The 1,038,221-nt window shown below is 40.6% G+C and overlaps 22 protein-coding genes across 68 annotated transcripts; 11 read left to right on the top strand and 11 right to left on the bottom strand.

Annotated features, from left to right (window-relative positions):
* The first annotated feature begins 154,252 nt into the window (after positions 1-154,252).
* erlec1 (endoplasmic reticulum lectin 1) lies at positions 154,253-161,126 on the top strand. 2 transcript variants are annotated; one of them, XM_085800344.1, is made up of 14 exons: positions 154,253-154,576; positions 154,763-154,867; positions 155,535-155,615; positions 156,022-156,099; positions 156,179-156,239; positions 156,351-156,391; positions 156,499-156,722; positions 157,592-157,733; positions 157,825-157,986; positions 158,067-158,126; positions 158,446-158,570; positions 158,663-158,740; positions 158,864-158,939; positions 159,822-161,126. In XM_085800344.1, the coding sequence occupies exons 1-14, from the start codon at positions 154,436-154,438 to the stop codon at positions 159,891-159,893; spliced, it is 1,446 nt and encodes a 481-aa protein (XP_085656470.1). In that variant the 5' UTR covers positions 154,253-154,435; the 3' UTR covers positions 159,894-161,126. The 2 variants fall into 2 exon arrangements, with proteins under 2 accessions (XP_085656470.1, XP_085656469.1); XM_085800343.1 differs by having other exon boundaries at positions 156,176-156,239.
* A 608-nt stretch (positions 161,127-161,734) lies between these two features.
* Positions 161,735-163,750, bottom strand: gpr75 (G protein-coupled receptor 75). Its single transcript, XM_085800342.1, has one exon. The coding sequence runs from the start codon at positions 163,609-163,611 to the stop codon at positions 161,968-161,970; it is 1,644 nt and encodes a 547-aa protein (XP_085656468.1). The 5' UTR covers positions 163,612-163,750; the 3' UTR covers positions 161,735-161,967.
* Positions 163,751-165,122: 1,372 nt separating this feature from the next.
* psme4a (proteasome activator subunit 4a) lies at positions 165,123-190,911 on the bottom strand. Of its 3 annotated transcripts, XM_085800340.1 has the most exons (48): positions 190,228-190,911; positions 188,888-189,028; positions 188,544-188,660; positions 187,249-187,305; positions 185,682-185,726; positions 184,272-184,421; positions 183,086-183,149; positions 182,926-183,000; positions 182,384-182,506; positions 182,198-182,290; positions 181,033-181,298; positions 180,691-180,877; positions 180,501-180,590; positions 180,329-180,393; positions 179,840-179,990; positions 179,641-179,739; positions 179,470-179,539; positions 179,282-179,349; positions 178,975-179,190; positions 177,120-177,277; positions 176,884-176,979; positions 176,021-176,076; positions 175,852-175,908; positions 175,630-175,685; positions 175,238-175,336; positions 175,048-175,110; positions 174,861-174,956; positions 174,564-174,695; positions 174,239-174,448; positions 172,969-173,105; positions 172,594-172,647; positions 172,358-172,487; positions 172,175-172,256; positions 171,915-172,068; positions 171,711-171,780; positions 171,497-171,622; positions 171,259-171,411; positions 171,045-171,149; positions 170,401-170,492; positions 170,183-170,314; positions 169,873-170,081; positions 169,652-169,737; positions 169,403-169,531; positions 168,683-168,838; positions 166,835-166,997; positions 166,610-166,743; positions 166,369-166,509; positions 165,123-166,215 (listed from the first exon to the last, which is right to left on the bottom strand). In XM_085800340.1, exons 1-47 carry the CDS (start codon positions 190,422-190,424, stop codon positions 166,375-166,377), a joined length of 5,544 nt encoding a protein of 1,847 aa, XP_085656466.1. In that variant the 5' UTR covers positions 190,425-190,911; the 3' UTR covers positions 165,123-166,215; positions 166,369-166,374. The 3 variants fall into 3 exon arrangements, with proteins under 3 accessions (XP_085656466.1, XP_085656465.1, XP_085656467.1); XM_085800339.1 differs by having other exon boundaries at positions 165,123-166,509; XM_085800341.1 differs by lacking the exon at positions 187,249-187,305.
* A 1,050-nt stretch (positions 190,912-191,961) lies between these two features.
* On the top strand, positions 191,962-242,616 carry wdr27 (WD repeat domain 27). 3 transcript variants are annotated; one of them, XM_085800337.1, is made up of 24 exons: positions 191,962-192,124; positions 192,639-192,780; positions 193,036-193,160; positions 193,430-193,543; positions 193,695-193,746; positions 194,335-194,405; positions 194,493-194,607; positions 194,718-194,820; positions 196,236-196,327; positions 196,767-196,831; positions 197,454-197,566; positions 198,609-198,685; positions 202,159-202,228; positions 202,887-202,955; positions 203,047-203,150; positions 203,465-203,554; positions 203,868-203,989; positions 205,962-206,095; positions 207,184-207,281; positions 208,310-208,431; positions 210,630-210,727; positions 215,210-215,312; positions 218,200-218,298; positions 229,865-230,212. In XM_085800337.1, the coding sequence occupies exons 1-24, from the start codon at positions 191,990-191,992 to the stop codon at positions 229,976-229,978; spliced, it is 2,427 nt and encodes an 808-aa protein (XP_085656463.1). In that variant the 5' UTR covers positions 191,962-191,989; the 3' UTR covers positions 229,979-230,212. The 3 variants fall into 3 exon arrangements, with proteins under 3 accessions (XP_085656463.1, XP_085656464.1, XP_085656461.1); XM_085800338.1 differs by lacking the exon at positions 229,865-230,212 and adding an exon at positions 242,545-242,616 and having other exon boundaries at positions 191,990-192,124; XM_085800335.1 differs by lacking the exon at positions 229,865-230,212 and adding an exon at positions 221,501-221,639 and having other exon boundaries at positions 191,990-192,124.
* Positions 242,545-258,862, top strand: thbs2a (thrombospondin 2a). 3 transcript variants are annotated; one of them, XM_085800332.1, is made up of 22 exons: positions 242,545-242,616; positions 242,930-243,483; positions 243,993-244,077; positions 246,468-246,667; positions 247,999-248,136; positions 248,229-248,322; positions 248,760-248,930; positions 249,726-249,902; positions 250,239-250,412; positions 250,806-250,933; positions 251,042-251,194; positions 252,419-252,637; positions 252,726-252,833; positions 252,929-253,088; positions 253,178-253,296; positions 253,384-253,618; positions 254,837-255,064; positions 255,181-255,452; positions 255,537-255,634; positions 255,905-256,044; positions 256,753-256,783; positions 257,175-258,862. In XM_085800332.1, exons 1-22 carry the CDS (start codon positions 242,550-242,552, stop codon positions 257,176-257,178), a joined length of 3,555 nt encoding a protein of 1,184 aa, XP_085656458.1. In that variant the 5' UTR covers positions 242,545-242,549; the 3' UTR covers positions 257,179-258,862. The 3 variants fall into 3 exon arrangements, with proteins under 3 accessions (XP_085656458.1, XP_085656460.1, XP_085656459.1); XM_085800334.1 differs by lacking the exon at positions 256,753-256,783; XM_085800333.1 differs by lacking the exon at positions 257,175-258,862 and having other exon boundaries at positions 256,753-256,787.
* A 14,644-nt stretch (positions 258,863-273,506) lies between these two features.
* LOC146973619 (1-acyl-sn-glycerol-3-phosphate acyltransferase delta-like) lies at positions 273,507-278,633 on the top strand. The gene is made up of 8 exons (XM_085800331.1): positions 273,507-273,746; positions 273,849-274,018; positions 274,926-275,087; positions 275,195-275,348; positions 275,452-275,554; positions 275,657-275,732; positions 275,853-276,051; positions 277,088-278,633. The coding sequence occupies exons 1-8, from the start codon at positions 273,569-273,571 to the stop codon at positions 277,177-277,179; spliced, it is 1,134 nt and encodes a 377-aa protein (XP_085656457.1). The 5' UTR covers positions 273,507-273,568; the 3' UTR covers positions 277,180-278,633.
* A 1,156-nt stretch (positions 278,634-279,789) lies between these two features.
* On the top strand, positions 279,790-283,324 carry LOC146973618 (1-acyl-sn-glycerol-3-phosphate acyltransferase delta-like). The gene is made up of 8 exons (XM_085800330.1): positions 279,790-280,028; positions 280,551-280,720; positions 280,820-280,981; positions 281,089-281,242; positions 281,346-281,448; positions 281,551-281,626; positions 281,841-282,039; positions 283,020-283,324. The coding sequence occupies exons 1-8, from the start codon at positions 279,851-279,853 to the stop codon at positions 283,109-283,111; spliced, it is 1,134 nt and encodes a 377-aa protein (XP_085656456.1). The 5' UTR covers positions 279,790-279,850; the 3' UTR covers positions 283,112-283,324.
* Positions 283,325-283,367: 43 nt separating this feature from the next.
* Positions 283,368-304,669, bottom strand: map3k4 (mitogen-activated protein kinase kinase kinase 4). 5 transcript variants are annotated; one of them, XM_085800324.1, is made up of 27 exons: positions 304,426-304,669; positions 298,816-299,006; positions 297,284-298,713; positions 295,310-295,570; positions 294,746-294,898; positions 294,449-294,606; positions 294,161-294,277; positions 293,861-293,960; positions 293,615-293,698; positions 293,245-293,514; positions 293,008-293,157; positions 292,496-292,657; positions 292,167-292,300; positions 290,861-290,939; positions 290,686-290,764; positions 289,598-289,691; positions 289,190-289,312; positions 287,728-287,828; positions 287,536-287,616; positions 287,240-287,431; positions 287,081-287,151; positions 286,852-286,968; positions 286,601-286,760; positions 286,353-286,475; positions 285,966-286,072; positions 284,410-284,589; positions 283,368-284,310 (listed from the first exon to the last, which is right to left on the bottom strand). In XM_085800324.1, exons 1-27 carry the CDS (start codon positions 304,455-304,457, stop codon positions 284,290-284,292), a joined length of 4,770 nt encoding a protein of 1,589 aa, XP_085656450.1. In that variant the 5' UTR covers positions 304,458-304,669; the 3' UTR covers positions 283,368-284,289. The 5 variants fall into 5 exon arrangements, with proteins under 5 accessions (XP_085656450.1, XP_085656451.1, XP_085656455.1 ...); XM_085800325.1 differs by lacking the exon at positions 304,426-304,669 and adding an exon at positions 304,083-304,404; XM_085800329.1 differs by lacking the exon at positions 304,426-304,669 and adding an exon at positions 303,964-304,147.
* A 1,667-nt stretch (positions 304,670-306,336) lies between these two features.
* kcnk1b (potassium channel, subfamily K, member 1b) lies at positions 306,337-312,845 on the top strand. Its single transcript, XM_085800323.1, has 3 exons — positions 306,337-307,335; positions 309,316-309,711; positions 312,241-312,845. Exons 1-3 carry the CDS (start codon positions 306,981-306,983, stop codon positions 312,495-312,497), a joined length of 1,008 nt encoding a protein of 335 aa, XP_085656449.1. The 5' UTR covers positions 306,337-306,980; the 3' UTR covers positions 312,498-312,845.
* Positions 312,846-322,951: 10,106 nt separating this feature from the next.
* slc35f3b (solute carrier family 35 member F3b) lies at positions 322,952-375,144 on the top strand. 2 transcript variants are annotated; one of them, XM_085800321.1, is made up of 8 exons: positions 322,952-323,179; positions 324,219-324,433; positions 362,726-363,068; positions 367,050-367,269; positions 372,642-372,767; positions 373,694-373,886; positions 374,015-374,104; positions 374,512-375,144. In XM_085800321.1, the coding sequence occupies exons 1-8, from the start codon at positions 323,082-323,084 to the stop codon at positions 374,751-374,753; spliced, it is 1,527 nt and encodes a 508-aa protein (XP_085656447.1). In that variant the 5' UTR covers positions 322,952-323,081; the 3' UTR covers positions 374,754-375,144. The 2 variants fall into 2 exon arrangements, with proteins under 2 accessions (XP_085656447.1, XP_085656448.1); XM_085800322.1 differs by lacking the exons at positions 322,952-323,179; positions 324,219-324,433 and adding an exon at positions 351,394-351,663.
* Positions 375,145-376,504: 1,360 nt separating this feature from the next.
* On the bottom strand, positions 376,505-380,280 carry LOC146973614 (5-hydroxytryptamine receptor 1D). The gene is made up of 3 exons (XM_085800320.1): positions 380,056-380,280; positions 378,808-378,968; positions 376,505-378,707 (listed from the first exon to the last, which is right to left on the bottom strand). Exons 1-3 carry the CDS (start codon positions 380,231-380,233, stop codon positions 377,385-377,387), a joined length of 1,662 nt encoding a protein of 553 aa, XP_085656446.1. The 5' UTR covers positions 380,234-380,280; the 3' UTR covers positions 376,505-377,384.
* Positions 380,281-380,480: 200 nt separating this feature from the next.
* Positions 380,481-395,686, bottom strand: tarbp1 (TAR (HIV-1) RNA binding protein 1). Its single transcript, XM_085800319.1, has 29 exons — positions 394,656-395,686; positions 394,260-394,357; positions 394,097-394,166; positions 393,587-393,741; positions 393,445-393,497; positions 392,712-392,809; positions 392,487-392,622; positions 392,291-392,387; positions 391,158-391,247; positions 390,915-391,062; positions 390,540-390,806; positions 389,692-389,789; positions 389,437-389,595; positions 389,117-389,343; positions 388,765-388,999; positions 387,827-388,015; positions 387,505-387,707; positions 387,357-387,428; positions 387,104-387,224; positions 386,060-386,170; positions 385,830-385,979; positions 385,661-385,747; positions 385,374-385,579; positions 385,210-385,291; positions 384,949-385,120; positions 384,686-384,871; positions 383,497-383,621; positions 382,635-382,771; positions 380,481-381,192 (listed from the first exon to the last, which is right to left on the bottom strand). Exons 1-29 carry the CDS (start codon positions 395,581-395,583, stop codon positions 381,012-381,014), a joined length of 4,881 nt encoding a protein of 1,626 aa, XP_085656445.1. The 5' UTR covers positions 395,584-395,686; the 3' UTR covers positions 380,481-381,011.
* Positions 395,687-396,053: 367 nt separating this feature from the next.
* On the bottom strand, positions 396,054-405,755 carry LOC146973612 (FERM domain-containing protein 6). 3 transcript variants are annotated; one of them, XM_085800315.1, is made up of 14 exons: positions 405,598-405,755; positions 402,556-402,748; positions 402,297-402,387; positions 400,869-400,948; positions 400,600-400,676; positions 400,236-400,431; positions 399,949-400,104; positions 399,283-399,348; positions 398,763-398,831; positions 398,482-398,656; positions 397,993-398,271; positions 397,497-397,628; positions 397,285-397,346; positions 396,054-397,185 (listed from the first exon to the last, which is right to left on the bottom strand). In XM_085800315.1, the coding sequence occupies exons 2-14, from the start codon at positions 402,631-402,633 to the stop codon at positions 396,895-396,897; spliced, it is 1,752 nt and encodes a 583-aa protein (XP_085656441.1). In that variant the 5' UTR covers positions 402,634-402,748; positions 405,598-405,755; the 3' UTR covers positions 396,054-396,894. The 3 variants fall into 3 exon arrangements, with proteins under 3 accessions (XP_085656441.1, XP_085656442.1, XP_085656443.1); XM_085800316.1 differs by lacking the exon at positions 405,598-405,755 and adding an exon at positions 404,732-404,850; XM_085800317.1 differs by lacking the exon at positions 397,285-397,346.
* A 2,533-nt stretch (positions 405,756-408,288) lies between these two features.
* On the bottom strand, positions 408,289-425,121 carry fam135a (family with sequence similarity 135 member A). The gene is made up of 21 exons (XM_085800314.1): positions 424,761-425,121; positions 422,679-422,808; positions 421,590-421,669; positions 419,441-419,580; positions 418,920-418,990; positions 418,623-418,796; positions 418,238-418,364; positions 416,984-417,137; positions 416,328-416,405; positions 415,870-415,919; positions 414,491-414,649; positions 414,259-414,332; positions 413,946-414,100; positions 411,877-413,830; positions 411,616-411,776; positions 411,436-411,527; positions 411,166-411,263; positions 410,432-410,583; positions 410,162-410,272; positions 409,944-410,057; positions 408,289-409,418 (listed from the first exon to the last, which is right to left on the bottom strand). The coding sequence occupies exons 2-21, from the start codon at positions 422,753-422,755 to the stop codon at positions 409,213-409,215; spliced, it is 4,227 nt and encodes a 1,408-aa protein (XP_085656440.1). The 5' UTR covers positions 422,756-422,808; positions 424,761-425,121; the 3' UTR covers positions 408,289-409,212.
* A 407-nt stretch (positions 425,122-425,528) lies between these two features.
* col9a1b (collagen, type IX, alpha 1b) lies at positions 425,529-444,085 on the top strand. Its single transcript, XM_085800313.1, has 38 exons — positions 425,529-426,223; positions 426,343-426,416; positions 427,301-427,387; positions 427,736-427,868; positions 428,197-428,593; positions 429,634-429,717; positions 430,385-430,405; positions 430,810-430,872; positions 430,977-431,012; positions 431,116-431,178; positions 432,210-432,263; positions 432,634-432,669; positions 432,775-432,798; positions 432,912-432,965; positions 434,036-434,089; positions 434,311-434,343; positions 434,433-434,489; positions 434,600-434,653; positions 436,155-436,208; positions 436,328-436,381; positions 436,517-436,570; positions 436,662-436,715; positions 436,838-436,891; positions 436,982-437,035; positions 437,184-437,237; positions 437,878-437,922; positions 438,043-438,096; positions 438,182-438,235; positions 438,341-438,394; positions 438,979-439,050; positions 439,233-439,268; positions 439,371-439,415; positions 439,524-439,556; positions 439,662-439,808; positions 441,073-441,127; positions 442,021-442,209; positions 442,305-442,382; positions 443,064-444,085. Exons 1-38 carry the CDS (start codon positions 426,051-426,053, stop codon positions 443,258-443,260), a joined length of 2,934 nt encoding a protein of 977 aa, XP_085656439.1. The 5' UTR covers positions 425,529-426,050; the 3' UTR covers positions 443,261-444,085.
* A 636-nt stretch (positions 444,086-444,721) lies between these two features.
* LOC146973609 (uncharacterized) lies at positions 444,722-545,453 on the bottom strand. 6 transcript variants are annotated; one of them, XM_085800307.1, is made up of 54 exons: positions 545,311-545,453; positions 542,379-542,502; positions 541,597-541,671; positions 541,418-541,517; positions 535,277-535,400; positions 534,917-535,192; positions 534,183-534,263; positions 533,363-533,482; positions 532,595-532,648; positions 526,931-526,975; positions 522,000-522,044; positions 512,748-512,801; positions 510,761-510,796; positions 508,389-508,418; positions 508,240-508,266; positions 507,625-507,678; positions 490,886-490,930; positions 489,215-489,250; positions 483,925-483,969; positions 483,806-483,850; positions 481,579-481,611; positions 478,379-478,417; positions 478,041-478,085; positions 477,506-477,541; positions 476,653-476,697; positions 475,748-475,801; positions 475,278-475,331; positions 474,075-474,155; positions 472,405-472,446; positions 471,457-471,534; positions 471,026-471,061; positions 470,808-470,861; positions 470,516-470,569; positions 469,697-469,738; positions 467,508-467,612; positions 467,271-467,324; positions 466,746-466,799; positions 465,738-465,791; positions 465,533-465,586; positions 465,160-465,204; positions 462,945-462,977; positions 462,735-462,779; positions 461,725-461,751; positions 459,985-460,038; positions 459,202-459,246; positions 458,808-458,852; positions 458,648-458,710; positions 458,177-458,212; positions 456,573-456,617; positions 455,925-456,068; positions 454,674-454,740; positions 454,446-454,583; positions 451,032-451,109; positions 444,722-448,283 (listed from the first exon to the last, which is right to left on the bottom strand). In XM_085800307.1, the coding sequence occupies exons 2-54, from the start codon at positions 542,464-542,466 to the stop codon at positions 448,183-448,185; spliced, it is 3,360 nt and encodes a 1,119-aa protein (XP_085656433.1). In that variant the 5' UTR covers positions 542,467-542,502; positions 545,311-545,453; the 3' UTR covers positions 444,722-448,182. The 6 variants fall into 6 exon arrangements, 5 of the variants coding, with proteins under 5 accessions (XP_085656433.1, XP_085656434.1, XP_085656435.1 ...); XM_085800308.1 differs by lacking the exon at positions 489,215-489,250; XM_085800309.1 differs by lacking the exon at positions 512,748-512,801.
* A 16,722-nt stretch (positions 545,454-562,175) lies between these two features.
* On the top strand, positions 562,176-613,728 carry lmbrd1 (LMBR1 domain containing 1). Its single transcript, XM_085800306.1, has 16 exons — positions 562,176-562,260; positions 564,210-564,386; positions 565,499-565,562; positions 576,042-576,139; positions 577,930-577,997; positions 580,434-580,522; positions 584,889-584,962; positions 593,769-593,894; positions 594,485-594,637; positions 598,406-598,470; positions 598,568-598,670; positions 601,139-601,243; positions 601,332-601,481; positions 602,752-602,833; positions 611,722-611,813; positions 612,243-613,728. Exons 1-16 carry the CDS (start codon positions 562,195-562,197, stop codon positions 612,351-612,353), a joined length of 1,623 nt encoding a protein of 540 aa, XP_085656432.1. The 5' UTR covers positions 562,176-562,194; the 3' UTR covers positions 612,354-613,728.
* Positions 613,729-619,683: 5,955 nt separating this feature from the next.
* adgrb3 (adhesion G protein-coupled receptor B3) lies at positions 619,684-730,397 on the bottom strand. Of its 22 annotated transcripts, none has more exons than XM_085800281.1 (31): positions 729,639-730,397; positions 727,092-727,860; positions 685,548-685,658; positions 682,811-682,972; positions 676,093-676,257; positions 675,118-675,282; positions 673,073-673,237; positions 672,384-672,485; positions 667,177-667,283; positions 665,835-666,029; positions 663,840-663,908; positions 660,696-660,804; positions 654,856-655,002; positions 653,773-653,848; positions 652,067-652,169; positions 651,455-651,498; positions 640,825-640,951; positions 639,604-639,707; positions 639,399-639,501; positions 631,651-631,801; positions 629,680-629,749; positions 629,198-629,264; positions 627,546-627,649; positions 627,073-627,171; positions 626,647-626,818; positions 626,344-626,439; positions 625,440-625,479; positions 623,219-623,898; positions 623,061-623,096; positions 622,048-622,152; positions 619,684-620,779 (listed from the first exon to the last, which is right to left on the bottom strand). In XM_085800281.1, the coding sequence occupies exons 2-31, from the start codon at positions 727,843-727,845 to the stop codon at positions 620,534-620,536; spliced, it is 4,674 nt and encodes a 1,557-aa protein (XP_085656407.1). In that variant the 5' UTR covers positions 727,846-727,860; positions 729,639-730,397; the 3' UTR covers positions 619,684-620,533. The 22 variants fall into 22 exon arrangements, with proteins under 22 accessions (XP_085656407.1, XP_085656410.1, XP_085656409.1 ...); XM_085800284.1 differs by having other exon boundaries at positions 619,684-620,722; XM_085800283.1 differs by having other exon boundaries at positions 627,564-627,649.
* A 55,109-nt stretch (positions 730,398-785,506) lies between these two features.
* eys (EGF-like photoreceptor maintenance factor) lies at positions 785,507-944,199 on the top strand. The gene is made up of 51 exons (XM_085800277.1): positions 785,507-785,706; positions 792,890-793,774; positions 794,377-794,493; positions 805,087-805,283; positions 806,133-806,260; positions 807,510-807,624; positions 809,628-809,787; positions 816,780-816,884; positions 820,040-820,179; positions 821,954-822,117; positions 822,273-822,526; positions 823,831-823,935; positions 828,466-828,588; positions 830,680-830,793; positions 832,715-832,837; positions 833,568-833,681; positions 834,218-834,451; positions 835,787-835,909; positions 836,011-836,124; positions 839,445-839,558; positions 840,586-840,699; positions 843,523-843,720; positions 845,434-845,555; positions 849,253-849,374; positions 850,181-850,440; positions 863,334-863,430; positions 863,894-864,001; positions 865,529-865,674; positions 871,938-872,109; positions 872,466-872,544; positions 872,993-873,192; positions 877,506-877,630; positions 878,213-878,337; positions 878,851-879,064; positions 884,127-884,317; positions 884,451-884,542; positions 887,145-887,295; positions 887,423-887,535; positions 887,853-888,103; positions 896,003-896,164; positions 908,008-908,158; positions 917,374-917,482; positions 921,671-921,894; positions 931,241-931,413; positions 936,194-936,376; positions 937,507-937,673; positions 938,448-938,592; positions 940,580-940,754; positions 940,997-941,169; positions 941,279-941,440; positions 942,668-944,199. The coding sequence occupies exons 2-51, from the start codon at positions 793,030-793,032 to the stop codon at positions 943,858-943,860; spliced, it is 9,186 nt and encodes a 3,061-aa protein (XP_085656403.1). The 5' UTR covers positions 785,507-785,706; positions 792,890-793,029; the 3' UTR covers positions 943,861-944,199.
* A 105-nt stretch (positions 944,200-944,304) lies between these two features.
* phf3 (PHD finger protein 3) lies at positions 944,305-955,103 on the bottom strand. Of its 2 annotated transcripts, XM_085800279.1 has the most exons (16): positions 955,023-955,103; positions 953,639-953,889; positions 953,101-953,226; positions 951,668-952,997; positions 950,663-950,939; positions 950,212-950,263; positions 949,023-949,128; positions 948,742-948,898; positions 948,525-948,641; positions 948,149-948,271; positions 947,912-948,056; positions 947,610-947,796; positions 947,365-947,512; positions 947,177-947,266; positions 946,785-946,980; positions 944,305-946,685 (listed from the first exon to the last, which is right to left on the bottom strand). In XM_085800279.1, exons 2-16 carry the CDS (start codon positions 953,871-953,873, stop codon positions 944,950-944,952), a joined length of 5,025 nt encoding a protein of 1,674 aa, XP_085656405.1. In that variant the 5' UTR covers positions 953,874-953,889; positions 955,023-955,103; the 3' UTR covers positions 944,305-944,949. The 2 variants fall into 2 exon arrangements, with proteins under 2 accessions (XP_085656405.1, XP_085656406.1); XM_085800280.1 differs by lacking the exon at positions 953,639-953,889.
* Positions 955,104-957,026: 1,923 nt separating this feature from the next.
* Positions 957,027-963,060, bottom strand: LOC146973604 (isoaspartyl peptidase/L-asparaginase). Of its 2 annotated transcripts, XM_085800275.1 has the most exons (7): positions 962,918-963,060; positions 961,768-961,964; positions 960,153-960,295; positions 959,760-959,923; positions 959,332-959,450; positions 958,983-959,093; positions 957,028-958,410 (listed from the first exon to the last, which is right to left on the bottom strand). In XM_085800275.1, exons 2-7 carry the CDS (start codon positions 961,952-961,954, stop codon positions 958,202-958,204), a joined length of 933 nt encoding a protein of 310 aa, XP_085656401.1. In that variant the 5' UTR covers positions 961,955-961,964; positions 962,918-963,060; the 3' UTR covers positions 957,028-958,201. The 2 variants fall into 2 exon arrangements, with proteins under 2 accessions (XP_085656402.1, XP_085656401.1); XM_085800276.1 differs by lacking the exon at positions 962,918-963,060 and having other exon boundaries at positions 957,027-958,410; positions 961,768-961,963.
* A 4,204-nt stretch (positions 963,061-967,264) lies between these two features.
* Positions 967,265-1,030,228, top strand: khdrbs2 (KH domain containing, RNA binding, signal transduction associated 2). Of its 5 annotated transcripts, XR_015037764.1 has the most exons (13): positions 967,265-967,796; positions 978,905-979,032; positions 994,059-994,175; positions 1,000,168-1,000,314; positions 1,007,856-1,007,983; positions 1,010,488-1,010,677; positions 1,021,093-1,021,175; positions 1,021,895-1,021,953; positions 1,022,995-1,023,078; positions 1,025,318-1,025,370; positions 1,027,632-1,027,741; positions 1,028,845-1,028,900; positions 1,030,176-1,030,228. XR_015037764.1 is itself a non-coding variant. In XM_085800271.1 (11 exons), the coding sequence occupies exons 1-11, from the start codon at positions 967,706-967,708 to the stop codon at positions 1,027,727-1,027,729; spliced, it is 1,173 nt and encodes a 390-aa protein (XP_085656397.1). In that variant the 5' UTR covers positions 967,265-967,705; the 3' UTR covers positions 1,027,730-1,027,975. The 5 variants fall into 5 exon arrangements, 4 of the variants coding, with proteins under 4 accessions (XP_085656397.1, XP_085656398.1, XP_085656400.1 ...); XM_085800271.1 differs by lacking the exons at positions 1,028,845-1,028,900; positions 1,030,176-1,030,228 and having other exon boundaries at positions 1,027,637-1,027,975; XM_085800272.1 differs by lacking the exons at positions 1,028,845-1,028,900; positions 1,030,176-1,030,228 and having other exon boundaries at positions 1,027,632-1,027,975.
* The last annotated feature ends 7,993 nt before the right edge of the window (positions 1,030,229-1,038,221 follow it).

The following is a 1,038,221-nucleotide window of genomic DNA, read 5'->3' as shown; positions in this document are numbered from 1 at the left end:
AGGTTAGAGTAGCCTAATTAAAGTTCTTGAAATCGATTAATATACGGTAATTGCTCCATACTCAAATATTCTGACTGGTATTTACTGAAAATATTACGGATATCTTAAAATTATAATTTGTTTGTCAAATACTAATTTATTTTATGAAAATAGGCTAAATAATAGAAGTAATATAAGACAAAATTATCTGTTGAATTTTAAAACATTTATTTGAATATGTCTAACTCAAATAATCACTTTTGTGATTTTCAGAGATTTTATTAAGACTATATACTTTTTTATTATTGTGACATAAGACCCTGAATGTTTCAATTTTTTTAAATTAATTTAAAAAAAACAGCGGTCCAATACAGAACAATGTACAGTTAAATATATTCAAAACATGACCCCCTTGAATAAAATAAGGAAAAATAAAAAACCCAGCAAACTGATACCCTGAACTAGAGTGCACGACCCACTGCCATCCTCACCACCCCCTCAGCCAATCCCACCCAAGGGGGCAGTTGTCGGTCTGAGAAGTGAAGCTCACTTCCGCGTTCAAAAAACTGCAATCCCCTCGGATTCCTCTGGGGGCTGGTGTCAGAAGGGAGCATTCCCCATAGACCCCCATGTTAAAATCGCCGACTTTACATCCTCAGTAAACATGTTAAAAGCCTGGTGTCAGAACGTTTTTTCGTCTCAATCGATAGTTTCTACCCCCGCACACACTCTGAGGGGGGTGGATTTTTTTTTAACTCTACCGTTTTACTGTTATTAGGTTAAAACTCTGGCCAATTAGGGCGCAGAAACGTTGAGTGACAGGTCCGAGCAGCTCCGTGGACAGCTGCTTCGAGGCCAGTGGGCGGGTTCTCGGCCGGCCAATCCAACATGGCGCTGTTCAGGCCGCCATATTTGAGTCACAAAAACGACTCCCCAAAACCAATGGGTGACGTCACGGACGCTACGTCCATTCTTTTTACAGTCTATGATCCCACCCCCAAGCGCTGAGAGGATTCAGGAGGTCCTTTTCCAGGAAGGAAAGCAGTGGTCGCCTGATCTTTTCAAATAAGGCTGTGAATTACTTTTTAGTCTACCTCTCAGATTCACAATGATTTTTTGTGTGAAAATATTACCTATATTTGCATTATTTCATCAATCATGTTAAAAGTACAGCATAAACTTGTAAAGTGACGTACATATTTTTTTTGTATTTTTCAAAACAACTGACTAAAACTATAGTTTTTACAATATTTGCAAGCCAAATTAACAAAATTGTTTTGTTATGAGTATTACAGTATTTATCAGTTTTTGTTACCAATATTTGTAGTTTTCACAAATAAATTTGATTAAAATCACATGTTGTTGTTGTAAATATAACAAAACATTCTGTTTTAATAGTTTACAAATGTTCGCTGTGATTTAAACAAAAAGTAAATGTTTTGGGGTTTACAATACTTTTCTGTAGTGATTTTACATAGTTTCTATGTAAATTTCACAGTCATTTTTTACAGTGTACTTAAAAACAGGACTTCTGTCTAACATCAATTGGAGAGACAGCTTTGGAGAAATAGATATACTGTATAGATGGCTTCTATACCCTTCTATCTATTGACATTGGCTCATGGCTCCATCATGTTTCTTTCACAGCACTGATGCTCAACTCTGAGCAGCCAGTGTTCCTCAGCCTTGTGCAGTAGTTTGTGCTTCAAACTTATATTCCAGTCATAGAAGTTACTGACCAATCCTTGATCCTTTACACAGGGGTACTTTGTTATCAGAGCAACACCACCACACTCTGGACTTGAAGGACAAACTTTGTTATTTTACAGTTTCTAAAGCCAAACCATCTAGTATATCTGATTGAAGTTGGGTAGCCTACTTGGAGTTAGAAAAGTGCCACTGTTGAAGACAGCTCAGTTTGTCTTTTCTAACTGAATCTGTGGCTCATAACTGAACTGAGGTACTTTGAAGTTGGGGGGGCGGGGGGATTGATGTAGAACCTGAAAATAAAAATAAAATAAATACATTTGATAATGTAGATTGAGTGGAGGAAAGTACGTCTGCGTCTGATGCTCTGGACAAAGAACTCTCATCTAAGCCCTGTGGAGCTGCATCGTGGGTGGTTCTGTCTGACTCACTTATTGAGTAAATAACTTTAACAGTGCTCTTGTCTTTGATTTTTGAAGTCACTGTCAGGTTTCGAAACTAACTGTCAAATTCAGTGTCTCTATGCTGCAGTCTGAAATTTCCAGAAGGGCCAAACTGCCTTTTAATCTCTCCTTTAATGACGTCTACTGAATCGGGTATCCCAGTGGGCAGAGTTAACTTTGATGCATTGTCTAATCCAGACACCCGTGTTCATTCTAAAAAACAAGGCAAACAAGGAAACATCTGTAACTCCCTCACCTTTTAATGATTTATGTTAAATATAATTTATTGTATTATTTCTTAAACAAGAAAAGCCTACATTTTACAATTCACATGATTCTCACTTGGTCAAAAAATACTTTTTTCTCTTCCTCTTTTCTTCTCTCTGCTTCTTTTACCAGGTTTCTGCAGCTCTCTTTCTACATTACATCTGCCTGAGATAATGTGCATCAATAATCTAACTTTTTTTTTTTTTTTTTTTTATCATCATAATATAAACCCGACTGACTCTTATTCTCAGTAAGATGCATACAGGAAATGAGAGAGACAGCACCTTCACCTGTCAAATTATTGACATAACTAAAGCCTGGAACTATAATGAAAGGTGTCAGTTTCATGAAAGGTTGGTATGATATTGTTATGACTATCATCACATATTTTCCATGTCTGTTTTTGCTGCAAACCACTCACATCACCTGTGACAAACAGGCAGGACACGTAATCTCTAAATGATGTGCGGCGGCAAGTTGTGCGGCTGCTATGACCTGACATCAACATGTTTTTTTTGTCCACATAAAAAAATGTGCTTAGAATAGATGAACCATTCACCCAAAATACACACTACATATGAGACATCATTTGAAAGGAAACATCTTCTAATTTGTGAAAATGCCACGTTTGTTTTGCAGGGGACTGAAACATAACCTCAACTACATTAGTTCATGCAACATTATAATTATATAGTCTTGTTAAAATGTGAAGAAAAACATCATGGAAAACTACAAATAAATTATTAGCATCCCTTTTTGTCAGCAATTATACAGTACAATTAACAATAACAACACATTTTTGTCACAGACAAGGACAGTGGTCTAATATCAGTACTGTTGCATGCCCATTCTGTTAACAAGGGAATATCAAACATGTTATTATACAGTATTATCCTGTAATAAACTGTACTGTTTGAAAGTGAGATAGTTATGTTAGTTTGAATCTGCTGTATATTGTAGTGTTGACATTGTACTATAATTACAGTAGCTATAAAGCTAATTTGACTGTAAAAACTAAATAGTTGTAGTAATTCCATCTGCTTTCATTTCTTAATCTACAGTTATCTGCAAAGTTGAGCATCCTTCCTGCTGGACCTCTAGCAAATCCTCTGGTCCAACCGTTGTAGGATGCTGCATATTTATTCTACAAAATCAGCTATGACTTTTGTGAACTTTTGTGGTTTGCTAAACATTTGGCTCTTCTTCCAGCTGGGCTAAACACATCCTGGACTAGACTCCACTGAATGTACAGAGATGAAATTGCTATTGATCTTCTCATCTAACTCTAGGGGAGAAATCAAATATATTCCACAAATGTTGAAGCAGGCTATTATTTAACTCTGAAAAACAGGGGAAAGGAAGGACTGCATTTCTGAAATTTTTCATAGGTGTACCAAAACAGGCACATAAAGGACTCCTTCTATTAGACCAGACATGTGCCTTCAGACCACCACTAATTTACAAAGCAGCTCTTTACAAGTTTTATTCATTTAACCTGTTTGCATTACCTAAGACTCAGCTGCACAAATATCGCCACAATGTGCACTTAATATGAGATATTAGCATGATAAAAGAAAGCAGGTCTGCTGATCACAGCTGCTGTCAGGGAGGGGATCTCATGCCTGGCAATCTAAGATCTGCATCTGGTTACCATGGTAACGCAGTCAAAGGCAAGATTAAAAAATGTGCACCGTGTTTGTGTGTGAAAGTGTTTTGTCAGTTCCTCATTAAAAGTTAAGTAGTGGGCACACTCTTCAGACAGCTCCCAGCTCTACCATACAGCTCTTTCCTGCCCTCTGTTTCTAACCATCCGTCATTATTTCTGACAGATGCAGTCCATTCGCAGTCTTGACTGATGCTAGTGATCAATTATTTCTTCATGAGCTCTTTGTGACCACCAGAGAGGATAAATACAGCTTTGAAATCCAGCGTAGTGTAGTAGGACTTTCTCTCACTCACTAGAATAAACTTTAAAATCCCCCGCCACTTAAACCAGTGTCTCTTTTAATTGTCCCTTGGATGTTTGATTTTTACTGTGCAGAATGATGTATGTGCAGAGTTTAACACCAGAAGGCCATTTTCAAATTAATGTCTCTCTGAGTTCAACGTGTGTACATATGAGGATGAGTCAGTCTCATTTAGTCAGTCATAGCCCAAAATGCAACTTATATAAGTGTGATGTGGAAACTGGTAGCGCTCAGTACACATACGCAATTCAGTCAAGCAGAGACATCTTGTGCCCAGCAGTTAAACCAGCGTTTGCATATTTGTAGAGTCTTAACTTGGTAGTAGCAAAGTAAATGTCATTTGAAGAATTTTAATCAGCAACTTAAGTACTGCGTAATTATACAATAACTTTAAGTAGATTTTTTTATTTTTTTTATATGTCAATAACATTTTAGGGGAGAATATTTAATGTGTTTTTCTTGTGGCTCAGTAAAGGGCAGATTACAAAGGCAGGTCAACAGAACTGTCCACCATCAGGTGTTTGTAATTTGTATTTTACCAGACTGATATAAGACACTGTATGGCAATGGGCTCTATGCACAGCTCCAGCACTTGCTGAATTTAAGGCAGGACCTTCATTTCCTGTCTTACATTATTGGACACACTGATTAATCCAGGTGTGTCTGACCATTGTGACTACTCAGACACACCTGGATTAATCAGTGTGTCCAATAATGTAAGACAGGAAATGAAGGTCCTGCCTTAAATTCAGCAAGTGCTGGAGCTGTGCATAGAGCCCATTCTGAAACTCAGCAATTCGGGGGTTTAATTTTTTAAAGGTGTATCTGACTCTGGAATTAACATTTTTAAATGCACTGTAATGTTTACATGTATTTTCCTTTCCTTTCCCTTGAAGCCACAGCTGTATAAGGATCACAAAATAAGTCATTATATTGGTTTGCTCTCTTTGAAGTGAGGTTGTAGCAGAGGGGTGCGGTTTTACAACAGTATCTGGGCAGCAGACACCACTGCATGTCATCAGGCTGATTATCAGCCTGATAGGTCAGACACCATGGGCCTGCACTCTGTCTGTTTTCAGAATGTGGTAATAAAGTCACACATACAGACGATAAAGACAAGAGTAGCTGGCAAACATGGACTTACAGATGAATTGAGATGCATGTTTTCTGCTGCTGGCCTGTGCCAACATGGTCTGTCCTGAGATTTGAATTCATCTCAGTATCTCAGCAGAAGTAGTGCCAGGTACAGTAAAGATTAGATGTATTTAATCTGGTACAGTTGAAGGTAAAATGTGATGCAATCAAGAGCTATATATATGGCACACATTGATTTGTGAAGCTGTTCCAGACTATATCAGTACATACTCCTCCCCAGAGAAAAACAAAGAGCTCTCTGTAGAAATGAAGTAGATGAATAACTGCTTTTAAGGTGCCTGTGATCTCTAAGAATGTAGAGGTATTTTTGGTATTAGTGCTCATTGCTTGCCTCCACTGACAGAGTTTTGTTACTACTTCTCTCTCAGAGGAACAGACCTTCTGTTTAAATCCTCCTTAGTGATCAAAATTGTCTTTTTACTCACCTTGACAAAGGCCACATCACACAATGAGAAAAATTGGCTTCAAGACCCTGTAAACCCACATAAGAGTTTTCAATTAACCTGTCTCATTAGACCTTTAGCCAGTGGGTGGAGCTATGATGTAATCATGAGTGAAGACTGAATTTCATTCAGCAGCCTCAAATTTAGGGTCTGATACTGGGTCACTGTCACAGCTTAGTAAGACACTGGAACAGAGCCATCTAACATTATCAGTAACACCTGAGCTTTTCCTACTCTGACAAGTTCAGATGGCGGCTGTGAAAACGGTCCATGTTAACAGGGCCAACAAATCTACCAGGGGGAAGACCAAGGTGTCAATCAAGCCCAGTTTGTGCATGCCCACGCAGTTGTGAGAAGCAGTCTAATCAGACAATATACAGTCCAGACCCCATATTTGGACAGGTACAACATATTTTTCTTTTTAGGCTCTGTGATTCAGTATAAAATAAAATAATGGATATTACTTTTAAATGCCAAGTCTCAGTTTAATCTAAGTAGGTTTACAGCCAAAAAAACAGTCCTTCACAGTCAATGACTAAAAGTTTTTGAACCATAGATATGAGCAGGTACCTTGTACTGTAGCTTCCATGGTGATGCTGTCCAGGGTCACTGCAGCCATCTTCAGCCCTCGCTTTCATGATCCTTTCTTCCTTTGGTCTCATCTTCAGAATTGTTGCCCTGCTGAAAGATAAAAAGTCATCAGTGAGTTTTTGATGCACTTGGCTGAATCTGAGCACGTAATAACCTCTGCATTCATCCTGCTGCTTCTATAAGAAGTCATCAATAAATGCCAAAGTGCCAGTTCCACTGCAGCCAAACTTGTTCAAACCATAACAGAACATATTTGACAGATGAGGTGGTATGCTCTGGGTCATGAGCTGCACTTTAATGCAGTGTCCATTATTTTATTTCAAATTGAATGTGCTGAAGCCTGCACAAAAAATATGTAACTATCCAAATATGTACTGTGAAGATGAAACAATGAATAAACTCAGAATATGTTTGGAAAATAAAGTTAAATAAAGCCTTTATTATAGATCTAAATAATATGAGTTTCTGGATTGTCAGTTTCGACAATGACAGTGACAGTGAATTGCGGGTATGAAAACTCTTGATTTCTAAAATTATTTTTTTTAATATACAGGTCAAATCTGTGTTACTTAAGCGTAACTGGAGCAAGGGGAGGTTTACTCAGTTTCTTGAGCTGCATAAACCAAATAAACTGTGACATAACCATTATGTTTATGCACCGATCAAAATTCTCATAGAGAAGCAACAAGTGTTTGCATTTGTATTTTTGTTCCGTTCGGTTGGATAAACAATATCCAACTAAACTGTGTTCTCAGTTTTTTTTTTTTTTACCTCACACATAAAGCCATGAAACACTGTCCCATTTTATAACAATAGAGACACAGTGGGCAGGAACATGTTTACTACAAAGCCACAAATTGCTTATTTAATAAACACATCCACCATGTATGCACCCTCATCCTGTAGAGTCCTTATTCTTCTAAAGTAGCTACATTTTTTCCATAAGCGTTTCACAACTCGCCAGCTGGGACCATTTTTCTCTCCCTATTGAGAGCATCTGTATCCCCTAGATTAAAGCTGATTGAATTTAGAAATCTGTATCATTACAGTTATTAGATTAGGAGAGAGGGGAAAGGACATTGCAACTCTGAATTTCATTTCAGAGGAATTAATGAAACGTAGGAGTGTGGACCACAAAGAGCTGGCCACATGTCCAGCTTCAATGAGCTTACTGATTGTATTGACTCTTACATAATGACCCTACTGAAGATGCATGAGAAAAGCATTAACATGCCAAAAATCTGATTAAAACCTAGATTTCAAAGCCTCACCAAACAGCCTGGAACAAATTGCTTCAGTCCTTATTGACATAAGATCTAGGGATTATTGAATCAATTGATTTTCCACCCTTCGTGTTTTTTGTTTTGTTTTGTTTTTTCCACTGTTTTTTCATTTTCTGTTTTCCACAATAGTTTCCATCGTATATATGCATTACAACTGCTGTAGGCCTGCAAAGTACATAAATGGTTTGTTTTATCAATCCAACATTTTGATTCTCTCCACAGGTTATTTGGCTCCAGTGCAGCAGCATGTAGAAGAAACTGAACGATGCAGAATGTTTGCCACATTTCCTTGCATTCATATTCTACAGTTGTTACATAACCATTTATCTAAACTAAAATGTATTACATATACACTATGACATACATTACTTTTTCTGTGAACTCCCTGACTCTTTGGAATTGCCTATCTATGCCTTATCTATATCAGGCTGGATAGTACAGCAGGATGTAATTGAAGTGCTGCATGGATTTGTTGGTACTTATAATAAACATACATGATTAAAAAAGAGTAATGGGTTCTGTTCCATATAGCCTAGCTCTAGGCAGCAAAAGCTACCCATCACAAATTTAGACCTGTTCACAGTTTCAATGTTGTGCCAAGTTAACAAATGATAAAGCTTAGGGTATTTGTTCTTTGTGGTTTCAAACCTTATACTAATCAAGACTAATGCTACCCTTTGCCTTTTGCCTGGTAGTGGTTTTTTTTTTCTACCTGAGCTAGATGAGACAATGATAGTAAACTTAGTTAATTTAAAGTCCCTGTATGTGGGATTCTACCCTTTCTGACGTGTGGTAGTATCAGACAAATGTCAGCCATACATGATGCCCCTGTCCCAACCCATCAGACCAAAATAGCAGAAGGTGCTGCAGTGAGATTAATCTGTACATCTTTGTGTAACATTTGGTTAGCTAAGTTAGCTAATTTGGTATGTCAATAGTAGCTTCCTTCCTCTGCTATTTTCTTTGCATGGAACACAAATGTATTAAATTAATTTTCAATAGGGAAAATAAAGCTGTCCAAGTCATTGGTCTGTTAGCAAACTTCTAGCTCAAGTTGCTTGCTACAGTATAGTGGGATAAGGATGAATAAATTAGGGCTACCTCAATAAAACAAAGCAAAGGTCAGGTCTCCACATTTACACTGCAATGAATTGAACAGTGAAATTCTGTTTGTCTGGTGTGACAATCAGGATAAAGTCTGTCAGAAAAAAAACTGTCATTTCTCCAAATGAAAATAGAACCCCGTACATCGTTTCAAAGATGCTACACTGGTTTTCATGACGGTCTGTGACAGTCTTAGTCAACCATCACTTAGGACTGGTACGTTTTGTCTCATTATCCTTGCCGCTATGAGTAGTAGTCAGACTATGAATGACATTCACTCAATGACGTTTATGTCACTGCTGAAATGCTTTTTACACACTGGTGTCAAGGTGTCACATATCTCGTCTATGACTGATGTGAACGTGTGAGAAACCTGTCGTGATGGCTTCTGTGTGTTACAGCATGACTCTCCAAACACTGCAATTTATATCAACCATTCTTCTTCCATGCTGTTTTCCAATTCTTCCATTTGACCCTGTTTTCTAACCACAGTGAGTGTAGCATTATCCTTGTTTCCTTGTTTTTTTCTCTATTCTCCATGTCAGCCCACTGGGTCCAGCAGGTCCCGACGATCTGAGAAATTAATTCTGAAAGACTGGGTCAGTAGATCACTAGAGATCATCTCAGGGAGTACAATGTTCCTGCATTCATGAAAGATGAAAGATTGATTTTTCTCTCCCAGGTCTTCATCCACTCTTATCTGCACTATTCATGAGATCTTCAGCCTGCGTTACCTTGGGGACTCTCATGACTATGTACAAATAAACATGCAAGCTACCACTAACCCATAATATGATTGTGTGTGCACATGTGTGTGTGTAAGTCCTGTACTTATCTGATGAATAATGGATTTGGACAAGAATCCTCAGAGGTATTTGAGCAAACCTTGACCGGATCAGTGTATGGGCATCCTCCCTTTCTGAAGGAAATGGCATCATTCCTTAGTTTTCACGTCCTGCTCCATCAGGTACAGGCATTAAAGGATTAATTGCACACACCTCCAGTTGGAATTCCTAAAGTTGACTTCTTGATAATAAGTCTCACAAATGCTTTGTCAAGTCTAAAATTGACTGTTTCATTTTTGTGCAAAAATATATCATTATTGCTTTTTGTTCACCTGGTGTCATGTTTCCATGACTTTTACAAAGCCTTATCAAAATCCGTCCACACTAGATTAGCATCTACGATTCAATCTAAAATTTATTTCAGACTTTACTGAACTGTGAGTCTTACACAACAGCTAAACTTGGCAAAGTTCATGAGATCAGTGTGCGCTGCAAAGGGAGTTATAAAGGAGCAGCCGTATCATTGGCCAGTATCTGTAAAGCATATGATAATGTGGAATAATATTCACTGGAGTGCAAGCTGGTGTGAAATGGCCTGATAAGATGTGAATGTTGACACACCTGCTGATCACAAATAGTAATCCCAGCATTTTATGGCAGCTTCTTTGCCTTATCATTTGGGATTGTCAGTGACTTTGCAAGGAAAAGGCCTTTTACTGAATGCAGCCCCCCCTCCCAAAAAAAAAAAAAATATATATATATATAAATACATATATAGCAAATCAGTATATGAAAACACACTCACACTGGCAATATATTAGATATTTTTCATGGAACACTAAGAAGTGATTTTAAAATAAAATCCTAAAGTCTATTTGTGTGTGCTTACACAGGAGGACTGTCTCTAGTGAAAATGTATCTGCAATGCATGATGTATTTTTTTTTTTTTTAATTTCAGATTCACTTAGTGCATGCTTTGCCACAACAACATTAATTACAAAAGATTACACATGCAAGTGAAGTCCAGCTGTTTTGTATAACTCATCCGCCACCACAGCTCAAGCTCTCTTAGAAGACGAAGAGGAAAAACTGCTTGAAATACATTATTCAGAGATTCAATGAACACACAGAAATGACTATAAGAAAAAAAAAAAACTCTTTCTGAGCCACTATAGCCGTCACACAAGTTACCAGCATTTCTCATTTGCATTCAGCATGTGCAGTGGGATGTGCGTATGTGCCAATCATGACACCAACTATGGAAAAACGGATATACAGAGGAATTTTTCAGATGGGAATATACTGAAAAGCAACAGCTTTAAATAACTGAAGGTGATTTTTGTGGATGTAAACAAACAACATGCAACATTTTTGGATTCAGGTCTGAGCTCATCTGTGTGGGAGCCTGAATGCTTCACTGAGGGGTCCGGCTGGGGGCCCCTTTGTTACTGCGGAGTGGCGTCTACCACCTTTAGTCCACAATAATAGTAATGATTATCAAAGTGGTCAATAAATAAATAACATTTTTTATTATTACTTTATACCAAAGACTCTCTTTGACACACCTTACCATGTTAAGTATCAACAACATATCCTAACCCTATCAAATGCAATCTTCTTCCCAGTTGTATCAACTGTTTGTGTTTTCAATGTTTTTTCTATGTTTTCCACATGTCTTGTTATTTCACAAATAAAAAAGAATTTCTAGCATGGTCATATTATGCAGTCTCTGCTTGTACACTATAACTTCAAAGTTGGGCAAACATAAAGCCTTGTAAAGATAAGATAATATAATATTCATAATTAAAAACAAATATAAATCTATAATAATACAGCGTATTCAGATCACATCAGAGCTTTACGTGACTTTGTACATTTTAATGCTGGTTGTCAATATTATTCAAAATTTTACTTCCCAATTCTTATAAATGTGTGTCTCTCTCCGCCTGTCATGCTTCCAAACCTTTAGAGCTTAGAGGTTTTTAATACATTATTGATTGAATTTCTGAAAACAACAAGGCTCCCCAAGACTATCACATCCTAAAGATTTTCAAAACAATGTGTTAAAAGCAGCCTGTTCTCAGTGTGATTCAAAAATGGCTCAGCTGCAGTGGTGTGACTGGAGCGCAGTGATAAAGGGACAACCAGGCAGACAATGACTAAGTGATTAATGGCCACGGAGCTCTATTGTTCTTGTGCTTAAAGATTTCTTGTCTTTCACTTCATTAAACGGTTAGATCAAGTGGGTTTTCAACAGAGAGCTGTTTTGAAATGCACAGTGCTGGAGCGATGCCCGCTGTCTCGGTGTATATGACACTGTGGATGAGGACAAGAGATGAATACATAAATCTTTGAAGAAATTAAATGAGTGTATGAATGACAAAGTGTGATTCACTGAGTGAAGCCTAAAAGCTCTAGCGACAAATCATGTGAGGATGTCACAGGGAATGGTAAAGCTGTAAAGGATGAAGGTATTTATGAAATGTATTACATTCTCTAAGACATGTCACCAACATGTAGGCTGTGCTAGAATTCAAAAGCATTTTATCACTGCAGTTTGCATCACAGCCAGCTACCGGCCTTAATGTGAGACTACTGTAGCCAAGTAGATGAATGCAAGATGTCAAACCATCCATCTGTGGTCTTATACAGGGTCATCCCTATGTTCCCCGCTCACCCAAAAAGGGTTTGCTTACTAAAAAAAAGGTTCTGTTTCCCGCTTATCCAAAAAAGGCAGGAAACATAGCAGTAGCATTAGGGTTATAGGGTTAGGTTAGGGTTTATGTTCCATTGTGCGGTTTAGAGATGTTAAAACACTACTACTGCTATGTTTCCTGCCTTTTTTTGGATAAGCGAGGGACATAGAACCCTTTTTTGCAGGGGTAAGAGGGGAACATACCTGGGGAACATAGATACGCTCCCATCTATACCACTCTGTCTGTGCAGGGGGTCATGGGGGTGATGGAGCCAGTCCAGAAAATAGGCGAGCACCCTAGACAAGTCGCCAGTCTATTACAGGACCGACATATAGAGACGATCATGGAGAATCCATTCACACAGGTCCCGGGCCTGGAGTTTGAACCCAGAACCTTTTCGCTATGAGGTAACAGTGCACCACGTGCCCAATATCTCCATCGCTATCCATAACATGTCAAAATGCTCATGTTGCATGTCAAGTATAAGGTGTGCTTGAAAACTGATAAACCACTCTCAGTGTGACCCTGTTTTGTGTTTGTTTCACAATTGAAATAATATGGTATACCACTCCCCATAAAGAACAACTGACTGTCATCTGTGAGCCAAGGGGTTATAATGGTAATGTTTGGAGCAGTAAACATCCATTGCAGTAAGGGTGTGTATGATAAGGGTAGACACTACAGGGCAGCAGAGTGTTTGTCTCAGCTTAGAGTACTGTCACAGGCTGAGACAGGAAGCAGGTCGGTGGCTACCTGACAGAGCTGGAATGCTGTGGACTCTGAAAGTGCTTATACAAGTGATAGTACCTGGAGTGCTGGAGGCAGCTTGGTTACACTGTCAACTGGAAGCTTCTCAGCAGCCAGACTTTATGTTTGAATTTTGTTGCTGTCTATTTTCATTCTAAACAACAAGTCAAACAATAATGACTTTACATTATATACAAGACACTGATTTTGTAGTCAAGTATACTTTTGCATGTTTGTCATATACTCTAAGCATTGCTTACCACAATGTTCAGAGCATTTTGGAACATTTCTGGTACATCACTTTTTTATGCTGAAGTCAGGATTCCTCAGATCTCATTCTCTGGGCTCAAGATAATTTATTATTTGATAATTACATTGTATAATTTAAAGAGTATCGTGGGACCAAACATGCAGAGTTGACCATATGGTTAGCTGGGAACAAAAGTTGGAGCATGCATGGCTAATCCCCTGTCCTTCAAATGGATATGCAGATCTAGACTGGATATAGGCCTGCACGACATCAGCGATGTACAATAACATTGTTCAAGATTGCGACAACAACATTAATAAGCAAATATTCAGGTGTCATAGCGGAAATAATGAAAGTAATGGCAAACAAAAACTGCATATCTCCAAAATCAGGCAGGTATCCAGGATGCCAAGTAGCCTACTCATTTTAATGTAACAACTGCCGATGATCGAAGCTTCGTTCATTGCCATTTTTTTGGGTCAGCCCTAGTTATAATGGTTCCAAAATGATGTGAAGACTTGTTTAACCAGCCTTCAGTCACTAGTTATGTCCACTGTTCATATGTGCATGTGCTTGAGTGAGAGGCCTTTTGTGTTTTGCACCCTGAGTCAGCATGACAATGTTCCACTAAACAAACAAAATATAATAATTCAAATCTTGATAGCATGTTGGTGTGTGCAGATCAATTTAATGGCATCCCAAAAAGCCTCATAGAGTACCCATACCATAAAAAGGAGAGAGATAAATGTTCCAATATTGTTAACACGAGGTCAGCTGAGCTGTCTTGTCAGTGCTATTCTGAGGCAAACAGACTTTGTCACCCGTGGGCCAGTAGGATTGCTCCTTATCAGCCTAAATTCTTTTCTCTCTTGGATTAATGCAGAAATTACTTTTACATGCCTCAATAACCCAGTGCATTAACAGAAAGACTTAACTTTTTTTTTGTCTGTTGAAGATAGGCCAGTAAAACAGCAGCCAACGATGAAGTATGTAGAAACCATGACGCTCCTCTATTTATACCTCCCTAAGTATACCTCAGGAGAGAGGACATTCAAAGGGCAATCATTCGGAAATAGTCTAAGCAACATCACGGAAATGATTGTGCCTATCCAAAGAGAGGGCTCAACTAAAGCCTGTTAATGTATTCTAACACTGAATCCTCTTTTAACTTGGAAACAGATTTAAAGAACAGGTCAAATAGCTAAAAAAAAAACGCACAAAGTGGAGTCTTGAAATTGAAATAGCACAATAATTTGCTTCAAAGAGTAAAGTGAGAAGTAATTTTATAATTCCGAGCCCTCTTGTATTCCAAGAGCGACAATTAAAAACGTACAACAGCTGCATGGTAAAAGCCGGTTGCCTGCACGTCTGTTCCTGACAGGAAGACAAATTTTGCCGATTCACAACCATCTCACTCCCCTGTCCTTTCACCAGGGGAAGGGAGGAGGATCGCCCGTTCTGTGGTTTCGTCAAACTGCCAACCAGGGCCCAGGAACACACTTCATTAACCACTCCCACGGCAGAGGATGGTGGCTTTTCCAGACAGCAAGCACAAATCTGAAGTCCTAGGAAGACCACAATGCATTACACTGAATAGGCTTGTCACTCCTGTCCAGGTTCATTTCCTTTTAAGTGTGAGCTTGAGTCAATCAAAGGAAATGAGCTGAGAAACCCTGGCTATTATTTATCAGTTTATCCACGGAGGTTGTTTCATCACCGCCCCTCCACATGTCACACATCCGAGGAAAGGTATGAGAAAGAAAATATGTTTAGCCTTGGAGCCACGCATATTACACAGGCAGTTTGGAGTAAAATATGTTGTTCATTTGTGGACATGGAACCCGATACAGAGAGCACTGGCGCGAACTGAATCAGTCACGTTCACTAATTTTGTTGAGCTTCAGAGTTCTCCACTGGACAGGAATGAAACTCACAAGTGCTTCAGATCTGCCGTACAAATCACACGCATGGGTAGTAAACACTTGAGGATTATAATGCCTTGATCTGAATTTAGTTTAAAATACGTTACCAACATCAAGAAAAATATTTTTTTAAAGTAAACAAGCAAAGCATCACGTTTAAGTCACGGACCAGTGGAGAGGAAAGTCATACAGGCTCAGCTGTGGGGAAAGAAAAGGAACCATGTGTAAATCCATGCACACAGATGATCAACAATTCTCTTGGATTGGTAATGTGTGTGCACAGTCTACTAATCTGTGGGCATGGGTGGCAAAAGGGTGGGCACAGACTGGTAAACTGTGCGTACAGAACTCTGGATGAATGACTTTACTGATTCCTTCATGTCATTTGTAAGTGATTACATTACTATTCAAATGCACTTCAGTGTGCATACTTTACGTCAAGAGAACACATTTTCAGTAATATGTTAAGTTCAGTCTGGTGATGGCTCAAACTGTACAAGCAATATTAATGCAGTCAAAAGCTGAGCCGCCACCTGTCTTCAACATAGCACATATTCCTTTTAATATGCCTGTAATAAGCAAATAATACTGTGAATCATGCCTACAACTGGTAGCAACTGATTCAACATTTGACATTGGTGATTCAGTACTGTCAGTTAAACTTCAAGGGTTTGTTGTTAAAGACTGATTTATACAGTAAATGTACTCAATACTCTTTTTTTTTTTTTTGGCTCTTTGAGTGCCCTTCCAGTTTGATATCAAATGATTCTGTTTTTCTGACACTGTATGGTACTGACAATACACCACTAGCATTTAAGTTGTGAAATAATTTCTTTTTCCTAAGTTACCTTGACTACTGACACAGTTTAATTTATTATGTTTTCTCTGCTAATTTCTGCAACTGCAGGATTCAGCAGTATTCGGTTTTTTTCTTGACTCTTAATTTTTTAGCTGAGTGACTTTTGGCCCCTTTGGCCATATCTATTACATCTTCAGGGGTTGTTTAACAGTTTTCATTAATATACAATTTTTCCTCAAATATTCAACAAGGCTTTTATTTTTTATTCCCTCTGCTGTATGTGTAATTGGCCATAGTGTTGTTTTAGCATCATAGCCTGTGGGATTTGTCCGCCAATGTATTTTGGATTTTCCCCCATTGCTCCTGAACAGTCATATAGTCCAAACAATAAAACCTCAAATGGGCTATTAACACTGCTCCTGTGACATCACCCTAATTATTGTTATTGACAATACATTGTGAAATTGTATTTTAGTAGGGCTGTATTTTATTTTTTATTTTTTACAAGCAATTAATGCACGTACTATAATACATCCATGGAAGTGACACAGCAGTAACGTGTGGATGGCAAGTAGAAACAAACCTCAGACACTGATAAAGAAATGGGTCTTTTGAACAGCAAGTTCAGCTTCAAAGTCCTGCCAGATGGGTCTCTCGATAAGACCAAAGTTATTTGCATTTACTGTTGATGTGTGCCTTCACAGAGGCAGGGTTTACGATAGCCAAGTTGAACTTTGGCTGCAAGAGTATTAAACATTTGGAAAAATATCCCTCTTAAGGGCCATTTGGAACAGATAAAAAATGTTAACTACGCAAATCATGTGATTAATTGTGATTAAAAATTGTAATCAATTCAACTCAATTCATTCTTTATTTCAGACCCGGGGGGATCCATATCACAAAAAAAAACACAGTAAAAAAACAGCAGAATAAAAATGAGAAAGAAAATTTTTTTTTAGCTCATTTTATATTGAATCTTATGCTTTAGTGCTATCTATGAAGAGGACAATTCAGTTGTGTCCTGTTGAACTAGCATGTAGCCTTTTTGTGGAAAGGAAATGGCATGATTGGACCAAACAAGAAACTGTGCTTTTTTTTACATAAATCGCATCCTTTACACACCCAAACACACATACAGTACACTAGCGTTACACCTGGTCTTGTTTGAACAAAAATTGCCCATAAATGAACCAAAACAAGGAGTCTTAGTTTGAAGTCTTATCAGACTCTGAAACACTGCAGAGCTGTTTATTATACTCTGTGACAGAATTTCATTTCATTTAATCTTTTGTCGCAATGATCGCAGGTAAGAAGTAGAAAATAGAGCTGCACTCATGTTAAAAAGTAATCTACAAGCAACGTGATTGCATGCAGGATGCCACCATGCTGTATTGCTACTTTTTTGTTGGATAACCCTGCGTATAAATGTATATTGTTTTTGTTAAACCAGAGCTCTGTGCTACATCTTTGAACTGCCCTTAATAAAATGAATTAAGGGGCTGTGTGAGCTGAAGTAAGCCTGAACACAGGCATACAGCACTATAGTATCCATCACGCCACTGATTAAATCTCATGGAAGCACACTTTGCCTTGAACAGGTGGCATTCATAGAACTAAAGGAACAGTTTACAAAAAGTTTCTGAAGTTAAGAGTAAATTGGATGAATCCAACTCTGAAAACTCATTGAGGGTAAAGATAACAATACCAGAATGTTCTTGCATGTGGCCCACTGAGTATAACATGCAGACTACTGTATAAATAACTGCAGTGTTCTCCCATTTTCCCTTCTGTCAAGTGCAAAGAGGAGCTGAGCACTTGAATAATAATGGCATCATGTACACCAACTCATGTACACCAATTGGTCACACTGTCTCATTTGCTTGGTCATTATTCACAGTAATTTCATCGATCCTCCACTGCATCCTCAATTAACTGATTGTTCATTCATCTATTTTCAGTTGTTCACTGGCATTCTCTTCTTTCACTGCTCATCACGGTCACCCTATCTGGCAAAATGGCCACCGGGAGCTTAATGATTTCTGAAGAGACTCAGAGTGTGAATCCATTAAAAACATACATGTTTATAAATGTAAATGCAGACTCTTCACTCCATATGTTCCATCTCAGAGCATCAATGTTTAATGTAAACATGCGGTACAAAGAGTGGTAGTTCACAATTGCTCATTTAATGGCACAAATGTCTTTGCAATGCATGTAAATGGCTCTGTTGTTTAAAGTAAAGTTGTGAGGAATGGTCTCTAGACTGTACAGTCATGCCCAAGTAAGCATTTAAGTTAATGAGAGTATACAAACCATAGATTCTCTTTATTCATGCCAAGTACACATTATTCTCTTTGATTTCAGCCCCATACTTCACCAAACTGTTTCAGTGCCTCTCAGAGAAAGTGTTTGTTTGTTATTTTTTCTGGGGTTATATCCAATCTATCATTCCCTGACAGGTCATTCTCAAGTATATGGGAACATGGGCATTCTTAATACTACTGTTGACAATGATAGGTAAATCCTTAACCATCAAATTGTTTGTTTCAGCAGCTGCTACACATACAGCACCTGAAAACAGACACCTACTCAGCGTTTCAGCATACCAAGTGACAACCCAACTCGATAGGACACAGGCTGCATAAAATAAAGCGGAGCAGCATACAATCTGCACACTGCATGCAGTTTCTAGATGGAGGATATGCTTTTTGACCCCTCCATTATTTTATTTATTTTACAGAATGTAAAATGCAGGAGGATATGCAAAAGGAATTCCTCCTTTCTTACATTTTCTATTGGCTTGATTCACAGACTTGAAACTTGAAGTAATGCCCTGCTTCAGAGCAAAATGTATAATCTTAATGAAGACATTTCCATTGCAATGATTTCTCCTCTATTTGTGACTCTGTAGGCTCTCAGTGATTGAGTTGGGGGATGCTAATTTTATCTCTCATTTAATTCTCTGACAATATCTATAAAATTGATTAAGACCTTTAAAGAGTGGATATCCTTCCTCTTGAAATATTTAATTTCTAATTTTTCTAATCAAGACTTACTCCGGCAGTAATGAGTGTCTGCCAAGCAGCAGGCTGGAGGAGCTCACCCATGTGATGGACAGAGCCAGCAGTGGCATATAAAATATCTCCATGCAGAATGACAAGAAGAAGAATTGGCAGCCCAGCCAGATTCAAGATTACCCAGATGCATGTGTCAAATGGCGACTGATCAGTGATGGATATGGGTGACAAAGACACCCTCTGCACGTAAACATAGGCTAGAAACCAATACAAATGAGGTAAGCGTCTCATTATGTGGGGTGATAAGATGCGTGAGTGAGCATGAATCCAATAGTGGGAGTGTGAATGTCTCCTTGTGAAATAGTCAAGCTGTTGAGTACATTCTGCATCAGTGGATAAAACACAGAATTATAAAAGAACCAATTTTCTGAGGCAACATAAATGATAAATGTGATGACTTGATGTGAGTGTAGCTGAAGTCTGATCCGATACACGCTGCAGAGCTCCATTGTGATCCACAAACTATTCAAACACATCAAGTCACACTGTTGCACTCAGTTTTTCTACAGATATAATATATTGTCCAGCTACAGTGTGTATTCATGAAATTGGCATGGTACATTTTCAGATATTATATTTATTTGACTTCTTTGAAGTTTAATGAGGAAATTAATAACTCCAATTCCTCTAACATGAATACATGGGTAAAGCCAAGAGGTTAAGCCTAGCATAGAGATGTAGGAAAACAAAAGTTTAGAAAAACTGTATAATACAAACGACCAGTTCAACCTAAAGGTTCATCAACACATTCCTTGATTGTTTAAAACTGCAATGTGTAATTTTTGCTATTGCTAAATAATCAGTGTTTGCATTAACAGTATTTACTTCCAACCTAGAGGATACATAACATATCAAGTTCACCATCAAAACTCATCACTTTATTCAACAAGAGATGGTGTAAAGCAACACAAATGTTAACTTGTGTCATTTTTTTCTTCTAAAGTTAGCATGCTAATCAGCTAACCCTGGTCTGCCTCATTAGTTTAAAATTTACTGTAGCCTCTATTTGTTCCTTTAATGAAACAGATACACTACAAAAAAAATCATTTGTGCTGCACACAGCCAAAACACAGGTTACCAGCTTTTCCCCATGTCACGGTGTCCAAAAAGAGATGAATCATGATAGTAAAAATGTCTGACATCACATCTTATCCTGCATTCATGTTGCAGTTTATATAAATCTAGTCATAAACTATTCATAAGAAAATGCACTTTTTAGACCACCAAGTACATTTTGCTGAAAGTAAATTGTTGAAAATTATTCAACTGAAATGCATGTGATTTATATTTCATTTATGTGTATGTTTTGAGTGGAAATTAATGCTTTTAGTGCCACAGAAAGAGCAGCATCCCTACATGATGTTGGTTGACAATAACAAAAGTATTTGTTTTAGCCATATCCCTCATTGTATTTATCATTTATGAATTATTTTGCAATAAGCGTCTCATCACTCCACAGTGGACATAAAAATAACATTTCAGACTACAAACCATGAATGCAATAGCCCAAACAGTTTGACAATGAATCCATAGTCATTCATGGAGGTAGAAATGTCAAGCTGCCAAGGTTCCCCTTCATCTTTCCAGCTCAGCTGGGAGATATCCTCATTTAGCTAAATTAGCTCAAGTCAAGCCTGGCTTTAATGTGCAGACAGTAATGACATCCCAAGGTTAAACTGAGGAGTCAAGCATTGATTTGACTGTCTCTCCTCAACGTCTGAAATGAGAATGAAAAAACAGGCCGCTCCACAAGGCCACATCATGGAGAAAACAAGGCAGCTGTGGAAAAAAAAAGTCCTATAATTTGTTCATGATTTTAACAATAGAAATCAATCAATAGGTTGCTTGGTTTTTACACTGTGACAACTGAGGTTTAGTGTTGATGACATGTTTAAGTGGGGTGACATTTCGCAGAAGATGATAATAAATTAGTGGCAAACAGTGTAATGGCTTGTTAGTAATGAATGTTCTGTATGCACTGTGACATGCTGTGTGTGTAAATTTGCTAAACCATGTGTGCCAGAGAACTGAAAACAAAGGAAAGTGACAAGTGAAAGCAAAAGGGGAGAGGGTGAAAGAGGTTGGGGAGGTGGAGGGGTAGAGTTGGGGAAACTGTCTTCACCTGTAGCCCATCTTTTAGTATGAGGGGACACAGAGATTTGCTCTGGAGGTGGGATGGAGTGATGCACTAGGCTGAGATAAGGGCTGCAGAGGATTATTCAATCAATCACCTGTAGTCGTATCTATACACAAGCTTGTCTGTGGAGACACAGGAAATAGTCAGTACCTTAAGGGATAAAGGCAGAAAGAAATTATATGGGGTCTCTCCAGTTCACAAAGGCTCCCTGGCAGGCATTGTGTAAGAGAATGTAATAATGGGAGATTGTGACGGTGCATGCGTGTCATTTAGCTGATCAAGGACAGGGACTCTTTAAATTACTTCTTATATTTCTGTTATCTAATATTTACATTTGTTCCTAAGGGCTGGGAATCGAGAACCGGTTCCTCTTCAGAACCAACACACAAAACAACACACACTGTGTTCGGATCAAAATGAAGCAAACACGGCATCAAGGCAGAAGCGTCTAAAGTTTGGGGGTAGATTGGTAGTGTGTGTCACCTGTGTGTGTAACCCGACATACGTGTGGACACGTGGGCTGCTCTCACGTCAAGAGTCGATGTCGCTGTTTACTGGATTGTTATTTTTGCGAGCCTTTAAGTTATCAGCTCCAGGTGTTTTACAGTTGTTCTACCTGGAGGTGATGTGGCTACACACACACACAGTGGCCCGTTAAAACCAAACTGAACAAGAGATTAATGACATTACGTTAATTCAATCATCATTATAAGAGGGTGCTTAGTGTTTATATCCGACATGTCACTATTTACTAAATCAACATCTAGTTTGTTCTCGCAAAATAAAGTTTGTGGAGTGTGTGCGTGTAGCGGACCTGCTGACAGATGTGCAGGTTTTGCTCGTAGCCACGTGAAATCTGGTGCGCACCCTGTATCTTTTCTCTCGCGCTCGCTGTCTCTGTTTTGCTCACTCGCTCGCGAACTGCATATAAAAATGAACGTTATATGAAAACAATAACTAGTGAGAATAATACAGATGTGTGAAAACCACGAATGGAAACATTGTAATAACTCCTGTGAGCACAGCAGGCCCCACAGACCACAGAGGTCTATAGTGTTAACCTCTCCAGGCAGGTCGGTCCTACCTTTTTTTAATGTTAGAGCCACTAATGCAAACAAACCCATTTCTGTTTATTCCCCTCACCCATTGAGAATTGATAAAAGAATCGATAAGGAATCGGATCGGTGAGCAATATCGATAATGGAATCAGAATCGCTAAATTCTTATCTATTCCCACTCCTATTCCAAACTCAAGCATTATTTGTGTTTTACCTCACCTTTGATAATACACAGTAGCTCTTCTACCTTTGTGGAGAAAGGAACGAGGCAACCTGATATGTCATTCAAGATGGAAGACGATTAAAGGCATGCTTAGAGTACATCAGGGTAAAATAGATAAGGCCTGAGCTTGGTATCCACAGCATGAAAATCATCTTCCATCTTAAAAAGGCACAATGTGTGACTTAAATGTTCCCACATCAAAATTGAAAATGAAGCTGCTATTTCTGCCTAATTAATTTCACACAAAAAAAAAATCCTGCCAGTATTTTTCATGTATATGTCAAACTCTTCAATTATTTGAATATACCTGTCAAAGCATGATAGATTGAGGCAGCAAAGTGAGGGAAAATACTCTGCTATGGTAACGTTAAAAAAAAAAATCTAGCTCGTGAATAAATTAAAGGGATCATAACACTGCTGCCAGTAGAGTATGTATTGATGAATGAATGGACATAATGAAGGGATTTTAGTTTCTGTGTCTTCATTTACAGCTTCAGTCTGAGCATTATAGCATTACACTGCTTACGTGTTGTTTCTAGTTTATCATCTCGTTGATATAAATTGCTCCTCGACAGTATCTGCAATCGTTCTCCTTTCTTCTCTCTCATTCTAAATAAAGTCAGCTTTGACACAACACCATCTTTCATTGCATAACGGAGATAACAGTTACAAATGCTATGCCTGGTTACAATGGAGATAAAAGAGAGTGGGAGATAATATGAGAGAAAAGGTATGAATTTTGACCCGTGAAGGTTGAATCACACCAAGCAGATAATGTGTATTTTTAAGATACTCCACTGTGATATATTGGTAAGTAAAGAAGAAGAAAAAACTAAAGGGTTCTTTTTGACAAGCTTAAAGCATAAACCATATGATCCTCTTGGGCAGCTTGAAACAGAATTTTTTCTGACTCTGTCCTTTCAGGAGATCTCCTGCATGTCCTACACATCCACAAATTTATTCTGCATTTGGTTCTCTTATCACAGAGCATAAAGCCTTCTGGACAAAATGTCAGTAGGTTCAAGTTCCTCTTTGGGTGGAAGATTTGAAAAGTACGGTAAATTCAACTGAAGAACTGCAAAAAAAAGAAAAAGAAAATCCATTATTGCTGAATAGATTATAGTTTCAGATGAACACACTGTACTGTAGCTCCCAACAACAGCAGGTATTTAACAAGGTCCAATTTTATGGACTTTGAAAGGAAGTTTGCTCTTAATAAATTCCAACAACTGATGGAAAGAATTAACAACATACTGCAGATATTTTCACTACCAAACTTTACATCATCTTTTAAAAAAGGAGCAGATGAGCTTGGCAATGGAGGAGTCCTATTGATTCTTGGTTTCATTGATTTCCTCTCTTTTTTTTCCGTTAGTGGCAAAGCAAAGGGATGAGAGGCGCGGTAACTGTGAGAAGGTCTCTCTCTGAATAAGAATTGTGAAGCACTGGGCACCAGGGTGAGGTGCTGCATGAACAATAACGGCTGCTGCTGCTGCAGATTGTGCTGCACTCCAGACTTGGTGTGCTAAGGGGCTCTCACTGCAGATGTGCTCCTGACACGTTACACCAGGTAAATTGCCAACACTTAATGAGACCCCAGAATTATTGAATTCCTGTCGGCTTGATGTGAGACACAAAGAGACATGCTGGCTCTGTCTAAAAGCTCACTTAAAAGCTTCCTCAATTCCCGTCCTTACAGTATGGATGTAAAGTTAACAGGTAGCATCAGCTCCCAAGATGGAAGTATCAGCTGCTGACTTTTTTACATTTCACACGGACAGAAGGTTTCAAATTCAAACAAAAAGAAAAACTACAAGCCCCACTTACATTAGAGAAATGACATGGCTGTTAAAAGCAGTTGCCCGGGCCGAATGCATATTTATCCTCATAAGTTGTGATGGACATTGGCAAAGGCTTTAGGTCCTGTGGATAGAGATGCAAGGTAGCAATTTGTCTAAAGATGTCAAAACTCCAGAAGCAACTTGCATTACACCTCTAGTGTAAGTGTCACAGAAATTATTATACTATTATTACTAGTATTTACCAGCAAAATGGCTAGAAATATAGTTTTTACTTTATTTATTTATTTGTGTATTTTCTTTATTCTTTTTTCTTGCTTTTAATTGTATGTTTAATGTTTCAAATTACTTTTTGGTTTCATTTAAATTTTTTTAAATTGTATGTTTTTATGCTGTTTTTTGTTTTTGTTTTTCCATTTCCAATTCTCACTCTTATATTTTTTGTTTTTATGTAAAGCACATTGAGTTCACACCTTGGTATGAAATGTGCTTTATAATTGAAGAATGCCTTGCCTTGCCTTGAAGTGTCCCTGAACCCAACATGTGTCTGAATGTACCATTATGGATGTGTGTGTGTGTTATACAAAAAGTGCAATATAGGTAAGTGCTACTGTATATGAATGTGGATGAATGTGACTAGTAGTGTAAAGCGCTTTGAATGGTCGTTAAGGTAAACACTACTGTATATCAATGCAGTCCATTCAACATTTAAAGAATGATATGTGACTTCCCAAGCAGGATTTGAATTGCATTTCAGATGCTTGATATCTTGGAAAAATTAATTTCCCCTGCTTTTGTCTTTAATTTCTTTTTCTCACTGTAATTTCTCAGGTCAATGCCCTTACATTTGTGTTACAGTATGTAATTAAAATAGAGTTATGAAGCTTTTTCTTTCCGCATTTTATTTTAAATTTGTGTTTGATGCTGACAAGGCTAAGCCTAGTTTGCTTCAGCATGGGATGAAAGTCTTCTGCAGACTGGTGCTTTCACAACATATATCACATGTGAGTGTTAATTTCTTTCTGTGCTCTTTTATTTTGCTCTTTGCTTTGTTCATTGTGTCCATGGGAAACGTAAAAATCAATAAATATTTTAAATTAAAGTCAAGGCCTGTACGAGTTTGCCAGTCAGCTCCTAATAAAATATTTCTCGACCAAGAGATGCAGAGTCCCAAGACGCGAATAGCCCAGGTAGAACTGCAAGTGTGAGTAACCTCAAACAAGCTGTGTAAATATGTTGCCAAGGGCACATCATATTCCCGTGTGGTTGAATTAGCATGTGATAAGATGCATAAATCTCTATCATCATGTTTGCTGTACACCTACATAAGCTGATCCAAAGATGTTTCTTCAATTTTGGGGATTGTCACAAAGAAAAACAATTTTATAGAGACATGGGAAAGTAGCTACACACACAGTCTGGCAAATGAGGAGGCAGGAGAACTATAGCTGGAATCCTTTTGTGTAAAGTTTCTAAGCTCAGAGAGAATGACTCAAACAATGTGTTATGACAGTGTGAGTTATCTCCTCCCTATGGCTAATCTTCAGTGGTGGCTGGCTGAGGTCACAGCAGTGTCCAGGCCAAGGTGCTAAGGGACAAGAGCAGGTGAGAGGCTATGCTGTAATTCATTCCCTCAGCTGTCTCCATGAGCAGCAGCACGCTGTTTCCTCTCGTCAGGTTCTGCTCTCCTGGGGCCTTTTTTCCAATGCAATTTGACTGAAAAGTCAAAGCAGGAGTGAGTCATTTTATTGATATGTGTTTGTTTCACCAAAGTTGAAAATAACCCTGAACCTACACCCACTGTGCAGACTGTCAATGAAGTGTTCAGGTCTCTTGTGTTAAGTTTCTTTCTTTTTTCCCCCCCTAATTAGTATTCAAAATTCTGTAAAGGTTTAGCTGCAGTGTTTATTCCTTGGTGATCTGCTAATATGACCAGTTAAATTATAATGAAGTGATCGTTGTATCCTAAAAAAAAATTAAAAAAAGGGCATTTACAAACCAGTCAGTGCATAAAAATAGTTTTAGTTCTAATAACATATTTTTTAATTCATCAAAAAAAAAAAAAAGTCTAATTATAACCTTACTGTATCAGGGTGTGGGAATTCGGCATAATTTATGTTTCTACAATATTAATCACTGTGGCATGTTTCCACAGTTGTTATCCTCACAGAACGGATACGCTGGGTTTGAGCACAAACAGCGTCGTCTTGAACCCTTCTGTGTAGAATTTGCATGCTCTCTATGTTCATGTGCATTTCCTCTGGGTGCTCCTGTAACCTCCCGCAGTTCACTCATGCAGGTCAGGTGAATTGGATATTCAAAATTGCCCATAGGACTGTGTTTGTTTGTGTTTTTCTCTGCTGGAGGCTCAAGGCCCCCCACGATCCTGAAAAGGAGTAAGGATATAGAAAATGGGTGGATAATTACTTTACTACAACGAAGTCATGCAATATTCAACATCTAAATTGCGTTGAGTTTCCTTTTTCAAAAAGAAACACGCTGTAGCACTGTAACTTGCATAATTACGCTTACTGTTTAACTATATCTGAGGTGAGCAGCCAACAGAGTCAACAACTTCCAAAGCACATGAAAATATGATGGAACATGAAAAACCACTAATCTATTCTTAACCTTACTTGCCCTTAAAGAGAAACTACACCAAGGCTGCAAAGTGTACTTGTGCTGCCATAGGAGTTGCTGTTTTCTAGGTTTACGTTTCATATTTAGGTCAAAAAATGCTTTCATTAGTTGTGTTTGTTATTTGTTCATAGGAATGAATGGTACATCAGGTATGTATTAATAACACAAAGCAGGAAGGCCAATGCTGAACATGATCGTCCTTGTTGAGAAATGGGAAGGCTTCTCATTTTTGTGTGGAGTAGATAATGCTAAAATCCCAAATATTTAGTTTGCAGCAACTGTGTTTGACTCTTACAACACAGCTACATCTTTCAACAGCATGCTGAAACTCTTGTTGACATGTTTCCCAACTTAAGCACAGGATCAGTCACAGTGCAACATCTATCTATTTGTCGAGATGCTACATCGCAATCACAGAGATTTTGGCGCCAAGTACTACCAAATGACATTTTCAAAATTCATCAACTCGGCTCTGAAAATCTGTCATTTTGTTGGACGTGATTTTGTTGTTTGAATATTGAAAGGCGCCAACATCATGATCTCACCATCATCACAAGACATAGCAGGCATTTTGACTTGTGAAAGCAGGAAAAGCACAGGTGGAATTAATAGCATCAATAACAGCCCCCATCAATTCATTGGAGACATTGCAAGGTCATGGTATTACACATGCTCAATCACTGACCTTGTTTACTGGGGATAGGCCTACTTACTGGAACTCTGGCATCATTACCAAAATGTGGTTCACCTGTGCCTTTCCTGCTTAGACGGCACACGGCATCCCTACATTGTATGTAGTTGCTCAGAAACAATATGGTAGACAACCAAAACAGAACTCAGTGTTATCAGCTTCTGAGCTTCTCTTGTCCATAGAGCAGTTAAAGAGGAACTATGCAAGATTTTTGCATAATTAAACAGTTTCGGAATAATTATGATGGTTAAATGACTTGTTATGGTGAGAATGGAGGCTCTGTCTTCCACCTAGCGTCTCTTGGCCGAAAACCAACCTTGCAAGATTAGTACCTCCGACCCGGTGTCCCAAATCTCGTCACGTCGGCACCACGACACAAACCCGCCCTGTAATCTCTTGTTTATGACAGATAAGACTTAAGACTACACAAATCGTAAAACGTATGATATATAACGTTATCCACCGCTTCATGGATTGCCTTCTCGCCAGCTTCATTGCAAACAAATGCACATGACCAGGAGGAGGGTTAGCAAAACATCAAAAAAATTGACCAGAAATGCAAAGTTCCCCTTTAAATGAGTGAGAACAAGCCCCTTAGTGGTCTTATCTTTGTTTGTAAGGTCATCATCCCCACCTGTTCTTGGTTTTTGCTTTTCTGCCCACTCCCTTTCCCCACCAGTGACTGCTTAACTATCAGTGACCTTGTTCTTGAATAAAAACAACAACCAAAAAAACAAGAAACTCCTTTTAACCTTAAAACAACTTTGCCTTTGAGTTCTGCCTCCGAGACGTCACAGACATAACCAGCATCTGAAGTTTCTCACTAACTCTCTGTCAATAATCTAAGTCAAAATAGTATGACATCCTACAGTACAGTATATCTGTGTGCACTGACAGCAAAGAAATGCAAAAATGTAGAGGCCAAGTCAACTACGAAGGTCATACGATTAAGTATTTCAAACTGATTACTTTCAGTTGTTTTTAATCTAGTGATATTTGACTTGTAATTTATTGGCAACAGTGATGCTTCCATTAACCCATCCACAGTTTAAAATCCCAATGGGAGGGGGGGGTGTTGAATTGTTAAGCATCACAAGATTACTGGGGTGATAGGATGGTCTCTGTTGCAATCTAATGAGGCTGTGTTTGTTTACCTCTTCCCCTTCTCCGCTTTCAGTGCAATGTGCCAGCAGTTGCCCGACATGAATGCCAGTGTTTTGATAAAGGTCAATGAGAGTGAGACAAGGCCGCTGAAGTTTGCCTACTTTAATTAGCTCTGGCTTTGTGCTCTCTTCTCATCCTGTAGTGTCAGTACACCCATGTTCAGCCTTCAAGACATGGCCAGAACAAAGATGGAGCTGAGAGGGAGCCAAATGAGAAGGGTAAGGTTCACTATCAGCAGTGATTCAAGATGAGACACTTGAATCACTCTGGCTAAAAATAGACAAAAAAGAACATTAATGAATTTGGGATGATATGATCGAGGAGGCAACCTGCATTAACTGGATCATTTGTGATCATTGCTGTGCTGTTCCCCCCAGCAGCTAGATCACTCATTGAAACAATTTCATTTTTCATACCAAACTATAATTCCGTACAGACTGTGTCTGTATATGTGTGAATGTATCTTTCTGCGTATTACCAGTTCCAGGTTTGTGCAGTTGTGAAGTTTTTAATCAAATGTCCAATCCTCCTGATCAACAGATCCCCCGATGAGAGAGCTTTATTACCCACTCATTCTTCCCTCCCTCCTAAGGCTGCTAGTAACAAAGAGCAGGAAACAGTGGGAAAAGGTCAGAGATTTGTCACAGTCCTTTAGTGAGAGTGGGTTTCACCATGTTCAGGTGAGATACCTATACTGGTAAACTGAGGCTGATACGCTTTATCTGCTTTTAAATTTGAAATATTTCCTGAAAAACTAATGTTATCACATCCTTGTCCCCATGCCAAAACACTTTTTTATGTTTCGCATAATCAATGCCTTCACAAGGCTTAAACCACATTTTGAGGTCAATGACCTTTGACTACCAACATTTAAATAATTAATTCTTGAGTCCTAGTTAATGTTTGTGCCAAATTTGAAACTGTTCAATCATGGTGTTACTGAGATATCGTGCCCAGAAGAACTAGAAAACCGACAGAAAAACCCCAAACGATATGCCTCTGGCCACCGCCTGTGTGTAGGCATACAAATATTGTTCTGGCTCTTACAGGATTAATGATTTTTAAACCAGGTGGGTGGTGTGGCTCTAGCAAATGCAATGTATAGGTGGTTGCTTGGCCACATGGTCACTCAGTCCACCACTTTGGTCTGGACTGAAATTCTGCTATCTTACGTGCTTACCTATGTCTTTATTTGCATGTTAGCTATCAGCATTTGGCTGGAAGCATCACTTTGTCAAAGTACAGCCTTTCTGTTGTTGGTAAATCAAATCATTTAAATAATGAAACAACAAATCTGTGTGGCTGGTGTTACTATGGCAACATGCAAAGTAATAGAGGATTCCTTCAGTCCGTATTATGTAACCAACACGAAATTAATTCAACACAAGATCTTAAAATGAATCTCAAAGCGATGTCTGTAACTTAATATCAAAGTGTTATTTTGGTGATATCAACATCCACATCTACAGCTATAGCATTATATCCAGTTTACAAGTGGAAGAAGAAGACTGCTGCTAAGCTCCACAAAAATCCACTCAGTGCATGAGAAATATATATATATAAAAAAAATAGCAATTCTGACCTCCATGCTAACAAGATTTACTCAAGGCCACTAGGTCTTTCTGCCTTAGTAAAACGAATCAACAAGTTTTCCAACAGGCTTGTTTTCTCTTGAGAATTCATGACATCTCTACTGCCTAAATTCAGCAAATGACGCTCCTTCACTTTGTGAAGATGCATGTTTCAAGTGATGGTTATTGAAATCCTGTCTTACAGTAAAGGTCATCCTCAGCTAATTAGACATACACTTGTAAAGACAAGGTCAAGCTGCAGAATTGCAAACAAGCTCCAACATGCCAGTGGAAGCTATATAACAGCTCATTAACTGTAATTTATATTCTTTCTTTTAGGAAAAATACCATGCTGAAAACGGTTCTAATTTGTTGGACCACCAATACTGTCATCATTGTATAATTATCTCTTTTATTAATCACTGGGAAATGTTTCCCAATTAATTTAGCTTAATGAATTGCTTATTGTGAACTTTTAGTAATGTCAGTCAGACATTTCATGTATAAGGGAAAGAGGGAAAGTCAGATCACAAATTCAAAACAGAAACCTATCCAGACTCAGAGACTGAAATAGATGTAGATGGAAGCTGAGGACATCCATCCCCTCAATCCACAAAGTGATAGAATGAGTCAATTTGGTGAGAGCGTTTCACCACGGAAAAAGAACAGAATAAAAAGTCCATTATTTCTTTTTATTTTATTCTTTTTTTGGTTACTTAAGCTTAGCTTGCAAGGAATAATACTCATTCATACATATGCAAGCCTATAGTGATGATCTGACAATATCTGGAGGCTGCTGGCCAATACTGTTTTAAATGTTTTCTTTAAACTAATTTTCATGAAATGAATTTCTTGATCCTATTTTTGGTCGGATTTCCATTCCATTTCCATTTGATTTCCATGGAACCTCACTGCCAGAAGATTTAATCTCTGGACCTGGGTTCTTTCCATGTGTAGTTTGCATGTTCTCCCTACAGTATGCCTGCATGGGTTCCCTCCAGGTTCTCCGGCTTCTGGTTAATTGGCGTTTCCACAGTGCCCGTGGATGTGAATGTGATTGTGGCTAGTTCTTTGATGTCTCCGCCCAGTGATAGACTGGCATCCTGTCCAAGGTGTATCCACTCTCACTCAAGGCCAGCAGCCCCCTATGGCCCTATATGAATAAGCGGCATAGGCAATGGATAGATGACCCCAATTTCTAGTATTGCAAGTGTACCCGCTCACCGTGTTAAAAAAACACTAAATGCACATTTTAACAAAAAATATTTGTACTCCTTTAAACTCCATATTGTCATGCCATAAGTATGCACACTCTCGCTCTAACTACTGACAGGCTATGGGAACAATCCAACCCAATGTAGTAGGCCTAGGCTACATGTTAATTATCTTTACAATTTATCAACATATTGTGAAAAAACACAAACGATTGATTACATTAGCTTGAAACTTGTTTGAAACTACATGACATGAATGAGAGAATCCCACATATTACAATCAAGCCAGCATGAATGAATGGCTTGCAATGGGTTGCTGCAATAGGAAAATAAAGGGCGCTGGGTAATTGTAGTCAATTAAGTTTGTTTTTTTGTTTTCTCTGATTTATTTTTGACGGTGCACATTTTAGTTTGGCCTGTTCTTTAAGCATGCTTGCAGTAAGGTCAGCTGGCTGGGTTAGTTTACAGCAAAGCAAATGGACAAACAAACAGGCGAAGACTAAAGTTGAGTCCTACCCACCAGATCTGAGGAAGCACGAATCACTTTATAGGAGCCGCACCCTGTCCGATAGCACGTCGTCCTCAGCGTCAGGTAAATCCTCCGCCAGTTTTCTTGAAGCTCCTGAAGCAGCCTCCCTCTGGGACAGCTGAGTTGAAGAAAGCGGTTGTCTCTCCCACAATGGCGGCAGCGCGGCTAAAAACTATTTGCACAGGGAAAAAACATTCTTTTAGTTCAAAACTTACACACGGAGAAGCGCGTCAACACCGTTCAGCATAACGAAAGTAACTACGGTAAACTCTCATGACTACCGGTATAGTCTCCCACTCCTTGTCAAGTGATACGTCGCCATGACAACATTTCAGGAAGGACATGTTTTTTTCCCATGATCACCGGAAATCACCCAGATTAACTGTCAAAATTAAATTAGATTACAAACGAGTAAGCAAATCTTAGAATACCTTATGAAATATATATGAACTAAATATTAAATAATTTTCTAAAAAAAGGAATAATAAAAAAGGTGATATAAATGTGGTCATTACATTATCAGTGTTTTTATCTCACTGATATTAGGAACACCTACTATTATAAAATGGCTACACTTTTTTTTACATTCACTCAACAGTCAGATGGCAAGATAGTCTTTGACAGTGATTCACTAACTTTACATCAACACATGATTGGTTGAGTGAGCCAGCTAATATTTTCGCTGGCAACAGACAACATAAGAAAAGTCTAACTGAATAGCTTTATTCCCATCATTTTAGAACAGTAACATTTCCATCTCTGTTGAAGGGGAGAAATTAAAGATGTTAAATATAACCTTTAAAATGTTATGTTTGGCCTCCTTTTAAGGGATAAAAAAAGTGCTTACAGTTGCTAAGCACCGTATACCTACTTTTTACAAGAACCCTTTGGATAGTAGTATCTCACATATTTGGGAAAGATATGCATTGTTACTTGCAATCCCTCTCTTATTTTGGACATTTGGACACATTTAAACATTGAGGTTTATTTGTATAATTGTAAAGCACTAGGCCTTCAATAAATCTCTGTGATTACAAGTATATTCAACACTACATTAAAACAGCAATAGTATAAAATATTGTACTGCAATAAAGTTACAAGTGGCTGTCAGACAGTGAGAGAGTGGATAGTTAGTTACCAGAGAGGATGAGTTGCCTCATCACACATATTCAGCCAACATACACAAAATAGGCCCAACCATAAATACAAGGCCTTGGGGCATTTCAACAAACGATACACTAAACAAACACAATGAACTGAAGACAGACAAAATCAGATACAACAAAAACAAAAGATAACAAAAAAAACAGCTGGAGAGCTGCAAACATTTTGGCTGACACATGGAAGACTACACAAAGTTTTTGCAGCGTGTTACACAAAACAGAGCAGCGGCTAGCTTGGACGCAACCTCAAAGATCAGTGTTAAGTACAAGCTTTAATACAAAGGAAACAGCAGTCGCAGTGTGAGATCTGCTGAACATGTAGGGGGAGAGGACCTACCACACACACTGTACTGTATGCCCCAGGGAACTGCCTACACAGCAACCCATCAAGGAAAACCAGCCACAGTTGCCAAGTCTGTGACAAACCCTAGCACAATGTTCATGTTTAATCTAAATAAGCCTAAAAAACATCCCAGTAAGAGAACTCAAACTATGTCTACACCAAACCATAAACACTGCATTTAAAGTCCAACACTATTTTTCCTAAATATATTGTCATAGTATCAACAAAGTAGCACCATTAATGTTTAGTGTACCAGCATTAAAAGCTCTGTGGTGTCTTTTTATAGTCTGGGGAATCCTACTTGATATTCTTAATTATAAATGACAACTATTAAAGTATTAAACTATGAACTGTAATTTCCAGTGTCTTACAGTAGATGCTCTGAGATTCTTTGTCCCATTATCTATAGTTAATATTCAAGTTATTTGCATGTAAAGCATCAATTCCCAAACAGCACCTCCAAAGAGTGTAATTTTGATAAAACAGTGGACTAGCATGCACTGCTTATATGACCTGAGTGTACATTAGAAACCAGCATGTGTGATGTAGTAGAACAATTGTTATTTGTGATTACAGGCTCTCACATCACCTCAGGTATGTTATCTTGCATCTACTTTGCAATGCATCATTTGCAGCAAACTGATCTTAAAGGGCCACAACAAAAAGAAGTAAATACTTTGTCTGGAAGCCTGTGAAAAGTGAATTGCAACCAACTTGATAGCAATGTCAGTCTTTTTAATCAATTCTGCTCTACAATGTTGTTGCGACCTGGTGTGATATAATATTTCAGTAACAACATGGCCAACAAAACTACGGAGTATTTATACACATAACATCAAAAATAAATGTGGTCCATCATAATTCTTGTTGCATAGCCACAACATGGAGGCAATGTGCAGCTCTTCCCCACTTTTCTTTCTTTCTTTTTTTCCAGAGTTTTTTTATTTGCACTACCCTGTGGTAAAGTGTAATGCACTTCCTCTGTTTATGCAGCATGGAGTCTGCTATGGGAATAGCCGAGCCTGGGTCCAATGTCTGCAAAAAGTCAAGATGACTTACTAGTGGGCAAGTGTAAGTATGAGAAGGGCCGACTCAAGAGAGTTAAGAGGGTCCTCAAGCTGCCTGCTGGGGACTTTCACTCTCTCCTGTATCGATTACTCTGTCCACCATGTAATTAGGCCTCGGTGAAAGTAAGTGGAAGAGAAATAGAAAAGAGGAGGGGGAGTCTGCAACTCTGGCAGAGAAAGGCCATTTTTGTATGTTGTGTCAATAAAGGAAGAAAGGAAAATAAGGGTGGAGGAGATACCAGCCGGATCTGTCACAGAAACCTCAATATGCTCTGGCTCCTGGTCGTCTGTAGCCATGTGGGGTGATGGTGATTGAAGAACGAACAGATGAAGGTGAATAGGGCAGCGTGGGGACCGGAAAACAAAATGTCACTTTGTGTTGTTTATCGACTGCTCCGTTTAGTAATCCCTGGCCTATTGTTCCTGAAGTGTAAAAGGCTGCCAGGGTGAAGGTGTCAGTCGGAACTATTGATACATTTCCATGTATCAACATCCATCTGTTCATCTCCATGTTCTTCAAGGATAAACATGATTACCTTTTATCATAACTGGAGGACCCCCCCCTCCCTTAAAATAACAGATGAAATACACTGCCATCTCACCAAAAGCCTTTTCCATTGAGTAAAAACAGAAAAGATTAGTATAAAGATCAGAAACACCTCTCTGAAGAGATGAATACATAATTAAACAAAGAAGACATAACATGGTAATTAATTTGCTTTAGAAGTACTTGCCCCAATTTTCCCATCTGTGAAGATCTGAGTTTAGATTTATTAGTCACAGTATACTCAGCTACAGGTAAGTGTAACCTGCTGAGCCGCTGATATCGCTATGTATTTTGCTGTTCCAATTGAAAACAGTCCACAGCACTTTGGTTGAAGGCTTCGCTGACACGGCTGACGCTATCTATGTTTAGGATCTCTTTAAGAAGAGACTTTGCATGTATACTTTGTCCACTCCTCAGGGCGGACATGTTCAAAATGCATAAGAGCATCTGTGATTTCAGCCAGCCTCAAGCAGCAAGATGACTGCAAATACTCTATAAACTAATATAAATAGTAGGTTTTTGCATTTATTTTGTAAAGTATGACCTTGTTGTTGTTCGATTTCCTGTGAATGAGGAGACTTCACCCTGGTCTTGGTTGCTTGTTCCTGTTTTGTTTTTTCTCTCTACTCCCTTTGGAGCAGGACATTTTAAGTGTGAAAAGCTTTGCTGTTTCCCTTGACATACTACACTACATGAAATTGCTGGGGATATATCCCTGCAGAACAAATTCCACTTAGTGAATTCCTTGAGGTCATGAGACATGTTTCCCTTCACAGCTGTAATAGTTTGGGATGGGTGACACTGTTTCAAGACCTAAATATGGCACAATCATTTTCAAGACTGCGAGGGCACTGTTTTGTTAGTGTTGCAGATTGATGGACTAAAAGAAAAATATAATACCATTTAATTAATTCTCAGCTATCTGCTCATTCGATTTAATTAAATCTTACTTGTTTCCTTTTATTCTTCCCCTTGACCTCTGTTTCAACACCCGTACTGTACTACTGTGGTTCAGATTTTTCTTTTGAGCTCCTGCTTTACTTGTCCCCAATTGATCACTTTGAAGGTTGAGTTACACCACACCATTTGTTCATACTAAAGTACATGAACCTGCAACTACTGTCGTCAGCATCTTATTCAGGGTTTTGAAGATGTCTTTTCAAATATATGCATGTTTTTTTTTTTTTACATGTGTTTTATCAGTCCATAGGAAGTAAAAAAAAGAGGATTTAACAAAAGCAATAGGAAAACTTCACACACTTCACACTCAATGAGCATTTCTGTTTTTACTTTGCTGATTCAATACTGGAGGATTTTTTTTCCCCTTGTAAATGTTCCCTAGCAAGCACCTGAACCCATCATTCCATTTTCTGTCATCTTTGTCATGTATTTGTTCTGGTTTTCCTCAAAAGCCACAAAGGTCTCGGTGCAACTGACAAACAAGGCCAAAAAAAACACACTTAAATCTACTGAGAACTGACCTATCAAATCACAATTCCATGACAGTGGGAGATAATTATTACCATAGTAACCTTTTTTTTTACAGTAACAAGCACCAAGGTGTGGTCTGATACCAGCACTGACTGCATATTCAACAATGAAACTTACGCACCCCTTTAGTCACACAGCTTCTTTATTCATTCAGCGTAATTCTGCCTAACATTCAGTGATGCTGATTTGGTTAAAGTAATTATTACTGACACCTCAACCATGCAGTGTATGAAGAGGAGGCATGCAGGCAGATACAGAAATGTCATGTTTGAATAATCATCATCAAAGAGTCATTTCTTCCATATTCTAGGAGTGATGGTGGATGCATAACAATTATCAAATCATGTTTCGACTTATGTTATAATCAAGCAGTGGTGTATAGCATGCTCCATATTCATTTACCCATCATCCAAGATAAGACATGAGGGGGAGAAAAACACCCAAAAAATGAATTGTTATTACTAAAGTGTTAGCAAACATCCGTTCCCATCACTGTTTGGTGAATTTAAAGTGTTAATCTTGAGGATTTTCATTTTCTAAATATTAAATCATTGTACATTTGCACTATTACAACCTCAGTGTCTGGGAAAAACATTGTATAAATTGCAGCTATGATTAATGGCTGAAGGCTAATGGCTAATCAATGACATTGTCAGTTGGTTGTATGCAGTGGACACAAAGCCAGGTAACATAAATTACACATTCTTTACATGTTTTGTTTGTGGAATAAAAATCAAAAGGATAATATACTTTATCATAGCAACTTCAACATGTACGTAAATAGAAGATCAGCAATTTCAACTGTTCGATCTGCACTCTCCTGGCATGCTTCACCAGTGTCCTATAAGCTACAGTTAGCAAATTGTCACGACTTGATTATCTTTTTGTCATGAATTTTAACATGTGGCAGATTCTTGTAAACTGATACTGAGATGAACCAGCCTCTCTTCTCCTTTCTCTAGCAGCAGACCTGCAGGCAGTGAATCACAACAGCCGCAGAGGGAGGAGGACAGAGGACAGGGTGCCTGTGGTCTTCATTATTTCTAAACTTCTCTCGCTGTTTTGATGTCAGATATGTTATTTACTTAACTGGGAAAATGTGAACACTATACTGTAAAGAGCTAAATTGAATTAGCATCCTTGTGTTGGTTTTACTGACACTAGATTGATTTCACATTATTAAGTTTAATTTACAGCTGCATCATTATTGTGGTAGGTTTGTGTAACTCTACTGTAGAATAAATGTATACATTTATTTATCCCAAAGGAAATTCTTATGCCAGGTTTGCTCCAAAGGAAATGAATTAAAAAAAGAGGAAATATATGATCAAATATATCCTAAAAGTATACACTACTATTGCAAAGGACATATGTTAAAATTAAATACAATAAAATACATAATTGAAATATACTAAAATGGCCTAAGCATAATTTAAAACGGGGTATTTGTTGTGGTTTGGACATTGTGTTTGTGTTCATCTCCTACAGAAGGGGGAGGAGTTATATTCTGAAAATGTTTTTGAGAAAATGTTCAGGCCACAATCAGGGTTTATTCACTAATGGAACTGGTGCGTCAACTTTTTTTTTTTTTTTTTGGAACGAAAATTGATGATTTGGAATAATCATCACATTGGATAAATTGTTGAAAAATGAATGAATAAATAAATAAATATAGTATATAGATAGGTTTATATCAACATTTCCCTTTATGGGAGCCAAATATATGTTTTCTACTGCTCTATCTTCAAAATGAAAGCATTTAACTGGAAAAACATGATACAGTAATTATGATGAATCGAGTAGTCGCAATAAATGCAGAGAGCTCAGTTCTTCTTCCATCTTTCACTGAACATGAATCTGCACAAGAAGACCAAGGTCACTTTCTGTATTTATTCATCTATTGTTCTTTTTACAGTGGATCAGGTTGAAATATTACAGGAGGTGGCCTAATGAAACAAGAAAAAGCGGCCACTCTAACTGCAGGCTACAGGCTGAACACCTGCAACTTCTCAACCATAGTAACCAGGTTCTTTCATAGTGCCCTGTCGTCTGCAGCATAAAAATTGTGCTGGTCAGACAGAATGGTGGAAAAAGGCTGATAATTGCCTCTCTTCATTAATAAAATAACATGTTTGTTTTGATGCCCCTCCTGCGACCTAAACAACACTTGCTGTTACTACAGGTGTTGCCATAGGCCTCAAATCTTAGTGTCCATGTGCTCCCACTGAGGTTAACGCTCTGCACTCTACACCATACAGTACTGGTATCCCATTCACCTAAACATCACACCTACACAAGGAGCAGGATAATAATGAGTACAAAGATCCCCCACACCTTCCGGTTACGTGGTTCAGTTACGGTATTTTCTTTCTGTGAAACAGAAAGAAAATAGGCTATAATACAATAGGAAAAAAATTATATTTCGCACCACCTGTTGTCTTAATTGCCTACTGTCTCTTGTGGGCCAATTTATCCAGTTTCAAAAGGAGGATTTTAAAGCTACATTTGGTAAATACAATTTAAGCAACAGATCCTCCATAAAACTGAACTGGAGAGAAGTGAAAAATAGGAAGAACAAATATATGAAGCTAACTGGACAAACATTCTTCAAGCATGTTATTGCAATGTAATTTCCAATGACATGTATTCAAGATAGAGTTTACATCTCTCATCTTAAAGGAATGCAGTGCAAAAATTAATAATATATGATAAAAGCTCATGCAAAATAAGAATGTGGAAGCCTGTGTAATGCTAATCTGAGTCACTTTCTTTGATGAGACCAATTTCTCTTTCAATATTTTCAAAGAAAATGAGAAAAAAAAGCTTCAGTGCCAAACTTGTGTTTGATGAGCAAAGAGAAAGCAAATAAAGTGAAGTCCAGAGGTCCAAGGAGACGACATTAGAGGGGGGATTTTAGACTGCAATGTAATAAAGCATGTATATTAAGATACAGCAAAAAGATGCCAGCAGCTTGCACAGACTGATATGTACTGGGAGCATCAGAAGAGAAATTGATCAAGGCTAATTAACCGAAAATCTAAATACTGAGGAGGTACAAGGGCTCTTGAGACTCAAATGCTGGAATAAAAAAAAAAGCGCAGGCTGTACTGAGAAGAATCCCTGGATGCTACATGCTGCAAATCTGGGGCCAGCTTGGAGGTTGGACATCAGTCATTATGGAAGACCTAATTAGGTGTAAAGTGTGAATAAAAGGCAATTCATATTCAACCACTCAAGACAGACATCTGTAAAACTGGTGGTAAAAAAATGCTTTAAATGCTAAACTATTTCCGAGGATTAAAGTACCATGTAGAGAAACAGGAGGACTACAAGTTCTGCACTGCCTTCCCTTCACTCCCTTGTGATTCTGTTGCTCTTTTCACTGGTGCTTTCAGCTTCTCCATCTGTGTGCATAGACATGTTGGTGTGACCCTCTGCTTCCTTCTCACCACTTCTCCTTCACTCCTGTGCCTCCTCACCTTAACATGCTGCCGCTTGTTTGCTCTATCTACCCCGGATCTCCACCCGTCTCTTCCTCAGATCATCTGTTCACCTCATGTGGTAACAAGGCTGTGGCTACGAGTTACATTTCATTCAGGACCCTGACAACAGCTTCAGAAACGTATCTACCAGCCTTGACTACCTGTACGCGACCTGCCCAGTTGCCTCTGACCACCCTGGTGTGGTCCACCCCTCTGCTTTCTGTCCCACTCCCCTGCCACCCCAGCCCAATCCCCTCTGCCTGATGATGAATTATTCCTGTGAACTGTTTGAACTATCTCTGAGCTCTGCCTCTGGTCAAAAAAAAGACGTAACTGAACATAGCAGCCAGTTTTGTTGGCATCACACTCATTTCATTTTTCTCTAACTGCATTGTCTAAACAAGACATTAGTTACTTTAATTATGTCTCAAAAACATGTTTTAATGGAATACTGTTGTTGAGGTTATACATTATAATGTGTTAGACACAAAAATGACAACACTATATAAAGTTCAGTTGAACTTATTACAGGAGGTGGCCTAATGAAAACAAGAAAAAGCGGCCACTCTAACTGCAGGCTACAGGCTGAACACCTGCAACTTCTCAACCATAGTAACCAGGTTCTTTCATAGTGCCCTGTCGTCTGCAGCATAAAAATTGTGCTGGTCAGACAGAATGGTGGAAAAAGGCTGATAATTGCCTCTCTTCATTAATAAAATAACATGTTTGTTTTGATGCCCCTCCTGCGACCTAAACAACACTTGCTGTTACTACAGGTGTTGCCATAGGCCTCAAATCTTAGTGTCCATGTGCTCCCACTGAGGTTAACGCTCTGCACTCTACACCATACAGTACTGGTATCCCATTCACCTAAACATCACACCTACACAAGGAGCAGGATAATAATGAGTACAAAGATCCCCCACACCTTCCGGTTACGTGGTTCAGTTACGGTATTTTCTTTCTGTGAAACAGAAAGAAAATAGGCTATAATACAATAGGAAAAAAATTATATTTCGCACCACCTGTTGTCTTAATTGCCTACTGTCTCTTGTGGGCCAATTTATCCAGTTTCAAAAGGAGGATTTTAAAGCTACATTTGGTAAATACAATTTAAGCAACAGATCCTCCATAAAACTGAACTGGAGAGAAGTGAAAAATAGGAAGAACAAATATATGAAGCTAACTGGACAAACATTCTTCAAGCATGTTATTGCAATGTAATTTCCAATGACATGTATTCAAGATAGAGTTTACATCTCTCATCTTAAAGGAATGCAGTGCAAAAATTAATAATATATGATAAAAGCTCATGCAAAATAAGAATGTGGAAGCCTGTGTAATGCTAATCTGAGTCACTTTCTTTGATGAGACCAATTTCTCTTTCAATATTTTCAAAGAAAATGAGAAAAAAAAGCTTCAGTGCCAAACTTGTGTTTGATGAGCAAAGAGAAAGCAAATAAAGTGAAGTCCAGAGGTCCAAGGAGACGACATTAGAGGGGGGATTTTAGACTGCAATGTAATAAAGCATGTATATTAAGATACAGCAAAAAGATGCCAGCAGCTTGCACAGACTGATATGTACTGGGAGCATCAGAAGAGAAATTGATCAAGGCTAATTAACCGAAAATCTAAATACTGAGGAGGTACAAGGGCTCTTGAGACTCAAATGCTGGAATAAAAAAAAAGCGCAGGCTGTACTGAGAAGAATCCCTGGATGCTACATGCTGCAAATCTGGGGCCAGCTTGGAGGTTGGACATCAGTCATTATGGAAGACCTAATTAGGTGTAAAGTGTGAATAAAAGGCAATTCATATTCAACCACTCAAGACAGACATCTGTAAAACTGGTGGTAAAAAAATGCTTTAAATGCTAAACTATTTCCGAGGATTAAAGTACCATGTAGAGAAACAGGAGGACTACAAGTTCTGCACTGCCTTCCCTTCACTCCCTTGTGATTCTGTTGCTCTTTTCACTGGTGCTTTCAGCTTCTCCATCTGTGTGCGTAGACATGTTGGTGTGACCCTCTGCTTCCTTCTCACCACTTCTCCTTCACTCCTGTGCCTCCTCACCTTAACATGCTGCCGCTTGTTTGCTCTATCTACCCCGGATCTCCACCCGTCTCTTCCTCAGATCATCTGTTCACCTCATGTGGTAACAAGGCTGTGGCTACGAGTTACATTTCATTCAGGACCCTGACAACAGCTTCAGAAACGTATCTACCAGCCTTGACTACCTGTACGCGACCTGCCCAGTTGCCTCTGACCACCCTGGTGTGGTCCACCCCTCTGCTTTCTGTCCCACTCCCCTGCCACCCCAGCCCAATCCCCTCTGCCTGATGATGAATTATTCCTGTGAACTGTTTGAACTATCTCTGAGCTCTGCCTCTGGTCAAAAAAAAGACGTAACTGAACATAGCAGCCAGTTTTGTTGGCATCACACTCATTTCATTTTTCTCTAACTGCATTGTCTAAACAAGACATTAGTTACTTTAATTATGTCTCAAAAACATGTTTTAATGGAATACTGTTGTTGAGGTTATACATTATAATGTGTTAGACACAAAAATGACAACACTATATAAAGTTCAGTTGAACTGAAAAGAAATTAAAATGGCCATTAGCCTCACACCATAGTTTCCAAATCCCTTACATAACAAATTTTATATAAGACATTTGTGGCAAAAGTTCATTCCTCAGCCGTTGTCATCTGCATTTACGTCACAAAGGTCTTAATTCCCTGAAAATCTTATAGCAATTAAACAGTGTCATTATGAGGGCAAACTGTGGTGTCATGGTTGTTTTGTAATGCGACATCTCACTACACCATCACTTCAAAAAAAAAAAAAAAAATTAAAAAAAAACATGACTACTGTGCAGTCCTCAAATCTTTCTCCAGTTAGGAGCTATGGGACAGTAACAACAAGGTCTCCCTCTTTCTCAGTTGAACTCAGTCTTCCTCTCGCTGCAGTTACACAAGGGACATCGATGGGACTAATGATGCCACATGAGGATGAAAGGAATGCGCCTGAAGAAAACATACGGCTTTTCTCAAACAGGAGGATAACTACACTAAAACGATATCACAGGCAACACTCAATGCTAACTCTGAGAGATGAGTTATTTTTGGATGTACTTTTCCTGCTCTCTTGGATGATGGCAATGATTGACAGTCTGGCCGACACAAGATAGAGACAATCCTGATATGGATAAGAGGATGAAAATGTATCTGTATATAGCTCATATCTGATTTTTTTTTTTTTTTAAGCAGACACAGGACACTTAGTTTCCACTGTAGTGAATGTATCAATTTCAAAGACCAGTTATTTTTTTGCCATCAGTTGACTCTCCACAGTTTTCCCTCAGGTTGTAGTTTCTATTTTTGGGGCAGCAGGACAGCCCAGTGTTTGGTGACAGTGCCACTGAAACAGAGGACTCAAACATCTGCCCTGTGTGCCCTTGAGCTGAGTCTGAAGACCTACAGTAACAGCTTGAGAGACGCTGCTGTTGCTGGATACACAGACAAAGCTTGGCTCTCATTTCCTAAACGTCATCTTTATTAATGAAGTCTTTAAAAAAAAAAATGCTGTCGAGTTATCTTATTACACATATTATAGGTATTTAGAAACCACCAAACGTTATTATTGAACCTCAAAGGCCACAACTATATTCATGGGTATTTATAAAAGTGCGATTTTTCCAACTTTCCTCCTTTGTTTAGGTAAAAAAAAAAAAAAAAGGAGTCAGCAACCAAAAGCACAAAACAACTCAGAAAAACAGAAGCACCTACAAATGACTCACTGGGAAGGCAACACACTGGAGCACATGACACAAGGCAGAACGACAAGGAAAACACAAATGACAAGATTAACTGGAACAGAAGGGAAAAAGACCACGGCTCTTTTACACAAGGGAGAGGGGGTAACAAGACACAGGTGAAATGATAGGCTATCAGGGCGGGGCATGAAGCTGATGGCTTTTCTAACCAAAGTCCTCTATATGGCATAACGGGGGACTTGAAGACATGCATGACAATCACAGAGCCACCACTGCACTAATTCTGAAAGAATATAGCTGGCCCACAACGTGTAAAAACCATGTTTTTATGACCCAAACACAGCCCAAACACTACTCAAATAAACAACTAAACATCAAACTTCATGAAGCACCTCTGTGTGGACCCAGTCGCCACATTTCTGGCTCGTATAGCCTACTACTGTACATTGTGCAAAACACATCAGCTACCTCTCATCTGAAAGAGATTGGAACGATAGCCTACATACAGTCATATGCATACAGTAGCACCTGCGGCTAACACAGAAGCACAGCAGAGAGAGAAGACAAAAACCAGCAAAGTCAAGCTAACACAGACACTGTTTGGCCAAGACATGGTTGTAAAATTCCTCTTACCTTTGCTGTTTTGCAGTGAAAAATTTGTTTTATGGGTAAATCATTGTAGATCCATGAGGTAAATCCACAATATTTCCAGTTTGAACCCGTTTGAACTTTGACCGGTGTTACATCTAAATCGGTCCGGACGGGCTTTAGGAGGCGGGAAACCTTTACGAGCGCCGCACACAACAGCCTGCACGTCACGCATTTTACAGGCTGTATTCGAAACCGCATACTATACTGCTAGTACGTACTGATTTGGCCAAAATGTAGTATGTAGTATGCAGTATGCGAACAAAAGCAAAATCTGCAGTATGTGAAAAGTTCCCGGATGTCGTACTGATTCGGAAAATATCTCCAGTATGCATCTGACCAGTCTACATCGCCTACTGTATCCCACAATGCAATGCTCCCCTGACGTCTAACCGTAACCGAAGACGGTAGTGTAGCCGTGTACCGTAACTATAGTTTAATAAAATAAAACTTAATGCAGACTGATCGGTTCATTGTAAAATATTTATTTATTTTTTGTAAATGTGGTGATTTCTGTACATAACGTTAGGCTCCAGAGCCCCGAGGCAGCGCTGCTTACACACAAGAAGCTTCACTTTACATTCAAACAAACTAATGCTACTGCCACAATTGAGATTTCATCAATGAGACCGACATTTATCTCCTTAAAATAATTTAACCAGCCGGTGGTAAACCTTTAAAAACCTACGGGTAAGTTAATTAGCGACCGTTTTCTCCTCCGGAATGACGTCGTAGTGCTGGCCGGCCGAGCAGCTCTGCAGACCGGCTGCTGCCTCTGTGATGTCCCGGTCGCTGCGGAGCTTCACTTCTCCGAAAAACATCGGAGAAAACTTTTAAACAGCCGTCATTTGGATAAACTGGCCGTATATTTGGGGTCTTAACAGTTACTTTCTCGCATGAAAAAATATTAAAACTTAATAAAGTTACATAATTACAGCGCTAGAGCGAGAAATAAAACAGCTTTTAGCCTGTTTACAGCTACTGCTACCGGTTGCCGTGAAATGCATTCTGGGAAACTCGTATACTGCATACTGCGATGATAACGGCGTCGGTCTGCTGAAGTAGCAGACTGAATCCCACATTCAGTATGCAGTATACAGTACATATAACGCAGTATGTAGTAGGCAGTACGGTAGTATGCGGTTTCGAAAACAGCCACTGTCTATGGTCACGCATTTCAGGATTTGGCTGATTCTGATTGGCTGCCATAGGCCTACTGTCAATCACATCAACGTTCATTCTATTGGCTCTAACGGTTCGAATGAGCTGTCAATCACTCGAATCAACCAATCCGCTGCAGAGATAGAGCTCTGCACCCACATAGCTGCTCTGAGTGCAGTTTTATGCAGAGGGACACAGAGAGGGCCTAGAAAGTAGTTGTTATTTAGTCCTGGTTGATTATTTTTCAGTTAGTTTATGCAAATTGTGTGAAAATAAAGATTAAACAATGGTTTATAGTGGCAGGTGGTTCGAAGCTGTGCCAAAAATGGACATTGTGGAAAGCTCGCCTGAATATTTTGTAGTAAAATCTCAATAATTTTGTACTGCTTCACTTTATCAGAATCAACCACTGCAGAGATAATGTCCATACATTGTACAATCATTTGCTAGAGGTTTTGAGCTTCAGCAGCATCATTCTGAAGGACACTCATCCAAAATATGATTTTTTTATTTTTTTATTTTTTTGGGGGGGGGGGGCATTACATTTAATTTAATTTTTGCTGTGTGTCATCTTCATTTACTCTTCACCTGTAACACATACTGAAATTTACACATCTCAGCAATTTCTCTTTTTTTTTCCCCTTTACTGTACTATGACACCAAAATTATTCAAATAGACCTTGTGGTTGCAGAGATATACTCATTTCATGACGGATATGTAATTTTCGAGAGAAGGCCTAGAAAATAGGCTTGGTTTTTGGTGCTAACTGTGTCTTTACACTATTATTATTGAAACAAGTCCTCCTAAAAAACCAAAGAGGTCTTTTTTTTACTCTCAAACAAACCATATACGATTGTTTCCTGAAATACTGTCCTTACAATGCCATGTGTAAAGGACCTCAGATGTTTCCATAATAAACACAGGCGCAGTGAACCTCACCAAGGTTTGTCAAATCATGGTCCTGGCTTCATTAGGTTTTGGTGCTAAAAGTATTGGGTTAGGATTAAAAATAGAACATAATTTCGGTGAACACAAAAACATGTTTCATGCAAGAATTGGACCACACACCCATGAATGTCCTATATCGGAATGACCCATGCACCCACCCCAACAGACAGCCTCCCCTATCGGACTTTTGCGTCCTTTATACTCTTCTCCCTGTGTTCCTGTCATAATTACTCACCCACTAGATGTCACCTTTAAAAAATACCTTTTCTATAAGCTGCTGAACAAACAGCCTAGAGGCTTTTTTTTTTATTTCTTGAGGACAGTCTTGCGGTATGAGTGAAAGCGGCAGAGTCAAATTGGGTTTGTAGTAACTGAACAATCTCAACAGCCAGAGCACAGCGCTCAGGTAAACCAAGAGGGGAAAACCATCAGTCAGTCACTGCTTTCACCGATTAAAGCTAATTTTTTATCACACACGACTCAGATGAAATTGTAAAAAGGTTGTATGCGCTTTCATTGATGTGGCTGATAGTTTGGTAACACATAAAAGTCAAACAGGCAGGAGAGTGTGAAAGCCTGTGACATTGTCAGACCTTAGAGAACAACAGATGAAAAAAAACCAAACAGATAAAAAGCAGTGTGATAGACATGAAGGAATGAACCAGTCATCATGAAAATAGAATTAGAGTGGAGCTCAATTCAGCTTCCAGCAAAAGAAAAGGAGGATTAGATGCATTTCACTCATGACTCATCATGCCTCGGTGGTATTACCGATCATTATGACATTCTGAAATTGATTTCACCTGGCTTGATGCTTGTTAAAACACAAGTCAATGCCTGATGAGAGCTGCAAATGAATGATCAACTCATTGATTAATTAAGTGTTGTTCAAATAAAGCTTGCGATGTGCTTCTGGTTTTCCTGGTTGAATAATGAAATTAAACTTTTATTATTATCAACTGTTCTAAGTATTGTGAGCCTAAAACAATGTGGAATATGCAGAGAAAATGCATTTTACTGAGGACATCATTCATACACAGCAGAGCTCATGTATGTGTGACAGTTGAGGTCCCTGTCACTATGCCTCCAATTGATCATGTGCCCTGGCTACTTGGCCAAAGGGATGTCCCTTTGGGTGACTGGCAAGCGCGCATGACTCTCACCTGGGAGGTGTGGGTCAATCCCCGCCCAGGCCCTCTTCACCTTGCCACATATGCCATTTGTAGATTTACTAATTCCACTAAACTGTGTGATGCAGTAGATTTCAGTCCTCATACTGCTCTTTTTTTGTTTTTTAAAAAACCTGCCCCACCACGTTTATTAAATGTTTGGGGACAAAATATGTATGTGAGGTCTTTAAATAATCAAGTTCTCATACATGTCAAACATTTCATTACCAAAGAGAAAGGGAACATTTTGTTTCACCACTGCAAACAACCTACAGCTGTTTGATTTTTTTTCCCATCTGGCATGTAACAGCCTCTAAAACGCTGGACAAAAAAATACAAGAGTAAACGATATACAATCTGTGACTTTTTCCCTATCTGTATTGTTTTTTTGTTTTTTTTCCAGGCTTGATTATCATCCTTCCACCCCTCAAAAATAGGAAAACAATGAAATGTGAAAAATAATAGGACTCTGTCTGTGTTAATGCAACATGAGGTAATGCACTGGGAATCTACAGAAATGTTAAAACCCTGGTGGGTCATTATTCTTGAAAAGATCAGAGCGCAGTTACTTACACCGCTCAGGTCTATTAAAATGATTTATTAAAACGTTGTACGGCTGTTTGCAACACAGTGGAGTGAGGCGGGATTGTGACTGAAGTGTTTTCTCTGAAACAGTCAAATCACAGCAAACTTTATCTGATGTTTACAGGAGCTCTCCAGAGAACCTATTAGCAACCACAATCACATGCCAGAGGGCACGAAGCCGTGCATGAAAATAACATATCAGTGTGTTCAGCTCCCGACACCGTGAGCCTCAGAATTCATTGTTGAATATTTGCTCCATCTTCATATTCCCACGTCATAAATACCAGTTGTTTTCTATTTTACTTACAGATGCATCTGTTGTGAATATCTGATGTTACAACATGGACTATAATGTTAAAGGGATAGTTCACCCAAAATTCAACGGGGAGCTCACTTTTCTTCTTCGTCCAAAAAGACACACCAAAAAAACATCCAAATACCTGCATACTGCTCGTCTGTAATGTCCCTCTTGTATTGAAGCCCCAAAATGAGAAATTGTTCCGAAAAAAATTAAATAAGTATATGTTTTAAGCTTGTTTGTAGCGGAAGCTCCCAGCACTGCTCTTCCTGGTCCGTCCAAATCTCGCGCAATTTGCAGTTGCCAGTTCACGGCTACGCAAATCGCGCGAGATTCCGGCAGAGCAACACTGGGAGCTTCCGCTACAAACAAGCTTAAAACATATACTTATTTCATTTTTTTCAGAACAATTTCTCATGTTGGGGCTTCAATACAAGAGGGACATTACAGACGAGCACTATGGAGGTATTTGGATATTTTTTGGTGTGTCTTTTTGGACGAAGAAAAGTGAGCCCTGTTTGCTACCGTCATACAGTATGGACATGCAGTGCTGCACGGAGCCCCGCTGTAACTCAGAGAAGCCACGGATAACTCTGAAACTTCTCCCAGCCCTTAGTCGACATGAGGGTGAGTAGATAATGAGTGAATTTTGGGTGTACTATCCCTTTAAGTCTACTTTTTTTTTTCAATTTTGTTACAGCTCTGGTGCAATTTTTCTTTTGCACGTTTCCCAGTTACATACAGTAGAGTCTGGCATCTTGTTCCTGGCTCTTCTCCACACCTGCTGCTCATCACCTCATCAAGACTCATGTTCGAGTACCTCCACTCATCACCAGATTGTTCACTGCACACTCTCTAGTGATTCCAGTTGCTTGTCCCTGAATCAGTGCTTAACCTCCTCTCTTTTGTGTCCTCGCACCAGTCTACAGCCAGTGTCCGCAATTCACACCCGTCTTCACTGCCATCACCGCTGCTGCTGCCATTCATCCCTACTTCACTCAACCCCTCAATCAGCCGCCAGCCCATCTCCAGCCGTCAGGTTCACCTGCATCTAGTCTTTGTTTGCATTTTGATTAAAATTTGTTAATCAGAGTAGGCTACCTGTATATTGACATTTTCACCAAAGTAACATTTGAGCAAAATTTTACCTTAAGGAAGAATAGGTGTTTGCGCTCTTACTCACTGTCCAAAGAAGAAACTATCTTTCCAGGTGCGTAGGCCAACAAACATTTACTGTAAGACAACAGGAAAAAGCTTGCACACTGGTCAAAAAATGGGAATGTCCACTAAAGAGGTCGAGCAAAATTTAAGTTCATCTTTCAGTCCAAGTGGACTTTGGTGAGCAAGCTCCTTCAAGGTGATACCTTCTAAAGGTCACTGTGACCTTGACCTCTGATCATTAAAATCTACAGAAAAACGATTGGCTCTGGCTGTCAGGGGTATGGAGGCGTAAAATGTATTAAGAAATGTGTATGGCACCTCTATGTAGCTTTATCTACTCTGAAATGTAATTCATATTAAGTTTTTTAATAAAAAAGTGTATTGAATTCAGTGTTATAAAATGCATCAAATTAGGTAAGAAATCTGAAGATTTTGATTTTCCAATACAAATGTGTCCTCTCACAGGCTTTGAACATAATTCATATTTCCAGTGTACAAGTAGCATACAAATCTAAGAGGAGTTTCTTTCAATAATGCATGTACATACTCAAACTTTCATTCTTGGCCCATGGGATCAAATTACATACGAAGCACAGCAGTGCGAGGATGTGATGTTCACATGTCAGCTTCCACAGCTATTACATAAAGTGATACACTAATGCATCGAGATGAATTTTTGCAGAGTGATGGACGCGAAACAAAAGCTAATTAGACGTTCGCTTAGTAAAGCTTTTCTATAGCTTGATCTACTGTTTCGTCACATTATGTTTGCACTGAGGCACTGCAAAAAGAAATGTTCTGTGGTGTCTGAATTTCCTAAACAATCAGAATTGTGAGGACGCGGGACTAACAAACCTGGACCACGAACTGGGATGTTCCCTGAACATAAATGCATGAATCTACCAGAAGGGGCAGAGCTGGCTCTGTAATTTTACCAGTGTTTTTTTTTTCTTTTTCTGTGCAGCAGTCTGCAGGAGCAGCAGAATGTCCAACCAGCACACTATCAGACTTGACAAGCTGAGTCTGTGATTGGCAGAGGTCTGGACTTAATAAGAGCTGTTGTTGAGAGACACATGCGATGTAAGATGCAGCCATCTTGGACAATAACAACCACCCTCTCCACAACACTGTGGCAGGTCAGAGACATATACAACTGACTTCATTGTCTCATCTCACTGCGCTGCAGGAAATGGCTAATGAACTGGACTACTGAACTTAATATTTTTATTATTATTGTTAATTACTAACTATAATTATTACTACTAATTAGCTGCTGGGCAATTCCCCCCAGGACATGAATGAAGTATCTACATAAGTGTGTATCTCTCTAACTGTAACAAACTCACTGGTGATTTTGTTACCCAGCCTGGGAAGAATTTGCACATGGCTAACCAGACAGTAACAATGTGTGTTTACTTTGCCAAAATTATTTTCCAATGGACAGAGGAATGTGGAAAACACAAACGGTCCAGTGTGAGAGCAGGAAGAAGTGAAATGCTTCTCAGTCATTATAGCCCTTTGCAGCTGTCCACATCTGCTCAGTCAGATATGTACAGTGGTCGAAAATCACACTTTTTTTTAAAGGTGCTAGTTTTTGATATTAACTATTCATTTTATATTTATAATGTATGAATATATAATGATCTTTGTAAAAAAGGAAAGTGGATGATGGCACTATAGGTCATGGCTCACATCAAAGCAGGGACTGAGCTTCATAATTTTGTTTGTGACATTTTATCCCTCTAATAAATATCTCCTTACAGTTAGATGCATGCAACTATTTTGTATGCTCTTACATTCAATAGCAATGTTCAGTGCAAACAGTAGAAATTGTGTGAAATAACTGAATACACTACACACATTAAAATCTATCTAAGTCAAATGGGAATTGACAAACACAGACATTCTAATTCTACAGGAATTCTTAAGGACCTGAGCTATTTTTCACCTTACTTTTGGTGTTTGATGCTCTTTTTTTTTTTTTTGACCTGATGGTTTCACATTTAGCTACAGGCAGAGAATATTTAAGTCAGGAATGTGAATGATAAAATCCCTTTTCTCTATTCAAAACGACAGTTGCAGCACCTTCTAAGGTTGATTAAGTCATCAATAGTAAATACTGTGTCTCCACTGTACACATGTCCATGATCTAAAGTCTGTAGCATTAGTCGAAAAGTGTGTATGTGATATAATCACCCAAGGCAAAAATACTAGGAAACAGACTGCACAGTACATTTTTGTTTTGGCAAATGAATAATAGGTTGTATATGATACTGTATGATATGATGCGATGTGATACGATACAACTTTATTGTTCGTTCAGGCTGAAAATTTCAGAAGAGGACAAACATAACATGTAGAACAAATAACAAGAAATAACAAAGACCTACACAAGGACAGATAGAACATGTAACACCCCATATTGACATAACACATTGTACAAAAGTGCACAGATAGATATTTTGTTTTTTATTGTTTTTGTTAATGTCTGTTTGTCTGTGACCGATGAGACAAACAATTACTGCAGAGAGGCAGGTAGGGATCAGTCCAAGAGAGCGACTGAACAAATGTGGTTAAGTGATTTGCTAAATAAATGAGACATCACAGGTCAGACTTTGATCTATAGTAAATGTTATTAAACCAAAAGACAAAGACAGCTCAAAAACTTAACACTGGTCTGAACTTTAGTGTTGTATTGACTCAACAAAAAGAACGTCACCTCCACTGAATATTCAACATGTGTTTAAGGGCAATTATTAAGAGATACGAAAGAATATGCTGCAGGTTCCCTTCATTTTTACCCCCCCACAGCCTACTGTTATTTTATTTCCATTATTTATTTGACATGTTCATGGATTTAATGAAATACCATTCCCTCTCTGCTGATTTTGAAGTTCACCACTAATAATTTCTAGCACACTAATTACTATTCCTGTTATTGCGCTCCAATATGCAGCTGTGTATACTTAAGTGACACAAGTAATTATAATGAGGACCTGACCTCATCAGAAAAGGAGTTACAAATCCTCACCAGCATCACCAGAGGAGTACTGGTGATAGTAATTACTATGTAAGTGCCTCCATCTATCGCCCCTCCAAGCTGATCCTCTGATGCTTTCCTCTGGATGGTCTCTTAATAATTCCGGCTTAAATTATTTTTCAAAACGTTCTTGGCCCTTTGTGACCATATTTCTACTCTAATAACAGTCAAAATATTGTGGAAACATCAAGGCTGACACTACTTGAGGGCAACAGGATTTCCTTTTGTGTCCCAGTTGTCAGCAGCGAAGCCACAGAGCACGAGGAACTTTGGTTACTAAGGAGCTTAAGCGCCATTAGGTTAGTCTAAGTAGCATGAGTGAGACATCTCACAGAGGGATGTGTCCACTCATAAAGTTAAAATACAGGAGGTGCAAGATGATGACCATGGAACCGTTCTCAGGTTGAAACAAACACATTTATTGTAATTTCTTTTGCCCTGGTGCAGATAGAAACACAATGATGATGACTGATTGGTATTCGTTTTTTTTCCCCCATCTGATATGAGACAACACCAGCCGTAACCTCATAAAATAACAGTATAAATAAGAGTATACAGTAATATTGTGTAGGGTAATTTTGTGTAATTTCTGTTTGTCTGCATGCTGCTCCTCACATGCTGCTCCACAATCTTGAGGTTGGCGCCAGGTGTCTCCCTGTGACTGCAAATATCATTGACCTGTCCCCACAGGTGTGAGATATGACACATAGAAATATAAATCCAAATTGTAATTTTTATATGATTAATCTAGCCGGCGCACTTCAAAGGTGTCAGAGATTACGGTGAGTCATGCAACACATGGAGACCTTAATCTGTTTCAGGATAGGGAGAGCTTTATATGAATTAGAGTAGTTATAATTATTATTTCTGAGTCATTCTGGTGAGTTATTGGATGTGGCCTTTCGTGAATTTGCCAGGTAAAGCAGTCAAGAACTGTATATGGGCCGTGTATCAGGCTCAGTGTAAACCTTTGCCTTTATAATGATGGTACCTGTACCTGTAGGATACCATGCTCATAGGGTATGAGAGACAGGAACAAGGTGGGAGCATCCTCACACCTCCAAAAGAAGAGAGCATTCGCCCTTTACTTTCACCAAACCCTGCTACCTTTGAAGGATCAGAGGCTGTCATGCAAAAAAACAAAAAAGACAACAAAAAAACATCCATGAAGAGCAGCTGAGCTTTCACTCTCTGTATACAACAAACTGTCAAATGTTCTTTAAAAACACTCTTTTGAGGCTTGTCTATCCACTACAAAAGTACCAGAGAAAAAACAAAACACCAACACTGTTCAACTGTTTTTGGCATCACCAAAAAGGTGGAGTCAGTCAGTGCAGAAGACAGACACTTCTGAAAGGCAGCAGGAAAAAGATGAGGAAAAGCCTGATCCTCCGTCTCAGAGCTGTGGACCTGCAGGAACAACAAAAGATAACGGATGACACTGAAAAGAGAGAGAGAAGTCGGCTTCAGCCAGAAAGATGAGTTTAAAAAAAAAAGTATGACATATCTAAACCTTGACTCTCTTTTTTTCTTTTTTGGTAAAAGATTTCAATTTCAAATGTCCTGATGGACAAAATGGGGTAGGAAGAAGAAATTCAGAAACATGTTCCACAATTTGTTGCCAAATAGCGACCAAGTCATGTCTTCCTTTTTGATATCGACTTCTATCATTGCCTGTGAGGACGTGTCAACTCTGACTAAGTTTGTTTACTGGAGAACATGTCCCTCGACCCCAACAATATGAAATGACGCACGCTGCCGTCTTAGAAGAGTCTTTTTCTCTTCTGTTACTCTTCAAAAGTCCCACAGCGCGCAGAGAGAAAGGATATAGTTCAGGCAATGCAACGAGGAGAGGGTCACCTTCAGCGCTTTTCTAATCCTTTAGTTCATCTATCCCAAATTTAATTCACTTTAAAGTGAAGATAAGGAAATATTTCTCTCACTTCACTTCAAATCCGTGGATAATGGATGATGAAGTCAGAGCATCATTGTTAAATTTGGTCTAGGATCTGCACGGTTTCCCTGGTAGCTACCTTGACTGCTAATGAGATACAAGCCTTTACTGTGGCTACTAAAGCTGTTGAAAGTGAAATTGAAAAATCACTGCATATATATATATATTTAAAAAAAACAAAAAAAAACATTTTCAGTGAACATAGAGTCATGGCATCATGTGAAAGTGAAGTTTGTGTAGCCTGTCCGCTGCAGGAATGGTAGTAAAGGTGTTAGGAGTAGAGGATGTGAAATTGGAGAGGGGGGGGGGGGGCACAACTTGGAGTGGAAAGGGGTAATATTTCACGGTCCTGTTTTGTCTGGTGGCAGTTATCAGCAGCTGCCAGTCTGATAATTGCTGCTTGAGGCCCAGTGCTACTCCTTCAAGTCTGCACTGACAGCCCAATTCAAGCTTTCAGCCAAGGGAGCTGCTGCCTGCTGCTATGTAGCTGTTGGGGTAACACTGGTTTTTGTTTGATATCATGGCACAGTTGCTTGTGTCAAGTGCTTACTTCAAATATTCTCGCAAAGTTTGCCTTATTCCGAGGACTGAAAGTGAAGACCTGTATATACAGCGTGTCTGTACGTCTGTATGTGTGCATATACTCAGGGTGCAATATCTGCTGAATCCTGTGACTGGCGCAGCAGACATTACTCCACAGCTCGTGCAGAGATCGGTCATACATATTTTAAGTTAAAAAATGTACAGTGCAGAGGAGCTGGCCAGAGTTTTTGCCTGGTCATTTTTAAAGCATGAAACAAGCCAATGCAGTGCCAGGGCGTGTGGGTGCAAAGAAATATTAAGGAGAAATAGATTGCCAAGGAGGGCAAGAGAAAAACGACAGGAATTTTCTTTGATTTAAGACCTGGCGTTCCTCTTTGAAGAGTTGTGGCTGTGTTGTGTACAATCAACACGCTCTGTCACTTAGCCACCAGATAACTGATGTTCCACTCCCCTCATAACCAGAAGCTATCAGTCTGGGACTTCTGCTTGTATCTTTCCTGTCGTCTCCAGAGTAAATTACAGCTCAGCAGTTCCAGATAGCTTGATGTTCTTCCTCTGCCCTCCATCTCTCTTTCTCCTTTGTCTTCCATTTCTTCTTTTCTCTGTTGTTTTATTCAATCTGCGGATAGTTTTGCACAATTAGGACCTTAACTCACATTACAGTAGGCTACAGTAGGTGCAGTACATTACAACAGTCAGTATTGTCATTCAAATATTAACATTTATTTTTGCCTTCTATTCAGGTTGGTGGAGTTTTCTCACTTGCTTGAAATTTTAGTAAGCGATTTCATAAATTTGCATGAAGGGCAAGGTTGGAAAGTCCAGCAATGCAGGTATGAACTTATTTCCCATCACATTTACACTGTGTTATCAAACTATACAGTTGTGGGCTATGACTGTACCATCTCATTGCTTGTGCATAAAAGCAAGCAACACTTCCAAAATGAAGAACTGTTCCTTTAAAATGGTTTTGAGGGGTGTTAATACCTCCATTGATCGGACTCAGCGTGACAGTCTCTTCCTAAATAGGATATTTTATACTCAGAGAGAGGTTAGCATGATAATACACTTGCAAAACCCAGCTGGTCACAACTGCTGCGCAGTATAAGCGGGTAGGGCCCAAAAACACAGAGAAGCAGGCAAGCACAGAGGAGTCATTTCAGTGGTATAAATAGAGGGGAATATATATATATATACTGTATATATATGTGTGTGTATACAACACACATACAGACAGGTACAGACATGTACAGTACAGATACAGCCAGTAAGTTACTACACACTGGTAGCAAGACCTGGTGGTGACAGCAGGTTTAAAATACTGGATGGAGGGATGAAGAAACAAGACCTAGGTGTGTGAGTGGGTGGGGACGCTAGGAATAGATAAGGTCAGTGTGTTGATATGTTAAACCTGATATGAGAGAAAGTTAGGGACATCTTCTCTATAGGGCAGATGGAGTATGACTGGTGACTGTACTGGAGGGTACATGAGATAAATCGTGACACAGCTAGGAGTTTATTATAGCTTCTTAACTACTGTGAAAGTCTTGTTAGTGAGAAATCTTGGAATCTCAAAGTCTGAGCGGAGTGCATTAATAAAAAAACGAAACTATGTTGGCTGAAGTCCCATTTGCCCAACTGCCAACAGGCATACAGTAAATGTACCCGCTTCCTATTCTCCCTCAGTCTAGCAGCAGCTGACAAGTATAAAATTGTGGTAGGATTTGTTATGTAAGATTTCTGTTGATTTGTTGCATCTCATACAAAAAGATATTGGGCTACTTTATCATGTAAACGCCAGACCACAGTTAACTCTAGGTGGACTGAGCAGGACACAGACAAGTCAATTAAAAGCAAGGTTAAGGTCATCTGTTAGGCTCAAATTAAAGCTGATGTAAGCCACAAAGCATTAATACATCCTTAGCAAATGAGGCTAGATGTAGATGCGCAGTTTGTAAATGTGGAATATTAACATGAGCATCTTATTTATCTTGAGTTAAAATCCATTTCTAATTCCTAATTCAAGCACGGCCTTGGTCTGGTGGATTTTGGTGTTCTCTTCCAACCCGATTTGCCTTCCAAACAGGAGGTGTTAGTGAGAGGTGATAAAACTGCACCATCCTGCTTTCATTAGAGACAGCCAGGCCAGAAATAGAAGGCTCAACTGGAATTAATTACACCAAATGTCACATGGCTGAAGATTAGAATGAAGACAACTCATCTCGCAAGGTATAACGAGAAAATCTTAATAATTAGTCTCACGGGAAAAGATCCATCAAAATGAGAGAGCAGGGAACATACAGTACTTTGAGCTGTAAATGAAACTATATGGCTGCATGAGTCTAAATGGTGATGGGCATTTGTTTGGATTTTGTGAATCAATACTGGTTGGTTGCTACTTTATGTTGCAGCTGTCGCTGAATTACTTTGGATTAGATCTCTTCACAGGGAAGAAACCACACACTTAGTTGTCTCATTATAATTCACACTTAGATCAAAAGTCTTCCCTAAAATTATGTTAGAAATTATTTTTAACTGGATTTGGATATGGCCATTCTTTAACTTTGTTCATTTGTGATTTCATTTATTAAGTTATTTTGTATTTGCTAAGAAGAGAGAGACACACAAATGTCCTTTTATGCCAGAGTTTAAGCGCAAAGGTCATATGTTGCTCTGAGAAACTTTATCTCATAACTTTGTTACTAACATGAATTCCCACTGTATTTACAGTGCAGAGTGCCCATGATATTCACAGTGTTGCGTTACAGTTTATGTGAAACTGTAATCCGTTGACAAACACATTTGGTTTTAATTGAACAGTGTGACAAGAGAAAATCTAAATGTCAGTTAATTAGGATTATAAGCCTTCTCGCAGGAGAAAACTATATGAACACTGAAGCAGCTCACAGTCTGACAGGCGTGTTTTTATTGTTGTGGAGATGCACTTGGGTCGTAGCTGGAGTTTGCCATGATGCACCCTGTTGTTCGGAGTGCCAATTTAACCACTGTCCTAGACAGATATTGTGTCTGGTGTACAATAGCAGTACATTACAATCACTGCCCCCTGCTTCCATTTGTCAGTTTTTTTTGTGACATTTCACTTGCTCTGTTTTTCATTTTCTGCCTTTGTTTTACTAGAGGACCATGCTCCTTTATTTTTCAGTCGTTGATGAATTACTGTTGCCTGTAGAAACATGAAAATATCACCATTGCTATTCACTCAAACTAGCGCTGTTGCACGATTCATTTCATACTTCCCCGCCCAAGAGTCTACATAAGTTTGTTGGATGTAGACGCTGCTGTAGTGATATGGCACTTGTCCTTGCTGTGAAATGATCCATCTGCAGGTATGTCTGTCTCCATCACAGGCATCCTCTCACTCATTCTCTCCTCCACTCCCCAGATGAGCCAAAGCGCCTCATTTACTCTGGCTTCAAAGGCACTGCCTAACTTTTCTCCCATATGACTTCACTTCCCAGGGGGCTCTGCCTTTCCCTTTGAATCCCAACCAAACAGGCTTTGATGGTGTCTTTGTGTATTACATGAATCAACTACATTCCACTGTGAAAAAATATGCATGCTCTCATTGCTCTATAGTACCTGCTATGATGTAAAATGGGAAAGAACTGAATCTTGGCACTATTCAACTCATCATGAAAGAAACTGACATTGTTGCACATTTTTTCCCCTGAATTATGTGGAGCTGAGTTTTAAAAGCCATGTCAGACATCAGATCTTATTAATTAAACCACTTGATAGTTTTCCAAATCCATGAGCATACAGCTATTGACTACTTACTCATGCTTATTCATGCTCTCTTGAAGGTTATTGCATAATTTCCAACCAACAATGAGTACAATTAGTATTGTAACCTTACTAATAATTAAGGAATAATTTGCAGGAGAGCTGGTGATAGGTTGTCATTAATTTTTTTCTTTTGGAAGATTCCAGATTATTTAATGGCATATGAATGGATTTTGACTGGCTTGCAGGAACACAGCTGGTTACCCAAAACAACTTTTTAATAGTATTTTCAATAGATGGAGCGGTGATTGCACGTTATTGACCACTGGCACTGCAGCATTTTGTATTATTGATATGCAGTGACAAGCGGCACACTTGACTCTGATTGACTACCTGCAAGAGAGAAGGAGAATGGGTACACATTCAAAATGAAAACACAACAATGACACAGAATCAGTTTTGAACAACGATGTGAATGACCCATCAGAGAATTCATTTTAGATGACAAACAGCAACTCTGAATTGATGCAGAAATGAGCCCTTAAAAAATGATAATGCTGGTTTTTACATGTTTTCACATGAATTCTTGAGTTTACATAAAGCAGTCTGGATCAAGAATCTGCATCACTAGTTGTCAACAGGTATAATCATGTATCTATTTGCAAATACGCTGTATGTACAGTATATTAATGTATTATTCAAGGGATATGTCTGTGTTCCCAGAGACCATATACCTTTGGTGCCTTTATATACACACACGTGGTCTATTAAACAGAAAATTTGTTTTCTAAGGGACATGAAAAAAGTTGAACTCACTCAATTATACACAAGTGTTTTGCCTTTTATGCTCTGACAGTCACACAAGCGTCCTTTGTTTGAAATACTATCTCATTCAGTCAAGTCATGCTGTTGCCCCTGCATGCGGTGCTGTTTAGGCTTCTCATTCCTCAACAGCTGTAAGCAACATAATAATTATTATAACTGAGGTAGCTCACCTAAATGAGTCAAGCTCTGGCATTTAACAGCACCGACAGCTTGATCATTATGGTACATCAACCACTAATGCAATGGTGCACAACTTCTGCGCTAGGTAGGAAAATGATAGCTGGAAGAGAGGGACAGTTGTTGCCATGATTCAGCTGTCAAAAGAACAACATAGTTTGACACTTTTTCCTGTTCAGCTCCACAGATGCCTGTAGTAAATCATGTGAAGAAAATGAGGCAGTGCAACACCTGATCATGGGTAATTAGAAAGAATGGATTTAAGTATTGTGAAAATATTAGCTGTACAGATAATTAAAATAAAGCCTGACACCTTCTACTTAGTATATGGAACATGAAACGAACAATAACTTCTCACTTTCAAATTTTACCTATTATATACTGGTTTCACCTATTTTGCAAAACTTTCATTTTCTCTGGATTTACTGTCACGATATATCATGATGAAAGGATACTCGTCTCTTAACAGACCAGGGAATAAATGAATGAATGAATGAATGAACCTTTACTATTTCCTCCAGAATCAACATACAGTGTGTCACTTTGCAGCTGTTTGCATGCAAACACCAATACATCATCCCTGTCCCAGTCTCTCATCAGTGGGTCCCTTATGTACACATAATTGATCTATGTGCTATGTCTAACTTCCAAGGCATTAGATACAGTAGTGTTGTGCCACACTTTATTTGGTTTGTAAAAAAAACCCACAGAAATAAAGTAAAACAATAAAAAATATCCAATATTAGACTGTTTGATAGCTGTGTTTCATTTAGAGCCTTGAACTGAGGCGAAATCTGGTCAGAATTCTAAACATTTTTTGTCTTCCCCAACAACATCATGCTCTTAAACCACTGTAATGTTATGCCCAAATAAATCAACAAGGCAACTAGGACTAGATGTTATCCTGAAACGTAGCCTGTATAGCCCCAAATAGTATGAAATGAATCTTTCAAAACACAGTGATATAACTACAGCAGCACATTTTATCGGTCTGTAGTATCCTTTTCTGTGTTGCAACTTGCTGTCTAATGGGGTAGTCTCCAGGGGCAGGGGTAGTAGAAACATTCGGATAAAACATTAAACAAAAGAATGTTTCCTTGTAGAAATATTCAACAAACGTCAGTAGGGGTAGGTAGAAATAATAGACACATTCACACATTGTGTTATTTAGACTCACCCAAATTTCAATGAAACAGGTCGCAAATGGCTAAAAATCTGTTTAATGAGGTCACACTGTCCTTAAACCCTGACCGTTGACCTCTAAAATTGAACAAGGACATCCTTAGGTCGACATTTGTGCTAATGTAATAACCATAATTATTTAGTGAGTTGAATTAAGTTAGATATCCTCGATAAGACAAACAAAAGGCCATCAAAACACAAATTTGGGGAAGAAGAATTCGCTCTGGAGAAATGGGTGTCGATCAGCAAAAGGTAACATGAAATACAAGGCATCATTGATGTGATTTAAAAAAGTAAGTAGTAAAATTAAGTAAAATTTAATTTTTTTTATCAATTTTCTTTTTCTCGGTTCTCTTTTCTTTTCTCTTATCCCTTTTTCAGAATTACATTTAACACATATAACACCACATGTATGAAATAACAATAAATAAACATGAAAAAAGTAACATGAAAAAGAAAATGCCGTTAAGGTGATATCTTTGTCACACACATGAATAGCCACACAAGCTCATCCCTCTCCCTCTTAAGATAACAACCCACATTCTGGTCATGAGTATCTACAAAATTCAATATTCATACTTCTCATCTGCTCTGAGCCAGACTACTCAGGCTCACAGGCCAGTGCTAGAGCTTTTGTCAGCACCAAACCTGACTGGGGTGCAGTAATCAAAGTAGGATAAAATTAGTGTTGGTGTCACCAGCACCTTAATGGCATGATATTTCATTATCCTTTTTATTAGCTACCAATCAGATGTGACACCAAGCAAATTTACCCGTTTGCCCGTTTGCGAACCTGTTGAATATCTGAGCCTTTGAGTGTAAGGCAGGGCTAATTATCACCAATCCTGGCATGTCTGACCTGAAACACAATTCCTCTAGTTTTTGCTACATTCAAGAGAAGTCTGTTTTCAATAAATCCAGTCTACTATTAGTTGTAGTTCAGACTTGAATGTTGGAAAATTATGGTACAACAGATGTTGTACCATCTGTGAAAACACTAGCCCTATACAGTTAAGGCAATACCCTTGGGGCAGTCCACAATGTTAATATTTAGGGAATGAAAAACATACTTAATAAAACACAAACTGAATCGTATTGGCTAACCCCACTCAGACCCAAACCACCACAGGCTGTACTGAGACAATGGAGATCTCACTGAACATGCAAAGATTGTCATCTGAGCACAGAAGTCATGGCTTACCAGCCATATCTGAAAAGTCTCAGCTTACAAAAAGCCAGACTGAGTATAAACCACAGCCACCTCAGATCCGACTCACCACAGGATGTAGTGAGGCAAAGAAGAGCTTGCCAGACAAACAGAGATCAGCTAGCACAGTGAAACAGGTGTCTGAACAGAGGAAGTCATATCTGAAAAGTCTCAGCTTGCAAAAAGCCAGACTCAGTTTAAGCCACATCTCCCTCAGACCCAACTCTTTACGAGCTCGCTGAACATGCAGAGATCAGCTCTTACAGTCAAGCAGGCATCTGAACACACAAGAAGTCATTGATGCTTACCAGCCACATCTGAAAAGACTCAGCTTGTAAAAAGCCAAACACAGTTTGAGCTACATCCATTTTAGACCTCCATTACAAGCCGCACCTACAGTAATGGCATGAGTGAGATGCGAGGAAGAATTATCCAGGGTTTTCTCGAGGTGCTCTGGTTCTCCGACCAAATACTATCAAAAGAAATAAAATAAAATAGAAAATAAACAATTAAATCACACATACATTGTAAGCAAGTATTCATTAATTCAACAAGAATTAGATCAGAACTGAATTAGCCAATGTTTCTGCACGATACGGTTTGATATAATCATCTAATCAAGGTGATTAGATATCAATATCTATCTTAATTTGCTGTTGCTCAGGGAACATCTTGACTTAAGCCTGAACAAACTAGAGTGTCTTCAGTTTATGAGGAAAACACAAGTTATAAGGTATATATAGATATGTTGCAACGTTGACACAGAAACACACATGCCCTGCAACCCTGCATCTGTAGGGCCCTTAAGGCCACAGCGCTCAGACGGGACACTTGGGCCATTACCGCACACACTGGACAGCTGGTCCTTGGTGCATTTGGTCGAAGGCTTTAAACTTGGGGTAGCACATGAAATCCCAAACAGAAAACACCCCCGGTAGCTGGAATGACTCAGATGTGTGGAAATACAGAGGTACAATACCTTTTGGCGTGGCTGGTCACCTATCTCCTTTGGTGAAAAAAAAAGGTTTTTTTATGTACTCTATTGTTGAGCCTATGTCTCCTTATGCTGCAACAACAGCAGCCATTGTGCACAATGCTTACAGTAGCTGATTAGAGAAGAATATTATTCCTTAAACTGGATGACATTTGTTTGCAAATTGCAGACCTGTCAGAATGATGCAAAAAATAAATAGGTGCAAAATACAAGTAGCACTTGGTTCTAAAAGCTTGACTTTCACTTTCATGCAGACTTTCAATTTGTGTTTTTTCATTTCTTTTTTTCCTCCCGTTGCCAATTGACTTTGCAGTCTGATCAGTTCCCAGGGGAGTTTAGACTACTTTAGTGATTTAAAAGAAGGGGACTCCCTGCTTTCATACCCTTGAGCTGTGTTGTCTGTCAGCGGGCAAATCAGAACTGTCACTCACAGGGAGCACCAGAGCATGAACTGGTGAGGCATCTGAAATGTTGCTGTTCCCCCATTGACTACCAGAGAGGGGATGCCCCTCCTAAAACTGCCCTCATACTAAGGTCTGCTTATAATGCCTTTGCCTCTCAATCTTTTGTCCTTTATTGATGTTAAATCCCTCCACCATCATTTACAGGCCTAATCAATCTATATGTGCAGCAGATTTTTTTGTAGCCTTGCCCAGATCTGTGTCTTGCCACAATTCTGTCTCTGAGCTCTTTTTTTTGCAGTTCCTTTGACCTCATGGATCTCATTTTGCTCTATGAGGCAAATTAACTGTACGGTCTTTTTTAGACAGGTGTGTACCTTTCCAAATCATGTCCAAACTATTTAATTCAACACAACTGGACTCAGTTGAAGGTGTAGAACCATCTTGAAGATTAATAAAAGAAATTGATGGCACCTGAATGACCTACAGTTGTGTCACAGCAAAGGGTCTGAATACTTTTAGACTCTTCAGATGTTCAGGTGATATTTCAGTTTTTCTTTTTTAATTAATTTGTACAAAATGTGTGTTTTCATTAAAGGGATAGTTCAACATTGTGGTAAATTGGCCCATTGCCATAATCCCTATAGTCATAGGTTCGTTACTTTTCATTGTCGGTGTAAGCTGTTTTTAGAACCGTGGAGCCGAGCCGCGAGCTGCTCAGAGCTATGCTGGGATTTCTTGGTTTCCCTCATCAAACTCATCAAATACACAACTCCAAAACGCTCTCATGGACAAGTTGTGAAAAACTAAGTAAAGTAAAGTAATTAAGTATTTTTACTTCATTACATTACAACACTGACAAAAGCTTTGGCTTTTGGGCGTAGGTGCACTCCCTACGCACAGTTCAGGTCAGGTCAGAATTCATAGCTGTAACTTCAGCATTACGCATTTTGTGGGAACTTTGAGTGTTCTCTGTTGTTTGTCTGCTTCGCCTCTGTTCACGCATGAGCTCCAACTACCTGCTTTGGAATTATTTGTGAACATCACTCCCAGGCATAAAATCATTTTGTCCCCAAGTTGAACCCATACGACTAGTGCTACCAGTTGCATACACCAGCTGTTGTATATGTATTACTGGTGGAAAGGCACATCAAGCCAAACACAGGCTGTGTGATGGTTATTTATCGTGAAATATACCCATCTTCCACATGGACAATATTATCTCCATATACTTCATTACTGCAAGATTGAGCTGAATGTAGATGTGCTAATGTGTGTGTGGGAGACAGAGTACGAGTATGTGAAGTCCAACTTACCAGAAGGTCCCCTTGGTGTAATCCCTTCCAAAGGCAATTCTAGCATGCACACTGCGACTTCAATCTAGTTTCAGTGAAGCACTGATTTAAGTTTGATAACACAATCAGTTCTTTTCCCCTCACCATGCTGAGGAGACCATTTCATCCCTCTCCTCTTACTCTAATTCACTGCAAGTTTCAATTAAGAGTCATAATGACTTTTCTCCCTGCCTGGTAAAATGAGTCCGTTCATGTTGATAAAAGATGACACTGCTGGTTGTTTCAGAATTTCTATTAAATACACTCCAGAGCCCATTTAATGTTTGCAACACTTGCAACTGAAGGATTAAAATGTGAAGATTACGTTAAATAGTGTGTCATCCACATAGATGTATTTTCCCTTGTATGACACAGGGCTTTAATTACGTAGACCAGGCGGCAAGCAAAGCGCAGTGCAGGTGTGCCGTGTGGGGTGTGTCCAACCAAGTACTCCTCTTTCCCACCTCCGTCCCTCCTACTGGCGCACGTGGAAAAGAAGGAGGGGAGAAGGCGTAAGTGGGTTTAACACAGTCGAGTCAGATCTTCACCTATCAAATGAGCTTCTCTCCTCACCCTTAAATGTGCCGCGGGCGAGGTGCACTGCAATTTTGTCATTTGATATTTTGACATGGATGAAGGAGACAGCACTGCCAGACGGCCAAACATTTTCTTTGAGGAAACTGATGTTTTTGTCCGGGAAGTCCAAGCTCACAGTGACATGGGGGGTGGACCACTGACTGGCGTCTCAGGGCAGAAGTGGGCTGGACTTCCAGCTGGACACCAGCAACAGGAGTTGGACAGACCTCCGGCTGGACGTTGGAGACCTGACCACCGTCTGGACACTGGAAGCAGGTGTCAGACACACCACCGACTGGACCCTGGAGACAGGAGCCGGATGAAGCACCAGCCAGACACTAGAGACAGGAACTAGACACTTTGCTGCCTGGACACAGGCCGGGCACACGGGCGGCTGGACACAGGACACAGGAGTGGATGAGCCCCTTGGCAGGAGGCTGGGGACCTGGGACTGGCTGCAGGGCGGCTGCAGCTCAGCAGGTGTGGGACATGGAGAAGGGACTGAAGGGACTGAAGGGACTGCGGCCCAGCCGGAGGGGAACGTGAAGGCTGCAGCAGAGCAGGGACAGGCGATGGTCGCAGCAGAGCAACCCTGACCCTCTGCTGGGTAGGTGGGTTGCTGGGGACGAGGCTGGGGTTGCTGCTGAAGGCAAGAGGAGGCCTTCCTGCCTGGCCTTCCCGAGGGTGAGTCAGAGGCAGATGACGTCTTCCTGGCTGTTTTTTCCACCAGGTAAGCAAAGTATTTGAAGAGCCTCATCATGCGGGGAGGGGATTGGTCCACTGGGTCCATAATTGGTCCGATCGTACTGTCAGGGTTTGGTGAATATGGACCCAAATGCAGACGCCAAAGGTGAAGAGCAACAAAAAGTACTTATTAAAAAAACACAACACGGGGGTTCAAAGTCCAAAGGAAGAGGAAAAAAAACACAACGTATCAACTCAAAGGTCAACAGGCCTAAGTCCCAAGTTCAAGATCAAAGTTCAAAAGAAAATTAGAAAGTACAACACAAAAGACAGAAAACCAAGGACTCACTGGAAACACGGAGGACCGCAGGACAAAATGCAAGCAGGAAACAAATGCAGACGATTGGACAAAGACAAAGGGAGACAAGAAGTCCGACTTGACGCCAAAATCGAATTTTGAGCATAGCTCGATTAAGCTCTGCATGTAAACGTACTGACTGAGGCTAAATACACAAGGGAAGACACAGGTGGTGCAATCAGACACAGGTGAGACACATGAGGCAATCAAATGGCCGGGAAACTTAACAGGAAAACAAGACATCGACTTCAAAGTAAAACAGGACACATGAACACAACTGGGAATAAAAGACACCGACCATGACACAGGAAAACAGGACACAGAACTACAAAATAAAACAGGAACTAAAGACACAGACCATGACACATGTGCTTTTCTTCTCACTGTAGAGGAAAAAATAAAATGGAAACCTGCAGTTCTTTTAAGAAATGGTTTTCTGTGTCCCCATGGGTCTGTCTGTGACAGTTAAAAAGAAGTTCTCAAAACTCCCTAGCTCAAACTAAGGTCATTAAAAAGTGCTGCCTTTGCTCTAGGCTTAGAGGCAGAAAAAGGCAGCATTATTTTTGGAAAGATCACTGTTGAGGCAAAACAGATTTTTTTTTAATTTGCCACAAAAAGTTTGAAAGAAAAAACTGATGTACCAAATGTTTCCAATCTGGCTGCACTTTGTTAGAATGATTCCTGCTCTCACATCCTTGCTTCATGATCCCTTTTTCCCCCAAGGCATCAAACTTCAATGTGGCCTGATGTGAACCAGGAAATGAGAAGATCATAAATAACAGTTTGATAATCTTTACATATCTGCCTTTGAAAACTGGGAATATACATGATATAGAATAAGATGACAAGGTAATTATTGATATTATTAGTATTATTCTTATTATCATAGCTGCTGATACTAATTTCTCACTATTGTTTCTTATCAGAATGTAATATACTTGGAAGAGGAATGGTTCCTTACTTTTATTTCTCTGATGATACATTTGTAATTTGCCTGTTTCAGTGTTACCTCAAAGTGCTTTGGTCGCAATTTATTGTGTACCTAAACGGAGTGCGTGTGAATCGGTCAGTGACATAGGTAAAGCGCCACAAGCTATGCTTAAAGATTCTTGGCCAAACTCTAATATAAATTTGCCCTTTTCCAAACAGCCATTCACAGGCCATCTCATTGCATCTGCAGAATGACAGAGAAAGGTCTTTTTTATTGATATGGAGCCTCGTGTGTCCTCCTTTCCTTGGGACAGAGTTGGCATAGGACTATGTGACTCATTAATCTGTTAGATTGGAACAGTCAGAACATTCGAAAGCCGTGTCCCCTTCTCCCGCTGTGCGATTCCTTTGATGAAACAGCTTCTTGGGATCCAGAGGGGGCAAGAGAGGCTGTAACTTATGTTTTCAATTACGAGCATATTCCATTTCACAAGGTGCTCTATCTATCTGTGCTATTTGCATGAACATGATCATGTTTCATTTGTCCCAATCAGGCACAAAATCTAATGGGAGTATTGGCTACGTACCTACTTCTGGTTTTGCGGCCCATCCTCTGACTAAAAAGTGATGGATGAGCTGAGATTGTCCTTTTGTTTTATTTTGTGCTTGTCTATGGCTTACTTCTCATGTTTTCCCTCTAATTAACAGTGCCTAAGCCTCATGGTCATTGTATCTCCTAACCCATCTTTGACCTATGTAGATCTACTGCACAGTATGTTCACACTCTCACCGCCAAATCTCATCTCCTATGTCAATGTTGTCACAACTTAAAAAGGTGCAAGGGAATCAAGAACCTCCAAAGTTGTGTCACCACTGCCTTTTAAGAGTTCCTTGACCAAATAAGGTTATATAACAAAAACCCAATAACAAGAAATCACAGACACATTTGACTGTTGTGAAGTAAAACAGTCTCACAACAAACACAAGTTGGAGATAAGAGGGCGGTGACTCCAGCAAACAGGTCAGTGGGTTTAATCCTTCTCCAAAAGCCCAAACATCATGCATTATCCACGTCCGTCCGGTGTCCAATCCTAACTAATGATGTCAGGGCCCAGCCATCACTCATCTGTTGGCAGAACTGGTTTTATCATAGCATTGTTCCCCAAGTTGAAAACACAGCCTTGCAGAGTTAGAATGAGTGCAAACATTGTCATCCTACACCACAAAACTCATTTAGACTTGGATACAGTCATATATTTCGATGGCAGTGGGGTCAAGATTCACGGTAGGTTAGACTGACGCGCACATACAGCATGTACATTTCTGTGATACACTTGCGGAGGAGTCCACCTTGTAGAGTTTACCACAAGCCATACAGTAGGCTTTCTGAAAAAGAACTTATTGATTGTTCTTGGCTTTTGGCCATGTGGGCCAATCAGCTAAAAATGCACCCACAGCACAAACTGCAGCCATCTCATATTTCTCTCTAGTCTGCTGAGAGGCATAACCCCTATTTGCATTTTTTCCACTGTCATGGGGTAGAGATGCCGGCCAAGAGGGGCGTACATGAGGAAACTGGAAACTAATGACTGATGCCTGATAATGTGGAGCAGGCTGCTCTCTGGTCCTGTCCTGGAGTTGATTTTCTCCCTGGATGGTCAGTTTTGTGAGCTTCTCCAAGTTTTTATACTGTCTTTATACTTTACCCAAATCCTGGTGATACCCATGAATGATTTCAAATTCCCACTGCCTTCTGCCGCTAGTATGGAGAAGTCAGTGGGCCAGTGTGCTATTGCTCTGTGGAGTATTAAGTCCTCTGTTAGCTTCCCACATTGTCACAGGATGGTCGAAATCCCACTGGACCGCCTGACAAAGTGGGACATGATGTTCCCATATTGCAGTGGCTCATGTCAAAGCTCCTACAGACAGAAAAATGGCAAATCCACATGTTCTCAAAGAGTCATGATCACTGGTCTCTAAACCAGGAGTCCAAAGTGGGAGACTGGTATGACAAGTGGGACTGGAGTTGTTTTGACTTGCAGCCGCAAGAGATGGTGGTGCAGTGACCGGACTCTGACCCCTGGCTGGCACTCAGCTGCTGGGTAAAAGTGAGAAAGAGCGACAACCTGCTCACTCAGGTATCAGATGGGTGGCGGCAAAGAGCTGCTGAACCATGGTGGTAAATTTGTCCAATCTCTACTCCATAGGCCTAAATCTGTCTAAACAGTGTCACTCAGCTCTGAGCTTTATGTCTCTTCTAGGTACATTTATGACTGATTGCTGCTGTAAGAGTGTGACACTGTCTCTCAAATACAGAAAAAAAAGGCAGCGGCTGGTGACATTTAAAAAAAAAAAGTTAGCTGCTTAAAGAAATGAAAGGAAAACAACAAGCCATGACCATAAGTCCTGAGTGTTAGATTTTATACAAACAGACAACAAAACAAGCAAAGCAAGACAAGGCAGGTTATTCAGAGGGTACTAGACACCTTTCTGCTCCAGAGGTGTTGTATAGCAGGTTTTGAGACTCACTAGGGAAACACAACATGACAATGTGTATTTGGTAGAAGAAATAATTCAGTGATTATGTAATCCTACATTGGAGAAACATGTCAAATCACATAAGAAAGCAGTGTAAATATTTCTGCGCCTCTGCACAGCACAGCTGCAGTGTGTGCCTTTTTTTTCCCTTTTCTTTTTTTTTGCAGTGTCCAATATTGTTAATTTAAAACTGTTTGATGTTTGTTGTGGAGTGTGGCAGCGAGGTAGCTTTGACATCTTGCTTTTTGACAGTGGCTAGTCGTCAGACAGTGCAATGCCTGTATCTTGTACTCTTCTATCTAATTCATTTGATCTATTGCACAAGGGTGTAATGAATTCTTAGATGATCAAATAGGAATACACACTGGTCATGTCTCAATAGAGATGGGTTAGAGATGAATAGAGATGAGATTGGAGGGTGTGTTGAAATGCACAGTAGTATGCTGCGTGCAGACAGAGAAGACTCTGAGTTGTGCAGCTATGTATACTAATGCCACTGAGCTCTCCAAATAAAAGCATTGGAGGAAAAGCTTGGGTAAATCTGAAATCTCACTGCACGCTGCATTGACTTGTGTGCTCGAACTGACCACATGCATGAACGCTGGTGTCTTGGAGAGCAACAGCTGCCCTCCCTCAACACCTCACATGATCCTAGCGGTTGTTTTTCCGTGTCCCTATAAATAAAGAACAACAGCGTGTTGAAGATTTTTCTCCACGCCACAGGGTTGACTGCAAATAAATCATTAACTTATTTCACAGGGAGCAACAACAGATCCCTTGTATTTACAGAGAGGTGGTTTATCTAGTCGAACCTGAAAAGAGTAACAGCCTCTGTAAGCAACTAGCATCACAGTCATTATCCCCCTTTGATGTTCATTCATAACCCTGCTTAAGCATCAATTTCGAGCATCAAGTTCCCATAATTTGTCATTGGGCCGTTCCCAACCTTTTTTCCTTGAAGCCCCCCCGACAAGCCAGGTTTTCGTTCCTATTGTCTTTGTTTAATACATGATTTTGATTATCCCAAAATGTCAATATGCACAAATATAATTTTGATAACTTCACAACCTCCGAACAGACAAAGCTCTGTGGACCCCCTGAAATCTCTGACGTCCCGCTGAGGGGGACCCGGACCCCAGGTTGGCAACCAATGCTTTTGTGTTGTTGTTTTTTTCAAAACATACTAACAAGTATGTAACATATGCTGTTCTTATATGCTCTCTGTATTGTTTTGATGGAAGTGATGATGTGGAAGTAATTTGTTGTTGGAGAGGAGATTAGACTCTACTCTTTGACAGGTGAATCAATGTGGGCTCAGGACAACCCCCTACCCTCCTGCACCATCTTCCCACACCTAACCATCTTCATTTTTAGTATTTACCATTTATCTTCAGTCTGTCTATGGATTCCCGACAAGTCCATTAAGCAGGAGACACCTTAATGGCTCTCCGCTGATGATGGAGAATCCCTTGTCTGATGAGAAAGGTGAAAAAGACTAAAAGTGTAACATCATTTTGACCTTTGGGTCTATATTCAGTCACAGAGATGGGTGGGTGAGGTGGATTGGCATCATCATTCTCCCAGCTCCCTAAACTGTCAGAGATTAGCTGAATCAAGTATGAAAACACATCGGGTTGTTCCAATTTGTGTCTAAATAGTTCCATTAGAGAACAAAACTTCACAGTGTTATACCAGCAAACACAATCTCTCTCTAGACACGACTGTCAGGTGGAGTGGATTTCCTAAATATTTTTTCAAAGATTGTAATAAAAAGACGCCACAGGGAAAAAAGATGACAGTGTGAAAAACCTTGGACAAGTACCTGGGAGTAGAAGAGACAAAACGGAGAAAAGGAGGAAGGTTCATGTGAACAAAGGAGACCCATAGTAGCGCGACTGGCAGGAGCCAAGAGCCATGGCTGAGCACTCTCCACTAAAGATAACAACATCATCCCAGTTAGATCACAGACCGCAGTGATGGGCTGTAGGCCCAGGCAGAGATTAACACTGGCGTTCAGGTCTTTCTGGGACTTTGTCCCAGCGCTAACACTTACAGAATGAGATCTCTACAGGAGCACACAGTAGAAGCCAGGCCGCCTGTCCAACGAAGACTAAATGATCAGGTAATCTGGTTTACACGGCTGCTAAATGGCAAAGAGCTCCATTGTGGTTGATAGCTGCCAAAGGTTGCCCCTGCTGCGCCCTGTTATAATGTGAAACAGTGGAGATAAAAATGAATCAGTTAAGCTCAAATGCACAGGACTGAATACAAATACAAAACTGGAGGGGATGCGATTTTCCTCTGGTGTTGACGTTTTTTTTAAATATTGTGCCAGCACAGTTGTAATATCCCACCAAACTTTTTTTTAAGGAAGATACGCCTTCTTTACAGCATTGGGTCACCCTGGCTCATATGGAAGATACTGTACAGACAAAAGGCCATAGAGAAAGGAAATTTGTTAAAATACGGGTAAAAATGCGAATGAATCAACCCTGACAAGCAAGGAGCTCACTGAAGTGTAACCTCGGGAAGATGAAGCAGATGAGAGATTACCTTCTCCTCCATTACTATATCATACGTTTTCCAACACAAAAAACAGAGCACACACATTGTGTCGCGTGTTTTCAATCTGCCCTGTCATGAAAATGATCCATTTTAAATGTCAGCTAATATCTCCACATCCAGGTGAGTTAATTCCATGAAGCTGAAGTGGTATCAACTGCATTACACTCACCTCTCTCAACTCACTCCGTGAATGCAGAGCAAACGGCGGCTGAAGAGCTGACCTGAAACACATTACCTCAGTAATGGTACAGCTGTAACTGATGGCAGTGGTTGTTGGCAGGCTCTCCACATTCTGCAAACTCTGCACTCACCGGGACCCCGCCACCATTAAAGTTAAATATGCACTGTCTCACATGGTTCATGACTCAAATAAGATCCAATTCAAGTGGCCAACAGATAGCATTTAAGTTTAAGTGTGGGGGTCCTACAGTGAGATATATCCCATTATGTTATAGTTCATGTTATATACATGCAGGCATCCCAGAACAAGGTTACAAATAAATCCTGGTGACATGATTGTTAAACACAAACAAACTAACTCAACTGGTAATAACCAACATTGTCTCCTACAAAATAAAATCAAATACTGCTAATTTGGTTTGCTTAATGCAATCTGGTGGTAATACAGTTGCTGCCGAGACCACATTCACTGGTATCATTACCTCTAATTGAAAATATGTGATATTCTAAATAGTGCAGAAGTGAGAGTTGATTGTTTTGGATGGGGAGAGTTTCTATCCTGTGCTATGAGCTTTAGTTACTAAAACACCTTATTTTGGTTTAAGGGAAAAAATATGGTTTGAATGTTAACAAATTAACTCAACAACTATAAAACCGTGACTCATGATTTGTCAGGATAGTGTAAAAACTAGTGAAATACATCCTCCACAGTAAATGATTTGTGCAGCTCACATCCAGAATAAAAGTTTGTTATGGTGATACGTAACGTAATCCAAGCAGAGTCTTCCAATACTACACATTATGTTTACTTGGAAATTAAGTTTTAAGGTAAATTAGATGCATAATACTTTGGGGCAGAGCTGAAACAGATGGCCAGACTAAATCAGATAACAGCATACGTTGTATTTCTATCATTTAAAACATTGATACTTCAATTTCAATACAATACAATTTATGTCAGATTAATTTTAAGCGTCTGTTGTTTTTGCCCAGTTTAGCTTGTTACTGGGTATTTATGAGCTACTACCCGCATGAATTCACTTGTCTGCTTTAAGTGCTGTACATTTTTCTTTGCTGTGTGGTGGTAGGGAAGTGTGTTTCAGTACTGAGTACAGTATTGAGCTATCCCAGGCTAGGGTTCAAATGTTCAATACTACTGACACACAACATTTACAGATACCGGATGGAAACGCTAAATATTTAATGTGTTCAAATTGGAGGCGTGCATGGAAATGAAATCATGAATACACTTATCTTAAACTCAAATCTGGTTAGCCTTAGATCAACAAGCATGACCCACTGGGAGCGAACACTTATTCAGTTTGGATGAGACTTACTCATTTGGTTTAGTGCACAAACACACGGTTGAGTACTTGTTGTCTATTGCTTGCGATGATGGCTGCGGTGCTGCTGCTGCACCAGTGTCAGATGATGTGCTTTGCTCGGAGAATGGGTTCACATATTTTTGTGTGCATGTCACTGTCTTTGTATTGCCTCTGAGGAAAAGACTCAGCAGACAGTGACTGAAGCTCCTCTCCTCTGAGAATATAGTAGCTAATAGCAATCCTTGAGTTTTGAGGTTATCCCATTCAATCACTCATCTTCACTTCACCAGACATGTTACTGGGCTGCACAGAGACCCTCTTAGTGTGCTGCAGGTATAGGATCTGAAGGCGCAGAATAGACCTCCTGTTTTTGTTTTTGGGTTAAAATCTTTAAAAAATAATCATCATTCTCAATAGGATTAATAATTGAATATTTGTTTTATGGCTTCAAACGTTCACATCATTCATTCCAAAAAGGCAGAATGAGACAGCTATGTGGAAAGCAGCCTGTAATGCTGTGCCATCTGTGCTCTATGCCAAAGGGAGACTCCTCCTATTCACACTGCTGTGATTTCCTCTGCATCCCAGCCCAAGGTGACTGACACTTACACAGTGGCAGTGCAGCATGCTCAGAGAGCCATAGCTTAGTTTCTGACAGTAGGCACAAAGGTTTTGACAGGACATGACCCCACTGAGAATGTAACGTCACGCTCACACCGAGGAAAGTGTAAGTTTTATCTTCTGTACGAGGATTTTGATGCGTTCAAAGGCTAGAAATGAATCAACAAAATTATCTGCATTTGGGAAATGTCAAGCTAACAGGATTTTATTTTTTTTTATTTTAAAGTCTGGAATTTGGTATTTGAATCACTTGAATCCTCACTTTTTGTATTAAACAGAAACTGCAGTACAATAATGCTGCTTTTTTCTTCATAAAAACAAGGTATTTATAACATTTTGAAAAACATTGTGGAAGCACATTAAACACGTTTATACGATAAGCGCTTGATGTGTTTGTACCATTAGTAAAATTATCTGATCATTTTGAACTTTTATGTGAGACTCCCAGTGTGGAAGGTGGTTAGCCCCATATGCTAACATTACCATTCATTCTATCCAAGTATTTTGTTTTTATTTAACACTGCCGCCTAGCTAACATAAGATTTACATTGTTCTGTTTTTATAGGTCCATATGTTTTAAAACCAAATGGCCAGACACTCAACGCTCATAGCAACAGGTAGGCTAGCTGTTAGACTGGGACCTCACTCCAGATGTTACTTACCTATATGTCACATGGAGTTGTGCACTGAGTCATAGGAATATCTGTTTACTGCTCAGCTGCTCTTAATGGTCTTAGTAGATCCCTCCAATATGGTGGGACTAGCTGCAGTTATTGCAAGGTTTTATGAGCTTTGCATGACAGCTCTCCTCTATCCTCTCTCTATATATATATAACCTGCCTGATTCTAACAGTGCTTGACACTTCTGCTGATGCATAATTCAGTGAAGAACTAATTACCCTGGCAGCTGGTACAAAGAAATTTCCTCCCTGCCCTACTGTTGCGGCTGCTCCTCATACTTTGTCAACAGAGAATTTCCTGCTGCCGGGCAGAGTACCACACACTGCAAAGTAAACTACATCTCCTGTTAACTACCGGCTCTTTGAATGAAAGCAAAATTGAATTGCTTTCAGGATTATTTGGATGAACACTGTGACAAGCGGGAAATCTTAATGTGAGACACAGATGAATAAAATATTCATCGCTGTCTCCACCTACTGAGTGTGATCAAAATAAAGGATAGCTGCCCCAGTATTGATGGGTTTATCCTTGTCTGATTACACTCCATTCATAGAGGTTGATGTGTAGCTACAGCCTACAGATTGTAACAGACAACATTTCTGTATTGACCTGTTGGAGATGTTAGAATAAAATGTTTTTGAGTGCAGTTAAAACCTTAATTTGTGTTGCATCCGTTTCCTTTTTCTGTCTTTCTTTTTTTTTTTTTCCTGTGTAGATGAAACAGCTGTGATGCCACTTCAGGAGGATGCTGAAGCTCCATCAATGAAGAAACACATTGGAAGTGATTAGTACACCTTGTCTTCCAAAATAATTCAACCAGGAAGAAGAGGTTCCTGCAGCTGGCCTTTTCTTTCACAAAATACTGTAATTATATTCACAGTTTATATGAATACAATTCTTTGCTGCCTTTGAGGCTAGAATGTGGGGCAGTGATTTTAAAGTCTGAGTATTTCTTCCCAACTGCAACTCATCCTCGAGCCAGAAGACCCCCGGAGCTAATGCCACAGCAGTTATAACTGCAAGGTTCACGGTCTTTATAATCAGGCAGCTCATTTGGATATGCATCAGTCATGCTCCAGGCAGCTGTTTAGAAACACTTGTCTTCCTCTGTGAAAATGCATCTTCTTGGTTTAACATTCAAATTAGGTGGTTTATTCAAAACACAAACAGAACTGACAAAACATTTTAAAAAAAGATCTGTCTTTTTTATATCTAAAAGTAATAGGAATTTAATTTTTATCACATAGCTGCAATATTAATTATTGAATAATTAGTTCATATTGAAGCCAGACTATGCCACTTTAAATGATTAGTAAATAAATATACTGTATTTATGGATTACCCATGTGTCTCCAAAGAGAAAATGTGACATATATTGATTCTTAATGCACCATTAACTTAGTGCATAATGTGGTAAATAGCATTTGGGATATGCTGTGGGGGCGAATGTGCTGCAATGATTTGAGCTTGATAGATAACTTATTCAAATGTAGATATAATTAGAGTTCATATATTTCAAAACAGTATTGCCTCAAGATTCTTCATCAGCCCGCACCACAGAGACTGTGCAGCAGCACTGCCCTGTGTGAATTTAAACATTAATAACCCTGTCAGTTGATAAGCCAAAATCAAATGGAGAGCGTATTAGTCATTAGAAGTCACAGAAGTTATTTCCTATCTAGACATACCCAAATTTATTATGTGAAAATGAAATTGGTGAAAAGTGAGTCTGAGTCTGAGCTCGTCAGCTCTTTCTTTGCCTATTTTTACCCCAGTAAGTGTTACTTACATTTATTCTCTCTGGCTTTCACAGCTTTCACAGGACACCAAAATGTTGACTTCCCTTCACCCAGAATTGATTCTAATGACATAATAGAGACACGTGGATTTGAGGCTGAACTTGGAAACAACATATATAAACATAAACAGAATCATCACATTAGCAGGCTCACAGCAATGGTTACCATGTTAAACATTGTGTGGGTATTTGGTCATAATCCAAAATATAGGACAGATCTAAGATGATAATGATGCTAGATGAAGTAAAATGATGACCCATTAGGATTTATTATCTGTACACTTGCAACATGGACAGAGCAAAAAACTAGGCCTCATTCATGAACCGTTCGTGAGTTACACGTGTTGCTTGTTGTTGTGCGTGACATACAGCTGCCGATACAAGTTTTTTTCAAGTTCGTTTTTTTTTTTCAATTCCCGGTTGCGACAGTGCGCTTACTGTAAGTGCTAACTTCCCACACTATACACACAACTGTTTTTTTTCATCAACCGGACCATTTGCATGTCAGACGGATCACAGATCAACAGCGAGATTTCGTTAGAACATTTCAACTTTTTTGTTAATTAGGCTCACCTGGCACGCGCCCTCAACTTACGAGGAAATCAATTTACGCTGATGAATCTGATATAGAGTTTTCTAAAGAACGACTTAAGAAGAAGATTCTTAAGAAGATATTGGTGAATGAGCCCCAATGACCCTAAACATCAGGTAGTCCTGGCTCCAATCGTGGCCTTTGTGTCAGAAAATAAACACTGGTGTCACAATTACCCCACATCAACACTCCCAGCGTCCTACCATGTTGTTGTTTCTCCTGGGAAATTTGTGTAAATTGCATGACCCCTCAACCTCTATTACAAGTAATTATCATACATATATCCATTAGTTTCATCTTTGTCTGATGTGATTGAAGTTGCAAGATTGTGTTGGAAACATGAGCTAGATGCACAATCCACACATACAATTTCAACCCATCTATCACCACACTTGGCAATCCACAACCTGATTCAAGTGGCACACCTGCCCTCTGTACACATGGGCAGACATTTGACTGAAGGGATGAAGAAATTGAAGTCAACTTGTCAATTTTATGTTCATCATAATATTAATTATTATGACGGGATTAGATTTTTAATAATTCAGAAATAATAACATGGAGACAAGCTCCAGTATCACTGTTAAACTTGTTTTTTGCTTTGTCCAAATACGGTGTAGAAATTTGATTTGCCCATTGAGAGAATTCATCCTTGAAGCTGCAACTTTGCACACTTATGTTATTGGGCAATGAGACAAAAATAAGATGCACAGAAGGTCAAGAAGTGAGAGGGGATGATGAGTGTATGATAACAGTCTGAGAACAGATGGGAGTGCACGGGCTTGTGGTTGACTGTGGAGGTTAATTGTTTATTTGCTCCAGTGGCCGTGGTCTGTTTAGATTATTGTTATCAGGAGGGATTGAAAATTCAGCAGCCGGGGCCTTTAAGAGCCCGGCTATCTGCAGGCGGAGCATATTGCAATATCTTCAAATATAAAAGGATGGATGCTATTAGAGGCCCAGTGTGATGCTTTGAGACACCAGAGGCACTGGCAAGTCTGACATGGAAAGAGTGTGATGCTTTTATTTTTTGGCAAAGAGATTTTGACTGGGTGTAGACCTGCAGGCTCAAAGCAATGATGTGATGAGAGTGACAGTTGACAGTTTGTGGAGCATGTGGGTTTTGCTTGCCTTCACAAAGTGCAACAATGTCCAGTAAAGTTTATCACAGTATTGATGGAGGAAAATGATTTATAGCCAAATGGAAAAGCTTGGATAATAAACAAAAGGCTTGTTAGGTGCCTTGGAAATCAGGCTACGTATAAAATGAAGATGTAACCTGATATTATAAGACAATAATATGGCAGCAATAACATTGACTTTAATAACCTACCCTGTTGTTTTCCAGGGCTGTGATGATGGAATGTCTAAATGAATTTCATAAATATCTCAAGGAGCGCTGGTAAATATGTCAACAAAGTGTCATTCTGACAAAAGATGTTTACATCTGCCTGTTAATCCATGAGTTGTGGTGTTATTTCAACCCATACCTGCTAGTTGCATAAGATCGTGAAGACAGAGGCGTGTATGCTTGATAATAGAGTCATGGTAGTTCTGGCAGCTGAGCCCGGCTCATAACTCGGCACGACAGTGTCACATTTTGAGCTGATCACTAGAATCCAATTAATCTTGGTTATATCCACACAGAGCCCTCCTGCTATTTCATCTAATGAAGGCAAGCAGCTTCGTTGTTTCCTCCCCACCCTGCACTGTGTTCTCATGACAACAGGCTCCCCCGTCCAATACCGCCAACTGCTTTGTTGCTGTTAGCTGCAGTGCATTTCAGACTCTCACGGTTCCCTCAAGGGCTCACTATCGCAGGCGAGGAGATCAAAACAATCCACAGTTGTGGTATTCCTGCAGTTGCCACTTTATTACAATGGATGCTTTGAGCATATGGACGTAAATCTTGATTTTGTTAAAACAAATAAAAGGCCGGGTGAAGCCTCCCGACTATGAGCATTAATTGCTAATAATTGGAGTTGTCCTCGATACCATAAGTATTCCTAACCTCTCAATGTCTCATTGAAGATAAAAGGGTTTAAACCTACTTTATATACTCTCTTTCCTCTGGATGGTAGACGAGCTTAGTAAACAAAAGGACATTAAGCCCGTCTTGTGCTCTCCATGTGTCTGCTATGCCAGATTAGCCGGTCCCTGCCTCTCAGCAGAAGATGGGCCCAGATGCGGAGCTTCTTGTTCACACAGAGTGAGCTAAGAGGCAACACATGATTTGACGAGGACAAAAAGCCTTAAAGAGAACAAGGTCATTTCCAGTCAAAGTGAAGCACAGCGTTAAAGCAGGGACATGCAGAGTGGAAACTACCTTTTCAAATGAAGTTCTCCAGCTGCTACATCAATATTTCACCGGCAGAGGAGGACCCGCTGTTGTTTTGACATATACAGTCAGGAAAGTATCATATAGGACTGAGGCTACTCACTAATAAATCTTTAGCATTTGTGAGGCTTCCTGTAAAAAGTGTTCCTCCGGAGTGAAAGTGGGCATTTTTGTCAGCACCACTGACAGAATACTGACAGTTCTGCATGAGCTGTTTATGAAGCCCACTCTGCCTCTGTGGAATGAAAGCTTTTACAGGGATACATCCACTCCATTAAGGCATGACATCCTTGAAGGACATCCAAGGACACTCAAGTTGTTTCAACTCTTTCAGCCCCTTCTCTCGTCTGCTCCTCTGCAATGACACGTTTCTGTTTGATGGTGTGTGTTGTCACTTCCACCAAAGGACGCATCTGTTTGTGCCCTGAATGCTAAAAAAAAAAGAAAAAAAGAACACATCTCAGTTATTTAGCTTTTATGAAGCTGAACAATTAAAAAACATGTCTACACATCCTGTGTTGATGTCACTTTGCATCTCATCAGTATCAGTGTAGGGGAGCTGCAGCGCTCGCCATGCATGCAACCATCTCACATACATAATTCAAGATCACATCCACCATCCATCTGAATGTCCCTCAGTTGTACAATCCATTGCACTAATCCACCCTCATTCAAACCTCATCCTCTCTCATGGCCTTTTCCCTGTAGCCACACACACAAGCCTGAGCTTTGCACTGTCAGCTTAAAGTTGGATCACACAACGCTGTCATTGTGAAGATGTGATCAAAGCAGCTTGCACTAGGCCCAGATGCACCATGCCAATAGTATACCTTCAGTGTGACTTTACACTGAAAGACCTCAGAACAGCAGGGGAATGCCAAATCCTACTCATTCATAATACAGTAGACGGCCTCTCAACAGTTACCAGTTAGGCTGCAGCTCTTCTAGGACAGGCAGAGCAGGAGCACTGAGGTTAGGATGAGACACATCAATAATGCAACCCATGCCAATATTAACAAATTTTTCACCCTATATGTATATGTTCTCACTGAGACAGAGTATATAACACTGTAGTTTTACAACTTAAGGTTATAGAAAGTATCAATGACTGTGTTTAAACCCGCACTCTATGGGACTCACAAGAAGGCGGTTCTACCTTACTGCACCAGTGCTAATTTGAAAGGGAAAGCCTGAGCGCTGGCCCATATCGAACATATGGAGACCAGGAAATTATTTGTGCAAATCGCACCCTATAAAAAGAAAAACTAATAAAGGGGGCTTAGTGAAGCAAGCTCTATTTTACAGTACATTACACCTTGAGACAGTGACAGAGAGAGCACGAGAGATAGGGTAGGGTTAGGCAATTGTGTTGTCGATGAATGTACCCAACTTCCTCACTTCATCATTTATCTTGTTCCAAGTGGTGTACACAGACTCTACTCCAGCAGCCTGCAGGAGGAACTGATGAAGTCTCCACATGCAGTAAACTACACCTTACTTCTCCCTTTGATAATGGACAATGGCGGAAATAAACAGTGAAATCTCAATAATGTTACCTGTGGCAGTTTGTGCCTTGATTTTCCGTGTCATATTTACACTTAGCAGCATCTTTTTTTCTCTACTGTACCTGGGCATTGGTCAACCTTTACCCAAAGGTCATGTCATCAAACAGGAAACGTCCCTGCCGGTTGTAACTGGTTGCATTTCCACAGCAGCATTTGTTTCAGAGTCATCAGACACAGTGTCCAGACCTTGAAAACAAAGGAACGCTGAAATGTATGTGCATATGTTTACATGCAAACACAAACCTTGACTTGCCCATTCATGTGGAACTTTGCCTCTGTAACTAACACTGGTTGATTAATGGAGGTACCCAGTCTTGCCCGAGGAGGAGATAAGCAGCCTATCGCTGCTCTAAAGCCTTTCTACATGACCTTGAGAGAGCATTGTACATGGAAATAGACCTGGGGCTGCTATTAGCTCAGCCCTCTCTCATTTGGCCAAACTCCAATGTCAAAACTACTGTCTGCTCGGATTCACATTCTCAACCTCAAGAGCCAGCAGTCGAGGAATTACACTGTAGATCATAAATACATGAGCAGATGAATATTGTAGAGTCAGTTTACATGATAATAAAGATAACAAATGATATTTATTTCTTCTTACACAAAATGTTATCTCCTCATCCAGTTTCAGTGTGGCTTGGCAGGATTTGAGATTTCTTGGGATATTGGAAAAACAAATATACCAACTTAGTAATTGGATTGTTCTACTAAGTTGGTATATCCAGCACCAGAACCAGGCCTCACTAAAGTAAAAGGGCTCACTACCATGCCAAAAATGTGTTTGTTGTGACCAAAAGATTCTAGATACCAAATTCAATATCATAGCAGTAGTGTAACGCTTCCACATACAGAAACAAACGTAAACACCTTTGTATAGACAGTGTGCATGCTGCAGTTTAGATTGATTAACAAGGCAACAGTCCAATGGTGTGACTGTTGATTTAAAATTCAGCGTTATACTTTGAACAGTGATGACAGTAGCTGCTAATGTTGTGAGCATCCAGCTCATTTTACCAGCTGTTGCTTAACAAGCTAACATTAGCTATTGGGAATGTTAATGTGTCAAACTTTGCTACAGCAGATGACAGCTGTCGCAAAATCACAAACAATAACATGAACACGTTGATGACATGTTGTTAAAGTTAACAACTGAAACTCACTCACACTGAATTCTGTGTGTCTGGATGTTCGTCTTTGAGCTGCTTGGACACGTTTTGGTGTTTCTTTCTTTTATTTGCACTCATGATTTTGGATGGACTGTCATGAAATGGAGAAAAATTTCCATATAACAGTTCTGACATGATTATTTCCAGCAAGTTGCAGCGAACCAGTTGCTTCACAAGCACTTGCTGTTGCCATCACCAATTATTATTGTTTACTGTGCCTGCCTTCTTCTTCTCTTCAGGTTTGTTGGCACACTATAACACTTTGGTATTTCCATCTTTGGTCATCATGTAATGGTACTGTAGAAAAACTGGTACATTTTTTAAAGAATTTAGGCATCAACATGGTACCAAAGGGTCAATTATCACAACATCCCTATACAGCCTTATATACAGTATAACAGATAAGACAGGTATCGACCTTCTTGTCTGATGCTCTGCCAGAGACCAAATGATAGTGTTTGATATTAGAGTCAGAAAATGTTGAACTATTCCTTTAATCCCTACAGTACACGTGTTAAAAGTGTTGCTCACATTTCAAAACTGTTTGTTATTGATTTTGCAGCAGTGATTTTGAAGAATTTAACTGTAACCTTGAGGGTGCTATTTCAGGAAACTCTCCTATCGGCCATAGCGGATGATGGGGGCAAATGACTTACATGGTCGTTGAGGTTGGAGGTCAAGGCTGCATTAAAGCACAATGGGCCCCAAGGCTACAACCACGTCCAATCTGCACAAACATTAGCCACACTTAATTTGCATACAGTAATGCATCATCATGTCAAGCATGTCTGATCGTTCCCCTCTGATTTTAAATTCGTACCTGCTAGATTATTTTAGTTTCAGTGCATCTTTCTCTTTTACTGTTTTTCACTGCTGTCAACAACAATGTTATTACAAAACTGAAGTTGTGTTCTACACCCAAGTTGTGACTGGATCAACATGTCCTGCAGAAATTCATGTGGTTCCCAAACTTTATCTGCTGCTTTCTTTTTTTCTTTTTTTTTTACACACATTTGAAGTAGATTTACTCTTAAAGGGGAACTAGTTGCTTTTTCACATTTTGGTCGCTTTTCTTCTCTACAGAGCTCCCCCTACGTAAAAGCTCACCACTAACTCTCCTCCCTCCCTCCTGGCCATGCGCATTTGTTTTCAATGAAGCCGGCGAGAAGGCAATCCATGGAGCGATGTCTACCGAGTTGGATAACGTACAAGAGATTACGGATTACCGGGCGTGTTTGTGACGTGGTGCTGTGAAGCAGTCCATGCTTCTCGCAAGACGAGGCCTGGGACACCCGGTTGGAGACGCTGATCTTGCAAGGTTGGTTTTCGGCCAAGAGCCCTAGGTGGAAGGTGGAGAGCCTCCATTCTCCTTGTAATACGTTATTTAACCATCACAATTACTTCAAAGCTGTTTAATTAAGTCTACCAACTGTTCAGTGTATTTCTATGATGTAAACATAAAAACACATAGGAATTACTCATGAGATAAATGCAGAAAGATATTAACAGAAGAGATTAACTTTCATAGCTTGGTTGAACTCGACCTTTATGCTGCAAAGGTGCTCTGTACCTTATTATACTGTAGCTGGATATCAGGCTCCAGTGTATTCTGCCACAGCAGTTCACCTGTTTTCACAGATGTTATAGCAAACACGAATAAGACACTGCATTATGTGTTTTTCATGTAACTGTTAGGAGCTGCCTCAGCGGGAGAGCAGAGACTGTTTCACAGCATTATCAGTCCACTTTGAAAATTCAATTGAACTCATTTTCTATTAAACATTTAACTAGCCTAAATAGACAAAGCCTTATTTTACTCAGGGGGCTGTGAGTCTTTTTATGTCTGTTAATATTACTCATGAAAATGGCAAGGAAGGTCTGTTATCTTAACGTGGCTTGGATTTGATTTTTAATTGTTTTACAAAATATAAAAATTTAACAAACACATCCAGACTTTGTGGATTTATGCGGTATAATGGTTAAGGTGCACATCACGTAACTGCACCGCCCACAGTTCGATTTCCACCCAGGTGACCTGTGTTGCATATCATACCTCTCTTTCTCCCCTCTTGTATGTCCTCTCTCGCTACGATGTTAAAATATGACAAAATACAAATAAAAAAAGTCTTTAAAATGAACAAACAAACCAAAAGACAAACTTTGGAAATCTGTTATTATAGCTGTAGCAGTGCAGAATATTACACTATTATTCAGCTGTCGGTACAGAAAAGGTTTGCAATGCACCCTGGCAGTGGAATGACTGAAAGGTCAGCATGTCGGTTCATCTCACAGCATGAAACAACAGCAGCAGGGTAATGCCACGTGAACAAGCTGTGCTTCATACATTACACAATAGACACACACAATAGATCAAGAAAGGCCTTATCGTTCATCAGAAAATGAATAGATAAGACTAAAGTGTCCCTAAATGTTAGTGCAGATATCTGCATTTGCCATATTCGCATAATAGGATAAAATCTGACAATATTACTCCTGTGGCTGTGCTGCAGTAAAGATGGCAGATTCTTTTATTTGATAGGCGCTGTGTGATATTTGATTCTTTTTGACAGATAAGAATGGTATGGTATTAAGAAATGCACTGTTGCCTGGGATACACATGCATTTCTATTAAACTGTCAGCATGTAACCTTTAATTCAGAAAACCAGACATGTCTGTCTTTCCTGTGCTACAGACAAAGACTCCTTTGGTCATTGAAAGCTCCTCCGTTTGCTGCTGCTGCTGCTGCACATGGCAGAAATGACTTAAATAGAAGATTCTCACAGTATAGTAGCCTGTTCTGGGACACAGTAGGAATTTTGCTAAAAAGCTGACTACAACCAGTGTTGGCTACTTCTTGTCCCCAATTTAAGGGGATAAGAAGTTGTTTATAAAGAAAGAAAGACTGAAAGAAAGTAAAGACTTCAAATTCTTTTCGCAAACTTGGCCATAACAGGAGTCTTTCAACCACTGATATCTGAAATAACTGCAGAACTGCCCAGCAGCCACTGTCTTTTTTTAACTTGTTTCGTGAGATAATGCTCAGCCAATTAAAATCAGTTCATTGTTTATGGCATTTAATAGGTTACAGTTCCAACACAATCATCAATGTGATCACCCTCAAACCGCGTTGCTCAATTTCAAGTCCATTAGATGAAGTTGTTAGAAAATATAAATTGTTTCAATGAGATGTCATATGACTCATTAGTTCTGATGAGTCCATACTGTGTTTTAGCAATGGCTGCTCAGTAACTTCACTAAGTTTATTTCCACACACAAATGTCTAAGAGGAGGGATGATGAGCTATTAGAATTATTATTAGTTTTATATTTTATTATTAGTATTATATTACATTACAGTCCTACACGATAATCTGTGTTCAGTCAAAACCGTATCTGTATTGCATAATCAGGACTTTTGTCCACATGGAGACTTCAGCAACTTTATTCTAAAAATGCCAAAGGTGATTTAGAGCAATATTAAAAACTACCTTCTGAGTCAGAGATATCTGACAATATATTCCGCATATAATGAATAATAATAATAATAACAAACAGGCATTTAAGTTTGTCCAACCCACACAAAGAAACTAAGGGAGAGTATAAAAGAAGCACCAACTCTGGGAATAAATCATCCCTACATCTCCATCTACTCGACCAACTACAACAACAAAGAGCATCCATGGAGGCGACAGTGACCGTGACATCAGCGATAAACCGTTCACACTTCAAGTCTGAATGATTTCTTCTGACAGAATCGAATCACCAGGTGAACAGTCTCTGACTGTCATGCTCCTGTTACTCAGTTGAGGAGGTTCTCCCTGTTTCTTTCCCTTTTTTTTTCTTGCTCACACAAACAAATCCTCACTGGCACTGAGTCCATCCAGCCTGAACCTCCAGGGACAACCTATACTTTTAATTACAGCATATTGACATAGGCTATATATGAAGCTGTTCATCTTTAAAGTAGAAGTAGAGTAGGACAGAATTTAACACAGAGGACGGTTTAGGTTTACAAAATTGTCTGAGTGCCATCTCACAGCAGAAGAGTCTGACTGCAGTGTGTCTGTTTTACTTGGTTTGCTCAGTGGAAATGTGAGATTGGGCATTTATAATTATAAAGAAAATTATCTTGCTGTCCTGTGTGTTCATTAAAACATTAATTACACTAATGAGTCTGAATTCGCTCTCAAGCTTAAAATATAAAACATTAATTTTTTTTAAATTACTTCATTACAAAGGAGCGGGTTCCTTTCAGGACATTAATAAAGCCATTACAAGTATTTCCATCAGCACCTCGGTGCAGAGATGTTCTTATCAGAGCTTCACCCAGCTGGCAAAAGGAGGACAGAGATGTCTGTGTCTGTGGCATCGGCCATGGTGACGGAGGGAAGGAGATGAAACGAGGACTGAGAAGTCGATCAGAGATACCTCAGGTCTGCCTCGGGCTATGCCCTCAGCTCTGTTCTGATGGCCCCCTGCACTGTCAGACTCCTGCAACCATCACACACATTTCTAATTTCTACTTATCCCCTTTTGCATATTCCTTGTGAGGCAAAGTTTTTGTGTGACTCACGATCTATGATTCACTTGAAATGAGTCTTTCTTTCTTTTTTTGCTCCATCATTGGGTCGAGAGACATCTGGGATCTATTCATGTGTAGTTTTCACTGGTGTGTCAGACAGTTTGGGTAATCTAATTTTTGTTTGCCTTTCTTTGACTTTCTAGTTTCTTTGTATGGACACAGTAGCAACAGTTGAAACCAAGTTGTTAAGAAAAACACAATTTATTTTTTACATAAAGGTCCAGTTTGTCCATGTAAAAAAAAATCAAATTCTTATGATGAGCCTTACAGTAGATATCACAGATTCAAATTTAAAACAATTGCATGCCTAATATATCTAGTCAGTTAAGGACCTGTGGTTTTCCTACCCAGTCTGAAAAACTTTATTTTTTTATTTCGGAAGTATCGCTAACCTCTCGCTGAACCTGTCTTGTCCTGATTTGCTTTTGCTAATTCTGAATCAGCAACAGCCAGCCTCAGCCACAAGTAAATGTGTTCAGACATCAGCTGCAACAAACCTGACTAACAAGTCAAGAAAAAGTGTGAATGGACATGACGTTGATTCAGGCAACAGGCGGTCTGCTGAGCCGCTCTGTCGCGCTCTGTGGGAGAGGTGAGATTGTACCAGGTGCTTGATCGAGTTAATTAAGGCAGACAAATCATTTATATGAAATTACAGGGGGATGACATGTTGTCCTCTCTCCTCGCAAATCTACACCCACGCTCGTGGGGAATGATTTGTACCTTAAAAGCAAAAGTTGGTCAACAGAGGCTGACATTAACGGCTGCTGACAACACTTTTCCTCAACTTCCTGTCAATCTCATGTCAGCCTGTTGGCGAGCAGCAGTCCTCAGACCTCCGCTGCACATCAAGAGGAGTCACACTTGTTTGTGCTCATGCGTCTGTTGGTTCTGTCACAGGGCGCCGGATTTGGAATATTAACTAATATTTTGGTATCGTTCCAGACGTCAATTACAGATAATCTGTGCTAATGAGCTTCAGTTTTCCTTCTGCTGAGAGAGACAGGGAGCAGCGAGAAGGCTGCGATAAAGTAACATCGACATGCACAGCGGGTTGATTGTGTAATTGAACTTAGTGACCTGATCCAGCAAAATGAGTCACAGTGACCCAAATTTTGGGATGGTATCAATGGAAAGAGGAGAAAACAAGCTTTAAAATGACACCCTAGTCAAAGTCATACAGTGGATGGTTTTCAAGATATGGCCATTTGAATTATGCTCTTCCACTCTCTTTTTCCAATTGAAAACCTGAGAAAATTGCGTTTAAAGGCCAGCGGAGGAATATCTCACTTCTGTGACTCTGTCGTCTGTGCACCCTGTAGTGTAGACCCCTTCCCAGATTGTAAACATCCGGGTGGGCGGGGCTTAGCTGAGCCTGGAGGCTAAACGTCTCAAACGTGGTAGCTTGTAAATGCTGGTTAGCATGTTTTAACCGACTGTTTTTTCAAGAATGGACGAGGAAAACGCATATTTTAGTGAATATGTTAGTACACCCACCCCCCAAAACCATAAGTGTTATATTAAACAGACGTCCCGACCGGGTCTATTTCTATTTTCTGCTAGTTCTTGTGAATGTACCAAACCTCTCAAAGCCGACGATCGCCTGTTTGAGCAGTTTCTCAGCTGCTTCAGTCCTGCTACAGTTCTCAAAGACCCGACCTGGTCAGATCCAGACCCTATTATGTTCCATCTTTGCTGAGCATAACATTTGTTCAAAATTAATTTAAAACCTGTCCCGTACACAGTAGATGCCTGTCTAAACAGACGCCGGGGTCAGTTGTTTTGCCTCCAGCGAACGTTGTGACATCACACTGTGACAAGGCGGGGAATCACGCGATTCAGATGCAGTTTACAGCTCGTCTCTATCATAAACGGTTCAGAAGTTATTTAATGTTGTGCTTGTCTTTAGAGGGTTAAAAGTTGCACGTCAACTTTAATTGTCATTTACATGCCTTTTCTCAATTTTCTGGACTATGAAACTTTGGGAGATTGTTTTTGAATGTCATTTCTTTGAAATTAGCTAACAAAAATTTGATTTTTTTTATTGGTTTTCCACGTTACCAGCTGATTATCTAAAAAAAAAAACTTTGCAACTTCTGACTCATTTCACCAGAGCAGGTCACCTTAGGTATCTGTTTGTTTTCCCTACACGCTCACTGCAGAGGTCTAGGTGGGTAATTGCTGACTTACTTGCAAATGCAGCCTGTTTTCACACCTGCTCTTAAAGGATTCAACAGAATTAATAGTGTAAGCTGTGCACTGACATGCTTGTAGATATTATATTAGGAGGGCATGTTTATTCATTCAGGCTCGTATATATTTTGGCACTTAGGTTAGTATAACAAGTAGGACAGCAAGGTAAATTTCATTCTTTAATTTTTCTTTCACATTTCATCAAACATCAAACAAAAGCATTGTATATTATATTCCACTTGACAGAAGGCTGGAGTCTTTCCCATAGACTTAGTGTGTTGGCACTGCTTTCTCCCACATGTCATCTTCCCACGGCTTTGATGGATCGCTCCTCTTGGTAAACAACAAAATGTATCAAGGAGCAAAAAGAGGTGAGAGATTGAATACAGTGGGGGAAACTGATTACCTCTAATCTTTCTCCTTCTGTGGAGTGAGAGGGCACATTTCCCAGAGGCCCCTCAGACTCCTGTATACTAAATTCAACATTAAATTTGGCATGTCCGCAAAGACTGGCGAAGGTTGGGTACAAATGCAAGGGTATGGATCTCGAGACAGTGCGAGTGAAGATGTGTGCCTCCATGCCTGAAGGTGGAGTTTGCAAGTCACAAAGATGACGCCAAAAAAAAAAAATCCCTGATGGTAAGAGAAAAATCCCAGGCAAAGGCAACATGAGGTCTGGCAGTGTGCTAAGAAATACAGCTAATAAAACAACACAACCAAACAATGATACACAATGGAGTTGCTTTTAAACAGCAGATGAGGAGGGGGAGGAGGAGCGCCAGCTGGTTTGTTGATCTCCATCTTCAACATAAATTTTCACATTCAAAAAGCAATAAACATTACAACCGTTGTGTTGTCAATTTAACTCCATAAATGCTAAATTTGGAAGTGTTTTTCTCACGGTTTCAAGTCCACACGCATAATACTGTAAATGCAGGTTTCTGTACGTGTTGAGGTTGAACTGTTAAACCTAAACTGAACTCCAGTATTAATGACAGCAGCTACTCTGCATATTTCTCAATTTTCTAAAAGATGATAAGGCCATTGTTTAACATATTTAGGGAAACAGTGTGATGTGGGAATGTGTTGTCTTGGCAGTGACTAATCTCTGAAATGGCTTGAATAGAGAGCATAATAGGGGTGACTGATATATTTCGTCTTATGAACACTATATCCATAAGACATTGGAATTAGCTATTGTGTTATCTGATAATGTTGAATTGAAGGAGCTATTTGGAAATGTTTCTATTGCTCCAAAGTATTGGCACTAACAAGCCATTAATTAAAAGAAACCTTGACCATTATGCTACAGTAGGTTAGGTTAGGAAAAACTTGTCACGGAGAATATAGCTGCAGTACATTTTACACATAAAGAAAATTGTAGCAACCATCTGCAATGCTGGAATATTTTTGCAGCATTGTGAATGAAAACGAAGATGTGTAACACAAAGTGAAAGACATATAACAGTCAGTGTATCCAGAGACTGACTCACAGGATAGATTTCTTTCTACGCAGCCTGGAAATGATTCATACTGGTGTTACAATCAGACAATCTGCCCAAAGTGGAAATAATTGAAAACTACTGTTAAATTGGAAACATGCTCTACAGCACCATGTACAACCCACAAATGATCGTAATGTTTGTGATTCAGGCAAGCAAGATCAAGACATTTTAGAGATGTTGCTGTATGGCTGTGCATCATGGAGGTCAAACCCAGTTTCTGTTGTTGTTGTTGTTTGTTTGTTTTTTTCCTTATCAAAATTCAAACATATTGTCAGCAAGGACTCCTGTTTCTAATTCGTTGGTGGTATACGGCTGTCTTTAGGTGCCAGCAGCTACTCTTATACAGCAGTGATCTCCCATATCTGGGCCAGTCTGACAGACCTTAACCCCTGTGAGTCAAATACATGAACATTCAGCTGCCTCTTAGAAGTCTCTCATTTCACTCAAGATGGTGCTCAAATAGGCACCACTAAATAATCACATTGTACAGAGCAATGAATACATGTAAAAAAAAAAAAAAATAGTAGTGTAGTTGACACACGACATTTACATTACTGAAGACACGCCAATTCTACAGAACACCTGCAGTACAGTATATGCACTGCATGAAAACCTCTGGAGAGGGGACCAAGGATACATTTTGTCAGTGTTTTTGCAAAGACAACCTTGCTCCAATGCTATTCAAATGATGAGTACCAGTCCCTAGATCCGCACCATGGCAACAGCGCGAAGACGTGCAAGAAGAAATAATGACCACTCTTGTTTGCAGGTCTTATTCATACATCCTATCAGCTATTATCAAAGCCCCGTCAATACAGATTTCTACAGTATTTGGATACATGCTGTTACCAAGGGGCCTCCACACTGATACTGATAAGAACATCCATTGTTCCCCCCCTTGCAAAAGAAAAATGAAACAAGAGAGGGTGATGTAACATCAAGTCTTGACATACCCTGACAGTTTTGCCACTTTTCTTTCCTTCCGAAGATTCAATTAATCATGATTAGTGTAGGAGTGGACCATTAACTGCAGCTCTCTCATTTTGAGATGCCCATAAGGGTGCCACAGGTCTGACCTGTTTACTGCAGCTCTGTCTTCCGCGCCTAACAAAGTTATCCATCTCTCAGCCAGCATCCTGCACCCACTCTCCTACTTTCCTAATGATCACCTCCCCTCAAGCACTAACTCACCATGGGAGGACGAGGGTGTGTGAACCGCCTCTCTCATTTCAGTTTTTTTTTCCGCACCGTCTGACTTGCTCTGTTTATGTCTATTATCCACATGTGTAGTGCCAAATAAAAGATATTATGTTCAAAATTGTTGACAACAGAATTTGCATTGGTTCGATAATAATGTGCAAACACAATTTGTGTTTCTTTCCTCCGGCACTTCAGTGAACTGTCTGTGGCTCAGATTAGGCGAAAGCACGTCTTTTAAGTAGAGGATAAACATGGGAAGTTCTTCTCAGACAGGTTTGGTTGTTACAGGTCCTCTTTCCAGACTCCATAGATTTCCCTCATGCTCTGTTGCACAACTGCACAGATGTCTGTGAAAACCCCTTTGTTTGGCACTGTGTCATCCTATTGATTTTTGTGTGTGTCATTCTTGTTCATTGACTCTCTTCTTTTGCTTTTCCTTTGTGAATTTTGCCCTCCTTGGTGATGAGTGGATGTGACATGCGTGGTTTCTATGTGATGTCCTGTCTGTGCTGAGGTGAAGGGCACAGCTCTGTAAAAGCAAAGCGGCGCTGGTTGTCGAAGTTGTTTTACCTTTAAGCCTTTATCTGCATTAAGGCGAGTGGTTGTGAACTGAAAGTGCCGGCGCTGCTGCTACAGCCACAATGTAAATGAGCATTTCTGGCTCAAATCAATTTAATGTCCATTACACTCTCAATTACATAGAAGAAAATGTACAACTTAATGGACAAATTATCCATTAGAGGCTACAGCACTGTTACTGCCATGCTGGTATTTTCTCCTGCAAGTATACTGAACTTTAATCACAGTTAATTGCATATTATAATTACTTTCTGCTAGTGGTCCACAGTGTGTGAGGTGTGATTGGCTTTTGTTGGTGTACAGCTCAAATCAACTGTGTGTTTCTCTATTCGGATGCATGCAGTGTAACTTGGAGTTTAGGTACACTGATTTGCTCAATGTGAAGAAGCTGAGCATGCAAGAGGCCTGCCGTTATCTCACCACAGTCACCATGTTGGAAACAAGAAACGCATCACTGATCATTCGCTGTGATTTGGATAATTTTCCTCACTAAATAGTGCAATCAGCTCAGAGAAACACCGATACAGCAGCACTGGTGTGCAACATGAAGCAGAGTGAGAAGACTGTGGCAGCTTTTTGCTGCTTGGCTTGCTGAGGAGTTGGATATGAGTCACTCATTAAGCTGTTAATGCCTTTCAGACTTGGTGCTCTTAAGCTCAATATGCCCAGAAAGCCCCACCAAGACTCGTGTTTTCTCCCAATCTTCTGTCTGATTAGCAGCTTTGTAGCGGCGCTGATTCCTTTCTGGAGTGAAAAAGAATGATTCACATTTAATGTGGTAAAAAAAAACCATCAGCGCTGCAACAATAAATATATGTAAGAAGACAAACAATAAAACTGAAAATGATGTGTTCAACCTTTAGGGATTTCTGACCATTACATGAAATACACATGTGGTTCGAAGTGAGAAGCTGTGAGTGTTTATACGTCCATTCTAAGAAGTGAAGCTGGTGTGCAGCAGTAACGGTGGCGTTGATTTGTTCCCAACAGATGTTCAAGCTTCAAATGGTCCCTTGATTGTTCCTCCATCACACACACACACACACACACACACACACACACACACACACACACACACACACACACACACACATACACACTTTCATTCACCAGGGGCCACGTTACACAGGCTGGATTCCTACAAATAGCTGCAGCTAAGTAAACACCAGATGAATGTCAACCTGATTGTTTCTGAAACCTGTTTGCTCTTTAAATAGAATTTAACGCTCAGAGTGGCATTTACAGATTTTTTTAGTAAGTTATTACTGTCTTAATACTACACAAATACCTGAGGGAGGAAAAAAAGATTACGTTTTGCAAACAGTTACAAGCGTGATTATGATTCAGTCATTTACTGCTTCAGAACACCTAGATGTCCACACAGATAAATGATAGCGTTGGGATAATGTTACCTCACATTGAACTGGCCTCTTTCATTTAAACACTGATGCAATCACAGCAGGATCTGGCACACATGGAAGAAAAAAAGTCTATATGAACTGCATCCCATATTTGCAGATTTAGTGCTGTGTAATTGGGATCCGTCTTCAAAAAGGACCCGTTGGGAGCTCCAGACATAAAGAAGCACACAGTCTGCATTTTACCAGGGGTGGGGTGGTGGTGGGGGCGGAGGAGGGGGTGGCAGATCCCTTGATCAAACCCTCTTTTAACCTCAAAAAGGGGTTATGAAGGGTGACCACAGGGGTGTCCACACTGAGCTCTTGACTGCTGCCTTTGGAAGGTGGTTGTTATGGGATACAGGCCAGCGGACTGCAATCTGCTCCAACGGCACATCTCTCTCTTTCACACACACATTCACGCACAAACACACACGCACACACACGCTCTGCCTTGGTGATGACCTGATTTAAAGGCTGCCCTCCACTGTTTTTCAACCTGGTTGTATGTGTGTGTGTGTGTTTGCCTTAACCCAATTTAGCCTTGCGGTGTAAGACACAGAGAGGCTAATGACTAGTTTAAGCTGCAGGCAAAAGCGGCCATATTAATGCAGTCTTTACTTTTAAAGGCACAAACACAAACATTTCAAATGTGTCGTCTCATAAGGGAAGGAAAATACAATCTCAAGAATTAAGGCAGTTGGCAGACACCTGTAGCAGAAACAAAACAACAAAACAACACTGCTGTATCTCTTAAAGAAAGCAAAATTAAAAATGTAAATTACAATATCTACACCCGGGTGTAACATTTACAAAAATGGAAATGATTGTAAGATAATACAGTTTGAACCTACACAGAGGCAGTCAAGGCGTAGTCATCATGGTGTGGGTGGGCGGCGCTGAGGGCTGAGCGAGCCGGCTGGTCAGGAGCAACTGTTTTTGCCCTTGGGCTGCTTCTCAGGATCAGTAGCTAGCACAGATAAGTGCGAAAGTGCGAAAGTGCACAGGAAATACACTATGGGCCGGATTTACTAAAGGTTTGCGTGTATTAAAACGTGTGCAAACGTGATTGCACGCGCAAACACATGTGGAACCTGATCTACTAACCGGACGCACCGAGGATTGCGTCCCTCACACGGGCAGAAAAGCACGTGCGATCCATTTAGCGTGTTTGCCTTGATGAATATGTAAATATGGGCGTTTCAGCCAGAACGTGCAAAATACTGGGAGGAGTAGATGCAAATAGATTTATTTAGCGCGTGCAATGTGATTTACCAAACCAGGAAGAGATTGCGGTGGCTGTTTTTGCGTCTTTATTTACCACGTCTGAAACCATGTACTAACTGATACAACTTCGCCAAAACGTATGCGTTTATTGATTTGATACCTGTCAGAGCCCCGTGATCTTACATCTCTGCATTTCCTCACGTCTGGGTAATTCTGTAACAGTTTTTCAGCCGTGTTAAAGGTCTTTTACGCGCCGTTACGCACGGGGCACGTCTGTCCTGCAGTGCGCTCCTCTCCTCTCCTCTCCTCTCCTCTCCTCACCTCTGCTTTCCTCTCCTCTCACCTGGCTGCTCAGCTCCGTCTCTCAGTCCCGGTCCCGGACTGAGACACGTCACCGCTGCTTTCACCCGTCTTTAATCCCTCTGGTCTGTGGTCAGAGTGTTTAGATCCGTGTGTCCCACCTGAGCTCTCTGTTAATCCACTCGATCATGGGCGGCACACACATATTATAGGTGCGTGATTGTCGCTGCAGCTGCTGCCTGTTCGTCACTATATGACGAGTTGGGCCCTGTAGCGATTTGTGTTTATTTATCTAACCAGAGCGCGAGAGAGATGAACACACGTGCTGTCACTGTATGCATCGGATCAAATGTCATTCTGTCCCTTCGTCCATCCAGCTCTCTGTCCACTCTCTCCATGGCGGAAACGATTACACGCGCAAAACCCTCATTTACATATTGCGGTTTGCACGTGTTTTCATTTAGCGGGTTACTCTTAGTAGATCACCTGTTTTGCGTGCACTAACCAAACACGCAATATTATAGCGGGAGCAAACAATATAGCGCCCGCTATCTGGGATCTTAGTAAATCCGGCCCTAATTGCGCTGTGGGTGCATTCCAGAAAAAAGGTGGTCAACATCTTACTGAATGAATTAAACAATAAGGTAATTGGACCTCACAAGTTTTAGATATTTGCCATATTTTTGTCATCTTCAATTATTGATTGATTCATTCGGATCCCTATTACCTATATGGCAATGCCAAAGCTATTCTTCCTGGGGTCCATACAACATATTTACAGTGTATCAATGTAATTTATGTCCTATAAAATACAATCCATGTTCAATTACAACATAAAACACACACACACAAAAAATACAAACAGATACACAACACAGACAATACAAGACAGCTCCCTAGGTCAGCAGCGGCACATACTGTAGAATTTACACATCATAATGTCAATACATGTCCACATATACTAGGCTATATATATTGGTCACACAATAAGTTTCAATAGCCCATTAATATTACATCCAGCGCCATCGAAACTCAGTCTCAAAATCAGACCAGACAAAATTAAAGCAGATTTGAATCTATATCTAGAAATATCAAAGCGATGTGTCATCGCTTTTTAACAAGCAGTGAAAAACAGAACCTGGTGACTTCACAATCAACAAGTTAGCCTGGTTGCTTGTTATGTGTAGTTTTGCATTTAGTGCCACTTGGTCAATACACTTTTTCACCTTATTATCAAGAGTTAGAGTGAGACTTTCCAAGCAAACAAGCAAGCGGTCCTCTCATCTAACTCGCAACAAGAGAGTCAGGCAGCTGTTGTTGTTACTCCCTGTCGGTAATGCAGATCAATGCAGAACAAAATTACCGATCAATACAAAACCTGTAAGAACGTGGTTCTCACTTTCCTTAAAAACTCATCAATCATCCGACCGAAGCGAGTGACCTTGGCTGCGTTTAAAGTGATTTCTATTGATACAGGTCATTCATTTGGAGGATCAGACTTAGATAAGCAGGAGTTAAACATAAATAGTCTTTCCTTGTCCTTCCTCGGCGCACAGTGGGCCTCTGGAGAAGGTGATTGTCTGGTTGCTCTTTGTGTGCTGTCATGAGGAAAGCATCGCTGCTGCTGCTGCTGCTGCTGCTGCTACTGCCGCTGCTGCTGCTGCTGCTGCCTCCAGACTCCAGGCAGGGCACGCTGCCACCAAGTTGATAAAGTGAGCCATTTTGCACACAGGCAAGATTACTCTCAAGGACAGAGACTAAAGTGGCTTCTGTTTGAGTTTCAACCCCCCACCCCCTCATTCCCACACCAACACACCCACACACACATATATACAGAGAGAGAGAGAGAAAAGCACAGACTCATGCACTGAGACTGATATCACTTTGAAATTGTTAGTTGCACAGTGATCACAGCATCAAGGCATAAGAACATACAGTGTACATGCTGGTGAAAAAATCTTTGCTTTAGAAGGAGAAGCCTTTGTACATAAACCCTGTGGTTCAGTATTAGTGAGGTTACTACCATTTGGATTTGTTTTCATATCTCAGATTTTTCCTGTTGCTGCTTTTGGACACAGTTTTTCTATCACTGCTTCCAGTCTTCATGATAAGCTAAGCTAACTGGCTGCTGGCAACAGCTTTGTATTCAATGGGCAGATATTGTATCTTCTATCAGTCTTCTCATCTGATTCTCTGTAAGGGAGGCGAACAATGGTCAAAATGTTCATCTTTTCTGGTAAGGCTGTATAGCTGCAGTGTATGATACATCCCCTTCCTGCTGAAAGATTTAGTGTTGGCAGTAGCTAGTTACACTGTTTTCTCAGCCAAACCTTTTCAATTGAATGCTAAAATATTGCTCGTTGCTAATAATAGATAATGAACATTCAGCAAGCAAGAGCACTTTGGATGTGCACATTAGGTTGTCCTAAAATGGCCAGGCTACAGAGCAGTGATAGGAAGATTGTTGAGGCAGCCGAGCTTTAATAACACCACTGTGCAAGCCAGACGCTTTTGATAGGAGATATGTTATCCTGGACTTAGATGACCTTATACTGTAGTATTCACTGTTTCAACAGGAATTATTCAGTCTGAATAAACCAACAGGCAAAACAATCTGACTTCAATTACAAGTGTGAATTCCTAGAAATTAATTAATTTTTGTAACACTGTCTCTTGACTACAGTTTTTACATTCTTTATACTTGTAATCAATTTACATTCCAGATATGATAAAATTGACAATTCAGTACTTTCTGATCAGGCGTGATATAAATGCATACTTAAGTGATATAAACTGCAACATAGTTCGTAGGGGGAAATTGGTCAGATGTCATAGAAGACCTCAGATACCCCAGTTGTTACTGAAATGTGCACAATTCTATGTCAATGAGTTGCTAAAATTAAAGGATAGAACAAATAAATTGTTGTTGTTGTTGAAATCTTGAAATCTTTGGTTTGACTCATCCAGCAGCTGAACTCGCTTGTGACTGTCTCTACAATAGAAATGAAACATTTCTTATAGAATTTGTACCAACTTTGCTGCAGAAGTTCCCATGGATGTTTTGCTTTGTTTTCACCTTCAGCCTAGTTCATTCCTAACCATCTCTGTGGGGTTTAAAGTTTAGAGACTGCACGGCTCCTCCATCATGTAAAGCCACCGTCTGCTTCTTTTCTTCTAATGTTTTGGCTCATTATCTTGCTGCAGGAATGAACTCCTGACCAACCAGCCTGTTTTCCTTTGTTACTTGAGTTTTTCTGATAAAAAATATACAACACTACTTGTACAGGCACATTTGGTGCACATGTGGGAATTGTTTGCATTAACTTTAAAAGCTTTATTTACTTCCATAGCTGCAGAAAAGTTGTGAGTAACGAGTTTCTTAATCCCTGAGAAAAGCTTGTTTTCTATAAAAATTGACATGATTTTTCAGTTTTTAAAGATCTAACACTTTTTAAATCATAGACAGTTTACTTCTTACCTTTGTACCATTTAATCTTATTTACTGGACTTGAATTGCTAATATTTTGAGGGAAAATTGGAGAACCGTGGGCGTTGTAAAACTTTTGACCGGGAGTGCAAACTCTTCTAAAGCTCAACACAGCACCCTCTCATTTCTTGGCTGGTACTTATCAGAGCAGAAAGCCTTAATTAATTTATGGCTGGCTGATGTTCTTCACAGACTGGTTGAGTTTAAATTATTGTGCATTGTTGAATATGTAAACAGCTGGCAACCAGACACTGGGAATAAAATTTTAGACCCGCTGGACTTTTAAAAATAAATTAATTGTGGTGCTTCAGTCTGTGTGATTGTATATTTTAGATAGAGGTCAGAAAAATACATACAGTAGCTACATGTGAAATAAACATAATTATTTTATCTGGAATAAGAAAAGATGAGAATTAAATGCTGACCTTATAGTGCTTTTTAAGCACATCAGCCTCAGCACAGCAACACTGCTCACACCCACATAGCTCAGAGATTTGTGGAGAAGTGAGAATGAAATGCTCCACAAGACCTCAAGACTATTTCCATTTGATGGGTTTGAAAATTTAATTCATTGTAACATCATGTAACTCCAATGAAGAGCTGGAACAAGTTGATACAGAATAAATGTGTCATACTACATGGTGGAATAAAATGCATTTTTCAACATTATAGCTTGTTAATGGGAAAGAAAAGGGGAAAGTTATTTTAAGAGATCAAAATCTTGTCATTGCACTTGCCATGTGTTTCTTTTGGTATTGTGGTTTCTTTTTATATTTTTCCTGGAGTAATTAGGTTTCAGACAAGCGGCAACCTCTGGGACTGAAAAATAAAGCCAATAAGAAAGTGCCAAAAACTGCTGGTTTGTCCGTTTGAGTCTGGCTCCAAAAGCAGGTCAGTCCCCATAGACTCCCATGTTTAAATGCCCAGCTGCACAGCAGAAGTAAACATGTTTACAACCTCATATAAAAATAGAGTTTCGGTTATATTATTGGAATAAGTGTTTCAAAAATAAAACATTTTGTTTTTATAAAATAATCCCTTGTCAATAAAATTGTTATATTTTAAAAATTTGATTCACCTTTCCTGTGTTATTAACCCCCTTCTCCATTTCCAGTTAATATTTCAATGCATGTAATTCTGGTTTCCACAAGTAAAGTTGACTTGAATCTTGACATGTTCACCACATGTAACAACGGGTTACTCAGTACACTAATTATAGAGCTTTTGCTGTACCATCCTCCAACACTCTGGAGTATCTTTAAGCTTTTCAATACATTCTATTCAAATCTTAAACTGGATGAGTCTGGCACAAATTCCCTTGACATTACCGCAGAATTTCAAAGGACAACAGCCCACTCTTCATCTGCAAATTTGCAAGGAGACATTTAAATCAGTCAGTCTCACAGTAGGTATTTTCAAATGGTGATGCCACTGTGATTTAAAAAGAAAAAAAAAAAAAAAAAGCATCTACAAGGGGGTTGACGTCACGTGACCTTTGTCAAAACTAAAACATCTATGAGAGGGAAATCAAATTAGAGGCTCTCGCATTTATAGGCCAAAGTCTTCCTGATGCTCATCACTTTTATCACTGCCAAAGAGGTCACCTTATACCAAAATAACACTCTGTGCTCATTCCCTCTAAAAGAAGGAAGATCTGCCCATGCATAATTGAGGGCTGAACCATATGCTTCAGTGTGAGTTCAAGGCAGGGTCAGTCTGAAATGTCTGTGTGAACTGTGAGCTCTTTCAAATGTGAAGACAAGGTGTTGGAGCGTTACACACGACATGCGGAGATGAGAAAAAAAAAAGCACCTATACATACGTATGTAATGTTTTATTTGTGCAACCTAGCTGCCTATGTTGGGCTATTCACATCCATGCATTGTGTGCTCATTGTCAGTGTGAGCTAATCAAATCCGCTATCACAACGTTAACATTGTGAAAGTTAAACTTACAGTATGTATTGTCTACCCATTAAAATCAAATGAGAAGTTTGTTCAATAGTTGAATTTACTCCAAGTTTTAAGTTCTTTTTTTCTGCAGGGAAGATCATCCCTCATCCTCACTGCTCATTTTTCTGTAAACAGCTCTGTTTGAAACTTTATTATAAAGTGGAATAATTAACATGAACAACACAGCTCCAAGGCCTGGTGTGGGCATGTGTGTGTGTGTGTTGCTGAAATGAAACTGACCCACTGTTCTGACCTGCATGTCTGTAAGTTATCACATCCATTAGAAGTCAGAAGGCAGAAGTTCATCGCAAGAAAAGTTACTCCTAGTTAAATTATATATTATTATCTGAACACATCAGCAACCCTTGATTTTGCTCACATATTACCTGTGAACCATTGAGCCAGAACAAACTGTAAAATGGCCCTGCAGCATTTATCAGTATTCTGTGAGGGGTGGATTGATTTCAGTCACACCATGTCCAGTACCGAAAAAGAGGGTTACACTATTGCAATGATATGATTTTGATATTTGGTCGGCCGTTTGTTCAATATTTCTGTAAATATTAGAGAAACCATAATCATGATACTTGATATTATGTATCGTGTAGTGTTTAAATCAACACATAACCCACTCTACTTTTCCACAAACTCCATGTGAGCTCAACTCTTTTATTGTCAACTAGTTACCGCTGTGTCTTTGAGGCTTCTTTGCATTTGATACCAACCTAACCAAAAACAAGGTCTTTGAAAGTGTAGCAGCACAGGGGGTTGGGGGGTGGTGGGGGATGGGGGATTACCACAGTTTTTGTTCCTCCAGGACAAGTGTCTCTTGTGGAAACCTGTTATGTTCTGGGTAAATGATAGAAAAACATTTTGAGGCCTTTTTGGAATTTGAGTGTATATCTCATAGTTTGTTAGTTGCTCAGGGGGGATATTGCTTATTAAAAACATGAATATTTATGTGGTATATACATGTATATCTATCAACAACATTCAGGTTGTTTTGGGCTTCTGGAAAATTATTGGATTCGGTAATGAACCTCAGTAAATCCTCTCTGTTCTTGACATACACAGCAGTATGTGTCCTTTCGAGATAGTAGCGCCTAACTAATAGATCACCCTAACATTGGAGCGGGGGCGAGATAGACTGAGGGAAAAGGAGAGTGAGAGAGAGAGAGGGAGATGTTTTGTTTTTTTTTAAAAACACTGCAAACAGTTGGGATATATTTATATATGAGAGTCAAAGAGCATTAATTGTACATTTTTCATGTTGTCAACAAATTCTCTGAAACCACCACAACCTGTTCTCAATCTGTGTTTTTCTGTTGTTTCCAACAACTGCACCAATCTGTGGCACTCAACAGCAAGGCCATTCACTCCTATTAAAGATGTACATTAATGAAACATACAATGAATTAAACAGCATAAAAGTAAACACTAATCAGTTTGTATCAACATAGATCAGTGCTGTAAGTTTAACACACAACTCTAAACAGTGCTTCAGCCCTGGACTATTTTCAGCTGCAGATGAATACACACTGTAAGTAGTGCATTGTTAAACATCTACAGTCTCAGAACAGTGTTTATAGAGCTCAGTGTTTATCATAATGAAGGAACATATCAGCTCCTGCAGTAGTTTTGCTCACTGATGTGTTTTTAATAGTTTAACAGAGCACAGTGGCACAGAGGAAGAAACAACATCAGACTTTGGCCACAGAGACAGTTCTTGTTTGTAGGAACAGTCCATGATGATTTTGTTCCTCTTATGGGACGCGACCTTAAGGAGTGTGTCCTGTTTTCTTTCCATAACACATACAACATGTTCAATAACAAAAGAAAAAGAACAAAAAAAAAAAACACAGATGTCACCTTGTCTATATGACCTCAAGCTTCAGAGTATGATTTAGTGAATGTGCTGTGACGTGTTCCTTACACCTGAGCTGCGGTTACACAGATGACACAAACATTGAGGGCTGCACAGAATCAGAGAAAAAGGAAGTGTTGAGGTTGCACTTAAGGAGCAAAGGAAGAAGAAGAAGATTTCTACAGTCAGCCAGAGGCAGCAAATTGCACTGAGTGACACGGTGATGGTGAAATGAAACAGGAGCTCAGAGAGAGTTCATGATGAAGCGTGAGGGCCTGCAGAATAACAACACTCTTTAGACTTGTTCAAGTTACCTAAAACTGGTCTGTTCCTGCTCTTTGGGGCCAGTTTTATCTTAAACTGTCACTGTCAGATTAATGAGGATGATGCAGGTGCAGTGCAAGCGTTGGGATTGCAACAAAAACATTCAAGTGTGAGGCTGTTGACTGGAGAACAAAATGCTGCTAAATATACAGTGTGATCCGTAGATGAGTGTTTAAATGTTTAAATAACTCTATAAATGGCTTTTTAATGCTTTCAATCAGATTATAATTGTATCAGCGTCATACAGCTGCAACATGAGCCTCTTTTTTTTTTTTTAATCTTTCTTCCAGTATCACTGATGATTAAATGAACCCTCCTCCAGGTGGAAGACAGTGCATCAACAAAAAAACTTTAAATAGCAAGGTCATCTGGAGATGATTCTGGAGGAAAGTACCCTGCAAAGCAGTGTCACAAAGATGGATGTGGTTCATTTACTATTCAGTCAGGTCCATTTAAAATGCTATATCATAGAGAATACTTTTTCATTAGTAATACAGACATTAAAATTAGAGCGGGTTCAGGTGACCTGTACTGCTAAGTGAACTGTAGAATATATTAAAGTAATAATCCATTATCAGTGCTAAATAATTAATTACCTGATTATTTATAAACATAACCATCTCACGCTGAATATTTAGGCGATGCCTCAGAACAATCTGTGACAGTTGATTAGAAAATGTGCTGCAGCTTTAAATGTGAGCAAATGATGCACCTTTAATGAAGCTCTATATAAGGATGCTGTATTTATATTGCAAAAGTGGTACAAATATGCATAATAGCAAATGCAAAAGGTGGCAGGGGAGACAAAAAAACATGTTTTCTTTCACAGGAACAATTTACGAATATTTGGTGTTTGGTTGATAAGAATAGAAAAATTAAGCACTGACTTCATCTGTGACAAAATAGCTCCCTTTTGTTTACTGCTTTGTTCTTTACAAAACAGTAAGGAGATATATATAAAAAAAATGACTGGAGATGATTACAGAAGTAGCATTTGTATAACACTAAAATATCAACAGGAACAACAACTATTAAATGGTGCTTGAATACACAACAGTATCTTACATGTAGAGTAAATACTTTGAGTTGTCTCTACTTGACTTTTTCCATGCTCAGGTTATGCCACTATATTTCAATCTATTGATCGAACAACAGTTTATAAAAAAAACATAAATATATAAGCTCATAAAAGACAATTAACTGCAAAAGAAAGGGACGTGCAGTCAGGGGAGGCGCAGGAATAATGAAATCAGCCTATTTAGGTAATCTAAGGTTTAATTGGTGTTTGTTTGTTTTTTCAGATAACTTTACCACAGGTTTAAATGTGTCAGCATTTGGTGATTTAATAATAAACACGACTCAACTGAGTTTAGCTCCGGCCAGGCAGAGGTGAGGCACAGAGCCGCTCTGCCTCTTCTACCCATACCCGTATGTGGCTTGTGCGCATGCGCAGTTTGTTCCCCCCAGACGTACACCAAGGGAGGCTACGCTGCCTCTTTTAAGTGTGAGCGGCACATTCAAGTTGCTTTCGTGGATTGTAAACAAACAGAAGCCCCATCGGTTTTTACGTCCAGCAGTTTAGCGGCTAATTTAACTGCAGCAATGGATAACTGTACCGGAGAGGCTCAACAACTTTATAAACTACATTTGAGGAATAAACGGCAACATTTACCTGACGGGAGACCAACGCCTGAGCTACGGTAACGTTAGCTAACAGTTAGCATGTTTTACCAACTTTCTCTCTCTCTTCTTTGGTCTCATATGGTCTCATGTTCTAGGAGACTTAAATTAGACTTATTTTAGATATGGAGATCTCTTGTTTTGATCAAGCATGAGATTATATGTGCTTGTTTCTCCAGAGTTGAAGTTGAGAAGCAGGAGAAAAAACCTTTGGTCTCACCTTTGTATCAAATATAGCTCATTTGTGTCTAGGAGAAATGAAAGAGATCTCTTCTTGGATTTTGCTTTCCTCTGGGTGACCACTTACCACATTACATGTCTTTGTACTGTTTCAGGAACCAAAGAGATTAAAAATACTAACAATAACAAATAAAAAGGGACGCAGTTTACCGCAAAATGACTAGGTTTACTTTTCAGCATGATAATATTTTGATTTTGTGTTTGTGGGGAATTTGAATGTATTATATTGCGCTAGCCCAAATGATCTGGATCGTGCTTCCACCATTGGCTTCCTCAGAAAGTGACATAACACCAACGAAGCTCAAAAAAAATAAATGAAATCAAGTTAAACATTTTGCAAAGCAAATGGAAACCATCATATCAGATTATGTGATATGAGGAGCTTTCATATTGTCCCTCAGGCACACAGCAGCAGCAGCATTTTAGCTATTTCCTGACCGACACATCATCTCTGGAAATCCAAATGTGAAATTAGGTTACCAGCGTTTGGCTGCTATGGGCTGAATGCTCACCATCACACAAACAACAACCCATGCACACCGACAAACCTTCAAACTAGGACATATACAGCACAGTAGAGCATAGCCCAGCGTTCTGTATTTGAACTACTCCTTTTACCATGAGACACTCAAACATCCATACATTACAGTGCTGCAGGCATGTCATGACTGAAACGGTTGAGGTTTCTATCCAGCAGTGATCCCATCTTCAAAGCTGTCACCTCTGATTTTAATCCCCTGAATAGGCAAATCGGGCTACATCAACTTCTCTCTGCAAAAAAAGGACCTTGAAACTGTCCACGGTGCCTCCCATATACTCCTGTGCAGCCTCTCAATCAAAAGAAACTGTTTTTGCATTCAGGTCTCAGTGTACGAATAATCAAAGATCCCAAAGGACGTGTGGGGTCAGTACAAACCCAGGCACAGGCATGGAAAATAAAAGTTATGGAAATGTACCCAAGTTCTGAGGTGTCCACGTGGAATTGAGTGCAGTAGCCTCGACCAAAATCCATATGGACAAAAGTAATCCGTCTACTCCATCCACGTGTTCAAAAAGGAATATCTCTTATCACATCCAAGCTTAATCCACAATCAATCCTTCCATAGCACAGAACTAATTAGCAGCAGCGGTCCACTTCAATAGAGAATCAGCTTCTTTTTTGTTTATGTCAGAACAGCAGCGAGATGTTTTTACTCCCCGGGGTCATTCATCAAAGCCACATTCAGGAGATTGACATGAAAACTTGAAAAGCAGGGACATGATTTGATACAGTTTTCTTCCTTTAGATGTATAATAACTTTTTCACACATGGGTCATCACAGTGTTCCTGTGCCAATGTTATCGCCTAATTACATCACAATATCTTGAGGAAAATCTTCTCTGTCTCACATCCTTCTTTTTTTTGTTGTTGCTTTTTTATGTTTAAGCCGATCTGCATGGCCTACGTCTGGCATTTTAAGGAGAATCTCACCGGCTCAAGAGGGAGGGAGAGAAGGAGGAGATTAAAAAAAAGGTAGGAGGTATGCCTTTAGGAAAGAGAGCAAGCTCCAGTAAGTTCCAGTGTCTTACCTTTAACAGCATTTACATAACAATACTGATTATTCAGGGCTGGGTATTTTGGTGCTTGGCGAGGCAGCACTGCCTTGTGTTAACACCTGCCTGGTGTGACATCTAGTGGCAGCTGCTGACGGACAAAGAGAGGCTGTGGTCATTTCTGAATGGGCGGTTTGGCTGTGCGTGCGGCTACAACCTAGAAACTACTGACATGCGCACATGATCTGCTAATGAAGTGGTAAAAAAGAAAAATTCTCTTTTGCTCCTGATTGAGCAGCGTGTGTGTGCGTTTGTGTGTGTGTCCTTTGGAAAGAAGGATGGGAGGGGGGTATTTGTTGGAGATTAGCTGTGTGAAGGATAAGTGGATTATTACTGTCTTTGAATAGCCATCAAATTAACCATCCTCTAAACGAATTAAGAGAAAATTGCTGTCTATACACCTCCACCTGATGGAGCCCATATAATGTACACTAACTTAATCATTAGGCAATTAGAGCTCCCACAGGCTATAGCAAGTTTTATGACCACGTACAGCTCAGTTGTTGTGCAGTCTGTTTTATGTGGCCAATGATTGTTTGTTCACTCTTCTTGGGTACAAATGGACTTTAACACAACAACTCGTCTGCAGAGGATAGTGAAGAGTAAAAAAAAAATGGCAAAGATCCTCCAGGGATCGTTTTTATGAGAGTACCACCCATTTATTCACAATTCTTTAAAGGGCTTAAAGGATGCCAGTTCCCAGAGGAAATTCTCATGGAGATATTTTGTTTTAATCACAAAAGCTTGCAGTTAAAATTTATGAGGGAAGAAAAATTAATAATTAACACTTAAATGCACTGACGGGCCTGTGTTACGGCCTCAAAAATCTGCTCTTCTTCCATGGCATTTCCCCAGATTTATGAAGACATTTCTGTTCTTCGCCACAGCCAGACAGTGATGTCACACCACCTACTTCAAGTCAGATTTAAACTGTTCCCATAGTTCATCCTCTCTCTGCTCAGCTCTGCTTTCATCCAGACAGTGATGACAGGAAAGTCTACAGTTCAGACGCCCGTTTTAAAGAAATGGTGTAATGTTTTGGGAAATATGCTTATTAGCTTCCTCGCCCAGTGTCAGATAAGAGGATCACTCCCACTCTTTTGCAAAACAAGAAGCTACTGTTGCATAGTTTAGCAAGTAGGCTAGCCTGTCCAGCACGTCTAAAGCTAAAAAGATTTGTTTTGATTACATCTTGACAAACCACAAGGATTAGTTAGTACATGTAACTTCCCCTACAACCACTAACTATTTTTGTGTACAGTTTAGATGGCTTCAGAGGTGTTGCTAACCATATTTTTAGCTCACTTCTAGCTTGCTTTACAGACTAAATGCTAAGCTAGTATCATGCCATATCAGACTGAAATGAGCCTGACATGACATGTAGTACCTAGCAAATTAGAATATTTATCAAAATTCAGATTTTGTGGTATAGCTTACGTATCTACCTAACTTTGGGCGTGCTCTGGGAATCAATCCTGATTCAAGATGAAAAAGAATTGCCCCTCAACATCGTGCTCAATAATCATCACAATTTAGACTAGGCTACCTGTCAATCTGCTAAACTGATATGACCAATGTTTGAGAAAAAAAAAGCACCTGCTTCATCAACCGAGCCAGCCTGCGAACACAGTGTCAGGTCCTGTCTTAGCTTGAGTTCAGCAGAGCCACCTCATATTACCTCCACATCTCTCTGCATGGCATGCATTTGACATACACAGACATGTAAGGAATTCAGAGCCACGGGATTCGCACTTTGTTGAGTTTGGCAATAACACTTGTCCGTGTATACTCAGTGTAACACCCATTAGATAAGTGTGTGTGTGTGCCAGCAGGGACAACATTAAACCAGATCAGTGACGATCAGAGATGAGATCAGTGTTGCACTGAACGTTGTTGATGTGACACTTCATCTGTCTTCAAATCTGTGGTTCAAAACAAGTCAAATCATGGGGTGCCTCAGAAAAACATTGTGCTCCAGGGGAACCATGACTGATATTCCCTCATGTCCATCATGTTTGTAATTAAGAGATAGAAGACAGACAGACAGGCAGCAGAGAATAAAGGAGCCAAGCACTCTGATTGTGCTCAGTGTTCTGTACTAATGAAGCAACTGCACCAGTGCTAACCTTTTCACAAATTAGGCCAGACTTTTTAATTAATATCCTCAAATATAACAAAGAAAAACTAAGGACAATTAAACTGATGGTATTTCCACCTCTCTTGCTTATCAGTGAGGGGATAACCCTATTCCCGCCCCCTCCAGGCAGGGATCCAGGGACAACACCAGGCTGTTTTTTTTTTTAACCTTTATTTACCGAGGCAAGCAATTAAGAACAATTTCTTATTTACAAATGCCGCCTGAACCAAAGAGCAATGGCTCTTTGAGGGGGGAGGGGGAGGGGATGCTAAAAAAAAACAAAAAAAACAAGGGTATATAAAATACACAATAAACAATTCATAAATACAATACAGTACGAGTGAAAACAGAAGAACAGTTTAGTAACTTTACTGAACTTTCAGTAGCAGGGCACATCGTATATGACTTAAAGGGATAGTTCAACATTTTGGCAAATTGGCCCATTGCCATAATCCCTAGTCATAGCAGTAGGTTCGTTACCTTTAATTGTCGGTGTAAGCTATTTTTAGAACGGCAAACTCATCAAATACACAACCCAACAGCTCCAAAACGCTGTCGTGGACAAGTTGTGAGCTGCACAATCACCACGCTATGAGATAATAACGGAACGTTACCAGACAGAGTTGTTTTAGAGGTAAATTCATGCAAAACCGCTGATGCGCGTTGCGTTCAGGGACAGTTTTTCAGCAAGCAGACTCTGTATTTACCTCGAAAACGGCTCCGTTTCGTAACGTTCCATTATTGTCTCATAGCGTGGTGAATGTGCAGGTCACAACTTGTCCACAAAAGCGTTTTGGAGTTTTGGGATTTTGTATTTGATGAGGGAAACCAAGAAATTCCTTTAGCCTTCATAGCGTAGCTCTGAGCAGCCTGCTGCTTCGCTCCGCCATTCTAAAAATAGCTTACACCGACAAATAAAGGTAACAAACCTATACTGCTATGACTACAGGGATTATGGCAATGGGCCAATTTGCCAAAATGTTGAACTATCCCTTTAACATCGCTTCCTGATCACTTCTTTGTGCTTCTCTACACCGTTTTAATCTGCTATCACCATGTTACAGCGCCACTCACTGGCCATAGAGTGTAGTGCCTCAGTATTACCGTTATTGCCTGTGTTAATAACTCGGGTCAGGTTGGACATGGGCTTATTTTTTTTCTTCCTCACAGGTGTTTGTTCACCTCGCTTCTCTGGTCGTGATTGGTCTGCTGCCTTGAACCCTTTATACGTGCGCATTCACCGATTCACAATAAGACAAACCTGGGTTGAGTTACAGAGCTGATAACCAACGTCGTGATACCGCTTATCCAGCTTGTCATTGTTTGTTTTGTTTTGTTGTTGTTGTTTTTTTTGGGGGGGGGGGGTTATTAAGGCTTTTTACTGCCTTTAATCGATAGCGCAGTCAAGAGAGAGAGAGAGAGGAAATGGGGAGGAAGAGAGGGGGAATGACATGCAGGAAAGGGCTGCCCGATGCGGGATTCGAACCGGGGCCGCCTGCCCTGCCCCCAGATTGCCATTGTTGTGAATAGGTGCAGCTGGATAGGCTGGGGGTAACCCCGGGTAAGTTGAGCTCACTTCGTACAGTACAGGCCTCTGCTTGTTATGTCACAGGCCAATACGGGTTTAAGAAGTAGAGTAAGTCGCCAACTGATAAAAGTGTGTGCATAACTCAAATTATTATAACTTAAAGTGAATGCCACTATTTTATTAAATTTCAGTATATTTTTTTCTGCAAAAGTTACTTTACCCCATAATTATAACTTCTCTACTTAGGACTCATTATATTGAAATTAAGTTAGACACAGTGTTTAAACTTAACAAAAAAAAAAAAAGATAATATGTGCGTAGGCTATGAGTTATCAGTGTTTTGTACAAAAGTTAGCACTACTTTTATTAGAAACACTCTTCTGGTGGTGCCAAGGGAAGTGACAGGGAGAGGGTCTAGTTTAGACTCCCACAGGGGCAGTGGGATGGAAGAGATCATGTGGAGAGGGGGTGTCATCTGTGGATCCCCCAGAGGCAGGAGATGTATTGTACAATATGGGAATCTAAGGTGGTTAGGAGGGGCCAGCCACTGAGTGAGGACCTCCCCCCTTTGACGTGACAATCAGATCTGACGCCAACCAATGACACCAAGAGAAGAAGGAGGGAAATGATTGGAGATGTGAAAACATAAAATGTCCTTAAATGATCTCTGCAGTAAACATTCTTTTTAGACTCATGCCTCTAAATACATCTTGAATTTAATTGAAAGTTCTTGTGTTGAACTGATTTCCTAAATACTAGAAGATTGTAATCAGTCAATCACTGCATGTGTCAGTTTCAATTACTGATACAGGAAGAAGTGAATATACCAAAGCCATGAATTGAATTAGCATTGTGTCCTGTTTTCTTCAGCCACTTGTACAATCCACTCCAGCATCTCTGGTGAAAAGAACAGCAGCATTTCTATTCTACAGTATGGGCCTATTCCACTGTTGCCATCTGTGAGTCGTGGCAAATATAGTGGAAGTTTTGAATTGGTCACAGTTGAGTTGTCAGTGCAAACTAGTTTACAAAGCACTTTCTCCTGTATCGACAGAATTTTCATTACATCAAGATTCTGTCATTGCTTTATGCTTTTAGACGCTAAGAGCAGAACCTGGCTACTGTGAAGAAATCAAGACTGAGAGAGGAAAGCCACTCTCCTAGCTCTGCACCTCTACTTATCAGAGAGGAAAATTACCATGTGAAAAACAGCCCAGCAGCCTAAAACTCTGCAAGATAATACTTCTGAGAGTAACATCCATCACCTTCACTTGCCTCTGTTGGGTTGACAGGCTAGGAGTGCAGTGGTCATGGTGAAGAGGAGGGACAAAGCCGCTGCTTTACCGCTTCTCTGTTGTAGTATTCATCTTTGATTCCTTTCTACAGAAGACTCAAACGGCACGTACATTTTTAATTTCAATTATCATTTTCATTCTTCTGTCTTTAAAAACAGTGTCCTGAAAGCCAAGTTAAATATTTTTTGCAAGGATAATTATACGTTTTGTTTGTGAAAACAGCACAGTACATACAAATCATTTTCTCATGCATTTTTTCTTTATGTCTGTTTTAGGGGGCAGGAAGAAAAATCCTAGGAGAAAAAAACTGCAAAGGAAAAAAATATGTTTTTACTTGTCTTTTAGGGCGCTCCCTAATAAATGTGGCTGTCAGATTTTGCTCCCCCTGGATTTAGTGTGACAGGAAAATCACAAATCTTTCTAATTCACGCTCTTTCTGTAATGAATAAAACCTATTAATTTTAGCCTTCTTTCCCCCAAATTCACCATCATAATGGGTAGGAATATATCTTGACAGTTGGAAATGTGCCATCAGATACCAAATCTCCCTGGATTCAATGTGAGAGGAAGATTGCAAATCAGTTAAGTTGATATTGCTAACTTATAACAAGTAAGCCCCATTATTGCTAAATTCATCACGTAATTAAAGAGACCCCGAGGAGTTTACTTTTGGTTATATTACAGTAATGTGGATGAATCTACATTACCCACACTTGTTAATGGGTCCAGTGTCTATAAATATATCGTTTTGTCTTTATGGTTATTTTGATATATTATTTAGTGGTCGACTCGCCCAGCATTTCCGAGTTTCGGTTTCCGCTGCCGGGTCACCGTTTATGGTCGGAAGTACGACGGTATCTGATCGTGATAATTGAAAACATTCTTGGCAAATGTTTTCCTTTCGTCCGTCTTGCGCCGGTCCAAGAATAGTGTGAAAACACTTCACTTTCCGAAACTCCTCGTAGTCCCTTTAAGTGGAATGCATCCTGACAATTGGAAAAATACGGTTTCCCTGCGGTGAATATAACAGGACAATCATAAATCAATCAAATTCACACTGCTAACGTGTCTACCCGAAGTAGAATAATGAGAGGGGTCATATTGGTAAACTGTAATTGGCAAAGAGATGCTCTCAAATCTCATTTTAATATTAATGCATGAAGGCCACATAATAAATAACTCCTCCATGAATGAAAATCTACTGTGCAGCTTAAAATAGGTATAATGTGTGGTGTGTTTCTGCTGTTGACCAGAACAGGTATTTCTTATTTCATCATCTTTTGTTGGTTTTCCAGAAAGGGAAATACAGTAATCAAACTTGCTTGTGGTAAAAGCATACATTAATGTTTCAGTGTCCTCCTGTGAGAGAGACGTGGCTGCATTCTCATATTCCTGAGATTATAAAAGCATGTATAATGGTATTTCTAATGTTTGCTGTGAAGATTAAATCAAGGCTTAAAACACAAATCCCAAAACTGTAGCTTGAAACTGACCTTGGCCAGGGTTTACGTGAGTGGTCAACCATCCTTGCTTATACAATCAATCAATCAATCAATCAATCAATCAATCAATCAATCAATCAATCAATCAATCAATCAATCAATCAATCAATCAATCAATCAATCAATCCATGCGGCAGCACGGTGGTGCAGTGGTTAGCACTGTTACCTCACAGCAAGAAGGTCCTGGGTTTGAATCCCTGGCCAGCCAACCAGGTCCTTTCTGTGTGGAGTTTACATTTTCTCCTAGTTCAAGCTCATTGGGTAGAAACTTTCTGAACTTTCTTGTGTCATGTGATCCCTGGGGGATGATTTAGGACAGTGCGTCCTCACTCAATCCTTGATGTCTGATGAAGGGCTTGCCCCGAAACGTTACACAATAAATTGATGGGAGCCATCTCTGGTGTGCGCACTTCCCTTTCTTTTCATAGAAACTTTCTGAAGCCTCCAATCTATGAAAGTGCTCCTCTGATGGTGTATTTTCATGATGGCTAAAGCTCTTCCCTAGCGACAACCACAACAATCCACTCAGAGCAAAAAAACATATTCAGTGGCAGAAAAAACATACATAGCCCTAACTTAAATAGCCCCTTTTGAATACCTTATTTGCTAAAACACAGAGAGAAGTTAAGAGTCAAGCAAATAGGTGTTATTTCTTATTACTTTCATAATTTCTTAAGAACATCAAACTGCTGCATAGGTTCCTCAGGCAGTTATGCTAACAAACATCTTCCAAAAAGCTACTAAAATAATTTAGATTTTTGTTAGCTTGTGCACTTTGATGTGCTCTCTGTGCCAAAGACGTTGGTTAGTTGGTTGAAAGGAGAACATGAGATGAATTCTGATTATCAGTCACCCTTTGAAAAATAAGCTCATCAGGCTTGTCTGATAACTCGAACATGTCACACACGTTTCTCTCTCTTTAAACTCTCCTCAAACTCCTCTTCTCCTCTTTCCTCTTATGGAAATCACTGCATTACTGTGACTTGGTGGATTTCTTGAAAGAGTGCGCACTGCAGGTCAGACATGCTGCCCTGGGCCATCAGTGCAGCCAAACTACTTTCACATAAATCTATAGAGAAAGATTGCTGCCTGATAGGAAATGACATTTCTTATACCTCTCACTGTTACTCTATTATCTTTCCCCCCAAAAGAACTAAGGCTTTGTAAATATTAAAGACTTTGCAAAAGAAATTCATTGCTTTATATCCACAGAACCAGCCAGGCAGTGCAAATAATATGTGGATGTTCTCAAAACTATTACCAACCCGCTTGTCACTTTGTTTGATTTTGGTGACCTGGTCAACCTTTGTAAAGCTTTGCAGACAGAAAAATAGTGTTTTCACTCTGTTATCAGTTAGTCTGAAAGAAAATATGAGGAACAGGTCTAGTAATTTCCCCTCTAAATAATTTTCTCCTCCAAAAAGTGTCATCACTGACCTACAAAGCAGTCGCTGTGGGTCTGAAGATAAAGGAAACAGGGCCATTAGCAGTGATGTTATGTAGCAACGAACACAAACGTTCCTCAGTGACAATACAACATTCTTTTTCTAAAGGACATTACAGAAATTAGCCACCGGGCTGTTAATGAATTCAAAGAGACAAGATTATATCATTATTGTTCTTGCCTGGGATGACACTGATCTGTATTGCAGATTCACTTATCCCTGATAAGCTTCAGATCTTAAGGTAGGGGTTTGCAGATGACTCTGTTTTGGATTGAGTTGAATCGAGGTCCTGCCAGGAAATCAAATGTTTGCAGACTCATAAAGGAGTTTATATTAATGTTTGTTCTTTATGTTTCATGTGTTTATTTTCCTGTAACCCATAACTTATAATGATGATATTATGAAACCGCAATGAAAGACTGTTATTTGTACAGAGATGTAAACAAATGTCACAATAAAAACTCGCATTGAGGACAGCCAGTATAAAGACAACAAGAAATTGAAGCAGTGAGCAGCACTGACGTCAGGGACGTTCCTTTCCAACTAGAACCTCCCTGACCATGGCTTGCTGTTTGGAGGACATTGCAAACACTTTCACCTTGATGTAAATAAATAACTGACAATGGAAATAATGTGTGTTGGATTAAAAGTTATTTGAATCTTTATGGCAAATGATCGGAATTGCCGACACGGCCATGTCTATGGCCTTTGACAAAAAGTCAAGCTTTTAGTCACAAGGTTAAGGTTGATTGAATGAATTCCCTGTAAGGAATTTGTTGAAGTGTAATGCTTCTAATGGGGGCACCATGAAGGAGGCAAAAAGGCAAATCATTTGGTGTCATGATAATAAGAAACAGTACCCTCACACCCCCTGGTGCACTTGGCCTTAATTTATGGTACAAAGGGACATACACTGGAGTATGCAGAAAGAACATTGTCATGTGAAGTGAAGTTCATACAAACAAATTATACCCAGGGAATATTATGATGCATGAAAATAAATAGTGCGTACACATTAAAAACACCTCTACTGGATGTGAAGGACGTGTCCGGTGTGTGTTGGAGGGCCGGTCTCCTTTGCAAGAAACAGTACAGTAATCACAGCAATGACAATATCAGAATGGCTGTTTGTGAGGAAATCAATTTTAAACTCACGCCATGGTGCGCTGTGAAAGCAAGGACATTTAGAACAGATAAAAGATGTTGGTGCCTCTATCATAATAAAATAATAAAATGTGTTCTTTGTTGAACTCCATCAATTTTCCAGAAAACTTGAGACCCCCAGGTCAGGGTTTTTTTTTTGTTGGTTTAGTTTTTTTAGTTTTTTTTTTAAGTTAGATTATAAAAACGTCGGTGGACTTGCTTCATTTGACCGGGTGTGGAATAGAAGATTGGCTTAATGACTAACCTCATGTCCAGGTCATGAAAAATCAAAGCCATCCAACCTGCTGCCACCATGATTCATGTTGATGACAACAGGTCACACGTCAGTGCTAATTTGTTCAGTTAAAATTCTTAATGAACCCACTGAACGAATTAACCCAGGAAATTAGCATTGATGAATTATCCATCGGCCTGTGGAGTGGAATGACTGGAGGTTTTAAATACATCTTTAAGAAGAACCGAACTGCGAGTGAAACTATCCACATAGAGCACATACGAAATCAACAAAACTATAAAAATGCACAGATGAAGTGAGCAGCTTCTGTAAAAATGTGTTGCATAGTTAAACTGGTGTCCTCTTGTGACAAAACAAACATTTAAATAGCAGACATTAATCACAGTTATGTTCCCACAGAGAGAGCAAGCAAACTGGCCCTGCTCTCCAGTGGTTATATGTGCACCTTGAGGGAACTATTCTTCGCTGTTTCCAGATGTTTAGTTCTGCTCCATTTCACCTCTCCCCAAGTCTTTGATCAAGCCTTGACTTCATTACACTCTGGTGTAGGTTTTTTTTTTTTTGAAGAACCATGAAAAGTGAAGCTCCCATACTGTATTCAAAAACATTGCTTTTTTCCCACTGAATTAGCGCTATTAGCCATGGCTATTATTTCTTTTCCGGCTAGTCATATACAGTAAAGGACAGCAGGTCCTTCATGGTGTTTAGGGAGTGTGCGCATGTTCCTTTCTGTTTCAACAAAGCCACAAAGTGCTAGTCGGTATAGCTTTCTCTATCGTGTCTCTGATTGCATTTGAGATGTGGCAAGTGACAGAAGTATGGATTGCCTGGTTGCATGAGCAATTTCTCTGTAGCCCATAATTGCAGTATATTGATGCAAGAGAGAGGGGGGTTTCATTTCATATCTTACAATTCCACAGTTGGCTGATGAAAATGGGGCACTCTGCTCTTTTTGAGCCATGACATTCTCATTTTGTAGAACAGCCTGCCCTGCTTTGTGTTATGTGTGGCAAAGGCTGGATTTAGTATTATGCAGTGAAGATGCATGATGGCGTTCTTGATTAGGTGCTGCATGTGTCTCTTTATTTCCAGCACTGATGGAAACTGAGCTGTAGATGCTATAAAGGAACCTTCAGTTATATATATAAAAAAAAACACAGGAATACATCAGTTGTCACAGCATGATAGTACAGTAACAGCTGTTAACAGCTGCTCCCCTGCTACAAAAAGAAAAATCAGATGAAATTTGGGGGAAATGACAGGCACTTTAAGCTGCGCCATAAACAGAACAAGTGGGTCAGAAACACTGTAGAAATCCCAGAACTGCATGATAAGACTAAAACATCATGCTCCATCAATTATTAACACCTGCATTGTAAGTGTAGGGACTGATGAACATGTTTAATTGTATATTAGATTATTTAAAGAAGACCTGTGCAAGATTTGCATCTTAATTAAACCGTTTTGGAGTAATTGTGATGGTTAAATAGGTTGTCATGGGGAAAGTGGAGGCTCTCTGCCTTCCACCTAGCGTCTCTTGGCCAAAAACCAAGATTAGAGTCTCCGACCCGGTGTCCCAGATACAAACATGCCTAGTAATCTGTGATCTCTTGTTAAAGGGATACTTCACCCAAAATTGATAATTCACCAATCATCTACTCACCGTCATGCCAAGGAAGGGTTCGGAGAACTTCCGGAGTTATCAAAATGCTTTTGGAGTTCCTGTGGGGGGGTCCGGTGGATTTCATATAATGGCGGTGGATTGTGCTCACTTTTGAATCATCCAAAACACACTATGAAACATCCAAATACCTCCATACTGCTCGTCCGTACTGACCCAAGTGTCCTGAAGCCACAACATGAAAAAGTTATTAGGAAAAAATTGATTTGATCTCCGTAGTCTTGTTGTAGTAGCTCCCAGTGGCTGCGCGAGATGTGCGAGATTTGCTGTGAGATTCCGTGTTTGCATCATACATCCAATGGTTTACAATGACGAACGAACATCTTGCAGCAAATCTTGCGCATTCGCACAACCATCAACAGAGCCACAGGGAGCTACTGCTACATCAAGGCTAAAAACAGAGATCAAATAATTTTTTTTCTGAACAACTTCTTCATGTTGCGGCTTCAGGACACTTGGGTTAGTATGGAAGTATTTGGATGTTTCATAGTGTGTGTTTTGGACGATTCAAAAGTGAGCACATCCACCACCATTATATGAAAATCCGTTGCCAGCCGGACACCCCCCTGGAACTCCAAAAGCGTTTTGATGACTCTGAAAGTTCTCTGAACCCTTCCTTGGCATGACGGTGAGTAGAAAATAGGTGAATTATTGATTTTGGGTGAAGTATCCATTTAATGTTACCCACCTCGGTAGACATCTACGGATTGCCTTCTCACTGCCTTCATTGAAAACAAATGCACATGCATTGAGTTTTTATGACTGTGAAAATAGGTTCTCCGAAACTGTAGGGGGAGCTCTGTAGAGAAAAAAAGTGACCAAAACAGCGAAAAAGCATCTGACTTGCATAGTTCCCCTTTAAAACCTGCAGGGCAACTTTTTAAGAAAATTTTATTGAGATTATGGTGGAGACACTTGAAAGCACCTGACTCCCCCCCCCCCCCCCTAAAACCTTTTAATTGTCTTTTGCATAATGTCTCTGCTTTAATTCATATAGTCTCTGGTACCTATTGGCAGCACTCCAGCTCTGTTAATGGCTGCTGCCTTTAATGAAACAGGATGGCACAGTAATTACATTGTCACGTTACCTTTAGTGTTTAATGTCAATAATGACCAGCTCACAGAAATGAGAGCTCTGCGCCCTTTATGTACAATCACCATGATTCTAATAGCAGATTAACAGCGTATAGGACTTGGCGCCATGGTAATCCGTGTACGCACTGAAGCATGTCACTGTTTGAAGTGACTGTGACATAAAGCAGGAAATACAGCCTGGATCCCTTCAGACTGTCAAGTAAAGAGGGGGAAAGCAGCTAAAGAGTAAACTTTGATGATGCTCCAACTTTTCAATGTGAGTGTTTTGCATATTTTCAGAACACTTGCTTGTATAGCGACCATAAAGCGGTGCTATAGCTGCGACCACCCTGAGTTGTGAGCGCCACATGCGATCAGCAGTCATAGCGAGCAGCTGCTGTAAGCCATATGGCCCTTTGAGCTGTGGAGGGAGAATCCCCGAGTCCTCATTAAACAGCTCATGGACCATTGGCCCAAAGACTTGACTGCCTCTCTGATGGTCTGCATTATCCCTGATATATTCCTGCAGAGTGGCTGGTACAGTGCCACCCAGTTTTAAGGAAATGGCTGACAGTATTTTATTTTTTGTCATGTGTTTGCAACTAAAGTAAATCTGTGAATGCTTCTGCACTGTAATCCATGTGTGAAAGGCTTCAGCAAGCCAACCACATATCCCCCACAAGAAGGTTTAGCCCTGGGCTGGACTGGACTGGAGTGAGACATCCCGACTAACTGCCATCATCACCCAGGCAGGTTGCAATGTGATCCCCATATGTCAATGTTAGAAAACATTCACACAAACCTGTCAGGTTTACAACTCTTTCTACTGGATCTTAACTTCAAATGTTTGAAATGTTATAATAAGTTAAATCAAAGTGTTTAGCAGACAACTTATCATTTCTCTTGCTGGCTGTAGTGAAACAACCAGTACACAGATTGTTCGTCGAGCCGTGGTGAAATAAAATGCAAAAACAAGAAAGGCCAAAGAAGAAAGACATTAAACTGGACAATAACAGCTCAATTTAACTTAATTTGTCTAGAGCGAATTGTAACAAAACAATCTGCAGCCTCAATTTCCAACTATCTTCAGTGTTATTTTCATTTAGCAGATGTTAGAGTCTAATTCAGATTTTTGTGTCCTTGGAGCAACATTGGGCGATTGCCTCTTTCTTCCTCAGAGTGTTTAGCACAGACATGATTTATCAGGAGCTCATTGATATTCAGCAGCATGTTGACCAGCGAAGTGACAACGCATAACAATGAGTGCAATTAAGTTTCCATGTTTTCGGTAATCAAACTGAATGCACGGTGAAAGTGTTGCATTCTCACTTGAATGCTGAGGACCTGTTGACAGGACACTTCGACTGGGGCGTGTGTGGGAAGTCACCTTAAAGCAAATTAATGAACGGGACGACTCAGAGCTTCTAAAAACTGTTTTTTTAGTAAGTAAAATGAAACATCAAATATGAGTTTATGTATCAGCTAGTGACATATTGTTTATCACACTCTGTCGGTTCTGTTAATCAATTTCCAAGCAGTGAAAATGTTTACCCCTTATTGGACAAGTGACCACATTCAGTAACTTATTTAAAAATACGTTGTTTAAGTTTAAGATAAGGACTTAAGTTAAAATAAGTATTTTTTTTTTTTCTTTTTAAAACATTTTTTATGTATGAATATTCAGGTTTTTTGTTTGTTTGTTTAAATTTAAAATGATTATTTTCAACGGCTGAAGAACCATTATGTAGCCATTTCATTGAACTTGATTTGTATGAAGTACGAGTGCCCTGTAAAGGGGTAACACTAGAGGATGTTGCATTTTGAGAGGGAGAGCCCATATGCTCACTCAACCAAACCATTGTAAGATTATACCTAATGAACACTATTAATGATCATTACTGCTATTGATTAGCCATTATTCATAGCAGTGCAGCAGGTCTTGATAAATTGGATGAATTATGTAATGGCCGTGAAGGATAAATTTTCACTGTACAACAAATGAAAATGAGGAATTACCTGAATAAACGGTATTAGAAGAAGATTCAAATATAATGGCAAGAAGTTTGAAATAAAATGAAATGCATTACTCATCATAGAATGTCTGATGTTCTGATCTGACAAGTTTATTTGATGTGACTTGACATTTACATGTCTAATAAAACAAGATAGACCAGTACACAGTCCTGCATCTCCACTTGTTACTACAAATTCAACAGTATCACTACATGAAGTCCCCACTTTACATATTGCATGATACAACTGAGAAACCTAGACATATGTATCATTGTGTTTACCAGACAGGAAAAAGGAGGAAATTGGTTTTTCATCTAAATGCAGCAATCTGATCCAGATTGAGTCAGGAGCGAGAGAAGAATCAGACAATCAGTATCAACACAACCATCATTACTGAAGTTTGTTATGTTTCATCTCTGTATTTACACTTTAATGATATAATTAGGCTGTTATTATCTAATTACGTCTAATCATCTAATCAAGTGAGAAAACAACTGCCCTGAGACCAGAGTCTCTAATAGACACGTTCATTTTTTTTCCCCCTCCCCCCCTGAGCACACTGTCAATGACTGCGGTTGTTATATAATGCCTGATGTCAAACTTTGCAAGGCATACTTATATGTCAGCCTTGTCCATTAACAACATGTCTATGGAAATATTACTGCAAAGGTCATTGCCGCAAGGAACAGCGAGACAGAGGGGAGAGAAATGTGTGTGAAATAGCTGTGGCTAGTTGCGATGCTGGCAGAGCTCCTTGCCTTGCTTGCCATTTAAAAGCCAGTGAGCTTGGCTGATAATCCCTGTCAGAGGAGTGGGTCTGATCCCTGAGCATCAGCCGCTATTGATTCCCTGTTTTATTGTTCTTTGATTTCCATTTTAGTTATTTAACAAGCAGATGATGGATCGGTGACCTTCAGCTCTCCCCTGTCTGGCTTCGTTCCCACTTCCTAAACTTGTGTTTGTCTGGTCCTGACTAAGAGTATTGTTTGCTGACTACCATCCTTTTCTTCCTCCCCGCAGGGGCTTGAACTTGCCGTTCCTTTCTCTCCCTCTCTCTTTCTCTCTTTAAAGCGCTTATTTGAAATGTAAACATTGCTACCTTCCTCATGTGTCCGGCTGAAAAATCTCAAAACCGTGAGTCGTACACCCTCCATTTTAAAGAGCCTGAGCGAGAAAGGTTGGCATGAATAGCAGAAATGAAATGAAGGTGATAAGAGATGTTTCATGCACCAATAGTCTCCACTATGATAGTGAGCTCAGGGCTGCGGGGCCTAATCTATTGGATTTTAGGAGTGTGATGGAGAAGATTAGAGGGGAAAACGGGCTCTTTTTTTTTCTCAAGTCTTCCACATGCTTGTTATTCTTCTCTTGTTTTCTCTGAGCTCATTGTGATGTCAGAAAGATTGATTTGCTTTAATATAAAAGAGATGCCACGGGAGGCTACAAGAACAGGAACAGGCAATAAAAGTCATGCTTCTGGAGAAATTAACAGTGTTCGACACCAGCAACAGGAAGCACCTCTTTTTTTTTAAAGGTGCTCACTGAACATACAACAGAGGATATTGCACATGCAGGATGTTACAAACTGTAATTGGGTCATAATTAGCCTGATTTCACCTGATTCAGACTCTTGTTTACACATAGAGGCAGACAGAATTATACATGGCAAATACAAGTAGCGCATTAATGGCAGCTGAGGATTTTCACATGTATGGCGTATTCATTGAGGGGATCTCATGATTTATTCAAGGTGGCGTTTCAAAATAAAAGCCCTTCCTTCTCTGGAAGGCTGCGCTTCTTCCAACAGAAAGGTATTCTTACGGGGGTTACGTCTGACAGCTTAAAGGGGAAAGCTACGGGTGAAAATCTGGGGAACAGTTTGATAGGCATTTAGTGTGATGACATGTGTGTATCAACACAAATGCATCGCATCTGTTAGCTTTCAAAACCGCCTGCAGCGTTGCAGAGTCGGAATATCACATATTAAACGCCAAAAAATGTCAATTTTCTTCTTACATCCCGCGGGAATCTAGACATATTGTTGCCACACGTGTCACGTATCGCTCAAGCTCCACTGTATCCTGCCGACACCTAGCTAGACTTCGCCTGCAGACACTACCGTAATTTGGTTGCTGCCGCCACAGCAGGTGGTCACATATTTTTGCTACAGAAATGAAAACATGTAATAACTCTCCAGTCTTCCCCATGCAGCCCCCTCCCCAACCCCGACCACCCTCCTCCCTCATCAAAACCCTGCTGCCATACACCTCATTGCGTCCCTGTGGGAGCAGCAGTAGGGCAGTCAGTGTCACATTTGATTACGGCCTTGAAGACAAAGTGCAACAACATAATAACCTTATCAGTAACAGATGATTGAGATCTTCAAAGGGCCTGTTCTGCCTCGGTGCCTGTTCATCTGACTGGCCGGGCATGCAGGCTGATCAAAGGCCTCCAGAACATGGTGGCTCAGCAGCGTCGGCTCTCGCAGTCCACAGCCTCTAACCACTCAACTACTGACACACTGACAGGTGTCACATCATAACTTCCTGGGTGGTGCATTCTGCCTACTGATCAGGGAGAGTCATTGTTGTTTGATCTAAAATGCCCTTGGTGTCAGATAAAAGTGTAGACGTCCCGAGATGAATGTACAATCTGCATATCTAGAAACCAAGGTATAAGCGCTGATTTCACATTTTATGCGTTATTACATGAACAGCACCAAAGCTTTTAAGCATATGTGGATATTTTGTTCAGGGTCATAGTTTATTTACAGCACCAACACTGATTTGCTGCAGTGGACTGGCATCGTGTCAACAGAGGCCCTACTTCCCTCTGCCCATTACATACTGAGGATTGAGTCCATTCCTGCATGACCATTAATAACAAGTAAAGTAATCATCAGGTAAAGACAGCGAATACATGAATAAATGAATGAGTAATGAACTGAATCTGAGTAATTAAAATTATTCACACCACTGCAGTTTAAAACACTTTTTAAAGACATTTGAGGATTTTTCCCCCCTCTGTGTTATAATTAGAATGACATCCATTTACTGGAAGCTGAAGGATGAAAATGTTGAGCTTAGATTAAGACACGAGCCAGACAAGTCAATGCGGCGGTGGAGATGCAGACTTGTGTTAATTGATGGAATAATTATTTTTGCATTTAAGTTTTGAAATCACATTAAAAAAATGGAATAAATAAGTGCACTGAATGCACAGGGTCCATTTTACCGAGGGCTCTTCTTTCTCACATATCTTATAGTGATGTAAAATGTCACGAAATAATGGTCCTGAATCGGTTGTTTCTCAAAGCGATAAGATCACATGGCAGCCAATGTCACATCTGATGACTGGAGAAAGTCTCAGCGAGGCAGTGTTAAGTGGCTTTTAAGATCTTTTAGAGGAGGCTTTGTTGTACCATTATCCTCTTTACACTGTATGATAACGACATTACTTCTGACTTCAGCTTCTCTGTGATTTGCAGGTTTTCCTGTCATTCAACTCTGAAACATCAGAGGAGTTTTGACTTAAATCATTTTCATCTCATCTCATCTCATCTAAATCAGTTTTCACAGGGCATCCCTCGAAACACTGACAATTCACCATAGCATTAAAGGGATAGTTCACCCAAAATTCAAATTTCACTCATTTTCTACTCACCCTCATGTCGACTAAGGGCTGGGAGAAGTTTCAGAGTCATCCGTGCCTTCTTGGAGTTACACGGGGGGTCTGCGCAGCACTGCATTGCCATATGACGGTATGTCTTCTTCGTCCAAAAAGACACACCAAAAAACATCCAAATACCTCCATACTGCTCGTCTGTAATGTCCCTCTTGTATTGAAGCCCCGGCATGAGAAATTGTTCCAAAAAAAAAAAATCTATATTTTAAGCTTATTTGTAATGGAAGCTCCCAGTGTCTCAGTTCACTGCTCTGCCTGTGTCAGTGCAAATCGTGCAAGATTGCTGAGTGAAATTTGAATTTTGGGTGAACTATCCCTTTAACTTTTTTTTTTTTTCTTTTTTTTTGGAGTCCTTCTCTTCACAAAGCTATGCACAAGTGGCAGCCCAGGAACAGCTTTATTGCTCCTGGTTGCACATCAAAGAATACGTGTGTTTTAGGATGTGACTTCGACTTCCCTTTATAGATTCATTTTGACTTTGCATTATTTTCATATTACAAATAAAATTCCCTTTATTCAGAGCGTCTGTTACTTCATAGGTGTCAAAGGTTTTTGCTGTGGATTGTTGGCACGGTTCAGATGATTACAGATTATCTTGATAAGGCTGCTAGATTTGTCATTTGATTGCCTGCCTAGTGTACCCTGTAATCCCTGTAATCTGCAGAAAAGGAAATCCTTTTATATTTAATTAGGAAACGAGCATCAGTGTCAGAACCTAGTGATCACATGTAACATTTATTTTTTCTGACATGTCTTTATTACGCGTCACTGCACATGTAGCCTTGGTGTTTGCTCTCTGCAGCCCACACTCCAACAACTCTCTCCTTGTAAAAGCTGGTCTTTGCCAGTGGCTCCATCTCTCTGTGTCACTACACTTTAGAGACATAAAGGTTAGCAGTGCGCAAGTTTGCATCCGAAAAAGACAAACTCAGAGATGTTCTCTGTACTCTGTATGTTTGAACTTAACACTGTCTCTTTTGAAACAGCTGCACCGTGCATCTTTTTTTTTTTTTTTTACATATTTGAGGTTGCAAAGATTTACAAGAAATAGGTATTTGACTTTTGGGTCATACATAGGATGTCGGTGTTGGTATTCAGTTCATTTTTGGGTTAGCGCTACTCAGCAGTAGCACTATGAAACTCAAAGTGACAGGGTGAGGATGCATGAATATCTTCACACTGTATGGGTGTAGGGGTTCACGCAAGGTGCAATGTCTGTATTTGCACGAACATGTATCACAAGATATGTCTGCTGCATAAATTGTATTATTGAAGTGTATTAACAAATCTTCACTGAATGTCTTGTGAATTACACCACGATGTCAGATACTGCCAAGAAAAAGGTTCCTACACTGACAAGATAGAGGGAAAAAAGATTAACAGAATACAATTACAACATGTTGACTTTAGGTCCTCATCAGATAATGCTCATCATATGAATGAGACGAATAATATACAACTTCACCTGATTCAGCTAAGCTTTGAACGCCAGGTTGAACTCTGCCATCAGTTACATCAAAATAAATGGAGCACCATCCCATATGATGACAAGTCAAGATATGAGAAATGATGTTCAGTACAGATGTTTTGAATAAAGGTATACCTAATTTTGATGTACCATTATATTATTATTTGTACATGTAAAGATAATTTGAATGTATTCTTGATTTGACAATCTTACAGTCACAGCAATAGTCATGCTCATATCTTTAAAAAAAATATATATAGAAATTATATTAAGTAAGAACTGATATAAATATTCTCAAATTTTGTCTGTAGATAAATCATTAGTGTGTTATAAACCCAATCACTCACTTCTACTACATATTTTTCTAAAGGATGAAAAACAGAATGATGAGGCCATTAAACACCCTCACCGTCACTTTTCACAGACCGAGACAATCGTCGGTGTCGTAAACCAGACAAGCCTCACAAAGAGAGCCTCACATGCAGCAAAACATGCTTCTTAAAAGTCTCAGAAATTATTTACTGCTGTCTGGTTCTGCGATGGACCTTTAAGCACCCCCCCCCCCTCCACTTGCCATCGCTGGGCCCTCTCTGCCACAGTCATCTAACATGTCAGAGCTCCACTGATCTGAAGCTGCGAAAAGCACTTATTGCTCTTCCATTGCTTGTGCATCACTGGGGAATTTCCAAGTCTCAAATAACAAAATACACCAACAGATTCAGGCCCTTTGAGAGCCCATCGACAGTAAGCATTATCGTTATGCTAATTGCATCAAGCCAAGCCTTCCATTCAAATTTAATTAATCTTGATCTGTTGTTGTTGTTGCTATTGTTTACAATTGCTCTTTGCATTCACTACCATTACATTATTAATGTTTGATCTATTTAATTTTCCACACAACAAGAACAAGAATGAATGTTAATGTGTATCTGTGTCTCTGGGATACAAATATATATAGACAATCATACAGGAAACACATTGTATTATAGAATAAATTAAACATGCTACTATACTTCCTTTATTGTTATGTTTTGTATCAGTGGCTGTGAATGTGAACCTCCAACTGTATTTGGGTGTATGATGCTGTATTTCCTCTGTGTTTTTGTCAACGGTGCGTTGCTGGCTGCAGGGGACTGGCCCCATACAGTCATGTTACTGTACATAACTGGGAGTCTGCTGCCATCTCTGTCTGCTCCTGACACCTTGATCCTAACAGATATGCTACGGTTAAGTGTTTGCATTAGACAGATGTAGTCAGAGCCTGCGGACAGCATCAACCTGAACACTACGACCAACAGAAATGCGCAAAAACTAAGATCTAGATTTGATAATCAAGTTAATGATCCAGTGTGAGCGCTCCTGTCTGTCCGTGTGATAAATACTAATGCTTACTAATTTATCTTAGCACAAAACATGAAAACAGCAAGTAAATTTGGATACACTTTTGAAAATACTCATAAACATAAACATGTGGATACTAATAGCTCTGTTTTCATTATGTGAATATTTGGAAAATTTTTCATTTTGTGAATGATCAATTGAGTCTTGTTTTGTTTTTTTTTTGTTTTTTTACAATTTAAGTTTATAATATTTCATCAACACTTCAAAACTGCAAAGTTAGTTTCCTCTCAAGATACATTTTCTGTCACAGAGGAAGGAGCAGCCTACAAAGATTTGTGACAACATTCCTCTAATGAGAAAAAAAAACATCACACCAGCAGCAGCAGCTGGACTCTATATGCACCACTGAAATGATAACAAAACTTACGATTCATATAATTTAGAATTTCTTCTAGTTTTAATGGTATACCACTAAATCAGCAAGACTGGGTCAAAGGCTACGCCGCATATTGTCAGTGATTATGGAGGACGTAACTGAAAACTAATGTTTGAAGTTGGCAATGCTGCTTGATGGCACCAATTTTATACTGAAACAGCCAATGGGAAAACTTCAACACTTGGCTGCCTGACCAATGGTGTAACTAGTTCACTCAGTCTGTCAGTCAGTCACAGACAGGTTTACTGTATGGGACTCAATCCAAAATTGGTGTTGAGACAAAATAAATTTATTTAAAGTAAGCGATCCAGTGGTTTTGGCTAACTTCTTGTCAGCCGATGGAGTTAGCAGTCCCCGCCCTCGTCCCTACGTCACCACATTCACGCGCATCCCTTGGCTGCACACACAGAGAGGACCGCCCCTTTATGCCGTTCTCTCTCCTCATTGGATAAAGCTTGTAGGATACAAGGGCGTATACAAGAAGTTTTCTCCTCGGCTTACAGCAGAGCAAAGTGACTGACAGATATTAAAGCAGAAGTAAGCGGAATATTTGTGTTAATATAAGTCTTAAATAGTTATATCTAACGACGGAAATCACTTATATAGAGTGTTTGGTCCGAAACACGGGTCTGTCAGTCACTCTGCTCTGCTCTGCTCTCCACTCTGCTAGCTAGCCAATCTTTCTTCAAGCAAGTGTTTGTATATTAATTATCCACAGCTAATACACTGCTTCATGCAACTTATAAAAAAGCAACAGATGTCAGCCCATCTTCTTGTGATTAAGACCTCGTGAAATTGCATTGGTGATTGACATGTGGGCTATATGCTACATGTCTGTTGCACAGATCACGTTGCAGACCTCCATTTTACTGTAACCCTGGAAAAAGATCCAATTCATCTGGGTGTTGCATGTTGCATAAGGTGCGTGATGCGGCATTGTTCCTCATTAGTATCCAGCGTGTTAAGATGCCAACTGACAGCAGTCCTGGGGGATAGCTTTGTGCTGCTCCCTTATTTATGTGCCCAGTGCAACTCAGGAATGTCTCATACCTACATGCTCTCCACATCCCCCATCTTTATACATTAAGCTCAACCTCAGGAGCACCTCTGGCAATGCAGAGGTTGGGTATATTTGTCTACCCACTCAGAGAGGCGACGGCAAGGTCGGGGAAGGTTTTCAGACATTTCAGTTTCATGTAAATGTAATTCATGACATGCAAAAACATTCATTTGAAGTTGTCTTAAAATAACAGCAGATGCTTGCTATTTGAACAACGGGTAAATCTGCTTATGTCGATGTGAACAAATTAAAGGTACCTTTTATCGTAAAGCTTTGGTTTCCAATAAGTATGAGACGTTCCCAAACAGCCGGGTCGGTGCTGTTTCTGATTGCTGTGCGACTGGAGGCTGAATGTGATTGGTGCTGATCAGGTACAGAGGCTGGTAGGCTTCATGGAGAGGGTGAAAAAACAAGTTCAATTTATTCTTGGTTCTTGTCTGAGTTTCAGCTTCGTTTCATGTATCACACTTTTGACTGGGCCAAATTAAGCTATATATGGTCACAACAATCACATGGCATTGGCAACCATTGTTCCTGCGATTTCCCTTGACTTTAAAAAAAATAATTAAAAAAATCAAGTTTTCCTTGTAGCTTTTGTACCAGATACACAGCAGACAGGTGATAATACATGCTGCTTGTCAGCCTCAGGCCCATAGTATGGTAATTCAGATGTCATGCATATAGTTTACTTGTTCTGCTCTGCAAGCAACAGATGATACAAGAGATTTTTAGCTGCACTGGTCTGTCAGGGTCACCTCAAAATGACAGTTCTGCCAAAAACCACACAAATCCCAGGTGCTTTACATAAAATATGATAAGTAGCTATAGCTATCTGAGATTATATAAAGTTAGGTCTTGGTGGAAATGACTGCTTTGACTCCAAACTCATCAAAAGGCAGCATTGAAGCTCAGAAACCCAGCTGATCAATTGATTAGTGATCACAGAGCTGATCAAACATTTGCAATGTTCATTAAATATCCACAAACACAGAGCAACAGTGGAACCGCCGTTGTCTTTAAACAGGGGTTTCCTCCTCAACAATTTATGTGCAAATCTATCCACGTCCTTGAATTCACAGCCTCACAGCCATCAGATCACTAAATGCCAATAGCTAATTATACACTCTGAGCTGAAAGGGAGCTTTGCTTCTCGAGATACTGATAATTTTAAGCCATTATTTTTGAGACGTGCATTTTAAGGAATCGTCCCACTAGCTGTCAATCATCCTTGTTTGTTTAGTCATAAAGACCACAAAGAAGTGCTGATTGATACACAAGGTCCATGCTGCCTTTACCCACCGGGGCTAGTAACTTTCTCCTGGAGTTTTAGTCTGTTTCCACTTTTAAATTCATCAGATGTCAATTCCACATCACATTTTTTAAAGTCAGAATGGCTCCACCCAGAGAGTAAAGGAGCAAATGTTACAGAAACTGTCATGTATTTTGGTCCAGGGTTTCAGACAGACAGACAGACAGACAGACGGACAGTGCTTGACTGATCACTCTCTGTGAGACAGGTTAGGTTTCCGGTTGGTCGAGAGTGTTCGTTGATCATTCTGATGTGGTGTGACTGGCCGTCCAGATGCTCCATGTTGGGGCCGGGCACAGTCCACTGACACTGCTGATGCTGCAGTGAGGAGCTCAGAGGATGCTGCCAGTGCTGTCTGCAAGCCCTCTAACCACAGCAGATGATTGTGCTCGCTATGTAATTTGTTCAATTTAGCAACTATCGGAGGGTTCTCCACTCACCATTTGCTCATCCAGGACTAAACGTGACTACAATCTAAATGTCATTAAAGGGATAGTTCACCCAAAATTCAAATTTCACTCATTATCTACTCACCCTCATGTCGACTAAGAGCTGTGAGAATTTTCAGAGTCCTCCGTGCCTTCTCTGAGTTACGGGGGGGTCCGCGCAGCAGTATTTGTCCATATAATGGTTGTGAATGGATACCACTTTTCTTTGTCCAAAAAGACACACCAAAAACATCCAAATACCTCCATACTGCCGTCTGTAATGTCCGTCTTGTATTGAAGCCCCAACATGAGAAATTGTTCCGAAAAAATTAAATAAGTCAATATTTTAAGCTTGTTTGTAGCGGAAGCTCCCAGTGTCTCGGTTCACTGCTCTTCCTGTGTGACCGGTGGAACAATTTCTCATGTCGGGGTCAATACAAGAGGGACATTACAGACGAGCAGTATGGAGGTATTTGGATGTTTTTTGGTGTGTCTTTTTGGACAAAGAAAAGTGGTATCCATTCACAACCATTATATGGACAAATACTGCTGCGCGGACCCTCCCCCCCGTAACTCAGAGAAGGCACAGAGGACTCAGAAAATTCTCACAGCTCTTAGCTGACATGAAGGTGAGTAGATAATGAGTGAAATTTGAATTTTGGGTGAACTATCCCTTTAACGCAGCCTTTGTACATTGTATTTTAGAACATTACAGTACCAAATTGGAGCAACGCAGCGAAGCAGTGTTTAAATTATAGAGAAAAATGTTGGTTTTAATATTTCCTGGCATAGCATGTGTCCTAATTGTGACGCCCACGTGATAACAAATAAGCGTTTGGGTTGTTGAGTCTATTCTTTGCAGACTCCTCCTGTGTGTTGCCGTAGGCCCTGTGTCTGGATCTGACAGGGAGGTCCTAGGTTTATGTGGTGTGGCACCGGGGTAGACACACACCATTACTCTGAAGCCCCAGGTTCACGCATGAACATCACACACACAGCCCTCATCCCGCCTTCCCCCCACCGATAGCCTCCTGGCTTGCCAAAGAGAGGGGCTGTCCTGCTTTCCTAGCCTCATTGATTCTGGAGGGTCTCCATCAATTAAATCTGATGGACTTTCAACTCCACTGAGCCCGGTGTAGCAGCTAATCAGGAAAGCAGGAGAGACGGTCGCCCCAACCTGAGACTCTAACCCACCACAGGCTCCTTCACATGAATGTAGAGAGACACATCATTGGCTAGAACCAAATATAAACCACAGGCAGGAGCAAGGCCTACATTTGATCTCACATGAATCGCAAGCTTAAAAAAAACAAGTAGCTGCTTCCATAATCGCAAATAGTAATGAATTGTTATTTAAATTGCTGACAGCTATTTTTTCGAATGAACCGTGCTGCCTGGAGGCGAGACGAGTCAGAATTCAGCTCGCACTCTACCTCATTTGACATCAAAGGGAACGTACGGATCATGTTTGCTCCTCTTTTGTGTTGTTTTTCACAGCAGGTGCGTGTTTGCAAGATTCAACTGCCAAATAAAACTGGCAAGTTTTGTTTGTGTTGAGTGATTTAAGGGTTGACGTTCGCCATTGCTGACAGTAGCCTATACCCTGTTGCAGTTGCAGATGCAATGTAGCTTTTGAGACTTCTTCAAGCAATTACCCAAAACGCAGATTTATTATTTCTCATTCAGACACACAGTTTGTGTAAATTAATGACACAACATGGGACAGGATAATTCTTTGTAACATCGCTAATGAACTGGTGATTAGGTTATTAATTACCTAATGTTTATGGTTTAATGGGTAGTTGAGGATTACCTTCCATACTGTTCCTAATGTGATTGCACATGTGAATATTGAATTACTAATTTCTAACGTTAATAATGCACAGCATTCCTGCTGCTCTAAATATTCATCTGTGTATTAATCCACAGCTGAAAATAGTCCCCAGGAATAAAATGCCTTGTTTACTCATGTAATAATATATTTGCAGAGAGCTACAGTACTTAGTTGTTTTAGAAAACTTTTTAAAGATTTATATGTTGTTTTGGTCTTTATTATTTTGACAGTAGGAAAAATATAGAATAACAACAACCTCTTCTTTTAATGATGGCATGAAAAATCTTTTGTTTTTGTTTTTTTAAAAGTAAATATAGATAAGTAGGCATGGTTCAGCTGAATGGCAGCTTCAGTCTCGCATCAGTGATGCTTGAGCATCTCATAATCAAGAGTACACTTCACTTCAGACAAGAAAGAACATGATGGAAATAACAGCGAAAAAAACAACAGAGTGAGACAGAGGTGACACCAGACTCAGACTGAGGAAAGAAAGAAAAAAAAACATCAGCGAAGGAATTTGCACATCAGTGATTCATCGTATCTCATAAGATCTGAAACTTACACTGAATAACCTGAACAACAGAAATCACTGAACAATGCAGAGCAATAGACTTGGGGGGGGGGAAGATATATAACCTTTATGAAAGGTATCACTTATGACTGAGAGTGAAGTGTAAATTTAATTCCACTGGAATTTTGACACCCAACTTTTCTCAGCTCTGTAAAAATTATGAACTTGACAAACCATAAATTAGCTGCGTATATCAAGATCAGTGTATTTATGTCTGTGCCTTCCATTGAAAGTTAAAAGATCAGTAGCTTCAATGAATGAATGAATGAATGAATGAATTGTGACATGTAACAATCTGCCTCTTGAGATAATAAAGCGTATTGATAAACAGTCTTTCTTGTATGTACAGTGTAACCTGTACATGGTTCAACAGTTGGGGCTGTCGTCACTGGTGTAGTGAAATGACATGAGGAGTGATGGGTTATTCATGCGTAAACAAACATGGCATGTTTGCTCAGGGGCAATCTTTTGGAAGAAATGTCATTCTGAATTGCAGGGACTGTAGATGACACATGCATTCGCCTGGCAGCGGCAGACCACAACTACATTTTGGTGCACGTATATTTAAAGAGGTCTCTGTCATTCCGAGCGTCACGTCGGAGAGAAAGCAGTTATGGCCCAAAAGGATTGAAAAAGAAGGCTGAACCAGCAGCTTACTAACACCTCACCAAAGCCATTTCTGACTGTTACAATTCAGATGAAGGAGCCTGTTTCCCCCCCGGTGAGCTGAGGCAGGAGGAGAAAAAGAGCCAATGCAGGCGATCAAAGAGGCATCGATCGGGTCTACTGCTCTCGGATCCCAGCGGAACAGAGCCGCCTTCTTCTCCTGACCGCTCTCCAATGCTGAAGCCGAGGCCACAGCTCTCCCGGGAAAGAAAGAACTGCATTGGTTTCCAAATTTTCTCGTGCAGATTCATAAACCACCTGAAATTGATCTCTGGTTTTATTTCACCTTCCTTGTTGGTCTTCTTTTGTGAAAAGCGGCCTCAAAATGAGTAAATTGCCAAACCGCCACCAATCAATCCAACTGTGCAGTGGAAATGGAGGAACTTTACACAGCTAGAAAATGAACATAAATTAGTGCGTCCTTGGAAATACATTGTTTTCTGCAGTGTTTCCTGCTTGTAATGCTTTTTTAATCTTAAAATGATGATTGCATCTTGATGTCTGTAAGTGAATGGGGCTGTCACTGTGGGAAGAAAATGATAAACTGAATAGAATTAACACATGATTTGTTCAGATTAATTCAGAACCAACCCACGCGGCCTAATTGTAAACCACTTTAATGTTTCATTCAGTTGTGCTGTCTCCGCTGCCTGTATGCTGCAACAAGCTTGTGTTGCTGTAAAACCACAATTTTTCAATGATGCTGTGAGGCGTGATGGGATTATATAGCTGTCTAATTACTAATGGCAGCAACAGGCAGTGTTGCGCGGGTTCATGGTGAATGGTGATCTGGACAAACCAAGTGTTGCAAATAAAGAACGTCAACAGGAATATTAGCTCACACAAACCACAAAATGGCAGTTAGTTTGGCAACCACCATGAAAAAGCAAAAGAATAAGAGGATCTATGGCGTTGCTAATGCAGGGATGGGGCAGCACAAAGCAAAAAAGTAAAACGTTTTTGTGTTCAAACCTAGTTGTGTGTGGAGTTTGCATCTTCCTATGCCAGAGGTTTTGTCAGAGGGCTCCAGTTTCAACATGCACACAGACACTGAACTGCCCATACTGTAGGTGTGTTAACATGTGAGGTTGTTTGTCTCTATATGTCGGGCCTGTGATAGAGTTGCAACCTGTCCAGGGTTTACCGTACCTCCACCCTCACCCTATGTCAGCTCCAATTGGCTCCAGCTCCCCACGGACGATGAATGGATAGTGATGGTAATTCAAAGAACGCAGCTATTGTAGTGGCTGAAGCAAGTGTTTGTTTGACCAGTCAAGCAATGTATTGTAGTGCACCCAAATGATGTCACCACAATCATGTGAATTTAATTTAATGAATGGAAGAATAATTTCCTTTTTTTATTTTGAAGGATTGAGTTTATTCCCGAGTTAAATATGTTTTAATCACATTTTTATTTCTTTATATACATATCTTGTCAGATAGTGGAAAAAAGATGCAAGCATAACCTTGGTGGCCGGAGCTGTTGTGGTTCCGGTGGCCTTAGGTGTGGCCTTCAGCCCACATCTCAGATGCAACCTGTAGCCTACACATGAATGAGCACTCCGTGTCTTCATTGTCGCTGCATTGATACCAACAGGGTCTTGGGAGCTGCGTATTCCGGCCATTTGAGTGTATTTAATGATGTTTATGTAAAAAGTTGAAAGAACCACTCCACTTCGTGGGTGAGTCAGTGTGGCTTTGCCCTGTGTTTTGCCTAGCAGGTGGGTAGGCGGAGGTATTTTACACCACAGTTACACTACAGTAACATTTTCTCACATTTTTGATTACTTACCTTGCTATGGAATTTTGTGAACTGTTTGCCTGAAATTGAGAGATTGAGAGATTCAGATATATAATGTTTGATTGTGTTTTGAATTTGTGGAAATGAATACAGATGCAACCTGTAGGCCTACACAAGAATGAGCACTTCTTCATTGTCGCTGCATTATGTCTGTTCCAACAGAACTTTATTTGATACATGGTCAAACAATGTGGGAACCGTAACAGTATGCATCATTTTATTTTCCACCTCATGCAGAATCTTTATATCAAATATTTGCATCAATGAAACTTTGACCTGCAAAGTTTTCAAAGCAGTGACATTACAGCTCCTCTACATCTGTAAATCATTCTCACTAGAAAAGATGAAATAATGCACAAGTCGCCGTTCGAGGAGATTTTCTCTCTAAACCAATGTTAATCCTATGATCTGAATTATACTCCCTTCATTCAATATGACATCCTAATAGCACTGAGAGCCATATCTTGCATCAAGTGATAAGGCTGTTTTGCACCATACAGCCCCTGATTTTGTTCAGCGATCTCCATTTTGCATTCTTTGATAGAGATTAAATTGAGGAAGATTGCAATGTGACAAGAAAAGTCAGTCTCTCATCCTGTGCAGCTCACTACACATCAAATGGGAAGGCACACCATCAAATACATACATAAAGTTCATGAAAAAAGGACAGGGATTTAAATTCAACATCTTGGGGACTTGAAAGCTCTTTTTTTTATTTTACTCTTATGAACAGTGTGATTATTTATTATTCATGGTTTCTCTCCTCAGACCAGTTCTATTTAAATTAAAGTCCAAATTTGATACAAATGGAGTTAACATTTGTTGTATGTTAACATAAATACACAAGTCTTTAAAAGTGAGAGGAGTAGACATGGTAACAAGGTTATAACATAGAAAAACAATGATGAATTATTTATGAAACTGTAAGTTGTGTACAGAAGTGATTTCTGTTTAATGCAGCCAATCACACCAAGCAGCTCCATGGACCCTGTGGGTTTTTTCCCCCCTACAACACATTGGTTCATATTTTATTCTCTCCCCAATTCTGTTTTTTTTCTGAAGGCAAGTCATAACTTGAAGGATATGAAAAAAAATTGCCTTTTGACAGAAGAAGAACTTTTCAAAGTGAGGTTTAGTCCTTAAACGAACTTGTTCAGAAAGTTAGCTTCAGCTTCATCATGTATTCGTTGTGTATGCCAGCACGTTGACCAAACTCATCACCGCTGTCAAAGTGGTCAGACCCTTCATTGGAATATTACCATGTTTTTTCAAAGACGCTTGGGGATGAACATATATATTTGAAAAGAAAAATCTTCCAGGGGACCTCTTACTGTTGTACATGTCTTCTCCCTGCAGACATGCATGTGCCTAATTATGTTTTATCTATTTTATCTATTATCTTTTATGTGACATTTCTTTCCAGAAAGCACTGACCTTTGCAATACTTGTATTGGTGGCTTGACGTAGCTGTAAATCAATGAATATGATAAATCAACACAGTGCTGTTGTTCAGAGAAGAGATGCAATGAAGCAGATCATTGCCTGGCATGTGTATGTTCTTAAGTGGGACATGTTCCACTTTCCATGTATCACTTTCCCTGTTCATACTTGACTTCAAGAGGAAAAAAAAACATTTTGATTCATTATTCATATTTGTTATATGCAATTGGGAACTTAGGACCTCAATGGGCAAAAAATATTAGCATAATAAATGTCAAACCTAATCTCTTTGATTTGATAATTATTCTCTTCTACTCAGCCTCATGCATCTTGTCTTTCTTCAGGAATGGAAGGGTTACTGTCTTAAAGGGACAACGAGGAGTTTCTATTCGGTTATAAAAAAGTCTCACGTTAATGTGGATGAATCTCCGCTACCCACACTTGTTAATGGGCCCATTTTCGATAAATATATCGTTCTGTCTCTATCGTTATTTTGTTATTATTAGTGGTGGCGGAAATGCTGGTCGAGCCGACCAGCGTTTCCTTAATGAGAATAACGCAGCTGAATGGCCGTTTATGGTCGGAACTACGACGGTAACTGAACGTCTTTGAACCTCTGACTTTAATTATTGATGAATGAAAACATGAGTCCGTCTTGCGCCGGTCAAAGAATTTTACAGTGCGTGCGGAGGCTCATAAATGTAGTGTGAAAACGCTTCGCTTTTCTAAAACTCCTCGTTGTCCCTTTAAAAACCCTATAAATAGAGTTGTCCAATCAGATTTTTCTTAATTTTTTTCTATCGCTCATAGCCAGAGAAAAGGTTAGCTTTGGTAGCCCCCACTGGAAGTGGTTTAGAAATTGAAAGGTAAATGAACCAATCACATTTTCATTGTTGGTGGGTGGGACCAAAACTCACTGCTTTTAGGGCCAGACCTGCCTCATGTAGTTTAACCTTTTCTGTCCATGGGCTTTAAACAGATGAGTGACTTCGGCCAGTTGGTCAGACAGCAGTCACAGCACAGATGTCACAATAGGACAGTCTGCACATTGGATTTAAGATGATAAATTGGAATACTTTAATGAAAAGATAGACCTTTACAAACTAAGTGAATATCAATAATTGAGGATTAGACAGACAATTGGACTTGGCAAAGGCTTCAATCACCACTGCTATGCCGTCCTGCTGGTTTATGAGTATATAAATTCATTATGGCCTCTGTGAAACAAATTTAACAGTTGAATAGTGGAAATCTGTGAGTAAACAATAAAGGCAAAGTGCTAATAAGTCACCGGTTATCTGTTTCATCATGTCCTGATAAGAATGTGCTTCAAATATAATTTCAGATATTGAAGTTTCTATCTGTTGCTGTAGGTTGCCATTAGCAAGTGCATGCACAACGGAAATTACTCCAGTATTTCTAGTGCCTTTAATAAAGTCTGTTTGGAACAATATGAAGCTTTTATCATAAAAAACTGCGAATGTTTGACTGCTCAGACGGATCCCATATTCTCTCTGCTCACTGTCATGACCATGAAGTAAAGTTTCTACCAGCTGTCAAATTTTATTTCCACCAGCTTTGATAGAAGTGCAATTTGACAGTCAGTTCAAATGTCAAAAAAATTATTTACCTTGGGATTCAGATGCACTACTGAGGAGGGATGTGGAGCTTTTTGGGACATCTCAGTCAGATGCTGAATCACTACTGAGTCAGACTACCTTAGCTTCATTAAAAGGGGGGGAAAGGACACATTTAATTTCGTTTTAATTTAACTGATTGCCTGATTTAATACAAACAGGCACCACCCCTAGGAGCATATTAAGTCAGACCCTCGCCTACGTCTTGAATTTTGTATGATATTTAATTCTGCCTACTAACAGGGTTCATTTGTCACAAAGATCATTCTGTTCTTAGCTTGATGATACAGGTGTTGATACCATTGTGGCGAGACTGAAGAAGCAGGAAGCTGAGGGAACTTTTCCGTTTCATGTTAATATTTTTTTTAAGAGTCAATGCTGCACATGAAGAAAAATACATTCTGCATCCTATTGATATTTGCAAATCATATATCATGCATAAATTATAAACATTAGGTAGCGTCATTAATTCAGATGTTCTTCTAATGTTCTAAATTAAATCTTTGCCCTATACTTCATGCAAAAACTGAGGATGGTCAGATGCTGTTTAAGGCTGCAGAAAAGCATGTGGTTCTTGAATTAAGGTCATTATTCTTTGTTCATTTTTTTTCCCTTCTATTTCCAAGGTTAAAAAAAATACTGACTTTGTTAATCAGCATGCCTTTCACTCAGTCAACTATGATTTACTGTACCTTAAACTCCTACATTCTCGGTCTGAGGGAAGAACATGTGCACTGTAAGTGTGTTTATGAACTGCCAAGTTGTGCAGTAAAGCAATAAATCCAGTCATTCATTCACTCAAATGGTTAAATGGATGAGCGATTGATCGTACATCCTTTTTGATGTAGCACTTTCACATTTATCAAAGCAACCTGTTGCTGTGGTGTGAATTGTACCTGCTTTCCTCTCCACAGTAAAGCTGGATTTATAGAGCTGCATTGCAGATCACAGCTGTGAGGACTACACATGTTGGAGCTGTAGGCCAAAACCAACACGTGCCTCTTAAAAACACTCCCTTGAGCTATCACAGCCACAGATACACCACGTGTGGACTGGAGGACCTGTAGCCTATCCGCTCAGCTTGGGCAGCTTGTGCCTGTGGAAAGTGATGATAGTGAAGACAATGTAAAGCAAATAAAAAGACTTATTCTATGTAATTTACTTCAAAGCATCCCTACTGCTCACATCACAATAAGAGAAAGCGTTGAGCTCAGTGGCTGCTGTAGCAGTAGTAATCCTCATTCAGTAATGAGACAAAGAAAAGTAGAAGCTGCACCTATAAATCCAGGCCCATGAATACATGTGTAGCCCATTCTCATTATCTACCATAAAGGGAATGATAGAACGTAAGTGACTATGGCAGATATAATCAATACATAATACGGCCTGATACTGAACCATATGTATTGTGACAATGGGAGAAATCCAATGTTGAACTTGTGTTTAAATCCAAACCACATCAGGATGTTACAGCCAGAAAAACACAGAGAAAGTGAACAAACAGTCACATGGGTCGTTTTGGAACTGTCAAATTTTGTTCACACAAGTTCCGGTGCACACAATATAAAATGTTGTAAAGATGCCAGCAGTTGCTTCCAATTTCCTGTGTTAGTCTTGTGGGCTTTTGATAAAGATAATGATATTGAAAGCAGACCATAACAAGGTGCGAGAAGAGAGAAAATTCCTCAGATCTCAGACGAAAAGAGAGAGGGATTTTCCAACAAGAGGGATAAACAGTGCCAAGCTGGTAGAATTTACACTGCAGTTCAAACACGATGTATTATTTATTCTTCCTTTTAATGTCAGAGCTCAGTTCAATTTAAACGGAGAACCCATTTGTGACCGCAGCAACTGCACTGCTATATCTTATTCATTAAAGTTCCTCTTGTTTTGCTTTGATTTTAGGTGGCCAAAGCTCTTCAGCGAGAACTAGAGCTTTGTTTTCTCCTGGTGGGTCAGCTGAGGTGTTCGCTCTTAAAGCCTTTTGTAATGCACAGTGCTTAAGGGAATTACAGTGTGTGCTCTTTATACCTTGCACAGCTCTAAATACCCCGCACAGTGTGTGGTCGTGCAGCAGACAGTTTGGAAACGTTCACACAACAGGAAGTCATAACTCATTCATATGTTTTCCACGGCATTTTTCCCTCCTAAAATGATTAAGTGGAGTGGATAAACAGTATTTTCCAAGGTAATAAAACATACATATATTAATTCAGTAGTTTTTTTGTGTCATATGTACATTAATGAAATCACTACTTACAGATCATTTGGGCAGCTTGACTCAATGTTCTGCATAATTGCAGAGGATCAGGATGCCTGGAGCATCTGTGCTACATCTGACATTTATGTGCTTACAGGTGTTGTGGATATCCTCTCTTAACACGCTGAGCATGTTGCCAAGTGCGGCAGCTTCCATGTGCACAGATTTGATTTCATGCGGCTGACACTTGCTTAGGCTCCGTACAACCGTGATCAAATTAGCACATCTGAAACTTTCCTCAGGGTCTTGGAAAGCTTGTCGGCATCTTTAACAATTCTGCTATTGACTCTGCAGCTTCAATTCGAGGGATCTATTTCCACATGCAGATGCTCCTCGGGAGATAACTACTGAATCAAAGCATCGATATCCTATAAAACATGAATATAGAACGTAAACCATAAGCGTGGAGTAACTGTGATGCAGTTGCCAGCTGTAATTTATTGTATCCCATATATCAGTATGAATGCTATCTGTCTGCACACCTGAATAAAGCAGCCCAAATCCTGTGCTCACTGTTAGTCTGAATACATTTTTGCTATATAATCTGCTTTTGTAGATCTTCATCCTGTACAAGGCTTTTTGGGATACTCTGTCATAAGCTTATTAAGATAAGAAAAATACGATGTACAAAAAAGCAAGAGAAAAGCTGTTTTCTTTTGGGCTTAAGAAAGAATGGACATCGGAATTATTTCCCTGTTTATTTCATTTGTGCAATAATAACGATGCAGTAGGTAATTACTTCAGCATAGTATTATCTTTAAATTATAACAAGATTGCTCTGGATCTTTGTTTACTGGAGTGTAACAGGCCAGCTAAACAGAGAAAGATGTATCAAAGATGATATCACTCTGGCAGAGAATATTTTACTTTGTGGGCAACAGAAATGTTTGGGTTTTTCTTTTTGACATAAATATTTGAAACAAACAAATCAATAGAGCCAGCGTCAACACTGTACAAACTTTTTTTGAATTTTCTCATCTTATAAAGAGCCATAAAGAACCTTCACAATGTTCTGCGATTAAACTCTCGGCCTTCATGTCAAGATCAGATCTGTCACCCTCTTAGAAATGTACCTGTCCTCATCTACAAGTCATGTTTGCAGATTTTTTTGTCATAAATATGTCCCTTTTAGTCAAATGTAATAAATTTACTTTGCATCACTTGGAAACCAGCAGGCTATTACAAAGAGATTAAAGTCCTGGGTCAGTGCAGCCAGCAGCTGGACTGAACAGCTCCCTTCATCACCTTTTTGGCTTCAATTTGATGGCAGCCATTAAAGAGATTTGAAGGCAACTTCTTCCTCTTAAGACTGCCAACTGTGAGCTGACATCATTTAGCCAACCTCCAGCCATGTGGCATTGTGCCTTTCCCATCTTCCTCAGCCAGTAATTATCCTATTGACTACACTTGATGAGAGAAAAGTTGCCACCAGTGTCTCTTTGATGTGTTTTGGGGATTTCAATGCAACCAAAATGCCAAAAATAAGTGCACCTTGAAGAACGTAGTTTCAAATGCAAGGTAACAGGTGTAAGTGAGTGCTCTGCTCGCCCCATTGTTACCAACTTTAAGCTGCTTTCTGCAAAGTGTAAAGAAGACTTGTTCACTGGCTGAGGGGATGGCACAGCCACAGTGCCACATGGCCCACATTTGGCCGAGTGAAGAGAGTGTCAGACCACTGTTGGCAGCCACGGAGGAGGCAGCTGCCTTCTAGTCACTCAAGCAACAAAAGTTCCTTCCAGATGTTCAGGCCCCTTTAGAGCTCAGTTTGAATTAAAAAAACATTTGAATATCAATTGGGGAAATGAACTGTTATTGTTGATAAGTTGGTTAATTTGAAAAAAAAAAGAAAGAAAAAAGGCCTCATTCAATTTCAAGTATTTGCTTTCAAATTCAAATCGCTGTATTCGGGGAAATTTAAATTCAGCTGCTCAGTGTGTATAAGCTTGATAAATTCATATTTATGCAGTTTAAATTCTGCCTGTGTTCACACTGATCTCTGTTCACGGGGATAAAGCGTCAAATCACATCATATCATATAAACAGACAGCACATTATTTAAACAGACAGCAGTTTAATGCAGGAGGGGATTTTATGGCTACTGTGCACAGCTGAGATCCATCTGCACACAGCACCAAGCAGGATACACACAGTCTAACTGTATTTAATAACAACTTGAGAATTTTTAATGAATTACGTTTTGGTGGTAGAAAATATAATAAAATTCAATGAAGGTGTTCCATTAACTCTCTTTCACACTATGTGCCCATATACTGTACGTCAAGTGCTTTACGAATCAGTCCCATAACAAGTACTGTACTGTATTTGCTATTTTAGACTCGGTTTCTACAAGAATGGATAATCAGTCAGATGATGTCAGCAGCGCAAAAGCAAGTGCAAAAATATATGATTGTCCAATTTAACTCCTTTAATTAATATGCAATTGGTCTGCAATCTGCAGTGTGAAGGGCAAGTCTGCATTTTTAAACTCTCTGTTTTACAATTTGTTTCTCTGTTTCTTCCTCTTGTTTAGTGAGCCTCAGCCTGCATTGTCCCATACTGCCCTTCAGCCTTCAGAATCAGCAGAATCAGCCTTCAGAGTGGGCACAAACTATGCCAACCAGCCATAGGGTAGCTGTGTGGGCGGTAAGTTGTAACGGAGATAGCAAAACCATACTGCAAGGGAGCAAGAGATCACGACTGTTTTCACTAAAGGAAGTGAGAGTGTGCTCTAAAATAAAACACAGCATCACTTGTGGCTACGTTGCATTATGGGTTTATTGTTTGTGGCTATACTGCCTGAAGTTAGTATCTCTTCCTCTTCAGAGCTGTGCAACTCCATTGTCCACGGGCAGTATTTTTGAAAATATCCTATATGTTTGGCTATCCCTGCTCACAGTTCGACGGAACCAAATGTGTCCTCTAGTTCAAAGTGACGCTTTAACGTTGGCTAGATTTGCATAGGCTACACTTAGCTGGTGCTACTGTAATAAGAAGGCTTTGTTTCAGCACATTGTAAATTATACTGTATGTTTGTGTAATGACTGGTGAATCATGAGCTAAAAGTATCCGCTCAGCAGGTCATCTGTCAGGGTTGCTGACAGTACCAGCTGGCCCGTTCTGGCTGCCAGGGGTACAGGCAGGTTAGAGGGTGCACGGGCCTCCCACAATCATGGTTCTCCTTTTCTATATCGGGGATGAAAACACAGCCAAGCCTCAAGTGGTGGTGCACTCGTCCTCCAAAGCAAGGCGTAATTGATCCAAATAAACAACAGAAGGAAAGGAGGAGCAGATTGCCCACGCAGCCATTCATGTCTTGGACATTACTGCAGGTCCTGAGTTCAAACTAGGTCAAGGATGAAATATCAGAATCACAGAGAGGATACAAGATCAAAGGTGTGCAAGTGTGTGTGTATTGCCAGTAATGGTATTTTGTGGTTAGTAAAAATGATGAAAGTGTGGAGATGATAAAAAATTGAAAGCCTCCTGGACATTACTGGCAGGCAGAAGATGAGTGTGTTTATGGGTTTTACCTGATTGGTTATCTGTGAATATGTCCTCAAATATTCCCTGCTATCAGCTCCAGCGACACAGCAGAACCGGAGAAAAAGAGTGGGTGACTTTCTCCTCTTCTAAACAAAGTTCACTCCTGGAGAGAAACAGTTCAATAAGAAAAGAAGATTTAACAACATGAACACATAAACGCAAATATAGTTGGGTTAAGCTTAGCTTAGCTTTTTGACTAAAAGCCAGGGGACACACAACAAGCTAATAAAATATATCCTTTTTTATGTAACATACAGGAAGAAATGCATGCAAAATTCTCTACCCAAACCCTTTCTATCTATTGGCCCCTTGGCAACCTCCATGTAACTAGAAGACCATAGATGTAACCCCTTTAACCGGGTTGCGTTAACCTAATATTCTCTGTCATTAATGGGTTTAGTAAACCGGTAATAGAAAAATCTGAAGGCCATTGGTCATTTTGACTGATTGCAATCAACATCCCTGTCCAGTTGATGGCGAGTGGGCACAGCTTCGCTGGCTGCACAGGACAAATGTCATGGAAGCTCAGTGTCCTGCTGTGACTGTCACATTTATGCCTTTTAGATGACGTTATTTTGCAAAACTAACAGAGAAGAGTCGATAAAGCATCTTTGTGTTTATGGTGTTGTTAGCAGGACAACTAGCTAGCCGTCATGATAGCAGGCAGGCTGAGCTTTAGTAACATCACTGTGCTGGCTCCCTATTGTCCTCGCTACACGAGTAAAAGCAAGTACTCCTGTGGTCAAACTTGATGTCTTACATCCATGGTAAACACATGGACACAGTGTGGATGTCTCTGTTCATCTTAACTTTCATACCCTTACAAATGCACAATTTTATAGCTTCTTCAGATTAAATGTTAATTAAAAAGGAATTAATGAAAATTAAAGTATATTGAATAGGTCTTTATTATCATTTAAAAACAAAAATTAAAATGACGGACAAAAATTGATAATGATGGGATTTATATGACCCTGTCAGTCAAAATGACAGACAATGAAAAAGTCTGCCCACAACTCAACTATGAACAAAAATAAGATATGATAATCTCACAAGTATGGACAGATCTGGTCCCTTCTTTCTTGAAAATGCATTTTCAACCATTAATTTCAACAAAATCCCATCAACAATTCTTATCATAAATGTGCATGTTTGTCTGAACTCATGTATCTGTGTAACCTGGCCTATGGACAAGATATGAAAATCAGCCTATATAATGACTGGCACGCTGGAAAATCTAAATAATGTCTCAGTGATATCTGAAAGGACGGCTTTCTTCTCCTCAGATATTAAATCATTCATTTTAATGAAGCTTGGGGGTTAACCTAAAATCCCATGAAAGTCAAAATTACATCTTAAAAATCAGAAGTCATATCCAAATCCAACACCTTGAAGAAGGGCATGATTAAACGTGTCTAAAAGTAAAGCTCTAATTTTCCAAGATAATTACACTCTGTGAGATAGTTCCTGGCAGATTTAAGGGCTGACAATTAATTATGAGATATAACAACTCTTGTCGTTAGCTTCAGTGACTGAGGATTCGCGTATTAGATAATTTTAAGAAAGAGAACAATCATGTCGAGCACTTTCAGCACAAATCCAGTGGCCGGTGAAAGCGGTGAGTCAGTGGAAGAGGCTGGAGTTTATTTTGGCAGGATACCTCTGCATCCCAGCAGAGTCGAGGGTGAGAAGCCAAGCAGTCAGCTGTGAGGGGAGCCCAGGTAAAAATTGTGGATGCATCATTAATTTATCCCAGTTTACACAGTGGCAGAGAGTTCAAAGCATTGCCTTTTTGTTTCTCTGTGTGTGTCCTCTGTCTTCCCTCTGGCCCAGACCAGCCTGGCCTTTTGGACACTGGAGGCAGGTGGAGCTGCAGGTCAGAATAGGAGAGAAAGCAGCATGGATCCTGCCAGTCACACAGGGCCCAGAAGACTGAGTGGCCAGGCCCTTCAGGACCAACTGGCAGATGGCTGCCTCAGGATAATGACCAGGTGACATCTGCAGAGTGAACAAGCCATCAGGCTAACAGACTCACCTTGACCCACCAGGGAAGCCAAGCTGCCCGTTCTCAACCTCCTCCTCCTCTTCCTGCAATTCCCTCAGGTTACACCCACAAAGAACTATAACAGAAGTTTATTGATTTACTAAGTTTCTCAACTCCCCGAAAAAAAAAGAGGTGTGAGAATGTCCTGAAAAAACATTAACAGATTTTATGTGGGTGTTTGAATTGAATTTTTTTTTATACACCAGAGATTCAGTCACTGCCTTCGTCAATACCAAAAGACTGGGGGTAAATTTCTCTGTGAACCGTTCTCCTTTTTTCTTTTGTGATTCTAACCAAAACTCTATAAGACATCAAATTGTTATCTGACAATTCAGACAACTGGGGCCTTATTGCCTTCTGGTAGGAGGGATATGGTTAAGTCATAACATAATGCAAAATGAAATTGGTGTTTTTTTATTATCATTTTTCCTTTCTCTGTTGCTATTGACAAGTGATTTTGAAAAGGAAGGGCTTGTGCCTTGTCTAAAGACTCTGACTCATGCACACCGACTTCGTGATGCTGTACACAAAGGTCATCTTTTGACAGCGCTGAGATCATGAAAAGGTCAGACTCCTTGTGCCATTTGGAAAAGAGGCAGTGTGAAACAAACCTGCCAATATGATTCCAGCATGTCTTTTTCATCTGAGTGTTAACACAATACGCTGTTTACCTGCGTGACTACTCGCAAGTTAATTTTAGGGATTAAGTTAGCGAAAACTTTGCAGGCTGAGAGAAAGAGGTGCTGTTGAGTGAAAATGAACTGAATAAAGCAGCACAGCTGCAGCACTTGTGCTCACTAAGTGAAAATGAAACACATGGTTTCCATGTTTTCGTGTTCAAGTGTAGAACAAACACGATACTAAGGAAACACTGCATATGGTGATTCAAAAAGAAGATTAATTGAAGGGATTTTCAAGCTCCTGGGGGCAGACCTTGAATAACTTACATACAAACATGAACAGAACTTTTACGACCCAAAATACAACTGCATTTGGATAACTTACATGCCTAAAGAAATGACTGATTTCCTCTTATATTGGCAGAAGCTCAATTTAGAATCAGTCACTAAGTCCTGATCTGTACATTATACAGTTGCATTTATACCTGATAAGAACTTTAAAATATATATTACAAGGGTTTCGGAGGTTGTGCCTTTCTGGTTGTTTATTTAGGGTGTTGCTCTCATTAGTTGATTGGCTTCAGGCGTTTCATTCATTCTTTACAATGATTGGCTCATTAATCAGCTGTTTGACACCAGCTAACTGGTAATGTCCAATCATGCAGGAGTAGGAAGAGTGGGTTAGGTTAGGTTAGGTTAAGGTTAGTTTAGGTTAGGTAAGGGTTAGGTTAGATTAGGTTACGTTAGGCTAAGGTACAACATAGTTTAGGTTTGGCTGGGTTTGGTTTGGCGGGGTTAAGGTTAGCTTAGCTTAGGTTAGTTATGTGTGTTTAACTGTGTATCAGTGCTGCTTTGTATGAACATATTTTGTTGTGCCATATTTTTGTGATCTTAAAGTACCTCACTATTTCGTGTTTACACACATGAACGCTGAAGGTTGAATGGTCTGCATTAAAAGATTGCCTTTACTTGTCCTCTCCCAGTTGTCATCCATAAGCCTGGTGTGGTGGATGCTTTTACACATCAGCGAAGTGGTACACAGTGTATCCAGACATGAAATGGAAGAAGCCATCATCTCTCACATATCTCAGCCAATTAAACCATCTGCAGTCCAAATTGGTGCCAATGAGAACTTGCAACTGCATTCAAATGATGATGGATTGCATAGGGTTTCTTTGCATCTATAATGCCAGAGGAGGCAGTCAAAGATTATTGACTAGTAAATGCAGTACTGTACTTCTAATCTGCAAGAAGTCAAGAAAGTAATGCATTTATTTGCTCTGTAAATAGCTGCTGAAGGTTGTTGTGTACAGTCCTTAAGAGGAAACAGTGAACGCAACAGTATTTTGCGTCCAGTATTTCACAGGTGCTGTTTGTTTGGAGCCAACAAAGCATGGATCAGCATTATAGATGGTGTGAGAAACTGTAGAGCAGAGTACAGTAGTAGAGCAATAGTTGAACCTCAAGGAGGAGGATGTAGCATAACTGTTTTCACAGTTTTCTGCTTCTTCTTTCTAATCCTGTTTAGATTTTGCTGCATTTATCTGCTGAAGTTCAAATATTGATCAAATATCCACACAATCTCAGCTACTGTCCTCCGTCCAGCCAGTCAAGAGCTCAGTTCCTCACCTTGCAGTGTCTGTGCCATTCACTCTCAAACTGTGAAGAAACACTAAATGACTTTCACTCTCAAAGTCTCTCCCCAGCTTCCCTAAGCTCTTCTAGGCTATGCACACTGACTAGGATGCATTTTCAAGTAGTTAACCCACTTTCTGTTCTTGCTTATAGACAAAACGTACTTCTGGGGTTTCACTGACTTTTGTATTCAAGCGTAGCGAGCACTGAGACACTGAAAAAGCTTAAAGTCTCAGACAATGCAAACAGTATTTACATAAACATCCAAGGTCACCTTTGAGAGTGGTCATGGTCGAATGGGTTGCTAAAGCTTGTGATGAGGCTGTAACTGGAGGTTTCCTGAGGTAAAGCCATGGCTGAAAAAGAAAACATCCAAGCAAGTTTGTGTTCATGTAAGAGCTGAGTCGACCTATGCCCAAACCCAAACATGCATCCTAAATATATTACAACCTCAACATTTGATTGATAAATCTGCGGCCACAACTTTAAACTATAACTGTGATCATTTGCCTATATGATGCATTCAGGGCCTCAGGGATGTTTTGTTTTCCCTGACCTTCCTTTGCTAGGATAAGCCCCAGTCACAGGGAAATATAGCAAAGACCAGCTGTGTGAATATCTGGATCCTATCCAGATCCATCCAAACAAAAATACTCTCTCATTACCGTCTCTGTATGTGGAAAGCAGCACTCTTGATCCACTTGTATTTAAATCCATTTCTTCCTTGTTTTGCCAACTTGTTTTTTTTTTCTTCCTTCTTTGTAGCGTTTATTCATAAAGAAGCCGCTTACAAAATTTGTTTAGCCAATAACAGTGATTTTCTTTGAATAAAGCACAACAGGTACAGGATTAGGAGAGTTTGCACTTTAAAATGCAGGAATCAGGAAGACTGCCACATGTTCTGGTGCTTCAGAACTTAAGCTGCATCTTTTTGCTTAAGTACATTTAAAATGGTAAAATCAGTTCATCCCTTCAAAAAAAGAGAGGAAAAAGGTAGGCTACACAAACTGAGTCTGTGTGATTTATGCAGCAGGGGGGGAAAAGGATAAGACGTAAAGTTAATAAGTTTGATAAGTGAGCAGCATTAATGTAAATGCAACAAAAATGATAATTGATTAATCAGGCATTCTGTATGCACCCCGAGTCTGAGGGGAAGCACCAGAAAAAAACAAGTTTAATAAGGAGAGACCTGTATAAATTACAAAAGAAATACTTGTAGGAATATTTAATCCAAATCAATACTGAATGTAATTAAGAGAACTTAGCAGAAGAGACAATATTGATCTGACATTTGACATATTCTACGTATACTTTTGGGTGACAGCTCTGGAGACATCTTAATCTCACTCGAGACCTTCTGATGCCAAAATTCATTTCTCTCTGCTCCCTTTGGAATGACGTTATTATGGTTGGGAAGATGACAGATGTATCAATTATGCATAAGGTAAGAGTGTGCGGAAGGCGTCTATGCAAATCAAGTTCACCCAACGGATGACAGTGAAATAAATGAAAATGCTCATTTCAAAGTGGTGAGTTCAGGTTCCTGCCAGTCTAAAGGTCTGAACAGCCACAGAGGAAGAGACACTGACAAAGTCTGACCCTCTTCTTTGAATCACAAATGTTGATGGTTAATAGATTTAAGATCACTTATTTATAGTTTGCTGTATGTGATAAGAAAACTGGGAAGTAGCCTATACTTATTAAGTTTTTGCCACCAAAATTGATACCATTCCCATACATGGAGTTAGCTGCTGGTTAGCATAGCATAGCCTTAAAGGGGCAAAGAGCTACCTTGGTTTTGTCCAAAGGTAAGAAATCTACAAATTAACACAAGCTCACTTATCATGTCATGTCATACTTCATTTGTTTAATCTGTTTAACAACTCAAAGGTATCATACAAATGTTCTTGTATTAAAACTTTTTTGAATTGTGTAAAACTTTCCAGCAGTTTTCAAAGCGACAAAAACATGCAATTAAATGATTAACAGTTTATCCAATTTCAAGTCACATTCTTATATGATACACTTCTAACCTGGTCTTTTTTTTTTTTTTTGGTTTAAGGTGACATATTATGGAAATATAACTTTGAAGATTCTTTAAAGGAGCATTATCGCAAATACAGCAGTAATAGCATAAAATAAGCTGAAATATGCAAAAGATGGGTCGGGGGGAGCCATAACTAAATTTACCAAAAATATCACCAACAGTGTAGTGTCCGTGGGGCAAATGCAGCATTTGTCTTTGTTATGATCCAAGCCGGCCCGGCGCTTGCTGCGTTCAATTGCACTCGGAACTCGCAAATCCGACCTCCGAACCGGAAAAATGCAACAGTAAATTGTAATGTAGCAGTGTTAGGCTGCTCACAGTCACTGAATCGCTCGGTAGAACACTTTGTCTCCACGTCCCGTGTCTTTCTTCAGCTTTCCTCTCAGCGTTATTAAGGAGGAGGAAGTTGCAGTTGCTGTTGTTGTCGTTGTTGTGGTTGTGCGCGACGTAGAGCTGCCGCTTCCACTAGGGAGTTTTCTTTTTCCCGCGATTGCACGTTCATTCAGCCTGGTGAGGGAGGAGGAGGGACGAGGAGGGAGGAGGGACGAGGAGGAGGAGGGGGGGGGGGGGGGGGGGGGGGGGGGGACTAAACGGGGCTGCTCTCTCTCTCTGACAGCTGCCCACTTGTTTATATCTGATAAGCGCCGCCTGGCTCCATCTAGTGGCCGAATTAAGAATTTGGATTTGCGATAATGCTCCTTTAACATTTGGGTGTTTGTCTTGCCTTCCGACCCCCAAATTGTGAGATCTGACAAAAAAATCTGTAATGTGCAGGCTCCCTAAATTGAAATCCACATTGTTTTACGAGTCTTCCAGTGATGTAACTAGGTTTCGAATTTGCATAACCCCACCCCTACCTGGTACCGGTAAAAGGGGCGGGGCAAGCAGTGGTTTATTTGCATTTAAAGGAACAGGCACTGAAACCAGCCGTTCTGAACAGGGGTTAGTTTTCTGTTTTGAGAGTATGAAAAGTGATTCTTTGGGTATTTTGTCCAAATCATGTCACAGATATGTCTTTAAGACAACTATTCTAATTTGTGGAAGGGGGGCATAATATGGCTCCTTTAAGGATTTTTGTTTACCTAACGGGCAGCATTAGGTGTGGTGGTTAGTGGTTAGCACTCTCGCCTCACAGCAAGGTTCTGCATTTGATCTGCAGGCTTGCGACTCTATCTATCTATTATCTATCTATCTTTTGTCTGTCTGTCCAGCCATCCAGTCATACAATATACACAAACCTTCTTACATCCATACATCCACACACACAAAGCCTTCATAAATACTTTCATCCATATGTAGTGTGTACATAGAAGGCAGGTATGAGTAGCAGCTCCTATGTATGAGAGAAGGGAGTGGTCTAAGAGGATGGATGATGAAGTGGGGTGTTCTTTTGCTTGTATCCTTCCCTGTTCCTCCATATCCCCTTCTCTCCCTAATCCGCTCACTCTTTGCCTCAAAATCTCAGTTACAATCTCTCCTCTCTCCCTCTCGGCTGCCATCTCAGCACATTCTCACATCAACAGCTCCACCAACAGGTGGAAAAATGCCTCTCAAAGGGCGACACTCCATGCCTTCATCAGTCCTCAGTCCGAGGATCTCTCCACATTTCTCCCTGACAGTGAGATGCAACGCCACACATTTTCAAGGCCCACGTTTTAAATTTCCTGTTAACTGAGAGCTGTTTCCATGTGAACCATTCGGGTGGTGGTGGTGGGGGGTTATTTATTGTCATTCAGCACACAGCAATGCTGAATCAACAGGGTCACAGGATAAAGGAGTGAGGACACTCCATGCTGGCACAGAGCTGCTCTCGTCATCGCTTATAAATAAGTCAACCTCTCCTGGAAGTGCTCAGATCTGCCTTTCATCTGCAGTTCTGATGGAGTCTCAGTGTAAAAGATAATTGTGAGACACTATGAAACATCAGTTCTGTGCATTCAAGGAGGCATAAAACACAACTGAGACTTCCACATCCGTCCACTGGGAGGCAGAGATGAGGGGATCTATCTGACTTTGTCTTGTGCTCACATCATCTGGAAACCTTTCTCAAGCATTTAAACTCAACAGGAGTCAGCTGCCTCAGGCAAGCTGTGGTCTGCATTCAGTATCAGCTTTTTGAGTACTGTTCTCAGCATATGAGAGGGTACTACTTAAGTTTAAAGTGACAGAGGGGACATAGTGCTTCATCCATGAAAACAGTACACAACAGGAGAAAATTTGCTTCTAAAGAGATTCCAGATTCAGGACATAAGCTTTTCTGGACAACAGCCCATTACGGTAAGATCTGTTCACTTTCAGCAGATACTGATCAAACCACCAAAAAATAAATGGGATAAATAACACTTTAGTGCTCAATATATTTTCACTGGTTTGTAATTGATACATAGCCTACTTATTTGATATTGTGCTGTATTTCCATTTGTTTTTATACCATTTAGTGCCATGATTGAGAGACATTTTATTTCATAGGCTACATATAAATGATCATTTAGCCTGATATATTTGTGATCTTCGTATCTTTGGGGATTTTGACTAGAATTTAAAATAAAGTTCTCTGTATTTGACTGATGATTGGATATTAAAACTACAACAGCTTCAGCTACAACAACTGTAACAAACCAATGACAATGAAAATTCTGATATTATGTTCATGGCTTGAAGTTATTTTGTGTCTTTTCCACAGACTGTAAGCTATATAAAAAGGTCTTTACATGTGTGGCAGTAAACCTGTTTCGGTCCCTCTTGTCGCCACCAGGGGGCGGTGTTGTTATTTCAGCCCCGCGCGGAGGCGGAACACGACGTGGCAAGTGAGCGGTCCACTTCCTGTGTGTTGTGCGGTATTGACATCCGTCTCTCTCAGTCTTATCGCCTGTCAAACCCGGACTTCCTCGGCTCGGACTTTCTATCAGCCTTCAGTCCACCGCTCAGGCCGGGGTCGGTGTGAGGAGAGGAGGGGGCTGTCGTCTTACAAGAGGAGAGGCCTGAGCCGCGGAGCTCCGTAGCCGGACAGGAGGGATGACAGCCGGGCTTCTGGTGGTGTTGGTCGGGGGGCTGCTGGAGGTCTGCAGCGGCGTCTCGGCAAACAGAGGCGGATACCCCTCCTTCACAGACGAAGTCCCCTTTAAAATCACCTGGCCTGACGCTGAGTTCACGCTGGTAGGTCTCCTCCTGTCTCCTCCTGTGGTGTCACCGCTTTCTCAAACGGACAAGTAAACTGACTGTGATATAAGGGCTGTAGGTGTTACTGCACCTGTCTGGCTGCTCTGCTATCAGAGTGAGTTTCCTTGTTGTTTTGTACCAGCGGTTTCGTTTGAATAACAAACATTTGTCTGTGGTTTGCAGCCGACTTCAGGAGCACTCTACAGCAAAGATGATTTTGTCATAATGACAACAACAGAAAAGGAGAAGTACAAATGTCTCCTTCCATCCCTGACCACCGGAGAGGAGGTAGGAGATTAACTTGTTTCTCACACTGGTCTGTCAACCTCATATAATCTGAGCATGGTCTCATGAGGGACTGTGAAATGTCCCTACATAGTATGAACTACATATTTCAGTTGCAAAAGGTTAACATGTAAAATAAAGCAATTAAAACTTCCCAAATGTCTTAAAGCAAGCCCCTCCCAATTTATGTACTGATATATCCCATATAGCTACCCCCCAACCCTGATTTTGTGTAGATAAATATAAGTGGTTTGTTATGTTACTAAACATGCCAGGACACATCTCTCCTCCTTATATATATATATATATAATTATACAGGTTGATGTCCGCACTTATATAAAAGTACTGTATATCTATATCTACCACTGATTTGGCTTCAGGCTGTGCCATATTGTTGTACCTGGCTTTTTACTTATATGATGCAACAACAATGCTACCTACTGCTAGAGGATGAAATTGTTAAAAAAAAAAGAGAGAGGAAAAAAAGCCAGGTTTTAAACAGGTCTCCAGTTTGATTATAAATAAAGTACTGAAAAACAGTTTTCACATAAAAAAAGAAACTTAATCTTTAAAATCTTTAGAAAAGCAGCTGCATGATTCCACTCTGTGCAAATATGTCACTTAAATCTTGTGATGTCATTGTTTTAATAATTTCTTTTGTTGTCTCAGGACAATGAAAAGGAGTACAGTGGGCCAAGTCCGGGTGACCTGCTGGAGCCGCTGTTCAAACGGAGCAGCTGTTCCTACAGGGTGAGAGCCGCCATGTTTCCTTTCTGCTTTCGTTTCATTTCCCTACTTCTCTCGGTGGAGAGGCTGAAACCGTGTGCAGCTGGAGTTCATGCTATGTTAGTAGAGCGTAACGGGCTTTATGCACAGCTCCACTACTTCCTGAAATAAGCCAGCTGGTTTATTTCCTGTCTTACATTATTGGACCAACTGATTAATCCAGGTGTGCCTGACCTCACAACAATGGTCAGGCACACCTGGATTAATCAGTTGGTCCAATAATGTAAAACAGGAAATAAACCAGCTGGCTTATTTCAGGAAGTAGTGGAGCTGTGCATAAAGCCCACTGAGAACATGTTTTCCTGCCTTGGTGTTTGGTGAATTAAAAACTCACTCAGACAAACTTGCTCTTGATTTGCCAACCTTGCAGATTGAGTCATACTGGACATATGAAGTATGCCATGGAAAGCACATAAGACAGTATCATGAAGAGAAGGAGACCGGACAGGTCAGTGTTTGACTTGAGATATTAGGAATGGAAATCCTGCAATTTGTCCAGAAAGTGACCAAATGTGTTTCCATAGAAGATCAGCGTTCAGGAGTACTTCCTGGGGAACTTGGCAGAAAAGAGCCAGTCGACAGACACAGGTGAGGTTCTTTGTGAAGGAAGTTTTCTGATATTATGTTTATATGACTTCTCTAAATGATTTAAAATGTCTTTTACTTGTTTCACTAAAGATAGGAATTTATGTTTTTCAGAGAAAGTTGAAGAGCCAGTCAAATCAACAGCTGAAGCAGAAGTGAGTATAACTATGACACCAGGCAAGTTTGCCAGGACACTGTAGCTTTCAGTTCTCATGACTGTCGCCTCTTTCATGTTTCCATCTCTCTTTCCACTAATGTTCAGGTGCCCACTAAGAATATAGAGGGTCAGCTCACTCCCTACTACTCGCTGGAAATGGGAAATGGGACTCCCTGTGTGCTGAAACAGAATCAGCCCCGCTCCACGTCCGTGCTGTATGTCTGTCACCCAGAGGCCAAGCACGAGATCTTGTCTGTCGCCGAAGTCACAACCTGTGAATACGAGGTGGTGGTGTTGACACCGCTGCTTTGTGCTCACCCAGAATACAGGTAGAGCTCCCAGAATGAATATGTTGGAGTATTGTACTCAAAGGAATACACCTCAGGAGTAGAGATACGTTAGGTGTTTCTGTTTTGGAAATATAGAAATGCTGTTTTAAAGGGATAGTTCAACATTTTGGCAAATTTGCCCATTGCCATTATCCCTATAGAGTAGGTTCGTTACCTTTAATGGTCGGTGTAAACTACTTTTAGAACCGTGGAGCCGAGCTGCAAGCTGCTCAGAGCTACTGTACATTATGGAGGCTAATGGAATTTCTTGGTTTCCCTCATCAAACTCATCAAATACACAATCCAACAACTCCAAAACAGTCTTGTGGACAAGTTGTGACCTGCACATTCACTACGCTATGAGATAATAATGGAACATTACAAGACAGAGTTGTTTTCAAGGCAAATGCAGAGACTGCTTGCCGAAAAACTGGCCTCGATGGGAACGCGCATCAGCGGTATTGCGTGAATTTACCTAAAAAACAACTCCATCTCGTTCCGTTATTATTTCATAGCGTGGTGAATGTGCAGGTCACAACTTGTCCACGAGAGCCTGTTGGAGTTGTTGGATTGTGTATTTGATGAGTTTGATGAGGGAAACCAAGAAATTCCATGAGCCTTCGTAGTGTAGCTCTGAGCACCTTGCGGCTCTGCTCCGCCGTTCTAAAAATAGCTTGCACTGACAATTAAAGATAACGAACCTACTCCTAAGACTATAGGGATTATGGCAAGGGGCCAATTTGCCAAAATGTTGAACTACCCCTTTAAGATTAGCCATCCCTGTGGACTCCGATTCTACTGAAATGTATTTTCCCACTGGTGAGATTCCAGCTTCTTACTTACTGTTTCCCGACATGTATTCCTGCCAGGTTTAAGTCGTCCCCGGTGAACGCCATTTTCTGCCAAGCTCTGGCAGGCTCGCCTGTTCGGCCTCAGCGGCTCACCCAGCTGGACAAGGAGCAAGAGGAGCAGCTCAAACCACCGTTCAGCTCCACCTCCGAGACCAGAGAGGTGAGACGTGGGCAGAAAAAGATGACAAGGGGGGAAATTGGTACATGCTACCGATGACACTTGGCTCAGACAGATCTTTGACACGTTACAGGAGGAGGCGTCGCCGGTGAGAGAGGAGGCCTTCACCTCCACTCACAAACCCATCACCGTCGGAGGGCAGTCTCAGGTCACGGTCGGCACCACTCACATCTCTCGTTTGACAGATGACCAGCTAATCAAAGAGTTCCTCAGCGGCTCGTACTGTCTGCACGGGGTGAGGCACGTTCATCTGCAGCGCCTGAGTGGTTTGATTAACTATTCGGTGACTTATAATCGTTTTACTGTGTCCCTCAGGGAGTGGGCTGGTGGAAATATGAATTCTGTTACGGAAAGCATGTCCATCAATACCATGAGGTAAGAGTCTGTTACTGTGAGCCCATGTGTGTAAAAACTGTGTCATGTGGTTATGCGGACAAGGTGTTGCGATGCAAACAAATATTTTCACAATGAATCACTGCAGATTATTGCTTCAATTAAAATAACTCGCCCATAAAATGTTAGATGTTTCTTTGTGTCTTAACCCACTAAAAAGTTGCTTGTTGAATTTTCCACCAACCAATTGATACACTGTTTAATTGTAACACTTTGTAATTTCATAAAGTGGTGTCTTTGATGGGCATGGAAGATTGGTTGTTTTGGCATAGTGATGCAAATGTGACGCTCGTCCCTCCAGGATAAAGAGCAAGGAAAGAACATCGTGGTGGTGGGGAGCTGGAACGCGGAGGAGCACGTCGAATGGGCCAAGAAGAACGTCGCCAGATCCTACCAGCTCAAGGATGATGGAGTGCAGAAAGTCAAGTATGTCATTTCTCCATCTGGACCCTAACCTGGGTGTCATTTGAGATTATTGTTGATTTATTCTTGATCTTTTTTCCCCTGATCCACGACAGGCTGGTTTCCCACTTGTATGGCCACGGGGATGTTTGTGATCTGACAGGGAAGCCCAGACAGGTCATTGTCAAGCTCAAGTGAGTGAACAGTCATCGCAGCACCAGCTCGGTGTCCTGCTCTGAGTCAGTGTGCGTGAGTCAGAAAAATGCCCAAATGTTTCACTTTTGATTCACTCGTCTCATTTCTCTTGTCTCTGTCAGATGTAAAGAGTCTGAGTCTCCCCATGCTGTCACTGTCTATATGCTGGAGCCTCAGACTTGTCAGTACATCCTGGGGGTAAGTAAGCTCACTATGCACAGACACTGGGGGAAAGAAAAGGAATGTGGAGAATCATTGGGGAGCATATGAAAATTATGTAGTAGGCCATTTTCACACTTGACATATTCATTTATCAAACACTGGTGCAGTTATTTGCTTTGTTAACTGTTGCATCTCTTAATTGCTGGAACCGAGCCGTTGTTATTCAGTGTTAGTTCCACCTGTCCGGTAATATAATTTAATAATTTAATAAGCACTTAAAGGCTAGCAAAGTTATCAGGATTATGGAAACTACATGTACAATACAGTGTGGTGAGACATTTCCACAGGGATGAAAATATTTTGAATTTAACCAGCAAAATCATCTGAATATTTGGATACAATGGTAATTTCTATTTTTACTTGCCCACCAGACAGCGTGGGAACCATACAATAGAACAATGGATGGTGAGAAATGTTTCAAACATGACTGAAAGGGAGGGAGTGCTAATGTCTAACGCTACTGGTAAAATTGACATTGTTAAAGGAGAACTATGCAAGTCTGGCCGCTTTTCCGCTATTTTGCTAACCCTCCCCTCAGCCATGTGCATTTGTTTACAACGAAGCCGGCGAGAAATCAATCAATAGAGCGGTACATAACGTCATATATCATATATGATGTTACGACGTGTATGTTTGTGTAGTCTTATCTGTCATAAACAAGAGATTATGAGTTACGGGGCGTGTTTGTATCCCGGTGCCCAGAGAGGAGAACTGGGACAAGGTTGGTTTTTGGCAAAGAGACGCTGCATGGAAAGCAGAGAGCTTCCATTTATTGCTGTTTAATTAAAGTAAAAATGTAGCAGAGTTAAGATAAAAAGTTCCTCTTTAAAGTTGGCTGACATCTTTTTCCCCCTCTAGGTTGAGTCTCCAGTCATATGCAGGATTCTCGACACTGCAGATGAACACGGGCTTCTGTCACTCTCCGGATAAACTGTAAGAGATCGAGTGACAGCGACAGCGCATGAAGGACAAGGAGAGGACACAGAGAGAGAGAGAGAGAGACGTGAACTTCAAAAGAGGAGAGGATACTTGTGATAAAACAGAAGCCTGTTTGTTGGACGAAGAGAAATGCCCGTGACACTGCGCTAGAAGCCAAAATCAAGGTTAAACTTGATCCTGAGGCTGGACTTCACGTAGCTCAGGAGCACAGCCTCAGCCCGAAGCCCTGACCTGTGCAACGGGACAATGCTACATCACAGCCTAACCCAGCAGGCCAGCTCAGACTCATTGGTAACACAGTGAAACGGGGCTGACGCCGCACTCCACAAGGCAGTGGATTTGTTGCCTGTACTTAATATCTGTGCTTCACTTTGTGTTGATTAATTGCAAGTAAATGAGATACATATCAGGGGATTCATAATTATCAGGGGAATCAACAATATTCATGGTGGTTTTATTGTCTGTGTGTGAGGATGTGTGTCTGTGTGTGAGGTATGAAATGATTAGTTGTTTGATTGTGGCACTTTGTATATGTAGATATGAGAAAAGGAAGGTCTGATTTTTTTTTTTTTCTTTTTGCAAAAGCGTGAGTGTGCTGTGTTGATTTACTGGATGAATGAGTGTAAGTTATGCATCAGAAGGAGCCGTGGAGTAGCTTCAAAGTGAGTGATGTGGTAGGATGTACAGAATGTCTGTGGGTTTCCTAAAAAAGAGAGGTATTCTGTGGTTACATGATAATGTGCACTGGGATCCTGATCACTGCTGTATCACAAAGATATAAATTCAATGCATTTGCAGGAGAAAATAAAACTAAGACATGAAACCTCAATAACAGTGTTGGGTTACAACACGGGAAAATGTATTTGACTTGACCAAGACGAGTGATTAATAAGAGAATTTCAATTTATAATTTTTTTTTTTTTTTTAGTGTGTGTTTTTCTTCATGTTTTAAAAGAAATGTGGCATCTCACTGAAGGACATCTGCTACAGTAAGTTGCCATGGTAAAATAAAGGCCAACAGAGGGCGCTCATACTATGTGTGTGTTGTTTTGTCATATTTACACTGAAGTGTTGAACGGTAGCCACTGTAGAATTGATGTTCAGTTCAGAGGCCTTTGCGTTAAAGTCACAAAATATTAAATATAAAAACATGTGTAATATATAGAAGTTTCATGATTTATCAATTCATTGTTTTGCCTCAAAAAATCTGATCAGAAAAAGTGATTTGTGATGATTGTGTGACCAACATTAAAACCGAAATATGGTAAGTTGACAGAGATGAGCATGGTGGAGCTGGTCTAAGTTTGATAAACATGACTATAAAAAACAATTAAAATGGTTAAATCAATTATTTAAAATAAAAAAAAAAGATACTGATTCATTTCCTGTCAGTGGGTTTCCTGATTAATCATCAAAGCTGTGGTTTAAAAAAGATTTAAAAAAAAAAAAAAGTGAAAGATCCACTACACTTGCCAAACATTTATTGTTTTAAAAAGTGTATGAGGTTCACAAATACATTTTTCTTAAGAAGCAGAAGTCCATCAAAGTGTAACCACATGCCATTGACAGCCACGTGTGGGCCTGTGCAGGGTTTCACAGCAGCTGATGTCAGTGCTCAGCAACGTCAACCAGACAGGAGGCAGCAGTGAAACCGGTAAATGCAGTCCAGTCCGGCTGCAATGAAAAACTACAGTCTTGGGTTATAATGGCACATCTGTGCACAACACGGGGGTAAATTTATGTGAAAATGCTCTGTATCTGTAAAAAGAAAAAAAAAAAGGTTTATTCAGTTCAATGACAGTAAATAACTTTTTGGAACAGAAACCTCCGTTACAAATGTCTTGCTAATTTCAAGTGTCCATGGAAAGCTTATGACTGGTTCTTTAGTTTTACCACTCAAAAATAAAAATAAAAAATTAACATGTACTTCCACTGTAAAAGAGAACAAGCTTAATACCGATTCCAAATACATAAAATGGACTGTGTTCATGTTTCTCTTTTGATTCACATTTCATTTAAAGCCATGGTGAGATTGTCCAAACGTTCCTGTTTGGCAGCTCTTGGACTAAACCGAGGGAATGGGAATCTGGTGCACTGATGTGCTTTCAAAGTCTTGAAGAGCGTCTTGGTGAGTGTGGTAGTGCATGGCTACATATGACTTGGCAAAGGCAAATGTCTGGGAGCTGACAGGCTGCAGGCTAGTGGGGGAGCTGGGCCCCGCAGAGGGGCTGCTGTTGTATATACTGTAGTAGGGCTCAATGCGGGTGTTGATGGGCGTCGAGGTACTCGGCGGGCGAGGTTTACGCACACCTGTGGCCCTTGGACTCCCAGCACAATCCCGTGAGTGACTGGGACCACAAGCCTGGTCCACCAGCCTCCTCTGTGGCTTGGGCGACAGCACGTAGGCCGAGTTTGTTTCGTGATGGGAGGATTTATTGCGATTGACTTCCAGGCTGCCTTTCCCCATCGCGTGCAGACGAGTCTTTTGCTTGCAACATAAAAAGCCCAGCGCTGCCCACTGAATGCAGCACAGCACACGGCGGCGCAGGCCAGCGCTGTTGCGTGAGTACACAAAGGGATTGATGCCCGACTTGAGGAAAATGAGCACGAAGCCGCACAGTTCAAACTGGTAATGCGCAAAGCTACTTTCCGGTGTCAAAACATCCTGTGCCAGCGAAACTCCCATTGGCAGGCAGCAAAGCAGGACGGAGAACACTATCACGACACAGGTGACGACGGCCTTTGAGTCTTTGGCTGTGGCCAGGTTGACTGTGGACACCAGCTGGCAGCAGGTGGCTCCCTGTGCAGCACCTGGGACCAGGGGCTGGGCGGTCCTGTTGGCATAGGAGTGAGTCTGAACGTTCTGCAGTTTGTTGTAAGTCTGGTTCCGGTACAGAGAGGGACCTTGAACGGCACACTGCATGCTCTCAAAGCCCGCTGCGATGAGAGGCGGTGGGGGCGGAGGGCATGTGGCGTCCACCGTCATGATGGGACATTTCCTCACTTGTGCATTCTTCCTCAATGTCTGAGCAATCATCAGATAGGATACAGACACCACAGCTACGCAAAAGGCAAAGTCGGCCAGGTAGACGTACAACACCACCCTGGCCTGCCCGCCTCCTAGGCCGAAATGGGGCAAGCAGGGTCCGCCCGCATGTGGGTACGCCCGCAGGGTGAGGAGGGCGGCCATGGTGAAGCTGGACATCCACAGCAGGGCGGTGAGGGCCAGCGTGCGGGGGAAGGAGGCGGTGCGGTTGGGCTGCTGCCCCAAAACCATGCGCAGCCTGTGCAGAGCGATGACGGCCACCGTCTCCAGGGACATGATGATGAAGCCGGAGCTGGTCAGGTGGAAGGCGAAGCAGAAACTCTTGGACACGCCGTCCGCTCCGCCTGCGTCCAGGAAGAGCACCAGGGCAAACATGGGGGCGGTCACGCAGCAGATGAACAAGTCGCAGAAGGACAGGTTGAGGATCATGAAGTCGAAGTTGGTGCGGAACTTGCGAAACGCCGGGTCGAAGAAGGACAGGAACACCACGAGGTTGCCGTAGGAGCCCAGGCAGAAGATGAGGATGAGGAGCAGAGAGCAGAAGGTCAAGGTAGCGGCGTGGATCACAGCCCAGCCTGACGAGGTCTGCGTGCCCAGGGTGCCATTCAAGGTCTGATGTCTTGGCACATCCACCAGGTCCGATGGCGTGACAGTGGTGTTCATTGTATTGCCAACAATTTATGAGGATCCCCCAGTCATGGATTTCAACATTATTCCTCTGTATGGAGGGAGTGCATGATGATTACAGTATCTGCTGCCTCCGCCATTGCTGCCACCTTGGTAGAAAAGATACAAAGTCATTTATAAGCTATTATGGTGAACCCTAGATCACTCTGAATGCATTACAGCTGATAATGGAGAGCAACAGTTAACTTACAATTGAGTGTAAAAGGGTTATAAGACACAAGCTACTAGGCTATAGCTATGCACCACTGCATTTGGCCAATTATACCTTACCCCCGCCCCCCTCTCCCCCCCAACACACACACACACACACACACCGTCTGCTGATATCCAGAGGAAATATATGTATACATATAAACTAAGCTGTTAAATGGCGTTCATTTTCTATACCGGCGAAATGTAACCTACCTGCTGTAATCGACCGTGTGTCCATCTTCACCATCATCTTCATCATCTGATACAGCCAGTCTTCATTTTAAATCAGTATGATAGCAAGCAGTATGAACGCACAGCGGCTTTGGGAGAGAGAGAGAGGGGGAAAAAAAACGTATTTCAACGGCAGCGGATGCAAAACAGCGCAGTCCATTAACAAACCTCGACGTGAAACGAAACGTTGGCTCGCAGGTCTGTGTTTTTAAAGCCGATACAGCGCAGAGAGATGAGAGCATACTCCTTTTCTTGGCGATATGGATCCATTCTTACACAGGAGCGACGGCCACCGGACTTGCACTGAGAAATGAGTATGAAGTCACTGCCTACGTATGTGGGCATCAACATAACCCCTGCAGTCCATATAAAAAAATAAATTAAAAAAAACTAGTGTCACTTATGCCCCGTTTATGATAATTAAAGACAGTATGAACGGCCATTTTCCCAGTTTTTTTTTTTTTTTTTTACTGCTGGTTGCAAGATTTGAAAGAGACCTGCTGTGACGTCAGTTATTTTACCGCAGCAAACGATTTTTTTTTTCACCATGGCAACATACTTCAGCTTTTATGACAAGTGCCTCGGAGCATTTTAGCTTGATAGCATAGTAATAATTTATGATAGTTACTGTTAATGTGTAAATATGATATTCAAATTGGTTGACAAGTGTTTTGAATTCTAACTATAACAGCAAAAAAAGAAAAGAAAAAAAAGGACATTAGTCACAATGTAGAATGAGGTTTAAAGCAGGACAAGCATCAGATTGTGAAACTCTGGCTAACAGGTTTAGGAAATATTCAAGTCATTTAAACAAGAAGCTGCCACATGATTTGGGAAAAATACAAGATTTTCATCAATTTTATAGCAGCTGAGAGCCACTGTTAAGCATAATAAACTCACAAAACAAACTAAAAACATGCTAATTTTGTTTGTAACAGTTACAATAATGCATTTTTTAAAATGGGAAGAAAAAAAAATTAAGGCTAAATTTAAATTTTAGGTGGCCTGTGTTAGTCTAATATGACATTTATAACATTGAGGGGGAAAGAAAAACATAGAATGTATTTATTTTGTTAGAAACAATTTATTATCATCAGTCAATAAGCAAACAATACATCTAAAAAAGAAAGAAAGAAAAAAATCACTGCAGTTTTGGCACTACACTATACATAAGTGAGGTACTAAATGCTTCAATGCTTTGACCAATTTCAAGTCATCAGGGGAAAACATAAGCAAACAAAGGTAAATGATTCATCTCACTGGGTTTTAGAAAAAGGTAAATGATTGTGATAGTGATAGTGTAGAGGGAGGTCAACATTACGGACAGGCAGTTTGGTTATTTTTCTTGCACCCAGACACGTGAAATGGTGAACAAACTGTGCTCAGGTCCTCACAGCAAATGCATCACACAGCACAGCAGCGGGGAGCTTGTCCTCTCCCTTTCTTTGCAATAGTAAGTGAGAATATCGTATGCTCCATTGCTAAAAATTCAGTCATCTACTTAATCTCAGAAATACTTCTGAAAAAAAGGTTAGCACTTCAAAAAAAGTCAAATAAATAAATAAATATGTTTGTGCATATTTGCTATACCATGATATATACATGCATGATGCATATATTCATAGATAGATCAAACAGCCACACAAACATTGTGTGTTGCAGGTTTAGGTCTAATCTAAAGAGACCATTCTTCAATAGTCATTTCTCTGTGGCTTTCACTTCACTACTGGAAGATGGTAAAGACTATGTCCTACACTGGACATCGTGTTGGCTCAGAGTTGATTCTTGGGATATAATCCTGAGAAATGTGTGGGACACCAGTAGATGTCTTCAAGCATCCCATAAACGCGCACACACACATACATCCTGTGCACATGCACACAAACAAACTCAAAAAAAAGGAGAAGAAAAAAAAACTGTACAGTAATGTTACAAACTGCAGGTCATCCATCCCTGCTATGATTGATCCTTAAATATTAAGTATAGTAGAAATGTAAATGAGCTAAAGACATAAATACACAACTTTTCAATCCTGTGTGCCACATCTCAGTTGCTTTGTGTTGCACTCATCCCCAGGGTGATGCTGTCTTTCAGTCAAGAACTGGAGTCTTCTCCCCAATGCAGGCTGGTGTCTGTACAGTTTGGGGTCGCCCCAAACTGATACAAGTGAAACACAAACAAACATAATCTTATCCCTCTAAAATTATTCCTTCATCAGCTTCAGTGATGAATTAAATTAATGTTGAATGTCTTTCCGATGTGCTTGTGAACACATTCAGTAATAGTTTTGTCTGTGAGAATATCATTTACCAGGTTTTAGGCATAGTAACAGGGGGAGACCAGCAGGTCAGTCAGGACGAGCAGCTGGTCATCTGTAAACTGCTGTTTATGTTGCTGCCAGTTGTCATGGTGAGTCCGTCTGAAGTTTGACAGAGTTTTCTTCACAGTCATCTAGGAGGCCACAAACAACAAGTTAGAACAGGCTATTTTTTTCATTTCTTACACATCTCTCTGCATCAATATAAGGTCATTAGTGGGTGATTACACATACTTCAATGGGTTGTGTGTCATTGAGGTGAGCACTCAGGTCCATCAACAGCTGGGGCATCCAGGTGGGCACATCATAGGGGCTTGAGAGAATACAAGCGCTCAACCCGAGGACACCAGCGTGGCGCCGCACAAGGTCTACAAAAGCACAACAGGAGGGATTTCATTAAAATGAGAGAGAACAGTTAACGCTGGATGTATTGTCACATATTCTTGAGTGGTTCCTTACCAGCGGAGGGTATAGTGTCCACTACAGAGCCGAGCTCCCGCTTCCTCTTCTTAGGCAAGGATGTCTTGCAGAGCGCCTCAAAATGTGCCTGCATGGGTGCGTCCATGGACAGGAAATTGCATTGAAGGAAGCCACTGAGTGTTGTGGCGGCCATTTCTCGTACCTAGAAAGTAAATGCAACAGGTGGAGATGTTGAGTTAAAGTGCTGTGTCATGATTTTGCAGAATCAATTACAACAAACATGCAAGTCCAACAGATTAAAAAGCTTAGTATTTCATAACTATCTGACAGTACTAAACATGATAAATCCTAACAGGAACAGGAAAGTAATTGAAAAACCTACACTGACATTGCTCACAGATGATTGGAGTGCCACTTTATCCTTGCATTTTGAGGACTGTGCCTTTAACGGGATACTTCAAAAGGATTTTATGATACACTATAATTCCATACACTCTGAATGTAAAGTGCCACTTTTTGACAACATAAAAATTAGGGGGTAAGGCTGATATACACTTGAAGAATCATGTTGTTCAGGAGTCCTCGAAGGGGGTAAGGTTTTCTGAGTGACAATCATTTTTTGGGCTGCATAATTTATTTTCCTCTCCGGTAGTTTACTGTCCATATATGATGGCATCCATCCATGAAAGTAGATTTTGTAGGAGACAAACCTCATATGTTTCTTTAATAATAATAATATTCAGTCTTAATATAGATTCAGGGAGCTTGTGTATTTTACTTTGCTTTATTATTTTTTTCGATTGATTTTGGGTATTGTTATTATTCCTTTGTACATGGTATTACCATTTAATGTGGAAAAAAGGCCATATAATTTACTGCTTCTTATCTTGAAAAAGTTATTTTTTCCACATTATTTTTCACAATACATTATAACAGTTCACCCAATCTTTTTCTATTATCCGTTCGAACCAACAAGCCCCCAACCTCTGGCTGCACTGTAAGACATACATAAGACATACCACAGCAACAATGTCATCACGTAGGGTGTTCATCTAGTATGTACACTGGCTAGCTGGATGGAAATAGCAACCAGCTGGGGACTGGGGTGGACATGTTAGTGGGAAAGCTTTTCTATAATGCAATCTAAAATGATCATATCTGAAGGCTCCATTTTCAAAGAATTCTCAATTTTGAGCAAGAAAAGCTAATTTTTTTAACAGAATCATACAAATCTTTGAGTAGCAGATTAAATGACAATTAGGGAAAATCAGTTTGAGATCATGTTTAGTTTTTCTGAAAAGAAACATTCCCCATGAGTTGAAGTTGGTGTTTTGTGCACCATGTTACTTAGTTATAATAGAGAGTAGCCATTACATGCATAAAATGTGTTTTGGTGATAAATATGATTCTGAAAAGAAGAATCCAAGTGTCATATAGCCAAGACTTACAAATCAGGTTTAGGTTAATTCAAGAGACCAAACAAAAATGGCTATTTCCATCCATCCCCCACTTCTCCTTTGTCTCTACTCTATCCCTCTCCCTCATCCTCTTTCAATCTGAACATTATCTCCATAGCAACAGATTACTGCAGCCTGTGGTTTCCATAGCAACAGCTAGAGGACTGGTGGGGTGGTGGTGGTGGGGGTAGTGGAGAGCCAGGAGGAGAGTGCTGAATCACTACAGTGAAGCTAGAAGACAGTGCGAGTGCCTGCTAGCATAAACAAGCACGTATTGGCCAGTAGCTTGGCGATGATTATATAATCAGGGTGCCATATGTTTGTTCATCTTCTAACAATGTTCCACTTGCTGATTACATGTTTCAGCTATTGGCACTGCATTATTAATGCTCTTCATCTTACACTGCTGTGAATGCTTGTTTGCCTTTACCTCCAGCTGCTCGTCCTCCAGCAGTCGTATCACAAGTGCCCGCACGTCGTTCACTGCCTTCTGGTCACTCATGAAGGTGAACAGGTTGTAAAAAACCATGATCTGGAGGTATGTGAGCACAGTGTAGCGTGCATGCCAGGAACTGCTGCCAGCAATCTGCAGCACACAATAACAGACCCATCCCACATCAATAATAGACTCTGAGCATTTGTTTCACAAGAGGAACAGACCGTGCCCATGAGTACACCAACTCATTTGGAACATTTATACCATATAAACACAGGAGCACAAAGGCCAAGCACTCATTCTTAGTATGTGTGTCACATCAATCCACTGCTTGGATCTTTCCAATCATTAGTTAATTAACTTTGTAAATCATAATTTTATTTCTTTTCATCTTCATATAAAATGTAATTTGATATCATACTGCTACCAGTTGTGCACCACAAGATGTACCCAAATCATCCAGACTACTGTTACATATGCTCACATGTTTCACATGGAGCTGCACGCTCTGGGACAGAGGATATAGATAATGACACAATGTATTGTGTCATAATAATTCAAGAAGCAATAGTCAGCAAGGCAGAATTGATTCAGCTGTCGATTCCTTTGAACTGTTGGTGTTTTTTTTAGTTATATGTGAGAATCAGTAAAAAGCCCAGTCATGGGTGATGCAGGTGAGACGTTGAATAACAGCCGCAGTTGCCAATGACTCACCTCCTGCAGGGCACTGAGGACCATGGGGATTTGTTCTGTATAGAGGAGTCCCTGAGACATCAGTGACAGGCAGGTTTTTGCGTCCCTCTTCAGTTCATCGTAACTGTCATCATTTTCAACTGGAGCAATCTGAGATAGGTTAGCAGCCAGACAGAGATAGGTTAATGGGTGCGCTGGCATCAATTTAAACTGTGTATACATTAGGAGGAGAAAATGAAAGTTGGTAACTGGCAAAGCTGAAGGTTTCACCTTGAACAGCAGGGGAAGCAGCCGTAGCTGATCGGATACAGCAGTGGAGAAGGAGCGACCAGCACTTGCTATCAGCCACTTTAGCACTGTAAATGTATGAAAATGTGATAAACAAAAATAAATTATTTTTCTGCAAACATTGCCTCTTTCAATCATTCCCATAATGACCAGTTTTCAGTGGGACAGCTGAGTTCAAAGTTAACAGTGACATCACCACCTACCTGTTTTGAATAGCTTGATGGCTTGCGTCCTCTCATCCTGCTCTCCCACCTCATTCTCTTCAATAACGTGGTTCTGGATCTCCTCATCACCCTCCATTAGAGGCTTCAACTGCAACAAAATCCTCTCTGTGAAGTCTGAGATGCGCGGGGAGGTGGTTGGCTGGGTGTATGGCAAGTTGACATCAATCATGAAGATATAAGTGAGCACACTGGAAGAGAATTAGAAAAGATAAGATGAGATACATAAAAACTGAGGGTTAATACTCAATAGCAAATGATGCATTCACAGTCTAAAAAAAGAGGAGCTCACCTGCCAATTCTTTCCCGTACATTCTTGTAGACCTGTGTGAGTTTGGGCTCCAGGTACTGTAGCAACCTGTGGAGGAGCTCTGGCACACGCCACTCCTGCTGAGCAAGGCCTCCCTGTAGCACATATAGACGACTGAAACGGGGGAGAAAAAAAGGAGAAAAATCAGACTTAAGTCAGCCACCTTAACGTCTGCTTTGGGCGGCAACATTTCTACTCACCAGGCATCGACAAAGGAGCCTCCTTCTCCATTGACCGGGGACTCCATTAGCAGCTCAAACAGCCAGTAAAGCTTGCGTGGGTCTCTGCTCTCCTGTAAAAATTCAGCAACGACAGAGTCAGATAGAAGAAAGGACAAGAGTAGGGATGCGTGTTTTGAATTATTTTTCTGACCGATAACCAACACTTGTTAACTGATTATTAACCGTTAAACGATAAGATTAAAACGCTCACAGGGGCAATCGACTGCTTTTTTTTTTGCTGTTATAAAACGCTTCTTCTTTCCAGCGCTGTTGTTACAGGTGATGCACATCTATATCCGTGTAGGCTACATTTATTGTCTGACCTTCCTTCACGGGGACTGCGCTGCATAACTGGCACATACTGTTAGTCCTCCTGTGCAACTTTTTGCTGCAAAATATGACTGAAGGCACATGAAGTCTACAGTACCCGTGTCGACACGCCCCTATGAATTGACGACATAAGGAGCTAAAAAAAAAAAAACCCGATATATTATATAGTATTAATCGGTTAAAGTTCTTGTTATTGGCTAACGGTTAATCATGTGCATCCCTAGACAAGAGACATATATGTAGGGAAATGGAGAGATAAAGACACAATGAGTGTAATAGGACAAAAGGCTTACACAGGCTGTGGCGATGCAGGTGCCCCAGTCAGCGTAAGTTTCTATTGTGATGTTTGACAAGGCAGTGCGGAGCAGTGGACACAGCACCTCCCAGAGGCTTTCAACCTGTAAAGCAGAAGTGTATAAGGTAATGTGGTGCCACAAATGTTGAAAAAGCACCTTCAGAAGAAAGGAGTAGTAGTAGTTGCCACTTTACAGAGTTTCAAATCCATACCTTTGAGTAGCTCCAGTGCTTGCAGCCTCTGATCAGGCCAGACATGATCTCCGCAACACAACGCTGCTTGCTCTCGTGGGAGTCTGCCACTAGGCGCTCCATGTGTGGCTGCAGCACTGGTAGAAAGGCATCGCTGAAATTGCGGAACAATCCCTGAAATAGAAAAAGGGGAATTTGTTTAAACCGGTTTTATTTATTTTTTTTCCATAAATTGATTATATTCCCTAAATTATCTCACCTTGAACAAACAAAACCTGCGAGGACTGAACTTGTCCTTGCCTTTACGGTCCTCGAGGGAGAGAAACTCAATGAACTGGTTGATGAATACCGGGTCTGAGAAATGGTCGAAGATGATCTGCTCCCGCTGTTAGGACAAACACGAGAATTAATTCAACTGGATACAGCTATCATTACTTTCTGGAGCATGTGTGCATGATTTGTAATGGACAAACCTCCGTCATGTCATCTCTGGACAAGTCCTGCTTGGGTTGCTCCTCCAATGGTGCATACATCATCAGTTTCCTAAATAACAAAAATGAGTTAATGGTGAAGAAAAAAGTGAAATATGATATTATCAAGAGAAACTGATGAATTAAGACAATCAATAAGACAGAATGAGACAAAGCTGAGAAATACAATGATTATAAAATGCTAACTTTGGCCAGCTGTAGTATCCCCAGTGAGTCTTTTCCACAAACACACACTGGTCCCAGTCCTGCTGTGTGCGTGGCAGGCTGCTGCTGTTATACTGGAGCCAGAGGTTGTCTGGACGGTCCCCTGCTACAACATTGCTCATCTGCTTCACTCCACCTAGCAAACATATGTGAAAATATTTTTTCAGATGACTTTAAGAAACTAAACTTTAAATGAAATGAAATGCTAAAACACTACACACACAAATCCTTGTGATACTTACAAAGCTCATTGGGGCTGACAGGGACTTTCTTATGTGGTCTCTTTATCTGTTTCATGATTCCTGCTACGGCTGATATTGCCACCTAATGGAGAAAATAAGACATTTCAGGCAGGAAACATTGGAAGGGCAGTCTTTAAGAATCACAGCATTACTACTACATGTAATATTATGTGTATGGCACACCTTGCGGACATAGAGGGAGTCATGGTTGAGGCTTTTGACGAAGAACATGACAGCAGGTGGTGGGAGTTGGTGGTCGTCTCTCAGCAGCAGAGACATGAAACCAATGGAAATGTGTTCAAACTTCCAAGGCCTGGAATGTTAAACAAAGCAGCTGCTTAGAAGATAATATAAAATAACAAAAATAATACACACACACATGAACATATTTTGTAGATGTGAATATTAAATGAACTTACATGTTCCTGTTGCTGAGGCAGTCCAGCAGATCACCAATGAGGTGTTTGTATTTCCTACAAAAATGTAGCGCATTATTAGCATTTGCACGTCTTGTTGTCTGTTATATAACCAAACCTGTCTCGGTCACATTAAGCTTGTATGCAGAGTCAACATAACATCTTAACAGATGTGCTATGTGTCAATATTTTAATGTTTATCAGTAGTTTATTCTAGGAGGGCAAAAAGACTATGAAGGTAAACGTAAATTCCGCGTTAATTCATTGCAACTCAAGTCATCATTCTGGTTGCTCAAAGAGGAAGAAGCAATATTCAAGTGATCAGCAAGGTCTTTGGTATGCTAATGAGACTTCCTCTTGTTGCTGGTGTGAACTTACTCAACAGACTCTGAATTCTTGAGCTCCTGCCTCTTTACACCCTCTGCTACTTCTTCCTCTGAAGGGACTGGGTCCGCAGGAAAGGGATTTCCAGTGATCATCAGTTGTTTGGCTACAGCACAGCACTCAGCAGGGATCTAAAATGATAAAAGCACAAGATAAAACATTAACCATTTTCCACCCAAATGAGCAGTATAAGCAGCATTTTAAAATGTGGGTAAACTCTCCGACAGCAGCCAAAGAACTCCCTCCACTACTAGTCAAGTCTGTCCTTTCCTTCGGACTGAGGATATCATAACTGTAAAAAGTGATGTCATCGAGTGTAATTAAGAGTGCACATACACACGGAAACAGTGGGGTGAGCTGCTAACCACTGTGCAAACTGGTATGTGTCGCTGTTATTATTACACTGTGTTTTGGTAAATAAATTCAACCCGAGGCCCTGACTGGTTCCTGGCACTGACAAGTGTCCAATCAAAGGGTGTACAGTAGTCACAGGTGTTAGTTTACACCAGGCATTAAAAGTGCATCTCCACATGTGTCTCAAGTGACCACAAAGACTGGATGTGTTGTTGACTTTATCCTGTCTGACTGACAGGCAGGTCTATTGTCTGTGTGTATGTGTATGTGAGAGAGCGAGTAAGAGTCAGGGGCAGGGGTTTATTCACTCCTGTATAGGATTGGGCCACCTGAGAACCATGTCAATGCCAGGAGAGCCGACAGGGGAGAAGAGAGAGGGAGACTGAACAAATATTTGCTTTTCCTTGCATGGTTATGTTGGAGTGAAGCCCCAGGCTGAGAGCACAGAGGATGGGGGAAAAACATTTGTCTGAACCGTTTTGTAACTAGTTTTTCCACTAGATTTAATATACATGTGTGACAATCCAGAGAGTGAGGTCTGTATGATTATTTTCAGTCATACCTTTTGCTACACCACGGTAAAGAAAAAGAAAATTCTGATAGCAACAGTGAGCTTTTGTTGAGTGAATTGAACAGCAGAGAAACTGAGTGATATTAAAATTTAATCTACAGCAAATGGTGTGTTTATACTAGAATATAAATACATTTAATTTGTGTTGGATTAATGTGGAATCAATACAATTTCAGCTCATGTTTTCAAACCAAAACAAATGGAAATCATAAAGTACACTTTGTTATAGATTATACACTCACTGAAACCTTGCATCAAATTAATTTCAGGGCACTGTTGTTTGACTTCTTTTTCTAAGAAAGAAAGACAATATGTAGGTGTTTTTAGTGTTGTTCCTACCGAGAAGTCCATGCCGATGGTCTCATACTGGCGATGGATTTTGTCTGCAAGGTCATCAAACAGCCGCACGATGGAGGGCTTCTCCAGAGACATGGCTGAGCTGAGGCCAGAGCGCACGATGGCGGGCCACGTCAGAGCGATGCACTCCCAGTCGTGCAGATTGGCCAGGCACACCCCGCTGTGATTCCCCAGAAGACAGTACAAGGCACCCTGAAGACACACAGAGATGGGATGTCAGAAAATTGTACGTATAAACTCCCGAATATGTAAAGGTTAATATTGTTTTTGAGAGTTGTTATAATGGAGAGCTGGGGTACGGTCTTACTTTGAACTGCTGCTGCGTGACACTGCTGTTGTCTGGGTTGAGAAAGCCCAGCACATGGGGGATCAGATCTCTGCAGCAGAAGTTGTAGGTTCCCAGTGCAGTGAACAACACATTTTGAGCTCTGCTGCGTACCTGGAGAAGGAATATTAGGGTTACTCTTTTTGATTTATGGTGTGTAACAACTTCTTTTTGTGACAGGGTAAAAAAAAACAGAGAAGGCTAATAAATGGGAAAGATTAACCACTAATTGATAACAGGTGATCAATGCATCAATGTTGGATGTCCTGTAGAACTCACTTGACTGTAGGTGCTTGTGGAAACCCTCAACAGATCCTTCATCAGCTCCTGGTGAATGCTCCTGTACTGACATCCTTCCACTGTCAGCTTTCGCAGCTGATAACACAAACAGATCCAGAGTTTTAAAAAAGCAGTACATGCAATAAAATGACACCCAAAAAACATATTTTCTCTAAACGTGGCTTACTTCATGCTGGAGCATGACTCTGTCTATTAGCAGAGCTCTGATGTGTTGCTTTCTGCCGTGAAGCTGTAAAAAAACAACGACAAGGCAATGTATACTTTTAGTTGCCAGTCACTTCAAACATAAGAGGCAATATCACTGTAGAGTCATGGGACAAATGTAAAGAAAGAAAATCGAGTGCAACAGTTCTCACTCTGTTTTCCATTGATTTCTTCACAAGGTTGAAGCTTTTCCAGCGGGAGTCGAACTCGTGTTTGTGAGACCCTTTGAAGTGCAACAGGTCGCTGATGATCTGAAAGGTTATCACAGACAAAAATATTGATTAGTGCAGGGGGATAGGATCAATCTATCATGTATTGGCAATAGGCTGTGTTTTGACACTTTGGATAAGTCTATACAGCATGTACACACTGAATGTCCACAGTGGTTTTCCAAAAGATATGTTGTGAGTGCATGTTTTGTTTACAGCATGTGTAACAGAACAAATTTTCCTGAACCCTGATGATTGTTCTGTTTTTTTTTAACATAAACAATGCTGCATTAAGACTGAAAAGTAAACTGGCTATTCTATTATAGCCTGCCCACCTTGATGATGGAGAAGAGAGACTTGGTGTCATCCTCGGAGTGCTCCAGGATGTAATCTGAAAGAAGAGGAAAGGGAGCTCAGATGGCAGGTCAGAAAACCTTCAGTATACTGTGAGCTTGACTGTTAAGCCGTCTGTGACTAGAGCTTGCTTTGGGGGATGTGGCGGTGGATAAAAGGGAGATCACAAGCTTAAAACGGTGTGTAACCGAGTGAACACTTACGCAGCAGCTGTCTCATTACACCACAGATAGCATCTCTGTAGTTTTCTCTGGTCCGATCTGCAGTTGGAAATAATATGACAGTGGAAGATTATACTCCAACGAACCCTACAGTTGACATCTGTCGTGAGTCAAATTGTTGTCACCCTACAGCTCTGAAAAGGCAACGTACCGTACTCCATTCCTGTGTAGAGGGTGGTCTCGTCTAGATTCACCATACTACGGACCCTGGGGGAGAAAGCAGGTTCAACGGCAACTTAATGACTGAACATTTGAAAACAAACATTTTGGAAGTGCAAAACTCCTGTTCCATATCAAGTGCCTAAAATAGCTTCTCAGTTGTTGGATGTATTTAAAATGTTACTATGATATTCAGTAGACATTTCTCTGACTAAATGATAAAATGACAGAAAGCTCAGACAAGTGAAAACAATGCAAGGATTGATGTGTCTTTTCTATCATCAGTCCAAATGTGAAAATCTAGAGGGTCTTTGATTCATGTTGATTCAACTGAAGCTACTTTTCTATCATAGAAGAACTCTAACTGTTTTTTGTTAAAGGGCCCATATTATGCAAAATCCACTTTCTACTGGTTTTGTAGCGGTTATATGTGTTCCCGTGGCCTTTCTATGATGCCTAGAGGTGGAAAAAAGTCTGTCTGCTCCCTTAATTGATTGCTTCACTTTTTTGAGATCGTCTGCCCAAACGGGCCAGTTGGAATTGCAGCTGTTCTTGACATCAAGAGCAGCTAGCTCCACCTCTCAGTCTGCCTTGGTACTGCCCCCTGGGCTAGTCTATAAGAAGGTGAGCTCCGCCTACTGAGATTTTACCGGAACGATAAACAAGCATGGCGAGTGCATTGCTGTGATTTAGAACCGCAGATTGATTTGGGACAATACAGTCCAAATACAATGTGGTTGGACCACTTGGATATATGTGAAGTGGTTGAAAAACAGTATAATATGGAACCTTTAACCCAAGGTTACTCTCTGGTTAACTTGGTCAGGACAGAGGTTAGTCAAGCGAGGTGCTCACAGTTCAGGGATGGGCTGTCCTTTCAGTGGAGGCATCAGACTCCCAGCACCAAGGAGGCAGTGCTGAACGATGCTCAAGCTTTGTAGGACATCATCTCTGGAAAACACAAAACCAACAACCTTGTGACATCTACACCGAGCCAAAAATGGACAAAACACAGCTGGTGACATCAGTAGAGATTAAAATGTATATCCTAAAAGGAGCAGAGAGAGGCTCTTAGAGTCATTGCTCCTTACCTGATCATGTCCTGTTCTCCCTGTGCAAATCTCTGAAGGCGCTGAAGTTCTGGCTGGAGGATCAGATCCAGCAAATAAAAAGCAAAGGACGTCTCCTCAACACTGGGCACATGCCACCGAATGTCCAAATTCCACAGGTCCCCAGGTCGACCCCAATCCTGTATGGGTTAAAACCAGTGAGCATGTTACTTAATTTAGCACAGACACCAGGTTATACTAATCAGACCTAATAAAAATAACGTAATTGTTTCATGAGTTTCATGACTCATTAGTTGTTTCATCTGGTTTGAGAACATTTATATGTGTGGAAGATCACTCAAGAGGAACTTAATCTGCCACTGAAACTTCAGTCTAAACAATCTAAACAATCAGACAGAAGTCAGACTCAGCACTTTGACTATTGCTGCTAAAACAAAGCATGAAAGAAAACATTCCCTGCTCTTAGCGGAGAGCACTCAATATTATATATTATTCATTGTGATAATAGATAAAAGTCACTTGAGTACATTATGTTTTACAAAACTGTGTCTGTCTTTGCGTGTTTAGAGGCTAAAGAAAAATAATTGAGTTGTGAGACAGTTTATCACTGCATTGAGAAGGTATCAATATGCATTTATGACACCAATTACAGATCACTTCACTGACGCAACCCATAGTACACTCCCTCAGGCCTGCAATACGGCTGGCAACCACAAATGAAAGTCTCTTCTCATGGTGCGGCAGACGGTCATCCTGCCAAGTGAACCACTACCCACATGCCTCAACCGAGGAGACAATGGGATCAAAGTACAGACTGTCTTCAATGACTACCGTAACTGTCTAAAGAGAGGCCGGCAATTAATCAAACCAGGTCACAGGGAATGCCACAGTAAGTCATCTGACACAGTCATCTGACTGTCAGTGGCGAATGTTTGCGATTGCTGTAATTCTAAGTGCCTCTTTGTTTCAAAACAAATCTCTCAAGGAGTGGACTTTTGGTCGCAAAGTGTGTGAGCATTAATGCACCTGAACAGTCATGTGGGACATTCTCCCATAAGGAAAACAGCAGAACTTTGTTTGAGGTGATTAGGGATGTACTAAATCCAGGACTCCGTTACAGATTCGGCCCAATTTTGGGCCTTTTGATGGGGTTCAGTTTCTGCCGATCCTTAGGCTTGCACTACGCACATCGACATAATGACACCGCCAACAGTTACATGAAGGTTTACGATCGATATTCTGCCCTCCCTGAACGACAAAGTTCAAAGCACACTTAGCACAGCCAGTTTAACTGTCATTATCACAAATTAAATATTAAGTCTGCTAGCTTGATGCTATAATGGAAAACATCATAGATGGACTAACAGAAATTAGTATTGCTATCGCAGTAGTTTAAAACCAACAAACAGAGCGCTTGCTCGGTTAGTTTAACATTAACATGTTAACATGGCATAAGTAACATACAATAATACCGATAGATAATAATAATAATAATACAGACATTACATTTTCTCTGCTCTGTGGAAATAATTTAACTTTGTCATTTAATTTGTTGTTTTTAATGAGAAAAAATATGACAGCCTGTATCCTGAATGACTTGAAGCTTAAATGTTCTGTGATTTTCTCTGAGTGTGAGCATAATGCAAAATAATGGCGAAAGTTATTGCCCATTAGTTTTTACAGTTAGAATAAAACTAGAACTGTTTACTGCATTTATAATCTGTGTTTACTGTATGGGCCGATGATGGGAGTAGGATTCGGGATTTGATTCGGACAAATCTTAAAACAGCTGATTCAGTATTCTGCAGAAACGCCCAAATCAGGATTCGGTACACCCCTAAAAGTGAGTGAAATATACATAGAGTATGAGTAGTACCTTGATGGGCAGGTAGTCACTGATTGGTTTGTGGAAGCCTCCTGGCACACTGCAGTATTCTGTGGGGTAGATGAGGGCAGTAGAACGGAGGATGTGGTGGAGCAGGTTGCAGGCTAGCATGTAGCCCTGCTTACACTTGAGGCGCAGTGTCAACTGCAAGATCTGGACCAGGTCAGAACGATAGGGCAGGATCTTGTCACCGTCCACTCGACTCACCTGAAGTGCAAATGGACAGAGGCACTGTGTTATAGGTCAGCTGTGATGGTAAACAAAGGAGACTGCAGGTTAGGGGTTAGGTTTAAATCACCTCGGAGAGCAGCTGGAGATTCCACAACAACTCCTTGTCGAGTTCCTCCTCATTCAACACTTCCTCATCTGTTAGGGGGGAAATAAAGTCTGTCAGCAAATGACAAAGACACATGGAAGAAAAGACATGTCATGCGTTCAATCATCTCCTCTTTTAGAGCCGCTTATTCCTTTGCGGTGAGCACTTACTGACAGCTATATGGTTTATGGCATTGCAGCAGTGTGGCACAAACATCTTGAGTGACTCTGCAGGGTGACACTGAAATGAGAAGCACAGCAGAGATGAAGATAGTAAACTAACAAGCTACAACGGGTTAACTCTTTGAGCCTTGATTAAGAGTCAGAGTGGACAAAACTGACCTTTGATGCAGCTCTACACATGTCAGCCACCATTCTCCCCGAAACACGTGTCTCAAAGATGTTGGTGGTCGCAAAGTTGAACACCTTTACTAGAGCCACCTGTTGAAAAAAACGTGACAGATGTTCTCGTAAGTCTAGAGATATTTACAAATGAGAGAATATGAAAATATTGCATTCTGAGACAAGTGCTGGTCTCAACCTTGAAGATGTCCAACGAACACTGTGTGAGGATGGTGCTGAAGGTGGAGGAAAGGCCGAGCTCGACCAAACTCTCCAGGTGAGTCATCTTCTCCGTTTCTGTTTCCTCTCGAGTTTGCTCCAGGGTGCTGCTGTCTATCAGGGCAAAGCATCTGTGTAGATTAAAGAAGTGAAACACATCAGTTAAAATGTTCAGATTTTATCACTCCACCTCCAACAAATACTGTGTGTGATCTGAATAACTGAGAACCTTTGCAGACAATGTGTGACAGAGTTTTCTTCCGGTTGTTGTTTTGTTTTTTTAATCACACTGTTATCGGCTTCCTCTGCCATTAACCATAACTACAGGATGTGAACACAGATCTTCATATTAATAAAACCTCAAATAAATTTTGTTTTAGCCAATATATATGTGTGTTAATCCCTTAGACTGCTGCTGATGAGTGACTGACTCTTTTGATGCAGTGTTTTTAATCGAAACTCCACGCACCTGTCCATGAACTGAAGCACAAAGTCTTCAAACTCAGCCGAGGCAGAGCACATCTCTCTTTCCACCTGAAAGTTGTAACAAAAACAATATGAAAGCTCCATGTGCGAAGATGATAAAGGATCACATTGCATTCAACTGTGAAGAGGGGAGGGGAAAAAAAACAGCGGTTCACCTCTGTCAAGTCAGTTCTTTCATGTAGGGCAGACGAACAGTCCACCAAAGGCACGAGAGTCACAAATGTAGCAATGAACTGGAATGTGATCTGTAGGAAGAGGGATAATGTTTACAGTACGTCCAATTCATATTATTTAACTATGGTAGGGCCAAGAGAAATACAGTACAATGGTAACAGTGGAGCATACCATGCACTTGCTGAAGTCATTTGGGTCGACGCCTGGCAGGGCCCTCATAAGCAGGGGCAGCATGTGAGTGGGCCCCTCAGGAAAGCGCTGCCCACCTGACACTAAGCTCCGTGCCACACCAATCATGCAGCTCAGAGTGGCCGTCAGCTGGTGGGGCTCAGTCAGAGTCTCCAGAGCAGGGTATGTTCTATGGTAGAGGAGAAAAACACAATCAGCCCTTTGTGTTCAATTCAAAATGTGGCCTTGTCTCTTATCTAAAGCGGAAAAACCAGCAACAGCGCTCCAAATTCTTAAGAAGCAGAACATTTACGAAGGAGATTCTCTGGTTCGGTGCAAACTTACTTCTCCAGCACAGGGGGAATGACCAGCTCGGGCCTCATCAGAGCCAGGTTCTGCAGGGCCTGGGCTGCGTCCAGACTGCCCGTCTTGCTGAACATGGCCAGTAGGACGGGCTGCATCATACTCTGGACGAATTCTGTGATGTCCTCCTCTGTGAGCTTGTGACTGTCTGGTATGGGTGTCAACCACGTGGGCTTCCTGTAGCGCTCTCTGTGCAGCCGCCGCACCACGCTGGCCGGGAGACGCTGGAGCAGCTTCATGAGCTTCATCTGCACGTGAGGACAGAGGGACAGAAAGACTGATACGTGACAAAGGGGATGACACACAGGTGGTACAGTGCGCCTCTGGAGAAGCAGAGGGTGTCACACAGAGCATATGGAGACATGAATGGCATAACGGACGTACAAAGACAAACCGATTCACTGTGAACAGAACACTTTGTTCACCGGTAGTTGTCTTGTACGTGAAGGGATGGGATGGGATCACGTTTGCATGTTGTAATTTCATTTGACTGTCCAAAGAGGAACTTTTTTTTCTTGGCTACTCACAATATATCATAACCTGACTCCTGGGAACATTTTTGTTTACTCTTAGTGCATTGCCAAACACTGTTTACATGTCATAAAGCCACACCATGAGGGATGAACCTCTCACGTGTTTCCAAGCGACAGCCTAGAATACACACAAACTCATCCCCTCTTGCCAAAAATAAAGGTTTGTGTATGAGGACAGTTCGCCGCCTGTGGTTCTTCAAATCTAGTACAGGGGGTTCCTCAAAACAGAAAGGCATGTGGCTCTGCTCCCAGTGACATTTAATAGCATTACAGCCGCCTAACTCACATGGCTTCCCGTTATATCTGAACTAGATAGCCACGTCAAGCCCCGACAGCCCCCGAGATTCAGGAAGCTTCCTAGAAAATTGATGACGAGGGACTCCGACCTCTGTCACTGTGAGCGCTGCTGCCATGTGCCCTGTTAAGCCACGTTAACATGGGGTTGGAATTATACCTAGAACATTCTGGATGAGTGATGCACTGAAAGCTATGGTGACTCATGCTTCCCTTAGATTATAGTTATGATCATTCTCACACACAAAGGTTTTTCTAAACTTGTACTCCAGGCAGTCTGCATTTGACTCGTCGTCCACCTTAAGTAAAAAGTGACTCACCAACCAGCGGCCATGGTTTGATGGATGGAAGAAGGATGTGATGCTGTTGAAAAGGCCACTGAGTTGTGCTTGAGTTTGCTTGCTGGGTCCTCCCTGAACACAATACAACCAGAGTAAATTGAAGAAAAGTTTTTCAACAACTGCAGTTGTTTCTAAAAATGTACTGAAAAAAAAAAAAGAACTGACCAGGAGAGATGAGACCCAAAGAACCACATGGCTGATGTCATAGGCATTGGTGACATATCTTGGTACAATCATCTGACTGGTCCCCACAGGGAGATTCAAGCTCCTCAGAATCCTTGTGAAGATCTGAAATGTGAAAAAACAAAACAAAGTTATATACGTTATATGTCTTAACACTTAATTATTATGATGTGAAGTCAGTCGGTCATAAAAACTGATCAAAAAACTACAGCATGTGGGTGTTTACAGGTCAGTGGGGTTTATTATGACCTATATCTGGTGTTGTCAAAAGGCATAAACAGTCAGTGGGTTGAAGCACAAACATGATGCAAGTCACTTCCCTATTTGTGACTGTGGCTGCAAGATCAAGCAGGAAATCTGATAGTTTGTTTCTCTGACAAGCAGCCATGGCCATGAAATAAACACCGCCAGCCAAAATCACAAAGGTTAGGCAACACACGAGGCCATGTGCCACCAACCTCAAAACAACTTTACTGTGTAGCAGGCACTGGGAATGGGATGTTCAGAAAAAGAGGGCAACAAACCTTAGGGATATAGGGGTCCCAATCGATGTAGCCAATGTTGTCATTAGCCAAGCGAGCAAAGAGACTGACCAAATGCTGCAAAGATGGAGGACAACATGTTACACAGGAAACATGTTTCACTGTATATTCAAGCGTTTTCTTAATGAATGAATCTACTCACCACCTCCCAGCTTGGAAGATTTTGCACAGACACCCATAAGCTGATCATTTCTTCAAACCACAACCTGTCAACACAACACTTCAATTACTGAGAGTAGTTTCTTGACTGACTACCTTATTAGGTACATCTGTGTTTAACAAGTTAGAGCAACATTTTCCTTTGCATGTCCATAATTCAGTATCATTTCCTAATAGCACCAAATAATTATGTAAATTAGTGTTAATTAAAGGAAAATGATGCAATTAGTTGATTACTTGAGATTTTAGTGTTTTTTAGTGATTCGAATTTAAAGTTCAGTGGACAGTGAGTAAGATGAACAGGCTAAAAATGTTCAGTATGTCTATGGGCAAGCATACATCAATCAAGTGTAAATATTTTGTCAGAGGAAATGATTAGGAAATTACTATATACACCCCTAAAATTAAGAGTCGTCCTCTTCCATTTTCCAGCCCATGCACAATGCTACAAACATTTCTAAGTAATTCATGTCTATGCTAACTTCTAAGTGCTGCGCAGTGTGGACGCAGCATTCCTGCAGACAACTGACTCTCATCCCGAAGGGGCTCCGTCAGGGAAAAATCTTAAGAGCAATCACTTGCTTTGTTTCCAGGATGAGAGTGTACGCTCTAAAAAGTAGACAGTGGCTGTGAAGGTATGCATCTGGTCAACAGTCTGCATCATTGCTAAGACATTAGGTAGGCGGTGACATTTAGAGGATGCTCTGCCAGAATTAAGAGGCCGAACTCATCCCATCTCTACACAACTATTTAATAGTGTGGGAGGAAGGGAATGCCAGACAATATTCAAATGAAAAAAAAAAGGATATTTTACAAGCGGAAACAAAAATACTGAAATCACTAACAGAGTGTTTTTAATCTAACCGGTGAGGGAAAACATAGTAAAATGAGTCTTGGTTCTTTTTCAGAGCACTCATTGTGATGTCTCACTATGGTATGCAGCAGCACGCCACTGCATATTGGCACTGCTGGCACTGATTCCATCCTAGCAGACAAGGTGACCATGACCTCCAGGACCCTGAGCCTTTCTATACACATTTATCTGTTGTCATTTTCAAAGCCAAGCTGTATTTTACTGGATCTCAAGGCTAACTTACTGAACTACCTGCAGACTGGATGGATAGCTTTGATGACACCCAGACACAGGACAGGATGAAAAAGTGTCTTACTTGAACCCCTTGTGATGAAGCTCCGGAGGCAGAGTAGTGGGGAGGAAGAGTTCAAAGTAGCTGATTGCCCTTTGCATGGTGACATCAAAGGGACAGAGGAGTGGTCTCCACTCATCCAGCATCTCCTGAGTGCCAGACTCTGAAAAGTATCTATATGAACAGAGAGAGAATCGCTATTAGTGTGTAAAATGAAGCTGATGGGAGGTTACGAGAAGAATGCTATTTATATCATTCACCAGCTCGTGAGTGGATATATATTGACACTAGCAGAATTTGAACCACCAGCAGAGCAGCTTAGAGGATGTTGGCAAGATGGACAAGCCTCTTAGGTCCTTTACAAATCACACACACACACACCTGAACGACCTGATCAGGCACCTGGAGACTCATGACCTGATGTTACCGTGAGACTTAATGAAAAACATTACATCACGTTGCAAAACGTTACATTTACATTAATATATAATGAGACCTTCTGTAACACATTTAAAGCAACAGCAGGCAACCGTGAATCATCTAGTGCGTGTTTGAGTTTCCACTCCTCGTGACCATCCACATGTTTGTGTTATGTTCACATTACAAACAGAAGACGGGAATACACACAAACAAGCATCTAATGAAATTTTCGATGCCAAGAGCGCAATGTTCCAAAAAACGGGAGATTACAAGTCCTACACCTGGCACATTTTTAGCTGTTAGGGTAAATCCTGTGGTTCCACTGGGCTCATTGTCCCACGGGGGGATTTTCACGGTTCATTATGTGCTTGTGTAAACCCTGCAGGGTATTTCAGGTCACCTAGCCACCTCAGCAATTCCCCATCCACTAGAGGCGTAAAAAAAAAACCTGTTACTTCCAACCAAGGCTTCTTCCCTCTGCTTCACTGCTGATCCACGGTGTCTCAGCACCTGACCACAAATCACTCTCCCTTCTCACAGTAACAGGAAACTCTCACACAAGACCGAATTAGATGAGGTAATAGGATTATCTGCCTAAGTGCAAAGTGAGGGAAGAGTCCTACTGCTCACATAAGATATCTGCAAACGAACCACTAGAGTGAGCACAATTGGGCACCTGCGGGTGACAACAAAGCTAGGGAGTGAAAAGGCACCCTAGTGGCGCCTAACGCTGGCCTCGATAGGTTTCTTTTTCAACGGCAGCATTCAGCATTTACACAGAGTGTTTTCTTTCATATCAGTTCGGCTTTGCATAACTGTAATTTTCCCATATATGCACATTTGTGTTACTTAATATCCTGTCAAGTCGGGATGGGCAATATTTATACAAATAAATAAACTGTGTGACTAACACAACTTGACCTGGAAATGCATGAACTGAACCTTCCAGGAATCTAAATTCAAAGATAAGACAGGGTGGTGTATTTGCATACAATATTATCAAGGTGTACTTACGGTCTACAGCTTTTGATAAGTGTTTTCAACACACTTTCCACAGAGCTGAAATAAAATACAAGAAAGAATAAAATGTCATTAATACGTCCAAAAACTGCGATACTGATGTTAGAGTGACAGTTAAACAATCTTCACGCCAGTGCAACTTGACTTGGATTGCATGCAGACAGAAACGCCTTCATTAGACACCTGGCTGGTGTACAGTGACAGAGGAAAACTGAAAGGTTGGTGAAGTGAGGAAATTGTAATAGAATTTCATTAACAGACTATGATCGCCTTACTGAAAATAAACAAAGTGATTGCTGTCAATAGTGGGTGATCTTCCTGGCTAGCCTCGAGTTAACATACAGATTTAATATGTTCACAATCAAACTGACTGTTCATTCATAATAATTTATAATCTTAAAGTCCCGTCTATGATACTTTATAACAGGCTGGATTTACTTCTTATAATAAAATGTCTTACACCTCACAAACTCCTTACATGATTATATTCATTTATAGACTGCAAACACAGGAGTGTGGTCACATAAGAGTGTTGAAAGCTCAGGACCGATATAACCACAGCTTTTGAGCTTCCCCGCCCACAATCCCACCTATCTGCTCACATGCAAACTCAAGCCATGCCTTGTTGTAAAAGCCCTGCAAGTCCCACTCACCAACTGGTTTTTTATCTCCGTATCATTCAAGTCTTTTTGTAGCTCACATACTCCACGTGGAGCACTGTGACAACAGTTGAATTATGGGTGATGCACTCTGCAGCAGCTCAAACTGAAAATGTACTGTATGGTTTTATCTCTCTGTTTATAGCACTGTAAGCCCACAACACACAGGCCACAGACCAGGGTCAAACTCATGCACTGCAGGTCTAGCAACAACGGAACTAGCGAAACCGAGTGTCCCGTTACAAAGTGCTCAGACACTCGGGGAGAAGAAACCCCAGACTACACTGTATGACCTTTGTATCTGAGTTGAAGTGAACCCTCACGTTGACCTCGACACATACCAGGAGGGGGAGAAAACGTGGCAAGAGGTTGCACTCTTCCATGACTCCTCAAAATGCTGTACTGTAAAAGCAGGGATGTCTAACTTCAAAGCAAGCTAAGAGGATGGATATGTAAAAGCAACTTCCTTGAATATGGGCCAAAATATAGATAATTGTTGAGAGAGCATTTATGCACATACCAATGCCACCACTAAGCTCGTGGAGCAATAAACGTTACATAATGCATCTTAAATATCCTAAACTGCATCATCTGCTAATACGGCCGTTATGATTAGAAGGAACCCTAGAAAAAAATAAACACTGCCTATTATCACTCTCTGGTGGATAGAAGAAGGGTAAAAATAAATCTGTTAGCTGCAGTGCGACAGTCTCCGATATGAGTGAAATGTTAACATTGATTGAATAAGTCGTGATTTTTCTTCCGTCATAAGCTGTATATGGGGTGTCCAGTTTTTGTTTTGACATGCAATGTAAAAACAAAACAAAACAAAACAAAAAAAACAAGTAAGTGCCTCAAACGATGAATTCAAAGTAAAACACAAAGAGAAGTATTGTCCTTACCACCTCTGAACCAATTTTAGCATTATGAGTTTAGTGGATGAACGAGGCCGTGGAGAACTGAATGTGAAAGGAGACAAAGGCATAAAAGAACACATTCAGCACGTGACAAAGTGCCAATCAAAAAAATGAACATACTTTGCATCAACTTGTACAATTTTTTTTATCATGTTTTGAGTATTAGTATAGTTTTGACAGAGGTGAGCTGGCAATCAGCCAAAGCAGGTTGCTGTCATCAGCTGTAACATGAAAGTGATGTGCTGCTAGCAAGGCATTTGTGTGATTAATATACAATGTTCCCATAGCACCATAAAAGAGCACCTCGCACTGCTTGCTAAGACCCTCACAGAAAGTTTCCAAGAGTGTTGCATCGAGTAAACCAACATTCAACTCGCTCCCAAGCGTAAAGGTCATAGCTGACACTGCTCCATTCAAGAAGTGCAGTTATGAAGGGTATGTGTCAGGAAACATGTTCCACTTGTTCTCCAACAACTGGCCCATTAATACAAGAGAGACCCGAAACCCATAACCCAAGAGCAGCTGAAAGCGAAAAAGAAAGAAATTCTGCCTGTTAATTATTTACCTTGATGTGTAAATATATTGATCTATAGTAGCTACAATATTCTGTTCTAAGTTCATTGGAGTGAAGCAAAGTATAGTATATTAAATTACCAAATTAACCAATGTAAAGCTTGTTTTTTGTTTTAAATTAAAAGGCAGCTCTGCAGAGTTAATGTGTTTGGGCCTTTGTGTGTTACACCATGATCTGTCTGGACAGTTAGGGAATTAACAGCAACGTTTTGGTCAGTAGTGTAAGCACAATAAGGTGGGAATCCTTGGTTACACTCAATTCCATGAATACATTTTACCCACTATGATACCTTATTTTCAATGATTTTACCCTTACATTACATATAATCAACTTTCGCTTCTCCAAGAACGGGAATTCTGTTGTTTGATTAGTTCTGTTTTCACTGTGCAATTACATATACCACCATCACAACCTAAGGAATTGAATTTGCAGGAAAAGAAGAATATTATATGTGAGCACACTTCATAGATCTTTCTAGAGCTTGATGGTTAATCTAAGTGTTGAAAAATACAGTGTTAAAAAAAAATGTTAACACTTTCATCACAAAATGTGGCCACTAAATGTTATCTAATCTATGGAAAACTTCCAAATTAATTTTAATGTACCCAGAATGCCCTCCTCACTGGATATATCAAAAGCATATCCTAATTCCTATGATCAAGCATACTGACAGTATGAACAGCAGCTATGAAGAACAGAGGCATACTTGGGAAACCAGTTGAGGCCCAGATGCTCCGTCTTTGAAAACAGAATCCTGTCATGCAGCTCGTACAGTGGTCTCCACGGCAACTCAAGGTCGTCCCTTGACAGTAGTTCCCTTTTCCTGTTGGATGAATCAGACATAGAAATAGATGAGAATAAACACAGAGAAATTTTAGCTCACATCCATAAGCTCTCACAATTTATCATCAGTGGTGGATTTGCGGTATGTTTTTAAACAATCCAACTTGGAGACAATCTTGGGGAAGTAAGCACTCAAAATATCTCTCTGACTTGCATGTTTATCTTGTGTACAAACAGTAGCGGGAAACAGATGAGGCCCATTCTTACTTGAGGAGGTTGATAAGAAGCCGAGCAAGGCCCTGCATCATGCTGATCTCCAGTCCGGGGATCGTTACTAGCTCATAGAGCAATTTGATGAAGAGCACATGGTCTTCTTTGCTGAACTTCCGCCCATACAGTCTCATGTACCTAAAAAAGAAACACATTAGAGCTAATTGTTTGGTTCTCAACACGCATGATAAGTTATCAAAGCCCCTAGGAGATGTGTGAACAACATAACTTTAGGTGCTTATGTTCTCTCATGGATACCATAATTAATTTCATTACAGACTCAGACAAAACTTAAGAGAGTGGGAGCACAGGCAATTGTTTTGATAATAGCACAAGCAAAGTTGTCAAGGCTTGATTAAGAGATGTGAAATTAATCATTATGAAATGTCTGTATCACCATTAAAATGCCAAAATACCAGTGAACAGAATCTGGGTCAACCCCACAGTAAACTTTCCATCTCTCTGAGCCGGCAATGACTCACTCTTGGACAGGCCAATGCGCCAGCAGTAGGGACTGAAACGGATTAAAGACTGCCCAGCAACCAAGTGCAACAAAATGAAACAGCAATCTAAGTAATCCACTGTCATATTTGCTGGAGCAATCAGCCTCATTAATTAATAAATGTTAAAGGGGGCACAGTGCTACTACTGATTGTTGTTATTATTTCAAATGAACGAGTATAACATGTTTTCGCTGCTTGGGAGTTAAATATTACCTGATAACAAACACTAAAACTGTATGAAACACTGTGTACCTATAACACAAACTGGGCTTAAATGAAAAACTCATATTTTCCTAAAAGATTAAAATTGATTTTGAGGTAGGCTATCTCATGAGTTACCTCCTGACTCCCTGGAAATGTCAAAGCCAGAACACACGTGGGAAAAAAAATAATGACACTGACTTATTAATGCTGCACTGCCAGGGTCACGTTGTGTATTTGACACTTGCCCCAAATATTAAACCTATACCGTCACTAATCAGACACACAGGGTGGTTTGTAGTTTGTGGCCATAAATAACTAACTAAGCCTTAATAAACCATGAAAACATCCCAGGCAGTAATGGGTTTCAGAGGCTTTCAAAACATTCATTATCACAGAGGCACTGGCCGGTGTGAACAGGTACAACCTGGACAGACAGCCTTCAGTGTTACCCAACAACCAACATAAAAAAAGTAACGTTACACAAGGCGAAATGACGGCGTGCACTCCACATTATGACATTACGCATAAGTTTGTTTACGTCCTTTCAAAGGGCTCAAGGTTGAAAACATTACCCCGGTGATCAACAACTGTTACTGTTGCGTTAGGATGTCAGAGATTAGTGTTACTTACGTGGAAAGTTTCCTCGTCCAGAACAGCACCCCGGGCCATATCTCTCTAAGCTGAACAGCTCGGGCCAAATTTCCTTTTATTTTGCTCAAAATTTCACTGGACTCTTCGTCGAGTCTGTCCGCGTACGGCAGAAGTTTGTTGTAAACGATGTCTTTTTGAGGAACAAAACCCAATGTGTCGGACTGAGCCTCTTTCATATTAACAATTCCTACCGGCTAGCTTCACTGTGCTAGCAAAGAAAAAGAAAAAAAATTCACTGTTCAACTTCGCTGGGTTTCCCGGGTGCACGTTGTTATGCTACCCGGCTAATGTGAGGGCTAGCGACTTCCCAGCTAGCTTACCGACCCTGTCTGGTGAAGTCTAAGGTTGTTATGGCCCGCACACTTCACTGACTAAGTTATGAAATTCCCAAGTTGATAACAAGCTAGCTAGTCGCCTAGATTAAGTTAAGTTAGCTCCATTTGCCGGAAAATGGCGACATTATCAGTTTCATCTCAAGTGTACACAGGCTACCGAGAGACACGGGTTTGTCCAGACAAGAGACCGCGCTGGTTGGTGCTCGTACTCCTCTCTTTCTGCGGCTAACGTTATCCTACGGACCTGGCAATCGGGCTAACGGTCTAGCTAAAGTTAGCTCTCTACTACGAAATCACGGTCACATCCCATGAAGTATCAACGTCGACTGGCTCGTCCAACTACGGCACAGCACAGCAGACAGTAGAGGACGACGACACCCAGCTACACAACATAGACGTCATGTCCGTCGGCTTATGATGCGAACAACACTACATTTCCCAACACCCCTCCTCCTCCTCCTCTCACCCTCATTCATGCTTTTTATAAATGCTTATCCTTTGGCCACTCTCACAGGATGACTTGAAATCCACTTAGGACAAGTGTCCTCAGGTGTCTTTTTTACTCCTGTATTTTGCTCTTCCACGAGGCCAAATATAGCTGCACCATACACCAGAGGTTATTTTGTGAAGCTCGAACCCTTTTCCCTTTATTAACCATAGACGTAGTTAAATGCGGTAGATAAATAGAAAGATACACTTGTTTTAGTCTATAATGTATCTATCATCCAAATAATTCATTTTGGAGTGGGGGATATGATTAACCCTACCCTGGTCATATATGGTAACAGTGGATGGTGACTTCCCCTTGTCTACACATAATAGACAATACTGAACAGTGACCGCCACCCTGCGGTTAGAAGAGGTAAGGTACAAGAAGCAGGTAGGATATATCAAATAGAAAGAAGTCCCACTCTGGCCGAACTTTGAAGTACTATTCGGGTCACACATATCGTTGACTACCAAAAATGGCCAAATTCACCTCTTACATTAGGAAAAAAAAACAATATTTAGAGACTTTGAAAAGAGCACAGTTGTCAAAATGTCTAATGTTTATATTGAGTAGGGACACGTAGTTTTATGTTTGTTTGTTTGTTTGTTTGTTTGTTTGTTTGTTTGTTTCTTCAATTGAGTGTGACATCTTGCTCTAGTATAGACAATCTAACGTAGCGGAAATTGACCGGTGTCCTAGCAACCTGTAGCATTTGTTCACCTGAAACTTTAGCTTCGAGGAAATGTCACCTCGCTCCAAACGTTGGCTAGCCAGAAATACTATTCTGAATTTTCACACATTTTGAAAGAAAAGTAAATGAAGTACATGTTTAAGTTTGTTTAGGGTTAAGTTTGATTAAGCAGCAAACATCGAAGCGTGGTTTCTGGAGTCGTGGTGGTTTGTGGAGTAGCTAAAGATGCTTGAAAAGCTCAGTTTAGCTTGTGATAGACTCCTGCCACACAGGCAACTCGCATGTTGTCCCTCCTACTGCGGTATACCACAGCATAGCAAAGACATGTTGATTTACAGTAATGAGGATGTCGAGCAGAAGGTTTGTCAACAAAGTTTTGTTTACTGTGTGTTGCTTTGACTGGCGTTAATTAGCAATGTTTTCATTTTTTAGCAAGATGCCAACCCTTATGTAAGAATTTGTGTTATGTACATAAGAGCTGAACTTGCTATTTAAAACAGTTGTTGCCTCTCTAATAAATAGCCTACTATATTTTTATATAGTATATATATATATATATATATATATATATATATATATATATATATATATATATATATATATATATATATGCTCACTATACTTTGTATGTTAAATGAAACTTAAGTGAAAGCATTCATTCAAAATAACATGGTACAGATGAATGAAAAATGTTATAGATTTGAACGAATTGGCCACAATCTTAAAGGGAAAAAAAACAGCAGGATAAGGTGGAGAAAAGAAAGTGGGTAATGTAATGAGACTTCACTTTGTTTGTTATTAATTGTTGATACTAGGAGCCACTGTAAGACTGCAAAAACATATTGTGAATGTGAATCCACATGTTTGTCCATAGCCTCTTCTGCTTTCTGGCCACCATGGTGAGGTCACCGCCATGACCTTTGGAAAGAAAAGCAGACCCGTTCTCCTCTGCTCTGCCTCTGCTGATTATATCATTGTTTGGGACATTGAACTGTGCCAGAAGAGAGTGAAGGAGGGTAAGTAGCCTAAGTGTGCACAGTAAATAGCTGCTCATTTAATGCCTCATAATAACTTCATTATAAATACAACACCCTACCAATTAAATACTATTTTCAGTTATGGAGCTCTGAGTATGAGTATTTGTTAATGAGTGAAAATCTCAACAAGCCTGCCATCTAGTGAAATATATCCAAATAGGTCACTCCTAACTACTGTGGTTATGAACCTCTTGCTCTGAATGTAAACTGGAAGTGAAATGGATTTGTTTGCAGGTAAAGTAGCAGCTGGAATAGTTATTGGGACATTACTGGGTGAAGTCCTCCATCTTTCATTCTGTTTCTCTGATGAACGAGTGGCTGCATGCTCAGGAGCTACAGTACACATTCTCAGCTCAAAGGTACAAGATGACATAAATAGTTGTTTTGTTTTTTGGGGGGATACCTTTAAGTAAGTATGGGTCATTGGGTTTTTCTGTTGCCTATATTGATTAGAAATACTGTTCTTTAATAAATAAATAAACTTTTTAATACCTCACTTGAATTGGGCCTATTTGATGTAGATCAAAACACATCTCTATAACAAGATAATATTGTTTGTTTGTGATTCATGTAATAGTCATCAGAGTCATTGTTTTTTCTCATCAAAGATTGTTGTTTTTTACACTAGAGAAAAGAAGTTATTTGGTCTTTGACCGGCCACTTGGGACCTTTGACATCAGCAGAGTTTTGTCCCTGGAATAAAGACATTCTCATCACCACATCAGAAGACCGCACGTTTAAGGTCCTCGCTCAAGACTCACAAATGATACAGTCAAAAATGATCACACTTTTTGTAGTGTGTAGACAATCATGTATTTGCATACAAAACAAATATCAAATAGTCCATTATCTGAAACTGCGTAATAACCATGAAGAACTTTGTCTCTTCTCAGATTTGGGATTTAAAAACTGGAGCCGCGTGCTACCATTCCTTTGTGCTTGCAGGTATGTTGATAGTCTTTATTTTTTTATTTCTCATATGAGTATTGCACATATAGTAGGCAATAATCCTCTCATTTAGTTTGTACAGTGTGGGTGGGAGAATTACAAGCATTAGTGGGATCAGTCTTTTATACTGTATAAATTGAATTTGAGTGTCCAAATATAGGCCTCAGGGCTGAAATAGAATAACACTTGTACTGGCTTAAGACAAGTATTACAGTAATACAAGTATTTTTGACATTACATAAACATTGGAATACTTTTCTTTTTTTACCTCTTCTCATGAAATGATTCTGACAATGAGATTTATTCTTGATACATAAAGTGTATATCTATCCCAAAATTCTATTGATCAATCTCTTCCTAATGTCAATGTGAAAATTAAACCTCAATTAACCTGTATAATAGGAATAAAAAGAGTAATGTGTCTGAAAACAAAATTATTCAAATTGTATGGACAACCATATATATAATAGTATAAGCAACAACTTCAAATAGCATGTTTTTTTTACAGTGACTCCTGGAGAGGGTTTAGAGCTTTGCATAGCTTTTCTCCTCAGCTCAACTAAAACAAATTCTGCTCCTCTTTAGCCTCTCCATTGCTCAGTGCCCTCTTCTTGGAGGACACTAAGAACCTCATCACCGGCTCAACTGATGGGCAGGTAAGCGACTGGGACACACATCCTTTAGGAGCTTAACCCTAACCCTGAAACAGCAAGCTATATAACATGTGTATCTGTTGGATTCAGGTGTGGTGCTTTTCTCTCAATGATGACAACAAATGTCACTTGGTGACCAAAATGGACCTTCAGAAGATGGAAAAAAGACACCAAATGCACCAAGAGACTTCAAACCATCAAGCAGGTGATGTTACAAACTAACAATGACGAGTTTTTTAATACAGGCTGTTGATAATCGTTTACCTCTTTTCAGTCTTGAGTTATTTACACTACTTTTTGGATGTTTTCTTCTAGGGGGTGCAGAACAATCAGCTGTAGACAGTGTGGAGACCGCAAAGCCTGTTCTCAAAATGTTCTTTTGTTGCTTATTTACTGACACAACTAACGAGCAGATAAAGTAAGTTAACACTGTTTAAAATGTTAGACGTTAAAATTATTTACAACACTTGCTCAACCTGCTTGTTGTGGGTGCTTGATTTTCTTATGGATAAATAGATCTTATTGTTTTACTTAACAATGGTGGAGAACTGTTATTTGTACAAAGGAATCATAATATTGAAGCAGGACATGAAAATTAGGACAGTCCCAGGACAAATAGCACTGGCTCAATTTTTTTTACTTTCCACACAGTAAAAATGGTATTTAATTCAGGAAAATATAACTAGCATGGTTGTCATGAAAAAAACAACACTAGCAGGCAGCACATTTCTGCCATTAATGTTCCAGAGATACCATACCATACTGTCACTAAATCCTGGAAAAAAACGTCTTGAAATCAACATCTTTCTGGGCTAATTGCTGCACGTGTCCACACAGTCACAGAAAACATCAAAGGAAACATCACACATTACAGGAAACTTTGCAGGCTCAAAGCATAAACTGTTTCAGGCTGTTTAAACACTCGATGTTATTACAGGAAGCAGGCACTTAAAAGGCACAGGCATAACCCTGTGTGTATTTTGTGGACCACTGGGATGAAATGGACATTGATTCCTATTGCTCTTAGCAAAGCATATGATCTCAGAGCAGTATCTCATCTTTACTCTTGACTGCAAAAGACGCTTTAGTATAAAAATAAAAATGTAGTTCATCAACTGCGGTGCAACCACAGATGAAGTTGCTTCCATTTGAAAGGCTTTAACATATAAAACAATTTTTATTTGCAGCTAGAAAAGTTATTGACTTCCTATCCTATACCACGAGAGTTGCCTGTTTGTACTCTCACAGACTCTCTGTTGGTTTAACATTGCATGATATTTTGATATTTACACACAAAGACTAAGAAATATTCAGATTCTTCTCAAATTAGCCATTGTGTTTAAAAACTCATCATCATATTTGTCATCCAAAATATTTATCACACCCATATCTAAAATACCAACAGGTTTTTTGTTCCGAGATACAGAGGAATCAGCATAAAAACAATGATGCACGTGCATGAAACGACGATGCATGTGCATGAAAATGTGCATTAAATACATTCTCCTCAACCTCATAACCTCAGCATGTCGTTCAGTGCAGGAAGAGGATTAAAATCATCCATCACATTCAACTTCCTCTCCTTCCTACACTGTGAAGCAGTAGTTTCCATCTTACCGGGTGTGCTGTGCATAGTTTAGACTGCATGAAGTCAAAGGAAACCTATAGTCCTATGCTGTGCAAGTCTTGCCACTCCATCACATCAGTATGTTTTTCTTTAGTGTGCGGTTACGTTGTCTTTCCCCACATGATCTTAAAAAAAAAAAAAAAGGCTTTTTAGGGGGAAATCCTATAACACTGTTTTTCCATACGTTTCTGTGTGGGCCCCTGCAGGGACAACAGCTGGATATGTATTGGAAGCTCAGATGGCCTGTATGTGGTGGATCCGGCTACCTCAGAGCTACTAACAGCTCTGTATTTTAAAGGTAGGCCGCTCGTGGTCTGACTTCTCCGATTGCTGCTGTACTGCTGATACATGTTTGAGCATTTTTGCGTATTTTGTCCGCAATCACTACACTAGCAGAAATCATCTCATCATTTTACAACAGAAATATCTCAAGGTTGTCAGGGCAATTTTCAGATAGCTCTATTCTCATTGTCTTCCAGTGAGGTATGGTAAAGCATCTTCAATAATGTTGTTATTTCCCTCCTGCTGAGACATTTTAGAATAAATGGTTAGCTTGCAAAATAATAGCAACAGTATTACCATTTACCAGAATTAACGTATTGCACAAGGTGACTGAATTCATCTATTCATTCTTTGCAGTGTTTTTATTTGTATAATGACAGCATATGATTTTGAGTTGATTTTCTTGCACAATGAGCAGCATCTCATACATATGAACTGGAAATGTCTTCCTCTAGATTACCCCAACCTCAGCATCAAAATGGCAGGCTCTTGGTCAATCTCTCCAGGGCGAGACAACTCGGTGAGTAATTCCAGTAATGTCTTAATACTGTAACCAGATTCTCCCCTGTCGTCCCCCTCGGCCCGTGTCTTTTGGGTTGCAAATGATGATGATCCTTTGACCACTTGTTGAGCATTATACATGCTTGGTGTCTTTGGTCATTCCTGATTCTTGTCAGTTTATGATGATAAAAGTCACATAAAAATGACAAGTTTAACTGAATTTACAAGTGTTACTTTCTGTATAGACTCAACCACTGAAATCAATCCCTATAAAGTAACTGTATCTATGTTCCTTTTGTTTCCTGTATTAACTTTGCCTGTCTTAAGGCACTCCTGTGCATGAAGTTTGATATTTTTATAACACAGCTTTTTATGTTTTCACAACCCACTTACTGACATTTTTACAAGATTTGACTGTGATCTGCTTCCTGAAGGAAATTGATGTTTTTCTTTTCCTACAGAGAAGCAAATACATGCTATAGTGCAGTGTAAAAATACAACACTCTGACTTACTATTGTACTTAATCCCCTTAAGATTATTCATGAATACATTTTCTCTCTTTTTTTCAACAATTATGGACAAATGCAGTGGATTAAACATTTTTTTAAATGATTTAATTCCTTAATTCCTTGTCACACAGATGGTGCTTTTAGTGAGCTCTTTGTTTACTCCACACGTGGTGCTGTTGGAGTTACATCTTCATGAAGTAGAAAGGGTCTGGGCTCGTGATGAAGGCGTTTCAGTGTTCCCAAGGTAAACCTGGAGTTAATGGCAAATATTTTGCGATGTTACTGTGTAGTGACCACTTAGTCATAGTCAAAATAGTCATTTTTGCTCTTCCTTTCAAAAACAGAGATTGTACTAAAAAAAAAAATCTATCAATAATAAGTTCAAGAACCCCTCAACTTCACCTTGTGTACACAGTTGCTGGAAACCAGGTTTTATTTTGTAAGGACTATCTGCTTAATACAGTGTTATGTAATATTGCATTGTAAGTAATGTTCTGTTCTTCAGTCATTTGCTTATCCAGTGGGAGTTGTGCAGTCAATGTAATGAAATAGCTGCCAATAACAAAAAAAACAACCGCTTCTCTGTGGCTCATGTAATCATTTGTCTCCAGCCAGGAACTGCTCTGCTTAGTGCAGGACTTAACTCTGTGAACTTTTTTTTTTTTTCACATATCTAAACTATAAATCTGCATTAGTTTAAATAAAATTGGCCTTACTGGATGTGCTCCTTTGTCCAGAAAACTACTTGCATTTCTCTCACAATAGCAACACTGTATAAATGCCAAAAAATTAAAATTGTCCCCCAGGGAAGGAATGACATTCATTCAGGTATTAGCTGTACCTTCATAAATGATTATTTAGCAAAATTCCAACCGTAGCAATAAATAGTAATAATTTCATCAACATTATGTGTCTGCAATTTCACAAATGTGTAATTTATGAGCCAAAGCATAATCATGTCAGCCTGTTAACTTTTGCAGAAACCCTGCATTTATAGACTTTTGTTACCTTCCCTCATACAGTGGTCACCTGACCTCACCAGCAATAGGACACATGAGTGTGGCCTGTTTTCCAGTTGGCCTCTCGCCGATGACTCCTGACTCCGACATTTTCCATATTAACTTGGCCTATTATAGCCATTCTTGCCATCTGGTTTTTCATGAGTCAACAATATCATGGTACTGAGAAGAAGAGGAACTAAAAATCCATAACGGTGGAAAAGCTGCGAAGCTCCTTCATTTCCAGTAACCCCCCCCCTCCCCATTTCACCCCTCCCTTGTTTGCAGCTCTCCTCTGCTGCACGAATCTCCTCTGAATGCTGAGTTGAAGAAGAAGAAGGAACCCAGTCATCCCAAAAAGAAAGGTCAGCATCCCAGTCATCGTCTCAGTCTTCACTCACCTCTCACTTGTGCTCATGCACATAAAATAAAAAGGGAGCTACTGCTGTTTGACGGCTCTAGGTTTTAAAAGTATGACCCGTTTTATAGTTCACTCCAGGACTGGCTCGCTATCTGTTTTGTTTGGCCTCAGACAATTTTTTTAAATTGTACTTATTGTAGGTTTATATAAAGCCTCTTTGGGTATCACACAAGCTGCTGAGAACCTCTTCATTATCTGTAAATATAGTGGATGGAAAACATTCCATCCTTTTGCATTGTAGGGGTTGTTGATGTAGCCTTCATAATTAGATTCCCCTCGGCTTTCATTTGCCACATAGGCAGAAATTTGAAATTATGCAGAAGTCAGAGTACAAAACATTTGAGAGTGATAAATACTTAATAATTAGCCCAGTTTGCTGCATGGATGATTCTTGTGGTAGTGGATTCCAAGGTAAAATGAGTCCATTTGTGGGTCTTTAGTGAGTCATTAGGATCTGCCTGCTTAAAACTATTTCACTGGAGATCTACAGTTTACTCAGGTTTATGTGTTACTCTTAGTGCTGACAAAGCCAGCATTAGCCAACTCCCCACAGCTGGAGTGAAGGGAGCTGCCAGTGTCTGACTATGTAGGAGATCTTCACAGGAGTCTCGAAGTGCTGCTGCGTGACTACAATGTCGACCACAAAAACCACAAACATTCACAGACTTGTGTTACCCACCATGCTGCGCTCATGCATCTCTGCATTGTTACGGGTATGTGCAGAGTTGTATACAAATTACACCATAAACCTTTGAGACTCCTGGAAAGGAAAATGTTCTCCCACTATAAGTCTGAACTGTGAGTGCAGATCAGATAGCTCTGGTCATGTCACAATGCCATGTAACATAATCATAAAGTGAAACAGGACTGTTGGCTTTTCAATATGGTGATAATGAGGTGCTATTACTTTTTGCATGATGTCACCTGTCATAAGTGCCTGGATTAAGTTATTTTGGTATCATGGACTACTAAAACAGCAATCAGTGTTGAATGGCCTTGACTGCATGTTCAGGGCTCACTTACACAATACACAACAAAGTGACACTTTGATCAGTCCAGTTTGAATGAAAAATGTTTGCTGCTATTTACTATTGTTCAATTGTTTTATAGCAACTATAGTATCATATTGTTTAGTACTTCTAGTTTTGGTTTCAGATCAGATGCCATGTCCTTTCACTTACTTTTGCTCCTTTTTCCTCCTGTGTGTCCCACTTTTCACAGCTCAGTAAGGCAATAGTTCATACCACAGACTCTGGTTGCAGTCAAAATAATACCATAGAGTCATGTGCTATACCTGCTATGGTTTATACTTCTGTATTTTTAGAAGCTTGAATTATTTAGTCTTTTTCGTGGGCCACATTCCATCAACTCAGAGGGAGGTCTGACTTTTGCCATCTCCCATTTTTTGACTGAGTTAGTAGTTTGTTGTAGCATAAATCTATGAGTCTCATCCCTTCTAATACAGGCAGCCCAAACTGCTAAATAAATAATTTTCACCTCTTAAAAATTAACATACACTAACGTAGTAACGAACATCCTCCAAGTGTTGTCCTCTCAGACAGCCAAATAACCACTCAGGTTTTTTTAGCCATACTGTATGTCCTTGCTGTCAACATCACTCTTTGTACCTCTTTCACATCCTAATGTGGTGAGCTAGATTGAAGAATTTGAGTATTGTGAAACTTTATTTACTCTGGCAAATGGCTAAGACAGCTTAAGCTAAGTTTTACACAATGAGAGCTGTAAATGGAGCACTCAGCAAACGATTTTACGCAGATATGACTTGACTTGGAAATTTGTCTGAAACTCTCACTTTGCTTCAAAAAGCATCTAGTGTGAAGTCAGCGTAAATTATGAGATTTTTACAGCCCCATAAAAGTAAATGACCATTATATGTCAGCAGGGGGTCAATAGGGCTGTTGGGTAACGCCAAGTGATTGTATTACCAGGTAATTAGATTTCTGGCCTAAGATGCTGAGTATATTGCATATAATCTGTTCTGGCTCAAAAGCAGGTTTCATTGCTGCTACACTTCACACACAAAAGCCTAACCCTAAGGAGTGGTAGAAGGTGCTACATGGGACTGACCAGTGGCGCAGGGGCTGAACAGTTAATTGAAATATTATTGAAATTTCTTTTTCTTCTTTTTTCAGTCAAGGTAAAATGTGCACAATGCCTTTTATGAATGACTTCGATAGAGATGTTCCAACCTACAAAAAATATTCTGCAAACATAAGGGAGCATACTTGTTTGACACCCCCCTCCTGAGAAAATCGTATGGCAATCACAATACATGTGTGTCAAAAATAATTGCAATATGAAAGCTTATTCAGCCTTAAGTGGCACAAAGATTGGAACTATACCAATTTGATCCAAGTTAAATGCCAGTTTCATAAAACCTTGTAGATTTGCTTTGTAAACACCTGGTGCAGGTGTCCTCATGAAAAACAACAACATTGAAGTATGGAAGCAAATAATTAAATTACTTTTACAGAAACAACACAGTATAAATAGTACCAACAGTACTTTCCCTTGGAAATAACAGATAAACACATACAGATTAAGAAATAAGTAACATTTACCTACAGTAGGAAAGAACAACTGAACAGAGTAATATTTCTTGGATTTCAAATGTATTTTACAGGAAAATATCTTTAATGATATCAAATATCATTAAAGGCAGGCAACATCATTAAAGCCAGTCAACATTGGTACTCAACGAATATGAAAAACCATTCCAGATAAGACATTCATTGTTGTGTTGGGAGGGTTGGAACCAGACACTGATTTTAAATGTCAGGAGTTCAAATGTCATCTGCCACTCATTCTCACAGTTGCATTGTCCAGGTTTACTTGTTTTGTTGGTCTATCCATCGACAAATGAATGTAATGTTTTTCATTACATTTTTACAACTTACATGTAATAAACTAGTGTTAATACATGAGCTGTAAGCCAAATCAATATATTTTTCCTGATGCAACTTAAGTCCTAAATTGCCGCTTGTATTTGACAGAGGAGGCTTTTGGAAAGCCTCACACATTTTAATGACTGTGGAAAAAGTGAGCTCATTGTAATATAGTAAAGGCACTGACAGCGAGCAGAATGAACCATCCTACAGTTTGTGGCTGATGCACATAATCCTTACAACACTGTGGTCCCCCAATAATATTGTATCTTCCTTTCATAGTATAATTCATGAAATTCACTTCAGTATAATGAGTAGTTTTTATCCTGGTGGAAAATAACACACAAACTTTTACTTTAATATTTGACCCATATTGTAAAACTACTTTCTTATGACTGTTGATTTGTAAATGGGACTCTCTTACTTTAGTATCTTATATCTGTGTTTACATGCATGTCATTTATACTTGTGCAATGTGTATTAATTTGTCTTTGCCTTGATTGGCACAAAGGAGGAACAAAGGAGCAGCCTCTGGTTTTCCACACAAAAGTAAAATCATCTGGATACACCAGTGCCCCACGGTAGGTTAATGGAGTAACTTGTTTTCCCTAATAGGAAATCAAATTAGACTTTATTGAGTTGTCCAACACTGGGTGAGGGTCAAGAGCAACAGAAAGGTAAATCCAAGTGAGTGGAGGAATTGATCTCTGTTTTTCCTTTTCCTTGTATTTCTTTATTTTCTTAAAGTGACTACTTGAATGGTGCTAACTTTACACTTTCACCGTCTTCCGTCACAGCCCTTATTGCACTGTGCTGTGAAACACTCAGGATAGATCATACACACAAATTGATCTTCACCAAAGACCATGTCCTGTTTTAGTTAGTTTTACACTCATCCAGATGACGCTGGTGCAGACTGCAGGACAGTCAGAGCAGTTGATCTTTACAGAGGATGTTCTGACAGTCCAAGAAAGAGTCCTTAGAATTTAGATTTTGACTTCAGTGTCTCATCAATGGATCTGATTGGCCATCTCCCTCGCTGCCAGTTTTCACACATAGATGTTCAAGTTTTCAACATGACAAATCATCCACTCTGTCAGCAACAGGAGCCTCCAGCAGTCTCCAGGCTAACCTGGCAAACAACATATCGCTCTCCAGGATGAAATGAGGCTTTATAAATACGACGACCTGATACATGAGCCATCAGAAGAAGATTTTTGTTTTGTGTTTGCCTTTCAGAATGACGATGTTTTCACCTAAAACAAATATTCAGAAGAATCCCTCCTCTAACAAGGCTAACAAAACGAAGTAAGCTGTTTCATCATTTAAAATTCAGTTTTGGGTAAGTTTTAAAATGTTGTTTTTTTATATAAGTACTGAGGTTTTTTTTGTCATTTAGAGGTTTGCTGATCAGAGATTATCCAGCAGACGGTGCAGCTCCTACTGTTCCACATGTTAACCTCAGCGTTGCTAACAAACCAGTGAACTGCCTTCAGTATTCAGGTGAAACAATATTGCTGCTGCCACTCTGACCAAAAATTATAAAACATAATATAATGATTTATTTGAAAAACTGGACATTCAAAAAATCTTTATGTTATTATGTATATTCCTAAGTATTTTTCCTCTGCCTATATGTATGAATGTATATTATTATTGCAGAATCATATACATGGTAAATGGTTCAACACAAATTGCTTTTCTTCCTGCAAAGACACGCATTTCCATTTTTGGTAAAAAAAAAAAAAAAAGAAGAAGAAGAATCAACTGTTGACCAAAATATCCTTATAAAACTATTCTGTTTCCTTCTCTCCCAGGTGACGGAAAACAAATCCTGTGTGGTCTTGGCGACAGCTCAGTGCTATTGTACAAGTCCTCCCTTACTGGCAGTCCAGCTGTCTACACAGGTGCATGCGGCGAATATGAGTATCCATACCTTTAAATATATCTGGTTAGACAGTATGTGCACTGGGTACCCGCAGTGTTTTTGTCAGCCATGCGTTTGAATGGTGTGTCTTTCACCACCACATCAAGCATCTGTTTGCCACTTGAGGCATCAAGTACAGTGGAAATGCAGACTCCACAAGGGGGCAGCAGAGATAAGAGGACAGAAGTTGACCAGTGGGTCACTGAGAGCCTCTCCTCTTCCATCTGCCCCGACTCTAAGATCCATAAAAGTAAATGTTGCAGTCACACGCTTTATCTGTCCTCTGCACACAGGGCACAACAAGCCAGTGAGCAGTGTTAGCTGGAGCCTCAACAGACAGTGGTGGTTGAGTGCCTCAGAAGACCGGTCACTACGAGTGTGGACCCATGACGGCACAGAACCTGCCATTATCATGGTAAATGTCCCATGCATTCACTGGCTCACCCTTGTACTTGCGTGTTTTTTTCTTTACGAGTTATGTTTAGTCTCTGTCACCCTCATGCTAACCGTCACCACTACATGCCCTACCTTAAGCCTTAATCAAACCTTCACTCACTCATTATTCTAAGCCCAAGCCCTAACCATAAAAAAACAGCCAAATGAGGACCAGCCAGAGTGACCTCATATTGCAAAAATGTCCTCCCTCTGAAGGTCTAAAAACTCAAATTGGTTCACAAGTAAAACCAAACAACTACAGACATATGCTGTACACATTTTTCACTCTCTCTCCTGTCTTAAGACGGCTGTGATTACTTGAAGAATTATGTCTGTAATTGCAGTGTTGCAAATGAGGCAATGATACCACACTTGAATGACAGTAAAACAGTGGTTGCTACTGTATCCACAATGTTTTCCTTCATGTTCCCATTTGTTGTTCTTAGTGAGATGTAGTCAAAGTTTAATGTCTCAAGTTTGGATTCTGTAAGTTGCAAACTGTTGTGTGTCAAGGGTGATGTAAAGAGTAGTGGCGCAATGCAGGTAAGAGATGCTATGATGAAAATGATCCAATATGCTTTGTCTGTAACACATTAGGAACTCTTTTATAATTGATGCCCCGTAGGGGAATTTCTGTATTATTTTGATATACAGGTTGTTAAATTCATTTTTTCCTTTTCTAATGGAATAGCCTCATGGAATTAAATAGAGAAAGCCAAATTAATTGCAATGATAAATGGTGTATTTGTTGGCTCAGAGATAGCACCTTTGTCATTCAAAGCATCTGCTGGGCTCAGAGCATCCAAAACTCTGATCATACACAGGCCTTCCTTACTTTCACGAGGTATCATATCTAACAGGACAGTCAGAAGTGTGACTGCTTTTCCCATGCCAAGATGAAACAAAGGTCCGTCATCAAAATCCTGGGTGTCCCCTCTGCTGATGCTAACCATCCCAGCTCTGCTCCACACAGTGAGATCGATTTGAACTTGGCTGGGCCTGTAGCCTTTGACTGCTTGGTGTTCTTGTGAAACAATCTGGCAACAAGTGCAGGTCTTCTCGGGGACAAGAGCTCTGCCGGGCTGTGCCAGATTTACAAGTAGCTTTACGCTATTTCTACATGAAATAATCAAGAAACAACATGACCACATAGATTTCTCAGCACTGGAAGTCCTTAGGTATAAGGTAGTTGTGCCACAGCTATAAACCAGGTCAGAGTAAAACATCTGACAGGATGGTTCATATGCTTGCTTCTTTTACCTTGACAGACTCTAACTATGCCCTATTTGGGTTAAGGAAAGCCACACACTATGTTTCTTATGAGGATGCCTCTTCCTGAGTTAACTCCCACCTTTTTTGTAACAGATTTTCTTTTCCATTTTCCACATGGTATGAAAAACCCCTCTATCAACTGTGGGTAGACAAAAATGAGGAGCTGTTGGTTGCGAAATTGGGTCAGCGATATCTGACTTGAACAAACATTCAAGATTTAATGGTCTGCCATTTTTGCCCACAAGTTTATTGCTCTGCATTTGATGGGATTGCACTCTACAATGCAGGCTATGCAGATTACCCCATTTTAGCATGGCATCCATCATTAGGAGACACTAAAAACTATCGAGATTTACAGTTTTAACTATAACAGTTTTTCAATACTTTTGGAATGCAGCTGTGACTTTACTTTTAATCATTTTCAGCAACATGGACTGCATTGTTAAACAAAAGTATTCAGGATCATACTTTTTCAAAGTTGTTGTCTCCGTTAGTGTATGGGTTTGCATTAATTATAATCTCAGTTATTACGAAAAAGAAAATCAGATGCTGATAATATGTCTTCTTATTGTTTGGCCTCATTGAATTAAATGAACTGATATTTTGATAGCATATTTTCCCACAGCATTATTAATTAATTCAAAGAGTTTTATTATTGTCTGTCTTCTTTTCTCTTGCAGGGTGACAGTTTGTTCTCCAAACCCATAAGAGGTGCTCAGTTCTACTATCTTGACAAATTTCTGCTTTTTGCATCTGGGCCCTCTCTGTGCTTGTACCTGTATAATGTGGACACCACGCGTGACAGCATCAGGAGGTATGAAGTGATTACTATATATTCAATTTCTGAACTCTTTTAACACATACTGTAAAGCTGATGATGATACATGAACTAGCTATTGGTTGTGAGAGTAATTATTTTGATGATTATTACATTATGCTATGCTGAGAAAACATGTAGAATTAACGTAAATGTAGAGTTCCAGTTTCTCACACAACTGGGCAACCTCAGTTGTGGGTCTAACACAGCACACAATAGCAGACATGCCATGTTTTTGGAGAGTTTAAGATGGTCCTTTTCTATCAAGCCCCTAAATTATACATTAACCTGTGGTATTAACATATTAGTCACATTATATAACCCCAAATGAGCTCTTTGGCTGTAGAAACATTTTGCAAAAGAAGTAAGGATATCAGTGTACTAATCAATGCACTGCATTGTTGCTTTCTTATATTTCTTAGCTTTTCTTGCCTAGAGGTCACGGGATAATTGTTGAAAAGTAATGACAGCAGTGGTACTGACCTCTTTATTTGGGACTTTTGTATAAGAAGCTTCATACCATTCTGTGTTACACAATCACCATGGTGTACTGTAGACTTTCAAGTCTTTAAACCATCCCGTGGGGGAATACTTTGTACTAGTGCAGCAAAACTACAATGCAGGTAAAAGGGGAATTATAGAAGGATCAAAGGATTAGTCTGTTTTATGTAATCTATTAAGGAAGCTGGCTTTAATGGTGATTTGATGGGGGTCTGGCTTTATTTAGCTGCTACCACAGTCACTGCTGACACTCATTACCACCTCAACTGCTTACTGTGTACTGTAAGCTGTCAGGGTTTATAACTGAGGCCAGAACAATGACAATAAATGCCCCCCATACCCTTTTCTAGCAGTACATGTTGCTCGTTCATGTTTTTCTCCTTCGGTAGTAATTCATGTGATGCATCTCATGGATGGGAAATACTTCAACTGTCACCAGTCAGTAAAAACAAAATCATAAATCCATTGTAAAGGGTATTTCCTCCTTCTGAATTATTTCCCTCAGCTGTCTAGTTCAGACAGAGAGCAACAATGACGTGTCAGACTGACCTTGAAAACACAATGCAATTTCTTTCACTTCTTAGATATCAGCAACGGAGTGTCATCAAATTGGCAAGCTGCGGTATGACAACATCAACGACCGACATCACCGCCTTGTCTGCAGTCAATGATTTCTTCTCCTGTATCCTTTTCGCTTGTTGTTATTCATGAAACAGGAAGTGTTATTGTCTAGACTGCACTGATGCTGGGGAGGGCAAAGTAAGCCCATGCCTTCAGTGGGTTTACTCTGAGCATCTGGTTGGACCAGTTCCATGTCAACCACAGCAATCAGTGTGTGCTTCATAAAGTCTTCAGCTTTCGCCACAGGGCGGCTGATTTTACCTGTAACTCATTTAGGTGTCTTTAATTTTTCAGGAATGTCTGCATTCTAACCCCTTGTTAAGGTTTACAACATATTTACTTTCCAATAAATCCACTGAACTGAGCTGCATTTGGATGAGTGAGATCCTGTCGGAAATTATTTTGCACCTCTGTGCGCAGGCCAAATAGAAAATAGCTACACAGTGATTACAATGAGAAGAACTTGGCCAACTTGTATATCATTAAAGATCTAACTGAGAACTTCTTTACACCACACAAAAGAAATGATTTATTTTTTAAGTTCACAAAGACATACACACACATTTAAAGTTATAACTGAAAAATATAAATTACTTTACTCCTACTAATTATACATAATATATAATATTTCATTGTGGTTTTAACTGACTGTCTGTTCTTATTTTAGAGTAATTAAAAAAAAACCTGACTAGTAGAAAAGCAACTCTGCATAAACTAAAACTTGCTGACAACATTTAAAAACAAAATAGTTTTGCATCGCAGCATGGAATGATTGAAGCTGTCTGCAAGAAAGCAAACAGTGTGTTATATGTACGTGCGTTTTCTAATGACACAATAAAATCAAAATAATTTATTCAGCCATGCAACCAGCTCAGCGCCAGCTTCTATTGTTGGCCCATGAAGACAGAGGGAGAGCCACCATTAGTTATGGATCAAATATGTTGTATCTTACTTTGCAGTGCTGGCCCCCAGTGTCAACTGTCTCAGGAGAGTCATTTTGAACGCTTGAACTTGCATTGCATCTCATTAACAGCAGGCCTGTTGTTTCTAAAATATAGTTGCCATTATGTTTCTTGACAGCTGTGTCAGACATTGTTTTGCTGTGTGGTTCAGATCGATCCATTCAAGTGTTTGACATGAACAAGAGTGCAGTTGCCTCAAAGCTGCCCAATGCCCACAGCAGAGCCATTCACTGCATTACACAGAACAAGGTGAGGCCTTTAAATGTTCCTATGAATGTCCAAGTAGAAATTTAATATAATCAATCATAATTATATTCTCTTTATCGTATGTGTTCTATTAAGATTTAGTATCTTTATGAGATGATAACAAATGCATTCTGTATTTGGTCTCCATGCACAGATTATTTAGAAATAAGAAATTGTTGAAAATTAGAAAGAAAGAAAAACTTGATTTTTACTTCTAATGTGACTGGTACATGTAAGCAGTGCATGCTGCAACATCCTGACGATACCACTTTATTACAATCATGGAGCAAACACTTATTGTTATTTTTTTTTAAAGTCACAAATACAACTTTCTTATGCTCTTGAGCTTTTGTCAAATAAGTTTCAGACTTTTCCAGTTTGGACGAAAACTTGTGATAACTTCTGACCTTCGTGAAGGATCAAGGCAAAGACCTCTTATCTCTCCACAGGCAGACTGCGTGACGTATATAGTCTTAACCCACACAGAGAAGAATTTGCTTGACTTGGCATCAGTTGGTAGTGTGAGCCCCATCTTCCATCTTACTCTAGAAGGGTCTAGTATTTGGCAGATGTTGTGGAGTTACATAAGACATCTATGAGTGTTGTGCGAGTTACATAAGGCACAGATCGTCTTTGGGGGAATAAAAGTGTTAGTTTGCGGCGTGAATGAAAAAGGTCATGGTTTAAAAAAAAAAAAATGTCTTGGTTACCCAAATGTTTCCATGACAGACGGACAGGACATGCCATCATCGGTATCATTCATCTTACTGAGTGTTTGAATGTAAATCCCTGGTGCATCAGGATTAAGACTGCCATAGGAGATGGCAGGAGGAGATTCAATGCTGGATGAAAACTGTTCCATGATGCAGTTAGGGTTTATGTGGCCTTACTCCCACATCACTGTCTTGGACCAATATGGGGCCCAATTTGCTGGTGTCTAACAAGTAGACAGCTTGGGCCTGTATCCACGTCCATTATAGTGTTATGAGGAATGTAATACTGCATCACTCAAAATGAAATTGTAATATCAGTAATAAATCCATGCGTTCAAGTCTGGGGCTCTGCATATTCTTTACTTTTCCTTATAGCTATCGCATTACATTGAACTGAAGGTCCGGGGTTCTCTCCATATATACCAGTAGTCACATGAATGTATCACAACAAAACCATCCATTTTGATCATTAAAATGAAAGACGTTTTAACTAATTTGATGCTTATATAACCCTTTGGAAAGGTGTATTTATGCGAGACACAGGCTTGTACCTGGTGACCTTGAGGTTTTAACTTCTGCGTTGACCTGTGCATAGTTGATGCTCAGGCCAGTCTGGATTATCTGGACACACTGCAGCTAGTAGCATGGATTAAATGCATTAACTCATTCAACTGCGATGCACTCTGGCACACAGCTGACAACCCTCCTTCTGCCCAGAAGTGCCTGTTCTTTGTCACGCCAGCTATTGTGCTCCATGCATAGTGGAAAGCCTCGGAGTGTTGTTACAGCCTGGCTATTGCGTCAATGTGGGGTCCTCCGCCTGGGTGCCTGAGGGCTTTTGGTTGCTGTAGGGTTAATACCTGCGGATCAGAGGGATTGCCCCTGCTTGGAGGCTGCACACATAACATCACTCTTCTCTCCGTTCTTGCTTTCTCGTCCCGAGGCGTACCAAACATCAGGAACTTTAGCATACGAAGCAGCTTTTCCCACTTTAAATTTCCATCACCCCTTCTGCAAAATTCACCTGGAACTCATCAGAGCAGAGGACTTCATGGAAAATGGAACTGGAAATGCCCTCTCAGACTCCCATTCTCACACTCTTAATGGAAATCTAAACAAAAAACACCCCCACCGCTGCTCTCCCACTCTCTCACTCACACACACACTCTTGATTGTATCTTCTGGTAACCTGGCGTGATGTGTAGTGGGACCTCTATGTATTTACAGCTAGTGTCAATCTTAGTGTGGTTCATAAATGATGAAAGATGTAAAGAATATGACACACAAAAGCAAATGAACAATTCCAGTTTTATTCCCTGCCCAATGTGTTTGCTTTGTCAGATAAATAATATGAACACTATTTCCCAATGCAAGATACACAGCAACAGAATAGTCCAGCACTGGACGATAAGAGAAGCTGATTTACAACCCATTTCAGTAAAGAATCTGCTGACTAGACATTTATGTTTTCCTCTGTATACTTCACAGGGCTCCATGTTCAGCACTCAGGCACCAGAGTCATACAACCTCTTCCTCACCAGTGCAGTCACAGATGGTGTGAAGATTTGGGATCTCCGTACACTTAGGTTGGTATTGATTTTGTCGATTCTGCTGCAGTTGTCATTAGTTTGCATTTGTGAAATGTGAAAACATGGCAAGAAAGGTATGTTGGAACAGCAATGTCTGTATTTTCCTGTTTACTAAAGGAAAATCAGACTAAAAAAAAACATTTGTGGCATTACAGTACTGTAAGGACTGTTAACCACAGCAAAAAGTCATTGATATCTAATACATTTATCTTGATTTTGACATGAAATGACTGACACATAATTGTGAAACTACTTCCTCATTCAACTCAGAGTCAGGCATGGTAGAGCCTAAATGCAAACTCTATAACATATTGCCATTGTTGTTTTTGTGTAATATTTGTGTACTTTTTTATGTTCCCAACAGAAAGACAGACTTATTATGTCTGATGTGATGAGTAAAATCCATGATTCTATTAATTGCCAATAATAATAATGTATTCACTTGTAGTTTTGTTCCCACTATACTGTCACATAACTTAAAAAGATCCTACTAAGTCCTTGCTCTGGTTGAAGGGTTACTACATATATCAACTCTGTTATCCAGCAGCAATTTATGTTCAAGCACATTAAGGAAACAAACCATTACTTTTTTCTATTCCTCCACTATTCCAAGGAATGCAAAAAGTACCCTTTAATTACTGACACATTTTTTCTCAGAAAAACATTCCTAAGTTGATGAGTGAATCAGCAGTTGTTCAATTTCCAAAGTACGTAGCTTAGGATATTTTGCATTGGCCCTCAGTTGCAGATATCCTTATAAGGCAGATAATTCAAGTAGGCTCTGTTGGATTTCAGAATGTTCTTTTTGGCCTGGTAGAAGGCATTATTGAGTATTTCATTCTTTCATGTCTGTGATTGCTTCCATGTTTAACTCCTCATCCAAGACTCCATCAAAACCTTATTGCTATCTGATAAATATTTGTGCCTGGTTTCCAGGTCAACTTCTGTTTCTGAGAGCTGTCATCAAGCTTCCTCAGCAGATGCGGTTCCTCTGAGGTTAAACATATGGATGTATGAAAATATTACATTGGAGGATATTTCTCATTTTCTCAGCCCTTTTAATTTTGTTTCCCTCTTTGATAAACCTTGTGTGTCTTAGTACCAAACGTTTTTATATTGTGCTTTTTATATGAGACCTGAAGTTAATGGAAGCAATTAATGCAGTTCCCAGTTTTCTCTTCACGATGATGGAGGCAATATAAAAATTCTTGGAACAACGTGTGTTATTGGTAAAACTTACATAAGGTGTTCCTCATCATAATAAAATTATTTTAGTCCGTGAAGCTATTTCCTCTAAATGGAACATTTTCATATATTCATTGCTCAGAACTTGGCAACAGGAGCACGAAAAAAGTTTTATCAGTGGTGAAAAAGAAATTAATTCATGGCATTGAGTGGGTTTTTGTTTTGTTTTTTTTGTTTTGTTTTAAATCTACACAGCTAGAGCAATATCTGAATAAGCAGTGCAGAGTTACCAGAGCATAACCCTGAAACATCCTGTTTCCATCTCATATCTGTTGATATGTAGATAGTTTTTTGACACTTAAGTTACATTTTCCACATTTTGTTGAACTGAAAGCAGAGGTTATAGGACAAAATATCTCTGAATGTAAAAACCAAGCTTTTTGAATAGCAAGAGGAGTTGTATAGAATTTTCATTGCAGGCAAAGTGTAGTGATGTAAATCAGTAAGGATGATCACGTGGTTAAAACCTGACTGGTAATGTTAATTTGACATTCTAAAAAATGTAGTGTTTTGCAATCTGAGTTGTTTATCGAGTGACTTTATGATAACGTTTTTTTATACACAACTACACATACAGACGGCCTAAGTTCAGACCAAGTTGGGGTTAATACTGTATTTTGTCTCTGATCAAACTAGAGAGCTTCCAGAAAAACCACAATGGGAAATGTACATTTCACTGAGTGGAAACTTCTGAAACTCAATCTTAATTTTATTTTGCTTTGTCACCAGAGAATCCTCAGCACTTTTTGCTCTTTCCTCTTCAGACAGAAGCATAAACATGCATGATACCCGTGTGTATCCATCAAAGATTGAATGAGGGTAATGGTTTTCCACACGTTTATAAACTATGTAAACCACTGGATTGGTTACAGTTTATTGTTCAACCCCCCCACACTTCACTTACCCTTTACAATTCCAGATAAAAGTGTCTAAATGTGGTGCAATTGTAGAAAAGGTTCCAGTTTAGGGATCTACACACCAGCCCTTTGCATGGTTAAAGATCAGATCCACTCAGATACGGACTGTAAAGCTAGAGAGAACAGATGGTGATCTGTTTCTCTTTAGCCTGTTGATGTATCCCCCTTAAATCTCTTGGAATTTCCATCATGTGATAATTTCATGCTGAGCAATGCATTCTATGACTAGATTTATTTATATTTAATAACATCAAATAATACAATAAAAAGCAAGCGTTTACCTGATTTGCACTGACACAGGTAAATTGGGTGAAATATATTGGCTGCAAATAATGACCCATGATTAGCCTGCTGATTACCTTGATGACTGATACTGAATACCCAGGTGCATTCAGGAACCACATAGGATCCCACTCAAGAGAATCAGACCCTCTTTTGCAACCTGTGTTAGTCATCAGGCAAATGCCGAATAGTCATCACTCACAAAAAGCGAAGAATGTGTGTGGGATTCGGCCCAGCATCTCCGCTCCTTCAGTCAAAACATTAGATCCACTTTCTGACCTAGAAAACCAGATGAGTGTTTACTCAAACTTTTTAAACTGCTTCTCGTCAGTGTGGTAGTGACAGGTTGTGTCAGCTCTGCTGCAGACCCTCCAGATTTACTGATTGGGATTTAGAAACAGATATGTCTCATCCATCTTGTTATGCATCCAAATGATCAGAGGTCAGATTTGTTTCTATTTTTGTCATGAGCAGTTCAAACTGGAGATAATATAACGCTATTTGTTATACTTATAATTCAAGCTAACCTGGTCACATTCAGAAGTATTTACACAATGAAATATTCTAAACATCAAATTCAATGTTTTTGGTTCTTTGTCTTCTTGCAAATGGTTTAGCACTAATCCATCAGCTCCACAGTCATTAACAGGTGTTAACAGCCTGCAGTGTTGCCAAATTAGCACATTATGTCGCTACATTGAGAGACTTTTTTGACAAGGTGTAAATATGGTATGTGGCTGGACTGAACTGCAAGCAAAGTGAGTAGAGCTTCCAATTCACAGGGCCTTGCCTCTATTACAGCAAATAAAATATGCACCATTATTCTTAAAGGAGGGAGAAGAATAACTAAACGTGAAACATACCAAGCAGAGAGAGCAGAAAAGAGGAAGGAAACAGAGAGAATCAATTGGTAACTGCTAAGCTAAATTAAGTAGCAGATCTAAATAACATCTGAACAACAGGGACACTAGCAACTGGCAGTGAGACAATACACTTAAGCAGCACATCAGTGCAGTTATAAAAACCCCTGCTAAGAAATAAAGGGATTTTGTCCACTGAAACCTCAAAGGGGTTTTTAATTTGAAACAATTACAGGAAGCATTGAATTTGTTGAACTATTTCAAACTTATTGGAAATTGAACTGTATTAGAAAACTGTATGTGAGCACAGAGAGTAGGAGAGAAGCAAACAGATGAGTGAAAACAACAAAGAAGATGTTGATATCAGTTTTTTACAGGGTATTTTATGAGCATAATGCACTCATAGGTATTGGCCAAATCTTGTTTTCCCATTTTAGTGGCTGCATTAGCTGTCAGTCCTGGCCAAATTTACTTTGAGGGCTGCATGGGTAGATCCAGTGCAGCCATGACCCACTGAATACTGCACCACAAAATATGTTGACTCAGTCTTAATAACAGTTCAACATTGTAAGATTCATAAAGGTTGTGTTTATTGCTTAGCAATTAAATGAATGTGTTCCCATGTGTCCACCCTGTGTATATTTAAAGAACTCTCTCAGACTGGGTATATCAAATTTCTTCACATTCACCAGTGAATATGACCTACTTTTGCCTCAGCTTAATGACATTAGCATGTGAATGTGAATGACAAGCTCTCACCAGAGCCAGAATGCCAGCCCATATAGAAACCCTAGCTCAACTAGCTGTTAGTGGCATTGTAAAGACATTACATGCTGTTGCAAACCAAATGAAACAGTGCAGAAGTTGCACGTGGGGGCCATTCGTCATCTACTACGTCGTCTTTTCCTGTGTTTTACTTGAGTCATGCTAAACTCCTTGTCTTCAGCTGGTTTCAGATCTTTGTAAAATGCAAAGTCTGGGTAGGATATCTCACTTCTCATCTCACTTGACCCTCTCTATTTCACAGTCAGAGGTCTGAGTGAAATAAAAAAACAACAAAAAAAAACAAAACAAAGCCAACACTGAAATAAATGAAACTGAACCAAAATGTAGTTTCACCAGATAATGTCAACAGGTTCATAGAGTTTGTTAACCTGTGTGCATCACTTCCTCAGGTGTGCGCGACGTTATGACAACCATCTAAATCGCTGCCATGCATGCTCCTCTGCCATCTCACCATGCGGCCGGTTCATTGCCTCCGGCTCTGAGGATAACTGTGTAAGTTTTGATATGTTTATCCTTATAGAGTTTGTGTTTCATTCTCCCTTTCTTTCTACCTTTCTAGCCAAACTATCCCAGGCGGTCAGGATTTGTGTAAGCACTATTTGATCGATTATTATGATAATACATTTTTTTATTTATATGAAACTGAATGAGATGACAAAGCAGTTTAAGAGGCTGTCCATCAAATCCACCCACAGCATAAACACTGTGTATTATTCACAAAGATGCTAACAAATATGTCACTCTATTAGAGGCGAGTTCTTGTCAAGACTTTGATGAATCTGCCATTAAGAAAGCAACACAACATCTGGGACTGCAGATGTTTTCACAAAAGTTTACAATACCATAAGGTAAAGGGGCAGATGAGTTTATGCTGCCATGTGTGTTAAATTGGGGCAGAAATTCACATCAGCAGCAAAGTATTCTGATGAGTGATCGATGACAGTAAGTTACCATGTTTATTTATGCTTTAAACCTTTAGATCGCATTTGATTTTGTAAATGAGAAAGACAGCAACATATCTTTATCAGTTCCATCTCCATTTTAGGTGAGGCTTGTTTGTGCTTGACTCAGAGATTTTTATTTGGAATCAAGCCTTTTTCCATAGAGGTCAAATTCAGCATTCATGTTGAAGCAGAACTGTTTAATTGCTTTTCCAGACAGTGCCTTTTACTCCTTTCAAGACATTTTCAGAGGACTGCCTCCCTTTTCCTTAACCATCTCTCTTCTTTTCTGCCGTATGTGCTTGTTATTAATTATGGCTACCGCGCATAACGTGGACATTTGAGAGCATCTCTGTCGACATCGGACATTTCCAACGTTTCGCAGAAATCGGGAGAGTATAGTGTAGCGAGCTACACCGTATTTATTTGTAGCTGCCCAGAGACTTCTATAAGCCAGGCACATTTGTACTTGTCTTAATATATCAAAAAGCAATCATGGAGGAAAAAAAAACATGAATACTCGAAAAAGACTCCCTAGATCATGTTACACATTTTCCAAAAAACAGAAGGCCAAAAACAGTCGAAACTGAATGTGCTTTCTTTGTGGTCAGTTTTAACCTGTCGTATGTTTAGTCGAGATATGTGTTGCTTTCCTTTGCTTTGACCTTACCTCTTATCATCTGATTGTTTTAGAGGATGGCAGTGTCAAGATGTATGCCCACTCTCTCACTTTTCATACCTCAGGCTCTCTGCTTCAGTTACTGTTGATATACTGTGAAGTGATACATCTGGGGATCTCTGTTATATTTGAGCATACCAGAAACTTTTCCTTCCAAGTATCTAATGCCTTGCTAGGCACTACACACGTCATATGCCTCAGACAGGAGACACTCTACCCATGGACTTTTTGACAAAGCGTTTTTCAGGGAAACATAATATAAAACAGCTGCAGGGATCTGATGTGTTGCCGTCTGGTAACAAACATCCCCACAGCTATTTTTATCTGTGTTCATGGCAGTGAAGCAAACAAATGAGGCTTAAAAGTCACAGATTTTACTTAAATAGAAAAAAAACTGTGCTAACAAGGTGATGACACTTTTACATTTTCTAATATTACAGATCTAAGTGTTGTTTCAAGTATGCAAATGTTCTTTTGGGGTTTTTTTTTTGCAGTTGGTGCTAAGAGTCAAATCTACACCAACAAATAAAGGATCGGTTAACAAGGCTTTTACTGCCTCAAATCAGAAAATAACAGTAAACTATGTGAAAGGGTTCGTGTGGATTTTCAATTAGTCTCAATGGTGCTATTAGTTTGTGAAGAGGTTCAATAGCCAACACTTTTTTATTGCAATGCCTTCTGGATTTACTGCAGACAGGAAGTGTTGCAGCATGCAATGATGCTTCTATACACTTGCACATTCGGCTTATAAAGATTTTTTTTGCGTTTAAAGCACAACTTCATGTGTTGAACTTGATGTAGAATCACATGTTGGGCTAACCTACAGGTGCAACAGAGAACATTTCTGAACCCACGACCATCACTGATGCTCGTTGCTGGATACATCACATTTGAAACTTTCAGCCAGATGTGCAGTGAAACACCAGTTTTTGGAATCATGGTTTAAAGTTACCGTAACACAAGCAGTTTTACAAGCAGGGAAATCAGGAAATGTTACTAACTTTAGACCATTTTTTGTTAGCAAGGAAACTATTTGGTGACAGCTTCTGATACACAGTTTGTTTGTCAGTGAGAAAAATGTTGGATATTGTTTCGATATCCAGACTTAGTTCCTGAACTCCAGGCTCATTTGGGTCTCGTTCAGCAGCAGGGATAACTGATTCTGGCACAGATGTTGCATGATTTTATGTGTTTGATTACTGATATCATCATGCGCCAAGTCTCATTGTCTAGCCAATCTCTGAACATAGTCAAAAATGTCTGGTGATCATCAAGAAAACTGTAATCAGTGTGAGAATATTTACAGTAAGCTATTATGGTGTTCAGACTCGATACTCTATTATTGACCCCCCCCTTCGCCCCCCAAAAAAATTAAAAAAAAAAAAAAAAAAAAAATGGACATGGCATAGCTGTGTACACACACACAATTGACTGCACGTGCATAGAGCTTGGCTTTTACATCTGTGTGATGGAGTTCAAACTCAGAATGATTGCAAAACTTAAACAGGATCAGCCAAGGGTTTCCATCAAAGTTGAAACTATCCCTAAAGCAACATTTCTTTCAATGTGTTTGTGTTTTTGCATTTTGTATGGTATGTACTGTATTCCTGTATGAGTATGTAATATACACCTATAATGAGCTCACTAAGTGGGTCAATTTAACTCATTATGTAGGGTCATCATGTCCCACATCTGTACATCACTGTGTGGTACATTTCACTCCTGCTTTTGTTCATGTAGGCCATCTCATTCTTTTTAGGCCTATGTGTATGACATCCGAAGCAGCAGCTACCTCCACAAACTCCAAAAACAGTCCGACACAGTGCTCAGTGTGGCGTTCAACCCTGCCAAACCAGAGGTAAGAAGAACATTTCTCTATCTCGCATCATCTTGAATAGCGCATCACTCTCCACATCCCTGTAATTTTCCTTATCAGAGTAAATATTTTTGCTCAGATATAGTGAATGTCTTACTTTGACTTTCCCTTACTGACATCAGACAGCCAAAGTAAAACCAGAGATCGTTCTTACTCTCCAGATGTTGGCCTATGTTAACTCTGCATAAACACCCCAGGGGACACGCATACAGGCAACAGTGTTAATGTGTCTTTCGCTCTCGACTCTATCCTTTCATTATGCTGGCTCATCAATACTGCAGTTATAAAAGGCTTTGTTTATCCTTGTTTTCATTTGGCAAGGTGGATATTGTTATCTGCATCCCAAACAATAAGCTGACCTCAATAGAAAATAAAAAAAAATAGGGGGAATAATCCTCCCCTGCACATCCAAGCTATGACATCACTGGCTATGACTATGTGAAAGTTTTGTTTTTAATTGTTCTTAGGTATGAAGGGAAAAATGTTTGGAAGAGGTCAAGGTGATAAGTAGTGTCAGTCAGAGGTCATGTCATCCTCAGTCCACAGAAACTGCCTCACCTCTGACATCTTATTTAAAGGGATAGTTCAACATTTTGGCAAATTGGCCCATTGCCATAATCGCTATAGTCATAGCAGTAGGTTCATTACCTTTAATTGTAGGTGTAAGCTATTTTCAGTACGGCGGAGCGCAGCAGCTGGCTGCTCAGAGCTACGCTATGGAGGCTAATGGAATTTCTTGGTTTCCCTCATTAAACTCATCAAATTCAACATCCCAAAACTCCACAGCGCTTTTGTAGACAAGTTGTGACCTGCACAACCACCACGCTATGAGATAATGACGGAACGATACGAAACGGAGCCGTTTTCGAGGTAAATTCATACAAAACCGCTGATGCGCGTTTGCGTTCAGGGACAGTTTTTCAGCAAGCAGTCTCCGTATTTACCCTGTATTTACCTCGAAAACGGCTCCGTTTCGTATCGTTCCGTCATTACCTCATAGCGTGGTGGTTGTGCAGGTCACAACTTGTCTACAAAAGCGCTGTGGAGTTTTGGGATGTTGAATTTGATGAGTTTAATGAGGGAAACCAAGAAATTCCGTTAGCCTCCATAGCGTAGCTCTGAGCAGCCAGCTGCTGCGCTCCGCCGTACTGAAAATAGCTTACACCTACAATTAAAGGTAATGAACCTACTGCTATGACTATAGCGATTATGGCAATGGGCCAATTTGCCAAAATGTTGAACTATCCCTTTAAAGAGATATACCGTTAATTTTAACTGCACTAGGGAAATTAACAAATAGAAATGTTGGCATGTCATTAGCTGATGAAATATGAGGTGAGTTGAAAACAAAATTCACATTGCATGGTCTTAAAGTTATACTCTATTCACCACACAGAAATATTGTGAGTCAGGTGGTTGCACAGGCCTGCATCATCTCCACTTGCTGTGGACTGTGAGTGTTTGTAAAGGAGGAATGATATCCTCAGGCTGAGGTCACATAGCAGGGCTTATTGAGACCATCCCACAGTTTCAGGGTGGGTGGAATTTATGTCAGTGACTTCACAGGATCTCTACAGGTAGCCATAAAGGAATTCAATATAAGGACTGAGCTAGAAATAATAACAGGCTCTTTGTATCATTGCATGTGTGTGGGATGGGTGTATAACTGTAGTTCTATGTGCTAGTGTGTATGTGTTTCAGTGGGTGCATATTCCTTTCCTGTCCTTGTATACAGTATGTAGTGCATTATACAAAAATAGCTGACAAAACAAATTACTTGCATATAAAAATATGAATATAAATACCCAGCATTAACAAATATATACACCCTATACGGTACACTACTGAGACAACAATGTTAGCTTCCCAAACCAATACCATTTTAATTTAACATGAATATCCCCAAAATCACTCTGTGGGTTTAAGCAGTGGTAGCTAGTTTATAGTCCAATCAGATAATGATTACTGCTCTTCCGCACCATAATTCTGTGGGATCTAGTGACTCGCTGTGTGCCCTGTGCTGATCCACTTGAATGACTGACTGCCTGCCTGCAGGGCTGTTCCAGCCTGTCACTGGCTGCACAGTCAATACAGGGATGTGCTTGTTGACTTTCACTTTGTTTCATGACTGTTGGTCAATTTTCCTGAATCCTAGCTTACTGTTATGCCATTTTTTCACCTTCAACAGAGACAAGATTCAGTATTGAGCTTCAAATGTCAAAAATGCTCTGTTTGTCGCTGTCATCATTTTTTAGTTGAAAACAAAATGAAGTTGTTTTATATACGTTTCCTGTTTACTATAAAAACGTGAAGTAAAGCTACCACAGGACAAAGAAATTGGTTGATCTCAAATTGTCATAAGAATTCAGAGATCACAGTGCTACTTTATGCCAGCATCCTTCAGTCTCTTCAACAAAATCTCCAGAGTATTCCCAGGGTGTTTCATTGTTCAGTTAATGATTTCACTTTGTAACTGTTCAAAGCAAGTAACTTTACAGAGACAGTTTTTAAAATCTAACATCACAACCTCTTGAGACTTCTTGTTGACTGTCTTTAGACTCGAAGCACATGTTTTAAACCTGCTTGTCCATCTGTGGAACTCCATTCAATTGAACTTTGCAGCACAATGATATGTTCAGATTTCCAAGTTTGAAAGTGGAAAGTTTGATCCGTAGCCATTTACTGGCTGAATTGCAGTGATCTGCAGAATCTGAAGACACACTTCATCACTCAGAACATGCTCACTCCTCATCAGTACATTCTGTTTTGTTTGATAGGACATGCAGTCAAAGCAGAAAACCCCAGAAATCATTAAATGTTGGCACTTTAGACTGAAATGTGCATATTCTATTTGATGCTATAAAACTCAAATTTGTATATGTATTTATGATTAAAATACATAATCACATAAATCTAATTGCCATAGTGATATACCAGTAATACCTCAACAAACAATTTCCATACGGAAATCTAACTATTTCTTTACATATGTTCAGATTTGTGCAGCAGATATACTTACTTACTTACTTAGGCCTTTGTGTTCCTTTCGGAACATAGGCCATTGATGAATTGTTTCCACCCTCGTCCATATAGCAGCAGATATATTCATGTGTAATTTTTCATGAGGTCATTTCTGATTGATTTCTTTTCTCAGATTTATGTCACTGCCCATCTCATACTACAGGTACCTGCAAAATTTGACCAGATTGAAGTAATAAAATTCACAAATGTGTGAAAAACCTGGAGGGCTCCAGTGGGTCTGCAGCTAAATAAAGAGCCATGACAAGTCTTCCCACGTTGGAAATCAGGATGTCCGCATGGGAACGCCATGATTCAAAGTGAATAGCACGAGAGAGAGCTGTGGTATTTACTGGATTTATGGGCAGTACCTGGGTCTTATGAGTGGGTTTCGTGCCTGTTTTGTTGCATTTGGTGATGGTGCTTTGGTATAATTACCAATGACCAATAATACTGTGGTTTCAATAGCCTCTTATGGCACAAGCAATTCTGCTGACAAGCTTTTTGCAAGTTTTCTAAATGCAATAAGCGCATAGTTATCTTGTTCTTGCTGCTCTTCCACTGTGGCCTGTTTTATGTCTCTGTGGGCCTTATCCTTATTTCTTGAAAATTCACTTGAAGATTCACATCATGTGCCCCTTAATTTCTTCAAATTCATTTGTGGTTTGAAAAACCTGTTATAATAAGAGGTCCTCTTACCTTTTCACCCCTGTCGCAGTCTTCGGTACTGGACAGAGCTAGTTCAGTTTTTGTGGAAACTGATTGTTTGACATGAGCTCAGAAGATGTTGTGGTTTAGTCCGTTATTGCTAAAAGTGAAAAAAAAAAAGGAAGGTAATTCTTCATTCCTCAGTTCATCCATTCATTTTCTTCAGCTTGTCTGGGATGGGGTTGTGGTCAGAGCAGGCTAAGCAGGATATTCCATGAGTCTCTCTCCACAGCAACATTTTCAGGTTCTTCTTGAGGGATCCAAATGCATTCCTTGGCCAGATGGGGCATGTAATCCCTCCAGCGATCTCTGGGTCTACCCCACAGCCTTTTCTCTATTGGAAAACAGAGGCACCCAAGGGGCAGGCTAATCAGATGCCCACCTCAACTGGTTCCTTTTGACACAGAGCAGCAGCCTCTCCGAGCTCCCTTCAGATGTTTGAGTTCCACACCACAGGGCAGGGTAAATTTGATATGTTTCAGTTTGGGAATCTTAAAATGTAGGTTAAAATTCGCCACCAGTTGGAATTAGATGGCGAAAAAACTAGTTAAATGTTGATAATGCATCTTACAGTACTGAAGATTGATAATGCTCCTAAACTGAGATGAAACACGCTCTGTTTGAAGGCTTCTTATGCAACCCTTCATTCTTATGAGGTGGTGAGACATGGGAGACAACTTATCAGTCTGTGTCTGAGAAAATATTCACACATTATATGGGAAAACGTGAGGACTTATAATTATTTCAAGATGCTAAGGAGTTGACCTGTATAGAATCCAGAAAGTTACACCCACACTCTCACTTTAATGTACTTGTCATGAGCATTGTTCTATCTATTTCTAAGAGAGGAAGATGGATAGGAGAGTTACCGCTCAACAAATTCTTCTTCACATTAACTGAAAAGTGTTTCTTTCCGACTCCTCAGACATGTGATCTACTACTGATATATTAAATGCCTGGCTCTGCTCTGAGAGCCTGTTTCTAGTTAACTTTGAGTTGGTTGATCTAATGTCTCACTGGAATGGATGCATGAATATTTAACTTAAATTTTCTTTTGTTTGTGGCCAAAGGAGAGACGTGTTAATGAAAAACGAGTTGAAGTAAGAAGAATTCCTGGGCAACAGCCAGTCAGTTTTAACGGTTAACTGAGACCATGGTCTCGTGATATCATAATACTATCACTGATGTATTTCCTGAGCATGTGCTTTCTCCTTACCAAGACATAAAAAAAACATTGGCAAAAGGTGTTCCCAACCTGTGCTCACCTTGCTTTTTATCCACACTTGAGTGCCAGATGCTCTCCATATTTACTGCTGTGGGAACCTTCCGATGCGGGGAACAGACAGATAATGCAATGCATATTTTCCACTCATTTTTCACTCATGTTTTCCACCCTAATACTTAAAAGACCATCAAGCAGGCAGATCTAGCTCAAGGGTTCATTCCCTCAGGTTGACTTCAGTACTTTAGTCTGTAATGAGAGATCCCAACTTTTACTGTCACTTCACTTTCTTGTCTTGTAAAATGCTGTTGGGATTTCAAATGGCATACTGTAAAGTTTCATAAGCTCCCCTGTGTTGGACCTAAAAGTGCTAGTGTAAAAGTTGACTAGCTAATGTTAGGATATTTTCTCACTTTGGAGGCAAGCAAAGCTTTGTCCAATTTGAGAAGTGACTGAAAACAAAACAGTGTTGAAAATGTACCTCCAATGGTTTGAAGAGATGTAGTATCATATGTAAAGGTAAAGAAAAATGTTTTAGCCTGAGGCGAAACAACAGTGACTTCACAGAAGCGGGTTACTGGGTCACCCAATAGAAATAGACCATAGGACTTGCGCTGTATTTGGGTTACTCAGATTTCTACCATCTCATCCCAAACTGTCGATGGCTCCAATTACACTGTTCCACATCAGCAGTGGAAACCTCTGTGCAGTACGAGCCAAGGTCAGCCTCTTGTGAAGTGAAGATGTGTTGCTGGAAGGACAGTGGAGGACAGTGTTTTCCCCCTTAATTTTATTTTCAGTGGTCTGTTTTCAATGCTGATGTGACAAACCTCCTGTCTACTGCTACATCCATTTTGGCCCTTCATTCAGATCGGAGTTTTCATGGGTGGCCTTTTTACTGTGAAGTGCTTGTGAAAAGCTGAAATTGGATGTTTGTCTTCAAAACAATTTTTTCTTGATCAAAATGGTCTGTTTGTGCCTTTGTTCTTTGGACATTCTTATTGAATCTCATCACTGGTGTTGGTTGCAAATGCCCAAACCCCTGTTGGCCTCACCGTTTTTTTAAAGGTTACTGACCTATCCCTAGGTATGATAAACAAAAAGGAACCAAGTATCATTTGATTTGGAGACTCTAATTATTTGTTCTTTACAATCTGAGCATTAAAACAGATGAATATCAATTCACAAAGGTAAAGATTTTTTTTTTAAATCCACATTTCTATGGAAAAGTTCAAACTGATTCAAGAAAAAAGAGAAAAAAAAACTTTACTTCTGTGTAAAAGTCTCCATATGTTATGTTAGCCCTCATTAAATGTGACTCATATGAATTGGAACATTTGTAAAAGTTGTAACTTACCTGTGGGAGACTTTCTGGACGTGGACAGGATGATGCAGTGGAAGACATTTACTAGCCATGGCCATCAAATAAAAAACAGGGATTTTGCTTTGAATAACCGTAAACCAGGTGTGCTTGTTTCAGGCAGTTTTTTACACGTAGTGACTTGAAGTTTCAATGTTAGCTGAAGCCTACAGTATATATTAGAAATGGTACGTAAAAACATGAGACAAAAATGAGCTAGTCATTAGGGTTTCCTGTCTTTGAATAAATGTGTTTTTGTCTATGAAAATACCCCCGAGTAAGATACTAAACCCTTATCTGTTCCAGGACACCGCTGCACTCAGCAACTTACATATCTGTCAATTTTTTTGTTTTTGTTGGAAGGAGATGAGAAAAAAAATCCAAATTAGAGCTCTTTTTAAAAGGAAAGTACAGTTTTCATTGTCAGTGTTTTGATTATGTGAGAAGGTTCTGAACTCTTTCCCTCAAGTACTTTAGACCTCATTTGCACTTCATGTGTTGGAGTTAGTGCAGGACTCTGACCGCTTACTGACACAGGCAGCTGTCTCTGAAAGTTAACATGTTCTATTGTCCCAACAAGGAAGATGAACAATGAGTGAATCATCTCATTGGCTTTTAAGCTCAGTCCTACTCTTGTCTCCATGTCAGCATGGATCATCTTTGTTCTTTGCAGGCAGTCAGAAATGCAGCTGGTGTCCCACTGGACCTTTTCACTGTATCATATCATTTGTGGCTATTTGTCATTTGAAAAGCTGTTCACACTGGTTAGTCCTTTTTTTCATATCTCTTCGTTTCCTCTCTGCCTGACCCTAGAGAGCAAAACTCTCCCTTCTTACTGTAGTGGCCAGACAGCAAATAGAGAGGTGGACTCTGCTGTCTGGTCCAGAATGTCACATTAGAGTGAGACACAGACTGAGCTGAGACAGCCTTTCTGAACTGGCCTGGGTTCAGCACAGCTGGAACTGCAATGAACAGGAAGTGAGGAAATAAAAAGTTTGGATCTAGTTGCAAAGTTACAAGAAGTATCAAACCCGTTCACATTTGGAGGACAGCGTTTTTTCACTTGGCCATAGTAGATAGTCCTCTTCCCCTGTAGGGCACTGTTAACCTAAATGGCACACAACATTTGTTTCAATGCAAGACAAAATTACCTTAATATTTTGAATGCAGATATCAAACTGATGTGTCCTAATGCTGTAAAAACCGCAAACAAGCGTATTGTGATCCTCCTTTCTCATAACATACACCTATTCTTCACAAATAAACGTAGATAAGATAACATATGAGAGATGACCCATCATGCTGTCATTTTTGTGATGGCATTACATTTGCCTTTAAAATGGTTGAGTTATTAACAGAACTGGTCCTCTGATGCATGAAACTATGGAATGCTTTGAGTCTGATCGTATCTGTGTTTCTCTGCATTACGTCCACTCAGACCTCCACCTGCACAGACACTGACTAGAGGGGGGAGCGGGATGAACAGGCAGAAACAGACATTTATTAACCATTATAGATAGGCTACTTTCAGTATTTGGTTATAGTCATTAATATTATAAAAATAATATGTATGATTATAGCTGCCATTTAGATTAATGCTAACCTAATTGGTATTCAATAAAAAATAAAATAAAATACATATCACATGTCATCTCCAATATGATTTTTAATCTTTGATAGCTTTTATAGATATCAATTCCAAAAAATAAAACAAATGTATTTTATTCTTCTAGAAAGTAACTAGTTACAAACATTGTTCATCAATTTAACATTATTTGTGATACTAAGTTATTAATGAAAGGGCTTCTTTGTAAGTTTTGGTGTAGCTACATTGCCAATGTTAGCATAGCAGCTGTGTGTTTACCCGTTTCGAATAAATGTTTGTGAGTTCAGCATCAGTCTTCATTCCTTGACTCACCAAGAGCTGTGTCCAGTGGTGGGAAGCAGCTTCTGCTTCTTCTACTGAAGTTACCAGCTAGCTGTTGTCCAGACTCTCTTGTTACTTTGTGAAAGCACTTTCCACGATATGAGCCACAGAGGCTGAGTTATATTAAAGCCCCTATTGTCATGCATAAAGATTAATAGGCCGTTAAAATAAGATATAAAGGACTGTAGGCTACACCACTGACGAGAGACTATACATTTCTCTTACTGGTAGTCGATACAGAAATATGGTGACTGCCTGCTCTGCTCTTTCCCATCTTTCATATGGATTTCCCCTCAACATGTACATGAACATCCCACATGTTGGCATTTGTGAACCCTGTGTTCATATCAGTTTTTTACAGATGGATGTTTGGACGTATCAACCAAAATGCCAATATCGCCACTGGAAAATCTAACCCACATTGCTTTCTGAATCATTGTTTTTTATTTCTCCTTTGAACTATTGATTTGTGGTGTGTGTGTGTGATTTTTCCGTGGTAGTCAGCCAACATGCCAGACAATAACTTAGATTATGTAATATGCGTGAGACACCCGGCACATTCTCAACCTGATTTACGATCCAAGGATTCCTAAAAAGTTTTGAATGAGACTTTAATATGCTAAACGGAAAAACAAATAAACAAGCAGATAAAATAAGATGCAACTCATATTTGCGTGCATGACCTGTGTGTTGACATTATGAAAAATTACCCATAAAACAAATCCTAGCAAAACTGAAAAATGCTTGCCTGTGAATGATATTACCTTTGAAAACCTACCATATATACTACAGGTCAGAAGTTTAGAACACGTCAGGTTTTCCAGGTTCCATTTAAATGTACATAATTCAATGTCTGTGTTTCTGAGAAGAAACAGAACAAATAAACAACTGTAGATGTGAAACAACAAGGAATCGTCTAACCTTCTTGTTAAAGAAGCACTTCAGCTGAACACACTCAAGGCTCTTACTCTTAATGTTGTTCAGAAAGTTCATCTCAACATCATTTTAGAATTCCACCACTGTGTTGAACTTGTAGTTTGCTTTGCCTTCACCTTCTATCTAGTCCATCCCTGTGGGGTTTAAGTCTGGAGGCTGCTGCTAGTCCATTATCTAAAGCCATAGTTTGGTTCTTTTTTTTACCCAAATTTTTTGGCTCATCATCTTGCTTTAGAAATTTTTTTCTTTTTTTTTTTTTTACCTTCGGCTCTTTACCCTTGTACAGTTTAGGGTTATTCACTAGATTTGAACTGCTTAAATTTAAGTAAAAAAAGGAAAAAATTGGGGTCTTCAAACCTTTGATGGGTACTTTATGTCAGTGGTTACAGGATTGCATTAGGTCATCCCCTAATAAATCTTGGAAATCTATGCCCTAACTGTTTCTTAGAAGTGTGATGTTGAGGAAAACCCAATAACTCACTTGTGATAGCCCAGCACGACCCCTGCTATATTTCTACAATGAATTAGCGCTGACCCCGAGGGTCACCCGAAACATTCACTCAACGTTGGCTTAGCTCGCTTCAGCCTCAGTGAACAGAGGTGGATGGTTGGAGAAGTGGAATGCGTTGGAAACAGATGTTTGTTGCAAGTGTATGACTTCAAAACTCCAAATGTTGTTATCACCTTTTTAGACGACTCAACTGGGCTCGTCTTAGCTCAGCTTTGGTCTCCATGTTTTGCATGGAGGAGCGCGTAAAATCTTGACAATTACACAGTGTAATGGTTTTGCAGTTGATGGAGAGAGCTGTGGTTGCTAATGGAACTGCTCTCTGACCCCCTTTAAGTTTTAAATAGCTATTTTAGCAGCCTGGGGGCAGGACCCAGACAGCACGGCTATTGTTCTTCGAGGTCATTGAGTAGGAGGTCATGGTGAAAGAAGACTTCTCGAAGATAGAGAGGAGCTAGAGAAATGAGCTGTCACTGTTTGTTTCGTGGGGGTGTTATTCACTAAAAAAAACACAACCACAACAAATGCCAATGTGGGAGTAATGTATTTGTGCTTACTTGTCTTTGGCTCCACACACACACAAACACACACACCTGGAAATCCTCTGTGCGTCTGTCGGAGAAAGGCTGCAAGGATCGCCCATCAAAGGGAGATTAAATCCACCCCAGTTTAGTCATTGTATGTTTGAGTCATCCTCAGACCTCAGCTATTTTGACTCCCTTTCCCAGCACAGGCATCTGTGTGCTGGTAAAAGATGATTTCTCCTGCATAAAACAGCTTTAGTACATGGGAAAAAATGTTGGACTATTGTTGTACCAAATGTGTTTTTTATCACTGCTTGGCAAATGGTTTTCCAAGATTCCCACTGTTAGTGGACTCTAAAAAGATACTCTGTCTTTACAACGACCCAAACTCTCTGAAATCACCATAAACGACACTGATACCTCACAGCAGATCTGGACGTTCACCCATGCATTCCTGTTAAGTTTGCAATTTGTTGGATTGTTTTTCTCTTTCTTTTATCATCTATGATTTGTGCAGTCCTTTAGGACTTTAAATGGGATTAAGTGTTGTGCAAATAACCCTGACTTGGAGTGGTAGTGTATGACATAGATTTAAAACGGTTTGTTAGACACCCTGGTCTTACCCGTTTCAATAAAGAGAACATAGAGCCATTTGTGAACAACTGTCTTCAATCATGGTCTTCCTTCATATTTGTATACTCCATTTTTGCGCATCTGCAGGTTTGAATAGATATCATAAGCCTTATTCTGAACCTCTGCTGATTGATCGTCGAGATAAGTCTCCCTCACTCTCATCTGCTCGACTGGCTGATAAAAAGATGACTTAATCCCCGCTGCTTAAGAAGAAATATAGCAATGATGTGCTTGTGCAGATGTCTGCTTGTCTCCATCTGCATCCACATGTTAGTTTTAGTGTGCTTTGTTTGTGTGTGTGCGTTTGCAGATGTGTCTGCTTAAATGGTCGTGCAGGGTGTGGGGGTTGATGTTAGTTTATTGACGTGTGGGTCCCTTATTAATCTGTAAACAGTTGCCTCACCATGACTAGCACTGGCAGGAACCCCAAGCCCCATTTTTGATTAAACAAAGTTATATAACAGAGCTCTGGTCAGGCGGTTTCATGTTTTTAGTGATAAATGGCAGGTGTGGAAAATCAAGAATTTCAATGGGAATCACAGTGTGGATCTTGACCTTGGTGAAGGGAGCAGGTGTGCCGTTACGTAACTTGGTGCTTTAAACGGAGAGTCGGAAAAAAGGAGAGCGATGTGTGACACAGTTCCTTGGAAATATCATCCACAAGAGTGAAAGGCTGAACGTGATGTCATGTTTGTTTCTCTGTCTTTCCTAGCTGCTGACTGGGACCCTGGATGGGAAGCTGAGCCTGTTTCAGTCAAGCAGTGGGGCCTGCCTGTCTCATGACACCAGCACTGCTGTGCATAGCGTCCTCAGCACGATTGGGTAATTGCAGCAGGCTGCCGCGAAGACCATGCAGGTTTTGTTAAAGCAGTTCCAACCCCCTGGGTAGGATTTCACTGAGAGGAACACAAGGGTTTTTTTCTTTTTTTTGCTGTCTAATGAAGATCAAAAATAGGTACAGTACAAGTTGAAAAAGTTGCATATACTTGTACTTCAGTGCTTCCAGCTGTCAAAAGGAGCCACCCATGTGAACCCACTCATCCTCCAGGATGTGCATCATTAGACCACTTTTCTTTTGACTGGAATCCAAAGGGTTGTCGGCAATTTGATTGAATATCTTTCACCAAGTTCATTTAACCACTTTACCGTGATGCAACATTTACTAAATAACAACTAATCACAGCTAAGTTTGTGGAAAAGAGTTTTATTAGGAGTTATTCCCATCTGGTCATGCATGTGCAACACGATCAGGGATCAGATTTTGTTTGTACTGTACATGGAACAGATGTAGACTTCTATATTACTGGCTTTGACCACTACTTAGCAGATCAGGCACACAGAGCGATGAAATCAACTGGGTGTAACCATTTCAGCTGCCAGAGACACAGATGCCACTACTGTTCATACTGACACACCCGTCCACATTGTTTGTGCTTTACAGTTACTCTTTCCTGCCTCAGTCACAATAAAATGTTAGTTACACTGAACTGTAATAGAAGAGAATGAAATGAAGAAATGAAAAATGTATTGTAAAAGGGTTTCACTGTTGGTACTTTATAAACTTCTTTACTGTTTTTTACCGAGCTCTCATTAATTCTTTCTGAAAGTTGTGTTCAAATGTAGGCCGTTAATCACATTATATATGCATGTTGAAAACTTAATTCATCAGAAAATCAACGGCCTTTGCGGTCTGACTTTAACATTGCACAAACTGGATTGTCAAGTAACAAACTCAATATAATAAAGTCTTACACAATGGTCTTTGTTATGAGTCAGAACCACAAATCCAAATCCAGCTCTCTGGTTTTAGTTTGTAAGAACAGTCACTCTCTCCCACAAATTGACAAAATTAAAGCTGTGGATTCTGAATACCTCACACTGATCATATAATAAAGACAGTTAATTATGATAGTTTTGTTGTTGGTCCAGACATTGTTTCAAACAGACTCACTACACAACTAACATTCGTGAGGCTGACAATTATTCTTTTATGTAGTAATGATAATAGTTTCTGAAGATTTGAATTACGATGAACTGTTCTTTTTCTGTTTGTTTGTTTTTTACAATTCTTCAATGCTACAGTTGTTGATACACTATAATGTATCATCTTCTTTTCAAATGCATTCATTTTAATTATCCATACTGTTTGAACTTGAGCCACTATAGTTGGAATTACTCACAAAGGGCTATGTGAGATAATTTACCTGCACATCCTCCTCCTCTTCATCCGTCAAATTTAAATATGGCCTGTTCCACTGTTTTCAGTAATGCTCAAATGAGATGATGCATCAAAGTGGGTTTATCCTGATATGTGAGTTTTGAAGGTTATAATAGTCTACAATAAATTCACAGTAACTGCTTATGTTTTTTTTGGGATCACTTCTCGACAATCAAAAACGTTTTATACCAGAAGAACTAATGGAGACGTGGAGTATTCATCTTATTGTCCCAGTTTCACAAGTCTAATGCCAAAGTTAATGTTCCTGGGGAGTTTTCACAACCATTTAATTGGATCATAATTCTCTTTTTATGTTTTCTTGCGCAGAAAACCTCTTATTATCTTCTGCTATGCTGCCTCTACACTGCCGACGGTTAAGTCTTTAGAGAGGATGAAGGAAAACTCTGCCTATCTGGAATGGAATGAAATTTCAAGCATTGCTTACTCCCCGCATTAGGAAAAGATATTGTACTTGACATCTGTACGATATCTGACGTTGACGATGGAGTGGTATATCCTGATAGGCTGCCTCTTCTTAACTCCCTCAAGCGCACGTGAATTTCCAGGAGACTTGGGAGCTCATTTGTGCTTTGTCCTCTGTCGAACGCTCTGCCTTTGATTTACTCGCTCTTTTTTGGACCGTGTGCTTTAATTAATGCCAAGACAGACTGCTTGTCAAGATTGTTGTGTGTGCAGCATGAGCATCGGCAGGGTCGGATGAAATATAGGTTTTAAGATACACAATCAGCAGCCAGGTTTCCTATCACAAAAGCTGTATTTATACATTAAAGAAACCATGCGGGGCCGAGTGGTACCTATTCTTTTGTTATACGTCTTATAGTTCATGTGTGCGTGCGTGTGCGTGCACGTGCATGCTTTTTAGGTCGAGTCAGCCTTGTCATGGTGAGCTTTAGTGTTCCTTTAGTGAGACTTTCGGCTGGAACAAAACACAATAAATTGTCTTCGGCGCAAATTTATGTAGCCGTGTTCTTTCTCCATTTTATCGTGATGGAATGTGTGTGTGTGTGTGTGTGTGTTCAGGAATCACTATCTTCTCTTGAATGAATTAACTTGCTACTCTTAGGATTCGGTGAGCTTACGTTCACAAACCAAAGTGATATATTGTCGTACGCGCACATTCCTTGTCTGTGTGAGGTCGTTTTGGGAGCACTCCCTGCATTGATCTCACCAGAAAAGAATGACGTGTTTATACTTGCAAATAGAAGGATTTCATGAATAGCCACACCCGTACATCATAAAGCCTGCTGATCCGAAGCTTGGTCTCTCACCATGCCTTATCATTCAATTTGACAGAGAGATGATCATAGTCTGTCTGAACTTTCCATAGAGCTTTGGATCCTACATTATGACAGAACAGAACGGACTGTCCTGTCACTGTGGAAGAAGATAAAGTGCAGAGCTCACAATCTAGACGTTCATTTTGTATTCAACTATCATCTCCAACTCCAAAAATATGGTCCGTAGATATCTGCAACATTCCCTGTGAAGTGTTTTGTCGGTTGACTTCTTCTCTGGTCTCTGGCCCGGCCCGAGTTCTCAATGCAGGCCCTCGCTTTCCCTCATGAGTACTTTATATAAAGAAAACCAAGATATACATCACGAGACACGTGCAGTTTAATGATGCCTCAGAGAGCTCCGAGGATCTCTGCTCTTTTGTTTTCGTAAACTCAGCACGGCTCAAAGTCAAGGGAGGGGAATATTTGTGCACATGTCAAAAACTGCTGTCGTAGAGCTGTGAGTCATGCAGGTCTGATGCGTTTCTGGTTTTATAATGTTCTATGAATTATTTACAAGAAATAAGTAGCCAGGCTGATGGATATTAAAGTGATCATCTTTGACATGGGTAGTGCTAGTAATTGCTACACTGCTAGGATATAACAGTGGTTTAGCTCAGAGGCGAGCTACATGATGAGAGCTGTAAACGCTGCCTTAAAAACCTGCTGTGAACTAATGGTAGGATTAGGTATCAGCCCGATAACGGCTTTTCGCAAAACATACTGGGTATCAGGGTCAAACATCATCCTGTCCCATTGTTACAGTATATGTCACATGACAACACTCTTTACAACAGTCCTAAAGATGGGCATGGGACTGTCTCCTACTGTCTTCTGCCAAGTTTGGCAACTTTATTGTTTGCTGTGTCTATTTCCCATCTGATGGCAACTATTTATGACTGATCACTGACTCGTGTCCTGGACTTTCTTGCTTCTCTGCATTTTATGTGGTTGAATGTACTGTAACTGAGCTTCCAAGTACTTTACAACACTTGGGATACTGCACAGTTTCTTAGGTACATGTACTTACAGTCGATCATATTTCTTTTCAGAGGATAAGATTATTCTTTTTACATAGAATTAGCTGGCTCTACCAAATTCATTTTTGATATGTGTATTTGATTGTTAAAATACTGTATGTACTTTCACTTAAGTACATTTTTCACCTCTGGTCTATATTGTAGTTCCACCAGCAGCACCAGTAGTTTACTTGGAAACTTGGACTTAGCATGAAAGACTAAAGCTAAACAAAGAAAACAATTCCACCTGGATGAGGTGAGTCATTATCAATGGAAACTTCAGCACACTGATGAAATATTGTGTATCACTAATCTACATTAGAAATGGGGAGATGAAAGAACCATTTGACATAACACTGCGTCTGCATGTGGAACATTTTTCATGTTATAAACAGGATGATCCTTCTTATCCTTCCCACATATTTCTATGAGAATATGTTTTAAAAAGCCTTTTAACACAGAAGCTGTGTTACAGTAGTTGGCTGGTATTTCTCCTTATGTGGGTTACGCAGAGCGGCTTGAATGAATCAGCATATGTCCCACTGTTCAGTAACTCTTACTGTAACTCTCTTAGACTGCAATATACAGGTTAAGTGCAAAGGCTGAAGATGAATGGTAAACTGTAGAAGGGACTAGTAAATACTGGTGAAATATCCAGATGGAGCCGCACAGGAAGAGACAGATAGGGAAATCTGTGTCTTTGTACTTGACTCTGTCCCGAGCTGTTCTGGGCTGCTGTGTGCAGACAACGACGGAAATACAGATTAGTAGCAGATGGTGTCATCCAGGGTGCAAGGCATAAACATTCGAGTGCTTAACACTCCGATAAATCAACACAAGACCCTTGTGGAGTTAGCAGAACAAATGGGGAAAACAGGAGTGCGTAATGCAAGGTGCCAGATCTCTGAATGAGACTTGAAATCACTTCAGATAGTAACCCTTTCGATAACCATCGCAAGCTTTGCCGTTATCAGTTTGCTGCATTCATTTCTGACTCCTCGGTTTTTGCTGCAGAGAAAAAAATCTTCCAAGTTTTCATTTGCACCTTAAAAAGAAAAAGAAAAAGAGGAACCACAGTCTTTCCACATGCAGTGTCCTCGTAAAGTTACGACACTTGGTGCGCTCCATTAAGCTAAGGTGCAATGGTGAGATGAGATGATAGTTTGGCATCTGAGTATAAACCATCAAGTCTCTCCACATTTCTCAGGGTCATTAACTCACCCCCACCGACCTCAACTCCAACCTCTCACTGACAAAAAGATAGCATTTCGACATCAACCTCCACTATTAGCAAATTCCTTTGTTTTTATGACTGAATTTATTTCCTCAAAGTTTAATGTTTTTTCTCCCTAATCGTCTTTAAACAAGCTGGAGAATTAACAGCACATGTGGTTGAGCTTCACTTGGGTGCATGGATGTGATTGGTACGCCATGTCCATGTGTGCTGCCTGCTAATATTTCTGCTATCGATTTGTGATATTACTGTTGTTGCGTAAAACTTAGCTAATGTTCATCTGGTGCTTTTTCCATAAAATGAAGCAACAAAACAAAAACAAGCTTTCAAGAGAATGATGTGATCAGTCTGGGCACTAATGAAAACCCATCAAGAAGAAGAAGAGGCTCAAATATGTCATCTGTTATTCTGTACTTGAACTAAGTTTTCAGGTTGTGTGGTGGCCAACTAACCATGGCCATCACCTGCCTGACCAACTTAAATTTGAGGAAGAACTTCAGGTCCCAGTATATTGCTCGATTTCACACCGTGCCAGCTTTTCGTACCCTCGAATGAACTCCAACTCAGCAGCAAGAAAAATGTCTCCCAATCTAATTTTCTCCAGCACTGAACGCACGGGCTATCACAAGGACGTAAAATGTTATTCCTTCACCACGGCTGCGGCACGCTAATTTACCCTGAATGCCTAAAAACGTTTCGGTGTAGGCACATGCAGGATGCCAGCTATAAAAACCTGGACTCAATAATGAGCAGGAAATTCTCCTCTGGAACATTTGGTATTCTTCAACATATCATTCCTGCTGACTGCACCTATCTTCAATGTGTTTTCAATGATTGTGCTCTTGTATCAAAGTCTGACATGCAGCACATTCTCTTCCCAACGTGACAATACGAAGGCAAACTAGTAGACAGAGCTCATTTGGCGCCAACTTGTGTATCTGTCTGTGATGGATGTTAGTCCAATATTCACTCTGCTCTTAGCTTTGTTTGGTCTCCACCGGCTCCGGAGGGGAATGTCTGGGTCTTTGATGGCACTGTGTGCTCCACTGTGTTCATCATCTGGGCACTAACTTCATCTCTCTGTTCTTGGTGCTGGTCAGGTTGCACGGGTGCCTCCGAAAATAGCTGCTAGAAACTGGGTTGATAAGAGAGGTGAGAGTGAAACTTAGCAGTTAGGTTGGAAGCCATAAAAACTGAAAATATGTTCTGTGAGGCCGGAGTGATAATTCTCTGTGGTTTCGTCATGTGGTTCCCTTTTACGTAACACTAAGTGATTTGATCCACTCCGAACATAAACATCAATTAGTGTCATGTTTAGTAAAGCCAAAAGCAAAATGTTCTAAAACGCAGAAGTATTCTTCATAGAGGAGGAGCGAACACTATCACTATCATGCACTTGGATATACATATTCGATTGTGGTGTGTGCAGCATTTTAATGGTGTAGCTGATTTTTTAAACATAAATGTACCAAGTTACTCAAACACACATAATACTAAAGTGCCAAAAATTAAAATGTTCATGTGAGGCAACAAGGTAGCTTAAAATGATCCTTGATTGAATCAGCACTGCATTCGGAAAGTGTTCAGACTCACATTTTATGTAGCCACCTCATGCTAATATCATTTAAATTATTCATTCCTTCATTGATCAACACTCAGTGTAGCAAATAAATAAATAAATAAAAAAAACGTCATCATTGACATAATGACATGACATAATGATAATGACATAAAGTATTTATACCTTTTGCTATGACATTTTGAAATTTAGCTCAGATGCCTCCCAAAAACTGAGAGATGGGACCAAAAGTTTCCTCCATCTCCACACAGGATCTCTGGCCTCTTGGTTTCTTCTCTTACTTGGGCCTTTCTCCCCTGATCTGATCTCATGTCTTACACAGTGAGATCTTACATAGACACAGATGTGTCTTTACAAATCCTGTCCAGTCAGTTGAACTGACCACAGGTGGACTCCGAGAGGTGTAGTAATACAGTATCTCAAAGACCACTGAGAAAAAAGTGTATGAATACGCACGTTAATGACTCTTAGGTCAATGTTATATACAGTAGATGTGATGTTAAACATAATATCTTGAACATAAAGCTTTGTTTAGCTCGCCTCCAAGATCCTCCAGTAACGCAGGATGAGTTTCTGTAGTCAGTGGAGCTTCAGCTATGCTGCAGCACCTTCTGTGCCCAGGGACCCAAGGCCAGAGCTCCTCCTCTTCCTCCTCCTCCTCCTCCTCCTCCTCCTCTTCTTGGTTACACTGATGAGATCTCACTCTCACTTGTTCTCTTTCCCAGACAACACAGTCCATGGTGCTTTCTTTAACTGTCTATACGCATCAGTCTTTTTAGGTGGTGTGTTGTTATTCACACTGTTCTCACTCTCTTCATCATACAACCACTTGTCTGTATGATGAACCCAGGATTCTCCCATTTCTTCAGCACTTACACATTTTCACAGTATATCTCACTTGCCATGACTCTGCTCATCTCATCAGCACAAGGAGGAAAATGGGAATCTGGAAGTCATTACCAAATGATTGCATCTCAGAAATGAAAATGGAATTGTGAGAAAAGCGAGTGGAAGCAAAATTGTTCTTGTGTAATCCCCCACCCATTAACATAAATGTAGGTAAGTATGAGTCAAAGTAAATGCAGGGAAACACTGCTATTATTTTTTTTCATTTTATACAATAACTCACACACTAATTTGTAGTTCAGAGCTTAGCCTCGACTTTCTATCTCAGACCTGCAGTTTAGCCACATTTTGCTTCTGTTCATATCCAACAGTTCAAATACACATCTGGCAATAAGTCCCGGCCCAGTGGATTGACCAAAGCCTGATTGCGTCACTTTGACAAGCAATGTTGCATAAAGCTGGCAGTGTTTGACCCTCGCTAAACTTGAGCAACCAGGAGGCAATTAATGGGGTTTTCACAGCCTGCCATCCTTCAACAGTCCTGTGGGCAACAAAGGAAGTAAACAAGATTCCCCCTGTTCATCCTTCCGCTCAGAATATTGGCTACGCACTAACAAAGATCTGGCAGGTCGGTCTTTTGAGCCACGTCGTCTGATTTTGTGCCTTTTGTGATAATAAAATAGAAATGCTGCCCCTATCCTTTTATAATCCTAAGCATAATATCACCCAGGAAATATTCAGTTGTGTTGAATTTACAAATCGTGTATCAACAAATCCCACTCACGCAGGTCACATATAAACCTTTGAGAGGAGAACAAGTCAAACATTGGTTATCTCACTTTGATGCAATGCCTGGGCTAAGCCAAAATATGCGAGCCATTTTAATATGAAAACTGGAATTAGATGCTTTGAAAGCAAACACAGTATCATGGAAACAAGCACATTTTCATGCTTGGTCTTTGTGGTGGTAACACATTAGGCTCTGGACAATATGTGTCAAACATGATACCTTGGACATAGTTCTTGTGCAGTACAGTGCAGATGCTGGTGTTCGGATCACTGAAAAGTTCTTGATGACGATAACATTCAACTTCTGGTAACAAGAGTTTGTTGAAAGTGTGCAGTGACTAATGGGCAGCATCATTGTGTCAGCACACACAGTTAGCATTTCCTCCAAAACCCAGAGAGTCAAACTGGAAGTCCTGCCGTGTTGCGATTTAGTGATAAATGGTGTGTACAGATCAGCTTGAATGTTTTCCACAGTTTTCGCGGTCCCCTGTTGACTTCTCAATTGCCTCACAAAACCTATGAGAACAATCCATTGAGCTACTTTTCCGTAAAAAGATCCCCGTTGAGTGACTCAGATGTTGTTGTAAATTACTAACTGTAACAATCCATCTCAGTGTGAGGAAACACTGTATGTCCTGTTAGAGGATAGTTAGGCAGGACTTCAGAGAGCATGGATATGAATATTATCATAGTGTCGGTTTATACACAAGAAACCAAAACTACACAAGAACATCAGAATAAGTAATGAGATAGGAAATGCAACACATGTGGTGTGTTTGTAAAGAAATGTGTGAAACGGTCAAAGACTCATGCACAAAAAGCAAAAAAAAAAAAAAAAAAGTGTTCAGTGACTGTCTGCGTTTTCTATAGCTTTCTGCAGCCCAGTGGGTTTTAGTTGGTGGTTGCTGTGATGTGGCTCCATACATCAGCTATGCAACTAGAAACTGTCTCATCGGGTCACATGAACAAGCGTGGAAGGGAGATACATTTTGTCGACAGTTTGCAGACAGAAAATAAGTTTGCGGCGAACAGAAGTGTTTAAAACTGAGGGGACAGACAAAAACAAATGAAGTCAGTGACGGTGAGACTTCGCTGACCTGTGTCTGGCAAAGAAAACATTAAACTATTTTGACAGTGAAAATTACTATGATGAGATGTCTGCACCTCTGATCTCTCTTTACAAGCTCTCAGCCCTGTGCTCAGTGCTTGTTGCTAAATGCTAACATCCAGTAGTTCTGGAGACACTTTAAACCAAAATTGCTAAGCTCATGGGGGCACTCGGGGTATAGTCTGCCACCTCAAAACTGTGACTGTATCGGGCTAAAAACTAGCTTTACATCTTTACATTTACAATGCTAACTGGCTTTAATTTCAGCCATGTTTCAACCATTTGTCAAAGTGTGATATAGTTAGATTTGAGTGTGGAATTAGGATTGGATAAACATCAATACATACATGACCATTGACCTTAGTGAGGATGCCACAGCTGATAACAGTCAGTTCTGTACATCCCATATCACAACATTAGTCTGAGCTAACGCTACATTTGTTTTTTTGATGTCACTGTTTACATACATTCTGTACATCAGAGAGCAATTGTCATGCAAACGCAGCCGTCACTCCATCTGGGAGATTATACAAGGATATTTTACAATGCCAGCCATTCTGGCCAAATTTGTTTCATTGGAGTTACTCAACTGTTGGCATGATCGACTTAAAGAGACTATTTGAAGTAAATCTTTACGAAACAGACCATTTCTACCTAACATATTTATTTTCATCATTCCCAAAACTATTGTATTTTAAAGGATATGAGATTTGCATTATATGTGTCACTCTCTCCACTTCTCAGTTCTTTAAACATTTCAGGTGCCAGATTTCCTTTTTGGATTTGTGCTCCTGAGTCACACTGAACCAATTTTTTTGTTAAAAACATATAAACTTCCACGGTGAAGTCACGGCTTGGAGAAGAGAGCTGGAAACTATAATTGTTTATCAACCTAACTGACATCCATCACCTTCATTTCATGGCTCCTCCACCTCTCTGGTGTTTGTAGCCGTAATAGAGGAGTGCACGTTTATGTGTGGATCTCTGCTGCATACTGGGCATTACGCAGGAACGTGGTGAGGTCCAAGTGACCCAGAAAGTTTTTAACTATATCTTAAAAAAATGACAGGAGCCTGAACTTTGCAAAATTGTGTGTTCAGAGTAAGGTACCAGAGCAGAGTGTTCCTGACTTCTTCGTGGCTCAGTTTGGTGTAAACAAGTCTGACGTGAATTTGTCGGTAGGCTATCTTTTATTCTTCTCATCTCATTTTCTAAATATTACACGACTTTGCATGGATAAATCTCCATAACACTGTCACTTCCTCTCCTCAGAGGATTTATATCTGTGTTATTTTCCAATCCTGTGCCAAAGTGTGACTCAGCACTAGGCTATTGTTTATCATCAGACATTGAAGACACCTGCATGGTGACTATAACCACATTCTTACAGCTGTGGTTATGGTTTTAAAAAAGTATATTTTAAACATCTATATAAATCTTATTTAGGATCTATGTATATGTCCAACTAGAAAAGACCTTTGGGTCTAACTGCGTCATGAACAGCTACTGCAAACTCTTTTTCTTCCATAGCTGATAGTGTGACTTTGATGATTAATGATTTCTTCTCAGGATGACTGGCTTACTGAATGTAATCCATGCTGAGAAATTACAAGTGACAGTTTCACCACCACATGTCTTGAGAGTAAGTCTGTGGACTGTTTCAGCCCCCCCCCCCCCCGACAGTTTTAATCTGTTGCTCTCTGGTCACTGCAGAATGCTTTTATCATCAGCGAGCATCGTTATCCTCCCCTATGTCTGAGTAACTGCCTACTACTGTTTCTAATTTCTGTCAGGTTAGTAAATCTGTGTTGTTGAAAGGAAATCGCCTCATTTGGTATGAAACTGTCTGTTCTGCACCCTCTTTTCCTCCAAATGGAATGCACATTTCCAATTGACGCAAACCATCCCTGAGACGTATCCTATTGGTACACAACGGTCTACCCACATCCAGCTCGATGGTCCCTCTACAGGGCTCCAAGAATCAAACCTTGTATCAGCTTCTCTCCCCCTGACACCAAGCGGCAGGGAAGCCTTGGCAAACACCTGACAATCTCCACACTGCTTGCCAGTAAAGCGGAAGCATCCAAAGTATCTATTGTATTAGAGGTCATTTTCATGTGCTTTGTTTTAGTCTCACATTGCAGACATACCTGGAATGTTCACTTAAATATACAGATTTTAGTTTTAGTTCTAACACTATTTGGGTTAAAGTGCTGTTGCTTACACCTTCAGGATCTTAACTTGAGAGGTTTTTTTTCCCTTGAAAAGAAAGAAAATTGGGGGAAAAGCACAGCTACTTTGCCAGAAAGGACGGGAAACCGGTTTTATAGCCCACAACTTTCATAACTAATTACAATTCTGCTGTTATTAATTGCATAGCAAACACATTTATGACGTGCACCTACTGCTGCTCCAGCTATTTAAATTGTTTTTGGTTTATTTATCAGCATTAATTTAGCTCTTCCAGAGAAAAACACTCTCTCTCTCTCCCCCAGTGAGAGTGAATAGGCTCCAGACTCAGTGGGAAGGTGGGTTTGATGGGGAGGGGATGGTGGGCACCATGGTGAGGGAGAGACAGACAGCAGGGGAGGAGGGGTCAAGAATCCCACCACCACCTCCATCCACCCACTCATCCTACCACCCGCCTCTGTGTGTGTGTGCGTGTGTTTGTGTGTGCGCGCACGGATAAGAAAATTACGCCATCGGAAGATAATTATGTAACTCTGTGTCTTAACAACCGATCACAGACGGTTCATACCCAAACGACTTTGATTGACAGGCTCTGTGCGAGCCTCTATATAAGAGGCGGGAGGTGAGTGCCTCAGTCACTGTTGTGCCTCAACTCCTCCAGACTGTGGATGTAGTGAACCGGAGTGGACTTTACGCTTTTTACGCACCAGGTTTTATAGGAGATACCACTTATCATCCATTTATTCACCGACTCAGATCATCCAACTACGCGATCTCTCCCCCACCGATTTGTACTTTTTTTTTTCTTTTTTTAAATCCCTTCTTGTCGGATATTTGACTGATTTAACAATTAAGAACTGCATTCGTCAGGTAAGTTGCATGGGAGAGCACAACAGTCGTTTATTTATCGAGACTAATTCAACTTTTAATCTGACATTCCTAAACAGAGACTTTAAAAAAACAGTGTGTATGTGTGTGTGTGTGATGCTGTAGACGGTAACTTCTGTACTCTGTCATTATCTCGATTCATTTTTTCCTCTCGAAGAAGCTCAAGTGCAAACTCCACATTGTCGTGGAAAAAGAGAGTGAGCTGTGTTTGTGTTTTATTTTGAAGGAGATATGATACTCAGGAGAAGTCTCTTCTTGCTGCTCTTATCAGTTACGTTCCTCCACGCGTTACCTCAAGGTAAGTGGGAAACTTGTGAATGTGTAAATGCTTCTACTAATGCAAACGCATGACAATTATTAATTGGTGATATTAATAGTTATTCCTACAGTTATTTTTAATTCAGAAATTTACTCTACTAACCTGAGTTGCAAGATGAAATTGAAGACTAAACTCCCAAACGTTTTTCCATTTGATGCTAAATTTGATCAGTTTCTTAAAAGAATGATTTAAAAAAAAAAAAAAAAAGTTTTTGAGCTCTCCCTCTCCCCTCCCCCTGAAATATATATCTCTAATATATGTCCATTTGCATTTTCTCTTGTCTAACTTATAGATGGTGAGCAAGAGGATGAAACGTCATTTGACTTGTTTGAAATCAGCCACATCACACGCAAAACCCTGGGGGCCAAACAGTTCCGGGGCCAAAACTCAGACCTCCCTGCTTACCGCTTCATTCGCTTCGACCACATTCCCTCAGTGAGCCCCCCCATACTGAATCAAATCCTACGACAGATCCAAAACAATGAGGGCTTTGTGTTTGTGGCCAACATACGCCAGGACCGCGCCTCTCGGGGGACCCTGATTGGTTTGGAGGGCCCTGATGGCCGGCGGCAGTTTGAGATTGTGTCCAACGGCCGGGCCAACACTCTAGACATTTTCTACTCAGTGGACGGCTCCCAGAACGTGGTTTCCTTCGAGGATGTGGACCTGTCTGACTCACAGTGGAAGAATATCACTCTTCACATTCACGGGGAAAACGCAAACCTTTTCGTGGGCTGCAACCTGATAGACAGCTTCATCCTGGACGAGCCTTTCTACGAGCACTTGCAGGCTGAGGGAAACCGCATGTATGTGGCCAAGGGATCCATCCGGGAGAACCACTTCAGGGTAAGGCCAGCACTATACGGCTTTTTTTTTTTTGGTTACCTAGGCTGAGGATTTCCCAGGATCTAGGAGCTTTAAACGCCTCTCCACACCAGCTTTTACGATATTTTCTCACCTCTCAGAAGTCGCAAGACATAAAACTGTGGTCCACACTAAGCTTATAATAGAAGCTCATTTTAAACAACAGTTTCCAGAAGCAGAGACTTTACATACTCCTTCTTCAAAGAGTGGCTCGATGTTGCCCTGGTCCTGCTGCGGGTAAAGGACTCCAAATTTAGACTCTAAATTGCTCCTTGTGTGTAAACATGAGTGTGAATGTGTGTGTGACAAGTTCAGGAGTGAACTTCTATGCACAAGTGTCAATGTGTTTCCAAGGCCGAGTCCCTTTGCATCCTTGAGGAGGAATAAGTGGCTGTTGAAAATAGACATATTGTGTGCTTATATGCTTCTGAAATATGCCAAAATACATAACGGAGGCTGTAACTGCAGACGTGTCTTTTCTTACCACACAGGGCCTCCTGCAGAATGTGCGTTTCATCTTTGACACCCCAGTGGAAGACGTCCTCATAAGCAGAGACTGTGAGGTCACTAAGCTAGGTAAGAGGTGTTCAAAGCAGCATTTTGCCCTTAAAGTTCCTGCTCTGCTTGAGCGGTGGAAACCGTTTTTTTCTTTCGTGTGATTTTCATAATCCAAAAGCTGAGTCAAAATAATTATATTTGCAAAGCGTTTCAAGCTCGATACCTTGCAGATGTGATTGGGAAACTCATTCACATGCGATCCTCCAAAGCATGGTATCTGTTTTGTTAAGTGCCAACCCACAGCAACTTTCCAGACCAAACAGTTTAGCATTCTCAGTTGACTTCCCTTTGTATGAACTCAGCTCTTTCTTTTTTAAGTGGGTCAAAAAGGCTTGCAGATTTTGATATGTGGCAAGATCCCCCACCATTACTTCATATTTACAGAAACAGCAGTATGGATGCAGTGGCTTGAAGTCGAGCTGTGTGCGTGGTGAACAAAAGGAGATACAGATGCTTACATTTATTTCCTTTGGCAGTGGGCTCAGGATAATGCCCTGGGAAAGAAAATAGAAAAGAGAAAGTGAATGCTGTGCTGCAGAGCGGGGAGCTTCCACTTCCAGCTGCACACACACACATACACACACACACACACACACACACACAGTGAAGTCATGAATTGGCTGATTGGGTTGCTTTTCTCAGCTGAATCTTTGATCTCGTGAGGAATAGTACCTCGTGATTCGAAGTAGGGCTCACGCGAAGAGTGGCTGCAAGTAGACAAAAAAGAAAAGAAAAAATACTGATATCTGAGTAAGTATGTATGCAATCATCCAAGCTATAAGGTCACCAGATCTGGAAACGGTCCTTTTTTGCATCACTGTGACAAAGCAAATCCATATGCAGTGCGTGGGTTTGCGCCTGACAGAGCAGTTGTTGCTTTTCTTCTGCTGCTGCCACAAGTCGTGTTGAATTCCAGCTGAACGAGTTTATTTGTTTAACAAATGTCACCAGGACCTGGAGGTTTCCTGCACGCTGGCTGGTACCAGTCAAGGTTCTGCACTAGTTGCAGTTTTAATGCCAAGAGTCACTCATAAAGCCACACAACCCACACACTTATAAAAGCTGTCATGTTGGACATTAATGAGCAGAATCAAACCTACCCAGGCTTTTTTTTTTCTCTCTCTCTCTCTTTCTTTTTTCCTCTATCTCTTATGAAAAAACAAAAAAGAGAGCGTCCATCAGAGAGAAAAGAATGTGTAAATGCTTTCACAGACGAGCTAGCACGCGTTCACACGCACACACAGCGTGACGCCCTCCTGAGATTTGAATGAGTCCAGCAGACAAAAAAGTAAAGAAAACATAGCGCTGGCTACGGTGGGACATCATTGGGCAATTTGGATGGCTTCTTGATTTAGAGTCCCTGCTCTGCTATTAATCTTCACCAATTTACATAGCGAGATCCAAAGCGGTGGCAGATATGTTGTGTGATTTGGCCGAGCGACAGGCATTCCACGGAGCTGTGATACGCGTCTCGTGTTTGTTTTCAGTATCACGCGGTCATAAAGTTCACGACAATAGGTTCAAGTTATGTGAGATACCACCTGACGGAGTCATTGGCGGCGCAATGTAAAGAGATGCTCATAATTTCATATGTTTTAATGCGATCTTTAATGCTTGACTAAAGATGCCTCGTCCGGCTCTGTGATTTATGTTTTTGCCTGTCTGTTGTGCAAAGATCACAACTGGCAGACACATTACTCCTTGTTGCTTTAACTTTGCAGATTGAGCAAAGAAGACTCGACATTTAGCCTCATTACAGCAGATGACATTCCCTTTCCCATTATGCACTGATGGACGAGTTCCCTCAGTGGTAGCGATGATTGATAAATTCTGCGACTCGAGGGACTTTCACCCACTTTTTGTGTGATTAATGATTCTATACTGTTTTGACTAGACAAGGTCATCTCTGGTGCTTTTTGCTACTGGTCAGCTGCAAGGGCAAGAGCATGAGCTTCACGGGCTCCTTGTAAAATCCCCCTGTGTGGTCAGGTCCACTCTGTTGAGTTCAATTGAAAGTGTACACTTATCTGAAAGGTCACAGGGATTTATGACAACGGTGTGGTTTTCTCATCACACGAGGAACACCCAGATCTCTTCACGGTGCCATCCCCTTCCCGTTCGTCCCGACCCCGCCGCCGTCTTCGGTGGAAAGTTTCATACCGTCACCGATCCATTTTTCAAACTCAAACACCACTGAGCGAACATCTGTTTTTAGAGAACACAATAAACATCGTAATCACAGCAATTGTTGTGATCTCTTGGCTGACTAGAGAAAAACAGGAAATTGATTTGTTCCTTTAGAGTCCTTGAGTTTCAGTCATCGCATCTCTCCAATATGTTTTCCATCTCCAGTCTGTGTTTACTTATTCACCGCGATGTCCCCCCCCCCCCCCCTTCCTCCGTTCCAGATGATGCCAATATTGTGAGTGAGAGCACAGAAATTGTGGATGTGAGTCCGTCCATCACTACGAACATCATCGGCCAGAAGACAGACGACATGGGCGCAGAGATGTGCGAACGCTCCTGCGAGGAACTTAGCACCATGTTCCAAGAGCTCAAGGGCCTCCGTGTCGTCGTCAGCAACCTTATTGACGGCTTGCAGAAAGTGGTGAGTAGTAGACATGACGTATGAGGTAACCATACTGATGCTCGCTTACATAGTGTAAATCAACATAATCCTGACGTGTGTTTGTTTTACACAAGCTACTGCCGGCTCCACCGTGCTTTACAGGCCAGTTTTAGTGATGGATGTCAACTCACCACAAGTCTGTCTTTGTGCGAGGGAAGAAAATGAACATTTTAGAGAAAATTGACATTTTAGAAAAATAAATGTGTGGCAGTCGGGGGGTAAGAGGTTTGAATTAGGTTACTAGGTAACCTACATTGGTTTGAAAGCAAACATTAAGTATCCGCAGGACTGTTTATAGAGTCGCCTGTGATGGCTGAACCCGCTTGACTCCTGCTATCTGTGGCAGCGTGAGTCAGACAGATTTTATGACATGTTACATGTGGATATAGGAAGTGTTCCCCTGGCAGCGATAGGGTCCAGTCTAATGTCTGGTTGTGTTTAAACAGCCCATGTGTTTCCTCTGGGAGCCTCCCAGCAATAAGAGAGACTGGGCATGAACCTTGGGAAAAAAAAAAAAAAAAAAAAAACACGGCTAGGATGAGAAGGGTCCCTGAGGCTCTTCCAGACCGAGTGGTGTCTTAGATTCTAGTGCTGCACACTGCTGCCTCCCTTTTCCAAAAGGAGGACGAACACACACACACACACACACACACACAAACCTTTGGCACAAGTGACTGACAGTTCCCAAGTGTCGAGGAATCCAGCCAGAAATCCCCCGATCTCCAATTGGGTTGGAGGTTATAATGTGTGCGACACTTTTCCTAGAAAGATGAGAAAACTTTAGTGCTGCTGAGAGGCTCATTTTAAAAATAACATTTTACAAGTGTGCTTGGTAATCCAGTAGAGAAACTTTTTTTATGTGTAGATGAACCTGACTGAGTTCATTTCACTTTTGTTCTGAGGCTCCCTTTCTCTATGAGACCAAGAATCACTGAGCTGGAGATGGATGGATGTATGATGATAGGATAGATTCATTGAAAGGATGTTACTGTTAACCCTCAATCACTGTGATATGTACAGGAGCGGTTGTGTCTCAGTTACGCTTGTTTAATGTAAAGTTTTAATGTTTAACTTGTGTATAACGTGACTGAACAGAAGTCATTTTACTAATATATCACTAATATTTAAAGCAGGAGCAGGATATGCTGTTCCTAGTAACCTCACATGGGCTCTAATGAAAAAATCAGGCTGTCAGCAGGTGTGCACCTTCACATGTTTAATGGAGTGCAGCGTACCTGTACTGTATGATGAGCGTGTCCTAATCGTTTTTGACTGAGCTCTTTTCTCACTGTCTCTTGTTGTATGTTCAGACGGAGGAGAACACCATCATGAAGGAGGTCATCGGAAAGATGAACTCTAAAGAGAAAAACATGTGCTGGCAGGACGGCCGCCTGTTTGAGGATAAGGAAGACTGGGTGGTAGACAGCTGCACCAAATGTACTTGCCAGGTAGTGCCATGTTATAATATAGAGAGAGAGAGAGACAGATTCAATGCGGCTAGCAATGATCCTAAAGTATTTATAATATTCATTGATGGCAGGAGTCCAAGATCGTGTGTCACCAAATCACCTGCCCCCCAGTGGCCTGTGCCAGCCCCTCATTTGTGGACGGCGAGTGCTGCCCTGTGTGTATACGTAAGTAGTCTGAACCTCCCCTCCGCTCCTCTATAAGCCAATGCACCTAGAATATAGTAAATACAATTATAAACACACGTGTAGTTTTATGCTCACATGCTATTTTAAATTAGTGGTGCAATATGCCATAAAAACAATATTCCACGCATATTAAACTTTAATACTGTGGGATTGTTGCAGCCAGTTTGTCTTTGTGAGTGAACCACATACTTACTGGTCAAAAGTATAAGACAGTCAGAGTGACTATTGCGGGTTTTACAGATGAGGTCATGTGATAAACTGACTGACATGAAGAATAAAAATAGTGCAGACATGATGATTTTTTCCAGGGCTTTTATTATTCTGTTTTTACAATGCGTACTGTAGATATGGGAGTCTTCCTGATGCAAAAAAACAAAACAAAAATGAATTTTAGATTATGTTTTTAAATCCTTCAGCTATAGAGAGTGAGGATGGCTGGTCCCCCTGGTCAGAGTGGACAGAGTGCACAGTCACCTGTGGGACGGGAACTCAACAGAGGGGTCGGTCATGTGACGCAACCAGCAACCCCTGCACCGGACCTTCTATCCAGACCCGCAAGTGCAGTCTGAGCAAATGCGACAGCCGTGGTGAGGATACTTTTTATTCTGTCTCTCAGTTTTCATTTAAGTAGCTTGGTGATATATAATCATGATCTAAGTGTATATCTTTCACTACCACAATCGCACGGTAATTCAAAACATATATGACGTATTGGAGACAGGTGCGTGATGAATGGAACTGTGGAAAAACTGAGCTAAAGTAAAAAGATGAGATTCTCCGAAGTGCAAAAGAACGAGTTCACGCCTCCATAAATCTGTTGAAAATGCAGCAGTCTGAGTGAAACTGAGTGAAGAGCTGGATCGCTCGCTCAGGTTTCAGGGTGTGCCCAGTCAAAGTTAATTCCAAATACATCACTGTCTAAGAGGGTTTTTCACAGTGCAATGACTCACCAAGGCCCTGCTCTGCAAAAAAATATATATATTATTATATATTTTGATCTTTAAATGTACCAAATATGACATGAGGGGGGGCAGGAGATTTCACTAGATTTGTTCTGGATGCAGAAATGTTTGATAAATTGTGGGATTAGTATTTGTTATTGTTTGTCGCTAACATCGAGCTGTATCTGTCTGGATGACTGCATCGATTTAACCACCATAGGAAAGTTTACCCTCAGTGACATAAATACTGGCGCAAGCATCTCAGGAAATCTTTGAAAGTGAGCCATCGTCTCCATCATCACATCATGTTTATTTGTTGAAAATCTGGTGGTCATTTTTCTTTTTCTTTTTTTTTTTTGTATTTGCAGCTATTGTTGCGGATAATACATGACATGTGTTTTGGTGATCTCTGCCTGATATGTTATGACGTTTGATACCCAGTGCGCCAGGACGGAGGGTGGAGTTTGTGGTCTCCGTGGTCATCCTGCTCCGTGACCTGCGGGGAGGGACAGATCACCCGGATCCGACACTGCAATGCCCCCGTGCCCCAGCTGGGGGGCAAAGACTGCGAAGGGAGCGGGAGAGAGACTCAGGGCTGCACTGCCAAGCCGTGTCCCAGTGAGTATTTGAAGCCTGTGAAGGGAACATTCAGCAGCAGCATCTCCATTACGTCCGTGTCAAACAAGCAGACTTCCTCGTGCCTCACGGCTCCCTCGAGGCAACTCTCCCCATGTGTTTTGGCCTCCTGTCTGTCTGTCAGGAAATGTTGACCCAAATCAACTCAGCATGTTTCTCTCCTAGTATTAAGTTCCAGGCTTCTGACTCTGGTCACTTTTCAGTGTTGACACACTTTTGCATGTCGACGCAGAGGTCTGTGGAATGAAAGGCTTGACGTCATCGATTGACTTTTGAACTTCTGCCTCTGTGTTTTGTTTTTTTTTGTTTTTTTTTTAGTTGATGGCGGTTGGGGTCCTTGGTCTCCATGGGCAACCTGTTCGGCAACATGCGGAGGGGGGATCAAAAGTCGGGCTCGTGAGTGCAACAGCCCGCAACCTCAGTACGGCGGCAAGAAGTGTATGGGGGAGGCCAACGACAGCGACAGCTGTAACAAAGACGAATGTCCTATTGGTGAGCACCAGTCACTTATATGTTATAGTTTTATCCATTATAGAGGTGCAGCTCTGGAGACATCCCAGTGCAAACCTTTAGTAATATCTCGACACATGGTGGAGTTTTGCGAAATCACGTACTATATTCACGGTCCCAAGGGGATGCATCCTACTGACTGGTGTGGGCTTCCCAGTGAACCAAGCCTTTAAAAAGTCTGGATTTTATATGTCATACTGTAGCTGTTGTGTATTTTCAAGCTGTCAGGGTTTAATCTTGAAGCATCAAGTTGAGATAAAAACCGCAGCAAATTAAAGTTGAATCATTTGGAGGTACACAATACAGATTTGTCAAATAACGTTTGAATCGATTTCCTTTGTTTGTATCCATTCTTGTCGTCTAAATCTCTTGCAGATGGCTGTCTGTCCAACCCGTGCTTTGGGGGAGTGGACTGTAACAGCGCTCCAGATGGATCCTGGGAGTGCGGCCCATGCCCTGCTGGTTTCCGCGGAAATGGTACCCACTGTGAAGACATTAATGAGGTAAAGGTTCCTGTTTTTCTCGTGTGCATAAACAATACTTTTATTCGAGAGTTCACTCGTGTAATTATTTGTTTGCATTTTACTGAAGCTTCTCTTTCCCTCCTTCAGTGCGATATGGTGTCTGATGTTTGCTACAAAGTGAGTGGAACGCAACGCTGCGTCAACACCGATCCAGGTTTCCACTGTCTGCCGTGCCCCAAGCGCTACAAGGGCACCCAGCCCTTCGGTATGGGTGTGGAGGCCGCCAAGAAGAACAAACAGGTGAGTCTGAGCTTCCACTCACTCCGTGACAGGCTGTTTGATTTGATGCCATTTAAACACGAGTTACGTTTGAAGAAGCGAGAATCAAATGTGGTAAAGTGAAAGATCCAACATGCGCCTTAAGCTGCAGGCAGATTTTTCTAAAAGCTGTTGTGTGGATTTTTCTATGACAGATCCAAATTTATGAAAGATGGAAGCAGCAGCTCTGGTGATTTATACGCCTCATTCTTGTAAGTGAGAGTACACTGAGCTGCAGGGAAGGCCCTGGGCCACCTGCACGCTGCTCACCGTGACCCAATATCAATAAGCAGAAGGAGACGAGGGACGACTGGGCATCTTTGTTACTTTCAATGTAAAATCAGAGGTCAAACAGTTCTTCAGGCTGTTTTTTAACTGCTAATTCTAAATGGACCTGTGATTTTACTCAAGTGAAATGATGTTGAAACTTTTTTTTCTCAATTATGCCTCTACCCACTAGACCTTTAAAACAACTTTGTACTTAAACTTTCCACTCTTTTCCTATATTTTATCACCCTATCACAAGTAATCTGACACGTCATATATATGACATTAACTGCTTGAGTGGGAGACTCTGTTTTTTGCTCCCTTGTGGTCACTCAATCCACACATTTCCTGGAAAACCTAAAAAAAACTTGCCATGCCACTTGCATAACATCCCTCGTCAAGTGTTTTGTCGCTCTTCAGCCCTCTCCAGCTGCTTTTCTTTGATTCGATGCCCCAATTTCACTAATTGATTTGGGAAAAGGGGAATTGTCTCATCGCTGGCATTAAGGAGCTCCATTTCATTTCGTTTTGATCAAAGGCCTGTTTTCGCTGTCACTCTCTGCACTATGAGCTCATGGAGTGGCATCCGAACTGGAGTCGTTCTTCATCTACTGGTAATGAGTGGCAGCTGTGAGTACCTTGTGCTGCAATAGAGGGGTAACAGCGGGTCACAGTGGGATCTATGTACCCGATTTACCCCACATTTTGGTTTTTCTCCCTTAATACTTATATGGAGTCAGTATGACTCTTCAAAAAGAAGGCCACAAGAAATAGTGTTAAAATCAGGATTCTTGACAGTAGAACAAAATGGGCACCATGCAAAAAGACCAACGACATGGGCATGGACGTCCATCAGATTGCATCCAAGTGTCCTTGATGTTGCTGATGTTGGTCAATGACTCTTATAACCCAGTTCTACTTGTGCCTTTTTTTCTTTAGGTGTGTGAACCAGAGAACCCGTGCAAGGACAAGACCCACAACTGTCACAAGTATGCCGAGTGTATCTACATCAGCCACTTCAGTGACCCGATGTACAAGTGTGAGTGTAGGACCGGTTACGCCGGAGATGGCTTCATTTGTGGAGAGGACTCGGACTTGGATGGCTGGCCCAATCAGAACCTTGTGTGTGGTGCTAACGCCACTTATCACTGCAAGAAGGTAGGCTACTTAAGTCAGCTTCATTATCTTATTTGATGTATTTGAATCCTGCAGTCAATCTGAGCAACTGTATCTGAAAACCTCTCAGGACAACTGCCCCAGCCTTCCCAACTCTGGACAAGAAGACTTTGACAAAGACGGTCAAGGCGATGCTTGTGACAAAGATGACGACAACGATGGAATCCTAGATGAGAGGGTACAAAAGTCTTTATCAGATTGAGATATAATTTTCTGCTATCAGATTCATTTTAACAAAAGAATTCCCTAACAGTTGTTCGCTTTCCACCACAGGACAACTGCCCGCTCCTTTACAATCCTCGCCAGTTTGACTTTGACAAGGATGAAGTTGGTGACAGATGTGACAACTGTCCCTATGAACACAACCCAGCCCAAATAGACACCGATAACAATGGAGAAGGAGATGCTTGCGCAGTGGACATTGATGGAGATGGTAAAATAGTCAAATCTTAAACAGATGAGATATCAGCCCATCTATTAAAGATGATTATTAAATGAAAATGTGTTTTTTTTTTCCTTTAGACATTATGAATGAGAGCGACAACTGCCCCTATGTGTACAACACTGACCAGAAGGACACCGACATGGACGGAATTGGTGACCAGTGTGACAACTGTCCATTGCTGCACAATCCTGACCAGGTACCACACGACGCACATAATGACACATTTCAGTAAAAGAGTGTGCACAGGACGTGTTGACACTAAATGTGTGTATTTATCCAACAGACCGATGTAGACAATGACCTGGTTGGAGACCAGTGTGACAACAACCAGGACATCGATGAAGACGGACACCAGAACAACCTGGACAACTGTCCCTACGTGGCCAACGCCAACCAGGCCGACCACGACAAGGATGGCAAAGGAGACGCGTGCGACTATGACGATGACAATGATGGTATACCTGACGACAAGGACAACTGCAGACTGACACCCAACGCAGACCAGCTGGACTCTGATGGTGAGGACGGAACATTTCAAGGCTTTGAGGCTTACAGCGTCTGAGACAGTTTTTTAATCAACTGTGAATCCAGATGTTGTAAAATGTAAAAGGAGTCATGGGTAGCTACTAGCTAACTTCAAACCAACAGCATTTGAACTTTGTACTGGTGCGTTTAAAAATATCACAGATTTCCCTATTTTCTGAGCACTTAAAGACTCTTTGTTTGTGTTGGCTTAAAATTTGAGTTGTGAGTTCATAAAGCTCATCATTAACTAATGAATTACCATTTGATTGCTACCAGTTAATGATAGGCATTAATTTCACATTATGACATATTCTTACTCACATTAAGTTAAATGTAATCTGCATTTGTCAGACTAAGAATTGATAATCCATAGAAAGACATGTGGGTTGTGTAAAAACCCAGTATTTTCTGTCGGCTGTCACTTTGCACTTAGTAATTTTGTCACATTTTGTTAGCGACCGGCTTCACTGCAGCAGGTGTGAAATACAGTTGCCGTGGAAAGGGTCAACGACTGGATTGTCACGGGTGATGTCATTCTGCATGACTTCAGCGAACCGCCCAGGAGGGCACAAGCCAAGTTTTTCTTTCCTTTATGCTTTCGCTCGTGATGAATCCACGGTGCCAAATTTAAGCGGAGTTACCTTAAGTTTGTACAGCTGTCCGTAACTGGAAACAGACCACGAAGGAGAAAAGCCTTGGACACCGACGCCCTCGCGCTCTTCACAGCTCGTCAGATAGCGTTTATTTGATAGAATCGTTTTGGCCCCTCGTGCAAAATAACAAAGATGATGACAGAAAGCAGCGAGCTACCTCCGCACAGTGGCCTTCATTAGCCACTGGCATCCTTTCCACTGTGAGCTCCTGGCCTGCAGTCGGCCTCTAATAGACTTCAGGCCTCAGATAGTTACAAGTATCAGTGGAAGTTGTCACAGCATGAAAAGACGGTTGATTTGCCTTAGTAGACTTGGCAAAGGTATTAAAGCCAGTTTCCTGGGAGGAATTGCTATTTTTTCCATTCATTTTCAATATTAACTTGGACGAGCTCCTCCACACTTGCTGCAGTGGGAGTATTATGACACTCATATTAGCTGCCATAGAGATTTTTCCAACCTGTGGAAAAATGTACTTTATATCATGCATGTCTAATTGAAATCAGGTCAGGCCTACTTATTTGATGTGGGGTTTTTTTGTTTGTTGTTTTTTTTCAACAGGCGATGGAAGAGGAGACGCCTGCAAAGACGACTTTGACAATGACAGCATCCCAGATATTCTCGACGTGTGTCCGGAGAACAACGCCATCAGTGCCACAGACTTCAGGAAGTTCCAGATGGTCCACTTGGATCCAAAGGGAACCACTCAAATTGATCCCAACTGGGTGGTCAGGCACCAGGGCAAAGAGCTGGTCCAGACTGCCAACTCTGATCCAGGCATCGCCGTAGGTGAGCAGCCAGCAAACACGTGCTTCCTCTCCAGATTTTTTCTCCCTTGTGTTAATTTGCTGCTATTTAAAAGACCTGAGGAGCCTCATATAACAGCTTCTCTGACACCATCACAGGTTTCGATGAGTTCAATGCGGTGGACTTCAGTGGAACGATGTACGTGAACACCGACAGAGACGACGACTATGCAGGCTTTGTGTTCGGCTACCAGTCGAGTGGGCGCTTTTATGTAGTGATGTGGAAGCAGATCACACAGACGTACTGGGAGGACAAACCCTCCAAGGCCTTTGGCATCTCTGGCGTTTCGCTCAAAGTGGTCAACTCGACCACCGGCACTGGAGAAAACCTCAGGAATGCTTTGTGGCACACGGGCAACACTCCCGGACAGGTGGGCTGCACTCCGAATACCAGTGGTCTGTTTTAAAGTCTGTAGCAGTGATAATATTAAGTGGTTATTAACTTTTTTATGTAGGTACGTACTCTGTGGCATGACCCCAAAAACATTGGCTGGAAGGATTACACAGCCTACAGGTGGCACCTCATCCACAGACCAAAGACTGGTTTTATAAGGTAAGGTTTCACTATACACAACTCTGATTGTACGACTCCAAAAGGCAATAGTATGTATTTTAGTAATTATAGGTAACCCATCATATCTCTCTACTGCAGTTTTTCTGTCACGTGGCCTTTAACAAAACATGTGATATAGCAGGAACATTTTGGTGAATTGTTGGTTTCGCCAAAGACGCACATCTCTGTGTATGCTCTCTGCTGTAGATTTGTGGACACTGATCACATCTGACCACATTGTGAAGTGCGTGTTTGTCCTGTGTTTTGCAGGGTTGTGGTCTACGAGGGTAAACAGATCATGGCCGACTCAGGACCAATTTATGACAAGACCTTTGCGGGAGGAAGGTTAGGTTTGTTTGTCTTCTCGCAAGAGCTGGTGTTCTTCTCCGATCTCAAGTATGAGTGCAGAGGTTAGTACAAACACTTCCCTTACTTTAAAGTTAGAACCACTAGTGCGTCTGATGTGTGCATGTGTTAGCTATGATTACAGGATAACTTGTACCAAAAAGTTTAAGATGCACATGGAAATAGATGGGATTCATTTTTCCTCTTTCTGATCACAGTTTAAGCAGGCAACAGCAGCAGTCTCCATGTTTAAAATACAGTATGTCAGAATCAGTGTATGATTATTTTTTACTTCAGATTGAATTATTCAATAGACTTAAAGGAAGCAAAGGAAGTTTTTGTTACAACTTTCAGATGTCAAAGAAAGTATTTATAGTTAATAGCAGTTAAGTATTTAGAATTTAATTTCTATATTTGATCATGTGGTGGAGCTGCTCACGGCTCAATTACTTCATGATAATTTGATCTGATAAATCAATTATTTTAAATTATGAACTGAGACATTATGAACTTTTATGGGGTTTAAGAAAAGGGTCAAATCAGTTTCTGATGCCTTATATTTCTACAGATATCATCAATTGTATTGTATTGATATCAACACTGCAGAAAGCATGGGTGTGTGTTTGTGTATGTGAATTTGATGTGGTCATATGCGTGTGGTGTGGTGTGGGTCCGCATTTTGTATACGATTAGAAATGGGGAAGAAAACCTTTTCCATGTTTGGATAATGTGAGTAAAGTCTTCAAACCTTCATAATCTTTTTCAAACCTCAGATAAACCGGAGTTTCCAACAGTTTTCACGAGGTAATGATGATGATGATGATGACAATGATGATGAGTGGGTTTGCGTGCTGTGTGCTGGCTGAAGCAAGAGAAAGAGTCACGCTTGTTGTGTCTGTTGTTTGTTTGTGCCTGTCAGCTTGCCCACGTTACACTGCCACAGATGCGTTGTGAAAAGGCCTTGTGTGTTGGTCTCAAGGACTTCACATCTTCTGTCGAGTGCTAAACAGTGGAAATGAGCCTGCAGCTCTGTTTTCACCATCACAGCCGCGTTGCTGCCATCACGCTTTCTGATGCACAAAATGCACACGTTGTTGCACTCTGGCACTTTTTTTTTTTTTTAACTGCGTGAATCTCACTACTTTGATTCTAAAATGTGGCGGTAATGGAAGTTATTTTCTCAATCTTTCCGCAGATAACTGAATCAAGTCGGATAGAAAAACATCAGACGACGAAAGACAAGAATCTCTCAAAGTAAACATTACGTCACCGCTAAACCCATTCTGACGTAAATGAGACTTTCCGTACTCTTCCATGTTTTGCCTCGATCCATCCACTGGAGAGGAAACCATGGCCGATTTCAGTTTTCCTGGTGACTTATATACATTCCCCTCCAAGCTGGGAAAGAGAAACTGATGGGAGTGGACACAGTTTTTAAAAGAAAAAGGCTCTGCAGAATATCCAGTTATTACTTGTTTACCTATGTCTACATTTTTAAAGGATTCATTGTACAACCACTTACATGCTGTATACGTGCTTTCCAACGGTGTCTTAGTTCCTACAACGTGTAAGTGACTCAGTTCTTCTATTTTTAATATGTTTCGTTCTGTCTTTGGGGATGAGGAGGTTCACTCATGGCTTCTGTCCTGCAGAACAACTGACAAACATAAACTGTAACCAAAGCATAATCATTTAGCCGTCTCAAGTACATTACTATTTCTCTTCATTCTTTTCATCCTGAAGGTGTGTTTTGATTGTTTTTGTTTTAATTGAGAACATGAGTGAGCGATTTTATTAAGCCATTTTAGTAAGTGCCAAAGATGTTTATACTAAGTCTGTATAATAATTCCTTTTGTAAATTATTTATGCCCTGCTTGTTTTTTGTGTGTTTGCATTTTATTCTTGTAAATAATTATTTATTTGTTTACACTGACAAAACACGTAATTGACCATCACAAGCATCAAGATAACATACTCTAGCATTTCCAGTTTTTATCTCAACTTGTTAGTTTTTCAGATCTTTAGGACAAACTCTAGTGTAAGACTCTAGAAGAGGATAAACATCAGCTTTTTTTTTTTTTCCAATAATCACATATGTAAATGCAGCCTGTGTTTACAAATGTGATAGTAGCTGCCAGAGAACATTAATTCTGGTGGCATGTGTAAGTAAAAAAAACCAAAAAAAAAAACCACTGTGTTTTTTTCCATAGCTGTCCAGACAGGGCCTCATTGTCTTCAAAGTGATATATCACTTTGGTACACATGGAATATTTCTCAGTTCTCATACTCTGTGTCTTATAAATGGTCCATCACTAAAATTGGCAAGCATCCTTGTCTCACTTATGGTATTAAAATCTGTTTTATTTGTAATATAGCCATAAAAAAAATAGTAGATCAAGTTATTAACAGCAGTCTGAGAGATTTTACAGTTTAAGTGCCTAATTCCCAGTGAATCTAACATTATGTACCAATCACCAAACGATATATCACATCAACAGCTGAGAGTCTGAAGTGCAACAGTTATTATATGTGATGTAGTCATGAAGATCAAATGCAGTGAAAACAATTTATACAAATTACTTTTCATCCATACACTAGTCATATGTATAATTTATGGATGTTGTGAAACTGTCCAGTGTTGGCTACAAAGGAATCCAGATGAAGGTCTCTAGAAACCATGTGTGACTGTGTGGTGTGGGCCGAGGACGTGTTCGTGTACAACGTTGCTGTCTGGTTTCCATCTTGTTCATTTTGTTGAGAGTTTGCAATGCACAAAATGTAAATGTTTTTTGTTTTTTGTATACTTGTGTTGTTAGATATACATTTTTCTACAAGCATTAGTGTAAGATTGTTCTATTTCCTAAATAAATCACTTGTACACCATGCTGTTGATTATGTACCTGAGGATTGACAGGTATCTCAATGTAATTACTGTCATATAATGCATTTTAACCTACATTACTCATACAGAATGAAAGCATATGGCTGGTATTCATTGTTATTATTATAGTCCACAAAATTTGGTTTGCATTGCACAGCCTGCAAATCAAATGTTGCATTGCACAGCCTCTTAGTGCTTTGTGTACTTACCACATAAAGGCTTATTAATTCTTATAAACAACTGGGTGTAGCCTACTCTTTAGTAAATGTTACTCAAACACAAATAAATTGTACAGGGACTATTTTCAATGGTGGATTAATACGCAATCAAAAATGCTTGTTCCGAGTTTGCTTAAAATGTATTACTATTCAAATTGGCCACTTCCTGTCATTTAAAGGTTTGTCTAAAATAGGCCACCATGTTGGACTGATCCATGTTTGAGATGGCCTCCAGAACAGAAACGAGCAAACATCCTTTTCCTGTAAAATCCTCCCTCTTTAGAAGATCAGGTCCTAAAATACCCTTCATGGTAAAATATAATTAGAAAGATGTCTTACAGTATAATGCACAACTGAGTCTGCAGAATCCTATGGCTTCTTTGAGACGAAAAGTTTTTGTCTGTGGTTTTGCACCAGACCAATGCGTCTCACAGTGCAGAAACCCGGGAGGGAAGGGGTTAACAAAATGATGGTGAGGCCAGGAAAAAAATGCGCTATTAGGGAAAATGGGGAAGTCAAAACCTTGCTTGCTCTCGTAGCTCTGTGGCAGAGATATTTGGGTTGAGGCTCTTGGAATAGTCCACGTGGCACACACCAAAGATCGGCTATATGGGTCTGGCACCCGCGGCTGGGTTCGAGCCCAGAGCACGTTCCAGGGTTGGTTCGTACAGCTCTGCCAGAGGATGTCAATGTGTGACACAGTAAACCGGCATTTTCTGCTGAGGCGAGTATTTAGCAACCAGCAAGCATTTTAAAAGGATGAATAACCTCAAGTAAACTCGTTGCAATTAACCGAAAGAACATTAAGACAAGTTCGCTTTCACCAGAGGGGTTTTAAGGAGAGGTGTCAGGAGGTGAGCGGTTTTGGATTGACCCCAAGGATGAGAACATCTTCACTGGATGAGTTACAGATCAGACAGTTTGGTGTTGGCGTGTATTTATTTGGAGGTACAACTGTGGACTTTGGCACCAGATTGTCAGTTTTAGCAGCACAGAGAGACACACAGAGCTGAGGCTGGAGAGGGAGGGAAGCCTCTCATTCAAACAGCAGTTTAAAAGGAGACCTGCTCTGTGGGTGATGTTCCCCCTCGACCACACGGGTGTGAAATACCAGCCTGTGCAACGCATGGTCGACAGGAACAGACAACATCTCACCCACCGACTTTCTCCACGTTACCTCGACTTCCGCCCCTCTCTTCTCCCCGCGCACGTCTGCTCAAGTAACTGAATGAAAATTCAGTTTTCTAGAGAGACGCATCTGACTGTCTGTCTGGTGGGAGGAGGAGAGGAGAGGGAAATCTGCACACAATCATATCTGAATCGCATTGACAGCTTTTATAGAAAGATGGGAGCTTATTGACAAAAGTTCTCTGCTGAAAAACAGCCAAAAGATTCATCTGGTACAAAATAAAATCTTATTTTTCTTAGAACTTGGAAATAAAAAATATACCAGCAACTCAGAAACTTTCATCTGTTTCCACTGCAAATCATCTCCCTCTTAAAAAACATTTGTTGGGTTAATCGTCCATCTCTTATATGCATTAAAAAAAAGATGTTTATTTCCTTCGCTACAAATATATTGCCTGTTAAAGAAAGGTAGTTTAACATTCTGGGAAATACACTTCTTCATCTGTTCTGGTGTGAAGCCGCAGCCAGCGGCCGGTTAGGGACTGTTCGTTATTTATCATCAGTGCCACCGGAGGGATTCACAGGACTTTTTTTTTTTTTTACATGACCCCCCTGTCGGAGTCAGTAAATTTTAACATGACCCTGCATTAAGCCTTATCAAAAGATACATGACCCCCCCCCCCCCCCCCCCCCCCAGCCATCAAGTACGTGACATCGTATCACGTAGCGCGTGACACTACATTATTTCATTTTGACAACCATGTGTGCAACACCTCATCAATCCATGCCATTTATCAGCTGTTATTAAAACCCAACTCATCAATAACAGAATCGCGATTTTGGACCAGCTCACATTACACAACAAGCCATTACAATTAATCCACACTCAAACCGAAGCAACAATAATGTGAACCGTACTCAACAACAACGTATTATTACAAGGTTTACGACAGATATGACAGACAACCGTGTGTGTGTGTGTGTGTGTGTGTGTGTGTGTGTGTGTGTGTGTGTGTGTGTGTGTGTGTGTGTGTGTGTGTGTGTGTGTAAGAAAGAGAGGGAAAGAGAGAGAGAGAAAGTACGTAAAACCAGCTAACTGTTAGCTACCGTAGCTCAGGCGTCGGTCTCCCGTCAGGTAAAAGCTGCCGTTTATTCCTCAAATGTAGTTCATGAAGTTGTCTCTGGTACAGTTATCCATCACTGCAGTTGAATTAGCCGCTAAACTGCTGGACGCTAAACCGGGGGGGGGGGGGGGGCGTCTGTTTGTTTACAATTCACAAAAGCAACGTGAACGTACGTGCTGCTCAGACTATGTAGAGTTACGCAATGAGGCAGGCAGGCAGCGTAGCCTCTGTACGGTAACGGTACTGAAGTTAAACTCACTCACCCATAAAACACGTGCTAAGGCGTGGGCAGAACCCTTATTGAGTTCTTGGCGAAGCGGTTAGCATCGTCGCCTGCCGTGCGGGAGACCTGGGTTCGAAACCAACTCAGGGCAACATAAAATAACGCTGTGATTCGGGGGCCGTTGCTCTCATTGTCATCTGCTTGCAGCTTTGAAATGTCCCGTTTTTGTTTTGTTTTCTGCGGGCATTGCAGTGTCCTCCAGACAAAATGTTTAATGACCCCCCCTCACTGACCTTTTTTTTTTAGTGGACCCACCCCTCAACAAAGAATATTATGACATGACCCCCCCCCATTTTCCTCCGGTGGCCCATTCCATAAATAACGAACGGTCCCTTAGCTTTACTTAGCACAAAGACTGGAAACAGCTGGAAACATGGAAGCAGCAAGCTGCTCTCTGTCCAAAGTTATCAACATCCACCTTTCATATCAGACCTCAATAAAACCTCAACCTGTGCTTTAACTCCAGCCACCCAGTCCAGTGCATCAACGGAAATATATCTTTTGATCAAAGAGCAATTGTAGCTTTGACTCCTGAGAAACTTTTTTTTTTTTCTTTTTTCCCGGAATCCAAGAGAAATCAACATTTAGTGCTCCCACTTGCTCTTTAATGAGTCAACCTATGTTGTTGCTGAACAAAATGACTGAGCGGCCGCCAAGGGCAAGTGTGCAAGGAAAGAAGTGGGTCTGTCATTTGAAATAAAGTAAGCCATTTATTTCAGGGCATGAGCTTCTCTCATTGGGAAAATATCCATGGTCCTCCTGTCTGCCAACCATGGGGGCGCACACTCATTGCACCCAGAAAAACAGTGGTGCCAGAAGCTCTGTTGCTGCAGGCTTGAGCTCCTGCAGGCACAAGGGGCTCCAAGCTGTCTACAAGATCCCAGCTCTCTGATATTACTCATGGGTTTTTGAGAGACATGTTTTAAATGACTGACATCAGAGACTGGTGCAACAGTCAAGAGGCAAGAGCTTAAAAAGAAGTAGAGGAAATTTTCAAGTGGAAAGAGAAAAAAAAAAGAAAAAAGGGAGAAAGGAGTTTTCCCATGCGGCAGTAATTATATGTTTGGACATTTGCTCAAATCCAGGGCTGAGAGAGGCACTCATCTTTAGTCATGTATATATTCAAGAAAACCAAATGGAACTGTCCCTTGAAACATCCAGGGTGTCAGAGTCAGGCTTGTTTCCACTTAGGCCTTGATGGCATCGGTGTGAAACTGAGAACAGATGCATTGGGTCTCATTAAATCAGGTTGTGAAGTCTTGGCCTGGCAGTAACCTTACACAAAACAAAGCCAGACAGTGCAGAAAAGCTGCAGGCCCCCTTAAAACGTGGCTTTATCTGGCTTACAACAATAAACTCAGAACAATATCTTTCGCAGAGAGGAGACAAGACACCGCTTGCCTCCCCCTTTTGCTTTGAGATGAATCACATTTCATTTGTTTTTAATGGTATTATCCAGGAATGAAAATGTCCATGAAACTGTTTAATATTTGGAGAGCCGTGTTGGCTGGGCATCGTGATACTTGATCCACATCAACAGAGCACAAATCCTGTGTCACCAAAGAGGCTTTAATCTTCAGTTGGATGACTTTCAACTACTGTATTAACTTTTTAAAATAACTTGATAAGAGTTGATGAAATCCACAGTTTGCTTGACAAAATCTGAATGGTGAGTCAGTCTGAAACGGTGCCAGTGAAGTGTCCTTGGGCGAGATACAGCCTCCACCTGCTGCTGAAGGAAGTCAACAGTGCAGGTCGCACAAAGGTCAGAATTAAACTGAACCGCTCTAAAATGAGAAATACTGTAAATTCGCATTACTCACATGCTGAAAAAAATCAACACATTTTGCTAGATGTGCAGCTACACACTGGATCTGAATGAAGATGCACACACAAGAATTTGTGACTGACGAATAACTGCCAGCTGGAGGTCAGACATGTCGTTTTTTGCCATGATGGGTGTTGTAGTGTGTGTTGTCCACTAGAGGCATGTAGAGGAGTGTCAAAGCCTCTGACACATAAACACTTAACACAATCCAGACATCACGCACTAAACCTGCACCTGCAATAACAGTGAAGCCAAATAGGCATGTCACCGTACTGTCACAAGGCTTTGTCTGTTTGCTACGTGAAGTTGTAAACTAACAAGAAGAAAAAAATCAGTCGTCAGTGATCAGTGAAATAAAGCGATAACATTTAATATGAGTATATCAACACTAAATAAACAGGTTATAATAAACTACAGACTATTTTTGGTGTTGATGAATGTTCATTCAGGCAGAATAATTGTTATAAAACTTGATGGCATTAGTTTACCCATATGATAAAATCAACACACTGTAATGTGTTTTAGCAGCATACAAATCATTCCACAGTTATATATTCTTACAGGTCTTGGCCTTCATCCATGTCATGTATGGAGTATGGACGGCCAAGGATGTCACAGGACCTGGTGGGCACTCTCTAACGCTCAACAAATAAGCTATTTTTTAAAAATTTATTTATATATTCATGAATAAAAACTATTTAAAAATGCCCCAGGCAGGAAAAGAGAAATGGAAAAAGAAGAGGGAATTCAGGATTTTCAAATGTATTCATTTAATGTATATGTTGCTGTTTTCTAAAAAAAAAACAAAAAAAACTTCTTATTTGTTGATTGTGAAATCAGTAGATGATTTTTAAATTCGTATTTTTTCTTTATGCCAATTTTAATGGAATAAAGGAAATTATTTATTACTTTTCCTGGGACATCTCTGGTCCTCCATATTAAGGTGGGGAAATATTCATTTAAAAAAAAAAAATAAAAAAATAAAAGGTATGGATATGGACAGCGGGGTCCAAACATCTGATACAATTTCCAAATTCACTATCTGTTTACAACTGTCTTATAATGCATTTATTATTTTTTCATACAGCTCATTAAAGCTAAATAGGGTGGTAGTAAAACAAAATGTGGGTATTTTTGCTTTCAAGCATTTTTTATGGTTTTGCTAAGAAAACTCTATAAACTCTAAAACAGAGTTGTGTAAAGCGAACAGACTAGAGGCCTTTGTACATCATGTCAGTGTAAAAGCAGAAGAGACATTGTGGGCCGGGCTGGTGGATCAACATGACAGGGGGCCGAGGCAGCGCAGCGTCTGCGTTTTATGAGCGGGACTACAATGCTACAAACTCCCCTCCCTTTTTCACCAGTGGAAACAAGTGATCATACCATATCCTTTTACATCTCTGATGGGTTTTTCAGCCATGTTGCACTCTGCTGTAATGGAACAGCCACTCGTGAAAATACACATGGCAAGCTGTTTGAAGATATCAGCCATTCTCCCCTCTCCTGTCTCTCTCTCTCTCTTTTTTTTATCATTTCCCCATTACAGAACTGCTGGAAAATCTGCCAGTTTTCCATTCTTTGCACCAAAGCAGTTTTTTTTAAATAATATTTGAAGGTATGACCATGAAAACATGTTTATTTCATATTTCATAAATTTATTCGCTTAATAAATGAAATCTTTAACAGGTGTATTAAGAAACATGCTGGTTTACTTTAATTTAAATTCACAAAATGGAAGAAAACAAAAAACAAATGGAGTATTATTTATGCATATTATGACATTTGATATGATAATAGTTGTTATTTCATTGTAAGTAATTTTAAACTTACTTCTTAATAGAAATGCACAAAAACGTCTGGAAACTTCATCAAGCTTCAAGTGATAAGAGCACAGACAGCAGTTAAACTGACGTTAACATTTTCCATGTGTCCTCAGCAGACTGCACACTTCAGAGCCAACACTTGAGCTTACTGTGCGCTGACTGATTGAAGGTGACTTATCACCAAAATGGAGAAAACGAGAAATTGCAGGGTTAAGCTTTCAACCTAAATAATTCATCTTAAAGAAAATGTGGCGAAGTCTTTGACCACACGTCACTGTGCCAGCATGCACCACCTCCTAAGCTGATGATATAGCGGGATATAGATATAGATATATATATAGTCAAGCTGGTTGTAAAATCAAGTCAAGCTTTTTTACATGTCTTCCGACTTCTGCGAGGGGGTTGTTGGCTGCACACATGTCCAGAAGCACAGCTGTTGGCACTGTCTGAAACAAAGCAATGTCAAGACGTGTGTGTGTATGTGTGTGTGTGTGTGTGTGTGTGTGTGTGTGTGTGTGTGTGTGAGGGAGAGAAAGAGAGAGAGAAATCTTTCTAGGCAATCCTTTCGCTACCAAACAGTTGGAATATCCTCACAAGTTATTTGGAAAAAATGTGATGTGGCCTTTTTTATACTTGCAGTAAAAATGGCCACTATAACTTCAGTCGTTTGTAAGAATGCTGACACAGACGTACTGTAGGGGGGCTAACACTGCAAGTTTGATAGTCCTGCAGATTTTAATGGTGCTTGTGAGGTAATTAGCCTACTGAATTTTATTTTGGGGTGAACCCTCATCTAATAAACTAATCATCGAATGACACACAACACAAAAGCTGAGTAAAGTACTTTACTATTAATTGGATTTAAATGCCACTTGGTGTTTCACTTTTCCTCTCTTAGGTTTTAATGCAGGTTTTCCAGCTCCGCTTAATTGGAATTTTTTTCTTGATGTGTTTTGAAGTTGTGTTTATCGCCACCTGGAAAGTTTAAGTCCAACATTTACTGCCCTTTTAGCTTTGTTTTGGTCTCTACCAAGTCTTTAGGGAAATATCTAACTCTAACAGCTGCCCCAACATCTGGAAACAATGCTGGTGACAGCAGTGAGCATGAAAACCAAAACAGTAAAGTCGTTGACTGTAAAACCAAAACTATGAGTTGAAACGGGCTGTGGGGCTGAGGAGAACGACACAGTTTGTTTGACATTATGACGGACTACTTTCACATTATACGCATTTTATCCATTGATACTAAAATGTTGATTTGAATTCCTTTAAAAGGATCCATTGTTTTTCTATTGCTACATAGGCAACGTTAGCATTAGCTGCCATTTAGGCCTGCCTTACCTGTCTGGATAAATGGTGTAAGTTCAGCATCAAATTTGATACTCACGAGGAACTGTATTCATTGGAAAGCAACTGGATATTAACTCTGGTAATTCTACTATTTCTTTCTGTCTTTTCTTCTTCTTAAGTTAGCATGCCTGAAAAAGAGAGCTGCTCAGAATATTGTAACCTCTAAAAACGACAATGGCTGAAACTCCTGGCAGGATTGGCAAGTAAAACACTGCTCCTGGTATGTTGGCTATATGTAACAGCAACACTTACAGTACAAACAGCTTGGTGCTTTTAAAGTACAAGTACTTTAATCTGATGACCTTATCAATACCATAGTCAAAATAGAAATACTGTACTCAAAGTCTCAAATTATACAGTAGCCTATGTGTGTATTTAGATATGATTCAAAATTCACACATTATCAGTTAAAGGTCCAGTGTGTAATATCAAACTGTGATATCTAGCGCAGATTCTAGATTGCAGCACTCACTCACTCGCTGGCACTCACCCCTCCCATCGGCAAAGTGACGGTGGCCTCTGAACACAAAAAAACGTGTCTACAACGACTGGGACAACTGGGAGTATTTCAGGAGCATGGAGCATTGAGGTGAAGATCTAAACCATTTTACGGTATGTCTGCTGTTTCCTACTCCTTCTTCTTTCCTTCCGCGTCTTCTTCGTTGGTTTATTTATGCACGCGAAACTGCGGGCTGGATTTACCGTCCGGGCTGCCGTACAAACATGGCGGCGCAAGATGGCGACACCCTCTAAAGCAAGACCCTTGCTATATAAAAGAATAATTATAAGGCTACAAAAACCAAACAAACGTTATTTTATAGCGATTACACACTTATACAAATATATTCAAGGGTAGTAGTCTATATTCAGATTTTGCCAATAAATCTTGCCAATTATTACACACTGGACCTTTAACACTGAATTCCCTTTCCAGGCTTTGAGAAAATACTGATTGAAAGAAACCCCTCCCTCTTCTCCGTCGCTTTTTGTGCCACTAAAAGTATCACTTTGTGCACTGAGACCCACATTTCACTAACTCCACAAACTTTCCCTCACAGGTGCTGAGGCCAAACTCCAGCGTTTCACGTTTCATGTGACCTCAGGTTGAATCATTGTCCCGTTCCTGAGCATTCAAATCCCAACTCTGACATCTGTCAGAGAAGGCAGGAGTAGAAGTTGAAAAAGAGGACATGAAATTGCATAACCATGCAGTATTTTAATCTTTTTCACCTTGGTGGTGGCATTACATCAAATAATTTCACTCAGGCCCGGAGCTTTCTGGCGCTGGGTCCAGGCCTCATGTTTGGGCCCCCAAAGAGCAGCAGCGCAGGTGTCTCCAGAAAACCTCCCACGTGTATCGCTGACAGTCGGATGTGTCGTCGGGGGTTACTCCACCTGATGAACGACACTGCAGAGTCGAATCCTGGGTGAAACAGACTGCATACATCAGGATCTCATTACTGGCTTACTGCACATATACACTGTGTCAAATAAAGTTTAGGCTCCAGGCTATGTTGTCACTTTTTCTGATTTGTACTTTTTTCCTATATGTCCACAAGTCTAATGCATGCATACAGAAACTCTGAGCACGTTATCTCCTTTCATGACAGTCCAACATGCAGTCATTCAGAATTACTTAATCGGATTTATCGCCTTATTTACTGAAGCCTGCACAAAACCTGAATGAACGCAGCCTTTTCCAGGTCAGAGTTCCTCCTGATTTATTCAGACCATTTGCACAAATCTGTCGCACTTTTCCAGTAAGGATACCAAGTAATGACTGTGCTGCCTGGTTAAACCATTTGCATCAGGCTTGTCTTGCAGCTGCATTTTGTGTTTCAAACATGTTTTCCTCACCATTTCTAAGAGGTTTTTCTTTTTACAATCACCAGCATATGTGTTACTGAACCATACAGTGTATTATAATAAACACATTCACTGAGGAATATGAAGGCTGGATGTAAAGATGAGCATTGTCAGCTGATAAATCTGTTTCTACAAAGAGTTACACAGTTACAGTAAGGGTTAAATGAGTGTAAATTTGTTTCAGGTAAAAAGCAGTTAGAGCCGGTCACAATCTATGGACACAGAATGGCTCATAAATCACACGCATTCGGTGATTTCACTTAATCCTCTGTGCATACTTTATACGGCATGTTCGGCCAAATCACCCCTGTGTTGCTGAGCCAGAAGTATAGTTCCTCCTGGCTCAACACTGTTGGATTTGGCCAGTTGATTCAGCCTTGACTGAAAAAAGTCAGCTGTAGCCACTGGTTTTTATAAGACAGTAACTAATTAATTATACTAAGTAAGTAAAACAATACACATCAGCTATTAAATATTTGTTCTGCATTCCTAATAGTGTGATAACAGAGGAGGGATTTCGAGATTGAAGCGGATGTTTTGGCGCTGGCCAATTCTCCCACATGTCAAAAAAGCATGTAGTCCAGCTTCATTACATCTGGTCTTTAGTTTGATCTGGCAAGGAAGCTTTTTAAAATTATTTTTATAGCCTCCCTGCTTGATTTAACAGTGGACAATAAATAAGAGCACGGGAATGTCATGCAACAAATGTCAAGTGCTGCACTCAAACGCACGACACTGCTCTTATATGGTATCCAGTTGCCTGCTGTACCAAGCAAGGGCCCAAGAAGGGCAGCCCGAACAGTAATGCATTACTCATTTAATGAAAGCTGACATTTGTTGGAAAAGGGTAACTTCTTGTGGTGAGGTGTCCGTGCAACACATTTTTGAGTCCAGTAACCTCGTATCGACTGCACTTTTCCACCAAAGAGTCAGTGAAATGTGAGTGAGACACACTCCTTCCTGGCTACTTTTTATTTGGAGGCACCCAGATGGTTTGTCCAATTTCAACATGTATGTTTTCACAACTTTTTATATTTTCCATTGAACAGTTGTTTTCATGTACTTGCCTCTTGCATGGCTGGGCTTTGACTATGTACGGGAGTGTTTCAGCCAGGGCCACTCTCTTGAAGTACCTACAGCTATAAGGACAGCAGATAATTAATGATCACTTCATCTAAGTTTGGTATTGTGTATCTGTGAGCTGTGCAGAATGATGTGTGTGCACATTTTTGACACTTGAAGACTTGTTTTCACAATCATCTGCTGAGTAGGAGGTTTTTCTCTCTTTTCCCTTGAATTTGGGTTGAACATATGCATGTACAGCACAAGCGTGACTCTGAGGCATAACAAATAGCTCGGAAACCGGCCGTGGTCCAGTATGCAACGTGCACAAGTGCGGTGTGGAAACTTAAAGCCTCCAGCGCACTTATGGTGAGAACTGAGCTGTTTAATGAAGAGGAAAACATCTTGCATCCAGCAGTTCTGCTTCAAAATCTAATGTTTATTTGTCTCTTCATAGATTTGGGTTTCTAATGAGGGAAAATGAGTGGATTTGCTTTCAATAATTTATGAATAGTTTATTTGACTTTTGTGTTGATTCAAAACAGATTATTTTCATACAGTACGTGCCTCAAAATGTCTCAAGGGGATATTTCAATATTGTGCTTTTATGATAATCAAACTGGTACCAGTGCTACTTAATATTCTGTCTCTAAAGGCAGTAAGAGCATTACCACATAATAACGAAGGCCTGCACATAAGGCAGTGGGTTGTTACTTTAGAATGCATGTAACACCATGTATCCTCTCACCTACCAGCATGTGATGGCATTTTATTCCCATTTAAAAGGAGACTGGAACCAAAACCCAAATAAACTCAATGGGAATGGTTTCCTTCACTAAGGAGAAGGTTTTACTGTGTTATTTCCTTTTCTTGCCTCGACCTTCTCGTAAATCAGAGAAAACAAAGAAGAAAAACAGTCCTGTAAATGCTACATGTGCAAAGAGCACTGAACTTGAGTATGATTCATCTAACCAACCAAATGCAGGTATTTGGCTTCAGAGTGACTTGGATATACATTAGTGCCATTTTGTGAAGGTGCTTTAGGATTTAAAATTACTGAAATATTCATTCACAGCTTTCAGCTGACAGTGTAAAATGTGCTGTGCTCCATCGTCTGTAGCCACAAAGTGACTCTGCACATACTATACTTACTAAACATTATTCCCCTTGAGCCCCCTCACACTCTTTGCCTTTGGTATTTCAACATAAAGCGCTTCCTGAGCTACTTTACCGTATGGTTGGACCTCTTCAGACAGGCATGTCCTCTCTTCAAGGTTATTTGGTCGTAAAGGACATGAGGGCTCAAGCATTATGAGACCTGTAAAAAGAGAGCTTGGAAACACTTCTCAGCAACCCCTAAGTGGGACCCCATTAAGCTCCTGTTAGGGGTCTCCAGGTCACAGATAAAAAAAATAACCAGATACTGTTTAGGTTGGCATGGGGGTGAGGGGGTATATAGGTATCACAACATTTTTTTAATGCAGAGAAAAGAGAAAACGTGAGCTAATCTACTGTGCAGGCAACAGGGAAATGTATTAGTCAGAGTTTCTCCACAAAATACAGAAGCTGTGTTCTGTGCTTCTCTATTTCCCTCTAGTGTTGGCAAGAGGAAATTGCCTGAGCTATTATATCTCGTCAAGCTGAAGAGAGCATTTCAAGTGGATGCCTTTTGTTAGTCACTAGTCAGTGTATCTGTTTCCACTTCTACTCTGTTTTACTTTCAGCTGAGGAATGGCATTATTTTACTTTATTTTTTAAGAGAGGGTCTATTAAACTCAATGTTTCCATGAGCCAGCTCACACAGACCACACTCCGCCTTTCCTGTGACCTTTTAATTTTGGGAAGTGGATTATTTAGCCTGTTAAAGTTATTTGTGTTGAAAAGTCAGTGGAGGAATCTTACTTTTATAAAACCTGACTTTGTGTCCAGAAAATGAGTTTTATATAATAAACAAATTTAACAAGAGGGGGGAAAGCTTTGCTGGCTGAGCTATAAAATTCGAAGTCAAAGCAATTACCGGCAAACATTTTTACGGCAATGTGTAATGTCCATTTGATTCAGTCTTAAAAACATGGCATTTTGAATTACTCATTATGAATACTGGCAGTTATTCTAACCTTGCTTGAGGGGCAAGTCAAAGGGACAACCAGCAATGTAACCGGTTAATGAGTGGAGGGTAAAACTGTGCTATACATTTTGAAGCAGAGGATGGCACCTGTCTCGTATTAAAAGTTGCAAAAACGTGCAGTAGGGCCTATTTCTTTTCGGTCACTATCCCCTGCCTTACTGCTACTGCTGCCTGAGGCCCTGCTCCAGTGATGCTGCTGACCACATATTAGGAGTCATTTGGGGTCAAACTGTCCAAAATAGTTTTTCCTCTTACACACTTGCGACATGTTACCAGCAGGTGGTGCTGTCCACCAAGAAGCGGCACTGTTTACCAGTTTCCCGCTGAACCCCCGACACTGTGGCTTGCACACAGGCCGTCTGTAATGGCCAGTGGAGAATGTGAGACCGAGGTTGTTATTGTCTCTGGGGTTGTTGCGCAGATTAAATTGCAAAAAAGAAAAAGAAAAAAGAAAAAAGAAAAAAATTGTTTTGCTATTACGCCTGTTCCGTTCATCGTCTTGGTGATATTTGATTTCATTTATCGCCGAAGAGCACTGCGCATGCGTCTATCCCTCCCCACCTTTCCTATGACCAAATAAGGGCAGGGCAAAGAGTAGGGGAAACACAGAAAGACGTCTCACTCACTCGCATGTTAGTGGCGTCGAGAAATAGCGTGACGTTGTAGCACTTATCTTCAGATGATGGCGCGCTGTTTCAACGTTTTACACTTTTACTCGATAACTCACACGCCGAATAAATGTATCATAACAATACTGAGCTGAGAGGACTGATATTGAACCGATAACTTAATGGGACGCTTTATTTGCTATGAATGTCACCATGGTAACAGAGGGGCTCGGCTTGTTGACTCAGCCCTGAGCAGCGCGACCACGCCTCCCATCTCTGCAGCAGCCGCCCTGAGCCTGCACCGCCTGCACACATGTCTCCATCCTCCTCGGGTCCAGGCGTGGCCTACAGATGGGTGTGGCTCCTTGTTTGGGGGAAGTTTTCAGTGAGTATAACTGTAATCTGAAGAGCAGCACGAGCTCCAAGAGATATGGACACATGGTGAAGACAGCTGTTTTGTATTTTTGTATTTTTGTTTTTTTCTCATCTGGAAACTTTTGAAAGACTAAAGTTGGACAGCACTGACTGATCAAGGTAAATGTCACATGTCTCAAATGGGTGGTATATTTTTCCTGTTCCTTTTAGAATAGTAATAATTTGACAATTTAAGCATCTTTGCCTCTGATTGTATTTATTTTTTGATTATTTGCATAGTTGTGTTTCTACCTCACACTGACATATGATGTGTTTCTATTTTAAGTGGTATTTTATGTCATTGTTATTGCGTGGTAGCTGTTGCCACTGATTTTGCAGATAGGCCTGTCTGTGTTGTTCCATTAAAACTAGTTTGATGGTAAATAATAAGGTCAGACGTCTCCCAGAGCTGTGGAACAGCCATAAATGTGACTGCAAAACTCTAGCAAGATGGGTATGACCTTTCAGAGCACATTGAATCAATATACACATCTGATACATGTAAACCTATATCGCCTGCACTTTAAGAAAATGTCCTGCCAAAACTACTATTGTTATGAGCTTCATAATAATCCAGCAATCCTATACCCAAAAAGGAGTAGGCTACTGCTAGGAGCAAACATTTACCCTGTCAAATGCCATTTTATGCACAGACCAGTTTGTACTGAGTCCAGCACAGAGGCTCCATTCAGCAAATGACATCCAGTCAAAGAAAACCTTTATGTCAGAGTGGGATCAGTGCTGGGGGAACAGTCGCTGTCACGGCCCAGAGCCACTCCGGCTGGTTTGACAGAGCTGACTGATGAGGGGAGGTGTGTGTGACACGAGGAAGTAGTTGAGTCTTAATGCTTTAAGTTGTGCAACTTTTACAGAGCAATGGGCCTCCTGCAGCTGCTGAAATCCCACTTCTTGTGCCACCTGATCATCTGCTATGTGTTCCTGGTCAGCGGCCTCATCGTCAACCTGCTGCAGCTCTGCACTCTCCCTCTGTGGCTGGTCAGCAAACAGCTGGCCCGCAGGGTCAATGTCAGACTGGGCTACTGCATCAGCAGCCGTGAGTATTGTTTGTCTCTTGTTTATTTTGCTGCTGGAAGGAACTACACTTTTTTCACGAAACACAGAGGTGTCTTCATGACTGTGTCTTCATGATCCACAGAGATGGTAGTTGCTCTGGAGTGGTGGTCTGGGACTGAATGCACGCTCTACACGGACCCAGAGAGTTATCTGCTGTATGGAAATGAGAACGCAATTGTAGTTCTCAACCACAGTTTTGAGATTGACTTCTTGTGTGGCTGGACCTTCTGCGAAAGATTTGGAGTTCTTGGGGTAAGAGAAAAATACATGCTTTATATTACATTAATTTATATTAGAGAAGTAGAAGTAGAGGCTTTAATTATATTTGGTAGAAGTGAGGGACATCACTAACACTGAAGTGCATATTAATAACTATTCTGAGAGCTAAAGAAGTGCACCAAAGTACTGGTTAGGCATGCTAGTGATGTGAGGTGAGGAGATGCTCTAATGGCATCTGGTGCTTCCATTTAGCAATTCCATCAACTACTACAATGGAGCTAACATTACACATGGAGCACCTCAAGGTTCATTTCTGGGACCTCTTCTAATTAACCTCCATATTCTCCCACCAGGCTGCATTATGCATAAGAACAATATCATTAGTGGTCAACACTCAAATATACACACTTGCATCAACAAACTGTGATGCTCCTACTGACTTTCTTTGTCTGTGCTTTGCCCATGGGCAATGGGCCCAAGCAAGAGGAGGTCCACATGTCGATGTGTCCTTGGGCAAGATACTAAACCCAAACAATTATTTGGTATGTTATCGGTATGTGAATGTGTGTAAGATTAAAAAAAACACTATATGTACCACTGTAATAATGTGTGAGTCTAGAAAAGTGCTATATAGATGTAGTCCGTTCAGTTAATGAGTGGATCTGCAAAAATGCTTCCACATAAACAGAGATAAAACTGAGATTATTGTCCTTGGTGCATAAATAGAAAGGCTGAAAACAATTTGCACATCTCAATTCCCTGTCTTTGAAGTCTCACAACCGAGTCATAAATGTTTAATGTTCATGTTATTTTTGCATGTTAAATTTTTACTTCTACATCAAGTCTCTTACAAAACTGGCCTATTATCATCTTGTTGTATAAAAAATGTGCCTAGCCTGCCCTCCAGTTCCTCAATATACTTTCATTTCAACTTTTCCAGAGTTCAAAAGTTTTAGCCAAGAAAGAGCTGTCTTATGTTCCAATCATTGGTTGGATGTGGTACTTCCTGGAAATAGTTTTCTGCAAGAGGAAATGGGAAGAAGACCGAAGGACGGTGGCACAGAGTCTTCAGAACCTGCGGGATTATCCAGAAAACTACTGGGTAAATTTCACTCTGTGGAAATAGTGATGTCTTTTACAGTTAGAGTGGTGATACAGAGATATGTCTGAATAGTGTTATTCATGAACTGTCTCTTTTCTTGGAGCTAGTTCTTGCTTTACTGTGAAGGAACACGCCTCACACCAAAGAAGCACCAGGTCAGCATGCAGGTGGCTGAGAGCAAAGGTCTGCCTAAACTCAAGTATCACCTTCTGCCCAGGACCAAAGGATTCTGGGTAACTGTCCAAAACCTCAGAGGAACTGGTGCGTATCTACTTTAAATATTGCTGCCAGTAAGTGGAGAGAGAGATTTACAAATCAAATGAGCTGTACAGTTACCTGCTGCTTGTGTCTGGTTCTTTTGTAGTTGCAGCTGTTTACGATTCAACACTGAACTTCAGAAACAACGAGTCTCCGACTTTGCTTGGGATTCTTAATGGGAAGAAATATCATGCAGATTTATATGTGAGGTACAAAGAAATGTTTTGTAGTGAAGATCGGATCCTTTGTTTCCTGTTTACTGGTGTAAAAGGTTTTATCTCAGAGATCTGACTTCCCTCTTTTACTCACAGGAGAATCCCTCTGGAGACGATCCCAGAGGATGAAGCAGAGTGCGCTGCTTGGCTCCACAAACTCTACCAGGAGAAGGTGAGAGGATGTTGTAGGCGGAGAAACAAAGTTGTTATACTTTGGCTTATCCCACATTTTCATGGAACAAACTAAACAATGTTCTTCTGCTTCCTCGTGTCTGCACTGATATACCTGCAGGACAGCTTTCAGGAGCACTACACACAGACTGGGCGTTTCCCTGGTCCCACAATGAGCCCCCCACGACGACCCTGGGCCTTGATCAACTGGTTGTTCTGGTGCTGTTTGCTCCTCTACCCTCTGGGCCTGCTGCTGGTTCAACTCATCTGCTCTGGATCCGTGCTCACCATCTTAGTCTCTGTGGCTCTCTGCTCTGCAGGTTAGTTTTACACAGTGGAGCTCAAGGTGAAGTCACCCTGAACTGAGTGTAACAGTCCCTCCCTCAGGTTAACAGCTCCTTTTTGTTAAAATGTTTCACAAAGCAGCAGATCTGACGAGTAAAATGTAAGTTCCCTTTTTTGAAAAAACTATGATCAAATAGTTTTTGGGAGCATGTCCCCAACAGCATTCAGGCATGAGCTTACACAACAAAGCAGCTAAACATTGATCCATCTGAATAGTTTCACAGAGATGTTAAATGGAGACTTTTGATCTAATAGCATGGGATCAGGAGGAGCATGTTACAGTTTCTACAATAAATGAGAGGCCATGTTTGTGGTTGAGGTTAAGAAGACAACATGAGACATCTCCGATTCAAGCATTTACTAATGTCACATTGGAAATAAACTTTGGATTTTGGATTTAGCCGTATAACTGCACTCTGATTAGAGATGTTCCAGTACCAATACCAGCATCGAAAAGCCTTCAATACTGCCAAAAATACCAGACTGGGCTTCGGCAAGTGCACAAATCTATGCACTGATCCAATACCACGTCTTTAAAGGCAGTATTTCTCCCACCTGCCTTCAAAGGTGTGCACCCTTGGGTGACTGTTCCTTCCTAGATTGATTCATGTTCTTTTCCATTTATGCAGGCTGTCAAACTAGAAAATAAAGAAGCTCCATGACTGTTTGCATTCGTTTTCCAAAGGCTTTAACTTGAACTAGGCCATATAACAATAATATTATTTATTAGATGTAGTTTTTTTGAATTCACTGATATCTGATTGGTACTCGGTATTGACCAATACACAATGTATCAGGTATCAGAATCATTATCAAGAGGGAAAAATGGTATTGGAACATCTCTGATCCTGAAAACTCTTCATACTTTGAAGATAAATGTACAAAACAAATGAAGGAATTTACTGTTGAAATCACAGTGTCTCATGCAGGATCCCCAAACCCATCACCACTTCTTTGTGACTCATTCACATAATATTCTGACTGAACTCTTTCTGAATCTTTCTTTCACAGCTTCACTGGGAGTTCGCTGGATGATTGGCCAGACTGAGATTGACAGAGGCTCAAGCTATGGGAATAAGGAGGTTCCTGTAAACAGAAACTAAGAAATCCTGACCCTATCTCTGAGCTGCCTCTTTGCACAGCCCCTAATTTCCAAGCTGCTGGCTGCAGACTTTATAAACACCAGTCTGACAGGTTCCTGTTGGTCCAACAAGTGCAAACCTGCTTTCCAAGCACAATGCGGACAGGATAGTTGTGTCTTACTGCTCTGCTGCAAAGCTCAAGATCAAAGATCATGAACCTGGACTGTGGAGAGCAACTTGCTTTGAGAAACATATACTAAGGAACATGAGGCGAGACAAAGTTTGACTTCTGCATTCTCCTCATAGCAGAGTAAATATTTGAATACAGTCAAGACAAATATTCTCACTGATAAGTCAAACTGAAATTCTAACTTCAACCAAGTGCAAAATGGACTACCTCTGTGATTTTAATGTAGAATGTCATTTCATAGGGGAATAAAAATGCATATTTCAGGTTTGTTTTTAAATAGAAATTTCTTTATTTATATTATTTGTACAGAGAAAAGATTATAGAGCAGCATGGGACCAAAAGTTGTGTTGTGTGTCATCGTGTTTGGATGTTTTGTTTTCAACCACAGGGAGGGAGAACAGGGCCTGTTTGTCATAGTTGGATACACTAGAAAAACACTCTTCACAGCAACTAGAAATTGAAATCTTCTGAAGGCCTCAAACTTAACACTCAACTGCTCAGCTAAAAAAAAAAACAGTGTAGGAGTTGTATTTATGCTCATGTCTGTGCAAGCTGGGATAAAACGGGGAGACATTCACCATTTGTGTTAATCGTCACCTCCCTGTGGTTATGTGAAAGAACAAATAGATATACACTGTCACAACAAACAGGAGCCACAGCTAATCTCCAGTGCATATCGTATTGATAGTAAAAACAGAGGAAGAGCACATTCTGTGTGAGCCAGTCTCCTCCCTCAGTCGCTATCACTCTTCCTGTTGTCTCAGTGAGGAGACGGACTGAGCTTCAGATATCTGCTGCTTGTCCATGACCTCACTCTAATGTGCTACTATACACACATATGAAACAGTTGCATCACGTACTCATCACCAGGATTTCACAAGGCCACACTTTTAAAAATGGAGTGGGAAAAAAAAAAAAGTGTTAGTGACCCCTCGTGGTGGCATGCAGAACAAGCATGAGACATAATTTTCTTACCCGTTGTTCCCAGTCACCTCAATATGACTGAGATGAGATGAGATTACTAACAGCCAGTTCAACCAGTTCACTCAGGCCCGGTGATCCCTCACACGGAGTCGTTGGTTACTCATGTAGAAAAATGAGGAAATCACAAAGTTATGAGGAAGATGGTGATACTGATCCTTTACTCTTAAGTGAACAAAGTGGTTTGTTTAACGCTGATGTCATTTTTGCAGCCCAAGTTATTTTTGTCCAAGTTATCATCATACTACCCCCTCTGAGGATTCTCTGGTACCTGCACATGTCATGTTAATAGGCTTTATGCACAGCTCCACTACTTCCTGAACTTTAGCCAGCTCCTTTATTTCCTGTCTTACATTATTGGACAAACTGATTAATCCTCACAACAACAGCCAGACACACCTGGATTAATCAGTTTGTCCAATAATGTAAGACAGGAAATAAAGGAGCTGGCTAAAGTTCAGGAAGTAGTGGAGCTGTGCATTAAGCAATTGAAAATAAAAAAATTTTTCTTTAATCATATTTATCTTTCTCCTTTTCTAAGTCACTCAGAAAATTACCCACAATCCAGAGATACTGTATATTCCCTCAGCTTTCCTCCCATAACAGATTTTATAGGCCACTAAATCACTGCCATGAGTCATGATCCTGGATCAGTACTGAAGAATAAGTCATGAGGTTACTAAAGACAATGCAATAAGCTTAATAATTGTCCTTAAACCATGTGTGCCTTATGTAATTATGTCGCAATACATGCTTGAATTAAAAATAAATAAACATGATCTATCTATCTATTTCATTAAGCTCATTATTTATTCTTTTATCTGTAAGTAGAGTATGCATCATCTTGGCTAAAAGAAGGTGTAAAAGTTTGGTGAGTTGGTTCTTTTATCAGTAACTTTATGTTTTACACACTTGATTTTTTCCACTCAGGTTGCTTTGGTCTCATGAGCTGTGGCTTTACTCAGAAATGCAAAAGATCAGAACTAGGAAGGAAGCTAGGAAGCAGCAGGAACAACTACAGTCACCAATGATTATTTTCAAAATAATTGTCCCTATGTCAACCCATCTTTAAACCTTGATGTGGAAAGAGAAAAACACCCAGAAGTAACAGACACATTAATACAATAAATATACTATGTGTTTCCATGTGTAAAATCCCAAATTATGTTAGAAAAGGTTGTTTTTTTTTAAAGACTTTGCATAATCTCTGTTTAGAGTTCATATTGGATTTTAAAACACACACAAATGTGTCAAACAGAAAGAGGGAAGGGAGTGTTGATGTTAATCGAACTATAAAGCTCTTGCTCTTTATACTACTGGATTTTGACCTCTTGAAAGTGAATCATCACGTCACAGCAGGGTGAGCGCTGTCAGTTACTGGGCAGTTACCTTAGGTCAACACTAGACTTGTAGCTGATTGGTGCGTTTGACAGAGCGTGATCTTGTACTCTAACATCAGATGTGTGAGAATAAAAGGCAGTTTTCTTGTAATGCTTTAAGTTGCACAGCTCTAACAGAGCAATGGGCCTCCTGCAGCTGCTGAAATCCCACTTCTTGTGCCACCTGATCATCTGCTATGTGTTCCTGGTCAGCGGCCTCATCGTCAACCTGCTGCAGCTCTGCACTCTCCCTCTGTGGCTGGTCAGCAAACAGCTGGCCCGCAGGGTCAATGTCAGACTGAGCTACTGCATCAACAGCCGTGAGTATTGCTTTTATTCTCTGTTACATAGATGAGTGTTAAAGTCTGGTTTGCTGCTGGAAGGAAAAAAATCTATCACTTCAGTTGTAACTTTATTGTAATAATGAGCAAGATCAAAGGTTTAAAGCAGTGTTTTTCAACCTTGGGGTCGGTACCCCACGTGGGGTCGCCTGGAGTTCAAATGGGGTCGCCTGAAATGTCTAGTAATTGATAAAAATAAAAAATAAAAATAAAAAACTGATGGAAAATATTTTGTGACTAATTATTATTATTTTTAAAATTATTGTTAAAAACACCATGCACAATCTTAAACAACTGTACTTTCACTTTCTCGAATATAAATCAAGTTCAAATAAAATGCAGCATATAAAAATATCTGAGCTTGCTCTTGATTGACGGCCGCGATCATGTGACTGCACATGATAGCGGGGTCACCAGAAATTTGTGATACCACTGGTTTAAAGGCTTCTTTCCAAACAAAACACAGAGGGGCCTTCATGACTGTGTCTTCATGATCCACAGAGATGGTAGCTGCTCTGGAGTGGTGGTCTGGGACTGAATGCACGCTCTACACGGACCCCAAGAGTTATCCACTGTATGGAAATGAGAACGCAATTTCAGTTCTCAACCACACTTTTGAGATTGACTTCGTGTGTGGCTGGACCTTCTGTGACAGATTTGGAGTTCTTGGGGTAAGAGGAAGTCTCTCTCAGAGAAACCAAGTGCTCAGCTTTTTTGTGCATTGGATTGCATTTTAAATTTTAAAATACAATCTCTTTTTGCTTTTACAGAGCTCAAAAGCATTAGTCAAGAAAGAGCTGGCTTATGTTCCAATCATTGGTTGGATGTGGTACTTCCAGGAGACAGTTTTCTGTACGAGGAAATGGGAAGAAGACCGAAGGACGGTGGCACAGAGTCTTCAGAACCTGCGGGATTATCCAGAAAACTACTGGGTAAATTTCACTCTGTGGAAGTAGTGATGTCTTTTACAGTTAGAGTGGTGATACAGAGATATGTCTGAATAGTGTTATTCATGAACTGTCTCTTTTCTTGGAGCTAGTTCTTGCTTTACTGTGAAGGAACACGCTTCACACCAAAGAAGCACCAGATCAGCATGCAGGTGGCTGAGAGCAAAGGTCTGCCCAAACTCAAGTACCACCTTCTGCCCAGGACCAAAGGATTCTGGGTAACTGTCCAAAACCTCAGAGGAACTGGTGCGTATCTATTTTAAATATTGCTGCCAGTAATCACCAGACAGTTGAGCTGGAGAGAGAGATTTACAAATCAAATTGCTGCTTGTGTCTGGTTCTTTTGTAGTTGCAGCTGTTTACGATTCAACAATGAACTTCAGAAACAATGAGTCTCCGACTTTGCTTGGGATTCTTAATGGGAAGAAATATCATGCAGATTTATACATAAGGTACAAAGAAATGTTTTGTAGTGAAGATTGCACCCTTTGTTTCCTGTTTACTGGTGTAAAAGGTTTTATCTCAGAGATCTGACTTCCCTCTTTTACTCACAGGAGAATCCCTCTGGAGACGATCCCAGAAGATGAAGCAGAGTGCGCCGCTTGGCTCCACAAACTCTACCAGGAGAAGGTGAGAGGATGTTGTAGACAGAGGTTTATGCTGTAATGACTTTGTAAATTACTATTAAATGCCACATTGTCTTCAATTTTTAACCTAAACTGGGTAACACTGAACATTTTTAGCTTTTCACCATGTAATGACAAGGTCAACATGGCTTTCAAGGGGCTCACACGTGATGTGGACACTTTTGTATTGTCGTGTGTCTGCACTGATGTACCTGCAGGACAGCTTTCAGGAGCACTACACACAGACTGGGCGTTTCCCTGGTCCCACAATGAGCCCCCCACGACGACCCTGGGCCTTGATCAACTGGTTGTTCTGGTGCTGTTTGCTCCTCTACCCTCTGGGCCTGCTGCTGGTTCAACTCATCAGCTCTGGATCCGTGCTCACCATCTTAGTCTCTGTGGCTCTCTGCTCTGCAGGTAAGTTTCAGTACAGTGTGTCATTTTAAGGCTTAATTACTGATGTAACTTGTTTTTTTTCTTTTTGATGTATTAATGATAAATCAGGAAATATATGTCACGCCTCAATTCACACTCCACCTGTGCAAAGGAAAGTTCATTATTAGGTCAGTGTTGATGTTTTGGGGGCCTCCCCTATTATAATATGCACAGTGAGGGGGAAATAAAAGCATTAGACAGTTAAGGCAACTCTGATAGTACAAATGTGGCTGAGGGGGAGCACCTTCAGCCAGAGACTCTCTCCCCAGGTGCAGAACAGAGCGGTTTAGGTGCTCCTTTCTCCCCACAGCCATCAGACTGTTCAATAGTGCTTGAATGAAATGGAGCGTGAGCACACACGCACACATGCACGCACACACACACACACACACAGAGATCCGAGCACTTTACCAACTTATAAACCTTTATTTTTTATCTATTTATTTTATTAGTGAGGTTACCTTTTTTGTGTGCCTTATCTTTCTATCTATCTGTTGCTGCTGTGACACAAAAAATTTCCCCCTTGGGGGATTAATAAAGTTTTATTCGTTCATTCAAATCATAATTAGCATCAGAAAGCCTTTGACTCAAGTTTTATTTTTTTCTTTCTAATCATTTATTAAGCATTTCTGCAATAATCTGCAGCTATGTTTGAAATAATGATGAACAGATTATGGCACAAAATTGAGCTAAGAAACCAGAGAAAAACTAGGCTGTCATCCTAAATAATCTTGACCAGGAAATTAATTAGGGAAACAATGTCTGATGAAACCTCTCTCCACTTCTTTGTGACCTGTTTATTTATTTATCTTATTTATTTAAAAATGACAGTGTGCAGTGACATTAGTTATTGAAACAATAAAAAGATGGCTGCACCAGATTTAGCGGAGCCGCTAATTTCCATCTGTAGTCCTGTTCTAATGGTAATCTAAATGTACTCTTTCTGAATCTTTGCTTCACAGCTTCACTGGGAGTACGCTGGATGATTGGCCAGACTGAGATTGACAGAAGCTCCAACTATGGGAATAAGGAGGTTCCTGTAAACAAACACTGAATAATCCTGGCTTGAACTGATCTTAGCAGCTGCAGAGCAGCAATTACCAGTCTAAATATCAGTTTATTTTGTCTTACTGCTAATGTGTCTGGCAACTTGTACTAATGTTGCAGGTGAACATTTGACAAGTTAATATTACACCTCAAATAACACTGCAAATATTTAAGTTATACCTGTCAGCCTAAATTAAATGAACTACTTCTGTGATAGTAATGTCATAGTAATGATGAGTGGCTTAAGAAAATACACACTTCACTTTCTTTTTTTAAAAAAACAATTGGTTTATTAATATTGTTTGTACATAGCAAACACTATAAGAGCAGCAGAGGACCAGAAGTTGTGGTGTGTGTCAGTGTCTGTGTTTGGTTGTGTGGATGTTATGTGTTCAGCAGCAGGGAGGGAGAGCAGGCCCCGTTTCTCCTCTTTGTTGGCTACGCTCCAGTCACATGAACAGCTCTCCACTGGTGACCAGTAGACTTGAACATTGCTCCAACTTGACATTTACTCCTCAGCAAAAAGGCAAAGAAAAATACATTTTTTAAAAGAAAAAAATCCTTCCTAGTGCCTGCGCTTGCCGAACGACAAGTGATAAATTAACCTGACTATTTGGATGGTGCTCCTTTCATAACGTCTCCTTCCATTACGTGAGGTTTACCGCATCTTTGTGTGCCTCAAACGGCAACTGAAATAAGATCCCTCCCTCCTCTACTCAACTGCCCCCATGGGTAAACAGTTTAAAAGTGCCATAGATTTTTGTCCCACCCCGCCCCACCCATTTGTTTAAAAGAAAAAAAAAAACATAAGTATTCCTCGATGCCTTTTCAGAGGTCTCTTCACCAGTGAGAAGAACGAATGTGGCAATAGTTAACTTTAACTTTACAATATTGTTTATACAAGAATTAAAGCCAATCCTATTCTTACAGTATGTACAGTCCCCACCCCACCCCCCTCCCACTCCTCCCCCCCAGTTCATGGGTACATAAAGACACGACAACCCTATACTCCATAGGTCCAGTTGTCCTCTGAAATGATACTGTATTAGTTCCTCAGTTTAACTCCATGTGCCTTCAGCCATAACTTCCACTTCTCCGCATCCACAGTTCCATTTTCTTTTTGCCAACAGCATGTACAGTAGTGCTTTAATTTGTAAACTTGAAAGCCACAGAGGAGGTTTCCTTTCACTCTTCATCTGTACAGACCTGAAATGGACAAGAAACGGTAGCTGTCAAGTAACATAGTGCTCAGATGAGTCCTGACAGTTCAGTCGTGACAATGAGATTTTTTTTTTTTTTTCTCACCTTGACAAATGGGTGGTCCAGCAGCATGCTAGCGGTCCAGCGGCGTTTGGGTTCACTCTCCAGACAGTGACCAAGGTAGTCCTTCCCCTCTGTGCTCAGCTTCTCTGGGATGGGGGGTTTATGGCCCATGCCCACTTTGTACATGATCTGGAAGTTGTGCTCGTACTCATGCCAGGGTCTCTGCAGATGTAGATCAAAGTTAGAAAATTAGTCATTTCCTGCTTGTGGTTCCACTTGTTTGCATTGAAATGACAAATTTGACTTAAAGGACAATTCCAGGCGAATTCAACTCTGGGGTGTATTTTCATATCATTTTAGGTCTAAAAGAAGGAATCTGAAGATTTTCAGTTTAATCGCTCCTGTTTTGCGGTAGTTGCATCTGTCCCCGCATCGCCACGGCAGCAATGAATGGGAGTGGATGTAAGTTCCGCTGCTTAGGCTGTTTCCAGCCCTCAAAGCCGCAATTTTTTTCCACAGACAGCGTCAGATGGCTACTCAAACATGCACCGAGAAGTTTATTTACTTCAAGCAAGCCGGCATGTTTGTAAAACTAGATCTAATTCAAAGTCTCCCGGAGTCTCGCGCGAGCCCGAAGTTGCAGTGCTGGTGTATTCAGGCGCAGTAGGAGCTACCGCTTGTGTCATAAACACAGGAATATCAACTCTTTACTTGCTTGAAGTGTACATTTTTTTCCACAGACAGCGTCAGATGGCTACTCAAACATGCGCCGAGAAGTTTTTTTTACTTGAAGCAAGTAAAGAGTTGATATTCCTGTGTTTATGACACAAACGGTAGCTTTTCCCACTGCACCTGAACACACCGAGCACGGCAACTGGGTCTCGCGCGAGACTCCGGGAGACTTTGAATTAGATCTAGTTTTACAAACATGCCGGCTTGCTTGAAGTAAATAAACGTCTCGGTGCATGTTTGAGTCTCCATCTGATGCTGTCTGTGGAAAAAAATTGCGGCTTTGAGGGCTGGAAACAGCCTAAACAGCGGAACTTACATCCACTCCCATTCATTGCTGCCGTGGGGACGCGGGGACAGATGCAACTACCGCAAAACAGGAGCAATTAAACTGAAAATCTTCAGATTCATTCTTTTAGACCTAAAATGATATGAAAATACACCCCAGAGTTGAATTCGCCTGGAATTGTCCTTTAATGAGCTTTAGGTTTAGATCTCTTTTAAATAACTCAAGAATAGCAGACTTGCTGTCGCAACTCTGACTCCACAGCCTTTACTCAGTCTCACACAGCAGTTTGTTGTCACGTCTACTGAATCTATAATAAGAATGAATCAGCATGTCACACAAAGAACCTCAAAAATTTATGAGCATAAATGTGTAAATATGTCACATTAATATTTTAACTGAACTGAAACATTAAATATGCATGCTGGAGCTACAGCTGCTCTACAGTGGGTCCCTTGTTTACAATAATAACAAGAAGGCTACAAGTATCTGTCTTTTCCTCTGTGACAGCACAAAGAAAGACAACACCAAATGACATCATGCCTAGAAGCGTGTGTGAAACAGAAAAACAGAAAGTGCTCACCTTTCCTGTCACCATCTCAATGAGGACGCAGCCCAAACTCCAGATGTCCGCTGCTCGACCGTGACCTTCACCCTTTGCTCTGGTGATGACTTCTGGAGCCATGTATGCTGATGAGAAATATGACAAAACAACAAACAGTTTAAAAACTAGCAGTAACTAAGCAGTAATTTATTGAAATGACACAGTATTGCACTGGAATGACATACTAATGGGAAATTTGCAGTGCTTTCATCATAACCAGTACAAACATATATAAAAAACAAAGATTTGAAGAGTACATCATAGAATATCTCTATATTCATATTATAAACAGCAGATATCCATTGGAAAAAAGGGTTATAAAGCGCCCCCTGCTGGCTGCTTGCAACACAAGTCAGAAGCTTTTACCTGCTGTTCCCAGAGTGCTGTTCACCTCTCCGGGCATGGTGTGAGTATTGTTCCTCAGCTTGACCGAGCACCCAAAGTCTCCCAGTTTAATGAGACCAGACGACGTCAGGAAGATGTTGGCTCCTGATACAGACGGAATCAACAATGGGAAGAACGGGAGTGTGTTCAAAAAAAATGTCCTGTGCTTCATGAAAGGAAAACAAACAAAACATAAAAGAAAAAGAAAAAAAAGAGCGAATGAGACTGACCCTTGATATCGCGGTGGACAATGCCGTGTTCGTGGAGGACGTTGATGGCTGTGGTGATCTGTTTACTGTAGAGCCGGATGACGTGCTCCTGCAGCCCCAGTCTGGACACCTCCTCCAGGGTGCCCTCGTCACAGTACTCCATGAAGATGTACATCTCCTCCTGTGAGCGAGCACATGAAAAGTTTACGGCAAAGCGCTTCGGCGAGCAGCAGCGTGCGATGCCTGGGCCGACATGAACGGACGCCTCTTACCCGATGGAGCTCCACTCCAAAGTATCGCACCAGGTTTGGATGTTTAATGCCTTCAAATATTTTCAGTTCATCTGCAGTCTCTTTGATTGTTTTGTGATCATTCGGCTGGAATCGGATCTGGTGGACAAATGTATTATTATTATTATTATTATAATACATTATTATTAAAATAGTGTTAATTTCTTATTATTTTTTTAAACTACTGGATTATTCTTGCTAGAGTACATACCTCCTTCATGGCCATTAGTTCTCCAGTGTCAACATTGATGCAGGTGTACACCTTCCCATACTGGCCCTCACCTGTTTTCACACACAAACACAACATCACTGCCTGTTGGTGTGCTCAATAATGGAAATTATAGTAAATGCAGTAAGAAAGAAGCCGCACCTATCTTGTTGCCCCTCTGCCACTTGAAGGTCACTTTCCTGAGTCCGACTTGCATGACGTTGTCGTAGGACTTGGGCGTGTGACACACTTGTCCGATGATGTTGCGCTGCTTCATCATGGCGTAGTGTTTATCCTCGAACTTGCGAATGGAGCGACGGACGGCCTCCATGGGGCTTTGTCGTGCCGCTGTGTCTAATAGAGAGAAGGGGGCGGGAGGGGATTAGTTACAACTGAACTGTATGGATCAGGGTGTCCAACAGGCCTCAGTCAGTCAGTCGGTCGGTCAGTAATCTCACCCTTGGACTGGCTGATGAAGGTGCGGAGCTCCCAACTTCGCCGTGCAGTGCTGTTGGGATCTCCCTTCGGGTAGGAGGGTTCTGTGGAGAGAGGAATCGCAGGGAGTTTTTCACCTCATCAGGCAGATTAACATCCACTATGTGAATTAAACCAAACCTGATGAACCTGATGAGCACAGTGAGTGCACCCACCTTCTCTGTCCTCTGTGGGGCTGGAGTGGCGGCTCAGGGATTTGAAATGCAACTCTGCAGCGACTGACGACAGACGGTCATTCTCATGGTAACTGGATCCCCTGCAAGGACGTGGAAGAGGATGATGCACACTGAGGTCCAGACAAGAACCTCAGACTAGTATAATGCAGTCTGGATTTTTTTTTTTTTTCTTCTGTCCATGGCCAAATTAAAAATCAGCACAGAGGAAAGACTCATCTGCCAAGACTGCACTTAGTTTTTCTGCTCTGTTCTCCATACAGTTTCATACACTGAGAGGTTCCTTCCTGTTAAAGCTGTGCAAAAACAGTGGAGGTCACTGTTTCCTTAAAACGTCTTTACATTTGCAATGGGGTGGAGATAATAACATTGTCTTTACCTTCACCATCTGAAATGCCAAAATTAGGTTTTCAAAAAATATAAAACAAAGTCCCAAAATTGTCTGACCTTTTCCTGAGAAACAAAGAAGCCTCCTGACATCCATTAACAGTTAAGCATGCATCAGAGACATTCACACCTCAAGGTTAGATCTCTAGAGTGCATGTTCTGATTTCAAAAGCACACATAGATGCACAAGGAAATCTCAATGCAGTAAAGACCCAGCATCGAAGCAAAACTGGTGTTAATAGCACTAAAAAGCAGAATATCAGAGCCCACTCTGTCAATGAGGTAGTGCGTTTTCTCGTTTCCTCCATTTTCACACCATTCACAACCTCCTGAACAGGACTTGTGTGAGGCCATTTTTTTCTAACTTGGTGACAATATGTGAGGTGTTTCAAGACTCCACTATCACTTCACTCACTTCAATTGATGCTTAGTGTTTAGCAGTCAACATCAGTTCCATGCATATAATCAATTAGTGTTAATTGTTGCTGTAAATGCAGAATAAATGCAGAAAATGCAATTATTGAAGTGATAAATCAAATTAATTTCATTATACTACTAGATAAAATGGTTCATGTTGGCCAAAGGTCCAAACTAAAACTTTAGGACTATGGTCTGTGCCAGTGTGGAGCCTGGAAATGATCAATTAACGACGGATGGCAGGCTGATTTTGTGATTATAGAAGTTAATTCAATATCTCTCTTAACCTCAGCATTCATTGTTCATATAGATACAATCAGAAGGCTAAAAGCAGGAAATCTGCTATTTGCAAAGCTTTTAAATCAATCTACAAGTAATAGAAGAAAAAACATTTAAATCTAAATGATATCGCTCTGGAAACAGAAAGGTTTCATTCTTCCCATGGTTTGAAATTCACTGTTAAGGCTTTCTCTGTCCTCAGCTGATCCTCTCCAAATCAGAACAAAATTACATTTTAAATCATTGAACACGAACCAAAGCTTAATGATAATCAGTGGCAGTTTGTGGTTCTTTTTTGTGTGTGTGTCTGGGGCTGTGCTTTGACAACAGTTTCTACCAGGTGACTTGGGGGCAAGGCTACCTGACGTCACTGGGGTTGCTGCTTGGTGCTTTGGTGTGGCTGTGTTCCCCCGCGCCCTGAGGGACGGGGCGAGGGCCGTTGGGGAACAGCTGGTTCCGGAGATCGCAGGGGAGACTTCGAGAGCTGTGTGGTGAAAAAACAAACTGAGGAGCTCCGCCGTGGGAGGTGAGGTGGCTTGGCATGGGATATGTATGCATATATGTTTGTGCGTGGGACTGGGAGGCTGGTTGACGGACACATACTCTCACACTCAGACATGATGATCAAAAAAAAAGAAAGAAAGATAAAATGGCCACTTTACACGAAGCATCACACAACACACCAGCTCAACAACTACAGAGCATAAGAGCAAGGAAAATGAGCCATGCAGGAAAGACCTACTAATAAAATTCAACTGTCATCACATACCTGAAGCCCTCAGCATTAGGGATGAACAGATTTGGGTTTGGTGGGTCACTATGGCAGCGAGGAAACTTTACAGGACGAGGACTATTCCTGGGAGCTGAAAAGAAAAACACACAGAGCTTAATTTAGTCACATCACCCACCAAGGCAAACCTTTAACAGACTACGTATTGATGCAGTGGAGCTCCTAGCTATAGACTTAGCTTGCTACAGTGACGTGCATACATACTATATGTATATTTTTAATTGCAAAACACTTCACATAGGAGGAGGAAGGGAGGGAGAAAGGAAATGCACAACACAAAGGAAAGAAACTATCTAAAATCTAAGTCTTATGTTTGTATAACATTAAATATTCAATTCTCAGAATGCAGAATGAACAAACTGCACAGAAATAGCTCCTTTATGTGGCTATATACCGGCCACATTTTACCAACCACATACATCCAGCGGTTGGGTCATTACGCAATAAGATGAAAGCCACTGTAATGTGCCGACAAAGACACACCAGCTGCACCATCTTGTTGTGTGATGCTGCCAGTGTATCGTCTCTGTATCTTGGTTTGCACATTGAAGAAACAATGTTGGCTGGGTTGCGGTGGTCATTTTTGTAGCATTATTTTTCAATAAAAATAACTTTTGTGTTGCATCAATGGGCAGACACAAGTTTGTTTGACAGCCTGCAGTCAGCGTGGTTCGAAAGACATTGTTTAATCTTCTTTTTTTAAATCGGAAAATGTTTGTGGAGCAAACATGCTCTTTTTTCAGCAACACCCCACTTCACACTTTCCCTTTTTCCCAGAACCACCGCAGTTTTTTTTTTTTTTACTGGCAACCACAGAGCAGCAGCATGGTGTTACTCAAATAAGTCTGTGTAACCGGAGGGGTCAGTCAAACTAACAACACTCCAAGACAAACAAATAATTCTTTGCTATATGGACTGTTTCTTTGCCGCTGTGTCTGCTTTGTGTAACAGCCCATCCCCGTGACACTCAGGTTATAAACTCCCAACAGAATGTAAACACAGAAAACAGATCATGAACTCCAGACACACAAGTCGCTGACACTTTGTATCAAACGAGAGCATCTTACCTATGTAAAGGCCGGTGACTGGGCTGTGAGGTTTTCCAATCACGTGTCCGATACATTCATTCATCAAAGATTGTAAATTCTGCAGAGACATCAACAGGTGATAAATACATCATATTCCAGGTATGCTTGGGTGAATTCCCAGAAGACAATAAAAAGGGGGAAAACACAACGTTACCAGGAAGTCATCCTCCGGTAATGCCGATATGAAGGCAGGTTCAATGGCCTGAAGAAAATCAAAACCCTGAGTCGCCCACCTGCAAGTGCAACATGTCAGTCAGTCAGTCACTGTCTCAACACCTTTGGCTACTGTTTACTTTACTCTCTCCGTTTGCTTGCATTTGTCCTTTAACAGGATAAAATTACATGTAATGGTAAACGGACGTGCACTTATATCGCACTTTTCTAGTCTCTCGGACCACTCAAAGCGCTTTACACTGTAGGTCACTTTCACCCTTTCACACACACCCATTCATACAGTGCGGGAAAGCTAACAATTCACACAGCCAATGCACACATTGGGGGGTAAGTTTGGGTTCAGTGGACTTCCCCAAGGACACTGCGACATGCTGACTGGAAGAGCCTAGAATCAATCCTCTGACCTTCCGGTCAGGGAACGACACGCTTTACCTCCTGAGCCACGGCCGCCCACTACATGTGCATCAGCACCTTTCTGGAAATCACTGTGGTAACCTAAACTTTACAGTTGATGAACAAATGTGTTAAATGGCAGATTTTAGCATCTTTATCCTTGAGGACATGTGCCTTGTGTTTTCTGCTGTAGGAACAGGACGTACTCCAGTGGCACAGTTTTAAATCATCCAAATACAACGACAGACACGTGATCAGTGCTACATTTTTTGCAAATTCCTCTAAATACTTTCAGAGATTCCTCCATTATGCTCATACTGCAATTACAGTGTGTTCCATCAAATAACCTAAAGGTTTCACACTATCATCAGATTACAATGTTGCCATGGCAGCTGAAGCTTTTGACAAACAGCGACAATAAATGTATTTCAATTAAGACCATGGCTCTCACACATGAGCTGAATATATCTGGTTTTACAGTGATTAGTTTAAAAAAAGAGAGAGAGAGAGAACAGCAGGGCAAATTAAGAATTTAATCACAAAAACACAACCTCTTTAACTACTATTAACTATTAAGAATAAAAGGTTTTATCAATCTATTGTTTGTTAAAGGTGATGGGAACATTATATATTTATTTATCCAAGACTAATTGCACTGGCAGGATACTATGTAGCGTTATCTATTTCTGGATCTGACAGATCTGACAGGTCGGCCACGCCTGGTAACATCAGCTGATAAGACCAACAACACGTCACAGCCATCAGCTGACTTCTGAGGAAGACTGCTCGCTAGTCGAAACATGCCAAGGTAATTTCCTTGTGTCTGCGTTCATTATGCCTTCTACTTTTTTAACAATCACACTGGCAGGATAAACTCGAGGGTCTGGCCATACCTGGGCTTGGTGCCCCTGCCGCTCTCACATTTGGTGAGGACATAGGTCATCCATTTGCGGGCGAACGCAATGTAGCGCTCCCCAATCCTCTGCCTGAACTCTCCTGACATCAGGCGCACCACCTCCTTGTGGTACTGTGAATAACAAAAAAAAACAAAACAGCAAAGTATAAATCAAGTATTTCAACTTCAATTGAAACTTAAATGCTGGTGAAGAGGAAATTGACTTGTTAGGTCACACGCTCTGACCAGGAAAAATCAAAAAGAGAGGAAGCATGTGCTTCCCTATAAACATACTTTGTAACAGTTCACGCCTCTACAATCTCTTACCTCAAAGGCAAAATTGTAGCCCTGTATCATTGCCTCCCTGTAGTACTGATGCAGAGTGGCTGACTCAGACTCCTCCACCTCCGCCTCGAACTCTGAGGTGAACATGAACTCCACTCGGTCAATGGCAGTGCTGATCTTAATGCATAGCTGTAGTGCCTCATCCTGTAGTAGGAGAGACGAGGATAGGGAGAGGAAAGAGAAGAACTTTATTATTTTCATAAACAGGCTTCAAATCACAGCAATGAGCAAAACTGGACCCATACAGGATTTGGCCTGTTACAAGTTTAGTGACTTCCTCTTTAGAAAAATCTAGTAGTGGCCCAGACTAGTATTTTTCCAGGTGATGTTAATGGGGCAGACATTCAGGGTAAATTATTATTGCAGTTGTGGTGGAAAAAACAGGTTTGAAATTAGGGCACAAATGTGAACCTGTTTTTTTTTCAGCAACAGAAACTAAACCAGTGTTTAAACAGGTTCAAAATTATAGTGTGTGGTTATGCAAATGAGGGTACCTTCAGCTCCTCCAGAGCGCCGGCGATGAGAGGCTGGCTAGATGTTTGCTCTCGGCTGAGGGTGAGCACATCCTCCATGGACTGCTGGAAGGCCTTTCGCTGGGCCACCAGGTGAGCCGAGTGCATCACTATCAACAGCATGTTCTCCACCTGAGAGCACATTAGACCAGCGTAAGGCTTGTGAACGATGGACACACACACATGCACATACATAGACTCACACACACCTACGCCTACCTTCATGGCCCTTAAAGTGTCAACAGTTTCCATCTGGGGGACCAGTTTGAGCTGCTCTCCGCCCCACTGAGCCCAGTCAGAGTCAGGACTGGAGTCGCCGGCTCTGTGTTTACTCATGAGCAGGTAGGCCTCGTCATCGGTCATTTCCTCGGGCTCTTTGGAGCAGTCTTTCCCCGCGGCTGCGTTGAGAAGCTGTAGGATGAGGGGCCGCTGTTCCATCAAACCACAGGGGACAAAAACTTGCAGTTCTTCCAAGCCGAGAATCTGAACCTGGATAGAAGAGGAGGAAGTGGTTAAATAGTACAGGAATGACCTCAGGATGGAAAGGAGTGATCGGAAATGTGCAAAATTAAAAGAAGTGCAAACACACCTTGACATAGTTTCTCTTTTTAAGTGCCTCCAGGAGACAAGTCACCCCATTAGTGATACTGAAATCTGCAGCGACTTCCAAGTCCTGCAGAGGGGGAAGCAAACAAAGTGTGTGTCAGAACACACAGTCCCAGTTCTTCAGTGAGCTGAGAAAACAGGGTCACAGCTAAACTGCAAAGTCTGTGCTGTTGTGGCTTTCTGTTTCAGGGGAGGGAAAACCCTTCACTGCTGCTGCTGCTGCTCTCACCTTGCGAAGCATTTTGGCAAAGCCCAGAGCCTTGGACGCTCGCTCCCTGGCCTCGTGGAACAGCTCTTTAAGTGACCGACTGGTCTCAATGACTGACCGCCTGGAGGAGTCAAAGGGTTCAAGGTTTAACACAACTCCACTGGGATAAAAAAAAATCATAAGTGACTTAAAAAAAAACTGATTTTATTTTTATGTTTTAATGTAGTTTATTTTACTTTTTTATTTTACATTGTATTGCATTGTTATTATTCATGCATCTCCGCAATTCTGTGTTACTACTGTCTACTAATACTGACTTACCTGATCTCATCCGAGGCTGTGCTATCGTCGGCACTTTCCCAGAATTCATTGTCACTTTTTTGCAAGCCGGTATCAAGGAACTCTCCAGTGGATTTGAGCAGCATCCCAGCAATGTCACTGCCGAGAGCAAAACAGTCCTCAGTCTCATATAAATGATTCATAAACTCTTAACTTACGCTAAAAAGGTTTTATGTCACTTTGGTTCCAAGTAGGTGACATTACTGTGACAGGAGTTAAAAACTTGACTTTTAAACTGCCACGCATTAGATGAACCGCAGAGCCACTCACCAGAAAAGCTTCCCTGACTGGGCCTCTCCTCCGCGGATGTAAGGAGTGATGACCTTGGTGAAGTGCCACTCCTCCTCTAACAGGTTCTTTAAGCTGTGAGAGGCCTGAGGCAGCTGTTGCAACATCTGGATCCAACTGTGCATGTAGTCAAAGTAGACCTACCAAAACAGGGACAGATGTTACATTTGTCACATCTCAATAATGCACAAGGCCTTTCTTGACAACGGTTATACACTAAACATACTTTAAAACATTAACGTAGCGTAGAAGAGAGGAGGAGGAGATTAGGAGTCTTACCACCAGCATCTTGTGGAGGTCCTCCTCAAACTCATCGATATTGGCATTTGTCTGCAAGCCCTGAGCGTCAGTCACCACGCCGCGCAGCATGAACTGATAATACTGCTTCATCAGAAGGCCGCCTTTAAGAACCTCCTTACACTCGCGCACCAACTGCAGAGCACAATAAACAGATTAGCCTTCACATAAGACAAAACTGTTGCCTATCTTTAAGACGTTTAGTACACTTTTAACTAAACTTAATCATTTGTTCAATAATCAATACAGAGGAGTTACGCAGCTCTCTAAGAGGCTTGGGCAAGTGGCAACAGAAAATCAATTCAAACTGAAGGAGTAAACCTCCCGGCCCAGTCTGTGTCCATATAGAAAGTGCACATGCATAATACAGTCTGTTGGATCTGGCAGATATTACCACACAACTGGTTTCTTTATATAGGACCGCAAACAAACTGAGAGACACTGTATGTTAATGAGATGTAAAAAGAGTTCAGTCATTCAGCATGAGTGGCAGCGTGTGTGTGTAGAGGAGAGTCAGTAAAGCTGAGAGCTGCAGCAGCTGCTTGCCTGTTTGATGCTGAGCAGCGAGGGCTCTCCGGCCGGCCTCTGTTCAAGTCGCAGTTTAAGGCATTCGTGAATGACGTTGAGAAGGACTCTGCACAGCACGAGGAACGCCGGCCGGAAGGACGGGAGGTCCATGTCCAACAAATCCTCCCAGGACACTTGGTCGGCTCCGAGCTCGGGGTCCGCCGGACCGCTGCAGGACACGTGGCGCGACAGCTCTGGCAGGTAGTCACTGTAAAGCATGGGGTCTGGGAAGTCTGCAAACTGCAGGTAGGAGACATGTCCAGGTGCGTTATAGTCACAGACAACTGGCTTTGGAATAAATTCAACATTGTTTTTTGTTTTTACTAAATCTTATTCAAACTGTGTTTCACTGCATTTACATTACCATCGTCGACCTGATCCTGAATTTTGGAAAGACAATCCCCCTGTTATCAACATTATACAGCAAGTTGTGTCTCCTCCTTCCCTCCATAATCACATCAACAATCCAAGAAGTTTTCACATTCCTTGTTGTACATTCGGAGGAGGAGAACGATGTCTGAACTTCCTGAATATGCTGTGCTGAATTGTCACGGCTCATTTTCTCCGACACCCAGATGAGCTCATTGCTCATTATCCACTGTAGTCGAGTCAAAAACAATCCTCTTTTCTTTATTGCTGCTCTTTATTTCTTTCTGTAGCTTTCTAACTGTGTCAACACATCCGCTCTTGTTTACAGCCTGGGCTCAGACTTCTTGTAAGCTCCTATCTGTAGGAACACCTCCGACTGCTGTTTCCTCAAGTGTCGAGTTAAATTACTAACATTTGCAAAGAAAACTAGACAGCAGCGTAAATCAACGTTATCTCTGAAAAACAGATCTATGATAAAAAATGTATAATAGCATCCACCGTCTGAGGGAGCGCAACTATATCTTCAGATACATTTCTATTCACTGCCTATAAGCATCAAATGTTAGAGGATAACTTAGCAACTTGTCCCTTTGAATAAATTACGCTCTGACTTGCTTTATCCATCTTTATATCTTTTCTACCTACTATGTTTCTTGTTCTGCACCACAACACCACAGGAAACTCTTTGAATGTGAAAACACATTTGATAACAAACCTGTTTTTGATAAGAAACACCATGCAAAGTTCTTCCAAGAACTTTACGGTTCTTGGAAGAAACAGGTTTATGAGATAAATTCACTGAAAAAAGATTTAGACAAACAGCAGCATCAAAACAGCTGAGCCAAACCACAAAAAGGTGCCGGCAGCATACCAACATTTATAAAGAAATATGGCGATGCAACCATCACCTTCTGAAGATAAATCACTGAACAAGATCACAGTATTGGTCTTTTCCGGTGTGATATCTCCTCTCAAACCAAATCCAGACTGTGAGAACTATTTCAGTGAAGGAGTGAATGAGTCCAGCCTGTGAATGGCTCACTGCTCTGCAGGTAACAGTACAGGTGGCTGCCATAATGCTCGGTTAACAGGAACAATTGTACTAGACTATAGCATTAGTAGGCTGCTCTGTGCAAACAGCGTGTATTACTGCAGAGCAGGGTGACACCTTAAGCGAGACACCTGTAACCATGGTAACGTGTGATGTGTTGTAATATGCTGTGCACAAAGACGGTGACAGCTGGAGCTTCAAAATGCTTAGAAGACATAGTAATTGAAAATGTTTGACAAAAATGAGACAACATGTCGCTGACCAACACTTCATTGACCATTGACTAAAACTTAACCAATGCGTATTCTCCTCAAAACACTAAATCAAAATCATCAGTGATATGTTTGTGTTGAGACACCGGTCATGTTGTCTAAAACTCAAAGAAGCTGTTTCAGGCTCAAGGTGAAACTACACTTTACGAAGACACGTTTTTCTAACCCTAATAAATCTATAAAGTTCTGTTTAATTCAGTATTGTTTAGTTTAGGATGAAATGCTTATTAGATGTGCAGACTGCAGGTGTTATTCTCTCACCTCCAGTGCAGGAGTGTGGCGGAGCAGCGCCGCTCTGGACCGCTGGAGAGAGCGGTCCATCAGTTTGTGCAGTCTGAGGATCAGTTTACGCAGTCCCATCTGTTTCAGAGCTTTATCCACAAATGGTCTGTAGATGGCTGTGGGGCAGAACACTCCTCCTCCCGCCATTGCTTCTGCACTCACAATAGCGGTCGGGAGAAACTCGTCTCCTGACAACAATCGGGAAAATTTAGGCGTCAGTTGCGGAGACAACTCTCCATCTGCTACGTGTCCGAATCCCCCCTCCTCCCCCTCCTCCTCCTCCTCCTCCTCCTCCTCAGCATCCCTGTCCTCCCCTTCGCTTTCAGCTGTAAAAGTGGCTGTTGAGTCATTCTCCTCATCCTTTTCGTTCTCCTCCTCTTCATTGCCGCGAGAGCAGCGCGGTGAGGGGATCTCAAAGACGGGCCACCCGATACGCGATAGGTCGTGGAGGCCCAGCACGGTCGCCATGACGCGCAGCTTCTGGTTGAGGTCCTGGGTGATGTTGAGCCACAGACAGAGCGCCTGCACCCTGCCCTGGAAGTCCCGTGCTGCGTACTTTTCGTAGTCCTTCTGCAGGGCCTGCAAAGAGGGGTACAGAGCTTCCACAGACTCCAGCAGCTCAATAACCCGCTTGACCTGCTCAAACGCCAGCCGCTGGCGCTGAAGGTGTTCCCTGCAGCCGGCGCCAGAGCCCAGAGGCTCCGCTGCGTTCATCTCAGTAGAGGGGCAGGCACTGAAGCCCCAGGGATCGACTCCACAGTGGTTGGTCTCTGCTACGGTGGCTTCCCTCTCCTCGCCGCTGAGTAGATCTGGGATGTTCTCGTACCCTGAACACTGGGCCCCTCTCAAGCTGTCGTAGTTGACCTTAAAGTGCAGCACCTCGTTGATGATGTCGGGGATGGCCTGGCGGGCGGTGAAAAGAAAAAGGTCTTGATCGTTGGTGGTGCGCCGCGCGTGCCACGCCTGCAGCTCCAGCCATATGACCTCGTTGTTGTGGCCCATGAAGGCCATGTTCTCCAGGCCTCTCTGCTCTTTCTCCTTCCTCTTGGAGGACATAGACGTGAGTTTGAGCAGCAGCCGCAGAGTTTCAAAGAACTTGAGGCGGTCGGCCGGGCAGTCTGTCCTGGAGGTCTGGCGGTGGGGCCGGCCAATGTGGGGCATAGAGACGGGAAGTTTGCCGCTGCTGCAGCCCAAGCTCAAGTAATGCTTCCTGGGATCCATGCTGAGGGAACCGAAAGGGCTCGACTTGGAGAGTGGGTCCAGCATGAAGGAGCCTTCGAACGTCTTCTTGTGGTCTCTCTCGGTGGAGCGCAGTGTGGCCCTCTGCTTCTTCCCCTGCTTGTAGCTGTGCTCCTCCGGCGGCTCTGCGGGCCTGGGACTCTCTCTCAGAACAGACGGGCTAAGATCCACTGTGGTGGAGAGACACAAAATGTATCCCGGTCAGTGCAAAGTGTGTAAAACTGCATGTGTGACATCTTAAAAATTCCAATTGAATCGATTTAGAAACTCACCCTTGTTGGGAGACCGACCGGCGCTCTTTGCCTGGCTGTTCCTTTGATGTTTGCCAGACATGCGTTTCATCTGACGGGGGGTATAAGGAGGTGATGTGCCGTACAGAGCTTCCTCTTCCTCACTGGGAGAGTCATAGGATTCATCCACCTCCAACTTCTGCTGGGATGCATTTTCCACTGGTCGTGCCTGCCTGCAAACATTGACAGGAACACAGAATGAACAAACTAGCAAGGTGGGCTCGATTCGTGTTTTTAGAACAACCACAGCTGCAAGAAAGTGAAGGTAACCACATCAATGGCATTAGAAAACTGTTTCAGTCATATCTCACGGAAATGCAAGAGAAGAAGCATGTAGAAGGTCACAGAGTGCTCGTGTTTGTACCCAAAACACAGAGTGCAGCAAAACCTTCCTCTAATGCCTCAGCAAACAGGTCGCTAAACTGCAACCAGACTGAATGTCTGCTGCTACGTCCAGCAGACTGGTGAGTTGTCTGTCCTCTGGAGCCTGACTGGCTGCCTCCCAAATGTACAGCAGCGATGCTCTGTGCATGACCACAGCCGTGCAGACGCAGGATAATAAGCTGTGGGCACCCTCGCTCGGTCTAGGTAAACATAATGGCTCAACCAGAGGGAGAAATAGTAACCCTCATTAACTCTGTCTGCTAAGTCATCAACCATACTGCACAAGTCCAGTTTTCATTGAGCACACACTCAGCCGGTGCACGTAGAATTGTTGCACCACGTGCAAATACAGCTACTAGTGCAAAGCAGCGCATTGCTTTCATGTGATTAGAGTAAACCTTGAGCCACAAATAAAAAAGAAAAAGATGTGGACATCATGGTGGCTTAACCACATCCGGACTGAGAATTTCAAATAAGTAAAGTCCACGGCAGAATAGGTTGCATCAAAGGAAACACAGTTGACACTTGAATCATTTCCTTCAGGGAAAAAAAAAGGAAGAGAGGGTAAAAAAAAAAGCAGAGTGCAAGCAGCACGCTTTTCTAGATTACATTGTCACAGCTTTGTTCCCTAATGCCTTTCTGAGGGTTTTTTAATAGGATTAGAGACAAAGGTTGGAAGGTCTGACCCCCGCCAACAGAAACAAAAAGAGGAAAGAAAAAAAAGGAGGGGCATGAAAAAGGGCGTTCTATATGCTGGTCGCCATGTGTCCCACCATCCATCATCTGACTGAAAGGCATTCCCCAACACGCGCCTGTTAGTGAGTGTGCAGACGGAGTTGAAAGGGGCACAAGGCTGTATCACTTTCCCTGGGGGAGTTTGTGTGTGTGTGTGTGGGGGGGGGGGTAATCTGGAAATCACTTGCTTAAGCTTTTCAGGGAGCCACATAGAGAGAGAGTGAGAGTGCAGACTTGTATTGCCCATCTGCACACACACGCGCACACACACACACTCCCCTGGGATCAGCTGTGGAATTACATGCAAAGCAGACAGACAGACACCTGCTGCAAGTCCTGCAACTTTTAATGCGAGAAGACTCAAGCTGAGATCAATGCTGCATGACAGTAACACAGTGCTGGAATAATGTCAACAGCACACCAGTGTTAACCACCGCAGCCTTTACAGAATAACGCTTGCGTGACAGAACACTGGTGCCATTATGAGTGTATTGTATTGGAAATTGTGAATGGGCTTGTTCTGCAGAAGCAGCACACCACCACAGTGATCTTTTCAGTATGCAGGCACAAGAGGGGAACAGTAAGCAATCTTGTGTGTCACAATAAGGCTTTCTAGCTTCAACTGCAACAGTCTAATGTGTGCAGTGCAAATGCAATGCGCGGCACAGGTTATCAGGAAACTGCGTTCAGGGAAAGAACAGCAGATGGGAATGCCATCGACCTCCGACTGCGTCCTTAACAAGTATGATCAGATTGTGCACGCATTAGTAAACATTCCAAAGCATGCATGAGTGAGCAGGACAGGAATAGTAAATGCATGTGAGAGGGAGTGACACTGGTCACCGGTTCAAAAAAGACGCTTCCTTGCGCAGAACAGCATGACTGAATCACTCAGGAATGACAGCGGAACCAGTGACGCCATTGCCGGCTATTTGTTTGGTTGCCATGAGACTCTTCAAGCACAGATTGTGCCGCTGCAGTAAAAAGCTTGTGCAAATTCCTCTTCTGAATTCCTTGCTTTTTTTCCCCCCCCTGCTAAACCTTTACTCGCAGGCCGCCCAGAGAAAGTTAGTGGCCTGCGTGCCCTGCAGTTAACCATAGATGCTCTGTGGTCCTCAAGCTGTCCCTTGCCTGGCCGCCACCGGGTGAATTATCACTGCAGATGGTGTCTGGCTGCTCTCAATGGCTCATCTGATGGCTCATTGGGGGCTCCAATAAAGGCCTGAGGAATGCTAGAGCCCCTGGGCAGAAACACTGAGTGCATAATAAACAGCACAAAATCAGGACTCTTTTCTCTACAGCGACTGAAGCAGTGATACCAAGGGGCTGCCAGAGTCAGGGGGGCCCTGACCTTTGACACCGACCATCCACACCATTGTACCAGGAAGGGGCGCTCCATTGTATGGTCGTGACACGTGGCCCGTGAGGCCCACGGCTGAATAGCACACAGCTGGTTGGTGAGCACACTTGCTCACAATGTCCAAACTATGGGGGATTTTTTTCAGAGAGAGGAAAAGGAGGAGATGGAGGCTGGAGGGGGGAGGTGGGGAGGGGAGGGGGGGTCTCACAGCACACTTTCCAATTAATTAGGTCATGCTGACATAGCTGATGCTCGGTAGGCTATATCCAGATTTTGAATCCCACCTCCCATAAAACGGATGTGTCTGCTGCCCAGTGATATCACCCTAAGGTGAAGCGTGGAGAAGCCCTGAGAATATAAAAACCTGTTTGCCATCAGCCCAGATTTCAGCATGCACGTCTGACCGGCTGTAACACCCTGATAAACTGGCAGTGATCGCATGTTTTTGCCGTAGGCTGACAGAATTCAGAAACAATGAACATGACATACTTGACCACACCCTCCAATGGAACAGTGTGACACTGCCAGGAGTGGACTCCCCAGCCCTCTCCTACATGCAACTGTGCAGAGCATACACTCACTGTGCATGCACTTGAACATACACACAGACACTTTGACACAGAAGCAGAAAATGCAGTTGCATTTCTGCTAAGCTCACTATCTGGCCTTATTCAACAGCAGGGAACATCCTCTGTCTAAGACACAGGCCGTACTGTACCAGTGGAGGCTCATGCCATTAACCACAACAAGTCACATGACCTGAATGTATCTAAATGTAGACACTGCAGACAGCAGGCTCCAGCGCAATGCTATGCCTTATGTTTTTATGCCACTTGCATGAATGCACTGCAGGTAGCAGGCGGCCCCACCTTCATATTCAATCTGAAACTGCCAACAGTCATACACAACACCCCACGTTGCAGTCATCTGTGTCATAAATGCCAATCTAATCGATTAGCAAGTTATTCTGCAGCCCCATATTTCCTTTCCCTTTCTGTTTACTATCATCTGACACAATCTTACCCCTGCAGCGCGTCAAGTGCAGTCATTTCAGTAGTTACAGAGATGCCATTGTTAAAAAAAAAGGAGATAAACAGAGGAGGCGACAGAATGTGAAAGCAATGCAGCATTCATTTCTCTAAAGCAGGTGTGGGCAGAGACAGGATGCAGTTCGGAAATGCTAGAGGACGGTCCATCTGTATTCTACAGCCTGTGCTGCTGGCAAATGCAGGCATTAATGAGTTCTCCCCCCCATGAGCGTCGCCGGGGCTCCAGGCCGCCATCCTCTGTGCACATTACACCACATCCTGAAATCCCAGGAATGCTTGTCAGCCACAATGTCTTCAGACTGACTTTGAAAATGAGACATTATTGACAAAAGGGCCTCTGTTAGTTGCAACGATGGGGATAGCCTTCAATTGCCACGCAAGCCCATAACTACTCCTTCTCAAAATAGCTGTCGGTTTGAACTAAACTGGCATTTAGTGCTTAATCGATAAGACGCCTTTGTTGCAAAAATAAAAAGGAAGATGACTCGTTTTTGCATGTGACCCTTTCATTTCATTCTGACCTTTGAATTTAATTACACATCTGCCTGAATTGCTCCAGTATCCCTGCAGACACTGCCACACCAGTCATGTAAGCCTTATTGTGTACAGGTTTTGCATGTTTCTGATCCCCAGTACAAGAGAAAGGGCAACTCAACAACAAACAGCAACACTAGGCCACACACTACATACTTTGCCTTTCACCCCAAACTCTGCACGTACACCCATCAACAGTGCACTCAACGTGTGATTGCGGTCACAGTATGTTTAATAGCACAGTGTTTATCTTTATGAGACAGCAAGTACATTAACAGAGTCAGCATTCCGCAATCATGTGAGCTGTTTGCGTCCCCCACCTCGGACCTAAAGTGGCCCCAAGGGTGTGCAAGTGAAGTGAATAACAACTGGCTGGTGGCTCAATCATTGCTGGGAAGGGGGCGGGGGGATGAAAAAATAAATAAAAATCAAGCTACTAGCTCAAAAAGCAGGATTATCGCAGATGACAGAGCTGATCCGCTGTGATAAATACCCTCAAAGTCACTCCGCTCTGCAGACAAACAACTGCATGCGAGGAGCGAGAAGAGGGAGAGAGAGGGGAAGACACAACAGCAGATTCCTGAGGGTCTGTCGCCGGCGGTCAGGGGCAAACACTGCGGCATTTCGATTAAGAGATGTGCACATGTGAGGAAAAACATCTCACGGTTGTCTCTTTGTGTGCACCCCCCCTTGGGAGATTGCTGCTGGCATGTATCCTTCAGCAGCCTTGTCACCACGGTGAAACCCATGTCGTGCAACAGATTGCCAACTAAGTTGCACACCTCCAGGAAAAGGGAAACACGCAATAAAGTATTTAAATTAACACCAAATAGCCCAACAAACATGATTCAGCAGTGGCGTGCGAGTCGAGGACAACAACAACAGGAGCGCCAAGTCTAGCTGCTAGAGAGGATTAACAATAACAGTGAAGCGAAATGCTAGCTACAACCAGCGAAGTTTGTGCCTCGGTGTTTTGGGGGTGAAATGCATGCTCTTGCAACCTCAAATAAACAACAACACACACCCCAAGTTTCTCCTAACGAGCCCACATTGCAACAGTGAACTCACCCCAGCACCGCCAGTGTGTGTCGGTGAACTTGCGGCTGAACAATAAAGTGACAAGCGGCGGCTAACAGTCAGCTAGCCTGTTCCCTGTTACATCGGCTCACTGCTGTTCACTGCGTTACCTCAACATTTGGCCAACATTTTTTGCTCTCCCTCTCTCTCTGGCGAACCGAGAATCACACAGGGAGGGAAAATACCCGCAGTAAAGTGCGTCTAAAAAAACTGTTGGACCCCCCCTCACCCCCAGCCCCGCCGCCGCCGCTGCCTCCCCAAAAGAAAAAGTTTGCAACTCCAGTTGTTGCAAAATGCACTAGTAACTGCACGCGTACCACTATTTGACAGGAAGTCGATTTCCGAAGGATGCGCAAGCGCTGCCATAGAGCCGACTGCAGTGTCACGTTCAGCTCCCTATTTGGCAAGTGCGAGGTCCTGATGGTGTAGTGTCTGTTCAACAAATTCGCATACCTGCTGGGCTTGTTACGATCCGGAGGCTCCATAGCAAAGCAGTGGCTTCTTGTTTCTAGCCGTGCATGGACTAAACCATGTCTAGGCGATATCGCGCAGAGTTTGCACCGGTAGATATTTGCAAGAGAGGCGGATTTTTGTCTCTTTGGAGCACTTTCTATCCGCCGGCACAGTTGACTCTCGCTGGTGCGTATGCCGTCGCCATCTTTCCAACGTTCATTGAGGAGGAGTGCCACAGTCTTGCATTACTACGGCAACCCGGATAGGTCATCTGCGGTCATTTACTGTGTGCAGCGTGTTGTTACCCACAAAGAGCAGCCACCGTGAATAAAGTTTTCACACGGTCCTCATGATTTATCACACTTATAAAGCCAATGCAGTGACAAAATAATCTGATAATAGTTACATACCCGGGGGTGGTTGATATGAAATATTATTCTTGAAAAACTTTGTTGTTGTTGTTCATGGCCCCTTGCCATCAGTGTTGCAGTTGCCCAATTTAACACGACGTGATGATGCAGTTGGCATTTTCAGCAGCATATGGTTAGCAGAAAATGTAGGGGCACACACTGTAAATTGACTTGCAAAGCAAATATTCACATTTCTTTTTCATTCATGATCCTCAGACACATTGGTCTGCCACCTAAAATGACAGATTTCATATTCTTTGAGTCGCCCCTTCATGTTTCACCAAGTCTTGGTTGCACATGTGCAAGTAGATGAAAGATTTACTTGCACTGTCTCAAATTTTAGGGGTAAAGGGCCTCATTTAGGGACAGTCTGGAATGTAATTTTACAACTCTGAATTAAGTCTATACTTTAACATTACTTGAGTCTGGTTAGCAACATAGTAATTTGAATTAATTTAATTTAGGGATGCACAGATAAGATAGTCAAGTTGATTTTGACAATCGAATGCAAAACAACCTATGACTATTGTGCTTTCGTGCTACAAGTGTTCCTCCCTGTAGGACCTGTGACAGTGCTGTCACTTTGTTGTGCAACCTTGCTAATATCATGTTATTACATACAGGGAGCATAATACAAAAATTAACTTAATGCTCTTAAGTTATTAATCTAATACCAGAGTAATGTAGGAATCCTGAATGAGGTGATTATCTGTGGAGTATGAGCTGATGTTGAAAGTCGCCCAGCCACTGAAACAGAATATTGACATAGGTTCATCTGCCACTTTCCACTTATTCCTGCACCAATTAAAAGCATGGTGTCTTTTCGATTTATCAGCAGACATCCTGAAATAATGGGAAATGGTGTTGTGCTGTCTGCCTCAACATGTTATTTATTCTATGGTTTGTTGTAGTTTTCACATGGCAAGAAACAATAGAGAAACTATACATGTGTGATTCAAGGCATGAAGTGAACATGTACAGAAGTGACAGATTCAGGAAGTATCACATTAAAACACTACCAGAAAACTACTGGAAAAAGTACCTGTCAGGCCTGATCTAATTGTAGAAGCAGGAACAGCAGGGATGTGCTGTATCTTCTTTCTTCAGGGTCATGGAGTACAATGAGGACAGAACAATAACCTATGTAGCCTACAGTAACTTTCTGGACTAAATAAGCCACTGTAGAAATACATTTAAAAAAAGTTATAGTACGCTAAGGCTATATATAGCAATTAATGTTCATATTATATGCTTGGTTGCTGTATAATGCAATTAGCTAATTTTGTGGTGTGGTTTTATGTTTATGCATCAATTATTTTATAAGTTTTTTATAAGCTATTATAGCCTGAGGAGCCAGTTCTCCCTGAAGCCAGGTGTCTTTCATCGGCGTTGTGATCCTCCTCTTCTTTCCTTCTTTAGTGACAACATAAAAGGCGGAGGGACAGTAACAATAACTCTTGTGACGCCTTTCGACGCCTTTCAATAGAAACCGAAACGCATCTTAGCTGGGAGGAGAGGAGACCTTACGTCACACGGCCTTTGTCGCCGCCACATCACTTGTTTCCTTCACGTGTCAGTCGTAGCTCGGAATTTCGACAACTACGGATGTGAGAGTTTTTCGTCTTGTGATTTTTAGGAATTAAATCACAACTTTAAATGTTTTATTAACAGAATTTGTATAATTTTAAGGCAACAAACGAGAACTTATTTATTCTTTTTTTTTGGCCTAATACTTAGATAAGTAAAAGTGCACAAGGAAGGATTGCACGTCTGTCTGAGTTTAAAAGGATTTTTTTTTTTTTTTTTATGGCGTAGTCGTCTTGCATTAGCACTTGTCTGTTCAAAACCTTAATGTGTCGATCACACCTTAAAACGGAGGAGACTATCAGCCTTTCTAGTCAAAACCCAGCTCTTTTCGTTGGATAATTCTGAGATATCCGATTTGCACTTGAACGCCTCGGCCGCCACAGCAGGTTTTGAGCAGGTTTCTCGGAGGGAAGTGATCCTTCATTTGAGCTTTGTCTTCGTCGCTAGGAGACATTCCGGTAATATAACACGTGAAGGCGGCTAGATTAATAACATTAGTTTTTTAATTTATCACCAGAGACCCCTGCCGTAAACACGGAGGTGACAGACCTCTTAAAAATGCTCCAGTCTCTAGCTAGCAATTCTTGTGTGCGTTTGATACAGAGTCACAAATCGACGTGGTATTTCGTGTCTCTAGTCTTGGGGTATCTCCTTTATCTCGTATTCGGCGCTGTTGTCTTTTCCTCGGTGGAGCTGCCGTATGAGGACGCCCTGCGCCAGGACCTGAGGGCCGTCAAAAAGCAGTTCCTCCAGGACAACGAGTGTCTGTCCGAGGAGCGCCTGGAGCGGTTTTTAAAGAAAGCCCTGGATGCCAGCAACTATGGGGTTTCCATCCTCAACAACGCTTCTGCTAACTGGAACTGGGACTTCACCTCTGCCCTGTTTTTCGCCAGCACCGTGCTGTCCACCACAGGTGAGTGGCGATGGTCGGTGTTAGATCAGGCTCAGGTGATGCTGCAGCAGTGGACCAGGTGCGCAGCTGAAGATAGCAAACTGGGGCTCCTGTTATGGCCTTCATCTTCATTTTATCAACACATCAGTATTTCTGACTTGCCCTGCCACATCTAGGCCACGCAGACGTATTTCCTGCAGAATGCAAAAAAAGAAAAAGAAAGAAAAAAGGCGGCGATAACTGTAAAGAAAACTGATTTTACCAATTGCAAATGTAATTTAATAGTATAGCTTCATCTTCACTTAAAAACATGCTGATCATGCGTTTGGATACATTCACCCTTTATATTATATACTTGTTTAAGTATAGGAGCTAAAGGCAGGCCATGTGTTTTTCTATGATGTGTTTATGTTGGCAAAGTGAACACTGCTTCTCTCTCTCTCAGCTCAGCCTTTACCAAACATTTTGCTTTAAAGGAGCAGCCCTAAAGCTTTACCCACAATGTATCACTGTATGTAGGACAGAGGCAGACCTATGTCCAGTCTCTGGGCCAGAAGGGAACAAACTTGACAGGTTATATGTCAACACCACCTTCTTTTCCCCCCCTTCAGGAAAGTGTATAATTCAGGCAAATCCTTTAAACAAATTGTCTTGTATATTTTGTCCGTAGGCATTAGGACAGTTTTGCATGACACTGTGCGTGGTGTCTGGAGAATTGTCTGTTATCTGCTATTGCACAAAAGGACATGCCATGCAGATACCTGTCTTTCAGTATAGGAACTTTAGTCTGGCCACATGGCAGCAGTTATCTGTGAGGTTTCATCATAGGGCCTATGTGATTATGGAGATAGACTGTGTGCAGCAGCAGCAGCAGCAGCAGCTAAGCTGTCTGACTGCATTAAAGCTCTTTGTTTCTTGTTTTGTGTCTCAACAAAATGCTGTTGATGGCTAAACAGAAACTCGACAGACACCCAGACATCAAACTGAGCCAGGCATCTTTTGTAATTCGTATTTTTTGGTTTTCGTTTTGTTTCTCTTTGTCTGTTGTAACTGCTGCATAGCCCCTGAGATTACACAAAGCAAAGTAGATATGAAACAACATGATCAGACAGACACCATGATGGGCCATTTCCTTTTGCAGCCATATTCATTATTTTTAATGGAAGAGTAGTTGCCTTGTGTTGAAGCAGAAGCCCAAAGTGAGTGGTTTAGGATTTCAGCAGCATATACAGCACAAGCAAACACACACACTGCTGTTTACTCATTTGCACACTATTGTCAGTGAGCCTTGGTATTTTTAACCCTCCTGTTAGGGTCCACTTCATGAGAACATGCTGGTTGTTGTTTTTTACAGTAATGCCTCCTTTACATCAATATGACATAACTCAAAGACTGTTCTCAGTAATCAACCTTTACATGCCTGCAATTGCTCTTACTTACTGTTTATTATCCATTATTGAGTTTAATGACATTTATATTTAATAGGATTCTGTCAGTTCTTGTATTTTATTTCAGGGAACACTTCCAATGTATGCTCAGCCAACCCTCCCTGAATAAATAAAGCTCAAATAAGCTGCAGAAACGGGCTGGATTCCAAAACAGGGTGGAGGAGACAACATGCAAGCTCTTACATTACATATACTTCAACAGCAACACCATATGAATTTACAGTAATAATCATAAGTGCTTTATATTGTCCAACCACAGTCAAATATTAGGCTGCTTGATTATTAGCAAAGGCAGATCATTTGAGGATGTGATATTTGCCAGCAGGTACAGTGTGTTATGTAAAATGCAGATTCATTTCCATAAAAAACCCCACAGATGCAGCAGGTTTGTGCGCTTACAAATCCCCTTTGTGGGTTAATATTTACCTAAACACTTTCACACCTGACATTGTAGCACCACATGAGGAAATAAAGACTAACATCATGTGAGAGTTGACATTCCAGCAGCAGCCTTTATAATTATAACTGAAACGTTTTAACGTCACGTCCGCAGGTTATGGTCACACGGCGCCTCTGTCCGACGGCGGGAAGGCCTTCTGCATCATCTACTCTGTGATCGGCATCCCCTTCACCCTCCTCTTCCTCACCGCCGTGGTGCAGAGGATCATGGTGTTCAGCACGCGGAGGCCGATCATGTACATCCACACGCGCTGGGGCCTGTCCAAGCCGCTGGTGGCCATCGTTCACGCCACGCTGCTCGCCACCGTGGCCATCTCTTGCTTCTTCCTCATCCCCGCCGCCATCTTCTCGGCGCTGGAGGAGAACTGGAACTTCCTGGAGTCCTTCTACTTCTGCTTCATCTCCCTGAGCACCATCGGCCTGGGAGACTACGTACCTGGAGAAGCTGCTAACCAGAGGTTCAGGGAGCTCTACAAAGTGGGCATCACTGGTGAGTGCTGCTGATGAATCTCTGTATTTCCGCTCTGAGGGTTTTAACAGCTGTGAGGTCCAACATCAATCCCTCTTACATCCATTTTCATACTTACTGAGCTGCATTTAATGGAGCTAAGTGAGGCTTCCATATATCAGTGTCAAATTAAATGCAACATTTCCGTCTAGTTACTGTGACCAGAGGATGGATGTGTTTCAAATCAGTGCCAGATTTCTTCTAAACTAAGATGCATCCTGTTGGAAAGCGGATATCATTGCGTCGTGTGTTTGCGGTGGAGGAGCAGCACTTTCTTCCTTATTGGTCCATAAATCAACTCTGCAATAAAACCCTGTAAATCCTATAAAATAATTTGGGTCTCACTATTATAATGCTCTCTTCACAGTGCTGGTTTCTCAGAATTGACGCTGTAGTATTTTGCTGATGTTGGAATATTACGCACAGCGAGTTTTATGACAGTGAACTATCACCTACCTGGTTGTGACATAAGCAGCTGGGTCTATTTTCTGACCTGTTAAAGGTCAAGTGTGTAATATGGGGGTTAAACCGTGATATCTAGCGTTCAGATTCTAGATTGCAGTTCTCGCTCAAAAAAAGGTGTTTACCACGACTGGGACGCGAAACGTGGTCTCTGGCTGGCTGGATTTTTTTCGTTCGGGCTGCCGTACAAACATGGCGGCCCAAGATGGCAACACTCTCTAAGCAAGACCCTTGCTATATGTATATATAAAATAATAATTATAAGGCCATGAAAACCAAACAAATTTTATAGCCATTATACACTTATACAAATATTCATGGGTAGTATATTCAGATTTTGCCAATAAACCTTGCCGATTATTACACACTGAACCTTTAAGTGAAAGCTTACATAAAAAAACAACGTTTTATTCCATTTTCAGTGTGGTAAATTCAAATTGTATTTATCCCAGCTTGACTTAACAGATCAGAGAGCAGTTATCGCACTTTAATTTATAATCCACATTTATATGGTTTTATAAATCATGCCTTAATGTATAGTAGAGGGTTAAAATAGGCTGCGATTGCAAAATGAAATGAAAAGAATCAATACATTTGATCACTGCAGCCTTCAGTGTGCTATACTTCTCTTAACAATGCAGAGCTGATTTAAAGAGATTGGTTTTAATAGCTGTTTGGGTTTTTTTTCTACACAGTGAATGTTGTCAAGCTGCTGTGTTTAATGCCATTCAGATGAAACAAGACTGTGCAGGGAAAGCTACAAATGGCCTAAAGCAGAGTAGAGAGGCATTTACTACAGTTGTGTAGCTAGCTTGCTCCCAGCAGTACTCTCAGGCCTAAGAGTCACAAGAATTAAATAATAATTAAAAAAAAAAACACAAATGACTGAACTGAACCCACCAAGTCTTGACAGGCTACACCAGTGAACTGTCACCTGCCATGCACACTGTGGGTGTGTGGTACGCACCAGCCAGATAGACGTCATTCAGTAGGCACAATGTGTCGACACGTAGGAGGAGACAGAATGTGTTTGTTTGCACAAAAGGACACTGGACACATTTATACAACTTCCTCTATGCAAAAGCTACATGTCCATTTGGAAGTGACATCACCACTGCCTGTAATAAGAGCTGTTGAGGAGAAGAGCTAATAGTGAACAGTCTGCTGCGGTTAATGCTCAAGCCTTGATTTTGCCCCTGGTGATAAGCAGTCGTTGCTTTTATGATGTGCATTCAGGGTGTAGCCACATTCTCTATATATAGGTTACTGTATGCTCTAAATGCAAAGCCACGGTGAATTATTAGGTGCAAAATGGGGTTTTCACATGTACTTATGTGTAGGTCACACACCTGTCTAACCACACCTCGGCGCTTTCGTGGGGGTTTTTTCCGTGTTAATTCTGACATAGGTTTTGCGATTTCAGGTAGAAGTGAAAGATTTTACCTCTAACCCATCTGCATGTGCACGTGGGCGGGGAGGATTTTTAGCATTGTCTCAACCATTTCTCTGTTTCTCTTCCCATAAGACTGCACAACAACAAAGCAGCACACTGTTCTTGTGAACATGTGCTGCCTAACCACTGCCCTCTTGTGTCGATGCAAGTGAACAACCGGCTTTTGGACGATAGGGAAGAGATTCATCATAACGGCATGACCTACAGGAAATTCTACAGACAGACAAAAGACTGAAAAGTATAAACTGTGTCATTTAAAAAGTCACTTTTCAGTTCTACAAACATACTTCTTCAATTTTAATGTCATTTCAATTTCAATTCATTTGTTTAGGAAATGGGACAGTACATATTTATGGACATTTATAATGTAAATATGAATGAGATTATTGCCATATGGCTCATTTCTATCTCTTGTCCCATTGGCAGGTAGGTGTTAGGTAGAAAAACAAGACGGAGAATGACAAAGCTTTACCAATAAGAGAATAAAGAAAACAACACAGACTATGAGTTGGGGATCAGGGCTGTGGAAGAAACCTGAAACAAACTACGTTTTTAATATGCAGCACCTTTCTTTACCTGTGTGTCTGTCTTCTCAGTTTACCTGATCCTGGGTCTGATCATCATGCTGGTGGTGCTGGAGACCTTCTGCGAGCTGCAACAGCTGAAGCAGCTGAGGAAGATGTTCTACCTGAAGAAGGAGAAGCCACACGACCGCCTCGCCATTTTGGAGCACGACCAGCTGTCCTTCACTACGGTGTCCAACAGAGCCACGATGCACAATGAAGACAAGACCCAGCCGTTTGTTAGCGTCCCAACTCTGGTCTCCCCTAACGACGACCCCATGATTCAGTAAACAAAGACGAAGCAAACACCTATTTGAAGGACGAAAACACATAAGTGGGGGGTAATGCACGCAAGAGTATAGGTAGAATGAGTAGATCCTAAGTCTCAGCTCTAGACATCCTGCAAAGCTCAGCCCTGCAAAATTTAGTCATAAAACTAGTTGAGACTGTTGAGATCAAGCAAACAATCGTCCTTACCAAACACAATGCTGACATCACAGTGCTATGCAGCAGAAATTCACTTTATGCACATTAATTAGGGAGAAAATTAATATTTTAAAAGGGACTCTAGAGATAAAATCAGTGGTAAAAGAAAAGCCTTCTGCTGTATTTATGACTCACAGGAGCTAAGCTCCTTTATGAGCTGTTATTTACTGAATATTTAGCGACACTTTAGGAACTAATTGGTCTCTTTAATCTAGATGAAGTGTAAGACAATTAAGTGTAGTCTGTCACAAAATAGTACATATGTGGAACAATATGTATGTATCTTATTAATAGAGATGAGTGACGGGTATGTGGAATGTACATAATCAGGTTAAGGATGTAAAGTATAGTGTCATCTAGATTCTAGAATGAACACAACTCTTAACGATGAGCCAAAGTGAAGCCAAAACATACAAACAGGTCCAGTAATTAACGGTCATTTTGAGGTCAGAATCTTTTTTCTTACATAATCTTCAAAGTGCTGGTTGTCGACCGATCGAAGCTTGTTGATGGGTGAGCTGTGAAGTCCTTTCAGCTGGTCGACTCCCATCGATTTTTGAAGAGTTTTTGAAAGTTTCAGGGGCCCGATTTTTCCATTGCATAACACGGGTCACATGGTTCACTGAAAGAGAGGTTGCAGTTGATCCTGAACAAAAGCATCTGAACAGAAACAGACATTGTGTGTCACGAACAATAAGCAAAACCACTTTACTCCGTCAATGTTTTGCAGCACTTTTGGTTCATCTTTACAGAGTTGACCGTTCTATTTGCACTCCACGCCGTCGCATTTCATTGTGAGGAAAAGTGTTTTTGCAGATGTGTGTATTTTTTTCCCCAACATGTTGCAGTGCTGTTTCAGAGTTGTCCATATGTGGTGATAAGCACTATAATTTATTGATTTGTCTGAATTGCTTAATGTGTGCCAGACTGTGTGAAAAGGGAAACAAGGTTAGCCCAGCTTAAAAAGGGAACCACAGAGCGCCGGCTGCCCTGTTGCATTTTACTGTCGATAGAGAGAGAGCTCAGTTTGCACATGTACTGAAACCAGACAGTGGTACAGGAAAAAAAAAACTGTTTGGGATTTCTTTGAGGGAAAAAAAGGACACGGTTCTAAAGATTTCATCAGTGAAACAGGAAATATTTTTAAAGAAAAAGATGTTGTTACTTCTGATCTGTAAAGGCAAGACATTGAACAGAAACTATTTTACTGTATTGACATCCTTTTTGAATGTCGAAAAATATATTTTTAGATATGACACAAGGGAGGTTTACAAAATTTTGTTAGTAATTTATGAAAGTGATTCTGTACTAAAAAAATGGTACGAAAGGGAAACTTGAAACTAAATTCAAGCAGCTTAGATTGAACCATCCACGTTCTGGTTATCTACCACATCAGTTTTTAATCTCCCCCAACAAGGGAGAAGGCTTTCCATTATTTGAATTTAAACCAGTGGATTTGCACTTGCAGGATAGTGATACTGAACTCCTCTGTGTGTCTTAAAAACTACATTTCTAGCAGGAGGTAAAAAGCCTTGGCAGAAGTACTAATTTCATGTCATTATCCGTCCTTTAACATTCTGTTTGGTGCAGGCACCCACACATGCAGTCTAGCCTTTTACCTGTGATGCAGATACATTTGTCATTTTTACTTATTTAATGCATTCATTCGAACATGACGTGCATCTGTGTGAGTTTTAACAGTGTTTCAGTCTCTGTTGCTGAATTTCTGACCTCATCTTTTTCTGTGCTACATTCATGACACAGTCGCAGCCTTTTATAAAGTCTTGAATGTACAGTAATGAATGAATGCTGTTTGCTAAAGTGAGATTCGAGGCCTGACCAGCGCATAGCATTTTTCTCTTGCTAATGTGCCGGCTCTGTTTAGCTTAGTAGTAGTGACGTTTACTGTAAGTTCAGCTGCAGCAAGGCGCCGTGACCACTTGAAAAACGAGCTTTGATTGTGTCAGCATTTGAGTTCCCCCACTGATCTGACCGATATTGTACTTCATAGATCAGTGGTGGATTCTTCATGTTTTTGTTCACCAGTCTTGGCCTTCATGTAAACTGTGAAGCATTGATACTGCTCATATTGTCTGCTGAGAAAAAGGAGAACTTGAATTTTGGTAATGTTTGTCGGGAGGGGGTTCTCTCTTTTACTGTACGACGTTCCTCTGTTTTTGTAGATGCGTTGAATAGACTGATGTCACGGCTTTTACCCTTCAGCGTGAACTGTTGCTGGCAGTGTTTGTCATCATGCAGTTTGTCTTGAAGGTGAAGTAGCTCTAGCTTTGTTCAGGGAGTAAACATTGTGTCCAGGATTAACAAATGGAAGCACACTGACATTATGTATTTATGCTGACAATACCGACATGTTTGGAATATTTTGGACCCATGTAGTTTCTGTACATATCTGTCCAGCAGTTGTGACGCATACTGTAGATACATACATAATATGCACAGTTGAGTATTTCAGTGTTACAATACCGACATTGTAATGCTGCTTTGCCATCAAGGGTTTGTGTAAACTTCATTTTCAGCGTAAGAAGTGACTCCATGAACTGTAAAATATCAGTGTCTTAAATAAAGTGTTGGTTTATTATGACTGCACTTGAATTCTTTGCTAATTATTCCAGGTCACAGACAAAAAGCATGCAGCTGTTTGCCTCCAGCAACATGTGTTATTATATAACATGTATTCAAAGTGACAATATACTTGAATATTGAATGAATTTAAGGGCGAGAGCCATGGACAGTTGTACGCACACAAAACCACTCGGATGAATGGGAAAGAAGAAGGGAACAAATGGTAATGAAGGTGATTGAGGTCCTTTTTTTTAAGTAGGAATAAAATTGTTGGTTCTTGAATACACTCTCTTAGTTTTCCGTCTAATCCTCGAATATGAAATGGAGGTGGATGTTTAGCACATCTTTGTTTCCATCACAGAAGAGCAGTAATTGAAGTTGGGGGTGGTTGCACAAGAGCCTTACATCCCAGGCAGTGATGAGCAGAAAATGCTTTTCTTATTTGAGCATAAATGGAAATGATTTGCACATCAGACTCATCAAATGTGGCACTTCATAAAAAGACAGGACGTCGTTAGCTGCTGAAAGACACTCATTTATTATGAGAACATGCAAAGAACAAAGCTGTTGAATACACTGGTTTATAAACTCTCGCTATGATTTCAAAATATTAAGCACAAAGAAATAATGGCACCTAATAGATGAAATAAAACTTTAATCTGTAATAGTAATTTTATACCTTTTAACATCTGGATTCAGCCCAGCACTTGAAAACATGTAGAGAGCAAATGTAATTTTGTATGTTTATTGTGTTGGCCCCTAGCCGAACACATTATAGACTAGGGAAAAAATGCAATGCTTTGTTTTATTCAGCAGCTGTATTTCTTATTGAACACAAGTGTAATTACCTCTGACATGCAGGCACCTCATACTGCAGAGCAGCTGAGCCCGCATCCATGTTATCAAGTTTAACTGCCTGGGTGAAGATGAGGCGAAGGCAGCTCCTGGCAAAGTATTTATTGAGCGCACGTTGTGAGAACACAATTACCTGTGGGCGCACAGTAATTGGAAATAACTGTTGAGGATTGTCAGACAGTTTGATACAGTATACAAATCTGCCATGTTGTGACTCTGCACAGAATGGCAACTGTGTCTGTTTGCATAATGTGATTAGAACAAATTTGACTGTAATCAGATTTGAATCCCTGCTTTAAAGTAGGAAATCTATCAAAACACAACAACAGCAACCCAGAGCCACATGCAACTCACCTCTTGCTCTCATTCAATCCATACAGTGCAAATCAATATACAGAAGTATATTGACTCTGTAATAAAACTCCTTTATATACAGTACATTATTATAGTTTGGAAAAACTCAGCAAAAACACATCACTGTTGTGTTACTGTTAGCCCACACACACTTAATACAGTCACACTCTTATGATTTATTTATTCCCTGCCTTTGTGCATAAAAATATAAACTGTGCAGGTTTAAAATAGAAATTATGAACATGCATTGTCTGCATGTGGCAGTGCAACTTTTTAACACAATAATAACAGGGTTTCCTACCAGGTCTGTGTAATCTTCTGCTGTTCTAATTGTCTGTGGCGGCATTGGTGCATGCAGGGTGGCATTATAGAGGTCGACAAAGAGGCCAGTATCCAGATCCCTCTAAATGAGACTGAATGAGTTTTCATATTATTTGTGTTCATAAAAAAAGAAGTAAACAAGTATTGAATGAAAAGCAGGGAATTAAATGTTCTGTGTGCACCAGCGGGATCTGTGCTTGTACTGCAATATGAGATTGCTGACTCCAGAGAGTCCGACAGCAAAAGACTTTCTGTACCACTGGCACACAGCCAGTTAAAGTACACCTACACTTGTGGACATCACATCTTCGAGTGCGGCGCTGTGTCCCTCCGTTGTTTGCTTTTAATTCGTACCCCCACACAAACGTGTACATACAGTACAGTTGTCAGTAGCTGCAGCCGGGCTGTCAGTCAGAGGTGCAATGGGGCAGAACGGCACTATCCCCTGAAGGCCAAGCTCGACACACCAGGCTGAAATTTACCAGCCGCTTCTTGTCATTAATATTGCTATTTGATCTTTTTGCAAATCCACACAGGGAACTACCTGAGCCTGAGCTGCATGTGAAGATAAAAGAATTCCGCTTTATGTTTAAATCCTGCAAAGAGAAGAACTCTTTCTTTTTTTTTGTCTCGGTGCTGAGAACCGAGAGAAGCAGCAGCGCACTGAATCCGCAGCTATTCTTTAAGGATGCACAAATAATGCAACACTGCTGTGTTACAGCTAGTTGCAGATGCATTATATCCACAATACTCACTCCAGCAAAACCCAAGAGTAACACACAGTGGAGAATCGTCCAGGAGTGTATTGTGTAATGCTTGACATTTCATCAGTCAGTTTTGTTTTTTTTGTTTTTTTTACAAGTCTGTTGTTGCAACTTTGGCTCCTCATGCACCACTGGTCCAAGGACTCAGGGGTCATCCAGGGCAGAGGGTGGGTTGGATTGGACTGAGGCGACGACTGGCATCTACCCTATAGCACCGCTTTCTGATGGTGGAGCAACTCTATTTATATCCTGACACACACACTGGGACTATGGGAATGCAGGAGGCCTCAAGCGCAAACATTCCCCACTGCCAGCTCTGTAACTACTTTCATTTGGTATAGCAAACACCACAGTATCAAATTCCTATTGCAAAGCGAGCCTTGATTATGTTTACTGAATGATAATGAGGATTCACTTTTATTAACTTACCCATGCAGGAAATAACATAACTGAATCATGGGGTTGCACATTTGGGACTGCGGTAATATTTTTCGAAGCAGAAGAATCATATATGTTCAGATATGCGCACAGCGAACACTTAGCAGGATATTCACTGCCCCAGTTAACTGTGTCTTGAATGTATAAGAGGTGAGACAAACTGACAGGACCAGAAGAAAGGAGGAGAGAAGAGCGGAAGTGGCAAGTGGATGCTGCAGCCAGAGGCATTCTCTCTCTCTCTCTCTCTCTCTCTCTCTCTCTCTCTCTCTCTTGCAACCACTCTGCAGTGAAACCTCCATCTCTGCAGTGTGGACTCACACTTAGCTCCATACAAAGACTTTATACATTATGCACATTTATTAGCTGCTGGATAACAAAGCATGAATATGTTAAAGAGAGGAACAGTGGGGGGTATTGAGGGGGGGGGGTCTGCAGTTGTTTTCCCAGGAGTTGAGACTTCTGAAGAAAATCCATCGCAGGTGGAAACGTCGTCATCAGTCATGCTGAAACAGATGGAGCAACTCCTGGGAACCCGAACTGCACAGCCCACGTTTTTCTGTCTTTTCCACTTTGTCATCCCACCAAAGCTGACATCCAGGCGAATCAGACCTGCGTGTGATGTTCAGCTGAGTGAAAACGCTGGGGAAAAAATAGTTTGAAGGCCACCAATTAGATGAGGAAAGGCACTGGGCGGTGGGTCTTTGACCAACACAGCTTGTGTTAAATTCTAAACACATGGAGGACCAATGCTGGCTGATTTAATTGCTGTCTCAGTTATCCGGTTTTATCAGAATGCATTTACGGTAATCTGAGAAGAGCTCGCCAAGTCTTCACTCTCCAAAACTCACTGAAAATAATTGCTTATAAATATTCAGAGGAAGCAGTAACTTGTTCCAGGTGGGTAATATTTGACAATTTTCAGGATTTGGAGAAACAGAGCGGTGACTTTTTTTTCCTGTGCTACATGGGGTGACCAATTGCTACAAATCATATCTGGCAAATTGGGAAACAATTATGTAAAGCAGACATTTATTTGAGGAGAGGTACGTCTCATTTAAGAACAGAGAAGAAGTGGGATTTACACGTAGAGAGCAGTGGATGGATTTTCAGTCTAATAAAGTAAAATCACTTTAATATGAAGAGAAAAATGAAGATGCCAGTTCCATTTTATCTACATGATCCTAGTTCAGACAGAGCTCATCATCTATGCGATTTTCCTCAACATTTCCTTTGTGAATTGTTGTGAAACTGTCTGCTGAAGTCCTGTCATCTTTTAATATTAATAGTAGCAGGGAAATAGGCTACTTCCATGTATTTTTGTCTTCTTGTTGGCTGCCAACGAAACTTAAAAGGGAATATGTGAGAGTGGGAATCGGGGCAGATTATGCTGACCAGAGGAGAAGACAGATGTTGCTGGACTTTTTCTCCCCCACTGGAGCTGTTTGCCTGGGCAGCTAACTACTTCCTGACGTCAGTACACACACAATATCGTCAACAGCTCCTCTCATCCTCCGAGATTCTGATGGTTACTCCCCAGCTGTGTGTCAACCTTACAAATAATGGCAGCTGCATAACAAAGACAGCCTAAAGAAATCACCCAGGCCCTTCGGACTACAGGGTGCCGATTTCATAAAGGTTATGTTTCCTTCTGGCTGGAAGAACATATCAACAGATCTTTTTTTTCTCCAGCAATGAAGGAATAGATGTGTCTCTATGTCTCTTGCAAATTTCTCCACATGTTGGCATATACACAAATGTAAAAGCCAATGATCAGCCGCTGAATGATGAAGAATAACTTATGTTTACAAAACCTCTTAGGTATTTAAACACACTGTAATGAATGTGGCCTCTTTTACTGGCTAAGAGTTTGGTTTCCCAGCCTGTGTCGTCCAATCATCAGTGGCCTGGTACACTGTTTCCAGGCTGAGAGCTGTATATTAAATATTGATGGTGAGAAGAGAGAGGATTTACATCATACTTTTTTTTTCTAAATTGTATGCAACTGGACACAGGAGGATAAGAGACACAATGGAAACGACTGAGAGAGGAGCTCAAGGTTTCTAACATGCAGGCTCTTTGTTTCTGACTGAGCACTGAATTGCACACAGTTTTTGAGGGGAAAGAACTAAAAGGGATGTTTTAAGGAAGAAGAGCGAATCCCCACATGTAACATGGACGCTGTGCACTTTAAAATGTGTCAGAAATGTATGAATCATCATCATCATCATGGAATGAAGCTTGAAATAGGACATTAGCAGTCCTCCTGATTAAGTGAACTGAATGTGATGTCATGTAAGCTGTCTAAATAAAGGTAATGTTAAAATGCCAGCATTTACATGTAGGCCTTCTTCTTGGCAACCATTTTGACCTGTGATCGCCCATTAGAATTTAATGCAGCGTCATTATAGACACCACTGGTTACTCAGTGATTCTGCTGCGAGAAAGCTTAAAACACCTCTTTTCATGACTGATATTTTGACTTGTCATGGTGCAGGAAAGGCACAGTTATTAAATTATTATTATTAAAATTATTAAATTATTAAACAGCGTTAATCATGGCTTCATTTCATGGCACTGTGAACGCTGGCCCACTGTCATTTGATGGAATAGAGCCAGTGTTAATGTCATTAGCTGGCTCAATACTTCTATCCATCAGAAGTGCTTTGATGAAAATAATTGCATAGAAAACAAATACCTCATTAACAAGTGATTATGTTAGTGACTACTAGTGTCTATATCTATATCTATCTATCTATCTTGTGTGTGAACCAAGAGGATGGATCACCCTCATTGTTCATTTTATGTCTCTTGGCCTTGAGCTTGGCCCTCTTACTTTATCTCTGATCCATATTTAGAAAGGAGCGCAGTGCCCTGTAGATTGGGGCACCAATTAAATCTCTATTAGAAGACTGATGATGTGGAAGATGGTGTACTGGATGGCAGTGTATGACTTGAACGTATCAGCACGTCCTTCCACACAAACTATTTCACTATATGTGTGGACGGGTGTCCGCATTCTTCTTCAGTTTTGGCAAAGCGGAGGGTGGAACAGCGAGAATTGATTTGGCCTTGGCTGAGCTGTGAAGTTGAGAGGTGCATTATGCAAGATGAACCTGATCCTCTTCTCCCCAAGATTTTGTCGATGGGAGGTGTTGACCTGTTTATTGATGACTAGACTACACTTTTTTGCTTGAGTAAGCACAGGTCCCCCCCCCACCCCTTCCTTTTCCCAAACCATCCTCACCGCCACCCCAACCCACTGTGTGTGTGCAGGACATGTGAGGTGAAGCTTGTCACTGATCGATGCAAAAACCTGTCTTCAAAACACAGTTGGTGTGCCTGTGCTGCTCTGCGCAGTCAGGAGCCCACAGGATGCCGACGCAATGCAGCGAGTGGAGCACAGACCCGGGACCCTTGGGCAGCGCTACTCCATTCATGCAAGGTAGAGCACCACTACTTCCTGATTATAAAAACTGCTTGTGCTGCTTGGCTTTGTGTAGAGAAAGCAATAGAAAATAATGCATCTAACCTAAACATTGTCACACTTGGTAGATAAATCTAGAAAGAGCATGAAATTCAGATCATCTGTAGTGTAAACAGTGAGAAAGTTTAAGTAGAGGTAATCCAAATTCATTTACCTTGCTGTCAGTGTCAATCTTTAACAACAGATCTCACAGAGTGCACTGTGTACTCGCTGTGTGGCACTGTTCACACTTGAGAACACAAGAGACAAAAAACCTTCTTGATTTTAATTTCCAAGGAGAGATAATCACCACCAGTGAACGTAATTACTCCTGTTACTAGAAGCACATTGCTGATTGAATGTAATCAACAGCATCCCTGTAATTGTCTGATTCAGCTGAGCAGAGGCAACATTTCTGCCGTTCAATACCTCACACAGACATTTGAGATACAGGCCTTTGCCATCATCTTGAAAATGCTGGTGGGTTCCTGGACTATGAATAATGGACAAATGGGGAACCGGTGGCCTGTGAATTGCCGTGAAATCTATAGTATAGTAACTGAAAATGTTTGTCTGGTGACAGCAGACCAGCTGCAGTCAATATTATCTAGCATATTCCACACAATAAAGTGTGGCAACCCCCACACAACACAATAAATCAAACAAATTATAAAAGAAATGGAAAACTAGGCCGGAAAGGACATTTTGTGACTGATGTGCTGTTAGAAATGTTGTCAAATTTAATGGGGCAGTATTTATTTAAGACAAAAGCAGGGGTGTATGTTTGAAGGATATCACATCATCAAGATAATAGTGAAATTTACTGCGCCTCCGCACAATACTCCCATCCCCTCTTTTGTTTCTTTGGTCTTAGAAATAGAAAGAAAAGCTAAGAACACCCACTACACCTACTTCACACTTCAATATGCAATATATCTGTTTCTTCTTCTTTTTTTGTCATCTTGAGCCAGAGAGATTTGCTGTGCCTGTCTGAATGTGACAGTATGAGGACTTTTGGAGCCACAAAGCCACAGAGAAAAGTACTCAAACACTTCATAGACAGAGAGATGAGTCAGTTTAGTTGGGGATGTGCGATGACTGAGATCCAGGGGCCACTAGGGGTCCTTGTGGGGCCCTGAGAGGGGACAGCAGATTCAGTTTGATCTTATATCTCAGCAAAGAATGTGCCAGAATAGCCTGACCATTGGGATTTTAATACATCTCGATGGCTATGCAGGAAAATGGTTGGAGACTTTCTGATGGGTGTCAAAGTACCGAAGTGGTGGTTCGGATTGTTGAGGTTAAAAGGGGTTACAGCTGGTACAGTGTATGTATGCTTTTGTATTTCAGACTTTGGGGGGTGAGTGAATCCAGCAGATGGTGCTGTTGCAGTGTCTCCAGCGCGCAGCAGCATCCGGAGCAGCGCGCACAGTCTTTTAATGTTGAAACAGCGTTGTACTGTAGTGGCCAAGCAGGCAAAGCAAGCAGGCAGGCGGGCATATGTCTGTGGAAGGTGAGCAGGGAGCAGGATGATGGTTGTGGTCTCCGTCCGCCTCGATGAGGATTTAGATTCACAGTAGCTGCCCCTGCGTTGTTGTGGCCTTTTGAGGATGTATGGCGATGGAGAGGGCACAGTGTGGGACCGGGTCGGACGGCCCCACCGGGACTGCATGTGCTACCTTGGACCTCCTACTACTTTGATGCCGATGTAAGACATTTAAACTTTCACAAATGCTTTGCAGCCCAACGGCGGACGCACGTACAGGACGCACCTGTTGCGCACTATGATTTCCCAGGTGCATTGATAAAGTGAATTGACTTTTAAGTGTTAAAATAACCAATAACGCATGAGTATAATTTTCTGTAAATCTCAATCAGTGATGTTTTAAATGTTGGAGCTGTTGCTTTATTGTAATTGTTTGGAGGCAGGTTATATTTTCCTCTATAAAAAATAAATGATGGGAGCTATAATGGGAGAATTACGGCGGCACAAGGGGTAATTATACACAGATCTAGTGTGAATGGGTCAGTAAATAATGATTTGCTTTCAGATATTGACGGTTTCATAACAGCTGAGAGGATCTCGGGTCATCACTGTGCTACTTTGTGTGGTTCATCATCACACCACAGAGCTTCACTTGGTGCAAAATTACATCTTTTTTTTTTCTTTGTTTTGCTTTATGTCACCTGGTGGACACAGAATAACAACCCACCACCTCTGTGGTGTGTAGCTGTGTGGTGTTAAAGGGCTGCTGCTGCTGCTGCTGCTGCTGCTGCTGCTGCTTATGTTGCTGCCTCTGTTGTGCAGATAGTAGTATTCTGTGCGCAGATTTGTGCTCCAGTGCCCATCTACCATCATGCCCGGAGCTGTCACAAGTGTTGCTCCTCCATCTCTACAAATCACACACGATCGATTCATTAGTTTCAAATTCCTATAAACCCATAATAGGAGCTGTACGGTGCATAGTAGCCTATACAACAGTTGCAGGACCAGTCACTTTCGCTTTGTGTCTTTCACAGTGTTGTTGCGCGGACGCAGGGCCAGTGAAGGATGATGATTTCTGTACTGTACAAGAGAGGCGCTGCGGGGGGCCTAACAACACTGACTTTCCCCCTGCTTTGGCCAAGGAGAACTCTTATCTTATCAAGTCATAACACAGGGTTTCCAGGCTCCCTTCCCCTTTGCCAAGAGGTCCCAGTTTGTCTTGTATCCTAACACCGCCGTCCCCTTGCTCTTTTCTTCCCAGCGGGATGCGCAAGTCGCCCGACGTGAGCCCCAGAAGGCTTTCGGACATCAGCCCTCAGCTCAGACAGCTCAAGTACCTGGTGGTGGACGAGGCCATCAAAGAGGACCTCAAGTCCTCCCGCTCAGTTGAGGACATCAACAGCGCGTCCATAGAGGAGAGGATACTGCGCATCACCGGCTACTATGGATATCAGCCTTGGAGCGCGAGCTACAAGAGTGAGTCAGTTTACACACATGGAGAGATGTGAACTTCTGTAACATGCAGTGTGTTACATGTGGTGAGGTCAGGTAGGCCACACTGTGTATACACATTAATAACAGAGTGAGAGTGGTGTGTGCTATTAAACACTGCTCTTCAGTATCATTTAGTTTGGATGGAGTGCTTTTGAGTGGGTGGATGGAATAACTCCATGTGAGAGTATAAAGTGTAGGCTATTAATCCATACTAACCAATGGGAAAGCAGTTCTACATGGTTACCTAAGACTCAATTAGACATTGTAGATTCTCAGATTTACGTAAGGTGGAATGATGTGTCCTCATTTATATCCCAGCATTTCATCCTCATCCTTTAAGTCACATTACCCTGAATGTGGTGTTAAAGCATAGAACAAGGGTTGGCATTTCATCTACAGTGCGTGTGTGCTGCACAGAATAAAAAGCAGAGCTCATCTGAATGACACGATCATTATTCTCTCAGTCACCATGATGCTGTCCATCTTCAGCGCTATTATCACTGAATCTAAATGTCCCCTCACCCCGAGAGTTTGCTGCTGAAGCATCAGTGTTGCTTTATGGTTGTTGCAGGCAGAGGAGCTATAGTGTTTGCTTCACTGGAGCTGTGGAGTCAGACAGTGGGAACGTTGCTTGCAGCAGTTTGGTTCTTTGAAGAAAAAATAAAGTTGTCAACGCAGCTTTTATTTCTCTCTCTCACACATTCTCTCTCTGCGTCCCTTTAGTTGATTTGCATCTTTTTCTTTTTTTGCACACAGCAGTAAAGTCTGGGCTGTAACTGTTCCGGATGGTGTTGTATAGATTACAGTCTTGCTCCACTTGCTCTTCATCTGGCATCTCTCACTTTGTGTGTGATGGTTGCAAGGATTAGTCAGAGTCCTAACATCTGTCAGTCTGTTGTTTATAAGTTTGTTATCGCTGTTCTGATGTGAGCACATTCAGTAGTTTGCTTTTTGCTGGTGGACGACCTTCAGCTGATGGGCAAATTTTGTAAATTTCATATGAGAGACTGCAATATTAAACAGCTGCTGGGCTATTTCAAAATTCATGGGCCTATACCTCACATCTGAACGCTGCAGATGTAACAGGACAGACTGCTGTTCAGATCTCAGGTCATCTTAACTGCTTTTGTAACCGCTGGTGCTGTGGCGGAAATAGAGACAGCCATGTAAGGTGGAATATTTCACTATTAAATGGAAGGTACTGTGGGGACGTGGAGATGTTGCATGTTTATTTATTTTAATGCGATGAAAAGTGGCTGCACAAATAACTATATTTAAATATACCACACTACAAAGATTTTATTGCATTATGTCTTTTTATAGACATTTTAACTTTGATCTGTGTCTGGTTGCTTCACTCTCAATCAGAAATTACATTTGTTATGTGCAGGCGTTTTGTGCTCTTACCTCTAAAACTGTGTTCGAAACTAATTCCACCAACTCATTATCCTCCATGTAACTGCTGCATTTCATTTAATTGCCTAATTAAAATAGCTGTTGTGTAACAGACATAACGACAATTGCTGCTTGTTAGAGTGGGTTCTGTTTTTATTACACTGAAGGTGAGTTATGACATAAGCGCCCATTCTCCCAAAAGCACACAGGCATTTCACATCATACGAGAGAAATGAAGGGTTTAATTCCACAGCACGACGCTCATGTTCAGCAGAGAAGTATTCACCTGTCACTCGCTCAGTTGTATAGTGGAGTCTAACATGGTACTTTGCGGGTGACAATTATGTTGCAAATCAAGTATTTCATGACGAGCTGTACCGTTGCATCACATATTTTCCTGTGTGTGTGTGTGTTCGGTTCATTTTTGTGTTTTGCCTCCCAGGAAGTGTTGAGTTGGTCCAGATTGTTTCCGGGTTTTTGTTTTGTTTTGTTTTTCTTACCTAAAGTGATATTAAAATATGTCATATTCAAAATCAACACTGCCCTTAGCTCTTCCTGGCCCACCTATAGTTGCAGCTGTGTTTTATGGTTGCATGCTATGTGTTGAACACAATCAGCCCTCAGCACCCCACCAAAACACACACACACACACACACACACACAACCTGACTGCACAGGACACAGCGACAGAAAGCAGTGGCTGCTGGCTGAAGAGGGGGAGGGCTGTTGCTGAAGGCAGCCAGTTTCCATAGAGGTGGGAGGCTGAGTACTTCTCAGTAGGGTGCAAATAGATGGCTGTTTGTTTCATTTACCACCCACCTTTCCAAACTGGCACGTGTGCTCTCCCATACAGGAGTAAGCAGAGTGAAGAGGGAAAGTGGAGACAGAAGTAGGCTATGACTGAGGCTGAGGATGAAAGGTGGCTGTGAGACTTATAGCTTTTCTGTCTGACTTATAGCGGATCATCTTAATACCCTGAAAACGAAAGGTACGGGAAACATAAACACGCAGGATGCTGCCGTTGCTCTGACTGCAACTGCATTCATAACCAGGCTAAACACAGCAAGAGAACCTTTGTCATTTATCAGACCTGCATGTGAGTCACTTTCCAATGGGTGGTGGGCTGCACATTCAAACCCAAGGCCAAATAAAGACAGGGTTTTGCTGCTGCTGTTGTGGTAGATACAGTTCTGCATTCAAGCGGCTGGGCCCAGCTGTGTATGTACTCAGCTGGGTGCATTTCATGGACATGCAATGTCTCTCGTTTGTCTCTTTCTCTGACTTACATGGCGTCTCTTTCTCTGTCAACTGGAAAATATAGATAATCACAGGTATTACCAAAATCTCAGTAATGATTTCTCTTCTCAGTGAAGATCGACAAATTGTTGCAGACACCCAGCCTGCCTGAGAGAGGAAAAAAACAACTCTACTTTGAAAATGGCCATAGATGAAGGGATTGATGTGTACGTATATCAAAGAAAAGGTCACTGTTATCAGAGAAAGGTTACTGGAGAGAATGTGTTGAGCTCCTGTATATTTTTACGGTGAGGTTCAAAAGCCAAAAGATCACATTGAAAATCTCCAAATTTTTTAACAAGCCTGAAAATAATACAAAGGTTTGAGGATGTTATGTTAGGACAGGTAAAATGCAGGAGAAGTTTTTATGACTTTGCACTGGAAGAAATTTGAAAGTTGGAGCCTTGATTAACTCTACTGAAGCACATTTTCAGACGACACTCTGGTGGATTTGATCTACTCTAAGTGGAACTAACTTCAGACCAAAGTGAAAGAAACAGAAGTCAAATTGCTATTTGAAGTAAAGAGGAGCTTTCTCAGTGACGAATCAAAAGGTAAACAAGGGTTGTCTAAGGGGGCAGCGCATGGAACTCTAAAACACTTTGCAGAAACTGGATCAGTTGTATCCAAAGCACGATCCGGCACAACCAAAAAGCGACCACGCCCATCAGAGAATCAATACATCAAGGCATCAAACTCAGTTCCCTGAGAGATTAAAAAGCAACTTCATCACAGTCACGGGACTTTCTAAATAAAGCACACAAGACTAAGATCAGTAAAAGGATTGTCAAAAGAAGGACGTCTTGTAGCGGTCCCAGAGGACAGGTAGCAGCTTCTGAGCTACTTCCCAGGAGCGGAAACAGGGCCACACACCACTGCATGCATTTTACAAGATGACAAGAAAAAAAAAACTTCAAATTTTCTGATGAAGTTAGAGATTTATGGCAGTAACAAACAAGAAGTGGAAACCAGGGTGTCCAACCCTCAGTGAAACATGCTGGTGGGATTTTTCGAGGCTGAGGGTGTTTGGACACCTACACCGAACTGAGCACATCCGGAGTTCTGGACGGAGCAGAAGTAGCACTCCATTCTTCAGATGCATGCTACAACCCTCTGCATCTTTCATCCTGCAGCAGGAAAATGACTCAAACACACATCAAAGCTTAAACTGCTTGAAGAGTCCTGACTGTCATGGAGTTGGGCATTAGCTCACCCCCACTGAACATTTATGGTGGAGAAGGCCGTGCGTTACGTCACAGGAAGCTGTGTGGAACAACAGGGTCGTCAGGCTTCATACAAACTTAAGATGTGACAAGAATCCCAACATGTTCTCAGACCTTTGGATCCCACAGCATCTAAAGGCTTACAGTTGTTATTTTGATAATTAGATTCTTTCTGTATGGGAAAGATCATTCAATACTTAATTGCACATTAGAGTATAGAGAGATCCTTAGACTTTCACTGGTCAGCTGTGACATTTAGTAGTAGAGCACTGTCTGGTACCATCAGTGCAGCAGAAACTTAGACTTATTATCTATCTCATTACGTCTGTTCACAGTGGAGGCTTACTGCTGCTGAGTTCAAATGTTCTTCTTATAAAACATACCCACATCCTGATTAATAAAACTTTAATGAAGCTCTCTTTGTAGAATTGAGTCGGATGCTGCTGCAGGTTAACTCCTACCGTATGTGGGAGCTCCTACATGCTGGAGGACAAAATGGAAAATGAAAATGAAATTGAGTGTTATCACTTTTCCTTTTGCCTGAGGAATCCTATCGACATGCAACACAAGAAAACATTTTAGCTTAAAGGCCGCCCGACGCCTGCCTTAATACTGGAATTTAATGTTTTTAGTCACTAAGACTTGTGCTTAGAGCAGATAACAGTACCCTAAAAGGAGTGCTGGTTGCCAACTGCTGCCTTTGGCATTGTTTTAAAATGCATGTAATGAGCACTACAGTTGGCTCAGGTTGGTTTTCTCAACATGAGTTAATTCCATGGACAAGACCAGTCTGAAAAGCTTGTTTTGCCTCATAGAAAGAAATAGTGTTGGGTTGCCTTAAGGGCTGCCCTTTGTTTGTGAAATTGTCCCTTTAGGTTTGTTGAATTCCACTGAGAAGATCAACATTTGTCAGACAAACAGACTTTGTTCTTTCCCTAATTTACTTGTACTATATCTATCACAAATGTAGCATCCCCTCTGGTGCAAATTTAGAGCTTCACGAGGCATGAAATGAGATTGGATTCTATTTTGGGCACGGGGTTTTGGCATGGTGAGACGCAACAGTGGGGCAGGTTGGGGAGAGCCAGTGCGGCCGTGTACACTGCTGGCAGCAACAGCGCAGCTGGAAGGGATGGACAAGGTGTGGGTCCGCTGTGAGTGCCGATGAGAATGACTCCGGTCAGCTCAGCTGGAGCTGAGGAGTTGTGTTGATAGACACTCTCACTTGTTCAGCTCCTTAGAGATACATGGAGAAGGCACTCTTGGACACGTAGTCAATCACAAGCTGAAGCTAAGGGAAATGAGGGAGGTTGTGGGTCCATGATTGAATCCCCTGACTGGTGATCTATAACAATCTTTGAGTCAAACCCTTTAATTTACAGGCTGCAAATTACGTGATAATGCCAATAAATAGCAGAGAAATAACAATTACATGATAATGTCAATAAATAGCCTAAATAAGTAGTAATGTCATGTTTTTCATAAAGGCAAAAGATTACACATGAAAAATGCTTTGAATCTTTTGGGAAAGGCCAGATTTTTTCTCCAGCAAGTCTTTGCAATTGTCAATTACAATCAATTATTTCTGGGCTATTTCTACGCAATCAATCGTTATGTCCTGGCTATATTTCTCGATGTTACTATGGAATTGGCTGTTATTTTTAGGCTATTTCTAGATATTATGATGCAATTACTTGTTATTTCTTGGCATTATCACATAATTAGCGGTTTGTAATTAAAGGGCCATCCTTTAAATGTATAACCCTCCATTATGTGTAAATGATGCACAGTGAGACAACAGATCCAGAATTCATCACATCCACACAGATATAGATAGATTAATTGATCCTGTGGGTAGAAAAAACGTTCAATCATCTTGCTCTGTGTGATGCAGTTCTAAACCCCCTCAACCTTGATCCCTTTCCTCCACATCTGTAGCGCTATTCAAGCCAAGCAGCTTGAACGTCATGTTGGCTGATGCTCAGTCGAGGGGCAAGATCATGTTCGTATGTAAACACAGTCACTGTTACACTCAAATTTGTGCATGTTCTCATGCTCACATGCACCACCATCCACAAGGAGACAAAGCAAAGAGAGATAAAAGAGACAGCGACGACTGTACATCATTTAGGTAAACAATTGGTTCCCCCTGCAGAGTTTCATCTCTGCTCCGCTCCTCTTCCTATATCCATGCATATTTAAATGCTGCTACATGTTTTAGTGATATGCATAACATACTAAAAAAAAATCATACACCCAGAGGACTTCAACATCATGATATATTTAATATTTTATGCAAATGCGTTATATGGCAGTGGGACAGATATGTATGAGGTTATTCAGACATTCAGTCCTCATCCATTTGTGGGTGTTTATGTATCAATAACCATGGACTCATACCATTCACCAAAGGAGCTGAGGCATTGCCTCTGGAGGAGTACGAGTAGAGAGCAGCAAATTATCCTGCTTCAGCTCTCAGTCAAGCAAAGGGACTAGAAAATCAGCAACAAAAAGGATCAAGCTGACAGTTCAGTGGGGGAGACATTTCTGAAGGTTTCTTTTCTGCTTGTTTCTTTTAAACTATAAAATAAACTCTGAGTCTGTCCAGCATTGGCCCAGGAACAGGCCAACAATTTCAATTTGATTCAACATGTTTAAAGTGTCATTATGGTTACAAATTTGTAAGATTGCATGTCTTTGTAAAAAAAAAAAAAAAGGTTTTCATTGGTCAGATACCCCTCTCCCCTCATAATAATTTCCAGCTTCAACCAGCCTTTAAATCATTTTCCCACAAAACACACCATCAGAGCTGAATGTTTCTACTTACACGTTATACCCGAGCAGTGTATTTTTAGCTTTTATTTTTATTTTTAAACCATCTCTATTACAGTAGAGGCGGTTTCTGTTGCGTAACATTGCATCTATAATTGAGGAGGATGCATAGATCATCACACACCTGCTCCTCAAGTTCCTGCTTGTGCCCAGTGGACTGGAGAGGAGCTGCAAGATCAGCTGCCAGTCTGAAGACAAAAACCTCCTGTTTCTCCTCCTGCTCATCTTGGTGGAGAAGATGAGGAGCAAATGAGGCCGGTGATTCAGCGGGCTTGATACAGTACTGTGAAAATGATTCAGGCTCAGTCCAGAGCTGGATATTTCTTAGAGGACCAATATGATTCTCTGGCAGAGGGGCACTTTGTGTGATGGACAAGTAGAGTGAAAAATCTTCTGCATGCATGAATTTTGGGGAGCATGTATGTTACCGCTCGCATTTCTCAGAATTAATCCTGAAGACAGTCGCACTATCTGAGTAACAGCTGTAGTGCTTCGTTCTCAGTGCTCACTCTTCCTTGTAATGGAAATCCTGCCAGTTTAATGCCAAATCCTGTCCTGCTGTCATCCCTCGCTCCTTTTATCTGCTGTTAATTAGAACTTGTGAAGTGATGACTCCTACCTCTGCGTAATTAATCCAGGGTCTGCTGTGGGCATACACAGCACATCATTGTCTGTGTTAGCCACAGAAGAGCGCTGCTTGGGAACAGGAAGAGCAGAGTGTAAATGGGGTAGTGCAAGTAATTAGGAGGCTTATTTGGGTATCTTAAACGAGAGAGGATGTGTATTGATGGCAATTTGTTACACTGGTATAAACACTAACCTTCATTAACTGCTGTAAAGAAGAGACAGATGAAAATGATCCAGGAAAGCGATAATATTGCATTTTTGTCTTTTGCATCTGTGCCAGGTGCGAAGACTAAAACCATAAATGGAAAAAAAGAAAAAGAGATTAATGTCTTGGAGATTTAGAATTGGTTTTGGAGAATGTGTTAGATCAACTGACCTAGTTATAAAAAGTTGTCTCCTCTCCCATTTCCTAGAGCAATATTACCTCTTTCCATTCCAATTTTTCAATCGTATTAAACTGTCAGCAAAGAATTTCAGCTTCCTCTACCTTTTCTGACAGTTTTTCATATCAGATTTTCATATCCCATGACCACCACATTATCCTCCTGCATTAATATTGTCTTTCATATTCTGTATTGGTCAAGCTATATGAAGGTTGGTGTGAGTCCCACTGTGCGACCGACAGCTGACCTTCTCACTGAGATGCAAAAGTCCAACACTACAGGCGTGAGTCACACTTCCTCCATGTCACCTGATTAAGACGGTGCTCCAATTAGAGAACTATGGCTGCAGTTAGAAAATCGGATTCGGCTTACATTTTCTGTGTGATGTGAGAGGCATCGCAGGAGGAACCCAGAGGGGATTGTCTTCCCTTGTGCGCTACGATGTTTTAGCTCCTTCCTGATTTGGGTTTTGGTTTTTCAGCCCACAGCTTTACTGTTCACTGTCACTGTCCTTTCAGTTTTAAAACGTTTAAAAAAAACTGAATGTCTAAAATATCACTTATAACTTATCTAATCAAAAGAATATCAAATGCTAACAAAAACACCTACAGTACCTCACTTTGGTCGCAATGATTTCATTGCCACCATTAAGCTTCTCGTTTACCCACTTGTTAGCAACTAGAGTGTGTGTTTACCTGTTCAAAAAAAATAACAACCTCAACTTAGGGTAGAGGGAAAAGGAAGTGCAATGATTGAATCGTTACCATTTCTATAAATGGGAATTTATAAGGTTTTATTGATGGTAATGCCGTTAATAATGACCCATTATTAATGTTTGGCGATGCAATTCATTAGCTATTGCATCAGGTTAATTCAGAGGTCAACAGTGGTTCTTACAGCAGAAAGATATATTGTTTAATATTATGGTTTAGTTGAGTACACCACAGTTATCATATGTATCCACATTGCCCAGTATGCCCAACTAATCAGCACTTTAATGTAACCAGTCAATATAACCAATAGTCAACTGCAAAATGGTGTTTGAAATGGTGATACTGAATTCTTCATTTATAATGCATGAATACTCATTAGTATATAGTTTATAAATACAGTTAGTTCCTATCACAGATGAGTAAAACATTTTTAATTGTGTTTATAAACTACATACTAATGAGTATTCATGTGTTATAAATGATTAATTCAGTATTTAAAGCTTAACTAATGCTTAATAGTGTGTACTTATTATAAAGTGTTACCTGTAATATTTGCGTTGTGATATTTTGCATGCTTCAAATATTCATGGAGGTTCATAAATACTGTGTTTTTATTATTAAGAGTTAGTTGGGTAACAAAGTTGTAAACATTATATTTGTCAGTGCACTGTACGGCTTATTACTTGTGAAGGCCTGTGGTAAATTAAGTAGAACAACTGCCACAGTATTACAAAAACAATAAACAAATCTGCCTGATACCAGCTGGAGATCTCATTAGTAAACAGTAAGATCATAGTAGCATGCCTTGTGTGCTTTGAGCAGCATATAAAATACATGAACCGTTATATACAGACCTTCTGTTTCAATAAACAGAAATGTCAAAGCAATCATGACCAAAATGAGTCAGTTCGCAACCAACAAATCACAACACAAAGCAGTAAACATGTGTTTAATGTGAGCGAACCTACTGTACAGTACAGTCTACCTCCCCCAGGGTTACTCTCTCATCAGCATTAGTGACTCACAATGTCCAGAGGCCGAGGGTACAGACAGGATGACTATTCATCAAGTGTTAATTCATGTTTGTTCTGAACCTGATACTTTGTCCCTGAGGATAAATGAATAGAGAGAAAACTCTTCTAATGGGCTGATATGGACATTTATCTATTTTAATTATGGCTCATCATGTGTAATTTATGTTGATGCTTGAATTTATGTGCATGGAAGTTATTGTCAGTAAACTGTGCTGCTAAGGATTTCTGTCAGTTTTCCTACATAGATTATTACGGCTTTATCTGTGATTATTTACTCAGTGTGAAACTTTTCCATAGTCGTTCTTGAAGTAACTTTCATGGTCACCAGGACTATATATGCATTATGCAGTAAATTGCACAAATATAACCAAAAAAAAGTATTTCCCTCCCATGCATACACTTACTCATACACAATTTTTTTTCTTTGCTAATATATTGTATATAGATCTGTGTGAATTCACACAGTGGTTAGTTTAACATAGAAATAGAAAGTGCATCAACTTTAAACTACAAACACTGTAACCACTGACCCGTTAACACTGAAATGCTGCACTCGGCATCACTTTGCCACACCAGCAGGCATCACTCACTACAATTACATCCGGTCCAGATATAAGACTTTGCTTGTAGCAAAAATACACAAAGCCACAGTCACATTATAGTTTACCTTTCAACAAGTGTCCCTGATCTAGAACCATTTTCGGAGGTTTCCCTCTTTTGCACAGTTTATTGTTGTGTCAGTTATCATGGTATTGTTGAAAATGTATGTAATGTTATATGGTCTACATTGTCTATTGTTTGTATTGCTTCATATCTATGTCTATATTGTCCAGTGTGAATGTACTCTTTTATTGTCTCCGTGTATTTGACCCCAGGAAAAATAGCGGAAGCTAAGCAGATGCTAATGGGGATCATAAACAGTAGGCCTATAGAACATAGAATATGTTACCATTACAAATTTGGTTGTTGACGGTCCTCTTTGATGAATCTCTATTATTATCCTCTATTCATCCCTGGACAGTTATGCAACATCTGCTCATGCCACCTTTTTATTTCACACCTTCATGGCATTTCTTATGCATTGTGCGTGTGACTAAGCCTTTGCAGTGGGGTGAGAGCTGCAATCCCATCGATCAACCCATCTGCTACTTACTGCTGAACCCTAAATCTATACCACTCTCTTCTTCTCTGTCCTTGTTTACCCTTACTCTTTGTCTCAGTCGCTTTTCCTCTTCGAGATAAAAGCAGGCAGGGACGTGCAGAGGGGAAATGTGCGGCCATTTATGTCACCGCTGCAGTGGAAAATCAAGCAAGCTCAGCTTGTGACACTTGAGTTTAATTTGGAGGAGGTTTCTGAGCAGCCATGCGCAGCGTTTAGAGAGCAGATCGCTCTCATTTGCTCCAGTGTTTGTTTACTTATCAGGTTTCAAGAAAGTGTCATCCCGAGAGGTCTTGGTAATGAAATACCGTAGAAGAAGAAGTGGTAACTATTATCTTTAGAGAGGGAGAGGAGTTTGTGAGGGAGGAGGGTGGAGGTTGTGATGCAGCAGCCTGAGGCAAACCAGCAGGGAATAATGGTACAGTTAAGCTCCCAGGGCGCTGTGCTTGGTCCTACCATTGCGGATCAGATACTGTATATAACCAAGTGTCCATGCTGATAATATGAATAAGTCATGGAATGGAAAAGCTTTTTTTTCTCTCTTTATCATTGAATGAAACAGAAGATAAATACCACAAGCCTGTAAATTTGAGATTACAGTGATCGATTATCTTAGCATAAATACTGTTAGTAACAGACTAGCCTGATTCTGCGACTGGAGTGTAATGGTAGGAATAGGTTTCTGAGGTTATGCAACTGTATACTTAATTGATATCATATTGTGTGAACTTTATTCTGTACATTGCATTTTGACTTTATTCTCTCCATATTTTGACTTTGTTCTCCACATTTTGCCTTTTTTCTCAATATTTAGATTTTATTGTTGAAATGCATAATGAAAAAAACTGTTCGTCCTCTCTTTTTTTCATGAGTGGCCCTAATACTCTTCTATAGCAGATCATACCTATCTAAACTGGTTTCTTTAATATTGGTGTCCATCTACAGTGCCAGCATTAAAGGTGCTGCTGCTGCATGTATATGGTTACCTTTGGACAGAGTAGCTGTTTCTTTTCCAGTCTTTATGCTAAGCTAAGCTAATTGTCTGCTGATACAGTTTCATATCAGCTCTTCAGAAAGAAAATATTGCATTGCTCCTTCCAGTAATGGGTGTGTTTTCTGATAAGATGCTAACACACATGCACACTCTCTCTCACACACACACACTAACGCATGCACGCACCTAGAGTTGCTTAGAGAGAATAATAACAGAAGCTGCACAAACACAACACAAAGTCTGAACAGATCTGTCAAAGAAAAACAGATGAAGCTTAAAAGAAGAACACAGACTGCAGACTCCAACTGGATGAATCTGTTTCTACATGATAGAGACCTCCACACTTCCCCTGTAGTGTGGTGTGTAACAGGCTGTGATTGGCCAGCTAATTGGTGTTTGAGAAAAACATATTGGTGAATGTTTGACAGCAGATCCCTGGAGTCTGATGTTGTTCAGAGGAGAGTAATCCTGAGTTAACACTGTGTGTGCTCCAATATATATATATTTAAGTTAGGTTTTGTGTTAATTAGCATAGATATGAATTTGGACTGCAAAGAGCTTATTATTCAGCTTATATGCAGCAAGTTAAGGTTAATTGAAATAGACATGGTTATGCAGATGTACTGAAATTTACCTTGTAAGCAGTACAGTACATCGTTGTCTTGTCGTCTCTCAGTCTCTCATTCCATCTCATAGATTATTGGTGTGTTTGCAGGAGTATCACTAATGACTGTGAGAGTGTAAGCAGTTGATTTCCTGTGGAATCCAAAAGCCACGGACAAGTGCATCCGACCATCTCTCTCTGGTTCCTCACTGCATGGAGAGTTTCATAAATAGTGAACAATAGCAGCGTGTAAGCATGGAGAACTCCCCAGATGATGAGTTTTCACAAGCCCAGACTGCCGTAGATCCAAAGTGCTTTAAAGTCTGCATGCAGCAGATTACAAACTGTTCAAGATGTTGAGCAGGACAGAACTTAAAAGATATTTCATGTTCCCTTTTTTCATTTGCTCTTTCAAAGCTCACTTACTGCCAGGAATATATTTTTGAGCAAAATGTCACTTATTTTCTGGAAACCATTTTAGATTTTTATGGATTTATAAGTTACTCTAAAAGACTACAGACGAGAGATGGACAGTTGTGATCATTTTTATATTATATTTTATAATCTTCAAGTGCAATCATATCCGAATTTGATGATATTGGCAACCACAATTTGAAAATAGTATTGCTCATTAAGCTGTATTCAGTATGTGTCTGTAACTAGACTAAAAAGCTAATCTGCTCATTTTAGAGGCCAGTAAAATGGTCAGTCACATTTCCCCAAAGCCCATCTTTGAAAAACTTTTCCACTGTCCAGCTGGATGGACAGCTTGTCCGTGCAGCTGTCCAAAACCAAGAGGGACTCAGTTCATTATCACGTAACTCAAAGAAAAAAGAGGCACATTATCACATTACTGAAGCTGGGACAAGGAAATAGTCAGTGCTTTGATGATACAATGATGAATGAATTCAGTAATGAAAACTATTACAGATTAATTGTCCGCTGATTGACTGAATTGAGTATCTGTCCCACCTTTAGATAAAAAGTTATTGATTTTCTGTCTGTTAAGTAATTAATTGAAAATGTCAGCTTTTATTATTTAAGGTTGAGGTTATGGTTTCCAGATATCTGCATTAGAATAAAAAAGGGAATAAGGCCCACTTCATTTTGCACTTGTTTGATCTGAAAGTTTTATTGTCACATGGTCTTATGGGAGTTTTCCTAACCCCCAACCCAGAATATTGTTTTGGTGAGAAGCACTCTTCTACAGCTTAAAATGAGGATTTAATTTACGTATTAAATCAAGAGAGCTTGTGATGGGGCTATAGTCTGTTGGCGTGCCAAAGGAGCAAGTCTTCCCCATGCATGTCACTATAAGTCATTATTATAACCCCCAGCCTCCAGTGTACAAAGTATTCAACGTGGGTCAGGAAATCAGGCAATTAAGGGCGCAGTGGATATGGATGAGAGCCGACAGCCAATGGAGGAGTGCAGAAGGAGCCAGGAAGGCTTGAACCTCGTCTCCCCCCTCAGGGAGCTGACTGGTCCACATCCCTCAGCCCTTTACATGTACAGAACAACCACTTAATCACAATGCTTATTCAAATCAAGCCAATGCACAAGCCTCCATTTGCTTCCAAGTGCTTACTATGCACAATCACTCCACGCTTTAAGGACAGCACTCTTGACAGATCTGTTTATATCTGAAAATTGCTCTGAGAATTTAAAAGCTTTGATTACTGCGTGTTGTCACCGGTGGCTTCCGAGAAAAAAAAAAAAAAAGCACTTTAGAAGCTGCTTTTGCTGCCTGTTCACGCAGAATTTTGTTACATTAGATGTTAGTAAAATGAATCAGGGAAGAGCAGGTGTATTGAGTTCATTTTATCGTTGAGTTTGAATAAGAGCTGTACGTTTCTTTGTGCCTTCAGAGGCTTTTATATCTCAGCCAAATAGACTAAAAGACAAGAAGAGCCTCAGATGTAAAGCACCTCTCTTTTTTCCTCAGTGTGAATTCAGGGTAATTACTGCGGAGAATGGAGCATGATTTCAGGGGACATTTATCACCCATGTTGCTTAACGCTACTCTTATAATGAGTATCTTCCTCATAATGAAAACGGCACCCACTGGAGTGATGAATTGCCTCATTTTTGGCGATTCCATCACCAGATAATAAAGAAAGCAGAGGCTCCGTAAAAGTGTATACGAAGCTGTGCGTTTACAGCATTTGGGAACACAAGGGCGTCAAGTTCTATTTTTGTCCAACACTGACTGCTCACTATTTGCCTGGGTGCTCTCGCTGTTTGAGGTTGAGAAGTGGAGATGGAGGGGAGAAAGAGAGAGAGAGAGGGCATGAGTGTGAATTTTGCACTACTGACAGCGCGCACACACACCTGCCACTGGCCTTTTGAAGGGCCTCCAACCACCTGCTGTAGCGGATGGAGAGATAGGTTGTGCTATAGTGATCAGAAAGCAGTTTGATTAGTGTTGAAAGCGACCTGGGTGGACCCGGCGCACTTCAAAGACAAAAAACGAACATGTGAGGCGTAATGACGACATGATTGTACAGGTCAGAATTACCCTCGTGAGAGAGACTTTTACATTGTTGCCCCAGCTGCCAGCTGTGTTTAACTACAAAGTTGTTTCTTGGTGTTTGAACCTGCTTTGAATTATTTACCACAAAAGACAGAGTCCTTTGCCCAATTTTTGTCGGTCTGCCAACCTCGCTTATGTTTTAGGAAGATGATTCGTATTGTCAAATCTCTGCATAATTGAGGGGCAGTTTCTCAGGAGTATTACTTTTACCATTATTCGCTTTCTGAGGGAGCGTGTTCACAGTTCTGTCAGTCACAAAGATGGAAATACATGAATCCCTCATTAAAGGTCCCCATGTCACCGTCAGGGGGCCAGTTAGTTGGTTTCAGCTGAAGGTGAAAGTGGAAGGTGGCAACAGGTCCTCCATGTCCTCCCCCCAGCTGCAGGACTCCTGACCTGTTCAAGAGTTATGGGATTGGACTAGTTTTATTAGTGAGGGTGTCTCCAAACAAAGGTCAGAGGTTTGATCCCCTAACACGCTGAAGCATTTAGCAGAAACATAAATAACTCCTTACTCATTCTGTAACCCATTTACCCAGCAGGAACATATACTGACTTTTTAATGCCTCAACCCAAATACAGACGCAGAGAAGAAGAAGAAGAAGAAGAAGAAGAAGGTCTGCTGCTTGAGGGATCAATAAACGAGAATCAAAAATTCAGGGAAGAAAAGAAATTCAGTGGAGCCTCGTTGAAATTCATGGTGCCGATTGCTATTCATATTACTGTAATAATAAGCCTTCATTTAAATAACCTGCATTTCATCAGTAGCCTACATGAAAGCTGCCTTATATTCACACACGTGTTTATGTACATATATCTTCAGATATGGTACAGAGGCCTGACAAAATCGTGTTAATACTTGACAAATTGAATCACCAACTGCAAATACTGATATATTAGATCATAAACATGTAAATAACCTCAGTATTTGAACCTGTGATTTAAGGATTTGTGATATCGGGATTTTTCAGACAGTTTTTTAGGACAGAGCTGTAACTAAAATCAAAACCAACCAACAAAACTGTATTTTATCAGTGCATTAAAAGCCTAATGTAGCAGATTTCTCTGTGCCACACTCCCCTGTTGTTGTCCAAAAACATGAAAACCATTACAGTAAGTGCATTGTATCAGCCCTGCTGCTGTTAATGCTCTCCAGAGAAACAACGGTCTTTTCATCTCTGGCTGTTTACTAATATTTGTTTAACATTTTTTTTGGCCTCTCATAAAAATGAAAATGCCCATTTGACCAGTTTTTAAAGATCCACATTTTCAGTCAAAACCAAATAGGTAAGGACAGTTAAGTTTTTAATCTCCAATCACCCTGATACACACTGCTCTTTCACCAGCCGCTGAAATGTTTTCTGTACAGGTTAAAAGCATTAGCACAGCTGCTAACACAGTGGATTTTGTTGGTTTGTTTGTTTAATTTTTCACTTTTTTTCTTTTCTTTCTTTTGTTTTTACCACTCCACCTCCAGTTTTGCACATGATTTAGTTTTTTGTCTTTGATACTCTGTGTATCAATACAATTATTATACATTTTAAAAAAAAAAAATGAATACAAATGTTCACCACCTAATGTGGCCAACAACTGTATAGTGTGTTAATTAGCTGGGCGAATATTTTCATTGATGTATTTTCATCTTTAGAAATCCATTAGATAAAAGAGTTGTTGGAGCTTTTTCAGCTCACTCTGGACTTTGCTTTGCCCTTTGTCACTCACATTGAAGGATGTACCTTGAAATGATCAGAAATGTGACAGAGCTTTAATAATGTGCCCAGAAAGGACATGAAAGAGAGGAGAAGGTGAAAAGTGATCACAGAGAGCCACCATGCTGTTTGTGACTACTTTTCATCTGTGTGGTGTTTGTGTGCGTGTGTGTTTACTGTGTTCATCTGGGATCTCTGTGTGTGGCTGTGTGCCTCTGAATGTGTATGTCTGTTTGACGTACGGCTGCTACATCTGTTTGTCTGTGAACTGCACAGCATGGGCCTCTGTCTGTTTTCTCTGTATGTGGGTCACTTCATCACCTTTCATTACAGCTGTCCCACTTTCTGCTCCACTGCTGGGCTGCAGTTTGATTTCTTGGTCATTTTTTCCATGCACACTCAGAGCAGAGGTGTCTTGTCAAATTTTCATCCTTGTGTACATGTGGTCACAGTGCCCCCTACAGGCACAATGGGGGCTCTGCCAGTGCCAAAATATTGCCCCCTCAGGTTTTTCAATAGTGTCATGGCAAGGCACCATATGGTACATTACCACTTTATTTTTGATGATTCACTATGTCTACGTAGCATTATATATAAAATGAAGTAACATGTTTTGTGGCTGTATTTATTTAACCTTTATTTATAAATTACTTACTTATAGTACACAACTAGAGCTAAATCAGACATTCTTTTTAAATAACTTTATGATATAATGGGAAAAAAAATACATCATATAATAAGTTTGAGATCAATGCCCACACTTTTCAGACTTGGATAATAGCCTGATTTGAATGCAAGTGGTGAAGAGAAGCGTTTGGAAATGCTGCCCCATAATTACAGCAATCGAGAACAATTTGAATAATGTTAAGCGCAGTGAGCAAATAACACCTGTGAGGCTTTTTTCTGCTTCACAACCACAGACAGATCTGTATGTTAAAATGCATTCAATAGAAAATTTACCACTTGACAGAAAATCAGATTCTATATACAGTAATATGAACTTGAAACTCTTGAGGTTTTCCATTAAATGGAGAAGATTGAATAGTCTATACTCAGGCCTGACAACAGAGGGAGCAAGCGCCATTTATTAGAGAGAGAAGCACATATTATTTCCTTGGGGACATTTCTCTCTTTAACCACCAGTTGGGGTCCAAGGGTCAGTTTCTCTGTTGCTGAGGTGAGTAGGAGTTAACGTCCCTTGTTAATGTTAATGTGATGGATATACCCTCACTAGATAATCTAGCTCCTCTTGCTTAATAGCGGTTTTCAGCAGTAAAAAAGATATTAGTGAGTGAGGGTAGTTGACAGTTTGAGTCCAGGACCCACAGGATTTTAACTGGTTGTAGTGGAGGTCTTTCGGATTTGTAATTGTGTGATGAAGGTTTTCCTGCAGATGAGAGTCCCACTCCCAAACAGAACATACAACATTTGCTTGAAAATACTAAATGAACTAAAGTTAGGGTCTGTGCTATATTTGTATGGATGCTTGCATTCAATAATAATAAAAGATGAGTGATGCCAGTAAGGAAATAATCATAATACTATGCATATATACAGCAGTGTGTACTCTATCCTTGTCAGTCAGGGCATTAATGTCTTCATGTCCTACAGTGCAGTCCCCCTGCTGGGCCACAACCTGTGGGTCTGCCTGCAGGTCTGCACCACAAATCAAACTTTTCCATATCACATGTTGTACCTCTGAAACAACCTTAATTGGAAAAGAGAAATGTGTGTCTGGTGCAGATTCCTCTAAGGGGATGTAAATTTAATGGAGACTCACTCTTCCTGATTAAGCGTGGGCCGCGGGGATAGAGTGCGATTATAAGGGCTATCAGGAGGTATTGCAACTTGACAGCACTTAATAGATAGTGCTGGACTTTATTAGCTGTGGTTAATTTAGAGGAAGTCGCACCTTGCTTCAAAGTGGCAGCAAGTCTCGCTCTGTCTGTCTTTTTCCCTAATGACACTGGGAAGAGGTCGTAAACTCTCTCAGCAAAATAAGATTTTTTTAAATCTTATTTAATAACATCAATAACATTATTGTTTAATTTATTGGTATACTGATGTTTGAGAAGGAGCCAGCAGATGTTTTTAGCAAATTCAGTTTTCTGTTATTAAGTAGTGTCAACATTAATTTAGATTTACAGTAACATAGTTTATATCATCCTGGATGTTTTTGTCCCAGATGTAAAAGCTTAGACTTGAGCTGAATACATATGAAGCTCCTGGAGACTGAAGAGGGAACAGTATGTTGTTTATCTGCATAACTGCAAATCATTGCACACAGCGGCACCAGAGCTTAATTATAAGAAGGTCCTCGACTGACAGTGTTTACTCCATAATTTCATGCTGCTCTTTTCCTGTGGAGAAGATACATTACAATAATTCACAGAGGTATTGATTTTCCCAGACGAGGGATTGATTTGCAGACAGATTCATTAAAACATCACCTTGACGAGTATGCATTATGTGGAAATTCTCCTCTGATTATAAAAACACGCACACACGCGCTCCCTCTTTAAACAGTGTTGGACTTGTAGCACCAGTTCCAGCATGGCAGCGTTTGTGAGCATAAGGTTTTTCAAGCATGCATGAAAAATCAGCATGAGTGTGAGTCACCGTGTACCTCTGCAATGTAACTAAAATGGAGAAAGTGTTTTTGGCGACTATTTTCTCCCTCCCACTCCCCAGGGGACCCCACCGAGGCCATTAATCCAATAAACTGCTGTTGGTTGCAGTACCTTGACAGCCACTTGCCTCCACAGATGAGCTGTGTCTGCTCTGAAGATGTATCGGGTCCCTGGAAGAGGGAAAGTTAATTTGACTTGACCTTTCTAGTACTTGAAACAAGCTGTTATTTCAAACTCTCTGCCACAACAACTCCCCCACCCCTGTCTCTCTACCTATTTCACCCTGGGCATTGTTATTAAGTGTGAGCGCTGCTCTCATGTTTACAGCCCCACTACCTGTTTTCCATGCTAAACAGGTGCCAGGACGTGACCCGGAGCCAGAGATAGTTCAGAGATTAAAGATTCATTTACTTTTTTTTTCCTTTCAGAGAAGTAAACACTGAAATGCTCTCTTCGGGTTTATCTAAAGGAGATCACTGCCAATATCTTATATCAATATTAATCACTTTCCCATTAAGATTCATTGTATTATTAAAATGAATGGGCCTTTTTGTAGGTTTTCTCTCGTTTTGCAAAAACTCGATGCATACAATGCCTCCCAAGACCATAACTCAACCCTCTATTACTGCTTGAAGAAAAAGTCAGGGGATCGCCAAAATCAGGATATATTGTCTGGGAACTATGAAACCACAGTGTGACCTTTACAAAGCTTTGTGCCTTTTCTGAAATATATGACTGTATGATTAGACTAGAAGAGGAAATTTGGAAATATGGAGGAAATGTCAGAGGATCTCCAAAGTCCTTATCCTCTGGCAACCATGGATATTTCACAGCAGTCCATTCAGTGGAAACATCATGGTGGCATAAGATTAACAGTGCCCTCCACATCATCACTGCACTGTGCATGTCCATGAAATCAATCCATTCAAACAGCTGTTGAAATATTTCAGTGTGGACCAAACTAGTAGAGCAACCTTACTGTCAGGCAGGCACACCAATATAGCATTGCTAATGACACAGACGATTCTCTTTGTTAGAGGGATGATAGAAATCAAAGAGCTAAGAAGTGGTGTTTTGGAGTTCATTGTTATTCATCAACACAAACATAAAGATTATGTGTCCCTTTTGGCCAGATCATCTTTTGACTGTTCTAATCTTAACCTTTGTGATTGATTTTGTTTATGCCAGATTTGAAGTCAAATGGTAAGTGAATAAATCTGACCTTTACTGTGTCAAAGTCAAAGAAAGATTACACCACTTGCTTTCTGGTCAGATGCACTCAGTTCTCTTGCTTTTCTGGCCTGAGGCGCAACTGTCCAGGATCTCCTGGTTTCAGCTGAGTAAAGCTCACATTAAGTGGTTGTTATTGGTGTTTGACAAGGAATTGATTTGTCTTAGATCAGGATTAGCTGTGTCATTGGATTCATCGTAAATGCCAATAATGAGTCCGTTAATGCTTTGGCAAAGAGGCAACTACAACGGCTCTGACAGTACCAAACAGACACTGTACACTAATCAAGCCGGGCACATTTACTCACACTGGCACTATCGGTTCGTTTAGATCAGACGGCAAGAAATCATTTACTCTTACACAACATGTTTTAGCACTTCAGGTCAATCATCTCCCCCTATCAGGTGCTATGTGAGCACTTTTATGCATAATCAATACAGCAAATTTTCAGACTCATTTGTTTTCCATCTTCCCACCCTGGTCACATTACAGATTTGTAATTGTGAAATTGGTAAATGCAAGCTGTATTGGATTTAGATGAAGTTGGCGTTGACTCAGATTAGTTTAACTTTTCCATGAATTAATTATAGCACACATTTTTCTTCTTTACCCTTGTCTTGTTTTGTTTGTTATTATACAAGCAAACAGATGCCGATACCAGTTTTTACGTTCTGCCTGCCACTTTGTCAGTTCACCTGGTTGGCAGTTTGTTCAGTTATGTTTTTCTTGATCCCTTTAGTTTGTCTGGAGGGAAACATCAAGTCAAGATTTCAATGTTTCCAATGCTTATACCAGTAAAACTAATGACATGTCCATCAGCCAGTTGTATGTTGTTGTGTTTAGTGTTAATTACCTTACCAAGTCTTATAAAGATAACATACTGTACTGTAAGCCTGCTGAGCTCAAAGCTGAATCCACATTGTCATGTCAAGAAAGTTCATACTCACTGTTACGTTGATTCTGCTTCTCATCCCAATATCTATTTATTTTATTTCCTTTAGAGTTTCTCTTCAGAAATGTGTGTTGCAAAAAGACTTTTGTATTAGAGCCTCAGAGCCATTAGCAAATGCAGCCTTTTAGACCAGTAAGCATCTTTTACATTTTTATTGTTGTTTTTGGCTTGTTACTGGAAGTGATTGACACAGTGTTGGTGGTTGTGCAACTGTAAAGTCTTCCTCTCTGTAGCTGACTAAAGTTTCTGGTCTATTTTGCCACAGCAAGTTGACGGGATTGGTCCTTTAGGTATAGGGTGTATAAAACCCTGCCTGTCTTAATCCACTTATATGAGAGTGTCAGTGGTTCACTGCAGTCATAAGGTGGAAATACAGAGGCATGACAATGGTTGCTTATGGTGTGTCTTTTATCCCATAAAAAATACAATACAGACATCTTAACAAGGTCATTAACTCTCGAGGGACAGGTCAGCCTTTCCATGAAATAGAAGCAACTACTCTTTTCCTGGGAGATCGCCCTCACACTAATGTAGGTTGTTTTCTGGCTACAATAAAAATCTTTTGTCAGGTGTCTGTCCCATTGCCATCCCAACTTTTCCTTTTAGAACACTATAGAAAAAGCTGTGAATTTACAGCAGAATTCCAACAGTATTAACCTGTTATTTTTAAATACATCATTCTACTGTTAAAATAAACAAAAACTGTTAAATTTAGGTAATTTACTGTTCTTTTAACGGAACTATACTGTTTTCCTAATATACAGCACTTAACCGCTAATCTTTCATCTAAACCATCTAAGTCACGGTATCATGTTGTATTTTTTGCATTGTGGGAAATTTAACCGAAACTACACATGTGAAGCCGGATCTGTTCATCTCTTTGTCGACCCTTCATCCACCCCCATCTAGCAAATTATTTGGTGAGTAGCAGTTTTATTTCATTTGTAAATTGGTACAAAGTAAATTGGCAGTGTTTTCAGTTTGTTTTCATCAGCCTATTGCAAATGTGCATGTCATGACAGAATGATTCGGTAGCTAGCTAAATTTTCACAGATGATAGATGAAGTGAATTCAAGAAGCATTCATATAATGCCTTAATGGTGTAACACACCACAACATAAGAGGTCTGTTCATTCTGAGGTATTCCAGATTTTAAATTTTAGCTCAGAAATTTAGTGCTTTAGTACTTTTTCTAGTCAGTATAAGACCACTGTTGTTGCTGTTGTTGTTACCATGTTTGCCATTAATTAATGAATCTATGGGGGCTCATGATCCATAAGATGTTTGCTGAGTTCTTTGAGCGTCATTTACGGTACAGTTTTTGACATATTTCTTTGACATTACACATAGGCCTACTGAAGACTATTTGCTGCTGCGCTACTGATCACAGTAAGTATTTGTGAGCTGTTGTTCATATTGCACGGTGCTTCCTGTTTGTTGAATCATGGTCAAGTTTGCAATAATCTTTTCTTTGTCAGGTATATGCACCTCAGTTGCCTATGTGGGGTACATGAAAAGTCACAGCAATATTAGACCTGTAGTGTTGTCTGCCTGATTGCAAATTGCAAAAATGTGCAGGTGAAAGCAGTGAGCACATCTTAATTTACCAGGGCAATTCTTGGTCAAGTTTCAGGTAAACAACAGGAAACTTCAGCGCTGGATGGTCAGCATCGAGGGCCATGTCGTATGTGAGGGAATCCAACCCACCTTATTTTCCACCTTCTATCTTCAACCAGGAAGATGCCTCCTGTGCCCTTGAATTCACCCAAACGTCAGGTATTTTCACTATAACATGTGTTTTTTTCATCTTTTCAATAGCATGCTATTCTAAATTAACATTTGCTGCTTTTTATTGTGTTGTTAATGAATATGTGCAATGATTTTCCCACTGTCTGATGAGACACTATTAATTGCAGGTGCTTCATAAACCCTGAGAGGCACCAAAGGCTGGATGGGGCACCAGCACCACAAGCAAAAGGATGACAGCAGTCAAACCACATGTACTGTATCCACATGCTGAAAGACTCATGGAATTTCAGCAGGACTTCATTTAGGTGAGATTATTCAATCCCATAACACACACAGACCATCTTGTCTCATTGCTTTAATTCTTTCTCCCTCTCAATCTCACCCTCTTTCTCTCTCCTTTACAGAGTTGAAAGCCCCTTGCTGTTATTCTTGCCAAGTTATTTGTGTCTGTTTCTGAACATACAACTGTTTGAATGTTTCATTCTGGCATATTTTTGACTGTCTGAGGTCAGGACTTTGGATATTGTTTTCTGGACTTGTGGCTTTTCTTTGATTTTTATGTTCATAGACCACATTACAATAGCAGATTACAAGAGGATACAAAGGGCAGACACATCTGAGAGCTTTGTAAATTTATGACTTATCTATTGCTCAATTGTCTGTAACGTCTTTTTTTAAAGAAGGTGTCTGAATGTGGTCTGAATGTGGAGATTCTAAATTCATGTTGAAATAAAAGTCAAAGTGTATTAAGAAGCTGTGCATTTTCATATTGCAATTACATGCTGCTCTGTTTCTATTTTGTTGTAGTTTGTAGATTTTGTGAAGACTGATGATGTATTTTTAAACAAATCAGTTAACTGTAAAGTATTGTTAAAGTAATCTTAAAAAACAGTACACAGTGTAATTTTCAAATACAGTACAAAACTGTAGTTTTTAGTAACAGTAACAAATATGTAATTTTACAGTAGCATAATGGTAACCCAGCTGCCAGTTGTTTACTGTTTTTATAATAAAAAAACAGTCCCATACTGTTTTCTTCATTAACAGTAAAAAGCTGTAAATTTCCATGACAGTAAAAAACTGTAAATTTTACAGTATCATAATGGTAACCCAGCTGCCAGTTCTTTACTGTTATTTTACAGGAAAATTCTTAACATTTTTTTAGCACATCATATCTATTGATTTTACAGCTTTATATGAATCATTCCCACATGTGGTTGATAACATTATAGCAGCAGAGTGTTTTTCTGACCTGGAAAATAGCTGAAGCTTCCCTAATTATTCAGCATGAACAAACATTTAAGAAAAGTACAAGCCTCTTTCTCGCACTCGAACACTCTTACACTGTACATGCAGGAATAATCGCCTCCCGTCCCGGATCTGCTTCCATCAGTCTCTGGGTAGAAACGGGGATTCAGGAGGCTGCATCAACCTCAAAGGATTTGGCTCTTTGCTCTTCTTCATTGCTCATAGACGCTTATCCCTATTCTAATACAGCATGTGAATGTGTGTTAGAGAGAGAGAGTCGTCATGTGGTGTCTTAGAGCGTGGACTGGTTTGATCCTCCTCCGTGTTCACAGATAAAAGTCTATGAGTCACTGACTGGGATCTTTTAATGATCTCGCCCGCTCCACCTATTTCCACCTCCCTGTCTTTTCTATCAATAATAGCGGGTACTCCTCCGACTGAATCTTCATGTGCTTACCATACAACTGAAAATTGGCAGAATTAAGCCAGTTCGCAAACACAGCTGGCAGCTGCAGAGCCAGAGTGGGACACACACAAAAAAAGGAAGAAAAAAAAAGGATCTCTCATACAACAATATCATTCATAGGTGACGTGTTAATAATGTTTATCCATCAAACATCCTGTGCTGCCCTTTTAGTTCATTCACTCTGACTTCTCACGCTTCATCCATTAGCTCCCATCTGCTCCTCCTGAAATCTCCCATTTTCAAACCCAAACACAAGAGGAGTGGGAAGCGATGGAAAATAGTAAAGGACCAGTGGATTTTGTTGCTGGGGGAACATCAGGATGGGTCCGGGCAGAGTGTTTTTAGAGCTGCCTGTCCTAGTTAGGCAGGGCAGGGGATTCTTCCCTGAATGTGAGGTACAGTTAAAGCAGTGAATTATTCAGTGCAGCTTCCTTTACTCAGCACACACACATATGCAGAGCAGGTCACTGCAGACACACATAGTATTTATGTCTTGGAGGATGTTAAAGCGAGGTCACAGTGACAGTGGAGGCATTCTCAGATCAATACCCAGCACAGTTCAATTTGTACTATACCACTGACAGCAATCTGTTTTCCTCTGACGTATTATCTCTTTGTGTATAATGGTTTCTGTGACTCAGGGGATGACATGATAACAGAGAAGGGGGTTGATCGGGCACCGTGTCAGATGACCTGCTGGGTGCTGAACGGCTCTCAGTGGAGGAGAGCTGTATGAAACTTGATGTGAAGCTCTGAAATGTCACTTCAGCTTTCAAAACCAATTTCTGTTGCTGGCAGAGGGGAAGCGAACAGACACGAGCCATGGGAAACTCAACAATGTGCTCAGCACCTCTCATTCGCCTCGTAGATGGGCCTGAAAATGTTACCCATCGCACAGTATCGAGAACAATCTCAACTGAGATCACACTGTCAAAGTCAAACACAGGCTATGTATTAGGTCTATATACGCATTATTGCCACAGTTTTTAATAGTATTCCTGGTCAGCACTCAATATAATTACATTATAAATTTACCTCTACAAATTTGTTTTCATTGCTGGATGTGGAATCCATCATTCAGGCTGCATTCAATTACCAGGATGCAATGCAGCATGTAATGCAGAGCTGCTGTTTGTAACTTTATCTCATTCACATTAGCCTCACTGTTTACCATTCACCCTCTTTACTCTACGGCACTGCTGTTTTACATTACTCTCAGTGTAAAGTGAACATTTCAATATGTGAATTGGTTTGGCTGCACTGTAACAACAGATGCACTAGTTGCTCTTCTAAAAAAAAAACTAAAGTATCTGTTCAGGGAGTGTTTGCTGACCCTCCATAAACTGCACCTGCCTTTACCACCAAATGAACCAGAACTGAAATCACATGGATTATCTACAATCAATATCAATCAATATCAAACAGCATTGCCACAGAGGCAGGGATATAAAAGGAGGAAACTTACATAATCATCTTCCACAACCAACATTTTTGTAATCAGTCTCTGGGCTGATTTCTGATTAAATGGGAGTTTAAACAGGGATTGATTAGCACAAATGTGAAAAACAACAGTAAACAGCCATTTAATAGACTCGACATAGTGGAGTCTGGGGACTTTTTCCATGATGCCTTAATTGTGCGGATTGCACGTGGTCTGCCATTAACTTGTCTCATTACATTTTAATTTACTAGAGACAGACAGCACCATGTGTGTAAAAGGCTAAACACCCCGCCCTCCAATTTCATCTGCATTTGTCCCATCAGATCTGTCACAACGTCCATTTATAGCCCAGAGTTTGTCTGCACGGTGCCAGGTCAGAGCCTGCGTCCGGTCAGACCCACGCAGAGCTTCCTTAAGCCCGGGGGGGGGGGGCACAGCCACGGGGGGTCGGGGAAGACAACCAGGCACGATCGCTTCGGGACAGGGGGCGGTGGGTGGGTGGGTGGATGTGATGCTGTATGGGAGGGGGGACGGGGGCGACTGATGGATGCGTGAAGCCGGCGAATTGCAGCAACTGTCAAAGTGTACGTGAGGAGAGACCAACCAGGACGCACTGGCTGGATACAGCAGATTTGGGGAGGGAAGGCGAGTGGAGGAAGGGAGGGGGTGGGGGGATACGACAGAGGTAGAGAGGTAGAGAGAGAGAAAGAGAGAGAGAGAGAGAGAGAGAGAGAGAGAGAGAGAGAGAGAGAGAGAGAAGCACCAAGAGGGAGTTGGATGGATTCAAGGGGACAGAGAACAGGAGACCGGCTCCAGAAACATCAAGAGTCCCATCAAGAGGTCTGGTGTCTGCACCAAATCAGCTTCAGGGATGTAGTCGAAGCGGTCCAGAGCTCAGCCCACCCGAGCTCATCATCATGAAGAAACACTCCGCAAGGGTTGCCCCGCTGTCCGCCTGCAACAGCCCGGTGCTCACCCTCACCAAAGTGGAAGGTAGGGAAGGGGGGAGGGGAGGGGGAGAGTTCCCATCCATACAGCCCGCCTGCAACTGCGCAAACCGGGAAGAAGCTGATGGGCTTTTGGGGGGGTGGGGGTGGTGGGGGGATTGCCTGTTGTGTTTTTATCTCCTCTAAATTTAGCAGCATCCCTCTGTTGATCTCACATGGGGAGAGTATAGAGGATTTCAGCTTCTTATATCTCACTCAATGCCGCTCGCTCTTGGAGCCAAGGCGTCAACTTTAGGAAATCTTTCTTTTCTGCGGGCGAGGTGGTGGGGGGAAAAAAACACGGGAATCAGCCGAGCGCTCAACTTCACGTCAAAATCAATGATGCAACGTTTAATGCAAATCGGACATAATATCTCTGATCCATTTTTCTGTATCTGACACACTCAAAATTATAATTGCAATATCTAATTATCATTTTTCTGAAACGATGTTATTTTGCAGAGCAGCCCCCCTCCCCAAGAAGAAGCAGCCTGAAATAGACCTGCATGTTTTGTCCAAATTGCCACGTTATTGACGCACTGGTATTTTTCACTCATGCTGGTCAGATGAAGACTGTGCTAAATTCTACTGCTCCTTAGGGAGGGTCTTAAATTGTTATTGCAGCAGGGATTCCCCCCTCCCCACCACCATCCATCCATCCATCCATCCATCCTCCCTCCACCCTCCATCCCATCATCACAGGCAGCTAAAATACCAGAGCATCATCACGCCAGAGCAGCTGGGACATGAGCCCAGCAGCGAAGCATGTTAATGGTCCCTGTGACTGCTCTGTGGGACTGTACTTCAGCAGTGGCTTCATTACACGGGGGTCTCCCTGCTTTGTCTGCTGTGAGGAGCATGATTATTAGGTTTCCCACTGACATCATGAAGGGGACAGCTCCTCACTGTCTCCTTGCACGTGAGTTGTGTGTTGTATGTGTGTGTGTATTTCCATGCCTGTCCCGTGACTTCTTCAGCAAGTAGCCTATAATACACTGTCATGGCTCTCCTCCTGACTGTACAGTGTGTCTCTGCTGATGTTCTCCTCAGCCTTATGCTCGTGCAGGAGGAGGGATGTTGTGCATTTTTTAATCTACCCCACAGCGCATAGGACTGCTGAATGTTATCAGTGTTTTTTTGTTTTTGGCGTATAAGCACAGAACACTCAATTGGCTGCTGATTTCACAGCACACTCCAACAGAACAGCATCAGCACCTTCAATCTAATTATAAATAATTTGGATGTTCAAACTCTCAAATCTCCATAACTTCAATTTTCTGATAATAAAACACTCATTCTATGGCACAGGGAAATCCTTAGTCCTACAACCTAGTTATGGCTAATAAAATCAGATTGATTGATCAGATCATTGGTCATACAGGTGAATGTTGCAGATATATTGTGTCGTGCAGTAAAGTAGTCCTTGAAAAAACACTGATAGTGACTTGTGACACTAAAGCAAGTGTGAGTGCACTGCACCCTCTATAAAAAAGCCCGTTTTTAATTCATAAAATGTAAATTATGACAATAACGCAACTACCTGTTTAATGCTCACCCTCTGTTTTAGTAGTTTTGTGTTGTATCTGGAGTCACAGAGCCTGTTGTGCTGACTGAGACTGGTCGGTGACACTGCGTCTGTGCTCCAGGTGTTCATGAGAGCACGACAGTCTGGACTATTAACTGAAAATAACTGAAAATACTTCATTATTCATAATTTATGACGAGACCAGCTGCTAGAATATGGATGAGTGAATTTTCATGCTGTTTTATATGGACACCGCAGAAATCTATCATACTAATAAACAAGATGCTGTAGCCGTTTCAGGCATTCAGTGTAACCGTGGAATAATCACTGCTGCTGGATTACCAAAGGTTTTAAGCTTATTAGAGTGAATGTCAGCTCAAAATATTTTATTCTCAGAATAACTGAGATGGCGAGGGGCTTTCATTTGACAAGCCTCTCTGTGTGCAGAATTAACAAAAGCCATAGTGTGACACAAGACGGTGGATGGAGAAAGGAGAGTGTGTGTTTGTGTGTGTGTGTTTGTGTGAGACAGTGTATCGTAAATTGTTTAAGGGAGTCAAAGCTGTGGAGTTTATGATGTGAACGTTCAGCTCTGAGCTTTGAAGGAGAAGGGAATCACAGGGGGGCCACAGCGGATCAACACACAGCTTTTCAGAGACTGTGCTGCTTACGTAACAGCAGCTCCAAAAAACCTCTGTTCTCCTCACTAACAACCTGCACCGACTGTCAAAGAGGGGTTTTTTTTTTCTTTCTTCAGTTCGGGATCCTCTGTGGTCTTTCTTTTCTTTTTTTTTGTGTGTCCATTGACATTCTCAGTTCGACAGAGTATCAGAGTGGCAGTCACAGCAAGAACAAAACCGAACAGATGTAGCGACATATTCAGCTCTGCTTAAACCAAAGTCTAATTTTTCCCTCCCTTCGGAACCGTCTCCTACCTACATCATTAACACGTCTTCGGGGACTATCAAGTTAACAGCTTTGATTTGCTTTGAGAGAAAGGTGCAACCACCACAGATCAATTTTGGCACCAGACTTAGTGGTAAAGTTGTCGTCTGACTGGGGGCCAGAAACACAAAGATCCATCACCGGGCAACACATCGTCCTGGTCTTTTAATGTTGCCTGATATTATTTTGTAGCCGAGGTCTTTTCGTCTGGGTGTCTCCTTCTGTCTCCTACAGCTATAATTTTGATTCACTGTCTTTTCTCCAATGCGTCCTTGTGACAGATTTACCCAGCCAGCAGCCCATGGATGATAATTATTGATTTCTCTTTGCATTTTTTGTGAACATGTCTTTGGGGAGTGTCTGTGTTGTTTCTGTGTCGTCAGCGGCTGGGGTGAGAAGTTCATACAAGTCCCTTTAATCTCTGTAATTTCATTACACGCTTTGAAACGGAACAGGCTTTTTTTTTTTTTTTTTAGTTTTTTTCAGAGAAGTGATTCAGTGTACACAAGTCCCAAAGGAAGCTGGTCATATTTCACCAGCTGCTATCAGGGGCACACTAAACCCTTCCCCAGGCGCCAGCGCACCTAACCACATATTATAGTCACTGAGTGATAGGACAGTAGGCCATTTAAGTAGAGATTTAGGGCACTCATTTAACATAGAATTGGCTTCTTTTCCCCCCAGTGGGATGACAAATCTTGTTTTTCACGATTCTTTCAGTTTTCAGAAATGTATTAAAGGTGGTATTTTTCTCAGTTCCCTTTGTAGGTGTGGCTGTAAAGATGGTTAATTTGGCCTGTCCGCCCGCTGGTTTTGCAGTGTGCATGAGTCATCGTCATCATAATGAAATCTGTGCATTTAGCAAAAGAACAGCTGCATTTACTGTACCTCTGAGAGGATGAGTCAAAAAAGTAGCGAGATCTAAAACATTCATGATTCCGTCAAGTTCAGACAAAGGACACAAGAACCTCCTGAATTGTCGATGTACAACACAGACAGAACATGTTTACGCTTCAAGCACATTCGCAAACACAATCTTGCATCTTGTATAAATTTGCATGTGTCTTATCTGTATGTAAATGCACTCTCAGGCCGTGCGTGAATATCAACAACCTCAATATGGAGATGGGGAAACATCTGCCGACACAAAGGTCAGACATACAGCACATGTGTGTTTAACCTGCGTCAGCGCTGTTAAAAGATCAGCAGAGGCAGCGATCACACTCATGTGTGAGTGTTTTCTTCCCAAGCTCCATTAAAAGGTTACTTTCATCCTTTGGATGTAATTGGAATTGACTTTGAAGGTAGTCAGACGCTCCTTCCTCTTCTCCTGTCTTAATTCGTTTGAAAAGCAGACCTTTCCCACTTGATAAGTGCGTAATGAATCCACGGTGGCTGAGCTTTTGGAGTGCGTGTATGGAGGAGAACTATCAGTTTTATGAACAAGATCAGACGTTAAATAGATGGATGGATGTTGCTGAGGTGCTAATATGATTCATCGTGTGCAAGTTCATTTGAGGTTTGCTGCCTCAACTTCCTTTACTGCGTATCTTGTTTGTCGTTGGCACAGAGGAGGACTGTCTGGAACAGTGTAGTGCTGTTTTATCTTTGAGCAAAATCCTCTGCAAGAAAGTGTAAAGAAGTCGCTCTAAGCTTTAATCCTAAATTGAAGGAGTTGATCCGAAAGCTTTCCTCGGGGAACAGGACGGCTGCCTGTCTTTCTCAGAAATGTGTAGCACAGTGCAGCGGACCAGCTGTGTTGTACCTACAGTATAGGTAGACTAATTATTACAAAGCTGGAATCACAAGCCTACAAGCACTTGGAAGTAATTGTGCACTGCTCAGAAGTTGTGTCAGCAAAAAAGAAAAAAAGTGTGCTGTGTGCGTTGTTGCATTTCATCTGTGAAATTGACTGACTTGGCACTTCACTCAGTCAAAAGCTGATTTGATAAACTCTTTTTTACTCTCACATCATTAAAAAGCTAATTGATCATCAGACAGTATGGGCTGTTTTACATCAGTGTTGTGAAGATCCAGGTTTATGTGTGTGTGATAGATTCCCTGCATCATCAGTGGCCTTGGATGGAGGGAGGGAGGGAGGGAGGGAGGGAGGGAGGGAGGGAAAGCGCTGTTTGGGCAGACGCTCAGAGAGTCCACTTGTGATGGTTGCCTATCCATTACTTCAACTGAGACGCTGTAGCCAATCTTTTAAAAATTGATTTGACGCAGAAAGTGCTGGGACTCGTGCCAGCGTGTTAAACTGCAGGTCAGTCACAAAGTATTCACAGTAGTGGTGGGTGGGGGAGTGGGGGTGGCTGCAAGAGATGCTTCTAGACTGGGGGGGGGGGGTATACTGTGGGGCAGTGTAGCTACCTGCTGCCAAATATGAGTAATAGCTGCTGTAACGAACAGTGCACAGACACACACACACAAACACACTCTGCTTTGCTTGCTTGCTTGCATGCTGTGTTTTGTCGTGTCGCTGACCAATGAGGCATCGGTGGGGGCTGCAGCGTTGACCCAAATCATGAGCATCTGTTGAACCAGCTGGGCAGGTCAGGCCAGTGACAAACAACAAGTTTCATACCCTGGTGTGGAAGTTGCTCCGACGTCCTTTGAGGTTGAAGGAGAGAGCAGTCAGGTGTTAAGGAGAGCGGGATCAGTAACAGCCCTCCCGCCCTTGGCTGCCCTCCTGGGCCTCTGTCCTCTGTCCTCTGTCCTCTCAGCCCCGTGCCGTCCCACCTATCAGGTGGTTGACGCAAGAGGGTGTGTTTTCCACCTGTCTCTCTGCTGTGTTATTGGGAGGGACAGGGCTTGTCAGATGAGCCTGCTCTGGTGTGTTGAAAGGCCTCTGACTGACAGCGTGGCTTGACCAAGCTGTCACAGCCAAGTATCACAGACTCCCACTGTCTGTCAGAGATTACAGAGACAGTGACTGCTGACTGTCTGTGAACTACCTGTCCCTCTCTCCGTCTGTCTGCCACTGACGTGACTACCATCCTTCTGCGATATGACATTTGTAGTTTATTGTTCCTAATACAAGATCCTGTTGTACAAACAAATACAGACTAGCATCTTTTAAAGAGGCCAGCCCTTGACTTACATGTCAGAAATGACAAACCAAATAAGCCAACATGGGATTGAAGGATTTATTTTTAAGGTATTGATTCAGTGATTGATGCTGTGTGACAGCCAAAACAAGTTTAAAGATGAGCAAAGACTATGTATTTGTTGGCTTATTTTTCATCCAGATCCAAAAGGTTAAGTTAAAGGGTCATTTCACCCAAACTACAGTTAATATTTCCACTTGCCTGGTGCCTTCAGGCATATGAAGATAGTTTTTTTCCCCGCCAATCCACAGCACACATTATCAATCAGGATTATGTCTTTGGAAGACATTTATGCAAATTAAAATTTCTGACTTTAAGATGAACTGGCCCTTTAAGACACAGATTTATGTCTTTCAGATAATCTGTGTGTGAAGCCAAATGAGGACTTTGCACTGCAATCTTTGATTATGAGCTTGACAGAATAAGTAAGCTGCACCAGTTCATTCATATTCATCAATAAACACTGTCCCAGCAGACAGTATAAGACAAAAAGAAGAGTTCCTCTGAAGTATGTGCATCAGTGATTGATCTGTTTACCTCTTGAATCACCGAGGCAGGGCGCTGCAGTGCACTCTCACTCCCACAGAGGTGTCAGCGAACAGACAAACCTCCGTCTCTTACCTCAGCATCTCCCACTTACTATACGGCTGAGGTGCCAGGGAAACACTCCCCGACAGTTGCACGACCACCCTGACAAAACGACACGATGCCTGATGCTACCGTCGCTGCTGCTTCCTGAGAGGATCTTTGTTCCTGAGAGTGAGAGAAAGAAAGAGAAAGAGAAAGAGAAAGAGGGAGATAGAGAGGGTGCGTGAATGGTGTGGGCGGTGGCCCGTTCAGGGAGCTACAGGGGGAAACATAGCGGGGCTTTCTCGGCGTGTCACGGCCAGGTTCTGTGAAGTGTGAGAACAGGCAGGCAGGCAGGCAGGCCTCTGCTGGCACGTTTGGGATTTGCAGCTATCAGCAGGAGAGATCTGCACTGCAGAGTCTGCAGGGGGAGGGAGGAGAGCGGGAGAGGGAACGAGAGCTGGTCGGGAAAACGGGGGAAGGAAGCGTTGTGTTGAGATGGAAGAAAAACTGGAAAACTGGCTAGTTAATGGCCAGATAAGTCTCAACACCAGTCAGAGTGATTTGACCATACCGGTGGCAGGACGTTTATTCAATACCAAGCCTATGAGGTGCTCAGTGTACTAAAACACTGGAGGCAGATAAATGACCACATAAGATACAGATTGATTTACTGCCCCTTTGTGGTAAAGTCACTGATTTGTGCAAAGATTTTTTCCTCGTGGCTAAAATATAATCCTTTAACTATAAAACCACCTTCTCTTCTGTTGAGCTCACCTGCGCCTGTGCATGTTAAATCCCCTGGTGTTAACTCAGCAAGAGTGGCTGTGATTAATACACGTGAGGAGGCAACATGTAGGAGCCATACAGCGCTCAGCTGTCAGCGTGGATCCAAAGCTGAGCCTACGAGGGTGCCACACACTCTCCTCCTGTCTCCATTGATTTCACAGATTCCTGTTAGGTTCATTTAAGTCCATTTGGACACAGAGTGGGTTGAATAGAAGGAGATATTTTCATCTATGTGCTTAATTCTAAATTTAGCATCTTTGCGTATCTGCAACTAAACGTAATCCAAATCTCTTTTAGCATGTAAAATGATGAGATTACTTACAAAATGTTACATAACAAAATGAAAAGAAAAACAAAAAATACTATTACTAGACCTATTTACTGTAATGAAGTCGCTGTGGTGCCAAGGGCGTTGACCTTGACGGTTGACATTTGATCACAAACTGATAAGGTTAAGAGCTTTCACTTAATCATTTAGCCGTTACAGAGGGAGACTCTCTCTCTGGGTGATTCAGTCATGGTTATAATGGCCTCAAATGTCATTAGCCTATCTGAGGATCCTTTATTTCTCCCTATCAGCCACTCGACTGACCCAGCTCTCTCACGCTGATGAGTCCAGCAGCGCTCCGTGTTGCTCATCACCGGCAGTGAAGGTTGATCCGGCATCATTAGTCACCGTCAAGCTAAATGTGAAAGGAGTGCAGTGTCTTTAAATTATCGAGTCATTGCCTCATTGATGTCTCAGCATTTACTCACAGCAGCTTTGATTAATAATACATAATTCATTATGTGTTTCGTTTAATAAAGAGAGACTGGGGTCTGTGTAGTGCTGAGTGACAAGTGCCGGCTGTGCGACAAGGAAGATCACTAATGTAGTCATGACACTTCACATGTGCCAGAGCTGGAAGTGCTTTGCTGGACACCCAGTGCCTCTCTGGGGGCTGATTGGCTTGGCCCATCACTGCATTTGGAAGATTAAACTGTGCTGCAGTATGGAGCAGCGGCCAGGGCCACGGGATGTGGGATGGAGGCCCAGGAAGGACAAAAGCTGGGCAGCGTAAATAAGAGATGACCTTCAGGACGAGACAAAGAGGCTTGGAGCTCAGAATAGAGAAACTTAATTCTCACCCTTGTGCCCAAGACTTTGATAGACACCCCCACGTGTGTCTGTCTCTTTTTTTGGTCTTTGCTGATTCATCATTTCAAAGCAGATAACAGACAATGATCTTGAATCATCTTTCATTGCGGCCGAATGTGTCCCGGGGGCTGTCGGATGTGTCGAGTGCTTCTGCAGCAGGGAGCATTGTTCAATACAGTATAATTACATTTTAATTGCATCGCACCTTTGCTTGCTGTAGAGAAACAAAATAAGAATCTCTTGTGTATTCAGTGGGGAGCCCGGGGGAAGCCGGGGCATTAGCATTAGAGGCGATAGTCATCAGGGAAGTTAATCTGTGATATGATGAGACCACCTGGCAAGGTCAGAGGCAGCTCTTCCAGGAAGAAGGAGTCGCCTCATTGGGTTTGATGGATTCTCTCTTATACGGGTCTTTTGTAAAATATGCAGCAAGCAATGAATGTTAGACAATAGGTGTCGTCGTTTTGATCATGCAGGATGTATTAACATAAAGATCGACATCGTCATCATGCCGTATGGAAATAAACTGACACAGGGCATCTCAAGTAATACGACTTCAGCGTCTTATTGATGCTGTACAATCATAATTTCCACGGTGTAACTCCTGCCTAAGTTTTCGATTTATTCTTGTCTCACCGAGGCCTTTTGAAGTGCGCTCCATATTCCAGTCAGCAGTGTACAGTGCCGATGAATCGGCAAAAGGCTCCCCACAGCACATCATTACCTCTGGAAACACCATTAGGGAAATATCACATTTTTAACTTGTTGGAAGGCAGAAAGCTGCAGAGGATGCATAAAGATGCACGGTGCGTTTTATAAGAAGCCGATATTGGGTCGATGTTTTTTGTTTTGTCCTCTCGCTTTCCTGATTGTGGTGTTGCAGCTTCGTTCCCTGTGGTGAAATTATAACTACAAGGTCCATTTGGCTGAAAGACGGTGTAAAGTCTGATTCACTGGGGCTTTGCTGGTGTTACCTTGATGGGGCTAATGTATCATTCATGCAACATCACTGTGGGATAAAGGAAGCTGTATAACTGGTCTGAATGGATATCTGCTGTATGACTTTAACTGTTGTTCTCAGAGGAGAAAATTTCAACACAGACGACCTGCACTTCTAGAAGGTCGTCTTGATGGTTGTGTTTTCGCTTATTAATCCTTTAAAATTCACACATGACTAGGAAGCAGTACTTGTAGCAGTTTCTGGAGAGACAATGGCTAAGTTTAATGACTTGAGGACCAAAAGTGACCTTGGTGAGTGAATCAGGTTTGAAGAACAGAGTGGGTGTGAGTGGGACAGAAAACAGCTCTGCAACACATCAATTCACACGTAATTGGAGAAGTATGGAGCCTGTCAGGTTTTTTAGATGCGAGCAATAGAAAGCTAAGTGTTTCGATACGTGCCTTTGTGGGCTCGCCAAGCACACCTACACACACACGCTCTTGTTATTGTAACTCATGAGGTGGAGAGGAGGTCTTGGATTGGATAACAGATCTGTCCTCTTTTGTCCTCTGTTTGGCTGCTGCCTGTCACACTCGATCACCATATTTTTAACTCAGATGTCTGATTGATTACCCTCAAGTTCAATTAAACTGCAAAAGCAGCTATTTTTAGCCAGGGAGAGACGGCGAGATACGGGTGACCCAAAGTCACTGATACAGAAGAAAGGACTGCTGTGATTTACTGCAAAAGATCTTTCCAGGTTTATACAGTATATGCATGTAGAGAGCCGATCTATTTTCTAAACCAGTGGTTCCCTAACCCCTAAATGAGACTCCCACCCCTCCTCCATCTGATAAGATTGATGCTTTTAGATGTTTTATTACAGAAGTGTTTGACACCCATGTCCAAAATAGTCAGTAGAAATTAATTCCTCTTTTTGTTGGGGCCCACAGGAACCCTCTTAGAGACCCCTGGTGTCACATCCCAATATTATGTCTATTTATTTCACATTCAGCTCAAAAGACAGCAAAAACATCCATCCTCACTCTTCTGAACAACATCACAACTTACAGAAATGTAGGCTATTAAAGCAGAAGTAAGCGGAATATTTGTGTTAATATAAGTCTTAAATACTGTAGTTCTATCTTCTGACAGCAATCACTTATATAGAGTGTTTGGTCCGAAACACGGGTCTGTCAGTCACTCTGCTCTGCTGTAAGCTGAGGAGAAAACTTTCCTTGTATCCTACAACCTTTATCCAATGAGGAGAGAGAACGGCATAAAGGGGCGGTCCTCTCTGTGTGTGCAGCCAAGGGATGCGCGTGAATGTGGTGACGTAGGGACGAGGGCGGGGACTGCTAACTCCATCGGCTGACAAGAAGTTAGCCAAAACCACCGGATCGCTTCTGCTTTAAGTACAAACTTGAACAATATCAATAAAATTTATTTTTTTTAAAAACTGCACAAATGTTATATTTTATCTTAAAATGATATTTCTGGGGTGCCGTACAGCTCACTGGGTTGAGCAGGTGCCCCATATGCAGAGGCTACGGCCCCAGTTCGATTCCCATTGCTGGATGTCATTCCCCCTCTCTCTGTCTCCCTATTTCCCCAACTGTCCTATCGATTAAAAGCAAAAAGCCCCAAAAAATACTTTAAAAAAAGGAAGATATTTCTGATCATCATCTGATTATCTGACCATAGAGGTATGAGTGTATTTAGTTAGTCAAGTCAAGTCAAGTCAATTTTATTTCTAGAGCACATTTAAAAACAACAGTGTTGACCAAAGTGCTTCACATACAAGATTAATTCAAACAAAGACAGGACAGACACAAAGAGACATTAAAAACAACAAGTGAGTGGGAATGATGGATGGGCAGTTCTCATGAGACTGAACTAAAAGCTAAAGAGAAGAGATAAGTTTTTAGCTGAGTTTTAAAGATGTCTATGGAGGGTGAAGATCTGATTGTTTGTGGGAGACTATCCCATAGTTTGGGAGCAGTAACTGAGAAGTTGTTGTTGTTGTTGTTGTTGTTGTTGTGTGTCCGTCCACAGGAGAAGACCGCCCCAGGGAGAATGTGGTGGGCACAACAGATGCACAGACGGCCGGCGGTGCCGCAGGGGCAGAGTCCGGCTCCAGCAGGCGGAAGCTCCACTGCTGCATCAGAGTAACGACCGTACAGGTGCGGAAGGCCCTGTGGGGGGTCGCCATGGTGATGTGTGTGTGCTCCTCCTGGGCGGGCTCCACCCAGCTGGCCAAGCTGACGTTTAAGCAGTTTGACGCCCCCTTTACCCTCACCTGGTTCGCCACCAGCTGGAACTGCCTCTTCTTTCCCCTCTATTACATCGGCCACCTGTGCAAGAGTCCGGAGAAGCAGACGCCCAGACAGAGATTCAGGTGAGGAGACGAAGAAGGATTATTTACATGGCAGCTCCTTTCAGAAAAGAAAAAGGGGGTGGATAGAATAAACAGAGATGACAATGGTATATAAAACAGCCTACAAAGTAAGCCGATTAAGCTCCTCTAAGACCTTGTGGGAGGCTGCTCCGGAGTCAAGAAGCAGCAACAGTAAAAGCACAAGCACCATCTATGACCTTGAAACAGCCAGACGTCCTCGCTCTGAAGGCCAGAGGCTCCAGCCGCTGGTCACAGGTCACAACGACTGCTTTTAAATAAAAAAAGCTGCCTGATCTTATAATCCTCTGTGGGCTAGTTCAAAAGTTATATCTCAAAACCATTTCTACCCTCACAGGGAGAAACTAAGAATGCCGTAATGTGCTATCTAAGCTGTATTGTAAGTCTATATACCGGTAGATAACTAGCTGGAGGTTTTTTTGTAGAATGTGTTACAGCAGCTGATGCCTGAAAAAGTGTTGACATGTTCAAATCTTGATGTTTAAAAGTTTTTCGTTTTTAAGGAGCTGAGATTTTTAGTTGAGATCAAAAGCAATAAAATACAATTGATACAAGTGAATCTCTACACAGTGAACACTGTTGTATTGTAGAAACGGCTGGCAATGCATCAATGTAGCATTTTTAGGGCAGAGAATCCATCTTCAGTAGTCACAGCACCGTCCATCCACCCTAAAAGACTGTTCACACTTATTTAAAATAACCGATCGATGATGTGGCTCCAGTTCTTTGCTTTCTTTCTGTGGCGAAATTGTTTTTCTGATTGCCTCCTCTCATTGTTACGGCTAATGGGCCAAACACACCCACCGCGGCATGCAGGCAAAATAAAAGAGAACAATATCAACAGCATCAGCTGTCGTACAATTTCACATCATGGAAGAGGAAAGTCATTTTCCCGACGGCAACAGCCTCAGTGGAGTCGACCTGAATGCAACACAGATATTACCCACAGCTGAAATGCTCAGGAGTTTCATTCTGTGGTCATTGTTGAGAAAGCTCGAGGGGAATACATGAACACAGTGGTTACATCTGCTGAAAGACGAAGCTGAAGGGTCATCAAGGACAAAAAACAGAGTGAAACTACCAGTTTCTCATGTCAATTATTAGATGAGTGAATAGATAAATAAATTGATAAAATAGACAGGAAATTGGTCTGTGTTTGATGCGGTCCAAACCAATAACTACAGGTCAATAGCAGATTAGAGTAGCCAAGAGAATAAACCCATTAAAGCTAAGTACAATAAAACTGTCTGTTTAAAAGCAAAGCAACAATAAAGGCCAAGGATACATGATGTTTACTAGAGTATCAGTGTGTCCAGTGAGGTATTTTCTTTTATAAAGCTGAAATCTAAAATACCTCTCTAAAACCAGGCTCTGTATGAAGAACAAACTCATACATTGTTAAAAAACTGTTTTTCCAACTGACTATAATTAGATCTTAAATCAGCAGCATATTTGAATTCCAAATTAATCTATTAACTTTACAAAAACCTCTTCATTTTTTTGTATATGCGGTTCCCATGCTGTCTTTCGTTATCCTGCTGCGGCAAACAAAGTATTCCTGGGTGTGTTAGAGCTGCTTTCACAGATGAAACACAGCATTAATCATGGTCTTTAGACAAAAGTCTTATCTCTGCTCCCTGCTAAGCTACTTTAGTACAAAGAGAAAAAGGAGGCAGAGGGGTGGAAGGTGTCGCGGGGGGGTCAGGTGGGTGAAGCTGGGGAATCGAACATATATTTCTGATGTCACTCTTTCTTTTTTTGATGGCTTACACGAGGATCCAGAGGCAACATGCTCCAAATACCAAACACTTTGTTTCCCCTGTGTTTATTCACTTTGTGGTGAATCAGGCAGTGCAAAGAAATAGAGACCAGAAGTCGACATTTGTCTGTCCTGTATCTTTAAAGAAGCAGCCAAAGCAGAGGGAACGACCCGACACTGAATGCACACTGAGTGCATTGCTCTCTTTGCTTGTAGTTGGAGATCTGAGCTTATTATGAAGCTTTGAATGAATGCTGTTATAAGGGTGAAAGCTGGGAGGGGTTTTCACTTGACAGCAGCAATTTACTTTTGAAAAAATACCCCCATGAGTTAAGCTTTAGTTTTTATTTTTGACATTGGAAACAGCAGTTTGTCAAAATGAATGATAATAATAGTAATAGCACAAGCTCTACTGGCTTTCGATTACATCATATGAGCTCTGAGATTGCACAGTTGAGTAACTTAACTCCATGAGCTATGCTACTTACTTACTATCTTAAAAATATAAAGATATGTGTTTTTCTATCAAATCATCAATAACTTGCACAAAAAGACCATCAATTACAGTATAATTGTGAAATATTGTCATCATTTTTATTGATGCTTCTGATTTGCTCAGAAAGCAAATAAAAATGATCATAAAAAAATGAAAAAAAAATTCTCACGGGTGCAACAGCAAAACCGAAAACAAACCACAAAATTGCCATTGGTTTGGATGCCAAGACGATGTATCCAGTGTCTGTGATGAAATGGTGATAAACTTTAATGTGATTAAGTGTGAGAAGTCTTTTTTTCTTTAGTGTAAACTAAGTTGTCTGGAGCTGATTTATAACAGGAAGACACTGGGGCCAACGTGCAGCTACCTGCCGCTCCACGGTTGTTGCTGTTTCATCACTTTCACAGCCCCCAGATGCTTTCAGGGTAAACTGTGTAACTCAAGAGCACTGTAAACAGCAGCAGTCAAAATGCCAGCGTCTCGAAAATTCAATAATGTTATATTTTGATCCATGGGGGGATGGGGGAGTCGTGTAAAGTTTAGGAGGAGAATAAATATTTCTTGGCATCAGAGCAGCGGGACGCAACGTAAAAGCTCAGCAAGGAGAACATTTCAGAATAACTGAGTGGACGGGATCGCTATCAAGTATTTTGATACTGATACAGTACCTGCTGTCACTATTGGATTCATCACAGTGTGACACATTGACTGTCAGGACAATAGCTTTAGACTGTCAGCTTTTATTTTGGGGCAGTTCCATCCATTCATTTCAAATAGTTGAAAAGCTGCAGCCTCTCATGTGTCGTTCTCTATATTTTGGATCAAATCCAGATTTAAAACCTCCACAGAAAATCATCCATAGTGTATGACGATGACGCTTCATACTCTACTAGGAACACAGTCCTTTGAAGATGAGTTTGAATCAGTTCTCCAAGATAACAAAATGTCACCAGTGTGTTCATTGCTGATCACCAGATTTAGTTTTGTTTCCATCTCTCTGATTCATCACAGCCACAGATATAAACACAAACAGAGGAACCAGAAACAACTACTTCTGCTTGTCTAATGTGTATTCCTGTACACAGCTCACTGTCGGCAAATACACACTACAACATCCCACAGCTTTGATATCAACAATATTTCATTTTTGTTATGCTAAATGTTCTTTGTGGTGTGATATTTATTTTATTAACTGTTCATTTGTGGCAGTTTAACAATTTGGTGCTGAGCTGCTGCTGAAAATTGATTTCCAAATTTGGCCCAACTGAATTTGTAAATAGCCCTAGCTGCCTCGGTACTTGAATGAAAGTACAAAGGCAAAGAAAAATCACCTGAGAAGAAAAATAAAATGTCTAGTGTTATCAACATAGACGGCTGAATATTAGATCAGAAGTCTGTAACTTCAGTGCCTGGTGGCAGATCTTATTGTATTTGTAAATATTTGCCTATTTCTCTAAAGTAGGTCTCTCGTGCACTGTGGTGATGATCATTTAGATGTGGCTGTTACGGTGGGAATTACTTTAGACACTCATCACAGATTAGAGTGTCTAGTCTCAGAGGTGGCAGAGCTGTTTATAGCTGTAAATATTGATTATAGTCCCAGTACGGTAGTAATATGTTTCAACTCTGAGATTAGCTGTGCAACATTTTTCTATATCTGAACACTCTGCTCTTATGTCTTTGTGTGTATGTGTGTATGTGTGTGCAGGGAGTGCTGTAGGTTCTTCGGGGATGACGGGCTGACCCCCAAGGTGTTCTTCACCAAGGTGGCCCCCTTTGGCCTGCTGTGGATCCTCACCAACTACCTGTACCTGCAGGCCCTCAGGAAGATCAACACAACAGACGTGTCGGCGCTCTTCTGTTGTAACAAGGCCTTCGTCTTCCTGCTCTCCTGGATTGTACTCAGAGACCGCTTCATGGGAGTCAGGGTGAGGGAATCTGTAGATAAGAGTCTCAAGTCAAAGGTCAAAGGTCACAGGAACAATGTTTTCAGATTGTAGCCTCTAGCCTGCTGTTGCAACTTGAACCTGTTGTGAACAAGATTATAGCGAGCAAAATTTGTTTTGAATGTTAAAACTGCTTCAGTTTAAGGGAAAATATTACTGTAATACAGAAAGTTCCTGTTAATTAGATTTTACAACATCTGTGTCCATGTGTTATTACATCTGCTGTTCTTTTCTCGTACTTGACATTATCTTTTAATTGGATGTTTGACCGCCCCCGTTATCTTGAGCGCAGAATTTTTGCATGGACTAACTTTAGTTAACTGGACTTTTGATTCCAATATCTTAAAAAAAAAGACACACTCTGATGATCCATGAATGATTCCATCAAACTGTGATTTCTCTTTCCCGAATTGATTCAGTTTGATGAAAGTTGCAAAAGTAGCAAGCCAGTCAGATAAATGTATGGTGGCCCTGACGGCTCAATGGGCTGCGTTTTAAAGGGATAGTTCAACATTTTGGCAAATTGGCCCATTGCCATAATCGCTAGTCATAGCAGTAGGTTTGTTACCTTTAATTGTCGGTGTAAGCTATTTTTAGAACGACAAGCTGCTCAGAGCTATGCAGGCTAACGGGATTTCTTGGTTTCCCTCATCAAACTCATCAAATACACAATCCAGCGACTCCAAAACGTTCTCGTGGACAAGTTGTGACCTGCACATTCACCACGCTATGAGATAATAATGGAACGTTACAAAACGGAGCTGTTCTCGAGGTAAATACAGAGACTGCTTGCTGAAAAACTGTCCGCAACGCGCATCAGCGGTTTTGCATGAATTTACCTCTAAAACAACTGCGTCTCGTAACATTCCGTTATTATCTCATAGCGTGGTGAATGTGCAGGTCACAACTTGTCCACGACAGCGTTTTGGAGTTTTTGGATTGTGTATTTGATGAGTTTGATGAGGGAAACCAAGAAATTCCTTTAGTCTCCACAGCGTAGCTCTGAGCAGCTCGCCACTCTGCTCCGCCGTTCTAAAAATAGCTTGCATCGACAAATTAAGGTAACGAACCTACTGCTATGACTATAGGGATTATGGCAATGGGCCAATTTGACAAAATGTTGAACTATCCCTTTAAGGAAAACAAGCCAATTCCGAAAAACATTGTAATCAGTTTTGCAGCAAATGAAAGCACACAACACACACACAACAACAAATTACAGAGACATGCTTGATGATGTCCTCTGGATTTGCATGTGTTGTCTTAAGCTGCATCGCACTGAGCTCTCAGGGCCACCGTAGATACAGTAGGTCATTGTTCTTGAAGAAGTATGGTTTCTTTTCTTCCCTGTCTTGTAAATCTGATTTATTTTTGTGACCTCGTGGGAACTGACATAGACAAAGACAGAAATTGGCGTCCTGGGCTGTGTATATATCACTTCTATTGAGCATCCCTCTGTGTGCACGACACCCAAAGGAATTCCAATAACGTGTTGCAGCAGAATGTGTGAGCTAGCACACACAAACACAGTGCAGTCGAGTAGAAAGCATGTTATGTGTGTGACATTGCAACAATGATCACTGTGTCACTCAAATGTGCCTCCTGCTGTGTGTGTGTGTGTGTGTGTGTGTGTGTGTGTGTGTGTGTGTGTGTGTGTGTGTGTGTGTGTGTGTGTGTGTGTGTGTGTGTGTGTGTGTGTGTGTGTGTGTGTGTGTGTGTGTGTGTGTGTGTTTGTGTACTTGCGCTTGGCTCTGATTCCCCTGGATGAGGAGAGAGAGAGAGCAGGGGTTTAGGCTTTAGCTTTGTGTATTGAGGTATCTCCTGCTCTCTACCTCTGATGCTCTCACATCTGCAGCCATCCTGCACTCCCCACTCCACCACTCCGTCTCCTCTCCCTCGTGCATGCTCCTACTCCCCACCCCCATTATCTGCAATGAAAGGCCTTGGTAAGAGACAAATACTATAATAATCGTGCTGCTCTCTCTCTCTCTCTCTCTCTCTCTTGCTCGCTTGCTGGTGGGGATTGCAGTGTTTGGATGTCTGCAGCAATGCAGGGGATCTTGGACGAGTTTGTCATGAAAGTGTAGGAGGAGAGAGAGAGAGAGAGAGGGAGAAGCTAAATCATTCAAAAGGATGGTGGTCGTTCCAGTGATGTTGTGCACATATGGATGTCTCTGTCTTATGTGCAGCAGCAGAGGCAGAACTTAGTGTGCACATTAGAAGGTTATAAAATGTGACATGTCTCAATTCCTCACCTGTGAAGGGAGTTAGACGTTTTAATCCACATGCACACGCCGCCGTAGTAAGGCTGTGATCACATAATCTGCTCAATGTGCAGGCGTCGTGATCCTTTCTCCCTCCGCTCCTTCACATTGTGCTGAAACATCTCGAGAAGCTAAAAACATAAACTCATGCGGGGGGTCGCTGACCCTGTAAGCAAAGCGCCGCCGCACTAGAAATGAAAAGGTGCAGCTGTGACTGACGGGCAGCCTGCAGTGCAGAAAGAGACGTTTTGCCAAAGGCGCCCAAGGGCTTTGGCCAAGCAAAAACACACGGCTCATTTGTCTTCCTGACACCTCCTTAATGCAGAGCAAATCCACTCAGCTGGACTGCACCCGGTCTCTATCGCCTCTCCTCAGCCCCACTCGCTCCTCCATGCAGAGTCAGGACCGCATGCACTCAAACATGTGCGGCTGAGGTGCCAAACGCTGTAAAACACAAAACAACATAAGTGAAAGATTCGGTGCCAGGGTGAAGCGACGATAATCGCAGTGGCAGGGAGTGGGTGTGAGAAGTGGGGGCTGGCTGGATCCAGGGAGGGAGGGATGGAGGGGTTGGGGGGGGATATTTGCACTGCCGTCGTGTTAACGTGATGGCAGTGCAACGGAAATCAATGTCACAAGATCAAGTCGACACTGTAGAAGCTACCTGTCCACTGCTGGAAACACTTACTCTTACTTCATTACCATGCTCCTGTTTGCCTGCATACACTACCAGTTAAAAGTTTGGACACACGTTATCATTGAATTTTTATTACTATCTACACTGTAGATTCATATTGAAGACATCAAAACTATGAAGGAACACACATGAAATTACATAGTGAACAAAAAAAGTGTTAAACAAAGCAGAATATGTTTTGAATTTGTGAAGTAGCGACCGTTTGCTTTGATGGCAGCTTTGCACACTCTTGACATTCTGTCATCAGTTTCATGAGGTCGTCATCGGTAACAGTTTTCCAACAGTCTTGAAGGAGAGGTGAGCACTTTTTGGCTGTTTTGTATCCATTCTGCGGTCCAGCTCATCCCAAACCATCTCAATTGGGTTTAGGTCAGATGACAGATAACACTTTTGTTTTAAAGCAGAAGTAAGTGATATATTTGTGTTAATATAAGTCTTAAATAATATATCTTCCGACAGCAATCACTTACATAGAGTGTTTGGACCGAAACACGGGTCTGTCAGTCACTCTGCTCTGCTCAGAGCCGAGGAGAAAACATTTATCGTATCCTACAGTTTTTATCCAATGAGGAGAGAGAACGGCATGCAGGGCTGTGTGTGCAGCCAAGGGACGCCGTGAATGTGGCGACGTAGGGACGAGGACTGTTATGGTGCGTTCAAGGAAACTCGTATTTTTCTGACCGTGAAGTGGTACCAGTTCGATCTGGTACGAGTTCGCGGGTCGGAAGTTACGAGTGGCCGTTATAGTGACTTTCACCGGTAAAACAGGTCGGAAAAACACGAGTGGGTTGCCTGAAACGCTACAAAGTCGTAAGTTGTCACTTGAAGCTGTAATTTACGATTTCAAAAGCCTGCCTGGAACGCAGCATTAGCGAAAACGACCGGACCACTTACTTCTGCTTTAATTAACACTTTTGTTTTAATTAACACTTTTGTTTTTACAGTATACGACATAATTCTGTGTGTGTTTCCTCATAGTTTTGATGTCTTCAGTATGAATCTACGTACAATGTAGATCATTGAATGAGAAGGTGTGTTCAAACTTTAGTGTACTGCACAATTATGTAAATAGCAAGTGAGGGAGCATCCTCACCAGCTGCGAGGCCTGTCAGCATGTTGATGTTCCCACTCGCAGGGGTTGGACAACGCCCATCTTCAAACTCAGCTGTGACGCTATCACGCTGACAAAATCTGTCCACACACACATGAACACCTGCCAAAGCACTCAGAAGCAGCGCTGTGGTAGTTCCTGTGGCCGTAGGTGTCTCCAGCAACACATTTTGCCATGATGTCACACACATACACACACACACGCATACACACACACACACACACACACACACACACACACTCAAACACTCAAACTCACACACTCAGACTCACAAGGTGAAAACAATACCACCCACCCTGTCACCACTTGCTGCTTGTTTACCTGATGACTTTAAGTGCTCCCAATGGAAGACAAGCTGCTCTGTGGTAAATCCACTGATCTTAATCAAATGTGAAAACTACGAGATATTCGGGAGGATTAGAATATTAGAAACACATGAAGACCTAAATGGAGGCAAAGTGTTCATGTCACAGTGGGTTGCGCAGTGCTTGTGAACATACTGTAGGTGCTTGTCGGGTTGTGACAGTGTGGAAGTGGACCAATATCCTGCATGGACTTGTTTTGCACATAAAAGCTGAAATCATGGCCAAAATAGCAGCTTAAGAAAATAACTAAGCTCTGTGCACACACACAAATCCCTGAAGACAGTGTGTCAATACGATGATGAAGTTGCACTTATCTGAAACCAGTTTGCTCGCTGTGTTTTTCTCATGCTGCTTTCACAATGGCCTGTATGTGGGAGTTGCCTGGAGTTGACTCATTATGCACTAATTGACAGCTAATTAAAGGTGTGAGTGCACATCGGATCGACACTGAGGCCTTGACCGCAGGGGACGTGAGGGAGAGCGATTTATGAAATATTGAGACTTTCAAGCACCTCCTGCCATCAGAAGTGGCCCCAAACATATGGATGTATGTGTGAGTGTGTGTTTAAACAGGCTCATGCTGGACTGTAGAGTCAGGCTGAAATGCAGTCTGTAGTCAAATCTGCCTCTGTGGTAGTTTCTGCTACAGCAACCAGCCCTGCAGAAAGGACGCAGACTACAAAATAAACCTCACATATTAATTATGTCGCTACAGTCCTTGTCCTGCGAGGCTTGTGATTTCTGCAGTGAACAACAAAGTGGAGACCATGTGTGCCCGCTGTGTTTCTACACAGCAGTAACGGCTCCAGCGTCTTTATCACCACACTGTGAGCAGCATGTCGTCCATCCGTCTTTCGCTGATGTTCCTCCACCCCCCCCTCTCCTCTCTCTCTGTGTCTGTCTCTTTCTCCCTACAGATAGTAGCTGCTATCTTGGCCATAGCAGGCATTGTAATGATGACTTACGCTGATGGATTCCACAGCCACTCGGTCATTGGCATCACACTGGTCGTGGCCTCTGCGTCCATGTCAGCGCTCTACAAGGTATTTGTCTGTGTTCGATCAGTTGTAAAATAAAACATTATAAATAAGTCCATGCTGCACTCTCTCATTTGCAATGACATTTTTTTAAATTGTAAAAAAAAAAAAAAAAGCTTAAAGGAGACATGTTATGCCCCTTTTCCACAAATTAAAATAGTTCCCAGGTGTCTTGAAGACATGTCTGTGACATGCTTTGGTCAAAATACCCCAAGAATCAAACATCACAGCACTTTTTTCATCCGCTTAAAACAGCCCTGTTGGCTGGTTTCAGCAACTGTCCCTTTAAATGCAAATGAACCACTGCTTGCCCCACCCCCTGTACCGGTACCGGTACTCACAGGTAGGGGTGGGATTATGCAAATTCGAAAACTAATTACATCATTGTCAGACAACTGAGGGAACATCTCGTAAAACCACATTGATTTCAACCTAGGGAGCCTGAAAATTACATATTTTCTGTCAATTCTCACATTTTGGGGGCCGGAAGGCTGGAAGACAAACACCCAAATACTGTATATGTTAAAGAGCCTTCAAAAAGTGATATTTCCATAATATGTCCCCTTTAACATACGTATGAATTATCTTATGTAAGAAATCCTGGACTAGCTCCCTTCGTTATGTAACCAGGTGGCAGGAGACAGGAGGAGATTATGAAATGAAAGACTCAGCTGAGCATGGGACATGTGTGTGTTTGGTTGCTGGCTGTGATGTGCTCATCAGGGAGCTTATGGGACAGATAGCTATATTTTGATGGGGCCCTGGTCTCCTCTGCCCTGCTGTCTGTGCCGCCTAATGTGATAAACAGGCAGCAGCGGCCCTGTGCCAGTGACGTGGCGGGTGCTTGGCAGGAGCGTCCTCTGCAGTGGCCCTGTGCTCCTCAACGCTCCCGTTTTTTTTCCTTTTCCATCCTTTTCCTTTTCAATCCTCAGGTGCTCTTCAAGATGGTCCTGGGCAGTGCCAAATTCGGAGAGGCTGCGCTCTTTCTCAGCATCGTTGGAAGTGCCAACTTTGTTTTCATCAGCTTTGTGCCGGTCATCCTGTATTTTACGCACGTGGAGTACATCGGCTCACCTGCAGACATCCCCTGGGCCTACCTCTGTGGGGTTGCAGGCCTGCTTTTTGGTAGGGAAAAGAAGCAGCAGCAGAGTGCATATACACCCAATGCTGTAATGATTACATAATGTCTGAATATCATTTTTGTGGTTTGACATCGTCATTGTACGCTCCAATTCATCTTCTTTTTCTAACAGCTTTCAACGTTCTTGTGAACTTTGGCATCGCAATAACATACCCAACATTAATCTCTCTTGGCATAGTCCTAAGTGTTCCTGTAAATGCCAGTAAGTCTCTTGGCTTTCCTCTCACATCTAACTTTTTAGATCCACTCACCATTTAACATTTAATGTAATTGAAATCCCTCTAAAAGTATCCATCTAATATATATTCAAAGGATAATTTGTCTTTTCAATGTCTATGCACAGCTCCACTACTTCCTGAACTTAATGCTGCTCCTTTGTTTCCTGTCTTACATTATTGGACAAACTAATTAATCCAGATGTGTCTGAGTAGTCACAATGATCAGACACACCTGGATTAATCAGGTTGTCCAATAATTTAAGACAGGAAACAAAGGAGCTGCATTAAGTTCAGGAAGTAGTGGAGCTGTGCAAAGAGCCCATTGTTACCATTAATCCTATAAATCAGTCATATGCGCTGATTACTAATCTGTCCCCCTATGATTTTACAGTGGTGGACCTCTACACATGTGAAATTAATTTCAACACCGTGCGCCTCATCGCTGTGTTCATCATCTGCCTGGGCTTCCTCATGCTGCTGTTACCTGAGGACTGGGACCAGTGCATCATCCAGCTCAGCACCAGGCTGCGCAAACGGGACGATCCAGCAGAGGGCAGCGGGGAGGCGGGCGCCACCACGGGGCTCAACTGGAGAGGGAGAGCCAGGACCTCCATGTCAACATTTGCACACTAAAACAACCAATGCAAACACACGCACGCACACACACACACACACACAGGGAGGTAGATATACCTACACCTCAATGTCGGGACATTTGACCTTCCTGGTGTCCCGCCCTTTCATACATACAGCTCCCTTGGTGAAGAAAAAAAAAGAAAAAAGGACTGTCCTGAGATCAGTAACAGGATGGGAGATGCAGGATTTGCATCATTCATTTTTTTTGACGTCCAGTCCACTCAGAAGTTTTCCGAGTTGGTGCATGGACCCGTATCAATTGTAATCCCTCTCCTACCCCCCAAAAAATGATCAGGTATAACTGATTGATTCATGTAATACTTTTGCTGTACCTCTTACTCATTCTACTGGTTCACTCCATCATTGCGCCCCGGGAAGACTTGCCAACTTGGCTCCGAGAAGACAGAGACAATTTTATTCGAGGACGAGGGCCTGACACCTTGTGGTCTTTGCTGGCTCAAACATATACACATTTACACACATTTAAGATCCAAAGAAGAATGCCTAAAAATGCTGAATGCCTGAAATACAAAAAAAAAAAAGGGAGGCCTGCTGCGGTGTCCCTCAGGTGTAAACTTATGACAAATACCTGCCTTTCGTGCACTGTACATAGCTTGTATTTCACACCTTGGATGTCCTCGAGCTGTTGGAACCCCCTCCCGACGGGCTCATCTGGTGTGAAGGGACCTGTCTGGACATCTGAGGATCAATCTGAAGCTGAAGACGCTTTCACAATGCCTCACTCTTGTTTCGTCCTGAGAGAAGCGCTCGGGTCCTTTTTGACCGCACTTGATTGGGCCGGCTGTGGTTATGTGCTTTTTCCCTGGGGGGTTCGACTCCCCGCTCCGTCAATGCTGACACCCACTGCTCAGGCCCACGGTTTAGTCACGAGAGCTCTCACAGTGCATGAGATGGTTGAGATTTGTTTATCAAAAAGAGAGAGTGCTGTCAGTCCACCCAGAAAGCATTTGTCTCCCATCTCAACAGGTAATACAGTAATATTAAACTCACAATTAATGCTTCAGGTATCCCAATCCTTGGATGAACTTTAAAGCACCAATGGCTCAGAAGTCATTAAAAACTACTTGGAAATACCCCTTTAATAACTCTGAACATCAGTCACAGCTGTCACTGAGCCTCCCTTTGAATCCCTATCACATTTAACTTTCTAGACTCATTGTGCTCACAGGCTAATTTCGCAAAACAGCTCTCAGTTCGGTCGTTTAATTCTCGGAGAAAAGAACCAGACAGCAGATGAAAGCTGTCACTGTCTCACTGTGGCTTGAGGAGGAGAAGAGATGCGCGTCGACACACGAGGAATGGCTCACATTTGTCCAGCTCTGCTCTTCGTCCCAAGTCTCACTGTATCTGTTTTTACATTGATCACATTTCATGAGGCAAGTTAACAACCTGCTGGGTGAACCCATGGGAGCGAGTGAGGCACACACAACGCCTCGTAAAAAAAAAAAAAAAAAAAAAAAGACTGGTGGAAAACTCTTGCCTTGTTGTGAATGTATGAACATCACTCGACCACACACACGCACACACACGCTCGCTACGTGCTGTCAGTTTTCTACAGTGCCACCACAGACTGCTACAGAGAGACTCTTTACTACAACCCCTCTTCTATTCATCTGACTGAGTTGCTTTTTTTGTCTCCTTTTTAGACAAACTCTTAACGCGTTGATCTCACTGGACTTTTGTTGTTTTTTTTAATATATTTTTGCATTTGGTTGCTGACTAACCAGTGAGTGACACCTACAGGACGAGCATGCACATACTGTATGAGCCGACAAAGTCCACTCCACTGCCTTTTCTTTGTTTTGCAATAGAGTCCATTAGCACTGTTTCCCATTGTCATTCTCTATGACAATAAATAATAATATTGTATTCCTCTGGAATTATTGCTAGACATTAATGTAAACCTTTGTAAGGAATGATGATTTTTACACTGAGATGCAACATATGATTATCACATTTGAGGAAGAAATATTTAGAGCGTGAATAAATGACGGGTTTATTAGATCTACTGTTGGGTGTCTTCAAGTGTAATCACATGTACAATATAAAATATTTCTTTTCAATACATTGTCTCTCTTTATTATCTCCTCGGTGTTGTACATCTGTGCTGATCGCCACGAACAACCAGCAGCTGCTTAACAAACTGGAAAAATATAGTGATCTCAGCCAAACTGAAATTATTAATTCAATAATTTATCAATATAAAATCAGTCTGCACAGTATTTTAATTGTATTTCAAGCAAAAATACCAAAGTTTACAGGTCTCAGCTTTGACAAATGTGAGGAGTTACTGCTTATTTTAATTTCTTGCATGTTAGTCAGATTGAAGGACATGTCATGTTCAGCTTTGGGACATTCTAATGATATTTGTATTTCCTAACATTTTATAAAAAATAAATGATTCATTGATTGATCTGGAAAATAATTAGCATGGTAGTAGTAGTTTTGAATAAAATATCTTGGATTTCTCATGTGCCAGTCATGCCAATTTGGGCTTTGGGGTAATCTGATGGACTGTTCTCTGTCATTTAATGGACTAAAATGATAATTATTTAAATAGTAGATCAATCAATAAAGGGGGGGAGGAAGGCATCTGCAGAAGTACAGCTAACAAACATCATGCTCCACTTGCACTGTTATCTGGCCGTAGAAGAAAGTGGCCTGACGCTCCTTGGTCAGAGCAGAGAAAGGAAGTCTGCTGCCCTCCTGTGGCCGAGGGGGAACCTGCAGGCAGTTCATCCTCCTGTCAGCACCGGCGCCTGTCCTCACAGAGGATGAGGAGGTATTTTCAGTGTCACACATGTTGCATAGATGCTCCTCGGGGTGACTTTTGAGTGTTTCGGTGCTAATAGTAAAAATGGAGGAGGAATACTTGGAGTCACCACAGGTTGAACTCTCGGAGCTAGAAGGGAACCCAGGGTGGGCGGTGGCGTTCAGGGTGCAGGGGTCGCTGTTCTTGCATTCGTCTCCCTCTACCCTGACTTCGCCTACACTACCCACCGCACTCCCCAGCTGTGCTCTAATTTTTTGCCTCAGTCCCTGAAGAGCACCCTGGAAACGTTTGCTGAGCAGAGCGTACAGGAGAGGGTTGATGTCAGAGTTCAGCAACACCAGCCAGTAGGAAAAGGTCACGGCAAAGGGCGGGACCATGCTGGATTGACCTGAAATTGCAGTTTCTGTGGCCTGGACCAACGCCACACCGATGTAAGGTGTCCAGCAGAGGAAGAAGGCGGAGATGACCAGGAAGAGCCGCACTACTCCATGGTGGCTTTGGTGCTGCTGGGAGTTCTGCAGGGTCGGCTGGGAGGTGCTCTGAGCCAGGAAGGAGAGGAGACGTCTGGACGTAGGGTTGGTCTGCTCTGTAGGAGAATTAGGGAGAGAGGATCTGACATCATTTCCTCCTTCTCCACTGACCTCAGGGACAAACTGTCCACTGACATGATAGATGAGTCTGGAAGGACTGTGGAGTTTCTCACAGTGCTGCTGAGGTGGGTCACCAGGAGCAGAGGCAGAACTTGAATTCCTGCTTCTCTGGACAGAGTCCTCCAGTGTGTGAATCCGCCTCGCGTGACTGCGCGCCACCTTGACGATATTCACGTAGCAGAAGAGGATGACCACTGCAGGAAACAGGTAGCAGAGGGCAGCCATGAAGGCCGTGTAGCTGGGACTGCTGGCCCAGTTGACTGCACAGCTGTACATGGGAACCACATAGCTGACGGAGCTCCAGCCCAGCAGGGGAGGGCAGCTGGTGACCAGGGCCTGCAGCCAGATCCACAGGACCACAGCACAGGTCCTCCACAGGGTGCAGCGGGAGCTGTAGCGCAGGCAGTCCATGATGGAGTGGTAGCGGTCCAGAGCAATAGCAGCCAGTGTCAGCACCGAAGCCGTGCAATACACAGAGGAGGTGTAGCCCACGTACAAACAGAGGTCCTGTGAGACAGAGGAAAAGTAGATGTCAGCTTTAGTTCACGTCAGACACCGAGAGCCGGGATGTTTCATAACAGTGAGGTGTTTGAGAGGAGCGACGTACAGTGCAGTCCACCCATCCACGGTTCATGATGGACAGGGCAACAAAGGGCATGACTCCCACTCCCACCAGGAGGTCACTGACGGCCAGATTCATGATCAGCACTGACGTCACAGAGTGGAAAGTTTTGGTGGCAGCCACAATGATAATGACAAGAATGTTACCTACACACACAACAAAACACAAACACACACACACACACAGTGACATAGAAATCAGACAGGTTGGATTTTAAGACCATTGTTTTCATCTGTAACAAAGGCAAACATTCACTCAATCTCCTATTTAATATGAATAATTCTCAACAGTATAAGTGAATAAAAAAGAACAACAAAAACAAACAACTCTATTTTAAGATGCTGATATTATTTTTTAGTTTTTATTTAATCTCTATTTATCCAGGAAGGATCCATTGAGATTTAACAATCTGTTTTTCAAGGCTTCAAGGATCAGCAGTACAAAAAAAGACAAGCAAACATGCACAGCAAGGGCAAGATAACAAATAATGATTAGCTATAATCAACACAATGAAAGAGACACCAAACGTGCAACACACTTTCAAAGCTAAGAGTCACAGGTGCAACTAGAGTATGTTTAAAGCCAGAAAGAGGGATGAGAGATCCCATCCTCATCCTGACTTGCAGGTCATTTCAAGACCATTATTCTACACTGCACCAGCAGAGCCCTGATCCCATGGTTGTTCATTAATTTGAGCAGTCATGAGTAAGGACTCTGTGTATGCAGGTAAATATGGATCTATTCATCCAGGTTTTAAAATGCCACCAACAAAATACAACTACGATACAAAGGGGTTTTGCTCAGAGTCACACATTAAAATTTCAACAGCTGTCCTACCAGAAGCAATGACCTCATTACGATGATTTTAATCTTTGGCCTGAGATTTTCCCAACCTGGCAACCTGAATTATTCTTCTTATTAGGGTATTATTAGGCTACTGATTTATACAGCAGCATTACATCATTGCATTATCATCGGCTAAGATGCTTAAAGACCCCCCAGGACATAAATATTTCACGGTGAATTACAGAAAAAAAATGGATCTGAAATAGGAATAAGTGACTAAAATGTTCCATTTGTTATGGCGCTATTGAGGTGCTGGGACAAAGAAAGGAACAACAGAGAGACATTGTGTTGGGTATAATAAAAAGTAAGAATTTAGAAATGTTTTGCGGATGATCCATAAAATGATAAATAAAAATAATTTTTAAAAAAGCAGAACTAATCCTATACCTGCCACAGCGCCCAGACACATCAGCACCATGAGGACCTCCAGGACCAGCTGTGTCCGCCGGGACACCCCCAGCCCTGCCCGGCCGGTCCAGCTCCCGTTACCCGCCGCCGCCGCCGCTGCTGCTGCCGCCTCCAGAGGCGACCGAGGGTCCGACCAGGAGCCGGCCAGCTCCTCCATGTCCCCTCTCACAGCGGCTCCCCCCTCATGCTGAGCCCCCTACAGCCAAGACTTGACGGAGAAAGTAATGAGAGTGATCGACCGACACTGGCTCCACACCTGCTCTCCAGGTGAACCGACTCCTTTACTCTTCATGAGCAGGGAGGAGAGAGGACGCACGAGCACCTGCAGTACCTTGGTTTAACCCTTTCATTGCCCCCGTGTTGATGCAATCTCTAAGCATAATGAATAAAAACATCACAGATAATAATAATAAAACGTTTTATTTATTCAACTGTGTCACAAATTAAAATCACCACCTGTCATAAAAACTGAGAACACAAAAAGCTTGTGCCTCTTAACAAGAGCAGCATTAAAATCTTATGTAAACCTGTTTGTTTGCTGAGTGTGGATATTATGGATCAGCCCTGAAGCCCGCTCACATCTACAGGAAGAACATTTCCATTTATGTAACTGCTACAGAGGCATAGAGACTCCCTACATCAATGTAACAGCATGCCCAGTGGAGTATTTAGCTGTAATGGCCAGATCTGATCTCTATTCATGACTCTCATTAAGGCACAAGAACAGAACTGATGAACTGCTGACTGCGATTAAACCTCAAAGGACAGATCTGCTTCCAGAGAGACCATGAAAATCCTTTAGGTCCTCACTCTAACTGCAGCTTTTTCATGTCCAGAAGCTGAAGTTGGCATTTTCATTGAAAATGCTCCCCTGAAGACACTGGGCACAATCAAACGTGGTCAATATCTGGAGGACAGACGGTTGGTTTTCTTCTTCAGCTATGTTTTGAGTTGACTTGGGCTGAATCTGGGCTGAGATGTTGCCGCGTGTACTCCCAGATCAGCAGGGCAGCGCTCACATGAACGTTGAGGGAGCGGATGACCCCCTGCTGAGGAATCTCCACACAGACGTCCAACATTTGGAGCAAGTTGGCAGGAATGCCCTCTCGTTCATTTCTGGAAGAGGAAGAGAAGGGAAATCTGATGTCAAGTATGCGTTACTGTTTAGATTGGTTTTCTAACATTTAATGGAGTTATTTAGTGCTGATATTTAACATCTTTAATCAACAGTTTGACTTTTTCTTTTGAAAATACACCAGTAGTACAAAACTGGAGCAGACATGAGAGAAGTACCGACCTTTTCATCTTATTATAGAAAATCATCACTTTAAATTCAACCAGAACGGCCTCTCTAGAGAGGATTTAGTGTTTATCCTTTGGCATCAGGAGGAAAAGGCCATTGAAAAAGAACAATTTTGGAGGATTTACAGTGTATCCTGTTCAATGTGTCACACAGCGTATGACATTGAACCATGAGCAGACTGCAGACTGTCTCGGATGTGCATGATACAGCACAACACATTTTATATTTCAGTTTTCATTTGGCCTAATGATGCCATACTGTTGATTTAATTCAAGCGCCCTTACCATGAGCATCCACATTAGTCCTTTATTTTCTCAAGTCAATTATGAGGAATGAGCTTTTTTATTTTCATTTTATATGTATATACTGTATATGATTTCATGATCTCACGTCCCAGAGCAATTCAAACTGTAATCAGCTGAGCGTATACTGGGCTGCAGCAATATGGGCCATGCAAAGCAAACATAAAGCGGTAATGAGTTTGGCATTCAGCGAGTCCACAGAGGGTGGCACACAGTAAGAAAGCCTGATTTGATGAGCTACATTTATCTCGAGTGCAACTGGGTGAGATAATAGCCACCTGATGAGAGATTAGAGCCGGGCCATGCTGCGTGAGCACAGCTGTGGACGGCCGCAACATTCAGCTCACACATGAGGCCGTTTGAGGCGACAGCACTGCTCACACCTTTGCAGCCGAGCAGGGTGAAACAAAACAGGACACCTACACAGACAGTGATGAATATTACACTGCCTCTGTGCCGGGCCGGCGGCACCGGTACAGCGTGCATTTAGAAAATGGCATTGTTGGAAATTGCACAAACTTGGAGCTGCAGTTGTGAGGAGCTAGAAATTGTTTTTTTTTTTGGTGTGTGTGTGTGTGTCCACGGGGCAGCGAGATGAAGGTGAGGAGGTTTTCTGCTGCTGTCATCACACTGCTTGTATTGGTTTGTGTAATTTATTTCCCGTGCTCTTGTCCTCGGGGGAGAGCCAATTACAGCCGAGCGTGCCCCGACAGGTACACAACGGAGATGAGAGGCGCGGCTCCCTCAGGGGGAAACACAGTAAAACCGGTGAGATAACATTAAATGGCCGCGTCAGCTCACGCCTTTATCTACGAGAGAGTCACAAGGGCATGGGAAAAAACGCAGGCTTGTCTGCATGATGCAGGTACAGGTTGTGTGTAGGTGACTGTATTGGTGGACAAAGAGGACTTGCAGCCTTTTTTTTGCAAGGTAATGTTTTAGTGCCGCCATACCCCAGAAGTAACAGGGTCTTCTCAGGGAACTGATACTCCTGGAGGCTCTGACTGTTGGCCGTCTGCTCCACCCCAACAATACAGTAGCCTTCACTCTTCTTCACCTGCAGGAAGTCGGCGAGCTCCGCCGGCTTCACCTGATGATGGAAACACATACGGGTTGTGATTTCAGAGATGATTATGTAAACAAACTTGCCATTTTAAACAGTAATCAGTAATCACTAGGCTATGATACTACATAATAAGGTTAGACAGACCTTTTATTGTTTCCCCAGAGTTTAAATTGAAGGTTTCGATTCATTTTTTGAAAATTAGGTTTTGGTTTCAAGCCACAGCAGTTACTGCACTGGGACAAGAAATTTCACAACTGAGAGGGGAAAAAAAACAAAAGGAGCTCAAGTGCAACGAGTATTTTGCAAACTCATCTACTAAATGAGACTGAAGACTGAGGAGGCTTCTCTCAAACATGAACCTCTTTAAGTCTAATTAGGTTTAAAATGAACTGGAAACTGTCTCAATTGCCACTAAGCCTCACCAGAGAGTTATGTGTGTTTAGGTATTGAAACCATCACATGTAGAGAATTAATTTTCTTGTAATTGCATGAAGATGTTGACAGTTCTCTAGTGGCTGTTTTTGGTCACAGCTGAACAAAAAAAAACCCATTAGGAAAACTGCTGTGTACTGCTGCCTGTTCCTACTGCTGCTCCTCGTGTCGCTCCTGACTGAGCTCATTTTAACCAGGGTCAGATCACACATTTCCGAGGTCAGTAGCTCACTGGGGAAAGCTGCTATAAGGACAGTTATGGAGACATCATGATCACCTGGAGGGGGTGAAGTGTGACATGGTATAATGTGATTTACCTCTAACAGAGGGAGCCACAGCTCAGATGAGACGCTCAGGGACTGGAAGTGTTTGTCGTTGATGTGGCGGAGGCTGTCCAGGACCAGAGCGCTGGCACCGAATATCTCACAAGTCCTGCACAGACCTAGAACAAAAACAACAGCAACAATAAACAAATGGGGAGCAAGCCTGGAAGTGCCATCTATTAAAAATGTGATGTACAGCGGGTTTAAGAGGACCGTTTCTGTGGCAAAGATGACTTGGCATAAAATGGCAACCGGTCTGACCTCATGGGCACAGACAGATATAAAAAGCTACACCATTAATGATCGTTGAGGGGGGAAGTAAAACATTGACAGAGCGACCTAGGTAATGTTCCTGCTTATCTCATCCAGTATCAATATTGGTTTTGAAAATGGGTCTTTTCCTCTCTAAACAAATTCTTATCGATTCAGCTCCTTATCATCCCATACGACAGTGCTGGAGGACGCTCGTAGGGAACATAAAATAGTGTCTGTGATGAAAGCTGGACATTCTCTGTCTAAACTCTGATAACAGAGCTCAAGTCACTGGTTTTAATGGCAGCATTAGGCCCTTTTTGCCCAGACCAGCATTATGAAATCAAACGTAAAACTGGTTTGGGCCTGTGCAAGGTTTATTCAGAACTAGTGACTATATTTTGAAACTTCTTTTTGAGCTTGTACGCTCAGCTACTACAAGTGTGACAAATAAATATTTATTTGGAATACTGAGTTCAACTGCTAGAAAAGCAATTACAAAGAAATTGATTAAGCCAGACATCTCATCTGTTGAAGAATGGTATGATATCATTTACGATGTATTTGTAATGGAAAGAATCACTTTTTCAATGAGGTTTCAGCAATCTAAGTTTGAAGACACCTGGAAGCAATGGAAAAGGTAGATTTCCCTGAAACGCCCTTCTTTTGTTTACATGATGTACTTGATCAATTATTTATTTTATTGTCTTATTATAAAACAGAAAACACCCCATGTTCATGTGTTATTTTATAAAATGCTCTGTAAAAGGAATAAATAAATAAAGAAAATAAAGAAATCAAACGTAAACCTGCGATGTTAGGTCTTCACAACAATAAACAAGTGACGGAGAAACTGACCAACATTTTCAGGGCTATTTCAAAACATGTGACAGAAATGTGTAGGTAGGTCATTTGTTGTGCTGCTCCTCACCTCCTAAGTTGGTGGGTTTGTCTATGAGCGATGCCACCACCACCAAGGCGCCGTGCAGTTTCCCCACCCGAGCGGCTCTTTGTGCTGGAACCAGCTGAAGTTCGGGCTCCTGCTCCTGGATCCCCAGCTTCCAGGGAGTGATCTTCTTCTGCACCTCGGCCCAGCGCTCCTCCTTATCCTGCTCACCTGGGTGACACAACGCCATGATCTCTCACTAACACCGTATCAAGTGCTTCTTCTGCTTGTGATCGGTGCTACCGTACCTTTGTCTTGCTGGATCCAGTCTCCGGGCTGCAGCTGTCTCAGGTCAGGAGACGGATTTTTCAAAGGAACTGACGGACTGTCGGAGAAGCTCGACAGTTTCTCAAACTTCCATGGTGGCAGCCACTCATCGTCCGCCAACTCTGACAGACTGGGAAAGGTATAGAAGATGGTCTAGGAGAGCAAAAAAGAAAACAAAAATTGTTACAGTACATTGTTTGATCTTAGAAATCCTAAAATCTACTAAAAATATACCAGCACACCTCAACACTGTAATCTCTGACAGGATGAAAGGCACCGAAGAAAAAGTGCTCCTGAATCCTTATCCAGTTTTTGTTGGCATTTCTAGAGGTCGAGACAGAAATAAATACATTAGCATACTAAAATAACCATTTCAATTAAACGATCGGATGTGTCATGTGCTCACCCGGTGCTCTGCATGGCCTCGGCCTGATTCAAACAGGCCTGGATCACAGTGGAGAGCCCTCCAAAACCATCAGCCCCCTCCGCCGCCTGGATTTCTGCCAAGCTCCACACCCGTTTCAAAGCCAGTAAGGCGTAGAGGCGCACGCTGAAGTTATGGTTGAAACACCACTGCAGGATGACGTCCAACGCTTTACGCAACTGTGCTGCCTGAAACACACAAGGTGAGTGAGCTTGTTTATATTGAAAGGGGGTGATGTGAGAATAATGGTGCTTTTAGCTGGAGCTTACCTTGTCCTTAAGATTAGGCATGATGATGTTTAAATGCACTAGGACTGACAGGAAGGTGCAGACACTTGTCTTGGTCTTTTCGTGATCCTGTACATAAGACACAGATACTGGTCAGTAATTTAACTCCTTTGCTCATTGTACAGTGTTTTTTCTGAGTCTGGTAACACACCATACTGAAGCAGCTCCAAAAGCTGTCCATGTGTTGTGGATGGTGAATGAGGATCAGAATCATCGTCCATTCGATCAGGTACTTGACCGAGGCCTGGTTACTGCAGAATCCAGCTTCAAACACCCGAGTCACTAAAGTGGCAACAAACTCCTACACACACAGACACACACAGTTACTTTTCTGAATGGTTGTTTCCTGTGTGACTCCCTGTGTGAGTGTAACTGTCTTACCTCTCTGAGTTTGGGCAGCAACAGCAGCAGCGTCTGCCATACTCTGTTTTTGACACGATGTTGCAGGGAGTTGCTATAGTAACGCACTTTTGACTTTGATATTTCATTATCCTGAGGGGATGGAGTGGGAGAAGGAAAATTGTTTTAAATGTTGTTCAATTAGCTGCAACAGATGCTAAACTCATCTAAATGAAAAAACACACCAGAAATGTAAAACTACTAGGGCTGTCAAACGATTAATTTTTCTAATCGCGATTAATCGCATTTTTTCCATAGTTAACTCGCGATTAATCTCTATTAAAAATATTATATATGGCGCTTTGGACTTTCAACACTCCAAAGTGTTATAATCTCTAGACAAACAACTTTTAGACCAGACCTAGTAGGCCTACCTAATCATAACACATGATGCATGAAACTCACACAGAATTGAAACGAATTGCATCCAGTGGAAATTGCCCTTTACTTTGCTACACCTCTGCCTGGCCATGTGCATTTGTTGACAACAAAGCCGTCAAAAAATCAATGGATGGAGCTGTGGATATATGTTAGACTGTGTATATTTGTGTAGCAACCAACTTGAAGGTGGCTTACCGCCACCTACTGGACTGGAGGTCCCACACTCCAGTCCTCCAGTCCAGCAGACAGAGGACAAAATGGGCCGCGATTAACCGCGATTAAAAAATTTAATCGCGTTAATTTTTTTAATTAATCTCATCGCGATTAACGCGTTAACTCTGACAGCCCTAAAAACTACATATTATTTGAAAGGTCATCACCAAAGTTTCTCTCCACTAAAAACAACAATACAGAAGATACATGGGACACAGTTGAGTTTCTGTTAAACTGTGTCATTATAATATGATCATATTGGGATATCTGATCTGATTATTCAATTTTTGTTTGAACACAAATGACATTATATGTGATTTTCTATACATTTTCCAAATTAATTCTGTATTTGAACATTGGAAAAATATTGTTATTAAGATCATGACACTTATTTCTGCTGACTAAACCAGCCCCGACTCATATATAGCTTACTGTTTTCAACAAAGCCATGACAAGTTCTTCTATCAGTCTTTCATGCTGTGGATTGGAGGGATCCAGGCGACTGAGGAAACCCAGGACACATGCGCGGGGCAACTGCTCATCTCTGTTATCACTGGAAAATAAAAGCAGTTGTTCAATTGTGAAAACATCTGCACAGCAGGAGAGACCTCTAGTGGCCGTCTTTTATATCACAGCTGAACATAAGAGCTCTCATAATTACAAGGAGGACTGTACTGTAGCTCACCATGTGACAATGACACTGCTAGTAGAATCATCACTGAGCTGCTCCAGGTACGTCTGAACATCCTGCGTGAGCCTTTGAAAGGGGAAGATAAGAATGATGACACTACCCCGAGAAACGACAAATCATGAAGATGCTGGTGTAGAGTTACCGTTGGTCTCTTCTGAACACTGGTCCATAGACACAGGCCTCAGTGATTATGTTGATGTAGCTGAAAACACTAATGAACACCATGTCGGCCTGGTCGCCGCCGCAGCCTCGGCCCGAGGGCAGCCATGTCTGACAGCAGTGCTGGAGCAGGACTCCGAATACTCCGCTTTTCGACTGAGACAGCTCAATCAGCTCGGTGGCGGTCTAAATCAACCACACAACATCACATCAGGTTTATATACTATATAATATAGAAAACATATGTTGTAATCACCACGCTCATTCCTTTCCAGGTCTCGCTCAACCTGCCTGATTTCAATTACCTGCTTCAAGGTGGCCATGAGCGTCAGAGCCCGAGTGTGTGTCAGCTCCAGCAGTCTGTGGTGGAAGGCCACGGAGATGAAGCCTCTCAGGGCCGGCCAGAAGTCATGTGCATTAGTGCTCAGTCCCTGAACCAGCTCCCAGCTGAGGGTCACGGCCTCCACACAGAGCTCCTCCTCATCGAGCAGTAACTAAAAAACATCACCAAACCAATCGTGACCTCACAGTTTTCCAGATTTCAGATATTAATTTAGTTTGCTTAAAGGGATAGTTCAACATTTTGGCAAATTTGCCTATTGCCATAATCTCTATAGTTATAGCGGGGTTGGTTCATTACTTTTAATTATCGGTGCATGTTGTTTTGAGATTCGCGAGCTGCTCAGTGAAAACAATGGAGGTGAACGGTACAAGGTCCCCTGTCCCTCAAAACTCATCAAATATACAATCTGACAACTCCAAAAACACTCCTGTGCACAAGTTGTGACCTGCACATTCACCACGCTATGAAATAATCATGCAACATTACGAGACAGAGTGGTTTTCGAGGCAAATGCGTAGCTGGAACTACATTCCAGACATGGATGGTAGGCGGAGTGATTTCAAAAGTGCAAGTAGTTCCGATTATTTGCTTCGTGTGTCGTAATGTCACATAATGTTACATGATTATCTCACAGCGTGGTGAATGTGCAGGTCTCAACTTGTCCCCGCGAGCGTCTGGAGTTGTTGGATTGTGTATTTGATGAGTTTGATGAGGGACCTGTACCGTTCACCTCCATTGTGTTTGCTGAGCAGCTCGCGTCGCTGCTCCATGAATCTCAAAACAACATGCACCGATAATTAAAGGTAATTAATCTACTCCTATGACTAAAGGGATCATGGTGATAGGGAAATTTGTCAAAATGTTTAACTATCCCTTTAGAGTTATTTTACCCAGACTCACTTGGGGCAGCACAGTCTCCATAAAGGTGAGCACGGGCAGCACCAGGTCACTGGGCAGCAGGGACAGGGCCTCTACACTGCAGCTCAGCGCAGCCTTCAGAGCGTCTGGTGCACAGCAGCTCTCGGGAATCCCAACAGCCTTAATTAGGAAACTCAGGCAAATCCATTGGTCCCGCATGAAGCTGGCAGCGATGCGTCCCCAGTCCTGCAGCAGAGGACCCTGCACTGCTAGATCACTGCCAAAAGAAGAAAAATACTTATCGCTTAATCCTCCAGAGGGACAGGATATCTTTATTCTGAGCCAAAGGTCCTAAATGGACATATCAGTAACAGAAATAAAAGTGTCCACGAACCTTGTACAGTCTGTCTGTGGTTTCAGAAGACGCTTATTGAAATTGCCCAGAGGTATTTGACTTTGTGAGGAAGATGACAGTGAAGTGTAGAAGTAGTCATTCAGTTCTTTCAGAGCGGGAAGGCTCTCTGATCGCGTGTCAACCCCTTCCTGCTCGAGGAGGCTGCAAACCGTTGCGAGGGATGCCATGGCGACCGCTCTAGTCACCTGGTCTGCCACAGAGGGGGCCTGGAAATGGAAAACCAATCAAGCAAACCAAACCAAACTGATGTGTGAAATTTCTGCATGACAGGTGGGGGGATCACTATTTCAGCTTTCTACCTGCTGGCTCGGTTCTTGCAGGACCTTGACGCTGTGCTTGATGAGCTTGAGGAAACCGTTCTGTTGAATCTGACAGAGGCGCTGTGGTGTGGAGCCGTGCATGACCACGATCTGCCTCAGAACGGCCAGATACAGCTCAGCTCGCTCCACGTCAAAAAGCTGGTGAAAAAAGAAAATACAATTTTTTTTTAAATCACAGCGAGCCACAAAGGGCCTCTATGCTAATTGGAGTGATGGTGATTTGCTCGACTCTACCTCCTGCAGCTCCCCACAGAGCCGCCTCAAGATAAACTCCTGGACTGGATCTATGACTTTAAAAATGAGTTTCTCCATGGCAACCATCACTCTGCCGCCTGTGAAAAGAGAGACTGAATGTCAAACTCTCCTTGGTGGGTCTGACGTGTGTGAACAGTGTTGATAACTGCAATACCATTCTACAGCCAGTTTTCAATTATCGAGGTCCACGAAGCTCAAGAGTATTTTTGATGCCATACGCAGGAATTGTTATTGAATTTGTGCTAACGTTGGGTCATCTGAGGTTTCAAACCCCTGACTGTGTTTTTCACAGAGAGGGTGACAAGGTGCTGGACAGGAAGGTGAGAAAATGTCATCTTATGTGCAAACCTGGTCTATTTTAGTCTGTTTAACCTTAAGACACCTAGGAAAGTCGAAACGCTGGTGTGAAAATCATGAAGCCCCCACCCAGAAATCATTCTGTTGGTTTTATGAGAATCACTAAAAATGGAGATGACTTTCAATCCAGGCCTGAGTAAAAGAGAAAATGTTGTGCACAATATAAACCACAGCAGCTTTAACAACGGTCGAAGTCGCAACTCCAGGAACTCCACTGAAAGGATTAGACAGTGAGAGAAAAGGTCATTTAGCACCCTGCAGGAAAGCTTAACCACTAAATGAATGATGAGGATGATTTTTTCTGATATTTTTATCAATTGTGCATCTAGCTAAATTAGTTTGGAGGAGCAGAATATGGATTTGTTCAATGCATGAGTGCACCCATCCAACCAATTAACCAATTAACCCAGTGCATATTTTGAGGGTGGAGTTGACAGCTGTGACAATGAATCAATGTTATCATTACAAACCTTTCTCCTCTCCGTCACACGGAGCACTCGGTGTTCCTCCGAGCTGGAACAGTCGGAGCATCAGCTGCAGGCTCTTGTCGCTCTTACGCACTGGCAGGTAAATATTGGTGCTGACTCTGCTCAGGGTGTCCAGCAGAGGAGCCAGTAATGACTCCAGAGCTACACTGATCTCTGTGCCAGGTTGATTCTTCTCCATGTCCACACAAAGCAGAATAGCTCTGGCCAACTTATCGGCCTCTTTACAGTCCGGTAACCTCTCGGTCTGACCTGCGGAGCGAGAAAAACTGACTTGAATTGACTCTAAAAATCCAAAAATAACCATGGCGGTGGATCGAATTATTCACTTTATCTGTGACGGCCTCACTTCAGACCTACCTGTGCTTGCGGGAACTCTGAGAAAGTCGTGTATCTCAGCTTGAACATAGTCTCTTATAGTTTCTTTCTTTGTGGCAGCACCGGTAGAATCATCACCTCTAATCCTGGGCTTGAACCTGCGTTCATTGTCTGATAACCAGGTACACAGCTGCAGTGGGGTAACAGACATTTAGGGTGGCAATGAGTCAACCGTAAGGCTTCACTGGTGTTGTGTGTTTCCTCATATGTGTCTGTTGCACTTACCTGATCCCAGATCTGTGTCCCTCTACACAGTGACTCATCTGCACGGAAATGCATCAGGAAACTGAAGAGGTCATCTAAGGTCACTGCACTCTGGAAAAAACAACAACAACTCAATCTTTAAAGTAAAGTACAGAGAGTGGACAAAATAATAAACACTTAATGCAGTACAACAGTTCTGCAAAAGTATTTGGGTTTCTTTTGTTGTTGAGACATTCAGAAGAATGAATTTCACTCTTCATCTCTGTATTTATGCAGACGTTTGTGGTGTACTTGAGTAATTGAATAAAATGCTGATGTGTGACACAAAATCAAAACGAGATGTAAACCTTTTACTGTCAGATGATGTATGAGATTCGATTTTCAAGCTTGGTAATTCATCATCTCTCTGTGCCTGTTACAGTTTAATGTTGGGCACAAGGCCAGCGCTACACACCCAAAGCCAGAACTATCTAATATTTATCCAGATGTGAATCTCTGATGCAACAAATGTAAAACAGGTGAAGCCTCCTTCAGCCACATGTTGTGGACAGCTCAAAGCCTGTAGCCTTGGAAAATGCAATGCTATCTGGACTTTTGACCTAATTCTAAATTTTGACTTGGAGCGCAGCCCTGTGGTCGTCCTTTTTTACATTATGGTGAGAGTGATACACGACCGACTCAAAACTAATAATTTTATGTTACGCTTTGCCTCTTTCTAGGCCAGCTGTGAATTATTACTAAGATGTAGGGAATGGGATGCTGCTCCACCCACACACACTCAGTGGCTGGAGGACATTATGTCTTGTCTGAAATATTTATTTCCTGTTTTAATTTCTTCATGTTAAGTCTGTAGATGTTTACCTATTTCTCCAGCTCTGTTTTGTTACTTATCTTTCTCTTCTCTCTTTGATTTTTAAATACAAATCTCATCTTCCAGCACCCCCCTGTAGAACTCAATGGGAATAATATGTCATATAATATAATATGGACATGTATTGAAAATCGGTTTACATAGGTAATTTAACGCGTCACTGACAAAACCAATAAACTCACTACAATTGTGTAATCTGACCATTTTTTCTAAATTCAATTAAAATGTTTTTGTGATGTTATTGTGATGTGCTTTAGCTTCAAGTTCACTATTTGTGTCTTACCACTTCTGTGAGACGGAGGGCACTGTTGAGCAGGAAGCACTGGGCAGCTCCTCTTAACAAAACTTGGTGTGTGATCATGGTGCAACGCAGCACCTCCCTAAAAAAAAAATCACACCACAGACAAAATGAGCTCCCATATGGAGCACAACCTCCCCTGACTGACGCTGTCTGTCTAACTGTAAACATGAAGCGGTACCTCAGAGCGGCCAGCCCGTCCGTCCCCAGCACAGGAGCAGGGGGGAGTTTGGACAGAGCCTGGGACAGGAAGAGGAGGGGAACTGCACACCAGTGCCTAGAGCCCAGCTGTTGAATCAGCTGCAGCAACACACGCGCTGCAAAGCAAATACAACAGTCAATGACAGACAGACAGACTCAAGAGCTTTGTGACCTCATATCCTCCGTGGCCTCTGTGCTCCTGTACCTCTGTGCTCTGACGGCAGGCTGCCGAAGAAGGCAGCCATGAAGACTTGAAGTTTAGCCCCCAGCTCAGGACAGTCCCCCACACTCTGTCCAACCGATCTACATGTGGACAGAAGGTGAATTAATGAGGATACACTCAAAACACTTCACGACACAGTAGGGGAGACCGGGGATGGTTGTAACATGGGTCAGTTGTAACACATGCAACTTCTCCAATCAGGAAGTTAAGAATCACCTGATTCACTCTGGATATGCTCAGTTCAGTCCTATTTCCTTATGTGAGGAAGTAGCACACTGTTGCAGACACAGACAGTTTTTCATGAAAGTTTTTTTTTTACCTAATTTATTTTTGTGATAGCATTGTCTGCTTTGTACTTAAACTCATCCAACTTAAATCAGGTTTATTGTGTGTCTATGTAGATGTCTTTCATGCAAGTTGTCGGTACTATTGTTTCAGTTGTTAGCTGTAAGGTAAGCTAGTTCATGGCTACAGGGGTCAGGGTTAGTTGTAACAACAATGAAAAATGTTACAACTTACTACAACCCAATTTTTTAATTGCATTTTTGTTTTCTTTGAATTTCAGTGGCCTAGGTGTTAGACTTATAGAGAAACTCCTGCAACGTTGGCTTAATGAATGTTTCAAGTGAGAAGAAAGTGTGCGGGAGTTACAACCATCCCTGTCTCCCCTACTCACTGTAGCATTTCATCTATTCCCTCAGTGTACTGATTTCACCTGTAGAAGAGTGATGTTTCAGACAGAACTTCCATAAAAGGCCCGACGATAAACTGAGGAGCAAAGTGAAAGGAGAGAAAACTTTACCGTGCAAAGTTAACCTTGAATGACATCCCACTGGATAACCTGTCTGTGTCTGTACCTGAGAAAAGGCCAAGGCGAAAGCTGGCTGCTGGAGGACCTGCAGCTCCAGCAGATGACACACTCCCTCTCTCATTAAGGATTTATTCTCACTGTGGAACATCCGCTGGTACACACACAGCAGCCAGGAGGGATGGAGGAGGCCTTCGCCTGAAGCTACAACACAGACAACAGAGAATAAAGTAAAAAAAAAAGAGAACAGCTCTGGATTATTTAAGGTGTGTACTTCTTTTTTTACCATTTACTTATTTTGGTGAACTCATTATTCATTTAATAGACAGCTCGTGTTACACGTGGAGAAAAACAAGCGTGTTGATGAAAGCTGTCAATACAGTAGCTCATGAAAAGTAATTATGAACAACAATCAGAGCTCGAGATCCTACACCACAACAGCCAAAACTAGACAAAAACAAAGCAAGAAATTACTGAAATTAAAAATGAAACAAAATATCCCAAAAAATTCACACACACAAAAAAAGTATCTCCTTATTTTGTCCAATATTAACGTTACCTTGACTGTCATTCACTGTTGTTTGGATCAGCGTGTCTATTCTGTTAAGAACAGGCCGGACAACGTGAACCTGCAGAAGAAGCAAACAGTGGCAACATGACAAAGCTGCTCCATGATGCCCCCCCCTGTTGAGTCAGTTGTGATGATCCCACCCATCTTCTACCTGGTTTTCCTCCAGCGTCTCCATCACCAGTGCATAATCCTCCCAGAACTCCTTCAGCACCTTCCTCTGGCTGTGGGCCCATTTGAACAGGGTCTCACCTGCGAGGATTTGAAGAACAGTAAAGGAAAGAAACCATACAATTATTATTATTATTAACTTTATTTATTCTCAAAGGACATTAAGGTTACCCTCATTTTCAATGTTGTCGAGTTGACAAGCACATCAAAAACATTGACAATGATTACAAACAAGACAATATATACATTTGACAAGGAAGAAAATCATACAAAACAACTACAATTAGAAACACAGCAATCCAAGATCAAGGTCCTAAACTCTGTGAGTGAAGGAAGTGTTGACAATGAAATGAGCTGAATGAATGCCTGATGATTTTACCTTCTCCTGATGGAGAGAGAGGACAGTCCACCTGCTGCGCCTCTGACAGGGCCACACACCTTTTGAGCAGGTATAGTGCCCGCTTACGTGACACGCTGTCTCTGTGTATCAGTCCATCCTGAACCATCCTCCAGAACTGGAGGGACAGCCGGGGGTCACAGAAGGGGGGGAGGCTGTGAGCAGGGTCCAGCAGGTGATCTGACATGGGAGTCAAACACAGAAGTACCCGCTCTGTGACCACAGGTGTAGGCTGAGAGCAGTGCCAGCTGCACAGGTCCTCCAGGACCAACTTGAGGAGACTTTCCAACCTGGCACCACTGCAGCAGTTTAAGAGGGTCAAGATAATCCTGACTGTGATTTTGGAGACCAGTGCATCGGCGAGGGTTTTTATGCAGGACAGTGCAGATGACAGGATGCTGAGTGTGAGCTGCTCATCAGCTGATAGAGAAGGTATGAGAGCAGCCATGACCTCACTTGCAACCTCCACGCTGAGGCGTCCAGGACCGGGCGTCTCAGCCTCGGACAGCTGGAGGAGCGACGGCAGGATGGACAGAGCCAGGCGCCCCGGTACAGCCTCATCACCACCACCACACAGCGGGACACAGACGCTCACAAGCCGACAAGCAGCGGCTGTAGTCTCCCTGCACCGGACGTCGTCGCCGGCTTCCGTTGCTATTCTGGAGAAGAGAGGCAAACACTGCGTCCAAATAACAGACTCAATCCTCTCTTGAATATGCCGCCTCTTCTCGGCTGTAAACGTAGCCGTGTCCGCGTCTGCTAAAAGCGGAGCGAGCCCTTCAATGAGAGCGGTCAGCGCCTCTACCTGCTCCGGCCCGGGACACGGCTCACTCGGCCAGGACAGGGACTCAAACAAAGCGTCAAAGTCCGGAGAGCTGGTTAACACCGCCTTCATTAAAACTGAATACATTGTAAACGAGTCTTACACGGTTAGGTACAAGTTAGCTGAGAAATACCGCACAGCCCCGGCTTCTGCCATGAGCGACACGTTTTTACCAGGCAGAATGTAAACTTCCGCAAACGTCATCTCAAACTCTCGCGAGAGGTATACATATCACACTAAACTCAGCTTGGGTATCAAAAGTAAACACAATATTACCAAGCAGCTAGGCTTATTTCGTGGTATTAAGAATTTATTTCCACTATGATAAAAAACAGCACTTTAGATGAAAATAAATTGTTCAGCATTGTGATTTTACAGAGTTATTTATACACCATTTGCATTGAGTGAAACTGTCATGTATTTAAGGACTGACATTCTTTTCCACTGACTCATATTGGCTAAAGACATCAGTTCTTTTGCAGACTAATTATCTTTTACAAAACAGTGAAAGTAATGCCAGAGAAAAAAAACTGACAGAAAGAAAGGCTCTTTGTTCAGGGGTTACATAATACAAAAATACTGCAGATTCATTACACACTTACCGGTTACAGAAATAGTGCTTTACAAATAATACTTTTATGTTGTAATTACAAAAGCAGGAGGAGAGTACAGAACGGAGAGGCTTTGGATGAATGCATTACCAACTGTAAAGAGGTTCGATTTTCCACATCGGCAGCTGTTCGTTGACATAACAGGCTGATAGGAAATGCAAGACAGAGCATACTATACAAAAATAGAGTACATCATAAAATATGATTTTAAAAATAAAATAAAAAGAGCATAACATTAGCACCATGGCCTCTGGAGATAAAACAGAAACATAAGTGTTTACATTGAAAAAAGGCTAGTGATGCGGAAAGTAAGTCCCATTTTATGAATGTCAACACAGCACGCGACTGCATTGTCTTAAAATTTCAAACGTCCATTATTGTCAAATTTTATGCCCTCAACAATAACCAAGTCAAACTTTTCAGAGAGGATTTTAACAGCATCTGCTTCACAAAGTATAATAAAAATCAATTAGAAATGAACTCAAAGACAATGAAATCAAATAAAATAGTGCAAGTAGTGTATACACAATATACAACATTAATAAATATGCTCTGTTTAAGACTGAAATTTTGCTGAATTAGATCTGTTACCTAATCACAGCTTTCCTAAGAGGAATGAAGGGTCCTGTTATTTTAGTAATGTCTCTCCAGTACTTGAAGCACACGTGTCCCTCATTTTCATCACCACATACAAAAGAGACATTCCTGTGTTGGCAACCTTTGGGCAAAGTTGCTCCATAAATGAAGTGGAGAAGAGTGTGGTTGTGGACATTAGCACTTGATGCATTCAGAATATGAATTCCAGGAAATGTTCATCATCTAACATGTCCAAGGAGAGGCTGTTGGTAGACCGACGGCCATAGAATGAGGGTTTGGCTTGGCTATGCAAAAGGGGGTAATAACTGTGATCAACATGGGTCTTTGGGTTTGTCGAGATATGTGGGAGCCCAAACGTATAGCTGTGGGAGGAATCAGGCGGTAGCGTCTTCCCAAGGGGCGCTGGAGCCGGGAAGAGACGGACATCATCTAGACTGTGGCTGTGCCGATCCACACACATATGAGCCCTCGAGTTCAGCATCTTGAATAGAGACAGCAGGTAAGGATAAAAGGTAAGAAAAATACAGAGTAATCCAAAGGAAGTTAAGAAAAAGAAGGCAAGAGAAAGAAGATGACAAACCTGGTTTAAAAGATCTTTATTCACAAGATACTCATCACTGTTTGGAGGAGACGAGCTGGTCTCTGTAGAGTCCACAGGATTTAATAGGTCAATTTTAGTAAAAACAAGCAAACAATTTAAGAATGCAAAACATTTTTCTCCACTGTGGTGAGAACAGATAAAATAGTGCGGACACAACAATATCTTCTATTTCTAAATCAGATGTTTCGTACCTGATGGATGGGCGTCTATGGAGAGCTCTGTACAATCCACTGACACCCCTTCAAGAAGATCAGCCAACTGGAACATCTCGTCAGGATCATCCACAAGAACATCCTTTGTACTTCCAACATGTTTCTTAAGATCTAAAGATAAATGTCAATGTGAATAATGGCATTGTTGACATTGAACAGCATGTTCAAGTACTGTGTGAAAAAAGAGTGGGATTTTTCAAATAGATGTTACTGCTGAATACACCTGCACAGCCCAGACTTATGTCCCAGAGATGCACAGTTATTACTTACACACTGTATTGAAGGCTAATACTTAACATATCTATCATCATCATTTATCTTTGAGAACTACGACTAAGTACACCTCAGTTCAAAATCAGCAAACCAGGACAGCACACAGCTGTTTTGACATCTATTTCATTCAATGATGAAGTGTTGATCAGGAGAAATGAATAAATCTTCCTCTTTAGACATTTCAAAATAACAATCCCCTCACCTTGCCAGCCCTCATCTTCTATTCGAGCCATACTGCCTGCGACAAACCCAGAGGTCCCAGAGCTGCCACGGCTGGCTGCTGAGCTGAAACACTTGTCTCCTTGCCGCTGACCTTCCTCGTCCATTGAGGCCATCTCCGTGGAGATGCTGTGCTGGCGGGCATCAGCTTCAATTCCAGAGCTGCTGGTTGAGTGTCGAGACAGACCAGGGCTGCTCTCGCTGCCTGGGGGGTCCAAGTCCAAGTCATCACTGATATACGACTCTCTGTAACGCTTTTTCTCTGAACAAATGAAAAAAGTGGACAAATCAGTGTGTATTTTCCCCAAATATAACAGAAATACATAATATTATATTTTTAAACATCTGCTATCAAATGTGATTACTGCCCTTTTGATTCAGGAAAAAGTGGATTTTCAAGTTGTTGACTTCACAGTTGCTACTGTTGGTTGACCTTGACTGATGCTAATATCATCTTTGTATGCACTCCTACCTTCACTCTCCTCCAGCTGGCGCAGGTGTTTGAGGGCAGGCTGGAGGCTGAGGTAGAGGCGGTGGCTGCTGCTCAGGTGCAGCAGGAGGTGTCGAGAGCGGAACGATGACCCGGTGTAGTAAACCAGCTTCCTGGCTGAAGGCAAACCATCTGGCTGGATCTCGAATTTCTTCCCCTGAATGGGACAACGTGTCATACATAGTGAACAAAGCTAATGTGCATTAAATAATTACAAAGACTGCCTAATCTTAACAGAGACTGGTGATGACCAGTATGCATACCAGGAAGGTGAGACGTCCCACGTTTGACCAGGGGAAGTTGTAGAGCATCTGTCGTATGTTGTTCACCTCCTGTGAATACAACACACACACACACGATTAAAAGAAATAGCTCACAGGCTTCTGAGCTTTTGTGTTAGGGAAAGCACAACAGATTTCTACGTATAATTTAAAATTTCCAATCAATAATCAACAGTCTCTGTTCACTAGATCCATCTGGTCTTGGCGAAGAGGCTAAGGACTCCGAGGTATCTCACGGTCTGTTGGCTCTTTAATCAGCCAGGCCTGGAGCCCTAATCCCCCCCAGATGGCCCCTGATGGACAGATCAAACAACTGACGGGCATGGCAGACGGCTGCTATCTCCTCATGAACTGCTGCTGGTGGCAATCCCAGACATTCCTCACACGCCGACTCCCAGGTTTTATAAGACTATAGATACAAAGGCAGGATCTTTGAGCAAACGCAGATTCGCTCTTGTGCCTGCTATAGGCTACATTATAACACACTCACACATGCACGCACCTGATAAACCTGCATTCCTCGCAGGGTCAGCCCGAGCAACGCCGTTCCTCTCTCCTCTTTTTTGTCCTGGACAAAATGAATGATGAGCTGTCAGTGAGGCATCTGAGTGGCTTAGATAAGATACTGAGAAACACACTACTGCTGCTAACAACAAATTTAAAGCGATAACCCCATTACGCAATGGATGGGCAAAACTTCAAAATATCATCCAGCAGATGAGTGAGTTTGAAATAGGGAGGACAATAAACTGGCATAGATGGAGCGTTACGTAACTCAGCTCAAATGAAGCCAAAGTAAATGTATTTGTGTCAGAAGACAGCATTACTGTTAGAAGGAGAAATATACCTGAAATAAATGTCCTGAAACCCCACTAACCCACCCAAGTAATCATTATTTCTTTCTAATTTCTATAATTGTCTTTATTTCTTTTTCTTTAAAATGTATTTTTCTGTTTTTGATTTTAATGATTTTAATCATTCTTATTGCTATTACTGTCTTTTACAGTCTTATTTCTTATGTATTGCTATGCCTCTTTAAAGCACTTTGAACTGCCTAGTGTATGAATCGTGCTACACAAATAAATTTGCCTTGCCTTACATTGCCTGTTTTAATTATATAAATCAGTTATGTGTTTGACGCAACTGAAATACTAAAGTGACTCATGACCTTTTGTAGTCTGTAAAATATGACAGGTACATCCTCCAGTCGACACGCCTCCCTGATGAAGAGCAGGATGGCATCACGGGTGGACAAGCCCCACTGCTCCTGATGCACTTTGGGCCCATGGCAGAGGAGGTAGTTCACTCCACGCTTAGCTATGATCTACAACAGGAGGATGGCAGAAATCAACACAGTCCATTAAAATCTGCTGGAAACAAATATATTTACATTTTAAAATGAGACAGCTCATCATGATTAGATTCAAAGTCTTCTGCCGCATTGTAGACACCTACCCATGGGGGAAAGTAATCCTTGGGTTCAAAGTAAGGGGTGATCTCCGTACACTCCCTGGGCGGCGGGTGGTCGCCGAGGTCAGCCTGCAGGGCGTAACCTGCCAGCTGGAAGTACACCTCCTCTTGCTGACGACATTCAGAGCGAAGCACGCGCTCACGCATGTCAGAATAGTACAGATGTCGTGATTTTCTTTCACTGGTGACACACACAAAAAAAGACCAAGAGTAGGAAGGTGAGGGGGGATAACAAGTTGTCAGAAAGGAGGACAAAGATTGGATGGAAAAAAACACAAATGTTCCATAAAACAATAAAAAAAAGGAAGGTATAGAAAGATGCATACAGAACATATGTAGAAGGACCTACCAAAGGAGTCTCCCATTCTCTATGTAGTACTGCACTTTGAGACAGAGCACTAGAGGCAAAGCTCTCTTCTGTAAAGCCTGTGTGTGGAAAGAGATGTGTCAAAGTAGGCCTGTCTGTGTTAGCATCTTTTTGTCATGCTAAACACACAGTTGTGGCATGAAGGCCACTGCACTGTGCCTCCCAATTAACCCACACACATAACAGTGTGTGTGGAGAGTGGGTCACAACAGAGTGCCTCTCATCAAAATGTGCCCCTCAGGCTGTCTTACCTTTGCTGATTCTTGCTTCCATTCCTTAGGGAAGTACTTAGATAGTTTCTCCTCCATATCTAAAAATATGTGCTCATTGTCTGGGAGAGGGAGAGAAAAAACCATCAGGAAACAAGCCGACAGTTAGCAAGCAAGCAAAACACTAATGTAACCAAGCGTGAAATTTGCCCAACAATGGGATTCATTAGGGTGAAAAAAAAAGGAAGCCGTTTGTGAACGAGGCTACTAGGAAGCTAATGACAACAATGCTAATGTTTATGCTACCCAGCACAGCTCTTATCATTAAATTAATTATATTAAATTGTATTTCCGGGTGCCGTATAGCTCAGTGGGTGGAGCAGGCGACCCATATGCAGAGGCTACAGTCCTCGCTGCAGACGGCCCTGGTTCGAATGCTGAATCTGGTGGCCCTTTGCTGCATGTAATTCCCCCTCTTTCTGCCTCCCCATTTCCTGTCTCTCTCAACTATTCTATCAATTAAAGGCAAAAAGCCACACAAAAAAATGCTATATATGCTTTATAAAAAAAAAAATAAAAAAAAAAACACATTTCAGCACAGGAGCTAATGGGTTTTTTGCAACCTGTTTTCAGAATGAGGACGTCGTATCACTCTCAGCCTGGTCCCATGAGTCATGACATGGGCATTTTTCTATTTGATTCACCTTATCTCTTTTAATTCAACTTTGTGCATGTTCACTGAGCCGTTTCACAACTCGTTCCTTTAACCATCCATCTCCCCTTTCATTCCGTCCCAGTCCCACTCTTGACTCATTCCACCTCCTTCACCCTCACATCCTTCACCGACGGCCTTTGAGTAAGAGTTGAGCAAGGCGGCCTGTGTCATGACGAGCCCACTCTATCTCTTTTCCTTCCCTCCCTCCCTCCTCTTCTTCCCATTATCAATCCATCCCGCCCCTCAGTGAAGAGGAGGAATGCAAGGGTGCATTCCAGGCTTAATGAAGTTAATATTGCAGGAATCCAGGCCTAAGTGATCGCTGAACCAACACCACAAAAACAAAAGGCTGCTTGTTTAGGTGGTGAGCCACACAAGATTACCGTGGCATTTCTACGTATTTGTACAGGGAAAAGAGATCAGGAGTACAATGAAACAAAAAAAGTAAGTGGATTACACCATTCAATTATGTAGACTAGGAGGGGCAAATGAAGTTTTTTTTAGTGAAATAGCCTTTAGGCTAAAACATTTTCCACAATTTCACAAACAAGCGACACAAAACAAGAGGCCCTGCAGAGCCCGGCTGTGAACCACCGTCATAATCCAAGCATGATGCTCTTGTTTACAATCTGACTGATTGCTGAAACGTGGTACGATCACAATTTTTAGTTTTCTGACTCAAACTGTCAGAAAGCTCTAGTGAGCACAGTCCTCTCAGGTTCAGAGGCTGAAGGGTCAACAAGGAGGGAACTTACCCTTCACCACTGTGAGGCCAAAGAAGTGCAGCTCTTTGATTCCCAAAAACTCTGTCACTCGAGTGAAAACATCCTGTCCCGTGGACTTTGGCTGGAGCAGGTGCAAAGATAAAGAAGACTGTATTCAGTATGTATTCACAATGTTCAAAAACTATGTGGTGCAGTCCAAACATTGTACTGATAAGCTCAACTCTGAAGCATCTGGTAACACCACGAGGTGAGAGTCAAGATGACAACTACAGTCTTTGTAAACACTCACCCCGACAGTGATGTCCAGCTGGTCTTTGTTGGGGAGGAGAACACAAATGGTCCTCTCGTGCTTTATCGAGGTGGACATGATGTCTTCTGTGTGTCTGCGATAAGTCCTCTCTCTGTTCAGCTGCTTCAGTCTTCTCTTGATTTCTCTATCCTTCACTTTTTATCTGTTCCACGGCAGCTTGTCCATGTTGTAACTAAAAAGACAGATGACATCAGAGTGAGATAAGAAAAGTAATTAAAAAACATGATTCAACATCATTTCCAACGGGATGATGAAGACAGCAGATTGGAATTTAAAAACATCAACTCATGTGACTGACTCACTTAAAATTCAAAGAAATATTCAACAAATCACAACTTCTCAAAGTGTTCACTGTGTAGCATGAAGCCCTCTGTATTGATTTTGTATTAGCACACTGTCAGTCAGTCACAGCATAAACAATCCCATAGTCCCACTTGAGCACATGGATGTCTGCTATTAGCACACAACCAAGACTAATTCAATATGGATTATCGAAGATTTTACCATCACAACTATCATCCAACATATAATTCTATCTTAAAAAGCATCTGGACCCCTCATTAGCAGATACTACTATAGTGTATAAATGAAAAACAGGGGAATAGTTGAGCAAATTAAATGAGCTTATCAAACTGTAATCCTAATAATAGTCATTAACTGGGGGAAACAATCAATCAGATAATACATGTGAATATCTCTTCTGCTCCAACAGTATCTACAGCAACACAACATTATAAAAGGAACTTGATTATTGCAGATTCTGCTTGACATACAATAACAAATGTCCATAACTTGAGAGCAAGGCTCACCTGAAACTTAACCCTTATGGTGACCCAAAGCCCTAACTGGTACGAAGCTCATCTGATTAACGTCTCAGAATCAATTAATCAGGTTAATTACTGCTGCGCGCCGACTCTAAATCCCCTCAATCCCGCTCTGGACAAAAAACTGTTAACAAAAAAGAAGAAAACAATACAGGGGCCAGAAAAATGTAACTACAGCAGACTTTAACTTTTAATTCAGGAAACAAAGAATGACATGTTTTTTTAGTGTCATATTTGTGTCTATGAACTCTTGAGGAGATGTTGGAAATGATGTTAACATAAAAGCACCAGGTGCAAATAACCTCACTATTATGAACTACAAGAAAAAGAAAAAAAATGTACCGAAAACCCGTCACAAGCTATGAAACACTGTGAGAGGCAACTGACTAAAAGGGCAAAGCATTGGCCTTACCAAATATGATTTATGGACATGTTCAAACACAGCTCACATCCAGGTGTAAGCGCAAGCAGACAAAAAAAAAGAAAACCTGAAATTCCTGTAGCTCCAACAACTGACTTGTTTGTGACATTTACCCAGACACTATAGCAAATGGCACAGAGGATATAGCTAAAACACACTAAAGTAATTTATTTTTGTGTGATTATTGCAAAATAAAAACACCTACTTCTTGAAACTTGGAAAGTTTGTCAATAAAATGTATGCCCATGATGAGAGTTGTGGCTCCACTACTACTCGCTACTACTACAACTACTAGTCGGCTAGCCTAATACCAAAGAGTGAACAATGGTGCAGACATATTGCAATACTGCTGCATTTATATAACAGACCATAGCAAACTGATATATTTTATTTATCTTTTTCAAAACCACAGAATATGTGATAATTAAAAAAAAACACCATCTCTCTTTTTTGAAAAAGTAAGATAGGGAATAAGACTGAGAAATAGAAACAGATTTCTATGAACCAAAAATGCTTTTTACAAAAGTTTGGCTTGTCTTAGTCCTGTGAGGTTTTTTTTTGTTTCTTTATGTACATCTAAACTTGCAATTCAATTTTGCCCATGGTTCTTTCTCATTTGTGGCTTTTGTCTTGTTTATGTTTACTCAAGTGCAAGATTAACTAAATGCCTGAACAGCTCAGCTGGAAAATAACAAATACAAGTGTTTTCAATGCACCACAACACTGAAATGTAAAAAATAAGACAGAAACAAACAAAAACTCAAGTCTACCTCATCAAATGACTGTCGTATTAACAAAGTGCATATAGCATATCAAAGGCAAGCAGCTGGTGTGCAGCAGGTGAAACAGGACCAACCTCATCCAGAGTGCAGTGGGTGATATAAACACACCAGTCTGAACTGTATCCCACCTGTTTACTATCAGCCCAAACAGTGCTGGCTGACGTCTACAGACACCCCCCTTGTTGTTGCTGACCAGGGTGAAACCTGGCATCACATGAGAGCAGCCATCTGTATGCCATAATTCCCCTCCAAGACTGTTATAATCCCTGCCACAGAGCAGCACACTGTTGGCTCTAGGAAAAACAACATCCCCTCTCTGAAGTGCCAGAGATCCTCGCTGCCCGCTAAAACCATGAAGGAATGAGATTTTTAAAAAAAAAAGAAGAAAAGAAGGGGGGGCGGGCTCTGAATAAACAGGGGAATACCATTTACACTCATCCCACTTGAAAACAATAGGGTGAGCCATCTTTTCAGTCCTGGGGGAGCAGTCTACTTTTCTCAGGGCTGACTCACTCACAGCCGTGATAGGCGCACACACATAAAATCAAGGTTCAATGATTTCTTTTAAAGACAGAATGAAAAGAGACTTTACGAGAACTTGGCACTGCGCTGCCAAAGGAAAAATAACAACCTGTGATAGATAATGTAGCTGCATTGAGGTTACAGCTTTCCACAAACTTGTGTTCCGTTTCATGTCGACCTTTTAAAGCGGTCGGTTGTAAATTCAGCGTCATTAGACGAGACGTAACGTATCGAGTTGGTCACAACTACTTCTGTCAATTTCTGCATTAAACTCAGTTACATGTATTTGCGAGTGAGAGAAACAAAGCAAAAGAAACTTTGAGTAAGTTATTTCTAACTCCCAGTCGCGGTTATGTTAAGTATTTCCCCATGGGAAAACTGTGTGACTGGATGGGATGGTAACGTAATGCAACAAGTGCATCACTAACTCCGGCTACTCTTTAGGCTCGCTACAAGGCAGTACGTTACTCACCATCATATTAAATGAAAAGAGGCGAAGTAGTTCAGACTTGAGTTGCAGGTCTTCTTTCAAATCTCACAAACTTGTTTCTTTTTTTACCCGAATAAAAGCACGACAGCAGTGGGGAGTACTCCCGTTTCTCCCTCTCCATTGCGTGTTGAAACTTCTTCAACCACAGCGAAGCCTGAATGATTGAGCCATACCATTTTGGATTGTCGTGGGGGTGCGCTGTTTTGATTAACCATTTGTTGTAAATCTTGGTGCTTTTTTAACGTCATGTCAATAATAAACTTCGTTTTTGATGTAAGTCGGGGGAAAACGACATAATTATCTCTATGTATGCAGGGATTAGCGTCGTAACATTTCAATACAATAGCTAACAGACGTCCCCCCGCATGATTTGCGTTGGTATCATCTCGTCCTAATTAGAGGTCCAAGCAGCAACTGTGGAAACCAAATGTTGGGACTCTTGCGTTTTTTAAGTGGTCTTTCAAAGTGGTATAACTTCTCTTTGCACTGAGTCCTGCATCACCTGTTGCTTCAATTACAACAATATCACAATATCTTGACAATGGGGGTCAAAATGTTCTTTAATAGACTCTACAGATGGGCCCACACAACACCAGGAGCCTAGAAGCCTCCAGCCTCACTGAGTGGCAATTATTTTGTCGTAGTTGTACCATGTTGAGTGCCCTACTCAAGGACAATATCAACTGAGATGACAGGACTTTAAATTGGACAATGACCCTTTAGTTAGATGATACTGTAAAGTATATGGTGCATGTGAATATTTTACAGAGTGCATAAGCAGTGTGAGGTGATGGGGTTTAATGGGGCCCTGTGGCTCATTTCCGCCCAGGGCACAGGTTAATGTGGTCACACTTACACATGCCTGCATTCTTTTTTTCTTTTTTAATTTTCTGGATAAGTGGGGGCACGAAACACAGAGTAGCTTTGCCTTGGGCAGTATAATCAGCTAATATGAAAATCAAGTTTCCATATTCCCTTTTCTAATTTTCTATTCGCTAAGTGTGAACTAAAAGTCAAACAAAAACAGCTGGGTGAAATGAAAATGAGAAGTCTAAGACTATGCATAAAATGTCAGGTTATCGGGGTTATCAGCCTCAGGTAACCAAAGATAAAAGGCAAGAGACTTGAAGAAAGTTTTTCTCTGACAGTGAAATACAATACGTTTTAACATTTTAACAGCTGCATCAGATAGTTTTTGGCACTGTGTCCGTTTTGGCTGCATTCCAAAAGACATTATATATCAACTCCAGTTCCTTGTTTGGTTCACTAAAACTATGTCACATATGAGTATGTAAATGTAAATGTAAATGCAGGAGAATGTGACAGTTGAAAAGGCTGTCTGTCGTCTCAGGGAAACATTCAAAACAGCATTATACAGCATGTAGCCTATAGTTGAAGGTACCAATTAGCTGAATATTTGTGGTTGGCAGCAGTGGAAGAAGTATTCAGATTTCAGATTTTGTAAACTGAGTTTACAGATTTATACATGGCCCCTTTTCTCTGCCTTTTTCACCGACCCTTGGGGGCCTTTGTAGAGGAATGATCTGTGCAAGAGACCAAATGTGGGTCAGTTTCAGTGAGCAGTATGATATCCCACATATCCCTCTGCTACTATCGTGATCTCAGCTGTGGTCAAGGATTCACTCAGGAGTTTACTAGTTAATAACTACCCTGGTATTTATTAATTTTGAAGTGAAAAGTTGGGCAAGTTAATTTACCGGAAAGTTTTGCAAACCTTCCTTAAAATAAATTTGTTATACGTCTGCACACAAGCCATATTTTAGTTTAACTGGCTCCTAAACAATTGGTTGCATTATCCAGTATAAAAATAAGCATCACGAGATCCATGAGCATGGCACTTGTTGCAGTGGATATTATCCCATCAAAAGTTATCAGGCTCTTTTTTTTTTTTAAACAATAGAACGAAAGAATAATGTTTCCTTTGGGCTTAATACTGTTTTTATAGTGTGTGTCTATGCTATGTTTCTGTGTGATTAAGTGGTTTAACCCTACACAAAATACTCATAAAATCATGCAAAAGCATACAGTTTCTGGAACAATGCCAAGAAAAAGTAACATTTCTGGTGTTGGAAGCATTCACAATTATGGAAACTTACACTGGAAATACAACTTTTATACACGTTGAGGCTTTAAACATCATCCACTACTAAACACATTCCCACATTTACTGTAGGTCTTTCAATCTTACAATGATACTGCCATCTACAGGATCATTTGATCCACTACACAAATAAAACTAAAACAAAACTAATGGCATCACATCAGCAATAGTAATTTAGAAACCAAAAGTACTGATAGACTGATGATGAGGAAACTATGATTATCATTACTGCTATTTGTGTGCATTCATGACAAACCCAATTAAACAAATCTACCATACTAAGAGCTGCAAATTAATGTGACTGATATCCAGACTTAATAAAATCTATAAATTAACTGTGTCAACTAGGAAATTTAAATGATCAAGAATGTTTCTCTTTACTAACAACAGAAAGCTGATTTCAAACCACATCCGTCAGCTCAGACCATATTAGTGAGTAATAGAAAATCACTTAAGATTTTTTTTTCTTGTGTTTATTGTACCAAACCCACTGAGACCACAACTATAAATCCTGATTTAACCCAGCAAATAAAAAAGGTCATATAATCAACTTCATTGTATGCATATTTAATGGTAGAGTATGATGATGTATAAACAACTGTCCAATAAACATTTTTAATTCCAAGCAATACTTTCCAGTTTGAACACATAAATAATCACCATGATACCAACCAAATACTTTCAATAAAACATGTTCGTACTACCAACCTGTGCTTTTGCTGTATTATAGCATTGCTTAAAACCCCTGTAATAAAATGTTATGTTGTAGGCAAAGCTTTGTTCTCCCAACACCAGGTTGGGTAAATGTGCAGAATGCTGCAATGGCAAGGGAATAGCATTAAGTATTAAGACCAGAGCCAAGGCTGCAAATTCTGAGCAACAATCCTATTTCAAATGCAAGCTTTGCCTTTAAAAATGATGGAAAATTGTTGATAAAAAAGTAACTTGTACAAATGACCATTTTCAGTACAAAAGCTTTTAAAATGTAGTTGTGGTGCAAATCAATGCAGTGTCTCTTAAAACTGGTGGAAAAATCATGGTGCAATGGTGAGGACAGTATGTGCAAGACTTGACATGGGCCAGCTCACCAGAACATCCATTTAATTTTTTGTAGCAGCTACATTTCCAGTTCATCACCTAAAATTACTTGATTAACTTGGAGAAAATAATTAAAAGTAAAAATAACACATAAATAACACTGAAAGTATAGCATATGACCAGGGAAATCATTTCCCAAACACAAAGAACAAAACCGTTTTTAAAAAATGGCAGTAGAAAAATAAAATCCACTGTAATTCTAATATAAACATAAAATGAAAGAAGTGATGATTTTGCTCATACGTTTTTGAAAATTAAGTACGTTTTTAAAAACCGAGGGATAATCCAAATACCATGAACAGAATAAGGTTTCGATGCAGTGAGGTATTAGCTCCACATTCCTCTCGTCCAGCCATGTGTTTGATTCTGCCGTGGCTCTACTGAAAGAACTTGAGGCCTGCAACCAGGAAGAACTTCTCCAGGAAGATCTCCGAATCAAGGACGGCAATGTGGGCAGCCCGGCCGATAAGGGAGTTGGCTGTGTTGGGCAGGGCATGGATGACATCGAATCGAACTAGATTACAGTCTTTGCTCTGAAGTACTGGCAGCAGCAGGTTCTCGATCATCTCAGCATACACAGGGCCTAGGAGTGACATGAGAGAAACAGGCTGAGCAGGACATTGGGTGGTCCATTTAAAACCCTAATTAAATTTTTTTTGTTTGTTTTTGGCTTTTCATCTTTTTTTTTTCTTTTTCACAGACCACTATAAGCATAACCTATGAAGCTGTACCATTCCACCTGTGAAAGTTTAATAAATAAAGTTGGAGAAATAAAATGAAATCCTTAATTAAATTTAAGGGAGGGGTAAAGAAGTAATAAAGTAGAGAGGACAGGACTGATGTGAGAACACCCTCTATCACCCCTTAAAAAGGAGCATCAAAAATGTCACTGTCAAATTACACATAAACTACATTGAAGATTGAAAATGATAAAGAGGAACTGTAGTAAATGGGAGAGATACTGTCCGATGCCCAGCCATAGCTTGGTGTGTCAGGGCAAATAGGACCTGCATTGTTCTACTTACCTGCTTTTCTTGAATTTACAATCAGAGCGATGCCTGCGTTTTCCAAACACATGCTGTCTTGACAAGTTGTTACATCAACTCACCTGTTTGTTTGTCCTTGAGTGCAGTTTTGCACATTTCGATTCGAGCAGAATGATATGGGACGTAGCGATCCTGCAGTGACCCCACCAGCACCACGTTCTTGAAAAACTGCAGACCTGCAAAATTAAATCAGGAGAAAAGTTATCCTGACAAACTCATGTGCCACACATACAGTTTAAACTGTGTTTGGTTAACAAAAGACAATGTTCAAGAAGCTGACCAGATTTCTTGCTGAGTTTGTAAAGGAACGTTTGGCGAGGGTCAGAGTGATCGCGGCATGTCAGCTGCAGAAGCGACCCAGACTTTTTCCACTTCTGCATGAACCACAGCCCTGAGAACAAAATTTAGCAGCTATTAAACAGGATCCTCCGCTGTGATTGTGCAGTGTGCACACAGAGAACTCTCAATGTACAGATAAAATAAGGATTATTCAATCTCTGAAAATGGATACAGCACATATACAACATTAATGAAACGTTCCTACACTGACCTGTGTTGACCAGGGCCGAGCTGTTGTACAGCGTGCCCAGATGAGGTCCGGACAGGGACAGGAAGGTGTGCAGCCTGCTTAGGTAACATTTGAACCTGGGCCTGCTCAGCACTGAGCGAACTATAAGGTTTCCCAAAGAGTGACCCACAAAGCTGCAAATGAAGAGGAGGAAGGTTAAAGTGGGACGTATAGTTCTTCTTCCAAACTGCATGTCAGACAGTCAGAACCTCCTTTGTACTGAGAAGACGGCGTGTGTGGCCGGCTGTGCAGAGGTGATAAGGTGCCAAGGATTTTACTTCTCTCCCAGGCTCCTTTATAATCTGTTGTACAACAATTAGTGGCACCTTTGATGAGAACAATTGCGTGTGACACTATGAATGGCTCACTGGGGAAATATACAACATTATCTCTCCATCACGACTGGCTTTCCCTCCAGCCCTCTGGTGTAAGCAGCAACAAACACATTTGATTTAGGATGTTGTTGGAGCGTACATCTTGAAAACTACTTCTGAGAGCCATGAAATGGGCTTCAGAGACTGTGGAAGACACCACACAACTCTGTTACTGACATACTTGTAGTCTGTGACATAACTTTTGCATAACAGGATGTCTTGCCTCAGTAGTCTAGGTGATGAAATGGTCTTTTAAACATTCGTTTCATTTCATTCATTTGCAGGTACTTGATGAATTGATGACATTTTGACTTTACACAAAGGTAAAATAGAACATCTTACCTTATCTTTGACACAGTGAGGTTGTAGATCTGAATATACTGCACAATTTCGTCCAGCAGTCGGTCTGTCATCGACTCAAAGTCCGCAAAAGTGTCATTCTGTAAATGAGAATTAAAAGGGACAGTGTGTTGTTGTGTGTGCTTGATTCACTTGTGTAATTGTATTGGCTCATCAAAAACAAGTTCTGTCCTGTCCTGTAATAAATCAAGTTTCCCTTTTACTCAGTCACTTTAATGTGCAAGGTGTGTGACAGTCTTTTGATCCTCTCACCTGGTTTCTCTCTGACATTAGAAAGTCTATACGAGCACCAGGCAGTCCAAGCTCCAGGTAGGTCTTCACCAGTCTTAGGTCTGCACTGTTACCTGCAGCAATAAAACCAACATGAAAGACAGAAATTGAATGTGTGAATCCTCCCAAATATACTAGAGAAGCTAATTTGAGGTTTCCTACCATCCAGGCCATGGACACAGACGATGAGATGGATGCCTTCTTCACAGCTTTCATCTTCCTCCAAGCTGAAATAGGGCACAGTGGATGCCAGCTCAGGCACCTCGCTGTACAAGAACCCAGGTAGCCTCAGCTGCTTCATCTCTTCCTTGGCCTTGATGAACCTGCACAATCATGAGGAATTTTAATGTCCGACGTGTGAAACAGGATAATCATATGCAGCAAGTGGAACATTAAGTGGGATTTGAGAAGAAGATGACTCACGCTTTCATCTGTGCTGTAGGTGCACATTCATACCACCGCAGGCTGGAGGACCTGGAGACAGAGGGACAGGGCGGTCTTCCCGAGCTGCTCCCACCACCGCTGGAGGCTAGGTTGGAGCAGATGGGGGCTTTTGATAAATCCTTAGTTTCGTGGACGTAGCCGATGCCGAGCTGTTCAAACAGAAGGCTCGTCTCTTGAGCGGCGGCGGTGGCGCCCCCAACCGCTGTTCGGTCCTCATCGGCGACGTTGCCGTTCACAAAAGCGTAGCCGTCGCCTTCCTCGTAGTAACCGTTCTCGATCATCTCGTGCTCGGTCTCGTCCTCGTCCTCCTCAGCTTGTGGTCCCGTCTGGATTCCCAGAGTGATAGCGGAGGTTTCTACCGGGCTGATCTCAGACACGTCGGTGCTAGAGCACGAGCCAAAGTAGTTCTCTACCATCCCGCGTTTTACCAGGTCAGTGCTACTGGTGGCAGAGTTACTAGAGGGACAGGCAGTGTGGGGCTCACTACGGGACTCTTTCACCGTCCCAGAACCAGTTGCTCCTTCTAGTCCAAGTTCAGTAATACCTATTAATTTGGAGTCTGTGTCCAAGTCAAAAGTAGGTTTTATGGATTGACAATCATCCACACCAACGACAGGGGTGCAGATGGCAGCTTTACTCGTCACCTCCCCGGTGAAGACCACACTCTGCTCCTGCACCAACACGCTGGACTTCCTGCCTCGGACTTCAGCTCCACTGGAGCCTCTAGAGGAACCTTCGCCCTCATCATCTGAGGGCAAAGAATTGATGGATGTGAGAGAGGACTGGACTCCGCTGACGGCACTCGTGCTTTCGGGGTAAAGAATCTCCCCACTGGGCTTTTGCAGAGTGCTTTGGTGAACGGGCCGTGGTGCCGTACTCAAAGGGGTTCTCTCAGGCTGAGAGGCAGCAGCACCTGATTCTGTGACACCTGGTCCCGCACAAGTCTGTGATCCTGGAACAAACTGGGTGGCGAAGGAGCTGGGCTCACTCTCGATGCCCGAGTCTGAGAGGCGAGATGAGGCACTGGGGGCTCCTCCGTCTGGAAGCCTGATACAATCACTCTTTACCTGTACGGAGACCAGACCAGACTGGGTACGCTGCGCTGCTTCTTTACTTGGCCTTTCAAACACCGAGTCCACCACTGACGGTTTTGTGTCACAGAGGTCCGTCTGTGTTATCTCAGGAATATTACTACCTACATTTCCATCGGTCCGACACGGTAAAAGAACCGTTACTTTATCCCCTTGGTATGGGTCCTTGCTACTTGGTTTCACCTCGATTTGTTTCAGTCCACCAGACCACTGCGGCGGCTTCTGGCCACCTTGGTCTGCCGGCTCTTTCCTGTGAAGTGGTTGATTGCATGTAGTGACAGCCCCAGTACCTGCCTGAGGATTGTTCTGTGCGTCCAAGTTTGCAGTTTGAGTTTTGAAGAAACCTTTCTGACAAGCAGCTGTGGTCGCGTTGTCATTGGCAACAGGATCAACAGCACTGGTTCCAGAATGTGCTGCTGTGGCACAAGAGTCAAAAGTAGAATTGGCATTAGTCCTTAAATAACCACTCGAGTCTCCCAGTAAGGTATCCCGTTCCTCATCCTGGTTTAAGGGAGCTTCCCCTTCCTTGTACTTTGTGCTGGGGTCACTGTAAGGAGCTTTGAGGTGCTTGTAGCCCACAAGAACCACAGAGTCCTTCGAACCCTGTCTAATCAGCTTCTTGGAGTTCTCAGTCTTTGAATTTTTCTTTAGTTTGACAGACTTGCCTTTGGACTTAGGTGGTGGATCATAGCTGTCCGGCCAGGAGTTGTCCATAGGGGCACAGCGAGACTCAGGGATGGGGCTGGCTGCTGTACTGCAGTCCCTGGAGTTGGGCTTGTCTGTTTTACTGGACACTGAGCCAGTTCTTGTGTTATGCATGCCCAGCCAGGGTCCATCACGATCTTCATAAATGGGGAGGGGGAGAAAAAGAGAAAAAAGGCCAGAAAAAAAGTCAGTCTTTAGTGAGCCTATTTAATGACTTTACATCTAGTAAAGAAGAAATAGTGCAGTACTAACCTTCAGTGATGGAATCCAAGTATCTGTCCTCAAAGATGATTGGCAGAGAGCTAACATCGCCATCCAGGTCGGCACATTCCACTGGGAGTGGAGGTAATGACAGGAAGTAGCTGGAGCTTTTGATAGCATTAGTCATCTGCTGGTGACTGTGAGCACTGGAGTTGGGGGTGAAGTAAGAAAATGACATACACACACACGAAAAGGAAAAAAAAAAACTTTACCATCATAATATTTCAGACGAGTAACTACTGGTACGGGCTTGACACAAACAAAACTGTTTCACAATCACGATAAACATGTCCCTGCAACTTACTGTAGTTCCTGGTAAGCCAGTGCAGATTGTCTTGGATGTTCCAGACAAAAGAATGCCTCGGCAAACCGCCTCACCTGTGATAGCACCACATTACAGATCACACAGTTAAGATTCAGCCGATAGTATTATTCAGAAATTCAAGTATTGTTTTGGCCCTTGTGCTAAAATGAAAAACAAAGGAATAATCATCAGAGATTGTAATTTGTAGATGATTCAAGATGTTGGGACTCACCCTCTGTGTGTGGTGCTCCATAGCTAGTAGGGCGGCAACATGCTCCTGCAGAGACACCACCTCGAGGAACTGTCCCCAAAGAGCCATGAGCAGAGAGCAGAGCTGAGCCAGGTTCATATTTACCAGTTCTGCCAGCTCGTCAGGGGACTCTGCTTTCTGCTGGAAGTACAAAAACACCCAGCAGAGGGCCCAAGTGAGCAAGTTTTCCCACAATCAGCATGAAGATCAACTGCAGCTCTACACAAGAGGGCTTTGCTTTGCACTAAGTAAAATTTGATAAAATACACGTTTCATGATTTGCAACTGCTTCATTTGTTGCGGACAATTTGGGGAATGTGTTTAATCCATGGAAGAATTTGTACAGGCTACAGTGCTAAAAATATCACTCTAGGAGTCTAGGGTACTGTTCATTCTCAAATATTTTCAATCATCAGCTTCTTGCATCCCATTACAAAGTCTAGAAAATAAAAGCAAATTAATATACCCCCATTCCAGTGTCTGTCTTACTGAATGTACATGGATATCTAGATTATAACATTACATTTACATTGATATACCGAAATAAATAAATTCATTCATTCATTCACATTTAGAAATAAAAAGCAGTGCACTAATACAGAGGAGACACTTGACCTGCAAAATGTGCCACTATCATCTAAAGAAATTCCTCTCATTCCACTCTATCACAGTTAATCTAATGGGGGGTATACCTATCAGGAACCACTTAACACTGCTCATCTCAGCTACTAAATTATGAGATACTTTCAGAGACTACAAATAAATGTAATTCTACCAAATGTGAAGCAGCATCTCAACACTTACCACTCTGCCCACAAATTTTATATCAGCACAGAGTGACAAACCATTCGCCATAATTTGCTGACACACTTTGATTCACTTAACAACTATGAAGAATCTTCAACACTGACTTTTTGACCCTGTGTGTAAGTACTTATGTGCTGTATCTACCAAATAGTACATCCTTTACTGTATAGACTATCCTTCATATTTGCTGTATAACTTTACAGACTAAACTCTTTGTGTTTTTCTGCTCATGTGCAGCAGCAGACTTAATTTCTTTTTGTTGTAAATGATGAACATGGGGAAACAGCCATTATTAATGATATCAATGATCATAATGATATTATTCAATTGTAGAGCTGCATGCAGCACATTGATGTACAGCCACTCCATGCCTAACCTCTGCTGCTGTTGGAGATCAAACTAGGGCAGAGGTAACAGTGAGATAGACAGCAAACCTCAGAGACAGAGTCGTATGTGTTGCTCAGTTATTATTTATCACAATGTACTTGGCAACTATAGTGGTGGAGCATCTTATATACACTATTATTCAATAATTAATACAAGGAAGTTCTTACCTTGACTTGCTCACATAAGTCTGCGAGACGAGCCTCTAAGTCAAGTTGCTCTGAAGAGGCAGAGGAACAATATTAATAAGATTCACTTTGATAATTTATTGAATACGTTTTCTGAAGATTTTATGAAGAACCTGTAATGCAGACTGAATGAAGAAGTGGTGTCAGACAAGACAGCATTGGTGTGAGAAAGTACTTTTTATAGGACAAGACCAGAGACAACCTACAAATTCTAGAGTACGGCTATGTTAGAAGAAGATTCTTTGACCAAGGCCAGTTATACAGATGGAAAGACAGATTGAGAGTGTGTATAATAATGAAAAGATGACATGATAGCAGTTTTGAGTATATTGTCTCTGGAAAGTAGGACATGGTGATTTCTACAAGAAGGAAACTGGAGTGAAGAGGAAAAAGCAGAGAAAGGCAGGCTGATTTGAGGTGCTGTAAGGGTCAGAACATACCTATGTAGACGTGCCTTTGACTTCGGGGATAGGGTCTTCTGAGTACTCTCTCATATAGGACTTGCATGCTGGGCTTGGCTAGTAAGATTGCACATATAGGCATATTTAACCTTTTTATTATTTGGTCCTCTTGGATGGGTTAATATCTGTCCACTTGAGTGGATTAGGTTTGGTGAGCCAAACAATGATGAGTTGTGTTTGGGAGCTGTTACAATTTGGCTTCAGTCTACTGGTTAACAGATTCATCTATCAAACACAAATATGGGTTTGCAAGTTAAATGAATTAAGATTAGTTAACCACAATTACATCCTTCAATTAACTGAATGGATTGTTGGTTGTGCAGTTTGTTTAAAGGGTAAAATAATGTGCAGGGATCAGGTGAAATGACATGAGAACACAACAAACTTGCAAAATGTGAGAACATCAAAAAAGACAAAACAATGAAAATTCATTTGATGCAACAAAAAATTAATCAGAGGGTATTATAATAGTGTATGACCTTGAAAATACTTGTTTCTTCTCAGTGTGTGTGATTAAATAAGAAACAAACAAAGGCAGTGTTGCAGAGCAGTATTTGGTGGGATTGATGATTATTGATGATCGCTTCAAAACTCTTGGTAACCCCACACTCTTGACATGAGTTGATGCAGTATACCTAGCTCCATACGATGGGAGGAGGGCAGGTCCTTGGTGATAGAGGTGAAGTAGCCAAAGAGGCCCTGGTAGGCCAGTAGGAGACTGGAGCAGAGGTTCTGATGCAGACCGAAGGCATGTTGCAGACAGTGGTCAGATACCAGGAATGTCCGGCCCTGAGGGATCACACACACACACACACAACACGGAGGAGCAGATCATTTGATTGTGTAAACAATATTACTGCTGCTCCGGACACCCTTGCGCTGGATTAGTAGGCACTGCCATGAGAAAAGACAAACTCTCAGCAACATGATCTCTGTAGTTTTTGAAATTCAAGTTCAGATGTTTTTTTAAATTAAATGCATTACATCTACAGTCAGTGGTTACAAACTGAATTTAGGGAGAAAATACTTTTGTTGTGTAATGAGATCAAAATGACAAACCACTATTTAAAAATGTTTTATTTGTTCCTATTTGTGGCAGCCTAGAATTATTCTACGGGGAGGAGACTGGTTATAAAATGGATGCTACTACACACTGTAAGCCTCATTACTCTGATATTACAGTAACCACTGCAGCCCCATAAATCACTACAGATTAACTGCCAGTTATTTCCAGCCATTTATTTTGTGTGCAATATCTACATGGCAATGCTTTATAGTGACGTCTGTACAGATCCCTGTAGTGAATTGAAAAGTGGTTGATGGGTTGTTATACTTGAGCTGCCCATTAGTGATGCTTCAAGGAGAGATGAGGGACATTGCTTCTGTTTCCGTCTGAATAACTCTGGTACATTCACACCACTGCATCTCAGGGGCCGCTCTGGCTCTGGCTGGCTACCTTTCTCTGTCAGGAGAGGCCAATTACTCCTGGCCAAATGTGACAGTGGTCTGATAGTTTCCACGTCGTCTGCCCTATCTGTCAGCAGTCCGACACATCTCCCCATGATTCATATGCAATGAATGGAACAAAGCTTTCTACCTGGGCTGTAGGGCTGTCAAGTCCACAATCCACAGTCATGTCAGTGCAATGTAATCAAAGCCTGTATTATTGGCAGGCAACCTTTCTCAAAGAATGCATACCAGATTTTTTTTTCATCCTTTCATCTTTATCGTTCCATCATAAAAAGGAAAACATCCTGAGTCCCACATCATATTTTTAGTATTATTAGTTTTATGACCGTCATTTTTTTTTTTTTGTGACTTTTAGTGGCATTTAAAAAAAAAAAAAGATGGGTAAAGATATGATCTTTTCTATAAAGGGCTTCACTTACGTCTGGTGATACTTGCTTGACATAGCTGCTGCCAAACACCACATTCTCCAGGGGTGGGATGACTGAGTCTTTGCTCTGTGCTGGAGCGTTGCGGTTCAGCCAAGTGGTTTTCACTGGTCGAGGAAAACTAGGTAAACATATGGAATGAAATCAAACTCGGCTCATCAGTACAAGGATCTAAAGCGACACGTCTAGACAGGCTCCCTGTACTTATTCACTCAACAGCAATGTTGGATCTGTAAAGGTTAGTGTGTTGGAATTCACTGCCATCAGGGATTAAACATGACAGGATGGAGATTTATGTGAGTTCTGCAGCAGCTGCGCATGAATATACAAATATACTGAGCATATCCATATGTTTCCTTGGGTTAGGTGGCAGTCTGACCTGATAAGGGGCTGATGTAGTGCCACTAGGGAGGCATGGATGGCTACGGAGATGACAGACAGGTGGAAGTAGTCAAACATGACATTGATGTGTTGGTGGATGCCTCGCTGAAGGCTAAAGTGCAAACGAAGTGTGCGGCCACTGATATTCTGTAAAGAGCTTGGATCGTCTGGCCTGTGGAAATTAAATAAGGAAGACACAGAAGACCTTATTAGTGTCACATTTGCATAAGAGATGCACATATCAAATTCACAAACGCTGCCACAAGTACATGCAGTTAAACGCTGCGACACCTACGTGTAATCGCCGTCTGTGAAATATAAATCCAAGAAGAGCTGGAAGTCCATGTCATTGAGGGATTCTTCCACCTGAGGATATTGGAAGACAGTGGAGGAAGTCAACTTTAAAGTCTGTGTGTAAAACAATGTTGAAGTTGATCTGTGAGATCTTAACCAGACCCATCCAATGTGGCCTGTCAGAGCAGTGAATCCTCCTAAAACAGGGCTTCTCTATTAAGTAAACTGCTGAGCAACACAAACAAGCAAGTAAAATCAATTTGACAAAGGTCTTCATCCTGACAACTACACTGTTCTGGGTTAATTAAGAAAAGATCACTTTGTCTCCCAAGTGTTGCTGTCAGACAAACTCATCTCAATTGGATTGGCTTTTTATGTACATCTCTGCCAAGAGCTCAGAGAGCAGTGACGTTAAGTAGATAAATTGGAAAAGCTTGATACAGCATTGGCAAATAAACTGAAGTAAATATTTTAGACTGGGGTCAGGGGGTAAAAACAAACAAACCACAAACTTCAATTTACCTTCTTCTCATCGAGCAGCATCATCACTTTGAAGAGGAGGACATCATTTACCACAACCTCCTCATTCTTGTACAGGATTTGGAAGGTTTTGCTGCTGATAACATCATCTTGGACTGAAGCAGGAAACGCCAGGTCAGAGCCTAGACAAAACAAAATCACAATGATTAGCTTAGGTGTGTCTGTGAATTAAGGGATTGTAACACCCAACTGGAGGCACACCTCGCACTTTGAAAACTAATTAGTGAGATATTACTCATCTATTGTTCTTGTAACTGAGAATATTTGACTGACTGAATCCCCAACATTGCTACTTGGACCCTAAGTGATAGATAAGAATGAAAACGAGCCAACCTACAAGCAATGGTCATCTCATAACCTGCACCAGGAAGGACATCGGGCAGAGTTCGAAGGTGTGGATTAATAATGAAAGTGTTGCAGTTTCTCATTTATTCTACTGAACAAGATTCATAAAGTCATGAAAAAGGACAAAAAAAAACATCTAAGCACTGAATTACATACAGTACTCTACCAATGATCCTCTTTATTTATGAAAGAAAGAACTGAGGGCTTTGAGGGAAAGGAGCAATGCAGGTCTCCAAGAGAGAGGATGTGGCACAAACACAAAGCCTTGGAGAAATACTGAGAACAAGGAGTGGCCTGTGAGATAAGCCAGTGCCCTGCCAGCTCCCTGCCAACAAAAAAGTAAGTGAAACAACAACAATGCAACAACAAAAACTATTTCCCCTGAGCTGAAATGAAATTCAAGTAAACATGCAAGTTTATGTGAAATATGAGTACGATAAAATATTATTGCTAATGGCAGTAATTGGAGATCTGAGGGGGAGATTACATTGGGGTTCAGCAATGACAACTCGGATCCACAACAAACCAGTTCTAGTGGCGCACCAACAGTTCCTGACCTTGGAATTAGCTTTGTCCGTCTGCGTGGTATTTTGGTTCAGAGTGCGCGGTGTACATGTGTGAGGAGAGGTACACACAAGTGGGAGATTCATTCAAATGATGCACCACAAACATGTTGCTGATATTTTAACGGAAACAATCTGCTACTAAAGGTTTTGGGTTTTTTTTTTTTTTTTTTTAATCAATATGAGCAAATTAAATAAACAGAGCAAATTGTGGCATATTGTTTGTTATGTAAATACACTATTTTGACTAAAACACTCAGCCAGACAAATCTGCCAGGGAACGCATTTTCAGGTGGCATATACAATGTACCTTTATTGTGTTTAATGCAGTAATGTCAACAAAATCATTCTGTATTCATCTATAAATCTGAATCTGTTATCCAGAACTGCTTTATACTTCAGTTCAACAAATTCCTGCAGCTGTCTGAAGGCTGCAAGACACTTAAATTGATAAATCTGCATCCTCTTGCATGGCTGTCCACTCTTGCTGTCTTACTTTTATTAAATCACATGCAAATTACATCAGGCTGCTAGAAAGTAGTCTTCTTAAACAATACTGCACTTGTCAAACTGGGCCGTTGTGACTCAGTACCGGTACTTTGTTTTTCAAGAGGGAGATGTCCAATCTCCTGTGTGTCACTGCATCCATCCCAGCTTTGCATCTTAGAAAAAACTGCATGTCATGTTGTATTCTTGAAATGCAAGTCGCATTACGTAACATTACGTAAGTGTCACATGCATGACATAAAATGGAGATCAAACTGTAATAGCTTTGGATTGGTGAATGGCTTCACCAACCTTTTATGAAATTATTTATACATATCCTTGAGCTGCTGTCCAGGCAACGTGGTGACAAGATCACCCAGACAACATCATGATTTCTCAGAGAAGCCTCCTTCCATTTATTCAGCTGTTGTCATCATGCGTCGCTGTAAGTAGCACAGCTGTTTCAGAGCTATGTGTCTCGGTGACATCAGTGGCTAAGAGTGAATTCATTAATCACTATAACATTCAATTTATATTCCACCTTAGACAGCCGTTTTTAGGACATTGCACTTAGTAACTCTATGACCCAAAATAGCAGGTGTGCTTGAAATGCCCACACAATCTGTGACCTACCACTTTGCGCTAGTTGTTGGACTTGTACGGTTAAAATGGGACACTTGGCTTGGTAGGGAAAAAAAATCTGTCTACATTGTACACATGTTCAAAAATTAATTTACCTCCCGGGTGAAGTAGACTGGTCTCAACTTTATGTGGGACTCGGGGTGGCACCTTCAGACTGCCACGAATCTGGTAGAACCTGAAAACAAACACACAGGTTAGCTACAAGTCCCTCTACTTGAAAAACGACACTACACCTTTCATAAATGAATAATGAGCACTTTCTTTTGCAGTCACTCATGTAGTAAACCTGAGCTCTTAAAGCGCTGATGAGTCAGGAGAATAGTGAAGGAGTTTTATTTCAGCATGCTGAGGTATTATTAAACTACGGCTGTAACAACAACAAAAAAAAAAAAGAATTTTTAGGTATTTAAGACAATTATTAAAGCTGTGCAGTTTTCCCATTAAACATGAACTTTGCTAGACATTTACAGGAAAAGAAATGGGAAATATGGGAATCATATATATTTGATGGGGTGCACTATTGCAAATTTGGCAGTATGACCCCAGACATAGGTCACCGTGCCACATAGTGCCTCAACCAGAGCTGCATCAGGGAAAAGGAACTGATAACTCAGGAACTACAGGCCTTGGACTGCCTTCTGTTGGAGAGCATAAAAGGTACTAAGTGGCTAATGGTTTATTTAGTGTAAAATACACTCACTGAACTCACTGCCATCCAACAACAAAGGTCTGTCTGTTTAGTCTGAAGTGATTACATGAAGCTCCGTCTACAGGGTACTATCATTCATAGACCTCATCCAATACAGTTTAGTTAAACATGCATCTCTAACAAAACCATTATCTCTGCTATCCAGGTCAGATATGTGTTGCTCATTGCATATTACAGCTGTTCCAAAACCAGCTGAGGACTGTTGTTCTCCAGCCGTTTATTCTATACAGTATAGTCTCTCTACAAAATAATCACAAGACCAATACGCTCTGATTATTAATTCATGTTTTATTTGATATAGATGTATTCATGATCAGATCTATGGTAATCAAGGTGCAAATTTGTATTAAGTGAGTCAGAAAAGAGAAGTTCCTTCCCCTCAGTTCTTTGCTTTAGCCAGGATGTACATCCAGCTGCAGGAAACTCATGCCAAAGAAGTACATTAGGTACGTGCAGACAATGAAATAACACTCACCCTCGTTGGAACAGGTCCACATTGTAGAACTTGTGGAGCTCCACAGAGAACTCCACTGTGGCCTGGACTTCAGTCATCTTGGTCTCTAGAGGCAGAGGTGCCTTACATCATCTGGGATACACCCGTAGGCCTGTTGCCAAGAGTAATCAAATTAGTCTTTTAGGCTCCACAACTCTTTCAGAACAAGTTGGATGAAAGCCACTTGGTATTTCATACAGCATTATGAGTAGAGCCACATAGGTAAATACCAGACGGCTTCTGTTACATTACTTGCTGTGTAAAGTCATAATTAGAAAAAGAAAACATCGACAGGAGTCATATGGTCACAAGATCGCAGTATTTCAAGACAATTATTACTAGGGCCTGAGGCTTACATTTGGTAAAGAAAGCAGCTGGTCCTTTGGGCCTAATTTGAACAGTTCAGATAATTATAGTATTACTATGACTGGGTAGAGGAAAATACTATGAATAACATCACATAAATAGGCGTGAAACATAATATTGCCAATTTATAATGTTTGAAATAAACTCTGACAACTTTGGCATGATACATTTTTAACTCATGATTTATATAGATTTAATTATATAAAAGGTCTTGTAGCTGTTTTAGGCTGTAGTAGGGGGCCAAATAAAACTGGCAGAAACAATCATACAGACGCTCCCTAAATTAGTCATGTATGAAATGAATAAATTATCCACTGGAAGACAACATGTCATTGTGTTCATGCCAGTGGAAACCAATATGAGACACAACAGGCTACCATGAATTTGACCTCATTGACACAGATGCCTGATGCAGAGAAAATAGCACCAGGTTATGTTAATATCCAAATATGCCTCCCTTCCTAGAAGAAGTGACCTTTGTAAGCTTTCGGTTAGGCAGAGACAGAGGACATACAAAGCTAAATGAATTAGGCAATGTCTGGAGCATTTCTGCTTTAGCTTAGGTGTTAATTCCCTTTTCTAAGACCTTGAAATAGCCAACAAGTGACACAAATTACGAGGCTGACAGACAGGTCAGTCATATGAATCAAATGAGCAATTACAATTTATACCAAGCTAGATTATCATATCAAATCCATGACAGCTGCCTTTGTTGATCTTACTTTGCAACTAAGCTGCAAGATCTGACACCATGTCACAGGAGGGAAGGAAAATAATATGAAGATAGATGCATAGCAGTCATGTAGAGATATGCAAATGTTTAGAGAAACAACACCGCTAAGAAGTAGTCAAAAATAACACAGGCTATTTACATCCCGGGTCAACGTCGCAGGTCTTTGTAGGTTTGATGCTGAGATAGGAGGTCGTCTGAGAAACTCGTTTATCAGGCTCTGTCTTTGGCCAAGAGGCTTTCCTGAAGGTCTAACAGTGTACTTAAAGGTTACTGATACGGCTCATATAAACGGTGAAGTACAGCGTCAAGTTGTTTGCTGACATGTCAGTGTAAATAAACCGGATAACCAGCCGGATACAGTTCATACAACAAAATACAATCATTTACAGCAAAAATGAAAACATTTCCTCGGGAATTTAAGAAAGTATACTAAAGACAATTCAAGCAAATAACCCACCTCGGAGACAGTAAAAATACATCAAGCCTTATGAATTATACATATCCATGACAAGGCCTTGACATGCACTTCAATGTTCACTGTTTCTTCTTCTTAAAAAAAAAAACAGGAGGAACATTTAGGTCACTAGTTCAAATCTCGAAGTGAAACAGCGCAGTTCAGAAAACACTGTTTACTGTAAAGTACAACTCACCGACACAGTTTGATGCTACTGCTACAGTGAGGGAGGTGATAATGAAGGCTCCTAGCCGGTGGGCAGGAAATCTGGGCAAGGAGAGGAGACCCCTCTGGGTTACAGGTGGGAAGCTACCAAAACATTTCAGTCAGGGCCCCATTAAAGGTGAGGACCGGTCCGCCAAAGACAGACTTGAACGGGACCGACGGAAATAAAAATGTCCCGCTTGATAGCCAGCTGGCTAACCGTAACAGTTAGCCACCCACCGGGCTCAGTTAACCCGGGATAACGCTGGCCGCACAGCCGAGCCGAGCCAAGCTTTACGCTACTCACCATTGCTGCGCTGGTAAGCTAACATTAGCCAGCTAACCAACGTTAGCTCCAATTTCCAGTCCTCCTCTCCGTCGTCCTTTTCTCTGTGTGTGCTGCTGCTGGCACAAAACACTTCACTCCGCCGACTCTCACACTTCCTAGTTACGGGAGGGCCGCCCTCAGAAAACCAAAACGAGACTGGCCATGTATCTGTGCCCGGGCAGCGCTGCCTGCTGCTAACTGTCGCGCTAACTGTGCTCAATCTGAAGGGAGCTGTGACGGGCGGCGCACTCATGAGCGTTTAACTGCGCGGTACTGCACATACCAGAGGCGCAGCTGACGCCACATGCAAAGTTGCAACCTCTAAATGGGGCATTAGAGAAAATAATGTAGTTAAAGTTTTGATAAAATCCATTCACGGCGTCTTATGAGACTTTGCATGCCGTGTTATAATTGAATATGATTACTACAACCTAAGGGTTTGACTGGCTGGCTCTTCTACTTCTCTGTGTACCTCTGAGTTTGCAGACCCAGGCCTATAGCTTCTGTTAATAGGTTTCAATTTGACATTACATAATGCATTGGTTCTGTTATCTGCAGTTAGTTGTGGATGTAATAAGTCCAGTTTAGCTTACTGATCCTAGAGACCAATCAATGTATTGCTTGAAACAAGTGATAAATAGCAGGAGAAAATGTGGTTGGTTCACACATTCATCCTATTCAGTAATCCGTCCTACGATCCTTTATAGTTGTCAAATCAGTTTCATATACTAACAAGCTCTTCCTCAGGTCCCTGTGCAACCAAATTTCCGGTGAGGACAAAATGAAAGCTGCATGGCTTTCTCAGGAATCAATGCATTTCTGTGGATTCTGGAAGTTATCACTACGATGGAAAATAGGCTACATGCAAAAAAAAGGATGAATTTGCCTTCTGCTTCTTGGCTTGTGCGAGCAAACACAGCCTGAATTGCACCTTAGTCAGCGTCTCTTGATTTTCCAGACTGCACTGGAAGGAAACAATACTGTCCAAATACCATGCAACCATAGAGATCACAGAAAATGTAGAGCCCAATAGTGCTAGGCAAATAAAGCCACCACAGGGTACGATTAATGTTTTCAAATCTAATGTAACCTACTTGTTATCATCACTTCACTATCACTGAACAATCGTGAAAATAGACACACAAGTTGGATAAAGCATTGACTGCATGCTTGAGGAAAGATTAACATTAAATCCAAGGTGGGTGCAGGAGAACTCAGAGGAATGCAGAGTTGACACTGTGGGGGCTGTTGACTCACTCCCCCAAATAAATGTCAAGCAACAGTCAAGCCTATAAGAGACCCCTCACTGTGATCTGGGCTTTTTCCATTCCTGCTGAGGGGGCAGATATACAGGTCTCTCCTGGCAGCCAGTCTGGAGAAACATCCAGCAGCAGGTGGCCTTTCATATCCAGATCAAGCAATGAAATGGGTGGAGTCAAAAGGTAAATATCTGACTTAATATTGACTGCATAATAGGCTACAATTTCATTTGTCATTTTTACCAGTATCATGCAAAATGATTGGTGCTTATTACGATGTGAAATTTCTGATTGCATTCCAGGAACATCCTCCTGTACTCATTGTGCTGCTGCTACGTGATCCCAGAATATCTTTGCACTGGGATTCATTCTCAGAGTAAGTAGCCTCCTGCAGCCAGATAACAATTACAAAAACATATACAGCAGTGCTGCTAGGGTGAGGAATTGCACGACACTAGTTATCAGAAAGTGTTAACCTTGAACAAGTTATAGCCTATATAATATACTGTAATATATGTATATGTTCATCACTGTGGTTAATTTGTATTTGTACCTGCTGTTCATCTTTGTTCAAGCAGTTTTTCAGAGTTTGGCATGTCTTCTTCCTGATGTACTGAATGACTGTGCAGTTTTTCTTTACATACTGTATATATTGACTATTGAGTGCTATGGAGCTTTAATAGCGAGATCTCTTTTGTGGCTGACAAAATCTGCTAATTGACATTCACCAGTGTCAGTATATATCATCTGACCACAGTGCTTCAGCTTCAGTGTCTTCCGCCTGTACACACTACTGCCCTTATCTATATTTTATGACACGTTTCCTGTAGTGTGTGTACAGTCACTTACATTGCCAAGTTAGGGTGTGCAGCTGTGTGCCAGTATAGAAATGTGCACTCAGTGGTAATGCTGCAGCATAATGCCTTGACAAATACAGTTAACATTAACAGTGTTAGATGTTTAATGTAACGCTGATCCGCAGCATGACAAATGGAGACATTAAGAGTCTGTTATGTGTGAACCATTTATACAAACTTGATAAAGGCCTTTAACTTCCTGTCCAGATGTGCACGGACAGGCAAATCTAGAGCTTAAGTGTTAAAGAGGAAACCACAAACAGTGAGAGACAGTCTAATATTTATTCAAGGAAGTGGTGCAGCTTTCCAAACACTGAGCTTTTATTCACTTGTAACACACACACACATGCACACACTATATAACTACTAACTGGGCTTTTTTCTCTCTCTTTCCATGTTGCAGCTGTGCAATTTTCACCTCAAGTTAGTATTCATCTGGAGCAGCAGTCCATGTGCCCTCAGATAAGTGTTGGGGAGGATCGCTTCCCAGGTGGATGCACAAAAAATGAGCATACTGTAGTTTGTCTTTTTTACTTTTTTCTTTTTTTTTATTGGGCATATAATGCTAGTCTAATCTAGTCTAAAATACTGAATATAATTCTCCATTTAATGTTGAATTATATATTTTTTTAAATCTATTATTGCAAGGAATCTGTACTATATAGTGTAGGGGGTGGGCACTTTCCCTCTATAGAGATGTTTTAGGAATGATTAAGATTAAAAGATGAAGTAGAGGTCCTTCACCATGGAAAATTATCAACTCAATATCCTGAGGGACTATTACCAGACCTCTGAGATGATTCTATATATAACCACTCTTCTGTCCCTGTGCCCTCAGGATTTTACATTATGTCCCAGTTCCACATTGCTGAGCTGGCAAGAAGGGGCACTGTGAAAAGGGTTGTTGGATCATCTCCTCAGCATGTTGCTTATCAAATAGGCCCAGCATTCAACTTCAGAATCAACACAAGGTAAGCTGCGTGGTTCTGTGAGTGCAGACTGACACCTAGTGGTTGAGCTGGTATAACCTCATTTACCCTGTCCATGGTCCTGAATGTCAAACACTGGTCATGTGTAACTTCACATTCCTTATGTACTGATAGTTTAAATGATACTGCATGAATATAAGATGTTATATGAGTAAATGCAGGGTTAGAGTAAGAATAGAATAAGTATTAATTCTGACAAAAGCTGATGAAAGAGTAGTATTGCACACAGCATAAATCCTTATTGGAATACAGATATTTAATAGGAAATGTAAGTTGGGGTTTTCACAATAGTCCCTCTTCTGTGTTTCAGATCAGCTTATCCCCTCGGGCTCCCAGAGGACTTCGTATTTGTTGCTGTGTTGCGCATGAGCGCCAGCACCATCAATAAAAACTGGAATATCTGGCAAATGCAGGATATGAATGGCAACGAGCAGCTGGCTGTCAGACTCAACGGGGAGTCGAAGTCTCTGGAGTTTACCTTCACTGCACTGGGCAGTGGGAGGCAGACTGTTGTTTTCAGCCCTCAGGCTTCTCTTTTCAATGATCAGTGGCACAGAGTCCTGCTGGATGTCCGCAGGCACTCTGTCACCCTTCTGGTCGACTGTGTCATAGTTGGGTCTCAGAGCATACCGCCACGGCAAAGAGTCAGTCTGGATGGGTTCACGTTGATAGGAAAACTCAAGGACAACCCAGTGATGGCGATCCCGGTAGGCCTAAACGCCTGTTACCTCCCTGTGCTTTTGTTGCTTTTTGCAACTAAAGCTGCTTTAAAGACCTGCAAAGGTTCCACACAAGTACTAAAGTTCACCCAAGCATCAAAGCAGGAGCACTTGTATCATTATTTGACTTTGTGCCTTTTCATATTTTAGAGCCTATTTCATTACATTTCCAGTGGAAATATTCAGGCTTAACTGAATTTAAATGATGCATGTACATTCAGTTAATTTACGGTACAGGCTGCATGCAAAATATTAAAGGAGCTCTTAAAATGATGAATTGTTAGAGTTTTCACCATTGTGGCGTTTTTCCGGTCCACATATAATAGGTTTATGATAGATTATCATTTTAAAAAATCATATTTACCTCTTTTGCATGAAAACAAACCTCCTCATTTAGTATTTTGAGGTGAAATCTACAGCCCTTTGCATTAAAGCAACCTTTACACCCCTAATATACCCGTTTAAAAGGTAATTTTTGATCAGATGCATGGGCTTTAACTCTACAGCCTCTTCTGATTGTTCCTCTGCAGACGTGCAAAATCCCTGGAATCCCTGCAGTGTTTTCTCACTAACCTGTTTGAATGCTCTCTGGCAATGTCCACCACTGCTTCTACTACAGTACAAGTCAGCTGTCTGCCCCATTCTGTGCTTTGCCGACAAATATGTGGAATTTGTGGCAGTTCGTGGTGAAAAATAAACCTATGAGCCGTGCACAGGCTAAAGCATCCTGCAGAGGGCTGCCACGCCATGCAGCTCAGGTGTACGGTTTCCAAAGACTCTGCATTGTGCGCCACTCAGATCCCGCGATAATAGATATAACCCCCTATGCCCCATAGTCATGTCAAAATATGTCCCACACTGTTTCTAACTTGTTTTGCTTCACTTATTTTTCTTGCATGCTGCAAAATGGCGCAGTCGGTACATGGCTGTTGAACTGTAACATTGGTTAGGACGAGTAGCTACACTGTGTTTGGTTATCCGTAGTGATATTAAACTGAAGTCTTCTTTCCCCTTGTTTGTGTATAAAGTTTGAACTGGAGTCGATGCTGATTCACTGCGATGTGACGCGCGCCAGGACTGAAGCTTGTTATGACCTCCCGGCCAAGACATCGGTAAGAATGAAAGCTGTGAATGAACTATAACCTCCTGAGAGTGCAGTTGGAGGTTTTTGAGGGCATGAATGAATGAGATTCAGAGGAGCCAAAGGTGCCTTCACTGGAGAGAAATAAGATCACGCAGCGTCCATGTGCCGTGCGTAAAAATCTGATCTTTGGGTCTTTGGCTCCACTTTTTTTCCCTCATGTTGTCTTTTCAGTAGAGAGCAAACTTCAATTTGTCACAGCAGAAAATATATGTTAATAAAAACACTGGGTCGTGTCAGAAGTTAAATGACCCGCTGATCCTGCCCATTGGTGGCGTCCGAGGTGTGGCCCCTCCCCGCGTTGTCCCCTCCGCCAACCCTCCAATCGCTTCCTGTAACAGGGCATTGTATGAATAAACATGAGCCCCTGATGGCGGTGGGACCTCGGACGGTCTAGATAGCCGGAGGGGATTTAGTTGGGTTGTTTTGTCGGGGGCTCCCTCAGCCCAACAATTCCCAGAGAAAGGACTTACAACTTTTACCTTTCCTGCTGCCCACGGGGAGATCATGGCTCGGGCCCCCAGCGTTAGAGGGCCACTTCTGGTGCTGCTCCTGCAGTTTGTCCTTATTTGCTCCGCTCAAGTAAGACTTATGTTTCCCACTATCTCTGTTTGTGCTCTCTCTATTTGTCTCCATAGACTGCTGTGACAGAGGTGCAGGTGAGTGTTCTCCTGAGTAACACGATCCATTTATAGCTGTGGTAAGATGTTGGAGTTGTTTTATTTAGTACATTTATTGGACCGTCTGGGGGGGGGGAAAGTAAGATGCACCACTTTTTGTCTGGAGTTTGCCTTTGAAAGCTAAACCTTTACAAAACACCATCTATTGCTGACTTATTTCAGCAAGCAGAAATCATCTCTACAGGCTGTATACTATTTCAGTGTATGAGATGGGTTGTCTTCTGGCACCATACAATAAGGTGGTGCACCTGCTGTGTTTTTTCTTCTTCTTCATATTGTCTGTGTAGCAGTATGTCAGTGTAAGAAATAACAAAAACTGGAAGGATAGTCTTCACAAATTTAAGCTGCTGTTTTATTATTGTATGATAATTCTTTTTACTCAGAGGAGTGACGCACCTTCTGGCCCTCCTGGACCTGCAGGTGTCCCAGGAATTGATGGCATTGCTGTAAGTGCTGTTAGCTCTCTAACACGGTCTATATATTGTGGCAGATGCTTTGCCAGTGGTTCACTATCTCCTATCCTGAAAGCCTCCGATCTCTTCTGTTGCAGGGGGAGAGGGGAGCAGATGGCGAGGATGGTCCTCCTGTAATTATAACATTTTTAATACAAAATTCAAATGATGTATCGCATTGCTTTGCATTTGTGTTGAATTTGTGTGCGGTGTGCATGTGGGACCCTTTCTTTGTAGGGGCCTGATGGAGATGCAGGCAAACCTGGCTCTTCAGGGTTACCTGGAATTCCTGGAAACGATGTGAGTCCTCTACGTTAGATAGATGTTTTATGTATTTAGTATCTGGAGCGTCATTTCTGACCACAGTGAAACTTCACCTCAGCCGAGGGGTGGAACTACAAAGAGTGATCCTCCCACCTCATAAGTTATGTTCACACTTATTAGTTTCCAGTGACCAATGATGTTTCAGATGTAGAAGGGAATGTGAGGAATTTATTAAACAGGATGAGCAAATCCAAATTTCCTTTGTAGCTGAGTGTAATTAACTTTGGCTCCTTTCAGGGTTTAAAGGAAGGTTATGAAAACATCCTAACATACCACTGGTGCTGATGATAACCTGGCAGAGAGGGGCTGTAGATTAATTTAGTCCACCTTAAATGTTTAAATGGATACTGTATCAATTTATTACAAAACCCCCTCATAATATGTTGTTATAAACTGTTATAAAATATATTTGTGTAGTCACAGTGTATTATAATTGAGTGTTGTGCCCTGCTACATCTACCAGGAGTCCTGAAACAATAGCAGCTTTGTTAGCCGGCCGCTGTTGGTGTCTCCTGTTGAGAATCCTCAAAACAGTGTGGAATGATTTCTTTCAATGGGCTTGTTTGAAATGAGCCAGAGGAATGCTGCTCTCTGCTTGGTTTGCACTCTGGGAGCTCTGCCCTCTGCCCTGCTGCTGACTTTTTCTGCATGTCTGTTAAATTGAACACACTCTTGAGGACTCTTTAATTCCAATGTGACTGACAAACATGAAGCAGCAGTGCAGTGCAGTGCAGTGCTGCAGCACTTGTAGAGTAGGTGGTTAATAGTCAAGTTAATCCCATTTATAGATACATAGAACTCCTCCCACTGGAGTATGATTGTGTTATGATGTAATATCATAGAGATGTGAAATATTGACAGGTGGGGGAAAGTGATAGCTGCTGAGGGATTAGGTACTTTTTACTTTGTAATGTTTTTAAAAAAATATAAGGTGATAAAAATAGACATTAAAGTGCTGTAAGCTTTGTTTTGATGCATTAGTTAAGCCTGATATCTCCTCTCTGCAGGGTTTGACTGGCCCTATTGGAGATCCTGGGCCTGACGGTCCACCCGGACAGAAAGTGAGTGACTAATGAGCCTTTTCTTTCCTGCTTTAGAGACTGTCAGTGAAATGGTGCCAAGCTGCTGTCCAGTCTTTTGGCATGGCAGCGAGAGCCGCAGTGCATAAACCAATTCCTCATGACAAATGAGACTTAATCCTGCAAGTCTTCTGTGTAATCTCCGTGGGGAATGAAGCCCCAACATTGGTCCTCATTAGGCTAAACATTGCTGGGTCAAATGGGCCCAGCTCAGTCATGTGATGAGCTGGAGGAATGTTAACTTGGACCGTCTGCGGGGCTAACACCACTCAATTTCACCTGAACACAGTATTTCAGTGTTTGTCTGTCAAAGTCTGTCTGTGTATCTCATGTATTTCTCATCATCCTATAGGGTGAACCTGGAAAACCTGGACCTCGTGGGGTAGCTGTGAGTAGCATTTCCCAGTAAAGCTGTCAGTACATCAAACACTGATATGGAAAATCCTTATATATATTTCATACTGAGTTGTACTGTGTGTGTGTCTCTCTTTAGGGTGTTGGGCCAGATGGATCCACTGTAAGTCAATTGTTGATACTCACATCCACACAAGCAATCCCAGACCTTACATTAAATGTAGTTTTTATCAGAGTTGTGTTAGTATTGAATACATGAAATGTGTCTTTGTACAGGGACCACTCGGGCCTGGAGGGCTTCCAGGTGAAGTGGGGAAAGGTGGACCACCTGTGAGTAGAGATAATAATAAATTGTTACCTTTTTTAAAGTAGAATTTCATATTATAAAACACATGTCAACACAGAACACTGTCCTCATGAGCACTCAGGTCGTGGTGCAATATGATGCCACTGGCCAGTGATAGAACAGATGTGTTTATCTTCAGTCCAGGGTTGAAGTTAAAATGACTTCATGTAGGCGAGGCCACATTCACCGCAACTTGGCTGCAGATGATTTAGAGCACACTCCATCTTTACGATGTCATCATTTGATTTGTGAAAACACAACATATCTGTGTCAGTGGGTTGAAAGTGAGACCCTGAGCCGTTACAAATCTATTCCAACACATGTGTATACGTAATACATATACAACAACAAACATATGCACCATATACTGATTATGTAAACAGTCTGTAAAGTTCTATACCTCACCAGCCTTACAGTAAAACACCTTCTTGCCAGACTGAACATGTAGAGCCAGTATTTTTAGCCCTCCTCACATATTCTAAGATAACTTAAAATTTGATTTAAGGTGAAAAAAATCAACACCTCATATAAAATATTCAGAACTTCATCTGACTGTATCGCCTCAGAAGTCATTTTTATAGGTATATTTCATTTCCCAGACTTGATCTCTACTTTCTAGTTAAGATTCATATTTGACTTATTTTCATTATAATTTTGCCCTTTGGCCATAGTTGCCTGTATCTGCCACCAGACATTGGATTTCCCACCAGTTATTATGAATATACAAATATAGTTACTGCACACTTCACCATGCGTGCTGATGAATGTCAGATAAATGTCATAAATAATTATCATCACCTGTAACTGGAAAGTAAAGATTGTCCATTTACAAGATTTTTCTTTTTCTTTTTCTTTAATTTTCTTTTCTTTTCTTTTTTTTTTCTACTAATTAAACATTACAATTGTAATGGTGTAGAAAAACTACTTAACAATTGTAGGCTGGTAGTATTGTAATTGAATGGTTCCATGAATGCTTTGATGCAAATCTGTATTTTATTTTTCTGTAGCAAGATGAGTTTTTCTTTTTTTACACATTTTATGTCTCTTCCCACAGGGGGCCATGGGTGTGAGAGGACCACAGGGACCTCGTGGACCAACAGGAGCCAGAGTAAGTGACATCTCACAAGATTGGCCAATGAATCCATTTGACTTTTATATTTTACAAGGGGAGGATCATGATAGGAGCATGAAATTAATTTGGCCTTGCTGGTGATGCCACTTGTGCACGCTGCCGTCCTTCCTCCAGTGATTTACAAGCTCCTTGGAGCCTTCATGGTGTCCATAGCTCACAATAGGAACGTGCTAACTTGTTTTCCCTCTCAATTTCAGGGTGCAGCAGGAATGCTTGGCAGCACCGACCTGGTAAGACTTTGGTTTTGAGGGGGTTTTTTCTCACAAAAAATATCCTGCAGTGTATTTTCCAAATTGTTTTTTTTTTTGCTGTTGTTTAGTGTCCAAATGCTTGTCCACCTGGGACCTCTGGACATCCTGGCCTCCCTGGCATGAAGGTAAGTAACACAGTTGAGGGGTTTTGTGTTGCTCTTAAATCACTTTAGTGTCTCCAAACATACAGCTGTGTGTTTTACTGCTGCTTCTTTTATTCTCTGTCCGTTTCCAGGGCCACAAAGGTGTGAAAGGTGAAGCAGGAGAACCTGGGAAACAAGGACACAAGGTAAAATACGCTCCAGCCAGAGCAAAATATGTCAACCATATCTAGTCTGATATGAAATGTTACGTTCTCTAGATCAACGCAGTGATTTATACTGACATACAGCTGCACAAATAGTTACTTAAAAACACCACAACTGTCACACACGCCACGCCAACGCACCACATTAGATAGGAATTATCCCCGACATAAATGTAAAGAAGTGATTCCCAACACCTTTGAGACAAGTATTATTTGTGCTGCTCTATTTCAAGAGGGAGTGATACATGCCTGTGTGTAATGCCTCTGACTCCTTGTAATGCACGGAGGATGATTTATTTGAAATGATGTTCAAGCACAACTACCCTCTCCCCGTAATGTGTCCATGCACTATATAAATGGAAATGAGTCTGGGCCTATCTCCCTTTATCACCCCCCGTGCCAGGATATGATTTACTGTCAGTCTGCGCTCCGTCCCAGAGAATGATTTTCTCCTTCGCTGAAAGTTTCATTTGAGCTTCTTTTTGTCTCTTTTCCATTCACAAAATTCACACGCATAAAGATGTTTATTGTTAACAATGGTAAAACAAAAACACCAGATGTTATGCTGGGGTTGAGAGTCTGTTATTTTATCATATTGAGAAAGAAGACGAATTGAAATATAAAATAAGTATGTATTTGGATGACTGAACTCTGGCACATGGTTGTAGGCCTATATGGCGCGGCTCACGCAGTACCTCACTTCATATTACTGTACTACATATTACATAAAACAATATTGCCGCAGCCAAATGAATAAATGAACACAACTTTTTATTTATTTATTTACTTTTTCATAAAACCACCAGACATTGAGGATATTTCTTTGAATCATTCAAGAGTCTGGATTGCTCTGAGAGACTCAAAACGCTGCCTCCATTACAACAAGGTGCATCTTATGAGCATCAGATAATCAGATTCAACAAAATAATTTCTTAATTTTCTCATCTCTCTGTTGCTCTGTGATGTAAACAAACGCCAACCTGCGTGACCTGTGTGCTTGCCTTCCACTCCATGATCAGCTATCTATTGTTTACACGTCTTAATAGCCAGTTCCCGTACACATAATTAAATGGAGAAGTTGCCTTTTTAACAACGGAAAATGTGCACAGCCTCAGACCCAGACTGTGATTTATCTTAATGGATGTGCCTCCTCAGGTCTACCACAGAGTCAGCATATAAATTATTTGTAATTTGCAAAGCAGGGGAACGGTAATTTGGAGTTAAATTGTCTGCTTTTGCCCCCCCACCCTCCTTCCTGCAATCCATTAAGAAGTGGGTATTAAACACATCTCAGACTGGCTGCCTCATTCTCTATTCAACACACAGTGGATTGGAGCAGCCTGCCAGTTAGTTTTTGGGAAAGAGAAGGAAATAGATGCACTGATGCGTCATGTGTGCGGATTTAGTTTCACTCTTATAATGTATTTAAATACGCTGTGCAGTGTTTGATCCCATTGACCTCCGTTGTTTTTTCTTCTGTCAGGGTGAGGAGGGAGACCAGGGAAGTCCAGGAGAGGTCGGATCCCAAGGACCAACGGTAAGTTAGCTGTATTTATTAGACGATCGTTTAGTCTTTTTCGTGTTACAGTTTGTTCTTGCTCTTTGGTCTCTTTTCCCTACTCACTGAGACACCTGCTGGATCTGTTGTTACTTCAGGGCCCTCAGGGAATTCGTGGAGCCATGGGAATGATGGGCACCAAAGGAGAGATGGTAAGTCTGTTTATGATTCTTAATCCCTCGGTGCCCCTTATATACTTTAGATTCTTCCTGAATTACAACCAAGAATTGTTGTCTAAATCGTTTTTAAAAAATCATTAACTTAACACTAACATTATTCTCTGGCAGGGAGCTCGAGGTCTTGATGGAGAGCCTGGTCCCCAGGGTGTTGCAGGAGCGACTGTAAGTTTGTGCCACAATATAAATGCTTTTGTTTTTAAAGCAAAAAATAATGGTCTCTATGAGTCATATACCATTCACTGCACCATTTCAGGGGGATCTAGGCCAGAGAGGTGTGATGGGCGAGCCAGGGCCTAAAGGTGAAACGGTTAGTGGACACACATCCTCATCATGGACATGAACATTTTTTCAAAGGTCAAAAATAAATGTTTTCTGCAGCTGTTATAGATGGACATACCATACTAACTGTAATGTCGCTGTGTTGTTCAGGGTGCTCTAGGAGCAAGAGGAATCACAGGCCTGCCAGGTCCCAAGGGAGAAGCTGTGAGTGTCTCATCATGGACTTCAAATGAAAATGTTTTTCAGATAGATTTTGTGCAAATAACTTTTTTTTATTCTCCTTTTCATCACCAGGGCTTACCGGGCGTGGATGGTCGCGAAGGTATTCCTGGGATGCCCGGAGCAAAGGTAGAGCATCAGTTGTACCGATTCATTTGTTATTTTTATGTCTTATTTTTATTACAAATTGTTTTACTTCTATTGAAAAGAAAACGTGGCTTGGTTATTCTGCTGTTAGGAGCAATATCAGATGAAGTTTCTCACTGTCTCCCTGCAGGGAAGCATTGGGAAGTCAGGTGTTCCTGGAGAGGTTGGACTTCAGGGGCTTCCTGTGAGTATGACCTTTAACCCAAACTGTCAAGACCGACTCCGATTTGATGCACCTGAGTAAACCCCCCCCAGGAGTCATTTAAAGCAACACAGCCTCTGCATGCAGCATCACAATACCTTCTGTAGTGCACAGTCCTGCAGCAAATAGCAGCAGTCAAAGCAATGATTAACTTGTACACTTATGATATGTAAGCAAACCTGTTTTTTTTGCACAGACACTATTTGAATCCCACACTGCTGCGATGTTAAACACAACACATGCAGCAGGCTGTACTGTGAGCCACTGTTTACCGTCCTACCTCGGGCATAAAGCTTTCCCAGCCCTCTGATCTGTGATTAGTCTAATGAAAGGTACTAATGAGAATCAATTGGCAAACATGGACACTCTGATGGTGGCAGCAGTTAGATTTAATCAATAGGTTTTGTCTGGGTTAAAGTCATCACCTAATTTAAATACCAAGATCACCCTTTTCACCTTAATCTTATTTAGGTTTAAAGGTTATATATATTTATTTTCCACCGGGCTGACCTTCTTCTAACTGGGAGGTGAATTCCCTCACAAGAATAACATTTGCTGGGTTGCTGGTGGAAATATTTCTCCTTCTTGTTGTATCTCTTCAAGATCTGTTCTGTTTTTTCAGGGTCTGCCTGGTGCACCTGGACAAAAAGGCCTGAGTGGCCCTAAGGTTGTTTGTTTGTTCATTTATTAAATATTAAATGTTGTTTCTTGAATTCGGTATTATTATTATTATTATTATTTTGCTCTTACATTGTCAGACTCTGACCTATTGGCTGTGTCTGTGCAGGGCGATTCTGGTCAGCCAGGCCTTCCTGGAACAATGGGGCCAGCGGGTAAAACAGTAAGTACGAGCAGCAGACAGGTTGTTGAGACGCTGCCCTGATCTTTGTCACCACTGTCGTGCTTATGTGTTATCTCACTGACAGGGTGAGCGCGGAGAGCAGGGAGAGTTGGGACCTGTCGGACCCATCGGTGAACCTGTAAGTATTATGTTTCAGCTGAATCTCCACCGTCTTTAACTCCCTTATTTTATTTGAAATTTAAATTAAATCCCTTTCTTTGTCATCATTTTCTCTTCTCTACAGGGAAGTATAGGAGAGCTAGGTCCTACAGGTTCAGCTGGCAAGCCAGGTGCCAGAGTAAGTTGTAAACACACGCACGCAAACTAATTAAATTTACATTTTAAGTAATTAATTTCTACTCTACAAATGTAGCTTGTTTTTCATGCAGATGAGCTCAATATTTCATCCTTGTATTACTAACACTTTGAATATGAGAAGCTGAGAGAGGCTGCAGACTCAGAGTGTGCAGTCTTGGCTGTTGTTTCACTGGAATGTCTCAGAGAATAGACCGAGCCGGGTTCTCACATGGGGTCTATTTTCACAGTAAGGGGAGACTAGAAAGCAGCAGACTGAATGAGCCCTCTGTTCTCCTGGCATTCCTGAGACAGTCGGCCAGTGATCAAAGAGGGGAATGGCACACACAAACATAGCAATGCTAAGCTTCCAGGAGCTCAGTGTGTGGATGGACCCCACTGCACAATGCATCTTCACTTTTATTCTGAAGATATTCATTATAACTGATGTCTATGCACTTTCAGAGATGCTAACAGGTGTCATACTTTATGACAGACAGAGCTGAGGTGCATCCTTTTGTCTTTTTAAAGCCTCCAAATCTATGTAACCTTTCTTGGATGATTGTACTCACTAATTCCTTGTTACAGGGACCCAAAGGTGACCCTGGACTTCCTGGTCTCCCTGGTCCTCATGGCCTTCCTGGGGTGAAAGGAGAGCGGGTAAGAAACCACCACAGACACTCAGACACCTTTTCTTTTCTTTTTTTTCCCGAGTCCAAGGCTGTTGTCTTGAACAGTAGGAGAAGATTAATGATCAACAACAAATAGATGATTATCTCTCTGTAGTGTGGACAAATCGTTAAGCTAATGAACACGTTTTCCTTCGTTTTTTTTTATTACAGGGAGATCGTGGAGAACCAGGACCCAAAGGAGAGCAGGTATGGAATCCAGATACTAAGTAAATCTTCCTTAATGGTCATAGTGCTGCGTTGAAATAAGAGGCATGTTGCTTTTGTAAAATCATCACTGTGTTTTCACAGGGAGAGCAAGGTGATGAGGGAAACCCCGGCGACAAAGGGGAACTTGTAAGTTGTTAAATCAATGTTGCTCATTTAACATATTGTAACGACTCAACAATCCGATTCAGGACAGAATCTCACCACAACACAAATGTGTCTGTTTCATTGTCATAGGGTGAAGCAGGCGATGCTGGAGCTAAAGGAGATGTGAGTTTAAACAGATTATTCTAACATGGTACCCCTGTTGTTGTTGTTTCTTGTTGAATTGTATTGTAATGTTCTCTCTGCTCTGGTGTCCTATTTTCTATTTAGCTTGGTAACCCTGGCGATCCTGGCAAAAGAGGTCCTGAAGGAAGTCGAGGCCAGCCCGGCGTGGAGGGGCCGCCTGGCTCACCTGGACCCCGGGGCATGCAGGGAAACAGAGGCCCACCTGGAGTCAGGGGGACCCAGGGACCTGCGGTAGGTCACCTCAAGACAGAGTATATAGAAAGAGCGGGCTCTAGTTTCGTAGACCAGGCGCAGTCTAGGCGCAGCGCATCAGATGTGACGGGACAATCGATATAGATATGAATTCATTAGTTGCATTAAATAGTAGTTGTTGTGATTATTTATTGCATTTAAATGCCTGAAACTGTGGAAGCCTGCCTGTGGGGTTTTGGTGACATGTGCGCACTGTGCACCGGTGAGCCAAACCACCACTGCACCGGCTGCGCTTCGCCTTGCGCCGAGAGTAGTCCAGGTTGGAGCTGGCGGGCTTTCAGAGCACCTTCTGCGCAGCTTTTTGGCACGAAACTTTCACTGCGCCAAACTGAATCTGTGACACCTCCCCCTGCTGCGCCACCACACCCATCTCGGCGCACCTCGGTCCACCAAACTGCCAAACTGACTGTGCGCCATGTTGCACTGCACTAAACTGGCACTGCGCCACCTTGCGCAGCGCCACGAAACTAGAGCCCAGAGTGTCAAGAAAAGACGTGTGCAGGGAAACAAGCCAAACAACCAAGAGTTGCTAAACAAACTCTCAGGCCTTAACATTGTGACTGAGTACAAAGATTTGGAAATGAACTTTAGCAGTTGCAATTTGTCTTTTTAAGGTCAATAAAGGCAGTAGGTCATCATGTAGTCAGTTTCTGTATCACTAGATCCATCTAATACTTATTCCTTATCTAAAATTTATAATGGATTCTGGTCAAGTGGATATGGGGGGGTGGTGGGGGCGACTCATTTTTGGATGTCTACAGAACATACAGAGAGAACGTACTGTAGGTAGAGGCCATTATGAAGTCCCTCTGGGCTGGACGCTTCTCCCTGCACACTTTTATCTTTGTCCTTCTTATTTTTTTTTTTACTTTTGCAAATAAACTCCAAAACTCTAAACCCCTATTTTTTTTTCTTTCAGCAGCAGGGAATTAATCAAAACACAGGAGCAAGATGCCCTAAAAATGTTGTCTTGTTTGGGAATTCAAAATGTTTGCACCCATGCTGAAACCCACTGTAGTAAATGGACACGGTCCTCGAGGATGATCTGTAAAATCCCAGCTCGGTTGTAACACCTGTGTTGTACAAAATGCAGCAGATGTTGTAGTTTTTAAGTCGTAGTCCTCCACCTAAGTGAAAGTACATCATCGGCGTCATCTTCACTGGATAACAGGTGCTGCGGAGCTTTGACGTAAATGTTTCGGACGCTGTAATGAAATCTATTAAGTCATCTTTTTCTTTCCAGGGTAAAGAGCCAAGTGATCAGCACATCAAACAAGTTTGCATGCGAGTCATGCAAGGTAAGAAATATAGGCCTTTGACCCCATTTATCATCCCTTTGGGCCTCATTTCTCAACTTCAATCTGTCCCAGAATGTCTCATTACACCACACGTAGATCCGCCCCTCTGCTGTTTCATTGATCTGGCCGGTTGCCGAATACTCTGAAGTTCAAAAAGGGAAAGTCTCATAACCAAAACATGAAATAAGCTTCAGCCTTTGTTTATTTGATGGATGAAAAAATCCCTTCCCCCAAGCTGTAGAAATGTTTCACTGAAGTCACGACCTCTGTTCTCTTCATTCTTCTGCTCCTACGTCTTCACAACTCATCTCCTACACTCATGCCTTTTTTATACCCCCATGTGCTAAAAAATTAATTTCACCTCCAGCAGACCTGCACTCCCCTGCTCCAAGCAAAGAGTCTGCCTGGAAAGGAAATCTTGAAAAAAAAAGAGAGAGCTGCATGAATTTTCATCAGCAAGCCAGGAAACTGGAATCCAAAGTGCAAAGTACCATGCAGCAAAGAGCCACGGGAGATTAATATTAGATCCTTTGCACCATGAACATACATTTTCTGTCGCTGATTGTTTGAAATAAAGAGTATTATCTTATTTTCTGCTCAATTTACTGGGGATCTATGGAAAAAGGTTGGAAAACAGGCGAAGCTCGAGGGATATCGTGACCACGGTTTCACCTCGCTCTGCTTCACTCTTCAACTCATGTACAAAAGCTGCTGGACCATCTCCTCCATGAGGTTGCTTCTGGCTTTTAGAAATGAGCTTTCATATGCCATGGCGAGATTTATTACAAAGTGTTATGTTTAAAAAATCCCTTTATAACACTAAGGCTACAGCTGCTAAGTAACATTTGATGTGTTTCATCATGTGTTTTTTTTCTTCTGCTGTGCTCCAACAGAACAGCTGGCCCAGTTAGCAGCTAGTTTAAGGCGGCCAGAGTCTGGCGTGGCTGGTTTACCTGGAAAACCTGGACCTCCGGGGTCTCCCGGGGCTCCAGGAGACAATGGCTTCCCTGGACAGTCTGGAGCAAGAGGACTACCAGGACTCAAAGGGCCACCAGGGCTTTTAGGAGTGAAAGGACCTAAAGGTAATACAGCTGCTTACGCTGGTGGAAAAAATGCCACATTGTCAGTGTGTGATGTTTGTTCACTAATATATTTGTTACATAATAACCTGTTACAGGTGAGATGGGAGACAGAGGCTCCAGGGGGCCCACTGCACGAGGACCTAAAGGTCAGCCAGGACCTCCCGGACTTCCTGGTGAGTAAATGAGTAAATCTAAACAATACAGATGTTCCTGTATGTACAATGAAAGTGTTTTTGTTGCTTTAAGACAGTGGTACTTGGACCCCTAGTGGTACTTTGTGTAATTGCAAGGGGTACTTTAAAGTTTAAACCATTAACTATCATTTGATTGAGTGAACCTTACAGACATTTATAATTTTACTAAAATGGTGAGCCAACAAGCCGAGCTAAGCTAAGGCTTTTTCCCCAATCCCATATGTTTTAATGGGAAATTGCTCATATTTTAATAAGAAGCCACATTTTGATGGTTTTGATTCACTCTCATTTGTCTTTTTAAAGACAGACTCCAGACAGTCTCCATTAATTTCTTATTCGGTCTTTTGGGCAAAAAAATATGCAGGGGGTCCAGTGTCCTGTAAAGGTTGAGAATCACTGCTTAAGACATAGGGGGTAAAAATCCACACACCCTCCTTGATTGTTGAATCCAGGCTCTGGCTCCTTCAAATTGACACTGATACTGAGTTAGCAGAGAATCTCTTGAAGACCAGTATGAACAGGAAGAATGATCGCAGCAACCACAACCTCACTCACTGCATAAAAGAGTGTGCAACTGTTGTGTTAAGACAGACTTGGAAAAACATGAACCCATCCATAATCCAGCGAGTGGCATCATCAAAATGCATTTTGTGATCACAGGTGAGCCGGGCAAACCTGGCTACGGTCGGGACGGTCGAGACGGGCAGAGGGGACCCCCGGGTGTTCATGGACAGGCCGGTGTGCCGGGGCCCCCCGGTGCGGCCGGTCCTAATGGTTACTGCGACCCATCATCCTGCAACCTCCAGGCGGGGGCCGCCCACCAGTCTCTGGATGTGAAGGGACCCGCAGGGAACTAAGAGCCACTCTGGCAGAGACAGAAAGACTGGTGGATTATCTCCCCGGAGCACACAACATTTTTCACACCTTCCTCCCCTGGTTGGTGCGGTGCCTTCCATCCATTAACCTCTAGTCTTGTGTGCATCTTTTGTGCCAGCTACATCTTCAAGCAGAGGGAGCCAACAGTAAAAAAAAACAAAAAAAAAATCACACACTCACACAAAACAGTGTTTTTTATGTGCTGTAAAAATCTAGCTCCTTCTGGTGTGTTTTTCTACCCAAGAGATGTTTTGATATATTGAGGACAGTGTGATCGCATTTCTGAGACGAGATGAAATGACCATAAATGTTTGTTTATCCCACTCTCCTTGTACCTCTGTCTGCTTTTTCTTCTCCTGTTCTCCACTCACACTGTTTTCTCACATAAAAGCTCCTCATATTTCTCACAGAGCATTTCAGACAATCATCCGAAGCAGATCAGGATCAGGATCTTGTTTGGTTTAAGGGCCTTTTTCTTTCAGGTATTTTGCTCTGTATGTGCATATGTATCAGCGATCCAGCTGCTGAGAGCCTGCGTGTCTGACTGTCCTCTCAGCCCAGCAGTTTAAAATAAAAAGGAGAGAGGATGAAGATGTCATCAAGTCACACTGACTTCAGTTTATGTTGTAAATCTGTAAAAAAAAAAATGTTTGACTTGTGGTTAATTATATTTCCTACAAAACAACCTGATGTGAGATTTTTGTCTCATTGTACAGAATGACAACAGAGTGCAGCTGTGCTTACATGGACATATATTCTGGGAATGAGGGAAACCCTCAGTCATGGAAGAAATAAAGAAAACAACACATGCAGTGTTTAATTTATTCTCTATGCCGGTATCAGTCTGTGATGGTGTGCCTTGTGATGACTGTAAAATCAGGAAATAATGTCAAATCAGCATTCTCATTTGTTTTTTAAGAACAGTCTCACCTCAAAGTCTATTTAGTAGTTGTTATGAAAATGTGCATCCGACTTCTTCAATAACTTCTTATTTACATTTTCTTACCAATGATGTGATGTGAGTTAAGTTCAAGAATCATTACTAAACGGACTTAACAGTGAAATTGTATTTCAACTGCTGTTTACAGGGTCCGAAATGAGCTTGTAGGTACAAAATCTGTTTGGATGTTTTCTGGCTATTCCATCCAAAGATTGGGAAGTGTCTACCAGGGGAAACTGAGATTTCAAAGTAGTAACACAACCTCTTAACGGTCCCCTTACTACAGTGGAGTCTACTTAACAGTTCTGTCGTAAATACAAAGTCATGAAGGTCACGAATCTAGCCCATGGATGTTTTAGAAAAAGGTTCTACGAAGAGACACGTGCATTTGTTGACAAGCTGACACCAATATACCTGATGCAGACATTTCTTGCCATATATTTTTAGATTTAAAAGAATGTAACCTTATGTTAGAGCTAAAAAAACACAGGAAGACAAGAAGTAAAGCACTGAATAACATTTATTGCACACGTGTAAGGCAGGTGCCATTAATCAGTGTAGATAAAAGATGTCACAATGAAAAGTGTAAAATATAACCTCTGATACCTGGTAACCACATACACACTGGATCATCACTGCCCTTGGCTCTCCAGCAACAGCTCAGTAAAACCCACTGATACTCAACATCCAGGAACTGCGGCACATCCCGTAATACGCACACATGAGGTTTCAATTGCTTTTTCAGTGAAAGGCAACAGTAAAGTGTTATACAGCTACTGGTGTAGACATGTGGTAAACCAAGACTGAGGTAGATATTCAACGAAACAAAGAATTTTAAAAACACAAAGTAAAGTCACTCGGCACAAAATGAGCTTATAGAGGAGCAGAGATGAGTTAACAGTGAGAGCAGCAGGCAGACATTTTTTAATCCAAGGGACCATGCTGAGAGGCTGATCCATATTCCCCCTCATGACAAGCTTATTTACAAGATTAGATTATATGTGGCAACAGGATCAGGTTACATTACTGCGGAAACAATAAACGCAAGTGAACGATGGGGATGTATAAAACTGCTGTTGTTGTTTTAAGTGAATTTTGCATCAGCTGTCGAGCATATCTTTAGAAGTTAAACAGCATTTCATCTGAAGGATGCTTCAACCTGCAACACCTCAGTCCTTTAGAGTTTTCTTTCATCTGACATTCTCCACTTAGAATAAATGGATTTTAACTTGGAGAGCTGTGAAATGGCTGGCACCAAATTGCCAGTGAAGTGGGCTGTGACATCAGGAGCCTTTTCTTTTTTTTAATCATTATTATTATTATTATTTTCTTTTTTGTTCTCTCTAGCTATCATACTGTTTAGCTAAATTGAAGTCACATACTAATGCACATTAATATCAATTCCGGCTAAATTCAATATATGCAAAGAGCCGGTCTCTCATCAGTGCACCCAAAAAGTTCAGATCCCATTAGTTTGCTGATGCTGTCTCATTTGAATTTGGTCAAGGTCGGTGTTATTGTCTCCAAGGGGAACCCATTAAGCAGAATATGAAAATTAGGGTGATGAAAGGACAGAGGCCAAGAGAAAGAAAGGATTTTATGAAGCCTATAACCCAAAGAAAGATTGTTTTCCATTCACATTACAAGCAACGACAAAATAAATATGTATCCAGCAGGGGGCTCTTTCAACTCACAGATGAAGTCAGTGGCACACATTTGATTCAATACCCATGTAAAATAAGACCCACTCATACTGATAAACTTCAACAGAGATAAAAAAAAAAAAAGGAAATAAAAAAAATAAACCAAGCCGGCATGCTGAGAAACCATAAAACAAAAAATCCTCTGCAGCTTCAGAATAAGATGTGAATTATAATTTAACATGTGTAGGAGAAGCATGATGACTTTCTATGATGTGAGACATGAAGTGAAAAGGAGAAAAAAAAAGTGTCAAACAGATCTTAGAGGATGAAATTCAGACAGAACCGAGTTCTTAGCATCACAAAAGTTCAGATACACCCACAGAACTTTTCAAACATTAATCACAGCAGGAGACTTAAAAGCGAACTTAAAGCCTTTGAGTCGAACTTGTGCTCAAAATGAAAGCGTGAGCAGGGTAATACAGATGACAGGCTAATTAATATTTTCTCCTAAATAAAACTTTGTTGTTTAGCGTGATAAAAGTTAGAGATAATTTCTTTAAATGAACAAATCGCGCATTTCCATGAAAATCTTCAAATGGAGCACGGATTAAAATAAAAAGCGTGGACGCTCGGAGCCTTTGTCTTTCTGTCTTGAAGGAGTTCTGCATATTTTCACTGTAATTGTCCTTGGTGAGATTTCCAGCCTTCCTAGGTGTGATAATGATCATAAGGCTTAAGGTGAAGCTGACTCAAAGCTTTATGAAATTACATTAAAAATGAATACGTCAAAGCAAATAAATAAATAGATCAAAACTCCAGTCTTAAGACACCCCCCCCTTCCAAAAAACAACGACAAAAAAAGGTACATAGTGACACAAAAGTGCCGGTCAGTGAGTGAAGAACCAGGATGTACACCATGATACTGTTTAAAACTAACAAACAAACAAAAACAAGTTCAAGTATGTTTATGAGTATAATGGTTGACCAGAATAAGAAGTCTGAAGGCGTAGTGTAGTCATCCGATTTCCTTTGTGTGGCTGCAGATCAAAAATATACAAATAAACCAGAGGAATCATCATACACGACACTGTATGTAAACAATATACGTTAATAATCATCTCAGACGCAGAAACTCATCAATATCTGCGGTGATGTACGAGTGAGAACTAAAGTGAAAACCTCAATGTATCATGACGATGCATTAAGCTTATGCTTATGAACTGTAATTATATTGTCAGGTCCCATCACAAACCCCATTAGACAGGAAGAAAAAGAAAGAGAAGGAAAAAACAAACAATAAAAAGACTCATTCAACGTATTTACATATCAGACTAACAGTGAATGTGGATGTGAGGTCACATTTCACTGTTACGACAAACGACAATGTTTAAAGTACATTCTTTTCATGTGGAAGAATCTGCCCTTGGTGTCTGCGCATTACAGTTGCAGACAAATATTATCAAACCTCTATTCGATGATGCCAAACCTACAGAAAATGGGGCAACATCTTTATCAATGGTTATACTGCAGGTTGTTATAAAAAGAAAAGATTACCATTCACACTGCAAATGCAATGAGACAATTTTAGAAAAAAATTGCAGAAATGAAGTAATCCAAAAATGTATTAACCCACCTCCTTATGAAAATATTACTGACGACTTACTGACTTTGTAAGAACAGTCTTAAAATAAATAATTTCCACATCAGTAACACATCCGCTGCACTTTGGTTGCATAAGGTGTTTCAAAAATCTGTAATTCCCTTACACCTACACATAAAACAAGGATGTTCATTCAGCTAATCTCTCTCTCTCTCACACATACTCACACACACGCACACACAAAAGAGATGCACCTTCTGCCAGCACATTGGCTTATCTGAATAAGAGCAGCCCATTAAAGAGACAAACAAATAATTAAGATCATGTTTTCAGACAGGACTGAACTTGACAAAACAAAGTCATTTCATGGTCTTAAATGACATAATTAGAGTTGACAAGGAATGCATTAAATCACAGTAGGGGAGGTGAAAACAAGAAATAAATTAAAAGCACAAGAACTGGAAAAAACTGATAAAACTCAAAGGTTTGCCATTTCATTCAAAAGAAACCCAACAGCAATCCCACAAAAACAAAAACAGACTGCATCCAAATGTTATTGTAAAGTGGATAAAAGAGGTCAGTTGTGAGTCTGTCTGATAAACCGGAGTGGAGGAAGCTGTCAGATACGGTGAGGCCGTCCTTCTGCTGCTCCACGGCTGCTGCGCTCAGCCTCGGAGCTGGGCGTCTGTCTTCTAACGAACCCAGACCTCTCCACCGGGCTCATACGGATCGACGGAGACAGTCACCGGGGTCGCACGTCCCTTGGGGTCCACGGGGGCCTGGGGGGCCAGGAGGGCCTGGAGAAGTCATCCCAGGAGGGCCTTGACAGAGAATTAGACATTATTGATTCCTGAGCTGAAATGCACTTTATCATCGTTCAGTAGAGCTTTCCATTAGCGATAAGACAGGCAGGCTGACGTCCCATCACACAGTCATACACTGTCCATACTGAGAGGCTGAAGACGTCAGACAAACTGCAGGTATAGAGACTTCAATACTACAGGTACATACACATCCAGTAGCTACAGGATACTTTATATTGATATATTTGTTTCTGTGCAGTACATCAGCCAATAAGTAATTGTAGTTCAGAAATGCCATGTTGTTGTTTACATAAATTATTCAGACCAAACTGTAATCACAACATATGATGTTATTGAAGTCACTGTAAACAGAACATTGGAACACAGTTAATTACAGTGCACATCAATAGTTAATTACAAGTGTTATGTGACTTTCCCTGCAGTTGTCATATTCATATTGGAAAATAATTTGTATTAATAATACTGTGACATTAGTTCCAGTCATCTTGTCTGCACTAAATTCTCCTTAACATCATCATTTTCCCTCAATACGGCAACAACATCCCATTATGTTTTTCACTTAAACGCCGATGAGCACTTCTAATGTTTCCTTTTTTCACTTAAAAGCTGGATAGCTCATTTACACTTAATGTATTCTTTAATTTCACTGTAACGACATAGGAAATACATGTAATCACGCTCCAATAGGGCAGCCATTAGTCTCGTGTTACTTAGCAACAGCTCGTAGAGGTTGAGAGGTAGTCGATTGTGTCCGTAGCTTTTTGTATACAGCGTATACCAGGGATGTCAAACATACGGCCCGCAGGCCAAAACCGGCTCACCAGAGGGTCCAATCTGGCCCACGGGATGAATTTGCATAGAGGCATAATATATAAGTATATATGTATTTTTCTCAAGAAATTTCAGGTTTTTTATAACATATTTTGGAAAAGGAGGGTTCATTTGCACTAAAACAAAGGGAACAATTTAGAGTTCTCGTTATTTATAGGTTATTATGCTATTATTTCACTCATCCGGCCCACTTGAGATCAAATTGCGCTGTATGTGGCCCCTGAACTAACACAAATACAAACAGGAGCAACACTGTCGTTTTCTCTTCAACATGTCTTTGTAAGCCTGTTAAAAACAAGTCCAGCCACAGAAGTGTCCGTTACATCAGTCGGAGCTCAGGGGAGCTCCTCTACAGCTTGTACAAAAAGAAACACAGCCCTCTCTCCCTCCCTATGAAAACACAACTGGGCCTTTTCCTCATGACACGTCCATCTCCTCTAAGTGCTCACACACAAACTGTCCACACAGCACAGTGGTGGGTTGTGCTGCTTCCATTGGTGGAAGAAGATGCACGGAACAAAGAAAAAGAAAAAAAAATATTTTCTTTTCTCCAATTATTTAAATCAGCGTTCAGGCGGCAACTTTTAGTCGTCTGCTTACAGCTGCTAGCTTAATCGTGCTAATTAGCTACAGGAGAGCAGCAGAGAGCTAATGCGCCACAGGTGGGCATGACTTAGCAACAGCAGCATCAGGAGGGATTACCATCAGAGTCTGTTACAAATAGATGATGCAAAGACGGCAAATGGACAACGTCGTGTCCTGCCAGGAGGACTTTTACTGCCTCCCGACTGTCTTCTGTATGTGACTCATATTATCCCGGTCTTCATGGACCTGTGGGGGGAAGCTTCAGGGGGAAAGTGCTCTTTGTGGATGTCAGAGAGTACAGGCTGTCCTTAATTACGACGACCATTGTCCAGAGACATGTGAGTCTAAATGCAAAGGGAGAAGCTAGTTCAACTATCTGCTACAGCTGAAGTCTAACTCCACAGGCTGTGCTGAAGGTGCCTATGCAGCCCTAGAGAGGATGTCTTTCACCGGCTGTGATTTGTTGTCTCCAGAGGACCTACAGCCATGTCCCCTTTTCCCTCCACGTCCATTATCCAAATAGACACCGGAGGTTACATGACTTTAGGTCCAGTGTTAAACTCCTATAGTAACAGGCTGGAAGTCAGTGAGCTAATCCCACTTCTCATTGCTCCGTCGGGGAACAGGAAGTGATTTTTTAGTTCACAGGACAAGCTGACAGCCTGAGTTGTGTTCAGTGAAACTTTTTGTCCAACATAACACCAAGCTGAGCTTTTTTTTACTTTACAGTCAGTGCTCCATCACTGCAGCATTTTACAAACCATTGAGGGGGTCCTCTGAGTTTTAGAAAACATAGTGCAAACTGGGGGTTGTGTTAATCTCCAGCATGCTGAAACACCAAATGAAGGGTGAAATAGAATTTCAGGTTTGAGATGTGACACAACCCCCAGCTCTCTGATAGCACACTGACACACACACACACTACACACTGCTCCTTTCAGCGGACAGTTAGGGAAACGAGATAAACAGCAGCGGATGTAGAGGAGGCAGGGTTGTCCATGCACTGTCCATGCACTTTCTTTATTATTACATTATTATTATTTACTGAACTTTGAATTTTGTCAGAATTCTCCGTATTAAGATTTACACCAGAATTCATTTAATTTTTAATGAAAATGCCAGAAATGGTAAATAAAATAGCAAAATACACTTCCTCTCAGAGCAGTCTTTACTCGTGCTTCTTTCTATTTATTGCACAGTATCACTTCTTCCTTGTTTTATTCTGCTAAACCAGTAGCTCAAGTCTCTGTCTGACTACATTCAAAGCACATAAATTATATATTCAGTGCTCTAACCAGGATGTATCTGAATCCAGTGTGGTGTTCTTACCTGGTGGCCCCATGACTCCTGGGTCTCCTTGTAACCCCAGACCAAGTTGGCCTCGCTCTCCTTTCTGACCCCGGTACCCTGCGGACAGACATAACACTCGGGCTGAATACGAGTGCTGCTAAGAGGGAGCCGATCTGAGCAGTGTCATGTTTTACCGACTGTGTGTCACAGTTAGTGAGATTAGTAGAAATGCCATAACGTTAAAATCAAAGGGCTGTCAAGATGGGGACACACTTCTGAAGTCTCTGTATCTATGCGGCAAGACTGACATCACAGATTAGCTTCTTGATGATATATCATCAATATGATAACAATGCGAGGCATCAAGTTTGCAGTTATGTAGGGAGAAGCAGCCTTTGTAGTGGGTGTAGAAGCAGGCTACTCTAGAATTCCACTTTCAATCCCAAACCTCTGAATAATAAAAAATATGTACTGACATCCTGTCAAAATAAAAATCATCAAACAAGCCATCTGCGCATTAGTGTTCGAAGAAGGAGAGGAGGGCGTCGTGGGCTTGTACAGCTTTCTGTCTTTGAAGATTTCAAAACAGAGCAAATATGTTTTTTTTCAATCACAGGTCAGGCACATGGGGTCACTAAAGGCATTCAGAGAGTGACAAGAGAGGCGGAATCAAAGGTGGATTCATTCTATAGGAAACAAACAGATGCAACAGATGCAGAGAAAAACAATCACGTCTCTTCATAGCAACTAGACTGACAATGATAAGGTTCAAAAGAAATGTAATTCTCTGCAAGAACATGATTGTAAAATGAAATAAAAGCTAGTGCAGGAAAAACTCAGCCTTTCTCTATTTGGCTGCAGAGAGAAAACTTGATTATATCTGAGATGAAAAAAACAAGCATTGTCGAACACACGCACATGCTAAATTTGTCAAAAAAGGTGGAATAAAAAAAAAAAAGTGCAATAATGTTCAAGCCAGACCAGCAAGCTTTCTCACTCCATGCAAAGCCGGTAGATCTTAACATTTCAAAAAAACAGCAGCATACCAAGTAAGAACGTGTGGGGCTGTGAAAATATTCCCCCAAGAGGCACTTAAAGTAATGGAGTCTCAGGACCAGCAGTTGCATGGAGTGCATCAGAAACACTGAAAGGAGTATCAAGCTTTGCACCGCCTGTCCCAAAGGGGAAATGCTTCAATGCTTACATGTCAGAGAAAATCTCAGAAAAAAGGCTTATGAACGCCTCAAAACCGATTCTCAGAGAGAGAGGGGCTATCCACACATTGTCGCAATAACGAGACTTCTTTCAACACTCACAGAGCCCGGGGCATTCATTCAGGCAGGAGACGTACCATGGAGAAAAGAGCACTGTACCTTAAGCATTAAAAAAAAAAAAAAAACTGAATAGCACACAGGGCAATAAGCTTAGGTGGCATGCTGGACTTATGCAGAGTGATATATTGAAAATGGCACACTGCGTCAGTGCACGCTTTAAAACAAATTGTTGTGAGGGACACTAATGGCCAAAACACATTAGTAAGGAATAATATAGCCACAGAGTGGGTTTTCCAGGCTTGATTGATAGGATTGCATTTCTGCACCTGTTGTACACTGTTGTATGGACAACAACATCTATTCATTCATGCTGTGCCTCACAAAAAAACACCTTTCTTAGAGCAGCTGCTCCATCAAAGAGCAATTACTGTGTGATATTTACTGATATTTCCATATTGTACAGAGCAGCTCCAAAACACAGTTTGTATCCTGATATAATAAAAGACACTTAAAGTCAGTATGAATAAATATACACAAACCACTGAAATACAAAATTAAAAATGAATGTTAAAACAACAAAAAGCTGAATTTATGAAATGTGCACTTAACACACAATGACTTACATCAGTGAGTATTTCCAGCATGATCTCAAAAGTCAAAGATGAATAGAATGACAAATAGGCACTCAGTTACAACAAAGAGGGAAAAAATAACAAAAAAGAAATGATGCTCTTCAGCATGCATCCTTATGGGTATTCTCTAACAGCTTGAGACTTTCAACCTTACGAAATCAAACCATGAGGAAAGAAAAGAAAAAAAAGAAGACTGTGAATCCAACAGAGGGGTTATTTTTCTCCATAAACAATTCATTTTGGCATATTGGAGAAGAAGTCAAATTGGATATTCCAGAGGAGCGCAGTCTCCAGCGGAGGATGACGAGAAATAATGAGGAAATATTACCCCAAACTCTCTCCCCAGCTGAGTGGAGGCACAAGTCAACAAAGAAAAAAAAAATTAAGAAGTTGTTGAATTTTTGATTTATCAAAGGGAATAACTTTCCTCTTTAGTTTCAATAAATATTTATTGCAAAGCTGCATTAAGGATCACCTATAAAACACTTGTTTGAAGCATTAAAAAAATTAAACAAGCAGAACAAAATCCAAGACACGTGTACTGTAATGCTAGTGGCATTAACACAGCACAAATACTACTTTTAACTATATTATTCATGAATGAAATGAAAGCAGCATTTTATATTAAAGCAGTGGGTTAACATGTAAATGGTCTTGAGTAATGTGAGGTAGATACAAAGCTTATAGAGAAAGGCTGATGCAGTGATGTTTTTGACCTGCACCGTCACGTAACACACTCCTCCTTTTCAAAAGTTAAGATACCAGAGTTCTGCTGCGGACACAATACAAATCTAGGCAAGTTTGAGGTATAATGCCTGACCTGCAAACCATCAACACTGCATGAGCAGTCAGGAAAGTTGTATCAGTTTGATAAAGAATGTTCAGCCTCTTTTCCTGACTATGCTCCTTTTGTATTTTAGGAGCTTTCTTTCCTGGAGTGAGGTATCAATACTGTGGCTCTTTTCCTGTCCACACTGATAATACTTTCTCTTATTCACAGCCAATTCTTCGTTTGTCTTCATATTTCCCAGAGAGCCGCTGTGCACCACACTCCTGGCCTTTCCTCTGCTTCCCGCCCCTCAGTCTGCATTGATATATGGGTGTAAGCAAGAGAAAAATACCCATGAATCCCTTCAAAATGCAAGCTTTAGCCTACATTGGTGCCCTCACCCCAACCCAGCCAGCTACCAATGTGCTCTTTACTCTCTTTACATGCAGAAAAAAACATCTTAAACTGAGTGCATGCCAACCTGAAGCCCTGGTTTTATAACAGGAAATATTGCCTCCTTTAAAAAAGGAGATGCATGTGTACTACAGCACATGCCGGTTGGACTAATTGGTATATTTAAAGCACCAATGAGCCGTATACATATGCTGGTGGCTACATAAACACTCAATTACACCAGGCAACAAATGGTTAATCAAGTTTCGCCGAAAGTTTTCAAATGTAAATGATGTTATGTCTTATGCATATTGTAACAGAGGTGGTTGTTTTTCTGTGGTTGTGTCAAGGTCCAGCAGTTTTGCCTTCCAACTTCAGCTCCTACCTTGAGGACCAGGAGGTCCAGCCTCTCCTGGCGGCCCTGGCAACCCGTCCTTGCCAGGAGGTCCTGGAGTCCCGTGGGGCGATAAAGCCATCATGTTGGCGTATGTCTTCTGAGGCAATACGATGCCAGACAGCCTCTCTGCAAGGTAAGAAAAACAAAAACTTCACATATAAAATACTGAGAGATGACACAAGGGAGAGAACAGCGATTAAAGATGGTTGAAAATACCTTCAACGACCCTCAAAACTTCATTTCGAATGAACACTTTGAGTTCTTCCATGAAGCCTAGATCACCCTGTGGGTAGACACAAAATTCACTGAAGCATTTTTACATAAAAAGACAGGAAATGCATTCAGGCCACAGAAGCAATAACGTTTGTGTAAAGAACTGGCAGCAGAGAAGATACAATAGATGTGAAAATTATCATGGCATGAAAATTAAAAGGATGCCTGACACAAATTAGAGGAAAAGTGAGTGGACAAACAAGATCACAATGCCCCCATCCATAGGGAACGAGGGAACACTGAAAGGGATGATGAGTGTCATTAAAACACCTTATGGCAGGTCTAGTTGGTTTTTAATTTGTTGCCCATCTGTATCTCTGCTAACAGATCATGGAAACCAACCGAGTGGTGGAGACTCATCACTGCTGAAATTCAGATTTCTTTAGCTCTTTTCAAATCTACTCTGTGAAATCCTTCCTTGAATTATAATGTAACGTCTGCACCTTAAACCCAGCTGGAAATAAAATGGAAACATTGATGGAATATTCCATTTGATGTTACACGTCTACAAAGAGATTTCTCAGTGTTTCTTTATGTCCAGGAAGAGGGAAAGTATATCTTGTCATGCCAAATCTTTAAGCCTCTACATGTACTGTATGTAACATCAAAGCCAATATAGAACATTATATGCCTTGGTACAGGAAAGGTTTAAGAAACCAAGAATAACAGGTTTTAAAAAAGAAAGCATACTCTCTGTCAGCCATGTGAACCCGTCTCTTTTCAGAGCTGCATCTGTGGCAAGGGGAAACGACTGTAGCCTTGGACCTTGAATCTTTGCATTTGAAACTGTTTTTCATCTCTGCTGTGAATGTTATATAACTGTTGTGACTGCGTACAGTATGTGTAAAATGTCTGTGACACACGGAGGTGTTTTCACTGCTCTGCAGATCTCTAGGCACGCCCACGTATCTCTGTCTTTCTCTCTGTCTCCATCCCTCTCCCTCTCTGACCTTCTGTTGCGCCTAGCTGATCAGGAGTGGGAAGTGTTGAGCAGAAAGAGAACAGCAACCTCCCTTGCACAGCCTTGTTTGATGTTTCATGCAGAAATCTGTGGCTGCACCATTTTTCCCCGCACAGGGAAGGAGAAGTGAACTAGTTACACAAGCTCAGGAAGGAGGTAGGCTGATTAAGATTTTAATCACCTGGGAGGACAGTCTTTGTTTGCTCTGAGGTATCCGCAAATTTGCAACTTACCCGGAGATTTACACTGTCCAGCTGTCCCGGAGGGCCCACATCACCTTTTTGGCCAGGCGGTCCGATCGGTCCGATGATGCCTGGATCTCCTTGACGACCTCTTTCACCTTGAACGCCTCTTCCTCCGGGAATCCCTGCGTCACCCTGGATCACAGCAGCACAGATTTATCAGAGCTCGATATGATGCTACGAGACATTTGGCATCATACGGAGCAAGATAAATAAAACACACAGACTCTCAAAAGCACAGTCATGATCATTTCCAGATCTTACTCACAGCCAACTGTATAATTTAACATGCTACACACGGTGACCCATTTCTATTACTATGTCCAGTCAGTCACCTGTGCTTGGGTGCTGTTTCCAAATATAAAGCTAAAAGCCTCATTTGCATCCTCTATTACGAGCATTTGCAATAGATTACTGTAGAAGTGTGACAGAGCTCTTTAATTTTGCCTTGCAAATACAATGGAAAACTGCACTGAGCGTTAAATGCCTTTATCCAGTGCTTATGTGCTTGTGGGGATTAGTCATATTTGTGCTGAAGTGAAGACTTTCATTACTATTCATCAAAACCTTTTTTTGTGCATTATAGTTTGCGCCATGAAAGCAGCTTCTTTTTAGGAAAACAGGAGTGATGCTACTTACACGTTCTCCTTTGGGTCCTCTGTCCCCTGTTCTACCTGTAGCTCCCTTAGAAGTAAAAGCAGAAAAGATTTTATTTTGAGGCTCTGTTGTAGACAAAAACGTAAACTGGAACGTGAATAATTGGAAAAAGAAAGTACGCTTCCCCTGAAGCTTTTCATGCTGAGAATTGATGTTCAGTTACATGCAGGCGGACATAAAAATCTCTATTATTTTAATCTGTAGAGGCAAAAATGAGATTATTATAATTTAAAACCACTGTATTGGCATCTTGCTCATATTTACTTCAACATTTGCAGAAGTTTTCTGTTTTGTTGTCTGAGCGAGAGAAAAAAAAAACTGAGCAAGCTTTTCCTGAATTACCTGACTTTGAGAGATGTACTTTTTTCAGATGACTGTGCATTGATTGCTTCTTACTCAGCTCAGGTGCTTGTATAATATCTCCCCCGTATAAGGTTTCACCTTCTGCAATGTCACGGCTCCTCTGTATCACTCCTGTTTTGTTTTAGAAATGCCTGCTTTCCCAGCAGCTGTCTCGACTGTACGGAGGCGCGGGGGAGAGAAAATACCTGTCTCTGGCTTCATGTCACAACATCTTGTGTCTTCCAATCCCTCCCTGTCACTACTCATTGCTTCCCTTTACTGCGCACACAGCAATACCTCTGGGAGCATCTATGTATCAATTTCCTGCTGGATTACAGGAGCCATGCAAAAGACAATCTGGCATGATGTGGTTTTAAAGCGGGCATCTCTTTGTGATGCTGTTCTCCCCTGCCTGCTTTAATCTGCAGTACTCTGTATTCCCCAGTGCCTGATGGGAGGCTTAAATCTATCATCTTGCCCACTGAAATATGCTTCCCTGAGCATTACATTAAACCTCAAAGCAGTGTGCGCGGAGCGTGGGCATGGGAGCGACGCCACCTGCTAGATGGCACTGTTGTCCCACCAAAAAGTCAAGCAGCATGGCAGAAGGACATGAGAATGAAACTGTAGAAAAGGCTCTGTGCAGTGGTGAGATGTGAAGGGAAGAATATTAACTGATAATAATGAGAAAACAATAAACTGTTCGGGCTGTCATTAAGGTGTATGGTGAAAAAAAAAATCTTGTAAATGAGGCAGCATGAGATTGTACAATGTTGCTGGGAAGGGCCATTCATGATAGATCTGTTCTTCATGCTGTGAGCCCATTCTGTGTGATTATGTAGTAAATAGCGTGTAATGTATTAGATCAGTCACCTAAAAGCAGACTCTGCTGCAGTATTTGTTTCAATTTTAGCCAGGTTCATCAGGCAGGAAAATGCACATTTAATCTAAGTGTCTACTGCCCTCTATTACAAACATTTTATCATTGCCTGAAAGCATTAACTGTATAATTAGGGTAGAAAGACTAAAAGTCAACAAAGCCTTAAATCTGCAGGATTCCATTTAGTTTTTATCGTTAAAATCTCAAATATGCAAATGGCTTTAATGCACTCAGGATGCTGTAGCTTTAGGGGAGGTGGGATGGAGGAGGGGGGGGATAAAAATCTGCTGTGCCATCTTTCTGTACCTCGGCTGATGTAAAGCACTTTCTATAAGGGGATTTGCGGCGCGTTTGCACAACTCACCTTGTATCCAGGAGTTCCATCTTTTCCTGGTCTGCCCTGCTCAAGGAGCGCAACACAAACAAAGACATTTCGTATCAGCTCCCACCTTCGATTGGATCAGCACTGTTGCACTCCTAGTAATCTCCACAGTTAATGAGATATCTCAACCAAGGGATAATGATCCTGATTGCTGTGTGAACACTGTTCCATTGTGCGCTTACAGGGAAAATTACAGAAACAATCTCTGATGGTAATTACATAGAGGAATGTGATCGTCTATACAACACGTAACACGTATTTTATACATGTTGTCCTTGAATCATGTTCCTCTTCCAGTGTAATTAATGATAAAACAACCTGCTGATATACAGTGAAGGAACAGTGTGTTTTCTGAAGCCATATTTGCAGGCCGGACGCCACTGGAAGGTTCTTTGGCAACATCTTGTTATGATTATAAAAGGAAGAGCAACAGATTTCATGTAGCATCCTTACAGCAACACCTTGGGGTCCCTCGGGCCCTGGGAATCCTGTCTCACCGACCGGCCCCCTCTCACCCTGTCAGAGAACAGAGACAGCCGATGTGTCAGTCGGCAGTGACAAAGGAATGACGCGTGGATTGACAGCTCAAAGAGAGTTAGAGGCTGCATCTCACCGGCTCTCCTGGGATCCCTGGCTCTCCACGAGTGCCGGGCTTCCCCTGTCAATCACAAACATAGGAAGAGAACAGGCCATGTTTGACAGGTCCTCAATAGTGTCATATCTACCGCACCTCTACAACCTCCCATTTATTATATAGCAACCGGCTGCTACTATAGCTGCACGGAGAATCCACCAAACAGACCACAGATCTATATCCGAGCCCTTAATCGAAGCAGTGTGGCGTTATGGGACTCCTGTTTTGATAGCTGCTATTCTGAGTTCTCCGTGAAACATCATCGACTTGTTGCCAGCAGCGGACTTAAACAACACAGATTGATCAAGGAGGAGCATGAGTCAAGGTAAATTAATCGAGAAGAAGAAGAAGAAAAAAAAAAAAACTCACTTACTAGAGGACCTGATGTCCCGGCTGGACCAGGCAAACCAATATCACCCTGAAGGAAACAACAATACGTGTCACTTAGAAGATACACACATGCCATAATGAATACACATAAATCACTCACTGCCATGTCAAGCAGAGACACTTATAGTGATATTAGAAACTGTCTAAACCTGAAAATAAATAATGAAAGCCTATGCACCTCAACATTTGGACAAATGCAATGCAAAAAATTGCAACAAAAGTACAAACATATGAATTGTCTACTAATTGATCTATAAATAACCTCCTTACATCACTCCCTTGATAGTATAACCTTACCCCGCACACAAGCAAACACACACAAACACCATCAGCTCTTTCTATTCTGTGAGAAATAGCACGCAGGGCTAGTTTTGTTCCATTAATGAATATGCGCCCTAGTAGGGGTTCACTGTGTGGATGGTTACCTGTTAAAGAAACACTTAAGCTCCACACTGCTGTTGTACTACTGCACTATTTCCCATTTAAAAATTCAACCTGAATTTAGTATAGTCAGGTTTTCAAAAAAGAGAAACAGCAAGTGATTGAATTCTCCTCAACATTATCGCTTTCCCTTAAGTTGACTCACTCTCACACTGGCGAGCCTTTTAGTAGGCAGTCATTTTCGGCAGGATGTCTCATTTCAGAAAATTACACCTAATATGTTCAGTAATGAAAATGAAATGGAGAGAAAACACGTTTCCTAACTTGGTAATCAGGGTAGGTCACAGCAGATGAGACGCATCTCTGGGTCAATACCGTCGCTTACCTTGGCACCAGGTAGCCCTTCAAGCCCGGGTAAACCCATGGCCCCTGGTTCCCCCTGTGAGAGAAACACACAAGACCTGCTGAAAGCAGTCACTTCTGATAAAAACTGGGGTTTCTGCAACCAGGAATGGTGCTATTCCTGGACAGAGAGCTTGGTTTAGGACATTATTATAAGGCTGCAAGTAAACATTAGGCATAAGCAAGCAAATAAAGATCAAAGCTACACAAAGGCTTGTTTTGTAAAAAACGTTACAATAACAAAAAACCCAGTAATTTTTTATAATAAATTAGTGTTTTTTTCTGAAAGTCACGACTATTCTACTCGGCAGTCTTCAGAAGGTCGTTTCCTGTTGCCCCCATGTAGAACAAATGCAAAACAAAAAACTGTTCATTATAGAGCGATGGCTACATGGAATGCTCTGCCGAGATTTTTGATGCGAGAAGGTAGTGCCGCCTCTTTTAAACAGGGACTAAAGATGTATTTGTTTTTACAAGAGGGAGTGACTCTCTGACCATTAGAGACGGTTGCATGTCACAAATAACGAATGATTTCTGTTTCTTTGTACTTTAAGAACAGTTTGTAAATGAGATGTGAGCTTTTTTTATGTTTTGTGTTGCTGTTGTCCACTGTATGAATGATGATGATCTATGTTGAATGTTCTGTGTTAAATTCTGAAACAGAAATGTTTGTAAGATGTTTTGACCCCAGGAAGAATAGCTGCTGTCTTGTACAGCAGCTAATGGGGATCTAATAATAAAACAAAACAAAACAAAACAAAGGCAGGTAAATGAAATTCTGCAGGAGCCAAGATTTGACACATCGTCCCCGCTCCTCTTGATATTCTTGGCCAGGTGTTAATACAACCCTTCATGTGTCAATATGAGGATAATCCTAAGAGGACAATACTTCAACCTGAGTGTATTATATTACATGATCTATGACACACGCTGTCAGACCTTGTACGCTACAGATGGGATAGAAAAAAAAGCTCCATTTGACAGTCACAATCAGACTTGCTTTCAGCACTAAAAATAGAGAGCCATTCCCTGCGTTCGAACAAGTGATGTCCTCTATCTACCTCATCTTGCTCAAACTGCCATGGAGAAATGCCATTTCACTGAATAGAGGGGCAACTGGTGCTGACATAGACGGATTGTGCAGGTAATTGTCACACATGTAGATTGTCATGAATAAGCGAGTGTGGCTAAGGGGAGAGCGGGCCAGCCAGAGGATCAGCTGTGAGACGGATTGGGGCAATTCCACCACAGCACTGGAGCCACTCACACAATTTATTAAAATGTCAAATTAACATCCTGGTGAAAAATCACTGTGCAACAAAACAATAAAAAATGCAATTGGCCCTGTGAGAATAAAGAATTCGAGTCGATGCGTCAAATTGTTTCCATGTCTGTGTGGATTGTTTTCAGGCGTCAGGTTGGTGGTGGTGGTGGGGGAGGGGTATTTGAAGTGCAGGGAGGGTTCATAGGTTCCCACTGGCAAGACAATATGGTACAACAGTTTGATATTTGCTGGAGATGTGATCATTTTTTGCTGTGTGCTGGAGTTCTACAGAGAGTGGTTAAGTGCTCAGGCTTCAGGGTGTATTGACTATGTTGGAGAGAACCACCGAGACAGTGATGGAAAGCAACTGGCAACTCTGACTTCTCTATTTTTTTGGCAGCACAAAAATAGACAAATATTTCATAAAAATATATTCCAGGATGAAAAGCTGCAACTCACTGCGTCTCCCTCGTCTCCTTTGGGACCCTTAAAAAACAGGGGGGAAAAAGGACAGATTACTCCCATGAATGTGACAACAGCTCCCATAAAGATCATAAATACAGTCAAAGACGACATGCGGCTACTCTAAGTTATTGTCATTAAAATTAATAGTGCATCATTGTGTCACTTTTCTCACAGCCTCTGTGTGTAAATCTCACATCCACTATATGTAACTGTGGCCTCTCCCAAGCAAAATTAAAAACGAACAGGGTCCCATAATCTGGTCTGGTGATCACACAATCTTTACTTTTAATCTCAGGTCACGCATTTTAAAAATCTTTTTTTTTTTTTTTTTTTTTTTTTAGTATTTCAGCTTTTTTCCAAGATTGAAAAAAAAAGGAATTATTGAAAAATTGTGCCCCTTGTCCCTGATTAAGATGCTTCCTTATCGATTGCTCCAGTGGAGCTGTTGGGCTGTGATGGATGCAGTACAGGGGGAAGCATCCTGAAGATTTAGCTGTGGTTCATGTGCATTGTGCACTGGGGATATTAGAGTGTCTATTTATTGTCACCACCTTAAGTGTTGGTTGAGGTGAATGGATCCCTACAGGGCCTGTGAGTGAATGTCTCCCAGGACTGGACAAGATTACAAACTGTCTGATAAAGAGGAGCAGGGGGAGCTGATAAGCAAATCGGGTCGACCCGGCTTTGCACTGTGTAGAGCGGCTGAACTTCCAAGACCATTTTGCATATCATTGATGTTGCGTGTCCCGGGGCGGGTCAGAGACACCTGTTTGAAAGTCAGGAAGCCTCCTGGCCTTCACCGACCAGGGCTCTCACTGAACATGATTGACTGTGATATAGGGGCCTCAGAAGCTGAGACAACACTGCAGGGCTGGTCAGGTTATTTGTTATTCACCTCTCCCCGGTTCTGCGGCTTATACAGTATCAACATGTCTATGTGCTAGTGTTTCTCCACACTATACTGTAAAGGATTTGCTTGAGGCATAACAAGTGATTATTCTTACCGGAGCACCAGGAGCTCCAGGGGGTCCTGAAATAGCTCCACCACTCTGGAATGACATTTTTTTTAAATGTTATAACTACATATTTTACAATATAGGTCAGAAATTCCTTTGAACCACAAACACAGATTAGTTTCTCATATGACTGAAGGCACTGCATTCAATGGATCACAATGACATTATCACTTCTGACGTCATTTGAAGAGTCTTTACCTGCAGCTTGTACAGACTGCTCATCCCGTTGCCCTGTGTGAAAAACACAATCAGCAGAAAATCAGACGCATCTCTGAGAAGAGACTCTCTTCACTGTTCTGTGAGTTTTAGGCACCAGGAGTCTTTAAAGAAAACTGTACAGTAGGTCTGCAGCAGTTATACAGTGTTAAGCCCTTAAAAGCTACATGAGAAAGATCAATAGCTCATTTGGTGATTACACAAAGGAGAAAGAAGGGAGTGCGAGAGAGTGAGATGTGAAAAGAGAGAAAAAAAACCAAGAACACTAGGCTTGTCTTGATAATCCCTGAGCCAGTGGTAATTCAAAAAAAAAATCGAGAGTATCTCAGAAATACAAAAGAGCACACTGATTAAAAGAGATTTGGCTATGAGAACGAGGTAATCTATACTTCTTGGGTACTATTAGATGCTAAAAGAATGTTTTTCCCATGATACATTGAGAGAGAGAGCTGCTATTGTAAAATGTAGAAGGAGTCAAGATTCTCATTTAGAAGCAAGTGGATGCCTGTGCCCTTTTCAGGCCACTGAGCCATCCCCTGTCCTCCTAGACTGCAGTTTATGAGGCCAGGGTGTTGTGGTGGTGGTGTGGGGGGGCACGGCAGGTTCAAGGGGACGGCTGATGAATTATAGATTTGCCTTTGGAAGTGCTTACTCACTGGCCTTTTTAAAGGAAGGGAACATGATTCAGTGCCAGTGCGTAGGTCGCTACAATTTCATCACATCCGTACTTGTATGTCAGTTGTGTTTTTCTTGTTACACTAAACACTGTATGACTGAGCAGAATATGAGTGCATCAACGGCAGATTTCTGTAGAAAGAGGTGCCAAGGCAACATTATGACCTTGTACAAACAAAAAGCCAGCAACACCTAGTGTCCTTCGTGTAACTTTAATTACTCACAGGTACAGGCAACTAAACACACAGACCGGTTTCAACGGCTGTCTTCTGAAGAAGACAGCCGTTGAAACCGCTGTGCGTTCTTCCTTCTTTTTGAACATTATGACCTTCACATGGACATGGGAAAAGAAGATCTTTGTATGGTATCGATAAAAGCAAGATAAAAGTCTAGCTTAAAGCAGATATCAGTGGAATGTTTTTGTTAATATAAGTCCTAAATAGTCCTATTTTCCGTCAGCAATCACTTACATGAAGTATTTCAGCCTAAACACGAGTCTCTCCGTCACTCTGCTCTGCTGTAACCCGAGGAGAAAATTTTCCTTGTGGGATACAAGTGTTATCCAATGAGGGGAGAGAACGGCATGAAGGGCTGTGTGTGCAGCCAAGGGATGCGCGTGAATGTGGTGACGTAGCACGAGGACCAATTGATGCCTGACAAGGGCGGGGGCTGCTAACTCATGGTGCGTTCAAGGAAACTCGTACTTTGTGTTTTTCCTTCCTGTGAAGTCATACCAGTTCGATCTGGTACGAGTTCACGGGTCGGAAGTTACGAGTGGCCGTTATAGGGAACTTTCACAGACAACAGGACGGTAAAAACACGAGCTACGGGTTACCTGGAACGCTACCAAGTCGTAGTTGTGACTTGAAGCTGTAACTTACGGTTTCAAAAGCCTGCCTTGAACACAACATTAGCCGAAACGGCCGTGCCGCTGTTATCTGCTTTAAGTCTAGCAAGTTTAAGTGTTTGTCAGCACATTAAGTGGGTTAAATAGATGGCTTTGAGTCTGTAACCATTAATATTGTTTGTTTTTTTTAGAATGAGAAGAGTCAGTTTATATTTCGGTGCATCTTTGAGGTAGCCTCGTAAACCAGCCTCTCGCGGAAGTGCATTTCATTTCATTCCGAGGGAGAGTCTGGCCTCATTGCCGCTGTAAGCGTTTGGACTGAAACCCTCAGAAGGCCGAGCCAATCAGCGTCGCCCGCTATGATTGACACAGCACGTTGGCCAATCAGGGACTGACTGGTGCAAAGCCCCGTCACTACACCAACTTGCTGATTGGCTGAATGGGGTTGTCTGTCAACGCTACTACCAAAGATATTAAACCGTCTTTGCTACTACTCCCGCCCAGCTCCCGCCCACCCCAAACACTTAGAGGGGGGATGAGGCCAGACTCTCCCGAGAAATGCATTTCCGTGAGAGGCTGGTTTACGAGGCTATCTTTGAGGGCCACAGAGAACTTGTGACTCCGACAGAGACTTGTTATGACCAGCAGGCTCCTGATGGAGCTGAGTGAACTTACTGGAGGTCCTGGAAGACCTGGTCTGCCTGCGGGGCCTTCACCGCCCTGCCAAAGAAAAAGCAGAGGAACTCTTAAACATGTCTCTGAAGTAATCTGACTGCATGTCACTTCATTTGCCATCCCTGAGAAAAAAATCAATAAAACTGGACTTTACTACAGTATATACAGTAACAATAAACATCTTGAAATTATATATTTTTTCAAATTATTGGCTGAATTATAGTTATAATTTATTATTTAAATTATATCTAATGTGGTAAAAACCTAAACCAATTTAATTTGAGCTTTTATACATATTTTACATTTAGAAACCACATTTTAGAGGAGCATTCAAACATGTTAATTATAGATATGTGGAATGGAAAACACTTACTTTTTCTCCTTTTCCTCCTGGTTGGCCCATAGGACCTGGCCTACCCATAAGCCCCTGCAAACAAAACAGCATCCTTGCATGAAATCTGATCCAAGCACAAACCTTGACACATATTATGATAAAATAGTCCCATAACAATAAAAAAATATTTCATGTTATGAAATAATGGAGGAAATTCTGTAGAATACCAGGACAGGCTTCTTACCGGAGCCCCTGTACGACCGGTCACACCAGGAAGTCCTGGCACTCCTTGAGACCCCTGGAGGAGTGGATTTGGTTTTGTTACATTATTTACATTTATGTTCCAAACAACACTCTGCTGTGCCTCCTCCACTATTATGTATCTCCACTATACCCTCTAGGTCCTTCTCAGAAGCAGGATGTTGAATAGATAAGATGGTGCAGTACTTCACACATCATTCACACCTTGCTGAATTACTGAACATTCATTACCTAAGGTGTAACGTATTGTGTTGTTTTGTTTGTGTTCTTGTTGCCAGAGAAGCTTTTCCAGGAAGCCATTAGCAGCAGCAATCACGGATAAAATGATACACCACACAGAGCTCACAACTACACCGTAGAGGGTGACTCTGAGGACTTTTCTGGCTGCTTGGATACATATGTTAATATTTCTTATCTTAACAGCACCATTGAATGTGCACAAGCGGTAAAACATTTAGCTGTCTAGAATGGTTTACCGTTTACAGCACTCATTTATTTATTTTAGGAATGCTCTGCATGTGTTTTCCCTCAATTATTTATTCTATCACTAAATGGAAAAAAGAACTTAAACTGAGCAATAGAACATGGGTTTATTGAGCCTGTATAATCTAGTAACAAGGTGCTTGTTAGTGAAAGTTTCCTGTCATTGCAGTTCAGAGCTGAAAGTTGACCTATGAATCGGTTCTCAGCTCCTCTAAAGAGTGCCTTGTTTTTTAATTAGCGCACACACACATGCAGGGCACGCTACGTTCTTTATAAAGTAGCTCCTCAAAATGCAAAGGCTAGGCCATAGTGCACATGCAGTACTGTGGTAGCTTTTGATAGCGTCTTTTGAAAAAAGACTTTCAGAGTGTCGACAGGCTTGAAGATGAGCCAGACATTACAATATATTTACATTCTTTTGAAAAACCCACCTCTCAATGTCACAGTGACTTCCAGATGGTTAGATAACTGCTGGATTAATTTGTTTAGATAAACTTTTTTCACTCACCTCATCGCCTTTATCTCCTGCAGGGCCTGGGAACCCTCTCTCTCCCTTTACTCCCTGCAGGAAAAAGGCAGAATCAGTGAGGGAGGGAAAAGTGAATGTTTTTCTCCCAACATGAAAAGGCCTAAAACTAAAGGCTGATGGGTGTAAACTTCAAAATGTCTCTTCCCCTCTTACAGCACACGACTTGAAATTGCCTAGCCTGCTTCACCGTGGCACAACACAGTATCCATAGCAACAACTTCTGCAGTGAGCACATAAGAGTGTACAGAATAATATGAGTTGTAGAACAGATGGTTAGGCTCCCAGAGATAATCCAAAAGGCAATTTCTGAAAAGCGTTTGTCAGTGTAAATCTATATGTACTAGACATTTCAATAAACAATATCACAGAATGTATCTATTAGTGTTACAGATGATTTGGTCCTACTGAGAAACATACATCATAAATTTAGAATCACATATACAATGTACAAATACATTGTATGTTTTGCAGTAATTAGCATCTTTATACTATTCCTTTGTCTACCTTTGGGCCTTCTTTCCCTGGGTTACCCGTAGGACCTCTTACACCTGGATCTCCCTGTTTAGAACAGAAATACACAATGAACATGGGTGTGGACACACATACACTCAAAGTATGAAATCAGCAAAGCCAACAGGAAATGTAACATGTGTCATGTAATGAAAAGCATCAAGGTCAGGTTAACATGTTTACACTGTCTTGTTCCAAATTGCCTGTCAGGTCGATGGTGTTACTTGTTACCTTTTCTCCCACCATGCCTTCTACTCCTTGCGCTCCAGGGGACCCCTTCTCTCCTTTCTGCCCAGGCAGCCCCGGGACTCTCGTCTGGCACACACTGCAGGCATTCTGCCAGTGCAGGGACGGCAGGAAGCAAAAGTGGTGGCACAGATAAGATTTCATCAAGTTGTGCTGCAGCACTGCATTCTCGCCCTTTATTATGTCACATCCCCTGGGTGGAGGACAAGACCCCAACTGACACAAAGTGCTCTCTAAATGTCTACATAGCAGAAATAATGTGAACCCACCATGAGTGCCTCTCATCTAGGTGAGTGGTGAACTTTGTCAAACTCATTGACTGTGACATTTAGGTGAGAATCTTAAATATCATTGTCCCTGATCCAGGCTTGATATCGACACTGCACCTTCAAGGAAAGAGGAGGGAGCTCTAAGCTGGAGGGAGGGAGGAGACACAGGTAGTCTACACCATTAAAAGAGCAGCGCTTGACTACAGACTGAGGCTGTAATACAAAATGAAAAATGTGCACATGCTTGTCATAAAACTGCAGACAGCACGCCATTATTGACTTCATGAATGAAAAGCAACATGGCCTGAGCCAAATGTATTTAGCTCCTTTTTTTGTAGGTGGCAACGAGCTGTTGGAATACTAATTATAGTGCCACTAAACAACTGTGAAAAGGCTGCGTAAAGTAGCAGAGCACTTACTTGGGTGACACCAAAGGTAGGGGTGACAGAGGATTATAACACTACTGGCATCTGGCTCCCATCAGTCATTGAGTAGTCAAATCAGGGCATATTATTTATTGTCAGAGTTGAAGTGCATTAAGTATTAAAAAATGAAATAGTTTAATTTAGCTAAGTGCTGTCCTGCAGGTAACAACATGATGTAAGGTGAGTAATCCGCTTCAGGCAAAGAAAAAGGGAAACTAATCAGTCATTTGATAGAATCTACCCATTATAAAAGTAACAGCCATAAAAGAAGCACTTGATCTGTCTTTCAGCTCTCTCTGCTCTCAAATCAGCCTTGCGGTGCCAGTGCAATTTATGCATCTGAATACGGTTCCTGCGATACAATGAACAAAATAACCTTTACTTATAATGAACATGTTGGAGCACACGTCCAAGGTGAGATACAAGATGTGAGTCTGGTGGTTTAAGGGACCAGACTTGCAAAACCTTCGGTGAGAGAGCAGACGCTTCAACATTTGGAGGTGAAGGTTTAAGTGACAAGGGGAATCAGCCTGAGGAAATTACATTTAACCAGGAGAAGTGGTGAGAGAGGCAGAGCTGTTCTCAAAGGATTTTCTTCTTTGGACCTTTTTTTTGCAATTGATTTGAAATATACAAAAAAATATGTTAGAAAACAGTGATGGAGGAATATCAGGTTTCATCACACTCACTACAGACTTGTGTATTAGAGGCCATGTTTTGTTGGCACACATACTATATAGTACATATACACATATTTACTGAGTGAATAATGGATGCTGGAAATTGGATAACATTCTATTCATGTCTCAACCATTGTGAAGTCAGCATGAAGTCCTAATAAACAAACGTTGTAATATGATTACATTTTCCTAATTTGATGTTTGGTTGGTGCTGCCTGTTAAGATCGATTGATGCAGTATTAAGTATGAATCAGTATTCAACTAAACTATGTATATGGGTGTTTTCTGTATACCATGCAGCATCTGCAAGGACAAGAAATTAATTATTGACCGTCATTTGCATCTAGAAAAACCTTAAAGCCTCTTTACACTAGGGACGACTGCTGTGAAATAAGCAATGTGCAGTTCTGTGTGAATGGAGACGTAATTCTAAGTACCAGTGATATCTGTATTTAAGTGTTTTCACTGGTGCACTCCTGGTGTATTTCTATACTCCATCATCTTTATTAAAAGGATGTTGTTTTATAGTACGCCACCACTGTGCACCTGCAGTGAATGAGTAAATCTGGATTTCTTGGAGATTATTTGAGTCTGTCTCTACAGCTACTTCCCCCAGTCATCCTGATGGAGGCACTCAAGGGCTTTTACTGTCTCTCTAAACTGATAGCATCATATATTGTATATTTTTTAAAAGTACCCTACCCAATTACAGACTAGTTTAAAATACTAACCCAGACAACCCTTTGTATAATTTTGTTTGTGAAAAGCTATAATTATCATCAACTATGAAGACAAAATACCTTAGGTAAAGCACTCTTGTCTCCAACCATGGGCAGGGCAGTCTGTCACAAAAAAGAAGAAAACAAAACAAAAAAAAAATCCATGAAATATCTCCACAGTCTTAATTTCAAAGCGAACACATCTTTCATGTTTAAGAAATATTTTTGCTGTTGTTGTTTCGGGCAACTGCATCTTGTAATTTGCTCAAAACATCAATTTATAAGACCGTCCTATGTGCCTTAAAGGGATGTGATTTTTACCCCAAACATTTTTAAACAAAATTTGAAGTTAGTGTTTCATTTTCAGTTCATATCTGCAACGCTTGAGGAAACAGTTTAATAACTTTGTTGCTAGAAGACAGCATCCTCACATCCTCAAACTATTGTTGTTCTCTGGAGTTGAGAACAAAAACATTTTGAACTACAGCCTGTGTATTTTTCAAAAATATAAAGTGGACTATAAATGGCTTTCATGGGTCTTTACAACAAATGAATATGAATGGGTTGAAAGGCTAAATTTACACGGCGGTGACGCAGCCACAGCAGCACTTGTATGGCGCTATCAGCACTGTGGTGAATGCTGCTTACTTCAAGCACATAAAAAGACAAGAAATGCCGTGACAACATGTGCTAACAACAGGGTGCTGCCAGTGTGCTCTAAACTCCAACGTTGTTGTGAAAGTGACGCTGGCTGGTGAACAGTAGGACTAGCTGCTAATTATCCCCAAATCGGAGCCGCTCTCTTAATAGTGAAATTGGCTCTAAGGTTAGCTCAGAAGATCCCACTGCAGATCAGTGATGCTGAACCGTAGACAGCATAAATTAGATACTCTTACTTACTCGTTCACCTGGGGGTCCAGGAGGGCCCGGGGGTCCTGGTCGACCAGGGGAGCCCTTTAATTGTGACAAAAAAAAGGAGTTAACAATCCTCCAGGCAATGATATCAAGCAGACATGCAAGACTCTAACTTTCTTTTCACACCCATCTCAGCTGGTGGGGATTTGTATCCAGGAGCTGTGATACATCGCTGCTCGCAGTGGGTTGCTGTCATTGTTTTATGCTTCCAGCCATCTTTTAGCTGCAGATGTGTGAGGACTGAGTAAGAGTGGAGAGATAGACTGAGTTCACTCACCTCTCTTCCTGGAACTCCAGGAGGGCCGGATAACCCTGGGGGTCCACGGAGGCCCTGAAAAATACCCAGACACCGATCATTTTAACAATCTTGCTTTATATGCTGCAGAGTATTATTTGTGTTGTAAAATAATTGTGGCCACTGCATCAATGAGAAAGCTGAAAAATCAGAGATATAAATAAACTTCATCATGTTGTTTGTGTGTTGTGGAACCAGACCTCAATTCCCGGCTTTCCTGGGGGTCCCATGGGGCCCTAAGAACACATCACACATCTTGTTAACACCATCTGCCCTCTAGCACCCAGCATCCAATAAAGGAATTGTGTTAGACACCTTTTGCTCTATTGATTCTCTGTCTCCAACAATCCTGTATTTCAAAAATGAAAGCAGACTCACTCACAATCAAATCTGTGAGGTTCAAACTAGCAGTGCAGAGCATATATGATGAAGGCAGAGTGCAATACACCCCCACCTCACGGTAATGACCAGCGTTTTCATCTGAGACTGAATTTAATGACCAACTGATCTTGATATTCAAAGAGGATCTCGCTCTTTCGACGCCTGGAGACACGAATCTGGAGGTATCACGGTTTGAACTAAATGATAAATGTGGGAGATACAGAACCAATCAATACAACATCATACTCACAGGTGAGCCCATGACACTCTCTCCAGGTTCGCCTTTTTCACCATGGTCTCCCGGCACTCCAGGGACGCCTCTCTCACCCTGACAAAAATACAAGCGAGCAGTAAGTGGGGTTTCAGCGATAGTGCAGAAGCTCTCCGTGACTCTTGGATCCACGGAGGAGCATTAAAGCATTCAGACTTCACTTACTCTGCCGTTACACTTTGCTTTTAGTAGCTTCAAGGCTATGAAACACAGTAATGTTCCAGGTCCTCTTTTTCTTATTATCTATGACAACACCTTTGGTGATTGTTATTATCTCAAGGATTATGAGTGTTATTTCCTGAACCTCCAACCAAACTCAGCATGATATCACCAGAAAACCTTGGAACGTTTAAAATGAAACACGTGCCGTATCTAAGCCTATTGTGGCTCATTTAAATATAGCAACAACAGCAGTGATAAGCAACCAGACAGACTGCACTACAGCTCAACTAGCAATCAATCAATCAATCAATCAATCAATCAAACTTTATTTATAAAGCACTTTTCATACATTAAAAATGTAGCACAAAGCGCTTTACATGTGTACAAGCAACCCCCACCCCAGCACATACACACACACATACTCACACACAGATACACACATGCACACACATACACACACACACAAATAATGTGATCTTAGAAACGTGTGGCTGAATACAGAGGAGCCAGATCAGGAAACACCATCACAGGAAGCCGTCTGCACTAATTCTTATTCAGTTTGTGTTGTAATTGAAACAGCGTGAAAACAAATCATCAGGTCTAAACAACAATTAATTAAGTGATAAATGGTTGAAATAGATGGAAATGTATTGGATGAAAACACAAATATACCAACACAATTCACTGATCCACCTGAAGACAGTAAAACACATCTATGTGGTATACATGTAAATGCACATAGAGAATCATATATGTGCTTCCTACCTTGGGTCCGCGAGACCCTCTGGTTAGAGACAACCCGTCACCCTAGAAAACAACAGGAAGAGGACATCAGAATAGGGATTCACTCATCACACATCAGCAATTCACTTTGAAGCCTGAGGTGCAGAGCAAAAGGAGCCGCTCTAGTGCTGGAATTTAAAGAGGAATATTGAATCTGCATGAGCTCCACTACACAGTGCAAACTGTCTGAGCACAGCACTGCATCAGGAGCTCATGTTCAATACTGTTTACAACATTTATAATAGCGACTTTGTACAGAGGCAGACTGATGATGCCATACTACAGACGAAAAGCTTGATTGAAACAGAGGCCACTGTGAGCATAATTTACTGTACAGTCCAGATGAGACATTGATTTCTGTTTTCAGCATGTGTTAGTGTTACAAGTCCTACTTTGCACAATGTAAATTAGATGTGCAAAAGTTGGATTTGAACTAACACAGCACTTTAGTTAGAGTGTTTGGGAGAAATGTGGTAATCCACAAAAACATAATAGTTTAGGAAGTGCAGAACCACATTATACGATCCTCCAACACCATTTTCTTTTTAAAAACAGTTCCATTAGACGCTGTGCAGAGGCACAACTGAAACAAAACCTTTATATCAGTACTTGAGAGTGGGACACAATGCATTGCAAATAATAAAAGTCAAAAGAAACAAAGAATAAATTGCTCATTATTCATTTAAAAGCAAAATCAATACGGTGAAATTAACTTCTTGGGCAGGTTGACTCATTAAAGACGCTCTGACCGTCTGTATTGAGCTCTGTTTATTGCTTTTTTCCCTTTCTGTGTCTTACATAACAAAAACCATAAAATGTGGAGAATCCATTTTCCTCCAGTGCCTCCAGACAGAACTGACGTCCGTAAAAGACTATCAGGATCTATGCAGTCTCTCAGCGATACACATCTCTCTTTGTTTAGCTTTTGAACTATGCAAGAACACAAGAGGTCATCAGCTTGCTGTAAACATGTCCCCTTGAAACTTACGTGCACACACATAGATCCCCGTTTTCCAATCCCGCACCAATTTCTACAGTGCTAGAGAGTACATTAAAGAGCTTTAAATACGTCTGGCTGAACGCAAGCTTTCCCTTATTACTCTGCTCAGTTGAACACAGTCCTTCTTGCTTGATGAGTGGGTCTGTTGTCGAGCTTAATGTTCAGTTCAGCGTTGCCACACACAAACAAACATGATTGTTTAAAGCCGTGGAGCGCTTCCCAGTGATTGAGGAGTGCAAATGGTGTCAACCACATATGAGGCCCTGTCTGCACATGTGCTGTCTTTTTGGTGAAGCTATAATGAACATTTCTATATGCAAAGCCAAGCCTATAAAAGAGAGTACTTCAATAGCTATAAGCTCCAAAATGGGAAGATAGCTGATTACCCAGGCTTGGGTTATCAAATAGTGGATTACTTAATGGCATTGCATCTACATAATGTCATGGCAGCAACATAGCTGGAGGAGAGGAGGCTAGTTTGCTTTATCTTCAGCTATTAAAGCTGTTTGCAGATGATCTAGACATTGTGAACTTCTGGTGAATTTTCTTGTGCTGTTGTTCTTTGTGTTTCCTGATCTCCACTGACAATTTTCTATTTTTGTTTTCTGTGACTTGAGGGATGAAACCAACACTGTCAGATTATTGTACCCACCATAAATCCACCTCCAGCTTCTCCAGGCTCACCCTTAGGACCAGGAGGTCCTGGTGGCCCCATCACTCCACCAGAGTCTCCCTGCAGATAGAAACACAGACAGTACATGAAATATCCACCACAGACAAAATGTTAGACAGGTTTTGCCATCTTGGTAAATATATAATGTATAATAATATAATGCACTAAACACTTTTAGTGGTTTATTGTTAGTGGCATGGCTCAGTGGATGGTTCTACTGCTGGCTCTCTTGTTAGACTAAACAGGAAATCTCAGAGTGTATTGGATGGATTTTCTAAAAAAATGTTCACACCTCCGCAAGTACAAGTCTTACCACAGTAATTATTATTAATAATTACTAACTCCAAGCACATTTATAGGCCAAACTCAGATGATGAAGGTAAAAACCTCAGCATCTTAGCATGTAATGCCAGCCAGGGACAACCTCACAAAGCAGCTCGTATGACTACAAACTCTGTTTTCAATGTTTGCTTCATGCTTTGAGGAACAGTTTAGTCAACAGTATTAGCAGCTGGTCTGACTGATCACAGCCAGAAATGTTTTGATACCTCAGTTTTTGTATGTTCTAAACAAACAGAACGTAATCTGTCAGAGCTTTTAGTGGTCCTATAGGCTTTCACCTACTTCCAGTCATTATGCTGAGCTAGGCTGATTGTTTCCATTGTGCAGATGTTTGTTATTTTACATTTATTTATAGACTACCGTGACTGCACAACTAGCACTGCCTTTTGGAAGAGACCTAACATCAGTATGGCAAAGAAGACAAAGGAGGATTATAAATGGGGCTGGGTGTAGGAGGTTTAAGCACTTTCGGTTTATTTCTCTGCCCTGGAGTGTAGCAGAGTGACTCTACTGGGTGGGGAGACTTGAGTGCAGCTTCGTTTATTTTGACAAAAGTGACAAACCCCATCAAATATGTCAACTGCGCACTTTCCCACTTTGCCGCTTTCATCACAGTGTTTGGAACAAGTCCGACTGCAAGAGGAGACTTGTGTATAAATAACAGAGTAGTCTGAGGCATCAAATGCAAAAACACAAAGTTGCAACATGATTGAGGATGGCATGCAGGGCGCGTAATCTGCAATGTGTCTCCACAAGTTGTCTAGCATGTTCAACCTGTGATAAAACATCATTGCTTCATATTTTTCTTTGAGGTGAGAACTTGATTTGAAGTTTACCTACCTTTTCTCCTTTCAGGCCATCTCTCCCAGGCACCCCTGCTTCCCCTGACGAGCCCTGTAAATAGTGGTGAAAAGAGACACATCTATCACTGGGCCTTCATCTCTTCACACACATTTATCTCCTCCTCCTCACTGCTTCAGTGGGCTGCCGTGTTCCAACATAATTTCCTTTAGACAGGATTTATGAAATGCCTCTTTTCCCTCCCTGCTTTTGAATAAAGACAGATGCTCATTACTGAAGCAGGTGTGGAGAACAGATTGGGCCGCTGCCTCCATTCCTGGCATAAAGCGCTAAGATTTGCCTCTTTCCACTAATTAATTCTTAAATTTGATTACTGATCGTCTGTGTAAAAATTCTGGACTTTTCTCCTCGCTTCCTCTGTGTTTTTTGCCTGTTGAGGTTTATCTGTTCATCTCTCTCTTTCATTCGGGCAGGCTTGGTTAGTTGGAGAGTTGTGCCAATATACTTACTAGTTCGCCTGGGAGTCCTGGGAGTCCAGTGGGTCCAGCCAGGCCTTGTTTCCCCTGGCAAAACACAAAGGAAAAACCAATACTTTGGGCTATTTTCTCTCTCTGTGTTTGGTGACAGAACTGTCTGGACTTTGAATGTTATAGCCCAGCCAGCCACACTGTAGACACTGTCTACAGTATTTCAAATAGCAATATTGTTTAAGTGTTGCCCTGCAGCCTTTTTAATAAACCAAGCTTAGTTTCATGGCAATTACTGTACGCTGGGGATATCTACTTGACTGAGCAGCAGTAGGTTTGCAAGCTTATTTCCCGGCTATGCTGTTATTTTAGATAAGGTGTTTATATGCATTACCCTTCTCTACCCATTATTGTCTTTGAAAGATGCTCATATTACCATGGAAACTGAGGTTATGTCGATGATAACTGATAAAAGGAGCGCACGAGCAGTGCTGTCCTTACTGCTATTTTGATCTACCACTTTTCATGATTGTGATGAAAATCTGCATTATTCTCAACAATGTATGATTTGTTCATGACCCATCTTCATAAACACTCGAGACTGGTGAGTCTGAATCAGTGTGTTTACAGTGATGCTTTTTGCAATACATGTGTAAACTCAGCGCTCCGTTGTTGTGGGATATGCATTTATCTCCATATTCCACTAACAAATATCCAGTTATGCTGGTGATATTATAATTATTACCATGGGAACAGACCCTTCACCGAAATCAGGGGGAAATTGTGCTATAGTAAATTTAATGAGATATTCAGCCTCCTGTCATATACTGTATGTGTATCAAGGCATTAGGCATTGGCTCACTGTTGTTTATACAGTGTTCAGCGGGATTTCAGCTATGTAAGTGGTACAGCAGACAAGAGATAAATAAATAGAAACTGAAACTCACCTCTGGTCCTTGATCTCCCTTTAGCCCTGGCAACCCAATATTTCCCTGTTACAGAACCAAGACAGGAAGAGAAGGAAGAGAAAAACAAACTTTTAACCAAAGATTTCTGTCAACAGCTCAAAGATACCTTTCACAAAATAGAAATCTGCTTCGTTAGAAGACCACTGTCTCACCATGGAATTACTTTATAAGAATCTTTTCTACAATAACTACAGCTTTGATTCAAAATCTATATACCACGTTGCTGTGGTTGCATTGACACTAGGGACTTTAAGCAGCAACAGTTCAATTGATGGCTACGGTGCCAATGTACATTGTAATGAGATACTATAGTGGCAAACTAAACATCCTTAGTGACACAATGGCTACTTAGCGCTTTAGAAAGCAAGGTCAATCTAAACATTGCTACAGTATGTCTCTTAAAATACCCCAGGAACAGATGATATTTGCTTTAGAGACAATTTCATAACAGACGTCTGTCGGTGGCTTCAGCACCATGGACAGCGCCATGGTTTTATCAATACACAGCAGAGTTAGATCGTTGGCTGGACAGGGAGGATGGTTGGTTAACGATAGTTGGTGGTAACAGATCTATCAATAAACTGGAAAAATCTATCAAATTGCCAATTATTTAACCTGTCATAGTGTACACAGCTAGTCTTTCTCCTGTAGTAATCAGTAGGAAGTTTCAACAGAATCTACGTCATCACATCCCGCCATAGGCGAACCTCAACCGTTGCTGCTTAAAGACCCTATTGTGTGTGTGTGTGTATGTGTGGGAGCCGGGAGGGGTAGAGTAGTACTTAGAAATGACAGCGCTTAAGGTGCAAGTGTTACATCTTCAACAAGTTACCTTAAAGCCTTGCGGTCCTTGAGCTCCTTTCTCTCCCTGCAAAATGTGAAGGAGACAAACAACCATAATTACTCAGGAAGTCATTCCTCTTGCTGACTGGAGTTTTCAAAAAAGTCTTTGATTTATTAATTGGGTGAAATCTTTCCTTTGCAGATTCTACGTGTCATTTATCTTTCTTCTTTCATGTGGCTGACAGTCTTTTGATGTTTGGTCAACAGCTGTGTCTGTGGCCTTTGTAATTTGCTTGCCTCAAGTAGATGTGATCTATTGTTTTGAGGTCCAAACAATAATTGTATGTCAATTTATTCCCTGCTTCACCTCTGCAGAGCACACAGACATCACTGAACAGCAGGTGATGTTCAATTGTTCTTTCAGAATCAAATGTCAGCGCTGCTTTTGTTGATGTCACACACAAAACGGGAGGTATTCTTCATGCTGTGGCGACAAACACCGGATGTGGTGTTTGAAAACTAATACTGAATTTCCTAGGGTCAAATTATGTTTACACAGAAATTATGAAGACAGAATAACTTACCTGATCTCCCTTTTCTCCTTTCTGGACCCTTTCCTTCATTTCATCCTCAAACGCAAGACAAAAACAGACCAGACTGTATTGCACATTGTATTGTATAGCTCAGGAGCTATGATATACCTATCATAAGGTCAATGGTTTCATCCCCAACTCCTCTAGTGCTTTTGGGTGAATGTGATGAGTAGTGTAAAGCACTTTGAGTGCTGTGAGTGTCAAGACAAACACATTATATAAATGTGGTCTACTTCACCATTTACTTGTGTACAATTTGAAGAGGAACCATAGAAAATAAGATAACACACATAAACATTTCAAAAGTTGAGATATAAACAGCTGCTTACAGTTCCAGAGAGCTGCCTTAATCCATGAGCTGTCATCACCTACAAGTAATGAAAGAGACACAGTGCTTAAGTTTCCTAGCAATTACTGCGATATAAAAAAGAGAAAATAAACTTTTCTGAGCTGATTTTCCTCATGAACCTCACAGAAGCAATAACTTTACTGCATGTGTTCAACCTGACTCTTCTTACCAACCTGCACTTATGGTTGGAAAATAATACATCTCTATAATATTTTCATATCTCTTTTACGGCTTAAGTAAAGCTGAGAAATGGGGTGACGGAGCTGCTTGGCAGAACCTTCACAGCTAAATTAAATTAAATTAAAGAGGGAAGATCAGCTAAGGTGGACTGATACCTAGAGCTACAACACATGAGGAGGAGAGAGGTCCACATTAAATCCCAAATTCAAGAAGAAATTACTTGAATTCAAAATGTTTCCATAGAGCTACTTGTTCCTGAGATTATTGTTTACACACGTTACATGTCATATAAAAGACCTCAGTAGACCTGGCATTAACATAATATGATGGGGGATCATAATAAAACTCGATTGCTTCGGATCAAATATAAACGTAGGTGTAAATACAACTAACCCAGTCAGTTTTTTTAAATTACTAATTGCAAAGAACTGGTGTTCAGTGTTTCACCAGCCTAATGGCCTTTAACACAACTTTTAAAGGAGATGAGTTGTCCCTGAAATCCATTTTTAAGAATGACCACAATTACCTTCAAAAGCATTCATGCCAGGAAGAGGTGGGGCAGTGCAGCGATGATACCAGTGATTATTTCAGTTGGACTGCTCATGATCACATTTCAGCGCTGACACCGCAGGCGTTTATTAATAGCAGGCGGCAAAGGGACAACTAGATACGATCCAGACATGAGATGCACAATGAAATGTTGGTGCAAACTGGACAAAGGCTTTAAGAGCAGGGCCAGTGTTTAAGGACAAACGGATTAAAATTGAGCGAAGATAGGGGGCATATCTAAGACTTTCCATCTATAATCATCACAATTCATTACATCTACATGACCTCGGGTCCTTTGTGTTGGGTTCATCTCTGTATGCACTCCTAACCAGCTCAGCCTTGGGTGGTTTGATGATAAAAGCAGCAAGAGATAACAGGAGCCAACCTGAAACTGAAAGTCTTATCCAAGCGGGGGGGAAATCTCGGTGCCCTCACAGCACTAACATTTCGGATGGATATATGATCCTATTATTAAGATCATTGCCACTGGTTTCTTCCCTTTGTTTTTTCCAATTTGGGGGTTATTCTAGTTCTTCTTTGAACTCATCCCCTGGTGAGACTCTCCTCCTGTGAAAAACCTTAACCTAACAAAGAGGGTTTTGTGCCTCAATCTTATGAAACTGTGACTGTTCCATAACCATATGTTTATTAGAGTTATCCACATCGCCTATTCAGCCTGCATGCTTATTTCTAAAACCATAACAACAAAGGGCTGACACGCTTGCCACTATAGGGGCCCTACTAAAGGAGATGCTGGGGACTAACAACCTCTATGTTTGTTCAGTTTGGAGGACATCCTGGTCCTGACTAATGTGTACCTGTGAGCCTTTTTGAGAGCGTTACGACGATACAGGCTGATAGACAGAAACCCGTCATGCAGCTCCCTCCCTCCTTCAGCAGCGACAGTAAGAGTAACCTTGAGTAAGACACTGAATCCCCTATTGTCCCAGTGGAGTATGTGCATAAGGTTCAGCTTTCGACCTGCAGTCTCTCTCAAAAGAAACTGCTGTCAATTGTCTCGCCCTGGATGCTGAACAATATCTCAGTGCCATCAGTGCATGACCAGATCTAAACTTTGTGCTAGAATTTTTCCCAAGAGCAGTGAAATACAGTGTAGAGCCTTTTACTCCACATAACTTGGCATAACAGATTCAGTTTAATAGATAATAAAACTCCATTGTGAAGCAATACGGGCAGCGATAAAAACAGGACAGTCTCAGAGCTGAAATGACTGTTTTTGCTACTTTAAGGGTGTTGGGGGGGGTTGCGGGGGTGACGGCCGAGCATGCCTGTAAGCCCACCGCTCCTCCCCATTACTAATAAACAGAGGCACAAGAAGGTTTATGAAGGGAGGGTAATGATCTGAACCCTTGCTTCTGCTGTGTAAGGGAAATCAATGCTTAACTGCCAAAATTATCTGCCACAGGAAAGCAGAGAGCACAGACAGCGGCTGGTGCTAAATATTCAAACAGCCTCATTTATCAAATGACTAATGTTTTCCTCTCCGCTGTGTGCTATAGTATACATCTCCTATGTCCTGGGTGGCCCACACCTCACTACACAACAACGAGTGCAACTGAGTATTTCACTTCTGATGGAACATTTCTTTATCTTCCTCCAGCTGGAATGAATTCTACAGAAAAGAGGCAACAATTCAAAAATAATTGCAAAGCAAGACCTCACTGCTGAGCCTCCACTAAAACTGCCTACAGTGATATCTATTCTTATTAGGTGAGTAGGCTTCTGGCGGTTAGAAAGAAACCAGTGAAACCAGTGGAGAGTGAGTGATATTTGCCTGCTGTATAATTAAGTTGTCTGATTTCCATATGAATCCCCTGCTAACAAGCAACACGAACGACACTAAGAATGAAAGCCATCAAACTTTGTTTCCGACCTCGTGTCTGAGGCCTTCAGAGGTTCAATAGGCAGCTGATCGCAACGCTATGCACACAAAACCCTTGGATGAAGTCACCGAAATGTCAAACTCTTCACATTGTGACACACGGGCTTCAACCATGTGTTCATTTGGCACAATTCCTTTCTTTTTTTTTCAAAGATACTCACAGGAACAGCCGCATGTCCTTGGAGTCATTACTGCCCCCTCCCTGATATGCCACTGATTTGTCATAGTGTGTTTTTAACTTCAAAATGTCTAAGTGATAAGTTCTATCGTCCCAGCACCACCCACTCTGTGTCACCTTCAGCATACATCAGACATCCATCATGACGTCAGCGTTTCTGTTTTTATCTGCTTCACCACTAAGACTAAGACTGCACAATCCTTGTTCTATAATTTAGAGTTTATCAAGTGAGAACATTATCAAGTACGACCAGCTTTCTGATGCGTAAACCTGGATATTTTCTTTGGTTTGTGGCAAAGACCATAACTAATCATTTCTAAAAGCTATTACTCTCATACTAATTGATAATGAACATGCATGTTGTACTCACAGGACCAGGAGGACCAGGGGGGCCAGCATCACCCTGCAAATACACCAGAGACATAACATCAGTGCCTGATGGACACAGAGACAAACACACAGTGCTAAAAAAAAAAAAAAAGCTGCAAAAGCTGCAAAAAAAGACAAACAAAAACAAAACAAAAAAGACAGATTAAAAATGTACTTTAGAAAGTACAACTTCTGAAAGCTAGTTGCAAGAAATGACCTCAACCAGCTCTCTCAACAGGTTTTTGGATCAACAATAAAAGAAGCAATAACATCACCAGACTTCAGAGAAAATACTGTCTAACTCAAGTGATGGGAGGAGAGTCATAACATGAGCAGAAAGCAAATAATACTTTGTGAAAAACATACTGTAATGGTGTTATACAGTGACATGTATGTGTGTGTATGTATAAGTCTCTGTGTCTCATATATATACATACTCTGACAAATACCTTACACAGTACAACCCTGCGCTGCACTGGGTGCACCAGGGAACATCAGACACTTCTGAATTGTGATGCAGTGCATTCAGAAGCCTCCATTCTTCCATTCATAATTTACAAGCTATAACTTTTGTGCTTTCACTAAAACAAGACAACACAGCACAACACCTGTGCATGTGCAGTGGTGTAAACAGCTCGGATGTTCTCGTAGGATGAACATGCTGTACCTCATCAAGCCCACACAATCATGTCATTTTAACAAGAGAAAAAGTTAAGTTAGCGTGAGAGATGTATCCTCTAAACGTAAGGTTTAAAGTAATAAGAAAAGTTGGGTTCTCATCTCCAATCTACTATAGTTTGTTCTGCTCTTATCTATTTGGCTTCTTTGCCACCATTGGAGTAACCCTTAGGTTGTTTTCTGTTTTAGTTTATTGATCAGTCATGAAATACTGATGAAAGGATCATACAACATCACAGTGATGTCAGTCCGTCGCTGACATTTTCTACAGACATTCATGGTTCCCAGAGGCTGCTACTGGGCTTCACTGTCAGGAAACCATGGATACAAGAGAGAGAGTGCATTTTGAATGGCCACATGGCGGCGCTGCGTGCGGTAAACGATGTTGACACAGGCGCAGCTTCCCTGTAGAGTTATCTGAAGTCATTTTTCAGTATTCTGCCAAGTAAAAGAGAAACATACACGCTGAGGTAATTAAATAAAACACATAAGGGTAAAGCTGAAAGCCCTAGTCTTTGTTCCTTGCCTACCACAGGGGGGGTTCCTCTACAAAGTGTATGCTAGGTATCAGCTTTGCCTCATTCCCTCACGTTCCTGCTGTTTCCACCTCCCTTATGTTTCATGTTTGCGCCCAGTTTGCCTTCGCCTGTGTGTTTGTGTGTGTTTGCTAGGGGGTGGCCTTCTGGACTCCTGCTCCCACCAAACCACCTGCACACCTGCTTCAGATCAGCTCATCTCCTCAACAAGCTCCTGCAGTATTAAACCCCGGCGCCTCTCGCTGTTCTTGGTTTTTCTTTTGACTGCAGCTTCACCATTGTTCGCCTGTGCTCCAGCCTCACCTTTGCTTGCTCGCCAGAATCCAGCCTTGCCCAGCTTTTTATGTCTACAAAACCCCAGGCTGAGATCCGGTACCTAGCCTGCTCTGTGTAGACGGTCCAGTCCTGCCCAGTCCTCTAGTCTGCTTCCCGTCCCGCTCTCCAGCGACCTCGGCTTCAGCCCTGAGCCATTCTTCCTAAATTCCTACATAAACAGCCTTTGTTACACCCCTCAACGCTGCTCGTCTGTGTCTGAGCCCTACCTAAAAGCTTCATTCAAAACGCATCACCTAAATTCTATGAACATGAACACCCACAGAAAGATGCACACTCACACAACACACACAAACTGTCACCAGCAAGACGCTGATTTCGATCATCCTTACAGCAGCATAGGACACGAATAAAGCAACTGTAAAAACCAAGAAATACCAATCTGCAGATTCATTATTTGCTGCTAGATGATTTTCAAAGCGCCTTGGAGGACAAACAGACTGAGAGGAGATAACTAACTCTAAGGTGTAGTCTCCAAAATGTGGCATATCATACCAATTATAACCCTTGAAGTACCTTAGCTACACTTTCTCTTTCTCTGCTCTCCTCAGCTCTGCCACACACACTCACACACACACACACACACACACACACACACACACACACACACAGAGGCTGAGTCCGAGGAAGCACAAACAGAGGGAATCATCATGTTTGACACTTGACATTGATGTGACTTACTTTTTGTCCTTTCATCCCACCGGCCCCCTCGGCACCTGGCTGACCCTATGGGAGGAGGCCTTGGTTAATGACTCTGTAACACAATGGCTCTGTAAATGTCACTGCTGGAAAATACGTACAGGGTCTCCTTTCTCTCCAGGGACTCCAGAGTCGCCCTTCTCCCCCTGTATTGGAGCAGAGCAGATCACTGACAGTTACCAACAGGGCATACAGACATAGAGCTGAAACTTAAGCAATTAGTAATGAGGGGGGGGGGGGGCACAGTACAGTAATGTGTCTTCTCAAAAGCAGAATCATTTGTAATTATGGTAGAAAAATAGGGGAAACAATGTGAGATTGTGTGACTAAGTCGAGAAAGATTATGAAAAACTCCAGCCCCTGTTGCATTGCAGCACTTTTCCATGCTTCCACGTCAAAAATCATTCCTCTGACTGCCAATAGATGGCACTTTATGACTGCTGGTTTGCTGCCCTTGGAATATTTTCACTAGGATTTCTCCCTGTCAGTCATGTGGAGAATACTCTAAGTAAACGCAACTGTAAAACAAATGTACTTGCACCTTGGTCAAGACAAACAGAGAATGAATAATTAAAAAGATCTGCGATGGAAGCATAAGTTTGTTTTTTGTTTTTTTTTTACATATGTTGGAGGAACTTCTCACTCTCTAGACACCTAAGTAGAAGATGCAGCATACAGTATGTTATTTCCAAGCTTTTCATGACCTTTAATGCTCCTATTTTCACTGTTACAAAAGGTCCTGGTCCATAGATATTCTATAAATATATGTCATTACCAGACATTTCTTCAGTGACATGACAGAAGAGTAGCAAATAATCTTCTGGGGAGAAGCTTCTCTCCCCAGACACATCTAATGAAGCTCACTTGTTGTCTGTCACACAAAACAGACAATAAAAAAAGACAAAAGACAAAGAAGGTGGAAAAGGCGGCTCATCAAAGATTATTGTTTGGTATGGCAAGTGTGAAGATTTTGTAGGGAACACTTCAGATAGTGCATGTTGAGACATTATGAGCCATCTGTTTAACATCTGCCTGAGAAGACAGAGACATCTCAGAAAAGGTTGCAGCGTATTTGCACGCTCCTTAGCAGTGCCTGGACCCTAACAGACAATAATTGTCATTCAGTTTCAGCCCCTCCTCCATTCCTTCGGCTCGCTAACGACAGCCGCTGTGATACCAATCATTTAATGAGATATAGTCACTGTTTCCTCGTCCAAATTATGAGCTGTTATTAAGTCAGTCGACTGCTGCTATGTACGAGCAGATTGTCCTATTAATATTTTAGGCAGGGAGGCGGGACTAGTGGAAAAAATGACTTTGACTACTAACTGAATTCTGTACACGTTTTTACAACCACCACATGGTTTCACCTCTATATCTACTTATCAGTGGTAACACAGATGCTGGTTGTGTGTGTCATCATGGCAAGATGTGGTCCAGGGGAAAACCTACTACAGCGGAGATGGATTTGCTCATTTTTCCAGGTGTTTACAACAGTAACTTGCAAAGGCATCACAACTGTGCAAGATGTACTTGCAAAACTTCACAGGTGTGTATCTGAGAATTACAGTGGTCCCGAGAGCTCGAAGCTCACTATGCACAGACACAAATGTGTTGCACATTCAGAAAAAATCACGACACATTCCGATAAATGTGCTACGAATGCGGTCCTACAACACATTGGAAGTGTTTGCAGAGGTCACAGGCGTGGGGATGGAGGTGTGGGGTTGCCACGAAGGCGTAATCCTAACTCAGAGGTGCAGGTTCAAGTCTAGCCCCTGGCACTTTGTGGCACTCTGTCTTACCTTAAGCAGAAAAAGAGGATGATCCTACTGGGATGCAAATGTTATTCAAAATTGGACACTTTCACAATCACTTTCCAGCATCCCCATGAAAACACTTCCAATGTGCTGTAGCGGTTTTTTCTTTTTTGCGTGTGTTATGATTTTTTCTTCCTCACATGCATTGTCAAATTGATGAAGATGTTTTCTGAGTTTTCAGTGCATTTGTGTGTTTGCATGTGTTTCCTCCAGCCACCGTGTGTTGAGCTCTTTGGTCCACCCTACAAACTGAAGGCCAACCCATGAGTTCTGAGTATTCACAACTTAGAAATAAAGATAACTCGGGGGTTGGAATGTCAACATGTAGACAGATTGTGTTGACGTTGCGTTGCTGTTTTGTTATAAGTCTTGAGGCTCTTTTCTCCTAACAAAAAAAGCTACTTACAATACAGTGCAACTATAAACTATAAATCAAACTGTACACAGACAGTGGTTCACAATTTCGGAGGCAGTTTGCACTGAGTTATGAGTGACAGTCAATCTAAATCACATCTGATGGAAAGTTAGTATTAGCCCAGGATGTCACTTATACAAATGCTGTGCACTGTATTCTGGCATGGGCTGATGGAAAAATATTTCGGTGGTTATCTTTGTTAGATCTCCACGGAAGATCATTCAAAGTCAATTTATTGGCAGAGGGGTATGTAACAAGTTAATAAACCTTTCAAATAAGATTAACTGCACCACGGCCAGTATTTATCCAGATTATCACTGTATTTACACAACGAAAAAGCTCAGCGTGTAAAGGATAGGGAGCTGGTCCACCTGTAGATGTCTGTGGGTGATATGTTGATTTTGAGTCACCCCGGGTCATCAAACTGCAATTAAGCCTGTCTGCATCCCTCCCTGTCTATCCATCAGTATCTGCAGTGTTCTGTCGGAGCCTGTTTGAGACTGTCAGTGGGAGATACAGTTATGGAGATGTGATTCATGAGACCGCTATCTCCCTGCGCATCATGCACTGCACAGACTTTTAACTTACTTTAAAACATTCACACTGCTGAGAGAGTGAGAGGGGGCTTGGCTCACACAGATGTTACACAAGCTGCAGTTTAGTTTAACTTGCATCTGTTTTGTCCCAGCTTAAAAAATGCACTAGGATGGCCACTGAGTAGCGAGGAGAATCCCTGATGCTGTTCAATTATTACTGCTGATGGAAACTTCATGCATCTTGGCACCGTGATGGTTAAGCTTCTTTTCAACACTTTTCATGTTGGGCTGTATTTTTTTTCTTTTCTTTTACTGTATTTGACTCTTTATAGCAGATTAAAAAGTGAAATGATTCTCCAAGACAGGAAGGCTTTTATTCTCATCCACAGTGTGCATGAATTTATAAAGATAAAGCAAAGATGTATCCGTAATGTAACATGACTGATTCATGGCAAGGGCCAGACTGGTTTGTATATTTTATGTAAGTAATAGAGCACCGAGGCAACAGTGATCAAGACAAGTCAAAGGTCCTCTAACAAAGGCTTTAAAAATGAGATTGACTCAAGTGAGATATTAAGGCTGAAACACACGGCAATTACAGAGAATCCATCAAAACTTAACCCCTGTGTGTCAGTCTATTGTCAAAACATATGGAAATACGTGATCACTTCTTCTTATCCATACAAAAAACCATGATCCATTGTGCCTCCTCCACCTGCGCTACAGCTACTGCAATCCCATTTGTTTTGAGGTATAATAAGTGTGTCCTCATACAGACAACTTTCTTTTTCAAGGTTGGCCAGCTGACACTTCTCCTTCCTCTGGGCACAGAGAGCAGGAGGAATTCTGCAGTCTGAGCTGACACCCCAGCAAACGACGCACCTATACATCAAATGAACAGCTGCGGTCAAGAGGTTGTCCACTACACAATAGCCTTCACTCTCGGCATGATCACAAGTGGGCCACTGGAGGCTTTGTGGGTGGTGAGGGGGTGGGGTGCAGGTAACAACAGAGACAGTGGGAGGCCTGGTAGAGGTCCATGTATACGTTTTTTTTTTTTTTTTAACATTGCATATCTCATGTGCCTCCGGTGAGCTACGGCACCCCTGGGTTTCATGAAAATGATTGCAGACGCTTTTTGCAAAAGCACTGTACCTAATGGCCATCTGTCTGTTTGGAGTATGAGCACTGAGTCACGCTGCGCTGCACTGCAGGAGGTGCAGGGTGGGAGCTGCTATTTAACTTGCACAGTGGATAGGCTACAATTGACTGAAAGGTGCCATTTTCAGCAAGGGAGATCCGCTCTCAACTACAAACACAGAAATGTCAGTCGAGGACAGAACAGGTTCTCCTTCTGGTCACACAAACGATCTGACTTGTCTTGGCTGGCTTCTTGGGACAGCTGTTCACATCTTTGTTCAGACAATGCTGTGCAGAGGCCGTATAACAGACGCCTCCCATCTTAAAGGGATAGTTCAACATTTTTGCAAGTTGGCCCATTGCCATAATCCCTACAGTTTTAGGATTAGGTTCGTTACCTTTAATTGTCGGTGCAGGCTATTTTTAGAACGGCAGACAGAGCTACGAGCTGCTCAGAGCTACACTACGGAGGCTAATGGGATTTCTTGGTTTCGCTCATCAAACTCATCAAATACACAATCCAACAACTCCAAAACGCTCTCGTGGACAAGTTGTGACCTGCACATTCACCACGCTATGAGATAATAACAGAACCCCATTAGCCTCCGTAGCGTTGCTCTGAGCAGCTCGCGGCTCTGCTCCGCCATTCTAAAAATAGCTTGCACCGATAATTGAAGGTAACGAACCTACTCCTAAAACTACAGGGATTATGACAATGGGCCAATTTGCAAAAATGTTGAACTATCCCTTGAAGTCTTTAATATAGGAGGAGTATAACATAGCTCAGTTCATGTAAATCCTATCTTACTTTCATCCAGTCTAAATTCAGGTTAGGAAATCCTAAACACTCAATCCAACACTGCCTATCAACATTGATGTCTGTTACCCAGCAACTGACGCTGAAGTGTTTTTGTAAATGATACGATTTCTTGTTGAAACATACAAAAATGGCCACTTTACTCTGAAAATCTCCTCCAGCAAAAAGCCAAAGAGCCCTTTGTCAGGCGTCCAGAAGAGCCTCATGTTGCAGAATCAGCCTCTCCACAGCTGGTCATAGATGCTAAGTGCATGATCATGGCCCCAGGTAGCCTCTGTCTACCAACAGCGAGACAGTTATCCAACAATTAGGAGATTTCATTTAAGCTTTGCGAAAGTAAGGAAACAAGAAAAAGAACATAGACTTAGAAATGATTCTATTGTGATGGCTTTTTCCCGCAAATCACAACCTGACCACTACCATGGATACCAAACAGTTAAGGTAGGACCCGCACGACAGGAAGTTTCTGTAACATGCCCCCCGATGATTAAACTCCTTGCCTATTTGGAGGGCTGCTGCAATGAACACAGCTCAGTCATCTTGACAACCCCTCCTGGAAGTGCAGGCAAGGGCTGGTTTATCAAAGAGGGAGACAGCTCAAATCTACCTTAAATGCCACATGTCAGCGCTTTGTTTTGTGATGAATAATGTTTTGAGTGATACCTTGACACTTGCTCCTTCAGAGGCTCCTGAGGGACCCTGCAATTGCAAGAATCGTCACATTCTTTTCACACAGAGAAAGAACAGAAGGGCTATCATGTCACAAAGACAACTGTGTACAGTAGTACACAGCAGTATATACAGTAGCACCAGCAATACATCTATGGTGTCTGTTTCACGCTGTGTGTCTGTATATGTTGTATTATATACACTTTCACCATTTTAACCCTTTCTTGCCAATTTTCTAAACTTGTCAATTTAGCTGAAACACTTTTCTGTTTACAGCAAAGGCCTGCTGTATTGTATTTTCTAACCTTTGCAATAATGTTAGCTTCCATAAAGACGTGGCTGGCCCCCAGCAGGCTATAGATTATCTTTGAGTGTGTCTTTGTTGCGCCCCTTTCACAGACTCCCCTGTTGTTGTTGCGATGCTAATTTGACTTTGAAAAATAACCGCTGCCCCTTCAACTGCGAGCACTGTCCTGCTGCCAATGGACAAGAGAGAGTGATGCCCTGGTGTGTGTGTTTTGAATAGATGATTTTGCCCCTGAGATCTACCTCAGCAAAACAGGTGACTCATAAATGCCAATACCAGGGGATGGAGGCAAAGCTGGCACATGCTAAGGGTATCATCAGGACGTTGCCATTTAGAAATGTCACACCTTCTGCATCCTGTCTTTCTTTTCACTTACGACTTTGTGTCCTCCAACTTTATGAGATATCAAGGAGGCCGGGGCCATACGTTGAGATGTATTAGCAAGTCGCTCAATTTTACTCAAGATAATTGGACCCATTGCGCGAGAGTGACAGAGGCAGAACAGAATCCTTCTGGATTTCTGGATGCAATAAAATAAGACAAACCCTATGTCCTGATCAAGGATGTAATCAGGGCAATAGTGCATGAAAATAATTGGACAACCAACGCATCTGAACTACATGATGCCCGAACACTTGTGTTTGCGCTGACATCACAGCAGTTAAGAGCCTGACAAGCTGTCTCCTTTAACGTATCGTGGTGTTTGTACCCTTTAGTGTGTGGGTCACTAAACAAACACACAAGCAGTGTCTGGGATCGGTTTGGACGCCTGAGGAAACGGCGATAATTCAAGGAGTCAACGGGCCTTATAGGCAGACTTGTCCTACTCATCAATACTCAAGTGCTACCTTAATATACCCCTTGTGGTTTTGTGCTAATAATATAGCCTGCTTGCAGCAGTATGGGGGGAATGGGAGATTCTGAATAGATCAATACGGCCTAACCATGGAATTAACGCACAGACTTCACACAGATGTTTCACGATGAAGAGTGTAATTGCTCTTTTTAAGATGGATTTTTTTATCACATGTCTGCCGGCGTGATCAACTGTTTGCTTTAATATGCTTTTAAAACGATGACATCGGTCATCTCAGGGGAATTCATGGTCAAACAAAGGTTAAATTGAAATTGATTTTGACTCGTAGAGAAGCCAGAAAATAGTGTCCTGTCAAAAGAGTTGCTTTATTGTCAAACTAAAACTTTAAGTTATCTGCCATCGGGTCACGTTTATGCTTCTTAGATGGAGATGGGTGCATAAAAACTTAAAGTAGGAGTTTTTTTCTATTGAACACTTTGCTTTAAATAAGACAGAGTACAATATTGATTGTATGGACTGGATGATGCTGCATATCACTTACAGGCAGACCTCTGGTTCCAGGCTCTCCACTCTTTCCTCTCCGTCCCTGAGGAAGGAAAAGAAAAAAGATTAAGATGAGTGAGTGACGATGCAACAACAGGTGTGGCTGGGCATGCATGCTGCCAGCAATTAAGACTAGACAGCAACTCCTGTCGCAGTCTCTAATTTGCTTTTAATTAACAACAAGAAAACAGCTTAATTGCTGCACCCCGTGTGGCCCACTACTCTTTGTTCCCTCCTCTGGTTTACTGCCTCCTTTCCAGCTGTGTGAGTCCCTCGGTGCATCAATCAGCCAAAAGGAGCACATACAGCAGCACACAGGCCGAGCCAGGCCCTGTCTCTGTCCGGCATTGCAAAATGAGGTCAGAACGAAGCAATCGGTTTTTTTTTTTTCATTTGAGATTCTTTTTTTTTGAGGGGTGGGGGGGTTTGTGAACTACAAAATGCCTCAGTGCTTGAAAAGTCGGCGAGTCTTGAAAAGCTGACATCTTAATGAGATGTAATGCTATCTGAACCAAACCAAAGTTGGTATAATTTACATCAAGAGGGTTTATGTTCTCATGAGAAAAGAGGATCCAGCTCCGTGGATAACCGTGCAGCTATCCCATAAACTGGCAGAGCATCACTGGCTCTGTGTTATGAGAAGTGTCTGGAATTAACTGGCTTTCACACACAGTCACACAGTCACACTGTCACACACACACACACAAAAGACAGATGTAAAATCAACTCAATTAGGAGATGGTAATACTGTGGCCAATATCAGTTCACTGTACAGCAGAGTAAGAGACAATGTAGATAGCATTAAGGCTTTATTACCTCTTTCCAATAGAGGTTTCATCATATGACACAATTGCTATACTGTAATTCTTCTCTACTGTATGTGTCGCTATGGGTAACACAAAAACACTTCTTCTCACTGAGTCAGTGGTTGTGTAGATTTCTGAAGAAAAAAAAGAAAAGACACGGATGATCGCAAAGCAATGCCCTCGACACTCCATGTGTGCAGACTTTGATTAAGTGGGTCGTATTTGACATGTACGTTTTGCCTGCAACAAAGACAAAGCAGGGACCTGCTTTTAATCATTTGCACGTGCGCTCATGTCATTATGCTGTGTTTGACTGTTTGTAGTCCACAGATTACAGCGTGATGAAAATACAAGAAGCCAGGGTGTACTACAGTAAATATTAACCTTAATAATGACACAATGGAACCAGTTTGTATCTACTCTTGGGAATTGCATGCTTTTCCTCCTGCTCACGCCGTTTGATGTTCCAACGCAGCCTTATGCCCAGCCTCTTTTGATCATCGGTGTTAATGCAGCTCTGAGGCTGCGCGCGCTTTAATCTGAGTGTGAGCGAGTGCCACGTCAAGAAGAAGAGCTGGAAGACGTCGGCCGCGTCATTGTGTAGGAACAGCGCCGTTAAACCTTTAAGATTTCTCACTTCAAATGACTGACGTCGTAACATACTGCAATAATCTCCTTGAGATGTAACTTGGGTTGATTACACTGTGGCACGTAAAGAGCAGACCAGTGTGTTCAACAAGCTCTCGTAAAACCAGGCTGCTATATGCAGATTCCAAATACATCACATTTGTGTAAAATTGGTCTGGTTCTCACAAACAAAGATGCCGTTTCATGAGGGTGGATGGTGTGTTATCATAATGAATGGGCCGGCAGAGTCACTGCTACGGCTGCATAAAGATCAGATGTTTGTTCTGGCCTTGGCCCCTGCTGCTGTCCTTTCCCCCCTGAACTCCACAACAAAAGCAGATTACACTGATAAGTAATTTAGCTAATGAATATTTCATATGCTATTATTCCAAACAGGTTATGAATAATGCAGTTTTCAAAATTATTTCTCCACATTTGCCCTTAAATCTCTTTTAACTCCAAAGTGCATACTAATTTTATGCCCATGCATTAGCATATTATCATCTAGATAAATAGTGGAACTCTAGATCTCAATTCTCACCAAATGAAGTCAGAGCAACAAAATGATGATCTGAGGTAGACTCCATATCATTAACTCGAGGCCTGTACCTCACTAGCACAGTTATCTGCATGTGAAAAAAATGGTTCTTATTAAAGTGATGTGATTTTGCTCAGAACTTCATTTCCACATCTGAAACCAGCCTTAAGGAGAGATTTCCTTCTGTTTCAAAAAAAAAATGTCATCCTGTCATACATTCTGCTCACAAAAAGAAATGCTAATACATTTTAATCTAGGATTGCTGCTTTTATTACTTCTACAGTAGTCCCGCCACATTTATATTCACTTGCCAGTTTATTAGGCACAGCTACCTTAAACTAATGCAGTAAAATGGCTCTGTTCTGAATGTCTACCTTTATAGATCTGTTGATTGAACTTTATGTACATTTAGCTTGTAGTGCTGCTGTATTGTAGTGTTGTGTTGCATTATGTTAAGGGTGTTTCTGTTTGGGCCACACCTCTCTGTATTAGTTGTGTTCAGCTGAGTGTACAGTAGTTCAGCCCACTTTTTTTCTTCCATGATAACACAGGGACAGACACTCATTTTCACAGGAAAGTAATTCATTAAAAAAAGACTACATCAGGTAACCTTGGGGTCAGACTGACACGTTTCTGCCCGGAGGACCTCTGGTTAGCACGCCATCCCCAACAAATCTGTGCACAGTGACAAGAAATAATTACTCCGGAGCACAGCTGTCATCACCGTTTGCACTCAGTTGACTCTCCAAACTGAAACACCTGCCAGTGACACAGCGAGATAACCGCCTCTGAAGGGACATGGCGGCTCTGGAATACTGAGATAATGAAGATGCCACAACCGCTGTGGCGCCCATGAACACCCAAACACTATAGCAACAGATGCTGTGTTTTAGAGTATTAACTCAGGGTATGAATGTCATTTCAATGATTTGATCAGCACTAAATGTCATGTTTGGAACTCCTACACTTTAACAAAAGTGTAACTAAAGGGACACTCTGACATTTTGAATTGAGGTCGATTCATAATAACGTTCAGTCTTTTTTTCACTCACTAAAAACAGTTTATTGGTTTGTTGTCAGTGCAGAATACAATAACTTGGAGTTTCTATTCATGGGTTGAAGCTAAAAACTAACTTTAATGCCTGATGTCAAAATCAATCATTCTGGCCTTCATTGCATCCATTAGGACAAAAACATCATATTATATAATCACTTGCTTTGTGTTTATGTAACTGCCTCTCCTGGTCGATATGTACCTGTACCACTACATTCAGTGTTTAAGTATAGAAATGAAATAATAAATAAATAACAAAACCCTCCTCTTTTGTGACAAAAAGTCAAGAGGTTTGTCTGACACCAAACAAACACAGAACAGTGAAGATGCATTTGACGCTCAAAGAAAATGATTATGTTTTTGTCAACACTGACAGCCTTTCAATGACGATGATGATAGTTTGCTACTTTAATTATATGTTCATAAAAAGAGCAGCGCTTTCCCAGAACACATGCCAGGCATTCTGCAACTTTGTGCGTAGCTTCGTCGTCCGTTTCGTCCTATGTTTATTTATTTATTTTTTCCAGTGTGAAGAAGGCAGACACAACACCAGAAGAAAGGTACGTGTCAGAGGTGAACTGCAGTCCAAAGCAGTCTCTAGGCAACAAGGATGAATGGCAAACTGAATGTGGGGATTTCAAAAAAACAAGGAATGTACAGACTAGAAGCCTACATGAGTAGTTCCAGGCTCTTCCACACAAGCCCCTTTGAAATTTCACACCACTTGTGCATGCCAGGATGCCATAGTAAAGTATGACATCATGGTGATAATTATAACTTGAATAATCACTAAATGGCAAGCACACAAGACCAGCCAGCAGTGTCAAAGCTTTTCTTTCAGCTAAGCCAACCTTAACTTTCTCATTTCCTTTTCTATTCCTCTATCTCTCATTTATCTCTTTCTTTGTGTATATGATCATAATTCCATTGCTTTCTTCTCACCCCTCTCCCCTGTCTCTGGTTCTTCTTGTCGTCTCTCCATCCTGCTCCTGTCTCCTGTCACTCGCCCCATTTCTCCCTAACCCAACTTCCACCGCTTGTTGGATCACCCTGGCAATCTCTGTTGCTATGCAACACTCAGTGTCCTATAAATTTGACAACATCCTAGTGCTTGATTATTATTTGAGCGCTGCAGTGTGAAGCCCTCCTTCAGGTCATTGCGGTAGATTAGAGGGAGGGAGAGATAGGGGAAGGAGAGGAAGGGAAATGAGGGATGAGAGGGAGGGAAGGAGGTGGGGAAAGATGAAGGGATTGTGGAGGAGAGGAAAGGAGGGAGAGTAGGAGTGAGAGACGAACTAGCCTCTTGAGTAAATGAAAGATGGGCTGGCAAGACTTAACACATATTCACATGTACTATTTATCTGTTCCACTCTAAAAACCTGCAAACCATATAACAGGAGTGTGAAAAGCACTCTGCATTAGCTACAAATTCAATAATGGTGCTAGTATAACTAGATTGAGTACACTTGAGTTAGGTAAGTAAGGAGGAGGCCTCAGACTGACAGCGTGTTTTGAACTTCTGACTTAATCCACATGGATCACGGACTCGACTTGCTTCAACGCCGCTATGGCTCGTAAAGTGTAAGAGCAGAGCGCAGACATGGGGCCTGGCTCAGTCCTGCAGCACGAGTCCCAATCTGAGAGCAAAGTCAACAGCGACAGTGACACACAGCAGAGGCACTCGTTTATGATGACTCCATAATCCTTATCCCAAATGTCAACATGTTCTTTGAGACGGTCCATGTCTGACTAGCCAAACCGGTGGAAAATGGAGACGGCACACAACGTGTCGTATTTTTTTTCCACGGTAAAGCAGATATATACCATGAGAAAGCCACATAATCCACCTGAGAAATGCCCCTGTCAATAGGGGTCAGTAGATAAACCAGAGGAGCCCTCTGAAAGCAACACCACAGGACCCGACTCCAATCTGACATAGAACAGAAGGACAAAATGACAGGCAGTTTTTTTCTCTCCCTTTTATACACAGGGGGAAGCCTTTCAGAAGGTAAATCAATTTCAGCTCGTTTCAACATCATTTTATCACATTCCAAACGTAATATCTCATCTTTGATTTCTCTTGATTTGCTTCTCCATGTTAAAAAAGATAAAAAGCCACTGGATCTCCCAAAAGTGATTTTGCCTTCTTACTATTTACATTAATTCTTAGTCAATTCTCTAAATAAATCAAAATTCTTTTTTGTGTTTACTTTGACGATGAAATTCAAAATTGTGCATTAGCAGGAGACACAATGTGACAATTTAAGTGAGGTTTTGGTTACCTCACAAACTGTACACAATCTATTCATCCTCTAAACCTTCACTCTTTACCAGATGCAGCCTTGGTTACACTTCCAGATACCTACTGTATACGCCTGTTGGCCGACAAATCACCACATGTGACACCGAAGTTTCATATCCTGAAGGGTAAACTATGTGACATTACCGAGCCAAGTTGTGTCTGCTTATGTAGCTCATGGGAGAGATGACCTTTTCTTGACTGAAAAACTCACATGCCACTCCCACTCATTCTGCCTGAGCTGAGCCCCATCTCCCTCAGGGGACATGTACTCCGGCCACCTTAGCCTTTTGTCTAGCTGCTGTATACTGGGTTTAACTGGAACTGACTGTTTAGCTCATGAGCAGCAGCCGTATTTGCTTGGTAAACAAATGTGTAGACCTCACACAATGTCCTCATGAAATTTAACAAGAACAAAGAGAAAGGACACTGACTCTCCAAAAAAAGCTCACCCAGGCGTGTGTATTCACGTCAAAAGAAAAAAGAAAAAAAAAGACTGAAAGGCAGACAGTGTTGTAAGAGAAAGTTTGCCACAAGACAGCCTGTCACAGCATTAATTCCCCAGTCAGTGAAAATGTCTGTCTGCTCCTGGCTCGTGAAAGACTGACACACACCGACACACATGCGTTTGACCCCTCTGTCCTTCAGTCGAACCTGCACTTCCTTACGGACCCTTAATGTAATCATATTCAAGAAAAGATGCAGACAATTACTCAAACTGCCAGCAAAGAGCTAATTTATTCTGTAATTAATTCTGAAATGTCATCCTTCCCCCCTTGCAAATAGTATTTTCTCATTTCTCATTTAGAAATTTGCACCATGAACCATAAGAATCAGCAAGACTAGGAAAAATACAGCATCAAGTATGCACAAAGGAGCTCTAAAATACCAAAAGTTTGGCAGCAACCTCTTGCATATTTCACTATGTTTAGCTCAGCAATGTGTCTAATTATCAAGTAATATGCTGTAAATGAATACGACACTACAAACGCGCCAGTGTTGTGTCTTAATATAATATAATAACAGTATCCCAAAACAGCAACAAATGGATGTAGAATCTACACTGTGCTTCTTCGTATTTTATAAGAAACAAACTAACAAATTCAGCTTCACTTTGACTGACAGTGCTTACACCCTCACATCCCTACGTACACCGCATCAACCCTGCTGCTTCTGGGCATGAGCTTGGAAATCTTAAGTGTCAACTGGTGAAAGGGACAGACATTCAGTGAATGAATTTACACCAATGACGCGGCTTGATGTGCTGCAGTTGTCAGAATCATCACCCAACCTGTTTTCACCGTGTCAAAACAGCTATCAACGCTTCTGGGGTAAATATTGATCACCCCGCTTGCTTGAAATGTCACAAAAACACACTGCAGAGACCCCCGCCTCACCTGCCTCTGATTAAGGATCCAATTAGAGACAGACAGTGCAAATTCCCTACTTGTGACCGACCGCGCCGGATGCCATCTTAGGACACTGCACAAGCTCAGAAAATGCCTGGGCACTGGGGCTTGCAGAGATCCCTTGCACTTGGTGAAAGCCTCAATAAAATAGGATTTGTTCCAGTTGTTTACTGAGGGTTAAGAGGAGCGGCCGGGGCAGGAAGAGAACGGCAAAGCCGACAGCTGCCTGGCAGGGGCTCAAATGCAGCTTAGCATTTTTCACCATTCTGACTGGCACACAATGCTCTCTTTAACTCCCAGCCATCTAAATATTCAGGGACGTATAAAGAGATGGCTGACACTGCAGCCGACTTAAGACACAGCTCAGCTGGCCAAGATTGCACCTATAGTCTCTTGGCTAAAGCTTTCCATGAGGGCTTTCCTCACAGAGACTCAATCATAGACCCCATGTGACTAAACGGTCATTTGTACATGTGCCACTAGATGGCAAACTAGCTTCATCACATATTTTGTTCTTAGTGGGGGGACAGAGCCAATGAGGAGACTCTAAGCCTTCTGTGAGAGAGGATGGATGTCCTCAATGCATGAAAGTATGATGTGTGTGGGGTAACATCCCTAATTAGGCAGTCTGGCAATTAGGCACTGAATACCGTAAAGGAAATTTTGCTGTAGAGTGCTTATGACGAGAAGAGGAGGAAATAAATGAGAGCAAGAACCTGCGTGGCAGTGAGAGAGGGAGAGAGAGTGACAATAATTTTCATACCACTTTATGCCTCTTTTCAACTGCCACACAATACAAAGTGTCACACGTGGCATTGCGAGGGTACCCAGTCAAAGAACGCAACATATCATCGGGTAAATAAATAATTATAGAGCTGCTTCAGCAATCATCCAGCTCCTCACCAGCACACAGTATGCAAACACTAGAGCCAAAGGCAAACACAGGAAATACAGACAGCTAATGTCTATGGAAACTAAGCCAAGGCAGTCCCAAGGGAGCCTCCGAACATCTCTTTACAACAACCACGTCTCCACCACATCGCCAGTGATGAGTTTTAAGAGCTCATTGACTTTAACAACTCCTAAGGAGAGGAAAGAGGGATGACAATATTATCTGAATTTGCATTTTTATGCGTTGAAGATGATAAATCTATATTAAACTATCAGCTCAATTCCCACCGATCAGCTGAATGCCTGTGCAGTGTGTCCATGCAAGCTGGGTGCCTACTTGGTTGGCTCCTCACTAGACCGACATTGCCTCTTGAATGTTCTCATCTCCTAATGGAAGCTGTTATTAGTCTTGGCTCTTAGAAATTTCACAGTCTCATCTGGACTTTTGGCTGTATTATTCATCCGGAGCAGATTGCTCCCATCCTATGTTTACAGATAGTGAGTGTTTCATTAATGCGTTATCCAACAAGTGAATAGCAGAGGCTGAAAATCTACTTTGAATAAACCCTGGTTCATTTTACAAACCAAATATTTGAGGTCAGAGAGAATACACTGTGCAAAGATCCACGGGGCGCTTCACTCCGGGCACTGTAACCCTCAGCGAGTCTTATGCTTCATATCACTCACCACGCATAACAGATTACACTAAGGTCCCACACACTACCATCTGTATAATATCAGGCCACTGTCAATGCTTTGCTCCCTGGCATGCCATTAAAGTGGACACAGATGAATGTGTCTAAATTGGTTGCGGGCAGGATGAGAGTGTGGAGAATCAGTATATGGATGGCGAGCTGTAACAGTGATGCAGCCCCCTGCTACCACGCCTCTGTTGTCTGCAGTGTTCAGGGCTACATGTCTTTTCCCCCGACCAGCCTTCTTCCCTTCTGTACTTTGAGCTCCCAGTGCCCCCCCCCCTTCTCCCTCCTTCCCTCCCCCCTTGGCTGAAGAAAATAGCAGACACTGACGGAGCTTTACTCGGGGCATGCTTCAATCCAAGCACCCCTGATCCAAAACGCCCCCTTTTAAAAGGTATTTACATTCTCGGCATTTCGCGAACTCTGCCTTCGCCTTAAGTTGCTCTGTTACGCCAAGGAGAGTGTCTTTGTATATTACTAGACTGTGTGGAGCCAGGGAAATCTCATTGTTTGGATGACTGACTGAAGCTGTAGTGTTGACTATGACACCTAGAACAGTCACAAGGGCCAGTCACCCCCCCCCCTGTCCAGTGACATACCTCGAAGACTCGAGCGAATTCAGTTCAGCTGACTCTATCCGACACACGACACTCCATTAGTGTTGGTATGACCTGGCAGACATTGAAACAACACTTAGAAATGTTGGCGAGGTATTAAACGCAGGCCGTGGGGATGGGCCTGGCCCGGGCCCTGATGAATTTGGACACTGGAGCAGCAGGGAAACATATTTTGCCTGCAGTGCCCCTGCTGTGTGGTATAGCTCTGTCTCCGGAGAAAGTTGTAAAGTCATAGATGTGCGAATGAGAGCCATGCTCTGGTAACTATAGTGAGCCTCTCCAATGCTCAGAGGATAAGTTGGCCTACATTACCCCTTGTTGAACATAAGCCTTTCACTCGTAGGAAACACACACACATCAGCTCACAGACATACACGAACCTGCACATGCAATCACCAGTGAACAATGTGCAATCGAAGGGGCCCCGCTCAAAGTCTTGCCCCTTGTATCCGTCCCTGTAATTAATTGGCCAATTAATGTGTGTTTATTCTGGACACCCATGGATGTCGCCATACCAGGGCTCCCTGGGAAAGACGGGAGTCAGACTGATAAATCAAAAGGCTGTGCATCTGTCCTTGCATGTGCCAAACACTTCCCCCTGTAATTCTCCTCTGTCCCAACTGGGCCCAAACGTGAGACCTTTTCACAGCCAATCAGGTCAAATCTTTGTTTCATCCTCCTTCCCAATGCACTTGACATTGACAAGATTAATTGCCTTGTGCAATGGGCAAACGTGTTACCTCCTGGTGTAATACAGGTGTCAAAAGCACGGCTCTCTGGATTTTCTCAATATGAGCCCGGACAGAGGAGAGAGGGGGACAGAGGAATAACCTCTCCCACTTTGTGAGACAAAGGGTTAACACATCCTCCCCCCACTTGTAAAATCACACAGGGTGTAAATCTTGCCATAAAATCTCAGCTGTGAGCCCTGCTGACCTGTAAATTCTTCACTCCGCGTTACTCTGCCATTGAGCTTCGACGGGTCGAGCCAAAACAGTAACTACACATACACATCATGCGGCTGTGCTGTTTCAATAACATGGACCACAAATAAGATCTATGTATCAATAGTAAAATATACTGTACAAAGGCTGTGGTTTTATAGGTGATGTGAGTGTATGTTGTAATTGTGTATATTAAATTGATTTATACTGAATTAAAAGGGATAAATGTGAATCAACACATACAGGACATACTGTATTTCACTCACTGTTTGTAATTCTTCTTCTTCAACAGGTAACTAATATTACAACCTGAGAGAAGATATGAAAATAAAAGATGTCATATTGACACAGTTCTTAAATAAAATGACATCAAGTAAGTTCACAGAACTTATTATCTTTGATATAAAATGTACAACAATAATGCATTCAGGAATTAGAATATATTAAAAACAGATCAATGATACCAAATCTGACTGGAAGCAGTTCAATGCACAAAACATCACACAAACTCAGCTCGTCTCAGTCACAAATGTGAATTCGCTGGAGGAATGTAACATCTATACAGACCCTTGTTAAAAGAAGCCTAGTGGCATAAATGACGGTACCATATCATTATAGCAGTGTACCGTGCTGGACAACAAAAAGCATGGCTCCAATCAAATAGCTGCTGTAATTTCATGCATTTTATTGTATCACCCAAATCAGTGGCAGCCTCCCATGGAGAACTTCTGGCAGGAAGGCTGCTATTCTCACCAGGGACTCGTTACTTAATAATCTCGCCCTGCAGGTGCTCTGGTAGAGGTCAATAGTCTGTTACAGTTGCATCGCTGTTTGTGTCTGCCTCCACCTATGGAGCAGGAAAACCGCTGCCAAATGTTCCGGTCCCCGCAAACCAAAACCATAACTCCTTCCCTATCACTGTCACAGGCCCACTCTGGTCTCGACAGACACGCCGACCAATCCAAGTGAACCAGAGCCAAGACCATCAGATATAATATGAATATTATATATACTGTGGTGGCTCATTTATCTCAAAACAACATTTGCTTGGCTCTGTAGAGGAGAGGCATCTAAATCCCACTTACAGCGTACATTTGGTTTGCAGAGAACGCCGTACTTTTTCAAATTGAATTAAGTTAAATGACAAAAGCTATGTGCAGTGGAGCTACGTAGATTCAGTTTTACAGTAGATGAATGGTACTGCAACTAATCTGACACTCAATGCACCTGCATAATGCGATCCAACTCCGGTAGGATATTGGTGCTCTGTAGGGTAGGGCGATACGCAAAAACTATCAGACAGACAGATATTGTCATCGCAATATGCCTCACAATTTAAGTGGAAATTCTCGTATTTCATTTTCACTGGAAAAAATAAAAAATAAATGTAATGATAATGTGATTTTTGCTGGGTTGTGCAGCATATTCCTGTACATCTGGAGCATCTCTGTAGCACCACAATGCTTCATTTATAATGGTATGTTGTGACACACGGATTCTTCCCCTCATGGCTGAACGACCACACACATACACATTTAAACATAGTCAAGTCACGCACACACACACAAATGTAATGTGTCTAGCGCTGAGAGAAAATGGCGAACAGTTGGGTGGGAGAGAAAATGACATAAGTGCAAGATTACATAGTTGCTCCCTGGTCTGGGGAGAAAACAGTTCACGAGTAGTTTAGCACCCGGTGGACAGGCAACCTCTGAGACATGCGTCAACGCAAGGGTGACGGAGGAAAATATGGAAAAAGAAAATGCCTATGCCATTGGTCAGGATGTATATATGCAGCTGTCTCAGTCTTTCAGCACAGGGCATGAATGGGAAATGTAAACACCACTATCATTTCCAAAAGACAGCAAACACCTCCCTCGTCTTTGGATACGATACGTGGACCTGTCCAGTTGCCAAGCAGGAGACAAGACAGATGATCTTTTCTACTGTTTTGACAGATTATTTCCATGCCACTTTAAAATGTCCAGGCAGCTGTTGTTGATGTTAGTTTCATTGTTCCAAAGTGTTTGACATGAGCGAAGAACCGAAAGTGCCGTCTGCACAGCAATTACAGACACGCATTGATCCGAGCCTGCTGCTATCACATGATGTGCAGTGATGACAGCTGACGAGTGTGATGTGACAGCGGTTCAGGTTTTGAGATACAGATTCGTATTATTTTACAAATAGCCGTCTCTCGCATAACACTGGAGGAGAGAGTCTGTTTCACTGAGAAACTTCCCTTTCATTGACTAACAAGTGAACGCCGTGTTCGCTCCGAAGCTGCTCTCTGGTTTCGTTCCACTTCCGCCGTAAGGATTACATGTCTAACTAGTCCCATGGCTTCAATGATATGCGCTCGTGGAAATATAAAGAGTGAAACAATGTAAGGGTCCATGCCACCACATGTCCGCTGTCACAAGATACAAACGCATTAAAGCAAAATGTAACAGGACCTCCATTTGGCTCTCACTGCATCTGTTGCATAGAACTATCTCATACTATCAAAATATCTCTTTAAAAAACATTAACTCATCTTTATGCGAGTTAAAAGTGAACAGTAGATGACTCAGAAATAAATAATAAATGATCTGTCTGTCGGACACTATAATTAGTGGCCATGGTGAGTCTACTGCCTGAGAGGAGGAAGTGATTCAACATAGGATGAATAACCTGTTAACAAAATCAAAGTCCTGCCATATCTTAGAACTCCACTCTGTAATGTTTCCGAAATAGCCATCAATAGTCTGGCGGGATTCTTTTATTGGTAGTATTGATGTGGCACATCATATTATTTAATGAGAAAATGATTCGTCTGAGATTAAAAGTCTCTCTTTTAATGGCTTTCCTCTCTTCTGGGTCATCTTCTGTTGCCTGACCAGCAATGGCCTCTGGGCCTTTTCAGCTTTTTATTCAGAGTTTTCTTCACTCTTACCTCCTTGACATATGACACAGGTATCTCGTGTGGCACACTGTCAACCGCCCAAATCCCCAGCTGAGGTATGTGGATTAATATTTCTATGAGAAACATGAGCCATTTAACAGGAGAGAGAATGAGTCAATTGAGAATGTCAGCTATTGCCTGATGGTGAATTCTTTGTAGCATCAGAGATTACAGAAATCCCCTAAGCTTGCACGCACAGTAAAATACCTACCTACTTTGTATGTTTATTACAGAGCTGCATCTTAACAGCTACCAATCCATATCATTTACTGTACCAACTGCACCAACTAGTTCATTCACTTAGCATAATAACTGTAGAATAACCAACTAACCAGATTTAAATAAATGAATAAACCAGTAATAGGATCAACACTGCATAATTCATTTGAAGAGAACACATCCGTAGACAGAGCAGTTGTAGTGTTCTGCTTCCTCTAGGGCTTGCTGGAGTTTCATCATCTCTGCACTAGCGCAGCTATGTCTAATAAGAACAAACACTGTGCAGCACATCTGTCAGACACGTGCATTTTACGAAGCAGGTGACGAGGAATCCTTGACATGGTGGAGGCCCTCGGCTGATTAACAAGGATTTCAAATGTTTTGCGTTGCACGTTATTTACATACATTCTGCAAAATGCATCAAAGACTGCATTGTTTATCAATAAGGGAAGTCTATGCATAGAGAAAATGTTAATGCAATGTTCCAAAAACATTTAATTAGAGCAAATGCCTCTCCATTATGTGTGACTGCAGCACGTGGCTTCTGTGGAAAACCAGGGAAATCAACCTGGCATTTGTCAGTGACTTATATTTAGCAAGGCCTTATTTTTCTATACAGGTGCATTTATACAGCTAATAAGACTTAATGTGGTGTTAGGCATGGATTACAACTCCAAGACCCACCTTGTAATGGGGATTTATTAAAGTGATTAATTATTAATCCATGGGAAGCTACTACCTTGCCGAGGGATGAACCCTCGTCTGCAACGAACCCACTCACCACTGGTGCCAGCAACCGAAACAGAGTATGCTGGGAAGGCTTGGCAGGACATGAATAAAACCAAGCTTGCCGTGGTGTTCCCGTGTATTTTGGCTTTGAGGAAGCAAAGTGCATTGACCATGCGTAGGTTTTCAGTCCTATTTTGAGCATGCAAAATTATGTCATCTGCTACTTGTTCAATCCTTTCTGCCACCAAATCCCACATCCCTTTTGTATGTACATAACTCTTTATCTTACAGTCCCTCATGTTTGTTGATGGGTATCAGACAGACAGGTCTCTGCACTGCGTGCTGCATAAGTGCATAAGCATACAGTACCTAATACTTGGCTCAGAAGTGACTCCACTGAAAACTAAGATTTCAAGGTTATCTCCTTCAGCATTCATGTCTTTCACCTCCTCAGCCTGTGTAGGACAGGGCCGACCTACAATGACAACACAGAGCTTAGCACATCATTACAGCGCATGATGAATATTTTAGCACGCCACAGGCAGCAAGGGGGACATATCCTTTTTACCGGTGCTCCCCACCTTCTTTTTTTTGATCTGCTATAATGTGCCACTGAATCCCAAAGTCCTACTCTTTGCCTGTCTTTCTGTGCCAATGCCATCCATAATGGATAAAACCAAGACATTCACATCACTATTAATGGCAATGTGTAATGTGGGGGCAATACATTCCCATAAATTCCTAGACATGGTTGGACTGGCCCTGACTAACTGAACTAGTCATCCATCAAGGTAATAAGATAAAATCAAGATTCTGTGAATGTTAGACAAGGGGTCATAGAAGGGGTTTGGAGACTGCCCTTGATATCCTCTCTTGCATATGTTGCTTTAAGCTTCAGAGCAAGATCAGTCCAAATGGCATCATTCCTCTTCTCACTACAATGTCCTCCACATCTCCTTGAAGTAAATCTAAATGGCTTAGAGTGGTCGTATTTTCCTCAACAGTAAATTGAAGCAGACAGTGTGAGAGATGGCCTGGCTTGAATCTAAGGCCTTGTGAAAGCTTTCCACTCCTGGCTATTCTATGAAGTTTGCAGAGTGGTCAGTCTCCGTCAAGATATTTTGCATCATTTGTACGCCAGCTAAGGCCCTTAGTAGAAACCAATAAATTGCAAGCGTAGACAAGAGTCGCTAATTGGGTGAGAGTCTCTTGCTGTATCAGCTGGCCACTAGCAAGCCCCTGATAATGATACATGTCCACCTTTCCGAAAATAGGCTGTCAAACTCCAGAAACACAGGTTGGTCAACAACTTGGAGGCCACATGTGACTGCTAGAGCTAAGAATAAGCAGAAACCTTAGCACATTAACAGTCACCGTGAAGTCAGCCACTCATCAAAGACAGAGTATTAATAGATCAGGACTGTGTCTTCAGCAACAACAAGAGGAGAAAGTCTGAAATCGCCGATTTAAACCACCATGACTTGTTTACCTACAAGATTCTTAGGGTTAGGGTAGGGGGAAATAACTAGTGCAAGAAATAATACGGGTATACAAGAAAATAAGACACCAAAACATCAAACAAAGAGCAGCTCTCTACTTCCTCAGAACCAATTATGATTGAAAGATTCATCATAAGACTGCTTTCCACCAGAAAAGTGAGCACCATAATTGATGCCTCTGACATTCAGCTCTTTTGACGCGCAGTCCCTGCTTAAGTCAGGTTAGGTATAAAACAACACTCGACTAATGAGGTAGAGAGACAAAAGCATCAGAAAAACATCTGCACCAGCCTCTGAGCTCACTTTTCTCAACTGTGAGTTCTTTCCATGACAGTAGATTCTGTTATTTCAAGCATTGGGGGAAATGATCCATTGAGAAATAACACAACCGATGATAGGTCATAAATTGTTAATGCTATTGGAACAAGTTTTGAGTTTGAATGAATTCATGCACAGAAGGGTGGAATTCTTGAGATACTTGCATCCAGATGTCTCGAGTATTGTGCATCATCTCGGCTCTTGCCTAATCTGAAAAGAACATTTGCCTGACCTACTTATGGGTGCTCTACAGCTCAACCTGCTATATATTTTATATTTTGCTGCAGCGGAGCCAAATGTGTGTGTGTGTGTTGTTTTTGCCATTTTATGAGGATTATCTGTAAGACAAACAAGAAGCTTATTTTTGATCACATTGACACAGACGAAGGTATTCACACCGAGTCAATTAAGCTGGACACAAAAGGACACTCTCCCCACCTGTCAGCTGGGATGTCAAGGGGCAACAGGATTCCTGCAGTGAGGCAATCTTCGCCTCGTCATAATGTCACAATGCTTACCAATCACATCATTAATCACGAACCTGCGAACTACACAGATGTTATCAGCTGGAATTTCACATACAGTGTGTTCCCTGAGAGGCTGTTTTTTTTTATGTTACAAAACTTTAAAAATAAGCCGTCATGAACAATTGGCAATATCAGAGTGATTGCATACTTTTCAGTGCATGAATACTGCATTGACAATCCTGACACTTGTATCCCTAACCACAGTTATTACACTCAGTGGTGAGAAATAAATAACTATGATGTCGGACTTCGGTTGATTCACTCATTGTCTCTCTCCCAAACCAGCTGGCCTTTTAGGAAACTGAACACTGTCCACCACGACCCAGTGGGACACGACCATGTGTGCTGCCAGTCATACTGTGAGTGTATGTGACCCCTTGACCATGAAGTCCATTCATTAATTGTCATACAACAGGCCTCCACCACCCCTTCTCTCTTTCCAGGCCTGTTGCAATCCCCTTGCCACAGATCATCCTGCACCCCCCCCCCCTCTCCCCCCCACTAAAAAACAACAACAGCCACTCAGCTGCTGTTTGGCCTTTCCCCAGGTTGGGTCCTCTCAGTCAGTACAACCACCAGCCAGGCCTCACAGCTAACAGACGGTTTCTGTTTACTCACCCTTTTGCCCTCTTTGCCTGGCTCCCCTGGCTGACCTGGCACTCCAGCCAATCCCTAGGGAAAGGACATGTATCATCATGCATTGGGTGCTACATTCATGTACAGTCAACACTCTAAAGGGAGACAAATGGCTTGTGTCTTGTAAAAACTGATGCAGACAGATGTTTCTGCCAAATGCTCTCTGCCTGCCATTAAAGACTTAGCTGCAGTGATAGGGAACACAGCATTAGCTTAGTTTAAATGGCATGAATAGATAGAATGGAGTATGTTCAGCTGCAGTTTCTGTTCTTACTCATGAACAGTTTCTAGGTGACTTCTCCACCATCCTCTTAATAGGCAATTTGCAGCCTCAGTTGATCAGAGCTTCAATTCCATTATTCTACACAGTATCTTGATAAGGAACTCTTAACAAGTTAATCAAGGTATATGCTGAGCCGTGATTTTGTTTTGAAGTTCTTGTGCAAGGACATGCTTATGGTGCTTCAGTAATTGCTTCATGAACAGAGTGAACAGTTGCGGCTAATTGCCTGAGAACATGTTATGAGCACATTGTCAAACAAGGAAATACAGATGAAGATGAGATACTTTACTTCAGTGTGGTGATTAAATAGATACCTTTTCTCCTTTGTCACCTTGAGGCCCCTGAATGTGACAAAGACACTTTTGTTTACATGAAAACATAAACTCAAAAATACAGAATTTTTGCATGTTTTTGTGATTACTATATATGTGTATATACAGTATGATGTACATAATTAACATACCAGATCTCCTTTGAGACAGTTGTTGTCAACCTGAGAATCACACAAACAATTGAAAAAAACATGTCAGTCAGTATGAAAACACAACTCACATAGGGTTCATACACAGTGTAATAATACAACACATGTCCAGTTATAGGCAGGCGACACAGCTGGTCATGAACTACAGTAATTATCCTTGGCCGCGGTGACCCTAGGAGAAGTTAGGACATGACGATTACGATACTCCCCAGACACCCTGCTGGCCACTGTCAGAAAAGGGCAGACAGAGTCGTCTATCCATCCACCAGGCCACAGAATGGACACAAGGCCACATACGACATCTCAGCTTTCAGATAGGAGCCAAATAATTGGTGTCCTCTTTCAATTGGCATCTAAAAGTCAAACGCTGTTGACTTTTCTTGGAAACAGCTGCAGAAATGGCTGCTGACAACACACTACTGTATACGTCCCTCACATTAGTCACCGGCCTCACGCAAAGTCAGAAAAGGAGAGAAAATGCTGTTTAACAAGGAGGCTGACCGTCTGTCCTGAGATTTCTGCAGGTGTATCTATAACAAGAGTGACAGCTCTGACCTGTGACAAAACATTTCTCAGTCTCCCTGCAGTTCTTTTGCTAATAAATCAGTTATTCATTCATTGTGGGGATGGGCATGCTCGGCCTGTGGCTGCAGGAGAGAGAGAGGTGTGGAGAGGGCTGATGAGAGCGCTGGGTGATGTGATTGATCAGCTGCTGCCTGTTAACGATTCTCTTCCCTTTTAATGCAGCAGCGTGCTGGACCACAGAGGGTCCGCATACACAAAAAAGGGGAAGGACGAGTCATCGCAAATTGTTGAGACAATAAGAGAGTTGGGAGCTTGTTGCACCAAAGGACCGGGAAACGAGATGAAAGCGACTCGGTGGTAGTGAGTCCTGCTGCATTCATGGACAATGGTACATTTTTTGTTGTTGTAGTGTTTTGACCTTGGGTAACAAGCAATACACTGGACATTTTCTGCCCACATCCCACAACCAATTTACTAGAGTAATGTGAAAAAGTTGGCTAAACTAAACCATGTGTCTTGTCAGGGAGAGACTATTAAGTTTCTTGTCTTTATAAATGTAAAATGAGCATTAGAGAATAGCTAATATATATCTGTGGTGTCATAAAAAGGGCATTGGGACAGCCTTTTTGTATCACTTCAGTGCTGATTAAAACTGTCAGGCTGGTCCCTGCGTGATGCGTACGTAATTACCTCACCACCCGCAGTATACCTTTAATCTCTTCTAGCTGTCAGCTCCCTGGCTACATGCACTGGCTGTTGTGCGACTGTTTGCATCTGTCCACACATATTTAATATGTGTTGATGGGGTCGCTATTCAAGCATGTGTGTGCACATACAGTATATGTGCTGTGCAGTACCTTTAATTTGTGTGTGCACTAGAACGTGTACATTAAAGGGATTGTTCAACATTTTGGCAAATTTGCCAATTGCCGTAATCCGTATAGTTTTAGGGGTAGGTTCATTACCTTTAACTGTCGGTGCAAGCTGTTTTTAGAGTCACCACACTATGAAATAATAATGTAACATGTGTTTTCGAGGCAAATGCATAGCTGGAACTACATGCCAGACACGGCTGCTGGGCGGAGTGATTTCAAAAGTGCAAGTAGTTCCGAGTATTTGCTTCATGTGTTGTAATGTATGGTGAATGTGCAGGTCAAAACTTGTCCACAAGAGTGTTTTGGAGTTGATTTGATGAGTTTGATGAGGGAAAGGCAAAAGTACCATTCGCCTCCGTTGCATTAGCTGAGCAGCTGGCGTCTCTGCCTCGCCAATCTAAAAACAGCTAGCACTGACAATACTATAGGGATTATGGCAACAGGCAAATTTGCCAAAATGTTGAACTATCCCTTTAAGTTTCGTGTAGCTCTTCACAGGGGTCTGGAAATGCTGGAAATCTGCAGGGATAGCCAGCAAGCCAATAAAGTGCACGTCTTGCCCATGTAGGATACAGCTGGCGACTACCTGTCAACCTCCACCCCCGCCTCCAGGCATGGGGATCCATTCTTCTCTGCCTGGCTGCTCATCCCTATCCCTCTGGCCCATGCGAGGATGCCCACTGAGCCCTCTCTATCTGCTCCTTGTTTGACCCGTTCCCAGCCGACAGTAATGTGACACAGAGAGTGCTCACCTGAGTGCCTCACTTTTCATCTCTGAGGGCCAGATGTGTGTAGCGCCTGGTCGGCCAAAAGGCTGTGATATTTACAAAGCTCAGTCTAGCCTTTTCAGGTCACACCCGCGTGAGTACAAGTCAACATTACTCCTGTTCTTTTTGAATGTCCTTACATACACAGACAGCATAATGAGATGTAAATGAAAGAGTGTGAACTTACAGGCAGCCCCGGAGCTCCAGGATTACCCGCATCACCCTGTTAAGGAAAATAATAATTAGTGAAACTCAGTCAGAAGCATCTTAAAATGTACTGTGTACATTGGAGAAGGCTACAGCCAAATCTATACAACATATGTTTGACTTTTAAAACATCTTGCCCAAAGGCTCATCAGGTTTATTATGACAGATGTAAAGGTTGGATAAAATAAGACTGATTATGCATGGCAGAAACATTTTAATATATATGTGCCATACAAGACCATTTACTGGTATTTACAGTATGTCATGAAATGAAGCCCGTCTGATGACTTTCACACCGTCGGACAATTGGCAGGTGGGCTGGTGCTATTAAATGTGACAGGCTCTAAAATAAACACAGCCGTACTATATCATGTAAAAGCTTTGGAGTATTAACAATGGACAGGTATGATAACATTGTTTGGTGACCGTGACATACAGGCAGCCTCAAAAAGTCATATAAGGAAAGAAGTGAATGTCTTTTGACGCCAGCATAACCCAATGTAAGCAATGATCTCACACGCTCTTTGCTGCCTCCGCTTGTTTTTTTTTGTATTTTCAGATAAAGCTCATATATCATTGTCCAATATTTTTTGCTGTTCTCTCTGTCTTTTTCACTCCAATGCCAACCCTCTATATAAAGCATTGAGTTGAGAATCAGTGGACTTCACAACTGGCAATACCCTTTCATCTGATGTGGATGAAAGAAAAATTGTGCTTGTAGTTCATATCCATTTTGTTGTCTAAATGAATGTCACAGCTAAAATATGCCTGCTATGGGATATTCAGGGGACTCATTACTTTGTGCTTCCAAATCTGCCTCCTTCTGTCAGTTTCAATACAAACAAACGCTCTCTCCACCCCTACCCCCCCCACCTCCCCTCCATCCGGAAAATAGGATAAAATACCCCGTGATTCTCTGTTGTCTTCACAGAAACACACAGACCTCATTATAACTTCAAGGCTGGCAGACGGAGCATTGCACCTACAATTATGCGGTGAGTTCTACCAAAAGACAACAAAAAAAAAGAAAGGAGAAAAAAAGGGCCCCAATAAGGGAGGAAAAATAAAAGAGCAGGAGATATGGCAACTAATTACAGGGGAAAACATTTCATCTCATACAAGGAAAAATAATCCCACTGTGGGATGAAAAGAAAAGAAAAGTTTAAAAAGACCAATATTTTCTGCATTGCAACAAGATTTAATCTAATTCATGTCAATGATGTCAGTGAACAGACATAAAGGGGCTGCAGATAAGAACAAGGATTTGCATCAAACTCATCGCTTGGATGTCAGGTTAACTCTGGCATTTTAATCTTATATTCTGTGTTTAGGGTGACTTTAACACATCTGTCCAGGCTCAACAGCAGCATATAAATATTCTCTTTTGAAATGATTTGATATTAATAATACCAATGAAACCAGCCATTAAATACTGTACATACTTACACAAATGTAACTGTGACTGAGACTTGAGATCAAAATTTAAACATGCTGTATTCTGGATCATCAGTCTCTAAGCAGCGCCCTATAACAGAGGTAAATAGTATGCAGTCCACATAGCTGTGGTAGACTTTAGTCCCATAAATAAAATGTTTAGAGAGAGCAAGATAAAGGGATTTTGTTGGGTATGTCCATTACAAACAGCTACTCCTATGAATATACAAAATCTCTGCAAATACAGCGAGTGGAACATTTTCTCTCAGCTGGCAGAAAAGCTACTGTATATGACCATCACTGAGGCCTTGCTAAGTTATGATAGCAATAACAATATTCTTTAGCCGCCCTTGTTTGGAGTGGCAATCATAGCAGCACTTGAAACAGATGGCCAAACACATTATTGAGACTGGGATTACAGCTCATATAAGTCAGGCAGACTCCCAGAAGTATCTATTTTCATTAGAAAAAAAAATCATCAACAATTATGGTGTGATTTAGTCTGGTCCAATATGTATGACAGACTCACTCACTTTGTCTCCCTTGGGACCAACTGGACCAACTGGCCCTGGGTCACCTTTGAGACCCTGGGAATAAAAAAAAACAAACAATATATTGAGATAAATTTATTTTCAGTGCGAGCGGCTGATTAAAAAAGTTGTTTTAAAAATAACCCAACAAGTGTTACTGTATGTCAGTCCGTTGACACTCAGTAGACGAGTATGTCATGCAGGTGTGAGATTCTCATGCCTGTCACAACCAGTCAATGAGAAAAGAGCAGATAATGTCAATCACCAGTCGGCGCATGTAGCAGGAAAATTCTGCTGAGAGATTTACAATCAGCTGGTTCCACCGTGTTTAGAGCGAGCCTCTGGTTTCTTTTTTGTTTTCTTCCCTTGTTGCACTCAGATTCAGCAAGGACGGTGATTGTCATTGGGTTTACACCTTGAAGCAGAAGACCCGGGGGTGGGGACTGAACTGAGCGAGCTCGGGGCAAAGTCAAGCCTCTTGGTGGTGAAATGTGAAAGAAGAAGGACAGCTGAGATAAAGAGCGTTAGCTGATGAATGAGCCTTGACACATATTGACAGGCTAAATTTGCAGCAGGCCTTGTTAGGTGTGACACATTTGGGCCAGTAACAGCAACTCTTTGAAATAGGTTAGGGGAGGGGGGTGCAGGAAAGATGGTGTGAGCGGTCTGTAAAATGACTCAGAAATACAATAATTTGTCATGGTTAAATTTAGAGTTAGAAAGGCTATTAATAGTGAATTATATATCTGCAGAAGATGATTACCTACCCTTATCACATTAAGTCTGGCTCTACCACAGACATGACAAATCCATTGCCTCTTCCCTGCAAGCCTCCTATTAAACCCCAATTCAGAAAACAGAGGCCATGGGAATGGTGTAAAATCACTGCCCCTATTGGAAACCCATAATACAGCTGGCCTATAACTTACACTTAAAATGACACGATTGTGACGTGATTTTATCAGACTGTATGTGGGCACTCATCCCACGCACTCTGTCAATAAGAGGGCAGCTAGCTCATAGCTGCACATAAAAGCCCAGTTCTTTATTTAAATCGACTGCCTAACCACTTTACTGAGGCGATATGACACAGGCGGGATCCAGAGAGGCAAATCTTCCCTCTGAGTTATTATCAGAGATGCGGTAAAGGGCTCATCGGATAACAAGGACGTAAACAACTTCAGGTTCTGTCAAGAATTGTAAGAATTTTTCCACTTTTGGAATATGGAGATCTTGTCTCATTATTATGGTCAGAGGTGTCTTGTGATCTAAACAGCTTTTCTTGTTACTGAGATCCTTCACAGTCATTATGTGCTTTTCTTTTGTTATTTTCAGAAAAAAAAACACAAGGTCGTCTGAGTTCAGGCCAAATTTAAACACGTTTCTAACACCGCGTTTCTGCACAAGCTTCAGCCCTATAAAATGACGTTCCAACATCATCAAATAAATTACAAAGAATTAATAATGTCAAGTTCATATACCAGCATATTCGTGGAAAGATCATCTACCAACTTGTCAAAAATAGTTTGCCTCAGTGTCTGATCACACATTTGCAACATAAAAAGAAAAGCCATGTTTCTGACAGCCAAGTGTTTCTGAGAGAATCAGAAATGAATGACCCCACAAGAGGTTAAATGCCCGAGACTCCCAACCAGTCAGTTACTGAACTGAAGAAGAGGTGAAGCATCTTCAAGAACCTCAAGCAAGTGCAGTTGCTTTCATAAAGCACTTAAGAAATACCATGACCTGGATAGTGTAGGTTTCAGCTGTCCACAACAGCATGAAATCTGCCCACAGTTTTCCAGCAGATACCCCCTTTGTTCTGTAATAAAATATACAGTACACTTACAAAGTTATATTCATACTTAATGAATAATACAAATATTTAAACAGAACATATACTGTACACGTATAGAGGCATATTTTTTAAAATAGTCTGACCTCTTTGACTCCATGAATTTTGTATAATATGCTTAAAATTCACCTCAAGTGGAGTTTGACTCAGTCCAGACAGTTGTGACTTTAATGTATATACAGTACATGAACTGAAATGAAGTGGCTCGCAAAAAGCATTTCTATCTTGTTGAGAGTGGTCTCGTCGAGGTCCATAGGGCATGGGGTCACTGATGAAAATGATGTGAATCGCTTGCAACGGCCTTGACAGTGGCAATAGCTCTCAACCCAATTGGCCATCTATGGAGAATTTAGACGAACAGCATTCTCCAACACCATCATGAAAACGCTCAATGATGGAATACCTTATGGAAGAACGATGTTCATCCCCGTAGTAGAGTTCAGAGACTGATAACATCAATGCCAGCAGGCACTGAGGATGGTCTGGCGGCACATGGAGGCTCAACACCGTCATTAAATCGATCACCAAGTATGTTCTGGACATTCATATATAAGGTAGATTTGCTAAATCCGCTATTGTGTAAATACGTTGTACTACAAGTCATATACATAAGCATTTAAGGTAGAATTACATATCAACTAGCTGTGAAATGAACTTCCCTTCCCAGCATTTTTTCCAGCAGACTGCCACAAGACAATATGTTTACATAAGTCCAAGACAGTCAGTTACTCTTCCCATGACACACCATGTCCTTATCAGGAACCAGCTCCAGGTCAGGCCGAAGCTTAGCCAGTTTAAAATCACTCTCTCGCTGCTCACCCTTTTGCAATTGGTGTGGATGAACTGTGTGTGCCACCAAAATTTTTCAGCAGCCAAAAAATTTCAATTACATCAGTCGACAAAGCAGTTTTACATGAAGAATTCAAGATTTACTAAGTTTGCCATGTGTGAGCAGAACACCATCCTGAGGCTGAGGCTCACTTCCCCCTGTGAGCCTGTGGTTGTTAATTCTGATTGAAGAAACTTTGGCTAAGAAAAAAAAGGTGTTTTTGATTTTTTTAAAATAAATAAATAAAAAACTTGGCTGTGTGAAAACGGTGTGGTTATTCAGATAATTTCAGGACTACAGAATTGTTAGTTCCAAACCTGTGAAGAAACCTGGCACTGTGGAGCTGCACAGCATCTGAACGTGTCTATGCTAATGTGCGTAACGAAACCACTGCAATTTAAAGTAAGCCTCGCTTTTTTGCTGTGGGTTTTGGCACGCATGCAAATTTTGCATTATATCTTCCTCAGATAGAAATGCAAAGCAAACACACCGTTAGCCAGTTTTTGCTGTAGGTGTCTAATTACTTAACGCCATGCACTCTGAATTAATTCAGAGCTGATGCTTTGAATATGTTCACTATATGTTCACTTAGTATTAAGGCACAACAAACATGAAGATGTATATATTTGGCCCATTGGAATATTCTTTGAGAAATGATTCACATGGAATAATTAATGCAGGAGGAAAACAAGTCTGTGTCCTCACATAACAGAAAAAGGTCTAAATTGCTTCACATATTCCCTTTAAGAGAGCAGAAATTCAACAAAAATAAACAACTACTGTATTTAATGAAACCGACACATGACAAGATTTGTCCCAAAGACCTGGACCAAAACCTATTTGTCGTTACTGCTCTACAAAGCTGTGCAGTCAAGTGTTACCTGCCAGTTTTATACACTTGTCAGTGTGTGAAGTTGTGCGAGAACACTCTCTCATTCTGTCTCTCTCCCCTCTCCAGGCCGCACTCATTCACTCTCCTGGACTTGAAATTTAGCCTTTGAAGGAAAAATACCCTTTTCGTTTAAATAAGAACAGAACTAAATGTCTATGAGAAAAAGATTTAGTCAATCTTACCATATTTACTACATTTAAATTAAATCACATAATATTTGTATAGCAATGTATCATTACTTAGATACTCTTAGGTCAAAAAGAAAGGATTCCTTAAAGTCTGGATGGCTGTATATAGATGTCAGCAAAGCAGTAAATGTTGTGTTGATTCAAACTACTTTGTGGTGAATAGTCTCAACTGGCCAACACTAAATTATTCAATCATGATGTATGTTGATGATTGATGAGGTCCCATCTCAGAAATAGGAAACATCTAATGACCCCATAAGGGAAAACTTTTTTTTTTTTAATCATGCTACCTTCCACACTGTGCCCTTGTTAAGATGCTATACTTCTGTCTAATGGCCTCCGTCATGAGCCCACAGGCCCCACTCAGGTGCTCAGTAACACAGGGAGAGATGTTGACTGGAGAAGCTGGATGTATTGTTAGCTTTTGTTGCAAGCTGTGGGCTTTGTTGCATTTACAGGCGAGGGTGAAGGAGGGAGACGAGGCTGGGAATAGGCTGGAGACGGCTGCGTGGCTGTTGTTCCTGCAGCACGAGGTCAGAACACTGTGGGGAGCTGTGTACACTTGCCTGCTAATTACACACACCACTGTGTCTCGTCACTCCTGTAGCGGTGGGGCCACAAGACAATCTGGCAACTCCCCAGCCCAAGACAACTAAAACAAGCAAATAAACAGAGCCAGAGAAGCAGGGATGTACAAATGCAGTCTAATTATGTTTGCTTATACCTTTTAACAACCGGAGCAACTGCAGGTCACTGTCCTCGTCTGACAGGAGTTAGAATGACTGCAAGTTTTAGTTATTGTACACAATTTAATCATAACTGGGTTGGGCCTACTGGGGGGATACTAAATTAAAATTGTAGATGTACTAAGCAGTCAGAACATTCTGGTGGGGAAATGTTGTTATACTGAATGACAGGGCTTTAAAGCTCCGTGGAACAGGATCTCTAAGTAACATAGATATCTTGAGCGTCGGCCTACAAATGCCAGGGAGGTTACAGCAGGAAATGCCTTTTGTGACTTTCCATTTGCTCAGCGATACACCAACACATAAAGTATGGTGCACGATGAATCACACTGACATTGAGTGTTGGAAAATACAGATTATCAGCATGTCTATTACAAACTATTAATAAATAAGGTTCACCAGGGCAACATAAACAAAGAGCCACTGTGTGAGGATATCAGAGTTCAGTGTCAGAGATCCTCTAGTGCGGAAGGATATCGTGTTCTATCAGTGTTGCTTGACTCCTTTTCTATGTCACTTCGCTCTTGAGAGACACCATGTAGCCACAAATGTAACTTGGATTACCCACAAGATAACACGGTGTGCACTCCCCCTGTCCCGCAGGACGCGGATCTGCAAGACGACACCAGATCACATGCTCATTCGTAGAATTCTGCCTTCTCAGGTGTCTACTCCAGCTTTAAATAACACACTGGCTTTAAAAATGGAATATGAGCTAATTGCAGTTAAGGGACAGGTCAGGTAATGCAGTCTGGTGGATGCAGTAAATGGGTTAACTTATATCATCCTGCATGTTTATTTGCAGAACCTTATAAAAGACTTTAATTTGTTTATAGTAGCTAACCCACTGTACACTTGTTTTCTGCTATTCCTATATGCTGGCCTGACTCCACACTCGCTCTATTTACACTCACACCAGGAGGATTACAACCACAACTTAATAAATATGAGAGCAAAAAGACACAGCTATGTTTAATTAGCTAACTGAGCTTGTTCTCAAAACTTAAGTAAATTACAAAAATAAAGTTGTTTATGTATATTTTAAAAATTTAAAAGGGATATTGTGGGGAAAAAAAATCTCTAAAAATCTATTGTCATTTACTTACAAAGCACCAAACAGAAAGTTAGTGCCTGAACATATTGGGGCATTAAGCTGCTTAAGAGCCCAGTCTTAACTTCTTGGACACTGAGAGCAGAGTTAAAGGTCTGAGTGAATATTCATCTTGACTTGAATTCATCGGGTAGCCAGAAACTGGAATGATATCAATGCTAATGCTTCTCTGTGACTGCTGAATGTGTGAGTAGGTAACTGTTTACTGACACGTTTGGCATACACGGTGATAACAATGTGTGTTAAGAGCTGAGTTTACACTTGTATCTACAGTACAGGCCCAAGCGTCCCCAGAGAGATCAGTTAAACAAAAACCAAAGCTTATTTTGGTGCACACATGTTTAAGTCAGTCCTTTGTTTTGAACAAAAATACCTTTATGCCATAATTAAACCCACAGCCACTGGAGAGCAGGTCTCACATCAGCTAAAATTGCCAATCTTCAAGATGAGTCGTTTTCACCTTTTGGAAAAATGCACTTGCTTGCAATCTTACTGTGTTTGTTGTTGTGCTAAGCTATGCTAGGCATCTCCCTGACCCATCCATTACTATATAAAGGCTACTGCAATGATGGGTAATGAATGTAGTCCAACTTTCTAAACTTTGTTTCTTTGTTTCATGGAAGTGGGGCACAGTATAACAAATCCCGTGGAGACGAGTAAGGGAGCACAGTCAACCATATAGAAAGCACAAAGACCATAAACAAGTCTCCTCTCCTGCTACGCTCATAGTAAAAATTATTTGCGTCTCAGACCAGATCAGTGTACTGGTCACACAGCGCTGGAATTGATATTGATCTTATTGTCTGCCTGCAGGTTTGATGGCGTGAAGTGTGTGACTGGATGATTGGATGAATGGATGAATGAATGTCTATGAGGAACATGAAGAATGTTACTATTTCTAATTATTGACTGGATACAGACACATGCAGGAGAATCTCTGAAGATGCCTCCCACACACACACAACACAGAGAGGAGTAAAGCAGCCTTTCTGCAGACCTGGCTCAAAGGCTACAAACTTTAAGCCAAGTGTTGCTGTGCACCAACAAAAGGCTGACCTCCAGCTATGGCATAATCTAGTGTGTGCTCCGTAGGGCGTAGGTGCACTTGAGCATAGGAATAGTTTTGTTTGAAAAAAGGTAATGCCAAAGTAAAGTGCTGTTTTCACTGAGGCAAACATTTAGACCATTTTTAAAAGTGACTAAAACATGTTTTTTTCTGATGGACCCATGCACATCAACACATAGCTCTGTTACTAGACTATAGACTGTTATTTCTTCCAGTCGGCTCTCCTGCCTTTGAGCACACAGCTCAGGATCGAATGCAGGCAAGCAACTACCACGTACTACCCCACAACGAAAAACACCAAAACTCCCCAAAAAACAAATTCACCTTGAAAAAACCCTCTAAGAACTAACTACAATTTTTTACACGTATATACCATAACACTCTACACTTGTGTGAATGGGCTCTATGCACAGCTCCACTACTTCCTGAACTTAATGCTGCTCCTTTGTTTCCTGTCTTAGTTATTGGACAAACTGATTAATCCAGGTGTGTCTGAGTAGTCACAATGGTCAGACACACCTGGATTAATCAGTTTGTCCAATAATGTAAGCATTAGTAGTGGAGCTGTGCATAGAGCCCATTGCACAGGGGCCTGATGCACATACTTGATGCACTGACATGCAAATTGCCAAGTGACATCAACTTGTGACTTCTACAGTAGCAAAGTTTTGAAGCAGCTGCTTTTCTTAGGAAAGGGTTAGCAGCATCTCTCAGTCTATCCATGCTGAGCAAGCCTCCAGCTGTTTCCAGTTTATGTACTGCTGAGGTCCAGTCAACTGGAGCCCAGTGAGCAAAGAAAGGAGCTACTCACAAGCTCTGTCACTCTTTCCTCCTGATTGCTTCACAACAACCAGCAATCAGTAAAATAAAAATATACTATAGTGTGATCCTGGGAAGTGTGTGTATTCATCTTCTCCCGCTATAGTTTGTGTAACATTATGACTACAAATCATTCAGCCTTTGATGTGGACAGAGTTATTTTCCAGTTAGGTGGTCTCCCTCTCCTCCAGATTTCTATGTAAATAAACTTGATCAGATCATTCATATGCAAATATGCACATGACGTCAACTGGCTTTTCAAGTTGCCAATACTCACCCTGGAACAAAGAGAGCTGTGCTGCTTGTGGGGAGACAAACTAACACTTGAATTTGTAACCTGCCAATTCTATTTCTTTTTTTTCCCTTCAGCTTGGACTTTACTTGGATTATTGACACTTACAATTATCTGAGATTTCCTTTATATGGTTGATTGGAAGGGGAGAGCAAGGACAAGTACAGAATTTGTACTGATTCACACAGTAGTAACATAACTGTGCCTGTACCTGTGTCTTACAAAAGTACTACTCATAATTCCTCTAATATGTTTAATTATTATCTTAGTCATGCAGAGTGAATGTTCTATCAATCATTCTTTTAAAAATATATTTTCATACATCACTGCATTGCAGCAAACTGATGAAAAACATTCATTTTAATACCAAATGTTGGAGGGCATCAAGTGATTTTTCAGCTGTGCAGAAAACTTCACTTAAGGCATTTTCATATTAAAGGTTTAGTTATTCACCCTCTAGCCCATTTTATAAATTACACAATGGTCAAAGGACTAACTGTATTTCTACTGAATTATTTATACCATAACCTTTTTCCAATAATATTTTAAACAACACTTTGTACAACTCCCCACTGTTGCTACTTTTATAATAAGCAACCTTCTAACAGAAAATTACCATTTTGAATAATACTAAGTACCTCTACTGACAAGAAACAGTCAGGAATGGTTTGGTTTGATATACAGTACTTGTGTATATCCGGGGGTTTTCCTCCCTGATTTCTCCCTGAAGTTGCTGTTAGGGCAAAGTGCAGGTCCACAGCCTGCAGGGAGCCTGATTTCTGTGGCAGCTGTTTGTCTACTCAGGGGGAGAATGGTGATGAAAAGAAAAGTCCCTTTATTAAGACACTTTAAACTGACCATCTGCACAGCTACCATTGGCTGAAACTGCGTCAGTGTGGGCAAACAAATGCTGCACAACATAAGACGCTCTTCGATTTCACTAACACTAAATAGCACTAATTTGCTTGTGCCCTAAAGAGCTTTACCAGGATCCCAGAAGAATCTTAATTAATTCCAAATGCATTTGCATTTAGTCAAAGAAAAAAAAAATCATTTACCAGAACTTCCTGTTGTGGTTTACTGTATATCACATTACACCAGTTTCCTCACTGCTGCCAGATTTAAGAGCATGCAATAAAGTCTAACCTGAAATGACATGGAAAGGGGATTACAGTAATTTGAAAAATGAATTTAGTCCATTAGTATGCCGGGCCTATGGTAGCATACATATCAATTAATTTCACTGCAGAAGGACATTGCAGGCTAGAATGCACTTAGATCTAGTTCAGATATGACAGGCACCTGAAAACAGCCACACAGAAAACGCAGCTTCACTCCTACCCCCGGGGCATCACACAGAAAATGAAAACCCTATAAGAATTGATTCCCTGACGAAACTAGATCTGGCTGATGTGCTATGTATGGAATATATGTCTGCTGAAGAGAGTAGTACTTACCTTCTCCCCATCGATTCCCTTTTGCCCTTCTGATCCAACTTCTCCCTGCAATGACAAGATTGAAAGTTAAAAGGCAAAGAAGGGACACTTGAAAAGTTTTAACACCCAGTTGGTCTAAACAATTTGGCACGGTTCTTTAATTCCACTTTCCTGTTAAGGATTATTAGAATCACCCAGGCAATCTATAAAATTCAGAGCAAGTTTAAGGGGGAACATGGTCGCTCCATAAAGCTTGTTTTACTGCTTCATAGATGTGATTAGATAAATGATAACAAACATTTATCCAAATATTTTAACCAAACATCTGCATCACTCTTATACTTGTATACTTATACAATTGAGGAGCTTTAGTTGTTTCAATAAAAAAGAAACATTTACCGCAATAACATGTGTGGTGTTGTTATATTTCTGTTATTGATCCTGATTCTTGTGGTTACAAAAATCTGTCAACAACCACACAAATACAGGTAAAAGACACCAACAGGATGGCATTGTGTCCCACATACTGCATGAGCCGCAGTCTTTGTTTATTTTAAATGAAGTGAATCCACTAAAGGGGGTGAGAATCTGGACCCGTTTGTCTTGTTAATTCCCAAATTCTCAAACTCACTCACTCACTTGCACCACAGTGATAAAAACACACTTGGGAATCAGATACCGAATTCCCAGCAATTGTGTTAGCTTTGCGAGCAGGCTGCATCATTTCAGCTTCAGCAAAGTCTATACTAGCATTCCTAAGATTATATGTCGTCAGGGAATAAGCTGTGTGAGGCTTATTTCCACAAATATAACATCTTCAGGGCTTATTTCCACAAATATCTGCCTGATCGCTGATTCTTCTCAACTTAACACAGCTCCTACTTTCCACACACTCTGTTAGAAGTGTGCAAGAGGTCTTGGAACTTGTTGGCTCCGTTAGCAGAGTGTAACCTATACAGTTTCATGACCTCAGCTGGTCAGTAAAGGTCAAGCAAACTCCCATAGCGTAGTGTCCAAGGTCAATCATATCATATCATCCTCCATGGCAACACTACATAAATAAGGCCACCAAAAGAGCCTGAAAAAGTGGGCGTTTTACAAGCACCATTTCAGACATTAGCCACCTCTATAGAACATTTGTCCATATAATAGACCATATACATAAAAAACACATTCAGGACGTGATTGACACATCTATCAGGTTACATGAAACCATATCAGTGCATCTCAGAGAATGGGTTATTGACAAGACTTGAGCCTCTGTATAAAATGCTACAGCTTTGTGCGGTGCATTAGCATCATATCAATACTTCTGCTACTGCTCTTAATGTAGACTTTTCTTGTGCACTGTTGTGTGACGAAAGAGCTTAAGCTGGCTCCTGAACCTCATCTCAGAAAGCACAGGTGGAGACAACTGTGCCATTAAGTGTTATTCCATATTCCATGTATCACGGTTCACGAGCAACAATGTCACCCCACAGTGATCTAAACATCTCCAATGGAGATATGGACTCAGGATTAAGCCATCCAGGGGTGATCCTATATGCTGCTGATGCAAACTAATTCCACGGTAAACTACAGTGCCATTGATCACTTGAATGCAGTAAAGTATCTAGTTGATAACACAACAGGATATTCCCATTTAAACACACACATACACACAACACTGAAACTGGACCACCAGAATACAAGGTGTGACATTCAATGGTCACCCGTTTTACACATGACAACACCATGGAACACAATAAGCATCAAAATACTTGCAGTGACATACTATTTTACTGAGTGTATGCAAAACCAGGCAATTTTCACAGCTTCTCAGGAATATAACAGCAACAATGAATTACAAAACAAGCACTTAGCTGCTTTGAAAGCTTGCATTTCAGGTAAATGCATTTTTCTCTATAACCAACTCCATGAGAATGTCTGTCACTCCAGTCCAGACCTCCACTCTCAGCCTGGGCAGGGTTTAGAAACTTTACATTAAGCATCAAACAGAATGGGGTTTCTTTTTTTTCTCAATATGTCTTTATAAATTAGTAATCAAGGAGACTGATTGTGATAGATGGAACTGATATCCCCACACAAAATTACTGCAACACAACGTTGCAGTGATAACCAGGTGTTGCTATCATTTTGTCTACCCATTAATAACAATCAACATCTGCATTAATTAGTAGACACACTGCATACCCCATAATGACCTTCTAGTTGAAACTGAGCAGTACAACCTTTATGAAGAAGGGTTTGTGGCAGTTTGTCTTCCAAATGTTCCTTATAAACTGACAACTGAATGTATATTTGGGATCACCAGTTGTATGCACCAGCTGCACAGAGCTTGACTGGAATTAATTGGTTGTTTTGCATTTTTCACCTGGGAACTGATTCACCTGGCAGCCTAAACATGTTCTTTAATTCAACAGTTTTATCTTATATTATTATTATCCCCATAAAATGCAACACACAGAGTACTATTTAACTGACCCACTTTGCACTTTTACACAGCGACTTTACTTGTGCTGATATGCCGTGTAGTCTGTAGTCTTTTCACAAAACTCTGAAATGTCTGTTACTTTTAGCATAATGCTGCTCTAGCTGAACACAATTAATGTTGCTATTCTCTTCATCACAGTGTCTAACTTACAGAGACACCTCCAGCACACCGTTTGCTCCTTCAGTGACTTTCTCCAATTCGTCTGTTGTTTACATGCTATTCAGGTTAGCTAGCTACTTTAGCTAACGTTAGTTGGCTTCCCTCCCTCTTGCTAGGCGAGTGTCAACCAGGTGTCAACCGTGTCAACAGAGGAACTTGTTTTGAAGAGACCCCCTAGTGGCCGTAGGCAAAAAAAAAAAAAAAAATCGCAGAATTACTATATTAAGGCTAGACTAATTGTGTGAGTTAAGTTAATCTTTTCATATCTAATAATGGATATACTGACTTACTAAAACAATTGCATCACTAGGCCCAGAGAGGAAAGTATCAGCAGAGTGAAGCGGACGTGCGGAGATTGACTGCAGTTGCTCATTTTAATGACGGTGAGGACCACGTCGTTGCTAGCAGCAACAATGCTGCACCTGCTGCGGTCGGCCCACTACTTGCTACGGCCCTGCGGGTCCCAGTCCCTGCCAGACACCTGGAGAAAAAATGGCCCGGATGGTTCACAACATTGTCCCAGCGATCTAGGCGGAAAACATTCTGGCCCCAGGCAACCAATGCTTCCAGACTTCCCCAGGCAAGTGAATAAAGTCATGAGTTGGGGGCAGCCAGCTGCTGCGCCCTTCATTGCAGGCCATAGTCACCAAGATGAACGTTAGGCTAGCTCTCTCTGTGTTTTACCCATTTACCATTATGGGATTTGTAGTATCTGCTTTAGCCTACTGTCAGATATGCGAGTTCGGTTAATTTTCGCAATATTCCAGCTCTGAAAATGCACCCCCGGATACCCGACGTGTTTTTAGTGTAAACGAAGCATTTCCTTTCTCAAACTTAAAGTTCATACCAAAGTCCTGTTCAAACTATGCCAATGGCTAGGCTATATATATAGCCTACTTATTTGTGTACGTAGTTGTATGTCCAATCAAATGGTGCTGTAGGCACAACACTAGAAAAGCCAAAGAGGTGCATTTAAAAAATATTGATATTAGTTGCAGGTTAAAAAATAATGAATATTGCATGTAATAACTGGCAAGGCAAGGCAAATAGCCCATTTTAACAAACAGTTTGTCTAAAAGGGTTATAGTGTCATAACAACATCCTCTGCCCTTAAAACCCTTAACAGGGAAAAAACATGACAATCCTCAGGGTGAGCAACAAAAGAGGGATCCCTAACCCATGATGTTGTAACACCAGCAAAGATGTTGGTGTGGTCATGGCGGATCAATAATGATAGGAAATTGTGAAATAATTAGCTACACCATAACAGCCTTTGAAGAATCCAAAATTAGGTGGTTCATTTTATGAAAAACTTTGTGCAGCTTAATTTTCCCCTTTTTTCTGTTATCTCCATTTCACATCTTAACACTCTCACTGTATCTTAACAATTTAAAAACTCCTTTTCTCCGTCTTTCTATCGTATATCCCACTCCCCCATTTCCATTTCTCAACTATTTTTTCTTGCTGTGTTAATCTCAGCTGCTATGATTGGATGAGTAGCATCATGTGACCAGTGCTACAAAGGCTAGAAAAACTGCAGCAATTAAAATAGAAACACTTAGTCAAAATCTAATAATCCTCAATAATTCATAGGTTACAGCAGGTCCAGATCCCGACACTGTTCTTTCAGGAACTGGTCCACAGTCCATCTGTCAGTGACCTCGGGTGTAGACAGTTACGTATGTTAACTCAAATATCCATAAAGTTATGCAAGTCATTTGTTTGTCACCCAACAGCGAAGAGCTTCACCAAGAGGGCATAACCGAGACACTTTGGTTCACACGAATCTCATCCTCGTCTACGCCGACAGCCAGACTATCCAGCAGAAGTTGCTGTTGCAGTGACAAAGACATGATCCCTCTCTGGCTTCCCACCCAGGAGGACTGCCAACTGGGCCCACGGACGGGCCTATAGTCAGCTAGAAGCACCTCTTGCTTGGGAATAAACTTGGGCACCCGCTTGTGGGTTTAATTTGATTCTTAGATTATTTTCTTGCCCGTGATGCTTTGAAGGGGTCAACACAAAGCCAAGCCACTGATTCAAACCAATGATGTTAAAAAATCAACTTGAGGCCAGTGACAGATTCTATAAATCACTAAACAAAAAGAGCCACCCGTGAGTCTCTGATCTGGAAACCATGTAGTCAAAGAAACTTAGTTTGAAGCTAAAATTAAATCAGTTTAAAAGGAACATAAAAACTGAATTTCCGACTGACTTAATGCCAATCACAGCTTTAAAAAGTAAAGCACCGCAAAGGGAATATTAGATTTTTCACTTTTTTCATTAGTGAGCAGCCCACCTTATGTCCTGGATTTCCATGAGGCCCGGCGTCCCCTGTGTCCCCCTGTGGCAGAAACAACACAAAGAACAGTTAGTGAAAGGTCTCTCGTTCACACATTAGTAAATAGCTTTATGAAGGCTTGTCATATCATCAGAGATCGTGCTCCAACAGCTGTTCCGTCAGTTCTTGCTGACATAGTAGCTCAGCAGCTGCAGAACAGGATAGTGTTTCCTAACAACTGGAGAGCACGAATTTGAACCTTGTTAAGGTTCATTGTATCATTTTAATGATTGTATTCTTTTAGAAAAAGAGGACAGGAGAGGGCAAGAGAGGAATAAAAGCTTGATTGTCTTGTGTAATTTTACAGGGGAAGGAAAACGAATGGGAGCAGAATGTTAAGGGAGAGAGAAGATGAAGGTAGATAGTTATTCAACAAATTAAGCCAATGCAGAACTTGCTGCGAGCTAAGAATCTAATTAAACATGATGCCCATTCATGGTCACATCTTCATTACAAACCCTGTTTGTTAGAACTCAATAGGCCTGTGGAAGAACAAGACACATGTGACCAAACCTAATAACCAAGATGCCATCTCTGCATTGTGGATTATCAACCCATTATTCCACCCATTATTCTAGACAATCTGCCTAGTCTACCTTTTAAAAAATACTTAGTGCCTGATTATAAAAAAAAATATATATATATACTGTCCTCTAGTTAAAAAAATGTGCCCATAGGTCGTTTGTTCAGCAGCTTATTTTGACCCATAGTTACGTTTTTTTTACGGTGACATCTAGTGGCTGCATTAGTTATGACAGCAGATGGAGAAGTGCGGTGACGTAATTTGAAGAGTTCGAATCTCCACATTAGGATGAGGTTGGAATGATGGGATGGGCCAATCAGACCCAGGACATCCATGTAGGAGAGTGGGCCATGTTTATGTGGGAGTGTACCAGAATCCTAATCTGTTTCTACCCCTAACCAGGCAGGCTAACAAGGTACCAGGTAGTTTTTGTGCCTAAATCTAATGAAGCCATGACTGCTATTGTAGTAAAGGCAATGATAGTTATGCTACAGACACTGTTTAGTATGGTAACCATGACACTGTAGGTGCAGTATTTCAGGAAACACTTCCATGGGTCATATAAGAGAATGTGATTGTTTAGGTTGGAGGACTTGTTGGAAAAAAAACACAGTTCTTTGCAAATTGAGTCATTTTCTAGATATTAAGCATATGGCATCATGTAATACTTTCCATGGACTCAGCAGTTTGGTGCATTTGTATGAGACAATAGAAATTCACAGCTGCTGATGTCATGCGTTATAATCAGATAAACTTCCCATAAAATGCATCTAGTGAAGGACACATATTTCACAGTTCAGTCACCTTTCATTTAAATTGACTATTCAACCACTGCCACAAAACCCCCTAAATAGAAAAGGCACATTTTAACACTGAAGCATACAGTACAATAGCAACAATGGAAGTTTTTAACAGCCAATTACATTTCAGTGTCAATCCAATAATAAACTGTGCTAAATAAAATATCTGGCATTATTCACTTTGGAGGTGTGATAGGTATAAATTGAATTAGAGGGTCCTAATTGAAAACACAATAAGCGCAGGAGAGTTGTAAATGGTCCAAAAATAAATTATTGGTTTATTGTAAATTGGGAAGAAGTTTTTAATTTCACCATTATGCCTGTGTGTTTTTTTTCCTTAGCATGTACATGCAGGAGCTGTATATCTAGTAATACCCGGATTTATGTGCAAGGCCATAGAAAATGGATATCCTTTCAAGTAAGCTGCATTCTTATAACCCACTACTTATCTGTTTAATTTCCTGAGGGATTCTGGATTAATCATAGCAGTTTAATCCCTTTGCAGTACATTAGAATCCTCCATCAAACTCTCACTGCAATGCAGGATATTACTTTCTGTTGGAGTAACACAGCCAAAGTAATCCCCCCACACTTTCCCAAGAATTGCACTGTGTAGGTCACGATGATTGGCCTGCACTTCCCATTATGGGCGTTTAAAATGCTCTAAATTGCCCAGATGTCTTTGATTAATCTCTACAAAGTCAAGCTAAATTGTTAATAAGTAGACTATGTCTATTTTATTTATTTTTCTAAAACAAAATGAGATTCACATGTTATCTTATTGACAGGATTTGCTATGACTTCGTTACTCCACTCTTAATGTATTTTAATGTAAAACTAAATGAGTCCAACACTGTTTAATAGTCACTGGAACTCCCCTGGAAATTTAGGGATCAATACGAATTAAATATGCTTTAACAGAGGTGCACTGCCACCATAATTTACCAGACAGATTAATGTGAAACAAGGTCAGAGTGAATAAGAGAAGGGAAATTACTACATATTATCGTGTCAACGCATGACGTTTTCTGATATACTGCACAGATGTTTGAAAATAAACTGCTTTTCTCTAGGGGTTTTTCCTCACAATTGCTAAAAACGTTACCCCTCATCAGTGACATTTTTTGTCTTCAAGTATCTGCTGCTCATGGATGATAATTTTGTTCTCGTTTTTTCACCTCATTTCACTTCCCAAACATTTCAGCCAATGTCAGTGAATGGCACACTGCACATTCTGCTTGACGTCATGTCATTTGCAGCCGTGCCTGCATTACTAAATCAAACACCTTTACCAGGTTTCCATGCCTTTCCTTGGTTAACCGAGATTATTTGTTTATTGGTAAAATAACGCGCGAGCATCAAACAAAGCAAGTGCAGTGTGTGTGGATTTAGTAAATTTAATTATCTCAAAGTGCCATGGTCTAATTACTGAAGTGGCACTTGAGCTGCTGTGGTTGTAAAGTTTTCGCTCATCATTTTAACAAATGCCTCCCAGTCAACACTTAGCCTTAGTATGTTTTTTCCTTTGCACATGGAAACTGCCTTAACCTTGCATGCAAGGTCAAATTGTTTTTGTGCTCTGCATTCTCAGCAGCAGTTCATTATGCTATACATCTAATGGGGAGTGAAGGAGATGAACAGGTGGACTGTCGTTGGAAATAGAGGCTGAAATGAAGACAACAGAGACACAAGGTGAGGAAGACAATAAAATAAATGCCAAGAACAGAGGAAGTTGCTCGCATTGTGTTAATGATGTCTTAATGTTATAGTGAAGAATGTTGGAGAAAACAGCAGGAGAACCCAAAAACAGCCTCCAACCTCCTTTAAATAACTGCATAGTATAGTTTAAGTATAGATCAGTGAGTCACACCATATGACATCAGGTACCTAAATCGGCTTTTCACAGAAACATCTCAATTTAAATGTGTGTCATCTTGTGCCAGTTTAGCACCATGGAGGGCTCAGTCTTGAGGGTGTAGTCCCTGATCATGTTTTTCCTTAACTTCATTGATTTAGTGTTCAAGCCTATAATAGGATTTGTTATGAATTTTGTTGTTCAGTAAGCAAACAAATGGTGCCAAGTATTGATTTGCTGAAATTAGATTTCAGGTGTTAACAGCACAAGCCACCGATTCAAAGCACAAGACATGGCCTGCAGAAATAATAGGAAAAATGGAACGGCCTGTGCCCCTGAAGAGTGTGTTTAAATCACTCCTGAGCACTGAGTATTGTAACAGCTCTGTAATATAGTGCTAAGTACACTGTAAACATGCTTTTTTTGTACATAGATGGTCACTGCAGATAAAAGATGTGTAATAAGAGTCTCTTTGGATGTCCTCTCAGGCTTCCGCTCAACAATTACTGGGGAGATATATGGCCACTTACAAAAACATAAGACATTGAAAACATGTCAGTATGTCTGCTGTGCACGATAGCCCTTTGTGAAATGTGATGATGCATTCTTACTTAATGAATATAGTCATATCAATTAGCAACCAGTAATCAATCACCACCTACATATTCAAAGCCCGCCCACACACACACACACACACACACACACACACAGAGGTACAGCTTCAGAGTTTATCCCTGCTAGGTCAATTAAGAATGGTGGCCCTGAAGGCATCATTTTGACTGATAACAGTCCAAGTTTGGGTCCAACCTATCACCCATTGTTTCATCCTCCGTCTCTCTTGCTCTTGCCATCATTTAGTTAATCAGCTGATTAATTTAGGCAACAACAAAAAAACTTAAAAAGAAGAAAATTGTTAAATCTGCTTACACAGTTGTTCTGACACATTTGTTAAAGGAATTTAATTTCAAAAGTCACCAGTGACCAATAGGTCCCAGTCAGGGCCATCACTTTTTAGTGTCCCCTAGAAACACTAGGGGACACGGGTTTGCATTTGCAGTGAATGTGTTGTCACATGGATGAAGAGACTTTGCAGAACATTTATGTATTTGCTTGTGTTTTCTCAAGTTGCAGCGTGTTAAGCTCTAAGGGCCACCGCAATTAATATTCATTACAGGCCAATTCTAACTCATTTAAAAAGCTGCCACTGTTGCTGTTTACTCAGTCTATCTAGACTGGTGCAGAAAGTGCATGGTTGTCACTTGACCACACAAGTAGTAAAACAGCAGAAAAGAAAAAAGATTTAAAACTTTAAAGCTCCAAATGTTACATTACAAAATATCTCTATGAGCAAAATGATACAAGATGCTGAGAACAGTCACCGAAAATGTCAAGGTAATCTTTAATATGAGGACCAGCAGTACCAGTTTGGTGCCTTTTATAGGATTAACAGCATAAAACACGATGCCACCTTTAACGACAAAAACAACTAACAGTGCAAACAGTTTGAAAAAAGAGATAATAAATGTTGTTTTGTGACTTTCAGGAATGAGTGGTTTTCCAGACACAAAGGTTCAACAGTTATCCAGCATCTCTTAATCCCACTGTCACATCATGGTAATTAGGTCACTGACCCCAAAAGCCATCTGGCCTTATCAGGCATACAGTACCACCACCTGTTCATCCCGATGAATTCCATTCATAGTCGAACACATTCTCTGTTGGCTCTGTTTTTAACCTTGTACAGAGAAGCTAGAAACGGGCTGAGTACTCTAAGTGATCTGTCAAGGGGAAAATAACATGTTTCTGTCTGGGGATTTGATGGTTTCTTTATGTTTTTGTTGTCTTTCAAACCAACACGACACCCTCTATTTCACTGACTTGGACTTGTGCTGTTTACAATTCCATCTGTCTATTGAGCTGTCATGGAGAAAGGATCTAGTGATTGGGAAAATGTATGCCTTCCCACTCCTCAGGAGTTTTGGGAGAAAATTCCCCTTGTGAGGGTAATTGTACGGTATCATCTATGAAGGACCTTGACGGCCGGCAGAACTAAAAATTTTGTTGGACGCTCAAAACACAGACATTTGCTTGCTGAGAGTGAAATGCATTTCTCCTTCTCTGAGGATGAATTTATAACAAGGTATAAATTTGTCCCACAGGGATTTGAGCTCTTTCTTGACATTCAGACTTTGAAACTGTCCTTGAAAACCAGCAGTGCGACAGAACAAAAAGAACAAAAGTGTAGTTATTTATGAGAAGGGACAAGAACATTGGTCCAGTGATAATACTCCTCATGATTAAATGAATATTCTGCATTGTGTCTGATGTTGTGAATTGTGGATGTTGAACATGATGTTGTCCACCTACATAAATAGACTGCCTCTGCCAATAAATACCACACAAAACAGGTGCATATATCAACTTCATAAAAATGTTGTCTTTACCTTGTCTCCTTTATCCCCTTTCTGTCCAACTACCCCTGGATGTCCTTCATCTCCCTGTGCACAATATAAATTAGCTGGATTAAAACATTTCAGACACATTTATGTCACCGCCATAAATTTAGAGTTAATTAAGTAGAATGAGAAACAGTGCCTCGTCCAAAACTGTTAATTATCAGTGAAGCAAAATGTACATTTACTCAAGAAATCAAGATTTACAGAGCCAACTGTTACCTCGTAATCTTTAAATATTGTGTTTGTTTTGATACCTCAAATCTATTTCTGCACACCGTAATTAACTGAATTTGTACGTTGATTTAAGGTTGAAAAGTTGATTCTCTTTGTAACTTTACAGGCAAAACATAAAAATCATAAAAGAGGACGGGGGTGTGGAATTGGACACCACCTTGGAGCTGGACCATCTGCTTCCTTCAGAGAGGAGCTTGAAGCTTGCAGGTGTCAATTTGCATTTTAATCTAACATTATTTTTTTCAGTTTAAAGAATCATTTTTTGTATTTTCACACACAGGGTGAAGATTTACCATGTTTGAGCTGTTTGGGAGAATCATACTTGTGTTTTCTAATAGATGATGGCTATGCTACCATTGGTTAGCTTCCAAGAAAAATACTATTTGGTATAAATGCCCCTTAACTGGCTGTTTAGTGCCTGTAAAGGATAGAGTACATGTGGTGTAAATCAGCCCTGTTTCAGTTACAATAGACATTACACTTAGTCAATTAGAGGCCGTTGTTGGGTGGAATTGATTGTACCTTCTCAGCTGGACAGTGACATCTGTCAATTGATGGCGAGAGCGGCTGAGACAGCATCTGGGGGAGCTGCTCTGTAACCAGGGGAGGGGAAGTCCCATTAAAGGTCTTCTGGGCTTCACACTGGATCAATACAGAAATTTCACCATTTAGACACCTTCTTTTGTCATGGTTGCTACATCAGGGGGGAAAAAAAGTCCAAAATCCACAGTAATGCAGCACATTTAAACTCAGGTAACCAAGATTTTAGAAACTATATATTTACAGTATGCCATGCTGCAAATAACACCCTGCTGTTCAGTGATACAACAGTGGTAAATCCCTCTCAAGGTGGTGACAATTCCCATGGAGTAACTTTACACTGACATGACAGCATGCGTATAAGGACATGTCAGGGTAAGGGGTCAAAGGTCGTCCCTCCATTTGGAAACTCTCTTCCATTAGCCCTTATTGATCATACAGTGATGGAAGATCTCTATTATTACGTTTCTATCTGGGGATACATACTCCGTGTGCATGACAAACAACAACCTTGTTGTAGTTTCGCTGTGCGATCGCACTATATTGGTTTAAATACAGTCTGTCACTGCAGAACACCAGGACATTTGGTGAATGTACTGACACAGGTGACCTACTGTACTGTATTTTTACACAACAGTTTTGTGTCACAGAATTAGAAGGAAAACATGTCATCTATCCTCTAATTTGTTTTCTTAGTTATCCATGATGAATTACATACATTATACATTTTTACTGCTCATTATTTGTCATTTGTTGACAAAGAATCTCACATTAATGCCACACTGAGACATCACAGCTCTACCTTTGGTTCCAGTAGCTCACAGCAATTTTCCATCTCTGCCATGTAAGGGTCACAGTAGATGAGAATCTGTCTCAGCTCGATCTGTGGAGAAGAGCGCTCATTAAGGGACCACTCCAGCATCATCCAATAGCTTCATCGTCACATCGTGTTGCTCTTTGCGCAGACAAAGGTCTGCTCTTCACTGGCTAAGACGGCACAATTTATTCAATTGTCAGCTCTTCTAGTTTGAGGTTGTCCAAACACTGTCATTCTCTTTGCCTCCAGAGCAATTCAAACACATCACATCTAAATCTAAAATATATACTGTATCAAAAGCAGATTTCTGCACGAGTTACTGCTACTTCAGACTAGAACTTGAACCCTGTAATTTTCTCTGATGCACTGACTTACATCTTCGCAAATCATGTGGAATCAGCTGTTAACACCACTAAAGCCCCGTACTACTCTGTGGCATTGGGAGGCATAGCTGACCTCCTGTTTTTGTTTTTTTTAGCACTTTGAGGCACCTCTAAGAAGAAGAGTGTGTAACACACATGTCACAATGGGGGATTCACACAGATTAAGAAAATATGCTCTTCAAACATGTTTAAAATGCCATTTGAAAGCAGCGGGAATACATTCTGATCATAGCTGGAGAAGAGTGACAAAACTACTGGATCAAAAACTGTTAAATCCTCAACTGACATTTAAGCGCATGACAAAGTATGTTTGGATGAAGTTATTGTTGGACGTACGTCTACAGGCCGTCCATCTTCCACCCGTGTAGTGATGAGAGTGCGCCCGCTGAGGCCAATGGCGTCCTTCTCACCGGTCAGTCTCCTTTCTATTAGCTTGCAGTCCATATAAATGGAGACTATGTTACTCTGCACAGAAATGCCCAGCTTGTGCCACTGCCGATCAAAGAGGGTGTGAAGGTCACGGCTCTTAAACGTGTAGCTGAGTGTGTTCTTAAGCAGCCCTTGAGAGGAAAACTCCACCACCCTCTTGCCACCATCAACCACAACAGATACCTGAGGAACAAAGGGGTGTTTAAAAGACACATCTATAAGTATTTTTATATACATACATGACATGAAACATACAGTGGGGCCCACCTGACTGGTTCCAGACTGGTCGAATATCTGGAAAAGATACCAGCGGTCTTTTTTTGTTGTTCTTCTTAGCCGGAAGATGGTGACAAGCGAGAATTCACTTGATAGCCCATTTGGAAATATGAATCTAAACAAACACAATGTGACACAGTCAGGTTTTCACAGAATATAGATATTTCATCCATCATTAAAAGATCATAAAAAATGAAAGATGATAGTGTCAACTGTCATTCCCCAATATTGGAAGTAAACTCTTTTAAATCTTTCAGTGGCTGAACAACGAAACAGCCAATCAACTTCAATGATCAATAAACATTTCAATATCCTCCAGCTGCGGAGACGTTCACATAAATAAACCTGACGAACTTGATTCCATTTAGCTTGATGAATTTTATACTGGCTTCCCTGTCATTCAGATAATGAAAACGTAGAGAAATTGATCTAAACTCCCAGACGCCAATCTTTTACCTCACTGAGATACTATGTGCTACAGTTAAAGGGTTACAGATGCCGCCTAGTGCAGTGCAGCTGTAGGTTTATGTGAATGACCTCGGCCGCTCTGTAAAGTCAAACAACAATTCTGTGCTCATGGCTAAAAATGTATTTCAGCAGGAGCAAAATATGCGAGGAAAATAGGGAATACATAGGGGAAAACAACATCATATTTCAAGTCACACCCCCTCAAATGAATTACAGCTTATTCACAAGCTCATCTCTCAGCCCACACCTGCTCTACCTTACTAATTTTATACAGTACATTGCATTAAAAAAAACACAAACACTGTACCCTTCAAATATATTCCCACCCTGGCCCTTACCCCCGACTCAGATTAACAGTCAAAAGTGGAAGAGCATAAACATAATAAATCAAGATCAGCAAAAATAATAATAATGCAACGATAAGGTCATTGAGAAGGCAGAGCACAGCCGTGGGGGAGGGAGGGAGAGAGTTTCTTTGGACAGGTTGGAAATTAGTTTTCACTCCAATATATCATCCCCTATTCTCTCAGAGCTTCATAGCCTCTTTGGTTGTGTTCCTCGAATTCTTTGAGATTTTGGTGTAAACGGTACATGACTAAAATGATAAATACACTAAGTTAGAGGTCCCCAAAAATCAAATGCTTCTGTGAGAGGCAGAGGCACCGGGAAGGTTATTTGTTGCCCGAGGGCTAAAGGAATATTTCAGCTGCAATTCAATATGAAAAGTGGCATGGCAATTTATAAAAATTAGGATTTATAAAATAAATTCAAGATTGGATATTTTTATGCTGCACGTACAACAGCTGCTTGTAGCTAATGTATTACGTATTATTATTATTAGGGACATGGAATACATAATAGATGTTAAAAAAAAGAAAGAAAGAAAAAGAGAAGAAGACCTACACTGCAGTACACTGCAACTTATGGGAGACAATATATTAAAGCAGGTGTAATAGAACTGATATAATCTGCAGAATGCCCTGCAGGGTTGTTTTCTCTTAGGGCTCTGAAGTTCACACGCTTCTTTACAAAGTCCCCAACTAAGTCTGCTCTTATTTCAAAACACGGCCTGTCGGCACACTTGATCTCTGAGGGCCCGGCGGGTTAAAGTTCTTGACCTTGTGTTGACTGTCATCTATGTCTAAACGACTAAACTTGGACCTCCAAGTAGGTTGGCTCGAATGAGGGTTGTTTTCTGAATCCTTTGCAAAAGAAATAACACCACTATGCATGTCTCAGTAAGTAAGCCTGAGTGAAGGAAAGGGTCAGCGTTCATTTTCCCAGCTCCTTTGCTCATACGCCAAAGAAAATATTGCAACATACAGTGAGTGCCTGTGCCAACCCTGCCTCTTCTGAGTTTCCATTTATGTACAACTAATTTACATTGGCAAATATATTCTGGAAGCAACATAGCTGCCTCCTGGATTACAATCAGTGACATGTTTTGCTCCAATGTAAGCCACATGCCCTTTGTATACTACTTTCATATACATGCCTGTGAAGCAGTGGAGTGTCATTCAGTGAAATTACACTAACAGCCAAGAGCTCGCATGCTACTGTATATGCAGCAGCCAAACAACATCTCCTTGAGTAAAATGTATTTTAGCAGTTTCTTGTGCATATGTTCTTTATATTATAGTGCACACCCATAACAATAATCAGGACAAGTGCAAAAGATCACCGAGTAACACCAGTGCTGCCAAAACAGTTACCATCAGAAGCAATTCTTTCATTTTTATGGGGAACGACAATGTGCTGTCTGGAAACTCTCACCAGTCTTGGAACACGTCTTTGACCATGCATATTTGCTTGGCTGAAGCTACCTCCTTGTATAATCAGAGACAATGGTTTGACAAGAGTGTCACAGCAACACTACCGGTCTGGTAGAGAATCTCTCGGAAGCGGCTTTAGTGTTCTGGCTCTTAAGAAATCCTATCCAGGGGGGTTGTTTTAAATGAGTCAGGGGAATCAGATTGCCAAACAATCAAACATCAGACCGTTAGCCTAGTTGGCTCAAATCCCTATCACCGACACTCAATCCTCCGTCAGATCAAAGAGAGCTCAGCCATGTCGGTTTCTACGCTAAATGCATCATTCATGCTAGCAGGGACTATAACTTCCTCTCAGCGTGAGCCTTCTTTCCTGTTTAAATGTGGAGGTGTCGTTCTTGCCAGGATGATAGAGGACTGTCACTGATCCAGCCAAATCAAACACATCCGCCGCAAGTGTATTTCACCAGTGAAGAGATTTTATGCAAATGAGTGTGAATGTGTGTAGCTGAGGCTGTGTGAGACTGCTTTGTTATCATCATTTCAGTGTAAATAAGCGTACCACTACACACATACCTAATGGGGAGATAACACTGCAGCGGTAGCAACAGGCAGCCAGTAACAAACATTTCCACAAAAAAAACGTGTGATCGGCTCACCGTGACCACATGCTGTAAAAACTGTCACCTCTGCTCAACGTGGAATTGTTTCAACGCAACGTGCAATTGTTTAAATTTTTGAAAATGACAAGAACACTTTGTTGTCATGTTGTGACACCGGTTAAACAGAAAATCAGAAAACTTTTATAAACTGTATTTTCCAGAAACTATTTAGTTGCGTACTGTATTCCTTAGAAAAGAGTAAGTCAGCTGCACAGTATTGATCGCAGTAACCCCATATGATTAATTAGCTGACACGACGGTCACAAACCACTGAAACCACAGATTGCTTAACAAACACAAACCCTGGTGATTTGATACACTGGCTCTCAGCCTCACTGTCAATATCGCATATATCCACAGCATCTATACTTGATATTAAATTGCTATTTAGTGGCTGTGGCTCAGCTGACTGTCCACTAATCGGACGGTTGGTGGTTTGATTCCCGGCTCATCCGGTCCACATCTTGAAATGTCTTTGGACAAGAAACTGAACCTTGAAATTGCCAATCCTGATGTAACACTGGTGTGTGCTTGTATGTGTGATTGAAAACAGAGTGCACAACTATGTGAATGTGTACAGGTCAATAAAACCTATTTACATGTAGTATAAAGAGCTTTGAGTGGCTGATGAGACTATAGAAAACTGCTGTATTAGTTCTTCTCTAGTCTTCCAAACACAGCCTATTTACCACCCCATTCAACATTTTAATTGTTACCAGCTGCTTTGATGAGTGAGTATTCAAATCGCACAAACCACATTGTGAGCCATTATTGTTGCAAGTGTTAATCCCGTTCCCATTTCAGGACAAGCAATGCCTATTACACTAAAGAGAAAATTATTCAGACAATAGGTTATGTAATTTTGTGCTGAGCTTCCTTCTGACAACACAATTTGATTTGTCTAAATCTTTGAAGCTGGAAAAGAACAAACAGAGCTGAGAATTTTCAAGGCACAGACGTCTACAGTGAATACTGAGGTACAAAGATGTGTGTGAATTCTATCTTTTTTCACTTGATGTTGTGCTATGCTTAAAAATAAAACGGTAACATCAGTCACAAAAAAACAAAAACAAAACTACAGTATACAATGTGGCTTCTTGTTACTTTGATGTAAATAGCATGGAAAAAAGAAAACAATGACTTTCTTTTGCTCAGCATTCAAAGAGAGAAAGGCAACCCCAGCAAACTTCTGAGGGTTTGAATTATAACTCTGTGCGAAGGTATGTAAGGTGACAAGTTAAAGTCACATTGTGTTAAATCAGTGGTTCTCAACCTTTTTTGGCTTGTGACCCCATTTTGACATCACAAATTTCTGGCGACCCCGCAATCACGTGCAGTCACATGATCATGGCTGTCAATCAAGGTGTGCAGGCTCAGATATTTTTATATGCTGCATTTTATTTGAACTCGATTTATATTCGAGAAAGTGAAAGTATAGAATACAGTTGTTTAAGATTGTGTGTGGTGTTTTTAATCATAATTTTAAAAAGAGTAATAATTAGTTTTTATCGGTAATTTATTTTTTTAACTAGGAATTTCAGGCGACCCCATTTGAATTCTAGGCGACCCCCACGTGGGGCCTCAACCCTAAGGTTGAAAAACACTGTGTAAAATGTACCTATGTATCAAGGTTATAATAGATATTATGTAAATACAATTGAGGTTAATATAAGACGTAAAGAGAACAAGGCCAAACATATACGTTGCTAATGACAAACTACATCACCTGTGAGCTGTAATACCATATGGAAGCACGTCATAGGTACAGTTGCGCTTTATAGGGCAATTTGTCACCTCACACAAATGCTCCATGAGTGTGTCAGCTCTGATCTATGTATCATAATGTGTATTGTGCCAAGAAGCTGGCAGAACATTAGCCAGGTCTGGAGAGTGGAGCATCTTCCGCTGCATATCCTGCAAGTAAAGTGAGCAATGTTTTACTGGCTGTGGCAGGGGGCAGAGGGGCCTCCTGCTTCGTGCAATTGCCCTCGCTTTCGCTCCTCAGCTGACATGCAGTATCACCTGTCAAAGTACTTAGATAATTGGATATGAGAGGGATCGCAGTCTTGCCACTATAACCAATTACACTGTCAGCAGTGTCATTGAGAACCAGCATCTTCTTGCACTAAGGGCCCAGACTGTGGGAAGGGCTGAACTAAATGTATTTTCGGCCGGCTGACTGGACCGGGAGGGAGATCACAAATCACCTGGCTCAAAGATTCTTTCACCTAGCCAAAGAGTGCAGCAGTAAATGTTTACAGTCGCTCGTCATATAAAAATACTAAAAATATCCTCCCCTCCCTGAAGAATGACAAAGTGTTCTCTTTCACACTTACAACCTAAGGACACGAAACAATGAACGTCTCAAAATACATTTTTTAAAATCTGAAACATGGCGGCAAAGCCAGGTTTGGCAGCGACTGCGGCTCCATATGTTTCGCTGGTCATTGTTAATACATCTGATGGGATTGAATGTAAAAGTGCAAGAGGCCTCAATGATTACATCACATTAAAATTCAAACTTTATCATCGTCAGGGTGAAGTCACACAGTAGACCTTCCAGCTGACCAGGGGAATAAAGATCATCAGTAATTAGGACCTTGTGTGTCTTATATGTAGTAATTTTAATATTCCTCTGCTCAGATTCCTTTTTTCATTCCTCTATGTCCCACTTTTTGCCCTTAGGAGATTTCTAGAATAAATGCAATATATATTAATTCTGTTCGACAGCTCACCTCACAACTTGTCCTTATTAGCTGAGGCAAATGGAACTATTGCTCTGAGCAGTGTATATCTGGATTAGCTCAAGTCAACCTTTCTTAAGTCCAGCTATGACGCCATGCTATTTTCTTCTTTGAATATAACTGGATCTCCAGGAAACCTGGCTTAAACATGATGTGATATTTACTCTATTTGTAAGAAATAACCAACACTGTATTCTGAGTGCATTAACAAGAAAAATAGTAAAAATTTTATTGAGGTGTTTATGAAGTGACAGCATCTTATAGCTTGTTGATATTGTGCAACAGTTTCATAGCAACGGCAAGGGAGGGGTTGAAATGAAGCAGCATACAGGAAGATTATTTACTGAGTCATAGCTCACATGTAGACTGTCCGTCTGAGTTAGACATTCTCAGACATCATACAGAACCAGAGAGCAAAATTTGAACCCAAATGATGCAGGTAATAAACAGAAAAAATGGGGGCTAATAATAAATGTGCAGACTACTCACTTTGTCGGCTTGATAAGTGGACTGTTTCCTAAACGAAATGATGGCAGGGCTTCTGTGATTGTTCCCTTTCGCAGAAGAAACTTTTCGGTGAGATCAAATCCTGTTCACAAGGGTTACAATGTGTCATTAGATTGGCACAGAGAATGTATTTACAAGTCAAGTGTGCGGTAACGGTATACCTGTGATTTCCAGAGGACGATCTAAAACGTCCGAAAACCTGCGATCCTCTACACTCAGAGAGGGACATGGGCCATCTAGGGGAAAGACATGGAGAGGCTGTTAGTGCTGGGTGCAGAATAGATGGTCATTTATATTTTGTACCAGTTGTGATATAGAGAAGAGGATGATCCATTGGATCGTGAATTCCTTTCCACAGTGCATTTTCTTTGACTTTAGAAACAAAACCTCCATGGGAGAAACTCCTATCAGAGTGGAATCTCAATTCACACCTTTCTTCTTTTGTTTGCCTTTTATCTTTAAAACTTTTGTTTGAAAAAAAAAGAGTGACAGTTATAATTTAGAGGCAAGCAAAGATTTGTTTTAACCAAAATTTTAAAAAGGCACTATAATATTATAACAAGTCTGAAGTGTTGGTTTAAAACTGTAAAATTCTCTGTTCAGAAATATTAACTGGATAAATATAAACACAATAGTGGCATTACAAAGTGTGTTTTACAATTGCAAATAAATTGTATGGCATAAATGTCACATTGTTAGCTATATATGAGAAACAAATGTCAAATATTAAAACGTAACGGTTTAAAGTGTTATATGCTTAACAAGGATACAGATGCCACTTCTGAGATGTAATAAATAAGTATCTACAGAGCATTAATGAGACATATTTCTTTTTTATGAATAATGCTTGGTGATTAAAGAGGAAATCAATACTGGTATTTCTTATGCTAATATATATCGATGCTGCAAAAGACAAGAGGCTGAGGACAACAAGCTCACGTACCTGTTTGTTCACCCAGTGCCATTCCAAGAGTGCAAGGAATGGAATTTACAGTCCACAGGAAAGCAGCCCATCTTAGCAGACAGGTCATGGTTCTGACACTACAGAAACCAGTCCACTTCAAAACCTGCAGGGCAAGTAGAGTGTTTGTTTTATTTTGCAATTCACAGTTAAATTCAGTCTTAATATTTGCTGTGGTAGTGGCACAAACACATGCCTTATAGATTTTGATGAAACTGTTTTCTGCTTGAAAATGTCAACAAAAGCTGAAGCAATGGACAGCAGACACGAGTAAACAATGTGATTCAAGTGGATCTTATTATCTGTTGTGCTGGGTATAGAAATTCCAACTTGGGCCTAAATTGGATTCATTCAAAATCTACAAAAAAAAAAAACATGGTGTCTGACTGTCTGTGTGGATGTACTGTACTGTAGATAAAGTGCCTTCATATCTGGCTGTAATCATACCTCAGTTTTAACAACATGAACTAAATTTGCAATACGTGCAGCTTGTATTATTCTGAATTATACCTGTAAATCACACCAGAGTTTCCCGTTTAACAACCCCTCTCACATGCCCACTCACAGGCCCCTACAGCCTCCTTTTGTATTTATGTAAAGTCACTCAACGTTGAGAATGCACCTCTGAGTCCTTCAATCATGAGTTTCACTAACACCTGCTACACAATGATGAATGGCAGCGTCCATACTGCAGCTAAATCATTATACTCTAAGCTCTGTTTATGTTTAAATTTAAGTTGTTAACTAGCAAGCCAAGCCGCCTCTTGTTCTCCATAGACAGTTTATAATTCATTAAGTCTGTATGTCATCACCACAAATTAGCTGTGGGGCTGAGGCGATCGCTCTGCGTAGAATATGGTCTGTAACAACGAGGTTAAGACAACGCAATGTGGAATATCAGTATGTCTGACACCGATCTTTATGCACTCTGCTAATTTGTCGAAATGACACAACAAATTAGCAACTTTAAGCAGTCTCCATTTGTCACTATGAGGTTAACAGTGTCTATATGGGAAGTTCTGGGTCTTCATGTATTGCTTAGCCTTGTTCATTGTCACAATGCCAAAGTCTCCATCTTTTGTTTCCAAAGTGGGCTACTCTATTAACACTCTGTTGTGTTTTGATGTGTAAGCTGTCAGCAGTGTCTTAGTCAAGGACGTCTCATGCAAAACTCTAGTTACAAGTGAGTCTCTTAAACCATTCGGCTGTGCTGCCAAAACCAAATCTTCTGCATTAATCTCATGCCATTGCAAAGAAGGCAAGAATTTTTTCAGGGCAGCCTCCTCTGACGGTCTGCTTTAAAGTACAGTCAATAAAGTACAGTACAACTATTCTGACTCCAATCCAATGCTTTCAGTGACCTTTGGATTACCCTGCCTGCATATTTTGCTTACCTCTGAAGTGAATACAAAGAATACAGCTTCAGGTGGCTGTTCTTCAAGGACTTTCAAAAACTTAAAAAATAAATAAGAAGTAAAAAGGAGAAGGATAAACTGCCAACCCAACAAACAGCTTAGAACTATGTAGAAATACTTAAAACATGTAATACATAAGTAAATTAATTTGTGTTGGTGAACATTAACAGTAAATTAACATGTTTGTTAACCCCAATAGAAAATACAGAGTTAAGTCATAACTTATCATGAATAACCTACTTTTTTGAGCCTATAAGAAGCTGCAATCCCAGTCCAGAGACTGTATAATCCTCTATGTGTGCAATCACCTACAACTGTATTTCCACTGGGGGGAAACAACAGAGCTAAGCACCAAGCCTGACCTCCAATGACAATAATATACAGCCATAACACACCATCAAGTTCATGAATATGCACACAATCATACAAATTGTGACAGATAATACTTTTAGTTTTTAGATACTCCCCTTCTTTAACTGCTGCTGTCTTATCCAACATAATGTTTGCCTCAGAGATTAATTTCCCTCTTGGAAGCACCTCTCCCACTGGATCATAAAGTTTTGCATGCAGGCCTGCGGTATCATGACTTGGAGATGAAGTGACCATGCTACTTACAGCTACAACCATGCATGGGCTGTAGACAAGTAGCACTACAGAGGTATCACATTCCTTGTCTGTGTGAAGGAGGGGGGGGTAACAGTATTCCCGTCATTTCTGCACATGCATGCAATACAGCTCAAATGCCGAACCCTGCTGTCACAGTTATTCTGCACCTTCACGCAGCTCATTGATGATTCAGTAGGATTTAGATAGTTACTTTAAACTCCCATGTTCATTTCCACTCATTTAGTTTGGCTGACAGCAACGCTGCTGCACCATCTGCTCTAAACCTGCATCGATTTCATTCCCTCGTGTATTTATTTTCCAATAGACTGGTATCACACACATCTGACCGCTTACACACAGAGAGAGGTGCAGACACAAAGCTAAACCTCGGACACTTGGAGTTAACATAGACTCTCCCGGTCTCTCCATCAATCATTCAGCCACTTAACTTCTCTCTGAACACTTTGCAATATTCAAAGAAGCGTGTTTTCTCTGCGCGACCGCTGATTGGCTGGATGGTTTTTATATATTTTTTTCTTCTTCAAATAATTACAAGCTGTAGCGGTTCATATTCTCTCAGTCTCTCGCACATTTCGCACTTTGCTACTACCAAGTGATGCAATACGGTCCGTGTTTACTGCTGCAGAGCGTTCACAAATCAGAAATAACCTGTTCATAACTCGTGCGTCCCGACAAGTTAGGAAGATCAAGCCGTGCGTAAAAACAAAAATAACACTTCGGGTGCCAAGCGACACAACATGCAATGATGTGCGTTATAAATGGGATTTCCAGTGGCATTTTTTAGTTAACACGCTGATATTTGTATACAGCAGCTTTTAAAAAATATATAAAAAATATATATTGTGGAATGAATTTGATGTATAAGTACTTACAGTTGCTGGGAAAGTTTCCTCTAAGACAAAAACAAACAGAAAGCGGCGAGAAAAGCATAATCCATGTGTGATAACGATCAGTCCGATTCCGGATTCCAGGACTTGGAAATAAAAGTCACAGTGGGATCGCCTGCTAGATCGCGGTCCTTATTAGTTGCACAGAGTGGCCCTCCCACTCTGTCATTATTACTGAAATGCTCTGTCAGAGACTTGAGCAAACAAGAGGAGCACACACTGAAAGCTTTCATATTAGGGGAAATAAATGCCCGAGTGGAGTTCAAACAAACTCTCTTATTTAACAGAGCCAGGTGCGGGAATTAAACACGTTTTTGATGTATTATCATCCCATCAACTGTTGTGAATGGAGGGCCTAATGCACACTGCTTTGCTCCCCTCTAAAGTGGTTTAATGTGGTTTATATGCAGAAACTGTCAGGTCAAACAGAAAAGTAAATATCCAAACAATATAAAAGTCTTAACACATATTCACCTCAGTACAATGCTTACATGTCTATTCATCACATAATACACTAAAGCAAACACTAAAGCAAAAGAAATGACACATGTGGTAGGAGAAGAATAGGCTATAGATGACCCATCATAATGAGGTGACAGCTTTAAGCAGTAAAGGCAGACCTTGTGCAACAGAAGCACGCTCCATGCTCATACTATTTTAGTCAGAACACGCAAATGCCATGTGGCAATACTATACTGCTATATGGAAAGCAACAACTTGTACAACCACATGTACACTGTACTCTGTGTGAGTGTCAGGCGCCCAGTAGCAGCAGTAACAGTGTCCTGTCCCACTGGCTGTTAGTTCCTCCTTCAGTCCACTGAGGGTCTCTCCTGTTGAATATGTGCCTTGATTGTGTTTCACTTCTTTTACTGTGTAAGGTGTTTGTGAAACTAAATGAAGGTTAAACCGCAGGTACTTTGTCCACTTGAGTTGGTTGTTGAAACAGCACACCAACAGTTCAAGACACCCGGTCCATAGGAACAGGTGTTCAGGCTCCACACACAGAAGTGTTTAGACAGATGATTTCAATGCCCCCTTCCCACCCAAGCCCTTCAGGACACACACAAAGGCAAACTTTTTTAGAAGTGTGATGGAAGAAACAAAGAGAAAAATGGTTCAAAAGAGCAACTCTTGATTCAGATGGAGCAGATGGCTGGATTTCTATGTTGAAAACTGTACAAACAGTGGTGGTTACAGTATTCTTTACGACTTTGTAATTTTGTGTTTTCTTCCTCAGTGAAGACTGGGCTACCTTGCAGGTGATTATTGGCTGCGTTTTTCCCAGGTTAACCTTGGGGAATGACATTTTTCTTTTATTAAATTGGTGCTTCTGTTACTGTTTCACATTTTAGAAACTGTCTTTTAAGATGCAATGCTGCCACAGTGACATTAATTCAGCACCAGCTATGAACAAGTATTTATTTCTGCTCAGTCGCAGAATCTATATCACTTCCAGACATCTCTCGAGTTTGCTGTAGATTCATGCCCTCACTATTGATTCTCCTTTTTCCAACAATTAAGGAGAACTTTATATAACCACCTCTGGACTGATAACAGGGTTGTGCACAAAACAGTTGGGTTTGCAAGTTCTTCATTCAACAAAGATATCACCTTTCCATCTGCCATCACATTCTTTGAGGTAAAAAAAAATCTTTAACCTGACATGAAGAGAAGCAATTCTAGCTTTTCTTCGAGGTGGAATCAACAACATAAAAGTAGAAATACTTTTTCTATACAACATATTTGAGGTCAGAACTTTTTCTGTGGATTGTTACTTTAAAAGAATCACTGTTTCAGTTGTCTCTGAAATACGTTTTTCTTCATCTCTATTGTGCTGGAGTGCAAGCAGAAGCGCCTGCACTGGGAAACTTCGAACCAATGTAATTAGAAATAGTTCAGTGCCACTGCCAAGGTTGGGGCAGAAAATGAATGAAAATGGCACAGTGCCTTGTTGTCCAACCAGGCTACAAAATTAACAGCAACTTCACATATGTCACTGCACATGTCCACAAAACTCAAATCACAAAAATCAGGGCATTCAAGGTCGCTGCAACAAGCTTCCTTCTTTCTGATATCCAGTGTGTGCACTTGACAACAATACAGCTCTGATCTTTGGCTATGGTGATAATGAATTTTCTTTCCCACTGACACTAAAAAGTGTTCACCTATTCAAGTTTTAAAAGACATCCATCACTTACTGGTCAAATCTGTTACAGAAATATGCCATGTTCAACAAAAGAATGTGTCGTGAAGCACACTTTCAATAAATTATAATCTAGAGTCTAAAAGTAAAAAGTCAAATTTTCCACTTTCACAAACAGCTTCTGCTATTAGTGGACTACATCAGTAACCACCTGAGATTACAGTTATTGCATCACTTAAACTTATGCACCTTTGCTGCTGCCTGTCACTGTAGAAGATAAAGTGTGTGTTGACATAAAACAGGTGCCAAATGCAATCCCCCAATTACAGTGTCAAAGTAAATGTTCCAAGAACACAAGACTCCCAAAACTGACAGACGGCTCGAAAATAGCCATGAGTTTTTGGGGTTTTGAAAAATACTCAGTATATTTCATACAGCGAATGTATTTTTACAGAAATTAACATCATTAATAAAAGTAATTTATCCAAATAGGGAAATTAAATTGCAATGTAATATAAATCTGTAGTCGCCCCAGGCTCTCATTCACTTGTAAAAGACAAATTTAAGTCTTGATTTTTAAAAGATATTTCTCCAGTAAGTCTAGATAAACACAATTCAATGTACGTCCATATACTTTTGTATGTACTGTATAATGTGGGCTCCATGCCAAACATGTCTGAAAAGGGCTTAAATTGTGTTTTCATGGCTCTTGTTATATTTGATATATTTGACCAATCCAAATCATAAACATAAAATTACAGTCCTCACAACAGGTATTTGGGAGGACATTAGATTTTTGTGATGATGCTGGAATACAGAAAACTGAACTCAACTGCATTTAAAACTCAATGGAAATTCATTTTTGGAGCAGATTTCCAAAAACTTTCTCTCATATTTTTGTATGTCATTTTTATGGTATTGCAGCTTTAGCAGTCAGTTCATACTTCACTGTGGAAAGTCAGATAAACAAGGGGGACAGGGGGATGTGGCAAGCAACAGATGGTCATGCTGATTCTGACCCCAAGACATTATATTTACATGTTTGGCGCCCTCCTGATGTCACACGAAAAACGCTCCAAGACATAATGCCAGAAATGGCCCTTTTGGAGATTTGTTTTACCCAGATTTAGTGAATTTAAGCATCATATGTTTTAGTCAGACAAGCAAAATGCTTTGTAAACATTTAAATGTTGTTTTATATTTTAGAGCCCGGCATTCACTACACCATTTAAATCAGCTAATGGTTTTCTAAAACATAAAAAGCAAAAAAAAAATTTTTTTTAAATACCATAGTTCTCCTTTAACAACATTTACCAGTGTACAGAGATTTCATATTGCAATGACTGTGTTATATGTGTGAATCAACAAAACCAACAAAAAATGACTTCTTCTAGTTCAATGTACATCCAAAATGTATTAATTACAATTACAAAAATGTGAGATTGTTGAAATAATGTATAAATAGATACATTTACCTGGTACCAAGCGGCAAGCCCCTCTGCTCTGGTGATTTGTCAGACAAGACATGCTTGGCTAATGAACCCCTTTAACAAGGGTGAAAAGCACAGGTGAAACAAATTTTATTAACGATGGCCTATTTCCATTACATGTGACGCCAGTGAGTCAGCATGCAGGGAGCTGGATACAGTCGTTATGTTATCAGTTAGATACACCTGTGTCTTACCAGATGACAGAATTAATACTGCAGGAGTAGTTTGTCTTTTTTAAAGGGATAGTTCAACATTTTGGCAAATTTGCCTATTGCCAGTTTAAAGTTTGTGCAAAGCAGCAAGCATACAGATAGAGTTGATTACACATTATATTGTTATTGTCAGTTTTAAAAAAAAATCTCTGCTGTTAATGTATGTTCAGTTGAATCCAAACATATACTGTAAGCATCAGAGTTCATTCAGATTAAGATTTAGAGGATGGTGAAACCAGGGGTCTAGTCCAGTTGTCTTTTTCAATGATTTTTGAATGAAAAGGGTTTTCCATTGAAATATTTCAAACTATGAATAAGTTGTGATGGCGTCTAATGCAAACAGTTCAACTTATTTTGGTCCTGGTATACAACGGCAGTGAGTCAGCATGTGGGTAACTGAACTCCCATGAGATGATTGGCCAATCTATTGTGTTGAACAGCCAACTGAAAGCCATTGGTAAAAGCCATGGTCAACTTTTTGGTGTATTACAGTAACACCGTCTCCCCTCAGATGGTCATTAGGATGCATTACATACAAATACTGTAGGGAAATATGGTGAACACTGACTTAACCTGGACCAGTAAATATTTTCCTTTGTGTGAAATGTTCGGTTTTCCTCTGTTTGTCTCTGAGGCTATGTACTGTTGGTATCTGCATAATAAAGTCAATGCTGTAGTGTAGATATTTTGTTAGATATTCCCATGGGTATTATATACAGCATGCTGTATGTAGATGAGACCATCCACCATCCATTACAAACTGTGTGGTCTTTAACATCTGCCCATCTGTCTCTATCCTCTAGCTGTATTTTTAATGGCTACTTGCCATGTTTTTTTAGTTTTTAGTTTTGCTTTTGTTTTTGCTTTTCTAGACACTTCAGCTACTCTCCAGTTATCAAGACAGTCACCACTCCTGGCAGAGAAAAGCATAGACGATTCTGAGTTGTTTTTCAGATGCTGTGAAAGTGGTCCTTTGATATATGGGACACAGTATATTACAGTATACTGTATTGATCTGACCGGAACTGCTCTCAGTGATAATATTCATGACCTGAATATAGCAACTAAACAAAAATGACTTCCCAATCATACTGTAGCTGCAGAATGAAGCTGGGTTTAAAGTCTTCAAATTCATTGATTTCACGTTTTAGTCAAAATAAAAATAATGTGAACATTTCACAAAGCCACATCCCAGATAAGTGTTCAAGATGACACGCTGAGTATAAGCTGCACACAGCCCATCAGGTTTCAATATGCTGTTACCAACATCACATTGTGCAGCCTTCACTATAGCACCTCTGATAATCATAACATTAGTATTTGATAGTTGAATTGCAAAGAGCTGCAAAACCCTGTTGTGACAACTAAGTATCTCCTCTGAAGATAAAGGCCTAAAAAGGAAATGATTTTCTCATTCATTTTGGTACCTTCAGCTTGTCATTTTTCACAAAGGTAGACATAAAATGTGTGGAGCTGCTGACAAACAATGATAAACAGCACTGATCAGGGTTAGTGCTCCTCTTGCACATGCGCACATTAGCATGCGTGCTCAGTGAGAGACCTGTGAAATATGTTCTTCAACTAAACATGAGACAATTTACTGTCGAGCAACTTTATCCTGCTTCTCCTAATGCAGTGTATGTGCACTGAATCACATAACAAACATGCAGCAAATACAGCCCGCTCCTCTTTCTGCCGTTGTGTACTTGCACATAATGTAGTATAATATTTGTACTGGATAAGCGCATACGCAACCTCAGAAAACACTATTGTCTTGCTTTGAATGATAACATACTTATCGCTCTGTTCTGATCGCATCAAGTCACAATCATTGACGGGCTTCGGAGGCAAAGCACCTGTCCTTTTTACAGGATCATTTGCTAAATTGACATATGGCAAAGCAGTAGACAAAGGCCGCATAGTGTGTGTTACTAATCTGTATGCAGACATAACCACTGATGTGTACCTTTCATGTCCTCATAAAAATCACAAAAGCTATTAAGGAGTCTCATTCATCATTTTTGAGAGCTCACCTGGTAATGAAAGCATCCAGTTCTGTATGGAGACAGAACAAAGAAGGAGAATTAAAAAGATACAATAACATGTCAGTTTGGCCTGCAGCTATACTTCTGTGGGTTATTCCTGAAATATGAGAAGATAATTGATCGGTTCATTCAAGGTTAATGAAAGAAAATCAGTTGGTGGCAACCTCATTGGGGTAGCTGTATGGCACTGGTTCTCTTTGATATTGACTCAAACATTCATTGTTTTGGACCAAATGTTGAACATGCAGTTGCAGGAGGGTAGTTGTGGGGTTTTTTTTTTAATTAAAATGACTGAAAGTCACTCAGGTCATTTGGAAAGAATATGTGCTTCTCAAAAGGTTCTTTAAAAAGTAAACTAAATCTAACTTTATACTACACCAATATAGTGTATGACCTTGTCAGACACTGATGTTCTCTGTTATCATTATACAGTGTTTGCATCAGGATTTGCATATCCAATACATTTGGGCATTTCAATCTCCTGTCTGTACAACAAACATCCCTTGCTTTACATTGCATTCTGCCTGTTCATCTGCAACGCAATCTCATGTAATATTCACACAATATTTTACATAAATGTATCTACAACTGCATAGCCAAATTTAAACCAAAATGAATGTTATGGCCAAGGTTAAAGTCAGACCACTGAACATAAATCCTTCATGATCATTGTCTGGTTTAGTCACATGAGCTGAGCTCCACCAATTTTCTAACCCATTCAGTGGGAGGTCATTTCCATTGGTTATGAAGCATTTTCCTTTTCAAAATCAAAAGGACAAATTTGACGGTGAGCACAAGCGCTTCAGGGCCACAGCTATTGTAGCTGGAACTATTTCTGCAACACCTCTTGTGCTCTTCAGCTGGGCTGGGAAAACTAGTTTGGATGTCAGAAAAAAAAGGAAAGTGGATGAGAAGAGGTTGTGATAGTATAATTCTGCTGTGAGAGTACTATCATCCTCTAGAGATAACACTGAATCGGTAACATGGGTTTGTGATTTGATTACTGGAGCAGCCTCTTCAGCTGCCTTAAGTATCATTGTACAATTAAAAGAAGGGTAAAAATAACAAACATAAAATCAAATGTAAGATATCCAGTCCTCCACTGAGTGACAGACATGGCAATTTCCTACACTTCCCCCAGCTTTTAATAGACTATGGTACATGCTCTCCATTAGGGCACATTGCCAAGCTGCATGATAAAGGCATTTGCAGTTTTCAAAGGTAGCTTGAATTAAGTAGACCTACCTTCTAGTGAATAATGGGTTGTGAATGAAGACATTAGTTTAATTAAAGTGTTTGAAGTCGGGGACATAAAATAAGCTTAGATATATGGTTATTGATTTTAGTTGAGTTGAATTTGAAAGTGTCCAATTAAACAGTGACCAACTAATTAATTGGTATGAATTTTCCTTATTCCAATTAGCAATATAGACAAATTTTCTCCAGTACAATATACAGAACTGTTATTTTCACTTTCAGAAAACTTTAGAGTCTCAATGTCACCATCGACTGTTTTAGTCCACGCCTCGCAAAAGTAATTACTCAAGTAGTAATTCAATTTTGTCTCAATAATTCCAGACATGGTTAAGCATGACTGCACACTCTTAGACTGTTGTAATTTAAGGGACAATATACAGAATAAATGGAGCAGACTTCTGTGACACAGTGCACTTAAAACGGTGCAAAGGAAGGCAGAATGAAAAGACAGCAGTAGATTCTTATGTTAAGATACCATGGGGTCTGTATGCAAATTTATTTCATAAGAACTGAAGAAAATGGTGCCTGGCGTATGGGTGGAAGCTCGCCATGCACAAAGAAACCCTCATGCTGAATGTTACACTTCACAGAGAGTCTGAAAAAGTTTAGATAATCCCATTGCTGCATAACTTCGGATCCCCTCCTGAATGAAACAGAAGCTCATACCCAGCCGCGCCTCTAAAGAATAAACTTTTGTGAGAACTCGAGCGGTATCACAACTGATGCATTTTTATACTTGAAACAAATACATACAGTCATAGAGATCGATGGCCCCTCTAGTCATGGAGTAGAAGAATAGAAAAAGGAAACAGCTTACCATGTGTTTAAAGAAGCGCCATATCCGACAGTAGTGATGTTTGTCATATTGTGGATTTCTTACTGAAGCTGACTGTTCGAAATTATATGACGCATAACAGGTAACAACCCATGGCAGATAGTCACATGGTACAGAGTCAGTGCCCAAACTACTTTATTAGTCCAGTCTCTGCCAATGTTAATCACAGGAAAAGATAAATCTGTGTTTCTGGTGTATGTTTCTGCAGTTGACTCCTTAAAAATACCCACTATTGTATCAACTGAGGAAATAGCTTCAACTCTAATATCAGCAGCTGTGGGCTCGTGTGGGCCTCTGTGGTGTACAGTATAATTGATAGCAAGTATTACCCCAATGATCAGCTCTACACAAGGGAACGCAGCCTACAGATGCACTGCACTGTCATTTTCTGTGGCCTACTTACCTTTTCACCAAGTTTAATGTTCAATGAACCACGCGATCTTTCCACATACTGGATAAGTACTGAAAATGGACCTACTTTTTTTTTTTTTTTTACCAACACTACTATGATCATGTACACTGTGGATTAACTAACCAATGTTTGACAGAAATGCGACTGTAAATGATTAAAAGGCATACAGGGAGACTGAGTGACTAATAGCCTACTCAAAAGCATGACAGGAAATAGCAGAAAGATCATATTGTCATATTTGGTGGGTCTCCTGGGTCCAGTTAGAGTCCAGACTATAGATGCAGTGCTCTTTGTCTCAGGTATCCATTTGGTTAGCCAAAATACTCAACTTGATGTGTCTTGAGCTCTTATTCTAAATCAAGTGACACAGAAATGTCTTTTTCAACTGCACTAACCCTCTCATTTAGTAAAAGTAAAAATATCTTAACTAAAGCTACAGAAAAATGATTAACAAAATGTTTTTATATTATTTTCATTATTATCATCATCAATTAAGTAATCAAGTAGGCTAGGCTAGTAGCCTTGTAGTAGCTAGTGGTTAGCAATATTGTCACAAAGTCCAAGGCTGAGATCTCCAAAGAGGAAACTCTAAAGATGGAGATGTGAGCACCTCCCACTGTTCCTCCCACTTTACAAATAGAGGCCCAGTTGAGGCCTTCCCCCTTTTCCTTTGTCTCCAGACTCTGTGTGTGTGCTGGTGGTGCTCACCTGAGTTTGCCATGCGTGTTTGACTTCATCTCATTGTAAGTAAATCTAAACTTATTTCAATGCATTAAGGTTAAGGTCAATGTCTAAGTTTCAAGTATTTTAACATGCCTAAGTTTAATGAGAATCTTTTGGTTTGATGTGTTAATGGATGATGAACTTAAAAGATTGATTGTAGCCTATTCTAATTTAATAGTATTTCGTCATATTTATCAGGCATGAATTACTTTGTTTCCTTTCTTTCTTTCTTTGTTTAGAACCATGGCACTCGGTGACACCACCCCCTCAATTCAAATGACAAACTAATAAACAGAGATTAAATACAAGCAACTTCTGTGTCCTGGTGGTTTGTGTGGCTCCAGTCTGAACCTTCACAACAAAATTGGTCCTTCGAGCCGGAGACTGAGCCACACTCCACATGTCCACAGTCTAGAGCAACTTAAAATGGCTGATTCAGCTGATTCAACGGCTGTTGGCATTAACCCGGTCGATGGGCTGATCACTGATGAAGCGCAGGCTTCTCCTGAATTCACGGATGAACACCAAGGTGGACAAGACATAACCCAGCCTAACATGGATAAGGCTCCCCCTGTAATGTCTCAAACATCACCTCGGCCATCCTCATCCACTCAACACATAGAGCCTGCCCTTCCACCTGAACCATCAATTCCCCCTTTGCCATCAGCATCCTACACAATCCCTGAGAACCCACTCACAGAGCCCAGCGGCCAAGAGAGACCCAGGAGGCATAGACGCCCCCCTGACTATTACGGAGTCCATGTACTGCCACAACAAACATCTATAAAGTCCCATGGCCCACGCAGTGGTGCTTATAGTAAGACTGGCTCCAAGTCAGTTTCCAGTCTCCCCTCAGCCTCTCGAATTAGTAGGTTTTCCAGAGGCAGCAGTACTTCGGTCTTAAGTGATCTCCAAGCCAGCCTCCTTGAGGAAAAGAAGAGGAGAGATGAGCTGGAGGAGTTGAAAAGACAACAGAGGGAGGATGAGGAGCTTGATACAGAATGTGCATTGATAGACAAGGAGGCCAGAGATGCTCAGCAAAGACAACAGGAAGCCCAACAGAAGAGAGAGAAAATTGTCAGAAAGGTTGCAACAAATCGACGCATCCGCATTAAGGAGCAAGAGCTTGAGGCAGCCCAGCTTGTTTCAAGTTTTATTAGAGAAAACCTCCTAGATGATCACCCTGCTCCAGCTTCTGCACCAACATCATCATCTCTTCATGACCATGTAGCTTCCACTTCCTTTTATGATCTCCCTCCCTCCAGAATATTTACTCCTGCCCCTGTAAACATGAGATATGCCGAGTCTCAAGCTGGTTCAACACCCCCACTATCACAAATTGGCTATTCCATTGCCCCTCAGATTCATCCTATGCTTCAGCCCTCGCAGCAAATCCTACCCCCTGTCCAGGTTCCCACATCTACTGTCCAGTCATATATCCCCCCTCTGCCTGCTGACGCCATACTACCGTCCCTCTCTACCCACCATGTACCTGTAACTTTAGGCATAGTCCAAGCCCCTATTCAAATCCCATCTAGGCATGCACCTGTAGCTTTAAGCTCAGTCCAAGCCCCCAATCAATCTGCATCCATGCTTGGCCCTGTGCAGCCCACCTTCGCAGGGAGTTTACCACCTATGCAGATATCATCTCTGCCTCCACGTTCTGTGCACTCGCAACCCCCCAATGTTATGGATCTGGTCCTGGCCTCAGCCTATGGGATACCAAAGCCCTCACTCCCTGTGTTCAAGAGTGGTAGAGAAAGTGATTTTGCTCTGTTAAAAATGGCCTTAGATAACCTCCTTGACAACCACACCCATCTTACTGAGCAATTCAAATACCAGGTCCTCTTAGAACATCTTAAACACCCAGGAGCCCACAAATTGGCCAGATCTTGCATGCATGATATGAGACCATATTCTACTGCCCTTCAAGCGCTGCAGGAGAAGTATGGTCAACCAAGGCTGTTAGTTCAGAGTGAGATTGGTTCAATATTGAATTCTCCTGTTATTCGTATTGGTGATGTTGAGGCCTTTGATGATTTCTCTCTCTCTATCCATGCTCTGGTGGGAATGTTGCTGACACTGGAGGGCCCTACAGGATCCGAATTAAGATGTGGCTCCCATGTGGATAAACTCCTCAGTAAACTCCCTGTACAGTACAGAGATGGATTCATTGAGCACTGTATTAACCGAGGCATTCTCACTGGACAGGCAACCAGAACTTATTCCCTCCTTGACCTCTCAACCTGGCTACAGTTGAAATCAAGGGCCAAACGCATATCAGAGAGAGCTGTGGAGTTTCACAAACAAGAAAAACAGCAGACTGGAAAGCGTCAGCCCTCCAGACCAGTCTCCTCTGTCTACTTGTTGTCAACATCTGATGAGAATGGCACATCGAGAGCACACTCCAAGGAGAAGGTAACTGCCAATTCTATTATTAAACCTAAACCATACTGTCCCTACTGTAACATTCGAGACCACTTCCTTGGCTCATGTGCAGAGTTTAAGAAACTCACAATGACCGACATTGAGAAATGGATCAGTGAGAAAGGGAGATGCACTAAATGTGGGAGAACACACAAAACGGATAAATGCACCTTGAAGAGGCCATGTAATGTATGTAAAGAGATTCACTTAACCATTCTCCATGATCTCCATATATCTATCTAAATCGGCCACAGTGATGTTTGCATCATCTTCCCCTCTGAGCTCCTCTATGTTGACCAACCTAATCGCTCTTGTAAAGTAATGCTGAAGGTTGTGAATGTACTCATACACAACGGGGATAAAACCCTTAAAACGCACGCAGTTCTTGATGATGGTGCAGATAGGTCCATTCTGCTCCCCCAAGCTGTCCAACATTTGGGCCTCGCCACTCAGCCTGAAACTCTCTCCCTATGCACAGTAAGACATGATATAGTGCAATTGGATGGGGCATCTGTGTCCTTTGAAATTTCCCCTCTTAAACCAGCCGAATGAAAGACATGTTATTAATCAAGCTTTCACGGCAGAGAACCTTGGGCTATCTCAACAACACACATACCCCTGAAGCAGCTACAAGAGCAATATCACCATCTCGATGGTATCCCATTACAGCCCATTGACCATGCATGTCCCCTGGTTCTCATTGGCTCAGACTATGCCCATCTAATCACGGCCACAGAGGAGATACGGATGGGGCCCCCTGGTGGTCCACTGGCAGTGCACACCCGGCTTGGATGGGCTCTCCAAGGGCCAGCTAATGTAATACAAACCCAGCCAAATGTTTCCTTTGCTCTTACCTGCTTCAAAAGTGAACTACTCAGGAATGTGGAAAGGTTGTGGCAGATTGACACCTTGCCCTATGTGAATGAGAAGACAGCCACGAGATCAAAACAGGATAAATTGGCCCTTGATCTTCTCAACTCTAAGACGGTGAGAGTAAACATAGATGGTGTAATGCGCTATGCCACTCCATTGCTTAGAGCCCCTACTATGCCTGTCCTTAGAGCTCCAAAGGAAGCTGTCCTGCCCCGTCTCTGCGCCACAGAAAGACGCCTGTCCAAGGATCCCAAACTGTCTGAGAAATACCAAGAGGAACTGGATAAGCTGGTGCAGTCTGGCTATGTTTGTCAAATCCCCAGTGAACAGATAAACCAACCTAAAGAGATCTGGTATTTCCCACATCACATTGTTGAACACAACAACAAACACAGGGTTGTATTTGACTGCTCCTTTGAGTATATGGGACAAACTTTGAACAGATGTCTTCTGCCTGGTCCAACACTCGGCCCCTCTCTGCTGGGAGTTCTCCTCAGATTTCGCCTACATCCCATCGCAATCTGTGGAGATATTAAAGGTATGTTCCACCAGGTGCGCCTTTTGAATGAAGACAAGTCTTTATTGCGTTTCATATGGAGAGGGATGCAGCTGGATCAGGAGCCAAGTGTGTATGAATGGCAAGTGTTGCCCTTTGGAACAACCTGTAGTCCATGCTGCGCCATCTACGCTGTCAACAGACATGTCCAAGATCACTGTGATGGAAATGAGGAGGTTCTCCACTCTGTCCAACAATGTTTTTATGTTGATAACTGCCTCCAAAGTTTCCCATCCTCTCACCAAGCCAAGTCGCTCATTGAAAAGATGCGCCCTCTGCTGGCAACTGGTGGCTTTGACATCAGACAATGGGCTAGTAATGATCCAGCTGTCATACACCATCTTCCACCAGATGCAAAGTCCAAAACAAGTGAGTTGTGGCTCTCAGGAGATGGAGACCCCAAAGAACTGACATTAGGTCTCCAATGGAACTGCCTGACAGACATGCTGAGCTACAAAACTAAATCAATCACCTACCATCAACCTACAATGAGGAATATATACAGAGTGCTGGCAAGTCAATATGATCCTCTGGGCTATCTGACTCCCTTCATAACCCGAGCAAAGATCCTGGTTCAAGACCTATGGAAACAGGAAAGAGGATGGGATAACATCATCAAAACAGAAAGCCTGTTGAAGCAATGGCAAGCATGGGAGCTGGAACTGAATAATCTCCCTGACATTCACTTCCCCCGCTGTTATCTACCCACCTGCATCAACTCGGTCACATCAGATTCCCAAATGCATGTGTTCTGCGACGCTTCAGAGCGCGTCTATGGCGCAGTCGCCTACCTTCGGGTTGAGGACAATGTTGAGAACATTCATGTCAGCTTCATCATGGCCAGGTCTCGCATAGCCCCTAAACGCCAGCTTTCCATCCCTCGTCTTGAACTGTGTGCAGCTCTAGCAGGTGCCCAGCTGGCTCATCTTCTCAGTGCTGAGCTCACTATTCCCCAACAGTCTGTGACACTCTGGACTGATTCAACAACAGTCTTGTCCTGGTTGACCTCTGACTCCTGCCGTTACAAGGTGTTTGTTGGAACCAGAATAGCTGAGATTCAGACCCTGACTGACACCAGAAGCTGGAGGTATGTTGACTCAAAGAATAACCCAGCTGATGATGTAACACGGGGTAAAACCCTCCTGGAGCTCTCTCAGCAACACAGATGGAGTCAAGGCCCCCCATTCCTCCTCTTAACTGCTGACCGCTGGCCAACCAGTCCACTTGTACCAGCTGAACCAGAACCAGTTGAGGAAATAAGGAAGTCAATGTTCTGTGGAACAATGATGTCAACTGGCATAAACCTTCCTGATTTTAAGAAGTACGGCAGCTGGGATGACTTAATAGAGGAAACAAAGACTATGCTCTATGGGGCGGCGGATCACAGTTCAAACATAGCCCAAATGTACATTGACTCAGAGAAGCACCTTCTGCAAAGAGCTCAATCAGAGTGTTTCCCCGAGGAGATAAACGCCCTTAAAGGTGAGAAATCTATTCCAAGGAATAGCAAACTACTCCCCCTGTCTCCTGAATATGACCGTGAACTCGGCTTAATCCGAGTGGGAGGCCGACTCCGAAGAGCAGAAACCCTTGACCACGACACCATTCACCCAATTGTCTTAGATCCCAGACATTATGTCACAAGACTCATTATTAAGCATTATGATGAAAAACTACTGCACCCAGGCCCTGAGCGCGTCCTGGGAGAAATGAGACGGAGGTACTGGATTCTGCGTGGTCGTCAAGCCATTCGCCAGCATCAACATCAATGTCAAGACTGTCAGAAATGGAGAGCCAAACCAGTTATCCCCAAAATGGCCGATCTTCCTCCAGCCCGCCTTCGATTGTCAAAGCCCCCATTCTGGTCCACAGGCATGGACTGTTTTGGGCCTTTCACAGTAAAAATCGGCCGCCGCACAGAAAAAAGGTGGGGCACACTCTTTAAATGTTTAACAACACGCTGTGTACATCTTGAGCTACTTAACAGTATGGATGCAGATACATTTCTGATGGCCTTCAGAAGATTTGTCTCACGTAGGGGAAAACCCTTTGAACTCCTCTCTGATTGTGGAACAAATTTCAGAGCAGGAGAGACGGAGCTAAGAAATGCTTTCCAGGCTATGGCGTCGGATTTGAAGCAGAAATTAGCCCACACACAGGTGAGATTCCAATTCAATCCTCCATCTGCCCCACATTTTGGTGGGAGCTGGGAACGTGAAATAAGATCAGTTAAAACAGCCCTCTACGTTGCATTGGGGAAGCAAACAACAACAGACACAGTCCTGCACACAGTACTGGTTGAAGTTGAAGGCATCCTTAATTCAAAGCCCCTTGGATACGTCTCCTCTGACCTTGCCGATCCAGATCCAGTAACACCAAATATGTTGCTCATGGGGCGGCTTGACTCCTCTCTTCCTCAGGCAATCTACTGCTCAAGTGAACTCCTTGGCCGAAGGACATGGCGTCACAGCCAGATCTTGGCAGATCGTTTCTGGACAACATTCATTCACTATTATCTTCCCACATTACAGACGAGACAAAAATGGAAGTCGGACAAGGACAACCTGGATTTAGGTCAGGTCGTACTGATTGTTGACCCCCAGTACCCTCGAGCCTCATGGCCCGTAGGACGAATAACTGAAGTGTACCCTGGACAGGATGGTAAGGTCCGCAGTGCCAGGGTCAGGATGCAGGGAAGAGAATACGTACGACCAGTTGCTAGATTGATCCCACTTCCTGGGATCACAGACTGAAGAAAATGTACGTATTTGCTGCACAAATACGGGGGCGGCTGTCACAAAGTCCAAGGCTGAGATCTCCAAAGAGGAAACTCTAAAGATGGAGATGTGAGCACCTCCCACTGTTCCTCCCACTTTACAAATAGAGGCCCAGTTGAGGCCTTCCCCCTTTTCCTTTGTCTCCAGACTCTGTGTGTGTGCTGGTGGTGCTCACCTGAGTTTGCCATGCGTGTTTGACTTCATCTCATTGTAAGTAAATCTAAACTTATTTCAATGCATTAAGGTTAAGGTCAATGTCTAAGTTTCAAGTATTTTAACATGCCTAAGTTTAATGAGAATCTTTTGGTTTGATGTGTTAATGGATGATGAACTTAAAAGATTGATTGTAGCCTATTCTAATTTAATAGTATTTCGTCATATTTATCAGGCATGAATTACTTTGTTTCCTTTCTTTCTTTCTTTGTTTAGAACCATGGCACTCGGTGACACCACCCCCTCAATTCAAATGACAAACTAATAAACAGAGATTAAATACAAGCAACTTCTGTGTCCTGGTGGTTTGTGTGGCTCCAGTCTGAACCTTCACAACAAATATGAACATGTAAAAACAACTTTACTGTATTAGTTATGATGCAGCAATAAGGTTATATAGGTACGGCCCTAGGATTTTGGTGGCCCTAAACAAGATTTTGTTTGTGGCCCCCAACAAATCACACACACTGCTTACTTACAGCTGAATGAACGGACACACACACATGCTTATGTGTTAAATGAATTGAATTGAACCGTGGTTGGGACCTTTCTGATCATGTGCCCCTCTTATTAATAGCTAATCAGAAAAAAACTAAAGGGCATTCACTTATCTAGTAGTTTAGTGCTACTTAGGACAACTAAATACTTTTCCCACTACTGAAGGGCTCTGCTGCTTCTGGGAGACAGGTTTAATAAACGTGACAATGATAGTGTTGCATTGCTGCCCCGTAAACCCGTTAAACTCGGTAAAAACCCATAGGTAAAACCCCTGCAGTTGTCAGCACACATTTGGACATATGATCAGTCATGCAGACTTTCTGCGGAGACGTCACCGCTGCTGCTCGCGCTCCACCGCGCTGACGTCACCAGAAGCACGTGGTTTTGTTATTGCAGGAAGTGAAGATGGCGGCCCAGTCGTTCCTCTCCGAGTCTGTGCTTGGGTGGTCTATTTTCACCTTTATACTACTGGTAAGCAAGTACAAAGTCGTCACGTCGCTCCGTTAGGCAGCGGAGCGCCAGACTGTTGCTCTGGGATGTTTTGAGCTGTCTTGGTTCAGGAGTTATCCGACGCGACATGGCTGCGGTGTATTAACGTCAACATTGGCTTTGGGCTGGCGTTAGCTAACATTAGCCCTGACACACTTAACCAGCTGTTGTTTTGTAGGAAGCTCTAATGTTGTATTAAGTGTAGTTTTATATTATATAGTATTAATACTAGTGTGAAAAAAGCGGCGTCCAGAACAGAGGGCTGGTATTGCCTCATTATCATTATTCTTTTGTTTATAAATTAACATTTATGGTTTGATATATCCTGGTGACACCATCATTAAATTGCGTAGCTCGGTATCAGCGCTTTTAAAATGCTCGTCAAAATGATGGTCTCCGGAAATGAATTAGTTTGTGCTGTTGATTAAAATGGATGGGCGCTTTTCATCACAGTTATTGTAAACAAAAAGATATCATCATGAAACCTTCATTTAATACTGACTGTAGGAGGTACTTTTTTCTCCCACGTGAAGCTGTGACTTCAGTGCTACTTACATTAATGCTTTGGAGTTGGTCAGCTAGGTAATCTGCTGCTCAAATTAGCACTCATTATCTGAGCTGCCATTTAGAGTCACGTAGCTGAATCAGAAGAGCGCCTGAGTGCCAGTAAACTGCTCTGTTTTTCTGCTCACCACGAGCAGCCCCTTTTATTTGAACAGACCTTTCAATGGATCTTATTTGGATGCCAAGCTCGCGTCATTACCTGGCAAAACAAGCAGCCAGAAGCTTAAAGCCGGGGGCCTTTAATTGATCCTGTCTGTGAATGGCAGCCCCTGATCTGAGGGGACCTGTTTTAGCAGTGTCCTCTCTTCTTACAGCTTGTGTGCCTGGAATATGACCTTGTCATTTTGGAGCCCCTCTTCTGCTTCTCTGTCTAATGAGTTTCCTACCGGTTATGATGGCAATCCCTCTTTGTCTTTTTCATGTTAAGCAGCAACAGAATAAATGGTTGATAATTCAAGAACAAATTCTTGAATTAATTCAAAGGTAGAAAACTAAAATAAATTTGTGGCACATAATTGAGCTTCTAATGGAAATATTAATCCTGCTACTAAAAAGTCAGCTATTGCCCCTTTGTGCTCAGGCTGTACTCACAGAGGATAAGAGATGGAGGATGATATAATCAGATCAGCTGTTCCATAGCACCTGCAAGCTATTTTCAGTATATAATTCCCTGCTTGTTATGTAAACACTCTGTTTGAGTATTTCTCTTCAGCCGTGAGCAACACATACTGTATTTGAGCTAGTGTTTCTAAGCAGTGTTGATCAAGCCTAGGAGGACTTTATATGATGGGCACAAAAAGAAGTTGAATAAATCTCCTCCATGTGCCTAGAGCCTTTACCAAATCAGGTGACATGGCCTTTAGCATCTATGCACCAGAGTGGAATAGTCTACCACATGATCTCAGAAAAGCCCCGACGTTGTGCTCCTTCATAGCCAAACTTAAGACTTTTCTGTTTAGCTGTGCATTTCCCTAAATGTCTTTGTATGAACTTCTGTATATCTATTGCTGTTTACTTTTAATATGTTGTCCATATGTAAAGCACTCTGAACTGCTTCTGCATGATATGGTGCTATATAAATAAATTTGAATTTGAATTTGAATAAAATAAAGCACAAAAACACTGATATGGTATATCACATTATATTTAGTCAATTATCTCATTAAATACACTTTCAACATTCCCAACATTCCTAACTTTTGTATGCTGCATTAGCCTACATATAGACGTAAACAAAAAAGATTAAGTTTAATTGCTCATACTGTGTTTAGTCTCCAAGATTCATTATTTGCCAGTCATCTGTTTTATTCCTCAGTGTGATATTATTTTCCATTTATTCTAACTTGATCACATTTTCTTCTGTTTAGTTAATCCTGGTTTTCTGTTGGGTCTACATTCGGAAATTTCAAAGTCGTCAGGAGAGCGAAGTTGTTTCAACTATCACAGCAATATGTGCACTGGCCATTGCTTTGATAACATCTGCACTTCTACCAGTGGATATATTCCTCGTTTCATTCATGAAGTATCCCAATGGCACATATAAGGTGAGAATCTTTTCTGCTCACAATCGATTTCAGAAATACTAATGAGTTTTCCTAAGGCAGCCTGTAACCGTGCTTTGTCATTTTCTTAGATGATGTGGATGTTGTTGTTGTCCAAACTAAGAGCTGAATGCATTTCTTGCTTCATCATTTTTTTTTACCGAGCCATTGCATTTGTATCTATCTGTTTGAAGATTTAGCAAAGCGTGTAATGATATCTTCATTTGAACAGCAGGTAATTTGTTGCCTCTAGGTTGTGAACTGCTTTGATTACTAAAGGGTATTTATTTTTTATTATACTATTTAGTCATAGCCACTTGACATAGGCTGCACACATTAACTCATCAGGAAGATAATCCCTCACTTGCTTAATCAAACATGATTCTTAGTGATCTCTAGGTGATTACACTTTGTAATAAAAAATTGGAAAAGAGGCTTGAAAGCAAGTGGTGGCTTTTCGATGATAAGTGTAAACAGAGAAATCAAAGAACCATGAGAATGTTAACTTCTGATGGAAGAAAATCATTTGAGCGTCTCTCAGTGCAGTGAGAATCCTGACACTACAGAGGCAGCAATGACACAGCCATTTTCCTTTATATTGCTCCTCTTCAAAAACTGCTTATTAAATTACTGTTTTTTGATCCTTTTGCCTTTCATACTTTTTTTTTCAAATTAGAGAATTCATGCTTAAAGCCATGCAGTGACAGACAGATTCCCACACCTGTGCTACAGTATATGTCAATAAAAATACATTGAGGCATGGATGGGTCTGAAAGCTTTGAGTTATTCCCTCCATCTCTGTTGGTTTTGCACCATTCTCTATGTCTGACTTCAGTTTGTGAACTTACTGTAGCTAAGCAAAGTTGTCAGAGCCCATATGCTTGCTAGTTAGGCATGACCTACCCCTTTTCCAGGGTCTTGGACTCATTCTCTAACCGATGTGTACTGCTTTTTGTACCCTGTCTTTACTAGTTACTAGAAGCAAGGTGCCATTTCTCCCTCTATGATGGTTTAAATATGCTTTATACTCATTATTGTTTCTCATTGATTATTATATTGACATCATTTCCTTGATTCCACTTTTAACCATTGATTTTTCCCTGGTTAACATCCAGGAATGGGCAGCAAACAATGAGACCCGAGGGCAAATTGAAGACACCGTTCTGTATGGATATTACAGTAAGTACATTCTCTTAATATCCATGTGTACTGTATGTCGGCGCACATATAAAAGTAAGTGATAAAACGAAAAATCAAAACTAAACACTTACTGATGACATTTGGAGAAATGAGCACACCTGTCTAGATCAATCCTTAAATATTGAGCTGTTTTGTGATTGTCAGTGTGCTACATCATTCTCCTGTGTTATCAGCTCAATGTCCTCATTCAGTTTATCCATCCATCCATCCATCCATCCATCCATCCATGCATCCATCTTCTTCCACTTAACCCTGGGTTGGCTTGTGCAGGTAGTAGGTTACACAAGGAACTAGAAATGGGCAGTCGTTTTGAAATAATTGATAGTGAAAAGTCCTTTTCGCAGGACAATGTTAATGGATGAATAGAGTAGTTTGCTTTCCATGATGATGCAGTATTACAGAAATATCCAACATTCACATTGCTCCCTGGCAAAATGCCCACAATGACTAAAAATGAATTAAATCTGCCAAAAAAGCAGACAGCATCATTAGTCAACTACAGCTGTCAATAAAGAATCAGATTTATTGTTGCATAAAGTATGCTGCAATGCATTTCATTTCATGCCTACAGTGACCATTACAGTGGATTGAACACATACAGCAAATAGTTATAACTGTTCAGTTATGATTGACAGTGCCTTCAGGTTAGGTTAGTTTCCCCTTGAAACTCCACAAGTTTGTATTTGTGTTACTTTTTTAATAACCTTCAAATAAAGTAAACTAAAATGCCTCTAACATTGTGTTCAAAATAATGATAGTGATAATTTGCATTAAACAAATGAAAAGTATTTGTTCTGCATTCAAATACTAAAAAAAAATCTGACAAATCTTTTTGAATAGTTTATTATCAAAATACCTAACCTGTATCAGCTCCACATGCTGCAGTCAACCCACACATGCACTTTCACTCTCACTTTAACTGCTATAAGATATTATTTGCAGATTTTGTGGATGTATAATTGACATTTGCCTAACTATCCCTTTTCATTTTGCATTACACATTTACATTGCCTGGTTAACGTAGTTTGGTTACCTCCAATAATTCAAACTGAGCGGAGATCTAATTATTAATTTAGGCAGATTTCACTTTAATCACCCATTTATGTATATGCTAACTAAAAATAGGATGAACTGAGAGTCCAGCTTGTGGCAGTGAAAAATAGTTAGAATGTGTGTTAAAAGTGAAATGGTCATATTAGGTCTTGACTTGACATTTTTGCTCTTTGTTATACATTATAACACCAACTATTCTGTGCTTAAGCTAGCTAGCCTTCACTTGTTGTAATTGTCACATTTTTCTTGCATTAAATGCAGTTAAAGTATTTTAATAGATCTGATGTTTTGTTTTTTTGGCTCATAGCCTGCAGTGTTTATCAAGCATTCGCTCGGGCATCTTGGGCTTATCCTACCTCTTGCTAGCAGGGAGGGCAGGTCCAGTCACCATGGGTCCATTCATAATTCCAGTATTTGTTCGTGGTTGTAATTCATGTGGACAGTATCTGGGCTATTTGGGTGATAAATTCCAAACTCAAAGCTATTAGTGCCACTGAAATTTCTTCATGATTGTCATATTAAAGGATAACACACGTTTGTTGTCTTTGATGATAGCAAATTCAGTCATGCCAAAGACACTAGATCACACGTTGTCTAACAGATGCCGGCTTAAAGTGCCTGTCAGCAACACTGTTACGTACCGTCTGTTCCGAAATGCCAAATGCAAGGAAGACAAGCTGTCTCTTTGCCCAGACAGCCCAATCAAAGAAACCACTTCCACTGGTATAATGACATCAGAAAATTGGCTTTCACAGAACATGAACACAAAAATGTGAATCCAGCATTTAGGGAGTCACCATATATTGTCCCCTGGACACACAAATAATGATTTTACATACAAAATTGATTTCCGTGTTAGGATTAGACATCCCCTTAAACGGAGACTTTGCTTTATAGAGACTTAAAAAAAATGAATAATTCAGGAGGCTTAGTTTTGAAACCTGCGCCATGTCCTGTCAGTAATTTAATTCATTTAATGACCTGACTGCTGAGAAACCATGTTCTTGGTGCAGTTCAAGAAACTTGTTACACGTTGGCGGAAAAGCTCCTATAGTTGGTTTGATAATTAGTTTAGTAAGTATATTTCTGTCTTAGAAAGCTTGAGAGCACATCTTAAGTCACAAACTCTGTGATTATATTTTGTGGCTTTTGAAGTTGCTGTGTTTCATGCTGCACTTTATATTGTGGTGCCCATGTCTTTTTCTAAATGTATTCCACATAAATGCTTTTATTTTATATTGGATGCTAAATAGGCATTATTTTCCAAATGTATTTTGTTTGTGAATTTCTTTGTCACATATTTCCCCCATCTATTTTCTCAGCTGAAAATTCTTAGACACATCAAGAGTATGCCTTCTAGTAGCCAGGATAGGAGTAAGAGAGAAGCCTGAAAGAGTTTGTTACTTGCCTCAAGCATACATGTGATCACAGCTCTGGGACTGTGGTGCAGAATGATTTACTTGCAAATTTGTTGTGCTTCTAACCTTTGGCTGTTGATAAGTAAGCCTGAGTGCTTGTAAAACTGCCTAAAATACAAAAAGTAGAGCTTTGCAGTTTTGATTGATATTATGCTCTGTTCCTTAGACCATGTTTTTGGAATCAAATTACGTTGCCTTTTAGATATTGCAAATGTATTCCAAACCGAGAGCTGCCAAATATTGATCCATCAGTTATTCTGGCATGTTCTTGAGTTCATTGCATCAGTTGTGAAGCCGTTTCCTGCTGTACGAAAAGTTAATCTGACTATAGGTGTTTGCCGTCATATTTTGTGAGATTGTCAGTTTGCCACATATTGGCTCCGAGTCCAAGCAGCGCCACAGGCCATTTGAAGTTCTCTGCAATAGTTCTTCTTAAAAGTCAGGTGGGATTTATGATGTATGTCTACGCACAGTCTCTACTGTGAATATATGTTTGTGGGGATGCCTGTGTAAGAGCGCCTTGTGCTGATGCTGAGCATAGCTGAGCGAGTCATACTTTGTTTAAAACCTCATTAATTGACTAAATATGAAAAGATGATAAGTGCAAATTTGTCTGTACAGTTCGTTATACCACTGTGCTCTTGTTTATGTAAAACGAAACAATGCTTTTCCTCTCTTTTTTGTAAGGGGCATCACTTTATTATTTGCCAGTAGGTGGAGACCAAGCTCCATGTGTGTTTTATGCACAGCATCTGTACAAATCTAACCTTTAAGTTGAATTTTCTTTAAGGCCATATTTGACAGCACTGTCCATTTGTCTTTTCCAAATGGAATAATTACAGGGTTGACATGGAGATTTCCTATTTCCTCAAGTGGAACATGTTTTTCTCTTTGGTAGATTGATTTGCATTCACTGGTGATCACGGTTAATAAGCATGTGTATGTCAAGTGATTTTTAAGAACTGCATTATTTAGTTGAAATCACTTAATGGCCTCACATAGCTGTCATACGGTGAATTACTGTCAGTCACCGGTTCAAAATTTATGCACATTTTTTCTGCAGACACACATGTTTAATCAAACCTGTAGTTGACATTGTGAACATTTCTCGGCTGTATAATTACCCTGTCGAGGTTTAGGCCCAGTGTTGTCATTGTGGAGACATTATGGTGGGGTAATTATAATGTAGCACCCATTGTTATTTTAATGGAGTTGTTACTTTTTAACCAGCATGTATTTTCTTCTTTTTTTCTTTTTGGAGACCACACAATTACACAGATTCATGAGAGGATGAAGTGTGATATTTATGTGATGTTTTACACTCTCTTGTTCATTAAACCACACTTGCCTTCATGTTAAAGGACTGTCAGCTGTGTGAAAACTCAGTGTGATGATGGCTACTGAATACGTTCCCAGCCATCATAAGTAGGTCAAGGAAATGCATTTGAGCTATGTTACATCGCAGACATGTGTAGGCATACACTTATGTTTTTTCTTTCATTTGGACACATTTTCAGTCTGATACCCACTGATAAAAACATGATAGTTATGTGAAAGGTGAAAATATTCAGTCCATTACTTGTTGTTGATAGAGGCCAAATCGTGCTCATCACAAATTCTACAGTATAATATTACATAAAATGAACCTCTCACCTTGACAAAGGGGATAAACATCTGTAACTGCAACACCCACTTCCTTTAATCCCAATAGATTTTTGTGATCTTTGATGCACCCTCAGTTTGAAAGCCTCCCCTTTCAATCTCCAGCCTCCGTCCATTTATACATTTCCTTGGACTGCTCTGTAATTCAAAGCAGTGGTGCATAAGACCCTTAAGCAACAGGGCAAAATACCCCTGGGCCCTTTAAATAAATCATGGGCTTTCTCTCTGCCTTCTTTTAATGCCATTTGTAGAATCTGTAGAAGTTGGAGAGGATGCAACCCCCTTGTAAATACACTGGAAGTACTTTCTTTTTGTCTGTGATTCTTATCCACCTACATGAGCTGACAGAATTTTATTGGAGAGTGGTAGCTTAGTACTTTCCTTAAGAGCGTTCAGAAAACAAGGAGATATAGCAGTTTTATTTCGGAGGGCTACTTTGTGCACTGCAGAGGGGCCTGCTTAGTGACGTAAAGCATGCTAAGAAAAACAAAAGACACTTTTCTTGCAATTTTTACCTTCAAATATTCAAAACAGTGATTTCACTCCATAGACAAAACTTTAAATCTTTCAGTGATATACGCCTCTGTTACAGTGATATAAAGCAGAACCCAACATATACTGCATGTTTTAAGCAGGGTAACCAAAGTTCATTGATCACAGAAAAGAAAATGTTGGAGATAAACCCTGACCTACACCACCATTATGAAGAGATTGAAAATAATTGGGGACTAATCTTCAATGATGGAACAGGACATTTTGGAGGAGAGGAAAGGAAGAAAACAATTTCTTTGAAGTCAGAAGGAAATATATAAGGACTTAACTAGTTTCAAGTGGACACCTGGAGCACCCAGGAGACACTGAGAACTTCCTAAAGCAGTGCAGGTTGAAAGACCGGACTACAAACAACTTTTAAACCTTTCCATTTCCTTCAAAATCTTAAGGACTCCCCTCAGTTTGTCAGTGTTAGACCTGGAAAAGAATTCTGGCATGTCCTGCACAGACAAACAATGAGATGACCTTATCACCAGTCCATCCACTTGAACCCCTAGACATCAGCCCACCTGGGTGGAGATAGGGGGAAACAGAGGGTCACATCAACACTAGGTCACATTGGATGTCCCCTTCGTGCTGCATCAATGGACAAAGGGCCCTGTTGGTGTTCATTTGACCTAATAGGTGGACTCTTTTCAACCAGAGAAACTTTCCATTGAGGTTTGAAGTGAAACTAAATACAATCAAGGCAGCAAGCACTCTTGAGTGGGCCCTTGTATTGTTGTGCACATCGGGGGTGTTGGCAGAACGCTGGTTATCACAACTGTGTATTGTCGCAATCATTGGACATGGCCGTTAAGAGTACAGTAAGGGGTTATTTCCTATGGTCTGTGGTGGACATGAAGTATTGCATGTAAGGGGTGGGCAATCTAATGAGCTTAAATCATGTAACCTCACTTATCATGTCACCTCCTTACTCTGGCAGATGAATCGTATGGAAAACGACGGTCCAATTAGATATTTCGTTTTCAAAGATTAGGCCTATCGCTGTCACCCTGCCCATTGTCAGCTGCTTAACAGCTAGCTTGCTAACTGCGGCTGGCGATGGCCGTTCTTTTTCTGCTCTGCTGCCTCGGTGAGTAGCCAGTCCTCCACCTTAGCATTAAAAAACTACTGCCACCAGCTGCAGTCAAAGACGTTACAGTCTGTCTATGGGACTGGAGATCTACAGTCTAAGTCTAGTCAGCAGCGACCAAACTTTACCATTTAAAATGCCTATGATATGCACTATAGAAAAATACAGTGCTTTCCAAATAAATTTTCCACGTTTCACTTTGTAACAGGCCAAAGTCAAGCAAATGGCAACAAATTAGAAGAATCTGGATCCAGAATTAGCATCTACAGCATATATATTTTTTTTATCTTTATCACATTTCTATCGGATATTCTGTTTCTCCATGCATGTATTCAATAAGGAACGCAGTGTGGTATAATAGTAATGCTATTTCATGTTTCCAAAGTCAGCTGCCACCAGCTTCCTTCGCCCCCCCTACTATGAGGTACATCTGGACAGTGTTGAGCTGTCCAAATGTTTGTGTTATTACTTTTTCACATGACTTTGCCACGACAGAGATTATGCCTTGCTTCTTTCTAGCTGCCCTGCACTTTCGTGGTTGTATGCTCATTGTAAACAGTTTTCCACATACTTCCACCTTATCGTACTTCTCCTTGCACTTGTAGCCGCATTAAGAGACTTGAAGAATGACTCCAAAACAAAGTCAGCAGTAAGCCTTGTATTCCATCAGTTACTCTGACTTGCATGTTAGCAAATATTTTTTCACCCTCACATTCAGGAGGGACAGAAACACAGGCATCAAATTAGAGTCCTTCATGCTGTCAAACCTAAGTCAAACGCTCACCAGTGTTTTATCCCAGGGTCTCCCACATTGAAAAATGGTGCCTCCCTTGATGTTTACAGGAAATGAGAGTGCAAACTCATTGTGTCATACCTTTCAGCAAGTGTTTGTACAGACAGATATTTTCATCGGCCTCTGGAGTCCTCTGTCTCTGTCAGCGACGGTGTTTCTGTGAGAAATCTCCCCTGGCATTTAATTTTCACATAATATGTAATACATTTTGTCCATCTGCAAGAGACCAGTCAAGGTGCTAATGCCCCTGTGGAGGGCCACAGTACGGTGAGGACAAGGGTCTAATGTTCCTCATTAAGCATTATATGGTGCTGGAAATTAAAAAAAAAACTAGTACTGCTTTGAATTATACAGGAAAGATAATAATTGTAAATGCCACAGGTAGTTGTTGAAAAACAAAGATGTAAATAGCTATTGCATGTGTCCTCGCTTTGTTTGCCAGCTGCCACGCCATTGCTAGACTGTGGACTGTTACAGCCACATGAACCTCTGAAATATGTTTCTTTTATTTTAATTATTTGGCTTCTCCCATGAGTGCATTTGAGTATATACTATGTAAAGGGTTCAGCAAGGACATTTAATTATTTAGTCCTCTGCTCTCTGTCAGGGGGATAAATGTGCTAAACTTTTATTCCTGGTCAGGCATTCTTCCCAGTAGAAGATCTGCTTAGAGAGTAATTGATGATACATGGTAATACAGTATGACCTATTCTCTCAGTATGTTAATATTCATGGTGTTATGATTAATATTACCCATTGCTTTAACCCACAAGCATATGCCAGAGGCTGCATACTGTGCATGGCTTGCATTTATTGGCTCCTGGCATCATCCTAAACTTAGTTTGTCTGGCTGTAAATGAGTGTAAATGGATACCTTAGTGAAGCAATGAGCATGTGCTTATTGAAAGTAATGCCCTGTCACAATCACAGCTGGCAAAAAGGAAGCCACTATAACAGTGACGTTCATTTGTCTGCTGCTGCAAGAGCGTTTTGTGAAAAATAGTCCATTTCACAGGGAGACACGTTAGTAATTACCCGAGGCCGTACATTCTTTACTGATATGGAACCGTTGTTTTCCACGTGTACGTTGAAGCGGAAGTGTGGCACTGATGTTATGGATTAAATGACTATCAGGGGTAAGTGTTTATCCACATTATTTTCCATTCGACAGCCACATCTATAGTCGTGTGGTTTATCAGGCCATAAAGGCACTGCTCAGGGCTTGGATGTAGTCGCTGCTTTTTTAATGCGTTGGCCTGAAACTTTTTCTTCTGTTAATGGTTTCATTAAATTTTTCATTTGTTTTGAATTTGCTGACTTTAAATCACGGCTAAGCACCACTGCTTTTGGAAAGTTGTATTTAATATTTGGGGGGACAAGTGAAATTGGTGTGGTCATGGAAACTGTTTGTCTCTCCACACATTCCTCTCTTTTTGGCACTGCAATATGACTTGTGCTAATGATTGCACATTATCACCTGAAGAAAGCATTGAGATATGCCAACTGTGTTGCTGATCGCATCTTCATGACATGCTTTTCTTTGAGTTATTTCAGAGTTGTCTGGCTCTCTCCACCGACATCCATTTGCCGCAGAAAGAGAAGCCCACAGCCTGAAATAGCATCTCTCTATTTAAGTGTTTTTGCCTCACCTCCATTCTATGAATTCCTAATGTGTTTAGTGTTGGTCTTTTCTCTGAAAAGCTGCTTGTACAGGAAGAACCAAACAAACAAAAAGGGCTTGGATCAGAGAATAGCAAGATCTTTCACCAAGGACAGGTGTATTGCATCCACTTCACACAGAAGGCCATTGACTTTAATGAATGAACATATTTTCTGATGCAGATTGTTTTTACTACAGCAGTGGTGGTTGACATTAGAGTGGAACTGATCATTACCTGCACTGTGAGTTTTGTCTAAAGCCATGTTGAATAGACCAGCAGCAGAAGAATGAAGTGTTCAGATACACAGTGCAGCTCTGATTGAATCTATTGTTTAATGCTCTGAGTGACAATGTGAACACACACAGCACTGTTTTATGTTTACTCAGAACACACCCAGTGGTGCTATTCACAGTTGTTATAGGGTTGTTTTGGTCCACTTGCAGTCCCAAGATGAACTACAATATATTAATTCTTTAAATAAACAGAAGCCTTGTTAGCCATGATCAGAAAGCATTTTGAAATTTATGATGAATGAAATGTTGAAATCGGTTAACATTGCTTATAGGCACTTAGAAAAGTCTCTATTAAATGTAGGTAGTTTATCGGAAGTTTCTGTCTAGATAATAACAATAATAACAATTACACTCATAGTTCATTGCTACAGTTGTGCATACATCTCTTGGTCTTTGAAAGCAAACAAGGATGAGGGAGTCTGTGAAACAACGGCATCGATATAGTGAGCTCTTACTCAGTATAATGTGTGCATGCGTCATTACCTAGCTATTAATAAAAAGTAAAGGGTTTAGGTTAAGTATTGAATACAATTTTTGACTATGAAAATCTTGAGCATTACCACCTCAATACAATCGGAGGGTAATTTTCTCTTTTATATATGAAAGACCTTCATATATATGAATACAATACTTTGCTTAAGAAACCAATTCAGTGACATTTAAATTCATAGAACTGTGCAAAGTGAAACTTGATTGCTTAATGGACCTCTCATGAACATCATTGTTCAAAATGTGACATTCATAAGTACCTGCTGGTCTCAAATGCCTACTGCACTTTTCCTACCTCTGATATAAACTCCCCCCAAGCTTTCTTAGGAATCATTTCTTTAAAACATGCACTAAAGTTTCACCCTTGCACAAACCCGCAAGCATGCTTTTAACAAGAGTTATTGGTTTAAAATGATGAAAAACTTTGCTCCTTGAAGTCATGACTCCAAGGCCCCATATGAGGAAAAGGGAGTAGAGAAGAATTTCAGTGGGAAAGTGAGCACAGAACTCAATATAATTAAAAACAATGAGCACCAAAAAGATAGCAAAAAATATTTTCCACTGATGAAAGCCTTTACATCTGATGGTATCCTGCTCTATCATGGGAAATCATTTATCATCAAAGGTTATTCTTCATATCAGATGTCTACATATTTTGTTGATACCTTGTCTTACCATGGCCCATGGCATGTTTGTCATGAGTTGTCCATCTGTTCATCCCATTCTCGTGAATTGGATATCTTGATTATGACTTGAGAAAATTTCTGAGGCAGTAATTGTCTTTTATTTTATTTTATTTTTTTTTTGCTTTAACTGCCTTGGGACTCAGACAATTGTTTTAGTTGCACCTCAGTGCCTGTATTATGCATGGCTTCCTAAGGGTAGACAACCATAGATGATACACAGTTGTCAGGAGAACTCTAACAAACTTAAGTTTGAAGGAGGAGCAATGTCAGTTTTCTGTGTTGCAGGACAATTTTTTATTTGTCAACTCATGAACATGAATTATTTTACTGTATGTTTCACTATGGTATGGATATTTTTTGATAGTTTCCTAAGTGATTCATGCCCTAGATTTGCCATTGGAGAGTTTTAGAGGAATGGGTTCATGTCTTCTGAGAAGTGTCTTGGGTTCACACTGTCACTGCTAAATGAATTAGAATTGAGGCGATGCAAAAAGTTACCTTGAAATGGCATTTAGGAAGCCAACAGCTCACTGACATATTTTTCTTTTCACTACGTTGTCAGAAATTAGTGGTGTGGCAGAAAGTAACCTAAATTGCCAATGTGAATTTAAAACATGACATTTGTAACATGGACTATACTGCACCTTACACAATGGCCCACTAATGTTTTTTTTTATATTTTATTTCTGTGTATTTTGACATATTCATGTTTGGCAATATAAGGCACAAAAGCAAAGATGTGTGACTAATGCTTTATGTCTTTTATATCCATATAGCACTCTACTCCATCATACTCTTCTGTGTCTTCCTATGGATCCCGTTTGTTTATTTCTACTATGAAGAAAGGGACGACGACAACGGGAACAAGTGCTCAGTAAGACTGCACCTTTCTCCTACACTTTTCACTGTAGCTGCTCAGATGCACTGCTGAGGAATTCAAGTTTTATTCAGGTGATTCAGGGCAGCTGACCGATATGCTAATGCAAAAAATGTCCCCGAGTCATTTCAGTTGAACTTCCCAGCTAGCTTGAGGCAACGTGAGCCCATTTGTTGCCACACATTTTAACATTTGACTTGACAAACAATGAAAGCAAATATGCAGCCTTTTATTTCTATGCACCTGAATCTGAATATTTTTCCTCAGCTTCTCTGTGCATTGCATCAATCTTAGCAGTTCACCATTTCACTTCTGGTTTTATCAGATAAATTATACGTTTCATACTTTGGTCTTGATACTCAAATGTTTTGTTAGCGTTTTGTCCCTTGTTTCTGAAAAATTGCATCATATTTCATCCACATAATGAAAAATAAAATCCAATTAAACTTTGGTTTTAAGAAAACAAATCTGATACTAATTGATTGCTCTGTTGACATCAGCTATTGCTATGTATGGTTGACTTTGCCTGTTTATGTACTTTTATATATTGTAGTCTAGTGACTTTAGCAGCTGTTAAACCTGAAAATGGACTTTAAAAATGTACTTTTATTTACAGACTGTAAATAAAGATGGACATAGCCTGTGTAACATCACCCCTACTGTATATGAAGAGCGGCTTTGAAACTAACTAAACTAAGTGGGCTGCTCTGCCATGAACATCTTGCCAGTACCCGACTCTGCTGAACTCTGCCCGTCCACAAATGGGCAAAGAGGAGAAACCAAACTGTTTTCTTTTGTACAAGGCTGTGAACATAGTTCTCTGCTGTTAAATTGGTCATTTTAACATGGAAGCCTATGGGGATTTACTTGCTTTTGGAGCCAGCCTCAAGTGGCCATTTGAAGAAGAGCAGTTGTGTGTGCAATTGTTGGCTAAATTTTCCAGGTTCAGAGCTTGCCGCTTGGTGTTACTATTTCTTATATTGTTATGACATTGCAGTGCTGGTCCTCAAAATCCATCCTTTATCGGTTTTGAAAAAATATCATGTCCATTTTTCAACCACCTGCGGTGCTCTTGAGTTGAGTGTTATATTCCTGTATTCTGCTGTCAGGCACTTACACTGTCGGTCACGTGCTCAGTCACCAACATCACAGAGGTGACATTTCTGCTGACTGTAGAGGGCAGTAAGTAATGTCTATCGACAGGTTGTGAAGATAATGTAGGCTACTGTAGAAATGAGAAACATTGGTGTAAAAAGAAAAAAGGGATTTATTTTAAAAAAAAAAGGACAAATGTTTATTTTAGTGCACACAAACTTAAATGTCAAGTGAAATGGATCGGATCAGAATAGGTGAATATTTATATTTTGATGACGCACCACTGCTTTCACTTTCATACTTGAAATTATTGGTCTCACATCCTCACCTGAAATTTGGCAAAATTTGAAATCCCTATCTTTAGAAGTGCTCTTATTGAGTGATGTACCAAACACCAGCTATCGCACAGTGCCTTTTCTCCTTTCCATGTGTCAGTTTTGAGCTGACAGAGGCACTTTCTCTCTCAGACAGTGAGGTCTTTTGTATTGTTACTTTAAAAGCACCACCTTGAATAGCAGTGGGAGTGACGTGTTATCTTTGTCAGGTCGAACTGGATCTACACTGACTTTATATAACTCTCACCATAGTCCTTAGCTAAATAGATTATGACCCCTTTCCCTCACTCAACAATGGATAATAATTTTCACTTCATGGCTGTGATTGACCAGTTTAATTTTTTTCTTTTATTACAGCAAGTGAAAAACGCTCTGAAGTACACAATTGGATTTGTCATTGTCTGCGTGGTTCTCCTATTAATTGGGTAAGTTGGAGACATGGATGGCTTCTTCTTCTGCTTCACTACACAATAGATAAAGGGGGTGTGGATGTATCATCGTAGTTAATAAGAGGACGGCCCCTTCAAACAACTGCAGTGCCATTTGTCTGCCCATGTTAAACCATTCAGGGGGGAAAAATGTATATCCCTTACTAAATATATATCTATAGTATCTAATTTGAATTTGTATGCAGTTATTCCATTAGATTTAAAAATGGGTAAATTATTTGCATTTGTTCAGTGTACAAAACACATGTGGGGGGAATATTGAGTCTTTTTTTGTGACACAATGCACATTCTCCATCCTTGTCCAGGCACCTGTTCAACATGATGAATTTCCTTTGCAGCAATGACAGCAAAAACATGTGCAGTTCAACCAATACATTTAAATCCACAGTGTCTGCCATTAAATGGTGAACTAAATGAAGGCTTACCTGGTTTGAGAAAATAAAGGACTCTACTTCTTTGTAGCTTAAAGTTGGGAAGTTAAGCCCTTTTACATACAGAAGCAATTTAGTCTCTCTTTTACCTCATGAACCGGGATGATTGCTTCTTTGGCCTGGCAGTTGTTGCTTCGATTTTCAACAACAAGATGGCTTTTATCCCGGAGTGCTTTTCTGATACTGAGAAACATAATGGCTTTTTTTGGGTGACTGTTCACTCAGTAGGTCTGTGCTTGATGTCAAAGACTTTTGTTTGTTGTCTTGTAAGACCTATAAAGGTGTTTAAATTCTTAAATAGCCCTTAATCTTTTTAGATTTTTTTTCCCCAACTTTGACTGCATAATAATAAGTAATTTAGTCACATATAAGATTGTTTTGTATTAGTCCAAAGGATTTTTGATTAATGCTTTTAAAAAGCCTGGATGACAGCTCCACAGTGCCTTCAAAAAAATATTCTCAGCCATTAACTGAGTTTATGTGGCTACTTGTGCCTATTTCAAAAATACTCTACATTTTATTTAGTAGCCAGTGAAAGGTGCCCATTTTCTTTGCGATGGGGCGATCAAATCCTTTATGAAGCTCAGAGGCGGTGTTCTACACCAAGTGGTTTCTTATTTATGATACCTCTATAGAGTTAAGTTGGGGAAAGTTACATACTACTCTACTGCACACAAGATACAGACACAGTTGCACAGAGCTCAGTGAGGGTTAAGGTCACTTTGATGAGGTGCTTTTTTTTCTTAAAATGAAAAATTACACATAACATAACCAAAGGGAAGGCACATGCACATGAAAAAGATTAAGTGCAAGTGTGAACCCCCGGGGATATCCACATGATACCAGGGCAGATGTGGCCTACTGAGGCCTGAGTTTTGTTTTTTGCATATGAGGCAAAGGGAAGTCTCCGGGATGCTGATCTTTCTGTCTTTCACTTCCCCCAGGTGGTGATTCTTTTTTTTTTCTTTTTTGTTTTTGTACTCCAAACTCTAACTCTCTAAAATAATCCCAGTTGTGTAAAAAAGCATATTTGATTTCATTTTTAGACGGTATGTACTAAGAAGGGTTGTGGCATATATTTTGGCTATCTGCTAAAAGAGATTAATGAAAAGCATTTCATGAAACTGAAATTGAGCATCCAAAAATTTGACCCTTTCCCTACATTCTCTTGCGTAAAGACAGAATGGTAGAAATGCTGTACAAATGCATAGTGTATGTGTAGAGATTTGAAGACTGTCCCCAGTGTTAAGAATAGCAATTAATCCACATTTCATGGATGCAGTTTTATCGTTTTTGCATGATTTGTAAGCTCTTCAATGTTTGCAAATATAACATACACTGACAAAAATACCACCCAGTACATATACATATATAAAATGTTGTGTAGGCTATGTGTTTTAGAGAAGAGGCCAAAGCAGCAGCATTAAATAAGATGTTTCTGAAATGAAAATGAAAAATCATATAGTTAAAAGAAGGAGAAAATGTAATAGCAAGCAGACAAATGAAAAACAGTGTTGTTGCTAGAGTGCTGAACACACTCTGAGAGCTCCTTTTCTTATTTCTGTCTGAACATTAAGCAAGAGAGGACATAAAAGTGCAGTGGAGTACAGATGTTAGACCAACAGTTGTTAAAATTGAAGTTTTCCTTCAAAATAAGTTTGTTTGTCATTGTTTTTCAACAGAAATATGCCTTTCCGTCTATATTCCTCTCTTGCCATCTTTCAGCTGCAGCAGTGACAATGGTAGTGTTTCACGTTTGCGTGTGATGAAACAGCCCAATTTATTTCTTTATTTTGTGCAGAATCTATGTGTGGGATGTAGAAAAAATATATAACAGTTTCTGAAACAATCAGTACCAGGACTACACTAAACAAGCTCAAGACTTAAGACTTTTTTTTCAGTGTGCACAGTGACAGTCTGGAGATAACCTAATGCATTTTACCTGACTTCAACTGAATTTTTTTTCTTTACTTGCTTTCAGAGCTTTCGTTCCACTTGTACCCCCACCTGGCAAGAATTCCACTCAATGGGAGAAAGTACAATACCTTTTTGAGGAGCTCGGCAGCGGTCGTAAGTTTATCCTTGGATAATAATGTTATTTCCAACTCGGGTCCTATTTTCATAATTTTTGCCATTACTGCCAGATTTTATTTATTTCATTTTGTTTGAGTTTTACTAAATTCACACCACAATTCTCCTTCATTATTCATTACTCTCTTGATCCATGGCCACACTCATTTCATATCAGTGGCTCTATCCATTGCTCTTACCCACTCATCACAGATTGTACTTTTACTGCTCTCTATTGTGTTCTTTCTATCATCAGGCATTTTTCAGTATGAACCGTAATGGTTACTCTTAGCAGAGTGGGTAACAAATTGTACTTGTGGCACAACTGCAGGCAAAACAAAACAAAAACACAAGATAGCACACATTAAAAAAATAGAGATCTGTAGCCTGATGACACACCATGACAAAATAATAGGAGGTTTGACAATAACACAGTTCCTCTTAGGGTTAAAGTACACAAAATGGACATTGTGTAGTAATATCTGTGAGTTTTGATACCAAATGATAAGTAGGACAGATTATACTGTTGGAGCCTACTGGAACAAATTGGAATGCATGTATGTAAATACATGTGATATAATACAAAACCTCTTACAATCTGCCTTTATTGATTTTTTTTAAAGTTCCACTCTAGCGCTGACCAAAGTTGTCACGTTGATTTGAATACATTTCAGCTTCCATCTTTGTTGATTTGGTCGAGCACATTCTTGTTAAACAACTCAGTAGCATGTACTTAAAAGCAGCAAAAGCACTTAAAAGCAGCATGCAACAGGAAATCAAATTACCCAGTTAAAATAATATATCTACGTAGTATTGATTGCTCACAGCATGATCCTGGCGTAGTGAACATACCCTTCTTTGACATCTTCACTTGTTGAATTGAGCACTGCCCTTGCTTATGCTCATGCTAATGCAGAAACTGCCAAGTATGGACTCCTAACAGTCCTCTGGCCTTTTGCCATCTGGGAATCATGGAGGAAGTTGAACCATCTGCCGCTCTTCACAATAGTGGACCCCTACACGCTCCCCCCTAGCCTTTCTCCCCTGGCACAGGAGGAAATTGCTCGGCTGCTAAGGAGGAAATGTGAGGATCATCCCTTTTCTAATCCCCATGTCTTCTCTCTCCAGATGGGAGGTTAATTGTGTAAAGGAACGGCACTTTCGCCACATAACCCTGCTGACTGTTTTGGTTTTGCAGCAACTCTTCATTAAGTCCACTACATCTTTTAGCGTTCCAACATTGCATTTCTTACAATGTTCCAGGCATGCCTGCATCAGTAGCTGTTAACGTTGGCATTCAGGACCATACAGTAAAATCTTGTATTTTTGAAGATGCCTCGAGGGGGGATGGAGTGGGTGGGAGTCCACTATTAACTAGGAAGAGTATTCAAGCAAGATTTCTAGCATTTGACTTCTCCTGCCCATCTTTATTATTGATGAAAAATGAACAAATCTGCTCATACTGACCCTAACACACACATAATATAGCAATACATTTGTACTGACTATTTAATACTTGTTCCACTGTCTGACAACAGCGACATAAATACATATGCATGAGGACAGGTTTATTGGAAGTTTTGCTGAATTAAATTACTGTATATGCAAGAACAGGAGGATAAGCAAACTGATTAAAGACTGAAACCAGTTGACACCGGTTTCGGCAGCACGCAATTACGACACAATGATAAGCAACCCTGTTCATGGGTGACCCATTGTTTACAGAGTGCATTGTAAAAGGTGTTGTGTTTTGCTAACTGGGCTGTAAAGTAACATGGGTAAAAATAGAGGCTATCATTTTTTTAAATTTATTTGAGGCCTCAGATGACAGATTCATAGTGAGGGAGCAGGAGTGATGCTGCTGATCTCATCTTGATTGATCTTTTTGACATTTTCTCCCATCCCTCAACTTTGTGATAGTGCTTCATCTATATTAGCATGGTGTCCCTCATGCCTAAAATATCCTCTTAAATACAAACTATTATCTGGCCCTGTTTCCGTTCTGTTTCAGTCTTACCCATACAAAGAGAAAACAAACCAACCATGATGGTCTCTGATAACATTTACATCTTTGCCATAAGTCCCCATATGCTATATGCTATATTATATTGCACCCCCTGAACATACAGCTGCTTCCAACTCACTTTTAATGATCCTGTCATTACACAGAAGTAGGGTGCTAGGGCGAAAGGAGCTCCTTAATGAACTCCTTTCTGTACAGTTCTCATGCATGCACACAAGCCTGAAGGGCTATATGCAGGATGAGATAAGAGCTACCTCATTCCATTGCTGTAGGAATCAAAGCTGTACAGATGTGGAAGCACCACTGATAATAGACAATATTCCCTCTGTTTAATCCCCAGAAAATCTGCTCAAGAAACCAAGAAGAGTGGCAGCAAACATCTATCCTTCGCTTTGTGTAGCATTCACGAACAGAATATTCTCCATGCAGAACATGTAGCTATTGTCTGTTTCACCATGCTCGCCCCTAAACAAAGGTAGCAAAATCGCAATGAAACACTCAGGGATAGGAAACATGTATTCAAATGTTAATGTTCGGCCCAGCCGTCAGACTTCAAAGTTTTCTTTTTGCATACAATACAATAGGGAGCAGGTATATAATTTATCTCAATTTTCCACCTCTTTGTCCCGCTGCTTGTGAAATGCCTGTAAAAGAAAGTGATAAATGTTATAAACAGCACAATTCACACATGCCCTGAATGCTGACTTAATTTTGCCAATCAAATGCCACTGTCAAGGAGAAAGGCAAGCAGAGAGCCACCTATGCCCATGCTGACAGGTGGGCCGGGCGCTATGAAGTTGCTGCTGGGAGGATGTGGGATATCTACGGGGGGACCATTGTGTAGCTTTTACATGGAATCCTACGACAGGTGGGATCTTGACAGGGGAGAGAGGCAATCAGTCTCTTCATCAATCGCTGTCTTCTCACTCCAGCTCTGACAGCTGGTGTGACACCTACTGTTGCCCTTGCCTGATGGGTGGTCCCCTCTCTGCCTCGATCAGAGGTGACACACATCAACTCAACCTACATACATTGAAAGATCCAGCTGTTTAAACACCGTTGGTAATCAGTGAATGAAATGACAGTGAATACATAAAATGGTGACCAGATGCGTCGCCAGAGGAAGACTTTGCTTCTGTGTATTAATTTAAGGCATATATTAAATCCAACAGGACCAGTATACCAACATGGTGCAATGTCCTTGTCCATGTGAATAACATTCTTCACAATTGCTTTCAAGGGAATAAATTCCCTGAATCGCCTCTTTAGAAACATAAGCACAGAGATGCAACTTTGCAACTGTGTTCTTGGTATTTAGCTGAAATTGAATATCAACATTTTTTCCCCAGCTGGATTTATTATCATTATGTTACTTACAGCACTAGCACTGTAAGTAAACAAGGTTAGGGAACCAACATACAGCAGATACCAACAAGCTGTGATGCTCTGGTAGATCCCAGCTCCAAAAAGCTAGCTCCTACAATTTCCCTAGTTCTAAAAACATCCCTGCAGACCTTCCTTATCTGGTCAATTCGCATTCTCCCAGTATCTATGTCCAGTTGATAATGAAGGTTCTATTAAAAATACATACTCCAAGCCCTGGTGAGGATTATTTCCTTGGACCTGACAAAGCTAATCAACAGAAGACATTTTACAACTGATTTGTACTCCACATGAGAAGTAAACAGACCTTGCATGAACAGGAGGGTGCTCTTTTCAAGTTCCCACAGGATGTAGGGTAATTTAGACATATATATATATATACATCAGGTTTTTACTAGCCTATACTACAAATAAGCAAAGTGTTTTTGTAAATCAAGTACCACCCATCTTAAATGTTATCTGGCAGAGTAATGGTAGCTAGCATTTGTTTGCTAATTTGTATTTTGCATCCTATACCAGCTTCAGTTTGGTAAGAGCAGTTTTGGCTCAGTGTATGAAAATAGTTTTTATCCCACCAAGACACACAGCTCTCCTGTTGCTTTTGAAATATTTGCTCTGCACAGCGGGGGGGTTTGTCAGCAAACTAGATTATGTCAAACAGCTTTTATGAAATGCTCCCTTTGGATTGTCTACAGAAGTATGGTAATGCTGTTTTGGAAGCATCTGTAGGATATTCAAAGAAATTTAGATGCAATGTTACTCAGTTGATAAAGCCGGTGCGGTGGGGTTTTGGCTGTCAATGTTGAGTTTTGAAAAGCAAACACATGACTGAAATACTGTCAAAGTTCACGCAGAAGAGTCGACTCTTGATAGTTTTCACATGTGTCAACAAGACCATTGATGTTTCTTTCAGAGGTCAAGATCAAGTCTCTAATGGCTCTCTTGTCTTTCTGCCTGCAGATGGTCTACCTGCTCTGTCTTTCTCCATCAGCACCTTGACCTTGATTGGCATGTTGGCAGTCATCACTTACACGGTGAGTTGGGACTTGAGACAAGCGGATGATGTTGTTTCATGCGTTCAGCACACTAATTAAGACAAATATTCCAGTGAGATGTTTCCCAGACCTTTCCAGCCCTCTGGCTTAATGTGACTTGTTGTTTTTGAAACCTCTGACATAGAACATGTTCTGAAGTATGAGTTGGTGAAAGAGGAATTTTGGTTTTGTCAGATTTACCTAACATGATTTTTCAGTGTGATACTGTATGTCTATTTGATAGTGTGTGATTTCCTTGAAATATTCCTTAAGGTGTAGTGCGGTTTCTTAAACTTTTGAAAGTACAAATGGTTTCCCATCTTTGTGGTTGAGATGTACCTAGTGATGGAGTGGCCTTTCAGTATTAGTAATGCCTTGTGATTTTAGATCTCTGGCATTCAATTGCTCAAATTGCTCAGACTGCTGTCTTTCACCTGAGCTCCCCAGACTTTTGCATGATGTATGTGCACCCCTCTCCATCTTATCAACCACTTATCTGCTGTCTATTTATATATACTATATAGATCTACCTCAGTGTCCATTAATATATGCCTATATTTTGATTCCCTCAGCATTCTGCAGTTTTTCATTTTTTCCCAGATCAGGAAAATTGACTGTGCTGTAACACTTGTTAATGCTGTCCATTTTTCATAGCCGCTATCTTGGTAACTAGACTGTGAATATTCCCTGGTGGTGGTGCTGCTGGTGTCAGGGTGGGAGTAGCGCCTACTGGGGAAAAAAATACAAAAAACTCCTCGAGTGTCAACCCAGCGACCGGGAGTAAAAGTGACAGCCAACCCCAATCTATCCAGTTTCAGTTGAGCTCAAAGAGTCCTATTTGACAAATTACACAACAATTGAATGTGGAGCTCTAATGAATAATATACAACCCAGTCAAGTAAGTTGTAGAACTAATCTCCCTTTAGGACATATAATCCATCTCAGATGGGATTTTATCCACTATTCTCTCACTTTGCTTCTCACAGTTCTCTAAAGAGTGAGTAATTACCCAGTACATTTTAAGGATGGAAGCGTGCTTAGATTTGCACTGACCCCATGTTGATATGGACTCTGTGAATGCCCTGTGGAAATCATAACTCCCAGTGTGTTGTTGTTTTTGATGTGTCTTGTTTTGATGGAGTCAATCAAAGAAATCAGGCCTCTGGCCAACAAACAGCAATTGCCCCTGCTTTTTTTTTTTTTTTTTTTTAAATTCTCACACACATAAATACAGAAGCTCTTTTTATCTCACTTTTTTTCTCACTCTTTTTCTCCCTTGTTTGCTCTCCCCTCTCATCTGTTTGCAAGCGGCAAAACTGTTCTTGGTGGCAGCCTACCCTGGTTTGCAAAGAGCTGGGTGATTTATCATTCTTTTCAATTTGTTACTATTAAGCGTGATTAACTTAATGGAATCTAAGTGACAGGTTCCATAAGGAGCGGAAATGTTCTCCTGTGCGAATTTATCACTACACTTTGTGCCGAACTAGCCATCCACCCGTAATGTAAACAACTCTAATGTAACCACTGCAACTTAGTGCACTTAAAACACGTACAAAGTGAAGTGGGTTTTGTGGCTTTTTTCTTTCTTTTTTTAAAAGCACTTCCTGCAATGTACAAAAATTTATATTAAATGCTTGTTTTCTCTAAAAGCAAAATAGTGACAAAGTTTTGGGTCTGTTTATCCAACTTTCTGCTACACTAAACAGAAGGCGTGATACAGCACATCACACAGCCTGCTTGAACAGAGGAATACTGAGGGAAGTGGTTAGTTCCAGATAAACTGCTTTTTTTCTTTAAAAAAATAGTGTAAATTTAAACAGGTGTATTATTTTGAGCTGGGACTTCTTGTAGGCAGAGAAAATACGCTGTTAGTTTGGGTTTGTTCACAGTCATTTATCACCTGTGTCTCTGTCCAGCACTATGCGCTGGTATGGTTAACTGGGGGAGAGCAGAGCTGTCTACTGCAGATATTATTGTACCTCATACAACCCCACTTCCAAAAAACTGAACTATCCCTTTAAGAGTAGTCACTATTCTACATTTACTTTCTATTGGTGAGGATTTTATCCAATAATAAAAAGTGAATGCAAATCCATAATTACATTAAATATCCTCCGCATGATCTGGGATGTTTGCACATGCATATTCCCTCTGTATTATCTCCCACTATGTTTGATTGTACCCTGCAGTGACGACATGAGACTGATCAGGCTGATCTCAAAGCTCATGCATCATGTGAACTCCTTTGGCTTCATTTAAAAGCAAGGCTTGTGTATTGACTTATGACTCTCATGACACTCTCTCCTGTAGACCTACCTTTCTCCTGCTCTTAAATTGCCAGCCATAAGATGCTGATGTTGAAGTAAAGTTGAGGAGATTAATGTCTGTTGATCTAATCTCAGGCAGGCCCGGAGATTGTCCTGAGAAGAGGGGGGCTTTTAATGAATCAGAGGGATGTCACTATTTTAGGTTTTCTCCAATGCTTTGATGCTTGTTTGATTTCTATATTTAGTATTAACATTTGATGTTTTCAGTTTATATTTTATAGATATGTTTTCCCCACTCTCCTAATATTTAACTGAAGTCAAAAGTTTAAAAACCCAGAATGCTCGGCACAAAAAGAAGGAATTCCATAAAACTAGTTTTATCAGGGCAGCAACTTATGTTTCTATTAATCTCAGATGGTGATACCCAACGGTACTGATAGAGGCTTACAAAACATACCATAACTTTATCTGTATCTGTAATCTGCCCATGTTACCAAGTTGATTTAAAGTTCACTGAAACAGGTGTAAAAAGGTGCAAAGGATGGATCCTATGCAGCCTTTTAAGTGTTTAATTTTTATAATCAAACATAAGCTTTAGAGCTGACAAGAGTGTAACGGCCCTGATTCTCATATAGCCCTTTAACCACACTGATGTCTTACTACTGCAGTTAAAGAATAAAACTTGCTAGGTCTTTAGGAACCTAAAAAAAAAGTTTTGAGGCTGAAGGCAGCCTGAGATGCCTCTCAGTCAACCATGACTGGCCTTGAATATTGTTTCTTTATAATATAAATACACAGCCTCAGACAAAACCCCATGCCATGAAGCAATACTTTCTATTCTTAATAGTTTGTAATACTATTGTGCAAAAGGGTTAATCTAGGCCATGAATGTGTGGAAAGTGCTTTTCAATGTCTGCTGTCAAATCATTTAACAGAAACATTGGAATTTACTTCATCCCTCATGCGAGATGACTGCAATGAAAGCTAACTTTTTTTTTGTAAAAGTATTCCTTGCCTGTATTAGTTACTTCACAACACAGATGAAACTGAGCTTTCTTCATCAGCTGCTGGGAGGATGCTTCAGTGAATGACTGGATTGGATACTCAGTCATACAGTTTCAGTTCACGTGTAGACTCAAATCAAATGCTAGCTATGCAAGCTTTCTTCAGTTCATTCATCAAATCTGTTGCATTTATTTTCCGATTGCCAATCTATTAAATGACTAATAAATGAAACAGTGACCAATCATCTGAGTACTAATGCTGAGACAGGAGAACTGGAGGGATTTAATAAAACTCAATCAGTTGATATCAAACATTGATCCAAAGAAATCATGGTGTCATCAGCATAATGAGCCTTTTGTTGCAATAAACATGTCTTAACAGAAGATCGATACCTCACATCACCTGTGGTGAAACGGGACTGGATACCACTGCAGCTGTAGGAAACTTCAAGTACTCTCTGCAGTCACACAGAGAGGCATACGACAAAAACTAATTTAATAATACACTATTAAAAAACTGATCTGCAGGGAGCTAACAGCTAATTTTGGTTCAAACTTTGTGCCAAACACAATGAATGAATGACAAAGCCCAAAAGACCATTTTCATGGTGGAGATGTTGGCTGTTATTCAGCCCCTTGCTGCTATTCAAAGTACTCAGTATGTGGGAGTTTAGTGTCACTGTCTGGGACATTTGAAGTTATAGAGCCATCATTGAGGTAATTACCCACACCTGTGCTGCTTCAGAAGTCAAAATATCTGCAGTGAAAAGAGCCGATTGTTCTTAAGAGATTACATCTAGTGAAATATGTTTTATCCATTTGTCCAAAAGCTGTGCTGTTGGTTTTCAGTCAATGTCAAGCAAACACCTGCCAAACCCTTCATAGTATTTGAAAGAAAACCACATCAGAGAGAGGCAGCTGAACCAGGTGTCAGATTGAAGACCTTGGAAAGTTTTTGAAAAGTTAGGAGTTGATCAGTCTTTCAGGTCCAAAAGATCATTGATTTCACTGTGAGGTGTTCTTGCCCAGTAAGATTGTTATGCCTCTGCTGGCGACAGACAGAGCTAGAGGAATATTGTTCATGGGTTGTCTGTGCCTCTGTCTGTAGACCCGCCCCAGTGTTGTGAACATAATGGAACTTCTTTAAATTTGGCAAAAACATTAGGTCTCACGGACAGGCTGATTAGATTTTAGGGTCCAAGGTCGTGGGTGCGGTGGTTATACAAATGTAAGATCTCCAGAACTCAAGGTAATGTCTCCAAATTTGCCTCAAACGTCGAAATGACAAAAATGATTAGACCTTTGTGGTCAAAGCTCGTGGTAAATGTGACCTCACAAAACACCTTTTTCCTATTACTCAGGACTTCACTTGGCAGTTATTTGTAATAATTATTTCAACAAATGGTAAACATTTTATATGACTCTAGATAAACACGACCTTGAAACTAGGAGGCACACAGCCACAAGGCAGTAATTCTAGTTGAACTTGTTGTTCTGTTTGTGCATTGCAGGGGAAAAAGTTATAAGAATATTTGTATTAAAAAGTCACATTGTGCAAAGATTAATAAAATATGTGACATGAGGATGTCTGTACTAAAATACCTGATTAATTTTTAATGACTGGGACAGGCTGTCAATGTGCTCCTTTCCCAAGTTAGACAAATATTTGCTTGGCTTATTGATAGATTCCCACTTTTGATCTTTGAGAAAGAGAATATATATATCAGCTGTCTTTAAAATACAAATCTGAATCGTCAGAGTTTTGTGTTGGTGTCAGATTCTCAAGCAAGGCTTTGCTGTTGGGCCCATCTCTTTACAATTTTAGAAAATTACTCTGAAAATCCATGCCTTGTAGTCTGTCTGTCATTATTTGGAGAAACATCTTGGGTTTCTCTAACATTATTTGAACAATTTTCTTCAGAATCCAGAGTTCATTCAATAACTCAGGGCGGTGAAGATGATATTTAAATCATCACTGTGGACATGATCTTTGCTGCACCTGACCTGAACCACTGAGATATAATGATGTTAACAATTGAACAGATAAGTCTGTGGATGGCATAGTAGAGTTTTAAAACAAATTATTCTCAAAGCTAATTTGTGGACTTTAAATATAGCATATCTCATGGATACTCAATTTTTCTATAGAGTCCAATGTGTGCAGGAGCTTAGATATAGCTGAGAATTATCCCTGCACCATGTGAGCGTCACTGTCCCCCATTCTACGATTCTCCTAAACTAAATATTTAAATATATTTAAATAATACTTGAATATTTCAGTACAATTGTGTCACCATAGCATGGCCCCATGATCATACCACTTTGTCAGTCCTGACCTCGATTATAATAACAGTCCAGAGCCTCGGAATTAAGAAGCAACCTTGCTACTCCTGGATGTAAAAGGTGATAAAATACCAGACTAATCTGGTTAGTTTTTAATTTTGAATGATTTCCATGCGTGTGGGACTCTCCAATGTCAGCCACCTGGATATTTTTGACAATAATAAACGATTAACCATAGGTATATTGTGGTTGAGTGAAAATTTATCAGCATTGGTCTCCAAGTACTGAAAAATAAACACATTAAAAAAGCAATTATTGTTTTCTTTGAGAAAATTGAATGATCAATCATAGTCGAGCAGTGTCTGTGACAAAAATCAGTCTGAAATGTCCCTATTAATACTCACATGAAACATGAAAGAAGAAAGGCTTCAAAAAAGACACACAAAGCAAACAAAAATAAAAAGTAACTCATCTCATCAACACCTGATGTATGAGTGGTAGCTTGCCTGAAAAGAGGATAAAACATTATGAATGCCAAACTGCCAATCAACCCCTGAAGCAACGGAGCATCCATCTCTGTGGAAGGTCCGTGGATTTTTTCCCCCCAGAGTATGTGTTGCTTGACGTAAAAGTGATAGACTCTGACAATCATGGCTGGCTGACTTCCACATGTTCTATGTCCAGCATTAGGAGGATACACATTGCCTTTTTAACTTCTTATTAATCCCAAAACCTTCTGAAATTTTGGCCCTGCACCTTTTTGGTGTTTGAACTGACAATTCATCTTAAATATGCCCTCAGTATGTTGGAGGGAAGTTCCAATCTCTGGAAATCAACAAATCCACAAAAAAAATGTAAAGACTTTAAGGAACAGTGTGCCTCATTTTGAAAAAAAATCAATAATATCAACCACGGAGGGGAGGAAGGGCTGATTTTCAAAACTATCACCATTTTTGAGAAGGCTGAGATCCCTTAGTGCACTTTTCACCACTGATTAAATAAACTAAACAAAAGTCATCAGAGTCATCATGTTTTTCCGCCTAGTTATTCTTCCGCTTCTTAAAATGTGACTTGGCCATGTAAGAGAAACGACCAGATAGAGCTAAGTAGTGGCATGTATACTGCTTGGGGAACCTTCTCTCAAATGTGCAAATGTACCAACATACAGAGAATGTGCTTGAGGGTGCAGAGCTTAGGCTATTTCCCATTACATTTTAGTTCTGAATGTGAACTACATGTATAGGAAATTACTGGTGAAACACTTTAGCAGACTGATTAGAGCTTTTAAGCAGTAAATTAAAACACTGTAGATTTCCACAACAACTGGCGATCATTTCTCCAGCTGTCAGGTAAATCAATATTAATGTCAATCATCACAACTCTACTACAGACTTATAAGTTTGGATTCATGGAAAATATGGATAGCACAACATAAAAAAGCTTCACACAGAATTATGTAAGCCTCATCTCCAGACCATTATGACCTCTAATTACTCTTTAATTTCTAGTACAGACAGACAAAGACACATTATTAAAATTGTTCTGCATCAGGTTTGTGGAGCTTGACTTGTTCAATTCCTCAATTTGTCGTATTAATCAAACAGCAGTAGGGAAACCAACATGTGTGACAGTACTGCCAATTCTTAGGCTTAATGGAAATCAGTGGAATTATCTGAAAGCCAGCTTGTATACTAAATGGTTTTATGGCGTTACACTGGATTGGCTTCACCGAAATGTATTGAGAATGCAGGCGGTGGCTCCTCTCCCTTTCAGCTCCATCGTCGAAAGTAGAAAGAGCAACAAAGACGAGGCTTGTGTAGGAGACCTGTGTCCACCTAGTTCTCCCTCTTCCCACTCAGCAGTCACATGACTCTCTCTGAATGACTTCAACCAGTAAATCCCCCCTCTGCCAATGCATGCATAGAGTCTCAAACACACACATGCTCCCACCCACTCCCCTCTGAGCTATTTCTGGTTATTATTGACCACAGTGGGGTTTAAAATAACTTTAATGAGCATGCATTATTATGTGTGAACTAAAAATATACACTCCAGCAGAGGGACACCTTTGTTTTTTTTTCTTTTATATTTCTCCCATGTAGTTGCACATTTGAGGGAAAGGGAAATGTTCCTCCTGGGATCTGGGGCAGGTTTTCCTTTTATGAGTGTGTTTGATATTCGGGACATGCTCCGGCCTTAAGAGCTCCATGATTCATTGCAGGAGGCGACATTCGCCCGTAGCAGAGATCCACAGCAGAGACTAATAATAGTCTAGCCTGACTTAGTATCCCATGCGACATTCTTGACGATACCTAACACTCAGAAACTAGTAAAAGTTGTTTTAGAAAAATATAGGTTCTGACGTTTCTCCACTTGAAAAATGGAAGAAAGAGGGCAGCGTTTTTTGACTAGGTTGAAAGTGTCTTTGCACAGAGGGGCCCTTTGTTTTATTATGAACCCATAAAATGGCACTCCTCCAAGCTGGTAAAAGCAAGACGACACAGAGCAAGGAAGGACTGGCTTGCTGCTGTTATTTTCATTGGTATTGATTGGTCTGTTTCCTGGTATTAGTGTCTCTGCGTCTCTCATTTTTAATTAAAAATTAAACATCCCTTGAGGAAATTGAAGCCCACTCATAGTTGAAAGTGCCTTTCAAAATGTTTGTCACATATTCCCTTTGTCTCTCCTTGATGTCTTGATGTATCTGTGTATGTCTCTCGGTATGTCTTTCCGTAATTGTTCATTATTTACATATTGTATGCACTCCAAACAGAAAAGAGAAGTCACTGTGTGTTCATTTAAATTCACATCATTCAACATTGATGACACCTTGATGCCTCCTCCTCTAACCCAGATTTTTCTCCCTAAAATTCTGCTTGTGAAAATTTCATCAAATCCTGGATAGTGGGTAGTGCTGTCACATGGGGGCACTGTTAAGCTGCAAATTGCATCAGGGTGATATAGGGAAGTGATATCTACACAAAATGGTTGCAACAAATTCACCAATAAACCTCAGCACAATTATAGATTCCACCATTTTAATCTTTTTTCCTCTACCAAATGTGACATAGCCCTAAACACCAGGAAGTATATGATTTGCTATTTTCAAGTCTGCCTTTGACCGTTGTCATGCTCACCATTGTGATGGTCTTGTCATCAGGCAGGGGTGGATATGTGTGGGTGGATGCACGTGCCATATGTACCAACCCACTCTGACAATGATTATAATGGTAGTTTTGCTCTGTCTTTCAGGCATACGGTATGTCTGTACTGCCTCTGAATCTGATAAAAGGGACTCGGAGTGTGGTGTATGAGCGCCTGGAGAACACAGAGGACATTGATGATGTTGAGCATCAGATAGAGAAGCTGAAATCCAAGGTTGGTCTCACCAAATCACACAGCAAGTGCTCGCATGATACGAAAGTAACACACTACAAATTATCTACAAGTCATTCAATATCTTGATGAAACAAAACCAAAGATTAAAAAACAACAACAGTTATACCAATAAATCAATAAATATGTTTAATTTTTAGGTTCTCATGCAGCCTGCAGTGAATGTACAATCATGCATTCACTGAAAGGTCCATGTGCACCGCCTCCAGCTGATCTTTCTGCCTAGCTGCTCTGTCTTTGCATGCAATTATGAATGGTTAGCTTTGTCCTTATCAGCTAACCTCTATGATGCAGGCAGCACAAATAGGGAAAAACAAGTCAAGACATCTCTTAGTTGCAATTAGTTGCCACTGGCAAAATAAAGTTGAGAATAGGAACCACAAAAAGTTTGCTTTAATAGTTGAATGCAATGGTCTGAATGTTTATTTACTACTTGTTAATATGTTTAATCTCAGAGACTGAAGGTGGATTAATAGCAACTTTTAAAGTGTAGCTTCTCATTGTGCATGTGCAGATAAACCCATAAGTGTATTGACTGATGTATCTGGTTTATTTGTTGGTCTCTTTGTCAGTGCAAAGATGGACGTCCCCTCTCTTCAAGGGACAGACAAAACCTGCAGGAGCTGGAGGGCAAACTGCAGGTCCTCCAGCGCAGGGGGAGACACCTGGAAATTGCAGAGAGGAACTGCTGCACTAAAGTGGGCAGTGCTCTCAGACCTTTCAAGGTGAGTCTGCATTATGGAATTGGCTTCCATGCACAGGAGTAAATTATATGTCCGATATGGACTAGATTGCATACAAAAGCAAATCCTTTCCAATGTCTGCGTTTTGAATGTGATCTCACAGACACAGACAGTTATTCAGGATTTTGTGATTTAGTTTTGTTTTGATTTAATTTATGAGCAGAGGAGGACTACGTAATTTCATGTGTCTTAATAGTCATGTAATTAAACATTCTTTATTTGGGCGTGTATCACGCATTTGCTCATTTTGACCAGTTTAAGCATTTCCATCAGAAACTGTGTGTTCAAGTTCTAATCTGGACTGCTCTAGATTTACTTTTAGTTCTACTTTACACAACCGCATATTTACGGGATTCCCTTGGGTGGTCTCTTCACCTAATTTACTCTGAAGTCTCTCAGGGAGTCTCACATTCTGAGTCAGGATCTCATGGTTCCCCAGGGATAAACCAAAACAACCACAAACTTCTCTTTTATTTTACTTTTTCAGGTTGGGAAACCAATACCTGGACCTCAAATATGCAATTTCACTATTATTGTTCCCATATCCAGATTTACACAAGGGGTTTGGGAAAGGAGGGAGTTACAACATCACTTGTTTACCTCTGGGTGTGCTGGTTCCCTGGTGCGGGTTGTTGCACTGGCCCAGCCCAGACAGGCACTTGGAGAAGATGCACTGATGAGAATTTAGGAAAGATTTTTAGACCACAGTGTAAAAATCCATTCTTGAACCACAGTGGGTACCTTAACTAAATCTTATACAGTCAGTAGCGCAAAGTTAAATGCATTTGCACTTTTGACATCAGCCAGTAAATTTGATCTTTCACCCAGTGTCTGTCTATACTTTGTGCACGAGACTGATCAAGAAACAGCAAATCTTGGAGACTCAGTGGACTCACATTTCACATGGATGCATGGAGAAAATATTATCACAACCCAAATCCCTCAGTGCTGCCTATTCCCACCAATGCCTAACCAGCTTACTGCATCTTTATCCCAAACCACTCAGTTTCCAGGGTGCAACAGCTGTGATCATTTGCATCTTTGTCATAAACAGCACTGCAGATTTGAACATAAACCAATCCAAAACATTTACAAACCACTGTAACGATTTTAGCAGCCATACTGATTTTAGCAACCCTTTACAATGGAAACATGGTAACCATCTCTGAAATGACAATTCTGCTTAAAAAGAACACGATCAGCGATATTATTTCTCTCAAACGTTTCCTCTTTTAGCCCCTTTACAGATATAATATCTCTGCAGCCTCTCTTTCATATTCTTACTTGACCTATTCCTCATGCACAGCTAGATACATCTAGGTGCGCTCAGTACATTGAATGTGACATTGCTCTTATGTGACCATAATAGCATGCATGAGTATCCTCTCATCTGTCATGTTGATGAGATGATTACGCTCAATTAAAATAAGCTTTAAGCCATATTTTTTGTTTCCATCATCATTAACCTAAATGAAGTGTCATTCAAAAGCTTTATTCTTGCTGTTATTAAATGCACAGGTAACACAATTTAAAACTTGAAGTGTATGTGCTTCAGTCTACTCAACCACAAAAGTGAGTGCATACATTAAGTAAGACATGTTGACTAAAATGTCAATTAGTAGTTTGTTATATTTAATATAGCCTTACGGGCAGCACCCATTCCCATGAGATAACAAGCTTGCAAACAGAGAAATTATACCTCTCGTATACATTTTCCATTCCTCAATAGGTTTGGAATAGATTTATGTTTCAAAGCAGCACGAATGAGTGCAAGCCCAATATGAGAAGTACAGCTGGCACATCTGTAATCAAACACCGTCATATTCATATTTTATTTTACTTGACCTAATGCTTTGTGCATTGGCTGTACATAATGCTCATAGACATAATAGCAGGGGCCACTGATTTGCCCCTTTTTTTCTCCTTCCACACAACAAACCAATGGCGATTCAATTAAACTAGGTCCCACTGTGTGTAATCACATTTTCTGTTTTAGGGACATTTGCAACATTGCTCTTCGAGTTCACATTCAACTTTCCCCACTGCTATTCATTTTCCAGCATTTTACTGCACTGCAGGCATGCACAAACATTTTAAACCAGTGTCTGTAACAGTTTGTCTTTAACCAAGAGGGTTGCTGCTAATGACAGTCCCCAGACTCAAATTTAAACAGTAATGAGTTGGGAGATTTATTTACTGTACACTGCGGCTCTGGTGTAGAGTGATAAGCCAAATGATTGTGATTTCTCCAGAGCAGTTATACCACTGTTTCTCAAACACATGCTGTCCCTTTTACATCAATCCTGGGGACGGGTGAAAATACCTTAATGAACATGTGGAACATACAGTGGAAAAATGCTCACAGAGTAGTTACTAGCTTTGATTGGATAATTAAACAAAGGCAGAACAGCAGTTTGTCATGCCAGGTGGTTAAGATAAGTGATGTATTTTAATTGAGTTTTATTTGTAAAAAAACAAAACAACAACGCTAGGCAACCTTTTCTTTTGAGATATGAAAATGAAATCCCACCTTTTGTAATTTAAAAGCTTTCTCCCTGTAGTTTCTTCCTTTGTGATCACTTTTAAAACATAACAAAGTAAGACCGTCTCCTCGTCATGCGTCTGCGCCGACAACAGCTGTAACCAGAGGCATTGTGATTCTGTGTTGTACATACGTGCGATTTTGGTGGTCAAAGGTCAACACCATGCCTTGAGGGAGACTCTTCAGATTTGGCACAAAGGTTCACTTGAACTATAGATGAGCTGATTAGATTTTGTTAGTAAAAGGTAAAAGGTCAGTGTCACTGTGACCTTATGATATAAATGCAATGTCTCAGGAACGCATAAAGATAACCTCGACCTAGAAGTATACTCTGCAGTGTCTTCTAAATATTATCTAAATATCTTATATTACTGCAGACATGGATGTTAACTGTGGCTTGTCTGATTGGTGGAGCCATACAACTACTGCAAGCTGTAATTCTTGTTTTGTGTGGTTAGAAGAGGATTTGTGCACAACTTTTTAAAAATATTTTTCATATCAAGGCAGTAGAAATATTAATGACTTATCACCAGTTTATTTGCCACAATTATTGAGAAATCACATTAAGAAACATTTTGACAAATGTATTTGCCTGAATGATTGTTTCATATCATTGAAATTACTTTATTTTCTCATATGCTTTATATCAAGGGATTGATAAAGACATGTCAAGTGCAAGTGAGAACATTTATTTTTCAGTTTTATCTGATACTTGCACTTTTTTCCTTACACATGGTCAGTTGCACCATAAGTTTGGAAGAGATGGTCAGCTGCATTCTAAAAAAAAAAGACGTTGTGCTATAGAGCACTGGAACATAAAATATCTTAATTGCACTAAGTTCGCCTCATGTATTAAGCTGTTTTTTTCTTGGCTATGGTTGGCTCAGGCTGTTTTAAAGGCCCAGTTGATAGGTTTTATTGCCTTTTTGGCTCCCACCCACGCTCTTCCTCCCTGGTTGCAACCTCCCTGCTCTGTCTGGACTGTGCCATTGCTTCCCCCCTGTCACCTCAGGCGAAGGTGCCAAACTGCGGCTGGCCAAGCCATATGGTCTCTCTTTGACAAAAGACATGACAGAAAGGTTATATTTGATGACCCAGTCCGTGCCTTTGAAAACATACTTTTTATTGAGGTTCATTCAGCATGCGTGCATTTTCTGATTTGGTACACTGTCACTGTTTCTTATTATAATGTCTTTATTTCTTTGCAGATAATATTGGGCATTTTCTTCATTCTGGTTGCACTGCTGTTCACTGTTGCCCTGTTTATTTCAAAGTAAGTCACGATGTATCCGTTAACAACATAATTCTGTGTGAATACTGTTATTCTGGAAATATGAACACATTTGATTTTCTTTCTCTTTTTATTTCAGTTTGGATAAAGCTCTCCACTCGGCTGGCATCAGCTCTGGGTTCATAATCTTTGGCACCAACCTAACCAATCCTCTGAACGAACTTCTATTAGCCTTACAACCTGTGAGTATCCTCTCATCTCTCATGTTGAAGAGATGATTATCTTCAATTAAGATATGGTTAAAACCATATATTCTTGTTTCCATCCTCATTACCTTAAAATGAAGTGTAATTTAAAAGCTTTATTCTTACCTTATTCTTAAATGCACTGGTAAGGCCCTTAAAAATAGTGCATATGCGTCAGTACCCTTGAACCTGTTGTTATTTATCTTTAAACATAACCTTACTGTATATTTCACCAAATTCTCACAATCGCATTTTGCATACTTCAGTAACTCCAGGATAATCTAATGTTTCCGGTGAGGGCTGGGAACAAATGCAAACACATCTTACACAGCTGTAAGTCAGAGCACAATAGACGTAAAAGTGGCAAGTATGAGATGGCCCAATTACACAACAAACCACTAAAACCACTGTACTGTGCTCCTCAGAGGGGGCTCATATTGTGTATTCAAACAGGATCAGGTTCTATCATGTACTGTAGGTGTTTCCGTAAACCACATTTGGAAATACAGGAAATGAAAAGTTTAAAGTTGTAGAGCATCATATGAAAGCTGAATGTAAACAAGGTGCTTAATAAACAGCCGTAATTATTTTGTATGTTATGAAGGCCTACATCATCTGCATAATCCACACAATGAAAACATATTTTATGAACTTCCTTTGGCACCGATAGCCTCCAACAGTGTCCTTCAGTAGCTGCTGATCAGACCTGCACAATGTTCTGGAGGAATTTGGGCTATTCTTTCTCATAGAGCTGCTTCAGCTCAGTCGTATTCTCAGGAGAGGCCCTTGAGGTCATTTTAAAGCATCTCTATTGAATTAAGGTCTGGGTTCTGATTGAGCCACTCAAAGGGTGGAATTCCTTTGTTTGAAGTCATTCTGTAATAGATTTACTTTGATGTTTAGGGTCATTGTTCTGCTGCATTACCTAACTTCTTCTGAACACCAGCAGGTGAACAGCCAGTCTTTCAGAAGAGACATTAATAAATCTTCTTCTTAGCACTAAGGAGTGTCAACCTGCTCTTTTTTTTTTTTACAAAGCAATGACTTATTTGCATAGCAGCAACTCCCTCCATGCAGCCATGCGCTGTGGTTTGTGTGCGATAGACTCATAACCAGAGACGGTAACCAGCTGCAGTGTTTTCCCTTAAGGCAGCAACTCTTACTCCGGGCTGCTTTGTCACAGTATTGATCATTCTGTGTTGTGCTTTTAGAGTCGTCGTAGCTGGTTAAACACTTCAAGGAAGAGTAGGCACAGAACTAAATCATCCTCATTTATAGACAGTTTGACTGTGGACTGATGAATATCTCAACCCTTTGAGATGACTCTTTATCCCTTTTATCTTTGTACAAATCAGCAATTCTCCATCTGAAGCCCTTAAGGATCTTTTGTGTTGCTATGGTTCACATTAACAGGTTTTCCTTGTGAATAGTAAACTCGAAATATTTAAATGTTTTTGATAACACAAAGTAGCTCAAACCCAAAGCTCAAATTTTATTTCATTTATAACTAAATCATCAGTTTCACTTGAATAGCCCAACTTCAGTTTGGTTTTATTTGATGTCATTAACTGAAGGGTCCACACACTTTTTCCAAATTACACTATGGATATTTGAATCATGTATTCAGTATGGACAAAAGCAACACAATGATGGGTGTGTTATTGGTTAAGTAGATTGTTTGTTTGTTATTATGAGTAGCATTGTAGGTTCTGATCATATTTTAGACAAATTAATACATAAATGCAAGAAAATCCTAGGGGTTCTTTTCTTCTTCTTTTTTTTGTACTTTATGTGCACTGTTAAATGACCAGTCTCCCTTAAATTATTTTTGAATGTGAAATGTCAAGATTGACAGAATATGAAATCACAACCATTACATTTTTCCTCCAGCTCATTGCCGCAGTCTGGACATGGACCAGACTATCCTCTGTTGAACTTAGTATTCAACAACAGATTTTAGAGAAAAAAATGACTGACAGCTGAGACCATTAAAGAATTGCTTCATAGATAGTGGCATTGATTAAATGTCTAAGACTGGTGTTTAGAAGTATGACCTTGGTATTTAAGGAATTAAATGCACCATACTACGAACAGAATGCTATAGAGATCAACTTTGAGGTTAAATCAGAAGGTTTTAGCTCATAGAGCACAATCAATAAATATTTATATGTTACATGCTCTGTGCTTTTAAGTAAAGACAGCATCTGTAATTAATCCTTCTCCTGAAAAAGGTGTTTAACAGTCTTGACAGTGTCTGAGTGTACTGCACAGTGACCAGCTCAGATGTGCTCTAGATTAATTGGGTTAGGCCAAGTAGTATTGATGGTAGTTGCTCATTAACAGCTCAGAGCATCCTTGAGAGGCAGCCAGCCTGAATGTTTGGCTCTGAAAGCTACAGTATAATGACTTTGTATGTGATTTGTACATGTGAGTCATGCAGCTGACCTCTGTCATTGGTATCATAGGTGTTCCCTCTGGATTATATCCTGATCACAGTCATCACCATGTACTTTGTGCTCACATCCATGGCCGGCATTCGCAACATGGGCATCTGGTTCTTCTGGATAAGGGTAAATAAATCTGCTACTTACAAGTTACCAAAGAGGTACAAATACTGTATGAATTCAACATTAACATTTTTATGTTTTTGTTTTTCAGCTGTACAAAATAAGACCGAAGAGAACCCGTCCTCAGGCTCTTCTCTTCCTCTGCATGATTCTTCTCTTGATTGTCCTTCACACCAGCTACATGATCTACAGCCTGGCGCCACAGTATGTCATGTATGGCAGCCAGAAATATCTTGTTCAGGTGAGGAAAAGTCTGCATTTGCGTCTTGCTGATGAGATCTAGCTGTGACAATGGGGCTCCAACAATGGCAGTGTGGGTCAGTCGGTGGGTTGAAACCACTTTGGTCCGGTTGGGTGTAGGCAGCAGCATGGTCTCCAGGGGCAGGTAGTGGGGCTTTTAGACTCTTTTAGACTCTTGTTCCTCTTGGATTCTGTCTATATGTATTAGACTGACTGTCTACCTCCCCCCCACATACAGTAGTATGTGTGCAAATTGTGTGCCTAGTCTACATGCACCCTTGCATCTATGCTTTGTCTCAGAAAGTCATTTAAACAGTATAATTAAAATGAACTGTGGAAAAAAGTTTTTAAAACCAGCTCTTTATGACTCACAGGGTAAACATGGCTTATTCCTATCAGCTGCTGCCTTTTGCCTGCAGTATATGAATATATTGTCTCTCAGTACCAGCCAAGCGTATACAATGTAGCCAGTAGATACATAGCCAGTAAATACATAGCCCATTTATTCATTTTAAAGTTGTTTTCGTTGAGACAGATCTTTAAATAACTGTAAATCACATTATACCCACCTGTGGTTGTGTTTTCTGTGCACAGAGAATCCTCTGTTAACATCAGAATGATGTTTATTTATTCAATTTATTCCATTTATGTTTGGCAAAACTTGCAGCATCTTCTGGAAAATCTCCTGGACTTTAAGGTCATTTTGTAATTTAAAATTGTTCAGTGAGTGGCAGAGCAGCAGTTTGTCACACAGATGGAGCCTGTGTGCTGTCTGAGAGGCGAGAAGAAAAAAGAAACTTGAAGTGAAATTTTACAAAGTTACAAATACGGCTGAAATCACAGCACAGTCTTTGTCTTTAAGTGTTTTGTAAGTTTGTCACACGGTGTCGTGGTTATGAAATTGAGATTTTAGCAGCAGCTTGAAAAACGGCTGGGAAGCGACTGCTGGTTAACATGTCGTCCAAGCTGTGTTTCAGTCTTCGTTGTGTACTTGTTCTGTTCAGAAACAGGACAACATGTGAACGTTAACAGCTTTATTGGAAATTTGTCCGATGTTGTGTACGTGAGCACAAAGAAGCAAACATATAAAGAGCTGAAACTGGCTGACGCTAGGCAGAATGTAAATACAGCATGATGGTGTCAGTTATTTACAGCTGTTCTACGTCCTATGTCCTTTATTTCTGCAATGACCATATGCAGCTCAGCCACATACTTGGTTTGACCTAGTCTTGTTTTTGTTTTTTTTCTGTTTCTTTGTTTGTTTTGATCAGAGTCAGTTGCCCTCAGCCGGTGCTACATCTGGGAATGCTACATCTGGCACCACGAGGATCTGTGATGCTGACGCGCCTAAGGGTAAGTCTGTCATCTCTGCTCGCACAGTAAGGTAGCAGTGGTCTAATAGTGACAACACATCATCAAAGATTCATTCCACACAAGTCGCGTCTATAACAGAAGAAAGGAAGGACAGCGTACAACCCAGGCCATTGCGTGTACAACACTGTTCAGTAATCTTTATCACCATTCATTATTCATTAGAGGGAATAATACCAAGGACAAACATTTACTAATGCAGTACATGGCCTCTTGCTGTCTCCATGCCAACGCTTATTACAGTAAATCAGCCATGAAAACACAAATGTGTGAACGTACATCATACAAGTGAGCTTTATCATGGTAATTTATTCATTTGCCTAATGGTCAAGTCAGGCTGTTGTTTTTGTTGGTGGAGGAATATGATGCTATTACTATCTCTGGTTAGCCAGCCATCAGATAAGCATATTGTATATTGTATCATATGTGGCGACATGACGCTGCCTATAGGACTGTCCATCCTTCTTAAGTGAAGACTGATTGCAGTTTTGACCCAGTTAAACCACTTTGACTTTTTGGGCAAACTGAAGTCTATCTCTAACCTTTTGGAGTGTTTGGGCTCTTGGGCCCGTGTGATTATGTTAGCAGGGGTCTGTTATTGCAGTGGATAATTGTTATTTTTGTATTGAAAGGAATCAAAGTTGGGGCATAAATGGTCTCCCAGAAGATGCAGAATTGGAATGCAATTAGAGAAGTTAATGAGCGTTGTTAGGTTTAAAAGTCAAGAGTTTTGTCCTCCCTGCATCTTGTTGGTTTTCAGCTCTTTTTATTTAATGTGTAATATTATTCTTTAAAAAAAAAAATCCACAGAGATTCTTTAGTCTGAAATTAAAGATGTAGATAACATCAAATGAAATCTAGACATATACTGTCACAACACGACTGCAGGCATTAAAGGCAAGATTATTTGTTTACTTCTCCAGGTTAAACTGTTAATGAAAATAACTAGCTCGTAGCTGTCTTAAAGAAGTTATAAAGTTGGTGTTGAATCACTGTAGACTAAATCAAAGATGCTTCTGCGTGTGTTAGTGATATTGCAGTGTACAGGGAGTGACAGCACGCTGTTGCAAGTAGATATATCCAAGATATTGCTGTATCTCATCAGGAGGAACAGAGTGCACAGAGTGAACTATCCATCAAGCCATCCATCCATCCATACATTCATCCATACATCCATCCATAGTGTCAATCTGCACTAATGGAGCTAGTGGATGTTTTGCTTTGTGGCAGAAAGGGGGCCTTACAGGGTCATAGTTTTTTCGATTCATCAGTGTCTATACACCGAAAAACTGCTGAAGTGAATTGAACCAGAAGTTGGATCTTAGTTCATCGCAGAAACTGCTGCCAGACTCTCCAGTGAAATGACACCTGTGCGCTGGTTTCAGAGTAATTTGCTGAACTACAGGCTGAATCAAGAAAGAACCAGGAGTGATTAGCATATTTGGTTGGGTTTTCTGCATTGGGTATGGTTCGTGATTGATGACTGTATGATGGTAATACACCATGAGGGTACTAATGGACTAATGCCGTTGACATCTGAAACAAGTGCACGTCTTTGGGCTCTATACTCTCATGAATCAGTGGCACCTTGCACAGAAGGCAGTCAGCGGTCAGCGTTGCTATTTTTGTGGAGGCCCTCAGGCCCCCTGCTAATCTGAAGCATATTTAGACTCTGGTATGATTAGGCAGAAATTAACAGTCGTGGCCAATGAAATCAGACACACTTAAACTGATTGTATTGGTATTGGTTATTCATAATATCTTAATGGAGATGTGTAACCAAGCTTTCCAGAAAATGCATGATTTTTACACATTTTATACACAGCACACCAAAAAATACTGTAAATTCTAAAAATGCTTATTCCACTATCAGAGACAGATGATGTCCTTTTCTTTATACCGTGTTCTCTGTCTATAATGAGGACCAATATTATCCACTCACCTGCGCAATTACAAAAATGTCAACTAAAATTTAGAATATGATATATTATTTCAGTAGATGTTGGTCACATTTACCTAAGTGATTAATAAGTTACCCTTCAATCGGTCTAGCTATGTTTACATATGATAATAATGACAATAATGACAATACTCCCAACATTCAGTAATTACATAAACTGACAATCCCTCATAATACTCTTGTTTACATAACTGCTCAGACAGAATTGTTGGAATGCATTGGCTTTTCTTTGTTTGGTTGTTTGCTTTTCCTCAAACAAATCATTTGTTTGCTGTCCTACAACTATCAGAATTAACCCAACACAGATTCATCCGTGATTCAGCATCACTTTTTGCATCACATTTGTTTAATGCAGCATGTCGGCTGTGCTGTATCTGACCGCGAGAGAAGTTTCCAATAGCAGCCGAGTTGGTTTTAGTCATTAAATGTGTTCATCTCACCACAGGACCCTCCGTTGGTAAATAAATCAGTTTTTACTCATCAAGTGTTAATTATTGCACACTTTTGGCGCTTCTCACTCCTGTTATACTGAAGGGGTTTTGGCTCCAGAGTCACTAGGAAAATAGCCAGATGTATTTATTCCCTCTCCCTTTTGACCAACCGAGGGAGACTGATCCTATTTTGGCCGTCTGAGAAATGGCTTCTGCTTTCATAACAGCCGTTGCACCACCTACCATGAGGGGGAGGAAGTGTCAAGCAGAGACAACACATGCGACTACAATCAGAAGCCTACTGACTAATACACTGTACAAAGTAACAGGTGACATTTCATTCATGTGGTGAAAGAATACAACTCTTTCCCATTTTGGATAATCAACGGTCCACTTAGTAGTTATAAATAAAACAACAACAGGATATTCATAATTTATGTGGATATTCATGAAGAAATATGGACCATATGTTGGTAATTGGGTATAGTCCATATCCACATTCTCTATTCCTGAGGCTAGTCCTTGTTTCAGAGATGTGTGTTGCATAGAATTAGCTTGATTGATATGTTGCAGTATTAAGACACTGGATGCATTCTTATGCTCAAGAATTTTTATAAAATCCAAGGCAACCACAGTAAATGTGCTCGATTAGTATTTTTTGTAATCAAAGAAGTGTGATTCTTCATGGCATGTCTCCTGGGAGAAAAAAAAAGTTGCTGTATCATGATGACTAAGAGATTTATAAACATGCCGATGAAGTGATGCTCAACTAGTGGCCAGGGCAAGTCACTAGTTGGGCTGGGAGAGAAGCACATTCAGGGTTTCTCTCTGGGTTTTTTTTTTTTTCCTGAATGTGAAAAGTAAAATGTAAAAATTCTGCAGTAAGAAAAATGTCATCAGCCTTAGAACAGGCTCTGAGAGGGCATCACTTTGTAATAACCTTTAGTGTGACACTGGATCAAAAGGCAGCTGAGGAAAGAGAGGATAGAAGTCAAGCTGGTGACTGATTGGCCAGTTTGTCACAGTGGTGTAATGACACTAACATCTTGGTGAGCAGGTGCTCAGTGCCAAGCTCTCCATTATCTACTCCAAAGTCATTATCACACCATTACTCATTTACTGAGCATAATGGAAAATGAATCTTGAGGAATTAGTTGCCATGGCCCCGGAAAACTTGAACCCTAAAGTCTTTTTCCGTGTATGATTAAATGTGGGTATGAAGGTGTTTTCAGGAAAAGAAGAATCAGAGTTCTCTCTGTGCATTATTGAAAGGTCTCCTGTCTGGACCTCCGTGCCGTAGCGATGTGGCTCTCCTCTTTACTTGAGCTGCTGATTGGGGAAATGCTTCATCTTAGTCCATTCAATTCTACGTCCATACTGTCTCAAACGGTTGGCACCAACTGGGAGAGCTTCAATGCTGAAAGTTTTTTAATATCAAATCACTTTATTTTAAACTTCTTTCAACAAATAATCTTATTAATGGATTCAGTTTTATTTCTTATAGCTTCACGGCGTCCGACTGAAGCCTATGGAATCCTCAGTATTAGATCAGGCGGCTCTATCAAATCATTCTTACCAGCAGCACGATGCTCACGCTGTTACTTCTGGTCGGGGAGCTACTTTGATCACAAACTTGTATCAGAGTTCATCCACATCTACCCTCTGACTTTGTTGGCAAAGATGAGAAGATTTCTGGCGTAGTTATACTTCCCAACCTCTTTGATGATGATCTATATTTTATATTTTTGTTTTGTTTTGCTGTCTTTCCTTCAACATAATCCTCAGCTCAGTAACCGAAGCTACTCCTGTCTGAGCTCCTATATTAGCCCTCAGAGTTGTTAGACGTCAGAACCTGTCACAAAACAGTTTTGTCCTGCATCCTTGGGCTTTTTACAGCTCTCGTCAAAGATGCTTTTTTTTGCCTCACCCAAGAAGTCAACTAATCCATGTTGTTCACTGCTGTAATCTTAATTATTTTAATAATCTTAATGCCTCCATCACTAAATCTGCAACGTCCATTATTTGGTCACATTAGCTCCCTGTCCTGGACACTTCACCTAATGATTTTAATGATGCTTATAGAGCACTCCTTAGTCAGATTATTCCCCAAACTGAAAATGAGTCTGCCGTTAAATCTCTTTCAGTCTCCAAAAATAAACCTTGTGCTTTGTGAAAGGTCATATTATAAAACCTGTTTATGTCAAAAACAATATCCAAATCTTATAAAAGCATCTTTTTTTTGCAACTGAGTTTTTTTCACATTTAGTATAGATAAATTCAATCCTGTATTTTTGACACAGTAGCTCAAATCACCACTAAACATCCTCTGAGTCATTTTTCCACTTTTCCTGATGATGAATTTCTTGTTCTTTTTCATCCGTTACATTGACACTTTCAGTGACAAAATTATAAAGTTTATGGCGTGAGACCCCACAAATTCATCCCATTCAGAATAAATGTCAAGCTTTTACCACGGAGGACATTTCACATCACTTCTAGTTTGAATCCCAGTGATGAAACTTCTTGATACAGAGGAGCGTTTTCACACTGTGGACTGCTGTCTGTTTCCTAGCAACTTGCCGGTTTCCGCAGCATTGTTTTAAAGAGCTTCAGGGGGGAAAATGGTCGAATTTTATGTTGCCTACGAGATGTCAGGTTCCCAAGCAATTTTCAACAGGAGACTCCCTCAACCCCAACACAAATTAATAGCAATTTTCTTAGCATCAAGGGGATCATCATCAATTTGCATTACAATTGAATATGTCAATCAAAAGTTATTCTCCTGAAAGAAAAATGTCTGTCTTATTATCCCCATACCTGTTCTTTGAAAAATCTGTTATAGCTTGGAATAGTGTCAAAACAGATTCACTGTTAACAACACTTGACAAGTAGCTGGTGGAAATCATGGAGCATTTACCATAAGAGCCAACAGTTTGTCTCAGGAGCTGGTTGGGACCAGAAGCTTCTGTCAGGACATCGGAAACCAGGTTTTAAATAATGGTATGTCTGTGAGATGTCAGTAAGCATAATGGACTTAAATCCCTGTATCTCCAACATAATCATAACCAGCTGTAATAAAAACAAGAGCGTGGTTGTAAATAGCCACAGCTCTTCTTTTTGCCTCCTGTTGGTGTAATCAGTGGTAAAGGTGAGGTCCAGCGAGATTACTTCTACATGTGTTGCCTTTTTTTGTCTGCATCGGGAGGTTTTGGAGCCCTGCTCAAATGGATAAAATGGATAATATAAATAAATAAAAAATGTTTTGCACAGCGAAGATGGTGCTTTTGGTGAACTTTCATCGACAACACTAATATGAGAAGCCAGAGATTTGAAAATAGTTCTCTTGAAGGAACATCACCGTCCTCTGAGGACGCTGGAATGAAAGTGCTCTGTTGCTCTTTAGACGGAGAGAAAGTAAAAGCATACAGTGTAGCTACACAAGTGCCCGCTGATAGAGAGGCTTTCACAAACAACACAATGTGCGCGTGTGTGTGCACTGCACGCGCGACTGTGTACGTGCAAGGCTTTTATGCATGTATTTGTGTTTGAATGGCGAGATGAAAGTTATACATAATGCATCATGCTACACAGGGCAGCACTCACCCGGGTATCATGAGTCAAGGTGAAATTACCTGCACTCGCACGCTGCCCCATGCTCTTCTCGGAGAACGGTAATGATTCCAAGGTGAAGCGGGGTCAGTGGCGTACATGATAATATATTTAGGCAGACCACTGTTGTGAACCATCTGTAGGTCCCACTTGGAGCTCTGCAATTCAGGTGAGCAGCTGGAGAGCTACAGATGGCTGGAGGTAGAGGAGCGCGGTCACGGGGATGAAGATAGACTCGCTTCTTCTATTATGTGTTGATCCTGGTTCCAAGCAAAAGCTGATTGTTGGTCCACCTTCAGAGCTCCCAGGGCTCCTCTGACTATATCTCATCTTGATTAAACAGATCTGAATTTTCCTTCATCTTCTTCTTTTTTTCTTTTTTTTTTTCCAAAGTCAACACATTTGACAGGAAATGTTTTGTAAACACCGACTATAATGTGTAAATTCTAAACCACATTGAGTTATTGCTGTGGACCTTGATATCACGTAGCTCAGTATAAGTCTGATTGCACTGTTCATGGGGTTGGAGTCGGTGTGAAGAGCTGTGTAAGAAACAGTGTGATAGGAGCAGCTCAGCAGGGTTAGCGTTAATGCTCCAGATGGCTCTCTAACATAGCCAGACAGTGCATTTCATTTCCACTCCAGCTTTGTGGACTTTCTCTCTTGTCTTTTTCAATTGACATTATACAACTCTGATTAGTGGGCTATAGAAATATTTGCCTTTTTTTTTTTTTTAATTGCTCTAGTGTGCACGCCTCAGCTAATTAATACACGTGATCAGAAGGGAAGTACCCCCCCTCCCCCTCTCTCTCTTTTCTTCCTGTGTTTTCATATGAAAAGAACTGAAGCACAGAGGAGAGACCCAGACACTGCACGCGACACCATTGGCACTTTCCACATTTGACGTCATCAGCATTTCCTGTGCCTGCCAATACCCGTTCATGCACATTAAAGGGAAGGACCGGGCTTAAGAATTCTTTTATTTCTCCACTCGTCTATGCCTTTTGGATCAATAGCAGTATCAATTCTGTCAAAAACCGGGGAGCTGAGGCTCAAAGGTTATGTCATCAGCATAAAGCCGAGAGCTGCTCCACAGACAAAGAAAGCAATTGGATTTTATAAGTAATAAATGAGTCTCTTTCCCCAACTTTTCTTTTTCTTATGATGTGTTTACGGGGCCAAGTCGATACTGTTTGAGCTGTCCTTGGCCATAGCAACTAAATGTCACTTCAGGAGCACAACAGAATGAAGTTGTAAGATGTGCTCCCTGAAAATGGCAGCGTTTGTGTTCAGTGGCAGGTTCACACTGGTTCATTAAATGGATAAAATAGTGTAGAACCTATCGGTTTTTTACTACTACTTTTGCTTTCTTTATCTGTATCATGTTTGTGTCCCAAGGCTTTTTCATTCATGTCCCTTTTGACATTAATAAAAACAAGAGGTAAGTAAAAATTAAAATTAAAAACATCACTTTTATTGAGGAATGAATGACGCACCTGTTGGTACTGGTTCATTCATGACTAAGACACACACACACAAAAACAGCAAATAGATAGCCATTATGTTCCAGACCTTATTGAATGGTCTGGAGGACTGTGATTAGTTTGTAAATGTCTGGGTTTTTTTTTTTTTTAGCTCATCAGAGGTTGGGGCATTGCATAATCCAGAACCTGATGCCATCACTACTTGTCTGTGTCTCTTCGAGTGTCCTTGCTTTCACCTTTTAGGCATTTCCCTTTTCAAAGTGTTATAATGGATATATTTGATGCATGTCTCCAAATGCACGTTACGTCATTCTTGTTTTATGCCTTGGTTAAACCATATTCACACTGACAGTGACATGTATTTCCTCTTTTCAGAAGACTGGTTGTCTTTTTTAGTTACAGTGACACACTCGCCTGAGGCACTGCTCCATGTAGTAATAGCCTGTTTTGGGCTCTTAAGTGTGTACATACCCCTTTCCTTTGAAGAAACACCGATGTATAACATGTGCTACACTTGTGCACTTTTATACCATAACAATACCTATTATGTTTTCAGATCGTCCGTCCATCCATACATACTGTGTTTCCGACTCATTCTTGTGATATCACATAAAGCTGAAATTGGCCACAAACCTTCATTTGGACTCGAGGATTAACTAACTACACTGTCATAGGTCAAAGGTCAAGGTCACTGTGACCTCGTTATTGTTTATAACCCACAAATTCATGCACTAATTGCGACTCTAAATGTCGATAAAGGATAAAATGAAGTAATGAGGTTTTATAGCCAAACGGCTCCATGGTCCATCATTCAGTGCTGTAACACAGCAAGAGGAGATTTTGACCGTATTTCCTCCAACTTGGCTGGTTGGCTGAGGCGTACAACTGAGCGGTGGTAATTCTAGTTGCATTCATGCAATTTTTCTGGATGATTGTCCTCCCTGCAGAGAAGATGCTTCTCATATTTCTCCAAAGACAGGGACCCTCTCTCCACAGGCTATATGTCTGTCTGCCTTCCTTTCTTCACTCCTCTTTTACCTGTTCCCAGTTACTCTCCCTTTACCTTCTACCACAGTCATCAGTCACTGAAGAAATCACTTTTTTTCTTTTTACTTTGTATGCTTCTTTCTTTCTTTCTTTCTTTCTTTCTTTCTTTCTTTCTTTCTTTCTTTCTTTCACCAACGATATACCTGTAAAATACTAAATTTATATTGTGTTGTTGTCACTTAGTCTTAGAATGGTAAAAGCCAAATCTGACATGTTTGAAATCATCTATGGTGTTATATAGATTGAAATCTGATATGATGAATAATGCCTTTTTTTCATTATCTTGTAAACACTTATAACAACTTCGACATCTCGGTGTTCTCTCTCTGTCCCTTTCAGATCAGTGCACGGTCACAAGATCCTACCTGTTCCTCCACAAGTTCTGGTTCTTCAGCACCATCTACTACTTTGGTAACTGGGCCTTTATCGGGGTAAGTGCAGAGAGGAAAGTAAGAAGTCATGATCTTGATTTTTTACGAGGGGGGAGCAGTTGCATTACTTGTTTGGGGCAAAAAGAGCTGATTGAATTTTCTTTCTCTTTTTTTTTGGCTAAGGGGATTCAGAACAGTGCATTTACTTATTTTATATCTTTTGAACAATACAACATTTACAGCAGCAACATCTATAAAACATTTAATTTAGTTGGGTATTTTCTTCGGGGAGCAGAGGCACATAATTTAATTCAGGAAAAAGGTGACGGGGAAATGCTTTTCCAGGAGTGTACACAGCTAATCTCCTCTGCGGAATATTTAATAGCCGGTGTTTTTTTATCCTGGGCGCTCCTGGTGCTGATTCTATCACATGAAATGATGCTTATGAAAAAATGTTTTTCATTTTCCGCTTTGCTTATTATTTTTCAGGCCTTCCTCATCGGCCTGGTGGTGTCCTGCTGCCGAGGGAAGAAGTCTGTGATCGAAGGAGAGGTGGAGGCTGACGACTCAGACCTAAGTGATGATGAATATGTGCACTGAAAACAAGTATTGGCTCAATCAGGTTTGTAAATATGCCAACCTAAAGTTAAAGGGACTAGAAAGTACAGTTTCACAAACAAACAAAGTCATTTGTCATTATTTAATTTATTGGTCTTAAGGAGTTATTGCAGTGGTGTCGTGTGGATTCCAGCCCGGTTTTCAGTTGACGCGTCCCTCCCTCCGCTTAATGAGACCGCTCAGACTGTCTTTCTGAGTCAATATTATTGATGACTTTGGGATTCTGGGAGTGTCCTCCAACTCAAGCCTCCTGTACCTTGAGAATTGACTGCTCAACAGTTTGAAGCTGACACAAATTGGTCATTTTTCTACTGGAGGAATCACATTTTTTGCAGCAGTAGAGACGAGGTCGTACGCAAAACTTAAACATAAACTGAGATTTATTTTTCCATTCTCTAAGCACTTTCTAGATGCTTTTCATGGTTTCTTCACAATGTTACACTGTGTATAGTTGGCTTTAGTACCTTTTAAGATAAAATACTGACAACTATATGAGTCAATTTGAACTGTTTTGCCTGCTTGTTTTCAAAAAAGCAAATTGGTACAGAAAATGCTGATTCACAAGTGTTGACAGCAGAAATATTTTCAGAGTTTATTTAGCTTGTTCATGTCTGAGCTTAGATATATTGCTTGTGGATGTGCTGCTTTTTCCTCTGCATCTAGTTTTCTGCAGTTTTCAGACCATTATTTAAGCAAATGTCGTTGTACTTGCACTGTGAGTGACATGTAATGGACCAATTGTGGCCGTAGTGTTGTCAGGGGTTCAGTTGTTCTCAGTTTTTAATTGAATAGGTTAAGCAGCCTTTTACTCTGTGTTGGAAGAACACGAGTAAGAGGTAAAAATATAGAATTAATCATAGATATGGGTGTAATTTTCTTTTAATTAAGGACATTTCTCATTTTCAGCTGCAGGCTTGTCACATAGAACTGCTAATGGCTTTTTTCAGCCATATTTAGTGTATTTAGTAGAATACAAACTGTTGATCATTTAACAAATTCACAAACATGATGAATATAATATGAATATGAGAGTGACATTTTTTAAGGAATTGGAAACCAAACATTTGTGCCTCATGAATGTATTTTACCATGATGGGCACACACACTGCTGTAAATGACAGCCGAAATTAACTTCACCCAAGAGTCTAATTTTTTGTGCTTGTTTTGTATAGTTTTTTGGTTTTGTTTTGCTTATATTTTAGTCTGATTTTCCTTTGTTGAGAATCACTGGGGCCAACAGTGGAAATGTGATTGATAGTTACAGAACCTGCATCACATGCAGTTTTTACCTGTGACTGGCTGACGATATTGAATGATGCCTGTATTTAAAGAAATAAAACCATTTTAAACACCCTAAGACGCAAATTTCTTTCCAGTTCTAGATGTTTTCAACCCGTCCTTTCATATCCACTTCTCATTGCCTGATTTTGCATGTTGATATTTATGTGACTGTAATGGTTAATATTTTAACATATCTTAATTGTCTTCATGTCACATTTGTTTTCAGTCACACAGCATCCGTATTGCACATAATGAAGTGTCAGTCAGGCAGTTAGAGCACATTATTTCAGCAGTAGCCACACAATGGTGTTAACACTACATGTTAAATTGTTATTTGTTCAAAGCCTCAGAGTGACTCAGGTTCAGCCGCGGCTGTTATATATAAAACCTTGTGTCTGAGTTCTTTACTGAGGCTGAGACTTGAATTAAATCCAGTGTGGTTCCTTCCAACTGCTGAGCGGGTTTAAGTCAAAACTGTCCATGGCCGTTAACTTATCACCTGTCAGCCCCTGCCATTAAATACTGTACACCCCCTGGAACATCTGATCATTCCTCAAACTGCCGTCTATAAAACACGTTGGTTTCTACTGAGTCTCCTGAAATCTAGCAGTACTCGTCTCCAGTGAAAAGTTCCTGATGGATGAAGATAACGTCATTTGAAATGGCCATTATTTTTATATTAGTTAAACAGTGCTCATCTTCATTAACCACTGACAATGAGTGTTGTGACAAAACGATGATCGCAGTTTGGTCAGATATTAACTTAAGAAATCTATTTAAGAGCTGCAAAGTTAACAACCATGATCAATAACAGTGTGAGCGAGGGAGCGTGCTCTGCTGTTCAGAGCTGAGGTTTTGACTTGAAACAAGTTTCATAGCAATAAGGTCGTGTATCAAATGAAAGTGACAGTTAAATACATCTGTACTTGGATCAGCGTGTAACTCCTCAGTGCTTGTTTCGGATGGATCTCGGTGAGATTTTGTCTGCCTGTCCAATTAGAGTTTGTGGTGTGCATACCTTGTCATAACTATTGTGCACATCTACTTTGAGTTGAGGCATAATGTGAAATGCCACCCCCACATCCACTAATAAACCCAATAAGCCTTGAGCCAAAAACATGAAGCCCCAGAACAGTCGCAGAGAGGATTGTGCGATCAACGTGTCAGATCTGAGGATTTGTGCCGTTCTCAGTGCAACTTTTCCTGTCATCACCATTATTCAAAAGCCACTCTCCTCTCATCCTCTCCCTTGTTTTTTAGGCTTCTCTTGCAAGTTTGTTTGGGAACAATGAAGACACTTTAATGAATAAATTAATGAATTAGTTGAAAACGACTTCTTGCAGGGAGCTACAACATTGGAAAAGATCTGCCTGAGGCCCCGTTGTAACAGATGCATTTGATTTTGTACAAAATTGACATCTTGCTGAACATGAACATGAACACAGAGTCTCACGCTACAGTACATGCATTAGAACGGCACTTTTTATGCAAATTCAATCTGCCCCAGTATTTGTTGTTTTTTTGTGTACACATTATTGCTGCAATCTGAGCAATTTGACCAAATTGTTTGCATCTTTCATCTTTGCAGGGACACTCCATGATGTAACTAGGAGAGATTTAAAACCTCCCCACTTAATTGTTTTGGGACTTGAGGGTTGTTGAGAGATCTCCAAATCATTTCAAATCCAAGAAGAGGCCACCAAATATAAAACTTGTCAAGAAAATTGTAGAATTTGAGACTTTATATCCAATATTGTGTCATGATTGGAGTTTAAAGGAGAACTGACTGTCTGGAATAACTGGTGTCTGATGCAGTCAAAACGAGGTCCTGAGTGAATCAGAGAGAAGTTTAATTTGCAGGGAGGACCCAACACGTTTCCAATATCGTGTCATGATTGATCCTAATAATTACTGTACCAGCAAAACACTGAAAATCAATCTGGTCCCATTATTTTGTGTGATTGTCTAATATCAAAACTCCAGATAGTAGAAAAACAAAAACTGCCCGCTGTACGGGCCTGTTTGACAGTTGATGAAACTTCTGCTTTTCTGAGGCGGCCGCTGTTTTTAAATAAGGCCGAGGTGATTGTGTGGAGACGTGTAGATACCAGAGAAATTACCCAACAGGACAGCCATTGTCAAGGGCCTCTGTACCGATCATCTATCTTCCTGCTCCACAGGATGAAAGACTGTAATGGATTATATAGTGCATGGTAAGTACCTGCTGTGGAGCCTTCCAGAGTTTCATTTTTGTTGAGGGTTTCAAAACTTTTTCTTCATTTCAGCTGCAACTATCCTGAAAAGTACAGTTATAGTTCCACAGGTAATAATAGTTTGTTTTTGTTTTTTCCCCTGACACAATTAGGTAACGTCCTGAAGTTTGTCTCCAAGTTGCACAATATTTTTTTCTCTATTCTATCAAAATACGTTGATTTCATTAAACAGTAACTTTTATAATTGTGCTAATCTTGTATAGTCACACCACATAAACGGCACAAATGAGCTTCTTTTGTTGTGTATTTTGTTGTCTGGTTCGTCGTATCACATCTGATTTCATACTCTTAGATCACTGACTGTCATGGAGGATTCATAACTAAGCAGTAGCTCAAGGCACACATGATAAATAAACCCTTGATCACATTAACATCTCAAGATAATGAAATGCATTTACTCTTTGCTTCGGTTAAATAAAATAAAATACATTGCCTCTGGAAAAAAAACACACAGTACAGATTGATACATTTGATGCCACCAGAAATTTACACCATTGTCATGAATTCCCCCCAAAAATTCATGAGGAGGCTGATGAAAATAGTTTTCCTGCTTGAAGCCTCATGATGAGAAGTTGGGAAGTTAATTTTATTCATTCATGGGAGTGAATTTCTATTTTCTTAACATTTGGTTAAATAAAAACCACTCTTCCTGTCATTACTGCTGAATGTTTCCTGCTCTGATCTCTGTGATGTGTCTGTGGCCTCCAGTCTCTCCTCTGGGCATTAACTCTTCTGACAGGCCCTGGCTGACACACCAACAGTTCACCGTTCAGCCGAGCCTCCAGGGAGGAAAAAGTGAGGGCGGGATCAATGTGATTATGTTGATTCAGTGTTTGCAGCCCCTAAGCAGCGTGACCTCTTCACTCTGGGAGGCCTGTGGGACCTGCCACTCAACTCCCAAATGAACACTTGGTCCGGCAGCAGGCTTGTCAACACGTCCCGGGTCCCGTTCAACAACAACAACTTCCTGATACAGCTTTTTTTTTTTCCAGCTTTGGACACACAAGGGCAGTTTGCCAAGCTCATAACAGGCACATTTAGCAATATGATTTGTAATTTGTGCACAAAAATCAAAAGTGCTCTGCAGGGTTTTCACTGAATCACAGTCAAGTGTGAAATATAAAATAATTAACAGTCGTCATCATGATCTCAGCTGTATTACTCTCATTAACTGAGCCACAGAGAGACTAATCTTGAGTTCAAGCAACACTTCACAGCAAGTGAAAGTGTTAGAGTTTTTTGTAAGTGATGGTGTTAGTTTTTAATGCTTGCTGTTTAACTTTTAAAGCTATTTGAAGGCAGCAAGTGGCGGCACAGATAGAACTATAATACTAATGATTTTCTCTGGACACATTTGCACCTATTATTAACACAGAGGCTGTTAAAATAAAGGTGGCAAGGCAGAGATCGATCCTGCTCAAGGAAACTAATGCATTGTTAATGGGAGAAACATGAACCCATTTGTATGAAGTCTGCAGTGTTTTGTCCACGTAAATACTCCTGAACCCTTTTTTCATATTGTGTATTTATATGGTGAAGTTTACCTCACTTACAGTATTTGCTGGTGAGTCACAGTCATCTGACAGCTGATATAATTCACCCAGTAGAGCTGATGAACAACTTTGATCCCATACACATTTTGTGCTCATCTCATTTGAATACCATTATGTCATAAAAACACATAAATTATCTCTGGGGACTCTGAAATGTGTCCGTCTGTTTCCATCTTCATCCAAATGATTTTCCTACTATGGAGCAGGGGAAAAAAAGCCTGTCAGCCTGACATTTATTATGCAAACGCTTCATCAGCTGCAGGAACGCTAAGTCGAAGACTTGTTTCAGTAACATTTTGTTATTTGCTTTCCCAAGAGATGAGTTTTTATATTAGAAGTGTGTGAAATAATCTGTAGCATCTTTCAAATACAAAAATGAGAAACTTATCATTCCTGAGGTCCCTGAACTAACCGTTGACAGGCTTATAGCAGGACTGTCCCAGTGATGACTGCCTCCAACTCTTTGAAACATTTCAAAAATAATGTAACCACTGTTAAAATGTTCCCATGTGTTATAAAGATAATTGCTTTTGCGTATCTCTCTCTTCTTTATGAGATTGACAGTTTCTAGAACCAGTGAGCAGATGACAGAGCGTTTTAAAGACACTTCTACTATTGGATGAGGGCATATTAATGAAAAAGAAAAAAAAAAATCTCCCAGAGCCTCTAACAGGCAGCAGTGCTGCATATAATTAACCTAATTATGCCCACCAGTCTAAATTGAAATGTAAATCCAGACATTAATGTCTAGACTGAGCTGTACATGTAATAAATTCCATTTCTATTAGAGCAGAGCACAACTGAAAGAGCGTCTTTGCTGTCTGCCCCCCACCCCAGCTCCCCCTTTTCATTTCTTGTTGTCATTCTTCACTGATGGTGCAGGTCCCACTCACACCTCCTCCCCCTCCTCCTCTCCTGGCGGGTGGACCGCTGCTCCCCGGGGGGAGGACACATACTGATGCTCTCGTTGCCAGAGTGTCTGCCGTGCTGCAGACCACCAGACAGAACAAACGAGATTTTCTCTCTGCGCTCTCACAGCCCCTCGTCCCATTTGCGCTCTATCTCTCTTTCTATCCTCCCCGTCTGCCAGAGGAAGATCTGAGCTGATCTTATCACGTGAACCTTCAGGAGGCACAGAAACCTATTAGAAGTTTGAATGTTTCCTATTCACATTCACAAATCAGATACAGGGTCAGTCAGGAAACTTTACAGTAGTTTTCCCTTCGACTGCTGCAGGTAAAGGTATAAAAGGTGACAAACTAAGTTTTGAACTAACCCTGAGAAAAAGTTACGGTAACACTTCACTTGATGCCTATCTCTATAATGCATTATAACCATACTTATAATGAGTTATAATGCAGTTATAGCACTGTATAACTATAGTTATAAACACTCATAAATGATCATAGTGCTTTATAACAATTATCATAACACACTATAAAGCATTTTATCATGACTTAAGGTCAGGTTTTATAATTCGTTATAATTGTCAGTAACTGGCTGACAATGACCACATCGATAATGCATTATAAATATAGTTATAATGTGTTATAATTGGCTTATAAACGTGTATAACTATCATTATAAACACTCATAAATTACCCTTAGGCTTTATAACAATAAGCATAACACATGATAGAGCATTATATTATAATACTTGACCTTATAAGCATTTTAAAATGCTCTATAATGTGTTATGTTTATTGTTATAAAGCCTTATGATAATTTATGAGTGTTTATAATGATAGTTATACATGTTTATAAGCCAATTATAACACATTATAATTATATTTATAATGCATTATCGATGTGGGCATTGCCAGCGAGTTACTAACAATTATAACGTATTATAATACCTGACCTCATAAGTCATAATAAAATGCTTTATAGTGTGTTATGATTATTGTTATAAACCACTATGATCATTTATGAGTGTTTATAACTATAGTTATAGCGCTATAACTGCATTATAACTCCTTATAAGTATGGTTATAATAAGTTATAGAGATAGGCGTCAAAGTGTTACCGTTACATGTTAAACACAAGTCCAAGCAGAATTCATGTTTTCTTTTTTAGACCAGTTTTCCACCATTAATCTCATTTTTCATATCCACTCACATCCCCATTAGTTGATCCTGAACAAGATGAGCAAAAAAAAAAAAAAAATTGACAACCCAACAAACCACATAAACTTGACACAACCTCTGAAGCAGTACGAACATATTTCCTCTTTTATTTACATTCCTTTTCAAATGTTAACATTTTTCGCTATAACTTTTGATCAGGTTGGCATTTTTTTCTCATTAAAATAAATTGGCACAAGTAAAACATATGTAGACAAAAGTTTATTTACACCATACAACATTTTGTTTTTAAATATTTTATACAGAGCTGCAGATGAGAGAGCTTGCTGGGATCCTTCAAGCAGATTCTGCAGTATTAAAGTTGTGAAATATATTATTTATATAAAAGTGAGTATTATCTTTATTGCATTTAAAGCAATGAAGAATGTAGCTTGACAAACATTCATTTTAATATGACAGAAAAAATCCTCTTTGCCTCCCATGTTTTATATTATAAAGTAAAAAGTGTAGTAATGGCCAAACAGACTGTTATAAACTTTTTAAAAACCTGCATAAATATATACATTGTGCTCCCGGGTCAAGTTTTATGAAATCAAAACTAGACCCAATGAAGCTGGGACGACATGGCATGTCATTTGCTTTGTGAGGTTTCATCTAGAGAGATTACCTTTTTTAGCCAATTCCTCAACAGATAATTTGAAACACATGATGGTAAATATTGTACACCAGGCTGCCCCACACTAAGTACACTAGTGAGAATACAAAAAGTAACACTGATGTTTTTTTTCCCTTTTTTTTCTTTTTTCTCTCTCGTCAGTCCTTATATTGTATTGGCACATAATGTCCCTGCCACACTCGTATTATCCAGATATGTATGCCAAGGCTGTTAGAAAAGTCTGTTGCTTTATTCAGTGCAAAATACATCCCTTCCACCTCCTTTTCCTAGTTTGCATTTTCTCCTTCTTCACCCTCTAGACCTCCGTTTGGAAATCTCCCTCCTGGACGTCTAAGGGTAAGTTGACACACTTTTCCCACTCTGCAGGCGTCATCTCCAGTGAGTCCTTGGTGTCAGATTCTAGTACATTCATAGTGGCGTAATTCTGGTACTCACAGGCTGGATTGTAGCTCTCCCATGGGTTCTTGTTTGGCATTGCCTTGTCCTGTGAACATGGCCAGTGGGATGCGATATTAGTGGCATGACTTCCTCTGCTGCTATACTGTTTTTTTTTAAATAAAACAACAAAAGAAAGACTTTTAAAGTGAAGTCAGTACATTCAAACAGGCATAACATGAATTCCTTCCCATTGCTAATTGAAAATAATGGATTAATGCTGTGGAAAGCATCAAATAACAAAAGATAATGGTAGTGTATTAAATGTGAACATGCTTACACTATTATCATGGAGTCAGAGCAGAATTGTGTTTTCCCTGAGCTCAGTAACATGTGCGCTACACGGGCATTCATCTGAATGTGCTCTCATTGACAGTCCCAAAGACAACTATTGCAAATAAGGGAGAGGAGCTGCTCCCAGTCAGGGAATTCAAAATGGATACTAATGTCTGCAGCCAGCTCTGCAGTAGATTCATTTGTGGGGGAAAGAAAAAGAAAAAGAAAAAGAAAAAGAAAAAGCGTGCGTGAGAGTGTATTGTCGTTATCACTTTCTATACAATAGAACTTGCACTGGTAACTAAGCAACGGACCTCAAATTACATTGTGCCGTAGGGGTGATTGAAATGTGAGTGAAAAAGGATTACATGCAGCCAAAAAGGCTGCGGCGTGGCTGACATTGTCTAATAGTCTGGCTGTGTTTGGTCACCAGCCCAATTTCTGTTTGTTGCTTTCAATACACAAAACACAAAACGCCGCCGCTTGTCTGAGAGAGGTGGATAAAGCTCCACATCCCCATTGTCTACAGCTCCAGTCAGGTGTGGAGACAGACGCTGGCACTTTTTTTTTTATGGCAAGGTCAGGAAGCGTTCGCATAATTTGCCTGGCTTCTAGATCCACCGTGACAAAGAAGAAAAAAATTCCCCCGCCGCACAGTTTTTCAGTATGAGAGCAGTGAACTTAAGGTAATATTTGCATAAATGTAGATAAGATTAAAAAATCTGCCATGCATTAATGAAGAAAATGATGGGGTTGCTAAGTAGATAAATGTGCATGTAAATAAAAGTGCATTCATGGCCTTGCATTGGAATGGATGCACTCTATTGCAACAAGATTACCAAAGGTCTTTCTTCCCTGAAACTGGCCTTGTGGAGAAAATGCTTCAGTGCTTTTGGGGCGCAGCCCACTCGCCCGCCAGCTGCTGGCAGGCCCGCTATGTATAGGAAGGTTCACTTCCACATGAATACTTCAGCTCCATAAACGCTCATTTGCACAATCACACACTATGTGTCCTGCACCGGATATCTAAAATAGGGTATTTGGATGGTTACTCTCTTTAATTGGCTGACAGCCACCCCGTGGTTTCCTGTTACTCACCATGCTGCCCATATTTGGTATGTCTCGAAATCGGTCCAGGGTTTGAAATTTCTGATTCAGTTCCTGGAACAGCTCCATGTGTCTTTTCCTGGTGTGCATGACTTTCTGCAATGGCAAGGGTTTTTTCTTTGGTATTGACAGCCAATAATGGAAATGCATCTTCCTCTCCACCCCCTCCAACTCTGATCAATTCGTTAGTGTCATGGTAGTTTACTTATAGGCCAGGTCTGAAACAATCTACTTGTCTCTGCATATATACAAGTGACTGCCAAAATAAAGGAAACACCGAGATAATGAAAGGTAGGGCGATAGGACACTGAAAGCCTTAAGTGTTTTAATTTGCAGTGGCTGGGGTATCCAGATTAAAGATAACTCTTCAGTGACAAATTGCCTCATTTAGAGTTTTGTTGGCGTAAGGGAAATCTGTACGATCAAACATTGGCACAAATCTTCCATTTTAAGAGTTGGTGTAGATCTAAGCTAAAAAACAAAAATGCACCCTACGCCAAAACAGCTGCCAAAAAAGCTCATGTTTCCTTTACTTTGAAAGAGGTGTACAATATGCAGTAGAGCCTGATTTAACAATGCAAAGCAAATGCTAAAACCTAAGGGGGTGTGAATATGTGTTTGCAAGCCACTACAATAATTGCTGAAACCAGTGGTAAAAAAAAAAAAAAAAAAAATCAGATGTGAAATGTGCAAATGACTTTAAAAGCATACATTTCAAAAATCAACGTATAGCTAATGGATGTAGGAGATGGAAGACAAAATGTAGATGAAGACTGTTGCCCTGTTTGTCAGTTGACAGCCTTGCTTTTACGTTAACTACACAGCATGTCAGTAAATCTTGTTGAGTCAAGGCTGTTTGACTCCAATAAGCTTAAGAGGCACAACAAGTACTAGTAAATCAAATGACAAACACAACTGCAAAAAAAAGAGGCTTTTCTCTGCATTAAAACAAAAAAGCTAGATGCATGTACTATGGCAGGAAACATTTTCTTTTTTATACATACCTCAAAGTCCAGATCAGAGTATCGTGACTTTCTTCTCTGTAAGAATAAAACAAGAAGTAAGGAATCAGTTTCAGAAGACATGTGCGTTCATGAACATGTATATATTTTATTGTGTGTGGTACAGTAAGGTGTTCATTGCACCTCCTGAGTGCATGTACCTCTAAGGAGCTCATAGATATTGTCGAGCCCGTCTCGCTCCTAGAAAGCCCCGCAGATTCCTCCATCTCGGCGAGGAAGTTCTTAACGGCCGTGCGAGGTTCAAAGGGCAGGTTTTGCATCTGCTCCGGAGCGCTGGGATACTGCTGCTCCAGGTTCACATTCATATGGTCCAAGCCCGACGGGCTGATATTGAAGTCGGGGCTCATCTTGTAATGCATCAGCCTCTCGTGCGGCAGCGTATCCATAGTGATGTTCATCTTGGTGTCGTCTTTCAGGAGCGTGGGCACGTTACCCGGCCCCGACACCGCCGCCGCCGAGGCGCGAGGCATCACGATGTAGTCCGTCTCCATCATCTGGCCCTGCACCGGGTGGCCCTCCATGTCCAGGCCGCCCATGTCTTGGTCGCTCTGGCGCATGGCGTCGTCGGTGCACAGGTAGACGGTGCGGCGCATGTCGGCGTTGCTGTCGGCCATGCACTGCTCCTTCAGCTCGCTCACTCCCATCGGCATGTGCAGAGCCGAGGGCTGCTGGATAATCACTTTGGAGATGATGTTGCCGGGCAACGTGGAGTAGTTGAGGCCCTCGGGGGCCTTCTCATCCTCTTCATCATTGAGGGAAATGCGGGAGAGGGTGCCTGTTATGGTTGCGGCACGACAAGAGCCCATGTCTTTGTGGAGTGCTGCGAGGCAGAGGCAGAGGCAGACGAGGATTAGTTGGAATTTCTCAGTAATGAAAGTAATGTCACAGTTTGTCTGAGATTATCCAACATATGACCGAAAGAACAAGAGAATTCAAATTAATATGAACCAATTCCCGAAGGATTTAGTGTTGCGAATAGTGTGAATGTGCACCGAGTGTGACATTACACCTCAACACAAAGGGACTCGGCGGCAGGTATCTCTAGAGGCTGTAACAATAAATAAGGATGTAGGATTCATTCTCACTGCCATTCAGTTTTGCAGCATGCTAATCCTAATTTAGCGATTGGTGATAACCTTGTAATGCACCAAAATATTCAATGAGACAGCAGCTATCTATCCAGAAATACCCTCTGGTTATATGAGCGCCCCGTCCCCCCCACTGAGCCTTTTAATCTTTGCCTCATGAATCAGCAGGAACTGCGTCGTCTGCTCACAAAAAGGCCTGCGAGGAGATTACAAATAAGATGTAATACTCGCCTCCTTTGTTTGAGCCTAATTTAATGCTCATTGTGGACAAGGGGAAAACACTCTGCGTCGGTTTTTTTCATACTGAGGAATTTCCTCTGATCAAAGTTCACGCTTTTTATTCTGCAGGGTGACGCGGCAAAATGTTACCTCCTCTGCCGACAATAATCCCCTTTTGTAAACAACCAACTCAAACCCCGTTTAGCCCCAGAGAGTAATCTGTAAAGTGCACTTCTCTCTGACTCTCTGCTTTTCTCCGAATCCGGTCATGATTTATAAATGACACCTGTCTGCTCTGCCTTTTGGACATCGGGAACCCCACTTTAGCTTTGCGAGGCCGAGCAGCGTGAAGCGGCGCGGGTCAGAAGAGCCGAACAGGCCTCTTCATCTCTTAACAAGCCGCGTCTCCGAGAGCTCTGAATAATGGTCGGCTCGGGTTATTCCCCGCAGATCCATTTAGGATGTGTTCTGTATCGGTTTGGACGGGGATCGGAGAAAAGACAAGGGTTTGTGTGAGTTGCAGCCGCATGTGGGAAAACTCAAACACTCTCCTAGGAACATGTATCCACGATACTTTCATTGTATCATGTGCTCGCCTTCCAGCAATTACTCCGTACGCTCAAACGTACAGATCATCTAGGTGCAGGAAATCAGGAGGAGATATTGCCTCCTGATGAGCAGGAGCTGTGCATTAGAGGAAAGGATGATCTCTCCCAAAATCAGACACACGGCACCTACGCACCTACTCTATGGCGGCATCAACATGCTAATGAAAAACATAATTACAAAGTGCGAGTGCTGGAAGATGAGAAAAAGCTGCTGTTATTCACATTTATTGCAGCAAAGCTGACAAATAAAGCGAATATCCAACAGCTCTCTTTATGCTGTTTTGTTCTCAGATTAAAGTCAGTGTTTTGGTAACTGTGAAAAAACTCCTGTGGGGATTGTTGGCTGTTATGTAACCTGAGCTATTTTTTACTGTCTAACCTCTTTTGGGGTTGTTCTACAGGCAAGGCAAAAAGACAGTCTTGTTAACAGGAGACCATCTGTTTACCTGATCGGCAGGCGATGTCCACGTCTTTCTCGAAGTCCGTCTGCAGATAAAAAGGCAGTCAAACGGTCAGTGTTGCCTTTTATGTACAGCGTGTATACACAGAACCAGAGGCCTCTCCATCTGTACAAGCCAGCTGCAAGACTAGGATCAATAGTATTTTTTATTATTGTTTCCCAATGCTGTAGAAAAATGCTACGCAGTCATTTTTTGCTGCTTCATCCTAACAATTTATCAATAAAACATCCATGGGAAAAAAAAATGCTACTGCAGCAGCTGGGAAACGTTTTGTGCTCATTGCTAATGACTGTATTGAACTGAGAGAGGGTGGAGGGTGGAGGGGGGGGGGGGGGCTGACACCATTCTGCTATCGTGAAGACTATTTCACTCTGAGGGGTATTAGAATACTAATGGCAGATCATTGCTATGATGTGCCAGTGGCGTCGTTGCGCTAGATGAAGAGACTGGTGTCCCATTTCAAAGGTCAGGCAGGGAGCAGTCCTCCATTACCCCGTGTGAGGAGATGAGAAGGATGTACAGCAAACATGGACGCTAAGTTCAATCAAACAGAAATAAAGAATTGGGCTTAGGGCCTATGAAAACCAAAGGGAACTGATGCCATTTATCAGAGAGCCAAGTATCTACTCTGCATGTAATTGCAGCTTTGCAGAAGTGTTGTGTGGAAAATTATAAACCTGAGGGAAACAATGCCTCGTATCTTCGAGGTCAATTCAAGCAGAACAATAAGGGATTTTATTTTATTTTTTTAAAGAAATTGCACAAAGAGTCAAGTTAAATTAAGGTCAAAGACATGTGCATATGTATTATAAATAGCCAGGGAACATTAGGTCCGCTTAAATCAAAGAGGGTCTGATGGTTAAAGATAAGAGCGGGTAACCATGCCTACCATTATCTGAGCATGCCCATTAGGGAAGGTTCCTGTTGCGTCACCGGTGATCGGGTCTTGGCAGTTTCTTAGCCGACATCTGAAAGCATCTTGGACCTGAGGAGAGGAGGTGAATCAGTCTTTCATCATACAGTACCCACGATGTTCTGAAGGTCATTAATGCTTTTGTTATTAGGCTCAGTTTTATTTTGTCTGAGACGGTCTTACAAAAACAAAAAAAAAACAACACAGTCCTAAAAGTCCTTGAGTAAACAAAGATGGCGGATAAAAAAAAAAGAAAAAAGAATTCAAGTCATCCTCTACCTCTCTCCGTAGGACACAGTGCACCATCACAATGACAAAACCCTGCAGCGAGTCAAAGACGGCAAAGAGGATCTGAAAGAGGATGGAGCGCTTGTCTGTCATGGCGAGCACCGCAGACATCCAGGTCAAAGCCAGCAGAGGTAGGACGACACAGGAACTCCACAGGGACGCCCTGTGAGGAAGCAGGAGGAGGAGGATTGTGTAGTGGAAATAATAATAAAAAAAACACAAAAACAACAACAGCATGTAACACTGCATGTTTACAATGGCGAATATTCCTATGGCATAGATCCTGATGTCCCGTGGATGTAAGTGGAACATCAGTTTACGCTGCAGTGGTCTAAATTGTCGAGGTGGACACTCTGTACATACAGAGGCTCCCTGTAGCATCGTCTTATTGATTCAGAGACACTGACAGGCACTTACATTGCATTGCTAGCTGTAGTTGCTGATAAAGCAGTTGTTGATACAACACCACATTTGGCACACTTGAGAGTTAATCCTGTATGCGGCTCACTCATCTGTCTGTGGGACATAGAGACAACAGCATGACAAACAACGTTAACAGCCACTACCCCGACTTTAAATACCCCCCCCACACCCTACACGCAAACACACACCCTACCCAACCCTGTCATATTAGCAACATTGGAAGCAGCCAATGTGTGGGTGTTTTTAATGATTTTCATCTTGGACTGATTCTGCCAAAGAAATACGAAGCCATGTCGCTCCCGAGAGAGATCTGACCTCTTTATGTTTATGCCTCTACTTTCCATTTTCAACAGCAAGAAAAAGGAGGTCTGAATTTCCATATGTATAAAAAAGAATAATCAAAGCATATGTATATTTTTGCATGATGTTGTGAGTAAAATGTTTAGAAGAAAAACAGAGGTACTGACAAGGATGTGCTGTCATACCCTGCTCGGTGCTTCAGCTTCTTGTCCAGTATGCCATCTCTGGACACTAGTTTATTAAACACCAAGATACCGATCACCATGTTGACCTGTCGACAGGAAGAGGAGAGGAGTGTTAACTTCTCAATACATTATCTGCAACAAGATCATGTCAAAAACCAATGTGAGATATTTCTTCTATAGATAGAGTCAGTGATTGATGTCATTATCCTGCAGGCCTCTTCTTTTTCTGTCTTTCTTGATTTTCTGTCTGCGCTGAGCTTTGACCTCCAGCTTCTATTGTTTGCTCATCTCTGTGACATTTCAGCCAACGGGTGAGGCAATGCCCTACACACTCAGCCCAGCACAACAGCCTTAAGAAAAGATCTGCCTGACAAGAAACACTTGTCTTCTCAAAGGCACCTTCTCCTATTATTAGCAGCGCTCGCGCTAAGAGAAAGCCGAGGGAGATTTACAGTAGCTGGGAAGAAAATTCTTTAAAAACACCAGGCTACGGTCTATTGAGATAGAGGTTCATTAACTATTCATACAAATACATTTGGGTAGGTTTTTTTTTTCACACGCTTTGTTACTGTGAGACATTTGATTGTGATGTTACAGTATCAGTACAGTGATAACAGCAGAGCGGTGCAGAGATTAGCTTGTGTTCCTCTGAGGTTCATCACACATGAAAACCACGGCGCAGTCAGACTTGAAGTCTGCGTCTGATGCTCAAATTGAGACGTTTTGTCACTTAGAAAAAAAAAAAAAGGAATATCTGAAATCGCTTCAAATCATTCGATCGTTCAAATCCCACCACAGAACCGAGGTTTGGCGACGGAAAACATTAGTCAGTCCTCGACGTCCTCTCTCCCTCTCTCTCTGACACAGACTTGATTTGCAGAATCACATTCCTTGTGTCATTTTCTCTTTACAACCATGTAAATACAAGATGATTCAATTACCCCACTGTATTCGATTTTGTGCAAATCTGATGCATAAATACTTGATAAGCTCTCAGCTACATGAAACGGCATCCTGGTGAATGAAGGGAAACTGCTCGATGGAACGCTCATGACTTTGACTTGGAAAACAGAGTCGGCTCCACCTGTTTCATACCACACTAAACAAACAGTACCACACCGATACTGATACATCATCACTAAAACTACAATAGTCAAGTGCACCATGATACACTGCGATATTTTGTGTGGCAATATTGTATCAATCAGTTTTTAGTACTGGAGTAATAGACTACTTTTTATGACCGTGTGAGAGTGAGATTATTAGAATAGGCAGATGTTTTCTTCCTTTCATAATAAATTTAATAAATCGCACTATATCAAAATACTCAAAATATCACAAAATGTTTAAAATCACAATGATGCTGTATCATGATAAAGGTATGGTGATAATATTGCATTGTGATTCTGATCCATAAAGCGGTTTGAGAATATTTTATACTATCTTAATTGCTTTCATAAATATTATTATGGTATATTATTAGTATTATTGTTCAGAATATATGAACGGTTTTGTGAACTAAGTTGGATTTCTTCTGAGTATGACTTGATTTTATTCTCTTTGGAAATCTATATGTCTCTTGTCTCTTCTCGTGATATACTATCAAAGCCGGACATCTGAGGACTGAAACATACCAGAACAACAGCAGCTGCAGGTCCAACAAAGGCGTACAGGAGCCCACCCTCCAAAGACAGCCAACAGCTGCAGGGGGGGAAAAAAAAGAGAAGTGTTTACTCCCACCAAAGCATCAACATCCAAGTTAATGGTGCACACCAGCATACGACTGTGTTTCTCTTGATTGTCAGGGGAGATGTGCCATATGCTGTAACTCTATTTCCAAAGTTTCACGGGGTAATAAAATGCTAAAGAGATTTTAAGCAGTGTTTATGCGCTCGGTATCCAGCAGGGATACAACTCAGATGAAATTGGGGTCTTGCTGCGCTATTTTGAAATTTGACTGGGTTCATGGGACTTTGTTTATGGCACTATTTAGGATAAGTAAGCCACTGCAGACACACTTAATCATGGCTCTGAACCGCTGCCATGAAGCCACTGCATGTGTGCTGAATAATACGTTTGGATTAGAAAAAAAAAAGAAAAAAAGGGAAAAACTTACTATAAGGGTGTCCCGTAGCCTTTTGTTTTGGTGAATCCCATTGAAACAGCAACCACTAAAGCTGGTAATCCTTAAAGAGAGAAAAACAATCAATAGTTATTCAAGCGCTTCTAGTTGCGTGTGCGGACTGAGCGCGTCGTAAAGCCACTTCAGAGGGAGTCGGCCTCTCTCTGCCTCCCGGTCATTAAACAAAGTGCAACGAGATTCACTCCATCAGAGGCCATCGTATGAGACTATGCAATCTTCTGAGAGTATATCATCAGCAGTATGCATTTCAGTTATTCTTTCAACACACTCTACTGTATTCCATTAAGGGGCAGGAGAGAACAGACTGTACTGTGTGCTTTGACAAAATGGCAGCAGTTGCATCGAGTCCAGGAAACCACGTAGTGAAATTTCATCACTGTGCTGTAAGGAATCTCAGCACCCTCCACACACCTTCTATGTGAAGGAATGTTTTCCTTTTTTTTTTTAGCTGTATGACTCCTCATTATGGATCGGTGTAATGGATTCGGTCCTTACTACTGTGTGCTCAGAATATTAAGGCTTTTTTCTCTCAGAGCGGCGCAGGCAGGTGCTATTGATGTAATCAGTTTCCTGGAGGCACGAGGCGAAGACCCTGTGGCCATCCAGTGCCTCTCTGCAGTGCTGAAGAGGTAAAGAGTGCCGAGTGTACACAAGCATGTCATAAATCACCGCGCATGCAGGCAACAGCAGCCTGGTGGAGACGCCGCACTTCAAACGGGCTGAATTAAGAGACAACAGGTACCGTGCGCCACATGTCGCTTACGAAAATCAGCTCGGAAAAAACATTCTTTGTTTTCTTGAATACAGGTGGTAATCTGTAGAGCCTCTTCATTCCCAACTCCATTACATGTAAAATGACATTCATATCATCCAGTGCATCTTTATTATCACACAATGAGACGCTGGCTGTCTTATCTATCATTATATTGTCTGTGATGATGTTTTTTAGAAATAGAAATCTATGTGATTGTAGAACAGCCTTTGTCCATTTTTTTTCTCTTTTTTTTTTTTCGTTGCAGCGAGCAGTGCCACTGCAATGACTAAGAGAGCCTTGTTTGTTGCTAGGTAACAAGAAGAATGAGTGTGGGCTCTTTCATAATCAAATTGATTTTTTTTTTTTCTTTTAAAGGAGAGATTTCTAGTTGTAAGAAAAACGCTGCCGGATGAAGATTCATACTGACATTTATCAAATGAAAAAGAAAATTCAAATCAGGAAAATTCTCCCACAGATACTTTGCCTGCATGTGTTTATTGACAGATATCAGTGTGCAGTGTAATTTACAAGGATGTGTAATTGTGGTTATTTTACCTTTTTTTTGTGGTGTGATATTGGAACGCAGGGATCTCAGTGTGGGAAACAGTAGGAGCTTAATTATCAAAGAACACAGCCTGCTTAAAAATCTGTCGCAGTACAGATTATAAATACAGCACGTTGCTACCTGTATTTGCTCTGTGATTTACATACAACTGAACATTAGATGCTGCAAAGCGTTTGAGAACATGCGAGGCAGAAATTCAATACTCCTTTCGAAACATTTCATCCCCCTGAACTCTTATTTCTGAGGGAATCAGATAAAATGTATTCTGCTGCAGTGTAAATGCTCCACTCACACCCTCTTTATCAGACGTAAGGTCATCACAACCTGCTATGTTAGAGCCGCATCAGTCTGTCTCTCTCTCTCTCTCTCTCTCTCTACCACCCCAGTGCTCAAGGCCGGGTCCATTTACCCAGCCCTCAGAGAGCTTGACTGTAGCACAAAAGCATCACAACAAAGAGCCTGATAGGATGAAGATCTGGCCGCCCCGCAGAGAGGATGAGAACGGCGGACCGAGGAGACAGTTAGTTGGAAAGACACCTAAGCCAGAGACCTTGAGATAAAATGGCAGCTGCGAGGTATAATGGGAGATAATGGAGAGGTTTAGGGAAACATGCTGTTTACTTACCCCAGCCCAGGCACAGAAAGCGCTTGCGGATGAGCCTGGTCCGAACCTTTCCCGTCACTGCCATGTACGACTGCCAAGCTTCTGTGAGGACCCAGCAGAAGGATGCCAAGAAGAAGAAGTGCAGAAAGGCTGTTGTCATGATGCAGACACCCTGTTAATACAGAAAGAAAGTGTCAGGAGATAGACAGATTCGTTACATTTCCAGAAATGCAGCTTCATAGTAAAACGCAGCTCGGATAAAAATGGAGGTGCAGCTGTGACACAAGCGCAGTTCCACTGCAGAAAAGCAGGAGTCTCCCTGCAGATACACATTGATCATATTGATATTTCATTATTTTCTTGAACTATTCTCTCAGCACCATCAGTCTAGACTTGTCCACTGGAGTGCCATCCTGTTTTTTTCTGAATGAAACAAAAGCTTTTTGCAGTATGAACTGCAGCGAGCAGAGGTGGCAACAGTAGTAAAGATCAGAGCCAGGCTGGCTGACACAGAAAAGTCATGGTGTAGCATTCCTCTGCACTAACCCTCATTAGTATGCTTGGGATCCCACCTGGAGGCATGTGAGCCAAGGTCAACTGTTTTACACCGAGAGGAGGGCGAACGCACCACAACACCGCTGGAATGACACAGAACGCGCACACGCGTGCGTCGCGGGCGGCAGACTGCACGACGTAGCAGCACTTTTCAGCTTCATTAGCTTGTCCATCTTTGTTCCACGGTGAGGCATTGGCAAAATGGGATTGCGGGAACAGGGATTAGGAAACAGAGAAGTATCCTTAAGAATTTTGTCACTGCGTGCCGACGTTTGTGAGCGAGAGGAGATTAAGTTTTTTTTTTTTTTCACTTCAGATTGTTTGCAGTGTGGAGCTGGGGTAATCTGAGCGAGGCTGCACAAAGGAGGGGAACACTGAAGTGTATCATCTCGTCCCAGGGCGTCCACGCCATACTGTGAGATCGCCTGTGCACTTTACATCCCCACTGAGAAAACCACACTAAATCCATCCACCCCCTGTGGTGTTCATGGGGTTCATACAAAACAATAATCCTAACATTACCTCCTACCCAGGAAGGGGCAAGTTCTGTTTACCTACACCCACAAGGGGGATATAATTACTGTACTGTGAATGTGGATTCATGTAGAAAACATGTATGGACATTCATGTCAGATGCATTCAGGTGCACAGAGCATGCTATAATCCAATACTATATCTCTAGTGTCTACTGGGAAAGTTTTTTATGCCATCATGGTGGCATAAAATGTGAGGGCTATGTTATCAAAGTATAACACGAATCAGTTTTGGCAGATTCTGATACTTTAGTGCTAAAAAATTCAGGCCCCTTAAAATGCTCCTGTATTTGCCAAAATCTTTTATGGCCCCACTTTGACAGTCGGCTTTGACATTTTGTGGTTTAGAGATAAAGACATCAGGACAGATTCATAAATTAAAGGTTAACCATATTTCACGCGTTTGCTTTTATTATAACCTCACCAAGAATTGTGTTCAGTGATGAAATACTACAGGAATGGCATCAACAACGGTTCGGCTTCGACGAAACACTTTGTTTGACTTATGACACTTTCCGAGCTGCTGATGCTGCAGAGATGAAAGTGTCAGAGCGACACATCAAATCAAAGCACGTGAAGTTCCCATGACACATTGCCACCTGCTCATGAGGTAATTACAGGTGTGTGCAGCTGCTTTTTTCCGCAGATATCACAAACACACTCTTTGCCATAAATCTTTTCCTAACAAGCTTTGACTAAGCAACGGTGTACTGTGCTGTATCATAAAGTGTCTTCTTCGTCGCCAATTGAACCGAACTGAACTCACTGAGCTGTATGTTAGAATATCACCATGTTTTGTGTAATTATCATAGGGAAAACATGACAATCATTAGGTAAAAGCAGCTATTTTACGTATTTATCATGAATTTACTTGTCGGTACAAGAGGCAACACTATGTGAGTCTGTCACATTCAGTAGCTATACCCCATGTAGGCTGAGGCTCGTATCCATGGCTAATTCTAGTGTTGCTGTTGCTCGTGTGCTGTTCAAGGTGCTGAAAATAGAGTCTGCCTTGTTTCTTGGAAACAGGTCATATGCAGCCGTTATGTTTCACGGTTCACTTGGATGTCTATACCATCTGATCTCATTAGTCCTCGAAAATGAAAGAAATATAACAATTCCTCGTCTGAAAGGAGAGAAAAGGTGCATTAGATAGCTGTGGATGGACGTAGGCAGTTATACAAAAATGAGGTTGAAACCTAGAGTTCACACTGCCCTTTAGAAAGGCAAATGCCGGGAGATGTTGAGCGCACTGTGTCAGTATCCATGGAAACAGAGGAACCGAGGAAGGGACCACATTAAAACCTTGCAGAGCTGATAGACATGAAGGTAAGATTAGGGGGTGATGGGATGTACTTCATTCCAGTTCAGTGATGGTAGTTTAAGGTCAGGACGGGGAAATTTGAAGAATTTCTCACTGTGGTCTGACTCAACTCTGACTGCACGTCTGAAACAAGCCTCAAAGCTTTTTCAGATATTAGGAACTGAGAGGCTAATTGCCATAAACTGTTGCACACTCTGTCTCATAATGCAATGACAGGCCTCTCGAATGAAAGTATTGTTGAAGTGAAACATAAAATGGGATTTCAGTTTTGCTCAGACGCCCTCTTCATATTTGGATTAAACCAAAATTGACTTGGTGATTAAATTAAATTCCTTAGAGGCATTTTTATTTGCCCATCACTTTTCATTACTTTGTTTATTTACATTATTTACAGATTCATTAAGTGGCTGTTTAAGAATGCAGCAAACTTTCCTGTCAGTTACCAGTGCAACTTTTAATACGTGTTTTTCCACTATTATTGCAATAGGCACCTATAGAGATCGAAGAACTTGCTTGCTGCAGGGCAAGCACATTAATTGCACCATGTCTACGGTTCTGTGAAGAACTAAAACAAACCTTATAACCTGACTTCTATCTTCCCAAGTGCTCGAAATCAGAGTGGGAGGGGGCGGCAGAGGCAACAAGTGCCCCAATGCTTTATACAGCAGGTGCTTGGGTGGAGGAAAATGAAGCTTCAAACAGGAAAGTGATGGTGGCAAAGTGTTGTTGAACTCCAGAGAAACACTCAACAAAAAGCACCAACTTTGAACACCAGAGTCATAAAATGCCTATTTTCTGCTTCCTGTTCTGTGGAAGTACCTCGCACCAACCTGAGGTGCATAATGCATATTTAACCAACTTCTTCTGCCTACTTAAATTGAATATGTAACACTCGTAAGGCTTTAAACAATGCATACACTGTGTTGCTGGACCTCACCAGAGGACTCCTGCTGTTAAAAAGCCACTAGCAGGCGTGTTAGAAAGAGCTGCATGTTGATTTTACCTGTTTGTATTCACAATTCATTTACCTACAAGATTTGACTTAATTTCTTTTTACTTTTAAAACTAAACTTTTTAAAAACACATTCCACTTCTACGTCTATCGCCTACTGTTGCAGCCAAATTCACTAACGTCCTACTGTAGATTGGACTTAATGTCAAAGAGTAGATTTACTGAATTGAGAATTAATCAAAACAGAAATCTTAATAAAAATATAACAAAGTATATACATTTGTCAACACACCAGCTTTTTGTAACTTTTTGTGCTGACATATGAAATGCAGCATTTAAACAAAAGATGACCATTTTATGGATCTTAAATGAACTGTCCAAAAGTCAAGAGCAGTCAAGGTGTACTTTTCTTCTTTTTTTAAAATTCTAGTGCCTGTCTTAAGGAGGACTACATAAGATAGTGACATGCTACTGTAGGAGCTTCAGCAATAGAACAATTAACTAACTAGTTTGTATATGAAAAGGAAATGTAGCTTAAATGACATCTGCATTTCTGGGAAAGATACCAGCTGATAGGTTAGAAATGCTGTTCAAGAGTGCACATTTGATGACTGATGCTCGTACATTGATGTGATATTCAAGGAAAAACTGAAAGACAGCTCTTCCTCAGGAGACTGATAATGTCAATGCAAGATGTGATAAGACTATGTAAAGACCAGTCCATCAAGAATTACATAGAGAGGGACATTAAAGCAGGGCTGCAGAGCATAAAGCCTCCATTCAAAGATGAATACAGGTATGAGAGTTCAGTGGTGCAAAAAACCGTAAGTGCTGGTTTACTGACATTGTAGGAAAAAAATGATATGGTCAGATGAGTCATCCTCCACCATTTTCTCCACTAGTGGGTGAGAGTATGTGTGGTACACTAAGAAAAAGGTCCAGGCCTGAATGCTTTATCAATACAGTGAGGAGACCCAGTTGTTCTGTTATGTGTGGGAAGGGGAGCTCACTGGCATGGTTCAGGTCCACATGTCACTAATCAATACAAAGGTCCTCTGAGTAGTCAACAACTATGGGAGATTTTCAACCAATGTGTTGACAGCGCACTCCACCACCACCACCATCAAAACACCATATCTGCAGATCAGAGACCTGTAGCAGCGCCGGCACTCTGCACTGAAGCTGTTCTGGCAGCACGTAGTGGACAAACACCTTACTAAAACACTTAATGTTGGTTTTTCCATTAATTTGTCACCCGTCTGTATTCCCTCTGGTAAAACCAACAGTGCCTGCTCCTCTTTGTTTGTCCCCTTTCCATAAACCAAGATGAACAACGAGAGAGGACAAAGGAAAAAGCAGAGACAGCCAAAGGTGACTCACTGACTTCCTGCTCCCAGAGGACACCTCTACAGCAAAGAGATGATTTCTATTAGACGATGAGCCACTCTGAATCCACAAACAGTGGAGCCAATTATATGCACTTCTTACAAGAGTTGGAGGAAAAACAAGTGAGGCAGTGTCAGGCAGCATGGCAATTAAACCCACACAGGGGCTATGTTTCCTCGTCTTGCTGGCCCACCACTCAAACACTGGGTTCTACAGTACGTCTGATCAAACACAAGAAATATTTCTCAAATATTATTACAACCGGAAAGACGCATTCAAGACAGAACAAAGGAATTATAGTAATACGTACATTGTCCTTGTTATATACATAGATATATATATAGCACAACAGAGATCAACAAGACAAATGCAGCTCACAAACCTGACTAGAGCAACAACAAGCTATTTGTCTACTGATGATGAAGGGACGTGGAAGAGGAAAATGTTAACATTTATTTGGTGTTATGTTTAAGGTCGCCACTCGTTCCTAAGGGAAATAATCACTTCTTTGGTGGCTTAATGTGTTTTCCGTCTTAACTAGCTGGTTGCTACCTTGGTCTGGTGCAGGAATATCAGATACACCATCACTGAAAACAGCTACAACAAGGTTGATGAGCGCCATCAGAGTGAACCAAAACATGAAAATCTGCTAGTAGTAAAGCTAAAACAATAAACTCAACGATGCTAAAATGCTCCTAGAGCATGATGGGAACTGCTAATGGTGGGTGATGATTCTTGTAGGGTTTTTAATTTCACTTTACGTGCAAAAATCTGATCCATTGTTAATAAAAAAACACTAATGAGTTCAGATTCAATTATCGGTAGAAATAACAATGTTGGTCCATTTTAATTAAATTAGTCAACGCTGCTTTAATTTGGCACCCGGTATGTCACTCAAGGTAGACTGTCGAGTCACTCCGAGAGACGCTGAAACGACATCTCCAGCATGTCAGTGGATTTTTCTAAAAACCACATAATCTCTTTGCAGATTTAGCAGACAGATATCCTATTAGAAGCATGCCAAGTGAGTATTCCATGTTAAGTGGTGGTCCTCATAATCAAGACAGGAGACGACTGGAGCCCTGATTAAATCTGACAAGGCTTCAAATCAGCTCAGCTTTAAAAATGCCCCGAAGCTTTGTGCATTCATAGTCTTGCTTACTGTGTGCCAGATATATAAGGGCCAGCGAGGAAACAGATGAACTTATCATGTGTGGATGCTGTTTTCTTTTTTTTTCTCATGAGCCTATAATGATCTTTATATTAACTAATACAGCATCTGTTCACAGTTCTTTCACATTTAAACTGAAACCAGACATTGTAGGTTCCACAAAACACACGCTTGTTAATTCGGTCAATACTGCTGATTCCCTTTTCACTGAACATGAGAGGTTTTGTAGGAGGAAGCATTTTGACCAGGGTCTGGTCCAATATGAGCCCCCCAACTGCTGGTAGGCCCATCTGCTCCCAGAATAAGTCATACCTATAAGCATGTGTAATGATGGAATATCCCAAAACATACCGTTTATTTCCGCAGGTTTAAATCATTTTTGGCTTTAAAACCTGCAGAGAATGAATTAATAAGTAGCAGCGGGGAATTGGACACAATGAGCTTGGTACAAAAAGGTACAGGTATACTGAGAATAGGGTTACACAATAAAGGCCTGTGTAATTGGACAATGTGTCATTCTGTAGTGCTGCCAAATGACTGAGAAGTGCATCTGTGTGGGCAGCTTGTAAATCCCAACCATTGTTTGTCAAACAATCTTTTACATTAGCCACTTGTTTACTAGCCAGTTACAAAGCCGGACAAAGGAAGTGATACATATTTTTTTGGAAACGGTCCTCCTTTAACTGTGACAGACGTCCTTTTAAAAATCCTGCTGACTTGATCAGAACCTCAGTTCTCATTGTGATCTAAACAACAACAAAAATGTTTCTTATGCCCCTGTGATGGTTTTTGATTCGTTGTGGTGATGCAGACTGCACAGCAGATCCAAGTACGACTTTGAGGCTGCTCTTTATTGTCACAATTACAGGATCCTTTTGGGGCGGCATCACAATAATTTCATTAGTCTCTGATTGACTGGTGTGCCATGTCTCCTGGTGTGCATCATGTCTGCCTTCCTGCTCCTACGCTGTTGAATATCCTTTACTGCCAAATGCCTTTTCTGACTTGTTAATGATTTCAGTTCTTCACATTTGAATCACAGCAATAAAACCAGCATCCGTATTTCATCTCAAAGTGATCTGACTGTCCCTTTTCTGTCATTTGTTCATTTCATTTTTTCCAAGTTTTCTTTTAAAGCTCCACAACTTTTAATTGCAAATAAGATCATCATTGTCTCAGAGCCAACAGACTGGGGTTGTCTCAAGTTTACCAGAGGACAATAGAACACCTGTGCAAAGACCAACGGTCCTGAGCCAACACAAAGATGAGCTACATCTAACAGAGGCATTAAAAACACTTTATTTTCCATTTGGATGAAATATGAAAGGCTCCTTAGTGCAAGTGCACCAAAAAGAAAATGAGCGATTTGCTTGAAAGAGGCTATGATCTAACTGTTATATTCCTGTTTTTATGCTCTCAATGGCAGTGCTAACATCTGGCACACAAAAGGAACTATTTAGTCGATAAAACATCTGGCAAATCTGGAATGAGACTCGCTACTGATTCAAATCTCAGCCTTTTTAAAACAGGAGAAAAGTTGATCAACATTTTCCAAAACTGACACTGAACAAGAGAATAGAATCTGAGTTTTTCCACTTCTGCATTTGCATTTCAAAAATCATGAAGAGGAACTTCATAATATCCTCTGCAACACACTGTAGCGGCGTGCAGCTGTCACTACACATTTACACAGTGAATATACACACCTGGAGAGTACTAAGCTCTATCCAAGGCCACACTGTGAAATGCCACTTGGATCTTTCTCGTTTAAGTCTTTGACGTATTAAACACCCATTAGACTTTCACACCTTATTTACTGTGCTGAATAAAACCTTAAATGAGACGTACCTCATTGTGGGTCTGCGTTTGTCCAACGAGGATCAGTATGTTGGAGCAGATTATAGATAAGCAGAAGTTGAGCAGGATGATGGATCGTTCAGAGCGAATATATCTAAAGAGAAACCAGAAAAAAACAAACCCAATCAGTGCATTTCTTCATATTGTACCTGCAAAGACCTACAACATTACGTCGTCATGTGGCTGAAGCCCTTACCTCCACAGCACAGCGTAGATCACTGCCAACGTGATCAAGGCGAGGCAAGACAGACCACAGCCAACTATCAATGTCACAGATGGGACCCCTGAGTAGTCCATGGTCTGTGGAGGAGACAGAGCAAGACAACCCAGTCAGTGGGAGGTTGGATGTGGTTCATGCAGAACAGTTAATCACTATTGTTGCCCAGAGAGGGAACCAATCAAACCTCTGCCAATCTGAAAACTCCACGGTGGCTGTCCTTAATGTACTGTGTGCGTGTTGAGGTGTGTGCGTGGGCTTCAAGGATGTTATAGAGAGCACAGATACGTTCCAAAAAAAAAAAACTTTCCACCTCTCAGTGCTGGAAATTATATGACAAAAGGATGAATGGACACTGAAGCAAAGACACTGAATTTGTTTCTGATTCTTACTTTCTTCTTTGTTGTTTTTCTCCTGTCACATTTGAAATCATGTATCTGGCCAATCACAGGCCTGCAATCCAGAGCCACTTTTACAAACCAGTGTAGCTCAGACAAAACATACACTTGATGTGAATCATCATCATCATAAAAAAAAGCACTTCCATCATGTCCAAGTCAATGTTTGTCATTCTGCTGTTGAATGCTTCAGGGCCTGATAGAAGCAGGAAATAGATTTTTTTTGTGATATCTCAATTCCTGCTAATCCAGAGGCCACAGTGTAAGTACCCTATGTTCTCACTGTTAATTACTTTATCTTCTCATGAAATTACAGGCTTCTGGTTCCCTTACAGGAGGCTAATTTCATTCAGGTGTAAGACAGCACAGCTACAGTAGAGAACCTGCTACATTCCCCTGATGACAGATACATAAAGAAAAAAAAACACCATGGTAATGTTGAATATGAAACTTTTTTTTTTACCCTTTAACCTGAGCAACATTGTGCATTTGATGGATGAGAAGAAGAGACACTGACACAAGCATCAGCATGCACACACCCTCACGCGTGCACGAGCGCACAGAGTTATCTAAATCTATGTGCAAACTAGAAAATATCCCCCACAATCTCCCTTACCGCTGAATTACTATTTAACAGGATTAGCACACCAAAGATTCAATTTCCATTCGCACCAACACACACACACACACACGGATACACACACACATACAGATACACATACACACACACACTCAGGCAGCGTTTCTCCTTTACATTAGCCTATAAAACCCACACTGAATAACAGATCAATAGCCTACTTACTATTTCTCTTGGTTGCTGAGCCAAAATGGCGAAGGTAGATACACGATCACATAAGCATTTTGTATGGGATGCATCTGTGAGCACCGTTTTACATCCTTTTCTGGACCAGGCTCCCCAAGAATCGTTCCTGCAAGAAGGCAAGAGGCAATTAGAGGTTTTAGTTCCAGCGGTGGCACGACTTCACACAGGACTTATCGGCATCGCATCGTGCCTGGGAAAGGAACAAAAAAAAAAAAAAAAAAAAAAAAAATCATTATATATCTTAATCGACAGCTATAGATCCATATAGGTTTTTACACAAAAGCGATACATTTGTATAAAAAATAGCGTATAGACACATCGACACGGCTGTCGTGTGGCTGCACGCAGCATTTCAGCTGGAGCAGAGATGGAGAGGCAGAGACACGGAGGAGGAGGAGGGGGGACGAGGGGGGGACGCACGGAGCTGTCCAAGCAGACCAGTGCTGATTGATTCGCCATACGCACACAAATACCAACAACTGATATCAAAACACCATCATCCCCTCTCTCAACACCCCCCTCTCTGTCACATAATGCTTAGAGATCGGAGCGGTTCATATTTACCTGCATGTCTTCCTGCGTGATTTCCTATTCCTTTAGATTATCCCCCCCCTCCCTCCCCCAAAAAACGACTGTATTCCTCCTTTTTCTTTCCTCACAATGCCCCTGTTATCCTGCCTTTTTTTCCCTCCTTCCTCCTTTTCGCTTGATTTTTCCCCCTCAGCTGTTTTAATTAGCAGCTTTTGAATGCTTCCTTAGGGGGATTTTCACCCTGGAAACGGTGGACAGCATCAGACTGATACTCTGTTCCTCTCTGCTGGCGTGAGAGGGGGAGGCTGATACAATGAAAAAATCAACGCACGCTGTCGCAGGATCTGTTTATTGTCCTGCAGGTCTGATGATATAGCGGGAATAAATGATGTTTTGGGGTGATTCCTGAAAACCATTTTTTAGAGAAGAGTTGTCGCTCCTCGGCGTGGAACCGCTTTAGAAAGAAAAAAAACACTGCAGAACTAATACCACCCCGCGGAAGCAGCGCGAATGGTTGCAGCCAGTTCCCCACTTCACACCACTAGTAGGTGAAATGAAAGGAGCGCCTCTCTTCCATTTGTCATTCGCTCCCACTCGTTTTTTCTTTCTGCACAAGAATCATCCTTATTGATTATATATCTCAGGTGAAACTTTGACACCACAAATTGATCAGGATCGTGATCGGAGCGCAGCCTTTTTATTCTCCTTTTTTTTTTTTTTTTGCCGCAACACATGATGTGATATTAAGATTCGTGGCACAAACGCTTCCAGCAAGCACCTGTTGTCCTGTAAGACACCTTACTGTCTTCCTATTCCCTTCATCCCTGCTCATTTCAAAACAAACAAGATTCATACCTCTGATTTAGCGCGATATAAAGCTCATAGCAGTTGATTTGTGGGGCCAAGCGGCCTCTTGCTGTGTGAGGCAATCCTGCTTTGTCATTTGATCAATATGGCAGCAATATTTATCATTCCTGGAAGGGGAACTGTGGAGCCAGTTTGCAAATGTCCAACCAGGGCCAACCACAACTCTGGGCTGTCTGTGCACAGTCATAAAACAAGAAAAGAAGCTTAACCATATTTCCTTGCCCCCTCCATCTCCTGTTTCTTAACTGAGCTTTGACTGTTTTGTGCATATAACTGATGTATGTTTTTGCTTTGCATGCACTGCAGCCAGCATATATCTTACAGTGGGGCACACTCACGATGCTTCAGCAAATTAAAAATGAAAAACAGCTCATTAGGGAAAATGCCATTAGTATAAATATGAACTAAGGAAAGTAAATGCAGTGTAAAAAGTGGCCTTTAATATGCAGTCATTACAGAGGTAACCTTACAAAGCCCATTACCTCTGAAGGTGGTAGAGGAAATATTAGTCAGGAGAAACTGCTGGACTCCTGAATCACATCAGAATATAATGGATTTGCAGTCCTGCTGACCAAAGATTTCAAGGATTTATCCAACGGCTTCATATAGGAAGGTCCAAACACTGACATTTCACAATAATGAATAAAAGTAAAGTCTGCAGCAAACAGGTGCTCACAGGTGTGAGGTATTGATCTATATTGAACAATATGGATACTACAAGAGCCTCCATTAATGTTTTAGATGGCATTGTAATGTTAGAAATGTTCTGCAACAATTTATATTTGATGGTAATTTTGCATTTATTTAGTTTTACCTTAGAAGCCAAATGAAAGCAATAAGTATATATAGAGAGAACAGCTGGCAGTCACAAGGGTGGCTGCAATGAGGCACCTGTGGGTGCAATAAAGACCCCCAGTTTAGTAGCACAATAGGAGCATGGTTAACTGGGAAAGGACTGCTAACATAAAGCTTTACAGGACTGTATGACCTCCAGTCACTGATAAAGAAAAAGAAACATGTTGCAGCTCAAAGCAATGCACTGAATGATTGTTGGGGTTTTATTTTTTAGTGGCTACACCTGCAGGAGCAGAAAATGGTGCAGAATTAAGCTTCACTCTAAGCGATATTTTGGTCTGTTATTTTTTATGCAGATTCTTGTTAGTAGATGTGTCTGACTAGCTTGTGAGCTTCCAGTTCTGAACGTAGATTAAAATTGTTTTTTGCCAGAAAAAACAACTGCTGTTCACTGAGCCTGAGCCAAGTAAGAAGCTGCAGGCTGTACGTTCTTTAAAACTACAGCTACTAGGGAGGACGGCCATGACAGGAAACAACATTTAATTATGCCATGGCTTCAAAAGGTTTATAAAAAAAAAAAAAAAAAGGGAAAACATCATTTCATAGTGGCCATGCTGAGGTCTCTGGGTGACATACAGTGCAAGAGTCCCATCCTTCACACAGCTGCCCACTTGAGATCACTCTTCACTGTGGTGCTGCTGCTGCACTCTCAAAACATGACTGTTAAACCCTCTCACCGACACACATTTCTTGTTGTGACATGACTGATGGCACGTGTGATGCCTGTACTACTTGATAACACTGCAATGAATCCAGCGCTCCCCCAGTGAGGATCCAGTCTACAACACGATGATCTGTTTCTAACTTTTCTGACTTGTTAGATGTTTGCCTCTCGCCTGTGCCTGTGGGAGATGCTGACAGGAGAACATCCCAGACTGGGGATTTATGAACGCCATGTTTGATGTGTTGTCTGACCTTATCGGGGGAAGGGGGGGGGTGGCTTGGTGGCCCTAGAATATAAAATATCCCCGGGAGAAAGTGTCAGCGTTGATGTTAACCACTGTGAGACTGATGGCATGACTGTTATGATTGTTGACCACTTCCCAACCTCGCCGTGATGGATTTGACAAGTTTTTGTTCAAACTTCCTGGATCGAGATTTGTGACAGAATTTGATCGTGCCCCAATTTTAACATATTTCCATGTCAAGATAAGTGACAGTGTGGAGTGACATAGAAAGTCAACAAAGCTTGAGGCGCATCCAGTATTTAAAGCTATGCGTCTAACTGAAGCAGGGGTAGGCACTAGGCAGAGACTAAAAATCTATTGGGTTTGTGTTCCTTGCTTAACTTTGACAGATTGAGTTCCTCCAGCCATAGAGATCTTATTACTAAACCCATAACTTATCCAAATATCAGAGAAGTGGCCTTTAGAGTCAAACAGTGGAGCTCTGTAACCTCATGAAGACGATGGCGCGGCTTTATAGACTAAATGACCAGACTGGGTTGGAACCTCTCAGCCTGCATTGTCCTCACACATCAGTCATTACTGAAAAAAAAACAAAAAGAAAAAACTGATTTGCTCACCACATAGTTTCCCTGGGATGAGGGATAACCATTCAAAAACCTCTTTAAATTCCTGGCATGCCCACATTAGATTATCCAGACACTGGGCTGGAGGCTTAGAGAGTGTGCACTTCAAGCAATTTTATAAAGTCTTGAAAGACTGACACACAATGACAGGCGGAGGAGGGTGGGGGCAATGCTGGGAAAATATTCCATCCATCTTGGATCTCTTGATGACGGGCAATTTATATTAGCTTGCGGGCCACGCTGTGTGCGTTAACTGAATAAAAAGGAGAGTGTCTATTTTTATGTAGCAAGGAAGATCTTATTAATCCTGAGTGGTACAAACGCTTTGAAAAGGAGTGACACAATAGTGGCAGTTCACGCAGAATCTCAGAGGTTTACATGTGATTTACCACAATTCACATGGAATGTTCCCTCACACAAACACACTCCTGCTGTCAACTAATAAATGTTTAGTGGCCGTCACGAGTCCATGCTGGAGCAAAGCTTAGAATTATTATAAAAAACACTTGCATTGTGCTTTTGCTTCCCGGCAGAGATCACTGTGAAGTGGACAGCCAGAGGTCCTGATTGAAAACAAACTCAGTCCACCAGAAACAAAGAGTGCAGGGCTGTCGCTGTTATCTTCTCATCTGCAGTGTGGGCAGATTCCATTCAAAACTGAGCAAAAAACAATAAAAGGGTCCCTGGGACTCAATCTGATTAAATCCGTGGAGCAAACGTTTCTGTTCGAGCGTCTATGATGTGAAAAAGTTTGACAACTTCTAACCCCAGATATGAAAATGTCAAAGAGGCTTGACGTCAAAGGAAGGAACCCATTAGAGATCTCTCTCAACAGAATTACAAAGATGGAAGTTCAAGTGAAAGATAAATCTGAGGAGATGCAAATTCTCAGTATTATTATCACCAGCTGCAGGTGAATCTACTGTTTACACAACTTGTCAAACTTCTTAAGCAGCTTTAAACTTCAGCAGTAGATTAAAAGAGGAGAAAAGTGGAGACAATTGTTGTTATTAATTATAATGTGACTCCAGCTTCACACGCATAGCATTAAAATGACATTAATAATTCACAAATAAATGTTCATGAATAAAATACACTTCTCTCTTTCTCTATTCTAACATTAATGTGCTGTACATTACTGTGTGTAATGTTTATACTGAAATCCCCCTGACTTGTCACAGGGTGTAACGTTATGTGTAAAACCAGGTCAGGGGGTGGCTGCAGAACTCGGCCGCTCAGTTTCAATTGTGTGAGTCCACATAAAGTGTAGTGACTTCTAACCAATGTAATATGTGACTGCACTTCAGAGTCGGACTGGATTCTTGTTTCTGCTTAAACTAGGACCCGGGTGATGGAGATACAGCTCGCAGCAGAGGTTTCTCCTGGTTGTTAGGCTTTGCCTCAGTCTGCAGTGTTTAGTGCGGCCTGTTTGGCTCAGATCCAGGATCTCCAGATGTTTCTAGAACCTAAAACTGCGACAGCTGCTTCACCTGCCTTGGCATGTAAATGATTAACAGGCTCTGATTCCACTGGTAACAGTATGAACTGTATAGCACTAGATAATCTGAGATACAACAACTGCATTTAGGTATTTCATTAGTAAACGAAGCATTGCAACCTTTTTCAATTATAAACTAAGGTACGGTAAGACAAAGGTTTGAAAATTAAAAGTTTCTTTGTTTTTAATCAGCAGGCTTTCTTCTGTTACATTGTTATTTAATTCAATTTACCCTGGTAGAAACTGTGTGACTTTAAAAGGAACAATTATTCAATCTGCAGAGTCACAGCACATTGTTTCCAACTGCAGCTATGACAAATGTATTACACATGTTTGGCCATAAAGATATGGATCTGTTTGGTTACTGTGCAACGCAATGTGACATAATTTATTACCTCCACATTGCTTTGCAGAGGGAGCAATGAGATTAAATAAGGGGAAATAAATCTGGGAAAAGTGAAAATGAGGTGCAGTAAACGCGGCAGTCGGTGAAAATCCTGGGTTTGAAAGATGTTTCAAGGAAGGGTTGAGATGCTGTTAATCCTGATGTGGCAAGCAGTTTCAGGATCTACAGTACAGGTCCTCACTCAGTGGTGGAGGTTGTCCCTTTCAGCTTAACGTCTGGCCTCAACAAGACTCCGCTGGATTATCAACAAGGGAATGCTAAAACATCTGTGATTATAGAGTCGGAAAAGACGATCATATGGCTTTCCACACGCTGCTTTACAAAGATTCAGAGGATTTAAAAATCATCTAATTGCAGGAGAATGCCAAAAGGAAAGAGCTGGCTTGTAATGTCATCCTGTAATTTTCTTCTTCTACAAGTTTAGTGGCAGTGTGGAATAACCAAAGATCTGGGATTTATACAAGTGATTACAGCGCTGAAAATGAGATTAATTAATCTTTCGGAGCCATTTAAAGAACAACGAGTACTGAGCTCAGACAGGCTGGAATCTTATCAGATTTCAACACACGCCGGACTCACAATAACACAACATTTTTATAACATTTTGATGAAATGTTTAGGTATTAGATGCAATATTTAGATTAAATTAGCAGCAAGGTGTCCATAGTTAACAATGCTATTTGCTATTGCTATGCTATTAATTGGGTTGATGGATGATGTGGCTATTTTCACCTTGACTTTGGGCTCCTCTGGACAACTTCAATGAGTCATATACAGTAGAAGATCATTCAAAGTCTGATCTTTTCCTAAACAAACTAGTTCTGTTGCCTAAAGCTGACCACACTGTGACTGAAAACTGAATAATAAGTCAGTGTATATAAATGAGATATCAGCATTTGATTTCACATGGGAGTCGAAGCCCAGTCCCCCTGGGTCTTGTTCCTGATGGTGTTTAATAAGGTGTATGGCACTTCATTATTAAACAGCACCTTGCAACAGTTTTTGTAGTATTTCCTGTAAAGTAACAAGATGCTCAGGGAGCCATTGGGTGTCCCATGCCGGTGTAAATATCTGAATAGCTGCCTTGGTGCTGTTTTCATCTGGGTACAAGCAGGACTGGATTTTTTTAAATTTCTGAACACAACAGGTCAGATTACTGACCTAGAAATCACTTGGTTGCATTTCATTTTTTCCCCTGGCACAGTAGTGGGATATTGGTAATTTCAGGCTTGTTTGAAAGATGAAAATATTGACATTTTGAAAGAGTAATAAAAGTGCATGCATCTGGCCTGTTTACATTTGGTGCTGTGGAGCTAGAGTAAATGAAAAACATATTTTGGCTCTCTGGATGCTCCAGTATTTTTTTTGTTATTTTTGTCCACAACACAGAGTTGCATATCAGCGCATTTATTTATATTTTTCTCTTATTCTTTACTGCAATTAATTACATTTTTACATTAAAAAGTTTTAGTTTAGACTTTGCCATTGTTATAAAAAAACAATGAAAAGGGAGCGCTGAGTGGCGCAGTAGGTTGAGCCGCAGCCCTTTCCTGCGTGTCATTCCCCCTCTCTGCCTCCTCATTTCCTGTCTCTCTCGACTGTACAAATAAAGGCATGAAAAAGCCCCAAAATGCACTTTAAAAGAAAAAAAAGCAATGAAAAACAGTTAACCAACTCATGACAGTGTAAAAACAAGGAAGTATCCAGTAAAAGGTGGCCACTGAGCTGGCCAGGTGCTGTAGACTCTTCTACAGTTCTCTGAGGTCCACAGTGAGTCAAAACATGACGATCCCAGGACACACACGTCATTAAACTGACAGCAGCAGCAGCAATGACAGGTGAGTAATTTTGCTTATTTTACTTGCAAAGAATAAGAAAATTACTTGGGAAGTAATTATGCTGTCAAGACTGATTTCTGTTCCAATATCTGAAATGAAAAATCTGTTCTTTTTCTTCTTTTTAATATCGCAAATTATCAGTGGCGGAAGATTTACTGAGATCCTTTACTTATGCAATATCTACTAATGCCATAATTTAAAAGTTCCGGATTCATCATTGAACTTTCTAAAAGTATGAAATGTAAAGGCAAAATGTATTCAAATATATGGAAAACAAAAGTGGTTATGCAAGTAACCTTGCAGAAATGAGCATATAATATTATACAAACAGTACCATATGCAATTATGGATCATGCAGTCAAAAACAAACACACAATTATTATTATTTTTTCCCCTCATACCAGCTACTCAAAGCTGAGAAAGAACTGCCCAGTGTTATGCAAAGTCACTGTTTTTCTGAGTTGTTTTGGAAGCTGATTTTCACTCAATGAAGTAATTGTAATACATCTAACCTTAATTTATTAGAAAAGAATTAATATAATGTACACGATAAACCTCTGCAGGGTCTGTAATTGATCCAAACCACCCTTTTGCTAAATAACATTTTTTCGAGTTTTGCAGTTCATAAGATTTAATAGCATCTTATACAAAATTCCCCCAGTCATTTTTCTCTGCAGAAAAACAGGCCAAGCATAGATGCACAGTCCCGACGCATATGTGTTTGTATGCATGTATGTATGGATTCTATCATGATGAACAGTATGTTCTCTTCCTTGTGTTGTCACATAAGAATATTTATGCCACCCCTGTGGTGAAAATAAAACAGCAGAGACTCAGGTGTGGCAGCTGCCTCAGCCTCGCAGCTTCACTGTAGTTGCCTCCAGCGTTCGGCTCAGTTCTCTCTCTCTCATGTTCTGTGTCTGGACCACAACGAGTCAGTGCGACGGCAAACACAAAGGACACAGCTCTCCACTTGTGAACAACATTTTCATTCTGCTAATTGTTACAGTGAGCACTCTCATTTGGTTTGAGCCAACATGGCTGACAGATGGTTTATTACCCCCTCAATGAGTCCTGAGAGTGGCTGCTACTCTGTAATAGGACGAGCCAACTGTTTGAAATGAACAAGATAATCATACCATGGAGGCATTCAGTGGTGCTCTGATTAAAACTGACTTAGTGTAAAACAGGAAAAATGCTGATATTAAACACTTGGTATGTGAAAGTCAGAGAAAGAGAATGGAGCACAGTTGTCCCAGTTGTATCTTTGCTGTTCAAAAATAGACCAGTTGCCCTCAAATACCATGATAGAGGACAGACCATGCACAATTCACATGCTAGTTCAAAGTTAGCTGTTGCCAAAGCTAGTTCACTCACAGCCGTTGTTAGGCTTCCCATAAATACAGCAAAACCGAAACAAAACATACATCTCCTCGGCTCATTCAACTTCACATGAAATCAATGAATGTATAACACAGAATAGCCCTTGACTATCTATTTCAATAGGCAGGACTGTGTTATAAGAAGCCACGCAGTAATATCTTGTTAATAGCAGAATATGAAGTTGTAAAGGTAAAGACTCTAGTTCTGGTTGCTAGTGGCAACAACGAGTAGCTTTTAATAACACAGGTCCTTGAGTTGGGTTTAAAAAAAAAGAAAAAAAAAACACACACACACAAATCGACCACTGGGGGAAGCAAACATGCCTTGAGCAGCTACTGTACTTTGTCAGAAATGCAACAGAAGGAGAGCAACTCCCTGTGTCTGTTTACAGCACACCCAAACAAAGCACGAGAGGCTTCAGCACATTGTCGTCTGACACCACATGTGTTCTCACACATTAGTGCACGTGACATGCAAAGCACCAGCGTTTGTCTTCTGCACCTGCTCCAGTGCACACACATGCATCGTCCCCTGTCAGTCCTCTGCATGGGTACACAATTTGAATCCCACACAGGGAGAGTGACCCTTCCACTAACAATTAAAAATGCTATATGCAGAGAAAATTACATAAGGCAAATACATAATAGATATTGCTCAAAAACCGCTGGGTATAAAAAGTAACACAAATAGGGTTTGCTATAATCAAAATTTTAAGGCTTATATCTCATAAATCATTTATAGTGATTAGCTTTATTCCCATTTTTGGGTGTGATTAGCGAACACTCGCTACCCAGCTGAGGCAGCAAACAGGCTTTACTCCAACACGGCAACAAAAGCTGACTTTCTCTGGGAGGAAATGCTCCAACAACTTTGGTTTTTAACGAGTGACACCATAACAAGAACATTGCTGTCAAATGTTAACTCTGCAAAAAACAAAAATCATTCCACTGCAAACAAGGTGACAAGCATCACAACTCCAGACTCCGGCAAAAACAAGCCAAACTTCAAAGGTTATGCATCAGGCAGCCGAGTCAAGTTTAAGAAAAGTATTAATGAGGTGTGTAAATGTGTCGGGTGTGGACAGATTAATGAGTACATGCTACAGTACAGTACCACATGATCTGATACAAGAACTTTCTCAATGCTCAAATGTTGTTGTCAGTGGTCTTTATTTATCTCCCCGATCATGTTATATAATTCTGCAGTATTTATGACTGCTGGACTGCTAAGCACCTCGAGCAGGAGACTGTCTGGCCTGTTTGTATCTCTGGAAGATTCCTTATTAACATTCAGAGGAGAAATAGGTCTGCTGAAACCAACACATACTACTAATTTGTCCTTAATTTAATATTCCATATAGGGGAGCTGAGCCGTATACGTATGTCCATAACTGTGATATAGGAGTGAATGTATGACTCATGAGTGACTCATATTGAGCTGAGGGTCTGGGCGAAACCATGACAACATCCAGTGAACTCGGTGACACAGAGGACTCCACAAACTGAATTACCACTGGTTCCAATCAACACATATGCAAAAAAACATCATCCAGTGTGCTGCATTTAGAGCTCAGCTTTTGCAGACAGAAAAGGGATAATGCACATCACTCTAATTTCAGAACATAAATGCCACAACATTTGGGCAAAACAATATTATTACGTTTATGTTAAGTTACAAAAATAAAGTGCATGCCCACTTACATTATGCTGCTGTCCCACAGTGCACAGTAAGGGTGCATTGTTCCCTGGAGGGCAGAGAAAGAACAAAGAGGTTTGCTAAATTATGATGACAATTGATCATCATTATCATCCCAATCATTATAAACCAACTGCATATTTGTCATGCTATGTAGATGTTGGAAATGAAATTCATGGATCACATAGAAACCATCATTTGAAGTGTATATTACCCAATCACGCGTACACACACATACACATCCATTCAGACTAACATACATTTTATATCCAAGAAGAATGAAAGAAAGGCCTGGATCATAAAAGGGTTTGTCCTTGTAATTATCTGACTGCAGTGCACGCTCCTGATACCCGGGTGCTTGCAAATTAATTATCGAGCCAATTAACTGCCATTGTGTGCTGGCTAATGGGAGATAATATGTGCACTGGTCATTGTCATAGAACAGCCAGTCAACAGATAAAGAACTCTTTTTTTTGGCAGTGCCGAGAGGGCAACCTTTCATCTTTTATGGCGAAACTGACATGAAAAGCAATGCTCAAGGGTGAAAACATGATTTTTTTATTTGGTGTTGTCAGTATGAAGATGTCAGACAGGACAGGAGTGACTGCGGTGCTTACATTTGCCAGGTGAGCCAATTCAATCTCCATGTGGGACTCCGTCACCCTGGGCTCGGGTCTCACAGTCACAGCGATGACCTTGGAGTTCACAACTGTGTGGTTCCTGAGTCAAACAGAGATGCCAAAATAAAATGTTAGAAAAACAAATCTAATATCTTGGATGTTGTTCACACATGTCAAACATGGAACAACCTATTTCGCTCTGAGACAGTGTGGTAAAGCAGAGGCTCCTCTTTCATACATCAACTTAGCTATGTTAGCATCCTAAATGTTAAATTCAATATATTTTTTATTTTGTGTAAAGATGCATTAACACTTTAGGATTAGATTTGAATGCAGACTCAGTACTGTAAGTCTCACATGGGATCGGAACGTTAGTACAAAAAACTTGGGGTTTCTGAGAAGATTTTGTGCACATATTTTGAATTAAACTTCCCCTCCGTTGGTTAATGTGGTTATCTAAAATGTGTGGAGCAAGTTCAAATTAATTCTTAAACTAGCTTCTTCTTAGTCTGAGGTGTTTTCTCTTGTGCTGAATGCTAACCCTAACATCACACGCTCAATAACAGGCAGGTTTAAAGGGGCTGTCCATTAGATGTCAAAGCAGCTGTATGGGATGCTTGCCACTTGTTCAAAACATCCAAGCAGACCTGGAATCAGAGAGTGCAAATCAAAGGCTCACCTGAACTGAACGCGACTGTCTCTTTATATCCTACGCTTTTTAAAACCTGGCAGTCGAGTCCTGCTTCAGAAACCATCTCCTGCTATTGTGTGGTTGACAGAATATTCTTATTAGAAGCTGAAATCCATGAGCACTTACAACAAGGAAGAAAACTGTCAACCTCATAAAGGGAGTAGAGGTGAGACTGCAGCAGCCCCCGTGTCCTAAAGGCACCACTTGAGCTGAGAACATTTTCTTTGGGACTTTTTCATGTGATATGAGTCAGTTTTTTGAACTTATTCTAAACTGGAAATCAATAAGGAGGTTCTTCAATTCCCCACACTGAGTGCACTGAGACACTCCTGACATTTACTGGCATGAAAGTTACTTTCTTATTTGAAGCTTTGCAAGCCTAAAATCTGGCAAATGGATGCTCGGTTATCCACCAAGAGAGAGTGAGCTTCGCATGTACACAGAGTACTGCTGCTCCACCTGCGACAGCTGGCCCGGCCAATCCTGGGCTGACCGCTCCGTCCTTGGGACATTTGTGCCAGGGACTTGTTGATTGGTGTCTGACAGGTGTTTGTTTGGGACATCCCACTGCTTTTTCCAAGCACTAATGTCATCATCAAATAACTATATATGCCAGATTACAGTACCATTTTTCTTTTTCTAAAACTAGAGTTCTTGAAAATGCATTGAAAAGAGCAGCCCTTCGTTAGCAGTAATGACCAAATACGAAGAATTACCAACTGAAAGAAATCTCAAAATTGTCAGCTTTATATGAAGGTTTAAGAAATACAACAATGGCAGCATAGCAATTAGAGTTTGTCTTTGTTCCTGTGTGAAACTTTTAATTTCATGCCTTTACAGTGGAGTGTTTCAGAGGCACAGGAGGCAGGCACAGTCTGCTTTAAAAACTTGATCTACAGTACTATTTTGAATAAAAATGGACACCTCTGCTGCTTCCAAAGATTAAATCAGTCTCATATTTCTTCTTGCCAGCAGACCAGAAAATACAGACAAGATAATATACTGTGCTTACTTTGGTGAAGGCAGCATGAGTCCAAGAGTCTTGTAAAGAACTGTTCCTAAAATGAAGACTGGTGATCCTTCCATATCTAAAGGAGAAAATAAAGCATTAATTAACACGATTGTCAAACATTTTCTCATAGTGTTATTGGACATTGTTACTAGATTTTATGTTAAAAAATAAATATTCAAAATGTTCTTACTTATATATTTGATCCTTTCCAGTTTTTATTCCAATAACATGGCATTCATAATTCATGGCAGTTGTAATTGAGAGTAACACTTGGCTTACGTAAACTTGCAAGTCTGTGGTGCCAATACATTATCTGCCAATAACACTTTGACAAATAAAGATTTTTTTTGACAAACAGTACTTTCTGCAACTTTTTGCAACAGACTTTGTCGACTCCAGAGAGAGAAGTGCTAAAGTCTTCTATAGAATCAGCGTCTTACATTGTCCAAATTAGAGTGGCTGGGATTAGGAGCATGGCACAGATTCCAAATCAATCCCTTGTTTTGTTATCTTTGATATATTCCAGATAAGACTGATCACACCAATTAACCAAATTGTCTGGCTCTGGATATACAGTGGCAACTGGCGCTGTGTGAAAGGATGCTGAGTCGATGGAAAACTCAGTGACCGAACAAGCACAGGCAAGCAAAGTGGCTTTGTTCAAAGGCTTGTAGCATTTCCTCACTTTTTCCAAAAACGAGAAGTGGTGTAGCATAAAATATTTAAATAAAAGACCTACTGCACAAGACTGATGTGCCTGTGTGAACGTCTTATTGTTTTCAAAGCAATTCAACTCAAATCATTCAGCTTTTGCTGAGATGTCAAGATTTTTATTTTCCGTTCCTCAGCAGCGGCCACTGAATCCATCCTAATGCATTCACTATGCATTCATCTACAACAGCTTCCTCTGCAGATGCTGAAATGTTTCTGCTGATTTTAAACAGAAATGAACTTCACATGTAGCCTATATTTTACGATAAATAATGTTTGCATGTGAAGTCTGCTCATGTGACTCAGAGCTGTGAGGAGAGATGTGTCTGAGTAGAAGCATGACGGCTCTGTGAAATATATTCAGTCACATACCTGCTGACTGGGAAACAAAGAGGCCCTTTGGGATGACTACTTTATCTTCGGAGTTTCTGGCCCAGTCAACCATGCCTTTACGACCCTTCATGGGGAAGTTGATGTCAGTCATCACAGACACTGCAGGAAGTCTCTGGATGCTGGCCACTGTGGAATTCAAACAAACAGACCAATGAAGAAATATATTGGATGATCAATACACTTGGGAGTATTTATAAGTCAGCAGATGGTCACATGGGGAATCATCCCAGACACATTTATGAAAGGGCACCCTGTAATGAAAACATCTGTCACATGAGAATAATGAATTTTCTTGTTTATTTATTTATTCTTTCTTTTTTGCATCTCATTATCTATGTGTTTCCATGCTAAGTTATTTTGTTTAATGCAAAATACCACTAAATAGAAAAGACTAACAAGACAACTTTGATTTCAGCTGTCAACATTTTGAGAAACAGTAGAAACTGGAAGCTAGCCTGGCTCTGCCAACGATTGAAATTCTTGTCAAGCAACAGTCATTAGTGAGTTTTTAAGTTTTTTGTCTTTGTCTTTATAATACAGGAAGTTATAGCACGCCCTCTCAGCTTTGTCTTCGTGGTAGATTGTCAGCGGATCACTATGAGGAATGACCAGATTAGCCACAGCTAGTTTGTTAGCATTCAGTCCAATCCCAAAGAACAGAACAGCTGTTGACAGATGTTGGTGAGTAAAGGAATTAAGTTTGATGTGTAACTGATAAATGTTTCTATAGGGAAATGTTTGTGAGCCTATTTAGGCTAAACAGCTGATAATGCTATGTAGCATTAGCAACACTGATGCATTTGAGTCAAGTTTTGAAAGGATACTAAATGAGTGTTTTCGTCACAGTAAGATTCCAGGTTTGTATCAGTTGGAAAGTTTCCCTCTGCTCTAGCTACACTCAGTTTACGCTCTAAAAGTCTTCTGACAGAGCTTTTTTTTTGCTAGCTGTGAATTCTCCACAGAGGTAAAGTCTACTTCACTCTTTTAAGACACAATCTGTGATCCAAATATTAATAAAGGAGTGGTCCTGTGACCTAAATTCAAAACAGGATCGCAGCCTGCCATGTCACCTCTGCCAAACTGAGCATCTCTAAACAACATCTAGCAATGTATGAATGCATTTAGTTTCAACTCCTACTTTTATCTTTTCAAATAAAATTGTGTATGTGGATATGTCAAAGAATGAATAAGAAATGGGACTCTTAAAGCATCCATGTACACATTTACCACTCCGTGGACCATCAGTGCTTCCACTGGCATATGACAGCTGCTAGACAAGTAATCTTCTTAATCACTCTTTCCCCTTCTCACCTCCCTGATGAGGTGCCATAAAAGGCCAGTCCATACACTAAGGCAATGACAAGGAAAACACCCAGGATCAGTTGAAAAGGCCTCAGCATTACAAGGGGAGGATAAAGCTGTACTGTTCTCTACCTGGTATCACATCCCGTCCCAGTCAGGTGGTGCTTCAGTGAGGGGAATCTGAGGCTAATCCTACTATTGATGCACAAGCTCCATTGTTCCTTGTGCTCTGCCAGTAATACAATTTGAATCCTGGAAAGACTCCATGTTTTGAGTGAAATCTGTGACGGTGAAGGTGTGTCTTCTGTGATCAAGTGGCGGGCTTGAAATCACAGAGCGCCACGAGACCCGCCATTTGCAAAGACGCCTGTTCACAACAGCACCAGATGCTGGGAGCAGCAGTGGGCAGTGTGCGTGTGTGTGTGTGCGTGTTAGTGTTGATAGCTTTAGTCAAAAGGCATGCTGTGACACACAACAGGGTGCTAGGGAGGCTGTCTTTCAGAGTTCTGGGTAATTCTGCAGGTAAATGGGGCTTTGCACTTGCCTGATGGAGCCAGACAGCAAAAATAAATAAATGAAGCGATCGTTTAGCATTGTGATGCTTCTGAACACCGATTAAGTGCACTGAGAAGATTCTGTATACGGCTCATTTTCATAAGAGGGAATCATAGCGATGCTGATTACATCTGAATGTGTTCATGAGAAGCTCAGCATTAACTTAACTGCTGAAGTCAGACAACATAAACATTTTGCACAAAACATTAATCAATGAGCATTTGCAGCCATTTTGTGTGTGCGTGACTGCAATTAATCACGATTAAAGTCAAAACATTTTCTCGACCATGAAGTGTAGCCTCACAACAGACAGCTAGAACAAAGGTGTCAAAAGTGCATGATGTATTCCACCTTCAAAGTGGTGTTTAATTTAATTTCTAACATGTCCCGAGCTTCACTTTGTCCTCCAAGTATTTGCCTGCAAGGAGAGAGAGCGAGTTGCCAGAGTGGAGAGCCTTTTGCAATCAAGGTTATTTGACTAAAAGTAGGAGGACAGAGGACGATGCACTGGTGACAGCCAGTATTTATCTAAGTGTCAGGAGGCTGCCATAAATTAGTGACGAAATAATGCCGCAATATCTTACTCAGCCAGATGCTCCCCACTTGGATTCCACCGATGGATCCACAAAACTTTCCATTCCTTTAATCAAAAGCCACAGCACCAGGCTCTGTAGTGTGAGCTGAAATAACTGTGTGACTGGCAACTAAAGCTTGTGTTGGTCCAAGGGTAAAATAATTAGTCATGTATTATCAAAAACAGAAACTGGTATATTGAGAAATACAGGATGTGCATTAAAAATGTGTGAAATTTTGTCACATTTTACTTCAATTCGCTTGTTTTTTCTGGCCACATATACTCTTTCTCGCAGCAAAATTGAATAAAACATGGACAGCAGCAATTTCTTCTGACATTTACAACATACAGGTAATGCATGTAGTCGCTTCGTGCACTAAAGAAAATTCTCCCAACAAGACCTTTAATATTTTTCCACCAGCATCCACTGAGTTTTTTTGGTTGATTCTAGCCAGAGGCAGCTCATTACTGCTACATCTTCTAATAACTACTCAAAAAGCCAAACAGCCCCTCAGTCTCCGTGCTAAGATTTTCCCAAAAAAATAAATAACTCCTTGAGAAATCTGCTTGCTTCGGTTTCCGCATCACCAAAATGGTAATGATGCTGTATTTCCCCAGCATTATTTACTCAGGTTCATGTGAGTTCCTAAAGAATTTGATGGAAAATAATGTGGACTTTATTCCCCCTTATTACTTAATGTATAAACCTCACAGCAGTACTTTGATGGCCTAAAATTATGTTGAAGATTCATGCTCAGTCCCTTTCTGTGAGCTACTAAAGAAGAGGAAATAATAAAAAGTTCCTCTGACTACACATTAATCCTGTTAATGGGGTGAAAAGGTACAGGGTGCTACATACCACTGTTAGAGATGAGAAGGCACTAAAACTTACAACTTTAAACTTCAGAGATTTACCAATTTTGTGAATTCTGAATTAGTTTTATGAGTAATACTGAAGATCACTTATAACCAAGGTACATGGAGCAATCAGGAAGTTATTTCAGTCACGCCTGGAGAGTTGTAACAGGCAAAAAGACAACTGGAGGCTTTTTTTGTTCTTAATGAACTTCTTAACTTCTTAATGAATGACTAATCAAACCTAAAGGAATAATCTGAAACGCTCAGACACAAATCTGAGCCTGAAACCTTAAATCGTATAGGATCAATATTGAATATGTCAGTTTTAAATGTATTATAGTGCATGAAAGTTTTGCCACAGACTTAAAATATGCTGAAAATATGAGTTTCCTCATCACATCAATAAGAGTCGTTTGTGACAAGACCTGGTAGTGAAACAGAGTTCACTCCTCTGATGATTCTCTGTCTTGTAGCCCACTTATTAAAAATCACTAATATATAATACCACAATATTTTACAGGCATCCAGAGTTTTCCATTATTTCAGTGCACACATGAAAATAAACGTGCATGTTATCTGTCACAATTTGCATTTTGTCTTCTATTATTTGTGTCAAGATTACACGGTTGTTGTTATACAGTGATGGGAAAGAGTTTCCAAATCAATTTTCAAATTGATGCCTCATTAAATGCAGCATCGCACACAACAATATGTCATTACTATGATGGAAATAAGCATGAGGTTGTGTTCTCTGTGGGGTACTGCTTGTGTCAAATTTCTGCAAGTTAATTTTCATATTATATAAAATCAACTGAAACCAATGAAATGAAAAAAAATCTACTAAAATGTGAAAATGATGTAATGCAAAGAGAACAGCCAACAAGTAAAACATGCAATGACTCATATAGTGCTATGTTGCATCATTGCTCCATGTTTTAAAAAACAAAACAAAAGGTTCTGTCACACTGGACGGTCTTAATCCATGGTTCCACATATTTGAGCGTAGGCAACAGAGTCATACGGCTGACGTATAGAATAAAAGTCAAACTACACTGCAGTTCAAGCAATTTGTACAAGTCAGGACAAAACATTTCACCGACAACGACAACTTGAAGTGTGCTTCGCAGTATAGACTGTATATTGTCTATAAAGCAAGGGTCATGTGTTAATGGCCTTTTCAAGCATTAAGAGTAGGCCAGTGCCAGTGAGATTGGATGACAACCATTAGGCCAAATTGGAGGACATGTATAAATAGAGGAAGGGCACAGAAGTATTATAACATCTGTGAAAGAAGTCATTAATGCCTTCTTGGAATTACGAAATGCATTCAAGTCTTATTTCTAAGTGTCCATTACTTAATTTGCCTCTCATGGTGTTACATAATGGCATTTTGATGGCCGCATTCATTGCGCCATGTTTTGTATGCTATTCCGTGGGCTACCGACAGTATTCATCATTATGGAAATCATATACCATAAACTGAGTGCTTGCTAGAACTGGGTCAAATGTTAGTTATTGTAAAGAATACGAGGAAGATACTTCCCTCCATCGGAGGAATTGCCTACCAGCTCCGCTGTACACGCTCTCATTCGCTAGCATGAATAAATCAAGACCACAGTTCTATTATTCCATTCCAGTAAGACACCATTTATGGCTGAGTAAGAAATGAAATGCCACAGAGACCTCAGATCATCCAAGAAGCTGTGCGACAGAAGCTAAAAGAACCCATGAGAACATTAGGGAAGAGAAATATTGCTCATATCCAGAGACTTTCTTTTTTCAAAGATGGGGAGTTATAATCTGGACCACAATCAGTGGCGCAGAAAAAAAGCTCATTACAGCTGCAAAGAATAACTTGTAATTTCACTTCCAATTGTATAGCCTTTTATCAGACACTCTGACAATATTTTTTTCCATGACTGCTAATCTCCCAAGAAACTGACAAGCATCTTTTTTTATGCTGCTGCACTTCTACCCAACATGCTTTAGGGAATACTGCTAATCACATCTTTCTGAAAGGACTGCAATAATGTGCAACACAAACACAACTCATTCAGATGCGCTATAAATTTTAAAAGCATTGATGAATATAAAGTGTCTAATAAACAAGAACCACTTTTTTGCTCCTTAAATTCCTTTAAAACATACATTTCAAATTTTATTTAACTGTAATTAATTTAAAATATAAAATACTACTAGAATACAAAATATCTTGAACTTTTTCTTAGCTCTAGTTAAGAGGAGCTCTCTTCTCATAAGGGTTTCTCCACCGCACGCTCTTGATATTGGATTGGGTGTTAAGTGTTTTCATAGGAATTTAGCACATTAAGACCACAAGCTCAGTTTTAATTAACATTATTGATTTGCAGTAATTTTACTCCCCCACCCTCACCACGCGCCATTTATCCCAAATTAATGATGGTGGGGAAATTGACACGAAGAGTCAGCAGAGCACAGGGATTATGTGTCCATGTCAAGCAGAAATAAATGGTAAAACAAGGTCAGGGAGGTAAAGTGGGCTGATTCTTACCCAAGTTCCCAGTCATCAAATAGGCATTGTGAAAATCCTTCATGCCCAGTCCAACGATGTGGATGAATTCCTCTATGACCTGCATGAGCTCCACTGCTCCCGGATAGATCTGGACAAGATTAAAAAAGAAACGAGACACTTTCAATTTCAACATTGCTGCCATGACATGATTTCACAAATGCAGCAGGGGATGGTATTACTGGGAGGATAGATGTGTGGGGCACTATAAACTAAAAAGCAGATCATCGTGAATACATATTAGAAAAACACCACAGATATAAAGTTTTGAATAATGTTGTTATGTAATTTCTACATCTGCTCAAGTGTATAAACTTGTAAAGTACATGAAAAGCTTTAAACTTATTATAGCTGAGGCAAAAATAAAGAAAACCTGGCGGAGGAAGAGAAATTTAGAAGTACTTTATTGTCCCCGAGGGGGGAATTTGCCTCAGGCAAAAGTGCAATACACAGCCAACAGATTAGATTGTTGGTTGGACAAAAAGCTATTTGAACATGCAGCCTTGAATTCTGGAGGAAATTTGATGGGCACTGTTCGTTAGTTTGTGATACTTTGTGGATCAAATGATTAATCGGTTCATCAGGAGAATAATGGGCAGGTAGTTGGAGCCCTTATTGAATCATCAATGTGACATCAACATCAGAGCTAGAACCAGCGGCTCTGCAGACATGGTCGTTGCTGGTTGGCTTCTCTTCTCGACGCCTTGGCCAAGTCAAGGGTGATTGCCTGAGCTCATGTGCCGCTTCATGGACTTCAGTGCTCAGTGAGAAAATGCAGAGGCATGGGGTTCAGCACCATGGTCAGCTCCACGGCTCGACCAGTGGACACTGCTGGTCTGCTCAGCTATATTCCTCCACGTCGATAAATCAAAGGCTGGCTAATTCAATAACTGAAGCTCCAAGAGACTGGACCACTGTCCTGTCTGCCAATCTTGTGGCGATGGGTCAAATTTAATAAGAAGCTTTGATTCGAGAGGGGGTGGGGGGTGGGGTTCTGTCTTTTGCCTGGAGATTGTGAGACGCTGATTGTAGGAGTGTGTGGCTGTGTCATGTGCCACACTCCGACACATTTGCCACTTTCACAAAGTACCGGCAGCTACACAGAACAATGCTGTGACAACGTTTCAAAATGTCTGTGAGAGAAATGTGCCACATTACACCAAATATTATTGCAGGACTCCAACAAATGTGTGAGTGCACAATGTTGATTTCAGGCAATTACAAAGGCCTTTGAGTGGCATTTAGCAATTAACACCTCACTCGGGGTTGCTATTCATACCTGAGGCAGGTGCCCCCCTCCTTCCCCCCTCCCCTCGGTAACACCTTGTGGCCTGTGTGTTCGCACATGCGTCTACATGTGCCGCAAAAGCCAGGGAATCAGTGATGCTGAAGTTGAGAGCCTCTGACACAGCAGAGTGAAAGCCATAGTGGGGGGGAGAAAAGCACATCACATCGCCCCTTCCGGCATATCTGACGCACGGTGCAGTCATGCTCATTCTGCTGGTCTCCATGGCAACCATGAGATGTGAAGGCAGCGGAGGGAAATGGCTGCAGTGGAGGTTCTGTAGACAGAGCTCTTCCTTTCCTTGCCATGGTAACAGTGACAGGAGGTGAATATATAGTGATCTCTGCACAGAGCCAATTCCACAGCCAGTAAAAAACCTCATAGTGAGGTGTTTCATCTGAGCGTTTTGAATGTCCACAGCGTGTGGTGTGTGTGGGTGCTGTGGAAACATGAGCTCAGAACACTCATTAATGCAAGAAAAAGCCAGCAAGTGAGAAAATTCGAGAACTGAGTAGTCAAAGCGTCGTCTGTTGAAATCAGAAGACGACGTCGCTTAGCCGGTGTCCACTTGGTGGAGAGCCAGGACTGAAGCAGCACTCCTCGGACAGGCGCATTAATAACTACAGAAATAATTAAGCGTGTCACATATCTCTTCTGGGTGCTCAATCAAAGAGACAACTTCTCCCATTTCCATATTTCCTCTGATCTGTCTGTCTCCGTCTCTGACGCATTCTTACTGACGAAACGGCTCATTTGTGAGGCCCCCTCTCACCGACAACCTACCTTTGGGGCCTGCCAAACTAAAGCTGCAGTGAGTAAACACCTAATTACTGCCTGCAGAGACAGCCAGGACTGGCACTCCTGGCAGAGTTCGAACTGCCTGCATTTCCCTCTACCATCTGACTTGAAGTCATGCGTGGCGAAACGGTGACAAAAAAGAGATCTGACTGATTTTAAGACACCCACCTCAGTCATGTGTCAGCGCAGGTGATACCTAATTTAAGTCAATTTGCCAGTGAAGGTGACAGCAGAGCAGATGCCCTCTGCAGACGTGCAGTCATCACAGATGGTATCTCTGTCAGAGTCTGGATGTGCACGATTTCGGGATTCGGGGGTTGTCTCAGACACCAGTGGCAGTTTTGAAAACGGGAGATGCCACCTCTCAAGCTGAGAGACGTGTCCAACAGAGGACATAGCCCCAAGCCAATCTCTATGGATAAACACAGGGTCGGGGAAAATGAACTGTTCCCTTCTTAGATTTTGATCTACAGTGCATTACACTGCAGCGCAGTCATGCTTGTTGCTCCTATTCCATTTATATGGAATATGACTGCGTGTTTTGTTTTTACTACAAAATACCGCTTCACCGTATGATGGAGCTGCCGTACAACGACAGGCAGGTAATAAGAGTCTCCGCCGCTGTGCTACAAGCAATAAAATGTCTAAACTGTTTGTCTCTACTCTAAAGTTCAGCTTAAGTAATGGTCTAATCACAGTGGTTGCCATGATCTGTATCAGCCGCGAGAAACAATGTGTTGCAGGAGGAAATGAGTCCTGCAGTGGTGGTGATGCTTGGGCACTCTCTGTGGCAGTGCTGCTGCCACCAAGTGGAGGTCTGAGGAACTGGCTCTCCAAATGAGGCCAGATGTCACTCCAGCTAAATGACCCTCTCGCAATGATATGTGTAAGGAAAACATTATCTCAACACTAAGCTGACTTTTCCTTTATCTCCGCTGTTCCGACGGAGCAGCTGCGAGACGAGCTCTAAGAAGATTTTTTGAGGCACAAAACATTCATGCAGAAACTTGAATTATTTACTAAGTGCACTGCCATATGCCTACCTTTTGTGCATCTTCCCATTTCTCCTTATTTTCCTCCTCCAAGAGGTTGCTGATGATTTGAAAGAAGTTCTGTGGAGATGATGAAAGGGGAAATACATAACACACCCACACACAAGTATTACAGGCACACTGCAGCGAGATGCTTTTTAAACCGTGACAGATAAACACGACGCACTCAGGAATGACTTTTATGGATAACATACTGACATTTCTGATCGCGGGAAATCAGGGACTTCCATAAAGGAATAATGACGTTCCCTGCAGGGCTCGGCAGCAACAGGAAATTTGCCTCTGAAGCCATGATGGTGAATGATTAGAGGAAAAGATGCAATATGTGGATCAGCCCTGACAAAAATACACCTTGAACCCCTGCAGCTTGCAGCAAGCACTTAATGCTAGAGGAGAGAGGCACGGGCTACAATCAGGGAAAAAAAAAAAAAAGATGAAAGGGAATGGCTGAGCAGCTGTGTGGATTGTCTTCTTCAGCAGCGGAAAGCAGGGGCTGCTTGGGGTGCATGCCTGCAGTAGTAATAGGACCCCTGTCTGATCTTTAGCCTTGTTATTTCGTCTGGTCTACAATGTGCCTGAGGGAGTGGCTCTCTCTCTTGACACAGGCTATCTTGTTTTCTACTTGAATGCTTATGCTCCCTCTGGTGGTAATGTGCCCACTTTAACACTGCATTAGCGCAGAGACACACGGAGGGGGTGGGCTGGCTGACTGCTCTCCTGTCTGCCCACACACACTATACAGCTCTCATAATAACCGGAGACGGGATGCTTTCCTCATCTCTTTAGATTTTTTCTTTTTTCCCATTGTAGGGGAAAATGACTAAATGGGACCTGGGTTGTCCATCCATGGCCGGCCACATTTGGGTTTTTTTATTCCTGCAGAATATTAGCGGCAGACCGTGCACCTGACGTCTGGTGGATAAATGTGACAAATGTGCATGAAACCAGCAGCAAACTACAGAAACGAACATCCCTGGCTGACATTTTGTTGTTCAAATGCCACCGCGTGTTGGAAGTTTATAATTAAGTGAGTTGAACATTTTGGTGATTTCATTACCTACATCCTAACCTGAAGTAAAAGCCACTTAAATTCAATTATATTCAAATGATACCGCAGCTCTAAAAGTGATGCATGTCTGGCATCACTGGATGGGATTTCACTCTAGGTTAGCCTGTTTTTCCCCCTTTCATTATGTGCTTTTATTCTTATTTCATGGGCCTTTTTTCATTTCCTCTCCTTCAGAGCAGGAGATCTGTATAACACCTAACAATATGAGTAAAATTTCATATTCAATATATTGAAAAGCTTATTAGTCAGCAGATACTCTATTCTTTTATGGGACTTTAAAGCCAACTGAACTTTCACATTATTAAAAGGAGAGATTATTCATACTTTCACACAGAAAATGGCTGATACCTTTCTACTTTTCTGGCCCTATTGCTCATATCTCGACAGCAGAACAATAACAACAAAACCACTCTAAGAAAGATTAGAAAGTCACACACAAACTATAACAGAGAATTTGGTTTTTCATTAACTCAAGCAACCAATTACTTCTTTTTCTATTTAGCACACACACAGCAACATTCAGAAATTGTGACAGGCACATAGGACTGTTCAGGCAGTGTCTTTGAAAATGACACAGCTCCGAGGACACAAATTATCTTATTGGCGATGGAGGCGGAGCTTTAGCAGTAATCTCCATCATCCTATTGACATAAAGAGGATCAAGACTGCAGTCAACCCCAACACGATGAGATGAAACTGTTTAGGATGTGGAGGAGATATCTTAATACAATAGAGCTATGGGATGTGTTTGTCAGCCTTTGTGTTATTTCAGATATGTTAGAAAATGTTTGATTTTCATTCTCTAACATGCATCAAATGTTAGCCTTATCCAGTTGGTTAGTTTCTCTAAATAGATACAGTGGGGTATGAATATAAGTCTGTGATATAATGTTAAGATAAAACCACTGTCTGCTTACTTGCACATCATCTGAAGACGGCTCGTAGCTGGCCCTCTTGAAGGTCTCTGTCACATTGCGAAGGATCTCCACGGAAGACAGCAGGTCGCCGGCGTAGAAGTTCCTCCTCTGGGTGAGGTCCAGCAGGTTCTTTGTGACCTGGGACATCCCATCCCCGGCCAGCATCCTCTGGCCCTTAGCAAGGTGCCCCTGAACCTCCAAAAACAGGAGAGGAGAGAACTTGGGGCATCGATGTCCACAACTTTGTACGATATGCGCTAAACTACACATTCAGAGTAAATGGAGTGAAAAGAAAAAAAAAGAACAGGAAGAAAGAATCTGCTCTCTAAGGCCTTTTCTTTGACGCTTATATCTAAGCCAGGCCGAAATGTATTCTGCCTTGCGGATGTTTTGAAATGAGCCAATGTGAATAAAAGAGTTAACTGGAGCAGAAGACGCACATTTAGGCAGAAATTGCACAGTGAAATGACATCTCACATCATTGCACAGGGTTTATGTCCGTAAATACACGTTCACAGGTGCAGCGCTATATGTGCCGTCTCAGCTCTTCTGAATTATTTTATTTTTAACAGTGACAGAGGGTTACCAAAATTACCTATCCTAGTGGAAGCGTTGTTGTGTATCCAGGCTAAATGCATACACAGTAAAGGAAAAATGTATTTAAAATACTGCAATAAAAACTACTCAGACTTTAACAAAAGAAGATCTTCTTTTTTTTTCTTTTTTTTTTACAATTGAAATGTCTCATCTTGCCTTGCAGTGAAAAAAGGGATGAGTTCACATCAATTCACACCTGTTCTTTTAGCCAAAGACAACTGATTGTATTTAGCAGAAGACTGCTGACAGTTTCCCTGCTTTGTTGTTTTGTAGCTGGTTTCTTTCTGGTGCTGTGCTTGTTCAGAATTTGCAGTTTTCGGTGGCAGTAATTCATTATATTATCAGATGCAATTCAGAAAGGCAGTAAAGTGCAAGTGAGCATTGGCAGTTAGTTAGAAAAAGTACAAAAGTACAACATGTTCTTCACAGTATCAACAACTGTTGTAATTTGTTTCTCCTCTTTTCGGGGGACTCGAGTAAATGAACAAAGACAAACACAGATGAGAACATGCCAGAAACACTTACTCAAACTGTTTAAGGACTTGACTATGACCATTCATTACAAAGACAAAAATGGCAAAATCAGTGTTTCAATTTGCTCCTCTATTGAAAGTGGTTAATCTTTGGCTACACTGTGATGAGAATAGGGAGCGGGGGGGGTATGTGGGGGGGACGAGACGCTGGGGATGTAATTTATGATGCATTGGAAACAGAGGCTGTGAGAGGGAGCTGACTTTGCACCTACTGATTGCTGCAAGTATCTGAATTCATTTGTTATGCATCGAGCATAGCTGGGCTGCTCCCAGAAGGCCATACCACGGTGATCCAAAGAGCAGCGTCGACTAGTGGTGCCTGTAGAGGAGGTAGAGACAGCGACAGATTTGGAGAGGAGGGGGAGGGAGGGAGGGAGGGAGGGAGGAAGGGATGAGAGGGGAGATGAGGGTGGATGCAGGCAGAGAAAGCGGAGAGGTGGGGTTGGTGGGTGGTGGGATTAAGACCAAAGGAGAGCCAAAAAGAAAGGCAGATGGAGGTGGAGGGAGTTGGATACAGGATGAGGGGGAAGGACAGGAAAGAGGAGGAGGACAGAGACATGAATTATTTTCATGACAGACTTTCTATTTTTCCTTTTTTTTTTGTCCATTTCTGTTGCTCATGTGTCGCCATCAAATCTGATGTCACCCGCTACATTTTGCAGTGGATTTGAGGCACGTCTTTGAAAGAGGGAGAGAGGGAAAGAAAGGAGGGGGGAGTTCTGCTCTATTTGAACAACTGGTTTTATATTATAAGCAACAGACAGAGGCTTTTTAATATATGCACTGTGTGGCGTATTAATAGGAGTTCCAGTGGCTTACTCAGGCGTGCAGTAGCTCAGCTGTGATAGCTGTCAGGCATTTAAACAGTGATCCCGAAATAGCAGAACCTCCCAATATCCACCCACATCCCCATACACATCCTACATAGGGGTCCAACATCACACCTTCCCAGCTGTCGACCTGGTGGAGTGCACTTCACACATCACCCCACCGCTCCAACACAGGTGCTTGACATCCTGAGGAAAACTCCCACAGTACAAAACATTTCCCCTGGCATCCGTGCTTCAGATAAACCCATCGCTATCTCTTGTTCTCTCCCTCTCTCTCTCTTTCTCTCTCTGTTTTTTTTACACACTAACACACACAGACAGAGAGAGATCAAAACCACACCTCCTACACCCACCTTCTTCACTGCTACTACCTGGTGAAGACACGAGTGCACACAAAACATCGCTATATGCCAGGAGCGCCCATGCAGCACAATGAGACAACCCAGAGGGCAACAGGAGCGGCCCATTGCTTTACACTGTGCTGAGCATTTGTCTCCCTCCAAACTGCCTTCAACCGGGGAGGTTTTATTTACTTCCTTCTGTGATGAACGTCAGAAAAAAAAATAATAATTAAAAAATTTAAAAATCTAATTTGCACTCATCATGTTTCAGGTCCTCACACTCAAAGAAAAGGTGGGTAAGTGTATCTCAAGATGGATTGATATCTCAGATTGAAGGATTCACTTCAGTGTTTTGGCTCCTAGAGGCTTAAAAGGTCATTGTAAACTGAGAGAAACTGTGCTTTAACTGAGAAGTGGCAAAAAGACACAAAGCACTGAGAAAAGGCTGCATTCAAAAATTGTTTAACACTGAAATGTGACAGCTGAATAATAGACGGGTTCGACTTGAAAGACATGTTTATTCAACAGTAAAAAAAAAAAAACTGACAAAAAGGATATTAGTTATTTGGCCTTCTGATGACCTTTATTCTGCTCTCAATTTTGTATTGTACTCCATGATGTAATTTTAATGTCAGTTCAGCAGTACTGGAAGCTACAAATTGCCCAAGGCCAAAAATAATTTTCATGTCTCCCTGTGCTCATTTTCTGTTTGCACAACAGTTTTGCAGAAAGAAAATTAAAGATAGTCAAAAACTGCATTAAACAAAATCGAATCCCACACTGGTCATTATAAAATGAAACCTGTACAAGCATTAAATGAACCTTTTCCTCCATTAACTTGTGCAGCTGTGCCATCCCTTCTTCCCACTGTTTTGTAAAATAAGTGACTTTTCATAGTTCATCATCTATATAATTTAAATGTTATATCAGCATTTCGAATAAATGTAATTTTTAGTTATTTAGAATTGAACTCTTCTTGGCTTAGCTCTTTTGGATCAAATAGGGTCAGAGATGAAAACACAAAGTTTTTCACTGTGATTTCGCCCGGTTCTGTCATCTGACCTTGCCTCACCAGTGATGTATGTAGAGTAGCTTGTCTATGAAATACAGGACAGCGGAGATGTGCTTGATCAGAACCAAGGCTGCACTACCACAGAGGCATTGACCTGTCGCTGTCCAGTTTTACTGCATCCTCAACCTGGCTAGGATTAGAGAGAGGACTTTTATTCAAACAGGAGGAGAAAGCTAAAACAAAATTTAGCACCTGAGGAGTTATGGGACAAAAACACAGCCTGAGAGAGGATTGAATACCATCACAGCATGAAACAACCCCATGTCCACTCTGAGCATATGTCGCAAATAAAATGACCCTTCATTCATTCTACAGGATGGGGTCTAATTTATTTGCTGGAGGAGTACAGGATCATTTTCCTCTGCATTAACCTGTGATACATTTTGTTTAATAGCTTGTGGTTGTGTTGCTTTAATTGCTGCCTCTTTCAGCTGGGTGACTTGAACTTCAATTGATAATTGAGATTTGGGGTTCTCATTAGACATGCATATAAATAGCAGCAGAAGAGCTTTCACACATGAAACCTCTTCAGCAAAGTAACAAGTAATTTTAGGTTTGAGTGGAGTTAAAAGTGCAAAAAAATGTTAAAATGAGAGCATTACACTGGACACATACTGGTCATTCAGACTGCACCGTAAAACATGGAACAAATTCTGTGCAGAACTGTATTTGTAAAGAAATCAAGGAATCTAATTCTTACTTTCTAAGTGCGTGTGTCGTGTTTTGTGCTTTAGCCCTTCACAGCACTTCAAAGTCACCCGGTCTCCTCGGGAAAGGCTGACTAGTTAGACAGGAGGCTGCTCTGACTTTTTACTGTGTGTGTTTACCAGCGAACGAACTTGAATGATACAAAGCGAACAAACTCATCTGCTGTGAGTACGAATCCTCTCGACTTTTCCTCCCCTCTTGCCTCTGGTGGCAGTTGTCATCCGTGATGACCGAGGCCTCGCTGACTCTCCCTGCACTGGGTGCCGTTTCCCATGATGACCTTGATGACGCCAGTGACTACGGCTGAGTAGCCGCTTATGCCCTTAACACATTCGGACGCTCCATCCAAGCAGTCTTGCTGCATTTGTGTCGCACATTTTGTTATGCTGCCTGTGTTGATCAATATTTCATCTTTGTTTACCCGCTCTCAGCAGCCATTACATTTCTGACTGCCCTGGAAGGAGGAGGTCTGACCGTGATGGGTTGGCTTTTTTTCTTTCCACATTTTTTGCTCATTGCGGTGTTTTGTTAGTTTAACCTTGATCTAAGCAGGTCAAAGGTTGGGAGGTGTTGTTTTCATTCATAGTCTCATAATGTGGGCTTTGTGAAACCTCCTGACACTGGGACTGTGATTAATAGCTTTAGAAATAAACTTGACCTGCCCTGAACTATTAGCCTATCCATCTTGTTTTTTTTTTTCAGTGGTCAGGACCAGCTTTGACAGGGAAATGCTCAGTACTCAGTAGTTAAACATGAAATATGTCAGCTGTCTGTTATTTTAGCAGGATACTGCTGCTCACACATTAAAGGTCCTGGTTCTCTTGTAAAGAGATATACGATACATTCTGTGCATGCGGATGTTCAGAGTTCACCAACACTGACAAACACTACAGTAAGAGGTCAGCGGCGATTTGCCAGAGTGTGGGGACCTGCAAAAACTAATAGGATACAAACAAACAACTGCAGGTCCAAAGTCAGCTGCTTAAAGAGAATGTGGAATAATTTGGTCATTTAAGTGCAAGGTTCACCAGAATACATTTAATTTCCTTTTTAAATATAATTAATGCTATTAATTAACGTGATACTGCTCAGGAAAGCAAAGTAATTAGTCCGACTGTATAAAGGAGCCAAGTGTCTCACTCTGACACACCTCTTGGTGTAAATGAAATTCTTAATCAGCGAAGGTGTTAAATTTCAAACAGCATCATACAGAGGGGAAGAAGAAACACAGAGAGTCCTCAGAGCCAGTTGTAAATAGCTGTGTAGTGCAGAGCAGTTATTAGCCATAAAACTAATGTCAAGCTGGAAAGCTAATGTCATGCTAGTAAATCTTACTCTCCATAACTTTGCCGCAGGTAAGCCATCTGTGAATGGCAGCGTGTCTGCTGCTGCATCCAGTTTGCCAGTTAGCCACTTTATGGCTGTGGGAGAAATGTCAGTTCACAATACCAGACTGTTTCAAGTTTTACAACAGCTTACCGTGCGGAACCAACACGCAACTTTAGGACCCGACAGCGCCTCACTCTTCTGTCGTCTTATTTGTTAGTGAACTGACCTTCAGCAAGAACAAAAGTAACCTGCATCACAGCAGCTTTGTTTTTTTTTTGTTTTTTTTATCACCTCAACTCTTTCCTCTTCCTTTCTCTTCTATTTTCTCAAAGAGCTGAGTGTTAGTCTCGCCCTGTTAGAACTCACATCCTCTGCTCTAATGCTCTCCTCTCTGTGCACATATTAAAGCCTCTGCTTAATGTCTGAAAACAGACCTCAGTGTTCTTTCCTTCAACAATGCTCTCAGAATCACAGTAACATTTCTTTCCCTTTTTTTTTTTCCTTTTTCCCCATCCAGTACACAAGCTGTGTGCTGACGGGTGCAGCCATGAGTTATATCACTGCATGTGGAAACGGGATGAAGGCATGTGCACGCTTCTCTCTCAGATGTGGAAGCAAAGTCTTGGTGCCATGCGAAGATGAGACAGTTGACTTAAGAAGCAGAAGAGCCTGTCACCTCCTACAGTAAAGGAAAGCTTTCTGTTGTGGCAGAGATCTAGTATTATTGCTCATAATATAACAAAAAAAGGGAAGAAAATCACGAACACTCTGATATGTATTCTAACAGTGATACCATGATAGCAGTCTATAATTGTGGGGTAATTTTACTACTGTAAAAATAAACGTGACAGTTGCACTTGTTGGCAAATCAGCAATTCAAACAGACAATCCTTGAACATAGGTGGAATTGAAGTGGATTAATCACACTGTTGTATCATTTAACAAATGCCTGAATCCACATATTAAAATGTAATCCACCATTTTGTCCCCTCTTATCCCTTGGGACAGGTCTTCAATGAAGGAACGCGGCTAATAATAACATTACAAGTCCATCCATAAATCTCCCTGTGCGTACAGCACCGTTAGGAGTCAGGCAGTGATAACAACAAATGAGTTGAAGATGTAGCTCATGTCCTTACCTGTGGCATTGGGTGGGCATCTATTAAAGGCAAGCTCTCCTGACGGCGTCCGTCTCCACACCATTGACACTGCATAGTCCTCAGGACAAATCTCGTACGGAGCTGAAGAGCAAAGTGTTGCTACGTCAGTGCAAAGAGCTTTTCAGCATTTCCACTATGATGCAACTATTTCCTCATATTTCATACAAGGAGGTATGGAAATATAGGGAATCAAAGCTGTATAGTACTGGTGAATGCAAACACACCATTTAAAAGGATTATAATAAAACGTACCCCATCCTTTAATCTCAATTTTTGTGAGTGTGTGCGCTGCATAATTGCAATAATAAAAAGTTGAGTTTTTTTTTTTCTTCTTTACTTTGGAGAATGGAAATATTAAGCGACTTTATGTTTAATACTCTACTTTAGAAGGAGATTACTTTGAAAATCACACAGTAAGCTTATATGATTCTTGCATTAGTCAGTATGTCTGTCACCACTATCTCAATTTCTTCATTTATTGGAATATATCCATAAGTATTCATACCCCCTCTGTATCCACTTATCTGCAGCTCCTCTTCATATTCTGCTTTAAGTTACTTTATGTAACAAGCCGTGTCACTGGCTCCGCAGAGATAATTATCTCCCTCTACTTGTCTGCAGCCTCTCTGTGGCCCCTCAGTTTTAAGTCTTATTATCCTTTGACTCACCTGGACACCGCTGGTCACTGCACTTTCGGACTTCTTCTCCAGTGCCATCACACTGCTGCCCGGTCACCGCTGCCCCCTGACACACCCGGGCTCGCCTCTGCCATCCTCCATCGCACGACTTCGAGCAGCCGCTCCACGGACCCCAAGGATTCCACTGGCCGTTGGCTGGAACAAAATCCCCCCCGGTTAGAAACAGGCACTCTCAGAGGCACAAAATGTGCTAGTAAATGAACAGAATATTAACTAAGAAGATACAACACTATTAAGTGATTATCTAATGCCATTCAAGCTTTTAATTAGTGTGTGACATCTTAAATATTTTTTGATTACATTTATTTGTTCTGCCATCCATGCATTCAGTTTGTAGATGCAGTTTGTTGGTAATTTTCCAAGAACGAACAGGATTACTTTGAAAAACCAGGAGGATGAATGTGTGTTTTATGGCTAGAGAAGCTGCTCTGTGAGAGGTGATTATTCGCCTCACTTTTCCAGCATTGAGAGACATTTCTGCTGAAGTTTCCAAAGCAACCCGCATGTTTTATGCCTGTATAATGACCACTGTTAAATTGTGCATTAGACAAAAAAAGAAAAGAGAAAAAAAACAGATGTGCCCCTTCAGCAGTGTAGTAAATCACATGCCCTTGTTTGAAGGGAAAGGTACAACACCCTGAGAGCAGGAAACACACTCGACTCTCATTTGAACCTCTCCATCTCCATTTGAACTTGGTGTCCTACAACTAACCTCTGTCAGGAAAGCTTCCTGAAGAAAAAAAAAAAGAAGAAGAAGAAGAGGGAGACAGAAAACCATTGTGATCTTTGGGCTAAAACTATCCACAACACATTGATCAAATCCCAGCCCGTAAGCGAAGTCTCTTCCCCACATCAGAGCAGCTGATTCCTCGGACAGATGCAAGCTCATGTGTCAGCAGGGTTGGAGAAACTCTTTCAAATTTCTAACACATAACATTGATTCAAAATCCTGTGCTGGCCTTTATTGTAGTTATTAGGCAGCTTATCTTTCCATTTTATTAATTTTTTTGAATACCTGCTGCCTTTTAGCACACTTAATTGCCCAGAGGAACACAGTGTTTGACTGTAAGTATATATACATATATATATATATATATATATATATATAAAGAGAGATTTTACTTCAGACTATTTTGTTCCACAGACCAAGGCAGCAGTGCCTCTAGGAGTCATGGACATGGTGCTGACTTGATAAATGATGGCTTAGACTGTGTTGTCTCACTAATGTTTGATCTCTCACCTTGGAGACAAATAAGAATTGCTAAATAGGTGGGTCTCATTAAAAGAATAAATTGTATAATGCAGCCTCTTACTGTGAAGCAAACAGCAGCATCTCCTGCTTCATTATCATATGCACAAAAAATAAAAAAAACACACACATACACAAGCATTTACTGCTGTTTTGGTGGTTCAAGAGAGCAGGTGAGTGGTTACATGGCATTTGCACTGACTCTTAACTATTTGAGAGGGATGTCTTTGCCACACACATACCAGTGAAATACAGAACAAAAAAAAATACATATCCCTGCTGCTTCATGTGCTGCTACAGTTCAAAATTGCATCAGGAGATTAGGAGAGTGTTCAGGCCCTTCATATGATCAGACAATTCAAAGCCTGATGGAGACCACTAAGCTGACATCTTTGAGCCTCTAATACATCTGTGATGTTGACAGACAGTTTGGACAGCTAACCCTGAATTACGTGAAAGGCATACAGTATATCTAACTGGATTTTACAAATCCAATTGATAGAACATGGTCTTAAACATTATTCTTGATTCTTACAACGGAGATTTGATTCTTGGTCCAGAGCTCTTCAGAAAGAGAGGAACAACTTTATATTTAATCTTAAATTTAATCTAAATTTCAGAGAAATGATTGTTGTACTCGTGGCTGTAATAATGGTTATGGCTATGGGGGGATGGGGTGCTGTCGTCATTCTTTCCCCTGTTTCAAATCATGATTTTGAATTTAGACATCAAAGCGGATATAGAATTAAGAGGCTCAGGATTTTACCTGTGCAGTCAGGATTATGGCACTCTCTGCTTTCTGCCCAGTGACCGCGACACTCAGATCCCCCATGGGCGGCCGCTGAGCACTGCCTGGTCCTCTGCTGAGTGCCATTGGCACAGGTCACCGAGCAATCGCTCCAAGAGCTCCACTCCTGCCACTGTCCGTCCACTGGGGCACCAACCACAACCCAACAAGCATATCCCAAGTGTAGGGAAAAAAAGAGGGCAGACAGAAATGGGAGGAGATATTCAGATCACTATTCTCTCTCAGATTGAAAGCCAATAAAACAGACATTGAGTGGAAAGCAAGAAAGAATCACACTACTATTTGTGGATTTTGGAAAATTGCGGTGTAGCTGAGATTCTGCTTTGCCTTTTTTTTGTTTTTTTCACAGGTTAAAATTTTCCAGCCAAAGGCAAAAAGGAGAACAGAGGATAAAAAAAAGAGTTTTGAAGAATATCTCCATATTTAGATTTAGATTATTACTACGTCAAAAGGCACAAACTGCACACACTTTTAGCTGCTGTCTATTCCCCATGTCTGAGCAAAGGGGAAAGCTTCTAGGACTGAGTGGTTTTTACTGAGTCTGTTACCAGAGCAAAGCTAACATTTACTGTGTGGAAAAACTCATCATCACTAATCTGCTTACCATTCACAGGCAATGTGGGTAAGTGATTTTGACGTCAGTATCACAGTATTGACTCTCCACAGGGTTTCCTAAACCGCACTATTGTGTAAGCACTATTATTTCCAATGCACCACAAAATGCACTCATTCATTTCCTTACTCACCTTTGCAGTTTCGTATAGATAAATGATTATATAGCTGTGTTTCAGGTAAACTGCTGCAATTCTCAACACCTGAAACTCTGAAATGAGTTTATGATCATACCTCTTACATTACTCTCACCTTCATGCCTTTGGGGATAATAGTTAATACGGTTAATTCTTATATACTTAAGAGACAGATAGATAATACCTGGGCATACGGCTATGTTGCAAAGCTTAGTCTGGGTCTCAGGTCCGTCACAGGCCCTGCCTCCATGCTGGGGAGGGGCACACATCCTAGTCCTAGTGCGGTGCCCTCGGCCACATGTGAATGAGCACAGGCTCCACGGTGACCACTCCTCCCATACACCATGTACTGCGGGCACAGAAGAGGCGTCAGGCCTAATCAATGTCTCTGTCACCGCTATAGCATGAACAAACCCATAACAGACTGCACTGAGCCATGAATGAAATAAAATCAATCAAAATAATTAGCAACAAAACTGGAAGTGAAACACTGAGCACACAGACAGTGTGTGGCTTCACCGAGCCACAGCCAGTCGCCTCAAGTCACCTCTGGAAATCTAGCGAGTACATACACAGTAGTAATAAATACGACCCTCACTGACAGTGCTTCATACAGAAGTTTTCAACATACAAAACAACATCTGTAAGACTTCCTCTTCCTAACCCAGGGCGACGGTTTGTTGTCTTCTTGGTTGACTGGGAATCGAATAGCACCGGACCCTCAGGTTAATATCAGTTTACAATCCAGTTACTTACACCAACATACTAATCATGGTTATGCGGCAGGCAGGCAGACGGCCCATAACCTGGTCCCAGACCTCTGAATGACTGGCCACATTTTATAGTTTGTCACTCCGACTAAGTATCAGCTTGGACAGCCCAAATCCAAAAGGACATTTAATAACAGAGGAGGCTCACTGATATACGATTCTTCGTTTGGCATTTCTTCAACAGATGTACGTCTGCGCAATTAATGCTGAAAATATTTCACAGGCTGATACTTCTCTTTTAATTAAATATCGTTCTACATCCCATGTGGCTATTGTAATTTTTTTTGGACACCGAGTGCCATAACAAATGTTCAATCAAAATATTAAAAACTAAATTAAAAGAAGGTACATTAAAGGCAACAGAAGTGAAATGGTTTGATCTTTGAATGAACATTCATTTTGGAAAAAAGGAGAGTATTGGTGTGCTTTGATTTTTCTAAATGAATTCTTGCCATTCCATGTCAATAAAACTACGCTACAGATCATTTTCAAATGCATTATTGATCACATAATGGTATTAATAGTTATCATTATTTATCATCTGATGCTTATGAAAAGTATTATGTAGTAGTTGTAGTATTTTTAAATTAACAGTTTCTAACTATTATGAGATGTTCACTGACAAATGTGTATCTTTTCAATCATTGTTGCTTTTTTTTTTTTTTTTTTACATATAGTCTTGAGCTTTGGCTGGATGACGCATTATTCTTTTTAGCATCTTGCATCTCAGCTTGTGTGTGAGATTAACTGGGTTCCATTTGACAGATGGTGAGTCCTCACGACAGAGACTGTTTGCTATTGGCTTAAAGTTTTACTTTGGAGTGGGAAATATGGAAATTTGAGAGACAGACGTAACACACTTCCTGCCCTGTCTTTGCATTTGCGGTGTTCCTGCAAATGTAACTGTAATGAAATAAAAAGGGGAAACAGACTTGGTTCAAAATGTAACAGTTTAACCTATGATATTAGTCTAAGTAGCAGCGGCTGGCTTCTTGATTCCAGCGACCACATGCATTTACTGAAAGCATTAAAGGCTCCAAAATGAACTTTAAGGGGATGGAAATTGTATCAAACCCAAATATCAGAGTCCGAGCAAGTATCAAAAGTATGTATCTACTAAAGATACACGCTGTGCACAAGATACATTATTGCTGCAAAATCCTTGTTTTCTCACTGTCTACAATGGCACATAGGGAGTTGCAATAGGAATAAAAGTCTGACGTGGGTGCAGCTTTGTATATAAATTTTCAGGAGTTAAAATACTTAAGCACAAAATAAAGGGTAGAATTTATGAAAACTGGTGGCAGACACAACAAATGTGCTTGCCTTTTACTGTATAATCTGATTGCAAATGGGATTTTTAGACTCGTAAATCCGTGTCTGACTATTTGGTCCACAGGGAACTTATGGTTCCTCATCAGAGCGGTCTCTCTCTGCACTGTCATGTGCAGAGGCTTAAAGTTAGCCGCAGTACGATAGTTGGATCTCGGGATCAGTTGTGGAGTAGCTGGATCATGGAATCAAGCCGATGGTTCGCCATGAGGGGAGCCACCGTCTGTCCCAGCCCCTGCCTCTAGGCGCTGCTTTGATGCTCTTAGCTAAGTGTCCCGTGGTGGCTGAAGCATTTACTTTGAAATTTTGAGTTCAAAGCAGGCAGACACCACAGCTAGCAATGATGGAATAGGATTCTGCTTCTTTGTGTGTTTTTTCTCTGAACTGTGGCCATGATTTGCAGGGACAGCCGTGAGCAAATCGCATTGTGCTGCTAGAGGTGAAATTCCTGGACCGGCACAAGATGGTGGCCAAAGAACGTAAATTTGCCAAAATTGTTTTTGTTAATTTGCTGTGAAATGGGATTTGATTAGCCTTCTTATATCATTCCAGCAAGGTTATACCTTTTCAACTTGTTAGCCTGTGTCTTGTGCTAACAGTAAAAAACATACAGTATTTTTAACTTGTTGCGGAGTGCCATCCCTTCTTTGTAAGAGACCTGTTTGAGGTAGGCTAGTGCCCACTAACACTATCACTTGCACTCGCAGCCCGATCAAAAATCTACACTCATAAGCACAAAGCTGCAGTTCAAGGCAGCTGTACACTTGGCTCTTACATTTGCATAATACAAAGAAAGGAACATCATCTTCACATTCTTTAATAGTAGTACTTAGAAATGGTTTCAGAAATCCTCAGGTTCACAGAATTTCTCTAATAAAAAGCCACTTCTTAATGTACAAGCCCTAATCAAGTCTAAAATGTCCTCACTTATTAAATAAGTGCTGTTCTGTTAAATAAAACCATGGTTTCACAAGACGAACTCATGATCTTACTGATTTTCTTTTGCTTTTGAAATGACATGAACGAAACTCAGCTTTTGAGAAGTTACTTTTTTCCTTTAGAGTGTCTAGGTTTGATTAGCTAAAAGTAAAAATGAAATGTTTGAATATGTCAGGGGGAAATATCTGCTCCGTCTCCTACCCTACGAACTAAAATGCTGTATCTTTTTTTCTTGTTAATCAATGTACAGTTTAAAGTTTTGGTTTGTTTTTAACAGAGATTATACAAGTGACATATTTGCATGCTTGTTGTTTTCATGCCAAAAAGCTTTTTACTGTGGCAGTTTTTTTTAGTTTTTATTAAAAAATCCTGTAATGATTAATCTTTGATATGTTTACACTGAATTTCTCTCAGTTTTCTGCTGAGAAATATGGTAAAGCCCCTGCTTTTTGTTTGCCTACACTTTGTTTCCAGTGGAGGCGTTGCCTGCACACTATTACTCAGTTTTTACTATGGAGCAAAATGATGCTGATGCTAAACATTTCACATCCTGCAGCCCACTGAGTAGCCTAGTAGATGTTTATATGGTTATTATAAACTTTCATTAATCAGAGGTATTCCAATGTTTGTATAGGCTAGCATGACCTAAATTATAAATGCTGTAACATATTAAACCTTTTAAATTGCGTTTGAGCCCTGGCTGACATTATTCTAGCATAATGTATTAGCTATAAACAAATCCCACGACAAGAATAAAACTAGCACACTAATCCTCTAACAATCAACCACGACCTGAAAGCGCTGCTCTCTTTATGCCATAGGTCCACTGCATGGATACGTATTAATAGATCCATGGTCCACTGCCATCACACACCAATTACAAATGTTTACAAGACACATACCTTCACTGTGGCTGGCATATGTATATCCTCACTGCGATCAGCGCGACTCTTATTGTGAAAGGACTCGGCGGGAAGGAAAAGGCGCCTCCGCATGCGCGAGTTTTTGACGTATGAAGAAGCGGGCGACTCGTTTGTTTGGTAATTAATTAACGCGTTTGCGTCAGGTGAGCAACTCCATCAGAACTGAATGGGCGCTATTTTCGATCTGGTATCCAGTTGTTATAATACGCGCACGGTTTCTACTCGCTGCTTTTGCTAGTTAACGTTACTAAGGCGACAAACAACTGAAATGGCGCCATTTTTACTTCCGGGATCCTCCTGCTCCATTAGGCTAATACACCTGTGGACAACTTTTCTGCCTGCAGTGAAGAAGGACGACCCGCTGCGTTTTAAGGTATGGTTCTTTCCTGTGTTTTGTGTCTTTTGGATGCCAGTCCAGTGTCTATTAAGCCGAGATATTAATTTCCGTCTGCAGCTAAACAGAAAATACCTTCTCAGTTATTGCTAGTGACACAGCTAATCGACTGTTGCCATGCAGTGAATCTGAAAATGTAGAGAGCAACCCCTCAAAACAACCAGACCACACGCGGTCAGATGTTGATTGTTGTGAGGAATAATAAATATTAACACAAATGAAAGTAAGCCAAGTTATCTATTTTGGATGTTTAGCACCCTCAAGAGGATGTGTGTTTGTTTAAGTGTCTTAATATCAAAGGGAAATGTTAGGTTAGTTTGATAAACTGGGAGATGGTGTAAACAAGTAATTATATTCGTTTGCCAGCAGAATAATATTTAAAGCTGATGCTGACCGTAACACTTTATTATCTGCTACAGTATAAGAGATTCTATTTCTGTATTGGCTCTGAAAATTGGCACTGGATATAAATCCTGTACTGTAGAAATGTCAAACATGAACAGAATTCCTGTTGACTGGACTGCTTTCCCTCTGAAGCATAACTGCACTGGAGTTAAGAAGGAAGAGAAGAAAAAGCCGTGGGTGCTGCTGGTTGATCTATAAAGGGGTGGGGGAGGAGGGACGAGTTGGGGTGGGGGGGGTACTCATTCAAGAGGGATATTTTGTGAAACAGAAATGTTGCTGTATTTTGGCAGATCCATTGTGTTGGATGAACAGGATCACAACTTGTATGAAGGCCCAGAATTTCTAACAGCGTGCTTGATCTGCCGCCTGCAGCGCCTGAACCATTGTTCACAGATGATGGTGGTGTTTTCAGTGATGGTGACTATAAGGTAAGGTCTCTTTTAGACCGCAGTGATGTGTCTTTAATTGAAGCATGCTCTATTTTAGGGATATCTTTCTACTTTGGCAAACTACAGACTTTATTATTTTTTATTTTTTTGAAAAGAAAGGATTGATCTGTCTGCCTTTCAGAATGTGTTTCATGTGGCACCATGCCAAGTGGGATTTTTTTTTATTGTACCAGTTTGTGAGTGTAACCAAGTAAGCTTCATGCTATATCAGCTCTGTATTTGGATAACTTAGAGAAACAAGCTCAATGATCTCAGCATTTGGGTTTTGATATAAGTGAAGAGAAAGCGTGATCTTTTTCATAACAGGCAATATAGTTTATCTACACTGCAGTATACTTGATACGGTCTAATGAACAGCTCATGAAACAATAGTAAATTAAGGATAGTGACATTTTTTAAATTAAAATGACTCTCATCTTATTTTCTCTTAAAATGAAAAGTTCTAACATAGACTAACTCTTGTGAGCAAAGTCAAAATTGCTTTAGAGGTTTCCCAGAGTTTTATGGCCCAGTTATTTGGTGATAAGTGCTTCTGCTTTATTATGTGAAAGAAAGTTCTGGATCCACAATTAGCCATGAGCAAAAGCCTAATGTCTGCAGGTCTTGAGATAAATCAAGGACAATAATGAATTCACATGGGCAGTTCTGTAAGTTCTGGTTCTAAATTAATAATAATTCTTCATGGAAATTAATGCATATACCTGGAATTGGGCTGTGTAGCTTTTTTTTCTTGAGAAATAAGAGGTTTAATGCTGTCTGAGCTAAGTATTAATGGGCAGAGAGGAAACGCACCAAGAGTGTTAAAAACTGTTCTTTTGAGGTGACTCATTCTCTATTTAGCTCTTAGTGTCCACGCGAAATAAGTGAATGATGCTCTTGAAATCTGCCAACTGCCAACTGCTAACTTCCCATTTACGCATGCCACATCTAAAAGTGAAGTGCAGCACATCCTAGATGAGTCTGTCAGAAGACGGAGCCCGCAGTATTTTTGATCAGGCATAATTAATTAAGAATTTGCGATGCAGTCTCAGATGCACTATACTTAACAGCGCCATCAAATATCTTGCCTAAACATGAGTTCAGAATCTCATTAGGAAATCAGCATATTTGTCTGTGTAAACAATCCCAGAAATGGATAAGGGTGTCTGGTTTAGAGCGACACGCTGTCCTACCAGATGCATTCAGACAAACATTAGTGCTCTGCAATCACCAGTCAGAGAAGCATCTGATGCTGATACCTGACTACCAGTGACTCATCTGCCATGCCATCATGGGTTGAGGAAGAAATGCCTTACAGCGGGCTTGAAGAAACGCTGCCAAGCTATTTTAAAATGCACAGCTGACCTTCAAGAAATGAAGCTGACTTATCAGTATCTACTGCTCCCCAAGCTCCATGCAGAACCACATGTCATTAAACCATTTCAATGCTGATGAATTGCCTTACAGTTATATGAAATGGAAAACACAAAAGTGATTATGAAAGAAAATAAATAACACATTCACAAAAAAAAAAAAACATCAAAAAAGAAAGCATCAGGTCAATCAGAATTATAATATCTACATTGATGATAATAATACATTCTTAAATAGACACATTGAAAAGTTTGTTAAAACACAGTAACACATTTCCTCCCATATAAACAACAAATGAGCAAAACATTAATATTCAAGAATCTGCGGCTAACACTACCTGGACAAGGGGCAGTGTTATTGCAAACCCTTGATTCTCTTAAAGGGCCGCTGCAGTGTGTTCCGTATGGTGAGACACATGTTCTTGTTCGCACCTGCGACCCTTGACCGCATGTTACAGAGCATGAGCTCCACTGGGACCACTCCTCTGCACCTGATTCACCTGTGTGGGAGAAGGGTGACACTAGTTAAATGCAGCAATATGGTCCTGGGGCAGGGCTAACAGGGCAGGGTGGGTGGGGTTGTGTAAAAATGGGGGAGGGGCCAACATGAGTCACGTTGGGGTGAGGTGGGGCCTTTTTTAGATTTACAAGAAAACTGTTGTACCGTCTGTGCTGCCTTAATGTGATCTTTGATAAATACTGAATTGGCAGCTTTATTCTGTTCACTGGTTTCTTTTACACGCAGCACAATAAAAGTGTTTTGTGTGTGCAATGACTGAGGGCATTTGCATTAACGATGGTCCTTGTAGTGTGGGGGAGATGTGTAAATCCATCAGATCTCTTTTTATAACAAGTTTAAATGTGCATTTATGCAAAGATCACAGAAAAGGCGTAGCTATGATTTATAAAAATGAACAACAGACAGTAGGGTTACATCTAACTGTTTCACTTTATCTTTGAAAAATAAGTCATGCATTTCTATGAAACCCAAGAATATGCTTAAACAAAGTGAGGAAATCAGCATAAACAAAGAAAATCTCATAAGAACATGGTGACATGCAAGAAAGACAACAGCTAAGAAAATAAAATGGATTTTAATGGATGTTAGTTCAGAAAAAAGTTCAGAGATGTGGATTCCCTTGCACTGCAGCAAACTATCTAGTTTCCTTGACAACGAGTGAGCAGATTCTGTGTTTTTAAGCCGATGGATTCAAATAATTTTCAAATCCATCTTAACCTGTTAACTCCCAGAGGTGGAGGAAAATGAGAAGGTTAGCTGATTTTATTCAGCCGATCACAGCCATTTTCATGTGTGTGAAAGTGGCTCCAAGCAGACTGTTTTCAATATATCCAAATTTCAATTGCGAGTGCCCAGAAGGAAACGTAATGGGGAGTATTTAAGCCACAGAAGGAAAATGGATTCTGTTTCTGTGGTCCAGGCCTTTGAGCCCATATGGAAATTTTTGGCAAGCAGACTTTGAAGTAGTCTAACTCTGCATGCAAGACAGATTGTCATTGAATAATAAGCATATATATAGCCTAACTGTTAGTAAGGACGGTGGCCTTAGTTGTTACATTCATTCTGAGATCTTTTTTGAGTGAAATTGAAAAAGATTAATAAGAAGAAACAGCATTGAGCCTTTCAATATTCATGGTCCTATGGGGTCAGATATCAAGAAGCCATGAAATGCTAAATAAAGTTGTGTAATATGTGGAGGCAGTGGGGTGATTTCCAAAGCCATGGTAGCCTTAATGAAAAAAAGAATACATTATTTGGTGACAAGGGAATGGACAATCAAATTCCTACATCGGAGTAGTCACCGAATAATTGATGTTTGATTATGTTAAACCTTCAGGTGAAGTATTCATTCTCTTTGAGGCTTTATGCATTAGAGGAATAATTTAATACAAAGAGTAATAGTTTCAATTGCAGCTCTGAATACATTTATGTCATTGGAAGTCATCAAATCATGTTGGAATTTTCAAGCACAATATGCTTTAAAGTATTTCCTCAGCTTGTAGTATCAAGGACACATAGTTTCAGCCAAATAGGGATCTAAAAACCCTGCCCTTAATTTTGCAGATCATAAAATAGATTGAAAGGTGGATCAATTTGTTAAATGAGGCAGTACAGGGAGAGTAAATTGTGTGAGAATGAGAAACAGAAAAGCACGGCGATGCGACTGGACAGGGAAACAACATACCTCACAGTGTGTGTAAAATGGAGAGGTGTTAATGAGTATATGTTAGTACAGTGTGTATGTACAGTATTTATGGTGTGTCGCAAATTAAAATGGGAATGAAAGGAATTTTTTAAACAATGACAGCAATTTAAATGGAACAACACATGAAAAAAATTAAAACATTTCCCAAAAATAAAAATAAAGGATAAAAAAAATCTTAATAGCAGCTAGATCTAACCCACCCACTAAAAAAAAAATATTTTCTAGACAGATTAAATTAAAAAAGAAGTAAATGAAAGCAAAATTAAGGATTTGCTTTGACATTGTCACTTATTTGAATAATTTGTGATTTTTATCAAAAATGCTAAAGTGGTATGTTGTAAATGTCATTATGAATTTAACACAATTGCTTTTTTAACTTGATTAAGCCACATAGTTCCCATTTTATCTCTAAGGGCAGCATCTATCAGCTCAACCTTTGCCAAGTATGTGTTTCATATTTGGCTGAAGGGGTGGGTTTTTCATCGAATGACATTTAATTTATCACGCCTTGAAGGAAATGATTAACTACATCAGGGCCTAAGTTTTAAACTGCTGTTTAATTAATGTTCCATGAACATACTGTATGGGTAATCCACTTGCCAACTCACTATGTGACAAAAAAACAAACATTCCCACAAAACCCAATTATGTTCTGACTATAGTCAAAGTAAATACTCAGCGAAATGGGAAATTTATCTTCCTACTTCATATGTAACAATAGAGAATGAGTATAGGAAAAATAATAATGCAAAACATTTCCACTTAAAAGGTGCAGTACAAGAGAGAGCATGCATGATGAAATTAAGTTTAGTTGACAAAATAAAGTAAAGAAACATAACTATTGTATTACCAGTTTGTGCCATAAATTTAGCAGATTCAGCTTGCTCCTGCAGGGCCTTTGTGTCATGAACTGATCTTGGCCGCTGACTTTTTACTGTATGCTCTCCGATCATTCCATATTCTATGGGACAAAATAGAGGTTGATATGAAAGCTAGGCTTAAACATGATCTTCTGAGAACAAAAGCTTATTACATAATGTTTTTCAGGATGTTCGAAGCAACTGCAGTACATGGCTAGAAACAAAGACCACACAAGTTTGTATTTAATTTGTCCGTCTCTCTAGGGCATAGAACAATGCAACGGATTTATAAGGGTGAGTTGGAAGTATTAATTGAGCTTGAAAGCACAGCGTAGACACATAGCAAACATGCAAATAAACTCACATCGTTTTGTTGTTGATTTTTTTAAGACTCTATACACTTCATCAGACCAGCGCCCTCCCTCCCCACCCTCCTGCACACCCAGAAAAGAAAAGAAAAAAGGAAATGAAAGTAAAAATGTGTAAGCCATCAGAAAGCCACAGAGGAGGGGGTCATGGACATAACATGCTATTGATCCACAGTTTCCTCAACAGTTTGTCATCTTTGTAGGATTATTTCTTTCTCTTTTTGACCCAGTCCATATTGCCTTTTGTAAAATTAGACAAATGTATTCTGAGCTGTATTCATTACAGTGCATGCCCTCTTTGTTTCCCATAAAGGGACAAAGAGACAATGAGTTCTGACGCCACACTGAGAATAGTAATGCTAGTAATATTGCATGGAGTTCATAATTTGCATCAGCTGTTTTAAGTCAAGGCGACACTGTAAAACAACTGTTGTATTTTACTCTTCTAAATAGCTCATGCAAATTGTTTTTGAACTGTGTTTTAATTAAAAATAAAACTAGCATTGCTTTTGCCAGTGTGGTCCTATAATGAGGTGATTATATCATTTGCAAAGAGGCAATGCAGGTGATGCATCAACAACAAATTCACACATAGCTTATGTTAGTACATTAGACAATACAATGCATCAGCCATTGATAGGGAGGATGTTTAAATCGCCACTTCTAATATAGCCTGTAGCCTCAGATTCCTGTGTTTCTGTGAGCTGACCTCCCTGCACAGTGAGGCCTAGAGGAGGTAAAATCTGTCATTTCATCTGAGCATGTTCCACTGAAAGCTTGAATTTATAACTAATTATATGGAAAATTACTTGATTACTGGAAAAAAAAGGACAGCTGTTTGATCTGTGCATCAGACTGTTGGCATTAGCCAAATCATATAAACAAACACGTCCCATGATTGGATTAAGCAAAAATAAATAAATAAATCAAGGCAAAAAAAAAAAAAGTGACTCCAGTTTTCAGCTACGTTCAGCCAACAATCCCTTCCCATTATGACAGCATCAGGAAAACTGGGCTACTATTTTAATTCTAAAAAAAAAAAAAATTATAGGAAAAAGGCAACCAGGTAACACTGCGGCAGTTTGATGCTGATTTGTGTCATTTGTTGTTCAGGACCACGACTGCACAAAGTAACAAGCTCCAGAAGCATGTTCAAAGGTCTTTCACTCCGGTTTGATCGCGTCCATATCTGTTTTGCTCAAATTAAGTAAAAAGCACAGTGTGAACCCAGCACTGGACAAATAATGTGTAGGTACACTGATGTCTTGACAAACAGTGGGCAGTTGATCTAACAGCCAGTGGTGTAAGTCTAACTACTGCAGATACTTCGACACGTTATCTCTTTACTGCATTTGGTGCTCTACCCTGTGGTGTCTTGGATCATGAACCAATTCCCTTCTTTGGCAGAGTAAAAGCACAGTCAGACATTGTCAGCCTGAACGTCTGCTACTTTGCAGATCATATAAAAAAGCAGGGCACACTGCTGTTTAATGAATTTATACAAATGAAGCTTAACGCTAAAAGCTTTAAGATAGCATTAGCACTTTAATGCCATGTCTTTTGGTCATTAGAACTGGATGGACAAAATTGCATAGCTTCTTTTAACGCTTTTAGTTCTGCAAAATATGAGCAAATCAAAATACAGTCTAATGTTTGTTTTATCGTAACAAAGCATCTGGGTTGCTACCTTAACTACAGAGCTTTTAGAGTTTTGTGATTCTCATTAAAAGTCTCTGTATCAAAGAGGACAAACTGTAAAGTATATGGTGCTTGAGGCTTTTATCCTTTATCGTCTACTTCCAAACACTAATCAACACGACTGTCTTCACAAATCATTGCTCATAACTCCATCATACTTTTTTTGGAAAATGACTTGCCTTTGCAAAACATTGATCAGCTCATCCTATTAAACAGTGATGTTAGCCCTACAGTCAGTCACAGCCAATCTAATCTTCCTGTGAGCGGCTCATGATGACGAACACAACAAAGGCACTGCAACATGAAAGAGGTTATGAAATTGTCATTAAGTGTGATGTCAGTGAGTTACTCTAGTGACAAACAGTCATTATGGAAGACGCGCGGGATGAATCAAACGTCACAGATTGTTAAATAGAAGTTATCCATCATCGAGGATTCATCTTTTGTGATGAACGTTTGAGTAATTATATTTAAATCAGGCAGGACAGGGAGCTATTAAAACGGCTCAACCTGTTGGTACACAATTGAGAATTGGTTCATTTAGATCAGAAGAAGTCTCAGTTTTTAAGTGTGTGAGACTGGAGTCACATTTAATGTCACAAAACTGAGATGTTAATCCTAACATTGTGTTTCATTGAGCCCAAGGTAGAACAGCAAAGAGCAGGTCGTTGAAACATGGCATTAGAAAAGTACTGAGAAATAAGCACAACAGTTTAATTGAACTGCGAGGATTGTATTCAAGCCGATGGCGATATAACGGAAAACATGAGAGACAAACCAGAATTTTAGTAACAGGAAGGACAGGCTGCTGTCATTTGTCAAGTCAGCCCAAACAATGTGTCTCCATTGTTTTACAAGGCAAAAAGCTTCGATCATACATTTAGCATTATGTTGGTTTGAGACGACATTATTCTGAAGTTTTGGACTTGAACTTTCAGAGTGTGTGTTTTCAAGGAAATTAAATTCTAGATTGATGAGGTGCCTGCCCTTCAGTCAGGACTAAAGAGAATACTTATTGATATCCATCAACCATCATGCACCAACAACAACAGAGACAATGCCACTAAGAGAAATCCATCACTGGTTCAATCACTGCTTTCCTTCCTTTTGTGTGATGAGTGATTCATTGGCTTTGTTTTGCATGCACATAACCTTGGCACGTGCCACTGATAATTGAGCAAATAATTAAACGTCACATTTCTGCAGCAGTGACAGTGACCATTACAATTTTAAAGGCTACAGTAATGAAATATAGAAGTAGTATCTTTTTTTTTTAAGAATTCCCCAACATATTTGTATGGGATTAAATACATTTTGTGTAAAATAAGGTGCTGAATTGCCTGGATGACCTTGGTAGACAGATCAGCAGTAACCACATTTCCTTCTATTATAGGCAAAAACCTGTTAGGCTATAGGCATTTGGCTTTTTGTAGCAATCATTTAAAAATGGAAGGGAAGAAAATCAGAAAGGAGCAGCTTCTGAAGAATGGTTTCATATACTATATTCTAACAAGGAGACCACAATTGTATTATGAACTATTGTAATTGCATGGAATCGGTAATAACTGGGGGAACATTTGGAATTAAATATGTACAAAGAGGTGTCATACTGTATAGGCGAGCTTCTTTATGAGATACTGCAATGGAAAGGCAGTGTGTTGCTTTTATCGAACAAAATTAAGCTAAAGGGCATCATTAACATCATAACTTGTCAGCATACTGCGATGAAGCAGTTGTCTGTACTGTATAGACTCACTCGCATATAGAAACAAGATTACCTCTTCTCTTATCCCAGCTTTGTATTTTCACACAGTAATGTCCCCTTTTTTCTCCTTGGTGCAGTGTGTATTTCCCTTAAGAATAAATACCAAACTCCACCACATAGTAAAGAGTGATGAGAAGTCTAAATGTCAGGTAGAGAGACAAGCTCACCTGTGAATCTGCTAAGTGAGCATGAATGTCCAGCTATAGTAATGTGTCTCTGTGTAATTGTTAACATTAGCAGCTCCTAACATCCAGGCAGGGTGGGCAACATCCTATAATGCTCAGAAACTATGACTCTAGACTGACAAGTCTTTATCTTTTTATCTTAGGAGCCTCTTAGACTACTAAATCCAGGTACCATTTTGCCTTTTTTTTTTTTTTTAGAAGACCTTAATTCACTAAAGAAGTGGTAGAATTATCACTCCATTCAGTTTAACTATGTAACATCAAACCTGCAATTACTTCCAGTAAGTGCAAAAAAGAAAAAAAAGAATCATTTAAAAAGGTACACACAAGGTCTGCTTTTTGACATCACGCTGTGCCATTGGTTTATAATGGCAGCCATTTTTCCAGCTTTTCAGGGATTATCAACAAATCAGGTGAGAAATAAAGGAGGCGGAAATTAGATAATGCTACTTTGAGCAGGAATACCTCCCTCTCAAAGACGCTGAAATGATTGGCTCGCTAGACTTGTGAGTCTGGCTCCTTTGCAACCTGATCTTACCATGAGATATGTCTGGCCGCTCTAAAAAGGAAAAGTACTCTTCTGGTTCAATCAGCTTTGGAAGCTGATCTCCAGGGGTGCATCTGTTAGCAAAGCCAGACCTGCATGCAGACGTGGCAGCTGTGGAGCGGCTAAAACAACCAAAATCTCCAGCCAAAATTTTAACAAAATGTCTGCTCAAATTACCGGCTATGCAGGCGCAACAGCCTAGTCATCGCTGGGCTGCAACCTCAGCAGGTGACAATAAATTAAGCTTACAACAGAGGGCTACCAGGGCACGGAGTTTGAGGCAACTGTGTTACTGTATGAGCTGAGGCAGTAGAGGCTTTCATCAGTGTCAGAGGTGTGCAAACATGGATAGAGCTGGACACTCTTTTCTTGCCCTAGCCAAACTATTTATGAGAGCCTGATATGGTGGGCTCAGAGCTTCCCTGACCCTTCACAGCTCACTGATGCTTTCAAGCTTAATTAGTGGCCATATTTACAAAGATATTCACGCTTGATTTTAATTAATGTCCTACTACTTAGTACACGCGCTACACATTAACAAACAAATAAAGACTCGGTACACAATCAAAGAGAATGAAAGTTCCCTCGGTCCATGACCTTTGTCATCACTGAGGCTTTGATCCACTGCATGCAGGGAATTTTAAGCCGAAGCACTGGCAGTGATCACGCCATCCGCACAGAGTCCAGTGGAAGACATTTCATTTCCAGGTTCATCTTCACTGTGTGGACACGTTCCATGTGTAATTTTATTGAAAGGCAGTAAAAGCCAGCCTCATGTCCAACGACTGATGTGTCTAACCTTGCATGAAATGAGCCTTTACTCAGAAGCCCTTATGAGTAGCTCCTATCAGGGGTGCTCCGCTTACTGCCCTCCATGCATTCCTGCCTGACTGACTGCCTGTCACAAATGTAGCTCTTAATGAGAGGCACTTCATTACTACTGCACTTTGAAGAGTGTAAGTTCCCAAAATAGAGACAAGTGCACAGTCCATGCAGACCAGGAAAAGGGATACCTCCCTATCCCACGCCTGTCTTTCATCCATTCCCCAACAGCTGAGCCACTGAGGCTGGCCAATTTTGGTCAAATAAAGTCGTATTTCTGGGCTGTAAGGTGTTTAAACTAAATTTGTAGATTTATTGGACCTCAGTTTGGACTTCTGTTTACAGTGGAAATAGTTGCACATAAAAGGACATTAACCTTTACAAAAGGTAATATTGAGCACTTGCTGAAACAGTTGTAATATAATTTAAGGGTGTACAAACTCATTTGTCCCAACACCTGCTCATTGACTTGATTTTTTTTTTTTTTTGTGAAGGTATTAAATCGAAACATCAATGCAGAAAAATTATCAAAGCCTGTCCTGGTTCATCATGGATATTTCTCTACAGAAAAAAAACCCAAAACATAACGCTTACAATTAATAGTAGGATCATACAATAAAGAGAGAAGGAAACATTAATTACAAAAACACATTCCAGGGGAAAACAAATAGAAAATCAATCATTCTGTGTTACAGTAGAAAAAAAATACATTACATAAAAAAACATCAAATATACATTTAGTCATAAGTAAAGTATATATTTTTCCACTATGTTTTATTTATGCCAACATTTCAGAGGCAGGACTGTACATTTAGATTTTCTCAGAGTAAGTGTTTAAGACAAAACTATGAAAGTCTACTCTTCAATGTAAAAAAAATCAAAATCAAAATGATGATGAGTGATTATGATGTAATGAATATGCTAATTTTAGCTCATAAATACACTTCCACATCCAGACTGAATCGTAAAAACATTACTCCAACCTTAAAATCCAGCTATGACTCAGACACTATCTTATAAATCCACTCCAGTGTCCTCGATGTATCTTCTTTCAGCTATTATACAAATCCTTCACTATTGGTTGGACCATATGCTTGAGCCAATCTAAAAAACTCAATTAGTCCTTCATTAAGAAAATGAGGGGGTTGCACAGAATCAGATACAAATTACGAATTGTCCTCTGAGACATACAATTATCCATCATATTCCTTCTGCCATCTGTTTGCTTCCTGTTGACTCTCCTAATGACTTAGATTGAAGCCAAATTAAAATTCTGTGCAACTTCTACTGCACCTCATTGAAAAGTCATGTGAACCTGCCTGAAAATTGAGCGAGACAAGCTTCCAGAATACAGTCTGTCGTAAGCAGAGAGCATATATTAGTTTGTATCACTGATGTGCAGGCAAATGAGTGGCTACCGGGGATCACACTGATAGTTTCCAGCACAATGCTAAATCACAAGGTTATTGAGCAGTACCTCACAAAGCAACCTAGATGGAGCTCTGACGTTATCAAAGCACAGGATCAAGAAGCCCTGTTGCTGGGTGCCGTGAGCAGATCATTCCTCCTCTTTTCCATACACTTAAGGGAACAGGCTTCAGCTGTCTGTTTTCATATCGTTTCAACTCGGCCAAACGGCTATAAATTGAATATCTGCTCTGTCAAAAGCCACGCAGTCCAGATGCATATTTCACAGTCTAAATGTTACGTATGTGCTATAATAAACTGCCAGCTCAGGAAACAGAAGTATCATCCACATTACAGTGGTTATAAACAATTGCTTGCTTATCACTCTTGGGGAAAGAAGACTTCATTTTGGCTAAAACAGGAGGGGAGGAAAATTGAAAACAACAACAAATGAAGATACTCATTTTCTCTTCATCTATTCTGGGTTTTCACGACGATGTACCCTTTGCATGATAATGTGAGCAGTGTGTCGCGCTTTCGGCTCAGCTGCATGATGCTATCGGAAAATGGATCCGCCTATGGAGCATTTTTAAAGCGGAAGCAATGCCAAGATCGCAGCTTATAACTTGCAAAATCACCCGCCTTTTCAAAAAGCAACACTGCTGAACCACCCGTGACTAAAAGTGGGGCTGCTGCAGGGACACAACTGAAAGGACCACTGTGCACTGACAGAAACAAGGATGGAAGCGGATTACTAATGAAACCATTTTAGACAGAGAAGTTATGTTACATGAATAGTATAGAAACACACACACTCTGTGAAACACTGAGGCTCTCTCATATCTGGGACACTAGTCTCATGCTTAAAGCATTTGATGAAATATTCTCTTGTAAGTTCTGGCCAGTTGCCTCAAAACAAGATTTATTTATTTGTTTGAAAAGCAGGATATGATCTTGATATATGGTTGTAATTTTTTGCATAATTACCCCTTTGTGTTATGTTTACTACAATGCTTTTGTGACTGGATAGCGGAAAACTATGGAAACTGCACTTGGCATCAGTATACAAACACACAACCCCAGTAGATGACCTGGCAGTCATGCACACTGCCAAGCTCAACGCCACCATGCCAAGCAATGCATCTGTCAAGTGAGAAACATGACACATTTTTTAGCACCTTTGTGACTGCAGCCAATTTTCAAAGAGCATACTTTGTCCTTTTCTGAGCCATTTTGCTTGGCATATCAAGTAGTGACCTTCGGTTTAATAGAGTCATGGATTAGCCTCCATGGAAATTCCTCACTAATAAACGGAAAATGATACACCTAAGAAATTAAAAGAGAAAAACACAATATGGACTCCGTAACCATGGAGGCAAATGTGGTCGGATGACCATATTTCGTAGCGAGATAAATCATTTCCAACAGCCCCTAATGAGACTTTCATAATTCATGCTGTCAGCTTTTCCACAGCACCAATCATGTCTGATCCTTTTGCAGTGGTAAAACCCACTGCTTCAGACTGCCACCCTGCATCTATCAGCACAGGGAACATTGTGTCATATGCAAGTTAGTCATGAGGAAGATGCCTGCAACATGCCCTGTCTTGGCTCATTGGCTAAGCTCATGTTAAAGCAAATACGCTCTCCAAAATAATTACAAGGACACAGTGGCAATGCTGAAATGTCCTCAGACAAGAACACAACAGCAGAGCGCAATGGGATTTTTATTTAATGGATTCTGATGCCAAGGCTGAGAATATGAGAACCATCATAGTTATTACAAGTTTCAAAGTCATGCATGGTTGCACTGGACTATAATTACTATTTGTATTATTTTTTTTAATAATGTATCAAATATAGTGTCACTAATTTAATTTGAACATACCCCTTTCAAGAGAATTAATATTGAAATTTCATTTAATTTTAAAGTAATATCTAAGTTTGGAGTAGGAAGGTAGATACAGTATTCAACTAAAAGAACACACAAACTATGCATTAAGTGCTATAGATTATTATTTATAGGATTTACCCTTTATTTATCAAATCTATTCTATTCTATTGGGCTTTGACAGACAATCTGATGATTTTTAATTATTTCTTTTCAGTGATGCCCACATTCCTCTAACCTGTACTATTTCCCCTCTTTATTTAGACTGTTGTAAAGTGTTGAGGGAGAGAGAGAATTGGAAAACCCTTCAGGGACTCAATCCCAGGACAAGGGGCTGTGTAGTTCAAGAGTCACGGGATTTAACCACTTGACGATCTATGGAAACCCAGTAAATTCCTGAGACAAACACAGCTCACCATGTGACCATGCACTTGTATTTTATCTGACTCACTTTATCTTCTGTGAAATGTCTCCTCTAGTCCTTTTTTCCCCCAAATAGTTTTGGAAAAGAGGCAAAGACAAATGAATGGACACATTGTCAGAGTCGCTAAAGCCTACAGTACAGTATCACACTGTAAAGGTCATACGATAAAATACGATCAAAACTAAACTGTACCAACTGGCCGAGCATACTGACTGGTGGTTTTCAAGTTTAATGCATCTATTCACAGTCTTATTTTTCAAACTTTTGCAATCCTATATCAAAGAGATGCTAAGTACTGTTAAAGTAAGAGAGCAAAGAAGCATTATCTTAATGTTAAATTATGCTGAATAGCGCTGTTGAAATTATGCTGAGTCTTTGTGGAGGATAATTGTAATTTCAGTAGGCCAAAGTAATTGTGTGGTATAAGAAAATGAAGGGTGCATTAAAAAAAATGAATAATTTATTCATGATGTTTTTTTTTATTTTTGTATCCTGTAAAAGGTCTCCGGTTATTATCCACTAGAGGCCTTTGGAATCATGCTTATAAAAGCTGATGAAAGACCTGTAAACAAATAATAGAACCATTTCCATTCATTTCCACGTTTGTCGTTTTTGGGTCTCCTCGACTATTATAGAGGCCAAGGTGTCAAACAGATGCAAAGTGAGTTATGTATGAACAGCTGTGTTGCCAGTGGTGGTGTGAGGTAAACCAAACACATCATTGTGTTGGGCTAAAGTGGTTCAGTTATTAATAGGAAAAAAAAAAGAAAAAGCATCAGTAAAGTTGCTCCATTTTCCTCATCTGACAATGTGGCGTTTACAAAGATGTCCCCTGTAGTCTGTGACGTCTTTCTGAGCATTAACTGGATTATTAAACACATTTACACACAGATTATTACACAAGGAAATTAGGTTACTGCGATTCTTCAATCAAGCTATTGCTTTGGTGTGGGTATTTCTCCATTGTTGTGTTGCAGTGCACTGTAACCATGCCAAAGACATCAAATATCCATGTGCATTTACATGAATAAATAAACATGCACTAAAGGTAATAAATCAAGATCTAAATGAAAAAAATGAGAACAAACTCTCCTAAATAGCCGCCAGCAAACACTCTACAACTAGAAAGGAGTATTAATCTGTGATGTCTGAACCTGCTGGCTCTTTATAAGAACCATTTCCAATGTTACCCAGCCACTAGCGCAGTAGAATTAGAGCTTAAATTCGTAGTTTATTGAGGTCAGGTTATGAATTCTGGAAAAAGAAGCTATTACAACTTTCAGAATGATGTCTTTCGGCCACGTGGAGCTGCCAAAGTGCAGAGCTGCCTGCAGGCAGATTGAAATATGCTGTAAACAAGAGTAAAAGAAATTTAACTCAGTAGCTTGAAAGAGGAAATGTGATCAGTATATGACCAGACTTCGACCACGTGACTTTTGCAAAGAAGGCCTCATCAGACAACAGGAAAAGGCTTGAGTCTAATCAGGTGGCTTTTAAAGAGGAGGAACTCAAAAGTGTGTCTCAATCCAACTCCAAGTCCAACTTTGCATAACCAGCCTGAATCAAATCCTAGATGGAGTATGAAATGACTTATCAGTGACAGCTCCTTGTTAAACGCAGCAGCAGAAGCAGCCAAGAGTGACATTAGTATTGAAAATTAATTGTTTTTTAATGTGCACGTCTCTATCGTCCACCACATAGACATGCACCATTACTGTGGTCAATTAGCCATTCAACGTCTTACCGTTGGCCAATGTATGGAATCGATTACCACACCACAAGCTTTCCCTGCAGCCACCCAGAATATTAATTGTTACTAACAAGAGGAAAGAAAAACTCAACAAAGTGAGTTAAATCAGTTTTAACCTAAACCTGACTGCTGAATTATTTTAACACAAAAAGCTCACCATGCAATTTCACGTTACCAGCTCTATACACATATTGTACAGAGGTACAGCTGGTCAGTATAATTAGTGTGCAAAACAAGCACCATTCTAAATCTTATTATTAAAACTTCAATTTTACTGTCTGGATATGGGAGGAAATAAAGCCCCTTCAGCCTGGCTTCAGAGCCTTTTTAGCTATGATGACATTAAGGATGATTGAAGTGCATTATCTGGGCACACAATGGCTGCTGTCCATTCAGCTGTGCTCTGCAGAGCAGTGAAATAGGGAGCTGGCGACACACTTGCTGCAGAGGAACGCAGAGTTTTAAAGGCCCATGACACTTCAGTCCTCCCCACCACCCCAATGGTTTGGCTGAATAGCTCTGACTCTATGGGCGAGTTCATGTTATTGTCGATGTACCTGTCTGATATCCAGTCAAAGAGCTCGGGTCCTCTGCCTCTCTGCAAAAGTGCTGTAAGCCTTTTAAAAAGGAGGTAATTTAAAAGATATCCCTTTCTTCAATTCACTGATGGTACCAGGTGAAGCGGTTAATTTGCTGAGAATAATCTGTCATGGCCACGGCAAGTATTCTACATAATGTCTCTCAGTTTATTGGGCTCTTGCTTGGATGGATATGACAAAATGACTCGCCATTGTTTTAATTCATCAAAGTGGAATAACTTCTGATTTTGTGAGACAGCCTGTGGCTGTGCATTACCATTATTAGGCATTAAATAGCCTAAATGCATGTGTACATTTGATCTGGCATTACATACAGTACAGCCACTTGTTCATAATGTGTGTTTTCTCACACAACAAACATACGTGTGATCTGTGAACCTTAATGGCAAAACCATATCCTTGCACTTCTGTTAGAGCAGCCTTAATGAGCTTTTCTATGCAAAAAAAGTAGCCCCATGCATACATTTTTTTCTAGTTTAATCAGCAAAAGAGAAAAAAAAGCTGTCTTCTCATGCACTCTCTTGCTCTAATCTAATTAGAATTTATTAAACTAGACAAAAGTTCAAGGACATCAATGGCCACATTTTTCTCCACACACGGTGTTGGCTAGTTAGACAGTAGAGAAGGAAAGTACAGCAAATGGAGAAAATGAACCATTTCAGTCTTGACTATCTTTTCACCTCATTATGGTATTTAGAGGCACTGATGAATGCATATTTTCTGAATTCCCTCTGATTTTAAACCAGGCAGCACTGAATGGTCACATAAATCAACCATATTCAGCCAGTAATTGAATCTCTGTGGACATAAGATGATATAAAAATAGAGGGTAATCAAAGGGCACAATGTTCTATTCATGTATACAGAATATTATGTACACTGAAAGCAGACCATCAGGATTACGAATGAGTCTTCCTTCCATAAACTCTGTCCACATAATAAATGCTACGTGTAAATGTGAAAATGAAACCTCTGCATTTGCAAAATTTAATTGTATAATATACAGAATAATGCATGGGAAGAAAACCTAAGCTGCAAGTGATGAAAAATCTCACTACAGATGCTTTCTCAGTCACAATTGGAGAGGTGAATTATATATAAACAAAAATATGACTTGTCACATGAGCTCTGGTAATTGATTTTGCAGTTTGTAATCCAGGGTACATTGTGTATATCTTTTTAACATTCTTCTAATAATAATTTTCCCTGTGTAGTTTTGATTTAAAACTTTCGATGGGACTACTAAAAGTTCATTAGTAGCCATTTGGATAAAATGCCAAGTTTCTGAATTGTCTTGTGAACTTGCTGCTGCTTGTTAAAAAAAAAAAAAAAAAGAAGAAGAAGAAAAAAAAGAACTCGACATTATAAATTTAAAAACACCACAGATATGCAAATGTTCTGGGATTGGGCACCACTGCTGCCGTACAACTCGATGCATTATGTTTTATGACTAGACACAAACAGCCAAAAATGTCAGTATGACAACAGATCTGTAAACTAAGAAACGTGGATACAAAATATGAAGTGAAGACATGAAAAGCCTTGCTATTGTTGTTGTTGTTGAGGGTTATTTTTATGACCAAACCTCTCACAGTCTTGGATGTGATCTCAGTTTGTCTGGAGAACTTCATTGTTGTCTGAAATATTAATGATCCCAAATCCCAAGCATATCCTTCAGGAGAACTCTAGAAAAAGCTTTTGCACTTTGACAGTAGAGAACGCGTCAATTAGAGAATGCAATCCTACACGCTTGGAGCTATGCATGGCCTTGTTCTCCCCTTTTTTTGCTCCAAAGGACCAGTTCTTGACCGCATATTTCATTGCCATGTGGGTCAACAACACATTTCGAGGAAGTACGCACTTTTATATATAGGCTAGTAGATTGATTTTCATTTACATTAAACTGTGCAGTTAACATGTACAGGATCTGGTGCTGGTTTAGCTGAAGGTCCGCCATCCTGGAATTATTGGAAATGATCACATCAGTCTCCCTTTGCCAACATAAACCTACTGTATCACCATGCTTAGAGAAAAATATTCAATAACCTGATTTGTCAATTGACAGAAAATTGGTTGCAGTTTTGAAACGACAGTACAATGCCTTGCGTTGTTGTTAAGTAAACTGAATATGATGTGGACTCATATTTTCATTGTAGTGGCTATAGTCTTCACCTGTTTTCTTCTTTTACCACCTCTGTTTGCTTCCATGTATAATGCCTGTTATTTACAGTAAGCTCATCGATAAAAAAAAAAAATCATCTCACACAATAGTAAGACTGCAATATGGAGCAAGCAAGCGTCACTCAATAGCATGAGGCAGTGCCATTTGAGGTTATGGGCAAAATGTCAGATTACAGACGCTCCTGAATGACAGACTGATTGACTGACTGTCTGACTGATCAATGCGTTCATACCTCACATTTATTAGTTTCTGGCAACACACAGAATACTTTGCTGTGCTTAGAACAGCACTAGTCAAGTTGCTGTATTGATGTTCTGGGAATGAAAACGCAAGACTGACAGGAGTCTGATCTGACTAAAATGGGGTGGCATCAAGAGCAGGCAATCACCTTCAGAGGAGGGAAGGTTGTTGACGTGTCCCGCCTTTTTCTTCTGTAACAGAGAGCCAGAGTTCTGCTGTCTTTTTAAAGTAACCTCTTTACCAACCGTGACAGTCTGTGGCTGGTATTGTTTTCACCTTATGAGGAAGTGTGTATGTGTGTGAGTGAGATTATAACAAAATGTGGTTCTGGAGTAGGGCTGCATGATATATCGTTTTACATCGCACATTGTGATACATGTGTGATACCCACATTGCAGAATGTGCGGTGTTTTCTCTCTCTTTTTTTAACATTTCAACTTTTGTTTTGCTTCAGAAAAGCTCTATAGTATATAAGGTTTATATGTCTTTTGTCATCTGTCTCTCTGTTTCTATAACATTAAAAATTGTAATAATTTGACAGTCCTTAGTTTTCAATATCGCAATATATATTGCAGAAAATGAAAATATTGCAATGTAATTGTTCCAATATCGTGCAGCCCTATTCTGGAGACACCTATTGTAGTGGGAACTACCACAGAGAGAGTTTTGAGTACTTTGGCAGGTGTTTATATGACTTTATCAGCGTGATCGTGTCTTAACCGTGTGGGTCAGAACATCAAAATGTTGACGTTGTCAAGGCTGTCTGTGGTTCACACTGGTCTCAGCCAGGCAGCGTCTTTTCTCAGTGTAATTCTCATTGATTTTAGAAAAAGCTGAAATATGAAACTTTAATTTATTTCTATGTTCAAGGCTAAATCAGCGAGTGTTATTGATATTGGACAGAAGAGTCGACTCGTGCTTTTATTATTTTTACAGAGACATCAAATCATTTTGTTTTTACTCAATATCTCTGATGGGCTTATGATGGCATGCCCAAGTCTCATGGGCACTGTAGTTGTTTATAGCTCATAAACTCCTCATTGTAATACAAATATAAATTTGTATATCGAAATTTATATATCTACAAACCATACACCAGCCACTTGCTCTAATCCACTCTAAAGTAAACAAATGCTATGCTAGTTTTTCATTGGCTTTTTCTTCTTTTCCCCCCATGGCTTGGAGGAACTAGTCCAACAGCTCCCACACAGCTCCTGTGCTCCAATCTTTATTTCCAGACTGAATCATAAGTCCCACTCCCAAGTCCCAACCAGCCAACCAGCCAGCTATCCATCACAAGCCTCATGGGCTCAGTTATACAAGACGTCCCTTTACTGGGCATTTGATATGACTGACAGTTGTAATGTTTTTCCGATGCTTGGCTAACCTTCTCAGACATCTGTTAAGTAAAACAGTAAGGCTTAATCTGTATCGGATATCTCAACCTAAGTTTGGTAATGTCTTGCCAGGATGGCACCATACAAAATGTTTCTGGAGATTAAATGGGTAGCTACTAAAATAAAATCACTCGTACCACACCATAGATTACAAATAAATTAGCAATTCTCATTTATAATAGGATTGCTTATGTCATGTTATTGATTTGTCTTCTCCCACAAGGCAACATTTTGATTGTTTGTTGTGATTTCTCCCATTAAAAAGCAACATATTTGCACTAAATGTCTAAATAGCCATTTTTCATGACAACAATAAATATTCCCTGCTGTTTATTTCTAGTGGCGTATCCAAAGCAGACAGGAGTGATATTTACTGTAGGCATGCAGATGTATTTGCTGACAGCTACTGCCACCATTGGTCCTAACATAGGAACGAAAATGAATTATTTTGAGATTAGTCTTTAAAAATAAAACAAAGTCCCTTTTTGATTAGATATTCCTCACCAGTCGGGCATAAAATGAACATTACTACAACTGGCAGGATACCCAGCAGGAGTGGTGCTAAGTGAAGGTTAGTTTCTCATAATGTATAACTGAGAAATTTACACAAAACAAAAAAGGAAATATAAAAAAACCTTTGCTCAATAAAAAATACCCTTTGCGCAGTGAAGATAATAATTTGTAAATATGGAGAATACATGTAGCTTTTTTATCTAATACACAGTGACATGAAAACTACTGAGCCTAGACTCTTCCTCCATGACTATATTTATAAGTTAATGCAAAATGCAATACGTTCATTTGAAGTTGGAGCAATCAGCAATTTTGATGTCTCTAGGCACCCTGCAGAGGCAGGAGACAGGATTCATTATATGACATTCTCAATAATTCATTACAAATGAGCTCGTCCTGTTTCTCCTTGTTGTAACGCCTTGGTCAACTGTGGCCTTGCAGCTCGCATACAGTGACCTCCTCCGCTACCAACTCAAGATTAGCCAGGGCCCCTTGCTTTGTGAAAACAACATTCTTCTCACCATGCACCTACTTCCTTTCACATATCAAGCACAAGACACATACAGTGGAAGCGACTTCCAAGGGGAATCTCACAAGAGCATGAATCAGTTGGAGACTTTCTCTCATTATCTTTCCTTCCCAATAGCAGCCTGCTCAGTTATTCGCGGCTGCAGCTTCATCCCTTTCTATTCATCCTCTGACTGTTCTCTCTTCTACTGCTTTGGAAATCCAGACAATTAATGATTCCCACACCGTTCTCTTAAAAAGTACAGTAAACTTTTAATTGTAATGTATGTGGATACGAGACGAAAGACATCCGTAAACTCTGGAGCTCAATCCAATCCATTGCTCATTTAAAAAAGAAAAGAAAAAAAAAACACATCAGTACACATCTACTCATGCAGGGTCAGCCTACACTACAGCTAATTACTCTGATACAGCTGTGCAGTATGTAAGATTCATAGAATTATTTTCTTTGATATTGTAATTTGCATGTACAATATGATGACGAATGCATGCTTAGTGCGTGGGGCCTGCAGCACATCAGAATAAACAAGCAATTAAAGAATAAACTGAATGTGATATTGATAACACAATGCAATCTCTTCTGGGAATACTTGGAGAAAAGAAAGAAAAATCATTGAATACCACATTAGTTTATAGATATTGAATTCATACATGTATTCATCCAACACACTTAAGATTCTCATCCAAAAAGTGTCACACTGTTATCATCACTGATCTCAATACTGCAAGTGGTTTAAACAAAATAATTTTGGAGGAATGACATGGTGTCCTCTAGTAGGAACATAAAGCCAGATTTATAGAGCTTGTAAAATATCTCAACATCTCTCAATTCTACAGTCATTCCCAGATTATGAATCCCTACAACTACAAACTCCCATTTTCCCCCTACCCCTGCATGAAATTTGGTGCAGTTCCTCACAGCCTCTACTTCTTCTTTGACTGAATCTTTTAGTGGGATTCAGCTGATAAGATCAGCTAATAAAAGCCCCCTGTATCTATCTCACCATCTTATGGCTATAGGAAGGTTGTGTGCTGGAATTCTCAGCTGTGTCTGTGCTTACATGATGCTTTTTTATCCGTCGCCTCCTGCCTCTAACTCTGCTGGAGTCACGCCTTCTATCTATTCAGCAGCATCTCTGAGTGAGCAAGGGGAGGGCAAGGGAGACCGCAATGCCACAAGCGGCACAAAGTGTGGCTTCTGGAGTTAAAACAAGAAGACTCTTGTTTGCTAACTCACTGGGGTTCCGTGCTCTGATGTCTGCTGGATTTAGCTTCTGTCCTGGAAAATGACCGTGTTCATTAATGTCAGAAAACCAGCGATACTGTTTCCACTTTCACTTCTTGTTGAGATCCCAGTAAAACTGCGTCATGGATTAAAACCGCTGCCAAACGACAGTTTTTGTGAGTGTTCTTGCACTTTCACGCTGCACTCCATGCAGTGGTGTGGGTCAGCAATGAGGCAGAGCTCTCATCTGTTTGTGTGATACTGAGCCGGGTCGGATGTAAATGTCTTAGATGGGTACAAATCCTAAATGAGCTAACCCGCCTATCATTTATAAAAGGGCCTCATAATTAAATGTAAAAGAGCAGAGATGGGGATCACATGCCTAGCTTCTTGTTACCAAGCAACCAAGTCAACTAACATGAATACCATCCATATTAAAGGCATGGGGAGAGGAATTGGGGCTCCCTGCCCGTTTCGAAGCCCTCCTTTTGGATATATTCTGTTAAAGGACAAAGCAATAGGAATGTGGACAACAGATCAAGTCGAAATGGGGAGTTTGAAATTCCTTTAATGAGAGCTTGGCTCATTTTAAAGGCATTATTGAGACTCCCGAGCTGATGTGACTTGAATCCAAAGCAGTTGGCCAGTAGTGGTGGTTCGGGCAATAAATTCCCTGCAGGTTTTTAAAACGAGTGAAAAGAGGAAAAGGGGTTAGAGGCAGGAGAGAGGGAGGAGATTTGGGTGATGTTAGGTATTCCTTTGTCTGTCGTAAAAGACAAAGCAACAATATGAGGATGAGACGGAGGAATGGCAAAGAGGATTGAGATGTATCACTTCATTATGTCTTATTTTCTGAAATAATGGATCAAGAAATCACTAAGACCTGGAAAAAAAGCAGCCATTGATCACGATGCAAACACAGAGGCTGATGAGATCCTTGGCTAAATAATACAGATAATACCTTACTCATGCAGCTGCTTTAAAAGGTGCTAATTCAATTCGCTATGTGAACAACAAGCTGCCTAAAGCCTTTGCAAACCAGGACAATAGCCGCACAAACCATCATCCATAATTTTTATATGTCCACAGTGGTTAATTAAAATTAACTTTGCGTGACACAAATAGCTCCTCACTAGTGGACTGCAGCTCCCAAAAACCCTGACTCATGCAGTATTATGAGCACAGTGTGTAAAAGCACACAGCTGTTATGTGTATGAAAGTGGGCAGGAGAAGCTGTATAACCGTCCAGGATGCATCCGCCCCTACTCTGCCATCCACGCTCACAACAAATATCGGTCCTGTGTTTATGTGCTCCTGACTCTGTGTCAACTTCATTTTGGTTCAGCAGTGGGCGGGAAGCACACGATGGCACCACCCACCTCTTTATGGCACTTGACAATCCTCTGCGTGACAGATATTGGAGACACAAAATGCATTTGAATGATGCAGGCGTTTTGTCGGGCGAGCCGTGCTGCAATGCTAACGCTAAGGCGATTGGTGGAAAAGGCAATGGATGGAGTCCAAACCATAGTCCTCGAACAACTGCCTGGCTGAGTCTCACTGAAATGGGGTTTTAATGGGAGTTACTTTTATCACATTTTAGGAGCCAGTGCTCTGCTCTAACAATGGAGCAAAGTGCTGATTTTAAATTTGAGATTATTTAAAAAAAAATTGGGATAACCACACAGGTCACTGAGGTTGTCTGAGGTGACTGTTCCCATGTTAACTAACCTATTTTTACCTTGTTTTTTTTTTCTTTTTTTAAATAATCTTTTCTTATCAAGAGAACACCCCCCTCCCCTTCCCCCATCTACCTCACTGTTTCATTTATTTATTTTTGCTCTGAGCACCTACTTCCTCTTAATTCTGCACTCATACCTAGGTTTCCACTGTCCTTTTCTGTATGTACTCCCCAGCACCTAAAATTCATTTGACTAGCCCTTGGTTTGTGATACAACTGCCTACTGTACAGACCACCTTCATTAAAACCATCTGACTCTGAAGGGATGAGCTCTCAAGGGCTTTGCAGATCACCCAAAACCCTCCCCATGCCATTAATCTAAATTAATGCTCTGACAAATATGTCATAATATTGGGTGAGAAATATGATAAATGCTCGCTTCAGCCCATCCATAATTAAGTCTCTTTAGCAAAATGGCAAAATTTCAAATTGCAGAACTGGCGTAGCCCCTGAAAGCAACAAAGGTGACCTTATGCTTTTGCTCTAAATAAGCAACTGATAACGGAGATTGACCTTTAAAAAGACTTGACAGGTGAAATTTACTACAACAGTTGACTATATGCAGTTGATTTGAGCCACATTCAAAATTTGAGTCTGAATCGATGGTTTTAGATATATTTTGGCAACAAGCAGTCGTTCCTGCATAGCTCATTAGAACAGACTAACACTATCATTATATCAAAACATAATTAATGTTCTGATACATGAGAGTTAAAAAAGATAATGTATCACGTTTTTGTTTTCTATTAAGAATGAAATGAGCTATGACTGCTCTTACTTTACACAGAACAGGCTCACAGACCAAAACAAACAGCAGCATGCATTATCATGGCCCAGATCACTTTGTCAACAAATTACTGGTTTAATGTTGCAGGAGCCACAGATCTACATCCAATGCAGCGTTTGGAGTGGCTGCATGAATATTTAGTGACAATCATATCTGCCTGAAATGCATTGTAAATGTGTTTTTTATTTCTCGCAGAATGCACAGAGGAAATTTCCCTATACGTTGTGGTTCATTTAAGATGTGAGAATATGAATAGGGTGTGATGCCTCTCGGTGACAGAGGAGAATTCTTCCAGCATTGTGGGGATAAATATTCCTTCCCTAGCCAGCATCTGACAAAACCACTGTTCTGCACGAAGGATATTGAAAAAATGGAAATGCATGCAGCCAGGATTTTCATCTAATGCAAGCAACTCTGATATTTCAAAAGAGGTATCACAGCTGCATGATACTTGTCTAACCGGTTCATTATATCTGTTTTCCTAGTTGTTTTCTGAGGTAAATGGCATAAGGTATTGAACAGCCCCAGGTGCCAACCTCTAACTAAACTAGGAGGCGGCATTCACTTCATTCACTGGCCTTCCTGGTAATGAGGTGGAAGAGAGTGTCAGCCTATGGCCAGCTGGGAGGCACTTTCCACTGGTGAGTCAGACAAAGTGTAATAGGCAAAGCCAAGATATGAAGGGAGACTGCTGCAGTCAGACTGATGTCACAAGTGCTGGAGGACAAGCTAATAATAGGACATGTTTATGAAAATATCAAAATATAACATGCCATGGGGTGTCCTGGTTGCTCGGAAAGCAGGGGACATGCAGTGTACTGTGATTTTCAATCTGGCTAACAACTTCTTTTTTTTTTTTAATTTTGTGTTTGCATCTTAATCCCTCTCCTCGCCTCTTTCTCGCCACTTCTTTTTATCCATCATCCAAACACGCTGCACACGGAACCCGCATATTGTGCAATGGTCATAATATGATGATGCTAATACTGGCAGGATTTGTCAAACTTGTACTTGACTACGGTGGCATCAGGTGATTCATGTTACTATTACTTGTTTCCATGGCGCCAGGAATCCAGCTCTTACATCAGCACACAGCGGCACAGTGTAACCTGGTGCAGCATACAGCCCTCACATGTGTTTGTTCCCACAATTATAGGGCCAATTAGTCAACTCAGACGACATCCATGCCATTACGAGCCAGCAAGCTGTAATCCAATGAATAGCATCAGAAATAGATGGAAAAGGAAATCACATCTGAAGCATCAGCTGCACTATAGTAGAACGGTTGTATTCTTACACTTTCGACATTTGAGGAACATAATAGCACAATTTATCTATATAGAAGAGAAATGTAATGATTGTTTTTTTAACAAGAGGATTGGCGCTTGGTTTTTCGCCATTGATCTGCTTTTGGGAGCTGGTGTTAAAACATGTGGCTTTATGATTTAGCCCTTTGATCTCGTGTTCTCTCCCTCTCCCCCACTGTTGCCGTGCAGACTTTAAAGGGCAAACTTTCCTCTGCTTTTGTCTATCAGCTGATTCTTGCAATTTCCAACAGAACGAGCCTAGGGATGATCAGAACTAGCACAACGCCGGCGTAACAGATGCAGAAATCCGGTTCCAATGGAGGGGGTAGTGCGCTAAACTCGTACCAATGCCCAGGAGCCATTTTGGTTTAATTTTACAGTTTTAAACCTTTCATGATAACCTGGCGTTGGAGCCTTTTGTAAACTTTAAATGCAAAAAATATTTCAGTGAGAGCTGACTCATGGTCCCAAGGCATACTGCATATTTTTTATATCTCCTTTTTTTCAAAGTCATTGCAGTAAAGAAACTGAAAATGAGTTTGACAGGCAAAATTATCTGACTTTAGACCATGCTGAATGGGACCTTTTGTCAAGGTTTCTTAAGGTGATTATGGAGATCTGAAGTATGAGACAACAAAATCGCACAGTAATTCTAAAGCAAAATGATTTCCAATGCATAGTTACTGAAAATGCATTGAATTTGAGTAGCGTTTTGAAGTCTTGTGCATTTTATACAAAAAGGCTTTGCCATTTTATTGGTTAAATTGCAGCCTCAATTGGTGCTGTTGGTCCCTGCTTGATCTTTGTGATCAAACCTGCCTGAGAGTTTAGTCAAACTAACTTTGCAGAATGCTATAATCAAGAAAATATAGTAAAGCCAAAGGTAATGCTTTGTTACAGTACCGATTCAATTTTTTATATACTGTATTTTAATGGTTTAGTACTTTTTATATACTGTATTTTAATGGTTTAGTACAGTCCTATTTGTTTGTTTATTGAAAATCTTTATATTTCCGAAGCAAATCGACTTTTCTCTTGTAGCACTTCTCCAAAGACATGCAATTTACATTTTAAAAATGGACAAATCTCCTGAGAAAGGAAGTACTAACATACAAAAGTAGTGACACATTGATGTGGGTGTTTATTCTGGCAGAGATAGCTCTGACATTATACGATGGGTGGCGTTCATTTTCTCCTGCCAGTCTGGGGTCATGAATAATTAAATACAATCGGTGTGCCCCCTCAGCCCCTATATACCCCCCCTTCCGCTTTTTTTTGTTGTTGTTAAAGACGGGAGGTGTTCGGACATTCCCTGTTGGACAGGCTTTGCCCTGCCCTAGAACGTGAGGGGCCTCCTAAACAAAGCCGTGGCTTTGTGCATCAAAAGCAGAGAGACACTGTCTAGACCAAACCTCTTTCACACTAGGTTCACCAATGCCGTTCTGTACTGAAAGGCCGACTCCGGCAGAAATCTCATTGCTTGCTTTAGATTCATCTGTCTGGCCAGCGCTGATGGCTTCAGTCCATCTGGGAATTCAGTCAGGCTTGGAGTTACACACCTGACATGCTGCAAGAATGGACACAAACCAACACTCCCTCTGAGATCAAATTTGTTTTTTCACTGTTAATGTCCAAAAATGCTATGAAGCCAATAAATCAATGATTTTTTTTCCAGACGAACGCAAGATGAAATTGATGGAGGGCATTTGTAGGACAGGCACAAATAAAGTACTGGCCAAACATCCAAATGTGTTCTTCCCTCAAGGACATAAAAATAGTGCTCCATGATTTTTTTTTTTTTTTTCTGTGAACAAATGTGGCCGTAGGGCAGAAAGCATACACAGACGATTGTTCAGTGTGTTTTGTGCCTCTATCAAGTAATCCACATGAGAGCCCTCTTAGCAGCACCGTGGCATGGTTAGAAAATTGCAAATTACAAAAAAAGAACAAAGAGAAGAACAAACATGTTTTCACACGGTGATGGTGAGGCAGCTAAGTCAGTTACAGCTCGAGAAAGAAAGAAAGTTGGGATTTCTAAGAATTCAAATTACAGTGACATTATAACATGAAAGAGGAAAAAAGAGAGCACACTAAAAAACGAATATAAAACATTGAATTGGAGAACATATCATTTGTCAATGTTGTACAAGCCAGTTATGAAACAAACTTGTAATCGTGCATGTTCTTTTATCATTTATTTTTATTTGTATCAGTACCGTTGAATTGAACCATGAGCAAATGATTATATCATTTTCTAACCTATTATTTAGATAACCTAAAATCTCTTCTTTCATTCTGCACTATACTTTTTTTCCACTGTCCTCCACTGATTGTGCAAGCAAATGTAGTCATGATGCAATATTTTTATTTAATCCTGCGTTGTAGTACATTTCATACCAAAACCAAAATGCACTAGGAACATCAGCAGCTGCCTGCAGTGTCTGCACCTCTCTTGACATGTGGCTCATGTGTTTGTGTGTTCCAGGGTATCACCACTCTGATAATGATCCACCCAGTACCATCCACACTTCTGCTCGCACGCTTTGTCAAAATAACTCCTGGCTCAATATCTGAATTGTCAAATACATTTGAGAATGGTTCGTTGAGCTCGGCAAGACCCTAAGGAAAATTTCTGATGTAATTTAATCACAGTATTACCTCAGCGAGTGCAGGCAATAGAGAAGCAAGTGTGGGGAAAATCCAGCTCCTCCATGGGGGCTCTAGTAGCCGATTTCCAGATCCCTCCTCATTGCATTTGTTTAAACTCAGTGTGAAAACCCTTTTTACATATAATACATGAGCTGATTTGAATGAATATGTGAGTGAATATTTGCATCACTACTTTCTGTTGCAGTGTTTGGTTAAGCCTCATGTAAGTCAATGCAACACATGCATTAAGCCTGAATACAAGTCTAAATTCACACTTTGCACATACTGTATATGACATGTGACTAAGGCTTTTGTTTCCATTATACTTATGTACAAATCCCCATTATCATAGCTGTTGGTTGGATCTTGCGGGTCTTGGTCTGATCTAGTCTTTTTCTCTATAAGCCTCTCTTTATGTGTGGCCAGGTATGCATAGATAGACCTGTGTGGATTAGCAAAGAATAATACACTTATTTCATCACTGATACAAGGCCAGTCTTTCAGACTCTTTAATTAGATAAATCTAACATTTAAATTGTGCAAGAAGGTTTGAATCCAACATGTGTTGTGTATCTCTCTCTCTCCCCTTGACTTTCCTGTCACGTTTAAAAATAATCAAAAACAATTATATAAAAAAAATCTAAATGATGGCACAAAAAGGCACAAGGCCACATCTTCACTTAGCTTGTTTGTCTAGCCATCTGCCCACAGACAAAAGAGCTTCTATTATTATGATATTGATTGATTATTCATAATAAAGTAATGAAGCCACTATGCAGCAGCAGGCACACAGGACGTATGAGCTGCATCGGAGGGTAGACACGCACACACACACACACACACACACACACACGGGCTATTCTGCTGTTGAGGTTGAGGGACTTGTTGTTTCAGGGGCTTTTAAACATTTTATTGATTCAATTTTGTCTTGAGTTTCAGTTCCTTCCTTAACCAACAGCGCTGCTGTGAGGAAGCGTCCGCCAATAATCTGTAACTCATTAACATTTCTTGTCCACTCTTTACTGCTGTGCCAGCAACATATGTCACAGCTAATATAGCTCTGAGAGAGACACTTCCAATCAGCAATCTGTAAGCTGTGCAAATTATAAGTCTGGAGGGGAAAGACTGTAATAGCAAATGGAGGGTGAAATTCACCTCATGGACTAAACAGTATCAGGCCTCATGGACGGAGACTTACCATAATAGGGTCACACAGACATGGACACTTTGGAAAAAGCTGCTGTTATATGCGCTGGCATTAGGATGAGCAATCTCTGCATCCACTCCCCTGACCCTGACCTCCGAGGCCTATTGTAATGCTTCAGTCCGCTCAGGACACAGATAACAAAGTCAGCGTCTTCGGGCACTATTTTTCATTTGTCACTCGGGTCAGAGATATGATGCACCACTGACCTTTGATTACTCTCTATGGCCGCGAAGCTACAGTAAGGTGAATTCTTGTGTGATTTCTGAAGTGAAAGTGTAAGACAAGAGGCAACAAAATAAGCTCCTGTGTTAGTATGAAAATGTATTCAGACCTTATCGCTTATCTAGAGCCACTTGGAGGAAAAAAAATGTCAACGCTGCATCTCTTGACACCCACAAAGAACAATGTTTACATAATCCTTTGATTGTTCCTGCAATTCAGTATGCGTACTTTCACTCTGCCAAATGGCAAAGCATTCTCTCACTCTCGCTGCTAATCCTCTTCTTGCGCCCCCTTCCTCTAGTTGTCACCTCACATCGGAGCGAAAAAAAAAAGCTGCAATTATTGCACTTCAGTAACTGTTGAGACAACATCACAACAGTGGAGCTTTGGACACCGCTGAGCTGATGGTTGGGGAGGACGATATGAGGAAACCTCTTAAACTGGAGAATCTCAAGGCTCCGAAGCACCTGCTAAATGAGAGCTTTAGATCACTGCATGAGAGCAGGCTATAGACATTTTCACATAAATGCTCCCATAGAGCGATAAACCCACAGTGCACTTCCAGGTGTTGATGCCGGGAAAAACCTGAACGGTCTCTGTCGCTGTTCAGTAGCTTTGCAGCTGCATTAACGTACATTTTTGGGCATATACAGTATACAGTAGAAGTGGATGGACACTGCTGTGCAAGTTTCCCTGTGGTAAAATTACACTCGCATTCATTTTTCAAAATGAATATATATGGCATCAGTGATGTGAAACATCAATGAGAAAATTGCTAAATTAATACAAATGATCTGCCCCTAGCAACAGTGATAATTCCTGCTGAAAGTATTTTAGCGTGACAGATCCAGAATACAGAAATTTAAGAGTAGAACATTTTTACCTTGGTTTGTGTTAACAGCATACATTAATCAGATTTGGCAAATAAATTGCTTTTGCTAATGGTTTCCAAATTAGCCTGCATCAAATGAATCATGGGACTAATCAGTTTGGTTGCTCGTGCAAATTAAGACTTGGCCTACTGTTGGGTGTTTTACTGTAAATCTTAATCAGGTCAAAGGAGAAAGGCCCAAACTATTTCACCCCCATTAACACATACACCCCTAATGTGCACCAGTAAGTGCAAATTAAACCCAAATCTTTGCCTCGGTTCCATTTTCTTGGTGACATATAGAAATACCACAGAAAGCAGCTTGACACACACCTTATCTGGCAGAGGGAGATTTGAGCTGAGGTGTTTGAGTTTTGCCTTGAAGAAAATTGAATTTGTGTCATGTGTTCCACTCATTTTTGATGTGCTGAAGCAAAATTACAACACACAGTACAGTTTGATATGTGTGTGTGTGTGTTTTTTTTTCGCAGTCTGACATGGGCAAGAAGACAGTTTGAATTCATATTGTCACACAAACGTTCCCCTCTTGAGTCTGCAAAGTCAAATTTGTCACTTCAACATGTTTTGACAGAGCTGCACCTTTTTTCGTTTTTGCTCCTCAGTGAAGAGGCTTTAATAAGTGAGCACTGTTGTGTACAACATCTGTGGATCCTTCAGTTTGAACAATGATTAAAGAGGCAGTACAGTATGGCACCACTGGCTCTGAAAGCATGATCCATATTTGCAGCAATGGTTTCCATGGATACCAGTGTTCTTAGAGAAATTAGCACACACACACACAAAATTGAGGCCTTGTTTAAATATTGCTATTTCAAGTGCGGGTGCAATGCGTTTGTGGGGTTGACATTTTACACTTCAACGTGCCACACCAACGGAGCTTCGGCTTCTTGTTCAGCGCTGTCTCTTCATGTAGTTTGTACACGAAGTTACACTTTAATTTTGAGATGAAATGTTTTGTATGTGGTGAACTCACTACAAATCAACCTCAATTAACTGAAAGACTTTTTAATCTTTGTTGCAGCAGTAACTGTCTGTGAATGCAAAAGCAAGCGTCGGAAGGAAGGAATCAATAAACCATTATGATCTTACTTTATTACTAACCCTCTGCTACGGCATCTGGCGTTTGCCAACATCTCCAACAGAAGAGCATCAAATATACATGAATGAATAAGTTCATGTCTTGATGTATGAATCAAAAATATTTTTGGTAAACTAAAAGTAATTCATATGGCTACTTTTTCCCCCTACATTTATTGCATTGATTCAAAACTTTAGGCAGATTAGTATGGTGCAGTGCAAACAGGAAAAAAAAGATGAAGTGAATACGGTGGTTAGTGTATGTGGGTGGCCACATGATTAGTTGATGCAAGGATGACCACCGAGTAATGGCCTCCAGCCATCATCTCTGCACTGATACACTTCAGAGTAAAGCAGCAAGACAGCTTTTGACCAAGAAATACTAATGTTGTAGAAACCTTCAGAATTTGAAATAAGCTCGGTGAAGGTTTTGCTTTCAGCTTTTACAGTGCCCCGTGCTGAACTCTGCTTTGAAAGCATACTGCGGTTGCATATGAGGCAAAACTCATGAAACTCTGTACCAACTGGGGTGGTGGGGCCCTCCGCCTGTAAGATTTGATATTCTACATGTGCTGTGCTCGGATTTAACTTTTAAAGCGAGTACAAATGCATGGCACAAGAAGAAGAAAAAAAAAAGAACAATTTTGTAATGCACTGAGTCATCATGAAGGAGAAGTGCAAGGAATGTTTATTAATAGTGACAGAAACTGAACGCAGCTCAAAGGAGGGGTAAGAATCACAGGGTGATTATTTTCTACATTATCACTTCAGTGCCATTTGCTCTATATTCATTAGCGTGATATAATACACATACACTCACGCACACCCACACATGCGTACACACACACACACACACACACACACACACCAGCTGTGTGTCTTGTGACCTCTTTTCATAGATGTATGTTTCAAAGCGACAAAATCAAAGGCTTGTAAAACTGCTTCACACATAGAAATGGTCTATTAATGTTTCCTTTGGAAACAAAGGTGTCTTTGAATGCACCAAATCAAAGACTAAACAGATTACAGTGAACACAGAATTTACATGCCAGCCATTTTTGATTTGCATCATACTGGTGGAGGCAGACTCTCCAGAACAAAAAAAAAAGAAGTTAATTTTACTTTTTGATACTAAAAATGATGTTTTATTTTGCCAAGAGATGATCACACTGAAGCCAAATTAAGCTTCAACAAATTAAAGATCATAGCAAGATATGTCAGATTCATAAAAGTATCTGTTAGCAGCCCCAAAGTTACCGTATAAAATAAACTTCAGGAGGTCTGTTCTAGCAGGTTAGTTTAGACTTGTAGCTAACGGTTAACAAAACATACTGATGATTTATGTTGGCAGCAGCCACTGCTAAAATAAATTATTTGCCACAGGAGATGCAATAATGAGTCTATGAAGTGTAATAAATGTTTTTAATATTTAATACAAATGCTGTAGAGTTGATGTTTAATGTACCATTAATGCATCATCCCTTCAGCTACCTTATGTGCACTTGTGTGTGTGTATATATGCAAACATGATGTTATGATATATAATGGGGCAGACGAAAACAGGAACACACACACACATACACTCACACACACACACACAGGATTGCTACAGTTTCCGGTAATGAACACTCACATTAAACTAGACGTCAGAGGGAGCAAGGCTGACACTGACTCGCTGCTTGACTTGACCTCTTGCATAATTCAATCATGGGCTGATACTGTATAGGACGGTAATAACAGATGAACTCTGACAACCACTGCAGCTTCAATGTTTCATCGCTACTCATCTGGCGTCTGTTCAGGTTTTCTGTGTCATTTATTTGTTTGCTGGCATCGTTCATAGTTGGAAATATAGTTTTATAAATCCGGCCTTTAGCTTTGCGAGCATTTGAATGTAGCGTTATGTGCTCATTAATTCAACCATGACAAAAAGAAGAAGGTTTACAGCTGCTGTAAAGTTACAGTGAATTCAAATGTAAGAAAAGTCCGCGATTCTTATTTGAAAGTCGGAGACTGCTCAGAGCTTGTACACTTTGTATTTCCCCGAAACCTGTGACTCCACCTGCCTGTGTGCTTTCATTTTTCAAATACACTGCAGCCTGTTTTTGTTTTGAGACCTATGTATAAAAACTTGAATTACAACCCAGCCTTGTCAGAGGATACAAAGTACTGAGCCCTAACTGGAGGATTTTACCACAGGCCCTTCTAAAAACAGGGGAAGGGAAGTCTGGACTACCTGTGTCGGCACAGTATTGATGCGGTAATCCGAAGCCATTTCCCAAATGCTTGTGATTTATCTGTCACATTTCATTATAGCCACTGTGCTGTGAAGCTCTTTCTCTTTAATACAATACTGCAGAGAGCATCTAGCTGTCTGATGTGTCCTCTGTATTGGCTAAATGGACAGGGCTCCCCGCAGCAGACTTTCACTAATTTGGTGGAGTGCGATTTGCTCATTTAGAGATCTCGCTCTGATGCTGCCATTGAGATTTCAAGGAGATTGTGAGTAAATTGACAATTAAGGATTATTTAAGGAAAGAGCATGTTTGTGATATTAAAAACTGAAGAACAGCAGTTGTAGTCTCTACAATATAAACCGGCAGAATTACTGTAGTGGTTCTTCTTTTGAATACTATAGTTGCTGCTAAATGAATGCTGGTAAACAAAGTGACTCTCCTCTTGGGGGAAATGACAGCATAGGTTACTTGTTCAAGCAGGTGAAAATGAGCTATGTTTGTGTTCAGCCCCCCCACCCCCACGCCCCAAAGAAAAGAAAGAAAGAAAGAAAGGTGTGATCTTCACATAACACAGCAAGTCATATGACTCTTACCCTCTTTCTCTGACCTGAATCAACAATTTTCAGTTGCTTAGATGTGGCAATGGTAGCTTTTATAAGAAAGCACAATTACATGATTGATATTTGAAATGCTCATGAGCGTCATGGGATTGCTGTGACCTGACAATGCTCTCCACAAATCGGGTGGTATGCATGCATAGCAACAGCAAAGGCACTGGATAGAAAGTATCTTGCAGAAAGACAACATCCAGACTGCTAGAAAATCACATTTGTGTCTCCAATCCGATTTAGGGACTAACTGTGCACACTGCTGTTTGCAAGTGATCAATTATGAGTTGTATATGTCCAGGCATAGTTGACCCATCTGCACTGGTTGTTATAGTAATGACTTAGCAGTATGTAGGCATGTGAACCGGCCCAGTGGACCAGAGTCAGATGGACGTGCTTCAGGCCAGATCGTCTCTGTCCTTGTGCCATATAGCAGTATCTGGTTGTGTTGCTGCACTGTGCCACTGCACTGCCACACGGCATCTGTGACAGGTGAGTTTAAGATGTGTGGCCATGTTGGCAGGCTCCCCCTTGTGCCGTGGATGTAACATGGGTGTTGTGTGGTGGCTGCTTTTTGGAGTAAAAGACGGTTTGAAATCTGATTGAAACGGGCAGTCTGTGACACACACAGTATCCAGAAATTCAACTCAAATTACATTCAAAGCACAACTGTGAACGTGTTTTTATATCAGATTTGTAAATAAAGGTCCCATGTGTCCAGACGTGATCAAACAGGCTGATATTCAGGCCCTATTACCATTATTACTATTCTGAATTCAGGATAGAGAGCCTCACTGTACTGTAGACGAGCTGACAATCTGCCATGAGAGTGTTGCAGAGTGATAATTTCTAAATCTCATTCTACATTACGTAACACTTTGCCTTACAGTGAGAGGAGCCGCATATCCACAACACTCCATGGAAACACCCAGACAGTGCAAGCTGTCTTCGTTTCGCATTGGCCATTAGAGCAATATCCCATCATGCATCTTTCAAGCATTAGTGCTGCAATTTAAAATATAAAATCAATAAATGTATTTCTACGGTAAAAAGCAGTCTCATACTGTAGCTGCACTATAGCATTTCTTATAGGTGCAGTGCAGTATTTCCTCACATCTGACACAAAATGTTACCAATTATATCTGAGATTAGTATTATGGTTAATAAAGCATTAAATTCATAATGAATATTGTTTACTTCCTTATATATTTCTTTGCTAAGATAGCATAATTTATCAATAATCGTTGTGTTGTTTGCTGCCAGATGATATGTAACATATTCTGCTTAGTGAGGCTTTGAATTTCTCTGAAGATTATGAATGAGGCTGTAATTTGAAACCTTAAAAGTGTACAGAAATGGCCGTTTGTCCTGTTTGTCGCGCCGAGTTGTCACGAGCTGCAACACGAGTTTACCCGAGTAAGGAAAACAAATTTGATTGGTCGTTATCGAGCAGGCGGGATATTCAAAGCTTGGGGTGAGACCGAGCTCCGTGTGTGTGTGCGTGTCTCAGACGTTTGAATGACGGATGACGGATCCAATATCAGTGGCTGGTGAATCGTGTACAGGCTGACGTATAATCCGTGCGCCTGCGTTATCCAATGCGGGAAAAAAAAAAAACACACTTTCATCCCGGATTTACTCAAAAATAGAATTTTGCACAAAGTTTGGCCTACATCATCTGATAGATGAGTTATTACATTAATTTTATGATCCAGAGTGGGCTCAAATTCAATTTTCTTTTCTGTACACCTTTAAACTGACCATACCTATTTTTGAGTAGTGTACTTCGATTGCCAAATGCCTAGAAAAATCTACTATATAGTATCTCATCTCCTTTGCACGTTTCTCTGCATTGTGGTTGTCTGACATAAACTGACTTTTCATCTAGTTTCACCACATTTTTTGATACGCTTTAAAAATCTTGGTCATTTTTCAGCTATATAGTTTGTTATCAGCTCCCAGCCCCGCTGAGATGTCCTGACGTGAAGTGTAATTTTGAGATGGCTAAAAACTCGTAGACTTTGCAGACAGTGAGCATACTGTATTGCACCCTTCTTAAGGAAAACACCTTGTCTGAACCGATGTGGCTGGAACAACCTTAATTGTCCTTGTGTGTCCTATAGTACATTATGCAATGCCCTTTTGTGTTATTTACACCCCTTGTGTTCATTCTCCACAGAACTTGAGGTGTTCTTGAGCAGCTGTTTTCACTCGTATTGTTTTCACATCAAAGTAAAGGTTTGGTTACTAAGGAAGTTCAAATATCATTCCTTTTTATTATTCTAATTGCTTCTAATGTAGTCTCTTTGCTTTTGAGAGAGGCACTACAGCTTCCTACAAGCAAGAAGCAAGGAAAAAAACCCTGCCTGCCTATGGTTATTTGGAAAGAACAGAAGTGGGCACCTACTAGAAACTATGAGCAGAATGCTACAGGAAGGGAGAAAAAATATCAAGAGTGGCCTGTGAAGTTTTCCTGAAATCAATGAGAATATTCTTATTTTTCCAAACTGGACAATGAATACATAATCAGTCTTCATTAATATTAAAATGACCAACGCAGTGTGAATTTCTAAATTTATTGCAGTGGAAATGTAAAACTCTGCATGATGCTACATTATGCGACTGATTATGTGAGTGTTTGTTGCCCTATTATACCATGTAAGTTTAAAGGCAGCATCCATTACAGCTACATGAGGACACTTGCCGTACCCTGCAGAGGGAGTGCCAGCGAGAGCAGCCACAGAAGCCCCTTGAGAAAAAAGAATTGGATTTTGCCTCCACTTTACCACACAGACAGTGTCTTTGAGTGACAGACTCATTTGCCAGGTTTTGTGGGTGGATGTTTATGCAAATGCATCTCCTCTGTGGGCTGAAATAGCCATCCAGTGACAGGCCAAAACGAACTGGGTTGAAATGCAGGAACATGAAACTGAGAGGCTGAAAAGCGGTGCATATTCTACATTAACATCACTGGCACCTCACAACAAGGGCTTGAAAAAAATTTACCACTTTAAGCCAACCCACACGAAAGTTAGAATATGCTTCTTTTTTTGTCTCATTTTAAAAAAAGATGACAAAACATGTTTGAGACATTTGACAGTGTTTATCCAAACTAAGAGCTTCAAAGATTCACCCTCGCCTCAGAACTGTAGGGCAAAGCTGCAACAGACTCGTGAATGTTGTTCGTGTTTTCTCAGAAGGATGAATGACGCAGTTGCAGAGGCCCACCCTGAAGGATTTTGCATTCAAAATGAATTTGTCAATTGAGAATCATAATTGTTGCTATACAATGAGTTGACTTGCTACTTTGTGGTGTAAAGAAAAGATACCAAACCTTCAGTTTGCATTCAGTCTGAGCTTGATATAATAGAAACAAGTTCACAGCGTTCCTGCTTTTCCCCTGAACGGGACTGCAGGAATATTTTTCTTTTTCATGGCAGGGAATCAAAAATGATTGTTTGTATTGAATTATGCATATGAGGGCAATAAACAAATCTAATTTGTATAATAAGAAGATGAGACAGTCTTCTTCATCTACAGAGACTTGTTATGTTTGCATTCATATAGAAACCTTTTTGAAGTCAAAGGAAACAAGAGCACAACAGTGGCTATTCCTTTGATTCCTAAGGTCCACTTATCTTTAACTCATAAATTGCAAAATAGAAACTGGATGCTGTGATGTCAAAGCAAGACATGCAATTACAAATGGTAATGTTTCATGATAAGTATGCATAGCTGTTGCGGCGATGAGGCGGCACAACAGTGTGCTGTATGGGGCCTTTGACAAAGAACAGCATCAGCCTCGGCCGTGCACACACTACGGCAAAAATTGATGCAGCGCTAGTGAGTGTGCTAGATGATGAGATGTAAAATAAGGCTCTGCAGTGGAGAAACAAAATGATCTTTAACATGAGGCGCTTTACAAGCCTGTTAATTATTCATTAAACAAAACAGTCCTTTGCATTGACATCATCTCACTGTTCAAAACCTTTAATGTATTTCCCTGTCCAAGTGTTTCCTGCAGTGCAGCCATCCAGAGAACAGACCATGTGTTGTGTATGAATATTAGATTCAGAGAAGGAAAAAAAAAGACAAGAATTATGCAAATTGATAGAAGGCTAAGCACAATAAATTAAGCACTGACAGGTAAAGAACTGCTGCTTCTCACCTCCTTTATATCTTCCTTTTGTAATATCAACCCTTCACCCTGTATATCAAACCAGCCCTGGTTCAACATTTTCACAACACGGTGGTGGTTTAGATTTGCAGCTTTGTGTTATTTCTATTTAATGGGCTGAAAGCTGGGAGAATTGAACGAGGGCGAATCTGTGGCATTTCAAGAAGAATTCATGAGCAGTTGTGGGAGTTGGTTGCAGCGTGGATGCGCAGGCACACAAATCCACCACCGTTTAGAATTCATCACATGAAACGTGCACACAGGTGGAATATGCACTCAGACACATACACGCAGACACGTCGTTCTCATTGCTGATGCAGGATTTTACTGGCGAGAGCTGCAGTTTTGAGGAAGGAGAGGTGCGGCTGCCTCACATCACGGTGTTAGACACTACATTTACGTTATCCATTACTCTGATTACCATTCCTGCTGTACTCTGACATTATTATTGGCAACAACTGTTACTCGCAAATTTTACTACAACTGTAGTTATTGCAGGCTGTAAAGTTAAAAAGGTGGACCTGTCACGTCCATGACACTGCAAAAGTGACGGAGCCAGGGCCTGGGTGGATGTGCTGATTTAAGAAATGTACGTTTCAGGCTGTAACTGTAACTAAGAACCATACATATGTATACATTTGAAGTACTTGCACTTTACACACAGGGAAATTGTATTTTTTACTCCATTATGTTTATTATGTAGCCTATGATAAATAATAATGGACTGACAACTTAAGTTACTATTCAAATGACTATTTTACAAAATACATAATGACCTTTTTAAAATATGTTGTATTGATATAGATGAAACTTTCTACCAGTTCTCCACCAGCTACAACAGTAAAATGCTATTTATATGCTAATGCATCAGTATAATAGACAAATAATAAAATGTAATAATGTATTAATGTAAATGTACTTCACTCTCAACATGTAGGTGCTTTTCAGCTAAATGATCATCAAAAATCTTTCTTTTTTAATTTGGTGGTAGTTTAACAAATAGCATTTCTGCCTTTGCATTTCGGGGACATAATACTTTGTGCAGTCATTTCTCGAATGTAATCACCGGTTCTTATGCTGCGTTCTGCTTCCTAGGTGTCTGAAACCCATAAATCATCTCTAGACTTTTTAAATTGTATTTCAGGTTTTTCATCCAGACCCAGTGCATTTCATTGCATCCTGTCTCCAGTTCAGCTGTGACAACACAAGCCTTTAATTTACTTGGAGGTGGGTTTGCACTATTTGCAGCCTGGGTAGTGGAGAGTTATCACTCTGAATTCCAATTGTCATGCTGTTGAAACACAGCCTCAAGACTGAGATCACAAATCCATGTCAAATGAACATCGGTATTCTCGGCTCATCTGCATCCAACCCCGCTGCCAGGTTATCATTGTTAGCATCACAGCACGGCCCACACTGAATGGGAAAACTAAAAATGGTTGAATGAAATTGAACAAAGCACCCAGAATTCCTCTGCTCCTTAGTCAGTTATTCACCAATATACTGCTCTGCACTTTTGTAGAACAGAGCCACATAAACTATTTATTCTGCATCAATACTTTATCATTTTATATATTGATACTCAACCAGACTATTGATAGGCAACTGCCCACACATGCTGTATTGGTAAAACTGTGGAAAAAGTACAGGTTAAAACTAATTTCTAAAGGAACTTTAAATATGCAATTGATGCTAACTAAGAGACGAGAACAAATCATCAGAGCAAATCTGAAATTAGACTCCCATTTCAATCTGAATGCATAAAAATATGTGACATTGTCATTTTTCATTTGAGCCTCATACTCAACTTGCATGTTGGACCATATATCCTATAGAATCCAAAAACAGTCTTTCAGGGGTTTTAATTAAACAATTAGCAAAAATTTTATATTTCAATTGCGTGCTTGCAAGCTTCATCTTCATAATTCTTTAACATGCCGTACAAAATAAAGACCACAGCAAGTCTCCAGTGGTGGACCCTGTGTTTTATTGCGTCATAAATTTGTAATGCTTGGAAAATGGAGACTTTTGTGGTTCCAAAGAGCCCATTTGCATCCACGTGTGACACTGCGAGTGTTTTAAGCAGAACTTAAAACATGGCAACAGTTTTTGTGGTTTTATAACACTGTGTAAAATGACTTAAGACTCACCTCAGAGCCTCATAAATTTTTATGTCCAGAAACAGTGACCTGGGCCGTTTGAAGAATATACAGTTGTATATCTTTTAGCCACATGTAGAAGAGAACTGCTTATTTGCCTCCAGCCTCCTCTTTTTTCTAACCAGAACTATTTTCTGGTGAAAAATATTAACCTCATGTCAGCTATTTTCTTTTGTATATTTTTCCACAAAGCATGACCAAAACTGACCCAAAGCTGTGTAATTGATTGCAGCATGAAACTTAATCGTTCCACCCTCTGCACCAATCTCTTCTCTTCTTTTTCTAGAATAGGCAAAATTTTATATGCAGTTCATGGACAAAAAAAGATGGCTGGCACTTTCATGCTGATTCTTCAGGGTCCTACAGTCTATCACGCTTTTTGTGTTGACCTTGTCATTCCCTAACAACTTTCTTTAGCATTATCACAGCTGCCTCGGGAGGTTTAATACAGAAGAATGAACACAGAGGGCATAGCTCAAATACTGATTCTAACAATCCAAGAGCTGGACATGGAGACAGTTTCTTACAGCTGGCCAAAAGTCTTAAAAGGTGGAATAATTTAGCCCCGGATTTTAAGTGGGACATGGGATACTCGAGATATTTACTATAGCTTAAGACAAACAATGCATGTCTAAGATAAAACAAACAGATTCTGTGCTGTTGAGCTGAGCTCTCTCCTTCACTGAATTGGAACTAAAATGGCCTCCAAGTGTACTGAACAATGGGGGTGAGCATAATGCAGTGTGACTACTGAGTGACTTGACTGAGATCCAAAGTGAATAAAAGGCCTCACTATGTGAGGCAGCAAGGCTGAGCTGCTGCAGTGCTCAGGACTTTGGCGGGTGACAGTGCATTAGAACGCTTCACACACATTTCATTTGCCAATAAAATCCTATTGCCATTTTACACATGGCACAAGGTCTGCATCGTCAGGAGCCGTGATCATCAAATAAGCATCTGCAACTGCACAAATAAGCATCTGTATTTAGTCTTAAAGTGGAATTGTTTCGTGGATGATGGGAAAATAGCTCCAGCAGAGAGATGTGAAAAATTCCTCCCCTCCATGTCAGTTTTGTGGTCATTAACTTAAATCACCCGTGATAAACAAAGCTAAAGAATCCCCATGAAGAATTGATGTATTTTATACATATTGCATAGAGCATGTAAGAGTCATATAAATGTTCATAAGTGTGAACAATTTTCTCTCGAGTGAAAAACAAAGGATCAGGACTCAAATCTGGGATGTCACAGTCGTTGCTAACCTACTTCTTGTACTAACAATGAATTTGGAGGCCCACTTTGTGGACTCATAAAATATTTATTTGAATATTTTACATATGTATGAGCTTCAGTGTTTTTGTGGCATTATCGGTTTTGAAACAAATTATAAACCCTAATCTCCAGAAGGCATCTTACTGTCACAGCCACGTTTGTGATCTTTTTTCCCCCCCCACTATTACCCATAAGTCAGTGACAATGCAGAAAATAAAGTAGAAGGAGGGGAAGGTACAGAGGTTGGCCCGATTATATGAACTGAGGTATCTGACAGAATCAAAATGATGTTTGGATGAGGAGACTCGGCTTGTATGAGACAGTTTCCTTATGATGGTGAGGAATCTTGACACGAGCGTCGCGGTCCGAGGCACTAACAGTGAGCACCTTGGAAGCCGTGCAGCAAAGCACATTCCTCTCGAACAATGAGACTCCTTGACCCTGATCCTTGAACACCGGAAAATTCCAACCAAACGGGATAAAGAATGAGACGGCGTTGGTTAGCCAAGGGCAGAGCGGAGAGCCACGAAACCAGACAATGCCTCATCATGTTTATTTTCTACAGCCAAGTGCAATTTGTGGATGTTTTGAACAGTACAATGTGGAATTTGAGGAGGATTTCAAGCCTTCAGACATGTAAACAAGAGCATCTGCATAGGACTGGGCAAGACAAGGGCAGATAGCTGAGTGAGAACATTACTTCGCACTAAAATGTCCATCTCTGCCGGCTCTCTCTGAATGCCTCTTTTGATTCATTTGATGATCTTGTATCATCTTTTCAAAACAAAATGCACCAGAAAAAATTCAATTAATGCCATGATAGAGAATCTATAAAGATTTCCTTTTTAATTTTGTACTTCCAAGGACATCAGAGCTATTCAGTCACTATTCATTCACTTAATGGGCAGCTCTGAGAAAACAGTCAAACCTACTTTGACTTTGCATGTGTGGGATGTGGGATGAAACCCACACAAATACAGAACACACATGCAAAAAAAAAGAATAAAGGATTAAATCTGTCTTCCTGCGAGTGCCTCCTTTTACAACTTTTATTCATGATATGGGAGAAAGTGATAAAAATAAAGCTGCAGAAATGAGTCATCCAAGGAATATATCTGTTTAGGATTTCATCACTGTCACTGTGGTGTTTCAAATTGCAGTAGAGTATCAAGGAATGCAGCCATTGTCTGCATAATCACCTTAAATTGTTAAGAGCTTTAACCTTTACAGTGTTGCTTCCCTCCGTCTGCGCGAGACACTAGAGGGGCATTTCAGTGGCATGGCTGGAGTACACAACCTCCAGCCTTGCTTTTCTTTGATGTGCTCCGAAGCCATCCTCTACCAGGAACTGAGCAGATCAAAGACAAGCGATGTTGTCAAATGGAGCCCTTGTTGACTGTTTGTAATGCTTTATTCTTCATCAGGAACACCCACTCCGTCACCACGATACCACAGGAGACACAGTGCTCTTTTAAACCCAGTGGTGATCTCCCCGTTATCCAGATGAAAACGGATTTATTCCAACCTCCTATCAACCAACCCTATAAATAGAAGCTTGTGGAAAATCTTCTGAGGGAGAGAGAGAGAGAGGGGGGGGCAGGGAGGGGGGGTAGAAAAAATAAGCTGTGCTCTTAAGCTGTTATTAACATGCTGATAGAAAAATGTCAAATGTTGTTTGGGAGCAGAGACTTTCTCTGTGAAAATAAGCGTAATGCTTCCGAGTAATATTTGTGATTCTAACATAAGATTCGCTAAATTATTAAATTATCTATGAGTGAGTCATACTTCTCAATCCCGATGTTACCGCACATGCTACTTGGCTGCAGGGTTAGTTTTAATACTGATTTGCATCAAAAACTGTATGCATTATTGCTCAAGGGCCGGGGTTGAAAGGGTGCAGTATAGGTGAACGATGGGTTTGTCATCCAACATGATGGAGGCTCGCAACTAAAACATCATGTGAAAATTTGGAGCATGAGTAACTCTGAGAAAAGCATTTAAGACCTTAGGCGTAGTCTAGTATCGAGGACTAACATTCCTACAAGAGGAAAGTGTGTATTAGTGCATTTAGGATGGTTTGGGGGGAGGGGGCGGGGGGGCATGCCTGACTTTGGGATGCAGCATGTAGCAGCACTCAGCAGGAGTTAACCAAACAGCTGAACTACTGCAATCGATGCTCACCTGTTTGCCGTGATTTGAAAACTGCCACCTGTTCTCCAAGGTGCTATTACAGCAAGTGTTGTTTTGGTAAGAGCCACAAGGGAGACGCTCCATAGCATTCCAGCTATCCAGCTATCACCCTCCCCACCCCTCTCCGACACACGCATATGCACACCTCCACCCCCACCCCCTCCCTCTCTTCCTCCCCGCCTACCACCAAAAAAAAAAAAAAAAAAAAAAAAATCCAAAGGTTGACTCATTATTTTTGGTTCAGCGTGCTGTGATGAATGTCCCTCTTTTATGTCTCACGGTAAACGCACCTCACCTCTGAAGTGTGTAGCATATTCCTCTAGGGGGTTTCTGTGCTATCTGTTAAACTGCAAGCAGCTATGTGTCAAGATGTGCTCCCTTTTTTTTTGTAATTCAAAGAGCCACACAAATGTGTTAACTACAGAACCATACACACCCCCCACCCCCACCCCTACTCCCCACACACCCCCTCACCTCGCCACCCGCTGACACTAATGAACAGAACCATTATGACCTTATCATAACCGTTTATGATTAAATGTTCATTTGGCTGTCTACCTGCGAATGTGTGTGGATGTATGAAGTGTTTTATGTTTGCTTTCATGCACACGTGCGGATAACAACTGCGAGTGGGTCTTATGATAATGACTTTTTTTTGTTTTTTGCTGTCAGCTCTTGACTATATAATAATTGTTGCTCAGTTCCAACATACGGTGAAAACACGTTGCATTGCTCTATGGCAACACTGGACAGGTAGCATCTCTATAGGACATAGCAGCTTTGGAAGACACTGGTTCTCTTTTGTTCAGTAATCTTTGATCTAAACATGTTTAAATTGTTAGTTTGTACAGAATTCGATGAGGAATTGAAGTCTTCAGTCTTATCCATTGCATGTGCAATGTGATGTATTCTGACACTGCTGCATCCATGATCCCAATCACTCCATGTGGGACATAGATGTCAATAACAACCGAGGGATGTGTCCATATTGACCACTGTTGGTCTTTGTATGGATGACACTGACATAAATGTATAGACACACAATAAAATAGTCTTTAGGATTTGCAGCCATTTTAACTCTGTGCTGATGTGTACAAAAAATAAAAACAGCCATTTTAAATTCACAGCAATGATGGTGCATTTTGAATTCAATCCAACCAAATGAAAGACCCCCCCGTTTTTTTGTTTTTCTTTAAAGGTGGTTTGGGTTTGTGGTCTTTTACTGCACCCAACTCCTCTGGCAGCTTTGTTCTTGAAGTTGACACATTTCTGAGCCAACTGCAGTCTATATATCTATGTGTGCTCTTTGTTTCATGGGCCATCACACTTCAAACATGCAATAAGGGCAGAGAAGGGAGTGATTGACGTGCACATTTGACTGGCATGATTACCATCTTATCTACACATACAGTAGTCTATTAGATCTACATCTATTTCAGCATGGAGGAGGAAGGTGACAGGATACTTACCTTCTTTAGGAGGCCGTTTCACTTCTGCACTCAGATTGCAGACCTGCCCAGCTTGTAGTTGGGGTGACAAGCAACCCTCCGTTTGTGGGTTTAAAGGTAAAACCACGTTGTTGAGCATGAGCATGCTCTCTGATTCTCCATCGCCTAAATGCTGAGGACATGTGCATTTCGTGTACACGATCCCACATGTCTCCACTGTCCCTTTCTCTAATTTCAGGCAGTTTTCCAGCCATGTACAAAGCACTTGACACCCAAACTGGCTAGGGCTCGCCTTATTCAACACCAGAAACTCCACAGTGGACTTCTCTTCCTCATCCAGCTTCTGTGGCGTCAATCCATTGTAATCGTAAGGGAAAACTCTCCGGAGTTGAACAAAATTCTTGTCATACAGCAAAAATACATAAATATTCTTCGAATCGCACAGGTACACTATAGACTCGTTGACTTTCAGCAACTCGTTGATTTTTTCGTGTGAGTAATGGTCAAACTGATAAGCAAGCAAAGAGTATTCAGAGCAGCTCAAGTCTCGCTTGTATAGCTTCAGGTAGATGCTGTATTTGGTTGGGTCTGGGTTCTCCAGCGTCCATGTACAGTTTGTATAGTTCTTAGGAAACATTTCAGTCACCGAATATGATCCATAAATGACCCCCTTCACCAGAGTGGAACACCAATAATCTTGGGCACCAGTTAATCCAAACATAACCAGAAGATAGGTGGAAAATATATAAATCAACAGGTTTCGAACAGCCTTCATCCTATGTCATTTGGCCTGCAAGGAGAGATGGGAGAGGATTACACAAAGGAATGTTAGAGCAGAGGACACAGGAAACATGATAGATGATCTCTATCAGGTCTGACTGATGTGCTTCACATATTTCTTATCACGTACCACTATGAAAATGAAAAAAAAAGGGACACTTTAACCTCAGCAACGTGTCTTTTGCATCCCCCCAAACCTGTCTCCTTCATTACTATACTTTGTGCAAACATTGCCACCTTGTGGTCGCTGCGGCCATTACTTATTTATTTATTTATTGTGGGGGTGGGGGGTGGTAGTGGTGTTGGTGGTGATGGTGGTGGTGTTGGAGGGGGCTGGGGGGGGTTGAGTCCAATAATGTGAGTCATTTAGACATTATTAATTGGGGTCGTATTTGGTAGGATGGCACGATCCCCCCGGTGATATTCAAATGTAGCCGTTTAGAAGAAAATGTGGCATCAGAAGACAAACAGTGAAAGTATAATCCAAGTCAGTGCAGTTCCTCGCGCGAGCTGTGGGATGCAACTGCTCATTTTACGCAGTAACCCCGCCCCCCCCCCCCCCCCCAAAAAAAAAGAAAGAAAAAAAAAGAAGCTGCTCTCTCTTCGTGATTCAGTCTGTTTCCTTCTCCTCACGACACTGAGATAAATGTGAGGGGGATAAATTCACAGACTGGTAAAGATAAAAAAATAAAAAATAAAATAAAAAAACAGAAAAGCCTCTGCACACCGGTCACTATTTGCTTGTCTCCTGCTGCGCGCACCCGGTCCACTATACACGACCTGCCTGTCTCCGAAATTCAGGGCTTGACATATTTGACAATGCAATTTGATAAAGAGCCTTTGTGTGTCTGTTTGTGCATGTGTGTCTGAATGTGTCTGCGTGTGTTTGAGCTTGCAATCGCGCGCGTGCGTGCCCAACTGTGCGTGTGTGTGTCTGTGAGAGAGAGAGAGAGATAGAAAGAGAGAGAATGCAATGCGATGTCCTGATTGCTTTAATCCTACAGGCAATGCAGCTGTGAGCAGTGTCACAGCAGAACGTGCATGTGTGCGTGTGTGCGTGTCTCAAACTGTGTGCGGCTGTGTGTGTGTGTGTGTGTGTGTGTGTGTGTGTAGGCGTTAAAATCCCAAGTAGGCTATAGATACCAGTCCAGTCCAGAGAAAAGATAAATTTGCACTTATGTCTCCAACTTCTTGCCTCTGAATGATAAAACCTGCCCGTCACATCACATTAGGATAATGTTTGTGTTACATAAGGATTTGTTGGGGAAGCGGCGTGGAGTCAAATCAGCTTTTTTAGACGCGATAAATGTTTCCACATCCTTCCACAAGATTCACGGCCAAGGCTATACGAAAGAAGAAAAAAAAAAAAGAAAGATCAGTATTCTGGAGACGAGAAATCGCTCGTCAGGAGACGCTGATTTTTTATTGCCTCGGCTTCTAAGAGCAATTTCGTCTCCAGAGGAAATCTGAATATAGAGACACGGGCTACATCTCATGCGGTGTCAGTTCGACGCTCGGCACTTTAAAGTGATTTTTGCCTCTTAAGAGAGAGATCAGCTCTTAAAAATCATCTGTTAAGCACTCGGGGACTAATGTGAGCGGCTGAGAGCTCCAGAGCCATGGTGTTGAATAGACAGGACATGTATGTAACAGGAGGAGGCTAAACTTTAACTGACAGATGACATATGAAAATGAGCTTTTCAGCTGCTCCAAGGCTCCATGCAATAATAATAATAATAATAATAATACCAGTATTAATAATCATAATAATAATAATGATGTTCTTACCTTACACTGCGGAAGCTATGGCTATTTTTCCAACATACTTGACCACATCCTTTATAAATAAATTCTGCAGCCCTCCAGTGAATCAATACTCCCCATTCCCGACAATAGAAGTCCGGTGCAACAAGATGCTTCAATGGATGGAAAATAAAAATGCGTTACACTCCGGTCTGCCCGCTCATATCCCCCCAGTCTTCTTCGTCTTCTGGGTTTTTCCCATCAAAACGGAGCGCAACAACACACGACAGCCACCGAGAAAAGAAAGAGAGTGAGAGAGAGAGAGGGAGAGGGGGGAGAGAGAGAGGGAGAGAAGAGTGAGGGAGACAGACCGAGAGAGACAGAGGGAGAGAGAGAGAGAGAAAGAAATTCTTGGAGTGATGAAAAGAAGAGAGCAATTCTTACAGTATTACCATAAATTAATTCGGCAGACTCCACGTCTCTATTTCCCACTGATATGTTTTCTCCGGCAAGTCGCGAGCGCGCAACCTTCCCCCCCACCGCCACCACCACACACACACCCGCTCCCCCTCTGGCAAAAAAAAGGGGGGAGATAAAAAAAAAAAAAAAAGAAGAAGGAGGAAGAAGAAGAAGAGAGAAGGGATCCGTGGTGGGTGGATGTGAGCTGTTGGGGGGCCAGTGAGTTACAACAGAGAGAGGAATAGACGCGCTTGCAGAGCTCCGGGAGCAAGGCTGCAATATCACGTCACACACTCTGCCGCTAAGATAAAGCACGTACGTACGCTTCTTACTGCCGCTGCGTCTGGCACCACCATCACTTTCTTCCCTGCCCCTCTCCTCCTCCTCCTCCTCCCTGATTTTTTTTTTCGCCTCCTCTTATACAGCCTCCCCTTAATTCGAGTCAAAAGGGTTCCCCCCCCTGAACTGGACCCTCTCTCAGTTGTGTTCAGACAACGCCGCGCTTCGCTGCAGCAGCTTCATCCTAAAGCAGGAATCCTCATTTTTAAGGACTTTTTTTTGTTGTTTTTTTGGGAAACACGTATTTTTTAATGAGCGCACGAGAATGATATGGTTTCCAAATGCAACCTGCGCGCTCTTATCAGCAGGACCTGAAAGATAGCTGGTTGTGTTTGGTCCTTTTCTTTTTTTTTTATTACCCCCTCCTTCTGTCCCGATGGGTTGGATGGGTGACCGCCTTGCCTTCATGCTGCTGGAAGAACGATAATGCCTAAGGAGACAACTTGTGCTCTCTTTGGAAAAGTTGCTCCAAGTGCAGGTGCAACTCAAACCTGCTGTTTTTTTCTTCTTCTTTTAACCCCCTTTACTTTACCATCTTCTCAGTCATGTGTGCTCCCAGGGGGATGCTTGTGTGTGTAGCCCACAGTGCAGTGTTTTCCAGGTAAGAGTAAGATGTTCATGAGCTGCTTAACAAATAAAGGAACTCGTAAGGGAACCTTGATCCTTAACGTTTTCTTCACACTTCTCACGGTAGACCTAATTCTGAGAAGCTATTAAATCCAATAGAAAGTCTTTGCTTCAGCGGTCGGTCACCGACACAATGCAGCATCAATGGCTCTCCAATAGCACTCAATGTCTATTGAATGATTTCATGGAAATAATGGAACCGTAGTGGACACGTGGACGCTGAGGTGCAGTCATCTGCTCATCACATTGTCCTACCACTGAAGATGGAGGAAGGTGTTTTGTTCTCATAGATGGATCTTTTCAAAACAAAGCCTAAGATTCATAATAATGGTCCATCTATCTTCATATGCATTACAAAAAAAGTTAATGAATGAGAAATTAATGTGCATGACCTTCATGCATGTCGGAGCTCAGTTAATTTGTGTATTTGAAACTATTTGCATATGCATAAAAGGGAGATATTAGATTGGGTAGTGTAGATATAAGCAGTCATTTTCCAGGACAATTCTATTTTTCCAAGTTTTTACTTTTTTTGGAGGGTTTGGTCAGCCCACTCTAATCATTTTACTGTGCACAGTTAACATTCATTAGCGCGGCCATCTCTTTCAGGCTTTGACTGAATGTCTTCCATCCGAGCAGATGCTGCATGAAGAGCCTTATTGTTTATTTATTTCCAGGAAGTTTCAGAGTGAAGTGTCTGTAAGGCAGCCTTCCCAAAGAATGCTCCAAAACTACACAGAGAGTATGCAGCCACAGCAGCGCAAGAATCTGAAAGAACTTGTTTATATCCCCCCCAACATCCTGTACCACGCAGTGTTTACAACATTGTTAATCTGTTGCCAGACTTATAAAGGAGATTGGAGTCATTCAGCCCGGTTGGTTGCCGTGGCCTGTGACTGCGGTCGCTTTCTAATTCCAGTCTTCCCCAGGCAGCCAGTGGAACATCAGGGGTGACCTCGAGCCAGCCCACTTTCCATGGCCATAATGAAGACTTTGGCGTTTAGGGAGCTGTTGGCTCAATACGCTAAGAGGTGGAAGAAATTCATGCAAAGCCTTATTGAACAATGAAAACTGAATAAGTATCTCTCCACTGACTCATGGGAAGGCCAATTGCCAAGCGTCAGGAATGCTGCCATCACTCTCCCCCTGCAAGGACATTTCCAGAGTCCAAATGACGCCTTACATGTTTTGTTAGTCTTGCAACCAGGAGAACAGATGAAATGAATGACGAATCATTGGTTTCATATAATCAAAGCTGAGCAAGATATGATGACATAACTAACAACTGACAATTTTAATAATAATAATAATAAACTTTATTTGTATAGCACCTTTCGCTGGTAGAAACCACAAAGTGCTTCACAGTGTTAAAACAGTAGCAACAATTTTACATACAATATTAACTTGTTGCAATTGTTTGGAGGTTAAAAAATGAATAAATAAACATAAATATCATTGTGTTTGGCTCTGTGTCATAGTTTGAAACTGTTCAACAGAAAGCTGCATTTTGCCTTATGGTTTGATGTCAAATAGCAATGTGTACAATAGCTGGGGTGGGAAATATACATTTATAAACGTGTAGCCTCAAAAAGGCTTTTGGATTTTCTCAAATATCATGATATTGCATTGGTTAAGAGCTTACCAACAGCACACACAGCAGATCAATTTAGCCCCTGCTAGCATCTTTAAAACATTTGTGATCTTTCTCATCTCATAGCAGAAGCAGAATCTGTCATATTATTCTGTCAACGCAAGAATCTGTTTGAGAACATGGATTTTGAATTATTCATGACCCCGCATAAAGAAAAGCCCTATTATCACCTGCTCCTGTTCGGATTGTGTGTTTGCATGACTGAGCCTGCATTCTTCCATGAGTGTGTGTGTGTTTGTGTGTCTGTGTGTGTTTATGTGTGTGCGAGTGAGCCACGAGTAGTTCGTCTGTTTGATATAATGGTTGTTTTACAGCAGGCATGTCCATTATAAAATCTCTCGCGATAAACATCAGTCTATTGATCACAGATAAACATCGGTTTATTGATGTAAACCAGCATTATGAATCATTATAATGTGACTCCTATAAGGATATATAAGCTATCACTCTCATAGAGAAATTATGGGTTCTCTTTGTACCTACCAGCGCATACAGTACAGGCAGATGCACACACACACACACACACACACGGGCATCTGCAGACACAGGATAAATTCTTCAGACACTAGTGAAATGTATTCATACTTTCAGCTCAACTCGGTCTCCACCAGGTAGTCCATATGTTACATTTGTCTGAGCATAGCGATAATGGGCTCCTTTCTGTAGGACTCTCTGTTGGATGACTTATTGGTAAACCTCAAGTGAGCACAACCGAATGAAGTTTTTCTTGAAATGCAAGATTCTTTCTATGTGTCCTCCCTTGCTGTTGTGGAATAAGTTATAACCCCATTTGTCATTACAGAATAATATATTAATTTAATGGTCAGAACTGGGAGTATTTTTTCGTCTCTTTACAACCAGGCTGCTATACTCTTTCTCCAGTAGACTGCTGTGACAACATGGTGCGTGTTGTACCGTGTAACTTCATGCATATAGGTTTTGGTGTTGTGAAATATGTCGTGCTTCTGTTTGTGGCCACACTAGCAGCACAGCTCTAAGGTTGGCAGTGTCAGTCAGTCGGTTGGTATGTCGCTGAAGTATTTTGACAGGCATGGGACTGACTGACTGACTGCAGTGAAATTTGGAGCAGATATTCGTGGTCCCCAGGGGATGAATCCTCATTACTTTAGTGACTTTCATCTACTGCCACCAGCAGATGAAAGTCTCTGCTTATCAAGTTAAAGCTCAAAAGCTAAAGGATGGTTTGGCACAGAAATTTGGATGGGCATTCAAATTCTCTAAATGATGACTCATAATGACTTTGGTGAATCCTTGACTTTTCCTCTAGTGCCACCATGAGGCTTATAATGGTGGATTTGAGTGAAATACTTCAAGATCTGTCATCTATTATGTTTTCTTTAAGATGAATTTAAATGATCATGACACTCCCTTGATTTTTCGTGTAATTCCATCATTTAGTCAAAAACTCATTTTGTCTAGTACTTAAATGAGACAATTTATGATCAAATTCCTGTTAATCTATTGGAATTCCCATCTCCTTCTATTAACAGTATGTGTTAACTAGCTTAATGTTAGCATGCTACCGGGTAGATGAGCACGACACTTGCTAAATAACAGAATGTTAGCATTACCATTTCCAGCATGACAGCCAGCTATTAGTGTTGCTGAGATTAAGTACAGCTTAGTCTTTGTAAATATAACTTGTGAACCTGTGAAAAGGGGCTCTTTGTCTAGCAGATGCATATAAAAACAATCCTAGGCAGAACTCCCAGTTCACATACTATTTAGAGCAACATGATTAAATAAGGAAGCAGTAACCTACTGTGGGACATGAAAAGAGGTGTATAATCACTTGTGAAAATGTCTAGACACACTGTGAGACTGGGGCTATCTGCAAACACTTGTGTTGAGTTTGACTCCTCGAACACGTTCACAAACTATTTGCATTATGGATTCATGCTTACAGTAATGTTCTTCATGTGTCATGTCTACTGGATGTCACCATTGGTGTATACAGGCCTGTGTCTTATGGCTCGATGCAATCATTACACTAATGATGTACCGCTCTATTAACAAATTAAAGTGTGGGCACTTTCCTTGCATCCCTTCAAGGGCTGTTTTCCCATTTTTCTTCATATTTAATTAAAAACTGTTGCAGAAATTGCAAAGTGCTGGAGTCGAGATGAGGTTAAGTGCTGAGGGCAGTTCTCGCACTTCTTCTTGTATGGCAATCATAAACACTTCAAGTGAGTGCAAAGGGAAATGTATGTTAACTGTATGAAATAATCAATGTCTGTCAAAAAGATGCATAGTTGAGCCTCTTTGAAGATATACTACTCATGCAATCAATGTATCAAGATGACTTCCCATGGGTGGGATATGAGTCTTTTGGCTCCTGAGCACACATGATCCTCACCAGTCAATAACAGTCCATTATTAACCAAATTTAGTTGTGCTTGTAACCCTGTTTGAATATATATGAATATATATGAATATCACTCAAATCCAATGTAGAGGACAGACATTAATACTGTTGCTCTCTTCACTCTCTCTTACAAGCAACAAAAGTGTAAATAACACTACACATATTTGCATTTATTGTCGCTCTGAGTGATAAATTCTCTCTCTGAGGCCCTCTAGTAAACAAAAGTGCCGTAGAATAGTCCTTTATCGTTTGCAGTTTGTCTCAAGAAGATAATCATGTACAACTGGATAACTTATTTACTGATAAATAAAGTAAATCAATGTTCCAGAGGTCCACTTTTATCCAAACTTTAATGTGTATGCAACATTTAACAGGCACGAAACATTAAAAATTAAATGCATTTCATTATTTTATAAGTGAAAATGTATTTTAAATGTTTTCGCAGACTCTGTGCTGCCTTATTTGCCGGAACATTCATTTCCAACTTTAACCTCTCTTTAAATTTAAACTGAGAATAACCTTGCTTGATTAATGAGGTCAAATCTATGGTGTGCTGACATAGTGCTCTCTGATACTATGCTGCAAGAGCAATCTGGAAAGATTTGTGCTCCGAGACACTGGGCCAAGGTCTGTGTCATGTGGTGTTTCCAGTCTAAATGTACTGTATCTGTTCTTCTGACCCTGCAGCGCCTTCGCAGTAATCAGGGAAATCTAAAAATCAGTTAGTCAACAGTGTAAAAATGCTTTATAGAGGTGATACAATCTTATATTCCAAGAGCAGCAGACTGTGCTGCATTTAACCCATTGCTGCTGTTTGTTGTCAGATGGCGGAGCTAAAAGAATTGATGAACTTTGAACTTGACTAAAATACCTGACGAGTCTATTTAGTATATGAAAAGACATGGCACTTCTCAACAGGGATAAAAAATAAACACAGTGCTTATCTGAGTAAGGTTGCATTCAAGGGTGGCATGGTGTTTGGATGGATGGCTTTTCAGGACTAGACACAACAGTGTGTTGCCTGATTAATAGTTGACAACACGGGCATTGTGTCTATTGATAACAGTCTGCCAACAGTGGAGCATGGAGTAAAAGATGATGAGGCTTAAAATGAGTCCGGTTGCTCCAACAGTGGAATGTGTCTTTAATTAATCATCAATCAAATAACTTTTAAATACACAGTTGAGCAGGCAGCTGAACGCACAGTGCTCTGTGTTTGAATTAGTAAAGCCTCTAAAGCTCAGATGTATTCCTGACAATCAGAGAAAAACTTTTTAGTTTAGTAGACATTATTCCTTAAAGATGCAGGATGTACTGTATGGATCACAAATGACAGCTCTTCAAAAAATAAATTCTCCAACTACCAGGGCACAATCATGGAAAAAAAGAAAGATTCGCAGACCAAGCCATTCATCAAAACACCACTTTGCCATTTGCAGGTTTTATATGATGACAGGCCTGGAAGAAAATGCACGAGGCTTGGGAGTGTGTGATGATGTCATTGTCATTTAATTTTTATGTACACACTCTGGCACCATTGAGTAATGGGATTTAGGTTGTTTTGATCATATTTTATTTCTGCGTTTATTGATGAAAAATGTACATCATAATGTGCATAATTATCAACAAACTCCCATTCTAGCTCTTCACTGGGACGTGTATCAGCCGCTGCTATCTGAAAAAGCCACAAACAAGGCAATCAAACATCAACACAACGAAATAATCCCCATGATGACAAGTCTGTTTTCTGTCAGCATCTTTCATTACTTTTCCTCCCAGGTCTTTTTGATGTTAAATATACCAGTCTCCTGTCTGCTCAAAGGAATTTGCTCTTCGTATTTCTCCTTTTAGAGAAATGATGCTGACATCCACCAAAACCGGACCAAATCGCACAGCCACGCTCTCACTTGTTTACCATATGGTTCGGTATAAATATTAATAAATTCACTTTCATTTTTAATACATGTGTAAGAAACTGGGCATAATTTGGACGATTCTGGAGAGAGTGAATATATTGAGTAGAAATCAAATGCAGGGAAACCTGTTTGTGAGCTCTGCTAGACGCTTGCTGGGCAGCCTTATTGGGACAAGACACTGCTGAGCTTAAACAGACACAATTTCTTCAACTGGAATTTATCATTCAGGAGAAAAAAAATAATAATGTAGGGTCTGTCATGCATGTGTGACCTAAACTATGCCAGTCTGGTGTATGCAGCAGTGCTTTACATTCCACTCACACTACTATTTGCCTTTTCCATGCCTGGGTTTAGAACTGAATTTAAATCAAGGTATTTTTCCCCAGCAGTGTTCCTGTTTTTTTTTTTGTTTTTTTTGTCAGAGACAATGCTGCACTGCATGAATCCTCAGGGCCTTTATCCATTTCCTTTGAATGTGGTTCCAACTACCAGGCCTTAGACTCCCACAACCCCCCCCTCTTCCCCTTCCTACTGACTATGTAAATATTCAATGAGCCGCTGCCCCCACACTATGGATTGACAACCGTTCCTGACTTGAAAAGTTCGTCTTAAACAGCTGGTTGGATGGCAGACTTAAACCCATAGGGCCTGTGCTTTATTCTACAAATTGGAACATTGTTTTTGACACGTACCAAATAATGCCTATCAATGACTTCCCGTCTCAGGGATGTTAAAGGGACAACGAGGAGTTTCTCCAGCGGCAGAACGAAAAATTCCGCAACAATAAAAAAGTCTCATATTAATGTGGATGAATCTACGTTACCCACACTTGTTAATGGCTCCATTTTCGATAAATATATTGTTTTGTCTCTATCGTAATTTTGTTATTATTAGTGATGGCGGAAATGCTGGACGAGCCGACCAGCGTTTCCTTACTTTCGGTTTTGCAGACGCTGCCCGGCGGGTCATGAGAGTAACGCCGCCGAATCGCCATTTATGGTCGGGACTACGACAGTATCTGAACCTCTTTGAACCTCTGACTTTAATTCTTGATGAATGAAAACATTCTTGGCAATATGTCCGTCTTTTGTCGGCCCAAGAATTTCACCGTGCGCGCCGAGGCTCATGGTAAATGTAGTAGGAAACACTTCGCTTTCCAAAACTCCTCGTTGTCCCTTTAAAATTGCAACAGGTAACTTCAGAAAAGATCATAAAGATCTTTTTTTTTCTTCTTTTTTTCAGTATAGCAAAGAAAATATGGATGACTGATAGCATATCAGTGTGATTCATTCAGTACAGAAAGGTATAGGAGAATTATGCTGACAAAGGGCTCTGGAAATAGCCCTGCAGCAGTCAGGATAGAGAGCCGTGTCCTTGTTAATCAAGGAGATCATAGGTCACCTTGGCAATTATCAATCCTGAATGAACACAATAACAAACTATCTCTCCAACAAATCACCTGCCACATTTTCATTTTCCCGTCTATAATTTATTTAGCCCTGCGATGAGCAAGTGAGGGGTGGGACAGGAAAAACTGACAATCTTGAAGTTGCCTGGGAAAGAGCGGCTTAGTCATTAATAACAGAGATGAATATGACTTAACCCAATAATTATGTCATCGGCGTTGGCATGCTCCATTCTCTTCTATAGTCAATCAATCATGAACCATTAATAAATCTATGACACCTCAATGTTTAAGCCCTGATCTGCTCCACTTCTGTAAAATTATTAACTTCAGATCTGCAGCATTATGTGACTGATCTGAACCAGGCATAGTTTAGAATTTACTGATGATATTACTTTGTTTCCACAAACCTTTCATCGCATTCATTTTATTATGGTTACACAGTAGATCTCTGATTCTGGTATTTTACTATTCAAATGCTCACACTCTGCACTGACTGCCTTGTGTGAATGGCTCACACAGTAAAACTGGCATTCCCTTAAGCTGTATTGAATGCATTGCTGAATGTCACGCAGAGAGTTTTTTTTTCACATTTCATCACAACCACCATTCCTCATTCATCCTGTACAGTCATATTTTCTTTGTGTTATTCTATGTGAAGCATAGTTCGTCCCATGAATAGCCTCACATACATTATCTACTGTAGCTTTTGTAGCTCTGTAGACAACTCAGAGATACAGCTAATTAAAATTTCTATGATAAAATAATTAGCCTCCCTGGCAGACAATGGAGAATGAAATTCTTTCGTAATCATTCAAATTAACTGATAAGAAACTTCTCAAGCATCTTGCAATTTTCTGCCAACAGGAAATCCACTAATTTGCATTGGCGTGTATGATTTTTTGTTTTTTTTAAACTGCACATGGTCCTTTACTGTACCTGGATCAGTGCTCACTTGCCAGTGGGTGTAATACCTGTTTATTTAAAAAGGACTGTGAACTACATACAGTCAAAACATAACTGTATGTAGTTTTATTTTATTTTATATTAACTGTTTTTATTGTGTTGAGGGTTGAAGAGATGTCTGGCACACTGCTTTTCATTGCATTAACTACACAGTGCCTTGAATGTATATGACAATAAACTAAACAAAACTAAACATAGAGCAACAAGAGCCAAGCAACAGCAAGGCTCCTTCACCTCCTCAACCAATACATGTATGAATATAAGTATGAAAAATTAAAAAAAAAAGCTAGTTAGCAAAGTAGCGATTTAGGAAGGGTTAGGCCAGCAGCATCAATGCCATGCCCAATATGCGAACCTAATTCGGATTCGGATGAACGTCCTCATCATGAGGAGGCTTTATCGTTGCCAGCAGGAGAAAAAAACGGCAAGCCATGCTGCGAGCCCTGGCTCTGTGTTGGGAGAGACCAGTGAGATGTACTGTTGTGTGTAGGCTAACCTTTAAGCTTTCACACTGCAAAACTCCAAACCATGGTTGATCCAGGCCGAGATGGCCTCTCTTGGTCCAGGGGAGCTTTCACACCTGTACATTTGGTTCAGATCAAACAGAAAAGTCCAAACGAGGTAGATGTGAAAGCCCCCTGTGTCACTCTTAATTGAGAACGGATAATTACGATCATGATGTCATATCTGGGCTTTCATCTGCTCCATTAGCCTTTATAACATTGCAATCTTTCAGCAATTCTTTTATCTGGGGAAAATTCTCGGGTATTTAAATTGCTTAAACTGTTTAACAACAACAACTTTGACAGTTTTGTTGAACTTGTCAGATGGTAATTGTGTTCGGTAAAAGTGCTATTTGCAAATATTAATGTTAAATGTTAATTAGCATTAACAGCTGTTTAAATATATCTAATATTAGAAGAAATGTTGCATAAAAGAGCATCAGCATCAACCTTAATTCCTTTATTCGCCAAGAACTGTCTCAGTTAAATCCAACACCAATGTCAACGCTTGTCTCTATTGTTTCTTTTCACCTATAGATGGCACACTAACCAGCTAGCCCCAGTTTGCCCTGCCATTTTCCAGTAATGACTCACTGCAGCCTCCAATCTGCCCTGAAGAAGCAGTGTTTCTTTGACGGTGTAATGATGCTTTTCTGAAGTGGTGCATTTAACTTCAGACTCATGTCTTCAAGTTAAATGCACTTTAGTACAAGCTCGCGTTTATCTTAAGCATGCAGTAGAAAACAAAGAAAAGCTTCCTTTCCACCTCTTTATATAGGAAATACATTTGATTTGTCCATGCACACACAGACATATATGAAAACATTTTAACAGGTGGCATATCATATTTTTTTTTTAACCATGTTGGTTTAATGAAATTTAAAGCCACTAAAAACACACATACTGTCACATCTTTAAAGCCACTAAAACATAAAATAAATGATTAGATACTGAGTATTGCTAAACAAGTATTCAAGAATAAAATAGATAAATAAAACAGCCTTCTGTGTATATGGAGAGAATATTGTTGAGAAAGGCTTTGCTCTAATGCTACATTTATAGTTTCTATGTTGTAACAAATGACAAAATGATTGTGAGTAGTTCCTTTTATTTGGAAAAGAAACCTGAAGTGCAGGTTTTTGCCTTGGCTCTCAATGGGGCACTTTTTCTTTTTGTAGGTGAATGCTGCACAGTATGTTAGAGCAGTTAAAAAACTGTGTTTCACTGATTCGGTTTTGCACATGCTTAACCTCCAAACTCTGAAATACAGACTATGGCTTTGGTTCCCCACACAGACCTGCTGTGTCTAGTTTCTATACTATGATTGCGCAGTCATTATTCAGAGTAGGAGTTTAGTGAATGGTCAATTATTGCTGCACGTAATGTCTATAGAAAAGGGAAAATTAGGAAAACTGTTGAAAAAAATGAATGTTTTTCTTTTGTATGGAACAACAAAGATACAGCCGCCACTTTCATCTCATATCTCTGACAATTTTCCTTGTGTGATTTGGAGAAATTCATCGTATGTTTTGAATGTGGTCAGTGGTCAGTATCGACTGCTCCTCAGTGCACATAATACGAGTGTCCAATCAGTGAATTGACCAGTTATCTAACTGCTTTCACAGCAGGTTTAGAGACAACTGTTGTCTTAGGGCAGCTTGTATTCCTAGAGAACAGCAGCTTCAGCATCAATGGTCTGATTCTTAAAAATTGGCAAAATACAAAGCAAATCTTTAATTTGAATTCCTTTATTTACACATTTCTTTGGATGTGTAATGACATCTGTATTCAGTGTTATCCTGAGGAAAATAAGGACCCTTCAATCAATATTGAGTATTCCACTTACATTTTGATTGGGGGCATACACTTTGATTTATTAATGTGTGTAAGATGTTGCTTTCCTTCTTTCCTTCATATCTCATTTCATTTTTTCATTTCTTTTTTAATGGTGACCTTGAGTATATGGTTGGTGATTTGGGTTCTGCAGTGGCTCTGCTGAATAATAAAGATTAATGCTCAGAGATTATACTCTTGCCGTAGTGAGTGAGACACATGAGAGGATACTGAAATACAGACAGACCATGCGTAAGGCCATAATTGATCTGATGCTTTTATGTTAAGTAGCAGACAAGCATTAAACAATACACAGTTACAAGACGAGGTGAATGCGGGCAAATCGCAGACAAGACGCTTCCTTCATTACACTAATTGTGATTGCAACACTCGTGTACACATTTTGAATACATTGTCCACTTATTGTTTTGTAGTTTTGCTTTGACTAATGTGGCCAGTCTGAAATTACACATTAAGAAATTTGGTTTGCAAGTGCATCAAACAATATATCTACTCACCATGACATGCCACTGGTAATACAGCTCACACAGTCCAGTGGTAATAACAAACATCCCAACTGTTTACAGTCATTTCTTACACCAGGGAGCTGTATCATAATCGTCATCCTATACTGCATTACACAATTAGTGCTTTGGAGTCAACCTTGTCTGAGGAGCAATTGCCTGGATAAACCTGTCCACTGTAATGAGGCTGGCTGAAAACTGCCTGCACCACTGGTTTCCTGCATCTCAGCTGTCCCTTGTGATATCCATCTCCTGAGTCTGGTCTGGCTTGTCAATCTGAGCTGGAGGGAGACTCTGCCTCTGCTGATCACATCTGCACAGGGAGCTGCTTTCAACAGCATGAATGGCCATGGTAAACTGTGCCTCTGTCATCACAAAACCAGACAGTCTGTTTAAATCGCACCACACAACTTCTCCGACAATTTCCCACACCGGCATTTCAATTTGTTTGTAACTAGTTGAATGTGCATCTGCTGTATCAGAGTGGGCAACTGAGTTCTGACATATTTAGGACTTGGAAATAATTAGATTTAGAATATACAAAAATATATTTTTTAATATGAATTGCAATAATAGAATCCTCAGTAATATATTTTTATCTGAAGATGAAAAGTGTTGTTTTAAGTCAAAAGAATATATATATATAGACTATATACACATTCTGAACATTGTGCTCAAAATGGGGAAAGTGATTGGATGGCTTGTAAAGAGTATATAACACTGCAGGTGTCAGCCCAGCCAACAAAGCCCACCAGACATTTTCAATGGAGCTGATGAGCCCTGAAAAAAACTATCAGTGTGCCTCCCTGTGTGGAGGCGAGGCCACCTGTGGTATCCTACAAATGTGGATAGGAAGGGAGCTACACCCCACCCCCACCCCCACCCCCAGTGAGTAGTGGGATATATTAATGGGGTAATCTCTGGTGTACATCTCCGAGGGAGCTGGTGAGGAACACCACTACGAAGTTCTGTTCTTTCCTCTTGGGGCCTGCGCAGGTGTGCTAATACGATATCAGAGCTGTCTGAAGCACTTACGCCGCGTGGCGATGACTAGCGAGATGAATTAGAAGGCTCCCTCCTCTCTCTTTAATGACAAGCCCTTCTCTCCATTTCTCAGCTCTCCAATCATGCAGACAACTTGCCACAGCTCTACTCCAGCCAGGTCCCCAGCATGAAGATGACCCATCAGTCTGCCGCGTGTTACATGAGCCAATCTGCTGGGATGATAAATGATAACCAGGAGCTCGATGCTGCTGGCCCTGTCAGAGGAGATTTCGGATAGGAGGGATGATGGGGTTGCCACACCGAAGCATGGCGCAGGCTCACAGCAGGTATGGAGCACAGGATCCAGTGCCACCAATTAATGTTTGTCTTAGTTCACCCCCGGATAACCAGAGCACACTACACACTATGTGGGCAAAGCTCTGCCCCCGACAAATAACAGCTCAGCAAATGTGCAGTAGGCTGCTCCTGGGAGCAGGAGGAAAAAGCTGCAAGGCATTAGAGGAATATGAAGCAACCAATAGCGACAATTAGTCCGATCTACCACCGGGAATCATCACCTGGGAGCAGGAAGTTTGGGCACAATGCAAAAAACTGTAGAGAAATTTCTATTCTTTTTCTAACACTGGTTTTAAATCGGATAAGAATTGCAGATTCCTCTGATGAATAAGAGATGACCCTTCAGATGAGTCAAATGTTAATCAAGATGAGACACATTCACCATAAAAATAAAAGAATAATAACAAAAGCTCTTCAGTGGTAGAATTAATCAGAGCATAACAATGGTCTGAAATCTCACAGCGGACCTTTCCTTTTTCATCTTCCTTTCTGTCAGGCTGCTCGACATTCCTCCTGCCCTCTGCCATGTCTGCATCACTACAGCAGGTCTGTGTGTGTAAATAGCTGCCATCTGGAAATCACTTTAACAGCAGAGGGTGCCAAAGCTTTTCAGTTTTACATTGCCCAGGCATACTGAATCTCCCTGCTTTAAAAAAAAAAAAAAAAACCTTCCCAGTTTGGGAAGAAGATTATGTTTCTATTTCACGATTTAAAGGAATACAATTTGCTCCGTCGAAGCAATTGAACTCATTTAATTGGGGAGGTGGGGAGGAGGCTTAATGTGAAGGCAAAAACCTATTGGAGCTTCCTTAAAGACATCATTGTCAAATGAACCGTCTACACAACATTACATAATCCCTGTTAGCTGCTCTCTATCAGCATATTACACTAGTTTTACTCCCAGGTGCTTTTAAGGCCGATTTACCAGTCTTCTCTCTACTTTGTTGGATTTTTTTTTATTTTCTATTTTGTTCCTCATGAGATGAGATCTTCAATATAACTGACTAAATGGAAACATGATACAGATAATTGGGTTTACTGTTTACTTTCTGTCTTTCTTTTCTTTATTTCTTTATTTCTTTGCCCTTCTAACTTATTCTGCAGTAAAATTCTAATGCGGAAAGTCCAAAGGCCGCACACATACGGAGGCACCTGTAAACGCAGCCATTATCACACAGCATCTATTTCTGATAATTAGGGCGCACTTAGGAAACAACAGTTACCGTGCTAACGCAACCGTGTCAGGTGCTGTTGAGATTATAGCCCATCCCATTAAGCAAACTTTCGTTCCTCAAATTGAGTTGAGCGGAAAATAAATAAATAGATAAATAAAAAGAAGGGAAATGAGTTAGTGCTGTACGTGCTACCTGTTCTCTGTGAGCATCTGACCCATGAGTGGATCCCTCTCACCATCTGTTACGAGAGTGGGAGAGAGGAGAGAGAGCAAGACGGTATATAAAATATGTTTTGAGGGTGTGGGAAATAAATCAACAAATCTCTTCTCTCATGCTGTTGTTGTTACTGTTGTGTAGGATAGGTAGTGACATAAAAATCCCATGGTGTTAATTATTTGTTTTGAGGTCATCACAACGCGACACCGCTTCTGCATCTGTTCACATCTTATTTGTTTGCACAATGCTGCCGGCAGCTCAGGTGAAGAACTCTATCGTAGAGCATCCTATCCTTTGGATGCCTATAGCTCTATCTCTGCTGCTTGGACCGGGCATCTGTCTTTCACTTAAAACCACAGAGACCACCAATATGTTGCGGATGTGTATTCCACACATACTGTACAAGTAAAGAGAACGATATATATGGCGGCGTAATCTGAAGATTGTCTCCGCAATCTTTACTTTTGAGTGCCAAATGAGCTTGCAAAGCAGAAGGCTGGCCGCTACTGCAAGTGACAGATGTCTGATATGTTTGGCATGGATTAGCTAAAAGCTTATTTCTGCACCTTCTCTGTCACTGGGGCTCAGACTCCTCAGACAATTCACCAGTTTCCAAATCATGTGCAGGCTGTGAAGCATCCAGGCAACAGAAATGGAAGGTTGTCCAACTTGTGCATCTGCCCTTTAAAAAAAAAAAAAAAGGAGGCTGCCAATCACCCTTCAAGGTCAATTAGAGAAAATATATATTATTTGCAACAGTCTGAGGTATTCTTTCTTAAACAAGTTCTACTCGCTTATAAAAGTAGCTGTTATTATAGTGAATATATAAAACAAAGACCTAATATTTCCATCCAGTTTTTTCCTTGTATGTAGCTAATATTGATATACAGCAGATTATTAATTTAATCAGTCACATGACCCTGTGGTGGGGCACAACAGCATACATTTTTAGTGCCTGACCAATTTATTTTTTTTCACAGCAAAGTCAAAAGTGGACTGATAAATCCCTTTCCACTAATGCAGAGTAAAAAGCTCTATCCACCTCACATAATGTTCCATCCAGCATCGCCCACAGTGATGGCCAGTCAAATTGGATTAAGCTGAGGTGGCTTGGGGCTTCTCTGCAGCTGCTGCCGTTTGATATGGGGTTTAGGTGTGCTGCAAGTGTTAACTTGGCTAGACTTAAAAGACTTGCAGAGACACATTAATATTTTATATGAAACTACAGACTATGATGCCAGTGAGTCACTGGCCTTAAAAACAAAGAAGGCAACATTATAATATGCAATGATTATGGAGTCCTGCAGTGTCTTTCTGTCACTGCAGGACATTAGTTTTAATTCAGTGTGTTTTTGTGATTCATTAGCACAGGTGTCAGGGCTGAACTTTTATCTTTAGTGACAAAAATAAACAGCAACACCAACATTAGCATTATCAGAGTCAATTAGAATTTATAATGCAACTGCAGGCTAACTTTTTAATTTTGGGGTTTTCCATTTTTTGCTTCCGGTTTTATTCTTATTTTTTATGTTACTAGCTTTATTTAACGTTAGAACCATCTGAGTCTGACCAATGTCAATGCTAATGTTACAGAGACAGAGATCAACCAATGACAAGCACCTCATTGTGATGGAGGACATACGTTATGTTTAGCCTGGATTCCAACAGAAGGCAGCAAGCCATGTGGCCACTACCATCGCCAAAACTTAGTGCCATTGCCAAAGTGCCTAAAGGAATAGTTACCACAAGTGGCCACTGGAAGCCATCCTTATCAGAAAAACACCAGAACTAGTTATTTATTCTAATGGTTAAAATTATCTCCATTAGTCTTGGCCTATTGTTGACTGGGCATATCACCAACATAAATGACTGTGCCTCCCAACTGTTGGACTTTGACACCAAATGCTCTGGTTTGCATCTTGTCTCTCGCCACCATCAGTTTACTTGAACCTTACACAGTCTGTTTCCTAACCTTAACCAAGTGGTTTTTAAAAACACCCCATTTTTGTAATGGTAATGTTATTTTTGGAGTATGAGGAAAAATGAAAAATGAAAACAGCTATCTATTTAAAAAAAAAAAAAAAAAAAAGGTTGATAAAATAAAGATGAAATGAATCAAAATTATGTATAAAATTTGAATTTTCTTAAGCATTGTGTGATATTGATCTGATTAAAGCAGAAGTAAGTGGTCCGGTTGTTTTCGCTAATGCTGCGTTCCAGGCAGGCTTTTGAAATCGTAAATTACACCTTCAAGTCACAACTTACGACTTTGTAGCGTTTCAGGCAACCCACTCGTGTTTTTCCGACCTGTTTTACCGGTGAAAGTCACTATAACGGCCACTCGTAACTTCCAACTGGTGAACTCGTACCAGATCGAACTGGTACGACTTCACGGTCGGAAAAATACGAGTTTCCTTGAACGCACCATAACAGTCCTCGTCCCTACGTCGCCACATTCACGGCGTTCCTTGGCTGCACAGCCCTGCATGCCGTTCTCTCTCCTCATTGGATAAAAACTGTAGGATACGATAAATGTTTTCTCCTCGGCTCAGAGCAGAGCAGAGTGACTGACAGACCCGTGTTTCGGACCAAACACTCTATGTAAGTGATTGCTGTCGGAAGATATAACTATTTAAGACTTATATTAACACAAATATATCACTTACTTCTGCTTTAAGGACAGCCATATTCATTTAATTTAGTCATAAAACTAAGACTTACATACCCTCTTCTTTTATTTTAATAGCAACTTGGAGAAAAGTACAACCTAAACATAACTTTTCATATCTTTCAATGTTGATTTTTGAAAAAAAAAAAAGTGATAAAAAAAATTAAACTGATGACTGTGTGCCGCATGATAGTGTTGTACATTAAACAACAGTGTTGAAAAACAAACAAAAACATACATGATGAGAAATAAACATTCAACAAATAATGCAATTAACACGTTTGTGGCTGACCCTATCATTGTGAGATTCTTTGTTATGTAATTGTGAACACCTATTTTGTTAAGATATAAGAAACATATAAGGCAAACACACTATATATCATACAGTACAATTCATTTATAATTATAGCGTTTTAATTATACTTTATGATGTTTTAAGGAAAGCAGATGTCTTGAAGGGGGTCCTTCCTCTGTATTTCCTAAAAAGACTGTATGTCATGGCCATAGCCAGGTATTTTATGGTTTGTGTAAACATGTGATATGCCCTCTGCTGCTCTCTATGCTCAACATTCAAAGCTTTCATAGACTTTTTCACAGTGGGGTCCCAACACAAATAATATTGTATAACTGTGACAGTGTCCTTGATATGCCCATGTTAGATTGGAAGCATAACTTGAGAAATTCACTGCCATATTTACACTGGAGAACTTGCCTCATAGATATGATGTCCCTGGTCAAAGGGAATGCTGTAATCAGGATGAAACTCACTGATAAATTAAAAATTACGGGAGGTGTTATAAAAAAAATCAAAAAAACCAAATGGATTCATAGACATTCAATGCAAAAGATTAATACATATATAAATCTAGCAGACATCACAAATTATATCTTTTTGCATTCAATGGGTATTCACAGCTCTGCAGAACATTGGGCCTCATTCACCAATATCTTCTTAAGAACCTTCTTAGATTCTTTCTTAAGTTGTTCTTAAGAGGTTCCTTAAGAAAACCCTACGTCAGATTCATCAACGCGTTCGTAAGCCTCAGAATTGTTCGCAGCTGTGTTCCTACTTGATGAATGCCATCTCCTCGTAAGTTGAGGGCGTGTGCCAGGTGAGTCTAATTAACATAGGATTAGCATAGGTAACCGCCCCATCAATGCCCGTAAAAGGGCATGAGACTGCAGGGCCGTGTGCACACAGCACCCACAGGCACTGAGCAGAGAAGGTGAAGTGAGAAAGAAAGTTGAAATGCTCAAATGAAAATCTGGGAGGGAGCACCAGACTCCAAACGTAAAAAGAACTTTAGTAGTGAAGTGGCGCTACTGCGGCAGGAATGAAACAAAGAAACAAACAAAAGGCTTATATTTAGTTTATATTTTTATATTTATATTTATATTTAGGCTATATTTAGTAGCCAGCAGTGGATGCAGCTCTTCGGGTTGTTATCAGAGAGACCACACTCTCACGTGTGCCATCATAAATATCATCATATTATCATATATTAAAAATAATAATAAAAACAGTTGTGTGTAGTGTGAACACTTAAAAAAAACAAAAACTGATATGAATTAAGTGTCTATAATGTTTTTTTTAAGAAACTGCAATGATTTGTCAATTATTATTATTAATATATAATTATTAAAAACATCATAAAAGATAAGAAAATAATTCTTATTCAAATCATATAATATCATACAACTGCAGAACAAAAGAAAACACTATAATCGGTTATTTTTGCAGAAGTCTCAGCACTTAAAAGTGCGTAAGTATACTCCTGACTGTTCGTAGATTTTGTTCTTAGTTAAGAACAAATTGTGGATAAGAAAACATTCATGAATGCCACAATCTTCGTAAAAACTTCGTAAGTAGGACTTAAGAACAAATTTGTTCTTAAGAACGGTTCGTGAATGAGGCCCATTATGTTTAATAGTTTATGTAATTCTGTAATATTGCAGAATCTTGTAAGGTCACTTCAGGTTTCTGCAATAGCATCATAATAAAATGTTTGAGATTTCTGTACTGACAGCAGAGCAGAGATGGAAAGACAATGAAGCAGGGACCTTAAAGACAGGAGTATAAAGAGAGAAAATGAGAGGTGACATTGTCGTGGAAACAGCTGCATCTTGTGCATCCAAAGAGTGTGTTGCTGTGGAAAGGAGCATGGCATCTGACAGACATTTTATTGTAATGTATTGAAGTCCTGCCCCAGTGTGGCCTTCAAAGGAAGGCTGGGAATGAGAACAGTGTTTTATGTGAAAGTTAAAATGCAAGCTAGAGAAAAAGGTTGTTCTCTGTATGGGGGTTCAGTACAGGGATGAGGGTCATGTTTGACACTTTTAATTTTATGGCTTGACAAAAGGCTATTCTACTGTAAGTTAATTTGAATGGCTTTTACAGATGGTGACTATAGCTCAATGCTAAGCAACCTAACTGGAAATGCTAACTCAGAATCAGCAACCTTGAAGCTTGGGGTACTCTTGAGGCTTTCTTGAGTGGACAGGCTCTAGCTTTATGGAAAGAAGTTTTGACAAGGTGAAGAAACCACTGAGGAATAGAGTGCTGATACTCCTGCTCTTCCTGGTTATACAGATAATTCAACATGGGAGCTGCAACACGTTTGATTCTCCTGACCAAGCTTTAGTTTTGGTGCACGTAAATGCTTACTATGTGACTTACTTACTACAGTATGTACTGTATACCTCACAGACTGGCATACAAACACACTTTATCAACCTTAATAAGGTGTGCTCTGCACCTCCTTTACAGTGCACATCTTAATACATTTGAGCACTGAGAATCTGTCCAATCTTTTAAAAACTTTCTTTTTGCAGTTTACACATGCAAGGTATAGTAATCTGCAAGAGATGGACTACAAGGCCAAGTCCACTGAGGGCAATAAAATGCATGGAGACTCTGTGATGTTGTATCAAACACTTCAGTTTACATCAATTTTACATATCATTAACATATTTTAATATCGGCTACTCCTACTCCAAAGAGAAGTTGCTTAATCTCATAGCCTTCCAGGCATTCATGCATTAAACTTCAGTGGAGACTATAAGCATCAGAAAATCCCTGTATGTCACTGATAAGGCCTTACTGTGATATGGATCAGAGGGGCATTTGAGTCTGGTGGATCAATAACTGCAGATGTTGTGGCTGCACACAACCACCAATCTTTAAGACGGGGGCTTACTCTGGCACGATTGACAAATTAGGTCTGCAGGGCCTAATGACTAAAAGATAACAGGATAAAAGATGACCAAAGGCTTACTTAATCTAGAGTTAGAACATTTATTATTCACTGTAAAATTCCCACCCTCAAATAAAGCCAGCATTTAAAAGAGTTAAAAGTGAATGATGGTTTACTGCTGCGTTATCTGCGCAAATGTTGATGATGTGACATTATATCGAGATATATTTAGCACGATTAGAGTTTATTTTGAATTTGGAAAGCCATCAATGTCAGATTCCCACAGTTCCCCATGCCCTGCATATCCAGTGGCCATTACAACAATCATACAGATGAAAACACAAGATTGTCTGGGCAGAGATAATACTTTTTGAGGGCAGCAGAACAAAATACAGTGTGATTAAAGACTATAAACTATAACCATGACAATTGTTCTTGACAGCATGAACTTCTATGAAGATGTCAATAGAAAACTACAGATGGAATATTTCTGTATTTATACAGCAGTTATGTTTTACTTGGTGCTTTAGAGAAAAAAAACTTAAATGAATGAAAACAGTGTAATCTCTAATTAGTAGTCTATAATAAATGATACAATTAAGATTAAGATATACTTTATTAGTCCTTGACAGGAAACTTGTCTTGGGCACAAGTGCTGACACAGCTGCATCTAAAACCACACATAGCGAGCACATGGTACTCATACATCTGCACATTCACATGTACACATAGTGTACGCACACATCCACACATAGTGTATGCACACATCCACATACACACAGAAAACATAATTACACATGGTGTACACATATATGTTCATATACACACAGAGCATAATACACAGAATATATTACACATGGTGTACACATACAACTATGCAACAACCAGGGAGCCGCAGAAAGTATGGTGCGCGTGGAGCACATTATTTAGATTAAAATAATAAAAAAAAAGAAAAAGAAAATAAGATAAAAAATAAAAATAAGACTCAAACGTCCGTGACACCTGCTTCTACTCTACTATGGAGGAGGCAGGGCCGGTTTTTTGTTAAGAAGTGCTATGGAGGTGGGAATGAACGAAAATCTAAATCTATTACTTTTGTATTTACTGGCCCTGAAACGTCTTCCCGAAGGAAGGAGTTGATATTCTGACAGGAGGATGTTTGTTGGATCATTAAGGATCCTGTGTGCCTGTCTGATCACTGTTGTTTCATATGTAGTCTGAAGGGATGCATAGTCTGTTATTCCAATCACCTTCATGGCTGTTTTAATCATTGTTGTAACCTTGGCTCTCAGCTGGACAGTGGCAGTGCCATACCAAGCAGTCAACCCATAACGAATAATACTGTCAAGCACTGCGTTGTAAAATATAAGCATAGTATTAGGGTGTACTCCATAAAGCCTAAGTTTACGGAGGAAATGTAATCTTTGAGCCAGCTTGGAACATAAGGCTTCAACATGATCATTCCATCTTAGTTTGCTGTCTATCATGACACCCAAGTATCTGTATGAATCCACCTGTTCTATTTCGCAGTCTCCAATGATAACAGGGTCATGGGCTCGCACCTCTCTTGGGTCAAAAATTATTTCTTTTGTTTTAGCCGTATTAAGAATAAGGTGGTTACTGTCAGACCAGGTTTTAAAATTTGTAACCTCATTGTGATACAATGAGGGACAGTCGTCGACCCGCAGCAAACTTAAAATAATTGTGTCATCAGAAAATTTAATTATAATGATACAATATAACCGATGTAATCCATAAAAACACTATAAATGTCAAACATATCTCTCTTGCTCATATTTATATTATAGATCAGCTGACAATGAATACACAATGTTTTACATTTATATTTCAAATTTAATTCAAACTTCAACCAAAATGGTTTCCTGCACATTTCTCGGATTTTCAACCATCCTGACTTCAAAGCATCAGTTTACCTAAATCGCTAAACAAACAAACACACACACCAACACACATGTTTTCTCACTTCTACAAGTGATGGACAGTTACACATGAGCAGTTTATAATGGAACAAAATATTGCCCATTCTGAAATTGCAAAAGTTATTACAAATTTTCTAAACTGGCATGCAGGAAGTAAAAACCAGTTGGACTGTTTGATTGTTGTATGTGTTTTATGTCCCCATTACCCATATAGAGATGGACAGGGGGTGAAGGGGGACTGTAACTGTTTGTCTGATTGTCTGAAGGAAATTCAATGTCATTTTCAGTTTTGCTGCAGTGTTGTATATTGGGAATTGTAGTGACAGAGATCATTACAGTCGTATATGCGTATCGCCACTGAGATGTGAGTGAATGCAGAAGACTGAGTTGAAGAACAAAAGCACAGTTGATGTTTACACATGACTCGCCATGTTTGAACTGAGATTATTTTTAGGTTGTACACATCCTTGTGGCGTTGCGATGAAAGCGATCAAAATTTAATCATAGGCTGATTTCCTGTAATTGTTGCAGCGGGTAACCAAAGAGGTTGCATAGGTTTCACAGCAGGCCACATATTTTGCTCACAGTATGTCGTTCAAGGTAAATCAAAAGAACATGATAAAAATATCCGCCATGCATCAGTCAAGCTGTGGGCGACAACAAACAGTCTTTATTGTTGAGAGGTTTTCTTGTTTTGTTGTAATACATGGTATAAATGTTAACAGCATATCACTTTTAAATCATTAGAGCTAATCCTTTATCTCTCTTTTTTTAAATGTACACTAATTGTAGCTCTAAATGAATTGGTTTCTCTTGTAATTGTAATTACAAATACAAATTTGCTGAATTCTTCCAGTCTGCCATCTAAATATCACTTTGTTTTTCTGAATCACTTTAAATGGACAGCTATACTTCTTATTAGCAGTGATGGGGTTTTGTGACCAGATGGATGCAGCCCACTTGTGGCCTGAATATCACATCTTTCCTTGAAATAAATTCCATTTGTCAGCAACATCCACAAGATTTGTTTTTGTAACTGTTCAAACCATTTGCTTTCCTCATACAGGAAAACCTAATGACCTGCACGCACACTCTCTTTTTAGTGTCAAAGAAATAATGGAAAACAGAATTTACATCAATTTAACATCAGACAGACAAGTTAAACACTCACTGCTGCTTATATAATTGCTTGTTATATTAAGAGAGATGATTGTTTTGTTCTGTTTTACTGCTTCATTCATACCAAGTATCTTTCCATCCAGTGTCTGTCAGGTCATATATAAGTAACTGAGGGTCAACTGTTTTACTCAAATGTTCTGGGCTCTCATTAGTTACTTATTTACAAATTATTAAAATGCGCACAGAGGTGGTTTTGAAAGGCAAAACCCTCTAATTTAGCCATCTGGCATGAACAACAGCAAAGGAAACTGTGACCCATATGAAAGATTTTGCTAGAGAAGTGCTGAGTAGCATCTGCTCGCTGTTAAAATGCCTTGGGTCCTACACATGACATGACAAATTACACTGGGCAGTTTACATTTAATTATACACTTCGATGCTCACCTCAATGAAGAAGTACAGGAAATGGGACACTATTTTATGTTATCTTTAACAAGTACTTCATAAAAAAAGAAAAGTTTTTTTTCTTCTCACTCTTTATCATTTTCATATTTACTGGATGTGAGTTTTCCCATTCAGGGTCTGGATGTTAAACACTGAAACACCTATAGATGATGTAATAGGACAAGCACAAAAATAGGATATAGAATTATTAAGGTTTTTCTGATTCTGATTCTGATAAAAATCCATCTGAACTTGTTTGGTGGTGATAAATCTTGAACATTGCGTGGTGAGTTGCCAGATGGAGGAATGCTGTATGTTTCCTCAGAGTCGCAGCTGGCACTGTTTGTGGGGAAAGCTAATTCATTCAGCAGTGTTTGGCCACAATGACAGAGATCAAAAGAATGATGTTGTGAGGATAAATAAGCTGGCTGTACAGCCAGCGTAATACATATTTTTTTATTTTGTTAATTAATCTTTATGTAATAAAAGTTCATGACATGATCCAAATCTCTGAAACACAGATAATGCTGTGGGTAGATGCCATTTCAGCTGTGGAGGCTGACAGATATCAGTAAAATTTCAGTAGGTCTCTGGTCCTTTGTATCTTTTTTGATATGTGTTTTTATGTGCTATCATTTGGCCTTTTTTAAACGTCTGGTTAACCACATATTACAAACAACGCTTGGTCCAAACATCTGATCACACAATTCAGAAAATTTTACTCAAGGTTTTCCAACAAAAAGATTGTGTCTAATTATTCCAATTCATCTGTTATTCAAATGAGTTTTTTTGGAGGCAATTTATCACAGTCTGTAGTTAAACGAATCAAATCAAAAAGAATGTAAAAAAAAAAAAGTGTGATTATTGCTGACATTGCTCTGAGGATGTTAAAAATTCAAAGTAGATATCTGTCAGCGTGGAGACGTAGCTACAACTTAAGTGTGGAGAACCTCAAGGTTTCTGTCTAGGTCCTGTTTAATTCTGGAGACATGGTCTGATGTATTTCATGTTGCATTTTTCTAATTCAGATAATAACAAGGAGCTTGTTGTACAACCTTTATATAGTGTATATATAGTTTGCTTGTTTCTGTTGAGCACCACTTCAATTCAGAAATGTATACCTCACACTGCACCATATTAAACACCTTTAGTTTTCACTTTGCAGATTCCATGTTTACTTACAATACACACAGTGAAAACAGTATGATTTGATATGCAAAGCTTTGCTACTGGTTGAAGAGGTTGATTTAATATACACAAATTAGCTACACTTGAATTTATTATCAGTTTCATCCAGTCATTAATACAGTTATTCTACTTAATCATTCCCGTACTTAACAGAGTGTAAAGATTTAAAGGCATTAAGTAGTGTGTAAATTAACACAAAGATCCATCTGCATGTATATGTACAAACTATTATACATACTGTAACTTGCACATATAATTTATTAGATGCATATATTATTAAATATGCAGTTGTGTTTTTATGCACTGCAAATTAATTTAAGTAAATTAGAGTCTGGTTTTCATGTGTTCCTTTTACCTTGAGGGACATAATATTGTGTTTGTACAGGGGCAGGAAGTGTCACTTCAGAAAGCGTTTCATCCGCATCTCACATTTGTGAAGAGATTTCATCATATGCAGTACCCTCTATTCATTCCAGAGAAAAATGTTTTTTTTTTCTGACAGTAAAACATATATCTAGATATTGTATGAGTCATTACTTTCCATAGTATAGCAGCAATAGGCTGCACAAAAGGATTCAAAGAGCATACACCACAGCAGATAGTCTCTGTACTATATGCTGAGACCAAAAGACAGAAGGTGAGTCACAGCAGGCTCCACCACTGTTCCCCAGGATTTAGGTCAGCCAAGTAACTCCAGGTGGCACAGGTCCTTCCCTGAGGACACTGTGCAGCCTGTATCTGGAACCAAGGTTAGCAACATTGGCCCCAGTGGCATAATGGGACATTAATTTTTAATGTAAACTAACCTATCTCTAGTTGTGGGCAGGAGGTGATGAGTGATGTACTTGACTCTACATCCAGTTGTGTAGCTTAGTGGTTGTAGCTGGTTGGTTTTGTATTCCTTGTATATAATTCATTCCTAGAGTTCCAGTAGTGGAGAGAAAACAAGCACATTTAGCTTTTATCCAATGAAAAGTTGAAACTTGTTGAACGGCTCGGAGGCTGCAGAGTGCTAAAATAACAGTATTTACCGGGTCCCAGGAGTGAGAGCCATAAACAGCTGATACATACCTGTTGAGGGAGGATAAAAAGCCTGAAGTCAGAAAGGGGACAATGCTGTGGTTCACTGGTTTCCTTTTTTATTGTGCAGGGTGGGAGATAGTCGTCAATAAAAATACAACAATCATAAGCATATAATACTTAGCAAATGAATGTAAATAAGTGATGTGGTCCGTTTTTCCAAAGTGCACTGTAAAAGCACAATACAGGAATTTTTCACATGCATTTGTTTCAAAGCTGCAATGCAACAGCAAAGGCTTTCAAGTTGCTTTTTCTTTTTTCCCCCTTTTTTTGCCTCACTAATGTTTTGGATTCCCGCTGAGGTGATTACAAGGGTCGTGTGTACCTCCACACAGCTTCTCGCTTTTGTATGCCAAGCAGAATTTGAAAGCACATGACATTCAACCGTGATTTGTCAAAAAAACAATGCGAGTTTCAGAGGAAAGCTGTCTTCTCCTCTTTAAGCAGCCAAAAAGCCCACAGTGGTGACAGAGACTGCTCTTTGAAGTGGCTTAATTGTGATAGACACATTTCCACTGTGCTCGCTCTTTTTCTCTTTTGTGTCCTGATGCATTCACATCAGAGAGCAGGATCTCACAGAAAAGACTCAAGATACACACCTTATTTGTTTACACGGCATAAAGGGATGTAACAATGCTTATGTTTTATGACCTTTTCACATGTAAAAATGTTGCCAAAAAATGGTCAGAACATGCCTTTTTAGAAATGGCATTTGAGCTAAGACGTATAGGGACAGCAGAATAACAGCACCAAAAGCCAGCTAGCTCAGGTAATGTTTCTTAAGAAGAAGAAGAAGAAACATTAGGTAACAGATTAGCCACATCCAAATTACTGGTCATACAGTACCATCCAGACTGATACCATCACAATTAGAATAAATTATGGTTTGTTATTGTTATTAGTTGCAAAATAAAAAAGGCTGTAGCCGTGAAGAGTCATACAATGTTATTTGTACACCATATTTTATTGAGCAAGGTTGTGTTTTCACTTTCACATTTATCATTAGTTGGAGCAGTAATGTTATTTTTTCTTGAAAATGTTTTTTTAAAAGGATGCAACATTGATGTCCATGGTTATATGTGTAGGCACAATGTCTTTTGATCATAAGTTAAAAAGAAATTCCACCCTTTTAACCTAATTTCAAAATGTGTCATTCTTGAAATGAAAAAAAAGAGAGCGAGAACATGATTTCAGCAATATCATGAGGGGGCGTTGTACTGAAGCCGCAGACCTTGAGTGTGAAAGAACTTTTATATAAGTGCCATATAAATTGAGAGTAATAAGAGACAACAGATTGTAATGTGTTTGTTCCTTCCTTTCGGTATTTTATTTGGCTTCGCTAGCACAAATTGTTCTGCAACTGGACTGCCACTGGTCTATTGCTAAATAATGCGAGTGTTTCCAGAAGTATCCATGTTTCTGGAAATATTTTCATACCTGTGGTGCAAAGTCTGTTACAATCTGCTGTAAGCTAGATAGGCAAGGCAAGTTTATTGTATAGCCCTTTTTTTTTTTTTTTTTTTTTACAAACAGTTGGTCTATAAGGGCTTTACACAGCATCATAACAACATCCTCTACCTCACATCCACTGAGGAGAATATCCCAAGAAAACCCTTAAAGGGAAAAAAACAGGAGAAACCTCAGGGTGAGCAACACGATATACTAACCATTAACACTAATCAGCAGTCAAACAGCAAAGTCATACATTTTGGTTAAAGTCCCAGTGCTCATCACTCATGGAATGTCTCTTTTCCAATCAAATTACTTAGTCAGAATTAACTGTCATATGAACAGATATAATTGAGGCTTCAAATTAATCAACTTGGGACGGTAGACGTGCTCTAAGTTGGAGATGGGGTTGCAATGTGGGAATCACGAGTCTGATTTCATTCATTGTGGCACTCTGCTGTACAATAGCAAATGAGGAGTAAAGATCCTAATATCACAGATACAAAGGGGAAACTCCCTCATACACATTGTTTTGGTACTGTGAGGAAATTAGAAAGAATACTGAAAGATAGATCACGATACCTGGTAATTACAGGGTTGCATAGTGATTTGGCTCTTTCAAAGAGTTGGACAATAAGATACGCAACTGGACACTAAATTAATTCTTTATAATTACTTCATAAGAAACGTTAATCACAAAACTGGAAAAAAAATAAGGAAGCACATACATCTCAAAAAGTGTACTTGTAAAATAGTCATTTGCCATTGTTATTCATTGTGCATAGAAAGTCGTATACGTCTCACATCACATTTCCATATCTGGATCATTCTGTCTACTTCCCTTGTAAATATGCTGTGACCTAACTAAAACTAGGGACGTGTGTAGAAACCAGACAGTGATGTTCATAAACCCAGGTTACATTAATGACATTTGACCAGTTAAACTGACCCATACGGAAAATACCAATCTATATTAATGTGTCCTCCTCCACTTCCAATATATATTAATGCCGGGTGTACATTTCTTTAGGTATGTGGCTGAGTATTTTCATCAGCATTCCTCTAGCATTAAATAGAGCTCCTATTAATTATTCATTATCCTTTCAGCAATTGACATGCAACGGAAAATGCTGACTCAGTTTTTCCGTCTTCTCTTTATCTATTTTGCATTATTACGTTTAAGTATTAAGTAATTACAAATGGGCTCCGCAATTAGAGGTGAATTACACGCTTGAAATTAGTCAAAATCTTTACTGGTGAGGCTTTTATTTTTATTCCCAAACAGGATTCCCTTGTCATCACATGGTGCATTAGTGATCGAGGCTGCAGCTCCGGCACACTGGTGCCCATGATTCCTCAGAGGCTCAGAGTAAACATGTCACTGTGAGTTAGAGGTATGATTGCCTCTGCATGTCTGCATCATCTGCATGATCGGTCGTCACAATCTACTCAACTGCCATCACTCACTAAACACACAGATTCATGTGCTCACATCACAAAAAAAAGTCAATTTTGTGCATTCCCTCCCTACGTAGGAGTCATCCCATTCATTTTTCATTATTTATGAGCAGAAATTGCTTTAAGTGAAAAGTTTATCACAGCAGGACATTAGAAGAATCTCCCTGAAAGCCACCCCTGAAAGCAACATTTTGAGGATTTCCATTGATCATCTTTTCAGATCCGCTTGTCATAGTCTCAAATTGATTGTGTTCTGTTACACTGAACAAGATAGTCACTGCTGGGCATGGGGCAGTCTGCTCCAACCCTTCCAGCCTGAAACCTAATTTGGCATAACTTGGTCTAATGTGTAAGGCAGTGATTAGATAAGGGAACTTTTGATTACAATCAAGTATTCGCTCAGGACATGGAATCAGCAATGTTAAATTACTACAGAAGTTGATAACATTTACTTAATTATATGCAGTAGCTCCTCCAGGATCTATTTATCCCGAACACTAATGACAATTAAACGACAGAGAAACTTGTTAGCATTTGTTTGTGAGAGCCTGTGTGGGGTTAAAATGAGGTGATGAGGGAGATAGATGGAGGGAAAGACAGTTGGTAAAACTGCAGGAGTCAAATCAGCACTGTATGTGTTTGTGTGGCGTGCAAAGGTTCTGCAGATATTGCAGAGACGTTCAAGGTGTGTTATGGAGCCGACTTTACATCATGCAAATAGCACTGTGGGAGTTCTGGGAAACAGAGCCCAAGCATTTTAAATAGCTGTCTCTTATTTTACTGCTTTTCTGCTTTTAAGTAGTTTTTGTGCCCTCATTCATATAGAAAACCTGCCAGCAATGCTTCATCTGGAATCAAATTTGAATAGAAGCTTTATATATTTGCAATTCAACAAATCCACTTTCTTGCAGCACACAGTAATGAGTCAAGGAAAGTAGAAAAAAACTTCTTATTAATCTCACTCTCCACTTACATCCACTTTCTGGAAATAATATGATAAAGCAATATAACACAATGTAGGTTAATTATGTATTTAAAATTCATTCATTCATTCATTTTCAGAGGAAGTTTGAGGATTAATAGTTAATCCCCTCTTTCTTTTCTTCAGTGTCCTGAATGGATGTTGAATAAGTGTGTGCAGGTAGCGCTTGAACCAACTTTTCCGCATATGCAGAGGCTGGGAGATGTCTGAGAGCAGGATGTGTGCCGATACCGCCACAGATTATACCACAAGCTCATTTCCATGCACACTCCAGCAGCACAGTTTGCCCAGCGGTGAGGAAACCGAGCCAGACTGAGCCTGCACATTATAACACGCGCTGCATAAATGTCGCTCACAAAGATGAAAATCAATTGGGACTCCGGCCAAACCTTTGCACCTGCCTCTCCCTCAAACACCAAACACATTTCAGCTGGCAGAGAGGTGAATATTAGATAATAGCAAGTCTCGGTGTAGATTTCTCTCTGTGCTCCGGCACCCATTAAATCTTTAAAGTGACACATTAAGCAAGGTACTCCAAACAATAATCAGGGAGAGCAAGGAGAACTCATTTTGCCTGAACATAAATAAATAAAAGTGTCTTTCTTCAGTGATGTAATAATATGTGCTCACTTTTTCAGTAAGGTGCTTGCAGGGTGTGCTCATATATTGCATCAAATGCTTTATTTGTTCATAAAAGAACAAGCATGAAAGAGACAATTAATGACAGAATGGTGACAACAGCACAACTTAGTCTAAAAGACACATACTGTAACCTGCACCTCTGAGCCACAGAGAGGAAGAAGTTGAACTTTTCTTTTGGCCATCTTCTAACTCCAGATGGGCTCCAGTCCAGAGAAATAAAAGACTGCATTCGAAATGCGATGACTGTCGCAGACTGTTTAACATGATGGTGGTGGCACTGTAATAGTATAGACAGCCAACTCATGAGAGACAATAGGTCCCATGGCTGCAATGCATTTTGAGTAGCTAGCAAGGAATATGAGGCCATATTTACAGGACCAGATGCATCCTATGGTCCAAACAGTGTTCCCTCATTATGTTCCAATATTGCACCATTCTAATACCTCCCTCTGCACTGCTAAACAAATACAAAGAGGATTCATAAACACTGGGATGAAGTCAACTACCTCTTATGGCCTCAAATAATGTAAGCATCATTTAATTTTTATGCGGGTGCAGAGCGTGAAGCAGATTTATGCTTTATCTTTTATTTTTTTATCCCCCCAGACAAAAAAAAAAACAAAAAAATATGGAAACTTTCTGACTAGAGGGTTTGTTTAACATCCTAAGACACAGAGTTTTACAACTGAACCTGAAGTGAAAGCAAAGTTTTGGCACAGTCATTCTTAGATACTTGAGATTCACATATTGTTAGGCTTTTCCGTTGTTTTGCACATCATCTGCTGATCTTTCCTCGACACTGACTGAAATAAAGTCGCGTTAGATACAGAACTATGAATACTGGAGTTGAATATAACTGGAACGTGCTATTTCTATCCATGTTTTTAACACAATATCCAGTTCTTGCAATTCCTGTTATTACCTTGCCTCAGGGGTGAGACAAGTTTACATCACATCCTTTATAGAGCAGAGCATGTGTAACCTAAACTCTTTGCGATAAAAGATACTGCTGCCCCCAGCTAGAGGGCATCTCATATATAGCCTTTGCGCTAATGACACTACTGTAGCTCTCATCCAATCCTTCATTTGCATGCTGTCGGGTGGTAATGTCTGGCAACAGGTAAAGAAATTATTGTGGCAAGAACAATTCCATCAAAACCTCAGCACAGCTCAATGAAGCCGAATGATCCCTCACAAGCTCGACTGGATAAAGTCAAACATCTTGGTCGCAGACATCAATCCTGTTTATGGCTGTTAGGCTGGAGGATGTTTTCTTGCTCTGCTGTTCAACACGGCCCCTCCCAGCGAATGCTTTTTCGAAAAGGACAGTGCATGGAGCAGTTATTCTCCAGCTTGGGGCAACACAGCTGTCTTCTGCAGCCATGTGTTCATTTATGATTGATACACGCAATCTATCCAAGTCAATGTAACTCTCTCTGTGCATATAAAAGTGAAATATTTAGCCAAATGATAATCCTATAATAAAAATACAAACATGAGATGGCAAATATTTGTGCAGTGGAGCAGAAAAAAAACATGCATGCCACAAAGCATTCATATCCTTGGATAAAAAATAGAAATATAAAAATGTTTGCCATCATTGTTTCTGAAGTCAAATTCAAATGCTGGTGCACGAGGTTCCTCAAATGACTGACACATATGATGACGTTGTCCATTTGCTGCTTGGACAACCAAATAAAATGATGCATGATCCTGCTTGTAAGCTGTTTCAACACGGCTCAGGGGAGAGATGGCTGCGTGCCCTGAATTGAACCTCTCTCCAGAGGTGCAGGTGGATTACTCCAGATGTGTACAGCCTGAGCTCATCTCTGCACAGACGCTGGCCAAGGCACTATCACACTGGGTAAGCCAAAGCGGGCAGGCTCCATCAAACCGCATGAGCTAACGTCCTGTTTCATGATCTGCACCGAGAGAATAAAGCCGAGGGTTCTCCTTGTTGGAATCTGCATTAACAAGCTGCGGGAACACGGGAGTAGTGCGGGCAAAAAAGCTCAGTATGTACTATAAGGCTAGTGAACGTTTAGTAAGAACCCTCAGTGTAGTGAGATTGTGGATGTGCAGTTTTGATTGACCAGTAATTTTACATTTTGTAGTTGAATTTCATGGTTGAGTTCCGGGCTGCGTAAAGTGATATACAAGCATGCAAGGAATATAGGCTCATGAAAACCCTTTAACTGACCAAAACAAACTGCATTTCATTTTGTGTACTGCCAGCATGGCTTGAAATTAACTTCTTGGCTCACTAGGCACTGTAGCTGGTGAATTTTAACTTGAACACCACTCAGAATTTTCGCTTGCCAAGTATTTTCACCTTAAATAACTGGACATGGCAGCCTGCGAGCCCGCAGGTTGTGACAGACTCACCATATGAAGTTTACACAAACAACATGAATGGCCATGGGCTTGTTGTTAAGATTCACGTCCTCATATGCATGAAAAAGCTGGAACTCGTCTGTGAATATATATTTCACCAGAAATGTGTGCATCCAAAGCCTTGACACCATGTGGCACTGCAGCCATCTTAAAAATATATATTACCAGAGTTATAATAATTTATTTAGAATATCACAATGGGTGCAGTTCACAGTGTAAGCTAATCAACTGCAGCGTCTTTCATCCAGTTGTCACTGAATGCACAAAGATAAGTCTTCTTTTTCGTCAATTGTACCTTAATACACTGTCTGTTTAAATAATAGCAACATTTACTGTAGCAACTTCACAGGAGTCAGACTTTATATATTCATGTAAAGGTAGCACAGATTCAGTTGAGCTTTTATTAGCCTCACTGAGAACTTCACACTTTTCAAACTCACATGCGTCATATCTGCGTTCTGAACTTTTCTTAAATGTCAGATTTTTTTTCTCTCTGTCCCTACATTACCACAGTGCCCTCCCTTCAATAAAGAAATGAACTTTTTTTCTTTTCTTTTTTTTAAACCGTCCCTAGGGGTTCAATTTCCTCTCATAATTCTGGTTACATCAGCTTCATTACAGCAAGAACCCTCAATAGTTGACAAATATTGAACTTCCAATATCCAATAACTCTTATCATACAAACAGTTCCTTATCTGGTGAGCAACAAAGGAGGGCGATCAAACAATTGTGATTTAAAATGACCCCAACTTTTATCTGCACCACAGAGTGGCCAAATATCTTGCAGGCAATTACCACTTAACTTAAACCCTGCCCTTAGGTTATGAGCAGTTTAATCAAAGGCCGATTATTATGGTGTTTTCCACAAGCAGCATTAAACTTAACAAGTTTGTCAGTGACTTTATGCATGATGATTTTTAGATGATAATAAGAGCAGAAACAAAGAAAAAAGAAGAAGATAAAAGAGAAATTATATATACCAAAACAGGGTCAGTGGGGCTGCTTTAATGGGTGTCATGGTTCCTGCAGAAAGAAAGGCCCTGCTGATGTGGATGATTGGTCTTATGACAATGATAGATGGTGTTTCCTGGAGCTTTGCGGGTTCCTGCTGTGCTGCCAGTGACACTTGGGAGTTGCACTAAACGCCCGTGCCCATGTCACAGACCTACAATGAAAGCCTGAGGGGAATGTAGGCAAGATAATCCAGTGACACACATCCTATCAAATCTTTTTACAGCACAGGGCAGTGGAGAGTGACAACAGATTGTCAGGGACATCGTGTTTAGACCATCTACACTTTCTCTTTTTTTTTTCCTTTTAACTGAAGCATACTCAAGTGTTTTGCCAAATGGCCTTGTGTCTGTCCTGCCTTTGTGGGAGAAACTGTAACTGAGCATTTATTTCTATTCGTTGGCTACTTGGAAGCCATTATGAACTCATACTCCATTGGCAGAGCCTTGGAGTTGATATTTCTTGTGTTTAATGTGTTATTAAAACCAATCTTAGGTAAATTAATTGAAATGTAAGTCACAGGCACTCATAACTGTTGTATGTTTTCCCAAGGCTGCTGATATAAGGAGGAGTCTCCATTATACTGGATGGCAATAATTTCATTATACGGTATTATAGTATTCAATATATGTACTTGTCTGTCACCAATAAATTCCCAGGTCTAAAAATCATGTATCAAAGACTAACAGTCATTCTAACCTGATAATATACTGTAATAAAAATCATAATAGGTACTTATGATACAGGTTTGGCCCGTAATGACTTTTAATCAAAGTTGCCCATCCTTGTCTAAACCTGTAAAGGGTACAATTACAGAAAAAGGTTTGCCGGGAGGGGGATGTTCTAAACTCATTTGGATGTCAAAGGGACCTTCAGCAATGGCAGACACAATAGCACGTCGGGTAATATGAGCCTACAGAAGAAAGATGGATCTCCCAAGGAGTGAAATTTTACAATAATTGGGGTATATCTCTGCTCTCCATTTCAACCAGGGGCCAATCTTTGGGTGGCATTTCATTATAGCGACAGGAATTGTCACCATAATGAATTCATCAATGTTGGTAAGATAAATGGCTCAACAAGAAATAGATAGGGGCATGTTCTCAATCTGATGTAGGAAATTGTCTCTCATATATATTGTCTTATTAGAAAAAGGGACAGCTATCTGGACACTGACACCGTATGAACATCTTTTTCCATTTAGCATGTTTGAAATATTAATGGCAACATGATTTGACCTATTCTGGAAACTCATCCCATGCCATGATGGAGTTAGCACATTTTAACAGACAAGACCTTTGACCTTAGTGTGGCTCCCATTATGCCACAAGATAAACAACACAACTTGGAATTATGCACTATTTCTTCCTGCTATTATTGTGAAGCAGTTTTGTGCTGCTGAAAGCATTTCTCTTATCGTGAGTTACTGGCAGCCAACTGTTGCAGGGGTCTGGTTTTATGATGCCGACAGGACAAGTAAACACTTGAAACATGGGAGGAAGGGAAATGTATTCAGGCTTTATCCGAAACAACACCAAAAGAGCACGGCCTGCATCTACATTACACACTAAATAGTTCCTCCAGATTTCGTAGAGGAGTAGTTTTGGCAAGTTAGTTTCCTTGCAGGATGTTAGATGAAAAGATTGATACCTCTCTCATGTCTGTTCATTAAACATGAAGACACTTCCAGCAGCCGGTTAGCTTTGTTTAGCACAGAGGTTGAAAACAGAGAGGAACAGCGGCAGACTCTGCCCAAAAGCAACCGAATCCACCTACCAGCACTTCTGAAGCTCACTAATCATCAGCATTATATATCTTATTTGTTCAAGCTGTACCGAAACCAAAATACAGAAATGACATAACCAACTGACATGAGAGCGGTATCAATCTTCTCATCTGACTGACAGCCAGAAGGTGCCTTAGAATAACCTCAAAAAAAAAAAAAGTACTCCTAGTACGTCCGAACAAGGTGGATAAATGAAGGTTGTTGCTGGAAGTGGTAGTAATTAGATGTGGGCTACTATCTGAACACAGTTTGCTGAAAGTGAAAGATTATCAGACACTGAAATTTAGTATATAGTGGGCAATCTACATTGTCTTAGTGTTATACATTATAAAACATACTGACCCCACTAGTTCATTGTGTATCTGTGCAAATACAATTTCCACTTTAATCCACATAGAGTTACACTTTGCTAAGTCAGATTTTAGTTTTCAAGACCATGTGAGTTACAGGGGGTGGCGGGTGTTTGCAGAGGGAGGGGGTTACCGTGGCAGGAAAAGGATGCTCAGAACTCAAATCTATTTTTGTGTCTGTGTGGAGGGGGTTGACTTGCATTCAAGTAGAACTATATGAAAGTGAAGGACAGAGTTATGAATTATGTAGGAGTGGGGGGAAAAAAATCCTGCTGACAACAAAAAAACAGACTCCTCAAGCAGAGCTATACTGCAGCTGCAGCAGCGGCAGTGCTACACGGGCTCCAAAAACTCCTCGGGAGCAAAAAGTTAGCAGACAAAACTCATTTATAAATTAACATTGTAGTGTTCTTATTCTTATCTTATGAATGTTACACGCTATGAATGTAGAGCATCTACTACAACATTCAAAACTTCCTTGCAATTCTTTCTGTAGTACTAATCGTGCAAGCAGAGGTGGATTTAAGATCATCATGTTTCTCATAATGTCTTAACAATGTTGTGCCAACACCTGATTGATCGTGATCAGTCTGTATATTTAGGGGCTGAGCTTGTTTGTCGTCAGCTGCGCGCTGAGCTAAAGCAGGTTTCCAGGATCCTGCAGTCATCCCAGTAATTACATTGTCATTTTCTGCATGTGTAGCGCTCTGCTTAACCTCTGCAGCAGACTGCTGTGTCTAATCTAGTTCAAGAGAATGACTTGTAATCAGCAAAGTGTGTACATACACTGTACATGTACATGCACAGAGTTATTGTGATCTCATGTACGCCAAGACGCAGCTTTGAATCATTTATTTTCCCTCCATCGCATTACTGTTTAGGGACAAAGATACTTGCTTGTTATCGTTAATTGTTCTCCCCCTGGTATTCAGTTCAGCCAATTATAATGTCTTGTGAGGGACATTTATATTTGCAAAAGGTCACATTGTTCCAATTCTTGCACATATTTATCAACCAGTCACAGTTGTAGGCCTCGTAATAATTAGTCAGTGGGTGTAGATCCTCTTACAATCAGATGAAGGATTAAATATGTTACCATTAAAATCAAAATGTAGGTAGCATCATTATAAAGTTTATTATCATGAACTAAAAACACATTTAATTTAAGCCCATCCTTGTGGTAAAGATTATCAGCAATTTTATAGTAGATTTTAAAATTCATTATAAGTCATAATTAAATTATAACACACACTCAGTCCACACACTCACCTTCATATAAACCAGTTTGTTGAGAGTGATTAGTCACAGAAACAGGTCAACAATCTACTGTAGCTAATCAGTTTACATCTTGAGTTTATGGTCAAAAATCTTTATTAGAGGGGTGATCAAATAAAATCCCTCTGTCTGGCCTGATTCATGCCCCCTGCTCTCTCTGCTCCCTGCATTCACACCACACCTTTATTCTGCAGTAGTGCACACCAAGCAATTTTTATTTTAATGCTGTGACACCAGACTGTGTTGTGTCATGGAATTTGGTAGGAAACAGAGGTTAAATGTCTAATTTTATTAAAGCAGAAGTAAGCGATCCGGTCGTTTTGGCTAACTTCGTTAGTTAGTAGCCCCCGCCCTTGTCATGGATCTATTGGTCCTCGTCCCTACGTCACCACATTCACACGCATCCCTTGGCTGCACACACAGCCCTTCATGCTGTTCTCTCTCCTCATTGGATACAGCTTGTAGGATACAGGGAAGTATACAAGAAGTTTTCTCCTCGGCTAACAGCAGAGCAGAGTGACTGACAGACTCGTGTTTCGGACCAAACACGCTATGTAAGTGATTGCCGTCGGAAGATATAACTGTTTAAGACTTATATTAACACAAATATTTAAACAGTCATTTCTTTTCTTTTTTTTTTTTTTTTTGCACAAGTCAACCTTATTTTGTATTGTCTTTTTGAAGCCAGAGAGATAGCATGCAGGTCAATTGGAGTAAAAGCTAAATAACAGCAGACAAGCAATCAGAAAGTTTTGTTAGTGCTATGACCCTTGAACAGCTACAACCAAAGGGCCAAGGCTGCTGTGTATACTTGCCCTTTTAAATCAGATTTCCGACACCAGTAAAAACACAAAACTGAGCCTGCAGCCAATGCCAGCAGCTCAGTGAAGCTGCACTTGAGTTTAGCAGCTTAGCACCTAGAGCCTCACACTGCTAACATGCAGTCAATAAGCAGGCTTGTTTACCATATTCATAGTCTTCCTTTAGTACGTTAGCATGCTAATCTTTACTAATTGTCATTTAAAGCAAACACAATGGGCTCTATGCACAGCTCCACTACTTCCTGAACTTAAGACAGCTCCTTTATTTCCTGTCTTACATTATTGGACAACTTGATTAATCCAGGTGTGTCTGAGTAGTCACAATGGTCAAACACACCTGGATTAATCAGTTTGTCCAATAATGTAAGACAGGAAATAAAGGAGCTGCCTTAAATTCAGGAAGTAGTGGAGCTGTGCATAGAGCCCATTGAGCATTGGGTGAACAGATGTGGCTAATGGGAGTGTTTGGTCATGAACTCATCCTCGCCAACATACAGTAGTTTCACACTGATTTTGATTGAATGTACAGTAGGTTGTGGCAGGACAATGATGATATTTGTCAGTTTTAATTTGTGTTGTACTGTAAGTGACCGATTTAGCACATGAATATCTTGTGCTAATGCTCAAACCCATCATCTGCTAAACATGACAATGTCAATTATCCGGGGTTGGATTCTGACTTCACCCCAATTTTCATTTACATTCATTTTCTGACTATACCCAAATGGGTACTGGCTAAAATATAGTTTTTGACCTGATGATGACATTACATGTAAAGTTACTGTATGACCAAAGTTATAACATTTTATCCCTAGAAGGACATTAATACCTTTCATGCATCCAATATTTAAATAAAAACCCAATCAAATTCAAGATACTGGTCAATTCATAACGGTGATGTAAAGATTGTTCAAGATGTGACAGTAGGCGGTCCTGAAACTATACCTCCAATTGATCATGGGCCCTGGCCTGGCTACTTGGCCACAGGGATGTCCCTTTGGTCGAATGCTCAGCGCGCATGACTCTTACCCAGAAGATTGGGGTTCAAACTTCGCCTGGGCCCTCCTCCGTCCTGCGACAACTAGAGTAAACACTGACGTGCTGGTGGCATTATGATAAAAAAATAAAGTGTTTTCAAATTCTTTAGCATTTATCCACTGTGAACTGTGGATATCTGTAAAAAGAAATTTGGCACCCTATACCCGTCTTGACATTTTACTTAAAAAACAAAATGTCAACCTCACAGCCAGAGGAAAAGTCAGGGCTCACCACTAGACCCATGCCAGTAGTGTGGCTAAACTTGTTACCAAATATGTTACAAATTTGAATTTATTAAAGGATAGCCCCTTGAGATGTAGCATCTCATTTTCAATATATTTTTGTTTGTTTTGCCACAGACCACAAGGGCAGAAACAAGTACCTCTGTGCCAAGACCCACAGTACATCACACAACTGTCAAAGATTCTTGTGATGCAGGGTTGTTGTTTTTTTTACTGCAACAATAACCCTGAATCTAGAGACAGACTATATTTCCTCCTCAGTATGCACAGTATCTGGACTGAGAGGTGAAGCTCTTAATTGCTCATGTTGACAAACCATCCAGTTAACACATCATTTGGTATTAGTGGAATAGTGTTTCTTCCTATTGGAAGCCACTAGCTCTGTTCATTTAAGTGCTTGGTTCATTTCAGGTTCACTTCAATCCAGGTCTGTTAACGTTGGTGTAAATCAATTCAGTGCACGTTATATGTTGTCGTCTTATCGGGGTAGGTTCAGAGTGCTTCACATCAGCTGAACTATCGCACGAAGGCATCAGTCACAAGAGCAAGTGCATTTCTTCTGCTTAGACTTGGAGGCAGACAAACCGCTCTCTACATTAGATGCATGGGTTTTTTGTTGTCCTGTTTAGTTTAGTAGCTGGATGGCCTGAGGCGAGAACAAGGCTCGATGTCTATCTGTTGTCCACTCGGTATGGCTAAGACAGAAACCCAATGGGAGTAGTTTAAACTGGCAGCGTGGGGGCATGAGGATATTTTCTGCAAGAACGCAGACTCTGGGAGCAGAGTGAGTGGGAGTATGCTGTCTGTGTATTTCATAAGATGGTGGCTGCGTCTTAGTGCACATTCTGTCATTAGTGTGGAGGGTTAAAAAAGCTTTCAAAACACAGCCTTTACGGCTGAATCACAGTGATCTGAGAGCTGCAAAGCAGCCATTTAGAGCTGGGCCCAATAAAAACCAGAGACATGTCTTCCTCTTTTAATAATAATATGGCGCAGTGTGCACTGAACTCAGCCAAATAAGTAGCATTATTGAAAGTAACGTCAATTACATTTACACCATAATCAATCACCTTAATCATTGCACCAATTTTACAGCCAGCAGCCATTCAGTGCCAACCAGATTGACCTTTAAAAGCTTAAACATAAGGCAGCGGTGTGATTGGATGAAGAGGTTGGGTAATAGGTTGGAAAACCTACCTGCATCTTAACCTTTGAGAGCTGGGTACAGTCTCAAAAGCTCTGTGAGCTATTAGCTGGGGGCATTTTTTTTCTAGGAGCTATTATAGCATCTATTGAGAAAGACCCTATATTGCCCCATCTGCTTTTGCAAACATCAAAAATCACATTAACATGCAATTCCATGAATGCGTTTCTCAACCTGCAATTTCCTGATAACATTTGAACTTACCTCACTAAAGGGGCTGGCATTCAGGGTCAGGTTTTAACAGCACCATTATTTTTTCTACACCATTACAATTGCTGCAAGGAGAAATGCTGAGAAGGTGATGGTTTAAGGTTTATCCACATTTTAGGGCCACTCCATCAATTTCTTTGAATAGTCCATTTCAGTTTAAAGTTATTGCCCAACTCTAAACTGAGGAGCCTGAACGTTTTGTCACCAATACACATCAAGGTGTTGGCATTGTTGCTGCATCCATACCTGGCAAACCCAACTCCCCGTCTGTTTGGAAGTCCTCTGTTGGAGTGGTGCCAGCACACCGCCTCACATTTCTTGCACTCCCTCCACTTGCTCACGCTCCATTTATATGTACTATAAAGTAATTGACAATTGATCTGCGCCTTTTTTTTCTTTCCCCACAGCATTTGTCTTTTGAGGGGGATAAATGTCGCAAACATGCATTTGCTGGGTTTGCAGCGCCATTTGATGTGCTTTGCATCTATCTATGTTGAATATTTTTCAAATCAGTGGGATCAAAAAAATAAAAGAACATTCACAGAGTAATCATGATACTTAACATTTGGCACTGATTGAATTCAGCTTTTCTGATCATTGTTGTGGAATTTGATTATTCAAATGCCCTATAACTTATGCTAACTAACTGCTGTGCTTAGCTTAGCTTAGCTTAGCTTAGCTTCAATATGCTTTCAACTTGAACTTGAACTTTCTTAGGTATTATGTCATAATTTGAAATATATATCAGAAGATAACCTGCACACCCAACAAACTAACAAACTAAATAAATAAATAAATAATGCAGCCGCATAATATCTACATCCCTTATTTGTCCATGTATGATTTGTTTCGACACTTTGTTTTGGTGTGAGAGAGCATTATTATTCAACCTCTGAGATATTTTGAGGTTAGTGGAAACCAGTCGCTGCAGCCTGTAGACTGTTATGGCGCTTTTCCACTAGCGTGGCGCGGCACGGCACGGCCTGCTTTTTTTTGCTTTTCCACTAGCCCCTAGTACCTGGTACCAGGTACTATTTTAGTACGGCCTCGGCCCTTGTTCCAAGGGAGCCGAAGCGATACTAAAACGTGACGTCAGCCGACTGCCTTCCACTGATTGGGCAGAGCGTCCTCACTGGAAGAGTCGCGAGTGCTACGTCCGACATGAGAATCAAACTCGGAAATTTCAAAAACAGAGCGGCAACAGCGACCGCTGATCTGTACCGAGACTGTTGTTATTCCTTGACTGCTGTGTGTAAGACCACGCTGTGGTCCGTAATCGAGGTGCAGACGAGTGAGCTTGGAGCTGACGAGAGGATGGAAAAGAGAGAGACGTGACTGTGTAGTGAAAAAGCGCCATTACTGTACTTGATATCATTACAGCTGCAATCTGCAATTCACTAGAGAGTAAAATGGGTGCATAAATACAATAAATTAGCATGAGAAGTGTCATATTTGCTGATTAAAATGCGTTTGTAGTGATGCAAGTCTGAAACAGAAAACATTTCCAATATATGTAGGATGGAAATCGACCAATTAGGGATGTTTGACTTGATTCCAGAGCTTTAATCTCATACATTTATATCACATGACAGAGGATACTAATTATTAAGTCCTGTGTATCTCACATAGAGGTAGGTATGATAAGCTGGCATCATATGAAACAAAATATTTAATTTACCTCCTGAATAAATAGCCTGACATTATTACTCCAGACAATATTTTGCCAAGGGAGCAGCAGCAGCCTCTTAGTAATAGTGGTATTGCAGAATACATATGGTAATATTGGGAAGAAATCTGTTTAGGATGGAGCTCACATTCTGTGCAAAACATGACTTTTTTTTTTGGTGGCAAATGAAAACATAAACACATCCAGAGCACAGCCAGATTCAGAAACTAGGCTAACCTTCAACAGCAGGCAGCAAGGAGAAAGGATACTGAGTAACACTCAGGTTTTCCCCCCTGTACAAATAATAAATATCCACAATATTTGCAAGCTTGGTGCACCTTCTCAATGTTAACAATGCCCGGTCTTAACACATCAAAGCGAGAAAGTCCTTGGAAAACAGTGCATGAGGATGGAGGGTGTCTGTGGGCCTTGTTGGTTAGGCATGTCAGGTTGCCTGCTAAGTATAGCAAGCAAAGAAAAATAAGTGATTATGCAATGAGCGGGGTAAATCTCTTCCTCCGAGCACAGATGCAGAGAATGTTGCTGCCTGTGCAAATAAAGTCTGATGGGTAAATGGGTCAAAATGATGGCATTTCAAAACATTACAAAATCATCATTTTTTTTCCTATCCCCACAGCTCTGAAATGATTACTGAACTGATTACTGGGGTAAAATATTGACACTGAGATACATGGCTCTTGACTAACCATATTACGTCCCGAGGGCATGCAAACTAGTTAAACCATGTTATTGATATTCTTATTGATAACATTACAGTTAGTATGATGCAATATGGAAATAACAACATGCATTAAATCATTAACTTTTCGACTGTGAGCTTGACTCATGCCTTTGAAGATACATACCCTCTGGGAATTACTGTACACCCAGAGCACCATATAGCATAATGTAGTAAAAAAAATGCATTACAAGCCTGGATGAAATGAAATGTAAACATTTATTTATTTATTTATGCTTACTTTGAATCGCTCATTGGGAATTGAAAGAAAGATACTCCAATGTGGAAAAGACACACAACACCCCTGGTGCTGTAGAAGGTTAATTCAAATTGGGCGGAAAAAAACTTTGTACTCATTATTCAAACAAATGTCAGTATCTCTAAATCATTAGCCTCTCCTGTAATATCATATTCCGCCACATATTCAAAGTGAGCAAACAGTTATTTTACCGCACAGACACAACTTCATCTGAGCAACATATTGTATGAAGTGCCTGGGGAAATAAAACAAATAACCTGCAGCGTGCTGTATAGAAACAGGATATTACATCTGAGGAACCACTGTGCTGACTAAGGGGAACCTCCAAGGTGGACAGGCTCTCATGCCTCACAAAGGCACAATTGATCCAGTCCAAGCACCAGCTTGAATAACCAAAAGCTGGAAATTGGATGCATGGGGAGGAAAGCAGTGCACCTCAGATTCATATCATCGCACACTGTTTCACCATCAGCCACTCCCGTAACAGGATCATGTTATTGCTTTGCTTTCCATTCTTGGATACAAACAGATATTTCTTAACATGTGCGTTAATTGTTGTTGACAGTTTCCTGTTGATTGTTTATAGTCCCATAGATCTCACTGCTGTGTGTGTAAAAATGTTATATTATTTAGATCCTTTTTGTTTTCTGACCTCATATAAACCCAATATATAGTAAGGCATCAGAGTTTGCTTTGTGAAGCATTATTACTGTAGCATTACTGATTAAAGACATATTGCTTTAGTTATTAACATAGAAAGTATCTTGCCCTATATGGTAATGCTACTGTTCTAAATGGCCAAGATCCAAGTAGAGTCAGAGTGTGCTGTGTAATACAATAACAGCAAAAAACCAAAGCAAAAGCATGCACAACATACAGTATATAAATTGTACTGAACCTATTCAATGTGCCTTCCTGAACAGAAGCTCTTTATTTCGATAAATTGTAATTTTTTAAATTCACGTTTATAGGCTAAATAATTAAATTAATACAATAAAGGTAATTGCCAAGGAGAAAGACACAATGTTAAGTGTGTTATTTGACCAATTATAGAGGGTCATGGATTTTCCAGGAACCCAACAAAACATCAGGGTTATTAGTTGGACACAAGAGGAAACAGTTAGCTCTCTCCAACTTTGATAAAATGTACTAACTGCACCTCTAAAGATCACTTATAAATGCATTTCCATTTTAAATTAAAATCTGTTCATAGACATCTTGAACATCTCTCTCTCTCTAATTTGAAACACACTGTTCGCTCCTGTCCTGCCTGACAGAGATGTGAGCAGGAAATCAAAACAGCCGTCATAATCGCATCACAGTAAATTTTCAGTGTGGTTACCCATCAAAAAGAAAACCTTGCTTATGGACTCTAAGAGCAATGTCCTCGTGGTGTCACTGGGTACAAAGATATGCTCTGTCCAACTTGATTCATGTTCTGGCCACTCTGAGTCATGGCTACTCCCCATCCAATTACCATCCCATAATATATCAAGGGAATTACAGCAAGACTGAGCAAAGTCAGAAGTGACTTGAAGACACCTGTGGGTAATGGACAGCAGTGCCGTTTGGTTCGGATCACACCACAGATGTAATGATTCAGTTGGAGGGAGGCCAGGTCGACTGATAACTAGGTCAAAAGGAAGAAGCTCTTGATCCTTTTCCCCTGATCCTTCGGCTACAGCTTGGCTTCAATTGTTTTTTTTCTTATAATAGAAAGGCTGGAAAAAATCTATTTCATCGGGAAGATAAAAAAAAGGGTGTTCATCAACTGAAAGCTATCAGAAACCTCTCAGCTAATGGGTTACATGAATTAATATTCATGAGAGAACTTGAATTGGTATATTGGATGTGCAGGTCAGGATAAATGTGTCAGGGATAATTGCCTATGGATGGTATTAAATATATATAACGCTTCAAAAGGTGGACTTTCTTTATTTCTATACAATATATCTGAGCTGAGGCACTATAGAAGAGTTCAGATGTACAGAAGTGATTTCGTCACAGAGACTAAGCTGCAGATAACAAAGCTAAAATGAAATCCAATGTTATTTAAGTATTGAAGGCTAGTGCATTCTCAAGTCTATTCAAGTAGAGTCTGACAAGATGTCGGGGTGAAATGCTAAAGACGCTCTGTACAAGGTGTTTCCTTTATGCGCACTGTCAGAATTAACTGCCATGTTCCATTGACTTCTTATATCCTGTTATCAAAGTGACAGACTCACTTCAAAATAGCTCCCATAAATCCTCAGTTACGAGTGCAGCTTGAAACACCCAACTTGACCCAGTTTACTATGTAATGTTAAAATAACCATTGTGCAGTATAAAACTATCTGGAGCTAATATATCTTCTACTGTCACCTTGAAATAATCCTCACAACAGAAGCACGCCAAGTGGGGCTCATGATCGTTCCCTCATCGTGACCACAAGTGAGCTCCTATAACCTCTGCATAATGCTACGGTGTCTAACCGCTATCAAAACAGACGACAAGCATGTACTCGCACCTCCCACCCATTCAGGTTCACTTCAAAAGACAGTGAAATGGTAGGTTTGCGATGTGCAGATCTGAACCACATCACAGCTGAATAAATAATCTCCGCAGAGCATCACTTACTGCAAAATATCACTTAGTAAAAATGGATAAACAATGTTGGCACAATTCAGCCTTTGTCAAGTCCCGCCCTCTCCGCCAAACAATAGTCATGGAAGGGTTAACTCCCATTGGAAACCATTAATAATTAGGCAGATTTAAATTGCTTGAAATTGTGAATTAACTTATCTAACAGAATGGTGTCCATGATAGAAGACAGACGAGGCTAAAGAGCGATTGAACAGGCATTACATGACATTTCCGAAAAATTGTGAAAAATCATTGTTTTGGTCATAGCTAACTTGCTAACGACGCTAGCTAACGTTAATGTATGGGACCAATTAAGGTATGGGACCAAAAATTGCATGTTCCCCGTGTCCTTTTGGGGAAAAGCGTGGAACATAGGACCCTTTAGGACCCTTTTTCCTATGTTCCCCGTCACACAGCAGGAAGGACCCTTCTGGGGAAAAGCGGGGAACAGGTTCCCCGGTCACACATAGGACCCAGGGAACATAGGGATGACCCCCTTTTTTAACCATATCGAAAAATTAAAAAGTAGTTTTTGCCGAAAAAATTGCTGTCGTCTTAGCTTGTTTCATATGTTTTCATCCCAGGGTTGTTCAACCTACGCTGCGCAACTTGTGACATGGGGAGAAGAGCTCTGATTGGTGGATCAGCAGACCAATCAAAAGGCCAACAAAGGGTGAGTTGCATTCCACAATAACAATGTGGTGCTTATCTACATATTTCATAGTATTTTGGCAGTCAGGAATAAGAAAAAAAATACTCCAGACTGAGTTAGAGTGCAGTGCAGTGAGGACTGCTTTATCAATGTAAATTCAGTCCCAGAGCTGGTTTGGGGTTATGGGTGACTGCTGTCTTGCTCTTTTTTGTTGCACTGAATTACATTAAAGAAAGTGTCTTTGTTTAAACTCTAAAGTTGATGCCAAAACAAAACAAAAAAAGGCCAAGCTAAAGCTAAGGCCAGGAAAAAAAAGAAAAAAAAAGTTCTGCAAGGGTTCTTCATTTGGAACTGGAGGAGGAAATTGCTAATAAGCAACTGTATGGAATGTATTTCTTCCTCTAATTAAAGCCCCCAGAAAGGACCACCATCTCATAGAGTTGTAAAATGAGCAGCTAATAGTATATCTAGATAACATCCCATTGTCAGGGAGTGGGGCAATGGGTTTATTTCAATGCCACATTCATGACAAATGACTTCGCTGCCACTGCTCATCTTGCTATTTTTATTTTGATTAAAAAGATTTATATATTATTCCTCCCTCACTTCGCTATATTCTTCTCCCTGAGAGAGTGTTATCAGATAGGACACTCTATCAAGGAAACTAGGGTACAGTAGCTTCTCTGTGTGTGTCATGAAGCTTGGATCCAAGTGATTGGGTAGATGAAGCCATGGGGAGACTTTGAGGATGCTGCCAAGAAGGCACACCAGTATAGACAGGTAGTGACATTTTTACTTCACTGATTTTCCAAGCATGGACCGCGACTTTCATGTGAGTGCAGAGCTCAGTAACTGATATGTCTAGTGCTTCTGTGATGATTTATGTTTTGCCGGCTTTGAGGATTTCACATAGCTCTCTTAGGACACAACAAAGTTTGATACTTGTAATATGATGCCTCTGACTCTGAAGCTTTCCTTAAACTAGCGTAAAATCCATCAGCCAGCTTTCTGAATAAAGTTTGTGAAAACAAGTTTTTGCTGAAGTGCTTTAGTACATTACATATCTTAGTCTATTTACGGCCACCACAGTCAGAGTCTCTCTCTATATCTCCCTCCTATCCTATTGTGGAATTTAAGATAGCCCAGTTTTCTTCTTTTTCAAACAGCTATAGCCCTTAAGCTGCTTTACACTTACATGTCTGGTTTCAAATACAAGAAACGTTTCATTATTCAACGCTGTAGCTTTGCATTTGAGAATAATGTATGTAGCTGTTTGCAGTCAATTTAAACACTGAGTGGATTGAATGAACCTTGGTATGTCATGTCAGCCTCTGCTGTAATGCAGAATGATGGCAGCAACTGAATTTTGATAATGTTGTCATGGAAACGGGCTATTGAAAAGGAAGAAGGTGCTGTGAGCTTTTCCTGGTGGATATGTGGTGCTATGCCAAAAATGCACAATGTAAAATCTTGAGGGAGGAAAGAGAGAGAAAGAAAAAAAGACGTTTTAAAGATGTATGAATTACAGGTACATGATGAACTGTGCAGAATCTATATTTGTATAAATGCTGGTAGCTGTCCCTACACAGTGCAGTTGTACCAGGGCCATGTGTTATACAGTATTTACTCTCTATTCCCAGTGCTCACAAGCAACTTTTGGCCACTGGCTCTGAATAGACTGACTCCCGAGCCTTGATTTTATACAGTTAGTTGAAAACATATTCCTTTGTGTCTCGGCGGCTCATCTTAATGCGTTCATTATGCATTATTTTGATTATGTAGGCGACTTGTAGATGAACACCTTGCAGCCACATAAACATAGCACAAAAGGGCTGATAAAGCCTGATCAAACTAAGAGTGGGTCGAAATTACAGGGACATAATACAGAATTATGTTTTTCATGTTACAGTTATGAGCATTTTGTCTGACAGAAATAGGCTCAGGCTGCTCAGCATCAGTGCCGGGAAGGTTCTGTGCGTGCTTTGCTCCTTTTGTTGTCATGTTTTAACATTGTGTTCTGAACTTTAAAATAGTTTCTTGACATCAAGCTTCTGTTGCAGCGAGTCATGTTAAAGTGGGTGAGAACAAAGTCCTGGCTCTGTTTTGTTGCTGCTTTGTGTTGCTCAAAGATCATTATCTTAATGTAACACAACAATAAGGACAATACAAAAACAACAACAACAACAAAACATGGAAAGGAGAAATAAGCTCCATTTTTACCTCATCTGACAGTAATTTCCATCCCATAAATGCCAGGCTGCCTGAGACATGTTCACTGCAGATTTCTTTAATCTGCAAAACACGGAGTTGCTTTTAGAATTCTTGTTGATTATGGTATTAATTTAAAATACTTGACAGTGACTGTTTTCAAACTGTAACCAATGATTATGAGATTTCTATAGAGATCTGTTTTGTCCCTTAACTCCCTCGCATCATAAACTTTTTTTTTTCCTCTGAGAATCTGAAGTCACACTAATATGTGACACAGCAGGTACTTGATGGCGCTGTTGAAACAGAATATCATTGCTTAAGGCAAGGTGACAGGGATAATAATCTGCCATCCTTTATGTTTAATATTTAAATCCCACAGGTAAAGAGAGAAAGATGGCAGTGTCCTTGTTTCCAGCGCCCTCCCCACTCTATCAACTTAGTAATCAGTCAAACAGCAAAGCACAATCTGCGTTTCCAATGCAGCTATGATTGATCACTGTGGAAAGCATAAGCAAATCAAAAGCGAGCAAAGATTATGATACACAGACAATATTTTGATGCGACTGCCATGTAAAATCTCCAAGATAATGATTCCATATATTAACAGTTTCTTTTATCTTTGTTATTGTCCACATATTGTCCTATTTACAATGCTTAAGGCAACATTAGCCATCTCTGTGCTATCTGTGATAATATGTGTTGAGTGTGCAGCAGTTAAATTATTCTTCACTGTGTAAACACTGATTCTTTTCCCTCCATTTGCAACAATGACTCATTTTCTACATGTTTCCTTCCCTCAGCCCTGATGGGAGTTTGCTCTTTGTACGTCAGTTTCAGGGAAACCTCAGGATAATATATTGCATTTGTATTAAATGAGTCTATGCTACACACAATACAACAGTGTTTACCCCAGGGCTCTGCAGCGCGCAGTTAACGGAGTGGGAAAGGTCACGTAACTCAGGGGCAAACTAAATGCTTCTACATGTAAATGCTGATTAATCTCTCACCACTCACAGGGAAGTTTATGAATATAATATTTTAATGTTTCACCTTAAACATTTAATTCTTTTGACAGTTACAGCATGGCATTTGGCCTCTGCATCTGTAATTAATTTTATGGATATTTTTGTGACATTTTAGTAATGTCAGTCAATATTCATTATTTTCACTTTTCTGGGTCTGTTTTTCAGATTTGACATTCTAGACTGGAAGTTGGTAAAATGTCGACTGTTTGGGTGTATTTTTACATCTGCACTGCTTGTTAGAGTTAACAGCTGACAATATTGCAGAAGAGAGTCTTGTTTGACACATATAAACTGCAAAAAAAAAAAAAAAAATCGTAACCCCGCTCCTTTTTATGTTACAAACAAAACCCACAACGTAGGAACATGTGCAAACCTGTGAATGTCAAAGCTGGGTTCCTGCACTCCATTGATGTTGTTTAGACTGCACGCTGCAGCATCAGTCACTACACTCTTTTTTAATGAACATACACAGTGTGCCAGTGTGTGAGTTCATAATTCAGCCGGCAAGATCGTGTGCAACAATCTAATTATATCTATATTCAAGAGGGATCCGAGAATTTCTCTGCGGACTCTGTGCAGCTGACTGTGTGTGCATAAGTGCAGGCTTGATTAACAAGTCGTTGAGTCAGCTATACTGTACTAAAGTGCTTCAAGCCCACAGACTTTCCTAACCTACAGCAAGGTCCTATAAGAAGAACCATAAATTACCACTGATCAATTATTATCGACTCAATTTCGATTTATTTTTAAAATATAATTATTTTAATGTTAGATGTTAGCAACAACTTTAGCCAGATAAAGTTTGATAAATTGTAAAGTTACTTATTGTTAACACCAATTGAAGACACATTTTCTGCCTTTATGTGTACAGCATATTAGAAAATATTGAATTATTATCACTGCATGCACTTGAGTTTGTTAATAATAGGTTGAAACAGAATATAAGATCAAGCTTCTAACATTAATAATCAAACAAGTCAATGTCTGATTAGTGAATTATTACATTTTAATGGACAGTAAAGTACGTTCACTCGAGAAGCATTCTGAACAATTTTTCCAATACTCTTTATTTGAACTTCTTTTTTTTTAAATTATTTTACATTTGCTCCACTCCACTTTTGAGTCCACTACATTTCTGTCAAGTGTTCGTACTTTGAAGCAAATTTTCCAAAATAAAATAAAAAGTAAAGCTCAATTTGGAGATATTGACCATACAATACATCATAAGAGAAAAAAGTCAACTCCTGTGCTGTCAGTCATGTTTAAACAGCTCAGTGTCTTAACGATGCTACGTTAGATAAAGATGAGACAGAGGATTCTTCACAGGAGACCATGGTGTTTTCTGAAGTTCATGTTTGAAGGTTTGGAGATAAAGAAAGATTCATTAAGTTTTAAATGTTTGCTTCATCACTGTCTAAAAAATCAATGGGAATGACAACAGCTGTGCTTTTGTTGATTCAGTTGTGTTTATATGTCCATGTCTACAGTCACTGGGCTCTAATTTCGTAGACCAGGCGCAGGCGAGAGAATCCACTGCTGCTTTTTAGCCCCAGTCTGTCCCTGATACATACACACACACACCCTTTTTCCACTAATAACGACACTCTCATTTAGTAACCTATATTTAAACCGAGTAGTGTGCACAGATCACAACATAAACAAGTAGCCTACCATGCGTAACATGAATGAAATCCGAAGCTCCGTGGCCTGGCCCCTTGTCGTAAGCGTCTCTCTCTTTTTCATACTCCTTATCTGATGCCGAGGCTGTTCGTGATTGGCTGAGAGAGATGTAAACTTGTTAGTTTGCATCTCGTTTTCATCTGTGTTCATTCAGCGAGGTTGAATTTCCATTATGCATGCCAACCGCCTTTGATCTGTCATCAGATGCGACGGGACAATCGATATAAATGTATATGCTGATTCAGATAGGCTAGTTACATTAAATATTATTTATTGCATTTAAATGTGCCTGACATTCTGGAAACCTGCCTGTGAGGTTTTGGTGACGGCTGCGCTTCACTTTGCGCCGAGAGTAGACCACGTTGGAGCTGGCGAGCTTTCAGTGCACCTTCGGCACAGCTTTTTGGCATGATCGTTCGATATTGTCATTGCGCAAGCTAAATCTGTCGACACCTCCCCCTGCTGCGCCGCCACACCCATCTCTGCGCACCTCGGTCTACCAAATTGCCGAATTCGCTGTGCACTGTGTTGTGGCGAACAAAATTACCACTGCTCGGGCTGCGCCATGGAATTAGAGCCCTTTGTATCACTAGCTTTTTATTCCACAGTCATTCACTGGGTTGTTGCAGAGTCATTAGATGTGAAACAATACAACAATGAGTTGACAAAAACAAATTTAAATAGTCTTTCAGTGGAGTAACATTTGACCATGTGGATCTATACTTTGATTCAAGTAGTCTAATGATGCTGTGTACTTTCTGAAAAGCACTCTTCATTTCTGGAGGTGATAATGTGATTCTAAAGGCAGAGGCTAATGTAGTCAGATGATGTCCTTACACTGTGGCTTTATTCTTCCAAATTTACACATTTCATTGGTTCCATTTACCTTCTGGGACCGTAGTTGTAAAGTGAGCAAATTTAGAAAGTGGTGGGTCAGAGGTAAAACAAATTCTCCTCCTACAAGAACTCAGGGGCCTATCTCAGCCATGCACTTGGTTCAGTACAGGAAGATGTGGAATGATGAGAATAGTTTGCAGAGCTATATAGATAAATGCTTGCTTTTCCCTGTTATACATTCTCATAAAAAGCGGCGAAGGTCAATATTTCTATATCTAATGAAGATACCTAAAGCTGCAGGAAATATGACCGACGCTACAAACGAAAGGGCAGCTCGTTAATCTAGTCACGGTGGGGAAGCAAACCAAATTCAAGAACTTAAATGTCTTTCACCAGGAAAAGCATAGGAAATAGAATATGTCAAATCTTAAGGTCATGCAGGTGCTTCATACTGATGTATTTTGATAACAGCAGTCATCTTTAAAATTGATCCTGAAATTACTTGAAACTGACTACAGGCAAGACTGTTATTTGCAGAGTTTCTGCAGAGCGGAGGGAAAACAAATGGTGGGCAGAGCCAGTGTGGAGCATAAACCTCACAGCAAACTAGTCTGGTAAAAAATGAAATGTGTTGTGAGTCCTACTGTGAGCAAACAATCAAGAAAAGTAAGGTGTAACAGGAGCGGGTGACCTTTATAAAAACATCTGTCATCTTGCTCTGTGGTTCTCATCTGATGGAGCTTAAAAGTGGGTCAGAGAATCACGTCAGTGCTTTGGACATGACAGTACGTCCATACAAATCACTGCAGTTGTATTGTAGCAAATGAAAGAAGATGTTTAAAATACATTTCTGCCTTTCTTAACTATTGTTTTATATTATCAAGGAAAATAATATTCTTTTTATTGATTAAAAAAAAAAAGTTAATAGTTTTTCTAATAAAATGAAAATTGGTTTCTGCACTTTGGGTGATTGTGTACCCAGCTCCCTTATCCTGTGCAACCATTTCATAGCCTACTGTATGATACAAAAAAAGAAAATGTTGACCTGCCACCTTCATGGAGGACATCAGTGAAACCTTGGTACAGCTACAAATTAAGATGGAGGATGCCCCTCTGACAGGCTTTCTTAGGGACAGTGGGAGTTTTCCTGGGCTGACAGAGGCGGTAGTTTTTACCAACAGGCATATGAATGGACAGCCTCCAGGTTGGCTCCCTGGCCGGCTGGAGGAATCTGGGCTGGGAGAGTAAATGACCAACACACTCTCCTCTCCCTCAGCAACTAGCACTGAATCGCCCTGGAGCAAGGCACTTAACCCCTTGCTTATACCGCTGCTCAGCAGCCACCAGTACAAGACTGATTGCAGTGCAGCTCCCTGGTGTGAATGTAGCTGTAGTGAATGGGATGTAGGTCAGTGTAAAAAAAAAAAAAAGAAACATCTCCCAAGAAAATAAACATTACATTTGACACAGGCCTGATACAATTCTCACTATGGAATCACGGTCTAATTGTCTATGTGTTTTGTGTGTGTGTGTGTGTGTTTAATTGTGTAATGGTACCAGATTTAATGCGGTTTATGCCAGAAGGCAATATTTAAATGAACAGTTCCTCATTTTTGGAAATATGTGAATTACTTTTCTTGCCAGTAATTTACACATTGTTTCTTGTTTATTTAGTTTTGCACAAAAAAGTAGACTTCATTGTCACACATTGGTTTTTTTTTTTGTACAGACAAAACAAGTGAGAAATATTGTGTTAAGTGAGTTCTCAGAGATGCTTGTTGACAGATTCCTCCAGTCTCTATGGCTGAACTGCACAAACCAGCTGTTGACCATGGCAGTACTGTACAGATGTGTACTACATGCTGTCCTCCTTCTGTTCCCCTCTAACACTCATTAAAAAATACAGTGACCTATTCCTTTAACCCAGCGCCTCATTGGAAGCTGCAGTCCCACAGCGATGAACCCTCTGAATGGCTGCATTAGTGATCAGAGTGTAATCTTCATCTAATTATCAGCCCAAGCAATTGAAAGAGCTCATGCATGCCAAAGTGTTACAGTAATGTGTATTTATTTGCTAGGTAATGCGTGAAATAGCTATCAATTTGTTAAATAAATGGGTAAAGTAGTTTTTGGGGTCTTGGCTTTTATTAAATGTAAATCCAGATCCGCTTTAGTGATTAGACCAGTCCAGTCAATTTTTATTTTTATGTTTTATTTTTTCACCCCACAGGTACTATATATAAAATCATTTAGATTTACAGGGAGAGCTTCACTTATTTACAGAAGATAATAACTTGGCTTGGCTAATGAATATTTAGTTAAGCCTAATTAAATAATCAATCAGGCAGGCTGTATCCCCGCCCTGCCCTGCCCCAGAGGCCCCATCTCCTTATGCAAGCAGGCACGCCTTCAGCCCTCAGCGTCTGATCACATTTCTACAGCAACATGTTTCCTCCTCTGTGAGCTTAGATGGCTCAGCTGTCACACTCCCCAGGGAGACAGACACATATCAGCTCTGAATAAGAAACTCTCCAGTGCGATGCTACAAGTCACCATCCCAGAGCGGAACACCCTTTCAGCTTAATGGTGAGCATGCATCCTACCAACCTGGTATACACACTCACACAAACATGTAACATTAACAGTGTAATGGTCAAGCAGCAGAGACGTGGTTGTGGCGCTCTGCGTGTGGCAGCAGATGGGACATGTGTGCACTTTACTAGTCAGATTACCCGTCCATAGTAAATCCTGGGCCTACCGTTTGCAGAATGGGGGCGGGAAGACGCGTCGGCTGAGCTTAATGCTAAGCTGTTGTTTAATGCAGACCCTGTGGCTGCCGGCCGGCTTCAGCTTTGAATATGTGAGAAGAAGCAGTAGTGTTGTGGCCAAGCTCTGTCAGCTTCACCTCACTCTAACAGACAGACAGACTCGCTCAGAATAAATGATCAAGACCCTATTAGAATGTGATACACAGACTTACAGTACCTGCTCAGACCATTTGGAAACTGAAAGAACAGCCTGTTACAGTCTATAGTTGTTTTATTTTGTACGCAGGCTACAGTAATACCAGAGAAAATATGTAATGTTTAAGAGCCTCATGAGATCTGTGATGTAAATTAGGCTCATGAGAGAAACTATTAGTATATAATATGAAAAAGCAGAAAAAACATTTCAAGTCTTTATTACTAGGTAGTGTTGGTCATCAGATGTATTGTATGGTGCAACAAGAAAGTACAAAGGGAATCTTTTCAATGAGAATACATAATCTTTAGTTTCTTTTTCGTAATTTTAGATATGGGCTGTGGAAAATAAAGTGTTTGAAACTGGCATCAATTTATAAATAGTTAAAGTCATGAAGTACACATGCCAATTCCTTTTTTTTTTATAAGTTCCGTATGAAAACTATCCAGAGAAACCTTGTCTGTGTGAGTGTGTGTGTGTTTTTTTGTTGTTGTTTAAATCTTTGGTCCACATTTGGATCTGGATCGGCACTAAAAACTAATCACTTGCTCCTTGGCTGATGGCCAAACCTTCCACCAAATGTAATTGAAATCTGATAACAGGTTTTTGAGGCATCCTTTGAAATAACAAACAAACAAACAAACATGCGGGGCTGGAGATTTAACCTCCTCAGCAGAGGTAATCAGCAGAGACCTCAGGGCTTCCAGGTACTTTACCTGTTTTCCTTTTATTCCATGACAAAAAACAAACTGTGAGGTACCAGCGCCCCTTATGTACTTTTGCATTTCAAGAGCACATAAATCTTTTAAATCGTTTCTAAACCATGATAAAATAGGTAGACGGTTGATCCGGTAACACTTTACTTGACGCCGATCTCTATAACACATTATAACCATACTTATAATGAGTTATAATGCAGTTTTAGCACTGTATAACTACAGTTATAAACACTCGTAAATTATCATAATGCTTTATAACAATAAGCATAACACACTATAAAGCATTTTATCATGACTTATAAGGTCAGGTATTATAATACGTTATAATTGTTAGTAACTCGCTGACAATGACCACATCAATAATGCATTATTAATATAGTTAGAATGTGTTATAATTGGCTTATAAACATGTATAACTATAAACACTCATTAATTATCATAAAACTATAACAATAAGCATAACACATTATAGAGCATTTTATAATGGCTTATAAGGTCTTAGTATTATAATAGAGTTATAATGCTCTATAATGTGTTATGCTTATTGTTATAAAGTCTTATGATAATTTATGAGTGTTTATAATGATAGCTATACACGTTTATAAGCCAACTATAACTATAATGCACTATAATGACCTTATAAGTCATGATAAAATGCTTTAGTGCTGTAGTTATACAGTGTTATAACTGCATTATACCTCATAAGTATGGTTATAATGTGTTATAGAGATAGGCGTCAAGTAAAGTGTTACCGTTGATCCTTATAACACTGTATTGTACTGTATGTTCTGTACAGATATGTTTTGTTTTGCTCCATCTCTACCAACTTTCAGATCATACAGTATAAGAGCTTTGAAAAAATCTGACTGATTTTGTGATTCTGTAATGAATGAGAGCACTAGAGATTCCCAGGAACAGAGGTGAGAGATTTTGTGAATTTACTGATTGAAGAGAGCTCAACTCTTCCAACTCCGGCACATCTGTTAACACCAAGGTGCAGCCAGCTCAGTGTTGGTGAGTATGAAAAAAACATTTAGCTCATACTTTGACCTGCCCACACAGTCAGGAAATCATAAAGCAATTTTCTGCTCTGCAGAGGTACCGCATCCTAACCTAGCACCCGAACATGGGTCACATGACCACGCTGCCTCATAGACCCACTGTGTTTCCTTTATACAGGGCTCCAAAGGCTCAGTGTGGCTGAGAGACTGTGTACCCCAATTCCCTGAAGCACTGCACAATGTTCAGAACAAAACAAAGACACACAACCTTTCCTTATTGAGGTTCCCCTCCAGAGCACCAAATAAACAGGAAACACTTTAGCCTACACTACATGGGGGCTAGTGACTGATGAAGGTGTTGCCTCAAACAAAAATGAGCAATTCATAGAGGTGAAGTCATGCTGCCGCGCTGCTGTTGGATCTGGCCTAATTCAACCCAATGCTTATTCTTTTCTTTGAGGTATTGTGGTCTTTCAGACATCCTGCAGTTGCAACTCTTTGAAATGTTCCTTTGGGTCACAGAGAGCAAAGAAAGAAACCAAGAAATATATATTTTTATTATTGTATGTGAGAGTAAACATGTTAACAGAAACACACTGTTTCTATTTTGAGATAAATCCAAAATGATCTACTTTTTGTGTGTTTGTTTTCACTCAGTAAATGAATGTTAGTGGTTCAATGCTGCGATGTGAGTCAAAATTAGTTTTGCCATTGGCATTAATTACTGCATTCAGAGTAGGAATATTGATGTGGGGGTTGGTTTTCAGGGTTTCAGGGCCCGGATGCTCATCAGTGTTATAACTGATTAGTGATGATCCACATAGCTGCCCAGGGAGCGCAAGTGATCAGTCCAACAGCGGCTGTGGCCAGCAGCCTGCTGGTGTTTGGCTAATCAGTCCTCCAGTGTCTCCACGGTGACATCAATGGCTCAGTGGCATCCGGCTGGTGATAAAAAAAAAAGAAACACTGCAAAAGAATAAACAGCTTTTTTTAGAGATTCAAAGTTTAGCTGCAGGATGTGAGTTATTATGTTTTCACATGATGATAATATTTGTGGTTTTAATTTGTAAATGTCTTCCAATGGGCTTAATGATGGTGGTTAACCTGTTTACCGCTCTAACCTGCTCTGAAATAGGATGCCATCCACCAAACTTGGCAACACAGTGTTATCAGAAATAGGCTGTTTAACAGTGAGTGGACAGAGAAATGAGTTCTGTGCCAGTTGATTTGTAAGCCTCTGTGTTTACCTTGCTGTGAGACTTGTTCCGGTGAAATAACTTTCCAAAAGATTGTTTCCCCTTTCACAGAGAAAAGGACCGGCTTTTCGGAAAGAATTGGCTCGCTTATGTCATGTTGTTCCTGCTCTATCGAGTTATTTGTTAGTATTAAAAAATGAAAAAAAGACCAAGGACTCTTTGTTGGCAGTCATAAAGTCATAAAGTTTGTCAAACCTCTTGTGATGATTAGCTTTTTGTTTCTGATTTAATATTTTCCGCAGCTTCATTGACATCAAGACACTTTCTTTGTTGATGTTCTCAGGGTGTATGCCAAAAAGCAGCAGATCTAGGTGTAGGAGGTTCATAACTTTAAATGATACTTTCTATTCAATTTCCGAGAAGTTATTCCCTGGTCCCTGAGAAACAACAATACAGTACACTCACCATACATCACAACGGCAAACTTCAACAACATTCAGCCACTGCAGCTGTCAGGGTCTGAGAAGTTCTGAATCAAGGACATCATAATGAGAAATTTACATATACAAGGAGGCTTGCACTATTTATCCCAACGATGTTTGCCTCAAAATTACACCTGCGCGTCCTCATTCTCGCACAAGTGCCATTATACTGTAACTAGCAACTGTGCCTCGCTCGCTAACCAACATCTTCATCACTGTCGTTGTGCTGACGGCTTAATGAGCCAAACTTTGCTACTTGTGTAGAGAGAGAGAGAGGAAAAAACGTAATCTTTCTCTCAGATGGTGAGTTAGCAACTGTTTTCAGATGCAGCCTAGATTACATTCTCTACTGTACTCAGTTGTCATGTGAAATAACCCAGCAAAGGCTTACTGTATTTGTACATGAATTTATGCGTATAGGGCTGTGCCTGTCAATTATTCCAGTCCCTTTATTATTGATTAATTACCATATCTCATTCATGATTATTTGATGAATTGTTTTGAGTATAAAATGTTTAGTCTTTTCCGTCTAAATACTTGTTGAAAATGCAAATATATTTAGTTTACTTTTTAGCATATAGATAAAAATTACAAGAGATGTAAAACAACTAATTATCTTAGATTTTCCAGTTTAATTGTGTCTTGATTATCTAATTGATTAATCAGCCAAGCTTTTCAGCCACTGTGGTCTATTATGTGTTGTATGATGGACAAGGAGGGACATGTGGGTGGGCCCTACCAGTTTGATGTGATAATTTGTTGTGTCCTCTTGTCGTCTCTCAGTCATCAGTCAACCAAGGATTTACACAGCTCCCTTGATCCATTGCCCTCTGCACGCCTGCGTGATTGGCATCCTAAACCGTGGGTTGAACTGAGCAATAATGAAAGCAGGAGGCCAAAGGAGACAAATAGTTGACCCCTACGTACATGACCTTGCTTCTGACCCTGTGCCCCTTATTACTTGAGCCACCCCTGTGTACGGCCTGCACTTTAATCCCAGCTGATCAATACCTCTAAGGTGTCTTAATATCCCACAAAAGCCTGTGCTCTGTGTGTTTAAGTGGAAGCCTGGCATATAGATCGCTGTAATAGCACGAATTGGTATTGAATGTGATTCAGATTAAATGAATTTGAAGCACCACACAATTAAGAAGGATGATTGTGCTTTAGGGTCTAAATTGCATTCATCATGCAAACTGTGTAGTCGAAACAGCCTCTAAATATCTTACTTTGGACTGTAAACAAATTAGCAGCAGCGTATTAGAGGAAACTCAGCTTTGCATGCTTGCTGCATCATTGCTAAATTTCTGTGGAAATTGGAAAGAAAAAAAAATCCCTGCCAGGGCCGTTCCTCCTCCTGCAATTTCTTTTTTCTCCCCTGGCCACATTGTTTCCTCTAGAATCGATCTATTACTCATGCTGCTTGTTGACATTGCCAGTTTGCTGTCACATGCGTGGTGATATAAGATGGTCCTCTTTTTATCCCAGATGTCTCCTCGCTCCAACTTTGGATTACAGATCTCTGTGAGACAGGAAGGCTGTGTGCTGACCAAAATGTTGTTATGGTTGGTATATGAGGTGAAAATAACTGTAATAATAATATGCAGTGTCCAAGTCCAATTTCTATATGCGGTATCAGCCGTGACCTCCTGCCTCAATTTCATTGCTAGTGAGGGGCAAAGGATGTCAGTCAACAGCACTGCTACTACAGTATATACTTTCCATAGCCGCAGAACCTGCTCTGGCTGACAATGTGTTTGGGCATATTAGAATCTGGTGATGGTCTTTTTAGTTTATTTTTTCCATTCATTTCTGTATTGATTTGGACTTCTTTTAGGTTGGCTTTTAGGTGCCACTTTGGGTTGTTTCATGGATGTTATTCTTTATATGACTCTTGGCAGTTTTATTGCCTCCGCCAAGGAAGTTATTTTTTCCCCGCTGTGTTTATTTGTCAGCAGGATTACTCAAAGAGTACTGAACCAATTTGCCCTGAACTTAGTGGACTGATGGGGCATGGGTCAGAGAGAACCATATTACATTTTGGGGCAGATCCAGGTTAGTTTTTGTGAATTTGATTTTTTTTTTCACTGAAGTCTGCCGTATGTTATTTGAAATTGGTCCTGGTTGAAAGTCTTTTTGTTTATTGTGTTTTATTTTCACATTTTTGTGAAGTGAAGATGTGGTGACATATTGTATCTATCCCATTCCATGGTTTTATGTTGCTCTGCCAAGTATTGTTATTGTTGCCTACCTAGTCTAGGACATAGAAATGGAACATTCTGCAAATGATCATCACTGCAGCAATGTTGCACTATGGAACAACACCTCAGACCAAAACAAACGCAGTGTGCTCAGATGTAACAAAGGTCAGTGAAAACTACTGCCTCCTGAACATGACGCTTATTAAGAAGGCTAGCATTAAACAAAAACAATGAGCTGTAAAAATGACAGTCATTAAACGGCTCCGTAGAGCAGAGGTGATAGTACTCTCTGTATGTGTTTGGTCTTTTTAAAATTCAATCGTAATTTGATCATAGTAGCTTCGAATAAGTCAAATAAAAAATATAAATTGGTATTAATGATAAAATTAATGGTATTAATGGATTAGTATATATCCTTAAGAAAAGAAGAAAGACATGTTATATCCACACACACACACACATGCGTACACAGACACAGACACACACACACACACAAACCAATTACACATTTGAGTTTTCATTATTGTTTTCTTTAGAGATCAGGTGACAGCTTTCCGCTTTGTTCAGTGAAGCACAATGGTGAACCTCGTCGTATGTAAATCAGGTCTTGGAGGTGCCCACACAGCCCTCCTGACAATACTTGCAATCTCATTCACTTTATCACTCCTCCTTTTATTGATATTGGTGTTCCATATTCAGCGTTTTATTACTTATCACCGTGCAGTTATTCATATCAGCCCTTGTGAGCTGATCAAGGAGCAGAGTTTTTCACTTGCAGGGAGGCTTCTCTACTTTGTTGTTTTATCTTGTGCACACGTATAAAAAGGGCCTGAGGGAAAAAGACAATGCTGTCTGCTTTAACTCATCTCACTGCCTGACACTGAGGTATCAGGCACCGACAGGGGAGAGAGAATATTTTATCTGACATTGTCACTCTCTGTAGGAACCTCGGGGAGGCCGAGGCTGCTGTGACACACTTGGTGGTCAGCAGCACTGCACATGATTATGACAGCTCTGCTAGACTCGCTGAAGCCACAAGTCTATGTGTTACAATGAAGTAAAATCTTCATGATAGCACTGTGGGCTCTGGTTGTACTTTAATCATATTTTAAACTTTAAAGATATAGTCATGGGGGGTAAAAAGCATGCCAGGTTTTATAAAAAGTCAACTCCTTTTTCATTAACTTCAAATATCTCTGTTTTCCCAAGGTCATTCCTCATGTGGACAATGTGGAAGTGCATCTCATGAAGAAGGATACAACGTGTTCCCCTCATCTATTCACCAGATGACACAAGTCAGCTTTGAAAGTCCCCTATTGATTTGGATGAAATAGTACGAGAGAGGAAACATGGGAGCATCATTGTATCACTTGATTGCTTTCTTTGTGGCTGCGGGCACGATCCGCTGCCAGACAGTTTGCAACAGACAGGCTTCACTTGAATGGCACCTGAAACAACGCACAGTCCAAATGAATTGGACTCTCGTAGGAAACATCTGCACGAGCGTCTCCGAGTGCTGGGATTCTCCGGGGGGGGACGAGTCGAGCGGGCACCCTCCCGGCTTCCCACAGATATGCCCGCTTCAGCTGCAACACGGAGACAGACTGCTGATGTCTGCTGATGAAACGCTCAAGTTGTACGGCGTCAGACTCCTCAACGTTTCAAAACACGACTTTGAGAGCTGCTCTGCACGTGGTCAGATAAAAGATCAGTTCCTTTTCCCCCACAATATAAATGAAAGCGCGCAAACGGAGGCCAAGTGGCTCGTTCCAGGTCATCATTACTTCATCGCTCTGCATGAGGGAGATCCGCAGCTGTGCAAGCTTGGCTTAAGGCTGAATGTGTCTGTTAAAACGCAACTTTGTCAGGGTTCTCCTCTGCTTCGACTTTGTTCAGGGAACGGTATTTGTCAAACAGACCTCTGGGAGGGCGCGTACCACTGTCGATGCCACCACCATTACTCTGGGAGGTTCTGTGAAAAGTTTGATGCCTGTTTGGATAACCCTTGTGAAAACAAAGGAGTCTGTTTGAGCAATGGATCCACAGATCCAAACCACAGAACATATAAATGTCTGTGTCCTCCACATTTTACAGGTAAGGACAAAACCCATTTGTGAACCTCTCTTAAATTATTTGAATTAGAACTGGATCAAAAACTGTTATTACACTTCAGTGGTTTTATTTTTACCTTTGTTGTACAATGAAACTGTCTTGAATCAGATATTATTTGATGTGCTGAGGTACGTCCACATCAAAGAAAACCATCTCCTCAGAGAAACCTACCTTCCTGAATATTTTGTAACATCTGATTGATGCTTGTCATAGAATTTCACTCAATTTTAAAGAATATAAAAGAAACTTAAAACAGAATCAAGCTGTGTTCTTAATTATATATTTATTGGACATATAATGTTATTCAGCAAAAGCCCCGACACTCAGACGTAATGCAAACACAATTAATATTAAAACAGCTTGCATTCTAAATGACTTCTTTCTTAATCTCTTTGCTGCCAGCACACTCTCTTGCAGCAGTATATCTACAGTAATTATTTAATTTTCATTTTTTTCCAATTAGGAATCCAAATAAATAGCAGCAGAGTTCTGTGCATGTGGAAAAAAAAAACTTCAATCCAGGCACAGGTTTTTGTTTCTGTGTTTCAGGTTTCAACACTCAACTGACTTTCCATTTGTTTCAGGGGTTAACTGCTCTGAAGTCATTGGGAAAGAAAACTGTGACAGGATTTGTGAAAACGGGACGTGTGTTCAAGTGTCGCCCACGTCCTTCAAATGCATCTGTGACACAGGAGTCTGTGGTAAGATGCTCTTACTCAAGTGGTTGTTGGTGTAGTACGAATGGATCGTCTGTCACTATGACGATGAGAACCTGTTCTTTGAGTGTTATCGCACACTTTTGATCCCTGACAGACGAAGCACATACGCAGACAATCTTTTTCTGTTTCTTTTCTCCACCATTGACGTCGTACAACAAAGGCAGCGACAGAGATCTCACCGCATCCTGCTCTCAGATGCACATTTGCCTCACAGGGGCAACTATCTTCGGAAAGGTCAAAGCTGGAAACTACAAAAGCCATACATCATGAAAAGATCAGCATTTCCTTATGGGCTTTAAGCCCGATCCCACTTGGTTGTGGATTTGTCACTATAATATATGAAGTGGCCACTTCAAATCAAATACCTCATGTTACGACCAGTGACATGTGGTTGTAAAAAAGCCAGGGCTAAACATCTGGCTAACTGAGCATGTCGCAGTTGATCAAACAAAAGGTTTACAGCGATCAATTATAGTGTGATTTATTATATGTTGCTTCTGCTGAGCATATTAAATAGGACCTTTGATACCGGCCACCTTCTGTGAGCTCGCTAGAACCAATGTAAAACATGGCTAAAAAGCAGCATTCGTAATATTTTATATTTTATTATTTAATGTACCTTGGGTGGAAGAGGTTTTCCCATTAGTTCTCTTAGATTTCTATACTTTCTTATCCTACTAAATTCTGTTTGTGTTACACTTGTGGTTTCAGTGGTGCACTCAGCTAATAATACACTTCAGTCCTCTATTTTTCATCGGCAGCCAAATTGTTTCCTGGCCCTGTGATTTAGTCGAAGTTAGCGAGGGCTCGTGTACTGATCTGGTGAGCTAGTTTATGAGACATTATCGCCTCACCCATTATTTAGGTAATGAGTCTCATTTGCTCCAGTAAAATACAGTTAGGTTAATGGGTATCGCACACAAATGGGTTACAAGACCTGGATAGTCCCCGATCTGCCCTGGATATCACTGTCTGCTGTAAAAACATCCCCGCAATGAGCTTCCTGGAGTAAAAAACTCCAGGTGGCTCCTCACACTGATTCATTGTTTTGTGTGGAGCACAATTTGTCCTGGCAGCATTCTTGAAGTGTCATAGCTTCGCCTTTCCCGAGTCAAGCCCATGCTTTCAGCTTATTATTTTGGAGATGTGGTTTCAAGGTTACTTCTAGTGCCGTCTGGCATCTGCTTTTACAAGAGCAGATTAAGGCCATCCAGAAGAAGGAGAAGTTGTTGTTTTTTTGTGTTCCTTTCTTTGTTTTAATGGAGCTTGTGTTCTGTATGGGGATTCAAGGGTATACATTTCAGAGAGCAACAACAACTCTGAACTTATTTAACGCTGAAACAAGAATATAACAAGATAATGCTTTGAATCTTTTAAGAGGAGCAATCTGCCTTTGCCTTTATCCTCCTGTATGCCTTGAATAGCGAATGCATGCACTACTGGATTCCTTCTGATAAACAACATCAACAAAGAGTTCATGTGTTTTACAGCCAACGTAGAAGTACATCATAGCGAATACAAACTTTGAAATAATTCTCCCTCTTTTATATCTGACTTAATTAGCTTAAAGGGATAGTTCACCCACAATTCAAATTTCACTCATCATCTACTCACCCTCATGTCAACTAAGAGCTGTGAGAATTTTCAGAGTCCTCCGTGCCTTCTCTGAGTTACGGGGGGGTCCGTGCAGCAGTATTTGTCCATACTGTATACTGTAATGGTTGTACCACTTATCTTCGTCCAAAAAGACACACCAAAAAACATCCAAATACCTCCATACTGCTCGTCTGTGTAATGTCCCTGTCACACCTCTGCCTCAGGTATGGGTAGTGGATGGCCTCTGACCCGGGTTAACATAAGAAGGACAGAGGACATCCGAGAGCTACAGAAATCCGAGAGCTACAGAAAGCTGATGTCTCCCTGGCACCCCTGCTGGCGAAGGTGGGGAAGTTGGAGACCACTCGGAAGCCAGACCAAGGTGAGAAATACCTGCTTGAGGATGGAGTCTTGTATGTGGCAGATCAGCCAGAGAACCGGTTGGTTGTTCCTTCCAGTTGTAGGCCTTTAATCCTACACCTGGCTCATTCCATCCCGTGGGCAGGTCATCTTGGACAAGACAAGACTCTCGCTAGAGTCCGGGCCAGATTCTTTTGGCCGCTAATGGTGAGAGATGTCATTGAGTACTGTCAAACCTGTCCGCGGTGCCAGAAGACCTCACCGAGGCGACCAGAGAAGGCCCCATTACTCCCCCTTCCGGCAATTGATACCCCGTTTCGGAGGATTGCAATGGACATCGTTGGACCCCTTGAAAAGAGCAGTGCTGGTCATGAATACATTCTTGTTCTCTGTGACTATGCAACCAGGTTCCCTGAGGCCTTCCCTCTGCGGAGTATCAAGACGCCGAAAATCATCGATGCCCTCGTCCAGTTCTTCTCCCGAGTGGGTATCCCGGATGAAATAATTACCGATCAGGGTACCAATTTCACTTCCCAGCACATGAAGCAGCTTCACAAACAGCTTGGCATCACAGGTATCCGCACCACTCCCTATCATCCACAAACGGACGGTTTAGTGGAACGGTTTAATCAAACGCTGAAGTCCATGCTGCGGAAGTTCGTCAGCGATACCGGTAGAGACTGGGACAAATGGCTCCCCTTTGTCCTGTTTGCTTATCGAGAGGTACCCCAAGCCTCTACCGGGTTCTCGCCCTTTGAGCTTCTTTACGGCTTCCCTATTCAGGGCCCTTTGGACCTTTTGAAGAAATCCTGGGAGGGTAAGCAAACTGCACCGAGAAGTGTTCTTTCTTATGTCTTGCAGATGAGGGACCGGCTGGAGCAATACCGAGCAGAGGCAAGGCACAATCTGGGGAAGGCCCAGCTAAGGCAGAAGAGCTGGTATGACCAGAAGGCTCGCCAGCGGGTGCTACAGCCAGGTCAGCAGGTGATGTTGTTGCTTCCAACCTCCAGCCATAAACTGCTGGCTCAATGGCAAGGGCCCTATTCAGTGGTCAAAAGGATTGGTCCTGTCACCTATGAGGTTTCACACCCGGATAAGGGTAAGATGTCACAAGTGTACCACATTAATCTCCTGAAAGAATGGAAGGAACGAAGGGGCCATACAGGGGGAGCTGATGTGGCCCAAACCAGTCCAAACCCTTCCAGCATGGAGTTGCAAGGGGAGAAGGTAATGCTGGCTCGTGAGGTGGAGACGGATGAGACTGTAGAGGGGACTGATCTTTCCATGCTGACCACCACCCAGCCACCAGATCTTAGCCACTTGCCGGCACAGTCTGCTCTTGAGCTCATGCAGGTGTGTGAGGAGTTCCCTGAGCTGTTCAGTGGGAAGCCAGGGAAAACACCTCTGATAGAGCATGTCATCCGCTTAAAGAACCCCTCTCCTATCCGCCAGCGCCCCTACAGAGTGCCTGAGAGATTGGTGGAGCCACTCAACACTGAGATCCAGACCATGCTTGACCTTGGAGTCATAGAACCGTCAGACAGTGAGTGGTGTAATCCCATTGTCCTTGTCCCCAAGAAAGACAACACCATCCGGCTCTGTAATGACCTACGCAAGGTAAATGCTGTCTCTAAATTCGATGCTTATCCAATGCCACGCATTGATGAGCTTCTCGAAAGGCTGGGTAGAGCTGTGTTTATTACCACCCTCGACTTGTGTAAGGGATATTGGCAAGTGCCGTTGGAGAAGGAGTCCAGGGAATACACTGCCTTCCGTAGCCCAACCGGTCTTTACCATTACACTGTTATGCCTTTCGGGCTCCACGGAGCTCCGGCCACATTCCAACGGTTAATGGATCGGGTTCTACAGGGATATGCGCAGTTTAGTGCTGCCTATCTTGATGACGTGGTCGTCTTTAGTTCTTCTTGGGAAGACCATCTGTCCCACGTGCACCAAGTCCTTGAGAGGGTCCATTCTGCAGGACTCACACTTAACACCCAGAAATGTGAGTGGGCAAAACAAGAGGTTTCCTACCTAGGATACCACCTTGGTAATGGGAAGATACATCCTCAGGTGGACAAGATGGAGGCCATCAAAACCAGCCCCAGACCTCGAACGAAGAAGCAGGTCCGTTCTTTCCTGGGCCTAACGGGCTGGTACAGGAGGTTTGTGCCCCACTTCTCTACCATTGCAGCTCCCCTTGTCAACCTGACCCTAAAAAATGCTTCCAATCCCGTGAAATGGACTGTCGAATGTGAAGCTGCTTTCAATAACCTTAAGGCTATTCTGTGCTCGCCACCTGTCCTGCAAAGCCCGGATTTCACCCAGAGATTCCTTGTTCAAGTTGATGCCTCGGGTGTGGGTCTCGGCGCTGTCCTAGCACAAGGAGAACAGGGTGAGGAACGACCACTTCTCTATTTAAGCCGAAAGTTACAGCCCAGAGAAACCAGGTACTCGGCTGTAGAAAAAGAATGCCTGGCCATCAAGTGGGCATTGGACAGCCTACGCTATTATCTTCTGGGACGGACCTTAGACCTGGAAACGGACCACCGGGCCTTGAGCCCCACACTGTCACTTTAAGGACCTATGACTCCTGACAAGGGTGCACACTTGTCAGGAGAACGTGATGGTGTCCTTAATTGCTTCCCAGTCACCACACCTGAGACTGGTTATGTTGTAATTGACTGGGTGCCACCATCTCAACATCTGTTGGCACTTCCTTAGCAAAAGTAGAAGTAAAGCAATATATTATATGCTGTATTTAGAGCCATGTTGTTGTGTTATTGTGTTTGTGTGTGTTAGGGTGTTTGCATGACAATTGTTTAAAGGCAGGGATTGTTTGCAAATTATTTTTCCCCCCTGTCAGTGAACTGGCCCATTTATAGTGGGAGGGGCCAAGTGGTTAAAAGGGGGTGAGCTGAGGCTCGGTTCTCTCTATGCTGCCAGTCTGTTGAGGTGGAGGAGTAGGCCCACAACTGTCCCACCACTGCCACCAAATGTCACACCTCTGCCTCAGGTATGGGTAGTGGATGGCCTCTGGTACCTGCCACTTTCCGTCGGAGTTCGAGTTGGGAAGGACACTAAACACAGGAGTACCTTGGATCTTCTCCAGGCGACGCTGGTGCCGGCTTTTCCGGGGCCCTTTATGGCCACCCTGACATAGAGAGGGATCCAAGTCAGGAAGAGGCTCCAGCCCAAGTTTGACCGTCTGGGACCGGGTAAGGACTGGGTAAGCCTCGGGAACATCTGTGATTGAACAGGACTGTTCTTGCCACCGGCGTGTTCTGCAAATAAGATCAGGCAGAATAGGCAAGTCTCTTCCCAAGATCATGTCATGGGGCAGGTTTTCAAGGACTCCAACACGGAGTAAGAAAGCCTGATCATCAATGACGACTGTAACATCCATCACTGGATATCTTCTCTGATCCCCATGAACACACTGGATGGCAGTGGCATGCTTGTAATCAAGTTGACCAAGAGAAGCAAAGGAACGGTGAAGGAGGGTCATGGAGCTACCTGTGTCAAGTAGAGCTTGCACTTGATGGCCATTAACAAGCACCGACTTAAGGATGGATTCAGTGTCCGGTTCCAGTTCAGCTTCAGACATCATCTCTACAGCAGATGGCCGTCCTAAAACTGAACCGGATGGATGAGGAACATGACAAAAGCTGGACAGCTTAGGGCCTTTCAAGGGACAGGCTGAGGCTCGGTGCCCTGGCTGTTGGCAATAGTAGCATATGAGCTCCATAGCTGGGCCCGGTTTTACACCCCCCCTTGTCTCTCTCAAAGTGCCTTGCACATTCACTGGGCCACCCGCTCGGTAATTGTCCTTTGTCTCTCTCAAAGTACCTTGCACATTCACGGGGCCACCCATTCGGTACTCCCGGGTCCTGTCTCCAGCAGCTCTGGTATTTGTCCGTGGGGGTGTCAAACCTTTGCGGGCATTGAGGTACTGGCCAGCAAGCTTGGCAGCAGTCACCCCATCTTCTGGCTCATGCTCCTTGACCCAGGTTCTCATCTCATTTGGCAGCATACGCAGAAGTTGCTCCAGGATCATCACCTCCGCGATTTCCTCCTTTGTCCGCTGCTCAGGTTTGACCCATCTCCTGTACAGTCCTTTGAGTCGGTTATAAGTCTCTTTGGGCGCCTCACCCAGGGGCACGTGTGTTGACCGGAACTGCAGTCTGTAGGTCTCAGGAGAGATATCAAATTTGGCAAGGAGTGCGTCTTTAAGTTGGGCATAGATGTTGGAAGAGTCCTCATCCATTGACGAGTAGGCATCGAGGGCCTTCCCACTCAAGAGAGGGACCAGTCTGCAGGCCCATTCCGACTGTGGCCAGCCCCAGGTGCGGGCTATGCGCTCAAAGCGCACCAGGAAGTTTTCAATGTCCTCGCCTTGTTGGAAAGGGAGCAGCTTGGGGACGTGTCGTAGGTGCATGTCAGTGGGGCCCACAGCCTGCATGGACTCACTGGACTGTGGAGTAGAACTGGGGTCCAGGGGTTGGCGTGGCTGAGGAGCCGGTGTGGAAAGTCGCCGTAATTCAGTTCTGGGCGCTGGGGTGGGAAGAGGCATGCGGGGACTTTCCTCAACAGAAAGGTCGATGGGAGGGACAGTGCGTTGGTGGGCCCTAGGTATGGCCTCCTCTTCAGCCTCCTCTGTCATTGTCACCAACTCTGCCACTTGAGATCGTAAACCTCGTCTCCCTCTGCCAGACTTCTTTGTATAAACCCTGCGGCTTGCCATCCCACCACTGCCACCAAATGTCACACCTCTGCCTCAGGTATGGGTAGTGGATGGCCTCTGACCCGGGTTAACATAAGAAGGATGGCAAGACACGCTTCAGGTTTATCAGATTTACAAGGTTTATTCACCCAAGTGATTTACTGAACAATAACAGAGGAGACCAACATAGTCTGTAAAAAGAGAGAAAACTATAAGTAATCACAATTAAACACATTGAATATATTAATTGAAATAAGGAATTAGAATTAAGAAACTCAAATCAATTAACTATGGCAAATTAAAGCAAATTAAAATTACAGTCATGACTTAATAATCAAACAAATAAACTTTACCTCCTCAGAGACAGTTGTGGGCCTACTCCTCCACCTCAACAGACTGGCAGCATAGAGAGAACCGAGCCTCAGCTCACCCCCTTTTAACCACTTGGCCCCTCCCACTATAAATGGGCCAGTTCACTGACAGGGGGGAAAAATAATTTGCAAACAATCCCTGCCTTTAAACAATTGTCATGCAAACACCCTAACACACACAAACACAATAACACAACAACATGGCTCTAAATACAGCATATAATATATTGCTTTACTTCTACTTTTGCTAAGGAAGTGCCAACAGATGTTGAGATGGTGGCACCCAGTCAATCACAACATAACCAGTCTCAGGTGTGGTGACTGGGAAGCAATTAAGGACACCATCACGTTCTCCTGACAAGTGTGCACCCTTGTCAGGAGTCATAGGTCCTTAAAGTGACAGTGTGGGGCTCACACCGTCACAGTCCCTCTTGTATTGAAGCCCCGACATGAGAAATTGTTCTGAAAAAAATTAAATAAGTCTATATTTTAAGTTTGTTTGTAGCGGAAGCTCTCAGTGTCTCAGTTCACTGCTCTTCCTGTGTCAGTGCAAATCACACGAGATTTGCACTGACCGGCGGAACAATTTTTAATGTCGGGGCTTCAATACAAGAGGGACATTACAGACGAGCGGTATGGAGGTATTTGGATGTTTTTTGGTGTGTCTTTTTGGATGAAGAAAAGTGGTACCCTTTCACAACCATTATATGGACAAATACTGCTGTGTGGACCCCTCCGTAACTCAGAGAAGGCACGGAGGACTCTGAAAACTCTCACAGCTCTTAGTCGACATGAGGGTGAGTAGATAATGAGTGAAATTTGAATTTTGGGTGAACTATCCCTTTAAATTTGACATTTGTTTCTTAGAATATTACTCCCATTTCATACATAAGAACTCTTCTTTCACTGTATGTTAAGAGAACTCACTCCATTGGCTTTAGCCCTCTTTATTTAATAAAACACAATGCATCTCTTTATAAAATGCAAGTTGCAGCTGAGAAACAGTGAATAACTGAACCAGTAACAGTCGGCATTGTAAGAAAAAAAGAAAAATATCTACTCTTGCGTAGTTTGAGGTGGATAATTCATATAATTCACGTCAGAAACAAAATGGTGAGTTACACACACCCTCTGCCTTTTCCAGCTTTTATCTAATTTGCTTTAATTGCCGCTGCTCTCTCAAGTAAGCAGACTCCGCTGGGTGCTTTCCGCATAGTCATGGTGTCCTCCTGTCCCATCAGCTTCTTGGGAGTTCTGTGTAGCTTGTGCTTCCTCTACCTCCCTGCTGCAGTTGCCTCATTAATCAACTGGAAGTTAGTGGCTGCTCCAGCACTGGCTGCCCTCATAGGCCAAAGTCTATGCGCACAGAATAATGAGCCGAACTCATGGGACGTTTCAAATGAGATTTTCTTTTGATTTGACTCTCCTTTGCGCTACCTCTAGGGTATTTGTAGCAAGGTATTACCATCTTTATGGGGCCATTTTCATTTGGTGTAAGGTGTTAATTGTTTTTGCAATCTTGTTGAAAGTAATATCAATTTTTTAAGCTTAATTTAAACTATATATGCATTCATTACCCTTGTTAAACAGTTTAATTAGAGACTGACACAACGTTGTTTCTTTATGTATATTAGATTGCTGTAGATTATAATCACTGCGATGAGAGGGGTGTCGGTGATCTGTGGGAGACATAAACGCTGGCGCAAATACAAATGATCCAAAGCAAAATGATCACATATTAGGAAGTTCTCTCTCTCGAGTGCAGAGAGTGCCGCAGCCATTATCTGTGTCATAAATACACACGACAGCTGGAGAAATTTCCTAAAAATATATAGAAGTTTGTAGTGGTGCAACTTTTTTAGTGGAGCAGTTATGAAAAGTCAGTTTCTGGTGGAAAATGAGCTGAGGAAAAAGCAAGCCCTGAAGTTGTACACAGTAAGATTGATGCCCACAGAGGAGGCTGTGAGGAGCCTCTGGGACATGAGCACTTGTATCAGCAGGGGGATTAAAGAAACTATGCAAAGAAAGAGTCACTGGAAAGATAAATGTGTAGGCACCTTGTGAAGAACACAAAAATGAAAACCCTCACATGGGAATAACATCAAATTTTATTCACCTTGAACCTGCAGTGAATTCAGTCTAATTTTATCCTTTGCATACAATGTGACTACAGCATTATCCGCTCTCTGGTTAATCTGCTGCTGGTGAAATTCTTGTGGCACTGCAGTATTTAGAAAACCCGGGCTACAGCTTAATTCAGACTTACTTTATTTTGGAAAATGCTTACACTATAATTCAGGCCACAGCACTGACTGCTTAGTTTACAGTTAGGGGAAAATCCTCCATGAAAATCATTCATTCTGTTCTGTATATCTTTGTGATAACTTTCCTTTTATTACTGTGCTTGGTGCAGAGGTTTCAAGTATAGAAGTGCCTGATACACCCTCCCAAAAATATGTGCGTTTTAAAAGGGCAACATATATTCATGAATAGACTATTTCGCCTCTTGTACGTATATTGTTAGGTATTGAGCTGGAGTTTCAAAAAAGGGAGGAACATGTCTCCTCAGAAATAGAAAATATGACTGTCCCCATTTCAACTGGCTGGAACCGTGACAGTTAAATAACAGCCGAAATCCTTAGTAAACACTTTTCTCACAAGGATCACATGAGAAACACACATCACGTTGTGTGTAACAGTACCATCACTTAGCAGACAAATGGGCTGATGGGGATGATGCTGACCTGAATTCTCATTTATTTAGATGCTATGTGTAGACTGGCAGCTGCACACCGTCAAGTCCTTCTGTGCTGCATTAGTGCAAACTAAACACAAAAACGCAACACCCTGAGGTGGAGGAAATTGTCCACCTAAAGGACTAACTAAAAACACAAGGGGTGCACCTAAGCATGCATTATTTAGGTGAACCAAACCTGATAATTTCTTTGCTCAGCTGTTGAAGACACATGCACGGCTCTTAATTCTCAGTGAAGAGTAACAGGCACAAACACAGAGCTGTTAAATATACTATGCAGATACCTTTTGCACATTATTAAGAACTAAAAGGGGCAGCTATAATTGAGGTAGTTAGTTAGCCTTTTCTGTATCTTGATGTAAATATTACTTCAATCTGCTGGGGAAAACCATGGTACCCCTAATTATCTTCTAATTGGTTTGGTGTGCAGGTGTTTAAGGTGACGTTATCTGAAGGTGACAGTTAGATAAAGTTCTGACAGCAGTGATGACGCTGTTGCCTTTAGATTAATTGCGATAATATTTGCTTAAATTGTATACATGCCTAATGGCAGGGGATGGCGCAGCATGTGTCTCTCTCCTGTGTAATTATTAATATAACACGTCAATCACCTCTACCTCCATGGATTATATGTCATGTCACTCATATCTTTTCATGCAGAAACGTGGTTAAATCACAATTTCAGTGTTTCTATGTGTTTTAGTAGTTTGGAGCAAGATTCAGTGATGCGAGTGCATGAAGTTTTGTTTATTCTATGTGTTTTTTTATAGGCCCACTTCATGAGAAGAAGAGCGCCCCCTGTCATCCAAATCCCTGCAGAAATGGCGGCCTATGCGAGGAAACCGCCAGTGGATCTGTTTGTCGTTGTCCAGGAGGATTCGGGGGCCTCAACTGTGATTCCAAAGTTGACTTCAATTGCAAGTCATATGCATGTCAAGAGGAGCAGATTTGCACTGCAGGCGAGCGTGTGAGGACTTAATTTCCCTTATTTGTATTATCTCAGAGGGACATAAACAAGAAATGGCACATGAAAATTAATATAGTGTCTTAAAACAAGATCAAATGGCTTCAGTCTGAAGGCTGCGGCCGCAATTAATATTTCCCCCTGAAGATGAGCTAAGGGAAAGAGTATTTGCCTCCACTAGCATTTTGATTGCATGTCCCACTGCATATTTAAGTGCCAGTTTGAAATGGCTCTCATCAAAAGCTTTTTGTAATTGGATGCCTGCTGCAATTTTCACCTTTCTCTGGAAATGTTATTGTGGTCATACATTTTGCAGAGGCAGTTGTGTTCCTAATGTTCTAGAGGATACACTAGAGAAAATGCAGTAATGGCCTAATTGTCTTTTTCTGACCTTTATTTTGTTCATTACAGTTTGCCAAGTGCACTACACATATTCACAGCCCACCTAAGACCACAAGAGTAGGGCAGGCTAAAAGGGACATTTATCTAAATAATGCCTGATATTGCTGCTGCTTGACATAGATATTTTTTTTCCATAAGCTTAATTTGAAATTCAAATCCTTTTAACGTTGAATTACAGAACATTAGCATTTATTAGCCTCTTATAATATTTATAACTCATATTTAAATGCATATAAAACCCATTATTTACTTGCCTACTTAGATTTCACTATGTAATTGCAGATATCAGTAACAAATAATGAGTAAATCGCCACAATTTTATCTCCATGATTATTCGTACTTTTGTTGATAATGTTTCTGCAGTTATCTGATGGGCCTTTTGTATGTATAATCTAACCCCTTGTTCCCAAGCTGACAAGTGACCTGGATTGTTTTGCCTCTGTATTGCAGGCCTCTGAATGTGTCTGTGCAGATGGTAATGTAGTCCCAGCATGCAGGAGGCAGAAGAACCTGTGCAGCCCATCACCATGTCTCAACAATGCCACCTGTGTGTCCAGGGGAAATGATTATGTCTGCAGGTGAAACACATAGAAGAATCTAATAGAGGCCACACTCACAGTCCCCTCTCTAGATGATTGGGTTGTCTTGTGAATGCGTGTCCCACTCTGAGTGAATAAATTGGATGTTTTTGGGGGGTTTTTTTTATTCCACCTTTTAATGTTATTAAATTTTACTTTAAAAGAGCTTGAGGACTAATACAAAACTACCCAGCAGAGCTCAAGCCTCATTATTTCTTATTGTCAACCATTCCCAAGAAAATGACCATGAACTGATCCCACTCACAAGTATTATCTGTGAATCGTAAGCCTGAACTATTAGAAACATCATGGTCACAGTGTTAAAACATGTGACTTGCTACATGTACAGCAGAAATGGGCACTGTGTGTTACTGTTATTCAATTCTGACTAAAACACCAAATGTGTATTAGTTCACAGCTAAAATGAATCAGCTAAATGCAATATTTACCCTGGTCTGAGTAAAATTTTCTCATCACTACAGTGCCCGGGTGTTTTAAGAAATTAACTCCCTTTAAAAAAAAACAACTATACCCTAGTGAGCCATGAAAATTCATATCTTCACTAGAAATTAATGAGCTTGGGGCTGAGTGACACAAATAGGGTATGGAGGTTGAAAAGAGAGACATGGACTAATATGCTGGTGTTGGTTTTATAGCATCAGCATTATCCTTGAAATTGATTTTTAGAAATATAGGTGTTGAACAAGTTGTTTACAAGCATCTTTCTTTTTCAACATCCTCTCTGTCTGATATCTTTTAAATACAGTTATTATACTGCAGTTGATAGGTCTACATCGTTTAGCTCAATGTGCCTTTTAAGTTATTAATAGACACACAGTATCTGAATGTTATAGATTCTTTCCTGAAACCTGGAAAACAAGGTAGTTTTTCTTTCTTTTTTTTGCTCTTACAATCATAATCGAACAGTGTACAGTATGAGAATTACTAGGAGAGCAAATGAAGAACAGTTCAATCAGTAAAAAAATAAGGGTATTTTTTCATAGTTTTAAGAAAGTATAATCTGTGGCTCATAATAAAATTTAATTTGTCCTGATTCCACCCATTTAACAAACCAACAGTCTAATTGGCACACACTATCTCACCCAGGTCTGCATCACAAACAGGTCATGTAGAAAACAAAATTATAACCCTGTGTATCTTGTAAAAAAAAAAAAAAAAAAAAAAAAGCTTGTTAGTGCTCAAGGCCCTGGATGAATTGATTCTGATGACACTGACCTCCTCCCAACAGATGTCTGAGAGGGTATTCTGGGAAGAACTGTGAAGAAATAATTGACTACTGCAGGCTGCTCAATATCAACTGCCTAAATGAGGGATTGTGCCTGAGTGTAATTGGCGGATATCAGGTAAGTAATTCAATGTTTCAGTCTTAATGAAATACTCTCAAGCCCACAAAATATGACTTGCGTTGCACCTTAATGGGGGTTACAGTATGAACAGAGGGTGAACACATTCATACACAGCGCTGATAGAGCCCTGACTTCAAGATAAAAATGTCATAATGAGAGTCATCCCACGCTGCACATGATTGAATGCAGTGCAAGAATTATCCAATTTGTTCGTATGGCTGTAATGTACGATAAATACCAGCAAGCTTCTTCTCTTCATATGTTGGATGTTCTGAGCATATCAGTGTGTATTATGTGTGTATCTTCCATGTAAACATATCTTTAAAGGCATTTTCTTAAAGATGGAATTTCAGTTATCTCTGTTAATGATGATGATTTTACTGTCAAATGTTTCAGACTGGCAGCCACTGACATAACTCCCATTTGTCTTTGAACGATTCGAAAATCTAAACGTTAGGCTGTGCATGTATGGTCTATTGAATTCTTTTTTTTTTTACATAAATATACTGCATGTCGCAACATGAAAGGTCCCTCCATCTTTGGTCTTCAACAATGTATGCTTACGAAAACCTATCATTAATTGGAATTCAAAAAATACAAAACGTGAGAGGTACAACATGTCTACAGACAGCAGTAATTCAATTCTAACCCATTAATCATTGTGAGTATGTGGATGCTTTGCCCAGACAGGCAGGTTCTGGTCTAATTTGCCTCTCTATTGCTTACTCTCCTCAAATGTCTGTATATTTTACAACACCTGAGACTGCTCCGTAATGCCCCATAGCTCCTAATTATTCTCTATCAGTCTTGTTCCATTAGACCAGTGAGAGTGTTCTTAATCTAAAACCCACTCTAAGATGCCTCATGTTGATGCGCCTCCAGCCGGGGTCAGACATAATCAGAAAGTGTTGCTCACTTCAAATGGGCCTTTTCTTTCTTTTCGTGTTTTTCATTTATATTTTTTATGTGATTTTTCCTTTGAGCATGAAAAACCATTGAGTTAGTGTATTAAGAGCAGACTGCTAGTTTTATTACTCCTGTTGTAAAGAAGCTCCTAACACTCATACAACAAGAATGAAACTAGAGGACACATTAAGAAGTTGATTTTATTTGTAGATATACAGACCAGTCATTCAGAACACACTTACTTTACACGCTTTAGCCACCTCCAACACATCGGATTTTAAAATGAGTAAAACAAAACAAAACAAAACAAAGATATTTGGTTTAGTGCTGATTTCTAATTGAAAAGGGTTGGTTCACCTACATTAGAGCTAATGATTTTCTCAGTACCAATAATGGCACAACATCCAACCAGGCAGAAAGGTCTGGTTTCATTTTGTTTCACAATATCCACTTCACCACTTTTATTTCTGATGTTCTCAACTTAGAAATATTTCTTGGTCATTCAGTGTAGTCCATTTCCCTTTAACCCACCTTTTTCAAAAGAAATGATGCCTGAGATTTACATAATATACTTAACAACCCTCGATGGAAATTAAATGTGCTGTTGAGTTTACTTTAAGTCTTTTCTTTCTTTCTTTTTCTGTGACCATCACAAATTCCCTTTATCTTCATAATATTGAGGTAGTGACTCATATCTCAGAGGACAATATCATACAACCTGAGAAAATCAAATTAAACCTATCTATGATGAGAGATATCATTTAGCAGAGTAAAGCTTTTATTTTGTAGTTTTGGTGAACTGACCCTTTTATTTGAGGTCTTTTATTGCCAGATCAGACGAACTGTGCAAATTGGTGTCATCTGTATTCATGGCAACAAGGGTAAAATGGATCAGATTCACACATTGGGAAAAAAATGGAGTGGAAGTCCATAATTTAACCCATATAGTCATTTCATTTGCTGCTGAGTTACAGCAAAAACAATAAAAAACATCTACTGACTCTGATAGATAGTCCTCTGTCTGATATTATTTAGGTGGTATCGGCTGATTAATTTGCTGCTGATCACTTGAATATCCTTCTGTTTTCCCGCAGTGTGTTTGTACTCCAGGATGGATTGGAGAGTTTTGTCAATATGTGGGCAATGCCTGCTTGATAAAACCAAACAGCTGTTTGAACGGAGCCACATGCATCACAACAAGTCAGCCATCGTTTCCCCCTCAGTACACCTGCAAATGCCTCCCCGGCTTCACAGGTGAGAGATAACTTCACTATATTGTGTGTTTTTGCTCTCTTTCCATCTGTCTGTCCATCTGTCTGTTGGCAGGATATCTCAAAATATGGATCGATGTGTACAAACCCTTGTGGGAAGGTTGGTTGTGGGGCAAGGGATGACTGATTAATGTTTGGGGAAAATCTGATGTGGAGCTGGCATAGCCTGACAGTTACGTGCTATTGGCAGAGGTTTGATCTCTGTTATGACATTTACAGATGTTGTCATTACGTAAACAACATGTAAATGCGATGTATGCTTAATGCCACTTAAGCGCGTGAAGCACACATGCAACACAGAGAGTGAAAGCTGTAATTTTCAGAATATTCCACTCCTTCAAGACAGTATCCTGTTTGCATGTAGGACATTTGACACAGAAAGCACTCCTGCTGAGAGCTTTCTGTGAATTATAGATGTCTCTATTTTGCCCTTTGTTGGTGTTTTAAGGCAGATGGCATAAAAATGGCTTAAAATCAAGAGACAAGTCATGAGAAACTCATGTAGTGCATAATTTAGATTATGCTAGAACAAATACACTCATGCTCAGAGAAAATACTGTTTCCTGGCTAGCTGTCAAATTTGAGTCGTTTAAAAACTGGACAGCGGAAATGCATTCCATGCTGCCACCTTGGTATTATAAAAAAAAAAAAAACCTAATGCTCACATCTTACATGAGTCAAAATCTTAATCTGACGCATTATCAGTTTACTGAGTGGGATGTGATCGGTTTAATCCACCATTAACCACGGAGTAAACTGACATAATACTGTAGACTGACAGCTAAAAAACGTTAAGGCTGCATTAAACCTGTCTTTGATCTTTACCAACATTCAAGAGAGGCTGAGCAACTAGCAGACTGGTATTTACTTGTGTCGCAGCTGCAGTTGTTCCACTAACATTAGAAAAAAGCTCCTCCATGTGCTCGACTGTCTGACCCAGAGTGGCATGGAAAAATATGATTCTTTAATGGGGGTTTTTCCTTCTAGAAGCGGAGTGTCCATACTCACCGGGCAAAAGCGAGCTGCTCTGAGGAGAGGTTCCTTGTAGCCACAGGTGAAAACCATTGGTGTTGGTGCAGCACACTGATCGGCGCATACTCACTGTGCCTGCCCTGACTGAGCTGGCCCAAGGCTCTCGGTCGCTGTCCCGGGTGCTGAAGTTCCAGAGGCCTCTCCTCTTGGTTCACTCCTCCCTGGGCACCTGGCTGGACCTGTCGGGTGTACAGAGACACTCCAATATGTATACACAAAATGTCATATTTGATGTTGAGATTATCAACATTGAAAAAAGAGGGAGAAGCGAGCACTCATCAAAAAAAAGGATAAAACTTTAGGAGGTGTATGGCTACAGCACAAACAGAAAAGGGGAGGAAAGCCAGCACACTCATGATCCCTTTGACAAATCTTTATTACAGGACAGGCAAGCACAGACGTTTCGACCAAAGTCTTTTTCAGTGTGAGATTATCAACATTACCATCCAGTCCACTGTTTCCCAAGACAACAAATCTTTTTTTCCCATTTGCAAAGGACCATGTACAATGTTAAACATAAACCATTTCCATTAGATGCGTTGTATCTGAGTTAGCATGAAATAGCCAGCCTTGCATCTGCAGAAACACTTAAAGTCCTCTTTTGGTGTTTTGGTGTTTGCTAATGTCCACATACGTAGCTGCTGACTGCTCTCAAACACTGTTTGTCATATTAGGGTTTATCTGTGACCTCTAATATTGTACATGGGTCAGCAGGGAGCCATAGTCAGAGGGGAGGGCAATCTGTAATCGTCAGATTTCAGTTCAAAGTGCCATGTCTGGAAGTATTCACTTTGATTAATATCTCCAAAGACTGAATAACAGCCTCTGTTCCATAAGTGACCTCTGACCTCTGACCACCCCGAGGAGGTGGACAAGGAGGAACACAAACTCCCTGCAGCGATCAATGCCTGTGTTATTAGTAGTAGTATTAGAGCAGTAATTCTTTTGGATTTACTGCATATCAAACTTCGAGAACGCGTCTGTGTGATGCAGAGGGGAGAGATTTGTCTCCGTCTGCCTGAATCCAAAGAGGCAAACACCAAAACAAGCATCAACAATGACTATTTCAAACCCCAATCTGTGGTTGGTTGTGATGTATAAATCACAAGCCAGCGACAGATTTTAAGCAAAGGCCAGTTCTCTTGATGAAGTAATTCTTTTAACCTTGAAGCTTATTTACTAGTAGCTTTGCCTGCTTGACATTTCTAAGGCCTGCCACTGATTGTATTTAATCCAAATACTCTGGCAAACTGCTCCCTAATTAGCTGCCAGCTCAGAACATGGCCAAAACTTGTAAAGCTATCAATGACAACTGTTCTAAAAAAGGGAACAAGTGAACAAGAGACACAAAAACAAAAGAGGTTGTTATGGAATATGAGATTGAAAAAAAAAAGTGACCTTTTTCATTAACTGAGCTTGAAAAACACTGAACAAATTCATAGAGTTTTCACAAGTGTTTCATGGTTTCATGACCTACCAAGCTGGAGTGCAGAATTAAAACCATGTTTACAGTAATATTTTAGTAATGACAGGTTAATCCTTTGAGCACAATAAATATTTAGAGTTCACATCAGTACTCGGAGGTCAGAATATGGAATTTGGACTGTTGGACATTTTTTTATTCATCAACTTCTGTGATTCAGCACATTTATTTTGAAATAAAGTGTTGGATATTACATTAAAGGGCAGAGTCTTTCTAGTTGGTTAAAATCAATAGAGAAAGAACCATGGGGCATATATCACTTCTTAAGCAGATGGTTTCCAAAGTTTAGAAGTTTAAAAGTAATTTGACAGGTACACATGAAGTTATATGAAATCATTATATTAAATATTTATTGAAAATACTTTCCAGATGAAAATCTTTGACCCATAGACATCAGAAGATAATTAAAGTCAGTGGAGACGCTCCCCCAGGTCTTCTCTGCAGCCACCCTCAGCTCTGGCTTGTTCTGGGGTCTCCCTCTGCCTTTCGTCTGGCCTTCAGTAAGCGGATTGCAGCTCGACTGGCCTGAGATCAGGTGATGTGCCTCGGCCAGTCGAGGACACTCACCTCGTCTCCCTGAGAAAAAAGCTCTGCGGTTGCTCTGGCCGTATGTTTAGGACTGCCGTCCCGCTGAATGATGAAATGTCGTCCAATGAGTTTAGAGGCGTTTGGCTCAATCTGAGCGCAGAATGCTTCTGTATACCTCTGCATTCATCCTGCTGCTTCCATCAGCAGTGAAATCATCAATAAATGCCAGTGTGCCAGTTCCATTGGCAGCCATACAGCCCAAGCCATAACAGAACCAGCAGAGTGTTTGAAAGATGAAGCGGTGGCTTTGGTTCATGAGCTGTTCGTTTTTTTTTTCTCCTCCACACTTTCCCAGTTCCATCATTTTGATTGAGGTTGATTTTTGTTTCATCAGTCCAAAGAACTTTTTTCCCCACAAATTCACCAGTTTCTTTTCATATGTTTTTTTTTTTCTTTTTGCAAATTGCTTCCCGGCCATGTTGGCTACAGAAACTTTGTATATTGCAATAAATCCTCTTGTTGACAGGGAAACATGTACACCCACATCGTGAAGAGCAGGTTTAGCTTGCTGGGTGGTTAAGGTGTTTTTCTTCAACATGCACATGTTTTTCCATTTTTCCTAAAAGCCTAGTTCTCAGTGGCCAACCAGCTCATTTGACATTTTGTAGTTCTCTTGTGCAAACCTGCCTTTCTTTTACAATATACCCATCTGCTGACTTTGGCACACCAGCTTTGAAATGTCACTGATAGACTGTTGCTTTTTTGAGCCTCTATTATTATTTTCTTGACTTGCATGGTCACCTCTTTATGCTTCATATTGGCAGGGAACTCCACCTCAATCTAAAGGGCAACTCTCATCTCTCAGTCAACTCTATGAGCTCCTTTGTGCATGAACTGACTTTGAAACGACACGTAGCTGCCCCAGAAACATTAAGTGGCCAAGTGTCCAATTATTTTGAACCCTTGCAGTTTGGGCACTTCTCTCTTAGAGAGGTTATATCTTGCACACAGCTCCTTCCATAGTCACGTTAAACCTACTCAAATTAAAGCAGAGACTTGGCACTTTAATGTAGTATCCATTATTTCATTTCAATTGGATGTGCTGATGCTCAGAGCCTGAGGAGCTAGATATACTTGCAGTCTGGACTCTGCCTTCAAATAAGCGAAATGCTACTGTGATTTTCTGTCTAGCAGAGGTGCTGTAGGAGAGACACATTGTTTAACTCATTCTGAGTCACTCTACTCTCCTATTGAAGATGATGTTTGAAACATTGCTTTATCTTAGTAAGTAATACAAAGATTCAAGAGGATTTTTTTCTTGACATCATGCATTTAAAACAAATTACACTGTTTTTTCAGAAGCAAATGATTTATTAAAGCAGAAGTAAGCGATCCGGTCGTTTTGGCTAATGCTGCGTTCCAGGCAGGCTTTTGAAACCGTAAATTACAGCTTCAAGTTACAACTTACGATTTTGTAGCGTTCCAGGCAACCCACTCGTGTTTTTCCGACCTGTTTTACCTGTGAAAGTCACTATAACGGCCACTCGTAACTTCCGACCGGTGAACTCGTACCAGATCGAACTGGTATGACTTCACAGGTCGGAAAAACACGAGTTACGAGTTTCCTTGAACGCACCATAACAGTCCTCGTCCCTACGTCACCACATTCACGGCATCCCTTGGCTGCACACACAGCCCTGCATGCCGTTCTCTCTCCTCATTGGATAAAAACTGTAGGATACGATAAATGTTTTCTCCTCGGCTCAGAGCAGAGCAGAGGGACTGGGAGACCCGTGTTTCGGTCCAAACACTCTATGTAAGTGATTGCTGTCGGAAGATATAACTATTTAAGACTTATATTAACACAAATATATCACTTACTTCTGCTTTAAACTCAGTATGCACAACATCTCAGTTAACATTATTTAACAAGAAATTGACAGTTTTGGAGTTCGTTGTGATGCTCAGTCAACATTGTTTACATTGTACAAGGGTTAGTATAGTAAAGCACAGAATTGTTCTCCGCTTGTTCTATTGCTTAAACAACCAGTGAATATGATTTTTTTTTTTTTTACCTTCCCCAGTGCTCTCAGTTTTTGGCCTATAGCATATTTCCCCATCTAGCCTTAAGTCCTGACACACTCACCTGTCAGTCAGATAAGCCCTTACATAGCACTACATGAACAAGATTTTTTCCCTCTGTTCAAAGCTTAAATCTGTTGCCACTTCAGTAATGGAAAATTGTCTCTTACACCATGGCAGGTCTTAGTGACTGATAGAATTCATCATTTTCTGGCATCTTGGGATTTTCACTTTGGAATTTCAGGCAATGCAGCATAGAAAGGCCAATTTAATTCCAAGCTCTGCCCAGAAAGCCCACAGTACTCTATCACAGATCATAACTCAGGATACATTACCCCAGCCCCAGCATTCAGGTTTCATTTTGGAAGCCTTTATTTCTCACAGAACAACAAACTCTTGGCATATATTTTACTGGCCTCGTTCACACTTCCTCATTCTTGTTTAATTGTGTGCATAATAATAAAAAGCGCGGGGTTAGACATCCATTTTAATGCTTTGCAGTAAGACATCTAGCATCTACTGTACTGAGGATCCAGTGCACTAAGGACAGATTTTAAAAATCATCTGTAATTCTTCACTTTAAATAAACAAGGTTTTAGCATTTAAACCTTTATCCAGAAAATAAGAGTTCTCTGACCTTAAAGGACCCAAAGATAAATAGCCTAATGACTGTGCACAGGAGCCAGAAGTGTTTTACCAAAACAATTAACATTAAAAAAAAAAAAAGATTTCGAGTCATTTTCGACCTTCAGGATGATTTTTTATCTTTGAATATTTGTTGACTTTTCAGATTTACAAAGCACCACATTTCATATGAATTGAATTTCATTAAAAGAGGCCATAGCACTACATCATTGATTTTATTCACAGTCACAAATGACTGTAGGTGTTTCTAAGATTTTTGCGGGACAAATTTATGTAATTTGCCACTGCACGGCGCAGCATATTTTGTATATAATGACCTGTAGCAGATAGCGAGCAGATGATATCAATCATAGTGTTTGTGCTGTAGCATGAGGTTGCTGCTGTCAAGAAGGGACTTTCACTACATGTCATTGCCGCTCTGTTATTGATGATAGGACATTTTAAATTAATAACCTGTGCTGGAAGACACCCACCCCCAACCACAGTGGTAAGCAGCTGCTGAGGCAGCTGAGCATAACACCAATCTCCTATCAAGCATCCCCCACCTCATTTGCTCCCTTCAGACAGGACAAAGCTCATTATTAAGTGTCCATTTTCTTAACAAGAAAGTGAGTCCAACCAGTCCAACCATTAGATCACAGTTTGATTTCCCAGGGCTTCACTATTGTTGTCAACGACTTCTGTGGTAATTATTGTTTCAGAGGAGAAGAGGTTCAAACAGTTTGTTCAAACCTATTTATTTTTTTGGTGAGATAATTTAGAGACAACAGAAACCATGCTCATACTGCAAAGGCTAGCAGCCAGTTAGCTCAGCTTAGCATAAAGACTAGCACAGGAAAATGGATAAACATTGCCAGATTTCTACACTTACATGTTTAGTTTTTTCCCTTTACCTATTCGTTAACCCTACAAACAAGCAAGTTGGAGAATACTGTAGGTTGCCAAAGTTATTTCTACCTTTGAGAAGTCAAAGCTGGACTCACTTTCTCCCTCTGTTTTCATATGCTATGCTGTGCTAAGCTAAGCTACATAATGTGTTTGACATGCATAATTTGCATGTGATTCTTAAAGGAAGTAGCTGTACCTCAATGTCAATGCAATGCATGGGTAATATCGTATCTGTTCAGGTCCTCTGTATGAGAGGGATGCACTTTAGATGCAGCTAATTGCAGCATATGTTTTTTTTTTCTAAACTTCCATCACAGGCACGAAATGTGAGACTGAGATCAACGAGTGCGACTCCAGCCCCTGTCGGCACAACGCCACATGCTCTGATTTGCTGGGACGCTACGAATGCCAATGTCCTACAGGTATGCTGGTTTTCATCCATAACTCGAGCTTTATGATAATGTCTAAGTGATATCACAGTGTTGTGTTTTTTTAACTTCAATGCGGTTAATATGGCCTAATATCCCCAGGCCCTGCGGCCCCTCATGCTGCACTGATGGCCAAAGGTGGTTGCCCTTTGCCAGCAGGGTTCTCTACACTGTGACACATCCTGCCTGTGGACATCAGGCTAGAGAAGTCAGAGTGATTGAAGTCATAACATGAATCAGAGATTTTACCAATACTCTGTTAACTAGAATTCTTTTTTTAATTCTTAATCAGAATAAATGTTTTTCATACTTTCTGACACGTTTAAGGAAAGCAATGCAATGACTTTAATTATGAAGCTATGTCATGATGAAAAAAGCTATGATAAAAAAGCCTACCTCTCAGCATTCTACTGATCAAAACATTGCACACTGTGCAGCACAGGCAACATACTCACATTATTCACAGTATCGTTTTACGGTCTTGGCCTGTGATTGACAGCTCAGAGTAATCAGGAGCCCATTGCCAGAACTCAATAATGCAACTAAATTGTGCAAATATTATATTATGAAACTCCCATTAATATAATTTTCCTGTAATTGCTTATTGTGCCTTGCCGGCTGAGTCTAAATTTACATTCGCTGAACGTAAACTGCTGGACCACTCGCAGGAGGTCTCTGTTGTTGGCACTGAGCATTTAGTGTGCCTGCCTGGGAATTGCTCTTGCCCACTTTACCGGAACGTTACACAGCACATACAGACCAAAGACACTGAGGGCAGAGCATCTTAGAGGCCATATGAAGTTTTTCTCTCAAGAATTTGACACTGTTATTTTTAGCAGTTGTTCTCAGCAAATTATTTGTCTCTTTAGGGAAATAGAACATTGATGGTAATGAAACATTATGTTTGTTCACTCTTGTCCAATTAAACATTAAAGGACGATACCAGTGTTAATGACACATGGGTCACGGAGTCCCTTTGCCTCATCAGCTCCTGAGAGCAAGGCACATTAGTCAGTATTTAAGGTGACATTCAGAGGTGGAATTTTATTTTCATCAACTGATGAAATGGGTCAGCCCATAGGTGCAACTCTATAGTTTTAAAGGACTGTGAGTCATCCATCCATACTATACGTCCATTCATCCATAGCGTTTCCTGTATAACTTTGTTCGGTGGGTTGTGGGAGGCAGGATGCTCCCCCAGCATGCATCGGGTGAGACGTAGGGCACACCCTGGACAGGTTGCCAGTCTGTCTCATTGCTTACACACTGACAGAAAAACAAAGTCATACCTACAGGGAATTTAGAGTTTCCAGTTCACTTAACTAGCATGTCTTTGAACTCGGGGAGGAAACTGCAGGAAATCCTTGCAGACACGAGGAAAACTTGCAGACTCACAGAAGACCAGCAGTTCAAACCCAGGTCTTTCAGAAAAAAACAATTGATAATGCAATAATAACAAAGAAACTTTAGTAACAAATAGGAATTTTCCGAGTGGAGGGCTTTACATTCTGTGGGTTGATGATTTAAATGCTGATTCTACTCATAATAAAACTAAACTAAATGCAAATCGTTGTATTCAACCAGTCTAAGCAAAAAACTTTCAAGGATGACCATCTCTATAGCAAAAGTGTCTTATCTTTTCTTCCTTTATCTCATTTCCTGAGACAGCAGATCTGATGCAACTGTCCCTTGTGCGTTTTTGGTTGAGCGTCATTGTGGAAATCTGGCTGTGCTGTTAGAGCAATGAGGGGGTGGGCTGATGGCTATGTCACTGAGGTTATCAAAAAGGAACCTCCCATCACAGATGTCAAGTTGAATTAGACCCACGACACCCCAGAAGGCTCAACGGTTATCGTGTGCCGCCCCCGGTACACCTGCTCTGAGCATGGATCAGGACTGTACCCTCCTGCCCCGGCCTGTCTGTCCATTTAGGAACATACATGAGTGGATTTATGCTGTCACTATTAAAACCACAGTCAGCATAAAACGGCACATTGTGGACCTATGCTAAAAAGCTCTTAAAGTCTAGAGAGTGTTGTTTTACCACTGACTTGACACCGTTATTTGCTATATCTCCCATCTTAAACACAAGATAGAGACCTGTCCTTTGCACACAAGCTGGTGCCTTTTCTTTTTAGCCAGGGCCAGTGCCTGCTCTTTTCAGCCTCCTCTGAAGCTGCCTTTGCAGCCTGCCGTAATCCCCAATCATGAATCCCTAACTCCCTGAGTAAACTGGTACTAGATGTGGACGCAGATCCATGGTAACGAAATTCCACAGGGCGTATGCTGGCTTTCCAGCCTTGCTACTAAATCTCATCTGTTATCTCAGTAAACGTAAGCCTCTTCCGCTCATATGCCTCATCTACTGCATCTTCTCATGGTGAAGTGGTTTCTACAACGTCAGAAATAGTCTGCTGAGTTTTGGACCACATGTCCTAAGACCAAAGTCTTAAGACCAAAGTCTTAAGGCATGTGTTGAATGATAAGTTGTTGGCCTGCTCCTTTTTTTTCATAAGCCCTGCCTGCCACTGAATATATTATATTGTACCAAATCAATGACGCATGGCCTGAACAACAAGACATGTATAAAGCCAGTCTAATGCAGTGGAAGCTCTCCTAAAGCTTACAGAATTAATTTGAGTTGTTTCATGGTTAATGCCCTACAGGTGATGCCAAACGTATCATGTCTGAGAACAACGTGTGCAACATTCTGTCCTAAACTATTTATAAGGGTTTTCCTTAAGGGATGCAACATGATGTCGACCACAGACTCTGATAATTGTGTCAGTTGAGTATTAACAACAAAGGAGTGAGGAAAGAAGGGATTAAAGGTAAAGAAAAAAAAATAGGAAGCAGCACACATCCGAAGATTGCCTGTTCAAACTACTGATAAAAGTTAAACTGAGGCTCAAGTTAAATAGAAATTCAGGGAGGCACTGTGGCACATTGACTACGCTTCAAAACGGGGCCAGTCCTCCAGACGACCCACAATTGGCCCAATTTTGGCCTTGTTTATTAAATATATAGAGCTGCTGGCCTGGTACAGAGACATAAATTAGAGATGGGATTGCGGCACTGATCACAGATCTACTTTCTGCTGGTTCAATGTTGCATCAGTTACATTAACTATGAAATCGTTTTTCCTGCAGGTTTTCTGGGAAAGAACTGCGAAGTCGACACAGATGCTTGTGCTCTGCCCAACAACACGTGTCCACCAAGGACTCAGTGTTTGGATCTCCCACGTGGTCTTGAATACACCTGCCGCATCCCCTGCCCTGAATATTTTCAAGTGGGTGAAAGCATCTTAATGGACTATTTGTCCTCATCTGCTATTTTGTATCCACACGTTAACTAGTCCTCTTTAGGCTCATACATGTTTAAAGAGCTCACAATCCTCTGTTTATTTCTCTTCAAGCTAATGTAGTCTCTACAATGTTATTACAATAGCACAGGAGGATAGCAAGAAAATTAATGAGGTAATTTTCTCACCTTCTTTAGTCAGAGGAGTTCACACACTCCTTGTTTTGTTGTATAAGAATACAGAACTCATATGACTCACCTGATGGTACATAATGGATGTATTTCAAACTTAATCAAAACATAATTGAATAGAAATAGAACACAAATCACCACTTTTCTCTGAAGTGTCACAATTAAGTAAACTCTGGCTTTGAGAACTTATGTGAGAACATAGAGCATACAATATTAATTCTGTATCTTATTCATAAAATGTGGGATAATCCTTTGTTGTTACTCAGGGATGTACATAAGCATACTCTAAGTCCCACAGCAAATGTGGTAATCCATAAACACAACAATTGGCTGGTTTGGAAATTGTTCAGTTTTCTGGTTTTACCAGGGAAGAAAGTTGCAGTAAATTCTTGACTAATAAGGGAAGTCACTGCTCGTGCCCTTGTGACTTTCGAAATTTTTCTGCGTGAAACGTGCCTAAAGAAGCAGTACACAAATGTAATCAAGAAACAGATTCTGACCTTTAGCTGTCTCGTCATACAGAAACTGCTGAAGTATGCAGTATTCTCAGGATGCTGCATATTTAAATGATAAAGCACATTTTAATGTTTCCTTTATTTATTACTTTGAATGTGGTTGAAACAGTCATGGTGGAAGAAGACAAAGCTGGAATTGTTTATCAGGTTGTTGTTTTTTTTCGACTTTGGCATGCATGAATGGGACAGCGCACTGAAAAGCCTCTGCCACCTGAAGCGGATGAGTGCTGCTTAAGATTTGCAATGTCTGTATTTTTTTGAATGTGCCTGGTTCTTTATGTGTGGATAAATCGGCCTTCTGCTTTTAAAAATAAAATGAAATATAGAAAAACAAAAGAAAAACAAGTGAAGCTGAGCAAAAAACTGCTTTAGATGACAGATGGAGATGATCACTCACTGTGGAGCAAGGCCTGTGTTGGCCCCTTTACAGAAATGCCACGATGTCTACATGATACACCTTTCCACAAGCCAGCATTTCCTTTGTACCTTTGTTTCGCCTCCGCTATATATATATATATATATATATATATATATATATATAGATCCCCTGCTGATTTTTTAAGTTTGCTCCCCCACAATGAAATTGGCAGTCTTTAGTTTTTTTTAATTTATTTTATCAGAGATAGACAGAAGTAAATATATATATATATATATTACTAACAGTAGCTACATATGTACAGTACACAAGTACTGGTTAGGCAGGCTTATCATTTTGCATTTTGTTGCAGAGAACTCTTGGGAGCTTTGCTCCTCAATGACAATTGATCTTGTCTCGTAAGACATGTTGATGCTATTGTATGTGGAATACTGAGTGAATCTGGTATGACACATGAATCAGTATTCATGAGTGTGTCATGTGGCTGTAATGATGCTCATTTTCAGGCAGTCAGGAACAAGGGATGGTTTGGAGGTTATATTGTAAAGTAATGCTTGTATTTTAGAGCAGAATGCCCTCATGCCAATATAAGATGTTACCATACAAGATGAAGTAATTTCACTTTTGCACATGAAGCAGCATTATGACGTGTGTCTCACTGATCTCTCCTCTTTCAACAGCCATGTGCAAACGGAGGACGCTGTGTGCTGAATAATGCCAGTAGCTACACCTGTGTCTGTGCGCCTGGTTGGTCTGGTCCGAACTGTAGTATAAATGTCAATGATTGTGTTCTACATTGGTGTCAAAATGGAGCTACCTGCGTGGATGAGATTGATGGTTACAGGTGAGTATTGAAACCTTGACTACCTTAGGGCCATTCGGGCACCCGAATGTCAACGATTGCAAAAGCTGTGACATTTACTGCTTTCCTCCTTCAGGGCACAAGAAATTCCTTTTAATCTATACAGTATTAAGAAATTCTCTTTAATCTGTTGCTAGGTGCCTTTGTCCCAGAGGATACACAGGAGCACACTGTGAAGAGGACATTGATTACTGTGTTGGCCATCACTGCTCCAAACATGGCGTTTGCTTGGACCAGCAGTATAACTTCACCTGCCGCTGCATGCTCGGATTTGAAGGGTCGCTCTGTGAACTGGAAACAAATGAGTGTAACAGCTTCCCCTGTGCAAGCGGGGCCACCTGTGTGGACCTAATCAGTGATTATCGGTGCCACTGTCCCCCAGGGTTTGAGGGTATGAGACCATCTGATGCAAATGAGAGTCTATTTAGAGCCTGTAGTGTGGCCAGCCAGAGGAATATCAGCTTTCTGAGCAGGATTAAGTCTTTAAATGTTGAGATGAGAGAAACAGAAATGCAAAGCATTAATCCAGTAAAGTTCTCACACTGGAATTTGCTATGTATGAGTGGTCGTGGCAGATATATACGTCACCAACTATAGATTACTGTACATTGAAATGACAGAGCTTCAAACATACACACGTCTATTTTAATTGTCCCTTTGTAAGTAATTTCACATAAGAACCAGATAAAAAAAAAACCAATTTACTGAAGAATTATTTAATGTAAAAATCTATCAGGGAGAAAACTAAGGTGACAAATGTCTAGTACCTGTACCATGTTTAACAGATGTTTTAAATTCAGTTAGAGTTACCTTTTGCACATTTCCGTATCTTATTTTAAACATAGTGGTCCAATATTTTTCAAAAACTGTCTTTACTCTACTTTCAAAGTTACACCAAAATGAGCTGGAAATAAATGGTTAAAACTGGTTAGTTTAACTCAGTGTGACTGTCAGCATTACCCACTGGTACATTCACCCATGACTGATGTGAACAGTGGTGCAGTAATGTGTAAGTAGGTGAATTAATTAATGCTGGCTGGCAATAGGGGCTGGCTCAGGATCATACCAGTCACAGAGTGAGTAGCAGAAAGTGTCTCTACCTCCAGCACAAATATACTATACAAGTCAGCGGCTACCTTAATTATCTGAGGATCTTACAGTACATGATTAACAGAGTGCTTGCCCGGGTTTGGGGTCATGATGGCAAAAGTACAATTACCTTTGGTGCAGACAGTATTGCAGATTTGAGCAGCAGTGCGTACAGAAGTCAGGCTGTTAGTTATCTGAGCACTCAAGATCAGAAAACTATGAGGTCTGCAATATCGCCAGAGGCCAGGCCTAGCGGAGATTTAAACTTATCAGTGAAATTTTAAATCAATTCAACATCTAAGTCTTCTTGCCCAGGAGACACTGAAATTAAGCTTACACCATTTCTGCATATACAAACCACGCCATGCTGAACACATAATCATTCACTCCCATTTTGAGCCAGTAGCATCCGAGGAAATCAGCTGCCTCGTGAAATAAAGCCCACACTTTAATAAACCAGGTGCTACTCATTATTAAAGAAATAAACAAAACTTCCAATAATTATTGAGTTTCCTCAGTGGCAGCTAGATTCATTAGTCTAAACATTTTAAGTGTATTCTCCTTGGCATTATGATGAGTTTGTTTGTCTCTCTCTGCATCCTGCAGGACGGACCTGCTCTGAGAATGTAAATGATTGTTGGTCGCAGCCTTGTCTGAATGGAGGCTCGTGTATGGATCTGATAAATGACTACATTTGTCATTGTCCTCTTGGTAAGTACCAGCTACTTGTGTGTTATTGAGCATGTTTACAAAAATATCATGCTATTAATTTTCTGCATACTGTACCTTGGGAATACACAAGGAGTTTATTTTCATACATTTACATACAAACGTGTTTGTTGACTGGCACCATTTTTCACGTTTGGTTAAAGATGTTCTCCCGAACACGTTCAAGACTGGAATTATAACTTACACTAAATGTTTAAAGGTTTGAACAGAAACTGGTGAAAATAAGCATCTCTACACAAAGCAATAGAAATAATAAGTCAATATGATGGGTAGAGGTTGAGAAATACTAATGTAGTTGTCTCAATGTAGTTTTATATCTTCTTCTCAGGCTTTTCCCTGGAGGCTGATTTTAGGTCTTGTTAGTGAACTGATCACAAGAGAGGCTTTGAAACCTCACTGATTGGCTGATTGTTAATTGTTGTGAAATGATCAAATGCAAACATAGCAGACTTAACAGAATTCAACTCCCTCAATGTTGGATGTCGGTTCCAGTATCCAAGTGATACTTTTCAGATAATTAACTGATCACCTTTATAATCAAAATCAAAATCTTTATAATCAAAATCGACAAGGACATATCACTTTCTAAAATATGGGACCTTTAAAATCAACGTTGGTAAACCTGCAAGGAAAACAACACTGTTTTCTGTCTTACTGAGCACTGATGCATGTAAACCTGACGTCCCCAATTAACTTAGATGCAGTTTGTATTATTGTCCCATAATCAAGTGACAGCCTGTTTTACAAATGTATATACACTTGTTCTTGAAAGAATCCATAATCAGTCCATAATAAGGAGGTGATGCATTCCTCAGTGTGCAGCTGATTTTACTATGCCCTCTGGTAATAACATACTTAATCACCACTTGATTGCACAAGTCAGAATGCTGCAGCCGGCCCACTTGGCATTACAAGTCCAATGTCACATTCAATTGTAAACAGCCACAATCCCCAAAACAGGATTTACTCACAAATATTTGAAAAATAAAATCCACAAAACCCAGGTGTTGACAGGACACAAAATACACTCTGGCACTGGGCAACGAGTCAGTTTTGGTGAATTATTTTCTTAATATATTTCACAAAGGCAGAAGAATGACACAGGTAATTCTGGGTGTTTTACCTTTGTTTTTGTCCTGAAAGTCTGCTCTTCTGCCTAAGTTTGACTTTAATGTACTGAAACAATATCACAGTGTTTTGTTGTGACTGTGCATCATGCGTAGGCTCTCTGTTTTGCTCCTCAGCCAAGCACGCCTCTGTTTTACAGCACAATAAATCAACACAAATGTGGGTGAAGTCTTGAAAACATTCGCTGCCTGGAAACATGTACAGCACCTGTTACATGCTTTGTTTTTATGACATTACCGACACAGCAAATGCATCACTGAAAAAATAACCAGCTCTTACTATTTCCCCTGCATTTTGCTTAAATTAGATTAGGGCTAAAACAGACCACCTGTGTGTCAGTGAATCTTCCATTACTGTTGTAATTTCATTGACAGATTTATAGACAGGTGTTTTTGATGACTTTATTATTTTAGAAATCCAATTAGATAAATGGTCTGTCAGGTTTGTTTGCTTCCCCTGACAAAGAGCACACACACAAAAAGGCAAACAAAATAAATAAAAGAAAACTTGATAAGAATCAGAAAAGCCATCACTATTTTCCATCCATGCATCCAGATTTATGTGTTATCCAATTTTGCAGTAAAACTCTGCAGTAGGATGCTTAAGTCAAGGTTGCCAAGGTTGTTTAATCTGCATCACAACAACACACAGTGATTGACATTATTGTGCTGATTAGTTGATGGCAGCCATGGCTTTTGTAGGGTGTCTAAATCCTGTCACGACTGTGTCAGGCTCGTTGCCACGATGTTAGTACCATTTAAATTCATAAAGCTGCCATTTTTTTGTTGTTGTTTTTATATAATTGTGGAGCAAAATCAGTAAGTGTGACATTTCCTTAAGCCCACAGCTACAAGATGTTAGGAACCGACATCAGGCAAATGTTTGAAGCCTTTTGACTGGCTCATCCAAATCATTTGTGAACCAAACCTGTCCTTGTTGCTAGCTGGGCAGTACGTCGGTCCGTAACACAAACACAAAAACCATCAGCCAAACTTTATACTCAATGATCTGGACATGACCACAAAGAACTAAGTTATATGCATTGAGGGATTTGTTTGCTTTGAGTTTGTCTTTGGTGTAGATTTGTATTTGTATTTATTTGTTTATTTAGATGGGACAGTGCATGTTGATGAACATACAATATGTAAATATGTTGGATTGTAGCAAAAATGCTAATTTCCATCCGTAGTCCCATTTACATAAAAACAGTTTAAAACAACACTACAATACATACAGTATAATTGAAAAGAAAAAAAGAATCAACAATGGGGAAGAAGAAGAAGACTAGACTAGAGGCTGGGTTTCTCAACAAGATACACAAAGATGTCCGGCCACTGGAGCGTTGGCCATTTAGTTGCATCAGTGACCCACGGAAACCCTTACCCGTTGCTAATAGTTATCTTACTTATGAATGACAACCTGTTTTCTATTGACAAAGTGTTAAAGGCCTCTGAATGCTCCATCTTCCTCTGATTTTGCCGCTCTCACTACCAGCTTCCCTGTGTTGTTAACACCAGAGCAGCGGCCACTTTCTGCCGCCAGTGAAGCTCCGCCCACAGAATACATCACCACTGTTTACCAGCATAGAAATGGTCTATAGCAAGGATATGACAGAATTTAGTAATGGTTGTGAAACAGTTTAGCAGACATTGAAGTTGTAGAAAAATCTGCTTAGATGAAAACCCCTACAGTTGTGCACCTACTTTTCTTAAACCAAGCAACCCAGAGAGAGAAAAAGACCTGTGGTTGTGCTTCACAGAGGAGTATATAATGGCATTATTAGCTTCTGATCAGAACTGAAAACTAATCACCCCCTCCTTGACCTTTTCACATGACTTTTCACCAAATTCCACTGAATTCTGTTGAGTGTTTACCCGACTAACTACTACACAGACACAAGGCCAAAAGAACACAACCTCTTCAGTGGAGCTAATGAGCTACACTAGCCGATTTCAGGTTTCTTAATCGTACACAACCATAACGCTCCTTTGCCTTATTAACCCGACTTTGAAGGTAACATCTGAATTTGGTGATTTCGATCCAAGAACACGGATTTTAGTTTTTCAGCTCAGTGAAGCAGCCGAAGCCCTGTGAGCCATGGCTGATGAGAGATGATTAAATAAAACTGATGAGCAGCAACTCTTAGAACTGAGCGATAGTTACGACCCACGACTGTTATCATTAACCACTGAACATGAATACATGAGAAAATTGCTGTGATGTGTTCAAGAAACGCTATAGTCTGACTTGTTCCTGTGGGGAAAGATAAAGAAAAGAAAAGTGAGTTCTACTTTGTGCCCGTCTTTATGCAGCAGAATTGGGGCTGAGCTGCTTGTCGCTGTCACACAGAATAGGGGAGTCCCATTTGGAGATGGTGACACTGTAAATGTGACATTCCTTCATGCAACATTAACCTCAGAGTGAATTGCATGCACAATTGGTTATTAAACACTTCTGAAACACTCTGTTGGAGGCAATAGCTGTCCATTAACTAGTCAGGGCAATATATAATATGATGGGAAAAGGGTAGTTGGAAGGTCATCAAACATCTAGACGGATGTGTTGGTGTAAAGCAACGCTGCAATAGATACAGGTTACATTATAGGAACAATGGAGACTACTAGCAGCTAAAACGTACTACGTGATCATATATACATGCTGTGTGCTGGACAGTATGTCCATGTCTTGATGGAGGGAATTAGCACTAGGAAGTGACTTTGAAATATTTCACTCATTTGCCTGTGAGTGAGTGAGACCTACTTTCCAGACACTGACTGCACACAGATTAATGCAATGTGGATGTGGGCTTTTTTCTTTTTCTTTTTTTAAAGTTCCCATGTGCAAAACATTTTGTTGTAGGCTATAACTTAATAAACTCTGACTCACTGCAAATGCAGTAATGATATACAAAATGTAAATGAACCTACATTACCTTATGGGCTCACACATGTGATACACAGCGATCTATAAGAGTTCTTCTTTTAAGTCATCTTTATTTGTACTAACACATGTATCAGTCACACCATCTGTGCTTTATTTACAACAATAGCTATTGACATGGGTATCTATCAGTGACATGCAGACGGGCTTTTGGCTGGGCAGATAAATGTGATATAGATCAGTTGGGTAGGGTGGGTCTCTGTCAATGATTCACTCAATTAGCATACTGCATAGCAGGTAGATTGCACAGGGAGAAATCAATACCCCCATTAATCTGCTAAAGCAAAGGTGTCTTTACCTAATAAAACGTAGGCCCGCATAAATGTGGTGTTACATGATGTGTCTTCCTGCAGCTTTATGATTACGGCCCTTATGGCTGGTTTCCCCCAAGGTTGTGCTGTTTTTTCTTTCTTTTTTCATTGGAACTCAATTTTGTTTTTACAGGATTCAAGGGGAAAGATTGCTCCGTGGATATTGACCTCTGCTCATTTGGAATCTGCAGTGAACATACTGTAATGTGCACTGAGACCAAGGGTGGACAGAACGTGTCTTGCACATGTAAAAAAGGTGAGCAATGGGTCTTATATATTTCATGCAGGCACATTAACGGCTGGAAAATGAGCACATGCTGTACAAAGTGAGGCTCACTGTTACACTTCAGGAAGTGTTGTAGGTCAAAAAGTAAATCAGCTTTTTCTATTTGTTTTCGTTTTAATTGGTCCTTATGTGCTACTTCAAGCACATACAGTACTGTAACACACAGTAATGTATCAAAAAAAGAAGGAAAAACTAGTCCCAACAGTTGGACAGCGTACTGCAAGTTTAAGATTAAAGTTTAGATTAATGTGACAACTCTTGCGAAAGAAGAAAAATATTTTTGTGTCAGTCAAGGTCAAGTCTCACTGATTCCCCTCCATGAGGATGACAGTGTTATCACAGCAGTAGCTGCCAGCAGTGACAGGGACAACACGGGAGTAAGTGGAACAGGCTTGACCTGTTAGATACTCGGAGGCTCGCTGGGGGTAACGAGGCTTCAGAGTCGAGGCTGCGTGTGCAGTAAGTGACAGAGCATCACTCTGATAGCGGGTGCTGATACACAGGAAGTTGTGTAGCATATTCCTTGATGCGGTTAGGATACATGGTAATAAAGATATTTTACCTGTCAGACCAGTCAAAATTCAGTCCACACTACCCTACACCAGCTCCGCTATCTGTTTTCAAATGACTGGCTATTACAGAGAAGTTCATGTAACCCAATCAATAACCATAACTTCATTACTCCTGTTGCACTTTTGCTCGCCAGATGTCAAAGTGAAGGATTGTGAGTGATTTCTTATGTAAATGAAAGCAACCTGCGGCGAGCTTCTCCCCGCAGATCACTCCTCAAGGGCAAACTGTGAGGTGCTGTCTTGTCTAGATGTTTCAGGTCGGCAGTCTTGGCATCCATATTATCTAATGCTTGCCAAGCTGATGTGCTGCAAAACATGTTACACAAACCCTCCCTCGACATACTGTATATCCCACGCTGTCAACTTTTTGACCTAGTATTTAGTACATACACTAAATCACATCCTTGAACTGAGGATGCTGGATGAACTGAGCAGAGGGTGTTATGGTTAATGTATGATTTGAGACACATAAGCATCAAATACAGTTCAGGCTTGTTACTAATGTTCCTGGGGAAATTCCTCCCAGATTTCTAAGGTGATTAAAGTTTCCTAAAGAGCAGATTTTGCAAGGCGATAATTGTGTTTTTACAACCCCCAAAACAGTTTTTGACAGCAGAATCTTTTTGTTTTACATTAGCATTTATTTCAAAGGAGCAGCTTTGCAGTGCAAGACTTATTTTTGCCATAAATTTATTTGAGCTTCAGAAGCTCTTGTTTCATCAAACGCCCCTTACTTGGCATGAGTTTTTCTCTTTTTTTTTTGTCATCTAGCAGGTTTTCGCAATGCAGCAGTTGTTTTTGTTTTTGTTGGTTTTTTTTGTATTGTTTTTTTTTGTATAACACCACAGTTTTTTTGTTTTTTTTTGGAGGAAACCTGCTTATGCTGCAGTAAGAAGCTTCCACGACTTCTTTTTATATTCATTTTACATGCATCTATTTGTGAAGAGCATCTCAGCACCCATACGCTCCTGCTCAGTCCCTTGCTGTCTGTGTGAAGCGTTTGTGTTGTACACATTTCACAAATGTGTATGCTAGTTAAGTGAGAGGTTAACCCACATACAGTCTGAGTAGCAGCAGCAATAATGTGGCTTAAACACTGACAGGTTTCTCCTCTTTAATGGTCTGTGCCGGTGTGTGAGTGTGCGTGCAGGAGTGTTTACATGTGTGCACTGATGCATGTTATTTGTTTCATGTGGTTCCCTTTGTGTATAGATTGACTTTGATCTTAAAAATCACTGGATTTGGCTTCTTTAATGTAATAAATCAGAAGGGCAATGACTGGCTCTTATTAAACATGATTAAATGATCCAGTGAGCTGAGTCTGCATGTGCCCAGCAAGCTCTTTGAATCAATACAAGCTTTGAAAACCAGCTTTTGTTTGTGAAAACAAAGTCATGCTGATCCTAATTGGCTGAGGAGTGAAACGGGGCAAAAACTCTTAACTGTTTTTTTTTTCTCCTTTTCTTTTTTGTTTTGACATGTGCTGCAGGGTTTGGAGGATCATTTTGTGAAGTAAATCTCAACGAGTGTGAGTCAGAACCATGCCAGAACGATGGTGTTTGTGTGGATGGCATTGACCTGTATCAGTGCTTCTGCTCAGAGGGTAAGTTGCAGTGTGACTACCTCAGATCCCACAATAGTTGAGTTGATAATATTTTGTGGTTAATTCAGATCATTATTGATTTTTTTTTTTTTTTGCAACTGTCTGGATTTTATCCCTGCCATTGTGACCTTGGTTTTAAATGGAAAAGCTTCTCAAACACCTTATTATGTCTGTGGATAAATTGCCAAACAGAGATGAAAAGACTTCCCACTACATCTACAGCTCAAATCAACAAGGATCTACCTTCCTCTATTTTGTGCCATTGTTTCACAACCATGAAAGAAAGAAACCCATCTTGCAAAGCCTTGTGAGAAACAAATGAATTCCGCTGCAACTCCTTAGTATTCAATACATGTCATGACACAACACAAATGAATCCTATATAGACTTAATGATATGTATTTACTTCAACACACATCCCACTGTTAATTGAGAGTGTGCATCGGTTTCCATTTCTCCAATGAGACAGTATGTACTGTAGAGATGATCAACCTACTTTGTCTCAGGGCCTGTTTTCTAATTATGAGTTTGTTCCCTTTATCCAGTTTTACAGTGAGCCCCAAGCCCAGATTTACCATCAGCAACAAGGCCATCATTTTTATCCCTTGGAAACCGGAAAGAATATCTTTCCTCTCAGATCTTCATAATGATCAGTCATGTTTTTAATCATCTCAACAATTACAACAAAAATTTGATCTTCCTCAAACCAATTTCTTCAATATTATCCACTCAAGAGCTCATTAATGCAGAAAATGGATGTGAATCAGTCCTCCCCATACTCTGCTAAAGAAAAAAAAACTCCTTTTTATAATCAAAAAAAAAAAAGACATACAATGTTATTAAATTATTATTTCCAGATGAAGAGACCACTCTCTGTGCATTTCATTCAGTACGGACGGTGTCTTATCTGCAGACTCAGTTTGGTTGAATATGTGCTGAACAAAAGAAGCAGATAACTGCCTTGATATAACTGAGTGGAGGTACAGTACAAGGACTCAGCAGGTTTGGCTGGAGAAGCTGGAGAAGATTCTTGGTCCTAATCTTCCTCTCTAATAAGATGCCAGCAAAAGGTTTATCTTGATATTTGTGCAGACATTTTTGTGTAGAAGGTTAAATTTCATCCCGACCACAAGCAGGATATTTAAGAGCAGGAACTAATCAGTGAAGTCAGTTGCTGTGGTGTTTGCAGAAATCGTCACTTGCATCATTGGAGTAAGAAGGAATACATCCCTGCTGTTTTTTTTTTCCTCCAATCATTTCTTGGTCCAGTTGACATCTTACCTGTTAGACATACCTCTGATTAAACCTTGATTGCGGGTGAAGTCTGTTATGCATTTTTAATGAAGTCAGGATAATTGTCAAATTTTATGACATGGAGAGAAGTGGAAATTGGTTCCATGGTCAGTTTGAGAAATGATGAGAATTTGACCTGCACCGATGGTGCTGATAGCCAAGCATTAGTCATGGGCCTCCTGTAGCTGCAGTGTGTGACAGTGCTAATGATAGTCATTTTGTAGCGTGACCATGCGATGGAATATATTTATGGGGAACTAAAATGTCAGAAATTGTCAGCGCTCGCTTTTACCTCATGAATTCAACCTTTCATGTTGAAAATATCAAATGTGCTGATACAACTAAAAATTAATCAGCACGAGAGAATATTAATCATCCAGACATAAAGTACAAATATGGAGAAATTAATCTTATATTTCTCGAATATACAGACACGGCTGCAGTCTGCTCTTCGTGGGACTGTATGCGCTTGTTTACTTGCAGTAAAAAGTCATGTGAAATTTCACAACAGCAAAACGTTGCTTTTGGCTCTAATTTGATACTAATTAGTATCTTTTCAAGCCATGTGTTTACTGACATTCACACTCCATCTCTGATGAGATTTACCCTTTTTTTCTCTCAATACCAGGGTTTGGGGGGTTGAACTGTGAAATCAACTATGATGAATGTGTCCATGGATATTGCGCCAATAATTCCACTTGTGTTGACCTGGTTGCAGACTATGAGTGCGTCTGTCCTTCGGGCTTTGCTGGTGAGTTATCTCTGTCATCGTTTTCATAGTTGGACTTTAATGAATACAGTGCAGATTGATGACTCTTCAGCAGTGATAACCATCAAAGTGTACCCATTGTCTAATGTTAGCACTCATTCACCAATTTCAGAGTGACTGCAGCTGACTGACTATAAAGATCTTTCTCTCTGCAATGTAGGTCGTCGTATTTATCCAAAGATGATATATTGGTTTAAAATATAATAAAGTGCTGTATATCTTTTATTAAATCCATCATAGAGAGATATATGATTCAAGTTAGCAAAATGCCAAGTTCTATATTAATAATAGGTGTTCATTGTTCCTCCATTTTTATATTTTAGTCTGGTATGAATGCAACCTTTATATAACCTCATCAGTTTTATTCATATTTTTTGGGCTGTGACACTACAAACAGATTAAAAATGAGACTTAATAAATGGTATCTGCCTTTAGCTGTAGGAAGAAGCTGTGATAGACACTGAAAATACAAAGATTCAGGTGTTGCACCGCACTATCATCCATATCGGCTCCATTACCAAGCACAAGCATAACACATTGTGCTAGTCCATCATATTAATGGCAGTTGCTCTCTGCAGTCAAACTCATTTGCATGGAAGGTAATTGAGATGTGTCATTATGTTTGTGATGTGATGTTTTTGTTTCTTAGTTTACGTTAATCTCAATTAACACAATCAGGTTTAATTGACATTCTTCTTTTTTTACCTTCCAGGTAAGAATTGCTCCTCAGTTGCGTCTGCATGTGCATCAGATGCCGACTCCTGCAAAAATGGAGGAACCTGCTCCCGCAGCTTAGCCGGAGAAATACATTGTATTTGCCACCCAGGTATTAAAACTCATATTTATATAGTAGATAATATGTTCCTTCTGTAATTACTCCAGTAATTCCATCTAGAAGTGTGGACACAGTAGTGCAGTAGTACTTAGCTATGTCATCAGTGTAACCATGTGCTCCTGTTGGTTTTTTCTAAATCAATCCCTCTTGTGAATTCAGTCCTTAATGCATGTGAAAACATATTAGTGTTTTTCATTACTGTGGTATCACCAAAACAGCTTTTACCTCTAAGTGAATACCATTAGAAAGCTCATGTACAAATCCACAAATTAGTTACAATTGGTGAAAAATCCACACAGTGCAGTTTATTTTCTGTAGGTTGTGTACTGATGCTGAAATCCCTCCTTGGTTTTAGCGCTTTTGTACTCTGGCTGGATAAAATATGTAAATTAGCTGGGAGGAAAGACACTGGCAATGACAGCATTACGTGAAATCACAATCCATGATGTCTGCCAGACGTGGGAAGGCAGGAGGATACTGTACACAGCACAGCACATCAATCACTTCTTTGATCCCACCTCTTACAGGATACCATGGCAAAGACTGCTCCTCATCTGTGAACCAATGTGTGTCAAATCCTTGCGACCCTGAGGGGACTCTCCACTGTGAAGAGCTGGCAAATACTTATAGATGTGTGTGTCAACATGGCTACACTGGGCCGCACTGCAAAACACCTATAAAGCACTGTGTCGATGGCCTGTGTCAACACGGTTCAGCGTGCGTGGATCTATCAAGAGGGTTCAAATGCAATTGTTTACCAGGTGGGTTCACCATTCAGCCAGGGCTTGTTTCCATCGAAGGCGATTCCTCAAATGAATCATGTAGGTAAGAGAAACTCACCCGGTTTGATGCTTTCACTTGTTCGGCTTCCTTCTCTGTGGGAGTCTAATCTCTTTGGCCTTAAGGAACAACACGTAACAGCCATATGAAATGTGTAAGTCAGTACTTCAGTTTGTGAGCTGACTTCAAAGCAGTGATGAATCTTGGGATGTCTGTTTGCCCACTTAGGAACCAGGAGTCCTTGGCATTTCATCAAAGAAATAATTTATTATCAAAGGAATATACTGCTGTTATATGGCTTTAAAGCCTAATTGTATATGGCACAGAAGGGTATGTAGCCTCTCTCATATTTCATTGCAGTAAGTCACAGGTTAGAACATATTTATTCAGTAACTGCCTAATTAGATGACGTTAATGGTTCATTCACGATAATGTGCATGTTAAAATGCTGTATATACCTGTGTAGTTTTTGCTTGTAATTACTAAACAACAGAGAAAATCATTGAACTTAGTTCAACAATATTTCATGCTATAAATTCCAAATAACTAACATTTTATCCATAATTAGTAATTATGGATTACCATATTTAATAATTGGCTATGAAGTTACTCCTCAGTTTATGAAAAGTGTTCAGCAAGCAAGACATTGTCATTGTATAATATGTGCCATCATCAGATAAACAGAAGTATGAAAAAAAGAACGACAATTATAAAAAAAAAGGCACCAATTTCAGTAATTGCACGTGGTAAACATTTTGTAATTTAACAAAATACAAACTAAACTCTGTACAGTCAAATTAAGCGTCTGCTGTTGTTCATCTACTTTTGAATTTTTGTTATGTTGAAGTTTAGCAAACATGTAGTAATTACAGTAATGCTTTGCTGTTATGTTTCTTTGTACCTGACCACTACCTGCTGCTCAACAGCGAAACTCAACAGAAACATGTATTGTGTTGACTTCATCATATCTGTGTGTGTGTGTGTGTGTGTGTGTGTGTGTGTGTGTGTGTGCATCCCTGTGCTCAAGATAAAAACACAACTGTGACACATTAATCCAAAAAATGTGTCACAGTTGTGTCATTTTAACTTCAGTCATTATTTTTGATTATATACAAGTGTCACATCTGAATAACCTTGTGTTTTTAAAGTAATACTGAAATCATTCCTGTTTGTTTGTAAAAATTTAAAGCAGCAATTATATTTTATTACAAGTGATTGTACATTTTATCATTGAATTTTTATTAGTGTTAGAAAGAAAAAAAAATCTTCTTTACTGGGAAGAGTAATAAAAAGATAAAGCTGTTCTCTCTGTGCAGGTTTTAGAGGCCAGTTTTGTGAGATAAACATTGACGATTGTGAAGAACAGCCGTGTGGAGTCCTGAGTATTTGTAAAGACGTCGTGAATGGCTACAACTGCTTCTGTGCACCTGGATTTATTGGTAAGTGAAAGCTGTTTGATGTCGTTCTTTGTCAGTTAAAGTGACATTTTATTCATAGAAGCAATACGTCAACGTGCTGTGTGCCTTTAATACTTTCTCAGGAAGTAACTGTGAGATTGAAGTGAATGAATGTCTCAGCCAGCCTTGCCGGAATGGAGGCTCCTGTATTGATGAGCTCAACTCATTCAGCTGCCAGTGTCCTCCTGGAGTCGCAGGTATTTTATATGCATCTTACCGTGGCTGTGTTTGTTTGAACAACATTGCTGAGACAAACTGCAGTATGATGGATGATGGAGAGTTGCCAAGTTCAGCCCAACTCTTCATCCCAATGTCCTCTAAGTGGCAGGTTTGAAAACAGATCAAAACTAGATTTTGCTGCCCAGCTACACAATGGTTAGGCATACAAATAACTGAAGATGGAAATTCAATCATTAATTTGAATTTTGAGTGTAATAATACAGTACATATCAATAGTTTTCATGTAATGTGGTCTCACACAACCTGACTCTTTAATGTAGAACTTTATATTTAGCATGAAACTTAATAATTGTGTCAGAAAATCGTTTTCAGAATAGCTAAGATAAATTCGACAACTCCTTATACAACATAATAAGAAATTAACTGTTTTTCATCCAGACACTGCACACTAGGTTTTTTTTAATAACAGTGGTGTTACAGTACTTAGAATGCAGCATGCCACTGTGTCATGTATTTTAATCAGTGGTTGTGCTGCCAATGAAATTTTATAATTCCACCATAATGTCAACAAGATATATGGATGCACATTTGAGTGTGTTGAACTCTGTTCCGGCTGAACACCAACTTTCAGTATGTAATTATGTGCTCATACAGGCTTTTAATCCTTAAGGTCATATGATATTCATATAGAGCAGCTGACCATCCATCTGTTATAAACGTATCTCCCTGTGCTCCAAGAATGTTCAGCCAAGCTGTGGTCAGCTCTCACTGGCTTGAAATGCATCTTCCAGAGTCTGCTTGGTGTTGATCGTTTTCTGTTTCCATGCCAGTCGACTATACTGCACATAGACTATGATTGAGTCACACACCATGTCACAGAGAACTTGTCTGTAGTGCTACATGCATTATCACTAAATGCGATGTGGAATTATTTGAGGGATTTAAGTTAAACCTTTAAAGTCTTTCTTATTTATTAAACACAGATCAGTCTAAAACATAAGTGCATATCTTTTTTCATGCTTGGGGCTGGATCCAACTAGTGTTATTCACTATACATAATATTTATATTTCTTGTTCTATATCTCGATAAAATACAGGTGGTGTTGTAAATGTATTGGAGGGATCTTATCAATAATGGAAACTGCTTAAGGAGCAGTTACAAGGAGTCACAGAAATCTGATCAGATATATACATTTTTTTACATGAAGAGGAAAAGGCTGCTGTGTATGGCAGGTAATGCATTAAATTGTGAAAGCATGTTATTTTAGATACAGATTCAGGTTCTATGAATGGTTAACATCATAACCAGAAAATAATAAGCATAAGTGTTGATTTTAGGAACAACATATTGGTCATTTGATTTTCTTCTCAAAATTCGTTATTGAAAACAGGTAGTTAATGATTTTTTAGATTTTCATTGTAAACACAAATTATATAAATTAGAATACAAAATGTTTTTCTTTTTAAAGGTAGGATTAGAGATCCTATTCTGGAGCATTTTTTAATAAATTGTTTGAAATCCTCTTCACACTCCGATTGCAACCAATTTAATGCTTTTTCACAAAAATGAAAAAAGTCAGTCACCTGTGGGATGGACAGTCCTGTCCATCTTGAACGCAATGTTCAAGATGATTGGATCGTGATGTGTCAATCAAACTGCCATTTCTGTCCCTCCCTCCTTTGCGTGTACCGCTCTTTGTGCACTAATTGCATGTGCGATCAGTCTTCAGCGAGTCATGACACGGAAAAAACAACGGCAGTGATACAGTGTAACTTATTTTATCACTGGTGTGGCATGTAGGTGTTTTCTTTCATGTGAATGAGCCATGAGAAAAAGCTGGTGGACAGTTAGTGAAGCTGCGCAGTGACACGCGACAGTATCACAGAAAGCTGTGTCACTCACATTGGGATCACATTGGGTTGCGGCACGAGGGTGATACCTTCGCGGCTTCATCTTGATGTGAGATTTTACCACCCCACAATGACGTAGTAGAAACATCATATGGAATAAGAGCAGGCTTATTTATATTTTTGATATTTCAGATACTTTTGGCAATTTTGGCAAGATTTGGGGTTTTACTTTTGGTTGAACCTATTTCATGTCGTGAGTTTAATGAGGCCAGAGCAGGGCTTATTCCTGCGGGAGCTTTAATGTCACTATATTTCTTGGCAATTAAATTACACATTAGTGTATGGATTATATGTGAAGGTCAGGGGATCACAAAGGCAGAAGAGGTAATCCTCTGGGGACCATGAATATCTAGAACAGCCATTAAATCTTAACATGCCGTCTGCAAAGTACTTGTCCAAGAGTTATTCTCTAGGAACCATGAATTTCCTTTGTAAATTTCATTGCAACCCCAAACATAGTCACAAAATTTATCTTCTTGGAAATATGACTCTCCATTCGAAATATTTGCCAGATGACTGGCATCTATCATTTGGCATAAGATCAGTGAGCAACAGACCGACCAACCAATTGACAAATCAAATTATTTTCTTGTGGCTCTTGTGGCAGAAGACATGTAAAATGTAGATGAAGTCGTCCTGAGAGGACCTAAACCCACGCTAAACTTCAAGCCACATGGGATGCGATTAGGCTATAAAACAAGCTCTATCCTTTATAGCGTGAGGAGAGCAGCACAAACAGTGCACTGTAATTATATGGAATGTTGCTATAATTCAAAGACCTCTTCTCACTTCTTGCATTTCACACTGTTACAGCCTCCTCCAGAGCTTAGAGACTGCAAATGTGTGAAATAGTCCAAAAAAATCTATCTTGCAGATTAGTTTGTATACAGCTAATCTGCTTTGTAGTTTAAGAAAAAGCAAATAAGAAGAGAATCACAAAGAGAATAAACTATATACTGGGTCAACACAATTCACAATTAAAAAATAAATACATGTCAGCCACATAAAGTGTATTTGTCGGGACAGAAAGATGACAGCGTCATTATCTTGCTTTTCCAGAGAAACAGCACAGTTGTTGTTGTTAAAGCTTTGACATCTGGACTTTTAGACTCTCTTTATTGAATATTCAAAACAAAATATCAGTGTTAAATTAATTTTGGCTGTGTTGTGAAATGTGCATGTGAACAATACATTTCAATAACATTTTTGTGACAACTGTCTGAAACACTGGAGCCAATGGATTCAAGGTGTCACCAGTGATCAGATTTCACATTCTACATGAAAAGGCTTGAAGTCAAATACAACATAAAGTTTACTAAGTTGAGTGGAAGTTGAAAACATCAAATCCAAATCAAAGCTACAATATGACACATAAATATATGTATTTGTTCCCACTAACTTTTTTTTAATTCTCATGTCATTACAGGGGAATACTGTGAAGTCAGCATGGATGAGTGCACATCTTCTCCCTGTCTGCACAATGGCACATGTGTTGACCTTGCTCACGGCTATGGATGTGTCTGTGCGCCTGGCTTTACAGGTTAGTATGGGTGAGAAGAATATATGTATGTTTTTACATGAAAGTCTTGTACTGTATGAATACAGTATGAAGCCATGTGGATGAATACCTAGCTTTTGTATTGCATTCAATTGTGCACACAGCTGTATTTCTGATATATTCTATTCCAAACGTCACTTCTCAAGAGGTTTAACAGTATATGCTTACATGTTAGTCATGGTAGCTCATGGTTTGTATGATGTTTATTATTGTTGCTTCTTTAGATTAGCATTTTAGCAGTATAACTTAGCAGTAGCTGCACCACATCACTGTAGCCTATCTACTGTATGGAGCTGCTCATTTGTCGTTTCCATTAGGTGACAAATAACCTGACCTGCATTTGGAAAGAGATTGCTTTATTTGTGTACTTAGTCACCAGTTAAAACAACACATTCAGATCAGCCACAATGTTTATTCATAAATGAAGTATTGGCAGTTCAACAGGTACGTTTTGAAGTAAAATCAGTTGCCAGCAGCTCCTTGAAATAGTGTAGAGACAGAGGAGAGGTTTAATACTTTAACACTTTTTGATGTCTTGCAGAATAATTATATCCCCACATGTGGTGCTGCGAGGCCAGCTGTTTCAAGTACAAAGATGAATAATGACTTCATGTTAAAACAAAGATAATGCATTTCCACCCATAAAAGTCAAACACAGTAACAGATTTGAACTGTTTCCTAATAAGCGCTAATAATTCCCACTGTGCATGGTTCACAGTGTATTATACAGTAAACAGCAATACTGACTGCAGAGCTGAGGCTTGCGATCACAAAGGAGCTGCGTTCTCAGCTTCTGTTTATGTTTGAAAGTTTGTAGTTGTCTGCAGTGATGTCAGCAAGCATGTTGCATGAACAACAGTACAAGTTGGCGTCTATAAGATAGAAAAACCTTCTTTCCTGATTTAATTTACAACACCAACAGTGCTCATTGATTAGCTCTTGCCAAACATACATGTCAGTGACCTTTTGATGTGACACATTTATCAATCTGTGCTCTTTTCTGTCAAAGGTACAGAGTGTGAACTTGACATTGACGAGTGTGCTTCATCTCCCTGCAAGAATGGAGCCACTTGCATTGACCAGCCTGGTAATTACTTCTGCCAATGTGTGGCTCCATTTAAAGGTAATGAGCACTGAGGGAATGGGGACAAAAAGCAAAGTTAATTAACTTCACATGCTATTATTTTCACCTGTCTGAACTCACTTCACATGTCTGAACAAAATGAGTACATCTTCATTTACTACCTGTAGTTAAATAAGGAAAACTTGAGTAATTAGTGAGATGTAAACTGTGGTAGGAGCTTCTGACACACAATTGACAACTTCCATCATTTAGTCAGGGAATAGAGCTATTGTCACTGTACGGCATTATCAATTTTACCAATCCCAGCTGACATAGGGGTCATAGTCGGTCACAGGGCTCAAGATTATAATGTTTTATTTTCATGATTCTATTCTTCCCCTATCACGAATGAATATATATATATATATTTAGATGTATGATTCTATTTGCAACTGCAACTAATTTAAATGAGTGATTAAACATTTTGAATTGATATTTTAAATAACCAGATCCCTATGATAAATGATAAATAAATGTTGTAATTTACAGCGAAATACAAGCTGTTTGTTATTATCATATCATAAATCTACTGTTAACTGTGCGTGTCAGAGTATACTGGAGAAAGTCATTGCAAGACATTGTCAGCAGATATTGTATAATTCTAGTTGTGGGATTTCACAAGCGTACAAAGGGCTTTATAATTAATGAATGTGTAAAAACAGACAGACTTTTCTTAGACGCACTCATCCTAACAAATTGAGCAACCAGTCGAGAAAGACCTTGGTCAAAACCCAAGGACCACTCCACAGACAGATCTAATGAGCTCATTGGCTTGAGATCTTCCTGGAAGGACAACAGTCGGTGCAGCACTTCACAAATCTGGGCTTTACAGCAGCTTGTCCAGGAGGAAATGACTCCAGAAAATGGCACATGGAATTTATAAGAAGGTACTTCAAAGACATACTGACAGCGTAAGAAAAAAGATTCAGAGCTCCAATGAAAATGTCTTCAGCTATTATTCAAAGGGATATAGAAAGTACAGCAAAAATTACACACAGTCAATTACCCATTGAACACTCTTTCTACTGTAAGGCATGGTAGAGGCCGCTTCATGATGTGGTAGCATTAAAATGCTATAAACAGAAAAAGTTGGAGATAAAACCAAATACAAGAAAACTCCAGACATGACACTTTATGACATTTTCTGTTTTATTTTTCCAATATTAAAGCAACAGAGCACAGTCTCTCATAACTCTCGTAACTCATACGCGTGCATACACATAATAACTTTTGTTTGCTTGTTTCAATACAAAAGAAAAGTAATGTTTAACCACAGCAATAAATAGATAAAGAATTAGTTTGTGTCCTAATTGGAACAAATTGGTTTGTAGCTGATGATTTCAACAAATCTGCATCTTACAGAAGCGGAAGCCTCAGTTGTTAACAATTTGTTTTTAGGGCCAATCAGCACCTCGACTATCGTCCTTGTTAAACCTCAGACATTTGAAAGGGAAAGCCTCAGAAACAAATTAAGCAAATTAATTTAATACACAAGCTTGCTACCACTCATCAAACTGGTATATGCTCATTGTTACTCAGTATATCCAATTGTAGACACAGAAAGAGGGACTTGGCAGTGAACACTTTGCTGTCTTACAGTCCTGGAGTTGGTGAGAGCTCCAAAAGCAGTTAATAGCTTTAATTTAAAATATCTCCACCAGATTTCTATGTAGTAAGCTGACTTAGCCAGGTCTAAACTTTCTGAACCTGTCAGATTCTTAACTAACTCAGTTAGAAACAACCTGCTGGCTCAGCCAAAAGCCATAATGGGCCTGACATACAGTTTGATGGAACCATGCTGAACCCACTCCAGGCGAACGATTCCTCTAAAAATAAGCCACTGATTTCACCAGGATGTTTTGGGATGATTTTTGCACAACATTGTCTGTTTATTGATTATTTGTTATTTCTCTACATGTTTCTTCTTGTGACTATTGCACAGAAATAATCAGGGCACACAACCATAGTGCCATGTCTGGTTTGTCTTGTTTTGCAACATTCATGATTCTGTGTTAATGTGCGTTCACTATCTTAATCAACAGTTTGTACTCAAGCGTGCTCTTTCCTTCCTTCCCTTTGTTTGCATTTTATAACTTTTTCTTTGTGCTTGAGAGGAGTGATTGTCTCCAGCAGATGTTTGCTTTATGCATGACCTGAGCATAATGATGCCTGGCATTTTAATTTGTCTGTACAGTTTTGGCAGTTAAAACAAAGCGACTGACACAAAAATCTTAATAGTGCGAGTGGTAATTTTTCAGCAAGCACATAAGTAATGAAGCTGCCTGGTAGACAGCCACAGGTGTGCTTTTAAATCAGCACTGAACATTACTGCCAATCAGAACTGAAGATAAACTATTCTTTTGGAAATTGTTTTGTCACAAGCACAAAATTACTTTGTAATATTCGAGGCACCGTATAACATCATCAGACATTTCATTTTAAATGTTCACCCACTGAAATTAAAGAAGTAGCTATCTTGTGTGACTGTCCAGAAAAGTGCATATAAAACTGCATTTGATTTCATTTGCGTGAGGGGAAAAAGGAAAGGTTCTAAAAATTGATAGTATTTTAAATCTAATAAGTGACTCTGAATCAGCTTATGGTCGAACGCTTGTGAGACATGTCCTGCCTGTCTTTCTGCAGGCTCTTTGTCTCTCTGTTCAGTGAGTGAGCGTCACATGGCACATGATCTATCGCAAGGGCGGGTTCAAGGAAATGTGCAATATGGGTTTAATCTTTAATATACCAAGGTCTACATTGTGTTTCTGCACACTCTTGTCTGCCGGAAGGTCTTCACCTGTGTGTTTCCTCGACTCACTCCAGGTCATAATTGTGAGTTCCTGCCCTGTGAGGCCAGTAATCCCTGCGAGAACGGTGCAGTGTGTGTGGAGGAGTTGGATCAGGACCATTTCCCTCTAGGTTTCCGCTGTCACTGTCGCCGCGGCTTCACGGGCCCCCGCTGTGAAATCAATGTGGATGAGTGCAGCTCTAGCCCCTGTCTTCACGGCTTCTGCTATGATGGTATGAAACAACCTATCATGCCAGCACGCTTAATAGCAGACACTCAAAATGGAAGCACACACACACACACACACACACACCAGACACTCACACATACACACGCAGTGAGTATGTCAAATTTTGTCTCGCTCACTTACAGGCTGACAGGCAGTTTTCAATCGGGTCACCGTTGCAGCTAATTAGGGTGTTATGAGAGTGGAGTTATTCCATCTGATGTGAGGATCTAGGACATTACCTGCTGGAGCAGGCTTGATTAGTTTCTTAACACAACTGTAAAAGGGAATCAATTAAGCATCAATGTTGTGTTGTAATTTGAATAATGGATGATAAATGACAAAATTAATATAATCAAAGCTCAAGGAAGAATATTGTTTCTCTTTTTTTTCCCTGTGGCTATCCAATAAGATTTCACCTCTATGTCTTCCATCTTTGACGTGACTTATTAAAAACCTCATTGATCATAATAACTCTCCTAAAATTGAGTATTTCTTATCATCCGTTAGTCAGTGATTGTAATATACAGTATATACTTTTTAGATTTATTTTGAAGGACAATAACTGGAAACTGCACAAATGTAAGTGTTTTTTATGCGCAGTCACTATGTACCAGTTGCACCGAGTCAAAGTAGATTATTCAGTAGAAAAATATTTGTGCTGCAGTGTTAACTTTCAGCCTTCACAGCATTTCTGAAATCCTGCCAATGTTGTTTCATCTGGCGTACGCCGGAACAAAACAGTGATGGCAGTGGATCACTATGTAAGAGTATCCCATCCTTCACTGTGCTACAGTAGACCTCGGCCAGCTGTCTTGACTAATCTTGAAAGCAGCCAGTTCGCCTTAGGTTAGTGAGGCAGGCTTCTAGGACCTATTGGCCAGTGCTCAGCAGCAGCCAGCCAGCCACCAGGGAGAGCACTGCATAGCCATAGTGGCTGAGATGAGTAATGCTGCTGCCACCCAGGACCTAAAGCATTTAATGAGAGTAATAGCAGCTACACGCACCAAGACAGAGTGACAGCATAGATTACGTGGTAAATCTTTGGGATAATGAAGAATCCTGGGACCCTGACTGGGGAAGTAATAAATTCACTCCTGTAAGAACTGCAATTACCTCTGTCACTAGCTGCCTGTACACCAGTGTTGTGTTGGAGAAACAGAGTGATGCATCCCTCTTTAACATCATTAATAATTAAGGAGAGGAAGGAATGCATTATTAGACATGGGAGATTCTAACTTCTGATGGAAGAAATTGGCACATTTGTAACATCTGAATAAAGAATGACCCTGAAAATGGGCTCTCTCTCCTCAGCTGCCCTGCTTTCTCCCGCTTTCTCCCTTTATTCGGTGTGTTGAAAGTGTGTTGAGAGTGTGGAAACAAATGACAGACGGTGGACGAGAAAAGTGGTAGGAGAGAAGAGGACTCAATAGCCATTGCAGACAGGTTCATTTAAAGGTGGTTAGTGTGTCCGGCTCCATCAGACTGATGGGAGGGAGGCGGTACCATCCACGTAGATCTAGCGAGAGCTGCTTTGACTGATACAGCAGAGGACTTTTATTTTAATGGCATTACTCCCTTAAAAAGATATCACAGTGAGGGATTATGCTTTATGTTCATAATCAACATTTACCTGTGTAGGGATGTAGCACCTACTGACAGAGAAGTGAATTCATTTATGATGCAAGGTGCTGTAACTGTCCCACTGCTCTGCTTTCAGTTGTCGACGGCTTTTACTGCCTTTGCAGTCCAGGTTATGCCGGGCCGAGATGTGAGCAAGACATCGATGACTGTGTGAACAGTTTGTGCAGTCCCAACTCAGCCTGTAAGGACCTCCATCTGGTGAGTGGACATTTTAGTTTGGCAGTATAGCAGAGTGATGTAATGGCCTTTGAAAGCCTTGAAAACGGTCCAGTGCTCTATAAATCGCTACATTTGGTAACTCATTGAGAAACACAAGAGTTTTCTTAAAATATTGACAGGCCTGAATCACATATTGTAACACAGCCTATTACATTTGATGACTCTCATGCAGGTATTGACTAAAAGTATATCTGTTGTAGTAAAATATAAACAGCGCGTATCATTAGAAATAGTAAAATATGCCTACATGGCTCAGGGGTATAAATTGTTGCCAAATTTGTCTGGCGTTATTCTCACTGGGAAAGTTTCATGTGTCTTAATGAAATAAGATACAAACAAAACAGCATCAGCTCCATCATCCTTTCCCTGCCTACTATTCATCTGTCTCCTGCCCTGAGACGCACCGGTCTGCAATTCAGTCTGTCAGCTGAAGCGTGGAGGTTCTCCTTTGTACAAACAAAACATGTCTAATGTATAATAAATGCACCTCTTTTTTGTGTCTCCTAATAGACAAATTATGTGAATTATGTTTATATATTTATACCCTCTTACTGAGCTTTGAGGAGCTAAATTGACCAAAAGAGAACCAAAGTATACCCAGTAACAAAAACACACGACTTTTCAACCAACATGTAACCACAGTGTCCATCTTCTTTTGCAATTTGAAAAAAGTTAATTATGTTGAAAAGATTTAGTCTTAGATACAAGTACATACATGAACTACAAAGAAAGCATTATGGGTGATAGTTCTTTGTTTTAGATTTTTGTGGAGCCTTTCAGTGACTTCTTTTCTGTTGGCCACTGTACATAACAGTATGTTTACTGTTGCTGCTATTACAGTAAGATGTTTTATTCCTGACTAGGTAAAGCATGTGTAGGCACAGACAGGAAATTATGAACGCCTGTCACTGTCAAATGTCAAGTGTAAAAATGGCCAACCACGGGGCACGGTTCTGAAAAAACACAATACATTTGCAGCACAGGGCATTACCTACAGCTTCCACAGTCATAGCTAAGATAATGTAGCTCAGTTTAAATTGAATTTCAGTTGCTGTATCTTTTGGATAAGCAAGACAATGTCTGGTTTGCCTTTTGCATGCAGGGTCAGTAGATTCTTTGTAAGTGCTTGCTGAAACAATAAATGAAAGCCGTGTTTGTGAAATTCAGGCTGTAAGTTGTACATCAAAGATCAAGTGATTTTCCTCTCAGCACATTATGTGCGAGCCAGTCCTCCTGCATTGATGTCTGCTTATACAGATACCCACACTGGTGTACAAAAGATCATTTTATCAGATCATTTCAAGTTTCCTTTTTGCAAGGCGCAGCTCTACTTCTGCAGTTATTCAAGTGTTTTTAAGCCAATAACATTGATCTGTTGCAGCTGCAAAAAGGCCCTGGGAGCTGCATGCTGCTCACAAACTGTGCGATGAGTACCTGGGGCCTTTTTCCAACAGCTGCTTATTTGCTAACAGATTGCAGCAGTGAAACAGATGTGTCATAGATAAAGTTGTTGGGTTTGTTTTCTTTTTCTTTTTTTTTATCCTGACAAAGACAAATAACTAATAGTTCACACCTAATGTTCGGGTTTTAAATAAGTCTGTGCTCTGGAAAAATTTGTACATGTAAGAAAGATGAGGTCTATTTAATGAACACAAAGTTTTCGGTTGGGGCAGAATACAGACAAGAAAAAAAGAGAAATTATTTTTCACAGGCATTTTAGAACCTCTTATATTTACAATATGCACTCTTTACTGTTACAATACCACACTTCAACTGTTCAAATGAATGGTGGAAATTTCTATCTCTAATCTTTAAGCTCTCAGAATGTGTCAGTGACCTTCCTCCATAGCAACCACTTAATGACGGTCAGTTTTTTATATAATGAATCAGCCTTATTTCAAAAATAGTAAAAGTCAGATTATGGATAAAGAAACCACATATTAATGTATTATATATGTACATGTATACCTATTCACGGTGTGAAAAAGCACTAGTTTTTTTGGCATGGACACTTTGACACACAACAAACACCAACTTTACTCTTTCATTGGAGACTTTGTGCTACTCCTAACCACCACCAGAAGCAAACTAGCATCTTCTCTTGTGGTTATAGAGACACATTGATTTGTGCTTCTGTAGCAATTTCAGGATATTTGAAGGACAAGTGCTACTTTTTACCTCCCTGTATTATGAAATAGCCTACAAGGAATTCTGTGACAAGGTTTCAAGATTGTCCCTGCGCAGAATCCTGGTTAAAACATTTCAGAGTATTTTTCTAGGATAAACCAAAGGTTCCATAAGGACAAAAAGGACACACTGCATGATAAAGAAATGGGCTGTGATATGAGGGATGTAATGAAATTTCAACCAATATTTTTCCAGTTACACTGCTCTCTGTTTCCCTGTTATGTATTTTTTTTCCTAAAGTCATCATTCAAATAGCAAGAGCTTTTGGAAACTCCTTCCACATAGTCTTGTTTACAGTGCAGCTATTCCTCTCTCTGAACAGTGTCCCACAGAGCTTTAGCTTATTTTGGAGAATTGCTGTCCCTGAAGGTGACTTAGCAGCAAAAATGAGATTATGTTCTATTGCCAGGGGTAAGGAATTGGAGTCTCCTGGAGGTATCTAATTTATCACAAGATGACGGCATTTTCTCTCCACAACCATAGGCCCCACAGTGTACAAATTATATCAGACAAAGTTTAACGGCTCCCCTCTAGTGTATGAAATACAGATTAGCATGCATTCAACCAGCAGCACCCAGGACCTTTTAGATGGGATGTTGGCAGTGAGAAATCCTGAAAAACCCTTGACCATACGACAACCTTCATCCTGGATGTGCAAAGAGGAATTTAAATTAAACCAGTACAAACAAACCATTCATCTCCTGTGTCGTGATTAATTATCATAATGTAGATTACAATGATGAAATAAAGGAAGAGTGGTCCGTATACGGCTTTGAATACCGAGGGAGGAGAGAATGGAAAGGATGTGAGGGCAGGACTTATATACACATATACAGTACGCATGTATTAATCAGTTTCTGACAGTACAGTAAAAAAAAAAAAAACATATTCATTGATAGAGGAATCTTGACATATCTTAATCCATTATATTTTTACATGTTTGCTTGCCTATGAAAATTCCTTTCCAGACAAAATATGTGGTGGTAATATTGCATGCTTGATAAGAAAGGCTTGTACGGTACATACCTTGAATGGCGTGGAAAAAACAGGCTTGCATTTTATCCAGAGGGTGGGTGGTAGGAGGAATACATCTGCATAGCAGTAATGTGAAAATTTAAGACAAGCATGACTCTGCCACACTTAAAACAGATTTTCACAGGAAAGATCTTTTTCTTGTGAGTGGGAGGTTTTATTCTGCAATATTTTTTTTTTTTTGAAAGAAAATTGGGATGAATATAATCAAGTATATTAGTGTTGCTACATTTCCTTTTCTCAAATGTAACAGGTATAAATAAGTTAACAAATAAGTGTCAGAATGCCCTCTGACTGCTCCATAACATCATCATTAACAGCTTTATATAGGTGTGTATTGCTATTATAAATACTAGACTCTTAACTACCTTAAAATACAAGACAAGTGCAGATTTAAGGTGTCCCTGTATTTCACTGTTAATCTAATAGTACTTCCCCTTTTTCTTTTGTATTGCAGAGTTATGAGTGTGTGTGTCAGCCTGGCTGGGAGGGGGAGTACTGCCAACAAGAAATTGATGAATGTTTATCACAGCCGTGCAAAAACAATGCCACCTGCACAGACCTCCTCAACAGCTTCAAGTAGGTGTGCGAGCTGGCTCGAGGGCACTGTCCTCACGAGGTGCATCAGCCAGTTAATAAATGCAGAAAAAGAAGCTGTTCAGAGATAGCAATATGTCCTTCCACTGGCAGCGGAGATAATGAATTGCAGATGGCAGGTAAAACAAATGAGTCAATCAATGGCTCACAGCATGAAAAGGTTTCAGGGGATCTGTGACTCATTGGAGGAAAAAGCCGGTGTATCTGCTTCAGCTAATGCCCCCTCCGACTCCACCGCACACCCCCTCCTCTCCTGCCCCTCCCGCTGGGGGAGAAGTGAAACTGCTTCAGGTGGAAAAGTTGGGGGATGGAAAGGAACGGAGCGCAAGGTGGAGTGGTTGGTAGTGCTCGGCTACTCACTGCCACCAAGTGGAATAGTCACCTGCTTCGAGAGCAGATACTTCAGACTCACACACACTCTAGTTTCCCTCCTCTCTCTCTCAATCTCTCTCTCTCTCTACCATTCATACATTTCCATTTAATCCCCACTCAGTGCTCTAACCTCTTGTGTTCTACATTCAGCTGTCCAGAATTATAAGCTGCTCTGACCAGTAATACAATTAACCTATGAAGTCCCAACACTATCTTACCTAAGGATCCATAAGTGCAGTGCCAATATATGTACATATACTTATATATATATATGCCCTCTGTTAGTTTATCTGAAGCACCCTTGCTGTTGCTACATCTGTTATTGGTTTCCATAAGGGTTTATTTATTTAGGATTCATTGTAATTTAAGCCAAAAAGACCTCTGCAGTATCATGTCTCCTCTCTGGTGTGTCCAAGGTGTTTGTGCTCACCGGGGTGGACAGGTGTGGACTGTGCAGAGGATGTGGATGAGTGTGATTCTGGGCCCTGTCTAAATGGAGCTCAGTGTCAGGAGTCAGACGTACCCGGGGAGTTCTCCTGCACCTGTCCCCCCTTCTTCAGCGGCCCCCTGTGCAACCAGCCTTATGACCCCTGTGACCCCCTCCACAATCCGTGCCTGCACAACTCCACCTGCCTGACACGCTCCAATGGAACAGCCTCCTGCAGATGCCCAGCTGGTGAGTGAACACACCGCCACAGCTTCATACTAATAGTGCTTTTTTTTTTCTTCTGTAGCCCACTTTTGAAGTGTAACTACACTGTTTTGTTCAGTAGGTTACCGAATGTCGTTCCTATTTAAAAAATGGCAGAAAACGCACAGTTCAAAAACCACAGGTTAAACATGTACGTCATTGATCAAAGGTTCTAGCAAGAATATGACAAATATTCCTGTCACAGTTAAGCATGCATCATTTTTATCTCTTCTCTGAAATATATGAGGTTTCCCAAAGAGTTACTCTATCAACAGAGACAATGATGTTGTTTTCCTGTGCATAAATCATGTGTCGGACCTTCCTCAAGGCACGGAAAATATGTGCCACATAAAAACAGGAAAGGTTTTCCTACAGGGAAGATTTAAAATGGTAAGACGTTCATTTTGTCCTGCCATCGGGGGAAAATTGACTAGTCCTCACAGGTGGAATCAGGTCATTGGCTGATTCTTTGAATGGGGTTTCAAGCAAACTGATTACAAGACATGCTGGATTTTTACACATACAATTTTGCAAAGAATAGTCAACAGCAGGACTAAGGTGATTTCCAATCTTTTAATTTGTAATGAGAACACATTGCGTACTATACTGCCTTATCTTGCTTTGATTTTCACTCCGTGGCTTACTGTAATTGTAAATGATCAAGGTCAGTTAAAACTGGCGGTAGCTTTGTTGTTCATGACACCATCCATGGTAAACTGCAGTAGCACTCAGTTCACAAACCTTGAGTTGAAACCCCGGCATATGCTTATTATAACACCAAATGGCCACAAACCCAGCTTTTTGTTCAATTAATTCATTGTGCTGTTTTTTTGTGTACAAAACAATGTAACCTAAAACCTCTGGCTACATCCCATTAGCCTAATGTGTACTTATCAGCACTTAAAATACATGGCATGTCATTGCATTCAATTCTCGACTAAATAGCTATTTCTCTTTTGCATAATGTTCTTGCTCATTCTACTTTCTTTCACTCATTAAGTGTCCAAACAAGTCGTCTGGGTAAACCCATTAACTCCCTTCACTATAGCACAAGATAAAAGTCGCTGGCTATTTATATTGTTGTGGTCATAGCTACAGTAGCCTACAGTAAAAGAAAGAAAGAAAGAAAGAAAGAAAGAAAGAAAGAAAGAAAGAAAGAAAGAAAGAAAGAAAGAAAGAAAGAAAGAAATCCAAAGAGGTGGGGGGTTTCATATACTTGTCAAAACATACAATAATAGTTAAATGTAAATTAACTCTGCTGCCATGACGTATCTTTATTGATTTGATTTGTTACTATGGCAACCAAGACCACACACACACATTACAAGTACAATACAGTTGAAGATTAATTTTGAATGCATATTGGATATTATACATTTTCATCTTTATAATTTGAGGTTCTTGATGCTGAGGAAATTCCTCACACTCAAGGCCTGGTCTTTACTCGCGCTTTGACACATTGCTTGTATTGTGAGTAAAGGCTTGACATTGTGTCAAACACATGGAAACTTGGCCATTGAAAGATGTTAGTTGGATTCTTCACAGAGCGGCGAGGTGTCAGCATCAACTCAAGTTGATGCCTGTGGCAATGGATTCAAATGACGTCAACACTGTTTTCTTGGCCATATATTTGACCGAACATAAAAGAAAATATACCCTGCTGTAGCTTGTTTTGTAGGTTGTTTAAATCATTACATTTATCTCAAGTGACCAAAGCTTGTCACATGTACAATCTACTGTATAGTAAGACGTGAGATATGAACTCACACAGAAGGCCAAACGCATTGTGCATGAGCGTTAAAGACTTGAAACCTCACTGTGCCCTTATTTTAGATACTAAACACACATGGCCAGAATGGCTGATATGACTAAGATATACACACCCACTCAGGCTTGACTTCACACACATGCACATTTGAAACTATCCACACAAGCACACAAGCTCTGTCAGTTTATAGAAAAAAAACAATAAAAAAAACACGACACATTAGTCATGGGCAGTGAGAGTGGCCCATTTGCTTGGTTGAAATGTCCTGCTGGGAAGTTTATCACTGAGCTCTCTGATTGTTGAGGAACTCTAAACGATATTGTGTTTTAACATCCAAACTTTTCAGCGAGAAGGTCAAGACGCTATAGGGTTGTGCTGTACCTAATGGCTCTGTCAGCGCAGAGATGAAAAGATGTTGCCAGATATAAATAGAGCGGCTGGGTTAGTTTCAGAAGGCTTCCTTGGAGAGGAATAGGAAATTAGGTGCTGGCTGCATACATTACACCAAGAGCTTTGCGTGGGCTTGGTCGTTTTCACTTCTCACTACTCTCCATTATTATTCACCATAAATCCATCCTACATGGCTACTACTCAACAAACACAGAGCTGTTATACAACCGATGGCTTCCTCCCAGCATAACAGTTTTACAGACTTGTTATTTACCATTCAGTGTAGGTTATTTGTCAAGGAAATTGTGTAGGCTTTACATTATTCCCAGGCCTAATTAAATTAGAATTTGTCTGCCTGTGTCTGCCAGATTCACTGCCATAAGCAAATCTCATCCCACGCAGTGAAGATGGACACCAGAGTGAACATTAGAAAGGTTAACTTGTTACAAAATCAGCATCAGATGGACATTTTTTTTCTCTGCTTTTAGCCATGTTTATTTGCTATTTTGCCCTGAGTGCGGTAGAAAGTGCAGGATGCTAAATTGAATTGAAAGGGCGAGATTGATTCATTTATATGACATGAAACTGAAGCAGCTCAATTGGCACTTAATAGAGTCCTGCAGCAATATGTTTTGAAAACATGCTCATGTGCCCAGCAAATATGCACTCAAATCCAAAACCTCCCATTTGCTTTTGGACACTGAATCTTACATAACCAAACTAAAACATCACAGCCCCCTGACCAGTAATGCTGCACAGCACAAATGCCACAAGGTACACAATCCAACTGCATCAAACTTGAGCCCACACAATCCCCACTCAAACACAGTGTGTGCTCTTATGCATGCACACAGTAGGAAAGCATGGCAGCCACTCCATGGTAAAAAAAAATACGCCTGAGGGTGGACATGAAGGTGTCTCCTGTTAACGACGCTCCATTATGGTACGTATCAGTTGTCTAGACTGGGGTTATATTTTCCAGCCAGCTAGCATGAAGCTGACAATCCTTTCTGTTTAGCCAATTTTTGTTTTTGGTAGAGAATGAGTCAGCAGTAGCCAGCCAGCCACTGCAGTGCTTTATGCATACTTACATATTGATATTGGAATGTTTGTTTTTCGAGCTAGACCAGTAAATTGTCTGCCCTGTCTGTTAGTGCTTTCAAAATCCCCCCCTTGCCACAGGAAACAACAGAAGCCTCTGATCTAGCGCCTACACGCTGAAAATGGCAACTTTTGATGAGGATTTGGATCACACAGTCACGTAGTCGACAGACAGCTCAGTTATTTTTTGTGGCGTTTTCTTTGTGGGGAATTAGCTATTTTGACGACAGTGTTCACCTCCTCTCATGCAAATGTACCACCCAAACAGATCCGCTGGCCCTGAGAGCTCAACACGCACTGCAACTGGAGGAAAACACGTGCAAGGACATGAACGTGCTGCGAAATTCAGAAAACACATTCATTGACACACACCTTGCAAAAACAACAAAAAACTAACACAGATAAACATGCTACTGTATAAGTTCAGAGTCAGACAACACAGAATAACTGTTATGTGGGTGTAGGTTACCATAAAGGTGTAATCCTAAACCACAGGAGCCTGGGTTGGAGTCCAAATGGTGGCCCCTTTGCACCATGTCATCTCTCTCTCTCTCTCCCTCTTTCAGCTGGTTAATCAGTTAATTCATTAATTCAACTTAAAAGTCAATACTGGGCATTTAACGGCGGTAGGTCCCAGCCGCTGAAACAGAAACACTTCAGTCAATACTGTATGTGTTGTAGCACTGAATTTGCAGCATGTTTATCTTCATGCCTTGTTTTTTGCATGCATATGCAGCACACTTGAGGTGTTGCATGTGTTTTCTTGAGGTGCAGTACACTGAGCTCTCAGGAGGACCAATGGAAACAAACTCCCCTTGCAGCCAGACCTTTCTCCAGCACTTCCACAGTGCTCTGGAGCTGGGTCTGCCCAATTATTTATGAGAAAATATTAAGATATAGTGTAAAAATAAAATAAGCATACAGTATATTCGCAAACCAGTGTTCAATTTTTTATAATTGTCAAATATATATGTATTAAGAAAACAGGAGAATACTACCTCATTACACATAATATAATGTTGTTTAAAATATTATCTTGGATCTGTTTTTATCTACGGTATTTCTGGTCTTGTGTTCAGATTCTCACAGTGTGCTACTTTTAGCTCATTGCTGATTGAAGAGACACTGGTATCTAATGGGAAGATACCCAGGAGACAGCGGTAATACTCTGATACTGGATGGTCACTGTCGTATTTTTTATGGCCAGTCTTTTGACAGTATCCGATAGGAGATGACAGAGTACTTTTATAAAGATAAGCAGTTTACCAGTGGCTTTAATGATCAATTCTCTCCAAAGTTGTTGTAAAGGATGTATTGTAAAGCTAAGAGTGCGGTCATAGGTTTCCCAAGACGCTTCTCTGTGACTATATCAGTCTCACAAAAAGGGGTGATGTGGCAACTTTAGTGTTCATCAATTCAACAAAAACTAAAAGGCAGCCATTACGAGGTGCCTACTGGGAGCAGCTTTAAAAAGGTTTATAAAACCACAATGGAAATGAATTTTGTCTACAAAGGTATACTGTGAGAAGAGAAGAACCTGCAGGGCAGAATAAAAACCAGAGCCAGCTGAAAGGATCTTCTTAAAAGAAAAAAAGAAAGCAGGTATGCGCTCTTGATTGTAGAGGGCTCCTGCAGGAAGTTTTTGTTCTTCCTAGCAGTGATTCTCTGCTGTGCCTCTGACCAGGAGGCCTAAGTCATCCTGCCTGACCAGCACAGATGTTCCACTTTCCTCTTAATGAGGAGCCTCAGCAGGGAGTGCCAAGGCTGATAGAAGAGCAACCTGAAAATGGGAGAGTTAGGGTAGAGGTTGGGGGCGAGGGTTACTTGGCCGACAACCACAACAAATGAAACAAACACGCGTAGCATCACTCAACGAGGATTACAGTACATGGCAGAGTTACAGCTGATCCTGAGTTCTGTACACAATCTATAGGCCCGAGTGTCCTTGCTCAGTTTGCTAAAGAGTTTGCTTTGAGTTTCTGCATGTAAACAGCAAAATCCCTGTCAACAAACAGAAAAATATCAATACACATTTGTGCTAGTTTAAGAATTCCTAGTACTGGATATAGAAACACAAAGATAAATCCTTAAATATTATAAAGAATTATGCAAAAACTATACATTTTTTGAATTATTATATATATTTTTTAAAGATCCCTGATGCTTTGCACAATGATTAGGATTAAATTCACAGATGCACATTTTTTCCAGATAAACAGAGTTTACCAAAGGCTCAAGTGAACAGTACTGTAGTTGAAGTAATGAACCAGACCATTAGCTGGCTTGTAAAACCTCCCCCTACTTTTAAGTAAATTGTAATGACTCACATTTCAGCAACATTCAGAATTTCTCATTGAGAATAATAATTTATGGATTAGCAGCCATGTGACTTTGCAGAAAATCAATAGCAGAGTGTGAGTGTCACTTTTCTGAATCCCTTTTTATTTAATTGTCTTTGAAATGACATTTGGTTTTGATGAGTAAAAGTAATAATGGCTCGTATTTTTGTATTTCAATATTAGAAGAACACCATGTCACTGCGGCACTTAATGTTTCAGATTGACTAAAGACTCTGTAATACGTCATGTGATTTTTCATCTGCATTAGAGAGTGCCTGTGCCCTGCACTTTTTCATTAGATTGGTACAACTTGGCATATTTCAGTGTTAGAAATTTAGCTTTTTGACAGGGGGACAATTGGTAGACCTCGAGTCCATTGCAAGTGGGCAAATATGTTTCTTGTGGTATAGTGAATAAATTCTGAAAGATTCTGTGGGCCCTTTACACGCAAAATCCATTTGGTCTCCATGGTTCAGAATATCCCCAGAGGTGTTCCTGGCCAGATGGAGAACAAACCCCTTTATTTGCATGGCATGCTACACTAGCCTTCACCTTCCACAAGATTGAGATTGTGTCCTACCAAACAGTTGGTTAATGAGCTTCTGTGAATCTGTGCCAACAGGAGAACTGACACATACCTAATATGATATTGAAAAAGATGTGTTGAGGGTGTTGCCAGGGATGTGTTGGAAAAGCTTGTCCTCGCTTCATTCATTTCAAGTGATTATTCTCTTTTATAGAGGAGCTAGGAAATACTGGATATGTCTCCATTGCCAGATGCCCAGGCAGATGTTTGTTGATGTCACTGACCTTTTCCCTTTTCTGAGTATAGTGATACACAACCCAATGCACTACCGACATTGCTTAATACATGATTTAAATTAACAAGATTTAGCTTATTATCCTTAATCATAAATTAATTTTAAGATAATCATTTGTCCTTGCTTTTTATCATAAGATGTTTAATAACAATAATAATACATTTTATTTCGAAAGAAAAGTGCAAATCTCAGTGTCCAGGGTGAGATGTTACAGTGGCATTTAAAATATAGAGGTTACATTTAAGAGATTTATAATAATGTAAAAATATAAAATGTGTCGTATTTTGATTCATGACTCATTCCAATATACTGTGACAGGAAGCCTCTTTAATAACCCTTTCTCCCAATAGTACAATTACTGAGATCACAGACACGTCGTCTTTGATAAAATAATGGTCCATGAAAGAGAGGCGTTCAGTGACCACATTGTAAAAGCGCCCACGTCTATAAAGAACAATTACAAGTTGTTAGTCTTTGGAATCATTAATTATCAGCATTTCAAAGAAAGTTGAACTTGTCACAACAATAGCTTTGAATTCATTACAAAGCCAAAAACTTCTGTGACCTTTTGTTCTGCATGAAAGTCCAACGGTAATTTTTTTAACATCAAAAACAATGATGAAAATAGGTACCTTTCACTTTCTCCACCTTGTGACATCTCAATTCCAGGAGTGATATTGAAGAACATTCCTGGACATGTTGTGACTTCTGCTCAGAACAGTGAAAGCTTTCACAAAGAGGGTGGCTTCTTATCACACAATAAATGCTGAAAAACAAAATTGAATTTACATTCTATGCAAATTCAACATTTCTTCTGGGTACAGCAGAAGAAGTAAAAGTTGTGAAGATATAGAATAATATGTAAATCTCACTTGGAGCAAAGTAATAGAAGTAGAAATGATGTTGAACTGAAGCTCTTTAGAGTGCGTACTGTAAATCACAACCCCATTTGGAGAGCTAGTACATAGTCTAATGTTCTGAAAGAGATGGCACACAGAGAGGCAAGAAAATATTAAAATGTAGCAGGTGTTCAGTCTCAGTGTGAGATCGTGCCCCTTCAGTGAGCAAAGATCTCAGCACGCTAGTGATATTCCACTGCTGAGGGCAAAAGGTGTTTTTTTTTTCTTCTCTTCTAGCTTTGAGACCTCTGTTTCCAACCCAAACAGCTGCATTAAGAAAAAAAAAGTCAGCAGACAAGGTATTAGAGGTTTTGCATTCATAAAAATTCTCAGTCATTCATAGCCTAGTGGTGTTTAACCTCTGAATAGTTCACAGCACGTAGAAATACACAAATGGTTCCTAAGCAGCAGCACAGTGCTGAAAGAATTTACACAAATAGACATTTTATATGTAATATCCAAAGGCATAGGTTTAGTCGTGTTCAATAATGTTTCTTTTTTTTTTATCTGATATTCTTCTCTACATAGCCTGCCATAGCTGCCAGGCTATGTAGAGAACCAATCAAATGGCTAAAGGCAGCCTATGTGTAACCTCTCTTCATTTATATGAAGTCTGTTTCTCTTAAGTGCAGGGTGACAGCCGAAGGCGACCTAGATGAGTGCATCTGCATCTGTATCAAGTCAAAGTACTCTTTCATTTAGATTATGACAGCAGGGCAGTGCAGGACACTCTTAATAGCAGATGGAGTGATTTACTCAGTTAGTAGCTATGGAGGAAAAAAAAAACCTTGAAAAACATTTTTGAAAAGTGGCAAAAGCATATTCAAAGCATTTGCCTGTGGAAATATTTATAATTTCACAGATGAAAAATGAAAAAGTGTTGACATATTAAAGCACCGTAACTATCTAAGGGATCATAATGTGTATTATCTATTATGTTTCATTATCTATAGACAGAAGGAGGACTCAAGAACAAACTCACAGCACAGGGTACTGGCACAGTTGGCAGAACAACAAATGCATGACAAACCCCTGATTCAGTCCTGGTTTAACTGCCAGCTACTGAAAAACATCGTCATACTGTAGAAGTCAAGGTAATAACTTTCAGACTCAAACATAATGGACCTGTGAACAAAAACATTAAGCAGAGAGCAGCGTAGTGGTGCAGGCCGAGTGTTGATTCTCAGTGGGATCATCAGCACTTGCAGCTTTTTTTTTTTTTTTTTTTTTTTACATCATGGAGCGTCATTTGTTTTAATGGCAAGTTTGAGAAATATTATGGAGTTGTTAAGTTCAGAGTACTGTATAGTCAGGTTTGTCTTTTGTTGCAGGTTGAGGCCGTGCAGTGACATGGTTATAAAGTGTGGATAATTTAACAGAGACGCACAATTGGTGCGAACTCTTGTTCCACACATTTTTTTCTCTCACTTCTTATACACTTGGCAGATATGTTTCTTTTACAAGTAGACTATCTGGTTGAACATGAATATTAAAAAGTTGCATATCAAGCAGTGAGCACTGGCTGCAACAGATGAATAACTCTGTGTAGTCACTAGCCACTGTTAACAAGTGTTGTGTGTCCTTTGAAAATCAAACTACGCCAGTTAATAAAACTAAAACTGTAGGAAAAGAAAAACCACCTTATACTGTGAGCATTGTGTAAGCAAGAGAGTAGCTACGGTTAAGTACTTGCACACCAGTGTGAGAAAGAGGTTAGTGGCTTCATTTATACATAATGTATAAAAATAGACTGTAACAGCTGTACAGTAAACACATTTTAAATAAACTCAGTATTTAATCATTTTGTGCCTTCATTGACATAGCTGAAGAGGTGGTCCAGGTGTGTAGCAGTGGGGTAAATTGGTTGCAGAGGATGGTGTTTACATGCAAAAAAAAGAAAAAAAAAAGATTTCCATTCTTAACCCACTTATTCCAGTAACCCAGTTTCTGGGCAATGCATGCAGAGGACTCATAAGCAACATGCCGTCCTTGAATATGAGGAGCACATCTACAGTGACTGATCTGACATCTGGTTTGTTTGTTTCTTTATTAGTACTTGTTTTTAATTTCCTGAATTTATTTGTTTGCTTCACAGAGCTGGTGATGCATGATGAATCTTTTGGAACTGACAGCTTTAATACACAGCTATCATCTATTCATCCGATAGAATCTTACACAAGACTTTATTTTTGTGGCTGCGTTTTCCAATAGACAGAATGTAAATTATGTAACAGGATTTCAAAAACAAACCCAAGATGTACAGCAACACTCCATCAAATCCTCTCTGCAGTGATGGATCAGTGTGGCCTCTCTTTTCTTCTTTTCCTTTTGTTTGCTCCCTTTTCCCCCCCCACTTTCATTCTGTGCCGCCGTAAACTGCCTCGCTGTTGGAGCATTTTTCATGTCAAGAAACAGTCATGGTGAACACATGCAGCACTACGGTGTTGGTCATTCGTTACCTTTGCATTAGGAGGAAGCTCCTGCTCTGTCAAGACAGGAGCCTACTGTTGTTACTGACAGGCCATTTAGGGACCACCAAACAAACCACATGAAGTCTCTTTCAGTTACACTGTTCATTTTTTTTTTTTTTGCTTTAAATGAATGATACATGTATAAGAATAATGTTGGAGAGTTCCTATATTTGGCAGATGTATGACTATGAACTATTTTAAGTGGCAGTTTGACAGCTTAGCATGTGAGACGCAGGAGATGAAAGATCATGCGGAGCTCAAAAAAAAAAAAAAACGTTCACTTGTTGATGGCAATCTTGAATTACTGTGCTTGTGTACAACCATAACCCATGTTCTGACAGTAGTCATAGTGTTGATTCATCACCTGTAAACATTTATGGGCAGTTCATGTGACAGACAACTGGGAATGATGATGCATTTAGGTTTCGGCAGAAAGAATCATCCAAACATTAGGCGATAATTGATGTCTGACGTTTGATGTAATCTATGACAGCGTGCAGACACCGCACACAAAAGCCCATAATCTATATTGAAAAAGTGGTGGGCAGTATCATATTAAATGACCTCTCTGTAAGAAACATCGGGCTGACAGCAACTTTGATAAGACTACAGTCATAAAAGGAACGGCCCAACCCAAATTCACGCTGTTAAAATGAAGACGTCAGTCATATTTCAATTGAAATGTCCATCAAGGTTAGTTCACAATCCACTCGGGATTACCCACAATTTCTTCTCCTCGGAGACATGCACTGGCGGGAGCAGTGATCACACACTGAAGCTCCAGCCCGATGATGGAATGACTACGTGAGCACGCGCCTTGGGTATCCCTCTCTGTACTCTGTCAAAGAGAAGCCTCCAGTCACTGCTTAGTGGCAGAAGATGCATTACATTGCAGTGACATTCGAAATAGTCCCCGAGGTGCTCCACCATTGCTTTGACTGACAGACCAGCTTGCGAAACCTGTGCTGTCCCATAATTCACCAGATGCTCTGTGCTCTCTGTGGTCTCATGGATTCCCTCTCTTCTTACGTCCCAGGATGCACAGAGCTTTGTCAGTGTCACTATCTGGCTTTTTTTTTTCTTTTCATTATCATCACGTTAGTTGTATTGGAAATCTGTCTCTCTTCACTGTACACATAATGATATACAATATTGGTTATTAAGCTGGTTAAAATGCACAGCAAGAGTTGCTTGGAGATCTCCACCCAGTTGTTAAGCAATTTATCATTCAAGAAATCAAATATCGCTGAGCTCCATGTGGCTTGAAAACAAACCAAACAACAAGCATCAGCTTCCGATTGGTTTATCTACCTGAGCAGAGAAATGTATGGCCCATGCAATTTTGTGTTCTACCAACTGTGGTTTACAGTAGCTTTTGAAAGCACAGCAATGACCAAAAATTGATGCCATTACAGGGCATTATATTGTGTTATCTCCCGATGTGTGGTATGATTGCAAACAGCACAGGATTCCATCAGACTTCTATGGCGACCTTATGTAGGAAAATGGAAAAATCACCAGAAGCCACAACGTGGTATGAATCATGTAGCAATCAATCCGTCAGCAATATAATATAATATAACATAATATCAGAGCTTCTAATTGTGCTGTATTTTAACTCAAAATTGTTAGTACAAATTCTCAGCTGAAAATTGCTATTCAGCATGAGCCAAAACCCATTATATTTCAAATGCTGTGTATTTTAATCCAACTTGAAGCAGTGGGTGTAGCTTAATGAGACAAGGAAACAATAACGGCACTAACAATCATTAAAGGGTTGTTTTATTAACCCTTCGCTGTCTGCATGTAGCAGCTTTAATTGTGTGTGGCAGATGGTTCTCTACAGGGACAGCACAGTGGTCGTCTATGGGAGTCTGAGCTTTTAAAGGAGTTTGATGGTAAAGTGCTCGGGGTATGGTGTCTCTGTATTATTGCTCATAGCGTGACAGATGCAGTGGTGGCCGCATAGAATCAATAAGATGGACCCGTTTGCTCGACCTTGATGTTGAGGTCTGAATGTCATGTTTTTTTTAATTTTAGTGTGAATTTGTTTCAGTTCAAGAAGCTGTATTTTTCCTACTTGATCCGAGTTGATTTTTTTATCTAGAATTTTTTTTTTTTTTTATCGTAAAAATGTAGATTTACCACAGATATTTTCAAAGAAGGGAATTCAGACAATGGGCATTCAGTGCACTTAGTTATGTAATACAATTCAATACAACAGCTTTGGCATAAATATGTTTTGTTCCTCATTTTTTTGTTTTAACTGCTACATAGGTAAATATTATATTTTATGTTCAAGTAACAACGTCACATGACATCACACATTTCTGACAATGTTACCAAAAAGATTGATTAGATTGACTGATTATTTTGCATTTTAAAAAATAAATTTAAATGACAAGATATTTAGAAGTGATAGCATCTCACAATTATGTTTTCAGCTTGTGATTTTTGCCTTTTCTTAGGTCTCTTTTTGTCCGTTATTTGCATTAATTATTTTCATTAATTATTTTCATTCATGAATTCATGTTACATCAGACAACAGGTCAGGCAGTTTGATTTGTTCAGCTGGAAACCATCATACAGACCACACCAAGTGCCAGAGGAATACCTCCGCCAGGCAGGACATTACAGTTTCCCAGCTGCCTTCAAAAGTACAACCAAACAGCCATGCTGATCTGCTTAGCCATCCTGCCCCTCAACCCCCTAATGAACAGGAGCAAAAGAGCTCTTGGGCTTAGCCTCTCCCTCTTAGCCTAACTTAACAAGATGTCCCCCTACTCGCTCGCTTTCTCTCTCTCTCTCGCATACACACACACATGCAGTCGCACACACACAGAGACACACCTCCCAAACCCCAAACCACTAACCCTCAGACCAATCTGTCTGTGGCACTAAAGTATTATTAGACTTACACACTCTCAAAGGGGAAACAGTGAGTGCTGAGAGCTGGAAGATGAGATATGCTACAGGGGCTACTAGTTCCATTAAAATGGCATTCACTGGGGCCTTTGTTATCATCGGCCCTGACGTTTTCAGGGTGTAGTGGGGCTTGCTGATCCATGACCATCTCATCTATCTTTCAGGATTTGAAGGAAGTTGGTGTGAAATTGACACCAATGAGTGTAGCTCAAATCCATGCCAAAACCAGGGTGGCTGTGTGGACGGGGTCAACAGTTACAGGTAAAGTGTGTTATCCATAAGCAGCTTTACATTCAGTAGGAGGCAAGAAAATGTCAGGATTTGTAAAGATGGACTTTGAAAAATTGTTAATCCACAGTAGAAGCGGGAGAAACCTTCAGTCCTCTAAAGGTTTCAGGTCATTTTGATTGTAGATTATCTGGAGCTAATAGATGTATTCTGAGGCGCACTATTTTTTTTATTTTAATTTAATAGATGTAGAAATGTAAAATAGAAATAAAAAATCTACCTCAGTCTACATTAGGTTTAGTTAAACTGTCAAAATCCAGACCTACTGTATAGGTCTCTACTGTATGTGCAATCACGCCAAATATGATGTGTAATTAGTATCATTAAATTGGTTCTTATTGATTTTTTTCACTCTGTGCATGTGCCAGTAAGAAACAGCAAGATTCAATTTTCCATCAGGGACAAAATATCAATATTAGTGATTTTTCTGTTCCAGCTGTGATTGTAAGATGGGATTTGCTGGCTTTCACTGTGAGGAAGATATCAATGAGTGCACCTCCAACCCTTGCCACAATGCTGGAATTTGTGAAGACCTTGTGAATGAGTAAGTATATGAATATAACAGTTTTTCCCCTCTGATTTTCACCTGATTCATGTGTGTGTGTGTGTGTGTGTTTTTTTTTTAAGAAAAGGAAATATCAATGAAGACCTGCCGGAATTAATTTACTGAGTTTGTTTTGAAAGGCTTATGAACGTGAACGTTCTTCAAAGAAACAAAACAAAACAAAACGAAAAAAAGGAGTTTGTTGTGACGTTCCTCTTCATAGTGTTCTGGTTTATGTAACAAGCCTCACTTCATCCTTGACACACATAAACTGCTATTCTAAAGACAGAGAGTGAGTCCAGCAAGAACACATCATGTATCTAGATTGGGGCTTTACTCCACTGGTGCTTCTCTCTGCTGTGCTTAATGGGAGCCCGGGGGCTTCCAGGCTTAGTCGGACAGATGGGTAGAAAAGTCCCAGGGCCAATTTGAGTCCTAAATGGTTTGTCTCCAGTTTGTCTCCCGTCATGATTTCGCTCCCATGTGACCTGGCCCTGCTCAGAGCGCTCCTCTGATTGCACAGTCCAGGGAGTTCACATCAGGTGTGTTTTAACCTCGTTGCCCACCACGAGCACTACACACACCGCTATCTCCCGTCTCCCTGACCCAACAAGCCGAGCGAGTCCATCTGTACCGCGGTGATGAATCAGACTGCTGTATACTCACTGAGCTGGTGCTGTCTTATATATATCCGTCCTTTTCCTGAAGATACTGTGAGTCTGACTCTGCAGGGGTCACACAGTCGCTTTCCATCTATTTATACAGTATGCAGGACGGGCTTTTACCTGTGAAACCGAAGCAACTGTTATCGGCCAACTTGACTGTAAGCAGGCGTTGGCGTGACAGATTGCAATAAAGGTGGTGTTAATTGTCGTGGCAATGTTCTCTCAGACCTTTCTAGCCTTTAAAGTTTGCGTCATGAGGCAACAGTTTGTCCTACATGGGAATGAAAATAGACTTGAGCATATCGGCATATCGCAGGAACTTTATATGCAGTTTTACTGATGGTAGAATGATGCTTAAATAATCAGAAGATGCTGTTTCTATTGGAACACTGAGGTGTCTAATGACATGTTTTCTAATTATCTCACTTAGAAACAGCAAAACTGTCTCCTGAGGTGTGTGTCGGGGATATTAGACCCACCGACAGCTGCAGAGAGGGATTTGTATTGAGTAAACTGCACAGATTAAGCTCCTTCCCTTTAAAAATAAGTCATCAAATATAATTCAAATGAAGTTGCTCACCACGAAAGTTAATTGCTGTCATATTGTTAATTTTTGTGTGAAGAGTTTGAGAGTGAAAAATGAGTCTTAATCTGCACCTTAGCGTTTCTAGTGCTTCCTGTTTTTTTTTTTTTCCTCTAAGTAATTATTTCTGCAGGAGTTTGTGCAGCTTTTACACAGAAAAATTATTCTGCTTAATTTAAAGTTACTGTAAGCATATGAACGTCTCTGTCTGACACATTGGTCTGTGCTGCATTTCACTTTATTTCTTAATGATCAGGTGTTATCACATCTTCTTTCCAGGTTCCGCTGCATTTGCCCTCCTGGTTATTTTGGAACCCTGTGTGACCTGGATGTGAATGAGTGTGAAGTTTCACCTTGCCTACATGAGGGCATCTGTATCAACACGCCCGGGGGCTTCAAGTGTGTCTGTCGCCCTGGATACTCAGGTAGCTCTTTTGCCCTTAGGTGACATGAAGATCAATATGAGAGTCTAAAAAGCTTATCATGACTGCAGCGGCTGCGCACTATTGAGGAAACTCTGACACAGATCTGGCTTAGTGTAAAAAAAAAAAAAAAATGCTTCACAATGCTAGCTTTTAATTAGCCCGTCTGCCTCTGCAAGATACAGTGGTTGCTTTTCAGTAAAGCCAACAAGAGATAAATTAATGTCACCAGTTTTATCTGATGAAAACTTCTCAGTGTCTGTTAGTTGCCTTTATTTCATTTCATCAGCGTCTTTAGTCTCACAACGCTATTGTTGTTTTACTTCAATCCATTTGTCTTATTTTCCACCCAGACGGATATCGAGCTATTTTAGTGCGAGTGTGTGTGTGTGTGTGTGTGTGTGTGTGTGCGCGTGTGTGTGCGCGTGTGTGTGCGTGCACTATCTAAAGCCAATTCCTGTCAGGTACTGGGAAGATTAATTTCATTTGTCTTCCACACTGTATCATCAATTTATCCTTCCCCTGTTGAGAGAGGGGGGGAAATCTCTGAGGTATTGCTACTCTGGAGAGCAGAACCTGACACGCATGGCCCAATTCCCACAGAAGCAGCTTTTATTATTAGGCCTACGCACAGCATAGTACAAGTCATTACTTTTTCTGTTGCTCTAAGCTCATCTGAGGAAACAGGGTTCCCCAGGAGAGCGAGCGGCCAGAGGATACAGTTTGGATCGGCTCAAACCGACTAGAACTCACACAAAATATTTGCTCTGGTAACACGTGCAACTTTTTCACAAGAACACAAATGGGCTCCCGGTGCCACTGTGGCTGTGTGCGACTTCTTTTTTATTCTAAATTGGCCATCTTTAGGTGATTCATCACTTCATGTTTTTACGGCCTGATTGAAATTGATTGAAATGCTGCTCTGCCTTGATGGCATGATGTGTCATCTCTCCTCTCAATGAAATATTGTAACTTGTTGTGTCACTTGATGGTATTAGAATATGATTTGCTCCTGCCACTGCTCTATTTGGCCTTTTTCTTTTTGTTTTTTTGCATATCAAATGCCAGAATTCATTCTGACTCTAAAACTTGATGCTGCCTACCATTAAATCAGTCTGGGGCTTTATCTACAAACTTTGGTGGATGTGATTAAGCTATGATGACACTTCATTCTACCCATATTGAATTTTCATACTACTTTTTTGTTTCGTGAGCCTGTCGGTGCATTTGTGTTCTCTGAATCTTCAGTAAATCATCTGCTTTCATATACAAGCTTCTTAATGTACTGTAGCAGTTTTATGCCCAGAAATCTTCCAAAGGCTCCGACTATTACCCTATTTTTTCAAAAATGATAGGAGAATATCTAGTCTTTTTCTTTTATATGTAATATGTTTGAGCTTTGAGAAATAATTGAAGCGAAAAGCCAGAAAATAGATATTATTCATGTCTCTGACACTTTTAACAGCTTTTATCAATACTTTTCTTACCTTTCCAAAATTCTGTGTGACCCATTTTTCCAAAAGTGTTAGACTAAACAAGAACTTTTTTCATCTCGCAGTGCTCGTCACCTCTTGGAAAGTCAGGTGTCAGTATTCATCATTTGTTCAAAACAGTCTTCAGCTATGGCACTCACCTAATAGCGTGTAATTACACTTTATTTTTATATGCGGTGTCATTTTGTCCTCCACTGTGTCGAATTGAGAGATTTTCCCATTGTAAGTCAGTTTTGGCAGCTGCCAGGATCTCAGCTGTCGTATCACTCTCTAGGTTGTTTGGTTTAAAAGGCTCCGTAATCCTAATAATGTATTATTTAACTGTACATAGGCGCTGTGTTCTGTACTGCGGTCAGAAGTCATTACAGTGACATGATTAATGGGTAATTGTGTTTATATAAATCACAGTTTAAGCACACTATTCGTCACCTTCTGTTTTCTCTTCTTCACCCATCATTAAGGAGCACGTTCCCTTGAGTGATAGTACAGTGCAATCAGCACATTGTTGCAAGCTGCCTCAGTCAGCACATTGTTGGATGATGATGTTCTGGCCCCCACAGTGTTGTTTTGATGTTAAGGCTTCAGTAAATTCAGTCCTTTGCTGGGTGAACTGTCGCCGTTATTTCCATCCCTGCCTTTTAGCCTCTTCTGCTTTAGAGAAGCATTATATATTTAAAGTGAATGGAATATCATGTTCCTCCTGTGCTAACATTAATTAATACATAATAATTATATATTTATTAATTGTATGAATTAAATACCAGCTCATATTACAGTGGAACAGAGATAGAACATGACTTAATACTTGAAATAATGTCAAATATTTTCTCAGAAAACATACTGTATGTGTCAGTCTGTCACCGTGTCAAGAAATAAGTCAATCTACATTTAAGTGCACAGTTAAGATATACGATGCTTTGTATTTTAGCTGTATTAAGCTGCAGCATTATTCAGTGTTCAATATCTACAGTAATATCATTTTCAGCTCTATCCATATATCCATACAATGTTGAGGATACGGAACCTGAAGTAATATACGACCTCTGACCTAAATAAAACCATCAAGATACATCATACCATTAAGTGTGAGCCTCACTCAGTGGATGATGGGAAATACATGTGTCATAAAATGTGTGTTAACTGACAAAAGGGATTTTTCTTCCACCCATTTGACCTCATTTCCCTCATCACACTTCTGTTTTACATTATCTACAGATCTATTTCTCTTGCAACTCTATTGTTATTTTTGGTTTCAAACACTGCTTTGTCACTTATGCTGTCATGAACTGAACTTCCCAGCTGTCACAGAGCTTCCCCTCTGACTAAATGAAACAACTTATCAGTTTGGGGACAAGAAAGGAACCGTTTTATAGTCTGTTACGAGAGAATGTGATGGATTTTGTATACACTAAAGACAGTTTATTTATTCTCTTTCATGATAAAACACTGGGGCCAGTAAATGCATTTGTGCTCCCGCTGTCACTGTATTTCTTTACATCTGTCTCAGCCAGCAGATAAAAAGCCAACCAAATGATTAACAATGGGTCGGTCATCATTTTTCTCATTTTTCATCTCTCATTTCCTGGAAATCGCTAGATTCTACTGGTATTAAAAATCTTTTTTTCTTTTTTCTTTATCACTTTAGGAAAAAACAACAACATAAAAAACTCTTGGATGTAGAATTAGCCATCATCCATTCATTTATTTTTAATTCCTTAGGAAACATAGTTACTTCTGTGGCTCCCTCTAAAGCACTGCTTGCGATAATTTAGACTACTATAAACATCATCAGTGTATTTTCCCACTTGTGGTATGATTTGTTGGCAGGAGGAAGTCTAATTTTGACAGTTTCTGTTATCTGGTGTTTCCCTCACAGCTTGAACTCTCAGCTCCCCTTCATTTCTTCTGTGATCTCATTGCTATTTTTGTGAGGTCTACATGAATAATGAAAATCATCAACTCCCTGAATAGAGCTGACTTATTTAGCAAAGCTTCGAGACTTATCTTAAGTGTGTGTGATGGACAGCGGAAGGTGTAAGTTGTTTTGGAGAATAATTCATGCGTTCCCTTCGAGTCAGCACCTTTGGTGCAGCAGTTGGTACTGGTGCTGTGTAGTCACAGCTGTTTGCATATACAGCTCATACAGTATACACACTTCCATTAGTTCAGTGCTGCACCTCACTGACTCCTCTCAGGGACATTACAGGAGAAGGCAATCAGTGCAGCATGATCAGCTGTTTTAGTCAATTATATTTATATTCATGATCAAAAATGATTTATGCTTGTCTTATTAAATACTGTTTCTAATGGGGAACTTTTTCTACACAGTTTTTGTTGTTCATAGATAGTTTTTGTTGTATTGAGATATCTACCTGTGATATCCCATGTGAATAGAACTTTGTTCTGCCCACAGCAGTCAAAAATGAAATACAAAAAATCAAAAAAAGAAAATCCTCATACCAGCTTTCACTGGCACTATTTAAAATGAATATATCTGTGGATGGTGAACATTTTTAATACTGTAAACACAACACATGAGGTTCCTTCATTTCCAGTCTGATTTAAATAGAGACAGAAACCACACAGTCTTGATTAAATAGTCCTCTAAAGATGACGGGCATCTTTACACAACAACAGTCGCTTCATTAAATATCTATTATCACTTTTCTTGGATATTATTTTTTTGGCAATTTAATAATTGCATAATTGACTCTTAATCCAGTGTAGATATTAGTGAGTCAGCATTTTCACATCCCTGCATTTTCTTAAAGGGATATTTCAACATGTTGGCAAATTCGCTGATTGCCATAATCCCTATAGTCTAGGAGTAGGTTCATTACCTTTAATTGTCGGTGCAAGCTGTTTTTAGATCAGTGGGGAAAGAGCTGCACAGCAAATGCAACAGAAGTGCACAGTATTTCCATGTTTCCCTCATGAAACTAAATACACAATCCAACAACTCCAAAACACTCTTGGCATTATAAGCCAGAAACTGAAAATTAAAATGAATGCCAGTGAGACAATCATCACAGTCATGAGACACAAGTAAAAGCTTTGAGTTGTGTGTCTGTTCAAGGTAGACTGCCACAAAGAGAAGAATGACATTTGAGAAAGGTGACTTGTGGATTTTAGATTTTAGCTCAACAACCCAGCAATTCTTTAATGCAGTATTAGTTTACTGTGCACAGCACGGTCATGTTTACCATCCCTGCCAGCCTATGATCTTTATATCAAAGGTTACTAAAAAGACCAGAGAGGAAAACATGTCATGCTGGTGAGGCAGTTTTATCTGGACAGTTTGCTCACTGCTGCACAGTGACTTATTTTCCCTTTAAATGACTGCAGTGGTTCGTTTGTAAGTAACAAACTGTTCTGCAAAGTGTAATAAAACAAGACTGATTTAATTGGGGGTTTTTAAAAGTATATATATATTTTTTTTTTCGCCTTTTAAATGGAAAGCACAGTCGAGAAAGAGACAGGAAATGGGGAGGCAGAGAAGGAAGAATGACATGCAGGAAAGGGCCACTCGATGCGGGATTTGAACTGGCGCTGCCTGCAGTGATGACTGTAGCCTCAACACATGGGGCAGTGGCCCAATTTAATTTAGCTTTTTAGTATTTATTCTTTTTAAAGTTGCTGTTTAGATGTTAGATTTGTGTTTGTCTTGTAGCCAATGTTAGCATAGCACAGGAGTTTGCTTAGGCTACAGTATCAGTTTGTGGGTTAATCATGAAATTGAATTCCTTTACACATCAGAAGCTCTCCCTAATGACAAAGTAACAAATTCTAACACAATCTTTTCTACTAGCTAGCTCCGGCCTGTGTTGTCACTTCACTGATAGTAACTCACTGTGTCCTCCAATCGCCTATCACTGCTCAGAGAGCACATTATAACCTCTTGTATTATGAAGACAGTGGTGGGCAAAGCTCTTGTTGAACGACAATAACCACTGTTAACTCTTGGCTAGAAAACCGACATATAACTTTAAGTTTTGAATCACTCTCTGAAGAGGGAGAAGTGTATCGACACAAGGATGCTACGAGAGGGACATCAGTTGGATTGGATGGCATTTACTTTACAGCGCAGTCAGCTACAGCACAGTTTTCAGTTTCAGTTTTCATCTTTACAGTCTTATGTAGCATATACCATAACCATGGACTGTAACCCATAAGAAGTTTTTATGATAAGGCTAATGTTTTCTTTGTATCACAATCAACAAATCCACTGAAAAGACAAAACAACAATGACTTCTGACAACTCTTTGTAGACACAGACTGACACACATTTGATTAACTGTGCTACATCCAAGAACTGTTAAAAACATGAGAGCTCTGGTGCATTTTGTCAGCATATTCCCTCAATGCATTAAACATTGCGAGTGTAGTGTATTCCTCTCAGTTTGTGAAGCTAACAAAACATTGGGACTGTGTCCTGGAGCATACAGTGATGTCTCCAGAGATCCAAAATGCAGAGTGCAGAGATGTTTCAGAATTATCAAAACCCAGCCTTGTTTGTTTAGTATACAAAGATTTACATGGTTGTTTCTAGCAAAAAAAAACTCAAATTGAACCCAGACTTGCAGACGACTTTTAGCACTGAGCTCATATTCTTGACTGCACCCTACTACTGTACATTAGGCCTATACCGTATTGTATTATTTGTGAACAGTAAACAGTTTGATTGCTGAAATATTTAAACTAACTACTTTTTCTTGTAAGTTGTTTAAGTTGTTGTACATTTGATGTTTTACTAAAATATATTTAATTTCCTAGGTGCACGGTGTGAAGTTAACATCAACGAGTGTGTTTCAAACCCATGTCAAAATAGTGGGAGATGTATTGATGCGCCTAATCGATACTACTGCTCATGTCCTGATGGCTTCATTGGGCTCCACTGTGAGACCAACACTGATGAATGCATGTCAGCGCCTTGTCTTCACGGGAGGTACCGATTTTTCTCCGTCACTTCAAACAGAAACACTGCACATTGTGCCAAAGTGGCGTGGAATAATTTTTAATTGCACTCCTTGCCGCCGGCAGTGAGTGGAGATGTACACTATGTCACATGTGCTAATGTGATGCATGTACAGGTTGTCTCAGTCGTCTCTAAATTACAGTCATTAATTCTGTTGAAGGGGGAAGCACTCATTCACTCAAAAGATTGTATCTCTCTTAGAGGGTTCTGCATAAACTGTAGAGCAAAAGACCTGAATATATGAATGCTTTGAAGTTCATTGCAAACTGTTGTACTGTATAATTTTGATGAATGAGTACTGACGCCATCTGTTGTGGCCTTCTCAGCTGTGAGGATGGGATACAGTCGTACTCCTGCTTGTGTGAATCTGGATGGACTGGCAGCAGATGTGAAACAAACATCGACGTGAGTTGAGCTTAATTAATAAACCTGCTGGGCGTTCAAGAGGAGTGTCGGGAGAATTTTCTAATCTTTGAGTGGTATCACTAATTCTATTGATTTTTCTACACGATAAGTCATTTGAACTACCAGGATCATGTAAGCATTGTACAAACACCTGATTAAAAGAAATTGCTTAGTGTAATTGATTTGAACCACAGCTAGTGCTGGACTCTAGAGATAAAGCACTGAGTTGCTTACAAAGTCTTTGTGAGCATTTAGTTGAATGAATAATCTGCTTTTTAACTACAAGCACATTATTCTAACCCCAAGTTAGTTTTCTTTCTTTTTTTTTAAACACACTTATGTGCATACACCCATTAACATTTCATTTAATAGTAATATGTGTCAAATATTTAATATTATTAGTGCAGTGCCTGACCCTTGTAAATGATTGATGTCTTTTCATTTACAGGACTGCGCTTCCAGTCCCTGTTTGAATGGAGGCTCGTGTGTGGATCTCACTGATAAATATGCATGCTTCTGTCAAGATGGTTACACAGGGAAAACCTGTGAGACTGATGTGGACGTCTGCAAACAGGCCGCCGTTAATGCCTCGCTGTGTTTCAATGGGGCCACCTGCCTCGACGGTGAAGGATCAAACTTTACATGCAGGTGAGTTGGTCCACTGCAACATGTCCTTCGTTGTTTTGATGTAACGAAACTGAAGGATTGTCCCTGGACAGCATCCATACAAATAAGAGTTGACTGGAACAACATGGCATGGTGAGCGCAGCTGAACAGATGTTACACATTGTCATGAAGAAGAAGACGGAATCTTTATTATCCAAGTAGTTTTAAAGGGATAGTTAGCAAATAGCAAATTGGCCCATTGCCATAATCCCTATAGTTTTAGGAGTAGGTTCGTTACCTTTAATTGTCGGTGCAAGCTATTTTTAGAACGGCGGAGCAGAGCCGCGATCTGCTCAGAGCTACGCTACGGAGGCTAATGGGATTTCTTGGTTTCCCTCATCAAACTCATCAAATACACAACCCAACAAGTCCAAAACACTCTCGTGGACAAGTTGTGACCTGCACATTCACCATGCTATGAGATAATAACGGAACGATAAGAGACAGAGTTGTTTTCGAGGCATGCAGAGACTGCTTGCTGAAAAACTGTCCCTGAAGGCAACGCGTATCAGCGGTTTTGCACGAATTTACCTCTAAAACAACTCTGTCTCGTAATGTTCCGTTGTGCAGGTCACAACTTGTCCATGACAGCGTTTTGGAGTTGTTGGATTGTGTATTTGATGAGTTTGATGAGGGACACCAAGAAATCCCATGAGCCTCCGTAGCGTAGCTCTGAGCAGCTCGCGGCTCTGCTCCGCCGTTCTAAAAATAACTTACCGTCAATTAAAGGCAACAAACATACTGCTATGACTATAGGGATTATGGCAATGATCCAATTTGCCAAAATGTTGAACTGCCCCTTTAACACATAGAAAATCTGACCTCTGCATTTAACCCATCTGTAAGCAGAGAACACACACACACAAGCTTGGAGCAGTTTGGCAGCTGCACTGTGACGCCCAAAGAGCAGCTTGAGGGGGAGGCAGAACGGGGATTAGGTGCCTTGCTAAAGGCCACTTTAGCCATGGATGTTCATCCACAGCTCCCACCCATCTCACCTCCTGCAGTTTGTGGGATTGACCCAGTGGCCTTTCGGTCCCAAACCCACTTCTCTAACCTTTGGGCCTCAGCTGCCCCAAAACTGTCACAACAGGCCTGGCAAGCTCTTGATTCCTCCACATGCTAGGGCAGAGTACATGGGGCTGCGCTCAGAGCTATGGTACACTTAGCATTTAACTTAATTAACTATCTAAAAATATACTCTGTATATAAAGAAGTTAGAAGGTGGTCTATTTTCTTTTCTTTTTTAAACCTTTCAGAAACTAAAGGTCCAACATCCAACGTGTACACAGTGGATTAAACAGTGTTCTTTTCTGCTTCAGTGTGATAAGTGATCCCACGTCCCACAATGATTCTTTTCATCAGCTCTTTAATTTTAAATCAAGACAGTTGGAGAGAGCAAACTCATGAGCTAATGTTAATGTTCACTTAATTAGCCTAACAGCCAACATCTGATATCATTTGGATGGGTGGATGGATGGATGGATGGATGGATAAATAGATAGATAGATGCTCTAAATTTGCATCTTGAACAATTTACATCAGCGCCACTGTTCCAGAAAATGTTTTCTTTTCTAATTAAACATGCATCTCATCTCACAAGATTGTTGCTACGCCATACTGTATCTGTTTATGCCTATACAGTAGCAGTCGGCCAGGTTGGTTGCAGGAGAATCATTACTTTTTAATTGCTGACACACTCTCCCTTGAGTGATGAAGTGTATCTGAATACAAGGTGTACGTAGTAAGAGTGTGCAGATTTGACACAGCGGCTCCCTGGATTCCTTGTAGTTAATTACACTGTCTAACCTTGTGCTGATGTGCCGCTGTATGCTCAGTGTCATGATTTAATGTATCCCAGACTACTCCGACTCCAAATAGGTTGCTGCTCTTTGTGGTGTTATACAGTGTATTGATGCATAGGACTCTGTACTGCCTCAGCTAAGCATTTTTTCCCTAATGTCTCCTTCATTGTAGGCTCACTTGTATATATATTACAAGGAGGCAATATACAGTGCACACTAAGGACAGAGGTAGTATACACACACCCTCTGGTTATTAATGTCATTTAGTGTCCTGCTGATCTGCAATAGGGTGATTGTGCATTGTGTGCACTTCCCACAGGAAGAGAGGGTTTTTTTTTTTTTTTGCTGAATTTGAATTAGATGTGAACATAGGGTAATTTGTTGCACTATTAGTTATATCTGTGCAATATTAACTGTTATTGGCCAAACTGACTCATTTACAGATGAAAGAGATTAATGAATTATAGATGGAAAGCCAACATTTTGGCCTTCAGCTGTGTGGATATGTTGTGTAGAAATGCACATTTCTACACTACCAGTCAATTGTTAGTCTGGGGTTAGTTAAAAGATCTTTGGTGAATTTCTGGGTGACAGAAGGCTTGAGTATTTGTATCCATATTGCCAACATTGACTATGGCTTTAAAATCACATGAACAGATTTTCTTTAGTGGCAAACACATCTTTTTCCACTTGGATGGAGAAGTCTGTTCGGGCTTGTACACGGACTAATGGGCTAAAATATAGAATCGGTCATGCAATGGTTTCTTGGCTAATCTCCATCTATAATACTTGAAATACAGAGTGTTTTTTTATCTGCATGTTGTGTGTGAAGTGGTGCACACTCAGTTCTGCACCTGTTCAGCAAATGGCCTCAAAAGCACTCCATTCTCTCACTACGTTGGTGGTCAGCCAATAGGTCATGCATGAAACCTTTGTTGATGTTGCAGTGTTGTAGGATTAAATCAACTGTGCCTCACAGATCTTAGGTTACAAGAGAAGTCAAAGGAATTTTAGCCTCATGAATATAGCAGGAGTTTGTTAGCATGTATTCAAGCAGAAAATGTGGAGAATTTCCACTTTGACTTTCATGTTGTAGTACTAGGTGGTGTCACCTTTTCTGTTGTCAAATGCCCCAGAAGATGTTCACAGAGTTAGAGATCTGGTGACTGAATTGGAATCCCATGCAAGTCATAGACCTTGAATTTTCCTTGGCCTTATTTAGCTTTGATGCTTCATCAGGCTCATTGACCATCTGGAAAATGATTTTTCTTCTGCAAACTTAAAGCCAGTGGGGATGACATCTGCAGATTTGAATGCTTCTTCTCTTTGCTCAAGGTGCATCTTATCCTGTGCAAATCTCCACAACAGAAATCCACTGCTGCCTAAGTATTTTCTCTCTGTTTACCTGTGGGTTTTGCACATGGCTGAATTAATCCAATCTGTTTATCTTCCCTTCTAATTAGGTCTGATTTCAAGTTTGTGAACCTAACTTGAGTTTTCACCAGTGACTTTTTTTCATATTGTTTGGCATCCTGATGTTTTAATCAATAAGTTATTGATGACCTTAATTAGCAGTAATGACATTAACACATATAGGGCCATATTGATTCAGTTTTATGGACTAAACAATCAGGACTGTCAGCTTGAGAGTTTGCCGTAAATACAAGAACTCCAAAGTATTGTGCTAGGAATGTAAATATGTAACTGTTGGTTTGTGGATTTATTATAAATAGACAATTTCAGAAAGCATTGAGAAGTATTATGGAAGTATAAAAATCCAATATATCATAGACACATGTTGACCCAGCAGATGGAAAATACATTGTTGAATAGAAATGTGCAGTGTAGTGTATAATAACATACATTTCCAAAAAATAAATTGTGGGAGTCACTTCATAAAAAAGTCAATAAAGGTTAGTAATGTTATTTAATATAACTTCAACATGGAGTTCCAGAAACATCTTATTACTAGAGGACTATTGTCATTTTTCCACTTTTGATAATGTAATTTAAGTCATTAAACAGTTGCAGCAAAACCATGTTAAGAATCATAAAGATGATAATCGAATGAAAAGACACTCCTTTTCTAAATATGACAAATCTGACAATTGTGAATGTTTGCCTCACCGCTACGCCTAATCCTAGCACACAAACAAACAGACTGTGAAATTTGTATTCATGTTGTTTCTGTTTTTTTCTCATCCCACATCATGAGTCATTAGAACAGTGTGAGCTGTTAAACTGAGCTCTCTTTAGTTTATCACCTGATTTATCGACTCCACTGCTGTGTCCCTCAAAGGTCATAATACAATTTGAAATAAGAAGCAACAGCTGACACAAAATAAATTAATAAATGAAGTCGTAGTACTTTTTGATGAATAATTGAAAAAAAAGAGACAGTTTGCGGATACAGTGTGTCAGACCCACAAGAAGGAACTGACAGCACTGTGAGACGGCCTCACAGTTTTAAAGTATGATGTGTTTTTTTAGCTGTCCACCAGGTTTCATGGGGGATTTCTGTGAAGTGGATGTAAACGAATGTTGCTCAACTCCCTGCCACAACGGTGCCATTTGCCAAGATCTTATTAATAGCTATGTCTGCCACTGCAGGTCAGGTGAGTCACTCAAACACCCTGAGAGTTTCTACATTCCATAATAAGGTAACCAAAGCAGCTTCTCACCCGATTTACGAGACCTCTTACAAGAAAATCTTGTTTCTCATGAGCAAGAGTACTAAAATTAAACCTATATGGCATGTCATTTTTGAATGGAACAAGCACTCACTGTGCCCCAAAAGCAGTGGAGAGCATTTTACCATATGTAAAACATCTTAATACTTACAGAACGCCCATATTGGATTGAAAGGGGCCATATACAGTGTCACTAAAGGTTATCATAATGCCTACATAGCTTCGGAGCCTCAAAGCCATTCAAAAGTCATCCACTTTTCTCTAGGGAGAAATTTGTAGTCATACAGTACTAAAAAAGACAGTGATAAAAAGACGATACTGCTCGGGCTCATTAAAATGTATGTGGCATCTTACTCTTTAGTGAAAGCCTTTTCTTGTCTGTGTATGTGTGTGAACCCAAAAAGAAGCAAATCAATGTAGGAGAATCTGATTGATATTCACTTCAGAGGGTGGAAGTGGGAGAGCCTGGGCTCAGCACGGCACTCTGTGGGCTTTTGTTCCTGGCAGGTTGGACAGGCCTTCACTGTGAGGATGACATTAATGAGTGCCTTCCACAGCCCTGCAACCAGGGGATATGCATTCAGAATGATCCAGGCTATGGCTACACCTGCTTCTGTCGTCCTGGATTTGTGGTGAGGCTCCCCACCTTATTCTCCATGTCCTATCCCCTCTCTCTCTCTTTTTTTTTAAATTAACCTTTAACCTTTTGCACTCTCAACCCTCACGTTCCTCTCTCAGCAATCATATCCTGCACTGTTAAAATTGTTAGATTTTCTTTTACTTTGTTCTTGTTCATGGTCTAATAATCATTTCTATCCCCTTGTTGGAGCAGCAAATCAGATGCCTTCCTCATACCAAGAGATAAATAGCATGGCACATTTTTTTATATTTGTTACTACTACTGCTACTGCTTTAGATAACTAAGCTACTCGAGAAATAGTTACTCGGGAAAAGAATTTTAATGTTGGACATAAAAATGAAAATAATCTGATTTATCAGATGTTGTCTTGCATCACGTGGCTAAAACAAATCCTTCATTTGTATTTAGTTACATAATAGCGCAAGCAAAGTAAACATAACATCCCACTTAGCATCTTATCACACGGCAACAACACATCTAAGGGCTGTTTATATTACATACACAGGGGAAGAACTGTGAGCACAACTATGATGATTGCCTGTCGAATCCATGTCCAGAAGCATTCTCCTGCGTAGATGGTATCAACAAGGTCAGTTGCCTGCCTCCTGTTACGGATGCTGTTCCCTTGGCGACTGTAGTCAAGAACATCACTCGTGGCTCCACACCTAGAGTGTCGGTGCCAACACTCAGCCCGATACCAACAGCTGAGCAAACCACAGGTACGGACCACTCTGTTCATGCCTGTCTGTACATGCAGTGGTAAGAAGAACTGCTGTATTTCTTCAGCTACCTTATTGTTTCCATTTCCTGTCAGTTTATACTTCTGCTCAACCACAGTTTCGAGGAAAATATTATAACTTATGTACTGATAATTCAAGTTAAAAGTTTACATAAGAAATTGGCATAAAATGCAATGCACTACAGTATATAGATCATTGCAGTGATTCACAAGCTTTTTTAGCCTTTACTCATTGTAAAACTGGGATCCCTTGTCACATTTTACATTTCTCATGCCAATGAGTTGATGAGCAGTTTTATCAACGAGACATTTCCTGTCTCAGAGCTTCATCTCCATAACTGTTTGAGGTCCAAAGAGATAAAAGTATTTCGAAGTATAAGTATTTCTGAGCATATTTTGTTGCTGGCACTTTTCTACTGTACTATGATCTTGCAGAACTTTTGCATGTGATGTATTTGTTGAAGGGCTACATTCACCTCAGGATTTAAGCACTACTTCTTCCTCTACACTGATGCTGCAGTAGCCTCCAGCTCTCTTTTAAGCAGATTTAAATGTTCAGTTACTTCAGTTCCTAATTGTTAAAGACATATGTACAACTTCAAAGGCTAATTTAACTTGTGCTTCAGTTTAAATTATGGTTACATTTTTTGGGGGGTTGCCCGGGAGTTCACAATGTTTGTACCATCCCTTGTACAAAAACCTTTTTTGATGTATGAGAAAGAGCGTATGCCTACGAAACTATGAAACATGATAATGAAAAATACTTATGTACTGTACGTATGAAACAGACTCTGATACTGAAAAGGGACTCATTGTAATGGACAATTATTTTGCGACAAGGAATAACACTTATAACCTTAATGATCGATCAGCTGAAATGCAGCAGTGTATCATTTTAAATTATTGTTCCTCAGTCATGTCATAGCTCGCATTACTGCGCTATTACCTCCAATATCATTATATCATGTGTTCAAGAAAGTGACACTAAATTATGTAAACTAATAAGCCACAATCAATTTGTTTTGAAGGTGGTCCAGGGATTTTTTTTTTCTTATTCAAATTACAAACCTATCCTTCCCTTGTCCTTGCTACCAAACATTTTTGCTGTACAAGGGTTGCCAGTTTTGAATGAGGGGAGGCTCCCGCCGAGTTGGTTCTGCTCCAAATGTGATTTTAGAGCCTTTGCAACATCGCAGATGAGGATGTATTAAGTTTGATTGAGAGATTGTCATAGTTTGTGCAGCTGCAGTTGGAAAAAAAATAAAATCCTGTGAAAATCTGGATTTGTATTTACCATGTAAGAGCGACAATAATTCCAAAGAGTTATACGTCCAATTGTTAGTTGGGGCTATATCCTTTAACGTTAAAATGACAGACACAGAACAGAATGTGTTGTACATTATTGGGACTGGGTTCAGTCATCTCTGTGAGAGGTTGAATTCAGAGCACTGGGCAGATTGTTACTCCTTGACAGATGAGGTCTGTCTACCTTTGAAACTGTTCACAGAGCTGTAAAACAGACCTATTGAACACAGACGAGCTTGAACCAATTCAGTGCGACACTCTGAAAATCACTGTGGGCCAAACATAATGGAGTCCTCCCCGCTGCACCTGGTCCAGCCCTCATCCGGCGCATATTGCACCAGTGTTTAAAGGGTTAAATCTACACATAAGACACTGGTAAAGAAAAACAAACCCAGCACCCACACACCAAGACATCTCTTTTACTCCTTTTCACATAAGTGCATAATCAAAGTAAATAAGTTTTAAAGTGAGAGGACCCAGAAACATGAGTTTATCTAACTAGGTCACCATCTAAACACATGCAGTGCCCTTGGTGCTGCTTGAAATAGACTCAGACAGTGCTCCTTTAAACCTAAGACTGCTCCACAACCTTTGAAATGTACCAAGTCAATGGGAATTTAATCATGGGGGAGACAGTTAATGTGCTTCACTGACAGTGGAGGATTCAATTTCTCAATAGAACGTGTGAATTTGGTCATGATCTTGACTCTTTTTTTAGACTATAGTTTTGAAGTAAAAAATAAATTCCGTTCAGCTGGGTAGCAAACGTGTACACAACAGATGGAGGTGATTGTCTTCTGGGTTTTTTCTCTTCCTATCACTGCACATGCAGTGCTGAGCTCCACAGTATTTTAGCCCTACAATATGAGAGCTGATGGGAATCTAGAAAGCACAGTGCTGGTGGAAGGAGGCTTATAGTAGTGCTAAGCCACGATTTGGTTGACTCTCCTTGGAGTGATCATTGCAGCACAGGTGAAGCTGTTATCTTCTGCAGCCATGTGTAGCAGAAATGAAATTACTTAAGCTCCTCAAAAATCTGCTTGATGAGTAAGAAGTTAGCCCCAGGGTCATTTTGAACATGTTTTGGGTCAGTCACCTTGTTAACCTCCACTTTAACATGCAATCATTTCGTGTTCTGTTTTGTGTTTTTTTCACGTAGTTTGTTTATGACTGACTTGGCAGTATCTAATGAATGTAACAATTTTTATATATTCAGTGACACAACTTTGCCTGTGAGCTATAATGACATTTGCATGATGTGCACAGTTATGCATATTCATGAGCCATAAGGGTGGGCGAGATGAAAAAAAAAGTGTCTATATTTGTCGTTTTCAGCTGCAGTTCATGGCCTGTTTGCTCCTGTACAGTAACTGTCAGTGCAGTGTGTTGGAATTTCATCAGTTATTTTTAAAACCAGGCAACAAAGATATAATTAGACACTCGATTTGGGATTTTAAAAAACACACACACAAAAAAAAACATATTATATTTAGGATTTGATTCCTCTGTATCTGCACTGTAACAAAACGAAAACCTTCTAACATCACATAGCTCCAATATAAGACATTTTTCTGCCATTGTGGTGGGTGCAGAATGACCTTTTGCCTTCCCCCAGGGCTCTGAAATTGCAAGAGTGTAAGAATGTTCCTCAGCAGTATTTTATCTCTGTCTGTGACAAGTTCAATCAGTCAGTCTATTACCCTACCCAATAAATCAGGGACAAAACAGAACTTACATCCCGGTATTTTTTTTTTTTTTTTTTAATAAATGGGACATTAACTCTATATCAATTAAATGTCTCCATCCAAAGTCTGCACTCATATAAATTGATCTTAAGTTCACATTTGAACAAATATATTTTTCTAGTGGAATATCTTTAACCTGTCTGACATCCCCGCGCGGTCTGTGCTACAACGTTGCGCTCCACCCCTTCACGTTACATTAAATATGACTTATATCAATTTTCTCACCTCTTTTATGGACATGTATTAAGACTGGTCCTAATTATATCTGATCTGAAAGATTTATATCAAGAAATATTCCCACTGAGACACCTTCTTTTTCTATTGAAACTGGAAAAGCTTTTGAACTTGGTACAGGAACAAAGTCCTTGGTCAGCGTTATGTTACCAGTAAAAAAAAAAAAAACGTGCATAACAGGATATTGAAAAGCGAGAAGTATAGGATACAGTTTATATTGCAGAGATTTACAATTCAGATTTAGTCCAGCTAGTTCTTTGAGAGTTGTGGATGAAAAATCTGGTGTGAGAATGTAAGGTAGTGGTAAAAACAGGAGACCTTTGAAGGAGAGACTATAGCTAACTGCTAATGAGGCATGATACTGCCTCCTGGCAGCAGCCTCAGACTGCATCAAAGACTACATCAGACTAAACAAGGCTTTAAAATTAATGAATAGCTTTGTCTCTGAGGGGTAATTTTCCATCATCAGCATTGGCAAACCCCATTGTCAGGAGTGAAGGAGAAGACAGCACAGCATTGTTGCTTTGTGCATTTATCCTCATTAATTCACAGATCACAGTGGGTCTGCTCCTGATAATTCTTACTTTTTTTGTCAGGGGATTTTCCTCAGGGTATTGGTCGTATAGCTCTCCAGAGAAAATGGGGGTATTTAGGTTAGCTTGTTTGCCAAATGCCCTGAGGGCCCCCCCTGTCAGATCAAAGGGGGTCTGGCCCATTAGGACTTGACGTGTAACAAATATTGATAAAGGTCTCACTTGCAGCTGCCCGATTAATCATGGCAACAACTTTAAAGGAGCTTTGCTGATTTCTCTGGTGCAATAATGTTTTTTTTCTAGATAAGAACAGACAGAGCATGAGACAGGTGCATCCAGGAATGCTTTTCATTTTAACAGTCTCCCCCGTTTGACTTTTCTGCAACAAATTGCTCTACTTCCTTCAAATGAGAAATATATTGAGCATGAGCACTCCTAATGCTTCCCTTCAATTGCAGTCTGAGTCAGTCTTTTAAGTTTGTCTGCGTCACTACCCCCAATAAGCTGGCGGGCAGTGGAACTTTTACTGAAATACCCCGTAATTGCCCATTCTCATGGATGATATAAACCAAGTTATTCCACTATAAAATGAGGCATGTAATAAACTTGTATGAATACGTTCATTTCAGCCAAGACTCCTCTCTCGGTTAATATAGTGCCATTTGCATGCTTCACAGCTTTTTGGCAAATAAGAGTATTTACAGTATGACTGTACAGTGAGAAAAGGAAAAGCTGTGATGCTACCAAGAGCCCTTCAAGCCTTTTGTTCTGCTTTCAAAATATAATTATCTCCTTTTTGCTTCTGGTCTCTCACAATAAATCTCCCTGCACTGCGCGTTAGTCTCTTTAAGCTGCATCCCATCTATTTTGCCAAGGTTGTTTGATGGACACAAGTCACATTTACATTTTCCTTCCTGAGACATACAGTATAGAAGTGTGCGCAGAAACGACAAACTTTACACTGACGCCTCCATGGTAACAGGCGTCTGCCCCGTTGAGGTGCCCACAGCCAAACTCTGAATCTTTAATAATTCTGAGGGTGCTGGTCTGTACCTCACTGTGTGCACTGACCTCCCGATAGAGGATGCGAGTGAGAATTTCTTCTTTCAGGAATCAATAGAAGAATCTCAACAGATTCTACAGTAAAGATGCATAAACTACAGACTGACTCACTTTTATTTACCCGCCCCCCCTTTCTGCTTCTCTGTCTATATTTATGTCCTAGATTCAAGCTTTATTCAGTACTTCGGGAATTCATACCTTGAGTTTGGGGGTATTGACCTCAGCGCACTCAACAACATTACTGTGAGATTCCAGACCCAAGTGGCCCAGGGAACTATATTTTATGTGGACCAAGGACCTGCTAATGGCGATTTCTTTTTCATGAAACTCTTCGTCTTGGATGGGATCTTACGGGTAAAGCTCCAGTGAAGTAGTTATTATTCATGATTGTTTGTTAAGGTTGTAGTAACTGCATGAATAAAATACTCTGTTTACTGATGAAACACAGCTGTTGCCTGAATTTTAAACTCTTTCTCAACAATTTCAGTACGCCTTTTGCTGCAACGAGGAGGAGGCGATCACACTGATCAGCACATTAATTCGTGTTGACGATGGTGCGGTTCACATTGCTAATATCAGGTATGTTCCTTTTGGTATTAATTTAACCCTGTGAATCTAGAGTGTATGTTCAGGTCCGTGTTGTGGCCATTTTACATCCATTTTACACTGTATCCATTTAAGAGAAAAACTGTAAATCAGTTCATTTTGCACCTCTTAATTTATTAAGACCCTGATGCCCTCGGTTATGTATGTGCTTCAGGCAAGAATCTATCTTTTACAGAGGCAAAATATACAAATTCACAATGATAAACTACCTACAGTAAAGGAGTTCTTAGTAATGTACAAATTCTGTTCAAATACTGTTAGCAGTTATCAGGTGGTATTAACCTGATCCTTGGTCATCTCTTCATTTCAAGTGTGGCATATAGAAGGGCTATAACTAATACCTGGGGAACACATGTAATTGGCAGGAATCGCCAGACTGAGAATTTAGATTTTTTTTCAAATGGGCAAATGGGCTTACATTTTAAAGAACTAAACGAACGTCAGAATGTGCCTATTAAAATGCATTAGTGATCACAGACCATGTTTTATTGGCTGTTCTAAAGTCTTCATTTGCAGTTTTTCATTACGAAAAGATTAACAAGCAAGAGCTGAGCACAAAATCAATGTTTAAATGATTTAAAGTGAGGCTGTGGCCCCTTTAGTTATATTGTTCCTAAGCCCATGTGCAATCTTGCTGCCAGCCCTTTCCATTACGTTCTGACATGAGAAAGATTGTGGTTTCATTTCGAGATACAAAGTTTATTATGTATGAGCTGGAAGCTGAAATAAAGCGGCTAATGTTCGACTCATATCGAATCAGTTTACTTTGTATCAAAGGGGAGAGTATAGAGACTTTTAAACAAGGCACTACGAGGCTATTCCATCTTTTTTGTAGTAGATGCTCTGTTTGGGCGAAGATAATAATAGACTAATCTTAAAAGATAATATTGAAAGGCTGAAAAATATAGATTAGAATCTTGTGAAGGTGATCTCTGAAAACAGGTGAGTGCAGATAGAAGTTAAGGTACTGAAGGTGATAACCAACATACTGTGCAAAAGGTGAGCAAATTATTTTCCGCTGAAACAAAGCCGACTGGGAAGGTTGCATGTTTCTTGGCAGAAAGCTGCACTGCCCTAAATATGCAAAGTGTATCCAGAAAGTCCAATCAGCTTTAAGGGGATACAAAGCTCCACCCCTGTTTTTTTTTCCCCTTGCAAGAAAAATAATACAGCAGTATGAATCAATCATAATGTTCTGTACCAACCCCTTGGAGACATTGCAAGAAAGAGAGCTGTCATAACTAGAGCATTGGTAGTCTGGAAAAAATGGTTTCTGGTGTCACAAAGCAAATTCTTTGTAATTGTCTGATGGCCGAGTCCGTCCATCTTTGTCTGATTTGACCCAGAGCTACAACACCATGGCCATCCTCAACGTCACTGCCTACCTCATTATAGACTTTTAATATATCTTCCCGTCAAAGACACTTTTCAATATGTTAAATAGAAACCCAGTGGGGCTGACTTCTCAAGGACAGTGAGCACAGTGCCCTCTGGCTGCTGGCCAGGCCGCTCTGGCAGACTGCTTCTAAATTAACCGCTTCTCCACGCTGGCTCTAGAGGAAGGACTTATGCAGCTCGGAGTTAGTGCCCCGAGTGTTTAGCCGGCATATGCAACAGCCTGCAAAGTACAGGCTTAACAAATCAGACTTGATTGCTTCACGGACCTCCTAACTTCCACTCGGGGAACAAGGGGTATCAGGAGACACTGGAGAGGAGACTGTGCATCTGTGGCCTGAGTACCCTCAAGCTGCAGATGGGTAGTCCAGAATCTGCACTTAGGTAATTATCTGCTCTCCCCTGTTGTTTCAAAATGGAGAATTGGTTTTTGAAATCTATGAATGGCTGTGGGGTGGGTCCAAAATAGTTGTGTCAAGGCTCATAAGACACCCAGAGAAAACAAAATGGAGTTTGGCAGCAGCTGCAGCAGCAGCACAGAAAAGGATTGTGATAAATAAATGTATCAGCAATTTGAACTAAACAATGATACACACTTACCAAGAGTTTTTAAAATCTCGACATCCAATAATTTACTCTGCTTCTTTATTAGCAACATGGCCAAATGCTTATTTACAACAACAGGTTTTTTTCATTGTTTTTTAATGTCAGTCAAAACACATACAGTATTAGAATTAGTGATATGTTATAATTATTACTGTATCTGCAAGAGGAAGCTGTACGTCTCAATTGCAGTACTTCATTAAGAGCTTCGTTATACAGTACTGCAGCTGCAATAATAGATTTATTTGAAGTTATTGTTTGAGTCATAAAACAGTCAGAAAACTGTTCTTTTGTTCAAACTGTTGGTGTCATACAAGTCATAACATCAGGGATAACTTGAAATTGTTTTCTTATCACAAATACAACAGTTTCTGTCTATTTCATTTATGAGGATATAATGTATAGACCATTTTCACGATGTTGTCACAGGTTTCCAAAGAGAAAGCATTGAGATTTGTATTCTTAGGAGGAAATAGTAATTGAAAGATCACTTGGTCCAACACACTTCTTAACACCAGATGACGCAACATGTAGGAAACTTTTAATTCAAGCCTCAAGTGTTCACACTCTTTCACAGGCAACACCTGACGCCTTGTGAAGCAGAGCTAACTCTTTCGGGCCACCAGAAAATCAAGAGCTTGGCAAGTAATTACTGGTTGGGACACATGATCCAAAGCACAAACCACATCTTGACAGGTGGTCTGCCTCAACACTACCGTCCCAGTCAGGTAAGAATCACACTGGCTCTTTGGTTTCTCCTCTACAAGACACCAATGTTGAAAAGGATGTTACATTATACGTCGCTAAAATTACATCATGATAAAAACTAATTGTCTATATTTTTTCTTCCCTTAGAAAGCAGAACCTTTCCACAACTACACTGGCTGTATTGAAATAATTGAAATGAATAACCGGAGGAGTTTTTACACATCTGATGCCATCACTGGAAGAAATGTAGATCAATGCAGGTAACGTGAAGGATTATCACATTTTCTCTCCTGTTTTATCGGTAAAACAAAAAATATCTATGGATAATTTGATCATTTTGTATAATACAAACACAAACAGACACATTTTGCTTTGTCTGATTCATTGATTAAAAAAAACAAAACACTTATTGTGACAAATAACACAGCCTCTATCTCCTCTTTGGATGTTAAATTACTGCACTTAATGTGTAGGATTAACTGCACAGGAAGAGAGCTCATGTTTTTTATCCTTAAAAGCAAATATTTCTTCCATTAGATTTGATATAACCATCTCAAATGTTGGTCTAATTTTACAGATATACTCTGCGTGCCATTGAAGTCACCACGCCAAGCCCCTCAACTCTGGCAACTCAATCAACCATGCCTGAGACAATAACCACAACAACTGTGCAAGCTCCCACACAAACACCAACTCTGTCTAAACCTCAAGTTTGCCGTGACGGCGTGTGCCGCAACGGAGGAACATGTCATGAGCTGCAGCTTCCTGGTGGAGCTGTGCCTTCCTGTCACTGCCCGCTTCACTTTACTGGAACTTTTTGTGAGAAAGGTAGGCCCGTGGATTTTTCTTTTCTTTAGCTGACAGTGGTTCTCAGTTTTTAATACATAATATATAAACACACTCACACACACCCGCGCACACACGCGCAGTGAAAAGCTTAAAAAACTACTGTACTGTGACCTCCACAATGGTATCATCAAGAGCCAGCCAACAAGTTATGTTGGTTAATATATGCTGAGCCTCTTTGGCTAATAGGTTTTACTGTGAGGGAGAATAGAGTCAGCTGCATTAGGAATTTTGAGTGATGTGAATTATTCAGGATATGATTAATGAAATGAAAGATCCATATAAGCAGCTTGAACCATCGCCGTGTGTCCATGTTCACCTCCAACGCTCGCTGAGAATGAGAGTACGACCTTGGAGCACTCGCTCAACATTCAACTAAAGCTCTCATCCCCTGTCCCCTACCAAAAAATATTTATTTTGTACCAACACCAGACAGCACAACTCAACACACAAGAAGTTTCTCCTTTGCAGATTGCTCCTCGGTGCACTTATGATGTAGCTTCTGACGTGTCTCTCTACCCCTCCTGCCATGCGTGATGCGCTCTGACACTGACAGTGAAGAAAACAGGATCCTGTAGTTTGCTATTGTTGCCATTCTCCGTCAGTGACAACAGCGGTAACACACGAGTTGTGAATTAATTGCATGTGTGCTTGATAAAGCAAGCCGAGCTGCTCACAACTAAGAGACGTTTTCGATGTGGTGTTGTGATAGCTATGTTCACTCCACTGCACTCTCGCCACAGCATATGATTAATCCTCCAACATGGAAAGTCTGTCAAGCTTGGACACCTCCACATGTTGGAGTGGCATACACAAGACTTTTATAGAGTTTGAAGGGTGTTTTTTTTTTCAGCTTTTTCAAACCGAAAACATGTGTGAAAGTGTACAAAAGTTTAAGTGGTAGTGTAAGTAGATAAAACTACGGTATGTTTATGTGTTTGAATGTGAGCTGCAGTCATTAGCCTGTTCTCCTAAACTCCACCCACAGGGATGATAAATAGTTTTCTTTAGTCTGCTAGTTTTGGAAGTAGGACTATGTTAGATGAATTGGTTGAATCTGTAACTAGCAATTAGCAGAAATTGCAACACAGTCATTGTTCGTGCGGAACAAGAAGCCAACTTTTATCTAATCTCTGTCTCGGATCAGTTAGTGCATTACTTGAGCTATGAATTTTGTGGTAATGTGCCACTATGTGAATTGGAAAGAAAATAAATACCCACTCTCTCATGTGCTTATATCCCAAAATAACAACATCAAATGTTAAACTACAATTAGCATTAGACAGGAAAGTCAGGGAGACGGGATGAGCAAAGGGCCAAGGGTCGGACTTGAACCTGGGTCGTTACAATTAGCCTCAATGACATACACTCTATCAGGTGAACCACTGGAGCTCTGTACTGCTGCCTGCTGCATTTTCTCACAGCACACAGAAGTTGTCTGTCTACTGCTCAATGATAAACTTCACCAATCCACTCGTGGCCCAACTAGTTTGGTTTTTCTTGACATTACATTATTCACAACAACCCATGTGCCACTGCTATCCCTGTAAATATGGTACATATAGAGAGAGTCTATGAGTGAGGGGGTCCTGCAGGTATCATGCAGGACAATGAATTATCCCGTAGGACTTCTTTCTAGCTCATCAACAATGGTGAGCCAGGCTTCCCCCTTTTTTCCTCACTTGCTCCCGTAAGTAAAACACACTTCTCTTCCACTGCAGCGTGTTTTGTACTGCACTAACAATTCTTTCGGTCATGGGGTTTTAAATAATGAGTTCTGAATAATAGTGGTCACCAGATGTCATATGTGTTATATACATTTTGGGCCTGGGGAATATTTCAAGCAATGGCAAATCTCATTAGCATTACAAAAGCTTTCTATGAAGGAAGCTGGATTGATTTTCACCTCTGTAACCCTTGTGTATGATGTAGGCAGTATGCATAATGTTGTATTTACAGAATGTGGACATCAGACAGACTGCTGCACAAAGCTAATCATTAACAGTCATTAACATGGCTCGAGTAGCCTGCGTGCACCTGACACCCTTACTTGACACCTCTGCCATGTGTTCTAAAAATGCAAATTTACAGGTGTTTAAGTGACCCACTGAAATGTTATTTGTCTCTCCAGGCACTGTAACAAAATTGATGCTATTTATAAGGCTTCACTCTCATTTGTTTTTTCCATGGGAGACAACTACGTCAAAGGAAAGCGGTGCCCCTCTCTGCTTACATGACAGGGATGCTGCCTTGCTAGACCAATTATTAAACAGGCTTTGACCAACGTCTAAACAGACATAATAGTATACTGTATGGAATATGATTTGTTTATTGATTCATTGACCTATTTATTCGTTCCTTTATTTCTAACATTCAGGTTCAGAGAAGGGTGTGTTAGTGTGGTGTGCATAGAAATATTATAATATGTGACTGCAGCACATTAGACAGTTGTATGAATGTATTGCATTCAGAGCTTAATGCTAGCCTTACTAATTCAAAATGACTCCTGCCAATCCAAACCTGCTCATAATGTGATAATCAATACAAACAGTAAAAGTCCAATGTCATTTATACCTGTAAGGTGAATCAGATGTTATGCTTGATTAGATAATAGATTTGCTTTTTTTTAAGAGATGGGATTTATTCTCAGCCTTTTCCTTCCTTGACCATAAAAGTAAGTTCCTGCTTATCCCTCAACTTGTCACACTCATAAAGTAGTTGCCTTTTAGAGTCGTTTTGCTGAGTTTGAGAAATTGCTCCCCCTCAAAAGCAGTTCAGTCTCTCAGGTTCAACAGAGTGCAATCTCATATGATCACTCATCCAGTCATGTGCTTTGCAGCACAAGCTCTGGTTGCCCGCAGACGGTGTCCAGAGGCTGTTTACATGCTGACAAAGTCTGTGAATGTGTATTGCTACTGCAGCTCTGCTGGGTGACAACCTTGTCCTCATATCTTGTTGAATTAAGTAACAGCCACAAGAGAAGTATAAAGCAAGTCACCCCCTGTGCTTAGCTAATTATAGATATGTCTCCCTACCCAGTGACTAACGATGTGGACTTGTTTGTGTCCTAGATGAAGTGCTGACATGTCATACAGCATGTATCTAAGATGAACCTTAGGTAATGCATTTGTCTATGCAGCCCTTTTATATTTCTGACTAATGTGTTACTGATATAATTAGTAAGACATGTTCTAATCTGGCAAGTGGATCATTCGACTTCATATATAAAATGAAGAAACAAAGGCTTTACAATCTGTATTAGATGTTATGTCCCCTATCCCTACAGATACCAGACTCAGATTAGAGAACAAGACATACAAGTATAAGTATCTCGAATTCCAATACTATAAAAGGGTTAAGGGGTTAAGCCTAATCCCCTAACCCTTTTTATTTAACACAGTCAATAGTGATGAACATTCTTACAGAGGAGGAGGAGTGCAGTAGATGTAATGTGTTTATAAGCGAAGCTAATTTGTAGGCACCACCCCTGGATAGGCTTTCCCATAGAAATTAAAACAACATAGTCAGTAGGACTGGTTGAGGACTGTGCACATATGCATATGGCTGTGTGCCTACAGTACATGAATGTATTGTAAATGCGTAGGCATACAGGTAACTGCAGTATTTCCATTTTATACTACTTAATTCTTTGACTCCACCACATCTCTTATCACATCTTCTAAAATGTTTTATGATACAATTACTATAAAATACAAAACATATAAGGAGTTTTATGCCAAAGAAAATGATTTGCACATTTACAGTGTGTGACCACCAGTGGATCCTATATTAGCAAGTCAGTGCTGGATTCAAGACTACAACAGGGAATGGTGCTATTAGCATTTTCATATCCAGTGAAGCTGCAGCTGCATCCCTATGTAGCAAAAATGTCATATGTCATAGTAGCAAATGCATTATTGAAAAAGATACACATTTTTCTAAGGTAGTATTATACAATGTCTGCACACGTCTTATACATCAACGGAATCACTGATATATGATACGGTGATTTATGAGTATATTTTAAGCCCATGAAAGCTGTCAATCCCAACCTTTCAGACTTACCTCACAGTCAGTTACAGTGGGTATCTTATGTGCAACCTGTACATAAGAAGCTTGACATGGGCGAGCTGCAAGTCTTGCGCTTTTATCTTTGTACCCTGGGGGATGCACCTTTGGTAGGGGAGACCGTAATCCAGGCCGGTACCTGGTGGTTCAGCAAGTATTTGATATCAAGTAGCCAACCATAAGACAGGTTTTGTCAAGATAAAGCCAGTTCATCTGGGCATGTCAGAGTTTTAGGCTATGATAAATTGTCCTTTCAAAGAAGACACAGTAGGTCATGGACCTTGCCAATGACATCCTGTCAAGTATGTAAGCATCAATGGAAAGTTAAGTGATCACAAAAATTAGTAAATGGCTGCAAAGTAAAGAAGTAGGCATAAAAGACAAAACCAGTGAGGCACGAAATCATTCAGATTTGGTCTGTATTGATCATGACCTCCTTCTATGGCTCATTACCTCATGTCCTTACTTCTTATATATTTGAAGCTGTGGTCTAGGATCCGGGCCGGGAAGGAATAATAAATTGAAAGTTGAGAGCATGTTTTGTTCTCTCTGTCTTAATGTCTTTTCAGCAATTTTTATCAAACAATTACAAATAAGAATGTACATTCTTTTGTCATTAATCATTTGATGTGACCGATTACAATACATAGCTTTGCCAAATTAGTCACCTCTAAATGATCTAATTAATATTTTACCTTTTCCTTCTCCAATCTAATGAGACATTATTTTTAAAGCCACTATAGGTTTTGCTTCGCCACATAGGAAACATTAGCATTAAAGGGATAGTTCAACATTTTTCGCAAATTGGCCCATTGCCATAATCCCTATAGTTTTAGGAGTAGGTTCGTTACTTTTAATTGTCGTTGCAAGCTACGTATTTTTAGAACGGCGGAGCAGAGCCGCGAGCTGCTCAGAGCTACGCTACGGAGGCTCATTTGGTTTCCCTCATCAAACTCATCAAATACATAATCCAACAACTCCAAAACACTCTTGTGGACAAGTTGTGACCTGCACATTCACCACACTATGAGATAATAACGGAACGCCTGAGACTGAGTTGTTTTCGAGGTAGATTAATGCAAACCGCTGATGCCCGTTCCAGTCGAGAGCAATTTTTCGGCAAGCCGTCTCTGCATTTGCCGAACTCTGTCTCGTAACATTCTGTCATATCGTGGTGAATGTGCAGGTCACAACTTGTCCACGAGAGCGTTTTGGAGTTGTTGGATTGTGTATTTGATGAGTTTGATGAGGGAAGCCAAGAAATTCCATGAGTCTCCGTAGCGTAGCTCTGAGCAGTTCACGGCTCTGCTCCGCCGTTCTAAAAATAGCTTGCACCAACAATTAAAGGTAACAAATCTACTCCTAAAACTATAGGGATTATGGCAATGGTCCAGTTTGCCAAAATGTTGAACTATCCCATTAACAGATGCTTACTTTTCAGTCTAAAAGAAAGGTTTCAAATTCAGCATCAAACTTCATGTATTTACTCTCCGACAGCCGTCCTCAGTGGTGGAAAGAAACATTATCACTTCCTGTCTCCTCTTGAAGTTAGCATGCTAATTAGCTAGCCCTGGTCTTCTCTGTCTGGTCTCATAATACCACTTTAGTAACTGTGAGTCACTAGAGAGGATGAAGAAGTAGCGCTGATCAGAGAGTATGTTATACAGTAACCTCTTGTCTTGTAAACATAATGAAGTCTGAAGCTCCAAACCTTTATCAGCACCACCTGCTCCTGGCAAGAAACCATGTTTGGTGGCAGAAAAGGACAAATGTGCATAGCCTCTTCAAGCAATTGAGCCTTTACACAAGTATCTTTTAATTTGTGTTTTTATAACAATATTTAGCAGAAAGAAAACAATGTGCCTGACTCAATTAGGTGATTCAATTTGTTTGTTGTATTACAAAAGTCATGATATGAAATATATATTAGGAGAGATTATTTCATAATAATATGACCAAGAGACATATAACAAACATGTTTTTAAGAAGCCAACAAAAAAAAGTTTAGGGTGTTGAGCCTGTCTGTTTTTGTTTTGACATTAATGGGAGGAGAGTTTGTTGGCCTTCTGCTTTGCAAGCGATCGGGCTAGGTGCTGCCAGCTCTTTTTGTGGGCATCTAGTGTGTGTTTGCTGTAATTGCTGGTGCCTTTAAAAATGAGCCAGCTCAATCAGCCTTACTCACAAATTGCCAGTGAACATTACAGGATTGATTCATCATTTTCAGCCCAGGGAAACTGCTTCATCCACAACAAAAGAAACACTGTTTTTTTATTTTCTCTTTGTAATTTAAAGTATTGGCTGTCATGTCTGCTCCACATAAGGTCGAGTGTGATTCTCGGGGCAGACTCGGAGTAGCTGCGGAAAGAGTGGGAAAATGGAAGAATAGACAGGTGAAGATAATACGATTGTGGCCGTCTGACAAATTCTGTGACTACAATTTCCACTTTTTTGTTGGTCTGGTGACGGATCATAAAACCCCACTAAGTCAGTATCTCACTGGGCTCCAAGCCACAGAACAGTCCTCATGTTCAAAACCTGCTATTCAACTTGATGATATTTTCAGTTAGTATATAATTCTGTTTCTTCTCAGAGACTTGTTAAGGCCATTTATGTGATAGCTCTTTGAAAAGAATGACTAATACCCATGAGATGCATTATCCCTGTTTCCACAAATAAACCCTCTAACACTGCACTAACTGCGGACAAGTAGTGTCTGACTGACTCACCAATCATGCCGTCCAACAGTAAATTATGCAGCCACCTTCTCCTCTTCATTTTGACTCACCAACAGAGGGCTACAATACATGGATGGATGATGATGATCACAAAAGTGTGCATTGTTCTTTTGAAGCAATGCTTTGTAATGGGGTGTTCAGTCGAGATTGTACGGATGCCAAAAAGCAGTGAAGGGCATTAAAATGTTTCTCTCCTGTGGCCAATTTCACAGTGGAACAAGCTTGAACCTGATTTCACATGGTCAGAGAATACACAGACAAACTAAACACTGAGGTGTAATATTTTCATGCTGTTTGAAATCCAAACCCAGCTACTTAAATATATTTTTTAATAAGTATAAATGTTGTCACTGATTGGAAATCAGTTTGCCATTGTTTGTTGATTATGGAAACTTGAATACCACCACTTACTGTAGAATACAATTTATTTTCACATATTGTATTTTCCTTTCACTTCGTAATCTAACATGGTTAATCATTCACAGATAGCTTAAAAAACAAAACAAGCATTTGATCCCTTTGAAAGTTAGTCAGGAATATATTCATATTTCTCCAGTATTCTTTGTCTTGTATGTTATGAATTCTCTACTGAGAATAAACTCCACTTTACCTTGAGAGCTTGACTCTGAAAGTACAATCCCTTGAGCTGAAGCCAGGGTGGCCTATTTTGAATAGACTGTCAAGCACCTGAGCATAGAGCTGTCCGCCAGGTGTACAGTGTCCTTTGTGTAAAAGCCAACAGATCATCACCGGCTTGTGGAGATGATGACCTGGGAGGGTACCTCCTCCACCTCTCCTTAAAGTCATACCCCTTTATCATCCACGCAAAAAAGTACACACCAGCAGGTCGCCCTGGCTGGACCCTGCTGACTCTGCTTAGTTATCAGTGCTGTGAAGGCAGACACCAGCCAGTTTTCACTGCTCTGTTTACACTAACAAAAGCGCTGTCTAGCATTCGTTTGGATATGTGTGGCTGTATTATGCCATATTTTCAAGGACAAAGTGTAACAATGTTATGATTCTAGCCACTTTTCACACCATTTAACTGCAATTCATGACTTTGTGTTTTTGTTTCTAGATACAACAGTGTATATCCCCTCATTTGATGGCACATCTTATTTGAAACTGCAGCCTCTTGCGTTCCTTCTCCAACCCTCTCTACCTGCTGCTGTCAAGGACGACCCTGTTACTCTGTATTTGACAGTGAAAACAAGGTCGGCACAGGGCACCATCCTCTACAGTGAGTACAATCTCTTCTTATTGTAAATGTGTGAACACATCACAGTACCGTAAAAGCAACTAGCCCATAGATAAAAGCTTAGAAAATATTCCTATACATACAGTACATCCATTATGTTTTCATATGGCTTTTTCCATACATACCTACTTAACAATTGCACAAGTGTGTTTTTTATGGCATACAGTGAAAGCCACATCTCCTAGCGATTTAAATAACACTGTTTCCAGTGGCTAATATGTTGCTGCTGTGCCATGTAAGAGGGATAAATATGCATTTTAAAGAGGATCCTTGTCCGTATCTACCATACTACAAACATACAGTACAGTAGATTATACCGTGAAAGCTGTTCTAAAAGGTCCAGCTCTACTAGGCTAATGTCAATATATTCTCCTCCTTTTATTAAGAAAGTAATCCAGGCATTAGTGTAAATATTGACTAGCTGGAGATGCTCTGTGCTCCAATACCAACAACTCCAAGTCACTGTGGGCAACACCTGCGAATATGTGCAGTGTCAAGATGCATCATATTTTCTTTTATCAAACATCAAACATAAAGGAATAGTCCAGGCAGTTGTTTCCTGTCTTATGCTACGCTTTAGCTGAGATAATAAACTGTTGGCTGTGTTTCTTCATATCCACTCTACAGACACAGTGTTGTCATTTCTCATTCCATTTCCTTCTCAAAATGTCAAACTACCATATAAAATAAATCATATATAATATTTGACGTTATCTGTGGATTAATGTTTCAAAATGCCCTTCAACAAACTGTGATTGATTGGCGAAACAGACGGTATGATCAAGATGCTTCCTTTGCAGCTACAGTGGCATTTACTTGCAGAAAACAAATCTGTGTTGTAAAGCTTTGTTGTGATGCACGTCTCTCAGAAGAGGACTGGTCTCTACTTTATAATGCTGTCTAGGCATGTTATGAATAAGTAATATTTCCTTAACAGGAAAATTTGCCCTCTTGTAGCCATTGTGCTTGTTATTGCTATTATTATTGCTCTCAGCCTCCTCTGTTTTAGGCTCACTAATAATGCAGTAATGATACATCAGTGTGGGTTCTGTTTATCAGAGTGCTGATTACATTGAGAGGTTGAAAATATAAAACTCTTTCTGAGTGCTAGCAAACAAGAAGACTTGACAAGTAATGGCTCCATAGAAAGGCCAAGAAAAAAACAAAAATAAGACAAACAAAACACTGAAAGCATCATACGGTAAGAGATGGTCACAGTGTGCACGGCAGCATCACAACTTAATGTACATTATTAATATTATTACTTCTCAACTTTGTGTGCCCAAGTTGATGATCTTTCTAGTTTTAGTTTTAGTTTCTGACTCACTAAACATAAAGGTTTTATATCATTAAGTGCATAATGATCACTTGTGACAAGTTGCCCCATCACAAGGTATAAGCTGTCACGCTATGTGCTGTAAGTTGTCACATTAGAAACAGCTCAAATCATCAACTTTATGCTGATGTTACTAGTCAGTGCATGAACTCTTAACCTTCAACCACATTGAATTTTAAATGAAAGTACAACAAAAATAGAAACTTTGCACACTCATTTTTGACATTAAATTCCTGATTTATTTGGACAGATTAATCAGTGGAAGTGTATGAAAAACCAAGGACAACCCATGCAATTAATGAATAAAAACAAATGTCTTTGGCAGTTCCCATTATGGATTTATTGTGAAGCCTTACTGCCTTCATTATAATGTCAGGTGGTGCGTTGCCTTTTTCGTCATTAAGCATCTTACCTTGGTCTTTCATCCCTTCTTTATGTTATTCCTGCAAAAATATAATTAATGAATGTGAAGGTTTTCTAATTAAATTCTTACTATGATTATCATTATCTGGTGTCATTTACAACCAAGTCCATGCTGAAATGAAAAATGCCTTTTTAACAATTTTAGATCCCACCCCTGGTCATACAAAAAAACTACAAAAAATAAACCTTTTCTATATAAAACCTTCTGCTTTTCTAAACCACTGAGACAACTTGCCCCAGTGTGATGTTGTTGATATTGCTTACTGGACTGCAGGCTAGTACTCTGGTTTAGATATCTAAATACACCTGTACTTTCAATATACTTCATCACTGAGGTGATATAAATATGTTATGTGAGTGCAGCAACATGAGCTGTTACCTAAAAGCAAACAAAGGGACCCTCAGAATAGAAGAAGGTAAGAGATGGTCTCTCACATGGGGAGCGAGCACTGGGCTGACCCATTACGTCAACCATGAGCTCTACATTGTACGCCTGCCTCTTGCCAGCTCTTTTGTTCCCACACCTGCGCACACACACTCCCCTTTTGTTAGAGAAGGAGATTTGGATAGGTAGGCCATGCAGCCTCCGAGAAGACCCTCCATAACAATGGAGCATTGTTTTGTGAGGAGTGGAGTCGCTAGATTTGTTGTATTATTATTTTTTTGACTGAGGAAGCTGATCCATGAGAACTTTGTTCCATTTATCCAGATTTATGTGTATTATATGTCTGTTTAAAGTATGTACAGTATATTAAGAGGAAAGTTCAGCTCTGGGCTGAAGTTACTGGAATGAATGCCTTAATACTGTATGCGGATCCTCAGTGGCTTCAAAAAACATCAAAATGTGTCTCTCGTTGGACTGCTATTCCAGCTCCTCGCTCTGAAAAACTGCAGACACCTTCATCTTGTGACGCTATTGCTGTCCCCGTGTGACACCGCAGCAACCAGCATGCATTGTGTGGTGATCACAGGCAATTCAGTCTGCACAGCACGGCAGAGAAGTCAGATTCAGTTTCCTGGTGTAACCCAGGTCAACCCACTTGTCTGTGACATTGTCTAGAGGTTTCTGGCCTCTTATTTACAATTACAGAGCTCTTGCACATAGCAGGGTTCACACACACTTCCTCCCCTTTGATCAAAACATGGATTTGCTGCTACCAGTAACCAACAAAGTCTGGTGGTGAGCAATAAGCTCAAACTCAGGTATAAAATATCTTTAAATAATGCAAAATATGTGTTTCTTTCTAATAGCTGATGTTAGTTCAGAGAGGATGTTTATGGGAAGAACTGGCTAAAATAATTATTCTCTGTGTATGGATGCCAAAAAAGCCATTTAAAAGTTTTTGGTGCTTTTACTTTAAACAGTCTTTTACTCCTTAAAGTAATAATAGCCTGACTCTTCGGTCTCTGAGCTGACATCAGCCTCCCATGATGGCTAGTGTTCCACCACAGACTTAAATCTTTTTATTTACAGAGCTATTAATTAGCCAGCTCCCAGACTCTAAATTAGTGTTTTTTTTGTAAGGTTGCTGCTCTTGAAAGGTCAACTGGTTAAGTCTGAATTATACAGACGAGTGACCAATTAGAGGAAAAACCAACATAAACTGTCTTAGTAAGGTGCTGGGCCACCACACGCTGCCAGAACAGATTCAATACGCCTTAGCTCTGATTGTACAAGTCTCTGAACTCTACTGGAGGGAGGAACACCATTTTTTCCCAAAAAGATATTCTCTCATTAGTGTTTGGATGGTGGTGGAGGAGAGCGATATAGACATGTTGGTCAACTGGACTGAAAGCTGCTGACTGTCAGGGCCACAGTACAGTATGATTCACGTCTTTTCCAGCAGTGACCCTTCGTCACCTTTGGATTGGGGCTTTGTCGTCCTGAAGGAGACCACTACCAACAGAATAGAAATGTTTCACCAAAGGAAATAGATGACCACTGAGAACACTGTTATATTGATTTGCAGTGACCCTTTCCTCTAAAGGAGCAAGTGGACCCAAACCATGGCAGCCAAAGCCCCCCACCCTACATCATAACAGACCCACCAGATGCCCTCACTGTAGGGATCAAGCATCCAAGGCTACTGTATGTCATTCTCCTGGTGTTTGCCACACATGCACTCATACACTGGTGGAGAAAATGGTGAAGGATGACTCATCTGACCATGTCATTATTTCCACATCTTCCCAACATGCATTCATCTTTGTAATGAAAGCTTTATGCTCTGCAGCCCTACTATAATGTCTCTGTAGCCTAATTGTTGATGGACTGTTCCTGCTGACACAGTCTGATCATGTCCTGCCGTGACATTATCAATCACATGAGGAAGAGTTGCTCTTCTGTTTTCCCTTAGATACCACATTAAAGCACGAGCATAGCAGGCATCAGATGTGCACTGTTGACCATATTCTCTGACCCTGTTCACTGATATCTTTGAATTCAAATGCAGATGTCACTATAACCACTGTTCCTATTGGGACACAAGTACTGTAAGTTTAGCAATCTGTGTGAGTAAAGCTCATGCTATGTAAAGCCCAACTAAGAACACTTGCCATCTTGGTATAAAATCACTAAATTAACCTGCTAAGCTGTTTTACACACCTATACAGGGTGTTGACTGCTTATTTGTAGCATGCAGTGAACCTACATTTCTAACAATGGGTTTCTCCACTCATTTCGTTTTTTCCTTTAATTTGTCATGGTTTATATATAGAAAATAATACATTTTTAGGCAAATATACTGTATCCTGCCTGACACATAGGTCAGACTAAAGGGTTTCCAATTCTTAAAAGAAACAAGCAAATCTCCATTCAAATCTAACTGAGTCCGCCCCCTGCACGTGTGCGTGTGTTTGCTCAAGACAAATAATAATTTGTTGTTGAATCCAATGATTTGAATGCTGTAAGGTTTAGGAGACGTTATTCAAATGACAGGTTTGAGGAGAGAAGCAGAGCTTTTAGTGTGCTACCATATACTTGAGTGAAAGCTTGTTTTGAGATGTTTTTGGAAAAATGTGGCACTTTACTTGAACAAAAAGAACTCAAGATTTTCTTTTCTTTTTCCAAAGCTTTTTTAGTAGACGACTATTTGGGGAGGCCACCGTTATATAATTGGCATGTACTGTATAAACTTGTAAATAAACCAAAACAATATAATTTTGATGTTTTTGCAGGAGGCATTACAGTATCATTATGTCTAGTCGTTGTGTCTGATTAAAAAATAACTACATAAATAAATAAATGAAATGGGACAGATGAAAAATGTCTTGAGTGGAGCTAGCTAGAGGAAAGATCGCTTTGGAAAAACGCCCAATGTTGTCATCAGACGTGATGTGGTAAGAGAATGAGTCTGAACCTGACATTAGATTAATTTCACCGCCACGCTGTCACAAGTTGCGTTCATATATCCACTGCCATCATTTATCTGGCCGTGTTGATCTTAAGTCACTGCTTGCCTAAGCTGTCACGGATTTACTCTGTGCATTAGCTTGGAAAATAATGGCCACTGTGTCAACGCCTTGGTGTCTTCACTCCTAAGCAGCTTTTCACCGCACTGGAGATAGGACGTGAACATCACTGTTAATAATAAAACTATGTCATATTTTAATTTGGTTAGTCCAATTAATGTGGTATCCTCCCTGTTCTCTGTTCTGTATGTACAATATTCCACAGCTGCAGCGTGTGCAAGCCACAAAGACTGTAAGAGCTGTCATGAAGAGAGATGAATGTTCAGAAAGCATACATAGAGGGCACGCTGCCTTTTATCTAGTAATGCTTCCTGGCTTATAGTGCAGCATCCTTTTTTTTCACATCAGAGGATAGGAACTGAAAAGAAAACTCCAGAGATCAAACAGACAAAGTTAATCAGAAGAGAACCAAAAGACATGCATTGAGATGCAGAGAATATCTTCGCCAGACCTGCTCCTTATTCTTTGCTGCTTCTTTTTTTTTTTTTACACCTCTCCCAAAAGCAAACACGTGAGTCTCCCCCCGGACTTCGATTGTCAGCTCGAGAAAAGAAATACAAGGAGGTGGGGTCAGAGAGAGAGAGAGAGACAGAAGGAGGAGGAGGTGGAGAGAGATAGAGAGCATTAAGAGAGAACAGGTGACAGGCACTGACAAAAGGACGAACGCTCCGTTAGGCTTGGTGCAGAGTAACAGGGCCATGGGGACAGCGGGGAACAATATCGCTACAGCAGAAAGATAGAAAAATAAAAGATGGGGCAACATTGATGTCTCAAGTAAATAATATTTGTCAACAAATGAGTTATGGCGCTAAGTGGAAACAACTGGCGTGAAAAGGAGACAAAGGCCCATTGTTGCAGAGGGAAGTTTTGTCTGTGTGGTTTTCCTTGTTGCTGCTGGATTCATTAACTGCAGACAGTCTCCACTGAATCTGTGGTTTGGTAATAACGTAGATGATTATGTGCCAAGAATAATTATGGTTTTACTTGTCATTTATCCACACAAACATGCTTCTCTGTGGAGTTTTTTTTTATGATGATGAAGGGCACTCTCTATTATATCAAGGCATTTGAGGCAAGTTACAATAAAATATCAGGCGTTTTTAGTTTCAGTGAGAAATTTTGGGTAGTAATTGATAAGTACAGTACATTGAGTATATTTACTGCATATAGTTTTGGCCACAGCAGCTTCACATCCTCGGGCTCACACATTTCAGTCTTTCCAACTGTTCAAGGTGACTTCTCTTGCTGCTGCTTTTTTTCCCCTAACATCACAAACAACTAGGAGAGACTCGCTGCATAATCCTTCTTTTCTGAGATTCTGAGAGTAAGCATCAAATGAAAGTATTAAACACTGGATCTCTCTCTCTCTTTTTTTTTTTTGTTACCTCAAGTAACACTTGGAGTTTTTCCTCCAAGATGAAAGATTTATACACAGCTAAAAACAGTCATTGGCAGTCATAATATAGTTGCAATGCAATACAAATGTTTGATGCATGTTTACATTGGATTTTCAAGCTGTGCTGGAAACAAAAAAGTCATCACATCTGAAAAGTTTTATAAAATACACATCAGGCAGAAAATGAATGTGTCAAAAGTCTTTGTCAGACACACTGGAGTTTGGATATGAATCTTGTTTCTTTGAATTAGCTGGAAACATCAGGCACCCTCATTTAAAACCTCAACATAAAGACTTGTATGTACCAAACATGTTTAAAACGAAACATGACAACTTGTTATAAATGAAAGATGAGTCAAAAGAACATCATAACAAATGACATGAAAATGAAAACACAATAGAGACATTAGCGTCAAAGTAGTGCATGTGATAGAACAATGGGTAGGTCTTCAGCTGTGACTTAAAACACCCAGAAGGCTTTGCTGACCTGACTTCCAGAGGGAGACACACAACAGCAAAGACACAGTCCCCTCGTGTTTCCATTCTTGAGCGGGGTACAAGCTGAGGCCCTGAGGGGCCCAGCAGAAAGACGAGACATTATGTATATAACTGATGGACTCTGGAGCAAGATTATTCAAGACCTCATAGATGAGGAGAGGAATTTGAATTGAATCCTAAATTTAATCGGAAGCCGGTGTAGGGACAACAGGAGTGGGGTGATGTGTGAACGATATGAGGTCGGAGTGAGTCATCGTGCTGTCGAGTTTTGGACTGACTGTAACTGGGTGGCAGTGTATTGGCTTAGGCTGGAATAACAAGGTGAATATTGAAATATCAAAAATGTTATTGTGGTCTTGACACATGTGAAAAGCATGGTGTAGGAAAATAAAATGCATGCTCTCCAGCTGCTGTTCTGAGCTCTGACCTTTTGCCAGTGCAGAACATTCAATCAGGCAAGCGGACTTGAATTACAGACTCTACTGTAGTGATACCAGTATTGTTCATTCCTTTTTTTAATACACTAAACTCACTAAACTATTAAAAAGATGAGTTCATAGTTAGTGGTGCGTTTCTTTGCACAGTATTATATTCAAATGAGTTGGTTATACTGCCTGAAAATAGAAAAAAAAATACAAAATGGAAACATGATATATATTATAGTGCACATTTCTTTTAAATCTGACCTTGGTTATAATGATGTGTAATTGAATTTACCCCCTTTTTTAGAGTGTATGGACAGAGTGTGATATGGTAAATTCTTTCCAAGGAAGGGTCAAATTTGATTTACAGAAGCGCAAATAACTTAAAAAGTCCACACATTCTTTATTGTGCATTTTCATTCAACCATATTTATTGGGGTTACACATTCATTTATTTTATATATTTATTGACTGTTCCACTTTCTCTTGTTGCCTGGTGATTTAAAGTGAAACAATGTTTAATTTTTATTTTTGTAAATGCATAAAAATGGCCATTGAGGGAATAAGCCTTGCATATTTCTATGCACTGTCAGAGGACTCCAGCAGATGGAAGCATAAAAGCTAAAAGCAGCTTTGTCAGCTTCTTTCCCAGATAACCTCGGTGTCCTGATGGCCTTGTAATGACATACATGTCGGCCATGTGCTGCAGAGCAAGGTTTTGAAGGGTTTTACAGACAGACTGTACTGTTACATTTTATGATTGGTTCTAAAATCACCCAGGAAGCCAATGCAGAGATCTTAGAGGTGCTGATCAGATTTTCTCTTCCTTGTTTAAACAGTCCCGAGTCGGCCCACCATCATTTTAGAATAAAGCATAGAGGAAATATTATCCCAAGTAGAGATGAAACAGTGGAATATGTGTCTTTTTTCCATCTGCCTGTGACAAGATGCCGCTTCCATTAGATATATTTTCATATCATCAGTCTGTTTTGGTAATATTGCATAAGAACAATGGAGGCTACATGAGGATTTGTGTCCTGACACTGATACTTTGAACCATTAACAAGAATCTTTGTGAAGATGTTCAGTTGTAGGATCATGTTGAAAATCTATTTTAATGTCTGTAAGGGTAGGGAATGTGTATGATAACACAAATTGTGTCTCTAGACACTTTGGCAGGGGACCAAGAATTGATCCCCTGGAAAACTAAAACTAAAATGTCAACATTAACATATAAAAAGGGAACCACTGTCAGTTTAACAAGGACACAGATTGACTAAATGATGCAAAATGATTAGTAAGTATTTTTGTGCAATTCCACCTCCACTGACTAACGCTGCGGCCCTGCTGCTGCTATTTGTCAGAGGGTAAGCGTCATCCCCTTCTGCAGGAAGGGGATGATGAAATGGTGGATTATCTGAGCAAGATATTCCTCCTGTGGTCAATTCGGCAACAGTGGTTGGTAACGTGGCACAGTTAAGTGCACCCCTGTCGAGTCTTATGATAGGGAAGACCTCCAAGTCAGCTTAGAAAATGCATTATCAGAGTGCAGCATATTAAGCTAAGCATAGCCTCCCTCCGACAAAGAGATGGGGATTTTCTGGATGCCCCTCTTACCCTGGAGGAATTGTTCAGAGCTTTCATATCAGTTGCCATGCAGCCTTGAAACAACAAGCTCAGCTTTTGCACCATTTTCCTCTGGTGTCCGAATCCTCCACCAGTGCCTGTACGAGAGATGGCACACATGCCAAGTCTTTCCCAAGACCTGAGACTGACTTTGCAGCCCATACACACCTCTGTCCATGTCCTATAGTCCAGTGAGCCACACCAGCCCAGTTTCTGACAGCCCTGGCTGAATTATCATTGTGACTGAAATGCAAGGGGTCAACCCTGTTTATGTTGCTCCTTCTCAGTAGCTCCCTGTGGATTTGTGGCCCCTTGTCTCTCTTTCTCTCTCTCTGACTCTCTAATTCAGTTGAAATGTGCCTTGTTGGAAACCTTGAAACATTTTAGGTCTCTCTAACAGGGCACCATTCCTTTGCTGTCCTCTGCCCTGCAACCATGTCCTCTCTGACTGTGGCACAAGAGTGGCAGGCTCTCCCTCTATCTCTGTCTCCCTCAAAGAGCTGCATTCTTGTGCTGTCTGCCCTCTGCTCGTGTTTTCTTAGACAGCAGTGTGAGACTGGTGTGTGCACTCTCTCTCCACCTCCCTCATGAAGACCCCAGTAGCTTCTGTGGGAGGATTAATTCTGCCGCTGTCTGTCGCTCCCCCACTGCAAAGTCTCACTTGCAAGAGGCTCTGTGCTAGCCTGGCAGAGACTCCCATTGTGATATAATGTGCCAGAGTCTGGGAAGTGGCCTATGTAATAATAGTGCCCTGTTTCAGAGCAGAAACAGTTTCTGGTCTTAATCAGCATGGTTGAAGTCTTACTCCATGTGATGATGGTAGGAAATAAAGCCAGAGCTTTGCCACCATTTGTCATGTACCGTACCTTCTGGGATGCATAGCAGCAGCTAAGTATAAAGGTTTCATGGGAACTCAAGTCATGATTGAACCTGCAACAGCACAAAGACCACCTGGTGACCTAGACCGACCCATGGTGGTAGACAGAGGCCATGAGAAAACCTCTTCTTTTTCATTATTTCCTTCAAGGTTGCAGGTGGAAGCAGTAGCACTGGCAGGAATATATTTCATAGTGCACATAAGAAACACCTGTCCACATAGACCACCTTTAGATGTACTTACTCCCGGAACAAGTGAGCAAGCAGTGATATACTAGATTGAATATCTCTGAAACTAGTGGTACAGATTCCCTCATTTCCTTCATCATCATAAGAACTATTGCTATAAATAATTTTAATAATACACAAGATCAGGAACAAACCAAACCACCAAACCAAACCAAAAATACATAAGACATTAAAATTAAATTAAATTATGAAACTAAATAATGTTTCTATTTGAATTTCACTCTGCATCTGGAAGATACATCGAATTCTTGCAGAAAAGCCTCAGTTCTGTTATCATGATGCATGTTCATCAGTGCTCCACATTTGTGTCAACTTCAAGGCAACCAAATGTCTTTACTTCCTGCTCTCCTCTTGAATCTGACTCACCATGTCATTGAGTGGATGCATTAAAAAAGAGACTGGAACTCCTGCTTTTAATTTTATATTATTAAAGGGGACATATTATGGAAATATCAGTTTTTGAAGGCTCTGTTTGTCTTGGCTTCCGGCCCCCAATTTGAGAATTGACCAAAAAAATCTGTAATTTGCAGGCTCCCTAGATTGAAATCCATGTGGTTTTACGAGCTGTTCCCTCAGATGTCTGCCAGTGATGTAACTAGCTTTCAAATTTACATAACCCCACACCCACCTGGTACCAGTAGAAGAGGCAGGGCGGGGCAAGCAGTGGCTGATTTGCATTTAAAGGGACAGGCACTGAAACCAGCTGTTCTGAACAGGGCCGTTTTTGAGAGGGTGAAAAGAGCTGTGTTTTTTGATCCTTGGTTTTTTTGACCACACCATGTCACAAACATGTCTTTGAAACACCTGGGAACTATTTTAATTTGTGGAAAAGGGGCACAATATGTCTCCTTTAAAAAAAAAAAAGAAGAAGGTCATGAGGAAAATATCTAGTGGAAAGCTTCTCTGACTGACCAAGGTTCTCCAGACTGCTGCTCTTCAGGCCTTTTAGGTAGATTTCTTTCCTCCATTCTCCTGTTACTTTCCACTTTGCTGAGAGTGTTTTGTTTTTGTATGCAATTCAGTCCGTCCATGCTGAAAGCCTTAAAAGAGCAGTAGAGTAGTATTGCATGCAGACAAAACCTATCTTTTAAGCAAGAGACCGTTTTGAGTGTATGACATCAGGGGTATTTCAGTGGCATGAATTATTTTTAGAGGGTGGGAAAAAAATCACTTTTTGTGTCCTGTGTGTTTATTGGTTTGTTTTCTGGAGCACACAATAATTTGAACTCAGCCCTCGCTAAACTCAATGTCGAAACACAGGCATACCCATGGCATTTGTTGGCAGACAGGAATCCTCCATTGGTTTGTCATGTGATTATTGATCACAGCAAGTTTAGCCTTGTGGTCATCACACTGACATTTATCAGGTTCTACTGGCTGAGTATTTCTGGCTCCCTCTGAGTCCTCTGAGCATCTTGAGACTGAAGCTTGAAGTAATGTAATAAATATTGTAGGTGATATAATGCATTGAATGTGGTAATAGAGAAGAAAAAGATTTGTTATTAACTATATTTTCTTACAAATGCAGCTCAGGAGCAAAACTTCACAGATCGGTTCCTTCACGTGTTCCTTCAAGATGGAGCTCCGGTTGCTAAGCTTGGGTGTGGTGGCAGCCATGTTTTGAATGTAGCTGCAGAGCAGAACATCAACAATAACAGATGGACGTCAATCACAATCCGGTAAGATCTCCTGATTTCCTTTTTATACTCTAGTCACCAAATGTATTATCTCTGACTTAGAAATAACACCCTCTCTAATTAGTAAGGTGTTTCAAAAAGTGGGAGTAATAGCTCTCATTAATGCAGGAAGTGCAGGAGCACCGCTCTCTGGCGCAGTATTTGGAATCATAATGTAGCCACTGAAGGGAGATGGTACGACCACCAAAATGACCGGGTGATCTCTCCACCGTGACAATCCAGTAACACAAAAGCCACCAAACTAATTATTGTAAAACATGAAAGTGTTGTTGTTCAAAGAAAGAACACAAATAAGTCAGAATCACTAGCTGAATATCAAAACAGGAGGAACAGCAGTGAAATGCCAAAATTTTAATTTTCTTCACTTTGTTTTCTAAAACAAGGCAAAACAGAAAGGGGGGAGATAAAATGAAAGCCTAATCATTAATAAAAATATGAAAATGTACTCATTTAAATGCTCCGAGCCTCATGCAGTGAGCGATTCTCCTTTCTTTGATTATGTTCAGTGGGAGTTTTACACAAGGTTGCATGTCAGGGTCTCTTTGATAAACCCTGTGACAGCTTGCTGTCCAGTTGCTGTCCACATCATTGCTGATCAGAGAATTGATTCTACAGTAATACAGAATTGCAATGAAAGCTCACTCCATCATACAAATCCCAACTTAAATGCCCTGGACGGATCTCTGCACACCTCAGTGCCCATGCGGTGCCTGACATGTGTCAAAATGTCAAAGTCACATAAACAAAGAAAACTGTCTAGAGTACCGGCAGTCTTGATTTTGCCGTGACAACTACTAACAACAACCTGTCTCCTTTACAAAACTGTACATAGACACTGCAATCTCATGTTGTACTTGTCTGAGTGTTACGTCAATAAAACATATCAGAGCAGTGAGGCACAAATGATTAACTGTGTACATAACATAACTTACCTCCTGCACATTATCATGTTCATCATGTATTTTTTCTTCAGTTACTGCTCTGTTATTGTATAGCTTACAGTACATACCAACACATTGTGGATCAATTTTTTAAAACTAAATTCTTAGGTTTATTTTTTTTGACCATGAAAAAGTAGAAACATGAAGAAAAAAAAAAGTATATATATATATATCTGTTAAAAGATACCTGTTAGCAACCCTGGCATCTTTTAGATCACATATACAGACAGTTCACAGATAGATTTAAGATCCTTAACCTTTGATATTCAACCTACTGATAAAATTACCCATTTCAGCAAATGGCTATTGAGCATTATCCTGTAAGTGGTTGAGATCCTCTAATCTTGACTTTACACTGCCAACACACCTTCCACATGCAGAATGGCCCAGTGCTTTTCTGTACTTATTCACATATTGTCCTTCATCTAGTAAAGGTTGCACTGCACATAGCATGGTAATACAACCTTATTTTGACTTCCCTCACTGACCCCATCAATCTGCACAATTCACTGCAACATTTACATAACTATAGATTAGATTAAGTGGAACAATTATATTCACTATTTTGAGTTTAGTTTAGATTTAACCCCATTAATATTACATAATATAATGTATTGATGCATTGCATACATACATTGCATTATATGTATCTATAATGATACAAAAATCCAGTGTAACCCATAAATGAACATGGAGTACAGCGTGTGAAATGCAGAGCAGGAAACTGCAATCAGATGGTTGTAGCTTAGACAGATAACAATGTAATAATCAAAAGTAATTACTTCTGCCAACTTTCCATGTTTGTCATTAGATTTAGCAATTTCATTTCTTTAAGGCGCCTCCCTGGATCAAATTGTTCCCTAAAAGCCACGAGCAACAAACGCGGCTTCTCTTTTGGATTATCAGGGGAAAACAGTTGACTCCTAAGTATTTGGAAAAAGCTTTGGTACCAAATGTTGAACCCGATCCACACGCATTTGCATTTGCACTAGTTGCTCATCTCATCCAAATAGGTCTGATCACAATGCTTCCCCATGCGCAGCTGATCTTCTGTCTCCGAAGTGCACACACAAGGCTTACAACCCAGGCACAGTGGGGCAGAGTGAGCCAGTGGGAGAAATGAGAGGGGGCCCTGCTGCTGAGCTCTGCCTCTTCTTGATCGCTTCAGCAATTTTATTCATATGCAAATGAGTGCATGACATCATCTAGTCATGTTTGAGCAGTGAATACCTACTTTCCTTGGATGATAGTTGGCAGCAGTGAATACAGCTGCTGCGACTTGCTGCTGTCAGCATTATGCAGCGCGGGCCAGTGGTTGTATTTAGCTGTAAATAATCCCAGCTCCCATTGACCAAACAGGGAAAATCCAAATTGCCCGATGTCGCTGTAACACACACTCCTCTCCCGCCTTTCTCCTTCATCTTTTTCTCCTCTTGCAATGCTCTCTCATTTGCAACCCACCAATCTTACTGTCATTGTCATTAACACTCAAGCACGTCTGTGTGCACACAACATCAGGCAAGAAAAACATTTGCCTTTGCTCTCATGCTAATACAGTCGCCGCTTTGACTCGCCCATGCAACTCACATAGCTGGCTGCCATTTTTCACTGATGTAGCATTGTTGACACAAAGAGATGTTGTGACATCTCTCTTCAGCTTACACTACCGTACAATGAGAAAATATGGCACTTCACTTTCTTGGTGCTTTATCCGTGCCGTGGCTTTTATGCTCTGTAGTTTTGATAATGACATAATTGCCGCGACAAGTAGTGATGAGGACAAGCACCAAACAACACATTAAACAATGTGGATGGTTTATTTTTGACATTAAAGCCCTCCAGTGGGCGGTCACACAGCTGTTGCTGTTCCTCAAATGTTCTTGCTCTACATAGTTTTTCCCTGCAGCCTGAACAAAATCTAAGTAATAGATCTCAATAAATTTAGATCAAAGCCAGTGAACAACATTTTAGTTTTCTTGACCCGCCCATATTTGCGATTCTCTCCACGACACAGAGTGTTGCAGTTTCAACAGTCCAACGGCATTTCATCACGCTGATCGTCCCATACAAAGGAATGAAAATAAACATTGTGTGTATTCAATCCACAATTTAGAAGCCTGTTGTTCTGGTAAACATAACTGAAGGAGTCAGGTTCTCCACTTTGTGGAGCGGCTTTTGTACACAACAATTGATGTGCACAAAAATCAAACAGTGAAATATACTGTGTAGACGTGTCTTTAAGACATGCATAGAACTGGCATTTAATCTACATTAACTGAAGTCTGTGCAGGATATTATAGCTTGCATATAGTCAGGCATACTATCATGTAATTGTGTTATGGTGCATTTTCTTTTACACTGTAATAAGAATGCATAATGGACAAGATTGACAGCAGATGTAAGGCACGCACAACATTACCATAACACAGCAACTTTAAAGTGTGTTTTCTTCTTCTGCAACTGTTTAATTGCATTTTTCCCACAATTGAATCTGCAAAGCATTTGTAGCACTCTAATATAAAGTTGCCAAGACAAAAGGCCAGTATTGGAAAGCCTTGTACTGCTGTATAATTTCACAAAGGCGGAATGTGCAGAGGAAAAGCTGTGTCATTTTTCATTTGGGTAGGACATGTTTGTTGTTAGCTTGGGTTTTGATGTTGGAAAGTTTCCCTTTGGGGATGTTTGGGGCAATTCCGCGACAATTAAAGTTTGAGAGTGTCAGACTCCAAATGCTCCCCAGGTCATTTCTGAGGCTGTGTACATTATTGGCTGCATCCCATTGCGCTTAGCATTCAATGTTTGAGTAATTTTCATTCATGTGCAGTCAAAGATCAACAAGTGTGACACATAGCATTCTGCAGCATCACATTTTTCCCCTTGTCACAAGTGAACTCAGAGTCCCTGGCAGATACGATTATTCAAATTTATGCCGCTTTTGTGGCTGCTGTTTTTTTTTTGTTTTTTTTTCCTTCTCCCTCTCCAGTGAAAGGAAAGGGAGTAGTGTCTCAAACCTCAAATATGGCTCTGACTTAGAGGGAATATTCTTTTTCATGACAGAGGATTTTGTGTCTAGCAACTCATGAGTTTTGATGCTAGTGTTGATGTTTTTATGAACTGTCACATTGTTATCTGTTTGAAATGCACTAAATATTCCGTTCACCGGGAGCCATGCATGAATATTTGGCCATCACAGTTGCAATTTTCTCACAATGCTCCCAACTTCTTTGTTCGCTGCTGTGAAAATGTCAATGTAACACTCGATCAAAGAAAGTAAAACACCCAGAATAGCTAACCTGCATGCTTGTTTGGTGATGGGATAGAGTATTGTTAGGGTGGCTTTTTGTAATTCTGACTTGATTTGCTCCTTGCTTGACTTTTCACACACATGCACCACCTCTATTTGCCATTTCGACAATTTAGGGGTCCATTGTCTCGCTTAAGGACACTTGGACATGTGGACAGGGTGAACCAGAGAGCAATGAACCAAACCCATTACTTATGGATGATTAATGTCCCGACTTTTGCTCCACATAGAGCACATTCAACAACACCGAGTCCTACAATTCCTATAATGCATCACAATAATGACTTTCATTAGACCCTTCCTTTCTGGTCAACGCCCATATCTTTCTACTCTAAGTTCAGAACACTGGCTTTCTGCTGAGAGTCTGTTGCCCCTCTGTCCCACTTTCATTGATCTTCATACATACTGTATGAATGATTAAAAAAAAATCACAATAAGGTCACATGAAATTTTTTTTTTCATGTGACCTTATTGTGAAGCTTAAATAAAAATGTATTACTTTAAAATTTCAGAGACACAGATATTCTCTTCTATCCCTGTCTAGCAGAATCTGCCTTCTTCATATGTTTGTAGCCTGTGATTTCACAGAAGCTACACATTTTTGAGTCACCCAGCCCCTCCCCCCCTCGGGTCTCACCCAAATCTCCTGCAGCAGTGTGTTCCTGCTTTAAGAGCTGCTCATAACACAGGACAACACATCTGAGAAACTGAAGCTATTGTGCTGTGGGTAATGCATTAATAAGTAATATGTTGTTGTCACTGTTGTTTTTCACACTGATACGATAAAAGTGTTCTTTGAATTTTAGTAATTAGCTGTTTAGCTCGTGAACATGCTCGTGCGGTCATATGGAATTCGAACAGTTATTCCATGATCCGTATAGGACCTATGTTTATGTCTGTTCTCTGACCGTTGAATATTGTTTTGATGTAAAAATACACATGTGGGTGTGAAATGTTGCCTAGCAACAGCTGCTGTATGAGGAAGAAAACCGACGAGTGCTGTGAGAAGAAAAGAACTTCAAAATAATGGCACATTTCAGAGCGTCTGAGGAGCTCTTTGAATTAACCTCACAAAAGTAAGAAGCTCAACACTGTGAGTTCAACATCTGTCGGGGTCCAAAAGACCCGTTCACCCCTGTCTACTCTCTCCCCTCCTTAACATGCTTACTAACAAAGAGCTAAGACAGTTGTTTGTGTCCAATACAGCTGCATTTTGGTACATACATCATGTATACAGGGACATAGGTAACTAAAAAGTAAAGTAATCACAGCTGTAATTAATGTTTATCTGAGCAATGGGCAAACGAATCCCTGTGCACTTTGGGAAAGTAATTAGTAACCAGTGATTGATTACTTTTTCTGAAACTACACTAACAGTGGACAGAACCCATCCTGAGCACTTTCCCACTGGGTCTTAATTGCTGGAGGATTAATGGGGAAACAACATTTATTTTGGGGAAGAGCCATGCCACATGTGCAGCAGGGTGAAAAGTGAACTCCTAATATTGAACCTTTTGTTTTTAAATCCACATCCTCTTGACACGGTGCCAAATCTGAGGCCACGCATGTTTATCAATCACACTGTATTCAGTGCTCTATTGACAAGCACTGCCATAAAAGATTCATTGAAGAAGCAACCAGCAGCCCAGCCTGCTCACTTTGAATTTCTTGCATGAAGCCCCACAATGCCAAGAGGCTTGCTGGGTGCTGTCTAATTGTATTGGTGGAGATATAATGATAGAACACAGGCTCCCCAAATTAATTGAGGCTTGCCAGTCACAGCACAAATTATGCAGCAAATGCTGCAGTGCTTCGTGTGAGAAAGTCACCGCACCAGAGCCAGAGCAGGCATTACTGTCAATGTAGGTGTAGATTATGGTGTGATACAGGGCTTGTTGCACTTAAGGAAAAACCAACAAACAGATCCGCCCTGACATCTTGTGCAGTAGGTGCTGGAGTAAGATGTGACATTTCACGATACTACATCATTCTTAAGCATATGGGGGTTTGTTTATTCTCTCTTCAGTCATATCTGATGTTAAGCCTGCTGCGCTAAAGACCATAAGTAACAGGTGGCTTTCTTTTTCCTTCATATGTAATATGTGTGACCCATTTATATGCTATTTACTCACAGGTAAGAAACTCAACCGAGTACATTCTCTGTCCATGCAGTACAAAGAAATTCTCAACTCTGACTCACTAAATGAGTCACAAATTATAAAGTCTCCGCTACCATGTTCCACATTATCATTTGCTTTTTGTACAAATCTGAATTATGATTAGAATAATAAGCCATAAAGAAAAGTGACATCTTGCCTATCAGGCAGTGAGAACTGTTGCAAGGGCACCAGCGCAGTGTGTGATGTTTTACTGCCATCTGTTGCCAATACTTTCAGATGTTTTATGCAATAGTAATATTTTAATGATGATCCTCCCTCATTATTAATTTTCTGCAGGGGACTGTGAGGGAGGCGCGTTCAAATAGGATTGTAAAGATAAACACCCACCATCAGGTTTAACAAATACCTTTGTGTAAAGGTGCTGTGCTGAAAATATTTGCAAGGTCCCTTAACATTGCAGGTAATATTTCAGGGCCGAACCTCAGGAAAGTTGCAGTAATGCAGTTGCACTGAATTAGTCACACACCAGACACAGTCTAAATGAGGATGTTAGAGATGACAAATCACTTATGATTAGAGCATTAGCCAGATGAAGAAATGCATAAATGATGAGTGAGTAAGTAAAAATGATCACAGCCATATTGTGGGTTTTTTGTGCATTTGGAGAAAATGAAATATTCATATGTTTTTGTTTGTTTACCTCAAATTGGGAATTTGCTATTGTTAGTCCTACGAGACCCAGCAGTGAGTGGTGCGCAGGGAGCTCAGGAAGAAATTGCACAGTGCTTTATCTCTGCGTTAGACAAACCCCGGCTTCTTTTTTTCCCTCTGATTCACTCATATGTTTGTTTGTGTAATAGAACCCAATGTGGTTTTGTGTTTATACGTCTCTGTGTGTTGTGTGGTAGTGGTGATGGTGATGTGGAGCTGTGGGGCATAGTCCCAGCCATCCAACTACTACACCAAGTAAAGTAGACATACAGTAGGCATGTTTATAAATAGTCATCTTTGCCTTAGAGCTACACCAATGTAAATTAGCCTGGTGGAGCATTCAATGTGCTCACGAGAGTTCATCAAGTAACATCATCCTGTTTGCTTAGTGAGCATGCTCTCCATGTCTCACAGGGGTCGTCTTTGCAGCATTAGCAGGCTAAATAAAAAGCTACTCTGCTAAGCACCGAAATATGCCTCCGATGCCTTTGGCAACACAGTCGTGTTGCGATATCGTGATGTTTAGTGCTTCACCAATGACCCTTTTTTCATCACACAAAGACATAGATCGTAACATTTAATCATTTCGGTCTTTTCATCTTGATCCCGTTATTCTTTTATACGACTTGAAAATAAACAGTGAGGCGATTTTCTGAAATCACTCACTGATCACGTACTGTTATGCTAATGTTGAGAGAGTGACCTCTGAAACAAGGCAGGTACCCCAAGGATGGAGATGGATGTCCTCTCTGGACATTAGGCTGCATTTCTTATTTGCAGCCTGAAATGTGCCTTAATTCATTAGTGTATGTGTGTGTGTGTGCGCGTGTGTGTGTATAGAAAACAGCTCCTGTGATTTCCATACCTGTAATTAGTCTTACCTGAAGTTGTATGCATGTGATTGCCTCAGGGAGACGTCCTGGAAGGCTGTTTCAAATTAGCAGGAGGGCAATTGGCCTGATTGTTTCCATCTGGCCATTAAAACAGACATTGTAAGGTTTTTTTTTCTTATTTTCTTTTCCTTAACAACGGAGGCACAACCACAAAAAACACCACACACAGATGATTTTTTTGCAGAAATCTGATTTGCAGATAAGCAACGTTATTACTTGTGTTAACATGTTTACAGGTAAACAATGAATGAAACCTATGGGACAAAAGGGCATTATGGAGATTACTCCCTAACAGAGCCGTGTTTACGCGTGTGGTGCAGAGTGTGCAACCTTTTGCATAATGTACAGCCCTGTAAAGAAGCTGCTATTGTGTGCCGCCTGTGTAAAGCCAGTGATGAATTGGAGAGAGGGAATCACTTGACTTTGCCAAAGCTGGAAGATGACACAAGTAGACCAGCTACTTAACATTATGGCTGCAACATTAATGACTGCTGCAATTGTATATTTCCCCAGAGAGACACAGAGGGTCAAATGATAAAATTGTCTTCCTTCTCATTAGGTTTATAATATCTAGTTTGTGCCCTGGTTTTTATCATTAATTAATCCTGAATGACATAAATAGCACTTACAACCATTATCATGTTTTTTTTAGGGTGATTTGTTTCTATATTATTATTGTTATTATTATATTATCATTGTATGAAATAGTAATGCACATAATACACCATAACACAGGTTGTGACTGGTTATCTCTTTCTGCGGCTTATCTTTATTTTAGTGAATTTACTGGCATTATTATTGTTTGAGGTACATATCTGCTGAGAAACACACAACTTAAAGTATATCACCACAGCACTGAGCAGGAACCTATTTCTGGTCTGATTATTTAAATCCAGCTGTGGAAACCATACCCTATTTCTGTTGTCTCTCTGGGTTTGAGCTGTAGCTTTTGGATTCAAACGCACCATTGCCTCCACCCGGATCTAGCAGTGCATAAAGTTTCTCATAAAAACAGTGTGTAACGTATACGCGGCCATAGATAGTGGAGTTTATTGTATAGTCTCAGTGGCCACATTAGCAGCTCCATTACCGAGACTGCTCTGTCTGTCTGTCTCAACGTCAGAATATTTTTCATGCTTTGCTGGATTTATTGTGTTTCAGATATCAGATATTGAAGAGAGCACCCTTTCTAACTAACCCCGCTCCCCTCTCTGTTCTCTCTCAACAGATACCATCTGCCTGTTGGCAAACAAGGAGGGTCATGTATGATTGAAATAGCTGCAGATAATGGCACAGCTCAGCGTCTTGAGGAGTACGTGTCACTTCCCGTGTCAGAGGTAACCTGACCTGCCTGCAGTCAAATCAACCCTTTGTACAGCCATTATCTCAAATTTGCATTTCTAATCCATAATTATGTCTTTGGTATCTCCTTACTTTTACAAAGTAATTTACCTTAGACGTAATAAAATGTTAATTAAAGCAGTAACATAATTTGGCATAAAGACCTTGTCCTATAAGGGTAAGGTCATGAATGGTTAGACACTGAGATAATGTATGTGATTTGCCTCTATACAAATAAATTGAATGGAACTGAATGACTTTCAGCAATCATGAGTAAACAGTCAAATCATATTATGCTGTCAGTTATACTATGCTTGTTGCATGAGTTCAATGTGTTAAAACCAGGGCTGTGTTGGTGGGGGTTGCTTTCAGAACTGGAGCCATGCAATAATAATGAGTGATATGAAAATAACACAAAAGTAATCCAGGATCCCAGTTTGAGTAATAACTTTACAGGTTTGAAAGCTTATCCAGTTCCAAATCACTTCACAGTAGTTAATTGTGTTAAGAAGAAAATTATAACGGCCACATCCATTTTGTCTTTTCTCATGACAATCTCACTGGATGACGTTGTTGTTGTTACATTCTAACAAAAGTTTAGGAGGCTAAAGTTTTTCTGCTTAACCATGCGTTATTTTTCCAAAGCCGTCTGCAGTAGACCCCCCACTGTGGCCTTTGACAAGAATCATATATTCGCATTAAGAGTCCAGCACACTCACTACATAACTTTGGTCCAAACAATGATGCTTTTGTAGCATCAAGTATCCTGGTCTTCATTGAAGATATTTCTGATTTAGACACAAATTGTGCCTGTTTTAAAATGTGGTCTTTGTTCAATTTAGGAAATTGGAACTTCCGATTATAAAGATATTGTATGGTGTTTGGTAACCTAATAAGTCATATGTTTTTAATATTGTACCTAATGTTAGTTGGTTGATTGTTTGGTATAAAAGCCCCAAGGTGCTGCAGCAACAGATTGTATGAGTTTGCCATTTACAGAATTTATTATTGCCTTCAGTCAATTATAGAACTCTTGAGGCAAGATCATGAGTAGATAAACTGTGTGCTATCAAAGAGCTTTGCTTTATGAATGAGTAACAGGAGCTCCTATTAAAAACACACCTGTTACATTATTTTTCCAAGATGACACTTCGCAAGCATGTAAGTAGCACTAAGCTAGTTCTCACTTGTTAATCACAGGCTGATCTTTTCACTCTGGCTCATTAATTTGATTAACAACACCTATATTTGTTATTAAATTAATAATTTTGTTTTTCTATTTCAAAGACGCAGAGAGAGGCTCAACCTTCCCACAGGCTCAACATGCCTCCCCCTCCCTTAGTTTGATTTATGGTCTTCTAATTTGAGATGCCAAGATGTTTTTTTTTTTTTAATAACACATTCATGACACAAGCATCTTTGCTACATTTATATTGCACACTGGTCGTGGGTTAACCTTCACCATGTTTATTAAAGACTAATATATCACCAAGATTTAAAGATATTGTAAATTAATGGGTTTTGATTTTAAATAGGACTCAGTTAAAGTGAACTAAATGAGAGCTGGCATGAAATAGACAAGCTAATTTCATTAAAATTATATGCAGTAAGAAAAGCTGTTAACCCGCATGTTGGAATAGCCTTGCTCCTAGCTACTAGACAGGCTAGCCCTGCTAGGGTTGTTGAGTGTCTAAGGATCGAGGGTGTCATATGAAGAGGAGATAGTAAAACCCTCTGAGGCTGATTTGTGATGCGAGGCAATATGAATAAACTGACGTGACCTGACATTGTGAATCCACATAGGAAATTGAGAAGGGTTAAAAACAACATGGCCCTGCAGTTTCTGGTCTAGACTATAGACTGAGGCTCATCAGGCAGTTCATGAGATGTCAGTGCAGTAGTGTTCACTGACATTACTGAAATGATGTCAAATTATAATAGAAAGTAAACAAACAAACAAGAAAAATGTCAAAGCCAGTATTATTCTTGATATTTTAGACTGGAGAGGAGAATTTTGAATAGATAAATAGTTTAACATTGTGTTTCAAATCTAATATAATTGTATCTAATAATATACAGTATATGACGAATATGTGTGAAGAATATGGATATAATATGGAAACACACTGACTAATGCTGCCTTCAAATAGAACTCAGAAATCAGCGTATGGCAGTGGAGAACTCAACGATATGAGTCCACTTACAAAGTCATGAATATTACATCAGGGGGTCTTTCAAATGGACTCTTCTCATAAACATGGTAAACACACTTGAAGGCATCATAAAGTCATTCCATATCAGTCCATCATCATCATGCAGCTCCAGTGGCTCATTGCTGGTTGTGTCGCATAAAATACAGCTCAGCTCATTGTAAAAGTATCCAGCCACAGCTGGTTATTTTATTTGAATCTGTACTTTGTCAAAGATACTTTTAACGCTCTTCACTTTGCAGTGACATTCTAGACGCGTCCCTTTGAACCTTGTCATCCGTGTCTTTTTTATTTTATTTTATTTTTTATAGGCTTTCAAATATGCAGTAGTTATGTCGGTTACAGCTTGCATTAAGCCAACATCTCAAATGATGATGTGGTCCAACACTTTACTGACCTCCTGCCGAACACCTCCACTGCAGCTGTCCAACACCTTCCCTTCACCGCTAGTGTGGTGGAGTCATGACGAACTCTACATTGCAAAGACGTCATTGAAAAAAAAAAGACTGGCACAATCTCAGAGCGACTGATGTATGACTGAAAATGCCAAGATTTAACGCAGCGTGATATATTCACAGTAATGTTAAAAAGTCATACGATTTTTATCTTATCAATATCTTATTGTTTCTCATATAGAGGTGCATATCATCAGCATAACTTTGAAACTCCACACAATTCTACCCAAAGGAGGCAGGAAGAGACAGACAAATTTGAGCAAGAGCTGAACCTTGACCCACATAAGTAAGATTTATAGTTTCTGGCACACAGCCTCCCATAACAACACAGTCTGCCTGACTCACCCATTTAATACATGACATGAGCGGCCTGCATTGTGAAAGGTATTAAGTGTAATAACTGTCTGTATGTCCACCAGCGTTCATATCTCCCATGGGCAGATGTGATAAAATAAAAACATTCATGTCAACAAAGCTAAAAAAAAAAAGAAGGGATAGTGAGAATTGTTAGTATCCACTTTGCTAACTGTCAAAATAAAAAAAGGTGTGTTTTTTGTATTGTTTTCCTTAAAACATTTATAAGGAGAAAGCATAAAGGGCCATAAGGATGGAAAAGTTTTTAAACGTATTGAGTCACAGAAACAGGACGCGTCTGTGTTTCCGCTAAGTCAAATTAAGTCAATTTAGGTGTGCCTGTTTTACAATTTGATATGATCATAAACTGCAACATCGAAAGAGAGAAACATAAAAAAGGAAATGAAATTTAACCAAAAGGAATCTCTTTGATTCAACAGAGGTTTGTTTTGAAATCCACTGTCACTGTGTTATATAAATGGAAAGAATGTGTAATTGAGCTGTGATTAATGTTGATTTGTCTGTCATAAATTAATCATCAAGCATGGTGTGTGTATGAAAGCATTATGCAAACCTTATGAAAAGACTGTAGTATTTAATATTCATTTGAACCTAAGGTCACTGCTGTGAATGGGATATATATGTAATTCAGTGCTAACATGAGATAGTTCTTGTGCTACTTTTTTTTCTTTCTGCACTTTGGTAGCAGACACAATTATGCCTCACTTGTTAAATTGACCGTTATGGCAGGATAAGCTGCAAGTTCACAGAATTTATCTACATTAATTCTACCCAATTACGTCGCACATCAAAGAAAGCTTGCAGCATTTTTTTTATATTTTACCTCTTTTTCTTTGTATCAGCATGTATATTATCATATGAATTCAAGACATTTGAAAAACGAGTGACGATAACTCCAGTTTCATGTCTGGGTTATACTGAAACCACATGAAGCTGGAGAGTAACATTAGCTGATAGTGTTCATCTTTCTTGTTCATCTTAATATACGTTATGGTCCTGTTAATGCAATAATAATGTAATATATTCACACACTGATATTGAGAACCTGTTTTTAGCTGCAACGTTAATACTTGATGAGAACATATTTTGTGTGATTTAGTGTGAATTACTAAGTGATCACTGATCCCTTTTTTTTTCTTTCCAGGGAACCTTTGGACCCATATTTCTTGGGGATATTTCATCCCACTGGGAGATGCATGATGGGAGTGCAAAGGGAGCAAGGAGATTCATTGGCTGTATCAGGGAACTTCAGGTCAACTCAAAGGAGATTTACCTGGTGGGTGAAGCAGTGAGAGGAAGAAACATCAAGAACTGTGACCCGCCTGTCTGCCAACACCTTCCCTGTCGTAATGGAGGAACCTGTGTCAGGTACTAAGTCGCCTTTCACACTGATTAAACATTACTGAACTCCCTTTTGAACTTGAAAGCCACTAAAAATATATAAAGATGTCTAGAGTATATTTTCATCCAGGGATAGTAATAGGTACCATGCACAAGAATGACTCTAGAAATGAGATGAACGACAGCTGAGTGGAAGTAGACTTATGGACCAGCACGCGTCAAACAAAAGAAAGCTGTGTTTACTGGATATGCTTAAGCTATAAACAACCAAAGTCATGAAAAAATGGAGAATGAGTGACAGTCAGTGCATCTCTGCTGTTTTCTCAAGCCCACGTGACCAAACTCAGTATAAAGTGGGACTGTCAGAGGCAGACAGTATCCATCGTAGAAATATATATTCCAGTTTAAATTGTTTTCCCCAATCTGTAGAAATAACTTGAATGGAGATGTTGCTGTGCAATGGAAACTTTGAACACACACACACACACACACACACACACACACACACACACACACACACACACTAACCCAGTCAGCCAGCTAGTGAAATTGACAGTTTTTGGCATCAGCTTCTCTTCCTAGCACAAACCATTCCACCATCTTAGTGCAGAGCGGTTCAGTTGTCAGGCTTATCTTATCTGCATTGGACTAATTTGAATGTAGGCCTTCTGTAGGCTAACTGAGCGCTATCAAATACTGAGACTGGGACTAGAGTATCACCAGAAAATCAATATAAATGTATTATTAATTGCAAAAAGGGTGAAAATTGACGTTCTGTGATTTTGAAATTCTTTTTTGTATTCCACACTGGCACAATATGCATTATGCATAATTCAAGGGTTTGTGGTGAGGTTTGGAACATCCAAGTCAGTAGCACTTGCATGCAAAATGTTTTTTTTTAACAATAAACAAGCTGTTACAAAAGCTGCAGCTTTGCAAGTCGATAAATTTTTCAGTGTTGTTGAAAGTTTGTGTTTTCCAAGAGTTTGTAACACTGCACCAATTAGATGCACAACACACAATAAACACTGCAATAACAGAAACCCAGGCTTCAGTGTGGTGGCGCCTGCCCCCACTTCAGCATCAGCAGCATTGAGAAAGGTCAGTAAGCTGTTGATCATCCTCTGATTTCCACTCCAGCTCCTTCTGAAGACTAAAGAGATCACAAAACATGTCATAGCACATATTTATCTCGTGTAAAATATTATTTACACCAGAGGAGCTGCCAGAATATAATTTTTACTTTAACAAATGAATGATATGACTGCTTGTTTTTAAATGAATCTCTCTTAGTGATGATGATTACCCCTCAGCTCAACAGAATATTTAAGCATTTGCCCAAAGCTTTACAATTTTTATCCACTCTCATCCACTCAGTGTCTCTTCTGGCTGGAGAAGGTAACTGAAATCCATATTTAGTCAGCAACTACTGTAGCTACTAACTTATGATACATTAGAGCTTTCAACAGCTAACAGGGCAAGAGCTGGTGGAGACAAAAACTGAGATATATATTTCTGAGATTATCAGAAACATGAATAAACCCTTGAATAAATGTTAATTTTACTCCACATATGCAGGATGTGCACAGTTTAGCACATTATCTGTAATGATGATAGTACAATGTTGTGTTTGGATCTCATTTTTACTGCTGCAAAAAGTCCATTGTTGCAGATGATAATAATTTTCATGTTAACATATTTTAACCTGTATTGTTGCTCATATCACACTGAAGTTTAATTATTTTGTCATTGACTTGGCAGAGGAGGGACTGAGTATCTTTAAAAGTAACCTTTCAATTCATTGATTTTACATGTAAAATGATCCACAAACTCACTGAGTATCTGTACACGGAGGAGTGAGATAGTTGCTGCCTGCCTCACCACCCTTCCTCCTGTACATCTTCAGTAATTTGATTGCTCAGAAAAGGTAATCCCTGAGCCAACATTAGTCCGTTGTGCTGTGCCAAATATGTGAGGCTCCGTTCCTCTTTCATCTTTATCTAGTCCAGCTCATCAGACTGCCATCACACCCCACTTACCAGCCATGTTGGCTTTCTTTTATAAGTATGCATTAACTACATATGATACTCTTTCACCTTAAGTAATCCAGAAAATAGCTGCCCTCGATGTCTTCTTCATTGTGTTATGACACTATCAATTAGCAGTTGCATTTATTAGACAGGAAATGAAAAAGGGCACGGCGAATATTGGAATATGAATGAAGAATACCAATTAAGAAGCGGTGGCATTGTGGTCACATTGGCCTGTCATGTGTGAAAGAGTGGGCCTTGCAATTATCTGTGTGATGAACACACGTTAATGCAGTATCCTCTTGAACCGCACAGCATGGAGGGGTCACCAGGAGTTCACACTGCTCTCTTCATTCTGGTAGCTGCCCTGAATTGCACTGCCACAATATAATAGGATGAATAAGGACTTTGATTGTGGGTTCAGCTGGGGTGATTTCGGCTCTGTCCCCCTTTCATGCGGTTTTCTGTTCACTTAGGCATGTAGGAATATCAATATTAAACCTGAGAGGATAATGGGTTGTGGTCGCCGGGTGATACATACATATTAGATATTTAAGTGACATCAATGTGAAAAGCCAGGCAATCAGCACCCAAAAGACCATGGCCTTTTTTTTATTATTATTATTCTTTAGTGGCAGCTCTCTGATGCCTGATACCTGTGTCATTCATAAACCTCTACTCTTGGTTGTATACAAACCATGTCATTAGACCCACTGTAAAAAAAAAAAAAAAAAAAAAAGGAAAAATAGATCGAAATGTTGAAGTGGAAATTGTTTCCAAGAGGCACAATTCACGATGTAAGTGCTCCACAGCTTCTTTGTGACAAACAAAAGAAAATAATATTTCATCAGTGGAGCCATGTGAACACCTGTATCCATCAGACAGAGACAAACTGCAACATGTCATCATCTCCTGATTAGACAATTAGCCAAATCTATACAACTGCACTCTCCCTCCCATGTCATCCACATACAGATGCACAGATGTACTTGTGACCAGTCGTAGGGTGGGGGGAGGGGAGGGGAGGGCGCATTGTGAAGACACTTGCACCTGGATCCCCCTGTCTTCTGACTACAGATGTGCTGCTAGGGCACTGATGCTGTTGGCATCCTGGTGTGCATCTGTCTGAGCGTGCAGTCAACCTTTTTGTGGGAGCAGGTGGCAGAATCCTGTCAATGATTAGGGATCATGTACAAAGCACCCAGCTAAATTCATTTTGTTGTATATTTGTTCCTCTTGTCTGAAATGTCTAAAATATGTCTAAAATGATGTAGTGTATGCCATTTATTATAGAGAACAGTCAGTGGTGGAGAAATCAGGAAATATGCCATATATTATATTGTACATTTGTCTGCTCACTGGTGTGCTTTATGTAATATTGACATGTTAATTACCGCACGCAGTCAATAGTCTGACACTTAACCCCGGTGCTGTTAAGTGGATATTCTATACCTTATTGTTTTTATAGCCTATTTGCTGAAGAACAGTTGACTGCAGAGGGAGAAAAAAACATCTAAGAGAGCAGTGATAATGAACCAAAACAACTGCTTCAGTGAGCTGAAAGACACTGAACCGAAGAGTCCAGTAATGTGTGTGTGTTTGACATCAAGCAACACCTTTCATATACTGTAAATATAAAATTGCTGATTTAGCATCAGAATGTGACATCTTGTGACCTCCTTGCCCACATAAATAGATCCACATTGTTACTGAGTAAAGGACTGAATTCTGCATACACACACATACATACACACACACACACACAGAGCAAAACTCAAACAGACAGAATTCCCTCCTGCTAATTGGCTGCAGTAGAGATAGTGTCATGTTTGTTTTGCTATGGTCCAGCTTCGATGACGCACAAATTCCACTTAACAGTAAAATCTCTCGTTGTTCTAAACAAAGAAAGAGAAACCAATTTTTATCTTAATCAGAGCCCCAGCTATTCTTGTTTCAAAGTACCAATAAAATAACTCAAGGTCCAAGATACAATTATTTTAATTCACCAAGAGAAACAAACATATCATCCTGTGTGCAATTGCAATCCCTAAAGAATATTTCCTGAGAACTCGCTCATTATAGAGTTTATTACATTTGTGTCTTTGAAATTTGGAGGACAAGTGCATTCAAAACAACTGTGTGAGGGTATTTTTTGTCCATACTGGTTATTTTTATACACATAGACATTTTCTTCTTTAAAAATTAGTTTGTATGCAACCTTGACATGCTTAAAAATAACTAGGTAATAATTTCACAATTTCTGATGTGAATTGGGGACAAGTTACGCATAACTGAACACCCTACATGAACTAGAAATGCTTCTGCATTCGATTTTTCTGTTGCAAATGGCCAGATTGACTCCAGATGAAGAATTAAAAAATACATCTTAAAGAAAAAAGGTCCATCACTTTGGTTTCCAGACACGTTATTTTAATGTCTTTAGGCAGCAGTGAGTAAAAATAATAGTAAAGTGAAAGTAACCATGCTTTTCTTTTCTTCAAGGACAGTTTTCAAGGATGAGGTTTTTGTTTTTGTCAAAATCAACAGTGCGTTAATCAGTCTCTGAATGCTTTAAATCATTTTCTCCACCTGCCTGTGGCACTTTGCCCCGAGCCCACTGGTTCCCACTAAACAAATGTAGTTTAATTTTTCAAGAGGGCTCAGGAATTGCACTGTGGTTTTTAGCAAATTTTATCAAATGGAACTAAATAATGCATTTTAGTGACTATTTTCAGCAGCATATTAATACTTAGTGCTTTACAGGGAACACTACAGGCCATTTTTATGAACAATAAAAAGAGGTGTCATTCTATGTGCAATGATGTGGCACATTGATGTGTTTGTACTGTAGTAGGATTTGGACAGTGGAGGTCTGTGACAAAGAGGAATATGATATATGAGTCTTATAAACAGGCACTATTTAGGATCAATTTGGTTTTGGTTCATGGGATTTGCTGATATTAAAAACACTATAGAATCAGCCTTAGCCTTTAAGCAGATAAACTCCACTTTGTTGTAAATTTAATCTGGATTTATAAGGTTTAAAGCAGGAGTATGTGTGTGCATGTGTTCCAAGAGATGTGACTGACTACAGCCTTGAGAATAATACAATGGGTTTCTTATTTGACGTTGTGAATGAGAGACAATTTCATTAAACTCTATATTTGTAATTTTAAGTCTGTATCTGTAACGTCTTTTGTCTCCTAATTTATTAGCAGCCAAAAAATAATTATTTGCTGTTCTCAGTGTAACACAGGCCAACACCTTGTATTTATTGTAAAAGGTGCAAGATTCCACAGAGTTAATTATACACAATCAGAAGAATGCAGTACAACTATCTGTCAACATCAAATATCTCTTTGCAATGTACTGTAAGTGCCAAAGAATTATTATTATGTGATCGTGAGAAAACAAAACATAGCAGTAATTACACTTTTCACAACCCTCTGTGGTGGTTTATGTCAAAGACTGAAGGTAACTGATTTGTGTGTCTAAGTGTTTGTGTGTGGTGGGCTCACATCATCATCAGCAGGTGGTTTTAGTGGAGAACATTATGATCTCCTGTTAAAGGAATCTGTTCTGCTCTGTGAGATGTCGTGCAGTCAAGACAGAAAAAAAATCACATTATTTCCCTGGTCGTATTCATCCAGCTCAGCCAGTCTTCAACATGCTCGCAATTTATTACTTAATGACAGTTTCCTTCCGTTTTTTGTATATTTTTGTCTCTCACCCCTTTGTTATGTCAGTGAAAGCTGTTATTTTGTTGTTGTTGTTGTTGTTGTTTCCTTTTGTCCTTTTAAACCCTGTTGCAGTTTTAGTTTCAACAAAAATACAGCTCAACACTTTGCCAGATTTTTTTTTCCTCTGCAAATGCTACTTCTGGTTTATTCAAGTAGGTAGAACTTCACATCATTGGGCTCGATGAGGGTTTGCTATTTACAGCCTGTGTGTTGGTGAAAGAGACAGCCAGTGAGACTGTTACATCACAGCATGCAGACTGACTAGTGGATGAGTTTTGTGCATATAGCAAAGAAATAGTTTGGAAAATCTCGCCGATCAAAGAGGCTTATTCATGTCTGAGGCAGATAAATTCTATCATCCATTGAAACTTGGATAAGTTCAATCACTGATAACAGCTTTATTACTCAGACATAAGAAGGTATGTTAAGTATCAGGAGTTAATAAATCTTGAACTAATAGTGGCACTTTTGCAAAGTCACATTTGAGCTTGCGAGTATAAGTATTTGAGTGTGTGAGAAAAGCTTTCACAGTTTTCTGTAGAGCGCACTGTGTTCTAGGTTGGACCATAGAAAAATTGTCTGATCCCTTGAGAAAAGTTCCCTCATGCTTTATGCCCCGTCTCTATAAGGATTTTTTTTTTCAAGTATCATCTAAAGTATTCTTTTCTATGGCAGTATGTTTCAAAAGACTCTGTGATGGAGACTTAACAGACATCACCCTTCTTTATTGCCAAAGAAATGTTTGCAAGGGTGCCTGGAGGAGGTCAGGGAAATATCGAACGGGCATTTGCTCAAACAGGAGCTTGGGTACGTCAGGTGAATGCCATGTGTAAATTCCATTTCATCCACTTGCTCGTATTAAAATTCAAATAAGAAATAATTGAGTGGAGAGCAAGTCATCATTCAAATGATTTCCCCTCCCACCAACTAAGAACTATAGTGTCTGTAGTATAACAGTGTCCAATTGGCTGTTTACACTACTGGAAAGCAAATGGTGTTTCAGTACTAAAGCAGTACTTCTCTATAAATAATATCTGCTAAACCCAGCGGTCCTTTTTTATTTTAACAAAGGATGAAGTGGACTAAATTCTTTCATCCGGAGAACTGAGGACTGCCATGGCAGCAGAGCCTCATCAGTGCCTTACTGCTCAAGTGTATTTGCATACCAACAAGCACTTGAAAAGAAGTGTTCTGTAAATAACTTACAAGGGATGAAATTTGAGAAATGCATGTGGCCACATAGCTTATTGTAGTGGCTGACAGGGATATCATAAGCTAACCGGTCAATTATTCATTGTTTTATCTGGTACTCATTAGATTAAAAATGTAGTCCCCCTTAATAATTTATGCAGCGTGTGCTGTGGCGCTGCAGCCTTTGAATGGCGTGAGATATGGCAAGGACCAACTTTATGCGTTTGTGATTAACATATTCAAATTAGTCTGCAAACATTACTACAATTTAGTAATCAAAGTGATTGCCTCCAGCAAATTAAAATAACCTTTTGTCACCCTACACATCAGGTTTTTGATTAGGCCAATTAAAACTCAAGTGTTTTCAATCGTGGTCCTTCCACTTGTCTATCTACACTTTACCTTTTCGGAGTCAGAAATATCCACTGTGATATGGTAGTGAGTTATCTTCAAGAGATTGATAAAGTATCTTTACTGGATTGTCATCTTTTATATTACTAAGTTGTGCATTAGTGTGTTCACTTTATTTGAAGTCCGGTATATAAACAGATAAACATAGTACTGTGGCTTGTGGATCAATAGATATACTACAGTAAAACAGCTGTAATAATGTGATAATAATAGTCAATAAATATTGTAGATTAAACCTCTTTAAACCTTCATACAACTACTGTACATTAAAATGTGTTATAAACTGTTTGATTAAATATTCATACACAACTCACAAATACTACATACAGGGGATTTAACAATCCCTAACATCCTTTTAATGCCTCTGAGGATCAACACTATACAATGAGAATGCAAAGATATTTGTGTCCCTAGCCAACACAACAAACACACACATCAGGCAAAAACTTCAAACCCGACTGATTCTTGTCCAGACTGTTAATTACAATCTGCTCCCAACACATCTGGAGAGAACTGTTGTTTACCCAGTGAAGGTGGTGAATTGTTTCAAGGTCAATCTTGTTGCGTGGCTTTGTCGTGTTTTCCTTTGCATCATGAGCTGTTTGTTTTTGTGTGTGTGTGTCTGTGTTTGTGTATCTTCCTCCCGCTCTGCTGTACTTGAACTGAAATATTTTATGTAAAAAGACATGAATAAATAAATCCCTCCTCAACCAAACCACAACCACCACCGAATTGTTCTCACTGAGGCAGGTTTAAAATTGCACGGATTCAGTGTTAATAAGCATAGTCACATTTTATAGCATTCATTTATAGTCCAATTAGTCATCTGAAATATTTACAGCATGCATCCATCCGTTCATGTATACATTTTCTATACATGCGCTGGAATATGATGGCAAGGCCAAATAGTCAGTCTGTCACAACCAAAATACACAGACAGACACATTCACACATGCATTCACACCTACGAGCAATTTAGAGTGTCACCCTTATTCACCTAACCTGCTTGGGTTTTTTTCTCTCTTTTTTTTGAGCATCTGGAAGAAAATCCACGCCATGTGTGTCTGTGTGTGTCACCGACATTTAAACGCAAACACTAACTGACAATGCGAGGGGACAAATTAGCAGCACTCAAAGCTCTGAAACACAACCAGGAGGTGCTGCGCTAAATATTTGATTCTTCCTCTTGCAGGTTGTCAAACCTTATACTACAAACGACAATGGCAGCTCTGTTCAATGCGGGACAATTTCCATCTGTGACTGTTATCTTGAAAATAACGGCCACAATTGGGAGAGACGGGGTGCACGCTTGTGCCTTAAAACGTCTTGAAATTGACATTAGCAGCCTGTTAATAACCATACCCTAGAAATTTTTACTGCATTGTGCAGTATCTTTCGTAGCTACCTCCAATAAAGTCATATCTAACAATGCTCAACTATGGTGACAGAATGTAAATATTTCATTTCAAGAAGCCAGTTTTCCAAGGAGCAAGGAGGATACATCCTGCAGTGCTGCTGCTCAAAACACATTATTAATTTATAGATTTGAAACCCCAACGATGCTTCTATCAGATATTATACCTTTCAAAGTTGCGCACATCGTGGAGCATTTTATAAAATCCTTGTCTGGATATTACTTTGCATGCTAGATCACCCTCCTCTTCTTGCCAAGAGAGGAATCGCACGTAGGATATGAATCGAGGGAAGGAGACAGTCTTGTTTCCTGAGATGTTACTAATCATTTGCTTTCTGCTGTTATTTTTCCGGATGCGTGTGTTTACTTTCACAAAAAGACACGTGAAGTCATTTCCAAGATGGCAACATTTACTCTTAACATGTTTTCAAATCTTTCCAGGGGAGGTTATTTCATCCGTAAAGCTCTCTCCCAGTGTGATCAGCAGGCCGTGTGAGCTTGTAGAACACCTGCACATGTTGCTACAATGTCATGGTCCATTTTCACCTCTGGCCTAATGATGTCTCCCTCTATGTATACATGTTTAGTGATGCTGAGGACTGGTTCTGCGAGTGCCCCCCGCTCTACACAGGCCGGCTGTGCCAGTTCACTGCCTGTGAGCGCAACCCCTGTGGTCATGGAGCTACATGCATCCCAAAGTCGCCACTGGAGGCCGTGTGCCTCTGCCCCTACGGAAGACAAGGTCTTCTGTGTGATGAACGTGAGTGTTACAAAGAGCAGCCCCACTCAGAGCAACGCTGCGTACATTTAGCAGCTTTATTAAGGGGCTGATCTGCAAACAGTTGGTGAATGAGAGCCTTGAGCAGTTGGCAGAATGAGAGCCTGTTGTTAAGTAAAGGGATTAATGAAACTGAATTCTGCTGAAAAAGCAGAAATGTCTTCCTGCAGCCATAGTCCGATAATCAAAGCAAAACTCACATCTGCTTTGCTGAATATTCCAAAAGACTCTTTTTACTTCATAAGATCTTCACTCCAAATAGCTTTAATTTCACTAGTGTGATTCAAAGTAACTTTTATTGATGATGTTTTTCCTCTAAAAGTGCCAGGGTGCTGTGCTCTTGTGTGAATGTGTTCGTTTCGCACACTACCAGAGATGTTAATAAGCTAGCTTGCTGTCATGTCTGCCTGTCTGTGGTCACTTACTTTCCCTCTCATTATAGGCTGCTGTTTAACATAATAACCGGGCATACATTCACTTTCTATTTCTATCACATAACTCCACAGCTATAAAAAAAAAAAAAAGAGAGAGAGAGAGAGCGAGAGAGATTTGATCAAGGGACATAAAATGCTGACTGGCTAACCACAGCTATTAGCTAATGATAATATCTGAGCTGTTAGCATTTTGACCCTCAAGTTCAAATCAGTTCACAGGCTATTACTCATGCAGATATATAACAATGGGAACGAAATGGATCTATACATAATTATTGAAATTTTGGAATAAATTGAAATAAAAGTGTATTAATTAGCTCCACCTCAGCCCAAGCCATTAACCAGCAGTTAACTGGCTAAATGAGTTATTATTTTTTAGGTCTTTTTTTCTTCTTCTTTTTTTGCTACATTTGCATTAACAGCTGTTATTTTGCAGCCAAGAGGAACATTGTAAGTTCAGCATCAAAGTTCATTCCTCATCAACAGCTGTCTCCAGTGGAGAAAAGCAACCCTCTTGTTTGCCTTTCTTTCTATTATGCTACTTTATTTAGTCTGTTCCACACACTTTGTCACACCCGAGTCATTTTCCAATACCGAGTCACTGTTTTGTCTAGTCTGCCCTGAAGAAGTAGTGCTGCTCAGAGGAAATTTTATAACCTCTTGTCTTGTTAACGCAACCATGTCTGCAGCTCTAACAGGACTGGTTAGTCAACAGCTGTTTATGTTGACATGGAAGATGTATGAACAGTAACACTAAAAATAGTTCCTGTGATAGAAGACATGAACATCATATATTGGCCAATTCTTGACTGTTACTATGCTGTGATTTACATGCATCTGGGGGTCCAAACTGAAACATCTTACAAACTTGAGCTGGTTTCTTTGGATGTTTTCTTGAGTTGTTATTCTGCTACTAATAGCCTACTATGATTTGTGTTATCCAAATGTTTCTGACATGCAAAAGATAAATAGCTATAGTGAACGTGGTAAATATTTTGCCCTCCAAACATCACCATGTTGTGTCAGAGTAGTTAGCTTATGTAGGCTAAACTACCCCAGGAAGTTGCTCTTCCCATGTGTCCATGTGGGGAAGGATTTTCTCTTTTAGCCAAATCTTCTCACCATCAGCCCAGCCTACTTGCATGTGCCATGTTTCTCACATGACATCAACAACATTTTTTTTCCTAATTACCAACTAATTGACTTGTGAATTATGAATTAACTATGAATTACTTCCCCAGTAACCTATTTTACCTAGCCATACTTTCCTAGCTGCTGTTCCGACTTGAAGGTGCATATACACATTCATTTTTGAGATTGGAAACTAACTTTTTTCCAACACTCCATCAATGCAGCATGATAAAAAGTGATGATTTTCTATTTTTAAACATTTTATTTTCTAAATAGAAAATACCATATAAACGCAGCCCTCACTGACTGTGGTTCACAGAAACAAAGAGTTTTGCTTGACTGAACTGACTGTAGGAGCAGCAGGGTGCTTGGCATATAAGTGGCTCTGCCATGCCACAGTCCCTGTCAAAGTCTCAGCACCCACATACCAAACAGAGTAATCTAACCTTTCAGTGTCACACTCTGTATATGGCTGGCATTTGAATTTTAATCCTGATATCATCAGATTAGATCAGAGTCAAAAGTGATAACTCCTAAAGTCCCTCTGCCTCACAGGGCTCTTTTGTATTTGTTACTATATAACTTTTCTCATGTTTTATCCTTAGCAAAATACTGTCATTGAGAGTGTGGTAATTATCTCTTTTTTATTATTATTTTCTATCTGAGTGTAACCTCAACTTGAAACAGAGATGTTTTTGTTTCTTAATATAATACTTTCAGTTCTTTATTTCCATGTGGGCAAGGTTAGTTGGTCTGTGAACACTCAGGAAATAGAGGAAAGGGAAGACTAGGAAGTGGTATTGGTGCCTCAAGTCTTAAGCTCGTGAAACATTAATGGATATTTAAGAGAACTTCACTCAGAATTATTAATGGTCTACCTTTGTACACAACTTGCCCACACCTCCTGTTAAAGATTCATTTAAGAATTAATAGATTACTGAAAACAATATGCTGCATGTGAGGTGTACAGTAATGCTAGTGCAGTTCCATGACTTGCAAATGCGATTATCATTTTAATTTCAAATTAATGCTGTCAAGTCTGAGTGCACAAAGCAAGAAAAATAATGCTAACACTGCTTTAACAGTTGAATTGCAAAACACACAAACAGCCAAGTGTAGATGTGAAATTATGTAATGCAATCTGTTTTTAGCGCAATATATTTTCATAGATACATTTCATTTCATACAATCTCAAAGGAGTCGATGTTTGTGCTTAAACACTGAAACACTAGCATTACTCTGCATCAGCACATCTGTTTAGTATTGATCTAGTCAAATTTCTGTTAACCTTGCATTGTTTTGAGACTGAGAAGAATGTAATAGTTTACTGCATGCAGCACATCTAACTTAGGAGATGTGTTGTTTTCCAGCTGCTCTGTGCCCACTATGTACATGCACTGTATGTCAGAATGCATTTTACAACTGGGTGCCAAATGTCATTCTGTTTTTCTTCTGCCGCTCCCATTCTATTGCACCATATTACACAAATACCCAGGAAAGTGGAAAGACCATATTATTTCACTTCCTTGGAGAGGCAGCCCATGAGGCAGCTTTTTTGTTAATGTTTTGTAACCACTACCTTCGCCGGCACTGAGCCATATTTCAAAGTGTTGCACAAGGATGAGTTGGCCAACAGAAACTATTGAGTAAGAGCACACATGTATACCTGTAAAAATGGCTTTTATTATTATTTTCTCTGCTCATCTGAAAACAGTGCTCACATGTGTTCAATGAGGCGTTGGATAAGTAACAAACCCTACAGATATATTCTGTAATTCAGATCATGGAACAACATTTTGTCAGTATCTGTTGATTTCATGTAGATGGAGAATTTTGTATTTGAAATTTCACATGATCGACACATACAATGACTCCTCTCTCCTTCCCTGCCCCTCACTCGGTGACAAAACTGTAGGTTCCAATTATACCTCCTATAGCAACAACAAGCTGTCAAAATGAAGTGTAAAATGTGAACTACAATTCTCACAAAGAGCTATTTCTTGGATTTAAATAGATAGCACAGTTTGTGTTATTAGGTTCATTCATTATGTAATATGACAAGTGTTAATAGGAATTCAAAATAAGTGTATGAATAAATCAGTTTTCAAAAGAAATTCTGATAAAATTATGTAATTACAAGATCAAATATTATGCAGAGTAAAACAGTTACCAACAGTTGCTTCATATCACACAAAGTTAATAGAATTTTGTATTAATCCTCGCTCATCCAAAATTAGCTAATATCAGTTTAGATCAGTAAATAGCTCATCCATAAACATAATTCGAGTTATTTAATTTTATTATGATGGTTTATACATCCTTATCTCATCTGCACCTGCAGGAGAAGTGCACACACTCATACACACACTCATACACACACACCTCAGTTGCTATAACAGAACAGAAAGATCATCATGTCTATGATTAATTCAACCACACCACAGCTTTAAAAAATAAAGATGCCTCCGTAAGACTGTGGCCCATCCAATGAAACAACAGGCAAATAAAGCTCTACCCGACTCAAAATGATAAAAGAAGCTTTTCCAACTTTATTAATAATTTAGCAGCCAAACTGAGCTGAGGGCAGTCGCAGAGGGGAGTTCTGAACCCCTCTTAGCCATCGCCAGGGGCTGCAGAAGAATATGCAAGGTGTTTGCAGTGAAGAAGAGCAGTTATGTGTCTAAATCCTCACTGGTTTGTAAAAAGAAAACACACACACACACACAAAGATATACACACATGGAGCAGCATGTAATTTTGAATGAGCGGGAGGGGGAAATTTACATTGAGTCCCTGGTGTAAAATCAAGTAGATGGGTACGCTGAGATGGAATACATGAGAGAGCATTATTGAATCAACCATGCGTTCTGAATAAGTAAACTTGAGATTGTAATTGAATCACTAGGATTATTGTGCTACCCTGGTGAACACCGGGTATGAAGCGATGCTTTCTTGCCAGAACCCTTCCTAAACAGCTACTAATGAAAATAGAAAAGGACTGAAGAGGTGATAGTATTTGAAAACAGGTCATCATCTAATAGCATTCAGAAAAGAAAACGTTTCACTAACCCCTGTTTTGTATTATGTAGCAATAGTGCCATCTTTTGGTAACCTGCGAGGGAGATGATGAATCAGCCCCCCTTAATTCACATTTTAGCACAAATGTGATCTTTTAAATGTGTCTTTTTTTTACGCAGCCATCAACATAACCCGTGCCAGATTCAGCGGAAGTGATGAGTTTGGTTACACCTCCTTCGTGGCTTATTCCTCCATCCCGAGCCTCAGTCTCTTCTACGAGTTCAAGCTGAAGTTCACGCTCGCCAGCAATTCATCCGCTGTGAAAGACAACCTGATCCTGTTCGCTGGGCATAAAGGACAAGGTGAGCTCAATCCAGACACACTGCACAGCAATTTAAAATAATTCTTTCGGTCAAATGAAAAGAGAAAAACAACTCTGAGATGGCTCCTTAGTTGAATTTGCGTTGTCAAACTTCATTAGGGATTTTAAAGGAAACGCAATTGCTGTTTTGAGAGGTTTCACCCGCTGTGTATGTTAATGCGCTATCTAATAGATTTCCTCTCTGTTCTGAGATCCTCTAATCAAGAAGATTCACTAAGGATTTTCTTCCTTGGCAGATTTTGAGACATTAATAATGAGTCCTTCCTGCCGTCCAGCAATTAGTTGACTTCCAGCTTAACTGTTATTGTTCATGACTTTCAAATAGAAGCATGTTGGCTTTGATAGAATAAAATAAACATGTGAGCCAAGCATCTCAAAAGTATTAGTGTTAATTGCCTTAAACAGACTTTGAGGCGTAGGTGCTCTGTGATGCTGTCAGCAGCCATCACGATAAATTAGGATCTCCTTCCTGTGGGGGTCAGGTTTGGTAGCAGGTAACCAACGTGTGTCATTGTTTCCAGCATCTTTCATCAATAGGAGGAGAAGGAGAGATTAAAAAAAAAAGAAAAAAGAAAAAGATGGAAGATCTTGTGGATCTCCCGCACTTGTTTTCTCTTGAGAATTCAATTCATCATGGTGGAGGCAAAAACAAAACAAGAGCAATATGAATAATGAAACACTTGTCAGGAGAGTGAGCAGCAGCGTTGGAAATGGTGCAAATTCAAAGACACAACATATGAACAGATAAAATATGAACACTTCACATGATAATTGGTTTAATGAAGTAGCTTCTTGTAGCACCCACCAACATGGAGTGGAGCAGAGTTCATTCTTTTGATGGTACTCATCTAGTTACATTAAATTAAACAAGTAGTGATGCAAAATATATAATAAAATACATGGTAATGTAAATTCCCTCCTTAAGTGTACAAATGTATTATTTATTATAAATGTTTGCCAAAGATGTAATGTTAAGTGGAAGCATGACTGTATTTGATTTTGGTATGTTTTTTATTCTGTTTATTTTCAAAGCCTTTTGTATTCTTTATTCTCTATTTATATTTCAAGACTGTTGTGGCAATGAAAAAGATATTTTTCCATGTTTTGCAGGGAACGATGGTGACGACTTTCTTGTTTTGGGGATACGAAATGGCCGAGTTATGCACAAATTCAACCTCGGATCAGGTGTAGCGACCATAGTCAGCGATCGACTGAACCCCCAGATCAACATTCACACTGTTACATTTGGAAGGTCCAAGAAAACAGGATGGCTGAAGGTGAGTGGATAATTGGAAAAGTGTTGTTTTTGAAAATCAAAAAGGTTATCATACATACTGTTCACATATACTGATAATTTATAGGAAAGCAACTAGTAAAGCACCAACCTGTGATGAGATGTTTCCTTACAATAGAGTAGATTCAACTTTGTCAATACATAGAGTGTATGCCACTGCAGATAAATTGTTTGTACAGTTTAGCATCTAACCAGCAGCAAAGGTGCATGCAGAGCTACTGTCTATAAAGATATAAATATATATATAATATGTTGGATCCACTGTTCTAAACAATATTCCCTCATTTGATCTCATCAAATGGCCCTGTGCCCCCTCTACCACACTGTTCCTGGTGTGGGTGGTGTAGGCTGCTAAATAGTGCTACAGTGAGGTGAGTGTTTTCTCAGAACACCTCAGGTTCCAGATTGTTTCTGTCCAATGATCAGGTAGAACAGGATGTTCCTCTAATGTAAGTGTGGTCGGAAAATGTGCAGAAGCATTCAGATGCTATAGAGTCAGCCGAAGGCCCAGAGGTCCCAAGGGGGTCAATGCTTCGAAGAATTTCTGTCTTTTCAGAGGCAAAAGCACAGAACTGCACTGTAGCAGCTACTGTGGATAATAAGTGGACGCAGGCTGAATAACTCAGTGATCAATCCAAGGTCATACATTTTGTCAGCCTTGCTTGCCAGACTTATAAATGAATTGTGCCCCCACTCTGACGCTTACTGATGTAAGGCTCCAGCTTTAGTATTGACATTTCGACTATGTCTTTCTCAGCTTGATGGACAACGTAACAGGACGGGATCGTCTCCGGGACCTCTGGTGGGCCTCAATGTTTTCAACCAGCTCTTTGTAGGTGGATATAATGAGTACACCCCAGAGCTACTCCCACTTGGCTCCAGGTTCCGGCAAGGCTTTCAGGGTAAGACTTGTACAGCTTCATTACAACCCAACACTGTTGTCTGCAGTAAGAGTACTGGGGGCTGGGAGTTTCTCTCAGGATCCCTGTCTCTTTGTAAGACGAGGGGAAGGTGTGTAATGAAAAGGGAGTAACAGGCTCAGACCGGAGCAGAGCTTTGAGGTTGATTGTATCTGTGCCCTTTAATGACTTCACACCCCCCACAGTTGTGCGTTTGGTGCAAATCTATTCCACAGCTGATAGGTCACTTGAACAAGGGTGCCATACAAATAATCTTTGTCATCATCAGCATCATCGACGCTCTCCTTCAGGTGTAGGAATGTATTCTGCAGGGCATTCATTGTGGCTGCTAATGTGCTGAGCTGTGGAGCAAAATTGCCATAACCGTAATAATGACAACAGCTATGAATATCATCATAACCATATTCAGCAGTCTCTGCACTATTGCAATGAAGCTTGTTATTATAAATGTCATGGCTGATCCATTTGAGGTGAACAACAGCTTTTCATGTTCAAAGACTGGGGGGTGATCCTGTGTGTTTGCTTATTTACCATCATATAATTCATTTTTTCTGCTCACCAACAAAAGGCTTCTAATATTAAATCAGTTGTGGTAAAGCATCACTCCACCCAGCCTGTATCAGACCCCTCCACAGTCCACAGTGTTGGTAAGCACTACCTGAGCCCGGCGACACTGGTGGAACCATAACCTTTCTGCTCGGGATGTAATGAGAACTCATGAGCGTCTAATCAGATCTGTGTGACCTTCCTCGAGCCCTAATCATGATGGCTGGCAGTGAACACACTGATAATGCACTTCACTCCCAGTTATCAACAGATCCTCACTCCCCTGTGGAAAGGTGGTAGAGGAGGCACTGTGGCTGCTGGGGAAAAGAAAAAAATAAATCAGTTAGCCAGTTTAAGCTGTTGATCAAATAACAAGACGTTATAGAACAGGGAAGTTTGTGTTTGTCTATTTAAATTTCATGCTGCTTTGATGCACTCATTTGTTGAAAGAGCTCTTGAACCTGTTGAACCGCAGTCAGTTTTCTACATTCTCAAATATTACCATAAAGACTTTGGGAGAAAAATATTATTCAAGGAACAAGCTGAAAGTTTTGTTAAAGAATGTCTCCTACAAGAACAGATTCACAGCACATTTTCTCTAAGGTATAATTGTCAGCATCAGGTTTATTGGTTCTCTTACAGGAGTCGAAGTGTGCAGCCAAAACAAAAATAACCAGCTTTTGTAATCTTCCTTATAAATCTGCTCCGCTTTTCAGTGGTCTGTGTTTGCAGCACCGCAACCATCACTTGAGTCTGCCAAGTAGACAGCATCATGCCATGAATATTCATGAATGAGCATGACATTTCCCCTGCATCCTGTTTATGCCAATGACTAATGCAGCAGAGAGAAGGGAGTCTGCATGTGCAGATGACTACAAGGCTTGTGCTCAGGCCTTGTATTTATAGAAGGCCCAGTGTGCTGCAGGTACAGGGCCAAAGCAAATATTGTCTTGATAAAATTGAATTATGAAAGCAAAAAAGCAAATATGATGAGGGGGGTGCGTGATGACAGGATGGGGGGGTGACATTTGGATTCTAAACCTCTGAAATCTTGAGTGTGAGCTGCAGAGACTTTATTCCATCAAATTCAAATTCAGCATTGAATAAAGATGTGCAGATTTAAGTATGTATCTTTGATAGAAAACCCTGTGTTGTCACATGATAAAATAAACAACAATCAAAGGGATTTGTCTCCAACACTGCACACATTATGAGAAATGTTTTTTTTTCCTTTTTATTGGCCTTATTTGAGCAGGAAACTGAATTCAGATCCTAATCACATTTTTAGCGTGTGCACCTTTGGTTGTGGTACAAAGAAAAACAAAGGATTGTTGTTTCCTCTGATAATCCTCTTCCAGATAAACGAATGATATCCCACTGACGTTCAGTTTTTGGCTGCTGATGTGTTTGTTCTTTTCAAAAGGGTGCATTTTTGATGTGCAGTTTCGAACAAGAAGAGACAGAAAGTTCCAAGTGCTGGGACAGCCTGTGGGACATCCTGCCTTCGGGCGCAGTGTGGGTCAATGTGGAGTCACGCCGTGTGATCATATTCGCTGCAGGAACGGGGGAACATGTGTGGACTCTGGCTCATCTGTGTAGTAAGTGGGGAAAATATAAACAAATATTTGGATTTTGTTTTCTGATTATTTTTAATGATTCCACTCATGAATAACACATAAAGGCCTCATTGTTGAGTGGCCTTTACCCGAAGGCTCTGATATGCTGTGTTGTGACTAGACAACAATAACCTACAGAGAATCGGTTACACAGTGCAACTATGGCGAAAGGAAACGCTGGTGTTTACAAGCTCCTCACAGCGTCTGATTGTGTCCGTCTGCAGTTGCCAGTGCCCATTTGGATGGAAGGGAGCGCTCTGTTCCGAGACCGTGTCTGTGTGTGATGTGGAGCACAGTCCCCCTCCTCTGTGCGCCCACGGCTCCACCTGCATCCCTCTCCCAAGTGGATATACCTGCCAGTGCCCCCTCGGGACTGCAGGGCTCTACTGCGAGCAAGGTTGCATCACTGAACACAAACTGCATCATTAGATTCTTTACTTATTTATCTCATAAGACGAGACCACCGCTGTTCAATTATTAACAGCTGTGTTGTTTTGCCCGTTCAGCTGTGACCATCAGTGATCCATTCTTCAGCGGGAACCTGTCTTCATGGATGTCTTTCCCACCGATGAGCATTAGACACAGGACTGTTTTGCAGCTGCAGTTCCAGCCTTTGTCACCAGAGGGCATCCTGGTCTACACTGCACAGCATCTCAGTGCAAGAGCAGGTGAGGACATTGACTTCAAGGCCATTGTATTAATCATCTTCAATTAATAAATCAAATTAAAAAAGAATTAAATGAATGAATTAAAGGCTGTGTTCACTAGGCAGAATGCTAGAGTGTAAGAAGCATGAAAACTATGCCACCATAACCCACATAATGTGATCCAATCATCATTTGTTTCAGGGGTATAACAAAAGAATGGTACGTACATGATAGAATATTTGCACTTAACCCTATAAATATGCTCCATTGTGCAGATGAAGCAATTTAAAAGCAACCTCCACAATTGTATAAATTCATAGAAAAATACCCCTTTGAATGAAACTGTATTGATAACACAATACAGTAGGCCTACTGGATCTAAACTGGTATCACTGTAGCTGATGTGTTGTGAACGGCTGATTTTAGTAAATGTTGTGCTAAATGTTTAATTAGCAGCATTTTGCAGACAAAGTATTCCAAGAAAAAAAAGATGACAAAACACAGTTAAATCAGAGTGTCAGTTCAGTTAAATTGTAAAAACAAAACAAAAAAATGTGTTGTTCCAAATCTGGACATCATATGAGGAATTTGAAGAGGCTCAAGGTGATTCTCAGGAAGGCTTGAAAAGAAAAATATTGTTCTGCTTCTCAAATTAAGGTTCTTTTATCTGTCTTCTCTTTCAACTTGTTTCTTGAGAAATGCTGGAAGGTTTTACTTCATTGAGCCTTTAACAGCTACTCAGATGATAGGATTTTTTATTAAAATTGATTTTTGTCACAACACACTGCACTTCAAACTAACACCCACAGATTTACTTCAAACACAAGAGACTTGGAATCTGCAGAGACAAAAAACACTCTTTTTACTATTATTTGTGTGTAACACAAATATGAAGTATGTAGTATGTATGGAAAATATGAAATGCCAGTTTATGTGAGCTTGGTTTCAGGTTATTAAATATAAATCCATGCTGCTCTGGGAGGCTCAGAGAAGATAACATTCTGTAGACATATTCAGCCTGTGAGAAGGTTTCTGTTCACTGCTCTCATTGTATCTGCAAAGTTAAACCTTTATTTTTTCAAGCCTTACAGTTTCTAGCAGTGTTTGAATGTAACATTTAAAAAATTGAACTCACCACAAGCAATGCCCTTGTAATGCTGCTCAATGCTGTGATCTAGTTTCTACTGTACAGATAGTTTTGTGCACTGACCTTGTGTTACTAAACTGCCGTTTTGTTTCTTCCTACAGGAGACTTCTTATGCCTCTCCTTGAAATCTGGGTTTGTCCAGCTGCGGTTCAATCTGGGTGATGGCACTCACGTGCTGCAGTCCGCCGGGCGAGTGGACTCGCGTGGCAGGACGTGGCACACAGTGAAGGCTGGCAGAACTGGTCAGCGAGGCTTCCTCAGCCTGGATAACAAGGAGGTTATAGAGAACGTGACTGAAGGGATGACCACCCTCGATGTTGCTACAGACATCTTTGTCGGGGGCGTGTCCACTCTCAGTTTCGTCTCCACTGACGCAACCGAAGGAGAGCCAATGGGCTTCACCGGCGGGCTGAGAGAACTTATAGTCAACGGTCAAGAGCTGGAGTTAACAGAGACGGGGGCAGCAGGTGGAGTGAACGTAGGGGACTGGGACGGGACAGCCTGCGGGTTCAAGCTGTGCCAAAACGGAGGTCACTGCAGGCCAACAGGAAGTCACTCATTCACTTGTATATGCCCACCATCATGGACCGGCTCTGTGTGTAACCAGTCTGTCAGCTGTACAAACAACATGTGCAAACACGGTTCCTTGTGCACTCCATATAACATGACTTCATACCGCTGCATGTGCCCCTTAGGAAGGGGTGGGAGGTTCTGTGACACACAGATATCCACAGACACACTCAAGTTTGTGGGAAACTCGTACGTTCGACACCTGGACCCGAGATACAACATAAGAAATTTAAAATACACACAGGTGTCCTTCAGTTTCCGCACGAGCTCGAATGCCAGTCTGATCATGTGGATGGGAAAGGCAGAGCACGAAGATGACGACTACCTCGCAATTGGACTCGAGAGTGGCCACCTCAAATTTGCAGTCAATCTTGGAGAGAGACTTTCCCTCCCATTGATTTTTAGAAATATTACAGTGTGCTGCAACAAATGGCATAATGTCTCCCTGTCTTTAAACAGCACCATTATTCAGGTGTTACTGAACAGTAAGAGAATCCTTTTTGAAGATGTAGACCCATTTGAGCGTTATGTGGCCTTAAACTATGGGGGTCAGATTTACTTTGGTGGGTTTGAATTACACAGAAACATGTCAACTGTCACCTCTGGGTTGTTTCCAAAGGGCTTTGAAGGAAGTCTCAAAAATGTTCATTTGTTTGAAGATACCAAGCCAGTGCTGTTTCTCAAAAGTAGTGAAGGTTTTAATGTTCATGAGGGTGATGAATAGTGGTGAAAATTTAATTCTTCTTTACAATAGCTGAAAATTTCCCTTGTGACACAAGCTTAAGCTATAATGATGTTTTATAATGCCCTTCTAGTGCTACACACAAGGAGATTTGTGTAAGACTTGAAATAGTTGTTGGGTTCTAGTTTTTAAAGGAAAGTTCATACCAAACTATATTGTACAGCTTGTTTCTTCACTTCTTATCTCAGGAAACTTTTTTTATGGCTTATTGAGATTTTACTCATATCAACTCAGGTTCATTGTCTGAGTCAGAGCTGTGTAAAGGAGAAACTTCAAAAACACATCATCTACCATGAATTTGAGTTTCTTTATGTCTGATTCTTTGTCAGACACAAAAACTTAACTGTCTCTGAAATCACTGCACTACTACAATTCAAATCTAGTAACCAAGATGTATTTCCCTTTAATAGAAAGACATGTGAGAAGTTTTTATAATCAACAATAAAAAAGGATTAGCTTTATTACGAACTGTACATAAACACACAGTGCAAAGGCACGCTTCATCTCTAATGTATATTACAAGCCAAAATGTACATACTTTTTCAATAGAAAGTAAGTTTATAAAATATTTAAGCAATTCTGTTGAAAACAACGCAAAGCTGCTGTTTAGATCCATCTTCAGTTAAATGTTTTCTGTTACATTCATTCCAAATGTTTGAGTTCAACTTAAAACTTCTCACCAAATGGTCCACACATGAGCTGTAGGTTAAGAGACTGTGAGAGCATTCACTGGCATTTGTAGTCGCTACAAATGTACAGTATGAACAGGAGAATAAAAAGTTTAAAAATTTGAAAACATTCCAATACTGCGTTGTTCTTGGTCTGAAAGGAATCCATGATAATCATCACAGTCCCTCTGAAATGATATCTCAATTTTACTTTACCTTCAATAACATAAAATGGAACTTCAATTAAGGAAATGGCATGTAAGCTGCAGACCGGTGTATAAAATGACAAATAACTCCACTACAAGTGGTTTGAACCAGCCGAGTGACCAGCGAGTTAACAGCACTTCTCAAAACCCTGAATACTCGCTAGCAGGGCTTATAAAGCAAAACAAAAGCAACATAGTTATGAGTAACTGTCTTTTGAACTTCTGCGTCCATTCTCATAATCAGAGTCCCGCCTATGTCTGTGTCTGTCTCTGTGACGGCTGCCGTGGTCATCGCTGTGGTGCCTCTCTTTCCTCTTCTCACTGTAACGGTCATCTGAATGTCCATGGTGCCTGCTCCTCTCTCTGTGCTTGTCGTCATGGCTGCGCTCGTGCTTTTTCTCCCTCTCCCGGTCTGGATGTCGGCTCTTTTTCCCGTGATGGGAGTCCCTGCGGTGGCCGTGCCTCCCGTGTTGGTCTTTGTCCTCTGTGTTTCGCGGCCTCTCCCACGGGTCGCTGTACCGCTCCTCCAGACGCTTGTGGTCTTTGGCCAGCGCTGGAGGGTGCTCAGGTGACTGAGAGTAACTCTCAAGTCCTGGGATAGCGTGTGAGGTGCTATCCTGAAGCCACGGCGAGCTATGATTCTGATCCTGGGCATTTGGGGTGGGGATGGTGTGAGGAGCTGGGCCACCTGTGTAGTCATAGCTGCCAAGTACCTGAGGCTGCTGCTGTTGCAGTGGGAATGGTGCTGCACTGGTGTATGCTGGGAGATCTGGTACGGCTTGTGTTTCCGGTGCTGCAGGAGGATGTACTGTTGGAGATACTGCAGCACCAGTCTGGGACACGACAGGATCCTCCTTTTCACTAGAAAACGACTGAACAGCACTTTGGTTTTGTTCCTCAAGCTTGTTCTTAGCCTGAGAAAGCTGTAAATATCCTTGGTGAAATGGTGTAACTGGATCATTTCTACTGCTGCTCAGCACAGGAACAGGTTTAGGATTTGAAGCAGCTGGGTGGCTGGCTTTATCTTTTTGTAGCACCGTTGTTTTATCGTCAGTCACACTGGAATATGCTGAGGATTTTTTCAATATTCCGCTTAAAGGAGGTTTTGAGCTGTTTGTGGGATCTGAAGCAGCCTGGGATTTTGATTGTGACAAAGAATTCCCTTCAGACGTTGCTTTTTCAGTTTCAGACAAAAGGCCAGCATCGCCTTTGTTTGCAGAGGCAGCACTGCTAGTTTCAGTCCCACATGGAGCTGTTGACAAGCTTGCCAGGAACACTTCAGTCGATACATCTGGAGGCTTATCTTTCAGAGAGATAGGCGCGCTGTGGGTCACCACTGCAGCATCTTTTACTGATGCCTTGTTAGCTGTAGATGTATCAGTCGGGCTGGAGAGCTCTGGTTCAGCTTTGGCAGGTTTAGCCTCTTTCTTCTTGATGACAAAACGCTCCCGTGGCGCAGCAGCTGTTAAACTTTTGGAGTTTCCAGTTGATGCTTCAATTTTCAGAGCGGGTTGGGTCTTCGGAGCATCGTCTGCTGTTGTTGCAAGTTTTCCGCCAACATCTGGCAGAGGTGGTAACTCCCCACCCCAACCTACCAATACACCTGGAAGAAAGCGCAGTGGCTTCTGTGATTCCTGGTTGTTGGTCTCCTCTGATGCAGATGGCTCTTCAAAAGCCTCCGTAACTGGCTCATCAACATCTTCAGTAGTGTTAAGTGGTTTGTCCTTCTCTTTTTTGTGCGTGGCCGTCAAGGAAGACAGGAATAATTTCTCATCCTCCTCTGTTGCTCTGGTTTCTATAGTGGAGATGGTGACAGGCTTGATCTCAGGAATAATCCTGGCAGTTTCATTCATGTCAACAGGTAGAAAAACCTTTTTCGATCTCTGGCGAATTATGAGTCCAAGGAGAAGGTTTGCCCGGTTGTTTTCTAAGCCTGTCAGATAAGAAGATTAATTAAAAGATCAGGAATGTCTGTGTAATACGATGTAAAAAATGATTATCTATGTGGAAACAGATGCAGCGTTCAGGTTACCTGGCCCATCAAAGGGAACAAGCTGATGTGGAACTTTTTCAGTGGCACCCAAAGGAATGAGATACATGTCCTTCACTTGTTTCAGGTTATTGGACACCACCCCAAAACGTCTACGACTGCTGAAGTAGGCATACAGAAGAGTATAGGAGATTTCATCTTCATCTGTCTCAGGGGAGAAGCGAATGAGGCACACCTCCTTTAATGAGAGAAAAAGCACATGTCAGTAAAATCTTCCATCCATATACAAGTGAAGAAGAACATTGCCTGAGCAAAGCATCTGCTGCTCCTCACTGCAGTGAACCACAAGTAATTATGAGTGATTGCATTTAATAACTGTGCTGTGCTTATGAGCTGCATTATCATTTTTAGGAGGAAAACTGCCAAAAACTCACTTTAGTTCCACTTGCTCGAATCTTTTCCAAGTAGTCCCACACCGTCTGTGGACTTATCCTCCCGCCAACCTGAATGCTGTCTGGAAGGTCCTATTGGGGGATGGAAAAAACCATCAAACTTAAAACTGTACTTTTCAACAGCGACTAGCTATTAAAACTTTTAATATGCTCTGTTGTGTTCACTTTACCTCAGTTATGTTATCCAAAATGCCTGAGACGGGGAACGCTTTTGTCACAAGTCTTGCCACATTGTGCATATGAATAAATCCTCGCCACAGGGACTTCAGGGTGGAAAGGAAAGCTGCCTCGTCGTCTCTTCCAGCTACATGATCTGACCTGTGACGAGTACATTATCAATGAGGATCTACTCGTAACTTGCAAAAAATAGCTTACACATGAGAACCACTCAACAGTGTCTGATACAATGACATACCTTCCTTCATAGCCCGACTGAGCATTTCTAAAGCTCTCCTCTAGTACAGAAAGGTGCAGGTCATCATCTATTGCAGGAGGGGTTGTGCTCTTTGTTTCTTCTGTTTTGGTGGACTGCCTCCGAACAACTGTTGTAGCTACTTTGACCACTTTGGTGGGTGCCTCCTCCACAGGGGGCGCCATACGACCTACAGAAGGAAAATGGGAACAAATCTTTGATTAAGGAGATATATACATTAAGAAATATGTTTGGTTTTTTTCTTTTTAGGTGAGATGAGGTTTGTTCCTCATGTCAGTGTTTACCTGTACAGATTTTGCAGTGTAGGTCAAACAAGTGAGACTTGTGCTGGTTGGTAGTGTCTTTCTCTGTCTTGGTGCTGTCTGTTTTATTCTCTGGGGTTTTTGGAGGTTCTACTGAGACTTCTGTCACTTTTGGAGGCAAATCCAGCTGAGGACATGGGTAAAAAAAAAAGACACATCACCTTCTTTTACTTAAATATAAATAATTGAGTATTGAGTACTATTTGACTTGTCCCTTACCTCTATAGGGTCAGGTACTTTCACTGGTTCTTGGCTTTCAATTTCAATTTCACCCTTGTGTGTGATCTTGGTGATGGGTCGTCTCTCTGCCTCTCTTTGCTCTTTCTCAATCATCTCAATTGCCTGTAAAATCAGAGATTTATTGCTTTAAGGGGGTGATTATTATTATTATTATTTTGCTTTCCAAAACACAACATCTATTAAAATGAATAAACAAGGACAGAATGTTAATAATACAATATAGGTTAATATAAAGTACTTTTTTATACCAGGATTATTGTCAACTATTCATGAATTACTGTCTGTTATCAGGGTGTGTTCATGAAATAACTTTGGTGAGAAATTATAGCAACACAGCATGTGCAACATTACTTACATGTCGGTTTTCCCTCTGGCGCCAAGCAGCCAATTCTTTCGAGGCCAGTTCCTCAGGACTCATTCGAATTAGGTTACTAGGAGAAATCTCCCCTTTGAGAACTCTCTTAAAGAGGACCTAAAGGAAATAAAATGGAGATAAGTGAGATGGAACTACATTTATATTAAAACTGAACACTAATACACTTGGATTGTATCCGATTTAAAATAGTACTTACATTATTTTTAGTATCCTTAAGGTTAAACATGAGGCTTCTATACTTGTTCTTGTATTTGTTGTCAGTGTCTTTATACAAGTGAAACAGCTCTCTCTCCGTCTTCTTGGCAACTTCACAGGCCCTCTCAACTGAGATGTTCAAATCAGACTCTTTCAACCTAAAATGAAGAAAAAAAGAAAAGAAAACGTCACATTTGTTGCACTTAGGTAATTGTTTGTAAAGCTATTTAATTCCAGCGTTCATCACTAGCATTTATCACTTCCAACTCAAGAAAGACTTACCTCTGTATGAGGATCTCTTTAAGAGAATCACGCACACTTCGTCTAATTGCCTCCACAGACACAGGTTTCTTTGAAGCTGAAGATAGAGTCTTACTTTTTTGAGCGCCTATGAGGACAGAATGACAATATCCAGTGAGCAGCTGAAGGAAATCTGTGGCTACAACGATGGCACAAGAGTGTGCTCAGTGCAAAGCTATGATACAAAATTATATATTGAATGCTCAATGTGAGAAACTCTTTAAACTCTTGTCAAAGAGATGATAAAAGAGAAGTTTGCCTTGCTCTGCACTGAACAAAGCAAGCACATTGTAGATGTGATTGTAAATTAACCTCAATAAGCAAACTTGACCACAACAGTAAGTAGACAAACTGTATTAGGCACTAAGATGACATTGACATTGGCTCCCCAGTATGTAAGCAAAGAATAACTGAAGCAACACAATAAAACTGTGTGCAGCTATTTTAAGGAGTTGCTCACCCTACACACCCCCCCACCCCCCCTCCGTTCCAAAAGTATTTGACTCCAGAAATGTCCTCCCCCGACACTTCAAACTCTACAGAGAACTTTGATGAGTTTTTGAAACATAAACATTGAGCTGGGAGACAGTTTCTGAGGAGGTTACAAAACAAAACTCTAAAACTTTAGTATTTTTGTGCCTTTATTACGATAGGACAGTCGGAGAGAGACATGAAATGGGGAGTGAGAGAGAGGGGGAACGACACAAAGCAAAGGGCTGCCAAGGGTGGAATTGAACCCAGGGCCGCTGCAGCGAGGACTACAGTATAGCCTCTGTTCATGGGGCGCTCGTTCTACCAACTGAGCTATACAACGCCCCCCAAAACCGCATTTAAAATATTCCTATTGGTATTTTTTACACTGGCAACATGCTACAACCACATGTGCCACCACACTGCAATCAAAATTCACCTCCCACCAGTCGACAGGTAGCTGTAGCATTCCAGCATCCCTATTCACTCAAGTGGACTCCAAAAGTAACGTTTATGCTCTCCTTCTCTATCTAATTAACAGCCACATTTTAAAAGCCTTTAGCATAATTGTGATTAATTTTGTTCGAGCAGGAAGTACAAAGGTCAAATAAAGTTTGAAGGGAAAAAAAACACCCTGTGTCCTTCTGTGTTGTAGTAGCTGTCTTCATTTGAGCTTGTTTGTTAGCCGGTAATAACATACCTGTTTTATGGGCTGCATCTCTGACATCTGTGGACTGCCTTCTGTCGGGGTCCTATTTTAGGGTAGGAGTGCAAAAAGCACATTAGTCATACTATTATATTCTCTGTCATAAAGAAAGAATATATCAGCAGAATGTGAAAAAGGCCAACAGGTAACATGAATTCTTCTAACCCTTCAGCCAAATATGAAAAATAGGGTGAGTTTTATGTGCAGTAAAATGTACAAAACTTTAGTGAGTACACTGTGTTAACCACACACCCCATGTGCAACCCTCCTGCTAAGTAAAAGCAAAAAGACAACAAACCCTTGTATAGTGGTAACACTGGCTATGATTAATATCAGAGGATGAATAGGCTGGGGGAAAAATAGAATTTCTGTTGGATGTGAAAGATTTAAATTTCTTCAATCCATGACTAAACATTTCATTGTAAACTCTGGCTCCACTGCTTACCTTTCTTACAGGTCTGACCCCCCCTGATGTAAGAGTCTGGGAGGGTCCTGGTCTGGGCTTGGGAGGCAGCTTGAGATCCTGCACCTCAGTCTTTGCTGGAACCTCTGGTTTGGCTGCACTCGAGGGCTCAGGCTCCACTTTTTTGCTTTCCTCCTCACAGCACTTCAAGCACACGTACATCTGGTCCTCCTCCTCCATTTCACGCACTTTCGTCAGGTCGAGACCAACGCAGTCACCATGGAACCAGTCGTCACAGCGACCGCAGCCTACCATGAACCTAGACAGAGTAGGGCTATTATTAAAAGTGTGTTTGCAAATGAGCCTTTTGAACCCTCAGAGTACTCTCTGACATAAATTCATATTAAAATTCCTTTTTGTTTATGCAAACATCTGCTTATCATTTTAACCACGCTAAGGCAGTGATCTTATAATCATGCAAATACTGTAGTTCACTGGCTTTCACCTTTGCTCCATCATGCCAATCATCTCAAAACTTAAACCCCTTCAAACATTATGTGCTGGTAAATGTAGAGCTTTCAACTTTTCAGTGTAGTTGCAGTTATATTGTCAACTCAACTTAGACCTACAACATACACTAAGTCTGTGTAACAAACTAATAACATGCCTTTTATATTTAATACTGTACAGTGTTTCCCCCAGAAAATTTGTTAGTTAAGGTGGTGTCTGACCTGTCGACGGGGGGGGGGGGGCGCGGATCTGTTGACGGGGGGGATCGATCGTCGGGGGGGGGGGGACGCACCGCGCCGTGCCGTATTAAGTTTCGCTTTCAACACGCGCTGCTGTTATGCATGCGCGCTTCTCTGTGGTGTGTATGTATGTGAGAGGATGCGGCCATCGTCCGACGGGGGGGGGTGGCGAATATCGCTACATTTTTTTTTTTTAAGACGTTAGTTTAGGCGGCAGCTCTTTGTTGTTAAGGCGGCCGCCTTAACAACAAAGAGCTGCGGGAAACCCTGCTGTATTTGGGTAAAGAGAAATACTTACGTGTTATTGTGGTGTTTCTTGCACAAGCCACAACAATTGTTTCCATCCCATGTAGTGTCGCTGTTTGCTGGTTGCTCCTCGGCCGTTTCCTTCTTCACAACAGGAGCGTTATCTGGAATGAACAGCTGCGGCTCATCCACAGAGATGCTTCTTGTATTTTTACTTTTCTGTCTTTGAAGGATCTTTTCTGGCTTTTTCAGTTTGGCCTTTTCCTGACCCACTTCTTCAGGCGGTTTTAACGTATGGCTTGGATGACTGTGTGCTGGCTGAGCTGGCTGGAATTTGGCGCTATTATTCTGAGGAGGGGTCTGTTTGGCTGGTGCCTGCTGATCACCAACACGGTTGCTGGATGATGGGCTCTTCTTCACTACTGAGCTAGGTGAACTTGGTAATTTTGGCTTCACTTTACCATCTCCTGTTCCCTGTATCTTTTGCACTTTAGTAGCATGTTCACTTTGGGCGTTTTCGGCCGGCCTTTTCAGTGGTGCAATGTCTTTCTTTTCCTTTAGCGATTTCATTTTGTGCGGGTCACCTCTTTGGATGATTTTCGACGGCGTGGTTTGGGCTACTTTCTGTTCCTTAATCATATTGCTGGGTTTACATGAAACCAAGTCCTTATTCTTGTTTGGAGTCAGTCCTGGTTTAAGCTTTAGTGCATTTTTGGCCACGATCTGTTGCTTTTCCTTACTGTCAGTCTCACTAACAACAGTTCTCTTGTCCTCATTGCTTTGTGGCTGTTTGTTGTCATCTTTTCCTTTAGCGACTGACTTTTGCTTCCCAGAACTGCTCTGATTGTCAGGCTTCGTCTCCTGTGTGCAGGGGCTCCCTACTAATGCCCCATTAGAGGTCTGCACATCATTAGGATTCACATATGGGCCCAGCCCAAGCGCTGCATCATCAGTAGAGCTCTTCTCAACTGCATCCATTTCTGCCGTGTTCTCAGGTACGGGACACTGTACAGTGACAGCTTCACCAGGCAAGACAGCAAAACCTATGTCCCCAGCATATGAAATACCGTCATCAAAGCATGCAGCCTGGCTTGTGTCAATGGTTTGTGTATAAGAGGGTCCTGGAAGCAACTCGATCTTGAATCCCCCAATTGTGACTGTCAACCGTTTCAATACAACCGAAGGATTTAGCCATAATCCACCATCAAGATCACCGACATTGATGCGCCCTCCCATAATTAATTCTTTCTTTAATTGGGTGCCTTTAACTCCTTTCTCAATGAGAAATGACTTCTGCAGTCTGTTGGCTGGTTTCCTTCCTGGTCGTCCACGAGCCATGGTGTTTGTAGATGTAGAAGCAGGTTGTGGACCACCACTATATCCTGTCTCAACAAGAAGAAGGGAAAGAAAGAAAGAAAATGTGTCACACCATCTCAAAATGAATGTCACTTGTGGATACATAAATGTAAACAAGCACCAACTTACCGCATACTAAATTACGTGAAAGTTTCTTCGGCCTGCCAACAGGTCGTTTGACTTGACTTGTGGACTCTCCAGCTTCTGCAGTCAGTTCACTGCCAAGACTTGTGGGTGCTGAACCTTCATCGAGACCTGCCAACAACAGCAAAAAAAATAAATGTAGATTATCGTCCTGTGAATCAATAGGAGGTGCAAATATTCTAAGAAAAGTACAGCAAATTCACAATAACATTTTGTCACAGTACACAAAACATTTCTGAACCACAACTGAATTTTCCTCACTTGCTGTATCCATTCAACTTTCCACAACGTATACAGCTAGAAACATTTGGTGTCGTGAATTTGCTCTCAAGCTCTCAAATAAAACACTGCTTGAATATGATATCTGACAGTACAAACAGATGTTGACAGTGAGGATTTTCCCTACCCACCACCATATAAGGAGTCAGAGGTATAAATCACAACTGAGAAAAACCAGAGCAGGTGCTGCTGATTCATAAATAATGTTGGCGAGTAATTATTATAAACTAAATACATAATCTACCTGTAGAGCCAGTAACCTGAAAAGCGGAGTCCTCATTGTCCAGCAGATTGAACTGAGAGCTTGCACATCCAAACATAGGATCTTTGTCACTGAGCATGTTCTTCAGTGAATCTTCCAGTCGGAGTCCTGAACCAAACTCATTACTGGCTTCGCATTCCAAATTTTGAGCTACTATCAGGGAGTCATCCAACTGGTCACTGGGTATTAAATGGTTAAAGGTGTCCACAATATCCATGAATGCTGCTGCCTTCCTGCATCAGAACAACACAGAGTGCAGGAAAAGCAGGTGTCAAGTAACTCATTTTGATTATGCAAAATTACGTTGATAATTCTTCCAGACACCTACCATGCGTTATGCCAGTAGCAGAGAATATATCTCAAGATGGTCTTACTGGCAAACCAATGACAATCTAAGCAAATAATCACTGTTTATAAAGGGCAAACTAGTTTGAGACAACTTCTCCACACTTGCGAGCAGTGGTATAACAAGGTTACAGAGGCTTGTGTATAGTCTGTAATGGACCGTTGTTACATTAGAGACATTACAACAAATATAAAAACAACTAAGTTGTTGGTCAGATGTTAATGCTACATGTCCAGCTGTCCGACTACGTTGAGCCAACGTCGCCTTGTTTTTCTTTTTTTTCTGTAGCCATTGCAATGGGTCGTCAATGTTTACATAGCCTACAATCGAGCACCGTTGATGCGCTGACGCATGTTTAAATGAATGCAAGAAAACCATTTCCGTGGTCAACTTTGGCAGTGTGTAAGGAGTGAGGCTAACGTTAAATGACCCGCAAGTTAGCGTTTTCAAATCAAGTACAACTGCACAAAGGCCAGAACTGATAAAGCATGTACACAAAAACATTAGCTACCTAAATCTCAAACAGAAAAGTATGGACATCTCTGTATATTCATGTAATATTATCTAATGCAACATAATGTCCATATGACAGAGTATGTGTGGTCAGGTTCTACCACTGAGATGTTAGCTAGTTAGCATGCTAACGTGACAACAACCGCTGCAGAGCGCGTTGGTAACGTATGCTACCAAGCTAAAGCTAACTTAAGGTGGAAGTTACAACCCTAGGGAAGACGCATTTTTAAAATGAAACAGTATATTTATGAACGGCATTCACGTCGATTTGTGTGCGTGTCGGCAAAGCGGACACAAGTTGCACAAAACCTGTAAATATTTTTATTGCACTGCTCGATGCTAAATCTGTCATTCAGGCTTGCTAAGTCGCGTTAGCATAGGCCCTGGATACCAAGTTTGTTTGTAGCCTGGGAGCTGCTAGGCGAGCACGCCCACATGCAGCCGTCCCTAACGCCTGCAGCTGAGATATTAACAAATATCTTGGTGCACATATAACTAAACACTCACCTCTCCCTTGCTGCAAGGCCGTGTCCAGTTCGCGTGAGGTTACATACTAGCACAGTTGGTCCCAGTAACTTCCTCCAACTCAGCCGTCATTCGCCCCTGGTGCTGCAAAGCCCCTGACAGGCAGCGCCGCTCGTCACGTGTCTTGTGTTTACAGGTAGCATGGCAGCCGACAGCTCAGGATAAAAAAAACTACTCCTCTCCTCTTATTATCATCTATCTGAAAGAAAAAAAATAGGAGTCAAGAAGAGTATGATTGAAAACTTTAGAAATCAGGTAAACAGCTACTATAAGGAATAACATGAACGGAAGCTGCAGCGACTGCGAGAAAAAAAAAGTTTTAGTTTAATATCCATCACAACCACAATATTTAATTTGGTTTACTTTGTATTAATATTTGAGAGTCCTAGTTATTTGTGTGTGCCTGAGTAAAACTAGCCTATCCAAAAAACTTTAGTGACAGCTGTGTGTGATGTGTGTGAATCCATGTTTATTGTACCTATGTGATGTTTTAGGAGCCTGATGCATTTTGACAGAAATGTCAGACAAAGGTGCCCGGCCCTAATCAGTGCCACTGCACTCAGGCATTTCAGTTTAGTTTAGTTTAGTTTAGTTTAGTTTTATTATTGATCCACTGCCTCAGCAGCGACTATTCTTCCTGGGGTCCTAAAGGTTGCCATGGTGATCCTAATTGCTTATTTCATGAATGAGACATTCGGTTGAGAGATATCTCAGATTGAAGAAGAGAGATTGATAGGAAAGTCGAAAGTGATCAATCAAATTGAGCTGTAGTTCAGAAGTTCCTAAACAAACCAGAGACAGCAACCCTCCAAACAAATAGATTTTAATAAGACAGTTAAGATTAAATATCAAATAGGCTTATGTAGCTATTCAATAGGCCTACCCTGCATCGTGATTCTTACCAGTCCTTTAATGTGATGCCCAATATCAGTGCAATTCAAATCAGTAAAATCCAAAGGAATGCTCTCCAAAAACATAATTCAATTCAAATGAATTAATTAAATACATTTGAAAATATTCAGATATGTTCAGTTCAAATGAATTCCAACAAATCAAGAAAACTTGATTCAAATTCAAAGTTGAGGGGCAAAAACACTTACCTGGGGTCTTATCCTCAGCAGTTGTCTTGCACCCCCTGCTGTCAAACAGCTCCTCTCAATAAAAAGCCTCTGGTTCTTGAACCTATAGTCAGGGCCACTCTCAGCTCAGGCTCTGTAGTAGATGTCCAGTTCACGCTCCCAAAGGCTAACTGGTTAACTCACAATGATCTTGGTAGGATGTTCTGTACCACAATAGCCAATATACACATAAAAATGACATTATTAAACGTTGCCTGGTGGAAATCTAAAAGGTAGGCTATCTGTAAGCCACTATGTAGAATGAAACAGATAAGTTAGGGCTTAATTTAATTAGGCCTACAGTAGGCTATGTCTGTATGAATGTAGTAGGAAGTGGCCCCCTGTTGTTCAATTTAACCATGCTTAATAACACTGTCCATAATGATGTTTTGTCTTCCTTCTTTTTGTGAAAGTCAGACGTTTGGCTGCTTTACTGTGTCAAATGTGGGATAGGCTACTCAGGTTTCGTGGAGTCCTTGTCCTTGCAGTGTTTCTCTACCCAGTCTTTCTGATGAGTTGTGGAGGTTGAATGTGACTACACAATACCTGCTCAGGTATGGTGTTTTCTTTTCTACTTGCATCATCCTACCGACTGTTTTGATAAAGATGTATTCTGTGTTTGAACTGTCCGGGGTAGCAGCCTGTTGTACAGGATCTGACCTCGATGCCTCTGTCTTTCAATGTCAAGACGAGAAACTAGCTGGTTTGACAGTGGTGAAGAAATTGGCATAAGCAGTGAGAGGTTGACTGTGTATAAGAAATACTTGCATTTGCCTTTGTAAAAATGAATCAACAGTGCAATGTAGAGAAAATGAGAACTTTAAAAGCTATTTGATGTAAACATGTCCATTTATTTCCTTTTTATTAAAGTGAAAAGATAAAATATCACATCCTGCAGGACAGGAGTTACCATACAGTCACTTACCATTCTTGGGTTACCTTCTTTAGATTAATAGTTAATAGTACATTCATTTTAATATTATAGGCTACTAAAGCTTAAAACCTGTCACTACACCTCTGACTATGGATCACAGTTATGTTCATTTACACTTCTCATGGAAAACAAACGACATGGATATATGAAAACAAAATGATTGAGGTGAAATTGCACTGCACACAATAATTTCTAAATATTCATTAATGAATTTTTGTGGATTAATAAAGTAATTCCTATTTGTATAATTCATATTCGTATTTGTATTCATATTCGTAGAAGATTTATCTAACCCCTAACCATCTAAGAGGAATTTTAAGTGCTAATTCTGAATCAGTTTTGTTAACAGCGAGTATCTCTAGTCAAGCAGCCATTGTTTCAAAGGCTGAAACCAGGCCAACAATGCTGCAGGCCGAACAAAGTGAGCTCATGAATGAGACTACTTCATATAAAAACAAAAACAACAGTGCACTCAAGGTGCTTGAGGAGCACTTAAAACCAAACAACTTATGATGGAAGTGAATGACCTTTAGTGAATATAAAGTGACAGATACATTTCACAGACAATGCAACACTTCTATCAGTTCATCAGCTCAGATTGAAAAGCTCATTTCACTGAGTGCTATGCAATCAAACAAATAATCACTAAAATGGGGGCTGCTCTCCTGTCCCACTATCGGGACAATTACAGCTCTCTATCCTAAGGTCAGAATGAAGTATGCACAAAGACTGACTACTGATATGCAGTTTACTGACGGTCCATCAAATCTTAGAAATAACACCTGCACTGACACCTGTGTTTGCATTTGTAATTATGCAATAACACAACCAGTCAAATGGATGGATTATGTGTTCCATTCGCTGAGATTCCTCAAGACTGTAAAATGTATCTTATCCATCCATTACAGATTGTTTCCCTGTACATTATGAACAGTATGTAGCTTTTACATCACACATTAGACAGGAGAAATATTGTTTAATATAACCACAGAGAACAGTAGCTAATATAAGCAAGACCAAATGTGAAATTGCAGAAGAATATGTGGAATACAGTTCTCCATTATACTGTTTAGTATAATGAATAATTTGGACAAAAACTGTTATACTTATTATGTGGACAGCTGCTCTTTAGACCTTGTATTTTGGTCTAATCCATACCACAGAACATCACTTTCCACAGCAGCCCAAGCCATCCGTTCTGTGGTAAATGTGGCTGCCCACTGCCCCGATGGAGAGACCACAATCACACCTCCTGCACCTCGAACACGGTCTCCCATGTACTGCAGAGACAACTGTGAAGCATCTGCTACTGATTTACCTGGAGGAAGAAGAAAAATAATCCAACATTTTGAAAATTTGTTTACACCCCACCCTCCCAACCCCCACCTGAATTCATACCAAAGTTGGAACTACCTAGCTCTACGTCTGATACCATTGCAAATTCAAATAACTTCCCTTAATGATAGAATTGAATGTAAATAATTGATAACTACTGTAACTGAATATTTTACAGTAATTAAACTAATAAAGACAATTTTAATCCAAAGAAACCTTTACTTTCAAAAATGTATCATCTCTAGCCTGTGAATATTCTCATTCATCCAGGTCATAGTTATCTCAAGGAAATTTCAATCGAACGCAACTGGACTTGGTTATTTGTATTATACTTTATATACAAATAACCAAGTCCAGTTGTGTTCGATTGTCATCTAGGTTTTTACTTTCATGCAACCAAAGTCTGTGTAGAATTAATATAGTTCTATCGCATCTGTGATTGAATGATTGATGACCCCCCAAATACAAGTGGTGCCATTGAATTATACATCAATATTATTGTATACACTGATATTGTTATATATTAAGTTGGCATTATTATACCTGGATATTTACCTTGTTCTATGTGTGAAAGAATGAGTCTGGCCAGTGTGACTTTCATAATGGACTCTCCATGACCAGTACAAGACACTGCACCAAAAAAGTTGTCTGCATATCCTCCGCAGCCTTGTTTCCAAGAGAGAGCATCAAAAAACAAACACACACAAAAATTAAGTCATATTTTAAAAAGCTATCAATGATAGGTTAAACTCACCAAAGATTAACAATGTTGTGAGTAGAAATCTTACATCTCAACCTGTTTAGAAAAAGCATTTGAAACGATGGTGTCCTGTAAATGAATTTGTTTTTTAGCTCATGGTGTAAAAGGTGTTATTTGAAAGAGTAGAAGTTAACAAAGTCGTACCAATAATGGGAGAGTCTCCTACACGGCCAACCATTTTATTTCTGATCCCTCCAGTTGATGTTGCACATGCAACATTACCAGCACAGTCCACAGCGACTGCCCCAACTGTATCATGGGCCCTTGAATAAAGTCAAATAAAAACGATATTACCCAAATTGCTGTAACAGAGAAAGCACTCAACATGTCTGAGTTAACTTCGAGTTGTGCCTCTACACTGCAAATTAACAGCACATAAGTTAAAAGATAAAGCGAAGAGATCTGTAATTGTGTACAGTAAAGCATTTATATTAATAGTGTTCATTCATTCTATTTCAAGATACTGTCAAGCTGTTCAGGCTGAAAAGATGCTGTATGTGTCGAGATTTATGAGGAAATTAAAGTCCAGACAAGAATGTGTCAAAATAAAGTGAAATACTGCAGATACCTACCAGTGAGAGTTGAAATCTTCCATTACACCAGTGACATAATTCTTGTGTTTCTCCCATTCTTTCCTCTCATACTCAGTCACCAGTGTCTCAGTGGGAATTGTGGCCACACCGATGCTCTCTGCAAACATGTTTGCACCTCTTCCCGTCAACATGGCGTGGGCAGTCTGAGGGTTTTTTCATGGCAGCAAACATGGAAGAAAAGGTGAACATTTATTTCATTAAATTCACTTTGATATGTAAAACTAATCAATTCATTGCACACAGAAGCTCCCCTCTGGAAACTTTCATAATAAAAGGATATAAATCAGTATTTGAATCTCTGTAACTCTGTGAGTGTAAGTGATGTCCTACTGTTTCTGTTCAAGAGAAACTAAAGAGTATTTGAGATGACACCTTCTCCATCACTGCCCGAGCCAGCGACACAGGGTTGGCAATGTTCTTCACACAAGACACTGCACCGCTGGCAAGTGTGCTTCCATCCATGATGATGGCATCCAGCTCCACTTCTCCATCAGTATTTAGTGCTGCTCCATGCCCTATAATTAAATGTCACAGCCAGTAACTAACAGCAACAATGGCTCAGGCAAATATTTGATGGAGGTGTTCTCACAAACAGCAAACAGTGCTGGTAAATTGTTGCGTGCTAATCTAAACTAGATGGCCTTAGTCAGTGCTTAGCAACTGAATAAAATCTAACAACAATTACAGACAGTAATGGCAAGAGGCTAGAGATGTGTTTTCTCTCCAACTTTGTCCACTGAGAACTATAATGTTAAGTATCCATCTGGGCTTACATTAACTGCTCCATCCTCCACAAGTCCACAGGGTGGTGAGTGACAGTGCAATACAAAACAGCACCAATGACTGATACAGTGTTCACACTGACAGAAATGTATAAGGCTTATATGGTTGATGCATTCTTCTGATTGGTCCTTTTGGTCATGCTAATGCCTTCACAAGATCAAGGTCACTGTGACCTTAATCTCTGACAGTCATCCATGAGTCAAAGTGATTTCTTAATGCCAAATTTGAAGAAAAGAATTAGAAAAGAACATATAAAAGAAAGGATGGATGGAATGAGGGTCAGTCTGAATACATAATAAGCCCCGGCTGTTACCAGTGCATCGGCACAAAAATACTGCCCATTCACAATATGTCAGTGGTCATGGTCGAGACCCTAAAGTGAACAGAAAACTGCTCAGGCTTGTATTCATTTTATATTAAATCCAATTTATCCCAAAGATGGTTATGTTAATGTCAGCAGGAGCTGCCTTCTATTCTGTAAGGGGTACAAATCTAATTTTCTTTTCTTTTTATATATCTTTTGGGGCTTTTTTGCCCTTAATGACAGGATAGTTGAGAAAGACAGGAAATGGGAGGCAGAAAGGGGGGCAATGACATGCAGGATATTGCCACTTGGCACGGGATTCAAACCGGGGTCGCCTGCAGTGAGGTCTATAGCCTCAACACATGGGGCGGGTGCAGTACCAACTGAGCTAAACACCGCCCCAATCTAACTTTCTTTTGGCAAGTTGAAGTGAACACTTCTCACAATTGGTGGAATGTGTTTAGGGAGCAAATGTAACATCATTTAGACAAAACGAATATATTTAGTGACATAAAATAAAATGCTGATTTGAGTTTTGTTCAAATATCTAGGACATAATCTGGATGATGAAGATGAGCCCCATAATTAGTACAGTAACCACCTCTGCTGACTCCCATCATCATCAACACCTATGGGGTCCAGGTGGATGTTGACATCACCACCAGCAGATGGAGACAGAGGACAAGAGACCAAGCTGACTGCAGAAGAGGTGAACATTGACCAGCTTCTGTGTGGACAGTTAGGAAAGTGTCATATTTATTTTTTTATGATGAGAATGAGACAGGGAAAGCACCAACACCTGTGGCCTCCATCTTTTTTTATTTTTTTTAAAAAATTTTTTTTACAAAGATCAGTTCATCATATCTCATAACATAATGTGAATACTCCCATGTAGCCTACCTGCATTAAACACAGTATTATCCTCCAAAGTTCTCACAGCTGCCTCCACAGCATCCACTGCATTCCCTTTTCTTTTCAGCACAGCGAACCCTTCTCGTGCAGCAGCCTTCACACCATCAACAGAGGCCTCTGCCAGTTCATCTGGTATGGCCCAGGCCCCCCCATGCACAACTACAACTGCTGACATCTTAAGGTTCCTGTAGGGGAAAAAGGTCAAGGTATAGTATAACAAAATGTACAGCTAATGAAATACTGGTTTTCTAATAAACCAAACAGTAGTCTCTCTGCCTTTGAATTTAAAATATAAACAAACTTTGTAGCATTGCATTTCTTTTAAAATTGGTTTGACCGAGAGCAATAAACAAAATACAGTTAAATACAATTTATGAGAACTTGTACAATACTTTTGTGATATGTAAAATTGGAATAAACCAATCAATGTTTCAATTGGCAAATATGTGGTATGGCCATTTTTAAAACTCTTAAAACCTTTCCCCCAATTTCTTTAACATTTAAACTGTTTTTAAGCAGTTATAATAACATAAAGTATAATTAAGAGCTAGGCTACTTAATGGATCTTGAGGTGAGACTGATTTGTCAGCTGCTATTTCCAGGGTCAAAAATCACCACTTGAAACTTGACAGTATCAGTCATTCACAGAAAAATACTACTTGAATCCTGAACTCATCTGCACCACTACATTTTCAGAAAAGTCGTTTTCATGCATACGTGTTTCAGCTGATCATTTCTGACCACATATTGAGCTATAAATGATTATCATTTATATTAGCCTACTTTTACTGTATTTCTCTCCTCCACACTTCTCTTCTATCTGATCTTTCCAAACTTAACCTGAGTCACTGCAACATAGACACATTCATTTGAATGAGTAACTTATGCAATAGCTTACTAAGCCATAACACTTAGGCCTAATGGCAGGAGCAGCAGCCGCCTTGCACCATCAGTTATATTTACAGCTGCTGGCCACACCTTTATAATTAACCGTAATCATCTTCTAATCAAGACTGGATAATCTCTTTAGTCATTTTATGAAACGTGCAGCTGATTCCTTCATATCCTGAGAGTGGATCTGACTTTACCAGGAAATACGTGAGAAAAACACTGGACCTAAACGGACGTAAACACTTACTTGTCTTTTATAATAGTGCAACAGCTGGTTGAGTCAGTGTGTGCAGATTTTAATGAGATGATAATATCCAAACATCCAACAAGTCCTCACGCTTCAGAAACGCTCCGCCATGTGAGACTTGACAAATGTTTTGCTCAAGTTCATCGGCCACTCTCACACTTATGACAAGTCTAATATCGTTCAGCCAGTCCGACTTCCGGTACCAGCTTTCAAAATAAAACCCGTGTTGACCAATTTCATGACCCTTGGGAGCAATCATCAATGAAGGTTAGTGGGCAGATATAGGCTAGCAAGTGTGTGTTTTTTCAGATGTCAGATGAATGAGTAAGATGCAAACAGAAAGTTTTCAGACTCCGTCACTTTGTTATTTTACAACTTCATATGAAATTATTAAATTCAAGAAGAACTTTCCTGGTTTTTACAAACATTTTTTCATTTAAGAATCATAGGAGCCACCGTATCTGTTAAGAGAAATCCTAAGTCCTCAACAGATGGCTTCAAAACAGAACTTCTTCTATTTCTTAATATAGAGAATACATTGCAAATTGTTTATCAACAACAACAACAGCAACAACAGCAACAACAACAACAACAACAACAACAACAACAACAACAACAACAACAACAACAACAACAAATAGGGAAGACAGAGGATGATTGTAACACGTTTTGTCTCTGCTCCTATAACTTGCATAATGTTCATGGTAGGGCTGTCACATTTTGACACAAAGTCCCCTCATTTGTCCACTACAAATAATGCCTTTACTGTAACTTCTTAAAGTGGCCAATATCACAGAATTCATTATTTCATGTCAAATGCAAGGAGTGCTCATAATCCATGTAAAATTCCAGGAAAGATGGATAACACTTAACAAAACAACAAAGGTAAAAGGTGTTTGAACCATCCCCATTCCTGTCAGCCATTGTTTGACTACACAGTTAAAAATGTTTTACTCATAAGCACTAACTGTATTTAGAAACTACATACTAAAGAATATTCGTGGGTTATAAATGAAGAATTCAATATTTAATGCTTACCTAATGCTTAATAGTGTGTACTTACTGTAGTGTATTATAAAGTGTTATCCAACTCTAAACTACATACTAATGAGTATTCATGTGTTAATGATTAATTCAGTATTTAATGCTTAATAGTGTGTACTTATAAAGTGTTACCCAGAGTTGTACACTTTTATTTTGAAAACCAAGTAAAAAAAGAACAAACTGTCAGAAGCATCTTCCCAGCTTGATGGAGGCAGGGCTTAAAGGGGGCAAAACGAGGACAGAGTTTATCAGTTGACCAAGCAATCACAATGGGCATAGAAACCTCCTTCTAGCATCAATCACATTAAGTTGGATTCGGTACATCAGTAAACTTCCATGTTCTTGTGAGGGGAGTGAAGGGGGTATTGTTGATATTTGTGTCCAAAGCATAGTTAATCTTGTTTATCATCTCACACTGGGGCTTCAGACAGGAACCATGACTTGAATAATAAATAAACATTTAACAGAGAACATTGGTATTCACTTCTCGCATTCGTAGTTAAAATATTGACACAATCTACTGTAGCACTTCCATAAAGAGTTCAACTCATGCAAAGACAAGCGACACCAGCCCCTGAAGTGTGCCATGTGTCCTAAAGAATGCAAATAAACACACAAAAGGCAAAGGAGTATTGCAAGTGAAATGTGCACATTATGAAGCATTATGTGGTCTATTGAAACTTTAAAAGACTCATTTGCATATGGATAGAGCAGTGAAATATGTAATGTTGCAGTTTGACCACTAGAGGGCTGCACAAATCCATGCAATTTGAAAAAGTTGCACTATTTCAGTATCCATACAGAAAATTGTAGTGAAATCACAACACATAACAATGCATAACCAACAATCCCATAAAAACCTTCTCTGCATAGACCAGCCATTTTCCCCAGACGTATTCTATTTCCTTTAATGTCACAATGAAGGAAGCGATGTCTGTTTCTTTTTTAAACTTTACTCTGAAGCTACAACCATAGGCTACCATTGCATTACAAGATTAAACCACATTAGTCATAATCAACATTACCGTTGCACTGGCAAGATTAGGAATCATTTAATTGAATGAATATTACATCACTGAAGGTCCAGCAAGCATGAAACGTAAAGTCAGTGCAGCTGACATGAATGAAGTCACTCATGTTGGGTTATAAAGGAGAAAAATTAAGTTGTGCCTCGTTTCAGAGAGAAATGAATCATTCATTTTGAAATATGAATAAGGCTGAATATTCATACAGATGTGCAAGGTTTGTTATTGCTAATGAAATAGTTTCCTGAATAGATATTTAACCAAACCAAGACCTCAACAACATAGTCTCAAACAATCTACTGTGCAGTAACTTCAAGCTTCATATCCACCCCTAAACTCAAGACACTATAGGTCAACCGGTGAATAGAGGTGTAAAATTTAGAGTAATGAGTAATAACATGTTCACACAGTCACTTGAACTAGACTTGGAGTCATTAATGTTCTGCTCACATACAGACTTTGAAATAAAATCATTTTTCTCAATTTAATCCACAGGGTTGGTCAGAAATGTTAAAGCAGAGCACCTCTAAAAGACCGGTGTTCACCTGTAGCCTCCCAAAGTCTTTATGATTCTGATCAGTGTACCTCTAAAGGTCAAGTAGAGCCAGAATTGGTCATTCAACAGCCTCTTCTGCTCAAAACTCATTTATGAGTAAGTAAAGTAGCCGGCGAGCTGTGGTGCAGATGAGTTCAGGATTCAAATCGATATCATAGCTGGGGGGAACAAGAGAGGCATATGAGATGCAAACGTCCATGCTTACATTGCCGACACTGCTGACACTGCTTTGTAAGGAGCTAATGAGGCGTTCACTTGACATTACTGCTTCTTTAAGGTAGTGTCCTGTGATTTACTTCACAAGCATAAAAAGGTCCTCTTGACTTGACCTCTGTGAGGAACAATTAAGCCGTCTCAAATCATTTAGAGGGCAGGAAGTGAAAACCATTACATTATTCTACCTTACTCTGAATCTCGTGCTGGCATGGCAGCTCTGCTCTTACCAGCCGACATATAGTACAGTGAATGACGTGCAGAGCTTCAAAAGGCATTGTGTACTGTACAGCACACATACTGCGAAAGAAGAAAGAAAGTCAGATATGACAGGAAATGACAGAGACTGCTTCATTTTGTGTTTTTATTGAGATTTAATCAAAAGGACCTAAGATGGTTTCCAAGTTAATTAAGTAAAAGAGTGCAGGCAAAAATGAATGATATTCTTACATAGCTACATCAAAGTCAAGTCAACAACAAACAGGAAATATGAAATAAGAGTGCTGACATTGCTCCCCTCTTCCAGCAGCTATAAAATTCTCTCCAAAAAAAAAAAAAGGTTCTCGATGGGCATCATTTTGTAAATGCTTTTCAGACAGATGCCAAGCAGTGATTTAATAATACAGCCGAATTTCTTCCTGGAGTGTTTAACAGAGATGTGGGAGTATGGATCAGGTTCTGCGAGGCTGCGAGGGCGGACTGAGGAGAACACAATTTAGGAAAGTAATGACTTGTTGTTATTTCCTGTTGGTTTTCATTTGCAATAGATGTCATGAGGAAAAACAACATGGCCTCAGAAATGCCTCTTTCATGTGCACCCCCCACATCAAGAGAAATGTGAGTCATGCACGCAGGTGGTGTTCAGCACCATGGACAGACACACAACAGAGGCCACAACTGTGTGTTTGTACCTCGAGCTACAGCTGCCGGGGGCCACAGAACCAAAGAGCATTGTTCATTATGACAGGGCAACAAACTGAAGTGAACTTTGGAAACTCTAATTGAAACTCACAGGCCCCCATTCATTGGCTGAATCAAGAAAATAATTGGATAAGATATGTTTCCCCATTGATAAGCAATTATCTCTCTCTAGTATGACATTACTGATTTAGCTCTAATTAATCTTTGTTATATCAAAGTCAGTTATAATTTAAGCTCAGCTGATAGCCTCTCAGAATACCCTGATTAAAAATAAAGTACATCTTTATTATATGCTCTCATAAGGACTTAAAGGATGGCTGGTACTGAATTAAGAGTTTAAAGTGGCTTTATTATGATTTAACTGGAAGTAATTTCTTTTTTAACCCGCACAAGATTTACAGTGCTGCAGCACAGTATTGCGTAATGCATATTAGAATGGCAGGTATTTCACTACTTTCAGCAGGGTGTCATAAAACTTCTGAATCATCTGAATTCAGCACTTTTGGAGGGAAATTTTCTTAAAGACCAATGTCAGCCCCGACCAATCGCAACCTCAACTTTTCTTCTTTTTTTTTTTATCCATTCCCTCCGTGCACATCGCCCAATTGGTATGCGCTCAGCGGGGACGGTCTTTGTTTTCCAGCAGCGCCAGTCCCAGTATGGCCAATAACGGTGCTGAGGGGCGGGGAGCAGCGCGGTCTGCAGACCCAGTGAGTCTGAGAGTCTGGCGGGGTGCCGAGGAAGAGGCAGCGGCGGCAGAGATGGGCTCACACCCCTGAATCACACACTCACTCTCCAGTCAAGCATCTCGGAGACCTTGAAGGACGGCTAGTTATTTTTTCTTTTTCTTTTTCCCCCCTTCCTTTTTTCCCCCTTTTTTTCTTTTCTCTTTTTTTTTTTTGGAGAGGATTTTTCTGGTGGTGCTCATTAAGACCGGCAGAGTGAAGCAGGTTTATAGTTGCATTCCGACGCTCAGCAGCCCTGTGGTCTCACCTGCACCTCCCGGAGAACAGGTCCGCTGTGACAATAATGCATCCAGATAAGTACTTACCTGAATTGGTGGCCGAGAAAAACAGCCTGGATCCCTCCTTCGTGCATGCGGTGCGCCTGCTTGCAGAAGGTAAGTCAGGTATTTTGGATTTACTGTCAGTAGCCTGCACTTGTTTCGCTTACTGTGTCCCCTGCAACTGAAAACATCCTTGCATTGCATTTTGAGGGAAGTACCTTTAAAAACCTGATGTGAGCGTGTTCTCACTCGCTACCGTTGGCTGTTAATGGGTGGTATTGTTGGCACTGCTTCAGAGCTGAACTTTTCTCAGGTTCGTTTTTTATATTAGCATCATGCAGTTGTGCACAGAAAGTAAAGTGTGTGTAAAGTCAGAGAGACATCACCTCTTACTATAACCCACCATTTACAAGGTCAGGCACCAGCACAAAAACATAAAGACACTGTTCATAGAGCAGCCCTCCTGGCCTCAGGGTAAAAATGGTGAAAGGACTAATGAGCTCAGTTGTAGGACTGACTAGATTTATAAGTGTTAACTACCTATACAGTCTGTCTACTGTTCTCTCCTCAGCACAGACTAATATGAGGATTTCATATGAAATTGTGGTCTACTATGTGTTTCCTTGAGTTTTCCTGCTAGAATAATTAAGCACACTCATCAGACTTGACATTTTGAAGAAATCTACCTGAGGTACTATGCAGGCGGAAATGTGCTGTATGATAAACTAGTCATTTAGCATGAGAGTCATCTTCTCTTCACAGCAACGCTGTCATCAAGGTCACAGAAGGGAGCCGGTGCCATTGGGACAGATGTTCTCCAGTCTTCTCCTCTGACTTAATGTCACTGTTTGTCCAACGGCAACAGGGCAGCATAATCAGGTCCGGCCTGCAGCATATAAAGTGCCTCTTCATCCCGCAGGTAGCCTTATAGTCTTATTCACATACTGAGGCTGTGTCGCGTCTGATGGAGAACTTATCACCCCACAAAGCAAACACAAGAAGGTGGCTCAGCTCATGCAGCCTAGAGATGAAACTTTTCCATTTCTCTAGTGCAAATTGAGAGTCTATGTGCTCTCGCTGTGATTTGTTTTAACTGTGCAGGGCAGGTGGAAGATAAACCCAGAAATACGCTAATAAAGAAGTGAGTGAATTCATATACTTTTATTCTGGTGCCATAAAGCTATAGGTTCTCAGCCCACATGGGCTTAGAGGGCACTGTTTACATTAAAGGTAAGCATGCAAAACATGCAGTACTTTAATCCTTGCATGTAAACAGTATAACAGATGTTGATTTAATGTTCATTAATGCGTTGAAATTCAAATTGAAGAGTTTTAAATGAACACAAAGCAGCTTTTTTTGCTGCGATTGTTAAAAGGGGTGAAGTCAAGCTGTATGTTGGATTAATATGCTGTGATTGGACACAGTGTTTATGCTCTGGTGCTTCTTCCCCTTGAGCTTTCCCGTTGAAATGTGTTGATGAGACACCTGACAGTCCCGCGCTTGTCACTAACTGTGATGCAGATGGGATCATCTGTCACACAGTACACTTTGCCAGATTTACTCAAGGCTGACTCACATAGCCAGGATACAAACAAACAAACAAACAACCCCAAAAAATGCTCTTTATCATGTCTACCACAGTGAACAGCAGTTACCATGTTAAAATGGTTTTTGTGGAAATTCAGTGGAAGCAGTTGGGAACTACTATACAGACACACTTGTACTTCACTTCACGTGCAGTTCCCCAGGATGCATAATGCAGCACAGTCTACAAAAACACAATACACTGGAATACATTGCAACAGAATAGCTTGCATTACCCTATAAAGAATGTGCAAGGTCAACACAGAAAATTGTGTTCATCACACACAATGGGGAACAATCAATATAACAAACTGTCAGTTCAGTCAGACGTAATGTGAAGAATGTTCAACATAATCAGCAGTGGGCAGCGTGTGAAATAATGTTCATAATTTTAACCACTGCCGACACAGTTGCTGTCCCCTTTGTCAGTCTACGCTCATGTATAATACAAGATCCTGCACATCAGTGGCCAGCGAGACAAACTACGTTTACAGATTTATAGATTCACAGCTATTTATTACTGAATAGCAGAGCGTGTAATCCTGCATTATTCACAACATGCACAATAAACAACACAAGGTGGATTTACCATGGCCTCACTTAACGGCTTCATATTTATGAAATTCTGAATTAGTTATGTGTTTAAGTTATTGTTGCCTCCAAAATCATTTGTCTTTCTTTAAGCAGATTTAGAGCTGTTTGGGGCGAAGCTCTCAGGTGGTGGGTGGGGATAATTCTCTGTGTGAGCTTCTTATTTTCTTTGATAGCTAAAGTAATAACAAAACAAAGATGATTATTTGAAAAACTTCATCCTTATTAATAACTTTATGGATTAATATTCAAGCCTGTCTTCCCCGTTTTCCGCTCAATACCGTTCCTTCTTGGATGAGAGTCAGCTCATCTCAGTATAGCGAGGACTTGATGATTGCTCAGATTGACACATAAAAAGTAATTTCCTTCATGTGTTACACTTCAATTTTCCTCCGACTGAACAACTGTAGTTGTTTTAAAAATAGGTTGAAGTTAGAGACAAGAAAGGAAAGCCTTTAATAGATCCCAGAGGTTTTCTTTGCAGCGCTCGCCTACATACATGCCACGTAGCTCCGGCTTGCTGTGAAAACCAATGGGATTCCTAATAAGGTGAAAAGCAAGGCAGATAGGGAGGCAGTGAGACGTTTACATGGAGAGGAATATTGGTTAATGAGAAAAACTAAAGCAAGCGTGCACCACTGTATGTTTCATGTCTCCACATTTCTCCAAAATCTAGTTTAGACTCTCACTAGTGTTGATAGGATATATAATATCTCAAATGCCCTCACAAGTACTGCAAGCCACACTGACAGGACAAATAAATCTTAATGAGATCTGATGGATGTAGACTTATCTGAATAAAACATGAGTACATGTGTATGTGGAGGAGGACCATCACAGAAGAACACGCACACACAAAAATCCTTACGACAGTGCTTTTACTTATGGAAGTTCATGATTTTGCCAGTTTTAATGTCTTAAAGAGTGAGTTAGATACTTGAAGCAGCTTAAACTGCCTGAGCAGAGTCTCCTTTTGATGTGAAACACCACAGTGCGTGAGCTCAAAACACCCTTTAATCCTCTTCATATCTGGGTTTTGTACTCATCATGTTCGTTTCGCCTTCCATTTAACCATTCACTGAAGTGTTTGAGCTCAGCACTCTGGCACCACTTCCCTGTGGTTCTCGTGTTTACACAAAGAGGAAATATTCTTAGAAAGAGGTGAACCATCTAGCAGCTAATGACAGCAGTGGTCAGTTTACATTGTGTACTCGGTGTAAAAGCCCGTGGGACAAACTCCAGAAGAGTTAGACCAAGGGTCTGTCAGAAACACTCTTGTGCCACAGTTTAGGCAATGATCCCTTAACTTTTATTAGAATTAATCAGAGAGTGCCGGATCCTGTGCAAAGCACCGCAGCCTTAAGTCTTAACTGTAGTCAGCCAATAATAGAGAGCGGTAATTAGAAACTGTGATGGTAAGCTTCAGTGACTGGCTGGTGAGGAGATATTAATCGTTTTCCATACTCTGAATATGCATGATGCACAAAAGAGTCAAGGAACAAATACTTACCGCATAGCATAGCCTTTTCCTCAACACACACAGGTTTCCTGCCAAGTCAGAAAGTATAACTTCTATTGAAAAAGACACATCTTAGATTCTTACAAGTGATTTGAACGATGCTTCACCACACAGTGCAGCTCTGTCTGGAGACTCTAAGGATTGATTTTCACTTAATCTCTCTCCCTCTCTCTCTTGTTAATAAATTGTTGCTCACATATCCATTATGAGATGGCCCGTTCAGTATCCGGCAGTGACCCGGCTCGTAGTGACAGATAAACACCACCCTGTGTGGTATGACCTATCAAAAGGACACAAAAATTACATTTCAGGAAAGTGAGACATTACATTACATTTTCGGCATTTAGCCGACACTCTTATCAAGAGTGACTTACAATGAGAGCACGGGTCGAATAAGATTAAATTCCAAGGTCATGAGCATTTCAAGCAACAGAAATGAGTGGATGAGCCGAAGCCGCAGCAGTCAGACAATAGATATTAGATATCAGATTGTGTTACTGTGCCTCTTGAATGTTCACACATATCAGTAAAGTTCTAAATAAAGAAACAAGGGACAGATAGAAATGGGATTTTTAAATCAAATCAAGCAAAAATAAAGGTTGAATTCAGCCGTGACAATGACATTGGATATTCAGGAAGGAGGCAAAATGACTGTCTCTGTGGTTATTATACTTTTCAAACACATGTGAACACATCTATTTAGTAAGTCACTTTCGATTCTACTTCAGGTACATCTCAAGACATCACAATTTTATGTATTAGAGTGGAGGACAGCTGTGAAACCTACTACTTTTTCTAATATTTTGCTTTTATAAACATCATCAGCCTCAGCGTTTTTGATGAACCTAATTTCCTCTTTCATCCAACACCAAACTAGTTTGTCTCATTAGACAAGGAAATAAGAAAGTGATAGATTTCCATACCGATCAGCAATCAATGATTGAATGAATGAACGAACCAACCAGTCAACTAATCAGTCCATTAGCCATGACTCACATCACATCACTGTTGAACTGCTGAAATGTCTTTATCAACTACTGAGAAATATATGAATTTGACTGAGCAACACTATGAAATGCTTTAAATGGCAAACAACCAAATGACAGAAGTAGCCTACTGTATGGACAAAAACATGTAAAAGCATAAATGCAAGTAGTGTGTCTTATTCCCTGCATGCTGAAACACTGCAAACAACAATTGGCAACTAACACCAACACAAATCAAGTGAAAGAATCAGTCAGTCACTCTTTTTGAAACCCAATTTAAGTTTTCCTTAGAGGATTCAACAGAAAAATCAGTGCAAAATACATCACATTTGTCTCCTTATCCACCCACAGCTAAGGTTTCCTCCTTATCAAGGCCATGCCTCCACCCTGCTGGCCAAATAAATTAAAATGTAGATACAATGTAGATTGAATAAATAAAATATCAGTTCATTAAATAGCAGATAGCAGCAGTAGCTGTGGTGCTGTATAATTCCCTGAGCCAAAAAGCAGGAAGTCAAACCTATGACACAATGTGCACTAAACAGATTGATGACTGAATATTACAAAGAGAAAGTAATGCAACATGTATGTAATAACGTATTTTATATATGGTGTGTCAATCTGATCAATCTGAAGATAGTTGAGGGAATATTTTTCCATCTGGTCTGGGCTGTGCACATGAGGTTATAATAATAGATGATTATTGAAAAACCATCACGATTAACATGTGTGTAATTTGCTTGCTTTTTAATTCGTAATTTGAATGAATAATAATTACTTTTTCACTTAACTTTCCATTAACTTACCATTCCACTCAGTGGAGAATTTGAAGATGGCATTATAATTAGATTGAAGATTTAATACTTTATCACCTTGTCAGCGGCTGAATACAATTTAGCGGCTGAACACAATTTTCCTCGATGCAGCCTAGTTAAAAAAAATAAAAAACATAACACATAAACAACATGTGGCCAAATAGTGGTGGTGCATATTTCCAACCCTTTGCATTTTAATTCATCAGTCCAGAGTGAAAAAGGTCAAAGCTAATTGCACGTCTCATTCCCCCACCCCCCACCTCCATAAGCAATCAGTTATTGGAGAGTAATTCAGCAAAGGGCATCTGTCTTTACTGACTAACCCCCCCCCCCTCAAAGGAGCTACTTCATTCCTGTACTGGCCGAGAACTGCCTCCAGCAGTCAGAAGCAACACCAATGTTAAGTCAAGTCTCTATCATGTCTCTCCCTCAGCTGACGTTAACATGCTAACCAACTAGCCCTGTCACTTTCTGATAGCAGCTCACTTCCAATCTGTTCTTGGCAACACTGCTCAGTGGGTATTTAATAACCTCTTACCAAATGCAACAATAGCCAAAGCTCTTACCAACCGTCAATCACCAAGCTACCTGCTTCTGAAAAGAAACCGCATTCACCAGCGGAGAGAAACGTACAAATAGCCTCTTTAACCCTAACCTGTCCCAAAATCTTTTTAAATAACACGTGGAAAGCTTGAATATAGGAATTGGTGTGCCATTAAAGCTGAATTTCATGATAGCACTAAGAGTAATTACATTGATTCATTTTTGCTCCCACTGTGCAGTCTTTATTGTAGATATACAATTCAGTAGGTAGGAGAAATTGGTGAATAATTTACAGACTAATGGCAGCACTTGACGAAGCCTTTGTTCTTTGACTTTGACTGCAGTCGGTGTAGCTGCCTACGGTGCAGTAAAATATTTAAAATTAAATATAATCACTCAGTCCTGTATTGACCAAATTTCAAGCTTCAAATAAAACTTTAAGTAAACAAATGGAAAAGCGCTGTTCAGCTGTAACTTACCAACATCAGCCTAAAGCTTGAAGACAACTCCACATATATTTTTGTACTATCTGCATCTTTTGTCTGTAAAGCTTGTCAGTCGGTTTGTGGGTTCTTCAACATTTAATGTCTTTCAGCCAGCTTTGCAAAATTAAAGGTGAGAGTAAGACAAAAGAGGGGAGGGTGCTTACTCTGTGCATTATTTGTCTACACAGAGCACATGTCAAATCCCAGGACAGCCTCAGTTTTCTCTGCTGTGTGCGATGAGGTTCATTTTCATGCTCTGTTTTGCCTCATCAAATCCCTCTGTGGCATGACAGTGTGAGGGTGTGGAGATTAATCAAACCTGTGTTCAAAGGTATTCGTTTTGATTGGATTCATTAGGGTGACTCTTTTTTTATCACTGTCTGGCTGGGGTGTTCATTTACTATGGATTTAGATACCATGTTAGGCTACTCTGTTGACCCATCAGGAAGAAAAAAAAACCCCACTATCAACAAACACCCCGCGGCAGAGTAGTAAGAGACAAATAGATCTCATCCACAGTGGAAAGCACACACATTTTCTAAACGGCGTCTATTCAGCTTGAGAACAAAGAGCATACTGGAGTGGTGTGGACTGTATGGCACACATAATACCTTAAATCTAATAAAGCTACAATGTGGGGATAAGGAGCTGAGCAGTAAACATATTATCATATTACTGAACTGCATATGTGCTGCTTTATACTGACAGGAGCTCAAACAATGTGAGACTGTTTTCTTTTTAGCACACTGTACTGCAGCCTGTGTAGCCTACTATGATTTAAAGATTTAACTTAATCGGTGCAACACAGTCCATCACAGTAAATGTATTCATAGCATATCTCAGAGGCACAGTGATCTTGTTGGTCAGCAAGAATAACCTGTTCACAAACTAAATGTTTCCCAGCGGTGTAGCTGTTTCACTGAAGTTTATGTTAATGGCCGATCATATCGCTGCTAAATCTAATGTCTGCGTTTCTAATGGAAGCTGGAGGTAATTCACTGTGATATAGGAATACAGATTTGTGTACATTTGTGGACGTTTTACTGTTTTCCAGGATAAATGAATAAACTTCACATTGCTCCTCCGTCTCTGTGTTGATGCTCAGTGTTGTTGCATACCGACCAAAGCAGATGTATTTAACTTTAGCCATTGCAGGCTGACTGAGCACATTTTCTCTTTTTCAGCAAAACCTTGTCTCCTAACTCGTACAGTTGCACACAGTTATCTGGGGGCTGCCCAGTTAAACCACTGTTGTTGTTGTTCTGTTTTTTTTTTTCACTCTTGGCCGCGCAGCAGCTCCGCTGAAGCAGTTTCGGTAGCGCAACAGAGGGGATCAAGAGCACTAGAATAGTCACTGAGAGTGTTTTACTCATTCAGTTCCCCCCAATGAGATTTTCATTCTGCGTGAGGACTGAAACCAGTGACCTTCAAAGCACATTCCCGCTTTTCTGATCTTCAGACTTCCCACCACATATTTGACAACAATGATACTGGTGTGAACGCTCCACCACATTTATGCATTGTAAGCTCATTTTCCACCTTTTCTCTCCTCTTCCATCTCTTAATCTCTCTCTCTTTCGCACACACACAATCTCCTTTGAGTTCACTGGCAGGCAGCGCAGCAGAATAAAGGTGTTTCCCATTATGCACTGTTGCGGAGCATAATCATCTTCATGGGCTATAAAAACTTCATTACTTTATTCAAATGATACGAACATGAAACCCACTGGAAAGTTAAACACTTCACAATGAAAATATAACCCAAAACAAATTTTCTCCCATATGCAGGGGCGCAGAACTAATCTATGAGTATATCAAGAAATAAATCCTTGATGAAACTGGGAACTGAGACTCCACAATGAGCACAAAAAGCACTTATGAATCCAAAGAGCTTTATTTGATGGTGTGAGATTTACTAATTGAAACAGAAATATATTTTTTGCCCTTTTTAAATTTGCATTAGATAGTGTTGGTGTGTTCCCTGCAGCTAAATCTGAAATTACCAAAACTTTAAGGAGAGTCAACACCAACAAGTCCTGGGAATTGTGAAAAAGTATGTGGCTTGTCCATGCACCCCACACTGATAGGAGGACATTATCAGTCTGACCCTTCGAAAAGCATTACAAATCACTAAACTGCAACTGTTGTCTGGTCTGGCGATGTAGTAAGGATAAGGAGTGTTCAGTTTAAGCACATGGACAAGTTACGTTGGGTTGGGTTGGGTTGGACTGCCTTTATTTTCCAAGTTACAGTCATAACCTGTTGTTTAAAGCAGAAGTAAGAGATCCGGTCGTTTTGGCTAACTTCCCGTCAGCGGATGGAGTTAGCAGTCCCCGCCCTCGTCCCTACGTCTCCACATGCACGTGCATCATCCTCAGTCTACGCAACTGTCCCCTTGGCGTGCACCAGAGCGATCAATCGCTCTGGCGTGCACATACGGAGAAGACCGCCCCTTTATGCCGTTCTCTCTCCTCATTGGATAAAGGTTGTAGGAAAGTTTTCTCCTCGGCTTACAGCAGAGCAGAGTGACTGACAGACCCGTGTTTCGGACCAAACACTATAAGTGATTGCTGTCGGAAGATATAACTATTTAAGACTTATATTAACCCAAACATTCTGCTTACTTCTGCTTTAAGGTTAGATTAAGAGTATAGTCATGGAAAAAGAAACCAAAATTATTTCGTAAACAGGAGACACAACATTATGCTCCAATGTTCTGTTGATCGGTCCATCCACCTAAAGCTCTCTTGTATGCCCGTACCCTGTATATTTAACTTGTGCCTATGCAGCACCCTGCTACCGTCTATTAAGCAGAGGTAATTCAAAATATGCATGTGTTTGCAAACCACGGGTTGTGTTTGATTTATGGCCTCTGGCAAACCACATAAATGTTATTTTTAAAAGGCACACTTTGTAAGCTCCTGTTATCCTGGGACACCTGTCTTGTGCTAAGTGTCACAAAGTGTGAATCAGCCCAGCTGATGGGAAGAAAAGGTTAGATGGGTCTTTCAGTCTGTTTACCCACCTGAAAGATTTGATAAAGATTCCAGAAAGTAGTCCCACAAAGTAATGAACAAAACTTTTCCTTTGGCAAATATCTCCGTTAAGACTCTTCCATCTGGCAGTGACTCATGCATCCTTAATATCCTAAAAACGTATTTTTCACATTCAGTCATTTGCGCTCACCCTTTTTGAATGGCCTGAGATTCTGAAAGAGTTTTGCAGCTTTGCTTAGAGTCGTTTTAGAGAGAATTGCAAAGGAGAGACAGCATGTTCCAATTTAACTGATCTTCCCCGAACAATCAGGCACAATCAGAGAGACTGTGTTACACTGGAAGAAATCGATGCAAGTTGGAATTTGGTCTTTGTGATTTCACAGACAATAGGGCTACCAAACAAATTACCTTAATTCATGGTGCATAACTGAAACCTTTGGCCATTTGGGACTGTAATGAGTGAACATTGGCACTGCCTGGATGATGATGATTTAACTATTGTGGATATCCAGAAAGTCATGTCAGGGAAAAGTTTCAGGACACGTCACTGTGGACATAGATGGACACATTTTCCTAACGTTGCAATACAATTTCTGGATTCCACCCAGATTATGAGAGATTTAACATGGATGCTAAATTGGATTCACTCAGGATGTATTACAGTTCGTAGCCGACCTCCTTCCTCAGTGGACAGTTTGTAGCCATCTATTTGTCCGAGCCAGAGCTGTTTGTTAACCTCACAGCTTTGTCCACTGGCAGTTGGCACCTCAGATAAGGCTGAAGTGCTCCAGCCTAAATGAACTCTTGAGTTTCAATATAGCAGCTCAGGAGAGGTTCTTGCTCAGGAAAATCTTTTATTGTCCAGCAAGTGTGTGGCCGAGTGATAATTTCTAATTCCCTGGAGTATTAATTAGCGACCAAAGAGGATCCCCGCAAGATGAACAACAGATCGCTTCTGTTTGAGAGCTTAATGCGCTGTGAGTCTTTCAGCCCAAGTGCTGTAAAATGCATCAGTCCAGAAATATCAGCGTTCTGGGTGTTCCTGTCAAACTGAGCCGGACAGTAATATCCACCTCTCATCTCTTTCCTATTAGCAATAACGCTGGGGAGACACGGGGGGACCATTGAGCCAATTTGCACATGATTTGTCCATCGAGTAAATTATGAGGAGGAATACTGCAGTTTGATTGGAACCAATGGTCTGCAAATATGATCTTAATATGAGAGTCTACAGATCTAATCTGGGGTTCCCAAACGTTATACGTTTAATCTGACATCTGTTAAAGGCCTTTGGATCAGAGACTACTGACAGCCCACCAGACCTCGGTTTGCAGTGAAGTCAGGCACAGCGAGCTGAGTGTGACTGTTTGCCTCTGTTGTTATTTTGATTGGAATTACTGGATCATGAGATTACAGGGCCTGATGTAAAGGACGTATCGGGAGTCAGTGGGATAATCTCATATTATTAAGTTTGCAATGTAAGCATATTTACATCTGAGATACCAATATAATCAGCTAAATATTCACTGTGCAGTGCAATGCTTAGTTACATTTCTCCTACTGTGTCCCCAGTCTAACATCGCACTGTTTTGGTTGTCATGCTGCAGTTGTAACAAGAGCAGACTTTAAGATGTGACTAATTCTTTTTCACTTACCAAACAAACTAATGATCTGATTCTTCATTATGTTTTTTTTTCTGCAGAGATCGAAAAAAATGAAGGGGATGAACTGAGAAAAGATGGTGACACAAAGAAATACCTAGATATCATCAGCAATAAAAATATCAAGCTCTCCGAAAGAGTGCTCATTCCAGTCCAACAGTATCCAAAGGTAAGAGATGAAACACACTTATCTGTCTGTGTCCACGTGTATGTGTGTGATATTGTCGCATTTTTTTGTTGTCAATTGGTGGATGGAACCTCTCAGTGTTGGCACCATGTCATCATCTGCTCCACCCATTGCACAAATGCTTTTGGCGCTGAAAACCTCCAACAGGCTAATACAAAGTAATCAGGCAGCGTCTGTTTATTTTTCATATAGTCATCAAAAACCAAAGTTTTCACTGCACTAAAGCACCCAAGGGCACAGTGGAGAACAATGACCATAAATCACCGTATGACACAGTGTACACACACTTATTCTGACTTGTGCAATGTCAGTACTGACGGAGTTTGAAATGTGGCCTAATGAGGCTGCTCCATTGGGCAGATATGCAGCTACACACAGCTGCTGGTGGAGAAGTGAAAGGCTTCACTGGCACTGTAATCAAGAAAATCTGCTCCACTTACTTTGCATTTACACTATTCAAGCAACAGGCTGCTCAGAAAAATGGCTTCAGAGTAGCAACACTGAGCGCAACAGAATATATTTTGATATAATTCATTGATTATTTGTCCTGTTGTGCAAATACATAATGTACTGCATGTGTGTGGATCAATCCCAGTTCCAGATCATTAGTTAGAGAATGTAATTCTCTTTGCTCTATTCTTTACTGTCTATGTTTTTGCCAATGTAAAAAATAAATGAACATATGCTGCTAGGTTTGTTAGAATGATTTAGAAACCCTTTATAATCTTGTCTTATGAATATCAAATATTGAATATAGTATATAGAATATGAATATTTTCATTAATTAATCACCTCCAACATATGGCATAAATTATGTTTATGAAATATATGGTCAAAATGATTTGGTACATTAGCATTACATTGAATAATAGCCTGTCAACACCTTTTTATTGTAGTGTAATAATTATATATAAAAAGATCATACAGGAGATTTATTGAAAACTCAAACCGATAGTGTTTCACCATCTGTGCCACTGTTTTTATGATGCCAAAAAAAGCAAGAGCTTCAGATTATAACCTGCAGGGGCTATTTTGTTCTGTAAACCAAGACTTTGACACTTCACTGTCAGTTTGCTACAATACTGCTATCATCATCATCATCATCATCGCCTCTCTTCTCCGCTCTCTCTCTTCTCCCACACTCTGTGACACTTTTTGTATCTGAGTGCTGATCTGAAATGAATCACTTCTCGTGTCGCTCCTCAGCATCTTGTTTCAACTTCTCACAGCTACTTCATGGCACCACACAGGACAGCTGCTGGTGTTTGGATACACAAACATTTAAAAGGCATATGATGCTTGTTTTACATGTACTGAACAGCATTTGTCTGTCTTATCAGAGGATGTCAGGAGGACAGGAGGACAAGGAAACTTTTAATTGTCACTCAGGAGAACAGGCGGTAGACTTAAGTCCAATGAGCACCTCAGGACACTGCATAGAAATCAATTTGCTGTTTCCTGCTTAGGAACAGTACTGAGAAAGTAATTAAGTTGCGTTCAGGAACTCCTCGCTCTATTAAATTGATTTCAAATCTATAAAATAGCCAATCTAGGCAATTTGTTGCGAACAGAAGACCCGCAGTGACTCGGGGATATCTCATTAAGCTGCATTCTCTGTCCATGTAAACAGCATCACTGAAGTACCTCTGAACTGTGAACGCTGAAATTTCCCTCAGTATGTAAAGCTAAGAATAAACTCTCTCTCTATTAAAGCAGAAGTAAGTGATATATTTGTGTTAATATAAGTCTTAAATAGTTATATCTTCCGACAGCAATCACTTACATAGAGTGTTTGGTCTGAAACACGGGTCTGTCAGTCACTCTGCTCTGCTCTGAGCCGAGGAGAAAACATTTATCGTATCCTACAGTTTTTATCCAATGAGGAGAGAGAACGGCATGCAGGGCTGTGTGTGCAGCCAAGGGACGCCGTGAATGTGGTGACGTAGGGACGAGGACTGTTATGGTGCGTTCAAGGAAACTCGTAACTCGTGTTTTTCCGACCTGTGAAGGCGTACCAGTTCGATCTGGTACGAGTTCACGGGTCGGAAATTACGAGTGGCCGTTATAGTGACTTTCACCGGTAAAACAGGTCGGAAAAACACGAGTGGGTTGCCTGAAACGCTACAAAGTCGTAAGTTGTGACTTGAAGCTGTAATTTACGGTTTCAAAAGCCTGCCTGGAACGCAGCATTAGCCAAAACGACCGGATCGCATACTTCTGCTTTAAAGTTAAATACTGATTTTCTTCTTGGTCATTACAAATAAGAAATAAAATGAAATTAATGTAAAGTTAAATAGGGATGTATATCTATCTGTATTTTTTTTTTCCCAAACTGCTGGTTAATTGCATGGTGTCCCATGTGTGACTCAGCTTCCTATTGGATGTTTAATGAAAGCCAATGGAGCATGGCATCAAAAAAACAAAAACAAATAACTACTGTGATAGATTACTGATATATAAATATATTAGAGAAACAACATACCTGTGAATATAAAAATAAATAATCAGAGGTACAGCACCAAGGCTCCAGATCCTTGTTGTGTATAATTAGCATAATAGTGCCAACTCTGCAAAGTAAGCAAATCAGTGCGGTCCAGGGGGATGGAGCAGTTGTCCAACAACAGTTTGTGTGACCTAATTGCAGAGTCAGCACCCTACAAGAGTGCAGTGTCACTATCTTAGACATCTTGGTAACACTGCACTTTGAGTTAATAGTCATTAGCCTCACGAAGCAACTCTTTGATCAAGAGCACGAAGAGGCTGAGAAAAACAAAAAAAGTAGAGCAGAGATTGGAAAGATGAGTCAAAAAACCTCACCAAGTTCCAGACATATTTATTACACTTCCTGTACTTCTCTAGTACACGAGTGAAGTCTTTAAGTCTAAACTGGACACAAAAATATGACCTTCTACATAGTTATTCAAAATTCAAATTCATTCACAACCACTAAAAAAAATAAATGTTAACATATTTTAACAGACAGTTGAATGGCAGACTAAATGTTGTAAAACTAATCAGTTTTCTTTGACATTTGCAAACCAAATTATTAAGGGCTAGATCAGAGATCAACATTAATATTGCACTTACTGTGATTGAAATATGTTTGTACATTGTGGCTACATAGATATGGATTCTTGCCAGTTTTCACTGGTCGATATATTTGATTTTTTTTTTTTTTTTACTCTGACAACATCTGAGAGGCACAAACTTATTGATTTCTTTTTCTTTCTTTTTTTTTGCTTCACATTGGAACTTCACTTTGCGTCATCACTATTTTCTACGAGTGTCAATTGTTCAATAATGTCCAGTCTTAGAAAGTGTCACAGAGCAAAAAATGAAAAATCATAAATCTGCTCTTTCACATCCCAGCAGCCTGGCTGTGCTCATTGGAGCTAGCACCTGTCATCTTTCTGCAGATTAATTTAAAGCAAAGTAATTAAATTATTACTTGTGAGAACTCTTCTGCAGGGTTTCAGATGTGAAAATGTGACACATGGAAGATTAATGTCATCTAACACTGAAACAGCCAGTGCTGATGAAGTCATTCTTTATGGGGCACTGACAGACACACACTGCAGGCCGTGGTCACTGGAGACATTTGGACGTGTCAGGTGTTTATTTAACCTTTATTTAACCAGCTAATAACATAGACTGTGTAAAACCCGTTGAGATCGCGTCAGGTGTTGGTAATGACATTAGGAATGGCTACATCTCATTGGTCGGTTACAGGAGTCCTGTGCAGGGTATTGTGCACGCTGACGCATCTCAGCGTCATGTACAGTAATGTTGTTAGTTCCACATGTGCTTCTGTTGCCATGACAAGTCAAACATCTGCTGAGAAAAGAACCTGTTTAGTCCTGAGCTGGGATGATGCATATTTTCATGGTTTTGGTCCGTTTTAGTGATGATGGCATCAACAAAACAAAATCTAGGCACATTAACCAATTTTATTACAGTATATATGTGTGTGTGTGTGTGTGTGTGTGTGTGTGGGGACAAAATATCTCATTATAACTCAACAAATCAAATGCAAACAAACAGCATATTACAGGGATATTTAATATCATTTTAACATTCACAGTGTTTATTACAGTTTATCACAGTGTTTATTACTTTTATTTGTGATGCAGTTAAAATACAGTTTTGGTGAATTAAACATTAGAAGAAGCTAATGGACATAAAACACTAGACCAGTTCACTTAACCCAGTAACCTCAATACATTACATGTTCAATTCAGGCAATTAAAAACTTACTAACTATTGTAATACAACAATTATAACTAGAAAAAGCATTTCCAAGAATGGAAATGGTGTGACTGCTGATAGCAACTGAACGCTGTTGCAGAATTAGCAAATAGTGCAAGCAGTGATCACCATACAAATGTTTGACCAAGGTCGGAATCGAACCCACAGCCTCATGGTCATTAGACTTCCACTCTGCCTCTAGGCCACAGTGCACACACAGTTGCAGAGACTGTTGTCTGTTAATGATCTGCACACTGTCAACATCAAGAAAGCTTGAGAGTCAAGCTTGAATGACTTAGAATGAAAATTTCTGTGAATTTCAGGCTGAGAGCAGCAGTTTCAACATGAAGCAAGTTATCAGAAGTCAACAGAGGACAACTGGGAAAATAATTCACTATAATTGTTGTTGAGACAAGATTTGAACCAGCAACCTTCAGGTCTCCAGACCAGCAAGCTAACCACTAGGCTACAGACAGAGACAGTATGTGAGGGGTAAAGAAAACCTTTGATAAGAGGATCACTGGCTTCTGCTTAAAAAAAAGTAAGGAATCGAACCCATGACCTCATGATCAATAAACCTTTACTCTGCCACTTCGCCACAGAGAGCACAGACATAAGCATGTTGCCATTGTAATGTGATGATGTGCTGCAAACGGTGGCAGAAGCAATTAATGCGTCTCTTAACGAACACCTGTAACCAATTGAGGGTGGGGGAGGGGAGCAGAATTCAACATCACATAACAAGATTGCTCAGCCTGGATTCGAACTAGTGACCTTGGGATTGGTAAGCGGCCACCTTACAAACTGGACTACAGACAGAGTTGTGGACAACTCTCAGCATTGGCTGAATGAGAGCAGAGAGCTCCCTGGCTGCATTTAAAAAATATTTTAAATTATTATCTAAGTCTCTTTGCATTTTTGACCAGAATTTTAGCCAGAAGACAAGTGTGGCTACAAAACTGGAGAAAATAATTTGTCTAGAGTTTAATTTGCAGAAAAAGTTAAATATTTTAAAAAGTATAAATAGTTAAAAAGAGAAAAGTAATGCCGATAAAGTTCAAAAAAAGCTGCACGTTTTGATATTTGAATTGTTGAAATAGACTAACCATATGGCCACAGAGAACCTGAGTTACAATGAGCTTTATACTATGAGGAATCAAAGACTGTCCAATGACAGCTGAATAATTAGTGTGACTGCTGAAGCAGTCACATATTGTTCTTCTGTTTGGCCCTTCCGCCTTTTACGGTCTTCTTCTAGTCCTTCATACTTTGTGCTATTTCAACAATTCATATATCAAAACGTGCAGCTTTTTTTGAACTTTATCGGCATTACTTTTCTCTTTTTAACTATTTATACTTTTTCTCACATTCATCAAAGTCTCAACCTCTCTTCTTCACAACTCCACTGTAGTGTAGGGGTTAGGGTGGATGTTTGCCAACCCTAAGGTCACTGGTTCGAATCCAAGGGAAGAACTCTTGTTATGTTATGTTGAATTCTGCTCTCCTCCCCCGCCTTCAATTGGTTACAGTGTTTGTTATCTCCTTGATTACTCGTACCAGTTTGCAGCACATCATCACATTACAATGAATGACAACAGTTCTGAAAGCAGTGTGCTCTCCGAGTGGCAGAGTAAAGGTTTAGTGATCATATGGTCATGGGTTCGATTCCTGCCTCAGTCTTTTCACTTCATTGCTTGACTTTTGATTCCAATTATTCAGCTGTCATTGGACAGTCTTTGATTCCTCATAGTATAAAGCTCATTGTAACTCAGGTTCTCTGTGGCCATATGGTTAGTGCTCAGCCTGAAATTCACAGACATTTTCATTCTAAGTCATTCAAGCTTGACTCTCAAGCTTTCTTGATGTTGACAGTGTGCAGATCATTAACAGACAACAGTCTCTGCAACTGTGTGTGCACCGTGGCCTAGAGGCAGAGTGGAAGTCTAATGACCATGAGGATGTGGGTTCGATTCCGACCTTGGTCAAACATTTGTATGGTGATCACAGCTTGCACTATTTGCTAATTCTGCAACAGCGTTCAGTTGCTATCAGCAGTCACACCATTTCCATTCTTGGAAATGCTTTTTCTAGTTGGAATCAAAAGTCAAGCAATGAAGTGAAAAGACTGAGGCAGGAATCGAACCCATGACCATATGATCACTAAACCTTTACTCTGCCACTCGGCTACAGAGAGCACACTGCTTTCAAGACTGTTGTCATTCATTTGATGTGCTGCAAACTGGTATGAGTAATCAAGGAGATAACAAACACCTGTAACCAATTGAAGGCGGGGGAGGAGAGCAGAATTCAACATAACATAAGAAGAGTTCTTCCCTTGGATTCGAACCAGTGACCTTAGGGTTGGCAGGCAGTTACCCTAACCCCTACACTACAGTGGAGTTGTCAAGAAGAGAGGTTGAGACTTTGATGAATGTGAGATTTTTTGTGAAAAAGTTAAATATTTGAAAAAGTATAAATAGTTAAAAAGAGAAAAGTAATGCCGATAAAGTTCAAAAAAAGCTGCACGTTTTGATATATGAATTGTTGAAATAGCACAAAGTATGAAGGACTAGAAGAAGACCGTAAAAAGGCGGAAGAAAATGGCCAAACAGAAGAACAATAGTGTGACTGCTTCATGTGACTGCTGAAGTAGTCACACTATTGTTCTTCTGTTTGGCCATTTTCTTCCGCCTTTTTACGGTCTTCTTCTAGTTCATACTTTGTGCTATTTCAACAATTCATATATCAAAACGTGCAGCTTTTTGAACTTTATCGGCATTACTTTTCTCTTTTTAACTATTTATACTTTTCAAATATTTAACTTTTTCACAAAAAATCTCACATTCATCAAAGTCTCAACCTCTCTTCTTCACAACTCCACTGTAGTGTAGGGTTAGGGTAACTGCCTGCCAACCCTAAGGTCACTGGTTCGAATCCAAGGGAAGAATTCTTGTTATGTTATGTTCAATTCTGCTCTCCTCCCCCGCCTTCAATTGGTTACAGGTGTTTGTTATCTCCTTGATTACTCATACCAGTTTGCAGCACATCATCACATTACAATGAATGACAACAGTTTTGAAAGCAGTGTGCTCTCTGTAGCCGAGTGGCAGAGTAAAGGTTTAATGATCATATGGTCATGGGTTCGATTCCTGCCTCAGTCTTTTCACTTCATTGCTTGACTTTTGATTCCAATTATTCAGCTGTCATTGGACAGTCTTTGATTCCTCATAGTATAAAGCTCATTGTAACTCAGGTTATCTGTGGCCATATGGTTAGTGTGTTAGGTGTTGTGCTATTTCAACAATTCATATATCAAAACGTGCAGCTTTTTTTGAACTTTATCGGCATTACTTTTCTCTTTTTAACTATTTATACTTTTTCAAATATTTAACTTTTTCTGCAAATTAAACTCTAGACAAATTATTTTCTCCAGTAGCCACACTTGTCTTCTGGCTAAAATTCTGGTCAAAAATGCAAAGAGACTTAGATAATAATTTAAATATTTTTTAAATGCAGCCAGGGAGCTCTCTGCTCTCATTCAGCCCAATGCTGAGAGTTCTCCACAACTCTGTCTGAAACATGCTTATGTCTGTGCTCTCTGTGGCGAAGTGGCAGAGTAAAGGTTTATTGATCATGAGGTCATGTGTTCGATTCCTTACTTTTTTTTTTAAGCAGAAGCCAGTGATCCTCTTATCAAAGGTTTTCTTTACCCCTCACATACTGTCTCTGTCTGTAGCCTAGTGGTTAGCTTGCTGGTCTGGAGACCTGAAGGTTGCTGGTTCAAATCTTGCCTCAACAACAATTATAGTGAATTATTTTCCCAGTCGTCCTCTGTTGACTTCTGATAACTTGCTTCATGTTGAAACTGCTGCTCTCAGCCTGAAATTCACAGAAATTTTCATTCTAAGTCATTCAAGCTTGACTCTCAAGCTTTCTTGATGTTGACAGTGTGCAGATCATTAACAGACAACAGTCTCTGCAACTGTGTGTGCACCATGGCCTAGAGGCAGAGTGGAAGTCTAATGACCATGAGGTTGTGGGTTCGATTCTGACCTTGGTCAAACATTTGTATGGTGATCACTGCTTGCACTATTTGCTAATTCTGCAACAGCGTTCAGTTGCTGTCAGCAGTCACACCATTTCCATTCTTGGAAATGCTTTTTCTAGTTAATTACAACATTCATGTAATTAGTCAGCAAAACTGAAATGTTATAAGAATGGGTATGGAAAAGTAAAAATAACATTAATACAACATAAACTCATAATATAAAAAGCTGCATTAAATATGTAACTTAAATAAAAGTTTCATCATCAAAATGTAGTAATAAAATGACAAATTTTGCAACATGACATCTGTTAGTTAAAGAATCATTATAGAATTACGTACGTATCGTGTATGATTCAAAGTAACGTAGTAACGTTCAGCGTAACATTCAAAGTAAGAATTTTGATGAAGATGTGTGAGATGCATGAAACTGCAGCTGCCACACCGCAGATCTATTTGGATAAAAACGTGAAAGGACGATGCATCTTGTTGCAGACTGGCTCTTCTGCATCCATCATTCATTGGGGATTTCTTGTGTGTTTTGCGCACCACTCTCTGTAAAATCTACGTTAGGTTTCTTGTCATTTTACAGCCTGTCGAGATAAAGGAATCTGGCCTTGTAGCGTTCCTCCAGTGACCTTCCCATCACTTTCTATGTTTAATCTCCCCTGAAAAAGGGATGAAACCTTGAAATCAGGGTTGATCTCAGTCTGCGGGAGAAGACGAGGAGCATCTGTACCTGTCCCGTATTGACATGTAAACAAATGGTCCTCACAGGGTGCTTAAGAAAGTCTTGAAATGGAACGCTGTCGCTGATATTGTTATTTACTAGAGTAAAAAATATGATTAAGATAATCAGCATCGTCATTTTCATTATCGCTTAAGTAGAATCTATCCTCTCCTGTTTAATGAGATAGCTTGATTAGCATCTCATAACCTTTGGGCATGAAATGGATTTTTAATGGCTAATACTGTTTGTGAGTCTGAGTCCAGTATTTGGTCTACTCTGCGTGTGGATGAGAATATTACAGGAATGATTTTTGCCCTTTTAATTATGACAAATTTGATTTCAAAACCAAAATGTCCATATCTCTCTCTTGTCACATCTAAACAAGCTATTTCCCCTCTGTATGGTATTTGCTTTAACTATCCATTCAGCAGGTGCGTACGCAGCCAGCAACACATTAAATTGTATTTTGTCCTTGTGGGAGCCACAATTTCGAGCTTATCAGTCTTGGGTTATTGTAACCTTTAAATAGTGCAACAGCTGTGCTGTACCCATAGAGAAATTCCATTTTTGTCGACCCAGAGATGTCAGTGTCCCAAAGAAAGGTCTATCATGTGGAAAGGTGTTTTGCTTAGATAAGTGCTGAATACGGCGAAGAGAGCACAGAATGTGAATTAAAATTAAGCACTTGTATGATAGCATCACAGTTCCACTTTGGGATGCCACTGAGTCAGTGTTTGTGTGATGGCTTTGTCTGCCACAATGCTGCTCACAAGATGGAATGAAGATAAAATGCCTCCCCCCATACTGTTCGCTGTGCCCCTGCCCTGTATGAGTACAGTACAGTTCAATAATGCTGTGCTGTTCACTCTAATGTGACCAGTGGAGGAAAATATCAGCATGCAGCATAGATTCACTTGATTTTTTAAGTGTGCAGCTGATTGACATTATTGTCCGAAGATGAAATGTACAACAGAAAGGGGCTAATCACAGCAGGAGGAAATTAAAGTCAATTGTAAGCAGTAAGCAACAGTAAAACAAAAATAAAGTGACAAATGTTTAGAGGAGCATTTTGCTTTCCCTGTAAAGCTGCACATGTTAATATCTCACATCAATAATGGATGAAATAACTAACTGTGAATTACTGCATATTAACATGCACAGAATGGTGTGATGATTCATGCAATGTGTATATTACAGCAATGCTTTCACAGTGAGTGAAATTAAGACTCGGTCGAAGTGGTTGAGTACAAAGACTTTCTGTCTTTTGTTACGTTTTGAGCAGGATTTGTAAAACTCTGCCTTTTCAAATGTTGAAAGAGCGGAAGAAACTCTGTAGAAAAGAAGGTGTTTTCGTCATTTGTCATTTTAAGGCTGCAGCTTGTTAGAGACTCGGAACAGAGCTCAGATTGTATGCATTGATTCTTCTTTGCCGGGAGGGAACGCGCAGTCTGTCAAAGTTTGTCACCTGTTAGAATTTACAGTAATCATGATATTTGTTTTGTTTACTGTCTGTGTGTGTAGGCCATCTGGGCGACAGCTCTGGCTTTACATATTAATGGGATTTCTGACATTTCTATTAGAACAAGCAGCTCCTGTTTGTTACGATAAAGATGAGGGATGATAGGTCATTCTGTCACCTTGTGCAAATGAAGATTTAACAATTATTTCCTTCCCTTATAGTCAGAGTTCAACCGGTTTGCAAAATATAATATATAATTAAATGTGAATTACGTAATGTGTCCCAATCCAGTAGTGCTACCTGATGTTTTAAACCAGAGAAAACATCCTTAACCAAGACAGCTGTTATTAGCTGACAGAAAGCCTCAGCTGGTTTGGATGCCTCTCTCACCAGGTGCACTGTAAATCTCCTCCCCTTGTGTGACACACACCAAATAGCCACTCATCTGCTTTCTTTAATGTGTGCAAAGTTGATAGGACACACTCCTCTGAGTGGCTCACAGCCCAGTCATCCCTAGCTGTCATTAAAGGAGAAACCTCTACCTGAGGCTTTAATCCTCCTATCAGACCGGGCCTGGACTTTCCCCAATAGCACAGCTCGCTAACCTGCCAGTAAGTGCCTCAGGAGTGGGACATCTTCAAATCTTGACTAGGCCCGTTGCGCTGCACTAAAGGGCGACCACCATGCACATTTTTACAAACTGAAAGCTGAAAAAGATGTTAAATGTGCAACTTTAGAGCACCTATCAATATTTCCATGCTTCTGAAAAGCACAAAGGGATGCTGGTCGGATTCATAAAATCACACCAAGCCGGCTTTGATTTTTTTTAATTCTTTGATCTTCTTTGATTTATTCCTATTACTTTAAATTTACAGTAGTAGCATTTGAAAAAAAAATCAAGGTCAATACAGTGAGAAGTTCCATTCACAGCAACAGTATTTTTATTTTAGTGAATAGAAGAATATTCTTTGTGTGCTGCTGCTGTGACTCTGAGCTGGGATGTTATTGTGTGTCCATAGAGATCTCAGGCCTTGTGAGGAACATTAGTGACATGAGGATCAAATGCAGCAGCCTGCAGCAGGAACTGGCCCCTTCATCAAATAAATGAATCCTCTTATGGACAGCAGTGGTTACATTGTTTTATATAGGCTACTGTATGTGATAATCCATACAAGGTCAGGCTTCACTCGCCAAATTCCATATGAATATTAACAACTTCATGCTCAGGGGGGCTGTGCTGCATTACAGGTGCAAAACCATTTCCAAAGGATTAGTGGGTATGCTTTCCACCATCACGCCTCTGAAAAGAGCTGTTGTGTGGTTGAGGTATCAAGATGATTAAATAACAATATTCTGCCAAAATGCATAATTTGTTTAAAAAGTAAAATATTTATTTGAGCTGAATGTGTGTCAGTAACCAAGTTTCACGTTTGTTTTTTTACATGAATTTTTCCTAGTTGAGATATCCTATGTGTACAGGTCCTCACGGCAGCTATAAAGAGTCCCATGTCATGTCTCTGTTGCAGATTGCAGCAGTTTTCACACATGGTGTGAATACACAAAACAACCACAGTAACAAGAGACTCAGACTTGTTCCTTTTGTGACAGAATCTTTCAAAATATGTTTTTCTGGTGACTCTCAGTCGCTGCTGTCTGTCACCAGCACAAGATAAATGTAGATCACTGGCAACTTTAATATTAAAGTTTTGGGGATATAACATACATCCTATACACACTGTAGTGCGAAAATCATTCATGAAACCGGAAAAGCAGACACCGGCACAAGCACATAAAAGGAGGAGATTACGTATGGATTATATATAACAAAGCAGAGATTAGCTGTACTACACAACAGGTGTAGTATGTTTCTAGTCCTCAATGTCTGTGGTGGATTTCAGAGCTTAATGTACTGCATCTTAAAAATGCTCTCCACCTCCTCTAATGCCGTCGGACTAATGAAGGACAGTTTAAAATCAATGCAGCAGAACAATGGATACTGTCTTTTTTTAATTCCGCACATCCCTCTTACGCTATCCACAATGCATCCCAACCAATTACAGTTCAGTGAGAGGTTCAGGTGTGGTTTGCCAGTGGCAACCAATGTAGCCTGGAGCAGCTGCAAGCATGAGGAAGTCTGCTACAGAGGTCTGCTAACCAAACAATACTCAAGACTCAAGTGACATCATATGAGTTTATTAGATTGCACACAGCACCACAAGAAGCCGCAAAAAGCTTTATACAATAAACCGTGCGTACACAGTAGTAGGTCTGCTCCCCAAGACCTGTAAACAGACTTTGATGTGTTCACCTGATGGAGTTCTCCTTATGTGTGAGGGGGAAAGAAAACACAAATAGACAAAACAAACGATGACTGAGATGCATATTCACCAGTTTGACGACACACTTGCAGCCCAATGAGACATGCTGTAAATACAGAGACTAAAAGAACAGCTACAAAAGACATTTTAGAGGGAAAAAGAGTTGAAAGGTTTGCTTGTGTTTTTTGTTCTTGTAGGGGTTTTTTTCTGTTTCTTTTGTGTTTCGTCACTTAATGTGTTTCTTCTCCAGTTTCAGAGCATTGAGTCCCTCAAGGCCACTGTTGTGAGAAGATTTTGCGTGAATCATCATAATCGTGTTCAAAAGTAGAACTAAGCAATACACCACGGTGTCTGAGGTTTTTGTGTAAGGTGCTTTCCTCAGCTGCTGCAGCAGGTTTGCAGATTCACCACATCACCTGGTGCTTTGAGCCATGTGTGTCCACAACACACAACTTTATAAAATTGGCTTTTTAGAACTAAAACGCAGGTTAATAAATTACACTTTATCCTGCAGACACGCTCACAATGAAACGTGTGTCCTTCATGTAGAATAATATGCACTTTATGAAATACAAATAGGCACATCAGCGCATCCATTTCATTGCTGGATATTTGCTCAATGTCTAAAATGTCTTTGTTCATAATTGTCGCATTCACAACACCCATCTTTCTAATATCTGCATTGTTATCAGTGTTGAGACTGCAGGGGGCACACAGCATCATTTCAAACCTCATTTAACACCGAATCGTGCCCCTTTCTGAAGCCCAAATTGCTCGCCACGGAGCAGCAGAGTGGCTCCAGACATTCATTAGCTTAATGAAAACAGGCCACTCTTCTACCGCCCAGCGAGCACTTTCCCCGCGTAGCCGCAGCAACCATCTGCTCTCCAGCTCCCTGCTAGCTACAGGATAGTCCTGTCAAAGCAACCCCTGTGACGAAAGGCGTCCACAAAAGGTGCCTTAATCATTCAGATCAGAGGACGGGCAAGGGCGGCGGGGAGGCTTTGTTTTTAAAGGGTTCATCTCTGTACGCCTCTCTAACCCGAGACGCAGCAGTCAGACGTGATGTTAATCGCGTTTCATGAAATAAGCTGAGTGTGCATTTGTTGGAGTCGAGTTGGAGCAGCCACACAGCCGGCGGTGGACTTATTAGTCGCTGAGCCACAGTGGGAGAGGCTGTTTTGTGAAAAGGTTAATATCATTTTAGGGTTGGCCAGACTACGGTGAGGTAGTCGTAGTCGACTGACCACCTGTTCGGCTCTGGAGGAGGTCTCTTATCATCTCATCCCACAGCACACATCTGAAGGTCGGACCATTTATTACACTAAAAAATAAAATAAAAAACAGTGTAAGATAGTACAAGAGGTCTTTATGGGTTTGTTTCAAGTAGCAAAAGATTAAGTCTCTCTTTTTTCCTTCCCTCATTTTCTAATTGATCCTGGGCTCATATTTTCTTCAGAAACGACCCATCTGTCTGCAGTTGTGCTGTGAGTTTCACCTCTCGGATTAATTACCACTAATCTCAGCAGTGTTGTGCCTGCAACAACCCAGAGCTACTTTTCTCAATATGAACACTAGCTGGTGCACAGCGAGAGGGAAATGATCATCAGAGCCCCGAGGCTTGAATCTGATAGTTTGTCATCTGGATAGTATTACTTAATTTCCCACTGGGAAGAAACTCATTATTTCTGACTTTATCTCAGCACTGACCTCTGAAACAGTCTGAGGAACATTATTGGTCTGAGCCCATGTTCCCCCTCCTTTTTTTTTTTTCCTCGCCCAGGACATGCATGACCCTAAACGCCAATAAGATACATGACAGTTTAAACCAAAGGATGGATGCATACTTTATGCCAGGCTGCAGATGAGAGTCTCATTCACCTTTAATGTGCTACATACAGAGCCCCATTACAGTATATTGATTTATCACAGGTCACATTACAGCTTTTTCTCACATGATGAATGGTGAATGGAATGTGAGATTATATTGATAACAGATAACTAATGGCCAGCAAACATATTTTATTTAACCTTTTCTCCAAACATATCAACTTCTTTTTATATCCACGCATAAAGAGAGAGGGAGAGCCTGCTTCGTAGAGATTCGTCTTGACATGTGCATTTTTCATTGTGTGTCCTCTGCTTACAAACTGTTTGTTAAAAGCATTGATAAGGAGTCTGATTACTTCTTTTCTCTGACCTGTGTCACAGTTTAATTTTGTCGGAAAGCTGCTGGGACCGCGGGGAAATTCCATGAAGCGATTACAGGAGGAAACGGGTGTGAAGATGTCCATCCTCGGCAAAGGGTCCATGAGGGATAAAGGCAAGGTAAGAGAAATATTGATCTGTGTTGAAATATAGTTGTTTGGCGGCTCTGAGATATGGATCAAGAGGAAATATTTACAGAAACAAAAGCTCTTGAAAGTCTGCTTGAAAGCACTGAGAAATATTCTAACAAATAACATCTGAGCTGTAACTGAGATGAATGGCACCCGCAGTAGAATTAATAGCTTTCAGTTGACAAACATATGAAGGAAAAAATGGGGATGTTTTTCTGCGTGTTGTTTAATAGCACATTGTGTAATAGTCAATTATGGATGCAAAGTAATGAATCTCTGCCAAAGTCATTTATCCTGCTGACTTGTGGTCCCCTGGGGCCAAACTTATCCGAGCATGTTCGCAGACAGGCTGTTGGATCTGGTATTCACGCTCATAACAGGTCTCAGTGTGCTGCTATAGAGTTACATGGTTATCAGTGCTGTAGCCGCCGATTCAGACATCAGGACCTGACAGAAGCCCTGCAGTCTCACCTCCTCTCTGGTGAACCGAAGCTGCATTTCAATATGTCAAATACACACCACAGGAGCTCTTACACAATCAGTGTGGTTTTAGTTGCATATGATCTGCTTTATTTGGCTGAATAAGCAATCTCACTATGAAGACCACTCAGTAGCTTCTATAAAGCTTTTGATGTGAGTTCATGGAAATAAGAATGTTCATTTTTATTCTTTGTTAAGCATTTGAACAATGTCAGTCTTGGTATAAGAGTTGAGGTGCAAGTTTTTGTTGTTGTTTTTACAATTAAATCCAAATTGCAGACTGTTAACACCCAAATTTGCCTATAAACAGCTAGTGAATTAAATAAAACTAAGAATTCTTCATATTCTTGTGGCTTTGTAATTAGGAAAAATGCCATTTACATGGATTTCAATCCAGGCCTAATTGTGAAGTTCAGAGTCTTCATTTTGACACTGGCTGAAGGCACTGAAACATTTCTTTACCATCACATTTTTGGACTTTTCTTAGTCGTGTGCAGGAGTTCATTAAATTATTTGGTTTACTGCCACTCGGTCCAATTAGTTTACCCATGTGCTGCATTGAGAAGTAAATAAAGAGGTTCTGAAATGTTAAAGGGGACCTATTATGCTCCTTTTTGCACAAACTAAAATAGTTCCTGGGTGTCTTATAGACATGTCTGTGATGTGCTTCGGTCAAAATACCCCAAAGATCAAACATCACAGCACTCTCAAAAACAGGGCTCTGCAAAACGGTCTGTTTCAGTGGCCCCTCCCTTTAAATGCAAATGAACCACTCCCTCAGCATTGTGTTACCATGACGATGTCTACTACTAGTACCTACTGATTTGGCCAAAATGCAGTATGCAAACAAAAGCTAAATCTGCAGTAGGCAAATTGCCAGATCTCCAGTCTGCATCTGACCAGTCTACATTGTGTAATGAAATGCACCCATGACCTAGTCTCACCCTAACCAAAGATGGTATAGAGTAGTCTTTGCCATAGGCTACTGTAACCATGTAACATGTAATATAAAAATGCAAAAATAAATATATAAAATAAATTAAAAATATATGCAGACTGGTCAGTTCATAATAAAACAGTTATTTATTGATGTAAATGTGGTGATTTGTGCACATAGACTACAGAGCTCCGCAGCACTGCTCCTCTCCTCCTCCTTCTCACAGCTTCACTTTTCATTCAAACTAATTCAACTGCCACAAGATTTCATCAATGAGACCAACATTCTGCTAAATAGACTAACCACACAGCGGTAAACGTCTAAAAAACCTGCGGGTATGTTTATTAGCGATGGTTTTCTCTACCGCGATGAGCACGGACGCCTGCCCGGCCAAGGAGGCCTGCAGACGGGCTCTGCCTGTGTGAGGAGCCGCTGCAGCTCCAGAGCTCCGGTGCTCCGGTGGTCCAGCGTTACGTCGGTCCGACGAACAACGTCGCCCCGGCGGTACGTCGCTCCTCACACAGGTACAGCTTCACTTACATGAAACGTCGGCGTAAACTTCTAAATAAAACTTAGTAAAGTGACGCTACAGCGCTAAAACATGCAGGGAAGAAGCAGGAAGTAGTCCGCTCCGCTCTCCGCTGTGACACCAGGCACAACAGAGCAGCATGGGAGGAGGCGGGGCCGGCTGGAGCAGAGACCTCAGCATGACCATGTAGGGGAGTCCGGCACGCATCGACGTAGACGCGAGCTCATGTGAAAAAAAACTCAGCGCAACCGAGTGTAACAGGTGTGCAGAGAAATCCCAATTATCTAGCAGGGTTTACCTCCAAATGCATTAACCTCATGATATGACACTTCCACGGCCTCTAGAACCATTATCCAACATTTTAAACATATATAAAAGTCTGAAAAGCTGGAAAAGCATAATAGGTCCCCTTTAACACAAGCCAAACTGTCGGCTATATGACAGTTTATTTACATGAATACAACACATCGGTATTGATTCTGCTCCTATACATCATGACTATCAGATCCAGTCTGAGGGAGACACATACAGTATTGTGTGCAGCACTGAAGAAAAACTCAACAGTTGCCTCTGCCTAAAGGATGCCTGTGTAACGATTGGACTTAGCTTGGTGTTTTCAGTCTGTCGTATTGATTTTGTGTACAGTCTGAGCTTGTCTAAGGGTCTGAAAACCTGAGAAAGAGGCCTAAAGGTTATGACTGACAGAGCGTCTGCCATCCCAAACAGCTTGGCTACAAGGCATTGTGGTACAGAGATAGCCGAAGTCCCATTACATGCAAAAGCAGATTGACATTTTTTTTGCCATCTCATCCATTCCCCTGCAGGATGCATCAGTCGAGTAGTAAGGTAATTGCTCAGGTTTGGAGGTTTTGCATCAGAGCAACCCACCCACTCATCTCAGACAACCCTCTCATATCAGACCATATGGTCAATATGTCACATTGTGCACAGGTATTCACCTATTTAACACTGTGCTGAGTCATAGTGCTAAAGCTTAGAGTCCTCATTTCACCTCTCTGACTCCAGTCTGTGCACCACTAGTCAAGGCAAACACAAAGTCAGAGAGAAGTTTTATTTCAGAGTTCCTAAAGTCCTTATAGCAGCACAAACATATAATATTGATTGATTAAACACACAGGCAAACTGCTGTCATGGTGACTGATGTATAGCTCTCTCTCTCCACTGTAAAACATTTCAGGGACAAAGTGTTGAAACAACTGAGAGACACAATCATCTCAATGTTTTGATCTGATCCGTGATGACTGAGGGACTCTGACAGAGCATTGTGAAGCCTGCTGAATTTTTTTAATTAAAGCTGACTTCCCCAGAGGGTAGAGAACAGTCCTGTGATGCTAGGACAAAAGTTTGAGGCCCCAAATTGGCTCGGTGAGTAAAGCGCAGTGTGGCACTCTCACCTCTCTGAATAAAGGTGTCCTTGAAGCAAAGCACTATACACCCAACTGTAACAGCGCAGAAAATAATGAAACACTGTCTTTGTATTGAGACGGCTGAGTAATCTGTCCATTGTTCATACTGCAGCAGCTGCATTTGTTGCTGTTACAAGTAGAAGAAATGTTGCCTCTCCTGTTCTGTCGTGACTTCTGATCGTTTGTTCAGAGGAGAGACTGTATTTTTTTTTATTTAACTGGTTCCTTTTAAAACATAGTTAAGACCTCAAGCTGTATTACAGATCTTTTAAGCCTTCAAAGCCAGTATAGAGCCCCAGGTAGGACCCCTCGGGGCCTGGGTTAAGACTGAAAGGTGACTGTGCTTTTCTTGTGATCAGACTTTGGAAACAATTGCAATAGGAGCTTGGATTGAAATCTTTTGTTTCTCTTAGTCTTACCGTAGCCCAATACCGCGCATCCAAACTGAAGAGTCAAATTGGTTGCCTAATTTCTTTATAATTTGCCTTGGGCTTCATTGTTTAATCACTTTGTGAGCACAGTTTTACACTGTGCTATACTAACTTCAGCAAATTAATGAATAATATATGAGTATGGGCATGTTTATTCACAGCTAGCGTTTAGCCAAATGTTAACATCAGACTGCTAATATGTTGTCCTGCACTCAAGGGTGTTCCTCCTAATTTTGTGTCCCATTAAAACTGTTTGTCGAATTTTTTGCATCCCTTGTGTTTTTGCCAGAAACTGAATGGTATAGACCGTCTAATTGTTTTAACATTTAAAAAATTGAAGATGTTAATCTCAAGGTGGGGCATGAGGATGTCTTTGGGTCTCCCAAAGTCATTAGCATGCATCCTCTGAGTACCATGGATGTCCATGGGAATCCATCCAATAAGCTAGATGTTGAGATTTTTCAGGCTGGACACAATTGGTGGACCAACCCACAAAATGGTGTGTCAAGGTCTACTTACCTGTGGAGCTTTCACCTCCATCTCATGGTCTTCATCATCTTAGCATCTTTGGAAATTCTTTTTTTCCCCACACATATTTTCACTTGTTGCAGGCAAAGCACAGGTGCAGCTAATAGCATTAACAACGCTCCATTCCTAAACTGTCTCAGTGAAAATGCCAGTGAGCAAGTATTCACACTGATAGTGAACTGAGACTGGAGCAGCTAAGTGGAAAGCTGCCATAGCTAACATTAACTCCACCTGTGCTTCTCCTGTTTGAACAAGTCAAAGAATTTCCTGTGAAAAAGGTCTGTTCCATTACTGCACTTCTTTAGCACCATTTTTGTCAACAGAACTTGGAACTAATTCGATAAAGGGAATCTGGAAACCTTTTCTTTTTTTAACCCCTTCTGGTATTCAATTAAAAAAAATCTGAAATGGCACTGCATCTGCTGCTTTAATAGGATGCTGTATGTTGTATCACCATGGTGATGTCTGCATCATCTTTCTCTCACTCCTCGCCTCCTCATTAAAAAAAAACACACACATACACAGACAGAAAGGTTTGTTGAAAAGGCCTTGAGATAATGTATATTATGATTTGGTGCTATACAAGCAAAACTGAATTGAATGATTTTTTTGTTTTTATTTGGTGAACCTGTCATACCTCACCTGTCCACCAGGGACTCCGAGTGGATCTGCCTGTCCTGCCCTGCATACATGTTCCTCACTAGCTAGTCAGTCCTCTCATTTACATATCAGTCTTGTTTTGTTCATGTAATATACAGCATTTTTTACTCTACTCTACTGTTTGCATTAGTCTAACTGTTGGAAATCATGAAGGTTGTTTTGTCTGATTGCAATTTCTTTGTCTGATGACTTCAGTTTTTTGTCCCTTAGTTGTGACTTTTAACACACTATTTCTGCTACATTCTGCTTTATTTTTTATTTCATTTTTTTAATGGGTTCCCAGATCCATTTGGCACTGAGTGGTCACTAAATCATTTTCTGACCATCTAGATAACATGAACTAAATATCATGTCTGGGTCTCAGGACACAGGCCTGTCCATTTAAACATTTCCAGGAGCATTTTTGGAACAGTGCCTGCAGAGCATTTTTCACACAATCACAACATTCAATTTCTATGAGAAAAACATTCACTAACAGCATCCCTGGTGTCACAGCCCATGGCAGAGCTCCACTATCTGGACAGATAGTTTTTTTTCATTGTTAGATGAGCTGTAATTATTCTTGCGCAAGTGCAGCCACACATTTTTCAAGCAGAACAACTCCATCTACTCCATCTGGTTTTTAACCAAATATAGCAGCAGCTCTCTTGGGGTTATAATGTCAGTCTGTCCACCACTTTGGTCCAAGGAGTGAACTACTTAAACTATTGATGGATTGTTGTGTGATGTTGTGCTGACATTCATGGTCCCTTGAGTGCAAATCCTGCCGTCTTTGGGGATCCAGCTGACTTTTCCTCATGCCTCCAGGAGGTTGACATTTTTGGTTTCTAGCAAACTGTCATTGTTGTTGTTTTGATTACATTTAGCAATATTTTCTGCTATTGTATAGCAAATAATAATAGTAATATTATAGTAATAATAGATGACAAGCATTTGACTCTTCTCTTTCATGGACACAAAACTTTCCCCTACTCTTTTTTTTCACATAGGAGGAAGAATTAAGGAAAAGCGGGGAGGCCAAGTACGCCCATCTGAGTAATGATCTTCACGTTTTAATTGAAGTCTTCGCTCCACCTGGAGAGGCGTATTCTCGCATGAGTCACGCCTTGGAGGAGATTAAGAAATTCCTAGTTCCAGTAAGTTCAATGCTTCACTTTATTTATTCCTCCCTAATTCTTATTCCTGTGTCATCTCCGATCATCAGTCACCACCGCCGTCTTGATCATTTCTCCACCAGGCTTATTAACACAAAGCAAACAGCCTCTTGGTTTACAGCACTCTGCAGAGTATCCAGGGTGTGTTTACATAAGAGTAAGATATAAGCATGAAGTTTTTCCTCTGCATTACAACCACTGCTCTGCACTTCAGGCCTTTGCTTACAAATGAAAAATAATGTATTCAGCAATTAAAGTGCAGTATGGAACAACTCGCAAGACTCCCAACAACTTATAGCCTGCAGAACTTAGCAATAATTAATGTGCGTGTTGTGTCCTCTTGCTGAGTCAAAGCTGTAAATATTAATCAAGCTTTGCAAATGTGACAAGTCTAATAGAGGAATTGTGCTGCATGAGTCTACTTTATAGAGTTCATGTGTCTCCTATAGTCAGCCAGTGTTCTTACAAGCATGTCTGCTCACTGAGCCAGGGGGATGATGATACTGCATCTGCACTGAGCAGTACATACTCTTCCAAATACAAATTACTTAACAGTGCCACGTCTGCCATTAAAAAAAACAACAAGCGAACGAATATAGGATAATTAATCTGTTCCTATTTTTCACAGAAAGCTAACAAAGAAACATTTCTGTGGGTTAGCTTTCAGGGAAAAGATTCGATTTGTTTCCCTGTTTGCAGGCGGTTAGCTGGTGTAGGTTTACTCTAACATGAGTAAAGTGAAAACCAAGGAGAGAAACAATGTTGACACTGTCAGAGTCCCATGAACCCGTGACTCATGTTGGCGCTAACAATTTGTATGCGGAATTAGGCCTTGAAAAGCAAAAGGATGTGCCCCCTGCTGTACTGTACTGCATGCATCCAGAAAACGTATTAGATCTGTTTAAAGCACTGTGAAATCCACCTTGGTGTTATAAACACACACCACATGTGTATTCACTGAGAAATCAGCATCCCATTCATGCCGTTCCTCATACTGTGCAATCCACACCAATAAAAGGGTCAGCTGGCTCTCTTGCTCTTTTCAGATCAGCAGGGGCTTTATACGTATTGTATTTTAATGCTTTATTTGACTGTAAATATGCTGCCAGAGTCCCAGCTCTCGCTTCGCTGCAGCACCTTGAGAAAAGATGAGGGTATTGTGCTCTGAATTATTCTAACATTCTTACATAGAACCGCAGCAGCGTTTTCTAAATAGCATACACACTGGTCTGGTCGTAATACATTTCTCTTTAAATAGGTGAGCTCATTCAATAAGCATGGACAGGTAAGGCCAGGCAAAAGTTGAAATCTTTTGTAAAAATCCACCTGCAGAATTCATTGACGAGGGATATTTCATTAAGTGACAAAAAGACTGAAAATCAGCACTGTGGATGTCAATGCTTAGTGTGGGGAAGTCCAAATCCAGTTAGTGGAAGGTGGGAGAGGACAATAAAATCCTAAAATAATGATTTATTATTGTAAATGTGAATCCAAATTCAAAACAACCTTACATTTTCTACCTTATATTATCTGGTCATATAAAAATAAAGATTGCACCATGCTGTTTTTATAGCACATGCTCACTGCTTCAGGTATCTCATGGGACTGCAAATAAACTGCACATAATGCAACACAACAGGCATCTGTCAGTATCCATAGTGACAGATATTTCCTGCCTCTGGTGGAGACTGGCAAGTGTGTCCTGCCGTGTTCCCCCCTTTTTTTATTATCATTATTATTTTTTTTACTGCATTGTGCATTAGGAGCAGGTTGTCAGAGTACAATATCATGTGAAGGGTTCGTTGGCTTTAAATTAGCAACATGGATTTAAAGTATGTACTGTATGTTCCCAACAGACAGGGTAATATAAATGTGTTTATGTGGATGGACTTAAAGGAGAACTCTATCAAAGTCTGTACAGGTCTTGGGGAGTGCTATTCAATCAGTCCCATGAAGTCTGAAAGTAAATGCCTTATCCCTATCATTTCACAAAACCCTGCTTCCCACTGAGCTCGCATCTACAAAACAGGAGAAATAAATACACATTCTTTTCATCTTTTCACTTCGGTGCGGTGTGCAGACTTGTTTTGTTGTTTATAAGTCATTTTCAGTTGGAATTTAAGGTGCATAATTTGTGTATATTGTGTGTTTCATTTAGTTCTGAGCTGAAAAAGAACACACAGGCCACCAACAAGTGCAGTTTGTCTGTGTGAGAAGACTGAGAAAAGCTCGTCTTAGTGGGAGCCCTCAGATCTGCCGTGAAGCAAAATCTGATCGGTCCTGTCAGCTCAGAGAGGAAAAGGAAAAAAAAAATGTAAACAGGAATCTAATCAGTGGACTACTGTATGTAGAGGCTGAGAGAGAAGAGTACTGGAGAAGGACAAGCGATCCTGCTCTCAGCTGGATGAGCATGTGGCCTTCATCTCGGGCCAAGCTGCGATGGGGAGCATTTTGGCAGAGAAGGGATGACACAGATGCTTGAACAAGATATGTAGCCGTAATTTGTTTTTGCATAAAGTCAAACAGATTATGACTGACACTGGTCTGCTTGTGCTTGTTTTTGTTTTTTACTTTTAATGTAATTTACTCAAGCCATATGCTTCCAATGAAGAAGCCTGAGCTGTGGGACTAAAGGTGGTTCTGGGTTTGCAGAGGTGAAATCTCGATGCACATCATTATCTGTGCTTTTCTGGGTGCATCCATCCAGACTGTGCAGGTGTTCTTCACAACACAGGGCCAATTGTGCTGTGGAAATGGGGAAGGTGCAGTATGTGCTGAGTTAACTTTGAAAGTAGAAGACAATATATAAATATATGCAACTTCCAGGTGTGGAAAAAGGCTCACTCTATGGTTCATTTATGCTTTGCTGTGCAGGACGTCAATAGTAGCACTGATTCGTCTCTGTATTTAACATTAAACTACCTGTGGTCATGAGCTAGCACAACAAAATGAAACACAAAGTCCAAATTAGGATAAATAAAGATAAATGTAGTTTGTGATAACACCAAAAAAAAAAAAGAATCAAAATCCAGATCCTGTGTCTTTTGATAAGAAAATCAGCAGCTCACACCAAAAAACATACGGTCATACATTACAAAACTTCACAAACATCACATCAAGATGCAGATTAACAGCTGCAGCAGCTGTGAGGCTGCTCCCGAGCTCCGGGAGGAACATCTTTCAGTTGGTTGTTATGCGAGGCAGCATGTGCTATGAAGAATTTTCAGACCTTCTCAAGCTCAAAAAAAAAAGAAAAAAACTGTTTAGAAATTTCCATCTTCCTGCCGTCTTTTTCTCTCTGCCCTGCGCTATAACAGTTCCTGTTGTCTCCAAGAGGTGAGAAGTGGTGAATCTAAAAATGCTACCCCACAAAGTCAAAATGTGACTTCTTTAAGTCTCTTCTTCCACTGCTTTGAAATGCATTGTGTAGCCTGTAGCCTGTTACAGTATTAGTTAATGCCATTTTTGTGCAGTGGGATTGCAACAAATTCAATTATCTGTAGCACGAATGTGTTTGTGAAACCGTATGTCCCTGCAAATTGCTGGTGGATGTTGACCGGCCTACCAGCAATGTACACAAACATGTTTCTCACACTTCACTGACCCCATATCCAGCACTGCGGCCATGACACGACCTGAACTGTGTGAAAGCATTTTCCGTAAATGTGCCGTCCCGGAGCTGTGAGGTCATTCTAAATGGACGGAGATGGACAGAGTGCGTTGCATCAGCTGATCTAAAACCAGATACATTTCGACAATTCGGTTACCATTGAATCCTGGGATGTGTCCTCCAAAGACACCAGAGCTCCTGACATCCATCCATCAGACTGAGTGTGACTGACCAATAGATCTCATTGTAGTGATAGCAGACCGCTTAAATTAAACCACACAATGTTGAACAATCTTAGATTAGTAATACAACAAAGGCCACAGGATATGCAGTATTTAAAAGCTGACATTGATTTATTTTGCTTGGATTAATATTTTGTTTCTGTTCGAGAAATGTATTCACTCAGTTATGTCAGCTCACTTTGAGCCTCAATGTTTCAGGGGAGGTCTGTCTTAACAACATCTCTTTTAATTAAAGATTAAATCCGCTGAGATTGATTATCCAAACAGACTAGTTTTGTGTGTGTGCGCATGCCTGTGGCCGTGTGTATTTTTTTTTACCAGAAAAGTGTCCAAGGATACAAAAGCAGTTCTTTCACAAACACTCCTGTGGCAGACAGAGCCGTATCACTGAGATAGAAGATAATACAGTGATTGGCATCGCCGTGCGTCATGTGTTGACCTCTTAAAAGTCTAACTTCAGCTATTTGAAGGCCAGCCAGTGTGCACAAGGTCATGCATGGTCAGAATCAATCTCACTGAGCAAACAGTCTGACCCGAGGAGCCTCAGCATGAGGTTTATCTCTGTGTACTCATGTTAACGCCTTTGTCAACAGTTAACTTTTACAGGCTTTGGCAGATTTGTTGTGCTTTGGATAAGTTGCCAGCTCCTCAATTAAAAAGCTCTGCCAGTCTCCTTCACTGCAAACCAACACAACGCTGTAGGCCGTATTAATTCATTGACAAGAGGAGCACATGTGTGCAATGTGGCAAATGTTTTGGAAATCTTCAGAGGATATTTTTTTTCCTTCCTTGCCCCCCCCCATGGCTGGCGGGTGTGAAAAAAATCCCATTTTTGAAATCTGTTCATCATTTAAGTCCCTGAGTGTCAGTATCCTGAAGAGCGGTGACAAGGTGCCATCCGCTCTCTGTTCCCCTGCCTCTTCCAAGTTTTTCATGTAAAATTGTGGGTGCAGCAAGGAACATGAGGTTTCTTAGGTCTCCCATCATGCCCGGTCACATACATATCTTCTGGGTTAAGGGAAAGTAGACCAAATACACTGAAATATTTACTTTTTGTGAGTGGCGAAGTGTTGAATACGGTGATTTTATGATGTGATGCTTTTAGTGTTTCAGTTTTGGAATAATTCTGCACCCCTGATCCATGACTCCTCTTTAAATGTGGTGATTTTGGTATCATTAAGCCAAGATTTTACAGATTCCTCCGAGGTGTTAAAAGTGATAAAAATATTCTGCTTGAAAAAACTGGAAATAGCTTTGACCATCAAAATCGAGTCCAAATGAATATTTGTGCCATGTTTGAGAAAGTTCCCTCAAGGTGTTACTGAGATATCGCGTCTAGAGGAACAGGGCTGATGGACAACACAAAAACATAAAAGCCTCCAGCCCTGGCTGTCACCGGTGAACAGGCTAAAAAACAAGAAAAAAAACTCTCTCTCTTTCTCATTCAATGAAAAGTGAATATGCAAAGTTTAAAGGTGCCCTGTGGAGTTATATTATTCACATTCACTTTTACTCACCAAGACACAGTGTGTGTGTCCTCGAGGTTTAACGAGCATGCTGAATGCATTTCCTTCCCCATAAAACATTTCCAAAGCAGATTTTTCTTAAAAGTGTGAAAGCTGCGGTGTTTACAGTCTAACAGTCTTCTTCTTCCTCACTGCTTTGGTACCTGTTGATCCGTGGTGAGCGAGAGTGTGAAACCACTGGCTGGAATGTGTTGTTGTATACCTATGTCACCCATGTGTGAACAAAGTGGGGACACTCGCGCAAATATTGGTTAAAAAAAAGAAAAAAAGAAAATTATAGCAGTGAATGTGCACTAGATGATTCAAGTTTACTCATCACACTTGTGTATTTGTGATGTCACACAATCATGTATGTTTGCTCATGACTTAGCTATGACATTTCCTCATTCAGTGGACGAATTTAAAAACTCTACTCATTTATCATTCTGCATAAAGAAGCTCAAACCTGCAAATGTAGAAAAAAAAATCAGTAAGAAACATTTATGAGTGGAAGGGGACTTTCTGACATATTGTAGTAAAAGATGAAAACGAGATCTGCCAGCTGGAAAAAGGTCCAGAGGGAAATTATGAATTATTACACGAAGAGCGTAGTTGTAGAGTTTCCTGCTAAAGTTGATGACGTATACAAGAGGATTTGCTTATCACATTTTTCGACAATGAATTAATTAATTTCACAGTTTTTGGTGTTAAAACTTAAAAAAAAAAAAAAAATTATTTATATCTAATAATCTAATAATAAGTGTTTGTCAGAGATTTTATTATATTCAGTGTCAAAAATATGAAAATCATTGAGGATGCAACTGTAGCCTGCTGTACATGACTAAGTGTGGTGTAGGTGTAACACTGAAGGTACTGTAGATGTAACATAAAGAAAATACACAGAAGACAAAGAGAAGGAGGGTGTAAAGAAACACAGAAGATGACACTAATTCACCAGTGTATTATATTATACTGCGAGCTGTAATCTAAACCGCGCACACATCAAACGTTATCAAGTCCCTGCACTTATCACTCTGGACAGAATCATATCTCAGGAATCAACGTGCGGTTAATTTATTGGTTGGATTAACGCTCACACAAAGATGTCACAGAGAGTCACAGACTCTGTGGTTGTAAAGACTAGAGTACGATGATTAATGGAGACCAGGGGAAGTTATTTGCGACTCTTACACTATCTCTCGTGTCCAGAAATTCACTGTATGATGAATACTCCAAGTGCAAACTGGGCTTTTGTCTGTAATGACCTATGCATGTCTTGAAAACTTTTCTCAGGATGCGATAAGTTTTGGGGGCTTTATTGCTCTCAGTGCAGGACAAAAACATTGATAATCAAAGCAAACACTTCCTGCCTCCATTGCTTTGTTGTCAGTACAAAAACATCTTCCCCATTGTAGAAAATCCTGTGGGTTTGGTTTGAGAGTTTCTGAGAAATAAGCCTGTTTATCTGTCAGCAATGACAAGATAATGAATACTGCTTTGTCCACTCCCTTATCTGCTGTGTAATGATCCATATCATGTTTGATAACGGGTTGAGAAAAATGGTTCAGAAGCACAAGATGACGATATTCCACACAAAGTTGAAGCTGTCAATTACAGGCAGTGTGCCAACAAAGTAAAGGGTATTTTTATGTTGTGTTAAAGGGAAATGAAGGGTTGTTTTTTATTTATTTATATATTTCTATCTCTTCTTTCCTCTCAACATAAAATTTTGTGGAATTATTTAGAAATCTTGAAAATCCTGATTTTACTGATTCTTATTATTCAACCCGGGAGGTGCTTTGTTGCTAAAAAATCTCCACATTTTGCAGAGGAGAAACAGGATTTTTCCTCATTTTTCTCTTGCTTATCATCCAAACTTCCTGCAGACAGTGAATCCACACTTCCATTGAGGAAGATGTATTGTCTTTCCCTCCATTAGTCATCCCTCCCCTGCATTATGTGTCCAAACATAATCAGAGAAAAGAGTCTCCATTGAGTATTCAATGCTCAGGAACGCCATGTGTTTCCTGTGCATGTCAAGATAATTTCAATTTGATGACATTTTGCTGCTGTTGCGAGCATCTGCTGCAGTCACAAGACAAATGTCCTTGCTCTTTTTTCCTTTTATTTCTATATGAAACACGTTTCTTTTTTTTATTCCCACAGGACTACAATGACGAGATCAGACAGGAGCAACTGAGAGAGCTCTCCCTGTTGAACGGCTCTGATGAGTCGAGCAGAGGGAGGAGTGCACAAGGGAGGAGTGGACGACCAGCAACCACAATATCCACAAGGTAAAGTCCTTGTTACAGCTATGGAGAAAGCTGCCCGGAGGGGTTTTTTGGGGAAAAAAAAAAAACAATAACCAAGGCTTCTTGAAGTACAGACATTGTGAAGGTTACTGTTCTAATAAACTTTGTGAGAGAAACTGTGGTAAACTTCTCTTCGTGGTTGCCTACAGCTGCTGTGAAAGCTCAAATTGCTGTGCTATGTTGTCAGATTTATAAGAAGCAATTATTTAAGGCAACACTATGTTGCTATTTCACCCTGAAATGAGATTTGACCCAGTGGGCCCAGCTGACCTCGTATTGCACATAGCGTTGGTTGCCTGTCCGACACACTCCCCTCTTAATAACACATATTGCTTTCCAGCAACACGTCATACACCAAAATCAACACCAGCTTTAAGAAGCAAGCTAGTTCACTATTCTCAGTATGTTCGTCATTGCAGAGGGTCCGAAGAGACCAAAGTTGCTGGAGGAAGAGAAGAAAAAGGAGTAGAGGAGCAAGGGACTAGACAAGGTTAAATCTGGGACTGACATTTACTTTACTCAGACAAGACATGGGGCATCTTGTTGCTGGACTAGCAAGTAATGCAACGTAGGCTTCAAATGCACATCATGTATTGCTGTCTGACAGTACTGTGAAAGGGAATTACATTCAACCGTATAGGGGCACATGATGCAAAATCAAATTATTTGCTGTACTGAGAAAACTTCTAGGGGTATTTTACCAATGTATTTTAATTTCATTACGTTGGGGACTTGAAAGAGAGAGATGAAAAACAAGGCCAACGTAGCTGGACCGCCTATAGTCAAATCCTGATTTTCTAACCACGGTGTCAACCTGACAAAATCATCAAACACATAAATGAAAGTCGAAGACTGAGATGTAATTTCAGCTGTATTTACTTATGAAATGATCACTGGGAGACAAAATTAGAAGAGACAGACTCTCCTCTTTTTAAAGTATTTTTTTTTCAGGCTTTTGCCTATAGTCATAGTGAGAGAGAGAGGGAGACAGAGAGAGAGAGAGAGAGAGAGGGATGGGGAAATTGGGGAGAGGAAAGAGCTGCAGGCCAGCCTCAATTATTTTAGTTTTTATTTACTTCCACCTCCAAAGCAAAACAGACTTTTATTACACATTATCACACAGAAATATAAGCAGCATCTCCTAACACGGATTTATTATTCATTGCACTTTTATTATTGTATATTTTGAAACTCACCGTGCATTTCTATGAATCACAATTTTTATGATATAAAAGAAAGTACTCAGCTTCATGATATATTTTCATATTAATTGGTTCACTGGAAAACATTCATTGTCTTCCTTAGGTCATGCAGTAGGTAATATTTTGGAACAGGATTTAACTTTTTTCTGTACATTTCCTCCAGATAACTAATATTATTGGACTAATATTAGGTCAGACACACTCCAAGATGTAGTCAGGATCACTTAGAGCACAACTTGGCATTACAGAGCGTTTGATTGGCTTAGTCGGGCTGCGCAAGAAGCTGTACTGTAGGTATGCAACTCCTGACTCTTCCAGTCGCCTTTACAGTTTGTTTTTAGAGCAAATTTTCCATAATCTATCTGAGCCATGGCAGTCCCTCAGGAGTAAGCAGGTACAGTTTGCCATGGCAGCGTGGCCTCATTCAGGCAGCGCGTGTAGATGCTCTAAATCCTGCAGCAACACAGGACGCTCCCGATTTAAAGTCACCACCACCACCACTTCCCTACCCAGATTTCCTCCTTATGGCACGCCGATAAGCGATTATTGTAAATCTCCATGAAAAATTTCCACCAGTAATTTCCCTTTGAGTGTCTGTATTTTTGGATCACAATGAGCTGCTACCTAGTAAAGGATGTGCCAGAGGAAGAAAGGGTATCCTAGCCCACCTACATCATGCTGCTGTTAAAATGTAAGTTGGCAGACAATGGATGGCTTTGCGGCGTTAAATCCACCCTGCAATCCCTGCGGCGTTCATGTGGTCCTGCTGCTGGACAGTCACACTTCTGTAAAAGGAAACAATCCACCTTAAATTCCTTGCACTTGCCCAAGTCCTTTGGGCCTTTCGGGTTTCTCTGTTGGACAATATTAAATGAGTCTTTACTGCCTTCAAACACCACAGCTGTTTGACTTCAACCTGAGTGGATTGAGTCGACTCGGGCAAACGGAGATGTGATTTTGTACAAACGCTGGCATGGCACGGCGCCACCGTGTCACCACGCAGCATCCTACAGGCATGTTTGCAGAGCAAGAGGAAGACACAAAGTGACACTCTTCAGCCACTCTCCTTATTACAAGATCAACCCTCTGTGCCAACAGAGGTTACCACACAACCTCCAGCTGCGGCTGCCAGCACGTATGCAGCGATAAGAGGGATGTAACTAGTTTCCCATTGTTTTGACTCCTTTTCCACTGAAGTCGCTGTGGCTTATTTACACGCGTCATGAAGCGAAAATTCTCAGGGCTAAACTGATGCCATGTCTCACCGCTTGTTTGCTTTACCAGGTGCCACAGAGGAACAGGGAGGAGTGCAGCAGCACCTCGGGGGACGGCGGCGGCGGTGACACACACCAAGCTCCCCACCACTGTTTTATCGAGGGAGGTGCAAGCTCCGAGAGCCAGAGGGGCGGCGGCGGGGAGTGCTGGATACAGGGTCCCACTGTTAGCAGTCACACATGAATCATACGACGACTACGTGAGTCCAATCCTCTTTGCACACACTGAAAAGTATCGTTGATAGTAATTTCACTTGAACAGTGTGTAAATCACAGTTGGTTTAATCCCCTTTCGTGTGATCTGGATGACTCCTGCTTTACATGGAGATGCGAGGCTGTCTGAGACCAAAAAAAATTAGGGCAATCATTGGAATATATTATTTTATTTTTTGTAATTAAAATCAAGAACATCCTATACATTTAATAATGAACGCAGGCCCTCTGTTCAAGCCCCTGGGTTTCCATTTATTCCCACACAATGTTAAAATCAACTTGTTTGACTTAAACACTGCTTCAAATAAGTAATTTATCCCAGTGAACATTGCATCGCCTTCCTCGTTTGTCTTTTAGCTGGGTTATCATTGTGTGAAATATATTTGCAAGCATTAATTCTATGCATAATAATGTATATTTATATGCATCATGCATATTTATATCCATTATTTGCAAGTAGGGATTATTTTCTCTTCATCCAGTTTTAGGTTGCTGTGCAGATTTGCAGATAAATACTGCATTTGACGAATAACAATTAATTATGCTAATGGAATTAGCTCAGATTTTTTCATTTACCTCTTAGACGCTATCTTTTCTATTAAAAATATTCACCTTGAGGAAACGTGTCTTGTAAATGTAAAGCAGCTTTGAATGAAAATCCATGAAGCTGTGCACTATGAACAGCTGCCCGATTAACATGCACAAAAAAAAAAGAAGAGGGACAGAAATTCAGCCACTTGTTCACTCTCATGGTCTCAGGCTGAAACTTGGTTTTGATTGGCCAGTCGCAGCACGCTCTCATTCACACCCTGACTGACAGGTACACACAGAGAGGCCTTAAAAAGGGCTGGACAGATGGTCCACCGCCCCACTGATGTGATAGCCGGCCCAGATTGATCTCAGTAAACTGTAGGTAGTCCCTTGACCGGTGCTCTATCAAATATTTGTTCGCTTCGCTTAAAATGATGGTGGGATCCATATTGAATCAAGGGGGCCCTATTTAAAAGTACGCTTGTCCTCAGATCTTGGAAATTTCCCAAGGTCATTTTGAAAAGACTACACAAGGTGAGCTCTAAGTTTCATCCAAATGAAAAAAGGCAACACTTTTACCAGTCTATTTCCTCAGAGCCTTCCTGCTAAGCAAAGCCCCCATGTGTGCTGGCAATTGAAGATTGGGCTGTCTGCATGGGGAAATGCACAAGCGCAGTCTCATTACCAAACCAAATTGAGTTCTGATGTAGAGCCTGTGTATTTCTGAGGAGTGAGAAAGCGAGGCATTTCTTCTCTTTGTAATTGGAGGGTGGGAGCACAGAGACTGGGGGATTATGGAAAGATGAGTTTGTCCTGAACATTTTCCTTCCTCATATCTCACTTTGCTATTTTTTTTTTCTACTACATTACACGATTTTTTTTGAGCATGTTTCCAGAATGTAGCAAGACCTCTTTATGCCAAGGTCCAGATTTTTATTTGCTTGTTTGTTTTTACGCAAGATCCTGCACAGCTTGTTGTTATTCCACTACAAGAATCCAGCACTGTACAGGCTACTGAAACACAATAATACTGTAGATCAGCAGCAGTAGTAGATGGCTCTTTGTTGTCACATCCTGTGTTTGTCTTTGGGTAGGTGCCGAATGTACTGTAGCGTTACACGGGTATCGTGTAGATTTCTCCGGGGATCAGTGATTGATGGACTCTGTCAAACTGTCAGTCTATCTCATAAAAGTGATACTGTGAGAACGTCCATAATTGTTCCTAATCGAGGTCGGTATTGATTTAAAGCTGCGATGGGAAGCATGAGGAAGCTGGTAGTTATCATGTATCCTTGTTGGCTTTATAATTTATGAACGTTTTCTCTTTATCTGTCTCCCACAAATCTCACCTTGCTGTATCCTTTACTCCAGCACCCAGTCAGTTCCCTTTGTTCCTCGCAGAGTGTGGCGCTTTGTTTGATGACTCACCTTAGCTTTTACCATTCAGGTGAACAGAACGCAGCCCATCACTCACCGAAACCACATAAAGCAAAAAAAACAAAAAAAAAACAGATTTGCAACCTCATGTTTATGTTTTCCCGGTTATGCTGTGAAGGACTTCAAGGCCAACTTGGCTGAAATCTCTTTTTCTATTGAGGATGTTAAAGGATAAAGCTGTTGATAATGCTCTTACCGTCAGCAAATTCCATTAAGAAAACAAGACTAAGAATAAATTGATCCCACTAACAAGTTTTATCTGTATCCAAAGCTGGATGCAGCTTATTGCTTGGTGCCACCAAGCTCCATTATTGTGCACAAAACTATTCAAAAACACTGAGTCACGCCATTGAACTCTGTGGCATTTTCCTCATTACAATGAAAACCTCAATTCCACTCCCTCTGTAAAAACTTAGAGCTTCAAATGTGTATTAATCCACAGATGAAAATAGTCCCCAACAAAAACACAGCACAGATTGAGTAACACTTTCCAAAAACTACAGTGCCCAAGTTTTAGTAACTTGTGTCTGTGTGTCTCTACTTGTGTTTATGAGAAAAGAAAACTGTTGAAAAGTGTAGTCGAAATTTAAATTCTAGGTCTGACCTATTAAACCTGCCATTGTGACATTGTATAAGTGACCAGGATGATAACTGCCATCAGATTAATATAAAGTGGTGCATGTCTAAAAGGAATTTAATTAACAGTAATGAGTCTATTAGTTGAGAGTTGGGGGAGGGGGGTGTCTTTAGGGTAAATCACTGAGAGTTTTACTAATATATATTCTTCAGGTATAACAAAGCTCTATCACTGACATGTTTGAAGCTCCTGCTTTGTTTTCTGCATCGCATCATTTTACAGTTGCATTGTCCCTCAATGCTTCATGCTTCAGTCAATACAACTGTTATTAACGTTGTTGTGCAGTCTGCTGCCAGAAACCAATTTGCATAGGATTGCTTATTCATAACCAGCACATACACATGTAATTGTGCATGCACCCTGTAGTTTGCAGCTATGGCATAGTGAATGAATGACAGACTATTGTTTACTGCTCAGTTTGGGGTGAGGTTGCCATAAATATTTGCTGTGTCTCTGCTGTGGAGCAGGTGATCATGTAAAAGTGAGACTGTAGTGATTAATGGCCTCTGTCACGCTGTCACTGTCGTAAAACTAATACAGTGACAGTTAACATTATTGTGCCTCTTAAAGGATAGACGTGAAGTGGATGGCGGTGCTTCACTGTGGGGGGGGGGTCCATTCAGGACGGTATCACCCATCGGGGATGAGCTACAAGTGCTTTTTACAAGTTGTAGTCAGAATTGTTTTATTTCATGGTTCTGGGTTGAAACTGTTTTGTAATCGATTGGATCGTCCTCCTTATGCAGAAACTGATGACTGTCAGGATTTCAGTTCTGAGGAGAGGTGTTATACTAAATCATCTGGAATGGGCTTTTAGTATCAGTTCAGACAAACTGATTGGTCCTTTAATGATTGAGGAATCCATATAGGATCGATTGATCATTAGAAAATGAGTTGGTCTGGTAATTTAAGGTGACATACTTCTTACATTTTCATTAAGACCAATTGAGGATAATCTACTCACACAGCAGCTGACCTAAGCACTAGGCTTTAACTTGCTGTTTGGTTAAGGGGAAGGTCCCATATCTTGGAATATTGTAAATAATATTTCGACAGGCATGACTAAAAATCCAAACTATTAATGATGACTTCACAATTATTTGACATATTCATTACACAAGAAAATAAGCAATCAGCCACCCATCTGCATAGAGCCGCTGAATGAATTTCTCCATATGTAGCCTGTATAATGTGAAAGTGCTTAAAATGCAGATCTGTTATCCAGTCAAAAAGAGGCCTGTTTTTCAGTGATAAGTTATCTGCTATTTCAGCAATCAGCCAATGTGTAAAACTGTGTTATTAATTGTTTTACGATTGTAGCAGAGAAAATGTCTTACATAGTACAGTATGTGGCACTGCTTTTCATATGATGGCACATTTATGAAAAGTGTATGGTTTAATACATAAAGCAGAAATGGAAAAATTTGCAGTACTTTCTTTTCCTTGCCTTTTTTTTAAAGCTATGAGCAGATATTAGTTTTAGTTTCATTCTCAAACATGGTTGTGACTATTACAGCCTGCTACTTACAATCCATTATTCATATGAACACCTTATTGAAGTTTGTCATTGTAAGTGTAGTATTGAGGTATACTTGATATTGAAGTGCTAAAATTACCACTCGCCGCTGTGATTTTGTGACTTTTTAAACAAGCGTTGCTGAATGAATGTGTCTAATCCCTGAGACAGAGCAGCAGTGAGACATTTCACTGTGATCACTGAAAATTCTTCCATGTGAAAAGTGCAGAGGGAGATTAAAGACTGTGATTGATGGCATTTAGTATAGACTTGGACCATGGCCTCGGTTTAATGTTAAAGATCAAATCCCATCTGGATCTTATCTTTTAATGTCAACACTGATGATAGAAAAGAGGAATCTGAGAGTGATACAGGATTCAATCCCTGACAGCAAACCATGAATTGTACAAATTGATGGTTAAAAAAAATGAAACGCATTGCTTGGTTTTTAAACCTGAGCCCTGCAACCATACCAAAGCTGTGCGGGAAATGCCATAATGTGATTAAACACAGAGCTTCGGGAGGCTTTGAAGAAAAAAAAGTCTAATCTATCTACTGTGAAAAAAGCAAAAGGACACCCTTTTGAAATGGGGGAAAAAAACATCTCCCCATATCATCTATTTCACGAACATAAAAAGATGCCTGAGATGCTGTATATTTTTTGGAGGGGAGCGGTTTCTCAGGCCACCTTTTAGGACGGTATGCACATCTGCTGTAATTGCTTTACACTTTAACAATGGCTTCAGATACACTGCTGACTTCACATTTGTTAAATTAATTATGGAAATTCTCCATGCAGAACTCTCTTGTTTATTAAAACAGATGTATGACACTCACTTGCGCTGGGATTATTTAATACAAGTAAAACTCAGGTAGAATGCATAATGGCCTCTGTCGTACCATCGGGGAGTGACGCTGCTGCTGAGGGAAGAGCAGACAGATGCAGTTACATCTGATGCTAAACTCTGCAAGCACACCAAGTAATGCTATTTGTATAGCAAGAAAACCCTGTCTGATTTGTTTATTGTTCTCCAGCCCCCCTGAAGCCAATATGGCAAAATGATATTGTTTAATGTCAGCGAAGTAATCGCATCCCAGTCTCATCGTTATTATTTCCTGTGGTAAAGCATGTTTTTACAGTGGCACACTTCGAGTGAAGGTATTCAAAAGTAAACCCGTATTTTTAAGTGCATTGCAGACAACAAAAGGTCGGTTGCTGATTGAATTTGCACAGGTAGAATGCAGCGAAGAGTAGCATCTATTCACTGAGACAAAAGGCTGCAAATCTCATTTTCTCTCCCATTCTGCTGTGTGGAGAGGCATTCACAGGCAGCTCCCTATGAAGATCAGTCACTGTCAGGGGACATACAGGTTGTCAATTGATAATGAAGCACAGTGCTAAGGGCCTTTCGGTTCCCGCTGTCCTAATTACACTGAGCTAGGACTCTCCACCCTTGTGTTAACATTTGATTTATTTCCTCTGCCTCGTTAAAAGGGACCAGTGTTAATAGTTTTTACAGGTAAGTGTCAAACTTAAGGATTCAAGCCTCTATAATTGGGGGCAGGTCTATGTACACGCAGCACCTTGTCCAATCTGAATGCAGCCGGCGTTGTGGGTCGGACTAAGGTCAAGGCAGAGATAAGTTACAGTGATGAACATTTTGTTTTCTTTGAGCTGAATATCATTATCATCCAGCTTTATCATATGGTACATCTGTTCCACAGCTTCTAAACATTCACTGCTTGTATTTAACCACATATAGACTCAAGGCTTACCCACGAGATGTATCATACATTTATAAACATAGGCCTACACAGTTAGAGTTCATTTGAAATCCAATTTCACAATCGATTCAAAGACGCTGCACTGATGCTAAATGACCACTGATGCTTCAGGGGTCTCATGGCTAATCATGCATCATTTATTAGCAGTAAAGCAGTATGAGTAAGATGTGTGAGCATAACAAATAAGAGTGGAAATAAACCCCAACTGAATACAGAGCTTCACCTGTTCACTTATGTGAATCATCATCTTCTGAGACTCATCCAGTGACTTTCAAAATAAAAGCTGATCATGTTAGCAAACTTTTATCCATCCATCTATTGCCTAAACAACTAATCCATGTAGAAGGGGGCTGTAGCCAGGTCGATTCTTGATAGGTTGCCAATCTATAACAGGCCTGACATTTTAAGATGCACAAGGCGCATATGTTCACATTCTCGAGTGTATAGCCTATGTTGTTGGACTGTGCTGAGACGCAGGGAGAGCATGCAAACTGCTAACCCCTATATCTATACTGACCCACATGTAGGGTTAGGCTGATATAATTTTAAAAGATTTATGAATGGGACTAGTTTACTCCATAAGCAGGATGCTGCCCTTAGAAATCTAATGATCTGTGATCTGATCTGAAAACCAACAGTATGAATGGATGAGGTTTTTGTAAGGGGATCAGCAGGATTGGCAGGATATGGGTCAACTAACTGTACTCAGTGTTGATCCATACAGCAGTTGAAATAAATAATAAGGCAATAAAATACACTTTGTGCCCAAAATAGTCCAGATAGTGATGTGGGTGTGTCCTGTTTACAAGTCAAACATGGCTGTCAGGTCACAAGTGTTCAGAAACTGCCTTAACTGCTGGAGGAAACTGGGGAAACAGACTCTGAAACCTCGTGCTCAGATCTATTTCTGCTTTCACAAATCCGTGCCTTGACACCCTCAAATGTCGACTCGCAGACTGAGTTGCGCTCAGACATTGATGTTTGCTTTCTCTCAAATCCTTTGTCGTTGATTTACTTCCATAGATAGACCTGCCATGCCTTAGTTACCGTTGCTAAGATGTGATTGTTCAGATGATTGGGCAAGCAGTCCATCGCTCACGTTTCCATAGTTTATATTAGCACAAATTCAGCCTCACACAAGTTTAATTAGATGCACAAACTTTTAAGTATTAAAGTAAAAACCAATGACCTGAAAGTCAACTGAAATATGGGGAATTGTGTTTCTTAAAAAACTGTATTTCAGAAAGTAAAAGCATAAACCAGACAACTGCTGTGTTAAGAATGTAAACAGCAGCAGGACACAGAGATAACTTTATCTACACCTTCCTTATGCTGAGCTGAGCACACGCATCTTCCTAGTAAACCAACAGCTACAAACAGTTTGCTAGGCCATGATGTGTTCAAATGAATTCACTGTCTCTATCATTTATTTAGTTATTTATTTTTGTGCAGCTAATGCACGAACAACAACAATGACATATTTATTTTATGTGCCTGAAAGCAGCACAGATATTACAAGAATTCACTCACGTTTCTTACACGACTTCACACTCCTGCATTTCTTGATCTTAGCTTCATTTTTCTAATATATTTGACTGAAATTAATCCACTTCAGTGTGGATGTGGGATTGCTAACAAAATGGTCAATTACCAAGATATGCAGGTCTCTGACTCCTGATGCCTTTGTGGGGAAAAGACTCACGCAAGAAAAAGAGAAGTATTGGATCCCATGAAACAACTTAATCCCTGACATAATCCCTAACTTTAATTTAGTCAAATTCATGTTCGCACAAATAAAGCCACATAGCGGGAACCGGCATTACCCGACAGGAAAGAGGGAGCGCGTACATTTGTCGAGAATGTACTTTTTTCTTTTTCTTTCTCTTTTTTTGCATTGCTGCACTTGATGTCCTTCACACTTATGCGTCTGCTTTTGTGTCACAAAGCGAAATCAAACGCAGCCACACCTAATGCACGATGATATTACTCTAATGTTACAGGCAGACTTGAAGGAATAATGCACTGTGGAGACTGCGCCTGGCATAAACCGGCTTCATTGAGCCTTTCAACGCAGTTTCATTCTGCTGATGTAAAATGCATCGGCCGTCTAAAAGGAACTGAGCACTTGTACGTATCGTGGTGGAGCTTGATTTGAAACAGCAAGCTTGGAAAGGATTAGAAGAGATTAGATCATGGCTGAAAAAGAAACATAAGCACTTTAAACTCCACTAAATCTCCTTAAATGAGTGAGATCCAACAATTACAAGAGCAGACAATAGGGAAGTTTACTGTTGTGCACACACTTTGGCCTTTCCTCAGTTATGGTGTTATTCAGGTTAAGCTGTTTATGTGCTGGTTTCCCCTGCTGTCAGGAATAAACCATTTCACAGAGTAGATCACAGGTATAGGTGTGGTTTACAACAATTTAGCAAATAGCAGATTACACATGATGCATATAAAAGTAAGAAATATTATATAAATGCTGCTTTATTACTGTATTTAACTAACTAGTTTCCTCATGATGTCTGATCAATAATGTTCTCTATACCACAAGGTGTAAAAGCACTACTGCCCATTCGTGCCATATCTTTGATGTTCAAATCTACCATCTTTTCAGTGCCCACATAGTTCCTGCAGGTTTCCTCTCAGGTTGCACACGCTTCCAACAACCTCCTCCAGGATGACAGGGCGGCCTGAGTGCTGCCTGAGATGAAAAGACCCTGGATGAAAAAGTCACCAAGTGCTTTCTTCTGTTCATAAAACTTAATCAGTTTGAGTGCAGAGTTATATTTGAAAAGCAGCTCTGGTGAGGGTATCAAGATTTTGAGCAGCTCCTCTCCTCTCTGATCAGCTGCACATTGTTCTGTTCAAAAGGAGTTTGGGGGAGTAAATTAAGAGAGAGTGTAAAAGAATGATGATTACATGTCCAACAGACAAAAAGACAGAGCAATCCTGTGGTAAAGAACTGATGATTATAGTCTACTTGCCAAAAATGAGTACCCGGAAATGTTGAGTACCCCAATGTTTTATGTTAGAAATATGTATGGGTCCCCAGTATTCAGAAACTGCCGGATGCTAACTTATATATATTGGGCAATTAGCACAATTGACATAATTAGCATAAATTACCATAGTTTCCTATATGGGCAATATTTCAGCAAAATTGACTTGGCTGATCTGGGCAATATTGGAGTGGTTTTAGGGGTTATTGATGATGCTGAATCCATTTCTGACATTTTCAAAATTCAAAATGGCTGTCTAAACCGGAAGGGACCAGATTGAAATCCATCAAAATCGGCCCACTGGCGGTTTAAATCTGGTCACTACCGGTTTAGACAGCCATTTTGAATTTTGAAAATGTCAGAAATGGATTCAGCATCATCAATAACCCCTAAAACCACTCCAATATTGCCCAGATCAGCCAAGTCAATTTTGCGGAAATATTGCCCATATAGGAAACTATGGTAATTTATGCTAATTATGTAAATTGTGCTAATTGCCCAATATATATAAGTTAGCATCCGGCAGTTTCTGAATACTGGGGACCCATACTATATATTTCTAACATAAAACTTTGGGGTACTCAACATTTCCGGGTTCACAATGGGGCCCTATGGGCTGGCAAGTAGACTATTATGCGAACATACCTCAAAAACTCACAAAAAAGTGACAGACCTGGGTAAAGCCTAATGCTAATCTAACAGTCCATATGTGCAATAACATCTGAATTATAATAAACCAATCACATTATAATAATAAACCAAAGAAACCCACCCTAGTTTCAAACACCTCCAACAGGTAGCTGTTTCCTAGAACTTCTCAAGTGAAGAAGCAGTGGACCAAATTCTGCCTCACAGTCCTTTGTGTCCCCAGAAACACCTCTCTTGACGTATTTGCAGGTGTTGTGAGGTTTTCTAGGGCATTTGTGTTGTCAAATGAAGTTGATGGATACATACAGGACAAATTGAAGGGTTTTCTGACGTTGCAGTGCATTGAGCTCTCAGGGCCACTGTAGATGGCAGTGAATTGATTATGTGAACATTACTGTATATGGTTTATGCAGATGACAAAAGGAGTCAGATGTTTCCATGCCACAGTAACCAGTTTATTATTATTAGAGTATTTGACATCATGTTCTTTTTTCTTCTTCTGAGTTGTGTTTACCTGAATTGTGTGTACCTAATCCAGGTTGCTTGCATAAATGGGTTGTTTTCTGAGTAGCTACTTATCAATAGATGAGATCCATATTGCTGTTAAGGCTCAGAAGGTGTCCATTAGGCTCCACTAGTGAGACATGCTCCCCCCTGAACATCTCAATCAATAATCTCAGCCGGACATGAATTTTTCTTGTTTCCTCTTCTATTATGAGCACAAAGTGATGGACTTTGCCTGTGGAACTAAGTATCGATTGTTTTTTATATTCATCTCTGACCCGTTAGAGGGGAAGATGAGGAGATAAGTCGACCTGAATGCTTACAGTGTGTCTCCTCTCGCAGGGCTACGATGATGGATATGGTGGTGAATACGATGACGAGAGTTACGAAGCCTATGAGGATAACTACAGCAATCAGTCAAAGAGGTGATACTTTCTTACGAAGTAGCTCTTTAAGCCACTTAAACACTGTTTTTTACAACAGGCACCCTCCCACTTATAGCACAGCATGTGAAAAGTGCTTTCTTCATCATTGTGTGTGTATTGTTATAAGAAGAAATTTCCCACATTTACAACATTTCAAATGAACACCACATATCTTTCTTAAAGAATGGGGCTTTCCCTCTTCGAGACATTTAAAAAGTAACAATAAACTGGTCCAACTAACAAGTCTTGTACAGCAGAAGCCTGATGTAGCTCATTTCTCTGTGCCACCGTGCTCAACTGTCCTCCAGAAACTATTAGAGACACCATCAGCCGGGGCACCAGAGTTAATCCCACATACACCGTTCTGCTGCAGTAAATACTCACTGGAGCGTCAAATGTGTATTAATCCGCAGCTGAAAATAGTCCCCAGCAAATTCACTATTTATTCCTGTTTCAGTACATGGCAGTGAAATCAGTGCCCAGCTGTGTTGAGGAATTATATATATACAGTACATTTGTGTTGTGTTTATGATTCATTTTAAAGATGTATTAGCAGGAATGGATGGGTTTGAATGGGTAGGAGAGTGAGAATTACCAGCAAGATGTAATGAGATATTTTGGTGTTGATATTTATTTTATAATGGAGTGCACTGCGAGACTGGCCAATGTTTTATATAATAGTGTGCCATTATTTTGACTGTTATGTTTCCGCTCTTTAGCATCTCAGAATACTACGAATACGGACACGCAACAAATGATGAATCCTACAACAACTACGGTAAGAACAGCTTGTTTGCAGAGCTTTTTTTTTTCTTTTTTTTGTGAGCTCAACAACAAAAATATGGGTCACAAACTTTTTTTTCCCACCAAACATCCTTGGACCTTATTTAAATCCATTCCTGAAAAGAAAAAAAGAGAGCCTTGGCTACATAATCTTGGCTGCTGCTGCACTGATATTTAAAAGATGTTCCACAGCAGAGAAACAAAGGAGGAAAAAAAAACCTTGTGCTTCCAGACCACTTCTAATCATCATCACCCAGGGAGCTGCTCCTGCATGCTTCACCCTCCCCACCTTCTCGACTATGAGTTGCATTTGACTAGAACAGCAAATGTGCCAGAGGAAACTCAGGGGGCTAACCAATGCCGTGTTGTAAAGGTGGAGTGTTTTGCCTTTTTTTTTTGGATATGTGCCCTCATGGGTTTATTCCAAAAAGGCTGTTTCTATCTGCTGAGTAACCTCTGCCGTGCATACAACACCGCTGTCAGCTATAAAGAAATATCTCCCATCTCCAAAAACGCAGACTGCATCTTCAAAATTTCCTCAAAGCTTTAAACGAAACACATTAAGCTTCGATTTAAGCAAAGAAAATGTTAAAATCACCTGAAGTGGAGTTACAAGGTTATCACATGACAGCGGCGATAAGCTGGTTGCCACAGCAGGTTTGCAGCCTCATTCATTTTCAGCACAATGAATTGTGCACTGGTGTGTTGAGGTCAGACCAAACCAAAACCAAGGGGGCAATGATTTGATTTTCTGCTCCATAAACACTTTCTTATTTGGAAGCTGTGCAATGTGCCATGCAGCAGAGGTGGCCATCTTTATGTAATTTGGCTCCGAGGAAGGAGCTGCTGACTGTCAGATCTCAGTATTGGCCCAACAGAGGGCAAAGAGCTTATGAAATTAATTTTCCGTGGAGAGGAGCCTCTGTAGACCTTTCTCCACGGAAAATTGTGAGGTGGTCGTAGACAATACCTGTGTGACATGAGCTCTGTGGATGCAGCTCTCTACTATATGTTTTTCAACTGGTTTTTTTTGCAGAGGAGGAGTGGACAACTACCCGACCCAGCCTCAAAGCCCCCATTTTACGGCTGACAAGAGGGGGCTACAGGAAACATCCCTATGGTAGATACTGAAGGTGCTCCATGTGATCTCCAATTTCAAACTGTTTGTAATTTTCTTTTTTTAATTCCACATAAAACGTTGTAACATTTACTTTTTTTGTCCGTTCACAAATTGAAATAAAAACTATAATCCCACATAGTGAATAAATTCACAAAATCTAATATTGCAGCACTGATTTTTTTTTTTCCACAAAGGACAGAGTCCTTTTATGAAAACAGAAGAAATGTATGTACAGGAAAGTTGTTCTTAAATTTGGCTGTTTAAATGCCCTCCATCCCCCCCAAAAAAACATTTATTCATTTTAGATTTTTGACATTAAACAGAGTTTTTGGACACATTACGTCTCAGATTTTGACAAATGAGTTTCCATGTATTGCCTTTAATGCAGTGATCAACTAACCCCTGTAAGGCAGCAATACAACTACACAGTATATTTAAAATGCTCATCAGCTACGACTTGACCCAGAGACATGATAAACATGTTGGACGTGGACCAATCATTTCTATGTTGTCTTTCACAACTTGGGTAAAGATCAACCCATGTCGACTGTGGCCCTGAGAGCTCACTTCATTTCAACTTTTTGAAACACGTAAATACACAAAGAAAACATCTACCTCTGGTCTGGATGTGGAATCAGTTTGCTTTAATGAATACCTTGTAGCTCAAGTTTAACCTCACAAGATACAAATTGGTTTCTTCAAGACATATTTCTAAACATTATTTGTTTTTGAAAATGACAGGATAAACTCCATTAAAGGCCACAGATGGAAGCCAAAACCTTTTACAGAACTGAGTGCAAAGTGACTAAATTTACCAAACATTTCTTTTGAAAATGTTTAATGTTGACCAATCTAAACCAGTCCTCACGTTTCCCCGTAACTGATTGTTATATGAGAAGATGACTTCATGGTAAAAGTGAGCTGACGGACTAAAGTTAGCCTAAGTTACATTGTGATTTTAAATGATAGAAGATGTGAGATCGTAATCGTGCAAAACATTTTTTTTTTTTGTGGGTGGAAAGCAATCAGCAGTATACAGTGTGTAATTTATAATGCGTGCTTTGTTCTGTGTGTAATCTGTATTTGTACATAAAGCATTTAATAAAAACAACATAAACCTCAACACAGTGTGTAAGACTCTCTAAATAGGTGGCCATGGAGCTATAAAGTGGCGTTTTCTCCACAGTTTGTTAACATAAGCAAACTTAAGATGCTTTCAGGTAATGGCTAACCCACTTCATAAAGAAAGCCCTGCAACCTGTCCCAAATGAATCACTGGTTAAATAATTTACATGTCCTTGAAGCTTTTATTTATTTTTTTATTTTTTTTATTTTTATAAACTAATACATTTCTTTTCCTAATCCATCCGCTGAAGTTTTACATCATTAAACAGACACACTGATTGACTCTGAGAATGATATGGAGTTAAAAGAGGTAAGAAGTCCTCATATATTATCTCAATAATGACTCAAACATGCTCAGCATTTAAAGCTGGCTCCTGAAGAGAACAATGGGCCATACAGGATGTAGACAGTGGTTTTTACCCTCTGAGATTATGTTATTGCTGAGTGGGGGTAAAAAAAAAAAAAAAAAACAGCACAGTGTCTTATCTGCAACTCATCAATGTTTCTGCTAATCTCTCTCTGCATTTCTGTCATTTAACCTGACCAAGCTGTATACTGTAATTTTCCGTGCCTTAAACATCAGAGCTGAAGTCCATTTAGCCATTTGAATTCTCTTTTGTGATTAGTACACCTGAAGCCTGGCTCTCATGAAAGGAAGACTAAACACTAAGCAGGTAACCCTAATACTAACATTATAATAATATAATCATCAAATGCTAACTTCCACTTAAAAAAAAGTAAACCTGCCCTTTTTAACCCCAAATAAATACACGATTGATTTAAAAATCCCTCTATCTCTAACTAGATAATTCATAAGAAATACAGCTAAACTGTGATAAAAGAAATAATACGTTATTTTTTAATAAATAAAAGATACTAAAATAATGTGCAGCAAACTAAACATCACATCAGTGATATAAATAAATTTGCTCAAAACTCTTCATAAAATGTCATACTGTATTTATAACAACTTGAATTGGTTTACTTTTTTCACAGTGATGAAATGTTCTGTGCTATAACCTGTGCTCATTACATTCATATACATAGCATGCAGTTTGTGAGTGATGACATTGACATATTCTTTATCTCATTGTTCTGTCTTTCTTCCCTGCAGATAAAGAAACACACTATAGTGTGGTCTGGTCAAAGCAGAGACAAATACAACAGGTGAGTGGATATATGTTTGTACAGTATTCATGTATGCAAATGATTTGTAGGTTTGTTAAAATCTTCGGGGGTTACTGGTGAGTCGTATTTAATTTGAACATTGAAATGAGACATAATTAACAGAAAATCAGCAGCTTTGACTTCTCTGACCTCCTCAGTCTCCAGCCAGTTAGCAAAGACTTCACAGGTTTGCTTTGATTCAGAGATTACATCTTAAAAGAAACTTAAATGAGCGTGTGTTTGTTTTTAGTGCCATGACATAATTTAATACTGAATTTCTCCATTTATGTTGTGTAATTGTTTTGCAGAGAGCAAATACTTTCTTGTGGCTCATTGCGTGCACACTGTTCACAAAGAACTGCGATATAATTTCCACCTCTCATAAATTCACCATTAAAGCTCATTTACATCGGCTGCAAGTCCTAGACTACACAGCTTTTATTACTCTGACGGCTCATTAAAAATACAATAAAGTACAGACATGCAATTAAAATAATAGAAACAAAAGGGATACAGGAAACAAATCTCACTAAAACTGCAATGTGATTAGAAATAATCATCTTCAGTAGAACAGCAGAGTAATGACTCCACAGTTAAAGCTTCACAGTGGAACTACTTGAACTGTACTTTAACTAATTAAAAATAATATTTACTGTGGCCTACATACATTACATAACTTCTTTTTTGTGGTATGAATTCATTTTATGTAACTTCTGCACTGGGTATTTGCACATTTTTCTTTATACTGTTCTTTTAATATTTTTTATTATATAACTATGAATGTGTTGTCTATTCCAATCTATGTTTTTTTAGCCAAGCAAACTTCAGCTGCACCTCATCCCTATGGACGCACACACCTGATGACTAATTCATAATTCATGCCCTTCGACGGATGTTTTTCCAAAGCTGCAGTGCTTTTTGCAAATGTATTCAAAGGTACAACACCTTAATTACACACTTGTGCTGATAATGCACAACAAGATTTATGAGCAACGCTGAGAAGTTGGAGGCGCAGCATCAGTGGTTGTTGCTGTAATATTTTATTATTTGTTACATACACAAAGATGCTACAGTATAAGCTTTCCTAAGATTATTTTTTATCTTTAACTGTAACATGCTGTTGATTCTCCCCACAAACCTTAAAACATGTCACCATATTTAATGCCCTGTGAGGATGACTGGAAACCATAGTAACAGGACTGACTGAGAGCTGTAAATATTTTTGCTTTACGTAAGCTTTACTGAAGTTAATTCTTACTCATGTGAAAGGAAAGATTAAATCAAAAACAAAGTCTCACTCCATAGTCAGTTTCAAAGAGTAGTTCATATTTTACAGTTTTAAGTGTCCCCAAGAGATCCTCTGTATTTTTGTTCTGAGCTTGTAAAACAAAGGAGATCTATCTACAAAAGAAACATTGTTTTAATTAAATGTTCTCTAGGCAAACATCACTACATTGTATTCGCACCATCATCTCACATCAAAACAAATGCTCTGCCCCTCCTGCACATTCTCAGTCTGTAAGTATTACCAATCCCAGTGAAAGTAACAAGAAGAAAAGCCAGTTATGCATCTTGATAAATACAAACCAGTTCTGACTTTATGATTGGACTGGGAAAGAAATTGCACCTTGGACGTGTCTGATGGGAGCAATTGTACAAATGAATTAAAAAAATATATATGAATATACAGTACATGCCAGTGCTGCCAGTGGAGCAAAAAGGAAGCATATTCCACTATATATTCACATAGTAAACTATTGTTTGCTGCTGTATTGGTGTGTACAGAACATTTAATGAACAGGTTCAGGGCAAACAGTTTGACTTTGGCTGAAACAGCTTTAACATTAGAAAACAAATACTGCATTAAAACCGGGAAATGGGGATAAAAATATGACGGCTTCCATTTGTCTCGTTTTCAGTATAATCTCATAATGATGACGAGCCAGTTCCCTGAAAGGAAGAGTCTATTTTTCTTTTCCTTTTTCTGAAAAAAAAAAGCTATCCACTTGCTTTACCTCAATGTAGTGGTCACAATAATGGCTACATGTAGCAAGTTGAACTGTTTCGACACTGACGCACAGGAAGCATTGTTGTCGAAGTCGCATTGTGCTGAAGTGCTGTTCAGCTGAATCGTACAATTACAGCACAGTCTGGCTGCAATGTATTCTCATTCTGCAGTAATGTAACACGACTCACATCACGCTGCCACTGCCTTTTTGCAAAAATACTATTTTCTACTCTCGCTTGTGCTTCTTTTCCAGAGCAGAAGGCACAAAAACCAGCTCCCAGAGGAGTGAAGATTGTACTCAGCCATCAGACATGTTCGGGTGCTTCATCAGTCAGGAAAGTAGCTTGGTAAGTATTTGAAGTTGTTCTCCATAAAGCAGTTCCCTATAAAGCTGTCTGCACTGGAGGAGATTAATTGTTGAGGTTACGGGAAGAATTAGTGTCAACTTGATGCAAAATTAACAAGATGTCTCCATTTTGCATTTCATTAAAAGATGACATCGTCTTACAGTTTGTTTTTCAAGGCTATTTTCTCAGCAGCACTTTCTTGTAAATCAGCTGTGAGCTACAGCATTGCTCTATTTATTAAATACATATTTCCGGGAACAGCAAAGCAGCTCAGACACCGCTGTTCAGAGAAAATGTTGCTCACAGACGATTGTTCATTAAATCCAAGTCCAGTTTTGTTATTTATTTATTCACTCAACAGCCAAGAATAAAATGAGGTTGATTAAATGGCTGTAATTGAAAAATTGTAAACGGTTGTGACTTCAATTTCATAGTTTGGAGGCCGAAGTTTCCTCTTCGACTTGTTTCTTAAAACTAACTGTCATGTTTATTTGCACCCATGAGTTGGAAGAGATCAGTGTTGCTGGAAACTCTGTGTGTGCCAGTGATGTTCATGCAGACTTTGCCAGAAGCGCTCTCAGATCCATTTTCATAACAAGCTGGCCGCCAGCTCAAATCCAGCCAAGAACCAAAATCCCAAAGCCTGCTACGGATGTTGATGCATTTCTTAAAGTGAATGCCACTGATAAAACTCCCCTCACACTCAGATTACAAAAAGGATTTGAAAAAAACAAAAAAAAACAATCATTCCTCATTGTGCATCTTTCTTCTTGTCACAAAAAAATGTGAGTCTAAGGTGTTTAAAGGCTTTAGTTGTCTTTACATTTCTTTGTCATTAGTGGCTCCACAGTGGTTCTTGTCCATTAGGCAGTCCTGAGTTGTAGCCAAGGGCGCAATAAAAAAAAGAAAAAAACTGGCAGCTGCTTGTTTTGTTGCTTTGCCAACTTTATCACCTTTGGCAACACTGTTTATGCAGCCACAACACTCTTAATAGAATACACATTAGCCTATTTAGTGAATTCTCTTTGTTTATGCATCTGTTCCTGTGAAAAAGTAAAGACAGTCTGTTTATTCTAACTTTTGTTTATTGTGCACAGATAGGCTACGTTTGGACTGGAGAAAAAATGATGATTCATGATGACATATGGTGGCAAAGACTGACAAATGACTCACAGGTAAGGAGGTGGTGGTAAACATTAATATTGATTATTAGAATAAACGTCACTATTTGATCTCAACTGGAAAGAAAATTCTGGTATCCTGGTATTTTCTGGTATTCCCCCTGTGGTTTTTTTTATGGGGTACATGAACCCATAAAACCACAATGTTTTGATATTGAGTTTTTGAATTTCTGTTCGTCAGATGTATTATCTTTAAACAGAACTAGCTGTCTCCACCCATTTCTGCTCAGCGAACCCTCTGCTGCTTGTAACCTCATTTTTACAGTGCAAATATGACAGTGGTATTGATCTTCAAATCTCTTCATGCAGGAAAGCTAATAAGTGTGTTTCTCAGAATGCACCTTTTCCAAGCAGTGCACTAAATCTCACCCTGTCGTTGTTCACTGACTCGGTAATAAGATGCGAAACACAGATAAATATGTACAATATATGTATGATTGATGATGTATGGTTATGGGTTCAGACTGTGTGTGTGTGTGTGAGAGAGAGAGAGAGAGAGAGAGAGAGAGACATCCTCAGATATGCAACGCACCATTCCCGATAATTCAGTCAACCACTGTGTGAACAAATAAATGATGGCAGCACGCTGTTTCTTGCCAGCTCCCACACTTAGTGCCTTATTTTCTTGAATAATTGCACCTATTTGTTCTTAACAAGACAATAAAAGCTCATTTAAAAAAGGTTGAGGTGAGAGTGTGAGGTGAGAGTCTGTCTCCATCTGTCTCCACCTCAAGGACAAGCTTGATTGTCTCTGGCTAAAAGCTGCTTCTATGTCAGCCCGGACGTCAGACGAGTGTTGACAGATTATAACTGGGGGTTTCATAAAGAGAGCGTCAGTGGATCTAGGGGAATTACCATACACACCCAGCCAAAAATGTCAGACCTGGGGCTCAAACGCATATACACAACCTACTGCACACCAAGGACGCAAGGTCATTTATCATACATGCTCAGAATCAATTGTGGCAGATGTCAACATGCTTGACACATAAATGGTTGTACAGATTATTATATAGACTGAAAGGAATAGCTTTGCATTTACAGTAGATGTTAGCCATACAATCACAGTGCAAGGCTAAACTAACCATCTCTTTAACCCATACTGTATTTACAATATGACACCCATCCTCTCATCTAATTCACAATAAGAAAGAGTATTGGCATATTTAATCAAAATATCAGTACTAGCATTATAAATATTTGCCGTTATTTGTGCTTTGCTCATTTTGTTAACATCCATTGTTATGTGCTTCTTTTCTTGTGTTGCAGGTTGTTAAATGTTATGAAGACAACATGAAGTCACATTCCCTGTGGAGAATAAAACTTTAAACTTGTGCTTAAGAATCTATTTGTTATATTTTTTTGGGCATGTAAAAATATCCTCAGGTTAGTTTATTTAATAATAATTCAAAAAGAACTTTAATATCAAACATGTTTAGTAGCATTATGTCACAATATGTTTTTTTATTCAATCAGGCCAAAAGTAAACAGACCTTACCCTGGAAATACATAATATCAAGAAAAAAAACTCAACACGACTGCACCATCTTTTTAACCACGTTGAGAGGTGTTGTCATCTGGCAGCTGCTGTTATTACCAACCTGTGAGCGCTCCATGTCTGTTCCCAGCTCACTAATAAATGGTTCACTTAGTGCTGCCAACATGAACATGTTAGTTCATTAAGCAAGTCGAGCCCACTGCTGGCGTTCTGACCAAATGTCACAGCTACTTTACGAGCCCAGCCCGTCTCCGCCTCAGGAATATACTTCAGCAGAGAGTCACAGCTCACACCTTGTGTCATTTTCGGAGTGGTATAGTCATAATGAATGGTGCCGTCTGCAGCTCCACCTTTGGTATGCAGTGATTAACACTTGAGATTGATGGAAGCAATACAGGTATCGCACTAGTTATATGTGACTTCTTTCTGAATTTGTTTGTTCTTGTGTGATTTACTAAACAATAAATCGATAGCCTCATAAACCCAAGCACATCTCGAGCTTCTTGCAACATACTCCACTTGAACCGCACGCAGGCAAAAAGAGTCAGATTTAGTGCAGCTGATCATCTGTTTCTTATCTCATCGGATGGAAATGGATTTCATGAATCCGCTCAATTGTGTGGCAAAGTCATCTCGTCAAAATATGCACCCCTGACTCTGGCATTTGTTTAATTCATTTGCTCCATGACATGCGCCCCACACAGCCTGTCAGACGGCATGACATTTATCTTCCTCGATATATCACTTGATCTAAATACTGGAAACACAAAGACATACCAAAGTGGATCAGGATCTAGGCGAGTAACCAGAAATGTTCAATGATGCAAAACAGTGCATTTCCCGCAGCCAGGGACAGCTACCTGAGCAAACTGAGCTCTGTTTAGACAGCTGCTTGATGAGCCAGAATAGAAAATGAGGGCTTATGATCACCCAAGTCTAAAAGGGCCTCTTCACCAGCATAGCACTTGTGATGAAATGGTGTGCAGAGGCAGAGTCCTTGACGGGTTTTGATGATTTTCATGTTGTTTCCCCTGCGACAGCAGGCTGGGATCTAAGCCAGGTGACAGAAGGTGAGGATGTATAGCTTGAGTTGCAGTTTTTAGGAAGTTGTGAGCTACTGTATAGAGCACTGATCTTAGCTCCCTTTTGCACAAAAGCCTGCCTCCCAGCTCATTAGAGCTATTTTTGGAGAGATGATGAGTTCTGACATGTTGTGTTGCACCATGCATTTGGATAAACCAAGCAGCAAGTGAACTGGGATAACCATGTTTTCTACTGATGAAGTCATTGTGTATACAAAACACAAAACACAGTGCTGGTTCGATGCACAAGATTTTCTTGGTTTGTAATATTGCTTGAAATGTCTTGCAGGATGAAGCAGTCCTTAATATTTGTAGCAGGATCCCATTGCTTATTTAAACATAATATTTCACCGAATCACACAAAAATGGATATTCATTATCATAATTTTCAAATGTTTGGGCTCAAACCTTAAATGTACCTTGAGTCCCTCTCAAGGAAAACTTAACCAATTCTCTCTGAATAGTGTCTTAAAACAATCTGTAGCCTGAAATCTCTTCTCACTGACTGACTGTCTTCATGCATAATACCGATGCGAGTTATGAAACACATCTCCATATTGAGATTAAAAATGTCTATTATTACATAATATTGCCTTGATAACTGGACTTCTATAGACTACAAAAGGAAAGAACAAACCAGGCACAGTGTCTATATGCCTCAGTGTTGTGGTTCATGAAGGCAAAGTGCTGCATAGCTCATGTATCGTCTCCACTAACTGGATCAGAGCTACCGTCAAACATACAGTATGTATATGCAACACAAACTCTAAAGAGGATTTAGTGCTTATGTATAGTCTGTTCTTTTGTCCTCACTCGGTACCAAAGGTATTTTCTATGATGCTTTCCATGGTGTGTAAAATATGTCTGAGATTCAAAACCATTTGGTGTTATGAGTATACACAATAAAATTGTGTTCTACATGATCTTGAGTTACCATGTTTGTTCATAGAGTGCATTCAAAAAGCTGTTGATTTGTTAGAACTGTGTATTTTTATCGATTGATTCATTTACTGTAATGACCACACAGCCAGGATGGTGGAATTTGTTTCCAGTACAGCTCTTTGGTAGCCTACAGGTTCCAACATGAAGGACATTAAACATAAAACATAGATAAGCCGGTGCATATTCTCATTTGTCCAGGTCGTAGTATTTCAAAGGAGGTTAAATCGAAAGCAACTGGACTTAGTTATTTGTCTATAGATATACAGATATAGATGGGTTAGGGTTAGGGTTATATATATAGATAGATAGATAGATAGATAGATAGATAGATAGATAGATAGATAGATAGATAGATAGATAGATAGATAGATAGATAGATAGATAGATAGATAGATAGATAGATAGATAGATAGATAGATAGATAGATAGATAGATAGATAGATAGATAGATAGATATACATACATACATGCAGACAAACACATTTCTTGGTGCATAAGGGCCATGCTTATTCCTCAGTGTTCGGAGTTCAGAATGTTTATTGCAATGTGAATGAAACTGTTTGACTCACAACCACCTTTGTATTTGAAGTGGTTTATTTTGGTGAACATAAAACATGACTTTGTGCACGGTTTGTCAAATGCTATGTATTGAACTTGTATTGAACATAACAGAGGAAGTTTCATTCATTCCTAAACTACACATGATAGAACACAAGCGCTTCTGCGTAAACTCCTAAAACTGTGGCGGTAAACTTTATGTGTCAAAATGACATTTGTTCTGTACATGGTTTTCAAATTGTCATTACTCACACAACTTTGTACCATGCCAAGGGTGAAAATGAACCTCACTGTAGCCCTCAGCAGTTGTTTACTGCAAATGGATCCTCTCATATATCTCCATGCTTTTCCATGCCATTCACCGCTGCGTGTTACAGCTTTGATCTTCTTTCACAGTGTTTCGCGATGTAAACTAAAATTTGAGTCATTATTTCAGGTGAGCAGCACCAATCATGGAAATCCAAAAGTCCATTCAGCTTAGCAACTACATCTAAGATTGCAGTGAAAGATGAAAGCACCACAGGTGTCTTGAGTCAGGTTTTTTCTTTTCTTTTTTTCCTCTTTTGCTTTTTCCACCACAGTTCACACCCTCATGAGTTACAGTGCAGGATGCCATGTCAGATAAATGCCACCCAAAGATGAGACTGTGATGTAGCTATCAAGATTCACCGTCATGGGTGTCCCCAATGAAGCCTTTTTTGTTTTGCCTAGATTGTATTTCCTTTCAGGGACAAGAAAATAATACACAGTTGTTGGATTCAATCTGTATGACAAAAGTACAGTCTGCACTACAGCAACTATTGCTTAGGACAAGGTGATCCTGCTAGTCGTCATCCCCACCCCCACCCACCTACACATACACACAGTCCCCTATTTGTTGCAGTAGTTGATTGTCAGTCAAGGTCATGTTTGAGTCATGTTGTCCCTGGGTGCCATAATGAAGAGCATATGACAAGAGTCTGCACTTTCGATAGGGAACTCTTCAGAGCCAAACAAGTGAAATTAGTCAGACCCGTTACATCTCTGCAAAGGACAGTCGGTGCTTTGCGCAGGGACTGGATTAACAACTAATGGGTCCTCTAGGCTCACACGCCATAGGCAAACATAATGTGACTTTACAGCATGCAAAATGCCTTTGATACTGTGTATGTAAACTCTGCCAGATTCACTGTGTTGTGATAAGAAGATGCTCTCATTCACTTTACAGTGTATTTTTCACATTCTATGCTAATGAGACTATCTATTACTTTAATTCACAACATATGCTTAGACATATGCAGCCCTGGAATTGACAGAACGTGGTAAGAGGTTGACAGACAAGTGAGAAATATAAGTGAACATTATGGAGGACCACAAAAGTCGTGGAAAGAATAGCAAAAATAGCATGTCACAAACTATTGACTAATTGAACAATGAAAGTATGCATTTATAAATTTGTTTGTGTGGTTTATTTATGAAATTGTACTTCAGTCCTCAAGAGAAGTATTAATTCATCAATGGTTAGTTTACATTAAGAGAGGATTTCAATTGTTTTACCCTGGTTTACCACAGAAGTGTTATGGAAAGGCTAATGACATTGTTTAAATGAGTGAACAGAAGAGAGAAAACGGAAATGCAGGGGGGAACAGACATTTATTCCTGATTAAATGCATTCTTAATTCAATTTGTGAATCCATTTTTTAAATGTAATTTCCATTATTTGTTCATGAATGAATTATTGTATTTTTTAACTAATGAATGCCAAGTTATTTCCACTCCTTTCTGCAGAACTCCATGACAATAACATGGTATTGACCTTCAATTGCTCCAGCATATAAATCATTTTAAATCTGTGGCATCCTCACTTGCATTTCTCATCTTCATCATGGACCAAAACGGTGATAAGGACTTTTGTGGTTTTAGCTACCAAACAAACATAGCTAGTGAACTTTAACTGTTTGTTTGCTTACCGACTAAAAGGCTGACTATTAAAAACCTGTTGCTTTTTTTTTTTTTTACCAAATGATTGCCAATGGTATACACTTGTATATTACTTTTGACATGTCATTTGAATTGTTCAGTTAATACATGTCACGTATACACATATAAATCCATGTGATTCCGGAGAGGAAATGCAGCTGCAGCATTTAAGGAGATCCTTTGTCCCTACTCCTATCAGACTACACCTGACCACTGAACTACTGTTTATTATTATGACTAATGAGCTGCTGGACACCTGATATATCTCACACATCTTCAGGGGGTTAATTAAAGTCTATATCTGATGTAGCTGTTATATAGTCTACTGAATCCTGTCAGTTTCTGGAGCCATAATGTTTGATAGAATCGTGGACAGAAAACTCATCCACAGCCTCAGCTCAGATACTAAAATATTCCTTCACTGCTGCTTTTGTTCTTTTTGGTAAAATGCCCAAAGGGTCACTGCAGTAAGCTGCTGCAGTCGATTGCAAGCCCACTTTGACCTCACCGCATCAGTGGGGTAACCCATGGGGTTATATTAGTGCTTTGTCTCCTGAAAGTAGTCCACAACATTTCCAGGATCAAATATAGTGCAACATCTGCATACAGCCTCTCTGGTATTTTCTAATTAAGACTTTTCTCAGTACTTTGCCTCTGACCTGTACTTTTTGACCATGATGTATGAATTTGGAGAAAATGTTGATAAGCTTTTAAAGGAAAAACAGCCTCCTGCATAATTTTATGTGAATGTAATCATAAATTAACTTTAAAAGGTCACTTTTGCAGGGCTCGTGGTTGATTTCATTGTTTTTTTGTTAAATTTCAAGGGCTGAGACCATAATAAATTCTGTTGCTATAGGCAACCCCATATGAAACCATTATTAAAAAAATATGGAGTCATCAGTTTCTCTGTATACCATCCAAGTCCTGTGAGGTGCTGACATAATGCTGTGGGGGTCACAGTAATGCAAAAGAAAGTCTTTTTCTGAGGTCACCGGTTCAAATCTGCACAGACGTGTGGCTAACCACAGCTAAAACATCAAACTGGAGACAATTATGCGGCTTGTGGAAAACCACAATTCTCCGTGGTGAGTGCTGCTGAAAACCCAGTGAAGATGAAAAATGCATGTCAGTAGTGAAAAGTCCCAGCTCCCCGCGGGGCGGTGAAGCTGTGAACCACGAGAAAGAGATTAACCAATAAACCTGTGAGAGAGGTGGGCTATCTCTCTCTCTCTCTCTCTCTCTCTCTGCGCTCCCTCTCAAACAGATCATTTCTACAATGATTTATTTTTTAATAAATGTTCAATGGCAGGTGTGATTTAATGGAGCAAATAATTGTTGTCAAGTTGAAGGCCCCAAAAGACGTTTTTGCTCTCACAGTGATAAATCTAAGTGCAAAGGCAAAGGAGCTCAGGAATTGATTCATCAAACAAAACACTGACATTTCATTTTATGGCTTTTTTTTGTCACTATAGCCATGCCTAATAGGTATAGAGCATCACTTCCCTTTCTCGTTGCATTAGGTAGAATTTGAAACAGTGTATAGACACATGAGCCATGAGTCATAAGCTCAAACCAAAAGAAGATATCAGCTACATTCTTCATCTAAATGTTGGCTTCAAATTGGAAGTGGTAGTGTGAGAGAGAAAAAAGGCCTTTTATCTGTCATGTTAAGGGGCATAAACATTGAAAATAAGGCGAGGAAAACGTATTTATCCATCAATCACAAGGGGGCAATCTGGTGGACTAGTGTGAGCTCCGGCTCATCAATCGATCAATGTCAAAGAGGAAATCCAGAGGATTACTCTTAACTCTGGTTCCTCGCACTCACCCATTTTTTGGATTCTTATCACCCGTCGTCGGTTCAGCCCGCTAACTCTGTGTCAGCTCACGGAGCATCAACAAGCTCCAGCGCTCTGTCTCCATCAACACCCCCCTGCAGGGAAAAAGGATGGGCACTCTGCTGGTTGATTGTCAGGGCCATTATGCCCCCCCCTCCCCAACATCCCACAGTCCCTGCTTCCACAATTCCCTCCATTAACAAAGAGGGGGGGTTGCTTTCCATTTCTCCTTTGATGTGTCACACTCTGCTGCAGATTTGTTTCTAACATGTGTGACAGAATCCACTTAACTGGTAGTGAGAGGAAAACCTTTTTTTCCTGGACTGACAGCAGACATTCAACCCCCGACATGGTACTCTTATAGTCTGTGTTGTGTTAAACCACAAGCAATTATAGAGCAGCCATAGTCCACATTGTGTTGTACAGCTGAGGTACAAATCTGAATGAAAAAACAGCTTCTAACTAATCTGTAATTTTATTTGAAGTGACAACTTCACATTTTGTTGAGAGTCAGATATATATAATCCCCAAAATGTCCAACAATCCCTCATTGATGTATCCTTCAGTGTGATCAATAGAGAATGAATACATACTGATGATGTTTTGGTATTTAAATATATAGATGTAGCAATAACAATGTAATATAAGTAGTAGGAACTAGTAGAGTGTTGTTATGGGTAAAGTCATTTTCAGGTCAAATGTGGATATAGAGCAATATGATCTCATTACATTCTCTCTTCTAAGCTTTAATAACTCATGGGAAAAATAATTGTGGAGAGGAATGTGTCCTACCCGGGTATAAGCTCTAGTGTGGAAATCAAATAGATGGTCAGTGTGTTTACCAGGCAAGCGTGAGTCACAGCAGTGTGAAGTGGGGTAAAACAAACTTGCCGTTGTGCCGCAGTGATTAAAGCCTGCTTTAACCACAGCAGAGCAGGAGCAGGGACCAACTCTCCCTCTTTTCACAGGTCGTGTCCAACATAAAGTCTAACACAAAGCGACAGTGCGTCTCCAGGCGGAGCTCTGAAAGAGTGAATGAGTTTGTGAGTTAAAGTTAATCACATGAGCAGCGGGCTCACACATCTGTCAGGTTAATGAAACAACAGCCAGGGGATTAATGGTGAGTTTACATACAGCTGCAGCCACCAATGTTACAACCAACAGGGTCGCGTCACATCTCCTGGAAAATTCTGTGTTTGGTTTGGGAAATGTATTTCCTTTCAAATTGAAGGCACCAAAATCTCACTCTGTGTATCCTAACAAGAACTGTCAGGTTTTACATGAATTAGACAAAATGCTGATGGGAGTGTAAATGATGCTTCCATCTGGTGTTACGATCGATACCAAGTGTCACCAGGAGACAGTAATGGACACTAGTGGATCTCCAGATTTAGACTGATGGAGTGACGCCAACAGGTACATCCTCGCTGTACTG

This window comes from Trachurus japonicus, chromosome 15 (assembly GCF_045865225.1).
Source record: "Trachurus japonicus isolate A0001 chromosome 15, Traja_1.0".
NCBI lineage: Eukaryota > Metazoa > Chordata > Actinopteri > Carangiformes > Carangidae > Trachurus > Trachurus japonicus.
Note: the sequence above shows the minus strand (reverse complement) of the source record. Positions and strands in the feature narration are given on the sequence as shown.

What these genes read in the sequence shown, in the direction of transcription:
- erlec1 (XM_085800343.1), top strand. Translation starts at nt 154,436, where the DNA reads ATGACAGCCGGGCTTCTGGTGGTGTTGGTCGGGGGGCTGCTGGAGGTC. An exon ending in CCCTGACCACCGGAGAGGAG is followed by an intron (nt 154,868 to 155,534) that starts GTAGGAGATTAA and finishes TTGTTGTCTCAG; the next exon opens with GACAATGAAAAGGAGTACAG. An exon ending in GCTCGTACTGTCTGCACGGG is followed by an intron (nt 157,987 to 158,066) that starts GTGAGGCACGTT and finishes TGTGTCCCTCAG; the next exon opens with GGAGTGGGCTGGTGGAAATA.
- gpr75 (XM_085800342.1), bottom strand. Translation starts at nt 163,611, where the DNA reads ATGAACACCACTGTCACGCCATCGGACCTGGTGGATGTGCCAAGACAT.
- psme4a (XM_085800339.1), bottom strand. Translation starts at nt 190,424, where the DNA reads ATGAAAGAGGCTCAGTCCGACACATTGGGTTTTGTTCCTCAAAAAGAC. An exon ending in GGCCTCAACTGGTTTCCCAA is followed by an intron (nt 187,306 to 188,543) that starts GTATGCCTCTGT and finishes TTTCACATTCAG; the next exon opens with TTCTCCACGGCCTCGTTCAT. An exon ending in AGAAATCAATGGAAAACAGA is followed by an intron (nt 175,111 to 175,237) that starts GTGAGAACTGTT and finishes GTTTTTTTACAG; the next exon opens with CTTCACGGCAGAAAGCAACA.
- wdr27 (XM_085800337.1), top strand. Translation starts at nt 191,990, where the DNA reads ATGCTTGAAAAGCTCAGTTTAGCTTGTGATAGACTCCTGCCACACAGG. An exon ending in CTCCAGGGCGAGACAACTCG is followed by an intron (nt 196,832 to 197,453) that starts GTGAGTAATTCC and finishes CTTGTCACACAG; the next exon opens with ATGGTGCTTTTAGTGAGCTC. An exon ending in AACAAGGCTAACAAAACGAA is followed by an intron (nt 202,956 to 203,046) that starts GTAAGCTGTTTC and finishes TTTGTCATTTAG; the next exon opens with AGGTTTGCTGATCAGAGATT.
- thbs2a (XM_085800332.1), top strand. Translation starts at nt 242,550, where the DNA reads ATGATACTCAGGAGAAGTCTCTTCTTGCTGCTCTTATCAGTTACGTTC. An exon ending in CTGTGAGGTCACTAAGCTAG is followed by an intron (nt 244,078 to 246,467) that starts GTAAGAGGTGTT and finishes CCTCCGTTCCAG; the next exon opens with ATGATGCCAATATTGTGAGT. An exon ending in AGTGGACATTGATGGAGATG is followed by an intron (nt 253,089 to 253,177) that starts GTAAAATAGTCA and finishes TTTTTCCTTTAG; the next exon opens with ACATTATGAATGAGAGCGAC.
- LOC146973619 (XM_085800331.1), top strand. Translation starts at nt 273,569, where the DNA reads ATGGGCCTCCTGCAGCTGCTGAAATCCCACTTCTTGTGCCACCTGATC. An exon ending in GGGCTACTGCATCAGCAGCC is followed by an intron (nt 273,747 to 273,848) that starts GTGAGTATTGTT and finishes CATGATCCACAG; the next exon opens with AGATGGTAGTTGCTCTGGAG. An exon ending in AAAGATTTGGAGTTCTTGGG is followed by an intron (nt 274,019 to 274,925) that starts GTAAGAGAAAAA and finishes CAACTTTTCCAG; the next exon opens with AGTTCAAAAGTTTTAGCCAA.
- LOC146973618 (XM_085800330.1), top strand. Translation starts at nt 279,851, where the DNA reads ATGGGCCTCCTGCAGCTGCTGAAATCCCACTTCTTGTGCCACCTGATC. An exon ending in ACAGATTTGGAGTTCTTGGG is followed by an intron (nt 280,721 to 280,819) that starts GTAAGAGGAAGT and finishes TTGCTTTTACAG; the next exon opens with AGCTCAAAAGCATTAGTCAA. An exon ending in ACAAACTCTACCAGGAGAAG is followed by an intron (nt 281,627 to 281,840) that starts GTGAGAGGATGT and finishes ATGTACCTGCAG; the next exon opens with GACAGCTTTCAGGAGCACTA.
- map3k4 (XM_085800324.1), bottom strand. Translation starts at nt 304,457, where the DNA reads ATGGAGCCTCCGGATCGTAACAAGCCCAGCAG. An exon ending in TTGAGATGGTGACAGGAAAG is followed by an intron (nt 284,590 to 285,965) that starts GTGAGCACTTTC and finishes CTACATCTGCAG; the next exon opens with AGACCCTGGCATGAGTACGA. An exon ending in TGGACCACCCATTTGTCAAG is followed by an intron (nt 284,311 to 284,409) that starts GTGAGAAAAAAA and finishes TGTCCATTTCAG; the next exon opens with GTCTGTACAGATGAAGAGTG.
- kcnk1b (XM_085800323.1), top strand. Translation starts at nt 306,981, where the DNA reads ATGCTCCAGTCTCTAGCTAGCAATTCTTGTGTGCGTTTGATACAGAGT. An exon ending in CACCGTGCTGTCCACCACAG is followed by an intron (nt 307,336 to 309,315) that starts GTGAGTGGCGAT and finishes TCACGTCCGCAG; the next exon opens with GTTATGGTCACACGGCGCCT. An exon ending in CTACAAAGTGGGCATCACTG is followed by an intron (nt 309,712 to 312,240) that starts GTGAGTGCTGCT and finishes CTGTCTTCTCAG; the next exon opens with TTTACCTGATCCTGGGTCTG.
- slc35f3b (XM_085800321.1), top strand. Translation starts at nt 323,082, where the DNA reads ATGTATGGCGATGGAGAGGGCACAGTGTGGGACCGGGTCGGACGGCCC. An exon ending in CCATGTCAGCGCTCTACAAG is followed by an intron (nt 372,768 to 373,693) that starts GTATTTGTCTGT and finishes TTCAATCCTCAG; the next exon opens with GTGCTCTTCAAGATGGTCCT. An exon ending in GGTTGCAGGCCTGCTTTTTG is followed by an intron (nt 373,887 to 374,014) that starts GTAGGGAAAAGA and finishes TTTTTCTAACAG; the next exon opens with CTTTCAACGTTCTTGTGAAC.
- LOC146973614 (XM_085800320.1), bottom strand. Translation starts at nt 380,233, where the DNA reads ATGGAGGAGCTGGCCGGCTCCTGGTCGGACCCTCGGTCGCCTCTGGAG. An exon ending in GTGTCTGGGCGCTGTGGCAG is followed by an intron (nt 378,969 to 380,055) that starts GTATAGGATTAG and finishes TTGTGTGTGTAG; the next exon opens with GTAACATTCTTGTCATTATC. An exon ending in GTGGATGGGTGGACTGCACT is followed by an intron (nt 378,708 to 378,807) that starts GTACGTCGCTCC and finishes TCTGTCTCACAG; the next exon opens with GACCTCTGTTTGTACGTGGG.
- tarbp1 (XM_085800319.1), bottom strand. Translation starts at nt 395,583, where the DNA reads ATGTATTCAGTTTTAATGAAGGCGGTGTTAACCAGCTCTCCGGACTTT. An exon ending in TCGCCTTGGCCTTTTCTCAG is followed by an intron (nt 393,498 to 393,586) that starts GTACAGACACAG and finishes TTTGCTCCTCAG; the next exon opens with TTTATCGTCGGGCCTTTTAT. An exon ending in TCAGAGATTACAGTGTTGAG is followed by an intron (nt 385,121 to 385,209) that starts GTGTGCTGGTAT and finishes TTGCTCTCCTAG; the next exon opens with ACCATCTTCTATACCTTTCC.
- LOC146973612 (XM_085800315.1), bottom strand. Translation starts at nt 402,633, where the DNA reads ATGTCCACCTCGATAAAGCACGAGAGGACCATTTGTGTTCTCCTCCCC. An exon ending in GGAAGCAAGAATCAGCAAAG is followed by an intron (nt 400,677 to 400,868) that starts GTAAGACAGCCT and finishes TTCCACACACAG; the next exon opens with GCTTTACAGAAGAGAGCTTT. An exon ending in GAGAATGGGAGACTCCTTTG is followed by an intron (nt 400,432 to 400,599) that starts GTAGGTCCTTCT and finishes GTGTGTCACCAG; the next exon opens with TGAAAGAAAATCACGACATC.
- fam135a (XM_085800314.1), bottom strand. Translation starts at nt 422,755, where the DNA reads ATGACTGAAGTCCAGGCCACAGTGGAGTTCTCTGTGGAGCTCCACAAG. An exon ending in GTGGACCTGTTCCAACGAGG is followed by an intron (nt 421,670 to 422,678) that starts GTGAGTGTTATT and finishes GTTTGTTTTCAG; the next exon opens with GTTCTACCAGATTCGTGGCA. An exon ending in CTGTGTCCATGGCCTGGATG is followed by an intron (nt 411,528 to 411,615) that starts GTAGGAAACCTC and finishes TTATTGCTGCAG; the next exon opens with GTAACAGTGCAGACCTAAGA.
- col9a1b (XM_085800313.1), top strand. Translation starts at nt 426,051, where the DNA reads ATGTCAAGCAACAGTCAAGCCTATAAGAGACCCCTCACTGTGATCTGG. An exon ending in CTGGGATGCCCGGAGCAAAG is followed by an intron (nt 437,036 to 437,183) that starts GTAGAGCATCAG and finishes GTCTCCCTGCAG; the next exon opens with GGAAGCATTGGGAAGTCAGG. An exon ending in CCGGCGACAAAGGGGAACTT is followed by an intron (nt 439,416 to 439,523) that starts GTAAGTTGTTAA and finishes TCATTGTCATAG; the next exon opens with GGTGAAGCAGGCGATGCTGG.
- LOC146973609 (XM_085800307.1), bottom strand. Translation starts at nt 542,466, where the DNA reads ATGACCTGTCTGCTAAGATGGGCTGCTTTCCTGTGGACTGTAAATTCC. An exon ending in AAGGGGATAAAGGAGACAAG is followed by an intron (nt 526,976 to 532,594) that starts GTAAAGACAACA and finishes TTTCTGCCACAG; the next exon opens with GGGGACACAGGGGACGCCGG. An exon ending in GAGGACCCAAAGGAGAACGT is followed by an intron (nt 456,069 to 456,572) that starts GTAAGTAGCATC and finishes GCTGTGATCCAG; the next exon opens with GGTGACGCAGGGATTCCCGG.
- lmbrd1 (XM_085800306.1), top strand. Translation starts at nt 562,195, where the DNA reads ATGGCGGCCCAGTCGTTCCTCTCCGAGTCTGTGCTTGGGTGGTCTATT. An exon ending in CGTTCTGTATGGATATTACA is followed by an intron (nt 565,563 to 576,041) that starts GTAAGTACATTC and finishes ATATCCATATAG; the next exon opens with CACTCTACTCCATCATACTC. An exon ending in GTTGCCCTGTTTATTTCAAA is followed by an intron (nt 598,471 to 598,567) that starts GTAAGTCACGAT and finishes TTTTTATTTCAG; the next exon opens with TTTGGATAAAGCTCTCCACT.
- adgrb3 (XM_085800281.1), bottom strand. Translation starts at nt 727,845, where the DNA reads ATGAAGGCTGTTCGAAACCTGTTGATTTATATATTTTCCACCTATCTT. An exon ending in TCAGATACTTGCAGCAATCA is followed by an intron (nt 666,030 to 667,176) that starts GTAGGTGCAAAG and finishes CTGTTTTTGGAG; the next exon opens with GTTCAGGGGCACCTTGCTAA. An exon ending in CTGCAGCTGCTGTTGTTCTG is followed by an intron (nt 627,650 to 629,197) that starts GTATGTTTCAGT and finishes TCCTGTCGACAG; the next exon opens with GTCAACATGGTGATCGGTAT.
- eys (XM_085800277.1), top strand. Translation starts at nt 793,030, where the DNA reads ATGGGAGCATCATTGTATCACTTGATTGCTTTCTTTGTGGCTGCGGGC. An exon ending in AGAAATGTAGATCAATGCAG is followed by an intron (nt 887,536 to 887,852) that starts GTAACGTGAAGG and finishes CTAATTTTACAG; the next exon opens with ATATACTCTGCGTGCCATTG. An exon ending in CGCTGGGCATAAAGGACAAG is followed by an intron (nt 936,377 to 937,506) that starts GTGAGCTCAATC and finishes CATGTTTTGCAG; the next exon opens with GGAACGATGGTGACGACTTT.
- phf3 (XM_085800279.1), bottom strand. Translation starts at nt 953,873, where the DNA reads ATGGATATTGTGGACACCTTTAACCATTTAATACCCAGTGACCAGTTG. An exon ending in TCAGGTTACTGGCTCTACAG is followed by an intron (nt 953,227 to 953,638) that starts GTAGATTATGTA and finishes TGTTGTTGGCAG; the next exon opens with GTCTCGATGAAGGTTCAGCA. An exon ending in AAGTACCTGACCCTATAGAG is followed by an intron (nt 948,057 to 948,148) that starts GTAAGGGACAAG and finishes CCATGTCCTCAG; the next exon opens with CTGGATTTGCCTCCAAAAGT.
- LOC146973604 (XM_085800275.1), bottom strand. Translation starts at nt 961,954, where the DNA reads ATGTCAGCAGTTGTAGTTGTGCATGGGGGGGCCTGGGCCATACCAGAT. An exon ending in TAATACTGTGTTTAATGCAG is followed by an intron (nt 960,296 to 961,767) that starts GTAGGCTACATG and finishes ATTTAATTATAG; the next exon opens with GGCATGGAGCAGCACTAAAT. An exon ending in TCTTTCACACATAGAACAAG is followed by an intron (nt 958,411 to 958,982) that starts GTAAATATCCAG and finishes TTCTTCCTCCAG; the next exon opens with GTAAATCAGTAGCAGATGCT.
- khdrbs2 (XM_085800271.1), top strand. Translation starts at nt 967,706, where the DNA reads ATGCATCCAGATAAGTACTTACCTGAATTGGTGGCCGAGAAAAACAGC. An exon ending in CCATGAGGGATAAAGGCAAG is followed by an intron (nt 994,176 to 1,000,167) that starts GTAAGAGAAATA and finishes TTTTTCACATAG; the next exon opens with GAGGAAGAATTAAGGAAAAG. An exon ending in GCAACCACAATATCCACAAG is followed by an intron (nt 1,007,984 to 1,010,487) that starts GTAAAGTCCTTG and finishes TTGCTTTACCAG; the next exon opens with GTGCCACAGAGGAACAGGGA.